We start from the raw sequence: 883,100 nt of genomic DNA, 5'->3' as shown, positions 1-883,100 counted from the left end.
CATCCAACATCCACACATCCAACATCCAACATCCAACATCCAACATCCAACATCCAACATCCAACATCCAACATCCAACATCCAACATCCAACATCCAACATCCAACATCCAACATCCAACATCCAACATCCAACATCCAACATCCAACATCCAACATCCAACACATCCAACATCCAACATCCAACATCCAACATCCAACATCCAACATCCAACATCCAACATCCAACATCCAACATCCAACATCCAACACATCCAACATCCAACATCCAACATCCAACATCCAACATCCAACAATCCAAACTTTCTACCCAATTTCTACCAAAAACCTACTCTTTTCACTTCCATTCAACTTACTCTAAACTACCATTAACTACTTCTTTACACTACTCTTACTACTCTTACTACTCTTACTTCTCTTACTACTCTTACTACTCTTACTTCTCTTACTACTCTTACTACTACTACTCTTACTACTACTACTCTTACTACTCTTACTACTCTTTTCCCATTACTACTCCCACACTTCCCTTCTCCCTTTTCTTTCTTTACTCTTACTACCCTTTTCACTTCTCTTTCTACCCTTTCTTTCTTTACCAACTTCTACTCTTTCTTTTCTACATTAACTACTCTTTTCACTACTACACTACTTTCCACTCTTCCTTTCTACCTTTTCTTTCTTAACATTTACTACTCTTCAACTACCTTTACTACCATACATCTCCTACTTTCTCCCTTTTCACACACACTACCTAACTACTCCCACACTTCCCTTCTACTCCTTCTACCTTCACTTTCATACTTTCTCCTACTTTTACTACTCTTCTCCCTAATACTCTACCTTTTAACTCTTTAACTACTCTTTAACTACACCACCTTTCTTTAACCACTACTACTCCCACACTTCCTTTTCACTACTACTACCACACTACCTTCTCCTTACCTTTTACTTCTTCCTTTACTTCTACTTTTACTTTAACTACTTTTACTCTTTAACTACCCTTTTCTCTAATACATTACCTTTCTTTAACCAATACTACTCCCACACTTCCTTTTACTTCTTCTTTTACTTCTTTCTTTACTTCTACTTCTACTACTTCTACTTCTACATTAACTTTCTCTACTACCACACTCCCTCTTCCTTTCCACTCTACTACTCCTTCTTCTTTCCCTTTACTTACCTCCTCTTACATCCCCTATCACTACCACACTTCCTTTACTCTACATTAACTCTCTTACTTCTACTACTACACTTCATTCTACTACACTTCCTTTTACTTTACCATACACTTACTCATTTACTACTACACCTTTACTAACACACCTTTACTCATCTCTCTTTTTTACATTTCCATTTCTTAACTTCTACTTTTACTTCAACTACTTCTCCTCTCTACCACACTCCCTTCTTAACTTCTTCCTTTACTTCACACTTTTACTTACTTTAACTTTCTCTACTTTACTACTCCCACACCTCCTTCTCTACCATTTACTTCCTCCTTCATTACTACTTCCACTACCCTTTTCATCATTTCCCTTCTACTTACTCTCTTCATCTTTACTTCTTTACTACTACCACACTTCCCCTCTACTCTTTACTTACTACCTTTCTACTACTCTTTTCACTAATCCACTTCCTTCCTACCTTTACTCTTTCACTAATACTCTTAACTACCTTTACTACCTTTCCTCATCTTTACTTTTTACATTTCCCTCCTTAACTTCTACTTTACTTATCACTACTACCAAACTCCCTTCTTAACTTCTACTTTACTTCCTTCTACTTCTTTACCTACTCTTACTATACCATTACTTCTAACCCTCTACTTATCACTTTACTACTACCACACTTCCTTTTAACTTCTTCATTACTTCTTACCTTCTTCCTTACTTCTTACCTTCTTCCTTACTTCTTACCTTCTACTTTACTTCTTACCTTACTTTACTTACTCTACTTTACTTTACTTACTCTACTCTACTTCTTAACCTTTTCTTCTACCATTTCATTCTTTTACTACTTTCTTATCATTACTTAACCCCTTTACTACTACCACACTACCTTCTCTTTACCATTTACTTCTCCCTCTACTTCTTAACTTCTACTCTACTTCTTAACTTCTACTCTACTTCTTAACTTCTACTTTACTTCTTCCTCTACTTCACCCATTTCCTTTCCCTTACTACTACTTTCCTATCTTTACTTTAACTACTTTACTTATCCTACTACTCACCTCTTAACTTCTACCTAACTCTACCCCACCTCCCTTTACTTTTACTTACTTTACTACAATAACCTTTCTTACTTTACTTCTACCACACCACCTTCTTTACCTTTTACTTCTTAACTTCTACTTTCTTTTTTACTACCACACCTCCATTTACTTACTTTACTAACCCTTCCTACTTTACTTCACTAACCTTTCTTACACACTCTACTCCTTCTTCCTCATTTACTTCAACTTACCATTAACACAACTACTCCCACACTTCCTTCTCTTCCTTTCCTTACTTACTTTACTCTTACTCTTTTCCTTACTTTACTTTACTTATCACTACTACCTTACTTCTCCCTTACTTCTTATCATCTTCATTTCTTACCATTCTCTTTTCTATTTCTACATATACTATCACTTATCATTTTCTTCTACCTTCTCTATTCTTTACTCCTTTTACTTTTCTAATAATCCATAACTACAACCTTTCTACTTCTACTTATAACTTAACTTATTTACAAACTACCTTTCTCTTCTTACTTTCTCCTCTTCCAATACTACTCCCACTTTACAATCTTACTATTACTATACCTTAAATCTCTTCTTTCTTACTAATATTATTTTACTACTTACTTCTACTTTAACATTCCTATACAACATTACCTTAAATCAATACTAATACTTCTCTTTCTAATACTACATACTTCCTTTCAAAATTCCCTTTTTTTATTCTTTTCTTCTTTTCCCTTACTTTAACACTCACTATTCTTACTCTTACTACTTCTTAACCACTTAATTCTTTACTTACTTAACTTTAACCACCTTCTCTTCTATACCATTTACATCTCAACTTCTTATCTTATAAACCAACTCTTTTATCACATTTTACTACCACACCACCCTTTCCATCACTCCTTTCTATTCTTTTTAACTGCGTCTCTTCCTTATCTTAACTCTACATCTACTTTAACATACCTTTTACACTTTAACACTTACTTTCTCACTTCTTTTCCTTCCTATTACATCTCTTCTTCCTACTTATCTCACTAAAACTTCAACTATTCATTCTTACTATACTTCACACTAATCTCTATACTTCTGCTTCTAACTTCTAATCTCTAACTATTCTTATTCTTTACTTTAACTTACTAACCTATAACTACTTACAATTTACTATAACCTACTCCTAGCATTACTACTCCCACACAATCCTTCTTTCTTTACTACATATCACTTTCTTTAATTATTCACTTGCGATATCCATTCGATCCCTTGCGATTAACTTCCACTTTTAATACTTAATATTACTCCTTCCACACAATCTATCTTTCATATTACTTTCTCTTACTAATTAATTTGCGATTCCCGTGCGATTCACTTCCACTTCTAAACTCTTTTCTAACAATAACCTAATATAACTACTATAGCCTACTCCCACACAATCCATATTTCATTACTACATATTACTTTAATTATTCACTTGCGATATCCATGCTATTCCTTGCGATACACTTCAACCAATTATACTGCTACTTAAATCAAACTTTACTTTCTTACTTATAATTACATATTTACTATTATTATATTTCTTGTTCTACATATAATCTACTTTACTTGTCATATTCTTTACTATTATTACATTTTTTACTTCATATTATAACACAAAATCAGCCTTGCTTAAATTTTTAAACATGCGCTCCCATTTTCAAACTATACTATATTACAATACTACCATACCTTACACCACTTGAACTGCTTTATACCTTATATTTTTATTATCCACTCGTTAATTCATCTTATAACATAATATTAGCATTATAATTGCATATTCATAATTTTATATACTATATCATCTTTATCATTTTTTTTTTAAATTTATTCTCATGCTAACACTTTTTCGCAATAATCTAACCAAATTCTCAAAAATTAATCACACTTAAAATGATTTTAACTTGCTTATTATTAATATATAATCACCTCCACACTTACATACTTTCAATTATTATCTATTATCACCTTCAACCATTTACACTTCTTACTAAACCAACTTTTTATTTCACATTTTATTCAAATATTTAACTATTTCTACATATTTTCTAACTCTGTAATACTAACTCTAACTTTACTTATTATAATAAAACATCTACCGAATTCCTTTATATTAATAATTTAATACTACTAGCCTCTTTTCCAATCTCATACAATAACTTACAATCACCCTTATTACCTAATAAAATATCTACTATACTTCACATAAATTACTACAAACTTACTCTTACCTCCACATAATCTATCTTTTTATTACCTTCTGCTTTATTCAAATAGCCCTGATACCATTACACTTCAATTTACTTTAATATCACTACGCAATTCCACTTTCACCTCAATTTATAATTTTGCGCTACTACCATATATACTTTCTTAACTGTAGCCTATTTTATTACTGCTTATACTAACATTACTTTAATTAATTCTACTGCTATCTAAATACCGTGCTTATACTTATTTCATACTTGCTATAACATTATCACTAACTTTACCCCATTTTTAGTTTGCTAAGTCTAGTACTAATACTTATAATTTCTACTATATGTAGTAAAACCTACTTCTAACCTACTTCAAGTTCAAATAATAGACCTTATTACTAGTCTTCCAATTAATTCTTGACAACTACATTATATTCTACTATTCTTCAACTTCATATCATTGATGAAATATTATTTTACTTCGACTTGTAAAATAAACGCTACCAACATATATTTTTATTTATCTACATCATATCTCAGTACTACTTATACTAACATGACTTAACTTGTTACTAATTACATCCAAATGCCCTGTATACTTTAAATATATACCTACTTTAACATTACCTTTAACTTTACCACATCTTATACACACCTTATATCTTATACTTTCCATTTCTAATATACTATCTTATCCTAGTCCAAAACACTACTACGTGTCAACTATCGTCATCATTATTACTCATATATATGTAGCATTATCTTAGAGTCTTCTATCACTATAAAATTTCTTGATATCACTTTTAAAATACACGTAAATATACTTATAAAACTTTCACTACCTATACTTAACTTAACTATAATATATCTTATTACCATTTATAAAACCATTATTTGACTTACTTCTAATGATAAATATATTACCAACCTGACCTAAGACACTTTGTTTACACTCTTCAATAACCTTTACTTAAATTGCTTTTATTTATATACAATCTTTAATATCCTTTAACTTTATATAAGTTTAAGAGTTTACTTCTAGACACATTACTCTAACTCAATAAACGCACGGATATACTAATCAACCATTATATCACCCCAAAGCCTCTAGTACACTTAATCTTATAATAATATTACTTACTTCTGTTAACTCTAAATATATTACTGCCAAATCGGCAAATACTTGTAAATTTTTCGATCACAATTTTTGCGCGCTAATTCGACCCTCCCTAATTTTTTGCTTTCTTAAAGTTCGCGCCTACCCAAACCCTCCCTATTTTTTCTCGCTAGCTAAATGCTCCCTAAATTTTTCGACACTCGCTATTTTTTTTACGACATAACTGAGACGCTACAAGCATATTCTACTAAGACTATGCTAGAACCAACTCCACCACTACTAATCCTCAATAACTCATATCCCAACCATAACTAAACACTGCCATTATAAATCAATCTCACTCTTCACTTTTTCAATACACTTACAAAAAATACCCAATGACGCCTGTTTTAAATGTGTTCTTAACTATGTAAAATTTCAATCCAAACACTCTAAATATAGTGCTAATAAGCTCTTCTTTGAACTGTACATGTGTTCTAAACTCAATATACCCTTACCAAAAGATCAGCCTCATACCATTAATAAAAGTGATACTTGTTTTAAATGTGCTCTTAACTATGTTAAATTACCTAAATCCAAACACTCTAAACTTAATGCTAATAAGCTCTTCTTCTAACATTATTTGTATTCTAACGTCAATATAACCTTGCCAAAATATCAGCCTCATACCATTAATAAAAGTGATACTTGACGACTGTTTTAAGCATTCCTTAACTATGAGAACAATACTTTCGCACATACTAGAAAACTTCTAAATACCTGTAACTTCACCCACCTTAATGTGAGTACTACCAAACTGTAGAAATATCTTAACTACATCACCTTATACCATATACTTCATTCTGAGCTCCAAGCAGTTAAGTATAAACTCTATTGCAATCAGCCAGAATATACCTTGTCAATTTCAATCAGTATTTTTTCCCGCCTAGACAAACCCTCCCTAATTTTTCCTCGCCTTCAATTTATTGAGTATTTTCTTTCAACTAGTAAAATCGGACAGTATTTTTTTGCAGCTTTTGCCTTCTCCAGTATTAACTTTTTTCTGTCCAGCCCCCTAATTTTGTCCACCTAGCGAACTACTTGGTTAACTATTTTTGAAAGTAACCATTTGAGCTGTCCTGATCTTACTTCTATTTAATTTACTATTACTACATCAATTTAGAATATTCACAAATACTAATATTTAATTTATAATTATTTAATTTATTATTAAGAGATAACAGTTCGTAAAATAATTCAGATAAGAAAACCTGATCCCTCTATTAATAGTCATAGCGAGTATTATTAATTGTCAATAATATTTTTTGCAATACTTTGATTTAATATATTTTAATAACCGTCTGCACTGTATCATCTAATTAGTAACCTGTTAAGTCTAAATAAATATAATAAGTTAATTTTTATGCACGAACTTAAATCAATGCGTAGTGTGTACCATTTACCTAAATAAGGAAAAAGTTAGAATGAAAATATTTCAAAGCTTTTTCAAAGAAAAATAAAAATTTAACATCAAACCAGATAGATATAACACTAACTAAGATCAGATACGTTTATCATAACCAAAGTTCTTAAACCAACAATGTCTACCACAGATAGTACTGAACGCGATTTTCTTAACCACGGCATTCCATATTATGGAGAAGTCTTCAGCGACGAACACTCTAGCGAAAGTGAAGATGAAGTAGTTGAGTCACTTTATGACCAAGCCACTAATCAAACTCTTGAAACCTTGAACTCTAACGGATACATCTGTACTCCAGGAATTCCTTTTGTCTTTATTCCGAAAGCCAATGAATTCAGAAGTATTCCGAACATGCAGCAGTTCAGAAGACTTATCACTGATATTCCTGGATGGGAGGGTAATGTGGCAGCGAAGTATGAGAGTTTGGAACCCTTCTTTTTAGATGAATCTAAATTGCAGAGAGACATTACTACCAACAGATTGTCTACCAATGTCTCTATTCCGGGTGTCCAACCAATTGACATGTACAATTGTAACTTTTGTGACTCTTCGTTTATTGGGTTAAAGTATTTCAATCGGCATGTCAAGAAATATCATCCTGAAGCCAATCATGAAATGCTAGTCCTGCTGCAGCAGCTGGGTTATCCTGTTAGAATCAGTAGCCGTTTATCATCAATTTTAATTGAAGCAACTACAATTGATATCTATGAGAATTTAACTCAGGAAAATATTTTACTGGACTTGAATAAGGATAAATTCTTATCATTACTTTGTGTTGAAAGGGCAATGAGACTTTACAAGGAAGTTCCAGAAGATGAAGCCGGTAAGAAAAAGCTTACCAGTTTAGTAAGAAGCTTTTTTACAAAGGATCACTTGGACAAGCTTAATGAGTTTCAGAAAAACTTGAATACTACCAAAGTGTTCTTAAAGTCACACTATAGTAGAGGGGCGGTTAATGATTATGTTAAAGCCACTGTGACCTTCCTTCAAGTAAGTTTATTCCATTTAGATATTAAGGTAACTTCGAAAGAGGACTTCGACAAGTTCTGCACTATGTTCTTAAAAGATTATCTTTTAAAAGTTAATGTTGAGAGAACAGTTCTAGACCTTTTTGTTCTTAGTTGTATGCTGCAGAATAATAGTCTTGTCTCGAACTCAGTGAGAAGGACTATGTTCTGCAGCGTATTATTCTTCTCCAAATTAATCATTATACATGAAATTACTAAAGAAGAATTTAAAGCATTCAAACAGGAATTAAAGTCTCCCAACATTGAACATAGTGCAGGTTATTTCAGTCTTAAATGGTTGTTCAATCAACATGATTTAGCTAGTCCTCAGACTCCGATGAATTGTCAACAAGTAGGTTCCAGAACAGATGCTTTTAGAATTAACGGTAAGATTGTCTCATTGCAACTATTGAATGATATGAGAAAAGGTTGCATTACTACAATTAAAGATGAGTTGGTTGATATATTTGGTCCTGATCTCTTCAATGGTGTTAAATATTCAGATATAGTTAAGGAGTATAATAAGAAACTCAGTCTCCGAAAAACATTTAAACGCTATAGCAATTCTGAATTTCAACTATTACTCAAAAAAAATAAAGTCAAAAATGTTCATTCTGCTGTTGCTTTGTTCAAGAGAATACTCAAGATTCAAGAATTACTTTACCTACTTATTATTATTGGGTGCGGAGCACCCTATAGGTCTCCAGAGATTCTCACTATGAGAATCGAGGACCACTCCAACTCACCTAGTAATGTAATTCTTGATGAAGAAAATGTAGTATTCAGAACTACCTACTCCAAAAATTTAGACCGTCACAATACTATAGTTGCTATTACTAAATACTTGAATGTGGAAACCGGACAATATCTCATATTATACTTACATTTGACAAGGCATATATTGTTGGAGCTTAGACTCAAGTTTATTGAGGGTACTAGTTATACAAAAGAACGTACTAATAGACATGTTAATTCAGATATAGACCAAGACTTAGTTCAGGAAATCGAAGAAATAGAGAATGAAGAAGAGGATCTAGATGTAGAAGATCCAATAATCAGGGCCGCTAATAATGTTGAATATATTAAAAGAGAGTATTTTACCAAGTTGTTCATATCACTTAATGGTCGAGCTAAGCCGGACCTTGGATTGAGTGCCATTCGAAACATCACAAAGGCATATGGTGTTGGGTTAAATCAAAGAGAAATGCGTCAAGGGTTACATTCATTGGTTCACTCTTTAGTTGTTGACTTTAATAAAGTTGAACAAATAATCAGTGAAATCAATAGAATGAGCAACCATTCCAATACAACGGCCTTGGTCAATTACGGTTATAATCATGAAAGCAGAAGTAATGTCAGTAACAATTTACTCCAAAGGAAAGTTTGCAATAGATGGTATGAGATGTTGACTAATCATGTAACCCCCGAAGTTAATAGTTCAAACATAATATGGCAAGATGTTAGCATTGCGGATGTAAAAGACGCTTATCTTAAGGTTTTGAATTTTCCAGCTAGAGAAATACAAGTGGTTACTACCTTGGAGGTTCTTAGAAATAACTCTATAGCTATATGTTTAAGAACTTCTGAGGGAAAGACAGCAACATATGGGGTTGCCAGCTATTTGGAAAACTATGTGTTTCCAAGTAGCAAAAGGCAAGTCTCAGTAGTTGTAGTACCCTTTATTTCCTTGAGATTAGATATATTAGAACATCTAAAACGTTACGGAGTTGTACCATTAATTTATGAGGGTACTATTAATTACACCACAGCATATGATATGCTAATAGTACAATTAGAACTATTTAGTAATGAATTGATAGAAACCATTGAAGCTTCCAACCATATGTCAGTACGTCGAATTATATTTGAAGAGGCCCACTTTATGTATCATCAATATAGAGAGAGCAAAAATGAAGAAATTGCTAAATGCAAACGATTTCAAATGCTCTTTGTGTCAGCGACATACCCTAAATCATATGAAAGGGAATTGAACAGTTTGATAAATCCCAAAAGGCTAATTAGATTAGAAAGTCCTTCCATTGTTCGTCCAAATATAATACTTAATAAAACCATTGTCAAAAGAGAAGAAGAAGTTGCTGAAATAATTAAATCAAAAGTATTACAAGTTCCTTTTAGTATTGTTATCTTACCCACTATAAGAAAGGTACAAGAGTATCATAAAGAATTCAAAGAGGCTGGTATTAATTGTGAAATGTTCCATTCCAAGTTAAATTTCGCTGATAAAGAGAGTGTTATAGAAAAGGTATACAATAGTGAATTAAGAGTTGTAATTGCTACTACTGGGTTTACTACCGGATTAGACATAACATCACTTAGATATTTAATTATTGGAGACCAATGCTATGACGCCGAAACTCTCATACAAGCCAGTGGTAGGACTGGTAGAGATGGGCAGGCATCGACAGTTGATTTGATTCTTGTAGCCAATAGAAGTAAAGATGAATTTCAAAAGAAACTCATGTCACCTACATGTTTGTCGGAGGTTCAAAATTGGTCCCAAGAATTGGAAATCAAACTGTGCACAGAACTCAAAGTACTGTTGTGCAGTGTCTGCAGAAGCAATGGTCCAACACAACCGATAGTACCAATTGAAGTAGAAACAGATAGACCAATTGAAGGAGAAACACAAGTTGATAGACCAATGGAAGTAGAAACAGATAGACCAATTGAAGTAGAAACACAAGCTGATAATACAATGGATGAGACAGACACTACTGACTGGTTTGATAATTTGCCTGTCGTCAATCAAGTTCCACCTAGTATGATTAATAGATCACTAAATAAACCAGCTAGCAATAGAATTTTATTTAACATACCTTTAGCTCAATCATCAATAAATGAAGTTGCAGGTAGTCTGTCCAATACAACCAACACATATCAGTCACCTTTGTCAACCTTTGATTCAACAAGACCAATATTGAAAAGAAGAGGAGAAACACAGTCATACCAATCTGCCTCCAAACAACAGCGGATATTAAATAACCAATCAGCAGATGAATCATTATATCTTCAAACAGATGAATCGGTCATTTCAGTACTCCAGAAATATAATGATAATATCTATGTAATGATGGATCCACAACGTTTTAAAAAAGCTAAGTTTGAGGATGAATTAAGAATTGATAATGCCTTAATTTATAATTTCCAACACTACTATTACCGTGGTCTTGGGAATCAGGTGATCTGCTATGGATGTGGACTCAATCACGAAACCCACAATATAGAATGTCCCAACTACAGATTTACTATGGGACTCCTTATTCCATATGTCTTGAGTTCCTCCAAAAAGTTACTTAATTATATTAATCAGGATAATATAGAAAGGGCTATAGAACTAAGAAATATAGTAGTTAATTATGTACATCAGGAGCTGTTTAGAGCCAAAATGAAGAGCTGTGTATTACTAAGATTCAACAAACAGTTGAACTTAACTCATCATAATATCCCTTTTCAAGAATTAAGTCAAGATTTGTATAATCTATTGTATACCCCCAAGCCAAATAATAGGCTTGGGGCTGATACAACTAAAAGGAGAAACTTCCTGACAACACTTAAAGTGATTAATGGTTGGAGGGGAGTAAGTAGTAAGGTAGGATGGCTGATGGACAACAATGTCAAAGAGGAAAAAATGAAACAATTAGAAGATAGATTAAGACAGAAACAAACTAAAGGAGCATGCAAAAGATGCCACTTGATGCATCAAGGTGAATGCATGATGGAACAGTTACTAAGTTTCATTCTTTTGACTGGCTATTACAATATAGACTTGTGTTTTATTACCTTATCTAAGATGTTTAGGAATCAAGAAATAATATGGATACTTCACAGCTACGATGATTTTCTTAAAGTTATATTAAGTGAATATCGAGGGACATATGGGTATATGTACTTCATATATATAATGATCCAACAAGTGAAAGAAGAGGAAACCAGCATAATGCATTACCATTTGGATAAGAAGACTAAAATGGTATTAAAGTAAGTATAAAATTATAGTTATATATGTATGTAAAATTCTTTCTAGTATAAATTTTAACATTACAATATATTTCTAACTAACTTGACTTCACTTCTTCCATTTAGAATCATTACTTTCTCTTAATCATTACTTATACAAGTTAAATATATTTTCTACTATACTCAATAAAAGTTATTGCTAGCTTACTGCTACTTCCAATAGTATATTTTATTACTTTCCCAATTAAAGATTACTATCCATTAGACTCTTGTTCTAATTCATATCACTAATAAACACTACTTTTAGTTAGACTTGTAAAATAAGCGCTACTTACTTCTACATTTTTAACTATATCATATACCACTGATACGTCAGCTAATACTATTGAAGTTATTTCTAATTCCAATTGGGTACCTCCAATATCCTTGAATAACACTTATATTTAAAGTATCATTAAGTTACCTTCAGTATAACCTCTAAAACTATACTTATAATATCTAATAGACATTCTATATTACTCTTTAATTACTTAATTACTATTTCCATATGATGATATTTCTAATTAATTTGTTCTACCTTCCATCCTACAGTTCCTTTACTTTAATTAAAGTCACCTTAAATACAACTATTATGTGACAACAATATCTATATTTATTAAATTCTATTAGCTTTCCGATAGTTAGAACAAGATTACTTATGTTACTACTACATTTAACAACACTCATTAATTACTACTATTTAAACCAATTCTATCTTCAGTGCTAACTTAGCTTGACTTGCTATTGTTAAATTTCTAGTAAATTCTACTACTTAATTCTAAATTGTATTAGTTCTATCTAAATAATTTCAAATTAACATCTAAACTACATTATGTTCCAAACTAACTTCTAAAGCGCATTAAGTTCCAAACTAATGTCTAAATTACATTATGTTCCAAACTAATATCTAAACTACATTATGTTCCAAACTTACTTCTAAAGCGCATTAAGTTCCAAACTAATGTCTAAATTACATTATGTTCCAAACTAATATCTAAACTACATTACGTTCCAATGTTACTACTTTAGCAATTGTACATAGTGCCACTTATCTAACTCTAATTACTATACTTTAAAATATAAATTTAATTTTCTGCTCACTAAAAAATTACAGCTAACAATTTCTACGCACGACCAAAAATTCAAATCTACATTAATCATAAATTTATTACAAACTAGAGAAGAGCATAAAATGTGAACCAAATCATTTATTAAAATAATTATACATATATAACTTATCTAATTACATTCTACATCTTTTGAAATAACTTCCAAAGAAAAAGATGATCTTTCTATATTAAATACAACCCTTAATATACAAAAATACCAAATTTACCAACAATCAACACCAGCAAACTATACCATTAAAACTTAGAGTGCTAAACAAGTGCACCGAGTGACCAAACTCAATAGCTACCTAACCTTACCAAAACCAGCTTAAAAGTCATTGAATTGCCTTGACTGGACAATATTATAGTAATTACTTTAAAACTCTTGATTATTATATTACTGATCCACAAATAGTAATAAATCACCTTAAACAAGTGCACCTAGTGACCAAAAGCAATAGCTACCGAACCTTACCAAAACCAGCTTAAAAGTCATTGAATTGCCTTATCTGGATAATATTATACTAATTACTTTATAACTCTTGACCATTAAACTACTGCTCCACAAATAGTAATAAATCACCTTCTGAAACAAGTGTACCTAGTGACCCAAGTCCATACTAAACGAATCTTATCAAAACCAGCTTAAAAGTCATTGAATTGCAATGGCTGTATAACATTATAGTAATTAATATATTAATCATAATGAGAAATACAATGATGTCTAATTAGTGAATCCGTAACAATTGAAAGTCATACTCAAATGGATCGTGGTGAAACTATAACCAAAATAACATATGTACTTTAAAAACCATTAAAATGTTGCATATCAATAATAGTGTAGTTTACTTATGTTGTTAATAAACATTTACATAGCTCACTTCATAAAAATTTCTGGTCAATCTAAATTATACTAGACTATTTTTTTAGTACGGCATATAAACGACTCAACTTGCACCCTTAACTATGGGAAAATCAAAATGCACCCAAGTTCTGTCCTGCGAGGTGAAAATTGATTTTTTACATAGTAAATCTGCTCTCCTGCACACAGGCTAATATCTATACTAGCTGAAAAATTAAATGATCCCCACTATCTAAATTGTACTTCGTATTATTACACAAACAGCCTTACTTATTACACAATTTAACGTTTAAATATGCGCTCCCATTTCTACATATTCTATATCACTCTACTACCATATCTTACACCACTTCAATTGCTCTATACCTTATATTATTGATTATCTCCTATCTTTAATTCATCTTATAACATAAATATTAGCATTATAATTGCATAATCATAAATTCTATATACTATATTATCTTTGTCTTTTTTCCTAAATTAAATTCGCATGCATTCACTTTTTCCATATATTCTAACCAAATTCTCATAAATTAAACACACTTAAATTTATTATAACTTACTTATTACTATCTTATAATCACTTCCACACTTACATATTTTCCATTATTACCTATTATCACCTTCAACCATTTACACTTCTAACTAAATGATCCTTTTATTTCATATTACAATTCAATATTTAACTATTTCTACATCTTTTCTAACTCTGTAATATTACCTATAATATTACTTATTATACTTAATCATCTACTTATTTACTCTATATTAATATATTTCATACCCTTATTTTCATTACCAATCACATGCAATAACTTACAATCACCCTTATTTTTCTAATAAAATAACTACTATACTTCACATAAATTACGACTAACTTACTCTTACCTCTACATAATATATCGTTTTATTAATTTCTACTTTATCATAAATCCAGTATTACCCTTATACTCCTCTTTACTTTAATACCACTGCTCATTTCTACTTTTACTTCAACTTTATAATCTTGCGCTACCACACTATATACTTACTTCTATAACATATATCTATACTAATGTTATTTATCTTACTACTAATTTTATTTAGATAGCTCTACTTCCTTTCAATAACATTTGTTTTAATATTATCACCAACTTCACCTCCTATTATAGCTTTCTTATTACCATTTATAAAAGCATTATATTACTTACTTCTAATGATATATAAACTGACTTAATTTGAGACTTCGTTTACACTCTTCAATGACCTTTACTTAAATTACTATTAAATCTACACATGCTATACTTTCCTTTTAGATCTATTTAAGTTTAAGCCTTTACTTCTAGAGCCATTACTCTAACTCAATAAATGCACGGATATACTAATCAATCATTATCTCTACCACATAGCTTTTATAGACTTAACTATACCATATTATTACTTACTTCTGCATCTACCTTATTATGGACCTCGAAATATATTAGTGCCAAATAATACTTGTCAATTTTTCGATCACAATTTTTGCGCGCTAATTCGATCTCCCTAATGTTTCGCTTTTGAAGTTGCGCGCCTACCCAAACCATCCTAATCTTTTTCAGGCTAACCCTCGCTATTTTTTGCGCCTAGCCAAATTAAGCTGTGCTCTCACATAATATTTACTATTTACATTTATCTTAAATAAAACTATTATGCGCCTATTTATTTAACTCTAGTAGCTCACCAATAGTTAGACCCACATTACTTATGATACTACTTCATATAATTTATGACTATTATTTAAACCACTTCTATCCTCAGTGCTAACTTAGCTTCACTTGCTATCACCTTTCTTATATTTCTAGTAATTCTCCAAACTTATTTCTAAATTGTATTAGTTCCATCTAAATTGAATTAATTTCAAACTGACATCTAGAACTCATTAAGTGTCAAACTAACATCTAAAGTGAATTATGTTCCAAACTAGTATCTCTTTGCATTATCTTCCAAACCAACTTCTAAAGCGCATTAAGTTCCAAAGTAACTTCTATATTACATTATGTTCCAAACTAATATCTAAAATATATTAAGTTCCAAACTAACTTCTAAAGCGTATTTTGTTCCAATACCTGTATTCCCTGAATATACGTTTCTACTTATAATTATATTAATTCCTTACTCAGTTCTCCTTTTAACTTAATATCCACTGTTATATTTGAAGTCTTATCATCTTACTGTAGCTAGCAGATCACTGACCTATATTTAAAAATTAAGTATACTGAACCATTTTAATATCCCTGCATTTAGCCATTCTAGTAATACTTAGCTGTTCCTAAAGTTACTACCTCTATATTATCCATACTTTCCTTTACCTTTCCTTTACCTTAACCTTACTCTAACTTAATAGACTCACGGATATACTACTTCCAAACAATCATTATATATACCACAGAGCTCTTATACACTTAAATATACCATTTTATTATTTACTTCTGCAACTACCTTATTAAGTACCTCTAAATATATTACTGCAAAAGCGGCAAATAATACTAGACTCTCCCTAATTTCTTGCTTTTTTAGAGTATGCGCGCCTACCCAAACCCTCCCTATTTTTACTCCCTAGCCAAACTCTCCCTAAATTTTGAAGATATTTTGCGACACTCCATATTTTTTTACGACATAACTGAGACGCTACAAGCATATTCTACTAAGACTAGCTAGAACCCACTCCACCACCACTAATCTTCAATCACTCATAGCCCAACCATAAGTAAGCACTGCAATTACAAATCAATCGCACTCTTCACTTTTTCAATACGCTTACAAAAAATACCCAATGAAGCCTGTTTTAAATATGCTCTTAACTATGTAAAATTACCAAAATCCAAACACTCTAAATTTAGTGCTAATAAACTCTTCTTCGTACATTATATGTACTATTACCTCAATATACCCCTACCAAAAGATCACGTTCAAACAATTAATAAAAGTGCCACTTGACGCCTGATTTAAGCAATCCTTAACTATGAGAACATTACTTTCGCACATAGTTAAGATCACCTCTAAAACACCGTTAACTTCACCCACCTTAATGCGAGCACTACCAAATTACACATTTCACTTAAGCATATCATTTTCTACAATAGACTTCATTTTCAGCTCCATCCAATTAAATTTAAAGTCTACTTCAAACAGCCAGAATTCGCCCATTGAGACCTGCACAGATATTCTAAAATCCTGCACACACACAGAAAAGCCCTGCACATAAAAATCTTGACTTCAACCTGCTCTAACTAACGCTACAGATCGTTCCAACACTTCTCTATACCAACTAGACCTCCCAGAGCACGTACGAATCTACAGTGTCAATTACAGCTCAAAATCCTTAAAATTGAGCATGACGCCTGTTTTATGTCGCCAATTTTATAGGTTCTACGCCTATTTCAAAATGCGCGGCAAAAAAATTTCTATTTGACGCCTACTTTGGCCATATCATAAAGGTGGTATATCTAACTAAACTACTGCTAAAAGCTATCCCCTACAGATATCTCAATATAAACAATACAATCATATGCTTTTAAATATACGTATACTAATACCTAATATGTGTGGGGGTATAATAATGAGCAAACTATAATTTGACTTACCATTTTAACTGTTGGAATCTTCCATGCTTTTTTCTTGCCCAAATCAATCGAAATGGCTTTTGCAACTGTAGATCCAAAATAGTTAGATACCACCAACTTTGCCGTAAAACAACCCCTCCTCTTAATCGAATCTTATTCGTGATGCTTCGCCAAATTTGATTTTCACTCTAATATTAACATTATGTGTTAGGCTTAATATCGATCCTATGTGTTACGTAAATATAAATTAATTTACTTCATTCATTCTGGATCAATTCTGTTCCCATAGAAATAGAACATATATTCATATGCTTTGACATAGATGTGGCTGGTTTTTTTTTACAAGCTTAAAGGTATCATTATTCATTATTTTTCAATTCTTTTCTCTGACTAAGATATTTGGTTCAAGAAAATTAGGTTGTTCTTGTGATGAGAGTTGTGCCATTTACACTTCCTATAGATACACTTACTATGATACTTAATGAGGGGAACATTGTTGTTTTCAATAATTCTTCTCTTAATCATTTCTTACGGCATAGCCTATTAAATTTCAAAACGTGTCAATGAATTTTAGTAAGAAAGAAGACTTACAACCGGTGTTTAAAATAAAAATATATATTATGAACAGAAAACTATAGATGTATAAAAGAATGTCAGAAAACCATCTAATTCAAGTTTGAATTTAAGGATGTGAAAATGTAGAATAAAAGAATAATAATAATTTAATTCATGAACAATAGAATTAAATATTAAAAAGAATAAAAGAATAATAATAATTTAATTCATGAACAATAGAATTAAATATTAAAAAGAATAAAAGAATAATAATAATTTAATTCATGAACAATAGAATTAAATATTAAAACTAAACAAAAACAAGGAGAATTAAAGAGGCAATAAGAGATGTAAGAATATTCCACTCATTTTCAGCAGCTCCACTTTCGTCATCTAAGATGTTGGATGTAGGGTTCACTGTAGCAGAAGCAGAAGAGAAATCAATGGTGTTACTACTTGAATGAACTTCCTGTGGAATAGCAGCAGTGCTCGTTTGAGAATTGTTTGTCATAGCAGCTTCAGTGTTTGCTTGATCATTGTTTGTCATAGAAGCCTCCGTGTTTTCTTGAGCACTCTTTGTCGTAGCAGCTTCAGTATTTGCTTGAGCAATGTCTGTCGTAGCAGCCTCGGTGTTTGCTTCAGCATTGTTTGTCATAGAAGCTTCAGTATTTGCTTGGGCAATGTCTGTCGTAGCAGCCTCGGTGTTTGCTTCAGCATTGTCCGTCATAGAAGCTTCAGTATTTGCTTGAGCAATGTCTGTCGTAGCAGCCTCGGTGTTTGCTTCAGCATTGTCTGTCATAGAAGCTTCAGTATTTGCTTGAGCATTACTTGCATGATTCGAACCAACGTCTCCTGCTGCGATAATAGATGTGAATTCTCCCGAAGCATTGCTACCAACAACCACAATAGCAGTCTCAGTGCATGGGTTCTTTCCAGAACAACTTAAATTAGTAATAGTCGTAGTGTATGATGATTGGGTTCCTGCAGTAATTGGAGTAGTATTGGTTGTTCCGGAGTCAGGGCAATATGTGGATGTTAGTGTATGAACGACTGTAACAGTTCTGATTGAATTCAATGGACAATCTGTAACAGTTTCTGGACAATCGGTGATTGTAATGACTTCGCTTGAGGTATAGGTTGTAGTAATGCTAGATTCAGTACCAGTAGCAGCAGTAGCAGCATTATCAGCAGTATGAATAGTAGTAGGAGAAGGTTCTGAAGCCGAACTAGTTCCAGTATTACAGGCGCTTGAGACATAAGCTATAGTTGCACCATCTGTGATTGACGTAGGTGCTTCTTCAAGCACATGTAACTCACCAATAAAACAGTTACAATCGACCGAACTTAGTTGCAAAGGAACTTCCTGTTCTGGACATATATAGAACTCTGTTCCAAAACCTTCCAATGACAACATAAATTTCTTTTCTGGAACATCATTTGATGCCCTTTTCCTTAATTTATTAGCTTCCCCAACAATCAGCCATCCCCCAACAGACGCATCACCTAAGTACACACCATTGGACTTATCTGCTCCGAGATATGATCCATTTGTAGTGATGTAACCTCCATTTAACTCAAATGTTGGTCCATCTGATTCCAATACCATATTGTGATCACTTAAGGCGACATACTCTCTATAATATATAGGTGGTTCAGCAACTGCAGTTATTTGGAAAGCAACAATAGATTGACTAGGAGACTCGCCTTCTATATTAGAGGTTATAGGGCTGTCCATCACTTCCGACGACACTGGTCCCGATACAAACACCGATGTTTCAGTAGTCAATTCGCCATTGGTGTCGGTGGTGACAACAGCAACACCGGAGTCGGTAGCAACAGATCCATCAGATTCGGTGGTGGTGAACGTGGTGGTGTAAGTGTTAACTGGTTCGCTTTGAGTTGGGAACAACGAAGTGGATGTGGTCAATTCGCCGTTGGTGTCAGTGGTGACAACAACAACACCGGAGTCGGTAGCAACATATCCATCAGATTCGGTGGTGGTGAACGTGGTGGTGTAAGTGTTAACGGGTTCGCTTTGAGTTGGGAACAACGAAGTGGATGTGGTCAATTCGCCGTTGGTGTCGGTGGTGACAACAACAACACCGGAGTCGGTAGCAACATATCCATCAGATTCGGTGGTGGTGAACGTGGTGGTGTAAGTGTTAACTGGTTCGCTTTGAGTTGGGAACAACGAAGTGGATGTAGTCAATTCGCCGTTGGTGTCAGTGGTGACAACAACAACACCGGAGTCGGTAGCAACATATCCATCAGATTCGGTGGTGGTGAACGTGGTGGTGTAAGTGTTAACTGGTTCGCTTTGAGTTGGGAACAACGAAGTGGATGTGGTCAATTCGCCGTTGGTGTCAGTGGTGACAACAACAACACCGGAGTCGGTAGCAACATATCCATCAGATTCGGTGGTGGTGAACGTGGTGGTGTAAGTGTTAACTGGTTCGCTTTGAGTTGGGAACAACGAAGTGGATGTAGTCAATTCGCCGTTGGTGTCAGTGGTGACAACAACAACACCGGAGTCGGTAGCAACATATCCATCAGATTCGGTGGTGGTGAACGTGGTGGTGTAAGTGTTAACTGGTTCGCTTTGAGTTGGGAACAACGAAGTGGATGTGGTCAATTCGCCGTTGGTGTCGGTGGTGACAACAACAACACCGGAGTCGGTAGCAACAGATCCATCAGATTCAGTGGTGGTGAACGTGGTGGTGTAAGTGTTAACTGGTTCGCTTTGAGTTGGGAACAACGAAGTGGATGTGGTCAATTCGCCGTTGGTGTCAGTGGTGACAACAACAACACCGGAGTCGGTAGCAACATATCCATCAGATTCGGTGGTGGTGAATGTGGTGGTGTAAGTGTTAACTGGTTCGCTTTGAGTTGGGAACAACGAAGTGGATGTAGTCAATTCGCCGTTGGTGTCAGTGGTGACAACAACAACACCGGAGTCGGTAGCAACATATCCATCAGATTCGGTGGTGGTGAACGTGGTGGTGTAAGTGTTAACTGGTTCGCTTTGAGTTGGGAACAACGAAGTGGATGTGGTCAATTCGCCGTTGGTGTCAGTGGTGACAACAACAACACCGGAGTCAGTAGCAACATATCCATCAGATTCGGTGGTGGTGAACGTGGTGGTGTAAGTGTTAACTGGTTCGCTTTGAGTTGGGAACAACGAAGTGGATTTAGTCAATTCGCCGTTGGTGTCAGTGGTGACAACAACAACACCGGAGTCGGTAGCAACATATCCATCAGATTCGGTGGTGGTGAACGTGGTGGTGTAAGTGTTAACTGGTTCGCTTTGAGTTGGGAACAACGAAGTGGATGTGGTCAATTCGCCGTTGGTGTCAGTGGTGACAACAACAACACCGGAGTCGGTAGCAACAGATCCATCAGATTCGGTGGTGGTGAACGTGGTGGTGTAAGTGTTAACTGGTTCGCTTTGAGTTGGGAACAACGAAGTGGATGTAGTCAATTCGCCGTTGGTGTCAGTGGTGACAACAACAACACCGGAGTCGGTAGCAACATATCCATCAGATTCGGTGGTGGTGAACGTGGTGGTGTAAGTGTTAACTGGTTCGCTTTGAGTTGGGAACAACGAAGTGGATGTGGTCAATTCGCCGTTGGTGTCAGTGGTGACAACAACAACACCGGAGTCGGTAGCAACATATCCATCAGATTCGGTGGTGGTGAACGTGGTGGTGTAAGTGTTAACGGGTTCGCTTTGAGTTGGGAACAACGAAGTGGATGTAGTCAATTCGCCGTTGGTGTCGGTGGTGACAACAACAACACCGGAGTCGGTAGCAACATATCCATCAGATTCGGTGGTGGTGAACGTGGTGGTGTAAGTGTTAACTGGTTCGCTTTGAGTTGGGAACAACGAAGTGGATGTAGTCAATTCGCCGTTGGTGTCAGTGGTGACAACAACAACACCGGAGTCGGTAGCAACATATCCATCAGATTCGGTGGTGGTGAACGTGGTGGTGTAAGTGTTAACTGGTTCGCTTTGAGTTGGGAACAACGAAGTGGATGTAGTCAATTCGCCGTTGGTGTCAGTGGTGACAACAACAACACCGGAGTCGGTAGCAGCATATCCATCAGATTCGGTGGTGGTGAACGTGGTGGTGTAAGTGTTAACTGGTTCGCTTTGAGTTGGGAACAACGAAGTGGATGTGGTCAATTCGCCGTTGGTGTCAGTGGTGACAACAACAACACCGGAGTCGGTAGCAACATATCCATCAGATTCGGTGGTGGTGAACGTGGTGGTGTAAGTGTTAACTGGTTCGCTTTGAGTTGGGAACAACGAAGTGGATGTGGTCAATTCGCCGTTGGTGTCAGTGGTGACAACAACAACACCGGAGTCGGTAGCAACATATCCATCAGATTCGGTGGTGGTGAACGTGGTGGTGTAAGTGTTAACTGGTTCGCTTTGAGTTGGGAACAACGAAGTGGATGTGGTCAATTCGCCGTTGGTGTCAGTGGTGACAACAACAACACCGGAGTCGGTAGCAACATATCCATCAGATTCGGTGGTGGTGAACGTGGTGGTGTAAGTGTTAACTGGTTCGCTTTGAGTTGGGAACAACGAAGTGGATGTGGTCAATTCGCCGTTGGTGTCAGTGGTGACAACAACAACACCGGAGTCGGTAGCAACATATCCATCAGATTCGGTGGTGGTGAACGTGGTGGTGTAAGTGTTAACTGGTTCGCTTTGAGTTGGGAACAACGAAGTGGATGTGGTCAATTCGCCGTTGGTGTCAGTGGTGACAACAACAACACCGGAGTCGGTAGCAACATATCCATCAGATTCGGTGGTGGTGAATGTGGTGGTGTAAGTGTTAACTGGTTCGCTTTGAGTTGGGAACAACGAAGTGGATGTGGTCAATTCGCCGTTGGTGTCAGTGGTGACAACAACAACACCGGAGTCGGTAGCAACATATCCATCAGATTCGGTGGTGGTGAACGTGGTGGTGTAAGTGTTAACTGGTTCGCTTTGAGTTGGGAACAACGAAGTGGATGTGGTCAATTCGCCGTTGGTGTCGGTGGTGACAACAACAACACCGGAGTCGGTAGCAACAGATCCATCAGATTCAGTGGTGGTGAATGTGGTGGTGTAAGTGTTAACTGGTTCGCTTTGAGTTGGGAACAACGAAGTGGATGTGGTCAATTCGCCGTTGGTGTCAGTGGTGACAACAACAACACCGGAGTCGGTAGCAACAGATCCATCAGATTCGGTGGTGGTGAATGTGGTGGTGTAAGTGTTAACTGGTTCGCTTTGAGTTGGGAACAACGAAGTGGATGTAGTCAATTCGCCGTTGGTGTCAGTGGTGACAACAACAACACCGGAGTCGGTAGCAACATATCCATCAGATTCGGTGGTGGTGAACGTGGTGGTGTAAGTGTTAACTGGTTCGCTTTGAGTTGGGAACAACGAAGTGGATGTGGTCAATTCGCCGTTGGTGTCGGTGGTGACAACAACAACACCGGAGTCGGTAGCAACATATCCATCAGATTCGGTGGTGGTGAATGTGGTGGTGTAAGTGTTAACTGGTTCGCTTTGAGTTGGGAACAACGAAGTGGATGTAGTCAATTCGCCGTTGGTGTCAGTGGTGACAACAACAACACCGGAGTCGGTAGCAACATATCCATCAGATTCGGTGGTGGTGAATGTGGTGGTGTAAGTGTTAACTGGTTCGCTTTGAGTTGGGAACAACGAAGTGGATGTAGTCAATTCGCCGTTGGTGTCAGTGGTGACAACAACAACACCGGAGTCGGTAGCAACAGATCCATCAGATTCGGTGGTGGTGAATGTGGTGGTGTAAGTGTTAACTGGTTCGCTTTGAGTTGGGAACAACGAAGTGGATGTGGTCAATTCGCCGTTGGTGTCAGTGGTGACAACAACAACACCGGAGTCGGTAGCAACAGATCCATCAGATTCGGTGGTGGTGAATGTGGTGGTGTAAGTGTTAACTGGTTCGCTTTGAGTTGGGAACAACGAAGTGGATGTGGTCAATTCGCCGTTGGTGTCAGTGGTGACAACAACAACACCGGAGTCGGTAGCAACAGATCCATCAGATTCGGTGGTGGTGAACGTGGTGGTGTAAGTGTTAACTGGTTCGCTTTGAGTTGGGAACAACGAAGTGGATGTGGTCAATTCGCCGTTGGTGTCAGTGGTGACAACAACAACACCGGAGTCAGTAGCAACATATCCATCAGATTCGGTGGTGGTGAACGTGGTGGTGTAAGTGTTAACTGGTTCGCTTTGAGTTGGGAACAACGAAGTGGATGTGGTCAATTCGCCGTTGGTGTCAGTGGTGACAACAACAACACCGGAGTCGGTAGCAACAGATCCATCAGATTCGGTGGTGGTGAACGTGGTGGTGTAAGTGTTAACTGGTTCGCTTTGAGTTGGGAACAACGAAGTGGATGTGGTCAATTCGCCGTTGGTGTCAGTGGTGACAACAACAACACCGGAGTCGGTAGCAACATATCCATCAGATTCGGTGGTGGTGAACGTGGTGGTGTAAGTGTTAACTGGTTCGCTTTGAGTTGGGAACAACGAAGTGGATGTGGTCAATTCGCCGTTGGTGTCAGTGGTGACAACAACAACACCGGAGTCGGTAGCAACATATCCATCAGATTCGGTGGTGGTGAATGTGGTGGTATAAGTGTTAACTGGTTCGCTTTGAGTTGGGAACAACGAAGTGGATGTGGTCAATTCGCCGTTGGTGTCAGTGGTGACAACAACAACACCGGAGTCGGTAGCAACAGATCCATCAGATTCGGTGGTGGTGAACGTGGTGGTGTAAGTGTTAACTGGTTCGCTTTGAGTTGGGAACAACGAAGTGGATGTAGTCAATTCGCCGTTGGTGTCAGTGGTGACAACAACAACACCGGAGTCGGTAGCAACATATCCATCAGATTCGGTGGTGGTGAACGTGGTGGTGTAAGTGTTAACTGGTTCGCTTTGAGTTGGGAACAACGAAGTGGATGTAGTCAATTCGCCGTTGGTGTCAGTGGTGACAACAACAACACCGGAGTCGGTAGCAACATATCCATCAGATTCGGTGGTGGTGAACGTGGTGGTGTAAGTGTTAACTGGTTCGCTTTGAGTTGGGAACAACGAAGTGGATGTGGTCAATTCGCCGTTGGTGTCGGTGGTGACAACAACAACACCGGAGTCGGTAGCAACAAATCCATCAGATTCGGTGGTGGTGTAGGTAGTGGTGTATGAAGTGAATGGATCGCTGTTAGTGGAGAACAATGAAGTCAAAGTGGTCAAGGAACCATCGCTTGCGGAAGTGACAACAACAATACCAGAGTCGGTAGCAACAAATCCATCGGATTCGGTGGTGGTGTAGGTAGTGGTGTATGAAGTGAATGGATCGCTGTTAGTGGAGAACAATGAAGTCAAAGTGGTCAAGGAACCATCGCTTGCGGAAGTGACAACAACAATACCAGAGTCGGTAGCAACAAATCCATCGGATTCGGTGGTGGTGTAGGTAGTGGTGTATGAAGTGAATGGATCGCTGTTAGTGGAGAACAATGAAGTCAAAGTGGTCAAGGAACCATCGCTTGCGGAAGTGACAACAACAATACCAGAGTCGGTAGCAACAAATCCATCGGATTCGGTGGTGGTGTAGGTAGTGGTGTATGAAGTGAATGGATCGCTGTTAGTGGAGAACAATGAAGTCAAAGTGGTCAAGGAACCATCGCTTGCGGAAGTGACAACAACAATACCAGAGTCGGTAGCAACAAATCCATCGGATTCGGTGGTGGTGTAGGTAGTGGTGTATGAAGTGAATGGATCGCTGTTAGTGGAGAACAATGAAGTCAAAGTGGTCAAGGAACCATCGCTTGCGGAAGTGACAACAACAATACCAGAGTCTGTAGCAACAAATCCATCGGATTCGGTGGTGGTGTAGGTAGTGGTGTATGAAGTGAATGGATCACTGTTAGTGGAGAACAATGAAGTCAAAGTGGTCAAGGAACCATCGCTTGCGGAAGTGACAACAACAATACCAGAGTCGGTAGCAACAAATCCATCGGATTCGGTGGTGGTGTAGGTAGTGGTGTATGAAGTGAATGGATCGCTGTTAGTGGAGAACAATGAAGTCAAAGTGGTCAAGGAACCATCGCTTGCGGAAGTGACAACAACAATACCAGAGTCGGTAGCAACAAATCCATCGGATTCGGTGGTGGTGTAGGTAGTGGTGTATGAAGTGAATGGATCGCTGTTAGTGGAGAACAATGAAGTCAAAGTGGTCAAGGAACCATCGCTTGCGGAAGTGACAACAACAATACCAGAGTCGGTAGCAACAAATCCATCGGATTCGGTGGTGGTGTAGGTAGTGGTGTATGAAGTGAATGGATCGCTGTTAGTGGAGAACAATGAAGTCAAAGTGGTCAAGGAACCATCGCTTGCGGAAGTGACAACAACAATACCAGAGTCGGTAGCAACAAATCCATCGGATTCGGTGGTGGTGAAAGTGGTAGTGTAGGAAGTGAACACGTCGCTTTGGGTAGGGAACAATGACGTTTCAGTGGTCCACGATCCATCGCTTGCAGAAGTGACAACAACAATACCGGAATCAGTAGCAACAAATCCATCGGACTCGGTGGTGGTGAAAGTGGTAGTGTAGGAAGTGAACACGTCGCTTTGGGTTGGGAACAATGACGTTTCAGTGGTCCACGATCCATCGCTTGCAGAAGTCACAATGACAATACCGGAATCAGTAGCAACAAATCCATCGGACTCGGTGGTGGTGAAAGTGGTAGTGTAGGAAGTGAACACGTCGCTTTGGGTTGGGAACAATGACGTTTCAGTGGTCCACGATCCATCGCTTGCAGAAGTCACAATGACAATACCGGAATCAGTAGCAACAAATCCATCGGACTCGGTGGTGGTGAAAGTGGTGGTGTAGGAAGTGAACACGTCGCTTTGGGTTGGGAACAATGACGTTTCAGTGGTCCACGATCCATCGCTTGCAGAAGTCACAATGACAATACCGGAATCAGTAGCAACAAATCCATCGGACTCGGTGGTGGTGAAAGTGGTGGTGTAGGAAGTGAACACGTCGCTTTGGGTTGGGAACAATGACGTTTCAGTGGTCCACGATCCATCGCTTGCAGAAGTCACAATGACAATACCGGAATCAGTAGCAACAAATCCATCGGACTCGGTGGTGGTGAAAGTGGTAGTGTAGGAAGTGAACACGTCGCTTTGGGTTGGGAACAATGAAGTGGTCGTAGTCAAATCACCTGCTGTGTCGTAGGTAACAATGACAATACCGGAATCAGTAGCAACAAATCCATCGGACTCGGTGGTGGTGAAAGTGGTAGTGTAGGAAGTGAACACGTCGCTTTGGGTTGGGAACAATGACGTTTCAGTGATCCACGATCCATCGCTTGCAGAAGTCACAATGACAATACCGGAATCAGTAGCAACAAATCCATCGGACTCGGTGGTGGTGAAAGTGGTAGTGTAGGAAGTGAACACGTCGCTTTGGGTTGGGAACAATGACGTTTCAGTGATCCACGATCCATCGCTTGCAGAAGTCACAATGACAATACCGGAATCAGTAGCAACAAATCCATCGGACTCGGTGGTGGTGAAAGTGGTAGTGTAGGAAGTGAACACGTCGCTTTGGGTTGGGAACAATGACGTTTCAGTGATCCACGATCCATCGCTTGCAGAAGTCACAATGACAATACCGGAATCAGTAGCAACGAATCCATCGGACTCGGTGGTGGTGAAAGTGGTAGTGTAGGAAGTGAACACGTCGCTTTGGGTAGGGAACAATGACGTTTCAGTGGTCCACGATCCATCGCTTGCAGAAGTCACAATGACAATACCGGAATCAGTAGCAACAAATCCATCGGACTCGGTGGTGGTGAAAGTGGTAGTGTAGGAAGTGAACACGTCGCTTTGGGTTGGGAACAATGACGTTTCAGTGATCCACGATCCATCGCTTGCAGAAGTCACAATGACAATACCGGAATCAGTAGCAACAAATCCATCGGACTCGGTGGTGGTGAAAGTGGTAGTGTAGGAAGTGAACACGTCGCTTTGGGTTGGGAACAATGACGTTTCAGTGGTCCACGATCCATCGCTTGCAGAAGTCACAATGACAATACCGGAATCAGTAGCAACGAATCCATCGGACTCGGTGGTGGTGAAAGTGGTAGTGTAGGAAGTGAACACGTCGCTTTGGGTTGGGAACAATGACGTTTCAGTGGTCCACGATCCATCGCTTGCAGAAGTCACAATGACAATACCGGAATCAGTAGCAACGAATCCATCGGACTCGGTGGTGGTGAAAGTGGTAGTGTAGGAAGTGAACACGTCGCTTTGGGTTGGGAACAATGACGTTTCAGTGATCCACGATCCATCGCTTGCAGAAGTCACAATGACAATACCGGAATCAGTAGCAACAAATCCATCGGACTCGGTGGTGGTGAAAGCGGTAGTGTAGGAAGTGAACACGTCGCTTTGGGTTGGGAACATTGACGTTTCAGTGGTCCATGATCCATCGCTTGCAGAAGTCACAATGACAATACCGGAATCAGTAGCAACAAATCCATCGGACTCGGTGGTGGTGAAAGTGGTAGTGTAGGAAGTGAACACGTCGCTTTGGGTAGGGAACAATGACGTTTCAGTGGTCCACGATCCATCGCTTGCAGAAGTCACAATGACAATACCGGAATCAGTAGCAACAAATCCATCGGACTCGGTGGTGGTGAAAGTGGTAGTGTAGGAAGTGAACACGTCGCTTTGGGTTGGGAACAATGACGTTTCAGTGATCCACGATCCATCGCTTGCAGAAGTCACAATGACAATACCGGAATCAGTAGCAACAAATCCATCGGACTCGGTGGTGGTGAAAGTGGTAGTGTAGGAAGTGAACACGTCGCTTTGGGTTGGGAACAATGAAGTGGTCGTAGTCAAATCACCTGCTGTGTCGTAGGTAACAACAACAATACCAGAATCAGTAGCAACAAATCCATCGGACTCGGTGGTGGTGAAAGTGGTAGTGTAGGAAGTGAACACGTCGCTTTGGGTTGGGAACAATGAAGTGGTCGTAGTCAAATCACCTGCTGTGTCGTAGGTAACAACAACAATACCAGAATCAGTAGCAACAAATCCATCGGACTCGGTGGTGGTGAAAGTGGTAGTGTAGGAAGTGAACACGTCGCTTTGGGTTGGGAACAATGAAGTGGTCGTAGTCAAATCACCTGCTGTGTCGTAGGTAACAACAACAATACCAGAATCAGTAGCAACAAATCCATCGGACTCGGTGGTGGTGAAAGTGGTAGTGTAGGAAGTGAACACGTCGCTTTGGGTTGGGAACAATGACGTTTCAGTGATCCACGATCCATCGCTTGCAGAAGTCACAATGACAATACCGGAATCAGTAGCAACAAATCCATCGGACTCGGTGGTGGTGAAAGCGGTAGTGTAGGAAGTGAACACGTCGCTTTGGGTTGGGAACATTGACGTTTCAGTGGTCCATGATCCATCGCTTGCAGAAGTCACAATGACAATACCGGAATCAGTAGCAACAAATCCATCGGACTCGGTGGTGGTGAAAGTGGTAGTGTAGGAAGTGAACACGTCGCTTTGGGTAGGGAACAATGACGTTTCAGTGGTCCACGATCCATCGCTTGCAGAAGTCACAATGACAATACCGGAATCAGTAGCAACAAATCCATCGGACTCGGTGGTGGTGAAAGTGGTAGTGTAGGAAGTGAACACGTCGCTTTGGGTTGGGAACAATGACGTTTCAGTGGTCCACGATCCATCGCTTGCAGAAGTCACAATGACAATACCGGAATCAGTAGCAACGAATCCATCGGACTCGGTGGTGGTGAAAGTGGTAGTGTAGGAAGTGAACACGTCGCTTTGGGTTGGGAACAATGACGTTTCAGTGATCCACGATCCATCGCTTGCAGAAGTCACAATGACAATACCGGAATCAGTAGCAACAAATCCATCGGACTCGGTGGTGGTGAAAGTGGTAGTGTAGGAAGTGAACACGTCGCTTTGGGTTGGGAACAATGAAGTGGTCGTAGTCAAATCACCTGCTGTGTCGTAGGTAACAATGACAATACCGGAATCAGTAGCAACAAATCCATCGGACTCGGTGGTGGTGAAAGTGGTAGTGTAGGAAGTGAACACATCGCTTTGGGTTGGGAACAATGACGTTTCAGTGGTCCACGATCCATCGCTTGCAGAAGTCACAATGACAATACCGGAATCAGTAGCAACGAATCCATCGGACTCGGTGGTGGTGAAAGTGGTAGTGTAGGAAGTGAACACGTCGCTTTGGGTTGGGAACAATGACGTTTCAGTGATCCACGATCCATCGCTTGCAGAAGTCACAATGACAATACCGGAATCAGTAGCAACAAATCCATCGGACTCGGTGGTGGTGAAAGTGGTAGTGTAGGAAGTGAACACGTCGCTTTGGGTTGGGAACAATGACGTTTCAGTGATCCACGATCCATCGCTTGCAGAAGTCACAATGACAATACCGGAATCAGTAGCAACAAATCCATCGGACTCGGTGGTGGTGAAAGTGGTAGTGTAGGAAGTGAACACGTCGCTTTGGGTTGGGAACAATGAAGTGGTCGTAGTCAAATCACCTGCTGTGTCGTAGGTAACAACAACAATACCAGAATCAGTAGCAACAAATCCATCGGACTCGGTGGTGGTGAAAGTGGTAGTGTAGGAAGTGAACACGTCGCTTTGGGTTGGGAACAATGACGTTTCAGTGGTCCACGATCCATCGCTTGCAGAAGTCACAATGACAATACCGGAATCAGTAGCAACGAATCCATCGGACTCGGTGGTGGTGAAAGTGGTAGTGTAGGAAGTGAACACGTCGCTTTGGGTTGGGAACAATGACGTTTCAGTGATCCACGATCCATCGCTTGCAGAAGTCACAATGACAATACCGGAATCAGTAGCAACAAATCCATCGGACTCGGTGGTGGTGAAAGTGGTAGTGTAGGAAGTGAACACGTCGCTTTGGGTTGGGAACAATGAAGTGGTCGTAGTCAAATCACCTGCTGTGTCGTAGGTAACAACAACAATACCAGAATCAGTAGCAACAAATCCATCGGACTCGGTGGTGGTGAAAGTGGTAGTGTAGGAAGTGAACACGTCGCTTTGGGTTGGGAACAATGAAGTGGTCGTAGTCAAATCACCTGCTGTGTCGTAGGTAACAACAACAATACCAGAATCAGTAGCAACAAATCCATCGGACTCGGTGGTGGTGAATGTAGTTGTGTAAGATGTAAATGGATCACTTTGGGTTGGGAACAATGACGTTTCAGTGGTCCACGATCCATCGCTTGCAGAAGTCACAATGACAATACCGGAATCAGTAGCAACGAATCCATCGGACTCGGTGGTGGTGAAAGTGGTAGTGTAGGAAGTGAACACGTCGCTTTGGGTTGGGAACAATGACGTTTCAGTGGTCCACGATCCATCGCTTGCAGAAGTCACAATGACAATACCGGAATCAGTAGCAACGAATCCATCGGACTCGGTGGTGGTGAAAGTGGTAGTGTAGGAAGTGAACACGTCGCTTTGGGTTGGGAACAATGACGTTTCAGTGATCCACGATCCATCGCTTGCAGAAGTCACAATGACAATACCGGAATCAGTAGCAACAAATCCATCGGACTCGGTGGTGGTGAAAGTGGTAGTGTAGGAAGTGAACACGTCGCTTTGGGTTGGGAACAATGAAGTGGTCGTAGTCAAATCACCTGCTGTGTCGTAGGTAACAATGACAATACCGGAATCAGTAGCAACAAATCCATCGGACTCGGTGGTGGTGAAAGTGGTAGTGTAGGAAGTGAACACGTCGCTTTGGGTTGGGAACAATGAAGTGGTCGTAGTCAAATCACCTGCTGTGTCGTAGGTAACAACAACAATACCAGAATCAGTAGCAACAAATCCATCGGACTCGGTGGTGGTGAATGTAGTTGTGTAAGATGTAAATGGATCACTTTGGGTTGGGAACAATGACGTTTCAGTGGTCCACGATCCATCGCTTGCAGAAGTCACAATGACAATACCGGAATCAGTAGCAACAAATCCATCGGACTCGGTGGTGGTGAAAGTGGTAGTGTAGGAAGTGAACACGTCGCTTTGGGTTGGGAACAATGACGTTTCAGTGATCCACGATCCATCGCTTGCAGAAGTCACAATGACAATACCGGAATCAGTAGCAACAAATCCATCGGACTCGGTGGTGGTGAAAGTGGTAGTGTAGGAAGTGAACACGTCGCTTTGGGTAGGGAACAATGACGTTTCAGTGGTCCACGATCCATTGCTTGCAGAAGTCACAATGACAATACCGGAATCAGTAGCAACAAATCCATCGGACTCGGTGGTGGTGAAAGTGGTGGTGTAGGAAGTGAACACGTCGCTTTGGGTTGGGAACAATGAAGTGGTCGTAGTCAAATCACCTGCTGTGTCGTAGGTAACAACAACAATACCAGAATCAGTAGCAACAAATCCATCGGACTCGGTGGTGGTGAATGTAGTTGTGTAAGATGTAAATGGATCACTTTGGGTTGGGAACAATGACGTTTCAGTGGTCCACGATCCATCGCTTGCAGAAGTCACAATGACAATACCGGAATCAGTAGCAACGAATCCATCGGACTCGGTGGTGGTGAAAGTGGTAGTGTAGGAAGTGAACACGTCGCTTTGGGTTGGGAACAATGACGTTTCAGTGATCCACGATCCATCGCTTGCAGAAGTCACAATGACAATACCGGAATCAGTAGCAACGAATCCATCGGACTCGGTGGTGGTGAAAGTGGTAGTGTAGGAAGTGAACACGTCGCTTTGGGTTGGGAACAATGACGTTTCAGTGATCCACGATCCATCGCTTGCAGAAGTCACAATGACAATACCGGAATCAGTAGCAACAAATCCATCGGACTCGGTGGTGGTGAAAGTGGTAGTGTAGGAAGTGAACACGTCGCTTTGGGTTGGGAACAATGAAGTGGTCGTAGTCAAATCACCTGCTGTGTCGTAGGTAACAATGACAATACCGGAATCAGTAGCAACAAATCCATCGGACTCGGTGGTGGTGAAAGTGGTAGTGTAGGAAGTGAACACGTCGCTTTGGGTTGGGAACAATGAAGTGGTCGTAGTCAAATCACCTGCTGTGTCGTAGGTAACAACAACAATACCAGAATCAGTAGCAACAAATCCATCGGACTCGGTGGTGGTGAATGTAGTTGTGTAAGATGTAAATGGATCACTTTGGGTTGGGAACAATGACGTTTCAGTGGTCCACGATCCATCGCTTGCAGAAGTCACAATGACAATACCGGAATCAGTAGCAACAAATCCATCGGACTCGGTGGTGGTGAAAGTGGTAGTGTAGGAAGTGAACACGTCGCTTTGGGTTGGGAACAATGACGTTTCAGTGATCCACGATCCATCGCTTGCAGAAGTCACAATGACAATACCGGAATCAGTAGCAACAAATCCATCGGACTCGGTGGTGGTGAAAGTGGTAGTGTAGGAAGTGAACACGTCGCTTTGGGTAGGGAACAATGACGTTTCAGTGGTCCACGATCCATCGCTTGCAGAAGTCACAATGACAATACCGGAATCAGTAGCAACAAATCCATCGGACTCGGTGGTGGTGAAAGTGGTGGTGTAGGAAGTGAACACGTCGCTTTGGGTTGGGAACAATGAAGTGGTCGTAGTCAAATCACCTGCTGTGTCGTAGGTAACAACAACAATACCAGAATCAGTAGCAACAAATCCATCGGACTCGGTGGTGGTGAATGTAGTTGTGTAAGATGTAAATGGATCACTTTGGGTTGGGAACAATGACGTTTCAGTGGTCCACGATCCATCGCTTGCAGAAGTCACAATGACAATACCGGAATCAGTAGCAACGAATCCATCGGACTCGGTGGTGGTGAAAGTGGTAGTGTAGGAAGTGAACACGTCGCTTTGGGTTGGGAACAATGACGTGGTCGTAGTCAAATCACCTGCTGTGTCGTAGGTAACAACAACAATACCAGAATCAGTAGCAACAAATCCATCGGACTCGGTGGTGGTGAATGTAGTTGTGTAAGATGTAAATGGATCACTTTGGGTTGGGAACAATGACGTTTCAGTGGTCCACGATCCATCGCTTGCAGAAGTCACAATGACAATACCGGAATCAGTAGCAACAAATCCATCGGACTCGGTGGTGGTGAAAGTGGTAGTGTAGGAAGTGAACACGTCGCTTTGGGTTGGGAACAATGAAGTGGTCGTAGTCAAATCACCTGCTGTGTCGTAGGTAACAACAACAATACCAGAATCAGTAGCAACGAATCCATCGGACTCGGTGGTGGTGAATGTAGTTGTGTAAGATGTAAATGGATCACTTTGGGTTGGGAATAATGAAGTGGTCGTAGTCAAATCACCTGCTGTGTCGTAGGTAACAACAACAATACCAGAATCAGTAGCAACAAATCCATCGGACTCGGTGGTGGTGAATGTAGTTGTGTAAGATGTAAATGGATCACTTTGGGTTGGGAATAATGAAGTGGTCGTAGTCAAATCACCTGCTGTGTCGTAGGTAACAACAACAATACCAGAATCAGTAGCAACAAATCCATCGGACTCGGTGGTGGTGAATGTAGTTGTGTAAGATGTAAATGGATCACTTTGGGTTGGGAATAATGAAGTGGTCGTAGTCAAATCACCTGCTGTGTCGTAGGTAACAACAACAATACCAGAATCAGTAGCAACGAATCCATCAGATGCAGTGGTGATGAATGTAGTGGTGTAAGACGTAAATGGATCACTTTGTGTAGGGAATAATGAAGTGGTAGTTACGGGGTTACCATTTTCATCGGTGGTTGCAAAGACTAAACCAGAGTCAGTAGCAATGAACCCGTCAGATTCAGTGGTGGTGAATGTAGTAGTATAGGCGTTTGGGAATAAAGAAGTAGTGGTGGTGATAGTTCCATCGCTGTTAGTAACATGGACTATTCCTGAGTCAGTTTCCACTGAACCATCAGAATTGGTAGTTGTGTAAGTGGTTGTGTAATCAGGTTGGTCTTGTACAATATCATATAATTGAGGTATGATGGTTGGACATGCTAAACATTGGCTTGGTCTTGAAGTATCTGGAGGAGGAGCATTGTATACGAAACGAGCACCTGATGACCCTAGATTATTACAGGATCTACCATTACTCCAACTTATCAAAGAAGGATCGTACCCAGGGCCAATGATAAACTGAAATGTATTTGTACCCCCATTAGTAGTAATATTTAAAGTATTACCATCGTAATTCCAAGTTGGACAACATGTGTTGATAGTAATTTGATTGTTATTTCCCCAACCACTTATAATGTATGGAACTATGGGTTTTTTACCAGAGTCCTCGGCATTTCCAAAATACAACACAGAAGTATTTGTACTAAGAAAAAATGTTTGTAAGACTCCATCTATACCGAAATATTGCGGACATCTCATAGCAAATGTACTTTGATTACCAATATCAATACAACCATTTCCAGCATATGGGGAATTTTGATATACTGGGTTATTGTTGAACAAACAAAGTGAACCATTGTTGACAACAGTAGCGACGTCAGTAACACAGGAATCAGAACCCCAATATGTACTTGGAGCATCACCGGTGGTCATAAAATATTGCATATATGCAACGACACCTGTATTATGAAAAATTGAATTAGTACCGTATGGTTTAATCATATTTGTAGAACCATCACATGCTCCACCACCTGCTAAAATAAAAGTACCTTCATTAATGAAGAAATTACCATGTATGGTATAAGTAGGTGGACTACAGTTAGTAATGTTATCATTATACATAAAAAAACCAGAATTGTGGATTCCTCCTGTGCTATATCCTTCATTAAGTTTAAAACTCAGACCGGAATTATGATCTTTATCATACCACGGATAAGCACCTATATTTTGGGAGTAAAAAATACCTTTATTTATAAAGGTACTTCCACCATACAGATGAAAATTATAACTGTTAAATATAAACGTTGAATGTTCATGAACTGTCATATTAGCATAAAAATTACAATCATAATTTGACCCCATGGAAGTAATATTCAACATATAATAGCCATTAACATCAATGTTTGTATAATTGTCAGACAATACTGTCTGTAATAGGAATACAGCAAAAAATACTGCTCCTAAAATTGAAGACTTCATTTCTGATCTTTAATTCTATGAAGACTAGCATTATACAAATTTATTTGAATTTGATGATAATCTTTCTTATATATTCAAATTGTTACAGATTGTGAAAAAGTTTTTGAGTATTGAGAGTGGTGCAATAATTTCATAAAAGGCTGCTAAATTTTATTTGTTGCGGAACTAATTCGCGTATGTATGGGTGCATAAAAAATAGATCTGAAAAGTGATAAATCGGCTCGATTTTGAGGCTCGAACGAATCGGATCTTTTAGCTTTCTAAAGGAGTTTAAAGTTTATATGCCAAACATAGTCTTCACTTGAATCATAACTCATCTTATTACTGAATCAATAAACCTTTCTTCTTCGTTAATAATGTTAACACTAATAGCTTTCAAACATTTTCATTTAAAAGTGCATTTTCTTGGTATGGACCCCAAGTAATGTACGGAATTATTATTATATTCCTCTCGATTTTACTGAGTTTTATTAAAAAAATTTACTTTACGGACGATATTTAGTTATTATTCTTACAGTTGTGGTGACCAGTTAGTTAATTTTTAAGAAAAATTGATTAACAGCTTCTATCCTTCGCTAGAACTTTTTTCTGGGCTAGCAGCTAACGCGATAATGCCTTGCAGAAAATTATTCTATGATCTCATATGCATAGCATTTAGACCGATGGTTACCAGAAACTTGTGGTTCGAGTTGTAAATGTTATGCAAACGGAATTTTTAGAGGGAAAACATCATTCAATAGAGTATAGTTCACTTTGCATGGCTAAACTGAATCTACATGCTGAATAGCATAAAAAAATCAATTTTTGACTGATTCACTTTTGAACTTTAACTTAAATAAACAGTTTTGCTACTTTAAATAATTGATTTATATTATTTTTTTGAAATGGAAGAACAGTATAAAATACTCTTCCTTTAATTCAACAAAATAACCTATCATTATAATGACCAATTAAGCATTCTGGTAATATTAGCGCAGTTCCCTTAAAAATCGTTTAACAAAAAAGCATTTCTTTTTCCAGTTTTTCTCACGTCATTTATTGAGACTAATATTGCATGTTTGACTTAAATTGGTAATAACATTCATTTTTTTATTCGTACGTATTAGGCTGCCTTTTTAACTTTAACGTTTAATTCTGCATTTAATATCTTCAGTTCACACTAAAACTTATTGCCAGAAAGAAAAACTTCCGGATATAACAGCCTTGACTTTATCATAAATTAGGTATTAACTCGAACGCTTAGAAACTTCAAATTTATTGAGTTTAGTTGTACTATACTTTTAGAAAGGTTTTTGAATTTTGAAAATCAACTGATACTAGAGTAGGAACTATATACAAACTATTAAGTTATCCCTAGTTTGAAAGTTGTATTTTCACAGCTGAAACATTTAAATAGCATATCAAATACTTCCATCAATGATTCGCCATCTTGTATTGTTACAATCGTAATATATATAGAAATCAGCAATTGAATCTATAGTATAATATCAAATTTATTCTCAGAATCGCAACTCTATTGGAATTCAAATGAAGGATACGTCCCATTAATCTTCGAAAAGCCAAGAGTTCTATCGATGCGCGTTGATGTATGACCCCATTTACTTCGATTTTTTTGTGCCATTCTGAGCATGCTTATAATGTTTTAATACATTACTTCGAGAAAGGGATCTAATTGATCACAATGTTAACTTTTAATAATAGAGTCGCATGTATCTCTCAGTATCTAAGCGCTAAACATATAAGGATCTCTGCATGAAAAAGCTTAATAAATTGATGGACAACTTCCCAAGGAAGTAGTATGCAGTCATGGGCAGAGTATTGCGTGCTGCATAATATCATCGGTTTTGTAGGACTTATCTCATTCCTTTGCAGTTATAGCTATACGAATAAAAGAAATTTTATGGTTGCCATATGCGGTATATCCTGAGAAATGCAGCTATTTAGATTTATATAAAATGCCACATTCAGTAAGTGAACATAAGTAAAGATATTTGGCCGAAGTTAAAGTGCAGCATCAATAGTCGTTATTAATTATTACTCCAACGTAATATTATAATTAAGAGTTGGTTTCTCATCTAATAAAACAATGATCAGATTATGGGACACCTTTAAGAAGATTTCTTTGAAAGTAGACTTGCATAGCTTTCAAGGCTCTTGGGGAAGATTTTACAGATTTTACAGATTCTCAGACCCACATATAAGCCTCCATATTTGCCTTGGGAAACCGGTAGTATAAAAATTTTCGAGCCATTATGACTTAAACTACATTACTCAGTAAGGTTCTTCTACTACTTATGAATGAATTAATAATTTAAACAGACTGACCATCTCAGTGAACCCAAATATACATGATATGTTGCTGTCTAATATTCTGAATGTCTCTACTAAAAATCTAATAACTTTAATGTTATAATAGGTCTCATTGGATTATTTTAAACCAGATGTAACCTTTCATATCTACTTCCATCAAGATATTGTATCAAATAATAGTACTGTTGTGGTCATATATCGTTGACTGCATGATTATGTTTTGGCAATTTGCGCTTACATTTCGCAAATTCTCTACAGAAAATTGATTAAGATTTTAGCCTTATATTAATTCCTAAATAGTTATTGTCATGCATTATCAACTCCATGATATAAAATCAAAACACAGTCTAGTGACCAATATTTGGACAAAAAGAGCTGGATTACTTTAAAGCCAATCTACAAATATCGTACCCAATCCTGTTCTTAGGAATTACTATAATACTTGCAATTTTTAGCATGGAAATGGTGTTTGACCCACCATCGTTCTTTATCGCGCCAAATGGAATAGACACCAAGGTTAGGACCAAGTAAACTAAATTACATCTACAACATACATTGCATACAATATCAAATGCTCCTTACTCAGGACCATCAATAATACATTTAACACTTTTACCAGCTCTAACTAAATCATAAGCCTCGATTGCATCCTTAAATTTGAATCTATGGGTAATTAAACCTAAATAATTTATACCAGCTTTATCTTCTCCGTCTTTGTAATTGGCGTCTAATAAAGCCACTCCGGTTTTATAATCATCAAACCCATACCTAAATGATCCAAATAGTGTTAACTCCTTTGTGGCAAATTCTGTAATTGGAAAACTTGCGGGTCCTGTAGTATTCCCAACTTGAATGAATCTTCCTCCTGGTGCTAAAACATGAACTCCTGATTGAATACAAACTTCGGCACCTGAACATTCTAATACAACATTTGGTCTTTGACCTAATTCTTTTATCATTTCATCAAGTGTACCATTTTTTGAGTTAAATACATGAGTTGCCATGTTCAACCTTAATGCCATTTCAAGCTTTGATTCAACAACATCAACTACCATTACTTTTGTAGCGCCAAATTTCTTGGCTGTACTTGCGGCTAGTAATCCAACTGGTCCAGCTCCAAATACAACAACAATATCACCAAATTTAACTGATCCAATTTTACAAGCATGAACACCAACGGAAAGTGGTTCTACCAATGCACCCAATTCAAGAGATAAATGATCAGGTAATTTCACCAAAAAATCTTCAGGGCTTTTAAAATATTTACATAATGTTCCTGGAGCACTTGGACCATTAATATCTAAATTTGGAGTTGCAGCAAATACCATATGAGGACATAAATTATAATGTCCACTTTTGTAAGCATCACTAAATCTGGAAGGAACACCTGGCTCAATGGCTACTTTGTCACCTACTTTTAATGATTTAACTTCATTGCCAACCTCAACTACTACGCCGGATGATTCATGCCCCAAAACCATAGGTTTATTTAATCTAAAATATCCAAAACCTCCATGAGCATAAAAATGTATATCAGAACCACAAATACCAGTTTTTTTAACTTGAACAATTACATCATTAGGATTGGTGATTGTGGGAGTTTCAAGAAATTGAAATGATATATCATCAATTTTATTTAATACTAAAGATTCGTTCGTATTCATTTTCAATCTTTTTGATGTAAAATATGAAATATTACTTGTATGTCTTCTAATTGATGACAAGATCTACTCTATTTAAATAGCAGTTTTCAATAGACTTACATTCTGCCGGTAATTTACCGAGAATTGAATGTACAAGAAATATTTATGTGTATATTTGAGGTGGTGGAAGTATGATTAAAAAGCAAAATTCCCCCGAATTTTTCCACTTTTTCCACCGTTTATTTTTTTGGTGGAGAAAAAGCTTAATTTTTAGGTAAATTATCTGGGGCACTTTGTACATAATTTCATTCTGGGCAGAAACAAATTATACTTCTGTTAGACATTCAATCTCTAGAGCTTGTTTATTACGACTATACTAGAACTATATAGAAGTGTAACCACCGTCTACGGCAATGTCAGTGCCAGTAACATAAGAAGCAGCATCTGAAGCCAAATATAAATAGGCACCGGCAATTTCGTAGGGTAAAGCTTCTCTACCTGCTGGCACAAGAGACCACATCTTACCACGGGACTCCCTTGGTAAATGATCATTAAGACCAGTGTCACAATAACCTGGAGAAACAGAATTTGCCCTAGCGAAGCCCGCCCATTCGATTGCTAAAGATTTCGCAAGATGCTTGACAGCCGCCTTACTAACATTATAAGGAGTCAAGTTCATTGGCACATTTGCAATCGAGGCTGACATCGAAGAAGTTACGATAAAAGAACCTTTACCATTTTTCTTAAAGATTCTGCCAACAGCTTGGGCACAATAGTAAACACCGTTCAAATTGACATCCATAAGACTTTGCCAAGTCTTTCCATCCCTGTTAACTTCATCAATAATATTTCCAGTCTTCCAAACAATGCCAGCATTAGCAACAAGAATATCGATGGTGCCAAATTCCTGTTCTACATCCAGAATTGTTTGTTCGACTTCTTTCAAATTAGAAACATTGCATTGGAATGACTTAGTTGCCACATTAAGCTTAACTCCTAACATTAAAGCTTGCTTTGAACAATCAACATAATCCACAAGAATGACAGTAGCACCTGCTTCAGCGAATGTTTCAGCAATAGCAAAACCAATTCCTCTTGCAGCACCAGTAATCACTGCTACTTTACCTCTTAATGAGAGCAAATCCATTATATGTCTTTTAGGAGGTGATTCTCTTGGAAGCTCATCTGTAAATTCATTTGAGATATATGACACAACCGGAAGGTCTCCTTCTCTCTTATCAGGGAGTGTCATACTTTGGATATTTTACAACGATATCAATAATTCTAAGGATTTTTGGTTTAATAATTCACCTCTAAACGAATCCCACAATATATAACTATCTTATGTTCGAATATGATCAATCAAAGTATTAAAACTTTTAACGTAAACAATTAATGGAATGACCCATTCAGCTTGTTAGGATGGATACTGCATAAATACTAAGTTTGACACTTCAGTGGAGAAAATTCGGCATTTCAGTGGAGACATGCATTATGGTGGAGGAAATACTATTTTCCCGATAGCTTTACGTCAATATAGTATAGCTTTCAAGTGGCTTTCAAGGGTATGTAAACTAAATTTTGAGTGGTGGGGGTGGAGGTGGAGGTAGTGGAGGTGGAGAACCCTTCCTTTTTGTGTTGTATCCTTCCCCACAATTTTGAGTTCGTGCAGGACCAAGCCAAAATTGAACAATATTTTGATGCTTTTCATTATCGTCATAGTCGAGTTAAGGAAATGATTGTACGCAAAACAAAGCTTATTCATATGCCATGTAGTAGTAAACATGAAAAAGAACAGGGCTCTGACTTGTCAAATGTGGGGTATATCCCTTGAAAGATTATATAATTGAAAATATTATAATAATAACATTGCGACTACTCTATTAAGAGAATAAGATTATGCATACTTGGAGTGCAGTATTTATAATTGAGTTATATTCTTGCTTTTTTCACATTATTAATTAAAATTAGATTATCAATTTACTTTATGCTTTCTAGAAAAGATAAATAAAATAAAAACAAAAATATGTCTAGTATTTCATCTGAAAAATCACCAAAGAAGCTTCATGATTCGACCAATGTTGATGTTCACATTGAAGATCATGCTGTCGAAAATGAAGACAGCACTGTCTATACGTATTTAGGTTTTAAGGGTCAAACTTTGCATCACATGATTTCATTTCTAGCAGGGATGGGGTTTTTACTTTTTGGTTACGATCAAGGTGTCATGGGTTCATTGTTGACATTACCAGAATTTAGAAATACCTTTACTTCTATTGATACTACAAAATATCCAGATCGAGCCACTTTTCAAGGTTTTGTAATTGCTATTTATGAAATTGGTTGTTTGGCTGGTGCTCTTTCTACGATGTACTGTGGTGATAAACTTGGGAGAAGAAAAACTATCTTGATTGGATGTTGTATAATGATAATTGGTGCTGCAGTGCAATCTTCTTCTTACTCTGTTGGTCAGTTAATAGCTGGTAGAATTATTACAGGAATTGGTAATGGTATGAATACTTCTACTGTCCCAATGTGGCAGTCAGAATGTGCCAAACCAGAGAAGAGAGGTAAATTGGTAATGGTTCAAGGTGCATTAATCACCGGTGGTATATGTATTTCGTATTGGGTTGACTTTGGATTCTACTTTATTGGTACAAGTTCTGTATCGTGGAGATTTCCAATCGCATTTCAAATAATTTTCCCAGTATTCATCTTACCATTCATCATGTACTTACCAGAATCTCCTAGATGGTTATTAAAAGCAGGCGAATTCCAAGAAGCAGCCAAGGTATTCTCGGCTCTTAACGCCATCCCAGTGAATGACCCTGTAATTGTTTACGATGTTAATGAAATTGCAGAATCGTTGGAGAAAGAAAGACATGATGGTGAAGAGAAGTCTAAATTGCTACTTTTATTTGTTCAAGGTGAGACTAAGAATTTCCACAGAACTTGTTTGGCAGTTTGGTCTCAAATTATGCAACAAATCACAGGTATTAATTTAATAACATACTACGCTGGAACTATATTCGAAAATTATATTGGTTTAAGTCCTTTAAACTCGAGAATATTAGCTGCATGTAATGGAACTGAGTATTTCTTAGTTTCTTGGATCGCCTTCTATACCATTGAAAGAATTGGTAGAAGAAAATTAATGTTGTTTGGTGCTGCTGGTCAAGCTATGTCTATGGCAGTCTTGACAGGTGCTACTTGGGCTGCTAGTCCAAAGCATAATAATAGTAGTGGTGCAGCTGTTGTTGCTGCCGTATTCTTATTCGTCTTCAACACTTTCTTTGCTATTGGATGGTTAGGTATGACCTGGTTATATCCAGCTGAAATTACGCCATTGAATATTAGAGCTCCTTCTAATGGGTTGAGTACTGCAGCAAATTGGTCTTTTAATTTTATGGTCGTTATGATTACGCCTATCGCTTTCGAAAATATTGATTCTTATACCTACACTATTTTCGCGGTTATCAACCTTTTAATGGTTCCAGCTGTTTATTTCTTCTATCCAGAAACTTCTGGTAGATCATTAGAAGAGATGGATAAAATTTTTGAATTATCCAACCCTTACACTCCTTGGGATGTTGTCAAAATTGCTCGAGAGTTACCTTTCGAAAGTCAAACTAGGGATACTGATATTGAGAAAGTTAAGGTTCAACATATTGAATAAATGCTTTTATATTGTATATCGTTTGTTTTAATAATATCTTTATGATTAATAATAACTTGTTTTCATATTGTATGTTTTTATTCTGTTTACGCAGATTAGGTATTTTAACTTACCTTAATGTAAGCCATTATCTAGTTATAGGAATCCTGTAGTGCCAATAAATATTAAGATTATACTGCTTGCTAATTTTCCACATCACTTTTTAATAGAAAAGAAGTTAATATTGATGACATATATTGATAAAATGTTTACAAAGCTAATGCACTAAGAATTTCATATATACCATAAGCTCCAGGATCTGGTGGAAAAACAATCTGATCATCTAAACCACCAACATAGGTAGCACGCCCAAGTTTTGGTCTCAAATTTCTTGTCCCTTCTGCGGCATTGTATGCAACTTGAATGGCTTTGTCAATGTCTTGAGTTTCATGAAAACAATTGACAAATGGAATCAAAACATCCATGACAGTCCTGTGACCGTCTCTTGCTTTGGTATAACCATATAAGGTTTTAAGACCAAATGGCAAAGATGTAGCAAACAATTGACTGATATTTTGATTGGGATCTTCTCTTAAAAGTTCTTCAACTTTGTTAATAACAGATTTCATAAATATGAAGATAATTGCACCTAAGGTACCTCCCATATCATCTTTAATAACATTTAATACAATATGTAATACTTCTAGAATGGATCCTGAGGCTGCTATTCTATCTTCATCCAACTTTTGCAATATTAATTCAGCACCTGTCCTTAAACCATAACCACAATCACCATCTCCCATCTTAGTGTCCCAGTCAGTTAAATCTGGTTCTTTCTCAATAACTCTTTGTGCCGCAGTTCGAACAATGTTTTCTAATACTTTGGGATCAATTTTTAAATCTATAGGACCTTCTATAATAGCATTAGGAACTTCATCATCATATCCAACAAAGTCTGTGATTATTCTGTCATTTTTAATGGAATTTTTGCTTCTAAAAGCTGTGTTTGGCCAACATATCGCATTGGTGTGTTCATCCAAGAAGTCAAATATTTTATCTGTGGTAAAGGTTTTAGTAGTAGCTGTACTAGCATTAAAAAGAGTAATAGTAAATATTTGAGCATTAAATGATCCAACAAAGTTACCTGTATAAATTCTAGCCGGAACAATGTTATATTTTTCTTTTAGTGTTTCTAAAGTAGTGTACAAGATATTCTTCTCTTCAATAATTGGGACCCCACCAAGGTTATTAATTAATAATACAAGTTTATCTCCTTTAGAATATTTGAAGAAACCTCGACCTTCATCCTCTTTATTGAAAATCATATCTAATAAGGTGGAAACTAATTCTTCATTTCTAGGAATATAATCTAACTTCTGGACACCGGGCTCATTGTGAATACCTAACCCGATTTCTAATTGAGTCTTTCCTAATTTTCCAAAATCTGAATCCATACTATGACCAGAAATATGAACATGATCTAAACCAGCATTAACAGATGCAGTAGAATCATTGACTCTTTGACCAAATTCAAAAATCTCATCGATATTGTATCCACTTTGAGAAGCAGCTCCCATTAATTTTGATACAATGGCGATTCCAGCTAGAGTACGTCTGCCGACTAATGAATTTGCATCCTGTTTAACGGCTACATCATCGGTAACTCTAATAAGACGAATCTTTTCACTCCCATACCTAGCAATTAAATCTTGAGCAGCCATTCCAAAGTAAAGATTATCCCCGGTGTAATTTGTAATAATGAAGATACAACCTGCCCACTTCACTGACTCACCAAGCTCGTGGCAAACTTTTTCAGCGGCTTTGACATTCTTATAATTTGGAGAAGCAAAAATATCACCTTGAGCAACAGCTGAAAGCATTCCCGAGCCTACCAAACCATAAAATCCAGGTTCATGACCTGATCCTCCTCCACTAATTAATGCGACTTTCGAACGATCAAATTGATTATTATAAATAACTTTTTCCTTCTCTAACAATGACATAAATTCATATTCGTAAGTAATGGCTCTTAAACAGTTAGTGACGAGTTTCCCAGGATCTAATGGTAAGAAGTGCTTATTTGACATTTCTGGACCCAAATTACTGAACAAATTTTTTAATATAAAAAGTCTCAAGATAGCATTGGTAGTATAAGTATAATTGAATAATTTATTACAGTATTTATCCCCAACAAGTTTTCATCTGGGGTAAATGTATAAATCAATCCTCCACCCCAAATTTTGCAATTATTTTTTTAATAAGAATCTTTCTCCACCCTCCACCCTCCACCCATATTTTGTCTGTGCCTTTTCTTAAGTATTTTCGGTGGTGGAGAAAACATTAGTAAACAAAACTATTGGAGGAGTCGGAGGAATTATTATTGTAGTTTACTCCACATTCTGTGGTAAATTCTAGGTAGGAATTGATCTTGAATGATTTACTTTAGTGTACTTTAAGAATAGTAAATATATCAAATTATTTAAGTGTTCTAGTTCTCCATAATGACTTTTTGATGATTTTATATCGGTCATTACCCGTTTGATATATACATGAGTGTTGCAAAATTAAGAATTGTAGTGGGTTCTGACCAAGCAGGTTATGAATACAAGGAACTAATCAAAAAGGATCTTGAATCTAATTCTGATATTGAGATAGTTTTTGATGTTGGGGTTGATTCTAACGCTAATAAAACTGCTTATCCTTTAATAGGTATTAATGCTGCTGAGAAAGTAGCTAACGGTGAGGCTGATCGTGCCATTTTAATATGTGGTACTGGTTTAGGTGTTGCTATTTCTGCTAACAAAGTTAAGGGTATAAGAGCAGTTACAGCTCATGATTCATTCAGTGTTGAAAGAAGTATCCTAAGTAACAATTGTCAAGTTTTATGTATGGGGCAAAGAGTAATTGGATTGGAACTTGCTAGAAGACTAGTTAAAGAGTGGCTAACCTATGTGTTTGATCAAACTAGTGCTTCTGCTGAAAAAGTTAACGAAATTGAAAAATATGAAGGATGTGTATGATAAAGAGGTGCAATATTTAAAGATTTTATAATAATTTAAAAGTTTAAATAACGGTCTATAAATAAATATATGCATAAAGATAGAAAATAATGAAACAATTATAATTTATCGTAGGTTATGATAACATGTTCCAATTGTTGAACCAAATCTATGGAATAAACCCATTTACAATTTCTCAAGAGATGTAAAACGTAACAAACTACCCCAATTGTATTCATTTGCCGTTCTTTATATTCTTCATAAGAGTTTCCACCAATAAACTCATGATTATTTTCAGCCTCTAGGTATTCATCATTCAAATTATTTTTGATATCTAAAATTGTTGAAAAATATTCCCATGCATCACTTTTTGATAATCTGTAATTGATATTACCAAGTAAATCGAAATATTTACTTGCATCCAATTTAATTTCATCATGTTTAACTTCTACTCCTGGTCTTGCTTCATTCATTATTTCAAGGTTTGGAGGATCCCTCTTTATTTCATAACACCATATAAGTAATGCGGCAAGATATGCTGTTTGTGGTATATGTGAGAAAGTGTTAATCGTTTCTTCATTTTGGTATACTAATCTTAAAAATTTACAAGCTTCGATTAATGCTAATTCACCGTAAATTGATTTTGCCCATTGTTCAATAATTAATTTGTTTCTTTCATATTCCATTTCTTTAATTCCCTTATATTCTGTTTTAGTAACAAAATGAAAGTTTTTATATTCAGATGCAAATACTGTAACAGAAGGTATATCTGCATAAAGACAAAACAATCCTGTATAATAAAAGCTAATATTTGCCCATGAAGCATTAGTTGGCCCATAATTATTTAATGATAATATTAAATGATTATTTGAAGATCCTTTTTCATTCATTTCTTCCTTTGATTCTACTTGCTTTTCATACAATTTAACATGTAAATCGAAATAACCTTTCCAATTTAAAAATGCCTTTTCTAATTTCTTAAAAAATTCACTTAATCTCCTCTTTGATACAAACCCTAAATCTAAAAGATTTCGACCTCTCATATCCCAACAAATTCTTAAGAGTCCATGTAAAATTATATATCTTGAAAATAATGAATAACAATCCAAAGGATATTCTTTTTGATTTGCTTTATATGTAGTCATCATGGATTTTAAACACCACAAGAATGTTGGCCATTTACTTACCATATTAATTAATGGCTGGGAATTTGAAGTATTGGACCCATTAGGTAAATCGGTTGAATTTCTTGATATTGTAAAAACCGCTGATAAACCTTCAGTCTTTGAAAAAGGAGACAAATTTTCAAAATTAATATTAGTATTAGTAAAATTAGCATTATCATAACAATAGACATTTTCCTTCTTACTTTCTCCATTCATAATATCAGATTCTTCATTCTTATAGCAATAATTGCCAGAAGTATCGATTATTTGTCTAACTCCTAAACCTTTTGGTTGTTTTTGATACTCTTCAAAAAACTTAACTGGATCAGCAGAATTCCAAACCTCATCACTACATGGTAATTCAAATTTAATATCAAATGCAGATAATGATCTTATTTTACTAAATGTTACATGTTGAGTATCACAAATAAATTCAAAAAATACTGCTCTTTTACAACTCTCATAATCAATCCAGTTTTGCCATTGTTCTGTTAATTCAGCTAAACTTGCATTATTTGATGGATTATGAACAACTGGTTCGGTTAAATTATTTAAAAATCCACTAAATTTTAAATACATTATATTTGCACCATGATCAATTTGGGCAATTTTACTTAAATGAGTATCACCAAAATTCTTTGCTGAAAAATTGTGTAAAATTAATGCTTGCATTAACAGTAAAGGTAATTCGGTATTATCTTCAATTACATCATAAATGATTCTTCTAAATCTTTTATTAATTGCAATCGAAGTTTCATATTCAAGTTTATCTAAAGAATGTGCCATACCAATGACGATCATACTTATTAATAAATATATACTCATTGTATTAGGATTGAAAGTTGCTTGATGAATTATTGGGAAAGTTTGAGCAAAATTAAACCAATATAAATCTAAATATTCTTCAAATCTTTGTAATGAAACTTTTGTTAATTGGTTAACCGACGGAAAAATATCGATAATTCTTGATTTTGTTGCTTCAGTCATATTTATCTTATTATTATTAATATTTGTATTGGTACTTTCATTATATAAATTTTGGTACATAATTGACGCTATATCGACGTGATTATTATTTGGGTATATATTTGAATTTGGTGTAGTAAATGATTCCGATCTTAGTTTAGAGTTCACTAATTTATTTCCACTTCCATTATTATTATTTTCCAATGGTGTTATATCACTGAATAACCAGTATAGATTATCTCCTGGTGTGGTATCATTAAATAACCATAATAAATTGTTATCTATAGTTCCGTATGGAGCATCCATCCCACCAGGAATATCGTTTCTATGGTTAGTGCAAGAAGTGGGAGTCTGACTTGAAGCATTTTGAGAATTTAAATGATGATTACTATTTCTTTGTTGTTGTTGATTATCATAAATATTCGACTGTGCATCTTTAATATTCTCTAGTGAATGAGTCATGAACGCATTTGAAGGATTTATTGATGAATTATCATTAACAGATTTTTTTGAAATAGCTGGTAAAATGATTGAAGGTTGAGGAGGAGGAGCTGGTATTTTTTCATCATTAAAACGTCGATTTAAAAAACTTGATATTTCTAATTTTTTATATTTCTTGAGTTGACCCTCTTTATTGAATTGATTAAGTCTAGATGTTTGTAAAAGATTATTACTTATTATAGAAGAACTTGAAGAATTATTAACCATATAGTCAAAGTTTCTTTTTTCTATTCTATGAGGAGGATGCTTAGGCATAATAATATCTCTATTATTTTCAACAAGATTTCCATTAGTATTATCTTTATATCCATTATTTAAGTCATTCCTTGTCTTTTGATGAGATTTCGATCTAAAATGTTTTGTGAGTAAATCACTCCTAGTGAACGATAAATTGCACTGATCGCATTTAAATGGCTTAACTTCTGAATGATTCTTTTCATGACGATATAAATAATCCTTCCTAGTAAAGCTTTTAGAACAACTGGGGCATACAAACAATTGTTGCGTTGTAGGTGGTTTATCACTAGCAGTAATGCCTACAATCGACATGACTATTTTATTTGAAAACACCTATTAAAATATACAAGTTATCTTTAAAGTAAAATGATATTTAAAGAAATATAATTATGAGTGTATAAACTTTTTTTATATTTTTTTTGAATTGGGTTATTCGACTTCTCATTTGTATTAATTAGCGTATTTATTCCCCACATTCAGAATTAATGCGGAGTGTTTTCTATACAGGAAGTTGAATCTAACATTCATGCAAAATTTAAAACTTACAATAAACTAATACGTTTTACCAGAACTGAATTATTATTTGCTTAACTGGAGGAGTTCTTTCAAATTATCTTTCAAATTATGTTCCAAAGTAAGGCGATTAACACTTTCGCATTATCAAAATGCAAAAAATCTTTGATGTGTTAGACTAAAACAGTCAAATTGTAACTGTAGCAGAAATGAATCTACACATCCATGACGAATTCAGTTACATTCGTTGAATTTTATTTCATAAAAAGAAAAAGAATACTTAGTAACTATGAATATTGTACCGTTATTGTCTTTTCATGCCTTTGTCATGCATTTTTGTTAAAAAAAAAATAGGATCGTTGACCTTTAGATATTTATAAATATATTTATTTAATAGGATTCTTTTCCTAATTAATGATCCCTTAATTCCAATACAATATGATTCAATGATAATTCAATAATTTTTATAATTCATAAAATTAGACTTGAGAAAGAAAATTAGCTGTGCTGTTCACAACTCGATCACCGCGCATTTCTCTATAGATCGGGCATTAATGCGACGGCTGAGTTTGCAGTAATAGTCGAAACATCAAGCTTATGATTATATTAATAATGGATTGTGGAGTGTTGGCGAAAAGGCTTTTTTTTGCATTCAAGAGTTTGCGTGGAGTGATAGACCCAGGGTGATACTTTGAATATAAATTTCCCCTATCAATAGCCTTTTTCGTCGATCATTCTTTGTAAAATGAATTTGGTTATGTCGCACAGTCAATTTTGCAGCTCCCTTACTTTATCTAACTACCACCAACTTAAATAGCAAAATGAGTAACCCATTCAGAAACCCATATTCCTCAATTAAAACCTGGTGTATATTTTTTCATATGGCATGTTGCTACCAAAGTCCGTTGTGTTAATAACTTATAATATACGAATAAAGGTAGAATCACTTTAACTTCCGCTTATACCAATTATAGTTCTTCTAGCTTTCAATAGATATATACCACTAAGAGCTTATAGATTCAATTTCAGCGCAGTTGAGCTATATGTAGTTCTTCGTAGTGAAAAAAATCTTAGCTTTTCTTTTCCCCAAAATTTATATAAGCCGCAGATTTGCACATATCATAAATATTGGCGGTTAACGTCATATACTAGCTTATTACCGTTAAACATATCTTCCAACATGGATAAATACTATGATTATAGAATTCTCAATGAGTCCACTAAGTTCGTTGTCCATCGTTTGATCAATGAACCAAATTACAATTACTTTTACGACCCTGCTGAGAAGGAGTTATTTGATCAATCTTGGAAGCATTTGATAGATAACCAAAATACTGATGACTTCTTTCAACACTTGCATAATAATCGATCCAGACTAGTATTATTGGTATTCAATTATCACTTAATAACTCCCGATAATTACTATTTGAGATTTGATAAAGAATACATTTCAAGTAAACAATATAGATCTGATGTTTCTGAAGTAATTAAGGAGGGAATCACAGTGTCAGTTAATATGGCGGAGGAAATACTTAAGGGTACGGAATACATATCCCAAAAAGGTACAATAATCAGCGCTGTCCTGAATTTGTTTAGTCTTTCACTGTTATTTTCTGTGCCGATGCCAGCTTTGTCGTATATGGAGCTGCAAAATCTTGCAGAAGAAAGTCCTAATATTGGAAAACTTATTACTAATAGGTATACAGATAATTTTTTTGACACTCATTTTCAAGTAATTCCCAACCCTATTGAAGAAGTTGAAAGAGGAATAGACAACGAGTCTTTACAACAAAAGTTTATTAATTTCAGAATAGATAAAGATGCTTTACTTCAACAGAATGTTTCTTTAGATCAAAACTTCAAATTGAGGGAGAACTGGGATAGACATCAAGTTTCTAATTATAATGAATTTTATTCCTTACTTCCGGCATTTGTTTTACTGAATCTCAGTCTTATTCAAACTGGGGACCTTTCTTGGTATAACCTATCTTCTACTTTGTGTACCAATGTATTAAGCATATCCAAATCTCATCAAAAGGATATGATTTGTTTTCAAATTGAACCATGTGGAATTGCAAAAGCTTATGAAAATAAATATGATTCAAATAATTTAAAATTCCATGAATTATTCAATCGAATCTTTCATTTATTAGTAAAATGTAATAGTAGAATTGGATTTGCTTTTGATATGGAATCTATGCTAGTTATCCAAATTGACTTGAAAAATCCCAGTCCAACTAGAATCAAGAGCATTGATGGTTCCGTGAAACAATTAAATTTTCATATGAGATGCTTCAAACATTCAGATTCTAAATATAGTATTGCTTCGATCTTCATGATATTGACATCTTTCTATTTCAATAATGTTCAAAAGAAAGATCGTCATTCAATACAAAATCTACTGAATGCTTTACTATCAAATGCCGCCGATAAAGAAGAGAATGACATGTGGGTATTGGATTTCTTCAAGCAAGAAAGAGAATCCAACTTACTGAATTATATTCAAAGTAGTACAGGTAGCTATGTTCATCGAGATTACCCAATGATTATTATTCCACGAGGTACGTTTGAGGTGATAAAAGATATACGTTTTAAATTTCAAACATTGATGCCAACTTGTTTTACAATTATAGGCAACGAAAGGAAGACTGTTTTGAAAAGCGATTTTTGTATTGAGAGCACCAAACGTTCATATAAGGTTGTATATGGAGTTTCAAATGTTCCAATGGTTCTTAAAACTTATAATGTCTCATACATAACTTTGCGGGGATTACTCTCCAGGCGCCTTTTTCTAAAGAAGTATAAGTCTACATTAAATTCATTCCTATTAGAAGTATGCGCTTTCTTGAAGTTACAAGATAGACGTAAGACGGACCTAACCAATTTGTACCAATATGGTTTTATTAATGACTCAAGCCCTAACAGATTAGGATGGTTCTATTTATTGGAAAGGCATATGGAAAAGGAATCCAAGGAGCCTATTATATTGCTTGGAAGTGTCCATAAGCAAAACTTTTATGACAGAGATCTTGTATTACTGAAAGACTTGATTGGTCAATTAAATAGGACGCATTCCAAGTTTTTGACGAAAACAAGCATTAGAGGCAAGAGTTTACTAGCTATATATAGACACCTTCGAAAACCTAAATCTAGTAGATAAGGGAATATTATTAAGTACATATTAGAAAGTTTTTAAGTTATTATTTGTATAGCGATAATACAGAAATATTTTATAGTTTGAAGCTCATTGATCACTTGTTGATATTATAAGAGCTAGTTTGGATTCAAGCTCTATTTGAAACTGAACTCAAACAAGCGGAATATTTCAAAAACAACATGGCTTTTAAGCCAAATGCCCAGCAACCTAACCAGATAGTCCTTTAATTGAATAAAACAAAGAAGATATAAAATGAAATCTGTGAAAAGATTTTACAGAATTGAGTAATGGCTCCTAAAACTTTTGGTTATTAAAGATATACATAATTCTTCAAAAATATCCAAATTTCTTAAACTCGGGCGGGATGGTTCCATAAAACTGCAGGTGTAACATAAAATTTTAGATCCAATAAGAAATTAATGTTTTTTAAATCTAATATAAAATAACATGCCTTGAATGCCCCTGTATATTTTTCAATAAAATGATAAGACTTTTTTGAAGTTTTTATGAATTAATTGAGGTAACGCTTATACTTTTTAATTATTAAATTAAAATATTTAATCGGATAATGATCTCTTAAAATTATTATTTAGCTACACAATTAAATATGTGAATTTAAGCCGACCCATATGTCCGCCGCTAGGGCGTACCTACTTACTCTTTCCCTTCATAACAATAAAGGTATATTGACCTTCGGCCTTCTTGAAAAGAAAGTAGTGTCAGAAAAACGGTGTGGATCAAATAGCAATAAGAACGATATAGAGAGCTTTCAGTTCGTCCCGCTCGAATATTTTTAGCTGCAACACGCTTAGACAAGATCACGTGATGTGGCTGGAAATGGCGAAATTTGCAACTTAACAAAGACATTTGCAATCAGAAAAGTGAGGATCCTCCACAAAAGGTGAGAGCCACCACAATTTGTTAACCATTTTTATAGGTAATTGTGCTGATAAGGCCAATTTCGCAACCTTAAGCAAATGGTATAATTTTTCCTTGAAATTATCAAATCTTTGTTCAAATTTGACAATTACCACTTGTGAGCGGGCATTCTTTTTAATATCATTGGAACGGACCCAGGCGGATCTAATGTAATGAATGTGCAAGATTAGAAGAGGCTTTTTCATTCCCATTTTAAGGATGCAATAAATTTCATTCTCGTCCCACTAGAAAATGAATATATATATATATGTATATATTATATATTTACCAAGATTTCTATAGTCTAAAGTTTCTTGTTTTTAATTTTAATACATTTTAAAGCTCTAGTCTTTGAAGATTTTCTTGGCCATCATAGTTACTTGGTAATAAATATAATAATGCCCGTCACTAAAACAGGAGGTAAAGTCTTGGTCCATCAACCATTGGAAACATCCGACATAGGACTTACTGAGAAGGGTGATAATGAAATTATCACTTTAAAGTCTGTTGATTCTTCCTCCTCAGAATCTTCTTTACTTTCTAAGAATCCTTTCTTAGATCCAAAAGTTGAAGAATATTATCGTCAAGTTTATCAAGACTCTCAATACGAAAGTTATAAGGCTTTCGATCCAACTTTCACTTGGACTGAAGAAGAAGAAAAACAATTGGTTAGAAAATTAAATATTAGAGTAGCTTTGACAGCATGTCTTTTATTTGTTAGTTTACAGGTTGATAGGGGTAACTTAGCTCAAGCTGTTACCGATAATATGCTTCCTGACTTGGGTTTAAATACTAATGATTATAATACTGGGAATACTATCTTTTTGCTTTGTTTTTTATTAGCAGAAGTTCCTTCTCAATTAATATCTAAAAAGCTTGGGCCTGATATTTTTATTCCTATTCAAATTTGTCTTTGGAGTGTAATTGCTACATCCCAAGCCGCTTTACAAGGGAAGGCTTCTTTTTATGCAACAAGAGCTTTGATTGGTGTTTTAGAAGGTGGTTTTATTGCTGATTTGGTTTTATGGTTAAGTTATTTCTTCACAAGCAAAGAATTATCTACTAGATTGTCCTGGTTCTGGACAACTTTATCTCTTGTTACTATTTTTACTTCTATATTAGCATTTGGTATCTTGAGATTAGGTGGAAAGGGAGGTTTAGAAGGTTGGAGATGGTTATTCTTAATTGAGGGTCTTTTCACATTAATCATTGGAATTTTGTCTTTTTATCTAATGGTTCCTTCTGCAGTTCAAACTAAGAATAGATTACATCCTAAAGGCTGGTTCACGGAGAGAGAAGAAAAGATTGTAGTTAATCGTGTATTAAGAGATGATCCAAGTAAAGGAACTATGCATAATCGTCAAGCTTTGAGTTTCAAAATGATATTTAAGAGTTTAATGGATTATGATCTTTGGCCAGTATATGCTATTGGTATCCTTGCTTATATTGGGCAAAACACTTTCACTTCATACTTCGGGCTTTTAAATAAACAATTGGGTTTTAGTACATTTAACACAAATATTTTAACTATTCCAACCAATGTGATTCATATTATTTTCTTATTGTTTATTACATGGTTCTCAGAATTTATGAAGGAAAGATCTTTAGTATGCACTCTTGCTCCACTTTATTCTGCACCATTGATTGCAATCATTAGATGGTGGCCCGGTGCAGGTGTAAAGGTTTGGCCTTCATATGTGTTAAATACATTATTCTTGGGTCAACCTTATATTCATGCAATTTGTGTTTCTTGGGTGTCTCGTAATTCTAATTCAGTTAGAACTAGATCCATTAGTTCGGCTGTTTATAATATGTTTGTTCAAATTGGTAATATCGCTGCTAACAATATTTACAGAAAAGATGATTTACCACTTTATCATCGTGGTAATATGCAATTGTTTGCAATTACTGTGGCCTTGATTCCTGTATTATTCTTAACTAAAGCTTATTATATTTGGAGAAATAATAGTAGAGACAAGATTTGGAATGCTATGACCCCAGAAGAAAGAGAAGATTATATTTCTAATACCACTGATGAAGGTAATAAGAGATTAGATTTCAGGTTCGATCATTAGATTCTATTTTGTTGGTTTTTCAATTAGATAGTCGCATTACATTTGTTCGACTTTATATCTAGACCATATATATCATGGGCTACTTTAGTTTGTTAAATAGTTTAATTTATGTATTCATGAAGATTAAATGCAAATTTTTAAATATACTTTATTGTAATTGAATAATATCAAAATGCAGAATTGCTAGAAGAATAAAACTTTAATACCTAAGTAGGATAATCTACATACGAGACGCTTAGAAGTACGCAAAACATTTAAAAATATAAGTAGAAAATACCTTAACACGGACTATATAAAAAGAATATAAAGGATATAAAGATAATTTTAAAATCATATAGGTCACCAAGTCAATAATAACATAAAATAATACCAAACTTGTGGCTTGGTCTTGTAAGAACTGTTTGCATAATATGACATATTAGAAACAACTGAATGCAAAGGAGCTGTACTAACAACTGATGAGCTTTCTATACCAGACAGTATTAATGTTTCATATGGTGAGTTATGAGTTCCATCATATCTACTATTATCAATCCATTCAAGAGGAACCTCCGAATTATCAGTAGTAACAGTAAGCATTGTCAGAATACAATTAGAAGGCCCCCCAGTGACAAAACTATCTGCCGATACTGTTACAACTGCTTCGTCATCATCGATGGTACTCACATTAGTATTGTTTATACTAAGTGGATCATATAAGAACAATAACGAAGTAGTCGTGAAATCATCTTTTTCATTATCATTGTCATCAAAAATACCAGATCCAGTCTCTTCTAATCCACTGTCATCCGTTTCACTCACAATAACCAACGTAGTAGTGTTACTTACTTCTATTTCATAACGCGTATCAACAACTACATCCAAGTTTGATTCTATGGCTCCATCAACATCAGTCACACTACCAGTACTATGACTTTCAAATACTGGCATTGTCAACAGCAAATTAGCTGTGGTAACAAGATCTGGATTCTTGTCAATGGTGACAACAACAATTCCTGATTCAGTTTCAACAGCTCCTTCTTCGTCTGTGGTACTTACGGTGGTGGTATACGTAGTGAATGGTGGAGGTGGGAACAACGAAGTGGTGGTGCTAACTTCTCCGTTCTCATCGGTGCTGACTACAACAATTCCTGATTCAGTTTCAACAGCTCCTTCTTCGTCTGTGGTACTTACGGTGGTGGTATACGTAGTGAATGGTGGAGGTGGGAACAACGAAGTGGTGGTGCTAACTTCTCCGTCCTCCTCCGTGGTGACTACAACAATTCCTGATTCAGTTTCAACAGCTCCTTCTTCGTCTGTGGTACTTACGGTGGTGGTATACGTAGTGAATGGTGGAGGTGGGAACAACGAAGTGGTGGTGCTAACTTCTCCGTTCTCATCGGTGCTGACTACAACAATTCCTGATTCAGTTTCAACAGCTCCTTCTTCGTCTGTGGTAGTTACGGTGGTGGTATACGTAGTGAATGGTGGAGGTGGGAACAACGAAGTGGTGGTGCTAACTTCTCCGTCCTCGTCCGTGGTGACTACAACAATTCCTGATTCAGTTTCAACAGCTCCTTCTTCGTCTGTGGTACTTACGGTGGTGGTATACGTAGTGAATGGTGGAGGTGGGAACAACGAAGTGGTGGTGCTAACTTCTCCGTTCTCATCGGTGGTGACAACAACAATTCCTGATTCAGTTTCAACAGCTCCTTCTTCGTCTGTGGTACTTACGGTGGTGGTATACGTAGTGAATGGTGGAGGTGGGAACAACGAAGTGGTGGTGCTAACTTCTCCGTTCTCATCGGTGCTGACTACAACAATTCCTGATTCAGTTTCAACAGCTCCTTCTTCGTCTGTGGTACTTACGGTGGTGGTATACGTAGTGAATGGTGGAGGTGGGAACAACGAAGTGGTGGTGCTAACTTCTCCGTTCTCATCGGTGCTGACTACAACAATTCCTGATTCAGTTTCAACAGCTCCTTCTTCGTCTGTGGTACTTACGGTGGTGGTATACGTAGTGAATGGTGGAGGTGGGAACAACGAAGTGGTGGTGCTAACTTCTCCGTTCTCATCGGTGCTGACTACAACAATTCCTGATTCAGTTTCAACAGCTCCTTCTTCGTCTGTGGTACTTACGGTGGTGGTATACGTAGTGAATGGTGGAGGTGGGAACAACGAAGTGGTGGTGCTAACTTCTCCGTCCTCGTCCGTGGTGACTACAACAATTCCTGATTCAGTTTCAACAGCTCCTTCTTCGTCTGTGGTAGTTACGGTGGTGGTATACGTAGTGAATGGTGGAGGTGGGAACAACGAAGTGGTGGTGCTAACTTCTCCGTTCTCATCGGTGGTGACAACAACAATTCCTGATTCAGTTTCAACAGCTCCTTCTTCGTCTGTGGTAGTTACGGTGGTGGTATACGTAGTGAATGGTGGAGGTGGGAACAACGAAGTGGTGGTGCTAACTTCTCCGTTCTCATCGGTGGTGACAACAACAATTCCTGATTCAGTTTCAACAGCTCCTTCTTCGTCTGTGGTACTTACGGTGGTGGTATACGTAGTGAATGGTGGAGGTGGGAACAACGAAGTGGTGGTGCTAACTTCTCCGTTCTCATCGGTGCTGACTACAACAATTCCTGATTCAGTTTCAACAGCTCCTTCTTCGTCTGTGGTACTTACGGTGGTGGTATACGTAGTGAATGGTGGAGGTGGGAACAACGAAGTGGTGGTGCTAACTTCTCCGTTCTCATCGGTGCTGACTACAACAATTCCTGATTCAGTTTCAACAGCTCCTTCTTCGTCTGTGGTACTTACGGTGGTGGTATACGTAGTGAATGGTGGAGGTGGGAACAACGAAGTGGTGGTGCTAACTTCTCCGTCCTCCTCCGTGGTGACTACAACAATTCCTGATTCAGTTTCAACAGCTCCTTCTTCGTCTGTGGTACTTACGGTGGTGGTATACGTAGTGAATGGTGGAGGTGGGAACAACGAAGTGGTGGTGCTAACTTCTCCGTTCTCATCGGTGCTGACTACAACAATTCCTGATTCAGTTTCAACAGCTCCTTCTTCGTCTGTGGTACTTACGGTGGTGGTATACGTAGTGAATGGTGGAGGTGGGAACAACGAAGTGGTGGTGCTAACTTCTCCGTCCTCGTCCGTGGTGACTACAACAATTCCTGATTCAGTTTCAACAGCTCCTTCTTCGTCTGTGGTACTTACGGTGGTGGTATACGTAGTGAATGGTGGAGGTGGGAACAACGAAGTGGTGGTGCTAACTTCTCCGTTCTCATCGGTGCTGACTACAACAATTCCTGATTCAGTTTCAACAGCTCCTTCTTCGTCTGTGGTAGTTACGGTGGTGGTATACGTAGTGAATGGTGGAGGTGGGAACAACGAAGTGGTGGTGCTAACTTCTCCGTCCTCCTCCGTGGTGACTACAACAATTCCTGATTCAGTTTCAACAGCTCCTTCTTCGTCTGTGGTACTTACGGTGGTGGTATACGTAGTGAATGGTGGAGGTGGGAACAACGAAGTGGTGGTGCTAACTTCTCCGTTCTCATCGGTGCTGACTACAACAATTCCTGATTCAGTTTCAACAGCTCCTTCTTCGTCTGTGGTACTTACGGTGGTGGTATACGTAGTGAATGGTGGAGGTGGGAACAACGAAGTGGTGGTGCTAACTTCTCCGTCCTCGTCCGTGGTGACTACAACAATTCCTGATTCAGTTTCAACAGCTCCTTCTTCGTCTGTGGTACTTACGGTGGTGGTATACGTAGTGAATGGTGGAGGTGGGAACAACGAAGTGGTGGTGCTAACTTCTCCGTTCTCATCGGTGCTGACTACAACAATTCCTGATTCAGTTTCAACAGCTCCTTCTTCGTCTGTGGTAGTTACGGTGGTGGTATACGTAGTGAATGGTGGAGGTGGGAACAACGAAGTGGTGGTGCTAACTTCTCCGTCCTCGTCCGTGGTGACTACAACAATTCCTGATTCAGTTTCAACAGCTCCTTCTTCGTCTGTGGTACTTACGGTGGTGGTATACGTAGTGAATGGTGGAGGTGGGAACAACGAAGTGGTGGTGCTAACTTCTCCGTCCTCCTCCGTGGTGACTACAACAATTCCTGATTCAGTTTCAACAGCTCCTTCTTCGTCTGTGGTAGTTACGGTGGTGGTATACGTAGTGAATGGTGGAGGTGGGAACAACGAAGTGGTGGTGCTAACTTCTCCGTTCTCATCGGTGCTGACTACAACAATTCCTGATTCAGTTTCAGCAGCTCCTTCTTCGTCTGTGGTACTTACGGTGGTGGTATACGTAGTGAATGGTGGAGGTGGGAACAACGAAGTGGTGGTGCTAACTTCTCCGTCCTCGTCCGTGGTGACTACAACAATTCCTGATTCAGTTTCAACAGCTCCTTCTTCGTCTGTGGTACTTACGGTGGTGGTATACGTAGTGAATGGTGGAGGTGGGAACAACGAAGTGGTGGTGCTAACTTCTCCGTTCTCATCGGTGCTGACTACAACAATTCCTGATTCAGTTTCAACAGCTCCTTCTTCGTCTGTGGTACTTACGGTGGTGGTATACGTAGTGAATGGTGGAGGTGGGAACAACGAAGTGGTGGTGCTAACTTCTCCGTTCTCATCGGTGCTGACTACAACAATTCCTGATTCAGTTTCAACAGCTCCTTCTTCGTCTGTGGTACTTACGGTGGTGGTATACGTAGTGAATGGTGGAGGTGGGAACAACGAAGTGGTGGTGCTAACTTCTCCGTTCTCATCGGTGCTGACTACAACAATTCCTGATTCAGTTTCAACAGCTCCTTCTTCGTCTGTGGTACTTACGGTGGTGGTATACGTAGTGAATGGTGGAGGTGGGAACAACGAAGTGGTGGTGCTAACTTCTCCGTCCTCCTCCGTGGTGACTACAACAATTCCTGATTCAGTTTCAACAGCTCCTTCTTCGTCTGTGGTACTTACGGTGGTGGTATACGTAGTGAATGGTGGAGGTGGGAACAACGAAGTGGTGGTGCTAACTTCTCCGTTCTCATCGGTGCTGACTACAACAATTCCTGATTCAGTTTCAACAGCTCCTTCTTCGTCTGTGGTACTTACGGTGGTGGTATACGTAGTGAATGGTGGAGGTGGGAACAACGAAGTGGTGGTGCTAACTTCTCCGTCCTCGTCCGTGGTGACTACAACAATTCCTGATTCAGTTTCAACAGCTCCTTCTTCGTCTGTGGTACTTACGGTGGTGGTATACGTAGTGAATGGTGGAGGTGGGAACAACGAAGTGGTGGTGCTAACTTCTCCGTTCTCATCGGTGCTGACTACAACAATTCCTGATTCAGTTTCAACAGCTCCTTCTTCGTCTGTGGTACTTACGGTGGTGGTATACGTAGTGAATGGTGGAGGTGGGAACAACGAAGTGGTGGTGCTAACTTCTCCGTCCTCCTCCGTGGTGACTACAACAATTCCTGATTCAGTTTCAACAGCTCCTTCTTCGTCTGTGGTACTTACGGTGGTGGTATACGTAGTGAATGGTGGAGGTGGGAACAACGAAGTGGTGGTGCTAACTTCTCCGTTCTCATCGGTGCTGACTACAACAATTCCTGATTCAGTTTCAACAGCTCCTTCTTCGTCTGTGGTACTTACGGTGGTGGTATACGTAGTGAATGGTGGAGGTGGGAACAACGAAGTGGTGGTGCTAACTTCTCCGTCCTCGTCCGTGGTGACTACAACAATTCCTGATTCAGTTTCAACAGCTCCTTCTTCGTCTGTGGTACTTACGGTGGTGGTATACGTAGTGAATGGTGGAGGTGGGAACAACGAAGTGGTGGTGCTAACTTCTCCGTCCTCGTCCGTGGTGACTACAACAATTCCTGATTCAGTTTCAACAGCTCCTTCTTCGTCTGTGGTAGTTACGGTGGTGGTATATGTAGTGAATGGTACATTTTCTGTACCTGGTGAGTCGGGCAATGATTCGCAAGGAATGCATTCATCGGGCAAACCAGGGTTTGGTACTGGGCCTGAGTAGGATACAGCACCGAAGACAGTTGGAAAAATGCCTTGTGAATGATCTTCATCTACAGAGAAGAGCTTAGGATCATACCCAGTTCCAATGTGAAAGTACTGCGGTGTTAATCCCCCATTAAGTCTTAAGACACCGTCTTGAGCGTCATAGGAAAATGGTACCAATAAAATAGCAAGTGGAACAGTCAAGCCTATTTTATTCCCATTACCGAATCCTCTTATATTGTAGGAATGCTCGGTCGTTGCATCCACCTGAATACTTGATTTTCTATCTTCTAAATAAAATGTTTGGTCATAAATACCTAACAGAGGATTCGCAAGATATATGGCTGAATCATTGCTGGCAGTGATACATCCTGTACCTTGAATCTTGGTGGTCTGTCTATAAACTTGATTGTATAAGCAAATCTGACCATTGTTTGTAATAGAAGTGAGATCGACTCCAAGAAGTACATTACCCGAAGTTCTCTGGGTTTGATAAAATACCATTAATCCTTCATTATCAAATGATGGACACAAAATGGAGGTGGTAGCGAGCCCGATAGCACCATTACTACCCATATAGAATTTCCCATTATTTGTAAATGAAAGACCACTAATATCATATTCAGATGTCGTTAATGATTTAACTGAATTAAATGAAACTATTCCGTTATTAACAATGGATCCTAGTCCGGAAAGTAGCGTTACCTGTAATCCAATTAAGTCTGAAGTACTACTTATATAAAGGCCACTCCCAGTACCAACGAAAAGCTTTCCTGTGAATATTGAAATAGTATTGTCTATAATGGACCAGTACACACCTGGATGAATATTAATATCACCAATACTAAGATCAATCAGGCCTCTTGTAATTTTACTTTCACTTATCTCTAATGATAACACAAGAGAAATTTGAAGAATAGCAGCAACAATAAATTTTGTTAACATATTTGACTCAAAGAGTATTGCTTATCAAAAACGAATCAGCTTCACCTTCAAACGATTTTGGCTCCACTATATATATTGATTTTGGAATCTAAAATAGCATAAATTCTATGGGTCTTAATTTTGCAACCATCATCTCGTAAGTTCAAATATGTTTAATTCTTGCTTTGTTAATTGCTTCTTTTACTAATGCATCAAGCAAATGCAAAAGTAAAAATCAAACGAAGCGAGACCTAAACTTTGATCGAATAGAACTGAAGTTGTATCGGGAATTTCCCGCAATGTAATCTGAGTCTTAACTTTAAGAATGGTAGAAATATATTATCATTTTAGCACAATTAAACTCGAAATAGGCTTGTGAACGTGTAATATTGTGTTTTTATTATTTTGCCAAATATCTTGATTTCAGTCCCGTAAACCTATTTCTACAAACTTCAAAACAATTTCTAGCTTTGGTTAAAATAAACTCATCAACCGATTAACCTTATAATTATAAGGAATTTCGGGGAACTGTACGACAGAAATAAATATGTCATTATTTTTAAAATATTCCCAACGTTGTTTAATTATAATTTTGATGGTACAATGAAGCTCAATTAAGTTCCTTCGCAGAAAGAAATTAAACTTCTGAAAGTGCTTGTGAAGTGTGCCCTTTAGAAAATTTCTACTGTCCATATGTCCCACTTTCAGTATCATATAAAATCGTTATTTAGATAAAAAGGTCCCTGGATGGTCCATATCTATGGTTATTGCTGTGCATTATTTGCATCCATTTTGAGCGGCTACTGTAGACCCTTCCCATTTGTAATTGTCGTCTGAAAACAGATCAGAGAAAGAGGGTTTAATGTAACGTAGTAATTTCTTTTTATTTTAATTTCTTCTTTTCTTTCTTTTTTTTCTATTTTTACTTTTGGGAACATCGAGAAGCTACAACCTATTACATGTTTTCTGAATAAAGTACTACGACCAATAAGTATTAATTCTATTTTTATGAAACGTATAAAATCAGCAAGAATACCTCCAAAAGTTTACATACAAATTTATCCCAAACTCTAATTATTGTTTTGTCTCGTCAGCATTGTTGTTCTATTGTATTGCTCAATTATAAAATGAACTAATCAGGAAATTGAAACTAGGGTGATCCAATGCCTTATAAATCATTTATACATTGCTTTAACTGGAATAATCTAATCGCACAGATTTTAAGTTATCCCTAAACTTAGAAATCAAGGACCCGATTTTAAACTTCTAAATGATGCATAAAGCAATAAAAGTGACCACCAAATATTTCAAAAAAGAAACCAGTACATCGTTAGAATCATTTACAAATCCATGAATGCCATCACCAGAAGCTACTGAACTATTCCCAGACAGAAAACTTGATTTAAGTCTTGAACTATCTTCGTCAAACACCTCCAAAGTGTTAGCCTCCCCATTATCTGTATTATTTGATGGTACCTCTCCAATTTCCGTTTGCCCATCCATAAACTCCTCCGTAGTAGATAAATCTGTAATACAAATCGATGAGGCCATACTTTTATAACTTGACTCCGTCAGTTCGACAAGTAATGTAATAAAAATCGATTTGCCTGCCACAACCTCACCCACATTTCGAAAACTAGCGAAATCCCCACCGGCCTCTGATTCACCAATATCCGAAGAACTAATCGATACTCCATCCACAGATTCAGACAGGGTTGTCGAGCTTGTGGAATCTCCATCGGCCTCTGATTCACTACTTGCACTGATTTCTGAAGCACGAATTGATACTCCAGCAGCAGATTCAGACAGGGATGTCGAGCTTGTGGAATCTCCATTGACCTCTGATTCACTACTTGCACTGATTTCTGAAGCACGAATTGATACTCCAGCAGCAGATTCAGACAGGGTTGTCGAGCTTGTGGAATCTCCATCAACCTCTGATTCACTAATATCCGAAGAACTAATCGAAGCTCCAGCAACAGATTCAGACAGGGTTGTCGAGCTTGTGGAATCTCCATCGGCCTCTGTTTCACTACTTGCACTGATTTCTGAAGAACTAATCGAAGCTCCAGCAGCAGATTCAGACAGGGATGTCGAGCTTGTGGAATCTCCATCGGCCTCTGTTTCACTACTTGCACTGATTTCTGAAGAACTAATCGATGCTCCAGCAGCAGATTCAGACAGGGTTGTCGAGCTTGTGGAATCTCCATCAACCTCTGATTCACTAATATCCGAAGAACTAATCGATGCTCCAGCAGCAGATTCAGACAGGGATGTCGAGCTTGTGGAATCTCCATCGGCCTCTGTTTCACTACTTGCACTGATTTCTGAAGAACTAATCGAAGCTCCAGCAGCAGATTCAGACAGGGATGTCGAGCTTGTGGAATCTCCATCGGCCTCTGATTCGCTAATATCCGAAGAACTAATCGAAGCTCCAGCAACAGATTCAGACAGTGATGTCGAGCTTGTGGAATCTCCATTGACCTCTGATTCACTACTTGCACTGATTTCTGAAGCACGAATTGATACTCCAGCAGCAGATTCAGACAGGGTTGTCGAGCTTGTGGAATCTCCATCAACCTCTGATTCACTAATATCCGAAGAACTAATCGAAGCTCCAGCAACAGATTCAGACAGGGTTGTCGAGCTTGTGGAATCTCCATCGGCCTCTGTTTCACTACTTGCACTGATTTCTGAAGAACTAATCGATGCTCCAGCAGCAGATTCAGACAGGGATGTCGAGCTTGTGGAATCTCCATCGGCCTCTGTTTCACTACTTGCACTGATTTCTGAAGAACTAATCGATGCTCCAGCAGCAGATTCAGACAGGGTTGTCGAGCTTGTGGAATCTCCATCAACCTCTGATTCACTAATATCCGAAGAACTAATCGAAGCTCCAGCAACAGATTCAGACAGGGATGTCGAGCTTGTGGAATCTCCATCGGCCTCTGTTTCACTACTTGCACTGATTTCTGAAGCACGAATTGATACTCCAGCAGCAGATTCAGACAGGGTTGTCGAGCTTGTGGAATCTCCATCGGCCTCTGTTTCACTACTTGCACTGATTTCTGAAGCACGAATTGATGCTCCAGCAGCAGATTCAGACAGGGTTGTCGAACTTGTGGAATCTCCATCGGCCTCTGATTCACTACTTGCACTGATTTCTGAAGAACTAATCGAAGCTCCAGCAGCAGATTCAGACAGGGTTGTCGAGCTTGTGGAATCTCCATCAACCTCTGATTCACTAATATCCGAAGAACTAATCGAAGCTCCAGCAGCAGATTCAGACAGGGTTGTCGAACTTGTGGAATCTCCATCGGCCTCTGATTCACTACTTGCACTGATTTCTGAAGAACTAATCGAAGCTCCAGCAGCAGATTCAGACAGGGTTGTCGAGCTTGTGGAATCTCCATCAACCTCTGATTCACTAATATCCGAAGAACTAATCGAAGCTCCAGCAACAGATTCAGACAGGGTTGTCGAGCTTGTGGAATCTCCATCGGCCTCTGTTTCACTACTTGCACTGATTTCTGAAGAACTAATCGAAGCTCCAGCAGCAGATTCAGACAGGGATGTCGAGCTTGTGGAATCTCCATCGGCCTCTGATTCACTAATATCCGAAGAACTAATCGAAGCTCCAGCAACAGATTCAGACAGTGATGTCGAGCTTGTGGAATCTCCATCGGCCTCTGTTTCACTACTTGCACTGGTTTCTGAAGCACGAATTGATACTCCAGCAGCAGATTCAGACAGGGTTGTCGAGCTTGTGGAATCTCCATCAACCTCTGATTCACTAATATCCGAAGAACTAATCGAAGCTCCAGCAACAGATTCAGACAGGGTTGTCGAGCTTGTGGAATCTCCATCGGCCTCTGTTTCACTACTTGCACTGATTTCTGAAGCACGAATTGATACTCCAGCAGCAGATTCAGACAGGGTTGTCGAGCTTGTGGAATCTCCATCGGCCTCTGTTTCACTACTTGCACTGATTTCTGAAGCACGAATTGATGCTCCAGCAGCAGATTCAGACAGGGTTGTCGAACTTGTGGAATCTCCATCGGCCTCTGATTCACTACTTGCACTGATTTCTGAAGAACTAATCGAAGCTCCAGCAGCAGATTCAGACAGGGTTGTCGAGCTTGTGGAATCTCCATCAACCTCTGATTCACTAATATCCGAAGAACTAATCGAAGCTCCAGCAACAGATTCAGACAGGGTTGTCGAGCTTGTGGAATCTCCATCGGCCTCTGTTTCACTACTTGCACTGATTTCTGAAGAACTAATCGATGCTCCAGCAGCAGATTCAGACAGGGTTGTCGAGCTTGTGGAATCTCCATCAACCTCTGATTCACTAATATCCGAAGAACTAATCGATGCTCCAGCAGCAGATTCAGACAGGGATGTCGAGCTTGTGGAATCTCCATCGGCCTCTGTTTCACTACTTGCACTGATTTCTGAAGCACGAATTGATACTCCAGCAGCAGATTCAGACAGGGTTGTCGAGCTTGTGGAATCTCCATCAACCTCTGATTCACTACTTGCACTGATTTCTGAAGCACGAATTGATACTCCAGCAGCAGATTCAGACAGGGTTGTCGAGCTTGTGGAATCTCCATCGGCCTCTGATTCACTACTTGCACTGATTTCTGAAGCACGAATTGATACTCCAGCAGCAGATTCAGACAGGGTTGTCGAGCTTGTGGAATCTCCATCAACCTCTGATTCACTAATATCCGAAGAACTAATCGAAGCTCCAGCAACAGATTCAGACAGGGTTGTCGAGCTTGTGGAATCTCCATCGGCCTCTGTTTCACTACTTGCACTGATTTCTGAAGAACTAATCGAAGCTCCAGCAGCAGATTCAGACAGGGATGTCGAGCTTGTGGAATCTCCATCGGCCTCTGATTCACTAATATCCGAAGAACTAATCGAAGCTCCAGCAACAGATTCAGACAGTGATGTCGAGCTTGTGGAATCTCCATCGGCCTCTGTTTCACTACTTGCACTGATTTCTGAAGCACGAATTGATACTCCAGCAGCAGATTCAGACAGGGATGTCGAGCTTGTGGAATCTCCATCAACCTCTGATTCACTAATATCCGAAGAACTAATCGAAGCTCCAGCAACAGATTCAGACAGGGTTGTCGAGCTTGTGGAATCTCCATCGGCCTCTGTTTCACTACTTGCACTGATTTCTGAAGCACGAATTGATACTCCAGCAGCAGATTCAGACAGGGTTGTCGAGCTTGTGGAATCTCCATCGGCCTCTGTTTCACTACTTGCACTGATTTCTGAAGCACGAATCGAAGCTCCAGCAACAGATTCAGACAGTGATGTCGAGCTTGTGGAATCTCCATTGACCTCTGATTCACTACTTGCACTGATTTCTGAAGCACGAATTGATACTCCAGCAGCAGATTCAGACAGGGTTGTCGAGCTTGTGGAATCTCCATCAACCTCTGATTCACTAATATCCGAAGAACTAATCGAAGCTCCAGCAACAGATTCAGACAGGGTTGTCGAGCTTGTGGAATCTCCATCGGCCTCTGTTTCACTACTTGCACTGATTTCTGAAGAACTAATCGAAGCTCCAGCAGCAGATTCAGACAGGGATGTCGAGCTTGTGGAATCTCCATCGGCCTCTGATTCACTAATATCCGAAGAACTAATCGAAGCTCCAGCAACAGATTCAGACAGTGATGTCGAGCTTGTGGAATCTCCATTGACCTCTGATTCACTACTTGCACTGATTTCTGAAGCACGAATTGATACTCCAGCAGCAGATTCAGACAGGGTTGTCGAACTTGTGGAATCTCCATCGGCCTCTGTTTCACTACTTGCACTGATTTCTGAAGAACTAATCGAAGCTCCAGCAGCAGATTCAGACAGGGATGTCGAGCTTGTGGAATCTCCATCGGCCTCTGATTCACTACTTGCACTGATTTCTGAAGAACTAATCGAAGCTCCAGCAGCAGATTCAGACAGGGTTGTCGAGCTTGTGGAATCTCCATCGGCCTCTGTTTCACTACTTGCACTGATTTCTGAAGAACTAATCGAAGCTCCAGCAGCAGATTCAGACAGGGTTGTCGAGCTTATGGAATCTCCATCAACCTCTGATTCACTAATATCCGAAGAACTAATCGATGCTCCAGCAGCAGATTCAGACAGGGATGTCGAGCTTGTGGAATCTTCATTGACCCCTGATTCACTAACATCTGAAGAAGTAATCGATAGTACAGGTATCGATTCAGGAAGGGAAATTGAGTTAAAGGCAGTCAGTGATGAAATAATGTTAGATATTTGTGAGTTCTCTTGAATTCTCGTACTGGATACTAAATTTAGAGATGTCAGAGGGCAGTACTCGGTTAATATTGATGTAGTATTGTACCATTCGCCTTTTGAATTAGTTGTAATTAGAACATTTGCAATTGCTGAACATGTAACACTTGCAATTAATGTGGTTAAGGTGGTATTATATTCAAATGGAACAGTACCTGGAGCCTCTGGCAAATCTTCACATGGAATACATTGAGGTGGTAAACCAGGATTTGGTACAGGTCCAGAATATGAAACTGAACCATGTGTAACCGCAACTAGTCCTGATGAATTATCAGTTACCACAGAGAAAAGGTTAGGATTATACCCAGTGCCAATATTAAATCTTTGCTGCAATACTCCGCCAGCACTAAGTGTCAAAATTCCACTTTGTGCGTTGTAACTAAATGATTTTCCAATAAATGGTATTGCAATAAGTGGAAGAGACAATCCTATTTTATTTCCATTACCAAATCCTCTTACATTGTAAGTAGAAGGTAGTGCAAGTGCTTGTGCCTGTATGCTTGATCCTCTATCTTGTAGATAAAAGGTCTGGCCAGAGCTACTCAATGCTGTATTCGCAAGATATATGGCTGAATTATTGCTGGCGGTGATACATCCTGTACCTTGAATCGTGGTGGTTTGTTGGTAAACTTGATTGTATAAGCAAATCTGACCATTGTTTGTAATAGAACCGAGAGGTGCCCCAAGAAATACGTTACCTGAAGTTCTTTGTGTTTGGTAAAATACCATTAATCCTTCATTATCAAATGATGGACTCGTGATTGACATGGTAGCAGGAGTGAGTCCTATAGCACCATTGCTACCCATATAGAACTTCCCATTATTTGTAAACGAGAGGCCAATAATATTATAGTCAGATGTTGTTAATGATTTAACTGAATTAAATGAAACTATTCCGTTATTAATAACGGATCCAAGACCGGAAAGTAGCGTTACCTGCAATGCAATTAAGTTTGAAGTACTACTTATATAAAGTCCACCTCCAGTTCCAACCTTTAGATTGCCTGAAAATGCCGAAACGGCATTATCTATAATAGACCAGTACACTCCAGGGGATATGGTGATGTCCCCAATATTAAGATCTATTCCCCCCCTCGTAATTTGATCTTTAGTTATCTCTAAAGATAACCCAAAAGATAAAAAAATTAATCCTGCTAAAAGATTTCTAAAGATCATTAATCTATTTTAAACAAGATATTTGGACTCCACATGTTGAACAGTTAAATGATATCTTTAATATTTATAACTTATTTTAATTTGTTATATTGTCAGTAACTAAAAGAGTGACGGCAGTAATCATGTAGTATTTTGCAACCTTTTCTCTTTAACAATAACCATCGGCACAGTCAGAAGAACTGTATCTTTACATGAAAAGAAATTAAACATATCTGAATATATTGTGGATTTCTTGTACAAACATTCCCAAAGTTCGTTTTGTTTCAATTTACTTCAAAATTTTAGTTAAAGGTCACTTGGTTTCTTCCTAGTGAAGACAATTGAATTACTACTCGATTCGAAACTCTTATCGTATTTTATGTTGTAGTGAGGAGTTCAAGAATTTATTATTTAAGAATCACTATGCATATTTGAGAAAACCAAGTTTTTGGGGTCCCCTGTGAGGCAGAAGTTTCTGTTGCAGATAATTATAATCAAGGGTTCTTCTTTCCTCAAAGAAGCAATTTAAAATGCTTAATTCCGAACTGGGTTGCATTTTTTAAAAATATCAAAATTTTTGAGAGATACATTTCTACAGCGTTTTAAGAAACAACAAAACTCTCTCGAAAACTCGTCTACGGAATTGTTCAAAGCTATTACGAAGTCTTAGTTCAGTTGTTTCGTCATATTTGTGAAATTGCGTACTTGGTTCATACTGATAACATTGAAATATTAAGAATATTTTCTAAAATTAGCGAGACAAGATCAAATAATAAAAGGAGGAAAAAAACTATAAATAAATCAGAAAAAGAGCACATGATTGAATCCTAGTCTCCTCCTTTAACATAATCAATATTGACAGATTTAGCCTTCATGCTCAATTTTCAAAGGGATATGATTGCGTTGTAGGTCTTATTTTGATAACCTGTCTTCATATTCACTGAATTGAAAATAAATAGTGAAACCTTCTAATTACAGAAATTCACTACGTTAGAGGACATAATATCCTCATCTCTCAATTACGAATCCAATATTCATTTCTATCTAGCAAGATAGTTATTTAAAAATTAAGCTGTTTCCCTCGTATATATTAATTAAATAACATATTATCAGAGAAATTTTTTCAACTAAATTATTTTGGACTATTAATTTGCAAATTTCTGTTTAAATTAATCCAAATTGTAAAAATATTATTAAAAAGCGTATTGCAACTAGTATAACGCTTTAAAATTTAAGGGCTTGTATAATTGATATTGGCTTAACATTTAGAGATATTAAAGGCAGAAAGAATTATTATTCAAAAACTCAGCTTTAATTTCTATAAGAATAGTTTTTATCTATTAATAGAGATTGACTGTAATTCAGCCTTTTCGAAAAATTATGCAGTTGCTTCAATATGTAGGAACGTTCTCAAATAGGAATAGTTATTGATGCATTTGGAATCGATTCCATCACAAGCAGCAATATCATTTTATTGGAGGTAAACTTTATCTTCCATAATTAATTAATTAATTCTCAGACAAGCATGGAAACTAGAAAGTCATCAGGAGTCGAAATCACACTTTGCCTTAAGAAGTAACTGTTTTAAAAGTATTCATGGCAATTTTTATTTTTAACACGCTGGTCAAATTTTTAAAAATAAAATCAAAATGAGAAAAAGTTTTTCCGAACATAAAATTTTGGTGTCAAATGTAATTATTAAATAAAAGATAGAACAAAGTCAAAAAGGGGTAAATAGCCAGATCAATGAATCTAACATGAAACCGATGCATTAAGATTAACCAGCCTCATGTGGTTAATGTAGTGTTGTCTCTATTAACATACTCTTTTTGAACATATTAAAGGCAATATGTCAACTTTTTTCTCGAATTAGTTGCACTACTTTGCCGGAAATTGTATGATTACAATGAAGTCATATTTTTTTATTTTATAGTTGTTTATAGTGGAAATGCGTTTAATCCGTTTTCGTCCAAGATTGTTTTTCGATTCATAAATGAAGTCATATGCGTTACCAATATTTGGCCATCAACTAGATAATAAACACGCTGGTTCTTCAACCCAAAACTGTTTGCTATTATTGTTGTTATTATTATTATTTTAATTATTATTATTATTGTAAGAAGTTTTAGAGAGGTGCGTGGACGGAATTTTTCAGTACACGTCTCACTCTTTTAGTACCAGCATTCAACAAATGCAGTACAGAGCCAGTTTAGTGCGCCCTGAGATCAATTCGAAGTCAACAAATGTGGGTGTGTTCAGCCCAATTCAACTTAAGCATGAACTAGAAACGTTTTCCTAAATGTGGACTAATCCATGTGTTACTTTACTTATTTACGTGATTATTATTCAATCGAATAATATAACCTAGTCATACACTTCCCTTGTCTACGATTACCATGTGCTAGTATACATATATAGAGATGTTCAGTTAGAGTGACGTATACGCCATTACGAATACGTATGTATTTATTTATTTATATTATTTATTTATTTATTTATTTATTTTTTTTTACTCTTATTTTTATTTTTATTTTTGTTTTTTCTTGTATTTTTTTACATATACTTTTGGTGTCGGTCCTGTACATAACCCCTTCGTTGAAACTCTCACGTTGAACAATTGAACAAATACACAGTACGATTTTACATATAAGTTGGACAAATCCTTTAGATAAATTTTCTGTATTCGTTAAATCTTTTAACAGGTTTTTCTTTTAGGCTTTTTTTTTAGTTTTTGTTCTTTGAGATCAATTGTCTTTCCTAAGTTCAATACATTCCATTCTTTTTTAGATACCCTTAATACAATGAAAGGTTTAATTTTAGTCGGTGGTTACGGTACCCGTTTAAGACCTTTAACTTTAACTTTACCAAAGCCTTTGGTTGAATTTGGTAACAGACCAATGATTTTACATCAAATCGAAGCCTTAGCTGCTGCTGGTGTAACTGATATTGTCTTAGCTGTCAACTATAGACCAGAAGTTATGGTTTCTACTTTAAAGAAATATGAAGAAGAATATGGTGTTTCAATCACTTTTTCAGTTGAAGAAGAACCTTTGGGAACTGCTGGTCCATTAAAATTAGCTGAATCTGTTTTAAAGAAAGATAACTCTCCTTTCTTTGTCTTAAATTCTGATGTCATCTGTGATTATCCATTCCAAGAATTAGCTGATTTCCATAAAGCTCATGGTGGTGCTGGTACCATTGTTGCAACCAAGGTTGATGAACCATCTAAATATGGTGTTATTGTTCATGACAGAGACACTCCAAACTTAATTGATAGATTCGTTGAAAAGCCTGTTGAATTCGTTGGTAACAGAATCAATGCTGGTTTATATATTTTAAACCCATCTGTCATTGATTTAATTGATTTAAAACCAACTTCTATTGAAAAGGAAACTTTCCCAATTTTAGTCGAACAAAGATCTTTATACTCCTTTGATTTAGAAGGTTACTGGATGGATGTTGGACAACCAAAGGATTTCCTTTCTGGTACATGTTTGTATTTAACTTCTTTATCTAAGAAGTCCCCAGAAAAATTATCTCATGAAAAATTCGTTCATGGTGGTAATGTCTTAATTGATCCAACTGCTAAAATTCATCCATCTGCTTTAATTGGTCCAAATGTCACCATTGGTCCAAATGTTGTTGTTGGTGAAGGTGCTAGAATCCAAAGATCTGTTTTATTAGCTAACTCTGAAGTTAAGGATCACGCTTGGGTTAAATCTACCATTGTTGGATGGAACTCAAGAATTGGTAAATGGGCTAGAACTGAAGGTGTTACTGTTTTAGGTGATGACGTTGAAATTAAGAACGAAATTTACGTTAATGGTGCTAAAGTCTTACCTCACAAATCCATTTCTACTAACGTTGAAAAGGAATCAATTATTATGTAAACATATATACTTACTAACTACTATTAATTCATATTATTGGGGAGGGTTTTAAATTTATAACTATTAATGACTTCAATTTTTTTCATTTTTCATAATTCTATTCTTCTAATTAGTTGATCTATTTCATCATTGTTATTTAGTTAAATAAAATTTTCTACCAATGTATTTTATAATCACAACTTTGATGTCAATTTTTATTTTGGATATACTGTTTGACTTTACATAAATATATACAAGAAACATTCAATTATCTAAAGATTGGTGAATCCATCTACACAACTTTTTCTTAATGAATCACTTAAAGGCTTTTTTCCACTTAAGTATTGTAACATTAATGTTCTAGAAATAAGAGGCTCTTCAACCACTCCCATTTCAATAACATTATGTTTTGTGGGATCTTCATAAGAAATACTTAACCTCCCATCTTTCAATACTTCTAAGTATAATAAATGATTTTTAGGAACGGTCCCTCTTCTAGTTTGGAAAACCTGTTTCAATTGTTCTAACCCTGTACCAATTTTTTCTCTCTCTTGTTTAGCTAACGGATGAGCTAGGATCGATTTAGTAATACCATCTTTCAAATGATTGAAATCTGTATTTCTAACAGGACTTAATCTTACCAACAATTGAGCTTTGGATTGAATTACCTGATCAATGATATTAACTGAATCCTTTTCATCAAGTAATGATTTATTCAAATCATCACTTCCAAATCTTTGCAAAATATTTTTGATCTTTGCAATATCGTTTTCGGCCACATACATCCCCACTCCATATACTTTAAATCCGACGAAAGTAACTGATCTAACTCCATGACCCAATAATTTATATGAAGAATGTAAGTGAGAAGCATCGATTCCAGAAATTTTTAAAGGAAAAGGATCTATGGCTGAATCAACATCAACTGATTCTTCTGGTTTCAACACTCCTTCCTTTACTTGATCTAGTTTTATTTGGGTTGAACTGGTCATTGCAGAGCCAATAATCCCACCGGCCAACATCAAACCTACGGCCCAGGGATTCTTCAACATTAATGTTGTAATACTAGTTCTTGATGATGATGAAGCAAACGAACTCCATGATCTTCTACCAACTCTTCCAATTGCTATTCTACTATATGCTGATCTGAACATTGTGTGATGGTTCTCTTCCGGTTATTCGAGCAATATATAATATTCTGCCCAGACTATTTTTCATGATGTCCGCGAAAATAAGCTGCAACTGATCAAAATAATTTGTATGTCTTAATATGTATATTGTTGCTACGAAATCTACAGTTTAATTAATTGAATAATATCACAATATAAAACTTGTTGCATTGTATCTATAAGTTTCTAATTTCTTTACTGACCGAAGACTCACTGGTCAAAGTTAATCCACTGGATAATTGTGCCTTGTAAATAGCTTCCCATTTATCCCATTCTTGCTCAATACTAGAGATACTTGGTTTTAGCCAATTGTTTTGCTCTATAGTGGTTCCTAATTTAGCAATCAATGTACCTAATAAGGAATCACCCGCACCAGTAACATTTTTAATGTCTAAATTCTCATTTTCTTTAGGTATAGGGAAGTATTGTAGAACTGCTCCCATCCTCTTAGAATCGCTAATTTTCGTTCCTCTTGAAGTTAAAGTAAATTTCGGTTTGTATGGTGATGTTGTAGGAATAGATTTATAATCATCTATGGATTCCGAAATACTAAGGAATATTACTCCTCTATCTCCTAATTTAATCAACATATTTTGAACATATGGTAAAATTTGGAAACTTCTTTGTAATGTACCTTGTGCAATCATATCTGCTAATACAGTATATTCTTGCTTTCTAGATATCGCATTTAATTTCTCTCTGAAATCTGAATTTATTCCTAATGAATCAAGTAAGGGAAACCAATTATCAAAATCATCGAAATAATTATTATCGGCAAATGAGGCATGTATAGCCTCAATTTCGTTAGTAGTAGGAGTTATTAGATTAATGACATTATGGGGAAATACTCCGTGACTGATATGGGCAATTCTACCTGCTTTTGCGTATGATGTAGGTTCTATAATTACAGAGACATTTCTACTTTTATCTCTTCTAACCATATGTAAAACTTTGTCTATTATACTTGGTTGTAAATTTGAGTCGAAAACAATAACTTTTGGATTGAGTTTATTTAACTCCTCAATGATATGATTTGAAAAGTCTTGTTCAATAATACTCATATCAGCACAAGCAACAATTAATTCACCAGATTCATTATGAGCAGCATTGTATTGTGCAGTGGCAATGTTATTGTCTTTAATGATTTTAATACTTGACGAATTAATGCCCTTTTGTTTAAGTTCATTTAATATAGTTACACCTGGCAAATCTTGCCCTACAACTGAGATAAATCTAGATGAAATATTAGTATTTGCCGACACATATGTGCAAGCTAAATTAACATTGAATCCAACTCCACCTATTGACCCTCTTATGGATCCAATATTAGAATCTTTCATTCTAACTTGAGGGTTGAGTTTAGAGATAGTGTCGTAAGCTACTGATCCTATAACAGCCACAGCGACTCCCCCCTCTTCTTTAGAATCTACCAATATCTCTTTTGTTGATGAAGCTATAGCATGTTGTGTTACTGGGGGTTGGAATACTTCCTTGGAAGAATTAGAGATCTAATAAATGAGTTAGTAACAAGTATTCTAATGATACGGTGAAAAAAAACTAACATACCCCTCGTTCAATCGATAATAACTCTTTACCAATATTAGTTGCTATTTTAGCATTATTAAGTACGAGCTCTATATTACTTTCGACCGATTTTCCTTTGGTGGCAGTTGATATTCTTTTTAATAAGTATGGAGTCAACTCTTTGCCCAGTATTCCAACTTGATTTGCATCTTGAATTGCTTCCTGTACAAGTCCATTAATGAATGATGAAGACATGGCATATGGTTTTGGAACAGGAACACAAATAACACTTCCTGACTTTAATTGCATTATTTCATTATGATTATGTAAAGTCAATGCGATGTCTTCAAAGGAACTAAACTGATTTGGTGAAGCTACTCCCGATTCTCGAGCATAAAAGCCAGGAATTTCAACTTTACTTCTATTATCATCATTATAAGTTGATACAAATACACCTTGAGTCTCTAAATACTCTATAGTAAGACCAATATCTAATATAGATTTTGGTCCAGAACATACAACTGCTACCGGAGTTCTTCCTAATTCAGTTAAATCAGCAGAGATATCAAATGTACGTTGAGCATCATAATGTACTCCTCCTAAACCACCAGTTGCAAACACTTTGATTCCTGCCATATGAGAAAGAATCATAGTCAGAGCAATTGTAGTTCCACCATATAATTTTCTAGCCATTGTATAACCAATATCTCGACGAGAAACTTTATTTACTATACCCTTTTCTCGAGCTTTCTCAGCTAATTCTGTCAACTGATGTTTCGAAAGTCCGACATTAGGTTTGCCTTCAATAAATCCCACCGTGGCAGGAATTCCACCATTCTTTCTCACGGTTTCTTCCACTTTCAATGCCATTTCTAAGTTGGCTGGGAATGCCATCCCATGAGTAATGATAGTTGATTCCAATGATATTACAGGAGCAGATTTGGTACTCAAAGCATGCTGGATCTCTTCTGATACTACAAGTGGAGATTTACTCCTACTAAACAAAAACCTTCTAACAATTAGTTTACTCATGCTACTTAAAGTTGTTGAAAAATATGGGGTAAAACGCAAACTCCGAGATTAACTATGAAATAATTTTTCACTTGCGACTTAAAAAATCGTAGTGGACCATTCTTCTCTTGACTTGCTTATGTTATCATTTTAACAAACATTATGGATTTAACTTGGAAAGGTGCTTGTAAGAGATTGGATTCCAGTGTTAATAGACTAGATGTGGGACATAATTTCTTGAGTCAGGTACAATTAAAAGATATATATGATAATATTGTTGTTAAATATGATTTACAATTACTGTCACTTGATTGGAATAATTTATCTGAACCAGAATTCTTTATTATTGAAGCTGTCATTTTACATAAACTGTCAGACAGGTTTGAATCTGAAGAGCTAATTGAATTTTTAAAACAATACTTGAGTATCCCTGAAGAGAAGGTATGGAATTGGAATTCAAACTTTGAGAACATCTATATCGTTAAATATTATTATGGTTTACGTATAATACGAGCTTTACTCACAAAAGAGCTGCTTATTTCATCACATTTATGGGAATTATTAGAGCTAATATCATTTCATATTAATTCATACACACCTTGGTCATCAACTATCAATGGTTTGATTGCTGAATCGGCTATGAAATTATTGGTTACGCAGAATTCAAAGGCTATTCAAGCTATTCAAGACTTTATTTCAGAATTCATCAATACTAAATTTAATGACAATCTTTTAGTGATATCAACTAATAAACAACAACAATTGCATGGTGGATTAAACCCCAGATTGGGATTTGGAGGAGTGAAAAGACATTTATTTGAAGAGGATATAAGAAATGCTTGGAAATCATCTTCTAAGGTAAAAGCATTATCAATGGCTTTGTTCATAATTCAATATGCCGAAGAAATGTTATTTGATTCAAATTGGAGACTCTTGATTACATTTATTTTGAATGTATTAGATGATCTGGATGTGTTACTAAAGTATCAAGCAAGTGTAATACTCGATATATTTTTGGAACGTATGAAAGATCATAATAAATTAAATCTAATTGCTAATTCCGGGTTATTGGTGGTTATTCAAGAGGCCACTAAGAAATGCTTGAGTTATTTACCCGAATCTACGCAAGAGGATATTTCTAATAAGTTACTACGTTTATCATATAAGAATTCAAGTATTTTGATTTTATGCACACTGAATCAATCGCTCGAGTTGGTGGAGCTCATTTCAAGCCATATATTGCCATCAATTACACAACTAATGAACAATAACACAACAAAAACCCTCTTATTAGTGTTGGATGAATTGGAGAATATAATACACAATAGCCTAAAGACTGATATTTTGCTTTCACTTTCTAAAGTAGTATATCTGCTCAATAAGATTATAACCAATGGCGATTTGCTATTCTGGGATGATGGTCAAGAAGTGGCGTTGAAAGTATTGAAATGTCAGAATTCCATATTTAATCATTTTATACAACTTTCGGATATTGAAGCTTTTCAATTGGTATCTAACTATAAGTTTGATTTTATTGGAGCCTGGTCGATTCTTTTAAAGCGTTCAAGCTTTTTAGAAGAATATCACAGAGAGCCTATTAATGGGAGAGTGAGGGTAAATTTGAAACAGTTAAATCAAATCACTCAAGGAAGTAATAATCATAGTGATGTAGATAATATTGTTCAAAGTTTGAGTAGTAAAGTTCCTGAAATTGGGAATATGCTACGGATTGTAAATAATTAATGATATAGTAAGTAATTTGTAATATTATTTATGTACAGAATGATAAGGAATGATCATAATATAGAGTATGAGTATATTTAATGTTGTTGACCTTGTAAAGCCTGTACTACTTTGATGTTGGTATCTAAGAATCTATTGAGACAATTAGTAAGACAAGCTTCTTCAGAAGAATCTAAACTTCCATTTGTTATTGGTTTATTGGCATTACATTTCTTAAAACACATATCGGTGAAATTATGTATGGACATTTGAACCTTTGATTTTGATTGTTCTGCTTCAATGAATTGCATTATATCTTTTCTAGAAGATTCATCGAGGTTCTGAAGAGCTGATGCAGATATTGAAGACATCTTTGATAATGGAAAATATAATTCTAGTGGGTTATGTAAGGGAAATTGCAACTAGAGGAGTACATTTTGAATCCATCAAAATTTTTTTTTCTTGTGACCGTTGACTAGACTATTTTCGCGTTAGTTTATTATTGTTGAAATTTACCCCAGTTAACAGAAAATATTAGTATACCAAGCCGTACCATGAGTAAATACAATAGATTTAAAGAATTATATTTATCGGAAAACAATGTTATTGATAAAGATGAGATTAGTATAAATGATCAAACGTACTTGAAAAAGCTTGAGAAGGATATTAGTCTCATAAAGGGATATAAGATACAGGTAAACAATGGTGTTGAAAGTTTGAAGGGTCAAATCATTGAAGAACACAATACAAAAAAGAGAATAATTGCTTTATATCAGACTCTAGGAATCATACCGTATATGCCCGGGAAAGATGAAGTGATACCAATTGCATATACTTCGCAACATTTGAACAATAGAGTTAAGGTTATGGAAAAGGTATTAAGTGATAAGACAACATACATAAATGAAGAGCAAGTCAAAAGGCAATCATCAAATAAGGTGTTATATGAACAAATAATTGACATGATAAACAAAATAAACAATAGAGTAGAGAATAAATTTGATGTGATACAATCAAAGGTGGATGAAATTGATCGTAGTCAAGAATTCAATATAAATGAAGTCAAAGACAATGTTGAAGGAATGAAAAAAGAAGCAGATGAAATCAATAAAGCAATTAATTCTCACTTGAAGAGAATACTTACCAAACAGATTGCTTTAGCAAACATCGAAAATAATGAAACAATGGATCAATTAGAATTGAAAGAACAACTTAAAGAGTCTGTTCAGTTAATAAAGAAGTTAATATCTTCTGAACCTTCTAACTGGGTTGAAGTTAATTCTACTAGCAACATGCTGTTATTAAAAGTATTAACATTAAATAATTTATTAAGTGCAAGGAGTGATTCAACTTCAGACAGATATTTGGTTAAATTGCGAAACTTTAATGTAATTGACCCTAACTGAAATGTTGATTGAAAAGATGCAGATGTCAACATATGCCCTATATATCAAACATCCAAACATACAAAGAGTAATCATAACTCTGTTTTACGGTAAGTACAGTAATTATTTTTAATATATTGATAGAATATTAATGATTAGAGACGAATTCTATAGAATAACCTCAGTAGGTCACTAGAACAAGTAGTGTATCACCTTTATCAGGAATACCCTTGATGTGTGGGCGTTGGCCCTTTTCAAAGTTGAACAGTGAACCGGAACCGGTAAATATGCATAAGTCAAATTATATCAAACCTTATCACCCTGAAATTCCAATTTGTAATTACACTTGTTATTAGTAAAGGGAGAATGTACCAAGAAAAAAATAGCAAAATAGAAAATAGTATATTCTGCAACGATTAATAAACCCTGTATGCATTTGATTATATTACAATTGTAGATTTCGCAATTTGATCAATATTTGCAACAGCGAAAAAGTAGGGATCAACTGTGGACGCAAAAGAAAAATAACTAGTGAGTTGCGCTATCGTTATGCACGGGGTAATTTTTCAGAATCAATCATAAAGGGTTATAGGAGCCACCAATGTGAAACAAAGGTACAATGTCTGTCGCAAGAACCTCCACAGATTGTATTAAAAACTATGAAAGCATTCCTATAGAAACAGTAAGGAAAGGTAGAACAAATTATTTTTAAGTAGTTATATGATAGCAGCGCAAATCAAGCTTTTTAGTAATGATCTAAGCCTACTGTATTCGGCTCGTCAGATTTCTTGACAGCTATCTCTTTTTGACCCATATTCAATCAAGACATTGATAAATGTATAAATCAAGATTATTAGCGAATGAATAAAGGACTAGATATTAGAAATCATTATCACTAGAAAAACAATGGATAACTATTGTTTTCACAGAGAAAAAATATTCCGGCCCTAAATTCATAATTTTTGTTATCGTAGTATGGCTGCTAATGATGCAAAATCTTCAAAATTTTCGGTTTTTAAGTGTGTCAATTGCAGTTTTTCTAATACAGATACAGTTTCTTCAAAAAATCGGAAGGATCCATAATACTATTTAAACTTATGTAAATCCTATTTTTTAACCTATGTAAAAGTATCTATATTCTTATAAGTACAGTAGTCAAAGTCAAAGAAAATGTCATTAACTTGGTCAAAGGATATTAAGAATTATAATGTTTCTATAAGCAACAAAGAAGTAGATGCGGAGTCTTTAAGTTCAGATGAAACACAAGATCATATTTTTCAAGATCCAGTGATTGCTGAGTACTATAGAGAGTTATATGAAAGTACTAAATATGAATGTAGAACGCACTTTGATCCTGAATTCACTTGGACACTGAATGAAGAAAAGAAAGTCGTTAGAAAAACCGACTGGTATGTTACGATTTGGGCACTTCTTATGTTTACTGCTTTAGATTTTGATAGGAGTAATTTGGCACAAGCCTTGTCGGATAATTTCTTGGAAGATTTAAAAATAACAACCAATGATATGAATTTGGGAAGTACAATTAATTTAATTTGCTTTTTAAGTGCCGAATTGCCATCTCAATTGGTTTCCAAATGGATTGGAGCAGATGTTTGGATTCCAACTCAGATGGTTTTATGGAGTGTTGTGTCTATTTCTCAAGCAGCTATAAAGACTAGACTGGGATTTTTTGTAACTAGAGCTCTTTTAGGAGCTCTTCAAGGTGGATTTATATGTGATGTATGTTTATGGATGAGTTACTTCTATACTTCTAAAGAATTACCAAGTAGAATATCCATTTTCTATATCGCAAATCCAATGACTACAGTTTGGTCCAGTTTGTTGGCATTTGCTTTATTGAAAGTTACAACTAAAGCAATCCCCGAGGGTTGGAGATGGTTGTTTATTATAGAAGGTGCTTTCACTTTAATAGTTGGTGTATTTTCTTATTTTAAAATGCCTGCTTCTCCAGTTCAAACAAAAGCTTGGTATAGACGGAAAGGTTGGTATACTGATCGTGAAGAAAAGATTGTTGTTAACAGAGTATTGAGAGATGATCCCGAAAAGGGTTCTATGCATAATAGACAACCTGTTGGACCAAAAGAATTAGTTAAGGCTGTATTTGATGTTAATTTATTACCTATCTATATTGTTCGTATTCTTGGAGATATTGGTACTTCTCCAGTTTCAGGATATCTTCAGATTGTCTTAAGGGGAATGGGATTGAGTACTTTCAAGACTAATGCATTTACTATTCCATATAACATTATTTCAGTCTTTACATTATTACTTATTGCTTGGGTTTCTGAAAAATTAAATAGTCGAGCTTTAGTTATTGCAACCACTCCAATTTGGGCTTTAGCAGGTTTATTTCCCTTACGATTTTGGAAAAATGCTCAGAAAGATATTTATGGTACCTTTGCATTATTGACGGTATTATTAGGACATGCTCCTGTGTCAGCTCTTACTATTTCCTGGTGTTCTTCTAATTCTAATTCTGTTAGAAGTAGAGCTGTTTCTGCTGCTGTTGTTAATATCTTTTCTCAAACTGCATCTATTATAAGTTCCAATATTTATCGTATGGATGATGCTCCCTTATACCACCGTGGTAATGAAGTTCTTATTGGAATTGCGTTTGGTGCTGTGTTTGCCTGTGTATTTACAAGACAATATTATATTTGGGTCAACAAGAAGAGAGATGAAAAATGGAATGCATTTACCCAAGAAGAGAAAGAGTATTATATCAATAATACCACTGATGAAGGTAATAAGCGTTTAGATTTTAGATTCACATATTAGAGACTAAGTTATGGTTTATAAGTTTTTCATATTGTTAATGAAATGTTACTTAATTATGTTCACTCCTTTAGTAATTATAATTTGTAGATGCAAGTGAATATATTATTTAAATACCTTTAAAATAGTCTATAACCTCTTTTCCACCAAATAATTTTCCAAATGAAAATTACCAAAACCATACTTAATAACAAACTAATTCCTGTCAAAATAAAATAACTTGATAAATCACTACTTTGATCCATCTTTCTACCATAAGCTAAAGAATAACTTACTGAACCTATGGCAGGAGCAATCATGCAGGCACCCCAAGTTGAGCCCATGATATCTATCCCCCAAATAGATGCTACAATAGTTGGATATAATGTAAACATTCCACCATATGATGCTCCATTCAACATAGAAACATAATGATAAAGGTCACCATCTCCATTTAAATAGTTGTTTCCAATTTGGCCGATAGATCCCACAAGTAAAAGGATAGCTAATAACCAAACTCTATTAAGAGGATATTTTCTTGAAGGAGATGATAAATAATCGGACAAACCACCAACAAGCAATCTAGATACCGTTGAAGAAGCAGCCATAACACTTAATTGATTGGCTAAATCTGTATCGGAAGTGATGACCTTCAATATAGAGCCTAAGTTATTTTGGTAACTTTCCATAGGACCAATACTTAAAACTAAAGTAACTAAAAGTAACCAAGAAGATTTATCTTTAAGGAATAAGACAAATCTTTCATGATGATTGGGTGGCTCGATTAATGACCTTTGGGTTGATAATTCCAAAATACCTTCTTCATCAACTTCATCTTCGTCATTTTCTTCAGATCCAGCTAAGGAAGAGCAACTGGATTCTATTAATAATGCCTCCTCTTCAGGAGTAAATATAATTTCTTGTTCAACCATAACAAGCGATCCAGCTACAAAATTTAATATACCCATTAGTAAGTATAATATTCCAAAGAAATTGAATACATTATATAAATCCAAATTCTTTCCGTTAGGATCTTGTTTAAAGAAAGGTAAACGAAGTAACTGAGATCCTATCAATGAAGATAACCCGTAACAACTCACAGGGAATGATATAGCTAATCCTCGTTGATTTGGGTAAATTTTAGCACAAGTTAACAAACTCGAGAAATAAAGAGCTGAAGTTGCCAAACCAATAAAACAAAAGGTGAATGCAAAACCATAGACATGAAAATCAGTAATATCATTATATTGTAAATCTTTAACCATTATACTATTAATAAAATAACTTGGACAAAAAAACCATACAGCAATTAAAGATAATAAAGGTGGACCATAAGCATCAGCTAAATACCCTAATATTGGTAAACATAGATACATACCAATAGCTGATAATGATGCAATAAAATTTATTTGTAAATAGGATAAGCCAAGTACTTCATGTAAAGAAGTTGAAAACAAAGAGAATAGTAAAATTGAACCTGATGATAAACATGCTATTAATGCTATTAAGAATGCTAACCTCTTTAAATTCGATACTGAAAAATGATGAGAAAGGTAATGCCTTATCTTATGTGATATACGATGCAAAAAAGTCTTTTTATGCATATTTGATTCAAATTCTATGATTCTAACTTCAATAAATTACAAAGATATTGACATATATATCCTATTCATCACTCTTATATTGTGTGTAAGTCTCCGACTTTTCAGTCAACCATCGCCAAATTTCCAAAATGCGGGTGAACTAGCAGTCGTGTGAAAATCTAACCGGTACACAAATAGTATGGAGTAAAGAAATTAGCAGGAATTGAATAAAAGTATTAGTTTAAATGAGATTACTATGTATATTTTAAGTAGAGGGATAGAAAACTCTTTAAGAAAGCTCTATTTCTTAAAAGGACTCTATTAACCCCAATATCATACATATGCTAAAAGTCGTTAAATTTTGCAACAATTATACGGGGGAAAAAATGAACGCTATATGATTAGTTCTATATATTTATATGAATTACTTTTCAATATATGAGATGAATTTCTCAACCTCACCTTTGGAACCTAACCAAATACCGCTTTTATCATGAATTCCCTTTGGTAAAATATCTAAAATTCTTTCACCTTTATCATTAATAGCAGAACCACCAGCTTGTTCCATTAATAAAGCCATTGGGAAACATTCATATAAAATTCTTAATTTACCATTTTTGGATTTAGTATCAGCAGGATAAGCAAAAATTCCACCATATAATAAGGTTCTATGGATATCAGCTACCATAGATCCAACATATCTAGCACTATATGGCTTACCTTTCAAGTCATCTTGAGGAGACTTTAAATCGGTAATATACTTCTTGACATATTCTGGCCAGTAATAAGAATTACCTTCATTGACAGAATAAATAGCTCTCTTGTTTGGAATTCTTAAATTTGGTTGAGTTAAAATAAATTCACCCAATTGAGTATCTAAAGTAAAACCGTTAACACCATAACCGGTAGTCAACATCAAATGAGCAGACGCACCATACATAGTATAACCAGCAGCAACCATTTCAGTACCTTTTCTTAACACATCATTGATTGAACCTTTTGAGTCATCCTTTAATCTGTAAATACCGAAAATTGTACCGACTGAGACCCCGGCATCAATATTTGAAGAGCCATCAATCGGATCAGTACAAACAGCATAACGACCACCACCTTCAAAAATAATTAAATCTTCTTGTTCTTCACTAACCAAAACCTTGACATTATTAGAAGATTTCATAGCATTTATAAAAATTTCATCACCAATAACGTCCAATTTCTTTTGAACATCCCCCGTAGAATTAGCAGTACCAGAAATACCAATAAGATTAACTAATTCAGCTCTTCTAATATTATGGGCTATAAATTTGAATGCAAATTGTAAAGAGTTTAATAACAAGGATAATTCACCAGTAGCTCCAGGAGCATACTTTTGTTGTTCTTGTAAAATGAATCTAGTCAAAGTGATAATATCAGTTTCGATGTTCATCTGTTCAGAAACAGATGAACTATGAGGAGCAGACATGATGAATTTAGTGATTTGATTACTTGATAATTACAATATTGATAAGTAGGAAATTTAAAAAATGGAATTGACTATATATCTAAATCCAAATTCGAATACACTCGGAAAAGATCACTCCAACTCAAATTGCTTTTATTAATAGTTGACTGATAATTAGTAAAAAAGCAGACAATATAAGTTATAAGACTTAAAAAAGAAAAAGGTAAAAGAAGAAGAAATATAACAAAATTTTAAAATACTTTTATGAACAGGAAAAGTCACGAAAGTTCGGTAAAAGCAGATGCCAATTGAAGTTATTATGGATAAGTTTCATAGGTATACTTTACCATATTGTACCCCATATTTCGAGTTTAATTTTTCTGTGTTCACTCACTTTAGAAAATCCCGGAGATGACAGGAGCGGGCTTCTCCTGACCCCGCCGGTCAGTGCGGGTCCCGGATACAAGGAATCCTTGAATCATTGATTATTTGATTTGCTACTGTACTATAATGATTGCCTCGCACCCTACTGTAGCTTAAACATAATTGCGGGCTGATTGACTGCATACTGATCGGAATTGTATGTCCATACACCGTTCTAACCTTCATATTCTTTAACTGCATAAAAATCATATACTGTATAAATTCCAATCCAAATCAGTGTTGAGATTGATATATTGATCTGTTAATTTCAAATAGTATATCTAAAGTACTACCATGATTTCTAATAACATTATTACTATTATTATTGTTATTATTATTGGAAGAGGTATTAGTATGAGTAGAATTTCCTGAACCAGTAGAATTGTTAGAATTCGAAGTAGAACTATTAGTAGAAGTAGTATTAATATTTAAATTATTACTATTATTGGGTTTACTAGATGATGATTTCCATGGGCTGGATGCATCAAGTGACTTATATATTTTTATATTCTCACCAGCTTTATCCTTCTTTGCTTCTTGTATATGCAGTTCGTACGATTTACTTAAATACGTTAATATTTCATCAGCATTGAATAGATCTCCTCCAGTTTTAACTTTATTATTATTATTGTGTTTGGATACTGAAGGAGAAGAAGTACCTTGTGTCTGGGTATGTGACTGATTGTGGTTAACATTGCTTCTGGGACTTGGAGTCCTTAAATTCTTATCCAAAGCATGTGATGAACCTGCTGGACTATTTCTACCTACCGACATGATATAGTGATAAAATTATTTAGTTTTACTGATTCAATTGATAGATTTTCTTATTTAAATGAGACTCTTTAGATGGACTAAAAATAACCAGCAAAGTAATTCGCACTCAATATGTAAATTCAGGAAAACAATGGGAAGCCAACATGCAAGATTACATCTAACATGTAAAATTGAGGCCAACGATGATTTTTTCAGAGAACACGTCAACATGGAGGAGAAGGAAGATCAAATTTGGAAGAGTGGAATTTTTTCAACAATTCTAATTGATATATTCTTATTCAATTTAATTGGCATTATAAAGACTACTATTCCTTAGTATAATGAGTGGATTTCGTGTATTGGATTTAGTAGGGCCATTTGCTCCATTTGTTCCTGAAGTTATAGCTCCTGAAAGGAAGGTTTCCTTTCAACAAAGAGTTATGTGGACTGGTATAACACTTTTAATTTTCTTAGTTATGTCAGAAATTCCATTATATGGGATTGTATCCAGTGATTCAAGTGATCCATTATTTTGGTTAAGAATGATGTTAGCATCAAATCGTGGTACTTTAATGGAATTAGGTATTACCCCAGTTGTAAGTGCGGGAATGGTATTTCAATTATTAACTGGTACTAAATTAATTCATGTTGATATGACTAATAAAAATGATAGAGAACAATATCAAACTGCTCAAAAATTATTTGCTATTTTATTATCAATTGGTCAAGCTACTGTTTATGTTTTGACTGGTATGTATGGTCCTCCATCAGCTTTAGGAACTGGTGTTTGTTTATTATTAATCTTACAATTGGTTTTCGCTGGTATAATTGTAATCCTTTTAGATGAATTATTACAAAAGGGTTATGGTTTAGGTAGTGGTATTTCATTATTTACTGCCACCAATGTTTGTGAACAAGTATTTTGGAAAGCTTTTGCTCCAACAACTTCAAATTCTGGTAGAGGTACTGAATTTGATGGTGCAGTTGTTGCTTTATTCCATTTATTAGGTTCTCGTAAAGATAAGAAGAGGGCTTTATTAGAGGCTTTTTATAGAACAAATTCTCCAAACATGATTCAATTAATTGCCACTGTATTTGTATTTTTTGCTGTTGTTTATTTACAAGGCTTCAGAGTTGAATTACCCCTTAAATCAACTAGACAGAGAGGACCTCATGGTGTGTATCCAATTAGATTATTCTATACATCTAATATTCCAATTATGTTACAAAGTGCTTTATCATCCAATATTTTCATTATTTCACAAATGCTTTTTGTTAGATGGCCTAATAATGTATTAGTTAAAGTTTTAGGTAGTTGGGATACTAGACAAGGTGGATCTCAATTATTTGCTGTTGGTGGATTGGCTTATTATATTCAACCACCATTCTCATTTACTGAAGCTTTATTGGATCCAATTAAGACTGTTATCTATATTACTTTTGTTTTAGGTTCTTGTGCACTTTTCTCTACTACTTGGATCGATATTAGTGGTACTTCTCCAAGAGATATTGCTAAACAATTTAAGGAACAAGGTTTAGTCATTGCTGGATTCAGAGATACTTCTGCTTATAGAGAATTAAAGAAGATTATTCCAACTGCTGCAGCTTTTGGTGGTGCAACTATTGGTGCATTATCTGTTGTATGTGACTTAATGGGTACTTTAGGTTCAGGTACTTCTATTTTATTAGCTGTCACTACAATTTATGGTTATTATGAGTTAGCCGTAAAAGAAGGTGGATTCAATAAATCTATTGTTAGTGGATTCTCCGATGGAATTTAATCCATTTAACACCTTTTTATAATTATACTTCTTCATGTTTATATGTAATTAGTTCATTAATGCATTTATTTTACCAGTTAAGTAATAGTGTTCCAAAAGTGCGATTACCCTTTTGGGCGTGCGCAGCGAAGAGGAGAGTACAAAAAAAATTTACCAAGACAGTGATGATATATAGTGAATAAAATATAGTTTTGTATTAGTCAAGATATATAATATATAATATATACACATATACAGTTATGGAACCTAGTATAATAGAGACTTCTGAGACCGAATCATTTTCATCTGATCATAGTAAAAAGGGTAAGACTCAAGAAGAATCGGTGGATACATCACTAGACAGTCTATTTGAACAATTAAGTCAAGAGACAAATGGAATAAGAGATGATGAGACACAAGAAAATCAGCCAGAATTTAAACAAATCCAAGCATCTATAAGGAATTTACCTAAAATAAATAGTGAATTAGAAAAAAAATTAAATCAAGTGTCTAGTTCTAAAACTGATATAGTAAGAATCAATGATCCAATAATAAGTAAGAGTGCCAAAGTTGAAAGCAATGATTCTGGATCAAGATGGTTCAATATGAAACAACCAGAATTAACTCCTGAACTCAAACGAGATTTACAGATAATTAAACAAAGAAGTGCATTAGATCCAAAAAGACATTATAAGAAAGATAAATGGGAAGTTCCCAAGTATTTTCAAATGGGGACAATTATTGAAGGTAATGCTGAATTTTATTCCGCTAGATTATCTAGAAAACAACGTGGTAATACATTAGTTGAAGAAATATTGCATGATGATGATACTAAGAAATATTTTAAGAGAAAGTATTCTGAAATTCAACTGTCTAAGACAAGTGGTAAAAAGGGTCATTATAAAAAGGTTAAGGAAATGAGGAAAAAGTTTTAATATTTCTTAAAATTACAAATTCATTTATGCATTCTTATCTTCTATATTCGTTAATCAGGGGTTATATACCCGTTTTTGGTTTAAGTGTTATCATATATACAATATATAATATATAAAAATATAATACTTGATGACAATTTGGATTCATTCTTCTAAGCCAGCTCTTTTGAATACATCCAGTCTAACCAGTTCCCATAATCGTTTCTTTTCATCCTTAGACAATTTAATCTTCTTATTTTCCCCAGGTTGCTTTAATTCCTTTTTAAGCAAATCCGATTTAAGTTTATATTCGTGAGCTGTAGTAGCAGCCGCAGCTAAATTGATTAAATAATTCCGAACGGCAATCTCTTTAAATTTAAACTTTAAAAATGTTTGTTGTTGATTAATACCTTTAGAGCTATTGATTTGTAATAATCTTGATTGTTTTACTGATATTTCAGCTACCGATTTTTTAAAATTATAATCCAAATTATGCTCTTTATATAAATCCGATGAAAACAAGGTATATATCAACTCTTTATCAGTTATATGAGGTTGAATTAATACTATATGACATAATGATGCAAGATCTCCAATTAATTGTGGTAATGAATTTTGATTGTATTGAAAATCAGGGGATGAAGTTATCATAGGTAATTGAATTAATATTAATTTACATCTCGTGACATTTAAATTCCAATCAATTAAAGATTCGGTAATATTTTGATATTGTAAATCAGATCCTAATGATATTTTATATAATTCAGCATCATCTAAATCATCATAATAAGGCGGAGGAGGTTGTTGTTGCTGTTGTTGTTTCTGAATTTTTTGATCTAAGAAATAATTCTCATGCAATACTATATCATTCACTAATTGTTCAACCGTTGTAGATATAGGTTCCAGATCTTCCGGAATAGTGGCTGTAGAACTGGAATATATGGAAGGAGCAGATCTAACTGATCTTTTACCAGTTATAGCTGAAAATATTGAAGATGACAGTGATCTATACAGTGCTTGATATTTTTGATTATATTGTGAAGGTGCTGATCGTATGGAGCTTGCACTAGTAGAAACTCTTACAGAAGGTGGTAACTGTTGATAAATGGCATTTCTTGCACTATCTTTAAAGTGTGATGGTGCTGACGACGACTGACCATTGGCCCTGAATGGCGTCCCATACATGGTCTCTCAAATAATCAGTAGTAAAATCTAATCGATTGTATACAACTAATGGTGGCTCCCCCTTTTTTATCCAGTTATTCTTTTTTTAAAAATTTTCTTGTCTCCCAGCTTATGTAATCGGATCAACTGTTTTTCCAGACAGAAGGAAAAATTGGTTTCCCAAACGGGCAGGTGGTCGAGAAGCCGAAAAATGTATGGAGCGCTAGCTAAACTATGTAGCTGTAGATAGTACAAGTACAAGTACAAAAGAGGTATATACTAGTGAAATACCAGTCCAATATATAGTTAAATCTTATTGAAGAAGGGGGGGAGTTCATCATGTCGACAATTGAACTCATTACCTCGGAGGACTGGGGATTTAAGCTTGACTCTGAAGAGCAAGGCTTACAAGTATTTGAAGAACCAGTGAATATAGATGATAATGGAAATAAACATTTGAATTTATTATCTATAGCTCATTTAAAGGGGTATATAGCTATTTCTAATGGTTCAATACTTAAAATTGGTCATATATCGGATTTATCATCTCTTAAACTGTTTGGAGATGACGAGTTTCAAATAACTCAAATCTTTTTCAATTGTGATGAGTCTCGTCTTTATTTCATTAACAATGCTTCTATTCAGTATCTATTAACTCAGGAGTATTTCGAACAACAAATCACAAAAGTTTACTCATTTGGTGATGTAGATAATGTTAAATCGATATCACCATCACTTTCCGATCCAGATTCAGTATTAATTTTAACCAATTCAAATGAATTATATTTGAATGATAAGAATGGCAAATTAAGTGATAATGTTTCATCTTACACATGGTCAAAGTCAGGTTCTATGTTTTATATCACTAGTGATTCATATAATATTCATTGTAAGAATTATGAAACTGATATTATTGAGGTTAATTTAGATTTAGAAGCTTATGACGTTATAGATTTACGTTCAGTAGGTACTAACTTCTTAATAACTCTTAATTCAAAAGAAGATGAAGATACTCAAAGTTTTATTATAGATTGTAATGGAAAAGATCCTAGTTCAATTGATGTAGCTCCACCTTTTAATATGATTGAACGTGTTAATCAATATTATAGTGTACCATTAGTCAACTGGATACCTGATACAACTATTATAATAGTAACATCATCTTTAGCGATAGAGATATCTACCATAAAAATATCAGATACTACTACAGATGTTATTGAACCTGAAGAAGATTCTCTGAGAGCACAATTTCCCCTTGATGAAGAATCTGGTGATGATACATCAGCCGTAGGAATAGATATTGATTTTACAGAATTTCAAACTACAGTTAAAGAACCATGGAATGGTATACAAGAAGTCATTGGTAAATTACCTAAACTCTATACATTATTGCATACAGGTCGATTAGTATCATGGTGGATATATGACAAATCCTCAGTAACCAAGGAAGAAGTGGATTTAAAGAGATCACTCGAATATTACGAGAAAGTATCAAATCCTCAACCTAATAAACCTGTAATTTCTAATCCTTTTGGATCAACTAATGCATCATCATTCGCCTCTCCATTTGCCAAGGTCTCAAGTGATAAACCTAAGGATGATACTTTAGATGGAGCTTTCAGCAACTTAGGATTTGGCAAGAGTACTCCAAGTGAATCAAAAGTTTCTCCATTTGGTGCTTCATCTCCATTTGGGGGTTCCGCCTTTGGAAACAAAAAAGATGATAAGCCATCCTCTGCCTTTGGAAGTTCGGGCTTTGCAAATTTATCAACTAAGGCATCATCTGCATTTGGAAGTTCTGCATTTGGAAGTTCTGCTCCAGTTCCAGTTCCAGCTCCAGCTGCAGCTAGTTCCGGGTCTGCATTTGGTTCTTCTGGATTTGGATCATCGGCATTTGGTTCTTCTGGTGGGTTTGGAGCTTCTGGATTTGGAACTAAGTCTGACAATAAAGCATCTCCATTTGGCAGTTCTGGATTTGCCACATCCTCTAAAACTGAAAGCGGGCCTGCTTTCGGACTGCGTCTGAATTCATCACAACCCATTAAGCTGTTTGGCTCTTTAACTTCTCTGAAGGGAGACTCTATATTTGGTTCTGATAGTGCTAAAGAATCTCCATTTGGAAAGTTGTCTCTGTCAGATAAAAGTTCACCATTTGGGTCTTTTGGTAAATCTGATACTAAGGCAACAGAGCCTATCTCACTGCCTTTCGCCAAATTTGGAAACAAGGAGTCTTTACCATCACCATTCACAAGTTTAAAAAAGGATACATCTTTGTCTATTCCAAGCAGTTTAGGTAATACTGTAGAGTCTACTCTCCCGGAGACGTCTCAGGATGAGGAAAGCCCTATTGAAACTGAAGAGCTGGAAGATACTTATTCCGAAAGTGAAGAATTCGAAGAAGACGGTGAAGAGTATGAAGAAGTAGAAGAGGAACAACAACAACAACAACAACAACAACAACAACAACAACAACAACAACAACAACAAATCGAAGAATTGTCAAACCTGGTTGAAGATATCACTTTTGAAAAGAATATTGAGCAACATGAGAAATTTGAAAAGCCAATTACAAAGATAGATTTGTTAAAATTTGATGGTATATTGAAAAAAGGACCATACTCCGATAATTCCATCATGAATAAGATATTAGAAATATATAATGAAACTTGTGGTAATTTGAAAGTACTACAATTGAATGTTCTTGCCTTAGGGGAGATGATTGAATCTCAATCTTCTACTGAGAGTTCTCCTTCCTTGGATAACCCAGAACGTTGGACCTTAAGTTCTAGTAGTACTTTAGAAGATATAATATCAGAAGAGAGTGTCTATGCTAAAGTATTCTTGAAGAAAGTCGGTGAGCAACAGCAAAGTACTAAGTCATTACTTGATAGAGTTCAGAAGGCTCAACAATTAAGAATTCAATTTGATAAACAATTCACTCAATTGGCAGTATTTAAAAGTGATCTTAAATCATCAATATTAAAAAGACGACCTTTAAATTTACAACAAGAAGTATTACAAATCAAGTTAAGAGAAAAATTGGCTAAAATTAAAGCTTTAGAAGCTGAACTTGTATCTAAATTAATGCCATTAAAAGCTCGACTTCATTTAGATGAATCATCTCTAAAGAATTTAGAAAAAGTTATCTTTGAAATCAATAGTAGTTTAACTAGTCATCAAGATACTATAATCAATTTACTTGAGGATTTACAACAGGAACAACTAATAAAAGAACCAGAGTCAAAACCAGACTCTGAGTCTAGTAATTTTATATCTAAATGGTCATTAAGTGAATCACTTAGATCACAAGAAGTTAAAGTTAAACGTATTTATTTGTAGTTAATTATTACATAGACTAACAAAATATATTTTTTCTTTGTCCGTCGCGACCCATCATTTTTAACTTATGGTAGTCCTCATTGAAAAATGTAAACATAGGTAATAAGTAATAAGTAATAAGTATTTTCTTTAAATAGATAAGGGAAACCATGTCAGATTTCTTAGGACAACAGGTTCAAATACCTGGAACTCAAGGGGTGGGGTATTTAAGATACTTTGGACCAATTAAGGGGAAAATTGGTGAGTTTGGTGGGATAGAATTAGTTGGATCAATAGCCAAAACTCGAGGTAAGAATTCAGGATCGGTTGATAATGTTCAATATTTTTATGTTAAGGAACCTATGACTGGATTATTTTTACCTCTTGAACGTTTAATATCAGTAAATCCTCAATTATCTTCATTAAGAAGACGGTCAGATTCTTCATTATCACGAAAACTGCCTTTACAATCTTCAAATGGACAAAATCGTCATAGTCAAATTCGTGATAAACTTACAAGGGAGAATTCTCCAGATTCTATCCGAACTTCATCTCTTCAATCTCTTCAATCTCTTCAATCTCCAATTCAGAATCAGATAATAGAGAAAGAAAGGCTAGAGTCCGAGCTCCAAAATATCAAATCTATGTACACTAAAAGTCAACAAGAAATGATTGAAAAGAATGCCATCTTGAGTAAATTACAATCTATGGTTGATGAGATTGAACCTCTCTTAGAAGAATATGAAAAGGATTTACAAGAGAAGGATAGAAAACTTGCTAAACAGAAAGCTGAATTTGATAAGCAACGAGAAGAGTGGCGATCTACAATCGAATTAATGACAACATCTCAACAAGAAAGTGAGATATTCTATGAGAATAAACTTATTGAATTACAACATCAAAATGAATCTATATCGAATCTGAATAATCATAATCCAACTAATCAAGATATGGTACGAGATTTACAATATAGTTTAACAGAAAAAGAGTTGGCAAACAATCAACTAAAGAAACAAATAGAAAAATTAACAGTAGAAAATGAGCAACTTCACAGAGATGTAACCAAATTAAACAATGAGAATGTCGAACTAAATGAAAAAATATCTCAATTACAAATAACTCAATCAACAAAAAGTATCCTCACTGTTGAAGATACTTTATCGCGACAATTTGGGTCTATCAATGTAACCGATCAGAATATGGATGCGAAAGTAATTGGAAATGGAAATTTACCCCGCGCGACTTATGACACTTCAATCGCCGAGATCCCCATTTACACTCCTAATACCAAACCAGATCCATCATCAGGTCGAAGTAATTGGTGTGGATTATGTGAACGAGAGGGTCATAGCAGTATAGAATGTCCGTTCGAAAATGACAATGAGATGTTTTAGGCTTTATCATCACATGGTAAGAATTAGTTCTTACTTACACTCACATGCATGCCAACAATATGTAGAACAATAACTGTATTTATTTGTAAATATATATTTAATAAATAGGAACGATTGGAACCTATTTGGTAGAATTACTCTTACACTTCATAGCCTAAACTAGAAATATGAATTCTAATCATCGTCATGAGATTAAGCTCCATAATGGTGATAGAGAGTTCACTACCATAAGTAATTTATCAGAAGTAGATGTATTCCAAGGTGCCACCAGGAAGTGGAATAGAGTCATAATTCTTTTACATGGCTTTCCTGATGATGTCTCGTCATTTGATGATATTTGGCCCTATATCACATCAGGGTTCCCCAATGACAAGTTATTGGTGTTATCTCCATATATGAGAGGTTATGAAAAATCAAGTCAAGGTTCCTTCAATGAATATAGCTTAAATCATTTAGCTAGTGATGTGGAAGCATGGATTTTGAATATCAATGCTGGTAAAGTTCCCGTTCATTTAATTGGTCATGATTGGGGAGCATTGGTATCTTATAAAGCTGCTGAATTATATCCTGAATTAATTACTTCAATAGTCACATTGGCTATTCCTTATCTTTCTGTAATTCGGTTATGGGAATATCCCTTATACGTGCCAGTTCAAATATACAATTCTTCTTATATGTTAACTATGCAAATTCCTTATTTATATCGCAGCAGACTAGAACAAACGGGTAACAATACATATTTGGATAATCTTTGGAAATATTGGTCTCCAGGATGGAAGTTTGGACAAAATGAAATTGGACATGTCAAAGCAACCTTTGGAAAAGAAGGAGTGATCGATTCAGCAACAGCATATTATAGATGCTTGGTCAAACCTTTTAATATTCTACAAATTAAGTGGAAAGTTGATTTTCAAAAAGTGCCTACTTTAACTATCGGTGGAGAACAAGATGGGTGTATGTCCAAGGGTCTTTATGAATTAGTTAAATGGAAACTTCAAGGTACTGAAAACTTTGGTACAAAACTACTTCCCCATCTGGGACATTTCTTACAAAGAGAGCAACCTCAGCAAGTAGCTGAATTGGCTCTCTCTTGGTTTGAAAGATTCCCATAAGTAATTATTGTTCTATTTAATGCAAATGTTTTATTGATGCTATTCTATACAAATTATGTACTATCCATTAATCATCCTCCAAATCTTCTTCATCTATGTTGGCCTGACCATTCACTGTAGTATTAACTTCATCTTCTAATTCACTATCATCATTTTCACCATTAGCAAAAGTAATGCTTTCTTCACCTTGTTCATTTCCATAAAACGAATCGTCTGTAAATTTAGAGCCAGTTTCATTTCTTAATTTGGTTTGAGTTCTCAAAAGTTGTAAACGACCTTGTAAAGCAAGAAGATGAGGCATTAATTTCATTCCATTATCTAGACTTTGTTGAAGGTTCTTAACTTTAACAAACATTTCAATCAGTTTAGAGTATGCACCTCCGTAACTTAAGAGTAACCATTTCAACCAAATAGCAAGAGCATCACTTTTTGAAGGATCTGCTGATACTTCATCACTAAGAATGGAAAATAATGACTCCCCGAGAGATGTTTCGTCAGATAATGAAAATTCTTGAATGGTTTCTTTTACGCTTTCTTCATTATTATTGGTATAACATATATCAAGAACACTCTTTTGATCTACTTCCTTTGACATCAACAAATCCCTCAATCTAGAGAATAACTGATTGAAAGGTAAATTTTTCAATTCAGAGCCTGCTGGTGTTATAATATTTTGAGAAGTAGAAATATCAATGCCATTTTCAGACTCTAATTGTAAGTTGATCGGGATATTTTTTGAAGATTTGAGATCCCAATCTATTATGGTAAACTTTGGATTATTAAACTTATACCATACAACATATAATACAGAGTCTTTGATATATAACATCTTTATAGGAATAGTAGAATTAGTTAATTTGATAACAAGCAATGGTTGTTTTTGTTCAAATTCAAAAACCTCTATATTGGATTCATGGATTACAAACAAGAATTCCTTATGCAAAGAATTTCCTGGTATAACTTGAATACTTTCAATTTTTGAATTAGTTGAGATTGTAGTTAATTCTTTAGGCTTTAGTATATCCAATATATGAATATTTTCAGAATTATGATAAAGTACAGCAAATTTATTTGGACTAGTCGATGAAAACTTTACTTCCTTGATTGGGTTTTCTATGGATTCAAACTCAGTAATTACTGGAGACCTGGAATTGGATAAATTAGCCAAGTATACTTTATTCTCGGAAACTAATAAGACTTTCTTTTTATCATTTGGAATAGCAACTATGGATCTTACATCTACAGTCTTTTTAATATTAATAGATCTCAGTAATTGTAAATAGTTTAAAGAATATTCTATGACTTTATGATTTTCTGGATCAAATGCTAATAATGATTTTTCGGTATTATATGATTGTGTTATAGTAGAAATTGAGAAATTTGGTGATATCTTTCCAGTAGGTTGATTGAGATGAGGACTGAATAATAAGATTTTGGAATTATCAAGTAATACAGAAAGTATTGGAAATTCAGACGCATTATCTTTAGTGGGACTTGAATCTACACTTCTCTTCTTTCCCTTAGACTTACCAGTTGCTTCATTACTAGTTTGTTCGATCCATTGAACATCAATAATTTTCTCATCGGCATCTAATTCATATTTGGTTACATAATTATCAGCAATGATTTCTCCATTCTCGACATCCACTTTAATTATTTGAACTTCACTTCTAAGTTTATTGGAGATAATGTTGGCAAACAACTCCCCGGACTTATCAAACACACCTTGAAGTTCACTACCCATACTTAATGACTGTTACTTTACTCTTTTTGCAATTAGGTCTTCTCTACAATAAATAATTTTTGAATAATTTTTTTTTTCTCATTAGACATAATGAGCTCTGCGCACGACCCCCGCAGCTCTTCCCATATTAAAACTGTATGTTAAAACTATATGTTAAACTATATTATATATTGATTACTTAGAGTCTTGAAAGTCAATAAGTTGTTGAACTTGTAGTTTACATAATTCTTTCAAATCCTGTACATCGGCTCGGAGTTCTTCCACTTGCTCTGATTTTTCTCCTATTAATTCTAACATAGTTTGTTCCTTTTGATTTCTATAATCTATATCTTTTTCTAGAGCCTTAATCTTATCATTTAATGTATCAATTTCATCACGAAATTTAAGACTATGTAACATATCTTGTTCAGCTTTATCTTTCAGAATTACTAATGAATTATTTTCTTCTCTTAAAGTATTTAATTCAATTTCTAGACGTCTAATATTTGAACTCATCTTATTTATAAGTTGAATATTATTACCTACACTACCAGTAGGAATTGAAGCAGTTATACTTCCACTGGCTCCTCCAACTCCACCTCCTGTATGACTATTGGTTGTATTAATGGCTTGACTAGGATATCTTGAATTGGTAAAGAAATTATCTTCAGTTATATTATCAAAACTTTCATCTAATGAAGTATCTGAATTATTATGAAAATTAAACTCTTTCGGTATAGCAGGAGTTGCTGAAGATTCTCCGAGTCTAATATCTTGCCAGCTAGGATTATATGGAATATCGGATATACTATGAGAAGAAGTAGTTCGCATGGTTGGAGTTCTATTATCTAGATTAATACTCAATCCATTACCATTAAATCTCTTATTAGATAAAGAAACTTGAGGATCAGATGTAGTTAAAACTTGAACTCTTTCTAAAGATTCAGTTAATGACTTTATCTTTGCTGTTAAGTTGGCTCGATCTGTATTAAACACTTCCTTGAGCTTATCAAATTTATCTTGTAATTCAATTAATTCATTATCTTTCATTTGCATAGAGAATTTGATTTCTTCCTTTTCTTTAATTGCTGATTTGTAACTATCTGTGAATTTATTAATTTCTTCATCCTTATTGGTAATAATACGTCCCATCTTTTGTAATTCTAAAGATAATTTCTGTTTGGATCTTTGCAAGGAATCAACTGATGATGATAAATTATCGACTTTACTTAAAAGATTGGATTCAATCACTTTCCAATTTTCTTGAGAATTTAAAAATTGTTGTTGTAATTGGTGATGCGTTTGTGAGAGTGAAACAAATTCTTCATAGTCAATTGATTTGGAATGAGATTTATCTGATTCATTTAATGCTTGATTTGAGTTATTCTTGGATTTTTCAACTTGTCCATTTCGTGAACTTTCACTTTCAATACGTAACAATTCAATTTTATCTTCGAGTCTTCCTATCTCTTTCAAATTATTACTTTTAATATGGGATATTTCATTTCTGAGATCTTTTATTAAATCATCTTTTGATTCTAATTCAAGATCATGTTGTTTTTTATACATATCGAATTGAATCTTTAACTCATTAAAATCTTTGAGAGATCTTTTCTTTGCTGAGAGCTCTTCTTGATATAATGTTTGTTGTTCTTTATATTTTGATTCCCATGACATACCTAATTCCTTTTCCAAAGCATTTTGAGCTTCTTCTAAAGATTGTGTTACTTTAATATGTTCCTCCATAAGATGTAATGCTGATTTAAATTTATGAATTTTCAAAAAGTCTTCGAGTTCTCCAAGAACTAATGAAGTTTCTTCATTTTTTTCAGAATATGAGAGTAAACTTGATTCTAATTCTGAATTGGTCATCTTTAACTTTTTAATTGTATCATTTAATTTCAATTCTTTCATAGATAAAGCCTCTCCTTCTGCTAATAACTGTTTTATTGTCTCTTCTTTGGCATCAAGCTTGGCTAATAATTCTTGCTTTTCTTTTTCAAAAGTTTGATTACTTTCAGTTCTAATTAGTTTAGGCTTTGCTAGGATTCGAATTCGGGATTCTAGTTCTTCATTCTTAGCCTTAAGTTGATTGAGTTCTTCTTCAAGGCTTTGTGATGCATTGTTGTTGGTATTTTGTTTGATCTCTTCATTATTATTGGCTCTGGGACTCTTGTCTAGTACTACTTCAGGATCATTACTTGTTGATGGAGTTAAAGAAGGAGTAGATAATACAGTTAAATCTTCATGTGAAGTTACGTTTGATTTGATCTTTTTCCCCTTTCCTTTACCTTTTGCTGCTAATGCTAATCTTTCTTGTAATGTTAGACGCTTTTTTCCTGTACTTGTAGGTACTGGTGTTTCGGCTGGTGGTGTTTCAGCAACTGGTGTTTCAAGTGGATCAGGTGTGAGTTCTCGTGATTCTGTCTCAACTAAAGGTTCCTCTAACTTCTGATCAATAGATGATTCAATGGAGAGTCCTGGTTCAGATTGATTTTCATGCTGGGCATCTACTCCATCCAGTGGTTGGTCATTTTTATTAGTAGACTCTATATTGTTTTCGTTTGCTTGTGGTTCTTCGGAGTCCCTTGTAGTATCGTCCTGATCAGGCAGATCGGCCGGTACTGTGTCTGGAATTGATGAGATGGAATCTTCCAGAACAATTTCCTCTGGTATAGGGACACCTGCCGGTTTAGAATTGCCTCTATTCTTCTTCTTTGCCATACTTCCACCGTCTAAGAAATGTGATCTATTACCCTCCTATTCGTATAATATACGTAGCACCGACTCCCAAAATAAGCAAAATAATTTTTTGGTCGCATTTGATATCGGTGGGCTGTGTACAGGATCGGACTTACAACCAAAAATCGCAACCACAACCACCCATAATGGGTAATGTATATGGTGTGTTAATTGCTTTGTGGAAAGTAGTTTATAGTATAATACATACGTATAATAAATAGTAGTAATAATAAATATAGAGTGTCTTATGTGCACCATTAAAGCTTATATACATGACATATATATGTTGAACTAGTAAAAGTAATAGTAATCATTATAATACTAGTACTAGTAAACTAGGGATGAGACAGTCCTCCCATAGATTTGCCCTGACTTTGATCTGTATGCGGCTGTTGAACTTGTATTTGATCAGAAGCAGTTAAGCCTGTATACTGCGATTGTTGTGCATAAGCTGGATACCCTTGTTGCTGTTGTTGTTGTTGCTGCCAACTTATTGGTAGCCTTTGTTGTTGTACTGAAGATTGTTGGACTTGTTGTGTAGAATAGCTAGGAGCATAATACATATAGCCTGGAGGAGGTTGAGGAGGCTGTACTTGTGGTTGAGGTACTGTAGTCATTATTGAAGGATGCTCAGAAAGACCAATTGATTGGTTGGCTGAATTTCTTGCTTGAACAGGGAATCCGTACCAATAATTTCCTGATGTATACTCTGAATGAGTGGTTTGACTTTGAAGTCCATCCTGATAATGTGACTTGGATGGATCATCATGGAGAAGATGATTATGTTGAAAATCCGCTTTGGATTTTCGATGTCCATGCTTCTTTGTAACTATATGCGTATTTAAATGGTTTAATGATCCATAACTTTTCACACATCCAGGAAACGAACAACTGTATTTCCTAACAATTTGATTATACCGCCTACGGAATCTTCTACCTCTTTTATTTTCATGAAGAGGGTCTAAATCCAGAGCCAGATGAGTTTGAGCTTGTAACGCATGATATGGAATATTAATTGGAGCTCCAGTTTGTACTACTTGAGAATTTAAATTTGACGTAGGCTGACCGTATTGGTTTACTTGAGGATAACTTACTTGTAGTATATTTTGTGAATAGGTTGGTGATACTTGTGGATTGGAAGAGATCATATTAGGCATATTTGCCTTTTGATAAACACTCGAATTATAATTTGAAGGAGGATGTGATTTAGAAGTTTGAATATGCTGATCATAATATGGGCCTGATGTTGTAATCCTAGAATCAATATTTGAAATAACTCGATTATTGTAATATTGGGGGTAGGAACTTGATTGCAAATTTGCTTGTGGTGGTTTTGTGGAATTAATCGTGGAACCTATAGAAGGTAATCTAGCTCCACCTTGACCATCTGATGTAGCAGCTACAGCATTTCTACCATGAATATTTAATATCAGGTTTATAGATACATTTTTATAACTTCTTTCATCGTCCATCATCTCACTACTACTAAGATGTTTTTTAGGATCTAAGTTATCATCTATATTATTTTCTATGATATTCTCGGTCTCTTCATGTTTATGACCAGAAGATTCTGCTATATCGTCAACGGGCATTATATTTAACTAATACAAATTTCAGAATACAATAGTATATGACTTGAAAAGATATGAAATGAAAACAAAATTGGAAACCGGATTGGATAACAAATATAAAAGAAAAGAACTAATGAATATAATACAACTTTTGAAGCAAAATGCAAATGCAAACTAATAATTGATAATTGAAGATTTCGCAATATATATTGTTAGACTTTTCAATTAGATTTATGAAATTGTTCTTTGTTTATAAATAACACCAATAAAAAAATGGTTGCAACGAAATAGTACAAGACTGATTCTTTTGTGTAATTAACCAGTAGTATTTCGAATACTTTGACAAACAAGGTTGTTGGTGAATAAAAAGTTTGATGAATTGAAGGGGCAATTAATATAATTGAAATTATTTCAAATGCCGGAAGTATGGGCAAGAGGTGCTGCAAGTAATATTGTGATAACTTTCACACTGCCTTACTAAGTATTGGTTGATTACTTGTGGTGGTTGGGATAATCGGTTTTTTGAGGTTTTCAATAGCCAAACATATATTCTAGTTGTGATCTGATATTCAGTGATTGGAAAGATCAGAAATATAGTCAATTTAACGTATTAATACAAATTTAATTCGACCGTAAAGGGGGAAATTTTGTGTACCAGAGAAATATTGCAATTGATTTCCAGTATATAGGATATTGTACGTGCAATTTGTGAGAACAAAAGTTGGTGACTAGTTGATCCTAGTTGTTACTTTGGTTTTGATCTAATGTGACGAAAAGTTGAAATGGTTCTGGAAAGGATTTATTTTCTCTTTCTGCTGATTTTACGAATGACAATAATTATTTTTTATTCTTGAAAAAAATAATAGGAATGAAATTGAAACTGAAAGATTTGGAATTATTCCACAGTTAACTTGAATATACAACAAATTAAAGAAAGATTAGAATGATACAGTAAGGCAAAGTAAACAGTAGTATACAATAAAACAAAAATTGTATTTTAATTAATAAAATCTCAATTAAACAACCGTATTGGATCTATCAAAATTGATTTTGTTGATGTGAAATCAGTAAAGATTTGTTAGCACTAAATTCACAAAATGGAATCTGAAATTTTTATGACAAAAAAATATTTTGACTTGGTTCGATTGTCTCTCCAAACGAATCAAAATAATATTATTATTACCTGTAATCTAGTATCTAGTATAAATACCAATAATTTAAGATAACGGTCTCATCTACTCGAGATAAGAGGTAGGATTTTTAAGAAATCATGCGTATGTCGATACATATATATATTCATTTTATATCTTGTGAAAACTAGGGTAGAAGAAATATACAAAGAACAAATAATCAAAAAAAAAAATAAAAAAAAATAAAAGAATTTAAAAAATAAAAAGCTTAGCTTATTTAATTTTTGGGGTGCCCTTTCATGATAATTATAAATACTCATATTACTAGGGAAGAAAAAAAGAATGGAAACATAATACTATTCATGCATAAAACTTGCCAGAGAAAATAAATTATTTTGCTGTAGAGCAAAGGCAGAAAAAACTTAATAGTAAAGTGAGCATTGTTCTGCTGATTGTGTTACTAAATTATTCTGCTGACCACCTCTCTTAAACGGATCGCAAAAGTAGCTGATTTTCTTCACCCTCTTAAAATAACAAGTCTATGAAGTGGACCAATTCCCTATTCATCAGCATACCATTGAACCTAAAATATTTATTTTATGATATTAATTTTTGAGCAAAACAATGGTTCCCTTTTCGGGTATGTCCAGAATTCAAACTTCTATTGATATCAATGAAACTACATTTATTATATTCAAATCAAAGTAAGCGAAATCACAACATTAGCTCTAAAATCCAAATGAAAATTAATGATCAAATATGGTAATTGCCTTTGGATAGTATGACCAACTTTTTAAATTTTTGTTAGTTTAGATTTTGCTAGACTGTCTTTATTTGTTCTAAATAGCCTAGTTTCCATACTAAGAATATTAAATTCGTTTGGTTCTATCTTAATACTTTTTTGATTACGGTATGAAGAGGAGGATCTCTCTAAATTTACATTTGCTATATAGCTTGTACTCTTAATTGTAAAGCTTCAAATATTGCGCCCCTGGAATTTTTGTCTATTATTATATTTACCATTTACGCCTGCGTCCTTTGAATATTCAAATATTCATTGTTCCTCCTTTTAACCTTTCTATTTTTTTGTCCATTATTAAGAAAAAGAATTGCTTACCGAATCATTTTTGCATTCAATCTTTTTTTTTTTATCCATTAGCGAAAAAGTCTGGGTGAGCCATATTCAAGGGTCTTAATCTGCGAAATGGATATGGCTCAGCGATTTATCAAGCTTCGCGGTGTGTGTTAAGCAGTTTGAGCGACTTTAATCTAGACTCGTATAACTGTTTATGGTTTATTAGAATTATGGTCCTATATGGCTGAACTAGCCATAGAAGCAAGTATTGCGTTAGACGAATACTTCATTTAAGATTTAGATATACCTTTGTAATCCAACCAAATTAAGAAATGAATATAAATCAGGCTCAAAATCTTATTATTAGAATACGAGCTCTACTTTCAATTTAACGTATAAGATTAATCTTTACGAAAACTTTAGCACATTTAAAGAGATTTCGGGATTACTCTTTTTTTGCGTGGAACTACCCCCAAAAGGGAAAAATGACCGATATTATAACCTAAATTCTCAATTTAGTGCTCATTTTTCTTTAACAATATTCACCAAGGTAAACTGCTGGTAAACGATTTCCAATACTGTTAGATTTACATATTTACGTGATACATGATATTAGATCATTAAGCGTAACCTTAAAGGTAATTTCGACCTTCATATACGTCTCCAGCCCTCCGTTTAAATATTTTCACGATGGCGAGACAATGGTGTATGTACATTTCGATGGCGCTATTACTTTGTACATTTTGTTACTTTCTTTGATGTGATGATGAGTTAATGTTAATTGTGTGTGATTTAGGAATTATCATTTTGTTGTACTAGCGGGGAGATGCATTCATTTACATATCATGTGGTCTAAAAATTATAATTTTTATATAAATTTTATGATGCAAGCACGGGATGAAATTCGGGTATGCGCGTTTGGCTAAATAAGGCAACTCAACCCTCTTTAGCAAGCTATTTACGTTGTAGTACGTTGGTGAAGTCGGAAAGTTCAGACGCCATCAAATACCTAACCTACTACAAAAATATTTTTAGTCATTTCTTCAATCTATACCTTCAATAAATACGTTACTAAATCTAGAATTAAAAAAAAGGCGATGAAAAAGAAATTAAGATAAAAGTTAGACACGATTCAAGCTTTTAAGAAAAGGCCCAAATAGTGTCGCCATGTCAGTCCCTAAAGTTTAGTTTCTTGTAAACAAGACACTATATTTTATAAACATACATTGTTTACACTCTCGTGTATTATTAGCTTTACTTAAGTTCGATTTCTTCTGCTAGAACTTGACTTAGTTGGGGCCTTTCTTATTATTTCAGGTTATTTTTCAATTATTTATCTTGAAGTTCCATTTCAGCATTTTCGGGATATAAAGCGCATTTTATTAAAGCACCTATATTTGGAAAAAAGGCAGAAGGGTACCCTTGAAATTTGCACAATGTGTTTTCACGATGAAGTTTCATATTATAAGCTATATAGTTCTTGCAGGATTTGAAATCTTATCATTTCCCAAATATAATTAGTTGTGTTGTTTATGGCCCTAGTTACGGTTTTCTGTCCCCTAAAATTCTGTAGTTCGTTTATTAGAGAGATCTTAAAGCAGCATAGGATTTCTTTGATTTAAAACTGTATTTCAAATTATTTTTTCTTGTTGAATGCACTTTTGCTAATTTTGACTTTTTATTCTTTTTTTTTTTTGATTTCATTTACGTAAGTTAATTTATAAAGTTTACCGCCTCATTTCTTTCATATACATATATAGACTTCAAGGAAGATGGCTTACTTCGAGAAAACGAACCACTCTATAAAGGCAACTTAATACAATTATTCAGACTGAGGCGTAAAGTTGTACACAAAATAATTAGGCCCGCTCGATCTTTCTGTTATACAGTCATACAGTTAGCTTTAAGTATATCAAAAAATATATGTACAAGTATGAATATAGCCTCTCGCGGTCAGTACGGCTCATTCCGATCTTTTATTGTTTTGACTGTATTTAAGTTTAAATTATTCTATGTCCTTTTTTTTTTTATTGGTAGCGATCCGGTGTTCTCAAATATTTTTATAACCTCAAAGATAATACATGATAAAAATGATCGGGCGGTTGGGCCGAAAAGAATTCTGTGCGAGAGAAGCTATTATCGGGATCTGAGACAGTAAGAACATTTTATAATATTATTTTATCCCTGTATCTTTTTTATTCGAAGTAATTCACATACCCCCCAAATTAGGATTAGTGCGGAACAGATATATTTTCAAGTGTTTTCATTGATAGAATATTTTACCGAATGAAGATCTTTTCATTATTCGCAAACCTTCGCTTGCCGAAATCAACTGACCCAACAGAGAAAATTTCCAAGAGAGATAAAATCTCTCCGATTTTCAACCCTCACTAATTCTTAATACATGCATAAGTATATTTGCATCAGTTCTGTATGATGCAATGCATGTTAGCGTATATATTGACGTCCCTTAAAACTTTAATGGAAGAAGACGCCATAACAATGGTGTAGTAAATCAGTATTATGGTATATGTGAAATATACAGTGTGTACTGGATTTTGAACTGCATTGATTAATTCGCTAAAAAGTTGGGTTCTTGGGTTAACTGAATTAGTCTTAAGATCATCAATGTCGAAATCAAAATATCAGGCGGCCCTTCATACTTGTTAAATTTGTAATTCGTTTAGAGCAGTGGCTTCTTTTTAAAAAAAATATTTAATGTGGAAATAAATAAACCTAAAATAAACCCAAAATTATAGACAGGCTGTCCCTAATTGCATTCTTGTAGGCTTAAACTTACCTAAGAAAGTTTGGCCCATTCAGAGTTTGTCTCAAGAGGAAATAGGCATTACATTTAATTAACTATTTTACACTATATTTTTAATGTAGGAAACACCACCTCTATTAGTTACATTAGAGTTTTTATATTGTATCAGTTAATAGATGTTTCTCCACTTTCTTTAAAAAAATGGTATAATAATTTATTCATCATAGTACTTCTAGACAAGAACTAAAATTATGCGATTAAATCGGTTAAACTCGGACTTTTAGATATACTTTTAGTTTCAGTTAAACCAGACTCGCAATCGTGTTCATTACTAACTGACAATTACACTACGGTTATTAAATGGAAATTAGTGAAATTCACTTCCAACATTTACGGTGTTTTTGATGAGAACAAAAAGCTAACAAAGCGGATACCGGAAAATAAAGACAGCAGCTCTTTTTTTCCTATGATTTAGGAGATACTTTGAAGATAAGGTACTATCGTGCAAAAACTGAATTTGAGGTAGCTCCCTTAATATTTAAGTCCATTTTTGAAAAAAAGTTTATGCTAAAAGTAGACAAGTCGATGTAAGAGTCGTCAGCCAAGAAACCTATTCGTCTGTAAGTATATTGGAGAAAGTATATAGTTTTGTAAAATCTTTTTTAGTCTACGGAGAAAGAAAATAAAAGTGGTCCTACCTTTTAAATCCTTTTTTGTGTAAAACTGTCTATTTGTTTCTCTATTCCTTCGTACCTGTATATGTGGGCTCTTATTGATGAGCATTGAAAATTAAACTTATAAACTAGAAATAATTAAAATATTAAAAAATAATAAATATACAATTAATTTCATATCTGACACCTCTTTTTTCAGGATCGCGGAATATATACTGGATTCATATCGTTAATGCCTTGATAGAGCTTGCAGCAAACAGCTGATCCAACGTTTGGTATCAAATGATCACTGTCGGGATGTTGAGCCGAAAACTGTTAGTTAGGCCTTTTCCACCTACATGTATCAAACAAAAATAAGAATATAATTATACCTTTTTTATAGTAAATGTGTGCTTCTCCTTACCATTGTTTACTCACAATTTCACTATATTTAGTTCATTTAAAATAGCCTTGAAGAGGTTCTATTTATCTAAATAATTAATTATTTCATTTCCCTTTTACTGATAACTAGAATCTTTAATGTTATAGCAATATTTCTTATATTTCATGCTGCTAATGTATAAATAATATCGAGCCGAATACTTCTTCTCCACATAACTTAGGGGCAGAGCAGGGCTCGCAAAAAAAACCGTTAGAGCTGTGAAAAAATAGAATTAAAGTAAAAAAAGAAACCATTTAGTGGGGTTGTGTTTAGCCTGCACAGACTGCTTAAAAATGGACTTTTATCAATTTTTTTTTTGGGATCTTTCTCTCTCTCTTCAAGTTGTACCTTTAAGCAAATTTTAATAACAAAATAATTGTAAAAACATGAAATTAGAGGAGCCAAGCGTGATTGTAATTATAAATCTGGTTAAAAGTTTGTGATATATTTCGTACACATTCAAATACAGTCTTCCACATTGAAACCCTTCATGGAAGAAGGAACCTTTTGTTGGATGTGCGAATGTGAACAAAGTAATATTTCTGCACAGAGTAAAGTCAACTTAAATACATATGCAAGTAAATTAAAATTAAATGCTCAACCTTAGTCATAATTTTATTATTTTGCCAGCAAACTAGTAAGAAACTTAGTATACGAATAGTGTGCAGATTTATAATTCTCAATATTTATTTTCTATTTCAATATTTTCTTTGTATTTTTCTTTAGCTTCATATATTTTTTCGTGTCCATTGTTCCTGGATCAAGGAATTGGCACTGCACAAGGCCGGCACAGCTTTTTTTATAAATCCTACTGGTGGTACCCACGTATAGTTTTGTTTTGTACGAATAGCATAAACCTCTAAAAATGTCAGAATAAAAAATAAATGCAAAGCACATGAATCCAGCCCATTAAATCAGATCCAATCGTCCCATGATGTTTCATCAATCTATTACTTAAGCTAGTAGTAGCATTGTTTTCTGTTTTGGGAAATAGATTCCTTGTCGCTTCAAGCCAAGAATTTCTTCTACTCTGAGATATTTTTGTTACAACGCTCTACATTGCATTGTATTACATTAAAGCGTATCGTACTCTCATCGGATGATCTAACTTTATTCTTTCACTTCGGTTCGGTTCATCTTTGTGTTACAATTTTATATGCTTAAGGCGTGTTTGCCTTAATGGACTAGTATTCGTGAATAACTCCTGCGCAGCTTTAATGGACGCAAAGTGAAGTTTTAAATATTTTGTTAAACCTCCGCTATTTAAACAGGTTAATGATGAATAGTTATAGTAACCACGATTTAGATGAAATGATAATTACTATTGTTTAATGACTGAGCCGTGTTCATTAATTGTTTGTAGAGTTTATATATTACAATGTATTAAACTTTATTTATATTTTGTTTCAATAGAGATCTATATCGAGTGGACCTGCAGCCATAGTCAATCTCTGTTTTAGTTTAAACACCCAGCTTCTCAAATACAAATCCTAAATAGAATCCAACTGCCTCCTTTTCATCACCTTCAGCTCCATATTTCCCATCGGACCTTTTCATTCCTTCGATTAAATTCTTGTTCAATTTCGGAAAATATTTGGGGATCTCCTCGTTGAATATATCTATAAAGTTCTTTTTATATTTTAACTCTAATCCATAATCTTCACTTATACTTCTTAAAGTTTCAAATGGTACAACATACTCAGGAACATTGTCCACGGCATCAATTAAGTTGTAAACATATTTGTTTCCAAATGGTGGTCTGAAAACTCCATCGGCAGGGGGATCTTTCTCAAATGTTACTGAATATATAGAATTACCAAACTTTTTCTTGCCTGTTTCTTCTTTAATATACTCCTTACGTTGGATCTTTCCTCTAATAAAATCTGATGATGGAATAGTTCCAATAAATGTTCCTCCGGGTCTTAATGATTTTGATATATTCATAATTAACGTCCTAACTTTTTCTTCAGTTTCGAAGGAATAATGCAACGAGAATTGAATCGACACACAATCAACAGGGAAAGTTCTATCTATAATACCCGGGAAATTGGGTTCCAATATCTCTGGAATTGTTTGTCCGAAACAATCTCCAGTTGCAAAACATGCTTCAAAATTATATTTGGTATTGTCCTTTCTATGAGCCAGTTTGAATCTTGCTTTCTTTTGTCTATACCTAGAAAAGGCTTCCTCGACTGATCTATCAGATATATCAATTCCAATGTATTGTTCAATGCCAACAAATTCACATTTGTTCAAATCTCCACCTTTTCCACAGCACAAATCAAGTAATGTGAATAATTTCTCATTATTGTTTTCATCTCTTTTCACAAAATTCCCTAGTAACATATACTTAATAGTATTATTGAAATTACGTAATTTATAAATAGGTGACTTCGTTCTGGATCCTTGGTACTTAGAATGAACTGTTCTTTGATTATAATGACTTCTAACAATATTATTGATATCTGCTGTTTCACGGTCTCTTATATGACTTTCAAAAGTTTGATAACGGATTTCTCGATGATTGGCAGAAGGATTGGCAATTTCAATATTACTATAAGCAGTCACTTCAGGTACACTTGAACTACTACTACTACTTTGAACTCTATCTAATGACTCATCGCGATATTTGGCATATTTGGGATGAGCATCATCCCCTGATGAAGATTCCTCGTGACGTCTTTTCAATACACTATTAGAAGTTGAAATATTATATTTGGAATATCTAGAGTCACCAGCGGTATCATTAGATCTTTCCACTCTCCGTTGCCCATATTGTTCATATTTATCTTGAGGTCTTGCAACTTTCAACCATCCTGGGACTTCTTTCGCCGAGCTATACGATGAGCTCACTGCTGGCACATCTCTTTCTTCTAATCGTCTCTTTCTTCCAAGACTTTCCAATGATCCCAGTGGCTGACCACTCCCACTTGGCTCTTCTACACTACTTTCGTGTTGACTCATATCGTTAATGTCCTATGGTGGTAGTATAGGCATAGTGAATGTTCAGATTAGATTTTTTTTGCTAGTCAATCAGTGCGCCTGTCGGGGGAGGAAGTCAGGGTGTGTATTGTCTAATCTATAAAGCGTCTATAAAAACTATCTATAAACTAGATTTAGGGGCCAAAGTGTCACTAAAGATAGTGACAATTGGGTTAAGGAAGCTCTTCTTATTGGGAACATAGTGAGCTCCATCATGTTCAAAAGTGTGTACTAATTTAGAGTTGTAGATTGTTGTAAGAAATTTGGATCGTATAGGAGGAACAGTATTATCTTGTGAGCCATATACATTAATAATGGCAGTATTTAAATCTTGAGGAGGTGAAAAGTAATTCCTGTATGTTTCAGTAAGTACTACTTTATCAATATACTCGTGTAAGTCTTCCACGTTATTATTTACATTCAATCGATTCTCTGAAGTATTATTTTCCTTAAGCTCAGTAAATGCAAACCCTGATATAAAGAGTGATACTGAAAAGGGAGGATGACCAGGTACTAAAGTTTGTATGGAATTAGTAATAATAGAAGCCATAGCAGCACCTTGAGAAAATCCAATAATACCATGATAAGGTCCATTAGCTCTTATATAATCTGCTACATATTTAATTGATTCATCAAACCCCTGATAGAAGGATGGTTGAACAGGTTCCCACCAACTTCTATTATATTCATTTTCAACTATGGCATTCCACTTAGCAAGGGCCTCTTCCTCGTTATCAGAAAGATTGAATGGTAACTGACGTCTCTCCACAATATTTGGAGGACTTATATAGTCTAACTGGAATCCTAACTTCTTAGTTAAGATCTTTCTTAATCCAGATGACTTTTCAGCAAATACTTTACCACTCTGTAAAAATCCCGGAAGACACAAGATCTTCTTGACTGTTCCGGATTTGGTCATTTTACTTAATCTACAATGGCTAGTGCTTTTAACAATACTGATTAACTAACTAATTAGTAGGAGTGATATTTTGTCCTATAAAATTTCCTATTTAGGCGCTAGAGTGCACTACTGGGTCTCAATTGGGTCAGTGTCGGATTTGACATTTTCTTCTTCTTGTACAACTGGAAGATCTTCCACTGTTGGAGGATCTTCTGTCTTCTGTTTAGCAGACACTTCTGGTACTTCTGGTTCTCGTACTTCTGGTACTTCTCGTACTTCTGGTACTTCTGGTACTTCTGGTACTTCTGGTACTTCTGGTACTTCTGATACCCCCAGTTCAATAGACTTCTCATTACCTGCAGTATTCTGGGGTACTTGGGTAGTGTTTTCCTCATGTTTATTGTCGGCTTCACCATTCTCTACCTGTCCCACTTCTGTCTCCTCATCCGACGAATCTAAGATCTCATATATAGTAGATTGTGGATTATCTAATTTTTGCTTTTTCCTAGGAGTTAACTCATCCTCTATAATCGTTACATTCCTCTTCTTCTCTTGTTGAGCTTTAGCTGCACTCTCAATAAAATCATTATAAATATTTGGTTTCTCCTTAAGAATAGTTTCAATTTTTCTTCTTAAATTCTTTAATAAATCATTAGCAAATGGGAATATATCTCTTTTAGCTAATTTTTTAATTTTACCTCCTGGTGATTCATTTTCATTAGATTGTCCTAATATAAGTGATCTATCATAATGTAAATATATTCTAATAAATATCCCAACAATTGTATCATCAATAAGTGATGTTGGACCAAATCCATTATTAAATTTCTTCATATCATTTATTGCATGAAGAAAACATACATGAGGTTCTAAATTTTCAGGAAGTCCCTTAACATCAATTAATTCAAGATATGATTTAGTATTTAACATGAATGTTTGATAAGGAACTTGTAAAAAATTCTCAGTAAATACAAAACTCTCACCAATTTCTAACAGAGCTCGAATTATTCTACAAATTGATGAACATAAACTTTCCCATGCTGTATAAAGCAGTACCATAGTAGAATTTGATCTTCGAAGTTTTGGAAGCATTAAAATTAAACTAATTAAATCAGATTTATATGCCAATAATTTAATATAAAATTTTGAATACTGAAATGTATAATAAAAATGTTTCCCTGGTCTTTCTTGTTCTGGTTTCCAAATCAGTACTAAAGTCTTACTAGTAGCTTTTAAAGATATTATTGATGACATTTCTTCAACGGCTTCATCAACTTTTTGAAATTCTTCAAAAAGAATTTGAGCTATTCTATAATTTGGTTTATGATGCCAATTTTTCTTATCGTATGATTCAACTTTCCTAAGGGCATCAATAATGGCTGAATAAAATTCAATCTTTGAATCTATTTTAGTTTCAATTGACATCAGTACCACTGGATTTACTCTTAGAAATGTTAATGCTTCTTCAATTGAAATACTATCTGATTTAACATATTTATATAATAATGAACATAACATATAATGAGGTTCAATTATATGATCAGTTGAAGTATTAGATTCATCAGATAACATACAAGCATTTTGAACATTTTCTAAAACTTCAGATGCTCCTTTATTTAATTTTCGAAGAATCTTGGCAAGATAATAATAATTTGTCCAATCATTGGCTTTAGCTTTAAGAGCTAATTGAAAACATTGTTGCATGATTTTTAAACAAAGTTTCATCAGAATACTACTTTCTTTATCTACATTAACAAAGGAAGCTCCTGAACTCTTTCGAATGAATTTAGAAGTCATTTGAACTTTAAATGCATGCATTGCTAATGGTTCCATACAAGCAGAATACATTTCTTTACCAAATGATGACATTAAATTACCCAAGATTGGTTTAAGAATTTGTTTATCATCTAATTTATTACTGGCATTAATAGCCATAAGATAACAAATTAAAGATTTTCTTTGTAAATTAGCCGTACCAATCTTTCGATCAGCTACAGTTAATTTATCTGAAGTCCAAATAAGATCATCTTCAACTAAGAATCCATAAGTTTGACCTAATAAAAACCAACTACCAATTCGATTAGTTCCATGAATTAAATCATTCTTTAATAACATAATAACATTTTCTAATTCAACCACTCTACTTTGCATATTCTTCTTTCTAACTTTATAAGAACTAAAGATAAATAATCCTTCTAAATAATATAATCCATCTTCAATAATTTTAATAGATTCATCAATTAAATCATCTAAACTTAATTTAATTAATCCATAAAATGCATCTCGAACAAATCTTGGAGTAATTCTAGTTGAATCAAGAAAATTATCAAATGATGCTTCATTTCTATGAAGAATTTCTGAAGATTCAAAATCAGGATCTCCAATTACATTATAAAATTCATCAACTAATGATTTAAGTTCATGTTTTGGTACTTGAATTAATGGATTCTTTACAAAACATAAAGGTAATACAAATTTAGCTAATTCTTTGGTAGATTCTTTATCAAGATCTTCCTTTAAACTTGTTGAATGATCTTGAGGATTCATATATCCCACATTATAATGATATCTACAATAAATTAATTGAGATAATTCAGATTCACAATCATTTAATGATACAAGTAAATCTTGAGCCATTTTTAAGAATAATCCTTCTGAACTATCACATAATCCTCTCATACCAATTTGACTATGAATACTACTAATTAATCCTGCTATATCATGTAAATTATTATTATTCCATTTCTTTAAATAAAGTATTAGAATGGCAATAGATCGAACCAAAAGATCCTTTAATTTTTGAAATGATAATGCTGAACGAGATTTAACTGAAACTTTTAATGATGAGATGATCGAGGCTTCTTCATGTAAACTAAAGAGATAAATTAATTCCACCATTCTTAATAAATGTTCAATAGTTCGATTCTTCTTGTTCTTCTCTTGATTAGATAACGGTAAATTCCAATCTTGATTAGCTAAATTCTTTAATAATAATACTAAGACTTCACTATAAAATCCAAGAACTCTTACTAAAGTTGATTTTCTATCTGATTCAAGTTCAATGGTTTCATAATCTTTACTAGTAATAAGTTCGAAAATGAAATCCAAAATCCTTTCAAACCCAATTTGAAAATCTTCAACTTTCTCATTAACATTATAGTACAGAAATAAAATCTTCCAGAGACTTAATTTCATTTCTATTGGTGATTCATCAAGAAATTCTCGTATAAGGGATACTCCCATAAGTTTCTTTTCTCCCTGTTTACCCAATAAGATTTCTTCTAATACATTTATAGTATCTGAAGAATCGGATTTTTCATATAATAATTGTGAAAATGTACTTAATACCGTCACACTAGTTAATTGAGATTTAATATTATTAATATTTAATAATGGAATATTCTCATAATTAGGGAAACTAATATAAAAGTCCTTGGTAAATGTTAAGGCCATTGATTCAAGTTGACTAAGTTCCTTTAAGATATAACTACTATCATCTAATGGTGATGTTAAGGTACTTTCCTTTAGAACAAGACTCCATTTAAATCGACAATAGAGTAACTTATCATCATTATTAAATTTATCAAATTTATCAAATTGATTAAATTTATCAAATTGTCCTTGTAAATATTGTTGCCATCTCTGTAATTTATCTGATACTTTAATTAAATCCAAACTTAATGCATTAACTGTGGTTTTCACGGGTCTTTTCAAGTTCTGATTGGCTACAATCTGATTCTTTAAGGATATGAGATAATCAACAAATACTTCAAAGATACTGGTTAAGAATTTCAAATTGCAATTATTGGAATCAATAATATAAAAGTCAATTTGAAGTAACCAATCACGGATCTTTATAAATAATTGATCACCAAATTTCGTCTGAGTAGATCGTTCTAATAAATGTTGTAATAAATTAACTTTTAAATCCATATAATGATGTTTACCATTATTGAATCCTATTAAGAATGTTTTAGCATCAATTGTATCAATCAGAGGTAATTCATCTCGACTTTTCTCCATACAAAGTGCTGTAAATGAATCTAAAATCTCTAATAATTTAAGTTTATCATCATCAGCTCCCTTAGGAGAATCATCGGCCAAAAATGATGAAGTGTATGCCTTTGTCCAATCATTTATAGATGTAACAAAATCTGTTATGTATTGACATTGATCAGTTTCATTTACATACTGTTCGGTAATATCATTTAGTTGGGGAACTTTCCAATTGATAAAGTATTCATTCAAATGATCAAAAAATGTCTTGGTTTCAGCAAAATGGGCAACTTCAATCTTTACCTCGGGAACTTCTACTGTTTCTGATTTAGCGAGACGTTTAGAAGATCTTTGGATTATAGCCTGTTTGGTCGTTTCATCTGCTTCTCCTGCTCCTGCTCCTGGTCCTGCTCCTTCTTCTTCTTTAATTTCTTCACTGACCGTACCTGAAGTCGGTACTGTTTCTTCTACAGTTTGACTAGTTCCATTGCCATTACTATTACTATTACCATTACCATTACCATTGCCATTGCCATTTTGTTCAATATCCATATCTATATCCATATCAAATTCAACTCTTTCCATAGGATTAGTAGCCATAAAATATGCTTCAATACCCTTAAGCTTAGCTCGATTAATATCTTCAGTCTTAATCTCATCTTCATTCTCCTTTAATTCTCCATTAATGGTATCGATCAATGATAACCATGTTAAACCATGTTTAGATTTAATACTGAAATTAATAGTTTCTACATCTTCAGCCCTTTTGATTTGTTTCTGATAATCAGATCGTAGCAGTTCAAGATACAGATATTTTTGTTCAATCTTATCAATAATTGTATCAGATTGAATTGTATGTTTACCATAGATTAATGCATCTCTTACAGATAAATAACGATCTATCAGATTAAATCCATATAATTCTTCACTTTCATCTTTACCTCCAATATGATATTCCAATACAAATCTTGCTAATCGATAATTCTTCATATATACATAAATCTCAAATAAACATTGTATAAGTAATTCATCACCTTCTTGATAAAGTAAACTTATAGAAAAATCATCCATTAATGTATAAAACATTTCTTTAAATCTTTCTCGTCCATTCCCATTAGAATGGGTTTGTTTAGTTATACCATTAATAATTTCTTCACCTTGTTTTAACATAGTTAAATATAATAAACCTCGATTTCGAAATATTAAATATCGTAATGATTTAACATTTGGTGAAAGATATGATAAATCTCCATTGGCACTACCTCCCACTTGAATTCCTCGAATATAATCTTCTTCTTCTACATAATGATTAGAAATTACATCAATCTTAAATAAATCTTCATAACATCCATAAGCTTTGTCTAATTGATTATCTTTCTGAGATTGTAAGGCAGTTTGAAATAATTTAAACGCCTGTTCTACCTGTAACTCACGTGTATGTTCTTCTTCAAGATCCTTCTTACTTGCAGGATCCTCCGAAGCATTCACAGGACTGAATGATGACATAGCCTATGCTTTACTAGTACAATTTGGTATAGTTAGTGTTCAACTACCTTGGCTTAAGTATTGGAAAATTATACATCCATACCGCCGCGCTTTACATTACACAGTCTGCCGCACTACTCACCATACTTAAGCTAAAGTTAAGTAACTACTACAAGTAAAACTAATTTAATGGGAGTCGTTAATATTAATCTATATGATCTATACGTGATCTATGAGCATAAAAAGAAGGAAGGAATAAATAAATAAATAAATAAATAAATAAATAAATAAATAATTATTAATTAATTAATCAGTAAGAAAGTAATTCGTAACTATGATACAGGATTCAGATCTCTTCAGATCTTAATGAATGAGATATCTCCATGTCTACTGTTAACTTATCAGCACATTCTTGATCTGAAGTATCTTCCAATTCAAGCTTAGTTTCAGCTTCAAGTTCTGCTTGAGCTTTTTCTTCCTTTAAAATACGTTTACCCATTCTAAAGTACCATATAATATGACTAGTAGCAATTCCAATTTCAAGTACTAAAACAATAACATAAAGTACCATACTCATAACATCAAATGTTCCAACAATAATACTAAGCATAGATAATAATGCACCCATAGAATCCATAAATAAAAATACAAAATTAATTCCCACAACACGTCCTTGTCTTTTAGCTAATTCAAAATATGGTGGAATTAATCCAAGAGCTAATAATATTGAAGCTAAAATCCCCATAATAAGCATTGGCCAATGAGTTCCATGATTATATACTGGACGTAACCAAAGGATAAATCCTAATTCTAATCCAATGGATATTAAAACAAATGATGTTACATAAAATATCATCCTTTTCCGGGGAAGTTGATATGGTGGATAATATAATGTTTGAGCCCAACTAACTGTACAAAAGAATGTAAATAATTGAGGTTGAATTTGTAATGGAATACTTCCACTAGTTCCTACAAAATAAATTGAGAATGGAACACCACATGCTGCCCAAAGAAACATCATTAAAGGAGGCAATCCTTCACAATCTTTAACTTTATAATTTCTAATGATCTGTGGTACTAATTGGATACACCAAAAGATAGTCCCGGCAGTGCCTAGCACGTTTTCAGCTACAACACTAATCATTGTCTATCACTATAAGTTGTATATGTTTAAATGTTTATATATTTATTATAACATAAACTTCATGAGCTTTTCTTTATTCATTTAAGGGTTAAAACACATATTATATATATAACGAAGCAAATTTTTTTACTCTTCCTATAGTAGTATATACTTTCCTAAAACAGAACCTTATTCCGTTGGTCCCACACTTTTGGTAAATTTTTTACCTCACAAAACAAAAAAATCATCCCAATTGCGCAAACTTTTCATTATGGAATAGTACTCCAATTGCGCACCTTCCTTCCAGACTAATACAATACAACGTCTATTCTGGGGCTTATATTAACTGCGGAAAACTTTTTCCTAATTAATTCGGTTAATTTACTTAGTCCATGTCACATGGGCTGCAAATCTTATGAATTGCTTTTTTAAGATTTTCAATCCGACTCATAATCAAAGTCAAAATTTTCTTCATTACTTAAAGTTTTGTCATCCTGTATCGTGTTTGTGTTTGTGGTTCGATTAGGTCGATAGATTAAGTCGCCATTTTCATCTTCACTAAATAGCTCATCTTGTAGCAACTCTTGTAAATCTTCTTCATCTGTCTCCTCGACATGCCTATTTGGGTCAATGACCCCATAATCGTTGACATCTTCATTTTCATTTGCATTTACATTTGCATTTTGTACACCCTCTACTTCTGACTCAATAAAGAATCCTCCTCCTTCCTCTTCATCATCCATACTCTCGATACTCTTATCTCGTTCTGACACATTTTCAAATGGTTCGATTATGATATTAGAATCGGATCTGCGTAGGCTATTATTGCCTTCTTGGTCTACTTTATCATCCATACTAATATCGCTACTGTCATCATCATCGTACATATCCTCAAATCTATCGTCATAGATATCAATCACCCCATCTTCTTCTTCTTCACTATCATTCTCATAATCTGATTCTTCAATATCGTTATCGTCAGTTTCAATTACCTTTCCGTGACTCTTCTCTAATCTTTTAGTTATACGGAGCTTGGTCAAAAAGAATTTCCAATTGGTTAGAGCCCTTAACTTCGTTTGCTCAATTGTAAATTCTCTGGCTTCATCAAACAAACTCTCTAACACAAGCATCAAAGCCTCTTTGAATTTACTTTCAATAACTATCCCACCTTCTTTAGCCTTGGGTGCTGAATGACCCTTGCGAGTAAAATCAAAAGATACTACCGCTTTGGCATAATCAATATCAATGATTTTTGCTGCTCTTTCTAGCATAGATAGAGGATATCTTTCTTGAGTCAAAATCAAACTAGCTCCTTCAGGTAACATACTAGCCACATAAATATCTATATTTCCATAGGCGTTTCGCGGTATTCTTCCATTCTCAATCTTGGGTGGTATATACAATTGTGTTTGAAAGTCAGCATAAAGGTTAATGTCCTCGACTTCATGATCTCTGGATTTTTTACTTCTGGTTTTCAAAGGCTGCTCTCCAATTTTAAGAACCCTTCCATTCATATACCATGCTCGGGATGACTTCAACTGATGAACATTTGATCTTTTGAATACCGGTTGTATGCCTCCTTTACCACTTTTGAAAGTTCCAATTTCAGTTCTAGGATGAATGACTTCATTTTGCTTCAATTGTGATTCAAGTACATAAATAGGATGATTCTTAAAATCTGCTAAATTATTAGGCATACCTTCAACTAGATCTCGATTATAGAATTCCTTTAATTCTAATATATCTATTTTACTTAAAGACCTCCTTATGACCGAACTAGTTAATTTCAATACTCTTTCGTACCAATGCATGTCTTCGTCAGAAAATGAATATATACGCTTCTTTGATGTTCGAGCATTCAAAAATTTACAGTATCTTCTAGTAACATCTCTTACTCCCCCAAGTCTATCATAAGCTATTACATATGTCAACTGATTTCTTGTTTCCGTTAATGGTGGTTCAAACTTTGATTTGGATCTCATAGATACTACTTCAATACTTCTATTAACAATTGGATCTATACTTACCCATTTCTTGGAATATTTATTCCATACTTCTGCCCAAAATACAGGATATGGAGCATCTTTGAATATACTCTGTTCTTTCTTGCTGGTGGATTCGCCTGATCTATATTGATGTAGTATTCGGGACTTATTATTGGCAGCCGCCACTCTGGGAGTCATTGTTTTGGGACCGGAACCATTTTCTGATTCAGTAGAAATATCCTTATTATCTGTATTCAGAGTTATACTTGTAAAATCGGGTGGTTGTAATGAAAATATCAATCTGGCATTAAGTCCGATAGACCGCAACAATAAGACAAATCCCTGTGCACCTATATCACGAGAGCCTCTTGAATTAAGCACAAGTCTTTTAAATCTAGCCAAAGTAACTCTTTCTGTATTAGGTTGTCGTAGATTCAATTCATGCCAATCCTTTCTTATTATCCCTTGTGATATGACTCTGAACTTTTGCGAATAGATAAGCATCAACTTCTGGATACCATCTAGAAACCTACGAGACTTTACCATGTCGTTATCAGACGACGAATCTTGGTTAACAAGCGCTATAACCAAGGGTGGTACTGATTCTTTTATGGAATTGGTGATAGAGAAGTCATTGAGCCATGAATTACGGATGGCTCCATGAATAATCATCATCAATACATAACACTTATGCACGCGACGCCGCCTTTCCCTCTCTTCCTTCAGGACAATATTAACCTTTCTTTTAGGAGATACTACTTCATTGGTGTTCGAATCAAGAGTAAATACCAAAGTTTCATCCTCATTAATTCGATTAACTTCCTTAATCTCATTGACCTCATCAGGAGTTGACGCGTTGTAGTCATCTATATCTAAGTTAACATCTTCAAAGTCATCAGAGTCTGAATCTTCAGACCCTGTCCGGCTCACTACTTCTATAACCTTGTCTGAGTTGACTCGTCTTTTTTTCCTCCTTTCGGTAGTAGGCTCATTTCTCACAGTGGCTCGTAGAAGCTCTTTATACGGATCTGCCATGGACCCTTAATAGCAACTGGTGTAATATCTCATATCGATTTTTTCTTCACACAAATAAATTTTTTATATACATCTATGCTTATCATCAAAGGGTCAAAAGAATATGAGTAGAATATGAATAGACAATTCAGAAGGTATAATCGTTGGGGAATACTACGACGGTTTCATATGTCTTCTAGGCATAGAAATTTCCAGAGTTTACATGAGACATTTGTGGAGAAGAAATCTATGGACAAAGTGCATCGCTCATTCTATAATTCATTGATTAGTGAGAAGACATTATACTCCAAGTCCAAAATTACCATACAACCAACTATACGACATTTACTCTGTCTACTTGAGATGGAGACAAATGGTCAAACCGATCATATAACTTTAAATTCAAATATTATACCGACCAAGAAAGATCAATTACTAGAATCTATAATTTTTCACATTATACTATCTGTATATTATCATGTACATAAAGAAAGAGTCAATAGTCTATTCCGTAACCAAATATACCAGTCTCAGATAAGTCATTTGAATAACTTGGCTAAACATCTGACAAAGCAAATCGAATCCAATGAAATTAATGAAATCATAAGTTCAATTTTAGGTAATAGTACTACAGAAGATATTCCCAAGTCACTTAAAATTGCGATTCAGAAGTTCACTATAGTCTGTGAAGGCAAATATAATGGAACAGATCTTAAGAAATGGATTCTATCTCTCACTGCTGGCAATATTAGAGATAGTTGTATGCACTTAGAAGGCTTGAAATTAATTCCACCATTTGTCTTATCAGATATTCTCTTCAGAACAGCATTATCCAGAGAAGATTTTCAACTTCAACAAGATATTTGGTTACATTATATCAACATTATAGGGATTTATTATGTCGATAAAATATCTCTGTTGAAAACATGCTTTGATAATTTGGTCACAGGATGTATCTTTCATGATATTTCCTCTCTACCAAAATTAATCAATGATTCAATAATAGCCTTTCAGAACCCAAGAAAGGGTTTTGGAAATATCTTATTTATAGAGAAATATAATGAAGAATTACTTTGGCATTTGGCAATGGTTTACTTAAAATCAAGGTCTGAAAAGTCTATCGCAAGCATAGTCTCTGCTCATGAATTAGTGGTGAAACTTCTCTCCTCTCAGAAAGAAAAGTTGAATGAAACACTTGATTTGAAAGCATTTCTGGCTATCACCATGATTGTATCACTAAAATCTCAGAATATGGGTCAAAAACTTTTGGAGATAGCCGAGAAGAGATATTTGGCAGGAGAATTTAATAATTTGAATAAAACAGTTGTTGCTTATCATATATCGAAATTATTTTTGTCTGAATCTCCTGAAGAATTACTTCGAAATTTTAATTTGGCATCAGAATCATATAACAACTCAGCAAGTTTATGGTTGATATTTCTAATGAAACTAAAGGACTTTAAATTGCTTACACCGTTGAGATCTAAAAGAGTACTTACAGAAATCTTAAAGAGAAAAGATTCATTAATTCTAACAAAGGATATCTTTGCTGTTTTGATGGAACCAATCAATGAACTAAAGGACTTTAACGAAATGATCAATTTATTGGATAATCAATTGACAAGTCGGCTTCGAAGTATAATATTGCCGAAATATATAAAGATTTTATACGATAATCATAATATGGATGTTCAATTGCTAAGGTTTCCTTGGGATAAAGATAATACCGATAACTTGGGTACATTGGATTATGCTCGGCATATTTACTATGATTGTATTAAACATAAATCTGTTAATACAATCGCTACAATGTTAAAGGGAGAAGCAATGGCTGCACCCGCTGGAGTTTATGGTATCTATAAAGAACAACTTATTGATAAGGATATAAAACCAAATGAAGGATGTTTGGAAGCACTTATTTCAGCATCCAGTCAATCATCTAATGGACTCTTAATTTGGGATGATGTATACGCCCCTCAAGTAGCCATTAGCGAATTTAATAGACTAACAGGAGAGATCAATTGTTCCAATTTTATTTGGAGAACATATATACGAATGTTAGCGAAATATAGATATATTCACGAGCTAGCAGGAATTATACAACAATGGGAACAATCCCAATTTATTCCCGATCAATATTCATTATTACTTTTATTGGCATCCCTACCTATAGAACATTCGAGAAGATACATAGCTCATTTTGAAAAAGTTAGAGAAAATACTACTCTTATCGATATCAATCCCTCGGGATCAAATTCAGATTCAGATTCAGATTCATCTTCATGGCCATGGCCAACATTTGAAGAGTTGGAACTTTTCAAAGCCCGTAACTTGTCATTAGTAGCATAGTTACCCCATAGTAACATAGTTACCCCATAGAAATACCATTGTAGATATGTATACTTACCTGTATGTAATAATAAAACCACAAGTACACTACTGCTACAACCCCGGCAAATTGTTTTTTGCACCCTTTAATTCCGCTGGCCAATCATATTGCGAGCTCGCGGCCTCGGAGCCTGTAAAACAGTTCCGTTATTTTTCACTGAATCAATGAAAAAAAAAATTGACTGTACCCCAGACTGATTTGACTGTTCTGACTATTTGTCTGTTGAGTTTGTTTTGACCGTTTTGACTGTTTTGACAGATCTGACATAATAAGATACTATCCCACCATGTTACGTTTTGCTAACAAAACTTCTACCATCTCTAGAGCCAATTTGAGATCATTTGCTACTAGTTCTCAATTGTTGAAAGCTACCAGAATTGAAACTGATGCATTCGGTGAAATTGAAGTAGATGCTTCCAAATATTATGGAGCTCAAACTGCTAGATCTAAACATAATTTTAAGATTGGAGGACCTGCCGCTCGTATGCCACTTCCAGTTGTTAGATCATTTGGTATTTTAAAGAAAGCTGCTGCTATTGTTAATTCTGAAATTGGAGCTTTAGATCCAAAATTATCAGAAGCTATTCAAAAGGCAGCTACTGAAGTTTCTGAAGGTAAATTAGATGATCATTTCCCATTAGTTGTTTTCCAAACTGGTTCCGGTACTCAATCTAATATGAATGCTAATGAAGTTATTTCTAATAGAGCTATTGAACTTTTAGGTGGTGAATTAGGTTCTAAAAAACCAGTTCATCCAAATGATCATGTTAACATGTCTCAATCATCTAATGATACTTTCCCAACTGTTATGCATATTGCTGCTGTTACTGAAATCACTGGATCTTTAATTCCAGAACTTACTAAATTACGTGATTCATTACAAGCTAAATCTGATGAATTTAAAGATATTATTAAGATTGGTAGAACTCATTTACAAGATGCCACTCCTCTTACTTTAGGTCAAGAATTCTCTGGTTATGTCCAACAATTAACTAATGGTATTGAAAGAGTTGAAAAAACTTTACCAAACTTATTATACTTAGCTCAAGGTGGTACTGCCGTTGGTACTGGTTTAAATACTAGAAAGGGATTTGATGTTAAAATTGCTGATCAAGTTTCTAAATTAACTGGTTTACCATTCAAGACTGCTCCAAACAAGTTTGAAGCTTTAGCTGCTCATGATGCTATTGTTGAAGCTTCTGGTGCCTTAAATACCGTTGCAGTTTCCTTATATAAAATTGCTAATGATATTAGATACTTAGGTTCCGGTCCAAGATGTGGATATGGTGAATTATCTTTACCAGAAAATGAACCAGGTTCTTCTATTATGCCTGGTAAAGTTAATCCAACTCAAAATGAAGCTTTAACTATGGTTGCTACTCAAGTTTTCGGTAATCATTCTGCCATTACTTTTGCTGGTGCATCTGGTCAATTTGAATTAAATGTATTTAAACCAGTTTTAATCTCTAACTTATTATCATCAGTTAGATTAATTGCCGATGGTGCTGCTTCATTCAGAGAACATTGTGTTGATGGTATTGTTGCCAATGTTGATAAGATTGAAAAGACTCTTCATGAATCATTAATGTTGGTCACTGCATTAAATCCAAAGATTGGTTATGATGCTGCTTCCAAGACTGCCAAGAATGCTCACAAGAAGGGTTTAACTTTAAAGGAATCTGCTCTTGAATTAGGTGTTCTTTCTGAAGCCGAATTTGATGAATGGGTCCGTCCTGAAAAAATGATTGGTCCAAAGGATTAATTTCATTAATTGTTCATTAATTTATCATATAGACTAATTAGTTAGTAATTAAACTATTCTACTTATTTATATATATATGTATATTTATTTTGCAATCAAACTTCCAATTGCGGTTGGTGAGTCCGGCATACAGGCTCCATTTTCTCAAGACGGAAAAATATCGAACTCCATTTACAATCGATGATTATCAATAATTCATAGTGAATTAGGCACGCTAAATATATGTCATTAAACGGGATTATTAAACATGTTCAGAAGAAAGGGCAGTCTCCGAGGGTTCAGTCGCCGGGAGTAGCGAAGCCAGTACTTAAATCCGTAAAAAGTACAACCACAACAACAAGCACAAGCAGCATAACTAAGAATCCATCTCCAACCATAAGAGCACAGAGTGATCCAGGAAGTGTGAAACCAAAGAAGCTCAAATTTAATGAGTTAATGAAGAAAGCCACTAAAGTGGATCAAACAAAACTATCCATTGCCATCAAATCTAGATCAAAATCTCCAGAGGGAGCTTTGAATAAAGCAGGACCATTACGGTCGAAGGAGTCCCTGCGAACGAATTCTCCCTTACCTCCACCTAAGGTGAAAGTTCCACTAAATTCTGCAAGGAGTGTTAATCCTCAACCAAAGAAAATAGCTAGTCAAAAAGTCATGCAACCACCTAGAACCATTAAATCATCAGTAGTTAAGAAGAGTTCACCAATACCACTTCGGAAACCTTCTGAAGAACTTAAGAAGAAAGCAAATATTAAAGCTCCTTTACCACCACGAGGTCCTTCGGCAAAACTTCAAGAAGTTCTAAAGTCAAAGAATAAGCTATCAAGTACAAATAATAAGAATCCATATAAGGCATCTTCAAGGCCACAAAAAGAAGATGACTCTGATTTGGATTCCTTTATAGCATCTGATGAAGAGGAGGAAGAACCCACAAGATCAAAAGATAGAGGTTATGATCGAGAAGAAATATGGGCTATATTTAACAGAGGAAAGAAGAGATCGTATGATTATTATGACTCCGATTCAGATGATATGGAAGCTACTGGTGCTGATATTTTAGAGGAGGAATCGAGATCGAGACGGACGGCTGAACTTGAAGACAGAAGAGAATTGGAAGAAGAAAAGAGATTAGCGGCTCTTAAAAAGGCTAGAAAAATAAAGAAATAAGCAGCATCCATTTATATACATTAAATAAATGACTTTAATACATTTTTGATTAATTTAATTAACCAAAATTGCAAAAAAAGACAGACGACCTCGGTGAGGATCGAACTCACGATCTTGAGATTAACAGTCTCACGCCTTAACCAGCTTGGCCACGAAGTCATTTTTGAGTTCAGTAGGGCGGTCAATTATTTCTCGTCATGTGATTTTGTGTCACGTGATTTGAAAATGTCGTCAAAAATTTTAAAAATGACATGATTTTACACCTTCGAAGGATGTTAAATCCAATAATAGGGTTCCAAGAGCTTCTGTAGATATCTTATTACCTTCCTGAAGTCCATCTACCCCTCTGGAAAAGAATAGCAATCAGTTCAACGACACAATCTGATTACGCCACTGCAATGTTGTGAACGATGCTTATTTAGAAAAATGTAATACAATTAGCAAGATGTTGTAGCAGCAGGTGTGGGTAAGGTATTAGGTAGACAGTTAAGAACCAGAAAAGACCCAAATATGACTGCTAATCTAACTATTCAAAAGCAATGGGATGTGTATTGAAAATGTCGTTAGCCGACATAATTTCGCACTAAATTTGCAGCGAAGGCTGCAAAATCTAAATTTACTCTAATTATGTACTTCCATTAAATTATACATTTAAGCTAGGACTATAAGAGCGAGATTATGAATCATCGGTATTGATGTAATACATAGAGTATTTAGTTTGTAAATCTCCCAAGTATTTCTTCCAGTTATTTTCAGTATCAGGACCTATTTGAGTTACTATTGTTGGAATAACTTGAGCAATTCTTTTACTGAGCTTAATAATTGCTCGAATACGTTCCTGATATGTTTCAGTTTCCTGTGATGAAGCTTTATCTCCCAACTTTTTGTTTAATTGGATACTCAAATTTTTAATGATAGTATTAAAGACTTCTGCACCATCTTTTGAAAGAAGTGTAAGGAATGATGTTCCATGGTTGTTAATAAAATTAATTAAATTAGTACATGATAATACTATAACATCATTTTGAGCATCAACTAACCCCTGAGAAGCAATATTAAATCCAAGCTCATTTAAATCCACAGAATTTTCTTTTAAAACCTCATCATCTAAAGACAATACAGTATAAAAAAATTCATAGATCAATTTTCTAATCTCTAACCCTTCATCTAAAACATATTGAGATGGACCCATAGGAATGATCTTTTTGAATTTAATTTCAGGTTGTAACTGCTTGTATAATTGAGGAAGAATTTTAGTTTCTAACTGACTCATTATAATCAAAGGTTTGCTGTGTAAGGCTGTCAAAAGATTACCCACTAATAATTGACGAATATCAATACTAAGCAAGGATGTCCAAGTCATAGATATAGCAATCAATTTTTCTAATAAAGCTAAAGAATCAGGTGAATTATTTAATTTGTTTATCAATTGTTTCGAAATAACCAAAATAGTATATGCTAGCGTGAAATTATCAACTTCGGTAGTATCAGAATAATATTTGTCAACGATTGGTTCTATTAATCGTTTATCCAAAACTATAATATCACCCAATAAATCTCCTACAGCTCTCAAATCGGAACAAATAGCATGATCAAATTCAACTTTTTCCGTTGCTTCCCAAACTTTATACCAAATTGATTCCAATTGCAATTGATCACATTCAGGCAATATGATTCTAAATGAAGATATAAGATGAATAAAGTTTGATGATTTACCTAACAGAAAATGATTCAATAATGCCACTAACCCAGTAGGTATATCTCTATTGGCAATAAGACCAATGGATACAGATAATGCTTGTTTTATCGATTCATCATGAGCATCTTCAAGAATACTAAAGAGATCAGAAATACGTACTTTATTCAAAGGAACATATCTTCCAATATACCCCAAGAATCGGATATTAAAGAGAAGATTATTACTTCTAAGAAGTACCGCTTCTTGAACTTTATCTATCTCATCTATTACTTGGCTATTAACACAGGAAATGGCCAAAAGCTTTGCTGCCACTTCCAATTCCAAGTTGAGAATACCTGGAAGAGCATAATAAATGTTGTTCTTTTTAGATACAGCACCAAAGAATTCAAAAAATGAATCATTATCTATTGAGACACTGCCATTATTAACCAATTCAGTTCCAAAATTGATGATTGCTTGTAAATTATTAGACAGTATTTGATCCTTTTCGTATACTAACTTCAAAACTTTAAAGGTACGAACCACATCAAGCGTTCCTTTCCTTTTAAGAATGGCATCAACAGCTTCATTTGTTCCCAAAGTTGAACCAGGAATCACTAAAGCTAATAAATCTAAAGTTAAATGATAATTAATTTCATTATCCTTTAAAATAATACTACTCAAAAATGTTAATGAGACATTTCTTGAAAGATTAGGATCATTCGAATAAATGTTAACTAATGCTGTAAGAGAAGCATTAGTGATAGTCTCATTTTCTAAACCTTTCCATAATACATCAATAGCTTCTTGGTCTTTATCTTTAGGATTCAAAGTGGTCAAAAGAAGAGCAAGACTTTCAATACAATGTTGAATAACATCACTACTGTAACTTCTAGTATTAAGAATCTTTTGAAGTAATGCATTCTTTAACTTGTCTTGTAACTCAGAAGCAATTATTCTACTATTCTGATTTCCAAGTAATTCATTCAAAATCTTGATACTTTCATGAATGACATTAAAAGCTTTATCATCGAGTGAATCAAGTAATTCTCCAGCTATAAAGTTAACCGTATCAGTTGATAAAGTTCCAGACTCATTAAAATGTTTAAGAACATTTTCGTAAAAGGTAAAGTATTCTGGAGAACCTCTAGCCTTAACATCTAAAAGATTCAATTTATCAAATACACCATTTATCATTGAACTATCATGGAATCTATTGGTTGATTTGATTACCAGAAATACAGAAACTAATTGGTTAAGCCTACGTTCTATTAAGAAGGAGTTAAAGATTTTATTCTTAATGAATTCAAACGTTGAATTCTCACTACCTTCAAGAGTATTGATTATGGTCTCATAAGCAGATAATGCTTCATTTGATACCAATTCATTAGAATCATCAGCTGGAATAAGGATTACCAAATGTTCATAAACATCAGGTAATCCTTGAGGAAAAGTTTTGATGAATAACTTTAAAAGTTCACAAGCTTTTAATCTCAATTTCCACAGATTATCATCTTCATTGAAGTTATCATCATCATTAGCATCATCGATATCATCATCAAACTCTAACTCATCCTCATCGCCATCAATATCAATAGCATCATCATCATCATCATCATCATCCACTTTAAATGGATTAAACGTTAAGAATGATGAAATAATTTGAAAGATATCCTGTCTAAAATCATGCAATTCTTGAATCATATCACCTATTAAAGTTAATGATTGTTCTCTTAGTATATTCAACTGAACTAATTCGTCGAAATCAAAATCGTCGTCTTCGTCATCAAGTACTATATCATTTAGATTTAAGGCTTTTACAATCTGTTTAAAGATATTATGGATAGTTTCCTTGTTTACTGGAGTAACATTATGAAAGGCAATAGAATACAATTGAAATTTAACAAGTTGATTTGAGTATGCATCAAATGCATCAAGAACCTGTTCTTTAACATCTGAATGTTTAATATATTGGAAAAGATGTCCATAAGCGGTAATGGCTCGTTTACTAATTATTCCTTTCTCATTAAATATCCATTGTATAACGAATTTTAATGAATTATATACTTCAACTTCCGTTAATACATAACCTAAATTTTTAGATAAATCTACAATTATTTCAATTGCATCAACACTAGGAGATAATCCTGAAAGTTTAGGAAGAATTTCTTGAATAACTAATGTACATACAATTCTTCTTTCTATTAATGATGAAGAATTTAATATGGACTTTAAAGTCATAGTGGGGATTGACATTGTAAAACTTTTAGATCCATCAATGGCTAAATCAAACAATTGACTAATGGTCTTAACTAACACATCATTTCCTACAAATCCTATGATTGGTTCAAAGGATTTAACTGCTTGATTTTGTACAAATGAATATTCATCCTTTAATAATCTGAACAAGTCGGGGATAAAGCTTTCAATTGCCCTATTAGGAGTATGGGCAGGAAAATTCGTTAAAAACTTTCGAAAATCTTCAAGCGCCATAAACCGGAGATCCGGATCCACATCAAGTGACTTATCTTTCAAAGTTCTAATACTTTGATCCAGCATTGTTACTATAGTTATTAGTTATTAGTTTTTAGTTTTTAGTTACGAGTGTACTGCTTAGTCGGGATTTGGTTATCTGAAAAATTCAATTTTGTTCGGTGCGGAATGTGTCTGGCGACTACTGTATAATTCTGTATGAGTTTGTCTATCTACGCTATATGCCGTTTAGTCTACTTAGTGGATGTGTGTTTAGTCGACGTCTACTTCGTCTATGAGTAAGTTGTCTGAGTCTGAGTCTGAGTCGGAGTCCGAGTCGGAGTCGGAGTTGGAGTTGCGGGATTGAGCTGACTGTGACTCTGCATCTGAGTCTGAGTCTGAGCCTGTATCTGAGTCTGAGTCTGAGTTTGAATTTGAGTCTGAATCAGATCCTGTACTTGAATCTGCCGACTCTTCAGCTTCTATTTCAACTTCTTCTTTTTCCTCTTCTTCCTCCTTTTTCTCCTCGGTCACTCCTCCCTTTATCTCAATCACCTCGTCTGTCATCACCGATAGTATTCGCTTGTATCTTAACACCGTAGAAAGCTCTGGTTTATCTTTATCTTCTTCCTTTTCTTCTTTTTCTTCTTTAGCTTCTTCTTCCTGTTTCTCACCATTCAATTTCAGCTCGATTTCTCTCTCTATCTTAGCTTCTACATCTTCAGCCAATTTATTCCACTTAACAATCTCAGCTTTCATTTCATCTATTATTCGACTTCTAGATCCACCTTGTAAACCTTCTAGATAAGTAATAAGATCATCTTCATAATCAGATGGAACACTTTTTAAATTCTTTAAGATCCAGTTCTGTTTCTGTTTACTGAACTTCCAATTGTCTCGATCTTTAGCAAACTGCCTCAAATATGTTAATTGATCTTTAACTGGTGGTGGACCTCTTTCTTCCTTGGGTAATTTAACTCGTTTTGGTGGCTTCTTATTACCATCTTTCTTAGTAGTTTCTAACTGTCTCTTCTGTTTGTTTAATTTCTTAATATCATTATTAGTAAGATTAGAGTCAGATAAATGTTGACTAATAGCAAGAGGATCTTCCTCTAACTCCTTCTTAACTTTTAACCCAATACGTTTCCAAGCAGGTACCTTATCAGACATTTTTGTACTTTATGGTTAATGTCTATTAGTTGTAGCTAGCTACAGTAGACTGAAAAAAAAAAAATATCACTACATCGCATTGCGGAAAAAAAATTCTTTGGGGCCCACTTTAGCGAAGCCCATAGTTGTTTTACTTCTTCACTAATCAATACGCTAGTCACTAAAGAGACTGATTTTCTTAGTAGATTCGTTCGTCAGTGTGTTAGCTAGAGTGAGAAATTACATGGTTTGAGTCTGTTATAAATTGTCATACTTATAATGGATATAGAGATTGTAAACATTTATAAATTTATACATAACGTTTAAACATTTTATATGTGCTGTAAAGCATACTTTGTAATTTTTTGATAGTCCTTGAAGGCTTGAAGGAGATCAGAATTCTCAACAAATTCATGATCGGAATGGGCCACATGGATAGAGCCTGGTCCATAAAGATATCTCTTTTGAACTGGGACCAGTAAGTTTGGTATGTCTGTTCCATATGCCAATACAATGGTGTCAAAATCAGGAATATCATAATCAATATGTTGAGCACTACTCTTGGAACGTATGTTGTATTTCAAATTAGGCACATCTTTAATTACTTGTAAAACTTTCTCTTCTACTTCCTTTATGTCAGTAGCAATTCTAACCAGGACCAATGCTTCAGCATATCCAGGAACAACATTTGCTGCTACACCTCCTTCGAATTTCCCAACATTTAATGTGTTTGGTCCAAGTAATTCATCTACAGGGAATTTCAAATTAATTAAATCATTCAAAACTGGAATTAAGATTTCTGAAGCTGAAACTCCTAATTCAGGATATCCTGAATGTGATGCTTTACCTTCTGCTTGTAATTCAATTACCATTATACCCTTATGACCTACTCCTAATTTCAATTCAGTTGGTTCACCAAAGATTGCTACATCCCATTTAGCATTTAATTCAGTGGCTTGTTGCATTCCGACACCACTGACTTCTTCTCCTACCACAAAGAGTAAAGATACATCACCTTCTTTAACTTCACCAGAATGAATTAAAGAAAGTAATGCAAAAACTTGGGCTGCTACTGATGCCTTAGCGTCACAAGATCCTCTACCATAGATTTTGGTGCCTTCAATATTATAAGGAATATAAGGAGGGACTGTATCAATATGTGAAGTAAGTAATACTTTGGTATTTCTGGTGGAACCTAAATAAGCATAAACATTATATCTCTCATCATAGTCATCATGAATTCTTTGTAATTCAACAGTGAAACCAGCCAATTCCAAATATTTCTTTAAATACTGGGATACACCATTCTCACTATTGGAAAGAGATTCAATATCAATAAGGGACTTGTGTAAATACAAGAAGGATAAATCATTTACATAGATATCCTTCAACCCCTCGAATTGAGTTCCAACAGCAAGTACCTCTTGGTTCAATCTTGAAGCCACAACTGCCGAAACATAAATGGTTATACAATATAATATAGACTGTACTGAAGCTTTCATTATGCTATATACTCAATAGATAGATATATACTAGTTAGTTATATAATTAGAGTTGTTGAACAGTGACGAAAAAAATAGTTCAATTGTGTGGTTCCTGGTTGGATTCCTCAGGGTTTGCTTCCCTGGACTTAATCCAAGCTTCGAACTTAGTGGTTAAATCCTGAGCAATCTCTTTAGCAGTTTCTTCTCTATTTGTAGTGGTAGACATTTTAAGCATTACTTGCAGAATATACAGAAATGCTCCTGATATGAATTCGTCCATTTGAGGATTTTCCCCATGGGGATTTAAGATACGTTTGGCAATTGATTGTAATTCTTCTGCCAGAGGAATCTCAATGGATCCAACTTCTTCTTGTTTATTGTCTTCTTGTGTTTTCTCTACCATCCTTATTATCTGTAAACGTACTAGTGTCCACTATTAGCTACAATTTAAATGTATTAAACATTCACATGTTCTTATATTCGCTATTTTTCCTTGGCCTACCAACAAAATTAACTAAACTAACAAAACTACAAATCATCCTAATAAATAAGTACCCAACGTACTACCAATAATGAAGAGAATTTATTCATCCTTCTTCTCAGCACTTTCAACTTTCCCTAAAGCTCCCTTAGCAAGATCTTCCTTATCCTTATCGGAAAGCTTTTCGAATTTGGCAATATTATCGGCAGCCGCACCTTGAACTCCAGACAGAGATGAGTCTCCACCGGTGGCTTCCTTAATGACATCCCCTAATTGACCGAATTCTTTGTTATCTTGAGATTCACTCATATTTACTTTTATGTATTAGTATATGTATATATATCTGCTTCAATTACAGTTACAAGTACAATTGATCAAAAAGAAGTAAGGAGTAATAGTAATCGTTCAGCCCTGTAATCAGAAATTCATTGCTAGGGGTGGGGAGAGAATGGTCGTGCGACTGGCAATAACTTAAAAGGTATCTTGTAACCTATACCTGTACCTGGTTACCGTAACCTTATTAGGTAAGAATGCTGGGTATGGTGCGACCACTAGTTAGGTTGAGAAAAATAGGTAGTCCAGCCTGGCGGCCCGATTTGATAATTACCGATTGGGACGAAACTGTCACGAGTGAGGACACTATAAAATTAGTAGCGCAAGTGCCCTATGACAATAATGACAATCTCGAACCTAAGTTTCAATACTTTACCGATATATACTTAGCCAGTTATAAGAAGTATGTGGCTGAATTTTATCAGCAGTATGGTAATAGAGATAGCTTAGATAAAGAGATTTTATTTCAAAGGGGGATGAAGCAAGTGGAATTGAGCTCAGTTACGGCCCTTGCTAACCATAAGATATTTGCTAATTTATCAGAGAATCAATTCGCTAGACAGGCAAGTAACATCAAGTTACGACCAGGATTTGTAGATTGCTTCCGTAGTATTCAGAAGTTGAATATACCGATAGTTATATTAAGTATTAATTGGACAAGTATATTGATTAAGCAAGCTCTTAGAGATGCAGGATTAGATTGCGACTATGCCAACTTCTTGGTTAATGAATTCGAGTTTGATGATAATCACATTACTACTGGTAATTGGGTGGAAACTCCCAGTATTCGTACTGCTTTGGATAAGTTAGAGTTAACTAAACAACTTATAGCTAATTCTACTAATTCTGTCTATTTGGGAGACAGTTCTACAGACTTGTTATCATTACTTCATGTAGATACAGGTATCATTATACCAGATACTTCATTAGCGAAGTCAATACAAAACTATGCTTTTGCTAAAGATAAACTATATTTAGGAACTTGGCATGACTTACATAATTTACTTACTTCTACATAGTTATAATATACGTTGTAACATTAACGTCTCCAATTGTTTACTGGAGCAGCAAAATGTTGTTGAATTACTGCTCCTTGCATAGGCACATATTGACCATAAGCATAACCTGGAGGTGGTGGAGGTTGTGGGATTGCATAACCACCGGGTGCTCCACCTTCTTGAACCACTTGTTGATGAGTCATTGGAGAACGATGAGGAGCCTGAGATACAACCTGTGCTTGAATTGGAATTGGTCCTTGTTGATAGAAATATTGAGGTTGTTGATTAGGTGACCATACTTGCTGTACCTGAGGTGGTGGTAATTGAGGTGGAAGTTGACGAGGTGATTTGTGTTCTTGTTTAAATGATTGTGGATTTCCATAAAATGGAGTTTGTTGGCCAAAGCTTTGAGCGGGCACTTGTTGAGGAGTTTGTAATGGTTGCATTATTTGAACAGAAGGACTATGATGAGGAGGCACGGGTGTACGTTGTTGAGGAGTTGGTTGTTGTCCTTCTTGACCTGGCTGTTGCTGTTGTGTTTGCTGCAGTTGTGATTGTTGTGGGGGCTGTTGGGAACCTTGCATAAATGCAATTCTTTCTGATGGAAGGAGAGCTACAAGGTCTCTCAAGAAGAAACTTGGAACATCAGGAGGATCTCTTAATCCTGGGATAGGACCTTCTTTCTTTGAAGCTTTAGCTAAAGCTTCTGCTCTTTCTTCGAAAAAGGAGGCACTCTTTATATCTCCAATGGCTCTAAAGCAAGAAGCCGATCTACTACAAGCATCTGAAGCATCCATTAATTGATCATCACAACGTTCATATACACAACTTAATCCATCCCAAGCGGTGGCAGTACCAGGAGATCCTTCATCAATTTGTAAACGAAGAGCTTGAGAATATGCTGCTAAAGCATCGGGTAATTGTTTCAATTCCAAATATAATTTTCCAACTGCCAACCAAGTGATTGGAGAATTAGATGCTCTTCTTAATGCCACTTGGTATGAATCATATGCTAATCTTGGTTGATCTATTAATGAATATGCTTTACCTAATAAGTACCAAGGTAAAAAGTCTCCGTCATTATTTGGTTGTTCATTACCATTTTCCTTTTCCTTTTCTAAATCAATAATTTTACCTAATAATTGAATGGCAAAATCAGCATCTGATTTTCTTTGATTTAATAGTAATAGATAAGAATGTGTCATTAAAATTCTTGGAGAATCTCCAACTGCCTTTTCGGCATTTTCACAGGCTTGAATGGCTCCCGGTATATCATTAGCTCTTTCCTTTGCAGTAGATAAAGCTGACCATAAGGCTATATGTTCATCAATTCTTGATAATGGTGGTGGAGGTAATGATAAAGTGGCTGTTAATTCTGCGATTGATAATTCAATATTTCCATCAGCTGCTGCAATAGCGGCTAATTCAGCATGGGCTGCTCTGGCGGTTTCGATATCGGAGGAAGATAATTGACTTAAAGATTCCGGTAAGATTGATAAACAGTGAGTTAAAGATCCGGCAGCATGATTTCTGGCACCTGCTCTAATTAATGTTTGGGCACTTAATAACCAAAGTGAGGCATCATTTTGAGATAATTGAATGGCGGTTTGAATCGATTGATGAGCTTGATCATTGAGACCAATTAAAATATAACATTCAGCCAATTCCTTAAATATAGCCGAATCTTTCAATAAATCAGGATAAAGTTCTAATGATTTATTCAATCGTTCTATAGAATTTTGAGACCCTACAGTTTCATTTAAATTAATATCATTTAATCTTAGTGAGTAACTTAATCCACAAAGGGCTCTGGTATTGGAAGGATCATGGTTCACTGCTTTTTCAAAGGACTTTATGGCAGATACAGTAAGTCCTAAAGTATTGGCACAGTTCCCACAAGCTATCCAAGTTTCTGAAGCTGTCAATTCATAATTGTGAATGAAATCACTTTGTGAAGCAGTTCTTTGGCGTTTAATTCCAGGAGATAATTCTTGATGTCTTTTAGTCATTTTGAAATACTTTGGAGTTATTTCGGGATCAACAAGAAGAAGAAGAGAGTTAGCTTTACAAAAAAAAATTGTCATTAGAGAAAAGTGGGATCGTTACCAACCTTTTTTTGAAACAAGAGAGAGCAAAAATGTAGAGACAGAATATTTTTTACTTTGGTGAAAGAAATAATAATGAACAAATAAAACAAAACGTAAATTAAAAAATAAAATAAATGTTAATCAAAAAATAATTTTATGCAAGTTATTCTTTTGTTTAGGTAAGTTTAGCAATATCTCACCAAAATCAAACAGAAAAATGCTAAACTAAAAATATAAGAAGAATCAGTGAGAAAAAATAATATCCTAATAAAATTTACTAAACTTAAAAAATACTTTTGATTTTTAGTGGGAAGTATAGTTAAGATAAATGCCCACCACCAATTAAGCAAAGTTGAACTATAAAGGATATTCGGTATATTAAACCAAACTATAACTATATACTATAGCGTAGTAATAGTTTAGAATAGTGTGGTATGTTCTTGTAAGAGAAAACGAATAATAATCGGATTTGAATGTATATAATATTATTATTAGCATTAGAATGTATCGTGACCGACAATGCCCGGAAAGTAAATTTGGACAGGAAAGAAATTTTCAGGCAACATATGTTGGTAGGTAATGCACATTGATTGTTATGGCCCTAACGCATACCTGAACAATGCTTGGGGCTTATAAAAAATATTTCTTAAGCCATCATTGCACTAGGTTCGATTTACTGCAATCTGTTACGGTGTATGTACTAAATGTACATAAATTATTTTTTATTTTTTTAGATTCTAATGTGCACAATCATTTTCCTCATGCATCTTGTATTGCTTCCTGCAGATGTTGACTGTTGGAAATTTTCCAAGGAAGACACAGAAAGAGAAAGAATAATTTTATATCAAAAAAAACTACCGTTGCCTCCAAGCTTGCACTGGCTCTGCCACATACACATACGTCCACTTCTACCTCCTTCGTAAAAGACACACAGATTAATAGTTAACTAAAAGGGTTTTAACAGAAAGTAAACTCTCATAAGCATTGATTAAGATCGCAGTAAACCTTTTGTGTTTCATCGTTTCTGGAAGACCGCCCACCTCCGTTGGCGCAACATGAATCCTGAATGTGAACCCGCATACTTTTCCCTTTTCCATTTCAATATCTAATAGTTTAATTATTTTCTCGACTGATATCAAAACGAATACTTTTCTTTGCAAGTTAAACATTTTACATTTCATGAATTTGACCTAGACTATCATTGACTGAAAGGATTCTACAAAAGTACTCGTCTGATGAACCCTATTCAACCATCCTTATCTTAACCAGCTCACAACAGTAAAATTAGAAATTGCGTATTGTTGCTGATCAAAACCACCTGCATTGCTTACACTTCCGTTGAACAGTTTCTTTTTTATTTTTTTTTTTTATTTTTTATATTTTTTTAATTTATTTTTTTAGTTTTTAATTAATTTTCTCTAGCTTTTATTAGCTAGTTTTACCTGCGCATCAACATAGGAGAAAATCATCATCGTTTCTATGGGCCAATTTCAAGTTCATGTGGCATACAGACAGATTGTCGTGTTAAACAACAATATCAGATGCAAGTAAGATGTCCAATGAGAAACCACCTTCGTTAATTAAAAAGGATGGATACTCTTATATGTTAGAGAATCTCAATTCAAAGAAAGAAATTATAGACGTTAATGACAGCAGCACATTCCTGACAATGGAAAGAATAATAAAATAATTACGAATCCAAATGTACTTGCTCGAGTTATTTCCAGGAGGCAGACATTAGACATAGTCATGAAACAGCTTTAAAGAAAATGTTTGTTGTTTTGAACTAAATCTAGACAATCGAAACAATAGCGCTAAAGTAGAACTCATTGTAATCAGCATGTGTAAACGTTATCAGGTACAAAACAGCTTCTATCTTTCTATAAACACTTACTGCATTAAAACACTTCGTTACAATTACTACATTTGTTGTACTATCGATGTTGTTATCGTAAGCTTTTAGAATAGGCGTCCGGAAGAGGATCATCACAAATATATACGTTGTGTTGATGCGAATTTGATTTGTCAAATGAACACAGGCGATAAAATAATACTGGCAAATTCTTGTCCTTGCATAAAAAAATAAAATTAGATTATAATTTCAAATGGAAGCTTAGTCCGATGTGTGATTGTTGTTTGTTTTATTTGTTATAGTTGGTGCCTTCTGAGAGGACCCATTTACTGAAACTTATATATTCTAACAATTTAGATCTGAATTAAGAGCACTGATAAATGTAAAAATTATAATGGTACCGCACTATTGGTCATGTGTGATAAATAACATGTGGTCCATCTCATTCTCCAGAAATTAAATTTTATATTTTTTTTATATTATTTTTTACTATCTGTGACAGTTTTAAGCTTTTAGTTACGAACAAATGATTCATTGTGTCAGGTAAAAAAATAAATGCACAATGATAGAAATAGTTCTGAAAAAATATGCAAGGAGCTCAAATGGAAATTTCCTAATTCAGAAAGTCAATTTAAGAGGTCATCTCAGCCATACTAAATACTCAATTAATTTCCACGCTTAACTATAATAATCCTTAAATAGAGAAACTTAAGAACTCTATTTTTATTTTGAGTTTAGAAATGCTTAGCTGAACCATACAAAGCTTAGAACAGTCAGGCTATTGAAAAAGCTTCTAGCCAACGAGCAATTAATCCAGATGCGCGGATTTACAAAAAATGTACGTAAATGTAATGATCAAATCAATTAAGTTTTCTCTACCCTCGAGTGAGTGATGATTGCGGAGTTGTTCCTGTATGAGCAGTGGCTTCTCCGAAATAACTGCATTATTATATTTCCAAAATATCTCATATCATCCTTGTTATTGCTCATGTGTGATAGCAATTGTTGACAACATGAGATAAAACTTGTGCGCTGCTTGACAAATTGAAATTCATATAGACGAGATTGCGGTGACTGGGAAGGGGAACTGACAATACGCACAGTCTTTTAAAATAATTTATTTTTCCGCATGTACATGCATGAGATTTTATGATGCACATCTTAAAAAATATTTGATTGCCCATGCACTGGAAGCACTTAAAGTTAAAGTTTAAATCTCTTCCGTTTCTAAATTTCATTTAGCTTTTTCTCTGTATTAGGGACAGGGTGGGTATATCATCCACTATATAAATCGAGCATTTCCACCATATTTTTCTTAGCGAACTTCCGAAATCGTATTTTAATTGAACGTAGTATTTTAGTTTTACCTTCCGAAAATTAACTTTTTTTTATTAGTTAGTCTCATGGTTGGGAAATTTATCGCGAAGACGATATTACAAGAACAAGTAGTCCTCTCTTCTAGTCTTTGAGTATTCTGTAAAATGTGGACATGAAACGGAACTCCTTCGAAGTTTCCTAAAATCTTGTCACTTAGTATTCATTAAGAAAAGAAGGAAATATCTGTAAGCATATGCACGTAACTTTAGCATTATCGCATATCATTCCACTTGCTATCGTACAACACATCGATTTTAAGTTTAAGCCTTCTCGTGTAAGTACCTGCCTTTAAAATGTATACCAATCCTGGTTGAAACATTCATGTCGAAAATTATGTTAGGACGCCGCCTTACATTTATCAGCGAGGGTTCAGCTTATCTCATTATTAAATTTCAGAGGACCGTTTGGTCCTAACTCCATACACACAATTTTAAGCACTTCATAAAATAATAATAAAAATAAGAATTTTGCCGGAACAAAGTATAATTGATTCTTGGATCAATATACTTAATCAATTATACTTTGGTTATAGGAAAGTATATATACAAGCTAGTTATATCTATAGAACCAGTTATAGAAGCAATAGCAGTTGTAAAAGCAGTTTTCCGGTTCCGGCACATAGTCTCGGAAATATTTCTCACTATATAATTTTTTTCAGTCCTCATCGTTAGCCATAGCTCTAGTCACTATGAGAAGATTACGACAATGATACGATATACGGGATCCCGAATAAGTAATATTCTTGTGAACCTTGCTTTCAAGAGGTTTAACTCTACTTTTGATAGTTTAGCTTCGTCATCTCCCTTATTATCCAATTTATACCCTACATGTACAAGTTGCGGGATCAGGCTTCAAACTGTAGATAAAAGCAAGCCAGGTTATTATATACCGGTAGAAGACAGAAAATCTAAAGAAAAGGTCCTCAAAGATGTGGATTTGACTTTTCAAAGTCATATAGAGAAATTATCGCAAGAAGATCAGAATTTATTGATAAATGACACAACTTCGAAAAAGTCTAACAAAAGTTCTCTATTGTATCACTCCAAGAATATACTTTCAGATGCATTTCAAAAAGAGAAAATAGAATTAAAGAAGCGTACCAAAGATAACTCAGAGTGTGTACGATGCAGAGATGCTACTTATAGATCAAATTTTAAAGAAATTGGTCAAACAGAATTTCCTGTAAGAAAACTAGAAGATATCATGAAAGAAATTCCACCTCATGAAAAGATTATGTATATTGTAAGTGCTCAAGATTTTCCTTTATCTTTAAATCCGGCCATCTTTCAGTATCGACTTCCTAATGATATTAAATTTATTATTAATAAGAGTGATTTATTATTCAAAACTAATAACTTGAGTTTGAAATATGGAAAATCATTCTTTCAAGATTATCTTCGTCACAAGTATGGAGTACCTCCAGAAAATGTATTCATAACAAGTGCTAAGACCGATTGGAATATTAATTCATTATTGAATTTCATAGATGATACTTATTATTTGATAGGTAAAACAAATAGTGGTAAATCATCGCTCATGAAATCATTTTTATATTCATTTGAGGTTGATAGAATGAAGAACAGACTTCTTAATTCCAAGGAAAAGATCCAGCTTGAAAAGCAAGAAGATATCAAGATGAATACATCTTTACCTTTTGTCAGTAATAGTAGAGGTGATGGGAAAAGGTTTAAAGAATACTTCAACAAAATTATAGGTCCTGGTGCATCCTACGTCCCGGGTTATACAAGAGGCTTTATAAGAGTGGACTTGCCTAATAATAAGGTTATATATGATGTCCCTGGATTTATGACATCTGAAGATATCCACAGCTTCTATAGTCTTCTTGATACTCATAAGATCAAAGATTTAAGCAAGGGCGCTCTTGTCTATGAAAGGGGAATGTATAATTCTAGGTATGAAACGCTTAAAGGTGGTCAAACATTAACTGTAGGAGGTTTATTTTATTTGAACACTCCTAAAGAGTCAATATATCAAATTAGAAATTGCATTAACTCTGATTTACAGGTTTTCAGAGATTTTTCTAAGGCTATTCAAGTAAGTAAAAAATTGGATCCTAGTTTGGCTAACAAGTTTGTCATTAAGAATGATGACAAGAGTATCAGTGAATTGGAAAGCTTTATTATTCCTCCATTTTATGGAGCTATTGATCTTGTAATAAGTAACTTTGGTCATATTAGTATAATTCCGACTGGAGCCAAAAAGACTAATCAACCTTTAATCGTATACTTGCCTAAGGGGGTAGAGGCAGTTGTTAGACAACCAATTAGTCAATATATAGCTAAAACCTTGACTGGAAGAGATAAAAAGGGAAACATCTTAAGAAAAGAAAACTTAGTGTTGAAGAGCACTAAGGCAGTTAAAAGGTACAACAAAAAGAATCCATTTGCTAGTAGGTTGATACCATTTCCAACCAATGAATTAAAGCTCATATTAAACAATGAGGAGATATCGGAAAACTTTTTACAAAACCAGAAGTCTGCAACTTATGATAAAATCAATCATCTTGGTAGATTATCGGATAAAGCAGCATATGATGATCAAACTGTCCTTAATGAGGAAAATTGTTATGATTATTGGATCGAATAATTGTTTCTATACTAGCCACATTATGTGCTTAATATTTAATTTCGGCTTCCATCCTGTATATAGATATTCTCGCCGCTTTAAATATTTTTTTAATAGAAGGAACAATTAATCGTTGAGGTCTCGGTAAGTGAAAAAATAACATCAACGACGAATGAAGTTTATTTTTCTGTTTCATGGCAAAAAGAGGAAAAAATAATATTTTGTAAAAAATAAAACTAAAAGGGGAAATTCATAAAATAAATAATAAAAAAAGTGAGCGGAAAAAAGACCGCGTTAACTTAAAGCTAGTTAAGCGAGAAACTCCTAATCAAAAGGTCGGAAAAAAGCTGTAGTGTACTTTACGCGGCCGGACAAAAATGAACTCAGTTCCTGATTTTTCCTCCGGCGTACTGTGTAACTTTCCTACAGTGTGAGCTAGTTTCTTTGTTCTTATATTCTCAATTAACAATAATGACGCAGTCTGAGCTAGCTTTAACAAGGACAAACATCGATCGTCAAATATGCAACTCTGTTTTGCGAGTGGCTACTTTTATTGTTATTCTCCTCAGAGAATGATCACCCGAATTCGAGATGAGTACATACGTTTAGCAACGTCTAATAATTATAGAACTTACCCGATACCAAACTCTTTGACAAATACAGACAAATTCAATGTACGACACGTCTTTATAATACTTCGTGTATGTGAAATCCGTCCTTGTTAGCCCCTTCTACCGTTATACAGCTTCACTGACAGCACATTTGAAAAAACGCGCTACTTAAAATTTACCTCTAGAGAGCGCAAAAGTCTTACACAAAATTATCAAATCGTAAACATGACACACCTCCTTTTCTTAATAATGAAACGTCTATGTTTATGTGCAAGAGCTTCTGAATAATAGGGAAACATCATAATAAATACACAGAACAGTTGCTTGCGGTTGGTAGACTAGGCTTGTTTTGTTTTGTTTTGTTTTGATTTCTCTTCTTGTTAGTCGCAAACAGATTTTGGATATCATCTTCATTCTAATCTACTTCAAGCTTATGAAAAACAGGTGCAATTGATCATGTTGAGAAGCCAGAGCATTTCTAATTTAAACGATCAAAGGAAGTCAAAATCGACTGCTTTCTTTAGTTCTTTTAGGTCTAGAAAATTTTCTTCAAATGACTTGCATTCAATAGTCGATTCTACACCAACAACATCTACACCAGATACAAATACAACGGCTAACCAAAGGCCACTTAGTGCTAGTGTTTCTTCAATCAACTTATCCGGTGGTGGAGGTAAACTTCAACCCATAAAGCATTCATCGTCAGCCGCACAACAAAGACTCTATCATTCTTCAAAAAGTTCTATATCTACTTCTGAAGATAAAGAAAACATTGTACCGGCTAGTATAGCAAGAACTAAATCCTTGAAACTAAGATCTAGTGCTCCTAATTTGAATTTAGCTCAAGCAGCAACCACATCCGCTAATGCCATCACGGTTACCTCATCTAATAATAATAATAATGCTTCACAGCTTTATACTAGAAGATTAAGATCTTCCATGTTTCTCAATAATATCATTCTGAATGATTATGATTCATTAAAGAGTGAGTATAAAGGTCGTATTTCTCCTCCAGTATCTTTTATGAGTCCAGAGACTATTGGTACAGTTGATACTTTAGTTGACCAATCACCAATTAAGTTAACAGATTTTGAAAATACAAGTCAAGATTTTGATTCAGAAGCCACATTAAGTAGTTTCAGTAATTCTTCAACACCTACTGAAGATGAGTTCCCTGAACGAAAGAGAACTAATTCAACAAAGAGAAAGCTACACAGAACAACTAATTCATATAATATTAATGAGTTTATAAAAATACTAAAGCAAGAAGATTCTACAAAACTTCCAGTCAATAACAGAAAATCTCTTGAATTAGAGAGTTTAGAAAGAAAGAAATTAACAAGTCTTCTAAATGCGAATGAGGTACAGCCATATAAATCGACATTATCATTAATTGGAAATTCAATATTTTTAGTTATTAAAGATAATGAAATAGCAAATAATAATGAAGATAATGACGATTCCATCAAATTCTCAAACTCTCTAGAGGATATTGACTACATCGACGCATTGAGAGAAGATGGCTACGATGATATAGACGAACAATTAGTCATGGTCTTCTGATTTACGAACCACTTATAAAACACAAATGGCCCCTTTCGCAGCAAAAAAGAGACTTTTGTTGTATGAACTTTTTCAATTCTTTATGTATACTAAATATTTAAATAAACACTAATTAATTTAGCAAACATATCACAAATAAGCAATAATTCATTAAATATAAGTTAAAGAATACAATTAGCAAAAAAATATGATACAGTTATCAAAAAAGAATGCGATTTCTGTGGATCGAACACAGGACCTTCAGATCTTCAGTCTGACGCTCTCCCAACTGAGCTAAAGCCGCAAGAGAACCCACGCCGGGAGTCGAACCCGGAATCTTTTGATTAGAAGTCAAACGCGTTAACCATTACGCTACGCAGGCCTATTTGTTGACAAAAAATATGCTATGTTTGTGCGAGAGTGTTTTTATCACGTGATTATGTTCACATGAGTTTTGGTCACGTGACACTGCCCATATTTTGACCTAAATCCCAAATTCTTAATCAACTCAAGCCAATAATGCAGTAATTAATATATATGTGTACTTGTTTACCTCAGGGATTTTTAAATTTTGGAATTTAATAGACTTTTTTACGATATTAAGTGCCTAAATTTGATAACCCTTGAGTACAATTATTCCTAAACTTTATGCCAAATCTTATAAAAACTTTGGAAAAAGCATAGTACTACAATTAACAATAAATTTATCCTATACTCCAAAAAACAAAGTAAATCCCCATATTTAGGTCATTATAGGCTTGTTGAATATAAATAAGTAAATTCATTTTTGTTGCGAAATATTTGCAGGTGTCTAACTTAGAACTGAGGATAAGCATTGATAGTCGTATCACTAGAGAATTCATTTATGTTGTCAAGCTTTCTTTAGGCCCTTTTGAAATTTGCAATATTAGAAGGTTGATTTAAATACAGTAGAAACGGTTAAAGCTGATTAGCTCTTGCACTGAGTAATTGGTCAATAAGTTTATAGAGTCGCAGCAACTTAAAGTGTCAAATTGGTAGCACGCACTTTTTCTCATATACCAATTAGGAATTGCTGATAAGAGCCATAGTGAGAATAATTTTTCAAACAATTATCACGGAGTATCAACATACCATACGGCTAACCAATGTACAAGGGATCCTTACGAGGGCTTAACTACATTAGAGGTAGTAAAAGACTTTTTACTACTAATAGTGTTCCTCCTCCACCGAAAAGAGACTTTTCAACATTAATATATGGGCTTACGGCGATAACTTTAGCTTCTTATGGGGCTTACAAATTTGGTCAATATCAAATAATCAATAGTCCACCATCTAATTTGTTCCCATTGAATTCCGTGACAAAGCTTCTGGATTTAGAATCCCCAAAATATGGGACTACTGAAGAGATGCTTCAAGCAATTGAAGAAATTAGACAAAAAGTACCCAATGCAGAAGTGACTAATAAAGAAGTTGACCTTGATCATCATACAAAAAATGATTTCACTCCACATTTACCATTGGACCATGAAAAACCTCAATTCATTATCTATCCATATACTACGGAACAGGTTTCTGAGATTTTGAAGATTTTGAATAAGTATAATATTCCTATTGTTCCATTCAGTGGAGGGACATCTTTAGAAGGCCACTTCTTTTCAACCAGACAAGGTGTAATATTAGACACATCAAGAATGAAACAAATTCTTGAAGTCCATGAAGATGATTTGGATTGTGTAGTTCAAGCAGGTGTCAATTGGCAAGAATTAAATAAACATTTAGAGTCTCGTGGGCTTATGTTTGGAGCAGACTGTGGTCATGGAGGATTAATATCTGGTATGATTAATACAAATGCTTCTGGAATCAATGCTTCTAGATACGGTGCTATGAACACTAATGTTATTTCAATAACTGTTGTATTGTCTGATGGAACTATTGTCAAGACCAAACAGAGACCTAGAAAATCGAGTGCAGGATATAATTTAACTCAATTATTTATTGGTAGTGAAGGAACTTTAGGAATCGTAACAGAAGCCACTGTTAAATTACATGTGATTCCGAAATATGAGACTGTTGTGATTTGTCAATTCCCAACAATTTTAGATAGTACCAATACAGTTGCTCAAATATTCAAGCTGGGTATTCAACCAAATGCCATTGAATTTCTAGATGCTGATATGATGAGATGTTTAAAATATAGTGGATATTGTGATAATAGTTGGCAGGAAAAACCTACCATTTTTTTCAAGATTGGAGGACTTAATAAAGTAGTTGTTGATGAATATATTAAGCAATTGAAAAGTATCGCCAAAGTTAATAAGGTTGAACTATTTAAATTTGCCAAAAACAAACAAGAAGGTGAAGAATTATTTTCCGCTAGGAAAAATGCATTTTATGCTATGATTGATTATGGTAGAAATGAAATTGATGAAGATATGAGAATTTGGGTTACAGATATTGCAGTTCCATTATCAAGATTATCACCAGTATTAACAGAAATTAATCAATTAATTAAGTCGAGTGGATTTGAATCTATTATTTTAGCCCACGCAGGAGATGGGAATTTTCATGCTGATTTATACTATAAGCCAGAAGATAAGGCAAAATGTGAAGCAGTTATTAAACAAATGATTAAGATTGGATTAGATAATGAAGGTACATGTACAGGAGAACATGGAGTTGGTAATGCAAAGAGAAATTATCTTGCAATTGAATTAGGTGATGACGCTATCAGTTTAATGAGAAAATTAAAGATGGCTCTAGACCCGAAGAGAATTTTAAATCCTGATAAAATTTTCAAGATTGATCCTGAAGACGAAGGAAAATATTAGACTATATGCTAGAATATTTAGTAATAGATTTTTATAGACAGACCGAATATAAAAACATGCCTATGACGATAGCGCAAATTTAAAGTTAAATAAAGTTTAGTCGATTTAGATTTAACAATAAGATACGCAATAATTTACGATATTATTTAATTGCTTCTCTGTGAAAATTATGGTTTCCCCACAAATCAAAACTAGTCCCCTCGTCGTTTCATTACTTTTTTTGTCTTTAATTACCACGGGGTTTGACCTAGGCGGAGATGGAAAATAATAGAATATTATAAAGAAATTTAAATGTAACTAGGTTTATATATGAAACAAATGAATAAATGACTACTACCACGAGTACAATTACGATTACGATTACCATTACCATTAATTACGATGGAACAAATTTGTTTGTGGCCCGCCGCAGTGGCAAATATTTTTTTAGGTACAGATTGGGGTAACAAGGTTGTAACTTACATCATTATATAATAATAGTAGATAGAGGTAGTATTCTTTTGCCCATTGTAGATATTTATTTATTGCTGAAACGGGCAGCCGGTAGTTGTTGACTCCAAAATAGGAGTGAAAAAAGAAAATCTTCTCACCCCCTTTATTGAACTTGACCGGCATGTCATTTTTTTTCTTTCTCAACTGATAAAGAAAAATGTCTCCTGTCCGCTTTGTTATCTCAAACTGAATGTCTCTTTTTCTGACCAATTTACAGGTTATCTCTACGGATAAATTTCAATAGTCAAAAAATTTTTCAAAACTAGTCACCATCTCCACAATAACTTTCCTCCACCGTCCGAGAGCCTTTTTCATACTTTAGTTCTTATTTAGTTAAGTTTGGTTAGTTTAGTTAAGTTAAGCTAGGTTAAGTCGTGCAAGTTGTGTGAGATCACGTGTGTTCCATAACCCATTACACATCATACAATTTCTTTCCTTGTCTTGCCTTGGCAGACATAAAACAACTTAACAATCCCAAGAAGCTTGAAGTTAAGCCTTAAGAATTTATACATCTATTGTATCATTTACTAATGATGAGCTTCAATACTGAAAATATAAATCAAAAACTTCGTAATCTATCGCTACTTGAATCTACCGACCCTTTAGCATCTAGAACTTCTTCATCATCTACCAATATGGCTTACAATAATTTAACACAATCTGATGGAGATTTCGATGAGTCATATCTTAATAATAATAATAATAATATCCATGATAATCCTTCACTGATGTTAAGATCATCTACTTATCCTACTCCAACAACAACGGCTGGTGAAAATTCATCATTTTTACCCTTACTTCAAGCAAATAATTCTGAAAATAATACTTCCAGTCAAACTCCAAAGAAGTCATTATTATCATCATCATTAGCAGGAGAAAAGAGATCAAAATCAAATTTAATTAATGCGACTACTTCGATAAACTATAATACAATCGATCAACATCCTCAGTATCATCATTCAGATCCAAATTTGCATTCAACTTCAACTTCAACTCCTTCAGCTAATATAAATATACCGACAAGCCAACAAACAAATTATACTGATGAACATCCAGAACCAGAATTATTAGCTACTTCAGTAGGTAAGGAAGTAGATGGAAGATTAATCCCATCATCATCAACTATAAGTTTATTATCATTGAATTATAATCACGAACCTCAACTTCAACCTCTATCCCAAGTGCAACCACAACCACAATCTCAATCTCAAGCACAACCCCAAAAATCTCCCAGAGTTTTACAAACTTCAACTTTCCAACAACCTCAACCAACCATTGATAGAAAAAATTCATTCACAAATATAATCAGTAGAGGTTCTATAACTCATTTGAACCAGCAACGTTTACAGCCTTATCAAAGACTAACTTCTCCACCTCCTGGTTCAACAACTTCGAATTATTACCCAGAATACTTTTTATCTAATTCCACAGCTCAAAGTATCCCAATTAAGCCATCGGTTCAACATATAAGTGGTCCTGAAGGTACAGTACCAGATTCACCATATTTGGATCCAACATCTGTAAGTGGCTCGCCATCTCGATTCTGGTTATCATCTCAAACTCCTCCACGTTCATTAAGTAATGCTCACAGAAGTACCAGTCGTACGCAGTTATTCAATCAGTATCAATATCAACACCAACACCAACATCAACATCAACATCATCAACATCCACTGTATATCCCTATAACCAGTGTGAATAATTATGTTACAACAAGTGCCAGTACTACTGGAGCTACCTCAGCTTCCATTCCTATTAGCACTAATGGTAGTGATTCTCCTACTTTGGATCCAGTCCAAACTCCCTTAGAAGATCCGCCTATGACTCCCTTGTATCTTAGCAAGAATGTAAGTCCTAAATTAAGTTCAGACTCATATTTTAATGGATATTCACTGGCACAATCAGTCCATCCACCCCCATATATTGATGAGCTGGTTGAACAAGAGTTTCTTGATAATGAGGATAATTGTCAAGGAAATGGTCAAGGAGATAGTGTCGTCGATGATGACAATATTCTAGACAGTGTCATGGGAGGTCAAGAAGAGCATGGGAAGCTTAAGGTTAATGATTACGAAATGATTTGATATTTGATATACAGATTGATGGGGTTCAGGAATGCAATATAATGTAATATATATACTATATAATTTAATATTAGGCAGGAGTAAATGTATAGGTTTAGGGATAAATAGTCATAACGAACAGTAACTGGTAGGCGCAGAAACGGCTCGCTAAGAAATTAGCGGCAAAAATGAGTTTTCTCGGTAATTTCAATTAGCTAAAGTTGACAGTAATTTCCTACGTTAGATTAGATAATACTACAGTATACTTCAGTAGATTAGAGAATACCTCAGTATACTACAGTACAGTACAGTAAATTAAGTTCATTTCAGTCACACAGTCACACAGTCACACAGTCACACAGTCCAGAGTACACCATGTCTACCTACGAAGGTAAGTATCAATACATAATTCTTTTGGTGATTCACAATACTAACAACAATAAACCTTAGACGATCATAATATAGATAATCGGCCAGTCAGCAGAAACAACGACAACACTACTAGAACTCATAGACCAAGACAGCATCAGACATTATCATCAGCAATAGAATTCTTTCTCACTCAGGAAAATACTGGGGCAGTAACAGAAACTCCTACTGATGAAGTATTTGCAAATGCTTTACGATTTCTTAGTGAAGATCAACAATCGGAAGTAGTTGTAAACTTATTATCACAAATCAATGACAATGATGATATTACTACTCCATTAAAAAAACAGAAGAAAGGTGTAGAACAAGAATTCATTGATGCTCTAGAAAGAGTACCACTAAATAAGATTAAGAAAGAAGCAGATTGTCCGATCTGTACCAATAAATTTGTAGATAATGATTATCCATTAATAGTCAAACTCCCATGTTTGCATACAAAAGTAGATCATATCTTTGATTTGGAATGTATTGGACCATGGTTGAAATTTAATTCTACTTGTCCATTATGTAGATTTGATGTATTAGAAGCTGATAAATTTAGAAAGGAAAAGCTTGCAGAAGAATTAAAGAAATTACGAGAAGAAGATGAAGAAGAGGAAGATGATGACTGGGAGTTATACGGATGATTTTTAATTTTTAATTATTAATTATTTAATGATTAATTAATTATTCTTTATTTATTTATTGAACGCATATATACAAGCAGGGGTAAGCAGACTATTTACTTTCATTAAGGTATTTCTTAAATGTATCAGATTTCAATAAGTCCTTCACCTTATTGGCGATTGGATCATTCATTTCATCATAGGCTTGTGGGAATTCAATTTCCTTCAAGTTTTCCAATTGTTTACTAAATTCCAATGTTTCAGTGGTAGTAATAGAGGCAGCATATTGTACACCTTCTATTTTATATTTGTTTATGTATGATAACCATAAATCTATAACTTCAGGATCAGCATCATATGCTATTAATGATTTTTTGAATGTAGTTCTATGGAAATTTTGTTTAGTCTTTGCTTGAGCAAAGGGTGATTTAATAACAGTATACAATCTCTTTTCAGTTTTTAAAGTATTTAATGGAGATGTAGGTATACCTAAATAAAAGGCAGCTCTTAATGCAAATTCTCCTGCTCTAATTAATGAATTTTCATCATACCCTTGTAATTTAATAGTAGCAATTTCATTACCTTCAGTTGGTTCTAATCTGAGAGGTTTATACTTTAATAATTCAACATTTATTGGAATAGGTCTTCCCAGAATTGCATCTGTTTTGGTTTCACTTAAATACTTTGGATTATATTCGAATTTTTCTCCTAATAATGTTTGTCTATATTGTTGTTCTTCTATACGATTAATCTTCTGTTGTTCAATATATTCTTCAGGCGATTTGAAGTTAACATTTGTCTCAGACTTTTGGTTCCATATACTGCTGGTCATAAACGAACGCATAGACGGTCTGGCCATCTGCCTTCTAACAATCATACTGAATCCCACCATAATTATATTCACTATTACTTAGACACTCGTACGAGACAAACTCCCACTAAACTAATCAGGTGCTGTGCTCGTTATACGTTGATCAAAATTTTTCAGAATACATTTTTTCGCTAGTGTTCATTATGCAGGCCTCGATTTTTTTCATATTTGGTGATACTTTTTTACAACCAGATGAGCAGAGCGAAGCCGATTAAGGAAGCAAGCAAGATCAGTACCGTAGGTAACTAATTAGTTAGTTAGCGCCATATATAGACACAGAAGTTGAGGATGGGGAAATCCAGTAAAGACAAAAGAGATATCTATTATAGACGAGCCAAAGAACAAGGTTGGAGAGCTAGATCTGCCTTTAAATTATTGCAACTTAATGAAGAATTTCAATTATTTAAGGATATTAAACGAGTGGTGGATTTATGTGCGGCACCAGGTTCATGGTCGCAAGTTTTAAGTCGAGAATTATTTGAAAATCAAAATCATAGTGATGCTAAAATAGTCGCAGTAGATTTACAACCAATGACTCCTATAGAAGGAGTTACAACAATTCAAGCCGATATAACTCATCCTAAAACTTTACAAACTATACTTGATATATTTGGAGGTGAACCTGCAGATTTTGTTTGTAGTGATGGTGCACCAGATGTTACCGGTTTACATGATTTAGATGAATATATTCAAGCTCAATTAATATTATCAGCATTACAATTAACAACTTGTATATTAAAACCAGGTGGATCATTTGTTGCTAAAATATTTAGAGGAAGAGATATTGATTTATTATATAGTCAACTAAGTTATTTATTTGAGAGAGTTATATGTGCAAAACCAAGATCTTCAAGAGGAACTTCTTTAGAAGCTTTTATAGTATGTATGGGTTATAAACCAAGACCAGGTTGGAATCCAAAATTAGAATTAAATAAATCAACTGAAGAATTTTTTGAAGATTCAAATATAGGAAAGAGTTATAATTTAGAACATTTTGAATTACCCGATCCAGAAGAAAGAAAAATTGCAAAATTTATTGCTTGTGGAGATTTACAAGATGGAGATTCAGATGCCACTTATACTTTAGATAATGATTCTAAAATAGGAGCTTTAGATCCAGTACAAATGCCTACAGCTCCACCTTATAAAAAGGCACTTGAAATGAAGAGAAGAGGGGATTTAGTAAGACGTTAATTAATTTAATATATTTATTGGTATATACATAGATATATTTATTTAATTTAATTTAATCTAATAACAGTAAAAGGAAAAGGAAAAAGGAAAAAAGTATTTAAAAGTTTTCTTCACCCTTAACTAAAGCATCAGGCTTTAAAGTTGGGAATAATAAGACTTCTCTAATAGTGTTGGAGTCAGTTAAGAACATGGCTAATCTATCAATACCACATCCCCAACCAGCAGTAGGTGGTAAACCGTATTCTAAAGCATTACAGAAAGTTTCATCAACTAATTGAGCTTCATCATCACCTTGAGCCTTTTGTCTAGCTTGTTCTTCAAATCTTTGTCTTTGATCAAATGGATCATTCAATTCAGTATAAGCATTACAAATTTCTTTAGTAGCAACGAAAACTTCAAATCTTTCACATAAACCTGGAATATCTCTATGCTTTTTAGCTAATGGAGACATCATTTGAGGATGACCAAAGATAAATGTTGGATTAATACTTGCATCTTCTAATTCACCAACTAATTTATCTAACATTCTAGCATTAGTTAATGGAGGAGAACATTCTAATTTATTATCCTTTAAAATTTTCTTTAAGAATTCACCAGTTTCAGCAGTATGTAATTGATCACCAGCTGGGAATTTAACATTGTAAACTTTTTCTAATTCTTCAATCATATTAACTCTCTTCCATGGTCTAGTAAAATCTAAAGTTAATTCTTCACCCTTTGGACCATCTGGATGATAAGTAACCTTATAAGATCCAGTAATTTCTTTAACCATTTCAGAAAATAATAATTCAGTCATATCCATTAAATCATAAACATCAGCATAAGCTTGATAGAATTCACAAGTAGTAAATTCTGGATTATGAGTCATATCAATACCTTCATTTCTAAATTGACGACCAATTTCATAAACTCTATCTAAACCACCAACAACTAATTCTTTTAAGAATAATTCAGGAGCAATTCTAAGGAACATTTCCATATTTAAATCATTATGATGAGTAGTAAATGGTTTAGCAGTAGCACCTCCAGCAATGACATTTAAAATTGGAGTTTCAACTTCAACGAAATCTCTTGAATCTAAGAATCTACGAATAAAACTAATAATTTTAGATCTAACTTGGAATCTCTTCTTAGTAGAATCATTCATAATTAAATCTAAGTAACGCTTTCTATATCTAGCTTCTTGATCTTTAAAACCGAAATGTTCAGTTGGTAACATATGTAAACAAGGAGTTAATAAAATAACAGAAGTAGCAAAAACAGAAAGTTCACCTTCACCACCTTTCTTTGGATTAGTTCTACCAGGATAACCAGTAACACCAATAATATCACCTCTTCTTAAATGTTCATGCATAGCTTCATAAGCTTCAGGAGTTGAAACATCATCAGCTTGAGCCATAATTTGAACTTCAACACCATCACCTTTTAAAACATAAAATTTTAATTTAGAACCAGATTCTCTTTTAGCCATAATTCTACCAGAAACATTAACTTCAACATCAGTTAAAGTTTCACCTTTAGTTAAATGATTATATTTTTCAATAAATTCAGGTAATTTAATTGAAACATGAAATTTATGAGGATAAGGATTTAAACTTGTTGAATCAGAATTATTAGCTTCTCTTAATTCATTAATTTTACTAGATCTAATTTCAAAATATTGATTAGGAGTTAATTCTTGTTCTTCACCTCCAACTTTCTTACTAACTTTTGGAGCAGTTGCAGCAGCTGTAGCAGCTTTAGCAGCTTTCTTAGCTTCAATAGCTCTTAATTTTTGTCTCTTCTTTAATTCTGTCTTGGAAACTTGTTCTCCAGTAACATCATCGAGATAAGTCTTTTGGACTTGTTCAGCAACTTGATTAACTTCTTCTTCAGACATGTTTACTTTATAAAATTTTTATTAAGATCGTCCACTAAATTTCTTAATCAATCAGTATTGAAATTTATTTTTGATTAAACATAAATTTTTTTTCAACAATTACCCTACTTGGCTCTGCTCAAACGATATGAGTGAGAGTGAGTGAGTGAGTGAGAGTGAGACGATTACATAATCTTGAAAAAAAATGTATGGAAAATTTTCAGCTCAGTGTTGGAAAAATTTTGATATAGAGGAGGTAAGATCAAAGTGAAGAACTAGGTGTATCATCATAAGAATTAGACTTATATAGGCAAATATGGTCAATAAACAAGGGTATGTATAAGATGAATAGTGAATGAATGATAAATATTCCAATTTATTTGGTTTTTTTCCGATTTGTTTTCGGTTTTAAATGTATAAGGAAGTCATTACTAACTATAGTATTCTAGTAACAAGAAATATCAAGCACCAACAGCCACTTCAATTAATGTTGAATCAAGTGTGTTATTATCATTAATTAGACATACTTCTGAAAATTATCCATCACTCTTTTCTGGAACTTTATTAGGATTTGAAGATGATGAAGGTTCAATCGATATAACTCATGTATACCCATTCCCATACCCTGATCAATATGAAGGAGGATCATTTAAATCAAGAAGTGGAGCTAAATATCAAGATGAAATCTTAGAAAGTTTAAAGAAATTAGGTTATGGAGTTGAATTTCAAGGTTGGTTTCAATCTACAGTATCAGGTAACTTTGTTACAACTCAATTAATTGAAGGATTAGCTCAACAACAATTACTTAATAAAAATTCATTCATTATAATTCATAATTTATCATCTATTAATAAAGAAGTTGAATTAAAAGCTTTAAGATTATCAGAAGGTTTTATTGGAGCCTATTTAGATGGTAAATGGAAATCAAAAGATTTAGAATCAAACAAAATTTCTTATTTAAATATCTTTGATGAATTACCAATTAATATTCATAATCAAAATTTGATTAATTTATATTTATCAAATTTACAAGATTCTACCACTACTGTAGCTAATACCAATGAATTTGAAGTTGTTAATTTATCATCAAATCAAAATGTTACTGCACAATTATTAGAATCATTATATAGTCAGGTTGATTCATATAATTATGATCAAAATAATTTCAATTATTATCAAAGACAAAATCAAAAGGAAGTTAGTAAAGTTACTCAATGGAAACAACAAAGAAAATTAGAAAACTTGGAAAGAGCTAAAAGAGGTGAATCAGAATTAGATCCTGAAGAATGGAAATCTATCTTTAGATTCCCAAGTGAACCATCTAGATATAATAATATATTACATAGTCATGCTATTGATGTATTGGCCGATGATATTTTAAAGAAATGTGAAGAAGACTTAACCAAGAGTCTTGCTATTGAAAGAAAGTTAATTTCTGAAAATTAGTTTTAGTTATTCAATTCCATTTAATTTGTATATGTATTTTTAGCGGTCATTTTATGTATAATAAAATTTAGTCATTATCATCATCATTTCCATTTAAACATTTGTAGAATATTTCAAGATCAATTTTTAGAATATTATTAAATTTCGTAGATTTACAGAAAGAGGTTCTACATTGTGATTATGTAAATAATGTACATGGTAATATATTATATTGGCATCAATGGTATTACGTACCCATACATAAGTAATGAAAATTTTAAGTCGATTTCGAAAACATGAATTCTACTAATACCTAATGGCTTCATAAGTTAGAAAGTTACCTAAATAGATGATGCGTTAGATTTTACATGGCTTCAGCGTATTATACTAAGCACAGGAATACTTTACAAAAATTGTGTCAATAAAAGTAATGGTATTACGTACCATAAAAGACAATGAATAACTTTATCCAAAAAACCAAATTCCCAACTTTAGGCACTCTATGTACTATTGAAGCTATAACAATGTTAGAATGTTACCTAAATAGATCATACGTTAGTTTTTATTTTGACTCTAATGAAAGCAGTGTACACAAATGTTTATATTATAAAAGCTAAGGAAATAATACTTATAGATTCCAAAGGTGTTTGGCTGTCAATCCTTTAAATACAGTAGGCGTGCGCATTACCAAATTATGTCAGACATCATCAAAGGCTTTAATTATTACAACTTTACCACACTTTTGATAATTAATTTTGTTTTATTTAAGGTTACTTTTAAATATCACTAACAGAGATACTTATCGGAGTTATAATCTATAACTATCTATTCTGTTTGACTTTAAGTATTAATCCGAAGCATTTATATTTATTCCTAAAGATATTCCATACATTCCGCATTTATAATGGGTAGACCGAGGGTATGTTAAATTATTGTTAGAGTCAAAATTTATTGAGTTATATTATAAAATCAATATATTTATACATAAACTATAAGTCAATAATCTTATATACTAACTTATCATAATATATAGTACATTTTATTAGTAAGACATGGAGAGTCCGAAGGTAATTGTGATAAATCCGTTAATAGACATACACCTAATCATAAAGTATGCTTAACAGCGAATGGTCATTATCAAGCAACTGCCGCTGGTTCAGTACTTCGTGAATTCGTGGAGAAATTGGATATAAATGGGGAAGGTGATAATAAGAATGCTCGATCAATTATGTTTTATACATCACCATATTTAAGAGCTCGACAGACATGTAATAATATTATCGAAGGAATTAAAGATATTAAAGGTATTGAATATGATATTCGAGAAGAACCAAGAATGAGAGAACAAGATTTTGGGAACTTTCAAAGTACGGCAGAAGAAATGGAAAAAATTTGGGAAGAAAGAGCTCATTATGGGCATTTCTTTTATAGAATTCCTCATGGAGAAAGTGCGGCTGATGTATATGATAGAGTTTCAAGTTTTAATGAAACATTATTTAGACAATTTCAACAAGATAATTTTCCAAATATTTTAGTATTAGTAACTCATGGAGTTTGGGCAAGAGTATTTTTAATGAAATGGTTTAGGTGGACTTATGAAGAATTTGAATCCTTGAAAAATATTCCTCATTGTCAATATCTCATAATGAAAAGAGAAAAAGATAAGAAATTCTCGTTAAAGACAAGACTTCATACTTGGGATGATGATGATGTTGAAGATGAAGAAATTGATGAACAAGTTTCAAGAGAAGTTGAAGATGAAGTTTGTTTTAATACTAAAAATAGAGTTGCAAATCCTGAGGATTTAGATATTCAAAATATTATAAAAGCTCAACAAGATGTTATAAAATCTACTAGAGAGAAAAATAGAATGCTTAAAGAGATGTATGAAAAGATTCATAATTCTAAAAATGGGTATACTGATTATGCTGCAAAAAGAATATCTCGTTTTAAGATAGATAATCAAAGCGTAGCTAATAGTGCTGAAGATCTTGCAACTTAAATATAAATTATATGTTTATAATTAATAATATTTAGAATATAATTTATAGGGTGAATTAACATTATGATATATAATATATAATATATAATATATGAATTTATTTAATAATAATTATAAAATGTTTAATATGCATATTATTACAATTTGCAGCAAATGATCACAAAATATATGGTGCAATGATTATTAGTAAATCATATAATAAATAAGTATAATGTAAAACGCATAAGCAGAGTCTCTACTGATGTACTAAAAAATTGACATATACATAAAAATAATTTACCTATACATTAATACTACAAATAATCTATAAACCTTATAATTGTGTACTAAATTCCCGGTATACTTGTCCTCGGATGATTATGGTCCTTTCCGTCAGGTGGTGAGTGAAAGAAAATTTACTCCCGGTGGGAATCGCTGTGGTGGTGAGCATAGCGCAGAAAACAAAGAAGGAAAAAAAATAATGAACCACCGAAATTCAACCTATAAAATCAGTTCGGAATCATTTTTAAGTGGTTTGTTAAATTATTAATTTTTCACATCAATTGATATCAATTCTTACATATCAGATCAATACTAATACTACTAATAATAATATACAATGGCTCGTCAATTTTTCGTTGGAGGTAACTTCAAAATGAATGGTACCAAAGAATCCCTTACTTCAATCATTGATAATTTAAATAAGGCTGAATTACCAAGTAATGTTGAAGTTGTTATTGCTCCTCCAGCTCCTTACTTAGGTTTAGCTGTTACTGAAAATAAACAAAAGACTGTTGCTATTTCTGCTCAAAATGTCTTTAATAAAGCTTCTGGTGCTTACACTGGTGAAATTTCTCCAACTCAATTAAAGGATTTAGGTGTTCACTGGACTTTAACTGGTCACTCTGAAAGAAGAACCATTATTAAAGAATCAGATGAATTTATTGCTGAAAAGACTAAATTTGCCTTAGATAATGGTGTTTCTGTTATTTTATGTATTGGTGAAACTTTAGAAGAAAGAAAATCTGGTGTTACTTTAGAAGTTACTGCTAGACAATTAGATGCTGTTTCCAAAATTGTTTCTGATTGGACTAATATTGTTATTGCTTATGAACCAGTTTGGGCTATTGGTACTGGTTTAGCTGCTACTTCTGAAGATGCTCAAGAAACTCATAAAGGTATTAGAGATCACTTAGTTAAAACCATTGGTGCTGAACAAGCTGCTAAGGTTAGAATCTTATATGGTGGATCTGTTAACGGTAAGAATGCTCCAGATTTCAAAGATAAAGCTGATGTTGATGGTTTCTTAGTTGGTGGTGCTTCTTTAAAACCAGAATTTGTTGATATCATTAAGTCTAGATTATAAATAATTTAACTTTCTTATATATACTTATATAATTGATGTTGATATATTTTGAAAAATCGTTTGACTTTGTTCATGAAGACTATTCCATTGTCTAATATTACATATCTTTTTAAATATATCTATTAGATGTTCAAAATATTCATCTGTAGTAATTAAATTGTCTGTATCAGATCCAATTAAATATCGATCAATTGATATATCTGTCTCTATTAAAATTTGATTAGGTTGTAAAACTGAAAGTAATCCTTCTAATAATTGTCTTTTATTATCGGATCCATTTATCCAATTTGAAAATGAAAAATATAATTTTGTATTCTCTTCTCCAAGACTTTTATAATAATTAATCCATCTAATTCCTTGCTCAATTGATCCTGTAAATGAATGTAATAATACGCTTGATAGTTGAGTATATTTAGGAATAGTATCGAATAATGAACCATGAGCTTTAACACAATGAATTGAAACTTGTTTCTTGAGCTTATTAGCCAATTCCAATTGCTTTTCAAATACTATATTTTGATGAGAAATATTAACTTTATGAGGTGATAATTTATTATCACCATCATTTGGATGAAGTTGATTACCATAATAACCGTTTGTAGGGATTCTAAATAATTTATCTAGACCGATTTCTCCAATGCCGTAATTAAATTTAAGTTTATGCTTTTGAATTAAATTTTCTATTAGTTTTAGATGATTATTTAGATCAATTGGATCAGGTAGTATGTCCAATATTTCAGGTGAAGGTGAAGGCGTTAATACTGATTGGTAATGGTTTAACTTAAATTGCTTTAAATCAGTAGTTGAATCTCGATTTATAATTGAGAATAAATGACTATACCATGGATGGACCCCAAAATATGGTACAACTAAATCCTGATTCAATTGATCTAATAACTTATCTAACAATAATATATCTATATGGTTAGTACTCATAATATGGAAATAAGAGGCACGATTATTTAAAGGGAAATCTGAAGAGTTAAATAATGTAGTTAACTTATTAATATCATCTTCAGTACAACTAACATCTAAATGACAATGACTATCACCCAAAGATTTAATTAATTGATAATCAATAGAATCTGTCATTATAGATATTATTTTTGATTAGTAGTGATATCAATATCATTACTGAAGAACTATCAGATACTATAGTAATTACTCTATAAACAAAACCATTATCAATAACAATATTAAGACATTTTGTTTGCAGCTGCCACATCACATGACTTTCCGACTACTTCTATCTCCCCCCGAGCTGAAAGTTTTAGGTTTACGACTCCACCCGCAGACACAAACAAAAATAAATAGACAAAAGCGAGAAGGGCAAAAGCTGGAACATCTTAGTATTATAAGTAGAATTATACTTATTACACTAAAGAGTCTTTTGTTAATATCTGAAACAAGTCAAAAGCTCAATCCAAATCTCAACTCAACTAATCTAGACTTAACTAAACTAGGTAAGCTTGGAAAAGTTCAGTTCAGTTCAGTTCAGTTCAGTTCAGTTCAGTTCTCACTAATTTTACACCGAGCATCGAACAAACTCGACCAGCCCCATCTTTGGTAGTACGTTTGAACGAGATCTAATTCCAATTAATTAATAAATTCCTGTACAATCTAATCCATTCATATATTACGAGTTCAGTTAAATTCATTTCATTGTATAACAATTTGTATTCTATTCAATTCAATTAAATTCAATTTCAATTCAATTCTTTTCAATTCACCCTTTTGTCGTTTGTTAATAACCGTGAATGTCCATTTAAGATACCGCAACTCAACTCGTCGATTAATCGAAAAAGCTTTAATTCCTAAAACAATAATTAAAATCGTGAAAAGAAGCAATAATTAATAAATAACTGATAAATTAATACTTATACATCATACATATATATATATATTCAAATCTAATGTCAGACCTGACTTCAATAACGTTACCTCAATCAGTACCATTTCCTGTAACTGTTACATCAATCTTATGTACAGTAGGTGAAGTTGTACCTAAACATAAAACAATTCTTAAATATAAATATTGGGATTATCAAGATGATCCAAATTCTAAAGATGAAACTCCTCCTAAAATAAGAGTTGAAAGAATAGGTACATTTGAAAGTCCTATTGAAGGAGAAGTTCAAAGAATTAATATATCTGTTCAAGAAGAAATTCCTCATAGTGGGATTGAATTATGTTCAATAAAGGAGCCTTGTCTTCATACAGTTCAATATGGAGGTTTATGTGCACTTTGTGGAAAAGCAGTTGAAGATGAAAAAGATTATTCTGGTTATACTTATGAAGATAGAGCAACAATTTCAATGTCTTATGATAATACTGGATTAAAAATTAGTCTTGATGAAGCAGCTAAAATTGAACAAAATAGTACTGATAGATTAACAAAAGAAAAGAAATTAATTTTAGTAGTAGATCTTGATCAAACTGTTATTCATGCAACTGTTGATCCAACGGTTGGTGAATGGCAACAAGATCCAACTAATCCAAATTATCCTGCAGTTAAAGATGTTAAAACTTTTGTACTAGAAGAAGAGCCTTTAGTTCCACCTGGTTGGACAGGACCAAAACTTGCTCCAACAAAATGTTGGTATTATGTTAAAGTAAGACCAGGATTATCTGAATTTTTACAAGAAGTTTCAAAACTTTATGAATTACATATTTATACTATGGCAACAAGAAATTATGCATTAGCAATTGCCAATATAATTGATCCAGATGGGAAATATTTTGGTGATAGGATTCTTAGTCGAGATGAAAGTGGTTCATTAACTCATAAAAATTTAAAACGATTATTTCCAGTAGATCAATCTATGGTAGCAATTATTGATGATAGAGGTGATGTATGGCAATGGGAAAGTAATTTAATTAAAGTTGTACCGTATGATTTCTTTGTAGGTATTGGTGATATAAATTCGAGCTTTTTACCTAAAAAGAATGGTCAATTAACTGGTCCAACTAAAAAGAGAAAATCAATTGCAATATTAGAAGCTGAACAAGAAAAAATCATTTATGAAGAAATTAATAATGGAGTTTCACCTAAAGAAACTGTCAGTGGATCAACTAATAATAATGAAATTGATAATAATAATAATAATAATAATAATAAAGATATTGAAAATAATGAAGAAATTGATGCTATTAATGTTGATGATGATATACCAATCGATGAAGAAATTGAAAATCCTCTGCCAGTTGAACGTATGCTTGAATTAGGTGGTGGAGAAGGTAATACTAGTTTATTAATGGAACAATCCTTAACTCGAAGTCATTCTATTGAACAACAACAACAAGATCGTCCTTTAGCTAAGTTACAACATACTTTAGAAAAAATGCATCATCATGATCATGATATTCATTCTAGATCAAGTTCACCTGATGGATCATCTGGAGAAGAAGAAGATGAGGATGAAGAAGAAGAAGATAATTTATTATATGATGATGATAATGAATTATTATCACTTAAAAAGGTCTTGGTTAATATTCATGATGAATATTATAGATTATTTGAACAACAAAAATCAATTGAAATAGTTGATGAATCAAATAAACCAAGTTTAACAAAAATAATTCCATCAATGAAAAGTTCATGCCTTAAAGGTATTACTATATTATTTTCAGGTATAATTCCTTTGGGTATTAATATAGAATCAGCAGATATTGTTATCTGGTGTAAACAATTTGGAGTTAATGTGGTTAATGAAGTAATACCTGAAGTTACTCATGTTGTTAGTCGTGATCCTGCTACTGGTCAAGGTCCAACTTTTAAAACAAGAGTTGCCAATAAAATTTTACCGAATGTTAAAATAGTTAATCCTGATTGGTTATTTGATTGTTTAAGTTCATGGGAGAAAGTTAATGAAGATGATTATTTAATTTCAACAGCAGATGAAAAACAATGGACTGTTAAAAGTGGAGATATTGAAAAGTATCAAGCAGCTATAGCACGTCAACGTCAAAAATTATCAAATAAGGCAATAGCTGAACAAGAAAGGCCAAGGTTTGATTCTATAAGTTCTCTCGAAGATTATGATCTTGAGGATGCCAGACAAGAAGTTGAAGACTTTTTGGCTGGAATTAGTGATGATGATGATGACGATGACGAAGATGATGACGAAGATGAAGATGAAGAAGTTGGAAAAAGCACGGATATTTCCACCAATGGTACTGGTAGCAAACAAAAGAAAAAAGAAAAGGATGAAGAAGATGAGGAAGAGGAGGAAGAGGAGGTATCAAAATCAGGGGGATCAAGCTTCATTCAAGGTCTTTACAAATCCAAAAAGAGACAATTGGAAAAACCCGAAGAATTTGATGATGATGATGAAGCAGGCAATGATACGCGAGGTGGAGATTCTGATTATGATCGTACCAATGGAGATACATCATTCAAAAAACAAAAGATTGATGAAACTTTTGAAGCTGGTCATGAGTCTAAAGAGGAAGAGGAACAAGATCTTGACGAGCTTGAAAAGGAATTACTTGATGGTTTTGATGATTTAGAAGAATAAACTACTTACTATTTAACTTGTGTATAATATGTACTAATAACAATACATATTGTGTATGTATATAAAAGTAAAAGTATCATTTAATTAAGGTTAGGGACCAGCCCCGTTGGTGGTTGTGATTCTTTCCCCTGAAATCAGTGCGACCCTTGTTCTTATTTTTTTTAGCCTAGGCAACGAGGGGCAGCGACAAGCCGCTTATGCTGATGCTGCTGCGCAGACATTTACTCACTAAACCAACCAAGCAACAGAAAAAAAAACGTCACTATAAGCTGAGCCTCTCGGCCCGTCACTAACTAATATAAATTATGTAAACAAAAAAATGGCGCGCAAGACATTTTTTTTACCAGCCATTTCTTATTATAGTAACTGCCCCATAAGGCCCAATTAGGTTCCAGTAACCAGCTCCATTGAGCGATGATTGATCTATTCTGATCCCATTTTGATCCCATTCTGATTTTGTAGCACTTGTCCGGATCATAACTTGACCGAAAGGGTAATACATTAGTAAGTGTATAAATATCCAACTGATTCCCTAAGCTTTATATAGTTGTATTTTCTTAGCTTTTTTATTCTTCTTCCCCAACCGAAATATTTTAACTTTCAACACTTTAATTCACGAATTGATTGATTGATTCTTTCTTCAATTCATTAACGTATCAATTTCAAATTTCAAATATCAATTACATATAATGTTTAAAATATTCCGATTTGTTTTAATCATCTTTTCACTTGCATGTACAGTTCTTTCAATATTTGCATTGACTGGATCATATGCTAATAAATCTTATTTAACTAATACTTATTTGTTAAATTTTCATTTAACTCATGCCAATTTAAGTGCTATAATTGATACAAGTGGTATAAGTAAAAGAGATCTTTCATATTCTGCTTCTGATATTGGAAATGTCCTTCAAGATGCAACTGTAACTCCAGGACAAATTCAACAAATTCAAACTACTATTAATAATATTGTTTCAACTTTTACTTATTCTGAATTAGGTCTTGCTGATGTATATCAAATTGGTTATTGGGGTTATTGTAAAGGGTATGTTCTTAAAGAAGAAACTTACTCTGGATCTGGTGCTGTAGGAAATGTTTTAAAATCATTTGATAATTCTCAAGTTAATTATACTTGGTGTTCATCACCAACTCCTGCATTTGCTTTTGATCCTCTTGAAATCTTTAAGACAGAAATTGGTAATAAAATTAATAATACTATTCAAGGAGCTAATCCATTTGGTTTCGTAGTTCTTAATCAAGAAGCTTCAAGTTCTTTACAAGTTTTATTAGATAATATTAATTGGGATACTTTGAATTTACCAGGTGATTTAAAGAAAGATCTTTCTTTACTTCAAAATTTAACTAAGGCTTCCTTTGGTATAATTCTTGCTGTTGCTGTTTTATCATTTGTATCCGTACTTCTTCAATTTTTAGGTTGTTGTTTCTCACCTGATAACTGTTGTCTTTCATTTTTAAATTTCATTTATGAATTTATTATCTTTATTTTAGCTATTATTAGTGCTGCTTTTGCTACTGGAGTTTACTACTATGTTAGAAGAGAAGTTAATAATAATACTGTCCAATATGGTATTAAATCATTTTTATCAATTAACTTTTATGCATTCTTATGGGCCGCCGTGGTGGCTGCATTACTTGTGGTAATATTCAACCTATTAGGTCATTGTTGTGGATTATTCGGTACTGGTCGTAGAAGATACAGAGCTGTTCCACCTCCTGCTGCCTATGAACATGAATTCAAAGGTGAAATGTAAACTTCATCATATATATTCCTTTCTACTTAATCCTCATTATTTACTCTTCTCACGTGTGTTTTACTTCTACCTACTTTAGTTATTATTTATTTATTTAGGACTTAATATTCATTAGTCAATTTGTTGGTATAACTCATTTTTTGCAGCTTCTACTGTAGTAATGTATCCATTAGCTGTCGTGCGCATACGCCCAAAAAAAACCAATAGGCAAATAAATATTTCACTGCACTGAGATTAGGCCCTAATGAGCCATAATACAGAGTTAAACAAACAACCATAAATAGTTAAAAATGATATGTTCTATTTCAGGAGATGTGGCTACTGATCCCGTAGTGTCCACTAAAAGTGGAGCTATATTTGAAAGAAAACATATTATCAATTATATATCAACTAGTGGTACCGATCCTATTAATGATGAACCACTTACTGAACAAGATTTAGTATCTATAAAATCATCAGTTTCAACAATTATACCGCCTAAATTACCTACTTCAACATCTATTCCATCTATGCTTTCTAGTTTTCAAAATGAATGGGATGCAATTGCTTTGGAAGTTTTCACTCTACGTAAACAACTTTTCAAAGCTAAGCAAGAGTTAAGTGCGGCACTTTATCACCATGATGCAGCCGTTCGAGTAGCAGCTAATGCTATAAGAGAAAGGGATGAGGCTAAATTGGCTCTTCAACAACTTTCGGAATCTATAGGTAAAGGTGAAGCACTTGTTATTAATAATGGAACAAATAATGGGAATGGTAATGGTAATGGCAATGGAATTCATCATGAAGATTACGATATCCCTGTACAAGAAATAACTAATGCCCGAGATGAGCTTCTAAAATTACATAAAACTCAAAAGCCTTCATTATCAATTAAACCAGACCAACAAATATCTATTGATTTATCATCTTCTTGTACATTTCCATTTAAAAAGATATCACATATTTTCTTTAATCCAGTTTCAAAAATCATTTACTTGGGAACTAATACGGGAACAATTGCATCATATAATTTAAATGAACCAGAAAATCAACTTTCAAAATATACACCAGCAAAGACCCTGGTATCATCCATTAATCTTGTATCTTTAGACGATGATTCTACTACAAATTATCCAATTATAGCTTATAAAAATAAAATTATTGTAGATAATAATAAAGTGCAATTTAATAATAATCATGGATCTTTAATATCACATATTTTAGTTCATCCTTCATTAAAAAATTTATTTATTACTTTAAGTAATGATAATACTTGGTCAATGCATGATGTTACTAAATCTCCAGATCAATCGTTAATTTATTCATCTACTAAATTTGATAATCGTATACTTTCAGGTGATATACATATAGATGGTGCACTTCTTAGTATTGGAAATGATGAAGGTCAAGTAAAAATTATTGATTTAACTAATGGAAATCTTATAACAGAATTTGAAGTCGCATTTAAAAATGTTATCCATAATAAATTTGCTTTAAATGGATATTGGTTAATAGCTTTATCAAAGGATGATGATTCTAGTGCTATTAATATAATGGATTTGAGAAAAGCAACTATAACTCATACCATTGAAGGTGAAGGTAGAAACTTGGAAGGTTTTACAATAGATCCATCTTCATCATTATTACTCACTTACACGACAGAAAATAAGGTTCAACTTCATAGATATATAAAAAAATCAAAATCTTGGAATACTTTTATCACAGAATTTGAATTACCAAATGATAAAGGTAATATCAAACAAATCCAAATAGATACAGATATAAATGATGAAGCCTTTATTTTTAATAATGAAGTCAAATTCTTTGTAATTACTGATAAATCTTCCTTATTGAAATTTCAATTACTGTATAATTAGCATACATACATAGTTAACAATTGAGACAATTTTTTTTCCACTACCGAAATTCTCTGAACCAAACCTTTACCCCAGATGTTTTTAATGAGCAGACAAACATGTCTTCACATAACGTAGATAAAAGTAAAATAGATAGATTGGTTGAACAATGGATTGCTATTGATGTTAATCCTGAATCAATTCAAGAAATCAAACAATTACAGTCTGACCAGCAGTATGAGATACTCGATAAGAAATTATCTAATCGAATATCATTTGGAACGGCTGGATTAAGATCATCTATGGAGTCGGGGTTTGCTCATATGAATGATGTTACGGTTTTACAAGCTGCTCAAGGGTTAATTGAATATTTAATTGACCAAAATAATGATAATAATAAAGAAGTATCAATTGTTGTGGGGTATGATCATCGATTTAATTCTCAAAGATTTGCTGAACTTACTGCTAGTGTGGCAATAACTAAAGGTGTTAAAGTATATTATTTAGGTTCAATTACTAAATTATCAGAAGAATCATTGAAACTTTCAACTACAAGTTATCCCACTACTTCTGAATCGGATCATGGATATGTTCACACTCCATTGGTTCCCTTTGCAATCGATACTTTTAAAGCATCAGCTGGTGTTATGGTAACTGCATCTCATAATCCAGCTCAGGACAATGGATACAAAGTATATTTATAGTAATGGATGTCAAATCATACCTCCAATTGATCATGGAATTGCAACCAGTATTGAAAATAATCTACAACCATGGTCAAATGAAGTTTGGGATGTGACTAAGAATTTCCAAATTGGAATCAATAACCAATTGTTAAAGAGTTATAAATCTGAAATTCAACAGAAGTATGAAATAGTAGTTAAAGATTTATTAATTACTCAAGCTAATTTAAACTTTAAATTCGTATATACTCCAATGCATGGAGTGGGATTGGAAATTCTTGAAAAGACTTTAAAACATTTCAATAATCCTCAATATAAAGTAGTTGAAGAACAAGCTATACCTGATCCAACATTCCGGACAGTCAAATTCCCTAATCCAGAAGAAAAGGGAGCTTTGGATTTAGCCATAAGTACGGCCAATAATCTTGGATATTCATTAGTCATTGCTAGTGATCCCGATGCAGATCGATTCAGTGCTGCATTTAAATCTAAATCAGGGAAATGGAGACAATTAACAGGGAATGAAATAGGTTTCTTGTTTGCTTTATATTTTGTAGAAGAAATTATACCTAATAAGGCTAAATTTGACAATACATATTTATTAAATTCAACTGTTTCTTCACAAATCTTACAAGCTATGGCTGATTATCATGGATTTCATTTTCAAGATACATTAACTGGATTCAAATGGATAGGTAATAAAGCAATTGACTTAAAAAATGAAGGTTATTATGTTCCTTTTGGATATGAAGAAGCTATTGGATTTATGTTTAATGTAGTTAATGATAAAGATGGAATTTCTAGTGCCGTTATATTTTTACAGCTTTATAATGCTTGGTTTTCAAAGGGAAATAACAATATAGAAGATAAATTAGAAGAAGGTTATGCCAAATATGGATGGTTTAAAGAATGTAATGGTTACTATAAAGTTCAAGAATTATCTCAAACCAAAGAGATTTTCGAAACAATTAGATTATCATTTTCTCCTCAACGTTATCCAAAGTCAATAGGGGATTTTGAAGTAATAAGCTGGAGAGATTTAACCATTGGATATGATTCGACTACTTCAGATAATGTACCCAATTTACCAACTGATCCTACTTCACAAATGATAACGGCAGTATTAAAATTAGCAAAACAAGATAAAAATAATACTGATCAAGTTAGATTTACATGTCGTGGATCAGGAACTGAACCTAAATTAAAAGTTTATATTGAAGGTAAGTCCAATATTTCAGAAGTAGTTGCAATTGAATTGGCTCACAAGTGTTGGCAGACTTTAAGGACCACATGGTTTAAACCTGAACAAAATAATTTACAAGAGACTGTATAGATAAACAGAGTTAGAATATATATATATATATATATATAGAAAAAAAAGTATGTTTTCAATTGTCGTATATCAGTATAGTAAAAGTAGATATGGTAAAAGTAAATTGACAGCCTTTAATAATAATCCTCATGGTGCCTTTATGTTTTGCGCTTCTACCTTAATCAGACATTCCATGCCCTTAATAGGCAAGTGGAAGTGTCTGTCGTTTGTTACGAAAAAAGTAACACGAAGTTGAGAAAAAAAAATGTATGAGGATCAGAAATTGTTCAACACCAAACAAAGCGCATTACGGGATTTAAACCTCTAACGGCTACGTAGAGTGCTTATAGATATAGCTGATTAAAATGGTAATAGACAGCTACGGCAAGAAGTCCGATTTACCCATGTAAGTATTTTAATGATATTTAGTTTTTTTTTCGGTTCCACGGTGTCAAAGCTTCAATTTCAGGTACATGTACATGGCTTTGAGCCCGTGAGGCTAGGCTACGAATAACGAAAGATTAAGTAATACTAACAATTGTTTATAGACATAATAAATATAAACCTCGGAAATTCAATAGGAGGCTATGGGTTAATCGGATATTGATAGCTTCAGTATCATTTTTAGTGATATGGGTATTGTTTTTTAGGTCATCATCATCATCATCATCATCATCCCATCCTCAACCAACTCAAGTAACAAAATCTAATGAAGATGACTATGAATTATATACAGCCACAAAAGATGGAATTGTCAAACAAGATATTGGTGGTCAAGGTCAAGGGCAAGCTCCAGCTAAAGCTCAAGGTGGTGAAGGTGTTGATGTAGATGGTGAAATTCAACCTACCGTGTCTACTGAAGATGTCCTCATTGACCCAGATGTAGCTGATAAATTATATAAAGAGTCAGTTGAGTATTATGACTTGAATGATTATAGAGGGTCAGCTCTTGGCTTTGATAATGGTGATGTTGTATTATTCCTTATGCCTTTAAGAAATGCCGAGAATGTTTTACCAATGGCCTTTTATAATTTAATGAATTTAACCTATGATCATTCATTAATTGATATTGCATTTTTAGTTTCCGATTGTTCACCAGATGACAAAACTTTGGAAACTGTATTTGAATATTCTGTGGCATTACAAAATGGTACATTGGTTGATAAATTACAACAAGAAGAAGAAGAAAAAAATAGTCGTTCAGTTCAGGGTTCTAACGACTTATATCAAAATTATATGGATCAAAACTATATGGAAGGAGTTCGTAAAGCATATAAACATCCTGAAGAACATCATAAAGGCTATAGAAAACCTTTCCGTTCAGTATCAATTTATAAAAAAGATTTTGGACAAATTATTGGTCAAGGTTTTAGTGATAGACATGCCGTTAAAGTTCAAGGAATTCGTCGTAAATTAATGGGAAGGGCGAGAAATTGGTTAACATCAAATGCATTACAAGCTTATCATTCATGGGTTTATTGGAGAGATGTTGATATTGAAACTTGTCCTGGTAATGTAATTGAAGAATTAATGCAACATGATTATGATGTTATGGTACCTAATGTTTGGAGACCATTACCAACATTTTTAGGTAATGAACAACCATATGATTTAAATTCATGGATTGAATCTGAACCTGCTCTTGAATTAGCTAAAACTTTAGATGAAGATGATGTTATTGTTGAAGGTTATGCTGAATATCCAACTTGGAGAGCTCATTTAGCATATCTTAGAGATCCAAATGGAAATCCTCGAGAAGTAGTTGATCTTGATGGAGTTGGAGGTGTATCTATTTTAGCCAGAGCACAAATTTTCCGTCAAGGTGTTCATTTCCCAGCATTCACCTTTTTAAATCATGCTGAAACTGAAGCCTTTGGGAAAATGGCTAAACAAATGGGATTTAAAGTTGGAGGGTTACCTCATTATACAATTTGGCATATCTATGAACCAAGTGAAGATGATCTTAAACAAATTGCAAAATTAGAAAGAAAGAAGAGACGTCAAAAAGGTAGAAAAATTTAATACCCATAACATTCAGCTCAGCATAAACAATAGATAACCCATTCTAAAATATATCTCATTATTTATACTTTATTATCATAATGTTCTTACTTTTCAATTCTTTTCTTTTTAAGAAATACTTTGTATAATAGTTACCCATATATATATATATCTACCATATTTCTGCTAATTATATGTACAAATATAGTAACCAAAAAATAATAGTTAAAAAGTAATAATTACACTTTGACATCAAATTCAACTTATGTAAAATATAGTTAAATTTTATTTTCGTCAGTAGGAAGGCAGGTTTTGTAATCCATACTTAATCGTTTGATTAAGCTCAGAGATTGTTCACATCCATTTTATTCATCATGATAAATAAAATTATATCTTTTAGACACTGGCTCAAATCGAACCTCCGCCCACAATTTTGTTCAAATGGGATATTTTCAAACGTCCATACAAATCCGAACAAATTAAGTGCGGACGACTTGGACACAGCATACAAAGATACCAAAACCTCAGGTGGCCAACAGTTGAAGATTGGCCATAATCACGATACAAAACTCACGTTTTTCGTCGGCACGTGATCTGACTCGTGCGTGCGCATGTGAATTTCACGTGTCTTATCCCATATCAAATTCCACAACCACTTTCCTTGAATGTCACATAATCGCCTGGTAGTTAGTTTCTAGCTATTTATAAAGCAATCTTAAGGATGATTATATCTATTTCTATTAGTTTTAGTAAGAATTTCAAGTTCATTCTACTAATTTTTATAGCCTAATACAGAGTGTACTCATTTATTTCATACTTGGTAGATCCACAATTGATCCAATGCTCTAATCGGTAGAGTCAAAGAAATATAAACATAAAAATAAACATAAACATAAACATAAACATCAACAAAATCATAATTTATACAAGTAATGCAGTTCATGGGTTACACCATTACATATAGATGGCACATAGCTTAACTCAATGCATGAGGTTGTTGTGGTATGTCATATATAGAAATAGAATAGTTGTGATTAATCCAACTGATATATAACTTAAAAACTTTACTTTAAAGCATATTATCATTCTGAAAAATAGACAAGAAAATATCGTGCGTAATATACGTTGTGGAATAGCGTTGTAGAATAAAAATAGAATATGTTGCAGTTTTAACAACCAATAGCTAATTTGAGTTATTTTTTGCAATAAAGTTTATTAAAAAGTGAAATGGAGGATCTCAGGAACAATTGTTATAGATACTGTATTTCAAAAGATCTCTTATTATATAACCAGGTACATTATCTTGGCAGAGATACAAGGAGCTTATAACCATTATTTTAGATTATGGTTTCCTACATGTAAATAACGTTAATCTTGATACATATCTTCTAATAGCTGGACAGCAAACAAACCAAGATAAGATGTAAGAAAAGATAAACATTATTCGGTTAGAGTTGAAGTAGTAAGAAAATCACCCTATGAAGACATTTTAAATTATTAAGTACTATAAGCTAACTGATAGATAAACTGTGAGTAGTTACGATAGATACACTACCAATTTGATTCTATTTAAAGCCAGCAAAGCAAGCTTACAGAATAATACGATTTCACCAGTATTAGAACAATGAAATTATGCTCGCAATTGCGGCTAAATTGTATTGTTTTGTGAAAGTCGGTGCATTAAACAAAGGTGCGAAATATTTTGATTTATCTCAATGAGGGAATTCTCGTCTATCAGATAGTGTATCAGTACTTCTTAATAACAAAACATTATTGCTCACGAAGCTGAGTATACATAAGTTCCACGCACTTATATTATCTCACGAATAGTTGTCATTGTTTATCGGTATGTGTGAATCTGTCGTGTCCGTTTCTGGTATAATTATGATTATTATTAATTAGTATTATTTAATTACGATAATTATTATGAACGAATGAAATTTGTTCACTATGGATCAAATTCACAAGTGTTAGATATAAAATCAAATCAACTTGAAGTACCTTAACCCTGATGATCTATTACTCTCCCCCCCAAATGGATCCGAAGGACCCCCCAGCCGAAGCACGAAGTACACACGCGTTTATTGCAAAAATTAATATCAATAAACCATGTCGTACAAAAATAAGTTGAGTTAAAAATCAAATCAAAATAGACTCACAAAATCGCAAAAAAATGGAAAAAATGGAAAAAATGTAATTTTTCACAACACAATCGCCCAATGAGGAAATATGCTGTCGGTAGTGAAATCTTTTTATAGGACAGCTCGTAGTATAACCTTCTTACATAACCTGTATATGTACTCCAGTACTATACTGGGCTTTATTAGAATAATAATAATAAAAAAAAAATTAACTTGTATTATCTCACTCACATCTCTCTTTAACGAATTGTGTCCAAATAGAAATAGTCTAATTCAAAGTGGTACCTTATTTATGGTTTAATCTAATTTTTATTTGATCTTGGCCTATTACATTCTTGTAACCTTTTTACTTGTCTTTAAGTCATTGTGCTGTCCTTCATTCTTCTCTCGCCTCCTCATCTTGGTTTTGTACTAGTGTTCATCGTCTTTAGACTAATTTGAAAACAAGTCAAACCACGTACTTTTTCATAAAAGTCCACTGCAATCCTGTTGACTTCATCAAATATTATTACTAACTTTTCATTTTCATTTTAATAGATCTCCTCCCATATTCATTAAGAAAATTTATTCAACTATTAAGTATCCTCATTCAATTTCATTTTAGTTTCTATCTTTATATTCCATATTGCATCCATAATCTTAATAGATTATATTCATTAATATCTTTATAGCATGAAAGTAATTGGCATAATAGCTTCTGCACTTTACTATGCATCTATCACATCAGCATTATGGCCAGTTAAAGATTTCAGAGTAAATGATATTAATGAATTATCTAAATTATCTATAACTCCAAAAAAGAAAATCCTGATAGGTTATAAAGATCAAACAGTACTTTCAAATAATGATAATCAAGATAATAAAAATGCACCTATTATCGAATTAGGAAATGATGTTCAAATGCTTCTAACTGATGTTGATAATTCTATTTATTACTTACTCACCACAATAGTTGATACTTCAACTAATTATGAAGAACAATTTTCTTTATTATTAGATACTGGAAGTGCAGTATCTTGGTTATATAATCAATCATGTATTCAAAATGGTTGTAATAAACCAAATATTAATAAATTTGATGATTATTCTAAACCTTTAAAAATGGGTACTACATTTGAATTATTATATACTGGTGAAGAAGTATCTGGTAATACACTTTCATTAATTGATAATGGTCTTGATATTATCTTTGGAAATGATTTAACTTTTGGAAATATTTCTATTGGAATAACTAATGATTCTCCTGAAATGTTTGATGGTTATAATATTAGTGGATTACTATCTTCAGCTGATTCAAGAAATTTAGTTCGTCAATTTTATGTTGATCAAGTTATTGATCAACAAGTATTTTCATTATTTTTAATTTCAAACGATCAAAATTATAATATTAATACAACTACTGATAATTTACCTGATGGATTTGGTGGTTTAATTATTTTTGGTTCAAAGGCTTTAGATTTACAATCTAATTTTACAAATTCAGCTGAGATTCATTATACAAATTTATTACCAAATGATAATTCATATTGGTTAATTAATATTTCTAATATTCAAATTTCAGATTCTTATAATCAAATATCTAATTTTAATTCTTCAACTTTTTCTACCCAAAGAGAAGCTATTATAGACACTGGAACTACAGGGATGGTTTTCCCTGTTGATGATGCAAATATCATTCATCAACAATTATTTAATGGGAATTATATTACTGATAATCAAGGTAATTATGCATTCCCTTGTAATGCTTCATCATCAGCTGAAATAATCTTTACAATTGGTAATTCTCAATTAAATTTATCAGCATCAAATTTTATGGGTGAACCTTATACTACTGCATCATTAGAAGGTTATTGTGCATCTAAAATTCAAGGTATTAATGATTATCAATATTGGGTTCTTGGAGCTGCATTTCTTAATAAATTTTATACTATATTTGATTTATCAAATCAACAATTAGGGTTTGCTCAATTAAGTATTGATTCATTTAAAATTGAGAATCCTTCACCAATTCAGATTCAATCTCAATCTGAAACTCAATCTGAATCTGAAACTCAATCAGATTCTACCACATCTTCTATTCCTTCAACATTGACTACATCAAAATCTACTCATTTATCATCAACTTCAACATCTGCCTCCAATTCAAGTAATTCCTCATCTGATAGAAAAGGTAATGGAGCGTTTAAATATGAATCATTTATTCCACTCCATATGTTATTAGCTGCTCTTATTATTTGTATAATACTTTAAGGTATTCATTCATTCATTCATTCATTCTTTCTTTCTTCATTGTCATTGTTTATTATTCATTCTTCATCATTCATTACTAATATTACCCTTTCATTCTTTCATTTTCATTTTCATTTTCATTTTCATTCTTCTGCATATATAGACTTGGTTTATATCATTAGTTAAAATTTGTTTTATTTACTTCATTTCATTTTTGTATCTAAGTATTTAATATATTTAATATATTTAATTTATTTAATTTATTTAGCCTATGTAATAACTACTAACCAACTTAATACAGAGTACATTAATCCAACAGGATACATTGCTAATAATACTCTTCCTGGTAAAACTCCTGAACATTTTAAGCTCATTAATCCAGCATAAATACTCCAAATATTTAAAATTACTAATATTGCTAATCGTAATAATTTCCATTTTATAACTAAAGCACTAATTAATGCTCCTACAACAATAGGGAACATTGAATAACCTGCTGCACTTATAGCCGACATAAAGGAAATAGTTCCACCTAATAATTGAATATTTAATCCAATTACAATAAAAAATATCCAAATAAATGAAAATGATCCAGAAAATACCAGATTAGTTTGTTGATTAGGAGCAGAAACTCCTAAAGTTACTGAATAAACTAAGGAAAAGATTAATGGACCCCATAAATCCCAATCTAAATTACCTTGATTAATTAATTCACTAGATTCAATTCCAGTTCCAGTTTCTTCTTCATCAGCATCATGAGATACAGATATTCTTCTATTAGCAATTATCAGATCAGGTAATCTAATTCCATTAGTAGCAGCAAAATCTACAAGTCTCAGTTGTTGAGTTTTAGCCAATTGAGCCAATTGATAAGGCCAAACAACTATAGCTAATCTTTTACCTATTTGAAATAAATCTCTCTTTAATGTTTCTAATATAGGTTCATCTAATGTTTCACCTCCATTATATTGACGTTCACGTACTGAATTATTAGCTGGTAAATTAGCAGATGAAGTAAATGGAGCAAATGTAGAGGATAAATCAACTTTAGGAGTAAATCCAAATTGACTGAATATATTACCAGATCCTGAATTACTACTACTATTATTAGTATTAGTATTATTATTATTATTATTACTACTTGAACTTTGACTTCCATAAGTATTGGTATTACTAGCCAGTTTAGGCTTTGGAGTAGGTGTCTCTTCGAAATCTTCGTCGGGTATTATGAATTCATCTACATCGGGTGTTGTTCCCGAGGAGCTTGTATTCCATTCGTTGGCTGACATAGTTTATTTGTTAATTGATAGTGACTTGGTGTCCTAATACTTAGTACTGGGAGATTCTTTATAGTAGTTTGGATGTTTGGATGTTTTGTAGTTGTACTGTACTATATCAAAATTTAGGGCTAAGCCCATCACGTGCACGGACTTATAAATCAAAGTTTTAACTAATAAACTAATACTAATAAACTAATAATAATATATATTAATTGTAGAGACTTATCTAATGAATAATTGAAATATATATGACTTATGATTTCTATGCATTTTTAGTATATGGATCAAAAGGAGTTGATTCCCTAATGACTCGAGCTGGAACACCAGCAACCACAGTGTAAGCAGGTACATCCTTAGAGACTACAGCTCCAGCAGCTATAACTGCACCATCTCCAACAACTATTCCAGGAAGTATTATGGCATTAGATCCAATCCATACATTATTTCCAATAGTTATAGGTTTAGAATATTCAACTCCTTCATATCTTAATTGAGGATCAGTAGGATGAGTAGCAGTTGTAAATGTAACATTAGGACCTACTAAGACATTATCACCAATAGTAATTAAACAACAATCTAAAAATGTTATATTAAAATTACCATAGAATGATTTCCCAATAATAGTATTAAAACCATAATCAACATTGAATGGAGGTTCAAGATAAATATCATCATGAATCTTACCAAAGATAGTAGATAAGTAGTCAGACCGAGCTTGACGATGCCTTTTCAAATCAAATCCATAATCTTTCATTCGAACATTGGCATAATCAAGTGCTAATTCATGGGCAAGAGTTCTTCTTGTGGTCAACTCATCATCAAAACAATTATATGGAGCACTCAGAATCATCTTATCATATTCAATGGTCTTAGGGAGATTTTTCAAGTTTGATCTGACATATTTGACCAATTCCTCATTGATCCCAGTAGTCATGGTTGCTTTATAGTTATTTTATGGCTTATATAGTATATATTCTTCTTATTTAATGCTTAAATCAGTATGTTTATATAGTTTTTCAGATTTAGCTCACAATTAGTGAAATATATTTCTAGCTATCACTTCCCCATTGGGAAGTGTCCCCGCGATTCTCCACCTTTACGGGAAAATTACTTAAAAGGAATAGTCTAACATATATTCTATTAAAGAACTATTTCACTATATAGTTAAAGAAACTAATCATCAAAATTGTTCCAAGGTGGGTTAGCAAATCTCTTAGTTCCGAAAGTTTCATTAATCTTATTTAAAGCTTCAAAATCTTCAGTAGTTAAAGTAAACGTGTCTAAATTAGCAATAATTCTTGAATCAGTTACAGATTTTGGTAATACAACCGTACCTCTTTGAATAGCCCATGAAATTAATACACTTGTTGGAGTTACACCATTCTTTTCAGCAATTTTAGAAACAACTTCATTTTTAACTAATGGAGCATTAGTTGAACCTAAAGGAGAATAAGCTTCAATTAAGATACCTTTCTTTTTAAGATATTCAGTTAATTCTGGTTGAATTAAAAATGGATGAGCTTCAATTTGATTAACAGCTGGAATAACATCAACTTCTGGATCACTTAATAATTTTTCTAATTTCTTTACTGTAAAATTTGAAACTCCAATTGATTTAGCCTTACCAGATTTATAAATTTTTTGAACTTCCTTATAAGTATCAACAAAATCCCAATCATCAAAAGGTTTTTTAGAGACTGGATCGGTTGAAACAGGCCAATGAACTAAATATAAATCAACATAATCAACATCTAATTTCTTTAAAGATTCTTCAAAAGCTTGAGCCACTCTTTTATGATCTTCATTAGTTAATTTAGTTGTAATAAATACTTCATCTCTTGGTACACCTGAATCTTTTACACCTTGACCAACTTCACCTTCATTTTGATAACCAGCAGCAGTATCAATATGTCTATAACCATTTTCAATGGCAACTTTAGTAGCATTATGAGCAGCACCCTTTTCACTAGCTTGCCAAGTACCTAAACCAATGGCAGGGATTTTAACTCCATTATTTAAAGTGAATACAGTAGTGTTTTTAGTTAATTTAGTCATATTATAACTATAAATTTAATTTATTTAATTTATTTAATTTATTTAAATTTATTAAATATATACAAATACAAATCCAATTAATACTAATGGTTATCCAATTGGGAACTCACGTATTTATATTGAAAAATGTTATATACGTGTGGCTACTGCGTGGACTGTGGGGGAGTCAGACCAGTAAAGTTCAATTGACACAGTCGGAGTAAGCCACAAAATTTGCGACAGGTTTGGAGGATGACAAATTATGTTTGTAGTTTAAGTACCTTAATTGCGGAGGGCTTACCGATTAAGGGTTGAGGTTGAGCAAGAGGTTAAATTCTCGCAATATTTATCCCCACTTTAGTGTCGTACTATATTATAGTAATTATAGTAATTATAATAATATATTATTATTATGTATTATAGTTATAAAATAGTATCTAACTGTACAATAGTTACAAAACAGTATATTATTATTATACTACTGTATACTATGTTATTATACTACTGTATACTATGTTATTATACTATATTATTATACTATATTATTATATTATTATACTATACTATTATATATTATTATACTATATTATTATATTATTATACTATACTATTATATATTATACTACTATACTATTATATACTATACTAATATTTTCTATAAATACATTATTATTTTATCGCTTAAACTTAAATAATCCATGCTTCTTTTTACCATTAGTACCATCTGAATTTATACTAGCAGATGATTGTGTAGTACTTAATTTAGTTGACTCAAGTGATGAATCATCAGCATCCTTCTTTTTAGAAGATGTTAAATGAAATAATCCATGATGCTTTTTACTTGATGTAGAAGCAATTGATGGAGTTGGAGAACTATGATGATGTTCACTTAATTTAGTTGTACTACTTGAAAATAATTTACCTCTCTTTTTAGCTTCTTTATTATGTGATGGATATACTTCAGTTTTAGCTCGAACTTTATTAAATCTCTTTTCAAAATCTTTATCTGATTTTTGAGTTTTAAATGGTGTTAATCCACTAATACCTCTAAAACTTGTATTAGATTTAATCTTTTCAAGTGATGGATTATTTCTTAATGATCCAATAGTATTTAATGATGATTGAGATCCTGAAGGTTTTAAATCAATTCCAGAATGGGAAGGACTTATAGCAGTTAATGCTTCAATTAATGGACCTGAATTTCTTGATCCTGATAATGAACTAATTTGTGATAATCCATCTTCTGGAGGTATCAGAATTGATCTTTGAGATATTGGTCGAGGACTTGAAGTTGGAATAATATGACTTTGATTATTATTTTGATTCTCATACTTTTCCTTTAATTTTTCAATTCTTTCTTCAATATCAATTTTACATTCTTGTAAATTTTTATTCATTAATCGAACATTTGCGGCTCTTAACATTAATTTTAAATCAGTGACAATGGCAGCTGATTCATAAATTAAATCAATTACATAATCAGATGGAACTTCAGAATCAGGTAATACCAATTGTTCAAGAGTTAATCTTGCAGCTTTATCCTTTTCATCATCTCCATCATTAACTCCTGATCCTGATCCTGAACCTTGAGGAAATTCATTATAAATTGCATGAGATCTATCAAATACAGATTTTGATCTTGGTCCAACTCCTGAAGTGGGGATTTCCGGTGCATTAAGAAATCCTAATTCAAATTCATCTTCTTCTGAAGCAAATTTTCTATCTGAAGATTCATCAGTTGAATCTGTTTCTTCTTTACTTATAGATTCAACTATTTCTTTTGATTTTGGTGATTCTTCTACTTCTACTTCTTCTTCTCCTTCATTTTCAGTAATTACATCATTTAATGATGCTCGACGAGATATAGTAGCCACTGATTTTTTTCTTTTAGGTCCTCCTAAAGATATAACTGATGCTTTATTAATATTAGAAGTTTTCTTTAATAAAGCTATATCTAAATATCCATCATCAACTGTATCCATAAATCCTTCATATTCATCTAAGGGAAATTTAAATTCTGGATCTAATGTAGTATTTGTCATATCTAAAAGTTTAAAGAATTTTCTCTTTAATTTATTACCTTGTCTAATTATATAAGCTTCTTTTCTTCCAATAATTCCAAATAAAACTTCACTAATTAAATCATATAATAATGGAACTTTAAAGAATTTTGCAATTGCTAAATTATCTAATGCTGTTGGAGATAATAACCATTTATTCCCCACTTGTCCAGTATATAAATATTCACAAAATGCTTTAATAGTTATAGTTGAAAATGGGACATATAATTTTCGAGGAATTAATGAAGGTTCCATTTTAAATTTATCACTATCTAAATTATCAAAATTTAATAAAGCATTATCAAATATTCCACTTTGAATATTTTCATCATGTTCTGAAATATTAGATTCAGAATATTCATCTTCATAACTATCTTTACCAGAAGAAATTCCTGAAAATTGATCAGAATGGATAGTTGATATTGATGGATTTTTATGAGGTCCTTGATCTCTATCTCTATCTCGATCTCCAGAAATTATTGCTGGATCTCCTAATTTTGGTTTACTAATACTAGGTCTTAAATTTGGAATGGTTGAAGCATTTAAATCTCCTGATCCAATCATTGTTCCACTACCACCTTGAGCTGATAATGAAGCTCGAGGTGATGCATAAGGAGAATCCTTAGGAGATTTAGATAAGGGAATATTTCGAAGTGCAGTTAATGTATGAATTAATGAAGCTCGAGGTGAATTATAATCTTGAGAATTCTTTCGAGATGAAACTCTAAATGATGTATTACTTGGAATAGCCGGGATTTGATCCACTGGTAAAGGTAATTGAGGAGGGATATCTTGTAATTGAGATGCTAATAATGAATTACTTGAAGAATATGAACTAACAGAACTTTTTCTAGTACTTACCAGATGAGGATCAACGGCTGAAAAACTGGCTAAAAGAGGAGGTCTATCTGAATTATCATCTTCAAGTTCATTACCTTCATGATCATCATTTAATGGTAAAGAAGTTTCTTCAGTAGAGGGAGCCAATGGAGGTCCATTATCATCATTTTGATTTTGATTTTGAATTTGAATTTGAATTTGTTCATTCTTTTCAAGATTTATTGATGATGAAGTAGGAGAATCTTGAAAGGGGATTCTAAATTGTGGTGCATCCTTTGTAGTGGATGTTGGAGGTACTGGAATAGATAAATACAATTTATCCTTTGAACTTTCATCACGAGATGAATTCGAATCTCCTGAAGCTGAATCATTTAATGGAGAATTAGTTGATTCTGATAATTTAAGTTTTGTTGGTGAATCTCCTGTACTAGAAGATGTACTTGCACCTCCTGTACTTTTAGAAGTTCTTAATCTTCCTTTATCTTCATTAAAGATTCCTGAAGCTTGATCTGCTTCAAATTTAGCTACTGCTTGTATATAACCTCGAGCAAGTAATTTTATAAAATAACTACCCCATCTTTCCATAAGAACAATTAAAGTTACGGGGATTCTATCTCCAGTACATGATACTAATTCAAAATCTGATATTAAATCTCCATATCTATCAAAGGCATTTCTACCTAAAGTTATAGCAGCTGGAGGGAATACGGCTCTAATATTAGTAAAATTAATTTTAGGAGCAGCATAATGAACATATTCACTAAATGATATAGTAGTAGGAGATGTAGCTCCACTACTTTGAGATAAATTAGATATTCTTCTACCTTTAGATCCATTAATTCCATTATTAGAAGTTTCAATATCTGATAATTCATCATAATTATCATTATCATTATCATTATCATCATCATCTTCATCAAATTCATCTTCACTAATATCTTCAATTGATGAACTACTACTTGTACCTTCATCAGTAGGTATTTCATCACCTGTCTTACCTGAAGAAAAAGAATTTCGAGATATTCTTCGAAGAAATCTTTTACCAACTTGATGATGTTCACTGGCTAATTCTGAACTGGCAAGAATATTTGTTATTGGTAAACTTACAGTAATCATTACTGTAAAAAATCTTATACTACTAGTAGTTCTTGAAGTTAAATAATTCCCAAGTAATACAACTTTATGATGAGATTGCCAAGCAAATCCTCCCCAAAATCTATGAGATCCATAATCATGATTACAAAATACATTTAATCTTGACCATTTACCTGTTGGTTTATTATATATAAAAATTGAAATATCAAAATCTCCTGGTAAAAATCCCGTTATAACAATATTTTGTCCAAATAAACCTCCAGTAGGATATTTTAAATTAAATGGAACTGTTTGAAGTAATGGACTTCTTTCTTTAGATTTATCATGTTTTAATATTTTCTTTTTATGAACTGGTAAAGGTCTAGCCGATTTTATATGTTTACCTAATTTAAATGATAATAAAGGATTATGTAAAGAATTTTTACCTGATTGATCTTTAGATGGAGCATAAACAATAATTGATTCTTCTGGTATTGAAGTTATATTAACTTCATTTAATTTACCAGAAGGTTTTGATTCTTTACGATTTGTAATTGAATTTGAATTTGAATTGGGAGTTGGTGGAGGTTGAGCTTGAGGAGATGATGAATGATGTTCAATTTCTTCACTAAAACTTAAAATCATACCATCTAAGAAATCGACATTTAAATGATGATCAGCATTAGATATAACATAATCAAGTCCAAGATGTTCATCTTTAATTTCACTACCTGAACTTGTCTTTAAATAAATTGGTTGAGATCCAACATATTTCTTTTCTACTAAATCAAACATTAAATTATCATAAATTGATTTTGAATTAGAATCTTTACCTCCAGCAATAAATATTCCAAAATGATCTTTACGATTAACAAATGAAAGACTAGTTATTGGAGTCATTTTATGATTATATCTTGGACTAGGGATTGTTGGATCATTTTCATAACCATTACCATCATGAAGTAAAGTCCAAACTTTTGTTTCTAAATTAAATTGCCATAAATCATTTATAGGAATTAATGATTCAGAAAGATCATTACCATTAAGTATTAATCCTCCAAATAAATATAAACAATTATTTATACAACATATTTGATGCAGTAATCTTGGTTTAGGTCTTAAAATATCTTTATTATTATTAAAATCAACTCTTGTCCAAGTTCTTTCAATTAAACTAAGATAAAATAATTCTCCTGAAAGATATTTTTCAATTGTTTTATATTTAGATGTTGAAGTTGATACTTTATCATAAAAAGTATTTTGAATTTCTTCAATTGTCCAATTATAAATTTCAAGTCCAATAGTTAATCCTCCAAAGGTTAATACTAATGAATTATATAATGTAGATGCAGATCCAGTCCGAACATTTAAATTAAGTCTTTCATCCTTTTCTGTTGGTGGTAATTGTAAATTATAACAAGCACTTGATGCTGGAATTAAGGTAGTCATGATATATATATATATATTGAATTTACCACATAGGTTAGTGAAGGAGTATTACAATTGTGGTAGTATTAGTGGGTGTATGATGGGATTAGGGAATTTGTTAAATTGAGAGTAGGGAGAAATAGTGAAAAACTCAACCTACAAAATAGTGAGATATTGTAATTAAATTAGTGTTAGGGAGAAATGGCTTCGGTAGTGATTGATATTTAGCGATGATAGCGGAAGCTACAAAATTTTTGCCTAGTGCGGGTGGGGATGATACAGAAGAGTGTAGTGGGTGAGTAGCGATTGTGAATATAGTACACTACTAGTTAGAATAATAGTGTAAGATTAGTGTAGTATGTTAAGAGTGATGTGTTGTAGTAGAGTATAGTAAGAGTTTAGTAGGTATAGAGTAAGTGTAGTGTGATTGAACAATATAGTACACTAGACAATAGTGAATAATTCTATATATAGTCACTAGAAAATGCACTAAAGAATACAATGCAAGTATTATTGGTGGTCGTGTAAATTATACTAGTATAATAGTATAATAGTATAATACTCCAGTTTCTATACTATCGTATAAATTACAGTTTAATAAAGAACTTTGATTGTACAGTATCGAAGCAAAGTATAATACTCAAGTAGTGTAGTATAATAGAAGTTTTATACTATTGTGTAAAAGTGCTACGTAAGTGAAACATTACTATAGAATGGTATACTATAGTATACTATACTACAGTATAACATAAAATATTGTAGATAGTATTGCTTATACGATACTAGTATTGTATTAATTACCATACTTTAGTATACTATCATAATGCACTTATAGTACCACTTACGTTGTTTCCCCTTCCAGCCATGTTTCTCCCTATCTTGTCGCTGGGGCACTGTGCCGAATTAGGAATAGCCAAACATTACCGCGCATTCTTCAGAATCAGCCATATCCGACCCGAGACTCTTACCGGTCCTCACTGCACTACTCACCATCACACAAACACGTGCATGCCCCCTACTTATCTGACTCCACTTCCGAACCCTCATCACCCACTTCCGACTAACCCCCCTATCTGAAATTCCCACTAACTGTGGTGAGCCGTAGTGAACCCCTTTTTGGCTAATGACTTGCTGGAGTGGAATTTCATTATTGTTCAAATTATCAATTTCCTTTTACTGATTACAAGTTCAATTACTGTTAACTTTCCTTCAGTAAATCATGTCGGAAGTTGAACAAGATACTACAACTGCGCAAAGCAGATTAAAGAAATTAACTAGTGGTTCTACTTGGGTATCACCCTTTAGACAAGTTCAATCAGCTACTGCTCCTCATGGATCTAAAAAGAATCTTCGAAAGCAATTTGCCGAGTCAAATAAGGTTGAAAATCTTAAAGTACCAGGAAAGTTTACTGCTCATCCTGTGTTAGATGCTGAATCCAAGAGATTGGCTGCGGAGGAGAAGAAGAAGGCCGAACCTGAAGTGACTGAGCCAGAAGAAGCAGAAGCAGAAGAGGCTGAAGCAGAAGAACCAATTGAACCAGAAGCAGAAGCAGAAGCAGAAGAAGAAGCAGAAGAACCAGTAGGTGAAGCTGAAGCAGAAACTGAGGCTGAGCCAGAAGCAGAAGCAGAGGCAGAAGTACCAGAAGCAGAGACTGCTGAAGAACCAGAAGTCAATGGAAAAACCCTTCCTGAACAAGGTGATGACCATATCGAACAACAAGTCAAGGAAACTCCAATTGAACTCAATGTCCCAGCTGAATTCAAGTATGAGCCTGTTGAAGATCCCATCAACAAAAAAGCCGTTGAACAATTGAAGGATAAACCTATCTTGTTGAGTCGTTATGAAGAATTGAATACTGCTGCGGTAGGATCTTTAGCTAAATCATTAGATGATCCAAATAAAGTAATTAATTTAGGTTCAGGATTAAAAATGTCTCAACAACAATTACTTGATATTGCTGCCAAAAGAATTGCTCCTGTATTAGCCAATATTAATGATGAAGTTGCTAAATCTAGAAAGGAAGATGAAATTAAAAGACAACAAGAAATAAATGCTAAAGTTCAAAGTCATGAAAGAAAATTACAAGGAGATTATGAAAAGCATGTTAAGAAATTAGAAAAGCAAAAGGAAAAGTTTACTAAAGATCATGAAAATAAATCTGCAGATTTATCCAGATTACTGAAGAATGCTGAAATTGCTGCTGGTAATTTTCATAAAACAACTAAGGCAGAAATTGAAACTGCCAATACTGAATATGAAGATCGTGAAACCAAAGCTGTTGAAAAACATGGTACTGATAAAGAAACTTTAATTAAGAATCATGAAGAATTATTAGCTACTAAACAACAAGAATTAGAAGATGCTAAAACTGGTCAAGAAACTACTACTCAAGAAATTGAAGAATTACATGAAAAGAAGGCTAATTTAGATAATAAGAATTCAGAATTATCTACCCAAATTGAAGAATTAACGGCTAAATTAAATGAAGAAACGGCTAAACTTGATAATTTAAAATCTCAACATGAAGAGAAAACTTCAGGAATTGCTAAGAATTTAGCTACTAAAGAAGATTTAGATGGTCAATTATCTACTAGTAAAAAGCAATTGGAAGATAAACAAGCTATTCATGATAAACATTATGCTGAAATTGGAGTATTAGCGGGAACTTTAGCTGCTTATGGAGCTCATTTATCCACTTTACATTCTGATAAAGAATCTAGAGCTATAAGATTAAATGATGCTAAACAACATTATAGTACTTGGGAACAAGAAAAGCAAACTATTGCCAAACAAGTTGCCGAAGAACATGAACGTAAACGAGTAGAAGCCATTGAAGCTGCAGAAACTCAACGAGTTCAAGATGAACTTGAAAGACAACGATTAAAGGAAGAAAAGGAAAGACAAGAAAAGGAAGAAGCCGAAGCCAAAGCCCTTCAAGAACAAAAGGAAGCTGAAGAACGAGAATTAGAAGCTCAAAAACGTCAAGCTGAAATTGAAAGATTAGAAAAGGAACAAGCTGAATGGGAAGCTAAAGAAAAATTACTTTCCCAAAAGAATGAAAGAGAAGAAGAAGAAAAATTAAAGTCTGATCCTAATTATCCCCAAATCTTAAGAATTAGAGAACGAGAACTTGCTCAAAAACAATTATTAGAAGATCGAGAAGAAAGTGATCGACTTTATAATGTTCGTAAAGCCAAAGAATCCGAAGAAGCAGATAAATTGGCTAATGAAATTGAAGAATTAAGAAATCAAAAGAATGCCAAGGCTGAAGCTGAACGATTAGAAGCTGAACGATTAGCTCAAGCCAAGGCCGATGAAATTCAAAGATTAAAGGAAGAACATGAAGCTAGATTAAAATTATATCAATCTAGATTGGAATTTGAAGAATTACAAAAGGCTAGATTATTAGAAGAAGTGGAGAATTTAAAGAAGATTAGACAATTGAGAGAAGAAAAGGCCCGTTTAGAAAATGAAGTACAAAAGTCAAGTCAATTGGATGATATTCAAAAGTTAATTGAAGAACGTGAGATTGAAGTGGCTAAATTAACTAAACAAATTGAATATGATGATAATGAATTTCGTCCCAAAGCTTCAGAGCCTTTTTTAGAGATTAGCAATGACTTATCGAAAGATACACGAGCCATCCCTGAACCGGAAGTTGCAGTTAAAAAGGAAAGTAAACTTCCAGCCACTGCTGCTGTTATAGGAGGAGCTGCAGCTGCTACTGCAGCTGCTGTAGCATCATCTGTTCCTAAACCAAAACCAAAACCAACACCAACATCAACTCTTGGTGTTCCTAAATCGGAAACTAAGAGATCCAACAGTATTAAGAAATCACTTAAATCACTCTTTAAAAGTGATTCTCCCAAATCATCTCCCAGTAAATCTACCCCTACTGCCAAATCAGTAGCTCCAACCAAAACCACCAAAACCACCACTACATCTGCTCCAGTTGCAGTTGAATCTCTTGAACAACCGGCTGGTGTGGCCAACCCATTTGTTGCTGAAGATGATTCAGATTACGAAATCATTTCCGTCTATGAAGAAGTTGGTGATGAAGAATTTGCAGCTCATACCGGAGATCCAAACTACCTTGAAGTGTCTAGTGAAGATTTCCAAAAACATCATGGTGTTAGCTTAAAGGTCTAAGCTAGCTTGACCTCATTCGTTTAGTTTTTTATATTTCTTATTGTATTGTTTCCATTATGTTTTGCACTGTGTTTATTGTATTATTCTCCCTAAAAGATTACTATTTATATAAATATACATTGATCACTTTAACTATTTAGTTAATTAGTTAATTAACTAATCAAAGGTAATTTTCTTACCTGATGATGGAACTATTGCGGCACTGGCTCTTTGGGCAGTTGCTAATGCTACTGATGATTTTAATCTCTTATTAGAGTTATTATTATTATCGGAATAATCAGGTTTATACAGTCTCTTTGGTGGGGGAGGTCTACTATTAAACGTTTCTTGCGGTTGTCTTACTCTTTCACGAGCTCTTGATTCATATTGTGGGGTATTAGTGAAATTAGAATTAGAATTAGAATTAGAATTGGAATTAGTGAAAGTGGTGGTACTGACTTCTCCTCCTGCTTCTGCTTCTGCTTTCTTTATATGATTAGGAGTTCTCTTGGATCTATCTTCACCAAACTCTAATCTTAAAGGTCTATTAATTAATTTCTTAGCTAACTTTGATTTTAAAGCAGCCGTTGGACCTGCTTCATCTTTAAAATCAATAAATGCAAATCCTTTACATTTACCAGTATCTTCAAAAGTTGCCATTCTAATTTTTACAATATCTCCACAATGTCTAAAATGTTCTTCCAATAAATCTTGAGTTGTATCAAATGATAAATTACCGACAAATAAAATTCTTGAAGGAGGGTTTTTAGATAATGAAGCAGTTGGAGATGGAGTTGGTCTACCTTCAAAAGAATTTGCATTTTTTATTAATAATTTTCTACCATTTAATGGTAATTCACTTAATGAAATCACCGTATTAACTTGTTCAATATTAGCTAAATCAATATAAGCAAATCCTTTAATTTTATTATCCTTTTTAGGAAGATTCACTCGAGTAATATCTTCATCAGTAATCTTTATATCAAGTTGAGAAGTTTTACCAATTATAAATCTAGTTAAATCTTCTTTAGTTGTATCAAATGATAAATTACCGATCCATACAGCAAATTCAGATTTACCTGATTTTTTATCTTTCTCTTTATCTTCTTCATCCTTTTTAGCTTGTTCTTCAGGACTTAATTCTGGAGCTGGTGCTGGATGTTTCTTAGCTAATCTTTCTAAGTTTAATTTCCCTTTCTTTAAGAGACGTTGTTGTTTTTTAGATAAGGGGATTCCTGCTTGTAAATCAATAGCGATTTCTTCAAATTCATGATGTTTAGTCAGTACTTCATTTGGTTCATTTGACTCATTTGATTCATTTGACTCATTTGACTCATTTTTAACAGTGGGCTCTTCTACTAAAGGCTCAGTGACTTTCTGAGTCTTCTGTACCTTCTGAGCTTTCCTCTCTCTCTTCTCCTTCTTACTTTCCTTAGTCTTAGTATCACTCATTGTCTCGCTGGGGTCTGGATATTTCAATTAATTTACTGAGCTCATCGCAATTTTTTAGTGAGACTATTTTTATTTTGTTCTCACTAATTTGTTAGCTCTCACTAATTTGTTAGCGACCCTCACTTCTCACTAACTCTCACTCACTAACTCTCACTAACCCTCACTATTTCGTCTAGACATATATATTTAACTTTATAGAACTAATGTACATAAGGAGCCTATAGAGAGGAATAACAAATAAGCTAATAAAATTCGTATTAATATGATTATCCTAATTATCTTCCACCATTTCTAACCATAACCATTTCCTCCATAATTCACCGGCTTCAGAAATGATATTATCGATAAAATTAACTTTATGATTATTAATAGAATCATTGGAAATAATTATATTTTCATGTTTATGAGGGGTCATTAAAGGAGACATTATATCTGCCTTAGGAGATGTTGAAGTTGAAGAAACTTCTGAAGTTGAAGTAGATGTAGTCGTAGAAGTAGCTGTAGTATCAGTATAATGATGAGGTTGAGGACTAATATTATTACCATGTTGATGTGTATGATGTTTTTTATGTTTATACTTAATTGATTTGGTAGGTAATCTTGATAAAATTTGTCTAATTTCATGTTGATCTAATTCTACTAATAAATTTTCCTTTGATTTTAAAAGTGCTAAAGATACAAAGATTAATTCAACATGTGCATCTAATCTTGAAAATGGTATGGGTAATAAATTAATTGGAGTTGAAGTGGGTGAACTTATACTTGAATCTGTACTATTTGAAATATCCAGATTATTTGAATTTACTGAACATCTTGAATTAGCTGAAGATGATGATGTACGTCTTGATTGTTCAATTTCAAATTCACTAGATTTAGAATTAGAATTAGAATTTGTATTGGTATTAGAATTGGCTGGAGTTGGTACTGTCACTGGAGTTATAAATAAATCATTATTTAATTGAGATACTAAATCTTTAAGTGAATTTCTTCTACCCCCTCCTAAACCTGATAATGTAACATTTGAAGGACTCTTATCAATACTTGTTGAATCATCTTCACCACTTAATGACCAAAAGATATCAGGACCCAATTTAGTAAGAAAACTATTATCAATAATTTCTAATTTATCATAATAATATTGTAAATCTTTCTTGGGATTCTTAATTCTCCAACCTAATAATAAATCCCATATTCTACCTCTATCAAATTTAGACCATACTTTTGAACCACAAAATTTTAACCACCAAATTAACCATTCATCATCATGAGATCCAAATTTGGTAAGAATTTGTTCTTCATGAAAGAATTGTGATAATTCTGGTAATACTTTTCTTAAACTATAAATGAAAAACGACACTCGTTCTTCTATAGTTCCACCATTTATTGGTAATAATGATTTATTAACTTTATGAGTGAAATGTCTTCGAGATTTACTAGATGAGTCTGATCCAGAAGTTGAATTTGTGTGTGTATTTGTGTGTGTATTGGAATTATCATTAGCATTAGAATTAGAATGTTCTTTATCTTCGTCACTCTTTTTATTCTTACTTTGAGGTGGACAATGCAATAATACTAAAACCAATCGTTCATAGACATCATGAAATGATAAGCTCGAGATTTTCTCATCTTGAACTAATTCATTTAAATAACCTTTTAACCAAGGTAAACTATCGATATAATTTGAATAATCATCAAATAAATCAATAAATAATGAATTAGATGAAGAAGAATGATCACGACCCATTAATACTAAACTTGTTTTAGATACTGGAGGAAACCATTCAGCCAAATTAAGAGCTATCCAAGTTAAAGATGAATCATATTTAATAATTTTACCCCATTTAAGACTAAATTTTAAAATAGAATTCTCCAATACATTAAATATAGATTTTTCAGTTGATGATAAATTTATATTAGAAGAATATTTCAATCTTTGAATATATTTTCTTAAATCCTTTTTAATTTTGAATTTAATTTCTTCTTCATCATCATCAATAATTGCTTCTTCATTACTACTATTATTTGAAGAAGTAGATGTAGAAGTAGAATTATTATTAATATCATTAGTATGAGATGTACTATTAGAACTTGATCTTGAACTACTACTATGAGTTAATTCTTCATCTGGTTGAATGAATGGATTTAATACAAATGGATGATATTTTAATAAAATAGGCCATATTTTAAATCGAAGAAATGGTGGGACTCCCTTTTGTCGAGCAAGTAAGGCTAATCCATGATGATTTTTTGTATCGAGATAATGTTTAAAGATATTAAATAATTCTAAATCATAATTAAATGAAGGCTTTTCATCACGAATAGGATTTATAGTTGAAGAAGCTGATGAAGATAATTGAGGTGATGGAGGAGTTGAAGAAAGTGGAGAAGGTGATTCATGAAATATAACTTGAGGATGAGGGAACTCAGACGGAGACGGAGACGGAGCTGGAGCTGGAGCTGAAGCTGGAGCTGGAGCTGAAGCTGAAGCTGTAGTTATAAGTTCGTCACTCATAATTTAGAAAATTTTAGTTGAGTTCAGCAATGAGTTTTAATGATGAAATAGAATGAAGAATTGATAATTAATAATTTGACATAGACATGACTGTAATGATAAAATGCTAAGAAAACTTTGAAAAATTCACTTCTCAAGACAATAGATGCTTATGGAGGTGATAATAAAACTAATAATTAATATTTTACCTATAAAGGATTTAAAGATTTGGTAAGGAATTCAATTCTCGTTAGCGTAGTGTGACAAGGAGGATGAAATGAAAATGTCGGGGGAAGGAGAGATGAAACTAATGATTTAAACACACTAGGACGATAAGATTTTACTGTAAAATTATAAGGAGATAAGTGAAGCAAGATCAGCTTCCAGCAATAACAGGCACAAAGGCAAGTCAATATAAGCGGATGAAGAAGTTGATTTATTAATAAAAGCTTATGGCTCAATTTTGCTAATGGTCTTCCGAGATTAGTGAAAACTTTTGTTGGTACGGAGGAGCCACGGCAAGACATTGCGACATTTTGCCTGAATAAAATGAATAAATGTCGTGAAAAATGAGGAAATTTGTGGAAATTTTGGAAATTTTAAAAAATATTGTCAAGCTTCTCATTAGTGAAGCGTGACTTTTTTCTTGATTGAGAAAACTTATCACCGATTTGCAGGTTAGTTATCGTAAGTTCGATTACATATTGCGGTTAGGATTCTTTGCCTTCCATCTCGGTACTGTACGGTACTGTACTGTTACTGGATTTGTGCCTGTACACTGTACAGTATCGTATTAGAGTAATTGGCTTAATTAGGCTTAACTACTATGCTCTCTCATCCGAATTGACCGCAATAGTTATTATACTGTATCTCATTGCATCATGTATATTATTATTATATCGTATATAGTTAAGTAATTATAATTATATATAAATACGTAATTATCTTATAATTAAAAGTAGTACTTTTACTTTAATATATATATTTATAATGATATGAAATAAAATGAAATGATTGATCTATTTAAATCTTTAAAGAACTTAACTAATTCAACTGAATCAAGAATTAAGAATGGTAGGTAAATCTTGTCTTTTTTTGCTTTTAGTTTAATTTTTTGGTTCATTCATTGAATACTAACTTAATTTGTCTAGCAACAAGTAGTGAACCCTTAGGTCCTTATAATCATGAACTTATTGAATTAGCAAGATTATCGTTTGATCATTCTTCATTATCGACTATTGAGAATGTAATTATAAAAAGACTTTCTGTATTTAATCTTGATGCAAAATCAAATAATAATAGTCATCTTAATGGATTACATCTTCCTAATAGAAATTTCTCATTAAGACGTTCAACTAGTGAAAAGTCAACTTCTTCAGGTAGTCGTCGTAATAGTAGTGGATCTTTAAATTCAAATTCAAATTCAAATTTAAGTTCACATTCAAATTTAAGTTCAAATTCAACCTTAAATCCTCATAGTAATACCTCCGGTATAGCCGTAATTAAAAGATCAAATTCTTTACCTTCAACCAAACCATCATTAATTGACCTTCATGATTCATCTTATTTGCAACTCTTAAAAACTTTAACAGTTATACTATATTTAATACAAAATGGATCTCCTCATTTCATTAAATGGATTAAAGCGATTTATAATCAATACTTAACACCAATATTAATTAATATTCAAATTATCCCTATTCCTACGAAGTACTTGGATTCAATTAAATTTAAATTGGTTAAAATTATAAATTTATTCGAAAACGTGAATAATTTGAATCAATATAAATTAAACTTTAATAAATTAAGATATGATATGTCAATCCCAGGTGTTAAACGAAATTCAATTGATAATAGTACATTGGTAGGTAGTGATAATAATAATAATAATAATAATAATAATAAAACTTCAACTCCAATGTCTCCTCCTTCTCATTATGGTCATAAGAGATCAAATAGTATAGATTACGGTTCATACTCAATTTCTTCATCTAATAATAATACTTTAACTAATATAATAGAAGAAGATGATTATCATAATAATAATAATAATATAAACTATTCATATAATAATAATCCTTTTACAAAACATGATTATCAAGCATTATTTGAACCAATGACTCCACCTAAACAGAATGATTCAATAACAATGAATCAATTGAATTATAATTATTCACCACCTCCACCTCATAAAAGTCATCGGTCAAGTTCAAAAAGTCATCATCATAATTATGATCAAAATCATGAAGATCACCATCATCATCATCATCACGATCATAATAGTCCTTATTCTTCATTCTCGTCATAGAATTGAATCAATTGCAAAAGAACACAATTAGTCTAATTTTTCATAACATAACATAACATAACATAACAACATAAAATAAAATAAAAGAAATTATCGGATATCTAAAAGCATGAAAATAAGTTAAACTAACTGGAAAACTGTACTGTTTCATAGATAAGCAAACTGCATTTTTTTGGTTATGATTAATTATTTCGGTCACTCTTTACATACAAAACGTATCATCGTTAACACTTTATACGTTTAATTTAAACGTTAAGGTTCAACTCCTTTACCTTTATATCAGGTGTCATTTTTTAGGGTTAAATAACTATTTAATATACACGTTCTCTTTTATCGTCAATTGCTAGAATTCGCTTACATTGATCTAAGTTTAGCTTATTAATCCGATCGTTATACGTATATATGTAGTCATTTATCTATGCAATGTCTAAAGACAAACTCCTATTCGCATAGGTTATTAGAATCATACCATTTTTAACAGCCAGCTGTTTTGATTTTCCCCCACATGATAGAATTATAAAATTAGAATCTAATTAAACAGGCGATGAGTTCCTGTATGGTGACAACGAAAGGCGGTTACAGACAGGAACTGTGTCAGTGATAAGTGAAGAATGACTCAAACTCTAAATATTCGACATAAAAAAAAAGAAATTTAAAGTCGTTTTGTCAAGACGAATGAGGTATTTTTATAACAAAATATTTAGGTGTTGTACGTTTCACGTGATCTCTCCATAGTTAACAGTAACAAAATTAAAAAGAAATTCATAGAAATTTCCATTACATATACCACAAAATGATAAAATAGGGGGTGGATACCGAAAAGGGAATTTGGTTGGCGTTGGAGGCAATAAGTATGGAGGCAAGGATGTTATGCTTAAGCGGAAACCAGCAAAGTATATAAAGGGAGGAAATTGTCGCCACATTTCGAATTATCATCAAACTTCTTTCTTTTAACTCCATCAATCAATTAATAATAAATTTATAAACTTATATCACAATGCAAATTTTCGTTAAGACTTTAACTGGTAAGACCATTACCTTAGAAGTTGAATCTTCCGACACTATCGATAATGTCAAATCCAAAATTCAAGATAAAGAAGGTATTCCACCTGATCAACAAAGATTAATTTTTGCTGGTAAACAATTGGAAGACGGTAGAACTTTATCTGATTACAATATTCAAAAGGAATCCACTTTACACTTAGTCTTAAGATTAAGAGGTGGTATGCAAATTTTCGTCAAGACTTTGACTGGTAAGACCATTACCTTAGAAGTCGAATCCTCAGACACCATTGACAACGTTAAATCTAAAATTCAAGACAAAGAAGGTATTCCTCCTGATCAACAAAGATTAATTTTTGCTGGTAAACAATTGGAAGACGGTAGAACTTTATCTGACTACAATATCCAAAAGGAATCCACTTTACACTTAGTCTTAAGATTAAGAGGTGGTATGCAAATTTTCGTCAAGACTTTGACTGGTAAGACCATTACCTTAGAAGTCGAATCCTCAGACACCATTGACAACGTTAAATCCAAAATTCAAGACAAAGAAGGTATTCCACCTGATCAACAAAGATTAATTTTCGCTGGTAAGCAATTGGAAGACGGTAGAACTTTATCTGATTACAATATTCAAAAGGAATCCACTTTACACTTAGTCTTAAGATTAAGAGGTGGTATGCAAATTTTCGTCAAGACTTTAACCGGTAAGACCATTACCTTAGAAGTCGAATCCTCAGACACCATTGACAACGTTAAATCTAAAATTCAAGACAAAGAAGGTATTCCACCTGATCAACAAAGATTAATTTTCGCTGGTAAACAATTGGAAGACGGTAGAACTTTATCTGACTACAATATCCAAAAGGAATCCACTTTACACTTAGTCTTAAGATTAAGAGGTGGTCAATAAGTGTTTTAGGTGAAAGCTAATTTTTTTTAAAGGTTGGAAAAAAGTTACATGGTTGATGTTTTAAATAATATATAGTGAGCTTTTTGCTATCTAATTAATATATTTTCCTTTACACTATTATAGTGTAACCTTTAAAATTATATTTAATTCTATGTAATTATGTAAAAAATTTACTTAATTCAGTATGAATAATACTTGAAGTTTCAGTTTGTTTAAATTGATTTAATTTCTCAATAACTTGATTGAGCTTATTCAATTCATTCAAATCTTCTAAAATTGGTTGCAAATTTGAAGATAATCTAATGAATTGAATTTTAACATTTTCAATATTATCATTAGTTAAACATAATTCACTTAATTGAATCCAATTCTTAAAGATATTATCAATTTCCTTTATTGGATGAGAATCCTTTAATTGAATTAATATTTTCAGTAATGATTCCATTACTTGTAATTTTGATCTCCAAGTATTTGTAATAAGTCTTGAATGAAATATACTGTAGAATTGATTTAATATAAATTCAATTAATTCATGATTATATTGTTTATCATTAATTATATAAAAACTTTCTCCAAGATTCTTTATAAATGATAATTTAGATTCTTCAAGATCAAGATTTTCTTTAGTTGTAAGATTAAATTTTAAATCTTCATTATCACTAGTCATATCTTCATCTTCATCTTCATCTAAACTATAATTATCCAGTAATACTTGACCCATAATTGTTATATAAATTTCAATAACTTCTAAATTATCATTATTAAATTCATGAATATATTTTCCAACAAGTTTAATAACATGTTTTTGATAAGTTTTATTTCTTCTCTTTGCTTCAACAATTATAACTCGATTAATTTGATTTAATAATTCCAATTGCAATGGATTTCTTAAAAATTCTTTACAAGTAATTGAAAATGATATTAAAGAATCAAAAACTAATTCTTTACCTTCCCATGATTTACCCTTATTAGATTCTAATAAAAGTTTTAATAATTCAATAATTGTTTCTGAAGATAATTGATTTGAATTATCAATTAAATTACTTAAATTAGATATTGAAGTAGCTAAAATCTTTCTAATTTCAAATTTATTCGATTGAACATAAATTTTAAAAAATTCTAAAATTTCATTCATATATAATTTAATTGAACTATTACTACCACTAGTATTTTCAATCCATTCACGTTCAAAATTTAATTTAACTATTTTATTACTATCATACTTTCCAATAAATGATAATGGTAAAAATGCACTGGCAATTAATTCAAATTTATCATGACCACAATATTTTGAAACATTTTCACTAGCAATTGATGCAATTTCTCGACTTCTTTCATCTTCACTTTCAAAATATAATTTATTTATAAATTTTGAATAATTTATAATTGATGAAATCAGAGAAATTTTACAAAGATAACCTGCAGCAGTTGAATATGATGAAGATATAGTATCATTTTTATCTTTAATTTGTTGGATAGTAACTTTTAATAATTTATCACCAAATGGTTTAATTAAATGATAATGTTTACTAACTAATTGAACCAATACTCTTGAACCACAAACTTTTGATGGTAAACCAACTGATCGTTTAATTGCCGATTCTAATTTATTAATAAAATCTTCCATTAATGAATCATCTAATTCATCTAATAATTTTTCAATTGCATCCATCATTGGTGAATGTCCTAAACTTTGTAATCTTTTTGCATAAATATCATTAGATTTTAAATTATATTTATCAGCATTTAATACTAAATAATTAATAACTTCTGGTTCTAATGTTGACATTAAATTTATAAAATTTTCAATTAATTTAGGTACATAAATTTTAATTGATTTCCCCCCAGTTTTACAAATTTTAAGTATAGTATCTAAGGCAAAATTTCTAACATCTTCAGAATCACTTAATAAACCTTTATTACCTAATAAAAATGGAATTAAATTTTCTAAAATATCAATTGATTCATGTGGTGAATCTGATGATTTATTCTTGGGATCAATAATTCTTACTAAAATTGTCGCTAAACTTTTAGTTAATTTAATTCCTTCCTTTCTAACACTTTCTTTAATATCATCCATAACTCTAAAACTCATATTCCAAATTTCTTCTAATTTATATTCATAACTTTCAATAGAAACAATTTGTACAAGATCACTTAATCCAACTGTACTGGCTTGTCTAACTCTCCATTCTTTATTCCCCATCCCCTTCAATAATTCTGGTAAAATTATATCAAAATTTTCTTTAACAGTTTTAGAAGTATCAGAAATTAATGCATTCCAAATATCATTCATGGATTTTTGTACTGAAGTATTTGGATCATATCTATAACGAAATAATTTAGGAATTAATCGATTAGATAAATTTTTATTAGTAGATAACATCTTATCTAATTGAGCTTTAGATAATATTGAACCTAATCCAAAGGCTAACCCCTTTCTTGAAGACCACAAGGCTGAAGATTTAGCTAATGACATAAATTTATAAACTAAACTTGGATCTCCAACATCAGATGCTAAATTTAAAACATCTTTATAAGTTGATACCGATCCTTCATTAGTTTTTAATAATTCCGGTTCAAATAATTCAGTATCTTTATCAATTGATCCAGAAGTAAAATTTGTTGTTGAACTTGAATCAGTAAAAGATTTTAATAATCCTCTTACTAAAGTATCCTTTAAATCATAATCTCCCATTTCATAAACTAAACTTAAACCTCTTGAAGCAGATTCTTGAATTAATTCATCTCTATCAGCTAAAAATCTCATAAATGATATATGAATTTCCGAACTTTTTTGTTGAATTATTGATAAATGTCCACAATATTGAGTTAATGATAATAACCAAATACATCCTGCTCTTCTTAAACTTGGTTTTGTATTTGCACATGCTTGTAAGACTACTTGTAATATAATTGATAATCGAGAAATATCATTTGGAATATAAATTATATCTTCACCTTGAATATCAAGATATTTTACTAAATATGTTGATTGCCATCCACATCCCATAACCAGAAATGCTTCACCACTTGTAAAAGTATATTCAACTTGTTTAGATATATGAGTATCATAAATCATTTGTTCATATTGATTAATTTCTTCACTAGTTGAAGTTGATTTACCAAGTGCTAAAGTTAAATAAGATAATGTAATTACCGATTGTTCATCACATTTCTTAACTTTAAGTTTAATTGATTCAATAAATTGTAAAACAAATGAATTTAATTCTTGATTAACGACGGGTCCTAGAACTCCAAAAATAGCTAATTGATTAATACATTCTAATACTGTATAATATAATGATGAATCAACATTCTTTAGATGATTTAATAGAATATCACAAAATTTAATTAATTCACTAGTATCAATAATATCAATTCTTTTTCTTAAATAAAGTCTTGATATAAGATAACTAATAGTTAATAATCTATTCTTTACCATATAAGATGGGATATCATTTATAGTTAATTGATTAAATAATCGAAGTAAATAATCTCGAGAAATATATGGATGACTAGAAATAATTCCCAAGGAATTACATACTAAAGATAATGATTTATCATTTAAAACTTGTTTATTAATTAATTCAATAATTTTATCAATTAATGGAATTAATTGTTCAATTACTCTGGGAGGTGAGAATGTAATTAATTTTGTAAATATTTCCACATAAGTTATATCTAAGGATATTCTGGCTGTATCAAAATATTGTCCAATTAATGTATTAAATATTATGGATAAATATTGATTAAATATATTATTTTCTTGATTATCAGTCATATTAATATCTGATTCAGCAATATGTTTAATTTCCTCAACTAAAAGTTGTTGAACAGTCTTATCAACTTCTAAGGCTTTATCTAATCTTATTTCCCAATCTTCATCAGTAACTACTACCGTATTTGAATTTGAATTGGAATTGGAAATGGCTTGCATAACTAAGATTTGTAAACCAAATTTAATCCCCTTGGCAAGTGATTGATAAATTGTATTATTGGTACCATTTGCTTCAGTTAATTCATTTTGTAATACAGAAATAAATTGTTCAAAGGTTGGAAATACAACTTTAGAATTTTCTCCTAATAAATCTCGAGTTGATTTAAATTCTAATGTATTAGATGATTGTAAGATATTAAACCAATGAGGATGTAAACCTTTAATAGCTTCTTCAATTGTATCTGAACGATTTTCTTTGGCAGTTCCTAAGATACATAAATATCGAGCTTGAGAATCTTCAAATGGGAATGAACTATTAATATATTTAATAGCTACATAACGACAAGAATGCCAATTTTCTGAATTATCACTACTCATTTGTGATAAATATCGTTTAACAAGAATCTTAAGATTTTGTTTTGATTGACTTGATAATTGAGGTAAAAGTACAGTTAAACTAGATAATGCATCTTGTATAGTAGCTCTTAAATCAGGTAATTCACCTTCTAATGATTGGAAAAGAAATTCAATATATGATATATCATCCAAGATTAATTCGGGACTTGACCGAAGAATATTTCCAAGAGTTTCATATTGTAATTGTCTTTGAGAAATACTTGTTGAATAATTTTTAATTTGGGATGAATCTAATTGAGGCCATCCTTCAGTAATTAAATTATTTCTTAATTGACTTGCCATATTCAGATTAAATTCTCGTAAAGTTTTGGCTTGACTTTCTGAAAATTCACTATCATTACTACTAACCCATTTAATAAATTGAACTGTTGATTGCTTTAATCGAGAATATTCTGATGTTAATCCAATACTACTAATTTCAGCCACTCGTGGAATGGTGGTAACTAATTTACTCTTCAATAAATTTTGCATAATTTTCTCTTGTACGGTTGCAGAAACTGGTGGTCTAGTTTGATCACCTAAAAATAAATCAACTAGATTATTAATTAATCGTTCATCTTCATAATTTATAGTCAATTTTTTAAGTAAAACTTCTGCAGAATCATTAATTATTGATGATGAATCAACTGATGCAATTAAATATGGTATAACTAAATTTTCATCTTTAAATCCTGCCTTTAAGAATTCTAATAATCTTAATTTAATTTGAAAGATTTCATTATTGGTCTTATATTGTATTCCAGCATCTTTGTTAAAGAATTCATTATCAGAAATACTTAAACCTGGTAAAACAATTGAACCATTTGGAGTAGCTTGTAATAAAAAGAATTTACTTATAAGTTGAGATAAATAATTTTCATCATTTGGATTATCAATAAAATGTAAAAATCTAGACATATTATTATAATCTTCAGTATCTAAACTTGGAGATTTCCAATTTTCAAGTAATTTACATAATACATTAAATAATCTTGCAGAAACATTACCAGGAAATTTAGATATACCTTCAATTACAATTGGAATTAAATCTTTCTTTTCTAAATCAGATAATCTTTCAATTCCTCGTGAAACAAATATTAATGAAAATAATCTTAATGATGTAGCATCTGAACCTGGAGAAATATTAGGAGTTTTAACTTGATTTAATAAGGCTACTAAAGGTAATTTAATAGTTCTTGCTGCAGCTATTCGAGGTAAAAGTTGTTGAATAATTTTAAGAATAGAACTTCGAACTTGTCCATGAGGACTAGCTAATTTTAATAATAATGGGGCAAGATATAATTGAAGTGAACTTTCAAATTGCTTATCATTTTCGGCTAATGCTATACGTAATTCCACCTTATTGATTAGTGACAATTCATTTTCAGCCATTTTTATTCTATAAAATTAAATGTTTGTTAACCAATACTTTTAATAACTTTATTTTAGAGTGGCTGCAATCTGACTTTTATAATAATAACGCTTAATGGTGGCAAAGGCAAAGGCAAAGGCAAATTATATTCCCGTTCAATCAGATAGTGAAAAATTCGGTGTCGCACTCCGAATTGAACATAGAGACGCAACTAATCTGTCGGTGTCAAATGCCGAGGGTAGAAATAGTAAGAAGAGCAATTACTTAAAAAAAGGCAGCATTGATTTACGTTCAATTTATAAAACTACAAATTATATCAGAAACATTTTATTCATCTTCTTCATCTTTTTCTTCTACGTGTGTCTCTTCGGAGTCACTGTAATAGATAACCATGGTCAGCTTTTCAGGATCTGTGAATGAGGCATCACCGTCTAAAAGTGGATCTTGAATCCATAAACTTGAATTATTTCCAACTCTATTCATTGCATCATAGAACTCTCTTGTTAGATGATCTCTAATTTCAGATTTCATCAATGTCTTCTCTTGGAATTTCAATATTTCCTCTTCCATAGACTCTTTCCTATTGTAACAACCATTTAAGAACATAAATAATTTGCATGATGAAGAATAGACACTTGAACTATTTTCGTCAAGACTATAGATTGAACATTGGACTCCTCTCAAGTTTGTAATTTTACAATAGTTTTGATCATTAAAGTCATTGAGGTGATGGTTTCTTAAATCTATTACGAAAGTATTATAATAATTTGATAATAACACATAAGGACACTTGGTCGAGATAGCATCCCATAGTAATTGACCAAATATATTAGTAAAGCCAAATGAATTCATTGAAATCTTTTCAGGACGGCAATTATTGATATAGTCTAAAATGTTCGAATATCTCACTTTTATAGGTATTGCAAAATCTTTAAATTGAAGAACTATATCTGGTTCTACTATTTTCTCTCCTCTTTCCATTATCCTTTTAAATGAATATTCTTGAGTGGAATAAATAGTTTCATTGTAAATTGTGCTTAACAATGAGGAAGTGATCCAGCAAGTCAATTTATCAGTAATAGCATAAGCAACTGATCCTTTATGATACAATGAATTGTGATAAAAATAAGTCTTTAGTTCAATTTCTAAAATTTGTTCTTTAACAAGTTTTAGACTAGATTCATCAAATTCAAAATCCTTAATATCACCATAAATAGGATAGAAGGTACCTAAATTAAGTGGTAAAACACCCAGCCAATGCAAATTCTCGGACCTATAAGTATCTTTTTTTTGGTATCTTCTTAATATTTGATTTAAGGAATGAACTTTTTTTCGTTTTTGAATTGGTTTAGATGATTCCATCTTTGGAAGTTGAAGGCTTAACGATATAGTGAAGTTAAAATAACTTACTATGAATCTCGTCTTGTTTGGGAACCATTTCCTAAAAATTCCACTACATCTAAATGAATCTATGACTTGATTAAGAGTTTCATTAGTCTCCATTTCTATCTTGAGTAATAAGTGAAAATTCACTAAACGTAAAAGAACTTTTAATGCATAATCCCTTTCGATACGTCCATCTTCGACTAAATCAAGTAACCAAAACTCTTCCAACAATTTATCTACTTCAGTTATATCAGGAGATTTCAAATATTCCTCTAATTCATCCTTTAGCTTATAATACCGATCACTACATTCCCTGCTAATGATAAATGGCTGTATAACACCATCCATCACGGGTACCAACGCATTATAAGCGTAGTCTAATGTGATAATCTCCGTAAGCTTCATGATTTAAGTTGAAACTGGCAATACAGCCACTGAAACGATAGTTTCCTTTTTTAGCTGCAAATAACTGCGTTAGGTTGAAGGGGTCGTGTTTAAAGGATAAGTTTAAAGTAAATTTCTTCAAAATTCGCAGCATTTATTTACTTATCTAAATAAAAAAATTAATAGCAAAACTGATAAATAGTAAAGTTAATAAATAGCAAAAATAATAAATAGCAAAAGTAATAAATAGCAAGACAACCACAATTATTTATATTCTCTTCAATCTAGATTTTCTATTACTCAGGTTAGGAATCTCTGATGATGAAAAAACAGCCATTCTCCAATCAAGATGGTCCTTCATTGCTAATTTTGTGTTTTTTTCTGACCCTACCTTTAAATCATTTGGTTCTTTCATTAATTGATCTTCTTCTTCCCCTTCGTCATCCTCGTCATCATAATAATAATCATCATCATCATCATCATAATAATAATAATCATCATCATCATCATCATCATCATCATCATCATCATCTTCTTCTTCTTCTTCTTCTATATTTAAATCATTTGGTTCTTTCATTACTTGTTCTTCTTCTTCTCCTTCATCATCCTCGTCATCATCATAATAATCATAATAATCATAATAATCATCATCATAATAATCATCTTCTTTTCCTTCTTCTTCTTCTTTTATAAAAATTTCTTTAGTTTTTTCATTATTATTTCTATAAGGTATTCTCCACTTTTTGCGTCTCTCATTCAAAGCCAGGATTGAAAAATCCAAAAATGTAGGTGTTCCAGTTTCAATGATCACATTTTTCTTGGTTATATCCTTATGAAAAACTCCTAAAGTATGAAATTGGTTAATTATCTCAACACCTTTTTCATAAATTTGGAGCTTTTCACTATCACTACCTTCAAATTTGTCTAACCTTTTTCCTGATATAATATGCATAAGCATATAGAAACCGGATATAGGTAATATTTCATCCAGTTTAATAGTCAAATCTTCCACCAACTTATCAATTGAAGGATTGGTTAAAAATCCAAAACTCACCAAATAAGGAATATTTTTAACTGATTTTAGTTTCATATAAGACTGTACTTCTCGTGAAAATGCCTTAAACGAAGTCTTGATACTACCCTCTATTACAGAGTCGGCTTCTGTAAATATGGCTGACCTAACAGGGTCAACCACTTTTAGGATCATTAACTTTTCGCTTTTCTTTTCTTTTACTTTAAATATCGAGCTATTTCTCGAATTCAATCTAGCACCTGATAAAATTCTAGTAATTATAAATTGCTTTTGGAAATCTTCCATAGAATAGTTCAACCACTTTTTACTTTTAATCATTTTTTTTGATTCTTCGTAGTAAAACTTCAGAAACCTATTAGTGATATTTTCCAAATCAGGTTTGTACTTACTAATCACCATTGAAGCTACTGTGCTATTAATTGATATGTCAATGTCGTCAGAATCAATCAATGATTCATTCAATGATTCCCTTTCTTTAAAATTTTCAATTCCTGAATCATAATTAACAACCATTGACAGATTTACAGTACCTGCAAATGAAACTTCAATATCTAAAGGTGCATCTTGAATATATGATTCAACAATATCTTTCAAAACTCTATCTATAGCACCATAGAATTCTTTTGTTATGTAGTTTTTTGCGGTTTCTTTTATTATAGCCTTCTCTTGGAAATTTGACATTTCCTCTTCCATAAACTCTTTCCTATTGTAACAACCATTTAAGAACATAAATAATTTGCATGATGAAGAATAGACACTTGAACTATTTTCATCAAGACTATAAATTGAACATTTGAGGTATCTTAAAACTCTGCAGAGGTTTTGTCCAATAAAATCACCAAGTTCATGTTTTTCTAAATCTATTACTAAAGTATTTTCATAATTTGATAACAATACATAAGGACACTTCTTCATAATAGCAAACCTTATTAATTGACCAAATATTTCAATAAAAGCATATGACTTCTTTGAAATATTTCTAGATCTGCAATTATTTATATACCCTAAAATATTCGAATATTTCACTTCCATAGGAACTGAAAAATGTTTAAAATTAATCAGTAAATCAGGAGATACTTCTCTCTTTGTAGATGAAATCTGCATTCTTACAGCAAGTTCTTGTGCAACATTAATATATTCTTTGTAAATGCGGCTTAACAATTCAGTGATCCGCTTAGTCATATTAATATGAATAGCACTTGCAACTGATTTTTCATTATCAAATGAATTGAAAGAAAAAGAACCTTTTAGATCAATTCCTAGAATTTGTTCTTTAACAAGTTTTAGGCTAGATTCATCAAATTCAAAATTCTTAATATCACCGTAAATAGGATAAAAGCTGCCTAATACAGATGTCATACTATGTGGACGATTCTCATTTACTTGTTTTTGAATTGGTTTAGATGATTCAATCTTTGGAAGTTGAAGGCTTAACGATATAGTGAAGTTAAAATAACTTACTATGAATCTCGTGTCGTTTGGGAACCATTGCTGAAAAACATGAAGACTGCCACAGTTGAATGAATCTATGACTTGATTAAGAGTTTCATTAGTCTCCATTTCTATGTTGAGTGATAAGTGAAAATTCACTAAACGTAAAAGAACTTTTAATGCATAATCCCTTTCGATACGTCCATCTTCGACTAAATCAAGTAACCAAAACTCTTCCAACAATTTATCTACTTCAGTTATATCAGGAGATTTCAAATATTCCTCTAATTCATCCTTTAGCTTATAATACTGATCACTACATTCCCTGCTAATGATAAATGGCTGTATAACACCATCCATCACGGGTACCAACGCATTATAAGCATAACGGAAAGTGATAATCTCCGTAAGCTTCATGATTTAAGTTGAAACTGATATGTAATAGCCCCTGTAATGATAATCAAGGCACCAGTTTAGCTGCAAATACCCTTTGGAGTTACTGCGTATGTTTCAAGGGGTCGTGTCCAACGTACAAATAGGAAAAGCTTTCCATAAAAAGTTATTCTATAGTAATTGTTTATTTACATAAATTCATCTATAACTATTTTAAAATCTATGTATTCTTATATTCTCTTAAAATAACAGGAACTGAAGATGGTGGTAAAGAACCTAATTCAGTAATGACTTTCTTAATATATTCTGGAGGAGTTAAATCATACATGATATTTAAAATATTAAGATTTGGAATATCTCTCCAATTTTTAATGGGTGATTCATCAGTAGTAAGATCTTCATTAATTGAAATATCTCCCAGTTTCTTTTGTTGTTGTTGTTGATGCTGTTGTTGCTGTTTATTCTTTGAATTTGATTTATTTTCTGCTTTCTTTTCTTCTTCACATTGCTTAATAAATTGTTCTAATGCAAATGATTTCTTTTGTGGAGGCTTTTTAGAATTAATACTTTGAAGTAAATCATCTACATCTGCAAGTTCATTAGTTGTAACTGAATCTAATTGAACTTTATCAGAAAATTTAACTGATTCACAACATGTAAGAACAGGAATATTACGAGTATGACACATCATTGCAATTAATGCAGTTCCAACTCTTGCATAAAGTCGACCATTTGATAACATAGCATGAGCACCTAAAAATACATAATCAACATCTTCTAAAATTACAGGAGATAATGAATTTAATAATACATAATGAATTTTAAGATTCAGTTGAGTTATTGGATGTTGTTTAAAACCTTTAGTTGAAATTGATTCAAGATCAGATTCTGGCTCATCACTTTCTGGTATATTATAAGTATTGGCTAAATTAATTAATAATTTTTTACCTTCAAATAAAGGTCGAGAATCAACAATAATTAAATTAAAAGTTTTATCTTGTTCAATAGCACAATATTTAAATAATTCTTCTAAAACTTGAGAATGACCATAAGTTAAAATAGTACAATTATTAGTTATATGTTGAGAAGCAGCTTCAATTATAACTTGATCAGAAAAATCAATCTTTTCCTTTATAAAATCATCAATTTTTGATACTAAAATTTCTTTAGCTTGAATTTCAGTTGTATCAATTGAAATATGAGAAATTTCTTGTTTTAACCATCTAATTGCATTACCCATTGAAACAGATAACGGACGAGCAGTTTTCAAATATTCAATTTGAACTGATAGATGACCAGTTAAATGTCTTGTTAATGTTGTATTAATTGGAGTTTTATAATCATTAATTACAGTTTTAAAAGCTTGTAACATATTTTTTAATCGAGATGTTGAACCAACTATTTTATAAGATGAATATTTTAAAGTTAATGAAAGTATTGCAGGATGAACAATATGAGAAATTGAAGGAGATTGAGCATTTCTTTGTTCTCGAGTTTCTAAATGACTGAAAAGTGATGGAATTCGATTTTTATCTTCAACTTTTATTAATGTTTGATTTAATTGTTTCTTTAATTTGGTATTAGTAGTCACTTGCTTATTCTTTTCTATTTTTTGTTCAGCAATCTTCTTTTGATCTTCAATTGATATACCTTTAGCTTCCTTCTCTGCGGCTCTCTTAGCTGCTTTTTCTTTCTTTTTCAATTCCTTCAACTCTTTATTTGAAAGGGTTTTACCTTCCGATTCAACGCTCCCACTCGCTTCTACAGGCTTTGAATTCTCACTCATTTCTATGGTATTTAAATTAAATATAATTAATTAATTAAACTATTACCATCAGCTATATAGTCTGACTCAGAGATGTTAAAAAAAATTTATACGGTTGAAAAAAAAAACTGTATGGGTGGGTCGTGTACTTATATACAAAAGGGATACACAATACTCCTCTCTCCCCTTAATATTGTGATAATTTAATTTCTGATCCTGATCCTTCAGATAACTCACCAAAGGCACCTCTCTTTTTTGTAGTATCATAAAGTCTTACAATTTTTTCTTGATTTTTATCTTCAACTTGTGAGAAGGCAAATCCTCTTTGTTTTTTAATTCTTTGTACTTGTCTAACTTTTCTAATTGCTCTTTGAAATAATTCCATTCTTGGTCTATGATCTTGAATATTATATTTTTGAATTTCTTGAACATAATGATAACTTTCTGGTATATAACTTCTTTTATAATATTTCCATACTAAATCTCGAAGTAAACATAATACTGGTAAACCAAATACCATTGCCCAAAATGTTAAAGCAGGATATGTAGCATTTAAAACTCCCCAAAATTCTCGAGATATATGAATTCTTGGAGCAATAATTGAATAAATTGGGAAAAATCCTAACCAAAATATAAATGAACCAGGAATTGCAAATAATGTAAATTTTGTCCACATTGATACGACTAATGCGGCTTTACCTAAAGCAGTTAAAGTACAAGTTGTATAAACTGCAACTCCATAAGCCCAATGATCAGCTATAAGACCACTTGAAAGTTGATCTCCATGTTGAAATATAAAAAATGAACATAAGAAAATAAGTCCTGAATGATAAAATCCATTAACTACCCAACCCCAAAATATTGGGACATTAAAGAATTTTCTCAGTTGACCTAATTGATATAATTGTGGATAACGATCTAATAATCTTGCACTAACAAATTGATCAAATACTCCTATAACAAATGGAGGAAATACTGTAAAAAATACATTATATAAAGTCAAAGTCCATGATTCAAATAATGATTGACCAGAAAATCCATTAACAAATACATACCAAAATTGTACCATATATAATGCACAATTTTTATAAAATGAATATAAAATTGCATTTGATATACGATGATAAGACCAAGATCCATGAACAAGTAATAATTTTCTTAAATATTTAAATTGTCCAATTGAAATATCTGCACTTCTAGCTGCTTGCATACCTTCCATACCACTAATTCCAACTCCAACATGGGCAGCTTGAATCATTGATACATCATTTGCTCCATCTCCAATAGCTAATAATAATGAAGATTTTTTCTTTCTTTTAACCATTTTAACAACTAATGCCTTTTGTAATGGAGATACTCTACAACAAATAACAGCTTTACATTTACTACCCAATTGAATAAATAAATCTTCCAATTCTGGTTCTAATGCAAATGATAATGAACGTCCATCAATAATTAATGCTAAAGAAGATTCTAAAGCTCCTTCTTCTAAATCAAATTGATGTTCATTAATAGCTGTTAATTTTTCTTCTAAATTTAATCGAGTATTATTTTTAGTTTCTTCATTAACAATTAACATATTCATATCTTCACTAAGTAATTTACATGACATACCAATATTAATGGCAGTTTCTTGTCTATCACCAGTTAAAACCCAAATTTTTATTCCAGCTTGTTGTAATGTATGAATTGTTTCTGGAACTCCATCTTGTAATTTATCTTCAATTGCAGTAGCTCCTAATAAGAAAAGATTAGTTTCAATTAATTCAGCTATTGAATCTAATTTATCACTTCTATTATCTAATGAAGTTGAAGCTTCATGATATTTAATTGCCCAATCTTGATATTCTTCTTCACTAATAATTCTTGATGCAATACATAAAGTTCTTAAACCTTCAGCTGCAAAATCTTCTAAATGTCTTGTAGTTGCTTCAACAAATGGTTGAAGTTCATCCTTTGATAATCTTTCTAAAATAACTGTATCAGCTCCTTTACAAAAGAGTCGTATAATTCCATCAGGACATCTAAAAATTGCTGACATTCTCTTTCTTGTAGAATTAAATTCACAAATATTTAATAATTCATATTCTGATTTAATTTGTGCTACAGTATTTTCAATGGTAACACCTTTTGGTCTACGAATAATAAATTTATATCCCAAATCAGCAGCTCCTTGAACTAAAGCTCCTTCATCAGGTGATGCAGCTTGATATTTAATTTGACCTGTTGTATCATTAACTTCTGGTATAACTGTATGACAAGTACTTAATAAAGTTAAAAATTCATTAATTATAGCTGATTGTTCCAGTGAAGTATTTCTTAATTCTTGATACATTTCACTAAATGTATGATAACCAATTTCAATTCCATCAATATTTTGGGCTTGACCATCTTCAGGAATTTCAGCAATATAACATCTACCACCAATTGAACAACTTTTAAATTCCATAATATTTCTAGTTAATGTACCAGTTTTATCACTAAATATATAATCAATTTGACCTAATTCTTCAACTAATGATGAAGTTCTAACTCCAGTTGGAGTATCAGTTTCTTCATAATACATATCTAAATCACTACCAATCATAAATGCTTGATAATATTTAATAATTTCAACTGTAACAAATAATGAAATTGGAACTAAATTTGAAAATAAAATCCAATAAGTTAAAAGATCTTGAAAGAATAATTTTGAAGTACTTGTACCTTCTAAATTTAAATAAGTTAATGAACTTCTACTAACTGTACTTTTAATAACATTTCCAATTGATGATACAAGTGATAATACTATTAAAATACAAAATAATGCAATAATTTGTAAATTAATAATTCTTTCAACATCTGTACGTTTAATTGGAGTAGCAGTTGCATTACGCATTAATTTAGTTTCATGACCAGTAAATATTACAATTCCATGAATCCATTGAGTATTTCTTAATGTTGCTCCTCTTAAAAGTAATTGTTCGGGATTAAATGGTACATCAATATTTTCAAAATTTTTTAAAGTTCCTTCATAAGTATATAATGAACTATTTGGTTGTTCAGATAAAATTTCTGATTTTGATAATTTATTTACTAAATCATGAGGATTTAATAAATTAGCAGTTTCTTGATTAGATTGTTTAATTTTTAAATTAGTTTCTCCATCTAAATTAGCTGTTTCAATATAACATAATCCTTCTGGTTCAGATGAACTTATTAATAATAAATCTGCTGGAAATGCTTCTTCATTATTAATTTTAACTATATCTCCAACTTTAACCAGAATCCATTTTTTATGAATAAATTCTCCAGTATGAGGATCAAGAACTTGAACTCGAGTATTATTAAGTTCATTATCAGCATTTGCTCGTTTAAAATCTTCAGAAATTTCTTTTATAGCAGACACTAAAAGAACAATAATTAATGTACCAATTGTAGTATATCTATTTGTTGGTGATACATTCGGTACTTGTTGAATGGCTGAAGTAAATAAAAAGAATAAATTAGCATATTTACTAAATTGTTCAAATAAAAATTTAGGTAAAAATGTTGCAATATTATATTTAGTAGTAGAAATATGATTTCCATAATAACCAAATGATGAATTAGCTTGATGATCTAAAATATGAACATGTCTTGGACCATGATCAATTGGATTTTTGGTATTTTTATTTGATCTTGAAAATACATTTAACTTTCGAAATATCTTTCGAATATCAAAATCAGTCAGTCCACCAACATCTTGATTATTATTATTATTATTATTATTATTATTAATGTTATTGTTATTAGTCATATCTATATAATCTTGATTTCTATTGGATCCAAACAATCGGAAATTCTTAGGTTTTGACCCATTGGTAGAATTTAATAATGGAACTTCTCGAGAATTATTAGTACTATGATTATTATACGTATCATAGGTTCCGGATGTTGTATTATGATGATCATAATCATCATCTGATAAATTAAAATCGTCATCATCATCATCAAAATCATCATTTCCGAATGGATTAATATTAACATTACTATTACCATTACCATTTACTCGTTGAGGATCTGAAAATGGATTACCATTAACTCCATTACTAGTACTAGTACTAGTACTAGTATATTGCTGTTGGTGACTTAATTCTCCATACGGATTATCAGTAATACCAATACCATTAGTAGATGATGAAGGATGTCCATTATGGGGAGGATGCAAATTGGAATTAGCTTCTAAATCTAAATCTATAAGATTAGACGCATCATTAAAAGGATTAGTCCTAGACTTCGCTCCATTATAAGACGACGACATTGTATGCTAAGACCTTTCGTAATTGGTTCCTTTTTCAAATTCACTCGGAAATCAAAACTGAAACAGAAACTGAAAGGCTAAACACAAAACCGAGATTTGTACTTATATGAACAAAGCAATTGAATCTGACTACTTATAGATATAATTATCAATCTATTATAAAATATTCAAATAGTATTTCTTCAGCCTTCAGGTTTCGAGATCACTTCGCTATAGCCCGAGGGTATATGCCGGACAGTGCGAAGACCAGAAAAAAAAGAGCATTCTGTTCGAGTTGCCTGTATTCGTCTGGTTTGTCGCATCGTGATATGTAGTGTAGAATCAATAGTTAAACTAGTAGTTAATTAGTACATTGAGTATGATTGTATATATATTCGTATCTAACTGTTTATGTGCATGAGAATCAATGCTTGTCGTTTGGAAGTATTCGTTTCTTAGTTAGATAAGCAAAAGTATAAAGTAATCAACTGATCTATTAATTCGTAACAGTAGTAGAGATTAGGTTTATATAGAAAGAGAAGAAGAAGAGTATTAAATATAAATACTAATACTAATACTTAAACGGATAACCTTACTTAGTTATAAAGTAATTACATTACCAATCTTTTATTGAAATTTACTAATTTACTCTAAATCTGACACCATATTCATGTTATCTGGAATAAAATTGGTATGCGACACACGACTTGAGTCATAGCTGAAAAATTGGAGAAGTAATCATCATTAGATATTTACTTATATACTTTAAATAAGGCTTTAAACTCAGTTATACGTATAAGATGTCTTCAGCAGCAGAAACTATAGCCATAGAGGCCTCATCTGCATTTGGAATATTAAAAACTTTAAGTAATGACGAAAGATCTTTTGCCTTACAAGCCATTCATGATGGATTAAAGGCTCATAAAGATGAGATTTTAAAAGCTAATCGAGTTGATTTGGAAAATGCTATTAAGAATGAATTATCTTCATCATTAATTAAAAGATTAAATTTAGAAGATAAAGGTAAATTCGATAGTATGTTACAAGGAATATTAGATGTAGCTAATTTAGAAGATCCAGTAGGTAAAATTACTTTAGCTAGAAAATTAGATGATGGATTAAATTTATATAGAATAACTGCACCTATTGGAACATTATTAATAATATTTGAATCAAGACCAGAAGTTATTGCTAATATTACTGCTTTAGCCATTAAATCAGGTAATTCAGCTATTCTTAAAGGTGGTAAAGAATCTTATCAAACATTTAGAGCTATGAGTTCAGTAATTTCAAATATTTTAGCTGAAAAAACCAAAGTTCCTAGTCATGCTATACAATTAATTGAACTGAGAAGTGAAGTTAGTGATTTATTAAATCAAGATAAATATATTGATTTAGTAATTCCAAGAGGTTCAAATGAATTAGTTCGTAATATTAAAAATTCAACTAAAATTCCAGTTTTAGGTCATGCTGATGGAATTTGTTCTATTTATGTTGATGAAGAATTTGATTTAAATAAAGCCATTAAAATTATAATTGATTCTAAAACAAATTATCCTGCTGGTTGTAATGCTGTTGAACAAATCTTAATTAATTCAAAAGTATCTAAGAATCAAATAAATTCTATTATAAAATCATTGGTAGATGCAAAAGTAATTGTTCATGTAACAGATGAAATTAAAAATGATATCCTTGAATTTAAGGATGAAACATATATTCAATCAGTTGAAGATGATTCTTTCGATAAAGAATATTTATCGTTTGAAATTGCCGTCACTTTAATTGATAATGTAGATAAGGCAATTCAACATATAAATTATCATTCATCTAAACATACTGATTGTATAATTACTGAAAATAAAGAGACAGCCAATAAATTTTTAAAAGGTATTGATAGTGCAGGTGTATATTGGAATTGTTCTACTAGATTTGCTGATGGATTTAGATATGGATTTGGAACTGAGGTTGGAATTAGTACTAATAAAATTCATGCTAGAGGTCCTGTAGGATTAGAAGGATTAATGAGTTATCAATATCAATTAAAAGGTAATGGACATATTGTTTCTGAATATGTTGGAGCTGGAGGTTCAAAAACATTTGTTCATGAAGATTTAGAATATTAAACTTTTTAAATTGATGGAGGGAAATCAGGAAAATAGTTGACAATTGTTTCTATTTCTTGTTGTAATAATCTTTTAGAACTCCATTGTTTTATAGTGTACATATCAGTTAAAGTTTTAATCCATGACATTCTCTTTTCAATAATTGGTAAATTATCGTTTGGATCTATTTTATCAACAAGTTTTAGTTCTCGTAATTTGGCTCGTATAGCTCCTAAATTCTCTACAGCAATATTTAAATCTACCCCATTTATGAATTGTTTTTGAATTGAATCTTTAATTAATTTTGATAATCTTGGAGATTGACCATTAGTTGAAATCATAATTTGAAGATTTTTCTCATTTATCATAGATCCAAAATAAAAGTCACAGAGATGAGGTTTATCAGCAATATTACAATTGATTCCAAGATACTTACATTGATAATAGATAGCAGTTGATAATGTATAATCATCAATACAACAACATACGATTTCAAAATTTTCATTATTTATTTGTGCTTGAATTTTTGAATAGATTTCTTCATTATTAATATCTTCAAGATTCGTTATCAGTACTTGATTGGTAATTTTATACATAAGTAAATCATTAGGAATATAATTTCGAATAATATAATTTTCAAATTTACCTTGTTCATTCAATTTAATAATATCAGGATGAATATTACCATTTTGACCTGTTATAACTGTAATTTTGGCTTGAGCTATTACAAGATGATTGATTCGACTTAAGGCCACATCTCCTGCTCCAATGACTAAACAATGTTTGTCTTTGACTTGCCAGGCTAAAAGTAGAGACCCTTTTGATTGAGATTCAGACATGCTTACCTCTACAATAGATACTTTGATCTAGTTGAGATGGGTTCGATAATTTTTCAAACACCGCGAGTCTCTCCGCAAAACGCAACCAAAAAATGAAATACACTACAGAAGGGTTTAAGATATTCAATTTAATACTAGTAAATCATACGAGTATGTCATGTTATCATCATAACATGTCAGGCACAATTGTTTTCATGATGATTTCCACTACGCATACTACTCATACTATTCATACTATTGATCAGGATACACACGATTGATTTAACCAGCATTCCCTATAACCTAAACCCTTACACAATATCGGCTGGTCATATAATGACTTGTATATTCCAGAAATAACTCTCAAAAGCTTAATGCACCATATATTAGACTCTACAGCAATAATAATAAAGATGCCTGCAGAGAAAAGTTTAAGTGATAACAATTTCTTAAGTATTACTAAATATACATATGAGCCCTTAATTATTACCATACAATGTTTCAAAACCTTTACTGAGAGGGGCGCGCACGAGTCGGCTGTGGAACGGTCGGTAAAGCGAGTTCCGATTCCCAGTGTCAATGAAAATCAAAATTGAAAGATAACGTGAGATTACACATGTTTTTCACTAAAAAAAATAAAAATAAAATTAGAATTAGAAATAAAATTTAAAATTAAAATTAAATTGGACTTAAAAATCTAAATTGAATTTGGCTGAAAATGGAACACACACCTTTAGTCTGTTGCCCCTCTTATGTATGATACAGTATGATTTTATATGGATGTAGATTTTAGTCTTATCTGGATTTCTACAATCTCTTTACTGCCTCTCCCCCCTCCCATTATTGTTAATATCTCTATAGATTCACCACATTTATTTGCACTATATATCCCATAATTTTGTGTACAGATCCAACTTTGTGAGCACCGGGTCGTGGTTATCGCTCATGATTACCTTGACTCATGTACACACTATAAACTTAGACACCCAATTACATCTAAACTTGTTAACAAAGTGTTTCTATCAATATGTAGTGTAACCAGTTGCAACTGAACCATATATATATATATATATATGATATAACTCAAATGTTTTGACAGCAATCAACTCAACTAACTTAATCACTTAGTCATGCAACGAATCACTTGTACACCTCTCTAAAAAAACTCTCACTAAGGAAAAAGTTTGTTTTGGGAGTCACAAAGAAAATTTTTAAAATTTTGGAGAACAACTAATAACCAGTTAATTGTAAAACTTAATTAATTTTTATCCACTACATCCCCATAATTAGCCTTAGCGATAATCTGTCGAGGTACAATCTTCTCCTAACTTATATTAAGCCGTATACGGTAATAGTGTACTATCCATTATTTACTAATTAAGTCAAATATTTAAAACAAAAAGTAATCCAGGTTTACTCCACTGGTATAGACTTTCAACCTTTATTCCGACTCCAAGCAACGACAACTGTCTGAGCCAAGTTTGTCGGTTCTGGTGTGATTCATTCATTATAATAAATCAATTCATTCATTCTTATTATCAATATGCCACCATTTTCTCGAGTTGAAAGACGTGAGTCTATGGCAGAAAGAAGACCCTCAATGTCTTATACTCCACCTGTTATTCCTCATTTAGAAGGTTTAGAAAAACCTCAACAAAATCATATTGATCTTGATCAAGCAGATGTTCTTATTTTAGGAACTGGACTTATTGAAAGTATGTTAGCAGCTGCTTTATCATGGCAAGGAGTTCAAGTATTACATATTGATAATAAATCATATTATGGTGATGCAACTTCTACTTTAACAATTGATCAATTAAAAAAATGGTGTATTGATGTTAATCAAGGTAAATTACCAAATTTTCAAGATGCTCAAATTTATATTCCTGGAGGTAAATCAACTAATAAATTTAAGAGTAAAGATTATGGAATTGATTTAACTCCAAAAATTATGTTTTGTAAATCTGATTTATTAAGTTTATTAATAAAATCAAGAGTTTATAAATATTTGGAATTTCAAAGTCTTAGTAATTTTCATGTTTTTGAAAATGATGATTTTAATCAAAAAATTACAAATTCTACTTCAAAAGAAGATATATTTACTGATAAATCACTTAGTTTAATTACTAAAAGAAATTTAATGAAATTTTTAAAATTTATTTTAACAGATAATAAAGATTCTGATAAAAAGAGATTAATATTTGAAAATTCAAAGACTAATATTATTGATTTTCTTACTAATAATTTTAATTTAGAATCTCCTCAAATTAATGAATTAGTTTATTCAATTGGTTTATGTATAAAACCAACTACAAAGACTCCCGAAGCAGTAGCAAAAATTAAACGATTCTTAGTATCTTTTGATGTTTATGGAAATTTCCCAGTAATGGTATCAAAATATGGTGGACCAGGAGAAATTTCTCAAGGTTTTTGTAGAAGTGCAGCTGTAGCTGGTACTACATATAAATTAAATACTAATCTTATTGATTATGATCCAAATCTGAAAATTGCAAGTTTTAATGATGGTTCTAAAGTTAAAATTAATGAAAAAATCATTATTAGTCCAACTCAATTACCTAAATTTTTACAATCATCTTATAATCAATTAGTTGATAATTCACTTCCAACTTATAATATTACAAGATTAATAACTGTAGTTAGAAGAGATTGTAAAGAATGGATGTCAAATCAAGAATCTTCAGCAATTGTTGTATTTCCTCCATTATCATTACCAACTCAAAATAATCAATCAGTTCAAGTTATAATTCAAAATGGTGGAACTGGAGTTTGTCCTAATGGTCAATCAATTTGGTTTAGTCATACAAGTGAACCAGATTTAAATAGAGCTAAAGCAGATTTAGAATCAGCTTTTGAAAAAATGGAAGCTTCATTATTAAGAGAATCTTCATCAAATTTAGAAAATGGTTTAGATGAACAAGATTTTAGATTAAATCCAAATCGTCTTAGTAGCACACCAATTCTTGTTAATTCATTTAAATTAGGTGAACAATTACAAAATTTTGTCCCTAAGGAAAAATTAGAAATTGTTTGTAAAGTTGGTTATGTTCAAAAGACTTTAATTAATCCTGATTTAACTAATGTATTCCAAGCTACTGAATCAAATAATATTATTCTTAAATCAATTCCTGATTCAAATAATAATATAATCTTTACTAATATGTTAAGTTCGGAATTAAGTTATGATGGAATTATAACTGAAACCAAATTAATTTATTCAAAAATTACTGGATCTGATGAAGATTTCTTTGATGTTGATTTTGAAGATGAAGAAGAATTTGACAATAATAATGGTGATTCTAGTGCCATTGATGATTCCAGTTCAACGGGTACCAATGGTGGTGCCTCAGCAATAACACAATCTAAATCTACTACTTCAATTGGTGGAATTGTAGGAGGTGGAGTTGTTGCAGGTGATGAAAATGTCATTGAGGATTCGAGTGAAGATGATATGGCCATAGACGATGATGACGAAGATCACGATGTTAATGATAATCATGAGCCATTTGGTACTGACGTAGACAACATGGAATTATGAGACTTTTGTTTGTTTTAATTAAATTTATCTATCAGACTATTCTTTTTATCCAGTTACTATATTGTTATTCATAAAGCTATATTTATCAACTATTGTTTTTTTTACTGTTATCATTCTTCCTTATATTATTCTCAAATTTACTGTATCCATTAACTAATTTCAATTCTTGTTTGCTTGATTTTGTTTGTTCTGTGTTGTTATCAAATACTTTAAACTTCCTTATCACATTTTAAATAAATATTTACTTTTACTATTCCAATTCCAATTCCAATTCTTCTACAACCATCCTAATTATTCTAAATCATACTTTCTTAACTATTTATTAATTACGTTCATGTGCTAATAGTATCTATCAATTTCTATATTGTTATTAATAGTTATATTAAATATTTTTATATATGCCTCATCTTTCTTTAATTATTTTAGATTTAGCCCAAATTGATGATATATTTGGAAACAATATTATACTATAATTTTATTTTACTATATTATTTTATAACGAATCGTGTATGGCTGAGTCAATTATATGTTGGGAAGACTAATCTCATATAGGCTTAAACATATTACCCTCGGTGGAACCTTAATAAATATTGTAGTTACTATTATTAGAAGTAGTGAGATAACAATTCCTCGTATCTATGAAACTGGTTTCTTCAATGATTATGATGATTTCATTATATAATTGTAGTGGAGAGGCTTTCCCACTAACTTTAACTTGGATTTCTCTCATGTATCTTTGAAATATTCAGGGTCTGAATTGCAATGAAATTATTATATATCATGACATCATATTTTTTAAAAGATGCGCTTTTTTTTAAAAAATAGAATCCCCGTTACATGCGCTATCATGGTTCACAGGGGGATAAAGAAATTAGATTACGAAAAAGTTTAAGTTATTATTAGTCAAGGCTGGCCAAGAGAATCATTAATTACAGAAATTAATAAAGATAACCATTTTTCTTTTATATTACATTTATTTAGTCATTACACGCATTAAATATTAAAGAGACACATACTAGAATAGCTCGTAAAGAAGTCCCGTCATAACCAGCCTATCTAATGGAAATTCTTTGAGCTTTCTATCACTTTGAACTATTCGAAGAAGACAATTAACATACCCTTCTATAAGAAATGACATCTCGTCTGCTAAGTCAGTAATAGTAGTCCCAGGACAATCTCTCTGTCGTTCATCATAATAAGTATCTAGTTTACTCTGTAGCACTCTTTGAACTAATTTTAAAAATCGACTTTTGAAATTTAATAATTGATTATATCTCTTTACTTTAGTTGGTTGGAATTCAAAATAGAACTTTAACACATCATCCATTTGTCCACTAAATGATATCATAAATTCAAGAACTTCTTTATCTTGGGCGCCGATCATCTCTTCAAGAGTATCGATCTTCGAGTTAATATAATCGCCAAGCTCTGGGCCAAGAATAAATGTTTGATTGAACACTATTGTTTGTAGTTGCTTCAAAGTATTATATGTATATGGTTTTATTTTTGTAAACAGCCTAGAATCTAATAATGATTCAGCTATAGAAATTTTTGTTTCTTCATCTACAATTCCTTGGCATTCAACATATGCATTTAATGCTTGATACCATTGGATAAACATTTCTAATGCTAAAGTTTCAACCCCGCTCGTCTCATAAGTCTTATTTCCTGAGAAATTGCCATACATTGAATCAGGCTCCTGCCGTACAGGTGATACAAATGTATGAACTTCAACGTTTGCAAATGGTGACATGATCTCTGAGTATTATATATACTCTATGCCAAGCTCAATAACAAAAATATTACCTTGGTGGAAATTGTCTCATATATATATTAAGATGGCTTATAATATTCTTACTATTAATGTAACCTAAAACGCAAAACTTGACGAGAATTTGCAAGTCTTCAATGACGTAAGGTCGCTGGAAAATATTACAAATGCTTTGCCACATTAGGAAAATTAATGGTGCGCACGGTAGTTTTTACGAATTGACAACGAAATTTCAATTTGGTGCACTGACAGCAGTTATAGTATGTCTAGACCAACCGAATAAAAGCGGTTCAATTTGCGGAACAATGGAATGGCTTATAAGCATATGCTAGGCGAATCCTCGGATAATCGGTGTAATAGCTCCACTCTCCACTCTCCCTATAATCCTGTCATTCTCCTCCTCTTGTGAAGGAGTCATTAGTTCTGGTTAACTTACGATTTTAAAATATTATACTATATTATATATTAGATATGTAAGATAAAGACGTAATTAAACTTGAAACTCAAGTACTAGGTGTTCAATGTTTAGCAACAAAAGAAACTACTATTTATAGTGCTACTCGATCGTTATGTTTATCACGTGCGTCTACTGGTTACAAGGGTTATAACCCTAGTAGCATTACTTTTTTCTGAACCTTTCGCACGACCCAACTCTTCCACTATGGTTGTGTGCCAGAGAATGAAAAATTTATCTAAACCCTATAATCAATTTATTGATTTATATGTTTTTTGATTCTGTACTGAGCAGTTAATTTATACCTGTCGAAGAAGTCGAATAGTAATCATTATGTCTGACGTTGAACAAGAACAAATCGTTGAAGAAGTTGCCGTTGAACAAACCGAAGCTGGTTCAATCTCCATTGAAGATGCCTTAAAGGTTGTCTTAAGAACTTCTTTAGTTCACGATGGTTTAGCCAGAGGTTTAAGAGAAGCTTCTAAGGCTTTATCCAGAAGAGAAGCCCAATTATGTGTCTTATGTGACTCTGTTACTGAAGAATCTATCATTAAGTTGGTTGAAGCTTTATGTAACGAACCAGAAGAAAAGATTCCTTTAATCAAGGTCTCTGATGCCAAATTATTAGGTGAATGGGCTGGTTTATGTCAATTAGACAGAGAAGGTAACGCCAGAAAAGTTGTTGGTGCTTCTTGTGTTGTTGTCAAGAACTGGGGTGCTGATTCCGATGAAAGAAACATCTTATTAGAACACTTTTCCCAACAATAAATTATTTAGAAACAAGATATTTTATCGAGTTTATTAAATCATATTTATTGTAAATCAAAACAACATTAAAACCATCATCATGGTTTATAGCATAATTAATGAAAATATTTGTGTATACTAATTAATAAATACTATTACTGTGGTTTTAAACTTAAGTGAACTGACCTGTAGTCTATATTGTTTATATTTTATAGATTCATCTATGTTAATTAAGTCTATTCATTAACTTATTTAAAAGATAGCTCTTCCTAATGATACTTTAAGTAATTCACTTAGAATAGTTGCAATTCGTAAATTGAACCATATATAGTAATGAGGTAACAAAAAAATTACCAATGCGCGTAGACCGAAATGGATATAAATCAAAACAATCTTTAACAACTAGTTCAACCAATTAACACTACTAACCAACTCAATTAATGATATAAGAACCCCAATGTCACTTGACGGTAGACTAATACGAAAGGAGTCCCGAATAAGAGGTTCAGGGTATGTTTATTAATAACAATAAATAGTATTTATATGTAAAATAATCTTTACTAACATTTATCAATATAGAACCAGAAATGTACAAGTTAATGAATTTAATATTGCATCTAAAAGAAAGAAGAAACTTCCTAGAGGAGTGGATAATTTAAAGTCAGCATTAATTAATCCAGATAGTATTGAAAATTTGCCTAGATTAAGAACAAGATCAACTAGAACAGTAACAAATTCAAATGGTAATGAACCTATAAATGAGAGATCAAGTACAACCACCAGTAAATTAAATTTACAAGCTAGTGAAAAGCATAAAGTTCCAGTTTCAAGAATCACACTGCTTGAAGATACCAATGAGAATACAACTCCTGCTCATCAAATACAGCAATCTGTATATGATGAAATAGATCTTTTTAATAATAATAATAATAATATTTCAGAGAATGAGTATGGTGATAATTTAAATTATGATATAAATGATAGTATATATGAAGAACAATCTCAACCAGATCAAGTGAGCATTCAATCACTGACTAAGAGGCGACCTGGGAGACCGAAAAAAGTTATAAAACCTCGAGATGCTAATAAGAGACCAAAAGGTAGACCCAGAAAAGTTGTATCACCAGTCACCTTTCCAGATGAGATACCAACAAGAAAACCAATACCAAGACATAGTAAACCCACCAAATTGAATGAAATACCGAGTGATGATGATTTAGAGGCATCATTAGAGAATGATACTATAGAATATAATTCAAATTCAAACCCAACTACACTTGTTAATCGTACTTTAAAAGGAAGATCTCGTCTAAAGGATATATTAAGTGGTGGTTCTAATGTTGAACCAGCTAACATACAAGAAAAGATTGCCAAAATATCAAAGAATGTTAATGAAAGACAACGAAGTCTAGATAAATCTAAATCTCAAAGTAATAGTGGTTCAAGAAGAGTACTTCGATCAAGAGTAACTCCAATACCAACGACGCCTCAAGCAGCTCCTATACCACTTTCAAAGACTAGAATAAAAGAAAAACAAAAACCATTAACAATTGATATTGAGAGATTAAAGGATGATAATAATCGTGATAAAAGATTTAAGATCAATACATTAGATGTATTAAGTCATTTAATTAAACAATTTGAACCTCAAGAACAAAAATCAAAATTAATTAAAGAACATATCTTACAAGAAGAATTTAAGGCTCACGTTCTTTCTCAAGTACAATATTTGCAGGACATTTATTCTACTATTGGAGATCTCGGATCAAGGATTTCACAAGTTCAAAAATTAAAGAATCAGTATCGTAAGAGAATATTTGATTTACGAAATGATCATGCTAATGTTGGTAATGAATTAAATATTATAAGACAAAATTATCAACAAGATAAGAAAAAGATTGAAGATCTTGGGTTTATAAATGAACAATTACAGACTATAATACAATCAGCTCAATCAACTCAATCAGAGGAGGAGAATAATAATAGTAATAATAATAATATTGATAATTTAGTTCAAAATGAACTAGTGGATCTTAATAGAATAATTAATCCTCAAGGAGGTATATTTAACAAACTAAAAGTTATAAATGAGAAATTAACTCTTATAAATACTGCTCTTGAAGAGTAAATAGTTTATAGTATATACGAATATTTAAATATGTAATATTAATGATGACTCTTATATTAATAATGAATGATAAAATAACAACAATCAAAAAAAGGTAAAAAACTAAAACATCTTAAAATTATAAATAAAATAAAATGGAGATTTGGAAATAAATATACTACAGAAATTTCACATCCAATTACAGTATATATATGTTCCATAATGTCTTTCTTAAAAACTTTCATGAAATTTATTATCGAGACGAGACCAAGAAAGACATATAATTAATAGAAATATATAGTAATGCAAAGTGAGATTGAATAATCTTCTATGAATAACAAAGCTCTCATCAATAGGACTAACATTATAGAAGGAATTCTTTGACCAAATCAAATTAAATTTCTTCAGAAACTAAAGCCATGATCATTCTGTATAAGTAAAAGAAGAACATGAGTAAATGGAAACCTAATTTAAGGAATGATTCTTTCTTATGCTTTGATAAAGTTCTAAAGATTTCAGTAGCATCCAATAAATGATTTTTATTAATAAATTTATTAACATTATAAGCTAATAAAGGTAAATTTAATAAGAAAACAAACCAATAACCATTAAGTAAAAATAAAGCTGTAATAAAAGCATGTAAACCAGCTTCAGGAATAAACCATGGATTTAATTTATTACATAATTCAATTGGATTAATGTAATCACATTCTAAATCAGAATACATAATTGTGAAAAACACTTGAGAAAATAAATTGATAGCATTGACAACAACTGCAAGAATAAATAACCTATAAAGATAATAAATTTTGTTAGTAAAAGTATTACTGGATAATTAATAAATGATTTAATTAATTTTCATAAATCAATCATTAGTCAATCAGAATCATGTGATACATACCAACTCTCACCGTTCATTTTTAAATCTATGGTAAAGTTTAATTTGAGACTATAAGATAATACTACGTAAGCATAATAGTAGTTTCATCAACGATTTTGATAATTGATCCTTTTTTTTCCACAGACAGGCAGGCAGCGGTGCACATTTGTGTCGCAAACTTTGATTGTCATTTTGTCATTTTTTTAAAAATGTGACAAAACTTTTGTGGTAAAGTGTCGCTTGATAACACTTCCTGATTAGGCAAGATGGAGTTGAATACGATACTCATATATATATTAAATAAATTATTATTAATAATAACAACAACAATATTATTATTATTATTATTATTATTAAATATTATCTACTTCTATACATTCCCAGACAATTGCCGGATCAGAAGTTTTAATGATTTGTCCATAAGTTCCAGTAAATGTTAACGGGAATATTGATTTATCTCCGTATTCAATTTGATTATTCCATTCAGAACCATTATAGAAACTTCGAATAACATTAAAAGTATTAGTAGACAGATTAAATGTAATACCTTGAATCCAATTACCTAATCGTACTAGTTTTCCTATAATAGATTGACCTTCAATTTCTTGAATCTTTAAGGTGAATACAGGTACAAGCAAATTTACATTTTCTTGTTTAACTTCTTCACTAGGATTATTCTTAATAGGATCTAATAATCTCCAAATCTCTACATATTCTTGTAATTTTCCGGTAGTTGGATTAATCATCGATCCCACTTCTTTACTATCAGAACTACCATCAATTTCTGAAAAATCTCCAATATCAGTTCCAATAACTAATGGTGTATTAGTATTAATTGATCTAGTTACTGCTTGAGAATCAATAGAATTTTTAAAACTAACTTTCAGAGTATTAGGAATAACTTCACGATCCCCAACCAATAACCATTGAAATACTTTATCAAATGGTTCTTTGCCTTCATCTCCACTAAGATAAGGATACTTAACTTTATAAATTCGAATATCTATATAGTGTTGTTGGGGAGATGTAAAAGCCATAGTATGAGATAACTCTTGTGGATCTTCAGGAACCCATTGTAATGATACACGAGTACTTATTGACATTCTCTACTAATAATTATATTTATGTTTATGTTTAAGTTTATGTTTATGTTTTTATTTCACAGTTAGTTATTTATATACTGTACAACTCAATTGAGTTGGTGTTAGCGGATGCGCGGAAACCATTACCCAAAGGGGCAAAGGGGGAGGGGGGATTTTGCAACATTTAATTATAATACAATTATAATACAATTATAATACAATTATAATACAATTATAATACAATTATAAATACATTTATTATTCTATTCTATTTCATTGGGAGTTAATCTATTCTTAGATAATACTCGCTTAGCACTATTGATTTCTGCCCCATCTAATTTCTTTAATTTAATTAAATAATTAATTAATAAAGTTTCATAATTTAATCGATGTTTAATATTAATATCAGAAATTTCAGCTAATTCACTAACAAATTCATGATCTCTTTCAAGCCAATCATGTTGATTAGTTTTATCCCGTTTATAAAATTCTGTAAAGAATTCTAATTCTTCAACTCCTTCTAAAGCTATAGGACTTGAATTAATTGAATTATGTCTAAATGATAATTCTTCTGGCATAAATACATAAGGATAAAATCCCATTGTACATGGATTAACTCTTAAATCTAAACTAATTAAAGTTTTTCTACTACCATGTAAACCTTTTATAATTTCTTCAAATAAATTAATCTTATTACTTAATAATATAACTTTACGAAGATTTTTCATGGTAGATAATCCCATTAATTTATTAATGATATTAAAACTTAAATCTAATTCTCTTACATTTGGGAACCATTGAGAAAATCTTGTTGGAATTGAATTTAAATTAACTGCTCCTAATATTAATGTATTAACATTTAATAAAGGTTTAATATCATTTTGAGTTAAATAAGTTCCAAAATCAAATTGAACATTACCTGATAAATCAAGAATTTTAACCATATCTAATCCAATTTCAAATATATCTTTAATAACTTGAGGATTATCTTGACATTTAATTGATAATTCTTCAAGTTGACTTAATATTGAAACATTTGGTAATTTAATTAATGGATTCCCATCAATTCTTAATACTCTTAAATTAGGAAATTTATTAACTTCTAATTCTTTAAGATTATTTAAATTTATCAGAAGTTTTCGTAAATGATTATGAGTACTATTAATTTCTAATTTATTAATTAAATTCTCATCTACTCGTAAAACTCTTAATTGTGATAAATTATCTAATCGATTAATTGATTCAATTGAATTTTTACTCATATTTAAATCTTGTAAATTTGGTAAATCAAAATCTTCAAAATTAATTATACCAGTTATATTATTTTCTGATACATCTAATTTAGTTAAATTATGAAGACTATTAAGTCCTGATAATGAAGTTAATTGATTCTTTTTTGCTATAATTTGTCGTAAATGAATATTCTTATTTAAATTAGATAATGAAGTTAATTGATTAAATGATATATCAATTGATTGTAAATCATGAAATTGATAAAATGGAGTTAAATTTTGAATTTCATTATGATTTAAATCTAAATTTAATATATGCTTTGGTAATCCATCTAAAAATTTAAGAGAATTTTGTGAAAGATTAATATCTCGTAAATGAGGTAAACATTGATCTAAAGTTTTAACGGATTCTAAATTGTATCCATTTAAGGATATCTCCAAGATTTCATTCCAGGGAGTTTCTTGTAAATTTTTATCCCAAGATATTATATCGGTAAGTAATGAAACTAATTTTTGTCTGGCTTCACTAAATGTTATATCATTAATTTGAGATATTCTGGTTATATCTCCATTACTAAGATTTGTAGGAGTTGGTGTTGGAGTATTAGTATCATTATAATTATTATTATTATTATTATTATTATTATTATTATTATTATTGTGCTCATGAGATTTTATATCCTTTGGTATATGAAATGATACTTCTTTCATAATCGAATGAGAAACTCGTTGTAAATCAGAATTAGATACTAAATCTTCTATAGAATCCAAACTACCATGGGCATGAGAATCAGAATTATCATTAGATATCCATCGTTGATTTTCTGCATCAAATATCATATTTTCATAACTACCAGGTAAATTAGATGCTTGAAGGATTCTACCTTTAACTATAGGAGATTTAGTTGATGGAAGATTATCTTCAATATTTCGAACTTTTAATATATGTTTAGGAGATGCTAAATTTCTACCAAGTTTTAATTGTGATGGTCTTTTCCATACAATGAGTGGTTCTGTATCATCGATATCATTATCAGTATCAATTGGTTCATGTGATATATGTTTAATGGTCCTTTTAGGTGATTGAAGTTGTTGTTGTTGTTGTTGTTGTTGTTGTTGAATATGATTCTTAGTAATCTCATCATCAGATGGTTCATCAAATGTATATGAACTTTCATTTTCATATTCTGGAACTCTTTCAAGATTCCTTAAATTTTCCATAGCAGTATTGGGGAAATCTGTACTATCATGTAATTTAGAACTATGATCAAATGAAGTAAAATCATTATTTGATACCATTACATCTGAATTAAATTGTCGATATTCTGCTTCTGATGATTTCTCATTAAATCCACTAGTAAATGAAGAATATTCATCTTGAGAATCAATTTTTTCATCATTAATTTTATTGATTTTTGGTGTAGATGTGGCCGTTGCAGAAGTTAAATTATTAGAAGAAGCTTCTTGAATTGGAAATTGAAACCCTCGTTTCTTAATATTATTTAAAATATTATCAGCCTTTTGATAATATTTCCGTTCAGTAGAATCTACATTTACATTATTAGTATTAGAAATTTCTAATTGTTTCTTTAAATTATTATCAAATTTCGGTGGTGGTTGAGTAATACTTTTTTGAATAATCTCATGAGGTAAGGGATTAGTTTGTGATTGAATTGGAGTATTTTGTTTGGATTTATTACTAAAATTTTGGATAAGTCCTGATAATTTCCCTCTAGTATAAGTATCATAATTATCTTGATATAATTTTAAAGGAGATTCAGGAATTTCTGATATTATTGGATGATTTGGTTGAGTGACAATTCTATTATCAATTGGTTTTGGATTTGAATTACTTTGAAGATTGGATATAGTTGCCATTGGCGTTGATACAGTTGATGATGCAGTATTATTATTATTATGATTATGGTTATTACTATGGTGATTATTATGATTTCCAATTCCTGAACCTGATTTATCATGTGAATCATTTGATAAAAATATATTCTGTAATCTTGGCTCTCTTTGTTGTTGCTTTTGTTGTTCTTCCTTTTCTTGATTAAAGGCTTCTGCTACTTCTTTCCATGCTGGTTGTTCTATCAGATTTATTTTGGAATTATGTAATATAGTATTCCCAGAAGCGAATTCTAAATTCAAATCATCTAAGATTGGTCTGGAATCTTCATCTATACGTTTAGTAATTCTTACTGAAGAGTTAAAGTCAGGATTAGAATCCATAGGATTGATATTGATATTGTTGGTGGTAGTGGTAGTGTTGATATTGATATTATTATTATTATTGTTGTTGTTATTGCTATTAGGCCACTGGATATTTAATTCAGATGGCATCCAATTAGGCGTGTCATTTGGATTTACAGAATTTCCAGTTGATTCTTTAGCCAATTTAATGGTTGAAGTTTTAATTGGAGGAGTAAAATCATCTTCATATTTTTTAGATAACTCTACTGATTCTTCTTCTTTTAATTCATGAGCTAATGTAGATAATCCAAGAGATGATTTTGTCTTTGCATTTGGATGAGATTTATATTTGAAAGTATTAGGTATTGAAGTTGGAGGTGAAGAAGTAAAAGATGTTGAAGATTTATCAAATCGGAAATCTGTATTTTGTACATACGCTAATTTCTCTTTATAGGAATGAGGTTTTATGGTAGGAATGGGTTGACTATCGTTATCAATTGCATTTGCATTTGTATTTGCATTTGCATTTGCATTTGCATTTGCATTTGCATTTGTATTTGACTCTTCTTCTTGAATTGGGTTTAGTCTTGTCATTGAAGATTGTCCATAAATAGTATTCTCAATATTGTTATTATTGTTAGTAGTACTAGTACTGTTATTATTACTATTATTAGTAGTAGTATTGTTACTATTACCATTAGTAGTACTATTGTTGTTGCCACTCATTTCTTCACATTTATCATTAACTGATATTTCATCAGCAGATGTATGAGCTGTAGAATCACTACCAACACTTCTATTCATAATCTTATCGCCTAATTCCGTTTCTCTTATGAACTTATTCACATTCATAGAACTCGGTTGGGATGAACTGTCCAGAGACGTTCTACTTCCAATATCTGTAGTACTCATTCCCACTAATTGAATACTCTGATAGTTTATAGCGGTGTAGTTAACTGTTTATGTAAACATATACAGATGTTTGTTTACATTTTGAGTGGATGTTTTCACGTGACTGCGAACCGGCTGTTGATTCCGATCTAATTCGCAAAACCAGTAAAAAAATTATGGTTGATTCTTTACAGGTTGGTATGCATGTGGAAAGTGACATTTGGGTTGTGACGTAAGACTGCCCCTTACTACTGCTAACTCGTAGCAGTGGTGGTGGTCGTAGTAGTAGTAGTAGTAGTAGTAGTGGTAATGCTATTGGAAAGGGATTGAACGTATATTGAAATTACGTAATGGAAGTAGTTAACGATTACTTATGCTTACTTGAAATAACTCTATAAATAAACTACTAGCCTCTGGATCAGATGCAGGACACTGCATAATCAGGGTATACTACTATGAAGTTAAGGTCTATACATAATCTGAATATAAGCTACTATGAGTATAATATAATCTAAACTATAAGCTATAATTAACAAGCTATAATATATAAGCCATAAGCTTAATAGTTATCTTTTGTACTCTTTAGTTCTCGTATACTAATCCGTAACTACAGTGTCCGGACCACTTCGGTAATCATACTAATTCAGGAATCTTAACAGTACTCTTAACTCACTACAAGTTTATCCGTTACTCATTCAAATTTTACGAATACGCAATAAAGTACTCGGTAAATGTTTCTCATTAATCGAATTATAAGAATCATATTCATAACCCATTAATTAAGGAATAATTATAAATTATACATAATTACCCCAAAAATAGTTAGAGACCCGTTCCTGCACACACCCACACACCCAACCTACCTTAGTTAAATTCGATTGAGGAACTAGATCACTAATACTAAAACTATTACTATAAATTATTCTATTCCATTTATTACTATAAGGCATATATATATTCTCAGAACTAAAGGTTTCCACCAGTCCTGTTTCATTCATAAATTGTTCAAATCAATTGTTAAAAAAAATTGATGTTGTATATATTGTTTTTGTACTTTCTAACTTAGTTTCCCCTTTTTTACTATACTTGACTTTATTAAAGATTTTAAATTCTATAGTTCATTAGTTCTATGGTTATATTTACTTACAAGAATTAGTTGTTCCAATATTCATCCATCTATCTAGTTTAACTTGTTTTAATCAGTTTTTATTACTTGTCTTAGTGTTATCTTAGTTGTCTTGCTTGGTCTTTAGTTTGTTTCTGGTTAATTTTTCAAGTTTTCAAGTTTTCAATTTATTTCAATTTATTTCAATTTATATCAATTTCACTTTCAAATACAGTTTCACTTTCAATTACAACATTTTTACTGGATTTCATTTTTTAATTGACTAAATATGTCGTATCTTGAAACTTCTAAAGATGATTCAATTTCATATAAAACAGATGGTAACAATTCAGTGGTTTTAGAAACAGCTCCAAGTTCAGAATCTTCTCAAGATATTGATGCAATTAATTCATCGAATATTATTTCATCTCCTCCTGGTTTACAAGAATTACCCAGTTTACCAAAAACAAATATTTCAGGTCCAACTATTTTACCAATTAATGCTGATACTGCTACTTCAAATACTGTAAGTCATCAACATCATAAAGAACAAGAAATGTTATCAGGATTTGCTATACCTGCTCCTCCAATATCTACTCAACAATCAAGTGTAGCAGCAGAAAGAGAAAGAGGTGGAGGTGATACTACTTCAAGTAGTGGGATTCTGGGAGAAATTGATCATCCAAGAACTTTATGGATGGGAGATCTTGATCCTTGGTTAGATGAACAAGGAATTGTTGAATTATGGTGGAAAATTTTACAAAAAAGAGTCGATGTTAAAATTATAAAACCTAAAAGTTCTAAACCTGATACAAATTATCAAGGTTTATCTCATTCAGGTTATTGTTTTGTTGAATTTGAATCTTATGAAGATGCTCAAAAGGCTTTAGGATTAAATGGTCAATTATTACCAGATATTGCCATGCCATCTCAAAAACATTTCCCAAATAATCCAGATAATCAAAAGAAATATTTTAGACTTAATTGGGCAAGTGGAGCAACTTTAAATGCTCCAATTGTTCAAACTCCAGAATATTCATTATTTGTTGGAGATTTATCAGCTTCAACAACAGAAGCTCATTTATTAGCTTTCTTTCAAAAAAAATATCCTTCATCAATTAAAACAGTTAGAGTTATGACTGATCCAGTTTCTGGTAAATCAAGATGTTTTGGATTTGTAAGATTTACTGATGAACTGGAAAGACAACGTGCTTTAACAGAAATGAATGGTGTTTGGTTTGGTGGTCGTCCTTTAAGAGTAGCTTTAGCTACACCTCGTACAACTGGTCGTAAATTTGGTGGTGGCCCATCAGATGCTTCAATAGAAATGGGAGGTTATTATACTAATAATCCTGATCCTCAACAAAATATGATGTATTTAGGTGGTCCTGGTACTCCAAGTGGTATACCACCTCAACAATCTCAACAACAATTACAACCTCCACCTCAACAATTAGGACAATTAGGACAATTAGTTACTCCAAATCCAGGAGGTTCAGGACCAAATTATGGTCCTGGTCCAGGTGGTCCATCACCATTTGGAGCTTATTATGGAACCCCTCAATTACCTCCACCTCATGGTGTAGGTTCACCTTATGATCTTCAACAAGAAGGTAACATTAATTATGATGGACAAATTAAATCTCCTTTACCATTACCAATTCCTCCTGCTGCTGCAGCTGCTGTAGCTGCAGCTGCTATACAAAATCAATCATTCTCTGATCCTAATAATACAACTGTATTTGTAGGTGGATTATCATCTGAAGTTAATGAACCAACTCTCTTTACATTATTTAAACCATTTGGTTTAATTCAACAAGTAAAGATTCCTCCAGGAAAGAATTGTGGATTTATTAAATATTCAACTAGAGAAGAAGCTGAAGAAGCTATTGCTGCAATGCAAGGATTTATAATTAGTGGTAATCGAGTTAGATTAAGTTGGGGAAGAGTTTCTTTAAACAATAAGAAATTTCAACAACAACATCAACAAGTGGCACAAGCAGCTGCTGCTGCTTTATCAATGGGATTAGATCCTGCAAGTGCTATGGCAGCAGCTGCGGCAGCAGCAGCAGGTGGGTATGGACCTCCACCTCCTGGACCTCATCAACTTGGAGGAGTTCCTCCTCCTCATCATGGACCTCCACCTTTAGGAATTCATACAGGACCTCCACCAATGCCTCATTCAGGTTCATATGGATCTCAAGATTATGATATTAGTCATAATAGTGATAATTCAGGATCTTATGATGATTCAGGTAATTCACCTCAATATTATTTACAACTTGGAGGATCGAATTTAGGTGGAGTACCACCGCCTCATCATCTTGGTAGTCCAGGAACTCATGAAGATTTACAACGAGCCATGAGAAATCTTAATCTTGATAATTCAGGATCTAGTGGTGGAGGACCAATTGATGATAGAGGTGGAGCAAATTATATGATTCCTCCCCCTAATATGTATGGACCCTTTGGTATGCCTGATTTATCATATCAACAATTCATTCCAAGTCATATGGGTCCTGCTTATAATAATGGTAGTCCTTCACCAACAAGTACACCATATAATGCCGATTACAGCCAAAACCAGAGTCAAGGTCAAGATCCAAATGATGGACCACCTCTTAATGAAGAGGGTGATGGAAATCCAGAAGATTCCGAAACTAAAGAATAAATGTTTTTATACTCTCTTAAGGATGTTACTTGTTTGTTCCTATTATTATTATTATTATTATTATTATTATTATTATTATTATTATTATTATTATTATTATTATTATTATTATTATTATTATTATTATTATTATTATTATTATTATCATTATTATGAAATTTGTTATTGGTTACTTCATCAGTTATATTTTGGATGTTTTTCACTAAAAGTTATATCTTATTTACTTTCTTCTTTCTTTCTAACTCCAAGACTTTCAACTAGTGATTATTTGTCGGGCGTGCTGGTAACAAATCGATAACTTATCATTCTGTTTGTGTTTGCTTTTGTTTTTGCTGGTGGTCTTCAAGTCTACCCTGTTGTTGATATTATTGTTCATTCGTTGTTTATTGTCGTAGGCTATTGTATTGTTGTGTTTCTTTTTTGTTTGTTTCTTTCTTTCTTCACTTATGATTTGTTTATATATTATATTCTGCCAAAGCACGCACGTATGGTTTCCTTCCTCTTTGTGATGTGTATAGCTCTACAAATATACATTTGACTTGTGTACTTGCAGCCATTAATCTTAATTAGGTTAAATTATGTGCATGATGATTTTGTGGCTACCAAAGTATCACGAGGGAGAAAAAAAATGGCAGCATTTGATAAGGGAGCTCAGGCAACCAACGCCGAGTAGCACTTAGTAACAGCTAATAACAGTTAGTAACAGTATTACTGTACTACTGTATAGCGCTTAATCAATTATACCGATTATTTGTTTACATATATAGTTTTCTACAGGATTAATATACTATTAAGTTTCAAATATAAAACATTTATTACCTAACATAACACAATACAAAGATATACGAAACCATCGTCTATTTAACCATTTGGAAAAACAATTTAGATGGAATGTACAATAAGAAGAAGAAATAAGTAATAGTAGATAAGATACTAATAAAGTAAACTCAACAAAAATGTAAGGACATATGTAGATAAAAGAACAAAACCCAAACCAAAATAGAATCAGAATTACCTATAAATTTAATATTAAATAGGGATAATCTAATTTCTTTCACCTCTTAATCTTCTAGCTAATTGAATATCCTTCTTTTGAATAGTAACTCTCTTGGCGTGAATAGCACACAAGTTAGTATCTTCAAATAATGAAACTAAATAAGCTTCAACAGCTTCTTGTAAAGCACCAATAGCGGAAGATTGGAATCTTAAATCAGATTTAAAATCTTGAGCGATTTCTCTAACTAATCTTTGGAATGGTAACTTTCTGATTAATAATTCAGTAGATTTTTGAAATCTTCTAATTTCTCTTAAGGCAACAGTACCTGGCTTATATCTGTGAGGTTTCTTAACACCACCACTAACTGGAGCGGATTTTCTAGCAGCTTTGGAAGCTAACTGCTTTCTTGGAGCTTTACCACCAGTAGACTTTCTGGCTGTTTGTTTAGTTCTGGCCATCTTTAATGTATTTAATGATAAATATCAAAAAAAGAAGTTATAACAAAATTTTAAATTATGTGAAAAAGATACATATAAATAACTTTTTTGTAAATGATGGGAAATGCTCAACTTTTAATGATGGATAGTGCCTCCTTGCCACTTTTTTATTGCTACGGAACAAAATTCTACAAATTAGGGAGTCAGAAAAAAAAAAGAAATGGGGGCGTGATTTTGCTATAGTTAAGTTTGAGATTTTACATCTGGGCGGAATTTCCAAATTGTTGAGGGGGTTAACTTTTGCGATTGTTAACTATGGCCAAGACGACCAAATGAAATAGTGCGCATTAACTTTTTTTTGTATGACAGGAAAAGAGGCAACTAGTGCGCGACTGCCTATTTAGGTAAAGTGCGAGAGTAACGTGATCCAAGTCACGCGAATTCAATAATACACACACAGTAAGTCCATAATATAATATGACCATAAATAAAATATCAATGATATGTATTTATTATGAATAATTTAAATAATTTAAATAAAAGAAAGAAAAGAAGGAAATAGAAGGAAAATGTAATGAGATAATCGTAACCGATGGCGATAATATTATACTGTAATATACCGTAATTTAGGTACTTTATTCGATATTGTACAAATAATGAAGAGATTTACTCTCCTATTCTTTGGGTAAACGGTAGTGTTAGGATCATTCACTTTTGCTAGCAATTAGCAAATATGATTGAAATGCATATTTTTTTGAGTGGTCGTCACTTAGTCATGGGACGTATGTTCTTTTTTTTCATGTGGTCTATAAGGTTAAAGTCAAGTTCAACTTAACTTCTGTACCATAATCTGGTAATTCTAGTCTTCATCATTTTCTTTTGTAATTGGAAAACACCATACATTAATGCTTCAGCGGTTGGTGGACAACCTGGAACATAAACATCAACTGGAACAATTCTGTCACAACCTCTAACTACACTATAAGAATAATGATAGTAACCACCACCATTGGCACATGAACCCATACTAATAACCCATCTTGGATCTGGCATTTGATCATAAACTTGTCTTAAAGCTGGAGCCATCTTATTAGTAACAGTACCAGCAACAATCATAATATCTGATTGACGAGGTGAAGCTCTAAAAATAATCCCTAATCTATCTTGATCATATCTTGGAGTTGATACATGCATCATTTCTACAGCACAACATGCTAAACCAAAAGTAACTGGCCAAAAAGATGATTTTCTAGCCCAATTAGCAATGGAATCTAATGATGTTAATGCATAATCAATTGGACTTGAAGCAGTCTTTTGACTCATTAATGGGAAATCAGTTTCTAATGGTTTTGGTGTAAGATCTTTACTAGAAATATATCTTTGACTATTATATGAAATTAACCCTAATTGTTTAGAAACAATTGGTTGAAATTTCACAACTGTGTTTGTCAAACTTCTCTTTGACAATGCATACATCTTGTCTATGATTATTGTCCCTAATTTTATCTATAGAATAGTATTAAATGTATCAATATCAAAACCTTTAAATTTTTTCTTTTCTAGTATCAGCAATAATTTATGAGCGTTGATTGGATGCGACAAGGAGACATTTTTTGTTAGACCCAGTAAACGTCGCGACATTTTCTACCTTACTTTAATTAATTTTATTATACTATTACCCATAGACATTATATTAGTCTATAATTTTGTATTAATAATTATCTAGCCTATTTCGTTAACATAAATATATATATATGGTACAAGTTCTGTGCCTAATGAGCTATTAAAAGAATTATTTTGTGTTGGAATTACACATTAAAAGCGACTTCTGGTGAATTATAAAGAATTAGAATAATAATGATAATAATGATATTAATTATATAATAATCATTGTATTATCTCCTCCAAATAATCTCTAATTTTATCCATAACTTCTTCTTTAACATTCTTAGGCACTAATTCCTCTGCCGTTGGTTTAATATTAGCTACTAATTGATCAAAATTTATATTAGATCCATTACCATTTGATCCAGTAGTCTCTACAAGTCTTTGATTAGTAATTTGAGTTACCTTATCATACCATCCGGATTCATAAAGTTTTAGTTTTAATTGTTTATTTATTATATCATAATTCCCAGACGATATTAGATGGTCTTGGATCTGTGATTTTATTTGATCTAATTCCTCTTGTTGTTGTGTCATGATAATGATTATTTATTAATATTATTCTTATTGTTATCTTCAGTATATTACTTCAATATATTATAAACCCAGTCGTCTTCACTTATCTATATTCCATTAGCTAACCGGTACTTAAATATAATATGTGGATTGTCTTATATGCCTTAAGCTTAAATTTTCGGATGAGCCGAGAGTTGGATACAGGAATAGTTATAGTGAATACTATTCGTCACAGCAAGCAAAGTTTATCAAAACTTTGTAATTATTTATAACTGACAGTGTCAGAGTAGATGAGATTAGAATTGAGTCGATTAATTGTACGTTCGCCACTAAATTTTATATTAAAACCTTCTTATAATAGTCATAGTCTTATAATTATTAGATCACTTAAAATGTCTACAAAAGGTAGTCCATATGATGCAAAGATTGTTAATGTAGAAGAATCACCTAATGGGAAATGGATTCAAACTCGTAAAATAAATTATACTGATCCTAAAGGTAATAATAGGATTTGGGAAATGGCAGTTCGAACTACGAGAACTGAAACTACTAATATTGATGCAGTTTCAATTGTTTCAATTTTACATAATACTAAGAATAATTCTAAAGATATTGTAATTGTTAAACAATTTAGACCACCAACTGAACATGTAGTATTAGAATTACCCGCAGGACTTATTGATCCTAAAGAATCAATAGAATCAACGGCTGAAAGAGAATTAATTGAAGAAACTGGTTATTATGGGAAATTTTCTAAACAATCATTGGTAATGTATAGTGATCCAGGATTAACTAATGCAAATATGGTTTTAGCATATGTTGATGTTGACCTTAATGATCCAAGAAATCAAAATCCTACTCCTCAATTAGAAGATGGAGAATTCATTGAAACAATTACTTTACCATTAAATAATTTATTAGGTAGTCTACAAGATATTATGGATAAAGAAGGGTGTACTATTGATGCGAGATTATATCATTTTGCTGTTGGATTAGATTTAGCTAAGAATATTTAGTATATGTTATATATATTATATAGTACAGTATATAGTACAGTATACATATAGTGTAGTAAAGCACAGTATATATACATTACTCCACATTTGTTCTGATTACTGCGGCATGGACGTACAAATTTTCCCCAACTATTTATCCACTGATTCTTCGATCACTACTACTAACTATCCATATAACTATACTAAACTTAATGTCTGATAACGTTTGTTGCTTTTGTCTTGGTGGTGACACTGATGTGCCGCCATTTGGCAATTTAGCCGATGCAAAATCGTTTGTAAAGCCTTGTTCAACATGTTCTATAACGGCGCATAGTAAATGTCTTGTGGATTGGTTTAATTCATTACCATCGGATAAACTTCAAATTATTAATGTGGAATCTCATAAACAATTTGATGAATGGCAGAGTCGAAGATCAGGCACTGGTGATGCTTCAAATGATACTTTATATGAAAATGGTGCTCCAATTAATAATATGAATAATAATATTAATAATATGAATAATATGAATAATATGAATAATACTAATAATACTAATAGTAATACTATATATATAAATTTAAGTCCTCAAGCCATTCAACAATGGTTAGGAAATATTTCTTTAAGTTTGCGAACTGAAGAAATCGTTCCTGAGCCAATACCTAACAATAATGCTAATATAGATCAAATCCCCGGTTCATTTCCTACTGATGACATTAATGATAATGATATTGAAACTGGTGATATTCCTCAAATAAATCCATTAAATGGTAATGAATCATCATTTGTTATAAAGAGTCATTCACTTAATTTAAATGATTTAGGTTCTTATTCAGTTTTATTAATAGCTGCCTGTCCTCAATGTAAACAAGATATAATATTTATTAGAAATACTTCACAATTTCTTTCAATTACTTCATCCATAAGAAATGCTTTAGTTAAAGGTCTTAAATATGGAACAATCTTTTTAAGTTTTACTTCGGCAGTTACTGGGATTGTATCTATGGGATATATTGGTTTAACAACTTGTGGATTAAAAATGATTGATTGTATAATTCCTGGTCCATTACTTGTACAAATGTTAACTAAAAATATTAAAACTTCCAATTCAAATTCAAATTTATCAACTTTATCACAAATTTTATTAGGTAATCCTAATGGTTATGCAATTGATAATTTAGAACAAGCATTAATTAAAGGATTAATTGATCCACTTAAATTTTCTAGAATTCCTATATTACCTATAGTATTATATCGATTACGTTCTTCATCATTTATTAATTGTATATTACAATCTAAATCGAATGATTCAATTAATAATTGGTTTACAGAATTAATGATTGATGGATATATTTCTTCATTAGGTAATCATGAATTAATTCGATCAATTATTAAGAATATTAATTCAATAATTATTGAATTAATTAAGAATCCAGCTAAAACTAAATCTACGTCTACTAATTTAAATTTATTTAAGGGAATTAATTTCTTTTCAACTAATAATATGATATCTATGCTTATTCCAATTCGATGGAGTTATGATTTATTATTTAGATTTACAATTAATCGATTATTCTTTAATATAGCCATGAAAATAAGACCTCGAGATATTGCCAATAGTTTATCATCCAATGAAGTTGATAAATTAGAAATTATTAATAATCAATTAATTAGTTATAAACAACATTATCATAATTCATTAATTAATAATTATAAACAATATGATAAATATCATCCATATAAAATCCCCATTATTTCTTCAATTCATCGATATTTAACTACTAGATATAAAATTTTTAATTGGAATACTGCCATTAATTCAATTAAATGTCATTTAATTTCAAATTATTATAATACTTTAGTATGTTTTAAGAATGATTATTCTCAAACCTTATCGCAAAAATCATTTTCAATTAATTTAATAACTACACTTTTATGGCCCTATGTTAGTTCTCAAGTGGGGGTGGTTATTTATAAGTATATTCTTAATCGATTTAATTTATCTTCATTAAGTGATGAAAAGGTCTTATTATTAAGTAATCTTATTGGGATGGTTTCTGTAGTGGTGGCTAAGGATTTATATAAAGTATATGTGTGTTGGAAGAAGGCGTATCAGATATCAGGTATGTCACTCTTAACTATTCATAAGCCTAATGATAGCAATAGCAACAACAATAGCAATACCAACAATAGCAATACCAACAACAATAACAGTAATGGTAATGATAATGATAGTGATGATTTTTATTATGACTACAATTACAATTCCTATGATAATGATACAGAGGTGGAATTAGAAGATAGTGAATCATTGTATATTTAGAAAGAATAACTAATAGTAATAGTAAATAGAAAAGTGAAATAATACAACGTCAATAGTATAATAAAACAATGTACAAAGTGTTCAATGAGCTTAAGCTTCAGCTTACTCATTCGTCATCATAGTCTTCATCTTCGTCTACTTTCCTTAATGGAGGTTCGACGGGTTCAGCAGTCTTGTCTTCTTCGGCTTCTTCCTTTTCTGGTGATGCATCCTTATCGGTAACATTACTAGAGAATTGAGGGACTGATGTAGCAGTTGGTACTGCTTCAACTGGTTTAGATACTTCTGGTACTGGTGCAGCAGGTACTGGTGCAGCAGCTGGTGCTGCAACTGGTGCTGGAGTATCTACTGGAGCTGGTGCAGCCACTGAGTTAGGTGCTGCTTCAACTGCTACTACTTCAGGTACTGGAGCTGCTTCCACTGGTTTAGCTACTTCTTCAGAAGCTACTGGTTCAGCCTGTTCAACGACTGGTGCTTCAGCTGGTTTGGAGACTTCTGGTTCAACTGCTGCTTCAACTGGTGGTGCAGGAGGTGCTGGAGCCTCAACCACTGGTACAAGTTCTTCCTTCTTCTCCGTACCATTGGCTTCTGCCACAGTCACTGGCTCTTCTTCAACTGGTTTACTTACTTCTTCAGTCTTAGCAGGTACAGTTTCTGCAGCTGCTACTACGGCTACTGCTGCTTCTGCTGCAGCCTTTTCCTTCTCCTTTTGTTCATCATTGGCTACAGAAAGTGCCGCATTCATAAGTGAATTTAATGAACCATGATGGGATTCAGTAGTTGGTTTCTTAACGATTTTAGAATCTTGACCATCTTCTAATTCTCGTTTAGCAGGAGCAGTATCATTTACAATTGGTGGAGTTGGATTTTGAGCTGGTGCAACTGGTTGACTTACTATAGGTGCTACATCTGGTCTAGGAGATACAGAACTTGGAGGTTCTCCAGTAGTTTGAGGAGTTGGATCTTGAACTGGTGGAATGGTTGGAACAGGAAGAGTTACTGAAGCTTGAGATTCAGGATTAGGATTAGCAATGACTGGAGGAAGAGTTTCTGGTTGTTGTTGCTTTATAGGAGCTACGGCTACTTGAGGAATTTGAGGATGTTCTTGACTTGGAACTGATACTGGAACAGGTAATTGAGGATGAGGAGGAATTTGGTGTTGAACTGGAGGTGGTTGTTGTTGAAGGGGAGGTTGAGGAAGTTGCGAGATTGAATGAGAATGAGGTGGAAGTGGAGCTTGTTGCTGTTGCTGTTGCTGTTGTGATGGTGGTGGAGGTTGTTGATGATGGGATGGAGGGGGAGGTACTTGAGGATCTTGTTGAGTTGACTCTAATACCATACCTTGAGGTAATCTTGGTTGTTGAGATACTGGAGGTGGTTGAGGAGGATGAGTATTACCTTCTTGTTGATATTTAATTAATTGTTCTAATCTTGCTTTAATATGAGGATTACCAGGATCTAATCTTTCTGCTTGTCTATAAGCATCTAAAGCATCACTAATTTGATTATTACAAGTTTCATATAATGTACCTAAATCATACCAAACTTCACTAATATAAGGATTTAATCTTATGGCTCTAGTATAAGCATCTAAAGCATCTCTATATTGACTAATTTGATAGTATAATACTCCAATTGAACACCAAAATGTTGGATTTCTTGAATCTCGATTAACGGCTTGTTGAAATGATTCATAAGCAGCATTAAAATCTCCTCTAATCATATGAACTCTACCTAAATAATACCAAGAATGAGCATCACTTTGATCAATTTCTAATGATTGAGTTAAATATTTTAAAGCAATATTTAAATCTTGTTGAAAATGTTGAAAATTTCCATTTTGTTGTTGACCTGGTTGTTGAGCAGGAGTTGATGGAGATGATTCAGCTTGAGAATAAAGACATCCTAATTGTTGTAAGACTTTAGCATGTTGAGGATTTACTTGTAAGACTTTTTCATAAGCTTCTTTAGCTCCATACCAATCCTTTTGTTGTTCTAATACAGCACCAATTTGAAACCAAACATCTGGTTGAGTTAATGGATGAGGAGGATTATTTAAAATATATTGAAAACATTCTAAAGCCAGTTGTAATTTTCCTTGATGTTTATAAATAATTCCTAATCTAAAATAAATTTCATTAGCTTTATCAAAATTTGGATCTAATTCTAATACTCTTACAAAGGCTTCTTCGGCATATTCTAATGAACCATAACGATCATAAAGAATTCCAATTCCATGCCATAATTTAGGTACATTGGGATTTTCTAAATAATAAAGGGCTCTTTGATAAGCAATATAAGCTCTTTGTAAATCATCTAACATTAAATAACAATGACCTAATAATCCCCAAGTTTCTCCACTTTCAGGATTATAATTAAGTGCTTGTTCATATAATTCGGCTGCTTTAAAAAATACATCTTTTGATCGATAAATATTGGCTAATTTAATTAAAGCATCAGGATTATTAGGCGAATGTCTTAAAGCTGAATCATAAGAGGCAAGAGCTTTATCAACATCTCCTAAACTTTCTGCTAAGGATCCAATAGCTAACCATGTAGCTGCTGTAGTTTCACTAAGAATGTTACTAGGAGCATTGGCCACTTGTTGTTGTTGTTGCTGTTGCTGTTGTTGTTGTTGAGCAGCAGCTGCAGCAGCTGCTGCCACTAAAGCAGGTTGTTGTTGCTGTTGTTGTTGTTGTTGTTGTTGCAAGTCGATAAGGTGGTGAGCATGTAAGGAGCCATTAAGAGGCTGGGGAGGTTGCTGCTTCGAGATCGGCGCCATTTGAACAGGAATTGTGGCCATAGTTAACAGACAGGATTTACTGTAGTGCCGAAAGTGTAATTATGAGATTTACAGGTTAGTGGTATTCAAATAGTTAGTGAACTAGAAGTAATGGCAAGTTAAGTGAGTCTCGTTGAAGATTGAAAATGAAAATGGTGAGAAAAATAAAAAAATTAAATATTTAGAATTTAAAAAAAAAAGGTGAAGAAAATAGAATTAAAAAAAATAATTAATTTGTTTAAGTTTTATCTGCGTAATTGTCGTATTTTTATACTATAGCGTATTGTTACTAAAGATATATTACTACGCTAATGGGATTTAGTAAAGTAGATATAAATTACCATAGTAAACTAATTACAATAGAGTAGTAGTTAATAGTAACTTATTGTCATTATACAAAGTAATATCTTGCTTATTGTGGTATCAGTGGGGACTGTTGTTGTGCGGTGGGTGGTGACTCGCTGGCGACCTACTCAGCTTTTGTGTAATGTTCCTTAAGTAACGTCAAATGGAACGAGAAAATATTAGCCTGGACCGATCGGTTTGGATTCAAATGACCAAACTATTTAGATAGTTGGGTCGGTATATATATCTCCAACAACTATATCTCACACTACTCTACAACCGATCTGTGACTCCTGAAGTGACTCTTTGTCTGACTCTCACTCGCTCTCTCGCTCACAATTACTTTTTCTCAATGATCTGTCACTAACTGCATAGTTGGCTTAACGGGGTGTAATTCGCCAATATGGGGTGTAGATTGTCTAGTGCTTACTTTACACTAAAAAAAAATATCAAAATAAATCTTACTTTCATAATCAATATAGACAAGTACTACGTAACCAATCATCATACACAGGGTTACTATACAATTATCATATAATTTCTTTGAGTAATCAATGATAATGCTTTGCTTTAATATGCCAAGAACGAGTGTTTGCCTAATTTTGGACCGGCTGCACCCCCTATTTTTTCTTAATACGATGGGGTGTAGATGGACGGCACACAGCCCATGCAACGAGTCCCGCAAAGAAAAAAGAACAAGAAAACTGTTTAGCTCGTTTCGGTCGGTTGGTGTTTCAGCCTACATAATCTCAACTAATGAGCTTAATTAATGACATTTAAACTATGTTTTCTTATCTATATATTACGATTAAACTGCCATATATTCATTAATTAATTTATACAACATAATCTATACTGTTATGTAATAACAGCCCGAGTCTCTTTATCTCTCTCTTCTGTTATACCCCTATTCTCCTTGTGCATTGCTTTTCTGCCCCTTACTACTTCCCACTTCCCACTCTCAGTCCCTGCACTTTTGTTCTTTACGCACTCCCACAATTGCAGCAATGAGATGTTTCAGAATGTGACTATAAGTAACACTCAATTAATTTTATCACTTTAGCGTAGAAATGTCGACTAAATATTAACTATCTCTAATTATAATCTTTTCTTTATTAGTACTCTTTATTGATTGATTGATTGATTGATTACTTATAACTTTTGATTGATAATCAATTAAGTATTATTGATAACTTATCAAAAATGGCTGCCAAAAGGAGTACCTACAACAAATTCTTAAAACTATACTTTCTCAAACTTAGTCCAGATATAATCTACGAAACTATTAAAGATTTACCTGATACATATATTTGGACATTTCTTCGTTTACCACCTTGTAGTTTAAAAGATGTTTGTATTGATAAATTATCTCAAACTGATTTAACTATTAGTTTACCAAAAGATCATGGTCCTATAAATTTTGATTATAATTATGATTATGATGATTTTGATTATGATTCAGATTCTGAACCTAAAGAACCAAAGGGTGAAAATTTTCTTAGTCATCCATATTTATCAACTGAAGCTCAAGTTAAAGAATTCTTTAATATTGTACCAGAAATTAATCCTAGAATTGTCCTGTTTCAAGCGTTTGGAAAGTTTCATTTAATGTTTTTATTAGAATTTTTAGAAAAATTTAAGGAAAGAATTTCAGAAAGAATTGGATTCCTTGAACTTAGTTGTTCTTCGGAAAGTCCTCTTGGAATGGCTTTACAAACAAAAATAGTCTTATTAGCAAGAACTATACCAAATATTACAAATATTCAATACGGTTTCCGTTCTCAAGAAGTTTTTAATTTAGATAAAGTCCTTAATCAAAGTTATAATTATGAAACTACTCTTATGCATCACAGGAAAGGTGAAAATAATAAAGTGATTATTTTCCCAGAAGAAGCTGGATGTTTAATTATTGAAGATTTAACAGTTCCAAATATTCATATTGGTTTTAAACAAGTTAACATGTTAAATTTTGTAAATTGTACAGATATTACTACAACATTTTTAACTAGTAATTTTCCAGAAATTTTAGGAATTTCTAGAGGTGATCCAAAACTTCCACCTTTAGTATTATCTGAAGGAAATTTATTAGTTCCCAACTGTGTAAAAATACTTTATCTTCGTAATACAAAACTTCAATTAGTTGAAGGATATAAATGGCCATCTAGATTGGAAACATTAACTATTCATAATTGTCAAATATCTTGGGCAAAATTTATGAAAATTGAATTACCAGGTACATTAAAAGAGTTGGAATTTTTAGAAAATACTATTGATAGTGAAGTTCAACTTTTTAAAATACCAAGTGCAGTTAAAAAACTCCAATTATCTAATGAATCTACTGATATTTCAAATCCTATATTATTTAAAACATATTTAGGTAATGTAGATACTAAAGATACTTTGGATTCTATTTTGGAATTACAATTGAGTCACTTTAAATTGGATTTACAAAATAGTTTTTTTAATTTTCCAATTATTTTAGAAAAAGTTGGTTTAACTTACTGTAATATTACTTCATTAAGTGAAATTGTACCATTCTTACCTGAAACTATACAAGAATTGGATTTATCACATAATGAAATTTCTTTAATTGATGATTCATGGAAAAAATTTTTAAAAATTAAAGTTGCAAAATTTAATTATAATCAATTAACATGTGTTAGGGATTGCTATATTCCACTGAGTTTGGAAACATTTTCAGCTTCAAACAACAAAATAAAGAAAATTGGTATTAATGGTAAAGGGGGTCTCTTCAGTAAAAATTCAAAAAAATTGAACGAAATTGACTTAACCAATAATCCTATTGAAATAATTAGTTCTCATATTGAATTTCCAACTAATCTCAAAACGTTGAAATTATCACATATACTGACTAAAACTATAAATCTCTCGCAATTTGCTTCTCATGATAAATTCAAGCATTTAGAGATTACTGATTCGAAATTGAAAAGTATAAATTTTGCAATCCATCCTGTTACTCGTAAATCAGTAATTGAAGATCTTGATTTTTCTGGTAATTCAATTGAAACTATTGGTAAGCATACCAGTAAAAAAGAAATGCAAAAGATGTTGGAAGATGCTTTTCAAAGAATAATTGTAAATGCTGATAATAATGAAGAATTCCCTAATTCTATTATACGCTTTAAAGCTTTAATTTGATTATTCTTGCTTACTTATTACCTATAATTTCAATGTATCCTCTTCTATATTAGTAAATATAATTTTTAGGTGTTTTACTTTGTTAATCTTAAATTTGCTTATTCACTAGTTTGCTAATTTCTGTATTGCATTTATACTCATATATAAAAATATCTAATACATATACTATAAAGCTTTAGTAATATTCATGATTGAAAATCTATAATTATACTATACATAATACATCATTTATTATATATGATGACCTTGCTTTTGAGCTCTAAATGAAGAATTAAACCCTAATAATTCATTTATATCCTTAGTCCAATCATGTTCACTTCTAGCAAAACACCATATACCATTAGCAGAATCACCACCATTTGTTTTATCACTATTTACATGAATTTGATCACCTGGTTTCATATCAGCTTGAGAAATTCCATCAATACTTAATTTAATTGCACCATTTCGATTACTTTCATTAATTTGAATTATTATATGAGATGTTGCAGGTAAAATTAATGGACGAAATGAAAGTGATCTTGGACAAATTGGAGTTAATAAAATACAAGGTACAGAAGGATGAGTTATAGAACCTCCTGAACTTAAACTATAAGCTGTTGAACCAGTAGGAGTACTTAATACTATTCCATCACATGTTGTAGTAGTTAATAATTCACCATCAATTATAATATCTAATGCAGTAAGATTTGGTTGACTACCTCTATGTAATACAATATCATTCATTGCATGAATCATTCCTGGACTTCCTGACAGTTGTAAATTTTTATCTTTCCCAATTAAATGACATTCTAATCTAGTTCTATGAAGTGCTTGAGCTTTATTTTCATAAACTTCTTTAAAAGTTGATTCAAAAGCTTTAAAATCAAATGGTAAAAGAAATCCTAAAGTTCCTAAGGCAAAACTTAATACTGGAGGTACAATTACATTCAGAAATACACTTACTGCTCTTAAAATTGTTCCATCCCCTCCTAATGTAATAATTAAATCAGTTTTATCAACAATATCTTCAATTTCACCAGTATAAATTACTAAATCATTAATTAATTCATTTGATTTTTTAGTTCCATTACATTCTTCCCAAAGTTCATCAGCAACAGTTTTATTAACAATGATTTTAACTTGAGGATAATTCCCATGTAAATGTTCAATTACTTGAATCATAGCATCTCGAACATTATAATTCCATGGCTTTTTAACAATATATATATTTTCTAAACGACTTGGCCATTCAACTCTATGAAGTTTTGATAGTACAGAAGTTTTAACATAATTAGGTATAATTTTCTTTCCACCTTCATGCAGTTTTAAACTTGAAATTGATTCTATTCGAATTCTATTCTTAGTCATTATAGTTCGTATAGCTATTTTACTACTTGTAATATTTGGATTTGTACTCGTACTTGTTCCTTGACTTGAGAATATTAATTTTGGAAATTTTCTCCACATTTGATATATCAGCATTTATGATATATATACTTATATATATATACCTTAAATTTATTTAGTCTGGTAATAATTAATATTTAATATTTTGTGGGGGAGCCAACTGTCACGATGGTGTGATTTGAATTTATTTTGATACTTTTCTATTTTCTGTTCAGTATCCGATATTACTATTCATACTATTTATCGCGTGCAGAACGGATAATAACTGTATGTTCCGAAGGGTTATATATAATTGATTTGTTTATCAGTGAGATGATGTTTAACTGACTCCTCCACGAAAAATAGTCATTTCGCACCATATCCATCTGGTGACTCTACAGTTATATACGATAGTAAGAATACTTTTAAGAATATTTATTTAAAACAATTTTGATTAATATAGTACATAAATTTTAGCTAGGCAAGAAGTGAAGGGATAGGAGAAGAGAATTTATACTATGAATCTGTTCCATTTAGTTCATTGATTTCCTTTAATTCAGCATCGGTTAATATAGATTCTTCAAGTTTTGATTCATTCTTATCACCAGATCCAGCAGTTGAAGGAGGAGTTGAATCATCAGTTATATTTGTAACTTCAGTAGTAGCAGAAAGTGGTGCTTGCTGTATATCTATATTTTTTTCTCCATCATCTTTATCATCTTCATCATAAAATTCATTATCTGGTTGTATTTGTTCATCTCTTGCTTGTTGAGATCCTCCTTTTGTATCAATAGCTTCTTTAGTATCTTCTTCAATATCTCCTAAATCTTCTGCATCATTTGGAACATAATTCATTTGAACTGATGGTGCATGTTTAGTATTTTCTAAATTAGTTATAATTGTAGTTAAAATCTTATTTAAAAATTCTGGTGAATTTGCATTATACATGTTAGAAGGTCTAACATCTAATTTATAATCAGGACCATAATATTCATAATATTCATTATAAGGTAATTCTGTAGGTAAAAGAACATTATTAAGTAATCCTGATTCATAAGCCCAAGTTCTTGCAACATTTCTCATAGTATAACCACCACCTCCAACAACCATCATTGGAATATTAAATGATTTAACAAAGTTAATACAATTTGCATGACCTGCCATTGACAAATTGAAACAACCTAATCTATCACCACTTAAAGAATCACCACCACATTGTAAAACAATAGCTGAAGGTTGATACCATTCAACAATTTTACTTATTAAAGGTTCAAAAATAGATTTATAAGTTGAATCATCAATACCATCTCTTAATGGTACATTAACAGAATAATATTTCCCCTTTGATACACCAATATCTCTTAATTCACCAGTACCAGGGAAAAATTCACCATATTTATGGAATGAACATGTCATAACTCTATCAGTAGTATAAAATGCTTCTTCAACTCCATCACCATGATGAACATCAATATCAATATATAAAACACGAGGATGATATCTTAATAATTCAATTATACCAAGAACAATATCATTTAAATAACAAAATCCTGAAGCTTCTGATTTTTTTGCATGATGTAAACCACCAGCATAATTAATTGCAATATCACATTTACCTCTATTTAATCTTGCAGCACCTTCCATAGATCCACCACCAGAAATTCCACAATATTCAAATAATCCATCAAATACTGGACAATCATCTCCAACATTAAATTTAATTTGTTCTTTTGAAAACATATCTAAATTATCTGGAGTAACTCTACTTAAAAAATCAATATATTCATCAGTATGAAATTGACACATTTCTTGTTTAGTTGCTGGTTTAGCACGATAAATTTCCATCTTTTTATATAATCCATAATTCATAATTAATGAATGGGCCATTCTTATACGATGTGGTTTCATAGGATGTCCTGCACCATAGGCGTAATTACCTATATCTGCATCATAGAAATAAGCTATTCTCTTCTTTTGAGTGGGATCTACCTTTAATTCATCAAATGGTAATTGTGTGTACATATTGAATTTCTTATTTTTTGTTTCTTATTGGTTGAATTACGACAACTTCTAATTAATTTGGATCTAAAACAAATAATACAGACTATATAAAAACTGGGCCCTTCCACTAACAAAATCTAAACTTGATCTGGACCTGTTTGCTTATCAATCTTCAGTATTAACAAATAGGTTTTTAAAATTATCAAGAAAACTCGACTCCATGAAAAATCCTGCACATGGGCTGTCTTACCCGCCATTTATTTTTACTACTTACTATTATATCTATAAAGTAAAGTAAAGTAAGCTAAATATATAATAAATAAATAAATATATAAATAATGAATTACATATTGTTGTTATTTAGACATTGCTCGTTCTTGTCTCTCTTTCTGCTCTGATTCGATTTTTATAATCAGCTAATTGTTGATTCAATTGATCCTGTAATTGTAGATTATTGCACCATTTAGAATAGTATTCTTCGTTAATTTCAAAATTAACTCCATTATTGTATTTTTCATAAATAGAATTTGATGTACAACCAATAGGTAATAACCATTGAGCCCAAGTATTACCCATTATACTTGTCCAATTTTTTTTATACCCAATATCATATATATGACCAAGATTCTGCTTTTTCCCACGCTCATCAAATTCATATATGAAACTACTATTACCTTGTTTAGACCATCTTTTCTCTTGAAATTCAATGGTTGTAAAATTATTTAATAATAAGTATACAGAAAATAATCCAAATCCACCTAATGCTATGGAAAATGATATACTTAAAATACATAAAATGACCAAATTAATTGATAAAAACCCATCACCATATAGTTCATTTGCAAAAAACACATATAATATAGAACTTGATACTAAAAATAAATATCCACAATAAATACCACTATAAAGTAAGAATTGAATAAAGAATTTCTGATTTCTAAACCCTATACAAGTAGCAAACCAAGGACAATAATGATCCATTCTTAATATACACTTTCCACTACTTGAACAATGATGAGTTCTATCTGGCTTCCATACTTGACATTTATTACAATAGCGATATGGCTTTGATTGAGAAAATGTATGAAATATTATATGATCTGCTGGAGGTTCTGGTGGAAAACTTCTCAGTTGTTCAGGTAAATCATCTTGATCATTATTTACCGAAATTGAAGTATTCTCATATGGGTTTGAAGAAATATAATCGATTGATGGCAATTTGAGGATATTAAAATCAAGTGGTGAACCAGCACCCACCCAAATAGTTTTATAATAAGTATACACACATAAAAAGAACAATAATATTCCACCAATACTTATACATGATGCTAATACTGGTTTATCATATTGTGATGCAATATAATCTTGATCACAAATGAATATTAATACAAATATTGACCAGGTTATTACCGATGTGAAAAATGCTTTAGGAAACAATGAAGCTAATAAACAGCAAAATGTCTCACATGATACTAGCCATGATGGCCTTTGTTTCAACATTATCAATGGCTGAGATATTAGCATGAATGTGACTTAAAGAATTTATATTGAGAATATAGAATATAGTAAACATTCGAATCTATAAATTTTATACATGCCGTAGAGTTCTATGCAGGAATTTCTATCAAAAAAACTCAGTAGCTGCAATTTTTAATCTCTAATTCCTAATTTCTAATTATACAAAAGTTTCTATTAATTTAAACAAGACATGATTTTATTAGTCAACTTTTTTCTTAGTTGAAGTTAATTTCACTAAGGCTTCATAGCCAATACCTCCAAAAACTAATCCAACTCCACACCATTGTAAGCTAGTTAAATAATGTCCAAATAAAACCACACTAAGAATCATACTAATCATTTTTCTAGTAACTGTTGCAGTAACTAAGATTAAAGAATCGAATTTCTCGAGAATTATAAAGATGAAAATTTGACCAACAGCTCCAAATATAGAAAATTCCAAAATATTTACTAATACATGAGGATGTTTATGAATAAATTTAATGGTGTAATCAATTTCTGTATCATATTTCCATATGAGTGAGTATAACAAAGTCAAAATACATACTAATAAATTAAGAATACACATTAATTTTGCTCCTGTTACTTTATTAACTGCATTTTTATTTAATTTAAATATTTGATCTTGTGTTGAATTGGTTAAACCATCTAAAAGCATCGATCCCAATAATTGTGACATACCTAATATGGTTTGTCCATCATTTAAAGTATCCTTTTCCTTTTTTGATGAATGGAAAACTGTAAATAATATTACACCAAATGTTATTGAAGATGCCACAATATATTTAAATAATGGAAATTTTGTATTATAAAAAATTAAGTGAACAAGCATGACTGGAATTAATTTACAAGATTTGGCTAATAAATATGCCAAATAATCCACATGTTTTAAAGACATATAACCTAATGGAGATGATAAACTTGATGTTAAAGAAATTAATATGAATGAAGTTAATAATTTTCTACCAATACTTGATTCATTTTCTGTAAAAATAGAAAATGGGTTAGATTTAGTACTAATTAATGAATATAATAATCCAACTATAGATGCAAAAAAAGCTTGAGTAATATTAATTATTAATGGAGCTTTAAAGTATTCTCCATCATATGGTTTGGTATTGATTCTTTCTTGTAATACAGACCATGTTAAAAATGATCCATATAATCCAAGTACGCAAAATACCAACGTTAGAACACGTCCTCTTTTCGATTCTTTACTCATTTGAATCTGTCAATATGACCGTGTAATGATAGAAAGCTATTCACAAAAGGATTAATTACTGTAATGATTTTATTCGTGTCCAAAAGAAAATAGTTACGTAACGCATCATTTTTTTTTCAGCCAAAAAGCGCAATTTACAATGAAAATTTATATAGCACTTACTAGTATTTATTTAGTACTTATTAATATGTATTAATGCTAAATATGATATTACAGAGATTTAAATCTTTTAATTTGTGCTGGTTTAACCACGGCCAAAAATCCCAAAGAATCCACCACGTTTGGAAGCTTCTTGATCAGCTGCACTAGAATCAGTAGTTGCTGAAACAGCAGGTGAAGATGATGAAGCCGAACTTCCAATTGATGGATAAGAGATATAATTATATCCAACATCAAATAATACAGGTTTACTTAATACTGGAAGAATCTTGGAAGTGTTAAAGATATCTGATAATGATGATGGATATTTGTTCACATTCTCAACAACATATTGTTGTCCAGTACTGGTTTGTGAATCATGTAAAAATTGAGAAGAAATATGACTTTGTAACAATTTTTTATTTAATTCTTGCTTGAAAGTCAAAAACTCTTCATTAGAAGTAACTTTGTATGGGAATTCATTAATCTTATAAGGTTGACCTTTGGCAAAGATTTGCGATATGGTCTTATCTGAATTATCATAAATTTTTAAAGCTTCATTAAATTTATTAATTTGTTGATATGTTTCAGCTAAGATTATATGTTTTTTTCCAACAAAGAATGCTTCTAAATTTTGTAATGATTCATATAAATCATCATCATTATAAACACCAGGTAATTCTTGTAAATTTTGACATATAGTTACAATACCAGTATATAATCTATAAGTGTCTTTATTGGAATTGTTGGTCGAAGAAGTTAATTGATCTATTAAAACCAAGTCTCGCTTTAATCTAGTGAATAACAAATTATAATTTATAAATGTTAATAAGATAGCACGATCTTGTACTTTCTCTAAATCATCATCATCTTGATTTTTGGATTGGTCATTAGTATGTAAGTCTAAAACTTCATTCCAACCAGTAATTAAACTATCAAATTCATTGATATCATCGAAATTCTCCCATTGATCAGAATTATTTAATTTCATAATCTTAAAAGCAATTTCATCATTATATATAGTAGCTTCATGATCTCTCCATTGAATGGTTTTTTCCAATTCTACTGAAGATGAGATTTGAGAAACAAATGATGAATCTAAATCTTCAATTTTTCTAACAACATTAGTTAAATATGGTAAGAAATCATCATGACAGTGTATTCTTGAAATTGTTTTTAAATCAGAAGTTGGTTGAATATCATCACTTTGATTAATTGATAAATTTAAAGAAGGATCTACCAAAGATTCTATTAATTCACGAATTAATGTTTCATATTGTTCTTCATTTTCTTCTTGTTCTTCCTGTTGTTGTTTCTTACTTAAGATAAAGTCTAATGAACATTTAGCAATTGAAAAGGAATTTAAGGCTAATGGCCATTGTTTCTTAGTAAGGGATAATAATCCTTGAATTAAACTTGTATAGGTATATAATTCAATCACCTTAATATCATTATCTTCATTAGCGGTTATTTCAAGTAATTTCTTACAATGTAATAATGATTTCTTTATCTTACTTATCATAAGATTTTTATACGAGGAAACTTTTTCATTAGTGATTTCTAATTGAGTTTTAATTTCCAAAGCATATAAAATATCTCTTTCAGCAGTCAATAATAATAATAATCCATATTTATCATTATTTTGGTAATCTTGTTGAGTTATACTGGAAATCTTTTCCTTAGATTTATAATTCTTAGTATCTTTGGTAATAAGGTTCAATTCATGACGTAATTTATTTAACCTTTTATTAAGTCTCTTTCTTTGTTTACGATAATCTTCTGGACTAACAAGATACGCACTCATACGAGCACCCAAAGTGATTTCCAAAGGGTTATCCATGTTGTACCTTATAATGATTAATGATTTATCTCGTGTGAGTGATTGTTCAAACTTCTATACAAAAATTTTCGGGTGTCCAGTTTTTCTCCATCAGTCGTTGATCCCAAAACTTTTCAAGTAGGGCACGACTTTTTGAATATTACTGTTATTCTTTCTAAGAATAAAGTTACAGGTATTCTACCTATTAGTTTTAACTAAGTATTTATACTGATATTTTGGATACATATAATGATAAAGAAATAGGTACAACTTTAAAATTTTAACGAAAGTTAGCAATATTTGTTTTAATGGTAGCTGCAAAAGTTTATTCAGAAATAATGCAAATTAATATAAAAAAGCATTTAAATACGTATACATATAATATCAGAGGAGTTATTTCAATAATAATCTTATATTTATGTTTACCCAGTATTAGATCAATATGATATCAACTTATAACTTTGATTAGAAACTAAGTTGACATAGTTCACTGAACAGGATGTTTTATAGAATTTCTCATATTGTCATATTGATATTGACAAACTAATCTGGCCGTGCTATGCGATATCACATAGCATTTATCTGGTGTCAATAATGTGTTAGGGGTCTACTGATAGTATGCTACATTTCATTATAGGAAATGAAAATAATCTGGTTTATAGGTTTAAAACATTCAGAATGGGGTATAGTTTGCAGCTAAGATAAATCACGTGTAATAATATCGTGACGTGAACCACGTGACCAATTTGTTAGGAAAAATCACGTGATATTCACACATAGTCAGCAAAATACGGCGTTTCGTCGACAGAAATTTCTCCCGGTGGCCAAGCTGGCTAAGGCGCGAGACTGTAATGGGTTCTCCTCAAAGTAATCTTGAGATCGGGTGTTCGACTCACCCCCGGGAGATTTCTATTTCTTTTTTTGATAAATTTTACAAACAAATTGGTGATTCCTTAATCGAGTTAGTTTATTTGATTCTGTAAATATTTACAAAAGCCAATGTATCTAATACCTTGGTTTCTTTTTTTTTCCCTTCAAACTTGTCCTGCGTCTAGAAGAGGGGATAGAATGTTCTCGTTAGTGCAAGTGTGCGCTATCCAATAAGTGGAGGGCATCGCCTTACATTTGCCAAGATGTGGGCAATAAAGTTAAAACATAAAGTGTCATGTATTACCTAGAATTGAACTAAAGAAATGAACTAAAACTAAAGAAAAGAAAAGAAATGAGAAATGAGAAATGAGAAATGCGTAGATTAATTATTATGTAAAAATCAAAGGTTAGGAGAATGCAACATTAAAGGAATTAAGTAGTCGTAAATGAGATTATGTTCATTCTTGAAACATACATCTCTTAAAAAAATGCAAATATGGTACCGTCTATTTATGGCGTGATATGAGTATTATACTATTAGCATAGCAATACTAAACAATGAATTGTAAATTAAAATCATTAAAATCCTTGTAAAAGTAGGATAGAAGACCAAATACAACAAACACAAACAATGGAAAAGCCAATCCAGGCAATAAATGTATGATATAATGGGGCTTGATGATATCTTTGAAAAATCAAGTTAATACTTATCATACTAAACATTAATGATAATAATAATCCCAAAATTAAAATTAAAACTAACCACAAATTATTAACAAATAAAAATTGTGGTGGTGATGTACCTTGAGAAGGTTCAGTATGATTTATAATAAAAATACTATAAATAATACCTAATTCAATACCACTTAAAAAGATGGACATTAAATTTAATGAAAAGTAAATGTAGGATAATGTTTGATCGTAATCTAATTCATATTGATATTGAATATTCATGAATTTATTACGACTCAAGAATGAAGGAGGTTCTTCATTAATTGAATCATAATTATGAACTCCTCCAGAACTTGAGTAATGATGAGCATAATCAATTTCAGATGAGGATACTGGTCTAATTAAGCGTGAAGTCTCATAATTTGAATCATAATCCAGATTATAATACTTCTTCATTTGATCTCTTGGAGATTTATATTGAGGTAAAATTGAACTTGGTCTCTTATAAGGTTCCATTAACATAAATGATTTTAAATGAGAAAAGAATTTCTTCCTAAAATTTAAGAAACCAATCATAAAGGGATTAACTTCTTGTTGATCATTTTGTAATTTCAAGTATATAGAATATTCATTTTCATCTAAATTATCAATCAACTGTTCTTGGCGAACTTCTTCAGGATCATCACTATTACGTCTGAAATGAAGAATATCTTGATGACTAACATTCATATTAAGTACACCATCATCTTCTTCATCAATTTCAACATCTTCTCTCCCTTGTTTATCATCTTTATTCTTAGTAAAGATAGATTTACTTGAACTATTACTACCAAATGAATCACTTTGTTGAATCAGACCTCTAATATTTTGAGGACTAGAATTAATTTGTTGAAAGTGTGATTGATTAGCCTTCAAATAAAAATCAGGAGCATGAGGGGCAATCTTGTAAGAATCTGGATTGAATTTTGCTAATGATTTTAAAGATAATTGATGTCTCAAGATTTTATTAGATTTTGCTTTAATTAATGAATTTTCAGAATTCATCTGATTATTGAAATTTTCAATACTTTCAAAATTTTTTAATAAATTCAAATTTAATAAATAATTATAATGATTATTTATATATGGACCTTGAGGAATAACATTATTATAACATGAATTCATATATTGATAAAATTCCAAATTCTTGAAAAGATTAAGGGAATTATTATTACTGATTAAACTTTGTAACTTTGGTGGTAACTTCCTTAATAAAGGAGTAGAATAAGTATTAGTTAATAAACCATCTTTAGTATCAACCACAGAAATTAATGAATTTTCAAAATTACTCAAGTTTGAATCATTTGAGAAGAGACATAAATGATTATGAGGAAATTTATCCCAATTATTTTCAATATCAATTTCATTTAAATGTTCATCATCTAATAAATTAATTTTAGAAATATACTTTGGATTATTAGTAGTATAAATATCATTATCTAAAGTAATTAAATAATCATCTTGATATTTATGTTTAACCTTTTGTTGTTCAGGTTGAGGTTCATCAACTTGTTGTTCATCTTGTTCATCAATAATTGGTCTCTCAATATTTAATTGATTATCTTCATCAGCATCTTCCTCTTCTTCAGTTTGTTTCAAAATATATCTTCTTCTTTGTAAAATTAATCTTAAATTAGGTTTTAAATCATTAGCTAATATAGCATCAAATGTCTTTCTTGTTAAGGGACTTACTTTATTTGATTTAAAATAATCATATAATCTTAATTTAACATCTTCATTTGAACGATCATTCAAATGATCAATAAATAATTGAACAATATCATTAGGTAAAATACAATAACTATATTTTCTTAAACCTCCAACATATCCCACAATAATTGAGAAAGCTTCATCCTTTTGAGAAATAATATATGATGGTTCTTCTTCAACCGATTTAATATTATTTAAAAAGATAAAAGAAAGTTGAGATGTAGGAAGGATAGGAGAATTATTATCATAATGTTTAAAATTCAAATAAATATTTAAATTTAATAAAATTTCACTGAGAGTATTAGAATCATCAGGTAAAAGTGCATTCAATTTAAAATTCTTTTTAACACAGACTCCAAGATCAAAATTAGATTCATTTGTTGGAGGATCTTGTTGAATATGATAATGAGGATGACTTGGATGATGCGTGGCTGAACTTGATGTTGGAGGTGGAGATGTACCACCCGATGAAGACAACGTGGTAGAACCAGCGAGCGTATAAACACTATTATTTCTAGGAAGGATTGAATTTTGATATTGTGAATGTTCGGAGATGGATGTATTAGAATAAAAAGAATTCTTTCTCGGCACGTTCGATGATGTAAGAGTTGGAATTGACACATTATTAATGAGATTAAAATAACGTTTTTGTTCTAATTTAATGGATTGAATGATATTTGTTAATTTCAAAGTTAAATCACTTGAATCAAAATTAATAAAGGAATTCTTGTTTAATAAAAGATAATTCTTAAGATTTATAATAAATTTTAAAGCAGTTTGACTGGTGTTGCCTTCTTCTGAATTTTCACCATCATCTTTGTAGTACTTTAAGAATTTTTTAAAGATCTTTTTAGCAGCGATTTTTTGAATTAAGATGAATTTGGATAAATTCTTAAGGATTTGAGAAATTTCAATAATCTGATAAAATATTTCATCAATTTCAATGAGGATAGATCTTTGTTTAGATTTATCATTAATGTCTATAGCAGCATTAACTAGTTGATCAAAATAAAGTTCGAAATAGTTAAATTTTCTTGTAAGTTCACCATACTTTGTTTGAACAAATAAATTTATATAATCGAAATTTTCAATAAATGATTGTTGTAGAGGTTTTAAATCCTTCAGTTTGGATTGAGTAATTGTTCTTATTTGGTACTTCAAATCATTGTAATCGATGTTATAACATCTCCACTCAGGAATAGATAGATGTTGTAGATTGTTACCAAATTTCATGGATTACAAAGTAAATTGAAAACAGAGATCTATTTTCTTTTTGATGCTAATTCTAAATGCTAATTCAATATTTTTGAAATTAATGCGAGATGTATATTATTATAAGTTATGTTATGAAGGGATGGTCTCGACAGGGTTGAGTTGGGTGATGTACAAACTGTCAGGGGTGCAGTTAAAAAAAAAGGTCTTCAAATTATAGTAAAGTGCTATTGATTCACACTAAAATGTTAAAAATTAAACCTCGATTTTAAAGATAAGTTAAATGAATGAAGAGAGGTACGTAATATTGTAAATTCAACAACTTAACAATAATATTGAAAGTGTTGATTTAGATTATTTTGATTAAATACTTATTGATAATTGTAATTCTATACTATATAAAAAATTTTAATTGGGATTATTGATCCTTTTATTAGTTTAATATTTTATATCCTATTATTTTATAATTTGATATTTAACCATAGACATAAAATTATTTTTATCTCCTTTTTTACATTTTATGTGACAGTTACAGATTAAGCCAAAAAGAAATTAACTATCACACTCACTCTTACCTTTTTGGGACACTAGCATATATTATCTAACCCACCAATGGATCACAAAATTATATTTTCTTCGATATTTTTTTAAATCCTACCTTTTGTCTCATTTCTTTTTCATTGATTGGAAATTTTTTTTATATTACATTAGATAGACTTTGTTTGACAGACTCACCCTAACAAATAAGGGAAAATAAGTTACAAAATGATTTTGATGCTTAATGATATAGCACATAACCATTTTGTTATCTATTGTCAGGACACCACGTGTGCTCTCGTTGTCTCTCCTCTGTATTGAGTTTAGTAAATATACATAATAGACAAAATAGATCAATAAAGTAAGTTTAGTAATTTTTAATTTAAATATTAAATTTAAGTTGGTTGGTAGCTCCACTCAATTTTTCTTCTGCTGAGACAAGTCTTTGCAAATTTCAGTTTTACCGATTTTTAGGTTGTATTTTTTTTTTTTAATTATTATATTTCTAAATAGTATATAACTTTTAATCCCTTTATTTATTTATTTCTTCTTTATTATTTAACAATGCTACGGTTATTATTTTTTGAGAATTATTATTAAAAAGGAGTTGGCTTTCGTTAACATTGTTCCTTTCTATTCTTCGAGGTCTTGTTTTTGTTTTGAACTATATAATTATGGTTTTCGTGCATTTTGGATTATCGTTTAATAATGTGGTAAAATTTCATCTCTATACCGTAAATAAGTTAATTTGTTCTTGATTCTTAGACTCATTCTGTGATAAGATTACGCCAAAGTCCAACTAGCCTGGGCTTATCATTTTTATTACTAATATTAGCGGCATTCCGAACCAATTTTTCGAACTGACTTTAAAATAAGCAAGCATATGCATACATAAAAGGCAACTTGTCAGGCAAGCGAATGCACTTAGAATTGTCTGTCGGGTTAAGAAGTAGGCCAAGAATCAGGGAACTAACATACGGGAAGCTGCTCATTGAAACTACTGATCTACTTACTAATACTGCAACCTCCTACATAAGCCAAAAAATATAATGCGTAATTTGTGCAGTTCCCGAGGCAAGTCCGCCGCCAATATTAGGCTATTTTTGCTTCCTTTAGTTGGCTTTTTTTTTCAAGTTGTATTTTTGGATTAAGTAAACGATATTCTCTAATTAATAATAGACAGTCAAGGTTATGAACAAGAATATTCCTTGGCTCTTAACTGAAGGACCAATTAACTTATCTTTGACCCGGAATATTGAACGATAGTTGCAGGAGAAAAATTTCATCTTCTGACTTCTTTCCCTAATTGGAAGCATAGTATTCATGTTTGAACTCAAAATTATTGTAATCCTGCACTAATATCCTTATTGTTTAAATGCATAAAAAGTAAAGAGAAACATTATTAAATATATGTACAGTCGGACATACAGTACTTGCAATTATGCACGTTTAACTGTGGTGTTAATTGTAGGACAAAGGTTTAGGAGTTTCTGCTAGTGTTCCCCCAAAGTAGTAAAGTGTCGCGTGCAAAATCTAAAGCTTCGCAATTCTCTTTGCTTTTTTGCGCTCAATCCTAAACTTTAATTTATATTCCTTACATTTTACTTACGAGCTTATGAAACGGAGTTCGTAGCTTCTTGTGATACATGAAATACGTCACTATTACACTTCGAAATAGTAGAGAAATTGTATCGGTAGTAAAGAGCTTTCCTTCCCCTTTTTTAGTTTGCACGCTCGGTCTAGAACTTACACTAAAACTGTAAGGCAAAAAACGCAACCAAAAATTTCTTTTTTCGCTATTATGGCCCTAATCTGATGAGTTTGCCGTATGAATTTTCAACTATACATACAATTCGAATATATACGAGTTTCATGTATAACCATACTTATGCCTACTCAAAGTAGAGATGGGGAAAGTGTTGGAAAAAAAGGAGAGCAGATTCTTTTGCAGCTCATTGAGATGAAAATTTTTTCTAGACCATTTTGGTTGTGAAATCAGTCACACTCAAAACGATTTTGACAGGACCGTATTCGAATATTATTTTCCTAGTTGATTTGACAACTGTTTGTTTCTAGTATTATTCATGTTTCACCTTATGCCCCCATTTTTCATATTACAACTTTTTGCACTTCATAACTATTCGTCTATTCTCAACTCATCTCAACTTACATAAAAAATATTATGCCGTCTAATTAATTTATTAAACGATATAGTACTTTTAGTCGGAGTTTCAGCCCTTCTTTGGATAAAGGCGAGCAATATTAATAAAACCACTTTAACAACTTACTTTGTGTCAAAGTATTTTTAAGGCTCCTTGAACGTTAAATGTCTACAAATGTAAAATTTTTTCAAAATAAGGTACTATAGATCTATTCGAAGATCCTTTTATTTGACGTATTATTTCACCAACAATATGAATTATTATTTTTAACATTCCATTTACTGTAATATTAGATTCACTGTCTCTTTTGTTACTACATATATAAAATTTGAGTATCTACGCTCTATCAGTCTATTTTTTTTCTACTTTTGTTGCCTTAACAAAAACAGGAATTATTCCACCAGTTCCAACTGCAAAAGATCTATGGCCTAAAACTAAAAGTTGTGCCCTGATTGTACCACTGTGAGAAGTAATACTAATAACTTCATCGTTAGGATATCCATTAAATAAGAATTGAAATTGTTTATAAATTCTTAAACTTTGTTCTCCAACTGTTTCACGATAATCAGGTTTGAAGTACACATCTTCTTCAACAAATCCTGGTTCAATAACGAATCCTTTAGATTCATATTTTTGGGCAATTATTGTACGACTTGATCTCTTATCACATGTATGAACACCCGCAGTTTCTCTTAAATTATCTTGAATTAAAGGTTTGATAGCTTTAATATCAATAATATCACCCCATGTACCAATCAAGGTATCTATGGAACGAGATAATGGACTTACAAAAAAAGCAGTAGGTTTAATCAAATCTTGATTTTTATTTTTATTATTTCTTAGTTGTTGTTTCCAGAATTCACTGTTTTCTTTAGCTTGACTTTTACCTAAATCGGTTAATAATGGATCTGGACCCCAAACGATTTTTCCATCACCATTCAATTTAGACCAATAATCATTCCATGCGTCATTACCATATTTGGCATGAGCTAAATTATGATAACCCTGGCCATGTCTCGATAAAAATAGTAACTTATACTGAGTCTTAGTTTTATCTTCTATATTCTTATTTAAAGTATTCAACTTGGTAATAATATCATCCCAACTATGTAAAATCCCGAAATTTTCATCTAAATAATTAAATGATGTTTCATCAGTACTATTCAATGACTGTTTAAATACGTCAGGTACAACTTCAAATTCCCAATGCTCATTTAAAGTCAGATCATACTCACGTTTTCTCAATTTGTAACCTTCAGTATCTTCACTTGATAACTTGGAGTCAATGACATCCAATTTACTAGGATTAGTCGCCATATTATCTTAATATTCTATTTATCATATAACTTCACAAGTTCATAGGCAGCAAAACAAATGCCATAGGTGGCTTCCACGTTCTATGGGCAAAAGAGACATTTTTGCTTTGCACGACATACTTAAAAAGTCTCTTATAAGAACAGTTTCTATTTTACAATGTGTATATGAGAGACTTAATATAGTTCCATAATTGTATATTAATAAATTCCTTAAATCTAAGTACTTTATAACTCATTTATAAATAATATATATATAAATTTCACATATATTGTTGTATCTATCTTGACCAGCGCGCTACCACATACTATACACAAGTTAGCCTACCAATATTTGTTATTAATGCTACAATTAGTCAATATCAATATTTTCTAAACAGATACACAGACATTTGTATAATATAATATTATATAATAATTAATAATATTATATACTATACTACTATAACTCCATATTACTGTCAATTATAAATTATATTATTCTCTATATATAATTGAAATTAAGTTAAGTCCAGGTCGTGTACCCGTCCCAATCCCAAACCGAAACTCAAACCCAAACGACTTTTCACCACGGAAAATTGGGACATTTTTGAGGTTGGAAGACGAACCGACAGATCTGTAGATTTAGTATTCACTACAACTAAACCAGTAAAGAATAGTGAATTCGAATATTATTTGACTACTACTACTATATAGTGATTAGTATTATTTTACTGCAATTTATATTTGATCAATTTGTTTGTGGCCTAAGCCTTTAAATTATCATTAAGTGTATAATCTTCCCCTTATTATTCATATTCATTATAGAATACATTATATTATATTATTAATTATAAAGGTCAATTGTCAATTTTAAAATTGAATTAGTTTATTATATCATATTATATCATATCATATATTTATTTATTTAACTTATAATGGACGATTTTAACGACGAATTATTTCCATTGGCTTTATTAATGGATGAATTAAAGCATGATGATGTATCTAATAGAGTTGATGCAATGCAAAAATTAGATACAATTGCTATTGCTTTAGGACCTGAAAGAACTCTTAAAGAATTATTACCATTTTTAAAAGATGTTGCTCAAGATGATGAAGAAGAAGTATTTGCTGTATTAGCTTCTAAATTAGGAGATTTTATTCCTTTAATTGGTGGTCATCAATATTGTGAACCTTTAATTCAAATTTTAACTATATTAGCATCAATGGAAGAACCTATTGTTAGAGATAAAGCTATTGATTCATTAAATAAAATTAGTTTAGAATTAACCGTTGAAGAATTAAATAATATTTTTCTTAGTTTAATTCAAAGTTTAAGTACTGGTGATTGGTTTTCCAAAAAAATTGCTAGTTGTGGATTATATAAAGCAGTTATAATAAAGGTTAATTCATCAATTAGAAAAGAATTATTAAATTTATATTTAAAATTAGTTTGTGATGAATATCCAATGGTTAGAAGATCAGCTGCTAGTAATTTACCAACTTTAATTGATTTATTAACTGAATTTACTGAAATTAAACCAAATGATGCTAATAAAGTTAATAATGAAGATTGGGATATTATTTCTAAAATGTTTCAACATTTAATTAATGATGATCAAGATTCAGTTAAATTATTATCAATTGATGTATTAATTTCTATATTGGAATTTTTTCAAAAGATTAATGAACAATCTTTTAATTCTGAATTTTTATCATCATCTTTAAAATTAATAAAGGATGAAAGTTGGAGAGTTAGATATGCTGCAGCAGAAAGATTTACAAGTATTGCCAAAAATTTTGTTAATAATGAAAGTGATTTATTTCAATTAATTGATCCATTTATTAATTTAATGAAAGATAATGAAGGAGAAGTTAGAAAGGCAATTGCAAAACAATTACCATCATTTTCACAATTATTAACTAAATATCCTTCAACAAAAGCAACTATTTTAAATAAAATTATTCCTGTAGTTAATAATTTATCCCAAGATTCTCAAGAAAGTGTTAGAGCTTCATTAGCTTCAACAATAACTGATTTATCACCAATTTTAGAAAAACAATCAACCATTGAGAAATTATTACCAATTTTCTTAGTCATGTTAAAGGATGAATTCCCAGATGTGAGATTAAATATTATATCTAATTTATCAGTAGTTAATGAAACTATTGGTATTAATCTTTTATCAACAAATTTATTACCAGCTATAACAGAATTAGCTCAAGATCATAAATGGAGAGTAAGATTAGCTATAATTGAATATATTCCAAAATTAGCTAAACAATTAGGTGAACCATTTTTTAATGATGAATTATTATCACTTTGTATGTCATGGTTATGGGATCCAGTATTTGCTATTAGAGATGCTGCCGTTAATAATTCTAAAGAATTAACTATTATATTTGGATCTCAATGGGCAGAACATGAAATTATAAATCGATTATTAAATGAATCATCAACTAGTTCAACTAATAATAATACCACTGGAACTAAAAAAGATAATGATAATGATGATGAAGATGCTAAAATTGATGCAGATGATGATAATAATAATCTTAATAATATTGATTATTCAAATTTTATTATTAGAATTACCTGTTTATTTACCATTACCAGATTAATTCCAGTTATTGATTATTCAATAATCAGTAAGAAAGTATTACCATTCATTAATAATTTAATTGTAGATGCTGTTCCAAATATTCGATTTAATGTAGCCAAATCTTATTTTGTTGCAGCAGAAACTTTAATTAAAAACAGAAGAAAGTTTGGCATAAGTGATGAAGATTTAAATAAAGTTATTAATTTGGAAATTTTATCGAATTTAGAAAAATTACAAAATGATGAAGATGTTGATGTTAGATACTTTGCTAGTAAAAGTATTCAAGGTATTAATGAATTACTAGCTTAATGTTAATGTTAATACTTTAATCCCCTAATTTCATATCATCCTTTTCATTAATGTCTAAAACCATATCATTTTCTCATATTATATTCATACTATTCGTTCATTTCATAAGGTTAAGTATATATACCTATATACTATTCTTTCATTTTTATTTTTATACTTTGTACTTTCTTGTTTGTTTTTACTAGTTTGATTATTGAATATTAGTTTTTATATACGTATTTATAATTAATTAATGACTTATATTAAATAAGATTATGTTATATACATTTTCGTAATCATTAAGAATATTTATTATAATAATTATAATTATTGTGATTGTTTCCTCTCCTGCTTCTTCTTTTCTAACTTTTCAAAATCAAAATCAAATGATGCTCCACATCCACAAGCTGTTGAAGTATATGGAGAATCGACAATTTTAAATTGACTACCAATTAATTCTTTAACATAATCTAATTTGGAATCTTGTAAAATTTCCAAAGAACTTTCATCTAACATTATTTGAGCAATATCTCCATCTTCATCTAATCTTTTAAATATTAATATTTCATCTTCATCTATATCTTCATCTTGTTTAGCTTCTTTTAATTCTTCTTCTATATCAGTTAATTTTAAATTATACTGAAATCCATGACATCCTCCACTTTCTACACTTATTTTTAATACACTATTAGGATTAGAATCTCCTTGGGCTATTTTATTTAATTTTCTACTAGCTCGTTTAGTTATAGCAATTTCAAGATTACTATTTCCATGAATTAATTTAGTCTTTTTAAAATCATCAATATCTTCTATAGGGATTTGTATATTTGTTGTTGATATTGGCACATTCTCTTTTGGTAAGGCAAATGATGATGCTTTTAAAAATTTACTTGTATCTTTACTTGTAGTAGTAGTACTAGTATTAGTACTAGTACTAGTACTTACACTATAATTTCTATAATATATACCATACAGTATCTTTTGTATTGTATGTGCTGTTTGTTTAGTTACCCCAATTCTCGAAGCTCGTGCATTGACCAAACTAGTCTGTCTAATCATTTGTCTAAACATTGTCTATATCATATGGGTAATGAATCAGCTTACAAATAGATGATTTTTACTGGTGTAAAGTATAGGTATATTTTCGGGATCGATGTGTATTGTGGAGGCATGGATGTTTGGATTACACTATAATAATGTTATGCTTGGTGTATGGATGTAGAGATAGATATAGTGTAGTTACATTATCTATACATAATATGATAGTCATTGATTAGGATACACATGTAGTCTTTCACTGATTAGAACACATCTATATTTACAATTTACAATTTAAAATATATACTCTCCTGTATAACACCCATCAATAAGACTCTTAAGTCACTACATATAATCTTTACTTTTTATATTTGTATGTTCTTATATATATGAGAGTTAATAAATATATTATATGCGTAGAAATATATTTATATTAATATTGTAAAAATTGTCTCAATTAATTGTACTTATCATTAGAGACTCTCCAAGAAGATAAAATATCGTAATGTGACCAATTTTCCTTTGCACCTTCCATACCCCAGGAAATATATCTAAAGTACCAGAATGTATAAACTACAATAAAGTAGAAAATACCAAAAAGTACAACTCTAAAGATTTTAGCTGCTGGAGAAGAATTTGGTGATGCTAAAGGTAAAGTAAAATATTCAATTTCATAACAAAGTACAAGCATAGCAAAATAAAGTGCTGGAACATAATGATGAACATATGTAACTCTTCCCATAACTACAAATGGCATAAAATGTAAACCCCAACCAAACATTGGATAAATACCTCCCATAACAAATAAAGTTAATTTATTTGGTTCATTAGATGGGAAATCAACAATTTGTCTTTGCCATCTAATTAAATGATAAACAGTAAGGAAAGCAAATAATAAAACTCCAATAGTTGAAGTCCAAGTTGTTGCTGGTGATCCAATTAAATAATATTTAGCTTTACTAGCTGACCAAGTACACATTCTAATTCCAGTATTTAAAGTTGGCCATTGCCATGCTTTTGAAGCTAAATCATCTTGTTTATCTGGATCAGGAACTAATGCATTATTAGTTGCCATCATTGCTAAATTTAATTGAATAAAATCTCTAAAGAAATTAGTTCTTGGTAATTTAAAATCTTCTGGAGCTTCTGGTAAAACTTCATTTCTATTATTTTCAACATTCCACCAAGTTCTTTTATCCTTTCTAAATGGATTTTTATAACAAACAACTTCACCTTGTCTAAAACCCCATTGAGGTAATGAATTACCACTTACACCTAAATAACAATTCATAACTTGATTTTTTAATCTAAATGATGTAGTAATTGGGTGAAGTCTTAATTTATCTTCACTTGAATGTTGTTCCATAACTTCAACAATCCAATTATCTTTAGCATCACCAATAGTTAAATTACCATAACAAGCAACTTCATATTCAGATTTAGATACTGGAGCAGCAACTTCATGAGTATGTAAATTTCTACCAGTTGATGGATGCATAATTCTAACACTCATACCATCAATAACATATTCAATTGAAGTATTATTATTTGCACTATCATAATAAGGTAAACCTCTTGCTCTTTGGAAAATCCAATTATTATTTGAATCTTTATGAGAATAAGTTGTAACTTGTTGTTGTTTTGAACCTTCTGGGAAAGTTTGAACATGAGAATGTAAAAGTCCACCAGTTAAACCTTGAGATTTTAAAGTAACTACTGAATGAACAATTGAAACTTCACGAGGTCCACCACCAACATCAGAACCTAATAAATTAGCTTGAAATAATGTTGACATATTTGCATCACCAGTACCTGATTTATATAATAAATCAAAATGAACTTTAAAAGATAAAAGGAAAATTAAAAATGGTACAATAATTAATCCAACAATTCTTGCTAACCAATGTTGAATATAACGAGTCCAAGTAATTGTTTTATCACCAAATTTAATCCAAAGATCAGTAATAGTATAAATACCAACTAAAGTTGTAACAAAAAGTCCAACCATTTTAACTGAACAAGTACAACCAATTGCAAATCCAGTTAATAATAACCATTTCCACCATTTTCTTGTAAATTCAAGTTTTTTAGTATTAAAACTATTAAATCTTGAGAATGAAAAAACGGTTGCAACAGTAAAAAATAATAACATTGAATCTAATAAAATGAATTTACCTAAAGTAATATAAGAAAGTTCAAGAGTTACCATTAAAGTAAATAACCAAGTAGTTGCAATTGAATAACCAATTTCTTTCATAGTAAAATAAGCAAATGGAACACATAAAGCAGAAAATGTTGCATTAAATATTCTCATTTTTGTATAATCAATATAATCAGGATAAGTTTCACCAGATGGGAAATCCCAACTACCATTATAACCAGCTAAATAACCTGATAAACCAATTAACATTTTACCTAAAGGAGGATGAACATCATGATAAAATTCATGTCTTAAATAATATGAACCAAATTTACCAAAATGAGCTTCATCCCAAACAACAGCATCATTTATACCAATTCTATATAATCTTACAAAGAATGATAAAGCAGTAAATATAATTGGAGAAACAATAGATTCTAATCTTTTTAATGAATCAACAAATTCTTTAGCCTCATCATATTTAGTTCTTTTATTAATATCAGAATCATTATCTATATTATCATTATCATTATTACTTGTATTATTATTAATATTATCTTGCCCATGTCTCTGACGAAGGCTATCTTTATCAGAGGTGCTAACACCAGATGAAGACATGGCTTTTTTTTTTGATTTGTAGTTGAAACTATCAAGTCAATTGATGAAAATAAGTCAAAGTAATAAGTAATAAATACTTCAATTAATTATACTAATTAAAACAATATCAACTTACACTTTACTATTGAATAATTCTATTGAGTCGAGTTCTTTTTTTCGGTGTGTTGGAGTATACGTGTTTTTAATTTTTCACTTATGGTAGTGTACGGAGACAAAGGTGTTATGCGCGATCGCGCAGTTAATCTGCACGGGGATCAATGTATAAATGTAAAAATGTGTTATATAAATGTGTTAGTGTGTAACTATTAATAATTATCTATAGGGTATAGTGGATAGTATGTAATTACTATTGAATATCTACAGTATATAACAATAATATATATATACTATCAATTGATCAATTGACCAATTCTACAGTTATTATTATTATTATTCTACAATAAACTCAATTATATATGACATCATATATGAAAGTAAGAACTAGCTAGACGACTATATCGTAACAATAATAAATAATATCTAGAATAATCTAGATTAATCTAGATTCAATTATTGTTCTATAATTTAGTGGATAGTTAAGCTGAAACCTTGGCAACGTGTTCCAATAAGTCAACAACTCTGGTGGAGTAACCAAATTCGTTATCGTACCAAGAGATCAACTTAACAAAGGTTGGAGATAATAAGATACCAGCCTTTTGATCAAAGATGGAAGAGTAAGAAGATCCTAAGAAATCAGTAGAGACAACAGCATCTTCAGTGTAACCTAAAACACCCTTAAGAGCACCTTCAGATTCAGCCTTGATAGCTTCAGAAATTTCTTCGTAAGTAGCTGGCTTCTTTAATCTGACAGTTAAATCAACAACGGAAACATCAACAGTTGGGACTCTTAAAGACATACCGGTTAATTTACCGTTTAATTCTGGAATAACCTTACCAACGGCCTTAGCAGCACCAGTGGAAGATGGAATAATGTTACCAGAAGCAGTTCTACCACCTCTCCAGTCCTTGTGGGATGGACCATCAACAGTCTTTTGAGTAGCAGTGATGGAGTGAACAGTGGTCATTAAACCTTCTTCAATACCGAATTTATCGTTAATAACCTTAGCTAATGGAGCTAAACAGTTAGTAGTACAAGAAGCATTAGAGATAATGTTCAAGTCTGGAGTATATTTGTCAGCATTGACACCAACAACAAACATTGGAGCATCAGCAGATGGAGCAGTAATGATAACCTTCTTGGCACCACCATCAATGTGTTTTTGAGCACCTTCTAATTTGGTGAAAACACCGGTAGATTCAATAACGTAATCAACACCAGATTTACCCCATGGAATAGAGGCTGGGTCTCTTTCTTGGAAAACTTTAATGGCATGACCATCAATGACTAAAGAGTCACCTTCAGATTTAACTTCACCTTCGTATTTACCGTGAGTAGAATCATACTTGAACATATAAGAAGCATAATCTGGAGCAATGAATGGATCATTAATAGCAACGACATTAATGTCCTTTCTAGATAAGGCAACTCTTAAAACTAAACGACCAATACGACCGAAACCGTTAATACCAACGTTAATAGCCATTGTGATATACTAATATAATTAATTGATGAATAAATTGATATAATTAAAATCAATTGATATACAAAATAAAAGAATAAATAATTTATCGTCGAATTGGGAAATTGAGGGTTAATTTATATATGAATTTTAGATGGGACTGAAAAAGGAGGAATTTTCGTTGGTTGATTTTTCTTTGTAAGAGAATAGAACAATTATATGCGCGACATTTTAGGTCCTAGAGCAAATGTCTCTCACTAAAGAATTCTGTCCGGGTCATAGTTATCCATGCCGCACTTCTAGGATATGGATATCGATATAGATATGGATATGAATAAGACAAGATCATTAGCGAGGATGTGGTATCAAATGGTAAGCTCATTAATTAATTAAAATTAAGTTCATATCGGAGTAATAACACTTACCAATAATTGGTTGTAATAATTAATAAGCTGCTCAACTGATGTTGCTAAATGGTAACTACTTTAACTATGAGCGCTTTTTTTTCTAGTAAACATCTGACGGTACATGTCCTACAGGTACAGTGTGCGCCGTATGAATATAGTAGAGTACAGTTGTAGTATTTAAGAATTGAGTACGTCATTCTTAACTATCCAATACTGTAAACTATCATCATCTATAGATTATACTTTCAAACTCCGAAGAGTATGACTGCAAATTATTCACCAAAAAATAAATTAGACAATGACATATTTGATATGATTATTAATCGATATTAACTATGAAGAGTTGCAATTGCAATTCAATTGCAACCCAATTTAATAAATAATTTCAGTCGGTAAGATAATCGGTTAGCCTAATTTCCTTTATTTTGGTCACTATATTTTAAATACAGTACAACAATTAAATTAGTGGGAATTTCAATATCCGATCATTTTCAGTAAGTGGATTTGTACGTGCGACATTTTGTTTTTTGGTTAACCCATGCGGTTTGATTTTTGAAGTCACTTAATCGCATGGATGAAGTCCGAGACCGACGATCACGTGAAGTTATGTACATGAAAATTCAGTCACGAATTACAACGGACGAGAGGCTCATAAGTTTACTATATTGGTATACTATTATAGTGACTGATTGCAAAATTATATTGAAATTAATTAAAAATATCATTCAAATGTTAACAATTTACAACCAGAAATCTATCATTGTGTAATATTTAATCATATGATGTGACTTGTCTTGTCTTGCTACTTAGCCAACCTTATTCCCGTTCGCTACATACATTTTTGCATGTTCATATATATTTTTTGCACATTACCTTCATGGTTTACATGTTAATAGCTGCCTATTTACAAGTTAAATTTGGTCTTCCTCGGGGTATACAGGATTGAAAATATCATAGGAATTCTTGTATTTTCAATTCCCTTTCCTAATAATACCGGGGTTTTTCATGTGGTTTATTACCAAACTCTTTTTGTTCAAACTTTGTTCCCGTTTTAAGATCAATTTGTGGGGTTGAATTTTCAATTTACAAAACAAAATGTCGTCTCAAGTTTGGCATACGTAGCACCGATACCCCGGACTAATGTGCGTCGACACAATCTTATAGTTTCGGAGATTTAATTGATCTTTGACTAGTTTGGATTGATGAATGGAACTTTTTTGGATGAAAAAAAAAGTATTAGTCGAAAGTTGAAAAGTCAAGTAATAGAACCATATAACTTTGACAGTAGGTATGTAAGCTCTTGCTGAACTCATAAACTGATCTCATAATTTGCTCTATATCTAAAACTCCACCACTAGAATGTTTAATGTTTCCCATACTTGAGATGGCTTTCCAACATGTTATGGACTTCTTGATGAGTACTTTACCAACATTAAGTAAATAATGCATACTGCAACTACTTCTTTCTAGTAAATTATAGATGGTTTGTTACCAATGGTAGCGCATACGAAAAAAAGACTATGCTACAAAATTAGCACTAATTCTGCACTATAGCTGTCAAAGAAAAAAAGCTTCCTGCCACAATCTAATATCGAAGTGTTAGATTACAACAATCATATATTAGATTCACCTGTACTACTTAACATTAACAATTATTCTTCAACGTATCATCGAACTTATATTTGATATGCTGCGGTTATACATACTCAGTTTGAATGAATTTCTGATCTAATCTAGACAATAATTGAGGTTGCAGGAGAACTATCTAGTTGACGAAAAGTGATCAGATAAAGGTCATATAAATAATTAATTCTGTATGGATCTATGTACACATTGTTAAGATTCATTGATGTTCATTGATGGGTTGTTAGATCTAAAACTGTAAGAGTAGCAATCCCAGTTTATTAGTCGCTTTTTTGCTCCCAAAAGGGTAATGAGTGCTTATATAAGCGACCATAGCTGTCAAAAAGAGGAAAGTCTTACCCTAGCAGATCTAATATAAAGCAATCGATTTTCCTATCATGATTTATACTCTTTATTCCTTTTATTAATTACTAATTGAAATGTCTTTGAGATTGATTAAATTGAACTCAGGAAGTTTGATACCATCAATTGGTCTCGGTACGTGGGACTTGCCTCGTCATCAAACATCGGACATAGTTTATGAAGCTTGCAAGGTTGGATATCGACATTTTGATACGGCTGTTTTATATGGTAATGAACGAGAAGTGAGTCAAGGAATTGTTAGATTCCTTAGCGAGAATCCACAATATAAACGAGAGGAGTTTTTCTATACTACTAAATTATGGAATAATCAACTTGGAACAAATGAAACTCGTAGAGCAATTGAAGAAATGATTGAAAAGATTGGTGATTTGCAATACATTGATCTTCTACTCATTCATTCTCCATTGCCAGGCAAGCAGCATAGATTACAGGCCTATGAGCAGATGCAAATCGCTAAAGATAATGGCTATGTCAAAAATATTGGAGTTTCGAATTATGGAAAGCATCACATCGAAGAGTTACTAACTTGGCCTCAATTAAGATTCAAACCCGTTGTAAATCAAATAGAAATAAGTCCTTGGTGTATGCGAACAGAATTAGCTACATGGTGTCTTAGTCAAGGAATACATGTTGAAGCTTATGCTCCATTGACGCATGGTTATAAGTTAACAGAGGATCCAACTCTTGCAAAATATGCGAAGAAGTATGAGGTTAGCCCTGCACAAATTTTAATCAAATGGTCATTGCAAAAGGGATATATCCCTTTACCAAAGACCAAAACTCTAACAAGATTACCTCAGAATCTAGATGTTAATTCATTTACTTTGTCTGATGATGATATTAAAGAAATTGATCGTCCAGATGCTTATGAGCCCACTGATTGGGAATGCACTGACGCTCCTTAATGTTTTGCGATCTTGCAGAGGATCTATATATTGTTCATCTTTTCTTTTTTAACAAGGTAAGTTTACAATCACATCATATTAAATATTATTGCGCGTAATACCGAAAGAGTGAGGGCATCCGAATTCTTTTTCGGCGGAGATAAAATTCGAGGGCCAGAAATATGGGCTGTACCTAACCCTAATTACAAGTCTAATTTATATCAGACTTTATATATATAAATATATATTAAAATATGTGGGGATTTCATACAAGTAATGATGAAACTCAATAAACCTAAAAAAATGAAACTACGATTTTCCATTCGGACATATTTATTTAACGATATACAGGCACATTTCCACCTGTTTTTTATTTGCTGTTAAAATGGTGTCTAAAATCTGTAAAAGCAATGTAATGAATTTTGACAGTGATGATCTCTAAAAATTGGGGGACACCTATAGAATAAGCATATAAGCTAGCCGTACATCATTATGAACCTCCGAGCCTTATGTTCATTAGTAATGTGCATTATTAATTTTCTGTTAAATTTTTTTTGCAACGGAAAATGGTGAGTCTCTATCAAATCCATTAGTAAGATTGTTGTAAAAGGCATAATTGAAAGAAGCCCGGCGCCAAGAAAGAAAAATTTACAAGTTTGGCCTACTTACTCCACTCGCTGCAGACATCATCTGAATACATTGCAAAGCTTTGACAACTCAAAGTTAATATCATAGTGATTAAATAGACTATTACTATGAAACCAAATAATTGCAGCATTGAAACCCAATTTATTTAACTTAAAAAAGCATGTCTACCTTAATTGCGATTATCTCCATACATGTTCGGTGAAAGAATTTTAGTATTGCTAATCATTTCATATGTATTAACATATAAATTGTAACCATTAAACTTCACCGATACTTCGTTTCGGCCGATTCCAGATTATGCAGGTGGAGAAATTCACCTTGCATTTCAGGAAACCCTTTTTAAACAGAATGTTTTATTTTTTTTTTGTTTGTTTATATAACGCATATTTTGAGGAATATAATTCGATCACTAATTTTTTCTATCCGACCGAAGACTACGTAGCTTAAACAAGAGAAATTTAAATCGGTTAACTCTATTATTCTTTCAAACTATAAATCATTTGAGTGGCTGCCGTGTTGTGTTTTCAATAATTGATATTTCTACTATAAGTAGAAAAGGTAATGAATAAGCCGAACGGCTCTAGCCTATGAACCCTAAATGGTAGTGGCACAACCATCGGTTGTAAAAATACTTCAGGATTGCTGCAAGTCCCCAATACGTTCTATTGTTTTGACATAAAGAATTCACTCGCTCTCTTAAAGATGGTGAGTGATTTTATAATGATGACTCCGATGTCTAAATTTTGAATTTTTATGATCCCATGCTAAATACTATTAATGCTATTCTGGAGATTTGTTATCTTAAAACGGCTGTAGAACCATCATTATTTCTAAATAGAGACAGAATAGTGGAAATTACATTAGCTCTTCCATATTTTGTCTGCAACTTTATCATGATCCGACGTGTCTTCCTAAAATTCTATTTGAGATATGCTTCGTCTATGCTTTCCTGTCTGAGTTATTCTTAGATTCGTTGCCCCCCCCCAAATTTCAAATAATTGCACACATATCTTTCTCTGTCAATCCTTAACTTATACTTGAGAACATCTTTTGACTAGACCTTCTGTATTATCATCTTACTATGAACATTTGCCTCCACCTCCTCCACGTTTGTCCCCCAGAACTTTTGTGTTTTTTTTTTCTCTCTCCATCTTTTTGATTGCAAAAATTCAGAAATAGGAAAAAATCGCCGCACTGTAAAAAGAAATCTTGGAGCATTATTAATGTAGTAGGTGAATTCCGGGCCTAGGTAATTGGGTGATCAGGTCCTAAGTTACAGAGAATACTTAAAATCCACTTTTGATTTAGGATTTGTTCATTTGGTGCCTATTTTTTAATATTTGCCGCAAATAATGCTAACATTAAAAACAAGATTTTAAACATCTTTTATGTCAAATTTGTATTTCATATCAAATTAATAAATAAATAAATAGAGAATAAACTAGTAACTCTAAAAGCAAACTTTAAGTCAGGAAACCGAAGATAAATATATGTAAAATTACAAACGTTAAAAAGTCTTTAATAAACTTAACCATAGTAAAAAGGACTTAAATCATGATAATTATCATATAAAACCGACTTTGGCATGCATCTTAAAACAAACATATATACAGATATAAATAAGCAGCCAATGTTAATAAATAATAAATAAATAAAGAAAGAAAAAACGAAAGAAGTAAAAGTAAACCAGAAATAAATTAAAATTGAGACCCTGATGTTTCTTGCCCATTATCATTAACAATCAAATCTATAGCTTGATAAGAATTAAAAGGAAAAAAAGCTGTATCATCATAATTAACACTAACATTGCCTGTAGAAGGATGGTTAAGCATTGGAGCCGGGGCTGGTGTTAATTGTTGAAGATTTTGTTGCTGTATTTGTTGTTGATTTATAAAATCATCAAAAAATAACGAAGAAGATTGTGCATTTTGATTAGAGACACCATCTGGATTCGAATTTGAAAGTAACAAATCATCATAATTATTTGATCCTGAAATAGATAATCTATTATTATTGATATTGTTGTTGAAGTCAAATAATGAATTTGTAGTACTGCTACCATTACTTGGAACGGCATTATTGAAATTCTGTAAATGAAATTCATTACCATTATTACTAACAATATTCTTTTGACCAGTTGAAGAAATAGATCCAATAGTACTATGTTGTGGCTTGTGTACATGGCCATTATTTCTTAACTTTTGATGACTTGGAGAAAATGGACGTGTTATTGAACTTGACGATGATCTTCTATGCAACAAAGCAAATGTTGAAGGAGGAGCAGTACCACTATTGGTATTTCCCATATTATTGGTTGAACTAGAAGAATTTGAAAGTGGAGGTGGAGAGTTAGCTAATGGACTCGTATCTTCGATAGAAACCATTGAGTTGTGTTTTGTCAATAAGGGCAAAGAAGATGAAGAAGTTGCATTATTTGGATGCGAAAATAAGGAGGGTCTAGATAAGCTTTCAACGACTTGACGATTTCCTTGTTGTTGGTTGTGATGGATTTTCAGTTGGCTTTGAGATTGAAGATGTGGATTACCATATTGAGTTTTTGGTGAAGGAGAACGTTTTTTAGACTGTTTGGTCGAGTTCTTACGAGAAGAAATCAGTTCATTATCAAAATCATTATTGTCATGTTTATGTTCATTTGAAAATCCTCCAAGGGAAATATCACGAATATTTAATTGCTCAGTAACTGAAGTCTGTGAGTTTTGTGGAGAAGTCGTTAATTTTGAAGAAATATCATCAAATTCATCATCTTCATCATTTTCATCCATGAAATCATCGTCGTCATCATCGTGAAATGTGAATGTCAGACTAGAGTCTCTTTCCTCTTTAATCCTCGCAGATTGTCTTGAATAATTACTCGTTTGTGACTTTTGAGATATATCATGTTCTGGTACGACACTCGATAATTTATGTTCACCAAACAAAGCTGTAGATTTGGCCAAATTTTTAGAATTTAACTTAGCTGCAATTAAACTACCTTCTTCCCATTCCATGGGTAAATTATTTAATAAGCCTTCGTGATTAATAAGGTAAGATACAACTTTATTTATTGGAATATTTATATCATTATCAGAAAAACCTTCATTTAAAATGGCATCCTCTTCCCGTTTCATATTGACAATATCTTCTTCTTCTTCTTCATCAATAATATCCGATAATACTTTCAAATGAGGTTTCAGTATTTCAATTAATTTCTCTAAAGATTTAGTCAAGATGTCTAATCTGGTTTCCAACAATTCTACATAACCTTGAGGGTGACTCTTTTCTCTAGTTTTCTTCTTCTCTGTAAATACACAGATTTTGTTATCTAATATACATCTATTACATGGTTTCTTTCCATCACATTTTGTCTTCTTAATACGGCAAGAGTCACATGCTTTACCAACTCTCTTCTTTTTTATATGATGATGATGCTGTTGTTGATGATGCAGATGTGAATTATCTGTTTCATCCATTGGAGAACTATTAGTGCTTGAATGGTTCATGATTCAATGGGTATACTCTATAAAGGTAATTTGCAACTGGAAAAAATGGCAAATAAATAAATAAGTAGCTTTAGAATAGATTATTTTTAAATATCAGCCAATTTATAGTACGAAATGAATTAATATATATCAGTAAAGTATCCTTGATTGTAATTTCAATAATCGACCAATAACTGTACTCTAATGTAAATAGGCTTATACTATATTAGTAATTTAGTTTGACATAAAATATCTCTGCAAATATAATGGCGCAGAAAAAAAGGTGTATGTGCTGTTGCGCAAACGGTAGAAGTTTTAGTTATGTTAAATATATGTCAATGATTAATTGTATATAAACTATACTGATTTTGGATAAATTTGTAAAAAGGGTAAGACCAAAGACATGAAATTATATATGAATTGATTTGGATTGGTCCTTTAATATATTTTTAATGCAGTAGATACCACAATATGATGAAGGGACAGGTGAAAGATGATACGGATTGATGCTAGAAGGTAATGATAGCAATTGTGTATTTGAAATGCAGTTGCAATATGATGGTTATGGTTATAATTAAGTTTAAGAAATAATAACCAAACTAGTCAATGACTTCAAGGGTTTAGTTAAATAAATATAATTCAAACAGAATGATGATATAAATATATATATATACAATTTTTCAAAAACAAAAAAATAAAAAATAAAATATGAGAGAATAAGTGAAAAAGGTTCCAAGAACATAAAAGATAATACTAGCTGCATAGTTCTAGGATTTAAGCTAGAGCTATTGTAATGCCTGCTTTTACAATTAATAATTTTTGCTAGTCCAGTTATCTTAGATACTCTAAGTTAACCACAGAGTTCTTTTTTTTTGTACTATACTTGATCATTTATTTTATTTTTTATTTTTTATTTTTTATTTTTTATTTTTATTTTTATTTTCTTTTGCTTGAAGCTTTTGTAAAAGCCGATCATCCGATTTTCCGGTAATATTTTTGACTTCCTCTACTAGATTATATCCGAAACCGATAAATCTTATGAATCCTGATTAAACAGGTTCTTGGTCTGTCAAAAATAATTCTCTCATTTGGCGAGTCTAAGACTAGACCATGCTATAACTTGTATACAAGTTGAATTTATCATTTATAAAAGAGTGTCATCGAAATCTATACGAAATTCTAAATGACAATACTACGTATAACAGTTATTGGTTGTGTCACTTAAATCTGTTACTAATTAATTATAAACAGAAAAGGATCTATTATAATGAAACTTCCATTAGTAATTGTCAAATAATATACTTATGCAGAAGTTTAGTAGCTGAAGTGTAACACTTTGTATTGTAAGATAACGATAATTAATAACAAATGCTTATTATATGCTTTTAATAAGAAAAAGGTTACGATAAAGCCGCAGGAAGGCTTCTCTTTCGGCCAAGGACTAGGAATTTGTACATATACGTAGAAACTTTGATTGGCGTACTTAATTCTCAGCAATCTAAGAAATGAAAAATGTTAACTAAATTCGTGAAAAACCTAACCAAATTTGGGGCTCTTTAAACGTTAGAAAATGTAGATAATATTGAATAACATTGTTAATAGTGGCTACGGCTCGGAATTTAGCTTTCCAGTCTCCCTTTTTTCGGTTGTAGTCAGGGGATCAGGTCCAATTTACTAGTGTATCTATGTCATCTGAAGTATCTATTCGTATAATGAGATTAGCCTCGAATTATTTTCAAAAATGTACGAAAGCTTACACGCAGTTACTTCTCCTCTTCTCATATTCTACACTTAATGGGCAACTTTTAGATAATATCATCTACAATGTTGTCAAAAATTGTTGTCAGTAAGGTTTTACTAAATTTAATAATCAATTACATTTTTTTTGTCGCAGCAGATTATATAATTCAGGGCAACTTTCCCACTAACAATGGAACAATGCTCTTCTAGTAAAACTTTACTTTATGTGACTCTCTTCGAAATTTCTTTGCTTCAGCTGTGGTGTTGGGGTGTTTTCTCTATGGGGTAATCATTCGTTGCTGCATATTTCAGTCTACGGCTACCTTTGCATTACATATTCTTTTAATATTCTCCTCATCGTTAAACTTTACGACTATAGAGTTGTGTCGATATATGCATCATGACTAAATTTATCCGTGAATGGGAAATTTGTGATCTCCAGTGATAACTTAGGAGGGGAATGTAAGATAATAATAGAGAAAAGAAAAAAAGAAAAGAAGTACGGAATCTTTACGAGTTATTTCGTTAAGCCCTTTTCCATACTTGGTCCATCGGTATTTTGTTCTTTAGCTCTTCCTTTCCGTATATTTTTGCGTCAACTTAGAATCGGGCCACTTGCTTCCTGGTTGTTGCTATTGTCAAACCACTTAACACGCTACATATGTTTGTTTCGGAGCAACATAAAGCCATGCGCTGGTTGATTTGTAGAGGTGAAAGCCGATTGAGAACAAAAATGAAACTTAAAATATTTCGGTAGTACCTTCTTGAAACTTAATTATTTTTCCTACTTCCGAGTATTTTGCTATTCAATTCACCTTTGTTGATTTTCCACCTCTATTACATCGGAATATCTAATCATACTATGCCGGTATCATCAACGTCAAACACTGTTCCTTATCTTCTACGAATTTTCTCTTTTCGTTTGTGCACAATTCATCTCTTTATGAGGTCTTCTCTTTAATCTTCTTTTAATTGGATAATATCAGTATGACATGTGTTTTGACCCTTGAATATGATTTCAAGTGTAGGGCCAGCCGCATCAAAAAAAATATGTATATATATTTTCTCGCTACCCCTTAATTCACAGAAACATTCATCTGAATTTACTAATGGGAAATGCCAAATTATATATATATACATATATGTAAGCATTTTATGATTAAATTATTTATATCGTCCCCAAGTTTTCATAATTGGTGAATGAAAGTTTTACTGCATCTTCTCAAAAGATCTGAAAATAATTATAGCTAAGGTTAAAAATGATACCTTTGAGAGAAACAAGACCTAAAACTATATTAATAAAGACATATTTAAAATATCTTCAAGAAATAGTAGTGGGCTTTGAATGTTGCAGCTTTTCAGTAGGGTTATGAACGATATTAACTCTGGTTGTGAAATTTCATTCAAAAATGGTAGCACCAGATCACGTGATTTATGGGTCACATGATCACTCACGTGGATAAAATTGGCACGTGAGCTGAGGCACACTATTTTTTTCAAGGGTGATGCGGTGGCTCAATGGTAGAGCTTTCGACTCCAGATCGAAGGGTTGCAGGTTCAATTCCTGTCCGTGTCAAGTCCTTTCTTTTTTAATTTTTTTATATTTAAAATACTTGTAATTATTTATTTAATGGGTTAAGTGAAGTAAAGTGTATTTGATCGGTACATTTTTTTAAAAAAATTGGTTTGATATTTTTTTTTTGATGATAATGCGCCAAAAAGAAAAAAGGTTGTAAAATATTTCAATGCACCAAAGTAGATAATAAACGGAATTGTAATTTGAATATGCATCAAGTTTAAGATGGCTAAAAAAGGAAAACCATCAAAAACGTCCACTCCTCCTCCAACAGCAGCAACTGAAAAGAATGGGAATGGAAAATCCAAGAAAAAAGATTTAGCATCAAATAATGAAACATCAGATTCAAAAGATGATCCAAAGAAACCTCAACGAGGATTAGTTATAGGGGAAAATTTTGGATGGACAGGTAAATTACCAGCAACATTATTATATGAATTTTGTCAAAAGGCCAAATGGGCCAAACCAGAATTTGAAATGCGAAAAGCAGGATCTAGTGGATTTAAATGTGTGGTTATACTTTCATGGGAGAATCCAAAGGATAAGAAATTAATTAAATTAAAATATATTCCAACTTATGATCATTGTAAGACTACAAATGAAGCCAGACATATGGCTGCAACATATACGTTATATCGTATTAACTTTATAAAAAATATGAAAATGTTATTACCTATAATATTCAGAGATTATTGGACTCAACTTGATCAAGATAGATCAATTATGCTTAAAGAAAATAAGACTAAACATGATTTAATATATAATGTTAATCCGTTTGTTGCACATCTTGAGCAAGTGGCATTAAATGAAAAGAAAGAAAAGGAACGACTTATTAAAGAACAGAATGAATTAAAGGTTAAGAAAGCTTCTATTAATATAACAACTGTAAGTAGTATCAATAATGATAAAAAGAAATCAGATAAATCAGTAAAGAATCAATTACTTCCCAAATCAAATCCTATTATGAATCCAAGTACAATAGTTACATTTCCAAAGAAAGTATGGGATAATGCTCCATTTATTGATTTTGCATCTGATATAAGAGGTATGATTGAATCATGTATTAAAAAGCATATCAATTGGATTCTTGATACATCACCATTAATTCCTTCAAGACAAGTAGAAAAAGATACTCAAACTCTTCTTAATTTAGGATTTAGAAAGCAACATATTGAAGAATCAATTAAATATACTTCTACTTTTACAGATTCTTTAGAATGGTTATTATTTCATATTCCTGAAGATGATTTACCAGCATTTTTCAGTAAGACTGATAAAGATTCTCAAGTCCAATTAAAATTATCTAAAGATTTACAATTAGAATATAAATTAAAAAGAATATTACAATCAGGTTTTGATGAAGATGAAGTTCTTTCAACATTAGAGGTAAATGAAGGTGATGAATTGGCTACTTGTATTAAATTAACTCAAAGTATAGTTCCATCATTACCTAAACCAGATATTGTTTCTGATTTTAATACTGAAGATTCCTTATTATTATGGGAACAAGAACTCGATGGTATTACAATGGTTGAATCCAATAAAGTTGAATATTTTTCAAACCAATCCAAAGATATTGTTACTATTACATTAAATCCAATTGGATTAAAAATCTCTAAGGATAAACAAAGTCTTTTAAGTGTGAAACTTTTCAAAAGTATGTATTATCCTCATGAATTACCTGGTATACAAATAATAGTTAATGATTCATCATTTAAATTAGCAAATTATATTAAACTTTCAATTTTAAATCAATTAATTCATGATATTATTAATAAAAATTGGTTAGGTGATTGCTTAATATTCAATATAATTGAATGGTTAGAACAGAATATTTCTAGGATTATTGATAATCCTGGTCCATTGATAGATGAGTATGAATATGAATTGGCTGATAATACCAATTCTGAATCTTCAATAGCTACAGAATCATCTAATCTAAAGAAGCATAATAGAAAGGTATCTTCTAATAGAAGAGCAGTATTATCAGAAAAGGATTTGAGTGCTATTGAAGCGAATCACCTCAAAAAGCAAGATACAAACGATTTAAAGAAATCATGGGAACAAAGAAGTCAATTACCAGCTTGGAAATCAAAGGAAGAATTAATATCTATGATAAATTCTAATAAAGTTACCATAGTAACTGGAGAGACTGGGTCAGGAAAATCTACCCAAATTGTTCAATTTATATTGGATGATTTAAATTCTAAGGGGAATTTTAAAGCAAAAATACTTTGTACTCAACCCAGACGTATTTCTACTATTGGTTTAGCAGAAAGAATTTCTGATGAAAGATTAGATAAAGTTGGAAGGGAAACTGGATACATTATTAGAGGGGAGAATAAAACTGATAAACTCACTAGAATTTCATTTGTTACTACTGGGGTTTTATTAAGAATGTTACAATCTTTTTTAGGTCAAGGTTCATCTTCAAATTCTGTTTTTGATAATTTAGATTATATTTTTATTGATGAAGTTCATGAAAGATCAGTTGATAGTGATTTCTTATTAATTATATTAAAAAGAGTTATGAATAAATTTCCTAATTTAAAAATTATCTTAATGTCAGCAACAGTTAATATTGAAACTTTTAATAACTTTTTTGGTTTCAAACTAAATCATATTCATATTAAGGGTAGAACTTTCCCAATAAAGGATTATTATTTGGAAGAAATTTTAGAAGATTTAGATTTCTCAATTACTTCATATGATGGAGATATAATAAAACCTAAAGCAGATTCTCATTTCTTCAAAACAGGTAATATTAATTATAATTTAATTGCTCAATTATGTTTAAAAATTGATAAAAAGCTTATGGATGAAAAGAATGATGGATCTATTTTAATTTTCTTACCTGGTATATTAGAAATCTCTCATTGTATTCAAAATTTAAGACAAATCTTTGATGAAAATAATAGTAAGGGACGATTTTTCCCATTACATTCAGCTTTATCTTCACAAGATCAAAAGTCTGTATTTAAATTTGTTCCCAAGGGTACGAGAAAGATTGTTGTATCAACAAATGTTGCTGAAACTTCTATTACTATTCCAGATTGTGTAGTAGTTATAGATTGTGGAAGATCAAAGAGTGTATTCTTTGATGCTCAATTAAATACTACTAAATTAGTTGAAAATTGGTGTTCAAAAGCGGAAATTAATCAAAGAAGAGGTAGATCTGGTCGTATAACTAATGGTAATTGTTATCATTTATATACAAAAGAAGTTGAACAAACTTTATTAAGTCAACCAATTCCCGAAATTAAAAGAACAAGACTTGAAAATTTATATCTTATTGTTAAGGCCATGGGAATAAATAATGTTGAAGATTTCTTAAATGGAGGTATTGATGCTCCTGAACAATCATCATTAATTAAATCAAAGAAATTTTTACATGATATTGGTGCCTTAGATAATACTGATAATTTATCTAATCTTGGGAAATATCTTTCTCTCTTACCAACTGATCTTCAAAGTGGGAAATTGTTAATTTTAGGATGTATATTTGGATGTTTAGATTTTTGTTTAACATTAGCATCTTTAAGTTCTACCGGTAGTCCATTTCTTGATAATAGAGATGAAAGAGATAAAATTAAAAAGATTAGAAATAATTTCTCCAATAATAATGGTGATTTTATTGCTCAAGCTAATGCATATCATGAATTTGAAAAATTAAGAAAGTCAAGACAGAATACTCGTTCTTTTATTTCATCAAATTATTTATCTTATAATACATTAAATGATATTTCATCTACGAGAAGTCAATATATTTCATTTTTGAAAGATATGGGATTTATACCTATAGATTATGAATCTAATCAAGATTTACTGAAAAAATCATATTTAAATAGAAATCTGAATAATTTTTCTATTATAAGATCTATAATTACAGGATCTTATTATCCACAAATTGCTCGTGTTCAATTACCTGATCCAAAATTTTTTAAATCATCAGTTGGATCAGTAGCAATTGATCCAGAAGCCAAACAAACCAAATTTTGGATTCGAAATGAAGCATTCATTGAAAAGATTGATCAAAACCAATCAGTTGGAGAATTATTACCAGCTACTAGATCATTATTATTCTCTAATTCTGTTGTTTTTGATAATTATTCTCCAGATAATGAAGCTTCACAAAGATTATTACAAGAAGTAATTGATGAAGAAGGGAATATTGATTCCAATAAATATCGAGAATTAATTGATTTAACTCCTAAGGCTCCTAAATCTTCTAATCAAGTACTTAAATCTTCATTTATTGTATATGGAAGATCACAAAAGACAACTTCAATGTATATTGGAGATATTACTCCATCGGGAACTCTTTCAATATTGTTATTTGGAGGTGATATAGATTATAATTTAGGTTATCATATTGAAAAAGGTCGAACTTCACCAGGAATTGTTATGGATAATTGGTTACCAATTAGAACATGGTGTAAAAATGCCGTATTAATGAAAAGATTAAGAAAATTAATGGATGCTATTATAGAAGATAAACTTAGTAATCCTCATTATACAACTTCAGCTTATACTAATTCTAATGATGATATCTTATCCATGATTGAAACGTTAGTGAGCACGTGATATTGCAACAATTAAAAAATTTTAGCAGCATTTTGTATTTTTTGTTTTGGTTTGTCGCTTATCGCGATTATAAAAAAAAATATTATGGCTTACAAATATCTCCTCGGAGATGTACAATTTATTACCGTACATTCTATTATTTAATTTATAGATATTACTTAGCATATTTCTTAGCATTTACATATATGTATTTATAGACATTACAGCATAGTTACATAATAAAATTTTCAATCAAGAATTCTTAGTGTTACTCATACATAGACAAAACTCCGAAATCAAAGTCCGAACTGTGGCACACTACCGTTCAAGAAAAACTATACATATATACAACTAGAAGATGACGTCAGATATAGATGAAGATATTCAACCTATAAATGGACCTGAAAAGGGTCAAAATATAATCAATGAAGATACAGAGTTATTACTTCCTAAGAAAAGTAATGCTTCAACTGTTAAAACTCATGAAAGTTATGGTGCATATGAAGAAATAACATCTTCAAATGATGAACCCGATGATTTAGAACCGGATGTTTTACAATTACCAAAAGTAATTAGAGAAATTGTTCCATTACATGATGATCCCACAATACCTGTATTAACATTTCGATATTTTTTATTATCAACATTATTTATAATACCGGGAGCATTTATTGATACTATGAATTCATATCGTACAACATCAGCAGCTTATTCAATATTCTTTGTACAAATTGCAGGTCATTGGGCTGGTAAAAGACTTGCTAGAATTCTTCCACAAAAGAATATTAATATCTTAGGATTAAAATTTAATTTAAATCCTGGTCCATGGTCAATTAAAGAAGCTGCCATGGTAACTATTACAGCCAATAGTGGTGCTACAGGAAATTTAGCTACTAATGCTATTTCATTAGCTGAATTACATTTTAATGAAACTGTACCTGTTTGGGTAGCTTTAGGATTTATGTGGTCAATTGTATTTGTAGGATATTCATATGCAGCTATAGCTAAGGGTTCATTATTATATGATATAAATTTAACTTGGCCTCAAGCATTAATGCAAACAACATTACTTCAATCTCAAGAAAAATCAGATGAAGATTCTCAAGAAGGAACTAAACAAATGAGAGTATTCTTTTTAGTAATTGGTGCTATTGCTATTTGGCAATTATTTCCTGAATTCATTTTCCCATTAACATCATCTTTAGCTATATTATGTTGGATAGCTCCATATAATCCAACTATTAATTTTATTGGTTCAGGTCTTGGAGGTATGGGAGTATTAAATTTTTCTTTAGATTGGGCTAATATAACATCTTCAATAATGCTTTATCCTTATTGGATTCAAGTGATTCAATTTGTTGCATTTGTATTAGGAGCTTGGATATTAATTCCATTAGTTAAATGGGGTGATTTAGGGTCATTTAAAGGAGGATTAATGTCTAATAAACTATTTTTAAGTGATGGAACTCTTTATCCTGTTAATGAATTACTTACTCCTGAATTAACTTTAAATATTACCGCCTATGAACATTATGGTCCTGTTCATCTTGGTGCACAAAGAGCTTGGAATATGTTTTTTGATTATGCTGCCTATGTAAGTGGAATAACTTGGGTTGTTTTATTTGGATATGATAAATTTAAAACTGCTTTTAATAATTTTAGAAATAAAAGTCAAATTAATAATGGAGAATTTACTGATAGATTAAATAAATTATATCGGAATTATCCTGAAGTTCCTAACCTGTGGTATTTAATATTATTTTTAATTTCATTTATTACATTAATGACAATTTTCCTTTCTGGTAATTTATTTATGCCATGGTGGTGTGGTATAATTGGATTAATTATGGGATCTATTATTGTTACTCCATTAGCCTGGTTATATGCATTATCAAATTTTCAATTAGCTATTGGAACATTTAATGAATTAGTTTATGGATATATGATGCAAAATGTTAATCGAAAACATCCAGCTGGAGCTTTAGTATTTGGATCTATAGCAGGAAATGCTTGGTATAGAGCTCAATATCATCTTGAATCAATGAGACTTGGATTTTATAATCATTTACCTCCAAGGGCCGTATTCTTTTCTCAATTATATGGAGAATTAATTGGAGTACCAATTAATTATCTTGCCTTAAGATGGGTTTTATCTACTAAACGAGAATTTCTTAATGGTAATAAAATTGATCCATTACATCAATGGACTGGTCAAACAATTACTACTTCTCATACTAATGCTATACAATATGTTGTTTTAGGTCCAAGTCGATTATTTGAGAATTATCCTTTATTACCTTATGGATTTGGATTAGGATTAATTACTCCAATTATATTATTTAAATTACATCAAAGATATCCTCAATTTAATTTTAATTTATGGAATACTACAGTATTTTTTTCAAGTATGAGTAGATTTTATGGGAATATTTCTACTGGTTATTTATCAAGATTTGTTGGTGGTACAATTACTATGTTTTGGGCATTTAAATATAAACATTCATTATGGAAAAAGTATAATTATATATTAGCTGCAGCATTTGATACCGGTTATAATTTGGCAATTTTAATAATTTTTATTGCATTTTCAGTATTGACTAATACTACTATGCCTAATTGGTGGGGGAATAATCAACAAAGCATTGAAAGATGTTTTGCTTTATAGACTATAGACTATAGATAGAAATAAATAGAGCTTGTTGTAAGATACATATTATATAGTTAATTAATTGCACTATCTTTAAGAAATTTAACAATGATATTGGTTCTTCTAGATAATGTATTCATTTGCACAGAGAAGAGTATTACTATTGTCGTGCCCCTACACAAGATAACATACAAAAGAGATATACATGTCTACTGTGTATATGTTTTCCCTTAACTATGATAAATATTAGTGAGGGCTGATTTTCTGTTTGCTTTAAAAGTGAGAGTGACGGTGTATGCAGTCCACAACAAAAACAAATACTCGCAATAAAATTCATAGTGAATAATTCCTTACTATACAATTCCATAAAGTATTAATTCACTAAAGTATACAGATGAGTAGTGAGGCACCGAGTAATTCTAGTAGTAAAGAGGGGACTCCCATCTTAGGAGCGGGTCAAAGATCCATTGCAACCATTCAACCTCATGAAATTAAATTATTAGCTCAAAAGATGTCTAATGAATATAGTTTAGCTAAAGCAGCTGGACTTGAAAGTGAAAAGGGGAAACAACATATGCAAAAAGTTAATGCAATTAAGAATGTATTAGTAAAATATAAAGAAAGTCAAGGTAAAGATAAAGATAAACCTTCTGATTCTACCAATAGTAATACTGGATCCCCAATATCAATAAATACTCCATCAACTCCTTTAATTCCAACAGGTTCAATTGATACTCCATCAGAATTATCAAGTCGACCTCAAAGTGTTGAACCAACAAACGCAAATGCAAATGCAAATGCTCCCGCTGTATCTATTGAAACTTATAATCAAGTTAAAACTAGAATTCAAGATATGGTTAAAAGAATAAAAGTTCTTGAAGATATTAAGGGAAAAGAATCTGATAATACTAAAATTGATGAACATAATAATGAAATTAATAATCTTAAAGGTCAAATTCTAAGACATCAGAAAGCTCTAAACTATTTCAAATCACAACTTCAATTAACTGAACCAGAAGATGCTCCAACTCCTACTTCTCTGCAATCACCATTAAAAACACAACCACAAGTACAAGCACAAGCACAAGCACAAACACAAGCACAAGCACAAGCACAGGTACCACCAAAAGCACCAACACAACCCCAAACTCAAACTCAAAGTCAAACTCAATCCAATGCAAAGAATCAAGTATCCATTCCAAAGAATATCAGTACACCTTCAAACAATTCAATTAATCATGCACCAGTTCCAACTCGTCCATCAAATATAGTAGGTACAAGTTCTGAAGTAAATCTACCGGGAATGGCTACTAGACCAATTACTAGTACAACTAATCTTCATGATTTTGCTGCTAATGCTGCTAGAAATGCTGCTGCTAGAAATCCTATTTTCAATAGACCTGGCCTTGCTGGTAGTTCAAATCATGATGTAGGATTTACTAGTATGCCATCAATTAATAGATTTGATCATGGACCAGGACAATTCAATCAAAATGTAGTTATACCAGATAATGGAGGTAGAGTATTAACTAAAAGAAGATTAACTGAATTAATTAATACTATTGGAATTGAAGAAGGTGATGAAAAGACAACTATTGATAATGATGCAGAAGATATACTTTTAGATTTAGCTGATGAATTTGTATCATCAGTTACTGGATTTGCATGTAAATTAGCTAAACATAGGAAAGTTGATAAATTAGATATTCGAGATTTTCAATTACATTTAGAAAGAAATTGGGGAGTTAGAGTTCCAGGTTATGCATATGATGAAATTAAAGCTGTTAAAAGATGGTCGACCAATCCTGAATATAAAGAGAATTTAAATCAAATTGAAAAGGCCAAGAATGAAAATGGTACTAGTAAATAAATAGCTACTTTGTATTATATTAATATTACATAATTACTTAATTAATTAATTATTAATTAATTCTTTAATTTGTAAAACCCTCCCAGTAATTCTAATTTCCCTTGTTCAACTAACCAATCCAAGTACTCTTCAAAATCATTGATTATTAATGATCGAACATCATATAGTTCAATGGGAACTCGAAGCTTTAATAATGTTAATATCTTTTCTGAACTTAACATAGTAATATTTTCTAAAAGGGTTTGAATATTGGGCCAAAGTATATTTAATGGAGGAATAGTTAAAGATGATTTAGGTTCTATATCGGAGGTAACACTACCTATTTCTAATCCTTCAATAGATACTTCTGCTTCTTCATTATCTCCATAATTATTATTATTATTATTATCATCATTATCATCATTAACTATATAAAGAGATTTAGTAACTTGTAATAATACCCCTTCCTTAACCCAAAAACTTAATCCATCAGATACCATATATGGAGTCATACCTAAAGTTTCACTAATATATTCTGCTGATAATTCTTCATGTTGATCATTAAATAATGATATAATTGATGCTTTATCCGGTGATACATTAAATGATTTAATTTTATTATTATTAAATTCAAGTTGTAATTTAACTGATCCTAAACTTGGTAAAAATTTTAAACTTCTACCAGATTTATAATTTGAAAATTGTTTAGAAAATTGAGTAAATATTTCTTCAATATTATTTGGTACTTTAAATAAATCACCATCTTCTGAAATATTTTCAATAATGGTTGGCCAATATAAATGTGATAATATTGATGTATGAAAATTTTCTGAAACATTATTAATATTTGATTTAATAATTTCATTAATTAATTTACTTTCTTTTATATCTTTAATCATAATATCTAATGAAGTAAATTCATTATTACCAAATTTTAATTTTAATAAATTAAGATGTTGTTCAATATTTTTAACATCATAATTATGAATTTTAATTAATTTTTCTCCAAATAATTTTGTAAATTGACTAATAAATATTTCATTTGAATCAAATATTGATATTAATGATTCAATTATATCAGTTACTTTAGCCTTTTTAAAATCAGGTAATGCATCAATTGGATCAGGTAACCAATTTAAATCTAATCCATCATCAATATTAATTTGTTGTTGCTTTTCTAAATTATCAATTTTTCTTAATTCTTGAGATAATTCAATTAATTCACTTTTATCATCTTCTTCTAATAATCCTTCAACAATTTTAATAATTATATCTTCTCTTGTTTTTAAATAAGTTCTAATTGGTCTGGCAACTTTATCTAAAAGTACACCCTTTGGATCAATAATTAAAAATGATTTTATTGTATTAATATAAGTAATAATTACATCAATAGTATTTGCACCTGAATGTAAAATCTTTTCATGACTTAATTTAATAAAATTATCAACTAATTTAGTTCTTTGATAAGATTGAGATTTTAATGAAAAATTAACTAAATATGAAAAACTTGATAAATTTGATACATCATTAATTAAATTGGTTGATGAATTATTTGAATCTTCAAAATTAATTTGTTGATTATAATTATTATGATTAAATTTTATCAGAAAACATTGATATAATTCATATAAAGCTTGAGAACTATGAGGATAATTTAAAATTATATCATAAATTTCTTTTATTCTTAAAGAAACTAATTCATCATGAGCAATTTTTATAAGATCATAAAGATAAATATTTAAATCAATATTTCCTTCACTTGAATATTTTAATCCTATTAAAAAATTTGGATATATTTTATTTTGAATATATTGATTTATTACTTCTAATAAATATCGATTCCATACTTTTGAACAATGATTAGTTATAAACCATTTAATCTTTTGTATAGATAATTTAATCATAATATGATTGGCTTCATTAATTAAATTAATTGAACTTAATGTATGCATAATTTCATTAACTGATATAATTCGATTGGAATTGGTGGTGCTTGAATTTGAATTTGAATTTGAATTTAAATTATATAAGGAATTATCTAAATAATTCATTAATGAATTTAAAAATTGACTTTGATTATTGTTAATTAAATTCTCATAGAATAATGAATTAAGATTTCTTGTAAATATATCCTTACATAAAGGTGAAATATTAAGATATTGTAAATAGAATATATAATAACTATGAATAATTTTAATTATTTGAAAATAATCTAAGAAATTCATGGTTGAATTATTTAATTCATTAAAGAATTGATTAAATTGAATAGTAATGGAATTATTATATAATCGTATAAATTCGATTTGATTTGAATCATCTTTTAAACAACTTCGTATGGCTGCTTTAACTCTTTGAGATGGTTCAATTATATCATTATTTGGTTTAGTAATTGTACTTGTACTTGTACTTGTAACTGGAATTGTATTACTAGTTAATGATGGAGGAAAGTAAGGTTGCATCCAATTCAATAGATAACCTATATCATTATCTATATCAGAAGAGTTACTAGATAGATCTCCAAGTGTAGGACATGGAATTATCCAGTCAATTATATCCTTAGACAATGGTATAGAAGTCATCCAATTGAATACTATTAAGGTCTCACACTTTCATAGTCTCTGTCTCACTCACTAATAGTAAACAAACAAACATACTGCTAACTGCATCTGGTACTGTACTGAGCCGCATGGTTTTTCTTGCCCTAATAAATATATTTTCAGTAGCTAACAGTTTATCAGTAGTAATATATTAGTTCTCATAATATTATACATTTACATTTACATATACATATACATAGATGGTAAGTATATTAAATAACTGATAATATAAAGATATGAATACTAACTAATATCTTAGCCTCGAATTTCTAAACAGGCTCAACTTCAACAACAATTTGTTGATACTACTCAAAGTACCCTTCTAATAGCAGAAACTTATTTAAAGAAATTTCATAATAATATAGATGAAGCAGTTGAACAATATTATAAAGATTCAGAAAAGGATTCAGAATATGATATACTGAAATTTGATAAAAAATTACTTAAATTATATCAAATTTATCAAGATCCATCTGATTATGGAAAGATTAATATTGAAGGTACAATGAAATATTTACAAGATTTAGGAATTGAACCAGAAGATTTAGAAAGTTTAACATTAGCTTATTTACTTGATAGTAATAAAATTGGAATTTTTGAACAAGTTAATTTTTTAAAATTTTGGAGTCATTATAAAATTAATGATATTAAGAAAATGTATTCATTTATTAAGAAAATTCATCAACAAATTATTAATCAAGATATAACTAAAGTATGGTTAATTAAAAAAAATGAAGAAGAAGAAATAAATTTTAAAGATGTTTATGAATATACTTTTTCTGGATTATTAGAAGGAGATAATCAAAATAAACTTGATTATGAATTAAGTATTGATTATTGGAAATTATTAATTCCAGTATTAATTAATAAACATAATCAAAAATTTAATAAATCAATTAAAGATCAAATTAATATTAGATTAAATCAATGGTATGAATTCTTAGAAAATGATTATAAACAAAGTATATCTCGTGATAAATGGAATATGTTTTATCTTTTCGTTCAAGATATAATTATACCTGATCCAATAAATTTACTGGAATATGATGAAATGGCTGCTTGGCCAACTATTATGGATGAATATATTCTTTATTTACGAGATAATGAATTACTTAAATAATAATAGGTGTATATATATATATATTCATATTCATTAAATAGGTTTATATATTAATTATCATTATTAAGAATAAATCAAGATTATCTAATCTTGTTATAAAAGAATTAAACTAGTATAGTATATAATAAAGCAGTAATGATAAAAATTATTATGTCTCACAAGAATTGAAATAGTAATCCACTAAATATTCTAATTTAATAAACTGTCAATACTTGACTTTCTTAAGGCCAATAATGTCTTGGATGCATCTTGGTCACTTAATCTTTCATCAATTTCATCAATATCCTTCTCATCTTCATCTTCATCATTACCATTTCTATTTCCATTCCCATTAAAGATTACAGCATTAGGAATCTTTGATTTAAAAAATTTCTTCTTTGGTAATTCAGAAAGTTGTGAATTAGGATTTATTGCCGGATCAGGTAAACTAAATTTATTAGAATTTGAATTATTTGAATTATTTGAAAGACTACTTCTTTGAAATCTCATTGGTGGTGAAGAAGATGAAGCTTTAGTTAATGGAATTGATGAAAAACTTGATTTTAATGGATGAGAAAATGGTGAAGCATTAGCTGAATTAATTGCAAGAGTATTTGGACTACCTGGATAAGAACTTTTCCTAATATTTGAAGATCCATTATTTGAAGTTCCTGAATATTTATTTAATAAAGTAAGTATAGGTGCCATATTTGGAGTAATATCAGGTGAAGGTAATTGATCTTTACTAATTGTTGAATAATTATCTTCATCATCTTCATCTTCATTACCATTTTGATTATCATCTTCACCTTCATTTTCATCTTCTTCTTTAATTACATGAGTTCTAAAATCATAATTTCTTTTGGTAGTATTATTACTTGTAGGTGATATAGTTGTACCATTTTCATAATCAGTTAATAAATCTTTAAAACTAAAATCTTTATCAATATTTCTATATTGATTAACATTAAGAGGAATTTTAGCAAAATCAATACTAAAATTTTTATAATTTTCAAGAACACTATTATTACCATTTGTTTCAATATTTTCATTAGTAGCATTAATTAATAATTCATGTTGTTTTTGTATTATATGATGAAGATATAAAATATATTCAACTGATGATTTTAATATGGTTAATTTATACATTCCATCAATTTTATTACCATTATTATTATTATTATTATTATTATTTGAAGGTGGAGGAGTCTTTTTTGAATTAATTGCAGTTATATTAGGAGTTGAAGGATTACTTGAACTACCAGTCGAAGTTCTACAAGCCGGTATTAAATATTTTAAAGCTTCAAATTCTCGATTAATTTTTATTCTTCTTCTTTTTTCAATTATTGAATGTAATTGTTTAGTTTCATGTTTTCTTTTAGCTAATTCTTCAGAATCAATATTTGCTGATGATCTTCTTCTCTTCTTTTTATTAGGTACTGCACCAAGAGATGGAGATGTTGCAGTTGTAGATATTATATCAAGACCATTATTTGGAGATACAATATCTCCAACATCTCTTGGAGTAGTTGAATCAGATTTATTATTTGAACCATTAAGATATTCATTAGTTAAAATTTCATAATTATTATCATCTGAATCTAATTCTTTATTCAATTGAATTATAGTGGTTTTTAAAACTGGAGGATTGGGGAGAGAAACCATTATGAAATCAGAAATAAATGAATTCTATAGGGCTAGTAGTACTATCAGTATTTGACTGCAAAGATAAATTTTTGTTTTGTGAGCAAAAGGTATTATTTTTTTCTGTGATGAATAGTATATGATGGAGATAGTCTTTAACTACTTATGAAGTTTTTAAATGGTTAAATGGTAAAAGTAAATTAGATCAATTCAAGTAAACAAAAATAACTTGAGTTCACATTTAAGAATCTTGTGGTGTCTATATATTTTCAGCCCATAAAATTGGTTATTGAATATTGATTGATGGATGACAGATACTGAGACCCACGTTTAATTTTCGGTATATTTTTTTATTTTTATTTTTATTTTAATTTTTTTTTTTTTGCTTTTGCTTTTTACTTTTATAGCCCTTTTTAGTTTCCTGTTCTAAGTTCTCTGATTGATTGATTGATCGATGATTGCTTACTTGCTTGCTTGTTTACTGGCTTATAACTCGAGAGCTATTTGGTGAAGTATAAGCGTAAGTATAATTGTAATTCGGACAGTGGATCCAGTCAATTCTAGAGGTAAGTAACAAAAAAAAAAATGCATGGGGATATTGAGGGAGGGAACTGGCTAAAACATGTGGGATAAGCTTTCTATAATTACCAGTCACACGAGGTTAAATTGGGCTAAATAATAAAATTCGTTTCAAACCGGTTTCACACAAGACAATAACCCAAATAGTAACATTTTTACGCCTGGGCGTTCTCTTGTAGTCGTACTTGCATTCTATTCTAGGCACAGTTTTTTTTAACTTCTACCCCCCACGTGCTGATGGAACTGGGATCAATCTTGTGCCAACTTATTTTTCGCATTTTGCTTACCGTGGTCGTGTCCCCATCCTCATTGATTTCGTCCCCTTATCAAATGAAGACCCCGTGCATTAAGTTACTTACCGGTATGATTGACTTAAATCCTAGGCCATGTGTGATTATCACATTTACCATAATCATGGTCTTTATACAATGTGATAATCGTCAATTAAGAAATCTTTGTTATCCAATTGAATACAACTGCAATAGAATCAAATAATGCCATTAATATTACCATTACCTTCATTTTGGTAGGTATTCTTTAATAAATATAGAATTGTATGAACTATCTAACTATCTAACTATCTTACCATTAAATACCATTAACTTATCAGTAAATTATATTCACTATTTATTAAATTATGTATAATTACCATATACTTAACTAAATATCCAGGATCACACGACCCTTACCTTAGTCTATATCCGGCACATAGTCTTATTTTTCGCAGCCTTTCTCTGTGCGTGCACCCTTTAATTTTCTTCGTACCAGGAGGTTCAGCGTGTATACTTTTACTAATAACATTTTAACAACCTAATCAATCTAATATTGACCCATAACAATCTCCTCACACCCGATTGTCTACCTGAAATTAACTCCTTAACTTCTCTATTGCCGATTGATCATGCCATACAAAAAGAAATCAAATCGTAACCAATTGCAACCTCCAAAATCACCACCATCACCATCTCAAGATCAAACAATCCATCAACCTCTGTTCATTCTGGAAACAGGAGAATTAAAGATTTTGAAACCAGCTCCACCTCCTCGTGTTAATGCATGGAACTCAAATACTTTGATTTCATTAATTAATGCCCCATCCATTCCAAGTTCTTCATTACCAAATGATCAGAATATGCCTAGATCTGATAACTACAGTAGTCCAGAGAATGAATCTCAATTACCTACCCATCAAAAGCATTACAATCATCACCGCAATCAGAAGTATTCTAAATATTCTAAACCTAATTCTAGAAAAGATGAAATTATTGAAGTCATTTCATCATCTTCAAATGCTGTCACGGAATCGAAATCTAAATCAGTAATGGTTGAAGAAAAAGTAGAAGTAGAAACAACACCTATAGTTTCATTAACTTTATCCACAACTGAAGTTAAAAATGAACCTGAAAAAGAATCAATAGATAATCAACCACCACCTGTTTCTACCAAATCCATTACTAAACCTTACTCGAAAAAGTCTAAATCTGCTCAGTTATATGTTCCTGTCGGTAAGAATGTAACTATTAGAAAGCCACTGTTTCCTAAACCAAAGGTTATTGAAGATTTAAAATCTACACATTCTCATCAACCAGATACAAATAAGCCAGATCCAATTCAAAATAATAACACTAAAATATCTTCTAATAAAAAATCTCCTGTCAGCAAGAATGAAAAAATGAGTCAATTCTCTCCAATAAAGGAAAATAAACAACAAAAGAAGGTTAAAGAACCCATTTCTCCAATTATCCAATCTCTATCTCTTGCTGAACCTTCATATCCCTATAGTTCCCCTTCAACTCCTCTTGTATCATCTACAAAAGATGATCAAGATGAATCTCCATTATATTTTACTCCTAAACAAAACCCCATACAATTAGAATGTATTCCAAGTCCAGAACAACCACCTCAAACATCAATGCCACTTTCATCTCCATTTCCTCTTCCATGCCCTCCTAATCCTTCTCATATTTTAGTAAATCCTTTCATATTTCCTCAACCACCTTTTGGATCATTACCAATGCCAATGCAATTTCCACTTCAAACAATCAATCCAACTGAAGATAACTATCCTAATTTTGATCCTTCTTCCTCTCTTTCTCCAACTCTTCCATCACATTTCAATCCTTCTACACCAGTACAGTCAAGTTCACAATCTGAACTGGTAACACCAGATCTTTTATCTCCATTAAATAGTCCAATTGTATCTCCTCCACCTTTAACATTCACATTTTCTACTTTAATTTCTAAGAATAATCTTAATCAACCACAACCAATTGTTTATGCTCCACCATTCTTTACCATATACCCAATTCCATTTCCCAATAATCAAGTTGATTTTGTAACTCAAAATCCTTTAGCATTGAATTCACATCCAAATCTGGATAATTTCCAAGCGTATGAGGAATTTGAAAAGAATAAGGTTGATAAGGAAATTATTGAAAAGATTACAAAGCAACTTGCTTATTACTTTTCTACTGAAAATCTTTGTAAAGATCTCTTTCTTAGACGGTTATTTAATAACAAGAATGGAGGGGTTGAATTAAAAAGATTAATTAAATTTAATAAAATTAAGTATTTAACTAATAATGGAAAAGATATTAATTTATTAAGAAAAGTTATTAGAGAAAATTTACCTCAATTAGAATTAATTGATTCTGAATCTGCTGTTAGAATTATCGATTATGAGAAATGGTTAATTCCTCCTAAAGTCCAGTAAACAAAACTATAACTATAACTATAATTATAACTATTTAGTTGAAGAAGAATTCCCATATTTATCAATTAATGATTGCTTCTTTGCTAATAAAATTTTCTTCTCATCTTCTTTCTTTTGCTTTGCTTTAAGCATCATTAAAGTAGGACTAGCTTCAAGACTATAGTCTAAATTTGTTTCAGATACATCATCAATTTGATCATTATCTGTATTTGAATTTGAACCAGATAATTTATTAATTAATTGATTTGTTTGCTTTTCCTTTAGATCATTTTGATCAATTTCCCAAGCAAATTTTTGAAGATTGACTAAATCTTTTCCTTCTCCACTTAATTTCTTAACAAATTGATGTTTATCATTTAAGAAACCTTTTTCTAAATTTTTGCTTAATCGAGATTTAGGATCATAATCAACTCTTATTTTATTATCGGGATGAGTAGTTATATTATATATATATGATGGAATATCTTGTCTATCTCGTATCATCTTTTCTGATACATCTTGTTTGCTATTGATTTGAATATCTTTACGATCTAATCCCAATTCAAATAACTCTAATTCATAATCTGTATCATCAGATTCATCATCTTTAGTTTGAGTTTGAGTTTGATTACGTTTAGATTTTTGTTTAATTTTATCCCAATTCTCATATACTTTATCCCATTCCTTACTATTATATCCATACCATCTATCACGCTTACTATCATATATATTTTTATCATTATCATTATTATTAATTTGGGTTAAAGATGATTTATCTTTATTATTATTATTATTATTATCATCATCATATTCATCAATCTTTTTAATGTATGCATTATCCTTTACAATGAATTCATCATGAATACCATTCCCCGAAGTCGGTATACTGTAATCAACAATGACTTCTTTTCTTTTCCTTTGATGTGATAAGTAATCTTCTTTTACTTCATTGTTAGTATCATTGTTATCATCATCAGTATCATTAGCTTTCAGATGATCTTGTCCTTTTCCTTGTCCTTCCTGTTGATACCATGGTCTTTCAACTATATATTTCGGTATATAGGGATTGATCTCTCCTGGCTTTAAGTCAGACCTATGTCTTGGCTTAGGCTTTTCTGTATCTTTTGAACTCATGGTTTACACATATAAGAGTAAATATTTTAGTTTATTGTGTTAGTGAAAAATTGCGATTGATATCCCACACATTTTTTCAAGTTAATGCAATTTATTAATATACAAATATACAAGATTAAAGTTAAGGTCTATATTACTAAATTATAGTGTATTCTATATATGATGAGTTAGCTTAAAAACCCTTCCATTCATCTTCATCTTCTTCATCATCATCATTTTCTCCTCGTTTTCCTTCTTCTTCATTGTCTTCATCTTCATCTTCATCATCTTCATCTTCATCATCTTCATCTTCTACTACACCCCAAGTTATTAATCTTTCATCATCTAATACATCTTCCTTACATTTTTCTCTTAATGTCTTTAATGCAGCCTCTTTATTTAATCTTGCAAATGGTGAAATTAAATCTTTAATTGGTATATTAGAGCATATATCAATTTTAGTTTTAATTAATGCTTGATATTTTTCAAGATAATCTTTATCATCCTTATTTAATTCTTCTTCTTGTAAATCTTCAAATATAACTAATTCTAATTCTTCAATAAAAATATCACATAAATGATATGGTAATGCCATAGGAATTGATTTATCACCACTTAATATTCCTTCATTTAAAACTAAAAGCCAACCTTGTATAAGTTTATTATCCCAATTTTGAGATTTTAAATATTTAAAATTATGTCTTAAAACTCTTCTAATTAATAAATAATATTTATCAATTCTCCATTGATCAATACTTGGCCATTGTAAAATCATTATTTGAAAGAATGCTTTAACAAAAAGATTAAAATTACTATGATCATTAATATTTTCTGAATATAATTTCCCAAGACTTTCACTAAGTCTTTCTTGAGCTGGTGCTCTATCACAATACCACATAGAGAAATATAATCCTTTCCATAATTTTTCATAATCTAATAATGATATTTTATTATGTTTACTAGTAGATTTTGATGCTAAATATCTTCTTAATGATTCTAATGCTCCATCTCTGGTTTTCTTGTCGTTGGATGCTAATTTCCTCACAAAAGCAGAGGATGCTGTGGCCGATGACATAATGTTATATCTGCTTTTATATGTTATAAATGGTACCTTTTACAATTTTTAATGTTAATTAAATCCATCTACATAGTGAAAAAAAAAAATTATTGAAAAGCGAAGATCATTGAAAAATCATGTGACCACACACGTGACAAAACATTCCCGATTAGGAATTTAACCATTAATTTTCAACTACTAATAGTCCAAGTACTGCTACTACTACAACTACAATTAAAGCTAGTAGATTAAACGTTCGAATTTGTATTATTATAAATAATAGCTACAGTTAAAAAAAAGTACATGACATAAGCATAGAAATGAACCATTATTGGATGAATTAGATACACGATGTCCCTTCCTGACAACAGACAGAATGGACAAAAATTTGCTTGTATTGACCATTGAAATGGAAAAGATTTGATTTATTATATTATGTTTTATATGAAGTTACCTGAACAGAAGGATTATAATGTAATATTAAGGAAATTTTCTCAAACATGTTTAAACAATCAAGTATCTGATTGGGATATGAACTAACTTAACAGCATAACCAACAACACCCATCATAATAAAACCAACACCAACAGCTCTGATAATCTTAAAGTATTCTATAAATTAATGTTAGTATTTTATTTATTCATTATTATATCATGATATACATTTATCATTATTATCATTATCATTATCATTATCATTACTATAATTATACATACCCTTAGAATCTGGCTTTGTACATTTCTTAACAAATGCAGAACCATCTTTAAAGAATTCCACTGGAACTTCAGTGAATTTTTCTAAACCTTCAGAAGCCATCTTATATTATATTGTTATGAAATGCTTATAATTGAATCAATCAGTCTATAATCTCTTGCAAATACTGGTGTTCATTTTCGTTCACTTTTTTTTTCCATCCACGTATGTGTTAATGTACGTAAAAGGCTGATCATAAATTAGGACTGAGCACACGACCATTGAATTAGTATAAATTAAATTAAATTAAATTAAATGCTATTTTATATATGCTAGTAATATGCCTATTTATAATGCTATATATATATTACAACTATAATAAGTCTAAAAGGGATTCATCATCCTTCTCTTCTGATCTTAAACTAATCATAAATTCTTGTCTCTTCTTTTCAATCATTTTTCTGTATTGAGGTAATCTTTCCTGTTCCCAAAATTTAGTTAAATTCTCTTTCATATCTTCATCAATTGACCATTTATTGATCAAGGGTATACATTGTCCAGCGTAAGTAGATTTCCATTTATAATCTATCAAGCTTTTCATTGCTTCTTCATATAATATATAAACAAATTCATCTATTCTCTTCAGGGTTCCAAATTTTAAATAATCTCGACTATTAAATGTATTATATGATAATTCATATTGTTCATAATGCTTTAATAATATCTTTAAATATTCATAATATTGACTTTCAATCTTTTCTTTATCTTCAACCAATTCTTGCTTTAAATAATCAAGATATACTTTATAAAGTCTTTTTGAAAAGTATCCTCCACCAACTTGTTGATATAATTTCCATAATTCATTAAAAGTATTAATTCTTTCATTCTTTAAATTTGATAAAAATACTAAGAATCCTTCATAATCAAAATTCACGTCTTGTTGAACTTCAGTCAATGATTTTTCACGTTTGTTAATCTTATTCTTGTTAGATTCCTTTGATGTTTGATTTAAGAAATAAGCAAGTGATCTCTTCTCTTCAAATTCAGTCGAATAATCACACCATTTAAATGCTTGTTCCCAAAATGGTCTTGATTCAAATCCTGACAACTTAATACCATATATATCTTCAAATGCACTTACATATTTCATTCCTTTAAAGAATTCTTTATTGTATGATAATGATACCATAATTGCTTTAACAATTGATAGGTTTGGAAATTGAATATCATCTTTTTTATATATCTGAAATGATGGATCTAATTTTCCATCAGGATCTATACCATAATAAGTTACTATGAATTGAAACATTTCATCTAAATTTCCACTATAACCAATTGAATATATTAAAGTTTCGGCTAATTCATTATTCAAAATAAATTTTGTTGGAGATTGATGTGTAGCTTTAAGAAAATCACTAAAGATCTTCTTATAAGATTCTGTATGTTTTACATTAGAAAATTTTGGATCATAATGACGAGATGAAATATCAGTAGGTTTTAAAGGCCATCCACGAGGAGAACCATAAGATTGAACATAGAATTTATAAATCCACATTTTATAAGTCATTAATTCTTGATAATTCTTTGGAAATTCTGTTTCAAATCTTTCGAACCATTTATTTACTAAATCAAATTTCAAATTATGATATTCTAAAATTATTAAATTTTCATAATCTTCAACTTGTAATCGATAACCTGAAAGTGATGAAGATGCGTATAAATCTCTTCTCTTTGATTTATGATATATGGAATCTGTGGAATTCTTCGTTTTATAGATGATATTACCATAAAGGTTTCTTATTGAATCTAATAATGAAGCTGCCTCTATTTCTCTTTTCTTTTTAGTTTTTGATTGTATTCCTTTTGATTGTCGTATAGGAGCATCCGAAACATCTCTAAACAATATTTTATATTGATGAGTTATTATTTTTTTCAATATATATGAGAATTCTTTACGAGTTAAAGTTCCAAATAAGTCATCAAGAGACATTTCTGACCATTTTAATAACAAATCCATGATAGCTTTATAATTATTAATTTGTAAAAGCTTGTAGATCTCATGCTTTAATTTCTCTGATTTAGTTAAATTTTCAAAGTTTCGTAGTTCACTAGTGGCATATTGAATATTTACTTCATTTTTGAATCTTTCAGAAGGAATATCTTTTAAATAATCGTTTATATTAACTATTTTCTTAGATTTCAAAGTAGTTAATACTTTAGCTTCGATATTAGAATTACTAGCAAGTATTTCTTCATTTAGTAAAATTGATGGAGACGATAAAAATCTTCTACAGGGTTGTGAAACATTTAACTTTGACAACGACCTTATCCTCGAAGCCATCTTGTTCTTTATGAAAGGGATATAATATCCTATTTACTCTACTAGTTTAATAGGGTAGATTGAAATTTTTCACTCTTAAGACTGAAAAAAAAAAAAAAATTATTGGTGCAATTTACCCGCACTTCCCATCTATACGCTCATTGATTTTAAAATCATTTGTATATTATTATATAACAAATAAATAAAGCTACTTTGACTATATATTGATATTCTCACCAGGAGTTATTAACATCTTAAAGTTTGACCCCACCAATTGCTTCTGCAAATTTTGTATCAATATGATTTGCATTAAAAACAGCAATATCTTTTAAACCATCAGAAACACTAGTACCATCAATAATATCTTGAATATGCTTCTTAGTACCTTTAATAGCCCATTGTTGATTACCATTAATTTCTTCACCTAAACCTTTACAATATTCAATTCCTGCTTCAAAATCAGGAACAATTTTACTAATTAATCCAAGTTTTAATGCTTCATTAGCATTAAATGTTGCACCTGTTAATGCATATTGATATAATAATGATTTATTATTAACAAGTGCAGGTAATCTTTGTAATGAACCAATATCGGCAGCAATTCCAATTTTAATTTCTCTAATTGAAAGTTTTACATCTTTAGTGGCGACTCTTATAGTGACAGCACCAGCAATATCTAAAGCTAAACCATAAGCAATTCCATTTAATAAACATATAGTTGGAGTATTAATACGAGCTGGAGTACCAATAGCATGTTGAAATTCTCTAATATGAGCATGTAATTTATTATATTGTTGATCTTTTGTTAATCCCCCTGAACCAGAAAATGTTTCTAATGCAGTCTTTAAATTAAGTCCACTTGTAAATGCTCTCGCAGTTGATGATGAAATAAGAATAATATTTGTATCAGGATGTTCATCAATTTTAGTTAAAATTGCTTCATATTGTCTCCAAGTACTATCACTGAAAGCATTCAAACTTTTTGGATTATTAAATTGAACATGAATAAATCCAGTTTCAATCTCACTTACAATAAATTCATCATATTTCTTATAATCTTCAGCATTAAATGCTGGAACTTCTTCATTACTCATATTTATAATATGGGATTTCTACAGTATCTACAATAAAATTATCCTATTTATTTCATTAATCATGAAATTTGAATTTATTTATACTTCCTCTACAACACTTCTCGCCAACCGAGGTTTCAAAACTTAGCCTGTGTTTAGCGCAGTCAAAAAAATCTTTTGTGGGGAAAAATATATACCTGATGAATTTTTCCGTTACACCTTGTATTTACCAATAGGTGCCATATTTTCATCTTTAGCTGCAAGTTCTAAACCTTCAATCATTTTTGATCTTAATAATCTATTTGCTTCATGAACAGATTGTTCAGTCAAACCTTCTACCAATAAATAAAGTTTAGGTGGTGCCGAGATTTCTTTACCCTTTTTAATTGTAGGGGTTGGTATTTTTGTACCAGGAGGATAATATTGACCTTTATTAGTAATTGCAGCCGATGTAGTTTCAATAATTTTGGATAAACTATCTCTATTAAGTACTGTTAATCTAGCCTTTTGAGGTAAATCATTAATTGTAATTCGAGAATGGAAATTACCTCTATCGGGTCCAGCAGTTTCTGGTGCTCCACCTTCAATAATAGTAAAATCAGGTAATTTACTATCGTGGATTTTCGATTCTGGAGTTGGAGTTCCTTCCATGGAAAGTTCATTTTCTTTACGATTTTCTTCAGGTTCTTCAATATTAAATTCTTTCCTTTGAATAGCAAGATTACTTTCACGAATCTGTTGTAAATTATCTAATCCTCTTCCTCCAAAACCAAAATGATATTTGGCTTTACCCCTTTTAACATTGGCTAAGAATGTATCACTTATTTCAATTAATTTGGTAGGAATATCACTATCAGGTACTTTACTTAATCTCATAGCTTTAACTAAATCTGTTATACATCTCTCTTGATTAGATGATACAAATGTTAAAGCTGTACCTTTAGCACCAGCTCTACCAGTTCTACCAACTCTATGTACATAATCTTCTATATGATTTGGTGCATCATAATTTATAACAAGATTTAATCCTTTGACATCTAATCCTCGTGCTGCAATAGATGTAGCAATTAATATATTGAGTCCACTAGTTTTAGAAGAAAAATCTTTGATGGCATGCTTTCTATCTAATTGATCCTTACCTCCATGAATAGTTAAACATGGAAAATTTTCTGATAATAAACGGACCAATAAGTCATCTGCAAATGATTGTTTTTCTACAAATATTAATACTTTACCTTGAGGATCCAGGGATTGGAATTTTTTTAATTCTTCTGTTAATTTAATAAATTTATTTTCGTTAATTTCATTTTCGTCACCTTCAAATAATTCAACTAACTGTTTAACTTCCAGAGCTACAACACTAATACCACCCACAATGATTTCTATTGGATTATTTAATATTTTCTTAGCTAACAATTCCATTTTCCTTGGAAATGTAGCTGAAAATAATACTGTTTGTCTATCAGGTCGAATCTGGGTGAAAATCTTTGATACTTGAGGTTCAAACCCCATATCAAACATACGATCTGCTTCATCAAGAACCAAATAAGTTACTCTACGAAGATTAGTTACTCGTCCACCATTAGCAGCCAATAAATCAATAACTCGACCTGGAGTACCTACAATTATTTCGACACCTTTCTTTAGATCTGCTATTTGATTTTCTATTGGAGATCCACCATAACAACAACTAACTTTAAGTTCAAGCCTTTTAACAAAATTCTGTAATTCTTTATAAATTTGTAAGGCAAGTTCTCTTGTAGGAGTTAAAACTAAACCAATAGGTCCATCATCTTTGGATAATGGATCTTGATCTTGAATATGTCTTAACATTGGTAATACAAATGATAAAGTCTTACCTGAACCTGTTTTAGCAACACCTATTAAATCACGACCAGACATAATTGTTGGAAGAGCTTGAGATTGAATAGATGTTGGAGTAGTATAATGTAATTTATTAGTAATAATTTCATTATAAACTGAAGGAAGTGATAAATGAGACCATTTAGTTATTGGTTTAGGGATATTTAATCCATGGACTCTAATTCCATCCAATTCAAATCGGAGTGCTTCAACATCTTCAATACTTAATTGTTTTAATTCATATGGTTCCGTATAAAAATTCTTTCTAATAAATGAAAACTCTTGATTAGAATAATCTACTGCTTCCAATGCTTTTTCTTTATTCTGTAACTTTAATAATTTGGCCGATAATAACTTCTGTTGTAATTCATCATCATTCTCTTCATCATCTTCTTCCTCTTCCTTCTCACTTACATTATCATTCTCTTGTGTCTCACTAGTAGTTCGCACTAATTGTGTTTCATCATTCTTTTTGTCAAGCAGCTTTATAAATTGATCTAATTCATCGGGCTCATCATTATCTTTAGAATTACCATTAATATTATTATTGTAATTAATAGATTGTAGATCAATATCCAAATTTGGCTTTTTGAATTTAGGTTGAATATCTTCAATTTCATCATCATCTAATACTGATCTCTTAATATTAGAAGTTGTTATTGTCGCTACTGATTTAGGCTTAAGTTTTTTTATTCCTGAGATCTTTAAGTGAGATTGAGGACTTGACTGTTTAGCCTTAGAAGTTGCATTAAGTTTTTCATTTTCTAAAGCTTTCCTTCTCTTCCACTCCTCTAATTTAGATGATTTATTCGAATTCGAATTCGAATTGGAATTAGAATCAGTTTTCTCTTGTTCTTTCTTTTCTTTCCATTGTGCTAATTGTTCACGTCGCCTTCTTAATTTCTCTGCTTTTGTTAATTCTTCGTTACCTGTATTGTTAGTATGGTTACTTTCATTAGTTTGCCCTCTATTTCCAGGCATATTTTCTTTAATTTGACTATGATTAGTATCTTTACTATTCATAGACATTCTAAAACAGTACACACAATTAAGATGCAAAATATATAACCCTTAGTTTATTTAGGACTTTAATAAAGGGCTGGTTAAGCTGTAGTGTACTGAGTGTAAATGAATTTTTCATCAATCATCGCGAAATAAATTAAAAGTATAAAGTATGCGTAAAAATCTATGTATTAAAGGTTAAAGAAGTATAACTGTATATAAATTTATAATGCTGTAGTTACTGTAACCGTTTGAGAATTTAAAAGTAATATAGGAGGTAAATCATGAAGCCAAATTGCTAAATTATTAGTATATTGTAAAGAATCATCTTCATCTAAATGAGTTCCAATCGATGGAGCTGGTAAAGTTGAAAATATTACTTCTGTTTGATCTTTTGAAGAATGAACTTTCATTAATTCATTAAGAATTAAATGTTGACCTTTAGCAGGTAAATCATTAAAACTTAAATTCTTTAATTCTTCTTGTAATTGTTTAAGAGTAATATTAGATTCATCACTTGATTGAGTATGAGTTAATTTAGGTCTATTTTTATAAAATTCTGATCGGGAATTAGTTGGTTGATTTGGTGTTAAAGAATTTAATGCACTATCATTAATTGATGGAATTTCATCAACATCTTCATCACTTTCAGCTAAGAATTGAGGAGTTCTCATAACTTTAATAATATCATCTGTATTAGCAATAATTGAATGAGAATGTAAACTACTACTCTTCTTAGATGATGAATTATTCTTTTTCATATCTATAGAATTATAATCTTCATTGTTTTCGGATTTTTCTTCATTGCCTTCTACATTAATGTCATTCTTATCATTCTTCTTATTATTATTATCTTCATTATCAGCATCATCATCATCATCATCATCATCATCATCATCATTAACAAATTGAATGGTTGGTTCATTATCATCTCCTCCATCCTCTACATCATCCTTTACTTGAGATTGAGGAATTTTAATCGACAGAAAATTCGGTCTTAAATTAGATCTGGATGATCTAATGGATAATTGGTCAACTGATTTAACATTTGAATTCAAATAGAATTGATCTAATTGAGAATTCTTCTTCTTAATAACAGGTTTTTGTGGTGGTTGTGATTGTGATTGTGAATGGGAACTTACCGGTTCAGATAAAGGTGATGGTGTTGAAGTACTACCATAACCAGGTCCAGGAGTTGAACTATCATTTGAATCACTTTCAAAATCATCCTTATCACTATCACTACTATCACTACTATCAAATGCATCAGAATCAAGAAATTTATCACCATTATTTTGAGCTTTAACATTAAATGAAAGTGATAATCCTTGTTCATTTAAATTTGATAATGTATATCTCCTATTATTTTTAAGACTAGTAGGAATTGGTGGACTACTAGCTGATAATTTTAATGGAGCAAATTTTCTATCCGAAGAAGATAAACTTGTTCTTGAACTATTAACAGTTTTTGTTAAATGAGATTTATGCTTTCTTAAAATTCTTGCCTTTTCTAATTCTTTTAGGGTATCTCTTGCATTACATAAATTTTTCCACCATTGATCATTAGCTAAGACTCTATCAATTCTATTAAAATCATCTTTATTAGAAGCTGTCTTATTATAACCTTTAACTAAGAAATTATAAGTATTAAGAGTACCTTCATCAAGACTTACAGTTTTTAATTCAGCATCTATTCTTAAATTTGATAATAAATCTTTTAATCTTTTTTGTTCATCATCAATTTCTCCAGAAGTTTCAACAAATGCAATTACTCTTAATTTATAATGACTAAATTTCCATTCTGGAACGGTTGATAAAATCGATCCTAATTGTAAAATTAATGTATAAGTATCAAAATTAGTTGATAATACTGATCTACCATCTTCCAGTAAATTTATTGATGACATTTGAATTGGATATAAATCAATATATTTTTTACTAACATTTTCAAGTGGTTTAGGATTTGAAAAGAAGAAATGATAAGCATGATCGATTTTTGGAATATTTAAATTTGAAAAATTTGCAGCCACCGCCACGGTAGCTTGTAAAATTATTAAATCTTCAACAATTTGTACCCATTGTTTAATATCAACTTTATCTTCTTTTCTACAATCATCAGTAGGTAATTCTGAATAATTTGATTTATCTTTAAAAGATTTAATAGCAGGTAATTCAACTCCATGTTTTTCTGCTTCATAAAATCCAAGAACTGTTATATTTGGTCTCATACCTCCTAATCCTGAACCTAAATAAACATTTCTTACTCCCCATGGTAAAGTAGGACCTAAAGCAATTTGAACAAAAGCTTTAACATTAGCAATATCTCTTAATTTGACCCAAGCTTGCTTTTGTTTTTCAACTTCTTTATAAGTTTGAACATTAAATTTTTTCTTTTCATCACCTCCATTTGTTGTATCATCAGCCATTATTACTACATGACCTAAAATATATAAACCTCCTTTCTTTAAATGATTACAAAATCCAATTAAATTCCAACTAGATCGAGGATCATCACATAATAATAAAATTTGTGGTCTCCAATATTTAACATTCATTTGTAATTTTAATCTTAAAAGATATTTTCTAACTTGATGATAAATTAATAATTGAGATATATCTCCAAATTTTGAAGGTGGTGTCAGATAATGAATCATTAAAATTAAAAACATTAAACAAAATATAATTAATGTAGCTGATAATCCATCAACAATAAACATAGCTATAAAACATGCTAAAACTCCTGTAAATGCAGTTCTTGAACTAAAATATTTAAATGAAGGTCTAAAATTTGGAGCAGAACCAACTTTTAATAAGAAACATGCCATATTAGTTACAATAAATGTCATTAAAAATGCCATAGTAATAAAAGTTGCAATTTGATTAATATCAGCAAATAAAAATATTTGGGCAATAAACCAAGTAGCAATTATACTTAAAACTTTTGCAATATCTTGTTGACGAGAAGATTTCTTTAAAGTAGTAAATAAATTTAAACCAGGAATAATTTTATCATCAGCAATTGCATTTAACATTGAAGCTGCTCCAACAATTCCCATAATTACTGAAAATAATGATGTTGAAAATTCTCCAAGTAAAATAATAATTCCTGATAAATTTACAGTTTGAATGATTTTAATATCTACATATAATAAATCTCGAGGGATTGCTGCACCCATTGAAATAATGACTGAAGAATATAAAATAAAAGTTACAAATAAACCTTTTAAAGTTCCTTCAGGTATAGATTTTGAAGGACTTTTTAAATCTCCTGACATTGAAGCACCAGCAAGAATACCAGCCGTTGCAGGAAAGAAGATTCCAAATAAATTTCTAAAAGTTTCAGGAATATTTGGTGGTTGAACTGATCCAGCAGCTCCACTAGTAAAATGAGGCCATAAATTTTCAAATAAAGTTTTATAATGAAGTCCAGTATATAATAAATTATCATGAGGAAATGGTAATGGATGGAAAGGTTTAACAAATAATGTTGATATTGGAATTGATAAAGTACTTATTGTTAAAACAATAAATAATAAAAATGCAGTTTTTGAAACTAATTGAGATCCAACTAATGCAATACCTGTACATATAGCTAATAAAATTGTTGAATATAATACTTGCCAAAAATAACCAACTGGAAGTAATTTCATAATTACTCCATCAATTTCACCAAAATTTACCATTAAAGGTTCAATAAATCCTACAACATTTAATGAACTATTAAGAATTTGTCCAATAAAAAATATAATTCCAATAGCTCCACCAAATTCTGGACCTAAAGATCTTGATATCATATAATAAGCTCCACCACCTTTAACTGTACCATTTGTTGATATAGCACTAATTGACATAGTAGTTAAAATATTAATTGAATAAGATAAAATTAATAAAAAAAATGTTCCAATTATACCCATTTGACCAATAATAAATCCAAATCTTAAAAACATTAAAATTGAAAGAACATTTAAAGCAGTTGGAAGAAATACTCCTTCAAATGTATCTAATTTATTACCATTATCTATTGAATTTTGTTTCTTCTTCTTTGATATTGATTTTCTTTTATTATCATATTGAGAATTTGATCCAATTGAATAATTAAGGTTTGATGGATTAATTGACAGTTTTCTTCGATGAGGTAATAATTTTGAAGTTTCATTGGAAGATGACTCACTGATTCGTACTGAAGACGAACCTGACTTCCCTCTACTTGACATTAGTGAGTCAACCTTAGAATTATCAGATAATTAAGAAATTCTTTATCAGATCCATCTATCTAGATAAAGAAATAATTAATTAATTAATTTAATTAAAGCGAAAAATTAACGCTTACCTGCATTTAATCATAATAAAAAAAATAAAATAAGATTAGCATCCGCTTTACAGGGCAATTGATTATGGAATAATTAAAACTATAGTATAGGAGTAACTATATACGAGTTCATTAGTAACCCTATAGTTGGTGATGGTGACTAATTGCACTTAATAGAGTATATATTTCTAAATATATCTAAATTATATAATATATCAATGGACATTAAAGTCCGATCACCCAACTAGTTTTGTGTAGAGTAGCTATCGCTTATGGGAACGATATCTAGATCTAGTTTTTTTTGAATGTTATCATGCATTAGTACAGTATCATACTGTTGGGTAGATATGGTGTAATCATGCTTGAGATCAATAGATTAAACTTTAATTCAAATATAATTAGCTGATCTTCGTAAAGTATTTAAATCAACTCAACTCAACAACTCAAGAAGGCTAGATCCTTATATAAATAGGAGTCAACCAAATAGGCACCAAATGTAGACTATAGAGTCACCCCTGACTTGTGCTATAATAACTTTTATTTGTTTATATATCTCGGACCGGAATTTCTCTTACCACCGGCCATTGGTCGGAAATCTTTAAACAGATCGAAATCTGTAATTTTAGGGTGTAATGTTAAAGAACTGTTACAGTTGTATGATTGCCAATATCTGAAGCTGTCAGTTGATTTTTTTCACTTCAGTAATGCGATATGTTTAAAATTTACCCCCTTATTATACATAGTTTCTGTCTCTGACTTTAAATTTAGGAAATAGCTCCTCTTGTAACGTTATCCGTAATGTTTCTTCAATATTACTGTTACTACGACTATAAAACACACCAATGTTATGAATGCTGCAACTAATATTATAATATAAAATTTCTGTTTGTATATTGGTTTACGTTTGTTTTCATTATTTTGCACCTCTGCACTTTTAACTCTCACCTGGTCTTCGAAGTGGTTACTAGGTTCACGGGACTCCAATTCATACGCTGACATAACGAAATAATTTGAGGGTCTTTTCTACTTCTGTCTTACTATGTTGAAAGACTACTGATGAACTACAAATATACGGTCAATTTAACTTCATTTTCTATTTTTAGGCTAACTATACTCCTCTACCTCTAAGGGTTGAGGCGTGGGGTAGAAAGGGCTAAATCAAAAATGTAACATATAGTGCGTGGTCTTGGCAAAGAGGCATGCTCATAAAGCGCGCTACCAACCAGAGAGTAAGAGATTGAGACAATTGATATTATGTTATGACTGAATGAAAGGCCAGGTAATATTACATGGGCTAATTAGTATTAATTTCTCATATCTCTAATTCAGTCACTCTTCACTTCACTTCACTTCACTTCTCTTACTCGTATTCCTTGTTATGCCAAATTTTTATAAGTATGGTATTATGTAACACTCGGTCGTATAGAAGTTCTGAATACCGGTTCGTAAATCTTCTATCGGTAGATAAGAAAGAACATAGCATAGTCGGAAGTGATTCATCTGTAATGCATCATATACAATAGTAATCACGACACATTCCATCAGAAAATAAAACTATACTACCAGAATAACAAAGCCGAGGACGCTAATGACTTCCTAAGAAGGTAAGTTCCATGGCATCACGTAGTTGGCCTTATTTTTGGCATTTCGCATCAGCTCCTATTTGGGAAATGGTGCAATAATTTGCCATTAATTTTTAGTGAGACACATAACCGTATCCCTACAATTATAATCTTAAAAATATATATGTATATAATTATATATAGTAAGGATACATCTATCTATATATATATATATAGGCTACCTTATTTTCGATTCTCGATTCTCGATTCTTGACATTTCTATTTTCCTATTAACTAGGAGCTTATTGTATATCAGGTATACCTAAAGAAATCACACAAGCTCATCAAGAGGATCATTCTTTTCGCACCAAACATTCTTAACTACTAGCGGTCAGGTGATTAGAAGACCGAAAAATTTTCGAAGTAATATAAAAAGCATACTTACTTTACTAGTTGTATTTATAGTATTAGACTTTGGACAATAAAAGTACAAGTTGAATTGTGAAAATGTTCCGTTTGATATCTACAAATGCTCAGCAGGGGTTTAGGCCTGTGCTTTTACTGAAAGTCAGGGGTAATAAAGGTCCTTTATCATTAACCTCATCAACTTTAGCTAATACTTCTGGGAATAATGTTAATAGTCAACATATTGTAACTCTGACTCAATTTGCTAGATCTAATTCTAATTCTAGTAATGGGGCTATAAAAAATACAAAAATGAAGGTTGATTCATTTATTTCTAAAGCTACTGCAGATCCATTAATTAAAGAAGCAATTGAAAATCCAGAACTAACGAGAAAGTTAGAACATTTTAAGGATTTATTATATCAAACTTATGATAAAGGTTCATTTTCTAATACTCAATCAAGATCAGCTTTTAATGAAACAGTTAATAATATGTTTTCATTATTTGATAATGAAGCCTTGAGAAGTCATTTAAGTTCAAAAGATTTATTTCAATATGCAAATGCTTTACAAAGGGCTGTATATTTTAACAGAACTAATAGATTATCTGGAAACAAAAATAGAGATAAAGATCAAAGTTCAAATAATTATTCAGAAGAACTTTTATTAAAGAATGCCGTATTAAATTTAGCAGAATTAATAATTGGTAATGAATTTCAAAATAGATTATCGTCTAATGTGATTAAAATGTTATTTTATTCAATGTTACAATTTAGATTTTATAATGAAATGATTAATTTATGGGAAAATGGTATTAATGATCCCATCAATGGTAAGTTATTTTTACAACAAGAAACTTTGGCGATAGTGTTAGATGTTTGTTTTGAAAACAAAAGATTCACTTATGAAGAAATTTTACAAATTTATGAATTAAATTCTAAGGATACCCAAGAAGTTGCTGATGTTCTTTTATGTACAATCGGTAAAATTGCCATTGTTTCTGGTGATTATTCTCGAGCTTTAGATAGTTTGGAAACTTTATTAAAAATGTATGAAGGTTATGGAGCACCTAAGGCAAGAAGAGAATTGTTACACTCATTAAGTGAATTACATTTAACTTTTATTGGTGAATGTAAAGATTTTAAGATTGCCAAACATTTCTTTGATAAAGTTATTGAATTTTCTTTACCTTATAGTGTTCCTTTAAAAGCTCCAAAAGTAGTTTCATTTATTGAAAATTGTTATGAAGCCGATGAACCAATGGAAACTATAATTGATATTTGGAAATCAACTTTAACTCATTATAAAGATAGTTACACGCGTGGTGCCTCTATGAATGCTAGATATGCCATTTTAAATAATGGATTCTTTGGAGTTTTCTTTAAGAAATTTCCTACATTAAATAATGAATCATTTGATCAATTAAGAAAAATTATAAGTGAATATGCAAATATTAAACAAATTGATGAAACTTTCTTAAATACTATTATATCAAATTATATATGGCAGGATAAAGAAGTATTGGATCAATTAATTGAAAATTATTCAATTTATGATGTTCAAAGAACTCCAGTTTCTTATAGAATTGTATTAAAGAAATTAGGTGAAATTAAAGGTTATTCAAATAAAGATATTTTAGACAAATGGTATGAAAATTTAACTTGTTTAGATAATTTTGGTTATGTATATATTCCTGTTGCTGATTGGGCTGCATTAAGAGATGCTACTATATTATCAGGTTTCTCCGAAAATAGAATTCCTTTATATCTTACTGTGGTTAATACTTTTAGAAATTACATGCAAGATAGAAGATCATGTCTTAGATTCTTAGGTAATTGGGCTAAAATGCCAGAATATTATCCTTTAGTTGCTCAAATTAGTGATGCAGAAGAGGATTTTGTAGATTTTGGTTGTGATGTCGAAGTTAAAATTCCTCAGTTAGAAAATTTAACTGAGAATGTTTCTTTCAGATATATCACTCGTGAAATTACTCAAAATAGAAAAGATTCTGATTTTGATACTAGAAGTATACATTACCAAGGTCCTGTACTTTACAAACCACGTATTTAAACTTTATACATATATTTGTTCCCCTTTGTAAATAGAACTTGTTACGAACTTTATATATATTTAATTGTTAATGAGTGCGCATTTACCAAATTTATTAATTTTACTAAATTTGCCGAATAGGGTTAGGAAACATTTATCATAAACTATAATCAATTGAATTCCCCAGTAACAAGGGTTTACAATGGGATGTTTTGCATCTAAACCAGAGCAGCATAGCACCTCTGAGAAGGTGACCAATGGGAAGTCTCGAATTGTAGGATCTACTAATAGATTAGGTACTTCAGAGGTTAGTGAGATCAATTCGGCTATACCCACATCAAAGACAAATACAAAGACAAATACAAAGAACAATAATAAACCCTCAAATAATACAAGTGGATATAAGTTAGGAGATTCAACTAGTAGTGAAGAAATCCCGAAAGATGCAGTTTCATCCAAAGTGGCAGCTGCGGCTGAAGCTCGATATGCTAAACATCAAGAACAACTTAAGGAATCTAAGGATAAATTAAAAACAAAAGCCAAGTTATCGAGATCTGAGAAGGGACTCTGATCAATTAGATAGATAATTTACAATATAGACAATATTGAAATGTATGATACAATGAAGTTATATCGTATAAACTTACTCATACAGCGTAGAAGAATCTCTCATTAGAAGAATCTCTCACTAGAAGAATACTCTCACTATTTGTACCATATATTTTATTTTATTTTATTTTATTTTATTTCAATTAGGTTTACTTGACCATTTTAAAATTACTATAGACACACTTCTTTCATATGTTAGACTATCGTAGTAATTGTCTTAGTTGAATTAACAGATAACATTATTACAGTGGGGGAGACCGGACTGCATACAAGCACACTATAATCAAAAAAATTCATATCGACCATAAACTCACCTTGACTGTCATAACAATAGTAATATATATAAAGAGTTATTAAGCATTATGGAGACTGGTTCAAAAATACCTTTATCACATTCATTGTGGTCACCCCATGATACTGTGAAAGATGTTGCAGAATCATTAGGAATAGCACTTCCTGAAGAAGCGGCTAAGAATTTAGCAATGGATGTTGAATATAGAATTCATGAAATATTAGAAACAGCTATAAAATTTATGAGACATTCAAAAAGAAAACTTTTAATGACTACTGATATTAATCATGCATTAAAAGTACTTAATATTGAACCATTATATGGTTATGATAATTCGCAACCATTAGTATTTAAAGAAGCACTTGTAGGAGCTGGTGGACAAACTTTATATTATATTGATGATAATGAAATTGAATTTGAAAAATTAATAAATCAAGAATTACCAAAAGTACCACGTCAAGCAACATTTACAGCTCATTGGTTAGCAATTGAAGGTGTTCAACCAATGGTACCTCAAAATCCATTACCTTCAGAAATAAAAAGTTTACCACCAATTCTTAGAGGTGCCACATCTTCAATGCTTGGAAGTGATATTTTAGCTGATGAAAGTAAAGACTCAGAAAGTTCTAAAGAAAAGAAAGTTACAGAAAAAGAAACTGAAGTTAAACCTTTAGTAAAACATGTATTATCAAAAGAATTAAAATTATATTTTGATAAAGTTGTTGAAGTATTAATTTCAACTGAATCAGAAAAGGAAATTTTAAAGAATGCTGCATTAAATTCTTTAAAGAATGATCCAGGTTTACATCAATTAGTTCCTTATTTTATCCAATTTGTAGCTGAACAAATAACAAATCAATTAAGAAATATAGAAGTTTTATCAACTATGTTAGAAGTAATATCTGCATTAGTTGATAATAAAACTATATTTTTAGATCCTTATGTTCATGCATTAATGCCATGTATTTTAACATTATTATTAGCTAAAAGAATTGGACCAGTTTTAAAAGATTTAGATGATATTGAAAATCAAGAATTATTAAAAAATCAACTTGCAGTAAGAGAATTTGCAGCTATATTATTAGAACATATTATAAAAGTATATGGATCATCATATTCAACTTTAAGACCAAGAGTTACTCGAACTTTATTAAGAGCTTTATTAGATTCTTTAAAACCTATAGGTACTCATTATGGTGCATTATTAGGATTAAAAAATATGGGTAATGAAGTTATAAAATTAGTATTAATAGGTAATTTAAAAGTTTGGTGGAAACTGGTAGTTGAAGATGGTACTAAATCTGAATTTGAAAAGGGAATATTATTATCAACTACTATAGATATTTTAAGAAGTCTTAAAGTAACTAATGAAGATGATATATCAATTGATAGTGAAATTAATAATGAAATAAAAGATAAATTAAAGGATAGACTTGGTGATAAATTATCTAATGCAATATTAGAACAAGATGATGCTTATGAAATTATTAGAGGTTTATTCTTTGGAGAAATTGTTGTATAATATAATCTAATCTAATCTATAAATAATGATAGGTAATTTAAATTAAATGTAAAACTATTGGATATTAATCTTCTTTTGATTTAATTGTTAAAGAAGAAAATTTATCAGGATGTTTATCATCATTCATACGATATGATATAGGAGATCCATTAAATGCCAGATTATAAAATGGAGAATCTTCAATCGATGCAGGTGCTCCTGGTTTCCTTCGTTGTTTACTTGAAGTAGGAGATGAATTAATGACTTGAATTGGTGTAGTTTCAACATGCAGTGAAATAGAAATATCATTTATATTTATATTTGAATCCACAAGTTTCGTATAAATCGAATCCTTACCTCTATTATTATTATTGGGTCGTAAAAATGCTCCATCAGGTGTCTTCATAATTTCCTCTAATGGAATTGTCCTACTTGAAACTGATGGTGTAGCTATAACTTGTGAATATGATCTTGAAGGAATATTAAATGATGGTACAAGTACAGGTACCGATGGAGTTGATGATACTTGAGAAATCAGTGATGAATGTTTCTTTACTGGAGTAGCTTCGACCTGCGAAATAGCTCCTGAATTCAGAATAATTACTTGAGATTTCTTTCTTCCAAATATAGTACCTTCAGATAAACTAACCAATGATTTCTCAGATAAACTTTTCAGACGTTTTAAACTATTAGATTCATTCCCAGTCCCATCAGAGAAAGATTTTAAAGTCATAGACATATCTACTACTCTCTTTTTAAGATTCTTAGATGAAAGATTAGATGCAGATCTCTTTAAAGAAAATGCCGGCATTAAATCATCATCACTTCCAAGACTACTAGTAGTTGATCTTTTTAAAATCGGAGCTGAGTTCCTATTTAATAAAACTTTTTTAAATTTATAATTCTTAGATGTTTTATCATTCTTTTTATTACCTTCGGTTTCTTTCTTTTCATCATCTTTCTTAACTGATTTTGAAATTCTAGGGGCCTTCATAGTCAGATCTTTAGTTTTATTAATAATATATTTAATTATATTTGGAATCTTCTTATTATAATATGGTACAAGTACATAAGCCAAGAATCCTAAAGTTCCATTATTTTCAGTTTTATGACTTCTACCTAATAAAGTATCCCATAATCCAAGTCTATCTAAAACTGCATTCATAGAAAGAAATGCCATATATTCATTTACAACATCATTATCTTCAGAAATATTATTACTATTACGAAGTTGAACATTAACACCCATTCCAAGAAATGTTGGAATGATTTTACGAGTTTTACTCGACTTTCTTCGAACTAATGATGGTTTGGAATCCTTTTCTCGTTTCTTTATTTCTTTTCTTTGTTTCTTTTCATTATCAGTAATAAAGGTATCTTGACAAATATTCCAAACATGTAATAATTCACAAATAAGAATTAATTGTAATTGTGCTTCTCTTATCTTTAATTCTAATACTAAATGTTGAAGTCTTTCTTCTTTAGTAGCAACTTTCTTGCTTGAATTATTTTTATCTTTAGCAGATCCCATAGTATTATTGGATTGAATAACTTTCATTAATTCATCATTCTTTTTCATAAACTCTTCACGTATAGAATGCTCAACATTTTCAAGAATATTGTTTTTATTATTAGTATTATTCTTACTAAGGAGTCCAAATTTATCATTATGTCTTTCATCAAATTGTTCAACAGAAAGAAACACTGTACATAGTATATTTTTTATTTTCTTATCATCATTATCACATAAATTTCGAAATCTTGTCATGGCAGATTTAGGGAAATATGCTAATGGTGTATTTAATGAATACAATGTTTCAAAATATCTATGAACCAAAAATGTTTTAGGATCTTCTAAATCAATAATATTAACATTGTTTTCCTTTATGGGTGAGTCATGAACTGGAGGTAACATATCAAAAGAATCTATTATTTGGTTTATTGGTGTATCATGATCATCACCATTGATAGATATTAGTTGTAATTCTTGTGGGGTATATAAGTTTGAGTGATTTAATTCTAACTTAAAATTAACATGTCGTATATTTTGATGAGGTACGATTATAACACAATACATAAGTTCTTTAATATGAAACATTATTCCACTTTCTTGATGTCTATCACGTACATCTTTCTTTATATGAACAAAATAATAATAAGAATTTAATGTAGTTAAAAGTCGATGAACATCATCTTTCAGACGAAATAATACATTTTCCTCGGAGATAATTGATATGTTTGGTCTTATTAATACTTCAAAATCAATTGAAGTAATTTTTTGAATAACTGTAAGTACTAATGGTTCTGATCCATCTCTATTTAACAGTACTATTTCAAATGTTAAAGGTAGCTTAATCGGAGAAAATTTGGTAATTTCTTGATCTTTCAGCTCCTGTAGTATCTCTTCATCCATAACAATGTTCGTTGTGGAATTTAGATAAGGTTCTATAATACTAAATGTAATTGTTAAGCTTAACTTCTATCGGGAGATGGGTTAAGCATTCCGATATTGCTAGTGAAATATTTATTTATGGTGCGCGTCTCACAGTAGTAGTTTTTCTTTACAAAAAATAGAAGCACTATAATCCGGTTCAATTGTACTAGAGATTTGTTGAAAACAAGCAGCAACTCATTTGAGTGTTACACATTCAGGCTTAGAAGTGGTTTTGTAGTAATGATTATCAAAAAGTTGATTTAACAATACTAGATGACATTGAAAAATCGATTATTAATAGAAATATATTACTTCTACTATATACAATAATTGTACAATTTACATTGTGAATTGTAATTGTGAATTGTAAATTGTAAATTGTAATTGTGAATTGTAAATTGTAAATTGTAATTGTGAATTGTAAATTGTACAATTGCTTCTATTAATAAACTACATCTCCAGCATAAATCTGTGAAAGAAAGCATGCCCAACTTTTGCAACATATTTGACTCATCCACAGTACTGTTACGGTCACGCGCACAATTGTCTCGTGACCAATAAAAAGAAATGACATTTCCATATCGGAGCTCGATCTTATGATCATATAATATCACATCATCTCATTGGAACTCATCTTTTTTAAGTTTTTAAGTTTTCAGCCTTTCATTCATTGCATCCATTTATACCCTTTTAAGATTTTCTTTATAGAAATTCATCACCAATATTCATATTCTATAACTAAAACTCAATCACTTCATACTTACCATACTTAAGCGCAAACTGATAACGACTCATTTAATCACGCGCATCAGAAAAACCTCATTTGAATTTCTTTTTTGTGTACCCCTTCACATCCTCCTCCAAATCTATAATACATTTTATAGCTCAGTCATCATTGTGAGTTAAGTGTATTATTAACATATTTCATTTAATATTGAATCTTTAATATTGATTTGATATAGCAAACATCTTGCACATATCTCATGCCTGTAACCAAGCAACATCCCTCACCTGAGGATGATCCTAAGGTGTCATCATCTTCTTCATTACCATCTCCTCCTTCTCCTCCTCCTCCACCGGCTACTTCATCTGATTCATCTACTTCTTCATCTACAACTACAACTACAACTACAACTACAAATTCAAATTCAAATGATTTAAATAATACTAATACTACTTTCAATACTATAATTCCAGACAATTTCATTTCGAATCCTTCAAATAATATACCTACATCGAAGGATCATCTTTTTTCATCTTCGTTATCTCCCCCTCGCATCTTAGATAAATTTAATTCTAATGATTATCTTGAAGGGTCTGCATCTCCGATTTCTGATATAATTTCAATTGAAAATAATATTAATAATACTACTACTAATAATTATTCTGAATCTTTACCTTCAATCTCAGTTGCATCATCTTCATCTTCATCTTTTACTAGTTCAAAATCAAGCGCTATAACTCTTCAACCAACTTCAACTCCTTATTCTTCAAATCATAAACTTGATTATTTCACTAATTTTCAAACTAATCATCATCACTATGGAAATAATATTCATAATAATGATACCAATAAAATCCCTAGACTTTTAAATGATTATTTACGTCCAAATGCTCAATATATTGGTGAACAACAATCTGGAAAATCAAGATTTCATATAAAGGTTGAATTTAAAACAGTTGATCTTATTAATTCAATTGTTACTGGATTTCTTCAAATCTCAGGACTTACTGAAAATCATTCAGAAATTATAACTTGTTTTAAAGGTGAAATAATTAATAATCCTTTAAATAAATATAGTTGGCATAATACTAATGCTCATACTAATACTAAAAAATCAGATTCAGATCATAATAATCATAATGAACAAATTATTCGTAAATATTCATTTATAACTGAAAATAAACAATGGGGTTCATATATTAAGAATGATTTTGAACATTGGAAAAAATTATCAAATATGTCTGATTTATCTGATGAAGAATTACAACAACGACTTATACGGATTCAAAATGGTGAAGAAGATAATGAATTCATATATATGAGATGGAAAGAAGAATTTCTTTTACCTGATTCAAGAGTTAAACAAATTAGTGGTGCATCATTTGATGGATTTTATTATATTGTACTTAATATTGGTCAAACAAGTTCAATTGGTGAAAATAATCCCAATATGATTCCTGGTTCAATTAGTGGTTTATACTATCATAAATCTTCAGAAAAATTTCAATCTTTAAGTCTTAGATATGTTGATGATCGTGGTATATCAGGATCATTTGAATTTGTTTGAAAACAATTTATACCCATTATTTCAATTCTATTTATTTCATAATTTATTTCTTTTAATATTGTTTTCATACATTTTTGCATGTTAGGTTTTATATTTCTTCTTATATAGGTTTATCATTTTATATAAAATAAAATCAAAGTAATAACTTTTTTATATATGTATTAGTTAAGATTTATTTATTTTAAACACGTTTAGAAAGTAATTCCTTTTCTCTATTTGCATAAATCTTAGCTGTAAATGGTTCTTCGAATAATAAGGCAATCTTATACATAACAAATACAAAAATAGTTATAATAATTCCTGATGGTTTACCATACCATAAAGCAGTACCTAAGAAACAAAGGGTTGAACCATTATACATTGGATTATCATTAATATTGAATGGGAATCCAGTAACTCTTTCATTCATTAAAATTCCAAAATAATCTCCAAGATAAGTACCAGTAACTCCTAAAGCATACATTGAAGTTAATACTAATATATTACCAAATATAAATGAACCAATAGCAATAGATTTAATAATTAATGAATTAATTAATGGTTCAAAAGTTGGTTGAGCAATTAAAGCTTGATGATATACATGATCACGATAAATACCAAGTGAAAAAATTGTAAAGGCAAGTAAATAACATCCACGATAAGCTCCACCCGAAATTTTTGTAAGGAAATGAGTATTATATTCTAATCTTGCAACTATATTCCAAAAGATTGGATTAAATGCTATAGTAGCAACAGCAAATATAATTGAATTATTATTAATATTAATATCAATATATTGTCCAATATTTTTCACTAAATAAGTGATATCATTTGGTAATGTTTCAAATTCTTCAAGCAATGATGACATAGTTATTTTATACTATTATGAATATTTAGTAATTGAATCTTTTAGAAGAAGAAGAGAAAGAGAAAGAGAAAGAGAAAGAGAAAGAAACAATTAAGAAAATAAATAAAATTTGGAATTAGAAATAAAACAAATCCGTCAAAGTTGTCTGAAAAATTTGTTGGTATTATAGATCGGTATAGTTAATCCGAAATATCGCCTAAATTCTTTACTTTACTTAGTGGTCTCAGATCGGTCTTTTACTCCAGATTTTTGGGGCCAACTGGTGACAGGACTCAAAAGTGCATGTGATAATTTTTCTATCTTCCTTTATCAAGAGCGCTACCATGTACGTATTTCCAAATGTTATGTATTTACATATAGATAAAAACAAAAAAAAAAAGGCAATACAACAAATATTCAAATTTAAACTTTGTTTTCCACTTCAGCAATTTCTCTAAGCTCAACCTCTGGCTTCAGCTTCTCACTCAGGGGAATATCAGTTTTTTCGGAATATTCTTCAATTGGAGCTTCAATAACTTCAGAATGAATAGTTAAATCACGATGGAAATTTTCTGGTCCAATAAGAACTGCAACTACTAAAGATGCAAAAATAGCTCCAGAAAAAATACACATAACTTTACCATAATTATAAGCTCCTGGTTTACCATTATCTAATGGAAATTGTTCACCTAATTTAGCTTCAATAGTACTAGCAGCTGATGATGCAAGATTACCTAATTGATAACAAACACCACTTAAAAATGTACGATGAGTAGCATTAACTAATTCAAGTAAATGAATAGGAACTACTCCAAAGTTTCCCATAACAAAGAAATTCAAAAAGAAATAAGCTGGATAATTTTGTTTAGAATTAAAGAATGATGGATAAAGGAATGCCCCTGCTAAAATAGTACTGATTATTATAGTTAATCTTCTACCATAAAGTTCACTTAATTGTCCAATGACAATACCACCAGCTATACCACCTAAATTACATACCACAATAATAACAGTCTTGAGATTAAGATCAACACCATATTGATTTGTAAGCATAGTAACATATAAATCTTGGGATCCATGAGTAGAGAAATTAAAAACACCCATCAAAAAAACAAGGTAAGCAAATAATAACCATTCAGTTCTAATAGTAATAAGAATACTCATATCAAATTTATGTTTTTTGAATTGTTGATCATGTTTTTTAAGGAAAGCTTTACTCTTTTGTAATCTTAAGAAAGCTTCTGATTCAGGAACAAAAGCTCTCCAAATTATTAACAAAACGGCTGGACCAGCAGAAAACCAAAATAAAGATCTCCAACCTTCACCTTCTTTATAAGTATTTTGAAATGCCCTATAAAAGATCATAGCAAAGATATAACCTAAGTTATATCCTGGTAAGAATAATCCTGAAAGAACAGCTTTAGCTTCATCAGGTTGGTTTTCTAAGGATGTAACACTCGCAATAGGATACATTGCTCCCATTAGAATCCCAAAGATCGATCTAACCCCTAAGAATTGACCATATGTTTTAACAAATCCTGTACTAATTTCAATCACTACAAATAAGAAACAAATTACCATATATGGTTTTTTTCTACCATAATAATCACTAACAACACCAAAAATAGCAGCGCCAACAGATCTGAACATTAATACTAACGTAATCCCCCAAGTAATTTTAGTGACACTAACATTTAAACTTTTAGCAATATCAGGAGCACTAACTGAAACACAAAAGAAATCCATAGCATCGACACTCCATGCTAAAAATCCTAAGAAGTAAAATGTATAATCCATACTATTCATCTTTCTCAATGCTGGTAATGGGTTAATAATTTCATACCACCTTTGTTCAGATTTATTTACAGGAATATCAAGTAAAGTAGATAATCTAGTAGTGGAATATCTCCATATACCTTCTTTTGATAAATCTGGTTTCTCATTGAAAATATCATGTTTGATTCTTTCATCTTCATCTCTGTAAGATGATTCGGACACCACGTCCTGGGAATATTGTTCCTTTTTCTCAGCCATTATTTTGTTGATTTAAAGTCAGAGAAAGAGATCTGATTACATGAAATTGTAAGAATTAAATTATTATTTATATAGAACTATAATTAGATTATAGATTGGAGATGAGGGTGGGTTAATCCAAAGCATCTACACATTACGTAATTCATGGCATATAGAATAACAATACAAATGTGGGGTAGATTTTTGCAATCATTCCAGATTTCTGAGCCTCTGCGGCTAACATTCTGATTAATTTGCATTTTGCCTTATTTGAAATGTGTCACAGGCAAAGGAATTATTTATACGAATTCCCGGACTTGACTCCGCTTGATAATAAGCGATTATTTTCGTCAAAATTAGAATGCCAAGCATATAATAAGTTTGTTGAGAAAATGAGTCTAATCGTAAAACTTAACTTAAGGAGATAGATGTATATGACGAATAAACTCAAAACCTGCATTTTACTCCACCTCTGATTCTATCAACAATATATATTCCCTTAATTTTGTCTGGATATAACTTGCAGTTATCCGAGCGTAAGTTTCTACAATCCAGTCGATAAACTTAACTTCCCCACAATGATATCAAAAGGCAAAGAAAAAAAAAACTAAAGTAAGCTTTTACTATTGTTAGAAGTCACCCAAGGGCCCCCAATCTCATCACATTTATACAGACTAATCAGCAAAATGCGGAGATCTTTATTTTAAATCAACTCATTTTAGCTATAACATTCAGACTTTCAAATACTGAAACAGATCTATGAGACTCCTGAATCAAACTTAAGAATGGCAAAACTGCTGCAATTTTATATTATTGATTAAGCACGCTCAGGGCTTAGAAAATATGTCTCAGGAGCGCATTTCTATCTAGTTGTTGCGCACACTCAACGAGGAAATTTAAGCGTCGAAAATGAGTCTTTCCACCAGTACTGCGGTCCAGGTGTTTGGTTACCATTATTAGCCACTAACGTATGGCAAAATTTCCTAAATAAGGTCCGTGATAACTATGCGGTTATCAAATGATTTAATCTGAATTTTTCACTTATTTAAATCTATTAATTTTTCAAATTTAATTCATTTTCTTTTTATTAGATCATCAATTGATTATCCTTAAGTCATAATGGTTAAACAAGTTCTTTTATTAGGTTCTGGTTTTGTTGCCAAACCAACTGTAGATATTTTAGCTAAAACTCCAGATGTTAAAGTTACTGTTGCATGTAGAACATTATCTAAAGCTAAAGCTTTAGCTGGTGATGTTGCTGGTGCAATTTCTTTAGATGTTAATGATGAAGTTGCTTTAGATGCTGAAGTTGCTAAAAGTGATTTAGTTATTTCTTTAATTCCTTATACTTATCATGTATTAGTTGTTAAGGCTGCTATAAAGAATAAGAAACATGTTGTAACTACTTCTTATATTAATCCACAATTAAAGGCTTTAGAAAAGGAAATTAATGAAGCTGGTATTACTGTTATGAATGAAATTGGTTTAGATCCAGGTATTGATCATTTATATGCAGTTAAAACCATTGAAGAAGTTCATGCTGCTGGTGGTAAAATTACTTCATTCTTATCTTATTGTGGTGGTTTACCAGCTCCAGAAGATTCTGATAATCCTTTAGGTTATAAATTCTCTTGGTCTTCTAGAGGTGTTTTATTAGCTTTAAGAAATTCTGCTAGTTACTGGAAAGATGGTGAAATTGTTAATGTTAAATCTGAAGATTTAATGGCAACTGCTAAACCTTACTTTATTTATCCAGGTTTTGCTTTTGTTGCTTATCCAAATAGAGATTCTACTACTTATAAGGAATTATATAATATTCCAGAAGCTCAAACTGTTATAAGAGGTACTTTAAGATATCAAGGTTTCCCACAATTTATTAAAGTTTTAGTTGATATTGGTTTCTTAAAGGATGTTTCTACTGAAGTCTTTTCAAAACCAATTGCTTGGAAAGAAGCTACTAGTCAATTAATTGGTGCTAAATCTACTTCTGAAGAAGATATTGTTTCTAAGATTAATGAATTAACAAAATTTGAATCTGATGATGATCAAAAGAGAATTATTTCTGGTTTGAAATGGTTAGGATTATTTTCTGATACACCAACTACTCCAAGAGGTAATCCATTAGATACTTTATGTGCTACTTTAGAAGAACTTATGCAATATGAAGAAGGTGAAAGAGATTTAGTTGTTTTACAACATAAGTTTGGTATTGAATGGGCCAATGGAGAAACTGAAGTTAGAACTTCAACTTTAGTTGATTATGGAGTTCCAGGTGGTTACTCATCAATGGCTAAAACAGTTGGTGTTCCATGTGCAGTTGCTACTCAACAAATCTTAGATGGTACTTTAAGTACTAGAGGTTTATTAGCACCAATGAATTCTAAGATTAATGACCCAATTATGAAAACTTTAAAGGATGAATATAATATTTTCTTAGTTGAAAAGACTATTTCCTAAATTTAAATACTTTTTAAATACTTTTTAAATACTTTTAATTCGTTTATTCTATAGGTTTATATATTCCTTTTGTTTTTATAATACATCCCTTTTATATTAGATATCATCATCATCCAGTTCATCACTTAATTCATAATCAATAGTATATTGTTCAATTAAATAATCAATATCTTCAATTAATTCTGCTTTATCATCTAAAATTTCCATGGCATCAATTCTACTTGGATGAATATTACGAATAAGTTTTTGATATGATTTTAAATCTTGTTTAAGATTAGTATTAATATTGAATTCAGAATAGAATGTAAATTTATCTTGAGATTTTAAAATCTTTGATGGGAAGGTTTCTACTTTTAATATATCATTCATATCTCTATTCTTAAAAAGATTTTTCGGTATACCATTACCTTCATTATCATCAATTAAATGTTTTTCAATTTCTTTATGATCTTCAGGTACAATATAATTTTTAATAAAATACTTTGTAGAAGATTTGTAATTAGTAGAATTAGGAATAAATGATGGAACACTAAGTTCTAAAGATTCTGAAGAAGTTAAAGAAGCTTGTTGAGGTGATATTCCTTCATTATAATAGTTACTTATATCAACATTTGAAATTAAATTATTAATATGAGATAATCCAATTTGAGGATATTCAAGATTATTAAGTTTAATTTCATTTATAATTTTTCTATTCTCATACCCCCGTAATATCATATCTTCCATAATACTCATAGATGTCAGATTTTTTGATTGATTATTGATTCCCCATATTGAATTTATAAATAATGATGAAATTGATGCTGAATGCCAAAGACTTTCATTATCATAATTATCATTTAATAATGCGTTGGAGTTGGAAGGTATTTGATTCATATTTATAGGAAAGAAAAGTGAACAATTTTTATTTAATTCAATTAAACTTTTAATTTGTGATATAGTTGAAAGTAATTTTGATGAACCCTTAGATGTATCAATATTTCTTGATGATATTAATCCATATAACCAAATACTATTTTTATGATTACTATTAAAATATTCATCAATAATAGTTGTTAAAAATTCATTTGTATAACCACTCCAACCACTATTTAATTCACTAATTATATTAATACCCTGTAAAGAATCACATTTTTCTAAATGATATCTAAAATTATCTATTTGATTATCAACATAATCTAAATTAGTTGAGAATTCATCTGATCCAACTTTAAAATTATCAAATTTTAAATTTTCAAAATTTTTATGATATCCATATGATTGTGAATTATGTTTAAAGTTTGGAATAGTATTCAATGATTTAGGAGTATATATTAATTTATTATAATCACTCCAATATTTAGTATTAGATGTAGTTAATAAATCTTGTTCAGTAATACCTTTATCAAGATTTAATTGATATTGATTTTTAGGTATAATCAGAACATTAGTATTAGTAAATAATTGATGAGATTGACTAATATTATTAAAAGTATTCTTAGGATCATGATATTCATATTTCAGTAATGATCCAAATCCTCCTTGAAGATCATATATTATAGCTCTTGGAGAATAATTAGTATATCCATTTTGTAAAGATGTTGAAAGAAATACTCCATTAGTATAATTAACTGGAGCTTTCTTTGTATAAGGTATATGTGATTCTTGAGTATTATATAAATGTGTTATCACATGATTAGAAGGTTGAGATAGAGATATACTTAATATTTCAGACATTTTATTCTAATTTATAGTAGATTTAATTAAGCTCTACAAGTGAAATATCTTTAATTTTTTTTTTCTATAGGTGAACTCCGATTTAGTGCGCACGATCACTTAATATCATCATAGCTTATATAGCATTATGTCATTAAGATAAAGTATGGAAGTATGGAGTAGACATATATGAGCAGTTAATTCGGGAAATATTAAGGGTTTCTACCTTAATTGGTAATACGAGAACACCACACCACATCAATGAGCAGTTAGTGCCAGCCTCAAAGCTTACAAGAACTAGAAAGTATACTGAATAAATGTTAAAGACGAATTCCATCTTTTCAGAGTGAGGCGATCCTAAAGGGATATAGTAATGAAATGATTATTATGTAGATCAATGTAGAAAATTTCTTCTATTTCAATGATCCAGGAGCTTATAATTAAATTTTTAGTAGAAGGAAGTAATGACTTAACTCTATAGAAAAGATAATACAAACTATAAATACTAATACAAATACAAACTATAAATACAAGTACAAGTACAAGTACACTAAAGTCAATCTCTATATTACATTAATTAACATTCATCTTCTTTGTCAATGTAAATCACTTGCAGGAAGACTTTCCTTTCCGCCTCAACAAACCCTTAAAAGGAGAGTTTAGATCTTCACTCCGAGGATGCCAGGCAGTGTAAGTCGCACCTACCAATTGTTTTACTTTTTTAAATTTTTTTTCTGACGCGTATTAGTGACCAAAATTCATAACAACAGTGACAAAAATAAAATAATTATCATCAAAATATAGTCAAGTATAGATAATTGTTAGAAGCATTTGTTCCCTAAATAAGACAAATACATTCAGCTGCACTTTACAATTGATAGAAAAAATCGCCTTGATTTTACAACTGTTTATGTATAAGTAATTAACTAGTTCAATTTACTTTAATAATAAATATATAAGAGTTTGAATTTCATATTTGTTTGAATTTATTAGATTTAGTTGTGTTTTTAATAAGTAAATATTTATATTTATACTATGACTGAAGAACTGGTTGTTTCAACTCCAACCATTCCATCTACTGATGAGAAAAATGGTCCAACTCAAGCATCACCATCATCATCAATTTCATCTATAAATAGTGATAGTTCAACAGGTAAATTAATTAAAAAATTATCTTCAGCTAATTTAGTTGATGATGCTAATACTAAATTAAAAATTCCAAAGAATAATAATACTGATAATAAGAAAAAACCAGTTAAATTTACTGTAAGAAAAGTTTCTCATGAACCAATTGTATCACCATTAACATCTCCTATTTTACAAAATCATCCTATACCAAATATTCAAAAGAATAATAATATAAGAGTTATATCACAAACAAATGAAGATAATCAAGCTATAAAAGATGGAGAAAAAGTAAGAGTGGCTGAATATAAATATGAACAATATCAAGAAAGAATACAAAAAATTGAAAAAGAAATTGTATTTTTACTGAATTTATTACCACCTTATAATGTGGAGATAGACTATAGTACACGAACGAAAATTACTAAAGCTATTGAGAAATTAAAGATGAAACAAGATGAAATAGAAAAGAAAAAGTATACTTTGGGTATAACTATTAGTAGATTAAGAAGAGACCATGAAGAGAGTGATATTTGGATAAGGAATTTTAGTAATCAATAGTTAGTATATACTATTGTTACTTATTATATTTACTTCATTTCTGTATATTATATGAGATTTGGTGTGGATTCACCGTTATTTACCTCTTTATGACATTATTAAAATGTATTTGTTATTAAATTACTATTTATGTAGTCGTCTAATGATCTAATTGATTTTGCGATACCCTCAGCCGTACCGATATTTTGACTATTTTGACTATTTTGACGGGGGGTTTAGTTGAGTACAAAATAACTAAAATCATTATCAATAGTTCTAGAAGCTTCTTAAGCATTAATATCCCCCACATATCTAACATTAACCCCGAATCTGATTTCTCAATCTTGGATCTCACCTCCTTCTACTTACGTAGTAGAGCATTCGCTTACAGGGGTGTACAATTTTTGTACTTCTCCACTATTAACCGAAACATATTACCAAATTACAATGATAATGTCATTAATATTACTATTACTATTATAATTAGATTAAGACTAATATCAGTAGTTTATATCAATTATATACTCTATATACTGATTTCTATTAATTGTTCCTTACAAAACTTTACTACCAAATACATTTCCCAGTGGGTAGCAAAGTGAAAGTGAATTTTCTGTGCCCGGTAATTGTTCCTGTGAGGGAAAAATTAATAGTGGTTTAAAAAAGTCGCTACTCCTTCGGTGATGTTCAGGGTTACAGTCATCTCATAGTTACTAAAATAACGACCAGTAATTTGTGTGAATTAAAGATCTAATCCACTGTAAGTGAACTCTAGCTGATATTTTTGAGTTAATCAGCTCTTCAGTGTTAAGATTCCTTTTTACACCATTATATTATTTTATAAATCCTTATATTAATTAATTGATTATCATTCAATTTTATAATAATGACATCTAAAAGCTCATCTCCTTCAAAACCTCCTCCTCTGTTCTTTTTATATGATGAAGAGATGGAAGTAGATGAAGCAAATGATTCAAATAATAATAATATTAATCCATCAAATATCCTGTCATCACCTAAATCTCAAGAATCTAATAATCGACAATATCAACGTAATAATCCTATAGCGACAGTATCTATACCCAATAAACAAAGCATATTTATGAATCCTAATGTTAATCATCAATCTCAATCCCAATCTCAATCCCAATCTCAATCACAAAAATCTTCAAGGCGACCTTATTCATTATCTGTACAACCACCTGATTTATTATTAACACCTACTACTTCAAATAATTCAACTCCTTCAGCATTTAGTCCAAATCCAGTCCCTTTCCATCCTAATAAAGATTCACAATTTCGAGAAATTGAAGATATTTTAAAATTCCCTATAGAATCATCTCATGCTTATTCATATGCTCATTTATCACCAAATTCTCTTGCTTTAAGATTAAATGTATTAAAAAGATCTTTAGAAATTTTAAAGGAAAGGCCAGATTTATTTAAATCTCTTAATCCTGATACTCCAAATAATGATAATGAATTTCATTTATCAATAAATGATACAAGTCCAAGTTTAACTAAAATTCAATCAAATATAATTGATGAAAAATCAAATCAACCTTTAACTTCTGCTCCTCCTTTACATTCATTTTATCAACAATCAAATAATAGTTCGGAATTTTTTAATGATAATAATAAAAAATATAAATTTGAACCCAATAAATTTCAATCAAATGCATCTTCAGCTGCTTTAGCAGCATTCTTTAGACCTCCAATTCAACGAACAGGTAGTGCATCATCAGTTTCATATCATTCTTCTGATAATAATAATATTAATAATATTAAATTAGAATCAAAGGGAGGTTCTCAATCACATCCTGTAACAAGAAAGGGTTCATTATCTTTAATTGGTCATCATGATTCTATATTAAATGATGATGTTAAAGATATAATTGATTTATTAGAAAATGATCTTGATTCATTAATGAATAATTCAGAAATTGCATCTACATTACATGATTTATCATTATCATCTCATGAAAAGGATAATTTAATTTTTAATGATCAAAGACAAGTTAAACATGATTTTATTAAGAATAAATTACTTTATGCATTGGCCACACCATTTGTTGAAACTTCTGTAATGACATCTTCACTTTTAGCAAGTGAAGAATCATTTCCATCATCTAAAAGTATACCAATAAGACCATCAACTACAGCATTAAATATGTTAAATAATCCTCAACCGATTAATAATCCAAATAATAATAATAACAATAATAATAATAATAATAGACCATTCCATTCAATGACATCAGGGAAAAGATCAGCCCCTCAATCGGTATTTACTGTAGAAGTTGAATCTCCTTGGCAAGTTAAAGCTGCTAATGATTTAGCATGTTTAATGTTTGGAGTATCAAAGGGAATGATTAGATCACTTACATTAATGGATTTAATTGCTCCACAATTTAGAGATTTTGTTACAGAAAGATTAACTAAATATATTGCAGAAAATCTTGATTTACTGATTCGACTGAAACGTTCAAATAAAGAAGTTAATAATAATAATATTTTATTTGCTGGAGAAATTGTTGCAATTGCTAGACCAGGTGATCAAAATTTTGCTTGGACATCAATGTGGGCTAAAAGAAAGGGAAATTTAATTATTTGTATGTTTGATCAAATTCCTTGTGATGCATTTGATGTAGTTATTCTGTGTGAAAAGAATAATAATATTATATCACCTATAAAAGATGGAATTTCAATTCCAATTTATAGTGTTGATTCTGTATCAGAAATTGCTGGAAATTTAGTAAGTCAATTTGATATACCAAAAATTAAATATTTAAAAGATATTAGTGATACATTAGATCAAGAAATTTCAAATTATAATGGAGATATTGATATGTGGGATAATGAATCAGAAGATCAAGATGATATTTTAGATTATTATGCTTCAAAACATACAACTGATAGTGCATTAATTAATAGAACAAGATATTATACTTTAAAAAGTAGAGGTAATGAACGTATCCCAATTGCCGTAACTTCAACTCCATTACAAATTAATAATGAAAGACATGAAATTAAATTAAAAATTCATTCATTACCTTATATTGCTGGAATATTTGTTATAAGTGCAATTAATTATAAAATTTTATCATGTAATAATGCCATTGCCAAAAATTTATTTGGGAAATCTTCTGAATTTTTACAAGATAAATCAATTAATGAATTAATTCCAAATTTTACTGAAATTCTTAAAGTTGGATTAGATCATAATTCTGATTCATTTTTATTAACTCCTGGTTTAGTATTACCTGAACATTTTTTTAGAAAATATGATGCATTATTAATTCATCGATATGAAAATCCTGATATTAGTGAAGAACAATTATTTTTTAATTCTCAAGGTATTAAAGGTATACATAGAGATGGAAAAAATTTACATGTTGATGTTCAATTAAGAGCTTCAACAAATGATACTTTAGTTCTTTGGATTACTTATTCTCGAGCTTCAAGTAAAAGTAATATTTCTAAAGAATTAGATAAATTAAGTGCAAGTTCTTCATTATCATCACTTGGAAAATTATCTAATCCAAAAACTAGAAAGGAATCTAATTCTTCAATATCAGAAGAATCAGTTACTGATAAAATCCTTCCTAAACCAAAACATAATTCATCTATAAGATTACCATCTCAATTAAATTTATTTCCTGCTGATGATTCTGGAATTCTTGAATTTTCTCCTAATAGTAATGAAATTGCTCGACTGAATTCTGTAAGACAAGCAAAAAATGAATCCTTTGGTATACCAGTATCATATTTAAGTAGTAAAGCTTTACAAAAGGCTACTTCAAGAGATAGTTCTGAAGCTAGAAGTTCAATAAGAGAATCATCTGATTCTGTAACTGATTATACTACAACTTCAGAACCAATTGAATCAAAAGTTCAATTAGGATCAGAATTAAATAATTATGGAATTTCTTCATATCTTAAATTTTCTGAAAATGATATTTTACAATATGAAAAGGATAAACTTTCTGCTATTGCTAGTCATTCAAAAGAATGGCCAATAGAAGTTGGAGCTAAACGGAAAACTAAGAAATTTTCTGAATTTAGAGTTATAAAGGAAATGGGTGAAGGAGCTTATGGTAAAGTAGTTCTTGTTCAACATAAACAAGATCATTTATATAAAATTATAATTAAATGTATTGATAAAGAAAGAATTCTTGTTGATACATGGGTTCGTGATAGAAAATTAGGTACAATTCCATCGGAAATTCAAGTTATGTCATTTTTAAATTCTGAACCTCATCCAAATATAATGAGAATAATTGATTTCTTTGAAGATCAAAAATATTATTATTTAGAAACTCCAATATTTGGTGATCCACCAGCAATTGATTTATTTGATTTTATTGAAGTTAAAAAGGATATGACAGAAATGGAATGTCAATTTATTTTTAAACAAATTACTTCAGCAATTTATCATCTTCATACTAATGGAATTGTTCATCGAGATGTTAAAGATGAAAATATAATTGTTGATGAAAATGGTATAATTAAATTAATTGATTTTGGTAGTGCAGGTTATACAAAACAAGGACCATTTGATGTATTTGTTGGTACAATTGATTATGCATCACCTGAAGTTTTAAGAGGAGAAAAATATGAGGGTAAACCTCAAGATATTTGGGCTTTAGGAATTTTATTATATACAATGATTTATAAAGAAAATCCATTTTATAATGTTGATGAAATTATGGAAGGAGATTTAAGAGTTCCATATGTTGTTAGTGATGCATCAGTTTCATTAATTAAAAAGATTCTCGTTCGTGAAGTGGCAAAAAGACCAACCATAACAGACATTGTAGAAGATGCTTGGCTTCAATTTTAGTTTATATAGTATATTTTATTATAATCAATATAATATATAATATATAATATATAATATATAATATATAATATTTATAATATTTATAATTACCCCCAATTCCCATTTTTCTTAGCTATATTTAATTTATCTATAATTTCTATATCTCAAAGACATTTCATCAATATCAATTTGATGCTTAAGGATTTCAATAAAGATATCATCACAATCAGTTTCTTGCTTTCTTCTAAAATCTAATTTATTATTTTCTTCATCATCTGATGATGATTCTATTGGTTCTGAGATACTTGTGGTTTCCAGTTGACTAAAACTAATAAAATAAGGATCATCAGTACCGTTTTGAACTAAAACATTTTCAGGAACTATATTTTGATGAACAACTCCAAGTTCATGAAACTTATTAAGGACTTTAATACTCTTTTGATAAAGTTGTTCCTTTCTCTCACCATAAAATCCAGCTTCAGATAATGGTTGACCATCAATAAATTCAAATAATATATAAAATCCAGTAATAGGTATTAAATCATCATTCTCTGGAATAGTTAATACATCTATAAATTTATCAATTGAAGGATTTTGTAAAATACCAAAACTATAAAATTTTGGAACACCAGTTTCAAGTCCTTCAAGACGTATATAAGCTTCAATTTCTTTAGCAAATGCTTTAAAACATGTTTTATAACTTCCTTCAATTACACTTTCTCTTTCAGTAAAAATTGCTGATCTTACAGGATCAACTACTTTTAAAAGATACTTCTGTTTAGTAGCTTTTTCAGTTACAATAAATATAATACTATTTGCAGAATAAAATTCAGCTCCAGATACAATTTTATCAAATGAATACTTGAGAGAGAATTCTTCTATGGGATAATGTTTCCATTTAGGATGCCTTTTCATCATAGCTGCCTTACCAATATAGAATGGCAGAAACAGGATTTCATTTTCTTGATTCATTGATTGATTGATGATTGATTGATAAAAAGAGATGTGTTATAATTTCGAGTTTTGAAGTGGTGATAGATAACCACTTTTATAGCGGCTGCAAATAAGTGCGCAGGAGTGTTTCAGGGTTCTATAAGTGACTCTTAGTCGTGTCCCACATCCAGGGAAATTATACGGTCTTATCGTGTACGATAATTTACACATTATATAACTACTATGTGAATAATACTGTATTACAATCAGTTCAGTTTCTATATATAGAGAGAGAGAGTAATCAGTTTTGTTATAGATACTTTGTATTACATACTTTATATTACATTACATACTTTAAATTAGATAGATGCTTTATATACAGGCACAGAGACACAATCTGACTTATAATTATTCATATAAATCTTACATAATATTAAGGTTAAGATCTGATGTGGATCCTTATGTCAGACAGTCTCCTGAGCCTAAACTTTACCTACTATTACTGTATGATTCAAAAATGTAACAAGAAAAAAAATTCCTATTATAAGCTTATATAAAGTAGCTGTGGTGCCATTTTCTTCATTTTATTATTGCATTATGGATGTTGATTTTCTGTTATATCATATCACCTGATCATTTTTTTTTCGGTATGTGCCGATCTTAGTAATTCAATGCGGTGGGCCGGTTTTCGTTTGTATAGTAAATTTGCTCTATATTAACGGTACTGTGGGCTTTGGAATTTATGTATAGTAGTTAATATATATGCAGTGGAATATATGGAATATTTCTTCGTAAATTTCATATCTCATCTAATTACAAATATTTCATAACTAACTAATAATCTATTTATATTCTAGTATATCATATTATTTTATTCCGTACAGTATCTCACTTATAGACTACTCTTAATTCATTTCAGAGCCGAGAATATCCATAAATACATACATAAGAATTTTTTTTTTGACAGATTTTTCAATTATCATACATATAGTACCCACACCCTAAAATGGCACTTCTCTCAAGAGTGTTGAATCATAATTCAGATAAACTGGGGGGTAAACGGTCTAGATCATCATCTTTACAGTCATCTGGTTCTACATCTCCTTCATTAAGATCATTTACTCGATCTAGAACCAATTCAGGTTTAACTGTTAATACCGTTAATACTTCACCTTCATCACCAAATTCTATTAACCATAATTCTAATAATGCAAGTTATGATCCAGCTTATTCCCTTTCAATCCATTTAGAATCTCCTCCTATAGTTCTTTATGGAAATCCAACTGAATCAACTGGTTCAATAATTTCAGGAGTATTAAATTTACAAATCAGAAATCCAAATCCAAATCCAAATCCAAATTCAAATTCAAATCCTACCAGAACTTCTAATGAATTACGTGCTGTAACTTCTTATCCTTTAGTAGCAAATTCAACTATAAGTTCAAATTCTTCATCAACTAGTTCATCTGCTTCAACATCTTCTCATACTCCTCCATCATCTCCATCAATAATTTCAACCACTATAACATCATCACCTTTTACTTATGAATTTGATAGTGTAACCATATCTTTAATTCAAACAGTTAAAATTTCAAAACCATTTATTATACCTTCATCATCCATTCAAAATTGTCCTACTTGTACAATTAAGAAAACAACCCTTGCAAGATGGGATGTTTTAACTTCTCCATGTGCTTTCCCAGTAGGTAAACATGCATACCCATTTTCTCATCTTTTACCTGGTTCATTACCTGCTACTTCTAAATTAGGTTCAATAAATTCATCATCTTCAATTAAATATGAACTTATTGTTATTGCTAAACGTCCTAATCGTAATAATCAAATTCAAAAGGATATTACTTTAACAATTCCAATTCGTATAACAAGACTGATTCTTCGTGGTCCTGATAGAAATTCTCTTAGAGTATTCCCTCCAACTGAAATTACTGCCAGTGCAGTTCTTCCTAATGTCATATATCCTAAATCAAATCTTCCAATAGAATTACGACTTAATAATATTGTTAGTAATCATGGTGATAGAAGATGGAGAATGAGAAAATTAAGTTGGAGAATTGAAGAATTAGTTAAACTTAAAGCATCTACATGTGAAAAACATGCATCTAAATTACATCAGGCTGAAGTATCTCAACGTAAAATTGCTAATAAAGATTCCTCATCAAATCCTGGATTTCATAATAAATCCAATGTTCATTATTCAACTATTCAGACTAATTTATCTATACAAAGAGATCCTTTAATTACTTCTAATGTTTTCCAAAATCATCCATTAATACCAACAGAAACAACTATGGGAGGTCATAATGCTTCAAATGTAGATACTATATCTGAAAATGATATTGACAATGATATGTCAGGAGCCATTCAATCAGCTCCAATTAATGCTCATGATAATTTTATTGAAGATTTTGGATCTACTATTACTAGTAGTTCAACTAATAATCCATCGACTCCAATAACTCCAGTAGCATCATCAATTAATCCTCAAGGAACTAATAATGAAGATGATGAACATTTATATATTGAAGAATTAAGAACTATTAGTCATGGAGATATTAAATCAGGTTGGAAATCTGATTTTAGTGATCGAGGTAAAATTGAATTAGTAGCTGAAATTAATGCCTTTAATTTTAATACCGGATTAAATAATCATATTTCAAAAGTATCTACTGATGATGATCCTAAAATTATGAATAATGCTACAATGAATGATGATCAAATTAATGTTAGTTGTGATATTGAAGATCCAACTTTAGGTATTTATGTTAATCATACTCTTGTAATTGAAGTTATTGTGGCAGAAGAATTAGTTCATAATTTAGAAAGAAAAAGAGCTAGAAGTCAATCAACAAATAGATTGAATAATGATTCAGATGAATTAATAACTACTTCTTCAACTACATCAAATACTGGAATTGGATCTTCTACTTCATCCACGCCAAAATCTCAATCTCAACAACCTCAAGTAGGTGTTCCTACCGGGGCAGCTCGAGTTTTACGTATGCAATTTAAATTATGTCTTACTGAAAGATCAGGTTTAGGTATAGCTTGGGATGATGAAGTTCCACCTACTTATGAAGATGTAAGAGCTTTAAGTCCTCCAACTTATGATAATCCAAGACATTATGAACTTCTGTCACCTTCATCTCAATCTCAAACTCCAACTAGTATTCGATCAAATAGTTCTACTCCAAATGTATTATATGGAATTGGAGAAACTCCAATAGTTGGAAGTTTTGGTTTAAGAACTCAAGCATCATCAATGACTATTGATGGGATGATTGATTTAGATGATAGAATTCAAGAGCTTGCGTTATAATTTCTATTTATTATTCAATTCTTAATTTTATAGACGTAATTTTATATATTACACCTACCATTCCATTTATATATTACTATTACAATACAATACAGGGGTTATACAGGTTTAAAATTATTTCAGTTAACAAGTAGAAAAAATTTAACTCTCAGATTCTGTTCCATCAGGTGCTTCAGATAGTCTACTTACTTCTAATAATGTATTATATAATCCAGTTAATTCAATTAAATCACCAACAGAATCCAGTCTTAAATCATATACTAATTGTTGAAATGAATGAGATTTAATAACCGTAATAGGTAATTTATTATCCGTCAAAAATTTCATTAAATGTTTATGAAATTTCATGGATGAATAAGGTGAATTATCAAAATCATTAGATAAAAATCTCCTATTATTATTATTAAGAATATGAGAATAAGTTTCTGCATTAAATCTATTAGATGTTGGAGTATTTGTAGTTGTTGTACCACTATGATAATTTCTTCCTCTTGATCCTGTATTTGTATTAGAATTTGTTGGACCTTGAGAAGTTGTATTAATTAAAGAATTTGATGAAGAAGTTTGAACAATTGAATCATTACCAGTGGCAGCAGATACTGCAGCTGCAGCTGTTGCTTGTTGTTCATGATAATTAGGTGGATAATCAATTGGTTCTCCATGATTATTATATGTAACTCCATATCCATCTACTGGAATTGCTCGAGAATAATTAATTGTTTCTTTACTAACTTTATGAACTTTTAAATGTTCACTTAATTTCTTTGGTGAACCCTTATCAGAAGATAATCTCATAATTATTTTTCCACAATAATCACAAGCTGCAACATTTGGATCCAGATTATCTTGAACAAACCATGACCAAACCCAAGATTTCTTTTTAGCTCCGAATCTATGACCTGGTCTATTGACTCGTTGAGGTTTTGAATTTGAAATTTCATTATTACCTGAAGATGGAGATTCGGCTGATTGTGATGATCCTTCAGGACCATCAACATTTGATCTAACAACACCAACTACTTGTTGAGCCGATTGAGTAGATTGAGGACCTACATTTTGGCCTACAGATTGAGTAGTTGAAGTTTGTTGTGGAGATGTTCCTGATTGTACATGAGGTGAGGTTTTAATTCCGGGTTGTTGCGGGCTTTGTTGATGTTGTTGTTGTTGTTGTTGTTGTTGTTGCGGTGTTTGTACTTGAGATTGACCTTGTTGAACCGATTGAGATTGTTGATGTTGAGCTATTGATGCAGATAAAGAATTGGCATCAGCCCCATTTGTATTGGCATTACCTTGAATATCTCCGGATTGCAGTTGTTGCAAATGATTCAAGCCATTATTTCTCTGGGGTGTGTACGAATACAAAGGGTTCGAATTGTTAGTAAAATAACTCATTGACCTTTAAATTTGAGACGAATTAATTAATTTGATTTGTTTATATTCAAATATAGCACAAACAACAGTTATGGAATGTTACTACTATTAAAGGGCTGGTTATATGTACGATGGTTGGTAATCAATTCGGTGGTTTGTGACTAGACGAATTTGAAATTAATCACCAAAGTCGACCCGGTTTTCTGTTGACTTCCAGTCGTGGTTCTCGCGAACTTTTAGGGAAATTCGCTCAATTTGGGGGGAGAAGGAATGCTCGGTGTGCCGGAAATGTTCGGATTAGAATTTGTACTTCCGTTCTTTTACCTTCGAATTTGGGTAATTATTTAATATATTAATAATATTACATCTATATAAAGTCTAGTCGGAATCATATAATATCAATTTGTTACTTATTCAGTCAGTACAGTAATATTATGACTGTAGTAGTTTACAAGGTTAGACCGTTTCTTACATACTGACAAATCCAACCCGACCTTCGCACTGTTCCGTACCCTACTGAGTTCCTGCACAAGCGTGCCAAACTTCCGACAAGGATTGTGTCGTTAAGGTCGGTAAGCATTAGAACATTTCTCCGTAGTAAGTATGCCGCAAAACCTGATTGACGAGCTGATGATCTTATCCTTTCAGTTTCTCCATAAGTCATTTTAAACAATATCCATATGTCTATACATATTTATATATATATGGCTTCTGGCTGTCATTGTTAAATCTCTGATGTAATCTGTATCTAGTTTGCATATCGTCAATTGAATCAATAATTGATCGTCAAAGCAAACTTATTGTTAGATAGGTCATATAAACAATTTCAAACACCCGAAAACTTTGTTAAATTATTCACTTGCCTATTCACAATGGCTTCATAACCAGCTTCTAAGTTTAACTTTGTAAGTTGGCCTAATGACTGACGTAACTTACCAGCCACTTTATTCCATTGTATTTTATATGTAAATTCGCAAACTAACTATGAATTTCTCGCCCTGTACCACTTTTTTTTCCTTGCTATGTGCAACACATTTAGTGCACAGTACCGAAAATGGATTTCGCAGCCAGCAAAAATTATACCGAATTGAGTAAAATTCATTATTATTCTAGGTTAAGCGTGCTATTATTTGAATCATTCCCATATTTTTATGGGCTAACCATTATAATATTGCTAAATATTTTAATTAAGCCGGGAAACATCTTGAAAGCTTGTTCAAGGCAAAGGCCTGCATTCCCAATCTAGTAAGACTCCACTGTGTGGCACATTGCGGGATCTTGCTTGCTGACCTGGTTCAAATAATATTTTACTTAACCGAATATCATCAATTGTTCAAGAATGTATATGTTACTTTGCATGTTTCCAAGGTTTTATTTTACTATTACCAGCCCATTGATGCATGTTACTTTGATGGGTAACTGGTCAATATTTTATTTATCCTTTAAACTTGTTCATATATATATTGCTAAATATTTACAAAAGTTTATTTAAATTGTTGGTCTCCTTTCACTTCCTTCTTCTTTAATTAACATATCAAACAACTTTGAAAGGATACCTCAACATCGGTCTTAATTAAAAATCCCTAGTGTTTTCTCACTCTCTATCTCTAATCCAACTTTAGTCATTCCCTATCTATTTTAACTATAGTCACTCCTTTAATACTATAAATTCCAACTACTTTTACATTCCTTTACCAAATAACTCCATTATAATTTTATACCAAAAAATGCAATTCTCAAAATTCCTTTTATTTACTGTTGCTTCAAGTTTAGTTTCTCAAGCCATTGCTTTCCCATCCTTTGCGGCCAAGAGAGATGATGACGATGACGTTGTTATCGTCACTCTTCAAACTACTGTCAATGATGTTACTACTAATTTCCATACAGTTAATGCTCCAACTTCAACATTCACTAATTTAATAGTTAATACTGATACTACAACTGTTACCAAATACACCGCTACCGTTACATCTACAATTTTCGGAACACCTCATACTTTCGTCACTGTTGCAACCACTCCAATTCCTAACCAGAACAAAGAGGTTGTTGATACTGAAGCTGAAACCGAAGTTGAAACCCAAGTTGAAACCCAAGTTGAAACCAATACAGAAACTGAAGTTTCAGCTGAAGTTGAGACTTTTGCTGAAACAACCATAGTTGCCACTTTGCCAGAAACTACTTCAACCAGTCAAGGTAATGATGAAATAATTACTTCAGTCGAAACATTGGTCAATACTTATGTTGAAACAAGTGCTTATGCAATCACAACTGTTACTCCAAGTACTTCATCTATCGCATCAGCTTCTACCACCACACAGTTAGTTCCAATTAAAACCAGTACACCTGCAACTAGTTCATCCCAAACTGCTACAGGAACCAGTAGTACCGCAAGTTCAGCAACTACTTCAACAACCTCCAATGATCCAGCTCCAACAATTACTGGTACTGTTGTTCCAAGTTCTACTGGTGGATGGATCTTAGGGAATATAACTACAATTACTTCTAATAGTGTTTGTATTGTCAACTATGATTACTACAATGCATCAGAATCTGAAGCAGACGAAACTACCACGATAATTTCAACGATTTATACCACTGTAACTAACACATTATACTAATTGATGTGAAAATCTCTGGCCCTTAAATCCTATTGTTAACGAAGTTTATGGTTTTTTATATTTTTATTTTAGTTTATCGTTGCTTACTTTCAGTTCTGTTTCATTTATGTATAATAGTTCCTCACAAGAGAAATATAGAGTTCTTGGTAGTCTGGTATAGAATGTTGTTTTGTTTGTTATAACTACTAAACATCAACAATTCTTACTGAATCACTAGGGTATTATTTAGACAATTCCTTAATTTTAAATAATTTTTGTATACGTTTTTATAACTATTTTTGTATCAATATAATTTAATTGCTGATATATGCTCATTAGGAAATTATATGCTTGTAGTATTTTTAGTGTGATAGTGCTGGCTAAGTTTGGACGCAAAATGGTCTTAATAACTTTAACCTTTAAAAATTATGAATTAGGGCAACAGACCTACAATTTGAAAATACACGTGATGAATATTATACGTGCAGGATGGTTTTCAGTGCAACACAGTAAAATGTCGTGTAGGCAAAAATTTTTCATTAACTATGCAAGTAAGGAACAAATGTCTCATGTCGCGCGCCCTAACAAAATTAACCCTCACCAAATCTCATAGTAAGTGTGCATGTCTCATACAATTTTGTTAGCACCAGAGCGAAGAAGAAAAAATATTGATTAAAAATTTGTATTGAATTTTTTTTATTTCATTTTACCTACTTTAGCTATACAAATTAAGTCATAATGGGTATGTTTAGTATATGAGTAGAGGTAGAAAAGAGATTCATCATTGTAATATAAGTCTATGTCGTTCCAATTCAAATACGTTGAAGTTTCGTGAAGATTTAATAAAGAGATTGTCGAGTTATAGTGGAAAATTCTATATTGAAGTATATCCGTAAAGAATCATATCTAATAAAGAAATAACTTTGGATTTATCATTATGTTTAATTATTTATACCAGTTAGTGTTAAATAATATCAAGTAGATCAAGTTTGGTATGTTTAAGAGCTTGTATACCAAGACATTAAATAATCAATAAGAATTATAGTAAGAGTATGAATTCTGTGTAATCAACATATGATTCGATATGCCAACCAATAAGTTACATACTAATTTATTTATAATATTTCAACTACTAGTAATTCCCAATTCAAATAACGACTAAACTTTACAAGAAGAATGAATCTCATTTAATCTCATTTAATATATAATATTAAGAATAACTTTACTAACAATTAATTATATAGTTAACGTTCCAAAAACTAGAAAGACCTACTGTAAAGGTAAGGAATGCAGAAAGCACACCCAACACAAGGTTACCCAATATAAGGCTGGTAAGGCTTCCTTATTCGCTCAAGGTAAGAGAAGATATGACCGTAAACAAAGTGGTTTTGGTGGTCAAACCAAGCCAGTTTTCCACAAGAAAGCTAAGACTACCAAGAAGGTTGTTTTAAGATTAGAATGTGTTGTCTGTAAGACCAAGGCTCAATTATCTTTAAAGAGATGTAAGCATTTCGAATTAGGTGGTGACAAGAAACAAAAGGGTCAAGCTTTACAATTTTAAAAGTGAAATTTATACTTTATTAGTCAATATAATTATAATGAGTTTATTACTTCATAATATCTAATTTGAACCTGGTTTAGAAAGGGTATAACATACATTTACATATATATATTATCCAATAATTTTGTATTTTTCCTTTTATCATATAATATACATTAAAAACATTAATTAGAATGTAGAATAGCTAATTCCTAGTAATTAAGTAATATGAAGATTAGAAGATCAACAATTTAGTGCTACTAAAAGTAATTTTAAAGATTAACTTCTAAACTCTCTTTATTCTACTGACCGGAAGTCAACTTCCTTTAACAATTATCCTTTCATGTCGTAAGCTGCTTTCTATACTAATAGGTAATGAATAATAAAACAGCACGTGATATAACATCACATGATAAGCCACATGACATTTACGCCAAAAGTTTTTTTTTACTCGAAAAGGAGTAACGAGTGAGATCAAAACAGAGCCAACCGAAAAGGTCTCGAGAACATTGAAGCCCGAAACATTAGCTTAATATCACCACCAAAGCCTTAACGTTTACTATCTCAGTTTATAAATATCACATAGTTAAGTTTTGACGTTTGGGTTAATAGTTTGAGCAAAATTTTTGATTTGTGGATGCCATTTTTATAGACATTTCGACATCAGATCATTGTTAGTACTCGGCAATTGAAATAATCATAACAACCTCCACTTCATTGACATTCCTTTTATATTTGTTGTTAATTGTTTCATTGCCATAGTTCGTTATCGGACTCAAGACACAAATATACTGAATAATTATTTCTTTCCTTAAATTTAATACAGTACATTGAGAAACACTAACATGGATTACGATAACTTAAGTGAAGAACAGAAGCAACAGCTTTATTATCAGCATTTACAGCAGCAACAACAACAGCAACAACAGCATCAGCAATTTGCTGATATCCAACGTCAACAGCAGCAACAGCAACAGCAACAGCATGTGCAACTCCAACAAAAGACTATACCCAATCTCCAATACGATCATGATGACAGTTTCATGGATGAAGATACGACTCAAATTGAAAATCCTCCCACATCGACAATCCATGATTCAAATTCCCCTTTAAGACAGCAACAACAAGCTCTCCAACAGCAACAACGACATCTTCAACTGCAACAAAACCAATTTGTTGCTGGTTCCCCACGTTTTACAAACAATTATTATGATGATGTTCATTTAATCTATAGTGAAGATGATGAACAACATCATTCAAATAATAATGCGATAAATATTGATAATAATGGCTATAATAATGGATTATTGAATGATACAGTTGTAACTCCTAGTAGTAATAAATTCACATCGATTGATTCTTTGAATTTCAAACCTCCAACTACATTTACTCAATTGAATAATAATAGTAGTACAAATTTATCTGAAATTAGTAATTCGAATAATTCCTTAAGTAATTCATTACTTTCAAACCATAGTAGTCCAAATTTACAACAGCCTCCTACCCCATTAGCTGGAAATTATGATAGTCATAATTCAAGCTTAACAAATTTGACAGCTAATAATACTATTGCAAATGCAAATCTTGGATTCCAACAACAGCAACAACAGATACAGCAACAGCAGATACAACAGCAACAGATACAACAACATCAGCAGCTACAGGCCCAACAACAACAGGCTCAACAGGCTCAACAGCAACAACAACAGCAACAGCAGCAGCAGCAGCAACAACAACAACAGGCTCAACAACAGTTTCAACAGAGACAATCACAACAACAACAATCATATCAGTTGGCCCCAACTAGTAACCCTTCCAACTATGTGTATTTCAATAGGCAACCTAACTTATTTTCCAAATCTGCTCAAGACAAAGCTGCAGCCATTAAATTAAAATTAGAAAATTTTTATCAAATGTCTGTATCGCATGCTATTGAAAGAAATCAAAGAAGATTAGATTTAGAGCATAAATTGTTAACTGAAGAAGCAGGATCCAGTGAAGAACGTAAAAATCGTCAATTAACCAATTTAGGTAAGAAAGAATCACAATTTTTAAGATTAAGAAGAACCAAATTATCATTAGAAGATTTTACAACTGTTAAAGTAATTGGTAAAGGAGCATTTGGTGAAGTTAGGTTGGTTCAAAAGAAAGATACTGGTAAAATTTATGCTATGAAAACTTTATTAAAATCAGAAATGTATAAAAAGGATCAATTAGCTCATGTTAAAGCAGAAAGAGATGTTTTAGCAGGCAGTGATTCACCTTGGGTTGTTTCATTATATTATTCATTTCAAGATACTCAATATTTATATTTAATTATGGAATTTTTACCAGGAGGAGATTTAATGACAATGTTAATTAGATGGCAAATCTTTACTGAAGATATTACAAGATTTTATATGGCTGAATGTGTATTGGCCATTGAAGCTATTCATAAATTAGGATTTATTCATCGTGATATTAAACCAGATAATATATTAATTGATATTAGAGGTCATATTAAATTATCTGATTTTGGTTTATCTACTGGTTTTCATAAGACTCATGATTCAAATTATTATAAAAAACTTTTAGAAAAAGAACCTGCTAATCAAGCTCCATTACAACCAAATCAATTAAGTAGAAATTCTGTTATGGTTGATGCAATTCATTTAACTATGTCTAATCGTCAACAAATGCAAACATGGAGAAAATCAAGAAGGTTAATGGCTTATTCAACAGTTGGTACACCTGATTATATTGCTCCAGAAATCTTTATTCATCAAGGTTATGGACAAGAATGTGATTGGTGGTCACTTGGAGCTATTATGTTTGAATGTCTTATTGGTTGGCCACCATTTTGTAGTGATTCACCTCATGAAACTTATAGAAAGATTTTAAATTGGCAAGAAACTCTTCAAATACCTGATGATATTCATTTAAGTCCTGAATCTGAAGATTTAATAAGAAGATTACTTACTAGTAGTGAAAATAGATTAGGAAGATATGGAGGAGCGGAAGAAATTAAACAACATCCATTCTTTAGAGGAGTTGATTGGGATACAATTAGAAAAGTTGATGCACCATTTATTCCAAAATTAAGATCAATTACAGATACTAGATTCTTCCCAACTGATGAATTAGAAAATGTTCCTGAATCTCCAGCATTAAGTCAAGCCATGCAACAACGAGAAATTGATGCTAAGAATGGTAAAAAGAATGTTAAAGAAGATTTACCATTTATAGGTTATACGTATTCTAGATTTGATTATTTGACTCGTAAGAATGCCTTATAGAAAGGTCTATAGATGATATATAAAACAACAGAATTAAATAAGTTATTTAATTTATTATTTATACGAAACATTTAAGAAATCTATTTATTTATATAATAATAATACTCAGTAAATATGTAATTCAAATAAATTAATAGTTGCAAATCATAGTATATTGCAACTATGATTTGCAACTAACTATGATTTGCAACTATTACTATATATATATATATATACATATAATTTTAGTGTCCCTGCACAATAGCTCATGTTAACGTTACAATAATATCGGATTAAAAGCCATGCTAAAGCCATACGGATTCAGATCTCTTTGAGAATAGCATCCAGAAGTAAAGTGGGAAAGTTAAATGTGTAAATCATTAATTGAAAATAAGGGCTTAGCGGAAATAGAAGGAATAAAAATACCAAACCCCGGTGCAACGGAGAGGAATCGGATTTCAAACGAACATATTATCCGAAGAGGGATGAAGGTATAGATAGGATAGACAAGAATGCTGAATTCGGATGTAAGGTGCAAAAAGAAAGAAATGACGAAAAGAGGGGTTAACAAATCGTAAATAATCATCTAAAAATACAGCACCATAATAGTACAAGGGTCTGGGGTTTGAAATTAATCCAATTCTTTGAAAGAAGTAGATCTACATAGAACATATAATGAGATTGACAGTATTTGACGATAACCGTCTATTTACAAATTGAAATCGATATATTAGTAATAAACCACGGAATAAGCCCCCAAACGAGTAATGGTGCCATTAATTAAATGGTGTGGTGGGGGACGCTAGTTATGTGTCGTTTTTAATTTTGAGAGTACCTGCCCGAAGATGAGGCCCGATTAAACCTTCAGTACATTTAAGGGAATATTATCAAATTTGATCGGTTCGGGCTAAAGTTCGGCGTTAAAAATTAACTCAGCGGTCATCTCCATGTCTTACCGATGGTTCCGGTCACGTGAACTCGGTACCTTTCCTAATTAGGACAAATTCCACAAGCACCACAAATAATTATTCAAACCCTAAAAGATCAGACAACTTCTTAACAACAGGTTGTAATATGGAATTGGAACTGTTTACTAGATCTTAATACAAGGCTAAGTAGAATGATGGCGAAGTAGAATATAGCCCGAGTCGTTTCATATCTCTTGGTAAACCGCAAGCAAATGCGGACCTTAAAGAATAAAGTAACTTTTTTAGCGCAAAAAAGTAAAATTATCACGATAATTTAGGCTGAGTATAGTGTAAACGGTTTATTTGCCTGCAAAACATTATTGTCTCAAATAAATTTGTTATTAATAATCTAAAATTAGGTTCATGCAAGTTATTTAGCTTATTTCTTGTACATCAGTCAATAATATTTCTTTGCATAGCTACCGGCTTAAAATGGTATGGCATTTACATTGCTCCTATGAGTAAATTTTTATATATTGGTCAATATTCCCCCCGATTTTTTGTAGTATCTAATTACAATCTTTACCAGGTGTTGTAATACAGAGTATTTGTATTTGTTACATTAAATTATATTTTATATTATATTAAGTTATATAAAATCACATTCAAATTATACACATTGTTTTCCAATTAACAACTTAACAATATATTTAGTCATCAATTACCCCTACTTTCAGCCGAAATTACAGTAATTGAACATTTACTATACCGAATATTATCCATTCCTTTTCAAATTTCTTGATAAAAACTCTGGGCCATTACAACCTAAACTGTTACCCAGGAGCCGTATATTCCATTGTTTTATAATATTCTCCAAATTTTACTTTGTTCTTTTTAGGAGGTTTTAGCTAAACATATTCCGGAAATATTTTAGTAATTTTCACGCAGACCGAAAAAAAAAATTGTATATACAGATCCTTCTGTCATCCTTTACTATTTTCCCTTAACAGCCATTAGTAATTACTACCAATTGAGTCTATACATACATTAAAGAGTAGAAAATCATGAGGTTATCTGTTAATTCGTCTTATATACTATTTATATGTTCACTCCTAGCTCTTATAGGATCTATCCAGGCCATGGATATGGATGATATGGATATGGACAATGATATTATAGAGTCCGGTTCCGCCGCATCCTCATCCGATGATCATCAAGATATTCAAACTCCAATTGAATCTCTTGAACCAATACCTCATGTTATGAAACATCCTCATGGATTACCAATCCTTGAAACTTCCTTATTACCAGAGGAAAGATTATTTTGGGAAGCTTACAATACAACTACTTATTATAATGCTCCATCTAAGCATAGAGCGGCCCTTTACGCACATATTATTTTCGCTCTTTTAACTATGGTAGTCATTTATCCAATTAGTCTTTTATTCAATAATTTGAAATTTAATACGTGGTATTTGATATCTTTGACAGCTCATACGGGTTGTATACTTGTGTCATTATTAAATTATTCGATTTTCATAAATTCAATTGAAAGCCTTTATCCTGGAAATGCTTATAATTCAATGTCATGGATTTTATTATTTTCTACAGTTATTCAGTATGTTGCAGCTCTTATTAATTTTGGATATAAATATCTTAATAATGAATGGAATTCTGTAACTTCATCTCAAACAAGTGGTGCTTCGACTCCTGATCATTTTTTTCCCTTTGAAGATTATGATGATGATAATCATTCTGATTATTCATCTCCTGCTATAACTTTATATGATTTATCTAGACAAGGTACAACTACAAATTCTTTTGAATTGAATTCAGATGATCATTCTAATGGTCAGAATATGACATCTACCAATTCCATGTTATTACCAGATAATCATCATTTGGATCATTCACCTTCAACTATTCGTTCAAAAACTATTGTATCTAAAGTATTTACCTTATCTATCTTTCAGCATATCTCCAGTTCAATTTATAAAGTTGCTAATGTGACCTTTAATTTATTAAATTGGGGTCATTTCTTTTATTTTCTTGTCTATATTCCAACTGGTGTTGCAACCTTTGCCTTATATGGTAAAGGTCAAACAGTGTTTAACTTATTAGCACATTTCATTAAAGGTGGTGTGTTTTTCAGTTATGGTGTTTTATCATTGGCTCGTTATTCTGGAGCTTTTCAATCCAAAGGTTGGGCTTGGAATCATAAATTTATAAATGAATCTAGTGTCGTTTCATCTTACTGGAATAAAATTCAAGGTCGTGGTCTTTGTACAATGGAAATGATTGAAAGTGGATTAATTTTATTCTATGGATCAACCAATATATTCTTAGAACATTTATCTGATGCTGGTCAAGAATGGTCTCCCAAAGATTTACAACATGTTTCAATTGCATTTATTTATATCGGAGCTGGTTTATGTGGGGTTATAACTGAATTTAAATTAGCCACTTGGAGGTATGAAAAATCTATTGAAAACTTACAAAATTTCGAAAGATATACTAGCATTGATAACCAGATTCAATCAAATGTTTCAAAGCCAGGTAAAAAGTCAAAACTGATATTATCAAAAGTATCATCAAGAATTATGAAGGCTTCGCCAGGTTTCTCACCAAATCCATTCCCAGTAGTAACAATTTACTGGACTGGAATATTAATGTCATCTCATCAACAAGCTAGTTCATTATCAACTGAAATTCATGTTCAATGGGGTCAATTATTCCTCATGGGATGCATTTTTAGATTCCTTACATATATTCTTGTGTTACTTACACCCCCATCAACTAAAAGTTTAACTAAGCCTTCAAGACCTATAACTGAATTGGTTGTGAGTTTTAGTTTATTGTGTGGAGGGTTAGTATTCATGGAATCTACCGATCCAGTTGTTCTTAGTTTTGAATATTATGGATTCACTTCTATGTTCACTTTAAATCTTTCATTAGGTTTTATCATGTTATTCATGAGTTGGGAAATGAGTCTTTTTGCTTTTAAGGATTGGTTAATTGGTAAATATTTTCATCCAAGAAGACAAGCATTAACTCAAAATCATGTATAACCTCGCTGCTTTTTCATTCCTATTTTGATAAAAGTTTGAAATCTTTTCATTAAAGTAAAATAACTATTCGAAGAACATATCAATATGTTTTAATAATTAATTTTGTTATTTGTTTTCCTTTTGATTGCTATATTATTTATATTAATGAGTTTTATGTATTTATTGTTACAACTTTGACCTTAATTCATGTCAACTGTTGCTCTATCATTATCACGTTGTTGTTGCTGTTGCTGTTGTTTTTGCTGTTATTGTATTCGTTTGGTTTGACTATTTTAATTATGCTACTTTCTTCAGTCATTTCCATTCGTCATTCTATTTATTATTATTATTATCTAATTAATTATTCTCTGCTTTCTTGTTAATAGAAATGGGGAATATAATTATTTCCTTGATCATATTAATATATTATTATAATTATAACTAAATGGGGATTCGTAAAACCTAAACAATGAATAAATGTGGCGAAGTAATTAATTTGATTCTTTGATCAAATTCTACAAAATCTCGCAAATAACCACTTAAATGTCACCCAGTATATTGATATATATGTATAGATGTTCCATGTTAAGCTTTACATTAATATCAGAGACTATACAATCTACTGTTGCAGCCATAAAATGTTCACAAACCACATAATGTATTCTTCACACTATCTGTAGAGGGGGGACTAGAAGGTGAGGGAATTAGAAATAAAATTGGGGGAAATGATACGGCGTATGCAATAGAAGTTATGGTAAATAATAAATTGTAAATAATAAATATTCAGGGTTATATAATTTATGTCAGTATAAATTCATGTAATTTATTGAATTTACTTAAGTGATGTCGTTTACATTATGCATGCCCCAAAGATCAGCAGCCAAGTGAATTAGATTTTTAAGAAGACTCTAACACAATTTGTTGGATTTTTGTACCAAATTCATTAGAAAATAAGATAATAAATATTTTGTATATTATTGTCTTGAGAATTATTTAATTTTTATCATGCAATGATTAATATTAGCTCGTTGTTTATGCCCAGAATCAATTTAAGGGAGACATTAAAGAAATACCCCTGGTTTTCTTGGAGATATATTTTCGATCTGATTTAGAGGGATGAGGGAGGATCTCATCCTGATTTTGCGCGCGACATTCTGCAGTCAATTTCATTTCCCGATTTGGATGCGTGAGAGATGATGTTGATCGGCAAGTAGAGGGATTCATATTCTGTGACAGCACGGCTTATGATTAGGAGCCAGGTAAAGCCCGGGCGATATAGAAGTATCAGGTGGTGACTTAACATTTAGACAATAATGAAAGGTATTGACACACTCAAATACACACAAAAAATTTAAAATACTACTAGGTAGGTAATTAAATGTCTGCAAAGGGAAACTTCTATGCTTAAGTGTGAAATGGTAAATAAACCCTCCATTGTCCCTATTCATCAAGTCTCTACAGTACTTATTCTTTATTGTTACTTTTTATTATCTATTAATTGTAGCAACGTTGGATAAGGGATAGCTTAATTGAGCAGAGTCTGTAACTATGTATTCAATAGATTCTTGCAGTAATGAACACCATGAGAACTATGTATATATATTGACCCATTCCTCTATTTTGGTGTAATGAGTTAAATTGAATTCACATTCATGTTTAAGTTTTCAAAGACTACTGAATAAGTAGTTATATTTTGTGATCGACATCATTTACACATCACTATCCAGTTTAATCCCCACTATACTTTTTAGTGTCATTATACTATTTAGTTCCATTATAATATTTAGTCCCACTATACTATTTAGTTCCTACGTATTACTATACTGTCCATTGCCCCTCGTTGATTCATAACCAATTTGGTCATCACCCCTCCTTGTCGTCCCACTGATAGTTTGTGATTTCGTAAAATTTACGCACGCATCATTACAATAGTTACGACATTATTGTCGCACCTGGCCGTTTTTGTCGGCTTGTCTGATTTAGATTTTGGCAAAAGTTTAACTTAATTTTTTAGATTTTAATTCTTAATTTTGCAGTGATAGCTGAGCAGCTCAGAAGCTTCCCAGCTTAGCGTAGCATAATACTTTAAACACTCCGCATATTAGACCAGCATATATATTTAGCATACCAGTCATTATCATTTCTGATCATATATCAAAATCTAAAATTAACGGTAACTATTTAGTGCATCACACAAAAGGTTTATCTTAGCCACCAGAAAGCCCCCTTAAGTCGACTGCGACTTTTTGTCACACCCATAATTTCACTTCCTAATTAGTAACCCACAACCCACTTATTACAGATTACCACATACCACATAACACATATAGCAAATTTCACATAATATATTTTATATATATACTGTTGAAATGGCTAATGTTATATCTTTAGTAGATGGATATATTTCATTGTTGAAATATCGAAGTCCAACTTCTGGCCAGATCAATTTTAATTCTTCAGTCACAGTCCTATCTCCCACAGATATATCATCCTCTGTAGGATCATCTTTAACTTTATCTTCACATATCTCATCTTTAACTTCTAGCCCTAATAGCGACATTCCTACCACCACGAGCATCTCTCCCGATTTATATATTTACGCCAAGGACGGAAGTGCGACATTTCAGACATTTTTCACTAATACCCCTGCCACTTCTAATTTTAACTTGAATCCTGCCCCATCACCAACTACTACTTCTGTTTCCACCCTGTCGTCACCAACATTAACGTCTCCGACTAACAGTCTGACCTTGTCACCCTTATCGACGTTAAGTCCGAGTCCTACCTCCCTTCCAAGTTCCACCACCAGTTCCACCACTAGTTCTAGTTCGAGTCTGACTTCTACGACATTATCTTCTAGTACCAGTTCTAGTACCAGTTCCAGTTCCAGCTCTAGTTCCAGTTCTAGTTCTAGTTCAAGTTCAAGTTCCTCGTCATCTTCTACACATTCTACCACAAGTGCATCAAGTTCAAGTACTATGACTTCGCTTGTATCACCCACAAACACTCAGTTGTTTGGGGACTCAAGTGCTTCGAATTCTTCGGCCCCTACAAGTTCGTTATACTCATCATACTCTTCGTCATCTGCATCTGAGTCTAGTACAGACTCTTCTAGTTCCAGCATCCAAAACTCCAGTTCTAGTTATAGTTCTGTTTCCAGTTCTAGTTCTAGTTCAGTTTCCAGTTCTTCAGATTCTTCCAGCTCAAGTGATAGCTCTTCTGAGCTGTCCAGTAGCTCATCTTCAAGTTATAGCTCCAGTTCTATTGCTTCTTCAAGCGAAGTTGATTCATCTTCACTGGTTGTTGCAGCCACAACGTCAAGTGAATCATCTTTGATACCTTCTTCATCATCCAGTGCATCAAGTTCTATTTTTAGTTCAAGTTATATCAGTCCTAGCTCAAGTTCTGTAATTTCATCTAGCTCTTCTGACTTAACTTCGTCTAGTCACCAAGAATCTTCTAGTCATCATACATCTTCAAGTTCAAGTCCCAGTTCATCCACTGAAGAATCATCTAGTTCTGATGATTCTTCATCTTCTGGTGATGCTTTTATAACCACCACCACATCATCATCATCTTCTACTACAGCCACCACTTCACATACAACCACATTTATGACATCCTTCACGTCTACATTAAGTGTATCTCCTGATACGACTATAACTACCGTTGTTACTATCCCCACATCTGCCGTTGAAGCAGGTGCAACACCTCAAAGTACTGTCGAAAGAAATTCTAAATTAATAGGAGGATTAGTAGGTTCAGTAGGTGGTACTATAGTCATAGGAACATTAGTAGTATTATTTCTTTTCTTGAAGAGGAGAAGACAACGGTCATTTAAAAACCAATCGCCTGATTTTGATGATTCACCAGAATTACCTCCAAAGGGAGGTTTAGCCATGCTTTCCAGTGATAGTGATAGATCTGGAATGACAGATTCTAAGTTTGGATTTAAAAAGTTATTTGGATCCAAATTATTTACAGGATCTACAACTAATACTGCTTCCACTATTGGATTTGGTTCAGGTATAGGTGCCGGTACAGCAGCTGCAGGAGGATTTATGGCAAGTAATGAACCTGAAAGATTAACTAATTATGGTACAACCGGTAATACAACTACAGCTGCTGGTAATAATACTCATGGAGATTTTGAATATCGAGGAGTAGCTAATAATAATAATTTAGATGCTTTATTTAAATCATCTAATTCATCTCTGGGATCTACTACTCGTCGTGCTTCAACTAATTTCGGTAAGTCAACCCCATCATCCACTGCATCCAATACTTCTGAAGGTCGTATTACTCGATTAAATTCTTTTGGACATCCCCTAGCTGCTCCTGATCATTTTAATTTCAATGAAAGTGAAGAGTATCAAAATCATCCTGAAGTTGTAGCTGGTATACCCGCTGTAACTGTAGAAGATTCACCATTTCAAGAGCATGAAGAAGTATTTAAATCAGACAGTTATAACTATGATACCGATACAGACTCTGGTTATCATGATTCAGATTATGATTTTGAACATGATGGATTAGTTCATCCTCATGATACTCGGAATATACTTAATCCTCATCATGTATTTGATCCTAATCAGGAAATTGGCAGTAACAATTCTCGGTCATACTTCTCCGAGCAAATTGATTAACATTAAAATTGCATATTCAGTTCTATTTAGTTTGTTTAATAAGTTTTGTTTTAAGTTTAATAATTTAAAGATACCACGTAGAATAATAGCGCGCTACCATATACGCAGACAAGATAGTAACATCCCCTCATGAGCGCACAAAAATGATGCAATATTTATTGTGCCATAGTAACTAATCTATAACTAGTCAATTACAACCAGTTGTATTAAGATGATAATGTGCAGGTGGGTCAGGCACTTGACTCTCGTGACATTGGCCCTAAAAGCATATGGGAACACGAACACGGCTAATAATCCAGAGTTACAGCAGACACGAGACATAGAGGAGATAAAGTCACAGTCGATAGTGCTAGTAGTACTGAATAATGAAGACTTAGCAACATCGAGTGAGGTACATATAGAGAGAGTAATTGAAATGGAATCAGTGATAGATTCAGGTTCAGAAACAGAGATATACATAGAGACAAATCAGAGCGTAATAGAGAATGTGGCAGACAGTATGACAGAGAATGTAACAGACGGTCAGTCAGATAGCCGGGAAAACAGTCCGACAGATCAGAGGTCACACTCTCTGTCACATAGTCAGCCCCATAGTGAAGAGGATCTCCAATTGGAGGAGGCCACTGATAACATAAGTGGAGTTGACACAACTACCACAACCACAAGTACAACCACAACCACAAGTACAACCACAACCACAACAACCACAACAACCACAACAACCACAAGTACATCTACAAGTACTCCTACGAGTGAAACAGAAACTCCAATTGCAAATGAATATGCTACTTCAACAACCGCTTCAGTGGCCTCAATATCTTCACACCTCTTCAATAAGAGACTCAATTTTGATATCCACTCCAACTCGAACTCGAACTCGAACTCCAACTCCAACTCCAACTCCAACTCCAACTCCAACATCAATATCACTAATACTAATACCATCCAAAACGGTTCGGATATCATAGATGACTTGCATTTCATGTCGTTTGAAGAATGGAAGAGAAACAAAGAAGAGATCGAACCAATAATAGCAAAGAACAATAGATCGAAACAGACCAATAGCACAGGCAATCAGCACTTCCAGAACATCCAGAGCATCCAGAATAGTAATGGCAACAACAATCAGATCAATATCAATAATAATAACAGCAACCAGAAAAACAGAAATATCAACAATAATCAGATCTACAATAATAATAATAGTAATATTCTAACTAACTCCACCAGTAAAGATGCTAAACACTCGCTGACTAATATAACCCATAACGATCATGAAGGCAGAGTGTATAAGGACAGGTTCAATTATGCCTCTGTTGATTGTGCTGCCACTATAGTTAAAACTAATTCTGAAGCCAAGGGAGCTTCATCGATCTTAGTAGAAAATAAGGATTCTTATTTACTTAACCAATGCTCTGCTCCTAATAAGTTTGTCATAATCGAACTCTGTGAAGATATTCTTGTAGAGTCAGTAGTTATTGGGAATTTTGAATTCTTTAGTTCCATGTTTAAAGATATTAGAGTAGCAGTTAGTGATAGATTCCCTACTACTAATTGGAAAGTTCTTGGAGAGTTTGAAGCAGAAAATATTAGAGATATACAAAGCTTTAGAATCGCCAATCCTCAGATCTGGGCTCGTTACTTAAGGCTTGAGATATTAACTCATTATGGTTCAGAATTCTACTGTCCTATTTCATTGGTAAGAGTCCATGGGAAGACCATGATGGATGAGTTTAAAGAGGTAGAGGATGAAAAGGAACAACAACAACAACAACAACAACAAGATATAGAAGTCAATACTCAGGCAATAGCAGATATGACTAGTGATACACTTCTGGAAGAGTGTCGTGTAGTTTTACCTCATTTGGATTTACACAACTTTTTAGTGGAACTTAATTCAACAGATCAATACCCATACTGTGAAGCTCCATTAATAGAACAGACACTGTCAGCAATTCCAGAAACTACTCAAATTCAGGAATCTATTTATCGAAATATCATGAATCGATTATCATTACTTGAATCCAATGCTACATTATCATTACTCTATATTGAAGAACAGAGTAAACTATTATCCACCGCCTTTTCAAACTTAGAGAGAAGACAACTGAATAATTTTGAATCACTTATAGATTCTGTCAATACTACAGTATTTGAACAACTTCTCAATTTCAAATCGTCATACCAAAGTTTACATCGAGAGTATGCTAAACTTTTTAAACTTCAAGAATCTCATCATGATCAACTATTACAGGAATATCGAGTAAGAATGATTCTTGTGGGTAATGAATTAACATTTCAAAAACGGGTGACTATCTTTAATACAGTTATAATTGTTTGTCTCTTAGTGTATGTTATAGTTACCAGAGATGTGTACATTGATGAGGTACCAGTTAATTCTACACCAACTATCACTACACCCAAAAAGCACAAACACAAACCAAGAATCAAGCCTAAACGAAGAGCTTTTTAATGAATAATCATATTATATGAATACTTATATACATAGGGAAATAAAAATTATATACACGTGAACGTAATAATTACAAAGTTATCATTATCTTTATTGAAATCTCAGTTTAATTGCCATCACCAGAGTCTTTACCTTTGTAGCCACCTTCATAACCTCCTTCTCTGTTACCTTTGTAACCTCCTTCTCTGTTACCTCTGTAACCTCCTTCTCTGTTACCTTTGTAACCTCCTTCTCTGTTACCTCTGTAACCTCCTTCTCTGTTAACTCTGTACCTTCCTTCACTGTTACCTCTGTTACCTCCGTAACCTCCTTCTCTGTTACCTCCGTAACCTCCTTCTCTGTTACCTCTGTAACCTCCTTCTCTGTTACCTCTGTAACCTCCTTCTCTGTTACCTCTGTAACCTCCTTCTCTGTTACCTCCGTAACCTCCTTCCTTGTTACCTCTGTAACCTCCTTCTCTGTTACCTCTGTAGCCACCTTCTTTATGTCCATATCTTGAATTACTATGACCATAATCAGAATTAGATCCGGAAGAACTATAATAATCAAAATATGCATCATTCAAGTGTCTTGGAAGATTCATAAATTTTCTCATGTAATTACCTAGAGGCATTTTAGCAGTTTCAGATCCTGCTACTAAACGATAAAAGTCAACAACTTCAGTAACAATATTGTTTTTATTCAATCGGTATACACCTCCAACTTGACTACCATAAGCCAAGAATGAAGCAAATGCTTTATCTTCTATCATCTTGTCAGTTCTGGTTTTTTCAAAGACATTAGGAACCTTTTCAATATCAGATGAATCAATAATTTCAGCAAATTTAATATTTTTTTCATGTTTAAGAGCATCAATAAATTTCAGTTGACTTCGAGGAATGAATGCTACAGCCACTCCTGTTTTACCAGCACGAGCTGTTCTTCCAATCTTATGAACATAATTATTAATTTCAGAAGAAGCAGCTGTTTGAATAACATCAGAAACATCATTAAAGTCTAATCCACGAGCAGCCACATCAGTACATACTAATACTCCATGAGAAAGTTTTCTAAACTTTTTAACAACTCGAGTTCTATAAGGTTGAGTTTTCTTTCCATGTAAGATAAGAAAATCAGAACGATACTTTCCATGAACCAATGCTTCATCATAAAGTCTTTGACCACGAGCATTAAGTAACATTTCATGAAACCAATCACATGCAGCAATAGTAGGTAAGAAAAGAATGGCTTTAAAACCAGGTCTCTTTAAATTTTCTAAGATATATGAGAAAGCGCTATGATAACCATCCCTTGTATCATTACAATTAACTAAAATTTGATGAATATTTTCATGAGAATCAACATCATCTTTATCAACACAATCAATAAATTTATAATCAGGACTTATTTGTCTCTTAGCAAATTCATCAACTGTTCTATCAATAGTGGCACTGAAAAGAACAGATTTTAATGGTACACTATCATCCCTTCTAGCTTCTCTTAAATAAACATCAATTTCATCTAATTGATCTTTAAATGAAACATCTAAAAGTCTATCACCTTCATCATAAATTCTATACCGTAAATCATACATCCGATCAAGAAGATATGATCCATTTTTACGAAAAAATTCTATAAGCTTCCCTGGAGTTGCAACAACAATACTTTTTTGCGAGTAAAATCTATTTCCCATTAACATCTCAGCACCAGGACTTATTACTTGAACTCGAGTTCTATGTTGTTCATCGACTGGTAAATGTTTAGTAATTTTATTGATTTCAATTTCAATTTGAAATGCTAAATCTCTAGTAGGGACAATAACTAATGTAGTAATTTTTCCTTTATGGACGAAATCGTCGGTTGGAGTAGGTTTAGCATTAATAGCTTCTTGAAGAGCAGGAATAGTAAAGGCCAAAGTTTTACCTGTACCTGTCTTGGCTCTAACCACTAATCCATTAGGTTCTTGTAACATAGGTACCATGGCTTTTTGTTGAACAGGAGTAAATTGACGGAATTGTGCTTTATAAAGAGCTTGCAATAAGGTTTCACTAAAGTACCCAGTCTTTCTTAATTCATCAATACCATATTTTTCAACATCTGGAGTTTCAACTACTTCAGGGTCTTCGATTCGAACTTCTTCAGTTATACTAACTTCACTAGCTGGTTTGTTATTTTCTTCAGATAACATCCAATGCTTATGCATCTTGACAGATGGCATAGGTGTATTGGAAAATAACCTAACATTGAGACGTGGAACACGTCCAAACGTCCGCAATGGTATTAACGCACTGGATCTCAAGGTAAGTAACATTGGTAAGTACGATAATTAGATATAAGTAGTATATTCCTTAGCGAAAAGTTTTCAAATCTTTTTTAGCGATGGGGATTTGTGAGAGTTAGCGGGAGTGCGTAGTGCTCATGAAAATAGCGAGACAGTTTTATGAGGGGCGTGCTAAAAGTATGACAATTAGCAGGTGATTGAGGAATAATACTGAGACAGTAACTAACTAACTGAACTGAACTGACTCCATACTCAGTGTTACTGATAAATAGCTAAAGACAAAAAAAAGTTTACTGTCTAGTAATTCTAACAATACTCACTAATATACTCCAATACTCATTCATTAAATATACACCATGAGCTCACTGGGATTCTTCTCCAAATTCAAACATAACGCTACAAAGCTCTCACAGTCCTTCAATTATACAGATAAAGATGGACTTACTGAAGATGATACCTTAATCCACAATGCATTTGTCAAGTACTTTGACTCTCAGGGTCAAGTATACCCAGATTGGCTTGAAGTTAAGCATACTAAGCCTCATCTGACACATCAAACTTACCAACAACTGTTCACCACCACAGTAAGACATCAAGAGCAACTGTATCAACCTCACTACAACAATCATGAACATCTTCTGCCAGTGTCAATTTCACCCCTGGACTCTCAAAATACTCAAAATAGTGGTTATCATCGTGGTGTGAGTCGTCTTCAATCCATGCATAATGCTTCCCGTCAACAGGTTGTCGTGGGGGCCGGTTATACCTCATTAAGTTCTTCTTCATCATTTGCGTCTACTAACTCAAATCATCAACCAGTAAGAACAAATAGTTCTACATCGGGATCACGATTACGTGATAGGATCATTAACTCAACATCTATGAATCAGAATTCACGGTCCAGTAGTCACAATTAGAGAAATAGTAGTAATTATATATTAATATATAGTATATCAGTTAAGCTTATTAAAGGAATCTTCCCAAAAGTCTCGACCCCGAACGAACCAGTCCGGTAACTGGCTATCTGATGGGAGTTTGAGTTTTAATACACTGACGTTCTCAAATGTTACTGGGAACTTGTTAAGATTTTTGTAGTAATTGTAGTTATATTGGCGAGTTACAGGCTCAAAATCGGAAATCGATGAGGCCCGTGAATCTTTAGCTTCTCGGTCCTTGAATCGTTTATTGGATGGCGACGAGCTCTCAAAGACTTTACCAGGACCATAGGGAGCAGCTCTGAATTTGGAGTTACCAAGACGGACGAATTTAGAGTCAATGGACGACCGACGTCGTTCATGACCAGACCGTATTGTTAACAAGTCACTACCAAAACTGTTATGGCGACTAGTGGTGGCAGTATTGTTGTTATTATTATTATTGTGATTGATGTGGTTGTTATCGTGCTGTCTCAGTTCCACCAACTTAAGTAAGTTGGCCGGTATTTGTGGCGAAGCACTAAGCATATCATCATCCATATCATCATCATCTAATGACTCTACGTCATCATCATCCCACTGGATATCTTCATCTACAGAGTTAAACCGAGATGTTCTTCGAAGTTCCGCACTATCAAGTTCAGTATCTGATATCATTCCTCCTCCTACTGACAGACGTCGGTCTTGTCTAATATTATGCTGTTTAACATGATCAGCTTCCTGGGGAACAAGCTCTATCTGGATCAACTCTAAAAACGTCTCAGCAAAGTAATTGCTGGACGTTGAGTTGCCCGAGTAAATGCGATACTCATTAAGAATTGAATTGAAGTTCCACTTCTGGATCTTTCGAAGTATCCCCACCAAAGTCGAAGTAGAATCCACTAATAATACGCTACTTTTGGTCTTGTTAAGGAGAATTTCAAACGATTTAATGATCACACTCTTCTCTACCAACATCCACTGCTCTGATTTGTTCTGAGGATGGAGTGACACTACATCAATGGTGGACTCTCTAACATGACTTCTTCCACTACTGTCTCCTCCACCACCAACACCAGAATTATCTTCATCACCTGTATGATGACCAGAGATGGTCATACCACCGAGATTAAATAATTCGAGCTTGTTACTGGCCACAAATTTAGCTAGAGCTCGTGGTGGTTTCTCGGCATCGACCAAGATTAATGACTTCAATTTGAGGGTTTCCACAAACGGAAAGTTGTCTGAATGTAATTTGGAGCATCGATAGATACCAGGCTCGACGAGGCCAAAGTTTTCTGGCGGTACTAACATAGTCTGAAGTTAATTTTAGGGGTAGTTTGGTGATATTGGTGGTTATTTAGTGGAGGTGGTGATATTAGCAGAGCGCACTACCACAATTACCCCATTGGGACATTTTGCATCTGAGAGAGAAGTAAGCTAAGAGTTGTGAAAAAGTTATAGAGAAGACGATGAAGTTTTTTGGTTAACTATTTCGTTAGTAAAACTCGTATGTAATTGTTATAGTTATTAATTTTCTACAATTAATATGCTGTTCAAATATGATCTTAAAACTTCTACCTCCTTAATACTACAACCACTCTTAATATCTTAATTTTTGTACTTTGATCTTATTACTATTCAAAAGCTTCTAGTTAAGTGGAGGGGGCTGTGGTCTATTATTTATATAATTAATAGATTACACATGTACATGAATTTAATATATATATCAGTGTCTGAAAACTGGTGAATTGTGACTGTTGATCACGTACAATAATTACTTTAGTGTATTTAAGATAAATACCTTACAATGGTTTAATTAATTTAAATATTTAATATATATTCATTAAGTAAGACCTTAAAGTTAGTAAGATCCTAAAGCATATGACATGTTAATAATGGCGATATACTTCCGACAAATCGGGTTACTTATTAGATTATTACCAACACTCCAAGTGAGATAACAAATTAAAGCAACAAATAAAGTAGATCATCAACGGGAAAATATAATTCATCCGAACCAACAACGGGACCGAATTTCCTAGACAAAGATTAGTATCAAAATTAGGATTAGCATCAAAATTGGATTACAGAGAATTTTAATCTTCTTCCCTATTATCTATATCCTGCACATAACACACAGTTACCTTAAGAAAGCCTGATTACTCTACGGATACCTTTTCCATTTTTGAGAGCGGAATTCCTAGAGAAGAGGGATTGTGCCTATATATTAGAGGGATCTTCATAGAAGTAAAATGCAAAAAGTAAACAAGAAGAAACAATAGTAGTAAATTAGTAATAGACGAAATCTGAACAGCAGTAGATTTATATTAGATCACGTGCAAAAGTCCACGGGTTGAGCCATAACATGTAACAATTACACTATTTCACTAATTGGAGAATATACGGTAAATTCTTTGAAATGTCAATATTTAGATTTATCAGTAGATTAATAATAAATACAATGTCTACAATTTATGATAGTCATATTGTTTATATTATATTATAATAGAATAAATAGAGATCTTAACCTCGAATCACTACTTCAATAGGAATTCCTTCATATTCCCCATAACCCATACTTAAGTTAATGTTCTGTAAACATTGAGTGGCAGCACCTTTCAAAAGATTATCTATAGTAGCAACTACTACTACACGATTTTCCTTTGAATTAACTGCAAATGCTCCAATAACAATTCCATGTTTACCACTAATATCCTTAACTACAGGAGCCTCTCCACTTACAGTAATAAGTTGCTCTCCTTGATATCTATCTTGATAAATATTTCTAATTTCTCTAGAAGTTAATGATCCTTGCTTAATAGGAATTGAAATAGTATGAGATATACCTTGAAACCATTGCGCTACATGAGGCATAAATGCCACATCTAATCCTAATTGACTACTAATTTCTCGTTCATGAACATGATCAGTTAATGAATAAGGAACCAAATTATTACTTAAGAACTTAATATCATTCTTTGGTGATGGTTTGGTACCAGCACCTGAATATCCAGAAACTCCAAAAATACTTGGAGTACCTGAAATATATTCCTTTAATGGAGCTATAGCAACTTGAGCAGCAGTTGCATAACATCCAGGATTAGAAATCTTCTTAGCATTAGCAATAGTATGACGATCATTCAATTCTGGTAATCCGTAAATCCATTCACCTATAGTATCAAATCTATAATCAGCTGATAAATCGACAATCTTAGAACCAGAATTAGGAACAGATTCAATGGCATCAACAAATGGTTTACAAACACCATTAGGAAGTGCCATAACCCATACATCAACTTCACCCTTTTCTTCAATCTTCTTAATATCTTCAACTTGAAGATTAGAATAAACAATATTATCTTTATTGTATCCTTGTAATTTTTGACCATTTAATTCACGAGATGATACATGGGAGATTTCTAAATAAGGATGTTTATCAATTAAACTAATTAAATTTTGTCCAGTATAACCTCTAGCTCCAATTAAAGCTACCTTAGCTTTTTTAGTATTAGTACCTTGAGTTAAAGGAGGATTTGGATTGGAACTAAATCTCATAGTAGATGAATGGAAACCTCTCTTTTGAATTGGAGAACTAAATACTCCAGATTCACTAGATGAAGATAAAGAGGCTCCAACATTACCAGAATCAAAACTCTTAATTAAATCAGATACTTGTTCAGTCTTTAATCCATACCAAAAAATGATTTCTCCATTCTTAGCAAATGAACCATCGGATTTGGAAAAGTACCATGCCAAGTTAGAATCATTTTCATTTACGATCCAGCATAAGGATGAAAAGTCCTTCTTAAGGGCATTGAAAATATTATCAGTAACATTATTTAACCAACCAGTCTTAGATGATAAGAATTTATCTAATTTAGGAATCTTATTATCTTCTTCTAATACAATGGCTAATACTTCTAATGGTTCATCACCATAACTTTTGAATTTAATAGATTCTAAATGTTTTAAATATGAAGCTACTGAAGATTTACCAGCTTTAATTTCTGGATCTCTTAATAAAGCACTTCTTAATAAATCAGGATTACCAAATTCTTCAAGTGAATTACGATTAATTAATTTATATCCTCTTCTAATTAAAGTTCCAGCTCCAGAGTCAGTGAATAATTCCTTTTGTAAATCATCAACATCAATAATAGCTACTGAAGATGATCTAGGTAAGTGTTGTAATAAATCATGGATTTCTTTAATCTTTAATTTAGTACCATACTTAACCCAACTTTCTTTCAATAAATCTTCATATTCTTCATCTAAATTGATGACACTAACTTTTTCACCAGTACTTCCATTAATAATTCCACCCTTTTCATTCAAGTATACAATCTTTAATGGTTCAAATACACGAGCTAATTCACCAGCTGCCACATCGGCATTAACATTTAATAATTGTCCAGAAGGAGTTTCAGCTAAAGAAGTTAAAATAGGTAAATAACCTGATTCAATAGCAGCTTCTATAGGTGATTTATTAACACCATTAATTCTCCCTACTAATTGATATTTATCCTTATCTAAATATTCAGCACCAAATACTCCGGCAGTAATAGGTCTAGCATGAACTCCCATTTTTTCTAAAGCAGTAACTAAACGTAAATTTTGTTCTAAGAAACATTTTCTGACTACTTCCATAGTTTTTGGATTAGTTATTCTAATTCCATCGATATATTCTGGTTCAACACCTTCATTTTCTAATAATTCATTGATTTGAGGTCCTGTTCCATGTAACACAATTGGATAAAGTCCTACATGATATAAGAAAGCTAAACATGAAGCTAATTCCGGTAATTGTTGAGTAATAATAGCACCTCCAACTTTAATGACAGCAAACTGTTGTTGTGATACAGAAGTGAAATATTTCAAATATTGTTCAACTTCACGTTTAGAACCAATATTGTTTAATAACTGAACAACTGTAGATCTAGTAGAATATTGACGCACACTTTTATAATTAAGTTTACCATCATTAATATTTCCGCTATTTCCATTAACACTACCAGCACCAGTATAACTCACACTTAACTTGGCTGTAGCAGTAAGTCTCCTCACCACAGGTACAGAAACTCTACCAACTTGTCTCAACATTGCACAAATCTTCAACCTGTAATAATCCTAAAAGAAGAGATCTGAAAATTTTTCACAACTCCAGACTTTATAGTTTTTTCTCATTGACTCATTATCGTCCAATTAGAGTAATTTTGTCGAGACAAGTTAGTTAAGCGCGGTTTGAAATCAGTAGGGGTGTATGTGCAGGTCTCATCTCACGTGGTGAGCCGCAATTGGCATCGGAATTGGCATTGGAGTTTACACACTACTTAATTAAAACTAATCTAACTAATTATACTTAAGAAATTAATTAGTACTAATAATAATTTATCATCATTTCCTGATCAGCTGATATGGTGAGCTTAAATGAATTTATTTCGTGTCAAAATATAGATGCAAAAATTTTCAGTACACACTGCAAGTATTCTCTAGTAAAGTTTTGTAGTACACTCTGTGCACTAATTCTGACTCTGTAAAATTTTATTGATTTTTATTTATTATCTTATGTACATACTATATAATATTTTCTCATTGGGGCCTGCCCAAATCGTCATATATCCACGAGAAAATTTGTCCATAGACCTGGACAACATACTCAACTAATCTCTGTATTTTAGTTACTAACTGTAATGACTGGGTTTTTGACCATGGAAATACTGTAGAAAAATATTGCTGCAAATCTTGTCCATCTTTCTTTAATCCTTGTAATAATTTCGAATAATACACAGTCCGAAGCTGGGTAGTATTCTCCATCACAGACGACACTCGGAATGCATCAGTAGCTGAAATGCCTAATGTCTCAATAAGGAAACTACGTAAATCCCCTTTATTATCTTTATTTTCATTATTTTCATTATTTTCTTCAGTAAAGTATGCTACAACCTCAGTAAACCGATCAGAAACATTCATAGAAGTGATACCATAGGTAACATATACCAATGCATTAGATTCTATGAAATTACCAATCTCACGATTCAAGCCCTGTAAATCCTCCAAATATAACACATTAAGTTCATCAGGCAACAAGTATTGTGGTGCATACTCATGACACACTAAATCAAAATATAAATGTTTAAAGAATCCTAAGCTAGTAGGATTAACTTGAAGTCGACACCGGTACGTACTGTCTAGGATATGTAAGTAATTATTCAAATCTAATTTGTTTCTATGATCAAATGCCTTAAGAAATCTATAGAACTTAGGAAATAACATATGTGGAGAACTGACAAACATTTTGGAATTTAATGCATTATAATATGGTGAACTATAAATTAAGTGACTAGTTTCAATCTGGACTAAATTTTCAAATGAATGAACATTGTATGAGTTTAGTAACAAGCTCGATACCAAACTTTCAAACTCTCGTAAGTTATAAGTTAATTGTTTCCTAACAGTCTCATCATCTAGTGTCCCCTGTTGGAAAATGTCACTACATTTCTTAGAGTGTTCATGCATAATGTAATCATCAGGACTAACTATTGAAATCAATTCATTAATCATAAGTAAATGCTCTTGAATTAATCCGTATCCATTACTTTTGTCCTGCGATTCCTTTGTCACTTTAAATTTTAATCGAGAAGGAGAAATACTCTTCCCCAGTTTATTGTAAAACAAGCAAAGATCAAGGAATATACTATAGACCAAGTTCACTAATTCCAGAACTTGAATAGTATCAGATTTTTCCTGATTAGTTCGATTTAATCCCAAACATTTATATACATCATCTATCAGGACAAATATATTATTTTTAGTTTCAATATTCAGTTTTAATATACCTGATCGCATTAATATTTTAGAATTACTTGGTCCCTTATTTAAATAATAATTAAACCAAAATTTTCTCCATTGTGATTTCAGTAAATGCTTCATCTTCGGTAAATAGAAACTTTTAACACTGATTGTATTTCGGAAAGTTCCATCATCGAATCGTAATTCATGATCAATTGCTGATAAGAATACTTGAGTTTCTTCATCACCAAAGAATTGATCAAGAGATTCATCATATAAGCTTTCTAGTTGATTTTTCTCTTTAACAAAGTTATCTCTATGGTCAGCCAAAGATTCATCATCATCATCTTCATCACCTACTAAATCAATTTGAGTATTCACAGTATTGATAGCAGAATTAATCATTTTATGAAGATCTTGATAATCATACCCTTTAAAGATTTTAAATACAAAAGTATATGATTTCCAAGACTTTAATAATAATTCATTGGAACCAGTCTTTAATAATATTTTGAAATCAGCAATGACTTCATTGGCAAACTTGAAAAGTAAGAGCCATATGAAATTCTTGATAAAGTTGCGAGTTTCCTGATTGGGTAAGTTTGTATTGAATGATGGATGGTATCCCATCTTCTTGAAAACACATTCTTTAAATTCACATATCATAAGAAATGCATAGAAGAAAGTTCGGTAAGATCGTGATAATTGTGGGATATTGTAAAAATACAATATACTTCTGATTTCATTTCTGTAGCTTGAATCCTTACCAAATAATGTAAATACTTCCTTCAGCTTTCTCTGATCAAAGTTGTCAAGAATACCTGAGTTTAATATCTTGCTACTGACTTCTTTGATATACTTCTCATGCACATACTTATCAAACTGCTCTTCGGTAGTTCTTGTTGGAACTGTAGATGGAACTGATGATGTTGAAGGTACACTAGTCGTAGTTATTATTATATCAGTATTTATACTTGGACTTGATTTGATTTGGTCTTGAATGAGATGGAAATTCTCCATTATAGAGTTCGAATGAGAAGCTCTGCGTTTAATTCTATCCAAATATTTCTGGCGTCTATCCTTGGCCTCTGAGTAATCAGTATGCAATTTGATTAACTTATCATTTCTTATGCTAATGTTAGTTTCAGACAATTTGCGTAACTTCTCAGTGATAAGTTTCGACTTGGCTAATAATTTGTCTCTTTTGAATTCTAAAAGGCTTTGACGTCTTTTCTTTATCATATCATATCGTTCATCGGAATATCGTCTATGAGACTTACCCAAATGACCTAATGGAGTTAAATTCTTAAGTATAGAATCAGGCAATTTGAATTGGGATGGAGATGAGTTGGGGGAACTATCACTAGCACCATCCATAAGTACATCGTCGAGATTTTGGTTAGGAGTCAGGGGTCTATGTGGTGACTCTTCCTCAGTAGTTATAGTATGATCTGATTCATTTATTTCATGTTCATGTTCTTGTTCTTGTTCATGATCATGATTTGGTTCATGATCAGGTTCAGCCATCGCATGTTCGGGAGTTGACGGGGAAGCATTACTTGGAGACTGATACACTATAACATCTGGTGAGATATTTGACGGTTTTTCTTCGGTATTCGAAGAGTTGTTAGGCACTGATTTCTTAGGATTATGCATATTAGTTAATGATAGTCAATGATAGTTATCATACAAATGAATTAGCACTTGACTTATATCCGATGCGATGACTCAGTACTAGATGACTCAGTTTGGTGATTATACTCAAAAAAATTTTAATGATACAGCAACAACTAACTCTCACTAATTCTTTACTAAATCCTCCTTACTCCTTAGAGATCTAGGGACTGTAGCTAAGGCTATTATGGTAGATAAGAGACGATTATCCCTGAGCTGCGTTAAAGTGTGGAGGAATTTACACAAAGAAAAAAAGTATACGCAGATGGCTTGCTGTTGCCCAAATAGGAAAGTGGATGGAAGCGAGTGCAATAATGAATTTTAGTCGATGATAACTATGCTTAATTACATACATAAATGTGTATGTGGCTGGTAACAAAATATAATTGTCATTCCAACAATATATGTATATGTATCCATCAGATCATTATTGTAATGTACCTTACTGACTGATAAATGTACCTGACACTCTTAGTAACAATAACTTGAATGATATAAAATGTATGTAAATAGAATGTAATTACACTTCAACATTATCTCTATATTGATTTACTAGTATCTATTTCATTGTAAAATGGTCTAATTAATGTATTACCATGTTTACGATTATGGTGTTTACTATAATGGATGAATTTCACGAGAATAGGTGCTACAACAATAATGAGAGTGTATGCAATTCGTAACAGCTTATACTGTTACTCTATAATATTACACTATAAATATACACATTTCTATGTAGATGCTATTTTCAGTTCTAATTCTTCTTCTTGGACCAGAACTTGAGATTCGTGGAACCCGTAGACGTTGGATCATCTCTGTCACTAACGGTGGGTGATGCATTAAGAGACCGAAGATTGGTAGGTGTCACCGCAGTGGAATTGGTATTTGAAGCAAAATGAGTTGTTAACTTCAAGTGGCCCAATAAGTTGGATAAAGATGCTGATGACACTGCAGTGGCTGCTGGTGATAGAGCTCTCTCAGGTTGATGTTCTGCATGGATTGGGTTTAGGTGATGCTGATGATGATGCGATGATTTATGTTGCACATGACTGACTGTTTGGGAACGATGTATAGAAATGGGATTGGAATGGGAAATAACACTTCCAGTTAAATCCGTTGATGGGGTAGGTGATACAGTAAGTGGAGGAGAATTAGGTGTAGATTGAGGTTGACCACTGAATGTTGATTTGGAAAATAGTTTACTCTTCATCTTCAAGTAAGTAGTTTTATTCATATATGGAATAGATGAGCCATTTGAACTATCATTACTACTATTGGTGACATTGGTTGAAGAAGATGATGTTGATTCAACAAATGGATCCATAGTTACAGCCCGAGGTATCACTGGACATTGTTCTGGACTATTACAACATGCAAATGTTAAAGAAGATGGTGAGCTTTCTTGAGGTTTAGGTGTAGATGGATTAGATTTCTGACTCTTCGCAAATTGTAAATATGTATTCTCTTTAATAATCTGATAGACCTCGTTCTTTGCTTTCAAGAGAATTAATGGATTATGGATAGATCTAAGTCCATTATTGGATTCGTCTATAATTTGATCATGGAGCTTTTGACTGATGTTAATTTGTTGTGGAGCATCTCCTATAATGTAATTAGACATTATATAATTCCATTGGTTAGTTAGAAGAAGCCTATCTTCCTCACCAATAAATTGTTCAGGCTCGTCGGTGTCTCCTATAAGGTCATCATCATCATCCTCGTCATCGTCATCATCTTCATCGTCATCATTATCAATATTTTGTGATTTAAGATTATCCCATATATTACTATTCAATTCAGATAAGTTTGTAGCATCTAAATCATCAATAGTTGATACAAATACTGCATTTGGGTCTAAATCTTCTGATCGTATAGAACTGGTTTTAGATAAAGTATTAGACCTTATTCTTACTGGAGGTGATAAGGTATCGGACGATACCATTTGTACATGATGTTGAGGTATGAAATGTAAAGGAGATGGACTTGGAGTATTATTGAGCCTTATCTTTTCAATAGTATCATCAGTGCTAGTATTATTGGTACTGGTGGATGCATTATAATTATTGTAGCTTGGGAAGATGGATTCATAATAATATTCATATTTATAAATTTCAATGAGGAAGTTTAAATTCTCTTCACAGTGTATACTAGCAACAAACTGTTGGTATAAGTCAACTGCATTTAATTTTGATTTATCTTCAAGTTGATTTACTGATTTTAAGAAACAGTCGTTGATTAAAACATCCAAGCTAGGAACTTTACAACAAGTTTTATTCAGATTATGTTTATGATTATGAGATTTATGAGGTACTGATGGAGTTGGAGTGGTTGATGAACTGGGAGGTGAATATAAAAATTGATTATTTAATGAAGTTGACGGCTTGGTGGGAATCGGATTGTATACGTTGAATGGAGCTGTCATGGTGAATGATGTGGAAGATTATAATTATTTAACGCATCAATACAGATGAAGATGAATATATATGCAAACAATGAGGGTGGTTGAAATAAGGTTAAAATGGTGTTAATGTGAAGATTATTCCGACACTTAAACAAGCTAAGTTAATGAATTAAATTAAGCTAAGTTAATTAGTTAAATTAAGCCAAGTTTCTGAGGTGAAATATTTTGATAAGTCGGATAGATCAAAATAGTGATTAACCCAAAATCGGTGAATTTAGGTTATCTAATAATTAAAGTAATTTAAAGATTATAAACTCTATAAATATTTATGGTTATGAAAGAATTACAAATAAAAATTTTAAAATGATGATGCATAATTTGGAGTCTCTCCATATTTGGAGAAGATATTCTATTATTTCGAAATAACCGTTGGGAATCCCAGAAGGGAAAATAATAATGTGGAACAAAGGGCCTGCAGAAGAAAAAGAAATTTTTATGGATGAGATGAATTGCTTTTCCTTGTGTGCGTTTTCGCCTCTACCGAAAAGGGAATGCTTCTAGAAGGGTCAAAGTTATCTATATTGAAATGTATATGGTAGAGTAACAAATTCCAATGAATAGAAATATCTATAGTATAGAGAATACTATAGGTCATATTGAAAGAAATAGAGATATAGATGAATGACAATATGAATAAATTTGAGTTGAATGTTAAATTCCAAAATGTCAGTTGCCAAGTGGTGAAAACGAGAAACGCGGTAGGCAATGTATGTATAAATCAACCTCAAAACTTATAACAAAGGAGTAATTACAGAGTACTTCGCTGCACAGAAATCTCCTGTCTTTTGTTGTGTACCTGAGAATAGGTTGTTGAGTGTATCTACTTTAACCCGGCTATTGTTGAGAGCTAAGGCGGTCACAGCATTTGCCCCACTTGTACTACAAAATAAAATTAAAAAAGTGTAAATAAACATAAGAATGATTGACCTTGTCAGACCACACCTATTCTAAAGGAATTAAAAACTTTAATTTGATACTAAGGTATTCTTTGTTTAATATCATTCGTTAATTACTGTAATCACACCATGAGCAATAAAAAGAAAAGAAAACTGTCACTGGTCGTGCGACCTTCAAAGCAATCGAGAGAGAATAATCCTTAATAAAAATCCGACATTCTTCTTCTAAAACTGATCTTCGTCGATCGCTTCTCAAGATTTAATTTTGTACTATATGGTTCGCTGAGATAAATATACTGAACTGGAGAATCATGCCATCAAGCAGCTCATAATCTATAAATAAATTTGAAGATATCGTGTAGATCTCTGAGAAATTACCCTAAACAATATTTAATGTCGTCGTGGGACATTCTACTAATTGTTTATTTATTTTTGACAAAGAGACTTCGTTCCTAGACAAAATCACGGGGTTTGTCACTGATAGTTAAATGACGTACTTTGATGTGGTAGGCTTGCTTTATACAGGCTTTAGCCGAACTTTATGGAGATGGAGATATATGTCCAGACATCTATCTAACTATCTATCTATATCTTCATTATCGTCAGTATCTGTATTATCTCTGCTATCTAACAAAGTCACTTCTTATAATCTCTACCGATATCTTGGACAACTCTTTGTATCTTCTTCTACCGATGCGATGCTCGGTCATCGGCTACCCTCAACCCCGGCTAGCGAATCGAATCATCTAACCATGACCCACTACCCGTAACATACCTGCACACAACACCATGTGTATCCCCTAACTTCTACGCTCCCTTATCTTTTTTACGGGGTTACACGTCGTAGTGCTTTATCATTACTGAATTAACTTGTAGTAAATTATTGAATTGTGTAACTTAATTGTAATTGAATTTTGATAATTGTACGGTGTTGTTTTGCTGGGTTCATTACATTAGATTTACTCGAATTGGTTGTGTAATTGTATTGTACCGTTAACCCCGCAAAAATCGAAATCACATACAAGGCATCATGTTACAAAGATCAGTATTAAAACGTTTATTACAACGATCATGGACATTCCGAGTGGGTTCAACCACTAAGAGTGTACCACTTGCTCAATTACTTTTGGCTTATCGGGGAGGTGATGGCATTGGTACAATGAATCTGATGAGATATGCCACTATTAAAACCTTTGCCACCTCCTCTGATGTCACGGGTGAAGACCAACAAGAATATGAAATAGATTTGATATCACTTAAAAAGACACCTAAGACTCAGGGACCTAAGTCTGATACTAAAAAGATTGATAATGTTGATGCTAATGCTGAATCATCATCAGATTTCAAAATAAAATGTTTTGATGATCTCAACTCATCAGTAGTTCCAAAGGGTCCCGAATCTACTAATTATATATACGATGCAATTGATGAACTTATGGATGAACATGAAATGGATGATGATCGTAGCAGATTTGTTGAAAAGTATTATGATGGTATTCAGGTACTCCTTAAGTTTATTCAAAAGTCGTATAGTAATAAGATTAGAGATTTTGATCAATTGACTTCAGTGGAATTATCTAATTGTTTATATATCTTTAAGAATTACTATATGAATCGTAAAGTTAGTTCCATACCACCAGAAAAGTATGATTGGTATAATGATATGGTTAGTAAGTTTTTGGCAATTCTTCAAGAGGATAAAAAATTCCCCTCTGAACTCACACAAGAACTTATTCCTAATGTTGGAGAATTCCGGATCGTTAAGCCATTAATTGTGGCAGGATTTGGTAGATTTGCCGATGAATTGAAATCATTAGATAATGAACTTGATTTCAACAAGTTGAAAACATTTAAGGAATTATCAAACAAAATTGATATTACTTTAAAACAATTTCAACAATTTTCTCATGATTTTAATGATCCAGATTCCAATTATATTCGGATTTTTATACAAATTAAACGGTATAATAAATTAAAGGAACTTTTGGATAAATTTCCTAAGGGGAATGTTAAGAATTTATTAACTTTAGTTAATTCACAATTTGATTTTCTTTTTGGAGACTTGTCGTTAATAGAAGAGAATCCTTATTTTGACGAAGTGACGGGTATGCCATATGTAAATGGAGTTTGGAAGATTTTGAATCTGAGATTTAATTTTACTAAGTACAATTCATTTTTAGAAGTGGCACCTGAATTATTCGAGATTATTAAAAATAATCAACTTGATACTGGAATTAGATTACTTGCTAGAGATTATTTGGAATATTATATTAGTGCAATTGCTAATGGATATATTCGAATTGATGAAGTTGATCAATACTTTGATGAACAACCAGATATAATTGTTACTGTGAAATATAAATATTTTAAGAATTGGCTTGATAATTATGTTTTTGAAATCTTGTTACAGGATAGATTTCCTATAAGTCGGTTTAAAGAAATTGCTCATACTACTGATAGATTCGATAAACAATCACCTAATTTCTATTATCCAGAATATGAGGAAATCATTCAACGATTAGAATCTCAATTTGATTATTCCGATGTTTATAATTATGATAACTACTATGATGCAACCATTAACAAATTTCCATCGATTGATATTATTTCATTTCTTCATAAAGTGCTTGAGAATAAACCTGCTTATAATAAATTATTAGCTAATAGTATAACTCGTAAGTATGATGAAGTAATGGTTGTTCCTGATACTATTGAACTTGAAATTATTAAATTTAAATTATTTGATTTAATGAGAAGCTATTTTAAGAATGGATTTAAACAAGCTAGTGTAAAACAAATCTTGGCTACTATTGATGAATATGAAGAACAATTGGAACTGGATGATGACTATAAAGTTGTAAAGGCTGACCGTATGAGATTCTACCTTTACAGTTATCTTGTTAAGAATAAAGGAAGTGTAGAAGAATTAGATTTAGTGATACAAGACTTTATCAAAGAATGGAAAACTTTAGTGGTTGAAGCTGACCAAGAAGAAGCCAAAATATTCGGACTTAATGAACCGATTGGGTTAATGGAGTATTATAAAGATTTAACATCAATTGGAATTTATTTCGGTAAATCATCGAATGTAGAAATCCTTGATGCGGTAAGAAGTCAAATTAAACTACCAGAAGATGATAAAGAGCCAGATACAAATGCCGGATTTAAATATCCTGAAAACTCATATAGACTCAAATCACTTTATAAATTACTTGAGAAATTGTTTAGTATTAATATTAATTCTAGCAAAAAATTACAAAACTTTCTTGATTATAATGGACTGTTTTATTTATATCATGATGTCAAACAATGTCTTCGGTTCACTAGTCCATACATTCAAATTCCGGAACAATTACGTCTTCATGAGTATTATAAGGAATTGAATGCATTTAGATCACTTCTTCGAAATGAGAATTATAAAGATTCTGATCCGGAAGAGATTATGGGATTATTAGATTATAAAATTGATCAAACATTCTATGATAAAGTTCAAATCAATTCTCCCATTAATAAGGAAAATGTTTGTGATTATATTCGATTACAGAAGAAATTAGATCAATTATTTGTTATTAATAATGGGAATACTGCGGTATTAGATACTTTAATTCATAGTCAATTGGCATTTGAAGAATTGGAACATACAAAACAAAATCCTCCATCAATACCTTATAAACAAGTACCTGATGATTTCTTATTAGAAGAATATATTATTGAATTAATTCAATTAAAGGAGGAATTAAAAATTGATAATTTTAAACAAGTAAGTCCTCAAATTATTTTAAGTAAATTATTAGAATTATCCAATGGAGATGGGAGTAGTTCTAAAAAGATTGTTTGGAGTAAATTATATCGAAATTTAACAGTATTATTTCAAATTAATGGAAATCATACATTTATATTGGATAATGTACTTATTAATGGTGAAGAATTTATTAAATTTGAATCTAAAAAATCATTTGAACAATTAATTTCTAAGCATGAGAATTCTTGGATTGGAGAAAATAGTAAATTAATTAATAATTATTATGAATATATTCAAGAAATCTTATCTAAACTGGGATTAATTGATCGATATGGGATTTGGAAACTTAAACCAGAAGAATTTGAAAGTATTTTATCGGGATTTATTTCGATGTATGATAAGAAATCTTATGATTATCCGGTAATTTCAAGTTTAGTAGATTCCTTAAAAGTATTAAATTCAAAATTAGATTATTATCCAAATTTCTTACAACAATTGTATGAGATTAAATCAAATAATATTGATAAACAATTGACTGAATTGGATGTTGAAGATATTTATAAGGCATTTATTGAAAATATGGAATATGAAGAATCTCAAGAAAAGACGACGACAGGTGAAGATGAAATCGAAGAACGAGTTATTTGTACTTCAGATAAAACTAATGTTGGTATTAAAGATATTAGATCCAGACCCGATCATGAATCTTTAACTGATGAACAAGTTGAAAGCCTTCGAGCTGAATATAATGATTCTGAACAGGTTATATCTGAACTTATTAGGAATGAAGAATCAATTGATCTTGAGAATAATAAGGTATTAAATGATGAAAAGATGTTTAAAGATGCTATACCAATTGATACTAAAGAATCTTCAGAAATCCATTCAAGAGATTTGTTGAAAGGACAACCTCTTTATAAGAAATTTGATATTACTGCTCAAGTTGAATCTTTACATCCTCAAGAGAAGGTTGTAGTTGATAAATTCTCCTTGGAACACTTTTTAAAGGATGCCAAAACTTCGAGTGATTTAGCAGCAGAAAGTCAATTTAGACAAGATAATGCATTTGAATGGAGTCGTAGTATGTGTAATTCTCATCGGACTTTAGAATCCAAGAATTTCTTTGATTCATTAGCTGAAGCTGAAGCTGAAGATGAAAGATTATCATCTAGTGATGATACTGAATTTGTATTATTAACCCTTGATGGTCAAACTGTTCAATCCGATAAGAAATCTATTGGTAAGTTACCTGAAGAAGATATCTTTAAGATTTTGAATAAATTTGATAATTATGAATTGGAATTTGTTATGAGAAAACTCAAATCATTACAAAGAAGAAGGTGGAGATTAATTGGTAGTAAAGTTGAAGGTGAACAAAAGTATTTAATATTATCAAGGATTCGTCCTGTTAAAAGAAGAAGTTTCTTGACTAAAATTAAGAGTATATTTGCAACTGCTGGAGCTGTATTTTTAGCATTAGCCGGTATAAATCTTTGGTTAGATGATATTCCTAAATCGAAGGAGAATCAAGTAGATAAATTAATTAGTCAAGATGCTAGTACGGTTGAAATCCCCGTAGTACCTTGGACTCCTCAAAAGCCTGTTAAGGAAGATGTTGTACCTGTAGAAGTTAACGACGTTGAGATGGTAGATGTTCCTAATAATTCGTACTGGAAATCGATATTGTGGAGTGGCAAATAGGCAATCAGCCAACTATTATTTTTATATTTCTTATTAGTATTATGCCGAAGTTGAGTGGAATGGAAATGGAATGGAATGGAATGGAATGGAAATGGCATGAAATGGAGTGGAATGGATTATCGGTGGGAGGAAAGAGTAACTACAGGTTAGTTTACTCTCATATTATTGATTCTATTAGTTTAGTTAGTTATTGTTTAAGTTAATAAAATATTCATTATTATTATATAATTGTATTCTATATATTGTAATTCTAACTCATTTCTTCATCCTTAGTAGGTAACTGTTTTGTTTGTTTTGTAATAAGTACAAATTTCATCCCCGTAGTGGCACCAGTTGTCCCATTCCAAACTCTTAATTTTTCTACAGTATCTTTATCAGTTAAATTGGGTATTTTATATCCAGTATGATATATATGTTCTTCATGTTTAACTTTTTCTTCGAGAATTTGTTGTCTACTGGTTTGTGGTCTACCAGGTCTTCTATCTTTTCTTAATTGGGCTAATTCATCATCGAATCTTCCAATGAATAATTCAATAAATGATTGCATTTCCACAAGGGTGAATACTTCGGCAGCTTTAAATTGTTCCTTTATAAGCTTTTGTAAGAAGAATAATATAGCCAATTCATTAGTCTTTTGTTCTAAAGATTTCTGTTTCTTCTCGGTAATCTTCTTATCTCTAAGTGTAGCTCTATTCAATTGTTTAAATTTTCTTCCCTTAATATGTATTGATGCAGTAGATTTAGAAAGGTTCTTGGTGACCTTATTAAGATTGTGAGCTAATGGCATTATAGTTATTATACTTATACTTCTACTATATATATTTCTCTCCCTGAATCAGTTTATATAACCTTCACTAGACTAACTTGTTGCTGCTGCTGAGTTGCATCTCATCGTAAAAAAAAATTAATTCGCTAGTGAGATTTTGCAATCAAAACTGGGGGAGAAGACACAGTAGACTGTGGTAATGAGAGATAAGTTCCACTAAAATTGATTAAATTCCATATTAGCGTTATTACTACATATAAGCCTTTACAGTCATATAACTATTAACTTTATTCAATTAATTCTATTGAATTAACAAATGGGTATTAGTCTATTAACCCATAGTTAATTTTGGTTAAAGTCGTGTGTCGCTTAGGGACAAAATGTCGCCTAATGTCGAGTTCACGACATAAAAATTTTTTTAACTTCAAAAGTTTGACTTGTTAAATACCAATTAGTGACTTAATAACGAAGCAAATAGGAGAAAATGGTTAAATATACTGAGGAACAATTGTTGGGATTTAAAGAGGAGGCACATGTTCCCCAGCCCCAAATTTTGGAGGCATTCAACAAGACCATTGATGAAGTAAAAGAACATGCTGCTGCAGAAGCAGAAAGACATAAGGCAATTAAATGGAATAATGGTGATACATATATTGATGAAAAGGGTAATGAAAGACCATATCATCATTTAAATAGAAGAAGAGCCTCAAGAACTGGCAATAAACCTAATTTAAGAAAAAAGAGTGTTGATGTTCAAGTTGATGAAGATGGATGGGCCACATTATCAACTAAAGCAAAAAAATCTTTTGGAGCTGAAGATGGTAATGAAGAAAGAAGTAAATTTAGAGAATCTTTAAGAGATACTGCTCCTGTTAAGGCTAGACCAAACAATAAAAATTTAGGATCCAGTAAACCAGCTGATCCAAGAGAAGTTACAGATAAACATACTAATGCCTTTAATGCATTTGCTGCTTTAGGTGATGATGATGATGAAGAAGATGAAGATGAAGAAGATGCTGATGATGATGACCTTTAATTTATTTAGACAATTTCAATTTCAATTTCAATTTCAATTTTAAGTTCAATTTCATTCTTCTTTGTAATTTGCGATGATTATATCCAATCAATTTATGGTGACATGTATATACCTTCTCTCCGTATACTTTTGGTCATTACTGTATATTATATAGGGAATCTTTCCTCAATTAATGCTTATAGCTTATTATGAGATCACACTCTTTATTGACTATAAATATAAACTTTACATATCTAAAAATTTAATTAATTATTGTCCCTTTTTCTTTTTATACAACTATAGCACTATCGTCATCATCCATTAATCCATCGATAATGGTATTAACATCAGTAGTAGCTATCAGTTTAGATAATACAGAATTACTAGTAGCTCCATTAGTACTAGTAGATCCATTATCTATAAATAATGATGGTTTTCTTGTACCCTTACGATGTTGCAGCATTAAATCTTTTAATTCTGAAATACGAGGAGTATTATAATTTTTACTATCACCAGTATGAACTGAATCATTAGTAAAATCACCTCCACTAATTGATCCACTATTAATAGTTCCACCAATTGTACCATCAATTGTACCATTAAATGTTCCATTAAATGTACCATTAGTTCCATAACTATTGAAAGTTCCATTAGGATTTAATGGAGTTGGATGATATTGATTATTCTTTTGAAGATATTTCAGTAAATCAGAATAAATTGATGAAATATCACCGGCTGTACCTAAACCTTTCCCAGTAACTCCAGGATGAATTGAAGATTCTAAAGAAACAACTTCACTTTCAATTATTGAACCTCCCCCACTTGAACCAATTGATGCTAATAAATTAGTTGTAAGACCATTTATAATTGCATTAGTATTTCTATCAGCAATATGAGGATCACTAACAAAATCAATTGTAATTGGTCTTTTATGATCAATCCAAATAATTGTAAAATTATTTCCACAAGCAAATTCTTCTAAATCATCTTTTGTAAATGCATATTTAATACTATCTTGTATAATAATAATATCATTACTACTCATACTACTACTACTACTGGTTAAATCACCTTGAGGGAATTGTTTAGCAATTTCATTATCACTTGGTTCAGAATCTAATCCTTCAATCCAATACTTTTTAACTTTTCTATACCTTATATTTGATAAAAGTTTAATATAATATTTGGAATTACTTGCATAAGATTCAAGTTCTTGAGGATATATTTCATCAAGATCTTTTAAACTATAATATAATATAATATGAGCAAATGTATCTTTATATTTTTCAATTTGCAGAGGTTCATTGGAATCTTTAAATTTTAATGACCAATGATATAAAAATGGAATATAATTACTAACAAAATTAATTCCAAGAGCTCGAATCATTTCCTTTAATGTCTTTATTAATAAAAGTACAATTTCTGTATTTGGAGATTGATAACGTTCAAAAAACTTATCAATATATAATAAAAAATGGGATATAAAATTATCAGGATGAGTAATATATTGATTAACATCTGGTTGAGTAAAATCTTTTGAAACATCAGAAAAATTTTCATTAATTGAACCTGATGGTGAAGTAAAATTTCTGGGAGATGATTCAACTTTATTTGTTTCAATATTATTTGTTTCATCATCATCATCATCTTGAAGATTATCATTCAGTAATTCATTATTTAAAAAATCAGAAAAGACTTTTAAATATTTACTTTGAATATCAAACATTTGTGAAGCTGATAAAATAGTTTTCCTATCGGGTTCAATTTCTGTTTCTGGAGCTAATATTGGTAAACTAATATTCCAATGTTCTAAATTAACTCTATTACGACTAATTGAACTTGATTTTTTAATTAATATACTAAAAACAGTTGAAATATTATCCAATAAAGTAATAATAAAACTATGAATCTTTTCTGCATCAACGGTATCAGGATGAGTTTGAGTTTCATCATCAGTATATGAATATTCTAAAGCAGATTTAACTTCAAGTAAAATTTCTTGAATTGAATCAGGAATTTGATCAGCATAATAAATATGTGATGATAAATGACATACACAATTTGAATAAATAAATGATAATTTCTTTACTTGTTCTGAATCAATATAAGTTGATTGATGTAAAATTAAATTAGATTGTAAAGAAAGTACTTGTCTAATTATATCAGAAACTGATAATCCAATCATATTAACATCAGATGATACTAAACCTAAAATATTACTGGCATAATGATATTGAATAGAATAATTTGGAGTCTTGGGATTTGAATCCTTGGCAAATAAATCTAATCTTGATAATAAAGTAGCTAAAGCAACAAATCTTAATTGAACAGGTATCCAAGTTGTACACATTTCTAAAAAGGTAGAACCCCATTTAAGATCTACTTTTGAATCATAATTAAATTGAACTACTGATTTAGTAACTGCTTGAATTTGATTAGTTAATGTAGTATTAAATAATGCCTTTAAACTATTAAATGATTCTTCATTAATATCAGTGGTTGTTAATGCATCATTATCAAAATCTTCTTCAATTTGTTTACTTGAAAGTCCAGCTTTACTCAGAATTACTCGAGAAAGTCGACGATCATCAGTTTCAATATTAATATTACTTCTTAATCTTGTTAATAAATTACGTTGAGTATTAGTATTTTGAACAGTTTTAATTAAAATTGGAATTGATAATCCAATAAATTTAGTTGATATTTTAGCATTATAACCTAAACAATGACTAATATGTTTAATTGCTAAAAGTGCAATCATTTTCCATTCTAATTGATTAGGTTTCTTTTCTTCCAGATTATAAGTTGATAAATTAATTATAGCTTCAGAAAGAGTACTAAATGAATTAACAAATTCTTTATCACCAGTAAATAAACCTTCATCTAATTTATCACATAATACTGTATAAGTTTTAACAACACTTTTACAAAGAATTAAATCTTTGGTTGATAAAACTGATTGTAACATTGATGTAATAAATGATGCAAATACATTAAGATTATCAGAACATTTTTCAATTAATGCCGATAATATAGCTAAAGTAACTTGTAAATTTCCATGACGTCCATGACTAACATCATTTTCAGTCTTTTCCTTTAAAAATGTTACAACTTTTTCTAATTTAACTCTTCTAGTTGAGGCATAATATAATAAATAACTCAATTCTGATGAGTTAGGTTTCTTATCAGCTCCCTTTCCGGGAGGATAACATTGAAGAATGAGATTTTGATGTTTTGAATGAAAGATTCTCATTATAATTGTAATTGTTTATAACTTTTAATCAACTCGTGGTATACTACTAATTAACTAATTAACTAATAACTAATAGAATTATTTCACTTATTTCACTTATAGAAATACCCTAAAAGTTGTATAAATTATGGTATTATATTCCCAATACACTACCTACCAGATTTAAGTGATTTTAACGTTAATTACCAGCATTAATAGTGATAAACTTCCACTAGTAAATCATGAAAAACTCCACTACGACTTCTGTTGGAGCACTTAGTTTTTAGGCGGAGAGTGTGATTTGGTGTGGTGTGCAGGACGGTGGTAAAAAAAAAGCTCCATTGCTTAAAACAGTAATTTTCGGATCCCATCTCAAACGGGTAATTCCTGAAAAGTATAATTAAATTATTAAATATTTATTTTATTTATTTTGCTTTTATTTTATTTTATTTTTATTTTATTTATTTTTATTTATTTATTTATTTCTATACTTAGTTTATAGTTACTGAGTTAGGTACTTAATCGATACGATGGCTCCTCCAGTATATGTTAAGGGAGGGGTGTGGACTAATGTGGAAGATGAGATCTTAAAAGCCGCGGTATCAAAGTATGGACTTAATCAATGGGCTCGAGTCGCTTCATTATTAACTAAAAAGAGTGCGAGACAAGCCAAAGCCCGATGGAATGAATGGTTAAATCCGAATATTGATAAGTCTGCTTGGACTCGAGAGGATGATGAAAAGTTATTGAATTTAGCAAAACTTTTACCGAATCAATGGAGAACTATTGCACCCATAGTTGGTCGAACTGCTACTCATTGTGTAGAGAGATATCAGAAATTATTGGATGATGCAGCAAAAGTTGTTGATGATGATGATAATGATAATGATGAGTCGGAGTCTGATTTGGGATTAACTGGACCGGGAATTGAATCTTTACCAGCTTCTGGGGTTAGCGTGGGAGAATTAAACATAAATCCTGAAAGTAAGCCTGCCAAACCTGATGATGATGAACTTGAAGATGAAGAACGAGAAATGTTAACAGAAGCTAAATCGAGATTGGCTAATACTCTGGGTAAGAAAGCGAAGAGAAAGGCTAGAGAAAGAATGTTAGATGAAAGTAAACGGTTAGCTCTACTTCAGAAACGGAGAGAACTCAAGGCCGCAGGTATCAATATAAGTCTTGAATCTAAGAATAAACGAGCCAAGAAAGATTTTGATTATAATGCAGATATATTTCATGAACATGCTCCAGCTGCTGGGTTATATGATGTTTCTGAAGAAGCCAATAGAAATGAGAGTGAACGAATTAATTTCAGTCGTCAAGTGAATAAAGTAGGTTTAGATTTAGAAGAACAAGATAAGAAGAAACTTAAGGGAAAGACATCTCAATCAGATAGTAAGAAACATAAGTTGAATATTGAGGCAGCTGCAGAATTGTTAAATGAACATGAACAAATCACCTTAAAGAAACAGAAACTTGATTTGCCAGCTGCTGTACAGGTTGATAGAAAAATCAATGTTATAGAGACAGAAACTAATGAATTAGAAGGTGTATTTGTAGTTCTCCAAGATAAATCACACGTCGAACCAGAAGATGATATCGATTCTCGACTCATACAAAAGGGTAAACAATTAATAGCAAGTTCAGCTACAGGTTCGGTTCTCCTTGATGAAGAAACAAAGTTTTCTGATATGGTTCCTGCTCCTATAGTTACCAAAGCCAAATCTTCCAGTAAAGAAATAAAGAAATTCATCGTAGAACAATTCAGTAAACTTCCAGCCCCAAAACATTCTTCTGGACTAATTCTTCCTCAATTTGATGAAGAAGAAGATAAGATAGATTTGTCACAATTTAATGATGATGATGGTAATGGATCAGCACCTGTAGATCAAGGTGAACGATTAAGGCAGCTTGAAATTTTACAGCAAGTTAATAATGAGAAGGCTAAGTTAAGGAGATCACAGGTAGTTCAAAAAGGGTTAACTATACCTAATCCTAAACATTTGAAGCCAATTAGTAGTTCAAGTGATAAACATGATATTTCAGTGCTTGTAGCGGTTGAATTATCGAAATTAATTAGTTCAGACTATAGAAAGTATGTGGATCCAAGTTATCATGCTCCACTAGTAGAAGATTTGGATGAAGAAGAGTTTGATAAAGTTAACCAAGAGATTGCTCAAGAAGTTGCCAAGTTTGAATCAAAATCTGTATCTCCCACTACTGAAGATGACTCACAACTTCCTCCTATTAGTTCAATCAAGGCTAATGTAGAGAATCGTTTACGAACACTCAAATTACGATGCGAAACAATAGACAAAGAACTTGAGCAAAAGCTTGATCTCCAAACCATTCTGGCCAGTCAATTCGATACGTGGAATCAAGTACTATCCGAACACACAAAGTTAAGACAGCTTTCTAACACTTTGGCTGAAGTGATACGCTTGAGAGATGAAGAACAGACAACAATTACAGCTAGATCGTCCAAGCTTAGAACCCTGGTAGATGCTATAAATGCTATTGAATCGGCTGTACAAGAAAGACTACGTGCAATTCAGCTAGCTTGCAATATATAGAGTCTATATCTATATCTATGTCTGCATATATCTATATATCTATATATCTATATATATTAATGAATAATGACCATTAGTGAAATAACCTCCAGCCCTGCGCAACCGATGCCTCGCTAATTTTTTGATGGTCTGCGAATAACAGACAGGCCCCCACACCACCAGTAATTGAGATTGATATATAACCACTAATATGAATACAAATCTCTTGTATATACCGTTCAGGCAGTCCCGACCCATTGATTTGGGAGAAGAATTGAGACAAGTCATAAAATCAGATTACTTCCAGCCTCCACTGACATTCGAAGCTGATTTACAATTAATCACCGGACTTCGTAACAACATCACAGGTTTGAAAAATGAACAAGTATCATTAGATACTGAAGGTTTACTAAAGGACTATTATGTGTATCTCACAAGTATCAGGAAAAAATTCCCTGATGATTGTATTGAATTTGGATGGTACAGTACCCTATCATCATTTCCTACTGGACCAGCCAAATCAAGATCGTTTAAGATTGAAGAACTAAATATTGTGTACCAATTGGGTAGTGCGTATTCTCAGCTTGCATTATTGGAATCAAGACATACTGATGAAGGTTTGAAAAATGCCTGTGCGTACTTTCAATTATCTGCAGGGTGCTTTGAGTATATGTTAAGTATAATGAAGACTGAAAGTGAAGAGCAAACTAATCCCATGAGTATACCGAATGATTTACTGATAACAACGATTGAATGTTTGAAACAACTTATGTTAGCACAGGCTCAAGAAACTATTTGGCAGAAGGCTATTGGGAATCCCACATTGAAGGATTCTGTTATTGCTCGATTATCCATACAAACATCTGACTATTATTCATTAGCATTATCTAATGCTCAAGTATCTGATTTCATAAAATTAGAATGGATAAACCATATATCCATCAAGAAATATCACTTTAAATCAGCAGCTAATTATCGAATGTCACTAGTGGCTCAAGATGCTTTCCAATATGGTGAACAAGTTGCCTATTTGCGAGTGGCTGATGATACTTGTAAGGAAGCACAATCTTATAAACGGTTTGTTAATCAGTTTGTAGTTGAAGATTTCGAAGGTTTAACCAACACTGTAGCTAATTCATTAAGGGTGGCAGTGAAAGAAAATGATCTTGTTTATCTAAAGATTGTGCCTAATACTAGGGATTTGAAACCATTGGTAGGTACATCAATGATTAAAATAAATATCCCTCAAGTACTACAAGAGAATCCTCCAAAGGATAGGGCTATCTTCAAAGCATTATTGCCTCATGTAATAATACAAGTTTCTCAAGCATTCCATGAAAGAAGAGAAAATTACATTCGAGAAAGATTTCATGAACCATCACAAGCTTTAAATAATATGTTAGCCAAATTTTTAGCTGATCGTGGATTACCAGCATCTATAGATTCGATTCAACAGCCAGAGAATTTACCAAGATCCATTATACAACATTCTCAAGAAATAGTTTCATTGGGTGGAACTCAAATTATCGATCAGTCGATTCAAGAAATTGTCGATTTGGCCACAGAAAGTAGAAGATTGATTGATGAATGTTCTGGTCGTATTGAACTAGTAGAAGAGGAAGAGGAATTTTTGAAAGACAGACATTCTGGATATTCTATATCCATAACTCCAACAAAGAAGGCAGCCAATGACTTAATTGAGAAAATTAACAAGATGTCTATTTATTTGGATCAAGCTAAGTCTGGAGACAAAGTAGTTACAGCCAAGTATCAGGAATTAAAACCTTTGTTAGATATATATTGTGGTGGATATGAATCTTTAATCCGATTTGTACCAGATTCATCCTATATTGCATTAGATGGTAAGGTATCGGCTATAATCTCAGACTTAAGAAAGGCTCTTAATGAGGGGTCTAAAATAGAAGAGAACCGGAGAGAAATTATTGCAGGATTAGAAGTTAAAGTTAGGGATAATAATATTCTTCCTCTAGTTCTTGAAGAATATAAAGATAATCAGGATAAAATCTATGATGATAATGGAAATATTAAAACAAGAGCATTTGAATCGCTCTATGATAGGAATCTTCAAATCTTCCGGGAAGATTTGAAGCAATTAGAAGCTCTGAAGAATAGACAAATAGCATTTGAAAATGAAATTGATATGTTGAATAATCGGTTTGTTACTGAGTTTCGTTCTGGTAATGATCGTTCTCAAACCAAGAGAAAGGAAGTCTTACAAACATTGGAAAATGTTTACGTCAAATATTTGGATGTAATGTCCAATTTGAATGAAGGATCAAAATTCTATATTGATTTCATTACTAAAGGTAATGCAGTGTTGCAGGAATGTGATCAATTCTTGTTCCAAAGAAGGCTACAAGCTCGAGAAATCGAACAAGATATTTTTAGTAGATTACATACGAACGACATCAATCCTACAGTGCTGAGAGATAGTGATAGTCGCACCTTGGATGAAATGGAACAAGACATTGTAGATTCTTCCACACGAGTACCACTTCACGCACCAGAAGCTAAAGGAGGTTTATTGAACCCAAATCAAGGGATCAAATTTGACTGAGAAACTCAAAATTTTATTTTGAGCTATGTCTCATGTCTCGGTATATACTTTTTTTTTTCAGGACTATGTAAATATATATGGACCACTACTTGTAGTGATATATAGTGTGATATGACAATATAAAAGGTTAGTTAATGATTGGTAGGTATTTGAAATACCTCCGAAATTTTATAATGACAGAACCTAAACGAAATATCATTACTATTGTGGGGACCACTGGAGTGGGTAAATCACAGGTATGTAAAGTATGCGATGATCATCATCTTTGAGACAAATTACTCACATAGTTATAACAGTTCAGTATAGATCTTGCTCGTGCCATAAATGGAGAAATAATCAATGCAGATTCTATGCAAGTGTACAAGAGGTTGGATAATATCACAAATAAACATCCTATACAAGAGAGATATGGTGTACCTCATCATGTAATGAATCATGTAGATTGGAAAGAAGAATACTTTATCCATCGTTTTTCTGAAGAAGCAAATAAAGCCATTGAAGATATTTATGATCGAGGTAAGATTCCAATAGTTATAGGGGGTACCCATTATTATCTTCTGAGTTTAATATTTAACAATAAAACAATTGGCTCTACGAATGAGATACGTCCTAAGCAAGAATTGACTAAAGAACAAGAGGCTTTGTTAGATGGCCCAGTAGATAATATATTTGAAGAATTAAAGAAGATTGATCCCATAATAGTAGAGAAATTTCATCCTCAGGATAAACGGAAATTAAGACGAGCTTTAGAGATTTTTTACGAAACTGGTGAAAAGCCGTCCTTCATCTATCATGAACAAAAACTAGATGAATTAGAGAGTTCATCCTTAAAGTATAATACTTTACTATTCTGGGTCTATTCTGATCCAGAAGTACTAAAGGAAAGGCTTGATACCCGTGTAGATAAAATGATGGTTTCAGGAGCTACTGAAGAGATTAAGGAATTGTATGGAGTATATAAAGAGCAAAGTCCAGTTCCCGATTGCACCAGTGGCATATGGCAAGTAATTGGATTTAAGGAATTTTTGCCGTGGTTAGGTGAAACTAATGGAGACGATATCTCATCGTCGTTATACAAGGAAGGAGTTGAAAGGATGAAGATTAGGACTAGGCAGTATGCCAAGTATCAAGTAAAATGGATCAAAAAGTTGCTCTCAGTCGAACTTCAAAAAGAAGCTAGATTTAGATTCAAGTATGGAGGTAAATTGTACTTACTTGATGCTACAGATCTAAATACATGGAATGAAAATGTCGGAGCAAGAGGTGTTAGTATTGCCAAACAATTTTTAGAAAATGGACCTCGAGCAGTAACAATACCACAAGCTCCAGAAAATTTGAAAGAAATGATACCAGATGATGGATTTTTTGACAATTATAAGAGTAATAAAGTGCTTGGCTCTGAAAGTAATTGGAAACATTACTCATGTTCAATTTGTAAAGATAAGAATGGCAATGACTTAGTAGCAGTTGGAGACGAGATGTGGCAAACTCATTTAAATAGTAGGAGACATAAAAAGGCATTAGCTGCTGGTGATAAGAAGAGAAAACACATGGAATTGTTGCAACAGTATGGAGATGCTAATAGTCGTAAATCAGTAAAATTAGACTTGTAAATATTTACATAATTTCTTATTTGTATAGTTTTTTGCAATAAAATGTTCAAAATTATAAAAAAAAATTAATTCTTAAATTTACACAAATAAACCAACAAAGCTTACAAATATATAGAAGATTGTCTTTCGACTAACATATTATCTTTATATTCTATTGAGTAGCAAAAATAACCGCTAAACCATTTGGTAGAATAAAACGGTTACAATATATTGGGAGTAAAAATTCCTGCATACAGCTTCTTTTTGCAAACTAAGTTACACAAACGACGTCTATAAAGGAGATGGCTAACAGTTAAAAAAATTTTCAAATTTGTTTGATTCTTCTTTTAGTTCTTTGATACGAAAGCTTCCTATTCACTGCACCATTTCTTTGTTAATGAATGATTGGAGGGGAAAAGGAAGCGAGATAGATGATATTCGAACTACAACCTCATACTAAGCTTGCTTTTTAATTTGTAGCAAATTACTTGGATTCTGTGTATTCGATACAAACATTTTATCTATTCAATAGGTGGAGAGATAAAAATGAAAATAGTTACCAATGTAGCACGTAAGAATGTGCTTGTAGTTACTAGTAAGAATCAGAAGCCTCCTTTTAGATAAATCGTACTTTCACGCTAGTTAATGCTCTTAGAGGCATCTAGCCAGTCGACTTCTAGAAGGTATAGTGATGCAATTGCGCTTATACGTAACGGTCTTTTATTGTATTATATGTTCTGCTTCTGTATTCTGGCGTTTGAAACTTCATAATTCGGCCATTCAACTCAGATTCAATTTGCGATGTAGCCATATTTTTTAGCAATACATGTAGAAAGCACAATTGCTATGTTAATTGGATGTATTTTTTGTTTCATACAACCACTTGCATACGGATAAATCATGTCAATGAGTGGGACGATTGTTAAAGCAGAATAAGGATAAAAACAAGTACATCGGAAATGTGGAGTCTTACATCCCGTCCGAGGATATATAAAGTAGAGGTTACGATCTGCAGATGAGCCATTGTTAAATTATCTACATCTTTACAATTATTACGCATTCACCATTAGTAAATCTCAGTCTTCAGCATACCGTGCCATAATGCTTGTGACTGTAGCTGTAGCTGTAGCTAATATAATGGTACCATCAACTTTTAGCTTTCGTGGGGATATGAAATGATCGTTAAATTTCAGATGTATTATTTTCTGCCTACGATCGGTAATTGGTTACACCCGCGTTAAATGTTGAAGTATTGGTTACGAATTCCACCTACGAATTCTCCTTGAAACTGAAAATGAATTGACTACGAGGGATCATAACTCAGTAACTATCAACTCTTATGCTCTACAACACCTCCCCCCTGTTCCGTAATCTCACCATAAATCCATGGCCTGTAGGGTGGAGCAGATAATTTTTCAAGGCAGCGCCAGGAATAGTAATGCTGTAAAAAATGCACAAACTATAGTAAAACAAAGAGAAGATAGGATGCGGGCTACATATTCCACATATAGTCTCCGCCTATCATTCAACTTCATCAGCTCATATTATCTTTTAATGTGCGTCATGCTTAACCTGTTCATACAGTCGCTCAACTTTTAATCTTAGTTTAGCTTACAGTGCATCGACAATGAAACTCCTCACTTGCAATTGCAATCGAGTGATGAAAAAATAGAATAATAAATTAACTATGTAAAGCTTTGGTTCTAAAAAATATCATGAAAGAAAACAATGAAATTTGTAATGAATAATTACTAAGTCAATCATTAAGCTAAATAATATACTATTATCATGTCTAGAATGTTCCACGAGGTCCTTTTTAAGGCTCTTGTGATTAACACCCTAGAAATAATTATGAAATGAATTAGAAAAAAATGTTGGTAAATAAAAGCAAAACCCTTACCAACCCCGGATAGTAATTAAAACCCCCAATTGACATTAAAAATTTATAAAAAAATATAGCATTGAATAGAAAGGTCGTAAAGCATGGCAAAATAGCAAATGTAATTATCGCTATATGAAAAGAATTAAATGTCGGCAAATGAAAAACATCTACTTTCTAAAACTTTTAAACTTGGACTTATTGGTAAGTCATTATTATTTGGACTATGAGCACCACCAGAACCATTAAGACGGGTTCTAGAAGTTATTAATTTTTTCTTAGGAGATGTTGATGATATTGATGAATTAGAATCATTATTAGAATCATGTAATATTGAAATACTAAATTCTCGATTCAATTTCTCCTCTACTTGTAATAGTTTTGTATCTAATTGACTCATGGATGAATCTTGTTGTAATTGTAAATTATTCAAATCATGATCAGAACACCATCCACTTTCCATTAGATGTTTTCTGGTTAAATCAAAAGCATCACTCATTGATTGCTTTTGTTTATTTATGTAGTTAGCGAAATTAATCAATTCATCAGCTTGAGTTAACTCAGAAATCGAATTCACTCTACCTCTACGATCTTCACTTTCAAACGATACCTCATTATCTAATTGTTGAGCAATCTTAGCATGGTTTTCTCTTTGACTACCAGAAAATACAGTAGATGTGAACTTTGAGTTTAAAACATCAAAGTAATTCTGCTCAATATTTGATAATGTTTGCTTCGTACCGGAAAGATTCTCAGAAATTGTGATGATTGGAGAAGAAAGTGGTGGTGTCACGGGAGTCAACATTGCTGAATTAGATAAGGTTCTTGATCGTTTTCCTTTAGTTGGATTTAAGCCTGATGTGACACTTGAATTCGAGGATGAGGATGTTGAAGAATGAGAATGCTGATTACTGTGATGATTGGGAGCTAATGGAGCTGCAAATTCATCCTGTAAAGGAGTAACTAATGGTCTAATAGCAGGAGAATTTCCTTTATTAGATACTACTGATAAAACATGAGGAACGGATGGAGGTGGCAAAGAATTTGATGAATTATTATTATTACTGGATGATAAGGATAATTTTCTAATCCCATTCTTTAAACTCTTTAATCTTTTCAAAGGAGATGTATTGTTACCTGAATTTGTATTCGTGTTTGTATTTGAATTTAATATTTTACTGTTACTGTTACTGTTATTAGTCAGAATAGGGACACTACCGTTGACTGATGAACTATTTGATTGGTTTAAAGATGGGAATATTTGAAAGTTAGAAGTGTCAAGATGAAGACTTGGTGAATCTAACTCATAATTTGAAAAAGGTTGATCTCTCTGTAAAAATTCTGATAAATCTGATTGTTGTAAACTTGATGCATCACCGTTATCTTTACCTGTTGTATTATTGGAGGTTAGACATGATAATACATTATTTTCATTATCTTCACTATTACTTAATAAAGGTGCTGAAGCAGTTATTGGAGATACCAAACTATTACTGGCAGATATAGATGTTGTATCAGCATGTAATGTTGGTCTTACAAGGGTAGTACTATGAGTGATGAGATCAGATGAATCATCAGGTAAGGGTGGTAAAAGTGTTTCAGTTTCAATAGCTGATTTCTCTTGAATGGTAGTAGAACTTTCACTATGATGTTCATTTGCTAGTATGGGAGTAGTATTTAAGATATCTTCAGGTATTTGAGTTTGGTCAGGACCAATATTTGTAGCTGCAGTTCCAATTAATTTTTCAGCTACTAATAAAATTTCATTCGTATTAGTATTATTCTGACTCTGACGTCTTGATACTGGTTCAGATGCCAAAGGACTCGAGGTAGATATGGTTGTAATGGAACTTATGGAATTTTTATGTAACTGTTCTGGAATATGAGAGGTTGTCGGTTCTCTCTCTTCTAGAACTATACCTAGACCACCGTAATCGCTACTCATTTTATAAATTGTGTAGTGGGTGAATTCACTCTCAGTATTATTCTATTTGTTGTCGATTAAACTGGACTTAAAACACTCAATGAACGTTATATTATGACTAAGAGACAAGCCGAAAGGAAGAATACAAGTAATCGAATATCTATCATTAACAAATCTGAAATTTTTTTGGCCTAGGAGCCTTTTGGTTATATATAATTTTTTTAACTCTACTTTGTGATAACTTTAGTTTAGTATATTTTTTTTTCAGTTTTTTTTCACTTTTCATTATTAAATTGGATTATTCGATTTATTTTTTATTTCTCAAATTGTTTTATTTTTTAATTTTAACATTTTGCCTTTTGCGAAGAAGACCGTTAATTAAATAAAGTTCCACAAAAGGGTGCACTAGTACAATATTTTTTACACACGATGCACAAAATTGGATTTTGTGTTTGAATATTATTGCAATGTGAAAATTGTAGGTAGGTAGGGAGTGCCACTAGCAAGCGAGCGAGTTAGTGAATAAGCAGACATAGCAGGACAGGGCACCACAGATTGAATATCAGTTTATCTATTATTATTGTCATGTACTGCTCAATCCGAGTTTCATGTCTCTACGTAAATTGATCGAATAAAGACTTCTAGCATAATTTCGTCAATGTTAAATAGTTAGATTGTGCTATTTTATAATTGTGAAGTCTAGATGTCCTGTAATTATCGTGTAAGCTTAGTAGTCTACGAAACTGAATTTACCCTAACGAATCAATATAATTTTTACTTTTATGCGAAAAAATAGGGAAAAAGAAACCTACATAGGCTAGTTCTACCTTAAAACCTTAACTTTGAATTACGCTTAAACCTAAGCATATATTCACGGATAGTAAGTTTTTGAATCGAATTATACTTTCGTCCCCTAGAAGGTTATACGAAATGCTTTATCTGATGACTGACTTCAGATTATCTCATTAATCCTAGATGATGGTATGTTTTACAATCAAACCATGTGTCATTTCGATATGTCCGAATTACGAATTAAGACGAAGTTGACGATTATAGGAACCAATTAACTATTAGATATACATTATTTTTACAGAATCACCTGGTAGGATCACAAATAAAAAAGCCCAGAGTGATGTTTTAAATATAATTTACCCCTATCCCGAAATCTCTCATGGAGAATTCTCGAGACAAATACATCATTTTTACTGTTGACATTCAACTACCGACGTCAAAAGTTAGAAACTACCCTTTACTCTGATGGCTCAAATTGTTTAGGGCCGTATAACATTTGTGAGTAAAGAGCTTTACAGTTTATCATGCAATCTCTTTTTAGTGAACTTAATTGTACTGCATGCAGTTAATATAAAAGTTTTGTATTTTTTGTGCTGTTAACAACTTGCAAAACCTTATTCAATTTGACACTCCTATTTTGACAGTATATGCGCAAACGGAAACTAGCCGATATTTTTTTCTTTTTTTTTTGTGAGAAGTGATTTGTGAAAGAGGTTTTTTACACTGGGAGCACTTTTTGAGTGTATCCCCAGCAAAAATCAATTACGATACTCGCTTAAGAATGAATTCAAGAGTAGTACTATCCAACACGCAATTTGTATCACACCATCGTAATTATGATCAAAAAGTCTGATACACAACACATTAACACACAATAATCTCTTACTGAGAAAGTGTATTATCTCTCGATTATATTTGTACCTGACACGTTTCATGATCCGTGTTCTCATTGATTCAGCACTATCCAATAGTGGTTGGTTTGTTAGTAACAGCACTAAATTTATGTTGATCATCAAAGCATGACAATATACACGTATATAGGCTTTAACTAATCGTACAATTTGACTATCTGTCCAGTTTTCATTATTTAAGCTTCTCTAAACTACCTAATACGGATATTCGGCTGATCTCGGTCTATATTTTACGCAGAAACTTCTTGGAAGGTGCGTAACTTCTGTACCACTTTACAACTTTTAAAATGGCAAGATAAACTTTATTATAACTACCATTTTCATTTCAAAAACCTGACCTAATTTGTTAACTAACGGGATAAGAAGATTTGACCAACTTCTCTTGTCTGGACCTTAACTATGATTATTAAGTTCGTAGTAATAATATCATTTCTTTTTTTATTTTTCAGTGTGGCAGCTAATTTCCGCTTAAAAAATAATGTAGGCTAATAAATATTTCTTATGATAACAAGAAAAACGGTCAACTCACAAACAATTTTCATGATATAATTATTGTTATCTATTGTTGTGCTTAATTAATATATGATCTACATTGTTTAGGTTGGAATGGTTACCTTTTACGAATATTTAAGAACTAGCAAGGACCATTTAATACTTTATGACTTAATTTGCTAAATATTTATTCTTATTCCTCTAGAGTAATTTGGGCAGAATATTGCTTAGTTTGTGCTAATGTAGCCATTTGCCTTAACAAAAACTTAATTATATTTAAAGTTGTTATTGATGTAAATGTATGTGTAGGCAGCGATTAAGGGCACTTCATAAATGCGTGCAAATGCTCTTGCAGTTACAAAGTGCTTACTTTGCCACATTGAGCCCTAAAACACAAACATTCGTAGAGTAGAATAATTGTAAAGCTAGACTTTTAGTTCTAGGTGTATTTAGCTGCAATATACTAGCCCCGAATTTGGAATCTATTTGATCTGCATCTATCTAATATTCTGATGCCGTATGGGTTCTTATTGAGTACCTTCTTTCTTGTTGAATAGCCAAAAAGATGACGCTTGCAACCAGTGAAAGTCAACTGGAAAAGTTTTTTGAGCACTCGTACGACCGATTAACTGAATAGGTTAAAATTTAAGGTTTTAGTCCGCAGTACTTCATACCCCATTTGCTTTATGTTATTGTTGATTGCCGACAAGCCTTTACTCGAGATTATCATATGCTACATCTAATAATTCCTTCAGACTTTGAACTAGAAAGGAATTATAATTCGGACCAACACCAAATTAATATGACTTGGCTTGTGTGTTGCTTTTTTTACGTGTGGTAGTAATATTTATTACCAAGTTTTTCAACACATCATTAAGTTAACATTTACTGAGATTTTAGTTTACTTCTATCTGTGAGTAGACATTCACAATAATGAGAACTTGCTACATCAAATGTAGATGTATACATATAGGAGGCAGCTATTGTTTCTAAGCTTTTGGTTGCGCTCAAGTGGAAGGTAAAAAGGTAGTGCATGATCAAAAGATTTACAATGTGCTTCTCCGGTTTTGTGAAAAAAATTGAAAAGTTTTACAGGTTAAGTGTATGCACAAACAAGAATCAAGCCTTACTGACCTTGCTCATTCTAGACCGGTGAAGCTCTCCTTAATTAAGCTCCCTGCTTCAAGAAAATTTTTGATCCCTGTATCGCCTACCGTTGGCACTTGGCGCAGATACTGGAAAATATAGATTTGCCACTAGCAGTGTATAAAAATATCTGTATGTTCCCCCTATTTATTTGCCCTATTTATTTGTCAGCGATTTAGTTCACTAGTTTAGTATGAAATAATGGCTGTGCCGTTATTTGCTAGCCTAACAAGAGCCCAGAGACGATATAGTATCTCGTTAAGTAATTCTCTTTGTAAACATCAACACTGTAGTTTAAAACTTCTAGAACCTGTACTAAGAGAGTCTTGTAACAGTTTATTCAGTTAACATGCATTGCCACTGGAGTTTTTGAGCTTAGTTCACTAAAGTGACTGCCCGCAATTTTACTGCGGGAGGACAAAAAAAGGATCTTGCAGTTGGGCAAAGCTACACATGTGCTGTTAAGAGACAATGATGATTTGTACTAGAGAAATATGCTTAATGTAGTAGCAGGTTATTATGTTCATTATGTTCATTATGTTTATCATGCTTATCATGCTTATCATGTGCACCATGTGGGACTGCAAAGGTTGAACTAGAATTGTAGATATCTGTTAATATAGATACAGAAATGCGACTTTATCCTATTAGTTTGCAGCTATCATAATTTTTGATATCATAACCTTAAATGCAAGCCTTGCAATATCTGTAGAAACAAGAAAAGAATTCATTTATCAGTATTTGTTTGTCTGTTTAATTTCATATCTTCTTGTTATGAGCTCGGCATCTTGTCTAAATGAAATTCCAATATCTATTGTAACAATGCAGTCAATTTTTATGTCTATTGTTTCTCAGATTGCTTAATTTAACTAGATCCTTTTCAGGCGTCGTAATTACTAAATATTGTATAATTAACTTACGGTCTTTTATGCATTACATAAATCAATCATAAACTCATTCGATTTCAGTCCCTTACATAAAACATTAACTGAAAGAGATTTTATATACGCCTTATATGCTAGTTAATATCGTTTGTACCTTTTTCTTTTCAAAATTCCAGTAATTTACTCTTATTTTGTCATACTGCGATCCTAACAAATCGTAAATCTTAATCGAATCATTGTACTTCTTGTTCTTCAAATTTATCTTTGCTAATGTCTCTAATGCATATAAACTTTTAACCCCGTTGAACTCTTCATCTTGTAATTTCAACTCATCAAGAACAATGAATTGCAAACAAAAGCTTTCTAATTCAGCAATATTAAGTTTCTGAGATTTGTAAATCCCTAATAAATAATTCCAACTAGATGGGTTTTGAGGTGATTGCTGAATTAATGCTTTCACAAATTGAATTTCAGAATCTACTATTTCAGATGTAATTAATTCCGGATTGGAAAAATAAAGGAAATATCTATGACTCCAAGCTGAATTATTTCTTAAATCAGATAATATAATCTTTTCAACATACTCTAATTCCTTAGGATCTCTGAATAATTGAAATTTTTCAACTAACCATTTACGGTATGACCAAACGTGATGATTCTTAGGATCTGAATCTAACATAGCTTCCAAGATAGGAAATTCACGATGAGGTTCATATTTTCTACTAGTTTCAGTGGTTGTAGCTAAGATTCTCTCAATTATTAATTGTCGATAATTCCAAATTTGATAATTCTTTTCATTCTCCAACGCTACTTGTTCACACCAGTCTAACTCTTCAAATAAGTCCTTATTTAAATGGAGTAATATATCATATCTGTATATCCAGATAGTGTAATGAGATGCAAGTAACTCGATACCCTTTTGGGTGAGATATAAGGCTCTATCAGAATACTCTTCGTTCTGTAAAAGTGCTAGAAGTAATCCCATGGTAGTTTTATATTCTTCATCGTAAAGGATTTGACATAATTGGGGTTCTTCAGTATTGATCTTGACGGGTTCTACGTCATCAAATGTGTATTGTACTTCGCTCATGATAATAATTAACCAATAATGTTAGAAAGTTTACTTACTTGATACAATTGCAAATTGAACGGCTTATATGCTTCACAGTCGATGTGATGGTTTGATCACAAATTTCCCCTTTCGTCCTGTACAATGAGACAAGAAATTCGCTTAACAAACCTCATAACTATGGGGGTACTAAAAGTTCAGTCAGAATTACTTAACACTATACAAAAGACTTATTATAGTAATAATAGTAATAGTAATAAAATAGCATATCTGAAGTTTATTGTTAGTACAAGTAATATAGTACTAGTATAATAAAATTTATTGTTGTGCTGTATATCTACACACTTCAGGTAATTGCAATCGGCCGACAGTATACGGTGTAGAACCCAAATAGGGAAAAAAAGGTTTATCGACCGAAACTATAATTTTTCACGTCTTGCTAGAGGACATTAACCAGAATTAGCAAGTCAGTGGATGAGTAGCAATTCCTTGAATCTTCCGATCTCAGACCTGGAGTTACTACTATTGGCTGTTACTACCGGTTCTGTCATTTATTTGGTATTACTGTATCTCTATGGAAAATCTCAAGTACCAATCCTAGTTGCCATATTTGTTTTCAGTAATATGGTATCCCGGACTACGATATTTCAATCGTTTATACCTCGATTTTCTAAACAAGTAGATGTATTGATTGAAACATTATTTCCTTCCAGTAGTTCACTGTTGAAAAATGTTCCTACAACTCAGGGTCCAGGGTATGGGCAATTCTTAGCATTAAGTGATAATTCCAAGCTTGAACTTCTTACTGCAGTTAAATCACTCCAGGCTTATTCAGATAATGCCAAAAAGACGAATGATAGAAGAAGGAAATTATTCAAGTTAATGAGTTGGAGACAACAGAGATTATGTGAGGATGTGGGTTACTTGAACAAGTTGAAGAAGATAGATCAATCTATACAAACGAATCAAACTTTCTTGAATGCAATAGCTGACAAATCCATTGAGGATTTTGGACTCTCATACCATGATTTCGAAAAATTGAAGAATGATAGTAGTGTCAATCAAACATCTTCAAGTAATTATAGAGTCATAGAGGCAATTGGCCATTACTTACGTGATTGGAACAACAAGGGAATAGTGGAACTTAATCCCATTTTGGATTATACTAAGAAGCAATTAAATGAATTAATTCCGGTAGATCAAAGAGCCAAAACATGTATTATAGTTCCAGGTTCAGGATTAGGTAGAGTTGCTCATGAGATTGCCAATTTAGGGTCAGATAAGAATGAACCAACATTTGGAGCTGTCTATGCCGTGGAATATTCAGGATTAATGCATGCATGTAATAGATTCATATATTCTTCAACTGACAAGCCATTTGTGTTATTCCCATACGTCCATACATGTTCTAACTTATATGATACACCATCCCAATTCCGATCAGAGAAAATCATACCAGTTTTCGACAAACCCGACAATTTGCATTTGAGACATGATGATTTCCGATATTTCAAAATTGAAGATCCTGACAAGTACGAAAATATTGTCATATTGTCTGTTTTCTTTGTTGATACAGCTGAAAATCTACTTGATTATCTCGATGCAATAAACCATCTAACCACTCCAAACTCAAGAAACAATAAAATAAAGAGAGGGTTCTGGATTAATGTGGGACCTTTGAAATACGGTAGTGCAGCCCAAGTTGAATTAAATGCTGGAGAATTACAACAACTTCGACTGAAAATGGGTTGGAAAGATAAAAGCTTTATTAATAGTCTTAAACAAAAGGATATCGGAGAAAATGGTTTATCAGGCTATGTTACAGATAAGGATAGTATGTGGCAAGGGTATTACGGATTAAGTATGTGGTCCTCATCTAGAAAGGAGAATAGTACCAAGTAGAATTACTGTTTAACTTTCTTTCTTGTATATAGTAATCGGTATAGAAAATTATCTATCTATTGTATTGTACATATTTACTCTATTTATTTGGTAATATCAGAACCTTTATTGATTTGAATCTTTTTATCTTCACCACCACTTATAATACCAATATCAGAATCCCAAGAAACAGCAAATACTTTAGATTTTTCTTTAGATTCTTGTTCACCTCTAGTTATAGTATATAATGACTTTTCAGCTCTAACATCCCATACTTTGACAGTACCATCATGAGAAGCAGATGAAAATATATAATCATTAGATGGTGATGCAGTTAAACTTACTACAAAATTAGTATGACCAACTAATTTTGATGATGTTTGATCTGTAGTAGTAGAACTTATACGTGGATCATGCAAATTAATATGACGAGCAGTTGAACCCGATGCTAATAAATGAATGTTTGGTAATTGTAATACAGAAAGTAAAGAATATCTAGTATTTCTAGTATCCACACAACGAGAAGTAACTAAATCCCAAGTTTTAATAGTATGATCTTGAGATACAGAATATGCTACTGTGGAATCATTAATATCAAAAATAACATCTTCAACTGGTTGTGAATGACCTTCTAAAAGGGATAATGGAGAACGACGTCTGATAGTTGAATCTTGAACAGCCATCTTTCTTCTTTTCTTGGATGCAGTAGAAAGTACATTAGAATCATATTCTAATGGTTTTATAGATGTCATTTCTTTGTAATTTGTAGACCATACACCAACAACATTATCATACCCAGCAGATAAAATACGATTTGATTTATATTCAACTGATAATGATACTACTGGAGCTTTATGACCTTCAAGAATAGCTAAAGTTTTACCATCTTGAACTTCATCATCATCTATATCAGTTACTTCATCATTAGAAGTTTTCCATAATCTTACTTGTCTATCATTACCGGCTGATACAACACGAGTTGGTGATATCCATTGTACAGCTCTTATAGGACCTGAATGTCCAACATATTGTTTTTCAACATTACCTGACATATTATAAGTTCTTACTATACCATCATAAGAACCAGATAAAATTTTGGCTTGAGTAATGGTCATATTTGTTGATAATACTGATTTAGATTGAGGATTTATAGTATCAATAGAAGAAATCCAATCATCACTATTAAAAGATGCTAAAAATGATGGAGGTAATACGGCTCGAGTATATTCCAAACTTAAAAAGGCTTCACTAGATAACCCATTTTTAGTTAAATAATCTTGAATAGAAGTTCTTAAAAGAACTCCATCTATAAGAAAATCAAAGGGAATTGGTTTAGTTTCATCTGTTTCTCCTTCTCTACCTAATAAATGATTTACCACTTCTGATAATCCATATCTCTTTAATGATGCTGGCACATATAATGGAGCATCTGAAACATTTAATGTCTCATCTTCTTCCTTGGTGAAGAACTTGATCTTCACTTGAGACTTATCTTCACTCATTGTCTCTGTGCTGAATTATAAAATTTAATAAATTAATGCAATATTCATTAACTATGATATACGCTCTTGCATCCATCCCATATTTTTCAAATTTTTTTTCTCATCTCTGCGGCACGTGATGTCAAGATCGTGATCTAAGTTGCAACCACTTTTCACAGCCAAATATCAACTACTTGGTGGTTAGGTTAGAAGTTAAAACCTAACAGTCATATTGATCTTAGATGATTTCCTAGTCATGGCTGGGAATGATGCTCTCTTGATTAGTTTACCAAACATACTGGCGGTTTTCAAGCCGGCATTGGCGCCATCAATTAAGCCTACTCCATCAGTAAAATTAGCCTTACGTATTCGTGATGTAATTCTTGATTTCTTTATAGTGGAAATGGATGAATTTAAATTGACTTTAGAACTGGAAACAAAGGCACCTTTGTCACTAATACGTCCACGTTTGAAAAAGGATGCAATGGCCTTTCTGATTCTCTTCCATCGTCTGGACCGAGTGACTCTCGGAGGAGGTAAAGACCGCATCGGATTATTTAGTCTCTTTAGTCTTAATTAATGAATCAATCAATAGATATAAATCTATTAAGCGTTCAGCCAGCACAAAGAACCAGGTAACTGTTAATTTAGCCGCTTCAAGTGTTGCTTTGGTACACGTCCTAAAAAGACAGAGTTTCTCTCCGCGGGGACTCCGTGAGATTGACTCGGTTGAGATTACACATAATGATAGTATTTACAGAGTAATTAACACCTTAAACGTACCACATACCTTAAACACTCTACATATCCTCAAAACTTTCATCTTGCTTCCTTTGGAACATAATTTCCATTTCTTACAATTTAATAAACTTCCAATGACCTAATCTCTAACTGAGTCAAAAACCAATTTGTGCACGTGATCTACTCCATAATAATTTTTTAAAATTTCTAGGCTCCGATGAGATTCACTGAAAAAAAAAATTGACCGTGCTATAACCTGTTAACTATTGAATTGATTCTTGGGAGTCATTCTCTTCAAAGGATACAAATAAGCAGTTAAGATGTCTACCACACCAGACGTTGAAGTTCAAATCACCAAAGTGTTCGACACTATTTTAGTGTTAGATTTTGGATCACAATATTCTCATTTAATTACTCGTCGTTTAAGAGAATTCAATGTCTATGCTGAAATGTTACCATGTACTCAAAAGATTTCTGAATTGACTTGGAAACCAAAGGGTATTATTTTATCTGGAGGTCCATACTCAGTTTATGCTGAAGATGCTCCTCATGTTGATCATGATATCTTCAAATTGGATGTTCCAATTTTAGGTATTTGTTATGGTATGCAAGAATTAGCTTGGATTAATGGTAAAGGAGTTGCTAGAGGTGATAAAAGAGAATATGGTCCTGCCACTTTACAAGTTGAAGATGCTACTTGTGATTTATTTAAAGGTGTTGATCATTCTCAAGTTTGGATGTCTCATGGTGATAAATTACATGCTTTACCAACTGGTTTCAAAGTTGTTGCTACTTCTGATAATTCCCCATTCGCTGGTATTGCTCATGAATCAGATAAGATTTATGGTATTCAATTCCATCCAGAAGTTACTCATACTGCTCAAGGTAAGATTTTATTAAAGAATTTTGCCATTGATATTTGTAATGCTAAGAACAACTGGAGTATGGAAAATTTTGTTGATACTGAAATTGCTAGAATTAGAAAATTAGTTGGTCCAACTGCTGAAGTTATTGGTGCTGTTTCTGGTGGTGTTGATTCTACCGTTGGTGCTAAAATCTTAAAGGAAGCTATTGGTGATCGTTTCCATGCTATTTATGTTGACAATGGTGTTATGAGATTAAATGAAACTGAAACTGTATACAAGACATTAACTGAAGGTCTTGGTATTAATTTAACTGTTGTTGATGCTTCTGAATTATTCTTAGGAAGATTAAAGGGTGTAACTGATCCTGAAAAGAAGAGAAAGATTATTGGTAATACTTTTATTCATGTTTTTGAAGATGAAGCTGCTAAGATTAAACCAAAATCTGGTCAAGAAATTGAATATTTATTACAAGGTACTTTATACCCAGATGTTATTGAATCTATTTCATTTAAGGGACCATCTCAAACCATTAAAACTCATCATAATGTTGGTGGTTTATTAGAAGATATGAAATTAAAATTAATTGAACCATTAAGAGAATTATTCAAAGATGAAGTTCGTCATTTAGGTGAACTTTTAGGTGTACCACATGATTTAGTTTGGAGACATCCATTCCCAGGTCCAGGTTTAGCTATTAGAGTTTTAGGTGAAGTTACTAAGGAACAAGTTAAAATTGCCAGAGAAGCTGATTTCATCTTTATTGAAGAAATTAAAAAGGCCGGATTATATAAAGAAATTTCTCAAGCATTTGCTGCTTTATTACCAGTTAAATCAGTTGGTGTTATGGGTGATCAAAGAACTTATGAACAAGTTATTGCCTTAAGAGCCATTACCACTGTTGATTTTATGACTGCTGATTGGTTCGTTTTCGAAGCTGCTTTCTTGAAGAGAGTTGCTTCTAGAATTGTTAACGAAGTTGAAGGTGTTGCTCGTGTTACTTATGATATCACTTCCAAGCCTCCAGCTACTGTTGAATGGGAATAAATGTAACATACCATTATTATTAACATTAACATATATTTATATATATATATATATACATAGAAGTATCATATCTCCTTACTATAATACACTGTAATATTTAGACATCACTAATTACTAATCACTATCACCTATAGTAACATATTCTTGTCGCACAACATTGGCTACAAGTACATCCTCATCGTGTGATACTGTAAGCAAGAATTCATGATCTTCATGATATTGATCATTATGTATCAGAGGTTTCCCATTCTCATCATACTTTCTATACCAATCCTTAAACCTAAACTTTTTTTGACCCTCAATACTCAAGGATTTATATAACGCTTCCTTAGAAGCCCATGTTCCCGCGAAAAATATTAACCCTTGATTAGTATTGGTTATCTCTTGTAATTCTTCAAATTTCTTTAATTCATACTGAGGATGTAATATCCTTAAGCTTAGCCTCTTAACAAACTCATGATCCTTACTCAATAATTTTTTAAATCGGGTGATACTGGTAATGTCCACTCCAATTCCTCTGGTTATAGGAATTCTTACCATATTAATATTTATTGTATTCTGTCTATTAATGGGGGTACTCCCAGATTGATGATTATTGCTGACTACTACTTAGTATTTAGTGCTTAGTGCTTATTTTGATTTCCGCTCCGTTATCTGAAAATTGGGTGCGTACTGCGCAGTGAGTCAACTGAAAAATTTAGCGACGGCCTATGAATCATCACACTAAATACTATAGAATTATCGAAAAATGGCTTCTACTGTAGCAGGATCTGTACCTTTACCAAGTTCTCGTTATGATTTGTCGACTTACTGGGGTAGAGTTAGACACTGTGCTGAAATTTCAGATCCTACTATGTTATTGAACTCTACCAGAGATGTTGAAGATGCAAAAAGAAAGATCTGGGATTATAAGAATGGGGTATTAGGATCTATGACACCAGAACTTTGGAGAGCTAAAAGAGTTTTGGATTCGACTTTACATCCAGATACTGGGGAAACTGTATTTTTACCATTCAGAATGAGTTCATGTGTATTATCTAATTTAGTAGTTACAGCAGGTATGCTAACACCAAATTTAGGTACTGTTGGTACATTATTTTGGCAAGTTGCTAATCAATCATTAAATGTTGCTATTAATACCGCTAATGCTAATAAATCTCATCCACTAACTACTAAACAAATCGCCGTAAATTATTCTATGGCTGTTACAGCTTCATGTTCAGTAGCTTTAGGATTAAATGCAATAGTTCCAAGATTAAAATCTTTAAAACCAAATACTAGACTTATTTTAGGTAGATTAGTTCCATTTGCTGCAGTAGTATCAGCAGGTGTAGTTAATGTATTTTTAATGAGAAGTGAAGAAATTAAAAAAGGTATTACTGTTTATGATAAATCTGGTAATGAAGTTGGAACTTCTAAAACTGCTGCTGTATATGCAGTTGGTGAAACTGCTGCCAGTAGAGTTATTAATGCTACACCAATTATGGTAATTCCACCATTAATTTTAGTAAAACTTCAAAAGTCAAGATTTTTAAAGGGTAAACCAAAGAGTTTAGAAATAATAACCAATATTGGTTTAATCTTTGCAACTTCTTTAGTTGCATTACCATTTGCTCTTGCTGTTTTCCCTCAAAGAAGACACTTACCGGTGAAAAACTTAGAAGAAAAGTTCCATAATCTTAAAGATTCAAATGGAACTCCTATAGAAACTTTAGAATTCAATAGAGGTATCTAACTGTAAATAATTTATTAATACATATTATTATTATTATTATTAACTTTTGTATTATATACATTCTATTTTACTCTATTAACAGAAAATAATGCAAAACTTTTACATGAAAATGAACATTACCAGTATTTCCAATTATTAGTACCTGAAGTACCTATTTGATGCTCAATACTTATGCTATCCTTTAAGGCGGAGAATTCCTCTAAGGAGAATACGACATTTCTATTTTCTTCACTAACATCATGTTTGGTCAACATTGCTACTCCTTTTCCTCCTAAAGATGTTTCAAATGAATCAAAACCTTCTCTTCCAAATTCATTAATGGCTTTATGAATAGATTCTATTGGTGACGATTCATCAATTAAAGTTATTGCACATCCTCCACCACCAGCACCTGTCAATTTTGTTGCACCGATCTTATTAATATCAGCAATAACTTTAACTTTTTCTAAAGCAGGATGAGAAACTCCAATAGCTACTAATAATCCATGATTAATTTCTACTAATTCTCTTAAAGTTTCAAGTTCAACATGACCAAATTCAGGTGCTGTCATAATTTTATAAGCTTCAGAAGCTAAATTACCCATAGCATCTAAAATTGGAGAAGTTAATTTTGGATATTCTGAATTTCTTTTAGCAACTCCACCCACTAAATCCGCTGTACTTCTAGGAATTTTAGTATTGGTAAGGAGTAATTTCATGGAGGGGAAATTTCTCATGGTTGTACGAATAGATGGTTGAGATGGTACACTTACTCTTTGAAACATTACTGCTCCACCATAAGTTGCTACAGCATTATCAATTCCTGATGGATTACCATGAAAACATTTTTCTCCCATTAATGACCAATTATCAATAAATTCTAATTGATGAGTTTCATCTTTTGAAGATTTATCATGAATTGAAGTTGTTGGACTATTAATTTTCCCACTTAATACTGATAATGCAGCTGCTAAACATACACCAGTTGAAGCAGAAGATCCTAAACCTGCACCAATAGGTAAAGTAGATCTAATACAAAAAGTATTTCCTGGTACATCTTCAGTACATAAATGAGTATATAAATAAAGAAATGAAAGACATGTAGTAAAATGAGTTCTAGAAGGTATATCACCAAGTAAATTAGATATTTTATCGACAATTTCTGGAACTAATTCTTCAGTAGTTACTGGTTTTCCATTTTCATAAGTAATAAACTTTCTTATTTCAGTCCATGGTATATCATGTTTATTCCATGTATAACTAAGATCGATATCGGGGAATTTTAATGTAATTTCATTTTCATTATCATTCCTACTAACTTGTAAATATGCTCTTAAACTAAGAGCTGCAGCAATGGCTGGTTTCCCATATACTGCCGAATGTTCTCCGAAGATAATTATCTTTCCTGGAGCACTGACAAAGAATGTCGTTTCGGTCATTAAGCCTATAATAGGATGATATCTATTAAATTTAATGAATGGTTTTGGACATTTTTCACTTTTGTCGTATAACACAGACACTCACACAGATTGGGGTTGGTGATGTCGCGCGACAAAAGGCAGGAAGAAAAACAAAAATGTCAAAATGTCGCGGCTCTGAAGAAAAAAATCGTAGATGCCGTTGAATATTCACTACACCTTTGTTTACCAATTAGTTAAATCAGACAAAAGTCAGCCTACACACTGATTGACAACTTGGTGGATATGTCGTCACTTCAATTGAGAAGTAATCATATAGAGAGTCTCCCGTTAAAGCCGATTCAACCCACTCAATTTTGGACATTTGATAATGCACTTACATTATTACGAACTTGTCATGATCCATATATATTAGATGCATTAGATGAATTTTTACTATTACATAGTAAACTTCTATTCAATGCATTACCATTCCATAGTGTTGATAATAGTGAAAGTTTTAAAGATACCACTAAAGAAATCACTTTAAGATCTATCATATATACTGATATAACTAGTACTAATATTCATGATAGTAAAAATCTTTATAAAATATTAGACTTAAATGGGAATGAAATATTACGAGTTATAAGTCAATCTTATAAGAGAAATCCTGAATTTAAAACTTCACAATCCAATAAACTTAAGAGTAAATTACCTGATGATCGAGCTAAAAATCAAGAGAATAAACGACTTATTATATATACCAGAAGAATTCTTAAAGAAAGACGACTTATTTTAAAAATAGTTAATGAACTTTTAAATAATAAGACTAATAGTACTAAATCTCGGACTATACAAAATTTAGGTAAAGAATTATATTTATCTTCAGAATATCTTATTAAAGTTATACAAGCATTAAAAGTTACTATTGAATCAATAATTTCAAAATCTTATATAACCGGTATATCTAAACAATTAGATGATATTATTTATTGTGAAAATATCTTATTTGCTATTGAATTATGTAAAGTTACTGTTGATTTAGTATTTCAAAATCCTCGAATTGAAAATAAAGCTCGACTTGAATGGTTTAAATTAATGAATAATTATTCATTTGGTGCCATACTTGATTCATATATTGAATATAATGAATCATTAAGTATATTACAATCACTTATGAGTATAATTTCTATTCAATTTTTGGATTTAGATAATAGTTATGATACTACGACCACTAATCAAACTACTGGTACTACATTTGTAAGTGATGTTGAAGTAGTTAAACAATTACATGATTATATTTCTTCATCTATTATCATTAATCCAACAGTATTATATAGTTGGTTACTTATATTACTTCGAAAATTATATTTCATTCAAGAATTTCCCACCATAGAATCTTCTCATAAATTTATTAAATCAATTAGTATTGAAGAGTTAGATTCATATATTAATGAACTTTCTAATAAATGTGCTAAATTAGATATATTTGGTCATATTAAGGAATTATCTCAAATATTAAAATTTAATGATATTTATGCTGCTATATTATCTGGGATAATTATTTCAAGTTTACCAGTAATTACTATAAATGATAATATATCTGATTGTATTGCTAGTGTACTTAAATTAGCTCCTAATAGTATAATTACTAAATTCTTTGATAATGAATCAAGTATTAATGCTATAATCTTAGCTCGAGCTAAATTCCCCATTCAAATAACTCCTTATTTAAAATTAGCATCCATTAATGGGAATTTTGCTCTTGAAGAATTTAATGAATTAAAATCATATATTCATTTATTTAATCGAGAAGATTTTTTAAAGTCTCATGAAATTGATCAAGATAATACTGATTTAGTTAAATTATCTCAATTAATTGATGTTTATCCACCTTATGAATCCAATAAAAAGATCTCATTTATGTTTGATAAAGGTACTAAAGCTAAGATTTTACCATCCCTGAATCCAAATGAAGTATTAGTAACATTTTTATATAAATATAGTGGATGGGCATTATTAGGAAGAGTATTACAAAATACTTCTAAATTATTTGGTAATAAAGATCATGAAAAATTACAATTTATTATAAATATTTTACAATTATTAATTTCAGTTGTAAAAGATAATTCAAATGATGAAATTAAACAAGTCTTAGATTCAATGTCGGCCTATACTGAAGATTCAGATATAATTGAAGTTATATTAAGATTATTAGAACAAGGATTACATGCCAGAAATGTTGAAGTTATTACTTTAGTAATTGATTTATTAACTCAATTAATGCCAATTTATTCTTATAGAATATGGCCATGTCTTGCTAAATCTTCATTATTATCTCATGATGGTAAAGAAGGGATAATATCTACAATCTTTGGTAGTATAGAAATGAATCTGGGAGAATATAAATTAACTACTTCAATTATATATTTAACTGATACTTTAGTTGAAAATTGTTTATCATTAATTGAAGATTATCCCCTTAAATCAAAATCAATTATTCTTAGTAAATTCATTCAACATTTATTATTAGTCTTTGAAAGTTCAACTTATTGTAAATTTAAACATCCATTTGAAAATTTACAAATTGGGGTATTATCTTTAGATATATTTTCAAATATTTTAGCCGCAGTTCATTCAATTAATTCAATTAATAAAGTTACAAATGTATTTGGTGAAGCTGCTAATATAATTTTAGAATCATTTCTTGTAACTTCCGAAGAATATGCTCGATCAACTTCACCTATATTACAATTAATTAAATCATTTCCGGATATTTTAACCGTGTATGAAATTAATGATATTTCTGGATTTTGGTATGATAATTGGATTAGATGTTCATTAACATTTTCTCAATTAATTATTAGAATTAGATCTAATTTAAATTCTCCTCCTTCAGCGTTTGAAATTCATTTATTTACTTTATTACCTAATTTAGTGGCTGCTTATTCTCAATTTGATACTTATAGAAAGGAAGTATTGGATTTAATAACTTGTTTAACTAATGGGAAATGGGAAAAGGATAAACCATCATTATTATCTCATTTAGGAGAATATTATTCTCAAGTATTATTCCATTCAGTAGCAGTAGATTTAGATAATTCATTTGATGATTATAAAATTAAAGTATCATTATATGATTTCATATGTGCAGTTATGGGAGGAGATCAAGAAGGACTTTCAGTATTATTCTTAAGTGGTAGAGATGTATTTGGAGATTTTACTAATACCCCAACTACAACTACAACCAAAAAGAATATTTCTTTATTACAAATTATGAAAAAGAATGTTCGAGATATGAAATATTATCCTAATTCAGTTAGTTTACCCCTTGTAGATGCTATATCATTAACATTAAATTCTTGGACAGCCGGTCATAATACTGAAAATGATAATGAATTCATTAATGAATTAATTAATCGATTAACTCAAGATATTAATATTAATGGAGAATTAATATCTTCCGATGATTATTTATTACAATGTTATGAATTAAAATTAGCCTCGAAAATAGCAGAAGTGTTATCATTATACTTATTTACTTCTAAAAATCAACAAATTAATGATATTATATTTGAATTTATGGCTTCTGATAAATTTCTGAAATTAGCTAAGAATAAATTCATTGTTAGTGGTTATCGTCCATCACTTCAAACTAATGTTCAAACTTCATTTACATCATTATTTCCTCAATTTGAATTATATCAATTTACCAGTACTCTTAATAAAAGAAATCGATTTGGCATATCTACTTTATATAATTTACCATTAATGGATAATTTATTCCATACTCAAACAGCCTGGACTCAATTAAGAGAACAAGTTATAGCTTCAAGTATTAATTTACAATATTTAGATGCCCAAATCTCGAGTTCTAAATCGTTTGGAGCTTTAATAACTTCTTATTGTCGGAAATTTAATGGCCCATTAAGTTTGAAATTATTAGATTTTGTAATTCATTTATTAAATACAAATATTAATGAAGGACTTGCTTCAACGATATTTGAAGAAGTATATCAAGAACGAATTGAATTGGCATTCTATTTATTTTATTCACTTTATAGTAAGGGTGAATTAAAGAATAAATCAGAACAAATCTTTGAAGTTATTAAATATTCTCTTGATTTATTATCTAGTTCAAGTATGAACTTTTTACCATCATTAGCATCATCTCGAGGATATTATAGATCATTATTAAAGATAATTTATTGTGCATTAAGTTTAATTCAAGAAGATTCAGGAATTCTTATTGAATATTTAAGTATATTTCGAGATTTATTTGAATTAATCTTTACTAAGGGAACTAGAACTTTATTAATTGAATTACAAAATGAAGTCTATTTAAGTAAATCATCAGGTAAGAATCATAAATCAACTAAATTAAATGATAAAATTGATGATTTAATGATAATTCTTAGTATATTAAAAGTATTTGTTAATATGAAATCTTCTTTAGCATTACATAATGAAATGGCATTATTAGTTGAAGAAAATGAAACTATTAAAGCATTATTAAATCTTTATTCATTTTCTCATACTATAGAAGTTAATGATGAACATATTTTTGCCCAATTAAGTTTAATGTTTATTCAAGAATTAATGAGTTTTGAAATCATTGCTGAAAAATGTATAAATTCCGGATTATTTGTGGTATTAGTTGAAAGTTCAATATCAAAAATTATTAAAAATGGGAATCTTAGTGAATCAAATGGTGGTCAATATCATGCATTATGGACTAATGGAATATTACCAATAATTATAATTAGTTTATCAAAACTTGGTTCATCTATATTACCGGAAATTTGTGTGGCATTACAATTATTTAGTAAACAAATTGAATCTTGTATACAAAGTTGGCTGGAAGATTCTTCATCCATAAGAATTTCTACTTCAACTGTGGCTGAAACAAGTCAAATAATTTTAATTCTTGAATTATTAAAATCTCTTAATGTCACTGCCTATTTAAATGATGGAAATATTAATAATAATGATATTGATATTGATATTGATATTAAAGTATTACCAGGATTAGAATCTGAATCTAAGCGAGAAGAATTCATTCAATGTATTTCGAATTTATTGAAACATCCCAAATTCTTAACTTCTAGAGTTGTCCCTAGTTCATCAGAAGAAAGACGAATCATTGAAGCGGGAGGAGAAGTTCATGATAAGTTTGTTAATGATTTAATTAATGAGATCCGTAGTCTTAAGGAGTACCTTTCATAGATAGTGTATAGATAGTGTATACAACATATACATAACATATACAACATATATATAGCATACATAACATATACAACATATATATAGCATACATAACATATACAACATATACACACATTAATAATAAATAAATTCTAACTTCAATCGGTAGAGATGAAGTAATTCTTATGTACAAGTGGAGGAATTACTGCATCTGGTCTACTGGGATTATTAAGTAATGAATCATCAAATGTCCCCCTATACTGTGGAGTAGTACTTAATGTAACATTAGCTATAGTAGGAATATTCTTATTATCACTAACTTTAACTTTACCAGCAATTAACCTCTTCCAACTTTGATTACATTCTTGAATAATTTCAAGAGTTTGTTTCAGATTTTTATATTCACCATTAAATGCAAATTCATTTTGGGGTTTACCATCTGCTAACTTATAATCTCTAAACCAATGTCTTGTTGTTTCTAATAATCCTGGACATTTTGTAAATAAATGATGAATATCATAGACTTCTTTTGCTAAAGGATCTTGAGTATCTACAACAATTACTTTCCAATCTAATTCTCCATCATCAATTAATGCTAATGAACCTAAAATTTTAACTCTCTTAATTGTACCAGTAGGTAAAATCGCTGAACCAATTTCACAAACATCTAATGGATCATTATCACCGAAAAGTCCTAATTTTTCATTTTCTGTAGTAGGATCTTCCCATGTTTGTGGAAATGCTCCATAATTATGAATATATCCATGATGAGGAAATAAATTCTTAACAAATCTTACTTGTCCATTCTTAATATCTTGAACTATTGGATTACCATCTAATTTAGTACTAATTTCAAATTTTGCATTCGACCATCGAGGTACTTCTACAATCATATTAGCTTCTCTAGTTTCAATATTTAAATCTAATGGTATATCATGAAAGTATGATAATACTTTACCTGTCAGTTTATTAATAGCATAATTCTTAAAATCAGATGTATATTTAGTACCTTGATTAATATTACCTATACTATCAATTGTATTGGTGGTGGTGGTGGTGTAACTACTGGCACTTAAATGTTGGTAAGTAAGATTTAAACGAGCTGAAGCTCTAGTACAACTCATACTTAATGGTGCGCTTATAAACTTAACCAGTCTTGAAGAAAAGAACATGCTCACAAATCACGATACTCACTTATCTCACTGATAACATATAATTATACCCCAATTCAGTTGTCAGATTCGGAGTAGACTATCGAATATTCAATTTCCTGTTCCGACTAATTTTTCGGTACATTCCCCATTCCGAGGATGAAAAATCCCCACACCGGAAGTAAGGGTAAAATAGTACGGCTACAACAATGAATGAACAAGAAATGTTTATTTGGGGTAGTAACAAATAACGAGTAACGAGAAATGAGTTTAATGTATAATTAAACGTAAATAAATAAATAAATAATAATTAATTAAATAAATAATATATAAGAATTTTTAGGGTTTGTGGTGAATGTATGAGTTTAATTTGGAGCTTCACCAAGAAACTTAATGTTACCCTTTTCATCAAACCCTGAATTTTCATCGGAAATATTAACTATAGAACTAAGCTCTTCGATTTGAATTTTAGATAATCCCATTGGATCAGCAGGAATCCAAACTCCAGGACATATGGCTGAAACTACTGGCATATCATAAGCATGTTTATCATCAGTAGTATCTGGTTCAATATTATATGTAGCAGGTAATAAGCTCTTGGCATGTCTATAATTAAGGAAAACATCAGGTCTAATAAATCTTATAAGAGGATTCTTAGATTCAGTAGTTTTAAAATCTCGATCGGCCATTAATGGTATAATTGATTTTTCACTTTCATCTTCATTAAATGCTAAATCTTCATTAATTATATCTTGTTTAATTTGTTCAGATTCTCGAGCATCTTCAAGAATTTGTTTATCCATTTGAGTAGATTTCCTATTCTTTTTACGATCTAATACTTTAGATTTATATTCTGAAACTCCTTCATATGATGCAGTATTTGAAATTCCATCTAAAGCTCTCATACAATCAAATGGAACAACATTAATTAAATTATCAAATGCTTCATTAAGATGGAAATGACAAAATATTGTAAATAATAATCCAATAACTTGAAGAACAATTGGTCCCCAACCTTTACCAACAGCAAATATACCTAAAAGACAAATTTGTCCAATATAAAGTCCAGTAAATATTTGAAATAAGGCTCTTGGATAATGTAAACCTCTTGTATCTGGACTTTCAATGAATATATAAGTTAAATTATGAGAATAAGCAATAAAAATTAAGAAAAATGCCACGGTTGCAAATAATAAAATCATTGGAGAAATAATAGCATAAATTAATGTAATACATGCTAAATTTGTAAAGATTGGGAATGTTGTACCCCAAGCAACTGAACCTAAACCTGAAAATCTATTCCACTTCTTTCTAACAGTTCCATCTAAGAGATAACCTAAAATATAATATAAGAATAATCCCACTACTTGAAATAAAGCCCCTGAAGAAACTGTTAAACCTTGTAAAATAAGATAAGATATATAAAAGTTTGAAGATTTTGGTAAATTATTTGCAAGAACATCTAAAGCAGAAGTTGGCTTTTCAATAATTTGAGTTACCACTGAAGTTGCAGAAGATGCTAAAGCAGTGACTAAGAAACCATTAACCATTAAGAAAGCAAAATAAGTATTTTGAGTAAATAATTCAACTTGTTGAAGTGATGGAGCTCCAGCTACTTGAGCCATACCTCTAATAAACATTGGTAATAACATCATTAAAATTGCTAATAAAATAGTTGGTAATAATCCAGTAACTATACCTAATAAGAAATGGGGCATTCTTAAAATCCATCTTAACCAAGGTAATTTATTAGTTAAATAAGTAATATTTGAAATTACCCCAACAAATGCTACAGGAATAGCCCATAAAATAATAAGTGTAACAACAGCAGAAAATGCAATAGCTCTTCTAGTAATTCTTTCCCACCAAAAGATTCTTAAATTAGACCAATTAACTTCAGATGGTTCAATACCTGTAAAAACTGGTTTCATTCTTAAAGGATTATGATGAACCGTTGATTGATAAGCTAATTGAGCATAATATTGATTTTCAAATTCAACAAAGATTGAATTCTTTGGTTTATTAGTTCTGAATTTCTTTTGTAACTTTTTAATTTCAATATTTAATTTAGGAATTTCTTCTTGACAATATCTAATAGTATCAGTCTTTTTAGAAAAGAAACCACCAATTTTATGTCTTGGTCTTTTATTTTCAGGAACATAAGCACTAATTTCATCGACTGGTTCTAAGACTTCTTTCTTTTTATCAGCCTTTAATTTGTTTTTAACAGCAGTTTTTAATAATTTATTTTCAGCTGCTTCTAATTTATTAACTAATTGAATTCTTTTATTAACTTTACCTTCTAATTCACGTTGAGTTCTAGGAACATAAATTCTTCTAACTCCACTAAAAATTTTAAAGAATTGCTTTTCATCTAATAAAGTATCTGGGACACCTTGAAATAAAACTGTTCTTGAAGATAACTTTTTTGCATATTTTGGAGATGATAAAACGGCTGTTCTTAAAGAATTATAAAAGAATAATTCACGATAAATAACAAAGATAACTCCTCCATAAAAGATCCAACTCATAAATGCATGTGCATAATATCTATGTTTATTTTTAATATTTGAAATAGATAATTGATCTAAACCAGTTTGTCCAACACCATTTGTTGCATTTATTGGTAATAAAATTGTCCAAGTTAACATACCAAATAAGAATGTTAAACCAAAAATGAAAAGAAATCTTAAAAAGAGATAACCATCAATACCTGCTTGTTGAATAATAAATGAATGAGGTTTTGTTAAAAGTATAAAAATCCATGATACTGGATCCTTTGGTAAAGGAGTTGGTCTTTGTTCTTCAGGTACAAGTTCAAATGAAGATTTTGGAGAATAGATTCTTTTAAATTTCAATCTTAATAATAAGAAACATACTATAAATATTCCAAATAAAATTAAATTAGCCACTAATGTGGAAAGAACAGCAGATGTAGAAGTTGCTGTTGTTGTAGCCATAATGATAATTTATTAATTTTATAATTTGGGGGGTATGCAAAATGTGGTTGATGAGGTGAAAAATTATGGGTGGATGATTACGATTAAAGAACAAGGTGTACGAGACCCGTTAATATCCAACAAGAATATACAGGCTTTAGTTGAATAAACAAGTTATAATGGTACTGCGAAAGTATAAAGAAAGTAAACAGTAATAATAAGAAATTAAACTCGAAATTACAATGGAATTGAAATCGAATTCGAATTCAAGTCGAAGTGGAAGTCGAAGTCGAAGACAGAAATGGAACCCGAAATTGAAATTGCCTAAACTGAAACGCAATGAGGTGGAGACTATATTATTCACAGTGTCGGGGTTAAAATGATTTTGGTTACAACTCTACAATTACACTCAATATTTCTACATTACTATACATGTATATTTATTAGTCTACTGATTATTGGGTTTGTATTGCGTGACTCTATTGACTACGAGAGATTCGCCGTGTCGATTGCTGTATCCCATTTCAAGTCAAAACAAACATTGATCAAATTTCTTTGTCGATGAGGATGACACAAAGCAGCCATGACATTTCCGCTGAATATTGACCAGGGCTGCGATGCGACACGACATGTTTTAAGTTGTGGGCTTAATTTGTCGCGACTAGATGGTTGTTAGCCGTGCTTGTGTATATGTAGGGGGTTTGTATTTACTGGTTTTGAAGAAATATCAATAAATATCATGTGCTCCTTGTTAATTTAATTTTATATTATTAATTTATCAGCATAATTTGATTTGTCTTGATCTATTTTTGGACTAGTCCATAATTGGAAACTAAGTCCTATTGTGATCCCAATTACTTACTTAGGCAAGCGACATAATTTCATACAATGAAATTTGACCTCCTTGGATTATTAGCGAATAATTTTTGTCACGACAATTACAGAATTGTCGCATCTCGAAACGACAAATTGACCAAGGAATCTGTCACTTATCATTGGTAGAATCCAATCCTTTTGCCTTTAACTATAAATATTAAAGATCTATTACAGGATCTAAGGGGTATATATTTAGATATTCCGATGATGTTGGCATTATGCAAACATTCTATTTCAAAGCTTAAATTTTTAGCCTAGGGGCTTATATTGTTTGTCTTGCTCTAAATCACAGTCAAATGCATAATTTTTCCCCAAGACAAGAGAATGATCTGAATCGCGTGATCGACTCTCTCTCTTTTTATTCAAGACACTTCATATAATAATGAAAGTAAGACCCTTATAGTGTTAGGAAAGTAATTAAATGACTTAATCTATCTTTTGTATTGTCAAATTGATCTTGGTATGAGTAATTCTCAAGGCTAGTAACTACGATTTCTTTTTGTGACCTAAAGTATAATCAAGTTTACAATGTGTTATTCTGGGCCCATTGATGATGCATCGAGATTCTAATAGATTAAAAGATTCATGCAATTAGTACAAGATAAGATGAATTAGTTACTAAATTTAAGCATGACAATTATTGCAATTTCTCCATAACCACATGATCTGAAGCTCGTGACAGTATCACGTGGTTGGTCACGTTTTGCGCATCACGTGCATAAGAGTCGTGGCGTAGCAAAAATTTAGAAAACTTTTTGTTTCTTAGGCAGCGTGGCCGAGTGGTTAAGGCGACTGACTCGAATCTTTTGAGTTATCAGTTGGGATTTTCCCGCGCAGGTTCGAATCCTGCTGCTGTCGTTCTTTTTATATGAGGAAACTTTTGCAACTTCAATATGTTTCTATTTTTTTATGCTTGCAAATTCTTTTATTGATTTTTTATAAATACTTATAATGTTTTTCTAATTATATCTGTTTTGTTTTTTGTTATTCTATCAACCAACGAATTTATCTATCATGTCGAATTCCAACAATAGTAATAGTAATTCACAGCCTTCTTATGAAGTACCTCATTCCGAACAAGCCTGTGGTTTATTTGCCAGAAATGATTTAAAGTATATGCCTAATTTAGGCAATACTCATTTAGTCTCAAGAAAATTGCCATTCAAGTACGTTCGAGATACCAATTTTAATTCACCATCATTTGCGCAAAGGCAATTATCAAATTTTCAACAGGCTCAACCACAAATTGATGATTCAGGCATCAAAGATGATGAAGAACAGAATTATTACAAGCATAAACAAGAAATAGATATGATCATTGGTGAATTGCTTGAACTGTTGAATAAGAAGAGAATAGAAGTTTTACATGAATTGAAATATTACTCAGGTCCGATAACTTCTGATATTGAAGAATCAATTATTAAGGTTGATATGAGTCATCAATACATGATAGAACATTTGAAATATAATGAGGATTTTAATAAATCCATTATATTGTTAGATGCTAAAGCTGGAAAAGTCATAAGCGCAGTTTCAGATCATAGGAAAGAACTAATATTCTTAAGTTACTTGTTAAACCGTCCACAAACAAGACTAGAGCATGAGTTTGGTAATAATTGCAACAATCTCTCCTACATGGACCTGGGGAATGAGGTGCATTTAACTAAACGTCTGGATCACAGTGATATTGAAAAAGAACAAAAACAAGAACATTTTAATTTACAAAGAGACGTTAGGGTCAATGATTTACACTCTACTGTTTCTGATTTACTGGATGAAATAAAGTATTCAGAGCATATTGGATTTGAGGAAGAACAAAAGAATCAATCACGTATTGAAGAGGGTACAGATGTTCAAGAAGGCCAAAAGACTGATAATAAGAGTGAGGATGAATGGACTGATTGTGAGGATGAGTATGATAGTGAGCATGATAGTGAGCATGAAAGTCAGCTTGCACTTTCTGATTTATTTGATGAAAGACGGGACTTAGAGAATATTGAAGAACAAGAGTATACTGATTATCAAACATTTGATGATGATGATGACACATTTGTTGAAGAGGAAGAATGGACTGACTACGAGAGTGAATATTCAGATCATATTAGATTAGAGGAAGAACAGGATTATAGTGATGAAGGACTTCTTGATGATCAAACACTTGTTGAAGACGAATGGAGTGCCTACAATAGTGAAGATAATAGTGACTACAATAGTGAAGATCGTAGTGAATATAATAGTGACTACAATAGTGAATATAATAGTGAATATAATAGTGAATATAATAGTGAATATGATAGTGAATATGATAGTGAGTATTATAGTGAATTTGACAGTGAGTATTCTAGTGGATTTGACAATTTCTTTGGTCCTTATTTTGATAGTGAAGATAGTGAAGATAATGAAGATAGTGACTACAGAGAATCTGATTCTGATATACGAGAATCTGATAGTGAGGCTTTTCATGGTGAGGCTCCCAGTGAGGCTCCCGACGCAGACAAAGCAAAGAAATGCAAGAAAGAAAAAATATCAACTTCTTTGCTGCTTAATGATAATATTCCATATCAATACTATCAATACTTGTTGGCTATATTATTCATTCTTAGTTTCGTATACTGTATACTATTTACTCTCGAACATTACGTGTATCCATTGTTTATTAATTATATTCTTTCTCCATAAAATGTCACTCAATAAATAGTAAATAGTTTTAATTCAATAATATTATCAGACTATAATAATTATCTATAAATTATAAATTATAAATTGTAGCATAAGCATATAATCCATCATCTGTTAGCAGAGCAGCTCCTTTTTTTAACTTTATAAGTTGTTATCAATTTGCCCCATTAGGAAATGCGGACTAAATATGCATTAATAAAACACGAAAGTTTTACCTTTTCTTTAATTGTAACCTGTAAATGTCAAAAGTCGCGTCACAAATTTCAGCTAAAACGCGTTATACTAAAATTTAAAAATTAATGTCTTACATGTCTGCCCTTCTTATAGTGTATAATACTGTAAAGGAATTGATTCGGTACAGTGAGGGTTAGATCTTTCTGCTCAACTATTATTCCATCTTTTGACTTAATTCATTTTTCCATAAATCCAATTTCATTTGCTTAACTGTTCCCATTCTCATTCTCATCCCCATTCCCATTCCCATATATTATTACCGTACATTCCTGATTTCAATAATTATAATAATAATATTTGACGATTTGCTATAATCTTCTTTTGACATCTTTGGTTTTACACTACTTATCTCATCCGACTTTGAAATCATCCTTCGTTACCGTATTAAATTAATTAAGTAGTATCTTCACCTACAAGAATAGCTATTTTTATTTGACTTGTTCTACTGACTAAGTCTTGTGTAGATACTTGTCATTATCATTTCAAAAATGTCTACAACTTCAAGTAAACTTACTACTTCAACAAGGTTTCCCTTACATGAACAATCTTTAAATAATGACAATCCATCGAATAATATGAAAGTTATAGATACTCCAATAAGTCATAAATCAAATTATAAATCAAAAATGTCAACTCCTCCGGAAAGTATATTTGTTAATAGAAAAAGACCTTTAGGTATGGAAACTCCTATTAAACATATGATTCATGATCCAACTAATATTAATTTAGATCCAACCATCCTTTCTTCAAATTCAATGTCTTTACTTTTATCTCCTGCTTTTTCTTCTCCTCTGCAACATCATCAGAATAATAATATTCATTTAAATAATGATTATAATAATCATATTAATAATAATATTAATACAACTTCATTGAAACCTCCGGCTTCTTATATTAAACCTGGTAATTCATTCTTATCAACTACTAAAGAAGATCCAAATAAATCTTCAACCACTAAAAAGGTTAAAAAGGCTAAACCATCTAAGGAAACTACCTTTGATTTACAATCAGAAGATAAACCTCCATATTCATATGCGACTTTGATTGGAATTTCTATTCTTAGTCATGAAGATAAAAGATTAACTTTATCACTGATTTATCAATGGATTTCTGATACTTTTAAATATTATAAACGTGAAGATGTTGGATGGCAAAATTCAATTCGTCATAATTTATCGTTAAATAAAGCCTTTGTTAAAGGTGAAAAATCAAAAGATGGAAAGGGACACTTTTGGTTAATTAAACCAGGATGTGAAGAACAATTCTTGAAATCAAGATCTGTTAAAAAGAGTTCTTATCATGAAGTTATGGATCAAATTAAAAATGCTAATCATTATTGGAATAGAGATGATACAAAACGTTCTATGAATGCTATTCCATCTTCACCAAATATTAGTACTGATTATGAAGATCAATCTATTAAAAGAAGAAAATATTCAGAAATTGATAAATCTGCTGATTATGATGATGAAGAAGAATATAAATATGCGTATGTTGATGAAGATTCAAATAAAAGATCTCATGAAGGTAGTAATGCTGATGATGAACAAGATGATGATGATGAAGCAGATATAACTCATGTTTTGCAACCACATCATACAGCCATTGAAGAAAATCCATTTGGTAATGTTACTAAAACTCCAAAAACCAATACTCATGCTCCAACATTTGTAGTATCTGAATCTCCTGATAAACCTTTATTGGCAGGAAAGAATTTAACTTATACTTCATCATTTAGTTGTAATTCAAATTTAGAATTATCTCCAGTAAGGCCCAGTGAAACTGGACCATTATTAGAACCATTAACTCCAGCCAATGATATTTATCAAAGACAAAAGAATCAGCAACCAAATTTTATTCAAACCACTACTCACAATAATTTACAAGCTTTCTCTCAGTCATTATTACCAGTATTATATCAAAGACCATCACTCATAAATAATCATATACTGCAGATTCAACCACCAAATAATAATGCTAGTGGTACAACAAGTACTACAAGTACTACTACCAATATTTTACAAAAGACTCCTAAGGGAACTACAACTAGAACTCCTATCAGACTCTTAAGAACTCCTCAAAATAATTCAATTATGAAAAAACTTTGGAATTCACCTTCATATTTGGATGATTTCTACTATAGTCCTTTGGTACATAATCAATCAGGTAATGGAGTTCCCAACTCGACGTCTAGAACTTATCATCATAGTTTAACATCATACGATGATGATGATATGATTTTAAGAAATTATGATCATCATCATCATACTATTACTTCAGCTTCTTCACCATTAGTTAGACGTTCCAATAGTGCATCAGTAATTGATACTGGTAGGAATTTATATAATGATCTCAAACAAATGGAATCATTAAAGTCTAAACCATCAATAGATAAAAGCTCACCAACTACTGAGCCAGATGATAGTTAGGAGTTAAGACATGGAGTCTCTTTTGGTTTCTGTTGGGTATTTTTGGTTACATTCAGTTCAGGATGGATAGTTAATGCGGTTGGCACCATATCTTATATTATATTATATTATATTACTAATAATATTGTTTTTTACTTGTTTTGTTTCTCTTGTTTTGTTATACCGTTTGGTAAAGTCTTTTTTCTATGACAATGGATGTCATTCTTATTTTATATATTATTCTATATTCCCTTCTATATTGTAATTGTATTATTTAAAAGCTTATTAATCTGTACTAGCGCACCCTTTACATCCGCACGTAATACATTGTAAATTAGTGATTTTGTCTTCGTCTTCACCATTTTCTATTAACTTATCCTTTGGTACTCTACACACGCACGTACTTTTATGATTCTTATCTGATACCATAATACATTGTACACAACATAAATTTTCATAACCTTGTTTCTTCCATTTAGCGATTAAATCTGCATTTACATAATTTTGAAGTAAAAGCCAATCATAAAGATCTTTACTGATTAGTTTCCTCTTATAATACATCTCATATACATATCTTGATATTTGATGATTAATTTGATATATCTTCCATAATGATTGTTTCTTTGTAGCCGTTTTATCATCTTCAGTTTGTGCTTGCCTTAATTTAATAATTAACTTATCTAATGTAGGCTTGATTTTATTGTATCCATCCGGTGGAGCAGAATTCTTCTTAATCTTTTTAGTCGGTACTTTCGGCATAGTTATTGTGTGTTGTGTGAGATGTTTTGATTACGCTTACTAGTTGACCTCCAAAAACGAGTTGGTTAATTTTTAGCAACAGAAAAATTTCCAGCATACAAAACAAAATTGCCTTCACTGTTTAATTCATCCGCCATCAATTTTCAATATATATATATATATATATCAACGGTGCAGGATGGATGACTCTGTAAAGGACTTGATACGATTTGTAGTTAGATCGTTCTATACATTACCCTATGTATTGGTTCTTGATGCAGTATTAAAACATTCAGTATTATCAGAAGATGACTTAATTCATTTATTAAGCATAAAAAGAAAAGAATTAAGAGGACTATGTAATACATTAGTAGGTGATAGATTAATGACCAATCATATTCAAAAGGAAGAAAATGTTCAAATGAAATTTGTTACTAAGACTTATTATTTTATTCATATAACAGAAACTATTGATTCAATAAAATGGAGAATTCATTCTATTGTTAATACATTAAATGAAGAAATGACTCAATTTGGTAATCCTCAAGGTTATGTTTGTCCAAGATGTGGTAAAAAAGTTAGTCAATTAGATGCAATTTCTTTATTAAGTGAAGATAAAACAGAATTTGTTTGTGATGTATGTCAAGGAATTCTTATAGAAGATGATTCAAGTCAACAAGCAACTTTAAGACAAGAAAAATTAGAGAAATTAATGCTTCAAGTTGATCCAATAATTAAGTATTTAAAGAGAATAGATGAATCTGATATTCAAGATAATGATTTTGAATCAGCACTTATTCAATCAATTCCAGCTCAAAGTGAATCAACTGCTTCATATACTTTATCTAATCGTGTTAGTTCTAAATCAAGATCAAATATGTCACTTGAAACTCAAGCTGCAAGATCTCAAGCTACTTTACATGTTTCAATTACTGCTAATGATGAAAATTATGAAAGAGAACAAATGGAAAAGGAACAACGAAGACAAAAATTAGAACAAAATGCATTACCATCTTGGCATACAGCCAGTACTGTTGGTAAAAATCTTGGAAAATTAGAAAATGATGATAATAATGAAATATATAGTAAAGAAGGTACCCCTATTAAGAATGAAGATGGAGAATTAAATATAAAAGCTGAAGATGAAGATATGGAAATTGATGAAGGAATAGATGTCAAACCAGATAAATCTTCATTAACTAAGGTTTCAGAACCAACAAGTCATAATATTGCATCGGATAAAGATAGAGAAGCACAAGATGCTTTAGCATCCTTCTATGCTCAATTGGCTGAGAAGGAAGCACAAGAAGATGATGACGATGATGATGATGACGATGACGACGATGATGATGAGTTTGATGATTTAATCTAATCATAATGGTCGTCATCCCATTACATCATGTAAATATCATAATCATAATAATCATAATAATTAAATCAATTATAACAATAATTACAAATTTCTTAAGTATCATATTGATAACAAAATGTGAGTCAAGCATGTCGCAATCGCCGCACCGCAAGCCTTAATCGGGATGAATTTTTCAGTTAATTTTTCAACCCCAGCTGGAGAAGCCCTTAACTATTAAATTATATAATTGTGTAGTAGTAGACTATAAATTTATATAGTTTAAGTTATAATTGTAATTTCAAGTATTAACATAATGACAACTGTAAGTAAATCATTAAGTAAAGAATTTATAAGTAATTCATATACTAACGTTTTAAATTAATCCTATAGAAAAAGCAAGTAGATCCAATAAAATCATTTATAGCAGGTGGTACAGCTGGGGCTATTGAAGGAGTTGTGACATATCCATTTGAATTTGCTAAAACAAGATTACAATTAGTAGATAAATCATCTAAAGCATCGAGAAACCCTTTAGTATTAATCTTTAATACTGCTAAAAAGCAAGGTATAGGTGCATTATATGTAGGGTGTCCTGCGTTTGTTGTAGGTAATACAGTTAAAGCATCAATTAGATTTTTAGGATTTGATTCTATTAAAGCATTATTGGCTGATAAAAATGGGAAATTATCGGGTCCAAGAGGAGTTATAGCAGGACTTGGAGCAGGATTATTAGAATCCGTAATAGCTGTTACACCATTTGAAGCCATTAAAACTGGATTAATTGATGATAGACAAACTGCAAAACCAAAATATCAAAATGGTTTAATATCTGGTACAGTTAAATTATGTAGAGATATAGGATTTAAAGGAGTATATGCTGGAGTTGTTCCAGTTTCATTAAGACAAGCAGCAAATCAAGCTGTTAGATTAGGATCATATAATGCTATAAAGACAATGATTCAACAAGCTTCAGGTACTAAACCAAATGAACCATTAAGTTCATTAGCAACTTTTTCAGTAGGAGCATTTGCTGGAACTATTACTGTATATACTACCATGCCAATAGATACAGTTAAAACAAGAATGCAAGCTTTAGGAGCTGAAAAGAGATATAGTTCAACATTAAATTGTTTTGTTAAAATCTTTAGAGATGAGGGATTATTAACCTTCTGGAAAGGTGCAACTCCCAGATTGGGTAGATTATTCTTTAGTGGAGGTATAGTATTTACAATCTATGAAAAGATGTTAGTTATAATGGGTTAAATTTTATATATATATATATATATATTAATTAATTTAAATAAAATTTTCTTCATGCATGTCCAGTATCGGGTTCTTCATAAGTCTCTACATTATCAGTTGTAGTATTAACTGTTACAGGATTATTTGATGGAGGTGATAAAATTGCTCTTTCAATTTGTTTAACTTTATAATAATCCACAATAGATTTTAATATTATAAATACTCCAAAGGCAATAATTCCATACGCAAAATATGGAGTACTTGTAGGTGAAGGTATAGGTGATGATGGATCAGTAGCATGTTGTTGAAATAAATGAGAATTATAAGTATCAAGATTTTCACTAGATGTTTTCAGCATTTTATCTATATCATACAGATTAGGATCATTAGGTTCATACCGATCTGGTACTCTATCTGAATGTCCAAAATTAGATGGAATCATTTGATAACCATATAGTATAAAAGTTATTCCAAGACCAGCTCTAGAACCTTGTTTGGCAGCATGAGATGTATGTAAAAGATAACAAAGAACAAATCCCACAAATTGGAAAGCTACTGTTACAAGTCCATTCCATACAAAATTTGCCATATTTCCTACTGGTAAACCTTCAACAAATACTTCATCTTCATACATTGGAGCTATTACAGCAGATTCCCAATATTCTGGAGTTGCATCTGCTGCTGCTTCTTCATATGATGGAGGATGAATTTCTTGTTCTTGTCTAGTGGATTCTGTATCAGGTTTAGCCATTAAATTACGAAATACTCCATCTGTACCTTGACCTATAAATCTTCCTGGAGTATTAGTTTGCATTCTACCAGTTGTTAATCCATTATTTATTCTTTCATATGTTTGTTTAATAGGTACTAAATGATGAACAATATTCATAATTCGTTGTCTAGTAGTTAATTTAATTCTTGTGGTTTGTCGTTCTAAATCTTCAGTTGTATCTGTTTGATTTACGGAAGCAGAAGAACTTATAGGTTCAGATGTATCATCATCTGTTCCTCCTGTCATAATATTAGGATAAGTTGCAGAGGTTGGTTCTTGTGATGATGAACCTAGAGTAGTAGAAGATGTACTTTCTAATCTAGTATCATCTTCAATATGATCATAAAAGTTGGATTTATCAGATTTATTATGAACTTCTAAATCTTGAAGTGATGTACCTTCTTCATCGTCACTTCCAGGGGAATTAAATGAATCAAGTAATCGACGACTTTCTGGTTTAGGCAGTACTGAACTTAACTCATCCAACTCATCCAAATCCGTACTATCCATGTCCTTTGAAGAATCTCTATTATTGATCTATAAGTAAATGTGTATGTTAGTAATCCTGTAAAGAAGGAGGCAAAGCTAATACTCAGACCAGTACAACGTCCAAGACATCATTACACCTCAAATTATGATACTTAGTTATACATACTCTAATAAATCTGGACATAATAGTTATGCTTTATTGGTGCTATATATAGTAAGGTAACTTTTTTAAGTAGTACTTTCTATAATTAGTGTATCGTTTGTTACCAGCAATACTTTTCTCACTATCTCTTGTTTCGTATAATGACGCAAGAGTGAGCGAGGTGCGCGCTACCATACCCAAATAGGCAACTATTATTCTTAGATTAGATAGATTAGTGTACATACTCCTAAGTTAACTAGGTTAGAGTGTATATAATCTGTTTACATATATGTGTTAGACTGATTTTCATTAATGATTAGACTTAGTGTTACTAGAATTAACCGCATACTATACTATACTACTATACTATAGTATACCATACCATACTATACTATACTATACCATACTATGCCAACTTTCTCTTCTTCCTATCCTTGGCATCAACAGCTTTCTTCAAGTTTCTTAACACTACCAATTGCTTGAAATGACGAGCAATACCATACTCAACAAGCCATAATGGTACAAATCTAGATACCCAATGAAGGAAATATGAACGAGCACCTCGGTATATATTAAAACCAGGATCACTCTTTTTAGTAATTACTGCTACTACTTGTTTAGCATAATCTTCAGCAGAAATATTTAAATCTCTTGACATCATAGCCGATGATCTTAAACTTTCTAAAACTCCTGGTACATCATATCTTGAACCAGCCATTGAAACTTTAACATTAGAATCACAAATTGCAGTATCAACTCCTCCAGTAATTACACTATGAACTCTAACCCCAAAAGGTTTCATTTCCATTCGAAGTACCAGAGCATACAGATCAATAGCAGATTTTGTTGCACAATAAGCTCCCACCCATGATAATGGACATCTTGCACAAACTGAACTAGTATAAACTATAGTACCTTTAGCAGCAATAACAAAATCAATCATATATTTAGTCATATAAATATGACCTAAAGTATTGATTTTAAATAATCTTTCTAAATCATCATCATCAATTTCAACTGATGGACCTCCCACAGATATTCCAGCATTATTATATAAAATATCTAATCTACCACCAGTTTGTTGTTTAACAAATTCAGCCCCCTTTTTAATTTCTTCAACACTAGTGATATCACAAGCAAAAGGTATTACTCCATATTCTTCCTTTAATGGATTCATTTCCCAGAGTAACTTTTCTGGAGCACTTCCAAGAACTTTATACCCTTTCTTAGATAATACAATTGCTAACTGATATCCAATACCAGATGAAGCACCCGATATTAACGCATACTTTTGATTTGAGTCAGACATTTATCTAACTAATTTTACAATAAGTTACTTCTAGAGATATAATTACAATTTATAAAAGAACAACATATACAAAGTCAAAGTCAAACTCAATTTATACTTGTGATCCCCCGTTCGTGATATTCTACAGTATAAATCATAAATTACTTAATGCAGTAGTAAAGAAAAATGTTGGATGAGGGGACCCCCATGTGAAAGAGTCTCGTGCTCACGACAATAAAGCTTAGATTTTTTTATGTTTGTTTAAACTAAAAAGCTTTTTTACTTTGTACTTTTATTTAATTATATATACAGTACATATATAAACATTTATTTATTTATTTATTAATTACATTACATTATCTAATTTCTAATTTCGTCTAATAGTTACAAATAAAGTGCGAGCATTTATATCGTGATTATAAAATACTCTATCAGTTTCTACTACGGTTGGTGGAGGTGGAGGTATGTAATCAGGATTCTTTACTTGAGTTCTGTTAACGAATATTTCATTATATTCATAAACTTCGGGTACTCCAATATCAACTCCACCAGGTAAAATACTTGATGGAGCTGGAGTTCTAAAAGTTTTTGGTAAATCAGATAAATCTGGTAATACTGGTCCTCCTCTTGCAGCATGGGATGCAATTCTTCTTGATGTTGTACTTCTACCAGATGATTGAGGTAATTGATCTTGTTCATTAAGTAAATGTCTTCTTTTACGTCGACTATCTCTTTCAATTTCCTTTTCAAGTCTTTCAACTTCTAATTGAGTTAATTTAACTAATGATGGACTATAATCTCCAACACTAGTTGGATTTCTTAAGATTGAAAAAAAATCATCAACAACATTATAATCTTGAGATATAAGTCGAAGTGATGGAAGTATATGAGCTCGAATTTCATCTTCTTGAATTGGTCCTCCATCAAAACTATATCCAACAAGATGTAAAGCTTTATGATATAATTGAGTTTGTTCTCTTATTGTATGAGCTATAGCTGTCATAAATTCTCCTGGTAAATTTAATTCATCACACATTGTAGTAGCAAAATCTTCTGGATCACTTTCTCCATAATTTAATATATCCCATTCAAATTGATCAGTAAGTTGAGTATTATTTATAGTAATATCAACTTTTATTGGAATTCTAATTTCTCCTGAAGTCTTTTGAGGTTTCTTTTGATAATCATGAATTTGTTCTTTAATTGATGTTAATATATTATCATAAAATCCTCGAGGTATAAATTTATAATCTTCAAGAATTTGTTTAGTAAATCCTTCAACTGTCATAACTTCTTCATTTAAATCCCATAAAAATGTATCTCTTAATTTAAATCTATCTCTTTCAACATCAAAATCTAATCTTATAGGTACATAATGTTTTGGTTTATTACTATATTTTAATACTTTAGTATTAATTTGATTATCTGTTAATCCCCGTTCTGGTAATACTACTTTAGTGGATGTATTACTTATTCCATTACCATATCCTTGATAACCTTCACCCCAAATTGAATTATTATATTGACCCTTTTGAGAAAGATTAATAGCATTCATTCGAAGTTGTTTTATATGAGAATAAGCTTGAAAATCTTTACTAAGTTTTTCAATTTGGGCTTTACCTTTCTCTATTTGTCCAGGGATAGCATTCATAAAATTTGAATCTCGTTTAATTATAGATTCATATAATTTTATATCAGTACTTACATCTTTTCCTTGTTTCTTAAGTTCTTCAGACCATTGATTAATATTATTTAATGTTCTCATAGGTAATTTAGAAAGAACTTCAGGAGGAAATTGTGGTGGTAAATTAGGATCTCTTGGACCAGGAATAACTCCTCCAATTGGTACAGATTGTTTAGGTATTCTACCGGGTCCAGGAATAAGTCCTGCCACTACAGGAGAATTTTGACTACCAGGAGGTATTCCTACTGCAGTAGCTACATTAGGAGGTTGAATTATAGGATTTGGACCTTGAAATGAACCTCTTTGATTCTGTATAACTTGTTGTGGTGGACCATTTTGAGTTCCAATAAGTGGTTGAACTTGTTGGGAAGGTTGTCTAATCTGCAGTTGAGGAAGTTGTTGTTGCTGTTGCTGTTGTTGCTGTTGTTGCTGTTGCTGAATTTGTTGTTGCTGCAATGCGGCCTGCTGCATCGCTCTCTGACGTTGAAGTTGAGCTCTCATTATTTCTTGGAACTGGGGATGATTCTTGAATTGTTGTAGTTGTTGTGGTGTAAGACTAGCGAGAAATTGTGGAGTTATGGGTACTCCTCTATTCTGTTGCTGAGGTTGTTGTGCTCCACCCATGGGAGGTGACATCTGAGGGTGTCCGTCTGTTTGCCCCGGTTGGTTATAATTCATGATAATTTGATGTTTTGTATTAGTACTATGGTTATATGTTAAGTAGAGTTAACTATGAGGATTATTGAAATTCTCTGGCTCGGGATCCCGATTGGGGAACTGTGGTGTGTGCACGACCAACTGCAAAAATTTACCAAACTAATAATTTTTTTTTTAAATTTACTATTTGCAATTACATTTATTTATTTATTTATTACACAATTTATAGAAATTAACTAAGTCATAAAGTCAAAGATGGAGCCCATGTTGACATACCGTCTACCACAGTCATCCAAATATTTGTTGACTACCTGTTGACAGTAAGTAAACAATTCTCGGTTCTGTTCTGCCAATGCATCAGTTTGTCCACTCGGTAATTTAGGAGGAATATCCTTTTCATCAAAGCTATAGATGGGTCTTAATTGATTCTTTTTTGTTTTTTCTACGTCGAAAATGGCATTGAAATAAAGTAATTGATTATATAATGCCTTATCGGTATATTTAAATCTCATAATACCTTTACATCCATAAGCTTTACCTGAAATTCCAATACATCTTTTACCATAAACTGATATTTGTCTGGTAGTAATTCCACAAGCTGAATCATCACATACTAGCCATCCTGCATAATATAAGGAAATATGTTGTCTAATTTCTCTTTCTAATTGACTAGTTAATTTTAATGTAGGGAAAGTAAATTGACATGAATTACATTGAATTCCACTAAATGTAACAGTATAATCCTTTGAAGATTGAATCCCTCCAAATTTGAACTGTTTATTACATTTACATTGTAATACAAGGAAACTTGTATTTCTAAATCTTTCTGAATCAGAAACACTAGATTCTAAGGGCATAATTTCCCCAAATTGTCCCTCATTTTGTTTAACTCTTAATACATATTTCTTAGTATCGATATTTAATGATTTTGCAACTCTCATCATATCAACTCCTTCAATTCTTTCTAATAATCTTTCAACTGGGGCAAAGATTTGTTTTTCAAGATAATAATCAGTATCAGGACGAAGATTTGATCCTTTACTGAAAACTTCTTGAATTGCTCTTGCTCTTTCTGCTGGAGTAGAATTTTCTGAATCTTTTTCATTATCAGTAATAATATAAGTTATAACACTACCAGCTTTAATTACTTTACCTTCATTTCTTAATCTTAAAGCAACTTGAACTTGTGGCATTGATTTCCCATTAGGATAACTACCGGGATCCTTTGATAATCTAGTATTAATTCTAAATTTTTCAACTCCAATTTCAAAATTTTTAATTTTATTAGTCATATCTTCTAAATAATCATAAACTTCTCCAATGGCTTGTTCAGGATCTAAATCAGATAAAATTTTCATTAATACAAAAGTAGATATATCTTTTGAAAGTTGACAATATTCACGACGTCTCATATCTAATCCTTTAACTTCTAATGTTGTATTAACTTTGCCAGTTACTTTATCAAGGGTAGCATTCATAGCAGCATATTTCTTTTTTGCATGTAATAAAAGTCTTTTAAATACATTATCAATATCAATTTCTAATAATCTATAACGTTCATTAACTTTAAGTTTAAATTCTTCACCAATTTTAAGTGCTTCATTAAAATTATCAACTCCGGTATCAATCATAACTGAATCTGTATCACCATAAACTACTCTTAATCCAACAGATTCTGCTAATTGTCTTGTATCCATTAAAATTTCTCGACCTTTATTGGTAACCAACATTGCCAATGGTTTAGCATAAAATCTTGAATTAATATAACCTAAACAACCATACATTGAATTGGCCGTTAATTTTAATGCTTGTTGTTTAATATCATATTGAGCTCTTTGAAATGGAGTGTTTTTTGGATCTTTTAAAAGTTTTTTAACTTCTCTACGACGATTAACTAATGTACTTAATAATCGAGGAAGTACTCCCATTGAACCAGATTTATCAGGAAGTAAAGGCATATCTCTATCTTCATCATGAGTTAAATTAAAATTATCTCGATCTACTGTAGTAAAACAAATATTAAATTCTTGAATAATACTTGGATATAAAGAATTAAAATCCATAACCAATATAAAATTCTTATGTAACCCCTTTTCAGGTTCAAATACTAAACCACCTTGATATTTTGGTTTTTTATTGGAAGTTGCTGTTGTGGCATCTTCTTCAGTGGCTTCCATTTTAGCTTGATTAGAATTCTTATGATATTTATCTTCTTTATCAGGTATCATATAATTATTTCTTTTAAATTCATGTAATAAAATGAATTCATTTCTACCAGCTCTTGTACCACTAAGAGTATGAGACCAAGCATTTCCAGCAATATTAGTTAATTGTTTAGATAATGATAAGATTTGAATTGAAAAGGCAATTTCCGCCGTAACTTTAACATTAATATCATTTTCTCTTAATGCCATCATAAGAAATGATGCATCTTCACTATATTGAGGATTCAGAAAATTAATTTCTAAGGGATTTATTGATTTATGACATACAATATCATACATTTCTGCTAATTCCCATGATTGACATTTAGTGGTTAATGATTGACCTAATTCATTAGCAATATCACAAAGTAATCGACCTTGAAAGACTTCTCGAATTAATAAATTATTATTAAATGAACTCTTATTAAATCTATCAGGCCATGATTTCCTATTCCGACGTCCAAGTGTTGACCAAGTATAAACTTGAAGATCATGCATTCTTTGTACTAAGACATCTAAAGAAATATTTTCAAGTTTATGACCAATAAATACATCTGGATCAAGAGTCTTAATATAACCTGCTAAAAAATTTAACATTACCTTTTCATTAGGGAAAGATTTAACATTAATATTTTGCTTTTGAGCTAATTGTTGTAAACCAGGTGGAACATTTACTGAAGTTAATGGTCTAACCACCGTAAGAGTTGAATCTGGTTGTAACCCTTCAGCAATTGGAGCATCTTGAGGAACATTTTTATAAGTGGCAAGAGATACTGATACAATTTCTTGTTTATTCAGTTTAGGATTCATAGTAGTTTGAACTGAAATTGACGTAAGAGTTAAATGAGGAGGATCAGGAATTTTACCATCAATTAATGGTTTAATAAATTTAGGAGATTCAACTGCCACTTCAACTTGACAATGAGAAGAATTCTGTATGGCATTAAAATTCCCATTAGATATTTCTAACCAACATGGACCCATAATATTTTGTTGTAATACAAATGATTCAAAGATATTGGCATTAGTTCCAAATACTCTTTGAAATGTATTACCTTCTAAATGGGCAGGCATAATTAAATTCTTATTTCTCGTTGTTTTATATGGTAATAATACTTTTAAATAATCAGTTTCCTTGGGAATTCCTGCAAGTTCAAAAGCATATTTCTTAGTTTCAGGTTTAGCTTTAAGTTGATCTAATCCATACTTTTCAATTAATAATGGAGCTATTTCTTCATGAATATCTTGAGGACTAATTTCATCTTCCACATCTTCTTGTCCATCAACTAATCGATACTTCCTAGGTAAAAAATATAATTCCCGACATAAACCATTAATTTGAACTACGGCTGAAGCATATTGATTTTCATTAATTAATACTTTACCAAATAATAATAATGATCCATCAACTTCACTATAGTCTAACCAAAACATTTTAAAAGTATCTGATTCCTTTACAATCTCTTCTTTATCAAGTTTTTCAGTATAGTTTACAAAGGAAGTATCTGAATGTCTTAATGGAGAAGATGATTGAATATCTTTGGCCTTAACTGCTGAAAATGTAGCTCTATTGGCTCTACCGATAACTGCGGCTGCTCGTGGTCTTCTGGCTACTACGATATCTTCATCTGAATCATCTTCTGATACTTGTTCATCATCATTATTATCATTATTCTCTTCCCTTTTAATTGTTTCTTCAGGAACTATATTCTCCTTTTCGCTGGAATCATTCTCAACATTGCCAGTCTTAATAGGTGACGATGGTTGACTAGGTATACCATAATCTTCTTCTAAATCTTCTTCTTGTACAACCTCTTCCTTTTCCCTCTTGGTTGAGGTAGAGAAGTTGAACAAAGCTTTAGGATTCTTCCGTTTAGTTGAATTTGTATTATTAACTCCAAACACATTAAACTGATTCTTTCGTTGTTTCTTACTGATAGGTTCATCCTGGAAATCATCGAGAATATCATCAATGTTCGCATTTTTTCTTTCAGTTTGTACGGTATTGGTAGTTGGTTTAAAGAAATTACTAATTTTCGCAGTTTTAGTTACTTTAACAGGTTGGTGATGTTTATGTTTTCTCTTTTTGTTAGATACTTGATCATCATCATCATCAGAATAATAATTGGGTCTTGTAGATGCATCCCATTCATCAGCTCCAGTATCTACATATCCTTCACCATCATCATCCACTATAAAATCATCATTCATAAGTTGTTTCCGTTTATGTTCTCTATAAGTTTCTTCATCTACTTCATCATAAATTTCTCCATCTTCAATATCAGAAGTATCAAAATGACTAACTACTCCTGACTTTCGCGCCTGTCTAAGTTGTTTTAATTTTTCTCTTTTGCTGGCTCTTAACAGCATGGTCTGGTTAACTTAAATACTCGAACAATTGTTGGTAACTATACTGGAAAGTGGTTTAATATATAGTATTGTATTAGTTTAGGTCGGTTATATCGAAGTGAAATATTTTGGTATACGCGTCTGGGCTTTGTGTCACTTTTGGGCTTTGTATTTGTATTTGTGGTTATATATTTGTACCCATACGCGTAAGCCAATACTCAGTAAATAATTATAAGCAGAAGCGCTATGTAGAGTATAGTAATGAAGTTATGTATATAGTAATAATGAAGTTATGTCTATAGTAAGTAAGTAAGTAAATGATATATACGTACTGTATATATCATTTAATAGTACTGAGTATTGAGAATATGCTTATATGGAGTTACAGGAAGTATAGAGGATTCAATAAGGAAATGTATTGCACTATTGTAGACAAGATAAGTAATACTGCATAGTTTGTGTTCCGCTTGTAAAGTATTTCTCCAGATTTAGCGTGAATTTGATACAAATGTCACTTACTCTCTAAGCTGAACACTTTAGTTTATTAACTTATCATATATTAATAATGAATACTACACATATTAACAGTAACAATCTGAGACTGTATTCTGTTCACAGACTCAAACATAGAACTACAGTAGATGCATCTCAATTTTCTAATGGACCTGTTCAGCTGTAATGATCTTCTAGTTACCTTACCTTTTCTCTATTCTATACTTTTTTACAGATATGAGCAGAAACTCACATCTACTTACACCTAAATAACTAAACTCTTAATATAATATACATTTTATTACAATAACTATAACTAATTACTTCTAAATATCTCCAGTGCTTGAAATAATGGACGATTTTGAAATGGACAATTCTGAAATAGACGATTCTGAAAAGGACGATTCTGATATGGACGATTCTGAAAAGGACGATTCTGAAATGGACGATTCTGAAATGGACGATTCTGAAATGGACGATTCTGAAATGGACGATTCTGAAATGGAAGATGCTCAAATGAACGATCCTGTAATAGAGCGGCATCAGCACATTCTAGATGAGCTAATAAACTTTGAAACTGCAGTGGAAATATTAACAGAGCATTTTGAGAAAGGAGATACGGTGGATATTTTCGAAATTCATCGAGCAGGCAATTCAAGTTATGAACAACAAAAGCAAAACTTGAACGATTATCTTACACAAGCAGATGACACATATTTGGAACCATTTCTAAGAAAATATGACGTTCTGGATGGGTTGCTAAGCAAGCACACTAAAAAAGAATGTATCAAGCTTCTTTTCGAACTTCACAATTTCCACCGACTAGATTGCTTACAATTTCCTTTAAGTTCAAGAATTAGTGAACTACTAAGATCCATTAAAAGTAATATCTATACAGCCACAAGTAATTTGAAGTTCCGGAATTACTTTGAATCGTACGCAGATCTCAGTATGTTTCTTCGATTTGAACTAAATGAAGTTAATATAAAGGAATCTAAGAATATTAGGTACTACAGGATGAAATCTCTAGTAGGTAATTTTATCCCGGTGTCAACAACCTGGATCAATTATGAGGTACCCACTGACTTAACATTTAGAATAACTACTTCAAAACTTGGGTATTGTTCTATTTTGCCAGATAACTTAGAGGACGAAAATAGAATCATCCTGGAACAGTATGCAAAACTGAACTTTATTAAGAATATAATAAAACCCTTGCTTAACATCTTGAATCTAAGTTTAGAAGAGGATATTTCACTGATAACTGGTCCATATTACTCTATTAATAAAGCACGTAAACCAGATATTACTATCAGATATGATGGGCATGATAGATTACCTATCCAAGTAAAAAAGTTTTCGAACAGAGATTATTTCAATACGAAATCTGAACCTGAAGTTGGTTTGGAACCAGGAATTGAATTGATTGAGACTTTTAGCCTGGTTCTTTATCATTGTCTTTCATTGAAATCTTTCGTTGGAATATTATCAAATTGCAATGACATGATTGCCATTGATTTTAGTGATTCTATTCTACTGAATGAATTCTATAAATTGGACGACGAACCTAGGATCTTGAGGAACATTTCTTGCCGCATGTATAAACTAACTAATATACTTCAAATGCTTTTTTTCATTAAGAACTTTATCGAAAGTCCACAGCGATTAGACCAAGTCCTTGTTAAAAGCTTAAAAATAATAGGAAACAAGAAAAAAATGGTTGTTAACTCCCTTCATAGAAATTTGAACAGAAGATTCCCTCAACTACTTAATGAAACACCTCCACCTTCTCGGATGGACATCAATAACAAGCATCTAGCTCTCCAACCAAGTAATGGTCTTAATGTTTTAGCTGATGAGGCCATGTATGATTTATTTGGCTCTGCTAATTTAAACATCACAAAACTAATTCATAATATGCCACGAACACCACAGATGACTTGTTTTAACGTTCTATTGAATAATATTAAGTGGATCGAAATATTTGCCGGTGCCAAATTTGGAAGTAGCGATTCTATCGTGGTAAAAGTGCAGACTAAATCTCAAACCGAAGATATACTTAAAATATTCGATCCTATTAGATCAGAAACATTAACATATGCAAATGGTGATACAATAAGGAGTTTAGGAATTTGTTTTAATAACTTTGTTAAAGAATTACTTAGTCTTTATCAGCTCCGAGAACATGACTTTGTACCTAAAGTTTCTGAGATTGGTATTATTTATAGCAACGACAGCAAATATGAGTATCAATTAACTATCACAAATAATAATGTGACTGGCTTTTATTTCAATTACGCTTTTATTAAAGGTATACCATTTGGTGAATTAACTTATCTTCAGAGGTATTCATTTAAAAAGACCTTAAATTCAATAGTAGGTAAAATGCACGATACAGGAGTAGTGCATTTGAACTTGAACGAGAACAATATTATTGTTGAAGATTTGGCTTCCAAAAAAATTAAAATAGTAGGATTTTCGTCCCTGATGTTGCAGCGGACGGGGACAAGCTATTGGCCTTATGCGCCTTATGCTAGATATAAACGATACAATAAATGCGTGAATTTTAAGAAGTTGAAAGAAATGGACTGTGCAGATGTAAGAAAACTCCTTTCTAAAAGAGAATTTAAGCGTTCAAACAAAAAAAAGCTGAATCGGACACATCCTTTGAATACATATTGATCTTGTCTTTGACTACTTCTATTGTATATCATACACTAATAAAGAAGCCTTTAGGTGGTGATACGACATTTGTATAAATTTGTATTTTTTCTCAATCTTATCAGATGTATGCGACATAATTTTATTTTATTATATAGACGAGACAAGCTAAACACAAACTAAACTACTCTACTCTAATACCATTATTACCAGTCTAATCCCAAATGTCATTCGCTAATTTTGATTACGAAGCGCAAAAGCCTATTGGGAAGTTGGAATCTATTCCTCCTAATAATGAGTTAGATGTAATATTAACTAAGACATCAGACCAAGTCAAGTCATTTGGAAACTTAATATCACAACTAGATATTCAAAGGAGGAATATAGGAACAAGACGAGATGGACAAGAATTAAGAGATAAAACAGATGTGTTGATTGAGAATATGAGACAAAAGAATTTGGCTATAGATAATTTAATATCTGAACTTGATGAATTAATGAATCAGAATAAGAGGGTTGTACAAACTCAGCCTTTGAATGTAGCAATATCAAATAAACAGACGGTAAACAAACAAAGATTGGCTAATGAATATAACTCTTTGATTCGACAATTTGAAAAGTCAATAAACTTATACAATGTAAGAAAGAAAGATTATCCACTTGAAATTGTGGAAAGCAAATATTCAGAAACAACACCATTATTAGTAAATAATACTCAAACTCAATTACAAATACAAGAACAAGTTCCAGATATGCTAGATGAAACAGATTTACAAACTCATATATATCTCACGGAAGAAAGAAATCTTCAAATAGATCAAATTCATGATGGAGTACAAGAGATTAATGAAATATATAAGGAATTACATGGTCTAGTTCAGCAACAAGGTGAACAAATTGATTCTATTGAAGATAATATCCTTCAATTACAAGATAATTCACAACAGGCTCATAAACAATTGAAACAGGCCGATCAATTACAGAGAAAGAAAGGTAAATGGAGTTGTTTGCTCCTTACTGTGCTTACCATAGTGGTTCTAACCATAGTTTTGGCAGTATTAAGTTAAATTACAATGTAATCGTAGATGTAATAATAATAATAATAATGTATTAATGAAATTCTTAATGAATCAACAATTTACCGTAGAAATATAATATAACCCTTTGAACCTATAAACTTTACCTAATCAAGACTTTGAGTTTCGAGGTCATCCCAACTCTCATCATCAGTAGCTGAGGGTGTTGTTGCTTCATCATAATCACTTTGACTACCAGGAGTTGAAAATCCAGTTGATCTTCCTGATGAATCATTTACTTCGCCTTCTGTTTCATAATTATCAAATTCTCCATCTTCAAAGTTATAAGCATATTGGGCGGCAGCATTTGCTTGTTTGGCTTCCTCTAACTTATCTCTACAAAATTTAGCTCCTCTTTCAAATAAGTCTTCTGCTATTTGAAGAATTTCTTCCTTATGAGCCATCACAGTTATAGTTGCCCCCGCAAATGCGCCTGCTGCAAGGGCTATTTTGAATGAAAGAGGTACTGATTGTTGTCTCTGGTCAGTATTCGAAGTCTCTGGAATCATGATAAATAACAATATACATACTAAAAAAAGGCATTTGAATGTAATACTAAAAGATTTCTTATAATATCAGTAGTGTTAAAAGTGTAACCGTGCGTGTAGGTATTTCAAATGGGTTAGAAAAAACGAATGATTGCAAACCTCGGAATGGTACAAATCCGGTATAAACGCTCGGAAATGATTTTAGGTAACATGACTGCGGCACAGCCATTTTGCATCTAGGAATGAATAAAACTCATACACTTACACATACACAAACATATTACATATACTAACCAATTCCAATTTGCCACTTTTGAAATAGTTTGATTCAATTAAATTAATTAACATGAAGCATCAACACACTGGTAAATGACACTGTATCATAGCTATAGAATTTAAAGGTTCTGTTCCATTCAGTGGAGCTTTACATGAGTAGGAAAGCTCAAGTTTATCATGCTAAATATATAAAAGAATTGTACTTTACATGTCTATATTTATTTAAAAACTACTCGGATACTTTACAAAAGTAGTAACAAATAAATAAGAATATAATAATTTAAGACAAGATCCCCATGGTTTTGAGTTCAATTATGTGGCTACAATTTGTTATCTCCGAAGAATCAGCTGAAATTGAATCTATGCGCTAGATAGTATATGTATTTACATAAAAATAGTTTGCTTACAAATAATAATGTGCTTATCGTATTGAATAATACGTGTATGACTCTTAATTGTCACTGTCGGCATTTGTTTGACTCCTATTTTTTGATTCTTTTCAAATGCTTCTTCGAGCGCGCATAGGACGCATCAACGGGCTTTGAGATGCCTATAAATACGAGGATGTCCCTTTTGACCCACTAAGAATATATTATGATAGTAAAACACATGCTGAAATAGCAAATTGTGATATTATGACGAAGAAGTTGGTTCTTTCAAGGCCATTGTCTTTATCAGAACATTTTCTTCGTAGTAGAACTGCAACAAGATTTTATAACAATTTTCAAGTCACAGGAACATATAGTCAAAACATAAGCTCGCATTTGATATGGGTTTATATGGCATTGAGGAAATCATTACTTGATTATCCTATTCTCATATGCAATATTCAACGAGAAAAGGATGATTGTGTGTTTAGACCTATTAACAGTGCGAAATTAGGTGACATTGTTGAACTAAGTGATATACATGGAAATATTGAAAATGGAGCTATTAATGAAAAATTCATGAAATATTTGAATACAATATCTTTCGACCTTTATCTGGAAACGCCATTATTTAAGTTGGTTATATTAGGTGAGCATGTAAGTGCAGTTTTTGAACATACAATTACAGATGGTTTGGTTGGACCATATTTCCATGAAATATTCTTGAAGAATTTAGATTACGTATCTAACGAATCAAATTGCACCGAATATGAAATCTTATATGGAAAAATTCCAACCCAAGTTAACTTGGATTCAACTTTGTTCAACTTTGAAAAGGATCAATCCTTTTTCACTCATTCATTACCTCCTCCTAGTGATATTTTTGTTGAGGATCCTGAACTCGATTTTACCTACGGTGATCCTGATTATCATGAAAAGGCAATACCTGAAGGGTATGAAACAAAATGGCCAGGAAGGTTTGAGCCAACTCATGATCAATCAATTGGTTATAAATTAGTTCATTTTGATCCAGACGAAGCTAAACAACTTGTAGATAAATGTCGTTCTCAAGGTACAACATTAACTCCATTTATTCAGGTTGTTCATGTATTAACGATGCAACCAATCTATGGAGATAAACATTATACTTCACATAGAATGGCAATTACGTTACGAAGACATGCAAAACCTGAGAATGTGCCCGATTACTTCCAAGATGCTTATGCTGAACCTGGATATAAGTTACTTGGAGGATGGGCGCATGTAGGGCCTCGTGAAAATTATCCCCCTCTATTTGAATTTTCATGGGATAAAGTCAAAGAGATTCATAGAAATTTAGTGGCTGATACTAATAATACTAGACTCTATAATATTTATCAACCTTTTAAGAATGTCTATAGCAAGACTTCAAATAATGATGAATTTTTTCAATTGCTGATGCAAGCTAAGGCAGATGCAACCAAACTTTCTAATTTAGGATTTATTAATTTCCCAGTATATAAATCAACACCAGGCATAGATTGGACGGTTAACAATTTAGTATTTTCCCAAGATGTTTCAGCACCAACAGCTGACTTTGTTTATAATATAATTTCTACTCCATTAGGTGGATTAAATATAGTGGTAAGTTTCCAAGATCATAGGAGTGATGATTTGAGTAATGAATCTTTAGAAGGCTTAGTTGCAAAATTTAGACATAATTTGCTTTTTTATTCGGAAAAATAATTAGACCCTAAGAAAACACTGAGTGTTTTTACGACAGATCCGATAAGCGAAAAAAGGATCCCTTGCCACAAAACTTTAATTTAGATAAGTAAAACGCAAGCATATATATTTATTTAAGCATTTATAAATGTAACCATTATTAACTAATATAAATAAACTATAATGAACCCCAATGAATCCCCGATAATCAAACCACCTTGACCAACTATAAAAACCAAAAATCAAATTAAATTCAAATTAACACCTTACAAACCTATATACCTTAACTGCTCTAAAACCAGAAATAAACCGCTAAATGTCAACTGCCTAAATATTATCGTCATCCACAAAGACATAATCGTTATGATCCGACATGGATTCATTTTCAAACGGAAAACTGGGTACGTCACTGACTTCTGAATTCGAATATTGCAGATCAAGGCTTTGTTTGCCTGAAGCACTCGATCCACTATCAGAATCGACTTCTGATAAAGGAACCGACTTCTTTCCTTGACTTTGATGTAACATTAATTGCATATGTAATGTTAGCCTAGGATCATTATCTTGAACTCTTGGTCCATAATCACTATCAACTAAAAGGGTAGGGGTGAAGGTTGTATGATTATTTATATTTTCTAAACCTTGAAGTATCTCAAGCTTATTAAGTAATTGGCTTTCACTCCTATATAACCTATTAAGATCATTTTCCATGCTAATAATTTGTCCTTGTACTCTATTTAATTCTCTTTTGATCTCCTCAATTGTATTACCGTCAATTATAATAAAATCGTTAATGGAATGGGCATGATTGCTCTCTCCATCTCTCAGTGACTCATCAGAACCATCTCCTTCATTAAAAGAACCAAAAGAAGACTTCCGTTTATATCTGTAACCCATCCTTTCAGACAATTGGGTTTAGAGATAGAAAGAATAATTAAATAAGGAACACTGATTTTTGTGGGTGACTAACAGCTTTTTAGCCGTGCGTAAAAATGTCGCTCCCCTTAACGCTTGCGACTTTGCATCTGGTCTTACACTATGTGCATCAAATCAACACCAAGAGCTATTACTTTTTTTATAATGTATTGTAAGCTAACTAATATTTAAAAACTAATAATAAACTGGATTGATACCTTCATCCAAGAAAGACTCACTATAAATATATATATCTATTAAGTAATAAAATCAAAAGTAATCTTCGATGAGAATATTGATGGACTCTTCTGAAGGTACGCTACTATTCTCTCTTATTTGAGCATTCAAATCTAAATACCTGGTACGACCCCTTGTAGAAAGGGTTGGTGATGATGTTGGTGATTTACTGATAACAGAATTTGTAGAAGTGGTTAAAGGTGGTACATCATCCAATTCATCTAATAATACTCCTGAATCAATTGATGATACTTCTGATTCAATATCCGACAAGTTGTCAAAGGTAGTCTCAAAATCTTCTGGAATTGATATCAATTGTGTGACTCCTGTGAAATTTCTACTTCGGTATCTAACTGGTCCGTCAATTTCGGTTCGAGTTGGGATCGAAAAGCCTTGTCTACTGGAATTGAAGAACCTTTGAAATCTCTCGAATCTAGCATTCAAGCTGTGAAAGTTTCTTCTCATAATAATAAGAGAATCAGATATTTGAGCAAGTTCTCGTTCTAACTTTTGAATGTTGTATGAATTCGACATTTGATATTTCTGTATTGTAAAGGAAGCGGTAGAAATGAGAATTTCCAATTTGTTGAAAAAGATAATGATGGCATATTAAATATTTACAATAGTTTTAAGTGGTCATTACTTACTTAAACTAGTATTTTTTTAGTTTTACCGAAGAGACGTTACATTAGTGAGTAAGCAAGATTTTTTCCAGGTAAGTTTCGCCGTGCGCTATGGACTTTGTTTTATTATCTGCTTTCCCCAGGAAAAATTTATTGTGCATGACGCGTTAGACAAACAAACAAAAACGTTAGATCAAAATCAAAGTCAAAGAGTTATGCTTTAATTTCTAAAGAATTACATCCAATCTTTTTTTCTATTGTGATGTATAGACAAAACGTTAAACTATAAACTGAAATCCTAATATCCTAATAATTTATACCCTCATTTAAAAAAACCAAACAACCATTATAAAAACGCCAAATAAATAAAACAATAAAAAATTAATCCAATAATTGTAGCCAAAAAAAGTTCCGATAGGTTCATGATTATCAATTTGAGAATCATACACAACTACTAGATCTTGGGTATACTCAATGGAAAGTGTAGGCGAAATAATAGCAGCATTAGAATTATCTTGTTGTATATCACTCGTAGACGAATTTGCAATTGAGAATAACTCTGATTCGACTTCATTCAAAACGACAAACGAAGTCTCTTCATTTTCTTGAACTGTGATGAGCTCTCTTGCCGGATTTCTTTGCTGTCGGACTGGTCCGTCTATTTCCATAAATCGTATCCCATTATTTAATTTTGCTGTGTTTATGTTTCTTCGAACTATATTAATTTGATTATTGATTGTATTAAAATAACTTTCAACATTATTCATTAATTCAAGTAATTCATCAAGTCGTCTTTCAAGTTCTAGAATGGGATCCATGTCAATTGATAAATTGATTGATATATTGGTAAGAAAAGAACACTAGAATACAAACCGTAAATGTCTTAGTTAAGTATCTAATCATCGTTGTAATATTAGGAAAATTTTAGTACATCTCTTCTAACTAAATATATTTCTTTGTCGTTTGGTTTTTGTAATTTTTGTTTACTAAAAATATTATTAGAAAATAAAACACAGCCCTTTATCATGTCTTTTAGCGTGGCATGTGTCATGTGACTGAAGAGATAAGCATGTTGTATCTGGAGGGGAAAGGACGCCACAACCGAAAATGTGTCGTAATATGACTTAGTATTTCTATAAAATATATCACTCACAACTTGAATAACGATGGATGACAACATTGGTAGACTGTCATACTAATTGCTAAACCAAGCACTAGCAAACACAAGGACTGGAAGAACTAACACATTATGATTCTTCTTGACTTAAATTATGCTATGTCTTCATATTAAAGATATTACTAAGACAAGTTCGTTTTCTGTTGAGTTACTCAAGTGATAATTAAAATTTATTCTATGGGAAGATACACACCTATTTATACTGCAAAGGGATAAGTTAGAGTCTAAAAATGGAACGGGAAATTTACGCACAACTAAAACCAAAATAAGAAAAACTAATAACTTAAAACCTGCATATACGATGCTGTTAACTATACTTTCTGACCTTCAACACGACTATCTGTAATACTAGTGACCAGCTACAGTGTCTAGTTATACAAGTATGAATGGCCATAATGAAGATGGTAATGTAAGCATTGACTATTCAATGGCCAATTCCGATATCCAACTACGAAATAAACAAGATGGATCATGGCTTCATCAGGAAAAAGTCAGTGAAGTGAAAAGATTCGAAGACTTTCGAACTATTGATTGGGTTGAAGATGAAATGGATGAACATAGGCGACGTCTTCTTAAACTTAAGAATGTTAATAGTGTGTCTACATCATTACGAGAGCGAGTGGTTTCTTCGTGTTTGAATTGGGTTATGTTAACTCTTATGGGAGTATTTATTGGATTAATTGCTGCATCATTAAATATTATTACAGCTTGGTTAGCTAGTCTAAGAATGGGACATTGTTCAGGACATTTTTATCTTAATAAATCATTTTGTTGTTGGGGAGAAGATGAACAGTCATGTCTGAATTGGGTTCCATGGTCAAACCATTTCCCATTAAGTTATTTGGCTTATGTATTAATATCATTATTATTTTCATTTACAGCATCAATTCTTGTTAAATATTTTGCCCCTTCAGCTGCTGGATCAGGAATTTCAGAAATTAAAAGTATTGTTTCAGGATTTGCAATGGATGGATTTCTTGGTTGGTGGACATTATTTATTAAAAGTACTTGTCTTCCATTAGCAATTGCATCTGGATTAAGTGTTGGTAAAGAAGGTCCTAGTGTACATTATGCTGTATGTGTAGGTAATTCAGTTGCAAAATTAGTTAGTAGATATCGTAGAAGTGCGGCAAGAGCTCGAGAGTTTTTAACTGCTACATCTGCTGCAGGGGTTGCTGTTGCATTTGGTTCTCCTATGGGTGGTGTATTATTTTCAATTGAAGAAATATCTTCAGTATTTCAATTATCAACTATTTGGAAATCTTATTTTTGTTCTTTAGTAGCAGTTGCCACTCTTGCGGCTATAAATCCATTTCATACAGGTCAATTAGTATTATTTGAAGTATCTTATGATACAGATTGGCATTATTTTGAAATTCCATTTTATATCATACTTGGAGTATTTGGAGGAATTTATGGTATAATTGTATCTAAATTAAATATTCGAGTGGTTTCATTTCGAAAGAAATATTTAGGTAATTATGCAGTACGAGAAGTATTTATACTTGCATTATTAACAGCATGTTTTAGTTACTTTAATGAATTCTTAAGATTAGATATGACAGAATCTATGGAAATTCTCTTTCATGAATGTGATTCTAAATTTGATCATAGATTATGTGATATTGATAGTAATAAGATTCCATTAATTACTTCATTATTATTTGCAACTATTGCAAGAATGGGATTAACTATTATAACTTATGGTTGTAAAGTTCCAGCAGGAATATTTGTACCATCTATGGCAGCAGGTGCAACATTTGGTAGAGCTCTTGGATTAATTGTTGATCATTTTTATCAACTGCATAAAGATTCTAGTCTTTTTATGACATGTACTGAAGGTTCAAAATGTATTATTCCTGGAACTTATGCATTTTTAGGAGCAGCAGCAGGACTTTGTGGAATTACTGATCTTACAGTAACTGTGGTAATAATTATGTTTGAATTAACTGGTGCATTAAGATATATTGTTCCTACTATGATAGTTGTAGCAATTACAAAAAGTATTAGTGATAAATGGGGAAAGGGAGGTATAGCTGATCAAATGATTACTTTCAATGGTTTACCATTAATTGATTCAAAGGAAGAATTTTCCTTTGGAACAAATGTTGAAGCTGCTATGTGTAGTGCTACAGTATGTTTCCCAGCTGATCCTGATTCTGCTATTACTTTAAAACAATTACGTACTACATTGCGTGCATCAGATTATAAGGGATTCCCCATTATTGAATCTCCTCCATCTCCTAAAATTGTAGGATTTGTATCTCGATCAGATATTGAATATATACTTGAGAAATTTGGAAATACTCTGGAATCTACTGATGAATATGTGTGTTTATTCAGTAATGATCGAGGTGCTATACCTGAAGAAGCCATTGATTTCAGTCTGATATTGAATAAGTCACCTTTAACGGTTAATATCACTACTTCACTTGAATATATAGTCGAAGTATTTTTGAAATTAGGTCCAAGATATATCTTAGTAGAGAATGATGGATGTTTGGCCGGTATAATTACTAGAAAGGATATGATGAGATATGAACATACCATTCATACATTACACAGTACTGATACTAGTCGAATTAAAGAAGAAGAATTTAATGATAAAGTATGGAAAGTAATGAATGATGTAACTAATGATCTCAAGAGAAATATTGGACGATTACTACATAATGATGAAAATAGATATTTATAGATTATCGGTGTATATAATTAACTATATTAGTTATCCTTCCATTTACCATTCTCTATGTAATTGGCATATAATGATCGGAAGAAAGTCTTACCAGGAATATCTAATGATGAACTAACTAATCTTAATTCATCCTTAGACACAACATCAAAGGCACTATATATACCGGGCATTAAAGCATCATTGACAGCACTATCAAAGTTATACTTTAAATTAAGATAGATATAATTAATGATAAGTATAGGTAAATGTTTTCTTAAAGCTCTCTTAGTAAGTACCGATGAAGATGTCAACCCTGACTTATCCTTTGCCAGAGATGTATGGGATGGTTCACAAAGGTTTTCCAATACTCTGGCATAAGATGTAGCCGCAATAGTACTGGAACTAATAGGACTATGTCTATGTTTGTTACACAAGTACTCAAGGAATCTACAACTAGAAGATAAGATAAGATGATGACGTGATGCAAGTTTGTATCTGTGGTATAGTAAGATGTAGGAGAAGCATTGAGTAGCACAGATGTAAAGATCGACTGATTGAATGTCTATGCAAACAGTGTCAATGAATGCTATGGTGGTTTCTAAGGCATGTTGACTGAACAACCATACTTTATCTCCAATACTGTCCTTGACAATCTTAAGAAGATGTATGAGTGAACTAGTAGGAATTGTATCAATCAGCGAGATAATTGTGCTGAGTGCTTCTACGTACAACACACGACTATGCTCAAAGTCCTTATGGAAACTTCTGATGAATAAGCTTATCAAATCAACTAAGGCAGGACTGGCATGTTCTCTCAAGCTTTCCAATACATATTGAACTGTCTCGCTAAACAAGTCTGGATTATCACTAATTCTCTTGACAAAGATCTCTATTCCCTCAGTAAGGTCTATATTGTATTCGTCTACTAAGGAGATGTAGAGAGCTAACACATAGACAGTAGAACTGGTGTGTTGGTAGTCTAAGGTACTGGCCACTAAGTTGAAACATACGGTACGGATGTTATTGGCTGTAGCAGAAGTATCGGCAGAGTCTAATTTGCTATTGACTTTGATAACTAATCCAAGCACATCGATATCGACATCTACAGAGTCTGCCAAACTGAATGATTTCAAGAGCCAATTGGCCTGGGCCAAGTCAAGCACCTTCTTGTTGGTTATGGCTTCTAAGGAGTTAGTGGCTGCACTTATGAAACTAGTCTTAAGTTCAGTCAATGATTGCTCGACATCACCAGTGACTTTTCGATGTCTGTGCGATGACAAGATACAAAAGGCCACTTCATACTTAGGGATATCAAATACTTTGGATGGTTTACCATTGAAGTAAGTCTGTAAGATGTCGAGGGTTTGTGTTATGTATTGTAGACTCTCTTCATTGGCTATTTGATTGATATTGAAAGTCCAGAGTCTGGAAACTATGCTTAAGGCTATTGGTGTATAGTCCAGTCTCACACTAGACACAAGTTCAAATAAAGACTGGGGATCCTTTTCAAAGCTGGAAGGACCGGGCACAGAAGTTAAATGATCTAAAGCAGCAATGGTTTGGTGGAGGTTATGCGTACTCTTGTGAAGCAGCTTGAACACAGTGTCCACAAGTCCTGATCTACTGCGACGGTCTAAAGCCTGTACAGGAAGGATTGGAATTAATGGTAGAAGTTCTTTAGTCTTAGTCTTAGGCATATTCTCAATAAGATAGTTGGCAATGGCAGCGACTAATAGTTTCCTTTCAAACACATATTCAGCATTGGCTTGGAAGAGACTTGTTATGGTAGCGATATCTAAATTGCTAAAGATTAACTCAACAAACTTACTCAATTGGGTTGTAGTAAACCATGTTTCAAGAACGATTAGCCATCTCTCTATAGATGTTATAAGGATAGGTGAATGGGTCTTTACCAATTTCAAGTACTTGTCACCTTGAGGATTAGAACTAGAATTAGAATGAGAATCAGTTGGCTGAGGGATTCTCTCAACTTCAAGTAATCTGAATAAGGAGAAATAGTAATAAGGAGAATCTATAGCTTTGAACAGGGTTATATCTACTGTATAGTCATCAGCATATAGGCATAATAAGTAGTACCTTAATTCCCAATATCCCTTGAGATCTGTATTGATAATATCCGTATGGTCTAGGATAGTCGATTTTATATGCTCTCTTTTAGATACACTAGATGTTAAGATCCCCTTAAGGACAGCCATTAATAATGGTTGTAATGCCAGAGGATCATTAAACTTATATAAATTAACAATTAATGTCGATAATTGTTGACCAGATAGTTCGTCAATGACAGTGGCTACTTCAGCGACAAATTCCTGAGAAGTGTAATACTTATTAGACTCATTCATCACCGGCCATATGTCAACAATGAATTGATTTAATTCTCTACCTCTACCATAGGCATGAAGGATACTTTTACCTATATCATTTAAAGATATGGTGGAGGCTATACGATGAGTTTCAGTAATCACAGTGTGACAATTATCCATCGCTAACTCTATATCAAGATTGAACAATTGAACAATTAGTTTCCATTTGGAGTTACTCGTAGATCCAATGGCTTCATCATAAAGAGATTTAAGAAACTCGGGCGAAAGTGTCTTATTGACTTGACGGATAATTGCCAATAATGATTCCGCTAAATCACTATAAGTTTCTTGAGTCACTATGGCAGTAAAGAGTTCTTCACATAGCTTGAAATCCTTACTGGACATGTTATCTACGGTGAGTCTGTAAAGGGTAGTTATAGACTGTTGGTTCAAAATGTTTGACTTGGATTTAAGTAAATGACTTACCTGTTTAACCAAATCGGTTCGAAGGCTATCATTGAAGATGGCTTTCTTGATGATATCTTCGAATATGACTGTTACTGATGGGTATTCACACGTATTCACATATTGTAACACAGGTGATAAGCATTCCTGAATGAATTTGGCATACGACTTCTTGGATGGTGAGTAAGTGGCTGAAGACTTCGGTATATTGTATAAGTCTCTGATGATGTTGGTCCATTTCAATATAGAGGACTCTGGGGTTGTAGTTGTAGTTAAAGATAATAATCTATGGGAGAATGCAGTTAATAATTCGATAGCCAGATGTTCTTCGATATCTATATACACTTCCTGTCTGAGTAGTACTATAAAGTCAAGGATTTTATCCATCAATGCTTCGGTTGGGTCTTTATTTAGTATGGCAATCACTATTTGTATCACTCTTAACTTATTGAGAATTCTATTACGCATATGTCTATCATCTTCTACTAGTCCTAACCCAGTCCAGACTTGTTTCATGAGTTCCCATGACTCATCTTCATACTTCCACAGTTTGAAACCAGAGTTAAAGTCATTAAGTCTATCACATAACAACTCTAGTATGAAGGTATCTTTGTTAGGAAGATAAATATCATAGTCATTATTCAATAGTTTATGACAAGTTTGAACAATTTCAACATACAGACCATTCTTGGACCGTAAGAACTTAGTCACAGACTCGGCGGAATTGAGTCTATCCATTTGGTTGACGAGTTGTAGTGAATAATTGGTATAATTAGTGGAGTTGAGTCTATAGTACGTGAAAAAAAATTATGACTTGAGATGCGCTGATCTGAGGAAACCTCTAGAGGACAAGATGAGGTTAGATATAATAATTCATAGAGAGAGTTTGGAGCATCTTGTGAGTATCTAAGATCTACGATTTACAGATTAGTTCTACAATTAGGGGAGTAATCTATAGCAATATTGTACATTTTATGACTATCTACTATTTCCTGTAACAACCCATAATAAAATCCAAAATATATGTTGGTTTATCTAGATTAAATTAATAAGGTTTCAATCTTATCCTTGATGCTGTAGATTTGGTTCTTAATAGAAGAAGCATCATTTGAAGTAACTGAAGCAGCAATTACTGGACGTGATACACCACAAGCTCTACCTAAAGCAGCTTTTGATGGAACAAAAACATATGGAACATTTTTATCTTCACATAATAAAGGTAAATGTAATAAGATTTCAATAGGTTCAGTATCAGCAGCCATAATAATGAATTCAGAAATACCTCTATTTAAAGTTTTAGTAGCTTCATTAGCACCTTTCTTTAATTGTCTTAAATTTTGAGCTTGTTGAACAACATCTAAAATTTGTTGAGATAAGTTGGAATCAGCCAATGGAAAGGCCTTTGGGTTTGGAGCAGACATTTTATAAGTAAGTAAGTAAGTTTCGGTTCCTTGCAGTAAAGCTCACCAGTAAGTGTAGTAGTTAATAAGACACTAAAGACAAGTATGGTAAGACAGTTGTAAGTGAAATATTTTTATTTTAATTTTGCTCTTCCTCATCGGAGCTGCAGCGGCATGGGTGTTCGTTAATAAATCTTTTGTTAGTGATGACACGTACGCTGAGTGCGAAGTAAGATTGGCGGCAAGTGCACCCTTTTCATGCGTAATTTTAATCCTACTTATCATTCCTCCTGCACGCAGGGCCAGCCCGTAGACCGTCGTTCACTTTTTCGAATTGAGGGTGGTAATTTAGCGGTAACCTCCTTGGGTCCCATTAACGATCAGTTGTACCAATTCATCGCTTCAGTAATTAATATGTCCGACTTGTGGTATGTATATTGTGGTACTCAATCCATTGGTAGTAGTGGATGATTGTCATTGTCGATACTGAGTCATTATGAGTAGGAGATTGTTTCAATGAGTAATGACTATCTCGTGGGTAAGTGTCAGTCATTGACAATGACTACTATGACTACCAATTAAGTAATTGATGAATTGACTCAGTAATTGAGTAATTGATATGATGTATATGTTACTAACAATTGTTTAATTTTATAGTCCAGTATATGCTCCATTCTTTGGTTCCATTGGTTGTGCTGCAGCCATCATTTTAACTAGTTTCGGTGCCTCTTATGGTACTGCTAAATCTGGTATTGGTATTTGTGCCACTTGTGTTACTAGACCAGATTTATTAGTTAAAAGTATTGTTCCAGTCGTTATGGCTGGTATTATTGCCATTTATGGTTTAGTTGTATCTGTCTTAGTTTCTGATGGTTTAAAACAACAACAAGCATTATATACTGGTTTTATTCAATTAGGTGCCGGTTTATCTGTTGGTTTATCTGGTTTAGCTGCTGGATTTGCCATTGGTATTGTTGGTGATGCTGGGGTTAGAGGTACTGCTCAACAACCAAGATTATTCGTTGGAATGATTTTAATCTTAATTTTCGCTGAAGTTTTAGGGTTATATGGTTTAATTGTTGCTTTATTATTAAACTCTAAGGCATCTCAAGATGTTCAATGTTAAGAAATCAAATAAATTTTTGTAGAATATTATTATTATTATTATTATTATAATTATTAATTTTCTACTATATTTGATTGCATTCTTTATCTGCTCGTTAGAATATTGACTGACACTATGTTATATAAATATAAAAAAACAATTCAATAATATTATTATAACTTAATGTCTATGTTATCTTTTTATATAATTATTTAATTCATTTAGCAATTCAAAATCGAAATCCCATACAACAGGTGGACTTTTGTTGTGTGTTTTCTTTTTATAGAAATACGAGGGGTTCCTCCATTTTTATTATCATTATCATTATAATTATTATTTTGTTTACTTTCAATATATAAAGAAATAAATAAATAAATAAATAAATTACTAAAATTCTCTTTGTTCTATAGTACATTTAATATTATTTTAATTAACTTTACACGACTCTACTTAACTCAGCTATACTCTACTATACTCTAATTATCTATGTAAACCTTTCCTATCTTGGCAACTATTGCCCCTCTCAATGCTAAGAACAATTGTTTCAAATTCTGAGGAATTGCAACTCCATCATCTTTCAAAATCTTTCTCCAATCATATTCTTCTTGTACTTCTTCTTTATGTTCTATACAATAAGTATAAAGTGATAAAGCTTCTTTATTTTCTTCTTCTGTAACATTTATCTCATAAGTATCTAATAATTCAATAATAATAACTAAATCAGATAATTGTAAATCAAATGTCTTTGAATCTTTACTTAATAATGGTAAGAATTGACTTAATAATAATGGATAATATTTCTTAGGTAAATAATTAAATCGAAGAAGATGAATAAGTTTTGAATAGGTTGAAAACAGATTAGGTCCATTCCCTTTCACTTTTAACCCTTTAAAGAATTCATTTAAAACAGCATATGGTGAAAGACATTGCCTTATTACAGGATGAATTTCTAAAGTCTTTTCAACTTTATTATCAACAATATTATTAATTAAATCATCATTACATGGTCTATTATTGATTAAACTATCTTGAAATATAATATCCCATGCAATATAATGAACTTGTTTCATAGCATTATTGTCACTGGAATAATTAACAGCCGTAGGATCAAAACAATGTACAAATCTATTCAAGGCTTCAAATAAATAACCATCAGTTAATGATTTGACTCCTGATTTATAGTGTAATTGTTTAGCAGTATTTGATAAACCTAATTTGGCACAAATAGTTAAAGCCCATTCTAAATCATCATTAGTTTTAAAATTATATTTAGGAAGTACTTCTGCCACAATGTTTTTATTGGCAACTCGAGAATTTTGATAATTAATTATACCATCTTTTACTAATAATCCAACACCTACTGGTATTAAACCTTGTAAATTAAGACACTTATAGGCATGCAAGGTTAAGAAATATTCAGATATAGTTCTTCTATGAACTAAACTTTTAAGATTAGATGCTTTGGAGGTGGCAACATAATACCCATTAAAGTACAGTTTCATTTCCAATAATTTAGCCACATATGCTGCTGTTGCTGGTTCAAGAAAGTAAAGCGTTTCTAAAACTTTAAGAAAGTTTTCTTCAAGTATATTAGCAAATGTTTGCTCTTCAAATTCTGATACTTGAAGTTCAGTGGTAGTAGTACTATACACTGGAGCAGGCTTTTCAGATAAGGCAAGTTTATAAAAATCTTTAAATAATTCTTCATTATCTCTTACTTGAAATAATGCAAATGCAACATATACTTCATACCAATGATCACAATAACTGGCAATTGTTTTGGGAAGTCCAGTAATAATATTTGCTAAATCATGAATTTGTGATAATATAATCTTTTCTTTATCATCTATAATATTGGATCTTATATTAACAAAGGAATCTCTAAATTCACAAGCTTTAAGTTTCCATTCAGCAAATTGTCCCTTTAATGAAAAACTTGTATAGTTTTCTAATAACAATTTGAAATCGGATATTAAATTATACAAATCTAATGAAGTTTCTTCAAGGGATTCAAATTTAGAACGAGATATAACTTCTGCTGCTTCTGATAATCTTCCTCTAGTTATAAATTGACTAACCATTGTATTCCAGAATTGAGGATGCAAATATGGGATGGGAGTACTTGTCATTATAGTTTCAAACAATTCTTCACTTGGCTTAGAACTTATGGAATTGACCCAATTACAAAGGAATTCCGGTCTATTGGTTATTTCCAGATAAAAATAGTTACTCTGTAAACAAAGAAGGATATGTAAAGTACTGGTTAATCTACTATCTGTTTCAGGATTGGTTGATTCCAATGAGGGATCCTCTAAGAGGGTTTGTAGATGTTCGATGATATTGGTAAAGCATTCATTTATGAATTCATTTTTGGCTCTTAATCTTGCCTCTTGACTAGTTTGAGATGTAATCAAACCTACTGGTTCTTCGAAATTATCCCATTGTTCATCGGATTGTTTAGAAGTTAATGATTCAATGAGTTTAAATAATGAATTAACATAGTTGGTGTAAGCATCAGCAAAGGGATGCTGTAACAGAGCACTAGACTTGTATTCCGATACATCGAATTGGAAGTCTAATGGTTTATCGGTATTCAACCAATCATCCAATCCCAACTCATTCTTCAAAGTACTGAATATTCCTCCAATAGTATCCTTATCATCACCATTGGATGATTCATCAGTTATGGCTTCTGTCTCAGATGTCGAGTCATAGTCCGGGATCTCAAGCATCTCGATATCGTCAAACTTGATCTCGCCAAACGCCTCACTCATCTTGTTTGTCTGTCTATTTGTCTGTACTATGGACTTGTTGGTAGTGAACCTTTGTGAAAAAAAAAAATTGTAAACAGTCGCAAAAACTGTTTGGTTCTGTTTACTGGTTGCCAACTGGTTATTACTGGTTACTGGTTACTGGTTAATATTATTATTCTTACCGTCACTGGCTGGCATGTGATGTTCGCGATAGTTGATTACTGTTGGCTGTGGTTGTTAAGTGCTGTCACTATGACAGGGTCTCGACAGAGTTGTTGAACTGTAAATAGACTGTATATACTGTATCCTATAGTGTATTCTATATACTGTATACTGTATCCTATAGACACTCATAATCATATTCCCAACTGAAATCTCTGGTCATCGCCAGTAGATACAACTCTTTCAACATGTTCACATTCTTGACACACTTCGTCATTGACTTGGCTTCCTGTACTAGTTCGTTGTTCTCGTCATCACTATTTAGGTTGTGATTCTCATAGTACTTTAGAAATAGGCCCATAGCAGAACTCTCAGATATACTAGTGTGGAATATTATTTCATCCCCCTCATCTCGGGTCTGCGACGTCTTGAACCTTTTGGCCATGCCCATATAGAAACTTGACTTTCTAAGTTCCTCCCAACATTTGCTAAACACATCATAATCATATTTACTAACACTAGAAAGTACATAAATTCCACCATGTAAAGTACCAATTATAAGCTCAAATGGAAAACAATTAGATTTGTCACTGTGAAGAATTTGTCGTATGCAATTGATCTGATCTCCAATATTGAACTCTACCAAGCCTTCGGAAAAGTTACCTATCGCATCACCTAAGTATATCGATCTGGAAAATCTCCTATCTTTGGATATCTCTAAAGCTGTCAAGAATCTATGATCCAAACTTCTTCTCTGTTCTATTTTAATGTGATTTTTGCCATCGATGCTATTAAAGTGGTCAATTCGGAATTCAAATAGTCCCTGTGAAGCGTCCACAAATACTTTATCAGAATGTAGTATCCCTATCGAAGGAGTTGGGACTGGAAGTACATCTGTTTCAAAAATATTGTTTGAATAACGTAACACTATAATCATCTTTCCAATTAAATAAAACTCTTCTTCAACACTGCCTTGACTAATTGATCTAATATCAGAATTATTAATTAATTCATCGGTTAACCCAATTGGATATTTTATACTTTCAACCTCTATCTTTTGATTCACAATCTTAATCACAAATATACCACACTTCTCGGTAACTGCTAATAAATCGACTGTGTCTATATCAGCTTCTTTCTTACGAATCAAAATTATATCGCTGACATTAGCACCATTAGTTTGAGTATTGTCAAATTCAAACTTATCTAATAATTTCATGTTTGAAGTATCATATAACTCAAGAAACATCCTTGGACTTCCCTGGATAGAATCCATTTTTGTCAAAGTAAGTAACATTAACTCTTGCACTGTAAGAGCTTTTAAGAAATAGTTAGGATGCCAATGAGAAAGGGTCTTACTATCATTAATAGTATCCTCATTTTCAAGTTCTAAATGCTCTAACTGATCATACTCATGTGAAGTTAAAATGAATGTCTTGCCTCCTATCGGGTTCATGAATCCGGATTCAACTTCTGGAAAATATGTCAAAACATAATGATTTACAGTATAATTAAACAGCAATGAACAGGTTTTGCCTGAGCTCTTTAAAAATAATTCATCAGGTAATCCTTCACAAAAACTCCATTCTGGGCCTATCTTATATTTAACAATTAATTTCCGATCTCTTTTTGAATCAATTGAATACTGGATTAAGTACCCTTCATCAGTAATTACAAAACAGTAAATTGTCTTATCTTTATAGGACAAAGCTGAAGAAGTGATTCCAATATTCTTTAGACGCCATTCATCAATAATATTAAACTTCTCGTTTTTGAAGGATATTAACAGGATACTGCCATAAGACGTTGACAATAAACATATCTTCTCGTGTGATCCAATTGACATAGAAACTAAAGCATTAAGCATGCTCCGACAATCAAATTTATATGTAAATTTTCTACCAGAATGTTTACGATATACGAGTTCTCCTTTACCGGAAATAAATAAAATACCTCCATCATAAATATCTCCACTATGTATAAAGTCATCCATATCTTTCGGATCAGTATACACCAATACCTTTCCATTGTACAACCCCACGGTGGTTAAAAACAATTGCCTGTTATTGACCTCCTTGGCGGATAACAAAAATCCAGAGAAGTCAAATTTCATTATATAATTAATTCCTGCCATATATCCAAAAAGGTAGCATTCAGTATCTTCATCCACTGCAACAAATGCTTTAGAACCCACAACCGGTATACATCGAGTCATCCTTTTCCGAGTCCTACATAGAGATTGGAAATCAAAATGGTATTTGCTATCACTTATATTATTAAATATTCTTGTATGGTTTTTATTCCCCATAAGAGTGAAAAATCCTGGATCATTTAATTTCGGTATTATATCAAGTATAGGACCTTGAGGTTCTGTTGTTGCCAGTACTATATTAATAAATGGCTTATTGGAATCCACTCTAAAGATTATGTCACAGAGACATTGGGATGATTGATAAAAGTATGCACCATTTATACGATGTAATCCATTAGGATTTGGTATAGTAGTTCTACCCAACTTCATCAACCGGAATTCTTGAACTTGAACAGCTGCATGTGTCTTCTTGATATCTAAATATAAAATATATGAGATTCCTACATTTGTAGTTAGAATATATCGAGATTCATCAATGATATCATAGGCAACAAATAATCCAACATCTCCATTAACTAATCCTTCATCGGTTATATCTTTAGTTATAATTGTATCTGGTCTTGCGAATGACAGAGAAAATGATTCATCTTCCGGGAAATATGCCAATTGTACACTAGATAATACTATAACACCCCCATGAGGTGATGGTATAAGGCAAGTAGGAGGTACTTCGAATGGAGTTTCTGAGGTTAACATAGTTAACAGTTTTTCCTTTATATCAATTTTGTAAAATCTTATAGAATAACTGAAATTAAAATCTCGATATAAGACTGCTAGAATATCATTCTTTAGAATAGCCATCTTCAATACCACAATTGAACCAATGTATTTAGAAGTTATAGAAAAGAGTTCATCACCTTCAATTCTCAGTCTAGATCGTTTCCTTTGGGTATTAGCTTTATTAAAATCATATTTATCATTCAATATGAATAACAGCAATACACCTTGGAATGTATGTAAGATGAAATATTTATTAGGACTAGACATATCTGTCACTATCATAGGATTAGAATCAATAGAAAATTGTTGACCCTGAGAGCTCAACTTGATGATTTCATGAAAGAAAATGATTTCATTCTTAAAATACGCAATACTTATTGTATAGGAGTCATCTAATACCAATAAAACTTCACCTATATCCTTTAGGTAAAGTTTATTAATGGCAATAGTTGGCTTCTCTATTGGTTTTGTTAAGAATTTCGTATATTCAATCGAATCATTTCTTCTTTCATGAAACTCAAGTCTATTAATCTTTGTAAGTACTAGCACGGGATTTCTATCATTATGTAAATCAACTAGTATAGATTGTCTAGTGACATTTGGTGCCTTTAATTCAGAAAGTATATACATATTGCGCTTAAGTACACCCCATCCAGATACGGTAATTTGTTGCAACAGCTTTTCTTTTATATTTATTTAATTTGATAAAAAAAAAAATAAACGCTATTGATGTTATTTTTAACGCGACACAAAAACTGGGGGGTTACAAGAGCATATTAAGGGAATTTAGTTGAAACTTTAAGCCATTGACTAAGAATTTTTGATACAGTGGAGTAGTTGAAAGTGTTGGAAGATTTGGCTGAAGGTATGCTAGGGAATCATAGCGATACCAGTCGAGGACCCCATGGTTCAACTAAAAATAATGGGACTAAAGCTGTACCACATAATCGCAGAGGTAGTGGAGATAATGTACCTAGATCAAATCAGGGATGGAGGTTTAAGGATCTTTTAAGAATAACTTCTGGTGGATCTACACATAGTGGGAATACTACCTCTACCAGTCCTGGTGGTGGATTAAGTCCAAATACAAATGGTAGTGATAGATTCAGTAATAATGGAATTATTGATTTAGAATCAGCTGCTGGTCCAGCTTCAAATGAAGATCCTAATAGTATTTCAATTAGCGGTTGCCGCTGTTGTGGAACAGTATTAACATACCCTTATAAATCTCATAAATTCCGATGTTCAGTTTGTAATTCCACTAATGTTTTGGTTAGACCTTCAGGTCAACAAGGAGATGATAAAGATGCAGATATTCATCCTATTTCCCGATCCCATATTAGACATTTGATAGAGAAATGTCTCCGTGAAGTTCCAGGCGATGATAAAGATAAATCTCGATCACTTCATGAGGTGTTTGAGCCATTGTCTTCATATTTACAAACGGCATTTCAATCTACTACAGTAATTAATAAATCATTTAAAATTCATAAGAGTAGTAATCGGTCACATTATCATTCTTCAAATATTGATAAGGAACAAATTAAAGAATGCTTTGACATGCTTGTAAGATTACCAACTAAACGACCATTATATAATGCTCTTAATGGAGCATCCCGAGCTCTTAAGAGAATTTATGTATATAATGATGAAGATGATGCACAGAATTTAAGATGGATTTTAATACTTTTAGAAATTCCATTTTTATTTCGATGTTTATTAGATAATAAGGATGAGAATAATAAAGATAAACTGTCTAATATGGTAGAAGTTCCTGAAATAAAAGCTTTAAGTTATGATATTATAAAGAGATCCCTTGGAATATTGGCTAATTCAGAAACTCCTAAATCAACCAGTTATTTAGCAAGTTGGCTTTCTAAACTTGAACAAGAAGAGTTTATTAGAAAAATAGATTTACTAAATCTTTACATTAATTTTCATCTTAAGAAATATTTTTATATTGCCAATAATCCTCAATTAATAAGAAAGAAACCGACTGGTCGTATTTCTATAGATAGACGTCATGATCATCCAACTGATAGAGAATATCAAGAAAGTACTAATATTAAGGATGAAATAAATGAACTTAATCAAACTGAAGGTACATTCTATCCAACAGGACGTCTTGATTTACCGCAACCACAAATACCTTTAAAGCCCAATAATAATAGAGTTAATCAAGAAACAAAGATTAAAATCCATCAATATGGTCATGATTGGCATATAAAGACGGCAGGAAGGGTTATGGCTATTTTTATTAAGGCAAATAGTATAAGAAAACCAGCAGTACCTATTAGTACATTCTATAATTCATTAGTGGATTTTGTAAATATTAAATTGGATTTTGATTCTTGGCAGAGTCATAAGAAGTTTCATTCATCATCTAATACCAATGCAAATGCAAATGCAAATGCAACTTCAGAAGCGGAATTACAAAGTGTAATTGATTATATTCATGGAACGGTTAGTCTGAATATGATTAATGAAAATGCATCTTATTACTTTTGTAATTTTCCATTTTTAGTATCTTTAGGTAGTAAAATATCAGTATTGGAATATGAAGCTAGACGACAAATGGAAAGAAAAGCTGAAGAAGCATTTATAACATCTTTAGATAAGAGAATAGCTCTTGATATTTATTTTAAAGTTAAAGTTAGACGAGAATTCATAGTCCAAGATTCTTTACAATGTATTAAATATAATTCCAATAATCTAAAGAAGAGTTTAAAAGTTCAATTCATTAATGAACCGGGAGTGGATGTTGGAGGTTTAAAGAAAGAATGGTTTTTATTATTGACTAAAGAAATGTTTAATCCTCATACTAGAATGTTATATAATGTGGAAGATTCTAATTTATTGTGGTTTAATATTAAACCAATTGAGAATTTCGAGATGTACTATTTATTTGGTGCTATATTAGGTTTAGCCATATATAATTCTACAATTTTAGATCTTCAATTCCCCATTGCATTGTATAAACTTTTATTAAGAATTCCTATAGGAATAAGTGATTATCAACAATTATTCCCATCTTCATATAGAAATATGATGAAATTAAAGGAATTGAATGATGAAGCATTGGAGGAACTTGATATTACATTTGAAGTAACTTATAAAGATGTATTTGATAAATCATATACTGAAGAATTAATACCTAAAGGTAGTCAAACAAAGGTTTCTAAAGTGAATCTTGATTTGTTTATTCAGAAGTATTGTGATTTCTATATGAAAACCAGTATTTCTCGACAAATCGAATCATTGGTAGAAGGATTTTCCAGTATAGTTGGAGGTAATTGGTTATCATTAATCCTGCCAGAAGAGATTCAATTATTACTATGTGGAAGTAATGAAGGTAGTATTGATGTGGCCGTACTACAATCTGTGACTAAATATAGTGGATTCACTATAACCACAGAAGCATCAGAAACCAATTTAGTTAAATGGTTCTGGGAATTATTTAATGAAATGGATACTAAGGAAAGAAAGAGATTATTATTATTTGTGACGGGATCAGATAGAATTCCTGCCACTGGGATTCAGAATTTAAATTTTAAAATTAGTTTATTAGGCCATGGTAATGATAGTAATCGATTACCCATTGCTCATACATGTTTTAATGAATTGGCTTTATACAATTACAATACTAAATTGAAGTTACTGGATAAATTAACGACGGCCATCTATGAGAGTGCGGGGTTTGGGTTAAAGTGAGATAGTATATAGTATATAGTATATAGGAAATTACATAATCAATAAATAAATAAATATCCATTAGTTATAGTTATATAATTAGTAGTTAGTGGTTTGTAGTTTGCAGCTAACATAAGGGGAAACCTCTGGTCCGGGTAACCCGCGGCCGATTGCAGCCAATAAAATTGCAGCAAAATGTACAAATGTCATACAACCCATTAGCGCGCAGTGCTTAAGTATGGGCCTGCACACAGTCCACAACAAATCAGTACTGCTCACATTTTTTTTCACCAAGACGAATAAGAAAACACTTAGTGGGTGAACTATAACTTGTTAGCGTAAAGTGTATACCAGCCAATTAAGATGTCTTCTCTTGCTTTCAGATCATTAAGAAGTGGTTTAGGATTGAGATGTATGTATAGTTGAAGTTGTGAATTGTGTGTGTGTGGTCATTGACAGTTTTATGTGATGGAATACCATATTCCCAGTGCTATTAGTACTATGAGTTTATTGGTTGTATAAGTATATATATGTGTTTATTCAGGTCATACATACCACAATTGAGTCAACCACATTAACCAAAATCTACTTTTAACATATACTAACTTTTTATATTATAGCTTCTGTAAGATCTTTATCTACCACTACCTCAGCATTATCTAGTTACCAACATCCAGATTATTCTACTTATTTAAACAGTAAGGGTCAAGATGGGGCTAGAAATATCTCCTATTTCATGGTTGGTTCTTTAGGTTTATTATCTGCTGCTGGTGCTAAATCTACTGTAGAAGCTTTCCTTTCATCATTTGCTGCTTCTGCTGATGTCTTAGCTATGGCTAAAGTCGAAGTTAAATTGGGTGCTATCCCAGAAGGTAAAAATGTCATTATTAAATGGCAAGGTAAACCAGTTTTCATCAGACACAGAACTCCAGATGAAATTGAAGAAGCTAATCAAGTTGATATTAAATCTTTAAGAGATCCACAAAATGATGCTGATAGAGTTATAAAGCCAGAATGGTTAGTCATGTTGGGTATTTGTACTCACTTGGGTTGTGTCCCTATCGGTGAAGCTGGTGATTTCGGTGGTTGGTTCTGTCCTTGTCACGGTTCCCATTATGATATCTCTGGTAGAATTAGAAGAGGTCCAGCTCCATTAAACTTGGAAATTCCAGCTTACGATTTCACCGATGATCAAACTTTATTAGTCGGTTAATCTCATAGACTTTAAATCAAAATAGCACATTTCTAATCATATCATAAATTATTCATTAATTTCCCCTTCCTCAACCATTTCCACCATACGCATATCATGCCATGAATTAATTTCATCCAATTTCTTTTAAAAAGAATTTATTTATCTGTTTCAGTCATTGAAATATAAGTCGTTCTTCATTTTGTATATTCATTTTTTATATTAATATATATATTAGTATTTCTAGAATCCCCTTTATAAGTCTGGATTATTATCTAGTAACTCTTGTAATTCATTAGGTACTGTTTCCCATATTTGATTATAATAATTATCATTATCATTATAATTTCTAATCCTATCAAACGTTAAATCGGTTGCAAAATTTTTCAATTTGTCTTTATCATAATCTTTGAATTGTTTAAGCAGTTCCACAAATTTACTTCCCAAGTCTTGCTCGGAAATGTTATGAGGTGTATAATCTTCAATATAGTGTAATCTGAAAAAGAAGCTCCAGTGTAACTTACAGTTATTTGGGATCTTTCTGTGTCTTCCAAGATTGGGTATAATAACTTGCTTCCATTCTCCGTTTTTATCTTCGACTTTATATACCATAGGTAATAATTCAATTAACCACCAAAACCAGACAGCTATAGTACTTTCGTTTCCTCTACCATCAAATCTCTTGACAGGATGATCAGGTAATTCAAACTCGATATTATTATTGAATGTATTGGAATCTAAGAAATTGATTCCTTGGAATTTGGTATGATTTTCGGCTACTGGTTGAGTAGTTGTCCCAAATCCTATGATTCTTTTAAAGAAGTCTGCAAATGATTCTTCCTTATGACGATGAGGGTAACCTTTCTTATAAGATAACATGTCATGGTGACAAGAAAGTAACCCTTCACTTGAAGGATGTTTACTATCAAATTCATGAAGTGCACCCTTCTTAAATATGACACCATACTTCAAAGCTTCCAGAAGAATCCAACGTAATGGAACATTGGAGAGAAATTGACCGTTAGAGTCAGAGGGCCAACCTCCTCCACAATCACCATGATTTCCTGGAAAATACAACTCTATAACATCTTCAGAAACCAAGTTTTCAAGTTTGAAACTTCTGTTTCTTTTCACTTTACTTCCAAATAGGGATAATGAAGATACCGTACTGGCTAAGAGAGATGAAGTTTCTGTAGCAGACTCTTGATTTTGATCTTCCTCATCACAACTATCACAATCTAAATTGAATAAATGAGGGTAATAACTATAAGGTTCAAAAAGGACTTGTTTGAATTTAGCCCTTCTTTCATCAATACTAACTGCATGTCTTACATGTTCCACAATGGCACTTCTAATTGTATAAGGGAATAATCTATCTCTTATAATTCCTACTGAATTGATGGTATCCCATAAGCCCATAAAATGGATATCAACTTCACTTCTTGAGAATGTTCTTCTAAAGGCTTCAACTAGAGTCACTGAAGAATCAATTTGTGCTGGTTGTCCAGCATATTCCCAATTGCTGTAAAGATCCCAAGCAGTTGGGGTCATTTCTTCCAAACCTTTATTAAGAAGTCCCACTCTTTCAATCATTCCTGCCAATATTCTTGCACAGAAACTTCCTCTACTATTAATTGAGTTAGTAATGTAATACAAATATATTTTAACAGTAAATGGTATACAACCTACCTGAATCCAAACAAGTATATATGATCCCCACGTTTATAGAATCGACATAAGAAATTATAAGCAGCAATAACATGTTTATCCAATGTGAATGCCAATACTGAATCCAAAGAGTTGGTAATCTTACTAGCTTTCGAACTAACATAATTAACTTCCTGATAATTATTTGATTCTGCTTTGAAGTTAACTCCCACGCCTGGTTGGTAATAACATACTTGATTATCGTTATCCTTCTCCAACATACCAAAGATCTTTAGAACGTTCGAATATGGTTGAATTCCGAATTCGTTGTCTGTCCCATCTAAACAGAGGACTAGATTAACCGGTCCACCATCGGCTGCTAGATTTATATCGTTATTATTGAATTCAGTACTACTATAATTCACTCCTCTGAAAGAAACAATTGGTTCATTGACATAAGGATTTGTCCGTTTGGGATTAGTTAGTTTGGTTTTCTTTATGGTCATAATATACACTAGGAGTTATATTAGAATTACTGCAAAGCGGTTAATTTTAAGAGAAGTAAAATAGTTGCAAAATTTTTTTTGGCACTAAAACTTGGAGAACAGCACATTAGTTCCAGTTCAATCCAATAAGTGATTTGAAAACAGCCATTGTAAACTTAGTAAATGTATACCTACTATACATAATATAGTAATACTACTGGATTTAATATATAATCACCTGAAATCTGTAAGATACAGATCCGACTCTATATATACTGTAATCCCCATAGTTAAGACGGGACAATAATTTGATTTTTTTTAGCGATATCGCACCGAGTCCATAGTCGAGATATCCGAAATTCAATTACGGAAGGAAGTGGTCGACTAATAAGAAAGTTCTTTACAATACAGCACAGCCATGAGTGGTTCTATAGTTAGGGCTTTGAATTGGGACATTGGTTATGAACAGCAATTTCTTGCTATTAATCCAATTGGAGATGAGGTATTGTTGTACCAAACCAATCATGAAGATCCCGGTACTGAGTCTAATGACTTAATTAAAATCAATAGCAGGGCGGGGTTTGAAAACATTCAATGTTCAGCATATTCTATAATAAATAAGGGACTTACAGGAGTAGGATCTATTAGTGGGAACATATCTATCTTTGATATAAATTCCAATACTTCATCAATCTTAAAACTTAAACCAAAACAAAATCGACCATGTAATTCTATATCATTTAATCATAGTAATTTAATAGTAGGAGGATTTGATAAAGGTAGACAAGATAATTCACTTCAGATTTGGAATATCGAACATTATTCTCGAAATAGTACTAATGATCATATTAAACGTCCAGTAGCAACTTATTTACCTAATGAAGCCATACTTTCAGCCATATTTTATCCTGATCGTGAAAGTAGTATACTATGTGGTTCATATAAATTCTTAAGAGAAATTGATTTAAGACTGGATCAACCAGCATTTCAAATGGCTACTAAATGTACTTTAGGATTAACTGTAGATCATTTCCAGAATCATTTATTTCAATCATTTAGTGAGGATGGTTCATTAGCAATTTGGGATAGAAGAAAGTTAACTACATCTAATTCTTCTAAGGGTAAGGCCTCATTATCTTCAGGATATGTTATTACAGAAACTCCCGTATTACAATTTAGTAAACTTTTAAATGATATATCATCACGAAAGAATCAGAATCCTTGTGTAAGATATTCGACTATAAGAAGAGGAGAATTTTCTGCAGTATTTAATGGTGATTTAATTAGAAGGTGGCATACTGGAATTGTTCCAGATTCATCAATTGGTGGTGAAGTTGAAATTGATAATAAATCCAAAAAGGATCCCACTATAGTTCAAAGTCTTAAACAACAATCAATGCAATTATACAAAGATGGAGAAGAATCCTTATTTGTTTCTTTAGTTCTTGATGTGAAGACTGATTATGAAAGAGTCGTATCATTTGATTATTCTCCTGATATTGTTTCAAACACTTCTACTAATTTTGTATGTATGAGACAATCAGGATCGGTATTTAGAATGCCGGTTGTAGAATGTGTGGAAGCCATAGATTTTAATTCATTAAATGAATTCACAATAGCTGGGCCCGAAGGTACTATGTCTAAGTTTATACCCAATGAATCTCGTGAAGTTATCGCTGGTCGAAATCGTGCTACATCTCTGGCTACAAATAATAATGGGAATTTTACTAAAAATAATACAACTATGAATAGATTAGGTAATTTAAGTTTAACCGAAGATTTAAGAAAATATAGTGAAGGAGATTTTTCAGAAGATTTAGATTCTGCTATGGATGATGAGAGTGTGATAGCTAAATTTGGGAATGATAATAATTTCAGTCGTTTAGATAATCGTGGTAGATTTGATAATTATCTTTCAAATAATTTACTTGAATCTACTGATGTTATAAATAATGATATATGTACTACTATAAGAAGAAGAGCCATAATGGGATATGGAGTTGACTTTGATGAAAATGTTCGAGTCTTGGAAACATTGGATTCTATTGATACTCAACTCTTTTTACGTAATACTTGGAAATGGTTAAGTTTAGCTAAGAAATCTTTAGATAAAGGAACTATGATCTCAGAGGGAATAGATTTAGGATATCAAGGAGTTCTTGGGATTTGGAAAGGGGTAGAAGAATTAAGAGATCAGAATAGAAGTGCTCCTGAGGCAGGTCCTATAACTGATACTTGGTTTTCTCATGCTGTAAAATCCATTGTATCATCAAAGGGTAAAAAGACTGCAGGAATTAATATATCTAGTAGTAGTGAAAGAAAAATTCAAAGGAAGCTTTGTTTAATTGTTTCTGGATGGTATTTAGCCGATAATGAATTTGAAGAAAAGTTAGATATTCTTGTTTCATTAGGATTTTATGAAAAGGCTGCTGGATGGGCAGTTTTCCATGGTGATGTAAGTAAAGCTATTGAAATCTTAGGTAATGCTAAGAAAGAGAAATTAAGACTTATATCTACTGCCGTAGCTGGGTATTTAGCCTATAAAAATTCCAATGTTAATAGTCCTTGGAAAGATCAATGTCGTAAAATGGCTTCTGAATTAGATGATCCATATCTTCGAGCCATATTTGCATTTATAGCTGATAATGATTGGTGGGATGTATTAGATGAACATGCATTACCATTACGAGAAAGATTAGGTGTAGCGTTAAGATTCTTATCTGATAAAGATTTAAATGTTTATTTAAATAGAATTGCTGATTCGGTTGTTAGTAAAGGAGAACTTGAAGGATTAATTTTAACTGGATTAACTCCTCGAGGTATGGATTTACTTCAGAGTTATGTAAATAGAACTAGTGATGTTCAAACGGCAGCATTAATATCGGCATTTGCATGTCCTCGATACTTTTCTGATGATAGAATTAAACATTGGGTGGATTGTTATAGGAGTTTACTTAATAGTTGGGGATTATTTAAGATTCGAGCTAAATTTGATGTTTCCAGAACAAAATTATCTAAGAATTATGCTGGAAATGCTACCATAAAGGCTTCACCTAAACAAGTATATCTTCAATGTTCTCGATGTAATAAGAATATTTCTAAATCCAAATCGAATTCTATGGGACAAGGAGCTAGTACTCATGCATTATTAAAACAATTCAATAAGTTAAAGTTATCAAAGGGTAGTATTAATGCGTGTCCTCATTGTGGAGCCCCCTTACCGAGATGCTCTATATGTTTACTTAGTCTTGGAGCTCCTCTTGCCTTTGATTCATTTGATGATACGACTAAAAGTAAAATAGAAGATAAGTTTAAAGAATGGTTTAGTTTCTGTCTTAGCTGTAATCACGGATGTCACGCGCATCATGCCGAAGAATGGTTTTCCAAACATTATGTATGTCCTGTACCTGATTGTAATTGTCGATGTAATAGTAAGTAGACAATAAGTAGATATATAATAAAATATTATAGCTGCAAATAATTTGCGGTTAGAGGTTCCGCTCACGTGCGCGCAGGCACGCCGGGGAAATATTTTTAATAAATACATTTATAATAAAATACATTTTTAACTGCTTCAGGAAAAATCGTCAACAATTACGCACACAAAGCGACAAGGAGACAAATATGCGTTTTTTGGTTGATTTGATTCAGTCAGAACAAATCAGGCGAAGGTAAGTGAGACAATCCCAATCTGGAAACTAACAGAGACAGAGACAGACACACAGACACAGACACAGTCAGACAGACAATTAGTCACGACAATAACCAACCCCTACTAATAATACTTAATAGTAGTACAATAAACAGTTGGTAACAGTAGTCTGATTTGTCACTACCAACATGTCGGAACGAAACAAAGTCATTAATGATGTTCTAGCCAAGATTGATCGAGAAAAGAAAGTCATTCAAGGATTTCAGAATATTAAGAAAAACAGTGATAATGCCGAAGTGATTCAAAAGTGTAACTCCCAGATAAGGGAAACACAACAGAATATCACCTTTCTTGAACAAAGTCTTGTTAAAATCAATCTACAAGTTAATGGCAGTGAATCAGAATCACCCGAGAAAAAGTCTGAATTACCAGCAAATGACAATAAACCAATTTATTCCCGATTTGATCTAATTAAGTATGACTGTCCATCTTTAGGCCATAAGATTCAGTATATGTTACAACATTTACCATTTAAATTACAAGCCGAATATAAATATCGAGAAGCCAATGAGAAAATCCATCAGTTATACTTAAAGGACGGAGATAAGTCTTCGAGTATAGCAGCTGAAGGAGGCAAAATGGAGAATGATCAAAAGATTCTGTTATTGAAGAAAGCTTTAAGAAAGTATCAAAATATGCATATTGATCTTGAAGAGTTTACTAAGGATTTTGAAATGATGACTACTCCTAAACATGCTATAAAACCACTCACAGGCAAATTGACTGTATCGGTTACATGTATTAGAGATGTTGATCATATAGCATCACCAATGTTGGCTAAGAAACCTGAATCTATTGTAGTTATTAAAATCGATGATGTTGAAAAGGCTCGTACTAAACCTTCAAGAACTAATAAATGGAATGAAGAATTATCATTTCATGTTGAAAAGGGTAAAGAAATTGAATTGGCCGTGTTTGATAAATCAGCCAATAATTGGGTCCCCGTAGCTGTTAATTGGGCATTACTTTCAGATATTACCGAAGAAATTCGTAAGAAGAAAGTAGCCAATGAATTAGGATCTAGTGGATGGATGACTGCATCAAATTTATCTCATGTAAATACCGTTGGAGGTCCTAATCAATTCAGTAATGAATCAGATAAATCCACTGATATTTATACTAATTCATTCAATAATTTTAGTGATCTGGCAGCAACTTTAGCCACTTCGGGTTCAACCACAAGTGCAAATGCCGATGGACTGAAAATTCAAATTAATTCATGGTTAAGTTTGGAACCAGTCGGACAAATTCTTGTGACAATTAATTTTGAAAAGACTAATGTCGAAGGTAAAAAATTAATGGGAGCTATTGAACGTCATGGAGCCATTAAAAAGAAGAAGGATGAAGTCTTTGAACAACATGGACATCAATTTGTTCAAAAACAATTCTATAATGTTATGTGTTGTGCCTTATGTGGAGAATTTCTTCGATATACTGGTTATCAATGTCAAGATTGTAAATTCTTATGTCATAAGAAATGTTATCAAAAAGTGGTTACTAAATGTATTTCGAAATCTAGTACGGATGATGATGATGAAACTAAATTAAATCATCGTATTCCTCATAGATTTGTTAATACCAATAATAGTGGAACTAAATGGTGTTGTCATTGTGGTTATCTAATACCTTGGGTTCGGAAAAAGAGTGATAGTGTTCGAAAATGTAGTGAATGTCATATCATGTGTCATGCTCATTGTACTCATTTAGTTCCTGATTTATGTGGGATGTCAATGGAAACGGCTAATACGATTCTTATGACAATTAAATCTACAAAACCAAGTGCTCCTCGTACTACCACTACTACCACCACCACCCATGCTCATTCTCATTCTCCTGGTAAAGTTATTAAACCTTCAACATCTTATGGAGGTCTACCAAGTCTTCCATCCACTGCTGAATCTTACGGAAAAGTATCCGATAATTTAACTAGTTTATCGGATGATGAAGCCGATACTAAAGATATTTATGATTCAAAATTACCAACGCAAACTACAAATGCTTATCAACAACCAGTTCAACATCCTTATGCTAGTGCTCTTAATAGGCGTCCACCTCCAACATTTGGTCAACAACAAGGACAAGTTGCTCAAGAACAAATCTCTACTGTAGAAGAACCTCATATTCCAATTCAAAGAGATATACTTCCTGAACCTCAAATTCATCAACAATCAGGTGATTTTGATAATTTTGATTATAATAATCATCATACTGATCAATACATTCCTGGTGAAGTAATGGCAGCTCCTAGAATTGATGATATTCCAACCGATGATCATAAACAAATCCAACATGTTCAACCTCCTGAACATGCTAAAGTTAAAGGGAAACGTAGAAAGAGAAGAGTTGGATTAGATGATTTCCAATTCTTGGCTGTATTAGGTAAAGGTAATTTTGGTAAGGTTATGTTGGCTCAATCAAGAGATACTTATGCCTTATGTGCTATTAAAGTATTAAAGAAGGAACAAATCATTCAAGATGATGCTGCCAGTGATGTTAAATCAGAAAAGAGAGTATTCTTAACGGTTAATAAGGAAAGACATCCATTCTTATTGAATTTGCATTGTTGTTTCCAATCGGAAAATCGAATCTATTTTGTTATGGAATATATTTCCGGAGGAGATTTAATGTTTCATGTTCAAAATGGTAAATTACATCCTAAAAGAGCCAAGTTCTATGCTTGTGAAATTCTTTTAGGATTAGAATATTTCCATCAAAATGGAATTGTTTATCGAGATTTGAAATTAGAAAATATCTTATTAACTAGTCAAGGACATATTAAGATTGGAGATTATGGTTTATGTAAAGAAAATATGTGGTATGGAAATACTACAGGATCATTCTGTGGTACTCCTGAATTTATGGCACCAGAAATTGTTTCTGCTAAACCATATGATAGAAGTGTTGATTGGTGGGCATTTGGAGTTTTGTTTTTCCAAATGCTTTTACGTACTTCACCATTTAAGGGAGAAGATGAAGAAGAAATCTTTAATGCTATATTAAATGATGATGTTAAATATCCAATTTATTTACCAAGACAAACTGTATTAGTTTTACAAGGTTTATTAACTAAAGATCCTACTAAACGTCTTGGAGGTAGTGAAAGAGATGCACAAGAAATTAAAGAACATGAATATTTTAGTGATGTTAATTTTGATGATGTTTTACATATGAGAATTCCCGTGCCATTTGTTCCGGAATTAAATAGTGAACATGATTATAGTAATTTCGATAAAGAGTTTACTTCTGAAACTCCAAGATTAACCCCAGTAGATAATGTTCTTAGTGCTGAAGTTCAAGAACAATTCCGGGGCTTCTCTCATATTGCTGATAATGCAACTATATAGGTTTGGTAACATAGTTATAGTTTAGGTTTACATTATTTGTATTTAATTAAAGTTTGAAATTAATAATAATAATATAATTAAAAATTAAATTAGGTGATGCAAAGTGTATATAATTCTATAAAGTTCCCGATAGAGTGCAGTTACATAATAATGCAACAGCCCGATTTGGTTATTTGTTCAGTTTTAACTTGCGATTGGATTTTCCTTATTTCCGGAGCCGATTTAGATTTCTGGGGTTGTTCGGTAAGTGAACCTGAAGATTCGGATGTGACAATAATTATTGAATCATTTATAGTATTATTGGATATTACGGGATCCATAACAGTTATCAGTTTGGCTCTCTTTTGTTGTTGAACATCTGCTTGATGTCTAGATAAAACAATATCAGCTAATCTTTGAAAGGCTTCATCAACATTTACATTACTCTTGGCTGAACATTCAAAGAATCCTACTGAATTAATATTCTTAGAAAATTCATGACCTTCTTCCCAACTAACTTGTCTTTCATCTACTAAATCAAATTTAGTTCCAACCACTACTATTGGAGGTAAAAGTGGTCTTATAGAAAGTATTTTATCATAAATATCATGTAAATGAAGTAAAGATTCAGTATTGGTTGTAGAATATACTAATAATAAAGTAGATGCATTTATAATTTGCTTTTGTCTTGATCTAGCATACAGATCAGTTACTGATGAAGTATCTAATATAGATAATTCATAATATTCATTATTTTCACTTATAACTTTTGTATGTAAATCTTCAACTGATGCATCAATATCATTTATAAATGTATCATGTAAATAATTTAAAATAAGTGAACTCTTCCCTACTTGATGATCTCCTATTACCAATATATCAAAATTATCTTTTAATGTCTGTATACTATTCATGTTTAACTAATTAGATTTTTACTAATTACCAGTAATTTTCAACAAGATGCAAAACGTATAAACAGGTTAAAAAAATCTTAAATATACTACTAAATTACAAATGTAGAAACTGTGGTTATATATAAAGTAACTGGGTAATTATAAACAGAAAATCCTCCTCTTCTCCTCAAGTGATACAAAGTACTAAACAATAGGAAGAAGGTTAGATAAAAAGAAATGAGGCACCATGACTCGAGGCAAGCTAAGGCAAAATACAGCAAAGACGGGCTCCGGCTCCATAGTCATAAAAAATAATTGAGAAAAAAAGAAAGAAAGAAAGTTACAGATAATTAAAAAATTAAACAATAAAACCGTTGCGAACACAAAACCTCGAAAACGACGGAAAAATTTTCCTAGAGCCATAGCACGAGTACTAAAATGGATCTATACGGCGAGGTGCAACTTTAGACAGTGTATATGATGTTCGACTGTGGCGACAAGTCACATGAGAAACATACGTTCGACCATGTGAGTTGTTAAACTAATTTTAAGATTTAATTAGAGTTGCCTTGCAAATTGTAGAAGATAATTAAGTATGAGGTCTCTTACCTCCGATTTTTCTTTTTTGTTTTCTTAAAGGTTATAGTGTCGGCAAATCGCTATCGCTGTAAATACTAAACAACAACAAACAACGCTATTCTCAATCCAATCAACCTCTTATCGCCAGATTTCCCATCTCAATCTATTAATTAGCAATGCAATTATTATTATCTACATTTCTAATAATTAGTCAATTTACAATCAAAAACGCAGCTTCGGCATTTTTGCGCCGCGCAAACAATAGAGAAATGATGACTGATCACCCGTGCCGATGTCGAACTTTCAAAACTTTATCTCTTACGAAGATCCTCTTACAAATAAACTTTGACTAAATGCAGCCCCCAGGGTCCGGGACTCTTTGTTAGACCTATCCTTTGCATTCATATCAGACCATCGTTTCATTCTGACATAAATGTGTATGCTCTCCAAAACTCCTTAATTCACCGACCCGGTTGAGATCTGAGATTCATCTCTCGGCTAAGCCAGCAACAAAAAAAATAGTATCCCCCAATAAAAGAAAAATTTTCTAGGCTTACCAATTTCGTTTAAGGAAAGTAGGAACTTTTCCATATCCGGCGTGGTAACTTGATTAACCTGCCGGCTGCAGGCTATGTAAATTTCACATTTCATATCTTCACTAAAATCGAAACGAAAAGAATATGTCCGTCTATTCTTAAGTTGCATGAAGCGATGCCGTAATATATAATTTTATTTCGTTTTGAATGGAAATGAGCCATCGTTATTGCCTGTTGACAGATATTTACTATTATTATTTATTTTCTATATATATTGTAGTAGCCTATGTTACATATGTACGTGCATGTATGTGGTTCGATGTACATTTTGAATTATTTGTTTATTCTTCGTCATCGGAGTTAAGATATTGAGCATAATCATCCGCTGAGGCAAAGATTGGTAATGAACTAAGTTTAATTTTCTTTGACTTCTTTGATTTCTTATCGTCTTCGGATACTGTAGCGCGCTTTCTGGATTTCTTGCCCGATTTCTTATCGGATTCGGCTTCAGGTTCGGAGTCAGATTCTTCATCTTGATCTTCAAAATCTCCCAACATTTTGACTTCTACTTCTTCGTCTTCCAACTCGTCATCCTCATTGATACCAAAGAACTCGGAGTCTTCTTCTTCTTCTTCATCATCTTCTCCTGCCTCAACTTCTTCTTCTTCATCCTCTATGTCTTCATCAATAGACTCTTCAGCTTCAGCATCCAAGAGACCCACTTCTGCGGCAGCAGCAGCTTCATCGTCATCTTCATCGTCATTATCATCACCTTCACTCAAGTCGGAGAAATCACCTTCACTTAAGTCAGAAAATCCTTCATCGATTTCGTCATCTTCACCTTCAACTTCTGGTTTAGAATTGACTAATGCTTTCCAAATTTCATCATCACCCATTTGCTCTAATTGTTCTTCATCTAAATCTTCTGTATCTTTACCTTCTTTCTTATTTCTTAATTTATTAACCTTAGTAGTAAAATATTGATGAAAGAATTGTTCATCTGGTTTAATATCTTCAACCTTTTTGTTTAACCAGTCTTCAGTATTAGCAGGAACTTCTGAACTTAAAACATTAGTAGCTTTAACTAATAATGATCCAGTATGAACTCCTCCTAATGGTTGCATAATAGAATTACCCTTTGTTGTTGGTTTCTCTTTAGCATTTTTATATACAAAACGATCTAAGAAATGTGCTAAAGTGAATAAACCTAAATCTGGTTTAGGTTGATCCTTTCCTTCAAGTAATGATTGAGCATAGATTGATACAGTAGGATGATAATGATTTAAGAATTGAGTTAATTCCCATAATGAAGACTTATTAGCATTGGCAAACTTTGGATCACGTTTACGAGGATCATATTCTTCATCTATCTTATCATTAACTTTTTCAATTGCTTCAACTTCTACTCCTTCTTCTTCATCAGGTCTAGAGGCAAAGTCAATCATTAAATCTTCAATTTGGGGGAATGCCTTAGATAATTCCATTAATAAAAACAACATCCCAGAAATACTACCGATATTAATCCAATGACAACAAATTTGTAAGATTCTTTTAACAAAAGCCAAAACTCGAGGAACATTCTCATCATTTTTCAATGATTTAAATAATAAATTCAAGTAAATACCTTGCTTTGAAGAAGATACTAATCTAGAATCTAATAAAGATTCATATAAAGTTCTAAAATATCTATCACTATTTAACTTTTGTTGACTTATAATATGATGAACTAATTGTAATGCTTGAACTGAAGTATTAAAATTAGATGAATGAGTAATTTTAAATAAAGTATCTAAATGCTTTTCATATGCTTCAGCAGGTAAATTAGAAAATGGGAAAGCTCTATTCAATCCAGTTAATAAAGCTGAAAATAATCTAGTATTCTTTTCTTCAACAATTTCCAGTTCGGATTTATCTTCTTGTTTAACAGATTTCCCACCTTTCTTACCCTTTTTAAAATTCTTTCTATTATTCTTTCTACCCATTTCAGATTTTCCTACGGTTTTATCAGTTTTATCTTCTTTATTGAAACCATCACTTTCAACTAAAACTTTTTCAAAAAGGGAGAAATAAGTCTTAACTAATTTATTAGCTAATTCTTCTTCTCTACGAGTTAAAATGGTTTGATTTAATGTAGTAATGGCATAATACTTGGCATGATAATCACTACCAGTCTTAAAGATAACATCTATAATAGAATCAGTAACAATGGCTTTCATAGCTGGATGGGTTTGTTCCAATTGTAATAAAAGATATGAAGTTTTCGATGAAACTTTATTATCAATATCCCCTAATTTGTTAACCCCTAATTTCAATAAATTAACTTCTTGTTCTGGTTTTTTAGTTAATAAATCAAATATATGATTAACTGCATTCATTCTAACATGAAGAATTGGGTCATGACATAATACTTCCAAAATTTGAATTAATTTGAAATAATGTTTCTTTAATAAATCTTCAAAATAATATATAGCTAAAGTAGTATTTGATAAATCTTTAGCTAATGGTTGTTTGTCAAAGGCAAGTAATTTACGATCTGGTAATACTCCATTCAATAATAAATCCTTAAGAGCAGCAATCGATTGTAAAGCGGCAGTTCTTGATTTCTTCTCACAGAATCCTATTAAAGTATCAAATGCTTTAATATTATGAACTGGAGCTTCTTGAAATAATAATGTTAATGCAGAGATTTTATCATTTAATGTACCATCTGATAAGATTTGTGACAAGAACTTTCTTTGAGAGTTGTTAGAAGCAAATTCTTCAAGATAAATCTTATTTTCTGAATCAATGGTTTTCTGAGCTCTTTCTAATAATCTTTCCTTGGCGAATCTGTCCAACTTTTCTGGATTTTCAACTTTATCTATTGGTATATTGAACCAATCAGTACGATTTGGTACTTCTAATTGGGTGCTAGTGACGGTAGAAACATTTTCAACTTTGCCTGATTGTCTTTTTGGTTGTTTGAAATCTGCTTCTTTAACGATGACTTCATCTTCAGATTCTTCGGATTCTTCAGATTCGTCTTCTTCTTCTTCTTCTTCTTCTTCCTCCTCCTCTTCTTCTTCTTCTTCTTCTTCTTCCTCTTCTTCTTCTTCCTCTTCCTCTTCCTCTTCCTCTTCTTCCTCTTCTTCCTCTTCCTCTTCTTCCTCTTCTTCTTCAACTAATTCTGGAACTTCGTCAACTATCACAGCCTCTCCGTTTCCTAATCCGATTCCTTTCATGAAACTAGTTAAGTCATCTCCAAATGCTTTATCAATCTTTCCAGAATCTTCAAATTCTTGTTCACTATCTTCTTCTTCATCAAGACCATTAAGTAAAGCAAGATCTTCTTCAGTTGCTCCAAGTAACAAGGCTTCACGTCTTAAAATATCCTCTTCAGTCTCTTCCACTTCAGAATCATTATCTTTCTTAGAACTTTTATCCTTTTTGGAATTTTGCACCTTTTCTTTATTATCTTTCGTGACTTTCTTGTCTTTCTTGTCTTTCTTGTCTTTCTTGTCTTTATGCTCTACTTCCTTGGTCTCGGTCTTATTCTTCTTTCCTCCATTCTTAGACTTGCCATTCTTTGCAGTCTGACTACTGAGCTTGCCAGCAATCTTGTCCTTCAACGAACTTAAATTCAACTTAGACACATCCATTGCTGAAGTCGACCTTTAATGTTAACTATGCCAGTAGATCGATATTTCATAAATTTATTGTAATGCTCATCTCCATATTTTTGAAAAAAAAATTAAATTTCACTCACGTGAGTGGCGCTACCATACTACTACCACCACCACCACCACCCACTACCATTCGCACTAAGAAAAAAGAAGTCCTTATAAACTGCTATGTACGTATTTATTTACAGCCATTTGCAACATTTGTATTATCCCCTTCTATACTTCTTCTTATTCTTTACTCTATTGCCGATCAATTATAATGAGAATATATAATTTATTGTTGTTAATAATCTGGGCGGGTCTGAGTAAGGTTTGTAAGGCTTCAATTGCCGAATATGATCATGCACTTGGTGAACATTATTGGCCTCCGTCTGAAGTCATTTTAACCGATCATGATATAATTCAAAAGGCAATCAATCAATTGCATAGTCTTGATTCAACTAATGATTTGAATGAGTGTCTTGTTTGTAAAGCAAGATTAAGTATAGCCAAATTCTTAAGTTTAACTCGTCCTGACTTAGTACCTCAAATCTTTTCAACTTGGTGTTTAGAAGCTGGTTATGATGAAACTCAATGTCATATGAATTATGGTTATCCTTCAGTTGAATATTCTTCAGTAGGAAATGATTTTACTAAAGTAGTTCTGTTAATGGATCCTGAAGGTTATGATGGTGATTTATTCTGTTATTATCATGATGAAAAGTGTCATATTTTACCAGAATCTCCAATTATTGATTTATCAAATCTTTGGCCTCCAAAACCTAAAAATTATGATCCTCCAAAGAATAGTGGTGATTCATTTAATGTTCTACATATAAGTGATATAAATTTACAATTGAATTATGAATTATTATCAGAATCTAATTGTTCTCAAAGTGTTTGTTGTTTAAGTTCAAGTTGCAATTATGAACATCCTCCTGAACATTATGATTATTCTCCCCTCCATGATCCTTCAATCGGTTTATCCTTTTATGATAGTTCTTATAGTCGAGGTCATTTTGAAAAGGGTCAATACATTGATCATTACTCTAAAGAAGATTCTATATGGAGCCCTGCTCATAGTTTCGGTAGTTATTCTTGTGAAGTACCTATGTTATTATTAAATAATACTTTACACATAATAAGAAATCTTCATCAGAATCATTTAGAATTTGAAATGGCACTTTTCACCGGAGGTACAGTTGATCATGAAGATAGAATATTTACAGATAAAACAAGAATTTTAGAAACTCAAGAAATAGCTTATCGACTCTTAAAGAAATATTTACCATCAATTCCAATAATTAGTACTTTTGGTGTACGAGATACGTTTCCAATGCATCAATTACCTCAGAAGAAATTAAGTGAAAACTCTCAGTCTTATCAATGGGAATTTGATTTCTTAGCGGACCTATGGTTAGAATTAGAATGGATTGACCTTGATGCAAGTAAACAAATTAGGTATAATCATGTTGGTTACTCCATTATTACTTCTAGAGGTTTGAAAATTATTTCTTTAAATTCAAATGTATGGAATGATAAAAATTTATACAACTTTTGGGATGTCCTTTCAATTGACAAGTTTGGTGTTTGGAAATTCTTGATAAATGAACTTCTTGAAAGTGAACTAAATCAACAAAGGGTTTGGATAATAGCTCATTTGCCTCTCAGCAAACAATCCTTAGCCATACCTTCAAAAGTTTTCACCCTGATTGTTGAGAGATTTTCTCCAAAAGTAATTGCGGCTATCTTCTTTGGAAACTCTTTGAAAGATTCATTTAATTTAATTTATGGAGGGGACGGATGTGATTCTAAAGAATTAGAAAAAGCAATAAATTTTGCTTTAATTGGGCCCTCTATAACACCATATAATGGTGTGAATCCAGCATGGAGATATTATGCCGTTGACGAGAAGAGTTTCAATATTATAAATTCGTTTACTTATTACACCGAATTGAATGAAACTTTTATTAATGGTGGAGCTGAGCCAACTTGGAATTTTGAATATTCTGCAAGAGAGGCATACGATCCCGAATGTTTGTGGCCTTCAGATAGGTCATTAGATACAGAATGGTGGCACCACGTTTCTGAAAAAATTCGAGACATGCCAAACATTAGTGAATTATATAGTAGGTTTGGGTTTAGACACTCTCCTTTCACTCCTTTAGAAGATATCCCTAATAACGACAACTATTGTCTGGTAACCAGTTTCACTTTAGAAGCTAGAAAGCAATGTATGTTGACTGAGGATCAGGATAACTATATTGCTCCTGAAACTCCGGTCGACTTTATGGCTTATGTAAGACCATATGACCCTGTTGAATATGTTGCTTACGGAAATAAAGTAAATGACGAAGAAGAGTCTTCTATTACGACTGAAAATGGAGCTGGTAATTCCCAAGATGTGCACTCAGAAACCCTTAATGGTGATACCTTGCAGGATCAAAAAATATTAAATAAGAAGGCAAAAAAATTTCTAGTAAGCAAGGTTGAGCTTCAAAACGATGCGATTGTTGCAGAGTTGCAAAACGAGGCTCGCTAATGCTTGAGATGAATTTATTTTTCAGGAGTCAATATATTCCTAAATAGGTATGCGATCGCTATTAACGAAAATGCGTAATTTCCTCAATAGGAAATCATATTATATAACCAGCATTTCATTACTATTAATTTACATCTAAGGTACAAGTCATCTTGTAGTTTAACCATAATGGTTTAGACCCTGTAGTAGAACACTTTCCTTATTTTCTATGCATTATTTCCTTAAATTTACGAGAATTAAGTTTCATTCATAGTTTTGGTCCTCTATACGTCACGTGCAAGTGTACGCCTAATTTATGCTATGCTGAATTAGGTTATTGATGAGCTGGATTAAGTATAAGATTAACTGATTTTTGATTATTTATTATTTATTATTAGTCATTTACTGGAATAGGTTAAATTGGCTATTCTTCGGGTAAATCTCTAATCATGTCCTTTTGGTTAAGAACAATTCTGTTGCTTTCATAAAATTTACTTAAGTTTACTGCTAAATGAGTGCAAAAAACCAAATTCATGTTCCCATTTTGCACGATATGTATGATTTGAATTGGATACAACTTTAAAAACAATTTACTTATAGAATGTAGTATGGGCTGAAATAATTCTCACCAATGAACGTAAGCATCTTACACATTTATGGTAGCGCTATATGTTGATTTCCATATGTATTCACTAGTCTACATTAGACGAGTAATTGACTTGAACAATAAACACAATTATTCACAAAATACTACAACTGTAAAATTAATTTTCAATAAACAAAATTGCATTAAAAATATATAGCTCTAAATAAGTAGATATTTCAATCAAAATGTAATATTCGTAAAACTTCACCGAAATGTTAAATAGGAAACAGAAATGTAGAAGGTAAAAAGCAAGATAATTATTTATACCGAAATTAAGAATAATTGAATGAAGAAAGTGCGGAAGCAAATAATAGACCGAAATTAAGGTAATAACAGAAACGGAGAAATGGAGAAATTAAGAAATGGACGAAAGAAATTTCTTGGCAACGAAAATTGGAAAAAGCATGAAGTTGATTGAAAATTACAATGTGATTGAATATCTTGATAGGAACTAAAGGGTATCATTATAAGCTAGTGTACAACCGAAACTAATGAAATTAAAACGTGTAGAAATTAAATAAATGAAGTCCAATGGATATCGAAATAGGAATAAACTGTAAACAAATAAAACCAAAAGAACCCTAATGTACATGAGGTGAAATTCATAATCTTACATCGAGACAAAGTTAGCAAACTCAAATTCATCAGGTTTGGCGAACAAAAATTGATCAATCCCACAAGAATTTAATAAGTTTGAATCAATATCTTTTGGTTTGCTATTGTATAAGTGATCATCTTCATCAGAATAATCAGATATAGGTGTAAAAGTTTCGTAATCACCATCATTAGTAGAATCTATTGAGGAACTCTCGGAAACTTGACTTCCTAATGGAAGAGACATTTGATCATTGAGCATCAAAAAGTCTTCTAAACCAACTGGTTTAATTAAGGAATTAAGCTGTTCTTGAAGCTTTTGATTTGGTGAACTTGGTGCACTGCCTGATTTTGCAGTTCTTCTTTGTTTCTTTATACTGGAAGTGTCAGAAATAGAATGTCTATGCTTTGGACCAGTATAAGTTTTGAATTGGAATTGACCACTACTCCTCCTTTTGGTTGAAGTTTCAAAAGCAGATTTAGATCTCTTGTGTACAATTGGATGTGAGACTTCGGGTATATTGTCTGTAATCTGATGTTGTACAACTTGTTGAGCTTGTTGGGCTTTCTGAACTTGTTGAACTTGTTGTTGTTGCTTCTGTATTTCATTAGCTTGATGTTGCAACTGTTGTTGCAATAATTGAATTTGTTGGTATTGTTGTAACATGGCTTGTTGGTATCCAAAGAGTTGTTGAGTAATCATCATATTTGGAGCAGCTGGTGTAACTGATGGTTGTGGTTGAGGGTAACTATTGAAATTCTGAGTTTGGTCCCAATTTGAAATTCCAGAATTTGCAATGGCTAAACCTAAGAGTGGCTGCTCGGAATTTTGACGTTGTGGGGTAACCTGCATATAAGATCCCGATTGCGAACTAACCGAACTTAAAATCGAACTGGTATCAAAAGCACCAGAGAATATTGAAATATCGTCAGCAGCAGTAGATAATGACGAGAATGATTCATTTAATTGAGGAATTTCAAATATAGACGAATTTTGAGAAGAACAATCATCAATTGAAGATTGGGATGGAGAAGGTAATTGATTGTTACCATCAAAGATTGGTGAATGGTGTGCTTCATCTTCTGATTCATCAGTCTTAACCGGTGATAAATCAACAAATACAAAGTCCTTTGGCTTTCCTGGTTTATTCTTTGGTCTTCTCAATGGTGGTCTCTTAGTAGTGAGTCTGTTGCCAGCAGCAGATATTCTAAGAGAATTATTCAAGCATTCAACTGAGCTATCTATAGCATGTGTAGTAGCAGCATTAGATGTAGAAGTAACATCGGATGATATTAATCTCTTCACTCTCCACAACTTCTTACCATTAGCTGGTGGTAATATTTCTTGCATTGTAATATATGTTGAATGATATAGGGTATAAAAGGGTATAAGAATTAAATAAAGGGTATCTCAGTAACTATGATTGTATAGTTGTATTAACGAAAGGATTCTTGCTTGATGAATCTTAAGCAAGAATTGAATTCAACTTAACTTGGGTAAAAGAATTGATTTATTATAAATTAACAAAAGAAGTAATAAGCTGAATAGGAAAATTTCCAGAAGAAGGGTGGGAATTCGCCAAATATATATTACGAATTGAATTTGGTAATTGAATTCCTGTAAGTTGAGGAGGATTGCAAAATTTGAATCATAAGATACTTAATAGTAGAGGGGTATATCCCGAAGTTTCAAGTCTATACATATTACTGCAATATTGGTATTATTAAATTCTCTATAATAATTATTTTCTTCTGGTAATAAAGTTTATGTAGGCTCTGCCATTGATGAACGATTACTGCATTTGTTCAAATAGTTTAAAAATAATGTACTTAACCACAGACAATAGCAACAATCTTATGTACTCAATTAATCCCAAAGGGAAGTCTAATTAGTCCTCAAAATATTTTAGTTGCAAATGCTCACAAGTCTAAAATTTTATTTTTTTAAATCAACACCAAAAAAATTAAATTACGTGCGTTTGAGGCAAATTGTTACGCATAAGCAAGCTTTGAATAATTGAAGATCGTTAATTAAGTGTACTAATTGGGTAATAATTGTACAATGGAGCTGCATTATGTAGCCAAATTTCATTTACATTTTAAGCAAATTTTATAGTATTGAGTAACTCTAAATGAAGGTGGCACAAATACGACTATTGTGTCGTTAATAGAGACTTCCATATCGGCAAGTTTGCGCCTTATGCAACCAAAATGTTGGGGTAATCATCAAGCAATTCCTCCTTGGAATCCATGGACGAGGCAAGGTGATGACCTGAGCTAGTCTGTTCTACAACATTAATTTGTAAATTATTTCGTAAACCTAAACAGTTCCATCAGAGCTACTAAAACGAAAAATTACGAATATGCTTTTTTTTCTGCTTTGTCCATTTGGATCATAGGCAAAATGAAAACTTTATTTTCCAAGAAATGTAATAATATTGACAGTTTGAACTGAAAAGGTTAGTGGGAAAAATATTAAAAATTGCTATTTTTCAACAAAGAGAATATTTCAACAGAAGGGGCACACACTTGAATAGGCTTTTGTACAACCCTGGGGCAGCTCCGGTGCATATGTATGTAGGCTCCTAACACTTGCGTCACTTTTACAGTAGGTCATAAATGAATTCTCCTGATTAGGCATTATACCATGCATAAGCCCGCGACTATAAAGGAAAGCATAACTCCTCTTTTGCCTAAACAGGTAAGGTTATTGTTAGGGCATCCAGTGCCGTTTACCTATTTTGCACATGCTTTGAAAACGATCTTTGTTATGCAGGATACTGGCTTTGTGCATAAGGGCTCCTATAGAATGAGGAGAAGAGTCAGGAAAAACTACAGTAAGGTTACCTGGCTAAGGTTATCTGGCTACGGTTATCAAAAGAATCACTAGCGATTTGTGAGCCCTACCTAATTAAGCCAAAATAATCTTTCCCAACATAATTGCGCTCTTCGAAATAAAGTATTTCCCTGTATCGAATTCTGACATCTCACAAACACATCATTCGACAATAACCTACAGCTATACATACCCCTATAATCTCCACAAGACCAAATAAGAGTTATCTGAAATACCGTGGTCTTTCTTGAAACGAGTGGGACATACGGGTCATAGTGGAGTACCCTTGACGGACGTAGCGATAGTGGGACAACCCCACCATAGAATAATAAACTTTGATACCTTAGGGAGTCTATTAAAAAGGGGGTTGGTGGGGCTTCCAGCATTTTTACATTTGTAACTGAGCTACAAAAAGCTGACAAACTTTCTAGTATTATTTAGATTAAAAAAATAAAAAAAGCTTAAAAAAATAAAAAAAAATTGAAAAATTGTCAAATGACCTCATCAAGAAATTTATCTCACTAGTGGTTGGTACCCCACAACCTATAGATGAACAAAATGCAGAGAAAAATAATCGACGCAATATAGCAATAAAAAGAAATTGGACATCAAAACCGTTATAGAGATATTTTGTAATTCTGAAAATTGCTATTGGGGTAATGGCATATTTGTAAGATAAGAGCTTATAGAAATAGGAGAAATTTATGAAAGAGCGAGGTATAATTAGTTCAAGCATTCGATATAAATGAATAAATAGGAGTTACTCAAAGTTTAACAGGGAATTGAGTGTTCGAGGTTACCACTTGATAACAGAATTGGATTAACATTCTTAAATAGCTTACCCCACATTATTTCTTATGTACTCGTATCTACTGTAACTTGAAATTGTATTTTTATACTAAAAAGCTAACATGAATTGATAATCGTACGTAAACCTTCAAGAAACTTCAAGAAACTTCAAGAAATTAAGCGCAAACGAATATGAGATTGTTTACCGATACTATTATTTAGTTTCTCTACAATTGACAGCTAGTCTCTAGAACGATGTGCTTCAAATACAATTATGATTAACAAGTATCAGTGGTAGAAAATCAAATCAGAGAATGCTAATCATTTATTTGAATGTTTAAATGGAGTCACCGTTCTAAAATTATACCCCATTTAGATTAGTTGAAATCTATTTAATTATGTAAACGAAGGAAAATAAATTATTTTTCTGCAGTAGGTGCATTAAAAGCAGCACTTGGAGGAAAGGATATGCATTCAGGAACCGCAAAAAAGAGAGTTTAGAAGGAGAAAAAATGTGGGGGAACAAAAAAGTATGAAGACTCTAAAGAGAGCCGTACAGAGCAGAAAGAAGCTGATACAAAGTGTTCAAGAGTGTAAGTCACATAAAACCATGAAATGGAGATAAATGGATAGTTCACCAAATATATCCCTATTTCCCGGTGGAATCATTCATTGGTTAAATGAAGCAAATATGTAACTTATACTCCGAGACTTAGAAGTTAGTGAAGTATAACTGTTTTAAACATTTTCCACTTGCTCCACTCACATTCATTTTAGTTAAGTCCGTCTGCTTACCCCAGACTGCAATGTTGGTTTATAAAGCCTATGTTTTCCTGATTAGTCACAGGCCAATTCCTAAAAGGGCCTCTCAAAAAAAAAATATTTTCCAATTATATACAATAGGCATAATCTTAGTTTAGGTTTAAGCTTTGCGGCAAGCCAACTCGCCAACTATATAACTTTATCAAAAGGTTCAATTACTTTAATAAGCTTTGAAGAGTATTAACTATTTGCTTTAAATGATATATAGTTACGATCATCCAATTATTACCAACAGTTGACTTCGTTTGGCGGGCTTAATTTATTTTGTTGCTTGCTGAGTTATTTTTTGTCCTTTATTTTTTAGGATCCGGACAAAGCATATGAGGGGAATAATACAGGAAACTCTATTTTTTCTAGTACGGGGCTTTATAACTCACAAACCCTAAAGAACATTTGCCATAAATTATTTTGGTGATCATTGTTATGACATCAATATGGTAGCAATCTTAAATCAATAGTTTCATTGGTTATTAACTACTATCTCGTAACTAAATCTCAACAAAATAGCCAACAATATCGTAAACTTTTGTAGACGATTATGGCATATAACTTTTCGCTAAATTAATAAAACCTCAAGGCAGAATAAATTACATAGTTTAAAGCATATTGGATCCTCTTTTAAAGTATAGAAGGAAAATGCATCATGCTTGGCAGAATTATAAGCAAATAATTCAAATGGCTCACCCTGTTTTTGTAATTTTGTAATTTTGTAATCTAATTCATTTCAACACAAGTACTATTGATGCACATTGAACACTTTATTTTACTTGTTTTATGATTAACAATAATACAATATGATATTGCTAGAAATGTTAGCTGCGAATGGTGGGTCGTCCCGATCACTCATTATTTTTTCATTGATTTAAGATTTCCTACGTAATAACACAAAATATTTTGAAATTATCTATACGAAGATGCAAGTTCCAAGATCAGTTTAGTAGTTAGTTGTATTAAGTTTTGTTTATTAACTACAGCTGATTACAAAATAAAATTGATAAATGAAGCTCATATACGAAGAAGTGATGACAAGAAAACCGGGAATGTAGTCAAGGCACTCCGTTGATAAACCCTGAGCAATTTCTCAACGTTCTCTGCTCTCCTGAATCAAGGAGAAATATTTTCACAGTATTAACGTCTTTGAGAAAAAAAATTCTGTCATCCGACTCTAACGGAGGAATACCCCACACCATAGCAATCTTTTAACTAGTTAGGCCCTTGTTTCCTAACTAGGTATTATTGCATGCATTGCAGCACGCATGCAAAAGCCGAATTAGGAAGGCGGATACTAATTAGGATATTTTACCTGAGGTGCATAATATAATAAGAGTTAAGTATTAACAATAGGTAGGAAGTTGAATGGAATTTTAATTATAAAAGAAATCAGAAATTCAGTTTCGGAGTTGAAGGATAACTTTAATATGGAAATTTAGTGAGTGGTCATGTCAATTCCAATGATTGATGACAATTCCATTGATTGATGACAATTCACATTGCAACCAATCTGTATTAACACAATTTCTTCGTTTTATTGTGAACTACTTTGCTAAAGTTAAATAAACAATGACTTTAGGAATTATGCTCGGGAGGATAGAGGATAGTAGTTGCATAATAAGTTACAAAACGATGGTGCCATAACGTTACTATTCACCTCTATGTAATATATTGAGCTGTAAAGATTAACCCTTTAAAGAGTAAGGAGGGATGATGAAGTACTCAACATAGTTCAACAAATACTCATCAATACATTTCTATACAAACTATCCAACAGGAAAATAATTACGATTAAGACAAGATTTTCAGCACAGTTACAGTTACAGTCACAATTGAAATAACAAAATTAATCAGACTATTATACATTAAGGATATGATACAAGTATATACAGATGAGCTAAAGAGGGAAACTTAACTTACACGACCCAACGAATTAAAGTAGTTGTTCAATTTGTTTAATTGTTCAATTCGATTGTTCAATTCTTCAATTCTTCGAGGCGTTGCTTTCTGTCTCCTTACTTTTTTCTTCAATCAACTTACGAAGTCGTTCTTTTGCTTCGGGGGTATAATTTAAAGTAGAAGTCTCTAACACTTTCAAGGAGAGTCCGACATTTTCTCTTTTCCGTCTTTCAATCTCTTCTGGTGAATGAGGTTCAAACTTGATGAATTCAAAATCCTTTCCAGAATCCATGACCACATATGCCCCTGCCAAAAGAGCGACTGCAGCCACTATGAATCTCTGCGTGTTTGACGGAGTAGGTAGTTTCGACATACTGTATTGTATTGTATTGCCTAGTGACTCGTGACTCGTGACTCGTAACTCGTGGATTTGGTGGTGAATAGCGATGTCATTGACGGTTTTATTTTTTTTCAAAAAAGGTGGAGGTTGTGAGCACGCGACGTCGAGAACGTGACTGATGTAAAAGAAAGAAAGGGGTGAGGAAAAGAGGCCTGTGAGTGAGGAGTCATAGTTGTAAGCCAGATAGATTAAAGCTGAGAGCAAAGAGATCAGCCACTAGAAATTAGGCAGTGAGATTAAGAAACAGTAACTATGGCCACTTTACCTAAACGAATTATTAAAGAAACAGAAAGATTAGTGAGTGATCCAGTGCCCGGGATTACAGCATCACCTCTGGAAGAGAATCTTCGGTATTTTGAAGTTACTATTGATGGACCTAGTTTATCACCATATGCTAATGGGAAATTTCAATTAGAATTATATTTACCGGATGATTATCCTATGTGTGCTCCTAAGGTTCGATTCTTAACGAAGATATATCATCCTAATATTGATAAGTTGGGGAGAATATGTTTAGATGTGCTTAAGGATAATTGGTCGCCTGCATTACAAATCCGTACGATCTTATTATCTATACAAGCATTGTTAGGAGCTCCTAATCCCGATGATCCATTGGCCAATGATGTTGCTCAGGATTGGAAGCAAGATGAGCAGAAGGCTATTCAAGTTGCTAAGGAATGGACTGAGAAGTATGCAGTGCAGAAGTAGATATGTAGTAATAAATGAGAATGATAATAGTGAGAGTGAGAGTGAGAATGTAGACAGAAAATAGTATTCAGTAATGAGAGGAGAGTTGAGAAGAAATTGACGAGTAGTGAGGAATCAGTAGTGGAGAATAAGAAGAGTGAGAGTGAGAGTGAGACTCGTACACCTAAGCTTATGAGAGTAGTGACAATACCAAGAATAGTGAGAGTGACCCTTAAATAGTGATATGTGACAGCCTACTGCAGCTGTCATAATCATCACTGATGCTATCTACCCAGTGCCCCATTACACGTAGATCGGATAGTTAAGGTTTCATCGGACGCGCCAGCCGATCGGGATCGTGCCTGCCAACTCCTACGCGACAAAATCAAATCTACACGCTAAATTTGTTCTTAGCTCAGCGAAGGAGTTAGTGCGCTTGTTCAGCAGGAGTTATACCGGCCAGTCCCTGACCGTGACCAGGAAGTGGCTCCCACTAATTCCTGACATTTCCTACCATTACCTATTCATAATTATTGATCTTTACACGCTTACATCCGCTCTGATCCTCTTCCCTACCATCCTCAGAATCGCAATCTCTCACTCTCACTAAATGACCCACTGTCCCCCCACCGTAACAACTACTCCCGTAAATATTTACCGATCGCATCCGAACATTACGCAGCTCACAATTTTTAATTTTTCTATTAATTTTTCCACAAACGATCTGGCTGTCACTAACTACTAAAGTAAATCTTTCTTCATTAGCTCAAATTTATAGCCTATAAGCTTAGCTAAGTAATTATTATATTACAGCTTCTATTAGCCAAGTCATGGGTACTAGCGACTCAGATCCCAAGAGTCCATTTAATGACTCCCAACAAACATTTACGGAGTCTCCTTATTACCACGATGTCCCCTCGGCATTAGCGACTCCTACACTTAATGTAGATTCATCAAGAACTTTTACTCAACCATCACCAATGGCAAGTACTACCACTTCTCGGAAACCGTCACTAAGATTCCAATTACCCTCTAATGATAATCAGTATGAAAATGGAAATGGAAATGGAAATGGTACTAACACTAACAATAAGAATTTGTCAGCAGGCAGTTTAGTAACACCTCCCCCAACGGCGGATATGTCACCATTCTTGGATAGTTCAGCGACTATCTTAGAAGAGCCTCAAACTCCCACGAGAAATGACACCGTAATGAAGAGAAATAGATGGGGAACTACTAGAAATAAACTGGGAAGACCGAGTCGAGCCCGTACTATACGGAGAATTTTAGGGCAAGACAAGAAATCGCATAACAACAACAATAATAATAACACCAATAATAATAATGAAGATGATAATGATGATGAAAATAGTTTACATAGTGTAGATTTAACGCAGGATTCTATAGACCATAATGATGAAGAATCAAATTCATCAGAAGATCCTCGAGATCGTAAATCCGAAACCAGAATTATATCATTTAATCAATCATTACCGGAAGAATATCTTGATCCAGAAACCGGTAAACCAAATACCGATTATGCCCGAAATAAAATTAGAACTACTAAATATACTCCAATAAGTTTTATACCCAAGAATATCTCGTATCAATTTTTACATAATGTGGCTAATATTTATTTCCTTGCATTAATTATTCTTGGAGCTTTTGATATATTTGGAGTTCCATCCCCCATCTTAGCTGCTGTACCACTTATAGTGATTGTAGTTATAACTGCTATCAAAGATGCTATAGAAGATTCTCGAAGAACAGTAACTGATTTAGAAGTTAATAATCAAATTACTCATATACTTAATCAAATTAATTATGATGTTGATTATAAATATGAAAATCTTAATAATGATGATGAAAAGATTTCATTATGGAGACGATTTAAAAAGGCCAATACTCGATTATTAATAAAAGTTTGGGGATCATCTAAACAAAATTTAACTAAAAAGGGTAGATTAGAAAAGAAGAGAAAATTAGCTAATGAATCACTTGAAGATACTATGGGAGTTAATAATAGAAAGTCATTTGATAGTGATATTGTTGATTTAAGTCCTCGGAATTCAATTGAAGATTATGATCCATTTGAAGATAATACCAACACTCAAGATCAATTAAGAAAATCATTTCAACAACAAAGAAGAGAACGATTAAGTCAAGAATTTAATTTTGGACGTAAAAGTCATCAAAGTCATCGTAGTAATCATCGAGAAAAGACCCTTAAATTTGCTAAAAAGTTTTGGAAAGATGTTCGAGTTGGAGATATGTTAAGAATATATAATAATGATGAAATACCAGCTGATATTGTTATATTAGCTACTAGTGATGAAGATAATTGTTGTTATGTTGAAACTAAGAATTTAGATGGAGAAACCAATTTAAAAGTTAAACAAGCCCTTAAATATTCCTCAGTTGAACAACCAATTAAACGAGCAGATGATCTTATAAATCATCAATTCTTTGTAGAAAGTGAAGGACCTCATGCTAATTTATATTCTTATCAAGGGAATTTAAAGTATGAAGATTCTCAAGATGAAGAACAACAAGAACCAATAACTATTAATAATTTATTATTAAGAGGTTGTTCATTAAGAAATACAAAATGGGTTATTGGAATTGTGGTATTTACTGGGGATGATACTAAGATTATGTTAAATGCTGGAATAACTCCCACCAAACAATCTCGTATGTCTCGAGATTTAAATTATTATGTTATTCTTAATTTCGTTATGTTATTTGTAATTTGTTTCCTTTCCGGACTTATTAATGGTTTATGGTATAGAAAAAGTCCTACATCACGAGATTATTTTGAATTTGGAACCGTGGCTGGTACTCCAGCTAAGAATGGGATTGTATCATTCTTTGTGGCTCTTATCTTATATCAATCATTAGTACCCATTTCACTTTATATTACTATTGAAATCATTAAGACGGCTCAAGCATTTTTCATTTATTCGGATATTTCAATGTATTATGAACGATTAGATTATCCTTGTACACCTAAATCATGGTCAATTTCTGATGATTTAGGACAAATTGAATATGTATTTAGTGATAAAACAGGGACATTAACTCAAAATCTTATGGAATTTAAAAAATGTACCATTAATGGAGTTTCTTATGGTAAAGCATATACTGAAGCATTGGCTGGATTAAGAAAAAGACAAGGAATAGATGTTGATGCCGAAAGTGCCATTGAAAAGGAAAATATTGCTCGTGATAAAGTTAATATGCTTGCTCTTTTAAAGGATATATCACCAGCCACCAGTAAATATGAAGATGAATTAACATTCATTTCATCAGATTTCGTTCAGGACTTGTTGGGAACAGGAGGAGATATACAAAAGCAAAGTAATGAACATTTTATGTTGGCTTTAGCATTATGTCATTCAGTATTAACTGAGCCTGATCCCAAGAATCCTCATAAACTACTGTTAAAGGCTCAATCACCTGATGAAGCAGCTTTAGTAGGAACAGCTCGATCCGTCGGATATATCTTTAAAGGAGCCACTAAAAAGGGACTCTTGGTAGAAATCCATGGAGTCACTAAAGAATATCAAGTGTTGAATGCATTAGAATTCAATTCCACAAGAAAGAGAATGAGTGCCATTATCAAAATCCCAGGAAATACTCCTGAAGATGAACCTAAAGCCTTATTGATTTGTAAGGGTGCCGATTCAATTATTTATTCTCGATTACTGAAGACTCAGAATGATCCTCAATTATTGGCTACTACTTCAGAACATTTAGAAGCTTATGCCACCGAGGGGTTGAGAACTTTATGTATTGCCCAACGAGAATTAACCTGGAGTCAATATACAGAATGGAATAAACGTCATCAAGTGGCCGCTTCAGCTCTTGAGAATAGAGAAGCCAAGATGGAAGTAGTGGCTGATTCAATTGAACGAGAATTGATTTTATTAGGAGGAACAGCCATTGAAGATCGTTTACAAGATGGAGTACCCGATGCCATAAGTGTATTGGCCCAAGCCGGAATTAAATTATGGGTGTTGACGGGTGATAAAGTCGAGACCGCCATTAATATCGGATTCTCGTGTAATTTATTAGGTAATGATATGGAATTATTAATCTTAAAGACGAAATTAAGTCCCGAAGAAAATGAAAAGTATGGTACTAATAAAGATTTAACCGATGGAAGATTAGTGGATTACTTAATTAGTCATTATCTTCAGAGTAATTTCAATATGACTGGACTGATCGAAGAGCTTACTGAAGCCGAAGGTGATCATTCTCCACCAGATGAACGATTTGGTGTTGTCATTGATGGTGATGCACTTAAATTGGCATTAGCTGATGGAGAAACTAAACGGAAATTCTTATTATTATGTAAACAATGTAAAGCCGTATTATGTTGTCGAGTGTCGCCAGCTCAAAAGGCTGCGGTGGTTAAACTTGTTAAGGATACTTTGGATGTTATGACATTAGCCATTGGTGATGGATCGAATGATGTGGCTATGATTCAAGCTGCCGATGTAGGAGTTGGTATAGCCGGAGAAGAAGGTAGACAAGCTGTTATGTCATCAGATTATGCCATTGGACAATTCCGATTCTTAAGTCGATTATTATTAACTCATGGACGTTGGTCATATAAGAGATTTAGTGAAATGATTCCAAGTTTCTTCTTTAAGAATGTTATTTTTAATTTCGCCTTATTCTGGTATGGGATTTATAATAACTTTGATGGATCCTACTTATTTGAATTCACTTATTTAATGTTTTATAATTTGGCATTTACTTCACTTCCAGTAATCTTTTTAGGAGTCTTTGATCAAGATGTTAGTGCCAAAGTTTCATTATTAGTTCCTCAATTATATCGTACGGGGATCTTACGATCAGAATTCCGTGATAGTAAATTCTTTTGGTATATGGCCGATGCTACTTATCAATCGATTATTTCCTTCTTTTTCCCTTATTTGATATATTATCAAGCATTTCCAAATGCTAATGGATTACCATTAGATCATAGATATTGGATGGGGATTATTGTAACTTGTATTGCCTGTATTTCTTGTAATTTATACATTTTATTACATCAATATAGATGGGATTGGCTTTCTAGTTTGATTGTGGCAATCTCTATATTAATTATCTATATTTGGACAGGATTATGGACTACTACCACTTATAGTGCTGAATTTTATAAAGCTGCTCCACAAATGTTTGGTACATTATCATTTTGGGTTTGTACATTTGTTGGAGTTTTAGTATGTTTATTACCGAGATTTACTTATGATTTTATTAAGCAGCAATATTGGCCAAAGGATATTGATATTATTAGAGAATGTGTTCAAAGAGGTGATTTTGATGCTTATCCTGATAATTATGATCCAACAGATCCTAATCGTGTTAAAATTAGTAGTTATAGTACTGAAGTAATTAAGAGAATGAGTATGTCTCCTAATCCGAATATTAAACGAAAGACATCTTCACCTCCATCATTTTCTAGTCAACCTGATACTGATGCAACTATTATAGGAGGTTCTGGTTCTGGTTCTGGTAGTGGTTCTGGTAGTGGTTCTGGTAGTGGAAGTAATGGATCTCCAAAGATGAGATCTCCAACTATCCCACCTCCTCCATTACCTAGTCATATATCTAATGCTCATATCCAAAATCGGAAATCATTTATTGATATCTTTAAAAGAAAATCTCAGGGCATATCTTCTACATCATTCTATGATAAAGATGGAAGTTTAATTGATGACTATGGTAATAATAATGCCCATACCCATACCCATACCCATGTTAATGCCAGTGTGGATTCATTAGGTAATCAATCAGTAACAACCGAAGAAATTGCTATGGAAGATTTTAGTCATAATCAACGAGTAGCCTCCCAAATTTCGAGTGATATGAGAAGAATCTCTCAACAGTATTCTGTTCACTCACGGAAGTAACAAAACAAATCAAAACAAATCAAAACAAATGTATTATAGTTAAGTATGTATAGAAATTGATAAAGGTTTTCATTTTTTGCAATCAAATGATGCGACATTTTCGGCTCATGAAAGCCGTTGCATAAAAATAGTAAAAATAGAATAAATGTCTCTGCAAATTAAGATTAAGTTATGTATAATTGAAGTAACCTGAATACGGTGATCTACACTGTTAGGGTGTACTGTACTGTGGTTTACTGTACTATAGGGTCTGCTATACTGTGATATACGCTATAGTCTACACTATACTGTAATGTACGCTATAGTCTAAATTATACTCTAGTCATTTTCTACAAACTCTACTGGTTAAGTATTAGTGTATATCTCCGTTACTATAGTAATAAAAAGAAATTTTACACTAATGTCGCATTCTCCACTCAACTCCGGGTCCCTCACTATTTATCCGACTACAAATCCCCATAATCTAATTGGTCATTGACCCCGTGATTTCCTGATATCGATCATACTTAAGTATCATCAATTGTCATTATACCTAAATCATTAATTGTAAGCTGTTAAAAAGACGTTGACCGACATTTTACCCGGCCAGTCAAAGAAAAAAAGCAATTTGAGTGAATTATCAAATTTATCGCCAATGTCGGCCAATCAACGCGCGCCATTATGGAAATAAATTTTGTATCAACCGTATTAATCCGATGAATTTAGTTAAGCACAAATAAAAACAAAATGTCGTAGTTTTGTCTCAGGAGTATAACCTGCAAACAAAAGAAAATAAAAAAGAAAAAAAAAAAATTTTTAGTGGACGAAGAACCGAAATTGTTGGAAATTTTTTTTATATAACTCCTTCCTGTTCCTCCCTTTTTCTTTAATAATCTTTTCTTATTTCTTTTAATTTCTTTATCTTACTATATCTATTCAAGTATATATAATCTATAACCAAAAAAGTAAGCCAAAATGGATAACCAATTCTTAATTGATTTCTTGATGGGTGGTGTTTCCGCCGCTGTTTCCAAGACTGCTGCTGCTCCAATTGAAAGAGTTAAATTATTAATTCAAAATCAAGATGAAATGATTAAGCAAGGTCGTTTATCTAGAAAGTATGATGGTATTGGTGAATGTTTCAAGAGAACTGCTGCTGAAGAAGGTATCACTTCATTCTGGAGAGGTAACACTGCCAATGTTATCAGATATTTCCCAACTCAAGCTTTAAATTTTGCTTTCAAGGATAAATTTAAGAAGATGTTTGGTTTCAAGAAAGATGACAACTACTGGAAATGGTTTGCTGGTAACTTAGCTTCTGGTGGTTTAGCTGGTGCCACTTCATTAGCTTTTGTTTACTCTTTAGATTATGCTAGAACTAGATTAGCTAATGATGCTAAATCTGCTAACGGTGGTGACAGACAATTCAATGGTTTATTCGATGTTTACAAGAAGACTTTAGCTTCTGATGGTATTGCTGGTTTATACAGAGGTTTCGGTCCTTCCGTTGTTGGTATTGTTGTTTACAGAGGTTTATACTTCGGTTTATACGATTCTCTTAAACCTGTTGTTTTAGTTGGTCCATTAGAAGGTAACTTTTTAGCTTCTTTCTTATTAGGTTGGGCTGTTACTACTGGTGCTTCTACTGCTTCTTATCCATTAGATACCGTTAGAAGAAGAATGATGATGACTTCTGGTCAAGCTGTTAAATATAACGGTGCTTTTGACTGTTTCAGAAAGGTTGTCGCTGCTGAAGGTGTTGCTTCCTTATTCAAGGGTTGTGGTGCTAACATCTTAAGAGGTGTTGCCGGTGCCGGTGTTATCTCCATGTACGATCAATTACAAGTTATCTTATTCGGTAAGAAATTTAAATAAACTAATTAAGTTTTAAAATTCTATCAACTTACAAATTAATGGTTAATGGTTATAATAGATTGAAAAATTAAAACATAATAAACAACATTGAGTTAGATTTTTATTATTGTCTGTCTTATATATTATTCCTTTCTTGGCTTTCTTTTATTATTGCTATAACTACTACTTTGTTGTTATTATATATATTATATTTTCACTTATATAGTTTTTAATTTATTATCATAACTTGTTTTATTACTTTACTTTGGTTTGCTAATTGTAATTTATGTCTGCCATGCCATCTCATCGTCACTATCAAAATCAAAAATTTCTTTTTTGTCTCTGTATACAACCCCTTTTTGATTTTGTGTGAATTAACTTTTGCACATTAACAAACGACCTTAATTAAATAACAGCATAATTGTTTTCTTCATACTTTATGGTCACGTTAGGTAAATAAATCAATTGCAGATCCTTTAAAAAACTTAAATAAAAATTGATCTGACTTAATTGATTGGTTATCAATTGGTTGGTTTACTGATGCTTCTGCATCCTAGGGGGTTATGAGTTCCGTGTGGGGAGAATCACAAGCGAATAATTATTTAGGTTTAGACGCTTCACGTGCGGGTATGCGTGTGACGCAACCTGTAAATATAAGTGTATATGTATATACATTTACAGTTTACATTGGATGTGAAAAGTCATCATAATCATTAAACTATATAGATGAACAACTAACAATAAACAAGTAAACAGAAAGATAATTATTAGAATATATGAAGTTTACGTAAACCTGAAATCAGTATTTAGAAATCTAGTTATGACCACCCATAGAGAAAAAAAAGAATAGACATGAAGTCTTTTCTTTTAAACCAACTAATTCATAACTAAACCCCAAGTAAAGACTCTGTATACGAACACCAACTTTAACATATTAACAAAGATAAAATAAAATAAAGTAAAATAAAATAAAATGAAATATAAAAATAGTAGACTTCAGTTCTTGACTTTTTTAAAGTTCAAATACAACAACTTGTACTCGTTCTTTAAATCATATAAGACACGTTCAACTTTAACATAGTCATGTTCTTTCAAAACTTGATGACAATTCTGTAACTTATTGAATACTGCATCACAAGTACTATCATTGACATCTTCACTTATTAATGTCATTGAAAATTTCTTTGGTTCAAAGATTTTTAAAACTCTCATCATGACATCAATTACATCGACAGAATTCTTACTACCAAAAGGATAATTGGTTTCAAATGAAGCATAAGACCATCCTGATTCAGGAGTAATATGTAATGTATAATAATATCCTGCTTCATTGGATGTAATTGAATTGGATGAATAACCACATGGAGTGAATGAGAAAGCATCATGAATAAAATCAAATTTATCCCGACCTTTACCTTCATGATCATCAAAGATTTCATTCAATCCAGTTTCTTCCATGGTTTCAATTCCAACATCATGACCTAAATCATGCTCTTCAACACCACTCTTAATTAATGATGCAACACCAGGTTTTCTACTAGTAATGAACTTATGAGCACATTCAGGATCTAATTCTGTCATTAAAATCTCAAACGTTTGATCATGATAATGTTCATGATGGTGACTGCTGGGCTTTGGACCACATGATTCATTTGAATCTTCACCTCCAACATACAAATACCAATGATCATCACTATTGAAATCTCCTACAATATAACATTTACCATGAGCAAAATGTTCATTCAATAATTGAACTTCATCTTTCCAATCTCTATGAACATGGATTTGTTTATCAGGGAACATAAAAGACCTTCTGGAATAAAAAATCTTATAAATGGTTGAACTTTTCAATTTACTAAATTTACTATTAACTCTAACATGTTCATTAACAGTTTCAAATAACTTTTCAAGACATGCTAAAGTTGTAGTCGTACCACAAGTTTTCAAAATGACTTTATGAGGAAATACAAATAATGAACTTTCACTCAATAAATAAGCATCCATGAACTTTGAAGATTTCATTGATAAAATCTTACAGTTGACCAAATCTAAGATGGTTTGCCATTTTTCTAAAGGAATACATCTTAAGCCTTCTTCATTAATTCCACTTGGTAAATCCTTATCGGAGGACCAGAACCAAATTTCTAATAACTTTTCTGGACCTTCAAAGGCAAAAGTAGAATCTAAATTAGCTGATAACTCATGATCAACATATGAACTTTCATGATAAGCAGGAGCAACCATAACTTGACTTAAAGGAGTACTTATTCTTTTTTTAAATATTCTTTTCTTTTAATATTTTAAGTTAATTTAATGATAAAGTCGACTATTATCTGACTTTCTTCTAGGATACTAATAGACTAGTATCTATGATGTTTATAAAGTGTGTTTTTTTTTTAATTTTTTTTAATACTATGCTATCTATCCAACTAATTGCAAATGAATGGAATTAAATGGATTGTTTTCTTTTGGAGGTGGATTGGAACTTACTCTTATAAAAGGGTGATGGTTCTAATTAATATAACGGTGAAACGAAGAGAGAAGTAGCAAGAAACGTTTCAAATTATACTAATAGGGATGAATATACACTAATGATGGAACTAGAGTGATAAGGTAGATGATATTATAAAAATATATGAATGAATGATAAGAATGATAAATGATATTTAGCTATGTCAGCAACAGCAAAGTAAAATGACTAACGGAGTAATTTTGGAAACTGAGTTAATAATGAATTTCAATGAATATATATGAACTCGATGAATATTTAACGTTATCCAGGTTCAAGTAATTTAGTTATAAGAAATTGAGGACGTCGTGGTTCTTTCTTAGGCATAAACTATTGTGAGTTAAGACACAGGCTTATTTTGAAAAATGACGGAGTGGGGATCGCAAGACGTAGCACTACTGGGACTGGTGATACGACTGGCAAATAAAAGTTACAAGTTAACTGGACTTTCTGACTGAGTGACTGACTATACAACTGTCTGACTCTTCTGAACTTAGTGTCTGATATAAAATTCTAACACTAATAGGGTACTATCGAAGTGAAGGTTGTGATCTATGGCTAGTGAAAATTGTCAGGAAAAAAATTTAAATTTTGATGATTTAACTGTTTGTGTCTGTTCCTGCAGACAGGCTCAATTATAATTGAGTCAGAAGACATAAAGTTGCAGCCAATGAAGCGAAAGCCAAGTTACTGGATCGGGACAGATACACCACTACTACAATAATCTTACAATTACAATAATCTTCTACTATTAATCTTCTACATATATTAAAATTAAAATTATAAACATAATGCCCCTAAACACTAGAAACAATCTCACTGGCATTTCTTAACACTTCAACCATTCTCACACACTCTTTCCTCTTTTGGACAGTAACTTCATTCTCTTTAACTAAATCAGCTAATTCAGGTGAACTATATAATTTTTCCAAGAGTTCCTTTTGAATTTCATTTTTAGATCTTACAATCAATTTTAACATAATAGCTTTAGGAACTATATCTGCTACGGTTCTCTTAACAATATTAAAGTATGAAGAAATTAATAATTTAATAACTTCAGTTTCCATAGTTTCTCTTTCAGACATACTACCAGTAGCTCTTAATACTGGTGGTGGAGCTTCCATTGATTGTAATCTCTTCTTATTCTTGGATGAGAAAAATCCTCCAAAGAATCCATTAACATCCTCTTTATTTTGTTGTTGCAGTGGTGATGGAGATTGAGGATGTTGAGCTGGAGGTAATGGTTTACCAGTCTTTGGATCAACAGCAATTTGAGGCTTTGGATGGAATTTTTCTTCTACAATTGACATAGCTTGAGATCCCTTTAATAAATCAGGATGAGCAGTATTAACATAAGTTTCTTCAGAATCAATAATATCAGTTACAAATTTATTTGTAGGAATAAGAGCTTCTCTTAAGAATTGAATAAAGTGTTGTGAAACTTGCTCTTTTAAAGAAGGATAACGAGAATATTGAGGTTGAGAAAGAATTTGGGATAAAATTCTAACCAATTCATCAAAAATTAAATTAATACAACGAACAGATGGTTCTTCCATTCTATGAATTTGTTGTTTAACTAAGACTTCAAATGCTTGAGTTCCAACAAATAATGAAGGAGCTGAACCACTTGTATTATGCATAATAGTTCTAATATCAGTATCCTTAATTTGATCAAATGGGTCTAAAGCAGAAATCCCATTCTTAAAGATTTCATGGAAAACAAAAGATATACGAGCTCCACCACTTAATTCTTGAGAACTTAATTCTTTAGCTTCACCATCTAAAATTTCATTATAATCTTTACTAAAATTTGTAATCATATTTAATACAATTGATGTTGGACTTTCAGCCATTTCTGGTCCTAATAAAGCTAATTCACTTTGATATTTCTTTAATGAATGTTCAATTCTCATTTTAATATCAGGTAAAGTTCCCTTAATATGATGTAATAAAATACCATTTAATTTCTTAGCTAAATAAGGTGTACCACAATAATGAGCTTTAGCTCTATAAGATGGATGATTTTCAAAAAAGGCTCTTTCATCTTTTAAGGCATCTCTAATGGTCTTTTTAGATTCAATATCTTTTTGACCTCTATTAATAACAGGAACATAACCAAATCTTAAAGGAATAACTCTACCAGCAAGAATATCAATAACATCGGTACCTTCATCCATTAAATCAACTTTAGTTAATACACCAATGGTTCTAGCACCTTCAGGATCAACTTCTCTAGCTAATTTTAAACCATCAGAATTTGCTAAATCAGTATTAGCAGCATTAACTGATAATACAATAGCATTTGGTTTTGAAATAAATTTCATAATCATATCTCTAATTTGTCTTTCAATATCTTTTGGTTGATCACCTACTGGAACTTTAGTTAAACCTGGTAAATCAACTAATGTTAAAGTTAAAACATGAGGTGAATAAATTCTTAAATTAATTGGAACTGGAGAAATTCCTAAATTTTTACCAGTTTTTGCATCAGTTTCTCTAACAATTTCATTACGAATTTCTTCAAAATTGAAAAATTTCTTATTAGGTAAATGTAAGAATTCCCCCCATTCATCAGCATTATTTTCAGATGCTTCACCATTTTCCTTAGTAGTATTAATATTAATTAAATCATTAGCAGAAGTCTTAGGATTAGCTCTTCTATTAATTAATTGTAATACTAATGGTCTTCTAGTAACAATACCAGTACCTCTTGGTAAAAAATCTCTACCAACAATATTTTCTAATACAGAAGATTTCCCACTTGATTGAGATCCCACTACGGTGATCTGGGGCAAATCAACTGGTGAAGATGATCCACCTCCTAAAGGAGCTAATGCATCCTGAAGTTTATTGATGGTAGCAATTAATGTCTCATCCATCGTGTAATTATGATTTATCAGACAGTTTCAACAATTTATGTCGGATTCTTTAGTTTAACTTAAATGTCTTGTATCGATAGAGGGCAACAAATTAGTGGTAGTGTTGGTAGAAGGGGGCGTGTGCGGTTCAAACGGGAGACGGGAAACGAAGAGACGGGGGCACGACCAGCGACACTGGGGCGATGCTGGTATTTACAGTGACCAAGAGATTAGTTACTAACGGTTACTAAATCAAGTGCTTGTAGTGCTAGTACTTGTTCTACTGGTAGAAAGTACTGAGAGTTTTTAAGTAGTGTAGGTAGAGCTTTTATATTGGCAAAGTGTTTACAAGATCATTACTTTTATTGTGCGTTCGTAATTTATGTAGCATAACTTTAACTTAATCAATCACGTACACATTAAAGTGCACATCAGGGTACTTATTCAATACAGCTTCAGTCTGATCCCATGGAACATTGAATATACCCGAGTTGATCTTAGGCATATTGACCACAAGTTTCTCATTGTCTGTCACTTCGATATTTTTATCTTGTGATTGGAGATGTTTTAATTGCTTGACCAAGTCTTGTAATGCTAAGTCTGTATAGTGAACAATCTCGTGTGGTGGTAAGATACCTGAACCCGACATGTCACTAGTAAACAAACAGGCGATTAATGGTTCTGAATCTTTCTCTGGTAATATCAATTGAGTTGTTCCAAGCAATTTGGTGGGTTGCGATCTATACTCATCACAATAATCTTCGTAGATTCGATTAGCAATAGGATATTTACGTCTGAATACAGCTGCTATACCACCACCCCAGACTCCTCTACAATTACATGAATGACATAGGATTGATATTGCACCCTTCTTGATTGGTGTATGACTGAAGAGGTCACCGTGGATGTATTTAATCATAGTGTTGGAGGGAATAGAGTGTTGTTCAAAAGTGTGCACTTTCCATAATTAATTTCGATACATATATCATAAATTTCTATTTACAGATTTATTAACTTTCTATATATAATCCATGTCAATTGATATCCTTTCACCAGCAGAATGGTGTTTAATATTATTGAATTTAAATTCTTCTTCTGATCCTCCTCCAAATGCTCTTTCAACAATGATTTCTTGATCATCATTGTAGCTACTGTAGCCCTTTTCTTCATAAGAACATTCAATAGTAAGTTTATCTATATATTCTTGGATGGGGATAGTTTCATCGCTGAATCTATCATTTGGAGTCAACATGTAGAATTCAATACGATCACCTTTGGTTATTTTAGCTTCAGGAGATAATGCTATAATATTAGCTTTAGCTCCCCAACCTCCTCCTCCAGCTACAACTTTATACTTAAATGGTAAACTATTATTTCCCTTAAATATTTTAACATATACCTCTGTATCCTTCGATCCCAATCCCATCAATTTAGAATTGTTCTCTAAATATCCAGAAGCAGATTTATTGTTGATGGTTTTCAATAAATTACCTTTAAAGTCGGTTACCAAAAAGGGTTCCTCTGATTCGTGATCATATAATGGTGTCCATTGATCAAATTCATGAATTTTCAGAGATTCAGTTACTATTCCTTTAGGTAATTCAACTGTCAATTCCTTTAATGCCTTCCCCGAATGATCCAATTTAGAATCCAAGTAGAATAAAGTAGTACCAAAATCACTAACAAACGAAGTATTGGCAAGACTTATATCAAACGTATTAGTATCCAGGACTTTCAATCTAAAGTTAGATTCAACTTTAGACCAATTCTTATTTTGGGTGGAATTGTCATTAGAAATATCATCTATCTCAACGGAGTTCACGATATTCAAAGGTTGATCAAACCATAAAGATGAGATACCGTTTCGGTTGGAATTAGGAACAACCGAATCGGTACCCGCTACTACGAATTGTATACCATCTTCCAGTTTTTGAATAACTTGCTCTATAACTCTAGGTATATTTGATGGAGTAGATAGTATTATGCAAGATTTGGGAATGAAGCTGGGCTTGGTAAGCTCAAACCCACTAGAAGGATTAATGACTGTTCTTCCATAACTTTTTCCAAGTAACGCGATACTACTGGAGAATCGACGTCTAGTCACTATTCCAAACATCTTCCTGTGTGAGGTTTACCTGCTCTAACAATTAAGTTAGAATATCGATTATTACGATATGAAGTTTTTTTAGGCGCAAAAATATTTTATTACGTTAACTATGTACAATGTAACTACTCTACTTCGGAAATAGGTCTCTTTTTGGAAACGTCCGACCCATCAGCTTCGGTAGTCTCAACTTCTACAGAGTCTGACACCTCTTTAGCTTTGAGTTTAGCAGTTGCTTCTTCAAACGCTTTAGCGACATTTATATCACCTCCAAGTTCAAGAACTTTCTCCAACACAGGACCCCAGACTTTCTCATCTCTGGTGGTGAAATCTTCAATGGTAAAAACGTTCTTACCCAATTCCCATTCAGATTGTTTCTTTCTTATCAATTCAACCATGTATGCTGAAGATTCAAGAGCTCTACCGAAATCACTAATTAAACTTCTAATATAAGTACCTGATGATACATCAGCGATAAAGTGTACTAGGGGTAACTTTTCTGGTAAACTTTCATTTTCTTTTAATTGTCTTGGATTACCTACTTCAGTTGGTAAATTATTCTTTTGTGCTTCCTCTAAATATTGAGTAGAGAAATATAATGGAGAATCATTTAAAGTTGGATTATTTGCTAAACCGTGCTCCTTCGGTACTCCATTCTCATCGAGTTCACTTTCCAACTTTTTGAATTCATGATCAGTTCTTAAGGAATCTTCTTCGAATATTTTAAAATCCTTTACTTTCACTTCCCTTACTTTAATGGCAGTAGGCAATGGGATTCCCTCTCTTGCATATTCATACAAAGGTTTCCCATTTACTTTAAGTGATGAAAAAATTGGAGGAGTCTGTTTCAAATCACCAATGAACTTCTTTGCTGTTTCATTGATAGCTTCTTTAGTAATATGATCAATAGCATTTTGAGTAATTATTTCACCTTCTGAGTCACCTGTGGTAGTAGAAATTCCAAATAATGCCTTAGCTTCATATGTTTTCTCACATTCAAGTAAGTAGTGCAGTAATTTCTTTGTACCAGATCCAACTCCAACTACTAAAACACCACTAGCAAGAGGATCCAAAGTACCTCCATGGCCAATCTTAACTTTTAATTGGTTAGCCTTCTTCTCAATTTTTTCTTTAGACATTCTCTTATTGGTCCCTAAATTGAATCTTACAGCATTCTTAGCAGCTTCTAAGTGCGGTTCAAATACCAGTGATTTGGTGAAAACATCTTGCACATCCTGCAAAAACAGGGCAGAAGAAACTCCAGAAGGTTTATAAACTGCAAATATCCCATTCATTGTCTTAAAAGTGATATGAGTCCTAGCCCGAACAAAAACCATGTAATATCTCTCGAGTATCACTTCCTGGTATGCTCTTCTCAAGTAATGTTAATGAACCTCTTTAAAAAAAATTGGTTGCACCTGCACATAGAAGAATCTTACTCCAGAGATATGGCAGTCACTGGTTTAGGAATCTGTATGTCAAGCTAAAGGTAAACGTTAGTAGGTATTTACTGGAAAAAAAGATATTTGTGACTGAGTACTTACCGACAAGTAACCCGACAATTTAGGTGAATACACCTTTATTGTATCTCTGTCTGCAAATAGTTTTTGGTTTACTTCATGTTCAATGTAAGTATCCAATTGTAGTAGCTTACGCTTTGTATACGGGTGAATATTGGCAAAATCAAGGGCTCTGGAATACAAACCACCTGTAAAGAACTCTAATATGCCGTCAATGACATTATTGATGTTGTAGGGATTATATGCATCTAACAAATACGCATTTACAGTAGTAACGATTGTTGATAGTTCTGCCTCAGTAAGCAAGTCCGGAACTAAAGGTGTCAATGATGTTTGACTGAATACATTGTCATCATATTGCCCCTTTGGAGTATATGTAATCTGTGATCCAACACTTATAGAGGCAGGCTCCTGGCCCGGAATATAGTTGGAGAACTGTGGGACCATATCGGAGACAGCCAACGAGTCGTACGTTCTGGGGATTCTAATTAACCTGGTGGAAGCATAAGTCAGGGAATCCGTCAGTACATGAATATTAGGAAAGTGATTTACTACAATTGACTCATCCGACTCGTTAGTTGTACCTGATAATGTCCCTAAAGGTTGGAAGTTATTCACAAGATATTCGTGATAATTGAAAAACAACAATACATCTGGTTTCTCTTCAGAATCACCATCTCCAGAGCCCTGTCCCTTAGCCTTACTATCAGGACTATTGGTCATTGCTTTAATGTGTCTGGTTAACCCTCCTTAGTATTCTTCCCCATAAATTAGTTAAAATCAGATACCGCAAAATGTCGCGAGCCTTGCCAGCGTACAAAAAATTTTTCAGTGAGTCCTTAGTCGAGAGGTATAAGAACCATCAATACCGGTCAGTCCAGCATGCTTCTGTTAAGACTGACAGTTGTTAGAAACCTCTACCGAACCAATTTGGTTAGGGTGAGTAGAGTTCCAATAGTTAGTGTACGTTTTCAAAGTACTGTTCAAGAAACTGTTCAAGAATCTTCAACTATCAATACCACCACTGAGAAAGAGTCTACATCTAGGCCAAAAGCAAGACATCACCCTAAAGTATGGGACATATCCAATCAGATTACTGAGACCATCAATTCTCCTACCACGGATTTGGTGGAAAGAATTCTGATTTTGGATGAAGGGTTAAGTTATTTAAAACTGATCCAAGAGTCTGAGAGAATTACCGATAAATCATTAAATCAAAGATTCCTGTCAATAGTTTCCAAAGTACTCTCGATGGCAATAGAGAATAATAACACTCCCGAACATGACCGTGTGGAACAAGTATTAGAAATTTTGATCAGAAATGGTGTTGCTAACAGGTATCATTTTACAGCAGCAGCAGCTGATTATATGAAACATGACAATTCGGCCTATGAAAAGGTATTAAGTCTTTGGATTAGATGTCTTGAATCTGAAAAGGAAGACACCTCCAGAGTCATAAATTCCAGTATCCTTCTTCAACTCGAATATAAACCTTACTATCTCCCTAATTTGGTATACTTTTCTTATATCCAAATGTGTCAAGCTCAAAACGTGAAGATCTCTCTCCCCGATCTTCTTAAGTTGTTGCAGAGAGAAACTCTTCCTTCTCCTTTCTTAGTTAAAAATACTTTAAACGAATTGAGGTTGGAGAACTGTATAAACCAATTCGATGGATTCTATAGAGCTGTTAAAGCAGCCGAATTCCAAAACTTAGATCCAAATGGACCATTGATATACAAGACAATTACCAAAGCAGTTGAAACAAGAAATGTTTCCAAATTGAGATACATTTTCAATGAAGCCAGATCCGCAGCTGCAAAAAACAAAACGTATCTTTCTGATGTTACAATGGCTAGATTCATGGATGCATACTTTGAATTAGGACAATTCGATCAAGTATTTGAACTTTTCAATAACATGCTTGACAAAGGATTTAAACCTACTACTCGTATATGGAATGTTGTATTGAGAACTATGGGAAATCCTGACTATGTAAAGGACTCTCCCAATAAAGAAGTTTTAGTTGCAAATTTAGAGAAAGCAATCGCCTCAGCCATCACACCTGGACTGGTTAGTGCTAAGACTCTTTCTATTATAATAAGTGGATTTGCAACTCTCGATAGATTTGACTTGGTTGATTCATACTTGGATCAATATGTAACTAAGGGTCAGATACCGTTAATTGATCCAATTAAGAATAATATCTTGTTGGGATTGCTTTTCAATAAGAAAGTTCAAGAGGCCGAAAAGAAGCTCGATGAATATAGAAAAGCTGGTGATTATATTCCATCCACCAGTGTTCTTAACTCTTTCTTGTATGCTTATTCCAAGGCTGGTAATGCTAAGGCTGTCGAAGGGTTAATCAAATACATGAAGAAGGAAAATATTCCTGAAACTGTGGCTACCCATACCATCTTTATTGATTATTTCTTCAAATCGAATCAAGAAAAGGGGTTAATGGCAGATGTCGATCAGTTACTTGAAACTTTAAACAACGCAAAGAACTTTAAGTTAAATGATGCAACATATACTGCTATTATTGATGGTTTAATCCAAAATTCAAACAATATCGAAGCAGCTAGACAAATATTTGCTAAAGCTATAGCTAAATATCCAGGTAATGCTCATTTATATGTGGTCATGATGAAGGGAGAAATTGATATTGGACTGTTGAGAGCTCTTGATGATTTGTTTGAAACCTATACCACCAGTGTTAAAAATGAAATCAGAATATGGAATATGATAATTAAAATGCTTTTATATAAGAACATTGGTTTGGCCCAAAGATACTACGCTAGATTACTCGGCAGTACTACTGTCAAACCTAACTACTTCACTTTCTACTTCTTATTAAACTTCTTTTCTAGAAGAGACGATAAAGATGAAGTTCAAAAGATTCTTAACGATCTTGCATCTAATCCAATTTCTGAGCTAGGCGATCAATTACCTTCATTATTAGAAAGATTATCGTTGAGCTACAAAGTTGATCCCAAATTGTTAAGCAAATAAAATATGTACATAGTTAGCTAAACAAATCGAATAAATAATATAAATAGGATATAGTATGTTTAAGTTCATTAATCGTCAAATTCTCCCATGGCCTTTTTATATAATGGATAAGCCCAATGTGAGAATCTATCATAAGCATTTTGAGGATTATCCAATGCCGGTCTTGTATCCAATACAAATGATGGCATTCCTGTATCTTCATCATCAGGAGCACTATAATAGTCAATGACGTATCTTACAGGTTTCCAACCATCGTTTCTACCCAAAGATCTTAATACTGTCCAATCATGTCTATCAAAAGGTGGTTGAGTATTGAAAGTATTTGGAAATACTTGTCCCAACCATAAATACATACGAGCTCTTGGAGATAAGTCATGAGGTCTACCAGTAAATTTCAATAATCTTGGTTCTACTCTAGTATCTTGTGTATACTTATCTTCCCATTGTAAAATTTGTTGCCAAGCTCCTTCATTTAAAAAGTTATGAACTTCTACCATAGATGTAACAGCATCTTCAGGAATTCCATCCCCTTTACCTTTCTTTAACATAGCATTTAACATTTGTTGAGGTGATGGATACTCCCAAAGACCTTGATCATCACTTTCACCTCTAGGAATAGTAGAGATGGTTCTTTCAGTAGAAAGCTTAATCTTCTGTCCAGGTGCAAGTTCCGATGAGATTGCCATAGGCATATTATTCAAAGGATTAAGAACTTCATCACCTCCAACAACAGGACATTCACTTACTGAAGATGATTTGAATGAAGAGTGATCAATAGGACAAGCCAGAGCTTGTGGGGTAGATGTCTTTTGAAAACTTGTATGATCAACCGGACATTTTGCAGCCTCTTTCAGATCCGTACTGTCTGCCCAAAACCAACCCATTTTCCTAAATTACTACAGAATATATAATGGTTGTATTGCTGGGCTTCCATCAGATGAGCTTAATGTTACGGATTTTTTTTTTATCCCTCACCTGGTAAGATGCGCACGTGACATTGTAAATTTGTATGGGATAAGCATAAACTACAATAATACAATGTTAATAAGTGGTATGTGGTATCCCGATAAATAAGGGTGGCACATAATAAGCTAGAACAAATGGGTCACATTCCAAGATATTTTTATAGTGTGTAAAAAAATTTAGGGTATTGTTGTGTTACGAAGTGTGTTTATTCAGTTTTAGGAAATGATGCTTAACGGGGTTGGCACAATGTAATTCAGAAAAGGTAAATTTGAAAAATTAAAATAATGAGCTAAATAAATAATAATAATTATATAAGGAATCATTGTTGTCATAGACGAACTTAACCAGAAACTAGCTTATCAGAAAATTATCTCGAGGAAGAAAAATATTTAATTATAGCTCCACCACAATAAGTTTGAATTGAAAAATTAAGATTAAGAATAAAAACCATAGTATCATGATAAGGTTGCTGTACTTGACATTACGACCATGAATCGAAATCTTTGAGCCTCTACGATATTTATTTTAACGAGTCATCTACGTATATGAACTCGGAGTTGATCCCGCCTTTCAGATTTATCTTTCTCGTAAAACTGTCAATCTGTATTAATTAATTATGGAGAGGGGCTGGTGATAAAAATAATTTTAATAATAATTAATCGTGCTAATATTAACCCTATTGACTGTAGACGAGACAGAACAAGGTTTTTAGACAAGAGGTGTACAACAAAGAGAAAAGACAGAAACAGACATTATTAATTAAACTTCTTAACCCGAGACATTTGACCAACTTTCGTACCCACATTTAGATATAACATTTAACATAGACCTCCTTGAATATTTTTTTATACAATTATTTTTTTTTGACCGAGATAGAAAATATCGGATGAAGGAAAATGAGAAGAACGACATTTCTGAAGGAGTATAAACAGAAAGCCGATCACCCAAGCAAACTTATTCACTATATACCGGTAAACTCAAATTAATGGAGGAGACCATCAATTTGATCATTATTGAGTCAGTCAACGAAACGTCGACATTGATAGACTTAATAACAGATCGTTGTTTAGAAATATTTATAGTTAAAGATCTTACTATATATTTAGAGACATTATTACGAAATGAGCCAACTGATCAATTGGAAATATAAACGGATACAGACACTTTCGGTCGTGTTAATCTTACATCCGGATTAGCTGTAACGCTCCCCGTCTCCGTTCTCTGTCAATAATTTCATTGCAGGATTTTGTTCACTTGGTGAGCAAAAATCTACATTTTCTCCTATTTGGGAATCTGTACCTCACTTATCAGGATATTTCCCACTTTGAAGATTATAGTTTTATGTGCAGGAAGCTTTTTTGATAGTGAGACTTACTTAAGCGCATCTAGTCGTGCCTGTGTGAAGGAGACATAGCGCTTGACAACAAAAAGGAGTCCGCCAATGATTATGTGAAATGGTAAATTAACAAATTGGTAAGGCAACCTATGAAAAGAAAAAGAAATCTCAAGTGAGCTGTTGTCGCATCATCATGCAAAAAGTTCTTGTTCTATCGTTAAGTCAACGCTCTTCTTTGATCACTCCCAAATCATCGATCTTTTCATATGCATAGATAATGGGGATGACTTGGTTACAAGTTGGAAATTAAAAACAATCGATCAAATAATCACCGTAAACAGTTTAAATCTGTCTTGAGATCACAAATAAAAAATACAGTCAATAAAAAATAACTGCAAGAGCAGGAAAATCTTATCAGCAATGACTATGATTTACATATTTACAATAAAGAGTTGTGAGCCTAGGTATGTCTGAAATCCCATTATATTTACGGTTGGATATTAAAGGCGCTTTCTAATTATATAGAGTATTTATTTATCTAATGTCAAGACAGTGTAATTACATTGTAGAAATTCAGATTCAGGCATATAATTAAGAAAGAATTTTTTTTGAAACCTGGAAGAGCAAACATACTATCGTCAATTATTTTTTTTCTTTAAATTGTCTTAGTTACTCAATGATTGTGTTCTTAATTTGAAACACTCCCCCTTAGTACATGATTTTTGTAGAATCAGAAGGCCCGTTTCACACACTTAAACTTCAGTAAACCTCGTAATGTAAATGATATAATTAAAAGCATGACACCGGCATCTAATTAAGATTTTAATTGCTTATTCTATGCGAATCGTCGATCAGAAAAAGAAAAGAATAAAATTAAGATTTTCACTTGCTAGTTAACAATAGGATCCGTGTTGACAAAATAGTAAATGCAATAACCTTCGATCTGATTCCTTCTCTCAAAAGAGAGGCGTATTAAATTTAAGTATCAAAGTTCAAATGATCATGTATTATTTGTAGTCAAGTAGTGTCATATTGTTGAAGATTGTTAAGATTTCCTGTATTCATTTTTTACTTGTTATTGTGCTCATTTTCCAATACGCCTTAATTCAATGGTCTGATCGCAACTGAAGATTGCATGTACGCATTGTGTAACTTAACCCAATATACTTTTGTATTTCTCATTTACGTGCTCATACATTTAGTTGCCCTCTTCCGATACTAAAACATATGTCGTCATTGGTCGGAAGTATAACAATTAAGGTTATGCTTTCAAAAAAGTGCTTGCTTTACTAAAGACAAAAATATTCCAAATTTCCAATGAATTTCCTTTAAAAATGCGGAAGGCGGTTTTTTATCGAGAATGACTTTTTCATTGTTTTTGCATCGCGAAGATTGGTCATATTAAATGAAAAGGTAAACTCTGACTATCACAAATCAAATAAGTAAATTTGGCATGCTTTTAGAGTTGCCATATTTGGACCGCAGAACTTTTAGAGTAAATATTTTTTAATACTTTAACGCATCTCGTAAAAATTACTGAATTGGGAATGAATGTGCATAGCATTTCTCTATTAAGCTAAGTAACAAAAGTGAATAGTCTAAAAATTACGAGATCAAATGCGCCTCTTGCATAAATTTGACTTAACTCGGGAAAAAATTCTTTAATTGGAGCGGCTTTGTCGATCGCATTTATATAATCGGGCTTTCAATATTTAGAGAAATCCACGTGATCAATAATGTCATAAAGAAATGTCGCAATTTTAAGAATGTCATCAAGACAAAATTAGCTATATACTTAAAGTTATTCCTCCTGGCTCTCAATGCTCCTTAAGGAGTTATAATGTTCACCCAAACCATAAGTATGTTTATAATAACCTAATTTCAACCTTGGCTCTTCGCCATCCTCATTCAATGTCTGTGTCGCCGCCCCAGCAATATACACATCTATTGGACAGTTAAAATTCTTTGCTAAAGCAAGAATTTCCATGTCAGACCCCCACATAGCTGTCGTGGTTAACTCTTCAAGATACGAATCTATATCGCGTAATTCCATAGTTTTTTCATCAAATAAGAACGGTATAAAATCATCCCTGTGACGTGATATGTATTCAGCCGCAAGGTCTCTCAATTCTTGTATAGATTTATGAACGTTTTGTCGTATTTGAAGTTGATCTTGAATTGATGCAAATAGACAATGTCCATCAGGTCTGATCTCGAATAATTTAAGATTATTCAAAGCCAACAAATGGTTCATGGAATCAATCTCTATCTGTCTATAGTCAACAGTATTTGCAGCTTCTGCCCTAGCCTCTTCTTTAATTCTTTCAATTTCTGCTTTTCGTTTCTCTAATCTCTCCTTTTGGCGGTTCCTTTTCGACTTCGGTTGTCCTGACTGTATTGGCTCATTTATTTTGGTGTTAGGTTCATCCGAATTTAAGTCTATTTGAGCTAGTAAAGATTCTGGTGTAACTTCATCATCATTATTATCAGTAGTTTTGTTTTCTGATTGTTCATCCACAGCTAACGAAGAATAGCTGTTTCCGCTTTCAATCTCAGCCAATTCCTTTTGATGTTTCTTATCTAACTCATCTTGAAGTTCTTGACATCGAATATTGACATTCTTTCTTGTTTTCTTATTGGCTTGCTTCTTCAAACCTGTGATGGTAGCAATCAAATCTTTTGATTCTTTTTTATGCTTTGCAATTAATTCCTCTTTAGTCATTAAAATTTCTGGTTGAGACATTGTGGTATTAAGCAATCTTCCAATTGAAACAATCAGAAAAGCAGATTACACGAAAAGACTTTTCTTAAATGTTTTTGAGATGAGCTTGTTATGTGAGTTGGTTTCCCAGGATAATATGATCCTGTTTCAATTGCTACGTAATAATTCCTCCGCGATGAGCAACTTATTATTGTGCTTTGTAATGGGGAAGAGATGAGCAAAGGCTTGAACACCGTGGTAACTTGTACTACTTTTGAAGACTGCGCTTTGTACAACTAACAACGGCGAGCAGTTGTTGGACAACGGTTTCCTCAGTTTTGCTTGTCTACTGCGATTAGAAAATTTTTTTCGTACTTAAAATCATGTACGACATTTTAGAAGACTGACTTTTTGCTCCTATAGAAGAAGTAATCATTATAATCAAAAAGTGGATGTAGGCTATATGCTAAGCACGGTACTTTAATCTTCATATATTCTATCCATGATATAATAAAATCAGAACGTGTAGATGTATTTCATAATATTTGGGGCTAGTGTAAGAGAACTGATCACAAAATTATATAGACGCATAATGAAAAGTCGGAAACTTATGTCTACCAATTACATCCTCAAATTTAAGGCATGATTAATTGGGAGATTCGTTAATGAATGGTTTGCTGGGGAGCTACTTAGATTACCCCAAATTTCTGCTTAAAGAAGAATTTATATACCTAATAGTATCTTCTATTATGAATAAATAGGAAACATAATTATTTTAACATGATTACTACGGTAAATATAGCTTTCTCTAATACTGACAATTTAAGCTCAATTCTCTTACCTTAATCTCTAAATTACGTTAAATAATATTGATAGGAGTTATGCTTCAAAAAGTTCGGATGTCGTACTTTGCATTCTATGTTAACCTTTTACCCCTAAATGTATATTTCTTTCAGTCTAGACTTATTTTTCACGATGTTAACTTTAAGATTATCGATATGGTCCAGCCTCAATTCGATAGAATACAACATTATTACAAGGTCTTTTAAGCGTTTTAGTTCAAAAGCTGCAATGACTTAAATGATGCGACTCGCATTATTTATTTTGTTAAATATGTATAATATTAGAATAGGAGATAAAACCGCCGTTTATCGCAGGATGTGCTACTTGTGGTGAACGATGAACGTTGTCAAATGTCGAAGCAGGTTATACTTGACATGAAGGAATAGCCAGCATCCACACAACGACCACAAAAAATACCCACGATTACATAGATTGAAATGTCGCACATTAAACTATGAAAAATAGAATGCAAACTTAACATGGTATTTTATGCATAGGAAAATTTTCTGGACTCGTAATCTGCAAAACTTCTTCATTTTCTCTTTTGTCTTAAAAATATTTTATTTTGACTTTTTGTCACTGCTTAAAAAATAATTTGCTATGTTCGGTTTGAGAGGGGGGGACGACATTTATTTAGTTAATTATTTATGCTATAAAACAACTCAGTTGGCGTGTGGGTTTTCTATGGTTCAATCCTTCATATTACGGTATTATATTAAACTTTGTTTATATATCAGAATCAATTACATACAATGTTTTATAAAAGTATATATGTTAATTATAAAAGTATTAAAGACTATGAATTAAAGGCTCCGTCATCGACCAAGACAAAAGACAGCGAAAAGTCAAAAGAATCTTTCCACACGAAGAGTTAAATGTAATTACAAAACCGTATGAGAGCACTGCCTTTGTTCATAACTATTAGCGAGGCACATAGAGTTAGATATGAACTGGACACTACCAAGATTTATTTTACTTTTTTCTTAACTTACTAAAAGATTCTTTAATAAAGCTGAAGCAACGGAAATAGTAGGAGCAACCTCTCAAGGTAAGGCGATTTATTATTTCCATTTTAATTTTATTGTAACACTAAACTCAGTACTATGTACTTAAATTTACATATATCCCTCTGGCAGCAAACTGCCCGGTCAACATTGGCATATCATACTATTCCACTGAAAGTTAAACTGGCAAATAGAATGACAATGACAGTATTATTAATTTTAAATGGCTCTATACAGAAGAATCTTTCTAGACAATATTGGCTAAGACTGTAGAATTGATTCAGGTCGAGGCCAATTCTTTCCTTGGTCTATGTTTATTATCAACATATTTTTTGGTTGTAGAAATTATGTTTTCCGATAACGTAATATTCTCTGGCACCACTTCTACAACGAGACATTTCGATGATTTGGATCGAGTTTTCCAAATTTGTCCCGATTGGGCATATTAGATACATAAATATCCTGCATACATAAAGTTTTTAAAGCTTAACTCTCTCAGTATTTGCAAATGTATTCAAATAAGCAAGCAAGTATCTGCAATATTCATATGGCATCTATGTGTTCATACTTTACATTACTTAGCCGGGATAAGTTTAAATCTAGAGTTAATCTACTTATTTAACATTGCCGACTTCTACTTCAAGTAACGTCTCCACACTTCGGTATTAACGTTTATGGCCCAATGCCGTGTGGTACTGAAAAATGAAAAATTTTCGAAGATGTTGATAACTGGGAATCTACGAACTAAGCGGAACAATCAAGCGAATAAACACTTCCAAGCCTGTTTAGCTTCGAGTTTCCTTGTGCTAATTTTTCACTTCATCTCGAATTTTCACTTATTGATTGTGTTACGCCCCCCATATCTGCCATACCACCTACAATTGAGCCTTTTTATTCTTCAAGTTATTTTTAAACATTCTTTGCGTTTCCAATATTATAACTGAGAGGATATATTTTGTGTTACCAAAATTTATACAGAAATGTCACCCCCCTTTCCATCACTGTTTGATCGCACACATACTTTGTGAAAACACCGACCTAAAGCCGCAAAATTGACTTAAACTTAAGCCAAGTAAGTTAGACTAAGATTGTCTGTCTGATTAAATTAGTCTTCTCAGATGTGCAATTTTTGCATATCCGTACTCCCATTAACCAATTAATGAAAATCGGTCTAACAAATTTAACATGACAACTCTAAACTTTAATGAAGAAAGTAAAGACTTCAATGAAAAGTTACAATGAAAACTATTAGTTCACAACTTTTTATTGACAAGGCGACTATCATAGATCTATCGGATTATTACTGAACCTTTCTGGTTGCCTAGTTCAAGATCTTGTAAGTCAATCAACAAAGGTTAAATTCAAAATCAAATAATAAATACTACATAATAATACCAAAAATAAAGACAATTATAAGTTAGCAAAATAAGAAGACTATCCGAAGAGACATATTTCCTAATTAAAGAAGTGTTTCCTGGCGTAAAGCTGTAAAACCATTGTTGCAGTATCCATAATTTGGATACAGGACAGTTCGTTTATGAAAGAGTATAAATTATACAAAATTCAATTAATTGAATAGAAGGAAGAAACAATTATGCAGTCCAAAAAATATTATAGGAGACGACGACGACATTTTTTGTTGTAGTGTGCGGTTACCGACGTGAAAGAAAAAAGCAATTTTACTAGTATGAATTTTTCAATTGGACGTTTTTTGTGATATATGGCATTTATTTTCAGTCTGAGGTATGCATCATGCAAGTAATTGAGATAACAAAAAATAAAGTTATTTTTTGACCTCTTATGATTATTCCTGATTACACAGGTGAAGAGAAAAAAAAAGCTTCATAAAATTTGGAGATAATGGGAATATTAACATTGTACAGATAAAAATAGTCGATATACAACACAAAAGAGAAAAGGAGAAGGAGTATAATGTTAACACATAATATTCATTTTAATATATTTATTTTTATATACGTGAAATATGGTTGTTGTAAATCTTTGTGTAGCCTTCCTGTGCAACAAGGTGGAAAGATATAGGAGAGAGATTTTTTTTAATTGTCCATTTCATAAATTATATATATCTAACCTATTTTCTTAAAAATTCAATATTCTCATCTTATGACTTAGTAGATGTTGTGATAGACTTGTTCTAATTCAATTTTCATCTTCATATAATTCACATTTCTTTCTTCTTCTCCCTCATCTTTCACTATTATATACTAGGTATTTCAACAAATACTATATAGTGACAGTTTGTTCCTCTTTTGCATCCTTGTTTCTCTAGTCATTTACATCATTCTCTAATTCATTTCTCTTATATATATTCCTTCCATTCTCTCTAGCTAATTGATTACTTCAACATTTCAATTGCTTTATATCTTTATCTGGCTGGGTTACTTGACTGTTATATATATATATATTTATTGATCTATACATCAAACAGTTGATGAACACTCATTGATTATAGAGACATTTTTCATTCATTTGCAAATTCCATTTTATTCACTTTGGGGTTGAAATATTTTGATACTCAATTGCTGCTGTTACTAGTTAAATATTCATTCAAGCATAGTCATTAGCATTTAAACTATTCATTCTTTGAAAATATTCACAACATATACATAATAAATCATCTTTAGAATTCGTCAGAACCTTTAGATCGTAACTCCAGACATTAATAACTTATTCATTCACTTAAACGTACATAACAGCTTGTACGACATTTATTTGCTAACGGTGAGAATCTTAAAGATTTTTATACCGGTAATTTTTTTTACAGCCAACTCACATAGGGATATTCATCATTCAGAATGTTTCCAAGTTCACCAGATGCATTTCATCAATTACGTCTCCACAATGCTTCATTAAAGGCTTCTGATATTCATTTACAAACCATGGAATTTATGTCCCATTCCACCGCTGTATGTGAATATCAGATGGATATGTTACATCATTTATTAGCCACAGAAACTAAAACTTTACCCAGTTTAATATTAATTGAACAACAACCAGAAATCAAATTAGGTATGAGACCATTGTTATTGGACTTCTTAATGGAAGTTATCACCATTTTGAATTTATCAAAATCTACCTTTCCATTAACGGTTAACTTGATTGATAGATACTGTTCAACAAGAATTGTCAAAAAGCAACATTATCAATTGTTAGGATTAACCAGTCTTTGGATCAGTTGCAAAAATTTGGATTCTAAATTCAAGATTCCAACCTTGAATGATTTGAGAAAAATTTGTGTTGATAGCTACTTTAAGGATTTATTCATTGAAATGGAAAAGCATATCTTAAAATCATTGGAATGGAATGTTAACAGTCCAACATTTGATTCATTTATTGATTTATTTTTAAACATTATTGTTCACAACAATAGCAATCCTAATGTGGCATGTTTAATTAAGAAGAATCATCAAAAGGTTAAGATGTTGTCTACTTACGTAGGAGAATTATTTCAATTCTATCCAAACATTTACTTTGATTACACATCATCACAAATCGCCTTAATTTCAATCTTGGTCAGTATTTTAATGTTAAAGTTGCCTATTAATTTGATCAGCTTATTGGGTTACTACAATGATATCTTGAAATCAGAAGAATATAAGTTGAATATTACTTATGAATCCGAAGCCGAAGAATTTGATGAGATCTTATCAATTGCTTCTTTTGAGTCATTATTCTCAAAATCTTTCTTCAAGAATTTGGTTAAGATCATTGATCATCCACCAAAATCATTAGAAATCAAATATTTTAGTGAAAGTAGTAGATATCAAGGTTTGATGAAATCAATTGTTGTATGTGCCATTGATTCTTTAACTACATTGTTGGGTCCACCAATGACTCCTAAGGTAGCTATAAATGTCAATCCAATTGCTCAATCAAATGATTCTGGATCTAATGTGAGTTTCAATAATAAGAAGATCCCTCATACTTTGCCATTAACTCCAATTTCAAATAGTACTAGCCCAAAAAGATTTAATAGTGATGAAATCTTTAATGATCAGGATAAGAATTCCAATAATAAATCCAATGGAACTAATACTCCAATGAGTCCAATCAAAGGAGAGATGATGGTTACTACTACTGCACAATTTGCTAATGGTAATGGTCAATCTTCTATGAACCCTCCGTTTCTTGTACCCAAGAAGAGATCAATTGATGATATAGCCGAAAATCAAGTAGGTCAAATTCAAGGTTCACAATCTGATAGTCATCTTAAAAGAGCAAAGAGTCTTAATGCTGCTAAGCCTTTGTTTTTCATTCCATGATTTCAGACTAGTCTTGAGTGCTTACATTAATGTTGTTTACGAAAAATATTATGGATGCCCGTATATCAGTTTGATATCAAGTAACTGGTTTACTTTTTTATACGTGGAAATGTTCAACTATTAATTTTTATTTTACTTATTCTTTTATTCAAGGTGGTGATTTTATATACTTTTAACATGCTTCATAATACAAAACCTATCATTATTCCAAAAACAAATTAAATTAGAAAAACAAATCATGAAATTTTTCAATTCTTTATATTCAATTCCAATTCATTCTAGTGATTCATATTCCATCCATAATAAAACATTTTCAGCATTTTACAGCATTTGTAATGGTCATAACGAAATACGAAGAGTCTAAGTACTACATTATCTTTATAGCTTTAATTTTCAACTATTTTAAACTCATCGCTTACTATACTTTTCAATTTCTAATCATTGCTTTAATAGCAATGACATATTCCATAATGTGAAGATTGTTTTTACTATTATTTTACTTTCTAGTTGCGTGAAATTTTCTTTTTATAGCCGTCATTAATCCATTATTAAATTACATTATATTATAACTATATTACAGTAAATTTATGGGACAATAACTGAAACAGTAACCGTAGGCAAGGAATGTGATAAAGATCGTCAATCCTGTTTCACTGGTAGAAGTAGAGAGAATTTGGGGCCAGATTGATTTCCTTTGGAATCACTAAGCTAAGAAAATAGAAAGCAAATTAAAAGTAACGGAATGAGGCAAGATCTAATTTAAGGTTGCCCGTGAGCACATGAATCAAGGACTGTTTCTACAGATATGGCAAAAAGAATCGACAAAACAAGTTATTCGCCACGGATCTTGTTGTAAATAGGAGTGAGCATTGTGTTGCAAAGATAGTTTGTAAACGACAAAGAGTATAGACAAGAAATAGTTTACTAATTAGACTTTTACCCAGTTTAATTGGGGACCCATTCTCTGTTATGACAGAAATGTTATAAAACAGACTCTGAACTAGCAGGACTGGACTACTCAATTAGATCAAGTATGTAAGGACTGAATAAGCAATTTAGGGCAGTGCTTTGCTTGCCAGGAAAAAAAATAACGAGTACGCATGGAAAGGTCAATGTAGAATTTAGACAAGGGCCCTTAGCCCTTCATGACAGGGCGTTTTAGCTGGACAGTGCCACGAACGTTACCATTTATGCCTTTTATGTTAATGCCCCATATTCAATACGAAAAATGAAGAGTACGAAGTGATATTTCTGTGACACCTGTGTAAACCATGAATCAGTCGGATCTACTCGCTCTTCCTATATTGCTCGTCTCTCCTGGATTTACCTGAATGCGTAAAATGGGAAATAATTTCTAAATTCTCATGCACGGTATGCATTAAGCCCACTATAATTATAGTTGATCCAATAGTCAACAGTTTTAACTGCCGATGCCACGTCCAAACTTCATTCTACTGGTAATTTCAGGCAGTCGCCATTTGAAAGGCTACCGTTATTGTATTTATTTTTAAAGACTGTAAGATTCCTAATGTACTGAAGGATATTACTTAAAATAAAATTAAAGAATATACCCTATTGTGTTATCTATCTTTGTTGAATAACAATAGTCCTCCTCTATAGCTCCTGAAATTTTGTTAACTTAGCTAACCAAAATAAATCAGATTGTATGGCATTTAGTGACCGGTAACAAACCATAAGTGCTAAATCTATTCAATCGGGAATTCTGTGACATATCGTCATGATAACTACATTTGATTCTACAATTTTATTAAGGGGAATTGACCCCATCGGTGCATAATTCATGTACATATTGTCTGAGTATCTTTTCTTATCTATGTACCTAGTACATTAAATCAATTTTTCAAAAAGTGGTGGAACAATTTTGAATAATTACGATTTTTGTTATATAAAATTTGGTGACTGTATTAAACCGCCCTGAAATTCTTACCAAAAAATACTGAGAAGCCTTTGCTATCAGAAAACGTAACGGTTTTGATTAAGTCGCAGACAGACACTAATCGATTTTTTGTTCCCCTTAGTGAGAATATGTCTCACTACTAATGTGTGAAAAAGGAGGTAATTATTGTGGACTTTTTTCATGTACTTCGAGGACCTGTTTCATAACGCTTGCCCCTTTTCTTTAATTAGACTAACCATAGATACAAACAATATTTCGGTAGCGGTAGTAATAACTACCATTATTTAATTACTGGCTCTAGGCACTTCTTAATTGTAAGCATTGACTATATCAATTGAACTGTCACAATTAAGCATGATATTTCCAGCCTAAAGATATAATTGCCATAAAAGTTTAATTGGCTCATTTAAGAGAGTCTATAATCGCCAATCTTATAATGTAAGAACTTTCCTTACATTTACTGTCTTGCCTATGTCGTTGCTAAGAGTCTAACAGCATGTCGTCCTAATGGGAATATTTTCAAGATTCAGAAAGATTCCTGTAAACAATACCGTAAATGTAGCCTTATTGTTGGTTGCATTTTTGCGCTCAAATATTCATAAGGGAAAAGTGGTGGTTCCCCACGAGACATTTTTTCTGAAACTGGTAAGTGATTGACGACTAGCTAATTTTTACTAGGATTAATTATTCTTTTAATCTAGAGCATAGTAACAATGGAATATATGGCTGCTAATCTTAATAGATACCGAAGACTGTTACAAAGTACTACTGGATTATAATTGAAGTCAGTACTGATATAGCAATGCCTCTTCAAATGTCGCTCTATCCCCATACTTTTTTTTTGGTTTAATTTTTCATACAGGTCCAATTTCAAATAAATCGACAGATGAAGTAATTTTACCTGAAAGAGTTAAACTATTACACTTCAAGCAGAGTTGCTGTAAGTTAATTAATTATGTCTAAAGTTTTGACTGCCTGCCTTATTCTTGTACACTTTCCAGGTTGGAAAGACTTTTCAAATTAGGATTTATCAAAATAATTTTCGGTAAGCGAGAGAACTTTGCGTTCCTCTGCTGAATTTTACATGCAATAATCGGTGCATTTACCGATTTTGTTCAATAAATAAGAAATTGAAAGACCAGGCCTTGCCTATCTAATACTTCTTTTTTTTAAACCTTCTGACTTGTAGAAATTGAAAAGTGGCGAGAGATATTCCAAAGATGTACCACAAAACGCACAAGAAGTCTGGAAAAACTTCATGCAATAATGATGTTCTTTGTCATAACCAATTCAAATGATTTGACTCTGTCAAAGCCTAGCTTGGTCTGTATGAATTGCCTGTTATTGTTATTGTTATTGACACTTACATGGCCTAGAAGTTTCCGTGGAAGAATCTGTTAGTTATCTGATCTCTACATGTGCAGCATAAGATTTTTTCAAGTAGTTTTTCTCAACCAGAATTTCGCTTCGCAACGAAGGCTTACGGCCCATCGGCATTTTTTTAGTGGGTTGATTTAATTTTGATCCCGGAAGATGTTTAGGGTTATTGGGATTGATTTACCGTTATTGCTTATAAGGCAGCACCTTACTGAATCCCGAAAACAAGAGACGTCACAATTGTACATACACTCTTGAAACTAACTATTACATAGTTTTCAAGTTTACTGCATTGTATCTAGTTTTAGGTACCTTGAAATTTCACAATATATTAATTGTATGTTACATCTGGTACATTCAGTTAATTGAATCAACAGCGCAATTTTATGGTAACTCGGCTGATTTTTATTTACTACACTTAAATAACCATGTCTAGGCCGACAAAATTACAGACGACATTAAGCACACAATACAAGAATTTCAAAATTGAAAGTCAAGATGAAACTATTGATGAATTAGTATATGAAAGTAATACCGATATTAATGATTTAATTGATCCTGAAGAATTTTTTGCTCAATACATTGCTCCGCGTAAACCCGTCAAATTCGTTGATTATCCGTTGATAGGCGCTGATGGATCTAGATTTGATTTTGAAAAGTTTAATAGTGAAAATATCTTAAAGACTTTGAACTATGATGAGGATTTACAAATTGAAAAGAAGTTCCAGGAAGGGTTTGGTTCTGGGCAACCAAGAGTTAAGTTTGGGTTACTGAAGTTAATCCAATTATTTAAAGATGGTCATGACGAGTATTATCTCACGACTCAATATGATTTCGATGATCCCGATAATATAAAAGAACAAGATGGTGAAGTGAAGGAGGAAGATGATGATGAAGAAGAAGATGATGGCGATGAACAGGAAAATGATGATGAAGAGGATGTTGATGAAGATAGTGAGAAAATAAATGATGAGGAAAGTGACGATAAAAATGAAGAAACTAAAGGAGTACACATAGATGTTAAGTTTAATGCAGACGAAGAAGATTTCTCTGACACATCGTCTATTGATATGAATGATCTACATGATGACTTTGTTGATAGTGATGAAGATAGTGAAGAAGATAATGATGTAATACTCGATAAGGAACTTGGGATAACTCAAACAGAGGTAGATCAACGTATTCGTGAGTTACTTCAACCACCTTTAACAAATCTCGTTAAACATCCATCTATACTCTCAATTCGTCCCCGTATATTTTCTAAATTGATCCCGCAACAAATCAATTTATGGGTTGGTGCCTCTTCATCTAAGACTGTTTCAGCTAATGAAATTACATTGGATCTTCAAGACAGTGCCACATTAGGATTAGGAAAATCCATACCTGGTGAAAAACGAGGTACATCGTCCGGTTTACATCATGATCATGCGGATAATTTATATGTTTTGGTAAGCGGTATGAAAAGGTTTACATTATTTAGTCCAGCTGACGCTTCTAAATTGTATACTATTGGTAATATCTTCAAGGTTTTCAATAGTGGAATTATTGATTACGTAGTTAATGAATTCGCTCTGGATTGGAAACATATAAGAGACGATGGAGCTTTAGTAGAAGAGATTATTGATAGAAAGCTTGAGACATCCAAAGGTTCTGAAAAGGTTAAATTAATTACTGAATTGAAAGCTTTAATTAAAGAACGTAATAATGTCAAGAAGCCATCTGCAAGACTTGATCCCCCTAATTTTTCCAAGATTCCTCCTGCTTTATTACACATAGACGAATTTCCTAATGAAGACACTCGAGCTCAATTAATATCCTTTGCCAATGAGTACTTCCCTGGCTTTCTTTCATTAAATAAATATGAAGTTCTGTTAACTCCAGGTGATATGTTGTATTTACCAGCGGGTTGGTTTCATGAGGTTTCAAGTTTTGGTGAAAGCTCAAGCAATGACAAAAGCAATATTCACATTGCTTTGAATTATTGGTTTATGCCACCTACCACATCGAGTTTTGAACAATGTTATGAAGATGATTACTGGCCAGAGGATTGGTTCCGGACTGAAAAATGTATCCAATTGTGTAATTAGTAAAATGTATATAGCAATGAAAAGTAATAGACAATAGTTATGACGACATTTGAAGGTTAGAAGAAGGTGAAATCGAATTAAATTCGCTTACTATCTACAGGCTATTCGGTAATAAGTATGTAATTTGAATTATATTGTTTATTTTAAGTACTAATCGATGGAAGAGACATTTTAAGTAAAGACGGTTATAAATAGACAGCTAAATTAAAGTTTTAACATGCATAATGCATTATGCAGAAGTAATGGCCGGAAACAACTCTATGATCGAAAACGTCATAGAAGGAGTTATCAGGCGGAGCAGATTCTCAAATTCTCGAGTATGGATAATTTATAATTTGGTTTATGGGTGTGGGCCCATTATTATCTAAATATTGATTATAATCTCATATCTATCGCAATTTATTATTAACGCTACTCAATATGTATTTAATTCCGGAACTAAATCTAAAGTTTAAACTCTAAAAGGCTGACACATCATAACCGAAGTACTAAATCATGATGTTACAGTAGAGCACATGTTAAGTGAAATTGTAGAAAGCAATTGTCCTAACTCTGTCATTTCAGGATAGTATTGGATTAAGAACTTAATGTGGTTATCTAATAAGAGTTGCAAGTATGTTACAACGCACCTGGAATGTACCAAAATGCGCAGCACATTCGGAAAAGGCATATAATTGCCAAGACAAACGAAATTACGAGTTTTTAGACCCAAATTCCAGTTGGATAATTTGCTGTGCCAGAGACATGAATAATATGTTTCCGTTCCTGGAGGCACAGTGCGTCAGCCATGGAAACGGATGAAAAAAGGCGATATGAAATGGATGCAAAATGAGAAAGCGTGCGGATCGGTATTTGCACTACACATAGGGCAGAAACCCTAAACATTTTGAGATAGAATGGTATTGCGCGCGTGCATGCCCAATTAGGAACAAAGTAAACTTAACTTAAAGGCTGGCATATAGCGAACAATAGCTTCATTTTTTGATTGGCGGTGATAGATAAAGCTATTTTGTGAATTACGGAAAGATAGAAAAATAGAGAGATAGATAGATAGATTGATAAAGGGGCCCTATAGAAAGAAGGCTATCAATATTTGCATTAGCGAGATATGTAAATTAAGTTGTAATTTATTACTATAGAAACAAAGATAAAAATGGGATTCCGAGTCACTTGTTAATTATAATATCTAATTAGATTAATGTATTTTATTGGTCGTGTTATCTGTCAAGTGTACGGATAGAATCGAGTAGAACTCGAAAGAAATCCTTCACTTACTTAATCTAAATAACACAATAAAATTTGAAAATTAAATTACCGATGACATAATAACAAAAATTACAGTGGATTTTTTGATTAATTTATTTACACGGCACACCACGTACACAAAAAGCATACACATGGGTTCTAGTTTGGTTACTCCAGATCTTATTGTAGCGTTTAAGTGTTCATATGATATTGCGAATAATTAGGCTTGTTACCCTAACCAAATGTAATAAATTATTGTTCCACTCTTTAACTTGCTTAATATTATTTTAAGTTACTATTATTATATTGAATAAATTACGGTAGTGCGAGACCGGCACGCAAACTAAAATTGATCTTAACTTTAATTTATTCACATTCAAATTAGGGGAGGGGAGCGCGCCAAAATAAGTTGATTAATTAGAGATGAGTTGCACGAGTAGGAGTCATTGATCCCTATTAATAGATAATAAACAGAAATGTAAATGTAGAATATACCACATATTACACATATATATCACACATACGTATCACACATGGTATTCAATTGGATATACCACATTGAACAGATTGATAATTACTAAAATTTAAAGTACAAAATATCTAATTACTTTATCAGATCGGTCGTGCCCTTCTCTGTAATAAATAATAAAACTCATCTCTCGCGTCCTGCACACAGTGTCATCCCCTTTATCTAATTACTAGCAATAATTTAAAGTGCGTAGCGCACTCCTTTTTTTACAAACAACACCTTTTTTACAACCACTACTTTCTGTTATACAGATCAATCCCACCGTCGCCTATACTTCTGCTATATAGCGTTAGCAGCGTAATCCAGTAGCCTCCCGCTGATATATATTCACTTATATATCACTCGAACAACAAAGAAAAAAGAGATCCAGTTCAATCCGGCTGTGAGTTATACCACCTGATTGTGAAAAATTTTCAAATCACTATCATAGTTTATTACTTTACATTGACTAAAAGTATGTGTTATCATTATAATTCTAGCTATTCATATTAATTATGGTCGATTCTTGACCCAGCATACTTTGTATATCCCTTCAATAGTTTGATTCATCTGATTAATTACAGATAGTTTAATCACTCTATTAGATTGGTGTATATACAAAAATGCTGTAAATTTTTACCTCACTTGTGTATGTGTTCCTGTATATTAACTTGTCCCTTTCTGTTTTTAGCAATTTTTCTGTGTCTGTGTCTGTCTGTGTGTGTGTTTCGGTATCCTACACGACCCCCCATCAATATTTAGAAAACAGGGTATTGAATTTTATTTAATTTTTCAAATATCAATCATCTTTAAAGGTTGATCAGCTTTACTTTAGTTTTATATCACAGTTTAGGAATCCAACATTCCTTTATTTGCGTTTGCAAACTTTTTATTATCATTGTGAATTAAACATTTAATTATCGTTTGATTCATTAATAATATTATTATTATTATTAATATTAATATCAATATCAATACTATTATTAAATCCCTATACTATACTTTATTAAATCTTTTCCCATATCCTTATTTGTTCAGTGTTTATTTATGGACTATTAAATTATAAAAAAAAAACTAGAAAAATCAATCGGTTATAATATATTTTACTTCCATACTTGCTAGTCTCAGCTTTATTTTGAAATATTACTAAAGATCAATAACTTTTTTATCTTATCTTATATTTCCAATTTTTATATATTGCAAGAGCTATCATTTCAATTTTTTTATTTTATACCTGATTTTATTTTACTACTTTAAATTTTTATCCTAAGGTTTTTATTCATTATTGGCATAATTTTTCATCTACAAACTTTCATTACTATTTTCTAATTCTTCATTGTTTTTAGAAAATTATTCCTTAAAAAGAAAGTTAATCCCTATCCTAAATATTTTTCAACATTGATTCAAATTAATTCACTTTTTTAACTCCGGTTACCTTCACATAAGATTTATTAAAATATGGCTTTAGCTGAAAGAAGACCAACATCCCTTGGATTTTCAGTTAGTTCAACTCCTGCTTCTCCTGCTTTTACTCCAAATCCTGTTTTAACTCATTCTGGTAGTTCAACTTCAATTAATTTGGATATTGGTAATTCCCTTAATCATCACCATAATATCAATAATGACCTTGATGATGATATTAATAATAATATGATTATTCATAATAATAATCGAGATATCGATGATTTAAGTCAAGGAGATATTGATGTTGATGTAGATCTTGATGAAGAAGATGATGATGATAATGATATTCAATCTCCAATCTCAATTCTTCAACAATCTCAATCTCAATCTCAATCTCATCATCAAAATGAAAAATCTTCAAGTCCAGAAGTTATGTCTCCATCAAGTCTGAGAAGTATTTCTCCAGATTCTTTAATGCAAAGTGGTGGACATGAATTTAAGAAATTAAGTTCAAGAGGTTCAACTCCTCCAACTTCAACTTCTACACCTCCATCATCTCAATCAAGTTCAGGTAATAACTCTGTTTCTATGCCTGTTAAAAAACCAAAGAATCCTTCTCGTGCTCCAATTGCTACCGGTATTTCTACTACAATTCCTGTAACTGGTGAAAAACCAAGACCTGATCAAAAAGATGATCCTTCTTTAGAAGATGATGTCTTATATGCTATCTTTGTTATCTTATATGAAAAGGATCCTGAAGGTAGTGGTATGACTGTTAAACAAATTTGTGATATTTTAATTGAACAACATCCTGATATGGCTAATCTTTCAACTAAAACTTCTAATTTAGTTAGTGCTAAATTAAATGCTTATGTTAAAAGAGTTGAAAAAGGTGATACATCACTTAAATATGCTTTATCAAGAGATTGGGCTGATGCATCACCAAAAAGAATGGTTTATGTTTATCGTGGTATTCTTGCAGAAGATTTCCATATTCATGTTAAGAAATTAATGGAAATTCAAAAACAAGAACAAGCTCTTAAAAATGAAGAAGAAAGTATGGATGATAGTCAATCTCCAAAATCTATTAATACAACCAATTCTTCAATTAAAAAATCAAAACTTGATAAACAATTGAATCAACAATTTCCAAATCAAAAACTTCATTCAATTAATGATGAAAATCCTTTAGAAGCTGGTAAACATGCAACTTTATCAAAACCAAGAAGACAAACAATGTATGATTTAGGTATTAGTAAGAATACATTTATGGATGCAACTTCAATTGATAAATCAAGTCTTTTATTTGTACCATATAATTCTGCTCCTGTTACTGCTTCACTTACTGAATCAAGTTTATCAACTATTTCAGAAGATATTAAAGTTGGATCTCTTAGTATTCAAGGAAATCATAATGTTAATGAATCTGATTTTGATTTTGAAGATTTTGAAGTTTTCCATGATGATGATGATGAAGAAGATGAAGATGGACTTTTAACTAATAATCCTCATTTTTCTAATGATCTCTATATTGAATCATTTAAAAAGAATGGGAAACGTTCTAAATCTTTATCTTATCTTTCATTAAATAAGAAATCCAAGATTTTAACTGCTGCAGCTGCTGCTCCAAGAGCTCCAAGAACTCCAAGTTCACATTCTGCTAATGCTGCTGCCGCCGCTGCCGATTTACATGCTGCCGCATTACGTGCCATTTCGAATCCTAGTTATGATGAAAATGATGATTCAACTACGTCAACTTCATCATCTTCAACTCCTAAGGATTCTTCAGAAAGTTCCGCTGGTTCAGTTCCTTCTAATAAGAAATGGTTGGACGTTATCAGATCAGGATTCTTATCATTAGATATTGGAGCTCCTGAAGATATCAGTTTATCTGATTTAGATAAGTTCTTTAATTGAAGATTAAGATTATCCCAGAAAACAAAAATATACAAAAACTGAAAAAAAATACAAATAACAAATACAAATAACAAATAATCCTACGTTCGCTACTATATTCAAATATTCATGAATTTTATATGAGTTTCTTCTGTTATTACCAGTTTTGTCGGTGTTTTATTATCCTTTACAAATAAAAAAACAGGTGCAATTTGGCTTTTATCCCTTTTATCATTCAAACAAACAAACTTTAGATTCAATCAACTTTTGGGGTTCCTTTTCTTAATTACAAAAAAAAATATATTATACTTTTTTACTCTAGTGATGATTAATGTCATTTATGTTTTTATCATCTATTTTCTTGTGTTTCTCTTTATTCTCTTTATTCTCTTTCTTCTCTTTTTATTCTCTTATCTCTACTTCTTGAAAATGTGTTTATTATCTTATGTTTATTATTATTATTACTATCGGCAAAATCAGAAAAGAATTCATCATAGACTCATACTTTATCACGACCAAATATCCCATTTCCACATTTTTATATGACGAAGCAAATGAAAATAAAAGATTTCTCTCTATTTCTCTACTATAACTTAACTTATAACTTATACATACAATTATATTATATTATTAATATTTAAATATTTAAATATTTATTATGTCATGTAGTATTTTGGTCCATCACCTCCTTCAGGTACTGTCCAAGTAATATCTTGAGTTGGTACTTTAATATCACATGTTTTACAATGAATACAATTTTGACTATTAATTTGAAATTTAACTCCTAATTCTTCATTTTCATCAGGAATATATTCATAAACTCCAGCAGGACAAAATCTTTGTTCAATTCCTTTAAATTCAGGATAATTTCTTGCCGCATGTCTTCCTGTATCTTGAGCAGGAATTCTTAAATGACATTTTTCATCTTCATCATGATGAGTTCCTGTTCTTGATACTGAGGTTAAAATATCAAAAGTTAATTTTCCATCAGGTTTTGGATATTCAATAGGACTATAATTCTTGGCAGGTTTAGTTTTACCAGCATCAGTTAAATGATGTCCAAAAGTCCATGGTTCATGACCAAATGTAAGCATAGTAGTCATTCCTGCATGACATATACCTCCAAGGAATCCTAATTGAGTTGTAAATGATGGTCGAACATTTCTAACCGCATATAATTCTTTTGATGCCCATGATTTTTCAAATTCTGTAGCATAAGATTGTAAATCAATTGGAATATAAGATGCATCTTCAAATGTTTCTTCATCAACTGCTCCTAATTCTTTAATAGTTTCAAATATTTGTTCAGCAGCCACCATACCTGATTTCATAGCTGTATGAGTTCCTTTAATTTTAGGTACATTCATAAATCCTGCACTACATCCAACTAATATACCACCAGGGAAATGTAATTTAGGTATAGATTGATAACCTCCTTCATTTAATGCACGAGCAGCATAAGAAATACATTTACCACCTTCTAATACATTAGAATAAAATGGATGAGTCTTCATTTTTTGAAATTCTTGATATGGAGATATATATGGATTCTCATAATCTAATCCAATTACAAGTCCAACAGCTACTAATCCATCGCCAAAATGATACATAAATCCTCCTCCATATTCAGAAGTACTTAATGGGAATCCCATTGAATGAGCTACAAGACCCTTTTCAAAATTATCAGGTAAAACTTCCCATATTTCTTTAATACCTAATCCATAGGTTTGAGGGAAACTATTGGCTCTTAAATTAAATTTAGATATAGCTTGTTTTGATAATGAACCATGACATCCTTCTGCCAATACAGTTACACGAGCATGAAATTCCATTCCTCTTTCAAATGAACTTTTAGGTCTACCATCTTTACCAATACCTAAATCATTGGTAGCTACTCCTTTAATTGCATCACCAGATTCATTATAAATTAATTCACTTACAGATACTCCAGGATATAATTCAACCCCTATCTCTTCAGCTTGTTCTGATAAATATTTAACCACATTTGAAAGAGAAGCAATAAAATTTTTATTCTTATTAGTCATTTGAGGAGGTTCAGGCATTGGATAAGCACTATTTTTAGTTAAAAATCTCATACAATCTCTTGTAGCTTTAGTAACCATATCTGGTGGTAATGGTATGCCACCAGTTTGTTCAGTTAATTCACTATTAGGAAATAATTCTAAAAATGGTTTAGGTTCTAATACTGCTCCACTAACTATATGAGATCCAAAATCTCCTGCTTTTTCAAGTACTACTACTCTTAAATCTCCATTACCATGTTCATTATCTAATTGTTTTAATTTAATTGCAGTAGCAAGACCTGCAGGACCTCCACCTACAATACAAACATCAACAGAATCACTTGCTCTTTCTTCAGTAAGAATTGCTTGTTCTTCTTCTGAAAGTACTTCAAATAAAACTTCTCGATTTGATTTGGATGGACTAGATAGATGTCTAATATGTACAGAATTAAAATTATATTTATAATTATAATTTAAATATGAATTTACTAAGGAATTATTATTTCTACTAACTGTTCGAAGTAAATTACTTCTACTAATATAACGCACTGATTTAGTAGCTATTCTAGTATAATTCATGGTTATATTGACAAATTGATAAATTGACAAGTAATAACAACTAACTTATACTAATTTTTCTAACTATTAAACTCCCTAATAAAAATCCCCACAAGCCGTACCTCCTCGTTATAGATTTTTTTAAGTATAGGTAAGGGTATTGTCCCCAATTTTTCAATCTGATGATTCATCGGGGACTCTGGCTTTGTGTCACATTTGGCTTTAAATCATTGAGCGAATCACATGAGTCAAATTGCTAATGGGGATACTCGCCCCATTTGGGCTAGGCGAGAGATTATAAATTATAGAGTGTTAATAGAGTGTGTATGTTAGCTTCTAGTAGTGGGAAGTGATTATTACAGTCAATTAATTGGCGATTGTTTCAGGGGGGTTTTAGAGTGCAGGGAGTTTTATAGTTTTAGGGGAATTTTGCAATCATACTGGAGAAATTTGTCAGTTGTATAGAACAGACACTGAAAGTATGAAGTAATGAGTTGATGGGGGATAGAAGTAGAAAGTAATTAAAGAATGTATAGGAAAATAGAGTGTAATATGTAATAAATAAAGAATTTAATATAGTTAGGGATAGTTATTAGAAGTGTGGTATGACGTTAAACTAAAGTAGTTAGTGAGAAATTACGTAGTGCGAGACTCATAGTCACTACAAATTTATAGTTACAGTTAGTAGTCAGTTACTAGAGTACACAGTAAATACACAGTAGTTACACAGTATATGCACAGTATATGCACAGTAGATGCACAGTATATACACAGTAGATATACAGTAATTACAAGTAGTTATTGTACAGTACTCAGTAGTTACAAGTTACGCAGCACAGCACTAAATCTATATTACAGCTCTCATGTATTACAGTATATACTTAGTCTAGGACACCCAAATAGTCAACTCTCTTTTATCATCACTATCAATCATAAACTCATTAACCATATCAACTGCCAATATCCAATCATCATTGGAATCCATAACTACAAAATCTCCGTCTTCATCCTTATACTTCAACTTATTAACTAAAATATCATCAGAAACTAATTGACTACTAGCAACTTTACTAGATATTTTCAGATATAATTCAGTAAATTGAATATTTGATGAAACAATTATAGCATCAGGAATTTCTTTAGAATTATATATAACTTTAACAAGAATTTCATTACCAGTAAATCCTCCTTCAACTGCAGCAGTTATTGGAGTATTAGTAGTTTGACTACCAAGTTGTCCACCAGATAATCGAGATGATTCAAATCCTCCTGATCTAGCTCGTGCACTTCTCATCATACTGAATGTAGATGATGATGAATGATGACGAGTAGATCCATTTGAAGATCTTGAAGATTGAGAATCATGAACATTTGGAGGTGATCCATTACTTTGAGCATATGCAGCAGTATAATCATATATAGTAGAATCATTAGAAGCTTGAGAATCTCTTAATTTTTTATGAATATGACTATTCATTTCATTAGCCTTTAAAGTTCTTAAACAATTTTCCCATTGATTTCTAATTTCTTCTGTTCTATATCTTAATGTAAATGATCCACTTTCCTTTTTACCTGACCATGAAATAACTAATGTATATCCAAGATTTGATGGTGCAGATATATTATAAATTTCCAGTATATAAACTCTTCCCTTTAATTCTAATTGAGTTAATTTATCATTTTTGGCACTTGTAAGACTTTCTAATAAATTAGCCGTTGAAACAGATGCACTACTACTAGTCGATTTCTTTCTAGATGATAATATTTTCTTTCTAGGTACTTCAGGTAAAGGAAGTTCTACAAAGAAAAATATAATTCTTTCAAATAAATAAGCAACATATTCCTTTTCAAGTTCAGCATCTTTAACTCCAACTGTTCCATGATGTAATAATTCTCCTTGATCTTTTAAATTAAATCCTCTCCAATTACTAACTCGATCATATAATTGCAGAACATATTCTACATTTTCTGATCTTCTTTGAGCTTCATTAACTTGATTAGCTACATCTGTCATAGCACTTCTTGCCATAACTAATTCATTATAAACTGCTGATGTTGGAATATTTGAATCAATAGATTCTGGAGCATTTTTAATTAATTCTTTTAATAATAATGGATATTTACATAATCTTTGAATTGGTTTAATTACATATGATTGTAATTCAAATCCTGGATCTAATAAAGTTGAAGATTTTTTTAAATTAACTGCTTCTTTATTAATTATATCTAAAGCATTTAATTGACCAACTGTCCAAGGTTCATATACTTTAAATGGACCTTTAGAAGCATGAATAAATACAGATCCAATTCTTTGATATTTATATGGTACATTTATATTACATTCTAATCCCATAAGGAATCTTCTTTGAAAATCAATAATTTCAGTTAAATTAGGGAAAATTGAATGAATTTGTTCATTAGGTAAAATTTCTGCCTCTAATAATTCCTTTTGATATTTTGAAAGTAATTCTAAATCTTGAAGATACTTTCTTTCAGTTTCAATAAGTTCTTTAACTACTTTAGATCTATCATCAGTTATAATAACTTCTCCAATTGGAGGTTGAGGAGAATCTTTATCAATTTCAAATCTAGCTTCTTCTTTACTATCTAATACTTTATTAACAACTCGAATAATAGTTAATAAATCATTTGTACTATCCAGAAATACATTAGAAATTGTAAACATAAATTCATCATCAAATTTTAATTTACTTTTAACAGCAATTAAAAAATCATAAACTGATTTTTTACACATTCTTAAATCATCACTTTGTAATACAGGTACTTCATAACTTGGAATAACATAATTTAATATAAGACATAATGGAGCTCCTTGTTGAAATAAACTCCATAATAATGTTGCAGGATCAACACTTATATTTGCAGGTAAAATACCAGCAGTAAATGTATGAATATTATTTAATTGCAGTTTTGAAGATGTAGAATTATCAGAATTAGAAGAATCTATTGAACTTCTAAATCCATTATTATCTTGTTGAATTTGTTGAGAAAGTGCTAAAGCTTGTTGTTCAGCTAAACCTTCAGCTACATTATAAGCTTTTCTAAGGAAATAATCCATTCCTTGAATCTTACTAATTCGTTGTTTTAAAGATTCAGCTTTAAAGTATAAATGATCCTGTGGAGTTGATTGACGATTAAAATTAACATTTAATGTCTGTATAGGTCCCAGAGGAACTCTTGTAATAGATGTTGAAGAAGAATTTAAAGAAATATTAGAACTTGTAGAAAGTGACCGGAATGGAGCATTTGGTGCTTGTTGGTTACCGTCTATCATGACTTGTTTGGTGGGTGGCTGGTAACTGTAAGTGGAGAATAGTTAAAGTTACCAACGAGCCTTTAGACGAGTTGTTGATTTTTTTAGGCGATATTTTTTCGGTATGGAATTTTCGTTATGAAATTGTCCTTAGGGACTAACAATGTGGAGCAGAGGAGTGAGGGTTGTGAGGTTGGGGTGAGAGTGAGAGTGATAGTGAGAAAGGCCGCGAGTGCGGGTTAGTTTAGGGAGAAGAGCCGCAGGAGAGTGAGATGATGGGCGTAGTGAGAGTAGTAAGAGTACAGCGTGGTCAGTGATTGATTAGTTGGTTAGTGGTGTGTTAGTTAGTTAGTAATTAGTGTAGTGAACATAGTTAGTGAATAATTAGTGATTGGGTATAATTAGTGTAACGTATTTAGTGTAGCTGTGGTAAGGATTACTGTGTTAAGTACTGTTAGTGGTGAGACTTGTAACTGTGACAACTGTATCCATCTTAATTTATCCCAATCGGGCAATAGCCAGACATGAGATTAGTTGCATAAAAGGGTTCGAATAGGAAGTTCTCATTACCCAATTGGGAACACAATCGAGGTGGATCTACGCGTCTTATTATATACAACATATACAATTGTTTATGTCTATATATTAGATAACTATTACTAACTTACTATGATTTACTATTATTATTATCGTGCAGTATTTCTACGCCCATTTCTACCATTTCTATCTACTTTTTCCGGTTTTTTCATAACAGTAAGTACTGTACCTTGATCACTAGAATAAGCAAATGATGTCTTATTTGGGAACCATTCAATGGCTGAAAATGTCATTTGTCCTGATTCACTATTAGGTACTTCAAATACTCTATCTCCTGATACAGTATCATAAATTGCAATATTTTGACTTTTATCATAACTTATAGCTATATAAGTTCCATCTCTACTAGCATCTAAACATGCAATAGATTCATCAATATCACTAATAACTTTAGTATGTAACATAGTTTGAGTATCCCATATACTAACAACTCCTTCACCTGATCCAACTGCAAAATATGTACCTCTTGGATCAATAACTATCCCAGTAGCTGATGATCTATGACCAGTAAATTCTGTTTTAAATTCAACTTGAGCAGTTATTCCATCTTTTTCATTAGTAGTTAATTTATAAATTGGTATATTACCATTATGTAATGCAAGTATGAAAAATGAATGATTATAATGAAACCATTGAACATCATAAATAGGTTCAGTTATACTTGTTAATTCATAAATTTTCTTATAATTATGTTCTACTGAAAAGAATGATACTATAGACTCTCGATCAACAGTAATTAATATTAATCCATCACTAGAATATCGTACAGTCTTTAAAGATGTTGGTTCATTAGAATCTCCCTTAAATACTCGGAATTGTCTCTCTAATTGTGCTGTATGTGCATTCCATATTTTTACATATTCATCTCTACCAACTGAAGCAAATGAATGCTCAGTATTAGGTTCCCAACTTATACTTTCTACTGCCTTAGCATGGGCATCTTCTATCACAAGTGCATCATCAATCTTATCCGGATAACATCTCCATATTCTTATAGTTTTATCAGTTCTTGAAGTAACTAATTTCGTACCAGTAGCATTTATAGAGATTATAATAATCTCTGATGATGATAATGAATGTCCAGGCAAGGGAGCATCCTTAACTGATAATGGAGTAAAGTTCTTAAAGAAAGTCTTATTATTTCTAGAGTTATTACTTGCCATTATTCACTAATTGTTAACTAATTACTCAGTACTTTAATTGCTCACTAAATATAATTATTCACTAATTCTTCACTAATTCTTCACTAATTTATTTGATCTTCCCCGGCCGATATTTTGCTTGCGTAGTGAAAAATTAAATTCTCGACAAAAAAGTTTAGCCCGATATCTGGACCGAACAGGTGGCATTATATAGCAAAGTGAAGTATGTCTACGACTCAAAGGCCTAAATTGATATCTATCGATGCTTTTGCAAAGACAGTTGAAGATGCTCGAATTCGTACAACATCTGGTGGAATTATCACTTTAATATGTGTGGCTATTGTACTATTTTTAATTCGAAGTGAATATCTTGAATATACTACAATTATAACAAGACCTGAATTAGTAGTAGATAAAGATATTAATAAACAATTAGATATTCATTTGGATATATCATTCCCTAATTTACCTTGTGATATGATTTCTTTAGATTTATTAGATGAAACTGGTGATGTTCAATTAGATATTTTACAATCTGGATTTCAAAAATTTAGACTTATTCATGATTCTAATGGTCAAGTAACTAATGAAATTTTAGATACTGATTCTCAAACTTTAAATAACGATATATCCTTATATGAATTAGCTAAAGGTTTAAAAGATGGCGAACAAGGTGAATGTGGTTCATGTTATGGAGCTTTACCTCAAGATAAACATCAATTTTGTTGTAATTCTTGTGCTGCTGTCAGATTAGCTTATGCTGAAAAGAGATGGGGATTTTATGATGGTTCTAATATTGCTCAATGTGAAAGTGAAGGTTATGTTAAAAGAATTAATGCTAGAATTAGTACTGGAGAAGGTTGTAGAGTTAAAGGAACTTCTCAAATTAATAGAATATCTGGAACTTTAGATTTTGCTGCTGGTGCATCATTTACAAGTGGTGGTCAACATGTTCATGATCTTTCTTTATATGATAAACATCCTGATAAATTCAATTTCGATCATACTATTAATAATTTAGCATTTGGTTCAGTAGTTCCTGAAGTCAAATCTACTCATTCATTAGATGGACATAAAACTGAACTTGGAAAGAAGGCACATTTATTTTCATATTATTTAAAAGTCGTAGCTACTAGATATGAATATCTTTTCACTAAGAAAGCTACAATTGATACTAATCAATTCTCCGTAATAACTCATGATAGACCCTTAAAAGGAGGTAAAGATGAAGATCATGAACACACGTTCCATGCTAGAGGAGGTGTACCAGGTGTATTCTTCCATTTCGACATTTCACCATTAAAGATAATTAATAGAGAAGAATATGCAAAGACTTGGTCTGGATTTGTACTTGGAGTTATAAGTTCAATTGCAGGAGTATTAATGGTAGGAACTCTTGTAGATAGATCAGTATATGCTGCTGAAAAAGTTATTAGAACTAAAAAGGATTTATAAAATACTCCCTACATATATAAAATGTTTAATATACATAATTAATATTAACTATTTACAACGAACTATATATATTTATATATATGATGGTACATGCTGAAACTTAAATTACACGTCACTGAATAAGTGATTGATTTCGTAATAATACTTTGCATCCAACTTATCCTTTAATTCTTCTTTGGTTAACCATAAGTATTTTAATGATTCATCTTGTGGTTTGAATTCACCAGATAAGATATGAGACTTAATAATGAATTCCTTTTTATTTTCAGCTTGATTAATATGTAAATGACATGGAGTATTAGAAACATTAAAGTAATTAATTTTTTCACCTCCAAGTTGATACAAACCATCTTCGGCTAATTTATGTAATGCAGTAGGTACTTCAGATGATTGTTCAGTAAAGTTTGGAAGAATCCATTTTCCATTTTGATTTATAATTAAATATAATGTACGACTTAATTTCCTTTCTAAACTTGTAAGATCATTAACTTTATCAGCTTCAGTTATACGAGAATTTGGAATAATTTGACGAGCTAAATCATTTTTAGAGACTACAGGAAGTGTTTCACCTTCAGCAAGATCTTCTGCTAGTTTATAAGTCTTTGGAAGTTTAATCTCTTGTTTAAATCTTCTATCTCTTCTATGTCTAATTTCAGGTTTACCTCTTGGAAATTCAAGATCTGGATTATAAGCTACAGGATCTCTATTCAATTGACGATATCTTTGTTCTGCTAAAGTACCTTCTCTAAAATAAAACCATTTAGGGAATGTCCACATTAATCTTCTCCATAATTCTTGTTGATATTTATAGAATTGACTTTGAAATGGATCTAAATCTGCCGTTACAACTGGATTTCTTGACAACAATAAACTCGACGATATTATTGGACTTGACTTGGTGGCATACGCTCTAATAGCGGACCTTCTTAACCCTCCAATCATCTCACTACCTGTAGGTTCTTAATGGATACCTCTTAATATTTCATACAATTTTTCACTTATGATTCGAAATTTTTTTAGCATAATTTTTCGGGCTGGTCGTGTGCTTATGGTGAATAATTCTCGAAGGCGGGTAAATGACCCAAAAAAGTATATAAAGCTGTTCAAATTTCCCAGGGGGTAATGACTGTAAATTTTTTTAAAGGCAATAGCGTCAGCAATATCAAAAGGATTTGTTGTGAATTAAGTAAGTTTTACAGTCCATATATATATATAGATAGTATATCAAAAGTATAGAGGACGTAATCAAATACAGAGATTGATTGTAATAATAACGCAATACAAGTAACGATATAGCGACTAAATCAAGGGGGTTGTATAGAAAATTTTTAACGTAGTAAATTTATTGAATTCATCCATAAAAAACCAATTTATTAAATCCTAATAGACCGTATAAGTCTTTGTATCGTAATTTCAAACTAATCAAACAAAATAAAATAATATTGTATTTATTAGTAATTTTAAAATAATGTCGGTAGAAGAATTTGAATCCATATTAAAAGAATTAAGATTGAAAACATCTTCTAGTATTTCTGGAAGTCGTATTAGTAAATTAGTTGCATTGGCCGTACAAAATGTTGCATCTGAATCCAAATTAATTAGTATTCTTTATTCTAATTGTAAAGCAGCACCATCCCAAAATAAAATTGCTACAATGTATGTTGTTGATGCAATAATGAGAGCATATAGCGATGAAGCTAAAAAAGCAGGAGAAACTATTGATTCTCTGGCTCCAGAAGGTACTTTTGCTTCAGGTGTAGTTAAAATAACTGAATTAATTGAATCATTATTTGATGATGCAATGGAATTACAATTTGAACCTTCTATGAAGAGTAAGTTTTCTAAATTAGTGGATTTATGGAAAAAGACTCAAACTTTTAGTCCTGAACTTATCGAAAAATTAAATAAGAAGTATTTTGCTTCAACGACTCCTCCTGGTTCACCTCCAAAGGCTAATATTGAACCTGTCAAACCTAAAGCAGAAAATTCATCTGAACCTAGTAGTATTTTACTGTCTTTAGCTTCTATTGCTAAATCTTCAACTCCAACATCTGAAGTTGAGCCTCCAAAGAAAGATACCACTAGTATATTGTCTCAACTTTCTGCCCTCTCAAATGTTACTAATGGAGCTCCAACTAATCAAGCTGCCCCAGTAGGTGGCCAAGGTCCTGATATATTAAATGTACTTCAACAAATGCAACAAAATGTTTCTTATCAACAACAACAACAAGCACCTCAACAGCCACAATATCAACAACCACCACAACATCAAGATCATCATAATTATCAAAGAGAATCTCGTCAAGATTCTGGTTATACTAGAAGAAATAGATCGAGATCTCCAAATAGAGGAGGATTTATTAGATCACCTCCACAACATCAAGCTGCTGTAAATGAAAATAATCAATTCGCTCCTGGTAATTTAGGAGGTGAAATGAATGTCCCAGGATCTGAACATTATCGTCCTCGTAATGTAGGTTTTGATAGTAATGTTCCTCAAAATACTTTTAAAGTATTATCAAGAACTTTATTTATTGGAGGTGTTCCAAGAAATATGGATGAAACTAGTTTAGCAGCAGTTTTAAGACCATTTGCCGAAGTTCAATCCATTATTTTAAATAGCGAAAGAAAACATGCATTTGTAAAAGTTTATTCCAGACATGAAGCAGAACAAGTTATTACTCTGTTTAATAAAGATGGGAAATTACCATTAAGAACAAGATGGGGAGTAGGATTTGGACCAAGAGACTGTTGTAATTATCAACATGGGATTTCAATGATTCCAATGACAAGATTAACCGATGCTGATAAATCATGGGTAGTTAATGCTCAATGGGGTGGTACTGGAGGTCAACCATTACAAGCAGGTATGGTAATTGATGAACCAGATATTGAAATTGGTACTGGTATTTCATCTAAAGCTATGTCTAAGAAAATGCCAACCAATTCTGCTAGAAATGGTCCAAAATCAAATAGACCTGGTGAACCTGATGAAGATTATGTCAAGACAACTTTAATTGGACCTCCAGGTGGTCAAGCTAATCAACCACCATCACAATTTGCCCAAGGATCTAATCCATTAGCTGGATTATTTGCTAATTCAAATACTCAACCACCAGTTGTAGCAGGAGGATATCAAGGATCACCTCAAGGTGGTTATCAAGCACCAGTACCTGCTCAAGGTGGATATCAAAATTATCAAAGTCCACCTCAAAATTATCAACAACCACAATATCAAAATTTCAATAGTTTCCCACCTCAACAACAACCACCTCAAGGTCAAGGATATAACCAAGGTTATTCGAACTATTATCAAGGACAGTAAATACCTATATATAAAACTATAATAAAACTATAAATCTATATAATGAAGTTTAAGTAATTAATTCTATACAAACTTTTTGTAATTTATATCTCCATATTCTTATATACATATCTCTATAATCATATATAGCAATACTCTACTAACCCTATTAAAGTTATATCTGTACAATTACTACAGTTAGATAAAATGTCTTTCGCAACTTGACGACTTTTCTATGAGCATCTTGATGCATGCGACACTGTTTACCTTTTGTTAACTATGAATCAACACCATAATTACTACTTCCACCACGACATCTTCCAATTGACTGATCCACCATGTTTAACAAGAAAATGTCAAGCTTAAGTCCCAGTCGAGGGTCTTCACTGGCTCGAGCTATTCATGTACCTAAAAATAATATATTTCTGATCCGTGATTCAAGTTCAGAAGTTAAGCCTATCAAGAAGTATGGCCGTAATAGTAAGAAATACTTTAAGAATATGGCAAAGAATAATGTAGTAGCACGCGAAGAAGAAGGAGAAGAAGAAGAATTTGGAAGATCCAATAGTAGTAGTAGAAGAAGATATAATAATTATACCCTTGAAATTAAAGATGAAGAAATTAAAGATGAGACTACTGATGATTTTGATGATGGAATAATAAAAATCCCTGAGTTAAGTAAAGAACTAATTAAAAAAGATACTCTGATCTTACCGGGATTAAGTGATATTGAAGATGAAGATGAAATAGAAGAAATCCCTCTGTATGATGGGTTTGCTGTTAAAGTAGCCAATGGGAATATATTGCATGAATTGACTAAACAGAATCAATCAAAGATAGATGAAATTAAGAGGAATTATAAAAAGTATAAATTACCAAATACAATTGAATCTAAAAAGAAATTATATAAAAAGGCTAAAAGATATCTTGATATTATACCAAATATACTTAAAGGTAAAGAATCTACATCATATTATTATGAATTAGCTAAAAAGCAACGAGATTCTTCACCTCATGAAACTATGGCTGTGAGTGAAAAATGGGAAATTGATTGGAAGAAATATTTTGGAGGTTATTATGGATTTAAGAGACAACTGTTATTAGGAGATCTTATTAGTAATAAGTTTGATAAAGAATTACGAGCTGCAGAAAAGAGAAATAAAACTGTTTCTTATTGGACTACTAATGCATTCAGTACTTATATTTTAGCCAATGAAATTATTATTCGAATGACTATGGATGATATGAAATTAAGTTTTACTAAGGCAGAAGATATAATTAAATCAACTGTAGAATTTGGAATCATAGTAGCTGATTCTATAGAGATTGCTAATGATGTAACTCCAGAACATGTAGAAACTGCTGAATTTATGAAAGAATTCAAAAGAAATCATGAAGATGAATCACCTATTCAACCATCATCTAAACGATCACGATCTCATAAAGATGTGTTACAAGTAGTTCTTGGTAAGGAGTAATTATAAATTTGTATATAGTATATACACACTATATATACACTATCTATAGTATATATATACACTATCTATAGTATATATATACACTATCTATAGTATATATATACACTATCTATAGTATATATATACACTATATATAGTATATATATACCTATATACTATTTATATATACTGTATAGATCATTAACGTTTATATAGCTTATATACATTTGTATGTAACCCCAGTATATACGCGAGCGATAACGCTGAAAAATTTGTAGCCTGCCCATATCTCAAACCATAACTGGTAAATTATTGGTACTACGGCCAATAAGTCACAATAATCAGCCGAAGTGATACCTGTTAAGAGTTACTGGTCGGTAATAGTGCCGACATTCAAAAGAATACCAATTCGAACATTTCATAAATCTTCAATAATGTTGACTGATAAAGTGTTTGCAACAGAAATTTCAGCCACAGCTATAACTGGTAAAGATGCTTGGAATAGACCAACTCCACAACCAATTACTATATCAGTTAGTTTAGATACCAATTTTCATAAAGCCGCAATTACTGATAATTTAAAACATTCATTAAATTATGCAGTAATATCTCGTAATGTATCAGAATTCATGAGAAGTAATGAACATAAAAATTTTAAATCTTTAGGTAATATTGCTGAAGCTGTAAGTACAATTGTATTAGATGAAAGTAAAGGAGGTGGAGAAATTGCTAATATTATAGTTAAAAGTAAAAAATCAGAAATAAGAGCAGATTCAATCGATTATCTGATAAATCGTTCACGATCTGGTATACCATTAACATCATCAAAAATCCTTGATCAAATTAATGTAACTAAATTAAGATTACTTACAATTATTGGTGTATTTACATTTGAAAGATATAAGAAACAAATTGTTGAAATTGATTTATCATTTAATTTAATTAAACATGCCGATATTTCAATTCATGATATAATTGATGATGTAGTAACTTATGTAGAAACATCAAATTTTAAAACAGTTGAAGCTTTAATAACTAAAATTGGTCAATTAATATTTCAAAAACATGGGAATGGGATAAGTTATATAAATATTAAAGTTACAAAACCTAATGCTATTAGTTTTACTGAAGGAGTAGGTGTATCATCTCGTATGGATATTAATTCATTTAAAGATGTTGAACCAATTAAATTTGAAAATAATCTGGTTCCTACTCCACAACCTTCAGATATTTCATTTAATTTACCATTAGATACAGAAACAAATTCTCAAGGTTGGCATGAAGCATTTATTGCCTTTGGATCTAATGTAGGTAATCAAGTACAAAATATTACTGAAGCATTAAATTTACTTAATGAAAATGGTATTAAAGTAGTTGCAACATCTTCATTATATGTTTCTAAACCAATGTATCATATAACTCAACCGGATTTCTTAAATGGAGTAATTAAAGTTGTATTTGAAAATAAATCTCCTGATGATTTATTAAAGGTTTTAAAGAAAATTGAATATAATCATCTTAAACGAGTTAAACTTATTGAAAATGGTCCTCGATCAATTGATTTAGATATTATCTTATATGATTCTATTAGTATAAATACTCAAGATTTAGTTATTCCTCATAAATCAATGTTAGAAAGAACCTTTGTTATGCAACCTTTATGTGAATTAATTGGACCTGATTTTATTCATCCAGTTACAGCAGAACCAATTCATAATCATTTAAATCAATTACTTAAAAGTTCTCCAGAAAGTAATTTACAAGATTCTTCATTACTTTGGCAAGTGAACCCACTCGCCCATCATAATATTGAATTAAATCCTCTTAAATTTGATCCATTAACTAATAAGAATCCTACTTTAATTATGGGAATTTTAAATATTACTCCTGATTCATTTAGTGATGGAGGTAAAAATTTTAAACAATCAACCAATGAAATTATTAATACTGTTAGTAAACTTTTACAAGATGGAGCAACAATAATAGATATAGGTGGAGTATCTACAAGACCTGGTAGTACTGAACCATCAGAAGAAGAAGAATTAAATAGAGTTATTCCTATAATTAAAGCCATTAGATCTTCTACTGATGTCAAAGTATCTAAATGTTTAATTTCAATCGATACTTATCGAGCTAAAGTAGCTCAACAATCATTAGAAGCAGGAGCAGATATAATTAATGATGTATCAATGGGATTATATGAACCAGAAATATTTGATGTAGTAGCTAAATTTGGTTGTCCATATATAGTTAATCATACTCGAGGTAAACCCGATACAATGAGTCAATTAACTAATTATGAATCCAATACTAATGATGATATTACTGAATATATAATTGATCCTAATGTAGGACATTTAGAAATAAATCAAGGACCTGAAATTGAAAATTTAATTAATGGAATTTCAAGAGAATTAGCCTTACAATTACTTAAAGCATTTGATAGAGGAGTAAGAAAATGGCAAATAATTCTTGATCCAGGTATAGGATTTGCCAAAGATATTAAACAAAATTTAGTTATATTAAAAAATGCTAAATTATTTAAGAAATATGCTATAAGATATGATGCAAAGGATGAAAATATGATTATAAAACATTCATATTTAAGTTTTAATGGATTACCGATGTTGATAGGTACTTCAAGAAAGAGATTCTTAGGATCTATAACTAATCAACCTGATGCTTCTAAAAGAATCATTAGTACTTCAGCATCGATAATTGCATGTATTGAACAAAATACTGATATTGTTCGAGTACATGATGTTAAACAAATTAAAGAAGCTTGTATGATTGGTGATGCAATTTATAGAGATATTATTAACATTAATAATTAAGTAGATTTCCTAGTTAATCGTTTCTTCATTTTATTTGTAATACTTTTATTCCAAACCACTCCACTCATAATTGATCGATGAAATCCATAAACATCATGAACATCTTGTCCTAATAATAATGTTTGTCTTTCTTCATCAGTAACTGCTATTGAAGTATTCTTCTTTTTATTATTTAATTTCTCTCGTTGTTTAGATACAAATTCTCTACATGTATCTATCTCTGCTTGTGATAATGATCCATAACCATAACCACCAATTTTTTTAAAACAATTACCTAAAACTTCATTAGGATCTAAAAGACTTTTAGGATAACTTTGCATAAATTGATATAATTCTACTTGATCATTTTGACTAGAATTTGTCAGAGTTAATTCTTGAAATTCATTTGTTTCTGAACTCATTTTAAATAATGTTAATCCAATTCGAAATATAGTTTTTGATCCTTGATACCATAAAATATCCCATATTCTTAAAGTTGATTCAATTGGTAATACTCCAACAAAAAGGGACATAAACCATGGAGATGTTACTAATGCAATAGGAGGTAAATTACTAAGAATTTTATCTTCAGCAATTAATTGTCCATCAAATGATTTACCTAAAATAGGCCATAATTGATTAATATATTCCTTTATACATAACATTAAAACTCCTTGATCGGTATGAACTCCTTCTAAATTATGACTATGAACATTGGGTATAATTCTTTCAGTTAATATAACTAACATCCAAAACGATCGTTCTTCATTCATAAATAATAGTAGAAGTCCTGCTAAAAAATTTAATGATTGACAATAACCAATTTGTGGTTTATAATGAGCAAATGCTGTTAAAACTCTTCGTAAACTTTGAATCATTTTTGGTTCATTATTATCATTAGATTTAAAATATTTATTATCTGGGAATGTTCGATCAAGATCTCTTTCAATTACATCTGAATCCTTATTTTTAACTCCATTAGTGGCTATTTCCTTATATAATCCATTATGTTTACTAAGTTTTTCATATCCTCCAGCATAATAAAACCATGCATTACCTCTCCATTCAGGGGGAATTCCCTTTCGAATTAATTTTTTAACTTTAGCTGATTTTGGAGGGAATCTTGTCGGTATAGTTGAATCATTGGGAAGATTTAATCCATTAGTTCTCATTAATGATAACCATTTTTGCTTTCTTTCAAGTAAATACTGAGAATATTGTTCAAACCATTGATTATAATGTTCAGGAGTTATAGAACTAAGATTAGATTTCTTTTTAAATCCATACATGTCATATGGAGATGATAATATGGTTTTAATATTAGTAATATTATTTATGGGGGTAATATATTCAATTCTTTCTTCTATATATGAATTGGAATTTAAATTTAAATTTAAATTTAAATTTGAATTTGAATTTATTTCAGTCTCGGATCCATTGGATGCAAATAAGGTATTATCATTGGAAAGATCTTTAAATTCCAATTCATCTAATCCTCTCATAATTTCATCACCTAATTCATTATTAGTAGTTGTAGGACTTCGAGCGGATATTGGAGATTCCGTTTCATAGATATCAAGTACTGAATAACTAGTAGAATAGGAGGATTCTGTACGTTTATGACCAGACTGCTTGGGAGTACTCACTTCAAGTGTCGGATCGAGAAACTGTGACATATGGGTATAATCCTCCTTTTGGTTATTCAGTTAATTTAATCAATTGATTAATAAATAGAGCCATCTTTAACTTTAACTATGGAGATCATAGAGTTGAAAAAAAGTCGCACTAAGGTACCAACGCGACATTTTTCCCCATTAAAGGCTAAGCCCCAAGAATTAACTACGTACCTATAATTAAATGATATTTAGATATTTAGATATATGGTAATATAAGATAAGACAATATATAACATCATAATATAGGCCTATTATTAATTATCTAGCATTATGTATTGGAGAAACAGTTGGTCGGAGGGACAAATGTATCCTTCGTGTATGCATCTCACACTTGACGAAGGTATGCTTGTTTCTCACGACTTATACTCGCCTGTTCAATACATTAAACAATTTATATATCATCAAGTTTGTTATCAACATGAAATTCCTATGTTAAATACTAATACTGGATTAGTTATAGATAAATTCAGTCAACCATTACCTATAGTTAAAGAATCATGGCGAGATTTTACTAGAAATAATGCTCGAGGTTCATTTGCTTATAGTGTTGTATCAATAATTTATGCATTATCAGTTCTGGGAGTTATTACTTGGTTTTTAACAATATTTGTATTAACAAATTATACTATTAGACCATCAATAATTTTACAAGCTTCAACATTATTATCATCAGTATATATTCTTGTTGTGGTTATAAAATCCATAATAATTTTACATGATCAACAACGTGATGGTTACCTTCATGGAGCTAAATTACTTGATAATATTAATGCTAATAGTGCTGTAAATATTCTTGATCTAATAGTAGTATTATTATTACAAATTAATCAAGTTCAAGTAATTATGAGAATCTTTCTGAGACAAAGAGATAAAAGATTAACATTTTTAGTTGGATTAGTGGCATCAATAACTTCTCAAGTTATTTGGGCAGTAACTAAATTTCATACATTTCCTGATAATAATGAAGCTGGTGATATATTACCTGCATTTATTTATCTTGTTAGAATTGCTATGGGATTATGTTATGCTGCTATAATATCGGGATTTCAAATTAGTAAGATTCATTATATCATTGCTAATAAAAGTATTTGGTTAATATCATTATTAACATTTATTTTAATTTATAGCCCCGTAGCATTTTTCATTGCTGATGTTTCAAATGCCTTTGTATATGAATTATCAGAAATATTCTCAGTAGTAACTTATGTTATTTGTGTGGTAATACCTTGGGAATGGTGTAATAAATTTAATGTTATAATGAAACTAAAAGAGAAAGAAGGAGTATTAGGAAGAAGATTTTATGAAGATGAATTATATGAACTCGATAGATTCGAGTTATTTGTAGAGGAAGATACTGATATTGATGAACAAAATAGTAATGATAATGACAATGATGACAATGATAATGATAATAGTCATGATCATAATGATAATAGTAATGAAAATTCACAGGATAATAATAATGATGGTGATAGACAAATTGAAGGAGATTCTGATAATAATCAAGATACTCCATTCACAAGAGCAAAGAAGGTTCTCGAAGCATTAAATAAAACAAAAAATGCATTTATAAGTATAACCGATGGAATTATTGCAGCTGGTTTTGCAATACCTCGATCGGTAAGTATATCAACCTCTAATGAAGCAAAAAGTAGAAATAATCATATGGAAGAGATAGCAGCACAATTATCTAATTCTCGATTTATTCAACCAACTAATGAAACTACAGCTACAGCTACAGTATCTAATGTTGAAACTAATACTACTGTCCAACAAGCTCAACCATCAGGTACCCGTAATAGACGGAATGTATATGTGTATTCTAGAAAAGAGGTAGTTATAGATTTCTCTGATGAAGAATAAATAAATATATATGTTTGTATATACTACTACACTACTTCTCTCTCGTCCTTATCCTCCTCCTTCTTTTCATGACCCTTTTTAGCTATTCTTAAACATTCATCTTCATAACCAGGAATATGAATATATTCAATCTTGTTATCAGTAAATTTCTTATAACACGAATTATCCTTAACAAATATATCTGGTTCAGCTACTCCAACAAAGCAAGTCTTTATATTGGTATCTAAGATTCTATCGGCACATGGTTTATTCCCACTTAATCGAAGTGTACATGGTTCCATAGTAGTATATATCTCAGTACCTAAGGGTAATTCACGTTTACCTATTTGTTCAAAATACTTTTCTAATGCACATTGTTCAGCATGAGTATTACCAGGCAATTCTCGAGAATGTCCAGTAGCTAAAATTTCTCCTCTATTTACAAGTACAGCTCCAACATTAAATTGAGTTTGAGTTTCTCCACATTTATCTGCTAATGTAACTGCCAATTCCATAAACTTTCTATGAGGTGAAAGTGCCCATTCGGGATATTCAGTTCTATATGACCATGACTTATCAGCCGCTTCATATTTATAAGCATGAAGCCATAAGTCAAGATCATTAGGACCTGGATCAGAATATATTGGCATCCCACTAACTTCACATATTTTACCAGTTAATATTTCACCATCTTCTTGAGGATGAAACCAACTTGATGAAGATCTTTCCTTCCCTATTTTATCAAGCCTTAAGATAATTTCTTCTGTATCTCCTTCATTATTCTTTCCTAGATTCTTTCCCCATACAAATTCATTAGAATAAATAGGATCATTGGCAATAGGGTGTCCTAAATATTGAAGATGAACTCGAATCTGATGGGTTCTTCCTGTAAGGGGCTGACATTTAACTATAGATGTATTTGTTTCTGGATCATAAGATACTCTTCTAAATATAGTTTTAGCTTCTTTACCATCTTTTATATCTACTCTATTTAAACCAAGTTTATGAGCTACAGTTCTTAATGGTTGATCAACTTCAGTTTCTTCTAATGGGAATTCTCCAATGACTCGGGCTAAATATTCCTTTCTAACACTTCTTTCTCTAATTTGTTTAACAAATTCATCAGCTCCCTTAGCTGTTTTACCAAGAAACATTAATCCACTAGTAAGTCTATCAAGTCTATTACAAGGATGAACTATTTTACCAAATTCATGTTGAAATATTTTGGTTATAGTATTATATCTATATCTACCAGTTGGATGAACTGGGATTCCTGAAGGTTTATCTATAGCTATAATATTTTCATTTTCAAATACAATTTTAATCTCTCGTGAACTTACTGGAGGTTCACGACGATAAGTTCTATGACTAATTAAATCTCCATTACGTACAATAGATTCTAAATTAGCTGGTTTCTTATTTAATGTTACCAGACCTTCAGATATTGCTTTACGATAATATTCAGGTGCTCGATCTCGAAATTCATCAATAAATATATCTATCAATTTTCGATCTCTCCATCTCATTTTACAATAAGTTAAATATGTGAAATAATAAGGATGAACTCTTCTTAATCTTCCATCGATAATATAAGAGGCTCCTTCAGATTCTTCTTCTTCAATTGTCTTACCTTCTTGCATGGATTTATCAACGGCTGCTTCTCCTCCAAGTTGTTCATAGGCCGTAAGTGTTTGCTTGTCTAAGGCCTGTCTCTTCATACGAAATCCCTGAGAATCTCGCAATTGAAGACTCGGAGATGCTTCTCGTTTAGTGGCCATGTTTCTCCACGGTATATACAGACTCCAGTTACGTAAGTGTCTTGTGGTAGAGACCATTAACTGGTATAATAAAGCTCTAGTTTAATTTACCATACTTAAACTCAAGCGAAAAAATTATCTATTATGGGCACTACTAAGTATGCTCATCTAATCTATACAACTTAACTAAAGTACCTAAAGTAAACTATAGTAAACTATAGTAAACCTTGCTTCTTTAAATCTAAGTAATCCTTTTCGGACATAACATTACCTTCGGAGTCTTCTACTTCTACAGCTGTCTCTATATCTCCATCCTTTTGCTTTTTACTCTGTTTTAAGGTATTCCATAACTTTTGTGCCTCTTCAATAGATATAATGCTCTTGAAAAGACTCATATATTCATCTTCTACACCAATAAATTTAAGTCCATATTGATGTTTAGGACCTCCAAAGTGTTTAACAAACACACTTTTACCCTTATACGTAATATCTCCACAGATTTCGCAACTGTACGTTTTATGTAAACCTTGAAGTTTGTATAACCAAAATGGAATAGGTTTCCCATCAGCTCCAAGAGGAAGATTTTTATAGTACGAATCTTCGTCATCATTATCAGATTCACTGGAATCAGATGAATCAATATCTTCTTCTGATTCTTCTGTAGCTTTTAATCTTTCAAGTTCTCTTTCTCTTTGAGTCATAGTTAATCTTCGTTCTGTATTGGCTATGGTTGCATCTTTCCAAGTTTTTAATACATTAGCCATATCTTGGATTTTTGTTTCTAATAATTTAATTTCTGAATGGGAAGCTTTTGAGTTTTTAATGTGTTTCTTACCCAGAAGATGGGCATCATACACAGTAGATTTGGTGAAGAGTTTATGACAGGCTTCACAAAATAAGTCATTTGACTCGGATTTGGTGGTGGTTGATGAATTTGTAGTCAGAAGTAACTCTTCCAAATTCGAAAGTGGATGTGTTCTCACAATGAATGATTGTAAATAGTTTGATAAGTTGGTGAGATATTCTTTATATGCATTGACGTTATTGATATTGGATACTGGGAAATTGGTGAATGTGCTAAGATATTCAACATAAGAGATTTCATTATTGGATGTACACAATTGAAATTCATTATACGATGAAGTCAAATTCAAGTACTTCCCATTATCTTCTTGTTCTGTAAATAATTCTGAGAAGTTCAAATGAGAGGCTACTGAACTTAAGATATTCTTACGTTTTTCGTCTTCATTACTAGCGGAATACATTCGATATTGTTGCTTTATATTCTCTGCTTGTGTTTGTATATCATCATGATGCTTATCTTTAATAGCTGCCAAGAGCTCATCGAATCGAGTAAACTTATATTCTGGATCTGCCAAGTCACTTATTTCATCCCTAATAGACAGTATATCCAGTAGCTTATGGTTAAGAACCAATCGAGCTCCTCTTATGTACTTATCCTCAAATAGTTTAATCTCATGCTGTTGGATAAGTCTCTGTTTCTGAGACTTTTTCACTTTACTTACTTTGGCTTTAGGGTTTAACGATGGATTTCGCTTAAATCTATCACTTATTGCTTCTTCTACCACATTTAACTCCTCTAATACTGATCTTTGTACTTCTAGTAGTCTTGACATCACGTGTAGTTGAATATCAGTTCATAGTCTCTATAATCAGTAGCATCGCATACTATATTTTTCGCTGCCAAATTAGTCTAAACAAAAATGTCTCCCTGTCCCCACAGTTTAGTATCTTTAATATAATTATCATTATTATCAGTACTATGACAAATTTACCGGTATATTTATTTACATATAACTGTAATAGGCAGAAAATCAATTCGGAAATCTTTATTCCCAAATTTGAGGAATCACTTCCTGCGGAATTGGCTACATTGTATGTATTTGGTTTACAAGAGTTATGTTCTATATTAGATGGGAGTTTTCCACAAATAGCCAATCAACATTTAATTGGATATAATGAAGTATTTCTTAAAGCACTATCATCTAAATATGGTAAGAGTGATATTAAATTTCAAACCATTTCATTATATCATACCGGTTCAATTGGATTAATTTTAATTACTCCTTATCCCCTGAAATTTAAACATGTACTTTGTGCACTGAGTTCTTGTGGATATGGATATTCAAGTTTAAAAGGTGCGGTTGGTACCAGACTCACTTATGCGAATGATTGGAAACCAGGTTCAGCCACTGTAGATATTTCCGTAGCATGTGCGCATTTGTCAGCTAACGAAGGGGAAGCATATTATCAACAAAGGAATGAAGAAGTTTATGGTTTAATGAGATCATTAGATTTTGGGGATGGATATGGATTAATCAAGCCAGGATCTCATACGTTCTTTTTGGGAGATTTGAACTATCGAACTTCCAAATCGTATGTAGCTAGTTCACCTCTGGCTCAAAGATTATTATCTTCTCAAGATCAATCAATTATACTTCGTGAATCATTTACTGAATTAATTGATACGTTTGATGAATTAACTATAGCAAAACGGAATGGAGATGTATTTACGGGATTTTCAGAAGGTTCAATTGAATTCCCTCCAACTTACAAATATCATATTAATACAGCTATCTACAATTCTAAACGATCACCTTCATGGTGTGATAGAATTCTTTATCAATCTACATATCATACAAATTCAGAACTTGTACCTCGGTTAAGATCTGATGAACAATCTCCTCATATTAAACTCCCTGTAGTTAAACATTATTCCAGTATTAGTTCAATACTTTTATCAGATCATCAACCTGTATATGCATTTATAGTTGTACCTTTCCAAGCTCCTAAATCCATTATTAATTCAAGTGGATATTTGAAAGTGTTACCTAATAGTGATCAGAGATCAGATACTCATATAGTTAGTGGACCAACTCAAGTGTACATTCTCCCTACAAAATTTGATTACATTATACAGAATTATATAAGACATTTACTGGACTTTTTGGTAGGTTCAAGTTTATGGTTAAGTTTTACTAAAAATGGAAGAATATTACTTTTAGTAATAATAGGTATATTATGGTATTTGGTATACGTCTGGTAGTGCGGCCCATACAATTTTTTTTTTTACTTTCTTTCTTTCTTTAATAACTGCAAAGGTGTATTTTGAAAATATATAAATAGATCTGATACTACAAGGATTTTCATTTTTAGACTATAATCATAACGTATATACATAAGTTCCGTGCTATTAGAATTATTTAGCTTAATTAACGATTAACCCATAGATAAATATAGGAAATCAAACAATCAGTTAAAAAAAGTAACATGATCTCATTAGACAAATATTAAATAAGGTAAGAAGTCAACTTCTATTTTACAATTAGAATCAAAAAGGTTGATTAAGCGGTACAATCTCTTGAGATATGACCGGTTTTACCACAATTGTAACAAGTTTTACTTGAAGCAATATCACCACCAGCAGCAGAATTACAGTCCTTTGAGATATGACCAGTCTTTCCACATGCATAACATTTGACATTACCAGCTTGACAATCTCTAGCAAAATGATTTGGTCCACCACATTTATAACAAGTAGTACCATTTGAAGAAGATTTAGCAGGTGCAGATCTTCTTTTAGTGGTAGTAGTGGTAGTTGCAGAACCTCCATTGGCATTACAATTCTTTGAAATATGACCAAATTGTCCACAATTATAACATTTAGATCCTTGAGATAAAGTAGGACATTCAGATTGAACATGTCCTACATCACCACATGAATAACATTGTTTACCAGTTGCTTGCTTTGGATCAGGACATTCAGTAGATTCATGACCTGGTTTACGACAATTGTAACATAATCTTTCTTCTTGTTGACAATTATCAGCCAAGTGACCGACTTCTCCACATTTATAACATGTTCTTGGAAATACAGCTGCCATCTTCAAAATCCCCTATACTAACTAACTAACCTTAACCAACTAAAATACCGTATTTAGCTCTTAGTTTGTTACTGTTCATCTAATCAAACGTGCTTAAATGGGGCCGAAAATTTTTTAGGACCGCTCGCTAATGGGGGGCTTACCCGGACGCGAACAATTATTCCCATACAAATTTGTTAAGGCTAATTAATTACCGATAATTAACTAAAATTAACTAATCTATTAAAGAAGAAAGTTCATTAAATTAGTTAATTAGTTAGTAAATTAGTCAGATATACCAATGCAATATCGGTACTTAATTTCCAAAACATTTGATCCGATTTTTGGTGTGGGCATAGGCGTAGCAGCCTTTTTTGTTCATGAAAGAAGAGCCCAGAGACCTCAAGGTCATACGTTAATAGAGCTTATACGGAATAAGTATGGTTCTAAATGATGGTTAATTGGTTGTAATTGTAATTGACGGTTATATTTATGGTGCTTATGAGTTATGATATTCTAATATATATACTATTTATTTGTATTTGTTTAAACATATATATATACTTAACGTTGTAGTGCCTCTTTGAACTTGGCTAATACAGCTGAACTATGAGCTTCACCAATATCTTGATTAAGTAACTCTTGTATTTGTTTCCAAGTATTGTCTGATACTTCCCATGAGTTAGGGGCAGCATCTGTCATATCCACATCATCAATATCATGAGCTTCTGGTACTACTGGTGCTACTGCCACTGGTGGTGCTGGGGTAGGTGCTGGAGCAGATACCATACAATTAAAAGTTATCTCTTGAGCAGAATCATAGATATTCAGGATTTCGTCAGAGTCATGAACTACTTTAGACTTTTGCAATAATTTCAAATTACTAACTGTAACATGAGCATCTTTAAGTAATGGTAAAGTATCGATCAATTCAGTTTTAATTTTGAGAATAGTTGAACTGATGGGAATATCCTTTAATTCAGTATTGAATTTATATGGAGGTTTAATTGATTTTACTTTAACAGTAATCTTAATATCATTACTACCAGTAGTAGATCTAGGTAATGAAAATTTGAATTTAGGTAAACTAGGACCCAAAGATTGTAACTTATGATAATCATTAGTAGAATTGAACTTTTCTGGTACGGCCGATTCCGACAAGGAAATAAGCTTTAAGTAAGTTTGAGCAAATTGTTTATCACCAGATATCTTAACTACAGTAGTCATAGTGAACTAATTGTCAGTAATTGTTAGTCTGGTACTAATTATACAGTATATAATTGTTGGAATTATAAGCCTACCTACTACTAAATTTAGCGTAGTGCCTTTGGTTTTTTCAGCGAAAATTACTGAGACTCCTCCTACAGTACTGGGCTATACACTAGACTACTCCACCAACTCCATTAAGTATGAGTTTCTTCAAGGCCTTCCGATCCAATAAAACTAACAGTAATACCAATTACAGTCCACTAAGTCAATCCGATGGTTCTTCCTTACCACCACCAGCAACTCAACCTGCCAATTCACAGACCAATTCATCATTCTCAGCACGACTTAAAAGACTAAACCCATTTAAAACAGATTCTATTTATCTTGAAGATGATTCAAATTATGTTACGTCGGAACCAGGATATTTCGAATTATCTAAATGGGATAGAATGTTAATATTTGCTCTTACATTTGCTGGTTCAGTATGTTGTTATATGATTTGTATATTTTTATTCCCAGTACTTAGTCTTAAACCCCGAAAATTTGCTATATTATGGTCGTTAGGGTCAATATTCTTTCTTATAAGTTTTGGAGTTTTACAGGGTTTTAAAGCTTATATGGAACATTTATTTCTGTCTACTAGATTAATATTTACTGTAACATTTGTTACTAGTATTATATTAACTTTAGTTAGTAGTTTAACATTAAGGAGTACTTTATTATCGATTATATTTGCAGCTATACAATTACTTAGTGTCATTTGGTATACGGTAAGTTATTTCCCTATGGGAACTCAAACATTAAATCTTGCTGGAACAGTAGCTAGAAGTCAAGTTGAATCATGGATTAATACTTAAAGGAGAAGTAATAGTAGTAATTATGCAATTAGGATTATATACATAGAAGTTTACTTATTTACTATAGATTTGTAAGAATTCTGATTTAGATAATTGTTCAAATTCTGGGAATGCACTATTGATACCCTTTTCAACAACTTTAGCAATTGCAACATTAACATTATTATCTTTAGCTAAAGTATCCGATAATTCAATAACTCTAGTACCAATACTGGCTAATTTAATTGGTTCATTTCTACTAAGAATTCTATTCAAATTCTTAATGGCTTGTAAGGCTAATACATACTTACCTTGAATTAAATAAATCTTAAATAATACTTCCCATGTTAATCTTAAATCTTTACCTTCATCAATTAATGGTTTAATAAGAACAAATAAACTTTCAATAATATCAGAGTCAAGTAAATCACTAACAACTTTTTGTCCAAGAGGATCAGTATCATCCTTTTCAGCTTCAACTTTAGCTATTAATTCTGATCTCTTCTTATTAGCTTGAGCTTTAACTTTCTTTTGTTTCTTATTCTTTTGTTTTTTAGTAGCTGATGAATCGTCTTCTTCTTCTGCTTTGGCTAATAATTGTTCATTATATAATTCAAAATAGATATTACTTAATCCCTTTAATACTCTAATATATATAGGAGTTGTATGAATCTTATCCTCCCATTTCAAAGTTTCAATATAATCTCTTGGAGTACCTCTTCTCATACAATAAGAATGGAAATCATATTGATCATTATAATAAGTCTTAAAGATTTTAATAATCCAATTATATCTCTTTAATGCTAAACCTCGATATAACTCAATATTTTCTCCAAGTTCCTTTTCAACTTCTTCATTAGATTCTTCTGATTCCTTTAATTCACTTAATTTCAGTTGATATTCATGATATAATCTAGTATAAGCTTCTGCAGTTTCAACTAATGCCCAATTAGCTTGCATTAAATGTAAATCTTTATTTCCATTAACACTTCCATCTTCAATTTTAGTAAATAATGATATACATTCAATAGCTTCATCAACTTTATTGGCTCTAAAATAATATTTAGTAGCTTTAGTATTAATAAATCTATCTTGTAAATCTAATTCACGACCTTCATTCATGATTTCACTAGCTTTAATATATTCCTTTTGATGTTTTAATATCTTGGCTTTAATAATATAAAGTTCAACTAATGTAGGTGAATGATTTATAGCATCATCAATATGAGTACTAGCACTTTTAAGATCATTAAGATATAAATAATGTTGAGCTAAAAAGTATTTAGTCCATACAAATACTGTTGGATCTAATTGTTTAATATCATTTTCAAAGAATTCTAATACAATTGATTCAATAGCCTTTAATTTCTTATGATTCTTATATAATGGTTTAACATTAACAAATGTTGCAGGTACTCCTCTACGTAATTGTGGTAAAATATATGCTTTAGCTAAATCTTTAAATGATTCATGAGAACCAGGAACAAATGTTAAAGGTAAGAATTTAGGAGGATCTGATTTAGGATAGAATTTACTTAATCTATTATAAAGTTTAATTCTAGTATCAATTGGTTTACTAATTGATCCTAAGGAAACTTCTAAAAGATTATAATAACCAACATTATCAGGATTTCTTTGTAATAATTTACGATATTCAACTGAAGCTTCTTGGTTTTTACCTAACATTAATAAATATTTGGCCTTATACTCTAAAAATGATAATCCATCTCTAATTTCATCTTTATCAGATTCTAAAGTTTCAAGAGCTTTAGAGATATCTCCTGATTCAGCAATAATGGAATTTTTATATAATACACATTCACTTTGTTCATATCTATCTGCTTCAGTAAGATAATCCTTAATAATTCCTTCTATTTTTACTAATGTAGAAACAGCATTAGAATATTCTTTATTAAGATGAAGAGCAACTGCAACACCAGTCCAATTAGCTCTAAAACCAGGTTGATTCTCTAAATATTGTTGTCTAGAATCCTTTAAATTTTTATAATCTCTAATTTGAGTTTGCATAAATGATAAATCTCTTAATATAGGTTTATTAGGAGATCCATTATCATTAGATTGTTTTAACCATTTAGCTGCTTCTTCATAATTTTCAACTGATCTATAATAAATTCCTGCTAAATGATCAACCAAATAATTTTCGGGACTCTTCTGTACCGCTTTTAAAATATATGCCTCGGCTTCATCTTGATTCCCTGTATGATAGTAACAACATCCCTTTAAGGCTATTGATTCAGAATGACTAGAATTCTTCTTCAAATTGGCTTCAACTAATTTCAACGCTTTCTTATATTGCTTGGAATCAAACAATTTCAACGCCTCTCGGAAATTAGCGTCTTCCCTCGATGAGAAGATCGGAGTACCTTTCTTTCCTGCCATCTTCTACGACTAAGTGGTGACTTGAAGTTCTTTGGCTTATCAGTAGTCCCAAATCGTTGAAAAATTTGGCTGAAAAGTTTATGGGTTATGCAGGTCATGTGCTTTGATATCAGGTGCATGCGCACGTTATCCTAATCATGTGATGTTTTGTGTGATTCTCAAAATTCGGAACTCCAGGGCTCATCTTTGTTTGCTCCGTCTTCCGTACTGCATAAACTCCCCTATCACTATAGCCTGCCTGCCTAATTTGCATAGAGGGGCAATACTATGTAGCATGTAGCATATAAGTATTATTGTAGCTAATTAACTTTATTTAGGTATTGTTAATAAACTAGAATTATGTCTGGTAAATTATATAGTGTGGGTAGCTCTTCAGGGTCTGAAAATTCTCCCTTACATGAGAAGAATTATCATGATGATGGTCTAGATCAACAATATGATGATGATAATGAACTTGATCATGATCATGAACATGAACTCGATCATGATGAAAGTTCACCTGATGATGATAGAAAACGGTTAAGAACTAAAACTGCGTGTGATTATTGTAGAAAAAGGAAAACTAAGTGTAATGGTGAGAGTCCATGTTCTAGTTGCTTATATTATAAGAGACAATGTATATATACTTATGTACCAAAAGTACGTAAGAAACGAGTTAGTAAGTTTCTGAATAATTCATCTGGTAATCCTGCAAAAAAACATAATCCAAATTCTTTACAAGGTTTAAATAATCGGATGTCAGCATTAGAAAGTTTATTAACTAAACTTATTACTAAGATGGATGGATCTAATACATTTGCTAAAGATTTAAAGGGAATAAATAAAACTGGTGAAGAAGAAGATTCAGATACCTTATCACTTGCATCATTACCATCAAGTGATAATGAACTGTCAGATGAACATACTAAACCTCAAGATCTTGTATTAAATGAAAAGGCAATAACAAATCCTAGTAAATTAGGAGAGATGATGAAAACAGAACGAGTTCATCAACATTGTGTACTAAATATTAATCCAAGACGAAGAATTTTACAATGGGTAGGTTCGCACTCAGTATTTCATGTATTATCAGCAAAGTCAATAAGATGGTTGCGAACAAAACTTAATGATGCGAATGATGAAGAATTATTAGTGCCTATAAAGAATTTACCAGTAGCATTAAATAATGCGGTAGATACAACTTTAAAAATTTGGTATGCACCAGAAGATGATAAAATATATAATAGTAACTTATATTTTTCACGTGATGATAAGGGATTAACATTTGAATTATTAGATTATTGTTATGAATCACTTCATATAGCTCCATTTCTTTGTAATTTGAATTTAATTAGAGAATTATTTCAAGTATATCATTATGCAATTTCTCAAGGAGATTTTGATGTTATTCAAGGTTTATCATTAAGTGATTTCTTAATCATGAACGTATCATTATGTTTATGTTTAATGAATATTTCATCACCAATTGTTTCAGAAAGTTATCCAACATTAAGTAGTAAATCACTTCATGATTTAAATTTACTTAAACAAAAATTTTTTAAGTATGCTATTCATTGTTATGAAAAAGTTAATGTAGTAACTGAAGGTATAAGATCAGTTCAAGGTATTGCACTTCTTATGTTATATATTGAAGCATCTTATATAACTGATGTTCATATCAATTATATGTTAGCATGTTCTTTAATTAGAATTGCTAGGGATGTAGGAATTCAAAGAATTGATTTATATAAATATGATAAAGATGAATCATATACTCAACTTAAAAGAAGGTTATGGTGGTTTTGTGAATATATGGATAAAGAAATGTGTTATAAAAGTGGTAAATCTGAAATTATTAATCAGAATGATGCTAATGCATTAACAGAATATGATGATTACTTTGTTTCTGTACCAGTTCAACCTTTTAAGAGTAATTCTTATTTGAAAAATTCTCTTAAATTGATTACTAATTGTCAATATCATGGATATCAGTATTATTTTGTATACTATAGCCTTATGTTAAGTCGTATAAAAAGTAAAAGTTATGGTCTACTTTATGGTGCTCGAGTTGATTTTATGAGTCAGGATGATTTATTGGATAATTTACAACAAGTTAATGATGAAATGTTTAAAATGGCTAAATTAATGGAACCAGATGTAAGACCTACTTTATATTACTTAAAGAAAGATGGTGGTAGATCTGAAGCTGTTCAAGACTTATTTAAAGGTCATGAAGCTTATTATAATTACAGTAATCTTCTTCTTCAAATGTCATTCTTTTCTCATTTATTAACAATTAATCGAGTTCCATTTATGCAACCTAATTTTGTTAGTAATGAAAGAAGTATTAAGTTTGGTAATTTATCATTAGAAAGTTCTCGAACTATATTACATCTTGTTAATGATTTTGATAAGAGTCTGGTTCCTGCTTCCAAGATTTCTTATCTTAAATTTTATCCATTTATGGCCTTCTGTAGTTTATGTGGTCATATAATTGGATTTCCTAAGGAGTCAAGTGTTGAACTGGATTGTGAGTTATTAATTGAAGTATCGATGAAATTTTTCGCTCATAAAGATAATAATAGATCATTAGAAAGTTGGAATGAAAGTCGATTATATGATAGTAAAAATACTATTTTTGATTTAATTGCAAGATTATTTTTAAAGATATTAGTTAATCTCATGATTAAAGAATCCGAAATTAATTACTTAAATAAAGTAGTTGGTTTACGAGAACATTTAGAAGCCAGTGCTTTTATATATCCTGATTTATTCAAGAGATCAGATGGAGATTTACCATTAAACTTGATGTTTGATTTCTCCAAAGGTATTTCTTCTGACCTCAATAGTAAACCTGCTATGCAATCTGGTAGTGATATCGGAGGTTTAGTGAATTCATTACCATCTTATTCAGTTGATACTCCGGTATCAAGTGTTGAATCCAAACCATTCGAAACCGGTGCAGATAAGGCACCTACCGATATAGCACAGGCAATAAATTTTGAATCACTCAATGAAGAAACGTTTGGTTCATTACTTAATTCTCAAGCATTTAGTTTACCTAATTTCTTCTATGATGGTAATATAGACTCTGGAGCCTTTGTTACCAATGAAGAATATGACTTTGATTACTTTAATAATTAGCGTACTTTTACAGTGTATATAGAACGGTGTTTATTTAATAGTATATATGGTATAGTAATAGTATATATGGTATAGTAATACTATAGTGATAGTATAGTAAAAGTATATAACAATAGTAATTTGGCAATACGGCTGGAACCCTTATTGCCGAATATGGCCTTACCGAAAATTAAAGAACATGCGCTAAGAAAATTACTAAAATTGACTAATTCGGAACACATAATCTGATCTTTCCGAGTAACTTCACTAAGTTGCTATTGCAGTACTTCCTATAAACTAGTTAGTTATTCGCAGTCATTTGTTAATAGCCTATTATGAGTATTCTAAATGGTGGAAATAGTAATAACCGACCCACACTGGCCAGTATGTCTCAAAGTAATTTGAACTCGGCCGAGATGAATTTTACTCATAATGGAGGATCGGAATCAACTAATAATGAAAGTAATGATCATTCAAAGAAGAGAATAAGAGTGGCCTGTGATACATGTCGTCGGAAGAAGATTAAATGTGATGGTAAATTCCCCTGTGGGAACTGTTCTCAATCATCAAATGAAAGTAATTGTATATATAAAGAAAGACCACAGAAGAAGAAACCGCCTCCTGCTCCAAAGCGTCTGATTCAAAAAGTTAAAGGTCCTACAAAGAGAGTTTCCAATAGTAAAACCATTGAAGTATTGGATAATCGACTTTCTACTTTAGAAAGTGTCATTATCCGACTTACTGATAAGTTAGATGAAATAACTCAAACGCCTGTCTCGGTAAATTATAAGCCAGGAGATCATGGAAATAAGAGTCTGATTCATGTTAAACCTCATTCCCAGTCACAGTCACTGTCACATGATTACCTAAATAATGGAAACGGAAATGGAAATGGCAATGGAAATGAAGAAGACGGAGAAGATGATGATGATGATGATGATGAAGATGAAGATGAAGAAGATGATGATTTAACTGCTTCTGATAGTCCACAATCAGCCGAATCTTCTGATGAAGGGCTGGATGGAGGTAGTGATCCTAAGAAAAGTGAAGATCTTCATGCTAATGATCCATTAAGACCCAATAAGGGAATATTAAAAACTTTAAAATTCGAACAATTCTTTGGAACTCATTCAATAATGAGTATATTTTCTCAAAAATCATTAGATTGGATTGAAGCTCATTTAGGTACGGCCGCTCCTGATGTTATAACTCCAATAAAAAATTTACCATTAGTATTTTATAATAAATTAAAACCATTTACATTAAAATTTATTGATCCACCAATTGTTGATGCAAAAGGTCGTAAAAAATTACTTGAAAGACCATTACCTGATAAAGCCATTGTCATGGCATTATTTGATACTTATTATACTGATATTACTATGTTAAGTAATTTATGTCGAGCCCCTTATGCTCGAGAATTATTTGATGATTATTATAATAATTTTAATCAACCTGATGTATCTAAAAGACGGAAATTTAAATTATCTGAATTTCTTATTATGACAGTAGTATTATTATTATGTATATCAGCAAAAATTGATGAAGATACAATTGCTCAAGATACTCGGGCTAAAAATAAAGGTAATGAAGATGCAGCTCGATCATTAACTACAGATCAAATTTATGGATTAATTAATAATTTACTTGATAATTGTATTTATTATTATCATCGAATTTCCGTTATAAGTGAAGGATTAGAAACGGTTCAAGGATTATTATTATTAGTAATTTATATTGAAGGAAATTGGTTAACTAGTCATGCTAATTATATATTAACATCAGTAGCCGTAAGATTTGCTCAAGAAATTGGATTACATCGATGTGAAACTTATGAAGGATTAAGTTTAGAAGATCAAGAATTAAGAAGAACTATTTGGTTATATTGTCAATATTTTGATATGGAAATTTGTTTTAGAAGTGGTAAACCTCCATTAATTAATGATAAAGATGTAACTACCAATAAAGATGAAGATTTAGAAGCATTTTGTCGATTAAATATTGATAAATGTAAAGAGAATGATCTATTAAAACCTTCAATTAATCCAAATTTCCCAATAATTAGACAAATTATAAGTATACTGAAAGCCAATAATCATCCATCATTCTTTTATTTTTATTTATTAATGATAACTAAAATAAGATCAAAATCATATAATGATTTATTTTCTGCTACAGCATTATCTGAAGGTACAAGACCATTATCAAAAACTTTAGATTCTTTAAATCAAGATATGTTTGATATATCTGATATGGTTGCTGAATATGCTAAACCAATATTTTATAATGATCCTCAATTTACTACAATTCCTGATGAATTAACCCGAGCAGAAAAGGAAAGTATTCTTGGATTACAATTAACATTCTTTTTACATTTAATGCTTATGAATAGATTACCTTCAATGGTATTAACATCTACTGAAGATATTCAATCCCAAAAATTTAGAAATATCTCATTAGATTCTGCAAGAACTATTATAATTCTTGTAAGACAATTAAATAAGGGTAAATTAAGTATATCATTCTTTAGTTGGTTTTCATTCTTTCCCATTGCTGCATTTCTAACATTATCAGCAGCCATTATGAATCATCCAAGTATAACCGAAACTTTTGATGATATACAATTATTAATTGATTGTTCAATGAATTTCTTTGGTGATAGTGCAACTAGTGAACATAAGGGAGCCATCTATCATTCATTAGCTGGTAAAGAAGTCTTACTTAGTTTAATTGTTAAAGTAGTATTAAGAATGGTACTTAAATTTTATGAATCAAAGACCAATATAAATCTTGCTGATACAAATCCCATATTAAAGGATCATTTAGATAGTGTGAAGAAATCGTATCCGGAATTATTTGAAGGTAAATTAGCTCTTTCATCAAAATTAGCTTATATCTTTGGTGCTTCACCATTTTCCAATAATATTAATGATCCAGGTTCTAGTAGTAGTAGTATATCTACCACTAATTCTCATAATGATTCTACAATTAAAGCAGGTCAATCGAATCATGGTCATAGTAATCAAGTTCCATTCCGTAATAGTCCTTATGCTTTATCGCCAAGTTATAATCCGGCCTTATCAAATATTCTTCATCCTAATGATATTCCTGTAAATCAATCTCCTCAATCAGCTATTCGTCAACCATCTCATATTCCTTATAATCCAGGGGTTTCTACCACTCCTGGTGTTGGACCGAATCCATCAGTATTTGGTGGTGCAAATGCAAATGCTGGTGTTAATTCGGCTATAACTCCTAATTCAGAAGCACTCATGGATTACTTAAATGATGATAATTTATCTACAATGTTTTATTCCCAAATGAATAGTTTACCGAATTTCTTCTTTGATAATAATTCTGGTATATAATAGGTATATATATATATATTTATTTACTAATTACTAGTGACTAGTAAATGTCTGATTTGGTTATTTATCTAGTACGAATAACTCCAGCAGCAATTAACATATTAATCTTCTTACTAACTTCAGGATTTCTCATATGATCTTGTAAAGCAGCAGGATTTTCTCTAGCTTGTCCTAATATACCTTGCATAACTGGATCTTGTAAGATTTGAACAATTTCAGGATCTCTTGATACTCTTTCCATAGTTTCTTCTGGTGATTCACCTTCAATGGCTTGAAATCTTTGTGAAGCAGCTTTATTATATAATTGATCAATTTCATTAACATTTTTACCTTCACCTAATGATAAATTCTTTTCTCTAGCTTCAGTTAAAGTTTCCATAACATGAGAATATTCCTTTAATGCTAATTGAGCATTAGCCTTTCTAATATAGGCTCTAATAAAGGTTGGATCCTTTTCAATGGCTTTATTACAATCATCTACTGCATCTGGGAATGATAATAATTTAGCTAATGCAGCAGCTCTATTAGAATAACCTCTAGCATCTTCAGGTGCTCGTTTAATCATTTCAGTATATGCTTTAACGGCATTTGGCCAATCTCCTTTACTAAAATATTCTTTACCTTCTAATCTTGCTGCTTCTGCCTTTTCAGGATCAACATAAGCATTAGCTTCATTAATTTTAATTTCTCTTTGAGTTGATCTTAATTTATTTAATACATCTGGAGTTCTATGTTCAGTTAATGATTTATCAAAATTCTTAACGGCACTTTGTAAATCTCCCTTCTTTAAATAAGTATTACCTAATCTAGCAAACGATTTAGCAACAATCTTATAATCAGCTCTTAATTCTCTACCTTGATCAATGGCTTGTTCACAAGTTTTAATTGCCGCATCATAATCTCCCTTTTCAAATTCAGCAGCTGCACGATTATTTAAATAAGTTATATCCTTATGTAAATTCCAGGCTTCATCATAAGCTTTAATGGCTTCGTCGAATTTTCTTTGTTTATATAAAGTATTACCTTGAGCCTTAGCTTCATCTGCCTTAGCCTTATTGTCAACTGATTCTTCTGCTTCTGGTTCTTCCATAACAACATCTTCTGGATCAGCTTCTGGATCTACAGTTGGTTCTGGTGCTTTAGTAGTTTCTTTTGGTGTTGGTTCTGATTCTGATTTTGATTCTGGTGCTTTAGCTGTTTCTTCTGGTTTTGGAATTTTGGCTCCAGCAGGTGCTGGAATATCTGGATCAGGCATATTTAAATCAATACCCATTAATACTCCCATAATTTGCATTAATCTTGGATCAGACAAGAATTCAGTTGGATTAGCTCCTTGAGGATTAGTTTGGAAATTCACAAGTTTTTGTACTAAAGCAGGATCTTTCATAAATTCACTAGTCTTTGGATTATTTCTTAAATTAGTAATAAGATTTGGATCAGAAAACATACTACCTAAACCTAAATCTGGTTTAGCATTTCTTGATTGAATGGCATTTTCAACACTCTTAATTCCTTCCTTTGCCATAGCATTATTTGCATCTAATTCAAGGGCCTTTTCATATGCTTTCTTAGCATCTTCAAGATTACCTAATCCAAATTGAGCAGCTCCAACACGATTATAACCTTTAGCCCATGATCCATTGATTTTTACACATTCTTCAGCATCTTCTAATGCATTCTTAAAGTTCTTTAATGACGCATAAGATCCTGAACGATTGGAATATAATACATGATTTGGAACTTCTGAAGCTTCAATGGCCTTGGTGAAAAATTCAATGGCTTGAGGAAATTCTTTAGCGGAGAAATGTTTATTTCCTTGAGCTTTAAATTCGTCAGCAGTGGTAGACATGATTATAAATAGTGGTGGATTTATTTATACTGGTAATTCTTCACTAGAATATAATTATATAATTAGTTTCTGATAATTTTACCGACAAGTTACTGAGAGTTTATGGAGAATTGTTAATTCTTGTTAGTGAGCTTTTTAGGTAATGTTCGCTAATGATATAGTGAGTGGAATTTTTCAGTCGGTAAATTCTAGAATATTCGGAGAAATGTCGCACGACATCACTTCAGTAAACTAATTATATTTATACTTATAGTTATAGAATTAAATGTTTATTTACACTATAGCAGATTTAATAGTAGTAAATAAATTGAAATTGTTTGCAAATTCAAGCAAACAATTAACCCAGTAGAGATGAAAAGTTACATCAGATAAAAAGAAAGTAAAGAAACTAAGTAAGGAAGGGAAAAGAGGTATGAAAACACAATAAACGATAAAAAAAACCATTAACCGGAGTTATAATGAAGTAAATGAACATGAAAAGACTCTAAAATACACATGCTAATGAGCATAAATGGAGGAATTGAGAAAATAATTTAACCACCATAAGATTCTTCAAATACTCTTTGAACTAATTCTAAAGAGTATGCAGGTCCAAATCCATGACATTTTTCATGACCTCTTAATTTATTCATAATTGTATTAATATCAAGATTATGAAGATCAATATCTTTTTCTTCAGCTTTAATTTGTAAATAATCCCATACTGCACCAATAGCTAAAATCTTTTCACTTGATTCTTCTGGATTATTATAAACTTTATTAATACTATTAGGATAAATTTGATGTTTATCTGTTACTAAAGCTTCTATGAAATCTGATTGAGTTTGTGGGAAACTAAATTTATTTCCATTTGTTTCAGTTTTAGAATAATCAGTTGTACTACCTTTATTAGAACGTAATACTTCATTTTCAGTTTGAATCGATATATTTTGTTTTCTTATAAGATCCAACTGTTCCATTAATTGTTGACGTTCTTCTTCACTTTGTAATAATTTGGCTTCCAATTCCTTTAATTTGGTTTCTTTACGTTCTCTGAATGCTCGTTGAGCAGCTCTATTTTGAGCCTTTCTCTTTAATTGTAATTCTTCTTCAGTTAATTCTGAATCGTCTCGAGCAATAAGTATAGCATCTTGTTCATCCAATAACTGTCTTTTGGACTTCAGCTTTTTACTATTGGATACATCAATACCTCCAGTACTAGACAGAGTTTCAGGTGATGGAATTTGATTTTTTCCAAGTGGAGATGAATCATCACTGCTGTGGGGGTTCCCATCATGAGCGAGATGAGTATCAAAAACACTATTATGATTAAGCAGATCCGAGTCATACTTTAAATTATTTGATTCAGGTGAAACTGTATACTGAGTCTGAGAGTTATCAGTATCTTTGAATAAACTTCCATATTGTTGTTGTTGTTGGTGTTGTTGTGGGTGACCTGCTGATTGGTATTGCGTATTGTTAAATAACGTGACATTCTCTTGGTTTAATTCTAATCCCGGATATAAGTCATCATAATTATTACCCTGAGGTTCCCAGAAGCCGGAAACCTGTTGTTGAGTGTTGATATTATTATATGTCATAATGTTTTACCCAGTACTACTCTTATATTTAGATGTAGTTCTTTGGACTGTGGTGGATGTTCGCTCAATTCATGCTTGACAAAATTTTGGGGTTAAGTTCTTCCGCAGTTACTAAGCAAGAAAGGAAAAAGTCACGTGCGAATAGCATACAAATAATTAAGTTGATTAATGAAATTCTTAGCAACTGTAACATTTTTACAATTCTTGGTATTGGTTGCATATTAAGCTTTTCACTTTAGATAAAGGAATGAATTGGCGGGAGGGTTCTATCCTGTGAACAATGTTGATGTGGTATATTCGGTCCCTATGAATCCGAAATTAGTAAATGCGGTACTAATTAATTACTGTATTCCGTTAAATCATTCATCTACAAGAGTTTAAGATATGGGCCAATACTACAACTGTAATAATTTATTGCTATAATGTTGTAAGAAACTATTATAACTTCGATAATACTGTCATAAACTGTAACTGTAACTGTAACTGTAATTATATTTACTTCCACTAGTATTACTTCTACTGTTGCAACTTCTGTCATAACTGAAACTGTAACTCAATACTGTACTATGATACCTTAAACACCCAGTAATGGTTGCAACTGACTGCATCTTAACTGTAATTTTGTAGAACTTTAACTTATTAAACCCGTGGGGCTGATTTAGCGTTATTTACCGGGAATATGCGCTTTTAAGCGAAAGTCGCGCGCTTTCATTGGTTTAACTCTGGGGGACCAGCCGTGCCCATAACTTTAGACCCCATACAAGGCTTATCTTCGTATTTATATGTCAAACTTCAGATAATGCACCTTCATCTCCATTAAAGATTAAGTTCTTGTTCTCCACTTACTTCACGTTTCTTTTACCTTGTCAAATATTTACTTTAAAACCCATAAAATATACAGAAAACTTTTTTTATAGGCGAAATTACTTATTTGTTAACACCCGCTAATCCGTTAAATGGCTAGCCACACTACTCAAACCGAGGGTAATTTCTGATAATGATTAACTCACCTTATATTGATAATGACTATAAAGTATATATCATTATCTAGATGACTAAATGCTTATCCAACCCTCGTATTAGCCAACCATTTTAAACGGACCACACTATGAACATATTTAGTTTTTCAAAATGCCTTGCAGATTATTTGCTTTTGCCGTTTGCGAAAGCTTAAAATGCTGCGAAACCGGGACTGCAGATTTTTACACATAGTCATACCTGTTCAGGTTACATCTCAGAAACATAAATTAGTCGAATTCTCCACAAGAAATACAGTTACCGTTACTCTTTTTCTTGTAGAAATTAAGCAATTATCGAGATGCTGTCAACTCCAGATAAATCTGATTCTCGTATTCATGTTGATAATACAGAATCAACTAGCTCTTTAGCCTCTATTCAAGAAAAATCTTCAACATGGGCAAGATTCAAAGATTCGTTTAAACCCAGTGAAGTAGTAGTTAATAGTGATTCTCAAAGTAATGGGGATTTAGAAGATGCTACTGCTAAAGGTGATTTATTAAGAAAACTTAAAGGTAAACATATTCAAATGATTGCTATCGGTGGTAGTATTGGAACAGGATTATTTGTAGGATCTGGTTCTGCTCTTAGAACTGGTGGTCCAGCTGCTCTTTTAATCGGGTGGGGGTTAGTTGGTACAATGGTCTTTTGTGTTATTCATGCATTAGGTGAATTATGTGTTCAATATCCTGTTAATGGTGCCTTTTCACAATATGCCACTAGATTCGTTGACGAATCTTGGGGTTTTGCTGTAGGTTGGAATTATGCATTAATGTGGTTAGTTGTCTTTCCCTTAGAATTAGTTGCAGCATCTATGTGTGTAAAATATTATAACAATACCATTGATCCAGTTGCTTGGGTAATATTATTTTATTTATTCATTGTTGGAATTAATCTCTTTGGTGTTAAAGGATATGGAGAAACAGAATTCATTTTAAGTATCATCAAAGTTATTGCCATCATAGGATTTATTATCTTAGGTATTGTGTTAGTTTGCGGTGGAGGTCCAAACCATGAATTTATTGGTGGTAAAAACTTTCATCACCCTGGAGCCTTTTCAAATGGTTTCCAAGGTGTAGCATCTGTATTTGTAACAGCAGCATATTCATTAGCAGGTTCTGAAATGGTTGGATTGGCCAGTGCTGAAGTTAAAAATCCAAGAAAAGTTTTACCTAAAGCTATTAGACAAGTATTTTGGAGATTATTCTTATTTTATTTCTTATCCCTTATGCTTGTAGGATTAATAGTACCATATAATTCACCAGATCTTTTAGGAGCTTCAACTGATATGTCTATTTCACCATTTGTGGTTGCTATGAGATTGGGAGGTATTAAAGTTTTACCAGCTATATTCAATGCTTGTATTTTAATTTCTGTTGTTTCCGTCGGTAATTCTGCTGTTTATGGATGTTCACGTACTATTCAATCATTAGGAGCTCAAGGTTTAGGACCAAAATGGATGGCATATGTTGATAAGAAAGGTAGACCATTAGGAGGAATTGCACTTTCAGCATTATTTGGATTACTTTGTTTCCTTTCTGGTTATGAAAATGAAGGATTAGTATTTGCTTGGCTTTTAAGTGTTTGTGGATTAGCTACTATTTTTACATGGTTTAATATTTCTTTATGTCATGTTAGATATAGATTGGCACTTAAAACTCAAGGTAGATCTTTAGAAGAAGTTACTTATCAAGCATTTGGAGGAATATATGCATCTATTTATTCTATGGGCTTTTTATTTGTGGTTTTAGCATTAGTCTTTTATGTTTCATTATTCCCACCTGGAAATCATAATAAAGCAGATGTAACTAGTTTCTTTCAAAATTATTTAGCAGTTATATTCTTAATTGTTTTCTATTTAGGTCATAAAATTATTACAAGAAATTGGAAAATTTTCAAAGATTTAAAAGATGTTGATTTAGATTCTGGTAGAAGAATTGTTGATATTGATATTCTTATCCAAGAAGAAAAGGAAGAAGAGGACGCTAATAAATTAATACCTTTATATAAGAAAATCTGGAATTACTTAGTTTAAATTAGTTATTAAATGCACACTTCTTATTAAATTTTGTCCCATTTTGCGACGAAAATTTGCGAAATCTTTTATTTTACCTAAAACCATAGAAATAGTTTATTTAATAGACATGAAATCATAAATAAGTTATCTATATGTGAAGTTTGATATACAGTTTACTTAAATTAAATAATGCACAAAATTTTCTTAGTTGATCTAACTTCACTAACCACTTACAACAGCAGCAACCGGGCCAACACTCTTCGGTCTCTTTTTATTTTCATTTTTTGATTCAGATCTTTTTCTTTTTGAAGTTTTCACCGGCCTTGCTTCACCCTCTATATATACGTCATCTGGAAGGTCATGCAATTTAACATTCTTAATTTGTATCTGATGCAATTTAGAGTCAAAATCTGCCCAACTTTTGCAAATGTTGAAAAATTCTGAGCAGGGGTACTGGATATCTAACTTCCTCTCACCACTCTTCAGTAAATCCAATTTTAATCCAATAAATAATTTGGTCAAATGGACTTCGAAAGACTCGGTCTGTGCGGAGGCATCCTTGACTTTGAGTATATCTTTAGTTACTGCATCTCCTCGATGAGTTCCATAAGACTCTAATACCTCCTGCCGTTGAGCTTCGCTATCACAAAAGTATTGATCATCAAAAGCTTTTATATAAGGATGAGCCAACTCGACTCCTTCAACAACTTCCAATTTTTGCACCAATAATCTTAACTTACTCTCCACCATACCGCTATATTTCAAGTGCTCTTCACTCGAGCCGTTAGTAGCTGCAACTATACACAAATAAAATTTATATTTGTAGAAGAAGTCATGTCTTTCAAACAAATCGGACCACTTCTTCTGCCCCAAATTTATCCCATTCATTATATCTATTCCTCTTCCAAATTCTTCCAAGATAATCTTCTGGGTAGAAGCCGTAATATTGTGAGTAGCACACATTGATGGATAGGCTGGTGTAATAACAGGCATCCTATGCAGCCTATCAAGAGCATACAACCTTGGATTCCATACTCTTACTTGTAAGGGTCCATCTTCTATCTGCTTTAGTAACACCGGCTGAGGCCAACTCCATTGTGCATATATTTGGAAGAATTTCTCAACTATAACAGCACTGACAGCATTCGGATACAATTGGCATATACGGGCCACTAACATTGCCCATGCAACACCACCAGGGAAACCGTAAACGTTCGCATATATGGCTCTCTGTTGTGCCCACATTTTTATACACCTCAAGGCATGTTTGAAAACCGTGGGTTTGGGAACCAATGTCAAAATTTCATCAGTGACTCTAGTACCATTTAAAGCCCTTAAATCCTTCTCATCTATATTTCTTAATAAATTCTTGTCGTCTAATGACAAATCTTTGGGAACCTTCGTTATATCTAGCCTTGCAAATATTAAATCTATAGATATTCCATTAAACTCAATTTTAATAATAGGAACAAAGGCATCCGGAACAGGTGCCATCTCTTCTAATTCTGGTCTACCCTTTAACAACTCAACAAACACTTCGAAGAAGTCATTTCTTGTTACATGTTTTGGGACGACGACCAAGGTATCAATATCAGATCCTGGTCCGTAAACACCTAATCTATAAGAACCAAAAGTAAAAATTTTACCCCCTGAATCTCTAGCCATTCCTTCTGACATATTCTTTTTAAGAGATACTCTATAAACAAATTCTTCGGCAAGCTTTTGAAAAAGAGTTAACACTTCAACCCTCTTCCTGGTAGCTGCCTCACTCTCAAATGAGCCCTTCTGTTTCAATTCCTTAATCAAAAGGTCGTTCAATTCATTCTCCTTGGGACTTGGGTTGGCAACAGATATTGGAGGTGTCACTCCGTATACTGTGGTACTCATATGCTACTTAAAGTTGGGCTTATTTCTAATATTTAGAACAGCTCTTGTTTTAAAGAAATTTTATATAGAGCGAAGTTACCCGGATATTATTATAACATCGTGGCTGAAGGTAATAAGATAAGCAAATGTTAGCTTTAACTTGACGGTACGATCTTTGGAGTTTATGAGAGAGTGAATATCCTGTTAAAGGTATTTATTTAAATTATAGAAGTAAGGGACTTTTATTAAATAAGGCACTGTGGATATTTCACACGCACCTACTCTATGAGGAGTAATTTTGATATCCCCTAAATTGAATTTTTTCCTTTAGGAGCTCTAATAGAATCTACAGAGGTTGTTCATTAGCAATGGGATTAACTTCAAGACTTGACAAATTGAAGATAAAAGGAGGAAGTGATGTAGATGTACCTTCTGGAAATCAACATCAATTATCAGAAAATACAGATGATATTGATGAGGTTGACAATGAGGGCCAGTCAATACTAATGGGTATTATTGCTCAATTGAGACCGGGAATGGATTTGTCTAAGATCACGCTTCCAACTTTTATATTAGAGAAGAAGTCAATGTTGGAAAGAATAACAAACTTCTTTCAAATTCCTGATATTTTATTAGAAGCTAACAAAACGGAAGACGATCTTAAAAGATTTGTAACTATTTTGAAGTGGTATTTAGCAAGTTGGCACATTTCACCGAAGGCCGTAAAAAAACCTTTAAATCCTGTTTTAGGAGAGATATTTACATGTTATTGGGACAATTTGCCCTCTGGAAACACAGCATACTATCTTGCGGAGCAGACATCACACCATCCTCCGAAGTCTTCATATTTTTATTTAGTTCCCGAACTGAAGATACGAGTTGATGGAGTAGTAGTACCAAAGTCTAGATTCTTGGGAAACTCATCAGCTGCTATCATGGAAGGATGGGGCCATGTTACATTGGGAGAACATGCAGATGAGGTATATATTATGAATCAGCCAAATGTATACTGCAGAGGTATTCTTTTTGGTAAGATGAGAATGGAATTGGGTGATCACATGTATCTTAAGTGTGCAAAAACCGGCTTCGAAGCAGACATTGAATTCAAAACGAAAGGTTTTATAAGTGGAACTTACGATGCAATTGAAGGGAAAATTAAAAACTCCAAAACTCAAGAGGAATTGTTTCAAATTAGTGGCAAGTGGAACGAAGAAATGTACATCAGAGATTCAGCAACTGGTAAAAAGACAGTATTATTTGATACTGCTAAGGCAATTACAGTTAAACCCAAAGTGAGGCCAACAGCAGAGCAATTTGACTATGAGTCTCGTAAGTTATGGGGACCAACTATTAAAGCTTTAGCTAAGAGAGATCATACATTAGCTACTGAAGAGAAATTTAAAGTAGAGAATGACCAAAGAGAGAGGGCCAAAAAGAGAATTGAAGACGGTGTAGAATTCCATCCCAAATTGTTTAGAGCAATTGGAGATCATGAAAAAGATATTGCTGATCTCGAATATATTATTTACAAGAAGTTTAACTTAGACTCCAGTGCTGATGACCTCACTAATGCAGTGTTGGACACGGCCCCAATATTACCTGGCCAAGAATTTAATGACAAGTTTCATATACCAGCTTTCAAGAAAGGAGGAGAAAGCTAAGCTTCTAGATTATCTATTTATATACAGTTTTTAGTTTTTGTTCAGATACATATTTTATAAATTAATACGCTTGTTGATTTTTACATACAGGATACCAATCCTGCACATCTGCAGACATTCAGAGTAACAACGAAGTTTTCACTTTCAACAATTGCTTCTTAGCTCTTACATTAGTGTCATTAAGCATGACATCATTAAATACGGAATCTCTTGTAGAGGTGATTCATTCAAATAATTTAACTGTTTTTGAGTGCTTGGACTATTTAAGAAAACACAATGATAACATAGGAATCAACCACGCTTTGATGCGAAGGATTCGTCTATTCACATATGACGATCTAGAATTTTGCATTCCCCAATTTGTTCAACTATTAGTTGCCATTGAAACTGATTCTATGGCTCTTGAAGACTTTTTGTTGGAATATAGTGAAAAATTTCCACATTTTGGGCTCATTTGCTTTTGGTACTTACAGGCATCCATATTTGAATTGAGAAATGATCCTGAATCATATCAATTTCAAACTGTTCGAAAATTCATAAATAAATTACAGAATATTTTATTTAATGCCGATGTTCGATCGTCCAAGCCATCTGACTTCAGAGAGAATCTTATGCCTGCGTTGGTTTTATGTGCTACTGTTGGTTCTTCTGTTGGGTTTCCTCGACTCAATGAATATATCGAACCCTTGATAAGATCTCAAGGACGACAGGAAAAATCCTTTGTATTCAAGTTAGCAAATTTTCAAAAAACTCTTACAAAAAATTTGACAATGAAAAACTCAAGAGTATCCGGCGAAATTGGAGCTTTGTCAGATGAAGAAGATCGAACCATGAAAAGAAATGTATATTTGAACCATCATCGCTCGGCATCGGTACCACGGATACCTTCAAAAAGGAGTTTGAATATTCAATCAGATGATTCAGAGACATATACAACTGATGAAGAAGAAAAAATTTCTTTAGATTTGAGAAGAGACTCCACTAGTGATTCAATGAGTACATTAAAGGGTCGAACAAGCATGGAGGATATAGAAAATAAATTCAAAATCAACACTATTATCAAATCTAAAAAAAGTTTGAAAAATATGAACAACCATATGGTTAATGAAATCAGGGAACTAAGCCAAGATGATGGGTATATATTAAATACACATTCTTTACCGGATCTTTCCAAGTTGGAATCACCACCCTACATGTCATTCCTTGAATCTGAGTCTTCCTTAAGCTTTGCCAGATTATCACTAGGTGATGTACCTACTAGAAGTTTATCACAGAATTCGAAGCATAAAATTCCCTCATATCAAGAGTTATTGAGAAAGCTTCGTGTGAACTACGCGAAGAAAGAAACTGAATTTGCTTTAGCATTGCAAAATATCTCAGTAAGATTATCTCAAGTCCCTAAGGAAGCGCGCCTTTCTGCTCTTAGAGCAGAGCTCTCTATTATAAATGAAACCATTCTTCCAGCTGAAATAGACATTCCACAGTTACTTCCTATAACAAGTAACAAAAATAAGAAATATCATAAAATCTTGAGATTGAGTGTAAGCGAAGCATGTGTTCTTAACTCTGCCGAAAGGGTGCCCTTTTTACTTCTAATAGAATATCTTAGTGATGAAATGGACTTTAATCCCTTTTCAGAACACAACCAGAATATTTTAACTAACAAGTCAGATTTTCATTCCTCCAAATTGGGCACAGACTTGGTTAACACTACGACACACAGAGAAGTTGACAATGGTTCTTCATTTAACCATGCTATTGAACAGGCGGAGACCGATTTAGGGGAGTTGCCCATGCTGCATGATGCAGGATTGCCAAATAATTGGTACATGGAATCTCCTAGTAGTAGCAATGAAATCAGAGATGAAATTATTCCAATTATTAATACTTCCAGCGATTTGAACACCAAGGCTTTGGCCGATCAAATGCGTATTGCTTCGGTCATGCTACAGCAATTAGAGAATTCAGGTCAATCAAATTCTCCTGAATTTATTGCAATCAAAAATCGAATTGTACAATCAATGATTTCCTTACAAGATCAATTCGATTCTATAGACTATGCCAAGTTAAATCAATTAAAGGGAGACAATCCAGATGCTGGTGAACGTAAGTTGGAAAATGATTTTAAACTTGGCGAAGATTGGAATACGAAAAAACAACGAATAAGAAAGTCTAGTTCATTTGGCCACCACCAGAATTGGGATCTATGCTCTGTTATCGCTAAGAATGGAGATGACCTTCCACAGGAAGCTTTTGCTTGTCAGTTAATTTCAATGATTTCCAATATTTGGAAGTCGAATGATATTGGAGCCTGGACAAGAAAAATGAAGATATTGATAACTAGCGCCAACTCCGGCTTAGTCGAGACAATTACAAATGCAATTTCAATCCATTCAGTGAAAAAGTCATTGACTGAACTTTCAATTGCCAATGGTGAAAACTTGAAAGGTAGAATATTTACACTTCAGGATTATTTCAAGAAATTGTTTGGTTCATCGGATTCTCAAAGGTACAAACAAGCTCAAGATAATTTTGCAAGAAGTTTGGCAGCATATTCAATTATATGCTATATTCTTCAAATAAAAGATAGACATAATGGGAATATAATGTTGGATGATGAGGGGCACATAATTCATATTGACTTTGGTTTTCTTCTTTCAAATTCGCCAGGAAGTGTCGGATTTGAAGCTGCACCATTCAAGTTAACAACAGAATATGTCGATTTGTTAGGCGGTGCTCAGGGTGCACCTTATCAGAAGTTTGTATCTTTATGTAAGAAGTGCTTCAGTTCTTTGAGAAATGAAAGTGATCAAATTATCAGTTTAGTTGAATTGATGCAAAAAGATTCCAGTTTACCATGCTTCAAGAATGGGGAAAACACTAGTATTCTACTTAAGCAAAGGTTTCAACTTCACCTCAATGACTCTGAATCGGACGATTTTGTAGAAAACATATTAATAGGAAAAAGTTTTGGAAGTATGTACACTCGTCTTTATGATCAATTCCAAATGATAACACAAGGTATTTATAGTTAAGAAATATATAATTTAGGGCCATTGTTGAAAACGCAAGTTCAAAAAATTTCTTTCTCGTAATTATGAGTGCGTTAAAAAATATTTTTGCAATTAGTTGATATAGAATTTCAAGATGGTATGAAACAAGAATTTCGAACAAGATTTACTTTCTTCAATTTAATACAGCCATAGAGAATATAAAAATATAGGTTTGATTGACATGACTGTCGAGGGTTTATATACGTTTCAGTTTCAAAGGACCAACAGACCGAGAGTAATCGAGACAGTCAGAGATATAATGGACCAAGAATCATTCCCATTATATGAAACAAGTGGTTTCAATGAGGGTATCCCAGAAGTTTATGAGTTCAGTGAAGTTGATGAAAGCTCAAATGATGAATCCGATATTTATCGAACCAGAAACCCATTTCTTATTTTAAGAAGCATAGTCTCAGGTTTCCTTTCGTTGTCTTCTGGAGATTACAAGTTTATTTCAAAAGTGTCGTCTATTGTATGTATTAATATAAGCATTGCAAGTGATTTCAAACCCATACTAACTTTTTTCTAATAGATGTGGCAAGATGGTAACACATTATACAAAGATTACTATGAGTATATCTCAACAATTGATTCTTTCTGTTTCTCACAGAAGTTCAGAGCCGTACTACAAGAAGCACCGGTCAAGACTTTGAGTATAAAAACTGCATATCCGGGACTTTGTTCCTATAATTATTTGAAAGATCCTGAACTAGAACCCGAGACTTCTCCATCCAAAAAATTCCGAGTCAAGTATAAGCTGTTACAGCAATCAAGAACTAAGCTCAGAAATTTAAGGCGACTACTCCGTCTTAGACAGTATCCATTAAATAGAAGACCAGGAACCCTAACAGAAGATGTTTTCATATCTCAATGCATGTAGAAATTTATATAGGTAACCACGAAGATTTGCTATGTTTCAAAATAAATATTCCTCGAGGAAAATTTCCTAATCGGATTTTGACAATGCAGAAAATTATCTCGCATTGCATTCACTAAAAAGTGATCAGTAACACAAAACAGAATATTATCTTATTCCTAATTCGTAATCTAGTGGAGAAAAATATTGAGTAGCAAGGGTTCGTCAAACAGAAAGACCACATTTGGTAATTTGCCATCTATAGAATTGCCTAAATCATACAGATTGATAACATGGATTCTGAATTGGCCTCTTGTAGTCGTTTGCTTGAAGATCTTCTTCTTTTAGATCTTCTTACAAGAGATAGCTCTGAGCTGAGTGAACAAATAGGTGTAGACTCTTCTGAGCGAAGCACAAGTGGTAATGTGTTCGAAGAATCAGCTGATCGCATGATTAAAGTAAGTTCAAGTGTTTTAGATAACTCCATCAATGGAAATATTAACAATTAATTTAGTATGCAAGCCAAGTGGGAAATGGTGGAGGAGAGTATTCATTCTGTATTAGAAATTTGTATGATACTTTGAAGAAGGAGAGTCTCAAAACATCTGAAAGCATCGCCACTTTCATTGACACTGCTGACGATTTTCACCTCACCAAAGCTGTAATTACAGTTTCTAACAAAAGAAATGACAGTTTCGATGAGGAACAAATTATATCTATAAAGAATAATTTCATGAATGTTAAGAGAAGACGTTGTATCTTGAGCCGTACAACTCGAGAATTCCTCCAAAAGGCATTTGAAGCACAACCATTTCCGAATAGAAAAGATAGGGAGCTAATTGCGAAGAAATGTGGAATATCAAACTTACAAGTCAGAGTTTGGGTAAGTATATTTTGAAGTCATTAATATTATTGAAGAGAATTACTAACGTCTACATTTAGTTCACTAATAGAAGAATGAGATCCAAGAGAAGAAACTAAACCTTCTATTCATGTCTGAAAACAAATATATACAAGAAACCTTTAACAGATTAGGATATATAGTTATACTTCAATTTAACTTGTCTTAAATTACTATGTTTGTTTGAAATGTCATTAAACCATTCGATTGATTCAGGTGATAATTGATATTTTTGAAATAATTTAACCAATTCTACTCCCGTAGAATATCGAACTCGATGTCTATACCCCAACACTTCTATCGTATTGAAAAACTCTTTTAATATATATATCTTTTGATCATTATTATATTTTGTATTAGTAAGAATTCCTGAAATTATGGCGGGAATCAGATTAGAAATGATTCTCTTATTATTTTCAAATACTCGAAGTAATTTAATACATTTGAGAGGATCATCAAGGACAATAATTTTAAACATCCATTTTCTAAGAGGATCTGCCACTTCTTTCAGTATCTTAGATAATTGTCGAATCATGGGGATTATTTCTTCACATTGATTAAGTTTGGTTTTACTAAGAAATTTCATTACTTCATCAATATAATTGTCTAGTATAAATTTTTGTTGTAATGGAGTATACTTGAGGTATGTGTCATCAGTTGCAATACTATTGACAATTAATCGGATATGTGTATCAATATCATCTAGATTAGTTAATGCAATCGTTTGTCCTATAGCTCTCATAGTATTATGAAAAACTGCTAATCGTTTCCGTAATGGAGATGATAATTTATGTCCTGTACCTCTATTTGCAAGTCTTTCTTCAGGAATTGCTATGGGGAATGTTATATCGATTAATTTAGCAAAACATTTACTATTCAATTCGGTATTTATACTATTATATCGAAGAACCATTGATCGATTGATTTCCAATAGTATTTTAGATGATACGATACGTTTATTAGTAATCAATTTCTCATAGAGTTCAAGGATTTGTGTTGGATCTATGCCATATTGATGTATAACTCGAAGTAAATTACCCATACTTCTTTTTGACTGTTGTCTATTAAGTATTAAACAAAGTGTTTCTAATTCATCTGTAGAGAAATTGAGTTTGGTTAATATGAATTCTTCCATAACGGTATTATAAGTTTCTTCACTTAATTGACTTGTAAATGCTTCTATTAATGTAAAGCCTTGTTGCTTACTATATGTCATTATCATTCGTAATCCTTGCGAGATGTTGGCTATACTAAGTGAACCATTGTGTCTATATAATATATCATAAATTGCAGGTATATTCTCCAGTTCAAGTAATCCTTTAGTTATGGTATTCAATGCTTGGGGATCTAATTGTTTTGTCAGTTGTATGCAAATGTCGTACACGGTAGAGTACAATGATGAAGGAAATATCTCAAGGAGTTGAACGATATCCTTGTGATTGAATCTCCATGATTTATGAGGCGTTTGAATAAGCACCTGAAGGAGATGGTTCATTAATTGTGAATTGGTTGGTTCGGTTTCAATAAGACTACTCATAGTCCCCTGTCTACTTAGTAGTGTATTTATATGTTGATGAATAGATTGTAATATCGGACTCTCATCTATATCCTCTATAGTCTCCGATACTTGGATTAATTTACGTAATACTAATACCAAAACTATTGGGTACTGATGAGGTTGATTGGATTCCAAATATACCTGTTCCAATTGAATTTTGGTACTAACACTTTGTAGATTAGTACGTATTTCCAATACCTGTTGGATAGTCAATTTAGATATGCCAAACTTAAAGCATATCACATCGATGATATGCTTTCGAAGTGTCAGATTAATGATATCGTCTATTAATGAGAATAATAACTTATAGGGACCATAATACATATCACATTTATCTTCAAATACTCTTGAACATATATCTATAAAGTCTTCAAATTCCGTAAGAGTTGTATCAGTCTCTTGACAGATTTTCCAACAATTTGTATAGTCTTCATGGTATACTAATCTCAGTAATAATAATTCCTTAATAGTATTCGATGGTGGTGTTTCTAGTCTATTATAGAAATACATATATACTGAACTCGGTACCATTTCTGCTTTACATGATAGGATAGTAAATAATTTATTATCAATATCTAACGCAGTATTAACTCGATGAGCTATAGCAGGATTTTGTTGGAAGAACTTATTCACTGACTCATTGGCAGTATCGGACAATGAAGAATCAGGACCCACCAATACTTCTGCCTGTTCCTTAATGTAGTTGTAGAATATATTTTTAACTCTTGTCTTGATACTCGATGAGTTCTCATCAAAATATGCTTTGCTTACCCACAGACAATTATGAAACGGTTGAGTTCGTCGTAGCGTAGTGGTTCGTACTAGCGATCCATAAGGTCTTCGCCATATATGAGTCCACATACAAATTAGGGGAGTTTTGGTGGTGGTAGTAGTGGTGGTGGTTAGCGTACAGTAGCTTAGTGAATAGTTAGCGGTGAAAAATTCACAACCGCATTTTACCGCAAAGTATCACTAACTCCACTATTCACTATTCACTATTCACTATTAGCACTACCACCACCACCACCACCAAATGTCTAACGTTATATGGAACGCAGACATTGATGTATATAATGCATCGGTAATTCCTATACCGGTGGCCGAGAATATCGCTAAGTATCTACCTATACCAGATTTAGTATCATTTTCTCAAGTACTGAAGAATACTTACCGAGCCGTCAAAAATCCTAAACTATGGATATCGAAACTTAAAAGTATGGATGTTTGGGATAAAGCAAGTTCTAAAAATGAAGTCAATACTGAATTGGCTTTAAAACAATTAGAAAGTCCCTTATTATGTTTAGATAGTGTATTTAAATCCGCTAAATTAGCCAAATTACAAGTATTAAAGATTCATAATAGTATATGGCCATATTATAGTGATTTATTAAGTAATAAACCATTTGATAAACTTCAAATATTTAAGGATTTCCAAACTCCAGAGGATCAAGCTAAGATTCTTACGAATATTCTTACTTTTAATAAGATTGATTATATAGAAGCTTCAAGTCGTCTAGTAGAAGAGAAGGTCAATTCATTATTTGAAATATTTGAAAATGCTTTACTTCGAGAACTTGAAATTCATTATGATTTACAGGATTATGATAAGGCAAGAAGATTTGTATTGATTCTTATTATGCTTAAGAGTGATCAAACTTTAATTGACTTTTTCTTACAAAAGAGTATCTTTGATCGAGAGGAAAGTGATGTATTCAATCTTGAATCGTTTGATCCTAATAAATACTATAAAGATAATAAATTGGGAATAGCAGAAATCGATTCGGTGGCATTTGATCAGCTAGTGAGTGATATAGCTGAAGCTTTCAATCATCAATCAAATGTTATAGATATGATCTTTCCTCAATCAGTACCAATAATGTATAAAGTATGTGAAGAATTAATATCTAATCAAATGACAGAACTTATGCTTACATTGATTGAGAATCTGAAACTGAGAGGACTCTATATTAGTCTTATACCTGATTTGTATGAACGAATGACATCAGATATGATACCTCAATTGAGTGATTCACTTAATATTGGAGAACCATATAAGCAACTCGTTAAGGAATTACTTGATATGATGTTTGAATCAATTATTGCTGAGTATATTCGAGAAGTGATTCTGACATTCAAGACTGCTACATCCAATAAAATAACTGAATGGAAAGATTCTATATCGAAACGAGAAAAGGAGACATCTCAAAATATCTTAAAGATGGTTAAAGCCGAGACCAAGAATGATTTCTTGACTAGTTTTAAGAAGGTGTTTATCATTAGTAATCTGCTGGAAAAGTCCAAAAAGGATGATGAAGATAATTATTCAGAAATACAGGCCAAAGCCAAGATCCTTTCCGAGAATATTAAATCTCTTACTAAAAGCTTTAGTCCAGAACTTGTTCTAGAGACACTTAATGATGCTAAGACTACCCTTCATAGACTCTTGAAATTCCAATATTATTCTATAGCCTCATTAAGAAATGATATCTTTGCGGCTATGCAAGATATCTTTATAGATGTAATTGAAGATATTGGTCAGGGTCATTTACGTCCTGGGTTTGATAAGGCTCTTCAATACTTACAGACATATAATCCGAATTCTCCAACATATACAGAGTCACATAACGAAACATTTGTTGAACCATTAGTCCTATTCTGTGATATGATTACTATGGCTGATTTAATCATTCAAATGATTGATATTTTCTATAAAGAAGAAATGCTTAATCGACATATCATTAAGAATGAGAACTCGATATTGAATCCATCCCTTCAGAACAAAAAGAAATTAGAAGGGTTAGTAGATAAGTATGTTGCGGATGGACTCAATATCGGGTTAGAAGTCTTAGTGAATGAAATCGATGTAATATTTAAAACAAAATTAGTCAGTGCTGAGTATAATCCTCCACCTAATGAGGCTTCATCCTTTGGCCCGACAGACGCAGCTCAAAAGGCAATAGATGTATTGGACTATAATATGGGATTAATAGTCGATAGTGCAGACAAGTCAGTGATAGAAGTATTCCATCAAGAAATTGCCGAACGATTCTTTCAAATCATTGTTAAAACATTAAAGAAAAGTACTATCTCCGTGACGGGAGCTACTAGGTTGATTTCGGACTTAAACCTCTATTATGAATTTATAAATTCTCATATTAAAACCAATAAGAGGATGGTTTTACCATTCTATGAAGCTTTAAAGAAATTAGGCAATGTGTACTTAATCAGTGGTGATGATTCTAAAGCTATTGGGAAATTAGTTAGTGATCTTTCTAAATTTAATGGGATTTTCGGACAAGAAGAGATTTACGAATTTGTACAACGACGGGAGGATTGGCCCATAATTCGAAAACATGTAGAGAAAGTTATGTATGGTTTTGGATTAGGTGACTGTACCATTGTATAGATTAGACACATATATAGAAACTATTTCTTACTCACTTACTTATATGGCTGTGCGCGTGACCAGAAATCACGGGGCCCGATATGGCATACAAAATTTTCCTTAATTCATCTTAACTAATAGAGCTCTTAGAGTCCCCACTAAATGACCTACTAGTATAATAATATGAACCGTCAACGTTCCCGACTAGTGCGTGGACTTCGAGGACTTCGAGGATTTCGAGGACTCGGAATTAAACAAAGTCCCAGTATGAAAAATACTACTCCGAATCCATTTGCAGAGTATGAGGAATCCCAATTCAGTCAAGAAACTATCCCATTAGTCCAACGACTCCGGAAATCATATGACATATTACTTCACGAGCAAATGTTTAAGGTGGCGAGTGTTCTTTCAAAGTATTACGCTAGTCAAGAATCATTATTCATCAAAGATTTAGTGGACTTCCCATCCAACGATAAGTCATTTAAATATTTTGGAGCCATTTATCAGAAATCCCGAAGCTTTCGGGTGATTATTATGAATGATTTGATAGAACTCATACGGCGAGGTGAGTACTACCATGTGTCGCGATTTCTTCATACATTAATACGAATGCAGTTAGCCAATAGGGAATTAATTCGAGAGTTAGTAGTTAAAAAGTCTCATGAGAATATGGGGCCTGAGCAATTACTTAAACTTTTAGCTCAATGTATAATACTTCAGACTCAGAGTGTAGGGGATTATATATATGCAGCAAGAGTTGTTTTGTTATTCCAGGAAGAAATGAATCTAGGAATTTCACCATTCATTAAAGATCCCATATTACGAGGTTTAGCAACATGTACTGATCATACCAGTATTTATGCAAGTTTTGCTCTCCTTAAGATAATTCAAACTATGGATTTTCTTGATGTTCTGTCGTCCACTGTATTTCAGATCTTAGAATTCTTTGTCAACAATAAAACCATCTATTTTTCTAACAAATTCTTAGAGATGATAATAGAAAGAGGAAGTTTACAACGTTTACATTATCATAATCCTCAACAATATAGTACGGTGATGATGGAATTGATTAATCAGAACTTACATGATGGCATTTATGATGTAGCATTCAAATGGTGGATGGAGCTTACAAAAGTTATTAGTAATACTGATCATAATATAGAGACAACATATATTAAACTATTAAAATATCTGCCTAATCCTCAGACAACAAAACAATTAATTAAATCAACGGAGAATCTTAATATAAAGTCCACTGATGTTACAGATATGTTAATTGAGAAATTAGGTACGGACTCAAAGACTTTTAATGAGCCTATTTATCAAAAATTATTTCGTACTCTTACTCCTCCTATGCGGAGACTGACAATGTCACTGTTGTTGAAGACATTTTTATATCAGAACAATGAACTGGCAACCCACAAAATCCTTCAACTCATCTTTAAATCGAAGAATGGAATTGAACCTATTGATCTTAAATCATATGTTGATAGATTACTTCAAGAAGGTGAGTTAGATAAATGTATACAAATGGTTGAAGCCAGTTCAATTTCAGTATCTCGATTGGCATACGTCAGTGTCATTCGGTATATGTTTGAGAATGAGGAAGATCTTGAAATAAGACGATCATTTCTTGAAGAATATAGTAGAAGAGCTTTAAAACTTAGAAAGTCCGATGAATCATTGGCTCAACTTGGTTGTGAAATCATTCGATATTATTGTAATCGGTACAGTAATCGAGCAGCTAAAAAGTTATATACCACTATGAATGCTTATACTTCCAAACCTATTATTGATCTTAACGATCATCTATACGATAAATTAAGCTTTGCCAAATTCAAAATACCTAATCAATTTAAAGACATACTCACTATGACTCAACTGAGTCGTAGAGATTCCCTTGATATCATAGTGAGTAAGGCTATCAAAGAACAGGATGAAACTACGGTAATATGGGCTATAGATGAAATGAGATATATTGGATTGGATGTCAGAGACATTCTAAATCATTTACACAAGAGGGATAATTCAGGATATATCATGAGTATTCTCAAACCTGAGATTAGAAATCAGTTGTAACATATCATTTATTTGCATGTATATAGTAAAAAGTATGTATAATAGAAGTAGAATTTTCATATATTTATGTACAGGGTGTAGTTTACTTAGTTAGTTAGTTGTTTATTTTCTAGTCTTTAATTCCTTTTTACTAAACATTTTACCACCTTTTTGAACTTCAGTAGCATTTTCACCTAATAAGGCAAGGAAATCATCTTTCTTGGCACTTGACTGCTTAGGAGATTCATCAGTTTCGCTCGGTATGTCTGCTTTACCTTCAAATAATGAGTATCTTTCATTAAACTTTTGAATTTTACCTGCTGAATTTGGATCCACCAGAACCAAATCAGATCTATGAGGATTCCAAAGTTCACTATTTCTTTGATCGGAAATCATTCTAATTTCATCTTTAGGTGCTTGTGACCTTCTACGAACCACAGATCCGTCACTTAATTCAACTAATGTATCGAATTGATAAAAGATTGCTGGTCTAGCTTTCCCCATCTTGATTTTTCTCATGATTCTTCTATTGGAAAGGGTAACTTCCCCCAGCATAGACACATTACGAGACACATTACGAGTGAAAGTTTGCAGTATGCTATTAGTGGATCTTACTATACTTCTACTAAACATTTTTATTTATGTAGTTATAGTTATAGTTATAGTATTAGTTAACGTCTTTGACTTGACTACTAGGGCTCTCCATAGTTAACAACTGAAAAATTTTTGGTTTAGTGAGTGTCGTGCGCATCCTCAAATGTTCCAGTTCCAAATCCAATTTTTTTCACCAACGCTGACTATGGATCGAGTGGCTAGACAGACATAAATTGATTGAATTAGGATATAAATTGTTAGTAACTTATAGTTGATAATGTCGTTCTCTACCCAAACACCCACCATTGTGGTGTTGAAAGAAGGAACCGATTCTTCGCAAGGAAAGGGACAAATCTTGAGTAATATTAATGCATGTTTAGCTATACAAGATACATTAAAGCCAACTTTAGGACCATTTGGTTCTGATATTTTAATTGTATCTTCCAATGGTAAAACGACTATTTCTAATGATGGAGCTACTATTTTGAAGTTATTAGATATAGTTCATCCAGCAGCTAAAATGTTAGTGGATATTTCTCGAGCTCAAGATGCTGAAGTTGGAGATGGAACCACTTCAGTTACAATTTTGGCCGGAGAATTTTTAAAAGAAGCTAAGGCATTTATTGAAGATGGAATGTCATCTCATCTTATTATTAAAGGATTAAGAAAAGCCAACGAATTGGCTATTGCAAAGATTAAACAATTGGCTGTACAAATTACGCGTCATGATAATGAACAAGAATTTCGACAATTATTAGAGAAATGTGCAACAACTGCTATGTCATCCAAATTAATTAGTAAGAATTCGACATTTTTTACAAAAATGGTAGTAGATGCAGTATTAAGTTTAGATCAAGAAGATTTAGATGAAAAATTAATTGGAATTAAGAAAGTTCCTGGTGGAGGTATGGAAGATTCCATTTTCGTTGATGGAGTGGCATTTAAAAAGACTTTTTCATATGCTGGATTTGAACAGCAACCTAAACAATTTAAAAATCCTAAAATTATTAATTTGAATGTAGAATTAGAATTAAAAGCAGAAAAGGAAAATGCTGAAGTTAGAGTTGAAGAAGTTAAAGATTATCAAGCAATTGTTGATGCAGAATGGCAAATTATCTTTAATAAATTAGAAGCTATTTCTCAAACTGGAGTAAATATAGTATTATCTAAATTACCAATTGGAGATTTAGCTACTCAATATTTTGCTGATAGAAATATCTTTTGTGCTGGTAGAGTTTCATCAGAAGATATGGATAGAGTTATTAAAGCAGTTGGAGGTAATATTCAATCTACTTGTTCAAATATTAAATCAGAAGATATTGGAACTTGTGAAACTTTTGAAGAAGTTCAAATTGGTAGTGAAAGATATAATTTATTTAAGGGATGTCCTCAAGCTAAAACATGTACTTTAGTATTAAGAGGTGGAGCTGAACAAGTTATTGCTGAAGTTGAAAGATCTTTACATGATGCTATTATGATTGTTAAACGAGCCGTTAGTCATAGTGAAGTTGTTGCTGGAGGTGGAGCTATTGAAATGGAATTATCTAAATATTTAAGAGATTATGCCAAAACTGTAGCTGGTAAACAACAATTAATAATTAGTGCATATGCTAAAGCATTAGAAGTTATTCCAAGACAATTATGTGAAAATGCAGGATTAGATGGAATTGAATTATTAAATAAGTTAAGAAGTTGTCATGCTAAGGGAGATATTTGGTATGGAATTGATTTCCAAAAGGAGAATGTTGGTAATAATATGAAGAATTTTATTTGGGAACCATCATTAGTTAAGATTAATGCATTAGGATCTGCCACTGAGGCTGCTACGTTATTATTATCGGTTGATGAGACCATTAGAAATGATGAAGATAAAGATGGAGGTGCAGGAGGTAGAGGTAGAGGAGCGTATTAGTTATAGAGTATAGTTAATGTAGATAGTACAGAAATAGTAAAGTGTAGAAGGGGTAAGTAAGGAGTGAGTGAGTGAAGGAGAGAGAGAGCGAAGGAGAGAGAGCGAAGGCGAGAGCAACTGAAGGAGAGGCTGCCTTAGAAATAAGGTGAAATTGATAAGTATTTTTTGTGGAGACGATGTACGTAATTAGTAGTAGTTAAGCACTCAGTAATTACGGCCGAGTACTGTGTAACAGATAGAAATTATTACAGAATACTGTCTTCTGTCTAATGTCTGTCTACTGTCCACTGTCTATCTACTGTCTACTGTCTGTCTACTGTCTACTGTCTGTCTACTGTCTACTGATGATAGTACTCATTACTGTATTCCAACTAATGCGTCTACTACTCTACTGGTACGCGGTATAATACTTAGTACTCCACTGTACTTACTGTCTGTCGTCTATACTATACTATGTGTTCTAAGTGGTCTAAACCGGCTACTGTACCTTTATTCTCCTCGTAAAATTGAGCCGCAAATTATCCGATTGTACGCGTTGGCTGCGTACAAAATGGCCGCGAAATTCCGCGACTGAAGTGACACAGACACCAAATGATTGACGAAGTACAGAAGGAGCAGTGAGCAGCAGACATGTGACGAGTTTAAGTGTGACACTTAGTAGCGCCTGTAAAGTATAGTGTGTGTAGTGTTTGAGTATGTAAAAAGATCAGATTGTGTCAGAATATGATTGAAGCGTGACTGCTTATTTTGTTTGACTGTTGATCTGACTATTCTACTAACTAATGATTTGTTTACTTATTACTATGACTACTGTAACTACTGTTCCCACTATTATTGTCTGTCCCTTTATTGTATATTGTCTGCAGACCCTAATAGCTCACAGATGCATAAATAAATGAATAATAAAGAATAAAATAAAATTAATAAAAATTAAATTAAATAAAAATTAAACAATAAAAATAAAAATAAAATTACGCGTTAGAAAACAACTCCTTCTCTGCTCCATACCGAAACGGTAAGGAGAAATGTCAGAATTGGCGACTGGTTCATATATAAAATTGTCAATCTGCTGAGTTTAACTTGAAGTTAACTTGTTTCCATTACTGATAGCCATTACTTTCAGTAAACTCGGGACACTCAGGACATCAGTAACTCTCAGTACTCTCAGTACTTTTAGTAACTCTCATTATCCACTGTAATTGTCACTGTTGTCTCCATCATTATCATCACTAATTCCCACCATTACCACTAATTCCCCAATTAAATTATTTCCAATAATTCATAACTCCACCTCCATTATTTCCACATTCGCTAATAACTATGAAATACGGCCCTCCCCCTCACAGACCTCGGCCATACTCCATTATGCTCGAACTTCTCGAGTCTCATACTAATAAAACTCTTACTAATGAATATTATAATGATATAACAAAGACTTTAGCCCATCTTGAATCAATTTCTGCAGTAAATCCTGCTATGATTGAACTTCAACCAGAAATTCAATGGTTTATGAGACCTTTCTTACTTGATTTCTTAATTGAATTACATGCATCATTTAAATTACAACCTCAGACATTATTTCTTTGTCTTAATATTATTGATAGATATTGTGCTAAAAGAATTGTTTTTAAACGTCATTATCAATTAGTAGGTTGTACAGCTCTTTGGATTGCTGGTAAATACGAAGATAAAAAGCTGAGAGTTCCTACTTTAAAAGAATTAACAATTATGTGTAGAAAGGCTTATGATGAAGAAATGTTTGTACAAATGGAAATGCATATTTTATCCACTTTAGAATGGTCTTTATCTCATCCTAATTTAGAAGATTGTTTACAATTATCTATTAATTGTTGTGGTTTAACAGCTGATTCAACTCCTACAAAGTATAATAAATTTATTCCAACTAATAATAATACTTCAACTACTAATAGTGCTTCAACTCTTTCGGCTGTAACTGCTATAGGAAGATTTTTATGTGAATTATCTTTATATGATAAATATTTCTTATCTGTACCAACATCATTAGTTTCAATAACTGCTAATTTATTAGCATGTTCAATGTTACAAATCCCTCATGCATCCAATTCTTTATTAGCATTAATGAAAAAATCCATTCATAAACCATCCACTAGACGTCATATTTGCTTATATTCTAATAATAATGAAAGTAATTATAGTCATGACGCTCATACTGCATTAAACACTTGTCTTCGGAATGTTAGTTTTGCCACAGACTTTAGTGGTGATGATGATTTAAACGATACTGAAGAAGAAGAAGATAATGATGATGATGAAGATGTAGAACTTGATGATGACGATTTTATAGAAGATGATGATACTGAATATAACGAAAACAAGCAACCAGAAGTTCATGGAGCCTTTTTATCAGGACTTGATGAAAATGCTCTTCTTACTATAAAGAAAATTGCCCTTATGTTTATTATTCAACTAAGTAAAGTAACAGAAGTATTATCCAAAAAGTATGAACCATTAGGAGTAATTCAAGTAATTAATAATTTCCATAGTCGATTCACATTTATAATTCAATCGATATATGAAAATCAAGAATCCGTAATTAATTCGGGTGATCAGGAAGAAGAAATGGCAGTAGATATTAAATTATTACAATTTTCTGAAATTTTATTACAATTTCCTAGAATTGATACTAGTCCACAATATGATGGTAATGGAGATTTTAGACCTCCACAATCTCCATTAATATTTAATTCTTCATCTTTAAGTCTTAATGTTGGTTCTGATCATTTACCACCTCCTCCAGCTACTCCACCATCCGCTAGTTCTCAATATTCTGTATTTTCTAATAAGAGACATAATGGTAGTTCATCTACTTGTGTAACTCCAATTCATGGTAATACTATTCATAATCCTAATAATACCAATGTATCTATATCTTCAGCTTCAAGTTATAATTCTGGAAGTTCAAGTATAATAAGAAATGGGAAAATGAGAGTTAGTAAATCCAATAGTCATCAGTATAAAACTCATTCAAATAATACTGGTAAAGAATATTCTCCATTAAATTCGGAGAATGCGTGGTCTTCACCTATTATGAGAGTTTAGTTAGATCTTATAGTTTGCATAATGTACACCTGTACTGAGTAGAGTATTGTAGTATTAGAGTGGTACTGTAGTACTGTAGTATTAGAGTGGTACTGATAGTACTGTAGTACTAGAGTATGTATTGCTTATTGTTGGTCTTATATTTAGTACTGTTCATATATGTATTACAGAAGTACTTAATTGTATTTAAGCTGTTAATCTACTCAATCACTAAGTAGAGTACTGTAGTTAGTACCAGTGGAGTCAGTAGAGTCAGTAGTGTTAGTATTAGTAGTGTTAATAGTGTTAATACTGCTAGTGTCGCACCAGAAGTATCACTACTAGTAGTTAGTGGTAGTTAGTTCACTTAGTGACTGCGACTTCTAAACACTCCTCACTACCAACTCCAGTTGGCTTGACTACTTACTGTCGTCTACTACTCGTCTAACTATTGTCTGATTTGCTGCGAATTTGTCCCATTTGCGAATGTTTCACTGCACAATGACTACAATAGCACTTCCTCACTAACCAATGACTGACTGCCAATTAAGCCTAACTAGCCAGTAACTCACGCACACTACACACTACTGAGCTCACTAACAAATTCACCGACTCACTAACAAATTCTCTAACTCACTCACTAACTAACTCACTAACTCTCTAACTCACTAATGCACTAACTAAAAGTCTCACTACTAAAGACTGCGACTCTCCGATCGCTAAATATGCAACCACCTAATTGGGACAGTCACCCTCTCTAACTAAATCACCACTAATTTATCCTCTACCAACTTAACTTAATACTACATCCGCTACTCTCCCTCTCCCTCTCCCTCTCCACTCTCTACTCTCTACTCACTACTCACTAACTATTACTACTACCACTAACATAACTAATTATACTAGTAAATCGCTTCCTGCACACAGGCTCCTCTGTTTACATTTTAAACGTAAACATAAATCGTATACTACCAACACTTGTTCAACCTCTACTCACCATTAGTTATCCACCAATACCACCATATCCTCTAGCACATGACGTCGCCAGACAACGGCTTCGATTCCAAAAATTGGGTATGGATTCCTCACCAAACAGATCTCTTTACTAAGGGATATGTCACTGATTATTTAGGTGATGGTACTTGTAAAGTTACCATAGTTCATGCTAATGGAACTCAAGAACTGAATCAAATAGTTGCTCAAAATACTTTAGAGAATTGTAATCCAGTCAAGTTTAATAAATGTGATGATATGGCAGAATTAACTCATTTAAATGAACCATCAGTTGTATATAATTTATATCTTAGATATAATGATAATTTAATTTATACTTATTCAGGTTTATTCTTAGTTGCAATAAATCCTTATAAGGAGTTACCAATTTATGATAATGCTGCTTTACACAAGTTTCATAATCATGAATTTGAAAGATCTCCTCCTCATATCTTTGCTACAGCTGAAGGTACGTTCAGAAATTTATTATCAAATAAGAAAGATCAATCAATTTTAGTTACTGGTGAATCAGGAGCTGGTAAAACTGAAAATACTAAAAAGATTATTCAATATTTATCATCTATAACTACTGCTCCACCAACCTCACCAACTAATTCTCCAGTAAGATTAAGTAAATCTCCTTCAATTACAGGTTTAACTATTCCAAATACTATTGATATTAAAATCTTACGAGCTAATCCAATTCTTGAAAGTTTTGGTAATGCTAAAACTGTAAAGAATAATAATTCATCAAGATTTGGGAAATTCATTGAAATCTTCTTTTCATCAAAGGGAGAAATTAATGGAGCCAATATTGATTATTATTTACTTGAAAAATCTCGAGTCGTTCATCAAAATAAAGACGAAAGAAATTATCATATCTTTTATCAATTTCTTAAAGGATATGATCAATTAGCTAACTTTGGATTAAATAAAGATATATCTACTTACAAATATTTAGAAAATAGTCTTGTTACCATTGCAAAAGTTGACGATTTTAAAGATTTTAATTTATTAGTTGAAGCCTTTAAAATCGTCGGGTTTTCTAATGATGAAATTAATCATATTTTTCAATTACTTGCAATAATTCTTCATTTAGGTAATTTAGAATTTACATCTTGGAAATCTGAACAAGCCAATTTTACTCAAGAATCTCCCATAGATATTCTTGTTGAATTAATGGGAATTGATAAATCATTATTTGTTGAAAATTTATTACGACCAAAAGTTAAAGCAGGACGAGAATTAGTTCAAAAACTGAAAAGACCAGCTGAAGTTAAATTTTCAATAGATGCATTTGCAAAACATCTTTATGAAAGACTTTTCCAATATATAATTTCAAGAATTAATGATAATTTAAGAATGGATTCAAATGATAATCTTCATGAACTTAATTTTATTGGAGTTCTTGATATTGCCGGATTTGAAATCTTTGAAATTAATTCATTTGAACAACTTTGTATTAATTATACTAATGAAAAACTTCAACAATTTTTTAATCATCATTCATTTATTTTAGAACAAAGTGAATATCTTAAAGAAGCAATTCAATGGGAATTTATTGATTTTGGATTAGATTTACAACCAACAATTGATTTAATTGAAACTACTAATCCAATGGGGATTTTTAAATTATTAGATGAAGAATGTGTAATTCCTAATTCATCAGATAAATCATTTATGGAAAAATTATCTCATCATTGGGGGTCTGATCAAAGTAAAAAATTTAAAGAGAATAAATATAAATCTGGATTTATAATTAGACATTATGCTGATGAAGTTGAATATAATGTTGATGGATGGTTAGAAAAAAATACTGATCCAGTTAGTGAAAATGTATTAAGATTATTATTAAATTCAAATAATCAATTTCTTCGAGATTTAATTGAAAATGATGATCATCTTATAGATTCAAGTTCTGGTTCTGGTTCTGGTAAGAAACCAAAATTAAAATCTGCATCAGTTAAACATAAAAATCAACTAAAAGATCTTATGGATCAATTACAACGTACTGAACCTCATTTTGTTAGATGTATTTTACCAAATTTAGATAAAAAACCTAATAGATTTGATAAATCTTTAGTATTAAATCAATTAAGATGTAATGGAGTTCTTGAAGGAATTAGAATTACTCGTGCTGGATATCCTAATAGAATGACATTTCCTGAATTCTTTCAAAGATATGCTATTATTAATAGTAAAGAAGTATTTACCAAAGATGCAAAAACTAATAGTGAATTAATTTTAAAACATATAGAATTAGATCCAAAAACTTATAAAGTAGGAATTACTAAGATTTTCTTTAAGAATGGGATCTTGGGGAAACTTGAAGAAGTAAGAGATTTAACTTTAAAGGGAATCTTTAGTGATTTACAAGCCATAATTCGAGGAGGAATGGCAAGAAATGATATTCAAAAACGAATTAAAGAAGTCCATGCATCTCAATTAGTTGCTAGAACATTTAATCAACTTGAAAAGGCTAAGAAACAGAATCCTTGGCTTGAATTATTTGTAACCATTAAACCATTACTTGATGATTCAGCTCTGGTATTAGATACTCAACAACTTCATGAGAATATTCGGAAACTTACTAAGAAACTTGAAGAAACTGAACAGGTTAAAGTGTCACTTGATTCAGAAGTTAATCAATTGAAGCAACAAGTTAATCGATTAGAAGATGAAGTTATAACCACCACCAATATCGTTAAGAGTAAAGATCAAAAGCTTGAGAAGTTTAAGTCCGATGAGTCTCGAACCGTTAATACAATTAAGAAATTAGAAGCCAAACTCAAAGAGTATAAAGAAACCAATCAACAACTCGAGAAGGCCAAATCCACTAAAGAAAATGAATTCAATGAACTTTTTGAAAAACATAATAAAGTTAATGAACAGTTTCAAGAACTTAGTGAAAAGCATAAGGAAGTTACTGGACAAGTTACTCAATATACGTTAGACACTAAAACATCACAAGCTACTATTGATAAACTTACTTCTGACTTAGCTAAGAAACAAAAGGTTATAAGTAAACATGAAGCTAAAATCGCCGAACTTGTAGCTGCTAAAGAATCTATTGATACCTCTACTCAGAAGGAGTTATCAACCCTTAGAGATACTAATGCTCAATTAAAGGCAGAGGTCAATACCCATAAGTCATTACTTCCTCAGCATGAACAACTTCAGCAAGAAGTTTCAAAACTAAAAGCATTAACTGAATCTCATCAAAATACCATCAGTGACAAAGATAAAGAACTTGCGTTACTTCATGTGAATACCCAAACATTTGAATCGGAATCAGCTAAATTAACTCGGAAAGTGGCTGATACTGAACTGAAACTTAAGGATTTACAAGCACAGCTTTCTAATGCCAATAAGGATAAAAAAGAACATATGAATGCATCATCTCAGTATCGTCAAGAAGTCCTTGTACTTACAGAAAAGCTTAGTAAGAATGCTGTTAATGAGAATGAAGTTAATGAATTAAAATCTCAAATTAAGCAATTAAAGTCTCAAGTAGAATCTAATGAAGAACTTCGACAATCTATGACTAAGCTTCGATTGGATTATGAAGGAGCTAAAAGTGCTAAAGCAGAATATGCTGATAAAATCAATACCTTAAATAAGAAGATTATTCAACTTGAAAATGAATTAATTGATCGAGAAAATGAAAAGGAGAATCAACCACCAGATCCATCATTTGTTGAAGAATTTGCTAATATGAAAATTAAACTTAATGAACAAAGTGCAGCCTTAAGAAAGGAAAAATTTGAAAATAAGAAATTGAGTGAAGAACTTATGATGGTTAAGGAAAGAATTAATCTGACCCCTAATAGAAGATCAGTTGCTATGGGAGAAAGAATTAATATTAATGGAAATCTGGAAGTATTAATAGAAGAAATAAATTCATTAAAGATTCAATTACAACAAGAACAAGCCAATGCTCAACGAGCCGAATCTTATGCAATTGAACTTCAAAAGAAATATAATAAATTAGAATCTACTCGAGGTTTAAATAGTTATAATGATTATGAAAAGAAATTCAAAGAATCTCAAGAAAGAATTGGAGAATTAGAAGCTCGATTTGAAGAAGCATTTGGAGAAACAACCACTGATGGATCGCAAAGATCTATAACTAAAAGTGAAAGTTATGGTAGAATTAGTTTACTTAAAGGTTCTAATCAAGATTTTGCTCAAATTTATCAAGATATTACTAAGACATTAAAAGCTACCAGAGAGGAGCTAGCAAGCTCCAAGACGGAAATTTTAAGATTAAAATCTTTACTTCGAGAATCAGAAGAAGAATTATATCAAGTTAAGACTCAAACATTTAAAGCATCAATTACTGAATATGAAGATCAATTAGCTCAATTAAAAGTAAAACATGATACTATTTCTAGTAAGAATAATGATCTTCAAACTAATCTTGAATTATATAAAAAACGATCAGATGAGAGTTTTACTAAATTAGAATTAGCTGAATCGGCTATAAAGATTTCCAAAAGACATGAAGAAATTGCAGTTAAAGAACTTGAAGAAGCAAAGACTCAATTGAAACTTATTAAAGAAGAGTGTAGAACTTCTCAAATTATTATTAAAGATATTAGAAAACAAAATTCTCAACTCGAAGATACGATTCGTGATCGTGATCATCGTATACAACAACTTAAGATAGAAAAGACTAATCTTCATGAAAAAGTGTTATATTTCACTAATAATTACGCCAATAAGGAAGTTACTGAGAAATATAAAGATGAGATAAGAGCTTTACATAAAGAGTTAAATTTTAAAAATGAAACTGAAACAACATTAGTCAAAGAAAATAAACAAGTTCTGCTTGATCTTGAAGATATGATAAGAGATAAGAAAGCTCTTGAACAAGAATATGAAGAATTATTAAAATCCGAACAAAGTTTACAAGCTCAAAATGAAGAATTATCTAATCGAAAACTTCAATTGGAAAATAATCGAGATATTAATGAACGGAAGATTAATAATTATGAAAAACAAGTCAATTCATTAAAGGAATTGACTGATGAATTGAGTAGTCAAAAACAAGAATTATTAAATCAGAATGAAATATTGAAAGCTCAAGTAACTAAATTAACAAATAATTTAGATGATACTCAATCTCAACTTAAAAAGGCTAATTCTGATAATGAAATGTTCCGTACTCATATGAATAATCAAAGAAAAGAAGCTGAAGATATTCGAGCAGAATTTAGTCAATCTAAACTTGAAAGTACTAAAGAAATTCAAGATTATCAAAATATTCGAAAGAATCTACTTGTAGCTACAGAAGAGAATATTACTCTTAAGAAAGTTAATGAACTGTTAAGTAGTAAAGTTCATGATTTAGAAGAAAAATTATATAGTAACGAGCAAATTAAATTTTGGGAACAGAAAGTTAGTGAATTAAATCAACAATTGGATAAAACTCGTCATGTTAATTATGATTATTCTAACACTATTGCTAAATTAGAAAAAGAAGTTAAACGATTAGAGATTAATGCCGAAAATGAAGCTCAATTAACAAAGAAATACAGTTCAGAGAATTTTAATTTTCAAAATTTATTACAACAAAACAAAACGGTTATTCAAATACTTCAAAGTGAACTGGCTGCTAAGGATTTAACAATAAGTAAGATCCAAAGAGATATTGAAAGCACTCGAGAAGTGATGATGGTTATGGAGAAGGAAGTACTTGAGCTACGAGAACAACTTGGAATTAGATCGTAGAGGAAAGTTTCTTATTATAGATATAAATTAATATAATACAACATAATATAATAGAATAAAGATTTACTACTACAGATTCAAAAATAATATAATTTAATAATTTATATTTATGGATTTATAACTGTTGGATGTGGCTTAACTTCTAAGAGGAAGCTTCATGTTTAAATAAACAACTATATGCAAATTTAAGTCCTGAAAATATGATAGCAAGAATTTTTAATGGCTGTAGATCCAAAAAAATTATTAAAGATTGAAAGATGATTGAAAGGAGTTCGATCCATGTGCTGGGATCTTTAAGTTTAATTTTAAATTTATTAAACCAACTATTATTGTTATCTTCTTCTCTTTCCTCAATTTCATTTTGGCCTTTAGCAGCAGCATTGTTTTTCAGCTTCTTAAATATTGATTTAAAAAAAGACTTCTTACCTTTGTTATTTATAGCGGCATCGCCCATTTCTGGGACTTTTACTGGTTCATCCAGTTCTTCAAGTCTATTGACTTTTTCTTGATGTGCATCGCCTTCTGCATCACCTTCAACACCTTCAGGTACTTCATTTTTAGCCAAAAGTGCATCATCACCTTCTTTTCTATTATCAGAATGTAACTCATCAACGATTTCTTTATGTTCATCACCTTCTGCAATACCATCTGGTTCTTTATTTTCAGCCAAAATTTCATCATCACCTTCTTTTCTATTATCAGAATGTAACTCATCACCGAGTTCGTTCTTTGGTGAAATAGAAGGATTTGCTGCAGAAGAACTCCCTGTAGTTGTAGCAATTTGTGATCCAATTACTGGATTCTTGGGATTAGAAGCCAGCATAATAATTCCAATAAGGCGGTTAAAAAGACTTTGTGGTAAAAGAGAAAATATGCTGCAAAATTAAATTGATAAATTGTGCGACTGTAAAACTCACTAAAATTATAATGGCACTATAGGTTGCGGTGTTGATGTTAAGCATTCTAAATAACTAACTCGTAATTCAATAGACATAAATACTATATCCAAATTCAATTAAGTGGATAACTCAGTAGTTAACTGATTCACTCTTCTACCGATTTATTAAACATTAAAGTTTTATTAGATTTATAATTATTATGAAATATTATAACCTATTACCTATAACCTATAACCAAAGCTTTTATATACAAAACTAAACTTCTTTAAGATAATTTTATAGAGAATTGCATTTAGAGTATAAGTGGAGGTAACATTATATAATTATTCATTTGTGAAAGCAATTTCCTTATATGGAAAAGGAAAGGTTATATTATTGGGTTTGTGGCAAGTGCGTTACCTTACATTTGGTGAAGATTTAAAGAGTAATATGTATCCTATTTAAATGACAAAATACTGAACAGTTAACTATAGCTGAGGAGGACAGAATTTGACTTAAGAAACTGGTAATACATTGAAGAGCTTACTCGTCGCTTTGGCAAGTTATTTTTTAATACTTAGATCGGTCCATCTAATCCAGTCCTGTCTATGCTTCCGCAAATACTGATTATCGTAGAAAACAAAAGTCTTCAATTTTTGGTACTGTAAAAGATGTGAAATTAATCTGCTAATCTCTTCATCAAACTCTTTCTTAGTATAATATTGTTGATAATGGAATAGATCAACTGTTAATAAACTGACCTTCTCTTGTGGCCTTACTCGATGGATTCTGATAAGTTCAAGAGTTGAACCCCAATATTGAACCATCGTCCTAACTAGAGCGAGTTGTTCTTTGAGCTCGGACGCTGGTACAGGCGTCTCCATGTCGAGGGAAAACTTTTGTAGAGAATAATTGGGTAGATTTAATATTGCAAAGTTAACCATTGCTGGTACATGAGAGTCCGAGCTTTGTAGAACAAGGACTCTTATGTTTGGCATTGCCTTGAACAACTTAAATAACGAGTCTTCTTTTTGCAATGTACAACAGTTTTTAATTTCCACTTCTCTGATATTCTGTGAACAGAATATGGAAACAACAGGATATAAAGTAGTTTCCAGAAGATGGATAGGATCCAACGACAAAGATGTCACACCAACAAAGATACCCTTCAACTGTTCAAGAGCTTCAAGTGATGTACATATCGATGATAATTCTACTTTCTTGAATAAAGAAAAATTCTTTGAGTTCTTCTTAGCAATCTTATAACTTAGTGAGTTATCTTTTAAATTTATCTTTAGCATATGATATAATCTTTGATTTATTTGTTCATTTAAGTTCGATGGTTTCTTATAGTTCTCAATTGGTATAACGTAATCATGTTTATTTTTGTAACTATCATTTGAAAGGTTTATAATGTGTTGGAACCTTGAGTGTGGGGTTCGTAGCAAATTACACACAACTGTAAAATTTAAATAACCATCTGTGATCATCTCGGAATTAAGCATAGTTTTGTAGTCACTGTTGTTAACTATAACTCTCTTGTATAATTTGATCATACATAATGAATAAAATCTTGAGTTCACTCTACATAGGCTTAATAATTCTATTTGATTTAAAAGATCTATTATCTCTCTTAATAATATGTTGGGCAAGCACTCTAAACTAGTAGCTGACTTTGGTGGCAGTGGAGATGAACTGATACATGTTGGGTAAATATCTTTGCTGGATTTTCTATACCCAGCCAATCTACGAGTAAGACATCTCATACTATGATAATTTGTATTCTGTATTCTTTTTCTTCCACTAGACCATCATATTAAATATAGTACAGTTATATTTTTTGCAACTGTAAGTATCGCAAAAATATTTTGGGAAATAATTATCCAAAAACGGTATAAATTAGGATGAGAATGAAAGGGAATCTATAAAAGAGGGATTCCTAATATATTCATTTGAAATAAAGAAACTGTTGATTATATACTGTTATATGTTTATATCTAAGCATTTAATTATAAAAGAAAATACCGCTTAAGGGTTTTTTTTCCAATGTAAAGGGGAGATAATACTTGAATTAAGCATCATCAATTAAAAAAAGAATGTTAAATGTTGTATGGATGGAAGCTATCATTAGACTATTATATTACCTACACTAATTACAAGATTACTATTATATTACTAATTCTAATTACAAATAATGCCAAACATATATCCATTATAGCATCTAGAACCATTTACGTTTAGGATGTCCTTTACTATCTATTTCTCGTGGCTTCTCTAAGGTAGGTCCATCAAATTTCCCTAAACCATAGTGTCGAAGAATATATTCCACATCTCCGAATGCTTCTCTATCTCCCTGCATAACTACTGATGGAATTCCAGAACTTATTCCTTTAGTTATAACCTTACCTGTAAGTACTTTTTCGGCTACTTTACGTAAATCATTTACAGAAATTTGTTCAATCTTTTGAATCATGTAATCTGTAGATGTTACCTTTCCTTGACATTGAATTTGTCTTCCTAAATCTTCTAACTTAGCAAGTCTACTTTCTACATTCATAAGTAAAGCACTTATTAATTGATTTTTAGCACGTTGCACTTCTGAATCTGTAAGTCCTCCATTCTTTGGATCCTTTTCAAGTAATTTGGATAATTCAAAGCAAATTATTTGTGACATCACATGAGCCGCATTAGGTGAACATGATATAGTAATTCCAAATAATCCTGAATCGACATATGAATGGTTGAATGCCATGCAATTTTCAACAAAGGCATATTGATTTAACACTCTAGTATATAATCGAGAAAACATACCTTTACCAGGTCCACCAGCCGAGAATGATGAACCTCCTCCAAGTAATTTTTGAAGGGTTGCTAATGCATAAAGATCTTCATTTAATAATCCTGTAGTTTCAAACCCTATTTGCATATGATATAGTTCAGGCAAATTACTATATATAGGAGCTTGATATGGTAAAGAAATTTCTCCTCCTGTATACGTAACTTGTCCCAAATCTGGTTTAGTTGCTGAAGTATTTTTCCAGTCTCCGAAATGATTAGTAGCCAATGATACTGCTTGGGAATGAGGTACACCTACCATCGCCACCACGACATTCTGAGGTTGAAAGAATTTACCATGATAATTGACTAAATCTTGTTTAGAAATTAGTGGAATTCGTTCGGCAGGACAGAAGAGTGGTAACCCCAATGTGTTCTTATTGTAAGCAGCGGAATGTAAGACTTCTGGTAACAACATTTCATGCTTGTAAGCCAATTCAGAAACTTCATATTGAGCTGTCTGTAATGTTTCAGCAATCTCTTGATCGGTAAATTTTGGTGACCTGACCGTTTGAGCAATCACATCTATCATCTTAGTAACATCCTTATTGAATACAGATGCTTGATAGATCATGGACTCTCGTTGAGCTGCACACATATAGTTTCCTCCAAGTTTCGATAAATTCTCAAGCATTTCAGTTCCACTAGATTGCTCTGTTGATTTCCAAGCCATTCTGTCACAGATGTGGGATAACCCAGGTCGGTCAGGATCTTCAAATCTTGATCCAGCATCTACATAAGCTCCTAAAGCACTGAAGTGACCAGGAGTCGAATCGGTTACCACTCGAAGACCATTGGTTAAAGTGGTCATTTCGACCTGATGAGGTTTGGAGCCAATAGAACTTGAGGCATATGTCCGCAAATGGGTCCCTGTACGGGCTCTGACACTTCGGATACTGGCTAACATCCTCGTTATGGGGTTTGAGTCGTAGTTAATGGTATAGATAATGATGGTAAAGATGAATATAAAGTGAAAAATTGTTGGTGGCGACCGGAAGTCACGTGTGCTACACAGATCCGGTCAAATGTCATATACTACGAGAATATTATTATTATTCTTAATATTACTATTACTATTACTTAATCTATTCAAATGTCATAAATTAACTAAGTTAGTGTCATCACTTTTTGCAGGATTTGTTTTGGTGGGTGTAGTACTAAAAATGTCTAGAAGATCTCCATTGATATTCGACGGTTTTGGGAATGCATCATCCATAGTCATGAACCGCGAAGTTGAAGTATGGGTAATTTGAGATATAGGTGGTTCAGTATTACTGGTTATAGGTGAAGTGGATGTGAATTCAGCGAATTCCTCTTCATCATCTTCATCTTCATCTTCATGCTCCGGTGACTCACCGGCGGGGCTACTAATGGGAGTATCACTAATTGGAATGTCATTTCCATTAATTGAAAGTGAACTTATTGGAGGTGAAGTTATAGTAATTGGTGGAGCATCAGAACTTACTTTTGGAGTTGTAGATACACCAATTGGTGGTGTATTAAGGACCGAATCAATCTTGTCCTTCTTCACTCCCAACGAATCATTGCTTCGACTCTTAACACCAGGACTTCCAAATATAGAGGTCACAGGTAGGAATGAAAATCGTTTAGCAACCTTTGGAACTGTGCTCTGATTCCCAGAAGTAGCCACACTAGTTTGACTATCAGTAGATGTTCTCAGTTGAATATCAAACTCTCGTGATGATGTTGTGTTAAATCCAAACAATGATCCAAAGAATCCAAGCTTTTCCTTATTTAAAGTAGCTTCAATCTCTCTTTCATATTCAGCCTCTTTTATCTTTAACTTCCGTAAGTATAATTCATGATCCTTCTTCTTTCGTTCATGGATTTGTTGATTAATCTGTTCACTATGATGAGCTCTTATACTTTCTATTCTTGAATGTATAAATCGATTTGATTCTTTCTCGACTATTCTACTCAATTTATTAGTTATTGATACATTCAGAACAGTGATGTTGAGTTTATTTAAATCATCAGCTCTTTTTATAGCTGATTCATCATCTTTATCTGGTGATGGACTCGTATCCTTATCAGTACGAGTCATATTATTCTTAACTTTCTGATCATTCTTATTAGCTTTTAGTTGCCTTTTTCTTTCTTGAATGTAAGCATCAGATGATGACCAACTGAATAAAGTATTGGCAGTTGCCATAGATCGATTGGTGAGTACAGATTTTTGACTACGCTTTTGATCAGCTACAAGCCATGAATCAACAATTAATTTTTGAGTAGTCTCTAAAGATGAATTAGTCCATCTAACTACTGAATGACCCGATGATGGAATGAATTGATTACTATAACTCTGTAGTGATACATAATACTTATTGGCTTTATCTGTTTGTTGTAGTAGAGACTCAACATATTCTGGTGGGGTTGGTGGAGGTGGGGATGTATCGTAGTGAGTATCACCAAATACGGACTCAAGTTGGTCGGATGTAATGGTGATAGGATCAGGCGATGTGTCTGAATTCATTCCACACAATCAACTATTATTGCCTATTAATTGTCTTAAATATTATGGGTATTGTATAAATTGGTGGTGTATCAAAAGTTAGTGAGATCAAAAAAAATTGAGTGCAATTCGAAGCAGTTGGTGATACTTTATCAATAGGTATCATGGGTTACGCAGTTAAGTCATTTGCACAATTTCCTCAATTTCAGGTATTTATTGCATTGTTCGCAGATGTGCGTAGTGAAACTTTGAGTACAGTTAAGTCCGAGCTTGTAGGAGCTAACAAGCAATATGATTACTGTTTTTTAAATACTAACCATTTAGTATCAGTAGAACAGCTTTATTCCAGTATATATAGATCAATCCTGAATTTTGTTAATGAGACTATGAGAGCTAAGACTTTAAATACCGAGATTATATTCAATCTTGCTCCAATCAATAATATAATGGATGCCTTAAAAAGATTTGGTGTCGATGAGCTGTGTAATAATGTCATAGTTATTAAGGTAATCAATAGTCATGATGTGGTTGACAATACTTTTGATAATGAATTTACTAATTTATTAAGTCTCTTGGAAGTATCAGAATCCAGCAGTATTGAGTTATCTGATAATATACTATTCAGTCTTGTAAATATCCCCAAGTTGAAGAAACTCTTTAAATTGAATGATGCTAATTATTCGAATGACACTAGTCATTTACAAGCGGAACTTACTAGACTTACTATAGGTGCTGCATTATTACGGGGATGTTAATACATATGGATATAGAGTTTGTGTATAGAAAATATATATACATACATATATATTTAATTAATGCTATCTATGGAATGCAAACCGCTTCAAACTATTGGAAGTGGTGGGTTTTCTAATAGGAACACTTCCCTTGAGTGGAGGAAGTGTTTGTAGAGATATTTTAGTAGGAGGCACATGTTTCAGTAGATTGATATCTTTAGTGACTTTAGATTGTATTGGTTTGAGTTGATTGATATCTTTACTGGCTAAGGGAGTTCTTGTGAGTTCAAATCGTTTATTGGATCCACAAACAAAGCTTTCTCTTAACGAAGTCTTTATTTTAATTATTGTGGTGGTGTCTATGGGTTTGACCTTTATAGGTGATTCATCGATCTCTTCATCTGACAGTTCAAATGGGTCAACTACAGCATCCACAGAGGATGACTTATTGTTCTCCACTTCTTCTTCAATATGATCTTCATCATTATCGGTAAGTTCATCAAGAATATTATCTGTATTAGGAGCAATCTCTTCCTTATCAACTGTAGAAACAGCTGTAACTTCAGAGAATTCTGAATCTCCTGACATATCCCAATCATTAGATTGAATATTTGAATTAGAATTAAAAAACTTACTAGTATTAGATGACTGATTAGGAGTTGTAAGCTTTTGCATCTTCTTGGCAGTTGGAGAAAGCCTAGTCTCACTGGCTCTTTTCATTGGAGTTTGAGGTGGAGGTGGAGGTGGAGGTAGAACCTTTACTGGAACTTTCATAGCATTCAACATATCAACTATTGAATTCTTAGGAACTACTGGCGGTTTGAATCCAGCTGATTTACTTCGGAATGATAAGTTTGGTGGATTACTTCCAAACGATGAAGATCCATTAATTGACTTACTTTTAAGGCTAGATAAATTCTGTTCTCGAGATATTAATATTTCATGAGTGTTAGGATCAAGAAATCCTCTGCATACCTTCTGATAGTGTTCATGAGTATAAGTTTTTCCACAACATGACTCTAAAGTATCAAAGTCTATATTAAAGTCTTCTGGATAATCATTCAATTTTTCTAATGTTTGAGTTAAAGGATTGAAAACCTTTTGATACTGGAATGCCAAGTCTGCCTTAAACACTTCATCTTTAAAGTCGTCACTAACTGGTTTACCTTCAGCTCGTAAAGCTATTAGGACTTTTTCAAGATTATTGTATTTAGTAACTAATTTAAATGCAGATTTTAATCCTACACCAGCAATACCTTTAGTATAATCACAACCTGATAACATAGCTACCAATCGTAATTGTTCAGGAGTATATTTAGCAAGATGAGGTATCAGCAGAACTTTATTGAAATTATCTCGATGAATTTCTACACAATCTCCATCATCCTTTAATTTAGTAATTAATCTATTACATCCAAATACTAATAAATCTGAATCTTCAGATAATATTCCATCCACTAAACCAATCTTTTCTAAATAAACCATTTGAGGATCAGCTTCATATGGTGCTACTATATATTTTATATTATGATTATCAAATTCTACCATTAATGATTTAGCCATTTGTGATGTAACACATGCAGCCTTCATATATTCTTTCCAGGCTAATTTACTCTTATTACTTTTCTCATATTCTTCAGCTTTATGTCTAGCTTCAATTCTTCTATTACGTCTTTCTGTAGCGGTATCTGCTTTGGTAGGTAATGCAGCTCCATCAAAGACAAAATAGGGAGTAATTCCAAAATCCCTTAACATTTGTACTTTATTCATTATAGATGTTATATACTTAGTAGTTGGTTTATCTTGACATAATTCTTGAGCACAAGATATTAAGCCTCGATGTAACCAACCATATGTATCTATAGCCAAAGTCTTCCCTCTATATCGTTCAAGTTTACCATTCACTTGAATGTCCTTTAAGGCCACCAACAATCCCGTGACTCCCATACTTACAGTCTATCAAATACTTAATACTTTTTGGTATTAATTAATGTTTGTTAACTAGAGATGTTCTAAGACGCGATCTGAAAAATTTAGGTGCAAATTGTAAACAGTGCGCTAACAAACTGACTGGATACATAATGAAACGTATGAATACACATAAATAAATAAATAAATATACATATACACATATATATATATATATATAATATAAATGCTAATACTTATATTTTTAAATAATGCTAATACTTATCTAAACACAGATTTATTAGAGAGATCTATTAGAACCACCTAAGGATACAGAGAATTGAAAACCATCCTTAATTCCAATCAGTTCACTACCAGGATCTGCGCCTAATCGTTTGGCAATAAAGTAGCCAATATCTAATTTAGCCCAATGATTAAAGTACCTTAATCCAAATCCAATATTTGAAGCTCCAGTATCATCTTCAAATATATTGTCAGATATATTAGCGAAAGATGATGTTAAATAAAATCTGATTGGATTTGGATCTGACCCTCCTAAACTAGAAGAATCACTTGATTTATGTATAAATGATGGAACTTTAGAAAAGAGGGTACCTTGTAATTTATAATATTGTAAACCTCCATTAGTATTAATTCCATTCTTAATGAATCCAGGAAATGAATCAATACCTCCTAAATAGAATCTATCGGAAATATGTACTGGAGTATTATTGGCTAAGGGGAAAATACTACCCACATCAAAATTTAATTTAGTAGTGATATACTCATTAAAAAATGTCTGATAATAGTTAGAAGTATATGATGTTTTAAAAAAACTAGCAATATTATTAGGATTTTGTTGCTCTTGATTAGATGCTAATTCAATTTCAACTTTTTGTTCAGTACCATTAATAGGGAAATTTTTAGTAATTGAATTTAAGTATGATACATTATTATAATCTATCTTTTGTAAAATAGATGATTTGAAATAATCTCCAGCAAAGAATTTCAATTCATCAGCTGCTGCATCTTCAATATTATGAAGAGTTCTTCTTGATAAAGTTAAACCTGTTAAAGATTGGAATTGAGTATTTGGAGAATATTGTAAACCAATAAGTCCTCCACTGACTCCATGAGATGATTGTTGCCAAGTTTGATTATTTTCTTGACTATGCAATATACTGAGTAAAAATTTATATGATGGGTTATTTAAACTTGCTAAACCAGTAAATTTTGTAAATAAATGATCATTAGGTTTATAAGGATTATAATTAACTCCTATATTAACTAATTCGGCATTATTATTAAAATTATTATTTAAATAATCTAAATTAACATTAAGATTATCTTGAGTATTATAATTAATAAATCCTTCATTAATATTTAAATTTATAGCTTTTAAATCAATAATTAATTTAGTAGAAATTGCCATTTCCTTATTATAATTAATAATATTATCAGGTACAAGGGCACTATAATTTGAATGAAGACTAACATTTATATCTTTAAATACATTGGTCTTTAATAATTTTTGTTCTGATTCATAAATTTGTTCTACAAGTTGTCCAAGTGTATAATCACTACGATCAACTAATGGACTTAATAACTTCTTAAAGAAATTTACCAGAAATGATTCTCCTCCATTGATTTCTACAGACGATAAATAAATTGGCGCTGTTTGTGATCTTTGGACAATCGATTCAGCCAACAATGTCGTCAGTGATAAATCACTCATTATCCTTAATTATATGATGTCTTTATCAATTGCAGTAATTTGACAGTGATGAAAATTGCTGATTTAATTGGTTGGGAGGGCTGGTCGTGCGCGTACCGCATGGCCCATTACCTCATTGGGACAGACTGCAAAAATGATAACAAAACTAGTAATTAAGTAACGTAATGTGTAGTATTTACATTAGTATAAGATTTGTAGTAGATTTAGTTGGTTGTAATTATATGTAGTGTTAACTGTTAAGTTATGTTAAACTAAAATAAAGGTATGTTAAATGATCCTACAAAACTCTCATCAATGACTTCTAATTTTATTACTTTTAGTATTTATATATTACACATCAGTCTCTACAATGGCTCCTTCATGAGCTAAATCTAATAACTTCCATGAACATTCTACACCAGCTGATTTGAAAATGGCAATGACAGCATCAGCAATTTGATCAAAGTTATCAGTAGCTAAACATAAAATTGTTGGTCCTGCTCCTGATAAACAAATCCCACATAAACCGGGATGTGTATCAGGGTTGACACTGGATAATACTTTAGTTAATCCTGGAATTAATCCTGATCTATATGGTTGATGTAATTTATCCTTCATAGCTTGATAAATAAGTTTATGATTAACTTCAGATTGGGTTAAAGCAGTAGTTAAAATGGCTAATCTCTGTAAATTATATATAATATCCTTTCTGGAGTATGAATCAGGAAGTACTTGACGAGCATCATCAGTAGATACTTCGAAATTAGGGATGATAGTTACACATTTAATGTGTTTATTGAAGTCATACTTAACATACTCTCCAATATCAACTGGTGGTGGAACACTAATATACTTTTCCTTAGGGGTAGTAGCTTTAGGGAGCACATATTCTAAGGGTACATTCACATGATCTTGATCTTCTGGTGAAAGATCATTAAGATATGATCCCACAAATCCTCCTAACATGGCAGCTGCAATATTATCAGGATGTCTTTCGATCAACAAACAATAGTCCAATAATCTTTGTTTGGATAATTTAAGTTCTCCAATCTCATTACCCAAAAGAATACCTCCCACAATAGCAGATGCTGAAGATCCCAAACCTCTACCTAATGGAATAGGATTATTAACATGAATAATAGTACCTTTTGGAAAACTATTAATTCCATTAGCTCGTAAGATATATAAGGCAGTTTGAGTTACAAGATTTTTATCTGATTCTAATGGTACCTTTTCAGCTAAATTTCCATCATATATCAATTTAACATTGTGAGGATCAGTACTCGTATCTTTTGATGAGTCTACAGTAACATTCAACGTTAAGTATAATTGCAAGCCAATACCAAGCACATCAAAACCCGGCCCGATATTGGCTGATGAGGCAGGTACCTTAACGGTGAACTGTCTGACTGTCATACTAATAAAATACAAGCACTACTATATAACGTATATAATACACTATACGTATAATAAATATGTATGTAATTTATAATATATTATAATATAATTAACTATGAGCTGTTAAGTAGAGAAGTGAAAAATGAATCATCGTTGAGATTTTTCTGGGAAATTTCCCCATTGGGAATCGGTTGCACATCGTATCATTACTAGTAAATACACTATATATATGATTAGAAGTAACGGTTATAAAGAATTATGGCTTCAAACTTGCATATATCTGTATGGCCTAATGTATGTACATTCTGATGGTATTTTCAGATGAGGTCTTACGTAATTTACCCTGGATTTCTTAAATCTCGTAGACAGAGTCCTAATGAGTCACTCGCTCATTGATAAAGATTTACTATACGCACTATAATAATATGCATCATCTATGTAGATGACATTTGCAAATTAAATATGTAGATGACATTTGCAAATTAAATATGTATATGTTAAGCAAATCCTATATGTCTATGTTAAGCAAATCCTATATGTCTATGTTAAGTAAATCCTATATGTCTATGTTAAGTAAATCCTATATGTCTATCTCAAGTATATGTCATGTAAATATGACACGGAGATATATATGCATATCCATTGTGATATACACAATAAGCACAAGTTATATGTACTAGTCATCAAATAATACGTTTATATTACTATATATTTATGATACATATACGATATATACAATATTTATCCTTATACAATTTTATCAGTATGTATTAATGTATTACGATTTATATGTTTCATATAATTAAATGTATCACTAGATGCTTGCTGTAGAACGTTTAGTCCATTTGATCTTAGCTGGTTCTTCAGGTAATGTAATCATCGAAGCAAAATCAATGTTAGGAACTTTTTCGGTAGTTAAAGTCCATTTTAAATTATATACAAATGTTGTCAAAATCGTTCCTAATTGGACGTAGGCAAATTGTTCACCAATACATCTGTGTCTACCTCCACCAAATGGTAAGTATGGAGAGGAAACTCCCTTAGAAATAGCTCCGAACCCATAATCAACAGTACCAGCATCTTCAGATACTGATGATTCAGCAGAAGTCCATCTATGAGGATCGAATTCTTCAGCATTTGGGAAGAATCTTTCAGAAGTATGAGTATAACCAGGACTAACTAATACATAATGTCCGGTAGGAACAACATAATTAGTATTTGGAATTAAAATATCTCTTTTAACTTTTCTAAAGATAGAATGTAATGGCATATGCAATCTTAAAGTTTCCTTAATTACCTTATTAACTAATGGTAATTCTTGTAAATCTTCATAAGTTAAATCATTAATATCACCACCCTTTTGATTTAATACTCCGGTAATTTCTTGATATAATTCTTCTTGTAATTCAGGCTTTTCACCTAAATGTAATAAGAACCAAGCAGAAGTAGATGCAGAAGTATGTTGACCACCCATTAAAATACCAATCAATAAGTTGGCAATTTCTTGATCAGTCATTTTAACACCATCTTTATAAGTAGAATGAGTCATTAATGAATCAATTAAATCACGTTTAGGATCAACATCACCAGTTTCTCTTCTTTTATTAATTAAACCCATATAAGCTGAAGAAATCTTTTGTTGAGCAGCATCACGTTTCCAATAATGAGGTAATGGTAAATTAGGGAATACAAAATTAATTGGTGTGAAACCTCTATCTAAATCTCCATACAATTGAGCAAAAGTAGAATCAAATCTCTTTCTCATTTCTTCACCTAATAAGGATCTAGAAGCAGTAAAAATAGTGATTTCTGGTTGGGTTTTCATAACATCGGCGATACCTGAAGTACGAGTTTTTAATTCGAATTGGTCAGAATCTACAAAATATTTTAAAATTTCTTCTCTGATTTTTGGAACATAAGTCTTAAAAGATTCTTTAGTTAAAGCAAATTTGGCAAATTTCTTTTGTTCCATTAATCTAGCATTTGGACAATCATATATGACCCCTTTACCAAATACAGGAGTAGTTAAATGAGTATAAGCTTCAGCAGCACTGACATCAGCTAATTTAGAATTAAATACAAATTCATGACCTTTAGGACCCAAATATACAGTCATAGTTTTACCTAATAATACAAAGGCAAACACATCACCATACTTTAAACGACATTCTTCAAAGAAATCATATGGTTTCATACCAAAAGTTACAGCTGATCCAAACCATGGAATCCAATGGAAAACTAATGGAGCACGATCTTTTCTTAATGAATAATAGAATTGATATACCAAATTATATACAAATGGTGCCAATACGATGATGGAGATCTGTTGACCCAAAGTCAAAGTTAAAAATGACTGATAAGTCTGAAGGACTAAGTCCGCAATAGAATCCACTACACCCATACTGAATGAATTTAAATGGAATTAACGAATGACAGTTAAGGATGTGAAAAGTTAGTGAACTACACTGACTTTTATAGTTTATTATACGAAGGAACGAGATACGAACTGTCTGACTCCTGACACTTCCGACAATAATGAACTGACACTAAGACAACTATGGATTACAAGGGTAATCGGAATGGTACTCTTTACCATTTGACAACTTTTTTTTCCACTTCCGTATAGTGTCGTATACAATCGCGTTATTTACCTATACGACAGTGATGTTTTCCTGCACATAATCCCCCACTTTCCTAATTGGAACACTCTACTTTATACTTATAGGTAACTCATGCCATGACAAAAACATCCCATTTGGTGTAAGACTCATGCCACTGACAGTTTACGCGTATTGAGGGTCTAATTAGGGGCAAGCGCATTACGATCGAATATTATAATGTAGCTTAGTTCGAATGTATTTCAGGAGGCTTTGGACTTGTTATAGGCTGCAGGCTGTGTAGGTCTCAGTAGACCACTGTATATATTTATATGTGTATGATAATAATAAATAACAAGGCCTTGGGGCCATTAATAAATAGGAGCTATATAACACTAAATCAAACTGAAACAAAACGTAAACAATATAATAAATAAAAAACAATCCCACCAGGGCCATAATAATTATAATTGCTGCAAAAAAAAAGCAGACCCAAATTAGGAAGAATTAAATAAATTAGTCAAACATTTCATCTTCTCTTTTCGTCATTAATCAAATCGTTATCTAACAGGAGTCCTAACATACGGGCCTTAGTCACAAGTTGACTATTTTCCAGTCTCATCTTATCATTTTTCATCTCTAAGAATTTGATGTATTCGATAGACTTGGCCAATATGGTTCCCTTGTTTAGTTTTCTAGCTGGTTCTAAACCTTCTAAATCAATAATATCATCACCCGCCTCCTCGTAGAGTCCACCGGAATTCATATTAAAATTTTCATTATCTTCTTCACTTGAATCCATCTCTTCTTCGTTACCTCCATTATCTTGTTTTAACATTTGTCTTTGCTTTCTTCTAGCTAAGATTCTTAATGTAGGTACCAGTTCTTGTAGTGCTGTGAATTTATCATTAATTTTATTTCTATATCTTTGCTCAATTACATTATGAGCAGATTTAACTCTTGGACGACCTGGTCCTCCCCCATTTTGTAAAGTAGTAGCAGATGAAGATGGTGATGATTCATCAAATCCGCTATAAGATGACTTTTTTCTACTATTGATGTTATTACTCTTTGTTTTATTCAATATTGGTTGCATTGGAGGGGGGATCGGTTGAAATTGTCCTGGTTGGTATACTTGTGTATTACTCCAAGGAGATTGGTTACTTGACAATGGAGATAAACTGGTAGAATCTTCTTCTTGTTTTATAAACATTTGTTGTTGTTGTTGTTGCTGCTGCTGTTGCTGTTGTTGCTGCTGTTGAATTAAATGTTGTTGATATAAAGATTCATTTTTTATAAATATATCATTATTTGGGGTACTGTTTGAACTATTAGCATTAGCAGTGGTTGTAATTGTATTTACATTATTTCTGGCATTGTTAACATTTAAAGGAGATGCCAATTCGCTAGAGTTGTACGTATTTATATACGTAATAGGAAATAAGCCATCTTGTTGATGTGCTGCTGCATTTCCATTATTTGGAGGACTATATGATTTGTTGGTATGAGCTGGACTCATTTCTGGAATATATTCATTCTGAAGTTGCGAATGTTGTGAATGATGTGATTGTTGTGGTTGAGCATTATTTTGGGGAGATTGTTGGTTGATTATAGGATAATTTATAGATTTCGAACGGTTGTTATAGGCTGAATTGGGGGAAGAATCATCAGATGATAATGAAGATTGATGACTTGGCACTTGTTGTTGTTGAGGTGGTGGGATTAATCCAAATTCAAAGTCTACGGGAAATGAACCATTGGCATCTTCTAAGCCTGCAGCACTCTCACCGAATGATTGGTTCAGATGTGTAGGATTTTGTAATTGTGAGCCTGTTTGTTGGGGTGGTTGGCCGACAAATCCTCCAGGCTGGAGTCTTTGTTGTTGGTTATTGTTTTTATCAAAGAGTGAAGTTAGAAAAGCATTGTAGTCGTTAATTTTGAAGGACATTTTAATGGATTATGACTGAGTTTCTTTCTACTTATATTTGTATTTTATTGGTATTGGATATTAAGATTCTTAAATGTACCGTTAACATGTATTATATACATATAATTGAGGAACAAAATCTTTTTTTTGTGATTCCGTATGATTTGAAAAGTCTATGTAAATCTATAGAAATACACTCTAAATTATGGTATTTAAGCTGTAATCGTTGTCAAAGGTAGTCTAGTTGAGTTTAAGTCTAATGAGTATTTAACAATTTCAAATTTATTGGATTTGACTTGTTAATTATGGTGAACAGAAAAGATTTCCTAAAAACTTTTTTTCTTATAAAAATTACTTGTACATTTTGGTTAGGATATAAGTAAAACTATATACTAAATATGGGGTGATGTTAATTTTGTGGATTAGGATCTATTCGCAGTTTAAAATTTATTTTTTATTTTTTTTTATTTTTTTTTTCTTGACCTTTTATTTTTTATACATATTTTTATTTTTTTTCTTTGTTTACTAACTATTAGTATACCGAAGCATATACCGGAGTTATATTTCACTGTACTCAATTATTAAGTGCTCAAACTGTGAGATAATGAAAATAAGCATGACGGATGATCAAATGGTATTAAAATTCTGGCTTAAATTCTGGGGCTTTTGAACGGCTTATCCAACCTAGTTTTCAATCGTTCCTCGGATAGTTCTCGACTATGAAAAATTAGATATGATAGTGATGATGATGATGATGATGAATGGCCGACCATATAGATAAGCACTAACTAACTTTTAATTTAGCCGCGGCTGTACGGTGATGTGATTGCTTTAGTTAAAGCCTTAAGCCTTACGTGTTGATTCTACATTTTGGTGATGTACTTTAAGTGAATCTTATGGAACCATTAAATCCAGCGCTAATAATATTGGGATCATTTCTAAACTGTTGAAGAAACCTATAATATGACTATATTCACTAAAATATTATAAGTGACTTTCCATTCTAATACATACAGATCTCGGCTTGGTGTTCCGTCTATAGAACATACTTTCAATATTAGACTAAGTCATCATCTGGACATTTGTAGTGCCTCGTAAATGCTAAATAAAGTTATTAGTAGAGTAAGACAGCTCTTTATTCTCTGACTATTCAGTTTAACACATCAGTTTAACTTTCGCTAATTTAGTCCACTAATAATCTGGTTAATAAACTGCAGCGTTCTCCTTAGTTCAGAACTCAATTCCGTTATTTTCTTGAAATTTATTAAAAACAAGGGTATCTTGGTTTTGGCGTGATAAATTTGCAGTTACGTAAACCTGGAGCTTCTTATTGGCCTTGGCTTCGAACATCGTGTGTGTGCAAGACGTCGGTCAATCAATGTGCATTAATAATTCCGCTAACCTAGAAGTTGCCGAAACCACAATAACGATATTGGTGTTTCCATGCGTTGGGACTGAAAATATCTGTAGAAAATTTTGAACCTTAAAATTGAGAGTATATTTTTAGGGGTAAATTTAATGTGTCAAAAAAAGAAATCAAAAACATACATAAAAAAAGCGTAATTATGGAAAGTTTACGTAACAATACAAGAAAAAAGTGAAGACTGACCAATCTGTAAAATGTTATATTAACCAAAGCAATATGGTATATACACAATGATCATCGAAGCTTAACTTAATTCTAGTATAATAGAAGGAATTCACATATTATTTCAAAAAAATATTTCAGGTTAAACTTTGAAGATGACTTCTACTATGACGAAAAAGGTAAGTCATGACAAAATCATACGATGTTTTTCTTAATTTCTAATCTATTTTTATTTTTTACCATAATTATTTTTATGCGCGCAAGCTTATTTTTTCTGCATAATATCTTGTCGATCATTCAAACGGCTGAAGTATTCAAGACGTTACCTTACTGTAACAACATCTTGCCACGTAAAACTTAGAACTTCTTAAAGAAGCTACAAAACGATTCTACGTATTTAGAAGCCCTTTCCATGAACAATAAGCATTTTGATGCGCATAACTGTACAAGCATGCACAAGAACGATTGCAAGTATGTTTTCGCATATGCTGCAAGTATTGAAATTATTCTCCTAAAGATACTTCTTAATTCAGTATAGCATTCCGTGGATTATGATTCGGTTAAGCACATTCACTGGTTATGATTTGTGGTATATCAAGTGGACATTTGATTATTTTCCGTATATAAAATAGTAAGCGCTATATGCACTCGTATCTAAAATTGATCCGTGTTTATTATACTTTCTCATCCGATAGTCATTAAAAAATAGAACCCTTGTTTTGTCTCATACTATAAACCACTTTGTATGATATTTATGAATTTAGCTTTACAGTCACACTTGTATTCTTTCCTTGTTCTTACTTATACGAACTAAACTTACAATAATGTTTTAGCCATCTTCGATCAAAAATAAACATCTGTTCATAGGTCAAGATCAGGCAAAAACAAAAGAAATATTGTAATTAGGTTTTATTCACTGCATTAATTTATATTCCTCTCCTGCTTACCATATCCTGGGGTTCCATTATTTAACCATTATGTCACTATTGTTTTTTTATTATTTTACGATTATTTTATGCTTGTTTTACTTATGCTCAGGAGCTAATATTTTTAATCTTGTTTCTTGTAAAATTTTCAACCCATTTGATTCAACCTTATACTTGAAATCATGCGATGACATATATTGAATGTGATCCCAAATTTTACCATCATGAGCCATTATTATCCAGTATTCCACTCAGAAACCATGTTCGATGCATCAGAATGCCTCTTACAGACTTGCGCTCTTCTGTACATTCAAAACCATGTAGACTTGAAATTCCAATGCATTTAAATAGAATTAGAATTGCCGTATATTAAAGCGGTAACTTTAAGCTTGATTATATATTCCACTATGTGTAAGGAATCATATAATACATATTCGTTCAGAATATCGATAACTCGATTCAGTATTAATTGCAAAAAAGAAGCGCACTGAAAAATGGAGAAGCTCATCCGAAAAAAAAATTATCTACCGAAGGCTTCATTATACCACTGCTAGACAAACATATGAGCAAGCTATAGTGGAGTCCCCTTAGAAATTAGTACCTCCCGTAGTCACAGTAACTTCCGCTAATATGTCTGATTTACACGATCTTTGTAAGTTTCCCACCAGACCTATTGATGGTCTGTATGTTCAACAGCTTAGGCACTACTTGAAGAATGGTATACCAGCTACATATACAGTTGAAGAAGCCTATAAGGTGTTGAACAATATAGAGGAATCTGAATTGGAGTCTGATAATATAGAACCAGCAACCACCACTACCCCTTTACATTTAATCTGTCAGCACGTTCCAAAGGACTTGACCAATGATGAGTTAAGCATTGTACAAGAGATGATCAGCACATTGTTTGAATATGGTGCTGGATGGTGTTTTACTGATATTAATAACAATACTCCTGGTTGTATTTTAATTGAAAGAGGATTTCATGACTCTCCTCTTTATCAGTTAATTCTTGATGCTGGGGTAAGAGCCGAATTGTTATTACGAAAGGTATCTGAATATGATATGGAATTCATAGATGAAGAAGAAGTAGCTTTACAGCACGATGAAGAAGTACCTCAACCAGAATCTATTGAGGAATCAGTTAAAGATATCGTGGAAAATCCAGTTAAAGAGATAGATGATGCTCCAGATGCGCCATCTCAGAATCAACAATCATATTTAAATACTAAATTGGAGTATGTGGACAATGCACTTATAACCAAAGACCGTAAAGATGGAGTAATGATGAGTTGGGAAACCAATTTGATGCAACTAGGATGTGATTCCTTATTCAAGGGAGCCATAATCGAAGGATCTGAAACTGATTCCGAAATCAATGTCTTGAACATTGGGTTTGGAATGGGTATAATTGATACTATGATTCAACACCAATCACCTACTAAACATTATATATGTGAAGCTCATCCTGATGTACTTAAGAAATTAAAGGATGATGGTTGGTATGAAAAGCCAAATGTAGTTATCTTAGAAGGCAGATGGCAAGATCAATTGGATGCATTGATGTCACAGGGAGTATTTTTCAATGGGATATACTACGATACATTCTCAGAGCACTACAGTGATATGTTAGAATTGTTTGATTATATCGTAGGATTATTAAAACCTTATGGTGTCTTCTCATTCTTTAATGGGTTAGGAGCCGATAGACAAATCATCTATGAAGTCTATAAGAAATTGGTTGAGATTGATTTAGAGAATTACGGTTTGAAAGTCACTTACACCAACGTTCCTGTTCCTAAAGAGACTTTACAAGAGAATGATAAATCTGTATGGGATGAAGTTAAGAGATCTTACTGGTCATGTCCCGTATACTATCATCCTGAAGCCAAATTTATAGACATATAATATAGAACTTGTATATATTAGTTAATTAAAATGATAACTATGATTACATATTTATACTAAACTAAACAGCATCCACCTTTTGAGGTCGTTTCTCTTGATCTATGATACATCCTAATCCTATGAATGCTTCATCCAAAGCACGTTCGTATACAGTCGTTAATCTCCAGCCAGCTCCCAAGTATTCCTTACTCTTGGCTAATTTGTTCAAGTAAGGATCATTATAACTATCACTAATATGATGTTCTATATCCATTAATTTATCAATTTCTGTCGGTATAGGTAATAAACTATATTGCTTATGTAAATCTCTATCCCCTTGAAATGGTGTAAAAGGTACTTTACTCGCAGCCAATTGTTGTTCGAGTAACTTCTGTTGATATATAGGATTAAATTGATTCTCTAATTGGGAATTAATCTGTTGTAATTGTTCTTTACGTAAGGTAGCACGCTTAGAAGCATTAGCACGTTGTTTCTTAATAATTTCTTGAGCACTTGCAGTAGAATTCGAACTGGCTAATACATCCAATAATTCTTGTTGTTGTTGTTTTTGGTACTCTAAATCTTCTAATTCATGTTGTTTCTCAACCTTTAACTTCTCTTGTTTTAATCTTTCCATGGCTTCCTTATATTTGTGAGCATCAGCATTCTTCTGACTTTCTCGAATATTCTTTTCTAATATTTCTAATTTATGTTCTTGTTCATATTTATACAATTCTGCTTCAGTCTTTTCTCTATCTTCTCCATTATTTAATTTGAAGATAATCTCTTCAATGGTTTCCAAATATTTATTATATTCTTTTAAATCCTCAAAATCTTCTTCTGTCTTATTATAAATGGCTCCAACTTTCTTTCGTATATCGATCTCTCTTTCAATAGCCAAATCATCAAAGATTTGCTGTTTGAATTTATTCTTTCTCAAGATTTTACCACAATTTTGATATGGACATGGTGCTGGACCTAATGAAAAGATACGATCTACACATGATTCACATATCCTATGATAACATTCAGGATTTACAAGGAAATTCATATTAGGAGATAAGTACTTATCGGTCTTACAGATCGGACACATGTCCTGAGACCTATCATCTAAATGGAACATGTTAGTAAAAGTTCCACTAATTCTCTTTCATTACTATTGACTATGCTTTACATACCTTCTAGAATCACCATTATATCTGAAGATTTATCTGTATTAATGTATTTCTAAGCAAATGACTATTGAATTTATACGGTGATTGATATTCCGGCATGTAGTCACTGGAGCAGAGACAGAGACGGATGTCGTCGTCATTTTTTTTACCTTCCCAAGCAATGTCGCACGGGCCAGATGTGAGACATTATTAATGGCAATTGTAATTGTATGAACTCTATATATAACTATATACAAATAGCCACAAAGAAGTCAAGTCTAGTCTAGTCAATGACTGAAATAATATGACCAATGATCTTTGAAATACCGGGGGCGAATAACAAGTTAGTACAACTCATTGTGCCCATACTAGTGATACTAGGTTTAGGGTACTATGATTTTGTTTCATGCTATTCATTAGGGTATCAACAAATTTATAAGTATCATTCACATGGAGTAGCTATTAGTCTATGGGTATTGGTAGGATTCATAGAAGTTACATTATTTTTATATTGGATATTGATATTTATTATTGGACCTGGGAAGGCACCTAAATTAGCACCATTTGATATTTATAATGAACATTCACAAGACCTAACTACTTTACCAGATATTTTCTTATGTGATAAATTTGGATATCCATATTATAATTCTCATACAGATTCATTAACAATACCAAGATCGTTCTATCTGAAACATACAGAATATATGGTTTTAAAATATGATCATTACTGTCTTTGGATAGGATCTGTCATTGGAGAAAACAATTATTTATTCTTTATGAAATTTATGATTTGGTTCTTTTTACTTTTCTTTGTACCTTTAATATATTTGATAAGGTATGTCCCTTCTCAAATTTCTCGAGAAGGTGAAATTAATCATAATTTTATACCTATGTTTATTTTTTGTGGATTTTGGCTTATAATGATTGGTGCTTTATTTGGAGTACATTTTAAATATGTATGCATCAATATGACAACTTTTGATGAAATCACAATGACTCAAAAGAAGATATATAGACGTTGGAAATATAATAGTGAATCTTACAAGAAGAGTCATCGCAAGCCTAGAAAGGAAAATGGGAAACGATTTGTAAATATTAAAAAGGATAATTTACGATTAGTAGTTCAATTCGATATAGAAGATCATCCTTACAATATGGGATTTAAAAAAAATTGGATTAATTTAGTTTTTAATGGGAATAGAAATCATGGCCTTGATTCAGAATTTTACACTGGCAATAAATTGGCATATACATTCCTTATACTCTTGATACCATTTGTGGATATACCAATTGCATTTAAAAACCGTACGACAATTGCCTCCATTGAACAAGTAGATCCCGAATCCAGATACTCAGAATATAAACGAAATTCTAGCACAATAAATCCCGATTTCTTACAATCTTTATACAGGAAAATTGAATACAAAGATTGTTACTTGGCCCAATACTTATCCCCAGAAATTCTTGCTACTTATACAAACCACCGATCTAAAGTGGAAGTCTCTGATGACGATGATAATTATAATGAGCCTAAGGCTGCCCCTTCACTGGATAAGAATAGTCCACTGACAAAGACTACTGTACTGGACGACCCTATATAACAAACTCCTTCTTCTTCTAAATAGTCACTATAAATTTTTAGCACCCAAATTAAGTTATGGTGCTTATGTGCAGGTCACTCTATATTAATAAATTTATTTCTTTGACTATCTACACTGATTTGTAAGTCTCCAATAGACACTAATGAACTTTGTAGGGGAGATTGTAGAGCATGAATTTGAGACTCCTGTGGCACCTGTTGCTGTGGAGAGTACTGGATTCCCCAGTGTTGGAAAATTAAAGGAAAAGAGGGTGTCTCGGTGGAAGCAAAGAAAGCATCAAGAGATGGAGGCATCACAGCCATCACAGCCATCACAGCCATCACAGCCTAAGCCAGAGGAAGAGTCACTAAGTGAAGCGGAAAAGATACATCGAGAAAATGTTGATCGTATGGCGAAAATGTCAGCTGAAGAGATTCAGAGTGAACGAGAAGAATTATTCAATACTTTGGATCCCAAGTTAATAGAGAGTTTACTTAAGAGAACTCAGAAGCGAAATCAGAAACAAGAGCAAGAGCAAGAACATGAACATTCTCATGATGAGCACCATGTGCATGCAGAAGGATACAATGGCTGGATTGGTGGTATGAGGACATCTCAGGGTCTTACTGATATATCACATCTCGATAAAGAAGATGTTGATAGAGCCCTCGGAGTTAACAATCTCACTTTAGAAGATCCTAATTCTGATAAAAAGGCTGTCACATTTGGTGAAGTAACTACCATAGATTATAAAGATTTAGATGAGAATATAGAACTAGATCCTAATGGATGGGAAGATGTTACAGATATTCAAGAAATGATTCCAAATATGCCAGCTACTAATCCAGAAGATGAAATCGCACCCGAAGATTATCAATTAGTTAATGATGACGATTTAGAAGATGAAAAGATAGGAGTTCATTTTACCAAGCCAAAGGCCAAACATGATGATTTGGATTTGAACGATCCGGACTTTTATGAAAAGTTGCATGACAAATATTATCCTGATTTACCAAAAGAGACTGAGAAATTATCTTGGATGACTAAACCGTTACCTAAACAAGTTTCTACAACTTATGAATCAATATCAGACATGAGATTTGATTTTAAAGGTGACTTGATTCAGTTAGAGAATGAAGTCAATCCAGAAAAGGAAATCCCTACGTATATGGGATTACATCATCATTCTGAAAATCCTCATTTAGCAGGTTATACTTTAGGTGAATTGGCTCACTTATCTAGATCAGTAGTGCCAGGTCAAAGATGTGTAAGTATTCGTACTTTAGGTAGAATCTTGCATAAGCTAGGATTACATAAATATAGTATAGTGCCTATTGAAGAAAACAAAAACACTAACCCCGAAGATGAATTTTTTAATGAGAGCATGAAAGAATTGGTTAACAGTTTTGAAAATATGATGTGGGATTTAATAGAGGAGCTTAGAATCATTGAAACATTACAACAAGCTTCTGATGAAAAAGTTACTAGTAATCTTTCAGTAAGAAATTATGCCATTGAAGCGTTATGGTTATGGAAAAAGGGTGGAGGTAAACCAGTGGGTACGAAAAAGAGTGAAGAACAAGAACTTCTAGAACAAATAGCTTAGAGTATATAGAGAAAATGTAAATAACCCATTGATGAATTAGTAGTTAACTATAGTAGTTAACTATATTGTTACTAATTCTGGATAATAAATAAGTCATTCAGCTCAGATTATAGATAACCAATAAACAGGAACTCAATTAGTCTAAGGCATTACCAAATTCACTAGATTCAGAACGAAACTAGCAAATGTATAAGTATCACTCCAGATCAAGAGAATCCCCTGATGTTAATTGGGAGTACAGAACAAGCAAATATAAGTTATCTTTGGCATTCAAAACGAATACCCAATCCAACTTAACAGCCATATCCCAACAATTATATCCATCTGAACCTTAACGAATGACAATAAGGGTATTGATATGATTATTCTTCGCATGATGACACATTGAACCGATGGATCTGGAAATGATAAGTTGATTAAACTTGTATCGGACAACTTAAGTATATGCGTGACAGTACTTACAGCATGAAGAGGTTTCATATAGTAAACGTGTATTGATATATATAGTTGAATGGGAAGATGATGATGGGTTCTGTTTTAAAAGTTTTTCGGTTTTTTTTTTCGGACACCTTCTCGTTGCGCTTACTGCAAAACTTTCAATCGCACAAGACATTATGGAGCTGTAAGTCTTTGATCTTAGTAAGTCTTGCTTTACCATCGTAGTATCTGAATAGGTAGCTTGTAAGGTGAAGAAGAAATCTTTAACAGTAAATGCTTTTAATAGAAATCTTTTAATAGAAATCTTTTACTAGAAATCTTTTAAAAACAATAAACTAAAATACTACTCTTACATAAAACTTCAGCGCTTATTCTATATTGAACAATGGACAATGTAAAGTTAACTAATCATTTAGAGATATTTACAATTAACTACAATAAATGATTGATGTGAATAACTTTTAAAGTAAAATATTAATGTACAAATTATACAATGGTGTAGTTATTTGCTAAAATAGTAAGTAATAACCTATATTCAAATAAAGATGTTATTTTTTATAGAAACCAACGAGGAAGTCGAACCTATACAAATATTCAAAAGGAAAAGACAGACAGCATTTAATATCTTCAGTTGATTTAATTGAGAAATATAAACTTATTGGGTAGCTGTAGAGAAGTGAAACAGTCTTCAACAGCAGCATTTTTTTCCTAGGTGTTCTCAAAAGATCCACTCCAAAAATGATTAAAGCTAGGTATGAAATATCAAAAGCATATGAGAAGAACTTGAAACATATGAACTTCCACAATTCTGTAAAATAAGAGATGTATATTACTACCTTTGCCAATAAATTTGTAATATTTTCAGCTCAAGTATCCGGAGAGTGAGAAGGAGGAATAGAAGAGGTAATTAACGCAAGAAACTTTTTTACAGCCAAAATGTCACATTTGGATACGCTCAAGTTGAATTCAGCTAAATAGAATAAGTAAACGCATTTGAATGTCTTGAAACACGTATACTTTTCATTTAAAACGTTCAAGTTAATTAAAACAGAAAAGAGTAACCCTACTGAAAATCGAACTATTTCATATAAATTTAGTATATTATAAACGAATAAAAGGGAAAACAATCTTTACAAACCTATAGAGGAATGTAGATGGCGTATATATATTCATATGATTTCCTAGATAGTAAGTAATAACACATATAATCTAATAAAGATGGTAAGTAAATTAGGAGGTTTCTATTTGCTTGAATAATACATTGGAGTAACTGTTAATAAACTTTCGTTAAACAGCTATGGGAAATTAAAAAAATTGAAGTGTGAATTTCGCAAATATATATAATATTTTCAAATATTTTAAAGGGGATACCTCTTTGACACACTCAGATCACACATATTTAAATTGAATTTAGCTGTCTATAATAAGCACATTCATGTAATATTAGAATCTTTTCAAACTTATTCAAATACAAATCAAGATTATCTGGCATTTGAAATTGATTAAAGACAAGAGAACGTAAACGAGGAACAGAAATATTTGAAATAATTAAAAGTATTTTTATTCTTTCTAAACTTAAAATATCCTAGAATTGTTAATACATGTACCAAATAACAGCTTAAGCAATTGGTATAATAGTATTTCAGTTAAATCGAGAATCACATCTCTTCATTAAAATTACTTCACTAACTAAACGGAAATACTCTAAGCTAATAATATTATTCAGTGTTTCAGAATCCCTTAATGATTTATTCTTAGGAATTATAGTACAAAGTCTCTCGTATGCTATAGATCTTATACAATGGACCGCTAATGTCCTTGTAATTTAGGACTTAATATTTGAATGCTTATGTACAATAAATTATTTTAAAAATTAAAGCCAATTTTTAAGAAAATATAAAATGCGTAGTCAAAGATCTTTCTTAAAAGAGTAAACTATAGATAAATTAATATATTATCAGTTAAAGATAATAAATTAGCCTTTACTAAACTTTTCCATAGCTTACAGTAAAATTTCTACAGAATTCTTAAATTTAATTTGGTAGCGCCGGAGAGTCACGTGACAATAAACGTGATATTGTGTGTGCTGCACAAAAGTAGCATATTTAAGAATTGTACAAGAGCCTGGCTAGCTCAATCGGTAGAGCGTTTGACTCTTATGTTAGACATCAAAAGGTTGCGGGTTCGACCCCCGCGTCGGGCTTAATAAAGCTCGAACACGAATTCTGAGCCTCTTGTACATTTTTTTGTATTTTTTGTAAATGATTGACTATCTGTTTGTTTTAATTACATATATTGCAAACGTTCAATTACAATAGTACTGCTATTGTGCCAAAGAACTTTTTTTGCCAAGTTTAATTTCTGTATTGCCAACCTTTTTGGGCATCATTTTTGGAGATTTCTTTTCTTAGGCATAAGTCTTTTCCCAAATGGCTCTCTTTCTAAATAATCAGATATGTATTCTCTATAACTAGATTCTTTATTTCGATACTACTTATAGGGTACTGTTATCAAAGTGTGGTAATTGTGGTAAAATTTATTTATGACTCTGAAGGTCGCAAAATTGAGCCGCACATCAACATCATAATACTTTTTTTTTTTTTGACTCATATGAAATATTTGATATTTAAATATTCGAACTCCCTATAATCACTATTATCGTCTGGTAAAGCAGTATAAGTAGACCGAGGTAAATAATAATAATAATGCCTATGGATAGCAGTTCATCCACCAGAAAGGATGGTGAGATTATTGTTACTGAAACCGATAATAGTGAAAGATCTAAATATTTTCATCCTGTGAAAAAGTTTGGAGATAGTGATGCATCGATTGTTGAAAATAGTAATGATATAAGTATTAGTAAAGATGAATATAATAATAATACTATTTGGAGAACTATTGCTCGAGCATCAGCTAAATTAGACTCTCTTGGAGTTGAAACCAGAGGTATTGAACGTATAGAACCATATGAAAGATCAACTAATAAAATGAAACAATTAATTTCAGTTATTGGACTTTGGTTATCAGCTTGTGGTGGGTTAAGTTCCATGTCTTCATTCTTCTTAGGTCCTTTATTATTTGACTTAGGTTTAAGAAATACTTTAATATCTGGTTTAATAGGTCAAGCTGTTGGTTGTGCAATTGCTGCTTATTGTTCATTAATGGGTCCTAGATCTGGTTGTAGACAAATGGTAGGTGCTAGATTTTTATTTGGTTGGTGGTTTGTGAAGTTAGTAAGTTTAGTTAGTATTATTGGTGTTATGGGTTGGTCTGTTGTTAATAGTGTGGTTGGAGGTCAAATCTTGGCAAGTATTAGTAATGGTAAAATTCCATTAATTGTTGGTATTATTATCATTGCTGTTATTTCTTTGGCAGTGGCTATTGGAGGTATTAAACAATTATTGAAAGTTGAAACATTATTAAGTTTACCAGTAAATTTTGCTTTCTTATTATTATACATTGTTGCATCTAAGAAATTTGATTATTTAACTTTGGAAGATGCAATCACTGATGTTGCAGTAATTAGAGGTAATTGGTTGACTTATTTCTCATTATGTTATTCAATCACATCAACTTGGGGATCTATTGCTTCTGATTATTATATATTATTCCCAGAAGATTCTCCTGATTTACAAATTTTCTGTATCACTTTCTTTGGTATCTTAATTCCAACAACTTTTGTAGGAGTTGCTGGTTTATTAATTGGTAATGTTGCCTTAACTTATGAGCCTTGGGGTAATGCATATGCCGCTTATGGTATGGGAGGATTATTAAATGAAGCTTTCAAACCATGGGGTGGTGGTGGGAAGTTCTTATTAATTATGATTTTCCTTTCTTTAATTTCCAACAATATTTTAAATACTTATTCCGCAGCTTTTGGAATCCAACTTTCTGGTAGAGTAATGGCTAAAATTCCTAGATGGATTTGGGCATTTATTGTTACAGCAATTTATCTTGTTTGTGCATTAGTGGGTAGAAATAAGTTTGCAACAATTTTATCTAATTTCTTACCTATGGTAGGTTATTGGATTTCAATGTATTTTATTATATTATTGGAAGAAAATACTATTTTCAGAACTGATAAATTTAAGTACCTTTATACTAAAGAATTCCCTCATGATGAAGATGAAACTACTTCTGAAAGAGATTATATTGTCACAAGACAATCTAAAGTCAACAAGCATTATAATTTCAAGATATGGAATGATTATGACAAATTAACTCATGGATTAGCTGCTTCAGCTTCATTTGTTATTGGAGCAACTGGTGCTGCTGTAGGGATGTCTCAAACATATTGGACAGGACCTATTGCTAAAGAAGTAGGAGGAGATGTTGCTATGTGGTTATGTATGGGATTTAGTGGATTAGTGTTCCCTGTTTTAAGATACTTTGAATTAAAGAAATATGGTCGTTAGAGTTATATAGAGACTGACTTTAATTTACATTTACTATTAATTGAAAAAGAAAAAAAATAAAAAACGTATATGTATATGTATAAAAGCATTACATTGTAGAAATTCGTTACCAAAGACTAGACCAGCTATAATCTTTCTATTCAACAACTTCAACAGGAATATTAATGTAAAGGACATTATTATTATTAGTCTTGTTGATTCGATTTAACTTTATAGTCAACTTCAAAAAGTACTTTCGCACCAAATGACAACTTTCAAATGATGGTACAAGATTAAATCCACCGAAACGATTTTCTACAACTGCTCGATCAAGATTCTTAATGTACATAGATCTTAAATTCATGTTTACATCATACAGATCTTGAATTTCATTATGAATAAACGTTGTATCATCTATGGCAAGTGGAACATATTTTACAGAAATGTTTAATAACTTCCATAATATGGTACTTAAACGAGGTGAAATAGTAGAAACTTTATAATCCAATTCAGAAACCAATTTTTTAATTGGTTTGGATACAATTTCATTAAAGGCAGATGAATTTGAGAATGTTTGATAAAGCATCTCGTTGGATATTGCTATTGGGATAGTATTGTTTGATTTAATGGTTACACTAATTAATTCTGATTTCATCGCCTTTATGAACAGTGGAGGAATTGTTAGTTTAAAATTAGCCTTAATAATTTGATTGATTCGAGGATTATTGGGGATGGCAGGAGCATAATGAATTTGTATTGGTTTCAAAGGGACTTGAAGTATATATGTTTGTTTATTGATGCAGAACTTTAATGAGTTAACTGATTTCAATTCCATACTTGCAATCATATCATTAATTTTAGATTTACTAATAAAAATCAAATCCCTCTTAATAATTTCCATTAAATAATTATAAGTAAATATTTCATTGACGGTATTATTATCGATTTTATAAAAAGGAACTAAGGTAATAAGCCTAGTTGTGTGACCAATATTGATATATTCCTTTAAATTTTGACTTATAACATATGCAGAAATTCTATACCGTGTTGAACCATCAACGATACATAAATCCTTTTGCCAATTCAACGATGGAGGTAATTGCAAGTGTCGGTTAACAGAACTACAAGCCGAATCAAGAAGATAATTTGGAATTACAAAATAAAATGGCTTGTAGAAAGATTCTCCAGGTTTAAGGGTATCAGGACCAATAGTTCCCTTATTATCAATTTCATTAATAAAAGAGTTAAGATCAATTGTAGACAAAAATGGCCACTCTCTACCATCAATATCATATAACCCTTCAAACATAATATATATCATGGAGAATTTAATTGGATAAGATTTTTTATTTGTAATATTCACAGTACCCCTAATAACGTCTCCTTGTCTATATTCAAGCTTTTGATTAATTAGTTCAATATTTACATCTACTGCTCTTAAATTCGTTAATGAACTCAAATTATTAAGTATTGTAGTTGAATTATTGGAAGATTCAAGTGAATCTGTAGACAATGTTTGCTGTAATGATGAAGTAGTTAATTCATTAGGTGGTTCATATGGAGGAGGAGGGGGACGATTTAATAATTTTAAACTTTTCAATACAATGGATTTATACATGTGATATGAAGGCAAAATGGTCGAATGAGAACGTGGAATCAGTTGGAGATCATCTGAACCAATAATCGACTCATATGAGGGAAGTGGTAATTTAACATCGATGGTCGGACTATGAACAACTGGTGATTGACGAGGTTTGGTCGTATGAGAATTATTTCTCAGATGTAAGATGGATGGAATATGATGGTGCTGTAGTAACATCTTTGAATTCAAACAACCAGTACATATATATATGATGAAATATATTGAAATTAAGGATCGTGAGATCTAAATCTGAATCTTACTACGGCTTTATGACGGAGTTCCCTCAAACAAAAGTCGTTTGGATCTTGTGGAGTAAATTTAGGTCAGGGCGACATTGTCGCGCATATATGGTTATGTCTATTTGGGCCATCGGTTGTGTCAATTTTGTGGGGATCAATTTTTGACGTTAGACAATATAGCGACACCAGCCGCACCCTGTCGGGACGCACATATCGGAATAATTGAAAAATTACAGCGTACGAATATTCTTTATATTCGTCAGGTGGGACTAATTTAGCACAGCCTTGATTATCGAACACAAATACGCATAATTGACTTTCAGAAGAACATTCTCAAATGGGGGTAAACTATTTACTTTACATAAAGTGGGGACAACCTTTCTCCACTAAAGGCTCCGTATTCAGAGGCTAGAGACCGATCTAGACCATGTTTAAACTTTTACGTTATCACAGTTAAATGAGCCATGTTAACGATAACTACTCGTATTCTTTACATAGATTAGTAGTCATACATTCATAAATCAATTTGTTCTTTTTTGAAACAATGACAGCGCAACCACAGGGGTACACATTTCCCGAAGCAAAACCATTACGATTGTTTTGATGACTTTGCATATCTCAATCAGTAATACGTATTATTACTATTAATATCACTACGAATTATTAACTATATGCCCGTCTATTTTAGGTATTAGATTGGACTAGACTGGTCTATGATCTATTTCCGAACATCCCAATTTAAGCAGTTAAAGCTGCTGTGCGGCTTAATAATTTCCTTTTTCAGATGTAATACCGAACCTGCAAATAAAGTAAGTCATCTTATTCATAAACTAAACAATAGGAGGCAATTTATTATTTTGAAATTAGTGCGTGGGAAAATGTATGTGAAGTGTCTTACCTACTTTTAATTAAAAGTCTATTACAGATGCAAGATGTCACCCAAAACTAAATTGAGTGGAAGTAAATAACAACAGTAGGAACAACGTGATCTGATTGGATTATATGCAAAGGAAAATAAATATATTATGAAAATTTTTGTAAAAGGGGTAGAGTACAACAAGTATAATTCCTTTATATTTCTTTAATGTGAGTCATTCAATTTACTAACGCGCACGACTAGAAAATTATTTTTTCTTAATTTAACTATCTTGTTTTTTTTTTGCTCGTAAATGAGATCGTGCTACTACAGTTTGCAATCAATAACCTACACTTAATAAATGCTGAATCTTTACACCGTAAGTTGTGAAAATTTTTATTATTGCTGTTTCTACTAGCTTAAATGTAGTTGAACATTCTGTGTATTCTTGGTGCATGCAGTATCTTCCATTGTGACTCTTAGCAAGGTGCATTTTAGTAATATTATTATGAAATTTTAATTATGTTCCAGATCAATTACACTATCTCTTGGTCATGAACTCTATTGACTAAAACAGTAATTCGGTGATAAATTTTTAAGAATATTTTCTTAGGACTATATAGAGCGTCACATATCCCGGAATTGATATCTCAAGATCATGTAGGTGTTTTCTTCTTTCTATAATCCAATTGCAATAATGTTAAACAATCCATTAGTATCAATGGTCTCTGTGCCTGTACCTATACCGGTACCGAGACCCCAGTTAAATTCAAATTTAAATTCAGATTCCGTTCCATCCCAACCCATTGCCTGCAAAAGGAAATCTGTAAGATTCCTTCCTCCTTCATCTCCTCCTCCATATATTCTCTCTAGTTCTCCTAATGTGAATAAATTCCATATTACAAAACGAGATCGAAATAATTATCCGTGTAATAGGTCTACTACGAATATTGCAGAAGATGATGAAACTGATAATGAGAGCAGCAAAGATGAATATGGCAATGGTAGATCTGTCCAATTGAGACTTCCCAGTTATAAAAGTCATGAAACTATAATTAATCCACAAGAACCTTTTATTAATAAATTAGATAAATTGCCGGTAGTTGATGATCCTAGATTATCTTTGAAAGTTAATTTAGAATCATTGAAAGATGGTATGAATAATAAATATCGTAGTGGTGAGTATATCCGTGGTTATCTTATGTTAACTAATGAAGATAAGGAAAAGCCTATCAAGTATAAGAGTATTAGCATTTCTTTTGAAGGTAGATATATGATAACGGTAAATAGGTATAGAGCTTATGAAAAAGTTAAAGTCCCTGTGAAAATTAACAAATTTTTGGAAATGTTCGATACTGGCAATGAAGATCCTGAGGATGATAGTAATCATGATGATACCCTTCATGAATCGAGAACTCTCAATTGCCAAGATGGTGCAAGTCAAAGTTTCCAATTCAGGGTTCCTAGTCAAATCATTGATAAAAATAATTGTAACCATTATCAATTACCTCCTAGTATTGGAGAAGAAATAGATGATGAAAATGGTATTAGTTTTGACAATGACAATGGAAATGAAGATATGTTTAATGATTCATTGATCAATTATCGTATTATAATCCGTGTCGTCAGTGAAGATGGTGAAAGTATTATCAAAGAACTTGCTAGTCATGTTACTATTCTAGGATCTAAATCTTCACCTGAAGATCATTTATGTTATAGAAATTATGAAGAAATGATTGACGAGATGAAGTGTAAGATTGAGTCTGGTTGGAAAACTTTAAATAAGCCAAAGCTGTTTAATCTGATTGCTAAAATAGTATTACCTCCTGAATATGTAGGAAACGAATTTGATATTGCAAAACATTCTGTTCTTTCCAATACTGCTACTGTTAGTAATAAAGAGTTAATTGAAGTGGATTGTGCCATTAAACATACCACAATTAATCATCAAAAATTACTTGAAGATAAATTTTCATATTGCAAATTGTCATTACCTTTGACAATCATGCTTAGTGGTGACAAGATGAGACCTAATAAGATTAAAATTAAGAATTTGAAAGTTGAATTAATTGTCGCTAATATTAAAAGTGATGGCGGGCCAATACCAATTCAATTCGATTATAATATGTTAGACAATGAAACAATTAAAGATAACATTGTGAATCCATGTCAAGTTTTCAAGACTGAATTATATAATTTATTGGTTGAAATAAACTTTTTGCAACGTAAAATCATTGATGTGGAAAATCATTTACATCAGTTAAATATTAATGTTGAAGATTATAATGATTTACGTAGTTTGACCAAATTGAGGACTAAATTCAAGTCAGTTCCATTAAAAGTTATTAATCCAACTATCATTACCAATGATAATGGAGAAGAATGGTTTATGGATCTTAAAGAGAATAAAGTAAAAAAGTCATTTACATTAAGAGTAGATTTTTTGAAAGCTCTTGAACAATTTGAATTATTGCCTACTTTTCAATCATGTTATTTAGTCAGAATGTACTACTTGAAAGTCAGTATGACTATTAACGGTAAATCTAAGGTGACTAAATTACCTATCATAATTGAGTCATGAAGCTTAATGTATGTTATAGATACAAAACCGTTTATAAAAAATTCTCGGAAACGGAGTTTACAAAAGTAAGATCCAGGACCTTTTTTTTTTAATTAGTACAGTACCTCTGCAGTTATTTGTTTGATTAATAATACTATATTATTATGAAATAGTTCATACATACTTGTAAGCACATCGTGTAGAGATACAAGATTTTGTTTGATCAGTAAATGATACGTAGCTTTTTTTTTTCTTTTAAGTTAGAGAGCCAGAATATTTGTGAGTTACATTTAAAGCTTACGAGTTTTGAGCAAAAGGGTTATGTTAACTCTATTCAAAATTTTACAAGTTGCATGACAATAATAGATACAATATATATGGTCCTTAAGCCATTGGCTTGTTACGGTTTACGCAGCAAATTATTGATTAGATAAAAATGTCTCTTGTTATATTTATGGCTTTGACCGTATCCATTTAGTATATGTCCGAAAGCGAAAATAGTAAAAGAGAGAGCAAGGAAAACCGTTGCGATTGATCTCACAAAAGCCTTAAAAAAGATTTAACCATAGAAAATATGTAAAAAAAAAATAAAGAAAACCCCACTTTTTTCCCTCATACTTTACAGTTGACTCATTCTCTATAATTAATAATCAGATCCTGCACACTCCCGAATTGGGTCATAGAATGTAAAAGAATTATTAGGAATCTGCCGCCTTAAGTATGGCAAAAACCAAGACAAACCGTACACGGCCATAGATGGCTATACAATAAGGATATATCATATTAGCATTTTAGCCGTATTTACCTTAAACAGTATTGAAAATTTTCTCTATTTATTTATATTTTATAAATATTCAACCTTATCTGTATTTAAGTAATGACTCTTTAATTTATCTTTATACCATATACATAATTATAAATATTCCTATATATATTCATAAATATACTCATACAATTGGTATTATAATCTTACATATACTCATATTATATTCATAAATACACTCACATAGTTAGTGTAATATTTAAATATCCCGATCTTGGTTTGATAGTATCTATCAAGCAATTGATCGCCATTTCAATTTATAATAACTATTTGATTTAGTCATAATGTCCGATAATAGCCAACACCAGGAAGAAGATTCGAAAATAGAGTATTCTCAATGTTCATTTGACGATCCAGTATGGTCGATCTTACCTTCATATACTATGTTTACGGAAACTGTGAATAAAAACCTTCACGTTATTGATCCTCTAAACAATTCCGCAGACGGATATCGTTTCGATTTACCAAGTTATGAATTAAGCAGTACTCAAGCTAATTTAGGTTTTGCAGCTCCCAATCAACCGCGTCCTTATCAATTGAATAGACCTTCGAGTCCTTCATTATTACTGTCTCTTTCCAATGACTCTTCAACTAGTTCATCTCATGGAGATTCAATCATGTCGACACATGGCCGTGGTTCTGGTTCTGGTTCTGGTTCTAATTCAACCATTAATCAAGTCATTGTGGCTGATGAAACAACTTGTGATTGGCAGGAAACGATTTTAGATAATATTCATAAAATGAAGAATATGACATTCTCAACTAATCCAATAGCAAATAACATTGATATTAAAGTTCATTTTACTAAAGATGTAGGTGTCATTGGTAAGAAACCGGTAGAGATAGATCCTTCCCTTTATGAATATAAACAAGGAGACTATATTAATGGGTATGTATTGATTAAATCTTCTAATGATAAACCAATATTTTTCGAGATGTTCTATCTCTTGTTTGAAGGAACTTTTATTGTTCAAGATCCAAATTTAACCTTCAAACATGCAGTTAAGGTTAAAAAGTTCTTAGAAATGTTCGATTTTTCAGGTAGTTGGAATGAGGCTCATATTAATCGGTTAGTTACAGATAATCACAACATATATGATTGTCCTTTATTGGAGGATCCTGTTGATGGATCTAATCTTTCCTTCAGTCCTGATAAAATTATCAAACCTAATAATTTATATAAGCGTTTCTTCACATTCAAAATTCCTAACAATTTATTAGATACTGAATGTAATGATCATAATTTATCTGGTCATACTCAATTGCCTCCAACAATTGGCTTATCAAATTATGAAAAGAGATTATATCCTATTAATGCAACTGTTAAAATTAAGGATTTCTCAATGATAGATACTTCTATAAGTTATGGAGTATTGGCTAGATTTATTGGTAGAAGATCAATATATGATGTTAAGGATTCTCAATTTGAAGATAAGGTGGATACTAGATTAATTAATTCTACTGGTGATGAGTATGTAATCTTAAAGGAATCTTCTAGTTTCGTCAGAATTTTACAACAATCAAGAAGATACAATACAGTTAATGAAAGATCTTTAAAATTCACTGAAGATAAAATTATGTATGACAATTTCTTGTCTCGTATCAAAGATAAGATTGAACTTGGTGATCAATTAGTTGAAGCCCTTCAGAATGATCAATTAGATTCATCAATTGAAATATCGAAAAGGATAAGTGAAACTGAACTAGAGTTTGCTAAAGCTAAGCAAAAGTACGTTCAAGGATTTCATCGTGATATTAAGCAGACTTATGAATCATGCAAAAAATGTGAATCATACGAGATATTTCAACCACTATATAAAAAATCAAGTTTGATTTCATCTAAGAAAGTTATGGGTACGCTTCAGTTATCGACCCCAAAGCAGGAATTTGCCGTCACTTATATTCCTCCTCCAAAATTTAGAAAATTCTCTCCAATCACCCAAGAGGATTTGAACACATGGCACTTAGAAATTCCAATTGATTTATCAATTACATTTCCTACTGCTCCTGATTCAGTTAAGAAATTACCAGATATAAAAATGTTACAAGCCGAGTTGGTTGTGCTAACCATTAAATCTGAAAAACTGGCCATACCAATAGAATTCAATCATGATTTGATCTTTAATAAGACAGAATTGAACCCTAAAGCACCTTTTATTGATGAAGATACATTTACGAATAATGTCATTAAGCCATTACAAAAATCGTCTACTAGGTTGTATAATTTAATTATGACTTTGGGTGTTGATAATTTTAGAATTGAAAAGCAATTAATTGACGACATTAAAGCTGTTTGTCAATTGAATGAAAAATATATTAATTTAGATATTCATGACACTAAAATTATTGATAGAACTAACACCAAATCCCCAGGTAAGGACAACACTAATCCAAGTTTGATATCTTGGAAACAAGATAATGATACTTCCTTTTCAAAATCATTTACTTTAAAGCTTAATTTGGAAACTTGCAGGTTAAAAACTCCAGACTCCAAAAAGGATGTTGGAGTCAAGGCTTATGATGAGTTTCATTTGGTTCCTAATTTCCAGTATTGTTACATGGCAAGATTATATTACATTAAAGTCACGCTTGTATTGTCTAATGGTGATTATGTCAGAGTTAAGATTCCTGTTTCAATTCAAAAGTGATTTATTATTACTACTATTTTTACTATTTATTGTTTATATTTTCAATTCTTCTTTTATAGTTTAAGCCTTGCTTTGTTTTCCTAATTTTCTTTTTTGATTCTTTAATATCTAATGATTAATATGCTGATTACATTTTTATTTTATTATTTGTTCTTCCTTAATTTGCTTGATTTGGTGGGGGGAGTGTCTTTTGTGGTCGGTGTTTGTGTTTTTGTTTATGATGATGATGACGACGATGCTTTTGTTGGTAAATGTTGTGCAGTTGCTGTTGTTTTAGTCTTTAATTTATTTACGTAAGTAGTTCATATTTTGTAATCGATGACGAAAATAATAGTCTATGTCTTTTGTGTGTAAAATTTCGCAACCATTTGCCGCAAATTTCCTATTCAGGGAGCGGAGATCGGTTTCATGCATATTATATAGCAATTGCTTTATCACTTATAAGCAATAGCAATACACTATTTGTTTACGTCATAGGGGTGGCATTATCAATTAGATGCAGAAATTCAGTGGTATCAGCACCTGACTATCTGTCGTAAAAGTCATAGCTATAAATAATGCTGTGATTCTCTTTGAACACTATCTTTCTTGTGCTTTACTTTTTCTTCATATACTACAACTAATAAACAAATTAAAATGGGTATTGGAGATAAATTACACGAAACAGCTGATAGGATTCAAAACAAATTTGCCGGATCGAATGTCAATAGTGGTAAGGATAATTCTTTTGAAGAACAGAAACCTTTCACATCTAATGAAGTAGAACATGAATACTCAAAGGGTAAGAAGAAGACAGGAAAGACAGCAGAGTTTGTCGATAATGTCGATAAAAAAGTAGGACATGACGTAGGTCGTGACACCCTAAGTGGAACCGACAAAGGATTAGGATCTAAGGCTCTCCACTCAAAGCAAGATCAGCCTCCTGAACGTGATGATGTCAGAAAGGATGTTGCTTCAGATGCATTCATGAAGGGTGAAATCACTCGAGGTGAAAAATATGGTCTTAATTCAAAGGGTCAACAAACCCATCCAACTTTTAACCAAGCATCTGGTTTACAATATGTTGATCCCCAAGATGATATGGGTTGGGAACAACCTTTCACTGGGTCTGATTGGAAACTGTATTCTCGTGAGTACAACCCAGATCATTCAAAAGCTGAACATTTAAGTACTCCTCCAGATAAAGGAGGAAACCAAACTGAAAACTTTACATATACAGGTATTCCAGCCAATCTTGACGTTAATATGGATGAAACAACACCTCGTGGTCATACCAGTAAAGATTACGCCCGTACAAATATAGGAGGTTCTTCTTTGACTGATCACAGTAAAAACCCAGAACCACATTCAGGTTATGAAGATGTAAGAACTAGAACAGTGACGGGAGAAGTGCAAAAGGGAAAGGGAACTAGCACATCCATTTAGGGATTTGTTAGTTTAAACTTTTTGATTTAATGTTATTTTTATACTTGTTAAAATTACTGAATAAATAAATGCAATATATATTTGATTTACTTACTATTAACACTGTAAATATCTAACTGGAACAACTACATTGTTGCATATTATTCTCTGGACTATAATCCCCTTGAAGCTCCCATTGTTTTTCTTTTTCCTTTTCTTCATCTCCCCATTTTGACTTGTCAAACGGGTTGAAACTCATCTTTTCCAATTTCTGTAGCAAAGTCAAATTCTCAGCTTCACTTTCTTCTATACTTTTAATAACTTCATCTAAGATCCAGTTTCTAGGTAAGAAGAGAGGATTGAAATTTCGAGATGAAGTTGAACTGATATCAGTAGACTTACTCAAAAAGTCGTTGTATATCTTTAACCAACTATCTATCTCTACTTTTAATTCTGCATTTGTATATCTCGATTCAATAGTTTCAAGTTTTTCTAATAATCTATCACTCGTCAAATCTCCTTCTCTTACTTCTTGTAACACTACGAAAAACTTGTTGAAATCACACTGAACCTTATATAATAATTCAAGTAATGGTGTTATTAAACCTTCATTGATGGTATTAATATTAGAATAATCAATCAAAGTATTTGATACTCCTAAACGATTCAAGAAGCTTTCCACATATTTCTTAGTAAATGCATACTGATAAATTTCTCCTCCAATTTCAATAATTGTGGTTGCTCGTTTAATGATAGGATCTTCCCACTCTTCCTTTAATTTACCTTTCAAGAAGTCGGAATCTTTCAACAAATTTTCACCAGCACCAATCAATTCAGCTAAGTCTTCACCTAACCTAGTTAAATTCCACCAAATTGCCGTTGGTGTATTAGAGTAACTGTATCTTAATTCATGATCTTCAGAATTAGAAGTGTAATTTGGATTGTACTTATCCATGATCGAAAAGGGACCAAAGTCAAGAGATAATCCAAGAACAGATGTATTATCAGTATTTAAGACACCATTTAAGAATCCATAAGTTTGCCATAAAGCTGCAGTTTCAGCATTTCTAACTATAATTTCATAGTACATCTTGTCATAATCTGTCAATTCACCCAAGTCATCCTTACTTGCATCAAAGAAAGTTGGGTTTAACTGAATAATATTATTGAAATAAGAAAATCTATTCCCATTGACAGTGAATAATTCTTCAATAACATACTTTGATAACTGTTTGATTCCATCTCTATCTCCTCTCCATCTATGTAAATCAAATGTTCCAAGTCGAATCCATGATTCAGCAAATCTAGTATATATTGAGCACTTTTCAGCCCAGCTTCTTTGAGCATATGTCTTTGGTAAGAAAGTTAAAGATAATGCTCGAGTGGTTGGTATTCCAATTGAATTTAAATGTTCAGATATGATATATTCACGTATAGAAGATCTTGTGACAGCTTTCCCATCCGCAAATCTAGCATAAGGTGTCTTACCTGCACCTTTCAACTGTAACTCATAGAATGGACGATTCTTATTATCAGGATTAATTTTAGGAATCTCAAATAAATTCACTACTCTTCCATCCCCCAATTGACCCGCAAATTGTCCGAATTGCCAACCAGCATAAGTTTGAGCATATGGGAAAGGATAACCACGTTTTTCAAAGCTGTCTTTATTTAAGTTATAGAATTGTCCACTAACTATTTGTTGAAACTCTTCATCTTCAATTTGAGAAGGATCTAGTCCTAAATCACGTAATGCATTAGTATTGGCTGTAAGAAATCGATATTCTTTTCTTTCTTCAGGTAATGTCCATGAAAATCCTCCTTTGGATAGAATTCTTGGTTGATGAGTAATATTATTTTCATTGGCATAAGCTATTTCCTTAGTATCTATTTTAGCATCCGGACTGATCTTGTCCGTAAACGAAGAAGTCTTTGGTAAATCTGCTAATCTTGCCATAGTGGTCAACCTCCTTACTACTAAATAGTGTCGTGAGTTCATTATTGGATTGCGATCCAATGCATATTTAACGCTTCGCATACTAGTCTTTTTTCTTCAATCTAGCAATTATGAGGGGAGATCCGCTAACAATTAACATATAAAGGACTTAAGCACTATTGTCCTATTTTTGTATGTATATATAAAGCAAGACTATATATTCTATATATATTTATATTTGTATAATTAAAATACGTATGGCATCGCATATATGTTGGTAAATCTTTATGGCGACTTTTTGTGTAAAGTCATGCCAATTTAGCAGCAATTCTTTTTTTATATAGGTATTCTAGCTAATCATGAACATGTTGATAGACATATTCAATTACTTCCTTAACAGGCAACTCGTCCCAGGTATATCCGGTCCATAATACTTCCTGAGCGAGTCCCTGATATAGCATAGCTTCAATTCCGCTAATAACTTTCCAATGACCCTTTTCAAAGTCCTTATATAATCGAGTCTCGGGGTTTGGATGATAGCACATTTCTAATACTGCACCCTTTTCATTATGATCAATGAATACTTGTAAAGTTTCTCGAGCTAACTTCTCTTGTTCTGTCTGGGGTTCGAAGTCAGGAACTGTACATACAATAAGCAATGGTTTATTTGCTAATTGTTTAGCCTGAGCTGGTGTTTCAATATGACCAATTTCCCCTTTAAAGCCTCCCTTTATCATTTCTTTCTTAACAGCCTCAACTTCTTCAGAAAATCTGTTAATAATGTACACTTTTGAACAGCCTAAAAATACACTTAATGCATAAACAGCTGACCGACAAGCCCCACCACCTCCATAAACAAGACCTACCCGTTCTTGCTGTTTTGATTTTTCAACTACTTCAGAAGCATTAAATAGAAATGAATTCTTTATACCGATAGTATCAGTATTGGTACCAATAAATAATTTTTTATTAGTCACTTTATCATGACGTATATAAATTGTATTAATGGCTCCAACTGCTTTAGCTCCATCATCAACCAAATCAACATGGGGTAGCATTCGTACTTTATTAGGCATGGTAACTCCTGCTCCAGCACATTCTTCTGAATTTAAGAATTGTTTAAATAAATCTATATCTTCACTATCTAAAAGTTCATACTTCCAATCTAAACCTAATTTCTTAAATGAATAATTTTGCAATAAGGGAGATCTTGAATGTTGGATATGTTTACCGAATAGTTTAATCTTTAGGGATTTCGATCTTACGTCCCTGAATTGCTTCAAATCTATATCCTTAGTCATGGTTACCGCTGCTTATAATAGTATATAGCATATAATATATAGTATATAATCTACAATTAATCTGGATTACAGTACATATATTTATACACTTCATTCTGCCTCAATGATACTCCGCTTTATACCGTTCCCCCAAAGGGGCTAAACAATGAGGAAATAGCCTTATCCGTAAATTGATCTGCTCCTGCGTGTAACTGCAACTCGTCTAAGGAACCGCGAAAAACAATTTATTTTAGATCGTCGTGCAAGAGACAAACAAACTTTTGGCGAATTCGCCTGTGTAGTAAAGATAAGAAAGTATCAGATCATATTACTGTTTAAAGGTTTGAATTGACTTATTGTGAGTGATAGGTTAAGAATATTCCCCTAGTGGTAAATTTACAACTGAAGTCTAAGATAAAAATAGAACTTTAGAATTTTTCTTTTTTATATTAGTATTCTATTTTTAAGTTGAGATACATAAGAACATGGTTGTGTCGAAGCATCTAAGACGGAATAGGGCTAGACTATTTCTTGCTGTGGCTAGTGTACTGATCTTACTTATACTTAGTTTTACTTATCAATCAGTAGATTCAAATGAATATTCTGTCATTGATACGGACACCATTAAAGAACACCCTGTACCTCCTCCTAAGCCTCAAGTACCACTAGATTTTCCTCCAGCAGTTGAAGAAATAGCACCTCATAGTCCCAAACAACCAAAGGGTAAAACCAATAGACCTCAATCAAATAAAATTAAAAAGCCAACCCCAGATCAACTTAAAACTATACGAGATTATACTGTGTTTTTTGATAAGTTGGAAGATTTTGCAATTCATGCTGAATCCATTAAGGATAAATATACTACCGATAAGGCCAAGGAATTGTTTTCCAGTAGTGATGACTTTTTATTCTCAAAACAATATTTAGAAAATGTATTGGATATCCCTCAAGATACTTTTGATAAACTTAAGAATTCACATACTCGTTATGTTGAACAAAGGATTCCGGATTTAGTCGATAAGCTCGGATTTTCAACATTCGGTAATATTTTAGAATCTGATAAAGAATGGAATGAATATCAAGGCTCTGCAGGTTATGTACTTGTTGGTGGTGGACGTTATAGTTGGTTATCATATTTAGTCATCAGACAAATTAGGGCTTCAGGAGGTAAATTACCTATAGAATTGTTTATTCCTACTAAATCAGATTATGATGAAGAATTCTGTGAAAAAGTCTTGCCAAAACTCAATGCCAGATGTAATGTATTTGATACCAATTTAGCCAACAATTTAGCTGCACGATTTAAAATTGGAGGTTATCAATATAAAATGTTAGCCTTAATTAGTTCGAAGTTTGAAAATGTCCTTTACTTGGATTCAGATAATTTCCCTACTAAAAATGTCGAATATCTCTTTGAATCAAAACAGTATAAAGATTCTCACTTATTATTGTGGCCAGATGCTTGGGCCAGAACAACCAATCCTAAATTTTTTGAAATTGCTGGGGTTGAAGTCAAAGAAAATAAATTAAGATATTCAGCTTATGATAAAAAGCAAGCTCAACTTGCGGATAAACCCTTAGATCCACTTAGTTCATATACGTTTGAAAATTCAAACTTTCATGATTTTGAAGGTTCTTTACCTGATCCAACTTCTGAAACCGGTATGCTTGTGATCAACAAAACCACACATTTAAAGACATTACTTTTATGCTTGTATTATAATGTATTTGGTCCCGACTTCTATTACCCAATAATGACCCAAGGTTCTGCAGGAGAAGGTGATAAAGAGTCCTTTATAGCGGCAGCTCATGTTCTTGGTAATCGTTATTTCCAAACCGCCAAACAATTCAGATGGACGGGTTATGTATCTGAAGCTGACGGTAAATTCACGTCTAAAGCTTTGGGACATTTCGATCCTGCTTATGATGAACAATCTGGGAAGGAAGCAGATATAATATTTATGCATTTATCATATCCTAAATATTATCCTAATTGGTTAGTTGATAATCATGATTTGGTTTATGAAAAATCAGGTAAGCATATTAGAATGTATGCAGATATAAATGATAATGTAGGTTATGATTTTGATTTAAGAGTTCTACAATTCTTTACTCAAGGTTTATGTCCAAACTATTTTAATGAAGAGGGTTTAGCAGTAGATGGAACTGAAGGACCTAGAAAATCAAAAGATTTCATGGGTCCATTCTTACCTTATGTAGGAAGTGATGATGAAATCAATAGTAAACGATGTGAGGAAGTATTTATTCCTCATTTGAAGTGGTTAAAAGAAACCACACAATTTCCGGATAATCTGGTAATTGTATAATGTTAATAATATTAAATAATATAGTCTTTTATTAAGTATAAATATAGTAATAAGTCTAGAAATTGCAAAATTTGGTTAATGTAAAAAACTAGGCTTAGAACTGCCTAATAAGGCTAAAGTGCGCCTGCACCCGGGATGCCGATCGGATCGCATTTTGACGTTATTTCCATATTTTCTACATTTCTTATTGCGTTCACCTTTGGGGAAGTACGTTTATCATGGAATTTCTTTTTGGGTATATGGGGTCAACCAAAATTACTAACGATGAGATAAAAGCTTAGTAAGGATTATATTCATTATTATATATAAGGTCAGTCAATAAGCATTTATTATCATTTTATTTATTTAGAAAACTTGTATTATTATCATTTAATTTTATTTTATTAGAGCATCTCAATTGTATATACAGTCCTACTATATAATGTCTAATGAACAATTAGATCAAGAATCAGTAGTACCGATCCAGGATGCTATTGAACAGAATATTCCTAGATCAGTAGAAGAAGAAAATGAACTTCGTCGACAAGAAACTATTGCTTCAATTGCATCTATTCAAGCTGTACCTAATTATAGTGAAATATCATTACCTCGAGAAATATTGTTTATGTTCTTAGTATGTATGTCTCAATTACTTACTCAAGCAGCTGTATCACAAACTATGAATACTTCTCAAAAGATATCAAAAACTTTTGGAGTAGAGAATGATCCTGGAGAAATTTCTTGGTTTTCTGCATCTTTCTCATTAACTGTAGGTACATTCATTTTAATATCAGGTAGATTAGGTGACATGTATGGTTATAAGAATATGTATCTTGTGGGGTACGTTTGGTTTGCATTATTTTCATTATTAGCAGGATTTGCAGCATTTTCAAAATCAACTATTTTCTTTGATGTGATGAGAGCAATGCAAGGTATGGGTCCAGCCATTATGATGCCAAATTCTCAAGCTCTTATCGGGAGTTATTATCCTCCAAGTTTAAAGAAAAATTTATGTATGGCAGCTTTTGGAGCTGTTGCCCCAACTGGATTTACATTTGGAGCTATATTTAGTGGTATATTTGCTCAATTTGTATGGTGGCCATGGACATTTTGGGTTTGTGGAATGGTAAGTTTATTAGTAGCTGTTATTGCATTTTTTGCTATTCCTAATAAGATAGGAATAAGATCAGAGGGTTCATTTGATTATTTGGGTTCAGCATTTGGTGTTGCTGGTTTGATTTTAATAAATTTTGCTTGGAATCAAGGTCCAGTTGTAGGATGGCATGTACCTTATGTTTATATATTACTTATAGTAGGATTCTTAAGTATGGGGGTATTTGTTTATGTTGAAGGTAAAGTTGCCGATCCATTAGTACCACCTGAAGTGTTGAGTGGTGAAACGGGTTATGTCTTAGCATGTATTGCAGCTGGTTGGTCATGTTTTGGGGTATGGTTATTCTATACTTTCCGTTGGTCACTTATAGTAGATTTAGATTCTCCGTTATTATCAGGTGCAAAAAATATTCCTGGTATGTTCACAGGATATGTTGCAGCCTTTACAACAGCTATGCTTTTAAGAAAGATTCCCTCATCAGTGATATTATGGATGGCTATGATAGCCTATTTAGTAGGTATAGTCATTATGGGTACTAGACCCGTTGGTCAAATCTACTGGGCTCAGAAATTCGTAAGTGTGGTATTAACACCCTTTGGGATGGATATGTCATTTCCTGCTGGTTGTATTATTTTAAGTACTTCATTACCAAAATCACAACAGGGTATAGCTGGATCATTAGTATCTACTTTTGTTAACTATTCCATTTCAATTGGATTAGGATTTGCTGGAACTGTTGAATACTATATTACCAAAGATATGGAACCTTCTCTTGAAACAACCATTCATGGTATGAGGGTAGCGTTCTACATGGGTATGGGATTGGCAGGTTTAGGGGTTGTGGTATCATCATTCTTTGTATTACAGCAATTTCTTGTCAGAAGAAAACAACAATTAGCTGAGAAGTATTCAGAAAATCAAGTCCATATACCGGCATATTCCGAAGAAGCTAAAGAGTTTGATCAAGAAGAAGAGTGATTGTTCATAGTTATATAGTAGTTCATAGTAATTACATACTTTATGATTTATTTATTATACAATTAATTTAATAGTGATAGAATGCCGTTTAAGCTTTTCGCAATTGTCTGTTTTGGGGTGTGGCTATTACCGATTTGGGGAGGTGGAAAATTATTAGTCAGAGTGGAGATAAGGCTACTATAAATAGTGGTAGATAGAAGCAATTGTAGTTATATACATAATAAAATAACATATAGATAAGTATAGAAATAATGTCTACAGCAGTATTAAAGAGTCCCTTACAAAAATCATTAAAAATTGCCTTAATTCAATTAAAGGCAGGAGCTGATAAGGCTGCTAATTTAGCTAAAGTAACTAAATATATTGATCAAGCAGTTAAAACTTCAACTGTTGGAACTCTTGATTTGGTTATGTTACCTGAATGTTTTAATAGTCCTTATGCGGTAGATCAATTCCGTAATTATGCAGAAATAATTCCTTCTGGTGAAACCACTTCTGTATTATCTGAATTAGCTAAAAAATATGGTATATTCATAGTTGGAGGTTCAATTCCTGAATTAGATGGTGAAAAAGTATATAACACATCTTTAACATTTGATCCTTCAGGTAAGATAATAGCTAAACATCGTAAAGCTCATTTATTTGATATTGATATTCCTAATGGGATTACCTTTAAGGAATCAATTAGTTTAAGTGGTGGTGATAAAGCTACCGTATTTAAATTAGGTGATTTTGGTAATGTTGGTTTAGGTATTTGTTATGATATTCGATTCCCAGAATTAGCATTAATTGCTTCACGTCATCCTCATAATTCATTTGCTATGTTTTATCCGGGAGCTTTTAATACTACAACTGGTCCTTTACATTGGCATGTATTAGCAAGATCTAGAGCTATAGACAATGAAGTATATACAGTGTTATGTAGTCCAGCTAGAGATGTAGAAGGTGGAGGATATCAAGCATATGGACACTCTTTAGTTGTTGATCCCTTTGGAAAAATTATTGCTGAAGCTGGTGAAGGTGAAGAAATCTTATTTGCTGAATTAGATAAGGATTTATTACCAAAAGCTAGAGAATCAATTCCAGTTCATTATCAAAGAAGATTTGATATCTATGAAGACTTTGTGGGTAAAGAAAAGGCTAAAGTTAGCGATTTATAGATAATTAGAAAAGTAGTTCATCTTCTTCATCTTCCTTTCTTTCAATAAATTCAACTAAAACTTCTTTGAACTTTTCTGGATTTTCACTTATAACCCAATGACCAGCTTCCACATCTCTTATTTCAAAATCAGGAAAGTAACGTCCTACATCTGGTATTATATCATCAGGCACATATTTTGATTTGGTACCTCTTATGAATAACGCAGGTCCTCTTGACCATCTTACTAAATTTGAATCAAATGGCCAGGCAGCAATATTACCACTAGCTATACTGTTTCCAATAATATCGAGAGGGATTTTGGAAGTAATTATATCATCTTTTTTACCTCTATTAAGATTAGTCATTAAGAATTGTCTTACTACCATATTTGATTCAACTTTTGCTAATTCCTTATCAACATCTTTGATACTTGTATATTTGTATTTCTCTAAGGCCAATCTAAGTTGATTGACGTATTTTCCAAAATTTGAACCACTTGAACCAGTTAAATCAACCGGAGCATTATCAACTGATACTATCATTTTTGGAAGATCTGGTCTTCTTAATGCTACAGCCATAACAGTTTTAGCACCCATAGAATGTCCGACCAAAATAGGTTTGGCCGGAAATTGTGCTTCATCAATAAATCTTTCAACATCCGCTGCTAATGAAGGATAATCGAGTCTATTAATATGAGGAGATTCACCAAAATTACGTAAATCGAGACAATAAATGTTTCTTTGTAATTGAGAAGCTAATTGTTTGGCTACGGTTCTAGTATTAGTTTTCGAACCAAACAATCCATGAAGAATGAGTAAAGGTGATTTCTGATCAGTTTCAGAATTATGTTGAGGTGGAGAATGTCTTTCAAATTTTAATTTAACTGTTTCTATACTTCCATCAGTAGATAACGCATCCCCCAAGTATGTAGAATCATTTTGAGTAAATGGTCTTGTTTGACCATACGAGATTGAAGATGAGTAATACCGGCACGAGACAAGCGATACAGATCGTGATATCCGAGGTATTATACTGATCATTTTTATGTATGGACCAAATCAACCGGTGCTACGAGTAATTTTTCAATTTAAAGATATTGCTGAGTTTCTTTTCTTCGCTAATGCGCAATATTTTTTGTTGTGTCAATTGTGTCAATTTGCAACTTATTTTTGGAAGACAATACTGAAATGGTTATGCAATCTGACTACCACGATGGTATTTCCAGACATATATTCTTCTTTCTGAAAGTCAGAGATATGTTCTAGATTTGCCATTGAACTAGGAGTAAATGCGGGTGTTTTTGGAATTTAGTATATTTATTTCACTAAGAGTTTCAGGAGGATTGCAACAAAAATGAAGAAAGTCTACAAGTTTGAGAAAGCGATCTATGCCTTAGCATCTAACAATTTATGTGTATAGTAAATCAGATATAGTTTAAATTGTAGAAGATATATTTATATAGTGGTAGCTTCACGAGTCCATTTCTTTTGGTACTTCGAATTCGCCATAATCGTTTAGCACCACCACTTATTTTTCTCATTATGATTGTTGATGCTTTAAAGGGTTAAAGCTAAACAAAGTGTCACAGTCCGAATGTATGATTACATATATGAAATACCATAGTAATTCTCATTGTGGATTGACATCATAGTGTCTCATAAATGCACGGCCATATTAAAGCATGTACCCCCCACAGTGCGAAAGACCGGATATCCCCCAACATTATCCGTCAAACTGTGGCAATCTGGAGTATATAACTCCTATAATTTTCCAGTTGCTGGATTTATAAATTTTCATCAATTGTGTTTATAATTAACTATACTTTATACATATTAATACAATGCCTGTTGCTAAAGCGTAAGTACTAATTTTAAATCAATTGAATATAGAAAACCCTTACTAACTTTACTATATAGCTCTACTGAAGTTTTCACCTTAAATGATGGTACTAAGATCCCAGCTGTTGGATTAGGTACTTGGCAATCTACTGATAACGAAGCTTATGAAGCTGTGTTATTTGCTCTTAAAAATGGTTACAGACATATTGATACTGCTGCCGCTTATGGTAATGAAGAACAAGTTGGTAAAGCCATTAAGGACTCTGGAGTCCCAAGATCTGAAATTTATGTCACCACTAAATTATGGGGTACATTCCATCAAGATCCAGAAACTGCCATCAAGAGTTCTTTAGAAAAATTAGGTCTTGAATACATTGACTTATACTTGATCCATTGGCCAGTTGAACTTAATCCTCACGGTAATGATCCAAAATTCCCATCTTTACCAAATGGTAAGAGAGACATTATTGCTGATTCTGACTATACTAAGACTTATGCTAGAGTTCAAGAATTAGTTACTAAAGGTTATACTAAATCTGTTGGTGTTTCTAACATTTCCGTTGAAAATTTGACTAAATTATTAGCTGCTCCAACCACTAAGATTGTTCCAGCTGTTAATCAAGTTGAATTACATCCTTACTTACCTCAACATAAGTTATTAGAACTTACTAAATCTAAGGGTATTTATCTTGAAGCTTACTCTCCTTTAGGTTCAACCGAATCTCCATTATTTAAGGATGAAACTATTGTAAAGATTGCTAAGAAGAATGATGTATCTCCAGCTACTATTTTAATTTCTTGGGCTGTTCAAAGAGGTACTGTTGTTTTACCAAAATCTATTACTCCATCTAGAATTGAAGATAACTTAAAGACTATCAAATTAAGTGAAGAAGATTTTGAAGAAATCAATAACCTTCATAAGGTTGTAGGAGTTAAGAGATTCATTAATCCAGACTGGTCCCCAATCACTGTTTTCCACAGTGATGATTAAATTAGTTAGAGTAGTTTTTATAGTATTATCAATAGACATTATAAGAATTAACCTTATAGATTATTTTTAATAGGTAAATATATTCATAAAATGTGATAAAAGTACATGAAATTGAAGTATAAACTAAGAATAGAATTGTAAAAAGGAATAGTAATATAAAGAATAATTTTAGTGTTAATTATGACCACTCATAACCTATTGAGAAATATCAGGTATGACTAGTGGTATAACAGAATTTAGATATAATAAAAGATAAATCAAGAGGAAACATATAGGTACTTCAACTCAATTCAATTCAACTCAGTTTATTCAACTTAATTTATCAATTTAACATAATTTGAAGGACAAATACCGATTTGTCCATTAGATCTTCTGGCTTGCCACCATTTACCATCAATATCATCAACTTCCAAGATTTCATCTTTAACAAAGGAAATTTCATTGATATCATCTGGATTGGCATCATAACTATATAAAGCCTTAGCCTTATATCTGAATGTTAAAGCTAAATTAGATTGACTTCCTTGATCATTATAAACAGTTTGTCTCTTTTCAGTATTACCAGAACCATTATTGGTTAAATCTCGATGATGATTAACATCAGAAGATGAAAAGTTTTCTAAACCATTTAATTGAGATGAAGATACAAATTTGTTAGAATTAGTATTGGTATTTTGTAATTGAGTTGTTCTGAGTTCATGTGATTTATTAAAGGGAGAAGATCCTTGAGCATAATCATCATTTGTTTGATCTTCATCATCAATATCATCTTTAATACTATGATGACGACGACTTGAGTTTGAAATATGACCATGAGAATGACTATTTTTCAAACTGAAAGAATCAATAAATTGATTGGTTGGAGATTCAGGGTGACCACCAAAATAAACTATCCAAATTAAATTCAAGATTGATAGAAGAATGTTTCCAGCGGCACAAGCTAAATTCCCACTATTATTTGAGTTATAGATTAAACTATTGGTAGAATTAGTGGTATAGATGAAAGCGACGGAAATTAATCCGACTAAAGTGAATTTATATAATTCAATATTGTTGTTTAAATATAAAAGAAGTACCAAAAGTATAAGTATGATTTGGTATACTATACCCCACCAAGCAAAATGAGGAAAATGTTCTGGAGAAGCTCCAGCTCCAGCTATAGTGACTATCCAAGCAAGAATTCCAAAAGATATGGTTGCTATAGCGAAGGGATCGCTTGTGAAATTGGATAGAGATATTGCCATCTTGTTTTTTTATTATTTATGTGTAGATCTGAATGATTAAAGTAGATCTGAAATGATTTTTATTAGTGCAATATATTTATTGACTGGTGATATTTATTCTCTTAATGATTCAGTTATCAGAATTTGAATAAAGAACACGGTATTAATAAATATAGTTAATGATTTAGTATCGATTTGATATAGGACCCTTTGATAAAGGGTAAAGACTAGCTAACAACCACGGATTTGAAGTATGAATACAATAATTAATGGACACACAACTACCGGATATGTTCTAAGAAGATATGACAAAATATACCTCAACAGTAAACAACCTCTACTTCGTTCCACGTATGGCTAAATTCAGTTTATTTATTTATGATTTTTTTTTTACTTTGATATTTTCCTTTTTTTTATGATTTGGTATATTTCGTGGTACTAAAGTACACGACCTCCACCATTAGGCTTTAATTGTTTACGTAGACGACAATAAAATTGTGTAAATAGTGAACTATACGTATACAATAAATAGATAGCGATTTACGAGTAGAAGATGAATTAGTCGAAGTAAACTTCACAATTGAATTAGAGTTATACCGTTTGGTTATTACTTCTTAACCATCAATGATCTGACGCATCTCTAGATCAAGTTATTGTAAGAAGGTAGTATTGTAAGTGCTTAGTATTACATTGAATAACGTATAATAGTTATGAATAAATGGAATCACAGGAGAATGGAATGGTTGATAGTAGGAAAAGAATATGGCTCAATTTGAGGCTAACTCAGACTTCTAATTTGAGAATTGGGTGAGCAGACTATTGCAAATTACCATAATTGGTTATGTGATGTAATATGTACGTGTACGTGCCCAATTTGCTCGAAGGGGTCGCGGAAACGATCGCGTCTGCCAAGAGTCTAGAACTGATATATTGTCTCAAACGAAGATGTATGAAGTCACGATATCGATATCACATGATAAAATGTAAAATATTTAATTTGACAGATTTGAAGTGATCATAACCATTTTGCAAAATTGGTCATAGCTAAAGATATAATGGGAATTGTAATTGCTTTAGTTTCACGCCGCATGGAACAGACACGACTCAACGATCTCATCAGTGAAAGTTCTTTGGATTTATTTTCAAAGATGTGCGTGGGTGTACTCGGAGAGAAATTCTTCTTAACAGTATATTGATGCTATTTCTTGTTTCTTTAGTATGTACCAAGCATAGATAGGATAGAAACGGTTGAGATTAATCAACGGACATATAAAACCGTTGGAAATTATAAACTCAAAAGACATGAAATGTGTGACTACTGGCGGACGTTTGCGGATCAAAAACTCCGTAATATTTTCGACTGTAGCTGAAAGAATGCAAACCGGAAATTGCAATTTCGACCAAAATCCGGAAACCTCTTTGATCATCTACATATGTTTTCAAATTATTATATGTAGTGTTGTTGATATTAAATACCAGTTGAAGTATTCCCTATACCAATATTAGTGCCTCTAGATACGTCTTAATCCCATGACTAAAGTTAGAGCCCAATCTTCGACTTTTTTCCAACGGTCGCAAGGGTGTTAGCATGATAAATCCGACTGTTTTGATCCGCAAACCCCGTGCAGTACAGATGTGTTTCGGTCTTACTTCCGTCTCGGAATTTTAATTCCGCCGGCCATCCAGCACAAAATATGGGGTTTGAGTCTTCATGACTATGAATTAGACATAGTTTGACTAATGTTAATTTATCTATTTCGTCTATTATGGTAACTATACTTGCATAAGGAAATAATCGGAACCTAATTGCTAAGTGCTTGTAATACAATGTTATTGAACAGGGTACAGTTGCTTTAGTTCTACATTTTAATAGCTCTTAATATGCATATGCTAAAGCCACAGAGTCATGTATCTTAAATATTAATTACTCCGAATGGACTTTGACGCTTTTCCGTTTACCCATCCAACAAACAAGCTGGTAATTGTTGCAGCAATTGGTCGCAGCCGTACATTATATACAAACATTAACTTTTTCACCAGTAATAATTCATACAATTCCAATTGTCTACATGATTCCTCTACGTAGTGTATTTATTTTTTGGTATGACTATGCTCCGTGGTAATTTCATCCTTTATGCATTGTTATTTCTTATTCCTCTTGTGAGTTGCAATTTACTATAAATATATTTAGTTCTCTATGTAATACCTTTAATATTCTCTTTGAATTATTCTTCTTAAAGTATTCAACACTTATTTTTCATATTCTTGTGAATACAAAAATTAACTAAAACATACAGAGATGATCTCAACCAAAGTTTCAACTATTGCTGTTACGAGATTTCCGGTTATTGCTTATCAATCTGGTTTAAAAGCCATCCCTCGTTATTATTCTTCCGCACCAATTCCTCAAACTACTTCAGCTAAACAAAGAAGAAGAAGTATATTGGACATTTCAACACAAGTATTAGAAGATACCGATATTGAAAAGCATGATGATAAACAATTCATCACTCATCCTCTATTTCCTCATCCAAAGTTCTCTCAAGAAGATTGCTTGAAAGTTTCCTTTGAACATCGTGAACCAAAATCTTTAGGGGATAGAATTGCTCTTAGAGGAATTCAACTTGTTAGAGGTAGTTTTGATTTTGTTACTGGTTATAAAAAGCCTAGAAATGAAGCTGAAGAAGTCAATGGGTTTAAAGGAACCAGATATGAAATGACTGAAGCTAAATGGTTAACCAGATGTATTTTCCTTGAAAGTATAGCTGGTGTCCCCGGTGCAGTTGCAGGATTCATTAGACATTTGCATAGTTTACGTTTACTTAAACGTGATAAAGCTTGGATTGAAACATTATTGGATGAAGCTTATAATGAAAGAATGCATTTGTTAACATTTATTAAATTGGGTCAACCTTCGATATTTACTAGAAGTATCATTTATGTCGGTCAAGGGGTGTTTGCTAATTTATTCTTTTTGTTTTATTTGGCCAATCCAAAGTATTGTCACAGATTTGTTGGTTATTTAGAAGAAGAAGCTGTTAGTACTTATACTCATCTTGTTAAAGAATTAGATGATCCAAATAAATTAGCTAAATTCAAGCATCTTAAGATTCCAACTATTGCTGTTCAATATTGGCCTGAATTAACTGAAGAATCTTCATTCAAAGATTTGATTTTGAGAATCAGAGCTGATGAAGCCAAACATAGAGAAGTTAACCATACACTTGCTAATTTGAACCAAAATGCTGATAGAAATCCATTTGCTTTACAAATCAAAGATATTGAACAACCTCAACCAGAGAATGGTTTGAAAGTTACTCAAGGTAAAGGGTGGGATAGAGATGATTTGATTTTATAATTAATGACTGCTATTTTATGATTATGTACGACTCTGTTTTTTTTCTTTACGAATTTTATATGATAACTATTATATACATCAAATATATATATACTGTATCTGTTGTTAAATGTCTAAATATCTTAATTAGGTATTTCGTTGGTAGCGCTTTGTCGCAATTAATAACGTCATGGGTGAAAAATTAAAAAGTGACACAAAGGCCATAGAATATTCTAGCAATTTGGTACAACCTACATGGATGAACATGCTCATTTTACTATAAATTATACCCGAATATGATTGGCCAACTTGTGACTGCATATCTACACAATCCCAAATCTAATTACATACTCACTTATATAAGTGACAGATCAGCAATTTAAGCAAAACCACAAATATATAAAAATCGCAATATACAGACCTCTTTTGTGGAAGCAAGTCTTCACTGAGCAAAAAAAAAATTAGTGCAAACACAAAAATTTCAATATCTCCTATACTTAAGGTCATATAAATAAGGTCCCCCACGTTAAGGGAAGATATAAGTTAAGTATTTTCTTTTAAGTATTGACTGGTTAGTTAGTACCGAGTGTTGTGTATACTTTTATCAATAAAATGGCATCTCATAATGATGATCCTATAATTGAATTACTTAATACCGAGCAGACCCCGACATCTCACGACATTGATGATGATAATAATAATATAACTAGTAATGATAATGGTGATTTACCAACTATAGAAAGGTCTGATTTTAATCTTCATGATAATGTATCAGATACTTTAAAACATGATACTTTTGATTTACCCACTCCCCTCAATAATAATCATACGTTTGTTAATACACCGACATTACCGCAACATCAATTATATGAAGTATTCGATGATGTAATTAATCCATCCATACCTACTGGTTCTCCCAATCTTGTTAATGACTCTAATGAATTTAAATCCAATAATAACGCTACTACCACTACCACTAATAATAATAATAATAATAATAATGATAACAGTAATAATAACAATGATGAAATCATAAGTAATGGCTCCACTGGTTATGACAATAACTTACTTGGCCCCATTAATGATTTCATAAGTCATCCGAATAATCAATTGATGTTGAGTTCTGCCAATAAGGGTTATCTCACATCCTTACCACCCATGTCTCCATTATCTGAAAGTGTTATACCTAATGGTATTTCAGTTCATCCTATCACTATACCGTTAATGGATGATAATAAAAAGAGAGCATTAGTATCACAAAAGAATCAAGTATCCACCAATAATACATCTAATTCAACAACAGCTTCAGCATCAAAAAAGCGAAAGAAAGATAGTACTCATAAGTCTAGAACTTTATTTGTAAATAAATTATGGTCTATGGTTAATGATCCTCTGAATGATAATTATATACGGTGGAATGATAGTGGGAAAACATTTCAAGTATTTCATCTTGAAGAATTCGTTAAGAACGTATTACCAAAATATTTTAAACATAATAATTTTGCCTCATTTGTACGTCAATTGAATATGTATGGATGGCATAAAGTTCAAGATATAAATAGTGGAACATTATCAAGTGGATCTAATGGTTCAGATTCCAAAAGTGGTGATGATGAAATCCTTCAATTTGAAAATCCTAATTTTATTAGAGGTCGTGAAGATTTATTGGATAAAATAGTTCGAAATAAGACTAGCACTAATCAGGATGAAGAGAATATTAGCAATAATACTAATGCATCAAATCAAGTTAATTTCCAAATCATTATTAATGAACTTGATAATATTAAAATGAATCAATTAGCCATTGGAGAAGATCTTCGAAGAGTTCGAAAGGATAATAAAACTTTATGGAATGAGAATTTTATGGCAAGAGAAAGACATCTGCAACAAGCACAAACTTTAGAAAAAATTTTAAAATTCTTATCAGTAGTTTATGGAAATAACAATGGTGGTAAGATATTAGAAGTTGATGATGTTCCATTCAATAATCTTGGAAGTAATGAAGGTAATTCATTTAGTGATAATCTTTATGGTCAAAGTGGAACCACAAATGCAACTGGTCCAACATTTAATAAACCAAGATTAATGTTGACTGATCAAGCTCATAGAAAATCATCAGGCTCTGTAAATTCACCATCAACGGGTTCATCAAGACCAAGTGTAGCAGAATCATCTACAGGTTCAATTGAAGAAATTATTAGATCGTATGGAACTACTCCTAAACAATCAGCAAGGAATCCAACTACTACTAATACATCTAATGGTCCAAGTAATGAAAGTATTGATGCTGCTAACAGGATATATCAACAAATTATTAATCAAGAACCAGTTCCAGTTAATACCACCAATACTAATAAACCTAATCATATTGTATCATCACCTCGTCATTTCTTTCCAGAATTAAATACCAGTGGTAATAGTCCTAGTCCATATTTAGGAGCCAGTAGCGGTAATCCTGGTAATTTCAATCCAAACAACTATGTCAGGATTAATGAACCAGTTCCTAATTCCACAGATATAATGACAGGATTAGAACAGAATTTATACAAACAAGGACAATCAATTCAACAAGTTCAAGACTGGATCCAAAAATTAGCACAACAACAGCAACAATTGCAAGAACAACACGATCAGAAACATGACAATTTTGAAGAGGAAGAAGAAGATGGGGATCTTGAAGGAATGGATGGATTTGATGTTAATGAATTTTTAAATAGTGGAAACAGCAGTAGTAATGGTAATATTGTTGAAAATGGTTCACGTCCTGAACCGGTAGTTATAACTCCAGGGTCAGATGACCTCTCAGGTAATAGTAAAAGACTGATTGAAGAAATTTATGATGGTAAAGATGCAGAATTAGACACATCTACAACATCCCGAACGAGAAATCGTAAAGTAAGAAAGAGATAACGCAACAGAACAGCCCCCAAAAACTTTCCCCATGGTTATTTCTACACTACACATGAGATTATATCTATGATCCAACTGATTCAATTCTTCTAATTACATTTAAACATCATCTTTATGCACATATAGTATATATAGTATATATGAATAATATATTTTGCAATCTGTCGGAATGTATTCGCCAAACTTGGAATTCCCGCGCATTTTTTCTTTGACCTCAGTAGTGATTTTTTTACTCAGAGTGGATAATTCCGCAAATTAATTTTAAAGTTTTTCGTTTTTTTAATTTGCTCACACAAAGGAACGGAAACTTAATTTCGTTACTATATATCGCGCTTTGCCTAAGATGGCAGGTAACGAGAATTGTGTGTAGGAAATTGCATGGGGTTGATGAGGTGGGGAATTAGTCCATACTGGTATGTAATTTAGATTTGTGAGAGATATTGGAGTGGGGAAGCATGAATGAGACAGTCAAGAGGGCGGCATTCGTGTAAATCATCTGTAATCACTTCAATTGCCATTGTGGCTAGCGATCAAACTGATATCAGTTAATCACCGTACCAACGATACAAATTACTGAAATCGTCGATGAAGGCGCATTAATGATTTATTTTTTTTAAAAAAAAAATTGTCTCTTTCTCACTCATTTTCTGACAATGAAAAAAAAAAGAGAAAAAAATTTGCATGGAAGTAGCTGTTGAATAAAATGAAAAGGCGTTAATTGCAATTGAAAAATAGATAGTCGGTGTTTCTTTCCATATAGAACTAGCATAATCGATCATAATTACAACATGAACAATGAGATTACTTGAAATTATTATTACCGTTTCAAATGCAATGAGCCAATTGGATTACAGCGTGGGCACTGAGCACATCATTAATTCATGTTGAATGCCTTGTTTGTGTAATTGACAACTGTAGAGTTTGAAGGATTTTTGATTGGCAATAAATTTTCTGACAGATTTTCGATTGTTTTCGGGATATAGTACAAAGCAACTTTATCGTTATTTTATTTATTAATGATTTAATTTATTAACCCATAGTATAAGATAAAAGCTTACGGAGTTTTAAGTTAAGTCGGACTCTGTAGAAGCAGATGGAAGTGAGAACAAAGAAATAGAAGAAATATTTTTAATTAGCGAATATGGAGATTACATACGTAAGAAGTTATCAAATCTAATTAATTAGATTCAAATTAGATGGTGAATTTCAGGTATACAATAAGTGTGTAAAGTGAGCATGATTGATGACTACTTTGACATGTTTCTATGGAGAGGCTCAAACCAATACTATGTAATGACGAAAATCGCATTAACTCCGAATCCTCGCATAGTAGATTTTTCTCTGATTTATTACGTAAACTTATACTGTATAGTATTCTCATTAACAATTATCCTAAATACAAAACCCAGAGTTAAAACTAATTCCAACCAGCACCTAATTGAACTGAAATTTAAAATAAAAAAAAAAAAATTCTCGCTATCGGAATCTCCATCCTAAATAATTACGCATGAAAAAAGTTAAAAAAAAGTTTTCAACGACAATACGCCGAACAAATTACCCCTAAATAAAAATCATAATAGGTGAAAAATAATTATTTCGGAAAAACAATATGAGAGGGAATATATGTAGTTCTTGTGAATGCAGATTTACATCAAACGAAATAAGTCAAAGCCTTACGTCCACTCAATTCGTTGGCCTTGGGATATTTTCATTAGCATTGGCAAAACTTAAATGAAAACAAAACAAATTAAATTAACTAAATTTAAATACAAAACAAAACAGAATAATACATAACAAAACAAAACAAAACAAAACAAAGTAAGTCGAATAGACAATCTAATAGATTAGCACTTTCTTGCACGGGATTATAAACCCACTTGGTATATAGAAATGTGTAGCAAAGATAAAGTGAATCAATTGAATTCGTAATTGCTCCCCAAAATTTTAATCTCCTTATTTTTCTTCCATTATTTTATATTACAAATTAAGGTGGGTCAGTTTTGTGATTCTAACTGCTCTGTTAAAGATGCGCTACTGAATTTATATTTATGCGCTGATGATAAAGCAAAATTCGTTCGTAAATAAAACACAAAATGTCACTAATCTGTGATTTTATTTGATTTGCTTATTTAATTGGTGTAAAAAAAAAAGAGGAATAAAAAAAGACCGAGTAAAAAATAATAAAACGAAAAGAAAAAGAAATTTTTAACTAGACCCATTAACAGCGCTTAGGCACTACGTCCCGCGCAGAACCGCACAGTAACCACAAATTGGCAAAATAGCGACTGATTAAAGAATACTCTAAAGACATACGGTAACTGAATGTTCACCAGAATATAACATCTCAACAGAGTTTAGTAAATATTCAACAAATTTTAAATCTCAGTATTCATAGATACTTTTTGATTACTTTTTTTGCTAACTAAAGATCCACCCACTACAAATCTTTTTCTCCCCATAGTTGCTAGCGGAAACCCTCACCGTTAGGCCAGTTTTAGTGAGAGTTCGTAATCGTAATCGTACTTTTTCTCCGTTACCTCGCTAATATTTCACACCACCACCACCACCACTACTATTATCATCATTATCACATTACCTTTATCACTATCACTACCATCACTATACCATCTCGTCCTTTAATTCTTAGTTGCCTTCCCGTAAGTTTCCTCCATCAATCCAGTCAAAATTCTCGCTAGTTCAATCGACCCATCCGCCCCCACTATGAGTTCCGGAGTATTGGATCTCGGCCTCAGAGTCCCCAAACTGAAGAGAGTTTACAGTAAAGGTGGATGCCGAGAATGTAAGCGTAGAAAGATTAAATGTGACGAAGGGAAACCTCAGTGCTGGCAATGTGTTCGCTTACGAAAGTTCTGTACTTATCCTGTTACTGGTGAAAGAATACTAAGAATCTCTAAGAAGAAACAACAAGCCATTGGTTCTCAAACCACTTCCCCCACTACGTCTCCAGTATCCACTAATGTCAGTTCAATCAGTCTGTCGGTAAATGATTTGGATTCAAAGTCATCTTCGGCAGAGTCCCCTAACGAATCATTTGTTCCATCAACCACTAAGGAGTCCACTCCTGATGAAACTACTACAGCAACAGCCATTAGTATCGCTAATGCTGCCTCGGTAGCCAGCTCTAACTTCAGCAATAATTCCAACTTCAGTAATAACTCCAGCAACAGCAATAACAGTTCCAACAATAATAACAACAGCAAACATTTCCATCCAAACATACTCCCTCAGGCTTATCCCTTGGGAATCCCACCCCGTCCTCAGCCTGTAGCACTCCAACATTTACCTCCTCATCACCATCACCATCCACATCATGTAGTCCATGGAGCTCCACCTCCGCCACCTCCTCCTCATCATTACCAATTCCAACAGGGACAACCGCAAGCACAATTGTCACCTCCACTCCCTCCGCCTCCACCGCAATATCCACAAACTTATGGTCATCAACCACTCCCTTCCATCTCCTCCATGTCCAGATACTCCACATCGCTTCCCAGCTTATTGAACCAACCCAATTATCAACCTAACGTAGCATTTCCTCCCAATTTTGCATCCCCACCACCTCCATCTCCAGCTCCACTTCCTCCCTTACAACATAGAGCCTCTTTGGCACCCATTCAACTGCAAATAACTGTACCTACTATAGCTGAAGGAAGTAAACCCAAATCTACTGCTACAACCACAACCACAACTGCAACTACAACTGCTCCTACAACTGATACTGAGAAACCTCTACCAACTGTTGCTTCAACTCAACCAAAAGATACACCTATGGAATCTCAATCACAGAATAATTCATCACCTAGTGAGATCTTATCATACTTTGATCAGGGAGACTTGAATGTCTTGGCTACCGACTTAAACAATCTTGTATCCAATATTATGTTGGAATTCAACTTTGAAAAGAAGACTCAGACTACACAAATCAGTACCGATACAGAAATGTCTTCGTCCAATATTTCTAATTCAGCCGGTACTTCACCATTATTCACACCTAAAAGTGTCGGTAAATCTATACCGAGAAGTATTCCATTTGATTTCATTAAACTTAGAAAGTCTCATGAGAAGATCTATTTGGAAGAATTCTATAATGATTTCGCCAATATCATTCTTCCCTTTTCTTCCTTTGATACTGTTTCAAAGACATACTTCAATCCTGCCAGAGATATTATATTGAATAGTGCATCTAATGAATCATTTCTCTTGGCTGCTATTCTTGCTCAGGGGGCTAAACTTTCATTCCAAAAGAATAAACTTAGTGAAGATGAAGAAGCTTATTGTACTTACTTATCTAGATGTCTTAAGTTATTGGGTCCAGCATTAGTTATTAATGATGAAAAGAATAATGCTGAATTAACTTCCAATATTGAAGCCGTATTATTAACAGTATTATTATTAACTGCTGCTAATGCTTCTAATACTAAACAAGATTGGAGACCTCATTTAAAGGGTGCTAAAGATATATTGATGAAGACATCTACCAATAAAATCCGTAGTTCAAAGATTCTTATCTTTTGTAAATCCTGGTTTGTAACTTTAGAAATTCTCGCAGGAATTAGTTCTAAATTAGGTGGTACATTAACTTATACTGAAGAAATTGATTCATTACTTTCTTCTGGTGATGAATATGAAATCTCTGTATTAAGAGAATTAGGTATTATCTTAGATAATGGATTTAATATCTTTGGAGGTTATCATAATGATTGTATAGATCATTTCCGAGAATTAATTAAAATTAAAAATAAGATTCGTAAAGGAGAATTTAAACCTTCTGAATCTTTAGGTTATATGAAATTATTTACAGAATTTTATAATCAATCAGAAATTGAATTCTTTGATAAGAAATGTATACTTACAGAAACAGAATTTAAAGCTCATGGAATTGCAGTGGCTCCATTAGTTGATACTTTAACTATTAATGATGAAAAAGTCATTATTAGTTGGATGGATACTTGTCATCGTGCCTATGTTTATGCATCTATGATTACCATCTTAATTGAATGTTTTAAAGAGAGTTATAATTCTCCTCAAGTCCAAATCCTCACCAATAAAATCATCTCATTTGTAACATTTCTTGAGAATTCTTCGGCAGAAGTTCCTCAACAAAAGTTTAAATGTTCTATGATGATGATTCAATGGCCAATGTTAGTGGCAGGTATGAATTGTGTTAAAGAAGAATATCAATTCATCCTCATGAAATTCTTTAGAATCAGTGCTCAAATCGGTTCTGGAGGTGCTAGTTTTGCCTTGAAGAGAATTAACAATACTTGGAAACGTAGAGAAAAGGGTATATCCGAATCAGAATCTGAGGATGATAAAGCCTTGGATTTGGTATCATATTAACTACTACCATAAAAATATTTCACTCCCCCCCACTTTGTATTATTATTACTGTAAATCTGTATGTTTTATTTCATTGCTACTTGCTTATATCATCTGCTTCTTTAGCTAGTTTTTATTTGGTTACTTTTTATATACGCTATTCTTAGTCCTTACTTAATTACTTTACTTCTACTTGTAAAGATTATTGATATATCCTTCAATAATGGCGAGTAATCCTACGGCACCAGGATCAGGAATCCCTCCTTCAGTTTGGAAGGCTTCTTCATTAACATAACTGGCTCTACCGAACTTAGCCTTTAAGTTCAAAGTATTATCCCGACCCTCATGAGCTTTAGTTAATGCGGCAGAAAGATCTTTAGATTTGTATAACTCATCAATAAATGGCTGCAAAACATCGACTAATGTTCTGCCGCCTGTTCTGGCACGAGTATAGTGAAACAATCCTTCGTAGAGAGCCGTATGAGCAGCTTGAGCAAATGTAGACACAGTCAATTCCTTGACTTCTCTTAAATTCTTTAACAAAGCTGTTAAGTATATCGAGTATAATCCTCCTGAAGTTCCTCCCATATTGTCCTCGACTAATTCGGTAATGATCGACAATGCTTCGACGGGATCTTTCAAGAAGGAGTTATCTTGTTTGATTCGTCCCAATATAGCTTTGGCTCCTGCTTCCAATGTTTCTCCACAATCACCATCACCAACAATAGTATCATAATGATTGACTTTGTCTACTTGACTCAAGAGATTTTCCAATCCTCCAACAAGTGCCTTTTCAAACTGGTGAGCATCTAGTTTCAAATCTGAAGACACTTTTGTATCAGTTAAGATATCATCTGATTCAAAGTATTGAGATTCGGTTGACTGAGCCCACAACTTGGCATTATATGAGTGAGGTTTCCAACCGGGAGCATTGGTAGGAGCGTCCAAGTAACCTAAGATCTCTTCGTGATCATACTTCAAATTGGATAAGTTCAATAAAGTTATTGAGAATCCAGGAGCATTCAATGATGTAACAAAATCACTGACAAGAATTCTTTGTGGTTTCTTAGTGAATGGAAGCTTATGAACAACGTGTTCAACTATAACACTCAACTCAAACGTTGATGTACCTCCAATATTGTTGATAAGCAACACATACTCATCTGTGTCTAAATTAAAATCAACATAGTGACGTTCCTTATCTTCAGGGGATACCAATTTGTAAAACAAGTCGTCAATTAATTCGTCAATATTAGGAATGGGTTTCAATCTAGTACCTGGTTCATTATGAATCCCTAATCCTAACTCGGCTTCATCAGACTTGGTGAATTCAATTTCTTCAGTCTTACCAGGAACTGATGTTCGATCTAAAGATGCTGCGATTGTTGCTAAATTCAGGGCAACATCTCTACCTAATTCAGTAGCCAGTTTGAGATCATATTTAGAAGTATTTACTGCAGCACCTAATATCTTATGTACAATAGCAGTACCTGCTATACCTCTTCTACCTACCATTTTATTTTGTTCACGAGGAACAGCTACATCATCAGCCACAATTACCATTTCAGAATTATATCCTTCACTCTTAGCCTTTTCTGATACTAATCCAAAATTAATTATATCTCCAGTGTAATTTTTAACTACTATAATAACTCCCTTTTCTTTATCGGCTTTAACTTTTAATGCCGACATGATCTGTTTAGTAGATGGTGAAGCAAATATTTGACCACTAACTGCTGCATCTAATAAGTTATCACCAACAAATCCTCCATGTAATGGTTCATGGCCTGCACCACCACCACTAATAAGAGCTACTTTTTTACTTGTATCGGAGTGGGGATTAAAAATCACCTTTTGTGAAGCAATCAAGTTTATAGCAGGATTGGCCCTTACCAAACCTTTAAGATTGGTAAGTACTAAATCCTCGCCATCCGAATATTTCCAGTGTTTAGCTAAAGTCATATTGTGCCTACTGAAACAGTTAACTGAGTCAACTATAAAGACCTTACAATACTTAAGTTATATACTGAATGACAATTTGCGGACATTCTACGTTCGTGCACAATAACCAGAACTAAGTAAGGTCTGGTATGACGTCAGTTGCAACCAGTTGCCGCATTGAGTCAGAACGCTACTAGAGTGACAGCAAATTTGCGGGCTGTATTCGGAACGCAATTGGCTATCGGCACTGTCTACCGACGCTAACCACCGTGGCAGTCAATCACGGGACGTGGACTGTAATTCGCCTTAATAGCTCACTTTTACTACTACTACTACACAATATTTATAATCGACATACATATATCAGTCATGCGCATACCGACATTTACTATATAGGAAATATCTAACAAATATCCCACGGTCACTGTGACGGTAGTGACCTGAATCTGACACTGAATCTTCACCGTAACACTGTAACACTACTTAATTGTATTCGGCAACTCAAAACGTACCGCTAAGCGACCGATCAATAAAATATTGGTGTGAGCACGACCACACCCAGCGGAACGCTTAATAACGGCTCCGCTTTACGAAGAGATAAGCAAAGAATATCACTAATTAACCAATTGACACATTGGGTTATGATGGCATCTGATAAAATCAGAGACTCTAAGCGAGACTATAGCCGAGGAGGCTGTCGAGAGTGTAAAAGACGGAAAATTAAGTGTGACGAATCGAAACCGTTTTGTTTACAATGTAGTAGACTTCAGAAGACATGTTCGTATCCCAAAGCAGGAGAGAAAGTACTACGAGTTTCCAAGAGATATTTGGAGATTCATTCGGGTGAACCTCCCGCACCTTCGCCTCCGAAACCATTAACAATTCAAGTTTATCAGGGTCCTGATTTTCAGAAGCGGAAGGGGAAAGTACGATCCTTCAGACCATTAAAGGATATAGAAGCAGATGCTTCTGCTAATGCTAAGGTTAATAAGAGGTCTGGTGCAGGTTCGGGTGCTGCATCACCTCCTTTATCGACTGTGCCAACTTCAACTACTGTTACTTCTACTACAGTTTCAGTCCCTACACCACCAGCAACTACACCATCTGCTCATCCAGCTACGGCTATTCTGAGTATAATAAATCAAACAACTTCGATAGAGTCTTCATTAACTAATTCTAATTCTTCTTCAGATTTAATCCTGACTCCCTTCCAAGGTACTGACTCCATGGATACAGCAAATAGTCAACCTCAATCATTTATAAGTCCGACTTCTTCGTTTATAATGTATAATGATGAAGATTTAAACTTATTGGCATCCGATTTAAATGAAATTGTTAATGATATGATGTTTGCATCTAATTTTGATGATGCAAACAATAATAATTCCGTTACTACTGATTTCCAACATATCTTTAATAAAAAATCAAATGGTATTTCCTTATCTCCATTATCTACTACTGATGGAGGAATTCCTAGACATGTACCAATAGAAAGTATTAAAGTAAAGACATTAGATGAAAGAACTTATTTGGCTGGATTCTATAATGAATTTGCTCAACAAATTCTTCCATTTGGAGCTTTTGATAATGAACGAGGGATATATTCGAATCCATTACGTGATGTTATCTTAAGTTTTGCATCTAAAGAACCATATATTTTAGCAGCTGTATTAGCTCAAGGTGCTATAACTGTTTATAGAAGAACCAAACTTCAAAAAGATCAATTGGCTAATGGATCATATTTATCTACTTGTTTAAAATTCTTAGGTCCAGCTTTAAGTAGAAATAGAGATAAAATGGTTAAAGATGATTTAGTATCAAATATTGAAAGAATTTTAGTAACTGTCTTATTATTAACATCATCCAATGCTGCTACAACCAAACAAAGTTGGAGACCTCATTTAAAAGGTGCTAAAGATATAGTCTTAAAGGCTACAAATAGTAAAATTCGATCTTCTAAAACATTAATTTTATGTAAATTATGGTTTGCAGATTTTGAAATTTTAGCGGGGACAAGTTCTCATTTGGGAGGTACTTTAAAATCAGATGAAGAACTTGATTTAGTAATAAATTTTAATGATCCTTATGAATTATCCGTTCTACGAGAATTTGGAATATTTCAAGATAATGGATTTAATATAATGTTTGGGTATAGAAATGAAATCGCCTATTTATTCCGAGATTTACTTAAAATATTTAATAGAAGAAGAGTTCTTGGAACTGAATTTGTGGCTGATGATTCAATTGAATATTTAAGATTATTATCGGGATTTAGTTCCGAATATAATATTCGATTTGTTCAACTGGCCGATGAAATTATTTTAAGAAATGATGGGGTTATACCAGATTTAATTGATATAATCAATGTTAATGGGAAAGAGATCGCTATAAGTTGGATGGATATATGTCAACAAGCCTATAGTTTAGCAGGGTTAATAACAGTATTAACAACAATCCTTCATAATCCATTTGATGCGCCTCACGTTCAAGATTTAAATAATAAATTAATTGCCCTTATTGGATTTACAGAAGAATGTGAAAATGTATCTGAACAAGTATTAAAATATTCTTTACTGATGATTCAATGGCCTATATCTGTGGCCGCTATGAATTGTGTTAATAAAGATCAAAGACGTTTAGTACATAATTTCTTTACTACATCAGCGGAATTAGGTTCCGGTAGTGCAGAAGTAGCTCTAAAAAAAATTAAGCACGCTTGGAATGTGCACGATGGTGGTCAAGATTATCATGAGAGTGGGGAAGAATATGAAGATGTAGTGGCCTATTAGTTAGGATAATTGTAATTGTAATTGTAATTGTACTAGTATAGTTAATAATAATGATAATGACATTTTTAATATGGGTGGTTAAGTATATAACATGTGCGGCATTTGAAAACGGGACGCTTATGTAAGCGGTCGCTTCGCCCTACCGTCTTTGGATGACATCGTAAAAACGCAAATAGTATAATCCCGTTATAATTATAATTACGATAGAATTAGCAGTTATTGACATTAAATCACAATAAAATTGGTCATGAGCTCATTGGTCAGTCTGATGGATCCCATTCAGGAAGTTTCCGATGATAAAAATGTAAGCAGAAAGAGATCCAAGACATTTACTGGCTGTTTTACCTGTAGATCACGAAAGATTCGATGTGATTTAAAGAAACCCCATTGTATGAAATGTATAAAAGCTGGTTATATATGTTCAGGTTATGATATTAAATTAAGATGGTCATTACCATTACAATTCAAATCTCGAAATGGGAATCCAGTACATAAACCAGTAGTGTTTAAGGATAAAGATACTGAAACTGATGGAGGAGGAGGAGGAGATACAGAATTCTTTCAAAGAAGAAATGTGGAATTTGTAGTATGGGATGAAACTAAGAATTGTAAACCTTATGAAACTTATGAAGAAATGGATAAAGATTTAGGAATTCTTAATAATTCTGGTTCTGATAGTATAATTCGAGTTCAAGGTAAAACAAAGCTTTTAGGACCGTTTGGAGTATTCCGAGGGTCTGGTGGAAATGGATTAAGAGTAGTTTCTAAAGTAGATCATAATGAGAAAGTAATTAAAAAACCAAGAATAGAAAAGACTCCTGTTGATACTTCTTATGAAACTCCTACATCAACATATAGTAGTAAAAGAAGTTATGATAGTACCACTTCAAGTGCAATCCCCTTATCGGGGAATGATAATGCACCTCATGATCAATTATGGTTATCCAATGAATTAAGAGATGCAGCCCTATTGACAGCCGCAGCTTTAAATGGTGATACTCAATATCTTGACTTTATGAACTTCACTAATGATAAATCCATTGTAAATACTAATTCTTCATCACCTCAACCAAATTATCATGTAAATAATAATAATAACAACAATACTAATAATAATAATAATAATAATAATAATAATAACAATTTCAATACTAATCAAAATGATTTTCTTAATTTGGTATTTCATCGGAATCTCAGTAATTCAATATCAACTACTAATAATCATCCGAATGATAATACCAATATTAATATGACTAGTCTATTAAATGACTCAAGTGCAGCAATAGATACGGCTAATCAACATTTATATTATTCCAATTATAATAATTATTATTATAATAATCCATATCAATTAAATGAAAATTTAGAAATTCATTTACATGCATCTAAATTACCTAGTAGTAATGATGATGATACTACTACTACAGATTTAGTTGATGGTGAACAATCTAATTCTGTACAAATGCCTACATCTATTATGTCTATTGTTCAAAGTCATACTCAACCAATAGATATAGATTTATCTATACCTACAACTTCATCAACTGGTCCAAAAGCAGGTTTACCTACAACTGCACTTCAAGTTCAACCACTTACCCGATATTTATTAAATTATTATATAACTCAAGTAGCAGATTTAATGACAGTTATACCATTAACAGAAAACCCTTGGAAAACCATCTATTTCCCTCGGGCAGTCATGGCAATAGGAGAATTACTGGCTCTTGGACAAACTTCAACGGCTAAGAATGCTTTATTAAATGCTTTATTAGCAGTTTCTGCATTTAATTTACAATCTAAATTTCCCAAGAATTCTGATTCAATGAAATATTATCTTAATTTAGGAATTAGATTAAGAAATCAAGCCAGTTTATTTGTTAAACAATTACTAAATTCTAAATCAGATACTCAATCAGGAATTGAGTATTGTTTATCTAACGAAAAGTATAAGGATGTTTTATGTGCGGTAATGACAATGATTAGTGTTGATTTGGTTTGGGGGACTATGCAAGATACTAGTTTCTATATTAATTGGTGTGGGAAAGTTATAGCTACAAAAATGGTTAATAAGAAAAAGTTATCATCAAAAGCTCGTATTCTTCATCGAATATTCCTGTCTTTAAAGTTAATTCAAGATTCAACATGTCTTGATGCAGAAAGTATTAAAGAAGATTTTGAATCTACGGCTGGTAGAGGTTATGATGTTAATGGAGATATGTTTGCTAATCGAACTAAAGAGATGAAAAAGGGTCGAATTGATTTTATTGTTAATAGTACAATTAATAATAATATTAATAATAATAATAGTAATAATAATATTACAAATCCTTCTAAGAGTACATCTCCATCATTTGTTAATAAGAAATTAATTAATACTAAAAAGAATGATGAAAATTTTGCTACAGATGCATTATATGGATTACCTAATTCATTAATTTTATTATTTAGTGAAACCGTTCAATTATTAAGAAATAAAATTTATTATGAAGATGCATCTATTTCATTACCACAAAATTTTGATAAGGATGTAAGTAATTTAAATAAAAAATTATTAAATTGGAATTTAGATTGGGAGTTATATGAAGGACAACGAACGGGACAAATTACCCGAAGTTTACAAGGATTTATTGGAGAAGATGAAGATTTAGATGATGATGGATTACATAATGTTGATCTTGAAGCTGAAAGTGATGCACGAAAGAAGTTTTATTCTCCTATGCATGAAGCTACTTATCATCATATTCTCTCATTTTATCATGCTTTAATGATTTACTTCTATCGATTAATTAGAGGAGTCGCACCGTCAAAATTACAATCGAAAGTTGCAAAAACGCTTAATCATCTTAATTCAATTCAAAGATTAATCGCTAAAGATGAGGCTGCCATCATTCCATTATTTTGGCAAGGATTTATCGCAGGATGTGAAGCCATATCGTTAAACTTACAAATGGGCTTTAAAAAGTGGGGGGCGGATATAGCTCAATATCTAGGTAGTTATTGGGGAGCTCGTCAAATTATGTTAGAAGTATGGCGCCGGAAGAGAATGAATGAAGCCAGAGATGATTGGGTTAGTGTCATACAAGATTGGGAAATGAATCTTATGTTGAATTGATAGGTAAACAATCGTCACCCGTAGTTTAGTACATAGAGTAATATATTTTTATGTATGTATTTGTTTAGTTTTCGGTGTAATACAAAATACATAACAGTGCCTACTTCAGCCTCCTATATGTATAGTTATTATTAGTTGTTACTTATTACTACGATTACACGACTCATCCGCCTTACTCTACTTTTCCTTACTGTAATTGTCGTCAAAGTCCAAAGCCCACTCCAGATTTCGTTACAGTACCCATACCTTCCGTCACACTACTAACAATAAGCAATGTTATGTTATGCTTACTTTCCATCCCTTAACAATAATACAAAATCTCGGTATTGTGAACCAATTTCAGGCAGGCAGGTATTACTCCAATTTCACTTAGCTAACTTAACTTACCTTACCTAACTTAGCTCATACAATCGGCAACATATAATTGCCGAACGCGTCGCCAGAATGTGTGAACGCGTTATGTCCATTGTGTCAAAATTGATTCAAAAACGCTTTGTGTGCGAAGCGAGGAGGCATATTGTCGTCCTTTAAAGTGTAAACAAAAACATGAAAAATGTAAACAAAAACATCGTCTCTGTGCCTGATCTGAACTGAGCCGATCTTAATTTTGTGGAGGAAATTTAATATTATGGGTCCAGGCCTATAGCTAAGACGGGATTAATTAACAATTAATTATATTAATTAAATTAGACAATTAAACAAAAAAGGGAAGGGGCACATGACATGAAACCTAAACGCGTTCACGTCACTTTCAAATCGTGAATCTGAAAAATTTTAGAAAGCCTTGTTAAACCCAAGAATGACGAAGGAGTCGACATCAGTAAGTGAAGGTTTTACATAATTATGAAGTGTATAAATATACGGGACTATTCCATTAATTGGATAAGTTAATTATATAGTTCTTTCTAACTCTGATAAGTACATTCATTCGCTTTAATACCCTTACTCATTTACTTTCCTTAATAAATAATTATATATAAAATGCAATTCAAGACTTTAACTATTGCCGCTTCCTTAGCCATTGCTGCTCAATCAGCTTCTACTGAATTAGATTATGAAACTGTCACTAATTTGTCTACTACTGATGTCACTATCACTTCATGTTCTGACAATGCTTGTGTTACCACTGTTCAACCAACTTCTTTAACTGTTGTTACTGAAACTGTTAGTGGTGTTGAAACCATTTACACTACTTATTGTCCACTTACTGCTGAAGAAGCTGCTGAAAGTGCCAGTTTAGCTGCTGCTGCTGTTACTCCATCAACTACTTCAGTTGTTACTACCACTGTTAATGGTGTTGAAACTATTTACACTACTTACTGTCCAATCACTGCTGAAGAAGCTGAAGAAGCCAGCGCTAGTTTAGCTGCTGCTGCCACTACTCCTTCAACCACTTCAGTTGTTACTACCACTGTTAATGGTATTGAAACTATTTACACTACTTATTGTCCAGTTTCTGCTGAAGAAGCTTCTGAAGCTGCTGAAGCTGCTACTGCCACTACTCCAGCTACTTCTGAAGCTGCTGCTGCCACTACTCCAGTTCCAGTTCCAGCTGTTGTTGCATCATCTGAAGCTGCTCCAGTTGCTCCAGCTTCTTCATCTGAAGAAGTTACTTATGTTGATTTAACCACCACCCCAATTGTTACTGAATCTACTGGAGTTGAAGAAACTGAAACTGCTCAATTAACTCTTACTTCATATTACCACTCTCCATTAACTGCTTCTAATGCTACTGTTTCTACTTATGAAGGTGGTGCTTACTCTCCAAGAGTCGTAATCGGTGCTGCTGGTATCGCCGGTTTAGCTGCTGTTTTATTATAAGTTTAATATACTAACTTATTGTTCATAGCATCTGGGTATTCTGGGGTTCTAAATAAAATTAAAATTTTAAAAAGTTGATAGAGTGATTAATTCATAGAACTGCGGTTTCTAGACCATCTCCATATCACTTAATTGTGTCTTTTCTTTTCTCATCTCATAGTTAGGGTCATTACGTATTCTCTTATATTTTTATTTATTATATTCGTTTTCATTTTTATTATTTTCATTTGCTAATTGTAGAATAGTAGAAAACTTAATGTATAAGTACTAAGTACAGTTTACCACTAGAACATACTTGTATATTAAGATAAAACTGGCATCTGGAGAACAATAGAAGATGCAAGTATAAAAGTAGAGGAATTATGTAACTATATAGTAATTTAGGATCTAATAAGATAAAGATAAAGGAAAGATAAAGTGCCGTAGGTGATATATATCTGTTACACATCTGTTACATTTTTGCAACATATAGGCAAATAAGTCGTGCACACAACACAATTATGTTACTTTAATTACTTTAATTATTTTATTATCACTAATTAATTTATTCAGGCACTTTAAATCTTAAGGCTGTACCTTCCATATAAACATTACTTAAAGTATCTTCAAATTGTCCTTGAGCAAGTAAATCAAGATATTTTCTATATAATAATAAAGCAGTATAAGCATCTTCAATTGAATCATGATTACCAGTTTGAACTTTTTCTTTAAGTAGAATATATGCCAAAAATTTTAAACTTAATTGACGTTTATAACTACTCTTATAAAAGAATTCTGCTGTATCTCTAATTTGATTAGAAGGTACTTGAATATTAATTCCTCTAAAATCATTATATAATCCATGACCAACAAATACAATTCCCATATTTAATAATAACCATAATTTTCTATAAGTTGTTTGTAAAGTTGTTAAATTTTTTTGTGATTTAATTGGATCTAAATCTCCTGGTTCAATACCAGAAAAATTAGTTAGATAATCATGAATTTCATTGGTATGAACTATATAATCATCAATAAATGCTTTACCAAATTTTGGTCCATCTTCACCTCGAATTATTGATAATCTAGCTAATGATAATACTTTAGGTTTAATTAATTTTTTATCTCCAGTATATCTAATTTCAAATTCATCAGGTGCTAAATTAACAAATTCTGCATCAATTGCTACTATACTACCAAATTCAGGTGCTTCTTGTTCAGTTAATAATTCATACTCTTTTTTATATGATTCTCGAATAGTTCCAGCAAAATGATCTCGATATAATATAGAACTATTTAAACTTGGGATCTTGGCAAATGTTTCCAGATGGAAATATTCAAATTTATTAGAAGAAATATCCGATGAATTATAAAGTAATACCACGGGTTTTTTCCAATTTGATGATAAATTAAATACTTCTTCTTGAGGAATAGGCATTACTAAGAAATTATTAAATAAGTACCATTCTCCTCCAGTTTTTATAAATGATACTAAATTATGAAATCCCGTAGCAGAATCAGATTGATGACTTATTTCACATACAAATCCTACTAATTCATATTTTAAATAATTCTTAGGATTTTCTAATTGACTAACATTTTGTCTAAATGATAAGGGATTATTAGAACTATTATTATTATTAAATACATAGAATTCTGGTAATAACCATTGTTCAAAACTATTAATTAATTTAAATTCAGTCGATGATAAATTTACATTAATTGATAATAATGATGGTAATGATACAATTGATTTACGAATTTCTAAATTATGAGGAAATTGATGAGAATGAGATTGTTGACATGGAACTGATCTAAATTGATTAACTGAATATTCAAGATAAGTTACTATAGTAATATTTTTCTTAGTTGTATTAGGATTTATAATATTAGATTGATTATTCCATTTATTATTAATAACCACAGCATATTGATTTAATGCATTACTTGGAGGAGTAATTAAATCAAGATTAAACATTAATCCACCAGATTTTTCATTAATAAGACATGCTTTACTTGAACTTTTAATTTCAAGTTCATATGGAATACCCATAAGTGAAGATAAAGGTTTCAGTTGAGTTTGTATAAAGAAATCTTGATTTAATTGATTAATTAATACTTCATTAAACATAGTAATTAAATTTCTTAAATCTTTTGAATTAAGAGTTTGACATTCATTAACATTAATTAATCCCTTTGATTTAATTATTTCATTCATCAGTAAAATTTGGGTAAAATTAGATATATTAACATTTTTCCCCTTAGCCTTTTCCATCATATCAAATAAATATCCTAATTCATTTAATATAGATGAACCTTGAGGATTTTTATTATTAATTATAGTATTATAATCATTAGGTAACCATTCTTTTAATAAATTTCCAAGTACAAGATAATGAAATTCTGGTTGAAATCTATATAATTGTAATAAAGCATTAATATATGAATTATCAATATGATTCTCAAGTCCACAATATTCAGTTTTATTATAAAAACTAAAATCAAAATCTCGAACTCCAAATTTAGAATATTGAATTTGAAGTATTGAATAACAATTAGGTACTTTATTACCGGGTTGATTAGGTTTATATTGAAATATAGATGAATTATTATTGGTATCTTCATTATCTTTATCTTTATCTTTATCCTTATCTTTATCTTTATCTTTATCCTTTTCAATTGGATTATCAGAATCAATACTACTATTAGAAATGGTTTTCCTTAAACTCTTTGAACTATTCTTTTGTTCACTAATAAATTTAGGTAATATTTTACCATCATAAGTACTACCTCCTGATTTATTATCATTTAAAGATTGATAACGTTTATAAATATTTCGTGGTCCATATTTAACTTTATCATAAGGAATAAATCCCTTAGTCTTTTCACTTTCAATAAGTAATTCTGGATCAATTTGAGTTTGAATTCTTGCCAATTCTTTTGTAAATGATAATTCATAGGGGAATCCTGATAATAATTGATCTTTATAAAATGGCATACCTACAGTTGATAATGGAATATTTTCATCTATACTATAAGGTCCATACATGGGAGAAATTGTTGTATCTGGTTGATCTAATGGTGGAGGATATGAAACAAACGTTTTAGATGATGAAGAACTATTTAATGACCAAATATGTAAATGAGAATAACTATCCATAAATGCTAAATGTTCACCATTTGCACTAACTTCAAGATTTTGTAATGATGGAGATTTATATTGATGAGGATTTTGAATTTGATTAGAATTAGATAATAATAAATCGGCTTGATATATTGAAGTATGAGTATGATCAAATACATCAACAAATTGTAATTGACCAGTATATGATGCTATAACTATCATATTTGATAATTTAGGTAAGAATTTAACGGCTGAAGCTCCAGCAGGGAAAGGAATTGGAGCAAGAGATTTTTTAGTTCTAATATCAAATAAATTAACTAAAGGATCTAAAGTTAATTCAGGAGTATTTGAATTTTGTTGTTGTTGTTGATTATGATGATGACCATGATAATATCTTCTAGATCTTATTGAAGCTCCACAAGTAGTTATTAAATTATCATGAACATCAAAATCAAATAATACCCCATTATGAGCTTGAAATTCTTTAATTGAAACATTACCAATTGGATCAAATAATTCTACAGATCCATTACTTTTACCTAAAATTAAATATTTTGATAAATTATTTATCAGAATGATATTTCCATCATGATTAAAAGTTGATATATTTGAAGGTTTGTTAAGATCAACTTTTAATAAACTTGAATTAGTTCCAATAACAACTTCACTTGTCATACTTCCATTAAATGTAAAACATGATAAATTATTTAATAATTCATTATCAGATGAAGATATTGAAAATTTAGTTATACCTCTTCTATCATTAAAATTTATACAATTATTCAGTAATGAAAGTATTCCATCTTTATGAGATATATTACCTAATACTTTATTTTTACCTAAAGTTGTTTTAAAACTTGTATAAGGTGATAATTGAAGTGATTGAGAATATGGATTAATTGAACTTGATGGTACCGTAGTAAATGATCGAGTATATCCTTGACTAGTTCCAAACCATAATAAATTATATATACTATCAAACTTTAAACTAGTAATATTATTACTTGATGTATCATTACTCAAGGGTATTCGAACTACTTCACTCCACCCTTCCATATTATTAGTTTAAGTTCGAGTTCGAATTTATGAACAATTGTTGATTGTTTAAAGATTTAATAATTTCTCAAATACACAAGATCCATTAATACTAACAATCCGGATTCTTTTATCTATGAATTATTGTTTCTATATATGACCTAAGCTGGTAAACTGGGTTCATTATACCCTTTTGGTGTGCAGGTAAGGTTTATGTCATAACCGACATTGAACTTAAAAAAATTATGTCGTGCTTATATATATGTCGTCTATGTAAATGTCGTCTCACATCCAACAATATTGCCGTAAGTATAGTAAATTCAATCTTTACGTTTATTGGTGAAAGTGAACTAACTACAAAGTATATTGTATAGAAAGTACAAAATAGTAAAGGTCAATCGATATGTATAGGTAGTTTATAAATTAGTTATAGTCAGGCATAATTTTTCTCAAAAGTATATGCCAATTTTATTTGAATTGTTCTAAGGGCTTATGGTTGCGAATTAATATCTTTAGATAATATGCAGAGAAATATGAGTCTTCTTGGATAACCTGAGCGCATAGAAATCTTGGTGAATTTCAAATGAGTCTTCAAATACATATCAGAAAAGTCAAGAATTAATCTAATTGTTTCTACTTATTAATAGAAACTAGGATCTTCGATTACATGTATAATTAAGCAGCTTAACCATCACTGTATATGAAAGAATACACACATCGTTCTGGTCTTGCTTGTAGATTAATTTTGCAATCATAATCTTAGTACATTACATTCACCATTTCTATCATGTATCTTACAAACTTGGCCCCCCACATAACCTCCAACAATCAGATCATTAAGTAACTACTTTGATTTAAATTGTGCACTGCTACAATGCACAATATTAATGGTGGCTCCGGGTATTGGTATCATTCATTGTTCACAATTGCCGATAAAATCTATATTTAAATCATGTAATGCTCGGCCGGTCGCGAACGGGACTAACTGACCGCTAAGCTCGGTCATTCACAGCAACCAAACGAGTCACTCTTAATGCTGCTAAAGACGCGCTTAAACAGATCCTGCATGCAGTCCCCACTCACTCTCCAGATAAAGACTCGAAAACCTGATAAGGAAACTGCAACAAAGCCCCAGTCTTGCTGCATACAGGATTTGTTATGACTCTAATAGTTATCACCACATGTTAGAATTAAACCCATATAAAGATAGAGAAAGAAAACACTAAGTTCATTTCAGTTATTTGTTTATTATTTGTTATTCCTTTTGTCTTTTCTTTTCCTTTCCCTTCCTTTCCTTTTGGTTTTATTTATACCTTAAGTAACTTCAACCTAAGGGTGTTTACTTAAAATCAATTCAGATCTACTTTTACTTACCCACCTATTTACTACTCCAGATTCTCAATTTTCCTCAATTATTTATCGACTTCCGAGTACCCGATAATTGCCGCCAATGTTTAAACCAAGTTCCTATATTCCTCAATGGTTCAGAAGATCTTCTTCAACTTCCTCTTCATCTAATAACTCTATTAATGAAAAGGATTTATCCGAAGTTCCAAGAAGTTTCACCCTTCCCTCGGTTGAGAATAATAATAAATTGATTAATATCTCAATGAATGATAATAAGGAAGATGAATCATTTGTGGATATTCAATATAGACAATTAAGTTATGCTGAGGTGGCATTAATGGCAAAAGATAATTCTAATAATAATAACAAGAAGTCAATCGTTTCAGAATCTGTTACTACTCATATTAAATCTCCAAAGAAACGTACTAATGTCAATCAATTTAATGTATTACTGACTGATGATACTGATGATGTTGATGATCCTAATGATAAAACTTATGAACCTTTTAAATCCGATGTTAGTTATAAGAAAAGTAAACAATATAAGAATAAGCAACATGACTCCGTTCAAAAGAGAAAGCTTAAGAAATCTGCTCATAAATTAAGTTCTCATGCTTAAAATGATTATTGTTAATTCATAATTATAGAACTAGACTAAAAGTGAAATGCTTTACTATTTGCTTTCCGTTTGCTTTTTTTTTTTAAATATATTCCAAAACATTTTATCAATTAAATCTTAACTTTTGTATTCCTATTTTTACGATAACTACAACTTTTATGGTTATAGTGGTTACATGATTTTTTTTCTTTTTGACTTGCTTTTACAACTTTTCTATTTGCTTTTTCTTCACAGTTTAATTTTTATATTTATTATATTTAGATTTCAATTCATCTACAGTTTGCTTAAGTTATATATAAATTAATACGTTATAAATATATCGTCTAGTTCAATTACTTTTATAACACGCGCCAATATCCGTTATGCCGCGGTTGGTTTGCCGATAAGTGCGTTATCTATCACTATAGATTTTCCGAGGCATTGTATATTAAGCACAGATACAGTTGACACATTACTCCCTGGATATAGAGATATACTAATTCAAATGGATATATGATGTTGAGGTTATAATAAACTCAAAAGGTTTGTAGCGGCTGTTTGTAGAGTTTAATTAAATTGTAAATCTAGATTTTGTGATTTTTAGCTATCATGTAGTTATCTGCAATCTCATGAAAATCAATATGAAATCGATATGAAATCTTTCCTACAGTTCATTGCATAGCGGCTCCAATTTGTAACATGCATTTTATTTAAAATGTTCGAAAAACTTTACATTTTATACTTTGGGGTTATGCTACATAAAGGGGTTCTTTCTGAGAATTGTTAATTTTTCGCAGCAATCTGTCGAAATTCAAAAGTATATTGAACACTTTAATCTATACAGTATTTACAACTTACGATATATACTAAGCTAATTATCAAATAATGCTGCATATTTCTCTTGTTCATCATTCTTAATAGAAATAGGGCTTTCATATTTAAATCTAGTTGGAGCTCCAATTAATTCATCCCATAATTGGGAAGCATAAGTAACCGTAATTTTGAAAATAGTGGATGGGAAAGTTATATAACTATTCAAAATGAATTTGACAGCATCAGAAACATCGAAGATGGCGATTTTGAGTTCATCAATAAATGAACGTTTGGATGGATCCAACAACTTTTCAACTTCAACTGGAGAGAAGAAACCTAATTTCTTAGATGGAGGAGTCGACGTTACAGAAGTAGAAGATTCAGAAGCCGATGAAACTGATAAAGTTGACGATAAAGAACTAACTACTTTTTCGTCATCTTTAAATTGTGGAGCAGTTGCAAAGAATGGGAATCCTAAACCTTTAGCTTTATTACGAATAGTTTCATATTCACCAGGTTTGGCTATACCCTTTTCAACATCTTCTAAATGCTTCAAGTACATCGATTTAAAATTATTAATAGAAGCAATCGATTTAGATAATCTATCAAAGGTATTAATCAATGCCACAATTTCAATTCTTCTAAATTTTAAATTTTCAGCTGCTTCATCTTCAAATAAGATTTTTAATGCTGTTCCATAACCAATAGTTTGGATCTTACCCCACATTCTACATCTATCACAACCAACACAATCCATTATAGCACTAATATTTTTAAATCTAGCTCTAAATTCATTCTTTAATAAAGGATCCTCAGAAAATAAGGTCGAAGTATCAAATAAAGTGTTTTGAGATAAAGATGGAATAATTTCTTGTAATAATAAATCATCATAAACATCAACAGATTCTACATTACCAATTTGGTCAAAAATTTGCTTTTGAGCTGGAGATATATCATCATAACCACTTTGAATAAATTGTTTCAAGGGTAAAATTTGAGCCAATCTAACAATCGATTGGGATACAATAGCATAATTAAAATAAATATTAGATAATCTATCATTGAAAGATCCAACTCTTTCCATGAAAACTTTTAAATTTGGATAAAATTCACCAGTTTCAGCATCTAAATATTCATTTGATAAATGAACAGCAATTGATGCATGTAAACCACTAACAATTCTATAAAAGACATTTTTTTCAATACATTGTTCAGGTTCAGCATCAAGATTTTTCATTGACATTGGATTTGTATTTGGGAAACAATTCTCACTATAAATAGCTTTCCAAACATCAAAAGATTGATTACCTCCATAACCAGTAAATCTTTCAGGATTATTTAATAAATTAACATATACACATGCATGATCTTCATCAAAATGAGAATAATCTAAATCTTCACAAGTATCTATAGCTTCAGTTTCTATTGAATTATCAATAGCAGTTGAATCTGCACGATTAATTTTTCCTAATTGACTTGGTTTAAGGGAGTCATTATGAATATTTGACCAATTAAATTGATCAGGAGGTAAGATTTCAACAGCACAATTCTCAGTTGCACAGAAATGTTGAGCACTCCAAAATTTACATTGTTTATCTAAATCAACTTTAAAATATTTGAAATATGAAGTTTTAATAAGATCTGATAAAAATGGTCTTATGCTTTTATTTAATTCATCAATGTATGAAAAGGTAGTATTACATGAAGGAGTTATTATTTGAGAACAAAACTCAGGAGAATCAAAGGGATGGAATTTGAATGCTGATAAAGGTTGTTGAATTTCATTTGAAGTTACAATGTTGGCTATCAAAAGTAGAACTGTTATTATGAAATAACGCAGACTTGAAGTTGATACTTTCATGATAATATATTAAAGATTTTGGAAGTAATGACAAAATATGAAATATTAATCAAATAGTCCTAATGAAGTCGATCTAGAATTGTTTATATACAGAAAAAGGTAGTAATGAGATCAGATGATATGCTATGAAATTTTAACAACAAGATTATAAATGATATTCAGATATTCAGATATTTTACGTCTGTCTATGAAGAAATGGGAACAAACCACTTTATATATAAATATTATATTTTTATATAATATATATATAATAGTTTTTATTATGTAATTAAATGTAATTTAGGGGTGTTGCTATGGCCTTCTTCTAAAGTTGTTTCATGAATTTTTCACTTAAGCTTTGTCCCTATGGGTTTTGTGTCACCTTTTTAGTATAGAAGGTTATAGAAAACTGACGCTAGTTTGATAGGAACTGCTTTAGTTTATTATATTATCAATTACGTAGTGATTGTCAGTAACAACTCTAACTGGTTAAGTTATAAGATAGAATATTAGTAACTATGTGGTAACATATATATATATATATATAGCTGATATTAGAACAGCTCATTACAAAAATAGTTTACTGAAGTATCACCACATACAATTAATAAGCAATAACAAATCCCCGAACGACAAACGAGAGACAAATTACACTGTACATTTATTAAGGTACATTTTTATTATTGAGTTGCCATCCGGATTTAACGACCCTATCGCTCGTAAGAACTCAATGTATTTTGACCTTCTGGCGTGGTATTTTTGTAGGACCATAATGACACGTAACGACTTCCGGCATACAGACCACGGTTTGCCTAATTAGGAAGCCTCCGATATTTAGCACCCATTGTTCGGTTATTAATTAGTTATAGTAATAAAATTCAATTAATTAAACTATGAATACAAGGTAAGAAATGTAGTATATAATGTATAAAAATCAAAGTAAATACTTCTTCTATTTGCTTAGTCAAATTTAATCTTCTTAGCAGTTTTAGTCATATCGACATCTTTATAAAAGGCTCCATAGACTGAATGAGTCTTCTTTTTAGTATGTCCACCAAATTTTAATAATTCTTCAGGAACTGGTTGATTAGCTCCTCTTAAAATATTACATAAAGCACCACTTAAATGTTTTTCATGATCTGTAAATAATGTATGAGCAATACCAGTTTGTCCAGCTCTTCCAGTTCTACCAATTCTATGAACATAATCTTCAACTGTTAATGGGAATGTTAAGTTAATAACAACTTTAACATTAGGAATATCTAACCCTCTAGCAGCAACATCAGTAGCTAATAAAAGTGATGATTCACCAGTCTTAAATGCATTTAATGCTTGAGTTCTTTGTTGTTGTGATAAATCTCCATGAATAGCAGCAACTTTATAACTATTTCTGTTAAGTAAACTTTCAATTCTTCCAGCTTCTTTCTTATATAATGCAAAAATTAAGACTTTATCGTTTTTAGAAGCTCCACTTTGATATTTCTTTAATAATGATAATAATTTACGTTCTTTATCATATGGTTCTATAACTTCAACAATTTGTGTAATTCTCTTATTTGCTGATAATTCATCTCTATCTCCGATACTTACTTTTACAGGATCATTCATAAATGTATTAGCCAATTCTCTAACTTCTTTAGGCCAAGTAGCAGTAAACATCAATGTTTGTCTACCTTTAGTTTGAGTATTACCAATAATGGATTTAATATCTTCTTCAAAACCTTTTTCTAACATTCTATCGGCTTCATCCAATACTAAATAATCAACTTTTGATAAGTTGACTGCCCCATCATTAATTAAATCTAATAATCTACCTGGAGTTGCAACAACAACATTAGCAGTTCTTAATTTTTTAATTTGATCATCTTTAGAAACACCACCATAAATTGCTACACATTCAATTTTAGTCTTACTAGTTAAATCAACTAAATTATCATAAGTTTGTAATGCTAATTCACGAGTTGGTGATATACATAAAACATTTAATCCAGATTTACCTAATGTTAAGATATTATTAATGGCTGGAACACCAAATGCAAAAGTCTTTCCTGACCCAGTTTCAGCAACTCCAATGACATCTTTTCCACTTAAAAGATATGGCCAAGCAACTGATTGAATTGGAGTTGGCTTAGGAAATTTTGATACAATGGCGTGGATTTTTGAGTCTAATTCAATTTGATCAAATGATATTATAGGTCTGAGATTCAAATCATGAGGATCTTCAATGGTAACTTCATTAGTTGATAAGAATGAATCAACATCAGATTGTGATAAAGAAGTCAAGGATTCAGATTGTGTATAACCTTGAGAGGATTGAGCAGATCCAGTAATAGTAGTTGTGAAGTTTGGACCTTTGGCTTTCTTTTCTTTCTTTTCTTTCTTTTCTTTCTTGTCCTTCTTTTCTTTCTTGTCCTTCTTTTCTTTCTTGTCTTTCTTTTCCTTCTTATCCTTCTTATCCTTCTTTTCAGACTTGCTTAATCTGACTTTCTTTTCAGAATGTTCTTCAGCAGATTCTTCAGAGTGCTTTCTCTTTCTGTCTTTACTATCTTTACTCATTGTTAGTTGCTGCAAAGTGCTTTGATATACAAGAACTGAGCTTTAAACGATTGTAACGTGAATTAATTTTTTTTTTCACATCCATCATACTAGAGAAGTGAGCCGCACAATGAGCTTCGTTACCTATTTGGGAAAGATTTGATATACTACCCGATTTAATGGAGTCGATTCGGCTTGGACATGTTCCAATTTCTTATAGTCATCCAAACAGTCGAATTAATACAGCAAAGAAAGAGATAAACAAGCTTTTTTGCCGGAGAAGAATTAAGATATCCGATTCCAATAAGTTAAAGTAAGTTTTTTGGTCATAAAAACTTCTAAAACTGGGTTTCTGATCTTAAGCTAAGCATACCCAAATTGCTTACATTTAAGCTATTTAATAATCTAATAATTATACAACTATATAGCCATACAATCCTTTCATTAAATATGAATTTGAAATCATGAAAGTAATTGTACTATACTCAGACATAGACCCTTATTTTATGCTCAACAATAAAATTTAGTCCGGCTAAAAATCACTTTGAACACGTCGCAGACTTACCGCCATTTTTCAGCTGCGAAATGTCTTTCCACCAAATTTCATTTTAAACTTAAATTAGATTCGTTAATTAATATATAGTTTTAAATTGTAGTAATCCTCTTTTGAATAAAGTTATAGTAATTCAACTGATTTGTAATCAATGTCAAGTAGAAGAAGGGCTTATCCGCAGCCTCAATATGCTCTTGATGCATCAGCACCACCATCAGCGCTAACTTCCCCTTTACAAGGCAATCCATATCAATTTCAACAACAGCCACCTGTAACTGGGCTAGGAATTCCACAACAAGGAAGTTTTGATCACACAACTCAAGAATTTCAAAACATTCGTATTTCTCGTTCAAATAGTAATACTAATAGCCCTTATGTGGCATCATCTAATCAATTTGCACCATTTCAGCAACAGGATGGACCCAACAGTCCTCAAACAACACAGTTTTCATTTCAAAATCAACCATTTCAACAACAAAATACTGCTTCTAGTAATTTATATACCCAATCCAATGGTCTTTCAATACCTTTGAATCAATTATATACTACAGATTTATCTAGAGAATTACCACCTCCAATTTCTGATTTAGCTCTAACTCCACCTCCTATAGTTCTACCACCTAATATTGCCATAAATCCAAATTCAGAAAGTTCAAATGCTTCCCCAGATTACTTTAGATCAACATTAAATGTTATTCCGAACAGTTCATCTTTACTTAAAAAATCTAAATTACCTTTGGCTTTGATCCTTAAGCCATATCGGGCCTTAACCATTCAAGATGAAGATATTCCAGTCACATCGGATACATATATTAGTAGATGCCGTCGTTGTAAAGGGTATATAAACCCATTTGTAAGTTTTGTTGAAAATGGAAGAAGGTGGAGATGTAACTTTTGTAACTTGTTGAATGATATTCCTTCAAACTTTGAATATGATGAAATCAGTGGACAAGTTAAGAACAAATTTGATAGAGTTGAATTGAACCATGCTGTAGTTGAATTCCTTGCTCCTAAAGAATATATGGTAAGGACACCTCCTCCCATTGTTTATACCTTTATTATTGACGTGTCTGTTAGTGCAGTACAAAGTGGATTAACTGGAACTATTACTAGAACCATTTTAGAAAGTTTAGATAGAATCCCAAATACTAATAAAACTGCCAAAGTTGCATTTATTGGGGTTGATTCTAGTTTACATTATTTTAGATTCAATGAAGGATTAGATGGAGTTGAATCATTGATCGTTTCTGATATTGAAGAACCATTCCTACCTGCACCTGAGGGTCTTTTAATCAACTTGGATGAAAGTAGACCAGCCATTGAAAGGTTTTTGCTTGATTTTCCAACTTATTTTGAAGATACCTCAGTGCAAGGATTTGCCTTGGGTCCAGCTCTAAAGGCAGGCCACAAATTAATAAGTAATATTGGAGGTAAATTAATATGCTTTACAGCGTCATTACCATCTATCGGTGAAGGTAAATTGTCTGTCAGAGATGAAGCCAGTGTATCTGGAAAACCAAAGGAAGCCAAAATCTTGTTATCACTAGCTGAAAACTTTTACAAATCATTTGCCGTACAATGTAACTCATCTCAAGTTACTGTTGACTTATTTTTAACTTCTTCTGCCTATCAAGATGTTGCCACCTTGTCCAACTTACCTCGTTATACTGCTGGTCAAACACACTTCTATCCCGCATGGACTAGTGCTAAATATGAAGATGTTACTAAATTATCCAAAGAAGTAAGTGATCACTTATCACAAGATATTGCCATGGAAGCAGTTTTAAAAGTCAGAGGATCTATTGGATTTAGTATGAATTCATTTTATGGAAATTTCTTTAACAGATCTTCAGATTTATGTTCATTTCCTACATTTCCAAGAGATCAAAGTTATTGTATTGAAATCTCCATGGACGAAACTATTACGAAGCCGGTTGTTTTCTTTCAAGCTGCGATATTGCATTCTACATCTTTTGGTGAAAGAAGAGTTAGATTATTCAACTTGGCAATCCCTATTTCTAGTAAGTTGAACGATATTTATGCTTCAGCTGATCAATTGGCGATCACGAATTTTTACACTCATAAAGCTATTGAGAAAGCTTTAGCTTCATCCTTGCCTGATGCAAGAAACTATTTGAGCACGAAAGTTGTTGAGTTATTGAATGTATATAAAAAAGAGTTGGTAGCTGGCAATGTTTCTGGAGCTTCTCCATTACAATTGTCTACAAATTTAAGAATGTTACCATTATTATTATTCTCGTTGACTAAGCATTTGGGTTTCAGAGCTGAAAGAGTTCCATCTGACCACAGAGCCTCTGCTCTCAATGATCTTGGAACCATGCCAATTAACCAATTGGTGAAATCTATTTACCCAACTGTATATGCATTACATGATATGCCTGATCAATGTGGATTACCAGAAAGATTAATCGAATTTAATGAAGAAACTGGCGAAGAAGAAGAAGTTGTTTCTACAAATATTTTATTACCTGAACCAATTAATGCTACTAAATCTTCATGGGAAAATTATGGTTTGTATTTAGTAGACAATTCAAGCGAATTATTCTTATGGATTTCTGGTAACGTTGTTCCAGGATTAATCCAGGATTTATTTGGAACAGATAATTTATATGCTATTGCCACTGGTAAAACCGAATTACCAGAATTCACTATTGATGAATCCGAGTTCAATTATAGAGTTCGTCAAATAATAGGAAAGATCAGAGATCAAAATGACTCTATTACATGGAAGAATTTATATGTCGTTATTGGAGGATGTTCCAATGAACCAATTGAAATATCCCAACAACGTGATCTTATGGCTTTAAGAATGTGGACATTCAGTTGCTTGGTTGAAGATAAGAATGGTAATGAAGTATCATACAGAGATTTCTTAACTTCATTAAAATCCAGAGTTTCACAATAAACACAATAAGGTTGTTTTTGCTTAATTAGATTTTATATTTAACCAAATAAATACAGGGCTTCAAAGTTTTATATACGATGTACGTTGTAATTCATGTATTGATGTGTTCAACTATTTCACCGTATATAATCAATTCGTCATCAAACTTTACCTTTTTGTGGCATGTATATTCTAGAACTGCTGAAGTATATATAGACGGTATAGCACTTTTATTTTATGCTTAATTAACTACATAAGACAATATAAAGCACGTATAGACTTTTTTTCAAATTAATAATTCTTGCAGTGGTGTTAGAAGTTGGAGCGCATAAAGCTAGAAATTTTAAGCACTAAAATAAACTTTCACATTATGTTAATGTTCAATTATTGAACTTCACTATACCCAGACAATTTGTTTTTTAATTTTCTTTACAGCGTGACGATTTTTCCGTTTGATGTAAAGTTCAGGGTCTAAACAGGGGATCTTTGTGAAATTCACTTTGCCATTGTTCATATGTATATTGTCAAGTAATAATTTTGTATCGTGCATAAAATAAAATTCCAGTAAAGATGAATGATTGGTATAATCAGATAAGATGTAGAACCCTCTTGATTTCAAGTTGATCTTTCCTTCCAAAGTAGCAGAAGCATAGCCATATTGATATAGACGGGGTTTATAGTCGTGGGATGAATTCCTAGCAACAAATATATGATCTTGCAAGTACCCTTTAATCGAACGATATATCTGAATTTCTCGTAGATACATTGAAAGGATAGTATTTAGAATTTTGTAGAAGGATACTTTTCTTGGGGGTTTGAGGTGAGGTATCTCAAGGTTGTAAATTTTGAGATACATTTCTTTGTTCTTATTAGGACCATCACTTCTGTATATCACTCTTGCACTTTCCGTTAAATAAAAGTTATTTGTGAAGTTCAGGTATTCGGCCAAGAACTGGAAGCTTTCTTTCTTGAAAGGTTCTCCTTCGTACTCTATATATTTATTACCAAAGTAGCCTGCATCTATAGATATTGACAGGTCATCCGAGCTAACATAAGTTGTATTCTTTAATTTAAAGTTTCGGAATCTCGATTGAAGTAATCTTGCAACTACTGAAATTCTAAATTGCTTCTCTCTTTCCCTTTCTTGAGGAGTAAATTTTAATTGATGTAGTAAAGCCTTCAGTTGCTTAAACACAGACCTATCAACATTTTTGACGTAGTCCAACGTGAATGCAGATAGCAAAGTCATTAAGTTATATTTACTTGTCAGATGATCGAATAAGGCAACATTGAATTTTATGTTATATTCAAATCCACGAGAAAGGCATTGACTTCTTTCTGTACACATATAATTTTCTTGATCCAATTCAATGAATAGAACCGACCATTGATCTACTGCAATAGATATGCGACTGTTACAAAGAAGAGCCTGACCAACACATTCATTGATTAAGGAAATAAATTGTTGATTATTTTCAGAGTGGCGACTTCGGAAAGCTTTATGAATACCTGTCGTTTTAATATTGATTGGTATAGCAAATTTTTTCATTTCATGTTTTTCAAAAATAAATCTCATAGGAGTATTAGTAGTTTGCAAATAACTATTACTGCATTTTGAACGGAGGAATCGAGTAAGCGGTACACCACTGTCATATTCAAAAATATCCGACACTCCCTTTATGAAATCAGGGCAATGGACACATATATCTTCATATGGGGGGCAAGATGTTCCAATGTCTACAAGTAAGTTTTCTGATGTAATTGAAATTGCATTTATTTTTTTAATGATATCTTGTTCGTCTATTTCTTGAAGCAAGGGATTAATTTCAAAACGATCATTAAGAATATTTCGTCTACTGATGATATACGAGTGTGATCGTTTCGGAACTCGATGATAGTGGTGCGCAAATGAAATTACATTCCTAAAACTAAGTTCATTAGGAATAATAAAACTTGTTGGTAAGGAAAATGTGAAATTATAACGGAAAAGTTGTTTGACTTGATATTTAAAGTTCAAGTTCCTGGAGTTATCTTTAGTTAAACATGATAAATTCAGTGGTAATTTATCTGGCCATTTGGATATTAAATCATAAAGCAAGCGCTCTAGCCGATAAATATCCCCTATATACTGGTCAGAAGATACATATTCTTGATCAAGACGAAGAGGACCCCTTTCAGCCAGAATGACATGGAAATTGCTTAGAAGAAATCCAAGCTTTTTCCTATTGAAATATAGGTTTCCAGATTCAGAATAATTTGGAAATGTCTTAAGGAGATTGTTCCACTGTTGTTCCAACTTATGTTTTTCTTCTAAGTCGTTATAGTAATTGTAGTTGACATCGTACATAAGTTTTCTTGCAGCAAACTCACATGAGGCTATAACGCATTCTTGATAAACAAATTCTTCCATGATTTATTAGATAATAATTGATGAAGTATTTTAATAAACATGCAATAAACTTTCAATAAATTTATGATAAATATAGGAAGATTTACATATATTATGCCTAATCAAAAAGTGAACGTACCAGTTTCCATTTCAAGAGTATTATATAAGCCCTCTGATTTTTTCCGCATGGCTGCAAATTAACTTGTTCCTGTATTTGGTCTTTTGGAAGCGGATCTTAGTTGCCAGTATTGTACATTTTCTAGTTCAATGTGTAGTTGTTACAGTTTTGTTATGCTAAATTTGTTCTGCCAAGTTTCCGATAAGGCAGTTAAATTAACACTGTGTTGATGTTTTTCTCTGGTTTAATATTTTCTGAATTTTAAATATACTATAACAATCTCAATTTGAATATGTGAAATGATAGAGTATAAAATCGGTCTATCAGAGTTATGGAATAGTCTGTGGCGGTGTATTATGTCACTTATGCTATGTGATTCTATAAGCGAAAATGTTGATAGCATACATGGAAGATAATTTTCAATTTATGCAAATACTAGAAAACATTAAGTGGAATCCGATGAAAATGTTTTCTGTGGTTGTTTCAGTTCAAGTTCAAGAAATTTCTTAATATTTGTTTCTTTCAATGGATAGTATTTCACTTCTTCCTAAATTCTGAGTTGAATGACAAACTCTATAATGCTTTAAAAAGTAATTCTTGACCTCGGAATTAAAGTCAATGTAAGGGGTTTACTACTAAAATGCTTGGAATACAGATTCGCAGTTTATATGGTGATGTACATATATTCCTCATTTCATTTAATTATGATTATTGAATTTATATGCGCTTACAAAAATGCATGTTTATAACCGTTATTTACAAATATACAAAATTTTTCTTTACCTACCACTACTAATTATTTCTATAGCATCCAATAACAAATCCCTTTCGTATTCTGACTTGAATGTTTCCAATACTGTATTCTTAAGGCCATCATAGTAAACTTTTAAGTTCTTAGCTGTAGGCCCCCCACGAGCCATAGTAGCTACGATATTCTTTTTAAATCGAAGACACAATTTGGACCAAAATAGCTGAAATAAAGAATCTACATTAAATTCAGTTTGTAACAAATCTTCAAAGCTTCTACTATCAATACCATTAGGATTTTTAGATACTTCCCAAGCACTTAATATATGGGACAATCTTTGGAAGTATTCCTCTGAAGATTCTTTGATTTCAGAGATAATAGCAGTAAAATTTCTTGGAGATTGTAAAGATCGAGACAAATTCGTTAATGAATGTTGAACTTGTTTATTAATGACAGATCTGTCAAAGGTTTGGAAGAATGAATCTTGATCTAATAAGTAATATGCAATTAAATGATTTTCTAAATTGGTATTCTTTTCGGTAAATGTTGAATGATGATTGAATTCATTAGATATGATTTGTATAGCTTGCTCTATTAACGCATTCTTCTTCGATATTTGAATAGGATAATAATCTCTAATCAATTTAATTGCGAGAATATTAGAATCTTTAGTATTGTTGTTATTCTCAGATTCATATAATTGAGATAATTGTACATGTAATCGAGCTAATCTGGTAAGGTCCTTTATATTTTCAGAATCAAAAGATTTCTCTAACAGTTCTATTTGTTGGATTAAAAATATAAAAAAACTAGCTCCTCTAAGTAAATCCAAAGTAGTATGTATCCGTTTAAGGGCATTATTAAGTCTTAATGATTCATCATATGGTTGAATTACTTCAGCTTTTATCCTTTCAAAAGAATGATTAACTCTTGATATAGAAGGATTAATTTTATCATTTAAGATAGTTCTTGTATCTTCAATTCGAGAAAAATTGGATACTAATGCTTCATAGTTATTGCCAGCAATTGTCCGAATACGTTTATCACATTCTTCAATATCAAACTTAAGTTTTTTTATTGGCGTTTGTAAATCAAGTTCATTTGATTCATTACCATTGGTCGCCACTACTAAATCATTAGCAAATTCTAATGCTGAGAATCGAGGTTCTAAGAATGCTTCAAAGTCCTCTAATTCAACCTTTAATTCACTCGTCATGATTATGGATTATGAAATGATTGGCTATTAATAATATTAGTTATCTGTTCAATGGGTCAATTTTTCAGCCTTCGCACACCCTTTTCCAAAAATGATAAACAACCAAATACCTTTTATTACTTACAATACATACAGTTCTATACACAGGTCTATCAATAATTCATTATTCTGTTTTATACTTTGGCTTAACATTATCTGATTTCTTATTCTTCTTTCCTCCTCTCTTATGGAACATTTTTTTCTTTATTTTAGCGATTCTTTGCTTTTCAAGTTTCTTAGACTCTTTCAATCGTTCAAGTCGTCTCTCACGGCATATTATCTTATTAATTCTCTTCTTTTTACCTTCTCTTCTGGTTTTAGATAGTATTCTACGTTGTTTTTCTTGTTCAATCTTTAAATTATGTTGAGTTATATCAGTAACTTTCCACGGAGTAGGATCACTCATAGGTCCATATGAGTTAATTTGCAGATAAATATCATCATAATCCAAAGCAGTCTCTATAAATCGTTGCTTGTCCTGATCAGAATAATGGGCCAAATAATAAGATATTGGCCTTTCATTTTTTATTACTTCGACAAAATCTTCTCTTAAGCTAACTTTCATTATTTGATTTTTCGGCCTCCTTGTTTCTTCTGATACTTGTTGTTGTTCTTGGTTATCTTCCTTAATATTATTTGACTCTACTTGATTGCTTTTGGCGGTAGTAGCATCAAATGAAAATAATGGGAACTCCATTTCATCATTATCTGGTTTATCTTCATGATTAGTATCTAGATTATCACTTGATCCATGAGATTCCGTGGCATTTATACCTGTATCTAGTCCACTATTATTTTCAACTTCAATAAACTCAAATTCCATCTTGTAAGGCATCAGATACTGATTACCTTCATTTTCAGATTCTGACCCTGGCTCATCTGAATCGTATAGATTCGAACGAGATACTCTAAAAACATATTAGTTAGTTATAAACTTTTAAATAAATCCCTATACCATAAGCTCACTATTATATTACTTACATCTTTCCTTTATTCATTATACTTTTGATATTACTACCATATACGATGTATACAATATATACTATATATAAATGATATATTATATAATCTATCTTACTTCAGTAGTAGTAACAAATGTATGGTATATGTGCACTAACTAAATTTTTTTTCGGCTCAATATACAGGCCACGACGAACTGGAAAATTGAACGGAAGATGTCGAGTTCGCTGGGCTGTTATAACGAGTGTTAAGTATTGTGCTACTATTGTCAATTGAAGGATTAATATAAGCATAGCCATGTCAAGTAGAAGAAGAGCATACCCACAGCCTCAATATGCTGTTGAAGCATCGGCTCCTGCAGCGGTTCCACCTGCTGTTGGTGGAAACCAGTATCAACAACCAGGTAGTGGATTAGGTGTTCCTCCCCCAAATTCATTAGATCCAACAACTCTGCAATTTCAAAATTTAAATATTTCTGGAACTAATACTGCTGTCAATTCTCCTTATTCAAATCAAGGTGGACAATTTGGTCAATATCAACAACCTACTAGTCCACAAGCTAGTCAATTTGGTCATAGTCAATATCAACAACCTCAACAACCTCAACAAGCTCCTGGTGTTGGTGTTGGCGGTGGTAATGGTTATTATAATCAATCTAATAATTTAGGTACTTCATTACCTTTAAATCAATTATATACTACCGATTTATCTAGAGAATTACCTCCACCTATTACAGACTTATCTTTACCTCCTCCACCAATTGTTTTACCACCTAATACAACTTTAATTCCAAATTCAGAAACTTCAAATGCTTCTCCCGATTATTTTAGATCAACATTAAATGTTATTCCAAATAGTTCTTCATTATTAAAAAAATCTAAATTACCTTTAGCCTTAGTTGTGAAACCTTATAATGCTTTAACTGTTGAAGCAGAAAATGTTGCAGTTACATCTGATACTACTATTAGTAGATGTCGTCGTTGTAGAGGGTATATTAATCCATTTATAACTTTGGCAGAAAATGGTAGACGTTGGAGATGTAACTTTTGTAACTTATTAAATGATATTCCATCAGCTTTTGAATATGATGAAATTAGTGGACAAGTTAAGAATAAATTTGATAGAGTTGAATTAAATAATGCTGTAGTTGAATTCATTGCTCCAAAAGAATATATGGCTAGAACTCCTCAACCAATTGTTTATACTTTTATTATTGATGTTTCTGTTAATGCTGATCAAAGTGGTTTGATTGGAACTATTACTAGAACCATTTTAGAAAGTTTAGATAGAATCCCAAATACTAATAAAACTGCCAAAGTTGCATTTATTGGGGTTGATTCTAGTTTACATTATTTTAGATTCAATGAAGGATTTGAAGGAGTTGAATCATTGATTGTTTCTGATATTGAAGAACCATTCTTACCATCACCAGATGGATTATTGGTTAATTTAGATGAAAACAGAGTCGCTATTGAAAAGTTCTTACTTGATTTCCCAACTTATTTTGAAGGTACAGGTAACCAAGGATTTGCTTTAGGACCAGCTTTGAAAGCTGCCCATAAGTTAATCAGTAATATCGGTGGTAAATTGGTTTGTTTCTCTTCCACTTTACCAAGTGTTGGTGAAGGAAAATTAAGTATTAGAGATGAATCAGGTGTAGCTGGAAAACCAAAAGAAGCAAAAGCTTTATTATCTTCTGCTGATAGTTTCTATAAATCATTTGCCGTACAATGTAACTCATCTCAAGTTACTGTTGACTTATTTTTAACTTCTTCTGCCTATCAAGATGTTGCCACCTTGTCCAACTTACCTCGTTATACTGCTGGTCAAACACACTTCTATCCCGCATGGACCAGTGCTAAATATGAAGATGTTACTAAATTATCTAAAGAAGTAAGTGATCACTTATCACAAGATATTGCCATGGAAGCAGTTTTAAGAGTCAGAGGATCTACTGGCTTTAGAATGAGTTCATTTTATGGAAATTTCTTTAACAGATCTTCAGATTTATGTTCATTTCCTACATTTCCAAGAGATCAAAGTTATTGTATTGAAATATCTATTGAAGAAAATGTTACTAAACCAGTAGTTTATTTCCAAGCGGCAGTATTACATTCTACATCATTTGGTGAAAGAAGAATTCGAGTTTTGAATTTAGCCCTTCCAACTTCTAGTAAATTAGTTGATATTTATGCTTCAGCTGATCAATTAGCTATCACTAACTTTTATACTCATAAAGCTATTGAAAGAGCATTATCAACATCTTTACCTGAAGCTCGAGAATTCTTAACTAGTAAAGTTGTTGAAATTTTAAGTCTTTATAAAAAGGAATTAGTTGCAGGAAATGTTTCTGGTGCTTCACCATTACAATTATCAACTAATTTAAGAATGTTACCATTATTATTGTTTTCATTAACAAAACATTTGGGTTTCAGAGCTGAAAGAGTTCCATCTGATCATAGAGCAGCTGCTCTTAACAATCTTGGATCAATTCCAATTAAACAATTGGTAAAATCCATCTACCCAACTGTTTATGCTTTACACAATATGCCAGATGAATGTGGATTGCCAGAAAGATTAATTCAAGTCAATGAAGAAACTGGTGAAGAAGAGGAGGTTGTTTCTACAAATATTTTATTACCAGAACCAGTAAATGATTCTAAATCGACTTGGGAAAATTATGGTTTATATTTGATTGATGATTCTAGTGAATTATTCTTATGGGTATCTGGTAATGTTGTTCCAGGATTAGTTCAAGATTTATTTGGAACAGATAATTTATATGCCATTCCAACGGGTAAAACTGAATTACCAGAATTCAGTATTGAAGAATCTGAATTCAATTATAGAGTTCGTCAAATAATAGGAAAGATAAGAGATCAAAATGATTCTATTGTATGGAAGAATTTATATGTTGTAGTTGGAGGATCATCCAATGAACCAATTGAGGTATCGCAACAACGTGATCTTATGGCATTAAGAATGTGGGCATATAGTTGTTTGGTTGAAGATAAATCTGGAAGTGAACCATCGTACAGAGATTTCTTAACCTCATTAAAATCAAAAGTTGCGCAATAAACATTATAATTAATTAGGTATAATTCTTGTTATATTCTTTCGTACAATGTATATATGTTATTCTAATACATGTGTTTGTTATATTTACCAGAGATTAACTATGTAGCAGACACTAACTATTTAGAAATTGTAAGAGCTTATATTCTTGGTCCTTTTCTATTTCTTGAGACTTATGATGTATGCATCAAAACGTAATTTGATTAATTCAGTAATTAACTACTTCGTTATTTTAATTTCTAGTTCCTCATTATATATTTGACCATTTAATCTTCGTGTATATTCAGTCTGGAGAATTTCCAAAATCAATTAAATAATATCGATCGATTATAAATGATATTAAATACTGAAATATCCATTCAAAGGACCCATTTTACGAACGGCACTAATAGTCACCAATCCATTCTTCATAAAACCGTGACGGATCTGGGCATAGTGTTCGATATAATGTATGAGGGGGTAATAACCGCCCAGTTCTATACGTGGTTGCAAAATATGTCGTGCTCGCTGGTTAGATTTTGTGTGTCAGCGCATCTTTTTGTACAAACTAATTTGATGTTTATTTAATATATACATATATGTTATATATCATACATATTTCATGATTCATTACCAGAAGATCCCTTTGCAGTTTTGTATATTCTTTTTAATATCCTGTCGTTGCAATCTGGGAGGGATAAAGGTTTTGATATCTTCATGTAAATGATGAACTTCCGGTTGATAAATATGTTCTTTGTTCTCATTAAAGGGGGTGATCAGATCAAGAATTATGACGGTTGATCTTGTATTGAGATTCTTAAAGAGATACTCATTAGTAACTGGATAATGTTCTTGAACAAATTCAATGGCATCTTCTAACTTAATGAATGTAATTAATAAGTTTTTAAATAATTCATAGCTTGATTCTCGTTGAATACGATGATCTTTAATTGATACTGATGGATCTATTCCTATAAGTTGATAGAAAAAATTCCACAATTTACCCTTTTGAGTAATAGTACATACTGGAGTATCCTTAAATGATTGTATAATATTATTCCAAGGAGCTCCAGTAACAAGAGTTAATTGTAGTGATGTAATATAATTAATACCATCAATATTGAATATATAAAGTGGACAATATCTTTCAATATCTGTAATAGATAATTGAACATTAATTTTAGCATATCTCAATCCAATTGGGAAACTATCCAATATCAATTGTTTCTTTAATTTCAATTTCTCTTCATGTAATTCTTTAGATTTAGTTTCAGCCTCTTTAGCAAGTTTAATTCTTTCTTGTTCCTTTTGGGCTGCCAATTTAGATTCTTCTTCTATACGCTTAATTTCTTCTTCTTTTCTTCTTCTTTCCTTTTCCTTTTCTGATTTTAAGAACATATCTCGTCTAGCTCGTTTCTTAGCCTCGACTTTTTGTTGCCATATTTTAGCTTCAAGTTCATTCTTTGCTTTCAATTCTTCTTGAGCTTTTGTAAGAGGAGCAGGACTAGGTGAAGGAGAAACTGTAGTACTTCTGGCTTGTTTAACTCTGGATGGCGGTGGAGACATAGATTGATCACGTTTAATGGGTTCTGGATGAACTACAGTATCTTCGACATTTTCCTTTTTGAAAACATTACTTGGTTGATGTTTAATTTTAACTTCAGATTTAATTTTCTTTAATGGTTTCATAATCATTTCATCATTCTTTCTCTTTCTTTCATCATTAGATTTTGATTTAATTAATTTAGTTGATTCCCTATCGGATAAAGTAGGAGCATCATCTTCAGCTTCTGAAACTGCAGCTGATGGTACAACGGATGTAGCAGTTGAAACATCACCACTTCTTGATGATATACGTTTATTCATATATTCTTTAATGATATTAATTTCTTTAGGATCATAATGGACAGAAGATTCTGAAATTCCTAAAGCATTTAAATTATCTTGTTTTCTTTTCTTAAACGGATCAGCATCTTTAGATAATAAAGATTCTACTATTTCATAATGACCTCTTCCAACAGATGCTAATAATGCACTAACTCCTACATCATTTTCAGTATCGATATCATAAGGAGTTGGATTTAATCCAAGAATAATATCAACTAATTCAGCATGACCATTTCTAGCTGCTAAAATTAAAATATCTGGTTTAGAATTAAGACTATTACCAGAAACAAAATAATTAGCAGTAACTTCTTTTGAACCTTCAGCAGCATATTTAAAAATACCTTTACGTTTTATAAGATCAGCAAAATATGTATCATTAGGATCTTCAATTATAGTTCTTGGAGCTGGAGATATGGCTCTTGTAGTTTGAGTTTTATGAGATTGAGTAAATTTAGCATTAGCTTCTTCTAAAATTTTAATAATATCCAGATATCCTTCTTCACCAGCATGTTCATTATAAATTTTAGTTAAAGCAGTAAATCCATCAATATTATATATGGTTGGATCAGCTCCATTATCTAATAAAACTTTAACTGTTTCATAATGTTTATTTTCAGATGCATCAATTAATGGTGTTTCAGAATCTCCGGCAGCATCAGCTTGAGCATTGACATTAGCTCCATGTTCAATTAAAAAATTAACTATTTCAGTATGACCTTCTAAAGCTGCTTCATGTAAACATGTAAATCCACAAAAATCCTTTTCATTAGCACTAGCTCCACGAGCTATATAATCTTTAACTTCTTGTAAATTTCCTTTCTTACAAGCTCGTTGTAGAAATGATCTACCTCCAGCATCTCGTTTAATTTTATATGGTTTAGATCTCAGTTTAGAATCATTAGACAGTATATCATTGTTCGTTTGATTTTTATATTCATTATCTTCTTCATCTTCTTCATCTTCACTTTCATCAGATAAGTAAAGTGCTCTTCTTTTCATATTATGACGTTCTTCATCATACTCACTCTTTCTTACAAGTTTACGTCCCTTAATTCCCCTTTGAGGACTGTTGGCTGGGACAGTTTCTGCTTCAGATAATTCTTCTTCTTCTTCTTCTTTAACTTCAGCCAATACATTAGAAGTATTTGTACTTTCAATCTCCTTGATGGTTGCAAGATTATTGAAATTAAAATCATCCGATGAAATATCTCGAAGAGGAGATAAAGTAGAAATATCTCCTGAACTGGATGTGGCTGCAGTATTTCTATCTGGTAAAGATGATGAAGGTCCGGATTCTTCCGTTGACTCTTCCTTGTCTTCATTTGGTTCTTCATCTTTTGCATCTTGTGTTGTTATATCAGGGGCTGCAATATCTTCATGTTCTTCATCTTGGACGTCTGGTTTATTATCATTGTTAGTTTCGTCAGTGTTTTCTTTGTCATGGACCTTTTCATCATCTTGTTTCAACTCTTCCGATGGGTCGGTTGGTTTATCATCATCCTGATTTTGCTCGTGTTCGTGTTCATGTTCATGTTCATGTTCGTGTTCATGTTCATGATCCTCATGTTCATCTTCATGATCTTTCTCCTTCTGTGATTTGTAATCTGCAAACGATGTTTTGATTATGTCTGTCTTACTTTCTTGTGATTCGATACGTTCGGCTTCTCTTTCTGTTTCCTTATCATTTGGATGTGGTTTTACCTGTACTTGTTCATTGGTCTTATCTTCACTATTTCCAACTGAAATAGGTTTCGCTTCTGGTGCAGAAAGTTTACGTCTACTAGAGGAAGTATCTATTATCGATGATGGTCTTGATGATCGAGCTGAAGATGAGGTAGATGAGGATCTCAGTTTTGTGTCTCTTTCTCTATCTCTTTCTCTATGTCTATCTCTGTCACTATCTCTATCTCGATCATAACGATCATTCAATGTAGTGGTAGATATATTTGTTGTGGAAGATGATTTACGTCTATCATCTCTAAATGATGATGATATTGTTGGATTGGTTGATCGAGATCTTTCAGGATGATGGTTATGACCATAATTAGGGTGATGGATATGATTGGAATGATAATGACTAGAGTTTGATGATTTGTTTCGTTCTTTATCCTTATGAACCGAAGTTTCTGAATAAGACCGATGAAGATTATGAGCTCTATCTTCACTTGAAGATACTGAAGATGAATATAATTTACCTGAAGAATTAGATGGAGTACTATAAGAATCATATCTATCAACTCCTGGTCTTCTCTTCGGTACTCCAGGACCATAATAAGAACTTGGTCCACTTGATGAACTCTTTAATGATGAAGTATATTGTCCATTACTATTAATCCCTGTAGATACTTCATTACCATTATTATTATTATTATTACTGCCATTACTTCCCGATGATTTAGGAAGATATTTACTATACTTGCCTCCACTTTGAAGACTTCCATCATACCTATTAGTTGATGAACTAGCAGCTGTTCCGGCATAATGGTCTCTTTCTCTTTCTCGTTCTCGGTCTCTATCTCGTCTTGATGATGAGGTCGCAGTGGATTGTAAAGATCCATTGGTTTCTGATTTCACTTGTCGATTGTTACTACCACCATTATTATTATTACTATTACCACCACTATTATTACTATTACTACTTCCACTTACACTATTATTATTATTTCCGTATCGTGGACTATAGTAACTTCCCCCTCGGTTATATGACATATTGAGTAGTTTGTGTGATACACGACGTACTCTGACTCAGGGTAGTCTACTGAAGTTTGAGTTAACTATTACTGGCACTGGGTTCGGGTTCTGCCTCGGCCTATGCTCCGTATATGGTGTAGCATGTCAAATATTCAATATAAATTATTTTTATTTAATTTTTTTTTTTGCTGGTTAAGGCAGAGAAATGTCGGGGGAGTTAGCAGTGCGACATTACAACGACATACTACTAGGGAGTTTAGCGACATTACGATATTCATTAATTATACATAGTTAACATAACTACTTATTCAGATTGTTTTCTCAAGTTATCACCAAATTCCATCAATTCAAAGATTAACGACATATTGGGACATATTTTCAGACATGCTTCAATATGATTTCCTTTATCAGCAATTAAGCGATTGACCGGTTCATCGGAATTGGTTCCTGTTCTTAATAATTCATAAGCATCATTAACTCCAATCTTGAATTTAAGCATAAAGTAAGCCACAATGACTGATGCTGATCGAGATACTCCACATTGACAATGAACTAAAATCTTTAACCCTTTATTGTCAAACGTTTCCATTTTGGAAGTTATATAGTCTAATGATTGAGAAATTGATGAAGTATGGGACCATGGGAAGAAGAGATATTCTCGAGTATCGACTATTTGATCACCAAATTCTTTGGACAAATTTTCACATTCTTTAGCCACATTAATGACCAAATCATAATTATTAATATCAACACTAGGGGTTGTAATATTATCATTACTTCCATTACTAGTTTCACTATTGGTACTACTTAAACTTTCTGAATGTTGATGAGATTGAAGTTTACGATAATTTGGATCAGAATAAAGATAAATTTGACTATTAAGAACATTTCTAGGTCCATCAGGATATGCATTTAAACGATTTGATTCTTGAAGTTCTTCAGGAATTTGTATAATATTGGTTGTAGAATTGCTATCCATGGAATTAGAATTTAATTTATGAAATCCACTAGGATTAATTAATTGATATTGATTAATTGTTTCAAGTTCTTCTCCATATAAATCCTCTAATGTTACATGATTGACTTGAATATCTCCATCACTTCCATTTAAAATAAGGGGACTTTTCAATTTCAGACGATCAAAACTTTGAAATGATTGAGGAGGGGGTATTAAATTAACCTTTTCATTATCTTTTTGAAATGTTTGTGAAGTCGGTATAAATTCTGTTCTTTCACTATCTCCTTGATAACTATCTAATAAATCATTTATATTCAGATAATAATCTTTTGATGGAAATGTAAATGGCATACCTGCTACTTTATGAGAAATTTCAAGATCTTGGACAGAATGAAATTGTTGACGGGGTATAATGGGAGGAATAGAAGGAGTTTTAGTTACTGAAGGGGTAATAAGAGGTGGTTGATTAGGATTATTTGTAGAATCTATAGGTAATGAAAGTGATACTTTTCTTGATGAAGGAGATGCTTTATGAATAATATGAGGAGAACTAACATTTGAAGGAGAAGTAGAATCAAGTGAAGAAGAATTTGAATGATACCCACTTTTTAAATATTGAGATTTATTTTGAAAAGATGCAGAATGAGAATGTCCATTACCTAAATTTAATGATAAATTCTTCATATTTCTATTAAGGGATGAGGTACTTATTTTCCGAGAATGTTTAGGAGAATAATTCATTATACCTACACGAGGAGAAGATGCTAATGATGAAGAATTTGATGATATAGTTGAAGTTTCTGGATAATTAAAGAAATCATGGGTATTATGACGGTTTGGATTGGGAGGAGTTGATAATGAAGATATATTTGATGGAGGAGTTGATAATATTATTCCATTCGAGATATTATTTGAAGGCGGAGAAGATGCAGTTGAACTTGATGATGTAGATGGTTTATTATTAGTATTATTTGTATTATTTGTATTATTATTATTGTTAGAATATATGCCATGTTCCAAATGGAATTTAGGAGCCGGAGGCCTTATTAGATGTTCAAAAGACATTTCGTTAGTTCTAATAGTGTTGGGATTAATATTGGTAGTAATGACAGTAGTATTAGTATGAGACATGGAAGCTGTAGTTGATTTGGTTTTTAATTTTGGTTTTGAATTAGAATGTATATGAGATACAAATTTTAAGGAATTTTGGGAGACACTAGTTGTGGGATTTAAATTGTTATTATCACTCTGATTTATACAGGTATTATTCTTAGATGTTGAGTCCTTAGGTTCTTTATTAATTGACGCAACAAATGGATTATTATTCATAGTATTTCTAATAATTCATCCAACACAACATATAGGTGGGAGAAATATTATGAAATAAAAAGTGTTGTACTGAATAGTTCAGAGGAGTTTTTTAGGATATCAAGAAGAAATCTCGAAGATGTGGGAATCACTCTCGAGTTTCTTTATTTAAGTTAAGTCATCTAAGTTAATTAAGGTAATTTGTTAGTGTGCTTGAGGTTTGATTTATATATTTACATGGTTTAACTGGGCACCTGCATACAGCCTCACACAATTTAAATATTTTTTAAGAATTTGAATTAATATTTTTTCAAATTTTTACTTAATTAATTTTTTATTTAATATAAAAAGAAAATTAATTTGTCACAGAAAAATGTTTCATAGTTAGATGTATGAGATATCATCACATTACTTATAATCTTACCTCATAACCATATTTTTTTATGTTTTGGAATGTTTGCGGTATGATAATGCTGCTGATATTGATTGACTATGTTACCAGATCTTAACCCAAGAATTCTAATAAACTTATATTTAACTCATCTATAGTTCGCTTCAAAACCCACACGCTGAGCCGTTGAAGTTTATCTTTTACAAAATAATTAATTAAACCTTGGAAAAGGGGAGGAAAAAATATAGAACGAGAAAAAGAAAAAGAAAAAACATAGTGACCCCTTAAAGATACTTAGAAATACATTATTTTTTGTTTCAGAGTATGACACAAAATTAGAAAATTCTTTTTTTTATATTGGCTGTTATATTTCTACACCGCACCATCTTTCCCTTCAACTTATCACTGTGGGACATCTACACATGGAGATTCGTATGTGGGCGCGTGAGTGTTTCTGACATTTGTACTGTGTAATTACTTCTGTGTACTGACTTCAATGTTGTGTAGTACAGTGTACTGTGTACCATACTTAGTGTAAGTTCTGTTAGTGTAAGTTCTGTTAGTGTAAGTTCTGTTAGTGTAAGTTCTGTATTATGTGCGACTATTACTGAGTACTTCAGTATCTTCGCTATCTTACTTATCTATTATTTACCGTTATCCTGACTTGATTGCAACGGCCATCTGATGCTGTGAAATTGCTTGGGCCCAGATCGATCTAGATCAACCGTAACTATATGCTGACCAGTAAAGTAAGGTCTGTACTGCGAACGGATCTGCTTTCTCAGTAAAAATTCCGCCCAAAGTTTCCCCCTTACGCAAATCCTCAGCCTTTCTCTCGGCATCAATGTGCTACTACGGACCTTAACCTACATATTGTAAACATTAAATTCTCGTACCCGGTATAATTCGGTTACTGCTTAGTCCCCTTACATTTACCGCTAACTTGTTCTATACACTATTGCATGATTTAATAGTACCCTACCCATTAATATCCACTAGTTTCAGTTAAGTTAACATAGTTTCACTTAAATGCATGCTTGCTGTCTACCACCAAGTTACCAAATTTAGCTGCTACAGAAGTGTCGTTTTAGGGAAGAATTTTTCACTGTTGCTCGGGATGCTCGCTGCCACTTCTATTTTTCGCAACCCCATCATTCACGTAAGAAACAATAATGCTAATCACTATTTGGTACTAGCAAGCTGCAGCATTGTGGATAGCTCGGGCAAAGCATTCGAATGTATGATCATCTTGTAGTGATGATGCATAAACCTCTTACATACTTGTACCTTACAAGGTGTGTCAGCAATAGTAATAGCAACAAGAATAATAGTAATGGTAATAATAAAAGTAACAATAATAACTGTTACTGTAACTGTAACTGTAATTGTATAATAATAGTAACAATACTGAAGATCTAAAAATAAACTTCTACTATTCTAATTATTAAATAATTATGCATTTCATATACGTACATAAATAAATATATTAAGTTAATTAATTACATCAAAATTAATCGTGATACATACTGTACATTGTCCTATATACATTCACGTTTAATTATTTAATTCTTCAACTCTTTAATTTTATTCATCATCATTTGGACCAAATTCTCCTTCAAAAATTGTAGCCCCGGCTTTTCTCCGATTTTCAATCATTATACATTCTTCCATTTCAAGAATATTTGTAGCTGTAGGTCTATCAAATGGATTAGGTTTTAACATCTTATTAACTAATTTATCTAAATTCATTGAATCTCCATTTACAAGAAATTCAGGAGCTCCCTTAGGAATTAAATCATTAATATTTGGAAGATATCTTGTATTTGAATTACTTCCATTTGAACCAGGAATTGTTGTACTTGGAACTTTTAAAAATGCACTACTCTTCTTTTTATTATTACCAAATATTAAATTATTATTTGAACTACCAAGATTCATTGATTGATTAGTACTTGAAGATTTATAAGATGTTGAAGTAGTACTTGAATGATTTTGATGTTGTAAAAATATACTTAAATTATCACTCAGTAATCTACCTGCATCACTTAAATCTCCACTCCTTAATTTTCTCCAAGGGGTCCCATTATCAGGTAAAATAATATTAGCAGCAATTTCTAATATTATTAATCCCACACTAAAAATATCGGCAAATGGAGTATAAATTTTATCATTAATTAATTCTGGAGCAATATAATTCCGATCACCTTCTAAATCAAAATCTTTTTCTAAAATTGGTAATTTTGTAGCTAATCCAAAATCGCCAATCTTTAAACTACCTTCAAAAGTTATAAATATATTAGCAGGTTTTAAATCTAAATGTAAATAATTTTTCAGATGGATAAACTTTAATCCGCTAAGAATTTCAATAAGAATCTTCCAAATTCGGAATTCATCTAATTTATAAGTTTTATTCTCTTCTAAAAATTCACATAATGTACCATTATCACAATATTCTGTCATCATATACCAATAATTACTAAAATCCCACGCTTCAATAAAATATATAAGATATTCTTTACCAGCCTCTTGTTCACTAACTTCTTGTTGATCATTTTCTTTAACTGATGTAAGACATCTTAAGGCCTCTATTTCTCTCATAATCATCTTTCTTTCATGTTTACCAAGAATTGGTTTCTTAGTTCTCTTTATAGCAAATTTCTGATTTTGAAATAAACATTCAAATGCAATTGAAAATTCTCCACTACCAATATATTTAATATTCTTCATCCCGAATTTTTCAACTAAATGATCATCAGTTTTAGATGGTTTAATTAATTTACACTTCTCTTGCATAAGTACATCTTCAATTCCAATTCCTACAATATCTGAATTGGAATTATTACTACTAACAATATTATCATTACCTCCAATATGATGAAGTTGTCGACTAGTACTTAAAGCACTTTCAACTCGACTGGCACTACCGGTAAGAGTAATATCTTCTTCTTCATCCGGTAGACTTAAAGATTCGGTATGTTGATGAGGTCTTAAATCTTGATGATGAAGATGATTATGATACTTATCCTTCAAGATATTAGTTCCTCCAATTCCCTTAAAGAATAAGGGATTCGTAGGAGTACAGGGTTCTTCGAAATTCTTATGAGGAGTAAGAGAACTTATTGGATTAACAGTTAATTTAGGTAAACTATGAGTAGATTCTTTCTCTTTCTCCTTCTCTATCTCTTTCTCTTTTATAGATTCCTTTAATTGAATAGGACTGAAATTCGATGGAGTTGAATGAGATCTTTTAACAGTTTTAGTAGGAGTCTCAGGTATACCTAATTCGATATCTGAACTTAAATCCATTTCCAAATCAAGTACATTCCCTCTCAGAGGTTGAGAATGCGATGATTGAAGTTTATCCTGTAATGGTTGAGATGAAGGCTTTGGTTTACTACTTGAACCACAATTAGAAGACGGGATTCTAAAGAAACTTGCGGTAGTATCACTCATAAATGATGCATTATTTCTACCCACTTCAATGGATATTTCCAGATTATCTTCAGCTGTAGATTCATCATGAGCAGAACTAATCATATTCGAAAGACTTGATTTGGTACCATTATTAATCACATTGGTATTGGTTGTACTTGTAGTATGCATAGTATTGGTATTAATCATAGTTAAGGGATTCTTCTTCATGGGAGTCTCAGGAGGTAACTTCTTCTTAGTGATACTATTCTCTATACTATTCTTCTTTAATAATCCGGCCGATTTAAAAGCGGCTTGTAAAGGTTTGACAAACTTATACGAGGCAGAGTTCTCTTTATCATCATTCTGTTGAGATAGTATTACAGGAGGTGGTGGAGGTGGAGGTGATGATAATTGTTGTGCTGGTAATGATGGAGGAGGTGGTTGAGATGCCGCAGGCATAAAGGGTCGTCTACTTATATCATTATCTTGATAAATGAATATAGAATTGCCCGAAGAGCCGGAGAACTTTCGATTCTTCGATGGACTATCAAGATCAATGTCTAGATCTTCAACGTTATAGTATTCGAAATTCGATTTGACATTGGTGGTGGAACTGGAGATGGGAGATGAAGAAGAATTGGGTTTATGGAATGGAGAATTGAATGGCATTGAAGTCTTTCTGAATTTAGTATTACTTGTAAGAAGTTTATCAGGATTAGAATTACTGGTAGACATATTTGTTGATAGTCTATGAGGAGGAGATACTATGGGATCTTTATTGGAATTCTTTAACATCTTAAACCCCTTCAATCCTAATCTAGAAGGAGAATATAAATTGGTTTGTTGATCAGTTACTTTATTGGGAGGTAAGGAGAATTCATCATTGGTATTCTTATGCTTTAAGAAATGATCAGGAGATCGATTGAATTGATAAAGAAATGATTTGGTATTAGTATGATTAATAACTTTATTAGATGATGGAGATGGAGATTGACTAACAAGTTGATGAGGTCTTTTAAATTTATTTACTGTACTGGTATTTATGATATTAAATTCTTGTTTTATTGGAGTTCTTCTTATGATTATTGGACTTTGAATGGATTCAATTGGAGTTTGTTCTCGACTTTTCGATATGATAGATGAATCGATTTCATTTAAGTCACTTATACAATCGATATCTTCACTGAGTTTGGTCTGATGATTGGATCTTAAGGTATCATGATTAATTAATCCATTCGATATAGAATTAGTTAATGATTTCAGATTCAGATTGGATTCAATCGAGAGATTTAATGATTTCGATGAACGTTTGATTGACGATTGTTGCGATTTGGCAGAACTCACATCATCATTTTCAAAATCTTCCAGTTGTTTCTTTATTCTTTTAGGTTTTATAATACTTAGAGTGGGACTTGTGTACTGAGAGAACTCATCGTCTTCGTCGTCTTCGTCCTCTTCTTCTTTGTCACTGGACATTTCGAAATCCTCATCAAAATCATCCTGAACTGTATCGTTGAGATAGTTATCGATATGGTCATCGTAGTAGACCTGTTTGACATTAAATGGTGGTGACTTGTTAATCTTCTTTCTCGTACTACTGGTTCCAAGTATACTCGTGGTGGAGAAGTTTATACTTGAACTAGATGATGTATTGGCTTGGGTATTATTATTATTATTATTATTATTATTATTATTATTGGATGAACTCTTATCTAGATCTTGTTTGATATCATCTAGGATTAAACTATTGAAAGATCGTGAGAAATGGGTATTGGTATAATAATCCAATTGACTATTGTTTATGAATATTGAAGGAGATTGTTGTTTAGTGAGTGTGGGTTTCCGAGAATGGGATCTATGCAATTTGGGAGTCGCTATGGATGTGGAATTTGAATTGTCATTGGAATTTCGATGGCTGTGACTGTGTTCATTAAAGCTCGAGGTATGTCGATGAGTACTTTGACTATGATGACTATGACTATGAGATGAATTATGACTATGACTATGACTATGACTTTGACTATGACTGCTACTGCTACTGCCACTGTTACTTTGACTATGATTCGAACTACTCGTATCCTCCACAGTATCCTCGAGCGATGCTGCCCCAAGTGATGGGCGATGTTGGTTCATGAGGTCTGACTCAACCGGTCTCGCTTACTGTTATTATGTATTGGAATTGGAATGGAATTTAGCAGTGGATTTGTTGGAACCGCTTATGCTCGCACGGACTACTCCTCTACTGTTCAGCCTGCTTTAGGTAAGGGAAAGGTCCCGTTGGAAATTTCAGTTCCCACAGTTTGGTATCATTGTTTATAGTGGTTGGGGAGAGAGTGCATACGGGGCGGTCGAAACGTAAACATAAACAAGTCACATGGTCAGGGCCAAATTGAAATGTACGCGTTCGCGTCTTTAAGCTGTAACAATGAACTGTTACAGGTTTAATTTCAATTACATTCTAATTTTACAGGTTATATCCATTATACAGTATACATTATACATTATACATAATACATTATTACTCAAACCCTTAACCAGTATTCCGAAACTCTTTGCTCCGAAACTAAACTACTTTTTAAATCGTACAATTATCATTATCATTAATTCGAATAATATCAATGACGCCAGTGATCCCCCACTCTCTGACTAATCCCGAATATCCATGAAAAGTGTGGTAACACTATCATTAACTTATTATTCTCCCTCATTACCACTCCGAAATTAGTTAATTTTGCTCTATCGGGACGAAATAGCCGATGATCAACTGATTAATTTGATAAATTTTGATCAGCATGTCCGATCAGAATTACAAACTTTAGATCTGGTCATGTGCGTGCGACATTTCTCGCCACGATTACTAATTCTTGCACTTTTATTGGCTCCTGCTACGATGACAATCCTCCATCTGATTAAGCGCACCATGTCGTTCGTAATCCAATCCTAAAACTGATGGCAAAAACCATACTACATGCCCAGTACTTTTAACTTGAATTGCTCATAACAGTCAATTTTTTTTATAAATAGACTATCTAACTGATCTATTACCTCCATCATTCACTATTGGGAGATTAACAGTTCATTTGACCTTAGATTAAATCATTAACCTTCTGAAAGTTTTGAACCGGCTTAAATGTCGTACCGACTACGATAGCCTATAAACGAAATTGGAAAAAGAAATTTTCAGTCAGGTTCTTTATTGTGTAAGATATAACCACAATAAAGACGACCAAATATATAATAAGTATTAGTTTTACCATTTAACAATTTAACTTCACATATAAGACCAATCACAGCTAAAACTTATTTACGAAATAAATTTGAAAATTCAATTCTGTTATGGATAAAGTAAAAGTTTAACTTCAAACTTTACCGTTTTTTTTTTTATTATATATATTTAACTATTCACTGTACTGTTCTATAATATAGTTTTAGTTTGCTATACTATTTATTACAGCCTTCTACAATTATTAAGAAAATTTTCAGTATCATCATTACTACTATAGAAAAGTTTATCTGATCTCATCTGTCACTGCCACTAGTATAAGAAATTAGTCAAACGAAAAAATCAGGCTTAGACTTAGCAATATATATAACTACTAAGATATATATATTTATCATTACCTTTATTATTGTTAGTCATATCATAGTAAAACTTATTTTACTGGATTACTTAGTACAAGTGTCATATAAAATTTTAAATCTCAAAAGATTAATCGAACTGATCAAATAGATAATCTGCTCACTATTATTAACATATCATCACCAGATCTTCTTAATTTGCCTTGTAATCAATCTGTATGACATTTTCAAGGTAACATTCATCAATATAATTTCAACTGCATAATTTCAATAATGTCTACAAGTCCTCAACTATCAAATACGCATCCGAAGGTGCTAACACCTAATGATAATACTAGTGCCACTGTAAAAATCGAATCTCAAGATATAATACCACAGCCACCTTTAACTCCGACCACTTCAGGATTAAAATCCCCTAAATCTCCTGTAATATCCGCCCCTCAGAATTCATTACCTTCACCATCCCCAGTGGCTGTATCATCAACCACTTCACCTAAATCAATACCTTCTACTTCTGAAACTTCCACAATAGCTAACTCAAATGGGAATGGGAATGGGAATGACAAAATAGACGATGGCCAACAATGTTCTAATTGTGGTACTACTAAAACTCCTTTATGGAGAAGAGCTCCTGATGGAACTCTAATATGTAATGCCTGTGGTTTATATCTTCGTTCTAATAATACTCATCGACCTGTGAATTTAAAACGTCCCCCTAATACAATAGCCATTACTAAAAGTGATGAAGGATCTTGTAAAGGAGATGGAAGATGTAATGGAACTGGAGGTTCTGCAGCCTGTAAGGGATGTCCAGCTTATAATAATCGTGTTGTTGTGGCAGGTAAAAGAGAAAGAGAAAGAGCCACCGAAGAGAAGAAACAAACTGTATCACCAGTTATTGCTCCTATTAATAATCCTACAGCAGAAGATCTTGCTGTTGCATGTTTTAATTGTGGAACTACTATCACGCCTTTATGGAGAAGAGATGATTTAGGAAATACTATTTGTAATGCATGTGGTTTATACTATAAATTGCATGGATCCCATAGACCAATAAGAATGAAAAGAAATACAATTAAGAGAAGAAAAAGAAATCTACCAAATGGAATTAAAAAGGATGATGATTCTGATGATTTCAGTCCACCAGCTTCACACGCCCATTTAACTGATGGACATACTTCTGGAACTCCAACTCCATCAGTATCTTATAAGTCAGTTTCTCCTCCAATCTCAAGACTACCTCCACCTTTTCCAACATATAATCATCTGACTTCATATTTCCCTCCTTACGCTGGCGCAGGTAGAATCCCTAATGGTCCTGGTCCTGTTCCAGGTCCACCACCATCTCATATACCATTAGGATATTATGGTTCTCAACAACATCAACATCAACATCAACATCAACATTCCATTCCTCCAATCACATCACAGCCTCAACAACAGAATATAAAATTGCCTCTGTTAAGTATAAATGAATCTACACCTCCTCCTCCTCCTCCACAACAACATCATCATCAACAATTGGCTCCTATAATAAAGAAGGAATTAGGTACTCCTATACCCACTAAATTTCCATCTATAATGCCTACAAGTAAACGATCTACTTCATCAACTCCAATTGCTATTGATTTCACATCTGCTTTTAAATCAACAAGTACAGCTTCTACAATAACTACAAAGGATGAAGATGATTCAGAATCTGCTCAAAAGCCCAATAACAATGGCAATATTAATAGCAAAGAAAGCGATAACAATAATAATAATAATAATAATAATAGCAACAACACTAACAATGATGATAATGATGATAATGCTAGTAAGGATTCAAGTAATCTGCAAACTCCTAAAACCAGAACTCATGCATTATCCATTGGTGGTTTATTAAATGGTTAATGGTCAGAAAAATTGGAGACATAATGTATTCCCTTGGGGGGTCGGTATATATAATATTTATAGTTTGTATAGTCTTGTAATATGGTAATATTTATGTCTTACACGGGATTCTAAACCTCAAGTAGTTATTGTTATAGTTAACGCCTCGTGATGATGTGCACGTGATAAGGTGCAATTTAATAGTATATAACTTGCAATATTACTTTATCAGATCCAGCAATTAGTCGTATGAACCATAATACAAATTAGGTAGATAATTGAATTATTAGGCGGGTAATCATTCCGAATTGAACCACTGAGAATTTTCAAAATTAAACCTTGACTGAATCTGGATCAGTATTTATTTCATCACTAGTATCATTAACATTATATACTAACCTCCCCACACGGCATAATGAGTGATACTATTGAAATTGAAAATCACCAGAAGGCAGTTGATAATTCTTTACTCAGAAAGGCTAAAGATATAGCTGCTGGATTTATAGGAGGGGCCACACAAGTATTAATTGGTCAACCAGCAGATTTAGTTAAAATCAGATTACAAACTTCTAATGAAACATCATCAGTATCAATTATAAAGCATGTTATTAAGAATGAAGGATTATTAGCATTTTATAAGGGAACCTTACCACCATTATTTGGAGTTGGAGTATGTGTATCCTTACAATTCTATGGATTTCATGAAGCCAGGCGACAACTTTTAACCTATAACAATACTAAAGATCTTAATCTTTGGCCACAAACTTATATTGCTGGGGCAGTTGCAGGGATTGTAAATACGCCTGTGGCAGGACCAATTGAACAATTACGTATTTTAAGTCAATCAAATACATCTACTCAAAAGAATGCTTTACTTGATACAGTTAAAACTATTTATCAAAAGGAAGGAGTTAAAAATGGGATATTCCGTGGTTTTAGTATCACATTATTAAGAGAAATTCAAGCTTATGGAGTATGGTTTTTAACTTATGAGACTTTAATTCAACAAGTAATAGATTTACAACATTATAAGTCTAGAGATCAAATAAGTACACCTGAATTATTGATCAGTGGAGCCTTAGCTGGAAATGCTCTTTGGTTATCATCATATCCAATTGATGTAATTAAATCCAATATTCAAAGTGATAAATTTGGATCTGAAAGTAAATTTAATGGACAAATTCTTAAGGCAACTAAATATATATATAGAAATCATGGATGGAAAGGATTCTGGAGAGGTATTGTTCCATGTTTATTAAGAGCTGTACCATGTAGTGCTGGTACATTTGCCAGTGTTGAACTTGCGTTAAGATTAATGGGTTAGTTATAATAAAAATCATTATATTTAGACTCTCATAATTGATCTTATATATAGATATAGATATATATATATTCTTATAGACTTGAATATATCAGTACAACTAATAGATATACACAGATAAATAGTAGGAGAATTGCAAATTTTTCAAATATTTCATTATTTGCAATATATATTAGAATCCTGTATATAGCGTGTGCTTATGTAATCTAATCACCATACAAAATTAAACCAATAAACGTTGATGATTTTAATCTTATTCAGACAAACAAAAAAAATTTACCATTGACCAAAAGCAATCTGTACCAAAATCCGATCACTTTGTCGTTATAGATACCTTATAATCAACAATAGTTAAGGAAGTACGAGAATAGAAGAATTCATAGTACTGTAATTTACTACTGATATATTCATCATCAAATTTTTTGTTGTTCAATTCCTTTTCAATCTTCATTATTTTTAATTCACTACTACTTTACATTTATTTAATTTGCATATTCATTCCTAAAATTTAACTCATATAAATCATATAATAGACATAATGTTTAAATCAATCATAACAAATAATCTTGTTAAACAATCCATTATAAGTCAACAACGTATGGCATTATCATCATGTGCAAGACTTTATAAACCTGTTGCTACCCTTAATGAAGGATCTGAATATTTAACAACTGGTGGATCTAATCAATCTGCATGGCCAAAAGGATTTAGAGTTCCAAGACCAAAAACTTGGGAAGAAAGTGGTGAAAGTGCTTTAAGTAAAGCCACTAAATTTTTCTTTTTAAGTGAAATTGCTAGAGGGATGTATCTTTGTATGGAAATGTATTTTAGAGCTCCTTATACTATTTATTATCCTTTTGAAAAGGGTCCAATTTCACCAAGATTTAGAGGTGAACATGCATTAAGAAGATATCCAAGTGGTGAAGAAAGATGTATTGCATGTAAATTATGTGAAGCTATTTGTCCTGCTCAAGCCATTACAATTGAAGCTGAAGAAAGAGCTGATGGTTCAAGAAGAACTTATAAATATGATATTGATATGACCAAATGTATTTACTGTGGTTATTGTCAAGAATCATGTCCTGTGGATGCTATTGTTGAAACTCCAAATGTTGAGTATACTACTGCCACTAGAGAAGAATTATTATATAATAAAGAAAAATTATTGGAAAATGGTGATAAATGGGAACAAGAAATTCAATATTGTATTGATGCTGATGCTCCATACCGTTAATCATATCTCCTCCATCTATGCATAACTGATATGATTGTTTCAATTAGTTTGAATTCTATTGTATGTCGTTCGTATCACATAATTATATTTAACTTGGCTAAATCAACAATCATTCGTCTTAACAGCCATTTAACAGCATTCTTTTGTAAATTATTTATAATCTTTCTATAGATTATTTTCTAGTAAAATCAAGCTTTTTAAAAAATATACAATAAATATATCGAATAAAGTAAATTCTACAAATGTAAACCAATTCAGTCTTATTTGTTTATTGAAAATGGAAAGAGACTTAAAAAAGTAGAACTGATAATAGTAGAAACTAAAAGATAATAAAACTCATTATTATTATATTTACTAAATCCATTATAGCTGAGAAAGTTACAATGAAGCTAGCATTGGTAAAAAAAAATTGGTTACTAAAAATTTAAAAATCAAATTCAAGGTGTTGGATTATGCAAAAGGGAACGTTTATGTTAAAAATTTAATGGAATATTATTCTTTTAATTAAGAATAATTATTGTTAATGAATTTTTCATGAATATTTTATATAGGTAGTAGTAATCATTTCAAATAAATTGAATGGGGATTGATACCGCACTATACGGGGTTTGAATAGGGGAAAAGATTTTGCGAGTGAATTGATTCGATTGTAAAGAATGAAATAGTGATGAAGTTGATGATGAAAATGATGAAATTAGAATGTCATAACGTTGAATATATGAATGAATTGTTCCATCTATTGAATTTGGGAATAACCAGTGAAAGGGTTAGCATTCTTAGATTTAAGATATTCATCAGAGGCTTCTTGCCATTCTCTGTTAACAGTAGCTGGAGCTGGAGCAGAGATAGCTCTAATACCGGCATATATAACGATCGAAGCAAAAATACCACCAAGGACACCATAAACAACTTTAGCTTGATCACCTGGACCATATAAAGGTCTTCTTGGACCCCATTCACCAAAAGAAATATAGTATGCGGCTTTCTTTTCAGCAGGAGTCAATTCTTGCCATGGTAATTCCATTCTGGTCTTTAAACTATCAATTAAAGCAGATTGATCTTCCTTTGGTAAAGAAGTCCATCTGGTTTCTAATTTTCCAACATAAGCGTTAGATAATGGTCTTGGAGCACTCTTGGCAACAGAAGATTGATGACGAACAGCTAATCTTTGGATAGATTTACGGAACATTTTCTAGAATAATATATACGTTAGTAAATGATTTTCATAAAAATATATAACAACAGTTACTACCAGCAGAGATGAACTCTTATTATCATTTATACTTTTTTTTTCTTAGTGTGAAGCTTAAGTATTGATGTGTGGATGTTGAGCTTCTAAACATAAAAATTTGATTGGACCAAAATTTGGTATATACGGTAGTGGAACGACCTCACCTGATTTTCATCAGCCTTTACTTAAGTACTACTTCACATACTAATAATAATGATACATTTAAAAATTGAATTATTATTATTGGTATTTGAACTACTACTTGTAAATCTTCTGAATAATAATAATATGTTTTGATGGAAAAAATGTCTGTTGATTTGAGGAATAATTTGTAGTCTTAAAGGATCTTAAATGTTTAAACACACATCGCTGATTAAAGGCATATAAATTGCTCTTGTAAATTGGTGAAAATCTCTTTTGAATTTAACAATTGACTTGACTGAAATGGATTGCTTGAATATATGAAGGATTTATATCTTGTATTTCCTATAACAATTGAGCACTTTTCCTTACCCTTCTTGACTAAAAAATCCGATCAACATAAAATTAGCACTCTCCACCCCAACATAAATTTGAAAATTATAAATGATAACTGTGGCTATACTGCTGGTATGAACTACATTATATATATATATCTAGATATAGATACTTACCTTATAATACTATTATTTGATGAATTACAATATCAGAAAAGTAAAGGAATTCTAGCAAATAAATAAATTTGGTTCTATTTTTTTCAGTGTGTGTATTACTTTTGTTCTTCTCCTACTTGGCTGTTTTGTTCTATTAGTATGAGAATTATTGGTTTAGTTAATATTAGAGAGGAAAAATATGTGGGTCGTGCGAAAATTACCAAAAATATTTATATTGTTAGACAATTTTTTAGTCTAACTATCCCCTCTGATCAGGCCACTTACAATTAATGTGGTAGAGACAAGTAGAACTAATTGTTACACTCTGATTTGTTCATTATGTTTAGACGAATATACTAGTTTTTTGGTGAGAGATTTAGTAAATTATTTAACAAAATAAAATGGGAGTATTACTTTAATTAAACTATGGGTAATAACACTACTAAATGACTAGTTCTAGATCTCCTAACAATTAGATTTTTGTTATAGTAACTATTGATCTCCGCAATTGAGATTCATTTATCTCTTCAATTTTACTAGTAAATAGTTTACCTTTTATCTCATCGAAGTAACGTAAAAACTCTATAATTGAACCTCCAACTCCAAAGTATATATTCTTGGCAGCTATTAAAGCCTGACCGTTTCCTGTTGATTCAAGAATCTCAATTAAACATTCTGCAACAATAGGTAAACTATCAAGTGAATAAATAGTTTCTGAACTGATTATGTAATCCACCTTCAAATATTCAATCTTAGAATTGAATTGTTTACTCCAAGAGCCAGAAATAAATACTAATTCGATATCACGAGTTTGTAGGTCATGAGTGAACTCATTAATTAATCGATCAGTTATTAAAATTTCATCATTATTAAACGTAGGATTTTCTTCTGAAGTTGTCAATTCATACAATTTTTCTACGGGTAATGTTGATGCCCAATGTATTAACAAGTTAGGTAAACTGACCAACCTCAATACGTCATAATTAAAATCGGCTAAGATTATCTTTTTATTTGTTGATTTTTGTTGTAAAATTTGTAAAAATAAGTAACATGATGGAAGTGATGTTCCACATCCTAAATCTAAAAATGAATTGAATTTATTTAATAATGAATCATCACTATTTTCAACATTGATAGATTCAGATAACTTGTCAATGACATCATATGAACATTCCCAACTCTTGAATCCACCTTCGTATACATTTTTTTGTAAATCACTTGAATTTTCATCAATCAAGATAGTGTTAGCATCTGAATCAATCTCACTCTTATCTTCGGTCATTATTTGATGCTTAACATCAAACAATTCTCTTCTATATACAAGATTTTTACCTCTAGGGGTGTAATAATTGTCAAATGTTATTCGAACATCCTTCAAGCTGGATAATAGTTCCAGAAAACTATGGATTTGAGGAAGATGCTTATCTTCGATATATGAAGATAATTTATCTAATGCAGGAGTTTTTGAGTTATTTCTCGGTATGTTTTCAGAATTAGTGGTTTTTGGAAACTTTGAATGATCAAGCTCATCATCACTGAAGTCTTCTTCAGTGAATCCAAAGGCAAATGACATTTTCGATCAGCTATTCCTTCTATAATATAATAGAATTTACACTATGTAAAGTTTGGTTCATCGCTAATTTTTTTCAGATGAGACACACTCAGTAGAATTTTGCGACAATCAATGAATCAGTGTCGCAGATGCAACCCTTCAGCGTATTGGTAAGGATGCAAAAAGTTTGCACTTAATGAATAAGTGAGCTTCTAGGCTGATTGTTTCAGAAATCAGTTCAGCTTTCTGGGATTTTGATATTAATGGATGAAAGAAAGTCTTCGATTCAGCACTAAAGGATAGTTTTACTAAGTCTCTTGCTAAAACCATTGAAAAAACATTAAAAACACTTGATTTTATAACAACAAACGCATATAATTACTTTTATATAAATGATGTGATATGATTCTAAGGTTATCATACCGAATTCTCTAGTCCCTAATTACTACATTTAAAACATCTACAAACAAATCTTAAGCTGGTAGGAAATCCTGAACATTTAAAGATGGTTAGCCGTGTCTAATCTACTTACTCATTTTGTGCCATTTTTCCAGTGGAGGATCGGGAATGTGTGTCGAAACCAAAATGTTTAATCTTCCACCAGGTACCACTTTACTATATATAGTACAATACTAGTGACTTATAGAAATTAATATAGACACCTCAATGACCGAGATATCACCTTCTTCTACTAAGGTAGATGATTTTCTATCCAGTTTGTCACAAATTTCTCAAGAGAGACTTCGAGAAGATCAACAGAGACAGAATGTGTTGCGAAGGAATATAAACGAATTGAAACTGAATCTGGCAGTCTCATCCCCTTCAAAACCAGGGGATATACCTTCTTATTCATTTACACCAGCCACTTACAAGATTATAAACTCCTCGCCTACCAAAAAGGAACCGTTCCGTTCGAGTAGGTACACTTTTGATGAAGATGAAGTTGAAGAAGATGCACCAAAACTTCCTGCCAGACCATCAGCTGATGATGATGTTGCACCTCCATTACCAGCTAGAAGAGAACAAAATTCATTTGAAGTAAATCTTCTTCAACCAAAGGCAAGAGTGGAGCCTCCTAAAATCTCCAAACTTTCAAAACCTAATTTACCAACTAAATCATCATCTCCATTATCTAACAAAAGCGATGGATATCGATCATTTTCTCAAATTGAAGCCTCAATCAAGAATTCCCAACCCAAACCATCAATTGAACCCACATACAAAAAGACTGCACCTCTTGTTCCAACAAAATTGCCTAAAACACCTACCAAACTCAACCCAAATGGTTCTGAAACAGATTGGATGTCTTCACTTGCAAAATCCAAAGTTGTTTCACCTTCGACCATCAACAATGCTCCCAAACCAAGTTATCAAACGGCATTGTGGGCCACCCAAAATGCGAAAATAACTAACAAACTTAGTGAAGCTGCAAAACCAGAGTTGAAGAAACCTCCAACCAAACCTAGTTATCTTGAAAGTAGAAAACAAAGAGAAGCCAAGGAAGATGTCCCACCACCTAAACCCACAAGACCAACAGTGATTCCTAAATTGGCTGTTAATGAAAAAGTCATTCCAGTAAAACCTGCAAAACCTGTATCAAAGATATATGAGGAAAAGGATTCTGAATTGTTAAAATCAACTATTTCAAAATTATCTTCAACAAAAGTACCTCCATTAAAACCAAGTAAACCTTCAGTTGATCTATACACTAAACTGGAAAAGGATATATTAAGTACAGTTAAGTCCAGTTTGTCATCTAAGTCAGCTCCTTTAAAAGCAAGCAAACCCAATCTCTCGAGTTATTCAAAGCAAGACTCAGAAGAATTAAAATCTCAATTACAAAGGTTGAAACCCACCAAACCACCAATAGTATCAGCTAAACCATCTGCTACGAATGATATTATTCCGGCATTAAAACCAAGACCAGTTCCAACATATAAGTCTAAAACTGTGAACCTTCCTGTTTATGAACAAGATGAACAAAAACAAAAACTGACTTCTTCATTAACAGTTGTACCAACCAAAGAAGGTACATTTGAAGATAAGTTATCGTCTATATTAAGAGCTAGTACTTTACCAGAAACCAAAATTGGATTTGGAAGAGATCCACCAATTCGTCCTATAGGCAGATCACTGACTGAACCAACCAAACAAGAGAAAAGAGAAGACACTACTAATTCAAAGGGTATAACACATGTCAGTAAAAGTCGGGCTAAGGGACCCAAAAGAAGATTACCAAAATCAATGCAAACCAAAAACACTACAAATGAAACTAAATCAGTGTCAGTGCCAGTATCAAAGCCAGAGGCAGAGCCAGAGCCAGATTCAGAATCTGAAGTAGCTTCTCAGCTTTCCATCCCCAAAAGCTCCAAAAAAGTTCCACCACCAATTAATAAATTGGCCAAACCAAAAACAGTAGGCGAATTAAAACCCAGTAGAAACTTCAGCGGTGAAGTATTTATATAGTAATGAACTGAACTAATTCACAATGTTTTATATTAACTCTTTACACAGATATAAATCTTAATCATAATATATGTAATCGCATGGATAGTTAGCGTGTATCTCAAATAGGTATGTGCGGCTCGCCTTCTTTCCAAAAATTCCAAAGTTTCGATTTTTCGCTCGACAGCACAGAAAATCAAACTACATGTGAATGAATTGTATGTATTGATTACAAAAGATTAGGAGTTACTTACGAGAAGAAGAAGAATCTTATAAACAAGAATGGAGAAGGTCGTGTCACAGATCAATGAATGGAAATCCAGTTTACCAAGTGATTTTGAACAAATTCAAAGTTATGCCATTCATATTAAGGATTCTATACCAACATCAATTGAAGAATTACAACCAGGGATTGATTATGTAAAATCAATTACTACTGAAGATATAATTAGAGATTTTTCTGAATTTAAGATTAGTCCAATTACTGTATCATTAACAATTACTGCTTTTACAACATTAATTATATTAACTAAAGTCTTTACAGGTAATTATCCTCAAGATAAATCATCTAAAAAGGCTAATAAAAAATCTAAATCAAAGAAGAAACCAAGTAAAGCTCAAAAGGCTAATAAGAATATACAAGAAATTCTTGATTTTGTTGAATCTGAATATGTTCCTCAAATTGATGAATATTTACATAATCATAAAGATTTAACTCGTGAAGAACTTGAATTTAAATATAATTATTTTGAAGAAATGTTATTAAAAGAATTAGTTAAATTAGACAGTATTGATGTGACGGGTAATGCCATCTTGAGAGAAAATAGAAAGAAAGTTATTCAATTTATTCAAGATCATCATAATAGATTAGATAAATTTAAGAAAGAAGCTAAATTTTAGATTTCTTTATCTATTTAATTAGTGTTTATACATTCACTATAATAAACTTGTAATTGTTCTAAATAATATAATTATTAATTAATAACTGTTTTATGAGCATCGAAATCTTCTGGCTTAATTCTAAGTCCTCCTTTAACTCCAAATTCTGGTATACCACCATCACTAGGGGGGAAAACATCAGTTAATAATGTAACTTTTTCACCTAACCATAATGCTCTATTAGTATGATCTTCAAGATCATCACCAGTTTGTGGATGAATTAATACTGATAAATTTCCATGATATAATTGAAACCAACTAAGTACTTTAATAAATACTTCTGGACGTCTAACATCTGCTTCCCAGAATTGAGTTGGATGAGGCCCAATGATTTTATCAGTTGGTAATTTCTTAACGAGTATTGATCCATTAGCAGAATCTTCAGGAAAATCAGCAAGAAGTTTAGCTCTTAAAGCATCTGATTCTTCTAATGATTTCTTATTATGAGCATAATAATAAATATGAAAATCATAGTATTGAACTGGATATGTATAGCTAAGGCCATGTACCGATGTGGTGGCCACAGAAGGATCTTCTTTTTGAAGGTGAGTAACGTATTCCATTGGTTCGTATACTATTTATGGAATATCTTCTAAACAAAGTGAAATAAAAATATACTGGCCACTTGCTAACTTTTATCAGCAAACTTTGCTGGATTTATCAAAACGATCTATGGCACCAAAATCGGAGCCACAGCTCGTAAATGGTCGGCCAAAAAAAAGTTTTTGCAGTAATACTTATAGCCGGATAAATTAATATACGATAAGAAGTTATATATTATAATTTACAATTTATAGTTTATATATTATATATGCATTTATTTTATAAGTTTCAATCATACTAAACCTAAATCTTTCTTGACCATAGTTTTACAGATTGGATGGTATTTATCTTCGAATTTTTTAAAAGTTTCAATGGCAAATTCTTTACTAACTCCGGTCATTAAAAGTTTATAACCTGGTCTAACATATTTCATACGACCAACAGATCCTACCCAATTAGCAAAGAAAATAACTTGATCATCAGTACTAGTAAATTTCCCATACTTAATAAGTAATTCATTCCAACGAGCTAAGATTTCTCCATTAGCACTGGCTGCAAATTTAGGATAAATTTCAGGTAATTTTCTAATTAAATCTATTGAAACATTATAATCTTTAAATCTATCAGTTAAAGTTTCAATAAATAACATTTCTTGATTACCTTCAAAAGCTTGAACATCTGCTTCAGAAAATTCAAGTATACCATTCTCACCATCTTTAATATATTGAACCCATTTATCAACTAAAGCATATACTTGATCGGCTAAAGTAGTATCAAAATTTGGATAATCTGGTAATCCAGATTCAAATAACCATTTATCAAAATCAATTTTATCTAATAAATGAGTCTTATTTAATGGTTCATAAAATTCATATAAAGTTTCAATGAATTGTGCACTATCCAATGATGTATAACGGAATTTTTTAAAATAATATTTAATAAATGCATCAAATTCCTTTGGACCTCCTAAAGTAGTTTCAATATGGAATAAAAAGTTGAACCCCTTTTCGTAAGGAATTCTTGAGAATGCATCATCTGGATCACCATTTTCTAAATCCCAAACTAATTTAGTGAATTTAGGATCCATTTCATTGACAGTTTCAACCAATGCATTCCAACCAATAATAGCATTGAAATGTCTAACTTGTTCACCATATTCTTCTGGATTAGATTTTCCTTCTTCCTTGGCTTCTACTGCAGCAATAGCTCCAAGAATTCTTCTTTCTAAATAAACAGTCCAACCTTCATTAAGCCAAAAATGTTCCCAAGAACAATTAGTGACTAAATTACCTGACCAAGAATGAGCTAATTCATGAGCCATAACTTTAACTTGAGTTCTATCTCCGCTAATTAATGTAGGAGTAAGTTGAGTCATATTTGGAATTTCCATACCACCATATGGGAAACTTGATGGAAGAACTAAAGAATCAAATCTAAGCCATTCATAATCAAAAACCAATTTTTCAGCAATTTGAATAAAAGTTTCCATATCCTTTTCGAATTCAAATTGACAAGCCTTTAATTTTGGTAATTCACAATAAACATCTGATCTTGGACCAATTGGAGCTTTATGAAGATGACCAGAAGTAATTGATACTAAATATGAAGGAATTGGAATAGGTTGATCAAAAATATAAGTATTTTGTTCAGAACTTGGTTGAGGTCTTCCAGACATTGTACAAACTGATGGAGATGTTGCTTTAAATTTATAGGGAGATTTAACAGCTGGAGTATCAAAACATGGAAATAAACTACGAGCATGAATGGCTTGACATTGAGAGAAAATATAAGGACCAGTATCACCTTGAATAAATTGAATAGCAGTACATTTTTCAGTAGTTGTAAAATCAATTTCAACAACTAATCTACGACTTAAAGTTGTTAATGGAATATGCAAGGCTGAACCAAATGGTGCTTTACCAGATTTAAGATCAAATTGAACTTTAGAATTATTAACAATCACATTGGAAATAGTTAAAAATGAAGTATCTAATATTAAAGTCTTACTAGCTTTCAAACTTTCTAAATAATAAATAACTTTACCATTTAATGTCTTAGTTTCAAATGATACATCTAAAGATAAATCAGTTAAGACCACTTTAAAATCAGTATAATTGGAATAAGTACAGGGGTCCAAGTCATGTGACCTCTTACTAATAGCTTCGAACTTTGACATTATGTATGAGTTGGTTCTATTAAAGTTATAAGGAAGATCATCTCGTATATTGGATCCCCACGAATAAATGGCTACTGAGAATTTCTGGCCTAGAGGCTGGTCGCGAAAATTTTTTGCTGAAAAAAAAAATTTTAGTGGATCGAATTTGGGGGCAGCGAGTTAGGGCTAGGGGATATCTATAATTAAATGTTTATTAGTGCTGGATACCCAGCATTATCGTTCAATAAATAGTTTATATATAGGAGTAGAAAAGTCGAAAATAATATAATATAATAGAATAGAATAGAATAGAATATTTATGGGAGTACAAGATGAAACATCATTGTGTAGTAGACTCAGAGTCTTTACTTGGCACATCAGCTTTTGTGCTGGATTTAGACTTTCTATCTCTACTAGCTTCGGCAACTAATTCTTCAAAGATTCGTGCTTCTTCATCTTCATCTTCTGTTCTAGTTACGGCTGAGAATACATCTCCAATAATTCTTAAAGCTTTAGCTCTTGCAATACGTTTCTCTAATGGTACATCTTTATCATCAAGGATAGCATCACATACTCCTCTAACATTACCTTGAATTTCAAATTTAGATCCATACCATGCAGCTCTTAGCACTTTGCCCATTAAGTATCTCTCCATATCAGCTAATTCTTCAGCAGTATGTTTTTCAGGTTCAGGACTCTTTTTATCCTTTTTATCCTTTCCTTCTGATTTACCTTCCTTTTTTAATTCTTCTTGTTCCTTTTTAATAGCTTCAAGTTCTTCTTCTAATTTAGCTAAATCAGCATCAGCTTGTTTCTTATCAGCCTTATTAGCTTCTTCTTCTTCGGCTTTTCTTTTAACTTCTTCCTCTTCAGCTTCCTTTTTTGCATGGTATTCATTATCTTCTTGCATCTTAGCATATTCTTGCATAGTCTTTTGAGCATCTAAAGCATTGGAAACAGTTTTAAAAGTATCTCTTACAACACCACCTTTTTCTTTAACTGAAGTCCAAAATCCTCCCCATCCAAAAAATGTTTGATTTTTAAGAAAGATTTTCAGTTTAGTCTTATAAATTGATCCTAAAGTATGTAAGATTTCTAATCCAAAACTTTCCATTTTTAAAGATTCTGCTTCATATACTATTTTAGACTTAAATGCTTGTATAACATCTTCTGCCATATCCGTTTCAGCTAATAGTGATAATTTTTCTGTGAGTTTCTTAATCAATTGATTTCTAGTTTCAATCTTTTTCAATCTAAACTCTTCTTCAATTCTTTCTAATTCTTCTTTCTTTCTCTTTTCTTCTTCTTCCTTATGAGATATTTCATTGCCTTCATGTTCTTGATTGTGTAAGAATAGTTTACCACTATTTGATGAAAAATTTGGCTCTTCTGAAGAAAATACATCAGATGATTTATTGTCAGAAGTATGAGCATGAGTATTAGTATTTGTATATGAAGTTGTGTTTGTAGTTGAAGTTCCAGAAGATGCATGTTTAGTATCAGATTTAGTAGATGCAGAACTCTTATCCTTTGAAGAAGTTTCCTGAGATTTTGCTTTATCATCTTCCTCATGACTTTGTAATTCAGCAGATTTGGATAATTCCTGAAGTAATGATAATTCTCCAATCCAATCTTTAAAAGCTTCTCCTCCAAATATCATTGAGAAAAACTCTGTAGGATCTTCAAAACCTTCCTTTGGAATTGATTCTTGTTTACCATACTTATCGTATGTAGCTCGTAATTTCTCATCACTCAATACTTGATATGCTTCACCAACTTCTTGAAATCTAGCTGCTGCTTGTGGATCATTAGGATTCTTATCAGGATGTAATTTTATAGCGGCTTTCCTATATGCCTTCTTAATTTCTAACGATGTCGCATTAGTTTCGATTCCTAACAAATCGTAGTAAGTGGAATCAACAACCATATTAATCAGTTTCTGTCTTTCAATCTAATATAAAAATATAACTGTATACTTATACAAGTTTCTATTGTATTCTATGATCTATGTTTTTGAATAGATACGAATTTGAGTGTGTATTTATATTTATAATTGAAATCTTTTTATTATATAAACACACTAACAATACACAAGTTCAGTTAATTTTCTTTCAATTGCTACTATCTTTAGTAATGTATGTGTATACAGTAAATGGCGATGACTAAGGACTACAAGCAGACTATAAAAATAGAGTAGGGTTTCTTTGTGGCAACTAAGTCCCTCGCTAAACTCTTCACACGACCTATTTTTTGTTTTTCTCTGCTATGTTAATTAATGGAAAGTATATGTATACGTTAAGTTAAGTAATGACTATATGATATATGTACAAGTTATTTACTATATGATAAGATAAGATAAGATAATGATTGACTTAATGAGATCAATGAGAGTAATAGACTTTGTTTAAATCAACAATCTTTTTACCTCTACCAGCAGCCAAATCTTCAATAGATTTTTGTTTAGTTAATGCTTCAACAAATCCTTGAGCTACTAATAATGGATTTCTTGAACGATAAACTTTACCTCTTAAATCTTTAATACCAGCAGCTTGACAAATTTCAAAAATATTATGATTAACTCTAAGTCCAAACCCAGCTGGTGCAGACTTCATAAATAATTTGACAGCATGAAATTTGTATTCGAAATCTCCTAAAATAGTTCTATTTTCATATCTTGGAATTGGGGTTAAATTTTTAACAGCATTCCAATGAGCTTTTAAAGCAGCAGTACGAATACCATCTCTTGATTTACCAATACCCAATCCAATAGTACCTCTTTTATCTCCAACAACAGTTAATACAAAGAAATTTGGAATATTACCTTTGGAAGTCTTTAAAGATACTCTTTTCATGACAATTGGACGTACATATAAGTTTTTGATATATCTAGCATCCAATCCAGTTAATTTAGATAAATCTTCAGAAATTTGTCTATTAGTTCTTAAAGCAGTATTTGATTTTTTAGTGGTATCTTCATCCTTAAATCTTAATTTTAAATCTGATCTATCTGATGATCTAGTATCAGGAATTTCTGGATATGGAGCACGTCCATCAGCTTGATTAGGATATATAATAGGCTCACTCCATATTGGATCATTAGTACTATAGTCAGAGAATTCATTGGTTGGAGCAACTTTAGAATTGGCTCTAAATCCTAATTTCTTTAATTCCAATACTTGTTTAGGATCAATTACGGATTCAGCAATTTGAATACTCTGTAATAATTCTGGGGTATAGTATTTCTTTAAAAATTCTATATGCTTTGAAACTTTTATTGGAGTTTGTTTTTCACCTTTTACGGATTGAGTTTTCTCTTCTTTCTTTGTTTGTGATTGTTGTTTTTGTTGAGTTTCTGGTTCTTGATGTGATTGTGTTGATGATTGTTCATGATTGGAGGGTATAGGTTCAGAGTCCTTCTTGATTTGGTTATATATTCCTACAGACGAGGAGAACCATCTTCTTATTATATTCCCCGAGTAAACAGACGGAGCAGTAAGTGATGTTCTTATCATTATAATCTTTAAGTACTGTATGGTCTGCTGAACTATAATACTCGTTCTGTTATAGTTCAATTGGTTCTGGTTGATTTTTCAGTCAAGCAAAAAAAAATTTCAGTGGTGCGATTACCCGGACAATTTTTCTAATAGTGTGAGTATTTAATGTTTACAAGACATATACAGTAATTATATAGTAGTTTATGATATCAAAATTAGTAATATACACACCGGTACATAACTATATATAGAATAATAATAGTAGTAATAATAATAATAATATAATATAATAATAATAGTGATAATAATATAATAACATTAACAAGCTAAAGTTAGTCCAGGAGAAGTATACCAAATCAAAAAGTAAATATGTAAAGCAGAAGTGAACGAGCGTATAATGACGTTAATAGAATAGTAAGATAATAATCTCTCAGAGAGTTTTATGAACTTCTTCTGATTCTTCAATCACAGCCTCTGGTAGACTAAATGGTTTTAAATTTATATCTTCTGGGCTTGGTTGAGGTCTATTAATTGGAGAATATTGTAATTTTTCATTCTCTTGTTGTAAATTCTTAATTTCATCCTTTAACTTACTAACTTCCTTCTCAAATCTCTTTCCAAATACATCAATATAATATGTAGCACCATTATAAGATGCCCATACAAAGATGAAAGTTACAAATGCTCCACAAGCATGTTTATATCTAAACCAAATAGGACATAACATCATTGCCAATATTTGATAGAAGAATTGAATTAAAGAAAATGCAACAACTTGTGCCCAAGTATAAGGTAAAGAATTAACAAATCTTCCTAACGCAGTATTTTTATTTTTATTCTTTAAATAAGTAAAGGATGTAACTTTACCTTGAGCAATTTTATCTCTTTTTCTTATAGTAATAAAGAAATGATAAGACACTTGCCAAATAGTATAATATACTGAAGTCCAGAAAATTCCACTAAAGAAATCCCAATTATCAATGGAAGCAATGGCTGGATATCTGACTTTAATATGTTCAATTGGCATCTCATGAGTTAATACAAACATAGTAACTGGAGGCATAACATGAATAAATGATGATGTAGTTTTATCTATAGAATGTAAGACAAGTGAGTTTCTCCAAGTAATCACAGCAAAAGATAGTGTTCCTAATGATAATGAGAATACTGAGATGAATAAAGTTGGAGAATAAGGGAATAACCAAATAAACATCATTAAAAGTACATTGACATAATAACATAAATCTGCAAGATAATATTCATAAGATATTTTGAAGAATGAATAGAATCTAATTGGAATTAATATTGAAAATATAACAGTATGGAAAAGAGGGAAATAAATAGGGTATTTCCCTATTATAAAACCAGCAAATAGTATAATGAATAATGCTGCTGCATAAAAGAATTTCTCAGTGGTTGAAGATCTTAAATTCTTATGAACTCTTTGATCAAATTTAGTTAAACTGTTTTGGAAAGTTTCTTGTAATTTAATGAATTCGACTGAACGTTGATTCATACTAAATTTTTCCTTAGTTTTCTCTTTCATATTATTAAATCTTTGTCTAGTTTTATCACTCATAGAGTCTAAATTTAATCCGAAATCAAAATCATTAACAAATAATAATTTTCCGAGATCAATATAGGCTACTGAATTAGTTGAATCACTACGTTGTAATCCTATACTAGATCCATTAATAGATGAGGCAGATGATGATAAATATTCCGCATCAGTTTCCATACTATCATCTTGTCCATTAATCCTTTTATAATCTTCATCACTATGAATAGTAGCACTAGATGTAGTAGAACTAAAACTACCCTTTTTAATTTCACCATTACCTTCACTTAACAAACCCAAAGGGTCTGTAGCTTCATTAATGGTATCACTACTCATGTAATTTATAACAATATCACTACTTATAGGTATTAATCAGTTGGGAGTTGGTACTTGTACTTTAACTTGAAACGAACTCCGATGTGTCACTACCTCGTGCTTTACAAAAAAAAAAGATTTGACAGAAGCCGTACTATGTTCTCTTTTTTTCTTAGTATATACGTAAAAAGTAAGTCACGAAGGTCTATGATCTTTAAGATGTGATAGGAATACTAAATAATTGAATAATCAAATTAATTAAGAATGAATTCAAATTACTAATGAAATTCATATTGATACACGGTTATCGATTGAGTGTATGAGAGATATATTGGGGAGTAAATACGGGTGTATGGAGGCATCGCCACGTGCAAACCAGTTACATCCATGACGCAATACATAAAGGTTAATTCTTATCGAATTAATTTGCATCCCAAATAGGTTAAAAGGTACAAATGACAACTGGTTGCAATATCTACATATATTATTATCATTATTTGTATATTATTAATTTCTCTATTCTATTAAGATAATATGTTCTAGTCATAAATTGGGAAAATGAGTTAAATACTGATTGCTGGTTGTGTACTCATAGCTTCATAATTATACATCTTTTTATTATTTTTTAAATTAACTTTTGGAGGATGTTCGATACTGTATTTATATGCCTCTAATATACATTCTTTAATCTTATCAACACTTTTTTGACTTAATTGGAAATGGAAGGCAATTCTTCCTCCCATTAATTTAAGATCATATTTTGATTTAGCTAAATCAATCAAATAAACATCATCTATTCCACTACCTTTTATATCAAGGAATACAAAGTTAGTATGTACTGGTGATTCTAATTTAATTCCATTATCAATGCAGAATTTACCAACTTGTTTGGCAAATTCATGAGATTTTTTAAGACGTTGGAAATTATGCTCGATAGCATAAATAGCCATGGATGTAACTATACCGGCTTGCCTTATACCACCACCACATTGTTTCTTAAAGTGGTTAGCTTTGTCGATAAATTTAGTATCTCCAACTAAAATTGATCCCATTGGAGCTCCTAATGATTTAGAAAGACATAATGAGACACTATCAAAATGTGAACAGTATTCTTTAATAGTTATACCAGTTTCAGCAGAAGCATTCCATATTCTTGCACCATCCAAATGTAATTTAATATTATTCTCTTTACAAAATGCGGAAATTTTACGAATCTCATCAATTGGCATTATTATTCCATGTAAAGTATTTTCTAATGAAATAACTTTAGTAGGAGCAGCATGTATATCTCCATCATCTAAAGTAATATTATTAAGGACATCTTCAAAAGTCAAGTAATCTCCATTGGTTGGAATAACTGGATGAACCATAGCTTGAGACAATGTAGCTAATCCACCAGCTTCATGAAGGAAGACATGAGATCTGTGATCACATAATATACTATATGGAGGTTGATAAAGGTTTGCTCTTAATCCAATTTGGTTTGACATAGTTCCACTTACACAGAATAATGCAGCTGGTTTACCAGTCAAATCTTTCATTTTTTGTTCTAACTCAAGTGTTATTTCATCTTCTTTATAAACAGAATCACCATAAGTACTGGTTAAATATCCGTACTCGATCATATCACGAGTTGGAACTGTGAACGTATCACTTCTGAATTCGTTGTGTGTTACAAATTGTTCTTCTTCGTCAGCAGTCATATTATTAATAATCCGATGTTGGATGTGATTTGCAATCGGTAGCACTCGGATGGTGAGTATAGTTTAAACAAAGTTCTATAATGTAGTTGAACTATTGGAAATAAATTTCTTCTAACAGAGAAAGTTAAAGCTTACGATACTTTTCAAAATCACCTTTCAAAATGATATTATTTATAATTTGAAAATATTTAGGAAGCTGGTGATTTATATGCTTTAAAGCAGGAACACAAACTGTTACGGCCAAGTAATGTAAAATAGTTTAAAAAGAGAGAAGAGAAAAGAAAAGAAAACAAAATATTATTAAGATTACAGCAAACCCCTTCTTTTACCCAAAGTCTCTATATACTTTCCATATTGGTAGATATACATCTCTATGACTCTATCATCTCCTCTCCTGTGTTACTCATACCCGAAAATTTCTTTTTTTCTTTCCGTTTTCTCATCTCTTGAGCCTTTTTATTTTTTTTTCGCAGCACTGACAGATTCCGCTTGGGCTTTTTAGGCGCATTATGCCGCAAACAGTAGGGCGAGCTCTCGTTTTGCCGTTCACAGCCCTTTTTGCGCTAGTAACGGGATTATGTCAAATGTATTGTATTAGTAGTACTTACTAAATATATAAGCCTTATACAAATTTAGAGACCCGATTGAGGCATACACTACAACAGCAATATTATATATGTATAGGTTATTTTATGTACGCCTATAATTGTTGAGTGAATGACTTATCTTATTTTCTTTCAAACACCGAGTCTCTCCCCTCCCCTCTGTATATTTCCAGCCACTAAATACTAAATCAATTCAAACCCCTATAACTACCTTCTCCTGTATATATCCTCAATAATTTAATAAGAATATTGAATGATATATCCATGGCCTGTCATTTTTAAGATCGCTGGCGAAAACTAAAACTTAAACTCAATTGACTCCACTCTTCACTTGTGGTCATACGGCCGTTTCCGTACCACACAACCACAATAAGCATTAAACTATTTTGATAAAACCCCATATTCTTCAAATTTTTAACTCCGTTGACCTTTTTTGACATCTTACTTCTCTTCTGCATACTTTGCTTATCAGTCTATATACATTTACTCTTGGTATTTTTGACTCCTGTAGCCAAGTTTGGGGTTTACCCTCTATTTTTAATGTTAAATTGACCCCTGATATTCTCCCCTATTCAGTTACGCCTTAGTCTCTATATTTACTTACAGTTCAAAGTAGGAATCATTCGGGATTCTATAAATTTGTCCTTATAATTTGTCTCTCTCAAAATTTCCTTCGATAGCCGAAAGTTGCGACTCACTTTTTATAAGATCATCTAAGCTTAAAACTATGATTGGGAAGCTATGGACGAGCATTCTAAGAATTAAAGTATGGAAACTTACAAGTGGACTCCACATTTTTATAACTCTATTGTTCTACATTCATTTAAGGCTTAAATCATGTGTTAATACCATACCGTTTTGTTGTATTAGTTCTTATTTACATGCTATTCTATGCGATATATAAGAGTGACTTTAAAAGTGCAAAAGAGGCGCAATAGCACACCGAATGTACTATTACGATTATGTAGAAGAATCCTTTTCATCATTCCGAGATTGCAAAGGTTGACCAAAAGTTGTTGGAAAGCTTGTAGTTCCATTGCTTCCACTAGATATATTTGTGGATCCCGAATTCGTAGTACCGGCAACATTACCATATAACCCATTTGTACCGGAACTTTGTGGAGTTGAAAGATTAGGCGGCAAATGTAAACTTAAGTTCGAATTGCCGAAAACACCTCCTAAATTGAAGAGATGATTGGTATTACTAGCACCAGTATCGTTTCTCCAAATTTGACTATTACTGGACACAGTTCTAGTGTGATGAGATTGACTTGGTTGTAACCCTCCAGTTGTAGATGCGATAACTGTTGACGTAGAGCTCGTGAGTTCATTGGGGTCATCTGTCCAAATACTCTTTGATGATGACGATGTGGGTGTCATGAAAAATGAAGAAGCACTTGTTGCACCGGCTGAATGGGTAGAATCCCCACCTGCATTGTTAAAGACAAAGTCATTTGTTGAATTAATCGATGGTGTAGTTAACTTATCAGTAGTGGAAGAAGGATTATTACCAAACATTGATAAATTATTTGCACTCCACATATTACTATTCCCTGTACCAGTAGCAAGACTGGCAGTTGTACTAATTGGAGTTCCTGTTAAAGTAGGACGAGCCATGATTGGAGAAGTATAATTATACAAAGAACTAGTACCACCGCCAATGGCGCTTGTACTTAAGTTCTGTGAATTGTATGCTAGATTAAAAGATTGTGCATCACCATTTGGTGATTGAATTTCAGTGGTATAGATCAGGTCATCATAAGGAAATCCAAGTGATTGAGATTGTGTAAGGCCTGGCGTAATATGCGTGTTTTGCTGACCTTGAAGTAACGCATACGATGAGTTATCAAACTGATTTGCACTTGTAGCTGTTGGGCCGAAATATTGATGGGTATCCACTTGTAATGTGGGAGGAGATTGATATGCTGACGATACCGGTTCAAGAATTGGTTCAAATGCAGATCTATATTGTTCTAAATTCATTTGATCGTACAATGGTTGAGATTGAAGTACTTGAGATTGCTGCTGTTGATTAACCAACAGAGACTGTAATTGATACTGATCAATGCTTTGATATTGCTGTAATGGTTGTGGATGCTCCAAATCTGAAATTTGGTCAATGGAATTATCAATTACATCAGCTTCAGGAGTGTACACTTGACTGTAATGACTGTAAAAGTTAGTTAAATTATTAGTTGTATTGGCATTAACTGGAGTAAAATTATTATTATTATTATTGGTATTACCTCCATCAACATTAACAGTTGATTTAACATTATTAACACTGTTAACTATGTTTTTGTTAGAAAATGCTTGTGCATAATTATCCTCCAGTGAAGGAGAAAAATTTCTCTTTGAAAGAGTTCCATACTTGACCTTTGGTAATGCATTCGCAAATCCTCCAAAGTCAATTGAAGCTTGATATTCTGTTAATTTAACAGGTTGATATTGTTTATCTTTATTTTGTTTTGCAATTTGTAATGATTGATGCATAGAAACATACTTTTTAATAGCGAGTTGAAAAGATTCTTTCCAATTATTCTCCAATGTTTGACAAGTATGAATTTCTCTCATAATTTCATCTTCCCAAGATGGTACAATCTCAAATAATTTCACTAAAGTATCAAGAATAACTTTATTAATACTTCCATCTTTATTAAAGAGAGTAGCATTATTAGCCAAGGCAGCTTGGACAGGTGCTGGGGATGGAGATGATGATGAAGGATTTGATTGTGCGACCAAATTTGTCACAGAATTATTTGCTGAATGATAATTAATTGATGGAGGGTGGCCCACAGAATCTTCGTTTGGTAAAGGTGAATTAATGATATCTACAAGTGGCTTTATTTGAGAAAGTAACACAGATAATTCTTTCTTTTCAATTTGTAAAGTCTTTGAATGTTCTTCTAGTAAATCATTTTCAACCTTGACATTCTTAATGGATTCTTCAGTTTTGGAAATTTCTTGTTGAATCTTCTTAATATCATTTTTTTCATTTTTTAGATGAATAGTATTTCTTTCAGTTAACTTTTTGACTTTTACTTGATACTCATCTAATTTTTTATGTAATAATTCAATGGAAGAACTTAATGCATTCTTTTGATTAATTAATTTTGATTTTTGAAAGGTCAACTTGTCCTTTGACTTTTCTAATGATTTAACATTCAGATCTTTCTTTGCTTTATTGTCTGTTTCTTCGTCATATTCTTGTTTATGAAGTTTATATTCTATCTGGAGACTATCTAATTCTTTTGTTAAAGATGCTTGATGATTTTTATATTCCAAATTAATTTTTATTACTTCATTTTGTAGAATACGTAAATAGTCATTTAAAATATCTGGATCAGAAATGTTTTGAATCTTTTCAACTGTAAGATTCTCCACTATTTCATTAGTTGCGTGATCGAAATCTTTACTATCAGTAATATTTGATGTATCAATATTTGTGGATGCAATAATGTTTTTAGTAAATGTTTCTTCAAAGGAATCTTGATTGAGCATTTCTTCATCGTTAGCGAATGAAAATTTAGGATCTTCTTTATCAAACGTTTGGATTAATACAAGTTTAGATTGAGATTTAAAATTGGTTATACTATTAATAGCTATAACTTCTATTTGATATAATTGTTTTGGTTCCAAGCTATTCAATTTACATGATGTACTAGTAATAGTGGCAACTTCTTGACCATTTATTACAATGACATAATATAAATTCTCACCTACAATTCTATCAATATCCCAATGTAATACTACACTAGTTTCATTAATAGAATCAATGTATACATTAGGACGATGAGGTATTTCAATACTTAAATCTTGAATGATCTCTTCTACTGGAGTTCTCAAGATCTGATAACATCGATAAAGTATCCAACATAGTGAGGGTATAAAAGTTATTAGGATTTGGATCATTATTTTACGTCAAAGTATGGTCCATAAACTTCTAGTTCTCATTCACTATTTCCTTCTACTGTGGTGTTCTACTTGAACCACCTTTTCTTCACAAAGGTCAAACAGATTTTTTCAGCTCGTTGCCTGTCCTGGAACGCAATTATTTTTGACAAATAGATTTGCAGTCACGTGAGCGCACTTGCCTCAAAATAAAAAGGGGACTGCAGCTATGACGGCTTTGGCGGTATTTGAAGATTCTCGGAGTTTAAATGTAAATAATATATGTTACATTAAGGGGTAAACAATTGTTGCTACTCGTCTGAGTGAAGAAGGTTTAATATTTAATTATTATTTAATTACATATTACTTATTTTGGTAATTAAGCATAATCTATTAATTTGTATTAAGTTAAACGATTTTCTAATAAATATAAAATAAAAATATATCTAATAAATAAAATGTATTATTTGGTTAATTAGTAAATTACTACCATTAATAATGAACGGCAGAATAATCTTCTTTGCATAGTTTGGCTCTGAGACCCTTACCAAACATATAGAAGGTATAAGGAATTAATATCATGGCCAAACAAATAAAGGCTAATAACCAACTAGCCCATTGCAAACCTAATCTATGATACATTTGAGTTATAAATAATGGGAATGCAGCACCACCAGCACTTCTTAAGAACACTTTAGTAGCTAATGCAGAAGCAGCATATTTGGCATAAGTATCAATGATATAGTTATTTAATGAATAATAAATTAAAACCATACCATAACCAAAGGCAATACCTGATGAAGCTGGTCCAACCCAAATAATATGTTTATATGATGTAGCCCCTAAAATAAATAAAGCAATGCATGGGAATGGAGATCCAATCATAGCTCCAATTAATCTATCTTCAGGAACTGGAGTTCTTCTCTTAGTCATAGCCATATACCTTTTTTCAAGAATTGGAGTTGTAGTTAATGCCAAACCTGCTCCAATCAAAATAGGAATGAACATCAAACCAATCTTGTTATCTTCAAAACCATATAATTCATTGAAAATGACAGGATAAGCAAAGAAAAATGCATAAAGCATGGCATAGATAAGAGCAACAAATGCACATACTAAATCCAAAACAGGCTCTTGAACAATAAATTTCAATGGTCTAATTAAGCAATCATTTATTAATTCCATGATTGATAATGGTGTAGCTTCTTGTTCTGTCATGATTTTATCATTACCAGTTTCTTTTCTTAATTTTTGAGCCCTCCTCTTTAATATAACTGGAGCATAAGTTTCGGGAATCGAAGCAACTATAAGCCACATAACACCTGCAAAAGCCATGTTCACCCAAATAATGAGATCAAATCTATGTGTACTTACACTTACGAAACCATTAACAATACCTCCTAATACTGGACCAGAATAAGGAGCAAAAGAAAAGAAAGCAATAGCTAATGATCTAGTTTCATTATGAATATCAACTAAACTTGCACCAACATTTGTTAAGGCAGAACTAGCAAACACACCACACAAGAAACGACATACTAATAAAGTACCGATATTTTTTGCAACTGCACAAGGAACGTTGAAAAGAACGTACAAACCAAATGAAATGAAATAAACAGGTCTTCTACCTATTTGTTCTGATAATGGAGCCCAAATTAATGGTCCAATACTAAAACCTAAAACCATCAAGGATACAGTTAAAGTTGATACTTCAGTTGAAACGCCAAATTTAGCATTAACTGTAGGTAATCCGGTAGCCAAACATGATGAACCATATGCAGCTGAAATAACAAATATAGATAAAATGATAGTATAAAGCCATTTCCAAGTCATAGACCAATTATGAGGATTTGCTGGATCATTTATAAGAAAAGTAACAAATTCAATATCTGGATCAAAATTATCGAATTTAGTTGCTATTTTCTTGAGATTAGTCCCGTGAACTTTTGTTTCATCTGTCGAACTAGATTCTTCATCGTATTCGTTAAGACTTTCACCAGATGCGACCGATGATGTTCGGGGACGACTAAGCTCTTTTCTTGCAATATTTGATTTTATTCTACCTAACTCTTGTAATGTCTGTACTGGGACTAAACCTGTACTAGTTTCTAGAGTATATTCTTCTGGAAAAATTGCAGCTTCCACTGGTGGAGCATTAACATCTCCAATAGGTACATCACTCGAAATACCTAAATCTTGTAATGATTTTGTTGTTTCCGTTCTAGTAATTCTTAAATTTCTTTCAGAACCAACACCACTAAATCTCGAATTTATAGGTGATATTTCAGATTGAGCATCAGTAGCTTCAAATTGTCTAGGAATGAATTCCTCTTCATCTTGAACACTACTCGATATAGAAATTTGATCAGGTCTACTCATAGTTTAAAATATGAATATGTGTATGAAAGAAACGTAAATTTAATATTAATGTTGTTATGTCTTTTTGACAATGAGATTGAGTCAATTACATATCGAAAACTCATAAATCAATTCAATCATAGTAGCGATTATATTTGCCTTTTATATAAATGACCACTCAGTCCACATTAGTAGCCGTTCCTCATCCCATAGCAATGACGTGCCTGGTTCGTCAGCTGCGAAAAAAGAAACGCCTTAAAAAAATAATTCTTACGTTTCCGGTTTTCCAGGCCAAATGCTTAGGAATGCATTTCGTACTTACTGCATTGCATTTGTTTATACTATGAATCTGTTCCGGACACCTGGCTATTGTCAAGGCTATGTGATTATCACTAATCAGGTCAAATAATTAGTTAATTAACGCAGAATTGTTAATGTTGGATTTTTTGACTACTGATTATACGACAAGTACTGAAAAGAAAATGTATAATAGAGAGAATGTTTAAAGAATTTAATTTGTAAATGATGTTGACCTATTCAAAACAAGAAGAAGCATAATGCAAGACCATTAGTTGGTTATGAATTTAGGCTATATATAAAGCATATAGTTGAAATTGTAAAGCCCATAAAACCAATACATAACCATTTAAAGAAACACAATTAGAATTAATTCGATTTAAAATTAAATTATAATGCACTATACTTGAACTGGGAATGCTCTTAATTATGTAAATAGTTCCTAAAATAGAATATATTTAAGATCTTCTGACTTACAGATATTCTATCTTTATTGCATTCCGTGGAAAAGTCAGCCCATATTGCAGGTTAGTCACCGGAATGATCGACGGAAAATCTAACCTGTAAAATTGTTTGCGCTTAAAGTTGGGCTTAAACTTTAGGTCTCCGGAACAGAACTGAGGTTGCAAACCTATAACCAGAATTAGCCAAAGTTAACCAAACTGAAGTAAGGGTGGAATATTGACGATATTCCCGAAGTTAATATATATGATTAGTAATTTCTGATATACAAAATTTTATGGAAAAGAGGGGAAGAGCGTTAATACATTAATATAAAACAAGACGACTATGGGAGAAGTATTACCCATTATACCATAATAACAAATCAAATCCCGTAGTATTGATATATGATTCGGTGCACAAGTTCCCATGTATCCGTCTCCCTATATTTAAAGTGTAATTTGGTAAAGCAAATATGTAGAGGGATTTAACTTAAAGAATATTGTTATATTGTGAATCATATAGTAGTTCATTGCTAATTTTTTGTATAGTGCGAAATAGGTTACCGAGCTCGGATAGATCAAAAAGATAAAATGAGTATAACCTGAATCGCACTAAAATGGTTTTCATTTACGGTTTGTACCTAATTTGAATGAAGGGTCAATGCTGTTAAACAATAACAACTATTCAGCAGGCAATCTTGTAGCCTTTAATTATGCTGGATTTGCTTGTATATCAATTGTTGTATTTCTATCATCAACACAACCATTTTATTTACTGGAAGTATTAGGAATCAATATTGATGATAAAATTGGTAGTACTATCGGAACTTTAGGATTTGCCGATGAATTAACTGCCATTATTTCAGCACCATTAATTGGAACTTTAGTAGATAAGATTAATTCCAAAGGTATTAGTGGAACTAAATTGATTCAAAGTTTAAGTTTCCTTGTGATTGCTATTAGTTTAATTGGCTATGGTACATTAAGTTCAAATGTTATACCAGATTTAATATTTTTCAGATGTTTATTCGCATTAGGAGTCACCAGTTGTATGAGTTTAGTGACGGTTCTTTTAAACGAATTAAGTAATTCTGATTTCAGCTTCAGAAAATTTGTATTCTGGAAAACAGTGCCTGATCTTCAATATCAAACTGATATTACTCCTACCACCAATAGAAGAAATGGGAAATATGCGGCTCTTATTGGTATTTCAACTGGTTTAGGAGCAATATTTGCTGTATCTAACTTTCTTACTTTACCAATTAAATTAGTTAATTGGTATCCAAGTTGGACCTTAAAGGATGGACTCAAGACTTCTTATAATTTAATTGCAGGTTATGCATTTCTTTCATTCCTCTTGTTGCATATATTTTTATATGACAAGAACAAACAGATTAATCAAATATCTCATGATGAATTATTAGGGGATAATGATGATGATAATGAAGATAATAATATTAAATTAAAACCTTCATATTTCGAACTATTACAAAGGGGGATAGAATTATCTAAAGAAAATCATAAAGTTCAATTATCTTATGTTGGAGCATTTGTTGCAAGATCAACTACAGTTGCTACATCAGTATTTATTCCTTTAATAGTTTATAATTATTACTATAAGCAAAAGTTATGTGATGTTACTGAATATCCCAATAAGAAGAATTGTTATGATGGATATATATTTGCAGCTATTTTAACTGGAGTTGCTCAAACTGTTGCATTGATCTCAGCACCAGTTTGGGGTTATTTAATAGATTTGAAATCGGTTGGAAAATTCAAAACTTTTTTATTTTCAGGTGTAATAGGATTAATTGGTAATTATGGATTATGTTTAACATCTTCAGGAGAAGAATTATATGATCCTCATACTTTTGGATGTTTTATGATGGTAAGTCTTATAGGAATTTCTCAAATAGGTATAATTATTACTAGTATGAGTTTACTTAGTACATCATCTGAAGATCCTAATCATATGGGATCTTTAAGTGGATTATATAGTTTAAGTGGAGGATTAGGGATTTTAATTATTACTAAATTGGGAGGTATGTTGAGTGATTCATGGATTCTTGCACCATTCTTTATTTTAGGAACTTTTAATTTGATCCTTATAGTACTTTGTCTAATTTGGAATAGAGATGAAAACAATGACTATAGAAGACTCGATGATTAAGACTATTTATTTATAATTTATTTATTTAAATATGTATAAACTACAACGAATGCAAAAAAAACAGGTTTAACGAATGACTATAAGAGCAATCTAATCATATACACCTAAATATGGGAATGATATTCATCACCGTAAATGCCTTCTTGTTGAATTGATTCTAAGAATGCAGCATTGGGAGAATGTTTAGTATCTGATACTAATTTGGTTACAGCACTAAGATCTGATCCTGTAATAGCTTCCATAAATGAACCAATTTCAATATTTTCATGATTACCTAATAATCCACCATAAGCTGTATGATTATATAATTTATTCTTAATAGCAGGAGAATTAGTATAAGCATAAATATTAACATCTACAGCAGAATGACCACGAGTAGTCCAACCAGTTTGAGATCTAAATGAAACAATATCATTTAAAACATATAATAATTCACCAGGATTATTAATTTGTTTCTTAATTAATTCAATTTCTGATTCTTTATAATTGGTAATACCCATATCCTTTTCTAAAATTTCTTCTTTAATGAATTTATCAACTTCTTGAGTATTGGCTTTATTCTTAAATGAAGCAAGTTTATGAGCTAAGAAATCTCCTGAATGTTGACTATTAGCTAAAATTTCTGGATACCATAAATAATCAGGATAATTTGGAGTAACTTGTCTTGCTGTAACTAAACCACCAGTTTCATGATCACTGGTAGAAATGGCAACTGTTTCAGTTTCGGTTTCATCAATAAATTTAATAACTTCTCTAAAAGCAGCATCATAAGCTAAAACTTCTCTAACTTGAGCAGCAGGATCATTATGATGACCAGCATGATCAATTCTTGAACCTTCAATTAATAAAAAGAAACCTTTATCGGAATCTTCAGTAGCCTTAGATAAAGCAGTTAAAGCAACTTTAACTTGTTCAGCTAATGATGGATAAACTTTAGAATCACGATCAATATCATAAGGAATATCAGTATCAGCCAATAAACCTAATAAAGGTAAAGTAACATTTTCACCTGATTGTAAAAGATCAAATTGTTCTCTATTACCAACATAACTCCAACCTCCATTAATTTGTGCTTCATCTATTAAATTTCTATTATCAGCACGACAACCACCTGGAATACTACGAGGATAAAAATGACATCTACCACCTCCTAAAATTAAATCAACTGATCTTCCTAATGGATATTCTCCTAATTGATGTTCAGCAATTAAATCTTCTTGAGATCTATAATCAACATGAGAACTGAAAGATGCTGGAGTTGCATCAGTAATTCTTGTTGTAACTACTAATCCTGTATAATACCCTTGTAATTTAAGAGCTTCTAATATAGTTCCACAAGGTTGTTTATTAGGATTAACTCCAATAGCTCCATTATAAGATTTTAAACCACAAGCAAAAGCAGTTGCACCAGCAGCAGAATCAGTTACTAAAGAATTACTTGATCTAGTTCTTGAAGATCCCACTAAATATTTATCAATAGTTAAAATATCATTTATTGGTAATTGATCTCTATATTGACGGAAAGATCTTGCAAGTGATAAAGATGCTGGACCCATCCCATCAGTTACCATAAAGATAATATTTTTCTTCTTTTGAGGATCAACTGTTGTTTGTGGGTTAGATGCATGAGCTGGTGTTGGATTATAAAATAATAAATATCCTATAATACCAATAGCTATAACATTAATAAAGTATGATATATAAGATTTAATACCTCCACATTTCTTAACTTTAGAGTTATATACACTTGAGCTATCACCCCCTAATAAAGGTTGGGTGTCTGTGCTTTTAGACATGATGCTTGGATGTAGTCGGAGTAGAGGAGAGATAGCAATAGGTGAGATTTATTTATTTTAGTGAACATCGCTGCCCACGCGCTTCTGTTATCGCTGGAGTTACGCGGTGTACTAATGTCTCTAATGGGAAGACTAGTATTAATACTGAGACTGAAGAATATGGGGGTTTGGTTATGTAACAAGAGTGTTGACAGAGGTTGAGTAAGTTAACAATTACTCTACGGAAGGGGTTGGTTAATGTAGTAGGTTTGACCAAATAGTATAGAGCTTTAGGATAGATAGTGAATTAATAGTATAATTGAAAGCGTATATATTTGATAGAGTATAAAAACCTAACTATTTCATAAAGGAGGAGGAATCCACCTTACTTAAATAGTTAGCGGAAATCAAGGAGTAGTGTATCGATACGATACACACATAATTGATATGAGGGAATATAAATGGTATAAAGATAAGTGACAATAAAGAGTATCAGTAGTAGTAGATACGACATACCAACTCCTGCGTGTAAGGCTTAATACATACAAATCCTGGCCGACTTGCCATTGAATGTAACGTTAAGGCAATTTCATTAGTAAGAGAATAACCCTGCATTTAGGGGTTTATTCGGGTCTAAATGATACTGTATAAATATACGGTGAATCCCATGAAATGTGGATATTTAGATTTATATAGAATTATGCAATATACAGAGAACGAAATAGACTTAACGTAAAAGACAAGTACGATTACTTGGCTAAAGTCGACCTGTAGCATCATCTTGGTGTTGGACCTCAGTAGATCCTATACTGCGCCAATTGGGCTAGGCACCAAGGTTGAGCTAAACTAGCTAGTTGAGCTAAAGCTCAATTACATCTGTTAGTGACTTTACGACGAAATAGGTTGCCACACGATATCATGCAGTACTGTATATAGATATAAACTCCCCAGTACTTACTCTCTAACACATCGCATTGCAGTTAATGAAACTCGTACAACCGATTTTTGCAGCTCTGAAACATAATAAAAGCAGCATATTTTGAATTTCGAAATTAAGGGATTAAACAATTACTTAGCCAGTTAAATACAAATGTCATACTTTCAGTATCAAATAGAACGCTCAGTCGACTTCTTCTTAAAATTTATAGATGATTCAATTCTAGACTATAACATTATGCAAGATGAGACAAGATTGAAGGACATGCTAACTGAATATGAAAATTTGAGCAATGATGAAAAAAACAATATATCTGAAGCCCGTCCCAAAAGTCATCCTTATGAAGAAGAGTTTCAAAAGTTATGCTTTATGTTAGGTGATTTCACAGTGCTTAAGAATAAAAGCTTATATTTTCACATTGATGAGGATTATGCTAGCTCTAAACAATTTACTGATGATTTGGCTCACATTGCCGAAGGAGCACATTCATTAATCGTTCTGAAAATCTATAAGGATTATAGTAGTTCCCACAGTAACGACTATCAAACTAAACTTAATGCCTTATTTAACAATATTTTTACGTTGTCGCTTACTTTTAATCTCGCTTTATCTACAAAAGAAGAAATTGATCCTACAAGCTTCCCACGGAGAAGAGAGACGCCAGATCATAGAGACGAAGATTTCACAGGTGGAAGTTTGTATGAGAAATATGTTGAAGTTTACCCTCTCATAAAGAAAGTTGATTCCAATAATATTATCGAATCGTTGTTGAATAATACGTTTATCTCCATTTCTGATTTGTTAAATATGGGTATAACATATAATGGTGTCAATCGGATAAACTGTATTGCTTCATGGTTCGAATTCTTTCTTTCTGCAAATGCACTTTATTTGCACAATCTTTCTTGTTTGTTCCAATGCTATGTGAATGAACTGAATTTATTTACAATTAGAAATTTGTTTGATAGCAGTAATAACTATCAGCAATATGTTGAAGCATATTTTGAGTTTGCAACCAATACGAAGATATCTGTTATGTATACAGCTGATCCATTGGGTAGTAGTTTAGAAGATGTTGAGACGTTTGAAGAACCATATGAGTCAAATGTCCATTTCCGAAAGATGATAAATGAAACTACTTATACATGCTTATTTGGAAATGTTGACATTGCATTTATCGTTAGTATTGATTCAATGATTATTTTTGAATTGGATGTGAACGTCAAACCCAAAACTGTCAAGTATGAGGACAGAGTCATTCGATTCATTAGTTGTACAATACATCATGTGTATGCAAAAGATTATAATTTTGCTTTAATTATTGCGGCGTTTGTCCTTACTAGAATCAAAGGTTTTGCAAACGAAGATGATAGAATTTATACGTATAAGAAATCACTACTAATGACAGAGACAGAGAATAATGATATTAACAAATTTAGGTATGATCTTGTTCAGGAATTATGGAAAGATAAATTTTCAATGTTTAATAAAAAGGACAATGCTTATGTCCACAATAAATGGGACGACTTAAAGATCAGTTCGAAGAACTTTAAATTTCTAACGACTTTCAGTCAATTTGAAGATCTTGATCCCAATGATTTCGAGGACATACAAGAACTAGGAGAAGAATTTGGCGGCTTTTCGAGGATGTTCAGAGTTCGACACACGGGAGCTAATAACACAATGGTGTTGAGAGTTTACGACATCAATTATTGTAAGCGGGTTCAAGGAGATACTGCAGACATCGAATTTCGAGTTAGTCTTTCTAAGCTAATAGAATGTTTCTGCCGTGCAGTGCGGGCGTATGTGCATGTTGGCAATGGTCCTACAGGGAAGTATGCCAGATATAATTTAAGATCACACCGATTTCCTTATATTCCGATACTATATAAATGTGGGTCTATCAAATTTGACGATTTATCAAATGTTTCAGGGTTCTATTGCCTTGAAGAGGACTTCGAGAATTTTATGTTGGAATCTAGAAGAAGAAAGGGGAAGATTGTACAATTAGCAGACGAATCGTTGGATAAGTTACATGAAGTCGGTCTTGTGATAGGCTCTCTTGATAAATCCAATATTATATATGATGGAAGTAAGATTATTTTTAATGATTTAAGTTTTGCAGGTATATTGGAATCTAGTCTGAGAGATGATGATCAAGATGAGGATGAGGATATCGTGAGAAGAGGTAGTTATTCGTTATATGACGAGGCGTCTTATATTTATGAAGCTATTGAACAAATATTTCTGGAAGCATAATTTGTATAGTTTTAATTAAGAAATTATTTATTGTGTCGGACAAATTAAGATAGGGTGTGAAACTTAAGAGTAAAATTTAGAATGTTACCCTAATCTACTTAGAAACTGTCTAACTCAATCTATTATTTTGATTTAACTTATAATTATTATATGAATGTATAAGTACTATATAGTTTACAAGCAGAACATACTTGTTTATTGAGATAAAACTATATAAGAGATGCAAGTATAAAAGTAGAGGACTTGTGTAAATATATAGTAATTTAGGATCTAATAATGTTGTGGGCAACTCAGAGATAAGGATAAAGGGCGGCTGAAGTACCGTAGGTGATACGTTATTGGAACATATCTATTTGCAACATATAGGCAAATAGGTCGTGTGCATGACAATGAACCTTCTATATAGCTTAGTTAGTATACCAGTATAATAAATAATTGATAGTTACAATCTTATTCGCAATTTGTTTTTGAATCTTTTAATGGCAGCATGTCTATCCTGGAGAGATTCTAGTCTTTTCAATACAAAACTGGCTATGACTAAGGCAGATGTATAATGTGATTGATTTATATTTAATTTTGTTGTTCTGCACTTTATGGAATTGAGATCATGTTTTATTGAATTTGGATCATCCAGCAAAAAAATATCCATCAATAATAAGCTGTCACGATCAATTAAGAAACACGTCAGCGACAGCCCAAATAACAGTTGATATGTTATTTGGCTGAATATCAGAATGACGTTTTCGTGCATGTTAAACGGAGGTTCAAATGGAATGTTATTAATTCGTTCTGTAACACTGGTAATTACATTTCTTTTGAATTCTATTGTAACCTTCTCTTCTGCTAACTGAATGTAACAATCTGGTTTGACTCGACACCCCAGGTCACTGTCTTTTATTGAATTTTCGTATAATATAGGAACTTTAAAGAGTTCAAGGAGTAAACGGAGATAAAATGATTCTGAAGCTTTAACGAGGTCGTTCTCACTGACGATGTAGATTGGATTCAGAAATATTGGCGTCAAAAAGTCGACATCTGTTAACATGAAAATAGGAATTTTCAAACTATTTACAATTCTTGAAAGGTAGGAATCTTGAATTGGTGTTTTTGTAATTGGAAAAATTTTTGAATAATGATTATATAGTTTTGTAGTTGGTTTATTTATATGTCCCACTCTTTCTCCTACTCTGGAGGTTTGATTAAAATTGAAAATTATGGACAAATAAAAAATATTCTTTAATAATGTTTTAACTTGGTCAATAGAAAAATTTAAACCTTCCTGATAGGGCCTGTAGTGGTCGTTCACACTTCTTACTATGGAATCTCTTCCAATGCGAATAATATAGTTTATGTCTTTGGAAAATGCAACAGATTCTATATAATCCAGCTGTAATCTCTCTATTGAACTTTTTCCTTTCATTACTCTGAAATCAGCAATCAAGAAGCATAATAATTGATATTGACCGTCATTTTGACCATGTCTTGGGCCAATATTAAGTCTTTGATTATCGTCTAAAGCTCTGTATCTTTCATTCATTTCAGCTAAAGCACTTCGATCTTCCATAATATCAACTTGAAGGTACAGTCTCCTTCCAAGTATGTTCAAGAAATGACGAACTGAATCTTCTATCAAAGTGTCAAAAGTTATATTCATGTTTGATATTACGACTTGTAAAAGCTGCTAAACGCCATGTTGCGAAATTTTTTTTGCTACAATGTGCACAGGTCATATACTTTTGTCTTTTAACTACTAACAATGACCGTTAACGCGCATTCACAGATGAGTTTGTTTCCGATTTGTGCCAAATGTGAGAAAAGTAGTGAACAAGAAACACCATGTTGCTGAGAAATATACTATGAAAGTTGTTGAAGAAATAGTTATTGAACAACACACACATCAACAGGGTAAGGTACTATCTTCACTGTCTAATTACTTCTTCACTCCATTACTGACTCTAATCCACTAGTCTCCTACTGACTTCACTAGTGTCCCCCCCACAGTATTGCAAAAAGTGAATTTTACCTGCACCCAAATAGGTAAACAAACATTTTGTGCGCGTGAGCCAACACTAACATAGTTAACATAGTTAGCACTTCACTAACCTAGTTAACACACAGTTAACACTTCACTTACACAGTTAACGCTTCGCTTACATAGTTAACACACAGTTACGCTTCACTAAGTTGGCAAACCGGCTACAGTAAATTAAATGTACTAATAGTAAATAAGATTACACACAGTATATTAACACTACCTACATTATTTCTCTTCTCTAAAACTCATCAACAATAACAGCATCTTCACTAGTAATATCTTCAGCAATAAGTTTACCTATAGACAAGTCCATAATTGAGAGTCCCACGATCTTTTGAAGTATCACGTTACTAGGTGAAGTATACTTTGAAGCATCTTTTAACTCTAAATTATACAATTCAACAATATCTATTAATTGTGATTCAGAGATATCAGCTTGAATTAGTTCACCAGCTTCTTGTAATGTATGCTCCTTAGAGTCAACAATAATACTTGTATCTTTAAATTCACTCTTAATGAAATCTAAATCTAACTCTATCATATTTGGCTTGTAAGATCCTATCAATGATATAAATTTAGGATACCTACTATCCTTATTAATATATGAATTCTTAATTACTGCATTAGTAGATGGAGTACACCCAAATATTATAGAACTATTTTGAATATGAGGTACAAATTCTAAATCATCATCATCATTATACAGATAACTATTGAATTGTACCAGGGGAAATTCAGATTTCAAATTAGTTGCTAAGATCTCAGCATTCTTTAAAGTTCTATTCATAATATTTACTGATGTAATTGATTCCTTATATATTATTAAGGTTAATTTTAGATGCCAGTAAGCTTGAGGTCCAACCCCAAATACTGTTAATTCCGGTAAAATTTTTGACTCATTATATTTTATAACTTTACTTAATCCTAATGTACTTGCTAATGCAGTTCTAAATGCAGTAGAAGTATTTGCATTCATAATGGCTCTTGCTGATCCTGTAATCTCATCTAAAATTAACATACATCCTTGAAACCCTAATCCTTTGGAATTATTCCCAGGTCCACCACTTATAACTTTAATCCCCACTTCAGATGGTGAGATACATGGCATGAATAAATGTGTAGTATCTGAATTTGCATTATTTGATAACTGTACAACTCTTGGTGGGATAATCTTTTCAGGATTTGCAGCATAAACTGCAAGTCCAGAGAGCAAAGCAGGTTGAAACTTTTCAAGGATCGTATTACAATCCAAGTGCTTCTCTAAATACTTCTTTACGGCCTTATCTGATATGACTTTCATTGGTACTGGTTGATTTAGTTGAAACCTGGGGAAATCAGAAAGTGAAAAAAAAAATGTTATACCGACGAAGGACACTCGCTCCGATTCCGCTCGCTTGTTATAACCCTAATTGTGTAATCGTCAATAATCGTTAATTTCGTTATAATATATAATCTATGTAGAGTTTCTATAGAATTAGTCTTAGACTTTGGCTATCAGTACTTCATGACTCCAATCATCTTGTTCTTTTTGATTATGGGAGGTTAATTGTTTAACATAAGATTCTCGAAAAGTCTTGATCTTCTTTAAAATATCAATACCTTCTTTATTCTGAGGCTCTCCAATTAATTCATTTAAAACAATTTCCTCTAATTTGTTGACTACTGAATAATGCGTCAATCTTACATTTTCATCATTAGCTGCATAATTCAAATTAGAGATTTGATGTTTTATGGAAATTTTCTTTAAAGTTGATAATGTAGGAGATCTAGAATTAGTTGACAATTCTTGAGATATCTTATTTTGAAATATATCATGATTGCTAACTTCAAGAAATAATGTTTGTAGTTGATTTAATTCTGATCTGTGTGTCTCGAGAATCTTAGATAATATGCTTTTATTGTTTTCAGTAGAAGATTCCCAAATTAAGAATGAAGATTGTAAGTTACCCAATTCTTCAATATAATGAGAAGAATCGTAATCCTTACCATATTCTAGTTCAAATCTCCATACAATTCTCTCATAAAATGGTGATAATTTCTTTAATTGTATTAATGGGTAATAAGAGGAATGAAAATATTGTTTTAAATTCATTTCAATATGTGATTGTTTCTTTAAATCATGATATTTCTTTAATAATATAATATTAAACTGAACTTGATGTATTGGATTATCCCATTTCTTAACTAATTGAACAATATCTATTGGACTCTTATCTAAATGTTTGAAATTTGGATTTAATATTATATCCGTCAAACATTTAAATGATAATTTATTTTGTGAATATAAAATTTCCATCAAGTCAAACAATTTCTTTTCTTGATTAACTGATTTAATAAAATTTGATAATTCATGTAAAGTCATTTGAGATAAGTTGATATTCAATTTATTGGATATACTAGATACTTTTATCCCTAATAACAAACTACTAACATATTGACTTGTTAAATCAGTACTTGTAGTATTTACAATGCTAGGAGGAATAAAATCTTCTGGTTTAAATTGTTCAGCGGCAGAACCCTTAGTTAAATTATTGAATAATGAAGGTTTATAATTGTTAGGTGGTGGAGATCCCTTTGGTGATAATAAGTTTAAAGCATCAGCCAAAATAACATTCACATTTTCATTTTTATTATTTTTATGATTACTAGAGAGGTACCGCACAAGAGCAGTCAATGAGCTCTTCATCGGATGAATCTTTGACATTAGTATAGGGTATAACTTAATGGATAGTAGTAGTATAATCGTCAAGGCTTGATGATCATGTTAGTAAGTTTTTGCTCAGATAATCGGTAGAGCGTACACGACCCGTCGCTTAGTGTACTTTTTCCATTTCTGCGGCATGGGTTTTATTTTCCTGGCTCAATTCGGTACTAATTGGGGAGGTAGAGGAGAGAGAGAATGGGGGAGAAGATGATCTAGATTTGGATATAATTAATTACGAGGTTTAACGACGATTATTGGACGAGACAATTGAGGAGATATTAGGGGGTTAATAGCAGAGTTGTAGGGATAGTAAGATGATTAGCAATCAAAAAATTATTAGTCTTGCTACTAAGTCTAATTAACATGGTTGCTTTGTATTGTTGTAAAGCCACGACAGCAGCAATCTTTGTTGACCGTTGAGAAGAAGAAGTTGAAGGAGATGTGGAATGGACACTATCTGTATGGTACGGCACGAAATTTTGATGTAAGGTTTACTATTACAATTACTATTTCTACTTAACTACTATAGTTAAATGGTGCGATGCGGTTATATGTCCCAATTGAGTAGATATGTCTATGGAAATTTACTACGCTTCTTATCTATGGCATTGCGATGTGGAGCAAAGGAATAATGCCTGTTTTGGGCAAGAATATAAATAGAATTTTTTTTTTTCATCTCTAATGCTGCGCAGCTGCCTCAGTAATTAACTTTTTTTATTTGTGTTAGCGTTGTGGATCAGCTGGATTTGGCTGAAATTTATAGGAATTTTAGGCTTAGACTAGATATTAGCTGGATTATATAATTAGTTTAATATTCTTCTTATTAGTTCTTATTAATTTAAGAGATTATCTGCTTTGCGATTGTTCATTCAGGTGAATGAACTTGTATCTGCATCAGTAGTATCTCAATATAAAAGTTGCGCACTCAAATAAGGTAATTAAAATATGGGTTCGGAGAATGATAGCTTATTGCCGCATGGTAGAAATAATACTCCTATAAATCCTGAAGGTCTTACTAATTTAGAGACAGCTATTAATGATGTTTATGAGGCCATTATTGATGAAGATCATGAATATGATAATTCTACTAATGAAGATATAATATGGTTAAGAGAACAACGAAGTCTTAATAAGACCCTTCATTGGTTTAAAAGGCCAAGTGTAATTATGATATGTTTAATATCTTTCATAGTTAGTATGGCAACATCTAGTGCAGAATCGACTCGTCAAGTAATATCTTTAAAATTGGCTTGTAATTATTTAAGTAATGGTACAGGAACTTGTGATCCAACTAGTGCTCAATTATTACTTTCAAATCTTCAAATGAGTTATAGTGTTTGTTCAGGAATTATTACTTTAATTGCTCTGGGGAAAATAGGTCCATTATCAGATCAATATGGAAGAAGATTATTTCTTATAACTACTGTAACTATGTTTTTCATTGGAAGATTTCTGAAATTCTTATTAATGTATCACTATAATTCTTTAAAATTTATTCCTATGGTTTTACTTGAAATTTTAACAAATTCTGCTGGTGGTGTTTTAGCTTTAGTTGCTTTATCAAATTGTTATATATCAGATGTAGTAGAACCTCATGAAAGAATTTATTCATTAGGTTTAGGAATTGCAGCTTTATTTATTGGATTAAGTAGTGGTCCATTAATTGGTAATTTTTTATTATCTTTAACAACTAAAATATCTAATAATTTACTTGATGGAAATTCAACTATATCTCATGGAGAATTTTCTCCATTAAAATTTGAATTATTATTACTATTTTCAGCCGTTTTATTTGCAGTATTTATTCTTCCAGAATCTAGATCAGAAAAAGCTAGAAGAAAATCAAGAAGTTTGTCAATAAGTCTGAGTTCTTCATTAGTCTTACCACTTGTAGAAGTGGAAGAATCGAAACTTCAAAAGTTCTTACAACAAATTAATTTCTTAAAACCATTGAATTTATTATTATTACCAGATGAGATTGTTAATCGTCAAAATAAACAACGAATTAAAAGAGATCGAGCATCTGTTCTTCTACTTGTGGTTGCCGATTGTGTATTAACAGTTACAAGTATGTCACTTGGAGAAATTAATATCTTGTATGGTATTTTCCATTTCAATTGGAATCAAAGAGATATTGGACATCTTTTAGCAGTAGGATTTGCTACTAAAGCAACAGTATTAATTATATTATGTCCATTAATTAATCATAAAATTCTTCAGAAAACTTTTGGATTTAAAGTTTTGAAAAAACAATTCGATATGGTTGATTTTTCAATGGCTTATATTGGATTAGCTTGTGAAGCATCGGGATTATTATTATTAAATTTCATGCCTACTACTCATACATTCTTTGCCGGTATAATGTTATCAGCATTTGGTTCATTAGCTTCACCAGCTTTAAACTCATCGATTATTAAATTCTATCCAGAATCAAAGATTGGGGAATTGTTTGGTGCAATAGCTCTTGTTAAGAATTTATTAAGTATTCTTGGACCAGTAGCATTTATTTCTTTCTACAAATATGCTTTAGAAGTTTGGAAGAAACCAGGAATTGTCTTTGTGGTTGCTGGTACAATCATGATGACTAATTCGTGTATTGTTTGGATTGTAAAGAGAATTCTAAACTTAAATAGACATAGCGAACCTGAATTATTAACAAGAAGTAATTCAATGGTATCATTAGTTGAAGAAGGATTTCCTGAAGAAAGTACTAGTGCACCTACCACACCCAAGCAACCAAGTTTTGCTGAACTTCATAGAAAAAACAGTGCTATCTTTAAGGAAAGATCCAATCATGATTAATTAACGTATACCCTATATACCCTAAGATGTATATATACCATAAGATGTATATATACATATATAAATCCCATATGTCACTATATATATATATATAGTATTCTCTTAGTACTCTGCCTATATCTACTTATAAATTTAATATATTTGTGTCTGTCTGTCTAATTCGTATGTCCATTTTTTGCAATCTGTCGCACAGCTTCCGCTCGAAAAAAAGACATTTGGCCACAAGTGACTATCAGCCATCAAAGTACAATTCCATTAACCATCAGCCGTTCCCATACCCATTCTTCTAATAAGATAGATGAATTGAATTGAATTGAATTGTTTGTCAATGAAACATTCAATAGTTCATCCTATCTATTTTGTACTATTAAGATTTTTTGCAGTCTTATTAGCCTTAACTATTATATTTTACTTACTTAATATAATAATTTTCAACATCATATCTTCAGTATATCCATTGATAGAAGTAATACCAAAGCCTAAACAACCACCACAAAGTTCACCAAATTCTCCGAAATTTTACGGAAATAAACTAGACATTAGTGAACTTAATCCAAAGAATAATCTATTTTCTCGTGCAAGATCAAATTCACCATTTGCAGAAGATTCAGATTACGATTACGATTACGATAGTGAAACTCAAGATAATTTTAATCCATCATTTGTTGTTCCTAAAGAATTTTATAGTAATTTGAATAATAGTTCACAATATTTACGAAGAGATAGTTTTTCTCAATGACTCAAGTATATTTTCCCAATGATTTAATTAGATTATGTAATAAATCTAGTGGGGGTCTTTATATGGTAGGGTATAAGTATAATAATATATATGTGGTTGTACAATTATATTCTTATGAAATTCAATTAAAACATTTACCACAACATTTGAATGGATTACATATCATTGGAACTATAAATATACCCAATCCAAATTATGAATTACAATTATCAATAAAAGATAAGTTACCATATTTCCTTACCGAAACTAAGGATTCATTTATTATCGTCTTTGAACCTCCAAATTTCAGGAATTTGGAATATTTTTCAATCGATGCTATTCTCCTTCAATCTACTGGTAAGGAATCAGTCAATCCTAAGAAGAAGGAATTAATAGAAAAGTTGGAAATAGTAGAGCCATTAGCTGGAAAGAAATCAGATCCATCATCTAGTTTTATATCTGATGATGTGATATTGGAAAAGATTAATTTAGTACTTAAGGATAGATTAGATTTAAAAGTATGGAATAAAGAACCAGGAGATATTGTTAATGTATCGAAATACTTTAATTCTATAATGCATTCCTGTTTAGGGCCCATCATTTTCTTAGTCAAATCACTTCAAACTATAATCATATTCTTTATAAAACTAATTAATTATGAGATTTATTCATACAGTTTAGTAACGATTTCTCAAGTATTTCGACAACTTGATCTTCGATTACAACAATTAAATTATTTCCCTATTCAATTCTTATGTTATCAAAACAAGAATTTATTATATGGAGAATCAAAATTATTATATGAATTAAAATTACCAATTTTTAATGCTAATTTAAATATTAATAATTCCAATTATATTAATTTATTTAATTCACTTTGGTTAATATTTAATGATATAGTATTTGGAATAACTATGTATAAACTTATATTTGAGAATTATGATATAATACTTCGAACATTAAATGAAGATTTTATAAAGAAATATTTATTTTCAGAAGTTTTAGATATAATATCTTGGATATCAGTTAATCATCCAGCCGGATTTAAATTAAATATAGAATTAGGACAATTTATGGGAGATTTATTTGGATGGACTTTAAAATTCTGGAAATTTTTAGTTTATGATGCTATTCAAAATCTTTCCCCCAGATTTAGACATCAATTATTCTATATAATTAATTTATTACTTAAGATTCTATGTTATACAGGAGGATTATCGTTTTTATTAGGATTTTTTATGGATATGATTAATATACTTACAATTCATATTTATTGTTTTTATTATACATCTACTAAGATATATAAAAGACAATTAGATATTATAAAATCATTATTTCAATTATTTAGAGGTAAAAAGTATAATGTTTTAAGAAATAGAATTGATAATTTAAATAATTATGAAGATGATGTTTCAAGTTTTGAAATAGATCAATTCTTACTTGGAACTTTATTATTTATGATATTAATTTTATTATTACCAACAGTATTTGCATTTTATCTTATGTTTTTTACTATACAATTATGTGTATTAATCCTGAAAAATTTCCTTGAAAATGTTCAAATATTAGCTAATTTTACGCCTATGTTTGTATTATTATTAAAATTAAAGAATTCTAATCGATTACAAGGAGGTATAACTTTTAAATTTCTTGAAATTAAGAATTATACATGTTATTTAAAGTTATCAAATCTTTCATTATCTTATGGAGAAATTCTTGTTAATTTTATAAAACTATTCACAGATTCAAAAACTTTTAGAGATTCATTAATTCAATTCTTCTTACAGGGAGAATTGATCTCTATAAAGCATAATTATGTTATGAAATTTCATTATTTGATGCTTCCAGAAGTTTATGATAAGACTGTTAATATTTGGCAGTATCTATAAATATTTATCTCATATATTAATCAAACCCTAATAAAACTAAATAATAATAACAAAAATAAGATGTAAAAATCCATATAAATGATGAACTGAAATTTATGAAGAACTGGCTAATGAAAGCTCAGAATTGCTTCTGATTAAAAGTTCTTCATTAGTGTATCTATTTAACCTTAAAACTTTCTTAATTAAAAAGTATATAGCTGCATATCCAGCACTCATCCAAGCATATAAAACAAATGTAACAGTGGAGAAATCATTACGTAACCCCCATTTATATAATCCCATCATAGCAATTGGCAGGAAAACATTAAATACATTTTGAACCATAGCTATAGCTCCAAATAATTCACCAGTTTTTGAACTAGGAAAAAATTTAAGTAAAGCTGATGTAACAGCTGGAGATGTTGGAGCTGCTACCTCTAAAAGGGCAGCGGCTCCATACATTTGACTAGTAGTTTTAGCTGATGCAAGTACAATATATGAAAAGATTTCAATAATTCTTCCCCATATAATCATACAAAAATCTACCATATCAAGTTGTTTCTTAAGTACATTAAGTTTAAAATATTTCTTTAATATACTTAATATAATTGGAGATACTACCACTAACATAAAAGAAGCTGTACAACATAAAATAGTAATTAAATAACCAATTTGTACAGTATTCATATCAAATCTAAAAATTGAATATTGAACAAGAATTTGTCCTAAAGTTAAATGAGTACTAACAAAGATTGTAGTAAGTGATATCATAGTAATAACAACAAATCTATGTCTAGTAGCCACATGCTTCTGACTTTGAGGTATAAGACTATCAGGATAAGTTAATAATTTAAGTGGTTTAAAAATGTTCATGTATCTAATAACCTTTTCAAAAACAGTTGGTTGTTCAATAGCTCTAAGTTGATCAATAACATTATTTGATTTATTAGTAGTAGCTATTGAACTAGATCTTGATTTACTTCTTGCCTTTTCACCTCTAGATTCTGGAAATACAAACACTGTAAAAATACTAACAATAATTAAGACAATTACTTCAGCTCTTAATGGAATTAATTGACTAGGAGAAACTACAGTACCAACTTGAGCACTATTCTTTGGAACTATATTTACATCAATTTTATCAATTCCATTACCAAAAATATTTATTAATAAATTAGCAATAACAGGTCCAACACCTTGACCAATCATAATGGCAGCTTGAACCAATCCAATAGAAAAAATTCTTTGATGAGCTTCAACGACATCAGTAGTATAAGATTGAATTAAAGCTATAGTAGAAGATACACCTCCAAACAATGAAGAAAATATTACTGCTAAAATTAATGGAATAAAAGGAAGTTGAGTTGATCTTGTAAATAAATAATAAGTTACAATTCTTTGAATTGTATAAGCAACTACAAATAAAGCGATAAATATTTTACGACCATATTGATCCAGTAATTCACCAATTTTTGCTGATACTAAACAAGGGATTAAACTATCAAAAATTAAAGAATATTGAGTATAATTTGAAAGTAAAACTTGAGCTTCAACTGGATCACAAATTCCATCTATTGCAACACTATTACAACTTAATTGATAAAGAACTACCAGTTCAGCTCCAGCACTTAAAGTTGACAGAAGACAAAACACTCCTCCCAAAAAACAAGCATGTAAAACACTTGGTCTATAAATCCAATGTAAAGTTTTATGTTTAGCTAATTCTTCTTTAAACCAAAGGGCATCTTCATCAAGATCTTCATCTTCTTCATCATCAATGACTGCTTCATATACATCATTAACGGCAGTTTCTAAAAGAAATTCTCTTTCTTCATTGGGTGAAAGTCCACCAATATGTGTATCAGCCATTTGCCCCCCAGTCACTACTCAATAGTTACTTCAAATTTATAAAAAGGATCAAAAAAGTTGTTTAAATATAAAAATATATCTATTAATAAGCCCTGAATCTACCATTTTTCCGTACGGCACCAGCTTATATAAGCCGCGATAAGGCGCTGTTAAATCCGTTTTCGCAGCTTAAACGGCTATCGTATATTTATTCTATATTGTTTTAATAGTATTGTGTATTGTGTATTGTGTATTGTATATATTGCACGTATATCGGTATATCATGTATTTTATTTTATACTAAATCCTCATTATATAGTTATTATTTATTCTTTATTATTTATATTATTTTATATTATTAAATTGTATTATATTAAATTAATTAAATTATATAAAATTATATCACCACAAACCAAAATCACAGAGTGCTCTTATATATCTATATATGTATAAGAGCATAGAACTAAAATATGAGAGAAAGAGTTTAATCATCTCTTAAAGAACCAAAGGAAACAGAAGAACTTCTTCTAATTAAGTCTTGTTCTCTAGTTCTTGTAGTCAAGTTCATTATTCTCTTAACAAGAAGAATAACAACAATATAGATAATATTAGGTAAAGCAAAGGCTAAATAAGTATATTGTGGTGTACCAGCACCAATAAAATACTTATAGAGACTCAACATAAGGATAGGAGTTATCAAACCTAAAAGACTCAGTAATAAAGAAATTGCACCAAAGAATTCACCAGTCTTAGAAACTGGGAAAAATTTTAAAAGTGCAGCACTTGCAGCCGGACCAGCAGGTGCAGCTAATGCTAATACAGCAAATGAAGCATAAAATTGATTACTTGTTGTTACTAATGCCAATGATATATATGCTATAACATCGAATATTCTTCCTCCTACCATTAATGAAACATCAATTAAATCAATTTGATGTTTCATAACTCTAAGTTTAAACACTTTGGGTAATATAGTCTTTGAAATAATAGGGGCAATGAAAATAAGTACCATGGCAGATGAACTTGAATAAACAGTTAAAAAATATCCAATATTTGTGGAATCCCAATTGAAACGAAGGAGACCATATTGAATAGATATTTGACCCATGGCTCCGGCCGCACTATTAATCAATACAGTAGAAACTATTATAAGTAACACAACAAATCTATTTCTTTTGATATTTTGCCTTTGATGAGCCGGTACAATATCTGAAGGGTAAGTTAATAAATAAAGTGGCTTAAAGATATTGAAGTAACGATTGAATTTAGTCCAGAATGTTGGAGCTTCTAAAGTCCTAAGTTGTTGTAAAGCATTTACATCAGAAGCCATAGAATTGGCTCTAGATTTACTTCTTGCTTTTTCACCTCTTGATTCAGGAAGGAGAAACAAAACATACGTAGTCATGAGTACAATTAGAACCATTTCAATTCTTAATGGAACTAATTGTCTCTTTGGAATATCAGCAAAAGTATCTACAAGTTTGGATTGTATTGATGCAACTGGTAATCCAACATGTTTACCATCTTCAATTGGAATAAAAGATACTATTAAATTAGATACAATTGGACCTAATGCTGAACCAGTTAATATAGCAGCATTTACCAACCCAATGGAGAAAGATCTTTCATGAATATCAACAACATCAGTGACATAAGATTGAATCATAGCTATCAAGGGTGGTATACCACCAAAAGCTGAACAAAGGAAATCAACAATTAAAAGTGCTCGAAATGGCAAAGTAGTCGATTTTGTAAAAAGAATATAATTTATGACTTTATGAACGCAAACAGATGTAAAAATCATTCCAATGAAAGGTGTTCTACCATAACGATCAGATAATTCACCAAATTTACCAGATACAACAATGGGTAAAATACCACTAACTACCAATTGAAATTGATTGAAAGTTGAAAGAAGGAGTTGAGCCGCAACGGGATCACAAATTCCATCCTTTGCCACACTATTACAACTTAATTGATAAACTACAACTTGAGAAGCTGGAGATCCAATTGCAGATGCGATTGAGAAGAAGAATAAAGCTACACTAACAAGAACCACTGAAGGTCTATAAAGCCAATTCAAATTCTTATGTTTTTGAAGTTCTTCTCTAAACCAAAGAACATCTTCATCCACAATTTCATTGTCTTCTAATTCATCTTCATCTTGAATCACAGCTTCATATACATCATTAACTGCTTCTTCTAATAAATACTCCCCTTCTTCATTCTCAATGTTAGTAATTTCGTTCATATCGGATACTAAGGTGGTTCAATTACCAACTTATTATTAGTAAAAAGGCAAAAGTCCTTAGTAATATAAATTAATTTCAATGCTCATCCCTTTTGCGATATATGCAAGAGCTTATATATTATCTTTGGGGGGGTTACTGTAATCAGAACTGTGTACGGCTCCATATTTTCTAAATATTGAAAAGTTTAGATTCCGCTCCGGTCGAAGCTCCCGATCGGGAAAAGTATTTTTCCATGCGTCTTTTATATGTATATTTGCGTTCTATTAAAGTAATGTAAATATAGAACAACAATGTATTTCTCCTGTAATATTTACATTATTTTGATCTACTACTTATATATTGTTTAGGTAGTTGTAATGTTCAATATATCAAAATAAAATATAGAATTTTAATGGTTGTATTGCTATTTGTAATCGCAATCGGCAACGGAAATGTTGCTGATACGGGGTGCTGCGGATTATGTAATCGTGTGCTTACCCAATTAGGTATAGATACAGATAGACACAGATACATACAGGATCATGATAATAATCCAGGATTCTACCATAAAACAGGTCTATAATGTTTTCACAAGGAAGTTTCTTAAGTTTCATGAAGCTATTTTTATAATGACTTGCAATTTGGGATATAGTTAATTTTATTATAAGAAGTTTGTATTTATTGTGAAACAGAATAATTAACCTACATACAGCACTGAACTGCTGTTACTGTTTTATTTAGAATATTTACGTATTTTAGATTTTGTTAGACTGGACCGACATATAATAGCTATACCTGGAATAATATCCCTATTTATATAAATCGAAAGTAATGAAATGGGCATTTAGTATTAGTCAAAATGCTGTTATATCAGATAAATTTGGTCGTGTCTGTGGCGAAATACCGATTTCATTCTTTTCTTGATGTATTTTTTTTCCTGCCCCTCTAAGCTGCAGCTGCAAAAAAATAGCGAAGAAGGATCGTTACATAAGTAATTGAATTAGATAAAATAGATTTTTACCTTTTATGTTTAAGAATGAACAGAATAAGTGGTATCGTGTATATTACCATGCCTAAATCACCTAAAGTAGGTGCTAGGTTGTAATCCTTGGCTGATGGAATTTAAATTTTAATTCAAATTATAAACCACTTGAATCAATTCATTCGTCCAAAATTGAAATCTCATACACAATTAACTCTGTTTACAGTAGACAACCTAGAGAACCATAATGGTTGCTTGAAGTAATAACCAAGAGTTGTGAAAAGAAAGATTTGTTTAATTTACTTTGGGCCATAGATGTAGTACGTAGACAGAAACGAATATGAAAGTTTAATCTTTTATAATAAAACAAATTTTCAAATATAGTTATTTTATAACCTATAACTGGTTTCCATCGGAAAGGATTATATAGTCCATATATATCTTCATTTCGTTCTTTTTAGTTATAAAACAATTCCGGTCAATGAACATTTCCAGTCTGAGGAGACGGCACAAAATCTACACATAAATAGCTTAGGGTTATACACCTATTTGTTTGTATTTTCACGTGATTCGGCTAATAGTCTCATTTTCCTGTATACATGTTCACCCATAGTTAAGATAAACGATCTCTTTTCCTACGCACTCAAAACTACTAAGGAGTATTACTATAAATTCTTAACTATGGGGTTCGCACTCTAGATCCAAGCCGCAGTAATCAATCAACTCCACTAACAATTTCTCCCATAGTAACAAAAAATTTTCAGCTACAGCGCAGCAGCAGCTAGTAAAAAAAAAAGTTGGTTCATTAAAATTTCTTTCTTTATATTGTTGAATAACTAGAGAAAGGACATAGATATTAAGAATTAAGAAAGATGTCATTACCAGCTTCCTTTGACTTGACTCCTGAAGATGCTAAATTATTATTAGCTGCTAACGTTCACTTAGGTTCTAAGAACGTTCAAGTATGTTTTACTGATTGATTATGAAAGACACATTGAAAAAGAAAGAGGATTCCATGTTCACCATTTTCAGGTTGGGAATGAGTAATTCACGAAATGTAGAATCATATAAGTATTAAAGTGGGATTGAAAAAGAATCAAGAGCCGTCAGGTTCTAAACTTTTGAAAGACCCAAGTGTTCAAACCTTCAAGATCAAACCCGTGAAAATATTGAAAAATTATCTTCAACACATTAAATCAATATCAATGATAACTACTACGAATTCAAATATTGTAGATCCAATAAAGAATAATATCATACAAATACCCATAATCAAATATGTCCAATCATCTATTCACTCACTACTACAATTTGAATAGATCTGTAACAATATCCTCACTAATTACTATATTATAATCAGCATAATAGAAGATTAATTTAACTTAATATTCACTTTCTTACAATTCATGTGTCTCATAAATAAATAACCAATATATACTAACAATTATTCTAGGTTCACAACAAACCATACGTCTACAAGACCAGACCAGATGGTGTTAACATCATTAACATTGGTAAGACTTGGGAAAAAATTGTCTTAGCTGCCAGAATCATTGCTGCTATCCCAACCCCATCTGATGTTGCTGTTGTTTCTTCTAGAACCTTTGGTCAAAGAGCCGTCTTAAAATTCGCTTCTCACACTGGTGCTACCGCTATTGCTGGTAGATTCACTCCAGGTAACTTTACTAACTATATCACCCGTTCTTTCAAAGAACCAAGATTAGTTGTTGTTACTGATCCAAGAAGTGATGCTCAAGCCATCAAAGAATCATCTTATGTTAACATTCCAGTTATTGCTTTAACTGATATGGATTCTCCATCTGAATACGTTGATGTTGCTATCCCATGTAACAACAAAGGTAAACACTCTATTGGTTTAATCTGGTGGTTAATTGCTAGAGAAGTCTTAAGATTAAGAGGTATCATCCCAGACAGAACTACTGAATGGTCTGTTATGCCAGATTTATACTTCTACAGAGACCCAGAAGAAATTGAACAACATGCTTTAGAAGAATCTAAGGCTACTGAAGAAACTGAAGAAGCTGAACCTGTTGAAGCTGAAACTGAATGGACCGGTGAAACCGAAGAAGTTGACTGGGCTGATTCTGGTGCTACCCCAGCTGTTGAAGATGCTGCTGCTTCTAACTGGTAAATGTTGTAAATTTAGTACTAACCCTTTCCCCCCCTCCTTCATTCCATGTTCATTTATATAAATAAAAATAATGTTCTATTATTTCTCTTAATATAGGATCATCAAGCCATTTATAATATATATTAAAAAGATCTATAAAGTAATTATAATTATATGACATTTATTGTAGTAAGTTAATTAATATTAAATTTAGTTTAATATACCTTAGTTAAACTAACAGTTCTACACAATTTTTCAGATGTTTTGTTACCCGGAATCATACCTGAGCTCTTTGGTTAAAGAAAAGTTTTTCCATACAAAATGTATGGTAATACATTTGATTATTCCTTTTAAAAAGTATTATTTGATTACCAACGGATAGTGACTTAACAAAATCAAAACCATCCTAGCTGGTGGTATCGCTCGCTTGAAACAGTTTACTGTGAATTGTGGTTCATACCTTTTAAACACCGAATTTCGTTCTGAAGTTCATCGTTTAAATATCATGAATAGATATCATTTCAGTGCCCCCCTTTTTAAGAATGTTTCTGGCTTTGATTCGAGGGTTTTCTTTGAATCGATTTTGCCATCGATGGAAACTTTCAATTTTCTACTTTTGTTTTGAGGATATCGTTTTGTTTTTACTAATGTTGGTTCATCCCATATCAACGGACCCGGTTTATCGTGTGCTTACTTTTAAATACAATAGAACTTACACTTCATGCCCGGGTTATATTTAATTTTATTCTTATTACTATTTATCTCTATTCATTTTTATATTTATATCCAATCTTAACTATGCTAGTGTATTCTTAGTCTTTGTATGTGACTTGTCTGAAATTGAACTAACTTGAATAAGCCCCCCATCGTTGAGAAGCGTAACGCGTAAAGTTTTGAAGACGAACAAAAACGTTTAAATTCCAAAACAAAACCACTACAAGCGAATAGAAAAATTATAACAACTTAACAGTTGATAACATAACCTAGTTGGGTAAGATTGGGATCTGTTACAGACACCCTTGTACTAACAAATAAATATATAAATTAATAATATAATATTAGTATAAAATAATAATGACTCTAGGGCAAAAGTTTCAAGAATTCTTTTATTCGTTGACAACCAACGATAAATATTCCGATTATGATTCTAGTAAATCTTTTAATAGAGTTAATAAACCAGATTCTGAAAATAATCTTTTATATTCTCATCATAATCAATCAGTTCAAGCATTAATTGTAGATGATAATGATTTAGATGGTAATTTTTATAATAAATCTACATTAGAAGGAGTTCATGAAGTTAAATTAGCTTGGAGACATATAAAAAATTGGTTAGATAAAAATTCACCTGATCTTGCAAAGACTTTACAAGATAAATGTACAAATTCTGATTTAAATGATTTTCAAAAAGATTTAAAAATTAAATTACCTCAAAGTGTTATTGAATTTTTTAAATTAACTGATGGTCAATCAACTATTGGAAATAATGATAATGATATTAGTGGATTAATTTTTGGATTAAAATTAATGACTTTAGATGAAATTGTTGGTGTAACTGAAAATTGGAGAAAAGTTGCAGAAATATTACATAATGAATTAAGTCAATTAAAGCAATCTAATAAATTAAATGAATTATCAAAATTGAAATTAACTCATGCTAATGATAATCAAATATCTAAAAAATTAAGTGGTAGTGAAACTGAAACTTCATCTACAAAGACTTCAATAGATATAGTTGATTCATTATCAGCAACTTCAAGTACAACTATTACTAGTTCTGGTAATAATAAATCATCTATAGTATCTCAACAACAAAGATGTATACCGCCAGGATCAATTCATGAAACTTTTGCTCATCCAATGTGGATTCCATTAATTACTGATGAAGTTGGAAATTATATTGGAATTGATTTATCACCTCCTCCAAATGGATCAGGAAATTGGGGTCAAGTTATATTATTTGGAAGAGAATTTGATTTTAAATTTAAAATTGCTGATAATTGGGGAGATTTCTTATTAATTTTTGCTAATGATTTAGAAAGTGGGAATTGGGATTTAAAATATAATAAAAGAAATAATGATAGTGATTTATTTGTTGGTGAAGAAGGTGATTTAGTATTTATTGATAAATTTAGTAAAAGAGAAATTCCTTATTTTGATGTTTTAAAGGCAAGAACTGTTAAGAAATGGACTTGTTCATTACAAAATTCTGATGATATACCTTTATCAAAGGAAGTTTCTAATTTAATAAATGAATTGAATTTAACTAATGGATCTATTTTAAATTTATCAAGTAATTATAATTCAATTGATTCATTTATTAATGATAATTTGACTGTAATTGATGAAATTGATGAAAATTTAAATAAAAATAAGTCAACCCCTACTCCTCCTTCAAAATCTCCAATTAAATCCAATATATTAAAATCAAAAAGTATTAATTCTACTAAACCATCTAGAAGAAGTCCATTAGTTAATCAACTTGAGTTGGAAGATGATGATGAAGATGAAGATGATAATATTGAAAATGATGAAGATATCGTTGATGATGATCATTTTGTAAATGAAAATACCATTCCGACATTAGCTAACATTCAAAAGTTTGCTGATAGAGATGTGTAATTGGGTTGGAATTTATTGGGTATTATTTAGTTCTTCTGATTTAGAGTATATATGTATTTATTATTAGATTTGATTTTTACCATATTATTCTTTGAATAATTCCTGGCTCACTTGCCCAGGTGAATTCATATGTAAAGAATATATAGGCTGTTATAATATTGATAGTATTTAACCATAAGAATTCTCTAAAATGTCTTTGTCTTGAACCTGGCAGAATGAAAAGTCGAAATATTATTACTGGTAAGATATAATATCTTGGTTCAAATAATGGAGATGGAACAATTGTTAATAATATTGCTATGAAATATGATATGATAGTAATGAAGGATAATTTAATCCTTTTAGATTCTAACAATGCAGTAACTATAATAAAAGATGAGAAATGATATAATGGAATAGTAATAAATTGACTATATTTATGACTGATTAATCTCTTGAAGATATAGAATGTATAATGACGATTATCAGCCAATAAAAATGGATGTATTACTGTGAAGTTATCAATGATATATTTAATGATGTATAATGCTAAGGCATTAAAAACTATATTTAATCCATAATTGTTAATAATAAGGAACTTGATATATTTAATAATTATACGGGATGATAACCAAACAGGCCAAGTAAAGAATATCGTAAATACAAAGCAATAGAATACTTGTACTACATGGAAATTAACTTCATGATTCTCCTTATCACCAAAGGTAATACCACCATTAATTTTAATAAATATAATAAATAATACAAAATTAATTATGAATGGAATTATCTTTATCCAATCCTTAATAGTTTGGATTATGAATTTTATGATTCTCGTTATGGAATTGATATGTTCATTTCTTTTTAATAAGATACTTCTATCTATCAACACTGAAACAATAAAGGCTGACCATACTATATTTGTTTGTCTAAACCATAAACTGAAGAATACAAGTAATGCACTTAAATATACTTTTCCAATTGTATGAGGTTTATTAATTACTAAGGATAAAGATCCTAAAATAAGAATAGTTGACCAAACATCCGTATAGAATAAAAAATAATAAGTAAATAATAATGGTTGAGAAATTAAATTAATTGTCCATAATTGATTATCAAATGATTTCTTAAATGTTCTAACAATTATAGGTAATATAAATAATCCACCTACTAAATTTAATGATCTTAATATTTCATAATTATTATTCAATTGTTTAAATGATAATATTTCTATCACTTTGGAGTATATAAATCCTAATAAGTATAATCCTGGTGGAGTAGTGATCTTATCATCCCATTCATAAAATTTATAGTCTAGATACTTTTGACATTGTCGTAAATGGAAAATCTCATCAATATACGGATCTTGAACATAAATTGTTACTAAATGTCGAACATAACCAGCAAATATAACAAATAATATAATAGCTAAATATTTCAACCCCAATTGGACCATTACAGGTGCAGTATCTGCCACTATCAACGGCATAGCATTTACCTTATTAAGTAAACCCTGTTAATTACTACCTGTTAAGATTCGCGGGCCAAATATTTTTGCTCCGAAAATATGTTGCTGTGAAAAATGCTGCAAACTTTACCGACCATAGCTCATTTGTTAGAAACCAGTGATTTAAAGCATTGACTGTTGACAATATAGCGGGGATCTACTTAGTGGGTAATACGGAATTAAAGTTACTAAGCTTTATTTAAATCATTTAGAAATTCAATATTGAAAATCAGTTTTATCCTTAATTGGTAGAGTATCTTCATAAAGTTTGGTGTTAATTGATATGGAACTTGGTAATAGATTTATACCCAGCTCAAGTTCGTCACTGGCATATAGAAATAATGATGGCACAAATAATGTCAGCACACCTCCCCTTCAAAATGAAACCGCCGACCTTTCATTTAGAGATGACTCCTTCTATAGCCTAAATAATTCTGGTGATAATATCTTAAGTACACCGTCACCATCAAACAATATTCCTAAACTCAATAACTTATCTCCTACTGATTCACTACAAGAAAGTATAGCTGATGCTTTGGGATTTGATAGTAGAGGTAAAGTATTCCAATTTGATTCCCCTACTCCTAGTAACAAACGACTGAAATCTCCCTTACGAAAGCTATCGAAGAGTAATAGTTCAATAAGTATAGCTGGACCTTTACTATCTAGCGCATCCTCTCAGGATTTGATTCAGGCATTAGCTACTTCTCCAGATATCAAGAGAACAAATAAGTCTAAATCACCCAAAACTATAGTTGCAACAGATATCTTACAAGCTCCAGGACTAAGAAATGATTTTTATTCCAATTTAATAAGTTGGTCCAGTAAGACGAATAAAGTGGCCGTTGGATTAGGTACGACTACTTATTTGTGGGCTACAGATAATGAGGTAGAACAAATTCAACTAGATTCCCAATCTTTAATTACAGCGGTATCTTGTTCCAAAGATGATTTGATAGTAATAGCAAATGCAAGAGGGTACTTATATATTATTAAACAACCAGAGAATATAGTTGTCACAACTCATAATGTTCAAGGCAAGTGTATTTTCTGTATCGAATGGTTCTCTAGTGGTCTTCGATTCCTTGCAGGAAATGAATTAGGAGAAGTTCATATATTTGAAATTCAACGGCATTTCCTTGGTACAGAAATAATCGAAAGGAATTGTTTTAAATGTCATCAGCAACAAATATGTGGTAAGATATACTATATTAATATTACTTAACTTTGTTTCAGAACAAAATTTATTAACTTTTAGGTTTAGGTCTTGCTCTTAATAATGACAATTCTCAATTAGCTGTAGGAGCAAATGATAATTGTTGTTCAATATGGGATATTAATTGCAATTTATCTACACAATTAAAGTATGTACTTCCACATAATGCTGCGGTCAAAGCCATTGCTTTCTGTCCATGGACCAATTCATTATTAGCCACTGGTGGTGGAAGTAAAGATAGAAAAATTAGATTTTGGCATACTAAAAGTGGTACCAAGTTAAATGAAGTTGCAACTCATGGACAGATTACGTCATTAATATGGTCAAAATATAGAAAAGAAATTGCTGCAACTTTTGGATTTGGTAGTGATAATAAATCTTCATTATTATATATTTATTCATATCCATTAATGAAACCAATAGTTGAAGTTCCATCAATACCTAATTTAAGAATACTTAGTTCATCATGCAGTCCTGACTTCTGTAGTATATGTGTTGCAGCCAATGATTCTACAGTAAGAATTTATAAATTATGGGAAAAATCTCATGAAGTAGCAACAACTATACAATTAAAGGGTTCAGGAACGTTTGGTAGTTCCTTGATCGATTATCAAGAAGGTGTAGGTTCCTTAAATGATTTGCTAAGATAAGAAACGTGAAACGTGCTACGTGATACCAGTTTCCTAAAAAATGAGTGAAATTTTTGAATTTGATAGGGGTGTGCATAGAACAGGGTGCAATAGTATCTTACGAGGGCACTGCCACTAAAGATCATTTGAGATTGACAGCTCTTGTTCTTAGTAATATATCTATCTCTCTTTTTTTACTTTGTCTATATACGCCATGTCAGCACCATTAATTAACCGTTCTTTAACGACCATAAGAACTGAACTTGAGTTCTTAAGAGATTCGGAAGTAATCACCGAACAATTATATGACAAATTACTTTCGTCTATCCCCACTAAATATCAAAAGGATGATAAACCATGGGGAGTTGACAAATTAGGAATTAGCAATATTTCAAACAAACAAGAAACTGATAAATTGGCTGATCAGCTTTCTAAAACTGATCTTAATGGATCAATAAATCAATCTCAATCTCAAACTCAAGATCATGAACATGTTCCACCACCTTCATATCCCCCCGCACCAGCCCCAACCAAATCAGTTATTGAATTTGTTAAAGTATTATATGATTTCCCTCCTCAACAAAAGGAAGATTTAGGATTAAATAAAGATGATAAGATTGCAGTTGTAGAACATTTATCTCCTGATTGGTGGAGAGGGTACAGAAAGGGTTCAGATCCTGAGAAAGCAACTGGTGTGTTTCCTTCAAATTATGTAACTAAAATATCTAAAGAAGATTATGAATCTAATTTTGATACTCGTGTTGCACCTCCAGCACCTCAAGGAAGTTCCTTATCACCATATGGAGGTCCACCACAACAGCCACTTTCTCAGCAACCATCTTATGGTGGTTATTCTCAATATCCACCACCATCTGCCAACTATTATCCACCCCAACAACCTCAAGAATTTCAACCACAACCACAACAACAGCAGCAACCACAACAACAAGGTCACGGATCAGAAATGTTCAAGAAATTCGGTAGTAAATTGGGTAATGCAGCTATATTTGGTGCTGGTGCTACAATTGGTTCAGATCTTGTAAATTCAATCTTTTAAGAATATCGATGAGTATACATGTGTATTGTTTTTAGAATTAAAATATAAACTATTTTGAGTTTTATATACTATGTACAAATGGATTTTTCATGTGGTTTTGTAAATCACTTATTTACGTGAATCAGTCACAGTGTTTAATAATAAAGTATCATTATCTAATAAGATTCTGTTTGGAGATGAAGCTAAAATAGTGGCAATTTCTTTAGCAGTATCTAATCTCTTTAATTCAACATAATCTTTAGATTTCTTAATAGCTTCACCGATTAATTCAGCTGATTTAGCTTCACCAGATGCTTTAACAACTAATTGTTGCTTTTCTTGAATAGCTTTATCAACTACAAAAGCTGCTCTTTGAGCATCTTGTTGAGCAATTTGTTTAGCTTCAACTGCAGCACTAAATTCTGGAGAGAATGTCATAAATGTTAATGAAACATCATCTAATAAAATATTAAATTTACTAGCACGACGAATTAAATTTTCTTTAACTAATCTTGAAACCTTTTCTCTTTGAGTAATTAATTGAGATGCATTAAATTGAGCAACAACTGATTTAAGTACTTCATTAACAATTGATGGTAAAACTTTTTCATCATAATCTCTACCTAAAGTTCTATATATATTAGGTAATTGTTGAATATCTGGTTTAAATAATACTCTACAAGTAATATTAACCATTTGTAAATCTTTTGTACCAGTTAATGAAGCAACATTTCTTGGTTTAGCTCTTACATCATAAACAATAGGTCTTTGAAACCATGGTAAAACAAGATGAGTACCTTCTGGATAAATGGTTGGTTGAACACCTCCAATACGTGAATATATTATAGCTCTTTGACCACCATCAACATTAAATAATGCATTTTGAGCAAACATTGATACCCCTCCAAGAACTAAAAGTCCTCCAATTCCGGTAAAGAGTCTAAGAGGAGATCTAGGAGATCCACTTCCATTGGTTCTGGCTTGTTCGGCACGACGCTTTAACTCGTTGGAGAGATTTCTCCAATTCTGTTCACTCATCTTATTGGTACTGTATAATGATTATGACACTACTATTGCCTCCGTCTTTGGTCATTAAAGATTACTCGCAAAATTTCAATTTTGGGTCTTAGTTCGCAATGTCGTGGGCGAGAGCGACAGCCCAGTGCTCGAGTCGTAAGTCATACTTTCTACGACATTATGTCTGTCCCAAATTTATTAAACCCTATATACATCCTCCTATTTAAACTAAACTTATGAAGGTACACCTTCAAATCCATGTTTTTCATTATATTCTTGTACCACACGCTTCCAGTATCTCTTTCTATTAGTTTGAATAGGATTTACTCTAAAGATTTTCTCTATTATTATCATAAACAATACTAATACTGCAACAATAAAACTTGGAGCAATTAATCTTACCAATCTAGCTTCACTAACTGTTTTTTGATAAGGACAATCAGCATAAGGACCTCCTGAAACAAAACATCCAGCAACTGTAATATCATTAAGATCTATCCAAATTGGATATGTAGCATTTTGATCTTCAATAGCATCACTTAATGATGCCAGTTCAATACTCAGCATTGGTAACAGTAATATATATCCATTAGGACATGATTCTTTATAGGCTTGAAAATATTCTTTTCGACTATCTTTTGGTATAATCCAATCGTTTGGTGAATGTAAATTTTGACAAGCATATTGATATGATCTATAACAATTATCAACTCTCCAACCATCTTTATCAAATACTACACATTTATAAGCTAATTGAGAACCTTCAAAATCAGATGTGAGATTACCTAATTGAGAATGGGTATCATTAATATTAGAATTATATGATGATGGTTCACCTGGAGCCCAAGACCAAAAACTAATTGGTAAGAAATTATTAACAATTTCTCCTAAATAATCAGTTGCTTCTAAACTAAAATCATAATAAGTTGAATTTAATATTGGAGTATTTCCACATCTTATAAATTGTTGATAAGTTTCATTTGTAAATGGATATGCATCATTATCAATAACATATTGAAAATTAGTATTTAAGGCAAGTTCATCAAAAAATTCAATACTATCAGAACTATTAAGACCATAAGGTGCAATATTTTCACAACTCTTTATTGTATCATCATTATTATCTAAAATTGTAGTATTTACTGATATTCCCAGAAAGAAAATTACTGAAGTATCTTCAGAAGATATTTCATATTTTCTTGTTGAATTAACTAATTCATTAGATACAACATTAACTAAAATTCTTCTAAAATCTGAAAGTAAAACAGTACTTAAAGACGGTAGTATAGTAGATGTACTATTATAAAAGTTCAGATATTGATTTATTTGAAGATTTTCTTGATAATTATGAAAATCATTTGGAGTGAAAACATATGATCCCAAACTAGAAATGGTACTATTCAAAGTAGAATTACCCATTTGATTTAACATTGAATTGGAATATAGAGTAGTATTGGTTCTCTTTGATTGAATTGATTTTAAATTGATTAATATTTCAATTAAATCAACATTCATATTTGTATTAGTTGCCACAATATAATTATTAAATACTTGCATTAATTTTTCTATAGTTAAAGTAGGTTGACAAGTATATTGAAGAGTATTCCAACTTAAATCAACAGTAGCATTTACATCAGTAATATTACTGGGGAATGGAGCTGGACATAATTGCCATATACTAGTAAATTCATTCCAATATAAATCTATCATAAATGTCTTCATTCCTACTCGTAATAATGTAGCTACATCATCTAATGCATCCATAACATATCCATCTCCTTCAAATACTAAACTATTTAAAGATATTCCTGGTTTAGTTAGTTGATTAATGGGTATTGGTTTCGATACATCTCTTTGAGTTCTCATGGCTATTTGCATTACTGTAGTCATATTAGGCCAGTTCTCTAACCCATTTGTTACTGGTAATAGTAGTAGCATACATAGTAGTGGGAGTATGCATTGTAGATGTTTTACTAACATCCTTCCATAGTTAGTTTAGTGTACTATAGTGTAGTGTATTATATTTCTTACTGATTACTTAAGCCTAATTAGTTAAGTCCGATATTCTGTTTACTATTTTTTGATGAGTGCCGGTATATAAACAATACTTAAACAGTATAAGTTATAAGTGAAAAATCAATATAACTCCGGCAGTTTTGAAGGTATCATATTAAGAGATGTCGGGACTTGATCATGAGACTATAGTGAGTCGAATCCTCGAAGGACTTAATCATAACCAAAAGGAAGCAGTAATTGCACCCTATAATGGGAGGTTGCAAATCATTGCTGGACCCGGAACAGGTAAGACTAAAGTATTAACATCAAGAGTTGCCTATTTACTTTTACATGAAGGGATAAGTCCACAACATATCATTGTTACCACATTTACCAAGAAGGCAGCGGCAGAAATGATAGAAAGATTAGAGACATTATTGGAGGGACAAGCTGTAGATTTATCTAAATTATTGATTGGAACTTTTCATAGTATATGCTTTAGAATCATTAAAATGTATGGAAAGAAGATTGGAATTGCTGATTATAATATAGCCGATGAAAGAGATTCTAATCAATTATTAAAAGAAATTGTAGATACATTAAATAGAGGAGATCTTGATTTGTTAGCGTCTATGCCTGAAGAGGAGAAAGTACCGTTACAAAATCCTAAAGATCAAAAGTATGATATAAAGAAAATCAAGAGACAAATATCAAAATTGAAGTCATCTGGATTATCATATGAAAACTACCATAAGGTGGGAGACTCAAGTCGAGTCTTGGCTTTATTCTATGGTAAGTATCAAACCCGATTACAAGAACATTTACTTCTAGACTTTGATGATTGTTTGTTAAGATGTTTAGAATTAATTAGTCATTATCCAGTATTAAACTTTATTGAGCATGTCCTTGTGGATGAATTTCAGGATTCCAATGAAATCCAATTACAATTGATGTACAATTTTGCTCGAGGACATCCTACTAATCCGAAATATCAGAATAATGTTACTATTGTAGGAGATCCAGATCAAAGTATTTATGGATTCCGAGATGCCCAAGCCATTAATTTTGAAAAGATGAATGATTACTATAAATTAAAATATGGTAAATCATGTAAGGCTATTCATTTAATAGAAAACTATAGATCTACATCGGATATTCTTAGTCTTTCAGAGACAGTTATGCGTCAACAACAGAAGCGTATACAGAAGACATTGAATTCTCAATTAACTACAAGTTTCAAACCCGTATATAAGAATTTGAAATCCTCCGATGAAGAAGCTTCATGGATATCATATCATATTCAACATATATTAGCATTACCAGAATCACCGTTTAAATGTTCAGATATTGCCATATTAGTCAGAGCAGCATATCAAACAAGATCAATTGAAAATGAATTGGTTAGAAGAAGAATTCCTTATGTTATGGTTAGAGGTCGAGCATTTTGGGAGAGACCAGAAGTTGTAGCAATTATAGATTACTTGAGAATTATTGCCCATGATAATGATAGAGTTGCCTTTATTAGATCATTAAACTTTCCTAAACGAGGATTGGGAGAGAAGACTCTTGAGTCAATCCTGTCAGTAGCTGCTAGAGAAGCTGCCACTACTGGGATAAGTATTCATGATACGTTAAAGGGACTTGTATCAGGAGAAATTAAAGGGGTCAAGCTAACAACCAAGAATAAACCAACACTCACAACTTTCCTTACCTTTTTGGAAGAGTCTCGAAAGATGATGGATGAAATCGATGAATATTTGAGTATTGAAAAGGTTTCCTTAGACAAACGACAAGATATGCTCAGTAAATTTTTCAAATTTGTTGTTGCAAGATCGGGTCTTAGTAAAGAGTATGAAGAACAAGAGAATCAGACATTGAATATGATGGAAGTAGAAAAGCAATTCTGTTCCTTTATACCTCAAGAGATGGAGATGCCATTATATATTGGAGGTACAGAAGAAGATATTACTCTGGTCAATCAAAGTTATTTATCAAGATTTATTGAATCTATTGGATTATATGAAACTGAAACGGCTACTTCAGTAGAAGATAAGGCTAAGGGGAAAGTTTCAATTTCAACTATTCATGGTTCTAAAGGATTAGAATGGCCTATTGTATTTGTACCTGGATTATCTGAAGGTTTACTTCCTGCTAGTTTTGCTATATCTCTGGGAGGTGAAGAAGCTATTGATGAAGAAAGACGATGCTTTTATGTGGCCACCACAAGAGCAAGAGCATTATTGTATTTATCATCATACACTACTTCGGGAGGAGGATTCTATGGTAGATCCATAGATAAAGTTTCTCGGTTCATTGATAAATTAAACAATAATAAAATGATTAAAGATACTCAAGAAGCGTTTAATGATTGGCAATCTTTAGTGAAGTTATATGGAATTATAGGACAAACTACACCAACTGCACCAACTGCTCAAGGGTTCTGTATTAATACATTCAATCGCTTATTACATTCAAGATTTGATGCCTATTTTCAAGGTGTTAAGTTTCCTATTAAGACAGAAGAATTTGTGGATGGTAAGCATATAGAAACCCATATTGATCCAGTAATGGGATTCACTAGTGCTAGTGTCAATATGCATGTTCCTAAGCGGTCTGTTGGGTTATACAAGAGAAGTAAATTGGCCAATGGGAGTAGCAGTGGTGGTAGTAGTAGAAGTAATCAAAGTAATCAATTCAAATCTCCTCTACCATTACCAGTGGTAACTAAAAGAGCTCCAACGTATGCTCCTACAACTAATACAGAAATCACAATAAAAAAGCTGGCCAATAATAGAGCCCCTCCGTATATTCCCAATAGGAAATCGAAGTAGGCAGTACTTGCTATTAATTAATTAATTATATATAGATAGATAGATAGATACTATATAGTTGATCTGATCTACTTAGTGATGGTGAAAGACCATGGGAATGTTAAATGAACAGTTTTATCATCATCAATGATTTTTGTAATGGCTGAACATCCTCCTCTAGCCAATAATCCAGAAGGGGCTTCAACTTCAGCAAATCTTCTTTCATAATAAGGATTTTCTACAGTATTAGGAGCATAAGATCCTAAAGGTTCTTCAACCTTATCGACTCTAATTCCAGCCTTTTTAACAGAATGAAGATATTTTAATCCAGTAATAATTTCTCCTTGAATTCTAAATCTTAATACTAATTGATATACTGATTTTTCCTTAATAGTAAATTTAATTTCTTTATTAATGGTATTACCCTGTGCATCTTCCATATTAAAGAAAATAGGTTCAAGTTCTTGTTGTTCTGGGAATTCTAATCCAATTTCTACAAGTACTACTCGTCTTTGATCTCCAGCTTTAACTGGATATGGAGTGGAATTAGCAGTTAATCCTAATGAAGCTTTCCATTTAGCTAAACTTTCATCTTCGGCATCAAGTTTGGTATATTCCTCGACAGTTTTCTTTTCTCCAACCACGTACCCTTCTACGGATTCAGGAACTAAATCGTCGTCTTCGTACTTATCGGCCATGACTATGAGTATGTCAAGATTTTTTCGCTCACTAATCGTTCACTAGTGTTTGACCAATTCCAATTCCACTAGTACAATCACGACCTTGTCCGTTGACAGTGACGTAGATCAAAAGACACGTCGTAGCGACTTTTTTTTTCTGGGCTGTTTACGTATGCGCAAAATGTTCGTCTATTGTGGAGGGAATGTCGTAAACGGCTATAGACTAATGGTATATACACAGGGTAGAGAGTTGAGTAGTTACTGTTACTGATATGTCATTGACTGGTGGCCGGTTTGTTCGATAAGTTCTTGGATTTACTGGCTTCGTATCCATTACCATCGGTATTGTTGGTGGTGGTATTGGTATTGGTATCGGTGGTGGTATTAGTAGTGGTGGTATTGTTGTGAGTATTATTATTATTATTACTTATACTGACACTGTTGTTGGTGTTATTATTGTTAGCATGGTTGTTCGAGTTGTTGTTATTGTTATTGTTATGACTGTAACCGTAATTATTATTATTGTTATTATTATTGTAGAATTTGTTATGACCGTTGTGGTAATGATTGTAGCCATTTTTCCCTCCATTTTGTCGCCCCTTATACTTGGACTTATGAGTATTGTCTCCAGGAATAATAATGTATGGATTATTTAAAAGTCGTCTCTCAGTCTCTTTATCGTATGGTGGTCCTGGTTGACCCATGAATCCATAATATCCACCCCCTGGAGGAATCATAGAATTAGTAGGATTGTAAAAATTCCCAGGATACATTATGGGAACTGAATTGGTAGTGGGAGGGAAATATGCACTTCCAGGAACAAAAGCAGGAGGTGATATTCCATTACCATACATTTGCATCTGTAAATTGGGGGCCATATATGGTATGAAATTTGGTGGATTGATAGGATTGTATCTGCTATTACCATTATGGTTATAATTGTATTTATTGTCTGCGTCTAAAAACTGTTCACCATCCTCCGCTCCTTCTTCTTCTTCTTCCTCCTCCTCCTCCTCTTCTTCTTCGTGTCCTTCATCTTCTTCGTCAAAAATTTGTTCTCTAACCTTTAAGTACAAAGCTTCCTTCGAAGCTCGCTCCGATTCAATCTTGAATGAATCTGATGCTTCGGTGGGAGTGGTGATAGCTGAAGAATCGTCTGGTGTTGTACTGCCTATTTTTGAATCTAACGTGTCTTGATTTTGTGATGTATCACTATTCTCTTCAGATGATGGTTTAAATGTTTTTGGTTTCTTTATTATGAGTTTGGGTTTGATAATTGATTTGGGGGTAGTAGGGGTAGGGACTTGTGGAATATTACCATTGGTAGGTGGGGGTGGTTGATATTTATGTACCACGTCAGATAATTTTTGAAATCCATTTTCACTATTTTTATCTTTCTCTATAGTAGCTACAAATGTTTTATAATCAAAATCTTCTGTGGGAGTTACAATGATTTCATTAAGAGTATTATTCCAATGTTGTAGATTATAGTAATGACATAATTGATGACTTAATAATCGATAGTATGAATTCTTAAGGTAATGAGCTTTGATGGTATATTGAGGTTTGGGTTTATCATTGTCCTTTTCTTGTTCTTGTTCTTGATCTTGTTCTTCCTCTACTTCAATAAGTATGGAATCATTAATAAATGTTAATAGATCCTTTTCGAGGTGCAATAGATAAACACGTTCTAGAGGCTTGATTAAGGCCGATTTTATTGAATTTGGAATATCAGTCATAATGTTCAAACTTTAACCTTTAACTACTATTGCTTCTTCTCTTCCTTTTAGTATAGTATCTCAAAAATCTCTCCGTCACACGTCTCTTCACTGATCGGTTAATCCCCGAGGTTAATGGTGACTCGGTATTTGAAAAATCGGTATTATGGTGAAATCAGCTGTAAATTTAGCCCAAAAAAATCCACTAAACTTCACCAAATTATATACTTGTGATTAGGAGATTCTCTCGATACGATTCCCACTCGTTCTAGTTACTATAACTACTGTAAAATACTTAGTTATATATAAAACTTTGCAAACCTTCAACCTCTAATCTACTCAAATTTTTCCTTTTCTTCCAAAGTCAAGTAAGTGCCTGCAGGCGAGACAGACAGACAAACAGACAAACAAACAAACAAAATAAAACAACAGACAGACACAGACAGACAAACAAACAAAACAGAACAGAACGGGAAAGAACTTAAGAACGCACCGCAGTATCAGTGCGGGAGCCGCACGCCTCACGCCGCACACTGCCGGTTTGGGACCCTCACTACGACTACCCTCACGATCAGAGAAAAAGGCTAAAGATGGAGACTATGATTTGTAATGCTTAGTACTATAGTTAAGATCAATTGATAAGTCAGCCAAAATGTCTAGTGAGAATGATGTAAGTATTGTAATAGTGGTGTACCTGTATACAGATGCTCAGCGTACTAACAACTACTTATAGATAAGAGCTAAACGGTTGGCGAGATTGGCAGCCCTTGGTGGAGCCAGTAGTACTCGAAGTGCGCCTGTAGATCAAACTAAGGAAGAGGTTCAGGAGACTGAAAAGTCATTGCCACCACTGGCACAGACAGTTCAAACTCCTGCATCTACACCTGTAGTGGTTCCTGAACATATATCTACTCCAACTTCAGTTCCTACTCCTAATCCTAGTGTTGTTTCAGCTAATCCAGTTAAGACTCCTATCTTATCTGAGCAAGAACAAACTTCGGAATGGTTTAAAAGAGAGTTGGAAGTATTATTTATGGCAACAGTTGATCCTACTCATACTTCACGAGGATTATTGGTATTACCAGGAGCAATTGCTGAACTTGAAGATAATTTATTAGGAGAAGATAGTATTGAACTGATATTTATGGAAATATTATCAGAGATTGGGATTCCATCACATTATAAAACTACTATTGAATATTTATATAATGTTTATCATAATGCATTCAGATCCAAAAGAATGTTACCAGTAAAGACTCCATTATATCAAATTAAAACTGGAATTTTAAATAAAGTTATTAAATTTGCTGCTTCGTATGGATTTATATCATTTCAAGTTCCAGAAATGTTTATAAATAATGATCTTGCCCAATCTATTGATTTATTTATAAGAAGATCAGATGATTTAACTCCATTTTTAATTGATATAATTAATTCATCTATTGAACAAGAATCTTTATTAACTTTTTTAAATATTTTTGTTCCATATATTAGTGCAAAACTTCGAGGTATTAATATTACTGAAAGAGATTATGTAAATTATATTGCAATTTTTGAAACTTTAGTTAATATAAAACCAGTGGCTAGTGTATTTTCTCAAATTGAAGGATTTCAACCTCCATCAAGAAGTCAACATTTAGATTTTGAACATAAAACTTTATTAGGACCTTTATTAAGATTATCACCTTTATTAGATAAAGTTGGTATATATTATTTTACTGATAATGTTAATAATGTTCCTAAGACTCAAATTGGTAATATTTATGAATCTTTACAAAATGAATATAAAGTATTAGTTGATAGATTATTTTATATTATTGATAAATTAATAAGAGGATCACTTGAAACTCGAGAATCTTTATTAATTTGGTTATCTGAATTTATAAATTTAAGTCATTTAAGAAGAGGTAGTCATGCTGATCCAACAAAATTACCATCAGATGCAATTATGCTTAATATTTCTTTAATTTTAATAAGGTTAAGTATGCCATTCTTAGATTATCCAACATTTTCAAAAATTGATAAGATTGATGTTGATTTTTTTGCAAAAACAAAATTAATTGATATTCATGATGAATCTAGAGTAAATTCTACTATTCAAGAAGCTGATGAATATTATAAATTAAGAAGTGAAGAAAATTTATCGGCACCAAATTTTATATCAAGTTGTTTTAATTTAACTTTAGCTTATTTACATTATGGTATGGGAGGTATTTATATTCAATATGATAGATTAAAAAATCAAGTTAGACAAATGGAAGAAAGAATTCAAATGATTCAAAATAATCGTGTACCACCAGGAGTTAATCCTGCTATGGCAAGAATGTTAAGTAATCAATTACCAATGTTAACTAAAGGTCTTAATAATTTTCAAATTACTAAACATACAATTCAAGCAATTTTTAGTCATAGACCATTACAATTAGAAATATTTGATTTTATTGTTGGATCAACAACATTTATAACTAAATTAATTGATCCAAATCATAAATATCCTCAACAAAAATTAAATATACCAATTTATCATATTACTAATGTATCACAATTAGATGATCATGATTTTCTTAAAACAAAAACTCCTGAACCATGGAAATATTATCCTGAATTTATATTAGAAGGTATAATTAATTATTGTAAATTTTCAACTAATTTTAGAGGTTGTCCATTAGTACAAAATTTTGAAAAATTACAATTATTTGTAGAATTTACAACAATTTTATTAAGATGTCCTGAATTATTAGGTAATCCTCATATGAAAGCTAATTTAGTTGAAGTTTTATTTATTGGATCATTACCAATGCAAAATGGTGAAGCAGGATTTATGTCACAAATTTTTAATTCAAATAAATTAGTTATTGATAATATTTTATATTCATTATTAGATTTTTATGTTATGGTTGAGAAGACAGGAGCTTCATCCCAATTTTATGATAAATTTAATAGTAGATATTATATTTCAATTATTTTAGAAGAATTATGGAAATTTCCTGCTTATAGAAGTCAATTAACTGATTATTCTAAAAATAATGTTGATTTCTTTATTAGATTTATTGCAAGAATGTTAAATGATACAACTTATCTTTTAGATGAAACATTTAATGAATTAAATTTAATTCATGATTATCAACAAGAAATTAAGAAAAGATTAGAAGGTCAAGAAAAGAATGAAGAATTAGGTAATGATGAAGAATTACAACAAAAATTAGAATCAAGTGAAAAGAAAGCTAAATCTTATATGGGATTATCAAATAAAACTATGGAATTATTTAAATTATTTACAAAAGAAGTACCTCAAGGATTTGTTTTACCAGAAATTGTTGATAGATTAGCAGGTATGTTAAATTATAATTTATCAATAATGGTTGGACCAAAATGTACTCAATTAAAGGTTAGTAATCCTGAAAAGTATGATTTTGAACCTAAAAAGATTTTAACATATTTATGTGAAATCTATAGTAATTTAAGTAAACAAGAAAAATTTATGATTGCTGTTAGTAGAGATGGTAGATCATTTAATCTTGATTATTTTAAACGAGCAGAAAGAATTTTAACTACTAGAACTTATATTGAAAATAATATAATTAAAAATTTAATTGATTTAGCAGAAAGATCAGAAAAGCAAAGATTATTTGAAGAAAATGAAGAATTAGAATTAGGAGATATTCCTGATGAATTTTTAGATCCATTAATGTATACATTAATGGAAGATCCAGTAAAATTACCAAGTTCTAAGATAAGTATTGATAGATCTACAATTAAAGCTCATTTATTAAGTGATAGTACTGATCCATTTAATAGAATGCCATTAAAATTAGATGATGTTATAGATGATATTGAATTAAGAGAAAAGATTGAAGAATTCAAACGTCTGAAAAAGCAAGATAGATTAAAAGAAATCAGTGTTAGTGTATCACAAGATGTTGATATGGAATAAATAATAATAATAGTAATAGTAATAGTAATAGTACTAACTACTACTAGTACATAGGTTAATAGTAAATAAACGTTAAAAGATATTTTATATTAAACAAGATATGCTATATAACATACATGGATGGGATGAGAAGGATTATGAAATATGATACGAATGGGTTAGTTAATTTAAGCCTTAATAGCAAACTTTCTTTGTGGGAAAGCAATTCTTTGTTTTCTAGCCTTTTCGGTTTCTAACTTAGATTCGAATTTGGTTAATCTTCTTCTGATGGCTCTGGTTTTCTTAGCTCTTAAATCCTTTGGTTGGTATTTCTTACCAGCGTAGAAAGCTCTAACAGATTCTCTTTGGTTCAAGTTAATGATGGTTAAGACTCTAGCAATGTTCTTTCTGACGGTGTGGATTCTTGGTAAGGTTGGTTTTTGTAATTTTTGAACCTTTAAGTTGGCTAATTCTTTCTTTAAGTCAACCAATTGTTGTTCTAATTGTTCCTTAGATTTGGTTCTTAATTCATAAGATCTGAGACCGGCCTATATTTGGGTTAGTATAAAGTTTTCGAAGTAAAGGTTATATAGATGCAAGTCATCGTAGGTAAATGATGGATATTTGAGATGTTACATATTACTCTGTTGTGTTGGGATGGACTGTGTATGCTGTGCTAAGTGGTAGTAGTGGTGGTTGTTATACGATGATTGAAAGATTTTTGATTTCTCTCACAGTCCTCATGATATCCACAGAGTTATTATGATATTCACATTGATTCATTTTGATATTAACACTGAGGACTTCTTATAGGTTGTTTTCACTGATATTCTTTATTGTTCATTGTTGATTTTATCTTTCTTATTTTATTCAGTCATACTTCTACAATGAATATTGAATATTGCATATTGAATATTGAACATAATCTATCCTATCATTAAATGATTCCTATTGGTGATGGATTCTTTCTGTTATTTTACATTCAGTAACATTCTCATATTCTCTCATTCTCTACTTAATCTTCACTCTAATATTATTACGACTATCACATACCATTTTTACTGATTTGAACTATGATTATAGGTATCAAAAGAATCTCTTCTAACTCTGTATTTAAAATTTTTGTATAGTTACTTTTTTTCCTTCTTCGGTCTGAAAATTTTCAGTGTGCGGCGGTAAGGATCTTTGAGGGTTAGTATATTTGTATACAGGTGAAATTTGTTTGGCTTTGTCACGTGTATGCGATTAGGGTTTGTGCCCTCTCATTGACTTAATAACTTTTAACTAATAATAATTATTATATATGTTAAGATTAGATAGATGAATCAGTCTACTGTTAGAAACTTATTTAGCTGATTCGTTGATTGAAGTCTTGCCTTTATGATCCTGAAATGTACATAATTAGCTCAACGATTAAGATATGTTATGATTTTGCACATTCTCACTACTAGAACATTTCTTAAAACGATAATACTGACTACATACAAGATTAACTAAATATAATATTGGCTCTGACTATAAATACGATATAATGATCGCTACATATTCTGAAAATAGAAAATACTGACTATAAACCTGACCCATTATGGGCAGTTTTCATTATATATTTCTTGTAAACTTTAAATCTCTAACGTAACTGACTATCGTACTTTGTGTTGTCAGAACGATTTTGCAGTCATCCTCTGACCAATTTTACGCTTCGAATATTCATGGACTAGATAGAAATCTCTATCTTCTGATTTCAGATCCAAACCCCATCTAAGTGACAGAATTGCAGTAATTATAAGAACGTTTATGTAAATGGATTGCACGTCTTAATCGAAAACTGTAGCACTATTAAAGTAGAGCAATACTTTAACACTTCTAAACTTCTGATAGAAAGGATCAGATGTTTCAACTACTTGTAATTATTAGATGGTTTTTGCATGTATGCCTTATATTAAGAATTTTACTAGCATATTTTAACTTACTAACTTCCTGAATTAATTGTAAATTTCGCTTCAAAAGTTGCAAAAAAAGTACTATTATATGCACATAGTAATTAAGCATAGTTTCCCTATTCGATACGAGTACAAATCAATGAAGCAATTACATATGAGTTGATTATATTATAAATATAATTACGTATAGAGGTAAGAAAAATAACTAAAAATATTGTAGATATAAAAACATTATAGTTGATTGAGTAAAAAGATAAGATTATGAAAATAGTAAAATGATCTAACATAGAGATGATGAGTTAATTCATATTGATTAAACTAATTTAATTTAATTTAATTTAATTTTTAATTAATTTAATTCAATTTACTAATTTAGTGCTGAGTTTGTCTAAGAAGCATTCTTTAAGTTAGTGGATAACCATTCTAACCCTTCATATAAACCATCACCAGTAGTAGCACAAGTAGCTTGAATGTACCATGGTCTTTGTCTGATAGAATGTAAACCTAATTTTTCAGTTATTTCAGCAGCATTCATAGCATTTGGTAAATCTTGTTTATTAGCAAATACTAATAAAAGGGCATCTCTTAATTCATCTTCATTAAGCATTTGTTGTAATTCTTCTCTTGCTTCAGCAATACGATCTCTATCATTTGAATCAACAACGAAAATGATACCTTGAGTATTTTGGAAATAGTATCTCCATAATGGTCTGATTTTATCTTGTCCACCAACATCCCAAACAGTGAAACTAATGTTTTTGTATTCTACAGTTTCAACATTAAATCCAATAGTTGGAATAGTAGTAACTATTTCACCTAATTTTAATTTATATAAAATGGTGGTTTTACCAGCAGCATCTAAACCAACCATTAAAATTCTCATTTCTTTGTTACCAAAGAAGGAACTTAATAATTTTGAAATTGATAAACCCATTATTGACTATCTTTTATATGTATATGAATGAAAATTGACCAGAAATTGAAATTGAAACAAACAAAATAAGTTATTAGAATAAAAGATGAATTGAAGAATGATAAGCTAATGCAAATGAATGAATGAAAAGGATTGGTCAAACAACAGAAGAGTAGCTAACAAATCAGTTCAATCAAGTTAGGATAACTAGATAACAGATATTATGACAAATTTGATCTAATTATAAAATAAATCAAAATCAATTCAAACAGTAGTGACAAACAGAAATTGATCGACGATTATTAGCTCGTATTATTTGATTAATGATCAGTGATCTGTGGTACTGGATATTATACTTCAAGGTTAAGCATTGTCCATTAATCGTTCAGAAATTTGAAAAAAAACAACAAATCAAATTCGGGGTCGTGCGCACCGTCTACTTTCCCACTAGTTTAGTTATCACACGCCCATTAACTCGACTTTTCTAACTACACAAAATACGAAAATTACAATGAATTTATCTATATATTGTTATCAATACTATTCATCTCGACATTGTTACCGCGATGATATCCATTGAAATAATCATCTTAACTTACCCTTAGCTTAAGTACTTAGATCACTTCTATAAATAGCTTGGTAAAAGAACCTTCAATGGCAATTGCGCCTCTGGATTAAGGGTACAAAGCTGTGTATATGGCGCGTGTGTTACGTAATCACATTGGACTACATTATGTAAGTGATATAGTTTAGTAAGTTTGGTAAGGATGCAAATCTATGAACGACGATGGTGACTGACTGACTAGAGGGAATCTCTACGAATATATATCACATATTATCGTGACGTTTATTAATAAACTCTATAAATTAGGACGTATATAAATAGCATTAGTTTCATTAAGGAATAATATTAGCAATATGAGCAGCTAGATTAGCTATATCTCATTAAAGAATGGATATAATCATAATTTGAATAATTAATTATAGTAATAAGAAGCAAAATTTTAGCAAACCAGTAGTAAATTTACTTACCAACATTAACAGTACAATTCGAATACTTTTGTAAAGCTCTGATTAAAATCAGATAATTAACATCATAATTATCAGGTTCCCAATAAATTTCAGTTAATCTAATATGCCAAGGAGGGAAATCTTGCAAATCTAAATTTGGACCAAAATAGATTAACAAATCAGGTTCAGGACCAACTAATTCAATTAATTCTTCATCTACTAATTCAATAGAAATATCCCTAATTGATAATTCATTTGAAATAGCCAATTCACTCATAGTTTTAGTTAATTCAACTATAGTTGGTTTACCATCAACTCTTGAGATTAACAGAATTGTTAAATCAATTTCAGAATTAGAATTATTATTTGGACCATAAATAATAAAATTTTGATGAGGAATCTTAATAGAATAATTTGGTAATATACTTGAACCAAAATATTCAGATAAATTCTTGGAAATACTGTGATTTAATTTTGATAAGTATTGCTTATTACCAAGTAATTTTCCATTATATTCATATATTTGTAAATAAGGAATTCCAGCACTGATTGTCCAAGCTGACAATTCACTAATTTGATTAATTAATCCATCAATACCTCCCATTTCATCATCTTTATCCTTCAAATCAAGTATACAACTTAATACTTTAGGGATCTTAGACAATTTATTAACATCATCACGAATTAATTGAGGTGATTTATTATGATAATAAGTCAAAGTATAGAATTTAATAAAAAATTTTCTATAACTAGTTTGAATACTCTTATAAATAGTGATAAGAACAAATACAAATAATAAAATAAAATGATAAATATAGAATTGAATTAATTCTAAAAGTGATGAAGTTTGTTGATGAGCTTTCAATTTAGCAAAATTGAATAAATCAGTCAAAGTTAACTTTACAACATCAACTAATGAAGAATTCCTAATTGAATTAGGTGGCTTCTCTGGACCATTACTACGACTACTATCAACACTTAACAGATTTATCTCACTTGTGATATCCTTTAAGGATGTATTCACCTTTGCCTCTGATCTAACATGATCAGACAACTTTGAACTAGTCATGGCAAATCCAAACAATGCTTGAATTTAATCTGATTGATTGTTAGTGATAGATTTACTGAAACAAGAAGAGATGTAGATCTGCTTTGGTTGTAAATCGTGCTATAAATATATTGATATGGTGTTCAAAAAAAAAGTGATGCATGGATGCGGCTATATGCAGAGCCATACATTTCCTTAGCTTATACTCTATTATGTATATACAGTTGTATATTTGTAACAGACAAACGTAAGCCTGTTCCTGGGAAAGCTGACTGAATCATTGATATGAGTATTATTAAGCTGAACAAGTGTAATTGTTATATAGACAAACGTTTAGAAGAAATGCTACAGATTTTGTGAATTTTAGAGTTGAGTTAACTGAGGATACTGCGTTTAGTCCTTTTCTATCCTCAGCTTAGACTAAGATAACAACGTTGTGTATTTGAGTGTATATTGGTTTATATAGATGCCTCAGGTTATAATTAGTTTCAAATTTGAAAACAAAAAAAACCAGCGAAACACCAATTCGAAATTTGCAAAAATGGGTTTGCAAAGATCGTTTTGCAGCCAACATTCTCTCATATATAATACCTAAATTAGTTTGATATATATATATATATAATACTAATTAATAACTTTCAGGAAATTTGATTCGTAAATATTCAAACTAACCAAACAAATGCCGAAGGTAATGAAGTAATCCCATGCCATCTAATATTATACATTCACACTTACAGTCTTCTTCGGGGATGTTTTACATTCTTAGCTTTTTAATATTCTATGTTCATGGGGAACACTTTGAAATATATAATCAATTATTGATGATGTCAATAGTGTTTGGCTCCAACTACTACAGCAACCACAGCTCGATACATCTTTGGCACATCGTCATGGTGTACATGAAATCGTAGAACTCAACTTCAACTAGAAATTTATCCTCAAAATCGAGAGCATAATAAATGAATTTAAAAAGGAATTTATGAAGCAATTAAATTTAGATGAACCTAAAATTGCTAATTATAAGCAGGTTTTACAATTGCTATAAAGACTAATAACTTCACCTTTTGATTCAATTGAAGTTAATAAAAATAGTTATTAGATATCAATTTTATGGTATCAATTTTATGACTTGACTTTATAATGGGAAAATGATTGCGTATTTGAGCTTGAATAATACTATAAGTATGCATACACCTGTATTAAAACTTAAGGTCTTAAGTCATGCTCAACCTTATACTGAATTGGTAAAGCAACCAAAGTAAATCCACAAAACGGATATTTGACTACTAACCATTGAAATGTTATAACAAGAGTCATCTAGTTATCAAATTGTATATGATAAGCTTGGAATGCCAAGACTTTATTTATCCGTAAATTACACTTCTGATAACTTCAAAGACGAGTTCGGTCTTTAAACTAGTGGTTTAAGAGGGCTCTTTGATTCTAGCAGTTGTCGAAGGAAAAGACTTAAAACTTAAATTCTTGTAGTATTGAAATTTCTTTTTGTATCCATGGGAAAGAAATGATGCTGATTCAAAGATTAAAAGTGAAGAACTAAGCTTAAGTCGGTGCTTGTAAAGGATCATGTATCCCTAAGCTTCCAGGCATTTAACATAAGAAATATCATATATAAACTAAAAATTCTGTAAGTAATCCATTATTATTTATAGACTTTGGTCGGCAATAAGAACCAAATTGGCAGCCATTAAGGATGACAAATATTAAATTTTGTCAGGTACCATATGAATATAGTAGCTCACTATAAATCACTCATAGCAATTAAAAGAACAAGTTTTGCAATTCAATTAATATTCCTAATAGGGACACTCGCGACAAAAACAGGAGACAAATGTCACCTACGTTTTTTTTAGATTCTCCCCACTTTTTTGGATTTATGGGGTAATCATTTTTTTTTGTTCTGCGCTAGTTTAATTTATTAAATTTATTTAATTTAATTATTTTAAGCTATTTATGTGAATATATTTTGTCAGATTTTGAATTCAGACAATTCATTATCCAAGCCTTCCTTATCGACTGTCACCTAGCATAAACTCTCTTTTTATTACACAATTGTATTGAATTTGCTTGGGAGCTTAGCCGAAACAGATATGCTTCAAAGCCTAACTTACTTGACTTGACAGATCGCTCTTAGCTTGCTCGAATTCGGACCCTCAAACCTAAATGGCTCTCATTTGTTAATTAATGCTTTAAGGTATTCTCGCTTTGCATTACTCTGGTCTAACATGAAATATCCTTTCCTGTAATTTACAAATAAAGGCAATTAGATTAACTAACTAAAATCTTACTAAAATTAATTACTTAGAAGATCCCTCGAATCAATAGATACGGCCAACACACATTCATATTAGCTTTCGGCCATACATCACCACAGTAGACATACTCTATATGACCACATCTGACCCTCCAACTCTTTCAGATAACTGTATATCAATCCCGGTAAGATTCAGACAAAAATAAATAAATATATATGTAAAAAAAAACGACATAATTTGTGAGAAGAAAAGGAAAAAGGAAAAAAAAAATTACAAAAAAGTTCATGAGATCTCGGTGGGTTCATACTGAAATCCTTTAACCAACCAGTTCAAAGCCAACCAGTCAAAGATCCCTATATTTGTCTAGTTACTATACAAAGCCATAGCTGCGTATTTGCTATAGCTTCTTTACTCCAATACTTTTGCGGTCTTGGTCTTTGGGTTAACTTCCATTTATCCATCCGTGATTCCATTTTTGAGGTGACATTTTACCCATTTAGCCGTTAAATCACTCATCTTGACTTAACTTAAAAATAACAAGGGAAGTGTTAGTTGTAATATTAAAAACTAAGTATCAGTAAACGTCCATTATTGTACTTCTTAGTTCCAGTTCAATCCCTATCCATCCAGCCCTTTTAGGTACCACGTTATTAATTTAACTATACTTATTAAGACATTCTTACCATTATTATTATTATTAGTCTAATCATATGAATATTTACATATCCTTTAGCATCTAGCACTTAACTTGCATAATTTAATAACATCTTCACAATGTGGCATATACTAGAGGGTCTACTATATGACAATACTATAGAAGAAGAGCATTATAAGAAAATCCGACAAAAATCATCATCTAAATCAGCTGTAATCGTAGGGTTAGTAGCGGCCGTCGGTGGTTTCCTTTATGGATATGATACTGGTCTTATTAATGATCTTCTCGAAATGCAATATGTTTATCAAAATTTCCCATCAAATCATCAATCTTTCTCATCTCATGAACGTGCTCTTATAACAGCCATTTTATCATTAGGTACTTTTGTTGGTGCCCTTATAGCTCCATTAATATCAGATAATTATGGTAGAAAATTTTCTATCATTATAAGTTCAGGAATAATATTTAATGTTGGTAATATACTTCAAATAGCGTCTACTCATGTTGTACTTCTTTGTATAGGAAGAGGGGTATCAGGGGTAGCAGTAGGAGTACTATCGGCTATTGTACCATTATATCAAGCTGAAGCCTCCCCAAAATGGGTTAGAGGTTCAGTCGTTTTCACATATCAGTGGGCTATTACTTGGGGACTTTTAATCGCTTCAGCAGTTTGTCAAGGAACAAGAAAAATGTTAAATTCAGGATCTTATAGAATCCCGATTGGATTACAATTCTTATGGGCATTAATTTTATATTGTGGGATGTTATTCTTACCAGAATCTCCTCGTTATTATGTTCAAAAGAATAATTTACAAAAAGCATTAGATAGTCTAGCAAAATTAAGAAGATTACCACCTGATGATGCTGATCTTATAGAAGAATTAGTAGAAATCAAAGCAAATTATGATTATGAATTATCATTTGGTAGAACAACTTTATTAGATTGTTTTAGAAATGGTGGAGGACGTCATAAACAAGTTTTAAGAATGTGTACAGGGATGGGAGTTCAAATATTTCAACAATGTTCAGGAATTAATTTTATATTTTATTATGGAGTTAATTTCTTTTCTAGTACAGGAATTAAAAATTTCTATATTATGTCATTTATAACATATCTTGTTAATACTATTTTCACTATTCCAGGTATTATTCTTGTTGATACAATTGGTAGAAGACAATTATTACTTTGGGGTGGGATTGGTATGACAACTTGTAATTTTATTATTGCCATTACAGGAGTTAGTATATCATCTCGAGAAACTTCATCTATTTTAAGTATATGTTTTTCATGTGTATTTATTGCATTCTTTGCAAGTTCTTGGGGTGGTTGTACTTGGGCTTTATGTTCTGATATTTATGGTATAAGTATTAGACAAAAAGCTATATCTATAACTACTGCAACAAATTGGATTGTTAATTTTATTTTTGCATATATTACTCCATATTTAATTGATACTGGAAGACATACAGCTGCTATTGGTAATAAAATCTTTTTTATTTGGGGTGGTTGTAATTTTGTTGGAACATTATTTGTATATTTCACAGTTTATGAAACAAAGGGGTTGAAATTAGAAGAAATCGATTATATGTATGCTCATTGTAATAGTGCAAGAACTTCAACAAAGTTTGTTTCAACAAAAATTGATTATGCTAGAATGGATGCTGATTATAATGAAATTGAAACTTCATCTCCTAATAATTCCACCATTAATTCAACTTCGAGTTCTCCTCCAGATGAAGAATTAACCAATGAAAAGGATAGTATGCATCATCATACCAATAATATTGGGGGAGGTGACGCTGGACTTCATGAACAAACCATTTCTCATCCTCGTCCAGCCGCTGTTCCTGGAGGTAACAACAATATCAATAATCTTACAATCATTCCATATAATAATGTCATTTCTCCTTCATTATCATCTGATTCTGATGTTTCATCTTCAGAATCATTACTATCTCAAAGACAACTTCATAACAGACATGCATCTTACAATTCTAAAAAACAATCTTCGATATCATCGGCCGGGACAGTTTCTGCTTCGGGTTCCAATGATTATCAAATGTATCTCGAATCATTAAAACAACAATATCCAACCACTGTCACAGCAAACTTACCTCCTACAGTTGGTCTACAAGGTACACAAACATCTGCCACTGCAATAAGACATAATTCATTATTAACCAATACAAATACAAACACATCTGTATCCAATAGTTCCAAAATCTTCACAGAACGTGACTTAAGAAGTTTAAATGATGAATATAATATGGTCATGCGTCAATCATCTCATCCTACCCCTTCTGCAAATAGTGTCGGTGCACTTACGTCAGGTATAACGAGCTCTGCCACGAATGTAAATAGAAGCAGAAGTCTTGATGGATCCGGAGCTGAATCTACCATGATCATAGCTACACCATTTTTCAACCAGCCTCCGGATTCAGACTCCGATGAAGAAGATATTGAAGAAGATATTGAAGAAGAGGATGAAGAAAATGATGACCACGATCCAAGAATATGAACTTTACCAACACATCCAACATCACTATAAGAAGAAATCTTCAAAGCTCACAAAGATCCAGACTACTTTTTCCACTATTCAGTATAATTAAGTTATTATTTATCAAAACCTCTTGTTCAATTCTCCACACTTTGACGTCTCTCTACAGTCTTTTCATTTTTCTTCTCTTTTCCTTCCTTCCTTCTTTCTTTCTTTCTTTCTTTGTTTTGTCTTTTCTTATCTTGTCAGTCTAGGTAGGATCTTGTGACGCTTGGAGATACATGTGATGTAATCATCTTAACTACAGACAAACAGACATATCCACGTTAGATGGACTCAGTAGAATACGCAACTATATAAGTTATATGTATATGCGAATAAATAATATTTTCCTGGTGAACTACTCTAACGGTATTGTAAAGTATGGTAAAGTATGGTAAAGTATGGTAAAGTATGGAGAGATATCTCATAGAGAAATATACCGTAAGTGGTATGTCAGTGCGACAGTGATGGCGAAATAAAATTCGTGGGGAACGCTCATAAAAAAAGGTACTTCGATGATGACGTAGTGGAGATAATCGACAAGAAGCAAAGTATACTATGACGGATAATAATACAGAAGATAAATATGCACTTCACGAGGCCATTCGTCAGGGGAAGACTTTGTTGGCTAAGCATATGATCGATACGGATGCCAAACAGATTCTTATAAAGGACGATGATGATAGAAGTCCATTACATTGGGCATGTTCAATGAATAATTTAGAACTTGTAGAGTATATAATCAAGCCACGTCCAACAATAAAGAATCTTGATATTGATGAGATGGAAGATGCCGGAGGTTGGACCCCATTGCATATTGCTGCCTCAGTAGGGAATTTATCGATATTTGAATTATTAGTAACAAAATTAGATGCTGATGTTAATGAAACTACAAGTACAGGTGTTGCTCCAATACATTTAGCAATAAGTAAGAATCATTATGATATAGTAAAACGGTTAGTTGAAGATTTTAAAGCCTCATGTCGAGTTAAAGATAAGAAAGGGTTTACTCCACTTCATCGAGCTGCAGCTATTGGTTCTCAACCTATTATAAAATTATTGGTTGAAAAGGGTAAGGTCAATATTAATGCAAAAGATAACGAAGGTTGGACTGCCTTGCATCATGCATTAGCCGAGGGTCATGGTGATGCCGGTGTATTACTAGTATCATTAGGAGCAGATGCAACTATTGAAAACGTTGATGGCGATACACCGATAAAAGTTGCAGTCGATGAAAAAGTAGCTAAGTATTTCAAAGATCATATCTGATATTTGAAAAGTAAACAAAACATAACAAACGAAAATATGAAACGATGAAACGAATTAAATTTTATTACGATTCAAAAAGTACATAAAAGATTAACATAGCATAGTAATTAGGAATAAATGTAAACATCGTAAAAATTTAGAGTATTTAGCGTTTTTTTAGAGTATTAATAACACTTAAGATGAAATTACCTTTCTGGGAATTAACTAATTGGAAGGCTATTGTGGAGGTATTCCATATTAAGCCAGAAGAAATTAATTAAATTAACTGCATAAAAGAAGAAATTCAACATCGAAGGAAATGGTTACGAGATAGGCTATGATAGAAAGAAAGAAGAAAGTGTAACTGGAGCCACTCCATCCTGATAGGGTGGTGGGGATTTCTTAATCCTTCACCGAGAATGTGCGAAATTTGGAATTTATATCCGATAATTCATGTTGTTCATCTCTCTTTCACTAATTAGTATTAACCATATCAGTAATGACTTTACGTATAATCCATTGTTTTCATTACTTTGATAGTCAATTGGCATCAATTGGATGAATTAGGTAAGAACAGCAAGCCAGCAAAGCAAGGCAATGGACTCCAGGCTTTATGGCCCCACCTGCAGAAAGGATGGTAGGCACACACACGTGACTTCCCAATCGGGCTACTAGCTTCCCGAAACAGCCGAGTGGTCAACACAAAATGGAACTTGCGCACGACTGTTTCACTTGCATGTCCTGTGCCATACATCCTTACCGCAGTACACAAGTCGATGATTCGGGAATGACCATTGCCTAATTGGGAAGTAATTTAAACAACACATTTTTCATTCCTAAAAGTGACCGAAACAGCAAACGCAAAACATCATCTCGTACTGAATTGAGTGATGAATATTATTCAATTTGCAGTACTAAGGAAATGAATTTGTATTGTTTCATTTATTTTATTATGGCTGCTCATAATCTAAAAAAGTGTTAGTGATGTAACAAATATGTCTTTGCAGAAGAAAAATCGCTTGTGTTCCCTTAATGACCTTTACGTCTATTTGCTTATATTATCACCCCCCTCCTCCAACTTTCCTTAATTTTATAAACCCCTTATATATATAAAATTTTATAATTCCATATAATTTTGTAATTTATATATATTTCTTCTTTTTACTTTTAATTTAGTTTGTTTGTTCAATTGTTTAATACCAACTATCTAAACTCAATTCATTAATTAAATTAAGTATTGATATCAATTCTTAACTTTTCACTGGTTCAATTTGTAAATTACATCGAAAATTATTTATCGAAGCAATTACAATTAATCTAACTCTTGTGTATATTCATAACTCAATTCATTTATTATTATAATAACAACAATACAATTTCATAATGTTGGCCATTGGTGATACCATTTTACGTGGATTTAACTTTATATTCTTAGTCATTGCCTTAGGTTTGACTGGTTCATTGGCTGCTACCACCATTACTCAATCCAATCCTCAAATTAATTTCGGGGTCTTTGCTGCAGCTTTTGGTATTTTAACTTCATCTTTCTATGGTGTTTTAGCTTATTTCTTTGAAGTGTTTGCTTGGCCAATCATCTTATCTTTATTAGATTTCTTAAACTTTGTTTTTACTTTTGCTGCTGCTACTGCCATTGCTGCTGGTATTAGAGTTCACTCTTGTAAAAATGAAGAATACCTTAAAGACAACAATATTACTCAAGGTTCTACAGGAAGATGTAGAAAGGCTCAAGCTTCAGTTGCTTTCCTTTACTTTTCCTTCTTTGTCTTCTTAGCTTCTGGTATATTTTCCATCATCTCCGTTGCTCAAGGTGGATTATTCGGTACCTCAAGAAGATCTGCTCCAAGAGTCGGTATTCCAACCACTTCTCAAGTTTAATTGTGATGTTGCTTACTTTTTTTACTTTATACGTTCAATTCTAATTAATTGTAACCTTCTAAGTTAAGGTTCTGTTAGCATTTCCAATTGTTCATTGTTTATATAAATATAATCTATGATTTGCAATCATTTGAAATTCAAATTCTTAAAATACTTTGCTACAACATATTTAAAAGTTGAATCTATACGTCTTCCGTTATAAATTTTAATTACTCATCACATTATCTAACTTATTCGATCGTTCAAGTCATATGAATATCAATTTACCAACCAAATCGCTCATTGATACACTATTTCCTATTCAATTAAATTTTTTGTTAACAGTATTATTATACACATTCTTTCTCCCGTTACCCCCATCTTTTGTTTCTACATTTTATTTTATTTTGCCTTGATTTTTTGTTTTGTATCAATTCCAAACTTGTGTTAATAACAGTTGTGGATTTCCATCACTGTTGTTATTTTACTGGTTCTAAATGTTTTAACCCATATTTACAAATTTTTATTGCTTATGTGTCTTAGTTCCAACAACAATAGTTAACAACTAGTTAATGCTTTGATTATTATATTTACTAAATAGTTTAATTGAATGTTAATTGTTATCTATCATCAATTTTCATATATATTGCTACGCAAGTCATTCTCAATAAGTGTAAAAGTGATCATATAAGCAGCAATGCTTTGCGCCTTGCTTGCCGAACAAGCTGAGAGCAAATAAAAAATTAATAATGTACTCGCCTCCCCCTGAAAAATATCTCCATGTTAAGCTAATTATCCCTAAGTACTGTAAAGCAACTTGTGTGCAGTATATCATCTCTCCGCAAGTCAAGCTAATTTACTTCTAGAACTTTTTTCAGTTGTAATGTCAATATTACAGTTAAGATATCAGAAGATTTCGGCGGACATTAGCCGCTTACATGATCATTTTCTAACAAGTGACCTACAGGGAGCACTGACTTCCATAACCTTTAGCGGATTAAAAATGTTTCCTACATATATAATACATAGTTAATGGCATAGTTACTGCACATATTGTATCTCTAAGGAACATCGATGTAGTTTCAGCTAAATATTATCTTTGATCATCTTAGATTTATTGATGCGATTTTGGCACCGATCTATATTTAGAAGCTATATGGATTATTCAAGACTTACAGTTTATGAGATGCTTTGGTCGGCTTATGACAGATATTTCTCTAGAATAATTATGCGTAGTCTACCCTGGCTTTGGCAGCTCGAATTCTTGTTGCAAGTATGGCTTATCTTCTATGACCTTTCTAACCAGTTGTTAAATTCATTTTACTAAATCCCTATTTAAACAATCGACATTCTCCTTGAATGAGCAGATGTGTTGGTATTGTGTGAAGGAATTTACTAGTTTATGAGAATATTGATAGGACATAAAGATCTGTTGCTAAGCCTAATTGCTAATTCCTTAGTCGAGGTCTTGTAAAGTCGATTCTTTATATATTTCTTCGACTTGTAGATTTGGCTAAGTTCAATTCTGGAAAGAGAAAATTTTTGACTATATCAGAATTCTATGAATATATATTTTCAATCCTAAATCAGTGTAGAAGTCCAGTTGCGTGAAGTCTAGCTAGTATGGTAGGCATTTACACTTTATTTTGAAGTCTTCAGTTAACAGGTTGGATGGGTCACAGCACCAAATTATGCAATATGAGATTATCTTAAATGAGTCACAGAAGCACTTTCCCTCCTTGGGTTCTATAGTCGATTAGCCACCTACTTACTTGGGTATATTCATCATTCTTTTATTCGCACAATTATTACCTTTGGTTCCAATAACTGATAATTATATTTTTAGCTTCTGTAATTTGGACCCCAGCACAACTTCGGGTTCATTAGTTACTTCAACAACTATAACTGGTACTACTGGAGCAACAACTCATACTGGTGTTGCAAATACAACTCCTACTGGTGTAACAACTACAACTACTAATGCTGGAACTACTCCTATTGGTCCAACTACTACGGCTGCCACTGGTGCAACGACTGCTACAGGATCGGGAAATGGTAATGGTTCTGGTAATGGTTCTGGTTCTGGTAATGGTTCAGGCAATGGTTCAGGCAATGGTTCTGGTAATACCGGTAATGGTTCAGGCAATGGTTCAGGCAATGGTTCAGGCAATGGTTCTGGTAATACCGGTAATGCCACTGGTAATGGAGTTGGCACTGGTAATACGGGAAATGGTAGTGGTGCTGGTAGCGAAAATAGTAATGGTGCTGCAAACAGTAATGGTTCAGGTAATGGTTCAGGTAATGGTTCTGGTAATGGTTCTGGTGCAGGTGCTACAACAGGGATTGGGATTGAGCCTGCTGTTGGCACATATGTACCTACAGCTTCTTATCAATCAAATACTGGTGCATCAGAAGGATCTGGAGAAACAGGCACTTCTGCTTCTCTGAATGTATTGGGTAGTTCTGCTGAGGCAGGAACTCTTGCTCCTGGTGTTATAACAACGGGTACTTCCATTCCTATTCCTTCTATTTTACTTTCTTCTTCCACTGGTACTACTACGGGAGCTCCTCCAATTCTTAATATTCAATCTAGTGGATCTCGCTTGCTGACGAGATTTTACTCAATGATGGTAGCCCTTCTTGTAATCTGTACAGGTCTTGCTTAAATTTTCGTCTCGTTAAACATTATGTTTGATTTAATCAAATAGCTTTCGGTTAGTTAGCTTCTATTTAATATGCTTATTTTTTGTTTATTTGATTCTTTTAGCAAAATATTTGTATAATTTAAGAGTAATTTATATAATGAACTTTTTCTATAAATTTTTCAGCATCAAAGTACAGAGATGCCTTTGAAACTATGTATAAATATTCAATAATAGCATTCTATAGAGATACGTTATTTCTGGACCCTTGACATATTATTTTTTTGCACCCATCTTTTGTCGCAGATCTTTAAAACGCAAGAAATAATAATATTAAATAATATTTTTTACTGTCAAGCATATACTTCTAAAGCTACATAATTATACAATCTTCTATTTTTTAGACTTACGTAATTTCTTTTCTCTTTCATACTCATTCTTCTCAGCACCTTCTGTAGTAGCAATAGTATTAACAATATTAGCCATTTTCTTATGATATTGATCATACATTTGTTTCTTTTCTTCAATTTGTTCATTAGCAACAAATCTAGATTCTTGTCTAATATCCTTAAGAGCAGCTTTTCTTTCCTTCTTCAATTGATTCTTCATCTTAGATACTTCTTGACGTTCAACATTACTATCATAAGATTTTTTATCAGGATTAAAGTTTTCTTCAAATTTAGGTGCATAAGTAGCAATAGGGATAGCACGATGATGTTGAAGAACCAATGGTATTCTTTCATTACTTAAGTTGGTTCTAATCTTAGTCAATCTAGCAATTAAATCAACCAAAAATGGTAATTGTGTAGCATAATATTTAATAAAATGCTTTAAAATGATAATGTCGGAATTTAAAACTTCAATTAAATTGGTTTTCTCCTTCCATAAATTGACTGATTTTTCAACTAAGGAAATCAATTTAATAAGTAATTGAAACTTAAAAGCATTGTCAGCTTCTTGATTAGATTTATTAATTAAATCACCAATACTAAATTGAATATCAGTGGTTTTGAAGATTTCTTCTGGTTTAAATGATTTGGATAAGTTTAATTGAGTATCTATTATGGAATTAGTAGATAATAATAATGCAGATGGTGATATACCTGTTGGTTCAGGAGAAAGAATCAATAATGCCTTTTCTATAAAATTGACTATCTCGGGAATATATCTCTTTGAGAATCGTTGATAGTTCAATAAAATATCAGAGATGAATATACCTTGAGTGATATGAGCTAAGGATGCTTTCGGTTGATAAATTAGGGTGGTTAATGTTTCAGCCATGACGATTAAACATGGAGTAACAATCAAATGATAATGATCCGAAGTGGAAAATAAATAACCAATAATGATGAAAAATACATAATCTCTCTTGAGTATAAGTCCACTATTATCAAGAACTCTTTCTTGTATAAAATTAATTTCTTGTCTGATAGTCTCAACTAAGACTTGATTATATGATTCAGCTAATTTCTTAAGGATAGCCGATAATTTTTCAATTGTAGCAGTGTTGGAATCATCTTCCGAAAGGTAAAGGATATGCTCAAATAAGATTCCGACAAAGGTATTCATTTTATCTTTATTACCTTCAGCTAAATTTGGTCTATAAATTTCAATGATCTTGTTAACATATGCTGGATGTCTAGTAGTATCAATATCTTTGAGAGATGCTAAAAAGTCTTCGTGACTTGCAGGTATTATTATTTGTGGTTGCTTCTTGACTGAAACCCTTCCAATTGGTTTTGAATTAGGATTTTCATCGTCATTATCATCATCTTCGTCTTCTTCTTCGTCTTCTTCTTCATTTTCAGAATCTTTGATGGTGAATCCATCCTCTTCATTATCATCACTACCGGCCCAAAATTCATCATCCAAGTCATCTCCTTCCGCATTACGATCATCTTCAATTTCCATTCCACTCATTCTCTTCAATCTATCAGCCTCTAATTTTTTCATTCTATCATCATGCTCTTTCTTCAATTCTTCATCTGTCTTAGTTCTATCAGCAGGAACCGATCTTCTATCATATGTCAATTCTCTTACCTTACTATCATACTCCTTTTCTTCCTCTGTCTTTGTCAGGAACTTAGGTTTTGCTGGATTCTTGATATTAGCTATTTCTTGCATAATATCTCCAAACTCTTCATCCAAATCTTCAATATTATCTTGAGTCTTTTGGAATTCTACTTGTCTTTGATGTTTATAGAATTTAGATTTGGCAATGATTTCTTTCATGACTTCTTTCTTACTCTTCTTTCGTTGTGGTTGATCTGCTTCATCTTCCAACTGATCTTCATCAACAAACCTGGTGGCAGAACCATCTCCTATGGCATCATCTTCATCTTCCAATGATAAAACTTTCCCACCATGAGTTAAAGTGAGTCCCTCATCTTCATCATATTCATCTTCACTTTCAATAGAATATAACCCTCTCTTCTTTGATTGCGATTGCTTTTCTCGGGTGAATCTTTCCAACATCTTTTCTTCCGCACTTAAATGCTTATTGGATTCTCCAAATCGTCTATCAACAATAGCACTATTCTTTCCATGACTTCTCTTCTCTAAATCATATTGCATCTTCATATTCTTCTGTACATTAGATTTGCTTCTAGTGGCATCATTATGCTGTTTAGATCCGGCTTTCACGAACTTGCCTCCCTGAATAACACTAACATCCCGTTTAGTCCTATTCAATCTTTGATCAAACTGATTAAACTGACTTCTAATCTCATTAATCACTTGCTCTTTGTCGTTCCTTCTTGTTTCAGAGGGTGTCCTTTTCGATGTCTTACTCTTCTTCTTCACATTGGTTTGTCCCACCAATCCTTTGGCTCGAAGGGCCTCTTTGAGCTGCTTCAACTGTGATCCTGCCATCGTTTCGGTTCTGGACGGTAGAGCTGTTTAGGGTGTTATTTGCAGTAGTTAAGATGATTTTGTAGTGAAAAAAAAAATTATATTAAGAATAAAAAAAAATTATCGGATACAGCATCGTGCGGCGTGCGGCGTGCGGCGTTAACTATTACATACATACACACTACTACATATACAACAACTAACAACTACTAGTAGTATTACTTTATTTACCCTATGTATATGTATATTTAATACTTAACGATCAAAATCTTGTTTATATACCTGATTGATTATCCCTAAGAAACCTCCTCTATCATTCTTGGATTCCTTAGCATTCTCTTCTTCATCGAATTTATAATTGACATTATAAAACTCGGCTAAACTGTGATCTCCATGACCAGATAATCCTGTTTGAGTAGACATAGTCGATTGGATTAGCATTGATGGAGATGGTTCATTTATGGATTGGTTCATTATGGACCGGTTGGTTGGGTTATTGGAGTTAACATTAACATTAATGTTATTGTTATTGTTAGCTATATTATGGCTCCTATTATTAGTTGGTATAGGCTGAGCTTGTGAATGGACATTGGGGGGCATAGCACTACCATTGACTGTCTGGTTTGAACCAGATTTACCAGATGCATTGGGATTAGCTCCACCGTAACTTTCTAAAAAGTACATGTATGATTTAAACATTTTCTCATTCTGGTTATAATCAACATTCATATCATTATAATCGTCTTCATCGTCAGTTTCATCAAAAGTATCATTTTCATAGTCAGAATTTGGGCTTCCCTTAACTTTCTTTTTAGATTTAATAATATTGTTTAATTCTACTTCACCTCCAGTAGAAGTTATAGGTGATTTCTTAGTACTTGTCTTGGCAATCTTTCTTCTTCTGGCCCTGTGAACTTTCTTCTTATTATTCAAATCAACCATCATATTCTTATCCTTCTCTTCAAAATTAAACATAGCAAACGAACAAACATATCCTAATCCATCTACATGAACACTATATTCTCTAAAGAAATCTATGATAGCTCCTGAACTATTCAGTACTTTAAACCATAATAAGAATGGAGTTAAAATAACACTAAGAATTTCATTCAAGATAATGACAATCTTTAAACTGAATAAATCACAAAACTCATTCTTAACTTCAATAGTATGTAATCTTTTCCTCCAACTGGTGGGTAAATAATGAGTGAATTGTGATACGTATCTTAAACTGGCCTCTGGATCATAAACAAACGTATTTAATTCATTAGTACTATTATTATTGGATTGATTATTAGATGTCAGAGTTATAGCAAATAATGTACCAAATAAACTTATATAGAATAAAGCAGATTTACCCTCGGTGATTTCAAATGTCCAGAAACTTCGATTATCATCTTCTAATAATAATCCCATTATAACTAATACCGCTAAGATTGAACCCAGAATAAAATTAATTAAATTCAATACATTTATAATTAGAAATCCTCGAGGAAATTGATTAATATAAGTATTGGCTGGACCCATAGATAATTGTAATCTTCTATTGAAAAAGTGAGATAATTCATTAAATTCTCGTAATTTCCATTCAGCATATGGAGTATACTCTCTTAATCCAACAATAGATGAAGGATTTGATTTATACTCATTAAAGTATCGAAAGAAATATAATAATACAAAATAAATAACCATGAATGGACATAGAATGACATTAATAATAGCTGCCCGTTTAATTCTTGATGTTAATTCTTTAGCCAATTGATTTCTATTAGAATCCTTTAAAATCTTCAGATTAACTTGTCCTTCATTATTGAATATAAAATCATTAATACAAAGTTTTAAATTCCATTCTAAAGTTTTAGTAAGTACGGATTTATTAGTAATTAATTGATAACCAAACACTTTAAAATCCACTGATAAATCAAGGACATCTTTATTAATTAATGCAATCATATAATTCTCCTTTCTCATGATTCTATTGGCTATATCATGAGCATTTAATCGAACTTTGGAATTTAAATCATTAATAAAATGTTGAGATCCATTCATATTATTATTACTAGTCGATGTTAAACTATTATAATCCTTTAAAAGCATTAATCTTTCAACAATAGTTTTCCAACTAATAGTCATTAATTCATCATCATTCTTTATATTAATTAAATATTTGTAAAATGTCTGGATCCCCTTTAATTTATTCTTGTAATCGAAATATAATTGAACCAATCGGAGTATGATATAGCCAGTAAATCCTAAAAGAAAGAATTTAATTATAAATGGGACATTTGACCAAAAGAAATTCTCGATTATGAGATCTCCAAGAGTTAAATGGGGTAATCGATCATTGAAATGACTAAAGAAATAACTATACCTTATCCCCCATTTTAAAAAGACTGTGAAAAATAGTATGAATACAAGTATTGCTAAATCCACAAGCTTAGATAATACAATATTCAATAGACCTTTACCTCGATAATAATAGTACATATCATTCAAGAAATCATCCATATTGATGATATTGGCCCAAAGCCAAAGAGCTCGTTCTTTAGGAGGAATTATAAATCGAGGAGACGCCGTACTTGACCGTTGATAATTGTTAGATATTTCAGTTTGTGGTTCATTTTTAGCGGGTTTCCGGAATTGCTGTTGAGTTCTAGTTGGTGGAGGTTTGATGTTGGGAGTGTATTCATTATATAAGGGCAATTCAGCCTTATTGTTATTGAATCGAAAGAGGTTATTGGGCTTGGATATATTGAAACTGAGCTTCTTCGATACCGGTTTGACATCTCCATTTGTAGTAGGTATAGTTGGAGATTGAACTTTTCTATTGGTATAATTATCCTCAACTTCAATGTCTGGAACCTTTTGGACTGCCAAAGTTGGTTCAGGAGATGCTGACCGTGATGAATATAAGTCCAGAACTGACTCATTGTCTGAATTCAATAGACTATTCTTATGAAATGAAGATGTTAATGGATTATTCTCTATGTCGATATTGGTAATGTTATTATTGGTGCTGGTGGTAGTTTGAGGTCGTAAGAGTTCATCCTCCTCATCCTCTTCTTCTATCATCCCCATATGTTCATCATCCAGGTGTTGATCTTGATTTATCATACTCATCGCCACTTGGTTCTGTTGACTATACTCACTATCGAATTGAGGATCGTAATATTCATAATTCTCATTCAACTGATTATAGATAGAGTTCAATCCAAAGATTCTCGAGAGAAATGTCTCATTATTACTATCGGTAGTTCCTTCATTATCATACAAGTTATTATTATAGGTACTATTGCCATTGGACTTGGATGTCGATGATGTGCCAGCTCTATACTGATCAAACGGATTACGATTATTAAAACTGGACATTAGTCATTAACTATATTTTATATGCCTCTTCGAGCTGTTCTATTTGATCTTAATGCTCTGTGTATTATGTAATATCAATATCAGCGGCTCTATACCTCCAGCTTAACCTTTCTCAATCTGGTTATCTGGATTGGTGTGGCCTGCATACAGCCCGGACTGGCTTGCGAAATGCGGGCCACAAAAGGAGCGTGTTTATCAGTCGTGCAATGGTCATCTACATAGAGGAATAGTAAGAGGTGGGTTGTTAAGGTGGTTGTTAATTGAAATAATAATTAATAATTACTTAATTAAGTAACTAATTAAATTGAATGATTCAATGATTAAATAGTTCAATGATTGAAATGTATGTATATAATGTTGACAGAGCGATCTGAAGATATTATCTCTATTGTAGATTGGTTGTTGAACCAGTGTCTGTCCGGCCGTGCCTGCAGGATTGAGGTGGTTACTGGCAGTTACCTACAATTGGTTACCATTCATCGTTTCAGCCATAGTTGACTATGCAAAAGTACATGAGATAACTAATGAATAATGACCTAATTAGTTTCGGTGAAATTGTATAGATGCGCAAATACTAGATACTTGAATTGCGCTTGTGCATATACTACAAATTATGTTTTAAGCCTGTTACCAATAATTTCAACTACGGCATATAATTGTTCATTTGCATGTGGTACCTGTTGTTACTTTTTACTGGCTTGCTATCGGGCTTGTAAATAAGGGAAGTTTATCACCTGTTATAATCATACATTTTATAAAAGTAGTAGATTTATATGCTAGACCTATGGTTATAGAGCACATGACTACTCCGACACCCCCTCTTTAGGGTCTACACCCCCACTCAATGTTTGACGGTTTCTGTTTTCAAACACATCTCGCTTTGTCTGTCATTTTATGTCTGTTTCTGGGGTCACGTCCTGTATATCTCCACCCCTCCCCGGAGTTTTTTAATTATTCCAATACCGCAGTTTTCTACGGTGTTTCGTTCAATGATTGACTCCGAGTCAAGCTAGTCACTTGAATTTGTAACGATAATTTCTCGGAATGACCTTAAGTATCGAGCGAGAACAATCTCCCCACTGTAAGGGATTTAATTTCTTAGTTCAAAGACCCCCCCTCATTTATAGCAGAAAGTTCCTTTTGTCCCCCTCCTCCAGAATCCAGAACGTCTTCATTTTTATACGACTTATATCACCCATTTACTCTTCATCATCAAATCGTTCAAACTATATAATATTAATATTATATATATTATACACTTATTACTTATGGTCCATTGCTTCTCGTCGGGATGTAGTTCCGAAAAACTATCTTCAAATTTTAACTACCCCATATTTTACATAAATGTGTATCCTCATCCAAGAATTTAACGAGTAGTCTTCTAAGCTAAAAGAAGTATGACAAGAAAATTTATATGATTCAATAAGCCTATTAAGTTTAGCTTTAATGGAAGGAATTTCTCAGCCCATTAAACCTAGATAGCAAACCCCAGACCTCGTATATTCAAAATCAACTAAGATTATTAATAAACAAATAAATAAATAAATAAAATCAGCAATACTTTCAAATAATAGTGTTTTTATATTGTCAGGGCGTAACGAGATTTAGAATTCTCTTAGCATTTCTTATAATTTTATTATTTTATTCTTACTATTAATATTTTCTTTAAAATAGACTTTGCAAAAGACTAAATGATCATAACTTTTTGACTTGGATTCAATTTTTAGTTCGTATATTAACACCATGCAAAGCAATTTACTTATATAATGCACTCCATTTCAATAGGTAATGATACAGCTGTTCTCATCTAACCACTTTAGAACTCGTATTATTTATGTACACTTCTTCCTCAGCTGTTATATACATGTAGATCATCTAGTTGAAATCAACGCTCTCAGTACGATATGCAGTCTTTGTCTCCACCCCCTCCTGCTTAGCTTTATTTTTTCGAAATACACATCTTATTTCTCTACTACAGAATAAATAATGCGGGGGTGAAAGTTACACAAACCCGCCCCCACCTCCTCCCTGTGCAAGAGAACAAACATTGGATTGTCTGTCTGCCTACAAAGAAAAATGTCTGACTGTTTTGGATACCACTATATATCCAATTGGAAATACTCTGTAAATTTTTCTATACCCTACTTTTGCTTGGATTTTTAAAATCCCTTATTACTCCTTTCTTCTAACTTCATCATATATCATAATATCATATTTACCACCTGGCTTCAACCTATTCGTCCATATCGTAATAGTGCCCTGTCAAAAATATTCCTGCCATAATATCGCTTGTACCCCGGACTTTTAGTTTAAATTCGGACTCTCCAGCAACAGAATTGTCAATACCATATCCAAGTATTCCTACAGTAGAAATTATTATACCGTATCTACTACACAAGTTAGTACAAGATGAGCTCAATATCTTCTGCTTACCCTGTACCATCACCTATAACAGTATCACCACCTTCAAGCTCACGTAGCACAGGTTCAACCAATAATCAACAAGACAATAGTAACAATACCATCGATGATAATGACTCAAATTTTGAAAAGAATAACAATTATGGAAGTAAAACACCTTCCGGTAATCCAAGAATTTACAACTGTCAACAATGTAATCGAGCATTCACCAGAGAAGAACATTTAACTAGACATACATTATCAACCCATAATAAATTAAAACCCTTTACTTGTGGTATCTGTACTAGACCATTTTCAAGAAGAGATCTTTTACTAAGACATGCTAAAAATTTACATCAAGGTAGTGAATTGGCTGTTAGTAGAATCCGAAAACTGTACAAACGGAATGAAATTAATCATTATCATCCGGACAATAACGCCGAAGACGATGAAAATGAGGATGATAATGACTCATTAAGTTCTTCCAGTTCAACAAATAATAGTCCAACTTTACAAACCACAACAACAACCAATTCAAAAACAATGAGAAGAAGCATTGATAATGGAGACTTAACCTCACTTTCTGCAACCTTAATAACACCGGTTAGTTCAAGTAATAGCAACACTTCTTCCCACCTGACAAATTATAGTGCTATTTCTCCTTCGGTTTCTACTTCAAATTCTACAACAATTCCAAATGATACTTCCACCTCAAAAAAGACTAAAAGAGATTATCAAACTCCAGAAAAGAAGAGATTGAAGATTTCGGTTAATATGTTAGTTAGTTGATGAGTAACGATATTCTCCAACTTACATTAATTTTCATGATATTTATTAACATGCTTACTTATAAGTGTACTATTTATTCCATCCTTTATTTACTTATTTATTTACTTATTCCGGAACTTCTACTGATTTTATCCCTCTTTAAAACTGGATTTTGAAGAGTTATCGAGTCATTAATAATGAAAAGAATTATGATCATGATGATATTTACAAAAATTAACAATCCTTAGTAGAAGAAAAGTTTGATACTTTTTTCACTGATGTGTTCTCTTTATCTTTATAATGTTACCCCTACAAAACACTTTATTGATTTATTTTTGTAATGATTTTAAATACTTAATGACTACCAGAAAATAAAGCATAACGAATTTAATTATATGTGTTAAACTCAAGCAATAATGAGAGACAACAATTCTTGTAGTATTAGTAGATTTACTTACATCTCTCGAAACACTGTGAGACCGTAGTAGCCTAATTAAACGGCAATTGTATCCTCGGAAAGTTTATTGTTTTGAGACACTAACGTGCCAAAGATATTCGGAACTAAAGGAACTGAGATTCCTCCAATCGGTGGGTAAGTGGGATACTGAGCGTGGGTTTATGCCCCTATTCATTTATGAATTGGTGCCTCACATACCAGTTACTATTTAGAATATTATTATTAAACTATCATGTATACAAAAGTAATATGATGCTCTCAGTTGACTCTCTGGTTGACTCTTATCTCCCAGCTTTACGTTTTATGTTCGTCTTAAGTTAAGCATCTTACTATTCTTCTACCAACACAAATAACTCAATCGAAAATTTTCAAAAGAATAGCCTGTTTCTAGCTTCTCGACTTCTTCATTCTCTATATCCTGTACCCATATCCTAAATATAAATAAGTGACTAATCACTTATCATGCTTTAGGAATTTGCAAAATCGGTGGGGACATGGGTTTTCGCAATCGTTTGGCATCAATGCACGACCCAATATCAAGTACAATATTATTCACACCAACTGGGTATAGAGAAGAGGTTATTAGTAGAATAGAGGATGGACAATGTCGTCTAAGAGATTGAAACAGGAAAAGGGACTACCACAATCTCAATATAAAATCCCTTATATATCGAAGAAATCTGACGACATTAATTCTTATTGGTATGTGATACTTACAACAACTAATGTACACTTTTATTTCAATTCACAATCAAAGGAAGCATATTGGCAATTGGGAGACTTCCGTCATTTGTTTGAAGATGATGAATGGGAGACCTTCATTTCAGCCTTTGAGTTTAATGAATTGAGTTTATTGTTTGCCAGGAATATTGGATTCAACTGGATCAGAAATGAGAAAAAGATTGATGAAGATGAGGCGATACAACATGTCGAGATCAGCCAAGAGGATGAACTTGATATTAACGATATTGACGAGACTGTCGATTCTGAGCATGAACGTGAAGTCGTAGATGAAGTTGTTGTTGATGAAGATCTTGTACGAGATATATTAAGAGAAGGGGGGTATTTGAACAAAACTGGATCTGCCGGAGCTGAAGATGATCCCAATATCTCGAGTCCAGAATCACAATCTCCTAAACCTTTAGTTCAATCAGGTGGAATTGGAATTTCCTTAGGGTATTCTTCCAGTGAAGAAGATGACGAGGACGACGACGAAGAAGAGGAGAAGGAAGAGGAGGAAGAGGAGAAGGGGCCAGAACAGAATCATGAAGCCGAAGAGGACAGTAACATTAATGAAGGATTGGATTTATCAGTTGATGACCACGAAGAGAATTCGGACTTGAATGTTGGGTTGGATTTATCTATAGATGATCAGGAAGAGTTGGAACAAAATGATGACTTTATAAAGCTTCTAGATACATTTAAGTCAAGAATTTCGGTGTATGATTCTTGGGCACTCGTAGAAGAGGAATTAATCAGTGAGTTTGTAAAGTATCCGGAATATTATTCTATTGAAGACGGTAAAGCACGAGAACAAATATTTAATAACTGGATTATTGAAAGACAGAAGGAAGAAAGTGCACTAGACGTAGATGAAGATAGCGGAAATGAGGTAGATGAAGACCTGGAAGTTGATAGCGAACAAGAAATTTACTCAGAGAAGTATCCTACTCCTACTCTTGAGTATTTCAAGCTCTTACAGCAATATAAAAAAGAAATTAAATCTTTAGTATATCAACAGTTTTACAATTCACACTTTAAAGAGATCAATTCCATCGCGCTATCCCTGAAGGAGAAAGATTCTATTTATCGATCGTTCAAAACAATGTTAACTAACCAAACTCAATTTGAAAAATCGTATAAGAAAGAACATCCTGATAGTAAAATAAATTTAAAGAAATTGAAGCTAGATGAATATCTTCAAACTTGTATTGAACATTTTAAAGATCATATAGAAGAAATCAAAACTTTCCTAACTTTAAATCCGGGTTTCGCAACTAACATTACTGAAGAAGAAGCCTTTTCGACATGGATTAAACTCATAAATAATACCAATATAGGCGAACAGGTTGCTGAGAATAACATAAACTTTGTAGTAGGAGATGTTAAGCGGGTACAAAGTTATATAGAATTGTACAATAGTATTATATAGTGAAGAAATGGATGTTGAATTTTTGCATCTCACCCCGGAAAAAAAATATGTAAGCACTAAAACCGAAACCCAAATTTTTCACTTACCGGTAAGTTGAACTGTATTAGTTCAAATGTCTAGAAGAGTTGTCATTACAGGTTTAGGGTTGGTCACGCCATTGGGTGTTGGAGTACCTGTGACTTGGAGAAATTTAATTGCAGGAAAGAGTGGTATCATATCGACAACTTCTTTACCTAATTATGAAAAAGATGGTTGGGATAAGATACCTTCGAAAGTTATAGGAAAAGTGCCTCATGGCTCATTGACAGAAGGGAAATGGGATCCTGAAGATCATTTTGAAAGGGGTGAAGCACGAAGATTAGCTTTATTTGCTCAATATGGTTTAGCTGCTACTAAAGAAGCACTTGAAGATTCTAAATTAATCAATGATACTGATACTCCTAAGGATAGAATTGGAGTAGCAGTTGGAAGTGGGATAGGATCATTTCATGATTTATATGAGAATGCTATAGGATTTAATGAATCTGGATATAGGAAAGTTCAGCCATTATTTGTACCAAAGTTACTTACAAATATGGCTGCTGGTAATATATCAATTAAATATGGATTTCAAGGTCCTCTCCATTCTGTATCAACTGCTTGTGCTACAGGATTACATGCTATAGGTGATGCTTATAATTTTATTAAGAACGACTATGCCGATGTCATGATTTGTGGAGGTACGGAATCATCTATTCATCCATTGGCTTTATCTGGATTTGCTCGTGCCAGATCTGTAACTACTGAATTTAATGATACCCCTGAAAAAGCAAGTCGTCCATTCGATGCTAATAGGAATGGATTTGTTTTGGGTGAAGGTTCTGGTATAGTTGTTATAGAAAGTTTAGAGCATGCTTTAAAAAGAGGTGTGAATCCAGACAATATATATGCAGAAATTAAAGGTTATGGACTTTCAGGTGATGCACATCATATAACTGCGCCTTTAGAAAATGGAGATGGGGCATATCGGTCAATGAAGATAGCTGTTGAAAGAAGTGGAATTAATGTTAATGATATTGATTATATTAATGCACATGCTACTTCAACAGTCATTGGAGATAGGGCTGAAAACAATGCTATGGTTCGATTATTTGGTGATAACACTAACAATGTTGCTGTATCTTCTAACAAATCATCTATTGGACACTTATTAGGTGCTGCAGGAGCTGTTGAATCAATATTTACCATTAAAGCTATTAAAGATTCCATTGTACCACCTACCCTTAATCTTGATCAAATTGGTCAACATAAAGAAGACTCACAATCTTTGTTTAAATTCGATTACGTACCTAATGTCGCCAAATCCAAAGATATCAATTATGCCATTTGCAATTCATTTGGATTTGGTGGAGTCAACGCCACGGTATGTTTCAAGAAATTCTCTTGAAAATCACTAATAGTAAGCATCAACTACGTGTACTACATGTAACTACTTTGTATATGTAATCATGGCCTAACGACAATATACGACTGATTTACTGATCACATCCCAGTAGCTGCAGTAGTAGGCTCGGCATATGAATGTGTGGGCTAAACTTAGGCAACAATCAATTGCTATAGTCACTAGTAAAAAGTATGAGCCGAAGAGCAAATGAAATGATTCGCAACTGTGGTTCAAACCTAAATTGTATTTTCTCACTCGTTTGGTGATAATGCAAAATTTCTATTTTGTTGCAATATTTTTCTCTACCCTTTTTCTGAGGTGCATGTCTTGGACAGTGTGGATTTTAGTTATTAAATTTTCCCGGCTTCGGTTCGGGAATTATATGGTAGTAAATAAGAAAACTATTACAAGGTCGTATACCTATTTAGTCTTATTTTGTTATATGTAGTCCTCTTTACTTTGTACTTCTAATTTCGTAATACTTTGCATAATGATTTAGATATAAATAATTTTCAATTTCTTTAGTTATGGATATTTGATAGTTATACCATATATTGAACTATCACAAATGTCAACTATCACTACTAGAACTAGAAGTAGATTACGTAGATTGCAGAAATTACATTTAGCTGCTGCTGTTAAACAGGAAGAACTGTATATTTCAAGCTTCACAATTGAAAATGACGAATTTGTGGAGGAAGATGATATAATAAAACAGATAACATTTGATAAATGTTCACAATCAGTATTGCTGATAACCAATTTTGATGAACCATTACAAATTCAACATCAATATCCAATTCCTAAATTAGGCGAACATGATATTTTGATAGAGAACAAAGCTGTTGGTCTTAATCCTATAGATTGGAAAGGTAAGAAGTACCAATTTGGCATTTATCATTTTCCATGGATAAATGGTAGAGAAAGTAGTGGAATAGTGGTTAAGACTGGTTCTAATGTTAAATCTCATGAATTTTCTCCTGGTGATAAAGTCATAGTGAGTAGTACCAGTTATCGTGACAATCGTACAAGTACTTTCCAACAATATACAGCTATAGACTCAAGATTGGTATGGAAATTACCACCTAAGTTTTCTTTTGAAGATGGAGCAACTATTGGGGTAGGATTAGTTACAGCAGGTATCATCTTTTACAATAGTTTTCAATTTGAATTAACTGAGCATCCAGCTAAAGAATTTACTAAGAATGAGTCAATTATTATATGGGGTGGTGCAACTGTTGTTGGACTCTATGCTACACAATTGGCTAAACTTCACGGGTTGAAAGTTATCTCAATTGCAAGCTTAGATCATGAAATTTACCTTAAAGAATTGGGAGCAGATATAGTAATCAATAGACATTTATCATCACAAGAAATTAAATCCCTAGCCCTTGCATTTAGCACAAATATCAAATATGGTATTGATTGTGTTTCTAAGGATACATCAACCATAGTATTAGACATTTTATCTAATTCAACTTCAATTAAACCATTATTTTCTGGGATTGTAGGGCTTCCAAAGCAAGACATTCCTGAGTCTGTCGAAATCAGACAAGTTGTTATCAAAGAATTCCATGAAAATATTGATTACGGAAAACAATTTGTAAATATTACTACGCATTTCTTTAACAATCATCAAATCAAACCAGTCAGATATAGACATTATCAAGGTGGTTTACATATAATTCATGATGCGCTCAATGATTTAGAGGTTCTTGGTGCTAAAGGTGAAAAATATGTTGTCTCCATTTAAGTACTTCGATAATTTCTACTATTATTTATTATATTTATTATTATTATTATTATGATTACCTATATTTTGTCATAGAGCATGAATACATTCAATTATATAAAATTAGACCTTTTTTAAAAAAACCGAGCCACAGTTCCAAATTTGGCTATGATTTTTTTGCGGCCTTTATCCTGCATATATTGTGTGCCGAACCGAGCCGTTATTTTATGTACAAATACTATACATTATCTTTACATAAAAAATCTAAACACATTTACTCTTACAAATATCAGTACACTAAAATCTCACTCATCAAGTTCAAACATTCAAGTATATAATAATAAAAACAACATGCAATAAAATTTGAGCAGAGATTAATTCTATTAATTCCCACAAGTAGCATTTATGACCCTCACAGGTTGCTATGAAGTAATTCTGGCAATTGGTGCGAATAAAACTTAAAAGAGCTGCCTTTTCAAATTTAGTATGAGCCAATTACCACTGGTTATTAAGAACCCATACCATTCGATATAAACGAATTTCGGTACGCGTCTTGAATATAAAGCTAAAGTACTGTTTCATTTAGCTTTCGATTTTTGAATTTTATAAATTCTTACCTACACTGTTTTCACCTCCACTTGTACAGCTAAAATATTCACCTGATTTGCTACTGCAACCAGTGTTCTGAACTAAATACCTGTCCGTACCAAACTTAAGATAAAAGGTCCATTTTCCACCATGTGTTAATTTTAAGCACTGGAATGCACATATTTTCTTACCATTTGTCTTCCCCACATGCTCATCAAGCGAACCTTCAATTGTTGACGTGAGAGCAGTTGTATCACAAGCCCCAGTAATTTCACCAGCTTGCCAGTACACGTTAATGCCATTATAAACATGAATGGTTGCAAAGTCCGAATGGCAATTATTTTGGTTCAGTAGACTCTTGATACCATTGGCTATGTCTTTAAGTACTTGATAAGCGAAAGCACCACCCGTTAAGCATACCCCAGCATTATTAGCAGAATGGGTACAAATTCTTATATCTATGCGCTTTGCTAACATAGAATTTGTGGAGTAGGTGTCACTAATTTCAAACCCAAATTTTCCATTATCATTTTCTAAGAAAGCAAACCAATCTGGATAGACATTTTTAAGTGCGGTACTGCCATAATTTGAAGGTTTAGACGCAGTGTCATTAACCATAGTTATTAGTATCAATAGTATAATTATTTGATCTAAATGCGCATGTAAATGGCATCAAGTAGGTAAAGAAATAAGACAATATGATGATGGGTTTTAAGCTCATTGTTGGTGAGTACAATTAGGATAATTAGCAAAGGAATTATGAGTGAATAGAACCTGGTTGTCATTCGAGATACTTTGTCAAGGTGATGATACAAAGATGGTACTCTATAGGCAAGTAACATTAGATGAATGAAAAACATGGTTCTTCAGAGAATTATTTATAACATTGATTCGTCACCTCTTTCGCCAAAAGAATTCTAATTTAAGTAGGTCCCGGGGCATTCTATTTCAGGAAGTTATTAACCATGGAGAAAATTCCCATTAATCCATCTTGATTTGTAGTATTATAGGTACAAATTTTAGATTCAATTGGCTCAAAGGTGATGCCAAGAAATAGAAAGAACTGTCCAATTATGTTTTAAGACACAAGAATATAGAAGCTTGTCACTTCTTAGAAGGAGATCGATAGGAGTGGAACTATTTATAGATCCAATTGCAATGCACATTTTGCCACCTCTTGGAGCGGCTATATTGATTTAATTTTGAGTTCTGTATTAAGCATCCAGAACGCCGTGACTGTGCGAGGCTAACTGGACGAATCCCACTACCATTTATATTCTGGTTCGGTAAAAATTTCGACAGAGGCAACATGCAAATGCAACAACTCGATAAATGTTCATAATCCCGCGGCACTTAGCATAAATTGCGTTTATTTTTTTTTCTTTTTGGAGGGGTCTTTATTCCTAAAGTAGAGTGTAAAAAACCACAGGCTGATTCTTTCCTTTCTTACTCGTACTCTTAACGTTTTTACTCTACCATAGTAACTTTTGACAACTTGTCATTATTCAATTCTTCAACTATGAGTCCTTTGTCACCAGTGGACAATTTCTTTTGGTTAATACATATATTCAAAAAGAATTGCAGCCACCACCTCCTTACTACAAAATACATATAGACATTCATTATTTACACTAATTACTCTTCATCACTGTCGATCTTGAATTGTTTGTCAATATCGTCTTCGTCACTAGGTGAAGATCCCTGTGATTGTAGCAGTTCTTGTGGCTTATCGTCTTCACTGGTAATGTCATCTAATTCAAATCCATCACCATTTTCAAGATCTTGTAGATGTTGTTCACTAACAGCAATGTAGGGATTTCTATTGAATATATTTAAGAAAGGATGGAGTATTCTTGAAGCTTTAATTCTAATTTTTTCAAATATAAGCGATCTACCACTTCTACCTAACATTAACCAACCAATAAATCCAAGCAAAAACATAAAAATAATTATTCCATACCATCTATGAGGTTCAATATACCATTTCAGTTCTGCAGATTCTGCCTTATAGTTTGTTTCGTAATCATAATGATGATATTTTGCATTTGGGTCGGGTTTAACAAATCGTGGACGAGGGTATATTCCATTCTGTTCAGCTCCAAAATGATAATCACTAGGAGCAGAAGAAGAGTATAATCCGGGTCTTGTAAGTAGATCTTCTAATTCTTGATCTTCTGATATTCCTCTAGATATTAAAGTATAATTATTGAAAGCTTGAACATATTCATCATTGGCATAAAGAAGAGCACGACCCAATGTCCAAGAGAAAGCAGACCCATCTAATTCTTCAACCAATTCAAGGGATTTAAAATGGGTATTCTTTTGAGATTTTTCATCATCAATTCCAAATCGAGGAAAGCCTAATCCTAAATGTAAGAAATTTAATACCCAAGAAGACTTAAAACATAACTCAGTCAATTCATCTTCTGATAATCGATTTTCAGGTGCCTTAGCTTTGTTTAATGTGATTAGTCTACTGAATTGTTGTGAACAAAGTTTAGAAGTTTCTTGATAGATGAGCTTGTAATCATAAGTATCAGATTGATCCTCAACTTTTGATTTGCCATCTTCACCTTCTTCATCTTCACCGTCATCATCTCGAGTAGACTTATCATAAGACAATAAATTTGTAATTGCTTCCCAATATCCACTAACGCCTACAAAATGATTAACATCAAAATCGAAAGCAGGGACTAAATCATTTAAGAGACATGAACTAACTTGATCTGGACCCTCAAATTGTTTACAATCAGTTTTATCACTTTGAGTTGCGCCATAAGTACTATTCAGTATAACTGGAAAGATCATTTCAAGACATTTGGGAAAGTCACTACTACCTGTAAAATCTACATTGAATTCTCCAATTTGAGCTGTAGTTGTATAACCCTTCGGTAAACATGGATCTGTCATAGGTTTACCAATATTTCCATAATATTTATCATGATCAGTCACGTCATGATCACGTAAATAAGTACCAAGTAAAGATTCTAAGTATCTAGTATGAGCTTGATACATACCAAATCCTAAGAAGGAATCAGAATAAATATTAAATTCAAGATGTTTTGGTTCATAATATGATCCCTCAGATTTAGGCTCAGATTCGGTAATTGAATCTACCAAGTTCGATGAATTCGTTAGTACTGGTAATTGGTTCAAGTTAATACGGTATAAGCTCTTTTGGTGTTCTTCAATTTCTGTTGTATTTGGTTGAAATACCACTTGTGTTGATGCACCACCCATATCCAATAAACCATAAGTATAGTGCAGTTTACCATGATCATGCATTTCTGGATGATCAAATGATCCCTTAAGTGAGTTAATAGCTAACCAACCATAAATCCCTTCGAAATCACCATCTATAACATTGATATGAGATGCACAATCAGGGATATAAAAATCAGAATTAGAAGTAATATAACTACATATATTTCCAAGAATCTGTTGTTGTTCGGTGGGAGTTAATAATCTCATACCAGCTGTTGAATGAAGAAATATTGGAGTACGATAATGTTGAGATTTAGGCACTACCGAACTAGCAAGAGTTAATAAATATTTAATATGATGATTTCCAATCTTTTGAGGACTCATTTGAAAAGAAGATATCCCAGGTTTAATCTTTTGATGCCATTTCTTCTTGGATTTGATTTTAGGAAATTTTATTTGAGAATCGGTACTGTTGGTACTGATAGAATCTTTATTAGTTGACTGTTCTCCTTCACCTTCACTTTCATTATCTTTATCATTCTCACTATCATTATCATTTTCATGATCATTCTCATCTTCACTCTCGGAATCAGTATCATATTTTTCTAAAGCAAAATGTTTAAAAAGATTAATATCTAGCGGAGCCTTTGGTTTCGTTTTGGTTAATTCATATTCATCTTTCAAAGCATACTCTGGATTTAACCAATTATATACATAAACTCTTGAACCACTTGATCCTGCATCAATGATTACCATATAATCATAAGGTATATCATTTTTAGAATATATAGGTCCTGGTGTAATATAATTTTTATCTTTACTTTTCTTCTTCTTTCTAGGTTCCATTGAATTTATCATAGTCATGGTGTTAGTCGTTCGTTATTAGATAGATAATGGAATTGTAGTTTGATACTCCGGCCCCTATTAGTTTTTTTGTATGGTGTTACTTTTGTGCGTAGCGGACATAGCTCCGAACTAGCCAAGCCATGAGCGAAGCCATCGTGCATCTTGTGCCTAATTATCTACTATGAAAGTTAAAGATAAATATTGTATTATATGTGTTACTGGTGGGCTTATTAAGTGTATAATAAAAGACTATAGAGTTAGTTAAAAAAATAAGAATAATCATAAGTAATAATTAATAATAAATAATAGTAGTAGTAGTAGGAATAGTAATAGTAATAGAAGTATAACTTAATCAGATCACACAATTAAACAGAAATCAGTAGTTGAACATGTGTGGGAATGAAAGAAAGGCCATTAAACATGAGATTATATTAGTAGTAGAGAGCGTCATTAACTGTATTTGGTATAGATGATTCATTAAACTATAACACATTTATCTTGTTGCTTGGGAGTTGGATTATGAATGATTTCAATTTCTTCAATTAAATTCTCGAAAGCTTTATTTATATTAAGATTTTCTCTTACTGAAGTTTCCAAGAATTTACATCCAAATTTATTAGCTAATTGTTCACCTTCAGAAGTTTCAACTTGACGTTGATAAATTAAATCACATTTATTACCAATGAGTACTAATGGGATAACATCTGTTCCAATAGAATTCAATATTTTATCTCTTATTACTTCTACTAATTCAAAAGATTGTCTGGAAGTTACGGAGTATACAAGGAGATAACCATGAATACCTACTAAATGCTTTTCATTCATTATACTAAATTCATCTTGACCTGCTGTATCTAATATTTCTATAGCATAATCTTGATTTTTATAATTTATAGTCTTAGAAAACTGATTCTCTATTGTTGGATAATAACTTTCAACGAAATGGTCTTCGACAAATCTTACTGTCATTGATGATTTACCAACTGAACGAGATCCAACAACTGCTATTTTACGAGCTTTGACCATTTTGGATTGTGATGTATATGTATATAATCTATTAGTATAAAGCAAAAAAAATACTGGAATATGAGATGTTTGATAAGTACTACGAGATATCTACTATGATATATGAGATACAAGATATCAGTTTTATGAAATTATAAGGTTTGTGGTATGTAGTTTGTGGTTTATGGGAACCTAGTGAGTGGTACTGGGGATGCCGCACTATACTTACTTAAGGATGAGCCTAACTCGATAACAAGATATGGATAAGAACTATAACCGTATAGCGATAGTAATAAGCTTAGCTGAACAGTATAATCTGGTATTTGATATTTCTATCAAACCTCCAATAGTTAGCAGTATCTGATAAAGATGACTAATGAGCTCCGGTACTGCTGGTTGATAAATTAACAGTCAATAATTTCAACCGAAAAAATCAGCCAAACAAACGATGAACAGAGAGAATTTTCGCATAGTTAAGATGGTTCGCTAAAATTGATAAGAAGAACAAAGAAAATGACGTACAGATAAGAATATGGTACAGCAACTACTTGTGATATATAATGAAATTTTGAAATTCATGAGTCCCATATATACAGAAGATATTTTACATCTTCAAAATCTCACCTTATCTGATCAACTAAATACAATATTGAATTATGTAGTGAATCTTATAGTTATGTATAGAACGATTTTTGTCCTTTGCTAAGTTATGAAGATCGTCGTAGTCGTGTGAGACTGTTTAGACAGATATTTCCTTGCTTATGTAAGAATGCGACGTAACTCTTAATTTTTTGAATCATGAATATTCAATTAGGCTTATAATAATAACTATATTCATGGGAATAATATATGCATTGATGGATATCTAATATGTACAGGTATATAATATAAAAGTAGTAGAAACTCTAGTTACTATTACTTTGGTTTTTGTTAAATTTCGTTAATATTTTATTACTTGGATTCATTTTCAGCTAATAATGATCCCTTATAGATAGATCATTATTATTATTATTATTATTATCACTTATTGGCTGCTTCCTGTTTATCTCTTTCCTCCTTTTGCTTCAATAAATATTTCAACCTCTTTTCTTTCTTTTCTTCGATTAATATATCTCTCTCTATATCCAAATATTTCTGCTTTTGAAATTGGGCAACACATTCTAAGGATCGTTTATTAATATCATCACATCGTTTCATGGATTCAATAGGATTCAAAGAACTATTACTACATTCAATATATGCTTTAATCAAATGATCACATTTAGCAAATGCTTTCTTTCTCCATCTTTCAAATATAGCTTTCTCTTCTTTAGGGGTTATCACCCAAGGTGGTAAGTTTGGATTTGTGGGTAACTCGACATCATTATATGTCTTCTTTTCTTTACCGTAACTCATCCCTTATAGAGTTTCCTTTAGGATTTTTTACAATAGTCTCGACAACTCTAGCGGTTTAAGTTATCTGGTGTGATTTTCTAATGCTGAGATATTTCAATTTCTTCATTTTTTTCAGACTCTAAAAACGAGATGTACTGCGGTGCGGATGTCATGAACTAATCGTATAAAACATAAACAAACAGTTAACAGAACCTATAATTTCACTAATTAGCTATACAATTATAGAAATATGATACAAGGAACGCCTGAAGATATAATACAGCAATCAATAGACAGTATTGAGATTGAACCTGAGCTTCTAACGTTGGACAGAATAGAAGATACCATTCAATCTATAAAAGCGATCCGGGATGAAAAGATCGAAACATTAACCAATAATAATTCAAAATTAGCCAATACTATAGGTCAGTTAAATCAAGAGATTAGATTATTAACTAAGGTCAGTGACTATAACTATGAAATCATTAAGAATTTAACTACTATTCATAACTTAAGAGGGATAAACACAATTGAAGATATAAATCGAGATGATAATATATTTAAAGTATTATCCAAAAAATCAATTGAATTAGATAATGTAAAGGTTGTAATTGCAAAGAATTTGAATGATTTAGAGAGTTCAATAAATTCATTGAAGTTGAATAAAAGTAATCTCCTAAAAGAAATTGATCAATTACGAACAAAATTATCTAATATATTCAATAATGATCTTGAAAAGTCATCTAGTACATCAGGAAATAGTCAAGAACAAAGGGATGATATTCTCGAGCAAGATTCCAGCATTCTTCAGATAAATTTATTCAGAAATCTTGGAGTAAGAATTGAAACTTTTGATAATGATATTGCCGATGAATTGGTAGATAGTGATAAAAAATCACTCGACCATATAATCATTCATAATAAAGGAACAAATTTAACTAGTGTCTTGAAAGTAGAACCACAATATAGTGATTATTTCATATCCAACTATATATGGGAGAGATTAGAAGGTTATGATTGATCAAAAAGACTACATAATTCAATGATAAATATTTCTATGTTTTCTTTATGCTATGTACAATTATGGGTAGGTTTTGTAATAATAATAATATATACGAATGCTAATATACAATTTCATGAATGCAAAGGGGAAATAATGAAAGAACATTAATAATACTTTGGATTTTCTCTAAATGATCTCTTTGTCCATTTTGGCATTAAATGAACCAGCCTTCTATAATTCTTTTCATTTTTACAAAATGTAGTATATTTATCTTTAGGTGACATTTCATGTTCCTTTGGAAATACAAATTTCAAATAATCAACTTTTTTAACACCGGTCTTTTCACCATAAGTTTTACCCTTGGCTTCAATAAGTCCTTTATAAATTTCTTCAATATTAGAATCAACTTGTTTCATACGCTTTCTTAATCTATTCTTTTGAGGTGCTGATAATCTTGGGGCTTTCTTCCACAAGTAACCTCCACTCAAGGTCAAGGTGGATTTAAATGCACCAAACATATTCATCTTGTCTTTGTTTTAGATATCCTACGTTATAGACCATAGAATCAATTCATGGTAAATTTTTTTTTTCTTTTCAACATTTAATATTTGAACAATGTGCACGACCTTTTTAACCTATTAATTAGCAACCATAATGGGCTACCATCTTGACAAATTACTACAGCAGGAAGTTATCGTTGAATTCCAATCTTTGCCATGGCTCCTATATTAAACCAAGGGGCCAGGGGGAGAGTTAGATATCTTTGGTGAATCTATTTATGAGTCCAGACCAATCCAGTTTATTTTTAGTTTTGCTGTCGCTGCACAATCGCTGGTGTCTGACGTAAGATGTAAGCCTCTCCAGATCTGTTGATATGGCAGGTTTCTAGTCAAAATTTGTAGACACAAGCCATATCCGAATATAGAACAACCACAATTCAATGATTGCTAGGTGGCACATTACATCATTATTTGTTCAGTGACAAAGTTAGAAACAATAAGTATGAGCTGTTTGATTGATGGGATATATACGAGAGAGCAAACAAAGGGACATGAGCAATTTATCCTCTTATGTAAGCTCAAGCATAGTTGCCAGTTGCTCATAATGTTTTACAAGGCACAGCAACTGTCGCATATTCGTTTATGTGTCGCAAGCTGCAAAATGCGACGTCATTTCAAAGGCAAAATGAGGTCCCACACTCAACGGCCCGACGTAGTCAATAAGTTATGGACATCTGTAGAATCTAAACGAACTATAGAAATAAGGAGATTATCTTTTGGTCGTCTTGGACTCCACATTCTCTATTAACCAATCAATTGTAAAGCCCAATGAACTTTTACTTTGACAATGGCAGGATTCTATGTCTAGAATAAAGAATCAGACCACAGGCCAATCCGTCAATACTTTCTTTGTAATCGACAAATCAACGGTAATAATAAGAAAATGAATGACCATACATAAAATAATGTATAGGGGCACAGAACTAGCCACTTCAAATAAAATATAAACTATGGCATGGAAATAGGAAATAAAGAGGGGGGGCGCTAGAGGAGGGGTGGACGAGAGGGAGAGGAATATGATTCTGGCACCTATCTCTATTCATCACTATGAGAAATTTAAGTTTCCTTATGAGTAGCAACGGTGATTCGGGAGACGGGGAACCAAACAATCGAAAAAGCAATTGATTGAAGAAGCTATTATACGATATGTTATACTAATTAGGAATAGGAATAGGAGATAGACCACAAGGGTCCGTTTTCTCCTATTCACTCAAACCATACTTTAAAACTTATTTAGGGGAGGTGTCCGTTGGGGTTGACAAATGCACCTTTGTGGTAACTGCAATGATTTCTCACCCCACGATTTTCACCTTTTCTACATGGAAATAAATTTTTAAAATATTTATTTTTTCTCCTTATTAATGACAGCATTAACGCACACCAAATGGAAACCTCTGTTAACCCGAAATTCGGAGTATGAAAATTTTTCTGACTGCAAACAAGCGCCAGCAGTTGTAATTCATTGATGAAAATGATATATATTAAATTTTTAACCTATATATGCAATTATGTTTGATTCCTGATTTTTAAATAGATTATTATGGTTATTCTCTATGTATAAGATAACGGTAATTAAAAATAATAAACTATATAATATGGATTGCAAACATTTTATAATAAAAATAAACCCTATAATAAACCCGATGATATAATAATTATGTTTTTTGTATTTTCCTGTGATCAGTCTTTATGACTGTATAAATTTTAATAAATAAAATATGATCTTGACCTCCCGTAAACCTGTCGTGACATTAAATTAATGATATGAAGTAGATAATTACTTTCTACTTGCTTGTTGTGAATGCAACAGTCGAGTATTCGACTTCTTAGTTGTAGATTTAGAATTATATTCCTCATAAACACGCAGTCAACCACTTCCTATAATTATGTGAAGTGGAAGGTACAGTACTCATGATATCTGAGTTTGAGGATGATAATGTGTAATTTGTCTTTGAATTGACAGAATAATTCAAATCAAAATAATCAAGATCTTTACTTGGTTGAACTTTTGCGCTATTAGTCAATAATAAAGGTGATGAATTTATATCTAAATATGAATTACTTGAATGTTGATATAATGAAGGTGTCAATAAAGGAGACACCAAATTATCAGATGCTATAGTGGATTGGGAGATATTTCTGTGATGGTTCTTCATAGTTTGTACTTCTTGACCTTGTTGATGTTGAGATATTATATTCACAGCATTATATTCGTCAATCGATTTACATTCTTCTGAACAGTAAATCGAGTTTTGAGAACACAACTTATCACAAGTTAAACAGTAGTTATTAAAGGCTAAGTCTGACATTTTTGCAAGTCGCGGTGCTACCTTGTGACAAATCCCACGTGTAATACTACTAGTACTTCTATTTAAAAAGACCTAAGTAGCAAGATGATGAATAACTAAAGCTGAGTAGTTAAACTAAACTAGTGATAGTTATATAATGTATAAGATAGAGTTGATAACCAAAGAAGGCTAAACACTTAAATTAAAATTTTTCAAATTAGATCAAATGATGTGAGTTATATACTATTGCAACATTTCCTATACCCTAAGAAAGTGTGGGTTAAAAATTTTTCTATGAGTAACCACAACAAAAATTAAAAATAAAAATAAAAAAAAAAGCTTTAAAAGTAAACAAATTTGAAACCTCTGAAAACCAGGAAATTCCGAATCCAGTTAAGAAAACTCACAACACAACCCAAATTTTTTCAATGAATGACTTAATTTATTTTGTGGTCCTGCAAATTTTACTTAGCTTTTGTTACACGTGCACTGGCGTGGTTTTTCAGAATCTGAGACCTACACTAACCAAATAGTGGGACACCTCAGCAACACGTACCACTATTCCCGCTACCGACCCACGATTCTACCGCTCACAAAGTTAAAACCCACAATGCTGTATATTCAATTACACACTACAATTACATTACGATACAGAATAGGAGTACCCCATGACCCCCTAATCGTGGTCTACTGAAGTGTGTTACAGTATGGCTAGGCTCCATGGCAATTTCATAAATGTTGTAATTCTAGAAGTTTCCTTTATGATCGTTATGTACAGCCTCAGTTAAATCCAGAACCTAGTCTAGCCTAGCCCAGCCTACTCTACAAAAATTTTTTTCTCTACGCTTCGGTAGGATTCTTCTCCACAAGAGTCTCACAAATTTTTACCGCTATTAGTGAGAAAATATTTCGTGCGCATACAGAAAAAAGCTTTTCCGATTGTTTCTGAAACATTCTATACAGATAAATTAGTCACTGCCAAAGTGCTCACTGGTAACAACCTCTTATGGTCGTGGTAACTACAGAATTATGGCCTAGTTGTAACTTCGGTATTGGTATAGCAACTGAGAATGTGATGTTTCAAACAATTTAAAACTATCAAACTCCCTGTGTATATGTTATGATTGCTCGTTCCGGATGTATCAAATGCAATTTACAATTATGAAATAACTGTAAACATGTGGATTAGAACTTGTGGTTAGAGTGGGTCAATGCCATGTGGTGAAAGAAAATGCACTATTTACCTACCACGGTGCTTGGACCTTTTAGTGCGAAACTTTTCATCTTTGCGCGTAGTGGCGCGAATGCTACCATACGGAAATATGTTACCTCCGCCCGCAATAAAGGGAGAAAATTTTTCTTTAGCAACTAAATCAGATGGTTTTTATTTCTGTGTCAAATACTACAGTAAAAAAGTTTATAATCATCTCATCTCGTCTTGTCTCGTCTTGTCCCATATCGTCTCGTATCATGTAGTATATACATCATGGCAGTTACTGCCACAACCTTCGTCGGGTTCACGTAACACAGGTATAAAAGAATACGATAATATAACAACAGCAACAGTCGAGAATTTGTTGCTATTTACTTTTTCAGCTCTTCGCTATGCAAGTTGCACCCACGATGCGCATTTACTACAGTTAACTAATTATAGATTTGAAAATTTTTATTCCTAATTTGCTATTCTTAAGATGTTATGTAGGACTAAATTGTCATATCATCGCATACTTATTTCTACTATATTAAGCTCAGTGTGTCCTGCTTCTGGAACTCAAGTATGTCAAACTTACTTATTGGCTAATATTACATTTCTAAGTACTCATTACAATACGTCATTTTAACAAATGCGAAAATTTCATCTTAACCCGGCAATATGCTACTTTATCACTTTGGGATTTTAACTTACTCTCTGAAACTCTTATGTTAGGAATTTTAAAAAGTTATAAGGCAAAAACTTACATGTTCCATTTCAGCATGGAATAAAGGTAAAATAAAGGACAACTCTCAAAGGGATTCAAATTTGGATCCATCGGAACTTTAATCAGGTTGAAAAGAGTACAAAAGGTTAAGTATACTTATTTAACACACCTACTTGTCTTAGTTAACACATCTTATAGTATCAGTATTGTATTGGAGAAATTAAATTATCGAATCAAACTTAAATTAAGATTTTCTAAAGCTATGAAATTTTCACCTATTAGAAACTAAATAAATAGAGAGGCGGTACATCCTTACCATTCTCAGACGTTGAAGTCGTTATAGATCGATCTCATTCTCACCTCTTAACTTTGTTTAGTGACAATTTTATGATCCCTACGTATTCTCTAGCCCTAGATTTTGCAAAAAGATCATTTGCAAGGCTGGAACTTGCTCGGGGTCGTGCCCTCTGTTCAAAAATAGAACGTTTTTAATGCGTCACAAAGAGATTCTATTTTAGGTCTAAAACCTTCTTTTTTTAGTATTTTTGTTGGAAATAGACCCCTCATAGTGGGAATCAACAAAACAAAAAATATAGAGTTAGGAATTTCTTGTAATACCCAAGCTGTAAGAACGGCCTTTAATACAATGTTATTGAGAGGTAGTTTAGCAAATAATAATGAAACAAGAAGAATATTTAATACAATATTAACCCAATAATTTTCAAATTACTGTAGTCAAAAGGTTTTCCCCCTCACTATTATTGAACTTCCGTCACCAAAAAGAAACTTACATAATGTGACTACACTTTAAGCCGGCAGTAGAGGTAGAGTAATGCAATCCAAAATGAGAAGCGCAATATATTAGTGCATGAAGATTCTTGCTCAATAGACAAATTTTACAATTCCACTCGTCCATTAACCTAAAGTTGAATTAGAGTTATTAATTAATTTGTGGAGAATACTGGGCAACAATATGAAGCGGCCAGACTGTGGGTATAAATCAATTAAAAAAGAAATTTTTGGTGAGGGGTATACCACACTAAATTATAATACTCATAGTTGTTAATAAAGATCCTCTTTGAAGAATATACTTTGATCGGTCACTATAGACGAACTGTAATTAATCTGCTGGAGTACCCCATCTGAGAGACAATCAAAGTATTGTTCATCGAAGAAAATTATCACAATAATGGGGTGGATCTCCCCACACTGCGTAATTATATAAATAATATTCTCTTAAAATAATGGAGTTTAATCTTTCCGAAGTGGGTCAGTTTCGCACTTTTATATCCGCCGCGAACCTCCAATATTCAGCCATAGTTTAGAGCGGGTTTTGTTTCTGAATTAGGAGGTGTTGATTCGATAACTAATCAACCAATGAATCAGATGTTTCATTAAAGTTCATACACAGCATTTAATCTTAGGTTGCGTGAACCTTTATGGAATATAGGAATTTACATGCAGAACGTACCCTTACTACCAAAATTTGTGCGAATCCGCTCCGCTGGTGGAGATGGAAAGTGGAGAAGCAGGCGCAGGGTCATACAACCGTGCGGCCGCTATTCTAATGATAACAATATCAGTAATAGTTATTACTCAACCACCGTTTTGATAGCTTACTGTGGTTTACTGTGATTTTACTTTTTATCTCTGACCTTAATTGCTCATATCACGGGATTTTAATTATTCGTGTCATGTTCAATAGTGAAACCATATCAATCGCTATTGATGCAAAAAATGTTGTTCCTGTTGTGGTATCTACAGATAAGTTTCATAATCACTATCTTCATCTACCGCTGGTTATCACGATAATGCCAAGCCAATAACCGTGAAATAATAATGTTCGTTGTAATCTAAATTGGATATTCTATTTTCTAATAGAAGGTGGGGAATGGAAAATCGCGCTCATTCTACTTAAGGAAACTCGAACGAAAGAGAGTAAGAACTTCCAATGTAAGTAGTATACATTCTATAAGACATAACGAGATATATTCAGTGTGGATTAAGCCACAACATGTAGTATCATATCTATGTAGTATTGAAATTGATAGGACTGAAGACATTTACCAGCCACCACAATATTTAAAGTCCTATCTCGATTTAGATAACGCGAGCTCACCTTCCCAATATGGCTCGAAACCGCTTATCAAATAAAAGGAAATGTATTCAACGAAGACAACTTCTGCTAAAGATAGTTAGAAAATACAATTAGACAGTATCATGATTGGAGAAAGATTGATTATTGTTATTTATCTTTCCTATCAACGGATCACTCAATCTATCTATCCGCTGAATAGATTAACATGGAATTTTTTTCTTAATTAAGATATTAATTTATTTTTCGTCATCTCATTCTTATCGTACAAAATATTGCGAGTGTTATAGGGTATGCGATGCCGACGATTGCTTTTTACTAATAGAGCACCAATCTATCTATATCTGATCAAGGCTAATTATCTTATCAAGTTATGGTCATTTCCGTATTTGGATTTTAGCTTGCGTTAATCTATCATGTCAAATGTCAAATTATTATGTTTTCACTGATCAATCTGGGAAGATTTACCTATAAAATTTTAATCAGATTCTTCTTTCAGCTTCTATTTAGATTAATTATAATTATAAAAGAATGTACTCCACTCCTTCGGAAGAACCCTTTTCTATTCTTTATCAAAGAGATATGTTATCTTATCTCTTATCTTATACATTCTTATACTTGTATCTCAATTTTATTAAATCCTTTACATCATTATCTAATCTAATGAACCACATATTAGCGAAAACAATCATAATATAATTAATTATTGGCAAAATATAATTCAAATTCAAAGTCCATTTGAATTCGCCACCATTAATAAATAAGTAAAACACTTGTGCACATATGATACCATTAACATATTTGATCTTATCTAACCCCCATCGTATTTTAGGATCTAATGATTCCAAATACTTTATTGAACCTTGTAATGGTAAGGACGATGTGAGTACCATTGTAAGTGAGAGCACAAATGAACAAAGTATAAGCAAATTCGCTACATTCGATCTAATTGATTTTCCTTGTTGATGTCGTGCTATTGAGTGAAGAATGATGTGGATAGGTATTTCAATAAGTATCAATACAATAAGAAATTTTTGGAATTGAACAAATGACACTTGATTCAGAATTGACAAGTCTTGAATCAATTGATTTTGATCCTCAATATCCATGAGTATGGGAGAACCATCTTCTTCACCTTCATTAGACTCGACTTGTAAAATTGATTTATCTAGTCGTCTTACTCTTGAAGTCATGTAGTGTATGTTTCCTCTAATAGCCTTTTCATTTAGTTCTAAAAATGTACTCTTACTCTATATTTGTTCTTTGCTTCAAATGGGTCGTGCGCAATAGTCAAATAAATTTTCACAGCCAAATAATTTTTATTACAAAATTAAAATAAGATGAACTTTATTGAAGGTTAATGTAAGAACTTCGAAAGCACAGCCGGGTACTTGATGATTGTAAGTATGATAATAAAGAGGTAATTCAATATTTTACTCAATTGGAAAATATTGCTTAATATGAAAATTTTAGTAGAATTTTTGCGAAAAATTATCATGTATACAATATGCTACGGATGAAATAACTAATTCATTTACAAATAACTGAAATTTAATACGTAACATACCACATAACATAATTGAAGTAATATAATCCACTTATTATTCAAAATTTGGAATATATTGTTCACGTGAAGTCAGTCACGTTCGTGTTCGTGAGTAACAACTATTCCCAAATAGGTAATGCAGGCGTTTGCACATCATTTGACGGAATCTAGGTCCTTAACCGATATGGAACAGATCTGCCAGGCTGTAATTTGCAGACATCAAGCAATTCTGTCATAGGCACCACTTAAACCAATTACAAGTGGTGTTATAATGGAATGATGACAAAAGGTTAAGGCGGAAGAGGCTTCTAAGGCGGGAGAGTTCTAGATGTTTATAGCAGGGCGTAAATCAATAGAACTAAGTTTGAATATGGAAGTAAGCAAAAGTTACTTATTTGGGGGAGCTAAACTATAACTATAGTATAAATCCTAACGGAATAGTGAGCGCATACGCGAAGGCACTGCAGGGGCATTGATAGTGTAGCCAATAGAATGTAGAGAATAGTTTAGCGCTGCTGGCTAGACACGAAATATCATAAGCACAAAATTTACCCCTGCACCAATAAAATAATAATGAGTAGGTAGTGGCAAATAATGAAATAGAGTTTATTCTGACAGTTGTCGTTACGACTGTGAAAAAGGACAGGTATATATTGACGATATAATGCCTTCCTTAATAGGTGATAAGTGGAATTAAATTGAATTGAATTGAATTGAGTTGACAGACGACAAAGAAAGTCTAACAATGCCAAGTAAGGTGAATTGAGTTTCATAGACGACAATTCTTCTATTGACACGTTAAATCACATAGTAGTTTAGTAGCCGAGAGTAGCTTAAATAATACTTATAGCGAAAGACATTCTTTAATGCTACATTCCTACATACCGTGTAATATAGTCAAATATGGGACACAAAATCCTAACATCTTACTTAATTGAGATAAATCGTCAAAATCTGTAAACATAACCTGTATAGGGACCAGATAAACACAAGAGAACAATGACGCAAGTGTTGGTACAGGCACGACCCAATTTTATTATGCATGTATCGATGAGCCTTAAAGTTTATAAATGCGATTTTGAATAAGCAACGACTTGGTCATGAACAAAATGATAATGAAATTGAAATTGAAATTGGAAGTGGAATTGAATGTTCAACTTCTAACCTCAATTAATTAATTAATTAATTAACAGTACTTAGTTAATTGAATAATTATTTAATCTCTTGCTATTACCATTAACACATAAACTACGAATCAAAAATTGACAATGGACCATCTAACAATGAAAAATACAATACAATACAAAATAAAATAAAAATAAAGTAAAAGTAAAAGTAAAAATAAAAATAAAAAAAATATAACAATAAAACTTACAAAATAAAAAAAAATAATAGTCAAATTTATAATAAACAAAAGAAAAGAACAGAACAAAAAACGACTCCTTCATAAAAAATAATCCTATAATATACCTGTACGGCGTCGTGTACTACCCCCAAAAAAAAGTAACAATTTTTCCTCACAAAGTCAACCCATTTCATTTCTACAATTTCATTTATTTACAGCCAAATCACTCTTACTATTCTTCTTTTATCATCCCTTAATCATCATCCATCACAGCGCCTGTTGTAAATCATACCCAACACGGTGCAACCACTTCGAACAACCGTTAACAACACATATTAGCTTATTTGTTATTCCCGAACGGTCTGATTCACGCATATTATCCATTCGTTTACTAACCCATACTTATGAGTAAATCAAATCGTTTCTGGATTAACTGACTGCTATTCTTATCCTTCTACTAACACAGTAGAAGAACAACAACTAGAACATACAAAACAACTAAAAACTAAAAAAAAAAGCATAAACTTATCATACTACTATTCCAACTACAGTCCTTCTTTCTTTAATATCAAGTATTAGCTTATCTTGATACAATACCATCCAATCATCAATCATGAAGATTAATACATTACTTTTATTGGCAGCAGCCATAAGTTCATCTACAACTTATGCTGCTGAAACTTCAAGTTCTTACCCAAGTTATGCTAATAACTTTCAATCAAGATATAATGCTTTGATAAGTAGTTATCAACAAAATTATGCCAGTGCCTTAGCATCGGATAGTCCATCACCAACTCCATCACCATCACCATCACCATCACCATCTCAATCACCATCTCAATCACCGTCTTCATCAGCTCCAATTTCAGTAGCTCCTTCAGAAACATCAGGGTCTCCTTCACTTGTTTCTGCTTCTGCTTTTGGAGGACCTGTACCTTCTGATCCATATTACCCTTATGGCCCATCCTATGGTGAATATCCATCATATTCTTGGCCTTATTGGTCTTATCCTTATTGGACTTATAGTCCACCAACTTATACCGGACCAACATATTCACCTCCAACTTATTCAGGACCAACATATTCATCTCCAACTCATACTGAACCATCTTATACAGGTCCAACTTTTTCACCTCCAACATATACTGGCCCAACATATTCTGGTCCAACGTATAGTGGCCCAACTTATTCTGGTCCAAATTATTCTCCACCAACTTATAGTGGACCAAGTTATTCACCACCATCAGGTTCTCCACCATCTAATAGTGGACCAAGTGATTTCCCAACTCCAACTGGTACATATTCTCCAACAAATAGTGCTTCATCGGGTTCAACTTCTGTAGTACCAACTCCTCCAACCAGTGGAATTTCTCCAACAACTTCAATCCCTGGAAATTCTCCAACTACTCCAACTACAAATGGTGCTCCAAGTTCAAATACCACACCATCTACTCCAACTACTCCAACTACAAATGGACCACCAACTTCAAATACTACTCCAACTACTCCAACTACTCCAACTACAAATGGACCACCAACTTCAAATACTACTCCATCTACTCCAACTACAAATGGTGCTCCAAGTTCAAATACTACTCCATCTACTCCTAATAATTCGGTTCATATCGCACTTCCTTCAGGAGATGGTGAAACTGATACCACTGATGGAGAAACTACGGCAAATACACCAGCTGGTAGTTCAGCTCGTGTAGGTACACTTCCAAGTGATACCATTGGTACTACTAATGGAACCCCTACAGATGCTACCACTGGTACAACCACTGGTACAACCACTGGTACAACCACTGGTACAACTACCCCAACAGTTAATCCAACTACAAGTGCTACTGGTACTGGTACTGAAAATGAAACTGAAACAAATCCTACAAACTCTAGTCCAACTACTGGCTCAAATACTAGTACTAGTTCTATTTCATTAGTTAATCCAACTACAACATCTCTTGGATCTGGAACAACTACTTCAACTGGTACCACAAGTCCAAGTACAACAGCAATTGATTCAGGAACTACAGGAACTACAGATACTCCAGATGATGAAAATGAAACTACAAATGGAACAGAAAATGGTACAACCAATCCAACTGAAACTGCTCCAACTACAAGTCCAAGTCAATCATCAATTGTCCAACCAATTGGAACTATTGGTACTGAAACTGGAGGAACTCTTCCAACTTCAATTCCAACTTTAATTCCAACATTTACTCCAAATACAACTCCAACTTTAACTCCTAGTACTGGTGAATTAGATACTTCATCTCCTTCAGAGACTGTAGAAACTCAACCTGATACTAATACTAATACTGGATCTGGTACCGTTTCACTTCCTGGTACTGTTTCAGCTTCTGATACAGTCTTACCAACTGGATCTGGAACAGGAACAGTTACACCATCAGTTGGTACTGGTACTGGTTCTGGTACCGCAGTTAATTCACCAACTGGTGTTACTACTAATACTCCAAGTATTGCAACTGCTGGTACTGGTACTGGTACTGAAACTGGTACTGGTACTGGTACTGGAAGTACTAGTGATTCTGAAACTATTGGTGCTCCAGTAGGTACATCAGGTACTGGTACTGTTGGTACTGGTACTATTGGTACTGGAAGTAATTCACCTACACAAGGTACTCCAACTATTTCACCAAGTACAGGTACTGGTGTTGATTCTGAAACAGGAGTTGCCGATGATGAAGGAACTGGAACTCCAACTGGAACTGGAACTGGAACCGGAACCGGAACTGGAACTCCAACTGGAACTGGAACTGGAACTGAAAATACATCAGGAAGTGGAACTCCAACTGAAAACACAACTGGATCTGGAACTGGAACTGCACCAGCAACTGGAACTGGAACAAGTCCAAGTTTAGTTAATCCAACTACTCTGCAACTTAGTTCTGGATCAGATGAAACTTCGAGTCCTACTGATAATAATGATGATACTGATACAGGTTCAGCCACTGGTCCTTCTCCAACTGATACTACTACTCCAAGTACTACTGTTTTACCATCTGATGGTTCAAGTGGTACTGATAGTGGAAGTTCTCCAAATACTGATACTGGATCTGATACTGGATCTAATACTGGATCTAGTCCAACCACAAGTCCTGGCTCGGATACTGGATCTGGTCCAACCACCAGTCCTGGTACTGGTACTGGTTCAGGAACTGATTCTGGTGCAACCACTGCACCTGATTCAGGTAATACTCAAAGTCCAACTACCGGTACTGATAATCAAGAAACAGGACTGCCAACTGATTCTACTGGAACTGGAGGTTCTACAAGTCCTGATACACCAGCAACTGGTGGAGGTAGTAGTGGAGGAGCTTCTGGTATTCCAACTACAGGAGGTGCTTCAGATACCAATTCCTTAGCAACTCCAAGTATCAGTAGTTTAGATAGTGGATCTGCAACAGGATCACCAACTGGACCTGAAGCTTCAGGAACTGATTCAGGTAGTATTACTGGTACTGGTCCAATTGCTACTAATTCACCATCTGCTAGTAATTTAGACTCAGCTGCTGCATCTGAACCACCAACTACAGGACCAATTTCTCAAGGTACTGATACACCAACCAATGAATCAAATACTGCTACTACAGCACCTGATTCAGCTGCTACTGGTAGTAATGATAATGCTGCTACATCACCAAATACTTCGGTTATTACTTCCCAATCTTTACCATCAAATGTAACTCCATTTACTTTACAAAGTGCATCTGATGCTGAAATTTCAAATGCTAGTAATACCGCTGCTACTAATTCAGATGATGTAGCATCAGCTGCATCAGCTGCATCAGCACCTACTGGAACTGATACATCAGCTCCAGTTACCGATTCAGGTCATACTGGTACAGATGATACTCATTCAGCTGCTACTCCAGTACCTGTTTCTCCAAGTACTGCTTCATTAACTACTGGACCAAATTCTTCAGGCACTGGTGCTGGAACTGCCACTACAGCTAATGTATCTAATTGGCTTCCAACTCAATTACTTATTGAAACTGGAACTACCCAAGATGCATCATTAGAATCTGGTGCAACAACGGCAACTGCTAATCAAGCCACTTCTGGATTACCAAGAGCCATTACACCTGCAACCACAGCTAATCCTGGTAGTGATTATCAATTAGTTTATATTGGATTTAAATCGGAATTAAATTATCCATTTGTAGTTCAACATTCCGTATCTTCAGCACAAATTTTCCAATATTTACCAGGAGTTTTAACATTCCCATTTAATGATATTAATTCTTATAAAGATGTATCAGTTAAAAGATTAATTCCATTTACTGCTAGTGGAATTTCTTATACTATTACAGTTGCAGAAGTTTATTTCCCAAGTAGTTCAGTAAGTGCTTTAGCACAATTTATACAAACTCCTGGTTCATTAATCTATAGAAATCCTGATTCAACAGAACAAACATTAAGTAATTTAGTTGATAGTAGAATTCCATTAACAGGTTTAAATGTTGATATTGGAGCTTCAAGTACAGCATCTTCATCATCAAATTCTAATGCTAATTATGGATCAATTGATTCAACTGATATTACTTCATCATCAAATAAAGGTAATATTGCGGGAATTACAATTGGTGCAGCAGCAGGATGTACAATTTATCTTGGATTAATGGCTGTATTATTTAGAAGATATAAGAATGGTAAATCCGTTCAATTACCACCATCTGATAGTGAATCTAATTTAGGATTACCATCAGATGGATCTATTTTAGAAAGATCTTCAGGATTTTCTGCTATATTTAATAGAATTAATGGTAATGTTAGTAATTCACCTGGTGGATCATTAAGTGGTAGAATCTCTGATCCTGTTCAACAATCTAATTCACTAGGATGGTCACATTGATAAGTAAAATTTTATCAATATTATTTAAATTACCTTGCATTGAAACCACTTGAGAAAAGTAATATCGGACAAATAAAAATTGCTGCAAAATAATAAAGCATTGAAATTGAATTAATTGATAATTAATTATTGGTTAATTAATCTATTAATTCGTATTAATACCCCATTATATGCTTTTTACAACAATTGTGAGGTATCTCTTTCAATAGAAACTCTATACTTATACTCCTCTGTTTATTCATTTTATTCTAATTCTGTTATTAATATTTTTATCTATTTACTTAGTTTTATATTTCAATATAGCACATGTTATGTAAGATTGAGTTGTAGCTCATTTTCTATATAATTCCATAAATCATCAACAAGACTTTGAGCATCTTCTTCTAACACTTCACTAAGACTAACTATGAGTTGTTGCTTATCTTTAGTACGAGTCACGTTGTCGAGGATGGTGTCGAATAACATATCGTCTTCGACTCCCAAGTACTCTACGAGTAACTCATTAATCTTAGCTATGAGTTGGGGTGGAGGGGCAGACACGGGTAGAACTGATACTGGTATTACTGGTACTGGTACTTGTTCTACTGGTACTGGTACTGGTACCTCTTGTTGTTCTTGTTCCCTATCTGCTTCATCAGCCATCTGCTCGGCTGTTCTCTTTCTACTTCTCTCCGCAGTATATCGTTGATGGTCAGTATAGTACATGTTAACTACCGTAGTTAAGGCATTGGCAGAGGCAGTGTATGTGCCTACAGTCTCTACTACGTCCACGACTTGTTGATAGTACTTCTCCTTATTATCGATAAGATCACTCTCATACGACTTTAATCCCTCCAATTTGGTCTGTAAGTTGCGTAAACCTGATCCTGACAGCTCTGTCGCCTGGACTTGTGCTAATTTGGCAGTATATGTCTGATCTAATTGCTGTTGCTGTTGAGTACTGAGATATTCCTCATACTCCTGTTCCAGTAACTCAGGATACTCTTGTGGTGGAATTGTTACTGATGGTGTCTGTACTGGTAGTACTTGTTGTTCGGGAGTATCACCTCTTGTCTCCTTAATACCCTCGTAGAGTTTCTTAAGTCTTTCCTTAGTAGCAGCTCTTTCCACTTCAATCTCCTTCTTCCGCTTGTCTCGTTCAATGTTTAATACTTTAGATCGGAACTTAATGATATCCTTAACTATGCCTTCTTTCATGTGACTGGGTACATCGATGAGTTCATTGTTGTCTACTTTATATCGACTGTAGTAGTCCATCACCTGATCTAAATCTTCTGTACCTGTTTTTACACTGACTCTTTCGTAGTTCGTTACATTATGGAGTAATGAATCTATAGTATCCTTAATATCTTCAGGTACTTCTGTTCCTGATCCTGATCCTGATCCTGATCCTGACTCAGTATACTCCAGTACATCTTGATGCACGAGACTGATCTCATCATTAAGTAGTAGACTGCCTATCTCTCCACTATACATCTGTATAAACCATAGGGTATCTTCAACTCTACTAAATCTAATAAACAATAATCGATTATCCAAATACTCATAATTTAACATAGACCATATATAACCGCGATTACCAATTAAAGTACTTAAGATTCTTTCAATGGCTACTGGCTTAACTGGTGGGAAATATGTGATAGCCACCGTAGTCAATTGTTGTTGAAGATTCGTAGGTATTAATTCATCAATCGACTTATACCATTGAGGTTGTTCATTCTCATTGGTGGTTGTTTGTTCACTATGTGAACTGTTACTTTTATTAGTGGCTTTAGACCTCTCATTAAGCATACGAACCGTATTGCTTCTTAGTATCTCACTAACATCGGTACCTTTAAGGATAGGGATAGTCGTATGAATCATTTTGAAATGAGGTGATGGTAAGGGCTTTAGTAAAGAAAGAAGTTTCTTATGAGCATTGTCAGGAACTTCAAATGGTACCACTTCATCGACCACCGACTCATGATCATTAATCTCCGAAGAATTGTTCATAACTATGATATCACCGAAATTATGGTTAGTAATAGTTGTTGGTTATAGTAGTCATCACTAAAAATTATGCGAGTGAAAAATTTCAAACTGTGCTAGTTATACCCCACTGATAAGCAAAAAGGTGATAATGACTTCACTAATATTTAGAGCTGATATAGAGGGACTGACTGTGACTCCAGCTGTGCCGGAAGAGTTGGACAAAGTCAAACTTCTCTTGGAAGACACTCAACAGAATCCTAATGATATCCTGAAATGGGATACTCTATTCGATGCCCTTGATGAACAATTAGATACCCAACCAAAAGGAACCATTGATCAGTTGAAACTGGTCATAACCAAATCGTATCAACATCTCTTAACCCGATTCCCAAACTTATCTCAGTACTGGAAGAGATGGCTGAAGGTAGAAGGGAAACTTAAAGATGCACAAGCTAGTCTAGACTTATTAGAGACGGCACTTGATAAAGTACCACATTCAATTGAATTATGGAATACTTATTTGAATGCATTAGTACTTACTTATAAGGGAGAAGAAGAAGAAGAACAAATCCGATTCATACGATACCGATATGAAAAGGCCATTAAATTAGTAGGACTTAATTTCAATTCTCATTCAATATGGGATACTATAATTCAATTTGAAACTAAAGTAGATCCACAATCCTTAGTGTTATTAAAAGTATACTTGCGACTCATTCGATATCCATTGTATGAGTATGCTCAATACTATAAACAATTCATAGAAGTATCTAAACACTTTGAATTACAAGATATATTACCATCTCAAATATTGACTGATTATTTACACCAGTATAATCAATCGGATCCTCAAGCCTTATCAGTCATTGAAACAGAACAAATCATAGAGGATTATACAGTGAGGATCCATACTAAGACCCAAACAGAAGTTAGTAACAAATGGCAATTTGAATCAACCCTTACGATTCATGAGTTCTCCTTATTATACCTTAATGAAATTAATAATGAACGTATCCATTGGATAAAGTATCTTGATTATGAGATCAGTCAAACTGATTTTACAGTGAGAGACAGCTATGAAAAGCTTATAAGCTTATTCGAACAATGTCTTGTACCTAATTGTCTTGATGGTAAGCTTTGGCTTAAGTATATTGCTGTGTTAAATAAAACTACAATGAGTGATGAAGAGAAATTCGGAACCATTAAGGAAGTATACAATCGATCAATTAATAATTTTGTTCCCCTAGTGGAGACTCACCTTCGATCATTCTATGTGAAGTTCCTTGTAAAGTATGATAAAGTCGAACTTGCCAATGAGTATCTCTTTGATTTGGTTAAACTCTATCGAGGGTCTACTCAATCCAAATTATACTTAAAGGCTCAATATGTGCTGGTGGTTAAGGATTTACTTGACTTATACAAACAGTACTTGCCTACAAATGAGTACTATGAACTAATGGAGAAATTGGTTACTGATTACTTTCAGGAACATGAGTCTAAAGCTAAACCACAACAACAACAACAACAACAACCCAAGACAAAGACTAATGAGTCGTGTGATCCTGATCTGGCCAAAAGTAGAATCGATAGTAGTTATACTAGTCTTCTTCCTCAATTACTCAATGATGATGCTATTGCACCCCTCACGATAGTCTATCTCCAAGAGACTCTTCGTCGTAAGGATACATCGAAGATAAGAAGGTTCTTTAACAAATACTATAAACACAATGTCTATACCAGCTCTACAAGTTTCTGGACATTCTATGTAGAGTTTGAAGGATTAGTCGAGTATAATATTGGCAATTTGAATTCCTTAATGTATCACATTAAGAATTATACTCAATTACCTAAACTAGTTATTGATGCTCTTATAGATCTTCATTATGATATATTGAATGCTAATCTTGAAGATGTATATCGTACCAATAGTGCCTATGTCTTGATATCACGTGACCTTGAAATGGATTCATCAATTGCTTATAATCATAGTCTAAGAACAAGATTAGCCAATAATAATTATCTAGTGAAAGAGATTGAAGATGCTAAGATATCGAAATCAAAGAATCCTTCTATATCTACCAATATAACTAAAGAAGATGAACTTGTAAAACTGATAAAGAAGTATGTTGGACATGCAGGAATTAAGGTAGATGCTAGACCCGATATCTCCAATAAGATAATGAATAAGGGGAATTGGATATCATTGACTGAACTGGTTGATCCTCCCAGTTTCCCTCAGTTTAAGAATGTTGAAAAGGCCAACGCATCAATTAATTATCCTGTATAGTCTATATAGTCTATATATATATATAGTATGTATAGTATGTATAGTATGTATAGTATGTATAATATGTATAGTCTATATCAGATCATTTTGTCGTCCTATAACCATTAATCCTTCAGCTATTACGGCTCGACTAGTACATCGATTATTCCCATACACTTCAAGTACGGATAATTTAGGACAATTCTTTCCTATCAATTGTAATACTTCATCATCTACTGCTCGAACAAATCCACAATCCCAAGTGGTTAATAATGGTAATCGTATATGATTATAAAATACTACTTGATCATCATCTTGAGCACTTTGCTTAATGGACTTCTTATATTCACTTAAATCATTAGTAAACACTTGAATAAGAAAGTCCTTTGATATCTCATTAAGTGAATTTAAACTTAATTCTATAAGTGTATGAGATGAATGTTTAAATAATGCATATACAGATTCATCACCTAATCCAATACATTTAGTTAAATCCACACTAAGTAAACCACCATTATTTACTTGTGAGAATTCCGTAAATGCTTGAGCAAACCCCTTATCAGTTAATTGATCTAATAATTTCATAGATAAATGAGTTAAATTTGGACAGAATTTAGATATACCATCAATTAAGAAATTATCCGTAAGATTAGTACAACCATCAACATTTAATGATTGAAGTGATTCACCAGTAATAGCCAATATATTAATAAGTAAATCATCAGTTATAAGATGTTCATTATGAGGATAAGATATTTCTAAATGAGTTAAAGTTGAAGTCAGAATATAATGAGGTATTAAATCATAAACTGCCGCAGAATCTAAACCATCTAATCGAGATAATTTTAATGAAATTAATTTAGATCCAGCATTTTCAAGTAAACTAATTAATGAATCATTACTAAATCTATGAGTATTTCGAATTTCGAATTTCTGTAATCGAGATCCACTTTGTTCAAAGAATTCTTGCCAAGCAGTTTCACTAATTAAGAATGGACCATTTAAACATAATTCTTTTAAATTCTTTAAATGAGAATTATAATAACTTAAAGTATCATTATGAAGTTGTCCACACATAAATAATGTTAATGATTCAATATATGGACAATATGAAGCAATTTTCATTAAAGAATCAGAATCAACATTTGAACAATCCCAAAATTCAATAGATTTTAATGAAGGATTTAAAAATAATGATATAGTTGAATCATTAAGTGAACGATTCTTGGATAAAATTTGAGAAAGTTTATTTAAATTAACTTGTCCAATATCTCCTAATGCTTCAACATCATCAATATTAGCAGAAATCTTTTTAATACAAATATCTTGAAGTTTAGGAATTCGAACTTCTGATTTATTTAATAATGCTTGTGCAAGAGTTCTTCTCTTTTTACGAGCATTTAATTGATTCTTTCGAGCTTTCCGTTCTCGATCCTTTAATTGTTCATTACAATTTTCACATAAATATCCTTTCTTATCTCGGAGATATCGTGAATATACCGTTAAATGAAATTCTTTACCACAATCAACACATGTATCTTCTTCTCCGAATTTCTTAGTTCCATTAGTTCCTATTTCATCATCAAAATCACTGAATTCAGGATCATACTCATCTTCGTCTTCATCTGCATTATCATTATCATTTTTACCCCGTCTAGCATTACGTTTTCTTCGTGCAGCAAGCTTAATTTGTCTTATCTCTTCATCATCCTCTTCTTCTTCTTCTTGTTCGGGTATAGCCATAACTCCGCGTCTTGATCTTGACCTTCTAGTCACAACTTCGACTGCAACTACTTCTTCCTCGGCCTCTTCTATATTCACATTTACACCTTCTGGTTCAACACTAGTGTCTTCCGATACTATTTCTCCATTAGCTTCTCTTTCTCTTCTCTGACGATACGCGTCGGTAATCCCTGCGTTTCTTAAGAACTCAGTTAATGCCGAGTTGGGGCCTCTTACCCCCGAGCTTCTGGATCTCCGAGACATCTTCTACTATAACTACAAATAATACTACAACTACTTAATGACTATAATATTGATAATTGCTAAAAAGATATCATAGTGAATTATTTCACAAAGTGTGTGAGAAAACAGAAAAGAGAGGGAAGTGAGAGCGCGGGCTATCATACAGGCATACCTGCACACAGAGCCCCCAACGGAAAAAAAAGATATCGCCACTGTCAATCAGAAAATTTCCACTATGCTTAACAGTGGAGAACTACTGAGAGTAATACCAATTGCAAATCAGTTCCTACAAAGATTACTGAAGAAAGTTTAAGTTTAAGTTAAGTTTGAGGACGTGACCCAATTTACACGAGTAATATCTATAACACCAACTATGCAAATCATCCTCAAAGACTTTAAAAAGCAAAAAGTTCCCATCGAAGTTGAATTGACTGAAACAGTATTATCTGTTAAGGAGAAGTTGGCAGCCATTAAAGAATGTGAACCAGATCAATTGAAGTTTGTATATTCTGGGAAAGTCTTACAAGATGATAAGACTTTGGGATTATTTAAAATTAAAGAAGGTGATTCAATTATCTTTATGATTTCAAAACTAACAAAGAAATCAACTCCAACTCCTGTCCCTGCTCCATCGACTGAAGTTAGTACTGAACAATCATCTGCATCTACTTCTTCAAATATTGCCCCTAGTTCGACTAGTACTGATGCTTCTACATCAGTTTCAACTTCTGCTCCTACTCCTGCTACTGATGCTGCTGCTGCTACTGCTACTGATGCTCCTACTAGTAGTGATGCAGGATCAGTATTCACTCAAGGTAGTGAAAGAGAATCAACCATTGCAAATATTATGGAAATGGGTTATGACAGACCCCAAGTTGAAGCTGCTTTAAGAGCTGCTTTTAATAATCCTCATCGTGCAGTAGAATATTTATTAACAGGTATCCCAGAATCTTTACAACGTCCAGCTCCTCAAGCTGCTCCAGCCGCCACACCAGCAGTAGCTGGTGATTCAACAGTTGCTACTACTGAAGCAACTGATGCTATAAATGAAGATGATGAAGAGGAAGATCGTGGAGAAAATTTATTCGAAGCAGCAGCTGCTGCTGCTCAAGCTCAAGGTCATGGAGGTCATGAAGTTGGAGCTCCATCTCATTCTGAAGCTAGTTTAGGTGATGATGAACAATTAAATTTATTAAGAACTGCGTTACAAACCAATCCTGAATTGATCCATCCATTACTTGAACAATTGAGTCAAAGTAATCCACAAATTGCTCAATTAATACAGCAAGATCCTGAAGCATTCATTAGAACATTTTTAGGAGCTGGTGGTGATGATTTAGGTTATGAAGTTGAAGGAGATGAAGCTGGTGGAGAAGCTGGAGATCCTGAAGGAACTATTCGTATTCATTTAACAGAACAAGATCAAAATGCTATAAACAGATTATGTGAATTAGGATTTGAACGTGATCTTGTAATTCAAGTATATTTGGCCTGTGAGAAAAATGAAGAAGCAGCTGCCGATATATTATTTAGAGATATGTAATTTGAACAAATAGGATTGGTAAATCCATATAATATAATATATGTACATTAGCTAATGTTTCTATTCTATTTAATTATAATTATAATTGTAATTGATCTAATGAATCAATTACTGTATAAGATGATTTATCTTGTTCAGTAATTGGGGCATTACCTGGTCTAACTACAATATAACTTTGCATACCTGCTTTTATTGCAGCTTTAACTTCATTAACATTATCACTTAAAAATAATACAGATTTTGAATTATCTGATTTCCCAATTTCTTGTAAAATCTTATCATAGGACTCAGATTCAGTTTTATAACCAGCTGTAGTAATATCAAAATATCCTGATAAATAAGGATTTAAATCAAGAGATTTATCATTGGTGGTTGGATCTTTAACATATCCAAACAATAAGATTTGTGCTTTAATACTTCCTGAAGAATATATATAGATTTTTTGAGTTTTGGCTTTATTAGGATATTCTTTAATGAATTTAATAGAATCTTCATATACTGGAGCCTTTAAATCTCCATTCTCATAACCAGCTTTCCAGATAAATCCTTGTAATGATTTTAATATAGGATCTTTTACATCTTTTGCCACCAAATCTTTGAAATGATTAATGATATTTATTGATGACTCCTTAATATCATGAGGTAATTGATCTAAAATCTTAACTATAGGATCATCAGATTGAGGATCTAATGGGAAATCAAGTTGATCAATAAACGTGGGAAATTTTTCTACAAAGTATGGAAATAAACTATCCTTAACAAAAGTTATAGGACATACAGTTCCTTCAATATCTAAAACAAGTGTATCTATAGTCATTCCTTATAGTTTTAGTTTTAGTTTAATTATATAGTTAAGGTTGCAAGGCTGAAACAGGACTAAAACGTTAGTGATGTTGGTTGCTAACAAATATAAGTCCGCTCACAAGAAAAAAACCAAAATATCACACTAGAATTTAAACCCATAAACGGTATTATTCTAACTATAAATAGGGATTAAATCCCTTTTAAGAGGTAATATTATATATATATATATATTTAAAAAGATATTATTAAATAACATCTATCTGCTTAATAATGACGGACAAAGTGCCGTTATTTGAAGAAGATAAAACTTACATTAATGAAGATCATATACATTCATTTGCAAAAGCTTTAGTTTGGGATACTAACCATGATGATTTAATAGACACATCACCAACTACTCCCAGCACTACTCTATGGCTTAGTCCAAACACACTGAGGACTGATTTGTCTGAACTGATCCATAGAGAGGCAGAGCTGATAGCAGTTGCTGATATGGATAAAAATTCACTTTCTGTAACACCTTTAGTTAAACCAGATCTTATCACTTCAAAGAATGATTGGTTCCCATTAACTAATGTTACATCATCACCTGCATCACGTCGTCATTCAAGAACAACTCCAAGACGTAAATCAACTAATGGTAAACGTAAATCATTATCATCATCTACCCCACAAGTATCAACATTTCGAAACTTAAGAAATGAATTTCGCAGTAGTGCTAGTTACACAATATTGAGATGGCCTTTATTAACTATCTTAATAATATTTATTATAATCCTTGGAGCCATATATTTATCGATTAGATTATATGTGGCTCTACTGGAATATTATTTTACTTGGACTGGTAAACGGAAAAGGTTAAGAGATAAGTTAAGAGGTTCCACTAGTTATCAAGAATGGAAATATAATGCTTTAGAACTTGATAAATATCTTAATTTAGATAAATGGTCAGATAATCCTAAATTTTCATATTATGATTCAAAGACAATTAAATTGACAATCTTAAGATTACAAGTCTTAAGAAAAGAAAATCGCGATGAAGATTTGGTGGTGTTTTTACAAGGATGTTTAAAATCCAATTTTGCTGGGATAGAAAATAGACAATTATATTCCCATAGATATTATGGGACAAAATATCTTGTTGATGAATATTATCAAGAAGTTGTTCTTGCAATTAATCAAGTGACTGATTCTCCTAAATTATCACAATCAGTAAAGAGAAAGTTCTTTAGAATAGTTCTGAAAAATTATGGTAAAACTGCTTTATGTCTTAGTGGTGGAGCATGTTTTGCATATACTCATTTTGGAATCGTGAAGGCTCTACTTGATAATGATTTATTACCTTCAATCATATCAGGAACTTCAGGTGGTGGATTAGTAGCAGCTCTTGCCTGTACTAGAACTGATGAAGAATTGAAAAAATTACTTGTACCAGAATTAGCTAGAAAAATCACTGCATGTGAAGATCCTTGGTGGGTTTGGATTCCAAGATTTTGGAAAACTGGTGCAAGATTTGATGCTATTTCATGGGCAAGAAAGTCTTGCTTCTTTACTTATGGTTCAACTACATTCCAAGAAGCATATGAAAGGACAGGTAGAAAATTAAACATTTCGACTGTTCCTGCTGATCCTCATTCTCCAGTGATTTTATGTAATAATATAACTTCACCACATTGCATTATTTGGTCATCATTATTAGCATCATCAGCTGTTCCAGGTATTTTAAATCCAGTTGTGTTGATGATGAAGAATCCCAACAATGGAGAAGTTATACCATTTTCTTTGGGTAGTAAATGGAGAGATGGATCTTTACGTACTGATATTCCTGTCGATGCATTGAATACGTATTACAATGTTAATTTCCCCATAGTATCTCAAGTCAATCCTCACATTTCATTATTTTTCTTTGCTCCTAAGGGTACAGTTGGTAGACCAGTTGCTAGTCCAAGAAGTAGAACTAATAATGAAAAGTATGCTTACTTGAGAGGAGGATTTATTGCTGCTGCATTAGAACAACTTCTTAAATTAGAAATCACCAAATGGTTAAGATTAATTAAATCATTAGACTTATTACCACTTTTCTTAGAACAAGATTGGCTGAATATATTCTTACAAAGATTTTCTGGAGCAATAACTATTTGGCCTAGAAATAAATTAATTGATTTTTGGTATATTCTTAGTGATCCAACCGAAGAAAGGTTAGCAGAAATAATTTCCAAAGGTGAAAAATCCATGTTTCCTCGACTTTTATTTATAAGACATCGAGCTGGAATTGAAAAGGCAATTGAGAGAGGTAGAAAATTGTCGAAATTAACTACAAATATGAGAGCAGGTTCCCCATCGTCAATAGAAATTCAAAATGACTTTGAGTTTTATAAGGCGCAATATGATGATGAGGATGACCATGATGAAGATCTTGATGATGATTATGAAGGAGATGATACTGAATTGGCATTTCGAAAGTCGTTATCCGAACAAATTAGTGCTATTGGAGATATACTAGATGTGGAAGATGAAGAAAGCATTGATGATGATTTTGTTACCGAGGAATATATTGTCGAAAAAGATGATGATGATGAACAAGAAGAAGACGATAAAGGAGAAATTAAAGTAGATAAACTGGCTGGTACCAACCCAAGAAACTTTGTTACATCCTTATTTAAGACCAAACCATTTAAAAGGAGAAGGAATACGGTTTTCTAATTTGATTAACCTTATATTTCTCTATATAGATATCCCTCTATTTAATTTATATATCCCTGTAACAGTTTAATTTAATTTTATTTAATATAATGACTTTATTAAATCATACAGATGCTCGTAGTACTTTAGTTAAATGAGCATTGAATTTATTACAATCATTTATTTCACCATTTAATTCTATAATCTCTCCTAAACAAGTAGTTAAAGCATCGAATGCGGCTGACTCAAGCACTCGATGTTCTTCGGAATTAAAATCTGAAAGTACCCATGAAGCCATAGTTTGCTTGGATGCATTATTGGGCTTTGGACCTATACCTATAGCCAATTTGAATACTACTTCATTGATTCCAGGATCATTGACTGAATTTCGTATACTTTTCAATCCATTATGAGATTCTTTACTCTTTAAATTTAATAATTTGATTGTACCTAATTTACTTTCAAAATCATCATATAATATAAGAATAATACATGATGAATTCAATCTTATTCTTTCACCTTCTATAAACTTAGAAAATGCTTTACCTGAATCATTCATATAAATATTCGATTTGGCCAATATCAAGCTATTGTCAGCATTTGATGTTACAGAGTACATTGGCGATTTCTTAGTTAACTGCTTAACATCAAAATAGTCTACTAATTTCTTGAGCATATAATGGCCTGTGGAGTGTCTATTGGACGCTCCTGGATTACCCACAGAGAAGATTATTAATGTTTTATCCATAATATGCTGGAGATATTGATATTGGTAATAGTGTGTAGGTGAGTAGAAAATCGCAGCCTAGAAAAAACGTTAAGAAACTTTTGCTATATAAGCAGAACATTCGACAGTTGACTCATTGGGTATAGCAAGAAATGAGTCATGATTTGATAAATGATAACCCAGAAGTTTCAGATGCTGATGACAATGGACAAGTTTTGGCTTCGGCGAAGGTAGAAGCAGGCATTCACGAAAGCAATGATCCAGAACTAGAACAGGCTCATAATGAACACGAACATAATCAGGATCACGAAGTCGAAGAAGAGGCAGAAGAAGAAGATGATGATGATGACTTCGGATCCTTTGATGATGCATCCTTCGAAGAATCGCAGCAGGCAGAACTAGTACAGTCACCAGCAACTGAAACCGGTGATCCAGTCCAACATAAAGTTTATTTACCAGCTACATTTACTGAGGATGTGTTTGATAATGAAGTATTATTTTCAAGTAATCTTTCCAAAGTATTGGATTCAGTATTTGTGGATGATGAATCCCATATTCTAGATCAAACAGCATCTGAAAGGGGTCAATTTTTAACAGAAAGATCAGAAATCATATTTAATCAATTATCTAATATACCACATTTAAGGCCCTCCAATTGGACTAGACTGAATATCCGTCATAATCTCCTCATTCGTTTGGGTATACCGGTTAATCTTGATGAAATAAACAATCAAGAAGTATCTAATAATCAAAATCTTACTGTTCCAACCTCCAATACTACTCAACCTCAATCGCGTCGTAAATCTATATCTGCAAAAGATATTAGTTGGGATGGATATGAGATTCCTGATTTTGCTGGATTAAACATTACTAATGAAGAGAAACAAGATAGATTAAAGAAAACTAATGAAATACTATCACGAATCGAAACAGAAAATATGGATCATTCATCTCGACAGTTCTTAGAACTTCATGATGAAGATAAATTCATTCAAGTCAAACTTCAACAACTTCGTGAAAATTATGCTGAATTACAAGCATTAGCAAGTTGTTGGATTGATAATATGAATGAACTTAATGGAGATTTTGAGATATATGAGAATGTAGTTCAGAACTTAGTAGGTTATAGTCAAAGATTACGTAGAGATGAGATTTTTGATAATTTGAAAAAGGTCAAGCAGAAGAAAGGTTCTAAAAGAAAACTATGGCGATAAATTCCGTCCATTTCATATTCATATAGTACATAAAAGCAAACTATATACAAATATATATATATATATAACTTATGTTAGATCATAAACTTAATATTGCAAATTGAATAAAGAACTTAAATCATCGTTCAATGAGTTGCTCTCTATTCCTGCTTGCAAATTCATATTAAGGAATGAACTATCAATAAAGTTCGTATTAAAAGTCCCTCCTGGAGTGGTTGGAGGATATTGTTCTTCTCCAACAGTATGGGTATTCACATCATGAGCATTAGAATTACCATTACCATTACCATTACCCTTAACTGAGTTTGTGGTCAACCCACTTGAATAGACATTACTGCCTACCATTGGTTGATCATCATTATGACGTGTACGCAGTTGTTGAGATTGATTATAAGAATGGTCCAAATCTAAATGAGCACTAGGTGATTGAGCTCGAGTTGGAGGATAACTATATCTAACATCAGGAAATAATTGTGAAGGTTCAAAGTTTTCAAAAAAGTTTTGATTGGTAGGTAAATTTTCGGTGACTAAAGTTACATCTGGGAATGATTGAGTTGAAGAAGGTGAAGTATCTGAATGTTTGGCACTATTAGATTCTTTAACTTTGGTTTGTTGAACTAATTCTTCAAGATTAAGTTGCTTTTGATGAGTATTAGTTGTTTGATTAAAGTCACGAGCATAAACACCTCCACCTGGTGAAATACCTGAAGAATTAGAATTATTACCAGGAGATGCTTGATTAAATAATGGTTGAGGTTTATTACCAAAGATTTGTGCTTGTTGTTGAGCTTGAGCATTTGCTTGAGCTTGAACTTGAGCTTGAATTTGAGTTTGAGTTTGAGATTGAGCTCGTGCTCGGGCAGCCTTTTGATTAGCAGTTAATTCTTGATACTCGGCAATTCTATTACCATTTTCAATCACTCTGGCCCGTTTAATCTTATCATTAGCATATTTATCAAATAATTTCATTAATACTTTGGCAATTGGAAAGAAATTAGTTAATTCTTTCAAAACAGCTCGAGAAGTCATTAAAGAATCAGCAGCTGTTGAAGCAATAACACTATTTGAAGAATCCACATGATAAATTAACATAACCAATGCACTAAATGCAATATAAACAAACATAACTGGACAATATTTAATTTGTTTACGATCCAATAAAATCTTGGAGATTATAGAAATCATTCTGGCCGATTGGAAAGAAATCCCCCATGAAGGATATTTATAATTATTTGGATTAGCCGAAGAAGATTTAGCCATTCTAATCAAATTAGATCTATGAATAAGATATAATCGATTATAATATTGAGCATTTAATAAACATGAATAAAAATTTTGAGTTGTTGTATCAGTTAAAGAAAATACTAATTGAGGAGGTAAATTAGTAAACCAAATTCCCATTAACATATCACAATGTTGAATAATTGAAAATTTATTCTTTCTCTTTAATTGTTCTGATTTAACACTATATTGATGTTTAATTATAATTCCCGTAATTTCTGCTAATTTAACTAAATGAATAAAATATAATGCTTGAGTTTCATCTACTGGATATGGAGATACTGTATCAGTTTCTGAATCATTTTCATCGAAATCTTCCATAGTAAGCATTGGTACATCACAATCATTAAGATCAATAACTGATGGTCTACCAAAGGCAATGGCTACATTACGATCCTTTTCAAATAAACACCACCATATTCTACGCCAAATTTTCTTTTCATTATTTGTTAAAGTGGTTGATTTATTAACATCTCTTTGAAATCCAAACCCTTGAGCTAAACCAACAGCCACTCTTGTCCAATAAAATGAATTCTTAGTAACATCTTCAGGTCCTTCCCAATAAGTTCCTATAAGAATTAAAGTTTGTATAATTGATACTGGATCACTTTCGTAATTAGTTTCATATAATGCTTTAGCTCGTCTAAAGAATGTTAAAGCAGCTAAATTAGATGAACCCTTTGAATCTAATAATAATGGATTATTAGTAACTCGACATCCACTTAATAATACTGCTTGTAATACCATTAATGAAGGATTATCATTGGGATCATTAAATTTCTTCATAAATTCAGTTCGATTTATAACCGGCATTAATGGATGAACATGTTCAAAATATGAATTAATTAAATCTAAACAAAGTTCATGAGATGGTAAAAGAAATGCTCCTCTTAATTTTAAGATTTCTAATTCAACTGAATCAAGAGAAATATCACTAGTTTCAAATACATCTTCAGTTAATTGAATATGATTATCACCTTCCTTTTGTGGTACTAAACCTATTGAAGAATGACCTAAGAAAGTTAATGAAGTTTTTTGTTTTGAAGCTAAAAGATCACGTTTATGCATGGAAGGTCTATTTTTATAACTTGAACTTAAAGAAGGAGGTACTGATACTTGAGAAATATTAAGCATTGGTTCATTAATTGAAGAATTTGATCCATTACCACCACCAGATAAAGATTTTGTTATATTTACAGGTAAAGTTGATGTGGTGGTAGAAGTTATTGAAGGTGATACCATTTGAGGAGTTTTAACTGAATTAGAAGATATTGTAGCAATAACTGATCTTGAATTTGATGAAGGAATTTCATTAGAATTTGTACCAGATACTGGTTCTGTTGATTCTGATTCGACATTTTCTGATGAATCTTTGGAATTATTATTGAGATTATCATAATTAGATACTGATGAAGTTTGTTTTCGTTTACTTTTAGAATCTCCAGATGAATTACCTCTCTTTTTAGCTTCAGGAAGTACACAATCACATCCAAAAGTTATACAATTAGTACATGGGATATGAATTTCAGCATCACATCTAACTTTTCTTGAACGACATACTGTACATGCTCTACTACCACGAGGACGTTTATATTTTATAGTAAAAGCCTTTGGTTTATCAGGATTTTTAGCCGTGGATTTTTTTGTATGTGTATTTGTATTTGTACTTGAAGTTGAAGTTGATGTCGAGGCTGGTGTAGGTACTGGAGTTGTTTCATCAGTAATTGGTGAATCTTTTGAAGAACTGGCTGATAATACTTGATCTGCATCTTTAGGCGATGCAGTATCATTGGGAATGGTTTCCTCTTCGATAGAAGATTTGCTTGTGGTTTCTTTCTTTACTTTTGCCATTGTTTCGGAGTCTATTATTGCTAAGTACCGATTGATTGCGGTCTTGATATTTTCGATTGTTTACCTGGATGTGAGTAGGTTTAAAAGTAAGATATAATACAAAAAGTACTTTTAGATGGTTACCGATTGTAAACCACCAATTTAAATGATCGTAATGATTGCCAAAGTCAAATTGAGTGATTATTTGATCAACAATCTATATAATTTCGGGGAGATACGAACAAAAGGGTTATGGACTCAGGACTAAATGATTCGAAATAATTTTTAAATTGTTTAAATGGTTGATAGATACGGGATTGAAGAACTTTAAGTCCGAAGAGTTCCAATATGTTCAAAGTATAAGTCGACTGAATAGAGACTTGATTTCAATATTACCATTCATTCTGTCATTTGAATTTTTTATTTCTTTAATTTTTTTTAGAGTAACTCCTGTATATACAGCGCGGTGAATTTGGGGTACATTTTTAATTTTAAAACTCTTTTTTTTGCTACATTTTACGCAACTTACTTTAATAAAGATAGAGGTAACAGTTTAAATTATTATGAAATTTACAAAGTATAACATAAATATAATTGCAAGTTATTATTTGCTGAATATCAAGTATAGTATATACTAAAAAAGTTTGAAAAATTTTTAACATAATTAAAGTGTTTTTGGTAGTTTATTCGGCATGAACAAAGTATGCCTAACTAAGACGCCGATTACCTAATTGGGTCCAGTGAGGGGTACGAGGTCGGATTCAAATTCCGTCGGCAACCGAATGACAGATTTTTATCTGTCTAATACGAGTCATCCTCCAATACAAATAGTAAACAAACCAATTGAAAATATCAGAATGTAATTATAAACTATAAATTATTAAATTATCAAATAATTAGTTAATAGAATCAGTAAAGTAATGTGAATCATATTCATACCCCACTAAACTAAAACCAAAACTTTTCAGAAATGATTTTTAACCCGGCCAACTCTTTCCTCCTATCCTTGTTTCATACTTGCTTAAATAATACTGAGTCCCTTTAACCGATGCAGAAAAATAAACAGGATCCATGCCGCACTACTTAGGTTCCCCACCTCAGATAATCTGAAAAATCTGATGAGATTAACTATGACATAACGAAGATGATCAGATCAGATTAAATTAAATTAAATTAAATCAGAATTAAATTTATAATTATAATTATAATTATGCCAATTAATTGGAATTGGAATTGGAATTGGAAATTAGTCTTACAATCTTCTATCTCTATAGTATCAGCATTACTACTTATTCAACAACTTCATCATGAATTGATCGTTGTACCGTCTCGAAGAAATAAAAAGTCGAGTAAAGATTTAACCCTTCTATCACCTCGAACTCGAGGTATAGAATCTCAAATTGGGAATACTCCACTTATTGAAATTAAATCATTATCAAAAATTACTGGTTGTAAAATATATGCAAAATTAGAATTAGCAAATCCTGGTGGAAGTGCAAAAGATCGAGTTGCTCTTGCAATAATTCGTCATAATGAACAAATGGGTAATTTAACACCTTATCATGGTGATATAATATTTGAAGGAACTTCTGGTTCTACTGGTATTTCTTTTGCTATACTTGCTAATGCATTAGGTTATACTGCTCATATTTGTTTACCAGATGATACTTCTCCTGAAAAATTATCATTACTTCGAGCTTTAGGTGCTGAATTAGAACCAGTTAAACCTGCATCAATTGTTGATCCTAATCAATATACTAATGCGGCAAGAAAGGGTTCTGATCGTATTAATAATGATCCAGAAGATCCAAGACATGCTATATTTGCTGATCAATTTGAAAATGATTATAATTGGCGAATTCATTATGAAACTACTGGTCCAGAAATATGGCAACAAATGGATGAAAATGTAGATGTATTTATTAATGGATCTGGCACAGGAGGTACTATTGCTGGTGTAGGGAAATATTTACATGAACAAAATTCTCAAGTTAAAATAATTCTTGCTGATCCTCAAGGAAGTGGATTAGCTAATAGAGTTAATTATGGAGTTATGTATGATACTGTTGAAAAGGAAGGAACAAGAAGACGTCATCAAGTTGATACTTTGGTTGAAGGAATAGGTTTAAATAGATTAACCTGGAACTTTAAACAAGCTGAACCTTATCTTCATGAAGCTATACGAGTTAGTGATGATCAAGCATTAAAGATGGCTAAATATTTATGTATTAATGATGGATTATTTTGGGGTTCATCAGCTGCAATAAATTGTGTAGCAGCTATACAAACTGCCTTAAAATATGGACCTGGTCAAAGAATCGTGGTTGTTGCTTGTGATTCTGGCGCTAGACATTTATCTAAATTTTGGAAACAAGCTAGTGATATTCCTAATGATATTACTATTAATGATATTTTAGAAAATTAGGTATAATAATATTACATGGGAGAATATCTATATATATATATCTACTTATTTAATTCTTTTTCAATTAACTTCTTCTTAGTTTCACGATATAACTTTATAGTACTCAATACAGATGCACTAATTCCCATCCATATTTGGATTGTATCAAATGGTAATTTCATTTTGAATACAGTATATGAATTAAATATCAAATCGGATAAATTCTTATATATATCCAAATAAACATTATTTTTCTTGAATTGAATTTCATTCAAAAGTTTTAAATCATCATTATTTGATGAATTCGACATATCAAATGCCGTTTTATTATTACTATTATTATTATTATTGAGAAGTAATTGTCGGGATAAGATCTTGGCTTTATTCCGTACTTGAATCTGAATCTTGATATCCATTTCTTGTTGATTCAACTTTGATAATTTTTCAATAGCATTATACATAGCAAACCAAGTTTCAGAATACCATGCAAATGATTCATGACGAGCTACTATTGATTTAAAAGTTGGATTAGAAAAGAATTTTAATTTAAATAATAAAAGTGATTCATCATTTATACCATAATAAAGTGAAAGTAATTGACCTAAAGTTTTCCTATTAAATAAGCCTGAATAATTCACATTTAATTGATTCTCTTTATAATTAATATTTTTATTAAATTTTATGGCAAGATCATGAATTCTAAACGGAGTTTTACCAAATCTAAGGAATTGTCTATAAGTTGATAAACCATTAACCATTCCTTGAAATCTTAATTTAAAAGTTGAACTTACAAAAATTACCAATATTTTTATGAAATCAGCTGGATGTTTCAGAAAATTCTTTAGTAATTCTAGCTTTTTACTAGAATCATTATATCTAGAATTTATTATATTGATATTTATTACATCATCACTTAATTTTGTTTGTACTTGTCCCGCATAATATATTAACAATCTTAAAGTATATTGACCAATCTTAGCCATTTTATCTTTACCAACAATATCATTTAACATGGCCCAAAATATATCCCAATTAGATATTTTAATGGTTGTTGGAATATCCCTTTTAGATATCATAGATGATGATAATGATGCAGTAGTACTATTAATATCTAAACCTGAATCATTTTTAGATGGGACAATATCATAAACTTTTTCTGAAGTTGGAGTTATATATATGGCAGTAGCCTTTTTCGATAGTGGGGTTTCATATTTTGAAGTAATTATAGTTGAAGACATATTGCTATTATTATTACTTCCTGGTTTGGATGGAGAATTATCAGGAGTATCTAACCACTCTGAATTATATTGAAATTGTTGTAAACTTGAATTATTATTATTATTATTATTGGTTGAAGGTAGTTGACCAGAATATAAAAAATCTCGATTAGTGGGGTTGGGTGATGAACCGAAATGATAACTTTGGGATAATGGTTTATTACTATTGATGATATTATTATTAGGATGTTTAGGATAGGATGACAAATCTATATACTTTCCTGAGTCTATATCATTCATTATCCATTAAAACTTTAAAATTGAATTAAAAAAAAAACTGTGGTGACACAGACAGATATTTATATGTCAAAGAATTGAAATTACTATACAAACAATTATAAAAACCCTTGTGAAAAACGTTTGTGAGATTGTATGCAAACTTTTTCAAAAAGGTGATGTGATGCAATTGATGAGGTCCTGCCTAATAATACTTAATGAGCTTAATTGTGTACAGGTATTAATTTGATGATTATAGTTTGTGGCTTACTCCTATATTGTAACTAAGTAAAGTAAAAGGGTAGATCCTGCCGATGTAGTGACTCGATGAATGATACTTAATTTTGCTTATGAGGGTTGTTTATTTTTTTTTCCCTCACTTGCTTTGTCGTATTACGACTTTGTGTTAATGAAATGTCGGTAAAATGCTGGTAATGTTACGTTGCATCGATGCAATTCTACGTTACAATCGATACTTCCTTAGGTTACCTCGTTATATTATATATATTATATTATATTATATATATATTATGTATTATATTTCTGTATGTATTTATGGGTATAGTGATGAGATGAGTCGTGTAATAATTAAGTTGCGCAATCAGGCTACTCTACTTTACTTTACTCTACTCTACTCTACTGAGCTTGAGTTCTAACAGTCTCACTATTTGGACCCATCATGAAGGCTCCTACACTACCCAAGTAACCTTCATGTCTTAAAAAGTAAGATTTCATTTCACCTTTAGACCAGAAATTCACGGCATAACTAAGCGTATGAATAGTTTGCTTATGTCCTGAAATAAAGGACCCTCCAAAATATATACGTTTGAGATTAAATCGACAAGCCTGAAGATAAGCAATTTGTCCAATATTATTAGATACAGAATATAATAATGATCTTGCAATATCTTCAGGTTTAAATTGTGATAATTTTTCGGCTGGAGTTAATTGCTTATTAGTGAAACGTAATTTCTTAAATACTTTTGCAAATGATGATGCAATATGTGTAGCCTTTAAACCAATTTTATTATAATTTGATCCATAAATATCTCCCACCAATAAATCTACATTTTCATTATTTCCTCGTTCAGCCATTTCCAACATTTCATTATAATCTTTAGCATCAGTTAATAAGGATAATAAACCCCAAAGAGTTCCTCCTCCTAATGATGAACCTCCGATTCTTTCAAATTCATCGGGTCCTGGTCCTATAACTTTAATCATAGAAACACCACTACCTATATTGACTAGCAAATAGGGGAAAATGGTTTCCTTTTGTAATGAATTGGGAATAAATGTGGTATTATTTTCATCCAAGTCGTAAGTAAAGATTTCATTAGGGATTTTTGTAATTAACCAATTCAATCCTTTTATAAGACATTCCATTTCGTCTTTAGCAATGATTTTCATGGGTAATCCATATTTCTTGAATGATTTTTTCATTAATTGATAGAATTTATGAGCTCCACCACCAGTGGCCATAATATAGGTGATTGGAGGTTGAATTTGTTGTTTAGAAACTGATTTTTGAACTAATTTAATTAAAAATTTTAATACTTCATGTTTGAAATTTTCAGTTTGGAAATCTTTAAAATGTAATCTACCTCCTAAAGATGAAGAAGATTTAGTAAAATAAATTAATTTTGTAAGAGTTCCTCCAATATCTACTGATATATGAATGATTTCTGAATTATGACGAGGTAATGTAATATTTTTAGTTATATCTTTACTATCTTCCATTTCTTCATCTATTTCTTCATCAAGAATTACAGGTTCATGTATATTGGAAGTAGCATCGACAGCAATTTGACTATTGGAAACCTTACTCACAGTAGATTTATTTAAATTAGGGGGGAGACTTATTTTACTTCTGCCATTATTATCTTTATTTCGATCTTCTTCATCTGATGATGATGATAAATTTGTACTTGTTTCTGATGGTAATTCAGGGGATGGAGTTCTCGTTATAGATTCTTCTGAAGAAGTAGAACTTAACTCGCCAGGAGTTAGTTGTCCATTATTATTTGTCAGATGTGATCTATTTTGAATTATAGATTGTTTAAGGAGATGATCATTGGCAATATAAGCACCTGAACAATCAATCTTTATGGTTCCGGGGTCAGCAAATTCTAGATTAATTTCTTCTAGTGATGATATTGAATTTCTATGGTGAATGAGTCCCATTATGTATATGAATTAATGATATGATATGAAATGAATAAATGAATAAATAATTAATTAACTAAGTGATACTATCGGACGATAACAATATGTTTATGTATGAGATGAAAAATATACGACCGGATATTTCACTTTTGAGTATGGGATTAATGAATGAGTGAGTAATAAAAATATAACAACAATTGATTAATTGTATATTTTAATACTGTTGAATACCTTTCTTACAAGGTGAATTCACAGGGTTATATCCTTATCTATAAATAAGTTCTTATGCCCCCTGGTGAATAGATATCCGTTACTTTATTTGTTGGTATAATAAAATTTTTCTTTTTTTTTTTTTGGGGTGTGATTTTATGGTACACCTTTTTTTTTACTGAGAAATCTTAAATTTTTTAGTGACTCCCTCGGAGTTTTTTGCTTATTTTACTGACTATTTTCGTGTTTTTCCTATGACCCTTGCCTAAGCTTAACTTTTCAAATTTAACTAGCGGCCGTCGGACCTTAAATTTTTCAATTTAGCGTTTAACTGGGGAAATTGCTTGAAGTCAGGAGATCTTGATCCTCTTAATTTCTACAAGTAATTTTGGTCATTCTTACATCTACGGCAGTTATATAATTAAGGGTACTATAACTCTAATCGGGTTAGTATACTAACTACTTAAGACTGATAAGGCAACTTCCGTATACTCGTATCAACGGATCTTGGGAAATGAGACCGATGATTTTTGTTGGGAGAGGTTTGCTGTCGGTACACGACCTCTTCTTACTAACTTAATATACTTATCTGATTGGTAGTAATAGTTTGTTATAGACATGTAATACTCGTATATATCGGTACTGAGATGTGGTATTCTTAAACTCCGTGTGTATAATATAGATATCTTGGATGACAAATAGGGTGGCCATTAGTAATCCCTATCGTATAGCCCTATTTCCAGTATTAGCTCTCTCGCATTTTTTACATCCTCGGACTTCGGTGTTTGCGCTAAACTCTGTGCTCGTTTATATCTCGCTTTATCCTCCCCCACAATTCAGTAGCTAAACTTCCCCGGATATCGAAAGAACTGTATTTGGGTTATACCGACGAACAATAGTTTAAGGAGCTGTCAGGATATGAGATTGTGAGGAAAATATCTTTCTGTCTCGGGTGAATCATAAAATTGGAGATATACAATTAGTGTTTGCCCGTTTTAGATCACCTTCTATAGCTTAAATTAACTAAGTTGGGACATACTACATAGTTTCCATGTATATTTCTCTACTTCTAATTCAAGGTTAGACTAAGGTTATTCAGTGGTAACTCTGAAGTTCTCCACTAATGGGAATAATAGTAGTTGCTATTTCTCCTCAAGAAAGGCAATCATTATCATTTTTCTACTTAGTATATCCTTAGTATGAGTAGATCTCATAGAGCTCTTCTATAGAATCAAGAGTAAATAATCTACTTGAGCTCTTGTATGGTATTAAATTATTTCTCCTTGCTTCTATTTCGTATTCTTCCTTTCCTCTTCTACTCACTTTGGTTTGTCTCTCTTTATGTATATCTACCCATTCAGATTATATCCCGTACCTGCTTCTCTTATTACGTTTTCTTTAAATTGCCTTTTACTTATGTACACTTTGTCATTCATTGCATGTCTCTAATAATTTCATCTAATGAAAGCACAATAAATTTTGCAGTCATATCCCCAGCGCAGCCACTAAATTTTTCACCACAAAAAAATAGTGAAAAATTATCTACAGTGTACTCGACTACAGTACCCAATATAATTTATTTCACTCTAACAGTTTACTATGACCAGTACCGATAACACTGGATCTGTCACTAAGGACTTGGAGTCTTTGAAACTCCAATCTTTAACTCCGTTGGAACTTTCGAATTCTTATGTCCCTGCCAAATATTCGTTGGATCTCACCATCAATCATTTAAAACCAAATTTCAATGGTCAAGTTATTATTGATTTAATTAAGAATGACAACTTTAATGGAAACATTCCCGATCATTTCGAATTGAGTTTGAATTGTCATCGTTTGGTATTGACCAGTATTGAATTAGTTCAAGAATCAGTCGAACCAATAAAGTTATCAGCAAATTATGATAGAATTAATCATCGAGTTAAATTAACTAGTACAACCACCATAGTACCTTCAACCCTCAATAATGCTAAAGTCATTATTAAATATATGGGTCAATTAAATACTATTAAGAACTATAATGATCCTACAGTTGGAATGTTTAAGACTAATTATATGGATAATGATAATGGTCGAGCTGATAATCTTATTTTAGCAACTCACTTCCAACCATTCTATGCTCATTTGGTATTCCCATTGATAGATGAACTTAATTATAAAGTTCCTATTGAATTATCAATAACTGCCTTATCTAAATTTAAAGTTATTTCTAACGAATCATTAGTATCTTCAGAAATTATTCCAATGACTCCTAATTCAAAATTCGTATTCAAACCAACCCCACCAATTTCTCCATCAGTATTTGGATTTGTTATTGGTGACCTTGAACATCTTGAATCACTTCAAGTTGAAAATATTCCTGTGAGAATTTATACTACTATTGGAGATAGTATTCAAGCAAGTTATGCATTAAAAGTAGTTGAGAAAGTTTTACCTAAATTAGTATCCTTATTTGGTCCATTCCCATTATCAAAATTTGATCTTGTTTCCATTCCATTTCTTACAGATGGTGCTATGGAAAACTGGGGGATGGTAACTGTATTATCAAACCAGCTCCTTATAGATGAACATACAGCATCAAACTCCCAAAAGATTCAAGTTCAACAATTGATTGCGCATGAATTGATTCATCAATGGTTAGGCAATTTAGTTGGATTTGATGATTTTAAGTATCTTTGGTTAAATGAAAGTTTTGCTACATTCTTAGGGAATTACATTGTCAAAACTTTCAATTTTGGTACAAACCAGATCGACTTTGTAGAGTCTGTAATGGATAAGGATGGAAGTTCAGATGCTATGAACTCTATTCAATCATATATGGCTAGTGTAGATACAAGTATCACATCATCAACTACATCCAGTATATTTGAAACAAACTCATACGAAAAAGGAATGATCATATTAAGAATGGTTGCCAGTGTAATCAAATCTGAATATAGTGATATTGAAGATTATACCCCTTTCTTTAATGGTTTAAAATCAGCCATCGAACATTTCAAGTATAAATCTATTAAACCGTTTGATTTATGGTCTCAATTGAATAATTCTACCTCCGTAGATTTGCTTAGTTTTGTTCATTCATGGCTTCAATATGAAGGATATCCTCTTTTGAAAGTCAGTTATAAGAATGATAAATTATATATTGAACAACATAGATTTTTAGAGGATTCGACACTCGAAGAATCAAACTTAGAAGATACTCCATTTCATGTACCATTACTTATCAAAGTTCAAGATGATCATGGTGAGTATAAAACATTAAATTTGTTATTGACTGATAGATCAATTGAGTTGGATATTCCCAAGAACCAATTTGTTAATATCAATCATCTCAAAGGTGGTTATTATCGTGCAATGTATGATTTTGACCTTGATATTAAACGTATTAACAGTATTGATTTAATATCTATCTTGCATGATTATGGAAAGATAATCCTCAAAACAATTCATGGATCTACTGGTGATTTGACAAAATCACTTAATATTTTAAGTCAATTGACTAAGAAATCATGGACTGTAGATTGGAAAGTATTAAAAGTGGCCTTGGGTTATCTTGAAAGTCTTAATAATACCTTGATTAATTTCACAACTTATGAAGAGTTCAGATCAATTTGGTTGAAATCCTTCATTAATGAATTATACAATAAGATTGGTAATTGGGATTCATTATTGAATTTAAACCATAATCAACAGATACATTCATCTATTGAATTGGAAGTTAGAAATTCAGTATTGACTTTGGCTTTATCACTTGATGGAACAGACTTGAAAGTTCAGAGTCAGAAATTTGCTAGTAAATTAATGAAAAATTTCCTTAATTCCAGTAAAAGTTTCATTCCCAGCCAAATTTTATCATCCATGTTTATCGGTACAATTCAACAGAATAATATTAAGGATTATAAGAAGATTATGGAATTAGTCAAGAATTCTAATTCGTCAATATTGACCCATACTGATTTAAATAACCCCAATGAATTACAAACCATTGCAGTAAGTTCATTATCGTTTGTAACCAATGAAGAACTCATTACAAAGACTTTAAACTTTGTCATGACTAATATTGATTCAAAGATGATTGAATTGAGTTTAATTGGATTTCAATACAAATCGGATCTTGAATCTAGAATAAAGTTATTTAATTGGTATAAATTACATTATGATCAATGGATCTTAAAGTCCTTACGGAAAGGATCTGATTGGTCCAAACAATTAGGTAATACTATGATCAATTTAACTTCACTTATTATTGGTGATATCATGCAAAAGAATGATGCGCAATTGCAGCAATTGGTCCAACAATTTGTGGCTTTAAAGTCATCATCTTTACCTAATCATGGCTTACAAGAGTTAGTTGAACAAATTAACGAGAGCAATGTAGTCAAGACTTCTATTGCATCTATCTATGCAGAAGTGATTAGCAACTTCAACTTATCATAACCAATATATATTTAGATAGATACGTAAATACATAGATAGATAGATAGATAGCCATTTCCTGTATATAAAATAGATTAGAGAGTGTGTTACTTTCGCACTCTAATTAAAGTTTCAAAAATTTCTTTTTGCTCATTCTTTATTTATATTTTTATTTTTTTCGGTTATTCGTAATTATATTGCCTAATTGGGCCATCCCATAAACATATTGAATCAATCTCTAAATATAGACCACTACCAATTACTTCGTTAAACGAAAATTTTGTGAACGTAAGGGGAAGAGGTTTTTATGTAGGGTTCTAAACTTAATTAGGCATCTGGTTGGTCAAGTTTTTGAATTTACTTGATTATTAAGTTTTCTAATATTACCGGTATTCTCATCGATCGAAGGTCTTGTATTGACTTAAAAGTACTGGCTATTGTTCATAAACTTTCTAGTAATTTCTAAAGTATCAGTGAATAATAAAGTTAGAAAATACTTCAGTTCAATTACATTCACTTCAACTGACATATACCAGCATTAGCATATCTTTAGCATTTTTTATTTATTTATTTGTTTATTTACTTATTCATAGCATAGAATGGCCAATCCAAACCACCATTTAAGCTTCGTCGAAGATGATGATCCATTTGAAGGAAATGCAGACTATTATGAAGATTATCCTGAGAGTATCCAAATGGGTTCTGCTTACACATTTACTTCTAATACACCTAATCCAAATAATCATCATAATAGTATGGGCTATATCAATGGACCTTTATCAAATAATAGATATTCTCAATTTAATCCAGACATTGTTTATTCACGTCCTCACTCAAGAGCTTCGTCGGTAGGTTTCGCATCTCCTCAACATCATTTACTTGGAAGAAATATACCTTTACAACCTATTCATTATAATACCCATCCTACATTATCTAATGGTTCTAATGGTAGTGATACTGGATCTACTGTGACATTGACAACGGCCACTAATTTATCCAAAATTAAAGAATTTCCTTCAGCTTACCAAAAGCATACTACAAACAGTAGTTTTGGTGAAGGTACTATGTTTCAATCTGATTATGAAAGTGGGAACCCATTTCAAGCTCCACTTCAGGTTGGATTCTCAGGTGCAAATTATATGATAAATCCTTTGGAAGATGCTGATAATGATGATGATTTTGATCCCTTTGGTGATAATGACTCATTATACTCTGAAACAGGTGAAGAAATTATAAGAAGAGGTGCCACTATAAAAAGAAGGAATACAATGAAGAACGGTGGTGATTATCCCGATGAGGATGATGAGTATTTTGTTCCAAAATTGCATTACACTAAGACCATTAAGAAAGCTAAATTAATTAATGGGAATTATATTATTGATGCAAAAGTCCCTACTTCATTATTGGAAACTTATAATACTAATAATGAAAGTGGTAAAGAAATGTCTTTCTTGAGATATACTGGAGCTACTTGTGGTCCATCAAATTTCCAGAAATTCAAATACAATTTAAGACAAGAATTATATACACCCAAGAGAGATACAGAACTCATGGTTGTAGTTACTATGTATAATGAAGACGAATTCTTATTGGCCAGAACCTTGAAAGGTGTATTTGAAAACATTAAGAATTTAAGTGAACGTAAGAATTCATCAACGTGGGGACCAGATAGTTGGAAGAAAGTAGTTATTTGTATTGTTGCAGATGGTAGATTAGAATTAAACAAAAGATCACAATTGTTATTAACGGCTTTGGGTGTTTATCAAGATGGTTATGCTAAATCCAAAATTAATGACAAAACTGTAAAAGCTCATATATACGAATATACTTCTATGGTAGGAATTGATGAGATTAACGACAAGATTCATTTTGGATCCAATTCTAATCCTGTTCAGTTAATGTTTTGTTTGAAAGAAAAGAATTCTAAGAAGATTAACTCTCATCGTTGGTGTTTCCAAGCGTTTGCTCCAATTTTAAATCCAAAAGTTGTCATGTTGTTAGATTGTGGTACTAAACCTGAAAAGGATGCTTTCTATTATTTATGGAGATCCTTTAAAGATCCTAATGTTGGGGGTGCTTGTGGTGAGATGAGAGTTGCTTTGGGTCCTAGTCGTCAATTATTAGCCAATCCTCTAGTTGCTGCTCAACATTTTGAATATAAGATTTCAAATATATTGGATAAACCATTGGAATCAGTATTCGGATTCATTTCAGTTTTACCTGGAGCTTTCAGTGCTTATAGATATGAAGCATTATTGAATGTAAATGGAAAGGGTCCATTGGAAAAGTATTTTAAAGGGGAATTTTTGCATCAAAGTACGAATGTTGATGATGAAGAAGAGGATGACGAAAGAGACATCAAAGAAAGGAATTTCAGAGAATCTGGAATTTTCACATCCAATATGTATTTGGCAGAAGATAGAATCTTATGTTTTGAATTGGTGGCTAAAAGAAATCATAATTATATATTGAGATATGTTAATGAAGCTAAAGCTGAGACTGATGCTCCAGAAAACATTGATGAATTTGTTTTACAAAGAAGAAGATGGTTGAATGGTTCCATGTTCGCAGCTGTTTATGCAATTTTTCATTGGAGTAAGATTTGGAGATCGGAACATTCATTATTTAGGAAATTAATCTTACAAGTTGAATTCTATTATCAATTAGTAACAATCTTAGTGTCATGGTTTTCATTAGCATCATTTTTCCTTGTGTTTAGAATCTTAACAGCTAATTTAGGAGGTGATACTATGCATTTTGATGTGGGGAAATATCTTGCAGCTATATTTTTATGGTGTTATGTTGGAGCTGTTGTAACTGCATTCGTATTAGCATTTGGTAATACTCCTAGAGGGGCTAGAAAGTTTTATACTGCCATCGCTGTAATATTTGCAGTTCTAATGGCATATTTAATGTTTGCAGTAGTTTTCTTAGCTGTTCATACCGTTAAAGCCATTATAGCTGATAATAATAATCATTTCGAAGTTAGTTTATTATTCACTAATTCAAAATTTAGGGATTTAATTCTTTCTATCATTTCAACTTATGTGTTATATTTTGCTGGTGCTTTTCTTTATGGAGAACCTACTTTTATGTTTACTTCTTTTGTTCAATATGTCTTATTATCACCTTATTATGTGAATGTTTTGAACATTTATGCATTCTGTAATATTCATGATGTTTCTTGGGGGACAAAGGGGGCAGTTCAAGCCAAAGATTTGGGTTCGGCTAAGATTGTTAATAATAAGGATGAATTTGTCATGATTGTGCCTGGAGTTGAATCTGAATTAAATGAATCTTATATTAATACTATTGATGCTCTTAGAACAGAAGAACCAATAAAACCAATTAGACCCAATAAGAAATCAAAAGATGATTCTTATTATGCATTAGTTAGAACAATTACAGTTCTTATTTGGATGTTCTCTAATGCCATATTAATTGCCATAGTTTTACAAGCTGGTGGTGTCTTAACTGGACCATATAATACTAATGCAAATTCAGGAGCATTAAGTGCAAATTCTCAAGTATTCTTAAGTATTATTTTATGGATTGTTGCCGGATTAGCATTATTTAGATTTTTAGGAAGTGTGTTTTATCTTTTGTTCAAAGCTTTCAGACCATTAAAATGGAAAATTAGAGGGGATAAAGGAAATGGTTTAAAACTGCAAGTATAGATTCATATTTTATTTCGGATTTTGCAGCCAAATTAACATAAATTTATTTATTTTTTGTACTTAGAATAATTTTTAATTTTAAACATAATAGCATACATATAAGTTATCTTTTCGTAAGTTTAATCAAATTTAGTGTAAATATTATTCGTATAATAGTTTATTAAGGTTATAGTTTATATGTTGTATCACAGGGAATACATCACATGACCGTAACATGCATAAAAAATAATAAAATAATAAATAATACGGAAAAATTACCAGGGGTTACCGAAGTCTGTTTACAACTACAAATAATAGAAGCCAACTAAAGCAGATCTAAATTAATGAGCCATGCAAAAGGAGGGGATAACGAAAATTAACAATGTAAGGCTCTCACAAGATGAGATTTAGGTAGGGTGGAAATTAAAATTGAAAATTTTCTCGAAATAGAAATTCAAATTAAACATGAATAACGTAATGATAAAAAAGTGTCTGAATCTGAGAGAAATAACTCAAATAAACAAAGGTTAACCAACCAAAATTAAGATGACAGTAAGGAATAATAGAGGAGATAAACCCGGGACAAGGATAACTAAAGATTCGCACCCAATAAAATGGTGGAGGGGATAGTGAAAAATTTTTCTCGCAATTTCGTCGAGCGGTTGCAATAGTGTAAAAACTCGGTGTTATTTACAATAATGGGACGTAATGTTACTCCGGTGAGTGTGGCCCACAAAATAAAAACCGTTAGGCAAATTACAATTGCTGTGCCAGCGATCAGCCGCTAGCGGTTACCTTAAATTTTATTTCTTTTCTTTCTTTTTTCTCGTTAGTGAGTGAAAAATTTTTTGCGGTAATTTTTTTCATTGGTTCTCATTAGCTAATCATTGATTACTGAGTAACTATACAGTGGTGAGAGTGAGGACGTTAATTGTTACTTAAGGGTTTTAATATGAAACATATTTTGTGTAGGTTGATGTCGAATAAAGTAGATAGAAATGATTTATCAGACACTTTTGCGTTATAATAGTAAGAAGGTTGAACGCTGAGAGTTACCTAATTAAATGTAGTAATAATAGTAAGCATAGTAAAACATAGTAAAACATTACCATATTAAACATTACCATAGTAAAGTTTGTAGAAAAGAATGGTTCCTGCTCCCCACATCCATACCCCAAGGTGCAGGTAAGAATAATCTATGTTGACGAAAGACAAGGAATCTTGTCTATCAGACAATTTCTGAAACTACAGGTTTTATTCATTTAGCAGGTTATCTATCAAAGGTTGTAGCTGCTTGTTCCTGAAAAATAGTCGGTACTAACTTCGGAGTTATAGTTTACAGGTTTGTACTCAATTCGGTTAAACTTGATAAATATGGGTTAACGCACATATTCGGCAATACCTAATTCATGCTTTAGAAGCGAAAGCGAAATGGCTAATCGTCCGAGATATACACCCGGAAAATAGTGAATAATTAAGTATTTGAAGTTTAAAGATATTCACAGTATTGAGTCACCAGATGAAGTTTTAATGGTTATAATAATTATTGCTTACAATTAAATTATCTAGGGTACGACCTAGTACAAGCATACATATGCCAAGGTCAAAAATAGTGTAATTTAAGTTTTGAGAATTTTCGAATAGCCAATAAATTTCTTCGCAAATACTTGATTAAGATAGTAATTTTATTGTCGTGTGAATAAATGATTTTTATCATATACCTCTATAATGAAAATTATGTCTCAGTTGGTTATTAGATATAAGATAAAAGTTTATAAATTGGCCGGTCCGAGTCAATTTATTTGTTCCACTTAAAAGCGCTTATCGTCGGTATTCCTGTAAAAAAAAGCAAGAAAAGTTTGAGAATTTACAGGTTAAGCCCGAGGGACTAGAGACGGCCGGTAAAATCGGTCTAAAGCCATTATTGATTTTTGAGTTTTTGTCTGATTTTTTTAATAATTTAAGATAAGAGTGGTATTAACGTTTCTGGTAATTATTTCCAGGTAAACATAAATACGAATCGATTTCTAGGTATGTAGATGTAT

The 883,100-nt window shown here is 32.0% G+C and overlaps 360 protein-coding genes and 7 non-coding genes across 367 annotated transcripts; 170 read left to right on the top strand and 197 right to left on the bottom strand. All coding sequences in view use genetic code 12, as the record gives it.

Annotated features, from left to right (window-relative positions):
* Positions 1–23: 23 nt before the first annotated feature.
* RJT21DRAFT_5026 (uncharacterized protein) lies at positions 24–288 on the bottom strand (the record flags this gene model as incomplete). Its single annotated transcript, XM_064884836.1, has 1 exon — positions 24–288. A coding segment is annotated over one exon (265 nt), but the record flags the coding sequence as incomplete, so codon positions are not given.
* Positions 289–7,153: 6,865 nt separating this feature from the next.
* Positions 7,154–12,720, top strand: RJT21DRAFT_138076 (DEAD/DEAH box helicase; the record flags this gene model as incomplete). The annotated part of the gene is made up of 2 exons (XM_064883312.1): positions 7,154–12,042; positions 12,613–12,720. 2 exons carry the CDS (start codon positions 7,154–7,156, stop codon positions 12,656–12,658), a joined length of 4,935 nt encoding a protein of 1,644 aa, XP_064741844.1. The 3' UTR covers positions 12,659–12,720.
* A 26,570-nt stretch (positions 12,721–39,290) lies between these two features.
* RJT21DRAFT_5023 (NAD(P)-dependent alcohol dehydrogenase) lies at positions 39,291–40,376 on the bottom strand (the record flags this gene model as incomplete). The annotated part of the gene is made up of 1 exon (XM_064884835.1): positions 39,291–40,376. The coding sequence occupies one exon, from the start codon at positions 40,374–40,376 to the stop codon at positions 39,291–39,293; it is 1,086 nt and encodes a 361-aa protein (XP_064741843.1).
* Positions 40,377–40,557: 181 nt separating this feature from the next.
* On the bottom strand, positions 40,558–41,747 carry RJT21DRAFT_18113 (uncharacterized protein). The gene has a single exon (XM_064883597.1). The coding sequence runs from the start codon at positions 41,605–41,607 to the stop codon at positions 40,738–40,740; it is 870 nt and encodes a 289-aa protein (XP_064741842.1). The 5' UTR covers positions 41,608–41,747; the 3' UTR covers positions 40,558–40,737.
* Positions 41,748–42,261: 514 nt separating this feature from the next.
* On the top strand, positions 42,262–44,077 carry HGT13 (Hgt13p). The gene has a single exon (XM_064883598.1). It carries the CDS (start codon positions 42,382–42,384, stop codon positions 44,029–44,031), a length of 1,650 nt encoding a protein of 549 aa, XP_064741841.1. The 5' UTR covers positions 42,262–42,381; the 3' UTR covers positions 44,032–44,077.
* A 179-nt stretch (positions 44,078–44,256) lies between these two features.
* RJT21DRAFT_18105 (Dak1 domain-containing protein) lies at positions 44,257–46,328 on the bottom strand. The gene has a single exon (XM_064883596.1). The coding sequence runs from the start codon at positions 46,095–46,097 to the stop codon at positions 44,280–44,282; it is 1,818 nt and encodes a 605-aa protein (XP_064741840.1). The 5' UTR covers positions 46,098–46,328; the 3' UTR covers positions 44,257–44,279.
* Positions 46,329–47,079, top strand: RJT21DRAFT_18104 (RpiB/LacA/LacB family sugar-phosphate isomerase). Its single transcript, XM_064883595.1, has one exon. It carries the CDS (start codon positions 46,560–46,562, stop codon positions 47,028–47,030), a length of 471 nt encoding a protein of 156 aa, XP_064741839.1. The 5' UTR covers positions 46,329–46,559; the 3' UTR covers positions 47,031–47,079.
* A 2-nt stretch (positions 47,080–47,081) lies between these two features.
* Positions 47,082–50,390, bottom strand: RJT21DRAFT_118210 (C2H2 finger domain transcription factor). The gene has a single exon (XM_064880972.1). It carries the CDS (start codon positions 50,189–50,191, stop codon positions 47,129–47,131), a length of 3,063 nt encoding a protein of 1,020 aa, XP_064741838.1. The 5' UTR covers positions 50,192–50,390; the 3' UTR covers positions 47,082–47,128.
* Positions 50,391–51,552: 1,162 nt separating this feature from the next.
* On the top strand, positions 51,553–53,572 carry RJT21DRAFT_118209 (uncharacterized protein; the record flags this gene model as incomplete). The annotated part of the gene is made up of 1 exon (XM_064880971.1): positions 51,553–53,572. A coding segment is annotated over exon 1 (1,976 nt), but the record flags the coding sequence as incomplete, so codon positions are not given.
* Positions 53,573–54,789: 1,217 nt separating this feature from the next.
* Positions 54,790–56,603, top strand: RJT21DRAFT_102577 (putative major facilitator superfamily transporter). The gene has a single exon (XM_064879748.1). The coding sequence runs from the start codon at positions 54,866–54,868 to the stop codon at positions 56,540–56,542; it is 1,677 nt and encodes a 558-aa protein (XP_064741836.1). The 5' UTR covers positions 54,790–54,865; the 3' UTR covers positions 56,543–56,603.
* Positions 56,604–56,674: 71 nt separating this feature from the next.
* Positions 56,675–63,606, bottom strand: RJT21DRAFT_138066 (Hyphally regulated cell wall protein N-terminal-domain-containing protein). The gene is made up of 2 exons (XM_064883311.1): positions 62,479–63,606; positions 56,675–62,292 (listed from the first exon to the last, which is right to left on the bottom strand). Exons 1-2 carry the CDS (start codon positions 63,476–63,478, stop codon positions 56,882–56,884), a joined length of 6,411 nt encoding a protein of 2,136 aa, XP_064741835.1. The 5' UTR covers positions 63,479–63,606; the 3' UTR covers positions 56,675–56,881.
* Positions 63,607–64,723: 1,117 nt separating this feature from the next.
* RJT21DRAFT_112198 (Hyphally regulated cell wall protein N-terminal-domain-containing protein) lies at positions 64,724–70,972 on the bottom strand (the record flags this gene model as incomplete). The annotated part of the gene is made up of 1 exon (XM_064880063.1): positions 64,724–70,972. The coding sequence occupies one exon, from the start codon at positions 70,970–70,972 to the stop codon at positions 64,724–64,726; it is 6,249 nt and encodes a 2,082-aa protein (XP_064741834.1).
* Positions 70,973–73,493: 2,521 nt separating this feature from the next.
* SRB1 (mannose-1-phosphate guanylyltransferase) lies at positions 73,494–74,966 on the top strand. The gene has a single exon (XM_064883591.1). The coding sequence runs from the start codon at positions 73,753–73,755 to the stop codon at positions 74,839–74,841; it is 1,089 nt and encodes a 362-aa protein (XP_064741833.1). The 5' UTR covers positions 73,494–73,752; the 3' UTR covers positions 74,842–74,966.
* Positions 74,967–76,073, bottom strand: RJT21DRAFT_17795 (uncharacterized protein). The gene has a single exon (XM_064883590.1). The coding sequence runs from the start codon at positions 75,972–75,974 to the stop codon at positions 75,093–75,095; it is 882 nt and encodes a 293-aa protein (XP_064741832.1). The 5' UTR covers positions 75,975–76,073; the 3' UTR covers positions 74,967–75,092.
* A 1-nt stretch (position 76,074) lies between these two features.
* On the bottom strand, positions 76,075–78,648 carry RJT21DRAFT_17794 (pseudouridine-5'-phosphate glycosidase family protein). Its single transcript, XM_064883589.1, has 2 exons — positions 77,556–78,648; positions 76,075–77,497 (listed from the first exon to the last, which is right to left on the bottom strand). The coding sequence occupies exons 1-2, from the start codon at positions 78,543–78,545 to the stop codon at positions 76,166–76,168; spliced, it is 2,322 nt and encodes a 773-aa protein (XP_064741831.1). The 5' UTR covers positions 78,546–78,648; the 3' UTR covers positions 76,075–76,165.
* A 1-nt stretch (position 78,649) lies between these two features.
* On the top strand, positions 78,650–80,306 carry RJT21DRAFT_17805 (uncharacterized protein). The gene has a single exon (XM_064883592.1). The coding sequence runs from the start codon at positions 78,687–78,689 to the stop codon at positions 80,265–80,267; it is 1,581 nt and encodes a 526-aa protein (XP_064741830.1). The 5' UTR covers positions 78,650–78,686; the 3' UTR covers positions 80,268–80,306.
* Positions 80,276–80,664, bottom strand: TIM8 (protein transporter). Its single transcript, XM_064880970.1, has one exon. The coding sequence runs from the start codon at positions 80,615–80,617 to the stop codon at positions 80,345–80,347; it is 273 nt and encodes a 90-aa protein (XP_064741829.1). The 5' UTR covers positions 80,618–80,664; the 3' UTR covers positions 80,276–80,344.
* Positions 80,665–80,800: 136 nt separating this feature from the next.
* On the top strand, positions 80,801–81,652 carry RJT21DRAFT_112193 (uncharacterized protein; the record flags this gene model as incomplete). The annotated part of the gene is made up of 1 exon (XM_064880062.1): positions 80,801–81,652. The coding sequence occupies one exon, from the start codon at positions 80,801–80,803 to the stop codon at positions 81,650–81,652; it is 852 nt and encodes a 283-aa protein (XP_064741828.1).
* Positions 81,653–82,652: 1,000 nt separating this feature from the next.
* On the top strand, positions 82,653–84,488 carry RJT21DRAFT_17772 (putative permease). The gene has a single exon (XM_064883584.1). It carries the CDS (start codon positions 82,802–82,804, stop codon positions 84,428–84,430), a length of 1,629 nt encoding a protein of 542 aa, XP_064741827.1. The 5' UTR covers positions 82,653–82,801; the 3' UTR covers positions 84,431–84,488.
* RJT21DRAFT_17773 (uncharacterized protein) lies at positions 84,489–86,224 on the bottom strand. Its single transcript, XM_064883585.1, has one exon. It carries the CDS (start codon positions 86,008–86,010, stop codon positions 84,547–84,549), a length of 1,464 nt encoding a protein of 487 aa, XP_064741826.1. The 5' UTR covers positions 86,011–86,224; the 3' UTR covers positions 84,489–84,546.
* An 11-nt stretch (positions 86,225–86,235) lies between these two features.
* On the bottom strand, positions 86,236–87,420 carry FBP1 (fructose 1,6-bisphosphate 1-phosphatase). Its single transcript, XM_064880969.1, has one exon. It carries the CDS (start codon positions 87,164–87,166, stop codon positions 86,414–86,416), a length of 753 nt encoding a protein of 250 aa, XP_064741825.1. The 5' UTR covers positions 87,167–87,420; the 3' UTR covers positions 86,236–86,413.
* A 349-nt stretch (positions 87,421–87,769) lies between these two features.
* On the bottom strand, positions 87,770–88,787 carry RJT21DRAFT_17775 (uncharacterized protein). The gene has a single exon (XM_064883586.1). It carries the CDS (start codon positions 88,625–88,627, stop codon positions 88,088–88,090), a length of 540 nt encoding a protein of 179 aa, XP_064741824.1. The 5' UTR covers positions 88,628–88,787; the 3' UTR covers positions 87,770–88,087.
* Positions 88,788–90,507, top strand: SEC61 (translocon subunit). The gene has a single exon (XM_064883587.1). It carries the CDS (start codon positions 88,948–88,950, stop codon positions 90,385–90,387), a length of 1,440 nt encoding a protein of 479 aa, XP_064741823.1. The 5' UTR covers positions 88,788–88,947; the 3' UTR covers positions 90,388–90,507.
* Positions 90,508–90,592: 85 nt separating this feature from the next.
* On the top strand, positions 90,593–91,312 carry RJT21DRAFT_118192 (uncharacterized protein). Its single transcript, XM_064880968.1, has one exon. The coding sequence runs from the start codon at positions 90,627–90,629 to the stop codon at positions 91,299–91,301; it is 675 nt and encodes a 224-aa protein (XP_064741822.1). The 5' UTR covers positions 90,593–90,626; the 3' UTR covers positions 91,302–91,312.
* STD1 (Std1p) lies at positions 91,313–92,701 on the bottom strand. The gene has a single exon (XM_064880967.1). The coding sequence runs from the start codon at positions 92,463–92,465 to the stop codon at positions 91,446–91,448; it is 1,020 nt and encodes a 339-aa protein (XP_064741821.1). The 5' UTR covers positions 92,466–92,701; the 3' UTR covers positions 91,313–91,445.
* NUP159 (FG-nucleoporin) lies at positions 92,625–95,837 on the top strand. The gene has a single exon (XM_064883588.1). The coding sequence runs from the start codon at positions 92,784–92,786 to the stop codon at positions 95,781–95,783; it is 3,000 nt and encodes a 999-aa protein (XP_064741820.1). The 5' UTR covers positions 92,625–92,783; the 3' UTR covers positions 95,784–95,837.
* Positions 95,838–95,856: 19 nt separating this feature from the next.
* Positions 95,857–97,284, top strand: RJT21DRAFT_17757 (uncharacterized protein). Its single transcript, XM_064883581.1, has one exon. It carries the CDS (start codon positions 95,933–95,935, stop codon positions 97,154–97,156), a length of 1,224 nt encoding a protein of 407 aa, XP_064741819.1. The 5' UTR covers positions 95,857–95,932; the 3' UTR covers positions 97,157–97,284.
* A 1-nt stretch (position 97,285) lies between these two features.
* RJT21DRAFT_17768 (uncharacterized protein) lies at positions 97,286–98,324 on the top strand. The gene has a single exon (XM_064883583.1). It carries the CDS (start codon positions 97,324–97,326, stop codon positions 98,266–98,268), a length of 945 nt encoding a protein of 314 aa, XP_064741818.1. The 5' UTR covers positions 97,286–97,323; the 3' UTR covers positions 98,269–98,324.
* On the bottom strand, positions 98,302–100,053 carry UTP9 (Utp9p). Its single transcript, XM_064883582.1, has one exon. It carries the CDS (start codon positions 100,010–100,012, stop codon positions 98,336–98,338), a length of 1,677 nt encoding a protein of 558 aa, XP_064741817.1. The 5' UTR covers positions 100,013–100,053; the 3' UTR covers positions 98,302–98,335.
* Positions 100,054–100,064: 11 nt separating this feature from the next.
* RJT21DRAFT_124783 (uncharacterized protein) lies at positions 100,065–102,866 on the bottom strand. The gene has a single exon (XM_064882799.1). The coding sequence runs from the start codon at positions 102,713–102,715 to the stop codon at positions 100,187–100,189; it is 2,529 nt and encodes an 842-aa protein (XP_064741816.1). The 5' UTR covers positions 102,716–102,866; the 3' UTR covers positions 100,065–100,186.
* Positions 102,867–103,068: 202 nt separating this feature from the next.
* Positions 103,069–104,325, bottom strand: WOR4 (Wor4p; the record flags this gene model as incomplete). Its single annotated transcript, XM_064880061.1, has 1 exon — positions 103,069–104,325. One exon carries the CDS (start codon positions 104,323–104,325, stop codon positions 103,069–103,071), a length of 1,257 nt encoding a protein of 418 aa, XP_064741815.1.
* Positions 104,326–111,832: 7,507 nt separating this feature from the next.
* ABD1 (mRNA (guanine-N7)-methyltransferase) lies at positions 111,833–113,335 on the bottom strand (the record flags this gene model as incomplete). The annotated part of the gene is made up of 1 exon (XM_064880060.1): positions 111,833–113,335. One exon carries the CDS (start codon positions 113,333–113,335, stop codon positions 111,833–111,835), a length of 1,503 nt encoding a protein of 500 aa, XP_064741814.1.
* Positions 113,336–114,380: 1,045 nt separating this feature from the next.
* RJT21DRAFT_80403 (uncharacterized protein) lies at positions 114,381–119,336 on the bottom strand (the record flags this gene model as incomplete). The annotated part of the gene is made up of 1 exon (XM_064885250.1): positions 114,381–119,336. One exon carries the CDS (start codon positions 119,334–119,336, stop codon positions 114,381–114,383), a length of 4,956 nt encoding a protein of 1,651 aa, XP_064741813.1.
* Positions 119,337–119,992: 656 nt separating this feature from the next.
* RJT21DRAFT_118181 (uncharacterized protein) lies at positions 119,993–120,963 on the bottom strand. Its single transcript, XM_064880966.1, has one exon. It carries the CDS (start codon positions 120,877–120,879, stop codon positions 120,082–120,084), a length of 798 nt encoding a protein of 265 aa, XP_064741812.1. The 5' UTR covers positions 120,880–120,963; the 3' UTR covers positions 119,993–120,081.
* RJT21DRAFT_118180 (uncharacterized protein) lies at positions 120,964–123,889 on the bottom strand. The gene has a single exon (XM_064880965.1). It carries the CDS (start codon positions 123,876–123,878, stop codon positions 121,296–121,298), a length of 2,583 nt encoding a protein of 860 aa, XP_064741811.1. The 5' UTR covers positions 123,879–123,889; the 3' UTR covers positions 120,964–121,295.
* Positions 123,890–123,915: 26 nt separating this feature from the next.
* Positions 123,916–126,404, top strand: RJT21DRAFT_138042 (uncharacterized protein). The gene has a single exon (XM_064883310.1). The coding sequence runs from the start codon at positions 123,993–123,995 to the stop codon at positions 126,204–126,206; it is 2,214 nt and encodes a 737-aa protein (XP_064741810.1). The 5' UTR covers positions 123,916–123,992; the 3' UTR covers positions 126,207–126,404.
* On the top strand, positions 126,405–128,008 carry FUM12 (Fum12p; the record flags this gene model as incomplete). The annotated part of the gene is made up of 1 exon (XM_064879747.1): positions 126,405–128,008. The coding sequence occupies exon 1, from the start codon at positions 126,533–126,535 to the stop codon at positions 128,006–128,008; it is 1,476 nt and encodes a 491-aa protein (XP_064741809.1). The 5' UTR covers positions 126,405–126,532.
* A 222-nt stretch (positions 128,009–128,230) lies between these two features.
* On the top strand, positions 128,231–129,172 carry RJT21DRAFT_138040 (uncharacterized protein; the record flags this gene model as incomplete). Its single annotated transcript, XM_064883309.1, has 1 exon — positions 128,231–129,172. One exon carries the CDS (start codon positions 128,231–128,233, stop codon positions 129,170–129,172), a length of 942 nt encoding a protein of 313 aa, XP_064741808.1.
* An 85-nt stretch (positions 129,173–129,257) lies between these two features.
* RJT21DRAFT_t16 lies at positions 129,258–129,331 on the bottom strand. Its single transcript has one exon. It is a non-coding gene; the product is annotated as a tRNA-Asn (tRNA).
* Positions 129,332–129,774: 443 nt separating this feature from the next.
* Positions 129,775–133,460, bottom strand: TIP120 (Tip120p). Its single transcript, XM_064883580.1, has one exon. The coding sequence runs from the start codon at positions 133,407–133,409 to the stop codon at positions 129,849–129,851; it is 3,561 nt and encodes a 1,186-aa protein (XP_064741807.1). The 5' UTR covers positions 133,410–133,460; the 3' UTR covers positions 129,775–129,848.
* Positions 133,461–133,502: 42 nt separating this feature from the next.
* RJT21DRAFT_118175 (uncharacterized protein) lies at positions 133,503–134,528 on the bottom strand. Its single transcript, XM_064880964.1, has one exon. It carries the CDS (start codon positions 134,490–134,492, stop codon positions 133,596–133,598), a length of 897 nt encoding a protein of 298 aa, XP_064741806.1. The 5' UTR covers positions 134,493–134,528; the 3' UTR covers positions 133,503–133,595.
* A 153-nt stretch (positions 134,529–134,681) lies between these two features.
* RJT21DRAFT_118173 (M20 family metallopeptidase) lies at positions 134,682–135,999 on the bottom strand. The gene has a single exon (XM_064880963.1). The coding sequence runs from the start codon at positions 135,971–135,973 to the stop codon at positions 134,804–134,806; it is 1,170 nt and encodes a 389-aa protein (XP_064741805.1). The 5' UTR covers positions 135,974–135,999; the 3' UTR covers positions 134,682–134,803.
* Positions 136,000–136,052: 53 nt separating this feature from the next.
* On the bottom strand, positions 136,053–136,745 carry RJT21DRAFT_4988 (uncharacterized protein; the record flags this gene model as incomplete). The annotated part of the gene is made up of 2 exons (XM_064884833.1): positions 136,053–136,351; positions 136,562–136,745. The coding sequence occupies 2 exons, from the start codon at positions 136,743–136,745 to the stop codon at positions 136,053–136,055; spliced, it is 483 nt and encodes a 160-aa protein (XP_064741804.1).
* Positions 136,746–136,933: 188 nt separating this feature from the next.
* Positions 136,934–137,798, top strand: RJT21DRAFT_17666 (uncharacterized protein). Its single transcript, XM_064883579.1, has one exon. It carries the CDS (start codon positions 136,967–136,969, stop codon positions 137,786–137,788), a length of 822 nt encoding a protein of 273 aa, XP_064741803.1. The 5' UTR covers positions 136,934–136,966; the 3' UTR covers positions 137,789–137,798.
* Positions 137,721–139,953, bottom strand: TCC1 (Tcc1p). The gene has a single exon (XM_064880962.1). The coding sequence runs from the start codon at positions 139,849–139,851 to the stop codon at positions 137,809–137,811; it is 2,043 nt and encodes a 680-aa protein (XP_064741802.1). The 5' UTR covers positions 139,852–139,953; the 3' UTR covers positions 137,721–137,808.
* Positions 139,954–143,753: 3,800 nt separating this feature from the next.
* Positions 143,754–145,940, top strand: RJT21DRAFT_17656 (uncharacterized protein). The gene has a single exon (XM_064883576.1). The coding sequence runs from the start codon at positions 143,789–143,791 to the stop codon at positions 145,688–145,690; it is 1,902 nt and encodes a 633-aa protein (XP_064741801.1). The 5' UTR covers positions 143,754–143,788; the 3' UTR covers positions 145,691–145,940.
* Positions 145,941–146,565: 625 nt separating this feature from the next.
* On the top strand, positions 146,566–147,984 carry RJT21DRAFT_17658 (uncharacterized protein). The gene has a single exon (XM_064883577.1). The coding sequence runs from the start codon at positions 146,737–146,739 to the stop codon at positions 147,841–147,843; it is 1,107 nt and encodes a 368-aa protein (XP_064741800.1). The 5' UTR covers positions 146,566–146,736; the 3' UTR covers positions 147,844–147,984.
* Positions 147,985–148,053: 69 nt separating this feature from the next.
* On the bottom strand, positions 148,054–148,126 carry RJT21DRAFT_t15. Its single transcript has one exon. It is a non-coding gene; the product is annotated as a tRNA-Phe (tRNA).
* A 5-nt stretch (positions 148,127–148,131) lies between these two features.
* Positions 148,132–148,204, bottom strand: RJT21DRAFT_t14. The gene has a single exon. It is a non-coding gene; the product is annotated as a tRNA-Arg (tRNA).
* Positions 148,205–148,924: 720 nt separating this feature from the next.
* On the top strand, positions 148,925–151,125 carry DLD2 (D-lactate dehydrogenase). The gene has a single exon (XM_064880961.1). It carries the CDS (start codon positions 148,950–148,952, stop codon positions 150,630–150,632), a length of 1,683 nt encoding a protein of 560 aa, XP_064741799.1. The 5' UTR covers positions 148,925–148,949; the 3' UTR covers positions 150,633–151,125.
* A 160-nt stretch (positions 151,126–151,285) lies between these two features.
* On the top strand, positions 151,286–153,309 carry RJT21DRAFT_124768 (uncharacterized protein). Its single transcript, XM_064882798.1, has one exon. It carries the CDS (start codon positions 151,655–151,657, stop codon positions 153,206–153,208), a length of 1,554 nt encoding a protein of 517 aa, XP_064741798.1. The 5' UTR covers positions 151,286–151,654; the 3' UTR covers positions 153,209–153,309.
* A 253-nt stretch (positions 153,310–153,562) lies between these two features.
* RJT21DRAFT_112164 (uncharacterized protein) lies at positions 153,563–154,242 on the top strand (the record flags this gene model as incomplete). Its single annotated transcript, XM_064880059.1, has 2 exons — positions 153,563–153,578; positions 153,638–154,242. The coding sequence occupies 2 exons, from the start codon at positions 153,563–153,565 to the stop codon at positions 154,240–154,242; spliced, it is 621 nt and encodes a 206-aa protein (XP_064741797.1).
* A 91-nt stretch (positions 154,243–154,333) lies between these two features.
* On the bottom strand, positions 154,334–155,113 carry RJT21DRAFT_112163 (mitochondrial 37S ribosomal protein uS10m; the record flags this gene model as incomplete). The annotated part of the gene is made up of 1 exon (XM_064880058.1): positions 154,334–155,113. One exon carries the CDS (start codon positions 155,111–155,113, stop codon positions 154,334–154,336), a length of 780 nt encoding a protein of 259 aa, XP_064741796.1.
* A 130-nt stretch (positions 155,114–155,243) lies between these two features.
* Positions 155,244–156,296, top strand: RJT21DRAFT_118161 (tRNA methyltransferase). Its single transcript, XM_064880960.1, has one exon. It carries the CDS (start codon positions 155,381–155,383, stop codon positions 156,284–156,286), a length of 906 nt encoding a protein of 301 aa, XP_064741795.1. The 5' UTR covers positions 155,244–155,380; the 3' UTR covers positions 156,287–156,296.
* Positions 156,297–158,210, bottom strand: KRS1 (lysine--tRNA ligase). The gene has a single exon (XM_064880959.1). It carries the CDS (start codon positions 158,163–158,165, stop codon positions 156,384–156,386), a length of 1,782 nt encoding a protein of 593 aa, XP_064741794.1. The 5' UTR covers positions 158,166–158,210; the 3' UTR covers positions 156,297–156,383.
* A 72-nt stretch (positions 158,211–158,282) lies between these two features.
* Positions 158,283–159,744, top strand: RJT21DRAFT_17618 (uncharacterized protein). The gene is made up of 2 exons (XM_064883575.1): positions 158,283–158,477; positions 158,594–159,744. Exons 1-2 carry the CDS (start codon positions 158,461–158,463, stop codon positions 159,588–159,590), a joined length of 1,014 nt encoding a protein of 337 aa, XP_064741793.1. The 5' UTR covers positions 158,283–158,460; the 3' UTR covers positions 159,591–159,744.
* A 543-nt stretch (positions 159,745–160,287) lies between these two features.
* RJT21DRAFT_118156 (acid phosphatase) lies at positions 160,288–161,637 on the top strand. The gene is made up of 2 exons (XM_064880958.1): positions 160,288–160,488; positions 160,603–161,637. The coding sequence occupies exons 1-2, from the start codon at positions 160,474–160,476 to the stop codon at positions 161,569–161,571; spliced, it is 984 nt and encodes a 327-aa protein (XP_064741792.1). The 5' UTR covers positions 160,288–160,473; the 3' UTR covers positions 161,572–161,637.
* A 112-nt stretch (positions 161,638–161,749) lies between these two features.
* On the top strand, positions 161,750–162,928 carry TPI1 (triose-phosphate isomerase). Its single transcript, XM_064883574.1, has one exon. The coding sequence runs from the start codon at positions 162,170–162,172 to the stop codon at positions 162,914–162,916; it is 747 nt and encodes a 248-aa protein (XP_064741791.1). The 5' UTR covers positions 161,750–162,169; the 3' UTR covers positions 162,917–162,928.
* RJT21DRAFT_17603 (putative endodeoxyribonuclease) lies at positions 162,929–164,123 on the bottom strand. Its single transcript, XM_064883573.1, has one exon. It carries the CDS (start codon positions 164,006–164,008, stop codon positions 162,941–162,943), a length of 1,068 nt encoding a protein of 355 aa, XP_064741790.1. The 5' UTR covers positions 164,009–164,123; the 3' UTR covers positions 162,929–162,940.
* Positions 164,124–164,408: 285 nt separating this feature from the next.
* On the top strand, positions 164,409–167,494 carry RJT21DRAFT_118154 (protein serine/threonine phosphatase). Its single transcript, XM_064880957.1, has one exon. It carries the CDS (start codon positions 164,830–164,832, stop codon positions 167,431–167,433), a length of 2,604 nt encoding a protein of 867 aa, XP_064741789.1. The 5' UTR covers positions 164,409–164,829; the 3' UTR covers positions 167,434–167,494.
* Positions 167,495–167,896: 402 nt separating this feature from the next.
* On the top strand, positions 167,897–169,417 carry RJT21DRAFT_118152 (uncharacterized protein). Its single transcript, XM_064880956.1, has one exon. The coding sequence runs from the start codon at positions 168,123–168,125 to the stop codon at positions 169,203–169,205; it is 1,083 nt and encodes a 360-aa protein (XP_064741788.1). The 5' UTR covers positions 167,897–168,122; the 3' UTR covers positions 169,206–169,417.
* On the top strand, positions 169,351–171,120 carry RJT21DRAFT_17597 (E3 ubiquitin-protein ligase). The gene has a single exon (XM_064883572.1). The coding sequence runs from the start codon at positions 169,496–169,498 to the stop codon at positions 171,059–171,061; it is 1,566 nt and encodes a 521-aa protein (XP_064741787.1). The 5' UTR covers positions 169,351–169,495; the 3' UTR covers positions 171,062–171,120.
* A 222-nt stretch (positions 171,121–171,342) lies between these two features.
* RJT21DRAFT_134330 (phosphoribomutase) lies at positions 171,343–173,101 on the top strand (the record flags this gene model as incomplete). Its single annotated transcript, XM_064883228.1, has 2 exons — positions 171,343–171,534; positions 171,713–173,101. 2 exons carry the CDS (start codon positions 171,343–171,345, stop codon positions 173,054–173,056), a joined length of 1,536 nt encoding a protein of 511 aa, XP_064741786.1. The 3' UTR covers positions 173,057–173,101.
* A 229-nt stretch (positions 173,102–173,330) lies between these two features.
* VAN1 (Van1p) lies at positions 173,331–175,234 on the top strand. Its single transcript, XM_064883571.1, has 2 exons — positions 173,331–173,441; positions 173,584–175,234. The coding sequence occupies exons 1-2, from the start codon at positions 173,401–173,403 to the stop codon at positions 175,055–175,057; spliced, it is 1,515 nt and encodes a 504-aa protein (XP_064741785.1). The 5' UTR covers positions 173,331–173,400; the 3' UTR covers positions 175,058–175,234.
* Positions 175,235–177,399: 2,165 nt separating this feature from the next.
* On the top strand, positions 177,400–179,554 carry RJT21DRAFT_118147 (pepsin-like aspartic protease). Its single transcript, XM_064880955.1, has one exon. The coding sequence runs from the start codon at positions 177,850–177,852 to the stop codon at positions 179,425–179,427; it is 1,578 nt and encodes a 525-aa protein (XP_064741784.1). The 5' UTR covers positions 177,400–177,849; the 3' UTR covers positions 179,428–179,554.
* A 95-nt stretch (positions 179,555–179,649) lies between these two features.
* Positions 179,650–180,746, bottom strand: RJT21DRAFT_118146 (uncharacterized protein). Its single transcript, XM_064880954.1, has one exon. It carries the CDS (start codon positions 180,693–180,695, stop codon positions 179,676–179,678), a length of 1,020 nt encoding a protein of 339 aa, XP_064741783.1. The 5' UTR covers positions 180,696–180,746; the 3' UTR covers positions 179,650–179,675.
* A 49-nt stretch (positions 180,747–180,795) lies between these two features.
* RJT21DRAFT_118145 (acetyltransferase) lies at positions 180,796–181,742 on the bottom strand. The gene has a single exon (XM_064880953.1). It carries the CDS (start codon positions 181,618–181,620, stop codon positions 180,949–180,951), a length of 672 nt encoding a protein of 223 aa, XP_064741782.1. The 5' UTR covers positions 181,621–181,742; the 3' UTR covers positions 180,796–180,948.
* Positions 181,743–181,799: 57 nt separating this feature from the next.
* RJT21DRAFT_118144 (aldo/keto reductase) lies at positions 181,800–182,783 on the bottom strand. The gene has a single exon (XM_064880952.1). The coding sequence runs from the start codon at positions 182,739–182,741 to the stop codon at positions 181,860–181,862; it is 882 nt and encodes a 293-aa protein (XP_064741781.1). The 5' UTR covers positions 182,742–182,783; the 3' UTR covers positions 181,800–181,859.
* Positions 182,784–183,322: 539 nt separating this feature from the next.
* MDS3 (Mds3p) lies at positions 183,323–188,364 on the bottom strand. The gene has a single exon (XM_064883570.1). The coding sequence runs from the start codon at positions 188,141–188,143 to the stop codon at positions 183,395–183,397; it is 4,749 nt and encodes a 1,582-aa protein (XP_064741780.1). The 5' UTR covers positions 188,144–188,364; the 3' UTR covers positions 183,323–183,394.
* An 883-nt stretch (positions 188,365–189,247) lies between these two features.
* Positions 189,248–192,688, top strand: SLK19 (Slk19p). The gene has a single exon (XM_064883569.1). It carries the CDS (start codon positions 189,342–189,344, stop codon positions 192,270–192,272), a length of 2,931 nt encoding a protein of 976 aa, XP_064741779.1. The 5' UTR covers positions 189,248–189,341; the 3' UTR covers positions 192,273–192,688.
* NOP13 (Nop13p) lies at positions 192,351–193,839 on the bottom strand. Its single transcript, XM_064883567.1, has one exon. The coding sequence runs from the start codon at positions 193,701–193,703 to the stop codon at positions 192,429–192,431; it is 1,275 nt and encodes a 424-aa protein (XP_064741778.1). The 5' UTR covers positions 193,704–193,839; the 3' UTR covers positions 192,351–192,428.
* Positions 193,839–196,309, bottom strand: RJT21DRAFT_17536 (uncharacterized protein). Its single transcript, XM_064883568.1, has one exon. The coding sequence runs from the start codon at positions 196,213–196,215 to the stop codon at positions 193,975–193,977; it is 2,241 nt and encodes a 746-aa protein (XP_064741777.1). The 5' UTR covers positions 196,216–196,309; the 3' UTR covers positions 193,839–193,974.
* Positions 196,310–197,204: 895 nt separating this feature from the next.
* On the top strand, positions 197,205–198,502 carry RJT21DRAFT_4962 (uncharacterized protein; the record flags this gene model as incomplete). Its single annotated transcript, XM_064884827.1, has 2 exons — positions 197,205–197,268; positions 197,346–198,502. 2 exons carry the CDS (start codon positions 197,205–197,207, stop codon positions 198,500–198,502), a joined length of 1,221 nt encoding a protein of 406 aa, XP_064741776.1.
* A 943-nt stretch (positions 198,503–199,445) lies between these two features.
* On the top strand, positions 199,446–200,496 carry UBI4 (ubiquitin). Its single transcript, XM_064883565.1, has 2 exons — positions 199,446–199,950; positions 200,179–200,496. Exons 1-2 carry the CDS (start codon positions 199,500–199,502, stop codon positions 200,415–200,417), a joined length of 690 nt encoding a protein of 229 aa, XP_064741775.1. The 5' UTR covers positions 199,446–199,499; the 3' UTR covers positions 200,418–200,496.
* On the bottom strand, positions 200,423–206,238 carry ECM29 (Ecm29p). Its single transcript, XM_064880951.1, has one exon. The coding sequence runs from the start codon at positions 206,143–206,145 to the stop codon at positions 200,575–200,577; it is 5,571 nt and encodes a 1,856-aa protein (XP_064741774.1). The 5' UTR covers positions 206,146–206,238; the 3' UTR covers positions 200,423–200,574.
* A 119-nt stretch (positions 206,239–206,357) lies between these two features.
* On the bottom strand, positions 206,358–208,039 carry RJT21DRAFT_17403 (uncharacterized protein). The gene has a single exon (XM_064883564.1). It carries the CDS (start codon positions 207,914–207,916, stop codon positions 206,453–206,455), a length of 1,464 nt encoding a protein of 487 aa, XP_064741773.1. The 5' UTR covers positions 207,917–208,039; the 3' UTR covers positions 206,358–206,452.
* Positions 208,040–208,163: 124 nt separating this feature from the next.
* On the bottom strand, positions 208,164–210,776 carry RJT21DRAFT_4958 (uncharacterized protein; the record flags this gene model as incomplete). Its single annotated transcript, XM_064884823.1, has 1 exon — positions 208,164–210,776. One exon carries the CDS (start codon positions 210,774–210,776, stop codon positions 208,164–208,166), a length of 2,613 nt encoding a protein of 870 aa, XP_064741772.1.
* A 98-nt stretch (positions 210,777–210,874) lies between these two features.
* Positions 210,875–212,621, bottom strand: GCD2 (translation initiation factor eIF2B subunit delta). The gene has a single exon (XM_064883563.1). The coding sequence runs from the start codon at positions 212,536–212,538 to the stop codon at positions 210,973–210,975; it is 1,566 nt and encodes a 521-aa protein (XP_064741771.1). The 5' UTR covers positions 212,539–212,621; the 3' UTR covers positions 210,875–210,972.
* On the bottom strand, positions 212,583–216,945 carry RJT21DRAFT_92132 (aminophospholipid-translocating P4-type ATPase). Its single transcript, XM_064885663.1, has 2 exons — positions 216,664–216,945; positions 212,583–216,546 (listed from the first exon to the last, which is right to left on the bottom strand). Exons 1-2 carry the CDS (start codon positions 216,797–216,799, stop codon positions 212,705–212,707), a joined length of 3,978 nt encoding a protein of 1,325 aa, XP_064741770.1. The 5' UTR covers positions 216,800–216,945; the 3' UTR covers positions 212,583–212,704.
* Positions 216,946–217,132: 187 nt separating this feature from the next.
* Positions 217,133–219,356, top strand: PRO2 (glutamate-5-semialdehyde dehydrogenase). Its single transcript, XM_064883562.1, has one exon. The coding sequence runs from the start codon at positions 217,579–217,581 to the stop codon at positions 218,899–218,901; it is 1,323 nt and encodes a 440-aa protein (XP_064741769.1). The 5' UTR covers positions 217,133–217,578; the 3' UTR covers positions 218,902–219,356.
* Positions 218,907–220,068, bottom strand: MET8 (bifunctional precorrin-2 dehydrogenase/sirohydrochlorin ferrochelatase; the record flags this gene model as incomplete). Its single annotated transcript, XM_064879746.1, has 2 exons — positions 219,527–220,068; positions 218,907–219,418 (listed from the first exon to the last, which is right to left on the bottom strand). Exons 1-2 carry the CDS (start codon positions 219,717–219,719, stop codon positions 218,907–218,909), a joined length of 705 nt encoding a protein of 234 aa, XP_064741768.1. The 5' UTR covers positions 219,720–220,068.
* Positions 220,069–220,920: 852 nt separating this feature from the next.
* RJT21DRAFT_17373 (GTPase-activating protein) lies at positions 220,921–223,517 on the top strand. Its single transcript, XM_064883559.1, has one exon. The coding sequence runs from the start codon at positions 221,242–221,244 to the stop codon at positions 223,252–223,254; it is 2,013 nt and encodes a 670-aa protein (XP_064741767.1). The 5' UTR covers positions 220,921–221,241; the 3' UTR covers positions 223,255–223,517.
* A 586-nt stretch (positions 223,518–224,103) lies between these two features.
* On the bottom strand, positions 224,104–225,100 carry RJT21DRAFT_17375 (uncharacterized protein). Its single transcript, XM_064883560.1, has one exon. It carries the CDS (start codon positions 225,005–225,007, stop codon positions 224,270–224,272), a length of 738 nt encoding a protein of 245 aa, XP_064741766.1. The 5' UTR covers positions 225,008–225,100; the 3' UTR covers positions 224,104–224,269.
* A 655-nt stretch (positions 225,101–225,755) lies between these two features.
* On the top strand, positions 225,756–226,450 carry RPS12 (40S ribosomal protein eS12). The gene has a single exon (XM_064880950.1). The coding sequence runs from the start codon at positions 225,813–225,815 to the stop codon at positions 226,245–226,247; it is 435 nt and encodes a 144-aa protein (XP_064741765.1). The 5' UTR covers positions 225,756–225,812; the 3' UTR covers positions 226,248–226,450.
* Positions 226,451–226,583: 133 nt separating this feature from the next.
* On the top strand, positions 226,584–228,376 carry RJT21DRAFT_124738 (uncharacterized protein). The gene is made up of 2 exons (XM_064882797.1): positions 226,584–226,736; positions 226,806–228,376. The coding sequence occupies exons 1-2, from the start codon at positions 226,684–226,686 to the stop codon at positions 228,352–228,354; spliced, it is 1,602 nt and encodes a 533-aa protein (XP_064741764.1). The 5' UTR covers positions 226,584–226,683; the 3' UTR covers positions 228,355–228,376.
* Positions 228,377–228,385: 9 nt separating this feature from the next.
* Positions 228,386–229,296, bottom strand: RJT21DRAFT_102486 (cornichon family protein). Its single transcript, XM_064879745.1, has 2 exons — positions 229,235–229,296; positions 228,386–229,124 (listed from the first exon to the last, which is right to left on the bottom strand). Exons 1-2 carry the CDS (start codon positions 229,249–229,251, stop codon positions 228,728–228,730), a joined length of 414 nt encoding a protein of 137 aa, XP_064741763.1. The 5' UTR covers positions 229,252–229,296; the 3' UTR covers positions 228,386–228,727.
* Positions 229,297–229,566: 270 nt separating this feature from the next.
* RJT21DRAFT_124736 (uncharacterized protein) lies at positions 229,567–230,526 on the bottom strand (the record flags this gene model as incomplete). Its single annotated transcript, XM_064882796.1, has 1 exon — positions 229,567–230,526. The coding sequence occupies exon 1, from the start codon at positions 230,314–230,316 to the stop codon at positions 229,567–229,569; it is 750 nt and encodes a 249-aa protein (XP_064741762.1). The 5' UTR covers positions 230,317–230,526.
* RJT21DRAFT_118116 (uncharacterized protein) lies at positions 230,482–234,655 on the bottom strand. The gene is given in 2 exon segments (XM_064880949.1): positions 230,482–232,141; positions 232,160–234,655. 2 exon segments carry the CDS (start codon positions 234,633–234,635, stop codon positions 230,559–230,561), a joined length of 4,059 nt encoding a protein of 1,352 aa, XP_064741761.1. The 5' UTR covers positions 234,636–234,655; the 3' UTR covers positions 230,482–230,558.
* A 1,353-nt stretch (positions 234,656–236,008) lies between these two features.
* On the top strand, positions 236,009–238,390 carry RJT21DRAFT_112127 (uncharacterized protein; the record flags this gene model as incomplete). The annotated part of the gene is made up of 1 exon (XM_064880057.1): positions 236,009–238,390. One exon carries the CDS (start codon positions 236,009–236,011, stop codon positions 238,388–238,390), a length of 2,382 nt encoding a protein of 793 aa, XP_064741760.1.
* Positions 238,391–239,185: 795 nt separating this feature from the next.
* Positions 239,186–239,926, bottom strand: HHT1 (Hht1p). The gene has a single exon (XM_064880948.1). It carries the CDS (start codon positions 239,843–239,845, stop codon positions 239,435–239,437), a length of 411 nt encoding a protein of 136 aa, XP_064741759.1. The 5' UTR covers positions 239,846–239,926; the 3' UTR covers positions 239,186–239,434.
* Positions 239,927–240,308: 382 nt separating this feature from the next.
* On the bottom strand, positions 240,309–241,499 carry FESUR1 (Fesur1p). Its single transcript, XM_064880947.1, has one exon. The coding sequence runs from the start codon at positions 241,298–241,300 to the stop codon at positions 240,656–240,658; it is 645 nt and encodes a 214-aa protein (XP_064741758.1). The 5' UTR covers positions 241,301–241,499; the 3' UTR covers positions 240,309–240,655.
* On the bottom strand, positions 241,500–242,153 carry RJT21DRAFT_118111 (uncharacterized protein). Its single transcript, XM_064880946.1, has one exon. It carries the CDS (start codon positions 242,024–242,026, stop codon positions 241,712–241,714), a length of 315 nt encoding a protein of 104 aa, XP_064741757.1. The 5' UTR covers positions 242,027–242,153; the 3' UTR covers positions 241,500–241,711.
* A 244-nt stretch (positions 242,154–242,397) lies between these two features.
* Positions 242,398–243,021, top strand: YSA1 (ADP-ribose diphosphatase; the record flags this gene model as incomplete). Its single annotated transcript, XM_064885252.1, has 1 exon — positions 242,398–243,021. The coding sequence occupies one exon, from the start codon at positions 242,398–242,400 to the stop codon at positions 243,019–243,021; it is 624 nt and encodes a 207-aa protein (XP_064741756.1).
* A 191-nt stretch (positions 243,022–243,212) lies between these two features.
* On the top strand, positions 243,213–245,321 carry RJT21DRAFT_4941 (uncharacterized protein; the record flags this gene model as incomplete). Its single annotated transcript, XM_064884818.1, has 1 exon — positions 243,213–245,321. One exon carries the CDS (start codon positions 243,213–243,215, stop codon positions 245,319–245,321), a length of 2,109 nt encoding a protein of 702 aa, XP_064741755.1.
* A 46-nt stretch (positions 245,322–245,367) lies between these two features.
* Positions 245,368–248,282, bottom strand: SSN6 (transcription regulator). The gene has a single exon (XM_064880945.1). It carries the CDS (start codon positions 248,122–248,124, stop codon positions 245,428–245,430), a length of 2,697 nt encoding a protein of 898 aa, XP_064741754.1. The 5' UTR covers positions 248,125–248,282; the 3' UTR covers positions 245,368–245,427.
* Positions 248,283–249,651: 1,369 nt separating this feature from the next.
* Positions 249,652–251,607, top strand: RJT21DRAFT_4939 (uncharacterized protein; the record flags this gene model as incomplete). The annotated part of the gene is made up of 1 exon (XM_064884816.1): positions 249,652–251,607. One exon carries the CDS (start codon positions 249,652–249,654, stop codon positions 251,605–251,607), a length of 1,956 nt encoding a protein of 651 aa, XP_064741753.1.
* Positions 251,608–251,710: 103 nt separating this feature from the next.
* On the bottom strand, positions 251,711–253,246 carry POS5 (NADH kinase). Its single transcript, XM_064880944.1, has one exon. It carries the CDS (start codon positions 253,069–253,071, stop codon positions 251,839–251,841), a length of 1,233 nt encoding a protein of 410 aa, XP_064741752.1. The 5' UTR covers positions 253,072–253,246; the 3' UTR covers positions 251,711–251,838.
* Positions 253,247–253,281: 35 nt separating this feature from the next.
* Positions 253,282–255,198, bottom strand: RPD31 (histone deacetylase). Its single transcript, XM_064883556.1, has one exon. The coding sequence runs from the start codon at positions 254,995–254,997 to the stop codon at positions 253,492–253,494; it is 1,506 nt and encodes a 501-aa protein (XP_064741751.1). The 5' UTR covers positions 254,998–255,198; the 3' UTR covers positions 253,282–253,491.
* Positions 255,199–255,224: 26 nt separating this feature from the next.
* Positions 255,225–256,503, bottom strand: RJT21DRAFT_118104 (palmitoyltransferase; the record flags this gene model as incomplete). The annotated part of the gene is made up of 1 exon (XM_064880943.1): positions 255,225–256,503. One exon carries the CDS (start codon positions 256,498–256,500, stop codon positions 255,337–255,339), a length of 1,164 nt encoding a protein of 387 aa, XP_064741750.1. The 3' UTR covers positions 255,225–255,336.
* HUT1 (Hut1p) lies at positions 256,504–257,855 on the bottom strand. The gene has a single exon (XM_064880942.1). The coding sequence runs from the start codon at positions 257,714–257,716 to the stop codon at positions 256,694–256,696; it is 1,023 nt and encodes a 340-aa protein (XP_064741749.1). The 5' UTR covers positions 257,717–257,855; the 3' UTR covers positions 256,504–256,693.
* Positions 257,856–257,870: 15 nt separating this feature from the next.
* Positions 257,871–259,724, bottom strand: RJT21DRAFT_118102 (signal recognition particle subunit). The gene has a single exon (XM_064880941.1). The coding sequence runs from the start codon at positions 259,692–259,694 to the stop codon at positions 257,961–257,963; it is 1,734 nt and encodes a 577-aa protein (XP_064741748.1). The 5' UTR covers positions 259,695–259,724; the 3' UTR covers positions 257,871–257,960.
* Positions 259,725–260,487: 763 nt separating this feature from the next.
* On the top strand, positions 260,488–260,579 carry RJT21DRAFT_t17. The gene has a single exon. It is a non-coding gene; the product is annotated as a tRNA-Tyr (tRNA).
* Positions 260,580–260,642: 63 nt separating this feature from the next.
* On the bottom strand, positions 260,643–264,608 carry RJT21DRAFT_17270 (uncharacterized protein). The gene has a single exon (XM_064883555.1). The coding sequence runs from the start codon at positions 264,195–264,197 to the stop codon at positions 261,123–261,125; it is 3,075 nt and encodes a 1,024-aa protein (XP_064741747.1). The 5' UTR covers positions 264,198–264,608; the 3' UTR covers positions 260,643–261,122.
* A 2,358-nt stretch (positions 264,609–266,966) lies between these two features.
* RJT21DRAFT_17264 (putative phosphomutase) lies at positions 266,967–268,422 on the bottom strand. Its single transcript, XM_064883554.1, has one exon. The coding sequence runs from the start codon at positions 268,190–268,192 to the stop codon at positions 267,227–267,229; it is 966 nt and encodes a 321-aa protein (XP_064741746.1). The 5' UTR covers positions 268,193–268,422; the 3' UTR covers positions 266,967–267,226.
* A 683-nt stretch (positions 268,423–269,105) lies between these two features.
* Positions 269,106–271,313, top strand: TPD3 (protein phosphatase 2A structural subunit; the record flags this gene model as incomplete). Its single annotated transcript, XM_064879744.1, has 2 exons — positions 269,106–270,633; positions 270,709–271,313. 2 exons carry the CDS (start codon positions 269,106–269,108, stop codon positions 271,080–271,082), a joined length of 1,902 nt encoding a protein of 633 aa, XP_064741745.1. The 3' UTR covers positions 271,083–271,313.
* ISA2 (Isa2p) lies at positions 271,314–272,209 on the bottom strand. The gene has a single exon (XM_064880940.1). It carries the CDS (start codon positions 272,130–272,132, stop codon positions 271,389–271,391), a length of 744 nt encoding a protein of 247 aa, XP_064741744.1. The 5' UTR covers positions 272,133–272,209; the 3' UTR covers positions 271,314–271,388.
* On the bottom strand, positions 272,210–274,979 carry PMT2 (dolichyl-phosphate-mannose-protein mannosyltransferase). Its single transcript, XM_064880939.1, has one exon. It carries the CDS (start codon positions 274,855–274,857, stop codon positions 272,557–272,559), a length of 2,301 nt encoding a protein of 766 aa, XP_064741743.1. The 5' UTR covers positions 274,858–274,979; the 3' UTR covers positions 272,210–272,556.
* A 159-nt stretch (positions 274,980–275,138) lies between these two features.
* On the bottom strand, positions 275,139–276,502 carry TDH3 (glyceraldehyde-3-phosphate dehydrogenase (phosphorylating)). Its single transcript, XM_064880938.1, has one exon. The coding sequence runs from the start codon at positions 276,438–276,440 to the stop codon at positions 275,433–275,435; it is 1,008 nt and encodes a 335-aa protein (XP_064741742.1). The 5' UTR covers positions 276,441–276,502; the 3' UTR covers positions 275,139–275,432.
* A 2,384-nt stretch (positions 276,503–278,886) lies between these two features.
* RJT21DRAFT_81322 (aldo-keto reductase superfamily protein) lies at positions 278,887–279,735 on the top strand (the record flags this gene model as incomplete). Its single annotated transcript, XM_064885288.1, has 1 exon — positions 278,887–279,735. One exon carries the CDS (start codon positions 278,887–278,889, stop codon positions 279,733–279,735), a length of 849 nt encoding a protein of 282 aa, XP_064741741.1.
* A 2,324-nt stretch (positions 279,736–282,059) lies between these two features.
* Positions 282,060–283,862, bottom strand: FCR1 (Fcr1p; the record flags this gene model as incomplete). The annotated part of the gene is made up of 1 exon (XM_064884810.1): positions 282,060–283,862. The coding sequence occupies one exon, from the start codon at positions 283,860–283,862 to the stop codon at positions 282,060–282,062; it is 1,803 nt and encodes a 600-aa protein (XP_064741740.1).
* Positions 283,863–287,085: 3,223 nt separating this feature from the next.
* RJT21DRAFT_t18 lies at positions 287,086–287,157 on the top strand. Its single transcript has one exon. It is a non-coding gene; the product is annotated as a tRNA-Trp (tRNA).
* On the top strand, positions 287,152–291,910 carry RJT21DRAFT_17165 (putative helicase). Its single transcript, XM_064883553.1, has one exon. It carries the CDS (start codon positions 287,383–287,385, stop codon positions 291,739–291,741), a length of 4,359 nt encoding a protein of 1,452 aa, XP_064741739.1. The 5' UTR covers positions 287,152–287,382; the 3' UTR covers positions 291,742–291,910.
* On the top strand, positions 291,910–294,413 carry RJT21DRAFT_17146 (OPT family oligopeptide transporter). The gene has a single exon (XM_064883552.1). The coding sequence runs from the start codon at positions 292,079–292,081 to the stop codon at positions 294,383–294,385; it is 2,307 nt and encodes a 768-aa protein (XP_064741738.1). The 5' UTR covers positions 291,910–292,078; the 3' UTR covers positions 294,386–294,413.
* A 321-nt stretch (positions 294,414–294,734) lies between these two features.
* RJT21DRAFT_17136 (uncharacterized protein) lies at positions 294,735–296,265 on the top strand. The gene has a single exon (XM_064883551.1). The coding sequence runs from the start codon at positions 294,762–294,764 to the stop codon at positions 296,235–296,237; it is 1,476 nt and encodes a 491-aa protein (XP_064741737.1). The 5' UTR covers positions 294,735–294,761; the 3' UTR covers positions 296,238–296,265.
* A 7-nt stretch (positions 296,266–296,272) lies between these two features.
* On the bottom strand, positions 296,273–298,939 carry RJT21DRAFT_137974 (anaphase promoting complex subunit 2). Its single transcript, XM_064883308.1, has one exon. It carries the CDS (start codon positions 298,793–298,795, stop codon positions 296,294–296,296), a length of 2,502 nt encoding a protein of 833 aa, XP_064741736.1. The 5' UTR covers positions 298,796–298,939; the 3' UTR covers positions 296,273–296,293.
* A 74-nt stretch (positions 298,940–299,013) lies between these two features.
* RJT21DRAFT_4922 (NEDD8 ligase) lies at positions 299,014–299,933 on the top strand (the record flags this gene model as incomplete). Its single annotated transcript, XM_064884806.1, has 2 exons — positions 299,014–299,016; positions 299,073–299,933. The coding sequence occupies 2 exons, from the start codon at positions 299,014–299,016 to the stop codon at positions 299,931–299,933; spliced, it is 864 nt and encodes a 287-aa protein (XP_064741735.1).
* A 94-nt stretch (positions 299,934–300,027) lies between these two features.
* TRY6 (Try6p) lies at positions 300,028–301,732 on the bottom strand. The gene has a single exon (XM_064883550.1). The coding sequence runs from the start codon at positions 301,575–301,577 to the stop codon at positions 300,123–300,125; it is 1,455 nt and encodes a 484-aa protein (XP_064741734.1). The 5' UTR covers positions 301,578–301,732; the 3' UTR covers positions 300,028–300,122.
* Positions 301,733–303,036: 1,304 nt separating this feature from the next.
* Positions 303,037–304,848, top strand: SLF1 (Slf1p; the record flags this gene model as incomplete). Its single annotated transcript, XM_064884805.1, has 1 exon — positions 303,037–304,848. The coding sequence occupies one exon, from the start codon at positions 303,037–303,039 to the stop codon at positions 304,846–304,848; it is 1,812 nt and encodes a 603-aa protein (XP_064741733.1).
* Positions 304,849–304,863: 15 nt separating this feature from the next.
* Positions 304,864–306,047, bottom strand: SLU7 (mRNA splicing protein). The gene has a single exon (XM_064883549.1). The coding sequence runs from the start codon at positions 305,959–305,961 to the stop codon at positions 304,879–304,881; it is 1,083 nt and encodes a 360-aa protein (XP_064741732.1). The 5' UTR covers positions 305,962–306,047; the 3' UTR covers positions 304,864–304,878.
* Positions 305,988–307,059, bottom strand: RJT21DRAFT_124709 (uncharacterized protein). Its single transcript, XM_064882794.1, has one exon. The coding sequence runs from the start codon at positions 307,013–307,015 to the stop codon at positions 306,134–306,136; it is 882 nt and encodes a 293-aa protein (XP_064741731.1). The 5' UTR covers positions 307,016–307,059; the 3' UTR covers positions 305,988–306,133.
* Positions 307,060–307,245: 186 nt separating this feature from the next.
* RJT21DRAFT_118080 (translocon subunit) lies at positions 307,246–307,882 on the bottom strand. Its single transcript, XM_064880937.1, has 2 exons — positions 307,714–307,882; positions 307,246–307,608 (listed from the first exon to the last, which is right to left on the bottom strand). Exons 1-2 carry the CDS (start codon positions 307,811–307,813, stop codon positions 307,502–307,504), a joined length of 207 nt encoding a protein of 68 aa, XP_064741730.1. The 5' UTR covers positions 307,814–307,882; the 3' UTR covers positions 307,246–307,501.
* Positions 307,883–307,971: 89 nt separating this feature from the next.
* RJT21DRAFT_118079 (uncharacterized protein) lies at positions 307,972–310,069 on the bottom strand. Its single transcript, XM_064880936.1, has one exon. The coding sequence runs from the start codon at positions 310,029–310,031 to the stop codon at positions 308,064–308,066; it is 1,968 nt and encodes a 655-aa protein (XP_064741729.1). The 5' UTR covers positions 310,032–310,069; the 3' UTR covers positions 307,972–308,063.
* A 106-nt stretch (positions 310,070–310,175) lies between these two features.
* RJT21DRAFT_17080 (uncharacterized protein) lies at positions 310,176–311,200 on the bottom strand. Its single transcript, XM_064883546.1, has one exon. It carries the CDS (start codon positions 311,102–311,104, stop codon positions 310,265–310,267), a length of 840 nt encoding a protein of 279 aa, XP_064741728.1. The 5' UTR covers positions 311,105–311,200; the 3' UTR covers positions 310,176–310,264.
* Positions 311,201–314,107, bottom strand: PRP5 (DEAD-box RNA helicase). Its single transcript, XM_064883548.1, has one exon. It carries the CDS (start codon positions 313,973–313,975, stop codon positions 311,297–311,299), a length of 2,679 nt encoding a protein of 892 aa, XP_064741727.1. The 5' UTR covers positions 313,976–314,107; the 3' UTR covers positions 311,201–311,296.
* RJT21DRAFT_17083 (uncharacterized protein) lies at positions 314,063–318,604 on the bottom strand. The gene has a single exon (XM_064883547.1). The coding sequence runs from the start codon at positions 318,160–318,162 to the stop codon at positions 314,173–314,175; it is 3,990 nt and encodes a 1,329-aa protein (XP_064741726.1). The 5' UTR covers positions 318,163–318,604; the 3' UTR covers positions 314,063–314,172.
* Positions 318,605–320,209: 1,605 nt separating this feature from the next.
* RJT21DRAFT_17071 (uncharacterized protein) lies at positions 320,210–322,384 on the top strand. The gene has a single exon (XM_064883545.1). It carries the CDS (start codon positions 320,327–320,329, stop codon positions 322,292–322,294), a length of 1,968 nt encoding a protein of 655 aa, XP_064741725.1. The 5' UTR covers positions 320,210–320,326; the 3' UTR covers positions 322,295–322,384.
* Positions 322,385–323,106: 722 nt separating this feature from the next.
* TAF60 (Taf60p) lies at positions 323,107–324,728 on the top strand. Its single transcript, XM_064883543.1, has one exon. The coding sequence runs from the start codon at positions 323,245–323,247 to the stop codon at positions 324,694–324,696; it is 1,452 nt and encodes a 483-aa protein (XP_064741724.1). The 5' UTR covers positions 323,107–323,244; the 3' UTR covers positions 324,697–324,728.
* Positions 324,729–327,340, bottom strand: RJT21DRAFT_17066 (uncharacterized protein). Its single transcript, XM_064883544.1, has one exon. The coding sequence runs from the start codon at positions 327,086–327,088 to the stop codon at positions 324,761–324,763; it is 2,328 nt and encodes a 775-aa protein (XP_064741723.1). The 5' UTR covers positions 327,089–327,340; the 3' UTR covers positions 324,729–324,760.
* Positions 327,341–328,707: 1,367 nt separating this feature from the next.
* On the top strand, positions 328,708–329,400 carry RJT21DRAFT_81525 (glucose-induced degradation complex subunit; the record flags this gene model as incomplete). Its single annotated transcript, XM_064885294.1, has 2 exons — positions 328,708–328,876; positions 328,958–329,400. Coding segments are annotated over 2 exons (612 nt in total), but the record flags the coding sequence as incomplete, so codon positions are not given.
* A 65-nt stretch (positions 329,401–329,465) lies between these two features.
* Positions 329,466–330,332, bottom strand: OPI3 (bifunctional phosphatidyl-N-methylethanolamine N-methyltransferase/phosphatidyl-N-dimethylethanolamine N-methyltransferase). Its single transcript, XM_064880935.1, has one exon. It carries the CDS (start codon positions 330,245–330,247, stop codon positions 329,582–329,584), a length of 666 nt encoding a protein of 221 aa, XP_064741721.1. The 5' UTR covers positions 330,248–330,332; the 3' UTR covers positions 329,466–329,581.
* A 317-nt stretch (positions 330,333–330,649) lies between these two features.
* Positions 330,650–332,397, bottom strand: JEN1 (Jen1p; the record flags this gene model as incomplete). Its single annotated transcript, XM_064883124.1, has 1 exon — positions 330,650–332,397. The coding sequence occupies exon 1, from the start codon at positions 332,258–332,260 to the stop codon at positions 330,650–330,652; it is 1,611 nt and encodes a 536-aa protein (XP_064741720.1). The 5' UTR covers positions 332,261–332,397.
* An 858-nt stretch (positions 332,398–333,255) lies between these two features.
* Positions 333,256–334,781, top strand: LYS9 (saccharopine dehydrogenase (NADP+, L-glutamate-forming)). Its single transcript, XM_064880934.1, has one exon. It carries the CDS (start codon positions 333,359–333,361, stop codon positions 334,694–334,696), a length of 1,338 nt encoding a protein of 445 aa, XP_064741719.1. The 5' UTR covers positions 333,256–333,358; the 3' UTR covers positions 334,697–334,781.
* On the bottom strand, positions 334,782–336,790 carry RJT21DRAFT_118063 (uncharacterized protein). The gene has a single exon (XM_064880933.1). It carries the CDS (start codon positions 336,410–336,412, stop codon positions 334,793–334,795), a length of 1,620 nt encoding a protein of 539 aa, XP_064741718.1. The 5' UTR covers positions 336,413–336,790; the 3' UTR covers positions 334,782–334,792.
* A 387-nt stretch (positions 336,791–337,177) lies between these two features.
* On the top strand, positions 337,178–338,184 carry RJT21DRAFT_118062 (uncharacterized protein). Its single transcript, XM_064880932.1, has one exon. It carries the CDS (start codon positions 337,427–337,429, stop codon positions 338,075–338,077), a length of 651 nt encoding a protein of 216 aa, XP_064741717.1. The 5' UTR covers positions 337,178–337,426; the 3' UTR covers positions 338,078–338,184.
* Positions 338,185–340,354: 2,170 nt separating this feature from the next.
* Positions 340,355–342,970, top strand: FUN31 (serine/threonine protein kinase). Its single transcript, XM_064880931.1, has one exon. It carries the CDS (start codon positions 340,404–340,406, stop codon positions 342,897–342,899), a length of 2,496 nt encoding a protein of 831 aa, XP_064741716.1. The 5' UTR covers positions 340,355–340,403; the 3' UTR covers positions 342,900–342,970.
* A 19-nt stretch (positions 342,971–342,989) lies between these two features.
* RJT21DRAFT_118059 (uncharacterized protein) lies at positions 342,990–344,025 on the bottom strand. The gene has a single exon (XM_064880929.1). The coding sequence runs from the start codon at positions 343,848–343,850 to the stop codon at positions 343,023–343,025; it is 828 nt and encodes a 275-aa protein (XP_064741715.1). The 5' UTR covers positions 343,851–344,025; the 3' UTR covers positions 342,990–343,022.
* A 551-nt stretch (positions 344,026–344,576) lies between these two features.
* Positions 344,577–347,219, top strand: RJT21DRAFT_17015 (uncharacterized protein). The gene has a single exon (XM_064883538.1). It carries the CDS (start codon positions 344,818–344,820, stop codon positions 347,146–347,148), a length of 2,331 nt encoding a protein of 776 aa, XP_064741714.1. The 5' UTR covers positions 344,577–344,817; the 3' UTR covers positions 347,149–347,219.
* RJT21DRAFT_17016 (uncharacterized protein) lies at positions 347,220–348,754 on the bottom strand. The gene has a single exon (XM_064883539.1). It carries the CDS (start codon positions 348,538–348,540, stop codon positions 347,290–347,292), a length of 1,251 nt encoding a protein of 416 aa, XP_064741713.1. The 5' UTR covers positions 348,541–348,754; the 3' UTR covers positions 347,220–347,289.
* A 1,252-nt stretch (positions 348,755–350,006) lies between these two features.
* Positions 350,007–351,459, top strand: RJT21DRAFT_17019 (uncharacterized protein). The gene has a single exon (XM_064883540.1). The coding sequence runs from the start codon at positions 350,247–350,249 to the stop codon at positions 351,135–351,137; it is 891 nt and encodes a 296-aa protein (XP_064741712.1). The 5' UTR covers positions 350,007–350,246; the 3' UTR covers positions 351,138–351,459.
* A 223-nt stretch (positions 351,460–351,682) lies between these two features.
* RPL42 (60S ribosomal protein eL42) lies at positions 351,683–352,845 on the top strand. Its single transcript, XM_064880928.1, has 2 exons — positions 351,683–351,858; positions 352,361–352,845. The coding sequence occupies exons 1-2, from the start codon at positions 351,855–351,857 to the stop codon at positions 352,675–352,677; spliced, it is 321 nt and encodes a 106-aa protein (XP_064741711.1). The 5' UTR covers positions 351,683–351,854; the 3' UTR covers positions 352,678–352,845.
* A 321-nt stretch (positions 352,846–353,166) lies between these two features.
* Positions 353,167–356,128, top strand: CBK1 (serine/threonine protein kinase). Its single transcript, XM_064880927.1, has one exon. The coding sequence runs from the start codon at positions 353,502–353,504 to the stop codon at positions 355,929–355,931; it is 2,430 nt and encodes an 809-aa protein (XP_064741710.1). The 5' UTR covers positions 353,167–353,501; the 3' UTR covers positions 355,932–356,128.
* A 29-nt stretch (positions 356,129–356,157) lies between these two features.
* RJT21DRAFT_118051 (uncharacterized protein) lies at positions 356,158–356,958 on the bottom strand. Its single transcript, XM_064880926.1, has one exon. The coding sequence runs from the start codon at positions 356,494–356,496 to the stop codon at positions 356,275–356,277; it is 222 nt and encodes a 73-aa protein (XP_064741709.1). The 5' UTR covers positions 356,497–356,958; the 3' UTR covers positions 356,158–356,274.
* Positions 356,959–357,957: 999 nt separating this feature from the next.
* On the top strand, positions 357,958–359,886 carry RJT21DRAFT_4896 (uncharacterized protein; the record flags this gene model as incomplete). The annotated part of the gene is made up of 1 exon (XM_064884796.1): positions 357,958–359,886. One exon carries the CDS (start codon positions 357,958–357,960, stop codon positions 359,884–359,886), a length of 1,929 nt encoding a protein of 642 aa, XP_064741708.1.
* A 2,348-nt stretch (positions 359,887–362,234) lies between these two features.
* Positions 362,235–364,511, top strand: RJT21DRAFT_112076 (uncharacterized protein; the record flags this gene model as incomplete). Its single annotated transcript, XM_064880056.1, has 1 exon — positions 362,235–364,511. The coding sequence occupies one exon, from the start codon at positions 362,235–362,237 to the stop codon at positions 364,509–364,511; it is 2,277 nt and encodes a 758-aa protein (XP_064741707.1).
* Positions 364,512–364,694: 183 nt separating this feature from the next.
* Positions 364,695–365,417, top strand: RJT21DRAFT_137948 (uncharacterized protein; the record flags this gene model as incomplete). Its single annotated transcript, XM_064883307.1, has 2 exons — positions 364,695–365,194; positions 365,222–365,417. Coding segments are annotated over exons 1-2 (666 nt in total), but the record flags the coding sequence as incomplete, so codon positions are not given.
* RJT21DRAFT_118048 (uncharacterized protein) lies at positions 365,369–367,306 on the top strand. The gene has a single exon (XM_064880925.1). It carries the CDS (start codon positions 365,494–365,496, stop codon positions 366,982–366,984), a length of 1,491 nt encoding a protein of 496 aa, XP_064741705.1. The 5' UTR covers positions 365,369–365,493; the 3' UTR covers positions 366,985–367,306.
* On the bottom strand, positions 367,038–369,408 carry MSS116 (ATP-dependent RNA helicase). The gene is made up of 4 exons (XM_064883534.1): positions 367,450–369,408; positions 367,339–367,425; positions 367,234–367,281; positions 367,038–367,161 (listed from the first exon to the last, which is right to left on the bottom strand). Exons 1-4 carry the CDS (start codon positions 369,272–369,274, stop codon positions 367,091–367,093), a joined length of 2,031 nt encoding a protein of 676 aa, XP_064741704.1. The 5' UTR covers positions 369,275–369,408; the 3' UTR covers positions 367,038–367,090.
* A 1-nt stretch (position 369,409) lies between these two features.
* Positions 369,410–370,309, top strand: MSO1 (Mso1p). The gene has a single exon (XM_064883533.1). It carries the CDS (start codon positions 369,601–369,603, stop codon positions 370,159–370,161), a length of 561 nt encoding a protein of 186 aa, XP_064741703.1. The 5' UTR covers positions 369,410–369,600; the 3' UTR covers positions 370,162–370,309.
* On the bottom strand, positions 370,198–371,472 carry RJT21DRAFT_112072 (uncharacterized protein; the record flags this gene model as incomplete). The annotated part of the gene is made up of 1 exon (XM_064880055.1): positions 370,198–371,472. The coding sequence occupies one exon, from the start codon at positions 371,470–371,472 to the stop codon at positions 370,198–370,200; it is 1,275 nt and encodes a 424-aa protein (XP_064741702.1).
* Positions 371,473–372,638: 1,166 nt separating this feature from the next.
* ARG5,6 (bifunctional acetylglutamate kinase/N-acetyl-gamma-glutamyl-phosphate reductase) lies at positions 372,639–375,298 on the bottom strand. Its single transcript, XM_064880924.1, has one exon. It carries the CDS (start codon positions 375,259–375,261, stop codon positions 372,685–372,687), a length of 2,577 nt encoding a protein of 858 aa, XP_064741701.1. The 5' UTR covers positions 375,262–375,298; the 3' UTR covers positions 372,639–372,684.
* Positions 375,299–375,561: 263 nt separating this feature from the next.
* On the bottom strand, positions 375,562–378,824 carry RJT21DRAFT_16656 (uncharacterized protein). Its single transcript, XM_064883532.1, has one exon. It carries the CDS (start codon positions 378,604–378,606, stop codon positions 375,751–375,753), a length of 2,856 nt encoding a protein of 951 aa, XP_064741700.1. The 5' UTR covers positions 378,607–378,824; the 3' UTR covers positions 375,562–375,750.
* Positions 378,825–379,168: 344 nt separating this feature from the next.
* Positions 379,169–381,346, bottom strand: RJT21DRAFT_118041 (uncharacterized protein). Its single transcript, XM_064880923.1, has one exon. It carries the CDS (start codon positions 381,044–381,046, stop codon positions 379,379–379,381), a length of 1,668 nt encoding a protein of 555 aa, XP_064741699.1. The 5' UTR covers positions 381,047–381,346; the 3' UTR covers positions 379,169–379,378.
* Positions 381,347–382,881: 1,535 nt separating this feature from the next.
* On the top strand, positions 382,882–387,631 carry RJT21DRAFT_16633 (uncharacterized protein). Its single transcript, XM_064883531.1, has one exon. The coding sequence runs from the start codon at positions 383,012–383,014 to the stop codon at positions 387,422–387,424; it is 4,413 nt and encodes a 1,470-aa protein (XP_064741698.1). The 5' UTR covers positions 382,882–383,011; the 3' UTR covers positions 387,425–387,631.
* On the bottom strand, positions 387,571–388,349 carry RJT21DRAFT_118039 (uncharacterized protein). Its single transcript, XM_064880922.1, has one exon. The coding sequence runs from the start codon at positions 388,209–388,211 to the stop codon at positions 387,675–387,677; it is 537 nt and encodes a 178-aa protein (XP_064741697.1). The 5' UTR covers positions 388,212–388,349; the 3' UTR covers positions 387,571–387,674.
* Positions 388,350–388,583: 234 nt separating this feature from the next.
* On the top strand, positions 388,584–389,426 carry RJT21DRAFT_118038 (uncharacterized protein). The gene has a single exon (XM_064880921.1). The coding sequence runs from the start codon at positions 388,675–388,677 to the stop codon at positions 389,224–389,226; it is 552 nt and encodes a 183-aa protein (XP_064741696.1). The 5' UTR covers positions 388,584–388,674; the 3' UTR covers positions 389,227–389,426.
* RJT21DRAFT_118037 (uncharacterized protein) lies at positions 389,427–392,772 on the bottom strand. Its single transcript, XM_064880920.1, has one exon. It carries the CDS (start codon positions 392,456–392,458, stop codon positions 389,495–389,497), a length of 2,964 nt encoding a protein of 987 aa, XP_064741695.1. The 5' UTR covers positions 392,459–392,772; the 3' UTR covers positions 389,427–389,494.
* A 128-nt stretch (positions 392,773–392,900) lies between these two features.
* Positions 392,901–395,108, top strand: CEF1 (Cef1p). The gene has a single exon (XM_064883530.1). The coding sequence runs from the start codon at positions 392,968–392,970 to the stop codon at positions 395,011–395,013; it is 2,046 nt and encodes a 681-aa protein (XP_064741694.1). The 5' UTR covers positions 392,901–392,967; the 3' UTR covers positions 395,014–395,108.
* A 95-nt stretch (positions 395,109–395,203) lies between these two features.
* On the top strand, positions 395,204–397,654 carry RIM20 (Rim20p; the record flags this gene model as incomplete). Its single annotated transcript, XM_064879743.1, has 2 exons — positions 395,204–397,445; positions 397,503–397,654. The coding sequence occupies 2 exons, from the start codon at positions 395,204–395,206 to the stop codon at positions 397,568–397,570; spliced, it is 2,310 nt and encodes a 769-aa protein (XP_064741693.1). The 3' UTR covers positions 397,571–397,654.
* RJT21DRAFT_118034 (tRNA dimethylallyltransferase) lies at positions 397,655–399,284 on the top strand. The gene is made up of 2 exons (XM_064880919.1): positions 397,655–397,806; positions 397,867–399,284. The coding sequence occupies exons 1-2, from the start codon at positions 397,705–397,707 to the stop codon at positions 399,181–399,183; spliced, it is 1,419 nt and encodes a 472-aa protein (XP_064741692.1). The 5' UTR covers positions 397,655–397,704; the 3' UTR covers positions 399,184–399,284.
* A 1,689-nt stretch (positions 399,285–400,973) lies between these two features.
* RJT21DRAFT_16607 (uncharacterized protein) lies at positions 400,974–403,238 on the bottom strand. The gene has a single exon (XM_064883529.1). The coding sequence runs from the start codon at positions 402,984–402,986 to the stop codon at positions 401,187–401,189; it is 1,800 nt and encodes a 599-aa protein (XP_064741691.1). The 5' UTR covers positions 402,987–403,238; the 3' UTR covers positions 400,974–401,186.
* Positions 403,239–407,317: 4,079 nt separating this feature from the next.
* On the bottom strand, positions 407,318–408,280 carry RAM2 (bifunctional protein farnesyltransferase/protein geranylgeranyltransferase; the record flags this gene model as incomplete). The annotated part of the gene is made up of 1 exon (XM_064885271.1): positions 407,318–408,280. One exon carries the CDS (start codon positions 408,278–408,280, stop codon positions 407,318–407,320), a length of 963 nt encoding a protein of 320 aa, XP_064741690.1.
* A 227-nt stretch (positions 408,281–408,507) lies between these two features.
* On the top strand, positions 408,508–410,203 carry RJT21DRAFT_16594 (uncharacterized protein). Its single transcript, XM_064883528.1, has one exon. The coding sequence runs from the start codon at positions 408,734–408,736 to the stop codon at positions 410,159–410,161; it is 1,428 nt and encodes a 475-aa protein (XP_064741689.1). The 5' UTR covers positions 408,508–408,733; the 3' UTR covers positions 410,162–410,203.
* On the bottom strand, positions 410,202–411,684 carry YTM1 (Ytm1p). Its single transcript, XM_064880918.1, has one exon. It carries the CDS (start codon positions 411,640–411,642, stop codon positions 410,245–410,247), a length of 1,398 nt encoding a protein of 465 aa, XP_064741688.1. The 5' UTR covers positions 411,643–411,684; the 3' UTR covers positions 410,202–410,244.
* Positions 411,685–411,834: 150 nt separating this feature from the next.
* RJT21DRAFT_124670 (uncharacterized protein) lies at positions 411,835–412,170 on the bottom strand (the record flags this gene model as incomplete). Its single annotated transcript, XM_064882793.1, has 1 exon — positions 411,835–412,170. The coding sequence occupies one exon, from the start codon at positions 412,168–412,170 to the stop codon at positions 411,835–411,837; it is 336 nt and encodes a 111-aa protein (XP_064741687.1).
* A 377-nt stretch (positions 412,171–412,547) lies between these two features.
* On the top strand, positions 412,548–414,375 carry GUA1 (GMP synthase (glutamine-hydrolyzing)). The gene has a single exon (XM_064880917.1). The coding sequence runs from the start codon at positions 412,683–412,685 to the stop codon at positions 414,270–414,272; it is 1,590 nt and encodes a 529-aa protein (XP_064741686.1). The 5' UTR covers positions 412,548–412,682; the 3' UTR covers positions 414,273–414,375.
* On the bottom strand, positions 414,376–414,919 carry PPT2 (holo-[acyl-carrier-protein] synthase). Its single transcript, XM_064880916.1, has one exon. It carries the CDS (start codon positions 414,810–414,812, stop codon positions 414,387–414,389), a length of 426 nt encoding a protein of 141 aa, XP_064741685.1. The 5' UTR covers positions 414,813–414,919; the 3' UTR covers positions 414,376–414,386.
* On the top strand, positions 414,920–416,037 carry RJT21DRAFT_118026 (uncharacterized protein). The gene has a single exon (XM_064880915.1). It carries the CDS (start codon positions 415,021–415,023, stop codon positions 416,005–416,007), a length of 987 nt encoding a protein of 328 aa, XP_064741684.1. The 5' UTR covers positions 414,920–415,020; the 3' UTR covers positions 416,008–416,037.
* Positions 416,018–417,447, bottom strand: ERG12 (mevalonate kinase). Its single transcript, XM_064880914.1, has one exon. The coding sequence runs from the start codon at positions 417,423–417,425 to the stop codon at positions 416,124–416,126; it is 1,302 nt and encodes a 433-aa protein (XP_064741683.1). The 5' UTR covers positions 417,426–417,447; the 3' UTR covers positions 416,018–416,123.
* Positions 417,448–417,650: 203 nt separating this feature from the next.
* Positions 417,651–422,691, top strand: NUP188 (Nup188p). The gene has a single exon (XM_064880913.1). The coding sequence runs from the start codon at positions 417,690–417,692 to the stop codon at positions 422,610–422,612; it is 4,923 nt and encodes a 1,640-aa protein (XP_064741682.1). The 5' UTR covers positions 417,651–417,689; the 3' UTR covers positions 422,613–422,691.
* Positions 422,692–422,721: 30 nt separating this feature from the next.
* Positions 422,722–423,825, bottom strand: RJT21DRAFT_118023 (inorganic diphosphatase). The gene has a single exon (XM_064880912.1). The coding sequence runs from the start codon at positions 423,761–423,763 to the stop codon at positions 422,750–422,752; it is 1,014 nt and encodes a 337-aa protein (XP_064741681.1). The 5' UTR covers positions 423,764–423,825; the 3' UTR covers positions 422,722–422,749.
* Positions 423,826–424,107: 282 nt separating this feature from the next.
* RJT21DRAFT_79745 (uncharacterized protein) lies at positions 424,108–426,702 on the bottom strand (the record flags this gene model as incomplete). The annotated part of the gene is made up of 1 exon (XM_064885229.1): positions 424,108–426,702. The coding sequence occupies one exon, from the start codon at positions 426,700–426,702 to the stop codon at positions 424,108–424,110; it is 2,595 nt and encodes an 864-aa protein (XP_064741680.1).
* Positions 426,703–428,322: 1,620 nt separating this feature from the next.
* RJT21DRAFT_t19 lies at positions 428,323–428,415 on the top strand. Its single transcript has one exon. It is a non-coding gene; the product is annotated as a tRNA-Ser (tRNA).
* Positions 428,416–428,555: 140 nt separating this feature from the next.
* Positions 428,556–430,236, top strand: RJT21DRAFT_137923 (uncharacterized protein; the record flags this gene model as incomplete). The annotated part of the gene is made up of 1 exon (XM_064883306.1): positions 428,556–430,236. The coding sequence occupies exon 1, from the start codon at positions 428,572–428,574 to the stop codon at positions 430,234–430,236; it is 1,665 nt and encodes a 554-aa protein (XP_064741679.1). The 5' UTR covers positions 428,556–428,571.
* Positions 430,237–430,597: 361 nt separating this feature from the next.
* On the top strand, positions 430,598–433,357 carry HCM1 (Hcm1p). The gene has a single exon (XM_064883527.1). It carries the CDS (start codon positions 430,959–430,961, stop codon positions 432,897–432,899), a length of 1,941 nt encoding a protein of 646 aa, XP_064741678.1. The 5' UTR covers positions 430,598–430,958; the 3' UTR covers positions 432,900–433,357.
* Positions 433,032–433,726, bottom strand: BUD31 (U2 snRNP complex subunit). Its single transcript, XM_064883526.1, has one exon. It carries the CDS (start codon positions 433,635–433,637, stop codon positions 433,164–433,166), a length of 474 nt encoding a protein of 157 aa, XP_064741677.1. The 5' UTR covers positions 433,638–433,726; the 3' UTR covers positions 433,032–433,163.
* Positions 433,726–435,223, top strand: TFA1 (transcription factor TFIIE subunit). Its single transcript, XM_064883305.1, has one exon. The coding sequence runs from the start codon at positions 433,816–433,818 to the stop codon at positions 434,986–434,988; it is 1,173 nt and encodes a 390-aa protein (XP_064741676.1). The 5' UTR covers positions 433,726–433,815; the 3' UTR covers positions 434,989–435,223.
* Positions 435,221–436,301, top strand: CTP1 (Ctp1p). Its single transcript, XM_064880911.1, has 2 exons — positions 435,221–435,289; positions 435,358–436,301. The coding sequence occupies exons 1-2, from the start codon at positions 435,281–435,283 to the stop codon at positions 436,228–436,230; spliced, it is 882 nt and encodes a 293-aa protein (XP_064741675.1). The 5' UTR covers positions 435,221–435,280; the 3' UTR covers positions 436,231–436,301.
* On the bottom strand, positions 436,265–437,720 carry RJT21DRAFT_118015 (uncharacterized protein). Its single transcript, XM_064880910.1, has one exon. The coding sequence runs from the start codon at positions 437,489–437,491 to the stop codon at positions 436,280–436,282; it is 1,212 nt and encodes a 403-aa protein (XP_064741674.1). The 5' UTR covers positions 437,492–437,720; the 3' UTR covers positions 436,265–436,279.
* Positions 437,721–437,816: 96 nt separating this feature from the next.
* On the bottom strand, positions 437,817–439,163 carry RJT21DRAFT_16480 (uncharacterized protein). The gene has a single exon (XM_064883525.1). It carries the CDS (start codon positions 438,919–438,921, stop codon positions 438,019–438,021), a length of 903 nt encoding a protein of 300 aa, XP_064741673.1. The 5' UTR covers positions 438,922–439,163; the 3' UTR covers positions 437,817–438,018.
* A 1-nt stretch (position 439,164) lies between these two features.
* On the bottom strand, positions 439,165–441,287 carry SNF5 (Snf5p). The gene has a single exon (XM_064883524.1). It carries the CDS (start codon positions 441,260–441,262, stop codon positions 439,268–439,270), a length of 1,995 nt encoding a protein of 664 aa, XP_064741672.1. The 5' UTR covers positions 441,263–441,287; the 3' UTR covers positions 439,165–439,267.
* A 145-nt stretch (positions 441,288–441,432) lies between these two features.
* Positions 441,433–446,089, bottom strand: POL1 (DNA-directed DNA polymerase alpha catalytic subunit). Its single transcript, XM_064880909.1, has one exon. The coding sequence runs from the start codon at positions 445,813–445,815 to the stop codon at positions 441,478–441,480; it is 4,338 nt and encodes a 1,445-aa protein (XP_064741671.1). The 5' UTR covers positions 445,816–446,089; the 3' UTR covers positions 441,433–441,477.
* Positions 446,090–446,768: 679 nt separating this feature from the next.
* RJT21DRAFT_118010 (uncharacterized protein) lies at positions 446,769–448,991 on the top strand. The gene has a single exon (XM_064880908.1). It carries the CDS (start codon positions 446,773–446,775, stop codon positions 448,966–448,968), a length of 2,196 nt encoding a protein of 731 aa, XP_064741670.1. The 5' UTR covers positions 446,769–446,772; the 3' UTR covers positions 448,969–448,991.
* An 83-nt stretch (positions 448,992–449,074) lies between these two features.
* VAM3 (SNAP receptor) lies at positions 449,075–450,072 on the top strand. Its single transcript, XM_064883523.1, has one exon. The coding sequence runs from the start codon at positions 449,172–449,174 to the stop codon at positions 450,012–450,014; it is 843 nt and encodes a 280-aa protein (XP_064741669.1). The 5' UTR covers positions 449,075–449,171; the 3' UTR covers positions 450,015–450,072.
* Positions 450,073–450,865, bottom strand: RJT21DRAFT_16465 (uncharacterized protein). Its single transcript, XM_064883522.1, has 2 exons — positions 450,554–450,865; positions 450,073–450,489 (listed from the first exon to the last, which is right to left on the bottom strand). The coding sequence occupies exons 1-2, from the start codon at positions 450,564–450,566 to the stop codon at positions 450,131–450,133; spliced, it is 372 nt and encodes a 123-aa protein (XP_064741668.1). The 5' UTR covers positions 450,567–450,865; the 3' UTR covers positions 450,073–450,130.
* Positions 450,866–451,268: 403 nt separating this feature from the next.
* On the top strand, positions 451,269–453,046 carry ATF1 (Atf1p). Its single transcript, XM_064880907.1, has one exon. The coding sequence runs from the start codon at positions 451,423–451,425 to the stop codon at positions 452,878–452,880; it is 1,458 nt and encodes a 485-aa protein (XP_064741667.1). The 5' UTR covers positions 451,269–451,422; the 3' UTR covers positions 452,881–453,046.
* Positions 453,047–454,960: 1,914 nt separating this feature from the next.
* Positions 454,961–455,452, bottom strand: RJT21DRAFT_112035 (uncharacterized protein; the record flags this gene model as incomplete). The annotated part of the gene is made up of 1 exon (XM_064880054.1): positions 454,961–455,452. One exon carries the CDS (start codon positions 455,450–455,452, stop codon positions 454,961–454,963), a length of 492 nt encoding a protein of 163 aa, XP_064741666.1.
* Positions 455,453–456,022: 570 nt separating this feature from the next.
* RJT21DRAFT_118001 (uncharacterized protein) lies at positions 456,023–458,515 on the top strand. Its single transcript, XM_064880906.1, has one exon. The coding sequence runs from the start codon at positions 456,194–456,196 to the stop codon at positions 458,504–458,506; it is 2,313 nt and encodes a 770-aa protein (XP_064741665.1). The 5' UTR covers positions 456,023–456,193; the 3' UTR covers positions 458,507–458,515.
* On the bottom strand, positions 458,516–462,167 carry RJT21DRAFT_118000 (uncharacterized protein). Its single transcript, XM_064880905.1, has one exon. It carries the CDS (start codon positions 462,010–462,012, stop codon positions 458,533–458,535), a length of 3,480 nt encoding a protein of 1,159 aa, XP_064741664.1. The 5' UTR covers positions 462,013–462,167; the 3' UTR covers positions 458,516–458,532.
* RJT21DRAFT_117999 (RNA binding protein) lies at positions 462,168–462,790 on the bottom strand. Its single transcript, XM_064880904.1, has one exon. It carries the CDS (start codon positions 462,693–462,695, stop codon positions 462,315–462,317), a length of 381 nt encoding a protein of 126 aa, XP_064741663.1. The 5' UTR covers positions 462,696–462,790; the 3' UTR covers positions 462,168–462,314.
* Positions 462,791–462,963: 173 nt separating this feature from the next.
* Positions 462,964–464,188, top strand: CUP5 (H(+)-transporting V0 sector ATPase subunit c). The gene is made up of 2 exons (XM_064880903.1): positions 462,964–463,102; positions 463,332–464,188. Exons 1-2 carry the CDS (start codon positions 463,089–463,091, stop codon positions 463,798–463,800), a joined length of 483 nt encoding a protein of 160 aa, XP_064741662.1. The 5' UTR covers positions 462,964–463,088; the 3' UTR covers positions 463,801–464,188.
* Positions 464,039–466,752, bottom strand: NUP85 (Nup85p). The gene has a single exon (XM_064880902.1). The coding sequence runs from the start codon at positions 466,551–466,553 to the stop codon at positions 464,256–464,258; it is 2,298 nt and encodes a 765-aa protein (XP_064741661.1). The 5' UTR covers positions 466,554–466,752; the 3' UTR covers positions 464,039–464,255.
* On the bottom strand, positions 466,617–470,227 carry RJT21DRAFT_117995 (uncharacterized protein). The gene has a single exon (XM_064880901.1). It carries the CDS (start codon positions 470,194–470,196, stop codon positions 466,873–466,875), a length of 3,324 nt encoding a protein of 1,107 aa, XP_064741660.1. The 5' UTR covers positions 470,197–470,227; the 3' UTR covers positions 466,617–466,872.
* A 206-nt stretch (positions 470,228–470,433) lies between these two features.
* RJT21DRAFT_4853 (ubiquitin-protein ligase) lies at positions 470,434–474,469 on the top strand (the record flags this gene model as incomplete). Its single annotated transcript, XM_064884768.1, has 2 exons — positions 470,434–473,254; positions 473,877–474,469. 2 exons carry the CDS (start codon positions 470,434–470,436, stop codon positions 474,467–474,469), a joined length of 3,414 nt encoding a protein of 1,137 aa, XP_064741659.1.
* A 234-nt stretch (positions 474,470–474,703) lies between these two features.
* Positions 474,704–476,652, bottom strand: RJT21DRAFT_124643 (uncharacterized protein; the record flags this gene model as incomplete). Its single annotated transcript, XM_064882792.1, has 2 exons — positions 476,138–476,652; positions 474,704–476,075 (listed from the first exon to the last, which is right to left on the bottom strand). Exons 1-2 carry the CDS (start codon positions 476,599–476,601, stop codon positions 474,704–474,706), a joined length of 1,836 nt encoding a protein of 611 aa, XP_064741658.1. The 5' UTR covers positions 476,602–476,652.
* A 346-nt stretch (positions 476,653–476,998) lies between these two features.
* On the top strand, positions 476,999–483,724 carry RJT21DRAFT_134281 (uncharacterized protein; the record flags this gene model as incomplete). The annotated part of the gene is made up of 2 exons (XM_064883227.1): positions 476,999–479,993; positions 480,440–483,724. 2 exons carry the CDS (start codon positions 476,999–477,001, stop codon positions 483,634–483,636), a joined length of 6,192 nt encoding a protein of 2,063 aa, XP_064741657.1. The 3' UTR covers positions 483,637–483,724.
* RAS2 (Ras2p) lies at positions 483,674–484,634 on the bottom strand. Its single transcript, XM_064883521.1, has one exon. The coding sequence runs from the start codon at positions 484,527–484,529 to the stop codon at positions 483,777–483,779; it is 753 nt and encodes a 250-aa protein (XP_064741656.1). The 5' UTR covers positions 484,530–484,634; the 3' UTR covers positions 483,674–483,776.
* A 1,236-nt stretch (positions 484,635–485,870) lies between these two features.
* On the bottom strand, positions 485,871–489,295 carry MAK21 (RNA-binding ribosome biosynthesis protein). The gene is made up of 2 exons (XM_064885662.1): positions 489,136–489,295; positions 485,871–489,099 (listed from the first exon to the last, which is right to left on the bottom strand). The coding sequence occupies exons 1-2, from the start codon at positions 489,259–489,261 to the stop codon at positions 485,965–485,967; spliced, it is 3,261 nt and encodes a 1,086-aa protein (XP_064741655.1). The 5' UTR covers positions 489,262–489,295; the 3' UTR covers positions 485,871–485,964.
* A 559-nt stretch (positions 489,296–489,854) lies between these two features.
* Positions 489,855–492,019, top strand: RJT21DRAFT_117984 (uncharacterized protein). The gene has a single exon (XM_064880900.1). It carries the CDS (start codon positions 489,866–489,868, stop codon positions 491,804–491,806), a length of 1,941 nt encoding a protein of 646 aa, XP_064741654.1. The 5' UTR covers positions 489,855–489,865; the 3' UTR covers positions 491,807–492,019.
* An 863-nt stretch (positions 492,020–492,882) lies between these two features.
* AGA1 (Aga1p) lies at positions 492,883–494,376 on the bottom strand (the record flags this gene model as incomplete). The annotated part of the gene is made up of 1 exon (XM_064883123.1): positions 492,883–494,376. The coding sequence occupies one exon, from the start codon at positions 494,374–494,376 to the stop codon at positions 493,042–493,044; it is 1,335 nt and encodes a 444-aa protein (XP_064741653.1). The 3' UTR covers positions 492,883–493,041.
* Positions 494,377–498,150: 3,774 nt separating this feature from the next.
* Positions 498,151–499,802, bottom strand: RJT21DRAFT_117981 (uncharacterized protein). The gene has a single exon (XM_064880899.1). The coding sequence runs from the start codon at positions 499,733–499,735 to the stop codon at positions 499,448–499,450; it is 288 nt and encodes a 95-aa protein (XP_064741652.1). The 5' UTR covers positions 499,736–499,802; the 3' UTR covers positions 498,151–499,447.
* Positions 499,803–500,504, top strand: RJT21DRAFT_117980 (E2 ubiquitin-conjugating protein). Its single transcript, XM_064880898.1, has one exon. It carries the CDS (start codon positions 500,015–500,017, stop codon positions 500,468–500,470), a length of 456 nt encoding a protein of 151 aa, XP_064741651.1. The 5' UTR covers positions 499,803–500,014; the 3' UTR covers positions 500,471–500,504.
* A 925-nt stretch (positions 500,505–501,429) lies between these two features.
* Positions 501,430–506,370, top strand: RJT21DRAFT_129499 (aminophospholipid-translocating P4-type ATPase; the record flags this gene model as incomplete). The annotated part of the gene is made up of 1 exon (XM_064882966.1): positions 501,430–506,370. The coding sequence occupies one exon, from the start codon at positions 501,430–501,432 to the stop codon at positions 506,368–506,370; it is 4,941 nt and encodes a 1,646-aa protein (XP_064741650.1).
* Positions 506,371–506,847: 477 nt separating this feature from the next.
* PET9 (ADP/ATP carrier protein) lies at positions 506,848–508,712 on the top strand. The gene has a single exon (XM_064883520.1). It carries the CDS (start codon positions 507,325–507,327, stop codon positions 508,222–508,224), a length of 900 nt encoding a protein of 299 aa, XP_064741649.1. The 5' UTR covers positions 506,848–507,324; the 3' UTR covers positions 508,225–508,712.
* Positions 508,713–509,199: 487 nt separating this feature from the next.
* On the bottom strand, positions 509,200–510,447 carry SPE2 (adenosylmethionine decarboxylase; the record flags this gene model as incomplete). The annotated part of the gene is made up of 1 exon (XM_064885287.1): positions 509,200–510,447. One exon carries the CDS (start codon positions 510,445–510,447, stop codon positions 509,200–509,202), a length of 1,248 nt encoding a protein of 415 aa, XP_064741648.1.
* Positions 510,448–511,455: 1,008 nt separating this feature from the next.
* On the bottom strand, positions 511,456–513,632 carry VPS1 (dynamin-like GTPase). Its single transcript, XM_064880897.1, has one exon. The coding sequence runs from the start codon at positions 513,589–513,591 to the stop codon at positions 511,510–511,512; it is 2,082 nt and encodes a 693-aa protein (XP_064741647.1). The 5' UTR covers positions 513,592–513,632; the 3' UTR covers positions 511,456–511,509.
* A 338-nt stretch (positions 513,633–513,970) lies between these two features.
* Positions 513,971–514,489, bottom strand: RJT21DRAFT_112012 (ADP-ribose 1''-phosphate phosphatase; the record flags this gene model as incomplete). The annotated part of the gene is made up of 1 exon (XM_064880053.1): positions 513,971–514,489. The coding sequence occupies one exon, from the start codon at positions 514,487–514,489 to the stop codon at positions 513,971–513,973; it is 519 nt and encodes a 172-aa protein (XP_064741646.1).
* A 99-nt stretch (positions 514,490–514,588) lies between these two features.
* Positions 514,589–515,686, bottom strand: RJT21DRAFT_112011 (uncharacterized protein; the record flags this gene model as incomplete). The annotated part of the gene is made up of 1 exon (XM_064880052.1): positions 514,589–515,686. One exon carries the CDS (start codon positions 515,684–515,686, stop codon positions 514,589–514,591), a length of 1,098 nt encoding a protein of 365 aa, XP_064741645.1.
* A 113-nt stretch (positions 515,687–515,799) lies between these two features.
* PUS4 (pseudouridine synthase) lies at positions 515,800–516,969 on the bottom strand (the record flags this gene model as incomplete). The annotated part of the gene is made up of 1 exon (XM_064885238.1): positions 515,800–516,969. One exon carries the CDS (start codon positions 516,967–516,969, stop codon positions 515,800–515,802), a length of 1,170 nt encoding a protein of 389 aa, XP_064741644.1.
* Positions 516,970–518,076: 1,107 nt separating this feature from the next.
* Positions 518,077–520,203, top strand: RJT21DRAFT_112009 (uncharacterized protein; the record flags this gene model as incomplete). The annotated part of the gene is made up of 1 exon (XM_064880051.1): positions 518,077–520,203. One exon carries the CDS (start codon positions 518,077–518,079, stop codon positions 520,201–520,203), a length of 2,127 nt encoding a protein of 708 aa, XP_064741643.1.
* A 4-nt stretch (positions 520,204–520,207) lies between these two features.
* CYC3 (holocytochrome c synthase) lies at positions 520,208–521,186 on the bottom strand. Its single transcript, XM_064880896.1, has one exon. The coding sequence runs from the start codon at positions 521,085–521,087 to the stop codon at positions 520,272–520,274; it is 816 nt and encodes a 271-aa protein (XP_064741642.1). The 5' UTR covers positions 521,088–521,186; the 3' UTR covers positions 520,208–520,271.
* Positions 521,187–524,306: 3,120 nt separating this feature from the next.
* On the bottom strand, positions 524,307–525,227 carry RJT21DRAFT_81192 (uncharacterized protein; the record flags this gene model as incomplete). The annotated part of the gene is made up of 1 exon (XM_064885282.1): positions 524,307–525,227. One exon carries the CDS (start codon positions 525,225–525,227, stop codon positions 524,307–524,309), a length of 921 nt encoding a protein of 306 aa, XP_064741641.1.
* A 4,639-nt stretch (positions 525,228–529,866) lies between these two features.
* CLN3 (cyclin) lies at positions 529,867–531,333 on the top strand (the record flags this gene model as incomplete). Its single annotated transcript, XM_064884760.1, has 1 exon — positions 529,867–531,333. The coding sequence occupies one exon, from the start codon at positions 529,867–529,869 to the stop codon at positions 531,331–531,333; it is 1,467 nt and encodes a 488-aa protein (XP_064741640.1).
* Positions 531,334–535,056: 3,723 nt separating this feature from the next.
* On the top strand, positions 535,057–536,715 carry RJT21DRAFT_112005 (uncharacterized protein; the record flags this gene model as incomplete). The annotated part of the gene is made up of 1 exon (XM_064880050.1): positions 535,057–536,715. The coding sequence occupies one exon, from the start codon at positions 535,057–535,059 to the stop codon at positions 536,713–536,715; it is 1,659 nt and encodes a 552-aa protein (XP_064741639.1).
* Positions 536,716–539,926: 3,211 nt separating this feature from the next.
* On the top strand, positions 539,927–541,789 carry GDS1 (Gds1p; the record flags this gene model as incomplete). The annotated part of the gene is made up of 1 exon (XM_064880049.1): positions 539,927–541,789. The coding sequence occupies one exon, from the start codon at positions 539,927–539,929 to the stop codon at positions 541,787–541,789; it is 1,863 nt and encodes a 620-aa protein (XP_064741638.1).
* Positions 541,790–541,940: 151 nt separating this feature from the next.
* On the top strand, positions 541,941–542,369 carry RJT21DRAFT_16131 (uncharacterized protein). Its single transcript, XM_064883519.1, has one exon. It carries the CDS (start codon positions 542,093–542,095, stop codon positions 542,312–542,314), a length of 222 nt encoding a protein of 73 aa, XP_064741637.1. The 5' UTR covers positions 541,941–542,092; the 3' UTR covers positions 542,315–542,369.
* A 55-nt stretch (positions 542,370–542,424) lies between these two features.
* On the bottom strand, positions 542,425–544,371 carry RJT21DRAFT_129495 (putative electron-transferring-flavoprotein dehydrogenase; the record flags this gene model as incomplete). The annotated part of the gene is made up of 2 exons (XM_064882965.1): positions 542,425–544,193; positions 544,323–544,371. 2 exons carry the CDS (start codon positions 544,369–544,371, stop codon positions 542,425–542,427), a joined length of 1,818 nt encoding a protein of 605 aa, XP_064741636.1.
* An 865-nt stretch (positions 544,372–545,236) lies between these two features.
* Positions 545,237–547,645, bottom strand: CDC24 (Rho family guanine nucleotide exchange factor; the record flags this gene model as incomplete). Its single annotated transcript, XM_064882964.1, has 1 exon — positions 545,237–547,645. The coding sequence occupies one exon, from the start codon at positions 547,643–547,645 to the stop codon at positions 545,237–545,239; it is 2,409 nt and encodes an 802-aa protein (XP_064741635.1).
* A 527-nt stretch (positions 547,646–548,172) lies between these two features.
* RJT21DRAFT_117964 (uncharacterized protein) lies at positions 548,173–549,435 on the bottom strand. The gene has a single exon (XM_064880895.1). It carries the CDS (start codon positions 549,382–549,384, stop codon positions 548,311–548,313), a length of 1,074 nt encoding a protein of 357 aa, XP_064741634.1. The 5' UTR covers positions 549,385–549,435; the 3' UTR covers positions 548,173–548,310.
* A 7-nt stretch (positions 549,436–549,442) lies between these two features.
* Positions 549,443–550,871, top strand: ERV46 (Erv46p). The gene has a single exon (XM_064880894.1). It carries the CDS (start codon positions 549,589–549,591, stop codon positions 550,816–550,818), a length of 1,230 nt encoding a protein of 409 aa, XP_064741633.1. The 5' UTR covers positions 549,443–549,588; the 3' UTR covers positions 550,819–550,871.
* Positions 550,872–551,801, bottom strand: RJT21DRAFT_117962 (mitochondrial 54S ribosomal protein mL46). Its single transcript, XM_064880893.1, has one exon. It carries the CDS (start codon positions 551,758–551,760, stop codon positions 550,924–550,926), a length of 837 nt encoding a protein of 278 aa, XP_064741632.1. The 5' UTR covers positions 551,761–551,801; the 3' UTR covers positions 550,872–550,923.
* A 166-nt stretch (positions 551,802–551,967) lies between these two features.
* RJT21DRAFT_117961 (Nrd1 complex RNA-binding subunit) lies at positions 551,968–554,225 on the top strand. The gene has a single exon (XM_064880892.1). The coding sequence runs from the start codon at positions 552,287–552,289 to the stop codon at positions 554,141–554,143; it is 1,857 nt and encodes a 618-aa protein (XP_064741631.1). The 5' UTR covers positions 551,968–552,286; the 3' UTR covers positions 554,144–554,225.
* A 50-nt stretch (positions 554,226–554,275) lies between these two features.
* RJT21DRAFT_16107 (uncharacterized protein) lies at positions 554,276–555,710 on the top strand. Its single transcript, XM_064883518.1, has one exon. It carries the CDS (start codon positions 554,461–554,463, stop codon positions 555,598–555,600), a length of 1,140 nt encoding a protein of 379 aa, XP_064741630.1. The 5' UTR covers positions 554,276–554,460; the 3' UTR covers positions 555,601–555,710.
* A 303-nt stretch (positions 555,711–556,013) lies between these two features.
* Positions 556,014–558,413, top strand: FOL1 (trifunctional dihydropteroate synthetase/dihydrohydroxymethylpterin pyrophosphokinase/dihydroneopterin aldolase; the record flags this gene model as incomplete). The annotated part of the gene is made up of 1 exon (XM_064884758.1): positions 556,014–558,413. One exon carries the CDS (start codon positions 556,014–556,016, stop codon positions 558,411–558,413), a length of 2,400 nt encoding a protein of 799 aa, XP_064741629.1.
* Positions 558,414–558,438: 25 nt separating this feature from the next.
* Positions 558,439–560,068, bottom strand: RJT21DRAFT_4826 (Rab GTPase-activating protein; the record flags this gene model as incomplete). Its single annotated transcript, XM_064884756.1, has 2 exons — positions 558,439–558,455; positions 558,478–560,068. The coding sequence occupies 2 exons, from the start codon at positions 560,066–560,068 to the stop codon at positions 558,439–558,441; spliced, it is 1,608 nt and encodes a 535-aa protein (XP_064741628.1).
* A 202-nt stretch (positions 560,069–560,270) lies between these two features.
* Positions 560,271–561,944, top strand: RIM21 (Rim21p). The gene has a single exon (XM_064883517.1). It carries the CDS (start codon positions 560,339–560,341, stop codon positions 561,929–561,931), a length of 1,593 nt encoding a protein of 530 aa, XP_064741627.1. The 5' UTR covers positions 560,271–560,338; the 3' UTR covers positions 561,932–561,944.
* Positions 561,945–561,957: 13 nt separating this feature from the next.
* On the bottom strand, positions 561,958–563,688 carry RJT21DRAFT_81248 (bifunctional DRAP deaminase/tRNA pseudouridine synthase; the record flags this gene model as incomplete). Its single annotated transcript, XM_064885284.1, has 1 exon — positions 561,958–563,688. The coding sequence occupies one exon, from the start codon at positions 563,686–563,688 to the stop codon at positions 561,958–561,960; it is 1,731 nt and encodes a 576-aa protein (XP_064741626.1).
* Positions 563,689–563,781: 93 nt separating this feature from the next.
* On the bottom strand, positions 563,782–565,344 carry RJT21DRAFT_117956 (SF3a splicing factor complex subunit). Its single transcript, XM_064880891.1, has one exon. It carries the CDS (start codon positions 565,302–565,304, stop codon positions 563,883–563,885), a length of 1,422 nt encoding a protein of 473 aa, XP_064741625.1. The 5' UTR covers positions 565,305–565,344; the 3' UTR covers positions 563,782–563,882.
* Positions 565,345–565,410: 66 nt separating this feature from the next.
* On the top strand, positions 565,411–566,883 carry RJT21DRAFT_16015 (phosphoinositide 5-phosphatase). The gene has a single exon (XM_064883512.1). The coding sequence runs from the start codon at positions 565,451–565,453 to the stop codon at positions 566,732–566,734; it is 1,284 nt and encodes a 427-aa protein (XP_064741624.1). The 5' UTR covers positions 565,411–565,450; the 3' UTR covers positions 566,735–566,883.
* GIS2 (mRNA-binding translational activator) lies at positions 566,884–567,775 on the bottom strand. The gene has a single exon (XM_064883511.1). It carries the CDS (start codon positions 567,570–567,572, stop codon positions 567,033–567,035), a length of 540 nt encoding a protein of 179 aa, XP_064741623.1. The 5' UTR covers positions 567,573–567,775; the 3' UTR covers positions 566,884–567,032.
* A 338-nt stretch (positions 567,776–568,113) lies between these two features.
* On the bottom strand, positions 568,114–568,867 carry RJT21DRAFT_117953 (uncharacterized protein; the record flags this gene model as incomplete). The annotated part of the gene is made up of 1 exon (XM_064880890.1): positions 568,114–568,867. Exon 1 carries the CDS (start codon positions 568,776–568,778, stop codon positions 568,116–568,118), a length of 663 nt encoding a protein of 220 aa, XP_064741622.1. The 5' UTR covers positions 568,779–568,867.
* Positions 568,868–568,898: 31 nt separating this feature from the next.
* On the top strand, positions 568,899–569,644 carry RJT21DRAFT_16012 (uncharacterized protein). The gene has a single exon (XM_064883510.1). It carries the CDS (start codon positions 568,961–568,963, stop codon positions 569,615–569,617), a length of 657 nt encoding a protein of 218 aa, XP_064741621.1. The 5' UTR covers positions 568,899–568,960; the 3' UTR covers positions 569,618–569,644.
* RJT21DRAFT_16011 (peptide alpha-N-acetyltransferase complex A subunit) lies at positions 569,645–572,222 on the bottom strand. The gene has a single exon (XM_064883509.1). It carries the CDS (start codon positions 571,994–571,996, stop codon positions 569,672–569,674), a length of 2,325 nt encoding a protein of 774 aa, XP_064741620.1. The 5' UTR covers positions 571,997–572,222; the 3' UTR covers positions 569,645–569,671.
* On the top strand, positions 572,176–575,192 carry ZNC1 (Znc1p). Its single transcript, XM_064882791.1, has one exon. It carries the CDS (start codon positions 572,336–572,338, stop codon positions 575,117–575,119), a length of 2,784 nt encoding a protein of 927 aa, XP_064741619.1. The 5' UTR covers positions 572,176–572,335; the 3' UTR covers positions 575,120–575,192.
* Positions 575,193–575,484: 292 nt separating this feature from the next.
* On the top strand, positions 575,485–578,466 carry RJT21DRAFT_4816 (Zn(II)2Cys6 transcription factor; the record flags this gene model as incomplete). The annotated part of the gene is made up of 1 exon (XM_064884747.1): positions 575,485–578,466. One exon carries the CDS (start codon positions 575,485–575,487, stop codon positions 578,464–578,466), a length of 2,982 nt encoding a protein of 993 aa, XP_064741618.1.
* Positions 578,467–578,498: 32 nt separating this feature from the next.
* On the bottom strand, positions 578,499–580,582 carry STI1 (Hsp90 cochaperone). The gene has a single exon (XM_064883513.1). It carries the CDS (start codon positions 580,313–580,315, stop codon positions 578,531–578,533), a length of 1,785 nt encoding a protein of 594 aa, XP_064741617.1. The 5' UTR covers positions 580,316–580,582; the 3' UTR covers positions 578,499–578,530.
* A 266-nt stretch (positions 580,583–580,848) lies between these two features.
* FCR3 (Fcr3p) lies at positions 580,849–581,895 on the bottom strand (the record flags this gene model as incomplete). Its single annotated transcript, XM_064880048.1, has 1 exon — positions 580,849–581,895. One exon carries the CDS (start codon positions 581,893–581,895, stop codon positions 580,849–580,851), a length of 1,047 nt encoding a protein of 348 aa, XP_064741616.1.
* A 1,134-nt stretch (positions 581,896–583,029) lies between these two features.
* HIP1 (Hip1p) lies at positions 583,030–584,979 on the top strand. Its single transcript, XM_064883304.1, has one exon. It carries the CDS (start codon positions 583,214–583,216, stop codon positions 584,945–584,947), a length of 1,734 nt encoding a protein of 577 aa, XP_064741615.1. The 5' UTR covers positions 583,030–583,213; the 3' UTR covers positions 584,948–584,979.
* On the bottom strand, positions 584,980–586,842 carry PAP1 (polynucleotide adenylyltransferase). Its single transcript, XM_064880889.1, has one exon. The coding sequence runs from the start codon at positions 586,814–586,816 to the stop codon at positions 585,152–585,154; it is 1,665 nt and encodes a 554-aa protein (XP_064741614.1). The 5' UTR covers positions 586,817–586,842; the 3' UTR covers positions 584,980–585,151.
* On the top strand, positions 586,827–588,541 carry OBPA (oxysterol-binding protein related protein). Its single transcript, XM_064880888.1, has one exon. It carries the CDS (start codon positions 587,164–587,166, stop codon positions 588,454–588,456), a length of 1,293 nt encoding a protein of 430 aa, XP_064741613.1. The 5' UTR covers positions 586,827–587,163; the 3' UTR covers positions 588,457–588,541.
* A 34-nt stretch (positions 588,542–588,575) lies between these two features.
* Positions 588,576–591,766, top strand: PIKA (1-phosphatidylinositol 4-kinase). The gene has a single exon (XM_064883508.1). The coding sequence runs from the start codon at positions 588,642–588,644 to the stop codon at positions 591,489–591,491; it is 2,850 nt and encodes a 949-aa protein (XP_064741612.1). The 5' UTR covers positions 588,576–588,641; the 3' UTR covers positions 591,492–591,766.
* MTLA2 (Mtla2p) lies at positions 591,592–592,524 on the top strand. The gene is made up of 2 exons (XM_064883514.1): positions 591,592–591,981; positions 592,042–592,524. Exons 1-2 carry the CDS (start codon positions 591,691–591,693, stop codon positions 592,387–592,389), a joined length of 639 nt encoding a protein of 212 aa, XP_064741611.1. The 5' UTR covers positions 591,592–591,690; the 3' UTR covers positions 592,390–592,524.
* On the top strand, positions 592,525–593,500 carry MTLA1 (Mtla1p). Its single transcript, XM_064883515.1, has 3 exons — positions 592,525–592,823; positions 592,880–593,248; positions 593,308–593,500. Exons 1-3 carry the CDS (start codon positions 592,659–592,661, stop codon positions 593,344–593,346), a joined length of 573 nt encoding a protein of 190 aa, XP_064741610.1. The 5' UTR covers positions 592,525–592,658; the 3' UTR covers positions 593,347–593,500.
* Positions 593,258–595,740, bottom strand: RJT21DRAFT_16049 (uncharacterized protein). Its single transcript, XM_064883516.1, has one exon. It carries the CDS (start codon positions 595,683–595,685, stop codon positions 593,397–593,399), a length of 2,289 nt encoding a protein of 762 aa, XP_064741609.1. The 5' UTR covers positions 595,686–595,740; the 3' UTR covers positions 593,258–593,396.
* Positions 595,741–595,802: 62 nt separating this feature from the next.
* On the top strand, positions 595,803–598,342 carry RCY1 (Rcy1p). The gene has a single exon (XM_064883504.1). It carries the CDS (start codon positions 595,858–595,860, stop codon positions 598,228–598,230), a length of 2,373 nt encoding a protein of 790 aa, XP_064741608.1. The 5' UTR covers positions 595,803–595,857; the 3' UTR covers positions 598,231–598,342.
* Position 598,343: 1 nt separating this feature from the next.
* RJT21DRAFT_15982 (uncharacterized protein) lies at positions 598,344–600,339 on the top strand. Its single transcript, XM_064883505.1, has one exon. It carries the CDS (start codon positions 598,393–598,395, stop codon positions 600,286–600,288), a length of 1,896 nt encoding a protein of 631 aa, XP_064741607.1. The 5' UTR covers positions 598,344–598,392; the 3' UTR covers positions 600,289–600,339.
* Positions 600,284–600,976, bottom strand: MRPL36 (mitochondrial 54S ribosomal protein bL31m). The gene has a single exon (XM_064880887.1). The coding sequence runs from the start codon at positions 600,898–600,900 to the stop codon at positions 600,391–600,393; it is 510 nt and encodes a 169-aa protein (XP_064741606.1). The 5' UTR covers positions 600,901–600,976; the 3' UTR covers positions 600,284–600,390.
* Positions 600,977–602,907, top strand: CCT7 (chaperonin-containing T-complex subunit). Its single transcript, XM_064880886.1, has one exon. The coding sequence runs from the start codon at positions 601,139–601,141 to the stop codon at positions 602,771–602,773; it is 1,635 nt and encodes a 544-aa protein (XP_064741605.1). The 5' UTR covers positions 600,977–601,138; the 3' UTR covers positions 602,774–602,907.
* Positions 602,908–604,138: 1,231 nt separating this feature from the next.
* Positions 604,139–612,559, top strand: RJT21DRAFT_4806 (P-loop containing nucleoside triphosphate hydrolase protein; the record flags this gene model as incomplete). Its single annotated transcript, XM_064884744.1, has 2 exons — positions 604,139–605,848; positions 606,944–612,559. 2 exons carry the CDS (start codon positions 604,139–604,141, stop codon positions 612,557–612,559), a joined length of 7,326 nt encoding a protein of 2,441 aa, XP_064741604.1.
* A 142-nt stretch (positions 612,560–612,701) lies between these two features.
* On the bottom strand, positions 612,702–613,382 carry RJT21DRAFT_111974 (uncharacterized protein; the record flags this gene model as incomplete). The annotated part of the gene is made up of 1 exon (XM_064880047.1): positions 612,702–613,382. One exon carries the CDS (start codon positions 613,380–613,382, stop codon positions 612,702–612,704), a length of 681 nt encoding a protein of 226 aa, XP_064741603.1.
* Positions 613,383–613,825: 443 nt separating this feature from the next.
* RJT21DRAFT_117931 (uncharacterized protein) lies at positions 613,826–614,780 on the bottom strand. The gene has a single exon (XM_064880885.1). It carries the CDS (start codon positions 614,736–614,738, stop codon positions 614,001–614,003), a length of 738 nt encoding a protein of 245 aa, XP_064741602.1. The 5' UTR covers positions 614,739–614,780; the 3' UTR covers positions 613,826–614,000.
* A 637-nt stretch (positions 614,781–615,417) lies between these two features.
* Positions 615,418–617,340, bottom strand: MAS2 (mitochondrial-processing protease subunit alpha). Its single transcript, XM_064880884.1, has one exon. The coding sequence runs from the start codon at positions 617,177–617,179 to the stop codon at positions 615,659–615,661; it is 1,521 nt and encodes a 506-aa protein (XP_064741601.1). The 5' UTR covers positions 617,180–617,340; the 3' UTR covers positions 615,418–615,658.
* RJT21DRAFT_124595 (uncharacterized protein) lies at positions 617,341–618,894 on the bottom strand. Its single transcript, XM_064882790.1, has one exon. The coding sequence runs from the start codon at positions 618,764–618,766 to the stop codon at positions 617,369–617,371; it is 1,398 nt and encodes a 465-aa protein (XP_064741600.1). The 5' UTR covers positions 618,767–618,894; the 3' UTR covers positions 617,341–617,368.
* Positions 618,895–619,512, top strand: RJT21DRAFT_117928 (uncharacterized protein). The gene has a single exon (XM_064880883.1). It carries the CDS (start codon positions 618,910–618,912, stop codon positions 619,498–619,500), a length of 591 nt encoding a protein of 196 aa, XP_064741599.1. The 5' UTR covers positions 618,895–618,909; the 3' UTR covers positions 619,501–619,512.
* On the bottom strand, positions 619,513–621,503 carry EXO1 (Rad2 family nuclease). Its single transcript, XM_064880882.1, has one exon. The coding sequence runs from the start codon at positions 621,424–621,426 to the stop codon at positions 619,564–619,566; it is 1,863 nt and encodes a 620-aa protein (XP_064741598.1). The 5' UTR covers positions 621,427–621,503; the 3' UTR covers positions 619,513–619,563.
* A 54-nt stretch (positions 621,504–621,557) lies between these two features.
* Positions 621,558–623,287, bottom strand: SAM51 (Sam51p). The gene has a single exon (XM_064883501.1). It carries the CDS (start codon positions 623,120–623,122, stop codon positions 621,689–621,691), a length of 1,434 nt encoding a protein of 477 aa, XP_064741597.1. The 5' UTR covers positions 623,123–623,287; the 3' UTR covers positions 621,558–621,688.
* Positions 623,288–624,752, bottom strand: THR1 (homoserine kinase). The gene has a single exon (XM_064883502.1). It carries the CDS (start codon positions 624,515–624,517, stop codon positions 623,453–623,455), a length of 1,065 nt encoding a protein of 354 aa, XP_064741596.1. The 5' UTR covers positions 624,518–624,752; the 3' UTR covers positions 623,288–623,452.
* A 494-nt stretch (positions 624,753–625,246) lies between these two features.
* ERG11 (sterol 14-demethylase) lies at positions 625,247–627,262 on the bottom strand. Its single transcript, XM_064883503.1, has one exon. The coding sequence runs from the start codon at positions 626,898–626,900 to the stop codon at positions 625,314–625,316; it is 1,587 nt and encodes a 528-aa protein (XP_064741595.1). The 5' UTR covers positions 626,901–627,262; the 3' UTR covers positions 625,247–625,313.
* A 363-nt stretch (positions 627,263–627,625) lies between these two features.
* Positions 627,626–629,044, bottom strand: HMS1 (Hms1p; the record flags this gene model as incomplete). Its single annotated transcript, XM_064880046.1, has 1 exon — positions 627,626–629,044. The coding sequence occupies one exon, from the start codon at positions 629,042–629,044 to the stop codon at positions 627,626–627,628; it is 1,419 nt and encodes a 472-aa protein (XP_064741594.1).
* A 2,995-nt stretch (positions 629,045–632,039) lies between these two features.
* On the top strand, positions 632,040–633,476 carry RMT2 (protein-arginine N5-methyltransferase). Its single transcript, XM_064883499.1, has one exon. The coding sequence runs from the start codon at positions 632,168–632,170 to the stop codon at positions 633,443–633,445; it is 1,278 nt and encodes a 425-aa protein (XP_064741593.1). The 5' UTR covers positions 632,040–632,167; the 3' UTR covers positions 633,446–633,476.
* TFB3 (TFIIH/NER complex subunit) lies at positions 633,452–634,648 on the bottom strand. Its single transcript, XM_064880881.1, has 2 exons — positions 634,603–634,648; positions 633,452–634,534 (listed from the first exon to the last, which is right to left on the bottom strand). The coding sequence occupies exons 1-2, from the start codon at positions 634,616–634,618 to the stop codon at positions 633,507–633,509; spliced, it is 1,044 nt and encodes a 347-aa protein (XP_064741592.1). The 5' UTR covers positions 634,619–634,648; the 3' UTR covers positions 633,452–633,506.
* Positions 634,649–634,821: 173 nt separating this feature from the next.
* Positions 634,822–636,290, top strand: RJT21DRAFT_117921 (palmitoyltransferase). The gene has a single exon (XM_064880880.1). The coding sequence runs from the start codon at positions 634,890–634,892 to the stop codon at positions 636,180–636,182; it is 1,293 nt and encodes a 430-aa protein (XP_064741591.1). The 5' UTR covers positions 634,822–634,889; the 3' UTR covers positions 636,183–636,290.
* A 9-nt stretch (positions 636,291–636,299) lies between these two features.
* RJT21DRAFT_15870 (uncharacterized protein) lies at positions 636,300–637,985 on the top strand. The gene has a single exon (XM_064883500.1). It carries the CDS (start codon positions 636,325–636,327, stop codon positions 637,765–637,767), a length of 1,443 nt encoding a protein of 480 aa, XP_064741590.1. The 5' UTR covers positions 636,300–636,324; the 3' UTR covers positions 637,768–637,985.
* Positions 637,986–640,327: 2,342 nt separating this feature from the next.
* On the top strand, positions 640,328–640,408 carry RJT21DRAFT_t20. The gene has a single exon. It is a non-coding gene; the product is annotated as a tRNA-Lys (tRNA).
* Positions 640,409–640,833: 425 nt separating this feature from the next.
* FCY23 (Fcy23p) lies at positions 640,834–642,688 on the top strand. The gene has a single exon (XM_064883497.1). The coding sequence runs from the start codon at positions 640,911–640,913 to the stop codon at positions 642,618–642,620; it is 1,710 nt and encodes a 569-aa protein (XP_064741589.1). The 5' UTR covers positions 640,834–640,910; the 3' UTR covers positions 642,621–642,688.
* RJT21DRAFT_15854 (uncharacterized protein) lies at positions 642,689–644,806 on the bottom strand. Its single transcript, XM_064883498.1, has one exon. It carries the CDS (start codon positions 644,416–644,418, stop codon positions 642,757–642,759), a length of 1,662 nt encoding a protein of 553 aa, XP_064741588.1. The 5' UTR covers positions 644,419–644,806; the 3' UTR covers positions 642,689–642,756.
* A 1,073-nt stretch (positions 644,807–645,879) lies between these two features.
* RJT21DRAFT_15834 (uncharacterized protein) lies at positions 645,880–648,201 on the top strand. Its single transcript, XM_064883496.1, has one exon. It carries the CDS (start codon positions 646,034–646,036, stop codon positions 647,915–647,917), a length of 1,884 nt encoding a protein of 627 aa, XP_064741587.1. The 5' UTR covers positions 645,880–646,033; the 3' UTR covers positions 647,918–648,201.
* Positions 648,202–649,003: 802 nt separating this feature from the next.
* Positions 649,004–651,367, top strand: RJT21DRAFT_111957 (Bul1 N terminus-domain-containing protein; the record flags this gene model as incomplete). The annotated part of the gene is made up of 1 exon (XM_064880045.1): positions 649,004–651,367. The coding sequence occupies one exon, from the start codon at positions 649,004–649,006 to the stop codon at positions 651,365–651,367; it is 2,364 nt and encodes a 787-aa protein (XP_064741586.1).
* Positions 651,368–652,003: 636 nt separating this feature from the next.
* On the top strand, positions 652,004–652,792 carry RJT21DRAFT_4788 (uncharacterized protein; the record flags this gene model as incomplete). Its single annotated transcript, XM_064884730.1, has 1 exon — positions 652,004–652,792. The coding sequence occupies one exon, from the start codon at positions 652,004–652,006 to the stop codon at positions 652,790–652,792; it is 789 nt and encodes a 262-aa protein (XP_064741585.1).
* A 76-nt stretch (positions 652,793–652,868) lies between these two features.
* RJT21DRAFT_117915 (uncharacterized protein) lies at positions 652,869–654,927 on the bottom strand. Its single transcript, XM_064880879.1, has one exon. The coding sequence runs from the start codon at positions 654,807–654,809 to the stop codon at positions 652,905–652,907; it is 1,905 nt and encodes a 634-aa protein (XP_064741584.1). The 5' UTR covers positions 654,810–654,927; the 3' UTR covers positions 652,869–652,904.
* RJT21DRAFT_117914 (shikimate dehydrogenase family protein) lies at positions 654,928–656,122 on the bottom strand. Its single transcript, XM_064880878.1, has one exon. It carries the CDS (start codon positions 656,006–656,008, stop codon positions 655,061–655,063), a length of 948 nt encoding a protein of 315 aa, XP_064741583.1. The 5' UTR covers positions 656,009–656,122; the 3' UTR covers positions 654,928–655,060.
* A 50-nt stretch (positions 656,123–656,172) lies between these two features.
* Positions 656,173–658,558, top strand: MNN2 (Mnn2p). Its single transcript, XM_064880877.1, has one exon. It carries the CDS (start codon positions 656,473–656,475, stop codon positions 658,312–658,314), a length of 1,842 nt encoding a protein of 613 aa, XP_064741582.1. The 5' UTR covers positions 656,173–656,472; the 3' UTR covers positions 658,315–658,558.
* Positions 658,543–660,552, top strand: RJT21DRAFT_117912 (uncharacterized protein). Its single transcript, XM_064880876.1, has one exon. It carries the CDS (start codon positions 658,736–658,738, stop codon positions 660,383–660,385), a length of 1,650 nt encoding a protein of 549 aa, XP_064741581.1. The 5' UTR covers positions 658,543–658,735; the 3' UTR covers positions 660,386–660,552.
* An 84-nt stretch (positions 660,553–660,636) lies between these two features.
* On the top strand, positions 660,637–661,545 carry NIT3 (putative hydrolase; the record flags this gene model as incomplete). The annotated part of the gene is made up of 1 exon (XM_064885254.1): positions 660,637–661,545. The coding sequence occupies one exon, from the start codon at positions 660,637–660,639 to the stop codon at positions 661,543–661,545; it is 909 nt and encodes a 302-aa protein (XP_064741580.1).
* A 4-nt stretch (positions 661,546–661,549) lies between these two features.
* RJT21DRAFT_81366 (uncharacterized protein) lies at positions 661,550–662,566 on the bottom strand (the record flags this gene model as incomplete). The annotated part of the gene is made up of 1 exon (XM_064885290.1): positions 661,550–662,566. The coding sequence occupies one exon, from the start codon at positions 662,564–662,566 to the stop codon at positions 661,550–661,552; it is 1,017 nt and encodes a 338-aa protein (XP_064741579.1).
* Positions 662,567–663,310: 744 nt separating this feature from the next.
* Positions 663,311–664,425, top strand: RJT21DRAFT_91844 (Aldo/keto reductase). Its single transcript, XM_064885661.1, has 2 exons — positions 663,311–663,383; positions 663,443–664,425. The coding sequence occupies exons 1-2, from the start codon at positions 663,367–663,369 to the stop codon at positions 664,353–664,355; spliced, it is 930 nt and encodes a 309-aa protein (XP_064741578.1). The 5' UTR covers positions 663,311–663,366; the 3' UTR covers positions 664,356–664,425.
* Positions 664,426–665,978, bottom strand: SSU81 (osmosensor). The gene has a single exon (XM_064880875.1). It carries the CDS (start codon positions 665,597–665,599, stop codon positions 664,670–664,672), a length of 930 nt encoding a protein of 309 aa, XP_064741577.1. The 5' UTR covers positions 665,600–665,978; the 3' UTR covers positions 664,426–664,669.
* Positions 665,979–667,747: 1,769 nt separating this feature from the next.
* On the top strand, positions 667,748–669,046 carry RJT21DRAFT_117906 (alternative oxidase). Its single transcript, XM_064880874.1, has one exon. The coding sequence runs from the start codon at positions 667,878–667,880 to the stop codon at positions 668,934–668,936; it is 1,059 nt and encodes a 352-aa protein (XP_064741576.1). The 5' UTR covers positions 667,748–667,877; the 3' UTR covers positions 668,937–669,046.
* A 195-nt stretch (positions 669,047–669,241) lies between these two features.
* On the top strand, positions 669,242–672,072 carry CTA8 (stress-responsive transcription factor). The gene has a single exon (XM_064880873.1). The coding sequence runs from the start codon at positions 669,528–669,530 to the stop codon at positions 671,823–671,825; it is 2,298 nt and encodes a 765-aa protein (XP_064741575.1). The 5' UTR covers positions 669,242–669,527; the 3' UTR covers positions 671,826–672,072.
* Positions 672,073–674,546: 2,474 nt separating this feature from the next.
* On the top strand, positions 674,547–677,186 carry LYS143 (Lys143p; the record flags this gene model as incomplete). The annotated part of the gene is made up of 1 exon (XM_064880044.1): positions 674,547–677,186. One exon carries the CDS (start codon positions 674,547–674,549, stop codon positions 677,184–677,186), a length of 2,640 nt encoding a protein of 879 aa, XP_064741574.1.
* Positions 677,187–677,354: 168 nt separating this feature from the next.
* DAK2 (dihydroxyacetone kinase) lies at positions 677,355–679,127 on the bottom strand (the record flags this gene model as incomplete). Its single annotated transcript, XM_064882963.1, has 1 exon — positions 677,355–679,127. One exon carries the CDS (start codon positions 679,125–679,127, stop codon positions 677,355–677,357), a length of 1,773 nt encoding a protein of 590 aa, XP_064741573.1.
* A 583-nt stretch (positions 679,128–679,710) lies between these two features.
* Positions 679,711–681,956, top strand: LYS142 (Lys142p). The gene has a single exon (XM_064880872.1). The coding sequence runs from the start codon at positions 679,748–679,750 to the stop codon at positions 681,893–681,895; it is 2,148 nt and encodes a 715-aa protein (XP_064741572.1). The 5' UTR covers positions 679,711–679,747; the 3' UTR covers positions 681,896–681,956.
* Positions 681,957–682,106: 150 nt separating this feature from the next.
* ARG81 (Arg81p) lies at positions 682,107–685,126 on the top strand. The gene has a single exon (XM_064883495.1). It carries the CDS (start codon positions 682,143–682,145, stop codon positions 685,005–685,007), a length of 2,865 nt encoding a protein of 954 aa, XP_064741571.1. The 5' UTR covers positions 682,107–682,142; the 3' UTR covers positions 685,008–685,126.
* Positions 685,127–685,597: 471 nt separating this feature from the next.
* On the top strand, positions 685,598–687,046 carry PGA6 (Pga6p). The gene has a single exon (XM_064882789.1). It carries the CDS (start codon positions 685,989–685,991, stop codon positions 686,826–686,828), a length of 840 nt encoding a protein of 279 aa, XP_064741570.1. The 5' UTR covers positions 685,598–685,988; the 3' UTR covers positions 686,829–687,046.
* Positions 687,047–687,112: 66 nt separating this feature from the next.
* RJT21DRAFT_117893 (poly(A)-specific ribonuclease) lies at positions 687,113–691,135 on the bottom strand. Its single transcript, XM_064880871.1, has 2 exons — positions 689,482–691,135; positions 687,113–689,457 (listed from the first exon to the last, which is right to left on the bottom strand). The coding sequence occupies exons 1-2, from the start codon at positions 690,985–690,987 to the stop codon at positions 687,373–687,375; spliced, it is 3,591 nt and encodes a 1,196-aa protein (XP_064741569.1). The 5' UTR covers positions 690,988–691,135; the 3' UTR covers positions 687,113–687,372.
* A 1,281-nt stretch (positions 691,136–692,416) lies between these two features.
* Positions 692,417–692,932, top strand: RJT21DRAFT_4771 (uncharacterized protein; the record flags this gene model as incomplete). The annotated part of the gene is made up of 1 exon (XM_064884723.1): positions 692,417–692,932. The coding sequence occupies one exon, from the start codon at positions 692,417–692,419 to the stop codon at positions 692,930–692,932; it is 516 nt and encodes a 171-aa protein (XP_064741568.1).
* A 569-nt stretch (positions 692,933–693,501) lies between these two features.
* Positions 693,502–696,055, bottom strand: ERO1 (ER oxidoreductin). Its single transcript, XM_064883494.1, has one exon. It carries the CDS (start codon positions 695,583–695,585, stop codon positions 693,783–693,785), a length of 1,803 nt encoding a protein of 600 aa, XP_064741567.1. The 5' UTR covers positions 695,586–696,055; the 3' UTR covers positions 693,502–693,782.
* A 469-nt stretch (positions 696,056–696,524) lies between these two features.
* On the bottom strand, positions 696,525–698,120 carry DBP3 (RNA-dependent ATPase; the record flags this gene model as incomplete). Its single annotated transcript, XM_064885265.1, has 1 exon — positions 696,525–698,120. One exon carries the CDS (start codon positions 698,118–698,120, stop codon positions 696,525–696,527), a length of 1,596 nt encoding a protein of 531 aa, XP_064741566.1.
* Positions 698,121–698,753: 633 nt separating this feature from the next.
* Positions 698,754–701,587, top strand: RJT21DRAFT_117890 (protein transport protein SEC24). The gene has a single exon (XM_064880870.1). It carries the CDS (start codon positions 698,804–698,806, stop codon positions 701,576–701,578), a length of 2,775 nt encoding a protein of 924 aa, XP_064741565.1. The 5' UTR covers positions 698,754–698,803; the 3' UTR covers positions 701,579–701,587.
* Positions 701,588–701,954: 367 nt separating this feature from the next.
* Positions 701,955–703,967, bottom strand: RJT21DRAFT_4767 (uncharacterized protein; the record flags this gene model as incomplete). Its single annotated transcript, XM_064884720.1, has 1 exon — positions 701,955–703,967. The coding sequence occupies one exon, from the start codon at positions 703,965–703,967 to the stop codon at positions 701,955–701,957; it is 2,013 nt and encodes a 670-aa protein (XP_064741564.1).
* A 747-nt stretch (positions 703,968–704,714) lies between these two features.
* On the bottom strand, positions 704,715–706,091 carry RJT21DRAFT_15687 (Golgi transport complex subunit). Its single transcript, XM_064883492.1, has one exon. It carries the CDS (start codon positions 706,026–706,028, stop codon positions 704,844–704,846), a length of 1,185 nt encoding a protein of 394 aa, XP_064741563.1. The 5' UTR covers positions 706,029–706,091; the 3' UTR covers positions 704,715–704,843.
* On the bottom strand, positions 706,048–707,202 carry RJT21DRAFT_117887 (uncharacterized protein). Its single transcript, XM_064880869.1, has 2 exons — positions 707,049–707,202; positions 706,048–706,975 (listed from the first exon to the last, which is right to left on the bottom strand). The coding sequence occupies exons 1-2, from the start codon at positions 707,063–707,065 to the stop codon at positions 706,192–706,194; spliced, it is 801 nt and encodes a 266-aa protein (XP_064741562.1). The 5' UTR covers positions 707,066–707,202; the 3' UTR covers positions 706,048–706,191.
* Positions 707,203–707,240: 38 nt separating this feature from the next.
* RJT21DRAFT_117886 (protein transport protein SEC24) lies at positions 707,241–710,186 on the top strand. The gene has a single exon (XM_064880868.1). It carries the CDS (start codon positions 707,325–707,327, stop codon positions 710,103–710,105), a length of 2,781 nt encoding a protein of 926 aa, XP_064741561.1. The 5' UTR covers positions 707,241–707,324; the 3' UTR covers positions 710,106–710,186.
* A 525-nt stretch (positions 710,187–710,711) lies between these two features.
* On the bottom strand, positions 710,712–714,677 carry RJT21DRAFT_4763 (uncharacterized protein; the record flags this gene model as incomplete). Its single annotated transcript, XM_064884717.1, has 1 exon — positions 710,712–714,677. One exon carries the CDS (start codon positions 714,675–714,677, stop codon positions 710,712–710,714), a length of 3,966 nt encoding a protein of 1,321 aa, XP_064741560.1.
* Positions 714,678–714,909: 232 nt separating this feature from the next.
* On the bottom strand, positions 714,910–717,105 carry CPP1 (tyrosine/serine/threonine protein phosphatase). The gene has a single exon (XM_064880867.1). It carries the CDS (start codon positions 716,944–716,946, stop codon positions 714,964–714,966), a length of 1,983 nt encoding a protein of 660 aa, XP_064741559.1. The 5' UTR covers positions 716,947–717,105; the 3' UTR covers positions 714,910–714,963.
* A 1,667-nt stretch (positions 717,106–718,772) lies between these two features.
* On the bottom strand, positions 718,773–723,195 carry SWE1 (tyrosine protein kinase). Its single transcript, XM_064882788.1, has one exon. The coding sequence runs from the start codon at positions 722,861–722,863 to the stop codon at positions 718,901–718,903; it is 3,963 nt and encodes a 1,320-aa protein (XP_064741558.1). The 5' UTR covers positions 722,864–723,195; the 3' UTR covers positions 718,773–718,900.
* Positions 723,196–724,582: 1,387 nt separating this feature from the next.
* SFU1 (Sfu1p) lies at positions 724,583–726,202 on the top strand (the record flags this gene model as incomplete). Its single annotated transcript, XM_064880043.1, has 1 exon — positions 724,583–726,202. One exon carries the CDS (start codon positions 724,583–724,585, stop codon positions 726,200–726,202), a length of 1,620 nt encoding a protein of 539 aa, XP_064741557.1.
* A 240-nt stretch (positions 726,203–726,442) lies between these two features.
* YMC2 (Ymc2p) lies at positions 726,443–727,604 on the top strand. Its single transcript, XM_064880866.1, has one exon. It carries the CDS (start codon positions 726,597–726,599, stop codon positions 727,503–727,505), a length of 909 nt encoding a protein of 302 aa, XP_064741556.1. The 5' UTR covers positions 726,443–726,596; the 3' UTR covers positions 727,506–727,604.
* Positions 727,597–728,988, top strand: RJT21DRAFT_117876 (uncharacterized protein). Its single transcript, XM_064880865.1, has one exon. It carries the CDS (start codon positions 728,041–728,043, stop codon positions 728,734–728,736), a length of 696 nt encoding a protein of 231 aa, XP_064741555.1. The 5' UTR covers positions 727,597–728,040; the 3' UTR covers positions 728,737–728,988.
* Positions 728,975–730,222, bottom strand: COX5 (cytochrome c oxidase subunit Va). The gene is made up of 2 exons (XM_064883490.1): positions 730,021–730,222; positions 728,975–729,928 (listed from the first exon to the last, which is right to left on the bottom strand). The coding sequence occupies exon 2, from the start codon at positions 729,923–729,925 to the stop codon at positions 729,473–729,475; it is 453 nt and encodes a 150-aa protein (XP_064741554.1). The 5' UTR covers positions 729,926–729,928; positions 730,021–730,222; the 3' UTR covers positions 728,975–729,472.
* Positions 730,223–731,071: 849 nt separating this feature from the next.
* RJT21DRAFT_79785 (uncharacterized protein) lies at positions 731,072–732,172 on the bottom strand (the record flags this gene model as incomplete). Its single annotated transcript, XM_064885232.1, has 1 exon — positions 731,072–732,172. The coding sequence occupies one exon, from the start codon at positions 732,170–732,172 to the stop codon at positions 731,072–731,074; it is 1,101 nt and encodes a 366-aa protein (XP_064741553.1).
* Positions 732,173–732,781: 609 nt separating this feature from the next.
* RJT21DRAFT_15561 (uncharacterized protein) lies at positions 732,782–734,713 on the top strand. The gene has a single exon (XM_064883489.1). It carries the CDS (start codon positions 732,818–732,820, stop codon positions 734,615–734,617), a length of 1,800 nt encoding a protein of 599 aa, XP_064741552.1. The 5' UTR covers positions 732,782–732,817; the 3' UTR covers positions 734,618–734,713.
* Positions 734,714–734,806: 93 nt separating this feature from the next.
* Positions 734,807–735,737, top strand: SNL1 (Snl1p). Its single transcript, XM_064883488.1, has one exon. It carries the CDS (start codon positions 734,879–734,881, stop codon positions 735,494–735,496), a length of 618 nt encoding a protein of 205 aa, XP_064741551.1. The 5' UTR covers positions 734,807–734,878; the 3' UTR covers positions 735,497–735,737.
* Positions 735,534–736,234, bottom strand: RJT21DRAFT_15540 (uncharacterized protein). The gene has a single exon (XM_064883487.1). It carries the CDS (start codon positions 736,096–736,098, stop codon positions 735,571–735,573), a length of 528 nt encoding a protein of 175 aa, XP_064741550.1. The 5' UTR covers positions 736,099–736,234; the 3' UTR covers positions 735,534–735,570.
* Positions 736,235–736,300: 66 nt separating this feature from the next.
* LKH1 (bifunctional aminopeptidase/epoxide hydrolase) lies at positions 736,301–738,460 on the bottom strand. Its single transcript, XM_064880864.1, has one exon. The coding sequence runs from the start codon at positions 738,252–738,254 to the stop codon at positions 736,371–736,373; it is 1,884 nt and encodes a 627-aa protein (XP_064741549.1). The 5' UTR covers positions 738,255–738,460; the 3' UTR covers positions 736,301–736,370.
* Positions 738,461–740,447, bottom strand: DJP1 (Djp1p). The gene has a single exon (XM_064880863.1). It carries the CDS (start codon positions 740,158–740,160, stop codon positions 738,574–738,576), a length of 1,587 nt encoding a protein of 528 aa, XP_064741548.1. The 5' UTR covers positions 740,161–740,447; the 3' UTR covers positions 738,461–738,573.
* On the bottom strand, positions 740,448–741,882 carry RJT21DRAFT_117868 (mitochondrial 37S ribosomal protein uS5m). Its single transcript, XM_064880862.1, has one exon. The coding sequence runs from the start codon at positions 741,743–741,745 to the stop codon at positions 740,615–740,617; it is 1,131 nt and encodes a 376-aa protein (XP_064741547.1). The 5' UTR covers positions 741,746–741,882; the 3' UTR covers positions 740,448–740,614.
* Positions 741,883–742,038: 156 nt separating this feature from the next.
* Positions 742,039–744,081, bottom strand: RJT21DRAFT_117867 (glycerophosphocholine acyltransferase). Its single transcript, XM_064880861.1, has one exon. The coding sequence runs from the start codon at positions 743,619–743,621 to the stop codon at positions 742,158–742,160; it is 1,464 nt and encodes a 487-aa protein (XP_064741546.1). The 5' UTR covers positions 743,622–744,081; the 3' UTR covers positions 742,039–742,157.
* Positions 744,082–745,565, bottom strand: GLY1 (Gly1p). Its single transcript, XM_064880860.1, has one exon. It carries the CDS (start codon positions 745,301–745,303, stop codon positions 744,164–744,166), a length of 1,140 nt encoding a protein of 379 aa, XP_064741545.1. The 5' UTR covers positions 745,304–745,565; the 3' UTR covers positions 744,082–744,163.
* Positions 745,566–746,700: 1,135 nt separating this feature from the next.
* RJT21DRAFT_117863 (uncharacterized protein) lies at positions 746,701–750,138 on the bottom strand. The gene has a single exon (XM_064880859.1). It carries the CDS (start codon positions 749,818–749,820, stop codon positions 746,869–746,871), a length of 2,952 nt encoding a protein of 983 aa, XP_064741544.1. The 5' UTR covers positions 749,821–750,138; the 3' UTR covers positions 746,701–746,868.
* TPO3 (spermine transporter) lies at positions 750,139–752,296 on the bottom strand. Its single transcript, XM_064880858.1, has one exon. It carries the CDS (start codon positions 752,176–752,178, stop codon positions 750,292–750,294), a length of 1,887 nt encoding a protein of 628 aa, XP_064741543.1. The 5' UTR covers positions 752,179–752,296; the 3' UTR covers positions 750,139–750,291.
* A 903-nt stretch (positions 752,297–753,199) lies between these two features.
* RJT21DRAFT_15487 (uncharacterized protein) lies at positions 753,200–755,119 on the top strand. The gene has a single exon (XM_064883486.1). The coding sequence runs from the start codon at positions 753,559–753,561 to the stop codon at positions 755,065–755,067; it is 1,509 nt and encodes a 502-aa protein (XP_064741542.1). The 5' UTR covers positions 753,200–753,558; the 3' UTR covers positions 755,068–755,119.
* Positions 755,120–755,171: 52 nt separating this feature from the next.
* RJT21DRAFT_129459 (alkaline phosphatase) lies at positions 755,172–756,863 on the bottom strand (the record flags this gene model as incomplete). Its single annotated transcript, XM_064882962.1, has 1 exon — positions 755,172–756,863. One exon carries the CDS (start codon positions 756,861–756,863, stop codon positions 755,172–755,174), a length of 1,692 nt encoding a protein of 563 aa, XP_064741541.1.
* A 2,103-nt stretch (positions 756,864–758,966) lies between these two features.
* RJT21DRAFT_117858 (uncharacterized protein) lies at positions 758,967–760,041 on the top strand (the record flags this gene model as incomplete). Its single annotated transcript, XM_064880857.1, has 1 exon — positions 758,967–760,041. The coding sequence occupies exon 1, from the start codon at positions 758,974–758,976 to the stop codon at positions 760,036–760,038; it is 1,065 nt and encodes a 354-aa protein (XP_064741540.1). The 5' UTR covers positions 758,967–758,973.
* A 148-nt stretch (positions 760,042–760,189) lies between these two features.
* RJT21DRAFT_117855 (uncharacterized protein) lies at positions 760,190–761,477 on the bottom strand. Its single transcript, XM_064880856.1, has one exon. The coding sequence runs from the start codon at positions 761,456–761,458 to the stop codon at positions 760,481–760,483; it is 978 nt and encodes a 325-aa protein (XP_064741539.1). The 5' UTR covers positions 761,459–761,477; the 3' UTR covers positions 760,190–760,480.
* Positions 761,478–762,247: 770 nt separating this feature from the next.
* Positions 762,248–763,421, bottom strand: RJT21DRAFT_15477 (uncharacterized protein). The gene has a single exon (XM_064883484.1). The coding sequence runs from the start codon at positions 763,371–763,373 to the stop codon at positions 762,312–762,314; it is 1,062 nt and encodes a 353-aa protein (XP_064741538.1). The 5' UTR covers positions 763,374–763,421; the 3' UTR covers positions 762,248–762,311.
* A 132-nt stretch (positions 763,422–763,553) lies between these two features.
* Positions 763,554–764,777, bottom strand: RJT21DRAFT_4742 (uncharacterized protein; the record flags this gene model as incomplete). Its single annotated transcript, XM_064884713.1, has 1 exon — positions 763,554–764,777. The coding sequence occupies one exon, from the start codon at positions 764,775–764,777 to the stop codon at positions 763,554–763,556; it is 1,224 nt and encodes a 407-aa protein (XP_064741537.1).
* Positions 764,778–765,515: 738 nt separating this feature from the next.
* On the top strand, positions 765,516–767,811 carry RJT21DRAFT_124533 (major facilitator superfamily domain-containing protein). The gene has a single exon (XM_064882787.1). The coding sequence runs from the start codon at positions 765,723–765,725 to the stop codon at positions 767,577–767,579; it is 1,857 nt and encodes a 618-aa protein (XP_064741536.1). The 5' UTR covers positions 765,516–765,722; the 3' UTR covers positions 767,580–767,811.
* A 96-nt stretch (positions 767,812–767,907) lies between these two features.
* Positions 767,908–768,318, top strand: RJT21DRAFT_4740 (uncharacterized protein; the record flags this gene model as incomplete). The annotated part of the gene is made up of 1 exon (XM_064884712.1): positions 767,908–768,318. One exon carries the CDS (start codon positions 767,908–767,910, stop codon positions 768,316–768,318), a length of 411 nt encoding a protein of 136 aa, XP_064741535.1.
* A 62-nt stretch (positions 768,319–768,380) lies between these two features.
* On the top strand, positions 768,381–770,186 carry GPI1 (phosphatidylinositol N-acetylglucosaminyltransferase; the record flags this gene model as incomplete). Its single annotated transcript, XM_064884711.1, has 1 exon — positions 768,381–770,186. The coding sequence occupies one exon, from the start codon at positions 768,381–768,383 to the stop codon at positions 770,184–770,186; it is 1,806 nt and encodes a 601-aa protein (XP_064741534.1).
* Positions 770,187–770,233: 47 nt separating this feature from the next.
* On the bottom strand, positions 770,234–772,324 carry RJT21DRAFT_15481 (multidrug efflux protein). The gene has a single exon (XM_064883485.1). The coding sequence runs from the start codon at positions 772,032–772,034 to the stop codon at positions 770,280–770,282; it is 1,755 nt and encodes a 584-aa protein (XP_064741533.1). The 5' UTR covers positions 772,035–772,324; the 3' UTR covers positions 770,234–770,279.
* A 173-nt stretch (positions 772,325–772,497) lies between these two features.
* RJT21DRAFT_124529 (multidrug efflux protein) lies at positions 772,498–774,264 on the bottom strand (the record flags this gene model as incomplete). Its single annotated transcript, XM_064882786.1, has 1 exon — positions 772,498–774,264. The coding sequence occupies one exon, from the start codon at positions 774,262–774,264 to the stop codon at positions 772,498–772,500; it is 1,767 nt and encodes a 588-aa protein (XP_064741532.1).
* Positions 774,265–776,033: 1,769 nt separating this feature from the next.
* Positions 776,034–777,535, top strand: YST1 (40S ribosomal protein uS2). Its single transcript, XM_064880855.1, has 2 exons — positions 776,034–776,188; positions 776,680–777,535. Exons 1-2 carry the CDS (start codon positions 776,099–776,101, stop codon positions 777,376–777,378), a joined length of 789 nt encoding a protein of 262 aa, XP_064741531.1. The 5' UTR covers positions 776,034–776,098; the 3' UTR covers positions 777,379–777,535.
* Positions 777,536–778,264: 729 nt separating this feature from the next.
* Positions 778,265–780,017, top strand: SMI1B (Smi1bp). The gene has a single exon (XM_064883482.1). It carries the CDS (start codon positions 778,432–778,434, stop codon positions 779,977–779,979), a length of 1,548 nt encoding a protein of 515 aa, XP_064741530.1. The 5' UTR covers positions 778,265–778,431; the 3' UTR covers positions 779,980–780,017.
* Positions 780,018–781,598, bottom strand: DIE2 (dolichyl-P-Glc:Glc(2)Man(9)GlcNAc(2)-PP-dolichol alpha-1,2- glucosyltransferase). Its single transcript, XM_064883483.1, has one exon. It carries the CDS (start codon positions 781,445–781,447, stop codon positions 780,056–780,058), a length of 1,392 nt encoding a protein of 463 aa, XP_064741529.1. The 5' UTR covers positions 781,448–781,598; the 3' UTR covers positions 780,018–780,055.
* Positions 781,599–781,748: 150 nt separating this feature from the next.
* RJT21DRAFT_102143 (uncharacterized protein) lies at positions 781,749–783,373 on the top strand (the record flags this gene model as incomplete). The annotated part of the gene is made up of 2 exons (XM_064879741.1): positions 781,749–782,661; positions 782,730–783,373. 2 exons carry the CDS (start codon positions 781,749–781,751, stop codon positions 783,329–783,331), a joined length of 1,515 nt encoding a protein of 504 aa, XP_064741528.1. The 3' UTR covers positions 783,332–783,373.
* Positions 783,374–783,427: 54 nt separating this feature from the next.
* Positions 783,428–784,421, top strand: PIN3 (Pin3p). The gene has a single exon (XM_064883481.1). It carries the CDS (start codon positions 783,525–783,527, stop codon positions 784,365–784,367), a length of 843 nt encoding a protein of 280 aa, XP_064741527.1. The 5' UTR covers positions 783,428–783,524; the 3' UTR covers positions 784,368–784,421.
* Positions 784,422–785,490, bottom strand: PHB2 (prohibitin subunit). Its single transcript, XM_064883480.1, has one exon. The coding sequence runs from the start codon at positions 785,382–785,384 to the stop codon at positions 784,476–784,478; it is 909 nt and encodes a 302-aa protein (XP_064741526.1). The 5' UTR covers positions 785,385–785,490; the 3' UTR covers positions 784,422–784,475.
* Positions 785,491–785,597: 107 nt separating this feature from the next.
* RJT21DRAFT_4730 (uncharacterized protein) lies at positions 785,598–787,253 on the bottom strand (the record flags this gene model as incomplete). Its single annotated transcript, XM_064884710.1, has 1 exon — positions 785,598–787,253. The coding sequence occupies one exon, from the start codon at positions 787,251–787,253 to the stop codon at positions 785,598–785,600; it is 1,656 nt and encodes a 551-aa protein (XP_064741525.1).
* A 240-nt stretch (positions 787,254–787,493) lies between these two features.
* RJT21DRAFT_15443 (DNA helicase) lies at positions 787,494–790,223 on the top strand. Its single transcript, XM_064883477.1, has one exon. It carries the CDS (start codon positions 787,541–787,543, stop codon positions 790,187–790,189), a length of 2,649 nt encoding a protein of 882 aa, XP_064741524.1. The 5' UTR covers positions 787,494–787,540; the 3' UTR covers positions 790,190–790,223.
* Positions 790,224–790,995, bottom strand: RDI1 (Rdi1p). Its single transcript, XM_064883478.1, has one exon. The coding sequence runs from the start codon at positions 790,864–790,866 to the stop codon at positions 790,258–790,260; it is 609 nt and encodes a 202-aa protein (XP_064741523.1). The 5' UTR covers positions 790,867–790,995; the 3' UTR covers positions 790,224–790,257.
* FGR44 (Fgr44p) lies at positions 790,996–792,953 on the bottom strand. The gene has a single exon (XM_064883479.1). The coding sequence runs from the start codon at positions 792,585–792,587 to the stop codon at positions 791,124–791,126; it is 1,464 nt and encodes a 487-aa protein (XP_064741522.1). The 5' UTR covers positions 792,588–792,953; the 3' UTR covers positions 790,996–791,123.
* A 265-nt stretch (positions 792,954–793,218) lies between these two features.
* Positions 793,219–796,500, top strand: RJT21DRAFT_134233 (ubiquitin-ubiquitin ligase; the record flags this gene model as incomplete). Its single annotated transcript, XM_064883226.1, has 2 exons — positions 793,219–793,236; positions 793,300–796,500. The coding sequence occupies 2 exons, from the start codon at positions 793,219–793,221 to the stop codon at positions 796,498–796,500; spliced, it is 3,219 nt and encodes a 1,072-aa protein (XP_064741521.1).
* A 66-nt stretch (positions 796,501–796,566) lies between these two features.
* RPL35 (60S ribosomal protein uL29) lies at positions 796,567–797,592 on the bottom strand. The gene is made up of 2 exons (XM_064880854.1): positions 797,533–797,592; positions 796,567–797,027 (listed from the first exon to the last, which is right to left on the bottom strand). The coding sequence occupies exons 1-2, from the start codon at positions 797,533–797,535 to the stop codon at positions 796,668–796,670; spliced, it is 363 nt and encodes a 120-aa protein (XP_064741520.1). The 5' UTR covers positions 797,536–797,592; the 3' UTR covers positions 796,567–796,667.
* A 951-nt stretch (positions 797,593–798,543) lies between these two features.
* Positions 798,544–799,687, bottom strand: ARF2 (Arf family GTPase). The gene has a single exon (XM_064880853.1). It carries the CDS (start codon positions 799,351–799,353, stop codon positions 798,808–798,810), a length of 546 nt encoding a protein of 181 aa, XP_064741519.1. The 5' UTR covers positions 799,354–799,687; the 3' UTR covers positions 798,544–798,807.
* A 420-nt stretch (positions 799,688–800,107) lies between these two features.
* On the bottom strand, positions 800,108–801,575 carry RJT21DRAFT_117840 (ditrans,polycis-polyprenyl diphosphate synthase). Its single transcript, XM_064880852.1, has one exon. The coding sequence runs from the start codon at positions 801,410–801,412 to the stop codon at positions 800,357–800,359; it is 1,056 nt and encodes a 351-aa protein (XP_064741518.1). The 5' UTR covers positions 801,413–801,575; the 3' UTR covers positions 800,108–800,356.
* Positions 801,576–804,438: 2,863 nt separating this feature from the next.
* Positions 804,439–806,838, top strand: HGT4 (glucose sensor; the record flags this gene model as incomplete). The annotated part of the gene is made up of 2 exons (XM_064885249.1): positions 804,439–806,533; positions 806,651–806,838. The coding sequence occupies 2 exons, from the start codon at positions 804,439–804,441 to the stop codon at positions 806,836–806,838; spliced, it is 2,283 nt and encodes a 760-aa protein (XP_064741517.1).
* Positions 806,839–807,384: 546 nt separating this feature from the next.
* Positions 807,385–808,248, top strand: RJT21DRAFT_117836 (uncharacterized protein). Its single transcript, XM_064880851.1, has one exon. The coding sequence runs from the start codon at positions 807,418–807,420 to the stop codon at positions 808,126–808,128; it is 711 nt and encodes a 236-aa protein (XP_064741516.1). The 5' UTR covers positions 807,385–807,417; the 3' UTR covers positions 808,129–808,248.
* Positions 808,249–809,176: 928 nt separating this feature from the next.
* NCE102 (Nce102p) lies at positions 809,177–810,373 on the top strand. Its single transcript, XM_064883476.1, has 2 exons — positions 809,177–810,104; positions 810,201–810,373. The coding sequence occupies exon 1, from the start codon at positions 809,491–809,493 to the stop codon at positions 810,001–810,003; it is 513 nt and encodes a 170-aa protein (XP_064741515.1). The 5' UTR covers positions 809,177–809,490; the 3' UTR covers positions 810,004–810,104; positions 810,201–810,373.
* Positions 810,374–812,849: 2,476 nt separating this feature from the next.
* Positions 812,850–815,538, bottom strand: NOP14 (snoRNA-binding rRNA-processing protein). The gene has a single exon (XM_064883475.1). The coding sequence runs from the start codon at positions 815,493–815,495 to the stop codon at positions 813,018–813,020; it is 2,478 nt and encodes an 825-aa protein (XP_064741514.1). The 5' UTR covers positions 815,496–815,538; the 3' UTR covers positions 812,850–813,017.
* A 26-nt stretch (positions 815,539–815,564) lies between these two features.
* On the bottom strand, positions 815,565–819,042 carry ATG9 (autophagy protein). Its single transcript, XM_064880850.1, has one exon. The coding sequence runs from the start codon at positions 818,841–818,843 to the stop codon at positions 815,730–815,732; it is 3,114 nt and encodes a 1,037-aa protein (XP_064741513.1). The 5' UTR covers positions 818,844–819,042; the 3' UTR covers positions 815,565–815,729.
* Positions 819,043–821,252: 2,210 nt separating this feature from the next.
* Positions 821,253–822,032, top strand: TRY4 (Try4p; the record flags this gene model as incomplete). Its single annotated transcript, XM_064880041.1, has 1 exon — positions 821,253–822,032. The coding sequence occupies one exon, from the start codon at positions 821,253–821,255 to the stop codon at positions 822,030–822,032; it is 780 nt and encodes a 259-aa protein (XP_064741512.1).
* A 1,013-nt stretch (positions 822,033–823,045) lies between these two features.
* Positions 823,046–824,637, top strand: RJT21DRAFT_117830 (uncharacterized protein). The gene has a single exon (XM_064880849.1). The coding sequence runs from the start codon at positions 823,073–823,075 to the stop codon at positions 824,618–824,620; it is 1,548 nt and encodes a 515-aa protein (XP_064741511.1). The 5' UTR covers positions 823,046–823,072; the 3' UTR covers positions 824,621–824,637.
* Positions 824,638–824,712: 75 nt separating this feature from the next.
* CEM1 (fatty acid synthase) lies at positions 824,713–826,529 on the top strand. Its single transcript, XM_064880848.1, has one exon. The coding sequence runs from the start codon at positions 824,733–824,735 to the stop codon at positions 826,044–826,046; it is 1,314 nt and encodes a 437-aa protein (XP_064741510.1). The 5' UTR covers positions 824,713–824,732; the 3' UTR covers positions 826,047–826,529.
* Positions 826,530–826,611: 82 nt separating this feature from the next.
* On the top strand, positions 826,612–827,796 carry RJT21DRAFT_137756 (uncharacterized protein; the record flags this gene model as incomplete). Its single annotated transcript, XM_064883303.1, has 1 exon — positions 826,612–827,796. The coding sequence occupies one exon, from the start codon at positions 826,612–826,614 to the stop codon at positions 827,794–827,796; it is 1,185 nt and encodes a 394-aa protein (XP_064741509.1).
* Positions 827,797–828,378: 582 nt separating this feature from the next.
* On the bottom strand, positions 828,379–828,981 carry RJT21DRAFT_4713 (uncharacterized protein; the record flags this gene model as incomplete). Its single annotated transcript, XM_064884709.1, has 1 exon — positions 828,379–828,981. One exon carries the CDS (start codon positions 828,979–828,981, stop codon positions 828,379–828,381), a length of 603 nt encoding a protein of 200 aa, XP_064741508.1.
* Positions 828,982–829,786: 805 nt separating this feature from the next.
* On the bottom strand, positions 829,787–832,532 carry RJT21DRAFT_117826 (nucleoside diphosphatase). The gene has a single exon (XM_064880847.1). The coding sequence runs from the start codon at positions 832,429–832,431 to the stop codon at positions 829,999–830,001; it is 2,433 nt and encodes an 810-aa protein (XP_064741507.1). The 5' UTR covers positions 832,432–832,532; the 3' UTR covers positions 829,787–829,998.
* A 63-nt stretch (positions 832,533–832,595) lies between these two features.
* RHB1 (putative GTPase) lies at positions 832,596–833,830 on the bottom strand. Its single transcript, XM_064883474.1, has one exon. The coding sequence runs from the start codon at positions 833,437–833,439 to the stop codon at positions 832,891–832,893; it is 549 nt and encodes a 182-aa protein (XP_064741506.1). The 5' UTR covers positions 833,440–833,830; the 3' UTR covers positions 832,596–832,890.
* Positions 833,831–834,438: 608 nt separating this feature from the next.
* On the bottom strand, positions 834,439–834,813 carry RJT21DRAFT_111878 (uncharacterized protein; the record flags this gene model as incomplete). The annotated part of the gene is made up of 1 exon (XM_064880040.1): positions 834,439–834,813. The coding sequence occupies one exon, from the start codon at positions 834,811–834,813 to the stop codon at positions 834,439–834,441; it is 375 nt and encodes a 124-aa protein (XP_064741505.1).
* A 105-nt stretch (positions 834,814–834,918) lies between these two features.
* On the top strand, positions 834,919–835,886 carry RJT21DRAFT_15261 (kinetochore-associated Ndc80 complex subunit). Its single transcript, XM_064883473.1, has one exon. It carries the CDS (start codon positions 835,043–835,045, stop codon positions 835,811–835,813), a length of 771 nt encoding a protein of 256 aa, XP_064741504.1. The 5' UTR covers positions 834,919–835,042; the 3' UTR covers positions 835,814–835,886.
* A 73-nt stretch (positions 835,887–835,959) lies between these two features.
* On the bottom strand, positions 835,960–836,313 carry RJT21DRAFT_79782 (mitochondrial 54S ribosomal protein mL60; the record flags this gene model as incomplete). Its single annotated transcript, XM_064885231.1, has 1 exon — positions 835,960–836,313. One exon carries the CDS (start codon positions 836,311–836,313, stop codon positions 835,960–835,962), a length of 354 nt encoding a protein of 117 aa, XP_064741503.1.
* Positions 836,314–838,208: 1,895 nt separating this feature from the next.
* On the bottom strand, positions 838,209–838,664 carry RJT21DRAFT_111874 (uncharacterized protein; the record flags this gene model as incomplete). Its single annotated transcript, XM_064880039.1, has 1 exon — positions 838,209–838,664. One exon carries the CDS (start codon positions 838,662–838,664, stop codon positions 838,209–838,211), a length of 456 nt encoding a protein of 151 aa, XP_064741502.1.
* A 4,595-nt stretch (positions 838,665–843,259) lies between these two features.
* On the bottom strand, positions 843,260–843,850 carry RJT21DRAFT_111872 (uncharacterized protein; the record flags this gene model as incomplete). The annotated part of the gene is made up of 1 exon (XM_064880038.1): positions 843,260–843,850. One exon carries the CDS (start codon positions 843,848–843,850, stop codon positions 843,260–843,262), a length of 591 nt encoding a protein of 196 aa, XP_064741501.1.
* Positions 843,851–846,161: 2,311 nt separating this feature from the next.
* MSB2 (Msb2p) lies at positions 846,162–850,427 on the top strand (the record flags this gene model as incomplete). Its single annotated transcript, XM_064884707.1, has 1 exon — positions 846,162–850,427. The coding sequence occupies one exon, from the start codon at positions 846,162–846,164 to the stop codon at positions 850,425–850,427; it is 4,266 nt and encodes a 1,421-aa protein (XP_064741500.1).
* A 307-nt stretch (positions 850,428–850,734) lies between these two features.
* RJT21DRAFT_117817 (uncharacterized protein) lies at positions 850,735–852,531 on the bottom strand (the record flags this gene model as incomplete). The annotated part of the gene is made up of 1 exon (XM_064880846.1): positions 850,735–852,531. Exon 1 carries the CDS (start codon positions 852,417–852,419, stop codon positions 850,737–850,739), a length of 1,683 nt encoding a protein of 560 aa, XP_064741499.1. The 5' UTR covers positions 852,420–852,531.
* Positions 852,532–854,802, top strand: PRP39 (Prp39p). Its single transcript, XM_064880845.1, has one exon. It carries the CDS (start codon positions 852,547–852,549, stop codon positions 854,683–854,685), a length of 2,139 nt encoding a protein of 712 aa, XP_064741498.1. The 5' UTR covers positions 852,532–852,546; the 3' UTR covers positions 854,686–854,802.
* RAD7 (UV-damaged DNA-binding protein) lies at positions 854,707–856,708 on the bottom strand. The gene has a single exon (XM_064880844.1). The coding sequence runs from the start codon at positions 856,648–856,650 to the stop codon at positions 854,758–854,760; it is 1,893 nt and encodes a 630-aa protein (XP_064741497.1). The 5' UTR covers positions 856,651–856,708; the 3' UTR covers positions 854,707–854,757.
* A 121-nt stretch (positions 856,709–856,829) lies between these two features.
* Positions 856,830–858,216, top strand: RAD23 (Rad23p). The gene has a single exon (XM_064880843.1). The coding sequence runs from the start codon at positions 857,003–857,005 to the stop codon at positions 858,170–858,172; it is 1,170 nt and encodes a 389-aa protein (XP_064741496.1). The 5' UTR covers positions 856,830–857,002; the 3' UTR covers positions 858,173–858,216.
* Positions 858,217–859,142, bottom strand: RJT21DRAFT_117813 (putative acireductone synthase). The gene has a single exon (XM_064880842.1). It carries the CDS (start codon positions 858,987–858,989, stop codon positions 858,252–858,254), a length of 738 nt encoding a protein of 245 aa, XP_064741495.1. The 5' UTR covers positions 858,990–859,142; the 3' UTR covers positions 858,217–858,251.
* A 3-nt stretch (positions 859,143–859,145) lies between these two features.
* On the top strand, positions 859,146–861,791 carry RJT21DRAFT_117812 (uncharacterized protein). The gene has a single exon (XM_064880841.1). The coding sequence runs from the start codon at positions 859,247–859,249 to the stop codon at positions 861,677–861,679; it is 2,433 nt and encodes an 810-aa protein (XP_064741494.1). The 5' UTR covers positions 859,146–859,246; the 3' UTR covers positions 861,680–861,791.
* Positions 861,783–862,406, bottom strand: RJT21DRAFT_79968 (uncharacterized protein; the record flags this gene model as incomplete). The annotated part of the gene is made up of 1 exon (XM_064885242.1): positions 861,783–862,406. The coding sequence occupies one exon, from the start codon at positions 862,404–862,406 to the stop codon at positions 861,783–861,785; it is 624 nt and encodes a 207-aa protein (XP_064741493.1).
* On the top strand, positions 862,109–863,768 carry RJT21DRAFT_15182 (uncharacterized protein). The gene has a single exon (XM_064883471.1). It carries the CDS (start codon positions 862,538–862,540, stop codon positions 863,597–863,599), a length of 1,062 nt encoding a protein of 353 aa, XP_064741492.1. The 5' UTR covers positions 862,109–862,537; the 3' UTR covers positions 863,600–863,768.
* Positions 863,590–867,101, bottom strand: CTF1 (Ctf1p). Its single transcript, XM_064880840.1, has one exon. The coding sequence runs from the start codon at positions 866,729–866,731 to the stop codon at positions 863,687–863,689; it is 3,045 nt and encodes a 1,014-aa protein (XP_064741491.1). The 5' UTR covers positions 866,732–867,101; the 3' UTR covers positions 863,590–863,686.
* A 545-nt stretch (positions 867,102–867,646) lies between these two features.
* RJT21DRAFT_15174 (putative cysteine synthase) lies at positions 867,647–869,155 on the top strand. The gene has a single exon (XM_064883469.1). The coding sequence runs from the start codon at positions 867,921–867,923 to the stop codon at positions 869,133–869,135; it is 1,215 nt and encodes a 404-aa protein (XP_064741490.1). The 5' UTR covers positions 867,647–867,920; the 3' UTR covers positions 869,136–869,155.
* On the bottom strand, positions 869,156–871,004 carry RJT21DRAFT_15173 (uncharacterized protein). The gene has a single exon (XM_064883468.1). The coding sequence runs from the start codon at positions 870,629–870,631 to the stop codon at positions 869,177–869,179; it is 1,455 nt and encodes a 484-aa protein (XP_064741489.1). The 5' UTR covers positions 870,632–871,004; the 3' UTR covers positions 869,156–869,176.
* Position 871,005: 1 nt separating this feature from the next.
* On the bottom strand, positions 871,006–873,083 carry RJT21DRAFT_15172 (pantothenate kinase). The gene has a single exon (XM_064883467.1). The coding sequence runs from the start codon at positions 872,789–872,791 to the stop codon at positions 871,244–871,246; it is 1,548 nt and encodes a 515-aa protein (XP_064741488.1). The 5' UTR covers positions 872,792–873,083; the 3' UTR covers positions 871,006–871,243.
* A 1,471-nt stretch (positions 873,084–874,554) lies between these two features.
* RJT21DRAFT_117806 (uncharacterized protein) lies at positions 874,555–877,500 on the top strand. The gene has a single exon (XM_064880839.1). The coding sequence runs from the start codon at positions 874,583–874,585 to the stop codon at positions 877,418–877,420; it is 2,838 nt and encodes a 945-aa protein (XP_064741487.1). The 5' UTR covers positions 874,555–874,582; the 3' UTR covers positions 877,421–877,500.
* Positions 877,501–877,615: 115 nt separating this feature from the next.
* On the top strand, positions 877,616–881,178 carry CHS8 (Chs8p). The gene has a single exon (XM_064880838.1). It carries the CDS (start codon positions 877,999–878,001, stop codon positions 881,074–881,076), a length of 3,078 nt encoding a protein of 1,025 aa, XP_064741486.1. The 5' UTR covers positions 877,616–877,998; the 3' UTR covers positions 881,077–881,178.
* The last annotated feature ends 1,922 nt before the right edge of the window (positions 881,179–883,100 follow it).

The sequence above is a fragment of the Scheffersomyces amazonensis genome (assembly GCF_036850825.1).
Source record: "Scheffersomyces amazonensis strain UFMG-HMD-26.3 chromosome Unknown RJT21scaffold_1, whole genome shotgun sequence".
In the NCBI taxonomy this organism is placed as follows: Eukaryota; Fungi; Ascomycota; class Pichiomycetes; order Serinales; family Debaryomycetaceae; genus Scheffersomyces; species Scheffersomyces amazonensis.
The sequence above is the reverse complement of the archived record's forward strand: the minus strand, read 5'-3'. Positions and strand labels throughout refer to the sequence as shown.